This window comes from Kogia breviceps, chromosome 14 (assembly GCF_026419965.1).
Source record: "Kogia breviceps isolate mKogBre1 chromosome 14, mKogBre1 haplotype 1, whole genome shotgun sequence".
Taxonomy (NCBI): domain Eukaryota; kingdom Metazoa; phylum Chordata; class Mammalia; order Artiodactyla; family Physeteridae; genus Kogia; species Kogia breviceps.
The window spans coordinates 62,595,985-63,584,151 of NC_081323.1; the positions used below are offsets into that span (position 1 = coordinate 62,595,985).

Consider the following 988,167-nt stretch of genomic DNA (forward strand, 5'->3'; position numbering starts at 1 on the left):
CAGGCAGGTCCTCCGCTTGTGGGGGCATTCCAAGCTTATGGGGCATCTTCTCAGCAACCGCCACAAGTCCCGCAAATATCCAAGGCCTGACTCTCAATGGCCAGAACTGGGTCATATGACCATCTGGAATCAATCACTGAGACCAGGGGGATGTTATACAATTTTGTTGTTATACACTTACATTGTATACAATTGTGTTAGACAGTGATGACTTGGGCTTCAACTATATATTCACCACTGGAACTGGGAATGGTGTCAACCCCACCAAGAAACGGAGGTGGATAGTTCCTCCAAGGCAGAGTGCTGGTACCTAAAGAAGGTTATGAGTAGATAGTACCTATGTCCAAAACAGGGACTCTATTTCTAGTAAAATAATAAACTGATATAGGTCTTCTGTTCCAATTCTCTACTCTCCTAGGCAATCTCATTCACAGCTCTGGCTTCCACTGTCATTTATGCACTGATGGCTTTTCCATCTACATCTCTAGCCCAGATCAGTCCTCTGAACCCATACCCAAAATATAGTCCAACTGCCTACTTAGTATCTCTTCTTGGATATCTCAGAAGCATTTCCAACACAGCATCTCAGAAGCTGAACTCATGGCCTCCTCCTCCCCATGTGACACTTTCTCAGGGATACCTTCCCTAACTTTCCCAGATAGATCAAATCTGTCCAGCAGAGGCATTCAGCATATCGTGTACCTCCTTCTGCTTGTAACTGGATACAAGTGCAAGGTTACATTTGTTTGTATATTATTTGATTCATGTTCGTTTCCCTCACTAGACTGTAAGCCCCATAAGGGTAGGGACTGTATCTTTTTTCCTCAACATCATATCTCACAGAGACTGGAACACAGATAGTCAATAAATATTTCATTGACTACATTAGTATTTATTTATTTATTTATTTATTTATTTATTTATTTGTGGTACGCGGGCCTCTCACTGCTGTGGCCTCTCCCATTGCGGAGCACAGCACAGGCTCCGGACGCACAGGCCCAGCGGCCATGGCTCACGGGCCCAGCCGCTCCAGGGCACGTGGGATCCTCCCAGACCGGGGCTCAAATGCGTGTTCCCTGCATCGGCAGGCGGACTCTCAACCACTGCGCCACCAGGGAAGCCCTACATTAGTATTTATTGACGTATAGCTATTTACTGAGAAACGTGTCCCACTGCTACATAAATACTCTCTAAAAAAGACAGTTTGAAAAAAAAAAAAAAAAAAAAAAAAAGACAGTTTGCTAGTAAGAAATTAATCCAAAGTACAGCAGATCAGATGGGTGGTGGTAGATAGAAAGACATTGGTTATGAATACATGCTCCTTGACACCCACTGCTCTGAAACACAGAGGTCCTAAGGGGAATTTTTTTTTTTTTTTTTTTTTTCGCCGTACGCGGGCTTCTCACTTTTGTGGCCTCTCCCGTTGCAGAGCACAGGCTCCGGATGCGCAGGCTCAGCGGCCATGGCTCATGGGCCCAGCCGCTCCGCGGAATGTGGGATTTTCCTGGACGGGGGCACGAACCCGTATGCCCTGCATCGCATCGGCAGGGGGACTCTCAACCACTGCGCCACCAGGGAAGCCCCCTAAGGGGAATTTAAAAGGCCACTTGAGGGACTTTCCTGGTGGTCTGGTGGTTAAGACGCTGCGCGTCCACTGCAGGAGGTGCAGTTTAGATCCCTGGTGGGGAAATAAGATTCCTCATGCCACGCGGCCAAAAAAGAATAAAAATAAAAGTAAAAGGCCACCTTGAAAGATTTCCATAAGCATGAAGGCTCTTGGAAGACATGTAAGTAAAAAAGGATGCCTGCAACATTTTATATATATATTTTTTAATTGCATGTGCATACATTTATATATTCTAATGTTTTCTATTTCTATTCAACATTAAAGTATATCTATTTATTCAGTTCTACATTTGGGTTCCTTTAAAGTGTATATGGCATTAATATTTTTCTCTAAGGTTTTATATAGAGTTTTTGTTACAATTAAAAGGCTATAAACTTTTCATTAAGTTTTCTAAGCTATTAAAATTTTTTTATTGAATGATTATTTAAATTCTATGCTTTATAATTTTCAAAAGTTTCACACACATGATTTCATATAATCCCATAATAACCCTTATCTCCCCACCCCTATATTGCCCCTCCCCACTTCCCCCTCCCCACTAGTTTGTTCTTTGTTTCTGTGAGTATGCTTCTTTTTTGTTTTATTCACTAGTTTGTTTTATTTTTTAGATTCCACATATAAGTGATATCATAAAGTATTTGTCTTCCTCTGTCTGATTTATTTCACTTAGCATAATGTCCTCCAAGTTCAGCCATGTGGCTGCAAATGGCAAAATTACATTCTTTTGTACAGCTAAGTAGCATTCCATTGTATATGTATATACCACATCTTCTTTATCCATTCATCTGTTGATGGCCACTTAGGTTGCTTCCATACCTTGGCAATTGTAAATAACACTGCTATGAGTTAGGGTGCATGTATCTTTTTGAATTAGTATTTTGTAACATTTTATATTTAGTTATGAAAATCAAGCAATTATTAAATAACATTCTATCCATCATAACTGAGATGTCCCTGTGATAGAAGTCATCCTCCCAGGAGGAAATAAAGAAGAGACTGATAAGATCAGAGAAAAGGTCAGGCAACAAAATGCAAAGACAAGGAAGGAAAAGTCAACAATAAGAAGTGATCAGCCAGGGAGCAAACTGGGAGCAAACTGTCCTTCAAAGAAGCCAATTCTGTGACAAAGTTCAACATGTTTAATAAACAAAAGTAGCAGTTCTGGTGGAAATTTTTGTGTTATGTGCTTTTTACCAAAAAAAATATTTTTTTTTAAGTAGAAGCTCTGGAAATTATTTACTTCATAAAAGCAATTAAGTAAATTCCTAAAAGGCTGTGAAATAAAATAGCTTTTAAAAAGTGAGGAACTGTTAATTTTATAGATAAAAGCCATTCATACTAAGAATCCATTTTGGAAGGTAAAAGACCCCAGAGGAATACTAGAATATTATAGGTAAAGTGCAAAAGTTAAGAGAAAGGATATGGGAAAAGTGAACAGCATTCACGAACTGTAGGAAGAAAATAAAGTGGATCTAAACAACCACAATATCAAGAGATTAAAAAGTAAAAGTGAAAAAAAAAGTAAAAGTGCTAGGGGAAAAAAAGTAACATGTTTCCCTGTTAAACCCTGAAAACTTTACTTCAGAATATTCTGAGAACATCGTGGTAACATTTGAAACTACCTGCTTTTAGGCATTTCAGCAACTCCAATCTAAAGAGAGAAGGTGACACCAGGTATCTTCTTGGAATTCAGTAATTATTAAATGATCATACAGGGGACTTCCCTGGCGGTCCAGTGGTTAAGACTTTGCCTTCCAATGCAGGGGGTGCGGGTTTGATCCCTGGTTGGGGAACTAAGATCCCACATGCCTCACAGCCAAAAAGCCAAAACATAAAACAGAAGCAATAGTGTAACAAATTCAATAAAGACTTTAAAAATGGTCCACATCAAAAAAAACTTTAAATGATCATAGAATATATAATTTTATTTAAAAAATCAACAGGTTATTGTAAACCATTATTGATGTTTTGGTCTAAGTTTCTAAAACGAGCTATCACTAAACTTTTTTTTGCAAGATCGGACCAAAGTTTGACGTATAATAAACATGGAATACAATTTACATATTTTATGTGTATACACATATATATACAAACATATTTTGTGGGCATAATTATCCATTTTGCATGAACTATCAACTTGTAATATTTAATCCAATCCAGGTTAAAATTATAATTCTGATTTCGTGAGCTCCAAATTAGGACTTTTATTTTTATTCTTTTGGCTGAGTTGGGTCTTCGTTGCTGCTCGTGGGCTTTCTCTAGTTGCGGCGAGCAGGGGCTACTCTTTGTTGTGGTACACAGGCTTCTCATGGCAGTGGCTTCTCTTGCTGCAGAACATGGGCCCTAGGCACACAGGCTTCAGTAGTTATGGCACACGGGCTCAGTAGTTGTGGCTCATGGGCTCTAGGGCGCAGGCTCAGTAGTTGTGGCACACGGGTTTAGTTGCTCTGCGGCATTTGGGTGTTCCTGGACCAGGGCTCAAACCTGTGTCCCCTGCATTGGCAGGCAGACTCTTAACCACTGTACCACCAGGGAAGTCCCAGGACGGTTTTATTGTATTGGCAACAGCTGATATTTTCCAGGCCTCCATTTATTTTCTTTGGTCTCTTCTAGATTTTTACTACTCAGAGTGTAGTTGGTGGACCAGCAACATTGACACTTTGAGCTTGTTAGGAATCTAATTCAGTACATCTGGGGTAGGGCCTGAGGGTTTTGGACATGTTACAAATTCTTAGGCCATGCCAGCACTACTGGTCCATGGACCACACTTTTGAGAAGTGAAATTCCTCTAGAGACTGCCCCATTTGCTTCCTTTAAACTCTATTCCTTTTCTTAGGGATTTCTGTGTTTTCACCTAAAAAGAGTGGGATATTGGGATTTCCCAGGGCTCCCAGTCAGAAAAAACTATGTTTGAATATGGCAGTTTTATATTCTTTATTCTTTAAGTGGCCAGTTGGATGAAGGTGGTCAAAAGGTACAAACGTCAAGTCATAGGATAATAAGTACCAGAGACTTAATGTACAACATGATAAATATAATTAACACTGTTGTATGTTATATTGCAAAGAAAGCAAATCCTAAGATTTCTCACCACTGAGGAAAAAATTTTTTCTATTCTATGTCTTTAATTTTGTATGTATATGAGGTGATGGATGTTCACTAAACTTATTATGATAACTGTTTAATGAGGTATGTAAGCCAAATCATTACACTGTACACATGAAACTTATACAGTATTGTATGCCAATTATATCTCAATAAAAGAAAAAACAAAAAGCAAAAAAAAGAAATTGTAAACTCCACCCCCCTCCCCCAAAATAAAAGCAAGTGCTTTCTTCCTGAATAAAGTTTTGTAGAGAGGGGGGAAAAAAAAATTTCAGAGGGCTATGGCAGACCACTAGTGACACCCTGTGGCCAATTATTATAATTACAGTAGCATTTCAGGAGTTTCCAATGTAAAATTAGACAACCTGAACTTGGGTTTTTAAATGTCAATAGTCTGTGTTTTAATATTACTTAACTTTTTAACTTATTACTTTGAAATAATTAAATATTCAAAGGAGGTTGCTAGGAAATGTATAGGGAAGTCCCATGTGCTCTTCCCCAGCCTCTCCCAGGGTTACTGTATTATACTATCAAAACCAAGACAGACATTGACCAGATTTCACCATTTATACATGGACTCATTTGTGACAATAGCATTTGACATGTCAAGGAAACCACAATAGGCCTATAAGATTATTTTATTTTGGTGCTTAAATAATATTAAATGCAATGACCAACTGGAAATCGTACTTTTTTTTTTTTTTTTTCTTTTGTGGTATGCGGGCCTCTCACTGCTGTGGCCTCTCCCGTTGTGGAGCACAGGCTCCGGACGCACAGGCCCAGCGGCCATGGCTCACGGGCCCAGCCGCTCCGCAACACGTGGGATCTTCCCGGACCGGGGCACAAACCTGTGTCCCCTGCATCGGCAGGTGGGCTCTCAACCACTGCGCCACCAGGGAAGCCCATGGAAATCGTACTTTAGTATTGTAACAACGTAAAAAGAATCTTGTATTCTAAAACTCACAATTTTATTGAGTCAAATATTGCAAAAAATGTGATATAGTGAAATAAGCACTGGACTGAGAACCAGAAAGCTCACGTTTGACGTTTTGACCGAAGAGAGCTGAAAAACCTTGGGCAGAGTGTGTAATCTCCCTTCATCTCCTACCTCAATAAAAAGCTTTTACTTTGTTGGTTTCAGGACTTGTTTCTGTGAGGTTTCTTGAGAAAGAGTACACGTCAAGCCAATGTTTCTGACCTTGCATGTCTGAAAACATCTCTCTTCTAACTTCACATTTGATTGATAATTTTGCTGGATATAGCTTTTTTAAGTAGGAATTTATTTCTGTTGGAAATAGAAAAGCCTGCGTGCAGCAACGAAGACCCAACACAGCCAATAAATAAATAAATAAATATTTTAAATAAAGCAAAGAAAGCAAAAGAAAAAGGTATACATATTCTTTGGAGGTGGAGTTCTTAAAAGTTTTCCCTGCATGTTTAATAACAAATTTATAACATGTTTTTCTCAGTCAATTGGAGCTGCTGTAACAAAATATCATAGAAATAGCTTATAAACAGCAGAAATGTAGTGATCACAGTCTAGGGGCTGCAACTCTGAGATCAGGGTGCTAGCATACACTGGTGAGAACCTTCTCCTGGGTTGCAGATTTTTCCTTTTATCCCCACTTTGGGGAAGGGGTGAGGGAGGTCTGTGGGATTTTTTGTTTTAATAAATAAATTTATTTATTTATTTATCTGTGGCTGCATTTGGTCTTCATTGCTATGCACAGGCTTTCTCTAGTTGAGGCGAGTGGGGGCTACTCTTCGTTGCCGTGCACAGGCTTCTCATTGCAGTGGCTCCTCTTGCTGCGGAGCATGGGCTGTAAGTGCACGGGCTTCAGTAGTTGTGGCACGCAGCCTCAGTAGTTGTGACACACGGGTTTAGTTGCTTTGCTGCATATGGGATCTTCCCAGACCAGGGCTGGAACCTGTGTCCCCTGCATTGGCAGGCAGATTCTTAACCACTGTGCCACCAGGGAAGTCCCTGTGGGGTCTTTTCTAAGAGCATTAATCCCACTCATTAGATCTCAGTCCTTATGACCTAATCATCTACCAAAGGCCCCACCTCCTAATACTATCACCTTGGGGGGCGGGTAGGATTTCAACATATGAACTTGGGGGAGACACATTCAGACCATAGCAATGTTGTTTTGATCACATGTATACTAATCGTAATTGTAAACTAGTTCAGAAAAAGTTTTACTGTTAGAACATCATGGTCAGAAGAATTTGCCTTAAATCCAAGTTTATCTATACGGATATACCTTTGTTGTAGGGAACAATGATATGGGTGATCAACAAGGACTTGAAAGCATAACATTAAGATGCATATCAGGGCTCCCCTGGTGGCGCAGTGGTTGAGAGTCCGCCTGCCTATGCAGGGGATACGGGTTCGTGCCCCGGTTCGGGAAGGCCCCACATGCCGTGGAGCGGCTGGACCCGTGAGCCGTGGCCGCTGAGCCTGTGCGTCCGGAGCATGTGCTCCGCAACAGGAGAGGCCACAACAGTGAGAGGCCCGTGTACCACAAAAAAAAAAAAAAGAAAAGAAAAAAAGAGATACATATCAGGAGAGATTGAATGGAATGGAAGAACAGATTAAAGAAAAGGAAATGAAGAAAAACTTCAGACTGTTAAAGAAGAATTTGTTTATGTGTATTTCAAATGCATGATGGTGGTGAAGATTCAAATTTATGTATACATTTAAAAGTAGTATTAAGGGGACTTCTCTGGTGGTCCAGTGGTTAAGAATCTGCCTTCCAATGAAGGGAACGTGGGTTCGATCCCTGGTCGGGGAACTAAGATCCCACATGCTGCACCCGTGCCACAACTAGAGAGCCTGTGTGCTGCAACTACAGAGCCCATAGTTTCAGCTAGAGAGAAGCCCAAGCACCACAACGAAAGATCCCACGTGCCGTGATGAATATCCCACGTGCTGCAACTAAGACCTGATGCAGCCAAGTAAATAAATATTTTTAAAAAGGTTAAAGTGGTAAATTAAATAAATAAAGAAAGAAAGAAAAATAGTATTGAAACGGAGCAGGACCCTGTGGTCCTTCCCTCCCATGTCCTCAGCCTGCCTTTTGTCTGTGGAAAAACTTTAGACAAAGAATAAGTTTAATCAGAAAAGTGAGAAAATGCAGAAACAAAGGAAAATAGTCCAACAAGACTAAATAATAATAGTTTAGTCATTAAGCATAGTCAAGGACCTTTAGTTCCTCTTCGAGGGCTGTAGATAATATTCTGAGCCTTATCCTGCGAGCTGTCTTATAGATACTGAAGCCTCCACCAGGTGGAAGAAGTTAATTACATGATGACCAGACTGCAGCCATGACATAAGCTGCCACAGTTCCAAGAGCTGGCCTCAAAAAATGGAAACAAACCAAATTAATTGTACTTAAAACAATCAAGATGACACTGGTCAGACCATCGATGACCAATTTCAAGATGACTGTCAGAGCTGACTGTGCTCTTTCTGCATGTAGCCCCCTCCCTTCACCTATAAAAGCTCTTGCCCCATGACTGTTGGGGGGAGGGGGGAGCCAGCCTTTGGACAGGTTGCCCGCATCCAACATAAAGCAAGCTTTCCTTTCCACCAACCTTGCCTCTTTATTGGCTTTTAAGCAGCGAGCAGCCAGACCCCACTTTCAGTTACAGCGTAACAGTTATTTTGAAGGGTCAGCATTTACAAAATTCCAGAGTGCGTTCTTTGTGACTATTTAACGTGATGGAAACCCTTAGAGGTGCAACTTAATGTACAAGTAACTATGGAGTTGTCTTCAAAAATATTATGATGCATGAGATCAGAGAAATTGAAGAGCTTAAACACGAGGAGAATATAATTGAAAACTGCCTCGCTTTATAGATTACCTTTAGCGCAAATGCTTTGGTTATTTCACCATTTCTTACATTCTTTGCTGTTAGCAGATTCTCTTTTTTAGAATCAGCATCTCCATTCTTCTTTGAGAGTTTGTCATAAGAATTTGCTAGGGAATTTTGTCAAATGCGTTTTCAGCACTTGTTGGTAAATGTGACTTTCTGCTTTCCTTTATTAATATGATGAAGTTTATCAATTTTCCTCATTTAGACCTATCCTTGTGTTCTTGAAATAAATACTCATGGCCATCTTTGTTAAATGGTACAAGTAAATTTATTAATCAAGGTGGTCTTCAGTTTTTGTAGGAGAATGCCCTTCTTCACAGGAGAGGCAGGTTCAAGCATTTAGGCATGCAATTCGTAAGGTCAGCCACTGATTCGGCAAACCATAATGATAGCAATAATAATAGCAACAAATGATGTGAACATGTATCAAAGTTACAACAAAATGTTAATTTGTTGATATTAAGGAGGGTAGATTAGTGTTCAGTGTGTTTTAACATTTTACACACTTGGAAATTGCGATTAAATGTTTCTAAAAGGTAAGATTTTATTTGCTCATTATGTTAGGAACGTTACAATGTAGTTTTTTAAAAAAATTATTTATTTATTTTTATTTGTTTATTTTTGGCTGCACTGGGTCTCCGCCGCTGCACGCGGGCTCCCTCCAGCCGTGGCGAGCAGGGGCCACTCTCCGCCGTGGTGCTTGGGCCCCTTGGGCCCCCCACTGTGGTGTGTCCCCCGCCCCCCCCGTTGTGGAGCACGGGCTCCAGGCACTCGGGCCTCAGTAGTTGGGGCACGCAGGCTCAGTAGTTGTGGCTCCCGGGCTCCAGAGTGCAGGCTCAGTAGCTGTGGCACACGGGCCCAGCCACTCCGCGTCATGGGGGATCCTCCCGGACCAGGGCCCGAACCCGCGCCCCCTGAACCGGCAGGCAGACTCCCAACCATTGTGCCACCAGCGAAGCGCTACAATGTAGGTTTTTGAGTTAGACTATGCCCCAGTTTCATCATGGAGATTTTTATGGGTGCTGGGGCTGAGGTAACATTACCTTTGGAAAGGGGTGCCTTTGGAAAGCTTCCAGAGCGCAAAGCAATAGGCCGCTCGGGCTCTTTAGGTGGAGGTGTGAATACATTTCTCATATCTTCTAGAGTGATTTATATGTCTGCTGCAACTTTCTGTCACTTCTTGAATCCATTTTGGTAACTTTTCAAGGAAACCATCCCTTTAACCTAAATTATGAGGTATTTTGATATGAAGTTGTACATTACCTTTTTTTAATAATTATTTTTACCTGACTATATTTCTTGTATTGTTCACCAAATACTCATTTTAAAAAAAATTGTTTTGACAGAGTTGATCTATTTGCCACCATTTACAAGAGCAAGCTTTTAGTTTTACCTGTCAGGCATGGTATTGTACTTGATTTTGAATTTAATCTAGGCTTTTAAATTTCCTCCTTTATTTCCATTGATTTTATTTATTCTAGTTTCTTAGACTGAATGCATATTTTCAGTCTTGCCAAGTAAGGAAAGCACTTATGTTTTACTCAAAAAATGAAATAGAGATACCTTAAAAGAAAAAAAAATCTCTTGGTGGGCATGACATCACAAAGTTATGGTAAGTGACCAATTAAGAGAATATATTTTACACATATAGAGGATAAAGAGTTAATATCCTTCATAAACAAAGAACATCAACAAATTAAGGAAAAAGAAAGAAAAACAGACAAAGAACGTAACAGGGAACTCACATCTGAGGAACTGCAATGATCAATGAATCTAAAAACACATCCCTGACCTCATCTAGTAATGAGAAAAAGAGCATCCATACAAGGATTTCCAAGCACAGGACTACAGTTATACGCCAAAAATTGTAGGTTCCTTTACCTGGTATGAAGTGCAGCTCCTGAACCACCAAGAAAGTCAAACTCCTTTCAAGATGAAACACCAAGCACAGCTCTTTGTGTTTCTTTTATAAGAGACAGGATCTTGATTGGATAATTGCAATAACATGGATTCTATGGAGAGAATCTATTCTTTTTCACCCATCAGCTTAGCTTTCTCCCAATTCGTCTAATGATGTAAGATGCTGGCGGTCTGAGAAAACCTACATCTGAGGAATTGCAATGCTCTGTGAATCTCAAAAGATATCCCTGACCTTACCTAGTCATGAGAAAAAGAGCATTCTTAATGACTTCCAATCACATCACTACTTCTATATAAATATTTAAAAAAATATAGCGTGCTTAACCTGGCATTAAATGCAGCTCTTTCACAGCAGAAACCAGCAAACACCCTTCAAGGTGAAATGCTAAGCACAGCTCTTTGCGTTTCTTTTCTAGGAGACAGGACCTTGATTGGATAATTGCAATAATATGGATTCTATGGAGAGCCATTTTCGCCTATCAGCTTAGCTTTCTCCCAATTCATCCAACATAGAAGATGCTGGGGGACTGAGGAACTTCTTAAAGGAGAGACTGATGACAAACACTTGTTATATGATGGTTAAGGATAATGTGTCATGAATAAAGCCGAGGAAACAATCATTTGTTTTGCCCCCTGAGCTGTTAATGGTGGTGGTTTCTTTTGGCTTCACCTGATGATGGTTCGGTCAAGATGAGGGAAGCCTCCTTCTCAGCTGCCACCCAATTTGTACCAGGGTTTCCCAGCTGCCCTGAGCCTGAGAATTCCCGGGACCCTTGTTGAAAACACAATTCACCTGGTGCTTCATGGAGGTTCCAGCAGTGGGACCAGGAGCATGGACTTTTCCACGGCACCAGGGGCTTCTTAATATCAGCAAATGTTGGGGAAACACAGCTTAAAATCATTTACTCTGGGGGCCTCCCTGGGGCTTCCCTGGGGCTTCCCTGGTGGCGCAGTGGTTAAGAATCCGCCTGCCAGTTCAGGGCACATGGGTTCGATCCCTGGTCCAGGAAGATCCCACATGCTGCGAAGCAACTAAGCCCGTGCACCACAACTACTGAGCCCACGTGCCACAACTAATGAAGCCCATGTACCTAGAGCCCGTGCTCTGCAACAAGAGAAGCCACCACAATGAGAAACCCGTGCAACGCAACGAAGAGTAGCCCCTGCTCGCCACAACTAGAGAAACCCCATGCGCAGCAACAAAGACCCAACGCAGCCGAAGATAATAAATAAATAAATAAATAAAATTTAAAAAAAATCATTTACTCTGTGCTTATTTATTCACAGCTTCATGGAAGTATAAATGAGGTATAAAAAAACAGCACAAATTTAAAGTGTAAAGTTCATTGAGTTTTGACATATGTGTATATCCATGAAAGCATCAGCACAAGTAAGATAAACATATCCATTGCCCCCCAAAGTTTCCTTATGTCCCCTTGTAATCCATACCTCCCTCCCTCCTATATTCAAGCAACAGCTGGATCTGCTTTCTGTTTCTAAAGATCACTTTGCATTTTATGTAAACAGTATCAAGTATGTAATCTTTTCTGTTTTGTTTTTTTCACTTAGGATGATTATTTTGAGATTCATCCGTATTGTTTTGAGTATATGTAGCTTGTTCCTTTTTGAGAAATATTGCAAGGTATGGATATATCACTCTTGGTTTATCCATTTTCCCATTTATGAGTATCAGGTTGTTTCCAGTTTGGGGCCATTACAAATCATTTAGGAAATTAAAGAGATAGAATAAATGCCATTTTACTATTTTTTACTGAAAAGGAAATTTTATTGACAAAAACTTGAATAGACATAGACTGGAAATATAGATTAAAATTTTAAAATCCTACATATGTGGGAAAAAGATGATCAGAAAACCAATCATCCTTATGTTTGGGAGTTGCTGGGCTTTGAATATATTTTCTTACAGAACTTCCATTTCAGAAGTGCAAGATATTTCAAAAATATCATGGGGATGTTTCTTCTGAAACATCTGAGTACTAAGAATGCTACTTTAGTAAAACAAACTGGGAAGCTTTGATTTACAATGCACGATATGATGTTGATGGTGATGATGACGATGATAGATCTCATGACCTTTATTCTCCAACTTTGTAGGCTGTTGTCTCTACATTCAATTTTGATAATTAATATGTTCCCAAAATATTCATTCCATCTAGATTTTCAAATGTGTTGGTAGGAAGTCAGCCATAATTCCCTTTGATTTTTTTCCCAGCCTATTTTTCCTGTCTTGGCTATTAAATCGTGAACGTTTATTTTGTTTGGCTGTACAGGGGTTTATTGATCTGTCACCTTTTTTAAGAAACAGCTTTCAGTTTTACCTGTTAATTTATTATTTTTAGCTTTCTTCTTTTAAAGCCTTTCCTGCATTTTATTAGTTTCCTCCCAATTCCTTAAGTTGAATGCATACATGATTTTCAGTTTTTGTTCAAAAAAGAATTGCAAGTTTACTTAGAAAAGTGAAACCCAGAACCATAAAGGAAAAAAGTATTTTAGGATGCAAGATTTCATTAATTAAAATAGGGTAACTGTTATATTTGGATCTTTAACACAAACACACATGTACATAACATATGTAAACAAAAAGACATGTAAAACATATGTAGATCCCTAAAATACAAAGAACTTCTGCAAATCAAGGACAAAAATCCAATAGCCTAATAGAAAAGTAGTCAAGGCATAAGAAGAGGAGACCCACCTCTGAAGAAATGCAAATGTAAGTTAATACACATAAAAAGATATACAGCTCAACCAACAATAATATTATAAGAAGCACCTTTAAGTAACTTTCAACACACTAAGCAAAAATCAATCTACTAATTTTATAGAAGAAATGATAGTTTCTCACACCTGGTCCAATAGGCAACTGTTTAAATTTTTTTTTAATATAAGAAATAATTTCCCCCAAACAGCCAGTTACCTTTCAAGCGAAATGTCTTTAGACGAAAAGAGAGTCAACATGGTTCTGTGTTTCTTTTTTTTCTTTTTTTTTTTTTTTTGGCGGTACGCGGGCCTCTCACTGCTGTGGCCTCTCCCGTTGCGGAGCACAGGCTCCGGACGCGCAGGCTCAGCGGCCACGGCTCACGGGCCCAGCCGCTGCGCGGCACGTGGGATCTTCCCAGACCTGGGCACGAACCCGCGTCCCCCGCATCGGCAGGCGGACTCTCAACCACTGCGCCACCAGGGAAGCCCTTCTGTGTTTCTTTTTTATGATTTAGGCTCTTGACTGGATAATTGAATTAACGTGGGTTCTCATGGGGAGCAATTTTCACACATCAGATTCGGTTTTTTTTCTGGATTAATCTGATAACATAAATACCTTGATTCTATAGATTTGAAGGAAATTCCTAGCAGGGAGAGACTGGGGCCAAATGCATATATTTCATTCAAATGTCCAATGTAAAATAATAATAATAACAAGAGGAAGTAAAAAACCTTTACTCTAGCTGTCTTTTACTTGGCTGTTTCATTTGATTTCACCTGCTGAGAATTTGGTAAAGATGTAGTGGAAGCAACTTTTAACTACCAGGATCATTATACCAGTGTTTCCCAACCTCGCTGAGCATAGGACTCATCTGGACTCTTGTTAAAAACACAGATTCCTGAAACTTCCTTGGTGGTCCAATGGTTAAGACTCTGATTCCACAGCAGGGGGCATGGGTTTGATCCCTGATCAGGGAACTAAGATCCCACATGCTACTCAGCACAGCCAAAACCTCCCAAAATACACAGATTCCTTTGTCCCACCGTGTGTAATTCCAGTGATTAAGTAGACCTGCAATGGAACCAGGAGTGTGCATTTTTCAAAAGTGCCACCCCTCACCCCCCCAAATTTCCTATTTCCTCTGTGCTCTCAATGATAGACATTTAAGGGAGTAAAGTGCAGGAGTACTAGCGTTTGTCCACTGCAAGATAATTTCACTAAAGAAACGTTAGAAAATATAGAAGAAAAATACTTATGCATAGGGAAAATATTGTAAGAAAATATATCAAAATATTAAAACATGAACTGTGCTTATGTTTGATAGGTGAAATTATGGGTATTATTTACAGATTTTCAGACTAAAGACTGCAGAGCACTCTAAAAATAGTTCATGGCAGTATTCCCATTTCAGAGATGGAAAAAACAAGCACAAATATTTATGGTTGTTTCAAAACAGGATACCTCAAGAGAATGAGAAGACAAGCCACAGACTGGGAGAAAATATTTGCAAAAGACACATCTGATAAAGGACCGCTATCCCCCAATATACAAGGAATCCTTAAAACTCAGCAAAAAGGAAACGACCTGATTTTAAAAATGAGCCAAAGCTCTTAATAGACACCTCACCAAAGAAGATGTACAGATGGCAAATAAGGACATGAAAAGATGCTCCACATCATGTGTCATCAGGGAAATGTAAATTAAAACAATGAGATACCACTACACACTCATTACAATGGCCAAAATCCGGAACACTGACAACACCAAATGCTGACGAGGATCTCTCATTTACTGCTGATGGGAATACAAAATGGTGCAACTAATTTGGAAGACAGTTTGGCAGCTCCTTACAAAACTAAACATACTCTAATGATATGATAGAGCAATCACACTCCTTGGTATTCACCTAGAGGAGTTGAAAACTTACGCCCTCACAAAAAGCTGCACATGAATATTGATAGCAGCTTTATTCACAATTGCCAAAAACTTGGCCTACAATAATGCCAATATTCCGGGCAATGGAATATTATTCAGCACTAAAAAGAAATGTGCTATCATCAAACCATGAGAAGACAGGGAGGAATCTTAAGCACCTACTACTAAGCGAAAGAAGCCAGTCTGAAAAGTCTACCGACTGTATGATTCCAACTCTATGACATTTTGGAAAAGGCAAAACTACGGAGACAATAAAAAGATCAGTGGTCGCCAGGGGTTCTGGTGGGGGGAGGGGAGAAGGATCACTAGGCTGAGCACAGGTGATTTTTAGGGCAGGGAAAATACTGTGTGTGATACCATAATGGTGGATACATATTATCAACATTTATGCAAACCCATAGAATATACAACATCGACAGTGAACCCTAAAATAAACTACGGACTTTGGGTGATAATGACGTGTCCGTGTAGGTTCATCTGTTGTAACAAATGTGCCACTCTGGTGGGGATGTTGGTGACGGGGGAGGCTATGCATGGTGGGCATGGGGGTGGAGGTGTATGAGAAATCTCTGTACATTCTGCTCAATGTTGCTGTGAACCTAAAACTGCTCTAAAAAAATTGTCTTAAAAACAACCATCGGGCTTCCCTGGTGGCATAGTGGTTGAGAGTCCGCCTGCCGATGCAGGGGACGCGGGTTCGTGCCCCTTTGTTAAACATTTCTTGTATTTTCTCAATCCGTGCCTCCATTCTGTTTCCGAGATTCTGGATCATCTTTGCTATCATTACTCTGAATTCTTTTTTGGGTAGATTGCCTATTCCTCTTCATTTATTTGGTCTTAATATGTTTTTACCTTCCTCCTTCATCTGTGACATATTTTTTTGCAGTCTCATTTTTTTTTTTTTTTTTTTTTTTTTTATGAGTGGGATTGTGTTCCTGTCTTACTTGTTTGGCCTGAGGCTTCCAACACTGGAGTTTGTAGGCTGTTGGGCAGAGATAGGTCTTGGTGCTGAGATGAGGACCTCAGTGATACTTCACTGCAATGAATATTTCCTGGGGTCTGAGGCTCTCTGTTAGTTCAGTGGTTCTGACATGCAGCTCCCACTGCAGGAGCTTCAGCCTGATCCCTGACTCCTGAACTAAGATCCCACAAGCCATGTGGGGTGGCAAAAAAAAAAAAAGAGAGAGAGAATAACAAAGTAAAAAATAAAATTAGACTAGGAAGCTAACAGATATGTTAGAAAGAATATAAAAATAAAAATATAGATGAATCAATGACTCAAAAGTACAACAGTACCACAATAGTAAAAAAGAGGAGGAGGGAAAAGAGAAAACAAAACAAACAAAAAAAAAGGGGGAAAGGCCTTGGTTGTGGGGGGTGGGCCTAAGCAAGGGCGAGGTTTGGGTGGTGGGCGGGGCCTATGCACAGGACCCACAGGGCTGGAAAAGGCCCTGGGGGTGTGGGGTGTGGGGCTTAGGCTCCAGGAACAGAAGCAGCCCAGGCGAGCCCCCCACCCCTGGTTTCAGAGGGCAGGGGACCTCACCTGGGAGCCCAGCAGGCTTTCTGGACTCGAGTGGGCGGGGCAAACACCCTCTGCTCCTCTCCCTTTCCTCCCGGAGGGTTCCTCCCTCCTGCCTGTCTTGATCTCCCTGGCCTCAGGGTTGGCGATCTTGTCTGGCCTCCACTTCTCCTCCCCCCTTGGTCCCCCTACATCCTACCGGTTCACTCTGGGGTTCCTCCCATCTCCTTGGGGGTCAAAATCCCCCAGCAGCGGCTGGCAGGTGCCCTAGTTGTGGGGAGACGCTAACTCCGCATCTTCCCACACCGACATCTTGACTCCTCCCCTCTACGTGCCACTTTTATAACTCTAAATCTTGTGAGTACCCTCTACAGTAAGTACATTAATTCCCATTTTATAAATTAGAAATCTGAGGCTCAGAGAGGTTAAGGTTGAGTGGTGGTACAGAAACAACAGAATTAGGATTGAAACTCAACTCCATCTGGCTCTAGAATTATTCCCTTTCTGCTAACCCAGTAGATAGTTTACTCACGTTAGGGCATACTTAGAACATGTCAATATCTGTGTGGTACACAGAGAGAAACTGGAAGGGATTTAGAGGCATCCATATGAGATTTGTGGGGAAAATGCAAAACATTCTTTACATTCTAGAATTATATTAAAATAAAATATACCCTATTAGGTGATATTAAATATTGAATAAAACTCCCAAATATGTTTTTATATTTGTAAATGAGAAGTTTGAATTTGCTTCTGTGAACACAAATTTTTCTTATCAAAGCTGTATTGAGATATAATTCATGTAACATAAAATTTACCTTTTGTAAGTGTACAATTCAGTGGTTTTTAGTATTTTCACAGAACTCTACAACCATCACCTCTAATTCCAGGACATTTTCATCATCCCAGAGAGAAACCCTGTACCCATTAGTGGTCACTTACCATCCCCTCCCTGCCCCTGACCTTGGCAACCAATAATCTACTTTCTGTCTCTATGGCTTTGCCTATTCTGGACATTTTATATAAATAAAATTTTACAATATATCGTTTTTGTGTCCGGTTTCTTTTACTTACCATAGTGTTTTCAAGGTCCATCCATGTTGCAGCATGTATCAGTAAATCATTCCTTTTTGTGACTGAATAATATTCTATTGAATGGATATGTTATTTTCTTTATCCATTCATCAGCTGGTGGACATTGGGTTGTTTTCACTTCCTGTCTATTAAGAATAGTGCAGCTATAAACATTCAGGTGCAAGTCTTTTGGTGGACCTATGTTCTTAATGCTCTTGCGTGTATACAAAGGAATGGATACGGTAATTCTATGTATTAAACCCTTGCAGGAAATGACAGTCTGTTTTCCAAAGCAGCCACACCATTTCATATTCCCACCTACAATGCAATAAGCGTTGCAATTTCTCCACATCTATCTTATTGTCTTCTGGATCACAGCCATCCTAGTGGTGTGAAGTGGTATCTCATTGTGGTTTTGATTACTATTTTCCTGATGACTAATTATGATCATCTTTTCACGTGCTTGTTGGCTATTTGTAAACCTTCTTTGGGCAAATGTCCATTATGATCCTTTCCTCATTTAAAAAATTAGATAGTCTTTTTATTATTGAATTATAAGTTTATATATTCTAAATACACATTCCTTCTCAAGTACATATTTCCTTTCATTCTGTATGTTGCCTTTTCACTTTAAAAAAAAAATTTTATTTAGTTATTTATTTTTGGCTGTATTGGGTCTTCGCCGCTGTGTGCAGGCGTTCTCTAGTTGCGGCGAGCAGGGGCCACTCTTCGTTGCAGTGTGCAGGCCTCTCATTGTGGTGGCTTCCTGTTGCGGAGCATGGGCGCTAGGCACGTGGGCTTCAGTAGTTGCGGCACGTGGGCTCAGCAGTTGTGGCTCACGGGCTCTAGAGCACAGGCTCAGCAGTTGTGGCACACGGGCCTAGCTGCTCCACGGCATGTGGGATCCTCCCGGACCAGGGATTGAACCCATGTCCCCTGCACTGGCAGGCGGATTCTCAACCACTACGCCACCAGGGAAGCCCCACCTTTTCACTTTTTTGATGGTGTTTTTTAAGGCACAGAAATTTTAAATTTGGATGAAGTCCTATTTTTCAATTTTTCTTTTAGCACTTGTGTCTTAGGTAGCATAGCTAAGAAGAAACTACTGCCTTACCTAAGGTCATGAGGATTTACTCCTGTTTTCTCTTTCAAGCGTTTATTACATTTAGGTGTAGGATCCCATTTTATTTTCCATTAGTTGAAGACTGTCTTTTCCCACTGAACTGTCTTGGCACCCTTGTCAAAAATCAGCTGAGCATAGGGCTTCCCTGGTGGCGTAGTGGCTGAGAGTCTGCCTGCCGATGCAGGGGACACGGGTTCGTGCCCCGGTCCGGGAAGATCCCACATGCCGCGGAGTGGCTGGGCCCGTGAGCCATGGCCACTGAGCCTGTGTGTCTGGAGCCTGTGCTCCGCAACAGGAGAAGCCACAACAGTGAGAGGCCCAGGTACCACACACACACACACACACACACAAAATCAGCTGAGCATAAATGTAAGGGATTATTTCCGGATTCTCTATTCCATTCCATTGGTCTATATGTCTGGTTCTTTTTCTAGTCCCCTCCTACGATCTCCGCTAGCACTTCCTTCTAAAAACATATTCTACATTTAAAACACTTGACAGACATCGAGAAGTTCCCTAACCCCTGGGCCCACCTCCTTGCAGCCAAACTGTGCCCCTGTATCAAAATTCTGAGGATGCCACTAACTAGACCAGGGCATCTCTTGAAGGGCAAAGCTGTGTTTTGTGTATTAGTTTTTCAAATCTAGTACCTTGGCAGTTTGTAGAAACTTAAAGGGTATGTGGGTAAGTGGCTGGCTGAGGGAATGAAATAAAAACTTGGTAGCTCAACAGTTGAGTTCACAGTTTTTGAGACTGTAAGGTTGAGTACACTGGAGGAATAGATTTTGAGGGAAATCTGTAATGAATAGTTGATTGTTTGATTCACGTAAGCTAACATCTTTTAGATAGCTAAGAGACATCTTTTTAAGTGAGTCAAAATCATACATATGCCCCATTTCCTGTAGCTTCAAGTATAGAAAATGCCCCGTTATACAATCAAGGATTAATCCTTTTAAGATAGTGTTAACTAAGATGTAGAATCTGGGATTAAATATATCCACCTAAATAATATGCCATTTTCTCTCTCCAGGACCATTATACAGAAATCACTATAACCAAAATTTTATTTGTGGTCTTTTATCACATGCATTCATTCCTTTAAGACCCAAGGACTGATGAGGGCTTCTCACAGTTCGTAAAGTCCTAATTGGGAATCTTGGCACTGTGACTACTAACACACTAATTGCAGGCAAGGCAAACAGCAAATGTAAGAGATAAAAATGCAGGTAGTGCAGAACCTTCAAATATTTAATTAAATGGCAAAAGACTTCTTTGCTAATTAAACCCTAAACACCCATGAACTGAAGTACATAAAGTGTTTTTGGTCTGGTGACAAGACAATATGACTTAGCAATTTCTTTGTACTTGCATTCAAATATTTCTCAAGACTATGAAATAAAATGTAACCTTTATTAAACACTTGGACAGTCTTAAATACATTCAAGGCATTTAAAATATTAAATTTTCCATGCTTATTACAGTTCCTAAAAAACAAATTAACTATGGTTCAATATTTCTTCAGAACAAAAACGTGGCAAATTTCTCCCACTAGATCTGGTTTTGTCCATTAAATCTCTATGGCATAGAGGATGAATCCAGAAAACCCAGTGTTGACTTCCACTGAAACATAAGCCACATACTCAACCTCTTATCCCACAAAACAATGTAATTTACTGCACAGATTTCCAGTACTCCTCTTGGCTCCTGGATAGGCCATTATTGGCTCCCAGCCCTCGCAGCCATGAGGTAAGGTGCCCCCCAAACTTCTTAAGCCTTGGAAATCTAGCACCATGATTTGAACATTTTCATTACAATTCAGAATTATCTCTAACTCAACTGTGGCCTTCAACTGTCAAGAAACTATTCAACCGTGGCCTTCAATTGTCAAAAAACTATCATCCTGCTCAAGAAACTTAAATAAATCTGCTCTTTTCAACATAGAGAACTATGAGAATTTCTAGAGGGAAACCAGATGCACAGTGGAACAGGAAGGTAAACATCTGCATCATATACAACAGGGACTAAGCTACAGGCCAAAGCACCACTGGGTGTTGCAAAATCTTTAGCTGGCTAGAGGATGGGATTAAAAAACCATACAGCTAACCCCAGAAAACTGTCATGGAGAGCACAGGCTATATGATTAGGTTAGGTAAGTTTGCCCTAAGCAAAGCAGTAGACTTAAACCTTCATCTGTGAATATGTGAATAGTTTCTATGGTAAACAAATCAATTACACTAAACCCCCACATTAAATGTAGTAAACTCACTTTTACAAGCCTAAAAGGACAGTGGAATGAAAAACAAATTATTTTGTATTACAGAGGCTTTCATGATTTAAAAAGGTGTCTCAGCTTGACTTGCCGGAGAACCATATGAAGCTTTGATTCCTTTAGTCGTTATGTTCATGAACCGTAATTACCTTTGAAAGCATGCCTTACTTTGGCCTTTCCTATACTACACTGACTATGTCACTATTACAGATGTGTACCCCAATTCAAATGCAGCAGAAGGCAGAATACCTGAAAAGTCACTTACTGCCTCAGGATATATTTGACAATGACCCAAAGTTTAGGAGTCTACTCTCCCTAGCTTCCTACCCTAGAGCTGTCACATGAAAGTAAGTTTGTTTAGGGTGAGGAGGAATCTGGAGGAAGATGGAAAGGCTTATGGAAGACAAATATTTTCTTGCCTCCAGCGTTCAGGATTCGATCCAGTGCCTCTGTGAATGACTCCATGTTAATTTCCCCCAACAAATGTATGCTGACTCAGTGATCTGCATGCAACCTTGGCTGATGACCATCTGGGTCCTGGAATCGATTACTTTAATTTTGATTCCAAGGCCTTTTCTAAGACCCATCTCAGCATGAGGGCCACGGCTGACTTGCATGCAGTGAGCCCATCACTGGCCTGCAAACAAGCTTTGGATGTGTTTGCACAGATTACTGTGATGGAGCTGTCATGTGAACAAATGGCTTAAAGCAGATGAGGAAAAGGGTCACATCACAGGCATTCAAGTAAAACCAACAAGACATGGGATGCCAATTTTATACTGAGAAACAAATGTTAACTTTAATAATAAAAAACACAACCACGGAGAAGCACTGTATTTTCCCTCTACTGCATTAGCAAATACACAGAAGAGCAATGAAATAAATGGATTTACTTCAAACTACTGGTTCTTACACCCATGAACATATATTAGAATTACTTGTGGAGGTTTTAAAAACTATTTAAGTCTAGGCCTCACTCAGCGGTTGCAACAAGGGTCAGGACCCAGGTATTTTTTACAAGCTCTTTAGATAGCTCTGATGAGTTTCCTGCTGGTTGAGTCTCTGATTTTAGGTTGACTGGGGTACTTTGGGATTTTTGGGCCACTGTTTGGGGGTATGGGGAGCTTTTTTTGCAGATTTACTAGCAGTAGTGAAGAACTTGGCCTCTGGCTTTTTAGGAGTCTGTCTTGGGTCTTTTTTCCCCAGCGAAGAGGTTCTTTCTTTTTCCAACTCTTCTTTGATTCTTGCCTTCTTCCCTGGGCCTTTACCTGGGGTCTTGGGCTCCACAGCTGTTGGGGTCTCCAAAACTGGGGAGGCCTTTCTCTTCTTCCCATGAGGTGTTCTGGGACCAGAACTCTTCTTTGGAGACTTCTTTCCTGCAGCATCTTTTTGTGTCTAAGAAAAAGAAAAAAGTGGGTGTGGTGTGGGATAGACAACTGATGATGTAACTCTAAGAGTCACTGTTCTTAAAATTTAGGGAACCCCTAAAAAAAATTAAAAATTTAGGGAGCCCCTAAGAGAGAAACTGGAGCACGATGAATGAGGAATGGCTTTTTCCTTCTGCCTCAAAATCATTTTGAAAGGCAGCTGTACTCCACTATTAATGACTGTAAAAAGGACCCTGGCATCTCCCTGGTCTAACCATCTTTCCTTATGGCTGGGGCTAAGGACTCCTAGAAGCACTGGGAGCACAGTGGGAAGACCTGTGACCTAATCCTGACTCTTCTTCACCTCCAGTTGTAAATTCCTCGCATGTGGGTTAGGGGAGGGGGTTCCGAAACAGTGTGTGTGAAAACCAACTGGGGTGCCTGTTAGCAAAAGGGGGGACCGTGTTCCAGACTGGAAATCCTGGATTTTCCAAGCACCCCAGATCATGTGGCTGATGATCCAAGGACAACATCCCAGCAATGGACTCTGTCCCATACAGAAAGAGGTTATACAGACAAAGCAATCAACAAAACTTTGTTTTTGAGTTAACATAAAACCGATGGAAATACTGAAAAACACTGAAAATCTAAAAAACAAAACTCTAATAACTCTACCACACAATATTAATATTATTCACTACCTTTTCCCCATGAGTATGTATTTAAAAGCCGAGTATTATGCTCTTTCCCCAACTATTTCATTAGTACTTCCTAAGCACTATAAACTCGTACTAAATGTTATCTTGAATAACTTTATAAAAAATACTGCAAGGGTACATAGCATTTTCTCATTTTTGCTTCTACAGTGAACAATGCTGAAACTTTCATCTTTCCCCTGATCACATTTCCTAGATGGGTTCAAAGGGTATACACACTTCTACACTCTTTTTTAGGCCTCGCCTTGTCGCTTGTGGGATCTTAGTTCCCTAACCAGGGATCGAACCCGGGCCTCTGGCAGTGAAAGCACTGAGTCCTAACCACTGGACTGCCAGGGAACACCCAACACTTCTTCACTCTTGATGCATACCACCCACCCAGGAAGCTATGCTTTCCACTCTTTAATTTCCAACACATTACCTGCCAGTCCCATTATAACAAATATAGCTTACTTTTTCTAGAAACAATTATACTGCCTACAGTTAATATACTGATCAACGTTAATTTCAAGTATGTTAAAAAAAACCTCACTAGCAGTTTGGGGACACTGTAAAAGGAATATTTCACTAGCAGAGGAAAATTATAACTCCACTGAAGATGTTAAGGATTACTGTGAGGAAAAAATACATAATAGGTAAAGTGCAATAACAGCCCTGGGTTGACCCTAATGGGCTGTGCTGAGGGGCCATGAGTCTCATGCACACATGGTAAGGGCAGCCCTCTACTCTCTTAGGGACCCATTTCTCCCCTCATTTTCAAGAGGTCTCCCCCCAATATTTGGATACATACTATGAGTATGTGCAAAAACATTATCAAAACCGGAATTCCCTGGCGGTCCAGTGGTTAGGACTCAGCACTTTCACTGCCACGGGTCCGCGGTCGATCCCTGGTTGGGGAACTAAGATCCCGCAAGCCTCATGGTGCGGCCAAACAAAACGATAACAAAAAGCATTATCAAAGCACCCCAAAATAAAAAACTCAGTTCCTTTAAATCACCTCCTCTGAAACCCATGAAGTCAGATTTCTGTAAGAACCATGCAGGGTGGGGTTTGAAAGGTTTCAGAGGCAGAATCCAGCACCCAAGTTTCCCTTGGTAAGTTTTCTGAAACTAATTATGTGGTGACTGAGGACTCACCTTCAGAAACTGAACCTGCTTTTCAAAACCACTGGCAATATTTTTTTAGAATTATTAATATGGCTGAGTCTCCCTTGATTCCAAGGTACACAAAAGGCTGTGCTGACTACACATCACTTCACTATTTAAGAGGGGGATAAGGTCAGTCAGAGGTTCTTGGGATTTGCCCTAGTATTTTTCATCCATGACTTCACAATCTCTGGTAGAACAGATTTCTATAAACGATGCCTCCCAGCTGCATAGCACTTCCCATCCCTCACCAAGTGCCTGCCTGGCACACGGAGCCCCAGAATCTGTCCATGATGTACATTAAATATTAATGAAAATACCTCTACACTTCTTGTAGCTGGAGTTTCCTTCACTGGTACCAGCAGTGGGATTTCATCTTCAGACTCGTCTTGAGCTTTAGTGGGGGCACTCACCCCACTGGTCTCCTTCTGGGGTCCAGGGTCCTGGGCTGGAGCACCACCAGTTTTGGGGGCCAGTGCATCTGTAGTCGGGGCTGGTGCAGCCTTTCCAGCCTGTTTCCTAAGCTTCTTGTTTCCTTTCTTCTCCTGCTGTCTTTTAAGACGTTCTTTCTTCTTTTGGTTTTTCTTTGCTACCTACCAAAAAAAAACCAAGCATAATTTTTTTTTTTTTTTTTTTTTTGGAGTACGTGGGCCTTTCACTGTTGTGGCCTCTCGCACTGCGGAGCACAGGCTCCGGACGCGCAGGCTCAGCGGCCATAGCTCACGGGCCCAGCTGCTCTGCAGCATGTGGGATCTTCCCGGACCGGGGCATGAACCCGTGTCCCCTGCATCGGCAGGCGGATTCTCAACCACTGCGCCACCAGGGAAGCCCCCCCCCACAAAATGAAATTTTAATGGGGGACTCTTTTGTTGGTAAATAAATGGCAGACTTAGCACGTGCAGTCAAGTCATCCATAAGATCCCTGAAAAGGCCTTGACCTGTACAAGATCCAAGCACATGAGTCCCATCGCCAGCACCTGAACCCCAACTCTGCTTTGTCTCAGAGTCCCAGCCAAAGATGCATTTTATGTGGTAAATTATATTCAGAATCTGGGTATCTGAAGTGTGCAGTCACCAGCTGTGTGGAAGTCAACCTCATTTACAGGCGAGTTACGAATAATCCAGAATTGTATAGTATGTGATGTGCTGACCTTCCATTTATGCAGGTTCCATATCTGCAGATTCAACCAAATGTGAATCAAAAATATTCAAGGGGAAAAAAAAAATTCCAAAAAGTTCCAAAAAGCGAAATTTAAATTTGCTGCACTCTGACAACTATTTACATAGCACTCACGTTGTATCAGGCATAAGTAATCTAAAGATGATTTAAAGGGGGTCCAGTGGTTAAGACTCTGTGCTCCTGGGAGTGCTAGGGGCCCGGGTTTGATCCTTGGTTGGGGAACTAGATCCCGGATGCCGCAATTAAAGATCCCACACGAGGCAACGGAGATCCCGCGTGCTGCAATTAAGACCTGGCACAGCTAGATGGCTAGCTGGCTAAATACATAGATAGATAAATAAATATTAAGAAAAAAAAAAGATGATTTAAAGGATGCCAGAGGAAGTGTGTAGTTTATTTGCAAATACTATGCTGCCTTATATAAGGGACTTTAGTACCCACCTATTTTGGCATCCTTGGGGGGGATCCTGGAACTAATCCCCCCATGTATGAGATGGGTGACTGTACATCTCCACAAAGCTACTACAAAAATGAAAAACCCTGATATTTTCTTCCTGCCTGAGTTTGTGGTTGAGAGTTAACACAGTAGTAAGTTTACATAGCTAGAGGTCCATTATCCTTACCACAGAGTACTATTAGATAACATCTATAACTGTGACAAAATTCCATTTTAACCAGCAATTCCAACACTGTCACAAAGCCCTCAACTGAATCTGACAAACAGCAAAAAATTCAGACTTCTTGTTTCTAGTAACAGCAGTTTATGTTATTTTGGATTATGAAAACAAGTAAAAAGTAGGGTAAAATATTAACAACTTTTTTCATAAAAGCACTGATGAGCTGTTACACTGTAAGAAACCTTTGCCCTGAGTGTATTTGCTGATCCCTAACTTTTAACAGCCGTTACGACTGGGCACAGGAGGGCAGGGGTGTGAAGGGGAGAAATCAAATCCTAATGTCCATACCAGGCAGGGATTCTAAGTAAAAACCTCGTTACAATAAGCTGGGACCCCAATGAGTCGGACTCTCAGGGTAGAGATGAACGGGGGGCAGAGCTGTGAGGTTTGTCACCGTGGGTGGATTTGAATCATTCAGGGAACCTCAAGCCTTGAATGTGCTTCTAGGTGGTTCTGGGCTGAGAGTGCCCCAAGGTGCCTGGCTGCCGTAAGTCTAAATCCTCTCGGGAAAGATCTTCATCTCACCCCTCAAGTTAGTTCTACAAGTCATTTTCCAAATGGACTATCCACGATACAGTCCATAATAACTAAGTACATAGGGACCAGCAGGTAGAGACAACCTGCTGCATCACCAAGACGCCTAACGGTTTGAATTATCAGACAATAAAGCAACTATGCTTAATGTGTTCCAAGAATTAAGACAAACTGGAAGACTATTTATAGATAACAGGAAACCAAAAAAAGGTAATGATAATTTGAAAAAGAACACAACACAGAACTTCTAGAAGACAAAAAATTAAAAGACTGAGTCTGAAAACTCATTGGACACATGGATGAACATGGCTGGAGAAAGACCAAATAAACTAGGAGATTGGTCCAGCCAATAGCAAAAAGTTCCATTTTCTCTCATGCGGCTTTCTGCAATATTACGAGCAGCACTGAAAACCTACAAACCAAAACCAAGAGGTACGTCAGCCTCATATGATCTTGAATTTTGCCCATAAATAACCATGTATGAATGCTGAATAGACTCGATTTCGGTTTTCCTCTTCCTCTCAGCTCCTCTTGCCACTGCACAGGCCCCTTTTGAGCCTTTGTTCTCTCTGCCTGGGCTGCGCTTACAGCCTTGATTAAGCCTGCCTGGGATGTGAACTTCTACTAACCTTTTTCTTCTGACTTTGTGTGCGCAGTGCCCTGGCTTCACCACGACTGCTGACAAATGAAGAAAAGACAGGCAGGGAAACCGATCTCTCAGTCTTCACGTATAAGAGCTTCACGCTCTCCCATTTCTGAAACAGAGAGAAGAGTAACATCATCTGTAGGTGTCTTGTTCCTTTAAACTAACGGCCAATGGAAGCATCTGCGAGACCGTACCTCTGGCAGTTTCTGTGAAAGCCTTTTTGTGACAGCAACAACGTTTTCGACGATGTGCTGAACTTGCATCCCAGTGTGACCGATGCGGATGGTACTGAAATTTAATAAAGCATTAAACACAGAGAGCTGAGAAAATAACTTGGTTTTCAAAATAAAGCATAAGCAGGTATGTGAGAAATACAAATACACAATCCTTAAAAAAATTGTTTTTAATGTAAAATCATTGAAATCTTTAGGTTCTCAATTTATTTTAAAGGAAGATGATCATCCTTCATGTTCTAGAAATGCCCTCCTCCTGAAATACGCACTACCATCAAGAGGTGATTGAGGAGCTGGCACCTAACCATTTGAGGCTGGGAGGGGCAGTGGGGAGGGCCAAAGGGAGTTCCACCTTCATTCTGGAAAACACAGGTCACTGAGTCAGCCCTCAAGCTTTCCTGAGGGCAATTACCCCAGCAGTGGCTGTTCTGAAAAGGACCACCTCCAGGAAGACTGCTCGCTACCTTTATAGCTCCACTGCCCTGACACAGCGGCCACCTCTAAAACGAACAGTTGCTCGTGTAATAGCATCTTCTGGCCAAGAGCAAAACCGTCCCCTCAGCTGAAGCAGAGGGCAGCCGCAAGCCAACGGGGAAGCCCAGAAGTGCCCACTGCTCAGCCACTGGGTCCGCTGGTCCTGGCAGCCCCCACTCTCCCTATCATGGGAGCTGAAAGGCAAGCTGGCTGTTGGCAGGATGAGCGCAGAATGAGGATGAGACAGGCTGATGCGCCCACCTCCCTCCAGCCAAAGACGGGGCTCTGCCCATTCTGTGTGCCCACCGTCACTGACCTGCAACTACACCCTGAACCAGGCTTATTCTCCTGTTTTCCTGAACATCTAAAGGTGCCCTGCACAGAGACTTCCCTGGTGGTCCAGTGGTTAAGACTCCATGCTTACAATGCAGGGGGTGAGAGTTCAATCCCTGGTTGGGGAACTAAGATCCCACATGCTGCATGGCACATCCAAAATTTTTTTTAAAAAGGGTGCCCATCCAGTACAGTAAAAATCAGCAGACGTGCCTTTTAAAATGTAAGTTAGTTAAAATCAGGTAAAGTTAGAAATTCAGATCCTCAGCTGTGGAAGCTATGTTTCAAGTGCTCAGCACCATCTGTGGCTCATTCTTCTGCATGAGACTACACAGCTATAGACCATCTCCACCACTTTGGAAAGTTCTAGGGGGCAGCACTGTTCTAGAGAATTAATACTTCTAAAGAATGAATTTTAGTTTTAACAGAAGAGTCTGGTTTCATTAACACTATCTTATTTTTAAAAGTTTATAAAATCATTATTAAATATAAAATGAAACAGAGGCACACCTTAACGCCTTTTACCTACCTGCAAGAACCACTTTTAGAGATGTTTAAGACAGTTCCCCCTACACAGTCACTGATCTCTCTGGACAAATTCTTGGCCTGAAGGTTTACAGGTACTGGAACTCTAAAACAATACAAAGGCATTTACAGCAGCACATACACACCCATAAATTTCATTCTACTAAAGTCCGGTCATTGCTGAGAAACTTACTTCTTTCTGTTGTAGAAATGTCTCCCGAGGTGTGAGGGTAAGAGCCGCCTGATTCTGGCGTCCGTAATGAAGAAGTCGAAACTACCCAAGAGGCGGAGTTTAGCTTCATAGGCTTTATATTCCTTTTTTAAAGTTCGGAGGGGGATAATCTAGAAAATGTAGAAACATGAATCTATATACAAAACAGAAACAGACTCACAGACATAGAAAACAAACTTATGGTTACCAAAGAGAGGGGAGGGACAAATTAGGAGTTTGGGATCAACAGATACAAACTACTATACACAAAACAGATAAGCTACATGGATTTACTGTATAGCATAGGAAACTATACCCAATATCTTGTAATAACCTATAAGAGAATATAATCTACAAAATAAACAAACAAAAAACCCTGAATCACTATGCTGTACACCTGAACCTAACAATATTGTAGACCAACTATACTTTGATTAAAAAAGAGAGAAAAAAAAGGTATAAAAACAAAAAATTAAGAACCTGAACAACAAGAAGAAGAAATACTGGGGCAATTTGTATTTGGATTTTAAAATGCCCTGGAGTCACAGTTTAGTGAACATGTGAGTATCTAAAACAGCACAGGCACGGGGCAAATGAGTCGGGACCCTCAGCTAAAGAAACCGCACCAATGACTACAAAAAGGGGGAGGGGTGCCAAGTCTGAGGCAAACCCAGGATGCTCTGCAAGGAGACAGAAGTGACACAATGGAGCAGCGTTCTGTAAAATCTTCAAGATATAATCATTACTGATGCATGTGTTGAGCTTTTAGGTCAACAAACCTCAACAGCCCATCCGTCACAGGAAAGAGGGAATATGTCCTACCTAAAGCCAATGAGAATTAAATTAAAAAGAGAAAATTAAGTTAAAAATTAAATTCCTAGGAGAGAAACATGTACCAGGTAACATAGGAATGTATTACTTGTCACTTCAATTGAATCCAATCTTTTAGTTGTCTTGAAAATATTAACCTGCTCCCTACCTGAGAAATGTTTTTTTCCCCCTTAACAGATTTTATTGAACACAATAGATCTAAAATACCATATTTAACTGTAATTTACAAAAATTATTTTATATTCTTTTTCCATATTAAATCCTTAAGATCCAGTATTTGTGTTACATCCTAATTCTGACTAGCCATGTATCAAGTGCTTAATGCCACGTGTGGCTAGCTGCTACCATGATGGACAGCTTAGCATTGGTCAGTTATAGCTATTCATTACCTGAGAAATGGTTTTAACTCCATGCTTGTTCAAAAGCTTCTTATAAAAACGTTCTGTCTGTTCAGGAGTTAAATTAGGTTCATCTTTGGTAAATAAACAGATATCTGCTAAATCTGATCGAATACCATGAGGCAAGGACCTGCAAAATACATGAGAAGGAACCAAGGAATAAAGCATAACTGATAACATGTACGTTTATATCCCACAGAATACACGATAAATTCACTGTCATTTCAATAAACTTCATTCATGCTTTTTAAGCAAATACACTACTGAGAACATTTAAAAATATATCTAGTTTTCAGTGGTACAGAGGAGAGATTTAACATTCAAATACTAAATCACCACAAATATCTGCAGGCCAAAACATCAACTAATATTTGGCATACAATTAAGACTTAAAATATAATCAAAATAGTGCACACGTAATTATTATTATTTTATGTGTTGCTATATAGGCACACTTACTACCATGTGCTAGAATAATCTATTTTCATCAGGACAGTTCTGATTCAGAACTCTACCTTGCAGAAACCCCTGGGCTCCATAAACATAACTCTCAAGACCTGAAACAGAAAACGGAGCAAACCTACAGGGACCAGCAAATATGAATTATGTTGAGGCTCAAAACAGTTTAGCTCACTTCCTAGGCCTACATGTTTTGAGGAAACATTTCCTTAGTTTAAGAGAGCAACCCACAGTAGCAGGACTTGGCAAACGAGATGGCAAGTGGCAGAAATCACCAAGAGGTGAGAAGTTGGAAAAATACCCTGGAGAAAGTAAGGGCTTTCCAGAAGCAAAAACCCGCCTGGGGGCTTCCCTGGTGGCGCAGTGGTTGAGGTCCCCGCCTGCCGATGCAGGGGACGCGGGTTCGTGCCCCGGTCCGGGAGGATCCCACGGGCCGCCGAGCGGCTGGGCCCGTGAGCCACGGCCGCTGAGCCTGTGCTCCGCAGCGGGAGAGGCCACAGCAGTGAGAGGCCCGCATACCGCAAAAAAAAAAAAAAAAAAAAAAAAAACCCTCCTGGGCAGAGGTATGGAATAAAGAACGCACCCAGATACATAAAGCAATAACTAAGGCAATCTGGCTGGGGCGGTTTGTGAGGATGAGTTAAGAGAGAGTCTGAGGGTCAAAAGGGTCTTTCCAATTTGTAATCATTCTTAACCCCTAATGCCCACTTTTATGGGGAAAAGAAAAAGAAGCTATCCCACACACTGCTTTCTATAGCACAGCTGGCTTTTTAACACCCAGGAAATGAGAGACTCCACAGAGAGGCAGGGTTACCAGACAGAATATAGGACATCCAGTTAAATCTGAACCATTTTTTAAGTATAATTATGTCCCCAACATTACATGGGACCTACTTATCTAAAAAATGGCTTGTATTTTTATTTGCTAAATCTGGCAACTCTGCAGAGAGGGCATCTCTCACCTACAAGTCCTAGCAATAAGAATGTGCTATCACCATGGGTTTTTTTTCTCTTAGGAAATCACTGCCAAATTTTTAATTGTCTCTGTATAAAGGAGTGAGTTCAGGACCTCAGGAATTTTAGCTTGCAACTAGCTTGATGTGGAAAGATAACAGATTCTATGAAAATATGAAAGCTGTTTCATTTATTCTAACCTCTGTCCTCTCAAAAACCAGGTTTTCAGATTCAATAGAACAGCTTAGGTCAAACTGTCCACCAAACATCCAGAAAACTGGTGACATTTCTAGAAAACTTAAGCACATCTGAAATCCTAGAAAATTTAAGAATGTCTGAAGACCTATGGTTTTTGGGGGGCACAATTATTTCAACTCACGGTATCCTAAGTTTGCAAAGTTTCCACCAGAAACTAAGCTGCCAATTGTTAAAGTTCCACGGAATGGCCAAGCAGATAAAAAGAGCAAAGGGAGAAAAGCAGAACTTACAATCTGACCCTCAGTTCTCTACTTGGAATTTTCCATAATACCACCATTAAAAAGAAATTTTCATTCTCATTCAAAAGCAATCCATTTGCGTTTTTCCTGGATCTGGAATGGGCCAACAGAGCTTCTACTGCCTTTTTAATCTGCAAGGTGGAGATACACAAATAAATTACATCTCAATCGAATTTAAAACTTGCCCCCGCCCCAGAATTTGTCCCTGATCAATTTCTATTTTAGCAGGTAACCTCCACAACCGTATCCATTAGGATCCTGCAATTTGTAATCAGAGGAATGTAGCCACCTAAGTATCCGCTAATAGGATCGTCTATAGAAGCGAGCCTCTTCTATATATAACATTGAGACAGAGAACGTGCTTCCCCTGCCCTGCATGATGAAGGCAGTAATGCCACTAAAAGCGCAATACACCTGCATCTAGTATTTCCTGAGCGCTTATTATGTGCCAGGCTCCCTGGCTACCGTGCTTTAGGAGCATCACCTCCTCTCAAAGCCCATTTTAAATACGAAGTTACTGATGCTGGTAAAAATCAAGCGACTTGGCCAAAGTCAAAGGCAGGGAAGCACAGCCAGGTGGACCTCACCCCAGAATCCCAAGTTACGCCTGCAATCCAACTCAAGATAAGGGACTTCCCTGGTGGTCCAGTGGTTAGGACTCCGCGCTTCCACCGCAGGGGACACAGGTTCGATCTCTGGTCGGGGAACTAGAATCCCGCACGCCGCGCGGAGCGGCCAAAAAAAAAAAATCCAACTCAAGAGAGGCAGGCCGCGGGGCTGGAGGAAGCGGGCGTCTACCCGCGAGTACAAAGCAGCGGGCGAGCCGAGGGCACCGCGAACAAGCGACCCTCCCAAAGCTCTGGAGGCGCCCACACCGGCGCAGAGCCTGCATTCCGCACCCGCGCCTCCCAAGGCCACGGTCATCCCGCTTCCGAACGCCCCTCTCCAGAGGCCACTCACCTGCTCTTCGTCCAGCTGCTCCAAGCCGGCCGGGGTCGCTGGAGTCGAAGCTGAAGTTGCGGTTGAGGTTGACAGTGGGGTAGAAACCGAGGCCTCCATTTTGCATTCACCTCGTGAAGACGCGCATCCGGATACCGGGAGCTGGTTTCTGAGGCGCATGCGCAAAACAAGGCCCGTAGCCGGAAGTCGGGGGCGGGGACTAGACCTCACGTCACTTCCGGGAGCGCGGGCTCGAGTCCCTGGGCGTTGCGGCGTCTGAGTCTGGCGGGCGCGAACAAACTGAGGTAGGTATTCGCCCCTCCTGTGGTCTGTCACTTCCCAGAGGGATTGTCTCTCTTTCTCTTCTGTCCCCGGTGTCTGTGAGGCGCTGGGAGCAGCCTGGCGACATCTCGCTCTCACTCTTCCACGGAAGAAATCGAGCGCCCGGAGGCGGGAGACTAGGCCTGTCCGCCCACCCGGTGGGGCCACCTGCTGTCAGTGGACCCTCCCCCACCTCCCCCGACTTTAGGCTGGCGGCGTGGGGAGCGCGGGGAGTGCGGCCTCATCACCCACCTGCCGGCTGACCTTGGGCGAACCTAGCCACAGTCCTCGCCCCGGCCAGGGTGGCGGGCCCCTCCCCCTGGCTGGTGAAGATTCAGTGGCCTCGTGCGCGGGAAAACACCAGGCGCGTCGTTAATTGGTGTGGAGCCTGAACGGTGAGCCGGAGCCAGTCTCCTGGGCTTCGGGGCTCACAGAGGCGGGAGGTAAGAGCATGTACACGTAAAGGTGCAGGCTGGAGAACGGGAGGAAGCCTCCTTTCCTCCCCATGGCCCCAGAGGTGACCACTGTTACCTGTTTCTCCTGGAACCTTCCAGGGATGTTCTAGGCATGTTTAGGAAATACTTTTTTCTCTTTAGCGATGGCTGGGTTTCAATTTTCTTTTCTTTTTTAAACACAAATAGTACCCTGTACACCCATTGTTCTGTACATTGCCATTTCCTCTTAATATATCTTGGAGGTTGTCCAAGTCAGTACCTAAGGCTTTGCCTCTTTTTTAACAGCCGTATGGCCTTTCACCATCTAGATAAACAGGAGGTAATTTAGGAGCTTTTTGATGGATATTCAGGATGGTTCTTTTTGCAATTAGATACAGAAGATTTGAGAGATCAAAGAATGGGAGTAGGATGCTTTCCGTGTCAGTTGCTTACAAAGAAATGCTCCTTCCATATTGCCAAAGCTGGAGGAGGGGGTGTTTTGCTGCTGATCTCTAATACTGGCTTTGTCTTTTTTTGAAAAATTTTAATTGGGGTATAGCTGATTACCAGTGTTATGTCTGCCTTTGTCTTTTAATTTTAATTAATTAATTTATTTATTTTTGGCTGCGTTGTGTCTTCCTTGCAGTGCGCGGGCTTCTCATTACGGTGGCTTCTCTTGTTGCAGAGCACGGGCTCTAGGCGCGCGGGCTTAGTTGCTCTGCAGCATGTGGGATCTTCCCGGACCAGGGCTCGAACCCATGTCCCCTGCATTGGCAGGCGGATTCTTAACCACTGTGCCACCTGGGAAGTCCCTGTCTGGTTTTGTCTTTAACCAGAAAGTTGTAGGAGAAGTGTTCTAAACCTTTGGCACCTAATCCCACTTGTCTGTTTTAGAATCTAGTATAAGATGGAATTCGTTTTTGCATGGTATTATGAATTGTCACGTTAGGCTTCATGTATCTGTGTTTCCTAGTATTCTGAAGAGAGCATCGGAGCTGTCACATGTGTCACCTGAATTCAAGTTTGAGAACCAGACTTTTGGGCCAGGGGAACAGCATGAATTCAGGTGAAAGAGGATGGTGGTGTTTGGAAGTAGTAAGTGGCTGGAGTAGGGATGTGCAGAGGGGAGAAATGGGAGATGAGGCTAGAGTGGGGAGGTTAAGGAATTTATTATCTAGCTGAAGGTTTATATTTTGGAGAAATCATACAGATACAAGGTTTTTGAACTGGTATTAGGGAAGAAGAAGAGGTGATGAATTATGCTTTAGGAAAGCTAATATTGCTGTGGTATTGTAGTGATTAAAAAAAATGTCATGCCCACAAATTCTTTGAAACTTAAGTGATGGAGTTTTGTTCCCCTCCGCTTGAGTATAGACTGGACTTAGTAGACTTGCTTCTAGCAAATAAAATAGAGCAGAAGTGATGGGATGTCACTTTGGAGATTAGATTATAAAAAGACTATAGTTTCAAACTTAAGTGTTCTTTTCCCCTCCATCTTTCCCCCTACCTCTCCCTCCATCTTTCCTTTGTTCAAAATTACTTGCTCTGGGTGAAGCCAGCTACCAAGTCCTGAGACTACTCAGGCAACCTGCCAGCAAGTGAGCTTGGAAGTGGATCCTCCTCCAATCAATCCTGCAGACTTTTGAGAGATCCTGAGCCAGAACCATCTAAGCTATGCTGCTTCCAGATTTCTGACCCACACACATAAACTATGAGATAATGATTGTTTGTTATTTTAAGCCACTAAATTTGGGCTTGGTAATTTGTTATCCAAAAATAGATAACTAGTGGAAATGTGTAGCTGTCCCATCTTCAGACCCATCAGCTGTGTTGATGTAAAAGTCCTGTTAGGACCTCACACCCAAAACAAGTTCCACCATGAACTCATTATCTTCCTCTCAGACCTGCTCTTCGTATGTTTTCTGTCTCAGTTCATGGCACCACAAACTCACTGCCTAGTTGCCCAAGCCAGAATATGGGAATCCTCCTTAATTCTTTTCTCTTCATCCTCCATATATGGTCAGTAACAAAGTCTTGTTGTTTATTTCTTCTAAATATTTCTTGCATTCATCCAATCCTTTTTATCCCTTCCATCTTGTGATGCAAACTATCGTTACTTTTTTCCTAGACTACTGTACCAGCCTCCTAAGTTGTCCTCCTGCCTCCAGTTTTGCATATTATAGTCCATTCTTTGCCCTTCGGTGGGAGTGATCTTTGTAAAGGGCAGATGTGGTCCTATCAAACCTGATCATGCTTAACCAACTTCCTTGCAATATCATTGTCATTAGCATGAAATACAGATTCATTAATTTGCCTTATACATATCCGAGTGTACATTTGTTTTCTGGTGTCCCATCTGGTTTAGAATTTGTCCTGGAAAAAAAATGTCCCAGTTTGAAAAATAAATTATGTGGTCATCCTCAACATATTAGGCACTCTTCATCTGCTGCCTCCCATATTACCTCCCTGACTTCATACCCCGCCTCTCACCCCCCCTTCAGTCTTTAGATCTTGGTTTCAACTCTGCAGTTCCCACTTGTCTTCATACCTTCTAACATGCTGTAACTTCTTCCTGGAGCACTACCACCTGCAAAGTCGTCCTACCATAATTGGCTGTCCCCTGCTTGAGGAAAAGCTCTGAGAGGGCAGGGGAGAGCCAATTAATGGTAGGAAAACTATAAATGATATCTTCACCATTGTATCCTTAGCACCTAGCCCATATATGACATAATACTCACTTGAAGAATGAGTAACGCATTGTAATGGCCTGAGACAGGGCTTAGGTTGACGAGAATAGGAAACTATTGTGGTTTTCTAGGTATTGAGGTCTAATAGCGTGATAGCAGTGAGCACAAAGTATAAGACTTGAACAAAAATTGGATAAACAAGAAGGGAAATTCAGATTATTCCCAAATTCTGAATAACTGGGCCAATCGGTGGTTTTGTTAATAGAGCTTGGGAAGGCAGGAGGAGCAGTAGATTTGGAAAGAAAAATATGATATTCTTTTTCAATATTGAGTTTGAAGTTCCAGGGGTACATCTGTGTGGATCTGGAACGTGGAGGAGAAGGTTCGTGAACTTAAATAGGAAATGTGAAAGTCATGGAAATGATGGTTAAAACTGTGGAGAGGGCTTCCCTGGTAGCGCAGGGGTTGAGAGTCCGCCTGCAGATGCAGGGGACACGGTTCGTGCCCTGGTCCGGGAAGATCCCACATGCCGCGGAGCGTGTACGCCCATGAGCCATGGCCGCTGAGCCTGCGCGTCCGGAGCCTATGCTCCGCAACGGGAGAGGCCACATCAGTGAGAGGCCCGCGTACCGCAAAAAAACAAAACAAAACAACTGTGGAGAGACTTCCCTGGTGGTCCAGTGGTTAAGACTCCACGCTTCCACTGCAGGGGGCACTGGTTCGATTTCTGGTCTGGGAACTAAGATCCTGCGTGCCATTTGGTGCAGCAGAAAAAAAAAAACCAACTGTGGAAATAGATTAGATTTCAAAGAGAAGAAGCATAGAGTCAAAGAGAAGAAGCATAGAGTCAGAATAGGGCTATGGAGAAACCCTCAGTTAGGGGACAGGAGGAAAAAGAGCCTGTAAAAGAGAACTAGTTGATGTAAAAGAGGATGCTTAGGAATGGAGAAATGAGGATGCGTTAATACTGTCGAATACTAAAGAACTTCTAAAAGGCCAATTTGTTGGGCAGTTGGGTCATGGTGACCTTACAGAAAGCAATTTCAGTAAAGAATTATGAGGAATGTGAGGAGAGAGGAAAAATGGAACATTGGAATATTTTAAACTTTTACCATTAAGGCAAATGAAGTAAGGGAAAATATTTTTGTGTCCCAGGGAATTCTTTATATTGACAATTCTCTTTACTATCAACGATAACATATATAATAGCACTTGCCCATCTCTCTATATGGCATTTATTGAGTTACTTGTTAGCATTTTTGATTTCTCCAAAGTTTGAACGTCTGTGGCCTTATCCTATTCACTTTCAAGCCATAGGGCCCAACTCGTGTAGGTGCTTACCACCTGTTAAGCTTACAACTTAACAGGCATAAGGCATACGAGGCAGGAAGTGGTAAATGCTGTTAAGTGGTATAAGATGCCGCATGAACTCAGATTACTTAAAAACTGAAAGAATAGCAGTAGTAAGAAGAGTTCTTAAAATAGTGTTTCACCCTGCTTTGATAATAACTGTTGCTTAGTTTGTTTTCTCTGTGTACTGCATTGAATCTTTGAGGACCAGAACTAGGGTTTAGTTATTTTGGTACACACAGGGTATGCCTGGCCTGAGGTGAGCAGACGCTGAGTCTGTGAATCCCTTTCTGCCGCCTTAAGGCTTTACTCTTAATTTTCCTCTTACTGTTCCGTTTTCTTCATTTTCCCCTTCTCCAGTAGCTGTCTTTGCTTCTTGTGTGTTAAGAGGTAGTGTCATGCTACTTCTCCTTTTTTCCCCCTACTTTTCTTTTTCTTTTGTAGTCAAGTGCTTTCTCCTGACTCCTTGGTTTCAATCACACTATTCCTATTGCCTGTAAAGTCACCAGTGACCTTTTAAGTCAAATAATTTTTTAAAAATCCAAGGAATTTTATCCCTTGCTAAATATTTGTGCCTGCTATTTATTAAGACCTGAGTTAGCCATTAGTGAGCACTAGTTTTAAATCTGAAATGTACTCCATTTTTCTCTGTGTAAGTATAGTTGCCGCAATGTTATTTAACTTTGGGATTTATGCTGGAAAATATTTTACTCCACCAGTTCGTCTTTTATTTTTATTTATTTATTTTTGGCTGCACCATGCGGCATGCAGGATCTTATTTCTCCCACCAGGGATTGAACCCGTGCCCTCGGCAGTGGAAGCGTGGATTCTTAACCACTGGACCACCAGGGAAATCCCCCAAATGGTCCTTTAAAACAAGCTAATCTGAAAAACTAATCCATAATATTTTATTAAATTTCACTCAATAGCCTGAGGGTAAATATTTCATTAATAAATTAAATAACTTAAAATTTTCTTAAACTGCTGTCAGTTCTACCTTTTCTTTTTAAAGCTTTTCAAACTCAAGATACTGCTGAGCACACACAAGATTGATACTATGTAAACTCTCTCTATCCAGACTCCACATATTAAATTACATTATTTATGCCTATCTATCCTTTACCCACTAAAAATAATGAATTTTTTAAAGAATTAAATATGATAATTGCCAGCCAAAATGAACATAGTATTGTACTTGTAAAGGAATACTATAGGTAGTCTTAATAGTGGAGATTGAGTTAAAGGAAAACTAAATGTAATAAGTATCCTGAACCATGTATGTGAATTACTTTTAAAAAATTAATACATACATTAACATCTGGGAAGAAATGAAAGTAATTAGCATGTACATTTCTAATTGAGCAATTACTAAGTTTTGTGGTATGATTTCTTTTTATAGTAAACATACATTAAGGAAGAGACATTCAATATTTTGAGTACCCAGGTCTCACTGAATACTATTGTTTCTCTGAAGGTACTGAAAGAGGTTTCTCTTTAAACTTCTTGAAATTTTTTTTTAGTAGTTGCAAAATCTGCCTGCTTAACAAAATGGCATTAACTATATGCAAAGTAGTATATAATCTTATAAAGGGTTTAATAAATCATAATGCAATTACCTGCAAAGAATGTATGAACATGTTGCTAGATGGTAAACAAAGTTTAAGAAACAGCAAGCTTAATAATGGAGCTCAAATTCCAGTTATTTGAAAATAAATATTTGCTAGAATCAACTAGTAAATCTAAACAGTCCTGCAAAATTAGAATAATTACAAATGACAGAACAACAACAAACAAGCCATATAATTAATTATCCATGTCTGGGTTATCTAAAAGCAATTTAAAAAATCTTAGTGTCCTCAAGATACTCATCCTGGTATTGAAATCTGCTAGGAGATATTAACCTAGACATAGTAGAATCAAGAGGTGAAACAATATTGCTCAAATATAGAATGTGACATTTTAAGGAAGGTAGGAAGAACATGGTCTTTTTGGTCAGAAAGATCTGAGTCTGAATCCCAACTCAGCGATATACTAGTTATTTAGCTTTGGACAAATTAGCTAATCTCCCAAGCCTCAATTTCTTTGTCTGTAAAATGAAGCTAGTTCTCCATTGGAATTGTTAAGAGATTAAATGAGGTAACATATATATATATATATATACATAGTACCTGGCACATACATAATAGCACAGGGCCCTTTGCTGAAAATAGTCATTAAATGGATTGGAAAGTGAAATGTGCATCTTAGGGCCTGAAAAAGGGGAGGCCTGTACCTCAACTCAAGCAGGGAAGAAGGGGCTGGTAAGTCAAGAAATTTTTATTAGATTCTGATTTAAAAATTAAAAAAAAAAATGTGAGGGCCTTAGGGAAGGAGAAGCAAGAGAACAATGAGATCACCAGAAAGGAGAGAAGAAAATGAAAAGGTTTTCAGTAGAGAAACTTTATCATCCTGTTTGCTGTTCCTCTCTAGCTCTCTTCTTGTACCTATATAGCTGTGTGGGTACCTCGAGCACCTCTTGTTGCTCAGTCTCATGATGTACACCAACCCTTCCTTGTACACCATTTAGGTAGACAACTTTTTAATCCAGTCAGTCTCAATTTAGAGGAATTATATTCTTTGAGAAGTGTTATTAAGGCTATTTAAAAAAAAAAACAAACTTATTTATCTGGCTGTACCAGGTCTTAGTTGCGAGAGATGCGGGATCTTTAGTTGTGGCATGTGGTATCTAGTTCCCTGACCAGGTATTGACCCGGGCCCACTGCATTAGGAGCGTGGAGTCTTAGCCACTGGACCACTGGGAAGTCCCATTAAGGCTACTTTTAAGAGTGACTTCTAGGCTTTAAAAAGAAAAAGCATTTTCAGTACCACTGATCATCTTTTATCTTTGAAGATAAGCAGCTGACAACTTCTTGGAGGACTGTGTTCTTTTAACCATACCAGTATTTAACTGGTGAATGTTACTGACAGTGCAAAGTGCATCTTTACTCATATTAGGACTGTTTTCAATAGCCACTGAAAGTATTGTTAGGTCATCAATAAGGGATCAATAAAAGAACTTCTGGGCTTCCCTGGTGGCGCAGTGGTTGAGAGTCCACCTGCTGATGCAGGGGACATGGGTTTGTGCCCCAGTCCAGGGAGATCCCGCATGCCGCGGAGCGGCTGAGCCCGTGAGCCATGGCCGCTGAGCCTGCGCGTCCGGAGCCTGTGCTCCGCAAGGGGAGAGGCCACGACAGTGAGAGGCCCGCGTAACGGCAAAAAAAAATAAAATAAAAATAAATAAATAAAAGAACTTCCAAAAGTTATTCATACATGTAATTTAATAAAATAAATCTACCAAAAAAGAAAACAAGGACTTAGCCTTGAGGTTTAAAAGAGTTATTAATCAGTAGAGGTACAAGTCAGGTGAATTTGCCTCTAGCAACATGAAAGTGTGACAGGGACAATCCAGTTTTATAATTGACAGGGCACATCAAAGGGAACGGAGTGAAGCAAGCACTCAAGACTGATAGGGAGATCGGAAGGGAGCTCACATTTTTTCACCTTTGGGGAGGCTAAATAGTCTTTCTGTTTGGTAACAGCTTTACAAAAGCAGATAAAGGGAGAAGAGGTAAAGCTTTTCTCTCTGGTTTATTTACTCATTTGCATTTCTAATGATAAATTCAAACGAGGCTGTTTGTATTTGCAAACCAACAGGAGAAAAAATCCTAATTGGAAATTAAAATTTTCAAGGATGGACAAAAATTTATGGGATATTCATCAAATAAAATTATTACCCAGCAAATATAAAGAGAATAAACTACTGGTAAGACATGTGGGTTAATCTCTACAACATGCTCAAAAAAAACAGTTGGATGCATAATATGATTCCATTCATGTGGAGTTCAAAAATGGGCTAAACTGGGACTTCCCCAGTGGTCCAGTGGTTAAAACTCTGCTCTTCCACTGTAGGGGGTGCTGGTTCCATCCCTCCTCCAGGAACTAAGATCCCACATGCCATAAGGTGAGGCCGAAAAAAAAAAAGCAGGCAAAACTAATCTCTGGCAGAACCGTGATTGGAGGAAGGGATGGATTGGAAACATGCAGAAAGAAACTTTCTGTAGTGGTGAAAATGTTCTATAATATATGTTGATGGGGGTGTTTACATAATTGTATACACTTGGCAGACTATATTATAAACTTGAGATCTGTGCATTTCACTGTATGCAGGTTTTATTTTAATAAAAAACGCTCTTTATGTACACCTTCTGTTTGCTGGACCTTCTTTACAAATAGTAATTACTCCTACTAATCTAATCCTTTCAAAATTGCTTTCTTACCCTAAAACTTAGTGTATTTGCCAGGGAAATAGCAAAGATGGTGGAGATTGCTTTTGTTCTAAGTAACTTGTGTAGTTTGTAAGCAAACACAAAGTCCTTTACGAGGATTGTACTGCTCAATTCAGGGGGGTGAAATCTCAACCTAATCACAAATAAGGGTGCAAAGCAAGTTCAGTATGTTTTCTTCCATTATGCCCTCTCTAGCTAATCTATTTTGCCAGTAGACATATTATCAGTAGCCTCACTCTTCTCTAAACTCAAAGAATAAAATTTATTTCATTGTAATTTGGCCATCATTTATTCTAGACTGGGAGATACAGTTCTTCACTACAAAGCTACAACATCCAAGGTACTGATTGCTTTCTGCTTTAAGATGCGCTGAGAGAACTTGTGTATCTGAAACTGGTTCCACAGGCCATGAAGTGTAAAATCTTGTACACACTGCAGTACCATGCCTATGTGTGGTCTGATGCCCAAACACGACATTGAGGACTGTAGAGAAAACAGGTTCATTCAGAGTATGATACAATTACAGGTGATATAAAGAGACAAATCCTTCAAAAGGGAAGATGACAATTTTTATTGTTATTACAAAAGCAAATTTTTTTAACTTCAGTCATTTGAATAATTGCAAGACCAGACTAAGGGCTTAATCCTCACACAGGCACCAAGTCAGGCACAGTAGGTAGCTACAAATCATAAGAAAAAGGTTTCTTTACCTTGGATTCCCGTAATTCCTACCTAGAGCATTCTGCCATGCTTTGAAATTAGGTTAAAAACCCAGCAAACCTAATCAGTTCCCTTTAATTCTGCTTTTAAAAAAATGAGAGCTAGATATTAACCTGCTGTCCAGTGAAAACTAATCACTAAATCCTGGCCTGAGAGCGAGCCACATTTGTTTTAGAGCAAAGAAGAAACTAGTTAACTAAGAGGTGTGTCAATTTCTGAGAGCCCTATGTGAGTCCTTAAAATGTAGACCTTCTGGGCTCAGACCACAGTTTCACCTAATGCATGTGGATGGTCACCTGAGGAGTGCAGGAGCTCCAGCTCCAGCACAAACACTCGTCCCGGGGAAGCAGGAAAGGAGGTAGCAGGGACTTGGGCTGACATCTGAAGCACTAAGGTAATGTGCTGGCATTGGGTAGCCTCAGGAAGCACAAAATGTAATTCTACCTTTGCTGTCCACAAACCTGAGGTTTAAAGGGCACAGTGGCATGTGTGGCAAGGCAGAAAAGACAATTACCATTCTGAGAATTGATGAAGAAATCCTGCCTAATTTTCTGCCTGATCAGACATGGTGCCTATCTGCTTCTCCCTTATTTTGGAGAACACTCCAACACTCCCACACCTCCAGGCCCTTCAAACATTTCTTAGTAAACTCAGCTAGCACATTACTATTTCAAGGAAGCATAGGATTAGAGGTATGTGAAAAGTGTATTTACTGAAGGGAAGACTCAATATGTTCTAGGATATTGAAAATTAAGAATATCCTAGAGCCAAAACCATCACAAGTTGAACCAAATTTACCCTACCTGAAACGTGGCAGTAAATTGGTTCAAATGGAATCCACTGAACTACAGGAAAATAACACTTCCTATTCCATTTACTATGAAATCTAATATAACCAACTGACTGCTAAATTTAAACCTATTAAGTCTTTGAATTCAAAGTTGTGCATGTGTAATTACATTTATATAACAAGTTGCTGCCATGGCAAGATTTCTGGAGAAAGAAACAAGATCATAAATGTATTAGATGGCATCTGCTATAATCACTGAAAAATTAGCTCGAGGAAATATAAGCCATATTATTTGGAGACAGAAAATTGTCCCCTAAATTCTGTTGATTGCTATCTACCTTACGTGTATATGTCTGTGAGAGGATTAATGGTACAGTTTATTCTGATAAGATAGGCCAACGCTGAAAATTTAGTCATCCTACAGTCAGAGCTATAGTGCTGTTACCAGAATTTTCACAAAGGGTTTTAAAAGCTGAAAGTTGCGTGATGTTAAGAGCTACAATAAAAACTGTCCCTCGACTACCTTAAATTCCTACCCAAAGCAGTGAAGCTGTCATCCACGAAGCAGCGGTCCACGAGGAAGTCCATGCCGATGAGGAAAGGTGCTAGAGTGCTGTCATGTGGAATAGCCATCAAAGACCACGGAGTAATTACAGTCACAATCAGTGTTGTCTGAAGATTGCCAGGGAGTTTAGTTGATATTTTTCAAAAATTCATCATGGAAGCAGTTTTTGACCATTAAGTTCACCTTTTTCTTGGGTTGTACAACTGCGGCTGGTTGAAAGTATGACCCAGAATATCTGCAGTACTTCAGCTGAGGATGCCGGTAACTGTTCAGTTGCATCATGTTCAAAGTCCATCCCATATTGTAAAAGCAGTTCTTGTAGTTTATGTAACTAGCAGTCAAGTATGAATGACTACCTCTTGTTACAGTGAACAACCTGTATTTTATAATTTACAAAGTTTTTACATTCAATTATCACATATTTAAAGACTTTCAATTCAAAACAAATATACATGGGCTTATTTACTCAAGAACACTTTACTATTTGTCACTTAGTTTCATGGCATTGTATATACTCATCCATCTCTTTTCGTTTGATTTTACATAATTTTCATTGGATAAGTTCTGTTTGCAAATTAAAAACAAGCAAATGCTATATTTCCCCTTCTCCCACAGTAACAGGATTTAAAATGGCCATTACTTAGATGTTTATTTCAATATCTTTCTTAAATTCATTTCATTAATTTAAAAAACTATAATTAAATAATATATCATGAAAGCTGTATAAAGAACATTAATGCAAAGAAAACTGTGATTCTAACATATCTATGCTAAAGAGGAAAAAAATGTTTAGGTCTAATATCCTAAGTCTGCAGCCAATTACCCTATTTTTGCCTTTGTCAACAATATAAACACGTTTGTACTTACAGAAGACAAAATGACAGCATAGGAATCTGTATTGCTTTTTAAAGGTCCAACATCTCCACACACTGCCAGTTCACTTCAGACATTGTATTTGCCCATCCAAGTAACCAGGCAGTGTAATGAGTTTAAAATGCATCAAGTTTAAGTGAGTATTCTTCCCAAAGAACTCAAAAGCCCACAAAAATGTATGGTGTTGGTTAAATTAACAATGAGGTTTCTTCTAAATAATCTTATTTGCATAAATGTACAAGAATCCATTGAGATTTTTATTTCATAGTAATTATTATTTTTGTTTTAGAGGTAGGCCCTTCACAGTTGATACCCATGTCAATTTACTTGAGTCTTGGCAACATGCACATAATATCCTAAAAGTGTAAATGTTTTAATAGCAAACATAACTCGTTTTTAAAAAATGTGTTCAATTTAAAAATGGAAATCTATCTCTGGAATTAATTTCAATGACTCTTGAGCTTTTAAAGATTCATTAAAATCCAAGCAATTGCTAGTATTTTGTTCTTATTAATTTGGAAGTAGAAAAAGAGTTACTATGCACTGATTAAAGTTCCTACATATCCCAGAAAAATAAAAGCCCAGAGATTTGCAGACATAATAAAATTTATTTAAATTTCATGCAATTTTAATAGCCATGAGTATAGTTATAGGAAGCTGCAGGACAGTAACTATGCTCTGTCCATAAGATGTGGCCTCATTCATGAAATGAATGGGAATTTTACAGTTTAAGAAAACAGGATCAGATTAATTTTTATATTTTGTGACTGGAAATACAGTCTGACTAGGCTTTTCTTTTCTGAGGCAGAAGATTACATGGAAGGGACATGTCATTAAATACACAATTACAAAGTATCTTATTTAGAGATAAACCAATCTAAAAGAGGCCAGGTCTTTGATAAAGGGGGCATCCAATAAACCCAGGAAGTGTCCCTTCCATTTCCCATGTATTATCATTAAAAAATTTCAAAGTTGTGACACAATTATAACAAAGTCAGCCTTTGATCTAAAATCCACAATGCTGCATTGTGGTTCATCCAAATCATAATTTAGCAAATTTCAAGAAAAATCAATTTCGAAAAATTGAGAAAAACTTACACTGTGCTTGATTGTTTATCACTGTTAACTTTAGTCTGTGCAGATTCTGATGGTTCTAAAAATATGTTCATTTAGTTGCTGGATGAGATTTAGCTTTAATCAGCAGGGATCATCCAGCCTTTAAAATTACTAATACAAACAATAAACTGAGTAATTTGTAGAACTGGCACTTGCAGTTGATACAGTTTTCATATTAGATGCATGCAGCTCTTATAAATACTAAAGGAGGCATTTCTGTCGGGTCTCAACATGCTGTCTTTATTGTAAATTCCATTAACAAGTTAATGGAATTTTTTGTAGGGGTACAATTTTACTATGCTTTATATTTATAAAAACTACAGTATGCTGTTCTTGTATTTTAAAACCACTTACTGTGTTTAAGAAATCATGTTAAAATATAAATTGGCAGAAACTGGTAGACCTAATAAAGCAGTGTCACAGTTGCATAAAGATATTGTATGTATGCATTAACCATCAAAAGAATGGGGTTAAACTAATTCTTTTAATACAAACTTGAACATTGTTTGTAAATGCCTCATTTAAAGTAGTGGATAAGGAAAGTTTAGAAAAGTCCAAGTAATAAAATGTACTCAATTACTTGGTAAAGTTAAAAAGCTAATGCAACAATGTTACATCCAGATAAAAAACATTATTCAAAAGCAATTCAAATACCAAAAAGGGTTTCAAATTGAATATTTTATTAACATGGTAGTTGTCTTTGTAACATGTGCACACACACTCGCACACTCAGAATGATCTGCCTGGGGGAAAAAAAAGACTAAGTATGCCTAAGGGGAAATGAAAAATAAAAAAATTCCTGGTAGGTTTTCATTGTTGTAGGCAATTATGTCCACATCACTTACAAAGCTATTGCCAAATCTGTCCAAGGAAGCAGAGTTTGAGAGGGGAAGAAAAAAATCTTGGGAAAAATTCAACAGTGGCATAGCAGAGCTCTCAATATGAGAAAGCTGACATAATGTGGACTTTTGCTGTGGATTTTTGTCTTTGCAAAACATGGGGAGAGGTTTGTCAATGGGCAGAAAATAAGAGTAGGCGGTGTGAAGTAGGCTTTTGCAGTCAGTTTTCCTCACAGTATTGTGCAGGGTCATCAAGAAAACGCTTAGTCTTTCTCTGGAACCAGTTTCAGAACTTTTCCAATTGCAATGGTCTTACCTAGAAATGAAATTTTTAAAAAACCTTTTCAGTAGTTAACAGCAAGGCTACCTAAGATATTAAAACTTATTTTAAATCATATTTTATTTTAAATCATTATTTTACAATGTAAATTACTAATTAACTGGCTTTACCATTAAAGACATGATTTCTGATTAATGAAGGGGAACTGAAGATATGATTTTCTTTCAAAAATCTACACTTGGAGAAGTAAAATGTGGATATCCGTACACTGGAATACTATTTGGCAATAAAAAGGAATGAATTACATACAGTGCATGCCACAACATGACTGAACCTCAAAAACATACCGAGTAAAATAAACTAGACACTAAAGGTCACAAACTATATGATTCTATTTATATGTCGTGTCCAAAAAAGGCAGAGAGAAAAAGTAGATTTATGGTTGCCTAAGGCTTGGGGTGGCAATAGGTGGTGACTTTGTAAACAGGTATTAGGGTTCCTTTTTAGATGTTCTAGATGTTATAAAATTAGAATGTGGAGGATGACTGTACAACTCTGTAAACATAATTTACTGAATTGTATACTTAAAACAGGTCAATTTCGGGCTTCCCTGGTGGTGCAGTGGTTGGGAGTCTGCCTGCCGATGCAGGGAACACAGGTTCGTGCCCCAGTCTGGGAGGATCCCACATGCCGCGGAGCGGCTGGGCCCATGAGCCATGGCCGCTGAGCCTGCGCGTCCGGAGCCTGTGCTCCACAATGGGAGAGGCCACGACAGTGAGGGGCCCGCGTACCGCAAAAAAAAAAAAAACCCAAAACAAAAAACCAACAGGTCGGGCTTCCCTGGTGGCGCAGTGGTTGAGAATCCACCTGCCGATGCAGGGGACACGGGTTCGTGCCCCGGTCCGGGAAGATCCCACATGCCGCGGAGCCTGTGCTCCGCAACAGGAGAGGCCACAGCCGTGAGAGGCCCGCATACCACACACACACACACACACAGACACACACAGACACACACAGACACAGACACACACACACACACAACAGGTCAATTTCATGGTATGTAAATTATCTCATTAAAAGCTGTTAAACAGGGCTCTCAGTCCTATTATAAGAGATACAAAACCCACGTAGATCTTGTGAAAAACCTAAAAGCCAACTATTCAGAAACAAAAATTCTAGGGTTAAAAATTCTTGCTACATTAATTTCTTCTGCCTGATTTTATCAGGTAACTAAAATTCTCATTTTGTTATATTAATGGGACAAACCCACTAACCAGTTTCACCAAGAAGAGTTTTAAGATAATGACTTCAGGGGCTTCCCTGGTGGCGCAGTGGTTGAGGGCCTGCCTGCCGATGCAGGGGACACGGGTTTGGGCCCCGGTCCGCGAAGATCCCACATGCTGCGGAGCCTGCGCGTCCGGAGCCTGTGCTCCGCAACGGGAGAGGCCACAACAGTGAGAAGCCCGCGTAACGCAAAAAAAAAAAAAAAAAAAAAAAAGATAATGACTTCAAATGGCACCTTTATACAGATTTCTCCAAAATAAGGCTCAGGGACCATATTCATCATATTCCAGTGTTTGACATGGCTCCTGCCATGCAGTAGATATAAAGTAAAGTTTTTGCTGTATGAAACTGGAGCTAATATATGAACTGACTATTCTATATTTCAAGTGAACCATGAAGTTGTATGTAAAGTTTTCCAGTCTTAAAATAGTTATCTAAGTTAACATAATAATCTACAGAGAAATGTTTAATAAGTCATTTTGTTTCCATGATACCAGAGTTTCATGGCTGTGAGATTAGAAAATTACAGCTGTTCCAACCCACTCAGGTAGGCAGAAATGGACACACACACAAAAGAACATGAATATTAAACTTCTGAAATATTAGGTGTTAAGACTATCAATCTATGTACCCCTTTTATCTCACCCCATTTCAGTGTGATTAATGTTTATCCTATTTGATTTTAAAATGATTTCTTCTGAGCATAAAAAAAGATGTCTACCTCAGAGGCTTGCTTAGCAAAAATTTGCTCTACAGGATAGAGTCCTTCAAGATGAGTTTTAATCACATATTACAGAGGATTTCATCATAGAAATGTCTTATTTAGTAATAAATGACTCTCAAAACCCACTGCTCGCAAAATATTAAAATTAAGATTATTCATCTAGAGCATCACTATTAAGATGTGTGGTCAAGTCTGTCTGCTGTTCAAGTCATTCAACTCATAAAACATTATATGAATATATTATAAAACAAGTTTCCAAGTTTCCTATGAACTTGCAATGTGCGCTGCACTCAGATGAAGATTACCAAAGCTAAGCATCTTAGATATAACACTAGACATCAATTTAAAGGCTTACCCTCATCTCTTAAAGTAAAACGACCCATCTGAGGGAAGTCTTTAAAGGTCTCAAGGCAGATGGTTCCTGCTGTTCTCAAGCGGGCAATGCATACTTGATCTTGTTTCACAAAACGGGGTCGAGTCTTACTTTTTTCTCCTGATTTTTTGTCTACCAAGCAGATTAAGGCCTATCCAAGAAAAAAGGATGAGATTGGAATAATGTCAAATAAAAGAATCTTTAAAGTAATACTAGAAGTGCAAATAAGAATACATCACTGTTGCTGATCAAAAATTATCAAGATGAAATGGTCTTAAAACAAAAACCTCAATTATCTTAAAACTCACTGTTATTTCGACTTCTTCAATACAGGTATGGATATGCAGCACCGCATTATAACCTGGGCAGATGATGGATTTGTGCTCTATAATCACTATCTGTCAAACAAAAAAATTCACATCTTTATCCCTAGGTAAAAAAGAATTGAATGTGTAACTCACAATCTCAATAGGGCACCAACTTATTTTTGTGTTAGAAGTGGTAGATCAGATTGCCTTACCTCCAAGCATGAACTTTGATATCCTTACCTCACTGATCTTCTTGGCTAGCACACAAACTTTAAAGACACAGGCAGACTTTCTTCTCTGGGAAGGCTTTCCTCTATACTCCCCACCAAGGAATTTATCATTGCTGCTCACATGCTAGGTTTTTTCCTCCTAGATGTGAACTCATAGTTTTATCCATTTCCCAGTATCCAAGGTCCAAAGTTAACAACCTTGTATCTGACATCAAAATCTAACTTGATTCGCCATCGTATCTTAGAACTCAAAAATTCTGTGAGCTGTACTAATCACTTATTCTTTCATTCTCCTGGGGAGGTCAGGTTGCTAATAACATGGAGAAATTACGTGTGTTTTTCTGTCTGGAAAGTTATTTGCTCTGAATGAACAGACAAACCATGGCTTCCAAGGCAACTACGCTCTACTTAAAGTGAAAAACACTTTGAGCAAAATGTAAGTATCAATATATATTATCAACAGGAAATAAAAAAGGGAACTTACAAAGAATACTACCTACCCAGTACTTGTACCATCTTAAAAACTTCATGTGTATGAGATACACATCACAGTTGTGATCTCTATATATGGTTTATTCTATTTCAGTTCCCCTTCTGCACACAATGGCATGTCACCAATAATCAAGACAAAAGAGATTTAAATTCTAGTTTCATTTAGACAGTGAACATCATCATGATAATTACAATAACTGCTTTACCTGGGCATCAAATGTGCGACCAGAATGACAAAGATTATTAGGATCACAAAGTATGAACCCTGGAAGAATCTCCTCCTCTTCAATTCCTTTCAGTCTGATTTTGAGGTTTTCACCTGGGGCTACAGAATCAGTTTCTACATCATCGGAAAGGATTCCAAGAACTTCCACGTTGTGCTTAAAAAGAAACCAAGATTGGAGATTTTTTGACACATTCACTGCATTATAGTACAGAAAATTATCTGTCTGCTGAAGACTTGCAAGTTACATTTTGACACATTCACTGCATTATAGTACAGAAAATTATCTGTCTGCTGAAGACTTGCAAGTTAATTTTTCTGTGGTTGTTGATTAGCCAAAATAATTCTTTGAGTGTGAAACGTTGTAACATTTGTATGACATGAACTTAATGAAAAAAATCATATCCTAGAAGTACAAACTGCCAATTAGAAGATTTATCTGTCCATCCTAATAATTTCCAAAGAGAACAAGTATAAACTAACATTTGCCTTTTTTACTTTTTCAAAATTACAACATTTAATCTGAAATTTGGATTTTAATTTTATGGATGTAATTTTTATTATTACTGTTAAATTCCAGGAGATAACAGACATAGCTTCCATTACCTATCAATCCCCCAAACATCCAAAGAATGTACTTTTCTAAGGTTATTTGAACAACTAAGCTTTAAAGCACATTGACTGTTTAATAGGTAGTTTCCTTTTGGGGTGATGAAAATGTTTGGGAACTAGACAGTGGTGATGGCTGCACAATACTGTGAATGTACCTAAACGTCATTAATGGTAAAATTTATCTGTCTTTCACTACAATAATTTTTTTTTTTTAAAGAGCATATAGATGGGGGGAAAAAATGTTAAAAGCAATACTCACTAGTATTCCCTCACTTTATTCCACTTCTGCCCTTGGAGGTAATTCATATTTTTAAAACACATGCCAGAAAACAAACAAAATAAAGCCTTCAAGACAAAAATGAACTTTCTCATGATGGTAGACATACAGTAGAGAATCCAGAATCATTATATTCCATACCAGAATTCTACAAACTGTCACTTGATAAACTCTAGTAGTTTCCCCCCCCACACACACACATACATACATACATACATACATACATACATACATACATACATACATACATAATGGCTTTCTTTCCCAAAAGGCATCTTATACCTTACTGATACCTGTCTGTTGAAATTCATTCCAAGAACAGTAATGGGATAAAGGGGTAGAAACTAGCAGTTCCACCGTATACAACTAAACAAGTATATACAACTAAACAAATAATCCATCATCATAATTCCTCTCCCCAAATAAGGACTTTTATAGCTGAACAAGATAGAGCAAATCTAATCTCTAATCCATACTTATGAAAAATTAAGATTAAGACCAACAAATTCTTAGTTTATGAAAAGTATTAAGGATTTTACCTACTCTAAGTACCTCACATAAGTGGAGTCATACATGATTTATCTTTTTGTGTCTGGCTTATTTCACTTAGTATAATGCCCTCCAGGTTCATCCATGTTGTAGCCTATGTTAGAATTTCCTTCCTTTTTAAGCTGAGGTAATATTCTGTTGTACGTATACACCACATTTTATTTGCTCATTCATCCATCAATGGACACTACAGGTTGCTTCCACGTTTTGGCTATTGTGAATAATGCTGTTATGAACATCAGTTCTTTTTTTTTTTTTCCTTTTTAAAAATTAATTTATTTTTGGCTGCACTGGATCTTTGTTGCTGTGCGTGGGCTTTGTCTAGTTGCAGCAAGCGGGGGATACTCTTCATTGCAGTTCATGAGCTTCTTGTTGCGGTGGCTTCTCTTGTGGAACGCGGGCTCTAGGTGCGCAGGCTGTAGAGCGCAGGCTGTAGAGCGCAGGCTCAGTAGTTGTGCTGCATGGACTTAGTTGCTCCGCAGCATGTGGGATTTTCCCGGACCAGGGCTCGAACCCGTGTCCCCTGCATTGGCAGGCAGATTATTAACCATTGTGCCACCAGGGAAGTCCCTGAACATCAGTTATTCAAGGTCTGCTTTCAGTTCTTTAGGGTATATACCCAGATGTGGAATTGCTGGATCATGATTATTCTTTTAAGTTTTTTGAAGAAATGCCATTATGTTTTTCACAGCAGCTGCACAATTTTACATTCCTGCCAATAGTGCACAAAGGTTCCAATTTCTCCACATCCTCACCGGCATTTGTTGTTTTCTGGGGTTTTTGACAGTAGCCATCCAGATGGGTGTGAAGTGTTATCTCACTGTGACTTTGATTTGCATTTTCCTAATGATTAGTGATGTTGAGCATCTTTTCATGTGTTTTTTGGCCACTGTACATCTTCTTTGTAGAAATGTCTAAGTTCTTTGCTCATTTTTTAGTCAGCTTGTTTTCTTTTTGTTGTTGAGTTGTAAGAGTTCTTGATATATTATGGATAGTAACCCCTTATCAGATTTATGATATACAATTTTTTACCCACATTCTGTAGGGTGCCTACCTATTAATTTTTTAATGTAAAATAGCCTGGCATCTACTTCTTTTAAAACATTTCATTCTATTCCACTGAGACTCAGGGTACTAGTGAACTCAGTGAACTGAGTTTTTAAGGCTTGATTAACAACTGTAAGATATGCTACACTGACCTGCATAGTTATTAGTATAAAGTGACAGCTTGTACAAGAACTAGTATATTAAGGCCCTTTACCTTTAGCTATAGCCCAGCTCTAGGTTCACTTGCCCGTAGTACTCTTCTTTCTATTGTGATAAAATACTCATAAAATTTACCTTTTTAAACCATTGTACATTGTACAATTCAGTGGCATCTACATTCACGATGGTGTACAACCATCACCAGTATCTGGCTGCAAAACACCTTCATCACCCCAAAAGGAAGCTCTATACCAATTAAGCAATCACTCCCCATTCTTCTTCCCTAAGCCCCTTGCTTCCATTTCCACCAGCAAACTCAACTTCTGTGACTGCTGAACAGACAAAATAGAGCAAGGATTCAAACTGACCATTATTTCCATTCATTTATCATTGACTTGCAAGTTGCAGAGATAATTACCTTAGAAAAAAGATACTATGATAAGAATACTCTGATCTCCAAGGCATCAAGAAACCCCAAAGTATATTTTGTAAGGTTCCAATTATACCTAAACAGTACATAGACAATTACCTTTTGTAATTCACTGTGCCTGGAATAAGCATGGTAAAGAAATAAATTCTCAGGGGACCTCCCTGGTGGCACAGTGGTTAAGAATCTGCCTGCCAATGCAGGGCACATAGGTTCAAGCCCTGGTCCAGGAAGATCCCACATGCTGCAGAGCAACTAAGCCCACGTGCCACAACTATTCAGCCTGTGCTCCAGAGCCCACAAGGCACAACTACTGAAGCCCACGTGCCTAGAGTCCGTGCTCCACAACAAAAGAAGCCACCACAATGAGAAGGCTGCACACGGCAACGAAGAGTAGCCCCCGCTCGCCACAACTAGAGAAAGCCCCTGCGCAGCAGCGAAGACCCAACACAGCCAAGAATAAATTTATTTAAAAAACCCAAATTCTCAGTTAAATCTTAACAAAGTCTCTATTTGGAGGTTCTGATGATTCAGGCCTGTTTTCCTACATAACTAATACCTCTAGATTGTTAGAGAAGTCCTCTGGAAAACAAGTAACAGTTTCTTAGTAACACGTCATCTGCAGTTATCAGCAACTGAGCAGTCAGAAATAACACAAAGGAATAGCTTGAGATTTTTGCATGTTACTTAATGAAACCCTCTCCAATAATGAAGAAATTACAATAAGGTGGAAAGAAAGAGTCAGGGCAAGACCCATTTATGATAAAGGCAAATCCTCTTCTCCCAAAATAAATTAGGAACATAGGTTAGACACGTTATTTTATAGTACACAACATAACTATGTACAAAAAATAAAAGAAAGCTAATTATATCATGATTAAAGCTGAGTTTTCATCCCTGGCTCACTTACTAATCCAGTGTGTTAACAGAAGCAAGTCACCTAACCACTTCAGATTTCTATTTACTTCCTGTAAAATAATGGAGTTGGGCTTTCCTGGTGGCACAGTGGTTAAGAATCCGCTTGCCAGTACAGGGGACAAGGGTTCAAGCCCTGGTCCGGGAAGATCCCACATGCCGCGGAGCAACTAAGCCTGTGCACCACAACTACTGAGCCTGTGCTCTAGAGCCCACGAGCCACAACTACTGAGCCCACATGCCACAACTACTGAAGCCCATGCGCCTAGAGCCAGTGCTCCACAACAAGAGAAGCCACTGCAATGAGAAGCCTGCTCACTGCAACTAAGAGTAGCCCCTGCGCGCAGCAACAAAGACCCAATGCAGCCAAGAATAAATAAATTAAATTAAAAAACAAAGAAAATGGAGTTGAAGATTTCGTGATGATGCACCTTTTAACTCTAACATGGAGCTAATACTGTCCCTTCTCCATTTGTCAATAAATAACATCACATATTCCTGACTAAACTTTGTACTTGACATTAATAAAACATAATCCTGGATTTAAAAAGTTGTTTCTTTTAATGAAATCCCTAAGATTGAAAAGTTCTGGCTCCTTGCTAATATTTTCAAGAGAAAATTTAAATGAGCAAGAGCATTACTAATTCTTACCTTGTTTGGCATCATAACAAGCTGCTGACCTTTACAAATAGATCCTGATTCTAGCTTTCCCAGGACCACAGTGCCCATATCCTGTTTAAATTTAAAATGAAAAACCAAATGTCAGACTTCTATTACTACTCTACAGCAGTTCAACAACCCAAAGTGAAATCTTGCAGGGCTTACTCATAAAAGAAAATCTTTAGCTCAAGTGGTAGAATGCTTAGGATTAATCTTAAACACAGGTAAATATATCTGTGTCATAAGCATATGTATAATTATAATACTAATAAATAAGTAGGCTTAGGATTTAAAAAGAAAGCACACTGCAGGAGACAGGGCAGAATTTTATGTTTGAAGATCTGAATTATTTGTTCAAATTCAGGTCCTCTCAAAATATGAGACTTTTCTCTCTTTTATAAAATTGGAAAAATACTTGTTCAAGCAATTTAGCATAAAGCTAATCAAAGAATGAAGTGTTTGAGAAGGGCAAAATATTACATATTGATAATGCAATACTTAAAAACCTAGTTAAAAATAGTGAAGCTTTTTTTTTAAAGATTAACATCCAGTGTTGGTGAGGCTATGGCAAAACCAGCACTCATATACTGATACTGCTTGCTGGTGGTCATGTAAGTTAGCACTGTATTCTGAAAGGCTGTCTGTCAGTATCCATCAACTTTAATACACAAACCCCTCCAGCAGTTTTACTTATATGAGTCTCTCTCTAAAACTGATCATTGGCTCACTGGAAAATAGCTGAAATAAACTAAGTTTATTGATTAAATTATGGTCTATCTATATCACTGAATAATATATAACCATTAAAAAAGAGACACCTATGTTATGTTGTTAATTATTAAAGTTATTTCATAATTTAAAACAAAACAATTTATCACCTCCCATAAAACCCAAGTTCTTCAACATTTTGGGTACCTTGTACTTATCCACAATTGGCAGCCTGATTGGTCCATCAACTGATCTATTGAAGTTTGGCAAATTATCCAGATATGGAATAAATGGTAATCCACTGAAAACATAACAATATCCATTAAAGAGAGTCAACATAAATGTTAAAATTTTAAGAAATTACATGACTCTAACTTTATACAAAAAAAAGTGGTTATAGCAAATTTCCATTCTACCCATGTACTCCTCTCATTCAACCTTTTTTTTTTTTTTTTTTTTTTTTTTTTGTGGTACGTGGGCCTCTCACTGTTGTGGCCTCTCCCATTGCAGAGCGCAGGCTCCGGACGCACAGGCTCAGCGGCCATGGCTCACAGGCCTAGCCGCTCTGCGGCATGTGGGATCTTCCCGGACCGGGGCACGAACCCGTGTCCCCTGCATCGGCAGGCGGATTCTCAACCACTGCACCACCAGGGAAGCCCTCAACCTTTTTATTATCCAGTTCATTTCACTTATTCCTCAGAAAAATTAAAAAATATAACAAAATATTTCAATATAATGAAAAAGCTTCCCCATAAACTTATTTTATTAAAATTGAGAAAAGTATTTTATGGCAAATAGCCCACATGTTGTAATAAAATGACTCCACTCTATTACTTAATTTTTATGGAGTTTTCCAGCTCTGAAATCAGGATTCTATAAAATATTAATAGTTTCCCCTTTAAAACTACAGTATATGGATTGGGAGGCTTAGTATTGCCAAGATCGCAATGCTCCCCCCAAACCGATCTACAAATTCAATGCAATCCTTAGTAAAATCCCAGCTGCCTTTTTTCAGAAATTAATCAGCTGATCCTGATATTCATATGGAAATTCAAGGGACCCAGAATAGCCAAAATAATTTGGGGGAAAAAAATAACAAAATTCAAAGACTCACACTTCCCAATTTAAACACTCATAAAGCTAAAATAATCAAGACTTTTTACCTTATAAAAAATTAATCCAAAATGAAACACTCCCCTAAGAGCTTCAGTAGGCTTAAGTGAAAATAACAGAGCTAACTCTTTATGACGGGATTAGGCAACACTTCCCTAGCCGTAACACCAAAAGCACAATTAAGAAAAAAAATAGGGCTTCCCTGGTGGCGCAGTGGTTGAGAGTCCGCCTGCCGATGCAGGGGACACAGGTTCGTGCCCCGGTCCAGGAAGATCCCACATGCTGCGGAGCGGCTAGGCCTGTGAGCCATGGCCGCTGAGCCTGCGCTCCGCAACAGGAGAGGCCACAACAGTGAGAGGCCCGCGTACCACAAAAAAAATAATAATAAAAAAAATAAACTAGACTTCATCAAAATTAAGACCTTTCGTGCTTCAAAGGACACCATCAAGAAAGTAAAAAGACAGCCCACAGAATGGGAGAAAATACTTGCAAATTGCGTATCTGCTAAGGGACTTGTATCAGGTGAGTAAAGTACCCTTAACAACTCAATAACAAAAATACAACCCAATTAAAAGAAAAAGGTCGGGCTTCCCTAGTGGCGCAGTGCCCCAGTCCCACATGCCGCGAGCTGGCTGGGCCCATGAGCCACGGCCACTGAGCCTGCGCGTCCGGAGCCTGTGCTACACAACGGGAGAGGCCACAACAGTGAGAGGCCCACGTACCACAAAAAAAAAAAAAGACAAAGGTCGTGGTATTTTTAACGCCAAGGTTACAGTCAGTGTTTTCTTAAATTACTTATTAAGACATCAACTTTTAAAAAGGTTACTTACATGTACCAAGGACAGAAATCTGATTGCTCTTTAAGATTTGCTCCAGTCAGTCCTGAGCAGGGCATGAAGTGAATGTCCTTTTTGGGATTGAAGCCAACTTTTTTCAAAAATGGCACTAGTTTCTCTTTACATTCTTCATATCTATTAATATTTATAAATAACTCAATTATAATGTAAAGCAACTGAACTCTAGTTTCAACACTACACAAATTAAGGTTTAGAAAAACCGCAGGAGAAAAAAAGTATACAGTAACAAAACCATCCTTTATTCCACTAACATGTCTATAAAAAAACCAAACAGTAAGACATCCCAACTTACCTCTCATTGCTCCAATTTACTGTTGGATCATCCATCTTATTAATAAGCACAATTAAGTGTTTTACACCTGCTGTCTTTGCCAACATTGCATGTTCTCTTGTCTGTCCTCCTTTTTCAAATCCAGTTTCAAACTCTCCTTTCCTAGCAGAGATTACCTATTCCAAGAAATCAAACAGTTTATTCTTACACATTCAGGTACATTCTTCTAACAATAAAACATCTTTCCTTTCAGTTTTATCAGAAGCTTCTTCCAAGAAAATATAAGTAAATGAGTTATACATACTTTTGAACATCACAATGTCTAAATGCTTTAAGATTTTGGTAAATGTTTCTTGATTCCCAAGTCTCCAAAAATCTAGTATGCCTTTATTTTTATTTATTTATTTATTTTTTATTTTTATTTTTTGCGGTACGCGGGCCTCTCACTGTTGTGGCCTCTCACTGTTGTGGCCTCTCCCATTGCGGAGCACAGGCTCCAGACACTCAGGCTCAGTGGTCAAGGCTCAGGGGCCTAGCCACTCCACAGCATGTGGGATCTTCCCGGACCGGGGCACAAACCCGTGGTCCCCTGCATCAGCAGGTGGACTCTCAACCACTGCGTCACCAGGGAAGCCCACCTTTGTATTTTAAAATTCAAATATGTATGTGATTTAGTGCTAGTACACTGACCACCCCCTGCCAAAAAAAATTGCAAAATGACTGAAGACCTTAAAATGGATAATTTCTTATTCATTTTTGTACCCACAGTACATTTATTGAGTACAAAATGGATTAGGCTTGGCAGTCAGTGGACACTAATTTCTGGCACAGTAAGAGGTAATAAAGGATAGAGAAAAACAAACATTTTCATGAGTAAATCAAATTATGAAGATTTCTTGGGCAGATTAGAGAGACAAAAGTGAAAATTGTGACTGTATATATTATAGTTCACTGTAACCTAAATTCTAGCTTTTAGAAGGTAAATTCAAATGTTTACATTTTGGGACTTCCCTGGTGGCGCAGTGGTTAAGAATCCGCCTGCCAATGCAGGGAACACGGGTTCAAGGCCTGGTCCAGGAAGATTCCCAAATGCCGGAGAGCAACTAAGCCCGTGCACCACAACTACTGAGCCTGCACTCTAGAGCCTGTGAGCCACAACCGAGCCCATGCGCCTAGAGCCCGTGCTCCTCAACAAGAGAAGCCACCGCAATGAAAATCCCACGCACCGCAACGAGAGAAAGCCTACGTGCAGCAACGAAGACCCAACACAGCCAAAAAAAAAAAAAAAAAAAAGTTTACATTTTAAGTTGGGCTGTTAACAAATACACAGATGAATTGGAAATGTCTTTCCTTACCAGTACAGCCAAATCTGCTTGAGAAGCACCACCAATCATATTTGGGACAAAACTCTTGTGGCCAGGGGCATCTAGAATTGTAAAATGCTTCTTTTCTGTTTCAAAATAGGCACGACCCACTTCTACTGTTTTACCCTTGTCTCGTTCTTCCTGATTTGTGTCTAAGGCCCACGATAAGTACCTGAAATAATTTTAAAATAAGAATAATACTGGTAAGAACATGAAAGTTTTAAAAATATTCTTCTACCAAGATTTAAATCATGAACAAGACTGGGTAGAAATAAAAATTAAATGACTAAAATTTGTATGCTTTTGATTCAAACACTCAGTGCTTTTCTATCTATCCAATGTCAATTATATATTCTATAAGCAAACATTATGTATGAGAACAAGCTGACAATATACAAAGAAAGACTATTTAGTACCAATGCCAATATCACCATGAGTTAAGTAATAAGTTCCGTTATATTTCATTTTAAAAATCATCTAGCACAAAGTATAATACAAACAAGGCTGTATAAGGGTATCTTTCAAAAGTAAAGGCCACTAATCCACCATTTGGGAGCAACAGCTACTTGCTAAAAATTATTTCGATATTTCTTCACTATATAAGAATTACTTATATAAATTTAAACCATCTATAACACTAGGTGTTAATTTAGATGACATCATCTGTATTTCATAGTAAGTAATCCATTTTTTAGTATTATACTGATTAGGATTTTTTCCCTTAACACAGAAATACAATTTTTTAAAAAAGACCATCAATGTCCTATTTAGATAAAGCTTGTTAACTTAAAAAAAATTAAGGTTAGAGAGAAGAAAAATGCTGACCCTTTCTCTCAACATGCAAAGGCAACCAGTGTCAATAATTCCATCTATTCTTTTTTCATTATTCACATAATGATCATACTCTAAGTACTATTATGTTACCTGATTTCTCCCCAAATTCCACTGTAACATCAGTTCTATTCCTGGTTACTATAAATTCTATAAATGAAATTTTAGTGGCCAGGTAATGACTTAATTAAATAGATGTTTTATAATTTATCCCACAAGTCTCCTATTATTATCCTGGATGTTTGGATGTTTCCAGATTTTCTCTGTGTAAAGTTATGAAGTCATCACGAACTGATCTACTAGGTAGTATGAGGGTAAGGGAAACTTTTCCTTTGTTATGACACCATTTTAGACCTCATGAACTTACATCTTAGTAGTCTACAAAAGTATTAAGTAGGCAGAGTTTCCTTAAAAGTAATTTATAGTGTCATAAAAGTTTACCAAGTTTCTCTGTTTTTTTCTTTAGCTTCTCTTTCATATTTCTCAAGTGTCCTTTTGTCAACCATTCCAGTCAAATACCTGAAAACGTTGAAAGAAAAGAGAAACAACATTTAGTTACTTACAAATTATTCAGTTGTGAAGTTAGGAAACCTTTAAAACTCTTCTGAGGGGAACTTAAACTCCACAAAAAGCTACTTTAAAGTACAAGTACTACTGGGGTAGATGCTGAAATTATGGAACGTTTCAGTGCAACAGATTTACAGTCTCAAATTACTTCCCCCAAGATAATGGGGAAAAAAATAACTTTCACAACACCTTAACTAAGTAATCATGGCTATTATCACCAGTAATAAATAAAACATACTGAATATTGCTATTTCGTGTGCCCTGATAGGATGCTCTGTTAAGAGCACAACATACCTTCTGTGACATTCTTATCCAAAATGCATACCCTCAATCTAATTGTTAACATCAGTCAAACCCAAATTGAGGAACATCTCATAAAATAACCAAATAACACTCTTCAAATTATAAAGGTCATGAAAGACAAGACTGAGAAAATGTCACAGGTTGGAGGAGACTAAGGAGACGTAACAATTAAATGCAATGTGGAACTCCAGAACAGAAAAAAACGACACTGGTGGAAAAACTGGTAAAATTCAAGTAATATCTGTAGTTTAGTAAACAGTATTGTGCCAGTGTTAACTCCCTAGTACTATGGTTATTTAATATGGTAAAATTAGTTGTATAGCAACTCTGTACTGTTTTTGCAACCTTTCTGTTAAGTCTAAAATTATTTCAGAATAAAAGTTAAAAAAAGCAAATGTAAATACTATATAAAAGAAAATAATTCTGACTGTTGTCCTAGCAATTATGTCTAATACGTTTCAATATTTAATATTTTAAAAATATTAGTCAAAATGAGATTATAAATTTTAAAATAATTATTTAGTAATACCTGCTTCCCTTGACTCAATCCAAATCAAATCCTGTTCTTAGCTTTAGTCTCTATGTGTTGTTCTCTGCAGAGTCATCTACAGTGCATACTTCTAACCATTTTGGTATAGAATCTTGGTGAAATGCCAATGAAAATTCCAGCCCATAAGCAAAAAATATACACTCTCCTAAAACACAACATCAACTGGGCCTGTCACTTCCTTCCACAGAGCCTTAGGTAAGGATTCCTGTGTAATAGCCTGCTTTAGGGTCTGTTGTGGAAATTTTCAAAAGTAATTGGCAAGATTACGGATTAAGATTACTTAATAAGGCAAGACAATGAAGATATGCCCTCTGGATCCTCTGATGACACAGCTTAAAGAAATGAGTCTAATTTAAGAGAGATTAAAAAGATATTTTAATTATTTTTCAATTCTAGAACACATCACTAAAAGTCAACCATGGCATTTTCATACCTAGATACCTTCTATATGTGATAAAAAAAAAAAACTATTCAGCATGTTAGCCAGACTATCTTTGATTAAATCCACATATATTCAAGGAGCTGATGAATGAGGAAAAACCAGTTCCCCAGATTCATTATTCCCAAGAAAATCATATTTAGAGCAGACTAAGATTTCTTATAATCCAGGGTTCTATATTTTTATACACAAATCTATTAGAAATACATGTAATTAATGTTTCATGAGAGTCTTAAGATATTTAACAAAAAATATACTTACATTATTTGTCCTCCAATGGTTGACTTGCCAGCATCTAAAAAGTAACAACATCATCAATAGGCAAACTGCAGGTGTAATAAAAACAAAACAAAACACCATCACTATATAGGAATACAACTAAAGGTCTAACATCATAATTACAGCTTGCAGAAGCAACTGCAATGATAGGAATTTGGGTCATAAGCTCTGGTTAGTCACCTTCTCCCTTTGAAGCTAAGACCCCTTGCAGCTCTGCAGTGACTTAGTGCTCCTTTATTGATAAAGAAAGAAAGACTTTAACAGATTGCTCCTTGACCTTCTGCAGCAGCAACAGAATATGAATTACCCAAGAGGAGCCTCGAAGGAGAATAAAAGTAGCCAAAGGCCCATGAACTACATTAGGTAGTCTGCTTTTTCACTTTTAGCCAGTATATGTGTTCCTTTACAAATTTCAAAGGAGTTCTTGCTACTAAAAAAAAAGTAGAACGGTGTATCTCAAATTCAGGGCAAGGCAGAGATAAGATAAAGTGAAGAAAAAGGGGCACGTAATTCCTATTTTCTTCTCACTTCTCTCTGACAAGTGAGATTGGCAGAGAATATCTGAATAAATGAAATAGAGTTTTGTTTTGTGTGCTAAACCAGCAACCTGACATCCAGAAGTTACTCCAAATTATTCATTTTTTGCACACACAAAATTAAACTACCTAGTAAAGTTAATACCGCAAAATCAATGGAAGTTCACACAAAAAATATAGGCACATTTTCTATGATATTAATTAACAGATGCCATAATATGCTGAGCCATGATCAGTGGTCTATAGACCAGTTATGCATTACATACAAATATACTGAAGCTTATTTTCTTCCAGCTTCCATGCCATCACAACCTTCAAAAATAAAGCACTGGCAATGTTTTGCCAGCTAAAAAAAAAAATCTATTGAGTTAAAAATCAAGACATTTTAGATTAATTTAGTTCAGTTTCACAAAACACTTCCAAGTAGCTAAATAAGATGTTCTGTGTTTGATGTACCCAATAACTTTGGTCATTTCTTATCACTGCTATGAGTACAACTTACCTACATGCCCAATGAATACTACATTTACGTGTTCTTTCTTAGGAGCACCTGGCGGTGCAACCACAGATTTAGGTTTTGGTATTTCCTCTTCCTCCTCCATCATTTCCTGGGCACTTTCCTCTGTGGGCCTTCCATCTCCCAAGGAACCACCCCCTGGCTCTGCTTCACTTATTTCTTCTTTGTGCTCCCATGATTCTTCTGGGGACATTTCTGTCTCCCCATTTTCTACTGAAATAAGACATTTTAGCTTAGTATTCCAAAAAAATGTTTATCATCTATACTTTAAAACACAGATGCTTTCAAATAACAAACAGAACTTAACATATTCAGTTCCATTTCCTAACCTCTAGTGACACACAAGCAAGAAAATCTCTTCAACAACAGAAACGGACAAGCTAGCCTCACTGCTGACATCAGAGCTGACTCAGAGACTAGAAGAGACTATTTTAATGTAGCTTCATCTTCATAAGGACAAACAAAACTTGAACAGCAGATCTAACATTCCTAACATCCCAGTTATTCCATCGTCAGGATGTCCTGACAGTAGAAGAAAGGGGAAGTTCCGAATCAGAATACAAAGAAGTGTGAAAAGATTTAGATCTTTTCTTTTTCCTCTGCAAGTAACAGAACTTTGATATCGACGTTATTAATCACCCTGGGAATATGAAACTCTTAAGGGTAAGAACATTATAAAAAGGAAGAAAATTTTCACAAAGTAAATGGATCAAGTACAACTATTCAAACTGACTTTAGCATTTCCTCCATTTGATTCTTTTATATTTGCCATCAATAAATTTATCGTGGCAGTGTTAATGCCCAATTAGTTCTGTTTTCTAAATCCTAACAGCAAAGACTCAGTTTTAAATGTAGGCATTATAATAAGCATAACACTTACATTTGCACCTTAAATCTTGATAGTGAAAGAGTTTCATATTACTGTATTAATATGGTCAGAAATTTTCTTACCAACAGGTTCTGAAAGTTCCATGCTAACAGCTGAATTTGAACCTAGACAAGAAATTGAGATATAATATATATTTACAAAATAGTATCTAGCTTTACACACCACAGACAACTTAATGTTTTCTGAATTAGATGTTCAAAGAGTCACATCATAGAAAATTACCTTCACACAACAATGACTGTTCCTCTTGAGAAGGTTCCACAGGTGCTGTTTAATAGAAATAACTTCTATTAAAAATTGAGACCTATACGTCCATTTTACTTATCTTTTAAAATACAGAAAAAATAGAAGTTCAGTAACAAAACAAAAACCTCAATAATTCAGAGGCAACTAATGTAGGCTTTCAAATTAGAAGCCTCTGTTTAACTTACTAAAAAATCTACCCATCACAGCCAATTTTAAAACATTTTGAGTAAATGAAATGTATTCACAAAACCATGTTTATTCTCTGAATTTGCTTCATAAACTTTTCCTTTATGGATATTATAAAAGTAACCTGCAGCCCAGCACAGATCAAATAAGTAAGATTCTGCTCAACAAATACACATTACTTCTCTAGATTCTCCCTTGGTAGCTCCAGCCCAAGAAGGCAATGATCAGTCCTTTTTAAGATTCTATTATCATATGTATTATAAAGATACTTGAATAAATTCTATTCAATACCAATAAAATTAAACGGACATTCATATAGTCTCTGAAATGCATATAGGCCCTTACATCATCTCAGAAAAAGTGATTACAATGATGCCAGTTTTGTCATATATTAGAATTCTAAGGTCAAGCAACAATCCAGTTTCCACAAGTGTCATACTGCAATCTTATGACATCACTGGAAGAGATGTATGTGAAATATACTCTAATACCCCAATACATAAGTTTATTTTTTGTATCTGATAAACCTAAATGATACTCCAATATCTAAGTACTCTCGCTTTAAAGAATACACAAGATGCACAAAGACATGAAAGAATTTGAAGTCACATGAATCCTGCACACCAATAAAGAATAACCTGCAAAATTCACATTTAAAATCATTGCTCAGAGGACACGGGGAGGGGGAAGGGTAAGCTGGGATGAAGTGAGAGAGTGGCATGGACATATATACACTACCAAATGTAAAATAGCTAGCTAGTGGAAAGCAGCCACATAGCACAGGGAGATCAGCTCGGTGGTTTGTGACCACCTAGAGAGGTGGGGTAGGGAGGGTGGGAGGGAGATGCAAGAGGGAGGAGATATGGGGATATACGTATATGTACAGCTGATTCACTTTGTTATAAAGCAGAAACTAACAAAAAATTTTAAAAAATAAAATCAACACTAATATTATTGTATTATGGAATAGAATCTGGAATTCTACAGCTACAATTTTATTAGATCTAAAATAACTGAAATACATTGTTGATTTGTGTGGAAAAAAAAATAAAAATAAAATCATTGCCCAGAAAGTATTAACACCCATAAGTCAACAAAATTTTGGGCCCAATCTTCAATAACATGAAGTGCTGAAGAAAGTAATTCCTGGGAGTTTCCTGGTGGTCTAGTAGTTAGGATTCCAGGCTTTCACTGCCATGGCCCTGGGTTCAATCCCTGGTCAGGGAACTGGGATTGTGCAAGCCCACGTGGCGTGGCCAAAAATAAAAAATGTAATTCCTATCCCTGAAAGGTAAAGGGCAACCAATTTTTTGAGGAAAGAAGTGACATGCCAGCCAAGTGTTACTTAGGAGGATCATTCCATGGTAGTGCATAGATGAACCAGAGAGCTAAAGACTACAAGGCAGAAAGACCAAAAACACTACTTACAAAAAGTATGCCATTAGGACAAATAAGCAGTACAATTAGAGGAGGTGTTAAGTGCAAAGATAATGGGAGCAATATCTGACAGGAGTAGGAAGAAAGGAAGTATGAAAAGTCTAAGATGACCCCAACTTATGTGGTTAAGCAGGGTATTTTAACAGAAACTGGGGGGAAAAATCCTTTGGACTCAGTTTGGAAGGTAACAGGAATTGCACTTCAGACGTAATATACTTATTTTGTTTTCCTTTTTAAAAAGTTTATAGGTAAGATAAAGAAAAACTACTCAATTTTCAGAGAAAGCCAGGCAGTGCTAAATGAATCAAGTTCATATACCACCCTGGGGATGGAGGAGGTGGCACAGGGTAGTACCAAGAGGGCAGAACTGAGCTGACTCCTGGCTTTAAATCCTGGCTTGTCATTTATAAATTATGAAATACAATTATTTCATTGGAATCATGGAAATGACATGGCATCTGCCAGACAAGATTAAATGAGAGAATACATTTGTATAGTATCAATTAAATAACTTGTGGCACCTAGTAGATACCTCCAAACACGGACTGAGTATCAATTCAATTCTATCAGCCAACATGTACTGTACTGTCTATTATGGGCTGGACAAGGATAAGAAGCACTCACCAATCCATACAGTGCTGGAGGTAGGGGTGAAGGTGGTGGCAAATTACCCTAATTCCAATTAATTTTTATTGAGCCCTTATGTGCTAGTTGCTATCTCATTTAATTCCCCTGAAGACCCTATGAAATAGATAACTACTATCTAACATATCAGACTCAACTGGGCTTTTCCAAGTTATGTAAGTGCCATCTTGTCCTTCCTCAGACAGCCCCTGCTGAAAATCACTCAGGAAAAGTAAACCGAGTAAGTGATGATGTACAAATATTTTAAGGCAGGAAAAGACTGAGATAACTGGTATGGTGGGCTCTCCTGTCACTTATTAAGATGACCCAAACTGCGAGTGAGCAATGAAGTAGTACATACACCGGACCACCTAGTTCTAGAACCAACTCTTAAATTTACAAGTATACAATACATGTATTAGGCTGTAAGGCACTTCTCATGACAGTGACATCAGTCATGAGATCACCCCCATGGATGCATAATGCAAAATCTGTTCATGGTTTTTCAAAATATCTTAACTTTTATAGTATGTTTGTTTTAAGTTTATAAAGCTTACAGAGTCAAGTACCAAAAGCAATTAAATGCTTAATATACACCTCATGATATTATTAAAGGGGCCCCAAATAAGAAGTTGACCATAGTTTCCCATGGTGGAAAAAAGCTTTCCATGCATTCAGACCACAGATAACATTATAAACTTAATGGCAATGCTAGAGACATTTGCAAAGTGATGGATGTTTTTGGACTAATGAACCAGAAAAATCACAGATATAATAAGATATTCCTTAAATTTAAGCTTCTCAATATAGTTTACCCAGTCTACACACACACACACACACACACACACACACACACACACACACACACACACACACACACACGCTTCTTGTTCATTCTACGCTGGTCTTACTCATAATGCATATCACATCCAGATTTACTGGCTACTATTGATCCTGGACTTAGAATTCTACTAGGCCCAAAGTCATTTGTTTATGGTTAGCAAACAGGTGACTATTAGTGCTTGATTTCTCAAGTCCTGCATGGTTCATATCTGTTAATGAAAGAGAAGTAAACCTCCCAAGGAATGAAATTATGGTTTCATATTTTCCAATGGTATCTCCATGTTCAGAAACATAACCTTATCAAGTGTTCAAAGGAATAATTCTAATTAAGTAGGAAAGTTATCAGAGTGTATGAATGAATAAAACTGCCACACCCTAAGTTAAAAAGAGAAATAACTGTGGTAAAATTATTACCACAATTTTTAAAACAAGAAAACATTTAACCAAAAAACAGTCGGGTAACAACACTGACTGTGTTTTAACACAAATGATAATCTGGGTCTTAAAAAATTGCTAGTTAAATTTGATCATGGTGAAATAAGCCAGTCACAAAAGGTCACCTGTTATACCATTCCACTTACAAGAAATATTCAGAATAGGTAAATCCAGAGAGGCAGAAAGCAGATTGGTGGTTGCCAGAAGCTGGAAGGAAAGGGGAATGGGAAGTAACTGCTTAATGGGTACAGGTTTCCTTTTGGGGTGATGAAAATGTTTTGAAACTACACAGGGGTGATGGTTTTTTACAACACTGAATGTACTGAATGCCACTGAATTGTTCACTTTAAAATGGTTAATTTTATGTTATATGGATTTCAGCTTGATTTTTTAAAAGAATATAAAAAAGTTTTTAAAGATTTGATTATGGATCAAAGGACTTCAACATGGAGACTCCTATTTTGCCAGTTCACAGTACAGCACAAGTTAGTCAAGAACATACATGTGGCAGGTAATGAAAGCCATGTTTTAATTCCGCTACATGTTTTAAACACAAACATATGGCCAATTCTTGAAAAGTGCTTAATCCATATATTTCATAAATAAGCAATTTAAATCTGCTCTGCTTTAGATATAAAACCAATCTCTAATCCTCTTTACACACTAAATACAGATATTTAAAATAGCCATGCTAACTAAAATATCTTATGTCTGTTAGCTAAATGGTGTGTTCATTAAAGTAAAAAAATAAAAACAATTCAGTGCCGTCACAGAAGTCACAAGTGTCCTACACTGCGTGGAAGTGAGAAACAGTGTGACAATTCTGTCCAATATGAGTTTCTACAATGATGGAAATGTGCTCTATCTGTGCTGTGATGATAGTCACTAGCCACACGTGGCTATTAAAGCACTTGCAAGGTAGCTACTGTGACCGAGGAACTGAATTTTAGGTTTTATTTAATTTTAAAATTAAATAGCCACATGTACACAGTTCTAGTCTCCTCAACTGCAGTAGGAACTTGCCTTATCTGGTTTTCTACTTCTGTCCCATTCCCAGTCAACCCCACCACCCCCGAAGGGCTAATGAGCTGTCTTCTGAACTCCTCTAGGATATGACCCTTCTTTTAATTATAGATCCACCCACACACATAGTTTAGTTCTTGTTCCCTAGGAGATTATGGACTGCCAGAATGACTGGTTTTCTGAAATATGGAGACTTTTTTTTCTCTACTCGTAATCTCCACAGGTTGGCACAGTGCACTGTATAGAATAAATATACAGTTAATTTTTACTGAATTAATTCAAGCAGTTTCCGTTAGGGTTCAGTAGAGTAAAAACAATTTTATATGTGCCAATTTTCTAAGAAAGGAGTTAGAGAAACAATATCCAAGAGATGTTAAAGTACAGCTTGAATAAAAAACGAAAATTCTCTAGCACACAGGTGACCATATAGTCTTACCAAAACTGCACGCGGAGGCATTTTTCTCCCACAGACAACTGTTAAATAGTAAAGGCAGACATCAGAAAGAAAAGCCCACAGAACATATACAGGTGTCCCCGGTTTTGCCTTAACTACCTAACACTCTAAAAATAAAAACACACAATGTTATAGACAGTGGTGAACAGAGCTGTTTAATGTATTCTACATGATTTCCTAAAATGTATGAAGTAATTTCAAAATATTACTTTAAATTAGAGCATTACCTACTTATGACAATGTCACCCAGCTACTACTGAGAAAGAACATGGAGACAGTGCCATAGTGCACAAACTCATAGGCCCAGTTTCTGAAAAAGTGTCTCAGCCAAAAAGATCTTTTAATATCCAATCACAAGGAAACTAGTGGAGTTACTATTACTAGGAATAAGCTTTGAAATCAGACCTAGATTCTAATCCTAACTCCTCCATCTATTCATGGATGTCACCTCACCTGTTTATTTAGCTTCCCTGAACCTTAATTTTCTTATCTGTAAAAATGGGTCAACAGTACCTATACCTCAAGAGGTTGTTGTGAAGATAAGGGCATATTAACCATGTGGTAACTGCTCAATAAATTTATTATGAGCATTTCAAAGCCCCATAATAATTATAAAAACTTTTAAGAATGAAATAAAGAAAAGCAAATTCCAGGGCCACTCTCTCAGAAAATCCATGCTGGTTGTAGTAATTAGCTCTAGGCATGCCCTTTTCTCCCCATTATTAAACAGCATAGTGTGGCAGAGAGGGCACTAAATCAGCGCTAGCAAATTTGGATTCTAGACTCAACTGTGTACTTAAATCTGTGAGTGACCTTAGGCATTCACTCAGCATCTCTAGGCTTCAGTTTCTTCATCTGAAAATGAGATTGTATTACTGCGAGGTCATTTCTAGCCCTAACATTCTAAGAACCTATTTTCTAAGAACCTATTTACTCAGTCACTAAAACAATGCCACATATCAACCTGATTAGGCTTTTCTGTAGAGTAACTAAAATTCCCCTCTTTTTCAAACAAACCTAAAAGATAGTCTTATTTATGATTTATATCCTATCTATCAGATAGGATATCTATCCTATCCTATCAGATACCACAAAAAAGTACAAAGAAAACAGAAAAACACCCATGTGCAACCAAACTCTGCAAAGAAGATGGACACAGACTACTTAGCAGTACAGTAACCCACTGGAGTTCTGTAGAACTAGTCAACCGGGAAATTTCCCCAGTGACATTCTAAGGTACACACTTTTTTTTTTTTTTTTTTTTTTTTGTGGTAGGCGGGCCTCTCACTGTTGTGGTCTCTCCCCTTGCGGAGCACAGGCTCCGGACGCGCAGGCCCAGCAGCCATGGCTCACGGGCCCAGCCGCTCCGCGGCACGTGGGATCCTCCCGGTCCGGGGCACGAACCCATGTCCCCTGCATCGGCAGGCGGATTCTCAACCACTGCGCCACCAGGGAAGCCCCACACTTTTTTTTAAATTGAGGTAGAGTTGATACATAATACTACATAAGTTTCAGGTGTACAACACAGTGATTCACAATTTTTCAAGGTTATACTCCATTTATAGTTGTTATAAAATACTGGCTATATTCACTGTGCTGTACAATATATCCTTGTAGTTTATTTTATACATAGTAGTTTGCTAAGGTATGCTTTTTTTGTTTCAAGTGAAGTGACATAAAATTACTTTGGCAGAATGTGGTCTGGAATTTGGTGTGACCACTCTCAAGCTAGGCTAGTGAAAGATGCTCAAAAAATCCTTGCTAAGTGTTTCTCTCACCTAGGAAGTAGAGTATAATGGGCACTGGTTTAACTTGGAGTACTGTAACGACTAGGTTTCCTTAGAACAAAGTCATTTATGGAAAAAACCAACTACACATCTGTAGTCCAGCCACGCTTTGTTAAAATCTACTGAAAACAAGGACACAACTTTTAAGAAGCTTTGGTATGAATCAGCAACTGACAGCTAAAAAAGGAGTCTGAGGACTCTTTAAAATTTCTCTTTAAAATTCAATCAAGGACCTTCAACTAGTAGCCAAATTCTTGCTTCCCCAACATTTCTAAGAACTGTGAATAGAATGATGAAATTCTAAATTAACATGCCCAACAGAAAGCCAGAATCACAGTAACTCACTGCTGTTTGATATGAAATAAACAAGCCTCTACTTACAAGTAGTGTAAGATGACTGATGCTCTACTCTAGCAAATTTCTAACAAACTTAAAGTACAGAAACACAAGAAGGATGAATTTTATATGTTAATTATAGCTCAGAAAACCCACCCTCAATCTTATGGTATTCACAAAGAACACTTAGTAGAAAACAGATCTTTGGTTTTAAGATTTCACGACTGAATTTATATAAGGGTACCTGTGAACAATTCTTCTTAGCTTTGAAAACCCTCTACACCCTGCACCTGGCCCTCTTACCAAGAAGTGTCTTCCATTAGAATAAATTGGTTATCTGATCCCTTTTTAGACTCCTTGAGAACCAGTTCTCCATCTTGGTGGTACCACTTCAAGTGCCTAGCACAGCATCCTGCCTTCTGTAGGCAGGCAATCGTCTGTTCACTAATTGCTATACATATATCTGAGCAAAACCAGAGATTCACATCTCAAAAAATTTCATTCTAATACTGCTAACTCACCCCAAAAGTTTATCAAATCTCTTTTTCCTTCCTTTCTCTCCAATCAGAAAGACAATGCTATTTTAACACTTTAAGACATTTCCTCCCCAGAAAAAAAAAAAAAAAAGGCTAAAATCTGTTCTCTACAATATCTCCCTAACTCGCTGTGATACGTTTTTTTTTGTTTGTTTGTTTGTTTTGTGGTACGCGGGCCTCTCACTGTTGTGGTCTCTCCCGTTGCGGAGCACAGGCTCCGGACGCGCAGGCCCAGCCGCTCCGCGGCATGTGGGATCTTCCCGGACTGGGGCACGAACCCGTGTCCCCTGCCTCGGCAGGCGGATTCTCAACTACTGCGCCACCAGGGAAGCCCTGTGATACGTTTTAATTGTTATCTTTTCATGCAGTACAGTTCCAGAAAAGGTGAAAAATAAACAAAGGACACACACACACAAAAGCAAAAACCACTGAATAAAACCTGCTCTAAAGGTTTATTCACATGGGAATTCCCTGGCGGTCCAGTGGTTAGGACTCTGCGCTTCCAATGCAGGGGGCACGGGTTTCATCCCTGGTCAGGGAACTAAGATCCCACATGCACTGACGTGGCAAAATAAATAAATAAATGAAAAATAAAGAAGGTTTATTCCCAATCAAAATTTCTAACAATTTAAACAGCTGCTCAATATGGCATAGCACTAGTGGATGCCCTCACTTGTCCCCTATATCCTCACACCTGAGCCGTTCCAACATGTAAAATCATGAAACAAGAGCCAAAACAGAATGACCTCTAATAATCAGTAAGTCAAGGTAGGAAAAGAAATAATACTCCAGGAACAATACTTTCTCTAATCTCCTCAGCCCATTTATCCCATTCACTGTCCCATCTGAAAAATCCTTTCTATTAGATTGTTATTGCAGGCATTTCAGTCACATAGGAAAAGAAAAACAAGTGTCAAGTGGAGAACCACATCTATCATCTATGTAAACTTAACTATCAGTCAGCTGGTGTTCTTTAACATAAAGTGTAAGAGCCCTTCAGGACAAAACAACCATTACTTTGTCTCTGGATCTTCTCTACTCTGGTGGCCCTGAGGAGGTCACCTTTGGGAAAATTCAGTGATTAACAAGCATCCACCAAGTGGGGATGGTAGCACAACTTTGTGAATATACTAAAAAACCACTGAACTTTTAAAAGGTGAATTTTATGGTATGTGAATCATAACAATCATTTTTTAAAAGTCCCTCCTCTACAAGGCATTCAGCAAAAACCAAACACTACAAAACAGAACATTTCTCTTTAAAATTCAATATAATTCGTTATATTGGGGAGATAAGCCCCCTCTAAGGGCTCACTGGGGACTGCTACTTTTATCCTATACTCATTTTACAACCGCAGAGTTTTGAGAGGCATTGAGGGTGGGATGACAGAAAGAACTCTACTAACTCTACACCATTACTTTAGAAGCTCTGGCAGTGTTTAAAAGTCCAGATTCTACGGCTGGAATGTTTTGCGTTCCTCCCAAAATTCGTATGTTGAAATCCTAATGCCCAAAGTGATGGTATTAGGTGGGGCCTTTGGGAGGCCTTAGGTCATAAGGGCAGAGCCCTCATGAATGGGATTAGTGCCTTTCTAAAAGAGGCCCCAGAGAGCTCCTCTGCCTCTTCAGCCCTGTGAGGACACAGAAAGAAGTCAGTCTGCAGTCTGTTATCCAGAAGAGGAAAGAGGGCCCTCACCCATCCAGGCTGGCACCCTGATCTCAGACTTCCAGGCTTCTGAACTGTGAGCAACAGATTTCTGTTGCTGACAAGCTACCAAGTCTACAGTATTTTGTTATAGCAGCCCAAACAGACCAAGACACCAAGTAACCCTGATTAACATTGCTGAACCTGTTTCTCATTTCACAATAAAAAAGACTGAGCAAGACTGAACTTGGTGCAAACTGGAACTGAAAATAAGTACATTCGATCACAGAAAATGTTTGTTCTAGCACACACAACCCTGGTCTACATTTTCATTCATTTCAGGGACTCTAAACGACCATCACTTAGCCATTTTACTTGCATCTGTAGAGAACTGCACTTAAGTGAATTATACTTAATTACACCTACATGAGTTCTACTTAATCATTTCTCTGGAAACCTATATTAAAAATTTTCAAAGAGATCCAAGGTCAACACTGAATCCCAAGTTCTGACTCGAGATAGCTGGATATAAGCATTAACCAGCAGCCTGCCACTGAAAGTGAATGACTCTTTGTGCCAAAGCATCTTCCTCTACCTGCTGTTCAAAGCACCACTGAAATTATTTCAAAGAAAAAAGAAATAAATAAATAAAAAAGAAAGGAAGAGAGAAAAAGAGAAAACTAGCCTCTTTCCAGAGAAAGACAGATACTCATCCTAGACACACACATTTTAAAAGTCGTTCATTCATTTTAAAAGTCATTCATTCTAGTGCTCTACCTCTAGACTCCTTCAAGAGCTCCCCTGGCATCTAGTTTAAAAACACACCCACCACCAATTTCAGCTATGGGTTAACAACAGAAGAAAACATGCTAGCCCTACAGTCCATTTCCCCAGTATAAAAAACTTGCAAACTTTATGGTTTCCCCTTTGTAAATTTCAACCTAAGTGCTATTTCCAATTTTTTCCCTTCTTCTTGCAAGCATAGTTCTCTGCTCTGATGCTGGTAATTTATGGACCTGAATGAGCTGGAACATGCAAGACTGTGCCACATTAACTCTGGACCTCAATTTAGAAAATCCATTCTTTTCCAAACAGACACCCTACAGAGGATGGGTTGTTGTTGCTGCTATTGTTGTTTTAACATTAACTGGCATTTTGCAGAAGCAGCTGATAAGAGTCAGTAACACCATGATAGGTTTCTGATTAAAAAAAGAAAAAACTGACCACAATGTAGGGACCATAAGGTAAGGACAACCACTTTCCTACACATTCTTACATCTCCAATTTCTAGCAGTGTCACAGAGCAAGGATTAAAACTGCAAATTGGCAAATACCAGGAAGAGAAAAGACAGTCCTTCTACATAAGAGGCAATGCCTACTCACTCAAGAATGACCATCATTCCAGACCACTGCTCTAAGGACGATGGTCCCTTGATGACTGGCAACTCCAGAGTTAGTAGGGAGAGCCAAAAAATAAAATAACTGGATAAAAGCAAACTTCATGATAAGGTTTGGGGAAAGAGGCACTTTTAGGAGTTAGTAAGCGAACTAGTTTATGTGGCCCAAAGCAAAGCTAAGCTTCCTTATTCAAAGGGCAAACTACAACGGCTTCACACAAGTAAAAGAAATATCAGTCAATAAAACAAGCAAATCCGAACTGTGTGCTCACAGACATACTTCCCAAAAACATTTCCCCAAACTCACTTTTTGCCTCTAGAGAGAAAACTGTAGCCAAAGGCTCTGAAGAAACTAAACTCCTAGAGCACTTTTACAATGTCTACTTATCCAAGAAATGCTAGAATATAGAACTTTAAAATCAAGTTCACTCATTTGACATTCCTACAAAATCAGTACCTGAAAGCATGCCATCACTTAAGCACCCCTAAATACACAAAGAGTTTTGAAGACTGAACTTAACTTGAAACCACAGAAAGCCTGTCTACTCGCTATGGTCAAAACGGCACGTGACACCTAAGAAGTTATAACAAATGCTCAGGTGTCTGAACAGACTAATTCCCGACACAGAAGCACAGAGTGAGTTACACCAAGCAACCTAAATAAGGCAAACGATTTTAACGCAATAAAAATTCTAAACGTGTCACCAACTAAGAAGAGTCCAAATCCCACTTTAAAAGAAGGGCACACAAATCAGCGTAGTCTCCTACACACTTTAATGCTAAGTGAGGAACTCTTAACTCTGGGACACTATGAACTTCACAAGCTTACAAAATGCTAAGGGTGAGAAAGATCTATAGATAGCCAACAGTTTCTGCCCCATCGCAAGACTGCAATGCATCCTGGGATTCCTTCAGGACGGTTCGGTGCCGTAGATATGTTAAATGTAATTACAGTTAAAGTAATAGAAATTGCAGCGAGAGACGCTCTCTCGCCTAGGCCCAAGGTGAAGGGAAAACTCGACCAGTCGTCCTTCCCAACTCCTCATCTCTCTCAACGCCCATCCGGCCGACTCCTCCTGGATCCATCTGTCCTCGCTTCTAGGCCTCGTGGCACTGACCCGCGGCAGTCCCCCTCTCCGTCCCATACGGTTCCCACTTCCAGCGGGGAACTGCGGCCCCGGGGGGGAGGGGCGGACACCAGGTCCCTCCGGTGTGCACGGCACCCTGCTCCCGCCCCACCCGGCCCTCCGCCACGGTCAGCCCACGCAGTCCGCCTCCCCGGCCCGGGGCCGCCCCACCCAGGACAGCGGGCGCCGCTGTCAGAGCCCCACGTGCCGCCCGGCCCCACGGCCACGCGTCCCCGGCCTGGCGAGGCGCGCCCTCGACCCCATCCCGGGCCCCATCCCAGGTGAGCTCCGGCCCCCAGGCCGGCTGCTCCCGCCCTCGCAGCCCGGCTACCTCCCGCGTTCCGGGGCTGCCCCGCGTCCCGGCCCTTTACCCGAAGGGCCTCCCGCGCCGCTGCCGGCTCCGTGGTTGTTGGCGGCGGCGCCAGCTGGGGGTGCCGGCGACTGGGCCGGGCCCCGCAGGAAGGACGGCACGAACTCGGCGGCGTGGACGTTGGGCACGAAGGGCTTGGCGTTGACGTTGAGTTGCCGGCTGAAGGCCGCGCTGAGGTGCTCACGCTGGGCCTCGGCCGCCGCCGCCAAGGGACCGCCGGCGCCGCCGCACGGGCCCGGCCCGGGGGCTTCCATGTCTGCCTGGTCCCAGCAGTCCGGTGCTGAGTCGCTGCTGCTGCTGCTCCCGCCGCCGCCACCGCCACCGCCACCGCCACCACCGCCGCCACCACTGCCAGGATCCATGATCGGGGGGGCCGTGTGTGTGGTACAGAGAGGGCGGGAAATGGAGGCGGGGGCTATGGGCCGGGGAGGAGCAGGCCGCGCTGACCCAGGGAAGCGGCGAGGCAGAAAGCCCGGGGGCTAGTGGCACAATCCCCGGTGTCGTCGCGGCAGCAGTTCCAGTCCTGACTCCGCACTCGCGGCGACGACGACGGCGGCAGCGGCTCAACCCTCCTCGTGGGTGCGAGCGGATCTCCTCCCACCCAGCCCCAACCACCTCCGACCGCCTCAGCGCCAACCCCACGCCCGGAGCAGATTGACCCCTCGCCGCTACCCGTACCTTCGCCTCGGTAGTTCGCGGCCCCGGTCAACACCGTTTCCGCCTGTGAAGCGCGGCAGAAGGCGGAACTACGAATTCCGGCAGCACCCGCGCGACCCCGCTGCGGTTTTCCCGGGGGCCGACGGGAGTCGGAGTTCGGGGCCGGGAGCAACCGGAAGCGGCGCCGGCTCCCGGCATGCAGCGCGAGTAGGCGGAGGTCTGGTCGAAGCTCTGCGGCCCCACCTGTCACCGGGTGGGGGCAGGGGTGGGAGCGAACCCTGATGTGGTTCGGCACGGGGCGGCGGACCGTGAGTCTCTCAGCTCGCGGGGTTGTCCCGCTCCGTCCTGTTCTACACAGGGCGCGGGAAAACGAACAGCAGTTCTAACGTTGAGAAAAAAGCTTTCAACTCCTGAAAATTCCTTCTTTCTCTTTTCACCAGCCTTCTGCGTTCCCTGCCTTACAGCCTCCGTACAGTGTTCTCTTTCTTTCCACCTTCCAACTCCCCGCCCCCAGGCAGAATTTGCCCTACATTTCGAAGGCGACGCAGGGCGTCCTTCATTTTCTGTATTCATTTGGTGGAAGAGACAATAAAACCGTGACCCATTACCACTAAAACTGCAAAGTGGTTCATAAAGCGCTCCGGCCCAGGTTCTACCCCGGCAGAGGGATTATTAACTGGAAACTTACAATGACTCACTGTCTGTATGACTAGTCATTTAAAGCCTTCACTCAAACTTTTCCGTCCCTTCCTCCTCCTGGCCAAGGGCTTTGAAAACTAAACAGAAGATTGCTATATTCCATGATGTAGCCAGCTGGACCCAACTGACGGGGTTATTTTTGTGCGTCCAGCGTCGTTATACACCTCCAGGTGAAGTGGTTTTCTTTTGAATGGTCGGATTTGCTCAGGTTTTCCCGAAATGCTTGATTGACTGCATCTCACGCTGCCAGGTTGCGGTTCCGTAAACATGGGAAAAGAAAAAAAGCAAAAGATAAATACGTAGACCCAACTGCTCAAAGTAGGAAAGTACCTGTTTTCTTTTAATTCACTCTTGTGGAGCCCAAGACAGAGAAAAACATATTGTTGATATTTTCCTGCAAGAAGTCTAGACAGAGTGCAACTAACCTGTTAGCTAGAAATAACAGAGTACAGGGGGGAACACAGAAAGAATGTTTCTTAACAACCTTATGTTAAGGTCCAAAATCTAGATCTAGATATTAATTTTAATTTTAAACATTATTTTAAAGGTAAAAGAGGACTCAGGCTAATGAGACAAATCATAAACAAAGCTGTCAGTTACCTTTGAAAACCAGTCCTAAGTGGTTTGAAATTGTGTTTAATATTAAATTAGCAAATTTGATGGATGCTTTGTTTCTTTAACATGTAACACTTGGGAAATTGAGCCCTTTAAATGTAAAGGAACCAGTGACCTCATTTATCACAAGGCTTTAAGTTTCTCGACAGGTCTGTGGTTCATGCTCCCTGAAATCTTCTGGACATTGATATTTTTTTCCTCCCCACAACAGAGGATTAATTCCTCTGATTAATACAAAAATCTGCTTACAGCCTATTAATATAGTTCTCTGAAGACCCCACTGGATCTTTCTTATGTGACCTTCTTTCAAGTTGGTATTAAGTGATTGCCCTCAGGTTTAGAGAATTTACCAATGATTGATATAAAAATCAGACCTTCTTTCACATATAGGAGACTTGCCTTGCTATTGACTCAGAGTCACAAGAAGAAGAAAACACAATGTGTCCGAAATAAAGTGCCTAAAGTGACTTCTGACTCAAGATTTGCTCTCCCCAACCTACTCCTAAGAAAGTGTCAAAACAAGCAGATGACTCAGATGGTGGACCACACTGTCCTTCTTCAACCCTTGTCATCAGATACCATACTTCAAGAGGAATCACCCGGAGGGCACTGGGTGATCACTCTGATAGGTTAGTTCTTCACATCTAATTAAATTAGCAGAGTTTCTTTTGGTGCTTTTTGTAGGGACAAAGAAACTGCTAAGACTGCAGCTTAGAAAAGTTGATGTCATTAACTGTCCCTGAATAGGATAATTATTCAGGAAAGAATCCTCTCTGTTTTCAAAAGCCTTGACCTGCCAGAGTAGAGACACTGTTCCAAGCAGGAAAGGGAGAAGCTCTTTTTTTTTCTCCCCACGTTTTTCTTTATTTTTTAAAAATTGGAGTATAGTTGATTTACAATGTCTTGATAATTACTGTTGTGTTAAGACTGAGCAACTTGAAGTCAGAATCTTTTATTCATCTTCTTTATATTGTAATGTCCAGTATAATGCCTGGCATAAAAAACATTCTTAATAAATGTTGAATGCAGGAATCAGTAGGGAGTCTGGGACGATACTGCCCTTTTACACTCATCTGGGGCTGTTGAGACACAGGATTGTCAACTTTAAGAGAGAGTTTTCCAAGGACATCCTGCTATTCCCTGTGATACACACACAAGGTTAGCTTGACAACAGCTTAACTTTGCAAAGCTATGCTTGTTCAAGTCTGAGCCATTTTACCACAGATATTCCCATCTTCCAATGAAAATCCCCCCTGCTAGCATTCCTAGTCTCAGTCTCTGTCTCTGTCTCTGTCTCTCTTTCTCTCTGTCTCTCTCTCTCTCTCATTATCTGTGGTCTTCCAAGCCCCCGCTTAGTTATTCTGCCTTTAAATCAGAGTCACAGCATTTGCACCTTTAATCAAATACACAGTAGTTTGTTTTGTTTTTTCAACCTAAGAGTTTATCTTTTATACTTCTTAACATGAGACTGATATGAAAAGTCAAAGCTGTCCCAGGCTTTTAGTGGGTGAACATACGTGCACACAAATGGACACTGATGTAGCAGTCCCACTCCTCGAGATGTTTTCTACAGAAATATGAACACAAGTGTGAAAAGCTGTTCTTTCCAGCATTTTTTGCAGTAGCTCCAAACTGGAAGCAACCTAAATGTCCATCAACAGGGAAATGGTTAAGTGATGGTATATCAATCTTATGGAATAACATGCATCTATTAAAAAGAGTGAGAGGCCAACATGGAAATACATGTATAATATATGGCAAAGTAGGGGAAAAGCAAGATATCTAATATGTGTACAATGTACCTAGTGGATCAATGTACCTAGGACACTCCTGTTTCTGTAAAGATATCTAGCTTTTTTTCCTCTCCCTTGAATGCTCTTTCCCTAGATCTTCACCTCTCTACTTTGTTGTCATTCAGCTCACATGTTGTGTCCTCATCTCAGAGACCTCTCCTAGCCACCCTGGCCCTCCGCCAACCCACATCACTCTACCGTCTTACCTACTTCTATTTTTTCACATTTTTTCACAGTCTGAAATTCATATTCATTCCCATGCTTACTGCCTACCTCTTGCTAGAAAATTAATTCCATCAGTCTGTCTTATTCACCATGGAGTTTCCCATCAGGTACAACATTGCCTGCCTGGCATGGCTAAAGTGCTCAGTAAACATTCAGGAGAGAAGGAAACATATGTATCTCTCTGTATGTTATAAAGCTTTTTAAAACATGGACTGTTACCTATTAAGCGGTTAAGGGAAGGTGTATTTGTGGGGTGGGATTGGATGTGGAGAGGCGAGCAGCTGGGAGAAGAAAAAATTGTCAATTTTTGCTTATACTTTTATGTTTGGACTTCCCTACAACAAGCAAATTGCTTTAAAAATGTTTTTTATTGAGATGAAATTCAAATAACCTAAAACTGATCATTTCAAAGTGAATAATCCAGTGGTATTTAGTGCATTTACAGTATTATGCAAGTACCACCTCTATATAGTTCCAAAACATTTTCATCATGGCATAAGGAAACCCATAACTGTTGTGGTAATGGTTCCCATTCCCATGGGAACATACTCCCATCTCCTCTCCCCAATGCCCCAGAAAACTACCAATCTCCTTTCTATCTCTAGGATTTACCTAATCTGGTCATTTCATATAAGTGGAATCATACAATATATAACCTTTTGTACCTGGCTTCTCTCACTTAGCAAAATGTTTTCAAAATGTTGTAGTATGTATCAGTACTTCATTCCTTTTTATGGTGGAGAAATATTCCCTTGTATGGATGTACCACTTCTTGTTTATCCATTAATTTGTTGATGAGCAAATTGCTTTTATAACTTAAAGACATTAAAGGGAGTTCCCCAGTGGTCAAATGGTTAGGATTTGGCGCTTTCAGCTTTTACTGCTGTGGCCCGGGTTCAACCCTGGTTGGGAATTGAGATCCTGCAGGCTGTGCAGTGCAGCCAAACAGGTGAAGTCCCAGTAAGGTGTAGAATCTACTTAATTGTATTGTGGCAATGTCGATTTCCTTGTTTTTATAGTGTACTATAGTTATGTAAGATGTTATCATTGGGGAAAGCTGGGTAGTGGGGACATAGGACCTCTTGTAATATTTTTGCAAATTCTTATGAGCCTCTAATTACCTCAAAATAAAAAGTTAAATGGTTAAAAACTCTCATACTAACAAAAAGCCATGTTTTCTGAACTCTTAGAGCCCACTTGTAATTATACAGATGTTAGCCTCAGTTCCCAAGTTTTTACCAAAAGAATGTGTTTTTTTCTGCCTTTCTTTCTTTCTTTTTTTTTTTTTGCCTTTCTTAATTAAATTTGTTTGGGGGATTTTTTTTCACCTTTGAGGATTTTATAAATATAGAATATACAAAGAATCACAAACACTTACATAGCTATATACAATCCCAGGATTGTCAATTTTTTTTAACTTTTTATTTTGTGTTGGAGTATAGTTGATTAACAATGTTCTGTTAGTTTCAGGTGTACAGCAGAATGATTCAGTTAATACATATACATGTACCTATTCTTTTTCAAATTCTTTTCCCATTTAGGTTGTTACATAATACTGAGCAGAGTTCCCTGTGCTAAAAGTAGGTCGATGTTAGTTATCCATTTTAAATATAGCAGCGTGTGCATGTCAGGATTGTCAAATTTTTTTTAATCCTTCTTCCTTACTCCCTCCCTCCCCCCTCCCTCCCCCCTCCCAGATGCCACGTCCAGAGAAGCAAAAGAGAACATCTCATCCGGCAGCCCTCTTCTAGGAATGAGGAAACTTTTCCCAGAAGCCCTCTATGAGGTATCTCCTCCCATGTCATTAGCCAGAATTTGAACACCTTCCCATTCTTTTTTTTAAAAAAATTAATTAATGTATTTATTTATTTTTGGCTCCATTGGGTCTTCGTTGCTGTGCGTGAGCTTTCTCTAGTTGCGGCAAGTGGGGGCTACTCTTCGTTGCGGTGCACAGGCTTCTCAATGCGGTGGCTTCTCTTGTTGTGGAGCACGGGCTCTAGGTGCACGGGCTCAGTAGTTGTGGCATGCAGGCTCAGGAGTTGTGGCACATGGGCTTAGTTGCTCTGTGGCTTGTGGGATCTCCCTGGACTAGGGCTCGAACCCATGTCCCCTGCGTTGGCAGGCAGATTCTTAACCACTGTGCCACCAGGGAAGTCCCCACCTTTCCATTCTTGAAAAGAATATATATATATTCTTTTTCAGTTTCTTTTCCCTTCTGGATTATTACAAAATATTGAGTATAGTTCCCAGTGCTATACAGTAGGTCCTTATTGGTTATCTATTTTATATATAGTAGTGTGTATATGTTAACCCTAAACTCCTAATTTATCCCTCCCTGCCCCGCCAGAGTTTTTGTTCTTGCTAAATATAGCCAACTCTGAATTATTCATAGACATTTGGAACTAGAGGGGCATGCCAGCCCAGATAGCAATAATGAATAGAAAATACACTGCTTGCTGCTTGATTTCCTCACCCAGCAAACATTTTGTTGAAATTGGCAACAAATACTGTGGTAAATTGACTGGTTCTGCATTTTGGCTAGACTTTCTCATTTTGTGTGGTTTGTTTGTTCTTAACAGCTTATTGAGATTTAATTTGCATGCCATACTATTTGCCTATTTAAAGGGTACAACTCAGGACTTCTCTGGTGGCTCAGTGGTTAAGACTCCATGCTCCCAGTGCAGGGGGCCTGGGTTTGATCTCTGGTGAGGGAACAAGTTCCCACATGCATGCTGCAACTAAGAGTTTGCATGCCACAACTAAGGAGCCAGCAAGCTGCAACTAAGGAGCCCGCGAGCCGCAACTAAGATCCAGCGCAACCAAATAAATAAATAAAATAAATATTTAAAAAATAACAATAGGGCTTCCCTAGTGGTGCAGTGGTTGAGAGCCCACCTGCCGATGCAGGGGACACAGGTTCGTGCTCTGGTCTGGGAGGATCCCACGTGCCGCGGAGTGGCTGGGCCTGCGCGTCCAGAGCCTGTGCTCCACAACGGGAGAGGCCACAGCAGTGAGAGGCCCGCGTACTGCAAAAATAAATAAATAAATAAAAATTAAAAAATAAAAAATAACAATAAAGGGTACAACTCAGTGGTTTTTAGTATATTCACAGGTGTGACACCATCACCAAATTTCGTGGTATTTGTTTGGTTTTTATTTATTTATTTTAAAATATTTATTTATTTATTTATTTGGCTGTGTCAGGTCTTCATTGTGGCATGCAGGCTTTTCTCTAGTTGTGGCTTGTGGGTTTTCTCTCTCTGGTTGTGGCGTGGGCTGCAGAGCACGTAGGGTCTGTAGTTTGCGGCACATGGGCTCTCTAGTTGAGGCACACGAGCTCAATAGTTGTGGCGCACAGGCTTAGTTGCCGTGCGGCATGTGGGATCCTAGTTCCCTGACCAGGGATCGAACCCACGTTGGCAGGCGGATTCTTTACCACTAGACCACCAGGGAAGTTCCTGTTTGTTTTTTAAGTCTAGATTAATGGAAATGCAGTTTGAAATGAAATGACCTGACATCAAAAGGGGTCTCAATGAGTCACAAATATATAAACAATTCTTCACAAAGAAGATTTAAAAGATTTAAAAGGTAAGGGAAAAGGGCTTTCCTGGGCGCAGTGGTTAAGAATCTGCCTGCCAACAGAGGGGACACGGGTTCGAGCCCTGGTCCGGGAAGATCCCACATGCTGCAGAGCAACTAAGTCTGTGCGCCACAACTACAGAGTCTGCGCTCTAGAGCCGCAAGTCACAACTACTGAGCCCGCGTGCTGCAACTACTGAAACCCACGCGCCTAGAGCCCGTGCTCCTCAACAAGAGAAGCCACTGCAATAAGCCTGCGCACCACAAGGAAGAGTAGCCCCTGCTCGCCACAACTAGAGAAAAGCCCGCGTGCAGCAACAAAGACCCAACACAGCCAAAAATAAAGTAAATAAAATAAATAAATATTTTTAAAAAGGTAAGGGAAGACTGAATTGATAGCAGATGACAATGATGATGATGATGGTGACAGTGATATTGTTACCTGATAAACTGGATTCACCTCTGGGTGGGTGTCCAGCCAAAAGACACAACCAAGCCAAAGAGCAGGGAAAGGAAGGATTTATCACCTGCAGCAAGTAAAGAAAACACCGGGGATCTTTCCCAAAGCAACTTCTCCCTGAACAGCAAAATTGGGGACGTTTTAAGCTAAGGGTACATGCATATTCATGAAGGAGCTTGAGCAGAGGAGAATTCAGCATAGAATTGGGGCCAAGGTCAACAGAGTCCAAGCTTCAGTTGATTGAAGTCACGAGGGTCAACATCATTCTGTCCTCCACCTGAGTTCCTGCAGAACTCAAAGACTGTATTAGATTGTGATGTGTATCCCTTGAGAAGGAACTAGGACTCTGTTTTATCGCTGAACTATTGTTTCTTGACTGCTTTTCCTTTGTTCCTGCATTCCCTCACTTCCCTTAAGATCACTAATTACTGAGACCTGTTCAAGGGCAAGCCTTGTGGCCAGGCTTAGATCACAAAATGGCTTAGGCCCCAAATGCCTTCTTTTATGTCAAGAAAACCATGCCTGTTTCTGTTTCTCTGGGAACCCTACCCTATCTGCTGACAATATTGTTAAAACTTGGCGATGCCAACAAGATCACAATGACTTTGAGCCTGAGAACTCCGTCTTGGTTAATCAGCTGGTTCTTGTCCTGAAATTGGCTTCCTCACCAGCTCCTGTGTGTTAACCACCTTCCCAAAGAACTGCTAAGAAAACTCGTTGTTCTGGTTTCCCCAGGAATCAGAGATGCTTCTGTGAGTAAATCTTTTACTTCACTTCGCCCGTTCTTCTGAAGGAAATGCTTGTGTTCAGAGATCTTACCCAACGTAATCCCGGTGTCCTCCGTGGCCAAAATCCAAGAAGTTTAAGGATCGCTGACCCCCTGGGGTTCCCTGTAAATGGGTTTGTCCCCTTGAAGCAGAATGAAACTACCAGGACCACCCTAAGAGCTGCCTGTTTCCTCAGCCAGCATGGCCCAACTCTCGCTGGGTTAGCAGAGGTTGGCCATTAAAAGGTGTCTAAATAGCAGCAGTCCCCAGGTTCCACTGGCTTATTGATTTACATTTGAAATAGCTGTCTGAGGGCTAATGATTATCTCATTACATCCCCTTTGTGAATGTAAAAGACCCATGACAGCACAGAGAAAGTCAGATAGTAATCAGCTGACTCAGATGACAAGTTGATTCATTCTGCAGAAATCAAGGTTCATTATTCCTGAGGTATTACCATAGTGCTTGTGATGTTTTACACCTAAGAGCCTGCACCTTTCTTTCCAGGGTCCCCGCACGTTTCTACAGACCCCTTGCTGAGAAAGGTCTGGTACAGGTAAGACGAGGAAAACTCTGACTAGGTTCAGTAGTTTTAAGCTGCACAGCTAGCCTACTAAATCATGTATATATTATACAAATATGTAATGATAGCAATTATAATTTATTAACAAAAATAACTATCTTTGTTATCTTTAATTTTTTATTTTTAAAGAATTGGGGTAAAATATACCTAACAAAAATTTACCATTTTAATCACTTTTAGTTCAGTGGCATTAAGTACATCCATACCGTTCTGCAACCCTCACTAGCATCCATCTCCAGAACTTTTTCATCATCCCTAACAGAAACTTTGTAAGCCATAACTCCCTTCCCCCAGTCCCCGATAACCTCTATTTTATTTTCTGTCTCTATTAATTTGATATGAGGTGCTAGGCACCTCATATGTAGAATCATACAGTATTTGTCCCTTTGTGTCTGGCGAATTTCACTTAGCAGGTTTTCAAGGTTCATCCATGTTACATCAGAATCCGATTCCTTTGTGAGGCTGAATAATATTCCATCGTAGGTTTATACCACATTTTGTTTATCCATTTGTTGCAGGAAGGGGGGACCCCTTCCAGGGCCCCACAGTGGGCTCTTGTCTAACACTCGGAAATGAATTGTCCGAGGAGACACACATGCTGATAAAGCAAGAGACTTTATTGGGAAGGGGCGCCCGGGAGGAGAGCAGCAGGGTAAGGGAACCCAGGAGAACTGCTCTGCCACGTGACTTGCAGCCTCGGGTTTCATGGTGATGGGGTTAGTTTCCAGGTTGTCTCTGGCCAGTCATTCTGACTCAGGGTCCTTCCTGGTGGTGCACACATCGCTCAGCCAAGACGGATTCCAGTGAGAAGGATTCTGGGAGATTGGTAGGACACATGGACTAGAGTCTCTCCTTTTGCCCGTTCCGGAATTCTTGGTGGTAGCTTGTTAGTTCTGCGTTCCTTACCAGGACCTGCTGTTTGTGAGATAACTCATGCAAGTGGCTACTATCTTGCCTGGCCGGGGTGGGTGGTTTCAGTTAGTGCTTCCCCTAACACATTCATCTGTTGATGGACACTTGGTGGTTCCCACCTTTTGGCTATTGTGAATAATGCTGTTGTAAACATTGGTATACAAGTATCTTTGAGTCCTGGCTCTCGATTCTTTTGGGTATATACCCAGAAGTGGAATTGCTGGCTCTTACGGTTATTATCTTTACTGTAACTTCAAAATGTATTTATCTTTAGTGTCACAACAGCCCTGAAGGGCCATATGTCCGTTGTCAAAGGGAGAAAATTCAACTTCAGAGAAATTGAATGACTTGAACCCGGATCTGTCAGACTGCAAAGCTGGGGCTCATCCTCCACACCTTCACACATAATCCTAACATCACTCGTGTGTCTTGCATAGGAACTCAGTCAGAAACTGCACAAACTAGCTCCTGTAAAGAATTTTTTTAAAGTTTTGCTTTAACAAATAAGCTGTTTTCTGATCGGTTGGATTAAAAACAAATCTGTGGTTTAAAACCGTCACTGATTCCAACAGGATGGCCGCACATTCTAAAAATGTCACTGATTCGAAGCCCTATCAATTTCCAAAGAAGATTGGAAGCATTTTACAATAAAACAGTAGGGACAATAATGCCAAAAAGCATGAAACAAGAGAAAAGTCAGAAACCAAGATATAAAAAGGGGAGAAGGGAGAAAGGATATCAAAATTTGTTGATTGAGGAAGGCTGCATTGACTTATCACAATATTTAGGTCCAATTACTCAGCACAGGGAAATGATCCTCAATATAAACTCTGCATAATATGCATAATTTTTTTTTGTGTGTGTGTGGTACGCGGGCCTCTCACTGTTGTGGCCTCTCCCGTTGTGGAGCACAGGCTCCGGACGCGCAGGCTCAGCGGCCATGGCTCACGGGCCCAGCTGCTCCGCGGCATGTGGGATCTTCCCGGACCGGGGCACGAACCCGTGTCCCCTGCATCAGCAGGCGGACTCTCAACCGCTGCGCCACCAGGGAAGCCCCAATATGCATAATTCATAGAGACTTTGGGGAAGTGTATGGTCCAATAATTCTATAGCAGAATAAGTTTTATTTATTGAAAATGACCTAATTATTGAAGGTAGCAGAATGTCTACCCAAAGTGGACACAGCATGACAAACGCCAGGGCATGGCTACTGGCTGACAAATGCCACGTCATTTGTCCCCTCAGCCAAACTAGCAGAATGTGATCCTTCCTGGTTTGTCATTCATTTAACAAATGTTATTTCACATATACTATTTTCAGGATTTAAATAATATTAATACGCCGTCGGTTATACACTGAACCCACTCTTGCTGATTACAAACTTTGCAAATAAGAATAAGCCGTAGAGACTGAATCTATTTATTTATTTATATTGGAATATAGTTGATTTACAATGTTGTGTTAGTTTCAGGTATACAGCAAAGTGATTTAGTTATACATATATATATATATTTTTACATTCTTTTATAGGTTATTACAAGATATTGAGTATAGTTCCCTGTGCTATACAGTAGGTCCTTGTTGGTTATCTATTTTGTATATAGTAGTGTGTATAGAGACTGACTCTTGATTCAACTTGTACAGGGCAAGGTATGGGGAACAAGAAAAACCACCTAGTTGTTTATATATAGATAAATCAGGTTATTGTGACCATCCATAAAGAGAAGTGTTGAGAGTCTGTATGTTTGAGAAGAGCCAGGGGAGGGAAAAAGAACATAATAGAAAGAGTTCAGCTTGGAGTTAGACAGAACTGGGTCTGACTCTTCCCGCAGCATTTAGCTGTGTGACTTTTGACAAGTTACTTAACCTCTCTGAGCCTTTTCCCTTAAAGCTCTTAGCATATTGCTTTTGCTCAAAAAGTGGTAATTGTAATATGTTAAGGAATTGTAATATATTAAGGATGGTGATGGTAACTCCCCTATATAGTTACTTAGGACAACAGAAAATGGATTTGAATTGTTGCAACACTGGTTTAGGTTATACATAAGAAAGAACTTCCTACTTGTTAGCATGCCCATGGTAGAGAGAGAGCGGGGTCTGGGCTGCCAGGAGGAGCCAGCCAGGGCTCCTTGGGAAGGTCCATCAGAGGTAGGAGCTGAGGGTAGGACCATGGGGGTGGCTAGAAAGGAGCCCCTTGTCTAGAGGAAGATCTGAATTTTATATCGGTGATGGGCCTGGTTCTATGTGGGCTTGAGGACCAACCCACCCCAACCTCACTTCTGCAACTTCATCTCCTGCCTCTCTCCCCATCACAGGCTACTCTCTACACTTCAGCTGCTCCTTTCTGATTCCCCGACTCGCCAAGCTTGTTTCTTTCTCCCGTCCTGTACTCTTGCTGCTCCTTCTCCCTGGCACACTGTGTCCCCTGAACGTCACATGACTGGCTTCATCTCATCATTCAAGTTTCAGCTGAGATGTTACCTCTTCCTCAGAGAGATTCTCCATTGAAAATTGAACCCCCCTCCTCCTCACTCTCTACCACATCACACTAATTTACAGTCAGTTCTCATTATTTGCAGATTTGGTATTTGTGAATCCATCTGCTCACTAGAATTTATTTGTAACCCCCAAATCAATATTCGAAACACTTTCTTGGTCATTCTTGGACACGTGTAGAGTGACAAAAAATTTCTGTCATCTGACATGCACATTCCCCGCTGAGCTGGGGAATAGCTGTCTTCTGCCTTCTTGTTTCTGCTCTCACATTGTAAGCAAGTGTCCTTTTCAGGAGGAGATCAGGGCACAAACTATCTGAAAGTGTTCCATGTCTGTGTCTTCTTGTTGATTACTGCTCATCTGCATGCATCCGCAGTGGAGGTGCTCTGAGAGCTGTGGCTCGGCTTCCACAGTCAGTGCTGTCTCCCCTGTGTCTGACAGACGCTTAATAAGTATGTGTCCCATTAATGAAGAAATGAATGAAAAGATCGGGCTGTCCGCACTCAGGAGGGAAGGTCAGGAGCTGGGAGGGGCCACTGATGGATGACCATGGAAGAGATGAAGGCAGAGAGCATCCAGGCGTGCCAGTGTGGGACTCATACAGAAACAGCCTTTTCTGTGTTGCTTATGTGGCCAGGGATGGACCCTTGTGGGGGCAGACTCCTCAGTCTGGAAAGCAAACACAGCTTGTGGTCCAGAGTTAGGTGGGGCAATAGTCATACCAAAAGTATCCATTGAGTGGGCTGCTTTTATGAGTCACATACCTTGCTCGGTGATACGCTTACATATTTAATCCATGCAACTACTCCATAGGGATGGATTATCCCCTCAAACAAGTGAAATAACTGGCCCAGGATCCCAGAGCTACCAAGTGGCACAGCCAAAATTCAAACCTAGGCCATTCTTTTATTTTTTTTTTACATCTTTATTGCAGTATAATTGCTTTACAATGGTGTGTTAGTTTCTGCTGTATAACAAAGTAAATCAGCTATACGTATACATATATCCCCATATCCCCTCCCACCCTCCCTATCCCATCCCTCTAGGGGGACACAAAGCACCGAGCTGATCTCCCTGTGCTGTTGCGTCTGACCCCAAACCTGGACCCCAGCTTCAGTCTTCACATTTTTGCCATCTGTGCTTACCATCTATACTATTATTTACTTCATATTTTTTTCTTTAAATGGACACCCTTTCATCACCAAGTTTATTTTAAAAGGAAACTTTATTTACTATAGTAAATAGAAAACAAGCCTCCCATACCATGGAAAAAAAAAAGATAATTTTAAAACTACATACAAATGAAACAAAATATTATTACATTTTGGCCAGATACTGTTACCTGCTTGAGGTCTACTTTCTCTTTGTTCAAGGTGGAGGTTAGCAGGCCTTGGAGATGCGTTAAAAACAGGGTAGAGGGGCTTCCCTGGTGGCGCAGTGGTTGAGAATCCGCCTGCCGATGCAGGAGACACGGGTTTGTGCCCCAGTCCGGGAAGATCCCACATGCCGCGGAGCGGCTGGGCCCGTGAGCCATGGCCGCTGAGCCTGCGCGTCCGGAGCCTGTGCTCCACAGCGGGAGAGGCCACAACAGTGAGAAGCCCACATACCACAAAAAACCCCCACAAAAAACAGGGTAGAATTCACCAGGGACTGTCTTCTAGAACTAATCAAAGGGTAATTGAATGGAGAATAATTGTCTCACTGTGTGACTTAATGTCATTTAATAGCATGCCTCTTTATCATACACAGTCTTCTCATATTCCTCCTAAATCAATTCATGTACCATGCCAGGCTTCTGGAAGTAGCAACTGACCTTTGTGGCCTGAGACCCTGATGAGCTTTCACTCCTGAACAGTGTGAGTAGGCAAAGTTTATGTTATGGAAAGTTGTAGAGGGAATTTAAGGAGGTAGAAATGCAACTCCTTGAGCTGACATCTGATTCAGCCCTAGAGAACAGTCCAAGGGATCAGTAGCCCCAGACAATGAGTACTCTGCTGTGTTTGCTTTCTAGGGATGCATCCAAGTCATGATGTATGGCTTTGAGAATGTTGATAAGGGTCATCAGAGGACATCAAAATTCATACTAAGGGCACAGCAGGGGACTGGTAATTGTGGAGTGGCACACAGTCAGTCCGTAATAGGTGGAGAGTCAGTTTAGAAGATCTACACAATATCTCTGTTTCCCACTCTGAGTCTTCCTCTGCAGACCTGGAAAGCAAGTCAGTTATTTGACATGCAAAGAGGAAGTGAAGTCACACCCAAATGAATGAACAAAAGCAGAGAGGAGGGGGCATCATGTGAAGCTGGAAAGGCTACAGGGTTCCTCGTGGAGTCTTTTTTTTCTTTGTTAATTAATTTATTTATTTTTGGCTGCATTGGGTCTTTGTTGCTGTGCCTGGGCTTCCTCTAGTTGCGGCGAGCAGGGGCTACTCTTCGTTGTGGTGTGCGGTTTCTCATTGCGGTGGCTTCTCCTGTTGCAGAGCACGGGCTCTAGGCACATGGGCTTCAGTAGTTGTGACATGTGGGCTCGTAGTTGTGGCTCGCGGGCTGTAGAGCACAGGCTCAATAGTAGTGGTACATGGGCTTAGTTGCTCTGCGGCATGTGGGATCTTCCTGGACCAGGGATCGAACCCGTGTCCCCTGCATTGGCAGGTGGATTCTTAACCACTGTGCAACCAGGGAAGTACCCCCTCGTGGAGTCTTAAGTTACAGAACCTGATGTGAGATGTGTTATCAGAGGATAAGATGCCTTTGTGGTAATTCATATAAGACAGCCTGGGGTTTAAGTCAAGGGTGATCTTGTGACATCTCAGTACTGGGAGATAGCTTGGATGGTTGAGGGGAGATGTTGCTAGAAAGGCTTTGCGGAGAGAAGAAGGAGTGTGTTTGTCTTCTACACCTCTCTCTCGTACTCCTCACCCTTAGTCATTTTATAATGGCCGCGCTGTCAGTTAAAATGTGAGATAAGGAGATCCGAGGCATCTCTATCTGTGTTCCATTATAATTTAATTATTCAGCACATAATATCATTCAGAGGTTATCAGACTCAAAGACTGACTCATAATTATAAAAATCTTAACCTGATATAGAAAGAAAAATGTCAGTTCATTTCTGTACCTAGAAAAATGTCACTGCTGAGGTGATTGGAATCCTGTGCTGGTTTGATCAGCAGATCTCTGCTCTACAGAAAAGTGTACATGGGAGTCATAAAGTATTTACCTTCTTTGTGTTTGGCTTATTTCACTTAGCAGAATGTCCTCTAGGTTCATCCATGTTGTAGCGAGTCCGTGCTTTCAATTCTTTTGCATATATACCCAGAAGTGGAAATGCTGAATCATATAGTACTTCTAAGTTAAAATTTTGGAGGAATCACCATACTGTTTTCCACAGTGGCTGCACCCTGTTATATTCCCACCAATAGCGCATAAGTGTTCCAATTTCTCCACATTCTCATCAACACTCGTTTTCTGTTTTTTTGTTTTTTTTTTTTAATAGTAGCCATCCTAGTGGGTGTGAAATGGTGTCTCATTGCAGTTTTGATTTGCATTTCTGTAATGATTAGTGATGTTGAACTTTTTTAAAGTGTTTGTTGCCATTTGCAGATCTTCTTTGAAAAAAAAAGTCTCTTTATGCGTCAGGGTATCTAGTTCTGTAGCATCTTTTTTTCACAACTACATAGTACTCCATTGTATAGATGCTCTATACAGTTGATTAAACCAATTTTTCAGTTTTAAACATGATGATGAACATTCTTGTAACCAAATCTTTGATGGCTTCCTTAATTGTATAAAATAAATTCCTGGATGTGGACTTCTGGGTCAAAGAATATATATATTTCAGACCCTTTCAACCCACATTCCATAATGCCTCGTGGAGCAGTTGCACTGCCTACACTGCTGCCCACAGTATAAATTATAATTTTGTCCTGTTTCTTTGGGGTTTCAATTGCCTTTGTCAGATTAGCCCAGCTGGTGGGTGCTAATCCTTGAGGCTCTTACTAAACACTATTAATGTCACCAAGCTAATAACAGCAGCAGGGACTTCCCTGGTGGCATAGTGGATAAGAATCCACCTGCCAATGCAGGGGACACGGGTTGAATTCCTGGTCCGGGAAGATCCCACATGCTGCGGAGCAACTAAGCCCGTGTGCCACAACTACTGAGCCCGTGTGCCACCACTACTGAAGCCTGTGCACCTAGAGCCTGTTCTCCTCAACAAGAGAAGCAGCCGCGGGCTTCCCTGGTGGCACAGTGGTTGAGAGTCCGCCTGCTGATGCAGGGGACACGGGTTCGTGCCCCAGTCCGGAAAGATCCCACATTCCGCGGAGCGGCTGGGCCCGTGAGCCATGGCCGCTGAGCCTGCGCGTCCGGAGCCTGTGCTCCGCAACGGGAGAGGCCGCAACAGTGAGAGGCCCGCTTACCACAAAAAAAGAAAAAAAAAAAAAAAGAGAGAAGCCACCGCAATGAGAAGCCTGTGCGCCGCAACGAAGAGTGGCCCCCACTCGCCACAACTAGAGAAAGCCCGCACGCAGCAACAAAGACCCAACACAGCCAAAATAAATAAATACATAAAATTAAAAATCTTAAAAAAAAAAAATGAATAACAGCAGCAGCATTCGACTCAGCAAGCTTGCATCTCACTTCCAGACAGGCGATTAGAGTCTGTTTTTAATTGCTTGGTGGAAAGACTGGCTGATTTCCAGTTGGCAAACCAAACTGTTCATTTGAAAGGTTTGTTTGTGTATAATAAACTGAGTGTTTCCATAATTCAGTTTCTAATTAAACATAAAATCAGAGAATGATAATTTGCCTGATATTTTCTGATACTTCCTGGATAAATATTTGCACCCTTGTTATTGAATATTTTTTTCTGAAGATGCATTTGGTTTTTGTCTCCACTTGCCCATAGTTTTTCAGCCTTGAGGTGTTAGATGTAGCAGGGACACAAAAGACTTGTGCAGATCTGGGCAGTGATATTCAAATGAAAATGGCTTTGTCTTTGTGACAGTGAACTGGCTTCCCACTTTTCTTGTATCTACATGACATTTATTTTATTCTCTTGCATCAGCTGTCATGAATGGATGGTCCAGTTCTAGGAAGATAGCATAAAAAATAGGGATCTACAGTCAATTAAGATTCTGGTTGAGTTCTGAGGTTGAACCCAAACTTCAGTGTGTGCCTAATATTTATTTGTTTATTATGTAACATGTCCTATGGCACTAATATATTATGTACATTATAAAACATACACAAAAATTTTAAATTAGGGACTTCCCTGGCAGTCCAGTGGTTAAGACTCCATGCTTCCAACTCAGGGGGCATGGGTTCGATCCCTGGTTGGGGAACTAAGATCCTGCACGCCAGCGAGGCGTGCCCTAAATAAATAAATAAATAAAAGGATTTTTTAAAAAAAGCTCCTATCTGATCCTGTCACTCCCCTACTAAAAAAATTTTTTTTTAAATTAAAGCATAAGATAGAAAAAAAATAATGGTCTAAAGCCCTAGACTCAGAGAGTTTTTGTTCCACCATGTACCAGCCTGAATAAGTAAAATCTCTGTGTACATCAGGTTCATCTATAAAGAGACACGATAATAATCATAATCATAATCATAGCCTCCCTTTAATGAGAAAACGAATGTAAAAATGCCTAGTAGTCATCAGGAATATAAGACTAATCCCTCTGTAAATATTAGCTATTATTATTGTTGCCATTATTATCGTCATTGTTGTCAGTGCCTTCAGGATCTTCCTGCGGAAATTTGCAGTAGAACATTTGAGAAGGAAGTAGTATAACGAGAACTGTATTCATGGTGATAAAATTTGCTTCAGGTCTCTTAATGCTTTTTTGGGTGCTAGCGTCCCTGGGCCAGAGACATTTGAACTTGTTTTGAACACAATCAAGGCTCTCAGTTCCTGTGAGGGATGTACCTTATCAACTCATAGTCTTTACGTGGGTTAAGTAGAATAGCTGAACCATTGGCACTGAGTTTAAACTCTGGTGCATTCACAGAGTAGGTGCTCGATAAAAACCAGTTGAATGTTGTCCAGGGATTTAGTCATTGGCGCTTTGGGGCACACCATCATCATTTCCTCTTTCTTCCTCCCTGTTTTGGGTGACTTTCTTCTTCTTTTTTTTAAAAATCTTTTGACCGTGCCCCATGGCATGCGGGAACTTATTTCCCCGACCAGGGATCAAACCCGTGCCCCCTGCAGTGGAAGTGCAAAGTCTTAACCACTGGACCACCAGGGAAGTCCTGACTTCCTCCTTCTTTGGAAGTACCCGCAATATGCTTTCAAAAGGGGTGGCCCTAGATGGTTGTATTTGTACTAGTTATTCCACCTACTTGCCACGGATGGTTGGACTAAGGATGGTTGGACTTGGCTCAGAAGCTGCCATTCTTCTAAGGAAGAATCCTTCCTTGCCTCTGCTAGCTTCTGGGGATAGCTGGCAACTCTTGGCCTTCCTTGGCTTTTAGAAGCATTACTGCAATCTCTGCCTCTGTTTCCACAGGGCCTGCTCTCTGTGTGACTATTTCCAAATTTCCCTCTTCTTATAAGGACACCAGTATTGGATTAGGGGCCCCCTAACGACCTTATGTTTATCTGATTATATCAGCAAAGGCCCCGTTTCCAAATAAGGTCACATCACAGGTACTGGGAATTAGGGCTTCAATGTATCTTATTCTAGGGGGACACAATTCAACCCATAACGAAGGGGGTGCATGCTGCTCTTTTGGGTTGGGTGGTCTGTGGGGGGACAATTGACAGAGACCAGGGAAGGAGGACTCCAAGAACAGATTGAATATAGGACAGGGCCTCTGTCCTTTGTTGGAAAGGAGCGGGGTATGTCTGAGCAAAAGCCTAGAGGACAATGTGGCTGGAACAGAGTTCAAGAAGGAACTGAGTTCAAACAGGTTGAGGGGTGAGGGACCCAGATGGTGGGGCTCAGGCCTCTGCTAATGGTGCAGACCCTTCCCCCTGCCATGGGGCAGTCCTGGCCCAGGACTACCAAAGTGCCCACATTTTTAAGAGAGGCTAGGAGTCTAGATATTTAAAGTGTGAAACCTCTCCATTTTTAAGTGTTAATAACAAAATTCGTTTGAGGCTGTCAGCTTGCAGGATGGAATTGGAGGAGGGGAGGGAGTCAGGAAAGGCATCTCAGAGAAGGTTTGGGATGGTGAATAGGAATGAAAAATAAAGGACAAGTCAAAATGTGGAATGGCTTGGCTCTCTCCTCCATCCCCTCCCCCACCAGTAGCCTTTTCCCTTTTCCTTTCTCCTTTGAAAGTCTGGCGTCATCTTTTCAAGTATCCCCACTTGCCAGCTCTGTGATCATGGTTAAGTCATCTAACCTTGCTGTGCCTCAGTTTCCTCATCTGTGAAATGGGGCAAGTCCTTTAACTTCTTTGGACTTCAGTTTCTGCTCCAAGAAATGAACTAGAGTGAGAGGAGGAGTGAAGGACGGGGCAGCAGTTGTGAGGATTTAGTGAGATTCGGGTGGTTAATAAAAGCCAGTTCTTATGGTCTTCCGTCCCTTCCTCTTTATACCACCCCTCACCAGCCCAACTGTGGAAGGTTCATCAGCCTCCCAGGCCCCTGAATGGAGGGCATCTGTCTTCCAGCTCTGCCCTCCCCCAGAGTCATTTAGGTACAACCATGGAGACCTGGCAGAGGCTGGTGGAGAGATTTCTTGGCTGTTTCCAGCCATTTGCCTTGTTTTCCTAGAGAACTGTCAGTGGTCCCAGCATCTCTGCCTAGTGGGCAAACAAATAAACAACCAACCGTGCCTGGTTGGGGAGGAAGGTGGGATTGAAGATTGGATGCCCAGTTACTCCTGTTGTTCTGCCTGGATGACTCCTGGGCTGTGATGACGGCTGTGCGTGTGTGTGTGTGTGTGTGTGTGTATGTTCCATCACTGAGTGGAGCTCTGAGGTTTGGGAGGAGGAACACGGAGGTCCAGCCGCAAAGGTGAGAGGAAGCCAGGTGAAATGCTTTCTGGTCATCAGGTACTCTTGGCTCTAATGCTTTTGAAAGCTTTATCTCTGTGATGGTTAATTTTATGTATCAACTCAAGTAGGCACAGGGTGCCCAGATACTTGGTTCAAGCTTATTCTGAATGTGGCTGTGAGAGTATTTCTTTTTCTTTTTTAAAATTTTATTTATTTATTTATTTATTTATGGCTGCGTTGGGTCTTCGTTGCTGTACGCGGGCTTTCTCTAGTTGCAGCGAGTGAGGGCTACTCTCTGTCGTGGTGCGTGGGCTTCTCATTGTGGTGGCTTCTCTTGTTGTGGAGCATGGGCTCTAGGTGTGCAGGCTTCAGTAGTTGTGGCACACAGGCTCAGTAGTTGTGGTGCACAGGCTTAGTTGCTCCACGGCATGTGGGATCTTCCCAGGCCAGGGCTCGAACCCATGTCCCCTGCATTGGCAGGCGGATTCTTAACCACTGTGCCACCAGGGAAGCCCTGTGAGAGTATTTCTGAATGAGATTCACATTTGAATCCATAGACTGAGTAAATTGGATTGCCCTTCCCAGTGTGAGGGGCCTCATCCAATTCTTTGGAGAACTACTCAGTTCTCCAAACTGAGAGCTGGATAAGTAAGGGAGAATTCATGCTCTCTGCCTGGCTGTTTTCAAGCCAGGACATCTGTCTCTTCCTGCCTTGGGACTCAGGACTCATGCTGGAACTTAGAACCATCAGCTCTCCTGGGTTTCCAACTCCCCAGCTGTAGACATTGGGACTTCTCAACCTCCAAGATCATGTGAGCCAATTCCTTAAAATAAACCTATGTGTGTGTGTGTGTGAGGGGGGCATTTTTATTATTATTTCAGGCATACCTTGTTTTATTGCACTTCACAGATACTGCATTTGGTGGGAGCGGGTTGTTTTTTGATAAGCCTATTTTTTTTTTTTCAATATATGTCTCCTATTGGTTCTCTTTTTCTGGAGAACCCTGACTAATGTAACCACTTTCACTTACTTCACAACCACTTACTTGAGGCTTTTTTCCTTTCTGCCTGTCATGATCCATAGAGAAATCTTCCAGATGAAATGAGTCTGTGGCTGGTTTGGTTTGACAGATCTGTATTGATTGGGTGCCTACTGATAGAGTTCCCCATGTTGTGCACTTCTTGGGGGATGGGGTACAATTCACAGAGGATACAAAGTACATGGTGCCCTTGGAGTTGTACAGCTTGGCAATGTCATGCTGCGTGCTGGGTTCTGAGGACATAGCAGTGAGCAAAACCGCTTCCTGCCCTCCCAAGCTCACCTTGACCTGTGGAAAATTGCTGGAAACCAGACCAGTTCACCGGGCCCAGATGCTTCTGGCCTAAACATAAGGAAAATTACTAGTTTTGACCACAGGCAGAAGGCTTGCAATTTCAGGAGCCTGTAGGTAAACATTTTCTGACCCTCTTTATTCCTGCAGTCTGAGTTGGATGCCCCCTCTCTTTGCTCCCATCTCAGTCTCTGCTTCCCTGATCACAGCACTTACCTTCCTGTTTGAATTTGCAGACAGAGAGACCAGTTACCAGAACCCAGAAAAAAATAGCTATAGATGTACGACAGGGCTGCCTGGCAAGAGCTGTGGCTTTTGGCAGACGATTGCAGCCAACATGCTGTGTCTTGGCAGGGAAGGAACTAAGGATATTAATACCCCAGGCTCTTTCCTCCTGTGGGCTATTCTCCTGCCAGTGTCTTCAACTGGCTGAGCCCAACTCTGAGCAGGAGAGCAAGGATTAACTACTGTCGATGTGGCCCCCACTTCTCAGCCTCCTGGGGCAGAAAGCAGGGTGAAGGAGGTAGAGCGTGGATCTGGATGCGTAAGCACAGGAAGCAACTCCAAATGTCCTCAGCAACAAGGTAGAACTTTCCAACGGTCCAAAAGATGGAACAGGCCACCTGATGGAAGAGAATGGTGTTATAGACAACCTAGTAGGATCAAACATCAGCTGGGAGATTGGGCTACATGACAAAGTCCTTATCAAGGACTTTATGAGATTAAATGATTCTGTGAAAGCTATTGCCACCAGCTGCCCTCCCACTTTATCCTGAGATGGGACAACAGTAATAGTAATAACAGCAACAACAATAACTGCTAACGTGTCATTAACATGTAATGGATGCATGGTATGTGAGGCACTGTGCTAAGCCATTTGCATACATCACCATATTTACTCCTCATGACAACCCCATTAAGTAGCTACTTTTACTGATTCCATGTTGCGAATGAGTAAACTGAAGCTTAGAAAGAAGATCAGTGACCTGCTGGAGGTCACACAGCTAGTAACTGTCAGAGCTGGGATTTGAACCCAGGTTTCCGCGATGGATAGGGATAGCCTGAAAGCCAGCAAACAGTAGTGGTCTTTGCAGCGAGAGTGGGGAAGATGTATGGAGTTCCTCTGAATGGAATGAACCCCACAGGCATAGGCATCTCTAAGAGTGGGACCCAGAGTTTGCTGTGGTCTGTCTCCAGCGTACGGATGCAGGGGCTTCACCGGCTTCATCTAGTCCAGATATGTGTGTGTAACTCAGACACCAGCTGGGGACCTTCCTGCCACAGTAGAGCTAGATGAAATATGAAATTGTCTTAGAAACACCTTCCATCCTACACCCCAGGGCATGTGGAAATCCAAAGTTCTCCTCTTGATTTCTGCTTCTTCCCAGGAGATTTACATTTTCCTGGTGTCTGCTGCCTCTTGGGGTTCTGGTTTGTTTATGTGCTGTCTCTTTCCCACACCATGTCAAACTCAATGTGAATTCAACTTCTTCAGTTTCCACAACAGCCAATCAAGCAGAGATTTTAGGGGAAATTGTAGAGAGTGGCCCCATCATATAGTGCATAGCCTACAATCTTACTGGCTTTGTATCTCCTCTCCTCTTCCTGTCTCTGCCCCTCATCCTCTCCCTCTAGGATTCCCCTGGGGAGTCCAGCTTCTTCTTTTTCTCTTTTTTTTTGGTAGTTTCCACTTCCTCTGAAGCCTTGGTACCTAAGGCCTGAGAAAAAATAGGAGACTCACTTTCTAACCCAAGCACTTATCTAGTCATCTTTACCAACCAAGACAGTTCCCTCCCTAGAAGGGATTCTTAATTTGCTGTTAAAGTCATATAATTTTCTCCATCTTATTTTATCTATGCAACTATTGGGTATTAATTATCCAACATCTAACCAATATTAGGGCTATTGGGACTTTATTAAGATGAGAAAAGGGTAAATAGAGAATGACTGAACCCATACTATGGAATGAAAGCTGTATAACTTAACTAGAAAGGCATGCAGTGGATTATGTGTTCTATACAATGGGATTCATTCTGATATTAATTTCTTGTATTTTCTCACGAAGGAACTTTACACATTTCTTAGCTTGGGCTAAAATAATATTCTGGTTGTGGTTCAGTTTAGTGTTCTTTTCTTCAGCTTCCCACTTTTAGCTCATTCTCTTCTCTTACCTTCCTTTATTCTTATTCCTTGATCTCTCTGCTAGAGGCAGTTGCTTCCCTATATCAAGTCCTTTGTGCTATTTGGATTGAATCCTTTGTCCTCACCTCAGCACGCATGCAAAGTTCACTCCAAATGCTTGGTCTTTGCTTCAGAATTGATAAGGAAATGTGCCTTTCTCTACTCAATAAAATGCAAGTTGAAGAAAATCCAACTCAAGCTGGCTTAAACAATACGAAGGATTTCTTGGCTCCTGTGACTGAAGGAGCCTGGAGGTTGGATGGATTTTGAATACTGTTTCATCAGTGCTCTGAAGCTGTTCTTCTGAGTCACTTCGTCCTAGAATAATGGGAAGGTTACGGACCTCACATCTGTTTAGAAGAAACAGGACTGCTCTTTCTTCATGTCTTGCTCTTAAGAGTGAGGATATGCTTTATGAAAAGATGCTAAACAACATTCAGCCTTACAGAAATGCAAATTAAAACCACGAGATACCACTGCATATCTACCAGGATGGCTATAATCAAAACGACAGAATTGGGCTTCCCTGGTGGCGCAGAGGTTGAGAGTCCGCCTGCCGATGCAGGGGACATGGGTTTGTGCCCCGGTCCAGGAAGATCCCACATGCTGTGGAACGGCTGGGCCCGTGAGCCATGGCCACTGAGCCTGCGTGTCCGGAGCCTGTGCTCTGCAACGGGAGAGGCCACAACAGTGAGAGGCCCGCGTACCGCAAAAAAAAAAAAAAAAAAGACAGAATTAACAGATGGTGAGGGTGTGGAAAAACAGGAATGCTCATACGTTTATGGTAGGAATGTAGAATGGTGCAGCCACTTTAGGACACAGTTTGGCAGTTTATTAAAAACATCAACATAAATGTACCATATGATCAATCAACTTCCTAGGTATTTATAATTGAGAGAAATAAAAACATGTCCCCATAAAGACTTGTACAGAATGTTCATAGCAGCATTACTCATAATAGCCAGAAAATCAAAACAATCCATCAACTGATGAATGGATAAACAAAATGTGGTATATCCTTATGATGAAATATTATTTGGTCATAAAAAGGAGTAAAGTACTGATACCTGCTACAATGTGGATAAACTTTAAAAATATGCTAAGTAAAAGAAGTCAGTCACAAAAGACCATGCATTGTATGATTCTATTTGTATGAAATGTTCAGGAGAGGCAAATCCATAGAGGCAGAACATAGATTAGTGGTTGCCTGGGGCTTGGAGTGGGACTAGAGTTGACTATAAATGAGCATGAGGGGTCTTATTGGGGTGATGAAAATGTTCTAAAACTGTATTGTGGTGATTGTTGCACAGCTAAGTAAATTTACTAAATATCATTCAATTGTGTGCTTGAAATTGTTCATAGTATGTAAGGAAAAAAAAGAGAGAGGATGTTTTCCCAATGCCCCTAGCAAACCACTTCTTGGGATTCACTGGCCCAAGCTGTGGCTTGGGGAATGGCATGTACTTACTGGTCTGGGCCTTGGTTCTGGAAAGGGGAAGCCCATCCCTGGAGCTGGGGCTGTGGTCAGCTCTTCTGAAGCACTGGGGATGTGAGTTGAGATCACTACCTAGACAAAAATCAGGGTATCGCAAGGAAGGTAGAAATGAAAGCTGAGTGGGCAGCCACTAAGGTGTCAACCACACCCAAGACTGGCTGCTTAATACAGCGGCCCTACCCCTGCGTTCTCTGATCTGTTACCCACATTTGGTCTCTGAGTTCTCTGCCCAGTATGGCAAAGGGAAGGAGGGGTCGTGGGAAGAATCACTTCTTGAGAACATGGAACCTCAGCTAGGGTGACCAACTGACATGGTTTCCTTGGGATGGAGTGGTTTCCTGGGATGCAGGACTCAAGGTAATAGCACTGGGAAAGTCCCAGGCAAACCAGGAGAAGCTGGTCACCTGTTGACCTCACCAAATAGAAATATAGAAGCAGTCCTAATGAATTGGTGGATCTTGGCATCAATGGCTTCTAACATCACAGAAAGACAGTCAGTCATTGTGTGCCTGTGATGAACACACACTCAGAACCATTTCTGAAATAATTTTTTGGCAAAAAACTTGAACCTAAATATAAAGAGGGCTGTAGATCTAACTCTCAGTTAATAGGAAATACAGAGGACCATGGGGGATATGAAATGACTCCACGTAGGCACTCTATAGGACAAATGACAGATAACCTAATTCTTCAACAAGTAAATTGGAAGGGGCAAAAAAAAAGAGACAGAGGGAGGACCTGTAGATTAAAAGACACTTAAGAAGCATATCAACCATTTGCAATGTGTGGATCTTATTTGGATCCTGATTTGAAGAGACTAAAAGAGAGAGAGAGAGAATGTGTGTGTCAGGAATGTCTAATAAGATATTTGATGATATTAAGAAATTATTGGTATATATAAAATAGATAAACAACAAGGATTTACTGTATAGCACAGCAAACTATATTCAACATCTTGTAATAACCTATAATGGAAAAGAATTGTGAAAAAATTTATACGTATAACTGAATCACTTTGTATACCTGAAACTAACACAATATTGTAAATCAAATATACTTCAATTTTAAAATTTATTGGTATAATACTATATTTTGGCTAGGTTTTCTCAAAAAGAGTCCTTACCTTTTAGACATACATTCTGAAATATTTACAGTCGAAATGATGTGATATCTGGGTACTCCTTCAAAATAATCCAGGAGGAAGTAGGTGGGGGTAAAAATAAAGCCAGCTTGGCCCGTAGTTGATCATTTTTGAAGCCAGGTGATGGTATATGAGGGTTTGTTATACTGTTCTCTTTACTTTTTGAAGGGTTGACATGTTCCTTCATCAGGACAATTAAAAGCAGCAGCACGGTGTTCTTGTCCTGACTATGTAACCCTCCCTGCTTGGGGGCTGCTCTTAGTCACAAGTAGGCCAGGGTCTCACCAGAATTTAGAATTTCACAGGTCCTTGAATTTTCCAAAAACTTGGGTAAAGGACAAAGTCAACTTTTCCTTTTGCCAAATTAAAACAAAAGAAAAACAAACAAAAATTTTAAACTCCCGTCTACTCCATCACCATTTCATAAAAGGAAGATCATATAAACATCAATAACATCTTTTCAGAAAAGTCCAGCCTTTCAACTGGGCACGATTAGCCTTATGGACAAACTTGTTCCATATCCCTCTTTTGTCATTTCACCCTGAAACTGGCTACACAAACACCCCAGGGAGAGGAATGAAGACTTGAGGGCTGGCTGCTCTCACTTCCCTTCCTGCTAATGAGGGAATGACTTGGGTACTGCTGTCATTACAATGTGCGGGGCTCTCAAACCATCAGCCTCTCAAAGGATGCAGGTGAAGGTCCCCCTAAACTAGGAACTCATGGATGCACTTCCCTTTCATCTAATCCTAGTGATGTGTCCCTGGTGGGGAAAGGAAGTTGCAGACTCAGGGAGGGCTTTCCTGCTGGATGAAATGCTTTGTACTTGAATGGAAAATAACAGCTGGGCCCAAGACAGCAAGGGCCCTCTGTCTGTGCTCAGCTGGTGGTGAGGGCCCCTTTGAGACCTCAGGAGAGCAGAGCCAGCCTTGCAGGTGGCATCAATTGGCTGCATGGCTGTGCTCCTGAGACTTAAGCTACCACCTGATACACTGTGACTTGCTCCTCTTTCCTTCCCTTCCTCCTCTCTTGCACCCCACCTAACAAGGGGTTTCAGGATCAGATATGAGCCTCCTTTTCCTTGAAAGTCAGGCACATGGAAGACAGATTTTTGGGGGTGAATAAATGTTCTGGAGGTAGATAGTGGTGATAGTTGCACAACGTTATAAATATACGAAATGCTACTTAAACAGACTGTCCCCTGGCTTCTCCTTGGGGCAGAGTCTTAAAGAAGGTCCAATATTAGAATATCAGAGATGGAAGAGATCTTAGAGGACATCTGGTCTACCCCATCATTTCATAGATTAAGGATCCTGAGGTCCATCATGGGGAAGTGATGTGCTCAAGACCACACAGCAATTTAGATAGAAGTTTGCCCTCTACCATCAGTTCTTGGTTCTGATAGGGGAGAGGCATTGGTCTTGTGTCTTTTCTTAGTAGTAGGCTCTTGGACCTGTCCATCCTCAAATTATATGCAACCACCAGACATGTTTTGTTTGGCTGCTTTGTGTTTAATATTCTAAAATTAATTGCCAGCATTTAAAATCAGGCAAATTCACATAAAAACCCAGATTTCCAGCATATTTTAACAGAAAGCTCTGACATCGTTGGGTTCATATTCCCACATGGCAGTGATAGGAGCGGATAGGGACCGTGTTCTCTCCAGTTCTCCACAGTCCCCACTGCTCCCCACTGTCTCCCACTTAATCCTCAGGCCTGTGTTGGTTTTCTAATGCTCAGTCTGCTTTTGTCATTTCTACTGCTTGCCTGCCCTGGGGAGACAGGAGGATTGGCAGCCCTGCTTTAGCCTGGGATGGAGGACTGTGGGTATTTGAACATTTTTCCTAGGTGCATTTTGGCTGCTGGGTGGAGTACAATTGGCCCTTTGTATCCACAGTTTCCGAATCTGTGGATTCAACCAAATGTGGATCAAAACTACTTGGGGGAAAAAAAAATCCAGATAATTCCAAAAAGCAAAACTTGAATTTGCCACGTGCTCTGGCAACTATTTACATAGCATTCACATTGTATTAGGTATTATAAGTAATCAAGAGATGATTTAAAGTATATGGGAGGATGTGCGTAGGTTACGTGCAAATACTACACCATTTTACATAAGGACTTGAGCATCCACGGATTTTGGTGTCTGAGGGGATCCTGGAACCAATCCCCCATGGATACTGAGGGGTGACTGTACAGATGGTGGAGTACACACACCTGGAGTTCTGTGTATCTCATCCATTTCTGCTCCACCTACAGTGTGGCCCCAAGATATTGTGGACTAGCTTTGGCTGAAGAATTTGCTTCTCTGTGGTGCCTTGCCTTTAAGAAATGTTCCCAGTTTACAGATGGGGAAACTATAAGAGAAACAAACATAGGGATGTGTCCAAAGAAGAAACTCACTTGAAGGCCTAGCACTATATTTGAATGGATGCAGGCATAGAGTGGCATCTCCATATGATGGAATATTATTCAGTCATAAAAATGAATAAAGTTCTGATACATGCCTCAACACGGATGCACCTTGAAAACACTATGCTAACAAAAGGACACATTTTGTATGACTTGACTTATATGAGGTACTTAGAAGAGGCAAATTCATAGAGACAGAAAGAATAGAGGTTACCAGGGGCTGGGGAAAGTGGGGAAGGAGGAGGTATTGTTTAATGAGTGTAGAGTTTCTATTGGAGGTGATGAAAAATTTTGGAAAGAGACAGTGATGATGATGGTTGTACGACATGCTGAATGTAATTAATGCCACTGCATGATTCACTTTAAAATCGTTAAAATGGCACATTTCATGTAACATATGTTTTATCACAATAACCACAATAAAGAAATAATAGAGAAAATGTTATCATCAGCAGGAAGTTGCATGTGGTATTGCTGCATCTCTCTCTTCCAGCAGTGGTACTAAATATGGAGAAAGAGAACCAAAAATTTTAAAATGTTCTGTTATCATCTAGGACACCACTGAGGGGTAGGTGGCTGTTCCCTTCCAACTATTTTTTAAAAAAATAAATTTATTTAATTTATTTTCGGCTGTGTTGGGTCTTCGTTGCTGCGCGTGGGCTTTCCCTAGTTGCGGCGAGCGGGGGCTACTCTTCATCGCGGTGCACGGGCTTCTCATTGCAGTGGCTTCTCTTGTTGCCAAGCATGGGCTCAGTAGTTGTGGCGCAGGGGCTTAGTTGCTCCACGGTATGTGGGATCTTCCCAGACCGGGGATTGAACCCATGTCCCCTGCAATGGCAGGCAGATTCTTAACCACTGCACCACCAGGGAAGCCCCCTTCCAACTCTTAATACTTAGTAACTCCTACTCATTCCCCACACGTCAGCTCACCTGTTGCTCCCCTGTCCTTTGCACTCCTCGAATTTTACATTCACAGCATTTAGTACAGTTGCAATGTATCATCTTTCAGGGTGATGATCTGATTAATGTGCTTTCTCACTTGGCTGTAAGCATCACAGCATCATGAGAGCAGGAATCGTGCCTGGTTTTTGGTTCAACATTATATCCCCGGTGCTTAGCCTAGGGCCTGGCACATAGTAAGATCTCAACAAATACTTCATGAATGAAAGGCAAGAAGTTCATAAAGAAGGTGTAGTGGAGGGCCAAGTGTCACCAGGGGAGACACATGTTCAGCGGCTGCCGTGTTGCCTGGATCGTACTTCCTTCATGTTTCATACTACTTGGGGTCATTCTCCCTTTCTGCTAGCCAGAGTCTCTTTCTGCTGTTTGCAACCAAAAAAACAAAAACAAAAGCAAAACCTTCCATTACGTAATCTCCCTGAGACTCAGTTTCTTCACCTGTAAAATGGGGGTAATAATAGTACCTTCCATTTATTCATTTTAACAAAGATTACATCAGTAAACTCTATCAGTGTTCACCAAGATAATGATGAACAAGAGGAGGAGGAAGATGGTACCATGTGTATTTCCTATTGCTGCTGTAACAAATCACCATAAACTTAATGGCTTAGAACAACCAAATTTATTCTCTTATAGCTCCAGAGATCAGAAGTCCAAGTTGGGTCAGCAGGGCTGCCTTCCTTCTGGGAGCTCTAGAGGAGAATCCATTTCCTCGCCTTCTCTAGCTTCTAAAGGCCGCCCGCATTCCTTGTCTCGTAGTCCTCCATCACTCCAATCTCTGCTCCGGCTTGTCACCTCTCCTTCTCTGACTCTAACCCTCATGGCTTTCCCTTATAAGGACCCTTGTGACTGCATTGAGCCCATCCGGATAGACCATGATAACCTCCCTATCACGAGATCCGTAACTCAATCTGCAAACTCATTTGCCAAGTGCCTTTTGCCATGTAAGGTTCTGGGCTTAGGATGTGGATTTCTTTGGGGGATTTCTTTGGGGGGGCTGTTATTCAGCCTACCACTCCATGTGTCCAAAGTTTTGATTTATAACTATTTATGTGGTTATGTGGAGGATTCCAAGGAAAATAAGTTATCTTCCCTGCCTTCAATGCTTAGAACACTGTTGGGGAAACAAAATATTTACCAAGTCCACAAAGCCCCAGGCGGTGTGGTCGATGCTACTTTGGGAGGTGAAGTGATGTTTTGAGGATATGAAGATGAGTGCAGGGATCCTTTGTTTCCGCTCTGAGGAGAGGTATCTCCTCGCTTTAGAGCTGTGTAGGCTGTGACTGCTCAAATCGGGGGTGCCACTTTTCCAGGAACAATGATCTGAACGTTGTCTCCTGGAGGTGTGTGACACAGCACTCCTGCCTTCTCCTCACAGGAAGTGGGAGCTTTGGGACAGGCAAGGCGGAATCTCTTCACTAGATCAGCAGACATCTTTGCTTTCTACTTTAATAGATTCCTGTGGTCTGAGTTTGTGTTTCTCCCAAATTCGTATGTTGAAATCCTAACCCTAAATGTGATGGTATCAGGAGGTGGGGTGTTTGAGAGGTGCTTAAGTCATGAGGGCCAAGCCCTTGTGAATGGGATTAGTGCCTTTAAAAATATATATAGGGGCTTCCCTGGTGGCGCAGTGGTTGGGAGACCGCCTGCCAATGCAGGGGACACGGGTTCATGCCCCGGTCCAGGAAGATCCCACGTGCCGCAGAGCGGCTGGGCCCGTGAGCCATGGCTGCTGAACCTGCGTGTCCGGAGCCTGTGCTCTGCAACGGGAGAGACCACAACAGTGAGAGGCCCGTGTACCGCACACACACACACACACACAAATATATATATATATATATATATATATATATATATATATATATATATATATTTATTTATTTATTTATTTTTGTCTGCGTTGGGTCTTCGTTGCTGCACACGGGCTTTGTCTACTTGGGGCGAGCGGAGGTCACTCTTCGTTGTGGTGCGCGGGCTTCTCATTGCAGTGGCCTCTCTTGTTACGGAGCACGGGCTCTAGGCACACAGTCTCAGTAGTTGTGGCTCACGGGCTTAGTTGCTCCACGGCATGTGGGATCTTCCCAGACCAGGGCACGAAACCGTGTCCCCTGCATTGGAAGGCAGATTCTTAACCACTGTGCCACCAGGGAAGCCCCTAGTGCCCTTTTAAAAGAGGCGCCAGGAAGTTCCTTTGTCCCCTTCTGTCTCGTGGGGACACAGGGAGAACTCTGCACCACCTTACCTGATCATGCTGGTCCCCTGATCTCGGACTTCCAGCCTCCAGAACTGTGAGCAATACATTTTTGTTGTTTATAAAGCAGCCAGTCTATGGTATTTTGTTATAGCAGCCCAAACAGACTAAGACACTGTTGATTTGCAGAATTTCATTTGGACCCTAGGTAGGGTTAATTTTAATGTTAGCCTTAATTTTGGTTTAGGGTCTGACAGGTAAGTTGATGGTGAAAAGGGGTGAGGGGCAAGGCATAAGGCATGTCCAACTTTCCAGAGCCCTGGAGAAATTGTATCAGTTAGAAACAGGATAGGATGGTCCAAAGAATAAGAAATCAGCTGCTAGATGATCTGCTGTGATACAGTTGTTGGAAAGCATGAACCATGCCCATCTTTCATCAAGAGAGTAAAGCACCACTGAACAGCAATAAAGACAGTCTGTGAGCAATTTAATTGAGGTATCTAGAAGGGAGATGTACCACTACGTGTCCAAATAGGCTTTGCCCACACCCCCAGCCCTCAGGTAACTGACTCTGGGTCTGGCATGTGACTAGAATGAGTTGGGTCATTCACTGTTGAGTTCTTAGTTTTGCAACTGGTGTCTGTCCTGGGACCTGGCCCATGAACTCTGCTTTCCCAGAGTAAAAATTGTGACATGTGTCTCAGTAAGGATTACTTGATGTGTGTGAGCTATGTGACAAATACAAAGGTCTTAAAATTTACTTATACATTGAATCTTTTTTTTAAAAGAGATTTATTCACGTACCATACAATTCACACATTTAACGTGAACAATTCAATTTTTTTGTATATTCAGAGTTGGGCAACCATCACTACAACCAATTTTAGAACATTTTCTTCATCTTCTTACTAATTAGCAGTCACTCCCCATTTCCTCCCAACATCTACTACTGAGTCCCTGGCAACTGCTAATCTACTTTCTGTCTCTATGAGTTTGACTGTTCTGGACATTTTGTATAAATGGACTCATAAAATGTGTGGTTCTTTGTGACTGACTTCTTTCACTGAACATAATGTTTTCATAGTCCATCCATGTTATAGTATGTATCAGTATTTCATTCCTTTTTATGGCTGAATAATATTCCATTGTGTTGATATACATATATACTATATACATGTATACATATATACATATACTATTTTGTTTATCCATTCATCAACGGATGGACATTTGGATTATTTCACTTTTTGGCTATGAACAGAGAGTAAGGGTAGTATATTCATGTACAAGTTTTTGTGTGGACGTATGTTTTCAATTCTCTTGAGTATACACCTGGTGTATACTGGGTCATATGTAACTCTATGTCAATTCTCTTGAGTATACACCTGGAAGCTCTGGGTCATAGAGTAACTCTATGTTTAACCTTTTGAGTAACTGCCAGCTTGTCTTCCAAGCTGGCTGTACCATTTGACATTCCCACCAGCAAGGTATGGGGGTTCGAATTTCTCCAACTCCTCACCGACACTTGTTATTTTCCATGTTTGGTGTTGTCCATGTTGTCTGTTTGTTTTTATGGTCATCTTAGTGGATCTGAAGTGGTATATCATTGTTTTGGTGTGCAGTTCCCCGATGGCTAATGATGTTGTGCAGTTGGCCATCTTTTCATGTGCTTACTGACTATTTACTGGCTATTTTATCTTCCTTGGAGAAACGTCTATTCAGATCCTTTGCCTCTTTTTTTTGGCCTGCACAGCATGAGGGATCTTAGTTCCCGACCAAGGATGGAACCAGTGGAAGTGTGGAGTCTTAACCACTGGACCACCAGGGAAGTCCCTGGGTACATTTAATCTTGAATGGCCACCTAAACAATTTCACACAGGAGCCACTATAGAATAGTGATTCACTATGGGAGCTCTCAGGTTGATAGCCTGGATTTGAATCCTAACTTGGCTGTGTATTAGTACACGACCTTGACCATTCCCCACAGACCTCAGTTTTCCCCAACTACACCATGAGGATAGAAATATTAGCGATTTCATAGGGTTGTTGTAAGGATTTTAAAAGGCAGCACATGTCAAAGGCTTAATAAGGCTTAGTAAAGACTCAGTAAATGTTACCCATAATAGTAACAACATCAACACTTACCAAGCCTTTTCTATTTTATGTGCACATAGAAATCTCATTTAATCTACACAGCAATCTTGCAAAATAGGTGTCATCATCTCCATTTTACGAGTGAGAAAACTGAAGCTTAGGGAGATGAAGGAATGTGTCCCGAGCTACCCAGCTGGTAAGAGGCAAAGCAGAGATTCCTACCTGCATCTGGATGACTGCAGGGCCCTCCGCAAATGTGTCTCAGGAGAGTTTTTAGGCTTCTGCTATTCAAATGCAACTGTAATTAAACAAATGCTGTAAGAAAGGAATCAGAGAAGAACCCAGTAATGAAATCGTCACCCGCTTATTCAGGCAGAGAGAAGCCATAGCACCCCCGCCCCCTCCACCAGGGATGTGTTCATTTCAATTTGGGTGGGTTTTTGAGTTGGAGGGTCTTTTCACACAGCCCTGACAAGCTCTCCCTGTTTAGCACGGCCTCCCTGAGAACCTCATGGAGTTAAGTGAAAAACGAAGAAAGGCAATTATCCAGTAAGGCTCCCTCTCTGGAACCATCGTTTAGGATTTCTTTGTAGTTCCCCATAGCGACATTGGGTGTCACCTTTGAGTTGACTGAAGGCAGTCTCCCAGAAATTGTCGAAACGCGTCGTTTTGTTCCAAGAGTTTCTGCTTCTCTAAGATCCAGTTTGGAGGCATTCATTACCAGCACTCCTGGCCCCAAGGCAGGCTGGATAATCTGGTTCTCATTTACAGAGCCAAGCGGTGTTCTTAAAGAGGGCGCCCAGCAGCTGGATAAGCTTTGAGTTTGAAAATAGGCTCCATGGCCATGACTTTTGCAACTGACTTCTCTTCTGTTGAAAGGGAGGTGATGAGAAAAGGATGAGAGACAGTTTATGCAAAGATCCTACTAGCTCAGAGTCCTTTTCTCCCAGAGTTCTTTGCGCTGCCCTGTCTCATCTGCTCACACCTGTGTCTACACTAGGCTGTGAGCAACTGTGGGCAATGAGTGGGCTGGGACTCTCCCTCCCTCTCTCCCTCCCTCCCTTCCTTCCTTCCTTCCTTCCTTCCTTCCTCCCTCCCTTCCTTTCTTCCTTTCTTCCTTCCTTCCATTCCGTACATACTAATTGAGTATATATTATGTGCCAGACACTGGAGCTAAAATAGAAACAAAACATCAAATTCCTCTTCCTTCATGGAATTGACATTCTAATTCCTTATTTATCTGTATGATCTCAGCACCTAGCACATAGTGGGCACTTAATAACTGCTTTAATGGATTGGTGTATACTCTTCTCTTCCAATTTTTTCCTATGCATATACTAACATGATACATGATATTTAAATTTTAGATAGAAATGAGAGCATGAATTAATACTATTCTGTAACCTTTCCCCCAACTTAATAGTGTCTCACGGCCGTCTTTCCATGGTAGAACATAAAAGTCGACTTCAGGGTTTACATGTCCCCAAGTGCTATCTGGAATCACTCTGCCCCTTGGAGTCTAGAAAAGACTGGCTTGAGCTCAAATCCATTCCCTATGAATTCTCAGGGTCAGGTTAGGATTGTGAATGGGCCAGGGTGCTCACGTTCTCATGGTCACTTCTGGTCACTGTTCATGCTTCTGCTGAATTAATTTCATCCCAGTTTATTTAACCAGTCTCCTATTGTTGGACATTTAGGTTGTTTCCAGTCTTCTTATCACAAACAGTGCTGTAGTGAAAAAGCTTGTTCATCCTTTGTTTTATGCAAATTGAATAAATTGCTAGAAGTGGTATTGCTGGGTAAATTTAGCAATAAGTATTGCTTAGACACAGATATTGCAATATCTGTGGGTACTGCTAAATTTTCTCCACAGAGTTTGTATTAATTCGCACTCCCAATAAGATGTGTTACCAAATTGTGATCTTTGCTTATCTGCGCAAATACACATAACACACACGTTTCTTTTTCATAGTCTTTGCCTTTTTTTTTTTTTTTTTTTTTTTGGTGAATTGTTGATCTGCAGGAGCTTTTTCATATGTTAGGGAAATTATCCCTTTGTAACTTAAAATACAAATATGTTTTCTTAATTTTTATTTGTTTCTCATCATCTTTTTCTTTAAACAGCTGCCTAGTATTCCATAAGTATTCTTTAAACAGTTTCTTGTTGCTAGACATCTTGGTTGTTTTCAGTTTTTTGCTGTCATAAATACACAGCTCTTTCCACTAATCTGCATTGCATCTCTTTTTGCTAAATTCCTAAAAGTGGAATTTCTTGTTTAAAGGATATTGACTCTAAAAAGCCTTTTCATACATGTTGGGTATTGAATATTATATTTTAAAAACCTTTTTATTATTTAAAAACAAACATTTAGTAATTTAAAGAAATGCCCCCCACATCCCAATCGCCCATCCACTCAGACTGACTAGTCTACTCTATCCTTCCACCCCCTTCCACTTGCTCTGTATTACGTTGAAGCAAATAATTTCATCTATAAAGATTTAAGGATGTAGAGAGATGCTGTCTTTGGATGAGAGATTCACTATCTCTCCCCCTAGTTCTTCTAGGTAGTGGCGATGGAAAGTTACCCAACGATGCTGTTTAGAAGCCTTCCTCTTGGAGACTGCTGGGGGGCAAACGTTTAATCACATTCGTGTGCCCCTTCTCTGGAGCTCTGCTCTTGTTTTGCAGACAGGACAAAATGTTCACCCACATGGAAGACTCAGCCAGCCCCAAGCCTCTTTGGTCCACTGCAGAATCTCCACAGACACAAAAGCTTTGCTTCAACCATAAGTTTTCACTTATTTTCTATTCATCCCAAGAGGCAGGCAGGAAATTGCCCTTGGTCCATGAATCACACAGGAATCTTTCCTCTTCCCTTTCCCATTTGGATGTTGCTTCCTTGAACAATACCCAGGTGGATGGGCACTTTCTCCATGCGAACTTATCTTGATGTGCACTGACATCTGGCTCTGTCTTTCATGCTGAGCCCCTGAGACTCAAGCGTGTTGCCCATGGCCTACCCAGGACTCTCCCAGGACCCTCCAGGCCATATTCTGAAAACTCCTCTTGCTCCTGACAGGCTCCCAGTTTCCATCCTTAGTTGGCTTCACCCTGGGGGTGCCGGGCACTGAGGGGGTCAGGGTGGGCACTGCCAGCCAGTCCCTGCTTCCTCATTTATGCAGCACCAATTATTGCCAAGTTGCCCTTGGGACTGGGGAAGCAGAGAACCCATAGGGGTGCAGCAATATCTAGAGTGACTGCTGGCAGCCTGGCTCTCTCCACACAAATGACTTGACCCTGTGCTGGCCTCCGTGGTGCTGGGGCCTTACCCACCTAGCTCACTGAACCCTACAGCGCCCTGCAGATGGGCATTTCATTATTCTTATTTTACCCAAGAGGAATAGGAGGCTCTCAGAGAGACTAAGGGACTCAATGAAAGTTACATAACTTGAGCAAGTCCCAGTACCTAGATTTTGAATCCAGGTCCTCAAGCTGGAGTTTTGACCCTAAGGCCATCGTTCTTACCTTTTGATTTATTTTTAAGAACAAATATATCAGGTAGAGGTCATAGCAGAAAGGCTGCCCAATCAAATCCCCTTCTGAGGCCCAACCTGGGAAATCCAAGGGAAGTAAGATCACGTTGGGGTTGGCATGAATACTGGCTAATGACACCTTTCCAGGTATAAAGTAGTTTCCAGGCGATGGAGGCTTCTACAGGGAAAGTCTGCTTGTCAGTAACAGCTTCTGGCCTCTTTGGGCTACTATCTATGTTACTGAGTCCAAGCTCGTACTGTTTGCCACACGACAGGCCAATAAAATAGATGAATTGTTGGGGCAAGGAATAGCAACTTTATTCAGAAAACCAGCAAAGTGAGAAGATGGTGGACTAGTATCCCAAAGAACCATCTTCCCTGAGTTAGAATTCAGGTTTCTTTTATACTAAAAGGGGAGAGGGTAAAGTCCTTGTTCCGGTCAGACTCCAGAGGGGATGTGCTAATTTCTTTCCTGCAGCCATTCACAGGTGGGCCTGGTCAGGAGGTTTCCTATGAGCTAAATAAATAAAGGTACTTTAGCTTAACACTCTTTATGTGGGAGGCAGGGTTCCCAGAGATGGGCCATTATGTATGATTTAAGCTTATAGGCAACATCCTTTTCGAGATTAACTTGTAGTGAAAGCAATAGAATACAAAGGTTAAAGTAAAAGAGATAGATCCAATATGGAGTCAGATTTGTTCTTCCCTATTGGATCTAGAAATGAGAAGGGGATTTCCTAGTTCAGTGATGGGCAGCACTGGTGGCTTTGGAATGTTCTTCCATCCCACCGAATGGACAGCCCTGTACATCCACACAGAGTTGAGTACTTTGCCCAAGAGGGGGTGCTGGGGCTGTGGCCTTCTCTGCCACCAGGACTCTGTGCCACCAGGGGAACTATGGAATGTCAATGTGGTAGAAAGAAATTTGCCCTCCTGAGTGTTAAATGCTGGATAATGACCAGAGACTCGATTTCATTGTTCCCACTCAGACCCATTAAATAGAGGCACCTGATGGGCAGATTTCCAAATGGGAGTTTCCACGTGTGTCAGGGCTTAGTCATCATTCTGCACTGAAGCCCTCCTTCCCCAACCCCAGGCCCTTTGGTGAGTTTGATATCACCCTTCATCCACGCTCTCAAATGACAAACTCACGCAGCTCACCTTCACCACCTCCCCTGTAGCCAAGCACTCACCACTGACCTCTCCATTCTCTCTCTACATTGTTTCAAAACTTTCAGGAAATCCTATTGGTGTTTCCTCAAAAACACACCTCACATCTTTTGCCTCTTCTGCATGTCTATCTTACACCACCCTGGAGGCTCTTGCTCAGGGTCAGGGGCAACAGTCCCCTCATAACTGTCTGCAGCTTCCCTCTTTTTCCCCACTGCAGTCTGTTCTCACAACACAGGCAGAATGAGCTTCTAAAAACACAAATCAGATCTTGTCAGTCTTCTGCTTAAAATCCTTCAATTGCTGTCTTCCCATTGCATGTAAGAAAAATCCAAACTCCTTCCCTTGGCCTCTAAGACCCTGCCTGGAACTGGTCCCTGCCTGCCCACCAGGACTTTGTTGCAGACATGCTGGCTTTCTTTCAATTCCCACCTGTTAGCACAGTTCATCCAGCCCCAGGGCATTTGCACTCGCAGCTTCCTCTGCCTGGGCTGCTATGAGTCTGGCCCTTCCTATTTATTTATTTACTATTTAAAACTTTAATTGAAATATAGCTGATTTATAATGTTACATTAGTTTCAGGTACACCATATAGTGATTCAATAGTTTTATAGATTATACTCCATTTAAAGTTATTACAAAACGACGGCTATATTTCCCTGTGCTGTACAATATATCCTTGTTGTTTATCTATTTTATACATGTAGTTTGTACCTCTTAATCCCCTACCCCTAACCTGCCTCTCCCCACTTCCCTCTCCCCATTGGTAACCACTAGCTTGTTCTTTATATCTGTGAGTCTGTTTCTGTTTAGTTATATACATTTGTTTTATTTTTAGATTCTGCGTATAAGTGATAACAGAGTACTTGTCTTTGACTCATTTCACTAAGCATAATACTCTCTAAGTCCACACATATTGTTGCAAATGGTAGAATTTTATTCTTTTTTGCTGAGTAATATTCCATTGTATATTATATACACCACATCTTCTTCATCCATTTATCTGGACGCTTAGGTTGCTTCCATATCTTGGAAAATTTATATGGAACTGCAAAAGACTGTGAAATGCCAAAGCAATCATGAGAAAAAAGAACAAAGTTGGAGGTATCACGCTCCTCGACTTCAGGCTATTCTACAAAGCTACAGTACAGTAAGTCCTCTACATATGAACCTTCAAGTTGCAAACTTACAAAGGTGTGAACATGTGTTCGCATGTCCAGTCATGTAAGTTAGTTCACTTGTCTGGTGTACATTGTTATATGTGTGCTTTGTGTCACATGGTTGTGCTTTTGTGTACCTTACTGTACAGTACTGTATAGAGTACAGTAGTACAGTATCTTTATAGATAGAATTGAATCCAGCAAGGAACCAGAACCTGTGCCATCAGCATCAGGCTGAGTGAAATTGCAGGCGGCCCTCCGTCTCCTGTTGCTGATGATCCTTCAGCTCTACCATCTCCCCCCTCCTCTCCTCCTCCAGTCAGGAACTCTTCTTGCCTGTTCACTCGATGATGCCAGCCCCCGTATGCCAGCTGTACTACTGTCCTTTTCAAGGTACTGTACTGTAAGATTAAAAATGTTTTCTTCATTTTTTGTGTGTGTTTGTTTTTTATGTATTATTTATGTAAAAGTAGTATAAACCTATTACAATACAGTACTATATAGCTGATTGTGTTAGTTGGGTACCTAGGCTAACTTTGTTGGACTGATGAACAAATTGGACTTAGAGATGTGCTCTTGGAATGGAATTTGTTTGTATGTAGGGGACTTACTATAATCAAAACAGTATGGTACTGGCACAAAAACAGACACATAGATAAATGGAACAGAATAGAGAGCCCAGAAATAAACCCACACACCTGTGGTCAATTAATCTATGAGGGAGGAGGCAAGAATATATTGGGTGGGCCAAAAAGTTTGTTCAGGTTTTTCTGTAAGATGTTATGGAAAAATCTGAATGAACTTTTTAGCCAACCCAATGTAATGACAAAAAGATAGTCTGTTCAGTAAGTAGCCCTTCTTATCTTTTGGTTCTGCTTAAGTGTTAGTCCCTCAGAGAAGCCTTCCCTGATTATCTAAGCAGGTCTCCTTCCTTTTAAAGTAATAGCATCCCTTTCATTTCCTCCCCATAATTTATCACTGAGTTAAATTATATGCTCTAAAAAGATATGTCCAAGTCCTAACCCCCAGAACCTGTGAATGTGGCCTTATTTGGATATAGGCTCTTTGCAGATGTAATCAAGTTAAGATGAGGTCATACTGGATCAGGGTGGACACTAATCCAATGACCAGGGGCCTTATAAGAAGAGGGAAATTTGCACATGGAAGAATACCTCTGAAAACAGAGGCAGAGCTTGGAGCCAAGGAATGCCAAGGGTTGCTGGCAGCCCCCAGAAGGTGGAAGGAGTGAGGAAGGTTTCTCTCCAGAGTCTCCAGAAGAGCCAACCCTGCCAACACCTTGTTGTCAGACTTCTGGCTTCCAGAACTGTGAGAAAAGAAATTTCTGTTGATAAAGCCACCCAGCTGTGGAAGTCGTTACCTAGGAAACAAATACAGTTGGTTAATTACTTTGTTTGCTTATTTGTTTATGAGTTTTCTTCCACTTGACAAGACTTTTATTTCTTTATTCTCTCTTGTATCCCTAGTGCCCAGCTGTGGGTCTAACACAGAAAGAACTCACCAAATATTTCTGGATGAATCAATTCCCCCACATAATCAGCCATAACATCAACTGTAGCTTGTCTTGTGTTCGTTGCTCTGTATCATGTCCATTGTTCCCACTTTTGGTCGTCATCTCCCTCTGAATTTTTGCAAGAGCCTTCCAACTGGTCTCCGCGCTGCTTAACTTTTCCTCCCCTTTTTAACAGAAATCCGATCTTCTCACTTTTCCATCTTAAACCCTTTATTCTTTCCCCATTGTCCTATACTAGCTGTTGGACCTTGGGCATTTGCCATAAACTCTCAGCCTCAGCCTCAGTCTCCTCATCTGTGGAACGGGAGTAATAATTGCACCTACCTCACCAGGTTGAGGTGAAGATGAGCTGGGAATCAATGCAAAGCACAAAGCACAATGCCCAGTGCTCACAGGAGCCCTGTGAACGCTGGCTTTCACTATTATGGTTAGCATTCTGTTGGATTGAGGCTAGAGACCCGAGGCTATATAAAATGAATCCTTTGTTAAGATGGAGAAAAGCATTTGAAAAATCACGCATTCAAAGTTGGCTTGCCCAACAAAGTGATTAAAAAGCAGTTTGCCTAGCCTTTTGGCCTGTTGAAGTTTGGAAAAGACATCTATTTTGAAAGCATGAGTTTGCATATCATTAAACACACAATGAAAATACACTAAGTGAAAAACTTAATGTAGGCTCACATTTATATTAAAATTATATCATTTGTACCATAGACATTATCTTAAATGTAGAAATAAAGGAATTCATTTTAATCATGGCTCAGAACTGATGACCTCCATTTCTGAAAACGTCTTAATCAGGAAATTTCCGAAAAAAAAATTGTTTAAAATACATGGTAACACATTTCAGAGCAACTCCAAAATTTAATGTGTGCAAATTATTCATATATTCATAATTTCATTATAACACATCAGATTTGGGGAATCAAGCACAGGGTGAAGGGAATATCAATTAACTGCTAAAAAAGGCCCATAAGTGAAATGAATTTAAATATTACAACTACCTTCCTGTCGACCCAGAGATCTCACTAAAGCACTAGCTATTTAATAAGATAGGAAGGTCTTGTTGATTTGAAAAGCTAAATTGGTGAGAACCTCTCTTTTTAAAAAAGCTTTCTTTCAAAAACTCAGGCTTTCTGTAGAAATGAACAGTACTGTGATGTGGTCCGCTGCTCTTCTGAAGCTGCTTTTGTTTGATATGGCAAGTTTTAAAAATAGTGCCAGCAGGGAAGGTAGTAAATGATTGAAAATGGAAATATGAACATGGCTTGATAGTACTATTATTTACTATTTATTAAACTTAGAAATTCTCTTAAAAATTAATAGGAGAGACAGAGAGGCTTTTGGCCAAAGGACAGCAGCCTGGGAGGGCACCCTCATGTGTGTGTGTGTGTGTGTGTGTGTGTGTGTGTTTGTGTGTGTGTGATGACCTTTCTGCCTTGTGATATATCTATTTCTGGACCCATCCCAGCAGTCATTGTGGGTCCTTGGGTTCCTAGAATCACTGAGAGGAGGTAGAGACTGTTTGACAGGAAGACTAGAGATTTTACTGACACTTGGGAACATACCAGGCCATGAGAATTGAACCATGACCTGGGCCATGCCCAGTAGGAAAGGAGAACTCTCTCCACTGTCTTACTTTATTAAAAAGTAAAATCTTCTAAAATGGTCTTTGGTTGCACAAATATACCTTCACTTTGTGTACAATGAAAATAATACGGATAAAATGAGTGTTCCTTGACCCTCTTACTCGCCCCTCGCCCTCTCAACTTGGGACCCTAGTTCCTCTCATTCCAAGTTCAACAGGCATCAGTGTTACCACTTCCATGCATCTCCTCCCAGATATTTTCTATACAATTGTCAACATACATATGCATAGAGAAACAGACGGTTTGTGCACTATTTCTAATTTACATTAAAAAAATTCTAAGTTATGCATGCTGCTAGTTTAAGGATCCAATCACTAAACAAGTTCTGCAGGAAGAACAGCAGGCCCTGCCCCATTCCTAGCTCCCTGTTCACGCTGCCCTAAGGTAAACACTTTCAACTTGTTCCTGAACCCTCTCTAATTCTCAGTAACGTGCTTAGACTTCTACTTCAGATTTTTTCATCTTCAGGCATTGTCTTTTGACTTCCCAGGATGGAAGACAAGGCTTTAGACTTCAGTGGGTTTTTTTTTTTTGCGGTACGCGGGCCTCTCACTGTTGTGGTCTCTCCCGTTGCAGAGCACAGGCTCCGGACGCGCAGGCTCAGTGGCCATGGCTCATGGGCCCAGACGCTCCGCGGCATGTGGGAGCTTCCCGGACCGGGGCACGAACCCGTGTCCCCTGCATCGGCAGGCAGATTCTCAACCACTTTGCCACCAGGGAAGCCCTAGACTTCAGTTTTATGCCACTGCCAGCATCCCCCTTACTTTTGTCCTCCTGTCATCGTGGTACCAAAATCTTGGTTAGGTCAATATTTGCATTGTTATGAATATGGATGTGCCTTTCACAGCTGAGCCATGTTGAATACCGTGGAGTTTTGGGGCCCATTTTTAAATTTACTTTCTTGACATTAGTAATTGTTAAGTTTTCCCATGTGTGTCATGTTCTGTATTCTTACCACTAATTAAGCTGTAAGCTCTCTCTCCCAGCTGTCCCCACCGCCTCTCCCCACCACCATGTGCATTAGGTTTTCCATAGCCTCATCTTGGAATGACTCTCCAGGAGCCTTTTGACCTGCTCCACTTGGGACTGTCTTCTATCTAAGCCCAGTGCACAGACGTCATCCTGGGAACTTTCTTCTCATCACCCCAAGATTCTTTCCTCTTTCTCTTGAGTTGGGTTTCCTGTTGCCTGAGTCCCATGTCTTCCTCTTTTTTGGTTTGTTTATTTATTACCCGCTCCAGTAGATTTCTGAGGAAGGATACACGGGTAGGGTGTGTGCTTTTTCTGTAAGTGGGATCTTATTAGACAATTGTTCTGTATTCTTCCTTTTTTCCCTTAACCTCGTGTTTTGACAATCTTTCCCCATTGGTGTGAAAAATGTCCCTCTTATTTTAATGGTTGAGTAGATCATAGAAACCCTGTTAACTGAAACAGTTGGCACTCTCCATTGAATACTTAATTGAAAATTAGGATCATAAGAAAGACACACTATGGCAAAGAGTAGCTCAAAGCTCACCAATTCCATCTCCTCACGAGAAGACTGTGGGTCCCAGGCTCCCTTGCAGTTAGGTTGGGGGCCAGGTACCAGGGAATGACCAAAGATATGTGAAATATGTAGATGTGTATATTAGGGTGCTCCAGAGGAACAGAACCAATAGGATATATATAGAGAGATTTATTGTAAGGAATTGATCATGCAATTATGGAGGCTGAGAAGTCCCAAGATCTGTTGTCAGCCAGCTGGACACCCAGGAAAGCCAGGAGTTTAGTTCTAGTCCAGGTCTGAAGACTGATATCCCAGCCCCAAGACAGTCAGGCACAGGGAGGGTGGGATGAATTGGGAGACGGGGATTGACATATATACATTATTGATACTATGTATAAAATAGTTAACTAATAAGAACCTACTGTATAGCACAGGGAACTCTACTCAATGATCTGTGGTGACCTAAATGGGAAGGAAATCCAAAAAAGAGGGGATGTATGTATACATATAGCTGATTCACTTTGCTCTACGGTAGAAATTAGCACAACATTGTAAAGTAACTATACTCCAATTAAAAAAAAAAAAAAAAAAAAAAAGACAGACACAGAGAGCAAATTCTCCCTTCCAGGTCTTCAGTGGATTGGATGAGGCCAACCCACATTGGGGAGGGCAATCTGCTTTACCAAGTCTACCAACTCAAATGCTCATCTCATTCAGAAACACCCTCACAGAAACATTCAGAAAAATGTTTGGCCAATATCTGGGCACCCGATGGCCCAGTCAAGCTAACACATAAAATTTATCATCACAATATGACAGTCACTTGCAGACCTAGCCCTAATGTCCCCTGTGTACTCTTCTGTGTAGTCTTTCTTTCCTCTCTGTGGTGCCTTTGGAGGCCACATGTTAGAAGTGGTGGAGTCAGATGGAAGGTGCCTGGAGCCCTGGTTCACCATTTGTCCATAATGATATTAACAAATAAATGAATGAATAACTGGGTAAGCAGGGAAAGCTCTTCCTTACAGAACAATGCCAACTTATACATGTGCAAGGAACGATGGAATTAGAAAGTCACCATCTGGCAGCCACCACAGTGATGAGTGTTTCAGGCAAAAATCTTCAGTGGGTGATAAAATTAGTAGGTGAAAGATTGACGAGAAACTGGATATTTGCATAGTTTCAAAGGAAATCTGAGCAAGATATTTATAAATCGGGAAGGTTAAAAAGTAATAACTTTAGAGTGGAGAAACCTGGCTGAGACCATCTTAACCAATAATCCAAATTTACATCACCAGCAATGTGTCAAATATACATCCCGTGCCTTTGATATAATGCACTGAGAAGGACCAATATCAGATGTCTGGTATTCTTACCATACGTGCTTAACCTGAATCTAATCAGGGGAAAAAACATCAGACGAACTCCAAGCAAGGGACATCCTAAAAAATAATGGGCCTGTGCTCTTTGATTATTTATTTATTTATAGGCCACACAGCTTGTGGGATCTTAGTTCCCCATCAGGGATTGAACCCTGGCCCTTGGCAGCGAGAGCATGGAGTCCTAACCACTGGACCACCAGAGAATTCCCAGGAAGAAATTTTGTTATTTTTTAAAAATAGATCTTTATTGGAGTAGAATTGCTTCACAATACTGTGTTAGTTTCTGTTGTATGCCAAAGTGAATCAGCCATATGCATATATATGTCCCCATATGCCCTCCCTCTTGAGCCTCCCTTCTATCCTCCCTATCCCACCCCTCTAGGTGGTCACAAAGCACCAAGCTGGTCTCCCTATGCTGTGCTGCTGCTTCCCACTGTCTAATTATTTTACATTTGGTAGTGTATATATGTTGATGTTACTCTCACTTCGCCCCAGCTTCCCCCTCCCACCCCGTGTCCTCAGTCCATTCTCTATGTCTACATCTTTATTCCTGTCATCAGGTACCATTTTTCGTTTTTTTTTTTTTTTAGATTCCATATATATGTGTTAGAATACGGTATTTTTTTTTTTCTCTTTCTGACTTACTTCACTCCAGACTCTAGGTCCATCCACTTCACTGCATATAACTCAATTTCGTGTCTTTTTTTTTTTTTTTAACATCTTTCTTGGAGTATAATTGCTTTACATTGTTGTGTTAGTTTCTGCTGTATAACAAAGTGAATCAGCTATAGGTATACATATATCCCTATATCCGCTCCCTCTTCCGTCTCCCTCCCACCCTCCCTACCCACCCCTCTAGGTGGTTACAAAGCACCAAGCTGATCTCCCTGTGCTATGAGGCTGCTTCCCACTAGCTAACTATTTTACATTTGATAGGGTATATATGTCAGTGCTACTCTCTCACTTTGTCCCAGCTTACCCTTCCCGCTCCCTGTGTCCTCAAGTCCATTCTCTACGTCTGCATCTTTATTCCTGTTCAGCCCCTAGGTTCTTCAGAAGCTTTTTTTTTTTTTCTTAGATTCCAAATATATGTGTTAGCATACGGTACTTATTTTTCTCTTTCTGACTTACTTCACTATGTATGACAGACTCTTGGTCCATCTACCTCACTACAAATAACTCAATTTCATTTCTTTTTATGGCTGAGTAATATTCCATTGTATATATGTGCCACATATTCTTTATCCATTCATCTGTTGATGGACATTTAGGTAGGTTCCATGTCCTGGCTGTTGTGAATAGTGCTGCAATGAACATTGTAGTACATGTCTCTATTTGAATTATGGTTTTCTCAGGGTATATGCCCAGTAGTGGGATTGCTGGGTCATATGGTAGTTCTATGTTTAATTTTTTTAAGGAAACTCCATACTGTTTTCCATAGTGGTTGTATCAATTTACATTCCCACCAACATTGCAGGAGGGTTCCCTTTTCACCACACCCCTTCCAGCATTTATTGTTTCTAGATTTTTTTGATAATAGCCATTCTGACCAGTGTGAGGTGATACCTCATGGTAGTTTTGATTTGCATTTCTCTAATGATTAGTGACGTTGAGCATCTTTTCATGTGCCTCTTGGTCATCTGTATGTCTTCCTTGGTAAAATGTCTATTTAGGTCTTCTGCCCATTTTTTAATTGGATTGTTTGTGTTTTTTTGATGTTGAGCTCCATGAGCTGTTTGTATATTTTGGAGATTAATCCTTTGTCTGTTGTTTCATTTGCAAATATTTTCTCCCATTCTGAGGGTTGCCTTTTTGTCTTGTTTATGGTTTCATTTGCTGTGCAAAAGCTTTTGTTTAATTAAGTCCCATTTGTTTGTTTTTATTTCGCTAGGAGAAACTCTTGGAGGTGGGTCAAAAAAGATCTTGCTGTGGTTTATGTCAAAGAGTGTTTTTCCTATGTTTTCCTCTAAGAGTTTTATAGTGTCTGATCTTACATTTAGGCCTTTAATCCATTTTGAGTTTATTTTTGTGTATTGTGTTAGGTGGTGTTCTAATTTCATTCTTTTACATGTAGCTGTCCAGTTTTCCCAGCACCACTTATTGAAGAGGCTGTCCTTTCTCCATTGTATGTTCTTGCCTCCCTTGTTGTAAATTAGGTAACCATATATGCATGGGTTTATCTCTGGGCATTCTATCCTGTACCATTGATCTATATTTCTGTTTTTGTGCCAGTACCATACTGTCTTGATTACTGTAGGTTTGTGGTATAGTTTGACATCGGGAGCCTGATTCCTCCAACTCCTTTTTTCTTTCCCAAGATTGCTTTGGCTATTTGGGGTCTTTTATGTTTCCATACGGATTATAAAATTTTTTGTTCTAATTCTGTGAAGAATGCCATTGGTAGTTTGATAGGGATTGTATTGAATCTGTAGATTGCTTTGGGTAATATAGTCACTTTCACAATATTGATTCTTTCAATCCAAGAACATGGTATATTTATCCATCTGTTTATGTCATCTTTGATTTCTTTCATCAGTGTTTTATAGTTTTCTGAGTCAAGTCTTTCACCTCCTTAGGCAGGTTTATTCCTAGGTATTTTATTCTTTTTGTTGTGATGGTAAATGGGATTGTTTCCTTAATCTCTCTTTCTGATTTTCCATTGTTGGTGTATAGGAATGCCAGAGATTTCTGTGCATTAATTTTGTATCCTGCAACCTTACCAAATTCATTGATTAGTTCTAGTAGTTTTCTGGTGGCTTATTTAGGATTTTCTATGTATAGTATCATGTCATCCACAAAGAGTGAGAGTTTTACTTCTTCTTTTCCAATTTGTATTTCTTTTATTTCTTTTTCTTCTCTGATTGCCGTGTCTAGGACTTCCAAAACTATGTTGAATAAGAGTGGCAAGAGTGGATATCCTTGTCTTGTTCCTGATCTTAGTGGAAATGCTTTCAGTTTTTCACCATTTCGTATGATGCTTGCTGTGGATTTGTCATATATGGCCTTTATTATGTTGAGGTAGGTTCCCTCTATGTCCATTTTCTGGAGAGTTTTTATCATAAATGGGTGTTGAATTTTGTCAAAAGCTTTTTCTGCATCTATTGAGATGATCATATGGTTTTTACTCCTTAATTTGTTAATTTGGTGTATCACATTGATTGATTTGCATGTATTGAAGAACCGTTGCATACCTGGGATAAATTCCACTTGATCATGGTGTATGATCCTTTTAATGTGTTGTTGTATTCTGTTTGCTAGTATTTTGTTCGGGATTTTTGCATCTATGTTCATCATAGTTTTCTTTTTTTGTGTGATATCTTTTTCTGGTTTTGGTATCAGGGTGATGGTGGCTTTGTAGAATGAATTTGGCAGTGTTTCTCCCTCTACAATTTTTTGGAAGAGTTTGAGAAGGATTGGTGTTAGCTATAGTTTTCTTTTTTTGTGTGATATCTTTTTCTGGTTTTGGTATCAGGGTGATGGTGGCTTTGTAGAATGAATTTGGCAGTGTTTCTCCCTCTACAATTTTTTGGAAGAGTTTGAGAAGGATTGGTGTTAGCTCTTCTCTAAATGTTTGATAGAACTCACCTGTGCAGCCATCTCGTCCTGGACTTTTGTTTGTTGGAAGATTTTAAATTATGACTTCAATTTCATTAGTTGTGATAGGTCTGTTTATTTTTTCTTATTTTTCCTGGTTCAGTCTTGGAAAATTGTACCTTCCAAGAATTTGTCCATTTCTTTGTGGTTGTCCATTTTATTGGCATATAGTTGTTTGTAGTAGTCTCTTATAATCCTTTGTATTTCTGCAGTGTCAGTTGTGATTTCTCTTTTTTCATTTCTAATTTTATTGATTTGCGTCCTCTCCCTTTTTTTCTTGATGAGTCTTGTTAAGGGTTTATCAATTTTGTTTATCTTCTCAAAGAACCAGCTTTTAGTTTTATTCATCTTTGCTTTTGTTTTCTTCATTTCTATTTCATTTATTTCTGCTCTGATTTTTATGATTTCTTTCCTTCTATTGACTTTGTGTTTTCTTTGTTCTTTTTTCTGTAGTTGTTTTAAGTGTAGGGTTAGATTGTTTATTTGAGATTTTTTCTTGTTTCTTGAGGTGGGATTGAATTGCTATAAACTTCCCTCTCAGAACTGCTTTTGCTGTGTCCTATAGATTTTGCGTTGTTGTGTATTCATTGTCATTTGTTTCTATGTATTTTTGTATTTCTTCTTTGATTTGTTCAGTGATATCTTGGTTATTTAGTACTAGTGCACTGTTTAGCCTCCATGTATTTGTGTTATTTACAGTTTTTTTTTTCCTGTAATTGATTTCCAATCTCATAGTATTGTGGTCAGAAAAAATGCTTGATATGATTTCAATTTTCTTAAATTTTCCAAGGCTTGATTTGTGACCCAAGATGTGATCTATCCTGGAGAATGTTCCATGTGCACTTGAGAAGAAATTGTATTCTGCCACTTTTGGGTGGAATGTTCTATAAATATCAATTAAATCTATATAGTCTATTATGTCATTTAAAGCTCGTGTTTCCTTATTTATTTTCTGTTTGGATGATCTGTCCATTGGTGTAAGTGGCGTGTTAAAGTCCCCTACTATTATCGTATTACTGTCAATTTCTCCTTTCATGGTTGTTAGCATTTGCCTTATGAGGTACTTATTGAGGTACTCCTATGCTGGGTGCGTTAATGTTTATAATTGTTATATCTTCTTCTTGGATTGATCCTTTGATCATTGTGTAGTGTCCTTCTTTGTCTCTTATAATAGTCTTTATTTTAACGTCTATTTTATCGGATATGAGTATTGCTACTCCAGCTTTCTTTTGATTTCCATCGGCATGGAATATCTTTTTCCATCCCTTCACCTTCAGTCTGTATGTGTCCCTAGGGCTGAAGTGGGTCTCTTGTAGACAGCATGTATATGGGTCTTGGGTTTTGTTTTTTTTTCTTTTTAAAATTTAATTTATTTTATTATTTTATTTTATTTTTGGCTGTGTTGGGTCTTCGTTGCTGCGCGTGGGCTTTCTCTGGTTGTGGTGAGCAGGGGCTACTCTTTGTTGCGGTGCGCAGGCTTCTCATTGCAGTGGCTTCTCTTATTGTGGAGCACGGGCTCTAGGCGCACAGGCTTCAGTAGTTGTGGCATGTGGGCTCAGTAATTGTGGCTCGTGGGCTCTAGAGTGCAGGCTCAGTAGTTGTGGCACACCGGCTTAGTAGCTCTGCAGCATGTGGGATCTTCCCGGACCAGGGCTCGAACCTGTGTCCCCTGCATTAGCAGGCAGATTCGTAACCACTGGACCACCAGGGAAGGCCTGGGTCTTGGTTTTGTAACCATTGAGCCAGTCTGTGTCTTTTGGTTGGGACGTTTAACCCATTTACGTTCAAGGTTATTATTGATATGTATGTTCCTATTACCATTTTCTTAATAGTTTTGAGTTTGTTTTTGTGGGTCTTTTTCTTCTCTTGTGTTTCCTGCTTAGAAAAGTTTCTTTAGCGTTAGTTGTAAAGCTGGTTTGGGGATGCTGAATTCTCTTAGCTTTTGCTTGTCTGATAAGCTTTTGATTTCTCTGTCAAATCTGAATGAGATCCTTGCTGGGTAGAGTAATCTTAGTTGTAGGTTTTTCTCTTTCATCACTTTAAGTATATCCTGCCACTCCCTTCTGGCCTGCAAAGTGTCCACTGAAAAATCAGCTGATAACCTTATTGGGATTCCTTTATATGTTATTTTTTATTTTTCCCTTGCTGCTTTTAAGATTTTTTTCTTTGAATTTGATTTTTGTTAGTTTGATTAATATGTGTCTTGGTGTGTTTTTCCTAGAGTTTATCCTGTATGGGAGTCTCTTTGCTTCCTGGACTTCGGTGATTCTTTCCTTTCCCATGTTAGGGAAGTTTTCGACTATAATCTCTTCAGATATTTTCTCAGACCCTTTCTTTTTCTCTTCTTCTTCTGGGGCCCCTATAATTCGAATGTTGGTGAGTTTAGTGTTGTCCCAGAGGTCTATGAGATTGTCCTCAATTCTTTTCATTCTTTTTTCTTTATTCTGCTCCTTGGCAGTTATTTCCACAATTTTGTCTTCCAGCTCACTTATTCATTCTTCTGCCTCAGTTATTCTGTTAATGATTCCTTATAGTGTATTTTTCATTTCAGTTATTGTGTTGTTCATCTCTGTTTGTTTGTTCTTTAGTTCTTCTAGATCTTTGTTAAACATTTCTTGTATTTTCTCAATCCGTGCCTCCATTCTGTTTCTGAGATTCTGGATCATCTTTGCTATCATTACTCTGAATTCTTTTTTGGGTAGATTGCCTATTCCTCTTCATTTATTTGGTCTTAATATGTTTTTACCTTCCTCCTTCATCTGTGACATATTTTTTTGCAGTCTCACTTTTTTTTTTTTTTTTTATGAGTGGGATTGTGTTCCTGTCTTACTTGTTTGGCCTGAGGCTTCCAACACTGGAGTTTGTAGGCTGTTGGGCAGAGATAGGTCTTGGTGCTGAGATGAGGACCTCAGTGATACTTCACTGCAATGAATATTTCCTGGGGTCTGAGGCTCTCTGTTAGTTCAGTGGTTCTGACATGCAGCTCCCACTGCAGGAGCTTCAGCCTGATCCCTGACTCCTGAACTAAGATCCCACAAGCCATGTGGGGTGGCAAAAAAAAAAAAAAGAGAGAGAATAACAAAGTAAAAAATAAAATTAGACTAGGAAGCTAACAGATATGTTAGAAAGAATATAAAAATAAAAATATAGATGAATCAATGACTCGAAAGTACAACAGTTCCACAATAGTAAAAAAGAGGAGGAGGGAAAAGAGAAAACAAAACAAACAAACAAAAAAGGGGAAAAGGCCTTGGTTGTGGGGGGTGGGGCCTAAGCAAGGGTGAGGTTTGGGTGGTGGGCGGGGCCTATGCTCAGGACCCACAGGGCTGGTAAAGGCCCTGGGGGTATGGTGGGTGGGGCTTAGGCTCCAGGAACAGAAGGGGCCCCAGCAAGTCCCCCACCCCTGGTCTCAGAGGGCGGAGGACCTCACTTGGGAGCCCAGTAGGCTTCCTGGTCTCGAGTGGGCAGGGCAAACACCCTCCTCTCCTCTCCTCCTCCTCTGGTCTGGGGTCTGGGAGGGCCCCTCCCCCTCCCCCTCCCACCTGCTTCTCCTGTTCTCCCCTCTGCCTTCTTCTTATGCTCCCAGGACCAATGCAGCCAGGGGGAATGGGGACCTTGGAGGACAGGGAACCGTCCTGGGAGTTCAGCAGGCTCCCTGGGCCTGAGTGAGCAAAGCAATCACCCTCCACTCCTCTCTTGCTCCTCTTAGAGGACCCCTCCCACCTGCCTTTCCCTGATCTCCCTCCTATGCCCCCCAAGGACCTACAAAGCCTGGAGGGGGCTTTGGAGGGCAGGGGACCTGCCTGAGAGCTCAGCAGGCTCCACGGCTCAAGTGGGCTGGTCGATCACCCTCCGTTCCTCTACCCTCCTCCTGGAGGGCCCCTCTTGCCTACCTCTCCTGATCTCCCCAGTCTCAGGGGCACCGATCCTGTCTGGCCTCCACTTCTCCTTCCCCCTCTGTCCCCCACATCCTACCAGTTCACTTGGGGGTTCCTCCTTTCTCCTTGGACATCAGGGTCCCCCACCAACGGCTGGCAGGCGCCCTTGTTGTGGGGAAATGCTAACTTGGTGTCTTCCCACACTGCCATCTTGACTCCACCCCTATGTTATTTAAAAAACATTTTTTTTTTTTCTGTTTTTTGGCCTCACAGCACGGCATACCGGATCTTAGTTCCCCAGCCAGGGATGGAACCCATGCCCCTGCAGTGGAAGTGTGGTGTCTTAAACACTGGACTGCCAGAGAAGTCCCAAGGGCCTGGGCTCTTTGAGAAATGCCCAGATTGTGAAAGACAAAGACAGAGGCAGAGTTCCAGATTCCAGGAGACCAGTTCCAGGATAGGATTCTGGAGCAGGAAATTTTTTTTTTCCTTTTGCTGTAGACATTAGTGGGAAATTGGTGAAATCTGAATAAGATCTTAGATGATAGTATCAGTATTAATTATTATCAATATTAATTTCCTGATTTTGACAATCATACTGTATCTATGTGATAGAATGCCTTTGTTTGTAGGGAAGACACACTGAAGTATTTAAGGGTGAAGGAGTATCATGTCTGAAACTTGCTTCCTAAATCGTTGATAAAAATGACAATAATTATACATATAAAGAGAGAGCATGCTCTAGCGAGAGGAAGATTACAGAGCAAGTGTAAAATGTTAACATTTCAATAAATATGACATTTTGTCAAAACATAAATTTAAGGGAATGCCCTGGTGGTCCAGTAGTTAGAACTCAGTGCTTTCACTGCCAAGGGCCCAGGTTCAATCCCTGGTCAGGGAACTAAGATCCCACAAGCTGTGTGGCATGTCCAAAACAACCCCAAAAAACCAAAAGCAAAAAACAAAACAAAAACAAAAACAAAATAAGAAAAACGCCCATAAAGTTAAAAACAAAACAACATAGATAGGGAAAAGTCTGCCATCATAAATTCAATGTTGATTTCACTACAGTGAGTTTTCTGAAAAGTAATTTTCAGGTAAGATGTACTTTTTGTCACATAATGACAATTATCATTGTATTTTCTTTATTCTATGAAGGGATACGTTAATTAAACATATCTGCTAACGTTAACTGTGTCAAAGAAAATATATAGCAAGTTGCTTTTTTCAAATGCCTAATGCATTTAGGCATTTTTGTGCATATTTTGGATGGTATACTTGTTTCCACTCAGCCAGAGAGGTTTGGATTTATGGGGTTTACAAAATATCCCACGACACTGATAGAAACAAAAAAATTTATGAAACTAGGAAAACTCAAGAATTGGTTTCTACCAAGAGAGAATATTTAACTGAATAAAAATTGATATGCTTTTATCAAGTCTTTCCAAAGCAACCAACTTAGTTTTCATATACATACTAACTCTTTTTATTTTTCACATTTTCACTGGTTTATGTGATATTTACATAAACAATTATAAGAACAAGTACAAATGTAAATAGGTTTGGAAACACAGACAGTTAACTTTTGGGATAAGCATACAGCTCAACTAATAGGAGCAAACGTTCACCTATGTGTGGTAGCTCACTATCTCCTCCCACTCTTGCTGTGGGCATCACACTGACTGGTGAGAGCTCATTAATCCAGCTAGTCAGGTAATTGGCGATCATTAAAGAAAATTCATGTTTTATTAAATAGTATGCATTTACTGTACTTTGATTAATCATTCTCCTGCTGATGGACATTTCACCAATATATTCTAGGCCCTGATAACATAGTGTGTTGTAGTTATGACCCATGTCTACCACAAAACAGCTAACAAGAGGGGAAAGGGAAGCGGTTCCTGATGCTATCTCATTCAGGGGTTTTCAGCGTTCCAAGGTTGGCAACTCCACTCCTTAATTCAGCATGATTATTTAAAGAGCCTGTTGGTAACATTTTCAGTTGATGAGATTGAGTGTCTATCAGAGAAAGCCAGAAATAGCTCAGTTGTATTAGTAGGACTCTTTAAGATGCACGAGACAGAAAAGAAACTCACATGTATTTAAAGGAAAAGGAATTTATTGGCATATATATCTGAAAAATCTGTGACTTTAGGCACTGCCACCTCCAGGAATTCAAACTGGTAAACATTTCCATTAAATTTATCTCTTCCCCCCAAATACTGAGATTCATTAAAGGGAGTGAATCATTTACTGGCTGGAGAAATACACTGATTATCACAAATGCCTGTACATTTAAGCCTATGGTGTGTACATCTCTAACAGCATTTCCCAAAATGGGTTCCTTAGGACATCAGTTCTGTTAATGGATGTTCTGTGAAAGGGGTCCATGATCACATATGTTTGGGAAACACTGAGCTCCACAGTATTCTCTATGCAGAATATTCACAGAATATTTAATATATTGTCGATGAAAAATTAATCAGCCAATATAAGAAAGAAATGGAAAATCTTATTCGAGCCAAATTTGAGGATTATAACCCAGGAAAAGCATCTCAGAAAGCTCTGAGAACTGTTCCACCTCTTAGAAGTAAACACATTTATGTAAGTTTTTTGAGACAGGGGCTGTACATCAAATCACATATTATTGACAGTTTACATAATCCAGATCTAAGCATCATTGTGGTGGGTCATGTGACCCCTCACAAGCTCAAGAAGGAATGTCATCTTTTTTTTTTTTTTTTTTTTTTTTTTGCGGTATGCGGGCCTCTCACTGTTGTGGCCTCTCCCCGTTGCGGAGCACAGGCTCCGGACGCGCAGGCCTAGCGGCCATGGCTCACGGGCTTAGTTGCTCCGCGGCATGTGGGATCTTCCCGGACCAGGGCACGAACCCGTGTCTCCTGCATCGGCAGGCGGATTCTCAACCACTGCGCCACCAGGGAAACCCGGAATGTCATCTTTTAAGGAGTTGTCTTGATGATGCTGGGAGCATGTCACTCTTTATGGTTGAGCAGGTATTGCTGCTGCTGGGGAGGTTTAATCAATGCGTAATGCAGATACATAGTGTACAGTAGAAGGGAGAGAGGTGGTCAAAGGGCAGACAAGAATTTTTTATGTTTAAATTTTTCTTGTCTTTGCATAAAATATGAATTTTATTTCACAATGTAAACTTGCATTGTAAGTCTACAGTATGTGGCATACGTCATTTTCTTACACTTTTTTGAATGTGAGCTCTATTTCTCATGGAACATCTTTTGGGACTTAGTGTTCCTTAAAAGCCATTTTAGGAAACACTGGTCTCTGGCTATGGATAAGATACCCTTGGATGTGAGGTAGTTGTGGAAACAAGGAATTGTTGACTAAGATGAAAACCATGGTGAATAATTAAGTAAAATGATGGCAGTTCAAAAAGTTAAACATAGGGACTTATGGCAGTCCAGTGGTTAAGACTCTGCACTTCCAATGCAAGGGGCGTGGGTTTGATCCCTGGTCGGGGAGATAAGATCCCACATGCCAAAAGAAAAAAAGGTATATGTAGAGTTACCATTTGGCCCAGAATTCTACTCCTAGGTATACACCCAAGAGAACTGAAAATATATGTCCACATAAAGATTTGCACATGAATGCTCATAAGCATTATTCATAATACCTACGAAGTGGAAACAGCCCAAATGTCCGTGAACTGATGAATGGAGAAAGAAAATTGGTCTTGGGTAGATCAACAGAACATTATTCAGCCATCAGGAGGAAAGACGTACTAACACCTGCTACAACACACATGAACCTTGAAAACATTATACTAAGTGAAAGAAGCCAGACGCAAAAGGCCATATGTTGTATGATTCCATTTGTACGAAATGTCCAGAATAAGCAAATGCATAGAGACAGAAAGCAAATTAGTGGTTGCCAGAGAATGGAGAGTGACTGCTAATGGGTAGGAGGTTTTTTAGAGGATGAGGCAAATGTTCTGGAATAAGATAATGGTGATTGATGTATAACTCTGTGAATGTACTAAAAACCACCAAATGGCACACTTTAAGAGAATGGACTTTATGGTATGTGAACTCTATCTCAATAGAACTGTTATTAAAATAAAATAAGGTAAAACAATGACATGAACTAAAATTAAATTGAAAATTTTTTTCTTTTTTGGCCATGCACGTGTCTTGAGGGATCTTAGTTCCGAGACCAGGGATTGAACCTGGGCCCCGGCAGTGAAAGTGCCAAGTCCTAACCACTGGACTGCCAGGGAATTCCCTAAATTGAACTTCTAAATGACTGCCATCTATTGAGTCCATACTGAGTGCCAGGTACTGAGTTACAGTGGTGTCCCAAGACAATTCTAAACAATATCAGTGATTGAATACTTTCCCTCTGGGTGGACCATTCCCACCTCACAGTTGCATCCCTGGTGTCCTAAATATTTTCTCATTTAATCTTCATGCCAACTCATGTGTTAGGTGATTTCATTATTGTTTCTCTTTTACAGAATGTGAAATAAAATTAATATTTTATGGCAAGACAAGAAAAATTTAAACTTTTTGGGGGACCCATGTGGGCCTCCTCCCTCTCCTTTAGTGTATATTGTGCATCTGCATTAACCAGACCTCCTTAGGAGATAACCTTCCTTCTTAATCTTGTAAGGGGCCCTGATGACCCATGACCTACCACTCAGTAGGGATTGTGTAAACTGTCAATAAGACGTTATTTGATTCTAACCCTTTGTCTCAAAAACTTATATAATTGTGCTTTGACCTCTAACGGGTGGAAGAGTCCTCAGAGCTTTCTGAAAGACTGTCTCCTGGATTATAATTCTTAGGTTGGCTCAAATAAAATTTTCTATTTCTTTATTAGTTGGACTATTGATTAATTTTTTTCATTGACACAAAGTAGCCAAATCTCCAAAGCTCCGACTCGTTAAAGAGATTTGACAAAGCCACGTGACGAGTAACAGGTGCTTTGCCAGGATCCTAAATCAGGATGTCTGACTCCATGAAGGGGTGTTTCTATGCAGGAATGTTCCCTGTGGTTTGAAGTCGCTCTTGCATCTAAACGACAGCAAAGGTCAGGAAAAGAAAGTACTATGTATTAAAAAGGTGAATCAAAAGAAGATGCATGACAGGCAACTTTGCAGTCTGTGTCCTAGAGAGAGGGACAGTCACCTTGAGTCATGGTCATGGCAGGGATTCACTCTTCTCCCTCCCTCCCTCCCTCCCTCCCTTCCCTCCTCTATTTATACGTACTTTTTGTCGGCCAGGGATTGAACCCACGGCCCCTGTGGAAGCACGGAGTTTTAACTGCTGGACCACCAGGGAAGTCCCCACTCTACATTTAATCAGAGGCATCTGTTCTGGGGCTTTCTACACCCCTGAGAGGAAACATTACGGAAGATGATCGTGATAAAATGGCAGTGCATATGTATCACAAAACACAACCACTGCTTGGGGCTTGGGATTCCTTCTCAACTTCCTCAGTGAGGTTTTTTTCTTTGTTGCGGTGCACGGGCTTATCGTCATGGCTTCTCTTGTTGCAGAGCATGGGCTCTAGGCGCCCGGGCTTCAGCAGTTGTGGCACGTGGGCTCAGCAATTGTGGCTCGAGAGCTCTAGAGTACAGGCTCAGTAGTTGTGGCGCACAGGCTTAGTTGCTCCGCGGCATGTGCGATCTTCCAGGACCAGGGCTTCAACCCGTGTCCCCTGCATCAGCAGGCGGATTCTTAACCACTGCGCTACCAGGGAAGCCCCCCCTCAATGCGTTTTGTACCCAGATCTCCTTCATGAAGAAACCGAAGTGGAGCAGTTGTGAAACACGCACTTCTGCTTCAGATGTTTGAATGACTTCACAACAGGAATGGAGGAAAGCCCAGTCTCACTCTGCTAATTTTAATTCATCGAATCACAAATGTGTAGGTTTTAAAATTATTTATAGCTTAGGAAAGAGTATTTTCCCAAAAGTACAGGAGAGAACGTAAAAGTTCTTGAACTTGACGGGAGAGAGAAACAACCGTAAAATAATTACGCCATCTCTTTTTCTAAGCCATAGTATATTTATAAATAATTTTCTTGGCATGTTAACTGATACTCGTAATCTTTTTGAGGTACAATATGTCTAGGTTATTAGACTCCACGTAATACCATTAAATATTTGTAGGTGATCATTGATTGGTGACATGGTACAAATTGTATTAACAATGATCCTGATATTCACCCAGGTGATGTGGAAGTTGTAGATTATAGAACTACTCAAACTAAAAATATTTATCAAACAACATGTATGACAAACCACTTAGAGATTATTTCTATGTTCTAGGACCTGTAATAATTGTATTATATAGATTGCTTTGCAATAGTCTTACAACCGCCTTATGGGGTAGATGTTGGCCCCTTTGCAGACACGAAGAAATTTGCTCAGGTCAGACATCTAAAAGGTGACAACAGCTGGAATGTAACCAGGCCTGCCGTATTCTAAATACCATGATCTTCACCTATATACCACACTGACTTTATTCTATATGTCATTGGTTAAGATTTTAAATAAGGGACCTCCCTGGTGGCGCAGTGGATAAGCCTCCGTGCTCCCAATGCAGAGGGCTGGGGTTCGACCCCTGGTGAGGGAATTAGATCCCACATGCATGCCGTAACCAAGAATTCTCATGCCACGACTGGGGAGCCTGAAGCTGCAACTAGGGAGCCCGCCTGCTGCAGCTGAGACCTGGTGCAACCAAATAAATAAATATTTTAAAAAGATATTAAACAATTTTTATTTAAATTAACATGGTGTATAGATGGATTTTGTTGGATTTAAACCTAAGGTATCTCAATTGTGTGTTACTAATAAATACTATTACTGTTCCAAGTACTTTACAGTTAAAAAAAATCACTTGAAAATGCCTATTTAAACTTTTATAATTAAAATAACTTTTTTATTATTGTAAAAGTAATATATATTTATTGGGAAAAATTAATTAATACAGACAAAAATAAGAATCACCCATAAAAGGATGCTCAGAGATATGCTTTCTTAATACCTTGGAATAAATTCTTTCATATACTTTTAAACTAAAATTTTAAATTTCATAGTATAAAACTTTCATAACATATGCAAAGTAGAAAAGATATTATAATGACCCCTAGATACCCATTATCCAATTTAAAAAGCAGTTTCCCCTCATTAGAAAGGCCCTTGGAAATCATGCAGGGCTGCTCCCCAAACAATCCTGGAGTCTGATGGCCCTGTCGGTGACCCCTGGGAGATGCTGCAGGGAGCCCGCCTGCCTGACTATTCCAGCTGGTACTGCTCACCACTGCTTTCCCACTGAGACCTGGCTTCCCTGGCTGCCCCCAGCCAGGCCTGAGCATGGCCAGGGAACTAGTGCACTGGGTCCATTCCTGTGAGACCCAGGACTCCTCCACGAGCAATTTTGGCTCAAGAACTGCAGCACCCCCCCACATCAGCCTGACCTTGCCCTGCAGCCTGAGACACTTGCTACGCAAGTCCCTTCCTTGCCCTTCTCCTTCGGTGGTGTTAGACCTGCATTATGGTCTGAAGGTTCTTCCCCCTTCTCTGGCTCCCTCCCTGTGTTCTTCACAAGTGTTTTCCTCCCTCAAAACCTGTCACAATCTAATTCCATCTTGGTGACTGCTTCTCAGAGGGCGCCCCGACGAACAGGAGTTTCTTTCCCCTGTACCCTCCACCCTCACTCACCTCCTTTCAAGCTCTCTTAGCACCGTGCTTTTTCCTAAATAGCACTTTCACAATTGTAGGTACTTTATTTATTAGTTTCTTTTTTTCTTTTTCTGTGTCCCCCATCAGACTGCAAACCCTGTTATGGCAGGAACCACATCTAAAATGAACTCACTGGTGTACCTCGGTGCCTGGCATAGTGCCTAGTACGTAGTGGGCACACAATCAATATTTATGGAATGAGAGGATTTGTTTCTGCTTCTCAAGTCATCTAATGATGCAGGCACCACTGTCAGCATGCTCTGTGTCCTGTGGTTTTTAGTATTTACAGTGGAGACAAAAAGTGTCACGAGGAGAAGTCAGTGGTTGAAAAACAAGAAATCAAACTTCCCTGATATGACGAGTCTGAGAATTGCAAACAGTCAGGACGCCCTGGAAATCAGAGTGAACCCACTTTGAAAAATTCTAAAGAGCTGACATTTCTGATAGGGCTGAGGGATGGCAGGAGTTCAGAGGAACAGGTCTTCAAAGGGAATCTTCTTGGAAAACTAACAGACAGCCTTGAGACTTGGCCCCATATCAAATTAGCCTTTTCATGTCCATGAGCAGACAGGCTTCTGAGGGATGTGCAGAGATCTGAGTATGAGGGAGAGATGGGAGGAAAAGGGCTTTGCATTGGAATCTGCCATCGCAGGATTCGCCCAGCAGGAATGCTGAGCCTCGTGCGTGCTTCATTAGAACCTGGCTCTGAGCTGTTTCATCTCCTCCACCTCCCCATAGCACAAGCCCAGACTCCCCCAGGCTCTGTTTCAAGTTGAATAAGAAACCAAATCATTGGCAGTTTATGGGTACACCAGAGGGCCAATATTTCTGGCTTAATGTTCGCTGTTCCTTTGTGTCCTTGTTAGTTTTGTGTTCTTTTGAGGTTTCTTTTATTTTGGACTGCAGTACACTAGCCGAAGTTTGTTTGGAAATATTTAGTGCTCATAAAGAAGTTTTCAGTGGTAGTGAAGAGGCAATGCTGCACAATGGTTAGTACCATGGCTTTGGACTCTGTATCAGTCAGGATAGACGAGGTTGTGTTGCAGCAACAAACATCACCCAGATCTCATTCATGCAACGTGTCTCAGGAGGCATGGGTTGCTATCACAAAATATCATAGGCTGGGTGGATTAAACAACAGAAATTTATTTCTCACCGTTCTGGAGTCTGGGAAGTCCAAGATCAGGGTGTCAGCAGATTTGGTGTCTGATGAGAGCTCCCTTCCTGGGCTGCAGTTGGCTGCCTTCTCCCTGTGTCCACCTATGACACTCGAATGCTCAAGAAAGTTCTCTGGTGTCTATAAGGCACTGATCTCATCATAAGGGCCTCTCCTCTCATGACCTCATCTAAACTTAATCATCTCCTAAAGGCCTCACCTCCAAATACCATCACTTTGGGAGTTAGGGCTTCACCAAATGAATTTGGGGGCACAAACATTCAGCCCATAACCTCCCACTGGGTCAGCTGGGGCTGTGCTTCTATCATCCTCCCATTGGAACCCAGGCCCATGGAGCTGTCAACAGCTGGGGCATTGCTATTCAACATGGCAGAGAGAAAGAGAATGTGGTTGAATTAAGCACTGGCCTCTGTCTTCAAGTGACACATGTCCCTTCTGCTTACATTCAAAAACAAGTTACTCATCTATGTGTAACTCCAAAGAGGGGCATGGAAAGTACAATCCTGCCTTGTGCTCAGAAGGAGAGAACTGTATTCTTGGGAACAGCTCCCGTGATCACCAGAGTTACACAGTCTAGATGTTGTTGTGAAGATATTTTCTAGACATGACTCACATTCAAACCAGTGGACTTTGAATAAAGCAGATTACCCTCCATAAAGTGTGTGGGCCTCATCCAATCAGTTGAAGGCCTTAAGAGCAAAGACTGAGGTTTACTCTCCCTCCAAAAAGTTTTGGCCTCAAGCCTGCAACATAGAAACCCTAGAATTTCCAGCCTGCCTTGCTTGCTGCCTGGATTTTGGACTCAATACTGTAACATCAACCCTTCCCTGCATTTTTAGCCTTCTGGGCTCTGCCCTGTGATTTTTGGACTTGCCAGCTCCCACAACTGCATGAGCCAATTCCTTGAAACACCTCTCTCTCTCTCTCTCCCTCCCTCTCATCTCTTTATCTATCTTCCTTTCTGTCTCCTATGGGTTCTGCTTCTCTGGAAAACCTTGACTAATACAAAGTTATACCCCAATTATAGAGTTAACCTCACAACCTGTCAACATCCAGTCCAGAGCTAAGCCTGTTTCATTGCACCGGCTCTCAAATCACCTAATCCAAATCCAAATCCTGTAATAAGAACTGTCTAACCTTCTCTCAAAGAAAGCACTAAATAATGATTCTCAAAATAATGTGTCATAATAAATACCATGTACATCCACCAAAGTAGATGACATTAAAACATCTAGATGTTGATGAAGTATTGCAATGATATTTGAATTTCTGGAAGCTGTCTTTCTACTTTGGGAAAAGGAAAGGGTTTTGGACTGAACTTGTAGATTTCCTATAGGCCACTATGCCTGCTCTGTGCTACTCATCAGACATCCTATAAAAAGAGAATGCTCACTTTTGCCTGCTACTCATTACCTTAGTACTAACCCCTTGCCTTAATCCGTCTCTCAAACTTAAACACATTCTGCCTTCCACCCTTGCAGTGCCCCTTTGCTTCATCATCCCTTGAAATTCTAGCATTTTAATTAATTTATTTGAAATTCCAGCAATTAATGCATAATATTGGTTTCCTGACTTTGGTTTGGGGATGATCTCATTTATGTGGGGTCTCCCCCTGGTTATACTGCTCTAACCAAACTTGGGCAAACAACCTTCCCAGAGGTTGAATGGCTCTGAGCTTCCTGTTAATGATAACAAAATCACTAAAGTTTGCTGAGCACTTCCTCTGGTCCAGGAACTGTGCTCATAAATTATTTGCACATAAATTTATTATTTTTAAAAATAAATTTATTTATTTATTTATTTATTTTTGGCTGTGTTGGGTCTTTGTTGCTGCACGTGGGCTTTCTCTAGTTGCAGCGAGTGGGGGCTACGCTTTGTTGCGGCGTGCGGACTTCTCATGGTGGTGGCTTCTCTTGTTGCGGAGCACAGGCTCTAGGCGTGTGGGCTTCCGTAGTTGTGGCATGTGGGCTCAGTAGCTGTGGCTTGCAGGCTCTAGAGAGCAGGCTCAGTAGTTGTGGTGCACGGGCTTAGTTGCTCCGCGGCATGTGGGATCTTCCCAGACCGGGGCTTGAACCCATGTCCCCTGCATCAGCAGGCAGCTTCTTAACCACTGTGCCACCAGGGCAGTCCTGCACATAAATTTATGAGTTCTAGAGATTATCTTACTTAATACTGGCAACAATCCCAGGAAGTTGATATATTATCAAGGACATTGTTACAGATAAGGAAACTGAGGCTCAGAGAGGTTAGACCACTTGCCCAAGCCCACACAGGACCCACTGTGGTGAAGCTGGGCTTCAGATTTTTCTGGCTCCAAAACTTGTGCCTTAATCATAAAGCTGTGCCACTCTGTGGGCAGGATCTGGACAGTTCTTAGTGAATCATTTCAACTGTAGGTTCAAAACAACAAGATTAAAGAGGTGTATCAGTCAAGGATGGTCAGGGGAGCTGAGCCACCATGGGTGGTACAGCGTAAGGGACATATTGTAGGAATCAGAACTTCCACAATTGTGAGAGGAGCAGGGGAGGTGAGGACCAGAGGAATCACCGACCAGTTGATCTGAGAAGTCGGGAACATCCAGTTGCTAACAGAGGGCCGTGATGGAGAGCTTGTACAGTTGTGTGTGGCCCCCGCCTCTGTGAATCAGCAGGTAAGCTGATGGCAAGATGGTGGGGCTGGGGCTGCTGTTGGTCAGCAGGGTGAGCAGGTGGGAAGAAGAGCTGGATGTAGAGCAAAGGAGAATGAGGAGGTACCTGAACCCATTAGGCATCTTTGTGACCATCTATCACTGCATGCGACTGTGATGTCCTTCGGAGAACAGTGGCTGCTGCTTCCCATCCGCTTTCCCAGTCTCATTCATGTTCCTCTGTTGGCCAGCTCTATCCTAGAACCGTGCAGGGATGGGGATTCTGGGAGACACAGCTCCCACAGTAACCAGGTAGCGCAGCATAACACAGAGGTTATTCAAGGCGGTCAACAGAAGGCAAGGATTGGATGTGTAGTCAAGGGCCTTGTGATGGTTAATTTTATGTGTCAATTCGATGGGGCCCAGATATTTGGGCAAAGATTATTCTGGGTATGTCTGTGTGGGTGTTTTTGGATGTGATTAGCATTTGAATGAGTACACTGAGTAAAAGTTGACTGCCCTCATCCAGAGAGTTGAAGATCTGCCTGACTATTGAGCTGGGACACCAGTTTTTTCCTGTCTTCAGACATTGAAACATCAGCTCTTTTTGTGTCTCGAGCTTGCTGGCTCTTGGACTGGAACTCACACCATTGGCTCTTGAGCTGGAACTTCAGACTTGGACTGAAACTATGCCATCACTGTTTACTTTCCTGGGTCTCCAGCTCGCCAACTGCACATCTTAGGACTTCTCAGCCTCCATAATTGTGTGAAGCGGTTTCTTAGACTAAATCTCTTTCTCTCTATATGTACATTCTGTTGGTTCTGTTTCTCTGGAGAACCCGGACTAATGTAGGTCTAGATTTCCCTCTCCAAGTGAAAAAATCTACTAAAGTCCTGGGAAGAACTTGTGTACTGTTGGTTTGGAGTTAAGAGCTAAAAGGTCAAAGTGTTCTGCTGTGAAAGCTTGCTGGTAGTTTAGTAATTTGGATAAAGGATCTTTTAAATGGATAGAATTTTCCTTGCAGAACACGCTAATGGCTTTGGAAGTTTGAGGCAGCGTCTCTTCGCTTCTTTAGAGCGGTGAGTGACTGCTGAAGCTTGATGCTGACTTGGGGATTGGTTTTCCTTCCTGTTCTTTCTGTGTAGAGCGAGGAGGTCAGACCCAGCACTCTTTTGGTGATGTTATCATATCAACAAACTTTATCACGAAACTTAAAAAAATAATTCTTGCTTTAAAACCATGCTACTTCTGCTTTACTGTTACTCTGCTAATCCCCAAATCACAGTCTTTGAGAACTGGAGGAAATTGTGGAGATAATCTGGCCTGATTTTTCCCAAATTATGTTCCATAAAACATATATTCCTAGATGTTCATAGGTGGTCCTTGAAAAAAGGAATTCAATGACCAGGTAGGTTTGAAAAGGCTGCATACATTCTTTCCCTTTTGGAGAATCCAAATGCACTTTAATAAAGTTTGAGATCCCTCTTAGACTTGAAATGGATGTACCAAGTAGGCAGTTGGTAGATAGGTTTGGATTTCAGGGCCAAGGTTGGAGTTGGATATATAGATTTGGAAGGTAACACGTTTCAAACTATGGGAGCAGGGAATTCCCTGGTGGCCCAACTCTGTGCTTCCACTGCAGGCGGCATGGGTTTAATCCCTGGTTGCGGAACTAAGATCCTGCAAGCCACATGGCATGGCCATAAAACCAAAAACGAAAACAAAACAAACAACAAAAAAAAACAAGAAAACAAAAAACCATGGGAGCAGATGAGATGATGAGGGAGAGTTTAGAAGGAATTAGTGTGTGAGGGCTGCAAGCGCTGCAGCTCTCTTGTGACCATGAGGAAGAGACCTGGGAATGGAGCCAAGACCCAGAAGATGGCATTGCTGAGGCAAGTGACAGAGAGAAACTTGGTCAAAAGTCGAGCTACTAAAGCTGATTTTACCGTTGGACTTTTCAGCAATAATGCCAGTAAATTCTTTTTGAACTTCAGTGTTTATGTCATTTCTTATGGAAAGAGTCCTGATTAGTATGACATCTCCCAAATCCTTTTGCACACTGATCTCTATCTGTCTGTGTTTTCCCACCTCCTTCCTTGTCATGGAGGAGAAGTAGCTGACCCTAAGATGCCAGAATTCACCAGTCACCCCTATCCTGAGGAGCAAAGGGGAAGGCCCTCAGTCAGTGTCTATTGTCGACATATCAGGCAAGATTGGAGGAATTAGTTAAGAATGGGATAAAACGGTTAAGGATTTTATTTTTATTTTTGGATTGTTAACAACTAAGCCAAACTGACTCTGGCTAAATTAAGCCAAAATGGGATTTTATTGGAAGGATTACAGGTTTTCCTCACAGAATCAAAGAGAGAGCTGAACAAGCTGAATAGCAAACCTGGGGAAGGAAGGGGAGGGACCAGAGCTACCCTGGGGAGCCTCAGCAGGATGGCGTCACCATCCTCTCTGGGCTGCCCATCCATTGACGTGGTACAGCTCCAAGGCCTGCGCTCTCTGGTTCAAGCTTGAAACGACTGGGGGAGAGAAGATGCTTGTGGGGAGAGAGCCTGAGGCAAGATGAAGCCTCCTGGCCTGGTCCCTGGAAGCCCACCCAGCACGTCTGAGAGGCTTGGCAACATGCCAGGAGATGTCTGCAGTGACCTCTCTGAGGATGGAGCCATTCCTGGGCTTCTCCAAGATGCCCGAGGCCTACAAGGGATTAAGAGCAACCTCAGCAGGCCTTCACTGCTCTTACGGCTCAGTGAGGGTGCGGGGGAAGGGCTTCCTTGGTGCTTTGGCTTTCAGGCCTCACACTATCTCAGACTCTACCCATCACTGGTTTCTCTGACTTCTTTAATCTTTACTCTTCTCCCCTTAGCCTATGCTCTTCATCTTCGGGAAACTTTTCTTTCACTCTACTCTTTTCCCTCCTCCAAGCTCCCCAGTTGCTGTAGACTGAATGTTTGTGCCCCCCCACCCCAAATTCTTATGTTGAAACCTAATCCTCAGTGTGATGGCGTTTGGAGGTCTTTGGGAGATTATTAGATCATGAGGGTGGAGCCCTCATGAATGGGATTAGTGTCCTTATAAAAGAGACTCCAGGGAGATCTCCTGCCCCCTCCACCATGAGAGTTTATAGTGAAAAGACAGCTAGCTCTCTGTGAGCTCTTACCAGACACCAAATCTGCTGACACCTTGATCTTGGAGTTCCCAGCCTCCAGAACTGTGAGAAATATATTTTTGTTGTTTATAAGCCACCCAGTCTATGGTATTTTGTATAGCAGCCTGAATGGACTAAGACACGACCCTTTAAAAAAATGATTCTTATTAAAAAAAATCATGATTATTAAAAAAGTTACTCAAGCAGTACCAAAGATTTTTCAGTGAAAAGTAAGTTTTTAAAATTTTCTTCCCCCCTGGACTTTATGTCTCTTGCCAGAGGCAGTGATTATTATCAGTCTCCTGAGTATCTTTCCAGATGTAGCATATGTTTATATCTCTCTATATAGACCCTACATATTTTATTTTGTAAACACAGGAGAGAAGATTGTAAACACACTGTTCAGTACCTTGAATCTTCCACTTGGTGATGTATTGTTCATATCAGAGCACATTGGTCTCATTCTTTTTAATGGCTGTGTCTGTTGTATTCTACAGTGGATTCCCCACTGATGGACAGGCTCTTGTGAATACAAATAATGTTGCAGTGAACGTCCTTCTACATGGGACTTCAGGCACCTGAGCCAGTACATCTGTCAGAAACAGTAGTGCTTTCTTTCCCAAGAGATATCGAAGCTCAGTTCTGGTTTCCACCAGACTTCCCAGGCGTGGCCCACCTTGGTCACCTCCTCTTTCTCTCCACTCCTTAAATACCTACAATATGCCCACTGACATACTCAAAGGCCACCAATGACTCCCTTCCTTAGTGTGCCACCTCTGACTTTTCTGCAGAATTTGACCCCACTTCCTAGTAATCTTTGTCCTTGCCTATCTCTAATTATGCTTTTCCTGTGTCCTTTCCTGTCTCCCAAAGGTCACCATTTGGCAGGAGCGTGAGGGCGGTGGGACCTGCTGGGCCAGCCCTTTCAGCTCCTGGTTGTCCCACCCAGGGTGTCACACCCATTGACCTCACTGCCTGGACCCTAGAGGAATGTAAGATTTTGATTTATTTCTCAGTATGGTTAGAAACAAACGCATGTGATTCCATTTATGTAAAAAGGAAAATGCACCTCCCTATATATCTATTTATCTGTCTATCTATCCCTCCATCCGCCTACAGAAATCCTCCCAGGAGTTGGCCAAATAGAACACATTGGCAATAGCACAGAGAACTCTACTCCATACTCTGTAATAAACTTTATGGGGAAAGAATCTGGAAAAGAATAGATACAAGTATATGTATAACTAAATCACTTTGTTGTACACCTGAAACCAACACAACATTGTAAATCAACTATACTGTAATATAAAAGAAAATAAAAATTAAAAGAAAAGAACACATTGGCAGGCCTGTTTGCAAACTCTGTGTGATACACCAAAATACTAACAGTGATTATTTCTGGATGCTATGATTATGGATAATTTTTCTACGTGCTCAACTGTTTTTTTTTCTAAAATTTCAACAATGGAACATAGATATTAATAATATATTAATATTCATATATTATTATTATTATGGCTGAAACCTATCTTCCCCCCTCTTGCCAATTTAACTTTTACCCTAGAAATCCCTATTTGTCGGAATTCTGGGATTCTTCCTAGGTTTAAAACCTGGTAGGCATGCTTCATATTCCTTCTCTCTCATATTCTGTCTTCCTACTACACTTTGTGGTTATTCGAGTGAATTTCTATCTTCTCTGTTAGATTTTTAGTTCTTAAGGGACACAGACCTTGTCTTCTCTCTCTCCCTGGGGCCCATCACACAGCACAGCTCACAAACAGATGCTCCAAAAATGGTTACTGAACCTTCTGCTTGATGCCTCAGGCTTGTGGACATCCTGCAACTGTCACCTGCCTGAGAAATTTCCTCTATAAATAAGCAGTTTCTGTTTCAGGTATAAACCATAGCCCTTGCTACATATGCCCCATCTCTTATCCCACCCAGACCTCAACCTTAGAAACTGGAATTAGTGTTGGTATTCAAATCCTTAGCCGTGGTACAAAGAGTCAGCTCCCATAAGAACCAAGTCATTGATGTGAAGTTCTTTTTTTCCCTCGACATTCTAGCAGCTGTCATTACATTTGCTGGGGAATTCTCGACGAGATTTTACTTGTCCTCCCATGCTGTTCTTTCTGTGGTTTCCTTGTTTCTTTTTGCGATCCTGTTCCAGATGGCTCAACAGTGCTTCCAAAATGAATATTTTGACAGATTGCTGAATGCTTGCAAACCGTGTCACCTTCGATGCCCTAATACCCCTCCTCTAATATGTCAGCGTTATTGTAATACAAGTAAGTAATACTGCTCGAACAATTCCTCATTGGTGTGAAGTCTTCTCTCTGTATTGACTTTATTCACAGAAGAAATATTACGGGGAAGGTGGTGATATTTTCTGGATCAAAAAGAGGAAGAAAATTAGGCAATCATTTAAATACCAACAGAAACGAACAATTATTCAGAACTGAACTCAATTTTATTCTGCAATCTTAACAACAGAGATTTTTTATCAGCTCTCCTAATTAAGTATTGTTTAGAATTTAAAAGTCAATGCTGAGGAATTAGGGGAATTGGACAGCAAATAATCTTTACTTGATGTGGATGTGATGTTATCAGTTTATTATCTCTCTGACATTCTTTTAATTCAGTGAAAGGAACAAATGCAATTCTCTGGACCTGTTTGGGCCTCAGCTTGATAGTTTCTTTGACAGTTTTCCTGTTGATGTTCTTGCTCAGGAAGATGAGCTCCGAGCCATTAAAGGACGAATTTAAAAACACAGGTTGGTTTGATGGTTGATCTTTGAAATCTGTTTCCAAGAGGTGGCTATGGTGAATTTCAGTTCCTTTTCTTTTTTTATGTTGAGTATCTCATCAGGTAAGGGCCCTTTTGAGTGTGTTAGATGACAGGTTAAATGAACTCTTTGGAAGAAGCCAGCTTTCTTTTCTATTTTTACACCTTCTTTGCTGATGTCCTACAATGTCAGCCTTCCCCAGCATTTTTTCTAATTACTCTTTTGAAGTACTGAGGCTTCCTTGGGAAACATCCATCTCATTGACAAAGTTAGCACATTGATTAAACATCATGCTATCAGAAACAGCTAGCCAGGTTTGGTACTATCGGGAAAAGTATATTTGGCAAGATCCGTGGCCATATTTTCATACAAATATAAGTGTTGCTTGCTTGGGTGAACATTTTACTGCGAAAAATGCTGGAAATGAATACCAGTTGCTCCTGGATTATTTAAGCAATCATCTCAAAGATTTTTATCTTTATTAAGCAGTAGAAAAACAATCCCAGAGAAGTGAATGTTCTACTTAAAGTCTTTGTAAGATAAAAATATTTCAGCACCTTTGCTCATGATCTAATTCCTGAACACTTTGCAGCCATTGCCCTATTTCTTTATGCATGTATTTTCCGTGCATAATCTGTAAAGCATCCACCTCATTTTCTTTCTAGTGCAGTAAAGGGAGGAAAATAGCTGTTCCATATTATTTACTCATTTCTCTTTTTTTGCCTGGGGTCGGAGAGACAGGTGGGGAGTGACTTTAGTGTGACGTTTTGGAAGATGGAGTTACACTGCAGAAGGTTGAGGAAGTAGTAAACGTGCCTTCATAGACATATGGGGATGTAGTGGAGACTCCTTCCTTCTGTGATCATGACAGATTCATTAAAAAAAAAAGTAATCTGCCACAAAATGCTCTGTAAGAGAAACATCTTTATTGTGAATTCTAAAGTGTCACCCAAGACTGATTTTGGTGTGCTGTAACATATGGTAATTTGTCATTTCACATGTGTAGAAGGGCTCAGTACCTTAATGCATCCAAGGGCCAAGTGGATGAGAAACGAATGTAGTGGGATGCTTGAGGCTTCGGTGATAGAGGAGCCCATGCCCTGCTTGACGGAGACAGGTGCTATCAACTCCCAATTGCTTCCGTCTAGGAATATTGGCTCCTAGTGGCCACATTTTGTTTTCTTAAAAAAAAAAAAAAAAAAAAAAAGAGGCCAGTTGTCTAGATTTGTATGTAAAATCTCTTGCTTTTCAAATGTGGGCCAATGGAAAACAGACAAGCAAACACTTAAAAACACTGTATGCCCTAAACCAATGTCTTTGAACCCAATGTGGCCCATGGTCTGGCAGTTCATGACTTCTAGTGTAGGACCCACTTATTTGTTCTGTGGGAAGACACATCTCATGTTGCTTTGATCCCGGATGTGTGCTGCTAAGTCTGGCACAACCATGCGCCCTAAAAAGTTTCGGTTAACGGTTCTGTTTCTGCATAATCAGGATCGGCGCCCCAGAAGGATGCTAATGAAGACCTGTATGAGAGCAACGATGGCGGGACTGGTGCGGAAACTCTTCTTTCGAGCGGCCTCGGGTACACAGTGGAAGAATGTACGTGTGAAGACTGTGTCAGGAGCAAACCAAAGGTCGATTCTGACCATTTCTTTCCACTCCCAGCCATGGAGGAAGGTGCAACCATTCTTGTCACCACGAAAACAAACGACTACTGCAACAGCCTGCTAGCTGCCTCGAGTGTCATGGGGATGGAGAAATCAATTTTCTAGCTAATTAACCATTTCGATGGTATAGAGCTACTTGGAAAATCTTTTGTCAGAAGAAAAGGATGATGTATCAGATCTTTTTAGGATGATTGTACTTATCAGTGGATGATATGGCTTTTGTTCTCTAATTCTGGAAAATCTTTGTTAGATATATTTTTCTACCTTATTGTTGGGAGCTTAGCTGTGGAAACTTCCTTGGTTTCATGATTAAATTGACTCACTGAAAAAAAAAAGCACTGCAATGTGTAGATTCCATAGTCACACATTTCTGTGGCTAGACCACTTCTCTCCTATGCATGCACACATACATTTCAGAACAGACTGGATTTCTTTCTTTTCTTTTTTTTTTTTTTTTTTTAATTATCTGGAAAGCAGCCTCGTGCTGCTTTTTAAAATTTATTTTTCCTTTCTTTCTGGCTGCATTGGGCCTTTGTTTCTGTGCGAGGGCTTTCTCCAGTTGCAGCGAGCGGGGGCCACTCTTCATCGCGGCGCGCGGGCCTCTCACTATCGCGGCCTCTCTTGTTGCGGAGCACAGGCTCCAGACGCGCAGGCTCAGTAGTTGTGGCTCACGGGCAGTTGCTCTGTGGCATGTGGGATCTTCCCAGACCAGGGCTCGAACCCGTGTCTCCTGCATTGGCAGGCAGATTCTCAACCACTACGCCACCAGGGAAGCCCTTGGATTTCTTTTATTGTTAAAGGAAAGCAAGGTTATCCTATGTACTTTCTATCTACAGGAGAAGCCTAGAGCCAGCCACACTAATTCAGTGTGCAGTGCATGGCCAGTTCCTGACCTTGTGAGCTTTCAGCTTCATGGAGGCATCAGGCATTATTACAATCATATAAATAAACGTGTAGTTGCAAACTGTGATAAATGGGTACTAGGTATCGTTTTTGCACCTACATGCAGGTAATAATGATAGCTAGCACTTATTTACCCTTACTAATGTGCTAGGGGTTGTTCCAAGTGCTTTACCTGTACTAACTCATTTAATATATACAACAAACCACAAGGTAGGTGGATCATTATTATCTGCATGTTACAGATGATGACAGAAACTGAATCAGAGCAAGATCACATAGCTGGTAAATGGCAGGGCCAGATTTAAACCCAGACATTCTGATCTAGTCCCTTTTTTCTCTTCACATCAATTTAATTCCATTTCTGAGTTTCCCCATCTCTTTGGGCTATAATCTTAGTTATTATTGGGAGAGGGCTGCCTTCCTTGGGTTGTGCAAAGGTCCTGAGGTGCTATGGAAAGGGCTGTGCAATAGGCAGTGCCCTCTGGTAATCTGTTGACTTTGATCATTGTTAAGATGCCCACTGGCACCACAGCAGAGATCCTCAAGGTCTTGGGGCTTTGTGGCTTTTGTGTCAGGTTAGGGGTATGGAGAAACTTGGTGGGAACTTTTTACCCACTCAGGGCCCATTATGGCTCCATTCCAGGCTTTTGAGGGCCATAGGAGACAACGCAGTATAGCGGTGAAGGCACTGGCTCTCGGCGTTTGACTCCAGGCTCTGTTACTAGGAAGTTACAGACATTGGGTGACTGTGAGAAAGTTACTTAACCACTCTATGCCTCAGTTTCCCCATCTGTAAAATGGGGATAATAATAGTATCTATTTATAACGTTGTTTTAAGGATTAAGTGAAAATATACAAACACATATACATTTATTATTTATTTATTTATATATTCCCATGAAAAGTTTCTGGTTCATGTTAAGTACTTTGTGTTAGTTACGTTGCCATCACGGTTTTTATTAGTGCTTTGAGGTCTAGTCTCTTTGAGGGCAGGCACACACTCCTTTTCTGTTATATGGCCTGGGAATATTCCTCCTAGTTTCTCACAAGCCTTCTTCCTTCTCCCCTCACCCCCCTCAATGAGTTTGGATTTTTTCAAAAGCCCAGAAGAGCTGCTGACCTTCGGCTTTTGATTCTTGGTCCTCCAGTACCAGGCTAAATCTCGGGAGGAAGGAATTACAATACTTAAAGGGGGGTGGCTGGTGGTGGAAAATGTAAAGCACCCTCTACGAGTTCAATAACCTATCCCATCTCAACTGCCATGAAGAAAGGGTACAGGGCGCTAGGAGAAGGTATAACACGTAGCCTCATGACAATTCCATGAAGCAAGAATGTGATGTCTCACCCAAAGTTACAGAGGCCGACAGACTAGGCTTTCTGCAGGGGAGAGGAGGGATTCAGACACACTGACTCTTTAACTAGAATAACAAATTAGCAACAATTACAAAGTACAATTTTGAAAATGGGGAAAACAACCCCACCAACCAAACACACAAGTGTTTTCATTTTTACATTCTATCATAGTCCCTGCACATGGCTGTATTTTGAGTTTGACACGATTGTAATCATGGAGTACAGACCATTTTGCATGGGGATTTTTTTTTTGCCAAACCGTGTGGCATGTGGGATCTTACCAGTTCCCTGACCAGGGATCAAACCCATGCCCCTTGCAGTGGAAGCATGTTGGCTTAACCAGTGGACCACGGGGGAGTTCCCTGCATGGGGCTTTAAAAAACTCTTTCTAACTGGCCTTTCCTTGCATTTCCATAACCTTTATAATTAGCACTTTCAACTACGAGATTCTTTGTGAGGTGGACCATGATTTGCTTAGCTATTCTTCTGTAAACTGGCTTTGGTGCTTTTCACTTTTTCTCTATTATAAATAATGCTGCAGAGCATCCTTCTCCAAAGATCTCTCGATCTTTGCTGAATCCAAAAGGTAAATTTCCAGGGGCCAGAGAGTATATGTTGAGAAGCAGTGTGGTAGGAAGACCATGGGGATGTGGGTCACGCAAAACTCGGCTGGAATTCTGGCTCCATTTCCCCGTGGGGGCCTCAATTCAGTGTTTAGTGGATCAAGACTTAGGAGTGCATCAATCGTCTCAGTCAAAGACAATATATTACCTACAGAATTGTTTTGTTAAACAGCTTCTTAAGTGTATGTATTTGTGTACTGGGTTGTGGTGTAAAATGCATTTTCTTTTACTCTGGGTTGTGGGCAAAACAAGTTGCGAACACACTCCTTTAACCTTTCTGAGTCCCCTTTCCCTTATCTGTAAAATGGGGCACTAACCTGACCTTCTTTCAAACATGACCCATCTACCTACACACCACTGCCACCACCCTAGCCCCAGGCACTAGTATCTCTTGCCAGACAATTGCAGTGGCCCCCTAACCAGCTGACCCTTCTCCACCCTGCCCCACTACAATTCATTCTCAACCCAGGAAGAGGAATTACCTTAAAATTCACATTGCATCACTCCCCTGCTTAAATTCTTGTAATGATTTCGCATTCCCCTATCTCCTTAGAGTTAGGCAGGAAAGTCCAACCCATTCACCATGGCCTGCGGGGCCCTCCACCCACCTCTTCAATCTCCTCTCTCACACCCTTTTCTCGCTCACCCTTTCACTCCAGTCAACCCCTCCTTCTGGAACACCCTTCCCGTCGATCTTCCCGGGCCGTCTCCCTCTTACCATCCACGTTTCTAAAGTCGTCTCCAGAGAGTGGCCCCCCGGGACTGCCCACCTCCCCTGTCCCTACGCTTTTGGCCCATTCCTCTTTTTAAATTTCCCCGTTCCGCTTCTAGCGCTCTCTGGAACCGCGTCGTCCCATTTCTCGTGGCCACCGTCCCGTATGGCTCCCCGACAGACGTGTGAGCCCAGGATGGCGGGGAGGCGTCCCTTCCGGTCCCCGCCTTGCGGATCGCGAGGCGTCGCTGCGGGGGTCTCCGGTCTGCCTCGGGCGCCCAGCAAGCCTAGGCGCAGCGAGCACCGCCTCAACTCTGCCGCCCGGTGCGGGTGTTTACGTTCCGGGTCGGGGGGCGGGGCCGCGCCGGTTGGGCTCTACTTCCGGGGCGGGGCGGCAGGCGGGGCGGGGCGCGCCGTCTCCTGGCCTGTCTGGAGGGCGGCTGCGGCAGTGACGGCAGTGGAGGCGGCACGGCAGGCACCGGCCCGGGGAGCGGCACCATGAGTGGTGAGTGGCGGCCTGGCCGCTGTCACCCGCCCCAGTCGCCCCGGTTCCCGCCGCACCAGCTGCACACTCCGGCCCCCGAGTCCCCGCGTCCCGCTCGCTTGCGGACCCCGTCCCATCGCTCCCAGTTTCCTGACCCTCATGTACGCCCAGTTCCTGGCTTCTGGTCACCTGCACTTTTCTGGCGTCCCGGGTCCAGGCACTCCTAGTCCCTTGACTCCTGACCATCACTTACAACCAGCTCCTGTCCAACCTGTCCCCCAGATTCCCCCAGTCCCTCCCAGTCCTCCGACCCCCTAGTCCAGTTACCGATCCCCAGTTCTCAGACCTCCTGTGTCTCAGTCCCTCCTAACTCCTAGACTCCCTGAGTCCCAGTTCCAGTTACTAGTCCCGCTGCTCCCCAGTCATTTCCACTACCCAGGCCCCTGTCCCCAGTCACTCAGATCTACACACGGCAAAGAGTGTCTCATTCTTAGTTTGCTGCCCCCTGAGCCTTGTGTCCCCCGCTAGTTCTCGGTTTCAGACGACGCTTGGTTTTCCTCATTTTCCCTCTCTGGTTCTGCTTCTTGTATTTTGGTTATTTTTTCATACTACAGCTCCTTCCATTTCTCTTCCTAGCTCATTTGAGGTCTCCCTAGTCCTGCCCAGCAGCCCTTCCCCTCTTGTCCAATGCTGAGCTCATTTGGGGACCTCTGCCCTTCCCTGTCCCACGCTGTCCCTCCCACTGGGGAGCGGGGTGGTTTTGGTGGGAGGCTTGAGTTATGTGTGGACAGCTTGCCTTCAGTGTTTCTGAAGTTTAGTCCCTAGACTTGGACGCGTGTTCTCAGCCCTTTCCACTCATGAGATCCGTTGGTGTTTTGGTGCTAAGTCATTCCTGGGTGTAGTATGTAGAGATGGGAGTGACTCAGGGAAGCCTCGCAGCTGCCCTGACTGGGATCTGGATTTACTTAGGAGGACCCGCCTACCCTCCTTCTGCCTGTTTTCCCCTCACTGTGGAATAGCCTCTACAGAATCCTTGCAAACAGTCCAGTTGGCCCTGGCCTTGGACTCAGACATTTCTGGAGGTCGAAGCAGGGCAAGCTGAAGGCCATGTGTCCCTCTTCATCTTTAACTTTTAAGTTAACTCTGTGGATCATTTTCCATAACTTAGTTGCCTTTTGTTTTGCTATTCATGAGCAAGATTTGTGAAATTGATGGTCCTAATGCGGGCGCTGGGGAGGGGGGTTTTCCTGGGAGATAGTACAGCGTCTGTTGTCAGATGATTTTTGGCCTCACTAGAGTTTCTGATCCTTGAACATTGATACCACAACAAAGATGCAATGAACTGATTTCCACAAAGGAGGTAATACAGCCTGGAATAAGTGCAGACCTTGGGGGCAGACAGCTTGGGTTCAAATACTTGCTCTGCCACATAAACCTGTGTGATCTAGAGCAAGTTGCTCTGCCATTCTGGAAGTCTCAGCAAAATGAGGATAAATAATAGTACCTGTATCCTAGGCTTGTTGCAATGACTAACGTTACTCACGTAAAGCGATTGGTACTGTGCCCCTTACATGGTATGTAGTCAGGAATTTGAGAGCTGCTATTGTTGTTTCTGTTAGGACCCCTGTGGGGTTCAGGTGGGGTTGTTTTCTGGCCCAGCTCTGGGACAAGGGCTGGGGCTAAGAACGCCCTGAGAAACTCTTCTTTTTAATGTGACCCTGGAGTCTCTGCCTTGAGCTCACAGTTCTGGACCTTTCTCTCTACTGTTTTCATTGGGAGCAAGTGAAATTGACAAGCCAAGGGAAACCGACCAATGTATACTTTAAGGAGCAACTTAATATCAAAACTAAGGAAGTTTTAAAATTCAGTTAAAAAACCCCATTAGGTCTAAGGTTAAACAAATTACAGAAGGAAACCAGCACGTGGCTTTTTTAGGAAAAACCATGAAGGATGAAAGACTTCTTTTGGAAAGATTGTAATTGAGGCAGAAGAAGTGGTTGCTGAGGATTGGAAGGGGAAGTCCAAGGTATTTTCCACCTATGGGATTAATAATTGGCACATAAAATAATGTGTCATGGAAATATTTACTCTCTTTTGCTTTTTTTTTGTTTAAAGAAAATTTCAAGCAAAAAAAAAAAAGTGGAGAGAATAGTTTAATGAACAATTACCAACTCATGACACTTCACCCATATACCTGTCTACTTCCTACCTCTCTCCCCAGTTTATTTTAAAGCAAATCCTAGACACCCAGCAAATCCTATCATTTCTTCTTTTTTTTTGGGCTGCGTTGGGTCTTCGTTGCTGTGCGCGGGCTTTAGTTGCGGTAAGCGGGGGCTACTTTTCGTTGCGGTGCGCGGGCTTCTCATTGCGGTGGCTTCTCTTGTGGAGCACGGGCTCTAGGCCCGCAGGCTTCAGTAGTTGCAGCACACAGGCTCAATAGTTGCAGCACGCAGACTTCAGTAGTTGTGGCACGTGGGCTCAGTAGTTGTGGTGCACAGGCTCTAGGGCACATGGGCTTCAGTAGTTGTGGCGCGCAGGCTCAGTAGTTGTGGCTTGCGGGCCCTAGAGCTCAGGCTCAGCACTTGTGGTGCACGGGCTTAGTTGCTCTGCAGCATGTGGGATCTCCCCAGACCAGGGATTGAACCCATGTCCCCTGCATTGGCAGGTGGATTCTTAACCTCTGCGCCACCAGGGAAGTCCTATATCATTTCATCTGTAAATTAAAAAAAAAAAATTTCTCTCTAAGATATAGGGACTCCTTTTTAAAAAAGCTTAACTCAATTCCATTATCATACCTATAGGAAATAAGCAGTAATTCATTAATATCAGATATTCAATGTTAAATTTCCATGATTGCCTTATAATTTTATTTTATAGTGTATTTTTATTTTGGCCACGCCACGTGTCTTGCAGGATCTTAGTTCCCCGACCAGGGATTGGACCCAGGCCCCGGAAGTGAAAGTGCTGAGTCCTAGCCACTGGACTGCCAGAGAATTACCTATAGTGTATTTTTAAAAGTCAGGGTCATATTAAATATGGTTTAAACAATGCAGATTGGTTTGTCTTTTAATTTTTTTAGGTCTCTTTCTCTCTTTTTAAGTTTTTTTTTTTTTTTTTTTTTTGTGGTACGCGGGCCTCTCACTGCTGTGGCCTCTCCCATTGCGGAGCGCAGGCTCCGGACGCGCAGACTCAGCGGCCATGGCTCACGGGCCCAGACGCTCTGAGGCATGTGAGATCTTCCCGGACCGGGGCACGAACCCGTGTCCCCTGCATCGGCAGGCGGATTCTCAACCACTGCGCCACAGGGAAGCCCTCTTTTTAAGTTTTTTAAAAAATGTTTAACATATTTACAGGATTGTACAAACATCACCATAATAAATTTTAGAACGTTTTCATTACTCCAAAAAAAGAAACTTCATACCCATTAATAGCTGTTCTTCATTTTCTGTTCCTTCAGCCCCAGGCAAGCACTAATCTACTTTCTCTCTCTATGGATTTGCCTATTCAGGATATTTCATATAAATCAAATCATACAATATGTGACCTTTTGTGTCTCTTTTCACTAAGTGTCATGTTTTTAAGATTCATCATGTTGTAGCATATATTGTACTTCATTCCTTTTTGTGACTGAATAATATTCTGTTGTATGGATATTCCACATTTTGTTTATCCATTCATCATTTGACAGACATTGACTTGTTTCCACTTTTTGGCTATTATGAATAACACTGCTGTGAACATTCACATACAAATTTTTGTGTGGATAATATGTTTTCATTTCTCTTGGACAGATATCTAAGAGCAGAATTGCTGAGTGTGTTTGAAGAACTGTCAGACTGTTTTCCAAAGCAGCTGCATCATTTTCCATTCCTGCATCATTTACAGCACTGTAAAAAGGTTCTGGTTTCTTCCCATCCTCACCAATAGTCTTTTTGATAATAACCATTCTAGTGAGTGTAAAGTGGTATCTCGTTGTGGCTTTGATTTGCATTTCCCTAATGAGTAATGATATTGAGCATTTTTTCATGTGCTTGTTGGCCATTTGTATATTTTCTCTGGAGAAATGTCTGTTCAAATTCTTTGTCCATTTTTTTTAAAAAAAGTGGGTTGTTTTTATTGTTGAGCTGTAAGAATGCTGTATAATTTCTGGCTACAAGTCCCTTATTAGATATCTTCACAAAAAATGTTCTCCTGTTCTGTGTTTTGTTTTTCACTTTCTTGATGGTATCGTTTGAAACACAAACTCTTTTTTTAAACTATGGGTTCCCATTTCATCTCTCTTGTTTTTTTTGCCCCCTTGCCATTTTTTTTGAAGGAAACAGTTTATCCTGTTAGGTTTCTTTGTGGGATTTTGCTGATGGAATCCTTTGGTGTAGTTTGACATGTTTCTCAGTTTCTCACGTAGCCTATAAATTGGCAATTAGGGGGTGTTGTGTCTTGCAGCTGAAAATATTGGAGTGGAGGCCGAGGTCAGATGGGTACAAGGCCAAATACATTAAGTGCAAATAACCAGGAGTGGAATGGTTAGGTAATGCACGCACAAGATAATGGGCATCATGGGGCCAGGAACAACTAAGATGACCGTTAATAGGGGAGTGGACAAATATATGTGGTATGGTCACATGATGGAAAACCTCAAAGATGTTAAAAGGAATAACTTGGATTTATACACATCACTGTGGCTATATCTCAACATTAATGTTCTCTAAAAATAAGCAAGGTACAGAATTATATTTAAAATATATCCCTTGGTGCACATCAAAACATGCACATAAAACAGTGTTTATGGATTCATGTATGTGTGTAGAAGTAAACAAATTGCTAGGAGGGTGGATACCTGCCGGATGTGGGTGGTGGTTTCAGTGTGATAGTGTGATGATTTACTTGTTTCTCTTTAAAGAATTAAGTAGGTAGGAATACTTAATTATCAGCCTCTACTAGCTAAGGAATTCTGATTTTCAGATAATGCTTTTGCTCTTACTGGGGAGAGTAGAACTTGTAGGGTCAGAAAGTCATTAGGATTCTCAAGCACTGTCTTTGGTAAGACTTTATAGTTGAAGCTACTTGATGCTCATTTCCATCAATAATTACTCTGTCACGGATCCTTCTTAAGTTAGAAAGACCCTGAAACCCCCATTTCAAGGCCTGGGGAAAGCCAGACCCAGAGAGGTCAAATAATGAGTGAAGCAGACAAGCTCTAAGGGCCTGAAACACCAGAGTTGGGGGCTTAGTGGGTAATTTACTGCTGTGTCTTGTCTGATCTTTAGGTTCTTTTTGGCAGCTTTTTTCTTATTTTTCTGGAATGTTGAAGTTCATGATTTTCTCTTTGGCATTGACTGCGTCATCTCCAGCAGTGGCTTGTATTTGGAATAAAGAAAGGATCAGCTGATGGTAGAGGGGGAGATAAATTAGGAGTTTGGAAATAACATATACACTACTATATATAAAACAGGTAAACAACAAGGACCTACTGCATAGCACAGGGAAGTATATTCAATATCTTATAATAACCTATAATGGAAAAGAATCTGAAAAAGGATATATATATATATATATATATATATGCCAAATCACTTTGCTGTATACCTGAAACACAACACTGTAAATTAACTATACTTCAATTTAGAAAATGGTTAAAAAAAGAATCAGCTGAAATGAGTGAACGGAAAAAAGAATAGCTGTGGTCATTCAAAGCAGAAAAAGTGATGATATCACTTTTTTCCCCCTGCAATGAAGGCACTGGGCTGATCTGTTATGGCAGATTGTAAGAAGAAACTGTTCCACTGTCAACAAACATCTGACTGCCTGCCTCTCTTGTGAGCAAGTGGCAGTGGACTCAGTTCCACTGATCTCCAGTCTCCCGCTTCCTGGTTGCATGGCTCTGCCTGGGTGACCAACAGGAAGTCAAATGCTCAGAGGTCTTAAATTTTGGAACTAAATTCTCTAAATTCTGGCAATGTGAACATAATCCCAGATAAAGCACCTCCCGTCCTGCTACCATCTTGCCTGCATACAGGCCATGCATTCTCAATGGGGTGATATCACCCCTATGGGGGAGAGACATCTATTCTTGTGTCTAAAGCACAGATATGCATGATGTACGATGTATCTGTGGTATTAAAATTTCATGGCGGGGGTGATTAAGGAAAAAATGTCTAAAAAGGATCCTGACAGAGATTGAGAAAAAGCTTGAGAAATGTTGACATAGGCTGAAGTAATTTTATCACTGTCATATAAATTCACATTTTGCTTCTACCGTTAATATTTCTGGATAAAACTTTATCATATTGCTACATGGTCTTCATGTTGATCACTTTTATGGACTTCATAATCCATCAGTAATCCATCATTACACATGTGGCATAACTTTAAAATTACTGACTCTACTTGTAGAAACGTATCCCTCCCCTTTTTGTCCTTTTTGTTCCCATTATACATAATGGTGCAGTGAACATTTTTGTTCAAGGTAGTTTTTCTTCCTTTTGATGATGTCTTTAGGATGATTTCCCTGAAGTAGTGTTAATATGAAAGTGTTGATGGTTCTTGATTGCTCTTTCCGCCAAAGCAATTGCACTTGTTTAAAATGCTACCAGTGAGGGGCTTCCCTGGTGGCACAGTGGTTAAGAATTCGCCTGCCAATACAGGGGACATGGGTTTGATCCCTGGTCTGGGAAGATCCCACATGCCGTGGAGCAGCTAAGCCTGTGCACCACAGCTACTGAGCCTGCATGCCACAGCTACTGAAGCCCGCGTGCCTAGAGCCTGTGCTCCGCAACAAGAGAAGCCAACTGCAGTGAGAAGCCTGCGCACTACAATGAAGAGTAGCCCTCGCTTGCCACAACTAGAGAAACCCCTTGCGCGCGAAGCAACGAAGACCCAACGCAAAAAATGCTACCAGTGAGAGTGAGGCACTGGTAGCAGCAGAGCTTGGCCAGAAATTCAGGGTTCAACATTCAGCAGTCATTTGTTGGATGACAGTTGGGCGCATCTTCTTAGCAGAGGGCTATACTGTCAGTGTGTTGAAGGGAATTGAAAGAATGTACCGAAAGTGTTAGAGTAATGGGTATGTTAACCAGGACTCTTCCTCCCACACACCCGGCCGCAGCGCGGCTTGTGGGACCTCAGTTTCCCGACCCGGGATCAAACGCGGGCCCCAGCAGTGAAAGCACCGAGTCCTAACCACTGGATCGCCAGGGAATTCCCCAGGACTCTTTTCCAGCACAATGGGAGTTTAAAGCATCTCGTGCTGGAAAGGTCTAGGGATAGCCTGGCTTCAGCCTCAGCCTGCTTAGAGTCATCAGGACCACCTTTCTGTCTGGCTCGCTACTCTCAATACTTTCCTCTCTGTTGGCTTCACCCTCAGGCAGCCTCCCCTCCATGGAGGCAAGACGGCCACTAGCAGCTCTTGGGTCCCATCCTACAATGTAGCAACACCCAAGCGGGCAGGCCTTTTCCAGTTGTTCCGGCAGAAGTTCTGGGGCCGACTTATAGTGGTCTGGCTGGCCTCGCGGCCATCCTGGAACCAACCCATCACCGTGGCTCTGGCTGCCCATGCCTGGATCATATGCCCAGTCCAGAGCCCAAGGGTGGCGTCTGTCCCACTTGTTGTCTGGATGGAGGATGAAATGAAGGGGGAGGGAGGGCTCCTGTCATTTGGTGGGGGGTGGTCAAGGAAGACCTCGCAGGGAAGGTGATGTCTCAGCAGAGACCTGAGGGAGGTGAGGGTGACTCCTGAGCAGCTGGACAGGTGAGGATGCCTTTTGCTGAGGTGGGAAAGGCTGCGGGAGGAGCAGCCTGAGTCCTCCAGGGGGAGTGAGGACCCTTTCCTAGCCCTGACTTCTGCTCACCCAGCCAGAAGCCCTCAGAGGCCTGTGCTCCCCAGCTTCCCACAAGGGGGGAAACCTGCCCACTGGCACCCCGTTTCTTCTTGCCTGTGTCTGCATAGTTTGGAATCTGCTCTTTCCTCCTCCACCTTAAAAAAAAAGCAAAAACCCCAAATCACATTAAAGACTATTGTGAAAACAATATACTTATAAATATACCTTTCTAACATATTAAATATTTAGATATTTAGGTATTCCACTTCTGTGTTCAAAGCATATGCATTTTACCTAATTGCATTGAGTCTACACTTGAATTAGTGTTTTCACTTATTATAGCATTTACCCATGTTCCTTCTCTTCATGATTATTTAAAAATGCTGTGTAACATTCCACTAAATTGACATGCTGCAGTTATTTAACCTTTCTCCCATTGTAGGAAAAGAAAGTAAATTCCGTTTATGATGTTCTAGGATGGAGTTGGCAAACATTTTCTGTAAAGGGCCAGATAGTAAATATTTTCTGCTTTGTGGGCCATCTAGTCTCCATCCCAACTACTCATCCCAGTTGTATAAAAGCAGCACGGGCAATACGCAAGTGAAAGTACGTGGCTGTGTTCCAATAAAACTTTATTTAGAAAATCTGCAATTTGCGGGCTGTAGTTTGCTGACCCCTGTTCTAGAACGCTGTGGGAAAAATCTGCACCCCTGAAACCATGTTTAGGCAGGCATCATGTTGCAGTGGAAAAACACCTTGCCCTCAGGCAATCCGGGATTTAACTCCCATTTGAAGACCCTGAGCAAGTTGTTGAACTTCTCCACTCTTAATTCCCTCATCAGAAAATGGAAGTGAAAGTGAGTGATGCATGTACAATGCCTTACTCAGTACCTGGAAGACAGAGAGACTGGTAAAGAAGATACTTATTACTTTTCTCATAATCCCCACCTCGCACCCCGGCCTATTCCTCCTTAGCTTAGTTTCCCAGCAGTCAGGAAGGTGCTTTGATGTTCTTGTAGTTTTTGGTATTCCCTGCTCATTGCTTTCCAGGACTCTGCACTGGTACTCATTACCAGTGGTGCATTTCTGTATCCCTGGAGCTTTATGAGCAATGGGGAATTTCATTTTTTTTAAAAAATTGAAGTATAGTTGATTTACAATGTTGTGTTAGTTTCAGGTGTACAGCAAAATTATTCTGTTATATATGTATTCTTTTTAAGATTCTTTTTCATCATAGGTTATTATAAGATATTGAATATAGTTCCCTGTGCTATACAGTAGGTCCTTGTTATCTACTTTATATGTAGTAGTGTATATCTGTTAATTCCAAACTTCTAATTTATCCCTCCCCCTCTTTCCCCTTTGGTAACCATAAGTTTGTTTTCTATGTCTGTGAGTCTGGTTCTGTTTTGTAAATAAGTTCATTTGTATCATTTATTTTTTAGATTCCACATATAATTGATAACGTGGTATTTGTCTTTCTCTGTCTGATTTATTTCACTTAGTATGATAATCTCTAAATTGATGCATGTTACTGCAAGTGCCAATATTTCATTCTTCTTTATGGCTGAGTTGTATTCCATTGTGTATATGTACCACATCTTCTTTATCCATTCATCTGTCGATGGACATTTAGGCTGCTTGCATGTTTTGGCTATTTTAAATAGTGCTACTGTGAACATAGGGGTGCGTGAATCTTTTCGAATGAGAGTTTTCTCCCAATATGTGCCTAGGAGTGGGCTTGCTGGATCATATGGCAACTCCATTTTTAGTTTTTTAGGGACCCTCCATACTGTTCTGCATCGTGGCTGCATCAATTTACATTCCCAACAGTGTAGGAGAGTTCCCTTTTCTCCACACCCTCTCCAGAATTTGTTATTTGTAGACTTTTTGATGATGGCCATTCTGACCATTGTGTTTCCCCCGGAGCTTTGCCAGCAATGAGGAATTTCAGTTTACATGTTTCTTGGTGAATTTAGTAGTTATACAGTGGTAACATGTGGTGGTTGATTTGGTAAGTTTATAATTTGCACTTCTCCAACCGTGAGGGAAGATACACTTTCTCTTCAAAGTATTTGCACACTGCAGCTTTTCTTTTTATTTTCTGCAGCAAGGATTGGCAAACTGGGCTGGCCACCTGTTTTGTAAATAAAGCTTTATTGGAACCCAGCCTCACCCATTCTTGCTATTGTCTCTGGCTGCTTTTGCACTCCGATTGAGTAGCTGCGACAGGGACCATCTGGCTTGAAAAGCCAAAAATATTTACCATTTTGCTCTTTACAGAAAATATTTGCCGACCTCTGCTCTAGAGGGAATTCTTTGCCCATTTATGAGTCCACTGTTGACCCAGTCTTTGTTCTTAGGCATCACAAGTCCACTTGGATGGCCCGAGTCCATCTGCCTCCAAGCAGAGTCTGCCTCTTTCCATTGTGTGGTGAAGGAAAGTCTGTCCTTTTGGCCTCCTCCAGCTGTGCCACTTTACCCCACAATGCTGGGACCCAGTGCCCTGACTTTGGGGGTGAATGATTGTGCATTTTATCTGTTCATGTGCTAATGCAGACAAAACTAGTGCTTCACTCATGCAATGTGCATTGTATGCACGAGGGCATTCTGGTCCTCTCCATTTAAAGCGGCCGCTTGAGGGACTACAGAACCGAATCCCGGAGTCTTGATCCAACAGTTGTTGAGTTCCTTCTGTGAGGAGGGGAACCAGAAACACAAATCATCTGAGACAACGCTCCACATGCTTACAGGGCTCCATAAAAATGCCATGTTAATTGCAGTTTTGCAGGGTGCATTGAACAAATCACATAGTATCATTGAATGGATCATGTGTTTGTTATATAATGTCAGTAAGTCATTTGTTGTGTTCCAGATGTTATGGCCCCTGTGTAGATAATTTGGTGCAGGAGGAGATGGGAACAAAAGGGCCTTTGGCCAGAGCTGGGAACAGCCATTGTGGAAGGGGTGGCCCTCCCAGAGGGCCTGGCCGCTCTCGTGAAGGAAGAGCTGTGCTGGATAGGGCAGCAGAGAAATGAGGTGGAGGCTGGAGCGGCACGTGGGAGCAAGGCACGGCTTTTATTAAACTGGGGGGAGGTATTCTAACATCCCCGTATGCTGTAGGAATTGCATAGATGAGAAGAAAGAATTGACGATGTGGGAAAAAGAGGGACTGTTGCTGGAGTATGTCCTTGAGCAGGTGAGAGGAGCTGGGGTTCAGAGCACGAGTAGAGGATTAAGTTTTTTAACTTCTCGGAGCCTCAGTTTCATCATCTGTGACATGGGACAATCAAACTTAAGTTAGGGCAGAATTTCCCAATTGTGGCACTATTGACGTTTGGGTTGGATGATTGTTGTGTGGGGCTGTCCTGTACACTGTAGTAAATGCCAGGAGCAGCCCCCTAGTTGGGCCAAAAATGTTTCTAGACATTGCCAAATGCCCTGTTTTTTGGTGGGGGAGGCGTGAAATCCTGGTTGAGAATCGCTTCTCGCCACCACCTCTCTGTAGGGCCCCTTATAAGTAAACCTCCTTGAAGTCTCCTTATTTGAGAGTGCCTGCTGTTTTCTGTTAGGAGCCTGACTGATGCAGAAGTTAAGGACTTGCTAGCCTCAGACAGACACTCCCCTCAGTGTAATCAGAAACATGAGAGAGACGTGAGCTTGGCTTTTCTTCCCTTTGTTTCAGTGTGGGGTCTGGGCACTATCTGAAGTCTTGTCCCACCCCTAGGGGACTCCTGCTGTGGTGGCTTCTTTGGCTTAGAATGTGCTCCAGTCTACCTGTTGCAGTCCTTTCCATAAAGTATTTTCTTATGGAGGTGAATTTCAGATAATGTGAAACCATGTATGCTTTTAATACAATTAGACAATTAACAACTGTTAAGTTAGAAATTTAACAGTTATAAAAACAATTAACCGGGCTTCCCTGGTGGCGCAGTGGTTGAGAACCCACCTGCCGATGCAGGGGACACGGGTTCGTGCCCCGGTCCGGGAGGATCCCACGTGCCGCGGAGCGGCTGGGCCCGTGAGCCATGGCCGCTGAGCCTGCGCGTCCGGAGCCTGTGCTCCGCAACGGAAGAGGTCACAACAGTGAGAGGCCCGCGTACCGCAAAAAACAACAACAACAACAACAACAACAACAACAAAACAATTAACCATTTAAAAGTGAACAGTTCAGTGGCAATTTAGTACATGTGTAATGTGCAACCACCATGTCTATCTAGTTACAAAGCACTCTCATCACCCCCCAGAGGACACCCTGTACCTATTAAGCAGTAGCGTTCTATCTTTACGGGTTTACCTATTCTGTATTCTAGTTCTTCCTGTTTTTTTTTTTTTTTTTTTTTGCGGTATGTGGGCCTCTCACTGTTGTGGCCTCTCCCGTTGCAGAGCACAGGCTCCGGACGCGCAGGCCCAGCGGCCATGGCTCACAGGCCTAGTTGCTCCGCGGCATGTGGGATCCTCCCGGACCAGGGCACGAACCCGTGTCTCCTGCATCGGCAGGCGGATTCTCAACCACTGAGCCACCAGGGAAGCCCTCTTCCTGTTTTTTTAAGCGCAGTTCATGTTCCCACTTTTTTAGTCAGGCTTCCCTGGCCCCCAGCAGGCCAGCAGTGTGCTGTGGAAGAGGTCAGGCAGATCAGGGTCTCAGCGCTGCTTTGCTGCCTGACCTCAGGCAGAATTCCTGGCCTGCAGCGGGCACCCAAAGAACCTTACCATCTTTTTCTTTTCTCCATTATGCCCGCTGAGCGCATTGCAAGGATTGGCCTTTGAGCAGAGAAATGACTTTCCCTCTGCCACTGCGTAGAGAGGCAGGGAAATACCGTTTTGTGTGTGTGTGTGTGTGTGTGTGTGTGTGTGTGTGTGTGTGTGTGTGCAGCCTTGCCCAAGTGACCTAACCCCTCTGTGGACGGGCACCATGATTACCTTAACCTCCTGGGTTGTGGCAGGGATTGGAGAAGGGCTACATGTAGAGTGCCTTGGGGGCATCTTGCTGGTTTTCCCCTCCCCACATGGCAGAGAAGCTTTTTCATCTTTATACTCCCCCAGGGCAGTGAACACAGAGGCCAGGATTGGATTGCTTTGCCTGTGCTCTGGAGAGAAGGAAGCCTGATGAAAGTACTTGTTAGAGCCAGAGGTATAGGATTGCCCACAACAACAGCAATAATAGTTAATATGTATAAAGTGTTTGGTGTATACCAGGCACTGTTCTAGGTGCAAGGTATCCATTCAGTCATTAATAGCTGTAGGAGGGGACTTCCCTGGTGGTGCAGTGATTAAGAATCCATCTGCCAATGCAGGGGACATGGGTTTGATCCCACATTCTGCAGAGCAACTAAGCCTGTGTGCCACAACTACTGAGCCTGCATTCTAGGGCCCGCGAGCCACAATTGCTGAAGCCCATGCGCCGAGAGCCCGTGCTCCACAACAAGGAAAGCTGCCACAGTGAGAAGCCTGTGAGCCGCAACTAGAGAAAGCCCACGCACAGCAACAAAGACCCAATGCGGCAAAAAAAAAAGAAGAAAAAAAAAAGCTGTAGGAGGTGCAGAGGGGTTAAGTAACTTGTCCTTGGTCACATAGCTGATGATGTAGGATTCGAACCTGCCCTGTCTTACTCTGAATCCCTGCTCTCTCTCCCCAGGAGGTCACTGAAGGCTGGAGATTTGTGGGAAACATTAGTGTAGGATCTTAAGGATTCTAAACATCACAACAGTGATGCACCTGAACCAGGTGACTGATTTTCAGACGCAGGTGATTTCTAAGTTAGAGCCTCAGGAGATCACTGCATTTCTCTGACAGGTTTGTGGACTCTGGGTGTATTCCCTGGGGTGCCTTTCTGTTTTCTTTTCTTTTTTTTTTTTTTTTTTTTTTTTTTGCGGTACGCGGGCCTCTCACCGCTGCAGCCTCTCCCGTTGCGGAGCACAGGACAGGCTCCGGACGCGCAGGCGCAGCGGCCACGGCTCACGGGCCCAGCCGTCTGCGGCACGCGGGATCCTCCCGGACCGGGGCACAAACCCGCGTCCCCTGCATCGGCAGGCGGACTCTCAACCACTGCGCCACCAGGGAAGCCCTCTGTTTTCATTTTGATGGTAACCTGTTCTGTGAATCACTTTGCTGTATACCTGAAACGAACACAATATTGTAAATCAACTATACTCCAATAAAAAAAAAAAAAAAGACGCCTGTTCTGGCTCATCTGGTTGATAGTGTTGACTCAGGGCTAGCTTTACAGAAGGAAGGAAGCAGAAAGGCTGGGGTTTCATAGAGAAATCATTCCTGAACTGGCAGTGGGGCTGTCACTGCAGGTTTGTTACAGGGGTTGAGGGTGAGCAAGATTTCACAGATGGCCGAGCCAGTGGACTTGAAATTGAAGCCTTCCTTAAGCACTTCCATGGGTGAAGGTCTTTTCCTCTCAGCCCCAGTGCTCTGTTGACTGGAGCCACCTTTCCTTCTTTGTCAAGGATTAGATGCCAGTCAGTTAGTTAATGGCTTAGCCCACAGTTGAGGCTCAGCAGGTGGGCACTGGCTCCCTGCTCATCTCGGGTGGTTGCAGCTGTTGAGGCTGGAAGATTCTTCTTGCCCTGGGAGGGGTCCTATATTCTCCTCCTGGTCCCTGGGAGAAGGTAGGAAAGAGCTCGGTAGCATCGATTGCTCTGCCTGCCTGCCTGTCTCCACAGACACCCCACACTCGCAGACTGCAGAGCTAGGAGGGTGTGATCTCATGCAGAAACCAGTGCCACGAGAAGGGAAGTGACTGTCTGTGTCACGTGGCCAGCAAGCAGCCTGGCCGGGATGAGAACTCCTGATGCCTTGTGACTTCCCACAAGCTCTCCTTCCACTGTTACTCATGGCCATGGGCCTCCTGGGCGCCTCCTGCCGTTGGTGAATGCTCCCAAGGCCGCCTGTGCGCCCTCTGCCCTACGAGACACCCTTCTCCTCATCCCCGGTCAGGCCTGGGATGGCCACAGGTGCCTTTTCAGGGGTCAGGACTGTCTTTTTCAAGTGCACTTCTTCTTCTTCTTTTTTTTTTTAACAGTTTCCCCAAAGGAATTTGTCTTGCTTATTACTGAAATTTGGTATGTTTCATTCATTGGAATATTTCTTTTTTAAAAAAAATTTTATTTATTTTACTTATTTATTTTTGGCTGCGTTGGGTCTTCGTTACTGTGTGTGGGCTTTCTCTAGTTGTGTCGACGGGCTTCTTATTGCGGTGGCTTCTCCTGTTGTGGAGCACGGGCTCTAGGCGTGCAGGCTTCAGCAGTTGTGGTGCATGGGCTCAGTAGCTGTGGCTTGCGGGCTCTAGAGAGCAGGCTCAGTAGTTGTTGCGCCCGGGCCTAGCTGCTCTGCGGCATGTGGGATCTTCCCGGACCAGGGCTCGAACCCGTGTCCCCTGCATCGGCAGGCGGATTCTTAACCACTGCACCACCAGGGATGTCCAGCGGTTCCAACTGTTAGTATTCAATACAGAACAAAACCTAAACCCATTATCATGGTCCACAAGACCTTTGTTACTGGCCCCTGGCTGTCTGTCTTTGCTTCCCCTTTTCTGCTTTTTGCTCAAGTCATAAGAGGCTTCCTTTGGGTCCTGGAAGACCAGAAGCCAAGGTGTTCTTTCCTGTCTTCCCTGGCCATTTGCTCTGCCTGGAATGCTGGTCTTCCATATCTTTCCATGGCTGCTCCTTCTTGTTATAAAGGGCTCAGCTCAGATACTATGTGTGCAGAGAGAGAGGCCTTCCCTGACTGCCCTGGCTCACGTGGCCCTCTTGCTTCCTCCCTGTCTCATCACCCCATTTAGTTTTTCTTTCTAGTATGACTCTCTAACATCATCTTTATTAGTTTACTTAGGAGCTATTTGTTTCTTCCTAAGAGAATTTTCGCTCCATGACAAGATGGTTCTTTTATATCATTTAACTCCTGTGTCCCCAGCACTTAGAACATTGCCTGGCACACAGTAGAAGTTAAATAATTACCGAGTGGGTCAATGCATGTAATTGCTTGTCTTTTCTGAGCTTCAGTTTCCCCATCTGTGATTCAGGGATCCTAATACCTGGCTGGTAGGGTGGTCGTGAAAATTACAGGGCACAGTGCATTCAGAGGACTCGGTTTTGTGCCTGGCATGCAGGAAGTGCTCACCATATGGTTACAGATGTTAGCAACCGGGTGGCCCTGGCATGACTTGCATGAGTCACTGACCATCTCTGAGGTGATGCCCTGCTGGTACTCCCTGGTGAAGCCCAGGCTGAGTTGCCCAAGAGAGAAGCAGCTCCGTGGCAATTCAAAGCCTGCAGTGTGGAGCATATGCCCTTGTACAAACTCTAAATTTGGGTCTCCTTTGAAACAACCGTGTTCCGTGTCTGGTGCATCATAATATGTAGCTGTGTCTCTGTTGATTGGAGTCACTGGGTCTCTTGTGGAGCATCAGATGTGGTTCTGACAGTGGTCTACGTGGGGCTTCGAAGTGTCCTTACCCCACACCCTCTTAAGTGGAAGTTTGGTGTATGCCATGTGTATCAGTTGAGAATGTTTTTGGCTGTAAGTAACGGCCCAATCAACGTACAGTGCTTGAACAAATGGAACTGTTTGTTGTGTGAGAGGTATGAGATTTCTAGTATTGGTTCAGCAGCAAAATGACATCGGGGCTGGTGTCTCTGTGATTCTCTTGGCCTTCGCTGCAGGCTTGTTGCCTCAAGGGAGCAAGATGCTGCTCTGGCTCCACCCGATATGTTTACGATTAAGGCATGAAGGATGGAAGAAGGAACGAAGCTGTTAACGTCGGTTCTTTTAGAAGGATGGCTTAATTTCCCCAGATCCCTCCCAGTGTTCTCTGCTTACATGTCATTAGCTAGAACTTCTTACGGGCAGCCTTACAAGAGAGGCTGAGAACAGGAGTAATTAGGTTTTTCATGGAAAAATAATGTCGGAGATGATGGTGAGGTCAGCCAACAAGCAGTGTCTGCAGTACTAGGAATTTTACATTTTAAGTTAGACTGTTGGTTCTCAACTGGGGGCAGTTGTGTTCCCCAGAGGACATTTGGCAGTATCTGGAGACATTTTTGTTGCTACAGCTAGGGTGTGTGTGTGTGTGTGTGTGTGTGTGTGTGTGTGTGCGTGCATGCACGCTAATGGTGTCTAGTGGGTAGAGGCCAGGGATGCTGACAGACATCTTAACAATTCACAGGGCAGCCACAGAGAATTATCTGGTCCAAATGTCAGTGACACCAAGGTCGAGAAACCCTGAGTTAGACCATTCCAGTAACATCATCCAAATTTGGGGAACACTAGTTTAGCTGCTTTCCTGGGTTGCAGTAACAGGAAAGTGTTCCAACTTCATTGTAATGATGTAGATTGTTGATACCTGGTCTTGTTATTGATTTTACTAAAGAGAAGGCTGATGCTAGTTGGGCACAGCCGTACACTACATGTCAGAGAGTCTTAATAGAAAGCGAATGTCAGACAAAACTAATTAAGCCTCCTTGCATTTTAGGATCACAGAACAATGACATGAAAAGACAATTTCTGCTGGAGCGACTGCTGGATGCAGTGAAACAGGTAAGAAGAAAGCTCACGTTTGACTTTGCGGTCAGGTCATAGTGTCAGATGATCAATGAAGAAAGTCATTTCTGCCCTTCTATCTACACAGACTTCCTCCCGCTTTGTATCTGGGAACGGTGAGGCTAATCGTTTTCCCCAGCAAATGATAGTGATCAGTGGTAGGGACAAAGGAGCTCCTGTGTCCTGACTTCCTGAAGACCCCTGGAGGACCCGGCCCCATTCTTCACAGATGTCCCCTTGAGAAGGGCATTGAGTGGGTTTCAAAGCCTCATTTCCAAGCAGTTGCGTTTTAGGGCAACTCCTAAGGGTGCTGCAGTCGTGGTTGGAGTTAGGATCCCGTGAGCACAAGAACAGAAGTGAGGCCGTGCTCAGGATCGTGTGGACCCCGCGGGTGGGCTCTGCTTGGTTTGGCTGATGCTATTTCTGATGCCTGGCTTTTGGCTGGGTATGGAAGCGAGCTTTGACATGAGGCTGGCATCAGTTTGCTTGCTTGCAGCTACCAGACAGGCATCATTTCTTGCACATTCATAATGTGCCTGATTCTCTGCTAAGTGCTTTACATCTAATCCTTCCAACCACCCCATGAGATAGTTCTTGCAAATATTGCCATTTTACAGATGAAGAAACTGAAGAACTGAAGCTCAGGTCTGATAACTTGCTGCCGACGTCATAGTTAATAAGCAGCAGAGCTAGGATCCAGCCCTAGGAATTCACATTTTGGAAGGGGCGACTGGCAATTATCCGCGTGTAATCATGATGTAGGGAGATAAATACGTACTTTAATGGAAGTGTCTGTTAAGTGTCGATGTGAGTCCAGAGAATTTAGCATCTTCCCAAGCCTCAAGGCGTCCAGGTATGGTGGGAAGGACACAGATTCAGGTGTAGCTGAGGTTGAAGGCCAGCTTCATCTCTTCACAGCTGTATGTGCTGGGGCAACTCATCCAGCCTCTCTGAGCGTCCTTCTTCTCTTTTATTGGGTTACTGATCTCTATAGGGCTGTTGATGGAATTGCATTTGTTAAAGTGGGTAAAGGGCCATGGCCAGCGCCTGTTCCACAATAAATACACAGCCCACATTATGAGTTTCTTCTTTCTTTGCTCCAGAAATGGACAGTAAAATAAGAAGATGAAGAGTTAAGTCAAGCCACGTCAAATGTAGCAGTTAAACAGAAGTAACTTGGATCTTCTGCCTAGAGCTGCTGTTATTATTTTGGGGAGTGAAAGTGTTGTATATATGCCTTTTAAAAATCAACTTTATTGTGGTATAATTTGCATACAATAAAATATACCAATTTTAAGTGTGCAGTTCCATATGTTTTGACAAAAGTATCATTTAAATGTCTATGCACACACACACACACACAATCATAAATTCAGGAATCTTGCAAACGTGCTACCCACAGTGGAGATTCTACACTTTTGAAAGAGTAGTGGAGAGGGGTGATGGTTGCACAGTATTGTGAAGTGAATTGAATTGCATAACTAAAAAATGGTTAAAATGGTAAATTTTATGTTGTCTACATTTCAGCACAGTTAAAAAAAAAAAAAAGAACAGTTTGCTTTTGTTTCCACCCTCCCTGGGTGAATTGTGGTTCAGCACAACAAGATGACTTGTTTGAAGCTTGATTTATGCTGTCATAACTTTACAGCCAACCATAACAACTTTGGGCCCTGTCAGAAGGGACCCATCATCACAGATTTGTGGAAGTGTTGATTACTGCCTGTTAAGAGCTCTGTGTTATTGACAGTCAGCTGCTGACAGACAGAAGAAGCTTCCTAGATAGTCTGCAGGAGGCTGTGTGCTTCTGTTTTCCTCACAGCGTTGTCTTTGCACAAGGCTCACTTCTCTACAAGCTGGAGATAAGGGCTTCCTTCAAGTGGCAGCTGGAAGGCTGGGGTGCCTGCCATCTTAGGTCTTGGGCTGACACCCAGGGCATGGGGACACCCTGACTTGGCACCCAGAGTTCCTGGCCTTGTGTCCCCTGTGACCCTGACGTCCTGTGGGGGAGGTTTTGTATGTCCCATCCCAACAGCTGATCTCAGCAGCTTCTTTTTCCGTGCAGTGCCAGATCCGCTTTGGAGGGAGAAAGGAGATCGCCTCGGATTCCGACAGCAGGTAAATATGTAGCTTCTGAAACCCTTTACCCTCAAAGACCAAAAAGGTGGCCAGAGATTGACCAGCTTCTATATTCTGCCGCTGCAGCCAGGTGGGGCAGTGATTGCATTTGGGGGATCTGTAGATCATCTATGCAGTGACTACTTGTCTAAAGTATTTCCAGCTTCCTGTCATCCTCCTTCTAGGGACCTACTCGGAGTGAATTCCTTGAAATGACTTTCCACATGAAGTTATTTTCACGGTAATTTAATAATGATGAAAACTCAGAAATCTGAATGCTCAACAATTGGGAAATGGTGAATAAACTACAGTGCATCGGTAGAATGGAACGTTATATAGCCATCACGTTGATGTCCATACAGAATTTGTTTTAAGCAGAAAAATGCAAATGTAGTGATTTTAAAATAATATATTTAGTAGAAATAAAAAGAGCAGGAAACAGAGTTATATGGATTCAGAGTGATCCTCACTATGTTAAACAACAACTCTGGCAAAAATATACCAAAATGTGAATAGAGGTCATGTTGAGGTTAAGACTTGGGGATCTTTATACTTTCTGATTTTTTTTGTATTTTATACTGTGATCGTGTGTCCTTTCTATAATTAAAAAAAAGAAAGTCCTAAAAATGGCCACTGACCTTCATGACCCTTTATGATGTGACATGACTGCATAAGCTTATAACACCGCCTAGGAGGAGAAGCGAATGTTTTGGCAAAGGTAAGAGACACAGGCATTTGCTGGAAATGCCCAGTGAAGTCGTTCAGGGCTAATTCATGCTCTGCAGCCTTGGAGGGGCAGGAGGAACATTCCCGCAAAGGAAGGGGAGGGAAGGGAACTCACTTGCTCAGCATTCACCTCATCCTGGAGACTGCGAGTGTTCCCCACCCTCTGACCCTGACCCACCCAGCCCCGCCAGTTCCCTTCTCTGTCCTTCCAGAACCTTTCTCTTTGTGACACTTTACCAGCCATGAGCAGTGTGTGTAGTGCTACATTTTAATCGAGCTATGGGGACTATTTGAAACTGGTGCAGATTTACAGTTCTACTCCCCACCCTTATACTCTCTGCTTCTTCTTTCTCAGTTTTTCTCCATAACACCAACTAACAGCTGTCCATTATGCTTTTTAATTTTGTTTCTTTCTGTCGCCCATACCATAACAGCGGGTAGGGATGTTTGGCTGTCTTGTTCACGGGTGTATCCCCAGTGCCTAGAAGCATCTAGAAGGCGTTCAGGGAGATTCGTTGTCTGGTTGAGTGTGTGTGTGTGGCTTTGTACCACACATGGTCAAGTGTTTTTTTATTTTTAAATATTTATTTATTTGCTGCCTCGGGTCTTAGTTGCAGCACGTGGGATCTTCGTTGCGACATGTGGGATCTTTTGTTGTGGCGCGTGAGCTCTTTGTTGTGGTGTGTGGGCTCCCTAGTTGTGGTGCACGGGCTCTAGGGTGCGCGGGCTCAGTAATTGCAGCACGCAGGCTTAGTTGCCCCGCGGCATGTGGGATCTTATTTACTTGACCAGGGATCGAACCCGAGTCCCCTGCATTGGAAGGCAGGTTCATAACCACTGCACCACCAGGGAAGCCCCTGGTCAAGTGTTCAAAGAGGTTGTGAGCTTGGAGGGCAGGGGGGCAACTTCTCCATTTTTTTCTTTCTCAGTGTTTTGCACAGACATTCTGTGCCCGTCACACATTAGGTTCTCTGTATGTTTGTGGCATTAGATCATTAAACTGATTTTTTGCTTCAGTTCTTCCTGAGGGCCTACTATGGGACCTTGCCTCCGTCAGCACAGGGGTTCTCATTTTGGAACCCAAGGTCCACCTGCATGAGGAGGAGAGGTTTATTAATTAATAATGCAATTCTGTACCCCATCCTAGATCTCCTGAACCACGAGGTGTGTATGTGCGAGTGTGTGCGTGTATGGGATGTGTGGGTGTGTGGGTGTATGTAGTCAGGAGTTCTTTATCACTTTTCTTCATAATTATTCTTTTCATTTCCTGAGAGAGAGAACTCATTTCTGAATGTTAGGTTAACGTGTTCTTATATAATAGAGCTTACTATTACAACTTTTATTAGGTAAACTGTTGTGTTTTATCATAGAATTAACAAAGTTATTCCTTCCATGGTAACTGTGGTTTCCGGCTAAAAAGAATATCCTGCTTAATGATGATAATGATAGTTACTGTCTCTTACTGTTCCAGCTGCCCTTTGTTCGTGTCGACTCTTAGTCTCAGTGCAGCCTCAGGAGGAGCATCGTTGTAATTCTTTACAGATAAGAAAACAGAGGCTCAGAGAGGGCAAGTAAGACAGCCTAGGTGAGTCATCTCGGGAATGTTAGAGTTGGAGGTTGGACCCTAGTTTCTTGGGCTTCAAAGTCTATTCTTTCTCTGTTATATCACCTTTAGCGATTATATCAGTTTTGAAACTGGGTTTAAAAACTTCTTTTGTTTCCTCCTCACTAGAGGGTTCCTTCTCAATATCAGAGTCTTGGTCTCATCTTGCAATGTGTTTGGCTAAAGGCGGCATCACCTTCACGTAGGAAAGGTCACATCGTTGTCCTTACTCTGTGAGAAAGTTTAACCTCAAGAGGGAAAGTCAGTGAATATTTTAAAACAACTGTCGTGAAGTCTGAAAAGAAAGATAAGTCACCTCTCTCCTCACCCCTGACAAACGGCCTGGCACCGGAATGGATCTCAAATCCATTCGCTTCTCTCCAGCTCCCCGGCCGTTGCCCTGTCCCAGTCACCACATGGCTCACAGGACAGCTGCCGTAGACCCACCACCGTTTTCCTTCTTGTCCTGCCTTCTGTGCGTTGAGAGAGTTCTGCAGAACGTAGATTCCCGCCTGTCACTCCCCCATGGAAAATCTTCCACTGGCTTCTCTTTGCTTTGGGAAAAAGGCCCACATGCTTAGCAGCCTGGAGGGCCCCATACCTCTCCCCTGGCTCTTTGCTCCTGCCACCCTGACCTGGCCTTTCTGTTTTTTGTTCTTGAAGCCTTTCAGTAATTTTTCAGGGAAACCTCCCAGACCCCTGATATGAATCCTCCACACTCCTCTCCAGCCCTGGCCGTCTGGACCTGTTTTCCTTGCTCTGTACCATGGACTGGCAAACTCTTTCTGTTAAGGCCTGGATTTGGCCTCAGGCTGTATTTTGCTGACCGCTGCTCTGTCCTGTTAGATTCTATAAACCTCTGTTTCTCATTACTACACGTCTGTGTGATGAATCGATTACATCTGTCTGCTCAACTGGATGACCAGCTGGAGAGAAGCCTGTTTTGCCCACACTACGTCCACAGCGCCTGATAAGTGCTTAGTAAGTACTTATTGCATTACTCATTTGTTCAACAGTTAGTTAACCGAATGCCTACTTGGTGTCACAGACACTGAGGCTTTCCAAATATTTCAGACAGATTTCTACCCCTCAGGTGGCTTCGTGTCCACCTGGGAAGATAATCCAGTGAGGCAGTGATCACAACATGCGATGCCGAGGGCCATGTCCGGGGGCTGTCGGGACGCCCTGGGCAGGCTGGTGCGAAGGTTCACGGGCTCTCAAGGCCTGAATCTGGCACTTCCCCTTTCCAGCTGCATCACTAACTTTTCTAAGCCCAAGAATTAGGTCTACTGTGATACTGTGATTTATAATAAGAAATACACATAATTGTTCTTTGCCCCATTCCTGGTACTGAGCTCCTAAAACCCCTGGAATTTCCGAAGTGGTGATAGCCAGAAAGGTAATTAGCCAGAAAGGTGATAGCCAGAAAGGTGTCTTTTGTTATGTTAATGTAGTGATTTCTGGAAAGCACCAGAAGTTGGAGGCTGGTTGCCAGGAGAACCAACCACGTGATTAGAGGGTTGGAACTTTCAGTCCCATCTCACCACCACTAGGGGAGAGGGGAGAGGGGCTGGAGATGGAGTTCAGTTGCTGATGGTCAATGATTTAATCAATCAAGCCTATATAATGAAGCCTCCATAAAAACCCAAGAGGACGGGGTTCAGAGAGCATCTGGATCGGTGAATACTTGGAAGTGCGGGGAGAGTGGTGTGCTGGGATAGGGCCTGGAAGCTCTGTGCTCTTTTCCCATACCTTTCTTCCATCTGGCTGTTCCTGAGTTATATCCTTTTTCTTTCTTTTTTTTTTTTTTTTTTAACATCTTTATTGCAATATAATTCCTTTACAATGGTGTGTTAGTTGCTGCTTTATAACAAAGTGAATCAGCTATACATATACATATATCCCCATATCTCCTCCCTCTTGCGTCTCCCTCCCACCCTCCCTATCCCACCCCTCTAGGTGGTCACGAAGCACCGAGTTGATCTCCCTGTGCTGTGTGGCTGCTTCCCACTAGCTATCTGTTTTACATTTGGTAGTGTGTATATGTCCATGCCACTCTCTCACTTCATCCCAGCTTAACCTTCCCCCTCCCCCTGTCCTCAAGTCCATTCTCTACGTCTGTGTCTTTATTCCTGTCCCACCCCTAGGTTGTTCAGAACCTTTTTTTTTTAGATTCCATATATATGTGTTAGCATACGGTATATGTTTTTCTCTTTCTGATTCACTTCACGCTGTATGACAGCCTCTAGGTCCATCCAACTCACTACAAATAACTCGATTTCATTTCTTTTTATGGCTGAGTAATATTCCATTGTATACATGTGCCACATCTTCTTTATCCGTTCATCTGTTGATGGACACTTAGGTTTCTTCCATGTCCTGGCTATTGTAAATAGAGCTGTAATGAACATTGTGGTACATGACTCTTTTTGAATTATGGTTTTCTCAGGGTATATGCCCAGTAGTGGGATTGCTGGGTCATATGGTAGTTCTATGTTTAGATTTTTAAGGAACCTGCATACTGTTCTCCATAGTGGCTGTATCGATTTACATTCCCACCGACAGTGCAAAAGTGTTCCCTTTTCTCAACACCGTCTCCAGCATTTATTTTATTTTATTTTTATTTTTATTTTTAACATCTTTATTGTAGTACAACTGCTTTACAATGGTATGTTAGTTTCTGCTTTACAACAAAGTGAATCAGTTATACATATATATATGTTCCCATATCTCTTCCCTCTTGAGTCTCCCTCCCTCCCCCACTCCCTATCCCACCCCTCTAGGTGGTCACAAAGCACCGAGCTGATCCTCCCTGTGCCGTGCGGCTGCTTCCCACTAGCTATCTATTTTACATTTGGTAGTGTATACATGTCCATGCCACCCTCTCACTTTGTCACAGCTTACCCTTGCCCCTCCCCATATCCTCAAGTCCATACTCTAGTAGGTCTGTGTTTTATTCCCATCCTACCCCTAGTCTCTTCAGGACATTTTTTTTTTCTTAGATTCCATATATCTGTGTTAGCATACGGTATTTGTTTTTCTCCTTCTGACTTACTTCACTCTGTATGACAGATTCCAGGTCTATCCACCTCATTACAAATAACTCAGTTTCATTTCTTTTTATGGTTGAGTAATATTCCATTGTATATATGTGCCACATCTTCTTTATCCATTCATCTGTCGATGGACATTTAGGTGGGTTCCATGTCCTGGCTGTTGTGAATAGTGCTGCAATGAACATTGTAGTACATGTCTCTATTTGAATTATGGTTTTCTCAGGGTATATGCCCAGTAGTGGGATTGCTGGGTCATATGGTAGTTTTATGTTTAGTTTTTTAAGGAACCTCCATACTGTTCTCTATAGTGGTTGTATCAGTTTACATTCCTACCAACAGTGCAAGAGAGTTCCCTTTTCTCCACACCCTCTCCAGCATTTATTGTTTCCAGAGTTCTTGATGATGGCCATTCTGACTGGTGTGAGGTGATACCTCATTGTAGTTTTGATTTGCATCTCTCTAATGATTAGTGATGTTGAGCATCCTTTCATGTGTTTGTTGGCAATCTGTATATCTTCTTTGGTGAAATGTTTATTTAGGTCTTCCACCCATTTTTGGATTGGGTTGTTTGTTTTTTTGATATTGAGCTGCATGAGCTGCTTGTAAATTTTGGATATTAATCCTTTGTCAGTTGCTTCATTTGCAAATATTTTCTCCCATTCTGAGGGTTGTCTTTTGGTCTTGTTTATGGTTTCCTTTGCTGTGCAAAAGCTTTTAAGTTTCATTAAGTCCCATTTGTTTATTTTTGTTTTTATTTCCATTTCTGTAGGAGGTGGGTCAAAAAGGATCTTGCTGTGATTTATGTCATAGAGTGTTCTACCTATGTTTTCCTCTAAGAGTTTTATAGTGTCTGGCCTTACATTTAGGTCTTTAATCCATTTTAAGTTTATTTTTGTGTATGGTGTTAGGGAGTGTTCTAATTTCATTCTTTTACATGTAGCTGTCCAGATTTCCCAGCACCACTTATTGAAGAGGCTGTCTTTTCTCCATTGTATATTCTTGCCTCCTTTATCAAAAATAAGGTGAGCGTATGTGCGTGGGTTTTTTTTTTTTTTTTTTTTTTTTGTGCGTGGGTTTATCCCTTGGCTTTCTATCCTGTTCCATTGATCTGTATTTCTGTTTTCGTGCCAGTACCATACTGTATTGATTACTGTAGCTTTGTAGTATAGTTTGAAGTCAGGGAGCCTGATTCCTCTAGCTCCATTTTTGTTTCTCAAGACTGCTTTGGCTATTCGGGGTCTTTTGTGTTTCCATATAAATTGTGAAATTTTTTGTTCTAGTTCTGTGAAAAATGCCATTGGTAGTTTGATAGGGATTGCATTGAATCTGTAGATTGCTTTGGCTAGTAGAGTCATTTTCACAGTGTTCATTCTTCCAATCCAAGAACATGGTATATCTCTCCATCTGTTTGTATCATCTTTAATTTCTTTGATCAGTGTCTTACAGTTTTCTGCATACAGGTCTTTTGTCTCCTTAGGTAGGTTTATTTCTAGGTATTTTATTCTTTTTGTTGCAGTGGTAAATGGGAGTGTTTCCTTAATTTCTCCTTCAGATTTTTCATCATTAGTGTATAGGAATGCAAGAGATTTCTGTGCATTAATTTTGTGTCCTGCTACTTTATCAGATTCATTGATTAGCTCTAGTAGTTTTCTGGTAGCATCTTTAGGATTCTCTCTATGTATAGTATCATGTCATCTGCAAGCAGTGACAGCTTTACTTCTTCTTTTCCAATTTGGATTCCTTTTATTTCTTTTTTTTCTCTGATTGCTGTGGCTAAAACTTCGAAAACTATGTTGATAATAGTGGTGAGAATGGACAACCTTGTCTTGTTCCTGATCTTAGAGGAAATGGTTTCAGTTTTTCACCATTGAGAACAATGTTGGCTGTGGGTTTGTCATATATGGTCTTTATTATGTTGAGGTAAGTTCCCTCTATGCCTACTTTCTATGCCTACCCATCATAAATGGGTGTTGAATTTTGTCAAAAGCTTTTTCTGCATCTATTGAGATGATCATATGGTTTTTCTCCTTCAGTTTGTTAATATGGTTTATCACATTGGTTGATTTGCATATGTTGAAGAATCCTTGCATTCCTGGGATAAACCCCCCTTGATCAGGGTGTATGATCCTTTTAATGTGCTGTTGGATTCTGTTTGCTAGTATTTTGTTGAGGATTTTTGCAGCTATGTTCATCAGTGATATTGGCCTGTAGTTTTCTTTCTTTGTGACATCCTTGTGAGATTTTGGTGTCAGGGTGATGGTGGCCTCATAGAATTAGTTTGGGAGTGTTCCTCCCTCTGCTGTATTTGACAAGGATAGGTGTTAGCTCTTCTGTAAATATTTAATAGAATTCGCTGGTGAAGCCATCTGGTCCTGGGCTTTTGTTTGTTGGAAGAGTTTTAATCACAGTCTCAATTTCAGTGCTTGTGAATGGTCTGTTTATATTTTCTCTTTCTTCCTGGTTTGGTCTCGGAAGGTTGTGCTTTTCCAAGAATTTGTCCATTTCTTCCAGGTTGTCCATTTTATTGGCATAGAGTGGCTTGTAGTAATTTCTCATGATCCTTTGTATTTCTGCAGTGTCAGTTGTTACTTCTCCTTTTTCATTTATAATCTGGATGCCATTTTAAATTTACCATCTTAGGAAAAGTTCTAGGCAGGACTGCGAGGGGTTGGCTTCTGGTTGCAGCTGGTGAGTCTAGCTGGTTGGATGAATATCAGTAGGAACCTTGGAAAGGATGGTACACTGGTGTACCTGCCAGGGCTCTTTGGTAACAGGCAACAGAAATTTACTCCAGTTGAGGATATTGTGAGCTCATGGAATTGATGACGGGTCAGGTTTGGAAACAGGAAGGAGCCTAAGCAGCTTTGGAAGTCTCCTAACCTGGAAGCAGGGTCCGCGAAATGGTCTCCTAGCAGGAATGGTCCAGTTAAGGCCCTGCTGCAGGAGTGGACACCAGCTGTTTTCTGACTCGCTCTCGTTCTGCCCAAGGTTGGCATTCCAGGGAGGAGGCACCTGAGTGACCAGTCTCAGGTCACGTGGCTGCCTCCTGGCCACCAGCGGAAGGATTGGCTGATGGAGCTTCCCGGGACCCTGTTGACTGACATAGTGCGCAGATGTCTGCTTGGGTTCATCATCATCCCCCCAAGACAGTATCCAGTAAGGAAGAAATAACCCTTCAAAATGAAATCTGGGTGCTGTTATGAAGGTGGAGTGAATATAGGGTGGCAGAATGCACAGCAGTTGTCCCTGTCACTGCCACATTATAGTCTTTCCCATGACAGTTCTGTGTGGTTTGAAAATACCTGTAGGCAGTGGAATGGGGCTGGAGCACAGACTGCATAGTTTCCCAGCTTGGTCCTCACTCTCTACCACATCCTTTCTTGTTTTCCTAGCACAGAGTTTCCCCAAATTTGATTTGTATCATTGCTGGTACTTAACATTATTTTAAGTGTTAAATATCACAGCATTACATTCCTTTCCATTGCCCAGTGGCTCAGTTATTCTCCTTTCAGTTCCTTTTAAATTGCAGTGATATTGGGGGAAAGACTTGGTTTGGTATTGATATTAAGCTGAATTAAGTGAAATTGCCAATATTTGATCCTTTTTTGACATACCAAAATAGTAGTATCATACAGTTGAAAACAGTATCTCAGACACCCCCTGCCTCTCTGTAAACAGAGCGTACAGGTTTCAAGCACAGCCCTCCCCTGACAGCAGCAGAGACAGGATTTTATACTTTACTTGGATGCTATTTACTTTTAGGGCTGCTCTGTTGAGGGCCCACAATGTTGGCTTTACATTTGCAATTGCAGTAGAGTTTTCCCTTTTAAAACAGGTTTATACAAGTTGAAAAAAGTGAGTTGGACTCAAGACAAGTAAATAATAGAAATATCCTCACGAGTGACAAAAGTGGCCGAGGTGTCTGTGGACGACAGACGTTGAGGAAAGAAAAAGCGGGCTGGACTGCAGCTGTTGGGTATGGGGGCCTACACGACATACAGTGTTATTCTGTGAAAATCCCACATGTGAGTATGCTTGTGTGTGAGTGTGCCTGCCCGCGTGTGTGAGCGCTTGTGTGCCTGAGAGATTTGCTTGGTCTTGCGAGATTACACGGCAAGATGCAACAGTCCTCACGTGAAGTATAAAACAACATTGACAGGAAGGGAAATGACAGGCAGCACTTGTTTTTTTCCCATCAGATTTTGTCCTCAGAAACTGGCGGAAGTGGTGGCGGCCATCATGCGCGGGCTCCTCGTCCCATTCTGTTGGCCTCGTTCTCCTGCTCTGTTTCCCCCTAAGGACGACCCGTTCTTGTGCTTCGTTAAAATTATTCCTCGTTCTGTCAGTCAGACTGGCCGGTGGGGAGGCTGTCTTGCATCTTTTGAATAGTTTGCCTTCTAGAAAAAATGGCCCAGGAACTCAGCAGGCGCTGGAAGTTATCTCTAGATGTGCTAGTGCTCCACAGATGCTTCTTCGCACGTGGAATTACAGAGCGTGCTGTTTTCCCACTGAATTAGAAAGAGCAACCCAAGCCGTGGGGCAGCAGAGAGCGCGTGGGGTTTGGAGCTCAGAGCTTGAATCCTGGTGTTGCCAGTTCCCGGCCGTGTCAGACTGTGGGCAAGTTTCTGACTTGCTTGTGCCTCAGTGTCCTTGTATGTAAATGGGGAGGGTAGTGATGATATTCACTTCATAGAGTTGTGAGTTAGTTCATGTGCCGCCCTCAGAACAGTGCCTGGCAGCTAGTAAGTTTCTAGAAATTGTTAGCCGTTGTTACTGCCATTATAATTTTGTGTGAAGTGTCTTGACACTCTGCCGTTATGGGTGGCAGTGAGTTGGCTTTGGGTATTTGCCTCATTTAGAAATTGTAAATTTTTGTGACTCGTTCAGGTGACTATGTCAGAAGAAATCAGAGAGGAGAATTTCTTCTCCTTCCAAAACATGCCAGGGAAGAGAGCTTTGTTTTGGTGATTTTTCTTTACCTGTTAAGGAATTCAAAACAGTTTTGAACTTTTTAGGAAGCTAAACAACAAACAGCTGCTCTTTGCTGTTCCCTAATGTTTCTTAGCTCAGTTGAAAAGCATTCCTCTGGACGCTTATGAAACTGAATGGCCTTTTCAGACATTCCTTTTCCTCTTTTAAATGTCTCTGGATGTTCATCATGTGATTTTTTAAATCTTCATTTTGTCACAAGTTTCTTACCAGCCTCTTAGTGGTTTGAGGTGTTGACTGCATGTTCTAATTCTTCTCATCCTGGCAAAAAACCCTGGGGTTCATTAATTGGATTTCTTATCTCCCCAGCCCTGTGCACTTGATTTCCACTTTGAGGCTCTGTGGTAGATAATTCCACGCTGCATATTCCTTCATTTTACTTTATTGGTCAAATGAATTGATTTCTTTTAGAAAAAGGTAATTTTTAGCAAATGCGGAGCCCTAGGGCATTTAGCAAATCTGAGCACATTTCCGTGTGAATTTTAATATTTGTATTGTTTATATTGATGGTTGTTGAGGGCAGTGCTTGGCCCATAGGAAATCGTATGTGAGCACGGTCATCATCAACATCGCCACTATCCTGGTGTGGAGAAAGGCCTTGAGCATGAAGTATGAGCTTTGGAGTCAGGTGTACTTATCTTCATGCCCACTCGGTCCACAAATCACCAGTTACCAGCTGTGTAATTTAGGACTTGCTCGGCTTCTCTAGGCCTCTCTTGCACGATCTGTAAAATTAGATGATGATCGTGGTACCCACTTCCTAGAGTTGAAGTGAGGATTAGATGTAATATTATTTGCTTGACACACCCAGTGAGAACTTAGTAAGCGCAATACATTTTCTTCCTATGACTGGACATGCCAGTGTTTTGGCTAATTTGGAAACTAAAGGCTGGAATGATTGCTCATTAATTCCTTCATTTAGCAGATACTTGCTTATAGGTCACTGGGTTGGCATTGGGGCTGCAAACTGGATGAGATGGTTGCTGTTCTCAGGGAAGTCAGAATTGAGCCTGGGCGATGGACATGTAAATTGCAGACAGTCGTGGTGGCCTGTGGTAATAATTACATAGTATAGACGTGAGAGGCGAGTACAGGGTCTTTAGTGGTCAGATGGGCAGGGTGGGACTTCAGGCAGCAGGAGTAGCAAATGTGAAGACGCAGGGGTGTGTGAGAGAGTAGTGGGATCGTGGATGATGTGTTGTATGTGTTGGGAGCTGGGCTGGAAGGTCAGTAGATTCTTGGCTTGCTGTCATGGGGAAGTGTTTGAACTTTATCCACCAGAGTATTATTTCTTAAACTATGGCTATTTGTATACTCTTTTCACAATTTTTGCCATTTCCGTATACCATCTGAGCCAGAGATTGGCTTGAGGTGTAATTTCAAGGCCTTGTCTACTCTGGTCTTGTCATAAGCCATCAGTGAAATCAAAGATTGATGGCTGCTTCTATTTTTTTCTTGACGTAGTAAAATGATTAACCTAAAAATGTTCATTTATGGGGCTTCCCTGGTGGCGCAGTGGTTGAGAATCCGCCTGCCGATGCAGGGGACACGGGTTCGTGCCCCGGTCTGGGAAGATCCCACATGCCGCGGAGCGGCTGGGCCCGTGAGCCATGGCCGCTGAGCCTGCGCGTCCGGAGCCTGTGCTCCGCAATGGGAGAGGCCACAACAGTGAGAGGCCCGCGTATCACAAAAAAAAAAAAAAAAAAAAAAAAGTTCATTTATGGTCCCCCTAAAATCATGTCATGTACCATATACCCATAGCAAACTGTGGTAAGAAAGATAATGATGTAGTCAGATTTGCATTTCAGGAGGGTAGCTGCTGATCAGCATGCCAGGGGTATGGGCAGGTGAGATGGGACCTGGGGTTGCAGCCAGAGGCCGTGGCTCTGTGCAGTAGGCAAGGAAGCTGAGTGGAGGTGGTGGTATTGGGAGAAGGGACAGAAGGCTTAGGACTGAGGCTTGGTAAGATCGACTGACATGGGGGATGAGACATAAATGCTCTGGCTCTAAGAGATGACTAGAAATCAGAACAAATATATATTGTTTTAAATTTTGTTTGTTTTATTTATTTTTATTTATTTTTTGCTCTAGTAACAGGCTGTAAATTTTATTCTGCGTAGCCTTTGCTTTTTCAAAGCTACATCTGTACTTTAGAGTTGCCTGCATCTTATTTGTTTTCTTTTTTTTTTTTTTAATTGGAGTGTGGATGATTTACAATGTTGTGTTAGTTTCTGCTGTACAGCAAAGTGAATCAGTTACACATATAGATATATGCACTGTTTTTTAGATTCTTTTCCCATATACGTCATTACAGAATATTGAATAGAGTTCCCTATGCTATACAGTAGGCCCTTCCTTATTAGTTATCTATTTTATATATGGTAGTGTGTATGTCAATTCCAATCTCCCAATTTATCCCTCCCCACCACCCGTAACCATGAGTTTGTTTTCTACATCTGTGACTCTATTGTTTGTTTAAAGGAAGCTTTCGGTGTGGAGTTTTCTTTCTCCCAGGCTATGGACTCCGACCAAACTTGAAGATCCCTTGGCCACTGACTTTGATTTTTTTTTTTTTTTTTTTTTACCACACTGTGCAGCATGCGGGATCTTAGTTCCCCAACCAAGGATCGAACCTGTGCCCCCTGCAGTGGAAGGTCAGAGTCTTAACCACTGGACCACCTTGGCCACTGACTTGATACACAGTAACCATTTCCTCACCCCTTCTGCATTGAGGGGCTCTTGCTTTTCTCCATCCTCTTTTTCCCTTTTGATTTACTAGCTTCTTCAGCTGATTCCTTCTCAGCTGCCTTCTCCTGTTCCTGACTTTGAAAGCTCCTCATCTGCCAAAAGAATCCCAAGTGGTGTTTGTGTCTAGACCAGAGCTGGAGGGTCAGTCTACCCCAGAGAAGACAGTTACTGTGTTTATATTAGTAACTTTAAAAAATGGTCAGAAATGATGTATAACCCGTTTAAAAGTTGGTTATTTTTCTAATTTCTGGTTCCTCTGGTAGAACATTCATTTGACTTCTTTTTACATGCCTGTCTGCCATCCTCAGGCCTTCACACGAACAGTATCTTTTTTTTTTTAATTAATTTTTTTGGAGTATAGTTGCTTTACACACACTGATAGTATCTTGAAAACTACTGCCTTGCGAGTTTTCACTGTTACCAAGCTTGCATTTTTTCTAGTTCTTTGTCAACTGTTTTTTTCCCCCTCTTTTTTCTCTACCATATCCTTCTCTCCCTCCCTCTGGGTAACTTATGTTAATGATCAAGAATCGTTTGTTCTGTGTGTTTCTCCACATTCATTTAATCTTTTACAATTAAAATACATGTGTATATATACACACACACACACACGCAGGTTTTATTGCCATTGTTTTACAAAAATTGAATTATATATAATCTGCATCTGTATTTTCTCTCTTGGCACTACCCTGTCAAAACCTTTCCAAGCTAGAGTTCTAAAAATTCTTTTTAAAAGGCTGCATTATATTGCATGATGCAGATATACCAACAATTGCCTATGAAGTAATACTGACTTTGTTTCCAATTTTTACTACTATGGACAGTGAAACAACAGACATCCTTGAACATGTTTTCTTATGTACTAAGGATTTTGTTTGGCAGAGATTTCCGGGTTGGGTTGCTGGGCCAAAGAGAATGTGTTTATTTTTAATAGTTGTGGTCAGGTATCTTTCTAAAAATTTCTACTGGCAGTGCATGAAACTACCCTTTTCTTCCTTCCTAATAATAGTTTTGAGTGTTGTTTTGAAGTTTTGTCAGTCTGATGGTTGAAAAGTGGTGGCTCACTGTCATTTTAATTTGCATATTGATTGCTAGTGAATTTCAGTTTTTTAAAAAAATATTTGTGAGCTATTTGGCTTTGCTGTCTTGTACAAAGCTGCTTCATATTGTTTGTCCAATTTCTTGTTGGATTATTTGTCCCCTTGTCAATTTGTGAGAGCTCTTTGTATATTATAGTAATTAATTAACCTTTCATCTGTTTTCTGTGTTGCAAATATTTTTTTTTCAAATCTGTCCATTATCTTTGTAGGCACAGGTAATAGTATCTATTACAATACTACATTAAAAAATTTTTACATGGTTAAATGTCTTTTTACTGATTCCATATACCAACCTACCCGTTTCTGTGTTTTCAGTGTTTTAAGATCTTCTTCAATGTGAGAGTATGCATGTGGTCTTTTACATTTTCTTACAAGATTTTTAATGTGTACAGTTAAGCCTTTGATCCATCTGGAATTTTATCTTTGTAGTGTTTCTGAGATAAAACTAAAACCAATTTTAGTTTCTTCTAGGTGGATGCCACCTTTCTCAGAGATCTTTTTGGCTCATTATCTCTGGCCTGCAATTTACTTTCGTTCCATTTACCTAGCACAGAGAGAGGGTGCTTTAGGCCAAAGCACGGAGGACTTAATTGAGAGCCCTGTGCTGATTTGATTCACTGGCCCCAGCACCCATGGCACAGCAAGGAGCGGGAGAGAGCCTTGTACGCTGGTGCTGTCACGCTGAGGAGGAGGAGCCCAGCCTTAACCCCAGCCCTCATTATCCTTGCTCTACATGAGTTTGCCTGAATTTTCAAGGAGGCTTAAGTCTACTCACCTGATGGTAGATGATGCAAATAATTGAGAGGACAGGCTTATGGAAGCTCAGTCCTCTTCCTCTTTCTCTCCCTCCTCCTTCAAATAGGAATCATACCATTTATATTACACTGTAACTTGCTTTTTTTTTTTTTTTTATAACTTGGCCATGTATTATGGACAGTGTTTCAGGTCACTAGGTAACATAATGGTGCAGCCTACCGTCTGTGGCTTCTTTATGTGTAATTAAGAGAGAAAAACCACTGCCAGTTTTAATTGGATAATTTCATCAATTATGAGGCACACTTGGATTTCCAAGATCTTAAAATGTGGGGAAGAAAGGTGCTTCTAGGTTGTTTAGGTTTGGCATCTCATTCTTTTAAAATTTCTACATAATATTTTGTAGTGTGAAGGTGCTGTAACTTATTTACTGTTTTCCTGTTAATGGACGTTCAGGTTGTGTCTAGTTTTGCTTCTGCTTTTACTATTATAACAATGCCGCAATAAAAATATTTGTGTATATGTATGTCTTTGCCTACTAATGCTTTTTTTTGGTTTTTGTTTTTGTTTTTGTTTTTTGTGGTATGCGGGCCTCTCACTGTTGTGGCCTCTCCCGTTGCGGAAGCACAGGCTCAGCGGCCATGGCTCACGGGCCCAGCCGCTCCGCAGCATGTGGGATCTTCCCGGACTGGGGCACGAACCTGTGTCCCCTGCATCGGCAGGCGGATTCTCAACCACTGCGCCACCAGGGAAGCCCAATGCTTTTATATTTAATTGTTTATTTCAACTTAAAAAAAAATAAATTTATTTTATTTATTTATTTTTGGCTGCGTTGGGTCTTCGTTGCAGTGCGTGGGCTTCTCATTGTGGTGACTTCTCTTGCTGTGGCTTCTCTAGGCGCACACGCTTCAGTAGTTGTAACACATGGGCTCAGTAGTTGTGACTCGCCGGCTGTAGAGTGCAGGCTCAGTAGTTGTGGCGCACGGGCTTAGTTGCTCTGCGGCATGTGGGATCTTCCCGGCCCAGGGCTCGAACCCATGTCCCCTGCATTAGCAGGTGGATTCTTAACCAGTTTGCCACCAGGGAAGCCCTATTTCAACTTTTAATTTTGAGATAATTATAGATTCACATGCAGTTGTATGTATGTGAATAATATAGAAAGATCCCATTTACCCTTTACCCAGTTTTCCCCAGTGGTCACATCTTGTAAAATTCTAGGCCGGCATTTCAAATTTCGCTAGTTTTACTTATACTTATTTGTATGTGTGTGTATTTAGTTCTGTGCAGTTTTGTCACTCTGTAGGTTCATGTGTCCCCCACTACAGTCAAGATACAGAATGGTTTCATCACCACAGGGTTCCTCCTGTTGCTTTTTTATAACCATGCCCACCTCCCTCCTGTCCCCTCCCTCCCCATTCCTAACTCCTGGCAACTACCAATCTGTTCTTCATTTCTATAATTTCATCATTCCAAGAATGTTATGTAAGTGGAATCATACAGTGTGTAATTTTGGGGATTGGCTTTTTTTTCACTCAGGGTAATTTCCTTGAGAGGCATCCAGATTGCTGCATGCATGTATCCATAGCGTGTTTCTTTTTATTGCTGAGTAGTATTCTGTGGTCTAGATGTACCACAGTCTGTTTATTCATTGAAGGACATCTGTGTTGTTTTCAGTTTTTGGCTACTGGAAATAATGCTGCTATAAACATTTATGTACAGGTTATTTGTGTGAACATAAGTTTTCATTTCTTTGAGATAAGTACTCAAGAGTACAATTGCTGGGTTGTATGATATTTGCAGATTTAGTTTTATAAGAAACTGCCAACTATTTTCCAGACTGGCTGTACCATTTACATTCCCACCAGCAACGTGTGAGTGATCCAGTTTCTCTGCATTCTTGTCAGCATTTAGTATTCTCATGATTTTCTATTTTGGCCATCCCTATAGGTGTGTAGACATATCTCACTGTAGTGTCAGTGTGCATTTCCCCAGTGGCTAGTGATGAACATATTTTCCTGTTCTTATACATGTGTACCCTCTTTGGTGAAACATCTGTTCATGATTTTTGCTCATTTTCTAATTAGTAGTGCTTTTATTTTTATAGGATAAATTCCTAGAAGTAGGATTGCTGGGTCAAAGGGTACAGGCATTTAAACAAATCGTACTGCCTGGTCTCTTTGCAGAAGGATGTAGGAATTCACATTTATATTGCAATCAGCAGCACCCATTTACATGTACTCTTGCTAGATCTGTGACTGGTTTGAAATTGATAGTCCGAAGTTGATAGCTTAGTATTTGCGACACTTTCCTGGTCACTAGTGAGACTGAATATCTTTTCCTATGTTTATTGGCCAACTGTATTTCCTCCCTTCATGGTTTGTTGGTTCACCTTCTTTAATAGTCGTTTAATTTTTTGAGTTGCATGTCTTTTTTTTTTGTCCGTTTGTGGAAGCTCTTCGTGTACTATGGCCCTTAATTTTTTTTTTCAGTTGTGTGCTGTAAATATTTTCTCCAGTCTATCATTTTTTGTTTTACCATATTTATATCTTTTGCCGTGTTGAAATTTAAACATTTTATGTGCTTAATTCTATGAACTTTTAAAATTTTGCTTTGAGAGTATACTGTCCTGAGGTTCTTCTGTATTTTTCTCTATCATTTTTTCTACACTTACATATGTTTTTGATCTTAACCCATCTGGAATTTAGCTCTGTGATGGTTTGAGACAGAAGTTTATTTTTATTTTATTTCAGCCCTATAACCACTTGGGTCAGTGCCACTGGTTAAATAGCCCATTCTTGCTCATCTGAGTTGAAGTGCTACCATTATTATATATAAAATATTTCCATATTCATTTGGACTTTTGGAAGGGGGTTCTCTATACTGCTCCATCAATTTGTTTATCTCTGTACCCAAAACCACACTAGGCCAAGTCCTTCCTGTGATTAGTATTGGAATTGTATTAAATATATACATTAATTTGGGAAGAATTAACATTTTTATTTTAATAAATCTTCCCATTTAGGAAAACAATATTTCTATTTATTTTAAGAATATTATGTTTTTCTTCATATAGGACATGTATTTTTCTTATTAAAAATATGATTTATTTTACTTTTGTTACTGTTGTGAATGTAGTTCGCCTCCACCATTTTGTTGACTTAAAAAAAATCAACTTTTAATGTTACCGTTTCTTTTATTGCAATATTTTAAATTTGCGAGTTAGAAACTTTTTTTAGCATAGTTGAAAACATACTTGATATACAGTTTTGTACCCTGCTTATTTTTCATTTTATGTTATAAACCTGTTGGCTTATCATTATAAGCTCTTGGTAAATAAGGGCTAAATGGCATTCGATTTTGTGTTGTATTATCATTTAACCAATTCCCCAAGTGTCCAATCTTTATGTGTTTTTAACTTTCCACAGTTGTAAATAATGTTTTGAATATTTTCATTCTTAAATCTTTATCTGACTTGTAGATTACAACCGAGGATTGATTTCTGCCAGTAGAATTCAGCGGTTAAAGGATGTGAACCTTTCTGAAATTTGTAACACATGAATATAGGGCATGGCCCATTTCAAATGACTGTCATGTGATGGCCTTGCTGCAGCTGATGATTGTGCTGTCGTCTTAAATCTGAGGTGTGGCTAATGCTGTTAATGGCCGGTTTTTATGGGTACTATCGACTCCGTTCTAGGTGACATTGGAGCTTCCCACACGAGGATGATCCAGTCCATTTTCATGATTGTACTTTTCACCAAAAGGTTCTAGTGAAGCTGTAACGTAGTGAAAGGATCAATTTGAAGTTATGCTGTCACGAGGTTAATTTGATGCAGTTCTTAAAATGCAGCTTTCATTGCTGATCCTTTCTGTCTCACATTTGCCATAAATGTCTAACATTTGCCATAAAAAGTACAGGATTCTTAGGATTCTTATTATAGATTAATGTGGCAGGTTAAGCTGTCTTGAAATTTAGGACACAGCTTAGGAAAACCAGTGCTTGCAGAATTTTAGCAGCAAACCAGCTGTGCCGGCGGGTGGTGAGAGCAGGTTTAAAGTCAGCCGGAGGAGGTTGTTTCATTTTCCACTCGCTAACTCCTTCATCAAGCTTTGACCGGGCACCTTGAGGGCAGGTTTTTTAAAAACAGCTTAACTGAAGTCTAATTTACTTACCATAAAAATCTACTCATTGTACGTGTACAATGCAGTGATTTTTTTTAAAAAGTAAATTTATAGAGTTATGTAACCATCACCACAATTCAGGTTCAGAACATTTTCATTGCCCCAAAGAGTTCCCTTGTGCCAGTTTACAGTTAATTTCTGATTTCAGCCTTAGGCGACACTAATCTACTTGTAGTTTCTATATATTTACCTTTTCTCGACATTTCATGGAATCATACAATGTATGGCTTTTGGGTGTGACTTCTTTCCCTTAGCATGATATTTTCAAGGCTCATCCTTGTTGCAGCATGTGTCAGTACTTTACTCCTTTTTATTGCTGAATATTAGTCCATTGTATCCATATACCACATTTTATCTATCCATTCATCTGGTAAACAGCTATATGCATAAAAACTTGAAGTGATTTTCTTGGCTGGTGCTTTTTAAAAAAATTAAAACATTCACTGTTAAGTGCCCTGCTTAATTAAGAACATGGCCAATTCATTAACTGATAGTAGAAGTTAGATGTGAGAAAATGCCGTGGAGGCAGCCAATCCCCCACCGCCTCCCCTCCCCTGCCGCGTGTCAGAGAGCACTCAGCAGAGAGCATTCTGGTAAACAGGAGAGACTGAGCTGAGAAAATAATGAGCTCCATGAAAGCAGGTGCCCCTTTCATTTTTGCAGAAACTATCATATGCCTGAGTCAAGGTGAGAAGAAATGGAAAACCTTCAGGAGACATAATTATAAATCAGTGCCCATAGCGTGCCCACCACAAGCTGAAGGGCTTAGATTCATGTAGTTGGACCAGTGTGTTCTCCTTGGTTCCCTAGTCTTTAAAAAAAAATTTTTATTTATTATTAATTAATTAATTAATTTTGGCAGCACCAGGTCTTAGTTGCGGCATGCAGGATCTTTTAGTTGTGGCATGTGGACTTCTTAGTTGCAGCATGCGGACTCTTAGTTGTGGCATGCATGTGGGATCTAGTTCCCTGACCAGGGATTGAACCTGGGCTCCCTGCATTGGGAGCACAGAGTCCTACCCACTGGAGCACCAGGGAAGTCCCTTGGTTCCCTAGTCTTAACTGACCTGGATTTGGATTCCAAATTATACAAGATCTCCTGAGATGCATCTCTCACCTAAGTAAACATCAAGTCCATGTTCTGAGTTCTTCGAGGGGAGGGACCATATTGGTCACATATACCACAGATGGCAGGCATTGTGCTAGGTGCTGTCGCCACTAAAATGAACAAGGCCTTGATCCTTGCTCTCTGGAAACTCAAGTTAGCAAGAGGAGACAGCTTTGGAAAGCAGATTGTTAACAGAGATTGACCAAGTGCTGCAGCAGAAGGAAGCTCAGCATGAGGAAGGCTTCCTGGAGGAGGCGACCCTTGAGCCAAGTCTTAAATGACCTGTAAATATAAGCTCAGGTCAAATGGGGAGGTGAAAAGGGGACATGGAGAGGGTGTTAAGTAGAATGGCCTTCAGCAAGGCAGGCATCATAGTGAACTAATTATAGGACTAATGCCCACCTGGGTTTTCTGCTGTGTTGGGTTGATTGTGACCTATGTGCATCTGGAAGGTAATGCTGCTGATGTAAGCAAACCTTGGGGACTGGGTTTGTGCTGTTCACCTGCATTCCATTCCCCTTAGGGGCCAGATGTTATTATAGAGTTGGTGGGGCAGTTACTGACTTGTGCATTGGAGCCAAACAAACCAACGGGGATTGTTGAGTTAATCATTGTATTTGCAGATGATTCGTTTAAAGATGTGGTTTATTATGGAGAATTCTAAACACAGACCAAGGTTGTTGCCTTCCTCCCCACCCCACCCTGAAACAGGGCCCTGGTCAGGCTCTATTTTGCTATGCCTTGATTTTGGTTCCTGTGAGATTTAGATAGTTTTGGCGGGTGTCCCAGCTTTCAGGGAGCCCTCAGATGTGTGCCTGTGTGGATATGCAGGGAGACTAGCATATGCACATCTAATATTTAAGAGTGACATCTGCCACAGCAAAACGGGTTGTTTCAATGTGGGGGGGGTATTCTGGGACCCAGGGTTCAAGGTTAATCACCCTTTTACCTATCCACTGAAAAAGCATTTACAGAGCACACACTGTGTTCCAGGCACTGAGTGAGCTAGGTGCAGGGGAGCCAGGCGGACAAGGTAGGAGTTGGAAACCAAATAGTGTAGTTGAGGACAAGTTCAGTTTGGGATGCCAGATAGGGCTCCTTCCTGTGGAGGACTAACTTTTTTTTTTAAAGTTTTTATTTTATATTGGGGTATAGCCGATTAACATAGTTTCAGGTGCACAGCAAAGTGACTCAGCCATACATATACATGTATCCATTCTCCCCCAAACTCCTGCAGGGCTAACTTTGATCATTGTTAGTAGTAGCTTAGAATTCTGGGATGGATTAGTGATGTCTGTCATGGGCACAGACTAGAGGATAAATATTCATGTGCTGTGTATTTGCTGATGCTGGGTTAGCATTTTCTGGTGTAGACAGAAGACTTGAGTAAAGGTGGCATATGGGAGGGAGTTGACTTTTGTCTTAAAATAAAGCATGTTTGTCTTGTGGCATGGGGTGTAGTGGAAACTACCTTGGATCAGCATGGGGGTGGGTAGGGCTGGAGTACCCATGTTGCTGCTAATTATGTACTTACTAGGTACTGTCTCTTAAATGTCTCTAAGCCTCAGTTCCTTGACGTGTAAAATGGAGATAATAATACCTGCCTCAACCATATCATAATGCTGATGGGAGGAGCTAGTGAAATCATGGATGTGAAGATGTTTTACCACCCACAGAGTGATAGACACTTGCAGTATTATAACTACAGGTGTGGGGGTGGGTGGAGCAGGAAATGCCTGCAGTTAGGCAAGGATGAGCCAGATGGTGTTGGCTGCAGGGTCTTTGCACTGGGTCTGTCTTCCCAGCCTGCTGCCTCTTGTCATATCCAGGTCATAAGTTTACCTCCATTCGGGCCACAGAATCTAAGCCTGTTCTGGACCTGGCTCCACCTACTACCTCATCCTGTTTTATTTTCTTCAAAGGTCTCATCAAGTGATATGGTCTGGTTAGCTTATTTGTGTATCTTCCCCTGCTAGAACCATGGAAACGTGGTGAGGCAGAGACCTTTTCTGTCTCACTCCCACCTTCATATCCTCAGAGCCTAGAACAGTGCCTGGCATGTAGGAGAAGTTCAGGATTTCTTAACATTTGTTGCATGAATGATAGGAAGAGTCTCTTAAGTCCACAGACCCAATTGGGCTGGGGGCCCAGGAGCCCTGTGAGGATTGTTAAGAATTGAGTGTAGTTGCTATGATCTCATCTCTCTGTGAACATGTTCCTGAATCTCCCATTTCTTTGGTTACTGATAAATCATTTCAGTTAAATGCACAGTAATTGTAACTTAATTGACAATTCCGTCAACTCCGGATCTGACTTCACAATGTAATCTCTTATAACAAAATAAAGGACAAGAATTAGAATTCATATTATTTTTTAGGGTATGTAACAGGCCATGAAATTACACAGTGTTTCCAATTTGGCAGGCTGGTGAATTCAATCTCTTAAAAGATAATCTTGTTTCATAAAGGACATGTTATGAATTATAGTTGAAACTTGTGAATTGGATACAATTAACACCCAACCCCTCCCCACACAGAACTGATTTGGTTTTTTTTTTTTTTTTTTTTTTTGCGGCGGGAGCTCTGCGGCACGTGGGATCCTCCCGGACCGGGACACAAACCCGCGTCCCCTGCATCGGCAGGCGGACTCCCAACCACTGCGCCACCAGGGAAGCCCTGATTTATCTTTAAATTGGCTTTTTTTTTTTTCTTCTCCCCTGCTGGCTGGCACCAGTTCCATTTCCCCTTGTTTCTTGTGAATTGTTACTATGCTTTCACCAGTCTGATGAACTTGGCTAGACTGTGTGGGGCTTCCCTAAATTATGTGAAATGAACATAAATGGAGATTGGTGTGGAGTCTGTAAATCCAGGTGTCTAGTGTGTACCCTCACTAGCTCCCTGGAGATGCCAGGGCCGCCCTGGTTGTTTCTCTGCCTTCACAGGGTGGATTGATGAATCATTGGTTCTCTCGCAGGGTAACCTGTCTGTGTGCCCAGTTTGAGGCCGTCCTGCAGCATGGCGTGAAGAGGAGTCGAGGATTAGCACTAACAGCAGCTGCGATCAAACAGGCAGCAGGCTTCTCCAGCAAAACCGAAACAGGTACTGCTCGGCCTGATGCATCCCGGAGGATGTTCCTTTCTCTTGCTCTTTTAATTTTTGTATATTTTTTAATAGCGGGCAAGGCAGTCATCGTGCGGGACTGGTGGGGGCCAGTGGCACGTGGTGGTGCAGAAATCCGTGGTAAGGATGTCTTATTGCAGTCAGTTAGGGTGTTGTCTGGTTTCTTAATTTAAATGAAGTCAGCCTTTGTGCAGAATTCTCAGAGCCACGTGTTGTGGTCTCTGAGGGGCTCGGGGGACCTGCAGCTAAGGTGCTTATTTCACCAACATGGTGTGGCAATTGCTGTGAAACTAATAATCTGTTCTAACTTCATGCACAAGGATAGCACGGCATTTCATAATTAAATCTGTCTTCAATAACAGCAGCAGAAACCAGGCAGGTCTCTGAGCTTATAGTTCTGCTGCCATCCATTGTAAAATTGTCACAGCATTTCCCTTGTCCTGTGCTCCTGTGTCTCTGAATGACAGGGATAATGCTAATAATAATAATTCAACACTCATGGGTACTTAGTGCAAGCCTGGCACTTTGTTAGTCTTTTATATAAATTAACTTGCTCAGTTCACACAATAGCCCTATGAGGGATGGGGACCTTCATCTCTCTTCTCCATGGTACAGATGTGATTTGTTCGAAGCGGTTTGCTTTGGATCTGAACTTTGAAGTGTATTATGTCATATAAACAACATCCTATGTTCCACCCCACTCGCACATGTAAAAGAGCAGGTTCTTTCAGACTCTGCTTGTGGCTGCCGCCCTGAATTCCCAAATCCTTCTTGTTACTGTGATATCAGTGTCACTGCTGAGTAAAATGTGTCACCTTTTGCTAGTTCACCTCCTTCCACAGCAAAAAATCAGTGCTCACCGTGTCTGGTAGAGGTGTTTGTGGAAATTCTCTGCCCACTGAAGCGAACCCTGTGCCTTTCCCTCCTGTGTGGGCATGTCTCCTTTCCCTTTTCTCCCACCCCTTCAGCAGATCTTTCATCCCTGTTCATCTCACCGGTTGCTCATTTTCAGAAATGAATGTGGGTCCTGTTGGGGTTAGGGGATGGCTGCACGAGGGATCCTGCCACCGCTGATGTTTCTTCCGTGTTCCCAGGTCCCTTCCTTAAAAGTCAGGGACACAGGGGGCCAGTTCAGAGAAGAGCTGGTGTCAAGGGCCTCAGTCTTCATAGAAACCACAGCCAGCTGCCTTGGCCACCTTGGATGTCAGCCTCAGTCGTCCCAGTGGCATTTTATATACAGGATGCTTCCCTGAGCCTCTGTGTGGGGATGGCGTAGGGCTGGTTGATGGCTGTTTGAGGACATGGCTTTTCCGAGAGTCCTCCTTGGCTTGCTGGGCCCTTGTGTTTCTTCTCATTTCCTTCTTACCTGTCTGTGGGGCAGCTACCTCAGAGGAACTGGTGACTGGTGTGGAATAGACCACCAGGCTCTGGGCAGCTCCTGGGCATGGCAGAGTCAACCCTGGCTTTGGAGTCAGACTCTGAGGGTAAGTCTGGCATGACCCTGGGAAAATGCCCCTCTGTGCCTTCATTGTTTGCACCTGTAAAGGCAGAGCATCTAGTCTCCCTGGGGGGTTGTCAGGAGGCTTCAGTGAGACTCTCATGTGAAGCACCTGCTTCAGTTCATAGACCTGCCCCCCCAATAAATGTTTAACCGGTTACCCTCTTCTCCCAAACACCCTTTAAACTTTTAATCTCTTTCTCCACCTCACCCCCTCTTGAGGCTCTGACCTTTTAACCATGAAGAATGGCTCTACCTATTCCCATCCAGACTAGAATTTTTATCTTTTTGTTACTTGGCCCTGGTAATCACAGAAGCACCTACACATTTGCAAGACATCGCCAGCCTTCAGCTTCTTGCTGTTTCCCTGCATCTCAGCATGATTTCTACACTTGCATCCTGAAGATACTGATGAGCAGTCTCTGGCTTTGTTTCTGTCGAGGAGGGTGTGCTGGGCAGCCTCCTGGCCAATTAGAAGCAAAGGAAAGACCAGACTAGCTTAGCCCTGGAGTAGTTGCCAAGGGATTGTGTCATCATTGTTGGCAGCGTTAATTAACCATTCACGGGTGTAGGATGATTCTTGGCTGATTAAAACCTCTTTCCTGCCATTGAATATTTGATTAAAAACCTCACAAGAGAGGGGGCAGGTGTTTCTTCAGCTGCTCAGAGTTGGAAAAGATCGGATCAGTGACTTCTTACGGTTGTTCTTAAAGCCATTGGAATGACCTTGCCAGGCAGAATGAATACAATGAAGTCTGAAGAGAGGGATCCGACGGGAATGAGCGTTGCTCTGCTCCCTTGTCTCTGCTGGCTGCTGGGCTGGGCCCTCTATGTAGCTTAGCGATCGGACGGCACGGTTGAAATCCCCGCTCAGCGACTTGTCACACGTGAGCTCTCTGGGACACCTCCTCTCTGAGCTTCTATTTCCTCGTGCGTAAACTAAGGGTAATAACGGGACCCGCCTCGCAGGATTGTGGTGGGGGCTCAAGGCCTTGGTACTGGGCTGCCCGAGCTGGTGCGTGATGCTGACATGCCTATTCCAGCATAGGTGATGGTGTCTTTACTTTTCAGGTGATGACACTGAGCCTCAAGTAAGTTAATACTTGGCCCAAGTTCCCATGGCTGGTAAATGGCAGAGCTGAGGATTCCAACCCAGGTCAGACTGATATCAAGAAGTTCCCGGCCCTTCCCTGCTCCCCACCTCCTTTGGCAGCAGGCCTGATGCCCATTATTGCTCCTCTGTAGACCACTGTAACTCAGTGAACTGAATTGAAAGTGACAGGAGAGAATGAGTAACGGTGAATTAATCCACAAGGCTGTTGCGTTAACTCTGTTTCTAGATGAAGAGAGAAAAGCTGAACTTCAGAGTAATGACTGAATAAAATGACATTGTTGAAAATCACAATACAGTAGATAATACTGAGAGTCTGCCAGGGGCATGACTGCGTTTGGTTGTCTGCGGTTAGGGTGCATGTAGGACTGAGTTTGGAAACTGGTGCCCTTGCACAGCATATTAAAAAAACTTTTTAAAAAAGTTGCCAACATTTAAAAATTATGAGATTTTATGTTGAAATACAGATTTCTAGATTTTCTTAAACTTGAGGATCTGTGACTCTGGGCCTACATTTACTGTTGACTTTGTTTGGAGCCCAGCACCCCTGCCCTTTGTCGATGGGGCAAAAGTACTCCAGGTCACCACAGTCTCCACACTTCCCTATCGCCCCTGACACTTGAGATAGAATGTCGGTTGCCATTTATTGTGTACTGTTGTTATTGTTCCCACTGTTCTAATTGGAAATTCAGCAGTTTTCAAGGGTAAACACCTCTCAAGTTGTAAGCCTTTGAAGCCAGTTTCTAGAGTGCTAAAACCGTTGTTTTTGTCAATTTTGTTCAGTTTTATAGTTGCTTTTTGGGGAGAGGATTTGTTAACTTTCTCACTGGGCTATAGCCAAAAGTCCCTTATTTTTGGTTTTTGTCTTGATTTTGAATACATTCTTGTCTTCGCATGTATCTGGTATTTTCGACTGAATGCCAGATGTTGTGTATGACGTATCGTAGAGATAATTTGAAGTTTGGAATGATTGTATCTTTTTTCAGAGAGGATTTACTGTTGCTTCTCAGACAGTTAGGGTAGAGGGAGATCAGTTTAATCCAGTCAAGGGATCAAGCCAGTTCACACATGGCCTTTAGCATTTGTGATGCCTGATATATTTCTAGGATGTAGTTCTTCGGGGTTTCCAGCTTATATCAGTTTTCTGGAGTTGCCATAGCAAATTTGCTCACCCCAGGTGGCTTAAAACAACAGAGAGAAATTTACTTTTTCACAGTCTGGAGGCCAGGAGTCCAGAATCTAGGTGTTGGCAGGGTTGGTTCCTTCTGGAAGGCTCTGAGGGGAGGGTGTGTTCCTAGCTTCTGGTGCTTGTCAGCAGTCTCTGCCATTCCTTGGCTTGTAGCTTTATCACTCCGGTCTTGGCCCCTCTCTTCACATGGCCATCTTTCCTCTGTGTCCATGTCTCTCTGTGTCCCCTCCTCTCCTTAGAAAGACACCAGTCGTGTTAGATTAGGTCCAGTATGACCTCATCTCAATAAATTACACCTGCAAAGAGGCTTTCCCCAAATAAAGTCCCATTCTGGGGTTCCAGGTGGACACGGATTTTGGGGGGCACTATTCAGTCCAGTACACAGCTGAATCCCTGAGGTGTTTTCCTGTGCCCTTCCTCATCTGCAGGTCCTGAACTCTAATTTTTTTTTAAAAAATTAATTAATTAATTTACTTTTGCTGTGTTGGGTCTTAGTTTCTGTGCGAGGGCTTTCTCTAGTTGCGGCAAGAGGGGGCCGCTCTTCATCGTGGTTCACGGGCCTCTCACTATCGCGGCCTCTCTTGTTGCGGAGCACAGGCTCCAGACGCGCAGGCTCAGTAGTTGTGGCTCACGGGCCTAGTTGTTCCACGGCATGTGGGATCCTCCCAGACCAGGGCTCGAACCCGTGTCACCTGCATTAGCAGGCAGATTCTCAACCACTGTGTCACCAGGGAAGCCCTCTAATTTTTTTTTTTTTAAGACCCTGTGGGAATTCTGAAAGCTCCACTTCTCATCAGAGAAGCTCTGTAGTTGGGAAAAGCCTTAGGGCAAAATAAGGCTCTCTAGACAGGAGTCATGTCTGTGGACTTCCCTTCTCTTTGGGATCTGAGTTCCTCATGTCTTTCTTGCATTTGCAGAGCTCCTAGTCCTTCAGTTTTGCTTTAATTAAAAAAAAAAAAAAAAAGTCTGGCTTTTTCAGTTGCTGTTTTTTTCGTGGGGGAGTTGGTCTGGTTCAAGCTAATCTTCCACAGCCGACAGTGGACCTTGGAGTGATGCTTTCAGCTTGTGCCTTTTCTGGTGGCCAGATGTGCCCCCTCTGTGTGTGACCATCTTCTGATACTTGTCTACAAATCAGGTACCAGCTTTTCCTCCTGAGATCAACTGTAGCCTGGGAAAGAGAGTTTGCAAGCAGTTTTCCTTCAGTTTTGTGATGATTTTAATCAGTACCAACATACATCTATCATTCCCTAGTTTGCTATTAGGTGGTTTTGTTTTGTTTGATTTTGATTTTAGCTTAGTATTCAGGTTTCTTTTTGTTTTTGACTTGGGAGGTTTTTACTCAAACATCCCTGACCTATGAAATGTTGGTAAGGTACACATCGTTCTAAGCAGTTATGCTGCCAGCTCAGCAGTTATGCCGTTTTGGCAGGCATGGGAAAAAGTGTCCATTCCAAATTGCAATCCCTTTGAATAGATCATCTAGTTAGTTGAGTTATGCAGGACCCAGAGAAGTTTAGAATAAGGTCACCTGGTGTGTCTTCTTTAGAATTCAGACCCTAGAAGTGAGAGCCTACTGTGCCCAGTAGAGCCGTTTCCTCTGACTTTTGACAAGTGACTGGATTTATCTACACAGACAGTTGATTTGCCGGTGGTGAGATGGGAGCCTGCATTTTCCGAGCCTGTCCTGCAGTTTGTTTAACCTTTCCATTCCAGTTATGCAAGGTAGCATGAATCATTACAGCCGACACTGGTTATTCCCCACCCCGCAGTTCCGTCCCTTCTTTCTTGCTAATAGAACTCTGGTTTTGTTCTGATGTTGGGTGGCCACGAGCTTCAGGCCTGAGGCTAGCCACAGGAGGAGTAAATCTGGATCAGATCAGGCCAGACATAATAATTTCCAGCCTGCCAGTAGTTGGTTTAGGAATAGACATGTGATGCAATTCTGACCAAAAGGAAAGGTCTGCTGAGCGGCTTCTGAGAAATCTTCTTGCTGTTTAAACAAAGACACAAGAAGACTTATTTTATGGCGTTGGGTTGTTTTGTGAGACTGTGATGTTTGGAGCTATGGCAGTGATGTTGTGACCATGAGGAGGGACCAAGTCTGAAGATGAAAGCTGGTACATTCAGGATGGCAGCTCAGAAAGATGGAAAGTACTTGGACCCTGATAATGTCACTGAGCTACTGAATTAACCAACTCTAGAATGGCACTACCTCTGGACTTAATGTTATGTGAGATAATTAGTTCCCTAATATTTTAAGGCATTTTGAGTTGGAGTTCTTTTTACTCGCATCCAAAATCATCCTAACTTAAACAATAGAGAAAAGCAAGACAACTTCAAAAAAAAGAGAGACCTATGCTCCAGAAATGGGAGGAACAATGTGATTAGCACATTCATCTTGGAAATGACACTTGGGTGTTTTCTGCTCTTTTCAATGAACCACAGGTTTGGCTTTCTTAGTGTTTGCTAGTGACTCATATTGAGCAGCTCTTGTGACCCAGGGGATTCATTAGACCCTTCGTGCCCATTGCTCCACTTTACTGCTAAAATGATTATGCATAGTGAATAACAGTGTTCCCATTTTACAGGTGAATAAAATGAGGCTCAAAGAAATGAAATAATTTCCTTAATGTTCCAGAGCTAAAAAGTGGCAGAGCTGGGATTTCTACTCAGGCAGGCCTACATGATTGTGATTCTGAAGCTCCTACTTTTATTTATAATGGCATGTTGTTTCCAGAAAGAGAGCTCTCTGTAAGATCATGACCCCTTCCCCCATCTGAACTCATGAGTAAATTAAGCAGCATTTTATTATTTATTTAGCCTGTGCCGGGTCTTAGTTGCTTCATGTGGACTCTTAGTTGTGGCATGCAGACTTCTTAGTTGTGGCATGTGGGATCTTTAGTTGTGACATGAAGACTCTTAGTTGCGGCATGTATGCAGGATCTAGTTCCCCAACCAAGGATCGAACCCGGGCCCCCTGCATTGGGAGCACGGAATCTCACCCACTGGACCACCAGGGAAGCCCAAGCCGCAAGTATTGAGTGAGTTAGGAGCACTCAGAGCAGAGCTCACCAAACTATGTCTTACCACCTGTTTTGTAAATAAAGTTTTATTGGAACACAGCCACAAACATTCATCTACTTAGTGTCTAGGGCTGCTTTTAGGCAGAGTTGTGACTGAGACTATCTGGCCTCCTGACTTTCTAGCTCCTAGCATAGTGTGTAGAAGTATATGGGTTATTCAGTAAAAATATGTTCAATAAATACCTTTTGGTTGGAAGGAAGGGCATCATTCAATGTGCATAGTACTATATTTCATGATTCCTGAGGTACCTTAAACCAGGATCACTCCAGGGTACTTCCTTTTCCTGGTTCATAGCCTGTGCTTCTTGCTGTGTCTTCACATGGTGGAAGGAGCCTCTTTTATCAGGGCACTAATCCCATTCGTGAGGGCTCCACCCCTCATCACCTAAGGGTCCACCCAAAGGCCCCATCTACTGATGCCATCATCTTTGGGGGTTAGAATTTCAAGAGATGAATTTTGAGGGGACACATTCTGATTATAGAAGTGGCATTTCAATGGCATAACCTTGGAGTTCGATGTTCTCGTTAATCACTAAAATATCATCATCAGGTTATGTATCGGCAGTCTATTACAAGGTGATAGGCGTGATTCAGAACACACCAGAGGCACATTTATTATTGAGGTGCCTGTCTTGTAAAATATAACTGTAACTTCCCTTATCTGTTCAGTAGCCTTTTGGCACTTCTGACCTTGACACTTTGTCTCCCCCTGTCTTCTGTAATGCCACAACCTCTGGGCATACGTTCTACTTCTTTGCAGATCCTTCCTGGCATATCCCTTCTACACCCTCAAACATTAAATATTATTTATCCTCAGATTCTGTTGTTGACTCTTGTTTCTATACATACTGTCTGAATTCCTTGGTGAAAATTGCTATCTGTGTGTCGATTACTCTTAGTAACACCTCCTGCAGATCACTCCCGGTCTTTCTCTTGAGTGTCCCTATTTGGATGTACCAAAGGCTTGTCAAGGTCTGCATGACTGAATTCTCATCCTTATCCCACCCCCATGTTTGCTCCTGTGTTCCTTGCTTAGTGAATGGCTCTGCCCTTCGCCCAGGTCCCCTGACCGGAGCCTCGGGCTTCCTCTCAGCCTCCTCCTCCTCCTCCTTCCCCTACAACCACTCAAACTTCTATTTTTTTCTCCCTCTCTTTTAAAAATTGTCATAAAGTATACATAACATAAAAATGACCATTTTAACCATTTTTAAGTGTACAGTTCAAAGGCATAAAAGTACATTCACATTGTACAACCATCACACCATCCATCTCCAGAACCTTTTCATCTTCCCAAATAGAAACCCTGCCCCCATTAAATAATAACTCTCCATTTTCTCCTCCCACTAGCCCATGGCAACCACCACTCTACTTTATGTCTCTATGAATTTGATTACTTTAGGTACTTCATATAAGTAGAATCATACAATATTTGTCCTTTTGTATTTGGCTTAATTCATTTAGCATAATGTCTTCAAGCTTCATGCATCCTTTTTAAGGTTGGATAATATTCCATTGTATGGATAGACCACCTTTGTTTATCCACTCATCTGTCGATGGACACCTGGGTTGCTTCCACTTATTGGCTATCGTGAAAAGTGCGGCTACGAACACGGGTGTACAAATAACTGTTCGAGTCCCTGCTTTCAATTCTTTTTTTTTTTGGCGGTACACAGGCCTCTCACTGTTGTGACCTCTCCCATTGCGGAGCGCAGGCTCAGCAGCCATGGCTCACGGGCCCAGCCGCTCGGCGGCATGTGGCATCTTCCCGGACCGGGGCACGAACCCGCGTCCCCTGCAACGGCAGGCGGACTCTCAACCACTGCGCCACCAGGGAAGCCCTGCTTTCAATTCTTTTGGTTACATACTCAGAAGTGGAATTTTTGGATCATACGGTAATTCTATGTTTAATTCTTTGAAGAGCCACCATACTGTTTTCTGTACTGGGTGCTCCATTTTATTTTATTTTTTATAAATTTATTTAGTTTATTTATTTATTTTCGGCTGTGTTGGGTCTTTGTTGCTGCATGCGGGCTTTCTCTAGTTGCGGTGAGCGGGGGCTACTCTTCATTGCTGTGCTTAGGCTTCTCATTGCGATGGCTTCTCTTGTTGCTGAGCACGGGCTCTAGGCGCGCGGGCTCTAGAGCTCAGGCTCAGTAGTGGCGCCCGGGCTTAGTTGCTCTGCGGCATGTGGTATCTTCCTGGACCAGGGCTCGAACCCGTGTCCCCCTCATTGGCAGGCGGATTCTTAACCACTGCGCCACCAGGGAAGCCCTGGGTGCTCCATTTTAAATTCCCACCAGCAATGCACAAGGGTTCCAATTTCTCCACATCCTCACCAACACTTGTAATTTTTTGTGTTTTTGATAATAGCTACTCAAATGGGTGTGAAGTGGTGTCTCATCCTGGTTTTGATCTATTGTCTCTTGAAGTTTCAGATTTCTCTCTAAAGTCATTCATGAGCTCCCCACCAGTTCAGCTGGGTGGTGCCCCTCCGATCGGAGACGACGCCCCCCACCCTGCAGTGGTCCTGAGTCCTCTTCTCACCAGACCTCTGTGTGGCACCACCGCTTTCTTGTCTCCCTCTCTCGGTGGTCAGGGACCAGGTCCATCCTTGCTCACATCTGTAGCTCCAGTGTATTGCAAGGAGCCTGCAACTACGTTCAGAATAATGACTCGAGGACCCAGACATCAGCTCATGCTGCTCATTCTCCTGGGATGCCAAACCCCGCCCCCTTCCGTCTGTACATCCTCACAGTTGAAAGCAGGTGGTATTAGTATTAATATAGCCCCAACTGTAAAATTAGAGAAACCGACTTCCTTTATCCTCAGGGGGCATTTTTGAAAGTGGTTGATTGCATTTAACTCAAATTGGAATTTATATTTTGCTTCACCGGGGTACCTTGGGTAACAATTTCATTTCTGTAAAAAATTGATTGCAGAGGAAGCTGCATGTGCCAGGAGAACCCCAGGCCCATCCTTTTGATCGTGAGGGGAAGTCCACTCCCTCACCCTCCCATCCCTATCATGTTTTCAGTTCCCTCTTTGTGTTTCTCTGTTGAATTCGTGAACTTGCAAATCAGCTAGTTCTGGTGAAAGAGAGTTGGGAGGATGTCTGCCAAAGGGGCAGAGAAGATGTCCAGGGTGGCGATAAAAATGTTCAGCAGCTGGGGGGGAAGTGCTGGCCTTAGGGAGGGAGCCAGGGTCAGAGCGCTGTTCCCCACGGCGAGGTGTTAACCCGTGAGTCACTGGATTTGGGCAATGTCCATAGGGTCCTGGGAGGGTTCTTAAATGCTGAGTGGCTGAGGGCTTGGGCCAGTGGCCATTTATTAAGGGGGATGAAACTGTCCCAGCATATTAGGATTTGTTGTAGCCAGACCGATGCCTCTTGGCCGAAGGGGACCTCTGGCTGTTTTCAGAGGTATTTAATCTTTTTTTTTTTTTTAATGAATGAATTAATTCATTTTTGGCTGTGTTGGTTTTTTTGTTGTTGTTGCTGTGTGTGGGCTTTCTCTAGCCGCGGCGAGCAGGAGCTACTCTTTGTTCGGTGCAAGGGTTTCTCATTGCGGTGGCTTGTCTTTGTTGCAGAGCAGAGGCTCTAGGTGCGCGGGCTTCAGTAGTAGTTGTGGCTCACAGGCTGTAGAGCGCAGGCTCAGTAGTTGTGGCACGCGGGCTTAGTTGCTCCGCGGCACGTGGGATCTTCCCAGACCAGGGCTTGAACCCATGTCCCCTGCATTGGCAGGCAGATTCTTAACCACTGTGCCACCAGGAAAGTCCCAGGTATTTGATCTTGATGTCCTGTAAGTTAAGACTCAGACCTGGCCTCGGAGTTGTCAGTTTTGAGTTATTATCCAGCCTGTTGGTTCCATGGGTACTTTGCTTCGCTTCTGTCAGCATGAAAATGGCTCTTGCGCAGAGGATGGAGTACACCCCTAAAAGGAAACGGGACACAGGTTTTAGAAGTGGTGGAGAAAGTTCCCACTTGTTCATAAAGGAGGTGCCATAGCCCCTTGTGTCACGTGGGTGAAGGCCAGGTGTGCTCTGTTGAGGTGTTAGAGTTGGGAACTCAGCCCTCACATGATCACAGGGGCTGGACAGCTGACAGAGATGAGTGAATCGGGCTGGTGAAGGGTGCCAGGGAGTAGTGGCACCTGAGAGTCACCTGGCCCCTGCAGAGCAGGCTGGGATGTGTAGTCAGTCTGCGGATTCAGGTGGAAGAGAGGATAGATTTGGATGAGCAGCTAGCAGTCTGCCATGGTGGAGCTTTTCCTCTTCGCTGTAGAGTGGTCAGAGGCACCTCTTCATGGGGAGATTTGAATAGAGACCTAAGGAAGCGAAGGAATTAGCCATCCTGTTATTGGGGGAAGGAATCCCAGGCGGTTCAACAGGTTCAAAAGCATGTAGCAGTCAGTCTCTCGTTTGCTCTCAGGCTGACTCCCTGCCCTTGCCCTGCAAACTCTATTTCCCAGGTCCTCTTGCCCGTCATTTCAGTGGGAGGTGGTGATACGGTCAGCAGGTGAGAGGAAGAAGGGAGCTGGAATATTTCTTCCTCTCAGCCCTGCTTCAGGGGGCATCTCTAGCCATGGCTGTGCTTCCTTCATGGTCCTTGGAAGTCCCCTGTGGCTGCCGGTTGGGCCTTCCTCATCCCCCCACTTTCCTCCTAGGTGCCTCTGCCACAGTCCAGCTGTTGCCTGTAACCCTGGTTACACCGCCTGGGAACACCTTTTGTTCCTCTGGCTTTAGGGATGGATTAGCTTTCTGACGTCAGTTATCTCTGGGTCCCCTCGTTATCTCCTGTTTGGCTTTCTGGCTCTTCCAAAAGCTCTGTAACAGATGTCCTGTTTGAAATTCCTTCAGTGGCCTAGCTGCTGTGGTTTCTGTTCTCATGGCTGGGTGGGCCCTGAGGAGGAGCAGGCTTGGCTGGTTGGAGGAGCGGCCAGGAGGCCAGTGAGGCTGTTGCAGGGTGAGTGGCAGGGAGAGTGGGACGAGGTGAAGTGGAGAGGTAGTGGGGAGCCCAGTCACGTCCGGGCAGTAAGTGGTAAGGTATCCTCCTTTTCTTGCTTTATTTTTGTGATCTCCTTTCACCTCTACTAAGATAATTGGCATTTGTTCTGTAGAGTCAGTAGGGATGTTTAAGTTTAAATCTACTGAAGTCTTCCAAAGCATCTCAGATCATTGTGCATTTGTTCATTCTTTTTGTGTTTTATTTTGCGGTACGCAGGCCTGTCACTGCTGTGGCCTCTCCCGTTGCGGAGCACAGGCTCCGGACGCGCAGGCTCAGCGGCCACGGCTCACGGGCCCAGCCGCTCTGCAGCATGTGGCATCTTCCCAGACCGGGGCACGAACCCGTGTCTCCTGCATCGGCAGGCGGACTCTCAACCACTGCGCCACCAGGGAAGCCCTATTCATTCTTTATAAAAAAAAAATTTTATTGGGGTATAGTTGATTTACAATGTTGCTTTAGTTTCAGGTGTACAGCAAAATGGATCTATATTCATTCTTTAAAAATGTATCACGCTCCGGGACTTCCCTGGTGGTCCAGTGGCTAAGACTCCATGCTCCCAATGCAGGGGGCACAGGTTCGATCCCTAGTTGGGGAACTACATCCCACATGCCACAACTAAAAGATCCTGCATGCTGCAACTAAACATCCTGCAAGTGGCAACGAAGATCCTGTGTGCCACAACTAAGAACCAATGCAGCTAAATAAATAAATATTTTAAAAAAATGTATCCAGGTCTAAATTGTACATTTTAAAATGGTGAATTTTATATTAAGTGAATTTTACTACAATTAAAAAAAAACTGGAAGTGGCTAAGTTACCTTTATCTGGCAAGTTTTAGTTTTTTTTCTGAGTGAAGGGAGTTTAAAAACTAACTGAAAGGAAATTTAATAGCAGAGTTAATTTCAGTTGCAGAGAAATAAAGACAATTCCATCTTTACTTAAAAAATAGTATCAATGTAAAGTGATACAGCTGCTGTGGAAAATAATTTGATGGTTTTTCAAAAAGTTAAACATAGAATTACCAAACCATCCAGCAATTCCACTCCTAGATGCATACCTAAAAAAATTGAAAGCAGGGACTCAGATACTTGCACACAAATATTCATAGCAGCATTATTCACAAGAGCCAGAATGTAGAAACAACTCAAATGTCTATCAGCAGATGAATGGATAACAAAGTGTGGTATATACTATATATAATGGAATATTATTCAGCCATAAAGAGAAATGAAGTACTGCTACCTACTATAACATGGATGAACCTTAAAAACATGCTAAGTGAAATTAGCCAGTCTCAAAAGGTCACATGTTGCATGATTCCACTTATACGTAGAATCTAGAATAGTCAAATTTGCAGAGACAGTATGTGGAACAGAGGTTACCAGGGGGTGTGGGAGGGGAGGATGGGGGGGATTAGTGTTTAATGGCTATGAAGTTTCTGTTTGGGATGATGAAAAATTTCTGGAAATGGATAGTGGTGATAGTTGCACGACCTTGTGAATGTACTCCATGTTGCTGAATTATACACTGAAAAATGGTAAATTTTGTTATGTATGTTTTACTGCAATTGAAGAAAGCAAAAAAAAAAAAAAGTCCCAAGTTTACATACTTTGTACAAGTCTTAAGCCCCTGTATACAAGCCCCTGTGTTTAGTTCCAGGAGGCATCTTGTGGCTGGTTGGGCGATGGCCACGTGACAGAGCTACAGCCCCTTGTTGGAAACTCTGCTTTGCCACTGCATTTGTGTCTTGTAGTCGGGCTCATGCAGATTGGGGCATGACTGGGATTTGGGGGCACCTCTGCTCACCCAGGTCTCAGGCTGGAATATGGAAGCACTTGGTTTTGCCTTTTGTTCCTGGAATGGTTGATACGATGTATGGCTGATTCTGTTAGCTCCCTGCCTAGAATCCTTTCCCCTTTTCTTCTTTGGCTTAACAGAACCCTGATTTTGCTTGCGGCTGTGGGATGTCCTTCTCTAGGTCATGGCTTATGAGTGATTTAGCCAGTCTTGACATGTTCTCCACTCCCTTGTGCTTTTCTGGGGTAACTTATCCTTGCCTGAAAAAAGGGAGTGATAGAGCTGGCTTTATCTTTTTTAAAAAAATTATTTATTTATTTTTGGCTGCACTGCAGCATGCGGGATCTTAGTTCCCCGACCAGGGATCGAACCCGCGCCCCCTGCAGTGGAAGTGCAGAGTCCTAACCGCTGGACAACCATGGAATTCCCAAGAACTGACTTGTATCTTAACCTCTTTCTTCTGCTCCAATTGTGAATTTTAGGCCCAGAGTGTTGACAGTCCTCTGAGACAGCGAGGGTAGAGGGTAGAGATTCTGCCCATGACAGAGCCTTTGAACCAGCTGTCTACCTCCAGACTAAGTAATTAAGAAAAATAAGCCTTTCTTTGTTTACAAGGAGCCTAGCTCCTCGTAGTTGGGTTTTCTGTTTATTGTTGAGCAGTGCTTTTGTATGTGTGTTTATTTTTGAGGGATGCCATCACCCCTTGAATGTGTGCAGGCATTGCTCAGGGCCTGCCATGTTCTCCGCCCCCAAAATGGTTGTCAGATGGTTGAAGAACCCGCCCCAGCTCCCTGCATTAGGCTTCTTCTGGTGGCAGGTGACAGCCAAAGGGCGCTTACTGACTGAAGTAACCAAGAAACCTAGGGGTTGAGCTGGATCCAGTGGAGTAGCATCCCCGACATCTGTCCCTTGGTCTCTCCCAGCTCCGCTTCTCTCTGGGTTGGCATCTTTCCCAGGTGGGCCACTCTACCTGATAGGGGAAATGGACCCAGGAAGCGCCAGATTTACACGACAGTTATAGCTCCTACTTCTAGAATGGCGGTTGGCAAACTTCCTTAAGGAATCAGATAGTAAGTATTTTAGGCTTTGTGGGCCATAAGTTTCTGTAGCAACATCCCAGCTCTGCCTATGTAGCAGGAAAGCAGCCACAGATGACTTGTAAACAAATGGACATGACTGTGTTCCAGTAAAACTTTATTTACAGGGCTTCCCTTGTGGCGCAGTGGTTAAGAATCTGCCTGCCAATGCAGGGGACACGGGTTCTAGCACTGGTCCGGGAAGATCCCACATGCCGCGGAGCAACTAAGCCTGTGTGCCACAACGACTGAGCCTGCGCTCTAGAGCCCTCAAGCCACAACTGCTGAGCCTGCGTCCACACAGCTGAAGGCCGCGTGCCTAGAGCTCGTGCTCCACAGCAAGAGAAGCCACCGCCATGAGAAGCCCGTGCACCACAACGAAGAGCAGCCCCCGTTCGCCGCAACTAGAGAAAGTCTGTGCAGCATCGAAGACCCAACACAGCCAAAAATAAATTTAAAAAAACACAAAAGCTTTATTTACAAAAGGAGGCGTGGGGTTGCAGAATTTGGCCCTTGGGCCTTTGTTTGCTGACTTCAGTTCTGGAGGGAGACAAGGCTTCTCTTCTAGCAGTTCAGGCAGAAGTTGTGGGGAGGGCCCCGTGGTCCAGGGTGAGGCCAGTGAAGCACTCACTTCAGCCACAGAATTTCAGGGAACACCAAAAGCTCAGCGATCAAGATAAATACTATTTTCATGCAATATTTTAAAAACATCAAAATTAATACAGAAAAAAATCCATCACGCAAAGGTCATGCAAAAGTTGCACAAAATATCAAACAGGACCAGGATGAGGGGGTGCTGAGTGAGGCAAGTTGAGGCGCCCGCCCTGCTGTGGCCAGGTGGTTGACCAGCTTGGGTTACCTGCCCACCCCTGTGGGAGGGTTTGGTAGTGCTAAAAGCAACGTTACAGGGAACCAAATGGAACACGGTTCCCCTAGGAAAGAGGGATGCAGCTGCCAGAAGAAAGGGAAAGGGATGCCGTTTGCCTGCCTTGGTACTAAGCACTTCATATGCATGCTTTATTGTCTCATTTTTTTTTTTTCCCTCTTAGCAAACCTCAAAGGCAGGTAGCTGTCCCCATTTTGCAGATGAGGAAAATGAAGGACAAACTATGTTGCCGAAGGTCACGCAATGCCTGAACTAGAATTCGTGCCAGGGATTTTGCCCTCCGAAGTATGCATTCTTGAATTCTTGGCATCGATCAAAGTTGAGGCCTGTTAGAAGCTTTGCCAAAGGCCCCGTGCTTTCATCATCCTCTGTCAGCAGGTACCCCTAGGTAGCTCACCTCAGTGCCCCCTTCTTGGCTCTTGTTCTTGTCGGCAGATGGCTTTAAGGAGTTTGGGGAACCAGAAGCCCTCACCCACATTTGGAATCAGCCTCCGGTTTAAAGCAACAAGAGATCAGTGTATATTCCCAAATTAAATTACGGACACTGCAAGTGTTAAGTGGCAGGTGAGCTGCGCTTTAAATAGACCACGTTAATTCTGCCAGTGGAAGCAGAGCCCTGCTGGGATAATAATGATCATCTGCAGCATCACTCGGGCAAGCTTTAGAAGGATTCTGTATCGGTTAAGCAATTTGCGAAACTGAAAGGTGAAAACACACTTTGAGGTGTTTCATGTGTGCTCAGGGTCAGAGCGAGGTGACTGCAGTTTTCAGGAAAGACAATGCAGGTGAGAGTCACTTGATTGGAATCGTGATGGATGTACTTATGGTTGTCTGGTGGGTTACAAAACAAGTTTTTGGCTGGTCAGCCGGCCGGCGCAGAGTGGTACTCTCACCGAATTCTGAGAGAGGCTTCCAGTAGAAAGAAGGCTGTTTGCACTTGTGCGGTTTGGGCTGATCTAATGGGTTTCGGAAGGGAGTTAGTTTGGCTTTTAGGGATTGAGACGGAAGGTATTCTGAGTAAACTGCCCTGCTGGTGGTTTTACCAGTTGTTCCTGAGATGTTTATTCTAAGTGATCTCAGAGGTTGACTTGATACACAGATGCATACACACACTCATAAGTACATACACATTTAGATGCTCTTAACAGAAGAAGGAAAAGAGGAAACAATATGAATGCTCTTGGATAAGAAGATAGTTATTTAGCAAACAGTGGTTGGTCATCATGGGCTGGACGTCATGCTCAGTGTTCTACCCCCCTTTTCTCCAGTTACCCTAGTAACCCTAGGTGATTCTGCACTTTAGGGCTTACTTTAAGGGAGAGGAGTCTGAAGCTTAGCATGGTTGAGGGGACCTGCCCAGGGTCCTTCCGCTGAAGACCTCCTCACCTGTTGTCCTGCCTTCTAGACTGGAAGCTTGTTAGGAACGAGTCCTTCTTGTCTACCTGGCAACCCATAGCCTCGCCCAGCTTGTGGCTACTGGGAAGAATGCAGTCTGTGCTACTTGAGCTGAAATGCAATCTTAGAGTGAGCTTATTAACTTGCTGTCCAGTTTATGGAGATGTGTGTATTCACATCCTTCTGGAAGGAAGTTTCAAATCTCTTGTCCCCTTCTCAGAGGGGTCTGAACCTATTTAGCTCCTGGATTAGAATCCCCGTCTGGCAGCAGAGACTCAGCAGTTTCCCCCTCGGAATATCGAGCAGTTGTGAACATGATCCTTTTCAAGGAGGCAGAGCGCCCCTCACTTTGCAAGGCAGTGTGATGAAGTGGTTTGCAGGGAGACAGCTCTGAGGTCCCTTTCTGCTGTACCACTTATAACCGTGTGTCACTGGGCCAGTTACTTCACTTGTCTGAACCTCAGCCTTGTCTTTGACATGGAGACGGCCTTGGTTGTGAGGACTGAGGTCGGATGGAAAGTGTTGGGTGCAATGGCTGGCACGTAGTTAATGCTCAATAAGTAGTAGCGGCTATCGCTGTTGTTACCGTTATTATTGGCAGCATTGAGAAGTGTTGATGAACTATCCTTAAGTAAAGAAGGTTGGTTTCAAAATTAGGTATACACTAGAATTACACCTGTGAAAAACATCTGTGTGCATGTGGACAAAAAAAGCAGGATGTGAGGCAACACGATGACTATTTTATGGATAAAAACAAACTTCTTAGCTTTCCTTAAAGCCTTAAATCTGCTCAGACCTATGGAAATATCCCCTAAGGAACTAGAAACAAGGACAGTGAGTTATGTACAGGGATGTTCAAAGCATTATACAGGGAAAACTGGCATTATATTATGTTCCCAGCAGTCCTGAAATAAATTGTGTTTAACTGGGGAGCTATCAAAGATCATGTTCTCAGAGATCTTTACATGTTACAGGAAAATGTTCATGATCTAGACAAGAAAAGAAACAAGTCAGGATACAAAGCTACGTGTGTGTGTATTTATATATACACACATACATATACATATACATATACATATACAACACACAATGTGATGTTGTATTAATTTCTTATGGCTGCTCTAACAAATTACCACAAAGTTTGTGGCTTAAAACAGCACAAACTAATTTTCTTATAGTTATGGAGGGCAGAAGGCCAAAGTCAGTTTCACTGGGCTAAAGTCAAGGTGATGGCAGGGCTGGTTCCTTCTGGAGGCTCCAGGACAGGATCCGTTCCTTGCCTCGTCCGGCTTCTGGTGGCTTCTGGCATTCCTTGGCTGTGGCCACATCACTCCAGGCTCTGCTTCCCTGGTCATGGCACTGCCTTCTCTTCTGCATCAGCTCTCCTTCCCCCTTACTCTTTTAAAGACACTTGTGATTATGTCAGGCCCCCAGAGACTACCCAGGATAATCTCCCCGTTTCAAGATCCTTACAGGGGTCATTCCGCTGTAAGGATACACCTGCACACCTGTAATGACATGACCTGTCACACCTGAAAAGTGTCTTTTGCTGTAAAAGGTAACATGCACAGGTTCCAGGGAGTAGGATATGGTTCTCTTTGGGGGTCATAATTCAGCTATCACAGATGTCAATTTTGTATAAAAAAGCAAAGTGCAGGCAAAAAGACTGACTTGAAAATGTTAGTGTTGGTCACTTCTGGATGGTGGATGGGGGGTTCATTTTTATTTTCAATATACTCTTGGGTATCTTCCTTTTTGGTGCTAAGAAGTAACTCTTTTACAACCCTCAAAACTGCCCATGGACATATATACAATTTTTTTTTCTTGATATTCTTCTCCATTACGGTAAATCAACTACACTTCAATAAAAAAAAAAAAAAAACAAAAACTGCCCAAGGGTGTTCCTCTTCAAATGATGCACATCCCACAGCGTGGTCCCACTGTCTCCACAGAGGCCGTGTTCTGGTTCTACGTGAAGGAGGTCCTCAGCAAGCATGAGCTGCAGCGCTTCTACGCCTTGCGCCACATCGCCTCGGACGTGGGCCGCGGCCGCGCCTGGCTGCGCTGCGCCCTCAACGAACACTCCCTGGAGCGCTACCTACACATGCTCCTGGCCGACCACAGCAGGCTCAGGTACCCCAGAGGGGCTTGGGGAGGGGGTGCGCCGAGGGGTGACCATCGTAGTATCTGCCCGCCTGCATCTGGGGCGGCTGGGTTCCCCTCTTCCAGCCCCAGCTTGTCCAGCTGTGCTGTGGGGACAGTCGACCAGAGACTAAACGAGGATGCCTGTAAAGGGCTCCCTCTGCATGACAGCTGCATGCAGCAAGCACTCAATAGATGCTTGTTATTATTAAGGCCTGGGGTGTGGAGAGAGCTGTTGTCTTAGGCCACAGCCTGCGCCCCACTTGCTGGAGTCTTAATCTGGGTTTCTTTCGGATTCAGAATTTCTTTCTCTTTAGATTGTTGGTGTTCAGTGCCCAGTTTCATGTTGTGTCTCACGTTGCGTGCTGCGTACTGTACAGCTCCTTCTGGTTTTTTTGAGGTTAATCAACCCCAAACTGATGGAAAGAAATAGGGAAGTTTTAAGTTGGGGAGAGAAGTCATTTGTTATTATAAAACAACATCTCGTTTTATTTTGTTTTCTTTTTTTCTTGATCATAAAGTTCACTCTGTCAGTTAGTATAGGCCAGGTTATGCTGCCATAACAAGCATCGTATAAAACTCATTGGCTTGAGACAGCCGAGTTCCTTTCTTCCCCCTGCTGCATGTCTGTCATGGGTGGGAGGTCTCATCTCGGGGACCCAGGCTGACAGAGGCTCCGTCTCTACATATGCTTTCCTGATTGCCAAGGCAGGACAAGGGGCTGTGGCTGAGCGAAGCTCTGGCTCTTAAAGCCTCTGCCTGCCGTGATGCTCACACCCACTCATATTTCATTGGCCAGCAAGTTACACGGCCACAGGCAAGCTCAGCAGGGTGGGTGAGGTATGGTTATCCCACAGCCATGGGGAGATGGCACTGAATGTGCAACAGCGATAGTACAGTCAGCCATCTTCTCTTCAGAAACATTTGACGATGCTGTAGAACCCTCTGGGACAAAACTTAAATCACTCATAAATTACACAGACATAACTCTGCTAACATGTTGGTATTTTTTCTGTCATTTTGCTTGTATGCTGGTGTTTGTGACCTCTTTCTCCTCTCCCTGTCTTCCTCTCCCTGTCCCTTTCTCTCTCTCTCTGTTATTTTCCCTCTGAGAAGGGTGGACTAGACATGTTATTTTGTGTCACCTGATGATGCAAAGGGGAAGTGATCAATTCTGCCCTGGTCCCTTGAATAACTTCCACATCAGCCCAGATCCTCAACATTGAAATGTCATTTAATTCATTAAGCTGGCATTTCCTTAGTGCCGTGATGCATTTCCGTGATTTCATATCTTGCTGTGCATTCCCTGGCTCAAGTCTCCGCTTCTGTTTCTTCTGTTGCTTGTGGTCACCTCTCTACCAGTAGTTTGTTAGGTGTTCTGGGATTGTGCACTAAGGCTGTTAAAGATACCCTTGAAGTTCTCCTATTGATGTTGCTTATGGTACCTTGTCCAGTTGTGTGTTCGAATCCTGTGGATATGAAGTGGTAGGGATGGGGGCCAGAACGCCTGGCATCGGCTGTTACCTGTGTGCCGGGTCTGAGTTGGGAGGCTGTGAATGTCTGTGTGTACATCTGAGCATTAACCAGCTTTCATTAAGGAGAACATACGCATGTTTCTTATAATAGTGTGTGTGTGTGTGTGTGTGTGTGTGTGTGTGTGTGTGTGTGTGTGTGAAGCTCTTTCCAGCAGATCATTTACAAGTGCAGTCTGCCCTCTCTATCCCCAGGTTCTGCATCTGTGGTCTCAGCCAACCGTAGATTGAGTACCGTGTTTAAGATTTGTGGTTGTAGAATCTGCAGATTTGGAGAGCCAGTTGTACTACACTATTTTATATAAGCATCTGCAAATTTTGTATCCGAAGTGGGTCCGGGAACCAATCCCCCATGGACACCAAGGGATAGGTGTAGTTCAGAGTTGTTCCCTCATTGTCAAGGTTGAATGTAACAGTGAGCAGTTGAAATGAATCAGCTGTTAAGAATCAAAGTTGAACTTACCTGAATCACTAGCCACTCTAACTTGATGTGGGAAAACCAGATTCATTTACATGCGTGAAAACTGGCTCCAATTTGTAAACAATCACAAATTTGGGAATCCGAGGTCTGGTTGCAGTGCCAGCTTTGAACACGTAGTCTGTGCTTCCACTGACATTTTTGCCAGGTTGAGTAGGTTGAAAATGATGTGTTTCTTTTCTCTTTCTGTTAGTTGTATTCAGTCGCTTCAGCAGTTATGTATCCGGTCTCTTGATGAGCTCCAGGTCACCTGTCACTGACTGCGCTTCAGTGAAATTGGGTTTTGACTCCGTTAGTTTAGAGTTCTCTGACCTGGCGGGGAAGTCTGGGGGGGGTGAGGGTATTTGCTTGTTAGTGCTTAACGGCGGGGTCGGATAAAGAGCTGGGAAATGAGGCTGGGAGACCTGCTTTGGAGCCCTGGCTGTACCATTTATTGCTGAATGACCTTGAACAATGGAATGACCTGTAGGCCTTTCTGTCCCCCTCCTCCCCCATTGCTGTTTAGATTTGTGGGCCTTTTTAGCTTCCCAGCCCTTTCCAGGAGTAACTTGGGCTTTTGGGCTGCAGCCCAAGCTGGTGTTATATACAAATGCCCTGGTTGATGGAGCCATGGAACTATAATTTCTTACTGAAATTGTGGCTTCTTGTATTAACCCAATCAGAGGGGCCCTGTGGGCCAGCTTGGATCTCCTGTCTGTCTCTTAGAGACATAGCTTGAGTGGAAGTCACCCCTCTGTTTGTCCCCTCCTCCTTTTCTGCTTCAGAAATACCACGTGTACACCTCATGCCTATCTCAGTACTTTCAAGCTCAGGGGACTCTAAAGATCTCAGGGGACCAGTGAGGAAGTTGTAGGATATATGCGCTCAATCCTTTGTTTATAACCAGAAGCCTCAGCCCAGCAGAGACCTCGTATATCCACTCTGGGATAACCAGGCGTGGATTTTCCAGGGAGCCATATGTGGGAATTGTTTGGCTGACAGATGCTGAAAACCACTGTTCAGAGTTTTTCCCCCTCTGTTTTCCATTTTGCAGCACTTTTTATGAAGACTGGGCTTTTGTGATGGATGAAGAAAGGTCTAGCATGCTTCCTACCATGGCAGCTGGTAAGCCTGGCCAGGGCCAAGGGCGGGGGCTCCTGTGAAGCTTGGTGAGCAGAAGAGGCTGCCTGGGAGTGAATTTATAACTCCAAGGGATGCTCTGGTTTTCCCTGTCCTCACCGAATTAATAATGAGTCACTTGCCACTGTCTTCCTTTAGTGGTGATGAGCAACTGAGTCCATTTATCTAGAATTTGATACCCTGGCTGGGAAAGCATGGGTTTGAGGGCTTTTGGCCGTGGCTTTGCAAGCGTAATATAAAGATCCAGGGAACTGGGGGAGGAGACCTGCCTTTGAAGCCTGGCTCTGCCCCTGTCTGGCAGGTGGCCTGGGGCAGATCCTGTGAGCTTTTTTACCTTTACTTTTCTCTCCTGTGACCTGGGAATCCTGATAGCATGGCAGTCACCTGTATAGGGCTGTGAGAGAATGAGATGTGAGAAAGAGTCAAGTACATGATTTGTTACCATGAAAGCCCTGCACTGATGCTAGTTGATGAATTGTTAAATTGTTTAACATTTGACTGTCACTCAAAGGGTAAAGTGGGTAACTTGCTTCTTTCTTCCACATCCTTTGTTGCCTCCTTTTTCTCTCTTCCCTCAAAGTTTACACTGAGTCCCACCTACTGAGAGTTATGTTAGGCTTGTCCATTGATGAGGAAAAGTCAGGTGACCATGATGTCCTGTGTGGGCCATAGGAGACCAGGGCAAGTTTTTGCCTAAAGTGATAATGGTAATGATATTGGTACACATTTTTTGATTGCTTACTGAGCTGTTTTCGATGGGTGATGGTCTTTAATACTCTGTAAGGGATGCTGCTGTCCCCCTATTATAGATAAGGAAACTGAAGCTCAGAGGTCATGAATGGCTTGACCAAGGTCTCAGAGCATGTAAGTGGCAGTGCTGGAATTCAACCCAGGCAGTCCGACCCCAGAACTTACTCCTTAACCTCCCCATGGTTGACTTCTTATTTGCATTTGTCTTCCTGATGGATAGGGAGAGAATTTGGAAAGACTCAACTCCAGTGATAGCGGGTATCTCCTGACCCCAGTTTTGTGGGTGGTTTTTATCACCATTTGAGACGAGTGTGTACCCTCTTGTGTACTATAACGTCTGCAGCTTGTTTATTGTGTTGGAGTGTGACTGTTGAACACAGTCACACACACACAGACACACCAGGCTTTTCCCTTTTGGGGGGCAGGTCTGAACTCCATACTCTTCGCGATTAACATCGACAACAAGGATTTAAACGGGCAGAGTAAGTTTGCTCCCACCGTCTCAGACCTCTTGAAGGAATCCACGCAGAATGTGACATCCTTGCTGAAGGAATCCACTCAAGGAGTGAGCAGCCTTTTCAGGGAGATCACGGCATCCTCGGCTGTCTCCATCCTCATCAGGCCTGAGCAGGAGACCGACCCCCTGCCCGTCGTGTCCAAGCACATCAGTGCCGGTGAGCGAGAACGGGGGGAGGACAGAGGGTCGGGTGAGGATGACAGATTGCGTCATCTGAAAGTGCCAAGGGGAGTGAAATCTGATGCACTCGTATTTTCAGTTCATGTTTGTGTTTATCTTTTTTTTTGGCTGCACTGTGTGGCATGCAGGGTCTTAGTTCCCTGACCCGGGATTGAACCTGTGCCCCCTGCAGTGAAAGCATGGAGTCCTAACCACTGGGCCATCAGGGAAGTCCCCAGGTGGTTATCTTCCTTACCCTTATTCACTTGGAAAGGGATCTGAGGGCCTTCCTGAGATGTGAAGATGATAGGGTAACCAAGCCAACAGCTCAGTCAGAGCAACCGAAAGGGAGGGTGTGATGGTCACGTGAAGCCAGAGGAAGTTGATCTTCACTCCTTTATTCCTTCATCCATTCATTTCTTTAATTATCCTTCTGATAAGTGGGGTGAAAGCCCAGCTCAGGGTGCTATGGAGAATGTGTACTGTTGGGGGGATGACATTTAAGTGGAGGCTGGGGGGAAGGGAGGAGTTGGTCTGCTTTGACTCCAGGCTGTGAGGAGGCAGAGGAAAGTTGATTCAGTTCTGATCAACTTTGTGAGAAGTTTACAATACCCCTTGAACTTTCTGGGGCATCCGGAATGTTGCAAGAGCACAATTGGAAATTTGGGGTATAAGGGCGTAATCCTGGTATTCTCAAATCCCTTAAACAAAGCAGTAATCACGGTCATCCCTTTGGAATTATTAATGATGGTGAAGACTCAGAGTCCCATGGGGTCTTCGGTGCACACCGGCTTTATCTGTCTTGCCCTCTCTTTCTCGAGCAGAGACCCCACGCGAGTGACATAGAAACAGGACTGTTGATAACTTTGTGTACCAGAGATGCCGGAATTGGCATACCCAAAGGAGTATCTTGGGACTTGGCCTGGCAGTCCAGTAGTTAAGACTCCGTGCTTCCGCTGCAGGGGGTGCGGGTTTGATCCCTGGTCGGGGAACTAGGATCCAGCATGCCACGCAGCATGGACAAACAACAACAACAAAAAACCCCCCAAAAAACTGGCCAAAGGAGTAGCTTTTCTATCTATTTTGGGAACCCGCTTTTGACACTGTCGCAGAGTTGGGACACACTGGTGAAGCATCATCATGTCACACCGTGGTTTAGACGGATTTAACTTTTTGGAATCGGCTCCAAAGTGCCTCACACCCAAGGTTGATGATTAAGATGGGTGAACAAACTGGCTCATCTAAGTGCTGGTCACCAAGGCAGTCTTGACTTCTGTTTCAGTTAGCCTTTGCTGTGTAACAGCTCCAAAATGTAGTGGCTTAAAACAAACAACCACAATTTATTATTTTTTTTATGATTCTGTGGGTGGGCAGGATGGTTCTTCTGGTGGTTTCACCTGGACTCCCTCATGGGGCTTCATTCAGCTGGTGACTGAGCTGGAAGATTCAAGATGGCCCCACTCATGCATCTGGAGTTGGTGCTGACTCTTGGCTGGGGCATCTCAGTTTCCCTCCACACGGTCTCTCATCCTCCAGTAAGCTAGACCAGCTTCTTCCATGGTCATTTCAGGGCAGCATTCCATGAGGGTAATGCCTAGGCTCTAGAACTCATACACTGTTATTTCTGCCACATTCTGTTCTTAAAAGCAGAGCACTAAGTCAGCCTAGATTCCAGAGGGTGGGGAAATAGATAGCACCCTTGATGGGGGACAGCAAAGCCCCACTGTAAAGGGGCATCGTGCTGGGCTGGGAGGAATTGTGGCTGTTAAACAGTCGACTACAATCACCAAACTGATTTTCTTGGTCTCATCTCCCAGCCATGAGAGTATCTTCCAAAGATACTTCCATTTGATACAATACAAATCATTTCAATAATGATTCACCCTTTTAATCAAAGTGCTTGGAAGGATTGCTTAGAAGGAATGATTGTAATATATGCTCTATGGCGTATATGTTCACATCAGAAGTAGAGGCTCACATCCATTTTGCTTGGTCTCCCGTAGACAAACTTTTTTTTCCAAGGGTTAAAAGAAATCTGAGTTTATCTCAGATTTATTTTTTAGTAGAATAGTAGAGATTTTCCACAGTCTAGAAGCAGGATGGCTCCATCATCGCTTTACCTTGCCTGATTTTTCTTATCTCATATCTTTTGCCAGATGCCAGATGTAAAAGGGAGAGGAAGAAGAAAAAGAAGGTGACTAACATCATCTCGTTTGATGATGAGGAAGACGAGCAGAGCTCCGGGGATGTTTTCAAGAAGATCCCTGGGGCGGGGGAAAGCTCAGAGGAGAACTCCGACCGCTCCTCGGTCAATGTCATGACGGCCTTTGAAAGCCCCTTTGGGCCAAATTCCAACGGAAGTCAGAGCAGCAACTCATGGAAAATCGATTCCCTTTCTTTGAATGGGGAGTTTGGGTACCAGAAGCTGGATGTGAAAAGCATCGATGATGAAGACGTGGATGAGAATGAGGACGACGTGTATGGGAGCACACCTGGAAAGAAGTGCCCGGGCCACTCAGAGTCGCCGGAGAAGTAAGTTCTGCTTGAGCTGCTGAGGACGGGCAGCTGGCTCTTTCTGTAGTATTGGGTGAAATTAGACTGCAAGTTTTCTGTTTGTCTGGGGCATCATTCATTCTTCAGATCTTGATTTCAGACGAAGGAGCATGAGGTTGCTCCACTCCTGAGAACTAAGGGGAAGGGAGCATATATACTCTGAAGGTACTTACTGCAAAGCTGGTGTCAAGATGTAGGCCTTGAAATTCTTGCTTTATGTCTGTGTCTTTCATTTTTGTTGCTTGGATTTTGCTTGCATCTCTTACTTGCCACTAGCCCAGGAAGCTCAGGAGAGAGGCAGGGGATTCTAGAGAATACTCTCCAGCTGGTAATTTCTGTGTTTATTTGCAGGGGTGTGAACGGCAGTAACTGGCCTGCACTCGCCACCTTAACACTGGAGCTGCGGTGCATTTATACCTGCAGGAGGGGCTTGGTGCAAGTGAAGACGTAAAACAGAAAAGCGTAGTTAGGAGCTTGGATCTTAGAATCAAGACAACCTGGGTTCTCATTTACTAGCTGCGTGGCTTAGGTTAGACTAGGTTGGACGAGTTTCTTCACCTCCCAGCGCTTCAGGCCTCACGTGAGACCCTGGTAGAAAAACAGCATCTGCTTTGTACAGTTGTTTTCCAGTTAATGGGACCCTGCGTGTTGGCCCTTGGGCCCGGGTGCTGGCACGTCAAGAAAGAATGCAGGCAGTTGTGGCTGCTGTTATACTGTAACTCTTGTAATAATTCCTGTGCTTGGTCTTACTCTTAATGCCGAATAAACTAGTGACCTCTTCACCTGAGTTCTGTAGTGCGCAGTGCAACCCTAGTCACGGCTGGCTTCAAAACCAGCCCCGTGAAAGTGTAAAATGAAGACCCCGAGACCCCCTGGTGCAGTGGAGGAGCACAGTGTGCCTCTAGCCCGAAGCTTTGCATGTCCATGTGTTGAATTGGAGTTTTTTTTCTTTCTCATGAGACTTTCCCTGTTTTTGTCTTTGATTTTTACTCTATCCTCATTCACATGCATGCCCATGTTAGTAGCATTACCTTGTTGATCATCTGGGACAGGCCAGATGAGGCAAACCACAGATTCACTGTATCCTCATACTTAGAGCTGCCCTGGGGGGTTTGTGGGTGTCAACCCCACATGATGGATGAGAGACCAGTTTCTTTAGTTAAGATTTGTCAAACCAGTGGGAAGAACTGGAATTAAGGTTAGGTTGTGCTGTGTTCCAAAGCTTATATGTACTGTCAGATATTTTCCATGTTTCTACATAGCCATGAATCTCGATTGGTTGATATTTGGTCAGATCAATGTCATGATTTGCTAACGGTTCCCTTGTTGTTGAGTATTTAGGTTGTTGGCATGGTTTTTGTTTTTTGTTATCAGCCATTCTGAAATGAACATTTTTGTGCACAAGGCTTTTTTCTCCTACTAAAGTATGTTAGGGTAGCTTCCCTCCAGCATTGTTCTTGCTTACTGTGTGTGAATGATTTTGTACCTGCATCCAGTCTTGTGACCTGCTACATTAGGGGTCTCCAGAAAAACAGAAACAATAGTGTGTGTGTGTGTGTGTGTGTGTGTGTGTGTGTGTTTCTCATATGTATGTATGTATTTATCTAGAGAGATTTACCTTAAGGAATTGGCTCATGTGATTGTGGAACTTGACAAGTCCAAAATCTGCAAGGTAGGCTGGCAGGCTGGAGACCCAGGGAAGAATTGCAATTTGAGTCTGAAGACAGTGTGCTGGCAGAATTTCTTCTTCTTTGGGGGAACCTCAGTCTTTTTCTGTTAAGGCCTTCAGCTGATTGGATGAGGCCCACCCAGATTATGGAGGGTGATCTGCTTTATTTGAAGTCTCCTGTCTTAAATTTTAATCTCATCAAGACAAATACCTGCACAGAAACATCGAGAATCATGTTTGATCAAATATCTGGGTACCACGGCCTAGCCAAGTTGACACTTAAAGTTAACCATCACACCTGCCTATACAGTTCTTCCTCTGGGCCTTTTAGGAAATGCTATTTGCATTCTCTGTCTCTGTAGGTAAGTACATCTCTGAGTTGATTCATTCCACGAATCCGTTTTTTGGCCTCAAACACAGTCATTTCTCTTCCTACTGGACTGGTGCCATTGAGGGGAGGCTGGAGCTGGGAGGCCAGCTTGCGAGCCAGGATAGTTGCCAGCGTTGTGATGTGTGAAACACAGAACAGTGCAGGGTGACCTTTACAGGGCCTGGGCCCCCTGTGGCTTATGGACACAGCCTCCCCCTGGCATAAAGAGGAGATCTTGAGTGAGCATTCTGCACAGCCTCTTGGGGAAAGAGAGAGAAATGATGAGATGGCCTATTGAGTAATACTTTCCTTTTGCTTCTATTCACGTGAAAGCTAATATTCACGCGAAAGGTCTAGGATCCTGGAGGGGCCAGAACTTGAAAAGTTTAATAGCACAGCCAGGTTTGTGGGAGGAAAGGGGCCAGGCTGGGAGAAGCACATGGTGGGTTGCAGTGGCCTTTGGCAAAGTCGAATGCTCTGATGGTCTTTTAGATGCTCTGTTGGCCAAAAATTGGGTTTACACCTCTACTTGCTGGCAGTTAAACCACTTCTTTGATGACTGAGGAAAAATGTCCGATGACTGAGGAAAACTCTTGTCCCTCCTACCTCAGTATTTTATTTTATTTTATTTTATTTAACATTGCTTTACAATGGTGTGTTAGTTTCTGCTTTATAACAGAGTGAATCAGCTATACATATACATATATCCCCATATCTCCTCCCTCTTGTGTCTCCCTCCCACCCTCCCTATCCCAGCCCTCCAGGTGGTCATAAAGCACCAAGCTGATCTCCCTGTGCTATGTGGCTGCTTCCCACTAGCTATCTATTTTACATTTGATAGTGTGTATATGTCCCTGCCACTCTCTCACTTCATCCCAGGTTACCCTTCCCCCTCCCTGTGTCCTCAAGTCCATTCTCTACGTCTGTGTCTTTATTCCTGTCCAGCCCCTAGGTTCTTCAGAACCATTTTTTTTTAGACTCCATATATATGTGTTAGCATACGGTATTTGTTTTTCTCTTTCTGACTTACTTCACTATGTATGACAGCCTCTAGGTCCATCCACCTCACTATAAATAACTCAATTTCGTTTCTTTTTATGGCTGAGTAATATTCCATTGTATACATGTGCCACATCTTCTTTATCCATTCATCTGTTGATGGACACTTAGGTTGCTTCCATGTCCTGGCTATTGTAAATAGAGCTGCAGTGAACATTGTGGTACACGACTCTTTTTGAATTATGGTTTTCTCAGGGTATATGCCCAGTAGTGGGATTGCTGGGTCGTATGTAGTTCTGTTTTTAGTTTTTTAACTACCTCAGTATTTATAAGTGTTGGCCTTGCTTTTGTTTTTTTCTTAAAGTATTTATTAATTTATTGGCCACAACAGGTGGCATGCGGGAAATTAGTTCCTCAACCAGGGATCGAACCCGCACCCCCTGCAGTGGAAACACAGAGTCTTAACCACTGGACCGCCAGGGAAGTCCCTATTTTTTCTTAAAAGAGGATATAATATCTTTATTATAGAAAGGGGTTTTCCTGTCACCTTATGTGTGCTCCATGACAACAGGGAAGTGAGGTGAAAATATAGTTCAAAAAGAATTACAAACATGAAAAAGGTTGCACTTCACCAGCAATTAAGCAAACGCAAAGTGAGACCAGACCCTGTATTTTGCCCATCATCTTCATCAAGATTTAAAGAGAACTGGGTGAAAGGCGGCCTTGGGTTAGCTCCTGGCCTGGAAGGCTTGCTCTCAATGTGTCCTCAATGCTTGGAATCTTCCAGACACATAGTAGACGTTAACTGTGGAATAATGATGAGGTATGGCTGGTGCTAGGGTCATCCTAATAGAGGGCTGGTCATGTTCACAGCCCTTGGGGAAAACAGTTTGACACAATGTCAGGAGCCTTAAAAATGTTTATCCCCCTTGATTTAGTAATTCCACTGCTGGGAAGCTACCCTGAGGACCAGCCTCAGGAAAAAGGTTGCTGCATCTAGATACCAACATGCTAATTTAGAAAAGCTAAACAATGAACCTGACGAAAATGTGCAACCACAGAGGAACAGCTAACAGTGGAATATTTTGTAGTTTAAATCTTAAAATCTTAATGTTCCGGATCTTAAACATCTTAAATGACATCTGAGGGTATCTGAGTAGTATGAAGATGAAATTATGAATTAATATTGAATGAAAAAAAGCAAACTATAAACCTACATCCAGCTTCATTACAACCTCCTAAAGGAAAGCACGTGAGGAAAGAAAGAAAAAAAGACACTATGGAAATCATGTCTACCTCAGTTGTTTTGGGTAATGGGGCTTTGGGTGTATCTTCCCCCCCTCATCTTTATGACATTTTGTAGGTTTTAAAATAAGTGTCTTACTTTTCTAATGAAAAGCAACACCAGTTCTGTTTCTAAGCCCAACTCTGACCCTGTATTCTGAGTTGATCTCTGCTTTAGGAATCACTTCAGTGTAACTCCTTTTCGAGGTGGAGGCCTTTGGCCACTTTTACTCGGGGCCGAACCTTAGTTGTAACCTGACTTCACTCTGTGCTCTGCATGTGTTGCTGCAAAGTGGCAAGATGTCCCCTTAGAAACAACAGAAAATCCCACCTTCCTGGAGCCGGTGCAGCGGCCAGGAAAGGACTGTGGTTTTGCTGCTGCGTCCCGAGGGGTGCCCCTGGCCACCTCTGGGTGTCCGGGAGTCCCCTTCGTTGCCAGCTGCTGGATCAGAGCCCCGGGTGGGCGGTTCTTTACAGATTGTAGAGGCAGAGCCAAATTCCCCCCAGAACCCGGCTCTGCGGCTGGGCACACAGGTGGGGGGCGCTTCCTCTTCTGTGCCTCGTCGTGTGCGTTACCTGCAGGACTAAATGACACAGGTGGCAAAAGTCTGTTAGGGTTATTACCTGATATGTGTCCTGCTCCGTGTCAAACATGTGACCAAAAGGTCGAGAGTGCTCAAAGGAGAATGTCTACAGACAGGCCTTAAAAGAGGAGTTGACAGACTAGCCTGCCGGCCGAATCAGCCCCCAGACGAGAATGGCTGTTACATTTTTTAAAGCGTTGTAAGAAGCAAAACCCAATCAAACACAAAACCAACAAACAAGTATACTTATGGCCACAAAACCTGAAACACTGACTATCTGGTCCTTTCCAGAAAAATTTTGTTAATCCCTGCTCTAAACGAAAGAAGAATTATATACATCATGTCAATGATGGGGCAGTGGCCAGGAGACCTTATTGTAATTGGATCTGGAAGACCTGGGCTGAAGCCTCGGTTCTGGCCAAGTGATGAACTTGGGCAAGTCGCATGATCTCTTTGAGTTGTTTTCCTACCCCCTCTCTCCTCCCCTCCTTTCTCCCTCCCCGCCCTCCCCTTCTCCCTCTCCCTCTCCCTCTCCCTCCTCCTCCTCTTCATCATCCCCCCTCCCTCCCTCCATTAAGTAGGTATGATTATGATCTGCTTTGGTCTTCTTTACAACTGATTTACGACGTGATTTTATAAACTTGAGTACTGCACAAATGCTTCCTGGTATTTGTCAGCGGTGCTTGATTGCCCAGAGGCAGATGCCGCAGTGGGCAAATACTTTCTCAAACTTAACTGAACCAGCCTGGCATTACAAAGACGGCTCAGGTTAGTTTGGTACTTGGTGGATAAGGTGACAGTGTAACAGATCATATGAGCCTGGTTAATATTTGAGCTGACCCCCTTTCTTGGAAGGGGCCCAGACACGATCTGGTCTGGTTCTGTCCTTTTACTCATGAGGGTTTGAGAACCAGCAAGGCGTAGGGACCCTAGCCCAAGGTCATTTCCGAGCCTGGAGCCCACGGGGCCTCCTCCTGCTTCAGCACCAGCACATGCTGCCCCCACCTCCCGGCCCCGTGACTCTGGTTCTTCCGTCTGTCCTCACCTAAAACCTCCCTTCTTCAGGGAAGCCTTCCACCACCTTCCCGACCAGCTCCACAGACCTGAGCTGCCATTTCACACCTTCTTGTGGGATTACATGCCTCATGTCCGCTTCCCCCAGTAGACTGTAAGCTCCATGAGGGCAGGATGGACACTGTTGGCTGGTTCTTTGCCAGCACAGAGTGTGTGTGCACTGCCGGGCAGGTAGGAGGTGCTCAGTAAACACGGGCTGAAAGAGTGAGCACCGGAGGGCTGGCTCCTGACTCCCACCCGGGCCTGCTTCTGTTCTCATCCCCCTCCTGGCTTGGTTGGTTCCCAAGAGGGGGCTTGCGGAGGCCCATCAGGTGCTGTACTACTCGGGGCCCTTGGGGCTTTCGGCCCTGATGTGCAGCTGTGTTCTCCCCCCGCAGGCCGCTAGACGGGGCTGCCTGCCTCTCCCAGATGCACAGCTGGGCTCCGCTGCACGTGCTGCATGGCGACGCCGACGTGCTCTTCCCCGTCAGTGGCGTGGGCTCCTACGGCCCTGCAGGTAGGTGTCTCCTGATTCCTCCTTTCCTCCTGTCGCATCTCTGGCTCGAGAAGCAGCAGGAGTGGCTGGGTTACGTCTGCGGGTGGGGAGGTGGGAGAGTGAGCACGGAGGCCAGGGCTCAGGGCAGTCGGGGCCTGTTGAGCGCAGGAGCGACAGAGGCTGCTCTCCTTGCTGAACCTGGGTATTTCGAGGTGCTCTCACCTGAGCAAGTGTTGACAAACCACCAGGGAGCCCCTGGGGCCTGTTTTTCTTCTTGGCAGTGATTTGTTGGACTTGGTCACATACAGGCTGATCACAAATGGTGACCATTATTTTGCCCCTTCGGAGAACGGAGAAGGTCACAGAGCCCGTAGCTCTAAAGGTCCTTGTGCTCTTTGCAGCCAGGTGCTTGGGGGTCAGGGAGTAGCTTGCTTAAAAGTGGGTAAGCATTTCTGACTTGTTCCTTGTGGTCGAGCAGGCTTGCCTGTGGTTCGTGATTGTTTTCTTTAGCTAGAGCAGGTCATGGTGAGGGGTACTGGGGGTGTGGGCGGCGAGGGTGGGAGCATGGATGAGCCCAGCTCCCCTGGTGGGGTAGGCGTTTGCAGCGCCTGACGCAGTCAGCGTGCCCGTCACTGCCTCACAGCACCAGCGTATCAAGGACGCCTCGGCCGCCTTGTGTAGGTGCCCTTCTCACCCTCCCTAGGCCCAGGTTTAGGGAACTGTGGGTTGGGGCCCACCGACTGCCCAGGAAGCTGTTGACATTCTGAACCGGATGATAGACTGTTGTCGTGTCACTGTGTCAGGAACAGAAACCCACTCAAACTAGCTGGGGCACGAGGCGGGGCGGGCACGCTGACTGGTGCAGTCTTGGCCGGGGGGTGGTCAGCTCAGGCCCAGCTCTAGAAGTTGCTGAGGGGGGCACGTGACCACCCTGTGAGGCAGTGTTCCCGGTGTAAATTGAGGCTAATGAGAGTGCAGCTAAGCGACTTACGCCCGCCAGGCTGTTCTCCTCTTATGGAAAGTATGGATGGTGGTGATGACAGCCCTTGAAGTGAGTCCAGGGCTGTAAGGTGATTGAGCTGGGTTAGCTCATCCACTCTTGACCACAGCCCGCGAGGGAAGGGATGGTTATCGTTAAACCTCCTCCTTCTGAGACTTGTGGCAAAGGTTCCCTGAGTTAATCTGGGACAAGGTGCCGGGCACATGTGAAGTCCCCAGGCAGGCTTCCTGCAGGCATTGCACTAGTGAGGTCGTCTCGCGGGCGCCCGTGGGCTGGAAGATGGGACTTTGGGATGGAGGGGCTCTGGGCCCGGCGAGGTCCTGCTGTCATTCTCGTTCTGTGCCCCACTCTTTCTTGTGGGGATCTTCCCCCATCTCCTCTCCCTCCTGGTCTGTCTTTGCTCCCTCATCCTTCTCCGCCCTCTCGTTTGGCCTCTGTTTGGCTGAGGTGCCAGCACTACTGCCTCGGCTGTGTGTCCTTCCATACCAACTAGAGCCTCTGTCCAGGTGTTGATTGAAACCCCAGGGAGGGACGGTCTGGTGGGCTTAGCGGGTGTCTGCAGGCCAGGCCGGCCCCTGCAGCTCCTTCCGTTCGGGTGACCAGCCTTGGTCTGAGCCACTGTGGGTTGGAGGTCTGGTCACCTCGCCCTTGCCCATTCAGCCGCAGTGCAGACACGAGCAGAATTGTCTGAGAAGGCGGGGTGGGGTGGGGTGGTGCCTGGCAGAGAGTAGGTGGTCCTCACGTTTGTCTGTAGGACTGCTGGAGGATTTCCAGCGCTTGTTCAGGCATCTGAGTCGGGGTCCAGTTCCGCATTCCCCTTACCCTGCTCCCCACGGGTGGGCCTTTTGTTTGGGTCATGAACTGTCGCTGGGTTGCCGTGTCAGGCTGCTCCTGGGGCTTGGCTGTGTGCCATTCGCATCGGGGTTTAGTCACAGAACGCGGCATTCTGGCTGGCCTCCAGGATCCTCGCCAGGAGGCACCCCTCCCCGCCGCAGATTTCCCACCGTCCCTCCTCGGGCTGTCAGCCTCGCAGACCCAGAGGCTCCACCTTGTCACTTGATGGGACCCCAGCTCCAGCTGATCTCGACTGTCCTCACCAGAGGTGCTGCATGTGAGCTGGTCTGCCAACTTTTTTACTTACTGTTAACGAAGCTGCCAGGAGTCATGCAAGCTTGTGACCGCCTGAGGGGCAAACTCACCATGGTGAGAGCACTGCATGGGAAGGCACGTTATTCTAGGGCTGCCCGAAGATACTAGAATCAGCTGGGGGAAGCTTTGTCCTGGCTGGAGTGCCAGAGTACATCAAGTCCCTCCTGGCCTGATGCCCCATGTCCGTGGAGGTATGCGGGCTGGTGGTGCTGAGGCTGGCCTGGCTGCCGGCCCGGCCTCTCCATGGGCAACCCTGGGCGTGCATGTCCAGATTTCTCCCCAAGACTCCTTCTCTTTCACTCCATTTGACTAGTGTCCCTTCTGATTGACACTTGCCTACGTTAGTGACGTTCAGATCTCCTTTGTCTTTCTGGCCTGGGAGTCATTTCATGTCTTTAACTTGGGGGGTATTTAGAGAAAGAGGGAGGGGATAAAAAAAAAAAAAGGGAGAGAGGCCTGTGCCGGGGAAGGATGGATGTTTTAGTAGCTAAGTCTGGGGAGGGAGAAGGCGGCAGAGAAGGGGACCCTGAACACAGGATTATTATCCTTTTGAACCTTGGAAGAGGCACCTCTGTGGTTTGGGGGGGCCATGCCTTGGGCTGCATTTTTGGGGTTAGGGAGGGGCTCAGAGAAGGGAGACACCAGCCCAGGGTCACCCAAGACCCCGACAAGCTGACGGAGGATTAGATCCAATCATCCCTCCGGGCATGTCATTACCTAGAGCGGAGCAAGGCACATTTACCAACATCTGTTTGAAGCTGCCAGGGAGAAAAAGGCCCCAAAGCTTCTTTCAACTGAGAATCATAAATTGAGGGGAACAGAACACCCACTCCTGCTGAATGCGTATGTGGAAATGTTACTGCTCCTTGCTGAGGGCCTGTGGGTGGAGTTGGGTTGTGGCAGACGCGGAGCTGGTTCACTGGACAGCTCGGGTCCTCGGGCCCTTCCTCTCCCCATCAGGCCCAGTGTTCCCCGGCTTCTCCCAGTCCTGCCGTTGGGTCTGGGGTTGGGTCGCTGCCAGGCTCTGGGGGATCTAAAGGCAGGTCCCCTGGGATTGCCGCAGGCAGGGAGGGGGACAGAGACATCATTTTAATCCTCCGTCGTCGAGGAGGAGGAATGAATGGTCGAAGTGTCCTCTGAATGCTTCCACCACCCTCTTCTAACTCATCCTTCTCTCGCTGGGCTCATGCAGAATAGCCTCTCAGTAGCTCTGTATCCCTGTCCGCCCTCCCTCCATCCATCCTTTCAGCAGCCAGGGTGACTTTTCGAATGTAAATCGGATTGCCTCGTTCTCCTGCTCCAGACCCTTCCCCCCACTTAGGGTCAGATCCGGAATCCTCACTGCGCCCACCCGGTCCCCACTCACCCCGCAGCCTCACCTCCTCCCGTTTCCCCTCTGCCTGCTGCCCTGGCCATACCAGCCAGCTTTCACTTCCTCCTCCGCTCGAGCTCCTCCTGCCTTTAGGCTGCGGCCCAAGGGCTGCTGCGTCCCACCACACCTCACGCGGCCCGGGCCTTGGTTTCACTCTGTTGTAAACCGAGGTGTCTCCGCTGCTCCGGCCTCGGTGTACCATCTGGAATCGTGTATTTGTGTAAATTACCTGATAACTCCTGTCCCCGAACCCCTACCCGCACTAGTCTTTGAGGTCCGTGAGGGCAGGACCATGTCTGTTTTGCTTGCAGTGTGACCCTGACCCTAGTCAGAGCCAGGCCCGCAGCTGAGGTTCAGGGGAGCACATCAGTGCTGGGGTGGGGTGTGGGCATGCTGAAGGGAGTGGACGTCTGGCAGTGGGAAAAATGACGTCTGGCTGGGGGCAAAGGAAGAGGGGCCTCGACGGTGTCTGCGATCGCTCTGATGCCCCAGTGCATCAGGCCCGCTACAGCTGGCATGGGGTCAGGGTCGTGCATTATGACGGGAAATCCACTCGGGCCGGGTAGACATGGTGTCCGGAATCCTGGTGGGTGACGCTGGTCTTTACTCCACCCGTGGATTTGCGTTGTGTAGTTGGAGTCCTGTCTTTGCTTCAGGGAGTGGAATCCGACGGCTGTGTGTGCGTTCGATTTGGAGGCTGAAGCAGAGCCGAGGGGACCTGCTGCAGGAGACCCCCGGGAGGGCTTGGAGCCCTCAAACTGGGGGGCGGGGGAAGTAGCGGGAGAGCAAGGAGTGGGAGGTGACTGGGTGGGACTGACTGGTCTTGGACACCAAACAGCTCTGGGATGGGAGGGAGGGTGGTGCCACCATCCTCTGAGGTGGGAGCGGTTTTGAAGGTCATGATCAGTTGGGAGGCCAATACAGTATCCCAGTAGAGCTTTCTGGCGGGCAGTTATAAACGTGGTTTTAGGATTCAAGATTGAGGGCCTAGCCAGAGGTGAGGTCTTGAGAGCTGTCACCTTCACAGAGCCGAGAGCTGGAACCAGGACCTTTGCTGGGTTTGCCAAGGGTGTCAGAGGCCACGGAGCCGTGATCCAGGGACACCTTCACGCAGGAATCAAAGAGACAGTGAGGGGAGGAGGACCATTGTGTTTTGAAGGCTGAGAGCGGAGAGCTCCTGGGAGGAGGAGGGGAGGGGTCTTGGTTACAGGGCGAGCTGATACCAGCCACCGCTCACTGCACGCTCTCACCGAAATGTATGTGTAATAAAATGTGAAACTTAATTATGTGGCGGGCGTTATTAAAATGTTGTATGAAAAGAGGGGATATATGTATACGTATAGCTGATTCACGTTGCTGTACAGTATAAACTAACACAATATTGTAAAGCAGCTATACTCCAATAAAAAAAAATGCATGGTTGGCACTAGTGTCAGCCCATTTCAGAGGGGAGGCAGCCGAGTCACAGAGAGGCGGGGTAACTTGCTGGGTTGAAGATGGGGAGCAGGGACTTGAACCCAGGCCAGTGGGTGGAGCCTGCACCCTGAACTCACCACGATGCTGGGCAGTGAGAAATGGGAGGTGGAGCGGTGGACACTTTACTTTCTCTTTCCCCTGTGAACTTCTTAAAAGAGGTAGGAGTAAAAAAAAAAGAGGTAGGAGTGAGTGGAATAGTTTGGTGTGGACAGCAGGGTAGAAGGAAAGGTGAGAAAACCCCTTAAGGTTCCCTTAGGTCAACCTCTTAAGAGCTGGGGAATCTTGAGCAGGACCAGACCAGGTGTAAGCGGAGGAGGAGGTCACACGACAGATGACTTAGGGCAACGAGACGTGCGTCCTTCCATCCCTGCACCCCCTGTCCCTGATGCAGGCCTGGTTGGGGGTGTTGACAACCCAGAAGTTTGTCCAACATGCAGGTGTTCTGCTGGATGACATTGGCGTTAATGTCACTGTCCAGCCTCAGGGGCATGGATTTGTACTTTTTCCTGGGAAGAGACTTGAACAGCAGCTAATGCATCTATGAAAGTCTTTAGTGCCTCCTGCCTGTTGTTTCTAGAGATGACTTATGGCCTCACTTCTTCCAAATGCCTTTCCCAGTTGATGCAGGGCAAGTGGTGCTGTAGGAAGCAGCAGTCACTGGGCTGTGCTGCCCTCGTGTGTCCGTCTCCAGACACTGCAGGCAGGAGCCGATCTAACAGCTGATTTATTATTCCCTGGTTCTGAGGTTGGCTCTGGATATGGACTTCATGCATAATTCCAGGTGGCTCCAGATCAAAGAGGTTAATAAATAAGTCATGGGATGTAATGTACAGCATAGGGAATATAGTCCATAATATTGTAATAACTTTGTCGGTGACAGATAATAATACTACATTTATCCTGGTGATTAATTTGTAGTGTATGTAAATGTCGAATCACTATGCTATACACCTGAAGCTGATATTATTGTATGTCAGCTATACTCAATGAAAAAAAAGAAAGGTTAAGTGGGAAAATAGGGCCTCCAGTCAGTGACTGATACCAAGTCTGAGATTACGGCCCAAAGAGATGAAACGGGGAGCAGATGAAAATCCAGTGTGCCGGACGGGTAAACATTTGTAAGTAAACTGATTTAGCAGGTGAGCCAGTGTCTGCACTGTGTCCTTGTCTCGTGGGGAAAATGAAACGAGAACAGAACCCTGACTTTCTCTCTGTGGTTGCTGTGTGTGTGCAGATACCCCCCTCGGGAGCCTGGAGAACGGGACGGGACCCGATGACCACGTCCTTCCGGAGCCTGGACCTCGGTACAGGTGAGTGTTCAGACCCCAAGCTGCCTCTGGGGTTGAACTGTCCTCTTTACAACTCTGCTTTTTATTCTTTTTTAAAGATGGGCGGGCGCCTGCTGGGACTGAAGGGCAAGGCCTCACTTCACGTTAATTTAGTTCAGGTTTGGTCTAACATCCCAGAGTGCGAAGTGGCCAGGGGTCCAAGGCCCGAGACTTGGTATGTGTCAAATTTCCCTTGCATACCACCTTTACTTTTTCCACTGTGGGGACCATATCTGGGTACCTCTGCCATCATAATTTGCTTGATTTTAATATTTGATAATGATAACAATTGAACAATTTTAATATTACAATTTATAAGGTAATATTACATAATATTTAAACCACTTTGATATTATGTATCTGCGAAGTGCTTAGTCTGGCATTCAGTAGCGAGCACCACATTGGTTTTCTTTTTTTTTCAAATGACAGTGTCTCAAGGGAAAGCTGAGTTGTCCAGAGTCACTGGACGTTTGGTGGCAGAGCTGAGATGGACACTGAGGACTCCCTGATGCCACCGTGATCCTTGCTGCTCTTACAGCTTTTTCCTTCTTCTCTCCATGGGTTTAAGTTGGTGTCCCCAGGGCGTGGCGTCTGCATTTTCAGCCTTGGCTCCAGAGTGGGGTCATTGTTTACCTCCACCCATGCTTGGTGTTACGGTCTTGCCCTGCTCTCTGAGGATGGCACTCCCTGCAGGAGGCTCGTACCGATTAGTACGATACCAGGAAGGGTTGGTGTCACCAGATCCATCCAGGACTCTGAGTCCTTTCTGCTGTTTATTTTAGAATATTTGGAAAATGCAGCAGTACATGAAACTACATCACTCTTAACCCCAACTCCATTTCATCGATGGTGTTTTTGGTCCTTTTCCTCCTGGTGTGTGGGTGTGGGTGTGGTAACCGGATTATGGTCTTGCCATTTTCATGAAAGATGGGAAGTGCTAGTTTTCCGCGTTGCAAATTCTTTGTAACTACACAGTCACCTCTCGTTATTTGTGGTGGTCGTGTTCTGTCGAGATGGAACCGTTGCTTCTAGGTTCCTGGGAGTGTCTGGTCACAACATTTTGGTCAACAGATCAGTACCTACCTATGTTTTGTGCCAGTTCCTGTTTAAAAACACCTTATTTAACATATGTTGTTGATTCACTTACGGTGAACTCGAGGCCAACAGCCCTATCATCAGGCCTGAACAAGGGCCACCTCACACGTATATTTTCTCCGACAGGCTCTTCACAGTCTTGCATTCAGGAACACCAGACAGCACTTCAGCACTAGCTTGGGGCCATTTTAGATGCAAAATCAGCAACGAAAAGCACAAGAATGTGAACAATGTGGTGCTAAATAGCTCGCCAGAAGGACAGAATGATAGTTGAAAGAAGGCAGAGCTTGCCTTGTTTGGCATGAGTTGGGAGCATGCACGACTGTGACTCAGCCTTTCGGCCGCTCTGTGCCTGTTCACCGGTGACCACGTTATACCCGAGAGCTGGGAGTTTTGGGGTTACAAGTAAACTGCAGGGAGTAGGCGAATTTGCAGCTATGGAATCCACAAATGAGGACCGACCGTAATTCCAAAGGGCATCCTTCCTTTCCTTCTAGTTTGTAAACCTGAATAAGTGTAACGCCTGCGGGTTTTTGAATGGTGAGGAGGTGTGTTTTAAGTGGCCGACTGTAACTGCCCTCTGCCTGCCTTTCCCAGTGTGGAAGCCAGTCCTCCAGGCCAAGGAAGTCCTCTGAGCAGCCTGTTACCTTCTGCCTCGGTGCCGGAGTCCATGACAATTAGTAAGTACTTTCTGAGCAGCTTCTGCCGATGCCAGGATGACTCTTGGGCCTGCACATCGAGGCAGTGCCTTTGTGCTTGCTTCTGTGTGACCATGGACTTTACAGAGTGTGTGTGTGCCTGGTCGTGGACTTGGAGTGTGGTGCGTGGTGGTGAGCTCCCTGAGCTGTAAAACTTGACACTTGGATGCGTGAATGCTCTAAAGGACGTGCTTCAGAGGTGGAGCAGGATTGAGGCAGAGGGAAACTTCTGTCGTTCAGGGTTTCCGGGTTTGTCTCCTGCAAGGCCGTCAGCTACAGAGGAACTTTCTAGTTGGGTTTCCTTTGTAGCTCTGGAGGAATCACTTTTGTAGGTAAGGGAGAGAGCGTCTCTCGAAGATGAATGAAGGTTGCTAATGATCAGGTTCAAACTGTTTGCAACTTCACCACTCAGGAAAAGTATTAGCGATACAGCAATTATGGTTAGGTTTGAGGGGCTTTATGTAATAAAGAATAAACCAGCAAACTGTGGCTTAATGTGATAGGAATTCATCTCCCTGTCCAGAGGTAGGCAGGCTGGGCTGGTATGTAGCTCTATGGTAATTGGAGAGTAAGGCTTCTTCTATCTTGCATCATAGTCCAAAATGGCTGTTTTAGCTCCAGCCATCCCATTCTCATCCCAGGTACCAGGAAGGAGGAGGGGGCAAAGGAGAGACTTCTTCCATTTCCACAGGTAGGAGTCAGGGGTCTGAACTTGCACAAGGGAAGAAATTACAACTTTTTTCTCTAACCTCTGACTGAAATATAGTATTTCCTTTATTTTTTATTGTTTTACTTGATTTTTCAATTGAAGTGTAGTTGTTTACAATATTATTAGTTTCAGGTGTACAACATAGTGATTCAAAATTTTCATAGATTATACTTCATATAAGTTATTGTAATACATTGGCTATAGTCTCTGTGCTGTACAATATGTCCTTGTAGTTTATTTTATCCCTAGTAGTTTGTACTGCTTACCCCTCCCCCCATCTTGCCCTCCCCCTTTCCTCTCCCCACTGGTAACCACTAGTTTGTTCTCTGTATCTGTGTCTGTTTCTGTTTTGTTATATTCATTTGTTTGTTTTATTTGTAAGATTTCACATATAAGTGATATCGTACAGTATTTGTCTTTTTCTGTCTGACTTATTTCACTAAGCATAGTACCCTGCATCTGTGTTGCTACAAATGGCAAAATTTCATTCTTTTCTTATGGCTGAGTAATATTCCATTGTGTGTGTGTGTGTGTGTGTGTATTTCACATCTTCTTTATCCACTTATCTGTCGATGGACAATTAGGTTGCATTTTCTTTAATTATGAAAGTAGCAGCAAACCATAGGAACCTTAGTAGCCTTAGCAAAATTGGTGACTTGGTCACTGATAGAAGTCACAGGCACCTGTATCAACAGTGATATGGCAAAATCTCACAATGTCATTTCTGCTGGAAGATACAGTAGTTTTTTTAATGTGATAAAAAATCCTGTATATTAGTGTATCACTTTTCCTTTTTACATTTTAATAATTCTATTTCAATTTAATCAGTTTCCTTTGTAATCTTGGGTGTTTTATTTTATGTATTTTAAAACATTTTTCTGAGAAGAGGCCCACGGGCTTCATCACCAGACTGTGGAATGGGTCTGTGACACTAAAAAGGTAAACTTCTCCCCTCCCCCAAGCTGTAAGGACCCTTCCTAGAAGGTGCACACAGGTTCCCACTTGTGTGGCCAACATCCATCCCGAGGCCTCCCCTGGCTGCTAAGGAGGCAGTGTGTCCTATCCGTCCACCCACCCACCCCATGCCAAAAAAAAAACCCACCCGTGGCTAAGGAAGGAAGAAGGGTTCGGGGGGGCAACCAGCATTCTGATTCAAGGATGAGGAGGGAAATGAGTAGGCGCTGTGAGGTTGGGGTGTGGGGATTGGGTGGTCTCACTGTGAGTAACCAAGGCATGCGGTTTACGCTGGCACCTCTCAGCCTCGGGTTCAGCTGAGCAGATATTTCTTTTTTTTTTTTTTTTTGCGGTACGCGGGCCTCTCACTGACGTGGCCTCTCCCGCCGTCGCGGAGCACAGGCTCCGGACGGGCAGGCTCAGCGGCCATGGCTCACGGGCCCAGCCGCTCCGCGGCATGTGGGATCTTCCCAGACCGGGGCGCGAACCCGTGTCCCCTGCATCGGCAGGCGGACTCTCAACCACTGCGCCACCAGGGAAGCCCTGAGCAGATATTTCTATATCTGCCAGTGTGTGGGACACACGGGCCAGAAGAACACTAAGATCACTGGTTTTCAAATTTCAGTTATTTATTTACCTCTGTACTATTACCTACCCTACCATTTTAAAAAAATGGGTGCCCCTGAGAAACCTGAATGCTTTTATTTACAAATGGAATTTTATATGCTTACTATAAATGGAGAGCTACTCTTAGTTGACTTAAATAGTAGGTAACTGTGAAAATAAAGACAAGAAAAGGAACCAGTGTTAGTATTTAGCCTGGATGCTGTTGCCTGTCCAAGCATGAGAAGGTATCTCAGTGCTAATCCACTCAGGTATTTTTCCTGACATCATCAGGAGTGGGAAAGGGAAGAGGAGTTCTCTCTATGGCTCCCTGTTATTTGATGCCTTGTCTTTCTAACACCTGCAGTGCTGCCTCTTCACGTGGGTCACACCTTGACCTAGAGGGGTGAGACTTTACCCTGGCCCTGAAGTGCATCTACTCTAAAGACCCCGAAATTGAGGATGTGGAGGCCAGGCTTCATAGACACCTCATCCTAGGCACCATTTGTAGGGATACAGGCGTCTCCACACCGCCACTTCCCCCCGCCCTGTGGTACCTAGCACTGTGCTTCCGCGTAGGTCGCCTGCCCCCTGGCATGAGGTCCCGCCATCTCAGACACAATTCTCTTTGTCAGCTGCTCTTGGGGTCGACAGAGATCGTGGTCTGCAGGTCTCCCTCAGCCATCTTGACCTTGAGAAGGGTGTTGGCCCTGCTTGTGTGTTTTCACTAAGGACATGCCTCTGAGCGCACTCGAGTGATGCTGATGGCAGGGATTTAGACTGTTTTTCTTGTTTTTAGTCGTACACTTTTCTAAAAATGTAAATCCGGTGTTCTTATTTGGTATCTTTGGCAAATAGAGGCATACCCAGACTTTACAACCTGCATCTCTGAAGAAAAATGTCACTACATCCACGTTTTGACCCTCGACACCCTGTAGCGGTGTGGTTTGTGGGTGATAAGTGTGTATGGCGGGAGGGGGTTCTGTTTTCTGCGGTGGCTGTAAATTTCAGGGAACCTTCAGGGGACAACACTGTGGTCTGTCCTGTGGGTGTTCCAGACGGGAGATCAGAATCCTGAGAAATTTTGAGCGGTGGGTGGTTTTGACTTGTACCCTCCCCATCCTGCCCCTGCCTCCTGTGTCATCGCCAAAAAATAAGAAGAGCGAGTCTATCTTGGGTATCCAGGGTGTGTTACTTTGCTAGGGTTGTTGTAACAAGATACCACAGACTGGTGGCTTAGACAACAGAAATTTATTTCTCACAGTTCTGGAGGCTGGAAGTCCCCCAAGATCAAGGCGCCGGCAGTCTTGGTTTCTGGTGAGGCCTCTCTCCCTGGCTTGATGACCTTCTCTCTGTGAGCACGCATCCCTGGTGTCTCTTCCTCTTATAAGGATGCTTTAATTACCTCTTTAAAGGTCCTACCTCCAAATACAGTCAAAACATGAATTTGGGAGGCATGCAATTCAGTCCATAACAGCGGGTGTCCCAGGAGTGGTGTCCCAAGAGCTCTCCAAGTTCAGGATGAGAACTGCATCCCAGCATGTGAAGCATCTAGGATTGCACTCCAGAGGAGATGCCCGACTCTCACAAACCCCAGAAGAGCCTGTCAGAGGAACCCCAGCTCTGTTCCCTGGAGCGGAGAGTGTTTCCCTCATGTCCCATCATCAAGTGGCTCCTGGCCTGCACTGTATAATCAGGCCAGGTGGCTCGAGCTGGAGCTTGTGTACTTGGTGCTGCGGGTAATCAACAAGTCCTCTGCCAAGCAACCTCCCCCGCTTGCATGTCTCTGAAATGGCAAAGGGTTTTGTCCCAGGCTTTTGGGGGCATATATCATTGTTATTTAGTGCCCAAGAGAAGATGTGTGATCACACCCCCATTACTGCTCTCTCTTCAGGCCCTTTGGTACTTAAGAAAACACAAAAGCCTGTTATGAAAAGTTAATTATTGAGGGGAGTAGTAAAGACAGTTACGAGCAAACCCAGACACCCGTAATTCTGCCTCAGAGGTCCTTTCCATTCCTGCAGGTGAATTTGCGATCCTGGATTTGGGGCGTGCAGAGTTGTAGCTGGTTGGAATTGCAGTGTGCCTGTTGCTTTAGGAGGACATGCTCTGAAACCAGGCTGCTCAGGTTCAAGTTCTTAAACCTCCCAGGCTCTTGTTTGCTTGTCTAAACATAAGGATTCGATGAATACTTGTCTCGTATGGTCGTTGTGAAGATTGACCGTGATTTGCTTAGAGAAGTATTTAGATCACAGAGGTAAGAGTCATGAATGTTAGCTATTGTCGATGTGCTTATTTTGTATTCAGCTCTTACCATATATCACAGTTGCCCTTTTTTCCCTCATCTCCCCGTAGTCCTTTTGAATGTGTTGACTGAAGAAAAAACGCACAACCTAAAAGTTGCGAGTTGTTTTATTCGGGTATCTTACTGAGGACTATAGGCCAGGACACAGCTTCTCAGGTCGCTCTGAGAAACTGCTCAGAAGGGGTAAGGGAGGAGTTAGGATATATAGGAATTTTTTGCTGGGAAAAAAAAACATATAGTTGAACATCAGGAGACTACTGTTAATCACAGAAACCAGACATCTCCGTTTAATGATTCTAGTGCTTTTCTATGCATGGGAAGATGCAAGCCTCTGGGCTCGTTGAAATGATCCCTTAGGTATGCATCTTATGTAGGGCCACTATCCAAAGCACAGAATTCTTCCTGTTTTTCTCCATCCTGGATTGTCCTCAGGGCAGCATTCCACGGCAGGGTCGGCTGCAGTTGCCAGTGGCTTGATCCTTGTAGACCTAGAGTGGCAGGCAACATTCTCTGTTCACAGATGGCTGCATCATAGCCCATCACTTGATTTATTACAATTTGCTAGGTTACTTTTTGGGAGGATCACCAGCCAGGTTTTTTTTCTCCCCAGTGAGTTTCTTCGTTCATTGTAAGGAAGAATTGAAGAGTGCTATTAGTAAGTGCACTCTAAGAATATTGGCTATTATTTTTTTCTGCTTAAGCATTCCTTTGTGGTAAATTTGTGGGGTAGGAGGCCAAGGTTGGGCCATATTTATGGGCTAGTTCTCAACAGCCACTTGTGTTCTGAGTTGCCAGGAGTATGACAGCTGCATTTCTTTACCCTCCGCCAACACTAGGTGCTAACATGTGAATGCATTTTTTTCTACTTTCTCGGGCCTGGAAAATTATCCTTTGTGGTTGGGTGGCTTTGCATTCCCTCCAGGGCAGCCCCTCTTCCCGCTTTTGTTTAACATTTGTATCCCTGGTGTGAGTTGTTGGCTTGGGGTGTGGTCCCTCATTGGATGTTCTGCCTGACTTGGGAGGGCAAAGGAGAAAAGGGGGGATGTGACTCCAACAGTCGATCCTGGCTGCTCTTGGAGCTGGTGGCTCGGGGAGGAGGTCGAAAGGAGGGGCCGACAATCATATTGTGTAAGAATGTGACCTAGTAAAATAATAACCTGCTTTAGTAGATCCTACAGTGTGCCTAAGTGTTTAAAACGCTGTTTTCTCATTTAATCCCCCAGCAGCCTCCTGCAGATAACATCACTCTTTCTGTTTAAGAAAACTGGCTGAGTGAGGTTAAATAACTTGCCCGAGGCCTTACAGCTGGGATATCATTCAATTTATTGAGTGTCTCCTGTGTTCAGGGTGTGGTTGCTAGGACGTGTAAGGGGTGAAGCTGGTGACGGACCCAGGTTTCCTTACTCCCAAGTCCAGATGACCTAAAGAGTTTTTCTGCCATCACCCAGCCAGGGCATGCAGTGCTGCCGGTAATGGGTGGGCATCCAGGTCTGAGAGCCTTAAATGATTTTCGTCATTATTTTTTTAATAGAGCAAGGGATTCCTGGGTGAGGACACTAGGTTTTTAGGATGAGCATACCAAACTTGTTTATTTTCAGGGGCACTTTTTGCTCTGAGTACTAGAGTCTGAATGTGTCCCCTCCCCAAGTTTATATTTTGAAATCCTAATGTCCAATGTGATGATATTAAGAGATGGGGGCCTTTGAGGTGTGATTAGGTCCCAAGGGCAGAACCCTCACAAAAGAGGTGCCAGAGAGCTCCCTTGCCCCCTTCTGCCATGTGCTCTGACCTCGGTCTTCCGGCCTCCAGAACTGTGAACAACACATTCCTGTTGTTTATAAGCCACCTGGTCTGCTGTGTTTTGTTACTGCAGCCTGAATGGACTGAGACACTGAGGGTTAGTGGGGCTGTGACGCCGGGACTGCTGACCTCCCGTTCATTACCAGCCACTCTTTGCAAGTTGCTGCTTCTCCGCCTTCCAGTTCACCCCTTTCCACTAACACCCCAGATGCCCCAGGTGACGACCAAGTTGTCCAGGTTATTGTGCCACCTAGTGGTTGGTCCAGGAACTAGCCCTGTAGTTTCTCTTCCCCATCGCTACCTTTTCCTCCTCAGAGCACATGACCTTTGCAACTCTTGGTGTGCTTTTCGTTGTAGATGGTTCAGGGAATTTCACCAGAGGTTATCATTTTCACATCTACCTGAAATAATAAATGGTGATGATTGTTATTCAAATCCTTTAAACTCCCTCTCCCTTTCTTTTTTCTCCACCTTTATCTCAAAATTCTTTGTCTCTCTTTTATGGGATCAAAATATGACCTCATTTTTAATGGGTAAATAGAAAAGCAGTTTGCCTAATATACTGAAATGGAAGCAAAAGAAAGTCGTGTATTATTATTTTTTTTTTTTCCCGATACGCGGGCCTCTTACTGTTGTGGCCTCTCCCGTTGCGGAGCGCAGGCTCCGGACGCGCAGGCTCAGCGGCCACGGCTCACGGGCCCAGCCGCTCGGCGGCATGTGGGACCTTCCCGGACCGGGGCACGAACCCGTGTCCCCTGCATCGGCAGGCGGACTCTCAACCACTGCGCCACCAGGGAAGCCCGGAAGTCGTGTACTTTTGAAGTGAAATTAGACACAAGAAATCCGTGTTGTTAACCTCTAATGCCTTTAAAAAATACCCAGCAGGCCTTCTCATACCATCTTGGAACTGGCACAAAATAGCTTTCCACCTTGTCATCATTTGCTGTTTAAGATGACTTACTCCAGACACCAAATTTTATCATGAATAAAATTCCATTTTCTATTTTGCAGTTCCATTTAACTTTTGACATTCTTTTAAACTCAATTGGTGGCAACGATGTTTCAACAGAGTTTTGGATTAAATAGTCCTAGGGTCCTAATCTGGGGTCCTAGAGGGGAGATGGGGGTCATGGGCAAGAGAGAAGCTATGTGAGCTGTCGTGATGGAGACTGACCCAGACCCAGAGCCGTGAGTCTTTTGGAATAACAGGTGTCTCTGCTTTTGGCCGGGAGTGCTTTAGTCTGTGTGATAACAAGCAGAATAGCTAGTACTGAGGACTCATAGGCAAATGTGGTTCATGGGGATGGCATAGGAGGGGCTCTTGGTGCTCAGTAATAATTATGATCATGATTAATACTCATTAAATGGTATTACCACAATCTATGCCATAAACATATCCATCACCTCCCAAAGTTTCCTCCCACTCTATTGATCAATTGATTGATTAAGAACACTTAACACATGATCTGCCCTCTTAGCAGATTTTTGGGAGTGCTTGTCCTGACGAAGAAAAAAGTGCACTTCCTTTCTTTTTATCCTTTTTTTCTCTTTCTTTCTTTCTTCTTTATTTTCTTTCTTTCTTTCTTTCCCTTTCTTTCCTTCCTTCTCTCTCTTTCTTTCTTTCTCTGTTAGATTGTTTTCCATCCATTCCAGAACTCTTTGTGCCCGTGATGACCAGATGACAGACATTGTGCTGCTCCTGGGCTGTGACCTGCTGAGCAAGAGGCCAGAGTCCTGCCCTGGGGACTCGCCACACCAGTGGGAGGACAGACACACGTGGGGGGCTGTTTTAAGATGGGTTACCAGGGAAGCTGTCTCTTGGGAGATAGTGGGACTGAGGCTGCCGGATGAGGGGACTGGGCCAGGATTGGTGGCTTTGGTGACTTTGGCTGGGTTTGGTGGCTTCTCGGAGAGCCGAGCAGGAGGGTGCTGGATTTTATCCCAAGTGCAGCAGGCAGCCGGCAGAGGGCCTGATGCAGGAGTGACGTGACTTTCCCCACTTGGTCTTGCAAAGGGCAAGCTGTTCACTTGTGTGCCTTCCTTCCCCCTTTCCGATGGCCCTTCCTCACCTGAGTGGCTGTTGCAGGGCCTCCCTTGTGCCTCACAGGGTGGGGACTCCTGGGTTGACTTGGGTGTCCTAACTCTCTCAAGCTGCTGACAGTCCCTAGTGGGTGCCCCAAGTATGGTGTGCTGACACCCATAATTCAGAGAGACGTGCTAAGGGCTGCAGGGGAGCAGAGTGGGGGAGGTTTGGGGGGCGTGATCTGGAGCCGCCATGCTGGGGTCAAGCCCCAGCTGCAGTACTTCCCAGCTAGGTTGCTCTTTCTTTATTCCCAGATTCTCTGGGCCCCGTTTCCTCATTTGTAAAATGAAGACACTTAACGCTGGCTTTTCAGGGCCGTTTGGAGGGTTAACTGCACTAATGCCGGAAGGCACAAAACCTGAGCCCCAAACCAGGTGTTGTACGATTGGTCTTGTATTGAGAAGCTTCCACAGGTGGTGAGCATTGCCATTCTAGTTCTTCAGAGTCAGGTCATTGCCTGGGGAGGCCAAGGACCCAGGTCAGTGAGAGAGAATCAGCGCCGGGTCCAGCGTCATCTCACCATGTGTGGGTGTCAGCCGGTGGCATCACTCCAGGGAGGCCAGCTCTTCTGAAATCTTTTTTTTTTTTTTTTTTTTTTCCGGTATGCGGGCCTCTCACTGTTGTGGCCTCTCCCGTTGCGGAGCACAGGCTCCGGACGCGCAGGCCTAGCGGCCATGGCTCACGGGCCCAGCCGCTCCGCGGCATGTGGGATCTTCCCGGACCAGGGCACGAACCCGTGTCTCCTGCATCGGCAGGTGGATTCTCAACCACTGTGCCACCAGGGAAGCCCTGAAATCTTTTTTGGAGACCCCCTTTGGAGATCAGTTCTGAACCTGTTCAGTAGCTCCAAGGGTCCACGCTGTAAACCCTAGTCAGAGCCAAACTCCTAGAATTCTGGAGTCTCACGTTTCCATGCTGGTTCTTTCCAGATGACATCTGGCAGTCTTCAGATATCAGATCCAGCTGCAAGTTCATACCTATTTCTGGGGTAATTCCAGATCTCCCTTCAGGAGTGCCTGGAAAAGATTAATAATATGGATAGCTCCTCATTTATTTTCTTACTGTGAATCAGGCTATACTTCTACTATCACTCAGTTTTCACAGCATCCCTGCAAAGTGGGAGTGTTGGCTTCATTTTATAGTTGGAGAAGCAGAGGCCGAGAGAGGCTGCAGTGAAGGTCCCATTGTGAGCACGTAGGGGAGCTGGGGTTCACCCCCACCCCCCTGCTGTTCCTGAACACCCTCAGCTTCTGGAATTCTCTGCCCTCGGAGGGAACCATTCAGGTCTGTTGAAATGACCCTTTTGGAGAGGCTTCCCTTCCCTGACTGCCCGTCTGCTTCCATCACCCACGCCTTATCACCCACTTTGTGTCTGAGGGCGCCAGGCTTCCGAAGCCCCTGCGGCCCGAGTGTACTGTTTGTTTCTTTTCCCACCCCTGGAAGGTGAGCTCCTCCAGGGCAGGCGCCTGGCCAGCCTTTTCACTCCAAGGCCCCGGTGCCTGAAACCCTGCCTGCCATGGACTTGCTGCTCAAGACACTTTAGTTGAAGGTGCGAGGAAGGGAGGAACGAATGTTTATTCTAGTTCTAACATGCAGGAAAAACTTACAAAGGCTTCGTAGGAATGAATTGAAAGTCAGTTCCCCAAGGGTGGGCCCACGTCTGTTTTCATCACCTTTGCATCTCTAGCTTGGGCCGCGGTAAAAACCTAGAGCTGTGAGCTGCCCGCAGAGTGAAGGAGTGAGTGAATGTTTCCCCTTTTCCCCTGTTGAGTCAGGGAGGGGGCGACTGGGGTGGAAGGAGCGCCAGCTTGGGTTATCGGGAGCATTTGGCTCTGATTCCGGCCCTTATAGTAGTGGGTCCCTGCACCTCTCTGGGCCTCAGTTTCCCCAACTGTAAAGTGGAGGAGGCCGCCCTCCAGGATTCCTTGGGCTTCTAGCCGTCTGTTCTGAGAAAAGAGTCATGATACTCACATCCTCCTTCTGCAACCATTCCAGAACCAGGTTGTCGAAGTCTGGATGTTTCTAGCATCATGCCTGGTCTTGTTGGCCGCCCCAATAGCAAGGCAGATGCCTTCATTTTCCCCTTGCTGACTCTCTCCTTTGTTGACTGTTGCCTTGGCTTTGAGTGACCTTCGGCAGGGGGAGCGGGTATTCATAAACATACTGGCTCACGGGGCTTCCCCGGTGGTGCAGTGGTTGAGAGTCCGCCTGCCGATGCAGGGGACACAGGTTCGAGCCCCAGTCCGGGAAGATCCCACATGCCGCGGAGCAGCTGGGCCCGTGAGCCATGGCTGCTGAGCCTGAGCGTCTGGAGCCTGTGCTCCGTAACGGGAGAGGCCGCAGCAGTGAGAGGCCCGCGTACCGCAAAAAAACAAACAAACAAAAAAAACATACTGGCTCAGACATTTGGCCTGTAACTTCTTCTACTCTGGGCCAGGTGTTGTTCGGTGTAGGAAGCATGACGGGTTGGAGAGACGGGATGGTATCTGTGTGAGGGTCCCGGCTCCTGGGGACTGCTTTGAAACGACGTTGTCTTCCAGAACGTGTAAAGGAGAATAGTCTTTGCGAAAGGCAAATGTCACCTTTAGGTTTTCATTCTGTGAGGCCAGCAGCCCTTATATCATCACTGCCAAATTTCTGTCATCAGCGCTGCTAGATCAGACGTGTAAATCCTTTCTGTCCTTTGCGCATCCTTTTTTGTAGTGCCCTGGTGTGGGGTCATGGACGAATTGAGTTGTGAAGGCAGCCTTTTGGGGAGGAAGGAATGCTGGAGTCAGGCAGACCACAGTGCTGCTGTTCAAGAGCTGTGTGACCTTGGGCAAAGGCCTTAACTTCTCTGAACTCAGTTTCCCAATCCATGAAGTGGAGGTCATATTACCTGCTTGCAGGATTTTTCTGAAGTCTATGTTGTGTCTAGCACAGAGCCTAGAATATATTGTCTGGGTGCTTCCTGGGAGGCCCATAGATAGTTTGGGAGACTTCAGAAGCCTTTTGCAGTTGTGTGCAAAATTATGTCTGTGTGTTTGTGCTCATATGTGGATTTTCCTGGGGAGAAGGTCCTTTGCTTTCATCACTCTCCTTCAAAGGATTGCAGACTTTAGAAAAATAAATAAGAAACACTTTGTGATGGATAGGGAGGGTGGGAGAGAGGGTGACACAAGAGGGAAGAGATATGGGACCATATGTATTATGTATAACTGATTCACTTTGTTGTAAAGGAAAAACGAACACACCATTGTAAAACAGTTATACTCCAATAAAGATGTTTAAAAAAAAAAAAGAAACACTTTGTGATAATTGCACCTAGTGTCTGCTGCAGCCCTAATAATTGCAATATCATTATTCTCACTGTTGCCATTCTGCTCCCTGATGATCCTTCCAGCTAGACTGGCTGTGTTTTTAGCCATCTCCATCCACAGATTAGCAGTGGGAAGTTATTTAACCTGTCCATGCCTCAGTGTTCTCTATGTAAAATGAGTCTGCTAATAGTACACATCTGACAGGGTCGTGAGGATTAAGTGAATGAATACGTGAAAAATGCTCAACATAGTTTATATAAATTATACCTCGATAGGAAAAATGGAAAAGAACACGAATATGAAGGGTGTCTGGCATAGTAAATGCTCACCGACTGGTAGGTGCTATTTTATTGTTAACGTCCTCAAAGGGTACATTGCTGGCTAGTCATCCCGAAAACAGTATCTGGGCCTTCTTGTTGAACTGCAGGTGGATAGATCTGATTTCCTGTTTTAGTGACACCATCCCTCCTGCAGAGGCCCCTCAAGGTGCCTTCCTGTGGCACCTCCTCCTTAACTTCCCTCTCCTCTAGAGGAGATGAAGCTGTACACTCTTTCTGTGAGGCCGGTGGTCTCAAGAATGGAAGTGAGATCAGATAAGGACAGTGCTTCTCAGCCAGGGGCGATTTCAACCCCCAGGAGGCATTTGGCAGTGTCTGGGGACGTTTTTGGTTGTCACACTGGGGTAGGGATGCTACGGCATCTAGTGGGTGACCCCAGGGATGCTGCCATACATCCCCCAGCACATGGGACAGGCCCCACACTGGAAAATTATCCAGCCCCAAATGTCAGTGCCAAGGATGAGAAACCCTGAATAGGCAGTGGGGCTATTTTCCAGGAATCATAGTTTATTTTACACATTTTTTTAAGCCACCTGCCTCCTGCATGGTTCAGGGAATGAAACAGGATAAAAATGAACCTGAATGAAATGACAGATCCCAGAAAGGTTTATTCTCTGTGTACTTGGGAGCTGTTTAGTTCCATCACCCCTGCACTGAAGGTGATTTAGGCGGGCTGAAGGGTGCATAAGGATAAACACCTGTAGAAGGTATCAGAGTAAATGATCCCAGCCTGATAGCTGCAGTCACACTCAGCATGTGTAGCTCATTGGTAGTATTTTATTGGAACTTATTGAAAATTCCTTCAGTTGATATTTATTGGCATTCCTGTCAGCCTTACGTTCCTCCACTTTCTCTTTAGAAAATGAGTTTCTACTCTCAAATTAATTTCTTTGAATATATCAACATGATGACCTGGGAGCTGGAAGTTGCAAGAAAGCGGCTCAGCGTGCATCTCTGCCTGTTGTAGGAAGAGCAGCACTGGAGCCACCAGGGGGCGCCCTGACTCTTTCTCTGCCTCCCCCTCCCCGCCTTCCTTCTGGGGGTTGTTGCTGGCTCAATTTTTTTTTTTTTTTTTTTTGCGGTACGCGGGCCTCTCACTGATGTGGCCTCTCCCGCCGCGGAGCACAGGCTCCGGACGCGCAGGCTCAGCGGCCATGGCTCATGGGCCCAGCTGCTCCGCGGCACGTGGGATCCTCCCGGACCGGGGCACGAACCCGTGTCCCCTGCATCGGCAGGCGGACTCTCAACCGCTGCGCCACCAGGGAAGCCCTCGCTCAATTTTTGATGTACAGCGCTGGTGTCCTGTTTTAACGGTGAAGGGGTGGGGGGAACGATGGTCTTTTCTAGATGAAAACATCACCCACACACAGACCATCCTACTCGCCATTAGCACAGCTATCGCCGTACGTTGCCAGTGACTTTCTGAAGGGGAGGTTTAGGTGTCTGGTCCTGTTTTGAAATGGAATATACAGTTAATTAGAAGATAGTTCTCCTTTGTAATTGCTTTTCATGAGATATAATTGATTATCCAGGGATATTTATTCAGCACTTGAATCCTAATCATTGCCTTCTTTTTCCATTTTGGGGGGTGTGCAGTGATAGGTAGTGGATAGAGTTAAGCCCAGATAATCAGCCTGATTGTTCCCTTTTGTTTTGGGGTTTTTTAATTTTTTAATTTTTTAAATTTTATTTTTGGCTGTGTTGGGTCTTCATTGCTGCGCGCGGGCTTTTCTCTAGTTGCGGTGAGCGGGGGCTACTCTTCCTTGCGGTGTGTGGGCTTCTCATTGCAGTGGCTTCTCTCGTTGTGGAGCACAGGCTCTAGGTGCACGGGCTTTAGTAGTTGTGGCACGTGGGCTCAGTAGTTGTGGCTTGCGGGCTTTAGAGCACAGGCTCAGTAGTTGTGGAGTACGGGCTCAGTTGCTCTGCGGCATGTGGGATCTTCCTGGAACAGGGGTTGAACCCGTGTCCCCTGCATTGGCAGGCAGATTCTTAACCACTGCGCCACCAGGGAAGCCCGTGATTGTTCCCTTTTGATTTCTTCCCACTTTTGATCTTGAGCCAGGGCAGAGGGGGCAAGAAAAACATCCTCAGTTGTCAGTAGGCCTTGTTCTTCTCCCGGCTGTTGTTGGAAGGGATTCTCAATACTAGTGAGGAGGTCCAGCTTGTCGCCTGGCAACGCAGTTCCAAACACTCAGCAGCTTGGAGAGCGCTGTAGTAAGTGTTCCCAGGGAGATGGCGAGGTCCCCAGCTGCCGCCTGCCTGGCTGAGGGTTTCATGGTGCAGGTTAGGAGGAGGTAGTGGGGCAGTAGCCGTCACATTGGTTGTGCTCGAGCCTCTGGCCCTGAACCACAAAGAGGGAAGCTAGTTGGCACAGCCAACCCAAAGCCTCATGTTGGGCAAGTTTCTTGAAAGGGGAAACGTCCCTCTGACTTTTACCTACTAGATCTTCGGCGACTGACTTGGTAATTGGAACGTTCCAGCTGGAATTTAGACTTGTCTCAATTCTTTATCGATCTATTATTCAGCCCACAAACATTTACTGAGTCTCTGTCACATGCCACACCCTGGGGAGTCAAAGTGAAGGTGATCCAGCTCTGCACTCAGAAGCTCTGTGCCTGGGTTTCACCATCATTCAGATGCAGATTGTAAGAGAGTCAGCGTCCGAGTTCTGAGGACCAGAAGAGTTAATACAGATAAAGCGCTTATGCCAGTGCGCTCGCTACCTAGTTGATAGGAGCTCTTACTGCACAGACCCTGCCCCCAGAAGGAGTTTAAAATCTAGGGGAAATAACAGTGGTCATAAAATACAGAAACCAAGAGCCATTGGATGGGGGAAAAGGAAGGCAGTTGGCGCCCTCAGGGGTGATGGATTCTTTGTGACCTGTGGGCACTGCGTGACCTCCCCGGTGACCTTCCCCCACCCCCACCCTGAATGAGTCCCCCAGAAGTGGGAAATCCTAATCTGAGTTTCAGATCAGTAGTACAGCTTCAGCCCCTTACCTGGAACCCCAGAGGCCTCGAACCTACTGCCTGGGTGATTGTAAGCAACACAGGCTTCGTTTCCTCGCTCCCCAAGCAGCAAGGGGGAAACCGGTGAGAGTCAAGAGGGTGAGGGTACCAAGGATGGGGGCTGGCTGAGGAGAGGGTGATGGAGGAGGAAAGGGCTCTGGTGGCTGCTGGGCAGTGAAGGAAGCTTGACAAGGAGGGGAGGGTGCTCCCCAGGGAGGGGAGCCTGTTCAGAGTCCCCATGACAGAGTAACTCTGCAGGACGCCCAGCCGGTCTGGAGGGGCTTTTCCCATCTGCAGAAGAGATGGGGATGCTGCTGCTTGGTCCCCTGCCATGTTCACTTGCCCTCCACAGTGATCCCAGGGGAGGGGCCGCTGGTACCCATGGTTCAGAGGGTGAAGGGGCTTGTCCGGGAAGGCCGTGTGTAGCCTTGCCTGGAGCCCCTGCGCAGCCTGCTCCCTTGGGCGTTTCCATGAGCTTCTCTTGCAGGGCGACTGCCTGCTTTAGGGGGTGTCACTGCCCTTGCGAAACTCTCCCCCGACTGCAGTTAAGCAGGGGGCAGCCGTGAGCTCCCCTGGTCTCAGCACCGTGTCTGTGCTCGTGGTTCTTTTTTGAGCCAAACATGATTTTTTATTTTTTCCTTTTGAATTTCATCCTTCCAGTCGGGGTCTCTTACATTCCTGCTGACCCCCTTAGCAACTCAGACTCCTAATTTGTTTGCACACGTTGCAGTGAGGGTGATCGTGACCCCTAAGCCAGGATGACTTTGGACTTGAGCTCTCCCATTTTCTCTCTCTCTCTCTCAGCTGGGCCTGGTAGCAGCTTATGTAACAGCCTGATGCAGTTCAGAGCGGATCCAAAACAGGCTTCTTGCTCAGCGGATGAGTTATCAGTCACACTTGTTTGAAGTGTCAGCGTTGTTTGAGACATGCCACCAGAAGAACCAGGGCAGCTCGCTTTGTAGAGTTGCAAGAGGGGGGCAGTTACGAGGCTTGACTTGGGGGTGGGAGTCTCCTGGCTGGGCATTGGTGGAACTGGTGACACCGGCCTGTGTTATGGAAAGTGGGGGGCAGTGAGAACGCCCCAGCTCCCACAGCCCTGGCCCTGCTGTCTGCTGTGCTCATTCCTTACCCTCCCTGGACCCCCTTTTCCTTATTTCTAACAGGAGGTAGTAGCACCCACCCGTGAAGAGCAGCAGCTCGGCTTAGGGGGCCTGATCTCAGCAAATGGAAGGGGGCGCTTGTGTGTCACTCCGGCCCAATTCTTCCTCCTCCCCCTCCTTCAGCTCCTCTTCCTCCGCCTCCCCCTCCTCCCCTGGATCTTAAATATTAACTTTAAAAACGACTAGTAACATTTTTGTATGGTATATTAATACATTTACGTGGGGAGAAAGCCTCAACAGATACCGCTGGGCACAGTGAGGTTTCCCTTCCTGTCATCTCAACCCCAGCTCCCCCTGCAGGGCTCTGACCTTTGCGGTTCAACACCTGGAAGGGCACAGTTGCCAGACCGAATAGGCGGTCAGACGGACAGAGCTGGCGCTTGCCTTTGACCATCCCCATGCCCTTTGCTGGGAAGCCACGATGTCTCAGCAGGCCTGAGCTGCTCCGGGTCTCTGCAGCTATCAGATTCACGTGCTCCTGACTCTGTCCGTGCTAGTCTGTGTGCCCAGGGCGCGCTTCCTACACCCCCTTTTGTGTAGTGCTTCTTCTACCTTTAAGACTCAGCTTAGATGTCGCCTCTTCTAGACAGACAGAAAGATGCAGATCAAAATGGTAGCTTTGTTATTAATTAAGCAGACCTGGAAACAGAGCTTTAAGCCTGTGGGCAGGCAGGCGTGCAAAAACGCCATCTCTGAGTTCACTAGTCATGTGGGAACCCCCCAGGGGCAGCTCCTGAGCATACACCATGGTGGGTGGACAGCGGCTGGGCCCCGAGACAGAGGGAACCCACAGGGGGCTGAGCGGAGCCCACCCAGTTCCTCCTCCCAGGCTCCTGATCGGGACCAGTCACCCTCCCTCCTGGGAGCAGTGAGTGAGGGGCAGAGAGATGGGGTGGGGAAGGGGGGGCGCTTGTTCCACGTGGAAATGGAAAGTCAGGGACTTGGCGGTTCCCCTCCAAGCTCCTTGCTTGGGAAGAGACATTGAGATTTCAAGGCTGTTTTTTAGGTAGGTGATCGAGGGTCAGTGACTTTCCTGAGGCTCTGCCTTCTCTTCTGAAAAATGGACTCGCTAACCCATCCCTCCCAGATTTGCTGGGAACGTTTGGTAAAATAAAGCACGTAGGGCTTCCCTGGTGGCGCAGTGGTTGAGAGTCCGCCTGCCGATGCAGGAGACACGGGTTCGTGCCCTGGTCCGGGAGGATCCCACGTGCCGTGGAGCGGCTGGGCCCGTGAGCCATGGCCGCTGAGCCTGTGCGTCCGGAGCCTGTGCTCCGCGGCGGGAGAGGCCACAGCAGTGAGAGGCCCGCATACCGCAAAAAAAAAAAAAAATAAAGCACGTAAAGCATGGTGCCTGAATCTGCGAGGTGGGCGGCTGCGCGTTCAGTCCTTGTCGTTGAGGGCTTGGCTCCGTGTTCTCAGGCCACCCTTCTCCCTGACCTTTCTTGAAACCCAAGTCTCGTCCTCTCCCTGGAAGTGCAGCTGCTGCCTGGGGTGCGTATCTAGTAGGGAGCAGGGTTCAGCTGAGGAAGGGCCAACGGGCTGGTGCCGCGTGGCCGGGGCACTAGGTGGCAGCCAGTGGCTCAGCGTGTGGTGGCCCTGACGTGGTCCTCCTGGGTGTGGCTGTTTGGGGAGGCCACGGCCGGGGCAGGTTTTGACCTCTTCCCCTCCCCACAGGTCCGCACGCCCCAGCTGAGTTTTCTGACTTTATTTAGCCAAGAATTCACAACTTAGTGCGAACAAGGAGGCTGCAGGGAACGGGAACAGATGCAACCCGTCGGAGGGCGGCTTTCCCTGGCCCCGGGGTTCCCTCCACAGCGCCCTGCCGGCCTTGATTCCCAGTGCGGGGACATCCTGCCAGCTTGAGAAGGCAGCCGGTCCGGCCTGGGCCATGGTCCTCTTGTCCAGACTAACATCAGATTTCGGGAGAAGCTGCACCAGCCTTCTGGGCACTTTTGATTCAGGGGAGGCTCCTCAGTGGGGCTTTCCTGGGGGAGAAAGCCGAGTGCCCAGGTGTGCCTGTGCCCCAGGAAGCTGGCCTGCCCGCCCCCTGCCGGCCACCCCCTCTCTGTGATTTAGTACCCTGGCACCTGGCTGCTTTGATCTGAGGCCCCCCAACACACACCCATTCCTCTGGGTGGCATTATGAACAGTAAATGCCAGGTGTAAGGGACTCGTAATAAGTGATAGTAGGTACTTGGTGTGCGCTGTGGGCCAGGCACCGTTCTGAAGCCATTATGTTTATTCCCTCATCTAACCTCACACCAGCTCCATGAGGTGGCTCTGTTGTCATACCTGTCTTACTAGTGAGTAGAAGCTGAGGCTCGGTGATGAAGGGGCTTGCCTAGCATCACATGGGGAGTCCTTGACAGGAGCATGTGGGACCTCATCGCCCAGGCCCCCAAACCTGGTGCCCTGCTGCTCTGGCTGGTCAGTGTTCACGGAGGCATCCGTGCAGCAAATATTTACTGAGGACCTCCTGTGTGCCAGGCACGAAGTGGGTCTCTAGGGCAGGAATCTCAGCCTCGGCACTGTTGCCTTTGGGTTGGGTTATTCTCTGTCGTGGGGCTGTCGTGCACTGTAGGGTGTTTACCAGCATCCCCGTTCTCTTCCCGCTTGATGCCAGTACCCTCCTCCCTCCAAGTGGTGACCCCTGAAATCCAGCATTGCCAAATGTTCCCTGGGGGACAAATGCCCACTCAGGTGAAAACCACCATTCTAGCAGGTAACATGGAGCTTATGTTCCAGTGGGGGAGCATGGAGACCACAAACATGTATCAAGTGAGGGTCTGTCTGAAGCAAAATGAAGCACAACAAGAGCATAGACGGAGAGTGGCCAGAGGGGCTGCTGGGTCCTGCTGTCTGTGAAGGCCCATCTGATAAGGTGACTTCCAAGTAGAGGCCCAGAGGAGTGAGGAAGGGTGTTCCCAGCAGAGGGGACAGCCAGTGCAAAGGCCCTGGGGTAGGAGGGTGCTGGGCGTGGCTTAAGCAGAATAAGCCTTGGACAGTAGGAGGTAAGGGTAGGGCAGGTGGGGTGGCTTTAGGTTTTACATCTGAATGAGATGGGAACCTATTGGGGACTTCAGAGCAGAGAAGGGACTCCATCTGACCTGTGTCCACTGAGTGGAGAGTTGACTGGGGGGAGTGGCTGGAGGGCCAGGGAGATGGCAGGGGGAGCAGCTGGTCCAGGCAGCAGATGTGGCCACTTGGAGGCGGGTCTAGGACTCTCTGTGTAAGAGGATGACCTGTGGGGCTTTTTCCAAATTCAGATAATCAATGCAATACAAGACCATGGTTGAAGGACCTGGCCCACCTCTTCTCTATCCTAGCCCTGTTCCTCCCAGGATTAAGAGAACCTCTTCATCTTTTAGTTGTTACTTCTGCAGCTCAACACTCTTCTTGAACCACCATTTCTTGAGTGAGCACTTTTTAGTTTTTTATCATTTAACTTCCTGTTAGGATGGGGAGGAATCGTGCTTCCTGATTTGAGCCCTTTCTGGGCTGAAGGAGGCAACGTCTTTTGTTCTCCTTGCTCAAGGCTCTGCTATTTTTTTCTCATCTAAATTGAGACATCCTAAGGTAGCTTTTTGCCCGATTTTGCCTTTCAGAACCTTTAGTTTCTCTCTCATTGTATTCCTCCCTCTAATGAACAGTTGACCCCTAATTAATTTTAATCATTTTATATTGGCAACTTTAATTAGCCACAGCTGTCCCTTGATGTCTTTTTTAATGCATCCTTGTTTCCATTTATCATTTCGCCACGATGTTCTTGTAATCATTAATTTATTCATTCATTCCTAGAGACCTAACTGTGTGATTAGGGCCCTTCTAATGTTTACTGGTAAAAAGATGAAATATACTTGAAAAAAATGACTTCTCCTCACTTCCATTTCCTGGAATTGGAAACCCGTGCCTGGAGACGAAGGCTCTCACTCCAGAGGCTCTCACTCTGGCAACCCCAGATCAGAATTTGTTTCCTTGAAACTGTGGCTACTCCTTGATCCCAGACCATCGGACAGTTAGGAGCCTCGTTTGAAAATCAAGGTGTCCTTTGATGCTTGTGGGCACTTAGGTGCCAGGAGAATCTTCTCAATGGACACCAGACACAAACATCACCCATGCCGGAGGTCTCTGAGGCCAGCGCTTTTGGAAAAGTTCTTGCCACCTGAGTTGCCTGGCCGCGTGGCTTCATCCAGGATTACTCCAGGGTTAGCTTTGGGTTTGGGCATCATTTTCATGCACTGTATTCGGGAACGTTCTTTGTAGCAGACAGAATAGGTGACATGCCGATCACCATGAAAATCGGTTACCTTTTCTGTGAAAATCATTGATAGAAATAGTTGGTGACCCTTGGCTTTATTGCTGTATATCATAGGACCTTCTTTGCCTTGCAGAGATAGGTCCCAAAGACAGATTATGCCGAGGAGAAGGACCTGGAAAGGATGCCAAAGGCTTGTGCCACATCCAATGTCTGCCGGGAACATGGGGTTGGTCTGACTCCTGCAGGAGTGTCTGGTTGGCTCCAAACTCAGACCTGCTTGCATTTTATCAACGCTTCTTTTTGCCTGGCCATCCCAGGGAGAAGATGGAGGCTTACACTGAGTTTCTGGGAAGTCAGCCTCCATCCTCAGAATGTGAGAAACACAGCAAACAATTGTCTTCACAGTTAGAGCCACAGTTAACCCAAGTATGAAGCCAGACTGTACTAAGAATCCAATTTTAAAAGAGTATTCTGGAAAAAATCCACCAACAAATTTTTGATGAAGTTTGACCCTTGAGTCTAAGTTAGATTTTTTTTTTTCCTCTTCTGAGTAGCACTGATCACTTAACACAGCAGATGTGTTTTTTTCAGGTAATAAGTTAGCAATAGAAAACTCAAAAAAATGGCGACAAGTGCCGTCTGTGTTTCCAGGGATTCCTGTTCCCCTGCCTTCCCCCACCAGATTCATCATCTGGTCCTGTTGCATTCCTTGAAGTGGAGCGATCAGTCTGCGGAGGTGAGTTGGCAGAGTTCTCTTTGTGTGGATATTTTTTGTTTGTTTGTTTTTTTATACATTTATTTACTTATTTATTTATTTTTTGGCTGAGTTGGGTCTTCGTTGCTGCACACGGGCTTTCTCTAGTTGAGGCGAGCAGGGGCTACTGTTTGTTGCGGTGCGCGGGCTTCTCATTGTGGTGGCTTCTCTTTGTTGTGGAGCACGGGCTCTAGGCGCGCAGGCTGCGGTGGTGGCTTGCAGGCTCTAGAGCGCAGGCTCAGTAGTTGTGGCACATGGGCTTAGTTGCTCCGCGGCATGTGGGATCTTCCTGGACCAGGGCTCGAACCCGTGTCCCCTGCATTGGCAGGCGGATTCTTAACCAATGTGCCACCAGGGAAGTCCCTCTTTGTGTGGATGTTAAGTTGAGGCAACTGACCTGAGAAGTTGGGACCGAGGGACCCCAGTTGTACGTATTTAATGCTGTTTGGTCTGTGTGGGAGGAGATAGAGTGACTGCTTTCCGGGGGGAGCTGCCATCATCCACCTTCACTGAGACGGCCCCTCCACGGGGACAGAGCGTGCATCTCCGTCTAAGTCACACGGGGCAGGCGGCAGAGACACTGAGGCGAGATCACAGCTTAACACGAGATGCTTCCGCCCGGGACCCGAGAGGCTTGGCCTCTGTAAATTTCCCCTGCTCTTCCTGGCTCGCGTGGGCTGAAGGATGGGACTGGACAGTCAGTCTGCTAACACATCGGTCACTTCATCAGGAGATGCATGTGTTAGCATATCGGGCAGGAGGTCGCTCTGTGACAAGGACCCAGTGTAACACTGGTTTAAACGGGATAGAATCTTATTTCTTCTCACATAGCCGCTTGGGACCCCGTGTCCTTTCATGTGGTCGCTCCGTCGTTTCTCCCATGGTGCCCTCGTCCTTGTTGACATTTCCGCGGGAGAGGAGGCCTGGCCCCTTCTCCTGAGGTCACAACGCCAGGCTTCCAACATCGCTGCCACCCACCTCACTTCACCTGGTGGTAGTTAGAGGGTCACATCCAGCTGCAGGAGAAGGTGGGGAATGTTTTTATTCCAAACGGTAGTGCAGCCAGCTGTGCAAGAGGAGCATGGCCCCTGCTCCAGATGGAGGACAGCACGGTCAATGTGACCAGCACACTTTTTTGGGGTATATGTATCTATGTGTACATAGATGTAAACGTATGTACACACATATATATATCCCCCCAAATTGTGTGTATACATACACACACACACACATATATAAAACTTTCTGTTTTGAAAGACTTTAAGCCTCACAAGAATTTATAAATTGTAGTAGAGAATGTCCACGTGCCATTCCCCAAGCTTCCCCCGATAACGTCTTACAGAACCATAGCACACTGGTGAAACCAGGGAACTGACACTGCTACAGACCTTATCTGGATTCTGCAGTTCTCATGTGAGCTGTTGCACGTGTGCACGCATGTGTAGCAGTGAGAGATGTTATCACTGACGTAGATCCACGTGGCCAGCACCATAGGTGGCACTTTTGAAAATCCCTTCAGAGGCAGCCCATCCTCGGGGATCGAGTCCGGGACCTTCCGCGAGCAGCCCCTGCCTCATCTCCCACCATTCCGTGTTCTTGGCCCTCATGTAAACAGCTGACCGTTCTCCGGCGCTTACCGTGTGGTCCCCTCACTTTCTGCATTCCCTTATGCCCACAGGTGCCAAACTGGTGGTCTGCAGAGGGGTTTCGTCTGGGCTGCACGGTGTTGAAAACGTTTTTAGAAATTTAGTCGCCAACACTGAATCATTGGGAGATTTTCATGTGAAAAACAACATCAATAAACCAGTACATCTGACCTCAGTGGAAAAATCAGAACCTCTGCGGTCCCCGGGCATGTTTGCATAGCACCATCGTGGTCGCCGGAGAGTGGCTGCCCCCTGTAGCAGGCCGTTGCCGGTTCCTCGCAGCCCCGCCCGGCTGGCCCCAGGGAGTTGAGTGTGCACTTCCTGACAGAAGCAGTTTTCTCTGTTATGGAGGTCTTACCCAATTTGGGGGTAACTGCTGCTCACCCTCCAAGCCTTTGTGTGGCATCTTTCCTCTGAGGAAGGATTTCTTGGCCCTCCCCAGCGCACAGGCTTTTGGCGGCCTCTGCCGCCTTTGCTGGTCTCCGTCACTCCACTCCACGCTTACTGTCTGCCTGGCAGCTGCCTCGGCAAGTCTGCAAGCTCTTTAAGGGTGGGGGTGGGCTCAGGGGTTGAGTCTCATCTCTCTTCTCTCATGCACTGTGTGTGGGCAACGTCGTGCCTGGTGCCGCTCGTGAGTGATGCATCGCTGTTGGTCTAGTGAGCAGAACAGAATGAAGGTGATTAATAGACAATCAGTGGGTGTCAGTGTGTTGACTGCCCACCTGTGGCCGGACTCTGCCTTCGCATCCTCACTCATCCTCCCCATGATCCTGTGTTCTGTCGTCCATCTTGTGTGTGAAAAAGTGCAGCCTGGAGAGATTACAGAGCTTGTTTTCAGTGATAGAATGAGGTACTGGTGAAGCTATGACATGACTTCGGCCATGGGCTTTTCTTTTTTTTAAGGCCAAGGATTGACTGGCAGCCCAGTAATGAGACACAGAAATAGAAATGTATTAGGAATTGCTAGAAAAACACAGGAAATAGGGAAAGGTCAGTGTTAAGCCACAGAGATTTCCTGTTGATGTGTCAATTGCTGTTTGCAGTCCCAGAGAGGATAATGATGCCACTCCAGCTGAGATGGCAGACAGGCTTGGCATGGAAGGTCACGCTCTTCCTGGACAATCCTCAGGGCACGAGAAGCCCTCCTGGTGGCACAGGAAGTTGACTTTTCCTGACCTTCCCTGACACTCTTTGAGAAGCACTGATGGAAATGAGGAAGGGGCTGGGGTGAGGCTGGGGAGAATGCCCCCTGGCTGTTAGGGCTAGCGTGCTGGTCCCGGTGCCTGTTTAGGGGAAGTGCCAGGCCAGGCCCTGGGAAGACTTGGTCGGTGACTTCTGTAAAGCAGGATGACCTGACCACGGAGACCACGGCAGCAGGTGTGCTGGGAGCACTTGGATGCTGGTTCTGGCTCCACCCCTTAACCCTTTGGGTCTTGGAGGTGTCGTGTCCTCTCGTCTTCTAGGAGAGGGTTAGAGGTGTCCAGGCTTGTGGGGTACCTACTGTGTCTGGGCAGAAGCTTCTGTAGCCTGTAACTTACTCAGTCCCCTCGGCAACCCTGTGAGTTGGGTGATCATATCCCTGTGCCCAGATGCCACCGCTGGGGACCAGGGAGGTCGGTTCGCTACTCAGAGTTACACAGCTGGTACTCGCTGGAGCAAGGATCGAACCCAGGCTCAACCCTGAAGCCCCTGCTCCGTTCACCACCTGCTGCACGGTCCTAACCGCGTACGCGGGGCCCTGTCCACACGCCGCGGAGCTGCACTGCCTGGAGCACGGAGAGGACACGGAGGTAGGAAGCTGTCCGGCTGAGAAGCCCGGCCCCGGCTCCAGGAAGTTCTCACGAGAAAGACGTGGACATCCTTACAGACCCCAGGGTTAGCCTGTTTAGCTTCCAATTTCCTCACCTTTAAAATGGAGTGATCTCATCTGCCTGCTCTCCTCACAGGGCAGAGTGAGTGTGGGGTTTGCAGGTGTGCTGGAAACCTGGAAGGGGCTGTGGGCCGTGCGCTGGAGCTGGTGGGGACTTCTCAGCCGCGGCTTGTCGGTCTCGAGCTGCAGACGGTCTCAGGTGACTCTCTTCCCATGTCCCTGCTCAGGGCCGTGCCCCCCACAAGGTCCCCAAGGCAGGACAGAGGTGGAAATATTATTTGTTGACTTCTGCTCTGCTGGTCCCGGCCCTAATGGGGTCCGCCCTCCCCAGTTTAATATCTCTTGCCGCCCACCACGGTGCCTGTGTATTCGTCTGATTAAAGACTAATTTTCGAGCTTTCAAGGTGGAACTTGGCCCAGATTTTCTTCTCTCCAGATGAGTGGGTTTTACACAGATGCCTCAGACCATAGGCTGTGAGGAACCCAGAAGCAAGCCTCCAGGGCCCCCTCCTGGCCCGCTGAGCCCCACCACGAGGACCATGGGGACCACGAGGACCCCAAGGACGGGAGGGTGTCTCGCTGAGGGCGGCAGGTGTGAGGGGTTGGCTGCTTAACCCCCGGTCTCCAGAAGGCTTTTTTTTTTTTTTTTTTTTGGCGGTACGCGGGCCTCTCACTGTTGTGGCCTCTCCCGTTGCGGAGTGCAGGCTCCGGACGCGCAGGCTCAGTGGCCATGGCTCATGGGCCCAGCTGCTCCGCGGCATGTGGGATCCTCCCGGACCGGGGCACGAACCTGTGTCCCCTGCATCGGCAGGCGGACTCTTAACCACTGCGCCACCAGGGAAGCCTTCCAGAAGGCTTTTGAAGACACACAGTCCACCATCACTTCCCACCAGGCCTGTACCTAAAGCCACCTCTGGGGTCTGTGGGCCCCGGGCCCCTGAAAGATGGGTGGCGGCCTGGGGGAGCAAACCTGATTATTAACGGAAAAGCGTATTTTTCCCTCGGGGACCAGGGTTTTAATAAATGGAACGTGTACAAGGACACATAGAAAGAGGTACTGAAGACTTGTCCGCTGCACACTTGTCCTCGGCAGGAGGGCGGTTTACCTGGGCAGATGGGACGCGGGCACGTGAACTCCGGCCACCCCCCAACCCCACCCTTCCCTGCTCTGATCCCTGCAGTGGGCTTTTTCTGCACGTTGGGCAAAATCTGAATTCCTGCCACGGCCTTTAAAACCTGTCTGCCCTTTCTCATCCCCGTCCCCTGTGTTTGTCACTCACTGTCCTACCACACTGGCCTCTGGGCAGTTCTCAGTCTCGCCAGGCCCTTCCCTCTGCTTGGATGCTCCCTACCCCCCACCCCCTCTGCCCACCTGAGGACTCTTACTTCATCACCTCCAGTTTTCACTTTAATTTTCCTCAGCCTGGGCCGGCCACGCCCCCTCACGTGGGTCACGCCCCCTCACGTGGTTCTCACTCCCTAGTCTTTCCCTTCCCAGCATCAGTTTGTGATGGTTTCTTTTTGTGTTTGTTTAAAGCCTGCTTCCCCTGCTGGTCTGAAGCTCGGAGACGGGCTGGTTTCTGCTCCTGCCTGTCCCCTCCCCTCCCCTCTCCCCTCCCCTCCCCTCCCCTCCCCTCCCCTTTCCCCTCCCCCTCCCCTCCCCTCTCCCCTCCCCTCCCCTCCCCTCCCATGGTTTTAGGAGCAGCCTGGGCAGATGGACTGTGGCTCTGTGGCTGGAGTGAGGAGGGTGCCTGCTCTGGGCTCAGGCCTAGCGCACTTCTCTTTGTGGCCTTGGGGGACCCCTACCTCGAGGGGTGCCGTGCAGGTGGCATCACAGATGCCCGCCTCCTGCCTGCTGCTCCTTCCAGCGCCTGGGCCCCTTCCTTGTGTGTTCTCATTGGGACGCCTGCCAGCTGGCAGTATGCGGCCTCCACCTTGCACCCTCCTCCCTCCTTCGGGTTTCATTGGGGGTTTGGAGTCTCACTGTGAGGAATCGATGCAGCCCAGGAGTCGTAACTCTCAACACCAAGAGCACCCAAAGAACACCGTCATTCCTCATGCCGCCTCCAGGCTGGTCTCCAGGTATGAGTCCCAGGCCTGGCTGCACCATCCGAAAGCAGGATGGCCTGCCTCTGCGGCCTTTTAAGTCTTGGGGACAGGGATTCAGCGTGAAAGAAGGGAGCTCATTCTCTTGGGCTGCTTTCTGTTAGGTGTAAATCCCCAGCTGAGTCGAGGGTGACCATTTCCGCCAGGAGGAGGTTTTCAGCCTGTTCACCTGGGGCAATGCTTTTCCTTCCTGGCCTCATCCAATGTTGGGGAAAGGGAGCTGGAAGGAACTTAGCTGCGCAAACGTGGCTGCTCTGAGGCGAGGATTTGCTGTTGTTACTGAACCAAACTTGGGTCTGCGCACACGCAGTAAAGCCAATCTACTGACACTGGGTTGTGCTGAAGGAAAGTACAGGGTTTATTGTAGGCACCAAGTAAGGAGTCCAAGAAGCTAGTGCTTGGAAGGCCTGAACTCCCGGATGGCTTTCAGGGTTGGGGAGGGGGGTTGTGGGGTATGTGATCAGCTCCTGGACATTCCTCTGACTGGTTGGTGGTGAGGTAATTGGGTTCAACGTCATCAACTTCTGGTTCCAACCGGTCTGGGGTCTATGTGCTGGTGGTCAGCATGCAGGTAACTTCTTCCACCTGGTGAGAGTTTCAGTCTCTGCAAAACAGCTCAAAGGATTTGGCTCAGAACATTATCTGTAGCCCTTGAGGAGGAACTAAAGGTCCTTGACTTTGTTTAACGGCTAAGCTATTATTATTTTGTCCTGCTTGGCTGTTTTCCATTTTTTCACTGCTCTGATTAAGTTTATTCTTTGGAACCTGGGGAAGGCCTAGGAGGCTAAAGTTTTTCTGCAAGCAGGAGGCAGGCAGAGGACATGGTGGTGGTGGAGGTCTGTCTGGGAAGGCCCCATAGGGTCCTGCTTGGTTATACTGTGAGGTGATTCTGCCCTGGAGTGGGGGGCGTGAATAGGATGGAGGGAGGGGATGGGCCTTCCAGCTCCTACTGGTGCCTGGTGCCTTCCACTTATTCTCCTCTAATTCCCACAGTAGCCGAAGGAGGTGAATTTGATCTCCCCATTTTACAGGTGAGGAAATGGCTTCAGAGAGGTTAATTCATCTGCCTGAGGTAAAACAGCAGGTACTGACAGAACCAGGTGCTTCAAACCTAAGCCCATCTAACCACTAAGCTGGAGTGTGTTTTGGCTGTGCTGTCTCTCAGGGAATATTGAGGCCCTGCTGTGTGCAGATTGTCACACCCCATCAAGTATTTTATCTCGTTTACTCCCCAGGGCCAATCTGTGGCATAGGGAGTGTGACCCCATTGTAACAGGGGACACTGAGGCTCAGGGAGGACAGGTAGCTCGGCTCCCAGTGGGATCTGGGCTTCTTGTGCGGCTGGTCCCAGAGAGGCCTTCAGAGGCAGAGAGGTAGACCCAAGAGGGGTGCTGTGTGGAGGCTGTTAAGTCAGTGAGGAATGCTTTCAGCTGCAAGTAGTTGAAAATCCACTAACAGTGGCTTAAGCAGGCATTTATTTTCCTCCTAGAACGGGAAGTGTGGGCGTCAGAGGTTGCCGGCCTGGTTCAGCAGCTCGTTGCTGCCAGGGATGCAGGTTCTTTCTGCCCGAACCTCTTTGGTTGTTAGTTTTCATCCTAATGTTGGTCGCCTCATGTATGCATGATGGTTGCTGCTCTTCTGGCAACCATACCCATTTTTGAGCAGGAAGCAAGGGAAAAGGGGTAGCCCTGGCTGTTTCTTCCCTTTATCAGCAAAATGGAAGCCTTCCTACAAGCCCACTTGTTAGACTTCTCTTTACATCTCTGCAAGCAGAACCGAGCCACACGGCCCCTCCACTTTTGAGAACTGTCAGGCAAAGCAGCAGGCCAGGCATGGAGGGAGTCAGAGGTGACAGGCTTACTCCTCCTCCCACAGAATTTGCCGCGTAGCAGGGGAGGTGGCGAAAGGTCAAGCTTAAGCCCTCGGGCTGCCCTCCCCAGCGGCTGAGTTGGGTTTTCAAGGTGCAATAGGAGTGAAGTGTTACATCCGTGAATGTGAAAGGCCACTGCTGGGTCAGTTTCCAGTGATGCTCTTCCTCCAGCGGGGTGGCTCTGAACACCCTCCTGATCTGAGCTTGGGAGTCTCTGTTACCTGCACTGAGGGCAGCTTGACCTGTGACTCCCGTACCCTGCCCGGGGACAGCGTGGTGGACTAGGCCTCGGGAGAGCCCAGCTGTTTTCATGGTTTCTCGGCCACTTGTGTCCTGGGTGTGTCTCGGGTGTCACGCCACCTTTCTGAGCCTCACTTGCCTCAACTGTGTGTTCTGCCTCGCTTCCCTGTGTTCATGGCTTGAGGGGTGACAGCTCGGCCAGACATCAGCTCACCTTTGGCTGACTGAGCTCCGCGTGCCTCCTCTCCCTCTGTAACCTTGGAGGAGGATGAGGTGCCATCATGCCCATTTCAGAGGAGGGGAAGCAGGTTCAGAGAGGGCAGGTGACACACCCATGGCTGCACAGGATGTAAGTGGCAGAGCTGAGCCTGGAACCCAGTCCATCTTGGCGACAGGGAGCTTGTGTTCTGTGTAGCAGACATCAAAGCGTCCAAGTGTGGAGCAGGACAGCGTAGAGTTGGTGTGACTCCGTCTGGCATGAGGTCTGCCTGTGCCCTCTCGGTAGCCGTGTGCTTCTAATTAATTGCAGGTTATGTGCGTGGGTCTCTTTGACAGTTGCCTACACATATGATACCACAGCCTGAGGGTGGACGGAAGCTGTGCAGCTGATGTCCTGATTATTTATGGGTATTTCACATGCAATTAGTCTTCCTTGCCGTCAGTTAACCCCACGACCCTGCTGTGCGTGAGGCCCGTCTCAGCAGGTGCTGGTGTTGCTGCCCCCTGGGCAGACCCGGGGCTTTAGCCAGGTCGGGGTCACGTTTCTGCTGGTTGCACTTGACAGTCCAGCCAAGTGCAGGCAGCCGGCGGGTAGAGCAGATGAGGGGGATGCCTGGTGCTTCCCGTTTGCTCATTGGAGCCAGAAGCTAGGGAGGCTCATCTGCTACCCTTGATGATCACAGCCTCTCAGAGCCAGGAGGGTTCCAGAGGGTCAGCTTGTCTAACCTCCTCATCTTATAGCTTGAACATCTCAGGCCCAAAGTAGGTGTGACATACTTAAAGCACGGCTGGACCAACTGTGGACCTGGCATCTTTACCTGTTCTCGTTGTGACATTGCACATCTTTTCTTGTCCTCTGTGTCTCCCAGCTTGCTGGCCACACTGACTCCAGTGCTACCTCACGTAGGTTCCAAGGTGCAGCACGTGAGGGATGATTCATTTGGTCACAGGTGCCAGAAACCAGCTTAAACCAGCTTAAGGAAAGTAAGGGAATGTGACTGCCCTCAGACCTCCAGCATCCAGGGGGCCTCTTGCGTTTAGGCAGCACTGGATCCCCAGGCTCAGTTGGTCCCCAGGGCTCCTCCTGAGGGCTGTTAGTGGAGTGATGAGGAGAAGCCGGGGAAAAGCATGTCCACGACCTCTGGCCAAGCTGACTCTGCCCAGAATCGGCCGAGGCTTGGTTCTTCTCAAGATGAAAATCTTGAGAATGTTGATTTTGGGGGTAGGATACAGGGCTGGCATGGAGCCCTGGCCTCCTCTTTCTGAGATCCCCCGGTGGGGTTGGGGGGAGAGTATCACATGGTAGTTATGGTTGTGGGTCCCAGTGTTAAATGGCTTATGTTCAGATCTCTGTGTCTGTTTCCTTATTTATTTATTTATTTTTATAAATTTATTTATTTATTGTTTTTGGCTGCGTTGGGTCTCTGTTGTTGCACGCAGGTTTTCTCTAGTTGCAGCGAGCGGCGGCTACTCTTCGTTGCGGTACACGGGCTCCTCATTGCGGTAGTTCCTCTTGTTGCGGAGCACGGGCTCTAGGCACATGGGCTTCAGTAGTTGTGGCACGCGGGCTCAGTAGTTGTGGTGCACAGGCTCTGTTGCTCCGCGGCATGTGGGATCTTCTGGACCAGGGCTCGAACCCGTGTCCCCTGCATTGGCAGGCGGATTCTTTTGTTTGTTTGTTTTTTGTTTTTGTTTTTTTGTGGTATGTGGGCCTCTCACTGTTGTGGCCTCTCCCATTGCGGAGCACAGGCTCCGGACGCGCAGGCTCAGCGGCCATGGCTCACGGGCCCAGCCTCTCCGTGGCATGTGGGATCTTCCCGGACCGGGGCACGAACCCATGTCCCCTGCATCGGCAGGCGGACTCTCAACCACTGCGCCACCAGGGAAGCCCGGCTGGCGGATCATTAATCACTGTGCCACCAGGGAAGTCCCTGTTTCCTTATTTATAAAATGGATTTGATTTGAGCACCTACTTTGTGGGTCTGTTTGGAGGGTTTAATGAGACAGTTTACACACAGAGTTTCACCCAGTGTCTGGCACGTGGCATGTGCCCTGCTAGCAGCTGTTATTAGGAAAGTCATTTAATGTCTTGGTTTTTCCACCTGTAAAACTGGGGCTTCATCACCACCCATTCTATGAAATAAGGAACTTGGCTCCTTTAATACAGCCAAGCCCAGACCTATGCTTCATGGTTGATAGTGGATGAAAAATTGCCATGTGCAAAGGGGCAGTTAGACCCTGAGGCTCCGTCTCTCCTCTCCATCGACTTTTCCCTTTTGGGTGCTCCTGTCACACTGAAACCCCATGCCTTCTCTTGTGGGGCACTCTGTCCCCATTAACACTCCCACGGTGCCTTGGACGGAGGCCAGGCTGGAATAGTTAATAGGGCTTGTCTGAATGTTGGGGTATAGGTATCAGCTCCCTCCCTGCAAACACTTCCCCAGAGAAACCACTGTGATTGTTCAGGACCAAGGACAGAGGCCTCTGTAGCTGGCTCTGCCGCCTAGTGGTGAGGAACAGGCGCTAGGCCTAGCAGGTGCCCTAGCTGTGTGTCCCTGAGAAGATTGTTTGACCTCTCTGAACCTTGGTTTGCGCATCTGAAAAATAGGAACTGAGACAGCACGTGCTTGTTCGGAGTATTGATTGAAGTAATGTCTGTAAAGTTCTCTGGATGTCGCCTGGCCCACAGTAGGCGATTTTGAACGGTACCTGCTGCCACTGCTGCCATGCTGAGTCATCTTCAGCTTGGGATCTCCTGCAGCCCTGCTTCCCAGCCGTGGCCGCACACTGGAATCAGTGAGGAGTTTTGCACAAAAACACTGCTGCCTGGGTCCCACCCCAATTCTGGATTAGCTGGTCTGTGGTACAATCTGAGGTTTGGTTTTTGGTTGTTGTTGTTGTTTATTAGCTTCCTAAGTGGTTCTAACATGCAGCCCAGCGTGGCTGGAGAACCATTCCACTAATGTCTGCCATTTGCTCCGTCCCCACGTGGCCAAGGCCACCTTCCCTCCCCACCGCCACCCCACGTGGGTGCTCCCTTACCCGCTCTAGGCTCTGCCAGGTCCAGACCCTGGAGACAGAGATCTGGGGGAGAGAGAGGCTTTCCTTTTCCTAGAGCCTGAAGCCAGGAAAGTCACCTCTTTCAGTGGAGACTTCATTATCTGTACCTGTAGTCCAGCACCCTGGACAAAGCTCCTGCACCCATGAAGGAGCTGCACTAGGCAGAACGGGATGGGTTGCCCTCCTGTCTCATGATTAAGGTGGTCCATGGATGTCAGGGATGCTGACAGGATCTCGTCAGCCTTGAGAGACCATTCTCTGGGGAGGAACTACTTCTGATTGACTAATACATACCTGAAGTTGTGGGGCCAGAGGATTCTGGCGGTGGAGTCTTTGAACTAGTGGGGAAGGGCAGTGCTACCAGCATTGTTTTCCTCTTGGTTGGGAATCCTGTCCTATGATAGGGTTTGGAGTCTCCTCCACACCCCAAAGGAAGAAGGTGGCTCCCCGGTTTACCCAGGGGTTATAGATCTGCCTGGCTTCAGGAGCCAGGCTGGTCAAACCTCCGGCACGGGTGGGACCCAGCGGGATAGGACATGCTCTGTCCAAAGAGATTAGTTTTTGCTGGCCCCTACTGCACGGCACAGATCGTGTGTGTGTGTGTGTGTGTGTGTGTGTGTGTGTGTGTGTGTGTGTGTGTGTGTATGTGTGTGTGTGTTGGTGGGGGATGTTACTGAGTGGAATCATGCTGTTATAGCAGTAGGCTGGCCTAAGTTATTCCGTAGTGCCCACGTGAACACCTTTGTAGAATGTACCGTCTCTCTCTGGGTGCCTGCTGATTGAGCCCCTTTGCAATACAGAGCAGGTAAGCCCTGCTTTTCATGGCTTCATATTTATCTAATACTATCTAGTTAACACCGGTATTCACTTGTCACCTTAACCCAGACACTTCACTGGTTCTGCTACATGTTTCTCACTGGGTCTTTCTCATTAAACACTTTTGCACATAACTAGCATTTCCTTGCATGCTGGTGAAGGAGAAGAGGATGACCTTGGTGTATGATGGCTGAGTGCACACCCTGCCACCCCTGCAGTAGCACCCACCCGGGTGAGCAGCTGGCTTCTACCCCTTTCCTCCCAACCCCCTCCATAATTTATTTTTCAACTATATCTGTGATGTCTTGTTAAAAAATATTTGGGGCTTCCCTGGTGGTGCAGTGGTTGGGAGTCCACCTGCCGATGCAGGGGGCGCGGGTTCGTGCCCCGGTCCGGGAGGATCCCACATGCCGTGGAGTGGCTGGGCCCGTGAGCCATGACCACTGGGCCTGCGCGTCTGGAGCCTGTGCTCCGCAGTGGGAGAGGTCACAGCAGTGAGAGGCCCGCATACAGCAAAAACAAAAACAGAAACAAAAACAAAACCAAGAAAAACCAAACCAAACATATATATATATATATATATATATATATATATATATATATATATATATAATATTTAAAGAGAATATGGCAGAATAATAAGAACTGGCCATGCTGGGTGGTGAGGACAAAGACATTCACCATACAGATTTCTGAACTGTTCCATGAGATGTAGTGATTTTAAGCCACAATGCCTGCTCACTGTGGAAAAGTTTGGCAGTTCTTCAGAAAGTGAGATAGAGTCAACACTTGTCCCCAGAATTTCACGTGTAAGCAGAGCCCAAAAGAATTGAAAATGGGGACTCAATTACACGTACACAGATGTTCACGGGAGCATTATTCACAACAGCCCAAAGGCAGGAACAGCCCAGATGTCCATCAGTGGATGAGTGGATGGACAAAATGTGGTCTGTCCATACAACGGAATATTACTCAGCCACTTAAAGGAATAAAGTGCTAACACCTGCTACGTGGATGAACCTTGAAAACATTATGCTCAGTGAAAGAAGCCAGATACAAAAGGTTCCATGTTGTAGGATGCAGTTTATGTGAAATAGCTGGGATAGGAAATTCCACAGAGCCAGAAAGCAGATTAGTGGTTGTCCGGGTTTGAGGAGGGGGGCACATGTGGGAGAAGCTGCTTCGTGGGGGAGGGGTTTTACTTTGGGGTGCTGGAGGTGTGTCAGGACTAGACAGAAGTGGCGATTGCACGAAACTCTGAATGTACTAAAATGCCACCGAATTGTTCACTTTCAAATGGTTAATTTTATGTTATGTGACTTTTACCTCAGTACATTATTTTTAAAAACCGCAATTATCCCCCCACCTCCACCCCACCTGCTTCTTACTGCCCACAAAACTCACTCAGTTCCATTTCTTCTCCTTGAAGCAACTTCACCTTACAATTGTTTCTGATTTTAGTTCTTCTGGTGGATACCTCTTTAACGTTGAATGATGTACTGATGCCTTTTTTTCTTTTTATTTTTTTAGAGAATGAATGTAGGCTCTTGACTCCTTGATATGCAGAAAAGCATGAGATTAAGACTCCCCTCCCATTTACCCCTTCTAACCTTCTGACGATTTCGTGTGTTCTCAGGTGCTCTCTTTTCTAGGCCTCTCTGAGTGGTGCAGGGCAGGGGTGCTCAGACCCTTTTTGGTCCCTGAGTTAATCGCTTTGGGGTTCTTGGGCGGCTGCCCTGGAGGGTCCAGCCCCTGCCCGTTCTCTCCATCTCTTGGGGGTCTCTGCCTCCATTAGAGCCCCATTCAGGCCCCTTCCAGCTCTACACTTTTGACATTCTCTGACGTGGAACAGAAAGCTGATTTTTCAGAAATGGCTCTGCGTTGCTGTGTGCCACTTATCTTGACGTTTTCAAAATAATTGGCCGTCAGGGACTCAAACTTCAGGGCAGAGGGTCTCAGATGGGGGCCTGGAGCCATGATGTGTTGGGCCAGCCTGGTAAAAACCTTTGTTAACAGCCTTTAAAATCAGATTTGTGTAGAAACGCGGGTGTCGGCTTCTCAGAGCGAGGCTGCGTCCCTGCGTGGGACAGTGGACTGGAGGCAGGAGTGCTGCCTTCGCCGGGCACATCTGCCCCTCTTCCCACTGTCCCCACGTCCCTCGGAGCACATGACTGCATTCACTAGCATTACTCTTTGGTCCTGTCTGCATTTGCTTTGGGGACACCTGCCTTAACATTTGTATTACCAGTCATTATAAACAAATACTGTACGTGCGTGTGCGTGCACCTCTGTGTGTGAGAGAGTGCACACACACCAATGAGCAAGAAAACCCACAATTACGCGCATGGAAAAGTTCACAAAGATTTAGAATTTTATCAAGATAGTGAAAGAGGTGTTTCTTATCCCTTCTGATTTTCTCGTTTCTCATTCTGTTTCCATGGGTTCCTCAAACCTTTCCTCTCCTTTCCAGATTATGTAGAAACAATTGTTTTACAGTGGGGGTGGGGTTGGGTGTTGGAGGGGCAGAATTTAATCAGATTCCTGATTTTCCTGGAGGGCAGAGAAAGGTTGGGAAAGTTGTTGGAGGCCCTGCACCAGGAGCTGGTTGAGTCTCTAGGGCATGTGCTCCACTCCAGGGGACTGCTAGGCAGGGTGCCGCAGCTCGGGGACAGGCTTCCGAGGGAACCTGAGCAGGCTGGGTCGTTGCCCTGCTGCCTCCTGGTTGTGTGGCACAGGGCAAGTCCCTTCCCTTCTCTGGGCCGCTGTTTCCTGATTCATATAATGGGTGTAGTAAACTTTGCTTCTCAGGAATGTTGTGAGAATCCAGTGAGACTGTGTATTTCAAGTGCTTTTCGCCTTGCCGGGCATACAGAAAACAATGCATAGCAGCCACTGGCCATCTGAACACTGGGAATGCGTCCTGGGGTATTTTAATTTTTTCATTATAACAAATTGCAAGACAGAAGCTCTGGGTGGGCAGGGGAAAAGGGGAGGCAGGAAAGGGAAACAGGACAAAAAGCTAAACTGGGCCCCAGGGCGATTTAAAAAGTTATGTTTTGGGCTCAATATAGTTCATCCTTTCTTTTAGAGATAAAAGGAAAGGGAGTGGGTAGGCAGAAAAAGATATAAAAAACAGTATAAGTTTGGAAAACAGCGGTGTAGGTTAAGTATATATCCACAGAAGAACACTGTTTATTTCTGTGCATGTGCCCTCGTGAGCCCTCTCTTTAAATATAACTGAGTACGGGCCCCAGGGGAGTGTTTGTAAAGGCTCTCTGAGGTCTTTGCAAAAAGATGCTATATAAAGCCAAAGAATTATTACACAGACCTATGTATATGGGAGAGAGCGTGTGCGCATGCTTGCACATGCCCGCACATGCCCAGGTGTCTAGTACAGTCATCGAGTTTTCTCCCTTTAATCTTGAAAAGGGACCTAAAGATCAGTTGATCTCAAGATAATTCCCTCCTGGAGGGCCTTTAACGGCTGGAGATGGGAAGGCTCTTACCTCCACCCTCATGTCACTGTTTCAGTACTTTATATAGTGACCTCTGATGCCCATTCTCATTGTGAGAATAGAGCATTCTCTGTGGTGTGTCTTTGTTTCTGTTGGGGTCCTTGGCCAGTGGAGGTTGGCCGCTGCTCTGCTGATCTTGGGACTCGTGTGGTCGGAGTCATGTGCCAAGGGGGAGGGAATGGTTTTGCAGGCTTGCCCCGTTTTAGGTCTTGGTCGTGAAATGTAAGAATTCGTCCCTTCCCTCCCATGTGTATCCATTCATGAGACGCATATTGGTAAAAGCTCAATTTGAGCCTGAATCCCTGTCACTGGGGCAGGAACTTACAGCTGTGAACTGGTAGTTAGCTCCTCTGGCGAGGCCTTGAATTTATTATTAAACGCGCTAGACATTTCTGCCTGGCCCATCCCGTGCTCAGTTCCTGGAGGTGAGGGGCAGATTTTAGCGGCGGGTGTCAGTCAGTCAGTCAGTATTAATCCATTTATTCATCCGGCCCTTGACTCATTCTGCTGGTCTTGTGGGTACAATGACCAGGGGCTGTGCCAGTCCCCGGGGTCCCCGCTGTCAGGGGCTCACCGGCTTGGGGGTGGGGCTTTGGTAGCCACAACTGCAGAAGAACAAGTCCACCCCGAGGGACAGAGCTTTCATGGAGGTGAAAATAAAAAGGTGCGGTGGGGCTCAGGGAAGGGGAGGGGTCCATTGAGCTCTCTTTGGCTTGATGGGCTGGAACTCAGGTTAGCACAGCAGGGTGGAGGACGTAAGGGCTCACCGGGGCCTGCCTCATTCCTAGGGCTGCTCCGTCTCTGCTCTCAGAGAGCTGTCTTGGTGATAACTAGTACAGCAAGAGACCAAGCCAGCCAGCGGCGAGTTTACTGAATCAACAGGGATCCTTTTCAGAGTCTGGGATCCCCTGTGGCTTTGCCCCATTATCAGGCCGAGGGCTCTGTGGCTTATGCCGGACATTTCAGATGCCAGCCACTTGGCTCAACTCAGCCTTCTCTCTGCGTTGAGTGGTCTTGTCCTCCCGGAGGGGCTTTATTGGCTTTTCTCTTGGGTGGGCTTCTTCCTGCTGCCTGCATCTCATGTTTCCCTGGCCAGGCCTCTGCACCTGGCAACAAAAGGGGCCCAGCAAACTGTCCTTGGCTAAGTTCTCAGCAGGTGGATCTTGGTGGAGCGACTTAGAACTGTTTGCTCTTGGGCCAGACGCCTCTGCTCCCATCCTCCTTTGTTGGAGACTGTGGCCCATCCCAAACTTCTGGAAGTCTCTATCAGAGTCAGCCAGCCACCCTCAGTCTCACCACCACCTCACCCTTCAGACGCCTGAAGCTCCAGCCCCTGTGCAGTGCAGGCCCTCGGCTGGCTCGCCTCTGGGGGACCAGTGAGGGTAGAAGATGATCTAGGGCAGGAGGCTGAGCAGGGACAGCTGGAGGGACAGAGGCAAAGCTGAGGGGACCTTTGAAGAGGCAGGAGGGATCCACAGTGTCTGAGGCAGTAGCTGCTCCAGTGCTGTGTCGCATTTATTAACGCTGGGCCCGCAGCCCCTTCTTGGGTTCCAGCCATGGGGCCCCACCGGTGTCTGGCAGGCCACGTACCTAACCGCAGAGGGCCCGCAGTGCAGAAGGCTGGCATGGGGGGCAGGGGCAAGAGCTTCTGGATGTTCCCCTAACTTTTCCTTAAAGGGCCAGCTGGCAAATGTTTTAGGCCGTGTGGCCCCTCGGTCTCTGTCACAGTAGCTCAGATCTGCCTCAGTAGCATGATAGCAGCATAGACAATATGTAAACAGACAGTGGGGCTGTGTTCCAGTAAAACTGGCGCCAAGCCCTGCCCTGTCCGGGGAGGTCAGTGATATTAGCACCATTTTTCCAGCTGAGGGGATGCAGAGGCGAGGAGGGACCCAGAGATGAGACCTGTGGGATCCTGGGATTTGATTAGAAGACCTGTGTTCTTTCCACTCTGCCTGTTCACTGCCCTGAAGAGCTTAGGAGCTTGGTTTCCACAGTGGACCAGTTTTTTGTTAGATTGGCCCTTGGTGTGCAAAAGTTAAAAAAAAAAGCAAAACTATCATTTCCTTAATGGACTTGTTCTTTGCTTGCATGTTAAGATGGGCTTGTACTGCTACATATGGCATAAATGTTTGTTCCCATATTTATATTGTTTTTATTGCTGCATTTCACATATTTAAATTATTCTGTCTGAACTTTATTTCCGTATGTAGTAGCTGCAGAGATTTAAGTCTTGTTTCTTGCTCCCAAAATGATACCCTGCCCTGGCAACATTTATGGATAAATCCATCCTTTCTGCAGTGATTCAAAATGCTCTGTATCCCAGACTGATTTCCTACGGTTACCATTCTCCTGTGTTCTTGACTGGATGTGCTGTTCAGTTCTCTGAAGCCAAGCAAGGAACTGATTTCGAGATGGATCATTCTTTGCCTTTCAGCCTTAGGAGAGGGAGACCCCGATTCAGCTGGGCTCTGCAGAGGCTGCAGTACAGAAAGGCTGCCCTGTTGTCCCTCGAAATGTGTGCTGAGGCAGGTAATAAAGAGGAAAGAAATCACAATGATAGAGACTAACAAATAATGGGATGCGCGGTGCTGGGGAGAGGAGAGAAAATTACAAGTTAGGGAGCGCCTCTGCCAGTGTGTGTCACTGGAGCTTGGAGAACTAGAATGTTTACGTGATGTATGGAAATCGATCCCAGCATTACCTATGCAAGGAAAGTCAGCAAAACGAATGCATAGAGAGTTAAAGCCTGTCAAAAGGGCAATTTTTTTTTTTTTTTTAATGGTGCGCGGATACCAGCTCTCAGGCCATTGCCCTTTTCACCATTAACCATGAATGTTCTGTGATGGTAACTTGGGGAAGGCGGAGAGGACAGTCTGACAGGGATGGATTTTTTTTTTTTTTTTTTTTTTTTTTTTTTAAGATTTGAGGTATCAGAGTACTGCTTTACCTGTATTTGTGTCCTCAGTCATTCTGATGTTGATGCAGATACAGGGCATGGTCCAAGAGGCTGGAGATGCACAGCGTGTGGGACGGGGGAAGGAAGGGTTATGACAGGATGATGGTGTGGATCAGTCAATGATGGCCATCCCCCTGCTTCTGTGGCTTCTGTGAAGTGTGATTGTGGCCCCTTCAAGGTGAACTTGTGGCCAAGATGTCTCATTGCAGCTACTCGTGGCTGTTCTTTGCCAAAAGAGCATTCATACCTTTTCTGGGTCCTCCTGGGAAACACTTCCTCCTCCAAGTTTTCCTTCCCCCATGGACTGTACGCTTTTCAGCTGCAAAAGTCTGGGTGGTGATGTTTGGGCTCCCTGTGTGCTGTGCCTAAAAGTCCAGAACCTGACCTGACACTTTTGCAGTCTCCTCCAGTTGGCACCTCACTCTTTGGGTCTGATTTCCCACATTGCCCATGCCGAGCTGGTTTGATGGTTCATAAAATTCTGTTGTCTAGTCTGCTGCTCTAGGGCATAGACCACTTAAAAAAATTCCTTTTTATTTCCCAAGGTTGAGGTACACAGGAGCTCAGTAAATCCTGTAACTCCTGAAAATGTGACCAGTGGAACCCACTTGTGCCTGGATGGTCACTGCTGCCTTGGCCGCCCCCTCCTCCTCTGTCTTTCCCGCCCTGCCATTGAAGGGAAAGGCACTAATTATGGTGATCAGTAACATTTGTTGAATGCTTTCTATGTGCTGGGCATTGAATCCTTAACACTGCTTCTGTGAAAAACAAAAATGCTTCTGTGAGATAGAGACTGTAAAGATCCCATTTATAGATAACAGAGTCAGATGCTCAAGAGAGGGTGGGTAGCTTGCCCAAGGTTACCCAGCTGCAGAGGCAGGATTCGAACCTGGGTCCTGACTCTAGAGATCATGCTCTGAAATACAGGACCCTGAAACCTGCATTCGCCGCAGTGTGAACACCACTGGGAACTTCAGTTTACTCTTTCAGCATCCCACAGGAAATGTGGCTTTATCCCCCTTTGTATTTTGCTGAGACGGAAACCTGCGCAAGGTTACCAGGCAGTAAGTGGCTGAGCTGGGGCTTGAACACAGATCTCCCCAGCCCTGGGATCTTTTGGTAGCAACCTTCCATGGGTCCTGCTCCTGTCATTGGAATGGAAGCTACTGGAACCCACACCTGACCTTCTTCTTGCCCCTGGCAGGTCCCTGCTGAAGCACTTTATTTTTCTCCAGCTCTTGGACCTGCTCAGGGCAATTTCCACAATTTTTGGCCTTAGAGAGGGTTTGGAAGGCGACTTGGGGCCCCGCAGGCAGCTTGGCTTGTCCCATTGTGGGTTCCTGCTCTTTGTTTTTGAGTGTCCTCATTAGGTGGTCGTGAGAATTGAAATGAGGCTTTGGTGCTGACGTGTTACTAGACACAGAAGTACCCACCACGTGACAGCTGGTACCTTTGCCCTCCATCTTAGTTGTGTTGTCCTCAGATAGGAATTGTCTCTCTGCATCACTTATTTTCCATAAACCTTGACCAAGCTCCTGGCGTGTGGGAGCTCTGGGGACCCCAGACGCGTGGCATGCTGTGCGCCTTTAAGTAGTTGTGAGGTGATTACAGGAGACAGAGGCGCTTAGCTACTGCACACTCTGCAGCTTGCTGAGGGGTAGGAGAATCACGGAGGGCTTCCCAGAAGAGGTGCCTTTTCATCCGGACCTGAGTAGATGGGTTTTATCATATTGGGCTGGAGGGGGTTGGTGAACACAAGGAAATCCGTGAAACAACAGTGTGTTGGAATATCATTCAGCCTTAGAAAGGAAGGAATTCCTGCCGTAGGTGAACAACATGGATGAACCCAGAGGACATTATGTTAAGTAAAATAAGCTGGACCCAGAAGGACAAACACCGCATAATTCCACTTATATGAGGAATCTAAAAGAGTCGAACTCTGAGTTGCAGAGAGTGGAAGGGGGGTTGCCAGGGACTGGGGCAGGAGGGAATGGGGAGATGCTATTCACCAGGTGTAAAGCTTCAGGCATGCAAGATGGGTCAGCTCTAGAGACCTGCTGCATAGCATTGTGCCCAGGCATAGCCATTAACATCTATGAAGAGGAGAGAGCTCGTGTGAAATGTTTGCACCACAATGAAAAACTCTGTTGGGCTTATTCAGGGAGAGGCGCTCACATTTGTGGGGAGGGACGAAATAGGAAGTCCCTCGGGAAGGCTCCGTCACAGGCTCCTGGCCCAGGTGGATTGCTGTCTGCAGCAGAGGCCAGGTAAAGGGGTTGGTGACGCGTGGTGACGCCAGGAGAGGGCATGACACCAACATCTCGGCATAAGGATCGTGTTCGTGGGCAGTGAGCTGCTCCCTCCCGGACAGGCTTGGCACAGCCACGGGACTGAGGGCCCTGGAGCACAGCCCTCCTGTTGGGTGCAGGGTGCCCGGTGCCAGGCGCCCTGGTGGTGGGCGTGCGTGTGCTGGTCACGCGTGCTCTGCTGAGCTCTCATCCCACTTACATCCAGTGCGCGTGGCTCATTAGTGTAAATCAGGCACACGTGCGACATGCACTGCAGAACAGAAGGCTGGCATGATTCCTTTGATGAAGAGGAGATTTCACCAGGGGTTAGTGGGGAGGGAGGATGAGCAGGCAGAGCACAGAGGAGTTTTAGGGCAGTGAAACTATCCTATATGATACCGTCGTGGGGGATACATGTTGTTACATAGTTTTCCAAACTCACGGAATATGCAACACCAAGAGTGAAGCCTGATGTAACTGTGGGTGATTATGATGGGTCAGCATGGGTGCATCAGTTGCAGCAAATGTCCCACTCTGGTGGGGGTTGCTGATAACGAGGGAGGCTGTGCATGTGTAGGGGCTGCTGGTAGACGAGAAAACCTGTGCACCTTCCTCCCGATTTTGCTGGGAACCTAAACCCGCTTTACAAAACAGTCTGTGTTAAAAAAAAAAAAAAAAAAAAATCACTTCTTCTAGCCTCACGTTGCAATGATGACTATCCAGTCCTTTGCTCTCATAAGAAGTTTCGGCCAGTTGAGAACTCCAGAAGAAGTCCTCGTTAGGAGATGCAGATTTGAAACAGGCCTTGGAGTAAAGGAGCAGTTTCTCGAGGCTGCGTCTCCAGTACCTGGCTGCAGCCTTGCCACCTGCTCTGGGTTTCTTGAAGATAAGAACTAAAGAGACACTGCCCGGCCTGTCTTCAATGATATATTAAGTCTTGATCCCCCCCCCCCGCCCCCCTTACCCATGGCTGTGGTGTCATGGGATTAAATTACTGGCTGTGTTTTGTTTTTACAGATTTATCAGTTTTTAGTTAGAAATGTGAAATCTAGCGTTACGTTGAGTTCTTCTAGATTATTAGTGCTCCCCACTGCCGTCCACGACAGGCAGTGCCTTGACTTAGTACTGTCCTGTCTGGTCTCTCCTCTGAACCCTACAGCATCTCAGGGAGGTGGGAAGGTGGGTGCCGTTCACCCCTTGTGCCTGACAGGAAGGCTCAGAGAGGCTGAGAGCCAGGGCCCTCATTGCCTGGTCACGTTCAGAATGCAAAGTCAAACAGACTCTGTCTCCTCTGAGGCACACATGAATGTGTGTGGTTGTCCTCCATTAAGAGATCCTCTGTTAAGGACTCCTTCCTTAGGTTAAGTCGGGAGCCTGGCTCTCCCCTTGGGAACGTGCCTTGTAGCCAGTACGTGCTCAGTAGATGTTTACTAATGAATGAATGTGTGAGCTGGAGGCCGTTGTAACCCCAGGCAGCCTGTGGCTGGGCAGGCAGCACACACGGTGGCTTTATCTGTGTCGCTGTCAGCTCCCTCCCCCCCCCCCCCCCCCCCCCCCCCCCCCCCCCCGGGACTGAAGGACAGCGGCTCTCGGCCTCTTTCCTATCTCTTTAGGCTGATTAACTCTGCTGAGGATAAAATAGATAACTAGTAAGGGCCTACTGTAGATAACAGGGAACTCTTCTCAGTACTTTGTAATGACCTGTATGGGAAAAGAACCTAAAAAAGAGTGGATATATGTATATGTAAAACTGATTCATGTTGCTGTACACCTGAAACTAACACAACATTGTAAATCAACTATACTCCAATAAAAGTTAAAAAACAAAACAAAAATCTCTGCCAAGGGCCTAACCCTCCTTCCCTCTGTTCTTCCCAGTCTTGCCCTCTCTCTGCTCATTCTAACCTTTAGTAGTATCTTGTCCGGAAATGCTTTTTCTGCCCATTGTTTCCCTTTTGCAAATTTTCAAACCTTGCGAAAAGTGCAAAGGATCCTGTGTGGCTCTGGTCCTACAACCTGTGCCAGGAACTGAGCCCCAGGGGTCCTGGCTGCAGCCTTGTTACCTGGACCCGTGCCACTCAGCGGCCTTGGTTCTGGACACAGCACACACGTCCCACGGGCCAGGGTCTTCTCCCAAGCCAGTTGGAGGCCTCGGTTTCCCTCCTGGCTCTGACATGTAAAGGTGTGTGGTTGTGCAGCTTATTTAATTACCTCTCAGATTCGTTCTTCTGGTTTAATGTCACCGTGGGCTGTCGATGAAATAGTAGCTCTTACATCCCTGCATGTGAGTGGTGGTAATTATCGCTGTTACCTGGGGTCGAGTGCAGAGGTTGGAATTGGACAGATTTGGACTCAGATTCCAGTTGTGTCTTTACACTTCCTCTCCTTGAGCCTGTTAGTAGGCCTGTAAAAGGGACTCAGAGATAGCTTCCATAGAGGTGCCCCGCGGCACCAAGGAGACAGTGTACCCGGAGCGCTTAGCTGGTGGGAGCGCTTAGCTGGTGGGCGCTAGAATTATCATCGAGTCCTCGAGCTCCCAAGCTCCCTGAGGGCAGGGCCACGTGGGCGGGTCACCCTGCCATCCTCATGTGACCAAGCTCACGCCTGTCCCTGCGCCTTTGCACATGCCTTGTGCCTTGTGGAGTGTTCCCCTCCACAGAGCAGCACGCTGGCTCCCTCCCTTCCTTGGGCCTCTGCTGTCATGTCGTCCCCCAGAGAGGCCTTCCCAGAGCACCCCAGGAAGTGGCACCCTCCCACCACCCGTCTGTGTACCGTACTGGCCTTTCCTTCTGGCATGTCTTGTCACCGTGACTGCTCCATGCTGCTTTGTTTGTCCCCCCTCTGGGGAGGAGGCCTGCCTGCTGCATGTAGAGACTTTGGTCTCCTCTGTTCACCCTCTGCACACAGTGCCAAGAGCAGGGCTTGGACTTTGTAGGTGCTCAGTAAGTTCGCATCGACCCAATGAATTTTGAATCTTCCTTGGTGACACCAGGAGAGGGACACCTCAGACATGCCTCCTCATCAGCACCTTAGGAGGCCCAGTCTCTCACTGTGTGACCCGCAGGTTTCATGCTGTCACAGGTGTCATGGGGAAGCCAGGGCCTGGACCTCCTAGTCATGTCCTTGTGATGCCCACGTGACTTCTCTGGGTCACAAAAGACAGGGAGGGTCTATTTTTTATCCCATCTCTTCTGAACAGAGTGGCTTCTGGTGTCTGACCCAGAAGCTGAGGAGGAGCCCCCATGATTCCCCTCCTTCTCTTTCTTCCCCTGGTACCTGGGCTGTGGGCTTTTATCTCCTCTGTAGCAGCCTGAGGGCAGCATGGGTCCTGGGACCTATTTCTTGCCTCAGGGTCTTTGGTGGGCCTCTTTGTGCCCCGGCATCCTGAGTATAAGGGGTCTGAGGGACCTGCCTATTTATTTGTGTCCTCTTCCTCCCCCATTTCTCCCTTCTTTCCAATTTATTTGTACCCCAACAGTGTGGGGTAGTGTTTCTTAGGTGTGTGTAAAGGACTAAACAAGATAGCGCCAGTATGGGCTTTGAACAGAGCTTGGCAAGTAGAAGCATTCAAATTTTAGCTAAAAAAAAAAGAAACCAAAAACCATACTTCTTCCCAAAAGAGGACTTGAAGCAGCATATTAAAACAGATTGAAAAAAATAGAGTGAGATGGGTTATATGTAAAGTGGCACCAGGTGGAAACACAGGTTGGTGATCAGAGGGAGAGTTGGGACACGTCGTGGTGGCCACAGGGCCACGTGGTACTCACTGGACTTGTAACTTTGGCTGTGAGCTTCCTCACAGCCAGTCCCAAGAGGGACATAAAGTTCACAGCGTTCCTTAGGGAAAAAAAATAAAACTGGCTCTCCAGGAGAAATTCACAAGTTCCTGGTCTTCAGATCTGAGTGTTATGGTAAACAGTCCACTGTGGGTGGACAGTGACAAGTTTTTGATGTAGATGGGAAACTTGGGTGCTTACTGATTTTAAAGGGGTGATTTTCCATCAGTGAATGCTTTCCAACGTTGAAGATGTCAGGAGAGTCACTGCTATAGGTAATTATGGACTGTGAATTGGAGAGACCCCACCCCCCTTCAGAGTCTATGGGAGTCAGCGCAGGAAAACCAAATCTCTTCGTGAGCTTGAATATTTCTGTGTCGCTATGGAGTCAGTTGTCATGTGATCTGCTGTCTGATCTGAGGTTGATAAACAGCCATAACTGGGACCATACTCTTGTTCAAAACAGTTGCTGTCCTGTAGTAGAGACTTGGAAAAGCGCTTAGAAATTACCAGCCTGTTTCTTCTGTAGCGGCTGATTATATTCACTAAGGAAACGCCTCCCCAGTTATTCTCATCCTGCTCTGCCTTTGGGTTTTGTGTGGCTAATGAGAGTGATTGACTGAGCCCACTGGATCTCTTAGACTGTATAGGAATTATTTTTGAAAGGGAAAAGGGAACTTGTCTAGACAAGTGGCCCTAAATAGCACATAATCCAGACCGGTGTGGGGCGGTGTAGCAGGCGGGATCTGCCGGTTAATTTGGACTTGGCTTTCTTCCTTAGGTGAACTGAGACAAGCCATCGTGGCCATGATGACCAGGAAGGATGAGCTGGAAGAAGAGAACAGGTATCGAGAGCTCTGTGCTTGAGGGGCAGTCTACCGTGGACCCTCTACATCTGGGGCAGAGAGAATATCACCGTGAAGGAAGTTTTGCTTTATTGGCAGAGTTGTGACCAGTGATTTCTTGTTTTTTTGGTCTGGGATGTACCACTTTAGCATATATACTGTGGCTTGAGTGTTAGCAAGGAATGAAAACCGTATGATCTTCTCACTATCTTAGAACAAACAGAATTTGTAAAGCCATCTTTTTTATTTTTTAATTCTCTTTTTAAAAAAACAGCCTTTTAGATAGAATTCATGTATTATTCACCTATTTAAAGTACTCAATTCAGTGGGTTTTAGTATATTCACAGATATGTGCGACCATCACCAGAATTTTAGAGCATTTTCACTACCTCAAAAAGAAGCTCCATCCCCATAGCTATCACCATGTGACCCTCCTTAAGTAGTGGGTAACCTTTTAATTCAGAGTCTACCCGTCGTGTTCCAATCACTAGAATACTTAAAATTTTCTCAAGTCAGGGACACATTGGGCAAGATGGCATTTGGAGTCTTTTGACTTCCCCAAAAGCCTAGTTGCAGGCACCGAGAGGCCAAAGGGTTTTATTCATTTTGATTCCCTGTTGAAACCCGGGCTAGATACCGGCCAGGTGTTAGCCATGCTGCTACTGCTTAGCTGCCCAGACGTGAGCTGCTCCACTGCCAGAGCCTTGTCTTGGCTACAGGGTGGTCGGTAGAGGGGTTTGCCTGCAGTTATCTGCCGAGGCTCTGCGAGCATGACAGGCTGCCCCCCTGGGGGCCAGGGGACGGGTGTGTGTGTGAGTGTGTGTGTACGCTCATGTCACCCTCTTATTCTTGTACTCAGAGCAGGAATTGTGTCCCTAGTGACATGCAGTTGTGCGTCTCCTTTTTAAGCCTCGATTTGGGCCCTGCTTGACAAGCTTCTCCCTCATCCTTTATGGAAACATATAAAAGCAAATAAGCGTGATTTGGAAAACAGAAGAGTTTTTTAAAAGAGGAATCTTCAGACCGGGCTATTTTCCAATGAAAATAAATTCCAGTGACAGGCTGTAGACATCGTAGGATGCTTTTTCCTCGATCCAGCTGGGGCCATTATCTTGGAAAAAGCCATAGGTTTTGTCTTACCTTGTAAAGAACAGTCATCACTGTCTGGTAATTTCTTCTCCTTCCCAGCGAGAGAAAAATATCACACTGTGTTTGTGTTGGGGGGTTTCCAGGCCCCAAGAGGGGAATTTTCTCAAAAGTTTCCAGTAACACACGTCTTGCGGGGGGGGGGGGGGGTTCAGTGAGCAGTGCGGGTGGGCAGGTTCAGACACTTTTGCTTATGTTCTGATGTCACGTGGCAGGTGTCCTCTAGATTTAGGATGTAGCTGCACCAAAGTTAGTAAATGTTCTATAGAAATAGCCATTTGAGGTCCAACGACGTAGATGGTCAGAAGAACCCTGCTTGGCTCATTTCTACGTGGTAACTTGTGGTTATTTCTGGAAGAGCTTCTGTCTTCTCTGCTGTTTAAGACCAAGGATGACAGATACGCAAGTGAATGTGTTCCGGAGGTTAACACACTCCAAATATAATATAAAGCACGTTCTATGCAATGTCAAATTGTATAGCTCCATGAGATACTCTATATGCTCAGTTAACCTGGAGGTGGTGATGGACCAGGGGTAAGGTGCGTTTTGTGCCAGAGGAGAAATGAGACTCCTGTTGTCTGTCACATAACCAGATCCTGTCTTCTGCTTTTGTGGTTTAGGTTGTTCTTTTGGCCTGTCCTGGCATCCTTTCCTTTGTTGAATCTCCTACGCAGTGCGGCTGTGACAGAATGTCTTTGTTGAATGTGCTGCATCTCTGCGTGGGATGTCTTGAAGGGGGCTTGCCTGGGATTGGCTCAGCTCATTGTTTTCCCTTGATTTAAGCTGCCCACAGGCTCTCAGGGCCACAGAGCCAGGCCACAGATGGTTCCCCGGGGACTCATCCTAATTGTGCTTCAGAGGCTCTTGAGCAGAGTTTGGTATCTCCTCAAGTCAGTTTGTATGAGACGAACTTGAACTGCAGTTTACGCAGAGCCTGGTGGAAGATGAATGAACTAAGATCTGACTCCATGGGCTCCGGGTTGACAGCAGGTGGGCCTCCTCTTCCCAGGTCACTGCGGAACCTGCTCGACGGTGAGATGGAGCACTCGGCCGCGCTCCGCCAAGAGGTCGACACCTTGAAACGGAAGGTGGCCGAACAGGAGGAGCGGCACGTCACAAAGATCCAGGCGTTGGCAAGGTAGGGGAGCGCAGAGGGACGGCGGGGGGGCTTTGTTCAAACCCCCAAAGCACACCTTTCATCAGTACTTTTTAACCAAAATAAAAGTGACCAATGGAAATAAAATTTATGCATCTGAAATTTTAACTTACTACATTATATATTGAATAGTATGTATGCACATGGTTCAATATCCAAAAGGTACAAATGGTTCAACTCCGCCACCTCCAGCCACCTGGTTCGCCCCTGGAAGTGGGCAGTGTTGCCGTCCCAGAGATGCTCTGTGCGTTCCGTGAGCAGATGCGTACATTCGGACGCACGAACTTTTTCTTCTTTTCACTTCCCTCCCCTCCTTCCTTTCTGCCTTGATCCAAATGGTCATGTATCCTACACCCCCCTCCCTCCACAGCTTAGAGATTGTTCTGCGCTGGGTACACGGAGCTGCCATCTTTCTAACAGCTCCCGATACCTCATGGCCCGCCTGCACCAGGATTCATTTGGCTGGCACGCCGACAGCCAGGCATCCCAGTTGTTTCTAACCATTTGCCTCTTCTAATAATAATAACTTTCGCATTTGTGATTTTGTCCCAATATGACTCTGTTTGCCAGAGAAATTCTTGGAAGTAGAATTGCTGGGTCAAAGCGCAGTGCCTTTCTGAGTTGGACAGAGGTCATCAAGCTGCCCTCCAGGGAGGCTGGGCCTCACCCAGCACAGCCCTGCCCCCCCGGGGCAGATCCAACTTTGGGGTCTTTGATAAAATCACAGGTGAAAGCTGCGCTGGCAGACTATTTTTCATTTGCATTCCCCTAATGCAGAGTACGTTTGAACCTCTTTTCATTTGAGCCGTCTTATTATATTTCCTTTTCTGTGACTTTGGTTATATCTTATTAAAACTGTAAAGCACCCGCCCCCCGCCAAGCTCCAACTCCCATAATAACATGCATTTTTACTGAATTTGTTCACATGCAAACGTATTTTTATGTACTGTACTTAAAATCTCCAGCCTGTCACTTCTAAGGCCACCTCCCTCCACCACTGAAGCTTCATGGTCACCATTTCTATATGCCTGAATGTGGCATTTCATTGAGTTAATGCACCGTATTAAAATCATCATTTCTGATTGCTGGACACTTGAGTTCCAGTTTTTTTCCCCCATTTTAGGAAAATAAGCAGTTTATCAGGTCGTTCTTGAAAACTACTTTAAAATTAGACCGGGAGATAAACCTGACCTGTGGATGTGCAGGGGAGCCCAGGGTTAAGTAAACCGACAGAAGCAGCATTTACCATCCTCGTGCTGTCAGCGGATGTGAGTGGCACTCATGTCATTGTTACATACATGTAACTGAAAGTTGGCACCGTGATCCCATATTTAATTTTAATTTGAACTTTTCTCTCCTTTGTTCACGTTTGAAAATGACATCTCAAGAGCATCGCAGACTGTTCAGCAACTATGATAAATACAGTCCCAGGTGCCTAACTTGGCATTTTCTCAACCGGACCCGCATCTTACCTGGCCGTGCTAGGGTTCTGTGGTGTAATTGTGTTTTATGTTCTCATAAAGACTGAAGTCTGTGGAGACTGGGGTTCTGAATCATCGAAGAAAGACAGACTTCTGTCCCCTGTCATTTGTATTGTGTTAGGAGCCAGCTCAGCCTCGGGTCCCTGCTCCATTGCTTTTGCAAATTGTGCGTTTTGGGTGAACTGCTTCCCTGCCACAAGCATGCGTTTCCTCATTTATGAAATGGAGAGGATGATCTTATCCCCCTGCGCGGGCCCAGTGAGAAGGAGTGTGTGTGAAAGTACATAAGGCGCTGGGCAGCGATGTGTTATTGGAGTGTGTTTTACAGTAAATGTATTTTGAGTATATGATAATTTTTGGGTAAATTTTATTTAGCCCATGAATGGAATAGAAAAAAATAACTTCTTAACTGAGCAAGTTTGTAATCTGAAGTCTCCCCATTTAAGCAGTGGGTAGCTGAGCTTTTAAGGTGCCTGAATGTTTGCAGTTTGCAGGTAGAAGGAACATGTATAAGGCAGGCAAACACTTCAGAAGGAGAAAACAGGAAGAAAGCAAACGGAGCAGTGTGATGTGTAAGTTCTGAAAAAGTCAACTGCTGATGTGTTGCACATAGACTTGACCTCTGCCAACTGTCAGAACTTTCTCTGGGCTTCTGGCTGCAGGAGGAGCAGCTGTCAGTGTTGTCAGGTGGTGGACCCGCTTGGTCAGTTGTGGCTTGAGGGCTGGGGGGTACTGTCACCGAAGGGACACAGGCAGGATGTGCAGGGTCACAGGCTGGAGGTGAGGCCCGCATGCGTGCACCAGGGCTGCTCTGTTCTAGGTCCCCACGTGTCCAAGTGGCAGGTTTCATAATGTGGGTGGTTTAGCCTAGTGGTTGGTGGCACGGATTCTGGCGTTGGATCCTGCGGGTCCGATCTTGGCTCTGCTGCTTAGTAGCTGTGGGACCTCGAGCAGGTTACTTAACTTCTCTGTCTCTGTTTCCTTGGCTATGAAATGAGGATAAGAGAAGTCTTCACCTCATAGAGTGGTTAAACGATAAAATGACAGACCATATGTCAGCTCCATGAATGTGTTTCATAAATGCTCAAAAATGTTAACTATCATTATCATTTTTCTCTAGTATAATAATTATATTACTAAGAAACCTTGCCTAATCAATAGTTGTATTTTAACGGCAGTGGTGCAGAAAGAATTAAGAATTAGGCTATTTCCGACTCAAGAAAGTGAAATTATTTTTGCCGTGAGTATGCTAATGCTAAGAAGCGTGTTTGGGTGTATGTGGGGCTTTCTGGCTCTGAGTGTAGAATTGTAAAAATGGGAACATCCCTGAGCAAACCTAGCGTTTCATTACACATTCATTTTGCTCAAAGTTAATGGCTTTCCTTTCGTGCTATCGTGGCTCAACAAAGAGCAAGGTCATATAACCAGCCCAGTGCCTTTGTGGCACCAAGCAGCTGCTCCTTGCTGGGTGGAGGCATTGTAATCACTTGCTGTTCAGGGTCCGTAAGTCTCATTCCCTGAATAATTGATTGCCTTATTTCCTGTGGAATTAAGAATACTCAAGCTAAACAACAAGGTCCTATGGTATAAGCACAGGGAACTATATTCAATATCCTGTGATAAACAGGCTGTTAAATGGAAAAGAATAGGAAAAAGAATATATGTATAACTGAATCACTTTGCTGTTTAGCAGAAACTAACACAACATTATAAATCAACTATATATACTTCAATTAAAAAAAAGAGAAAGCTCGGGCTTCCCTGGTGGCGCAGTGGTTGAGAGTCCTCCTGCCAATGCAGGGGACACGGGTTCGTGCCCCGGTCCGGGATGATCCCACATGCCGTGGAGCGGCTGAGCCCGTGAGCCATGGCCGCTGAGCCTGCGCGTCAGGAGCCTGTGCTCCGCAAAGGGAGAGGCCACAGCAGTGAGAGGCCCACGTACCACCAAAAAAAAAAAAAAAAAAAAAAAAAGAGAGAAAGCTCAAGCTATGAGACAGGTGTTAGCAGAAAGCAAACGCACATTTACTGAAGCAGAAGTACCTTTGAGGGAGGCAAGTGGACAGGGTTGTGGGCTTATTGCAGGGACATTTTCTGCTTCTGCTCTTTGTATTATTTACCCCTGGCTGTGTAACAAATTATCTCCAAACTTGACAGCTTAAAACAGTGAATGTTGAGGATGCTTTACAGTTTCTGTGAGTGAAGAATGTGGGAATGGTGCAGTTTCTCATAAGGTTGTAGTCAAGCTGTTGGCCAGAGCTGCGGTCATCTGAAGGCTTGACTGGGGCTGGAGGGTCAACTTTCCAGCTCCCTCACATGGCTGTTGGCAGGAGGCCTCAGTTCCCTGCCATGTGGGCTGCTCTACAGTGCTGCTCACAGCCTAGCGGCTGGCTTCCCAGAGTGAGTAACCCAAGAGCAAGGGAACGCACCCGACATGGAAGCCACCACAGTGGCTTTTGTATCCAATCTCAGAAATGACACATATCACATCTGCTATATTCTGTTGTCACACAGCTCAACCCTGGTTCAACGTGGGAGGGGTCTACACGTGGATGGAATACCAAGAAGCAGGGGTCATTGGGGGCCACCTTGGAGGCTGCCTATCACACCCACCCTGGGACAAACACTACCCCAGTCTTCCTTGGCCGGCTTATTCTTCTCCCCACTCTGTCCCTGTGGTTTGGCAGGAATGACCCCACCACTGCCCCACCTGAGCTCCAGAGCAGGGCGGATGATGCCGGCCTGGTCAGTCAGCTTGTTCCATCCCTTGGCTACCATGATTGGGTCACAGGATGGTGTGTGGCCAAGCTGATCTGATAAGAGCCAATTCTAGCATTCTTGGGAGGATGTGTTGGAAGGCAGGGGTTGCTGGCAGCTGTCCTTGCTGCCGTGTGGGAAGATCCTGACCCCACATGGTGACAACACAGTGGTGGAGGGGGGCAGGGAGGAACCAACAGGTCCTAATGATACTGTTTGAGCTCCTGGATCCCGTCCTCCCTGAAGCTGCTTTTCCTCTGGACTTGTCAGTTATGTGAGCCAATAAATTCCTTTTGTTACTTGAGCCAGGTGTGACTGGTCTTCTCTCTGTTACAGTCCTGAGCCCCGACTAACCAGGCTGCCTTGTGTGGTTATTAGGGGGTCAGAGCGAGTTGTTCTCTCTGTGCACGAGTAGAATCGCTCCCTCAGTTACCAACTTGCCAGGGCCGTGATGCGACCTCTTTGTTGTGATTACCGGGGGGGTGAGGAAGGTGTCTTGAGGAGAACCCGCTGGATCATTCCACAGAGCACTGCTCAGGGCCTCTCCTGCCTGTGTCTCATGTCAGAACCAGCCCTTCCGAGCACCCTTTTGTCACAGCTTTTCTCCTCCTGAGGCATTCTACTAGATGTGTGACTGGGGTCATTCACTCCCTCTTCTGAGACTCTGGTTCTTCCTCTTTAAAAGTTTGAAAGGGGGGGGTAGTGGGTGTGGGGCCCTCTCCACACCTCGTGTGCAGAGACGTTAAGCGGGATGCTGTGCACGTGTCTTGGTCACTGCTTGTGTGGGAGGGCCGTGTCTCATCCTCAGCAGGGGAAGCAGCGCAGACTTCTGGCTCTGCCACTCAGTAATTTCTCAAATCTCCGGTTACAACCGGGGCATAATAATCTTAACTAATATTCATGCTTTTGGTGGCAGAAACCCAAACCAAATTAGCTCGGGTCCTCAGGGGAATTTTGCGTTGCTGGCACTGGTCCCTGGACCTGGGTGTTCCCGTGAGGTCAGTGCTCTTCCCCCACTGCTCTTGGCTCTGTGTTAATGTCAGTCTTAGTGCCTCTGCACTCAGCAGCAGAGATGACCTGTGTGACACCAAGCCCCCTGCAGGATCCAGAGAGAAGAGACTCTTTCTCCAATGTCCATATGTAACATTTTAGGAAGACTCTTCCCTGGGCGTGTCGTGGCCAGGAGTGAGCAGAGGCCATGACTGACAGCCTTGCCAGATCCCCAGGGCAGGTGGGGGGCAGATGAATCCTGTCTGTTATGCTTTCTCATAGGATCATGGGGAAGGTTTCACGAGCTTATGCTCCTAAAGCACTCGGCGCAGCTCGAAAATTATCATAAGTGCTCAGTGGGCATTCCCTGATTTCTTCTTCCTAGCTGCTGCCTTGGCCAGGCATGGCGAGGGATGCTGAGGCTTGGCCAGAATCTCGTGGGTCCTTCACTTGACCCATTTTCCCCTGCAACGAGCATCTTGGAGCCTTTGACCACTGGCCTTCATTTACCTTCAGCCCCTCCTGGTGTTATTTTTCCAGCCCTACCGGCCCAGCACGTGTCCCTTTGTTTATTTGTCCCTGTTGGGCTGCCAAGCAGTGATCTGATGTGACAGTGTTCTGCATGTGAGACAGAACTGGTTTGCACAATCTGTAAGTGAGGCTGGACCAAGGACCTTGGGAGCCCTGCTCATACCACTCCATCCAGCCCCCTGGGAGGCCTGCCTTTATTGGCTTTCTATGAAGGTTTTAAATCTCTGTTTCTGCCCTAAGGCTCAGTCTCTTGTCTTTTTTTAAAAAAAATTATTGGAGAAAGATGAAGACTGCTTTTTGTGAAAAAGAACAATAAACATCTTGTGTCCATCTAAAGACATAGATTATGTTTTTAATCACAAGAGGCAAATGGTCAAAGTTGAGAAAGTCAAACATGGAGGTTACTGGCTTGAATTCTGAGCCTGTCGTGGGTTAGGGATGGCATTTGGAACCAAGGGTTGGTTCTTTTCATTGCCAACTCCCAGTTGGAATACATTCTCTGACAGGGAAAGCCAATAGTAGGTTTCATCCTGTTGCCAACTCTGGGAGTGGCTGACTGGGGTTTTGGGTTGAGAAGGATTCTGGGGTCTCATCTGGGCTCAACAGGAGGGAGTGCTGTTATTGATTGGTGATGTCTGTCATGGACAAGAATTTGCCATCCTTACTCTAGTGCTGGTGGAGCAGTGGCAACTGCTGGGATAAAGTCCCAAAGCCAAGAGGGCAGAGTCATACATGAGACTGAAAAAGGAAGAATTTGTCATTCTTTTATGATGTCCCATTGTTCAGTTCTGTCTCATGAAAGAAACATGCTCTGGAGGACTGTTTCAAACCCATTACGTAAAACAACAAAACTGCAGCAAAGGTGAGTAGAGATCAGAAATAAGGTCCAATTTTTGTCTATATATATTTCAAAAAAGTAGCACTTGGTTTGTTTTCTGATTCTAAAAGCCCATGGTTGAGAACTGAGAGTTGGGAAGTTGCTATAGTGGACATTGTATTGTTTCCTGAAAAGCCCTACCCTACATTTTTCCCACACTGGAGAATCTTCCATGGCTTGGTTTTTCAATTTTTTTCCTCTTGGTTGGTGGTAGGGGTTGAACTCTCCCAAACACCAAGGGTCAGCCCTGATGTGTCTAATCTGGTCAAGATAATTCCATCTCCTTTCTGAAATGATTGGTTCAGGTAACCATGGCTTGACCCAGCTAGGTGTGGTGATTGGACTTGGTTCAGGAAATGGGCACGTGACCTAATTCTGGAGATGTGGTTGAGGTTTGCTAGGGCTTTGGAAGAAGATTGTCCCTTGGTTGTTGGATGGCTGGAGTGGCTCCCTTTAGAACATGTGCTGTGAGGGTGTAGAGGCTGGAACTGCTGTAGCCATTTTACCCCCAGGAGGGAGACAGCCTGAGGGTGAAGCTTATGCTACAGCTTGGAATGGAGAGGAGGGGTGAGAGAACTGGTTCTTCCTTATAATAGCAAAGGGCTGTTAGATCAACCTCCCCTGGAAGCCAGATTTTCCCCTTGTGTTGGCCAGTAAATCCCCTTTGCTAGTTAAGCCTTTTTTTTTTTTTTTTAAATTTTTTTTTTGTGTGGTACGCGGGCCTCTCACTGTTGTGGCCTCTCCCGTTGCGGAGCACAGGCTCCGGACGCGCAGGCTCAGCGGCCATGGCTCACGGGCCCAGCCGCTCCGCGGCATGTGGGATCTTCCCGGACCGGGGCACAAACCCGCGTCCCCTGCATCGGCAGGCAGATTCTCAACCACTGCGCCACCAGGGAAGCCCAAGTTAAGCCATTTTGATTCGGGTTTTCTGTTTCTTGCTTCATCAGGAACACTCACTGACACAGAAGGCTTTGCCCACCATCTCCTGCCCCACCACTGGCTAGGTCTCATCCCTCTGTGGCTGTCCGTCCATGGGAATCAGTGTCCTCCTATAGTTGTATTATTGTCAGTTGTGTGTCTGTATTGTGTTTGCTTTTAGGCTGTAAGCTCCACGAGGTCAAGGACCATGCCGTTGTGCTTTACCTTGTTTGTCTTCCTTGTCCCTGGCATCACACCTGGCACACAGTAGGTGCTCTGTAATAGTGGTTAAATGAGAGAGTGCAGGGACCATGGGACCAGTGACAGTGCCACATGGTCTGAGTCTCACTGAGGAGCGTCAGCTCTTGGGTCACCTGACAGCTCTCCTCCTGTTAGTGTCTTCCCTCAGCACAGAACGGTCACACTGAGCTTAGCTTCAGATCTGTCAGTGGTTGTCATTTGCTGCACAGTGATGTTCTGGTCAAGCTTGGTGACTTGTGGCTTTCTGGAAACCCCTCAGCCATCTCCTTAAATCTTATCGATTAAGATAGGTAGGTTGTGTGAGATCTCTCAGTATGAAGTGATGGAAACCCGCTGAAAACTGGCTTGTGAAAAGGTGCTCTTGATTGGCTTGTATAACTGAAAATTTCGGAGAAGAGCTAGCTCTCTGCCCAGCTGGACCCAGGGGCTTGGGTGGGGGGTGGTGGTGCCTGCGGGACCTGCTTCCTTCCGTGTCTCCCCTTTCTTTCCTTCGCTCACAGCTTCATTCTCAGGCATGCTCTTCTCTTGTGGTGACAAGAGGGCCCCCTGGCAGCACTAGGCATAAATCCCGTCGGCCTGGCACCCAGTGGAAGGAGAGCATGTCTTCCCGAAAGCTGGGGAGAAAGTCCCAGGATTTACTCTCAGTCCCCCAGCGGGATGTGTTACTTTTGCTGCCGGGCCTGGGTCACGTGCCCATTGGAGCCAGGAGGTGGCTCGCTTTTCCTCACCTAGCCACGCAGAGCAAGAACAAGCGATGGGCGTTTCCTCAAAAGGACAGTCGGGGAGCATGTCCCATCAGATGGGGGTGAGTGGTGGGGAGGCAGAGCGTGGGCGACCCCTGCGGTGGGCTCAGCTCTTCGTCACATTTGGAGACTGTAGGTTTCCAGAAGTAGAGGTCTTGTCGTTCTTGGGCCAGCCCTCCCGTGAGTGATGGTGAAATCTGGGCTTCAGATCCTCCCAGTGTCTCTGCGTGTCTTTCCTTGGTGGGATGTAATTTGGCCTCGTTAGCAAGCGCCTAGTCCAGCCACTTTGGCATCGTTAGACATTAAGTTCTCAATTTTAGCCCAGTATCCCTTTAAAAAAACCCAACCCCTTTACTATCCTGAAATGAAATTCATAGCTAACATACCCTACCTGCACAAATAATTTAAAAAATCAGTATAACACCCTAACTCTAATATGAACGAGAAATAATAGGAAAGTAGATTACAAATACATATTGGTTGGGCATGAGCTTTGCTAGAAAATCATGATGCAGTTAAGTGCTCATACTTACTTAAAATGCGTAAGTTTGGATTTAAAGGCGGTGAGATCAGAAGTCACTCTTTAGAAGTAGTACAGAAAATGAAAGAGCAGAGCATAGATGGACCCCAGGGTAAAAACTGGTTTATTCAGTGTATAGTTAATGAATTCAAGGACAGGCTCAGATTACAAACAAGCTTTTCACCCACGTAATGGGCCATCAGGACCATTGAAAGCATGGCAGGATGTAGTTTGCTCTTGGTTGTGTGCAAGTGTCTCGTCTTTCAGGACAGTTCCGTAGCCTTAGTTCTCTCAGTGCTGGCAGCACATCACTGTGGTGACTGAAAGCATCTCGACACTTTGGCCTTGCTTAGGCTTGGCTGTGCCTTACAGTCAGTCACCCGGGGAGCTTTACGACTGTGTCCACTCCCCGCGAGAATCACCGCTTTAGCCCTCTCTGCAGTGTTCTCATCTTCCGGTTTGTAAACGTACCTTCAGCATTTTGTGTTCGAGAGCCTTGTGGTCCACGTTCACGTGGCCCCTCTTTTAGAATCCTGGTCCGGGGGCCGCACCGTGACCACACGGAATTATCCGTTGAGCTCCTGGTGTCCTGGCCCACCGTGCCCTTCCTGTCCCTCACTTTTCCTTGGGTGCGAAGCGGCCTTCCCCAAGGTGGTCGGCTCTCTCGCTCGGCTGAGCCTCGCCGGCTCAGTTGTGCTATTCGTCATTCTTCCGCACGCCCGCGTCAGCAGCTGGCGGGTCCTCGGTGACTTAACGCCAGAGCAGCCAAGGAGAGCGGAGTGCATGGGGTGGGACTGGCGTGTGGGGACAGGGGTGAGGGCAAGACGCGCCTGTCAGGGCAGGAGACAACATAGCACCCGGGGAGGAGCTGGTTTCCTGAAGTTTAATGCTGCCAGGATCCAGGGAAAGATGGTTGGTTAGTTAATACTCATTTGTTCATTGGTTGATTCACTCATCAAACACCTATTCTGTGTGAAGCTGGATCAGTCAGAGAAACCAGAGACAGCTGACTAACCTCTAGGTGCTGAAAATCAGGGGAGGACTGTCTAAACACAGACTTTAACCTTTTGGCCAGTAATTCCCTGTGCTCCGGTTGAGGTGGCCATTCTTGGAAGGAAGAATGGGGCAAGCCTGGACTTGAGTCCCGCTTGTGGAGGCTGGGACTAGAGTAAGGTGGGTGAGGCCCCTGGGGTGCAAGGAAAGGCAGGTGCTCACTCTCTGAGGGCCCTGCGAGTGCTCCTTCCACTTCCAGGTGTGTGATCTCAGCTGGTCATTTCACCCCTGATGCTTCTCATCTAGAAAACTGCAACATAGTAATCTCTCCCTTCTCGATACTATCAATATGCAAGAGATAATGCATGAGAAGAGCTACGCACAGCCAGCACCCTTCATAAGTACTTAGGAAAAGCCAGCTGTGACTTATTACCGGTTTGCGCAAGTAAATTATTCCTCCATTCAAGGCTGCAAAGAGTCACTTTCGGGAGTTAATCTAGCCCGCCATTGCTCGGCTGTAACTAACTATCTAATAAAGAATTCTCTGGGCTGAGGAGCTAAATGCCTTATTTAGACGTGGCTATAGATACATTGCAGTCACCAGGGGAGCTTTTTTAAAAAAAAATTTTAAATTATTAATTTATTTTTGGCTGCGTTGGGTCTTTGTTGCTGTGCACGGGCTTTCTCTAGCTGCGGTGAGCGGGGGCTACTCTTTGTTGCGGTGCGTGGGCTTCTCATTGCAGTGGCTTCTCTTGTTGCGGAGCACGGGCTCTAGGCACGTGGGATTCAGTAGTTGTGGCACGTGGGCTCAGTAGTTGTGGCTCGTGGGCTCTAAAGTGCAGGCTCAGTAGTTGTGGCGCACGGGCTTAGTTGCTCCACAGCATGTGGGATCCTCCCAGACCACGGCTCGAACCGTGTCCCCTGCCTTGGCAGGCAGATTCTTAACCACTGCGCTACCAAGGAAGTCCCAGGGGAGCTTTTAAAACTGCTACGACCAGGCCACCGTCCAGACCAATTAGATCAGAATCTCTGGAGGAAAGACCCAGACTGCTCAGGTGCAGCTGAAGTTGACAGCCCGTGGCTCAGAGCAGCGCGTCTCAAACCGTAACGTGTCCACCAGGCACCTGTGGGTCATGGTGGACCTTGGACTCCGATTCTGCAGGCCTGGGCAGGGCCTGAGAGCGAGTATTTGTAACAGGCTCCCGGGTGGTGCTGATGCTGCCCGAGGCCACGCGCCGCTATGAGCGTCCAGGGCTCTCACAGATGCTGGTGATGATCTGAAAGGGGAATTTCAGTGGTTCGAAACCCCTGGGCTCTTAGAACGATGTGAAGGCACTTGTGATTTTTTTTAAATCTCAGAACCAAGTTTGGAGTTAGTTTTTGTTTGTTGGCTTGTTTGAAGAAGACAAAGCATGCCATGGTCCACTATAAGAATTAGCAGTATTAACATTTGTCATTTTTGCTTTTGATTTTATTTATTTATTTATTTTTATTTATTTATTTATTTTTTGTGGTATGCGGGCCTCTCACTGCTGTGGCCTCTCCCGTTGCGGAGCACAGGCTCCGGACGCGCAGGCTCAGCGGCCATGGCTCACGGGCTTAGTTGCTCCGCGGCATGTGGGATCTTCCCGGACCAGGGCACGAACCCGTGACCCCTGCATCGGCAGGCGGATTCTCAACCACTGCGCCACCAGGGAAGCCCTGATTTTATTTTTAACTGAACTATAAAGAACATGCAGGCTTGCTTTTTGTGGGTTTTGGAGGATCTGCATGTGGGCTTTTAACACGAGCCCCTTGCTTGCCCACTGTCAGGTTGAATGCCTTTTGGTTAAGATGCCCACAAGGGGAATTCTGGGATGGAATTCAGTCATGACTGGCCAGTGTGAGATTTCTTGAGAAAGCTCTTGTTTCTGTGCTTAAAAAAATTACTTCTGGGACTTCCCTGGTGGTGCAGTGGTTAAGAATCCTCCTGCCAATGCATGGGACACGGGTTTGATCCCTGGCTGGGAAGATCCCACCTGCTGCGGAGCAACTAAGCCCTTGAGCCACAACTACTGAGCCTGTGCTCTAGAACCCACGAGCCACAGCTACTGAAGCCTGCGTGTGTAGAGCCCATGGTCGGAAACAAGAGAAGCCACCGCAATGAGAAGCCCACGCACGGCAGCAGAGACCCAGCGCAGCCAAAAATAAATAAATAAATAAATAAATTTAAAAAACGTTGGAAAAGATAACTTTAAAAAAATTACTTTTAAGTTGTAAAAGTAACATAACAACTTGAAACGGAAAAGAGAGTCCCAAATCTCACGACCCTAGCATGACAGTTATTTCTATTCTTAGTTCACTTAAGTACAATTTTTACGTAGTTATACCACCATTAGTGTGTCCATGCAATTTTCTTTTTATAGAAGCATAGTTGATTTACAATGTTGTGTTAGTTTCTGGTGTACAGCAAAGTTATAAATTATATATATATATATATATATATACACACACACACACACACACACACATGCATATATATATTCTTTTTCAGATTCTTTTCCATTATACCTTATAACAAGATATTGAATATAGTAGGACCTTGTTATTTATTTATTTTATATGTAGTGGTGTGTATCTGTTAATCCCAAGCTCCTAATTTAGCTGCGCTCCCCCCCCCAACTTTCCCTTTTGGTAACCATAAGTTTGTTTTCTATGTCTGTGAGTCTGTTTCTGTTTCATAAATAAGTTCATTCATGCCTTATTAAATTAAATTAATTTATATATTTTTGGGCACATCATGCAGCATGCGGGGTCTTAGTTCTCCAACCAGGGATTGAACCTGTGCCCCCTGCAGTGGAAGCGTGGAGTCTTAACCACTGGACAGCCAGGGAAGTCCCTCTGTCATATTTCAGATTCCACATAAAAGTGATATCATATGATATTTGTCTTTCTCTGTCTGACTCACTTCACTTAGTATGATAATCTCTAGGTCCATCCACTGTTTCTGCAAATGGCATTATTTCATTCTTTTCTTATGACTAAGTAATATTCTATTGTGTATATATATATACCACATCGTTATCCATTCATCTGTCGATGGACATTTAGGTTGCTTCCATGTCTTGGCTATGGTAAATAGTGCTGCAGTGAAAATTAGGGTGCATGTATCTTTTCAAATTAGAGTTTTCTTCAGATATATGCCCAGGAGTGGGATTACTGGTTCATATGGTAGCTCTATTTTTAGTTTTTTAAGGAACCTCTGTACTGTTTTCCATAGTGGCTGCACCAGTTTACATCCCCACCAACAGTGTAGGAGGGTTTATACAGGCAATTTTTATTTTGTTTATAATATTTTCTTGTGTTTCCCTGTAGAGATTTTTACCCTTAGAATATAAAAGAAATGCACAAATTACAATCCTTAAGTCTGGGAAGAACAGAAAAGTTTAAAGAAGAAAATCACTTGGACACAATTACTGTTAATGTGTTTTATTCCAGTTGATTTTATGTGTACATTCATTTTACATAATTCAGATCATTCTGAATCCATAAGTTGATGGTCTGCTTTGAAAACCAGTAAAATATAAGTAAATATAAGTAAAATATCCTCATGCTATTCACTTATGTGGATATTACTTTTGATGGCCGTGTAGAATTACATGTTGGGTTACGTCCTTGTTTCTCACACCATTTCCTTTTCTTACCATTTCCCCCCTTCCCCTCTTTTTAGAATTAGTATTTCCATGAACATATTTTTTTGTCCACTCCTTCCTTTATTAAAAAAAACTCTTGAGCTGGATTTCTAGAAGTGGGATTCTCATTTTAGAAAGTATGAGTATCTGTAAAGACTCTTGATTCATATTGCCAAAATCCTTTCCAAGAAGAGGTGACTTGATCCCCCCCCTCCCCCATCTGTCTACGGAGGGCCTGCTTCCTTGGCATTTTTAACGGCTGTGTAGCACACCACAGTTTACTTTGCAGTTTTCATGTGGGTTAGTGTTGAGGCTGCTTCTAGTTTTCTGAGATTGTAGGTGAAGGCTCAGATGATATCCCCTTGTCTGTAGCTCATGCTGCCTCTGTCACTTTCTTTCCTCAGGCTGTATTCCAGGACTGAGGTCATGGGGCAAAGGATACAAAGGCTTTAATGGCACAAGTTATGTGGTTCTGGCTCCAGGGTGAGGCAGGAGGACCCGCCCACTAGAGCTTTATCTGGTTCCATCTTCATTCATCACCACTTGGCTTCTGCTTTTGTGGCTGTGGAAGGTGCGGGTATCCTTGGCATATGAGTGATTTCCCAGCTGATTTTTCTTTTGGGAGCAGAGACGCGGGAATCCCTCACAGGCCAGAGAATGGAAATGCCAAATGCATTCATGCCTGAACTTAGAACCATGAACGCTGGAGAGCCGTATACATTCCTTCATGACCCTTTCAGAAGTTTGTGACCGGTGTCAGTTTTCTAGACGTTTTTTCCAAACGAAAATGATGGGCAGGAACGGACAGAGGAACAGGAGCCCTGCGCCATCTCTTAAAGCAATCACGCACAAAGGAGAAAGCCACGTGCTTGTTTATTTTCTCGAATGCTTCTCGAATCCAATCAAAGACTCAGGTTTTGTTGACGAACTAAAATTTTTAGGGAGTAAGCAGCAAGGTGTATTTGCATGCACATCTGCATTTTGAAGCATGTGCCACTGTGGAATGGTTCAGCGTCAGAGCCATTAGTAGTCGGTGCCAGATGTTCCCCACAAAATGTGCGCCAGACACGGAATTGGGTGGTTCATCAAGATGTGAAAAATAGGCAGCTGTTGAGGGAAAAGGGAGATGGTTGTGTCTGAAATGTTTCTTTAGCCCATCACTTTTCTCCATCAAAGCACAGAAGCAGGAGGAGATAAAAAATTACCCAAACTAATCAATGTGATAGAACTCTCATTAAAAGGTTATGATAATTGTCTGCTGGGGAGGGAAACGTGTTTACCATTCATCAATGCTCCATTTGCTGTCTTTTCTAACGAGAGGTAGGTAGGAAAGTCTAGACGAGTAAACACAAATAACAGAATGGCTTTGAGGGATAACAGAAGAGCCCAGGAAAGGAGTCCAACGAGGGGAGAGATGATGCTACCAAGCAAACGTCGGTGTTCGTGTTACTAGAGAGAAATGGGTAAAATTAAACAGCTGGACCTCACTGATCCCGGGAGCTGGGGCCCTTTGCTCAGTTTAACGCCCTGGCTTCTTCCTCTTTGCCTTGGAAGAGGCAGAGTTGGTAAGCTGGTTCTCCGTAGAAAATAATTTTTCAAACCTTGCCTTTCCGGTACGATTCACAAGGTGGCAATTTCCATGTCACTGAACATGAAGTCTGGGTCTTAAATATAGCCAGCATGTGCATGCCCTGCAGGCGGTGACAGTGGCAATGACATCAGTGCTAAGCAACTTCTTGTTATTTTGGAGCCGGGGAGGGGAGCAGCAGGAAGCTCAGCGGAGGGGAGATATTCTTGGCAGCAGCAGTAATGCACTTTAAAGAGAGACAACTGTCAAGCCTAGTGGCTCTGGAAGTTTGCAAAGTTTATTTGTTCCGCGAGCTAACAAAAGTTCACCGAGTTTGTCCCGGGTGCCATACGCAGACAAGGCACAGACACAGACATGTGAGATGCTCACCTACCATCACGCGGCTCACGCCAAACAGCCATCACAAAGACGTTTTATTTTAAGCAGAACTGTTTCTTCAAATGCAGTCTTTCTTGGAAGCTCCAAATGTAACCTTGCTGAGAGCTGAGCTGCACGGTCGGAGCGGAGGGCGGGGGTCCTGGAACACCACCTGCTGAACTACTAAACCCCCATGTGAGCCGCACCGAAAAGGCAGTTTAGAAACGATCAGCTAGCGTGGAACAGGTTTTCCTTTGAGTTCGTTTCTCTCGTTTCTGGTAACGTGGAATAAGGAGTTGTTAGGGCTGAACTAAACCCACAGATGGTCCCTGCAGCTCTTCTCCATCTTGTGAGGCTGTTTCTTTTCCCAAGGTGGTTTTGCTAGGAGTGGAGTTAACTGTGTCTTATGAAATATTCTTGTTTTCCTCCTCATTCAGTCATTGGTCTGTCAAATCTCATAGTGCAATCTCTCCTCTTCCCCCCATTCTTTTTTTTTTTTGTAGCGTTTATCATCTTCTGATATGTTACTTATTACAGTCAGGTGTTACTGCATTTTTCTCTTATGCTGTAGGCCTTGTGGGGGCAGGGACTTTTGTCCCATCTGTTCACAGATGGATCTATCTTGGGGGCCTGTGCAATGCCTGGCTCATAATAGAGCTCAGAAATTTGACAGATGAACAAATGCGTATTTGTCAATTACATCTCTGTTGTTGCTCTGCTGTGTTTCTGGCTTAAGTTTCTAAGGTCCTTTATGGTCTAAGATGGCTGCTAGAGCACTAGCCATTACATCTACATTCTTAGCAGTAAGAAGGGTGAAGCAGGGGAAGGGTAAAAAGAGTGTGTGCCAACTGCTTTTAAGGAGGTTACCTGCAAGTGACTCAAAATAATTTCCCTACATTTCAGTGGCCTGTACTTATTCTGTTAGGGATGCTGAGAAATGTGTTTTTGTTTTTTTAATAGGATACATTGTCACCCTAAATAAAACAGAAGAAGGGAAGAACAGGGATTTTGGAAGGTAAATAGCGGTCTGTGTTCAGTGCCTTGCACACCATAAGCTCTCACAGAACTAAACTAAACATAGAAAACCACACTTCTGTTGTTACGTGGAGTGACGAGGTAGCTTAAGTTTTGTTCTGTGGTCATCAGTATATCAGACTGACCCCGTGGTGATTAACAAACCAGCTTTTCAGTCAGAAGGACCTTGGCTCAAATCCCTGTATGAGCTGTGTGACCTTTGGCAAGTTATTTTAGCTCTCTGAGCCTCAATTTAAAAAAATCTATAAGTTGGGGATAATATAGAACCTCCTCAAGGCTGATAGAGAGGATTAAGTGATACAATGCAGGTAAAGAAACATGGCCTGGTGTCTGAAGCCTGGAAAGTTAATAAATGGAGGTTGTTATATGTCATCCCAAGACTTTTATCACTGTCCTCGGTCAAGTATGTTTTCTAGATGTCATCCACAGATGACAAAGACATGATCTCTGTGTTCCAGAAGCTCACAGAAGGGCATTCCGGGAAGAGAGAACAGTTTGTGCAAAGGGAGAGAGGCAGGAAGCAGGAGGACATGCTGAGAAAGCTTCATGTAGCTGCAGCGCAGCGTCCTGGAGTCCGGGGTACATGTGGGGAATGACTAAGGAAGGGTCTTGAAAGGCAACTTGGGGACAGAGTCCAAAGGTCCCAGTGGCGTTTGGTCAGTGGGGAACTAAGGAAGTCCTTTAAGGAGGAGGGTAATGCATCAGATCTGTTCTGTGGACAGTTCCCCCTCCTGGACTCCACAGAGAGGTGGATGGAAGAAGGCTGGTCTTGGATGGGAGAGTCTGGGCTCCAGGTGCTTTGAGCCATTGATTCAAGCAAGAGACGATGCTGGTCACATCTAAGCAGGGCCAGCAATTCCAGAGAGAAGATGTGGCGGGTGAGACAGAGGGTTGAATCAGCACTGGCTAGTGTGATGCTAGTTGTCCCTTTCTTGGGTTAGAGTCTGTTTTCCCAGTTGACTTTGGTACGTGGGGGTGAAGGGAGGATAAACAGGATGTAAATGAAGTACTTCACATGCCCAGCGTAGCTTTTCAAGGTAGAAACTAGATCCAACCCAGGTCCTCGCTGGCACCAATATTTTTACTGCAGACATTTACTACATTCCGGAACCTGTGCATCTTTGTTAACCTGAAGCCGTTAAGTGGCAGGTCTTTTGAAGAGTGAGTCAGCATTGCAACTTTAAAAACCTGCATCCGGTGCCCAGGAATGACAGCTCATGAGCTAATTATTGCCCATCAATCACATCTTGAGATCACGTGTGCAAACCTGCATCCCTTTGTGATTACCATGGTCACAGGGTCAGCTGGCCCCAAGCTTTCGAGAAGGAGGTTGTCCCTGGGTCACCAGTGGGGGGTCAGACTGTGATTTTGGTTCATTTGTGCAGATTGGGGCTAATTTGTTTTGGCTGCTTTATCTGAAATAGAAATTGCTCAGCAAAGACAAGAGATGTGGTCATTTAACAAACAGATGTGCTGGGATGGGGAGCATGAGGCGGGATGTGACCTGGCTTTTCCTCCAGGTTCATTGCTAAGGGGGATAGGACCTTGGCCTTGAGAGGACCTTAACCAGGCCAAGATGTCTTTTCCCCCTCTGCCACCTGGCCATAGAGTGAAACTTTTAATAACGGATTGCTTATGTTGCTTATGTAACATTTTTAAAGGCATCTTTCAAATACATACTAAAGTAGACGGAGGAGTATAACAAACCCCCATGCACTCATCACCCAGCCTTTGCACTTATCCACATTTTATCACTTTTGTTTCCACCCCGTCCCACTGTCTGCTTTGTTTTTTGCTAGAGTACTTCAAACTAAATCCTAGATATTATGTCACCAGTAAATGATTCATTACATAGGAGTCTCTAACAGATACGGATTAAAAAAAAAACAAAAACATAACCACATAGAACGCTATTATCACACTTAACTAAAATGAGCCCCGATCCCTTGGTATCATCTAGTTTGTAAGTTCAGAGGTCCTCGGGTTGTCTCAGAGTTCTACAGCAGCTTTGTCTGAATTAATTCAGAATTCACTTTCTAAAGTGTAAATCAGCTCCTGTCTTTCCCATGCTTAAGAGCCTCTGTTGCACACAGAAGAAAAAATCCACACTCCTTCCCGCGGCTGAAGCCTTGCGCCGTCTGACCTGCACCTCCCGCTTCCTGCCGAGGAGCTGCGCTGTTCCTCCTGGAGCATCATACCCCCAGGTCTTTGTGTGGCTGTTCCTGCCCCTCATCTCTGAAGAGAGGGCCTCCCCCTTCCTCCCCCAGGCATCTTCTCTCACCCTGTTCCTCACACTAACTGTTGTTGTACGTTTCTCTGTGTTTTTGTTGGGTACACACCTTCCGCTCATGGGTGCCGGTTCCCCGAGGGCCGGGGCCAGCCCTACTTGGCCACCGCTGTTCCCCCAGTGCCTGGCACCTAGGAGCTGCCCAGCCAGAGTTTGTGAAGTGAATGGATGATGTACAGTACAACCCCCTCTGCAGCGTGTGGCCTGGAAGCCTGCAGCACTCACCTCTTGGGGAAAAGCATTAAAAAGGGAGTTTCTCCTCCTTTCCTGTTCTTCTTTTCTTTCTGTTTTGTAATGGCAGTGTTGGCAGGGGTGGTTCAGGCTCTCAGAAGCGGTGCCGGTGGTGGTGGTGGTTCACATGAATAAGGCACTCTAGACACCACGTCATAGAATCCTTGGTTTCGAGAACTCTTTCCTTTTAAGAGGAGGTCCCAAACCCACCTTTGAATCGTCACTTCCCACATTCTGGACAGGAAAGTCCTTTACAGATTGGGAAGCCAGGTTACCTCCAGGTGGTCATTTCAAGGTTCTGCCTCAGGTGGCATCTGGAGAGGAGTCACTTGCCTTCCCTGAACCTCCTGTTGCCCGTGCACCAGTGGGGCAAACCATCACCCCCAAACCAGCAGGCGGCCAGGCCGTCCTCGGGCTCCTTCCACCATTCTGCACAGAGAGACCAATTTGTTTTAATTGGTGACCGTGTCAGGCCAAGAGATGAAAGCAGCACGTGCCCACCCCACAGGTCCCTGGAACAGATGCTACCGTTAATTATGGGCAAAATGTATTTAAAATTAAAAAAAAAATTTATACAGTTTTTTAAAGGTAACTTTCCATTTACAGTTGTTATGAAATATTGGCTCTGTTCCCCATGTTGTACAATATGTCCTTGAGCCTATCTTACACCCAAGGGTTTGTACCTCCCACTCCCTCACCCCTGTACTGCTGCTCCCCGCCATCCCCACTGGTAACCTCTAGTTTTCTATATCCATGAGTCTGCTGCTTTTATGGCAAAACATATTGTAATAGCTAGCTTTTCAGTGTTTTCTGTGCATCAGGGATTGTTCTGTCTCATATACATCTGCTCAGTTAATCCACACAGCAGTCAAAGCTGAGTACTGGGGTTTTCTCATGACCGATGAAGCAGCTTGCCTGAGGTCACACGTACAGTGGCAGGGCTGGGGCTTGAACCTCTGTCTGCCTCCAGACCCTGTTGTCAGGCCCCCTTGACATCCACTCTTCCTGGTCATCAGATGGTTTTTGTCCTGTGCAACTGTCACTTGTGACAAGTGTCTCTTGTCATGTCTCTTACTGTAGGGTTTCTTGGTCCCAGTCCTGGCTGCTTTTAGTCAATGAGAATGATAGTTTAAAAGGGGCCGCGTCCTTCATTTTCAGCTGCAAGGAGGGACATTTCATCTTCCAAAATTGTCTGATTTCGAACCTTCCATCTTTTTGCCCTTTCTAAACTTCTCGGCCAGGCTCATGCCAGGTTACGACATGGGCCAAAAACTTGCCCACGTTTTTGCCTTTCCCTGAATCTTTATGGCGAATGCATGTTCTTCGGAAAGTTTTATGTAACAAGACATTGTGATAGGAAGACCAATTGTTGAGCTTTAAATCGAAGAAAAACAGAAGGCAATTTGTCTGATGTGTTCCAGTTCTATTCTTCTGCCTTCGAGTTTGAATCATGATGACTTCCTTTCACTTTGAAGGTTAAGTTGCTGGGAGGTGGTTTCTCGGGGAATGTTCTATGAAAGCATTAAGAACAATTACGTGTAAAGTCCTGTTTTTATTTCTATGCATTTTGACATGTAAATAATTGGAAGTGTGGTTCTCTTTTGCTCTTCCTTAAAAGACTTCTAAAAGCACTGGAATGAAATGTGTTTTAGGGGGCTCTGGGTGCAGGCTTACCGTAGTTGCCCAGAGAGAGAAAAAACATACTTATTTTTGGAGGTTGAAGCTGACGGCCTAGGCCTGAGTGGTCTTGATGTAGGGCAGGCCGTCCCCTCCCCTCAGAGGCCGCTGAGTTGGAGCAGGCTGTTCTCCTCCTCCTCGCCTCACTCTGGTTTATGATTGCTTATTTGTGTGCATCTATGATTAGAGTGTGTCTCCGCTACAAGACTCGGAGTCCCGTGAGGGAGGGGGTCCTGGCTCTTCCTCTCGTCTCTGGCTCTTCATCCTCAGGCCTGAACCTAACACACAGCGGCTGATTGGCGTCTTTGGAATTTGAAGGATGATCGATGTAGCTTAAACAAGGCTTTTCCCCTCTTACTCCCCACCCCTTGCCCTTCCGCCGATTCTTTCTGCTGGATGCCCTCGTTCTGGATTTTCACCTGCCCACTTCCTGTTGGTGCTGGCTGGCTCTCCCTCCCCCACCCCAGGCCGCTCTGGTGCTTGTTGCCATTGTGCTGATCAGAAGAGAAAACTCCATCCCAGAGGGTACGGATTCGGTTGGGAGGTTTGCGACAGTGTAATTATGTAGCTGTGTGCGCTTGGAGATACTCTGTGTGTGATGTTTGTAGAAAAACATTGTATTAAGTCAGGGGATTCAGAACATGTACAGGTTATCAAGCCTTTGGGAGGAACAGCTGACATTAATAAGAGTTTATCTTTTTGAGAGCCCAGGGGTGGGGTGAGCCAAGGATACAGTCACTAACAAGTGGAGGAAAGGGTCTGGCTTGGGTGGAAGGACCCCAGACCCCCCAATGGCCTGGTACAGGCCCACTTCTCCAGTGACAGGCGGCCTCGCTTGGGTTTGAGTAGAGGTTGGTGCCGCTCTTAGATGGAAGATAAAAGGGTGGACTGAGCTGCGTGGCTGGGAGCACCTTGGGTCCGGAACTTTCTCTGGTTTATCCTGCTTGAGTGGCCACACCAGCCGACAGGTACGATGCGATATGTGCTTGACAGTGAGGCTGACCTGGGTGGAGTCCTGACCCCTCACTTCCAGCTGTGTGACCCTGGGCACCTTTGAGCCTGGTCCTTCGTGTGTAAAATGGGGCTGTGAGGATGAAACGAAATGGAGCCCGTAGCGCTGTGCTCAGTCCTGGTTGCTGGCCCTGAAATGTCGGCCCTGCCCCACTTTCCCCAGTTCGTGCTCAGTGAATTGTTAACCTCATCCCAACTCAAAGCGAAATCTTCTTGTTCTGTGGGGTTCAGTTGTTTCCCTCATCATGGGGGGTGGATTCAGAATGGGATGTGTTCAGTCCTCCTGTCAGGAAAACTCTGGAATTTATATGGCGTGGGTGTTGGTAGAGAGCACATCTTGTTCATTATCTTAGCAATTAGCCCAAACGGAGTTTCCAAGTGACCCCTGACGAGGACACCAGTCCAACAAAGGGCTTCTTTGGTTCCAGCAATGGCTGGCTCCTCTACAAGGGCGTGATGATTCCCTGCCAAGTTAATCCGCGGCTCTGCCTAATCCCCAGTTGCAGGCAGAGCCTGCAGAGTATTACAGGGGGTTGGCTGCGTTCCCCACCCCTCCGTTCTTTCAGAGCTGGTGGCTCAGAGCACAGTGTGTCTGGCTGCTTCTCTGAACAGAGACAAGGCCTGAGCCCTAGTAACAGAGAGCCCAGCACTGAGTGTTTGCAGGAGGAGCTGGAGAATTCTCACCATTTCAGTTGCTAGGCTTTGGCTTCAGATGCCTTGGACTAAACGTTTCCCTCCGAAGATGGAGAAATTTCACCAAATGTGTTGATGAACACATCATCACATTTGTGATGTAGGCCCCCTGGATCACATCTCCTTGGAGACAGGGTGGTGTATTAATTAGAGGAGTTTATCTCACCAGTAGGAGAATAGAAATCGCCACTGACTGGGAGAACTCACGCCTTGTGGGTGTGGGACTCATTGCTCCTGGTGAACACCTGAAGGAGGGATGGAAACACAAGGTTATTTGCTGCTGCTCCTGCATCCCATGCCCGCGGCAGACACTGTTAATCAATCTCTGCTCTTTCTGCCATAGCCCCAGAATCCAGTATCCCTAGTATCTAGTATCCCCAGAATCCAGTATCCCTAGCATCTAAGTGCTCCAGTATCTAGGTAGTCACTTCAGATCAGAGTTGGTTCTTCAGTGAAAATCTACTCTTTGTCTTTCCTATCTCTGTGAACCCTTAGAAAGGCCCTTTCTGGAGAGGGCAGAACAGACAAACACCTCAAACAAATGGTTCTAAGACCGCGTGGGGGTGGCAAGTTTCACCACAGCTATAGGGGCACTGAGATTGTGATGATGGGCAGGTGTGGCCCTGGTGCCAGGGAGACTGGGTGTCCCCAGTTGGTTCTGTTCCCAGTTCTGCTGGCCCCCAAGAACTGCCTCCATGCCACTTCCTCTCCGTATTTGCACTGCAGGTGGCCGTCACAGGAATAAGTGTCAAGTTTACAGTGAAGAATCTCTTGTCTGGGTGGAGAATGCTGGGCCTCCATTTGGTCTGGGTCCGTCCTCTCAGTCCTCTAAGCCGGCCTCCTGGGTTACATAGTGTATGTGCTCTGCTGACCAGCCCACCAGCTTTGAAAGGTCACAGCCAGAAAGATGGTCGGAACGGAGCAGTTAAGAATCACGTGACGGCCAGCATAGGCAGATTCACTGGGACAGAAAGATGGCTGGTTGTCAGGTGCTGGGAGTGGGGTGGGGCAGCTGGGAATGACTGCTGATAGATACGAGTTTCTTCAGGGGTGATGAAAATGCTCTGGAATTGGCAGTGATGGTTGTAGAACCTTGGGAATATACTAAAGACAACTGAATTGTGCTTTTGAAAAGAGTGAATTGTGAATTATATATATCTCCATAAAAGTAGAAAAAAGTCCATGGGGATTTTAAGCTAAACAAAATCAAATGTTCGTAACAGCAACCATTAGTCAAACACTTAAAAAATAACTTTGCACAAGGGTTAGTGCCATCCCCTGTTTCTCGATGACATTAGAACATCAACACGGGCATGGTGGCTTTCTCTTTTGGGTCCGAAGCAGTAGAGACTTGATTGCTTTCATCTCTGGCCCTGTGCTGGGAATAGTTCATGCGTGTGTGATTTTAAGATACGCAGTCATCCTTTTCTTGCTTTCCTAATTCCACTCAGGAATGCTGACATGTTATAACTGATCAAAGCACATGCCAATTATATTTTTGACAGAGATGCAATAATAACCATTTCATCTTTCATTTACTTAATACTTCTCCTCCGAAGAGTGTGTCTGTCTGGTACATCACAACAGTCTCGGGCTTGATATGATTAGCCCCGCTGACAGCCCTTGAAGTGACGCCGACCTTTTTTCTGACTTGCGGAGGTACAAAGGGTGCCATACAGACTGTGTTTTCCCCTCCCAATTTACTGTCCACTCTTCTCTACCTCGTTCTGAGCCCCAGGAAGTGCACCATGATGGGCTGGGTCCCTGGACTCCCTTGCCCCCAGCTTCCGGTGGTGCTTGGGTGCTTTCGGTCCAGTGGGAGGTGCTGGCAAGAGGAAGGTAAGGTTGGGGCATTTGTTCCTCCAGCTCCCTGCCTGCCAGACCGTGGGCTGTGGTCTTGTCCTGGGGGCCGCAGCTCCTCACGTGTCTGCCCGTGTGCCGCTGGGGTCTGGGAACCGCTTCCTCCTGCCCCTTCAGGCCTGGCAGAGTATGGCGGAGGGGTTTCCACCATCGCCGGCCCCCGAGTGGCCCCTGAGTCCCTCCGCATCCCTTGCTGGTTTCCCTTCACCTTGCCCCCTGGTAAAGAGTCTTTTCATTAAGTCCCATGACCTCCCCCTTTGTGCCATCTGTTTTCTGCTGGGCTGTGACTGAAACGCCAGGCCTGGTCTAACTACATGACTTTGCACTTGGTTGTTCCCCTCCAGGAATGCTCTTTTCCCAGATCTTGGCATGGTTGGGTCCTTCTCAGGGTACCCAGGCTCAGTGCAGCTGTCACCGCCTCAGCGGGGCCTTGTCTGTCTGCCCTCCCAGTCCCTCTGTCCTGGTCCCAAGACTTACTTTCTTTACAGTACTTTGACCTTGAAATCATCTTTGACTTGTTTGGCTGGCTGGCCTCATCCAGGGCATCCTCCTAAGTTGACCAGGCGTCAGCAGACATTTTCTGTAAAAGGCCAGAGAATAAATATTTTCAGCTTTGCAGGAACACTGTCTCTGTTGCAGCCCCTGAAGTCTGCCTTTATAGTAAGAGAGTGACCACAGACAAGATATGAGCGAATGGGTGTATCCGTGTTCCCGTAAAAGTATATTTACAAAAACAGGCAGAGCAGAAATTTGTGGTAGGTAAATTTCATCTCAATAAAGCTATTAAAGAACAGCAACAAAATCAGCAGTGCAGTGCATTTGGCCTGTGGGTCATAGTTTGAGAAGCCTGAACTAGTCCGAGAACTCTGTGAGCATTGAGACCTTATTGTCTTACTCACTTTGGGCCCCGGACTATGAATGGGGCCTGTCCCATGGCAGGTGTGTAATAAATGGTCCCTGAACGCACACACTTACGGAATGCCTCTGTGTAGGTCATTGTGCCGGACCGTGGCAACAATGGAAAAATCGGACAAAACCCCTTGACTTTGCAGCCCTGGAAGACACCCAAGTGTGTGTTTATTGCACAGCACAGCTGTTGGTTCTGATGACAGAGAGAAGTGCCGTGTGGGAGCTCACAGCTGGATTGACTTGTCTGCTGGGAAAATCAGGGACCGGTCTTCAAAGGGAGGATCCTTGAGCTGCATCTTGAAGGATGATCAGGGGTTTGGCAGGTGGACGGCGGGGGAGGGCAGGGAGGAAGGCTTTTCGAGAAGGGTGGGAGGGTGTGGTATGTTCAAGGAGCTGGACTCTGCACCCCAGCGTGACAGAGTGACCAAGAGGAGCATACTGGACAGAGGCCAGATTGTGAAGAGTCCTGTGTACTGTGCTTTGGGGTTTGGTGGTCGTTGTCCTGGAGGCAGTGGAGGGCACTGAAGGAGGCTGAGCTGAAGCACCATGATTAGCTAAGCATTGTCATCAAGGGTAGTATGGAGGGAGGCCTGGGGAGGGGTGGTAGCAGCGGGAGACAGACTGTCTAGAAGTTTCCTGCCCAAGAGTGGGGTCTTGGTCTGGGGTGAGGTCTTGGGACTATGTATAGTTCTTAAAGCTGAACTTTATGTTCAGCCGGGACCAGGGACTGTTCCCTGCCTTGAACTTAGTGTGGGAGAGAATGGACCAGAGGCTGATGCAGATTCCATTTCTGCCTGGATGGATGGCAGTACTCTTGGTGCAGAAGGCTGAGCAGGTGTGGGTGAGGAGTGTTCGGGTCTGGACTTCCCAGTGGGGTGGGGAGGGGAGGAGAGACAGTAACAAGTACTGTTGACCCTTGAACAATGCGTGTTTGAACCGCATGGGTCCACTTACACGCAGACAGTTTTCAGTAGTAAGTACTACGGTACTACACGGTCCATGGTTGGTTGACTCCACAGATGCAGAGGGACCGTGGATACAGAGGACCGACTATAAATTATATGCGGATTAACCCCTGCGTTGGTCAAGTGTCAGCCGTACCTGAAAAATTGCAGAGAGTGCAATTGTGAGTACTGAGAAGACATTAAGAGATGGTTGATGGGTAACTGATGGGGACATATGGGAGCAGCTGCTTTCTAGTTAGGGAAAGCCTTTTTGCTGGCGGGGGTGGGGTTCGGGCACAGAGGAGCTGGGACTGGGAAGATGAGAAGGAGCCATCTCTCCCAAGATTGGGGGCAGACTGGTCCAGGTAGAGGGAAGGTCACACTCAAAGGCCCTCAGGTAAGAATGAGCGTGAGGTGTGTAAGGAATGTAAAGAAGGCCAGTGTGACCAGAGCAGAATCCTTGAAGGGGAGTGAGGAACAGAATTAGGCTGGTGATGCTTCAGGAACCCCATCCTGGAGGCCGCCATAGAAGTCTGGGAGACAGAATTTCCAGTTAATTGCGATTTCTAGTGAATAGGATGCTAGTTATGCCAGTTTAAGAAAACTGGTACAATAGTGAATTGTTACATAATGGGGATTTATAATATGTACTTGGGAATCCTTGATTGTGTAGGTTCGAGGCTTTCAGAAGTTGAGCCGTGGGACTTCCCTGGTGGCGCAGTGGTTACGAATCCGCCTGCCAATGCAGGGGGCACAGGTTCGAGCCCTGGTCTGGGAAGATCCCACATGCCGCGGAGCAAATAAGCCTGTGCACCGCAACTACTGAGCCTGAGCTCTAGAGCCCACGAGCCACAACTACTGAAGCCCACGCTCCTAGAACCCATGCTCCGCAACAAGAGAAGCCTCAATGAGAAGCCCGCGCACCGCAACAAAGAGTAGCCCCCGCTCGCCACAACTAGAGAAAGCCCACGCGCAGCAACGAAGACCTAGTGCAGCCGAAAATAAATGAAGGAAGGAAGAAAGGAAGGAAGAAAGAAAAGAAAGGGAGGGAAGGGAAGGGAAGGGAGGAAAGGAAGGAAGGAAAGGAAGGAAAGAAAGAAGTTGAGCTACTGCGTTTTTCCTTCTGGTCTAGCGTTACAACTTTGAGAAGATTTAGTACTGTTTACAAGTGTGTTCCTTTTTTGGTTGTTAATATTTTTTTAAACTTCTCACTTTGAAATGGGCTGGCAATCGAAAGCTCTGTGAGCAGTCTGAGCATTTGGCTTGTTTTTAATCCTGGAATTTTCTTATTTTGGGCAGTGAAATTCACATGGAGTGTGTTTATTCATGCTTTCTTGACTCACTTCTCCCACGGCTGTTCTTGAATTTGCATTGCCACCATATGAATGAATCAAGAATCCATCAGGTTCAGTCTTTTGAGGATCAGATAAGGAGCATTTATCAGCACTTTTGGAGAGGCATTGACTTATTAAGTGGCAGATACATGGTTTCACATGGGAGTGAGTGTAAATAGAGTAGGCCTGTGTTTCTGCTTTGGAGTTGTCATCTCTCAGTCTGCCTTGCAAAACATAACTTTTTCTGGGTAATTGTCCTAAAGCATAGAGTAGCTTGAGTGACACCCCATCTGCAAACACCTTTTTCCTATCGCACTGCATTTTCTAGTTATGAGGTGGCACATATATGGCTTGTCAAGCCATTCAGCCTTTTAACGGCACTAAAAGATAACTTGGCTGTCATTTTTTGTCTCAGGTCAACTCACTTATGCCTAAGGAAAGGGCAAGAATGATCTATGAGTCAAAATTGTCTGTCCTTTAGTTCCTGGATGCTTGTTCAGCTAAACATTTTTTTGTAGGCCTATTTTTATCGTTCAAACATTAAAAGTAAACGTTGATTCCCTGAGCACTTCTGGAGGGCCTGTGTATCATTTAGGGCTCATGACGGTGTCGAAAAATCCAATGCAAATTGACAGAAGCAGAAAGGGGATTCATGGGCTCCCATGACCCAGTTAGAATTTGGCTTCAGGCACAGATGGATCCAGGGTCCACCTCTGTTCTCTGTCTGGCCTCGTTTCTAGAGAGAGTTTCCACTCTCCATGTCTTCCAGGCATGAGATGGCTGCAGGAGCTCCAGACCTCCCTTTTTCTCAGTGTTATGTCCAATGGGCAAGACAGAGCTTCTGGACTCCGAGCAGTCATCAGAAGTCTCAGGCTGGACTCTCATTGGCTCATCTTAGGGCCAAATGTAGGCCCATCCTTGAGTTGGTCCCTATTGCTGGGGAGAGTGGAGGCCTGATTAGCCAGCTCCGAATTCTACACCCACCCACGGAGGTGAGGCGGGTGGAGGGGTCAGCTCCCAGGTGAGCATCCTAGGGGAAAACTGGGCATAGAGGTAATGTTCCTGATGAGAGCAGAACAGGAGCTGCCCCCTAAGATGTATCCTGTTCACGTGTGTATCCCTCCTGCGCCCCACAGGTGCCCAGTGCAGTGCCTCACCTGTACTGGCTAGACCCAGTAAATGTCCTCAGAATCTGATTACACGCCCCATGAGAAGCTGCAAGTGAGGCTGCGCTGGCCAGAGGGGGCGCTGCTGTGCTGGGCTGTGTTCCCGAGTTTGCAAACTAGGATGGTTTCTCTTGCTATATGGATGAATATTTAAGTTTTAGAAAATAGAATATAACCCGTCAAATCTGTGGCTTTTCAGATTCCATTGCTTAGGACAAGGTGATGTAGAAAAGTGGGTCAATTAGAAAAATATTAAGGAAACATTAGCATGGTTTCCATAGGATATGGTAAAAAGCTTGAGAGCAACCGATGTGTATGCAAGCCGGGCTCACTGGCAGGTAAGGGGTGGGTCTTGAGCCAGACTGCCCAGAGTCCCCCAGCTTTGGGCACACGGGCTGTGTGACCTTGGACTCCTTGCCTCACCTCTCTGGGCCATTCCCCCTGTGAAGTGGGGCTTCCATGGAGGGTGGTTGGGAGAATTGTATGACGTGCTTACGATAGTTCTGATCACATGGTGCATGTTTAGTTAGTATTGGGTATCAGTGATAGTGGTAGTACTCGTAGTACTAGTAGTGGTAGTATAGTTGTGGCTCAAGGTTAAAAATGCTGTTTGGAGGGTCAGTGAAGTACATACGTTGGTTCATTAATGCAACAAGTATACACCAAGCCTCTGCCATGTGCCAGGCACTGAGCAGGCACTGGGGATGTGGAGGTGAGCGGGCAGGCCTCTTGTTCCTGGAGGGCAGCCGTCCAGTGGGAGGGATAACGCGGAGGCCACGATAGGAGTGCAGGGCGGTGAGTCTTGGAGGGTGTTGAGAGGAGGGAGCTGTGGGAGCAAGAGGTAGGAGCCTCCCGAGCTGAGCCTTGACGCCGGAGGAGCCAGCGGGTGCAAAGGCACGGGGCACCCACCGCTAAGTCTCCTGGGTGTGGGCGGGATTTAAGCGCCTGGAGCCGAGGAGTGGGGCACTCATTTTGGTTGGAGATGATTATGTCATTTGGGTCATTTGATTGTCACATCCTTTCCCCACCTACTTCCCAGGTGACTGCTCTAGGTCCTCAGGGAGCACGGATGGGGGGCGAATTGCAAATCCACAACTCATGGAAAGTGTGAAAACCCTGGATGTCTTTCCTCCTCTGAGGCTCTCTTTTTGTTTGAGAACTGCCACCAGTAGCTTCAAACATCAGAGAGAGAGAGAGAGTGTTTGTGTGTGAGTGTGTGTGTGTGTGTGTGTGTTTAAAATCAGGAGGACATGATATACTTTTATTAACTGATTCCAGAGACTCACTGGTCTAACTTAATGCTGTGAATTTCGTAACTGTAACTCATGGTCTGTTTGGACCTTTTTTTGTGTGTGTGGTATGCGGACCTCTCACTGCTGTGGCCTCTCGCGTTGCGGAGCACAGGCTCCGGATGCTCAGGCTCAGCAGCCATGGCTCACGGGCCCAGGCGCTCCGCGGCATGTGGGATCCTCCCGGACCGGGGCACGAACCCGCGTCCCCTGCATCGGCAGGCGAACTCTCAACCACTGCGCCACCAGGGAAACCCCTGTTTGGACCTTTTTATTTAATTTTGTTTATTTTGCAAAACAAAATTAACTTTGGACTGCTGCATGGACCTCCCGTTTGGAGGGGTCTGCCAGTGGTCAGTGATGGCGGTCAACTGGGGACATTGTGTTACGACACCCCACGTGGTTCATTAGCTTGATGCCTGTCTCTTTTGCATCCAGAGGAACGTTTGACTTTACGAGGAACCCTGTAATGAAGTCTTAGCTTTGCTGGCTGAACCAGGAAGACTGGCTTCCTGGCCAGCTCTCAGCAGGTGAGGCCCTTGTCCTCATTTGGAAGTTGAAGTGCCATGTCATTTTTCTTGGTCTCCCTGCCTCTGGAGAAATCTGATTTCAGTGACCTGTGAGTGTACCAGCTGGTTGGGTGGCCCAGAGCTGGAGTCACCCAATGGTCCTTGTCTGAGCTCTGCCAGGGAAGCAGGTGGGTCAGCTGAGAGAGGTGACTGGAGGGCCACCCGTCTGGCCATGTATCAGATGTCATAGAGACTCTGTGCGCCCCAGAAGAGTTCTTTTTTTTTTTCCCTTTCACATTTTATTTGCATGTATTTTCATCTAGACTTTTTTTTCTATGTATACTTACACATATCTTAATATAAAAATAGGATAATACATGCTATTTTATAAATTGTCTTTTTAAAAAATTTATTTATTTTTGCTTTATTTTCTTTTTTTAAACATCTTTATTGGAGTATAATTGCTTTATCATGGTGTGTTAGTTTCTGCTTTATAACAAAGTGAATCAGTTATACATATACATATGTTCCCATATCTCTTTCCTCTTGCATCTCCCTCCCTCCCACCCTCCCTATCCCACCCCTGTACGTGGTCACAAAGCACCAAGCTGATCTCCCTGTGCTGTGCGGCTGCTTCCCACTAGCTATCCACCCTACGTTTGGTAGTGTATACATGTCCATGCCACTCTCTCACTTTGTCACAGCTCACCCTTCCCCCTCCCCATGTCCTCAAGTCCATGCTCTAGTAGGTCTGTGTTTTATTCCCGCCCTACCCCTAGGCTCTTCATGACATTATTTTTTCTTAGATTCCATATATATGTGTTAGCATACGGTATTTGTTTTTCTCCTTCTGACTTACTTCACTCTGTATGACAGACTCCAGGTCCACCCACCTCGCTACAAATAACTCAGTTTCATTTCTTTTTATGGCTGAGTAATATTCCATTGTATATCAGAAGAGTTCTTGAAATCTCTCATTCCTCCCCTGGGCCCACCTGGTTGCCTCTCTCTTTGTCAGGGTTGGCTTCATCCTCCTCCTCCTCATCAATGTGGTCAGCGTTATGGCAGCCACCACTTACTAAGTGCCTAGGGTTGGGAGGTACAGTCATTGATTCTCTTATCCCACCATCATTAATTAAGACTTTAATGATTATGGCAGCTCACATTTATTGAGTGCTTACTGTGTTCCAGCCATTGTTTAATCCTCCCAAAGCCCAGTTTTATTTGACAGATGAGACTGAGGCACAAAGACCTTAAGCCACTTGTCCAAGGTATTGATACCAGTGCTGGGGTGCAGCTTAGCCAGGATTCGAGCTCACATACTGTGACTGTAGAGCAGAAGGTGTCAGCTGTGGCCTGTAGGGCCACCATCTGTTTTTGTAAATAAAGTGTTACTGTAACTCAGCCATGCCCACCCATTTACGAATTGCCTCTGGTGGCTTTTGCTTTACAGCAGCAGAATTGAGTGGTTGTACGAGAGACCTCTGGCTCTTTTCTGAAAATGTTTGCCAACCCCTGCTCGGAGCCCAAGCTCTCGGCCATCATGCTATGCTGACTCTCAATGAAAAATAAAAGCACAGAGTTCCTATAGCGTGCCCAGCACTGTGCCCCAGGCCCTGGGAGCCAGTGATGAACCGGTGAACACGTGTCACATTCGGTGGGGGGGCAGATGGTAGTCAGGTACTCACCCTAGTAAATACATGTTTATAAACAGAAGTGCTCTGAAGGGAGAGTGTAGGCTGTATGAAAGCAGAAAAGAGACTCTTAATGCTGGAACATACATGGTGGAGGGTGGGAGTCAAGGAAGGTTCTGTCATGGAAGTGATATTTGAGCAGATAAAGCTTGAGGGAGGAACCCTCAGGGAGAAGCAACAGGATGTGCAAAGGCCCGGGGGTAAGCAACAGGGAATAGGAGAGGACAGCTCTCCTTCCAGATGAGGAAAGTGAGGCTCTGAAGCTGAAGGAACCCTTGTCCCAGGTCACATGGCAAGGTCACGCAGAGAACTGAACCCAGGTTTGATTCTCAACCCTATATTGTTCCTCGTGTTCTGTTCCTCCACTCACAGTGTCCACCGCCTTACATGCAGTGTCCCAGCTGGAACCGTCTTCTCATAATGGGCAGGCCCGTGGGCTCCCCGTGTCCTTGGGACACAGCCTGGACCCTGGGTGGGCAGTAGCATGGGTGAACCAGGGCCTTGAGAGCCAGGTGTGCCTTTTGGAACCTGACCCACTTTGCGTTCCTTGTTGCTTCCTTGAGAGCGACTTTTTTTCCCATCCCTCATCACCAGGAGGCAATTCGAACTCAGGAACTCATTCCTGAGTTCACCTTTGCTGCTGGAATTTTTTAATGATAACATCTTGAGTTATTATTAGATGGTTACATAAATTCCTGTTCATGCACTTTGGTAGCTTGCCCTCTGAAATGATCCCTTAGAGGGTAGAAGAAATTCATAGGAGAGCGATGTGAGAGAGTTAAAGTTGCTTGTGTGTTGGTTTCCTCTTGCGCGGAAGCGTCTCGAGAAAGGGCTGAGCGGTTGGCACCCGGGGGTCGGGTGAGGAGGGGGCTGCCCCACTTCTGAACAGTACCCACTGGGGAGAACAGTCACAAGAAAGGGTTCCCCCTCCTGAAGATCATGGACATAACTGACGGATGACTTTGGAGGTGACCTCAAACTTCAGCTCACTGCTAAGGGCTAGGGGTTTTAGAGGGATGAAAGGTTCTAAAATGGATTGTGGTGCTGTTTGCATTAGGATTGACATAAATACACTACCACGTGTAAAATAGATAGCTAGTGGGAACCTGCAGTACAGCACAGGGAGCTCAGCTCGGTACTCTGTGACCACCTAGATGGGGGGGTGGGGGGAGAGGGAGGTCCAAGAGGGAGGGAATATATGTATACATATAGCTGATTCACTTCATTGTACAACGGAAACTGACACACATTGTAAAGCAGTTATACTCCAAGAAAAAAAAAATCATTAAATTATACACTCGAAATGGGTGCACTATATGGTATGTGAGTTATATCTTCATAAAACTGTTATTTAAAAAAGAGACTTGGGGCTTCCCTGGTGGCGCAGTGGTTGAGAGTCCGCCTGCCGATGCAGGGGACACGGGTTCGTGCCCCGGTCCGGGAGGATCCCACATGCCGCGGAGCGGCTGGGCCCGTGAGCCATGGCCGCTGAGCCTGCGCGTCCGGAGCCTGTGCTCCGCAGCGGGAGATGCCACAGCAGTGAGAGGCCCGCGTACCACCAAAAAAAAAGAGACTAGAGGGGAGGGAAAACCACTTCAGCTCATTCAGGCTTGATAAACTAGAGGGTGTATGAGGGTCAGGCTGGGGATTTGTTAGTTTAACAGGTTTCTAGGACGCTAGTTGTGTAGGTAGTGGGAATCAGGCCCTGGTTTTAGAGAGGGCACCTCTGATGCTCTCTGGAAGCAGGGCAGCACCCCGTAGGCTCAAAGAACAAGCACGTCCAGCTGCACACGGGCCCCCAGAGCCACGCTCTGACATCGAATAAGCCAGAATGCGCCTATGGTGTGCGGAGCTGTCACGGGATTTCTTCCCAGAAACAATCCCATGAGGCTCTGTAGGGCTTGTCGATGGGGCAGGCTGGGGGGAGTCTGGGCCTGGCTGGGGTCTGCCTCTGTGGCCTCCCACCTGAGGGACGTTGGTGAAGTGGCTTCACCTCTGGGTGGGACACATGTGGACGTGCTTTGTGAAGGGGAGAGCTTGGTGGGCATTTCGAGGAATTTGTTCATTTAAAAAATATGCGAGTGCCCACTGCCCACGGGCACTGGAAGAACCGGGAGAGGAGATAAATGGGACCTCTCCCCCAGGGCTTAGTCTAGAGCAGGGTTTCGCAGCCACCGCCCTCCTGACTTCTGGGGTTGTGATTCTGTCATAGGCTGTCCTGTGCACTGTAGGAGTCGGGCAGCATCTCTGGCCTCCACCCGCTGGATGCCAGTAGCACCCCCCAGCCCGAGTCATGACAGTCAGACGTCTTCAGACATGGCCCAGCGTCCTCTGGGCTTGAAATTGTCCTCAATTGAGCCACAGTGCTCTCGATGGCAGAGCAGCGACATCACGTGGCGGAGTAGCCCTGGTGAGCGCGTGGGTGTGAGAGGGGCCATGAGGGTGATGGCAGGTGGGCGCAGGGGACCCGGGCAGGTGTGTGGCAGTGGAGAGCTGCGGCGTGAAGTCACGGGCAGAGCCTGGTCCGCTTGTCCTCGTGACCCTGGGTGGGGGCCACTTCCCTCTGGGGAACCCCTCACGAGAATGTGGGCTTAGAAAGTGCCACCGAGCTCTGTGGGGTGAGAGGCCAAGTACCGAGGGTGACACTCGGTGGCCTCTGCCCCACACCTAGCACTTCCGCCACGTCCACGTCGAGACTGCTGCATGGGGTGTGGGGCAACACGTACTGTGCCCAGGGCTTGAGGAGGTCTCAGGAGGATGTGACGTCTGATTGGTTGGAGCGCCAGGGGGTGACGGGAGTCATGGGGAGAAGGTGGCTGGTGGGAGGGCGTGGTGGCCACTTGTGTGCCTGTGTGTGGGCCTGTGCCCCTGGGCCTTGGGTAGTCGTGTGCGGGTATGTACTCGTGTGTGAGTCAGCCCTTGCGTGCAGGTGTGTGCGTGTAGACACGCCTGCTTGGTAGCAGCGAGGGACGTCTTCTCAGGCACCCCGGTTGTATGAGGAGTGCCTGGAGACCAGAGAGCTGGTGGCACGTTCCGGCAGCTGCTTATGGTTCAGTCCAGCGTGCACGAGGTGGGCCTTTGTCCGTGGGGAGGACTGGACTGCTGTGTGGGAGAACGGCTGCGGTGGCCCCGGGGTGGGGCGGGGAGGCCAGTGAGGAGAAGGGGCCGTGATCCAGGAGGTCGGGTGGGCTGTCCCTGAGGGGCGCTGGGGGGTGGAGAAGGGCACCCAGAGGGGAGCTTGGGAGGCGGGCTCCCTGATGCGGATTGGTACAAAGAGGGAGATGTGGAGGGTGATGGCTGGGCTTCTCTGGAAGGTGAGTATGCACGCGGGGGTGTGCGTGTGCATGTGTGTTTTGATGGTGACACCAGCTGAGGACTCGATGGTTTGTGGTGCCCCTGAGATGTCCAGGAACATTGATGTCCACGTAGACAGTAGTAGGATTTATTTATGGCTCTGGAGCCCAGGAGAAAAATCATGGCTGGTGCTGTTCGGGTCTTGGGGAAGTGATGTGATTTTATATCTTAGGTTACTCTGGAAGTTTGGAGGAGAGCTGGGGAGACCTTTCACGAGGGCCGCGGGTGTCTGCTGGTGGCCTACAGTTCCTTCTCCAGCTCCTGATGGACCCCAGAGGAGGGCTCTGACCCTCCTCCCAGTTGGCAGAGGCTCTTGGACGAGCTGAGAGGGTTCCTGCAGAATTGCATCACTCCTGCGGTTAATGGGGGGTTTCACACAGCTGCTCGCATCATCTGCACGTGATAACTGAGGGCCCCAAATTGAACCCGGCTCTGGGATCTGCTGTTGCGTAAACCTTTTCAAAAGGCTGAAGTTTATAAAAAGCGGGGGGCAGTCGCTCCCAGTCATTTCCATCTTGTGATGAGCCCGAGTCAGGTAGCGGTAACGGTCTGGTCTGGGTGTGTCTTTCTCAGAGCGTGGGTTTGATAGGTGGTATCGGCGGCCTCTCTCATCTTGAGTCTGTGCCGTTGCAGAGAGACTGTGAGGGAGGGTGAGAGCCCCCGGCTCTGGCTGTAGCATGTTCCAGAGTCCATGTGGTTGTTGTTCTTTGCTGAGGAGGGTGTAGTTCAGGGCTGTAGCTCTCCTCTGTTGTCTGTGGGTGTTCTCTCGAGGAACGGTGACTGTAGGGGAAACAATGTGTGTGAGGATTCTGGGTTGCAAATCAAATTAGTTTATATAAAACACACAAAACCAAAAACCAAGGAACGTACCAGGTTAATATAACTGGGAACATCCAAAGGGATGGTGTAGGCTTCCCGGAGATCTGGATCCAGAGCAGTGCTGACGTCACTGGCCTCTGAGTCTTTCCCCTCCGCATGTTTTCTGGGTTGACGTCATGCTCAGGTGGGGTTTCTCCAGCGGTGGCAAATGCAGGCTTTGGCAGAGCCAGGCTTACATTCTTCTTGTTAGGTCAGGGTCTCAGCGAGGTGAGCACATGTGTCCCTGCCCAGAAGGACCCCGGATACCTCTGTGTGGGTCATAGGGCCTCCCCAGCTTGGCTCAGTCTTCAATTCCAGAGGGGTGGGCCAGCCAGGGTCAGATGGCCACCCCTGGTAGGGAAGGTGGGGCTGTGTGATTGACAGGCCCACTAGTAGAATCTCATCAGGGGCAGTTTCCAGAAGGAAGAGAAATGGGATGACCCCAAAGTAGAAGAGTTCCCTCCACCTTGGCAAGTGCCAGCAGCCACAGGATCCCAGATTGCAGGTTTATGAAGCAAAGAATAGAGGAATTTCGTCTGGCTAAAATGGTAGGGAGCCTTGTTTTTAGGCATAATGCAGCGTTTGGATCAAATTCATATTTCTCCAATGGTTGTTATAAGTACACTTTTGAGATGTCTCCTGTGTTCACAACTCAGGGCATGGTGGGTGGCCCAGCTGTTAAATTTGGTCGAGGACTTAATTTAATTTAATTTATTTTTAATTAATTAATTAATTTTTGGCTGTGTTGGGCCTTCGTTGCTGCGCACGGGCTTTCTCTGGTTGTGGCGAGTGGGGGCTTCTCTTTGTTGTGTGTGGGCTTCTCGTTGCGTGGCTTCTCTTGTTGCAGAGGATGGGCTCTAGGCGCATGGGCTTTAGTAGTTGTGGCTCATGGGCTCTAGAGCGCAGGCTCAGTAGTTGTGGTGCACGGGCTTAGTTGCTTCGTGGCATCTGGGATCTTCCCGGACCAGGGCTTGAACCTGTGTCCCTTGCGTTGACAAGAGGATTCTTAACTGCTGTGCCACCAGGGAAGTCCCCGAGGACTTAATTTTAATGCTCAGCTCTGCTCCTTGCTGGCTGTGTGCCTTCAGGCAAGTCTCTTGACCTCTCTGGGCCTTGTTTCCGATGAACACCAAGCCTGCCAACCTCTCACAGTGTTTTTGTGAGGATCGCGTGAGAATCCTGACTTTGTAATCTGTGCAGTTCGTAGCAGACATACTTGCTGCTACTTACTGGTGTCATCATTCTGGGACACGTGTGCTTTTTTTTTTGAAATTGCATCAAAAACTGTGAATCTTTATTCCGGAAGTTTTCCTCGCCCTGATTTTAAAATGTTTTGTTTTTTGTTTTTTTTACCTACTTCACAATGTGAAGTGTTGCATACGAATGAAATGCAGATCAGCATCTGAGGCTTTGCTCACCAGCTGAGGACACAAGATGGCAAACTCTTCTTGGCAATTTAAATGGGGAGGGAGTAGAAAGAAGGAGAGGGACAGGGCTGGAGGGAAAGTGCAGAGACAGGCCAGGGGGTGCCATGCGGGGCTAAGATCTGTCACTTCAGTGCTCTGGTGGTCAACAGCTCCAGCTCCCGAGTCCCCAGGACCTGAAAGGGCAGAGGGTGGTGGATTGGTTACGAGCTGGGATTGAACCCCAGCTCCACTGTTGACTAGAGGTGTCATCTCTGTCCTCATCTATAAAATGTATTCATAATATTACCTTCCTCATAGTGTTGTAAGGATTAAATAAAATAATCCAGGCAAAGTGCTCAGAATCTTGTCTGGCAGATATCATGGGCTCAAAGACTTGTCATCGTCATTAGTATGATGTTTTAATGAATAAATTTGATTTTTATAACCCTTTGAGATACACAGGACGGATGGTTATGCACTTCTTATTTTAAGGATAATGGACACAGATTCAAAGATATAAAATAACTTATGTGAGGTGTCATGTGGCACATGGGTCCACAGACTTTGTCTGTAAAGGGCCAGATAGTAAATATTTTCAGGTTTGTGGGCCATCTGGTCTCTGTTGCAGAGACTCACCTCTGCCGTTGTAGCAGCAGCCACAGATGACATATCAACTAATGGTCGTGACTCTGTACCAATAAAACTTTATTTATAAGAACAGGTGGTGGCTGGATTTGGTCTGTGGGCTGCAGTTTGCTGACCCCTGATGGAGCTGTTAAGTGGACAGGTACTGAGTTAGGTCTCGAGTCTGGGTTTTCTGGCTTGGAGTTCTAGCCTTGTCCCCTGTGATGCACGGCTTCCTCCACATGTGGGTCAGGAGAGGTTTGCCCGCCAGCCAGGAGCCAAACACCGGCTTCTGGAGCCAATTAGATAGAGCCTTTGGGAGAATGGAAGGCTTCCTCTCTCAGCCTGTGAGATGCCTGCAGAGACAGTTCCTATCTTATGACTTAATGTGTTTGGATTTCCTCGATGCTCGGGTGGGTGTTGCTGCCCCTCTGCTGCTTGTTGACAGTTCAGCAAAAGTGAACCCTAGGAGCTTGAAGTCTTAACCTGGGCCAGCAGGCCCAGACTGCAGGGCAGGTCAACGGCCTCCCTGCCCACTGCTACCGTGCAGCCACCAGTGATGGCATCGCCTGGGAGGCAGCTGGGCATCTCTGTGCTCCTGAGCTGCTGGGATAACCGCATGGGAGGGCTGGTGGAGTGAAACCCATCAAGAGAGCAAGCAGCCCGCAGTTATCCTGTGGCCACTCTGAACGATGAAAGTAAGGGCAAGGAGAAGAAGTCCCATCTTGGCAAGAGGAGTCGTTGGAGACTTTCAGCCTTGACCTCTGCTCTAAGGAAAGGGCGGACCCACTCGATTGTTGCTGCCACTGTCAGCTCCGGGCAGATAGGAGACAGAGAGATTTGTCGTTGGATTTAGCGAACCCTGCAGCAGCCTTAGCGCTGGTTGACCTCGGCTGGGCTGGGAGAGGACTTAATGGTGACAGACCAGCTTGCGTGGCAGTCACCAACTTTCAAGGCAGCATTTGAACCAGCACAAAAGAATTCTCAAACCTCATTTAAAAGCCGGAGGAATAGGTTTATTTTCCACACGACAACTCTGTTGGTGCTTCATACGTAACAATAAAAAGATTAGGAGGCTGTAGAGTAATAGGAAAATGGAATCTGTGCTGGGTGGCTTGTTTGAAAGTTGCTGTGTTCTCCCTCCTCTTAGTAATAAACAGTATGTTTAAGAAGACTTTGTGTTTGGTGGTTTTGTTGTTTGGATTTTGTGGGGGAGGAAAATGGTTCTGTAAATTGAAAGTATTGCTAATATTTCAAAAATCTCAACCCTTTTGTCCCTGAGGTGGGAGGGTTAGTACATGGCTTAGTGTCCTCTCTTGAGAAGCCTAATAAAAAAAGTTAATTATATTTCATTTATCGCTTAGGTAGTTTCTAAAGGGAGATTGGCTTGGGAATAATTATTTGGGGATTATTCTATTTTTAGGGTTGTTGTGGAAGGGTTACCTGAATTGTGCCTAATCTATTTCTAGACTGCATTTTACTCACTGCCTCAGTTATACACTTGCAGCAGGCTTTGGCCCCCTATCGGAAGTGGGTCACTATTTGCTGTGGACTGCATTATATCCTCCCAGAATTCATATGGTGAAGCTCTAACCCCCAATGTGACTGTATTTGGAGATAGGGTCTTTAAGGGGGTGATTAAAGTTAAATGAGGTCATGAGGGTGGGACCCTACTCCAACATGACTGGTGTTTTTATTAGAGGAAGAGCTGCCAGGAGTGTGCACACACAGGAACGGCTGTGTGAGGACACTGACAGGAGGCGGCTGTCTGCAAGCCTGGGAGAGAGGGCTCAGGAGAATCCAAACCTCCCATACCGTGGTCTTGGGCTTCGGGTGTGCAGAACTGTGAGAAATAAATATCTATTGTTGAGCCACTCAGTCTGTGGCGTTTCGTTATGGCAAAACCCTAGGAGACGAACACACTCTTTTTTAAAAAAATAAATTTATTTATTTATTTTGGGCTGCGTTGGGTCTTCGCTGCTGCGTGCGGGCTTTCTCTATTTGTGGTGAATGGGGGCTCGCTGCTGAATGCGGGCTTTCTCTAGTTGTGGTGAATGGGGGCTACTTTTTGTGGTGCCCGGACTTCTCATAGTGGTGGCTTCTCTTGTTGTGGAGCACGGGTTCTAGGCACGCGGGCTTCAGTAGTTGTGGCGCACGGGCTCTAGAGCGCAGGCTCAGTAGTTGTGGCGCAGGGGCTTAGTTGCTCTGTGGCGTGTGGGATCTTCCCGGACCAGGGATCAAACCCGTGTCCCCTGTACTGGCAGGCGGCTTCTTAACCACTGCACCACCAGGCAAGTCCCGCAAACACACTCTTAACTGCTGTCTCTTCTCCCAGTTTTTGACAGGTACAGGTTCCTCCTGGGCCCAGTGCTTACCAGCTGTGAGTACTTGAGGCAAGCTGATTAATCTTTCTGAGCTTCACTTTTCTTTTCTGTAAAGTAGGGACTGTATCCCAGCAATTAGATGTTATGTGTATATGTGTTGTTTTAGAATTGCAAAAGGGGTTGACTCCAGCTGAGCCTTGCCATGTCAGGGTAATCCACATTCTGAGGTCCAGTGTCCCTGTGGGATCCTTATATGTTTCCAGTGACTCACATTTGTCCCTGCTGGAGGCAAGCACCTCACTAGGATAGATGACCAGGGCGGTGTGGTGTGGGGGGAAGTGTGCTGGTTCTGGGGTCAGGTTGCTCGGGTGTTCATCTCACTTCTGCTTCTCTGTTGGCTGTGGCCATTGGCTAGCTGTGGTCCTGCTCATAGCCTCAGTGTACTCAGCCGAAAAATGGACGTGGGCCTGGAGTTGGGCTGGGTCACTAGCATTCTTGTATATGATACAAACTCTGATTTTATGACTCCATTTTAATAACCCAGACATGACCAGGCCCCTCATAACTGTCCTTGTGGTTTTTCTTCCCTCGTGTAGGTATTAGTCTGTATAGGGTCTTAAGTTAAAGCCACATTGACCTTCTGCAGAGGCAGACCTTGTTGGTTATATTCTCTCACATCTCTGTGCTTGGCTCAGTGTCTGGTATATAGCAGACGCTCAATTACTTTTTTTTTTTTTTTTTTTTTTTTTTTGCGGTACGTGGGCCTCTCACTTTTTTGGCCTCTCCCGTTGCGGAGCACAGGCTCCGGACGCACAGGCTCAGCGACCATGGCTCACGGGCCCAGCCGCTCCGTGGGATCTTCCCAGACCGGGGCATGAACCCGCGTCCCCTGCAATGGCAGGCGGACTCAATCACTGCGCCACCAGGGAAGCCCTACATTTTTGTTTTTAAACAGCTTTATTGAGATACAGTTTGTACATTATACAGTTTATCCACCTAAAGAATGCAATTCAGTGATTTTTTTTTTAGTATACATACAGTGCTCAATTATTTTATTTTCTCAGTTGTTTTTTAAAGTGAATTAGTGAATGAATGCTTTATCTGTTGCTTCATGTGTAATGTTCATTCATTCATTCATTCAGTGCTTGCTGGGTGCCTGCTGAATGTAAGGTAAGGTGCTAGTTGCAACACTGGGGATCCAGCAGTGTCCCAATCAGATGAAATTCCCTGCCTTCATGGGGCTCACATTCTTATCGGGAGGACACTGTGAGCCAAGAGTTGGGCATTGACTTTCCTTCTCTCACTAGAGTAGCTTCTCTCTAGCTATTGAGCAGACCTACCTAGCAATAACCCACAGTCTCTACACTGTCTTAGACTTCCTTGTCCCTGCCATTCCCCAGCTTGCCAATATAGGCTCTATGTCATTGTGTTAATAGTTTTCATTTGATCAGTATTCACTGGAGATGGGGAGGGGCCCAAAGGCAGGAATATGAGGCTGGAGGTTACATGATTCTGTGAGCTCCAGAGGGTGAGACGTGCTGGGACCTCTCAGGAGGACCATCTTTTGGTGATAGGGCGTGGCTGTGCTGGGGGGGTCAACTCCTCTCGTCTTTTCTGAACCTGTTCCCTTCCCTTTGCCGTGATCTGTGGATGGTTCTTGTGCTGGAAGGGGGCCGGTGTAAGCTGTTACTACTGTGGGCAGAGGGCAGGTCGAGTCGTGCTCATTAGAGACAGGCATTGCTTTGGTCCCATGGAGCACAGCCCTCAATCCGGACATCAACCAGATCTCGAGGTTCCACAAACCAGCCTGGCTTTCATCCTCTTTTAAGTCAACCAGGATCACAAAGGGCCAGACCTCCTTCAGAAAAAGGCCTTGTGGTTCTGGAAACAATATGGAACCTGGAATAATCAGGAAGCTCGTTTAATAGGCCTTTTTATCTTTATTTTGGAGAGGAGAATGGTAGGTGATTGGATTCACCAAAGATGAATCAAAACATAATTTTCCAGTGTATACCATGGGGTCCTCTCCTTTTTACCTTCTCCTTTGCTTTGCAACAGTGACCATCTGTCTTTGTGGACCCTGAGATAATGTCCAAGTCAACAGCATTTGTACAGTTCAGACTGACTTGGATGGTGTTTTGTTTTCTTTGTACAATTGTGTAATTGCATAGACATGTGTAACTTGGATGTAGTGTATTTGGCTAAACGGACACATAGACTTCTTGAGTCTCTACGCTGATAGTATTGTTATTCTGAGACTGTTGTGTATCTATAGTGGTATAAAGCATACAAGTTATGTTGGTATATCCTAATTCTATCATCCTGTGCATCCTTGATGTACATACTTTTTATGAAGAGAAAAAGATATACAATTGTAATATAAAAGAGGTTAAGTAAAAAACTCATCAAATTAGAATTGGAAATAGTATGAATAATGAGGTATTTTATCTTAAAATAAATAGGTTTGTGTATCTATGTATATATTCCTATGTATAGCTCATCTGTAAAGTCTCAGAATATAACACAATATAATTGCTGAGAACAGATAAAAAATTTGGCATATGCTTTCTCCACTCTCCTCCATTCTTAAAAAATATGCATTCTACATCTACATTATCTGAGTGCATAGCCAACACATACTTTGCTCTTTCCCTTTCATCCTTGTTTAGTCTTAGTTCTGTAAGTTTTCCCACCACTTATCTTGCTACCCTGCTAATGGTTTTGTCTGTCTTAAGCTTATCCTCTGATAGATTCTGCGGGGAGGGCTTACGGGACCAGTATTCCCAGAGTTCTTACATGTTGTTACTTGTTTGTACTTGAAAATCAATTTGGTGGCTCTAAGATCCTCAGGGTGCATCTTTTTGAGACTCTTAAATATGTTACTACATTTGGGGAAGGATTGTTGTCGAAGTTGGATGATAATCTGATTTTTTTTTTCCCTTAGAAGTCAGTTGCCCAAAGGAGTTCTTCCCTTTGTTTAAAGTTCAGTAGTTTTACTAGGATGCCTCTTTGTAGCAGTCACTCAGAATTAGCACTCTTAGGTACCTGGTGGGCTCTTCCCATATATGATTTCAAATCTCTTTATTTCAACAAAGTTGGTTTGAATCATAGTTTACTCTCTGTTCCTTCCCTTTGCTTTTCTTCCCTTTTGGTTTTCTGTATGTTGGACCCTGTCTGTAATGTTTGTCACTTTCTCTCCAATCTTTATTCTTTTCTTCACTTCCTTTTAGTTTTTTCTTTTCACCTTCTAGGTGTTCCTTCTAGGTTGGTCTTCATTTCTGAAAATTTTCCTTTAACTTCCTAAGTTTTGTCACCTCATGATTGAGTTTTTCTAATTCTGGTTCGTGTTTTTCATTCATGTCTCTTACCATCTCCGCATTGTCTTTTAGCTTGGATTAAAATAGAAGGCTGCAGTTACGTGGATATTTCTGGCTTGCCTTCATTGTGTGTAGAATTGTTCTATTTCTTCCTCTCTTTTTTCTTACAGCTTCTGTATGGGATTTTCTCTGTCCACTTCTTTGTTGCTCTTCTTTTTTTGTAGTCAAGAAACTAAACTTTTAGAGGGGAGTGAGGTTGAGGGCAGCTCTTCGTGCCTTCTCTTCTTCTGTTCACGGAGGGGCCAGGTGTGTCACAGCTCTGAGACCTCCTGGTTCTGTTCTCCTCCCTGACTTTTATCTAGGTCTTGTCTTCCCTTTGCCTCCAGCATCGCTGTATTGCTCAATTATGATTCCACTCGAGTAGTTTTTCTTTTTCCCCCCCCTCATTTTGTGGCCCTGTCCTGGAACGGAATCCAAGGGGGCCAGTTTGGAGAGCAAGTGGAGGCCTGCCTGAGTTATCCCCTTGGACTTCACCTTAACGTCCCTTGCACTCACCTGCTATTGGGAGAAGGGAAGCCTCTTCCAGTTTTATTGTAGTTCTAAACTTGATCCAGCATGCTTTCCTTTCCAGAAATACTATTTCGTAATTTTGGGGTTCTTTTCTCAGGGTGTCTCATCAGATGCCCTGTTGCTGCTTCTCTCTGCATCCTCCTACACAGATGCTGATGCCCTGCAGGCTTTGTCCTTACCTGCTTACATTTGGGGCTTTCAGGGCTTCCTTGTCACCTGGCTTTTTTTGTATTACCCGTAGGCTTTTGATTTTGCTATATATACTTAGAGAGATTAAAAATTAGGCTGCCATCACGCCTGTCTTCCCAGAATCCCCTTCTAACTAGACATTTAAAATAATACAAATAAACACCCCCTTGATATTGATCCCACCAGACAGAGCATGAAAAAAGGAAGTTGCCCGTGAGGGTGAAATTGAAGGTGAACAGTCAGCTGGTAATAGGCTGATTGATTACAGGGCATCAGAACAGATTTTGCTTCACAAAAGTGGTTACCCTTCTGGCTCCTAACAACCTTGGTTCATTCAGAGCAGAGCTTCCCAGCCAGGCTGCTGCAGAGGCTCATAAGGCTGAGATAACGATACCTTCGGCCCCCAGTGCTGTCAGAGGGACCCAGGTGGCCGGACCCCTGCCAGTTCCCCCAGCCTGAGAGGCTTCATCTGTTCATCCTCAGTGGGATACAGACATGTCATTCTGAGCCTTGCTTATGGATATATTTATTCATCAAATATTTCTTATTTTTAAAAAATTCCCTTAATGTTTAACTTTTAAAAATTTCAAACCTACAGAAAAAGGTGCAAGACTGGCGCACTGAACCTGGGTACAGGGACCCTTTGCCTAGATTCACCAGTTGTTAATATTTTGCACATTCATCTTTATTTTCACTTTTTCTTAATAAATAAACAAATGAATAAACGTGTATATACCTATATATTTATATATAGGTATTTTTTTCTGTACTGTTAAAAATAAAAGTTGTTTCAGACATGGTGATTCTTTACTCCTAAATCCGGTGATTCTTTACTCCTAAATCCTTCTACATTTCTCTCCCAAGAACAAGGATAGTCTACTATATTATCATAATATCATTATCCTACCCAAGAAAATTGACACTAACTCCATAATATCTAATATGCTGTCCATATTCACAATTCCCTAATTGTTCCTAAAGTGTATTTTTTAGCTATGTCCCCCCTAGATTCAGGATCCCAAAAGGTTTATGCATCACCCTTGGTTGTCATGTCATCAGACCACAGCCCGAATCCTGTGCCATGTTCTGTGCCGGATGTTGGGGATACAGGGGTTAGGTAGACCCCAGTGCCTGCTTTTAAGGAGCTTGTGGTCTGGAAGCAGCCGGATTAAAGTAAGAGCAGGACAGATTTGGACCTCCTAGGATCTTCGTGCTGGTAGCTATATTCCTAAGAGTTTCAATTCACCTTTGTCACCAATGGCATCCGGTTCCCACCTGGTCTTCAAGCCCGCTGTGCCTGGTCTTCAAGCCCGCTGTGCCTGGTCAGCTTCCTGGAATCCATGGGAATGCATTCATGTTTGACACGTGTATAAAGCCATCTTCAGAGCCTCCCGGGCACATTGTCTTGACCCTCTTGAATATTCTGCCAGGAGCCTGGAGGCCAGAGAACAGACCCTCCTTACTTACATTTAGTAATGTCTTCTATAGCTTTTCAATAATTTATCACCAAGGTGTGCAGTGGAATTGAACACATTGAAATGTTTTAATCAAGTGAAGGCAAGCAGCAGTGACAGGTTGAAGGAGCCTCGTTTTCTGTTTTGCTTTGTCAACTTGCAGTCACTAGCTGTTGACAGGGAAATGTTTGTGTTTTCTCAGAAATACGTTTTAGTTGGCTAGATCTTCTGGGACTCGTTTTGCATCCAGGCAGAAGTGCCTGTTTGAGCAGGCCAAAGGCAGTTTCGCCGTAGTTGCCAAACCATAAGCTACCACACTGGGAAGGCTATGTGTGTGAACCTGGTGTTGGCCTAACTTCTCTATCATGTTCATATTTTGACCCTGCAATCCCCATCCCACAGCTGCCTCTGGAATTTGTCGAAGTGCAGTGTTCATGTGCACTGCGGGGCGGGGGTGGGGGCGTGTCTCAAACAGGAATTCCTACAAAGGGCCAGGTGGGTAATGGCAGTGGATAGGAATGGAAGCAGGCCACATGTGAGAGGATGGGGAGTGGAGCCCTGGAAAGCACTTGTCCTGTCTGAAGAAGCAGCAGTGCCCGCCACAAGTGGCCTCAAGGGCATGTGGATTTATGTGGTCGGACACTTGGATTTTTCAAGATAAGTTGGAAGCATAGATCTTTAAGGGAAATATCTTGATTTTTAATTATTTACACCTAATTACAAAACCACATCCGATGCATTCTCTCTCTCTCTCTCTCTCTCTCTCTCTCTCTCTCTCTCTCTCTCTCTCTCTCTCTCTCTCTCTCGCATATGCTCTGAGGGGCAACAGAGCCTGTCTACAAGCCAGATGGTCCTTGTGGCTGGAATGAGCAGTAATATCCTCCCTCCTTAGGTAACCTTGGTCTTTCTCTCTTTCTCTGCTGCTTGGCCTCCATTGCTGTATTTTGTTGTTACCTTTTTATTTTTGCTTCATTCACAGTCCCTGTTTTCTGCCTGTGGTCTCAAGAGGCTGGGATTTTTTTTTTTTTTTTTGCGGTACGCGGGCCTCTCACTGCTGTGGCCTCTCCCGTTGCGGAGCACAGGCTCCGTATGCGCAGGCTCAGCGGCCATGGCTTACGGGCCCAGCCGCTCTGTGGCACGTGGGATCTTCCCGGACCGGGGCACGAACCTGTGTCCCCTGCATCGGCAGGCGGACTCTCAACCACTGCACCACCAGGGAAGCCCGAGAGGCTGGGATTTGATGAGACTATTGTGACTTGTTCAAGAGCCAAATTGAATTTTCCACTTGGTAGTCAGATGCTGGACGTCTGTCTCTCCAAGCACTGTGTCAGTAACAACAACTCCTCTGTGGCTGATCAGAATCTCCAGACACCATGCTGCCTCGTGGAAAGAAAGAGGCCTGTTCTTGGCCTTTACCCCCCGTTTCCTGATATGTGGGTTGTGAGATAATAATAGTGATTGAATACCCCTATTCCCGAACGCAGCACAAAGTGTCTTCTAGGTTCTAAGTGGTCCTGCCAGCATTGCCACAAAGAAGGGTGGGTGGATTTGGTGAGCTGCACCCCTCTGAGCCACAGTATTTATCAAAGTAATAATAGTGGCTGGGCCTTGTTATTCCCAGATGCTCTTTAATATTTAATATGCTGTATTTATATTTACCAAGCAAATTTTCTTGGCTTTTCAGTGCCAGTTATGAGCTACTCACTTAACCCTTGCAACCCTACTGCGTGGGCTGTTACGATAAGCCCACTATTTGTTGGTTGGGAGTCTTTCTTTTTCAAGAGTTTCTTTTTAAAAAACTTATTATTTTCAAATAATCTTAAATTGGCTGAAGAATTGCAAGAATTGTAGAAGAATTCCCATGTATCCATTACCTAAATTAACTAGTTAATATGTTGCCATATCTGAGATAGATTTATCTATCATCTGTATCTGCATTTACCCCTGTAAGCTTTTTTCCTGACCCATTTTAGAGTTAGTTATGAACATGATGACCTTTTACCTTTAAGTACTTGTGTTTCCTAAGAACAAGGGCACTTTCTTACATCACTACAGTGTGATGATAAAAATTCAGGAAATTTAACATTGATGCAATATTATTATGTAAATTACAGGCCATATTTGTTTTTCTCCAGTTGGGCCAATTAAGCCTTTTATGGCCATTTTCTTTGCCTGATTCAGGCACTGGTCCAGAACCAGCCATTGCTTTGAATTGTCCCTTCTCTTTAATCTCCTTTAATCTGGAACACTTCCACAGCTTCTTGGTTTTTCATGGCCTTGACATTTTTTCATTCCTCTTCTGGCCAGTTGCTTTGTAGGACATCCCTCAATTTGGGTTTGTCAGCTGTTTCCTCATGTTTAGATTTGGGTTATGCATTTTTGATAGGATCTCAACAGTTTTTAAATCCATTCCCTCTTGGCCTAAGAAAGGGTCACAAGCTAGGAGTAGACTTCTGGTCTTATAGTTGGCAGAGCTTGATACCAAGAGGTGAAAGTCAAGAGCAGAGGTAGCACTTGGTGGCCCCAGGTGGAATTCAGCTCATAGATGTGCTTTCTTTGGCATATGAGATTTCAAAAAAAATGCGAATTACTGTTTTAAGACTTCTAAACTTCACAGAGAAATCAAGATTTCCAGCTCTTCTTGAAGAGTTTGATGATCTGGCAACATTGGGGCCACCCTCCCAGGTGCCTGGTGTTGAGCTGTGGATGTGCCCTTCGTACAGGCATGTGCTCTTTACTGTGACCTTCACCCCTTACACGATGCCTGCCGTGCATTGCTCCCAGCCTGATTCACTCCTTTATGTTACTTGCCTGCCTCCTGTAGGTCCATAACTCGGAAACCTTTGAGATAGTTGTGTGCTCTCTGTATTCTGCTCTTATATGCCATATACATTCTTCTTGGGGCCCATTAGCCAAACAATTTGCCGTTTCATATCTACTCCTCTTACCTATTCTTCCCTCTTTTGGAGAGGTTGGTTTATTTGAATATCCATTCTTATGCAGTAACACTGTTAGCATTCACTCTTCCCCAAGATAGATTGTCACATGGAAGACCTTTGGGTACTCCAAGCTGGCTCCCATAGAAGCCCAATGCAGTGAGAGGCTCCTTTAGCTCTCAGTTAATGTGGGAAATGTCACATCCCTAGAGGGACCTAACACCAGTCTGGGAAATCAGACAAGTATTTTTGAGGAAGTGAGGTTGAATTGGTAATGCATTGAGTCAGCCGGGTGACAGGCAGGGGGAAGAGGACTCAGTATTGATGCCTGACCTGGAAATCCTTCCAGGGACAACTTGAACATCACTCTAGGTCTTCCCTAGCCCTTAGCTTCCATGGGGAAAACAGACCTCTTTGGGTTAGAATATAGTGATAGTGGAGCACTAGTTTACAATTTATGACTAATGATAATGATAACAGTAATAATAAAAATAACAGCTAACATTTAATTAGTACTTATTATGTGCCAGATACTTCTGTCAACTTTAATAAAGCCAGTTATTTTACCATCAAAAGGAAGTTTATTTGGGAGTAGCCAGAAGAATTGGAATTTGGGATATGTAAACTATGGTAGACCATAGGCGGATCTGAAGAACTTGCTTTTATGGGGAAACCCGGGGGGAGTTGGGAGGGCCTCTAATAATCACAGAGCCCATTGAAGGAATTTAGGAGCCCAGAGTATGGAGGCTTCTCATTGGTTGGGCTACTGCAGTCTCTGATTGGCTGGGCTGTCATTGGGTGGAGAGAAGTTTTCTTCTTCCTGCTGGATAGTAAAATAGGCAACACTTTTCTGTTTGGAGTAACTGATGATGCATTGTGGATGTGAGAGCTTCCCCTACAGGCCTGTTCTGACTCTAATTTTAGCTGAGGTTTCTTTAATTAACTCCACATTTCCCCCTTTTGATCAAGATCTTTTTTCAAAAGCATTGCTGATGAAGAGTCAGGATCTCCACATGTAGTGGTTTGTCCCTTGGTGCCAGGAGGGGCCTTCTCTGGTTGTCATGTCCCATATTGGAGGGAAAGTACACAAACCAGAACCCTCGTGAGGCCACATTTGAGTAACAAGGAAAGGTCATAGGGAGAACTTTCATATTTGGAGTCTGCTTCATCAGTGTTGTAAACACTAGAAATTATCTTGAAATGCTGAGCTAGCATCACCTTATTAGGCATCTCATTTTTACAAAAGTTCAACAAACAATATGTGCAGAACTTAACAATAAGTATACATAGCAAAATTAAAAACAACATTCCAGGGACTTCCCTGGTGGTGCAGTGGTTAAGAATCCACCTGCCAATGCAGGGGGCACAGGTTTGGACCCTAGTCCAGGAAGATCCCACATGCCATGGAGCACCTGAGCCCATGCGCCACAGCTACTGAGCCTGTGCTCCAGAGCCTGCGAGCCACAACTACTGAGCCCACATGCCACACCTACTGAAGCCTGCGTGCCTAGAGCCCTGCTCCGCAACAAAAGAAGCCACTGCAATGAGAAGCCTGTGCACCGCAACGAAGAGTAGCCCCTGCTCGCCACAACTAGAGAAAGTCCGCACGCAGCAATGAAGACCCAATGCAGTCAAAATAAATAAATAAATTTATTTTAAAAAACAAGCAAAAAAACCCATTCCAAACCTAGTTAGCAAGATGGTTCCAAACCAGGAGCCCAGATCTTAAGGAAACCAGCTGAATAAATCAAAAGACAGTGGATTGTCAGGTGAAATTTGCTGTAACCAATGTGCTTATTCTTTAATTTTATGTAACTGCGTCTCTAGTTGCCAAAAGGCATTTTTCTACATCCAAGAGGTGTTTGCTATTACACAGACACTTCCTTGCTCAGCAAGTAGATAATCAAGGGGTCTGCCATTATCCAATGAGTTGAGTGGCCATTGCTGAGCTGAAACTGTGTTGGCTGTGGAGTCAGCTAACTCTCCTAATGTCAGAGAGAGATTTCTGCTGATTTGTTGGTGCTCACTTCTATTTGTGGGAAGAAAGCTCTCCCTGCAGAGGCAAAGCCAGTATCACACATGCCTCCTGAAAACTCTCACTTAAGGTAGTTATAGAGGTTTAATGGGATGAACCAATCTGAGGTTTCTGTTTGGTTATGTAGGGAGAACAGGACAGTGAATATAGCAAGGGCACACTGTCCTTGTATTCTCCAGCTGTCAAGACAGTGAGTGGCTTAAGCATAAAGGCCATTCCCCAAACTTCTACACATGAAGTTGTGACTGGGGGTGCACATAAAGCCCTTGCATAAAGTGGTAGTATCTGATGGACTCATTCATTGGCATAGAGGCGTTAGCATTATTTAATCAAGCCTCAGACGTTATGTTGTTATACCCTGAGCAGTTATCTAGATAAGTAGATATATCAGCCAGTTTACGAATGACCTCACTTGCGTTGCCAACTCCACAGAACCTTTCATACCAGTATTCACCCAGGGCTGGGTAAAACTGAAGCAAAGAATAATTTCAGGCAGGCTCAGCACCCTGACACTATAAAATGGGCCTGTGGAACAATTTGGAGAGAAAAGAATATCTTGAACCTCAGTGAAATTACCTATGGGATGAACCAAAGGGTCACTGCTATCTTGCACAGAATGAGGTTTCTGATGGCAAATCCAGTGATCAGAGAGATTTCCGCCTTTTGTAAGGGACTGGGAAATACGGATGAGGGCATTTCTCATGGAAAAATGGGAGAAAGCAAGTTAAGAGACAATACAATATTGCAAGAAAGGTATACAGGCCTGGTCCGGACATCTTGGGAAAGCTGTCAGCTTAAGGTTACTGGATGGTGTACAGGTCCAGTAGGGTTCGGTGCTTTCTTTAGGTGTGACATATGGATCTAGGAGTCTACTCCCTGGAGTTTGGCAGCACAAGCGTTAGTCAACAGGACCTGATAGGGGCCCTTCTCGTAAGCCTGGAGGGAGAGTCCTTTTGGAGGTGCTTTTTCAGTATACAAAATCTCTAGGTTGTAGGGTGTGACATCTGGGATCTTTGTCTCCCAGGAGCACGCTGCAAAAAGAGTGCTCTACCAGAGCATGGTTACGTTTAATAGAAGCAATTAGGCCTTTACGATGTAGAATACATGCTTTCCTTTGTTAGTTGTGGATCAAAAGAAGCAGGAGCTAAAAGCATTGGGCATCCTGTGATTATTTCAAAGGGTGAGAGTTTATGATTCCTGAAGGGGGCTAGACCTAAGAGTCAGAGGGACTAGTGGCAGTGCTTTTGGCCAGGGTATCTGGAGAGTCTCTACAGACTTCACCAGTTTATTCTTTTTTTTTTAATTTTATTTTTTTATATTTTATTTATTTATTTTTGGCCGTGTTGGGTCTTCGTTGCTTCACGCAGGCTTCAGTAGTTGTGGCACGCAGCTCCGTAGTTGTGGCTCATGGGCTCTAGAGTGCAGGCTCAGTAGTTGTGGCGCATGGGCTTAGTTGCTCTGCGGCATGTGGGATCTTCCCAGACCAGGGCTCGAACCCGTGTCCCCTGCATTGGCAGGCAGATTCTTAACCTCTGTGCCACCAGGGAAGTCCCTTCACCAGTTTATTCTTTTTTTTTTTTTTTGCGGTATGCGGGCCTCTCACTGTTGTGGCCTCTCCCGTTGCGGAGCACAGGCTCCGGACGTGCAGGCCTAGCGGCCATGGCTCACGGGCTTAGTTGCTCCGCGGCATGTGGGATCTTCCCGGACCAGGGCACGAACCCGTGTCTCCTGCATCGGCAGGCGGATTCTCAACCACTGCGCCACCAGGGAAGCCCCACCAGTTTATTCTTAATGATGCCATTAGTATGTGTGACTAGCCCAGAGGCTTGAGGATGATAAGCACAGTGAAAGTGGTGCAGAACTGGCCAAACAGCACAGACCTGCTGTAGTATTTGGCTGGTGTACTGAGTTCCCTGATTACTGAAGTTCAGAAGGGGTTCCCCAGGTGAGAATGAGCTTTTCCAGCAGGACTGTAGCCACAGCAAACACAGTAGCTTGCCTTCAAGGGAAGGCTTCAGTCCAGTGAGTAAACATACAAACCATGGCCAGAACGTATTTATATCCATAAGATGGGGGAAGCTGGATAAAAGCCAGTTACCAAAACTTGAATGGTCCTTTGGGTAATTTAAAATGTCCAGGAACAGGATGACAGGTTTCCCCAAATTGTGTATTGGACAGGTAGGGCAAGCAAAATAAATGCTTTCTACAGCTTTATTGATATTTCCCCACCATCACTGATGCATAAAAGTTAGCCTTTATTGGTGGACCAGTGATTTCAGGGCATGTACAGTGGGCAGAAATGGGAACTTTAAAGTCTCTGGTAGGACCGAGTGGTTATTTGGTCTGAATCAGAGCTGCTTTTTTTTTTTTTGTCAAACCGGCAGTTTCTGAATTTTTGATCTTGTTTTTCTTTTTCTAAAGCAAATTGTTGGGTTTACATAGTCAGTTTTTCTAAGCTTTCATTCAGAAAAACTTCCCTTTGGACCATGACAGAGGTTTGGCTGCAGTTGGCTCCTTTTTTGCTGAACTGTCAATAGGTGGTTTCCCTTTGTCTCCAGGGAGTCAAGTTTAGAGTGTCCTGGAATCTGAATAATAGCCAAAGTAGCAGGTAAGATTAAGGCATCCAGTAGTTCCTGAACGTAAGGACTGTTCTTAACTTTATCTCCACTGGAAGTGAGGAAACCACTTTGCTTCCATAGCATCCCAGAGTCACGGGCTTCTCTGAAAGCATACCTGCTATTGATATAAATGTTGGCAGCCTTGCCCCCTGGCTGGTGTACAGGCTTGAGTAAGTGCATATAATTGGCCTCTTGGGCCCAAGTAGCCAAGGGCAAGGGTGTCACTTCAATTATATCAAAAAGTGTTACTGTATATCCAGTACAATATTTGCCATTGTCACATTTTAAATAAGAACCAACAGAACACCATGAGATGCCAGCATTACTCAGAGGGGTTTCTTGTAGGTCATGGTAGGGGATGGTGGTGGTGTCCAGAAGGTGATTCATCCAGGTTAAGGAGTTGTGAGCGATTTCGTTGGTAATGGGAGAAGAGTAGCAGGGTTAAGGTTATTACAGTGGCAGTTATATGAGGAGTGGTTAATAAGAGAATCTCATAAGAGGTGAGATGGCCAGCAGAGAGATGCTGTGTGTGGTGAGAATTTAGAAGGGTTTCTACTACATGTGGTACGAAAATGGTCAAAGGAGATCCTACAACTATTTCTTCAGTGGCCTTAACCAAAAGGGCAGTGGGGGGATGGCTCTTATGCAGGGAGGGTATCCTTGTGCTACAGGGTATAGTTGTTGGCTGTAGTACCTTCTGGGGCAATGGTGATCTGTGTGCTTTTGAGTGAGTATCCCAAGAGCATTCCCTTCTTTCTCACACATGAAAAGGAAAGGTGGAAGCTGATATTTGGGATGCCCAAATATCAGGAGTGTTCATTAAACTTTCTTTTAAGGCTATAAAGGCTGTGTCATCCTATTCTCCCCATAGAATCGAGTTGGGATGGTCATTTTTTTAGTAAAACGTACAGAGATTTTCCTGTAAGAGAAAAATTTGGAATCCAATTCGGAGAACAGCCAGCCAGCCCGAGAAAACCTCTTAACGGGTATTTAGTTTGGGGTATTGAGAAGCTCAGGATGCTATGAACCCAGTCTGGATCTAGGTGTAGCCTTTGTTCTGGTATCAGGTGACCCAAATACCAAACCTGGGTTTGGACAAACTGCAATTTCTTTTGGTGACCTTGTGTCCTTTTAGGGCTAAAAGTCTTGGTAAATGGATGCTGTCTTCCTGTGAGGGGGCCTGGGAGGGAGAACAAAGAAGTAAGTTGTCTAAATATTGCGACAAAGTAGAGCCTCTAGGAAACCTTACATCCTCCAGGTTGACCTTCAGGACTTGTGAAACTTAAGGAGGACTTTCAGTAAAGTCCTGAGGCATTGCTGTCCAGGTAAATTGTTTTCCCTCCCAAGTGAAAGCCAAAAGGTACTGGAAGCCTTCATCAACCAGAATACAAAAGAAGGCACTGCATAAATGAACTATTGTGAAGAATTTGCTTCCAGCTGGATGGATCCCAGTAATGTACAAGGCTTAGGAACAACTAGGATGGCCATGTTGTTTATCACTTGGAGGTCCTGGACAAATCTCCATCTTTGGCCATTGGATGTCTTTATGGGTAAAATAGGGATGTTGTAGGGACTAGTGCAGGGTACAGTAAGGCCTTGGGCCTTCCAGTTCTCCATTGTCAGCTTAATGCTCTAGAGAGCCTCTTTATTTATAGGGTACTGGTTAATTCTGGGGAGAGGCTTTCCGGGATCTGTTTGGATTTTGATAGGAGGTGCACTGTGGAGTCTGCCAGCATCTGTTGCAGACTTTGCCTACGAGGAGGGTGGCAAGTGATCTAACAGGGATGAATGACTAGTGTTCGAGTTACTTTTGCTAACAGAACAGATAAAAGATGTTTTAGGATCATTTAATTTACCCAAGTGACTGTTTTGATTGTTGTTGTCACTGCTGTTATCAGACTCTGGGATTATTTCCCCCTTTTGGGAGAAAGAAGTACCAGCATGGAATTTTTCTAGGAAATCTCAGCCCAACAAATAAACAGGAGCCTAGGGACTAAGAAGAAAAAAAGGGTGGGTATCTCTCAAAGGGCCCAACAAAAAGGAATGGGTATAGAAACAAGGATTGTTGAGGTTTGTTTGAGACTCACCTGTCTGAACTGTTTAGTGCTCCAAGGCAGGGCTGTCGAATGGCAGTGGGGTTGAGCCCCGGTACCTCCATGGACAGGTAAAAAGGTTCAAAGATTCATTCTCTGTCTGGAGAGGGGTTTCCCTGAGCTGATGAAGGGGAAGGATTGGGACAAGCTTTGGTTCCTGGGAGCCTTGTCATTGGGGGTTAGGTTGGTTAGAGGGCTGAAGGCATAGTCCTTAAGCTTGTAACAGTGCTTTTTTTCCAGTGTGCTGGCGTCTTGTAATAATGGCAGAGACCAGGAAGGTTTGGGTTTTGTTTAGGGGTCTCCATTTGGTGTAGTCGAAAATTTGTGTGTATTACCATTTGCATATGCACTTATTTTCATTCTTTCTAGTTTCTTTTTAAACTAGTTTTTATCAGAGTACAGTTAATTTACAATGTTGTGTTAGTTTCTGCTGTACAGAAAAGTGAATCAGTTATATGTATACATATATCCACTCTTCCTTAGATTCTTTTCCCATATAGTTCATTACAGAGTACTGAGTGGAGTTCCCTGTGCTATACAGTAGGTTCTTATTAGTTATCTGTTTTATATGGAGTAGTGTGTATATGTCCATTCCATCTCCCAATTTATCCCTCCCCCTTGGTAACCATAAGTTTGTTTTCTACACCTGTGACTCTCTTTCTGTTTTGTAAATAATTGTACCATTTGTTTAGATTCCACATACAAGCGATATCATACGGTATTTGTCTTTCTGTGTCTGACTTACTTCATTCAGTATGATAATCTCTAGGTCCATCCATGTCACTGCAAGTGGCATTATTTCATTCTTTTTTATGGGCTAGTTTCTGAAGTAGGTACTCTCTAATCACCCCATATTGTAGTTGCTAAAACCAGGATGAGAGAGGTTAGATGACTTGCCCAAGGTCACACAGAGGCAGAGCCAGCATTCACATTTAGGCCTGTCTGACCTCAAAGCAAACACTGTTAATGGCACAGAGGACTGAAGTGAGCAGTGAGCTGCCTGCTTGATATATAAATGCACCAAGAAGTAACTTTGGAAACAGTTTTGAGTGAGTGAAATGACAGTCAAGTATGATTCCGGCTGTTAAGTTTGGAACCCTGTGATTTTCCCGTTGTACTCAGGATATTTTGGGTGTGTGTCATCTGCAATTAATTACCTTCATGAGTTGCTGGAGTTGTTTGGGCTCTTTCCCTGGCTCTGGATATGAAATGTGGGGGCCAATGTGCCATTCTGAGGGGAATTTACCAGGTGGCTAATGAGATGGGGCTTATCAAAGAAATAGTGAAATGATGGGAACAGGGGAGGGAGCACTAAAAACCAAACAAGCTTTTTACGGCTCCCCAACTCTCTCCAGCTGGCAGATGAGATGCCGCACAGCCCAAGTGAGAGAACAGGCAAGGAGAAATGCAGACTTCCTGGAATTCGAGTTCCCTGGCAGCCCTGGCCCTGTCCTTTTACTGAATACAGTTGCAAAGAAAGGAGTAGTCAGGTATCTTGTGAGTGAGAGGAGACCACTGTTTTCTGAAGACTGTTAGAGGCAGGATCATTGTCCTTGTCTGGGTCCTCATTCTGATCAGGATACGGCAGGAGAGCACAGGGCAGCATGTGGTTCTTGGGCTCGAGTGTGGCCCAGAAGTGTCCTGGAGGCTGGTTAAAATGCAGATTCCAGGCCCACCCCAGAGCATGTGACTGCTGACAGCAGGGCCTGGAAGTCTGCTTTCTACTTTTCACTTTTTTTTTACACCACAGAATATTAGGGTGTGTTTCCTACAAACAAAATGTTCTCCTTCATAATTGCACACACCAGTCAAAACCAGGAAATCCAGAGTGATACGTTTTTACCATTGAGTCCTCCACTCCCATTCAGCTCTCACCAGTTGTCCCAGTAACGCCTGTTCTGGCGAAATGATCGAGTCCAGACTGACTTGTGGCCTGTAATTGTCAGGTTTCTTCTGTCTGGAACAGTTTCTTTCCTTCGCTGCCTTTCGTGACCTTGACATCTTTGACGATTACAGGCCAGTTTATTTTGCAGACTGTTCCTCAGTTTGCTTTGTTTGTTGTTTCCTCAGGATGAGATCCAGTTTCTGCATCTGTGATATTAATATCACAGAGGTGATGCGTGTTCTTCATAGAGCATCCTGGCGGGTGGTGCATGGCTTCCGTTTGTTCCTACAATCATGGTAACTTTGATCCCCGTTTCTCCACTGTGAAGTTACTCTTTTCCCCTTTGCAATATTACTATTTTGTGGGGCGGTAGTTGGAGCCTGTAAAAACATCTCATTATACATTAAACACTCCATTTATTCATTTTTGGATTCCTGGGTTCCTGTTTCATTCAGTAGGTCATAATCGATTACCATCACCGTTTGGCTGTTCAAATTGCCCCAGATTTGTCCAGTGGGAACACTTCTGAACTGGCTTCCAGGTGCTTCTGAAATGATCCCATGAGTTTACACCAACACCTTGAATTCCAATCCAGCACCACGGTGTTGACTTCTGGCTTTCTCCCTATACATGTTTGTTACTCCCTCCTCTGACAGCGTTGTCTGCGGCGTATTGAGGTGTTTGCCCCCTCTTCTCATATCTCCAGCAGCCTTCACTGAACAGTTCAGGAAGGGACGAGCAGGCCTTGGAGAGACCTGCTTTCTGAATAAGCTTCTCCAGCTGATTCCACTGTAGGAGAACCTCCTTCCTCTGACCCCACTGCAAGAGCCCTGGCTTAGTGCTTGAGGGTGTGGACTTTGAAGTTGCCCAGATGCCAGTTCGAACTCCTCTCCTGAGTGACCTTAGCCTGTCACCAACCCCCCTGAGCCTCTGTTTCCTGTTTGGTTAAGTGTGGACAATGGTGATACCTACTCCATGGTTTCAGAGGCTAAAACGAGTAGATAAGGTCCACCTTCTCTCCTCTAGGTCTCACAGCCTAGCTGGGGGAGATGAGCACAGGCCAGGGCTATTAAAGTCTTAGACTTGAGCGCGGAGCTTGTCTGGGGTGAGGTGGGGGCAGAAGAGGGCGTGGTCACAACCCCAGATGGTGGACCTAGAGTTAGCTAGAGGGGCTTCGGAAAGAAGGCGGCCTCCGAAGAGACTCTTGCAAAAGTTGTAGGTGTTCACCAGGGAGCTGGGGCAGATAGGAGAGTCGGGTCAGCCTTGACGAGAGCCCGGCTGGTGTGGGCGCCAGTGAGGAGCTGATGGCCACGTCCCAGGGTCGGGGTAGCTTCTGTGTTAGCCCATCGCCTGAGCCGCCAAGCTACTTCCAGAGCCCTGGGAGCTGCGAGAGGAGGGGTCCAGCCTGAAGAGCACTGTGTGTTGGGGTGGGGAGCAGTAGCCCGTGGGAAAGCCTGGGCCAGGCTCCCCACTGTGGCCTGGGTGTGGCGCTCTGAAGGGCATCCTTACCTTCCTGCCCTGACCCTCACTGCCTGGATGCTGGCTGGCGGCCTGGGTTTTATTGCTCCAAACCTCTTGTGATGGTTTCCTGTTTCACAAAGGCAGTAGAGAGGAGTGGTCAGGTTCTGACTCCGGAGTCACACTGCCCGGCTTAGAATCCTAGCTCTGCCTCTTGCCTGCTTGTCACTGTCCAGAGAATTACCGAGTCTCCCTGGAGGTGTCTGTGTCTGTAGGTGGCTGAGAGCCTGCCTGACCCGCTTCCACCTCTCCTCCGCAGTCAGTGCTGGACAAGTGTTAGCTTCCAGTCACTGTTGTGGGGAAGACAGGGTGTGAACGCAGGAGTGTCCTGTGAAAGACGATGCAGAAATACATGTACTCATTTTAGCAACAGGCGTGAGAGGTTATATGCTCCCCCAAAAGAGGTGGGGTTGGAGTCGGGGGTCTGAAGACACTAATGAGAAAGCACACAGTTTTGGGAAAATGGCTTTTCCACTTTGACTGTGTTGTTTTGCAGTGAGCTTGGTGGTGACTGTAAACACCTCAGAGCCGGGGGATTTATGCCTCCCTTTCTGTCTTTTGTTGGTGGCAGCCTGGGACAGTCATTTTTTGGATCACTTGGTCCCCTAGCCGCATTCTTCTAGTAATCAGGTGTGGTTATGGTTAGTGCCTACTTGGTACCCACCAGACCGTTGATTTGAGTGAGGTACCCTCGTGCCTGTGTCTGGCGGGGGAAGGCAGAATACCTGTAGGTGTGTTTCACTGCAATGTTTTGATGCCTGCAAATTACCAAATGCACTTCACAGGTTCCTCGGTTTTGTTTTGAGTAATTATCCTTCGAGTAGTGCTGTCTGGGGTTGCCGTGTTGTTTGTTCTGACAGTGGGACAGGCGTAATTGCTTTGACTTACAAACATTAATTATTGCAGTCACTGGAAGCTGTTTGAGAGGTACTTGCCACCTCCCGATGATTTGCTTCCTTTCCTGATGCTTTTAAAGAAAACTGCAGGGTGGCCAACAGGCGTATTTGAGGCTGGGGGTGGGAGCTGGCAAGGCTTTCTGGAATCCTAGAGATGAGATCTGAATAGTCTGTCTGTCTTCACGGCCACGACCCCAGTCCACCCGGTCCTGGCCGTCATCATTTCTTGCCTGGATGGATGGTCACAGTAGCTTCCTTCTGGTCTGACACTTGTCCTGTTTCCACCCCACTCTTTGTTTTCCCACACAGCCTGCCATTCCCCTGCTTAACACCTTTTATTGGCTGCCCTTTAAGCTTAGATTAAAGTTCACACTTTGGGGTCCCACATGACTCCTCCCTGTTCCAGCCTCCTTGGCCTCCCTGAGTTCCAGAAACAGGCCCGGCACTGGCCTTGGGGCTTTTCCCCGACTTGTTCCTTGTGGTCCAAGGTCCGGTGATATTGGCATCCCCAGAGGGCCTGGTAGAAATGCAGTCTCGGGCTCCACCCAGACAAGCTGAGTCAGAATCCGCATTTTTGCAAGGTCTCCGGTTGCCCCATTCCCCACTGTCACACAGTCCAATTCCTTTAGGTCTTGCCTCTTTGTCACCTTTCAGAAAGGCCTCCTCAGATGACCCTATGTAAAATACTCTTTACTATGCATATTTTTTCTCTTGCTTCATTTATTTATAAAATAAATAAATTAATTTATTTTTGGCTGCGTTGGGTCTTCATTGCTGAGAGCGGGCTTTTCTCTACTTGTGGTGAGCGGGGGCTACTCTTCGTTGCGGTGCACGGGCTTCTCATTGCGGTGGCTTCTCTCGTTGTGGAGCACGGGCTCTAGGCGTGTGGGCTTCAGTCGTTGCGGCACGCGGGCTTCAGTAGTTGTGGCTCGCAGGCTCTAGAGCACAGGCTCAGTAGGTGTGGCGCACGGGCTTAGTTGCTCCGCGGCATGTGGGATCTTCCCGGACCAGGGCTCGAACCCATATCCCCTCATTGGCAGGAGGATTCTTAACCAGTGCGCCACCAGGGAAGTCCCCATTTATTTATTTTAAAATTAATAGACTTTTGGGGGAGCAGCTTTGAACGTGAACAGAAAGTCCAGAGTTGCCATGTACATCACTGCCGTCCTCCCCAGTTTCCCCTGTATTAACATCTTGGGGTTGGTGTGCTACATTTGCTACAATTGATGAACAACATGGATCCATTATTATTAACCAAAGTACATGTTTACAGTAGGGTTCACTCTTGGTGGTGGACATTCTGTGGGTTTGGACAGATGGGTGACATGTGTCTACCATTACAGTGTCATACAGACTAATTTCCTTGCCCTAAAAGTCTTCTGTGCTCCACCTCTTCATCCCTCTCTCCTAACCCCTGGCAACCCCTGATCTTTTTTTACCGTCTCCATAGTTTTGCCTTTCCCAGAATGTCATATAGTTGGCATCAGAAAGTTAGTAACCTTTCAGAGGGGCTTCTTGCACTTAGTATGCATTTCCTCCATGTCTTTTCATAACTTGGTAGCTCATTTCTTTTCATCGCTGAATAATATTCCATTGTCTGGATGTACCACAGTTTGTTTATCCATTCACCTATCAGAGGACATCTTGATTGCCTCCAGGTTTTGGCAATTATGAATAAAACTGCTAAATATTGTGTGCAGGGTTTTGTGGGGTTATGTGTTCTCAACTCCTATGGGTAAACACCATATGATAGGGGTATTTTAGTTTTGTAAGAAGCTGCCAGACTCTCTTCCAAAGCGGCGGTACCATTTTGCATTCCCACCAGCAACGAATGAGAGTTCCTGTTGCTCCACATCCTCGCCAGCATTTGGAGTTCAGTGTTATGGGATTTAGCTGTTCTTACACGTGTGGCTTTGGCTTTTATCGTCCTCACTGTTATCTGAAGCCTGTTCCTTGACTGGTTTGACCCCCTCCCCTTTGTGAGTGTCACTTCGTGAGTGTAGAGACTTAGTCTTTCTTGTTCCCCCTTCCATTTCTGTGTTCTAAACAATACCTGGTACATAGTGGGTTTAAGAAGGCCTTTGTTGAATAAATTACATACTTTCTGCGACAATCCTGTGAGGCCTCAGTGTTCTTCCATTGTTTGGGTGAGTAGCTGGAGCTGCAGAGAAGGACATCCACCTTGCACACGGTTGGCTAGATGTGAAATCACTCAGACTGCAGGACTTTGACAGATGAGGGAGTCGAGGGTCAGGAATGAGTTGCCTTCGGCATGTTATTTGTCCTCTTTGTCATTCTTTTTTTTGTGGTACCCGGGCCTCTCACTGTTGTGGCCTCTCCCGTTGCGGAGCACAGGCTCAGTGGCCATGGTTCACAGGCCCAGCCGCTCCACAGCATGTGGGATCTTCCCGGACCGAAGCACGAACCCGTGTCCCCTGCATCGGCAGGCGGATTCTCAACCACTGCGCCACCAGGGAAGCCCTGCTCTTTGTCATTCTTACCTCTGTTCCTTGGCCCAAAATTGAGGATCAAAGTACCTCACAGAATAGTTGTAAGGATTAAATGAATTAAGGTATGTAGAGCTATATTAGTTATCAACTGTGTAACAAATTACCCCCAAATTCAGCAGATTAAAAGAACATATTTATTATCTCAGAGTTTCTGTGTGTCAAGAATCTGGACATGGCTTAGCTGGTGCCTCTGGCTCGGGGTCTCTCATGAGGTTGTAGTCAGGACATTGGGTGGAGCTGCGGTCATTTCAGGGCTCTGCTGGGCTTGGAAAATTTGCTTCTGAGTTTGAGGCTGCTGGCAGACCTCATCCCTCACTGTGTGGGCCTCTTTCAGCTGGCCCAGGTGTCCTCAAGACAGGGCAGCTGGTGACCAGGGAAAGGAGGGAGAGGGACGAGCCCGAGAGCATCCCAAGTAGACGTCATAGTCTCTTTATAACTGATCTCAGAAGTGACAGCTCATCCCTGCTGTTAGAAACAAATAGTAAGACCAATCCGAACTCAGGTCGAGGGGCGGGCAATACGCATAGTTGTTAATACTAGGATCGCTGGGGGACAGTTTAGAGATTGGCTCGGCAGAAGTGTTCCGAGCAGTTCTTGCTGCCCACTGAGCACCGTGATGGGTTTAAGGGTGCTACTGCCACCACCCCCGCGCCCCACTCCTCTCCCTCCTCTTCCCCTTCCTCCCACCACCACTGCGGTGGCATCAAAGAGCTGGGAAGGACTGGAGCTGAGAGTGGAACCCAGGTTTGTCTGGTTCTGGAGGTTTCCAGTTTCCTAGGCTGCCTCCTTCCATTGACTTTTCTGCTCTGCACCGTGGTTCCCAGAATTGATCTTCTCTCCCCGCTGGGTGGTGAACTGCAGGGTGGGGGCAGGGTCCTCGTCCATTTCGTGTAACCTCATGCCTCCTGTGCCCAGTCCTTGTTCAGCAGCTGCTTTCTGACGACCTTGCTGGTAAAAACCCTCCTCAGGGTAATGTGCTGGCTGTGAGGGCACAGGCCACTTCTGTGCATCCTGGGAAAAGCAAACTGTTGAAAGCACAGCCATTGTCAGGAACCCAGGTTTTGTGTGATTTGGATCTAACACATATTCCTAAGAAAAAGAGGAATTACTGTTAATGAGTGTCTCTGGGTGTTGAACACTGACTTTATACCCACTGTCTCTAATCACCTCCACCTGGCAAGGCTCATTTCCTCACCTTCTTCTTGGGAGCTCAGGAATCCTGGGCTCAGAGATCCATTGGTGCCCAGCTGGGCGGGACAAGACTGGTGTTTGAACCCAGATGTGGGTAACTCTAGAGCCAGACACCCTGCTTCCTCTTTGGCTTTATGTATATAAAGGATCCAGTGTTTTATAGTAAAAGCCCGCCAAAGTATAAGGCCAATACTGTTAGAACAAACTAAAAACCTGAAGCAGTTGGGAACACAGGGTATTTGGTTACTTTTTTAGGTGTGACACTGGTTTGGGGATTAGGTTCAAATAGACTCTGCCACGGAGAGGTAAATCCTGACATTTTTATGGATGATGTTGTGTGTCTGAGACTGACTTCAAAATAAGTTGGCGAGGGGAGTGTACACAGGTGAGGCTTGAAAAGAAAAGAGACTGGCTTGTAAGTTGGAGAGCCGGGTGGTGGGTCCGTGGAGGTTCACTGTCCTGTTTGGTCTGCTTTTCTGTATATGTTTAAATTTCCATCATTAAAAGTTAAACAGAAGCTTACTTTACTTTTCAAGGGTGGTAGCCTGTACCTATTCAAACAGAAAAATAAAATTAAATTAAAAAAATTGGGAAACAAATGAAGCTCCAAGAGGCCAGGGAATTTTGTCCTTTTTGTTTGTTTATGCGTTTTTAGCACCTAGATCAATGCCTGGCACTCAGTAATACCTGCTGAATGAATGAGAGAGAACTGACCCCTTTTTGTAGCAAACACTCTAGCCTCCCTCTGGCCGATGTTGTGGTTGAACTAGTGACACGTTCCGTAGAGATTAAATCCAGTTGTCCAGCCATGTTCATGCCCTGCTTTGTTCTGTATGGATTTTAAGAGGCAACTTATGCTCTGGATGAGAGCAGTCAATTTTCAGAGAATTAAAAGGTAATTAAATAGTTGAATCTAGAATGGAACACAAGCTGGTTTTTGATGCTGAAGCTAAGTCAGGATCCATCAGTTGTCACTGCACGGAAGAGCTGTGGCATGCAGACCTCTGTGTTGGCAGAAGCCTGAGCAAGCCAGGCTTGACTGGACTCATTGTGTTGACGTCCTAAAATGACACTCGTTTACGGCTCACAAGTCTTTGGAGCCACGTTTCAAACCAAGTATTTTTACATTGGCATCTCCTTTCATCAAAGCCACATTCAAAGCTGCCTCACTGTTGATAGTAACATTTGTTTAATCATCTTTCTTAAAAGGATATAAATCATAGAGATGGCAAGTAGAATGGTGGTTGCTGGGGGCTGGCGGGGGGTCGGGGTGGAAATGGAGCGTTCTTGTTTAATGGGTACAGAGTTTGTTCTGCAAGATGAATAGAGCTCTGGAGATGGATGGTGGTGATGGGTGCACCAAAATGTGAAGGTACTTAATGCCACAGAGCTGTACACTTAAAAGTGGCTAAAATGGTAAGTTTTGTATGTTCTTTGTCACAGTTAAAAATAAAAAAAAGAAGGGAGGAAAAAAAGTCTGCTCTGTTAAATGCTGACTTTGTTAACTGTTATTCCTTTCTTGTCCCCCTGCCCGAAATTGGCACGCCTGTAGCTGTATGGTGTCTTTTTCAGGTGGCCCGTGTTATGGACCCTAGACAGCGGAAGACGCCTCTGAACTGTCTTCTAGGCAGGCCCATCTCCTCCTCTCTCCCTTACTCTTTTTTTATTAACTAAATTTTTTTGGTTTTAATGTCCACACAGTCGAATTCACCTTTAAAAAAAATGTACAGTTGCATGAGTTTTAAGACGAGCAGCTTAGGTTAATGTAACCCCCTCGCCCCCGGCGCACCACAGTCAGCGCACAGCACAGCCCCATCACCTGCAGAAATTCCCTCCTGCCGCCCCTTTGCCATCACACCCTCCCCTCACGCCTAACTCTCGTCTACCACTGATCTGTCCTTCTCCCCTGTAGTTTTACCTTTTCTAGGTTGTCAAATACATGAAATCATAGAGTATGTGGCCTTTGGGGACTGGTTTCTTTCGTTTAGCCTAATGTTTTTGAGATTCATCCAAGTTGTGGCATCTGTCACTACCCCCCTCCATCTTACTGACGGGCAGCATCCCTTTGTATGGGTGGACCACGGTTTAGCCATTTACCCGTCGAAGGGCATTTGAGTTGTTTCCAGTTTTTGGTGATTATGAATAATGCTGCCGTAAACATTCATGTGGAGATTTTTGTGTGAACAATAAAATTCATTTCTCCAGGAAAAATAGAAGTGAGTTTCTGGGTCATATGACAGGTGTCTGTTTAACTTTATAAAAAGCTACTCTGCTGTTTTCCAGGGTCACCGAACTGTTGTGCATTCCTGCCAGCAATGTTAAGAGGGTTTCAGTTGCTCCAGATTCCCCCGGCACTTGATATTGTCATTAAAAGTTTTTAAAGCTATTTTACTAGGTTTGTAATGCTGTTTCACCAATTTTGATTTGTATTTACCTAATGACTAATGATGATTAGCATCTTTTCATGTGCTTATTTACTGTCTATCTTCTTTGGTGAATTGTCTGTTCAAATCTTTTGCCCTTCCCCCCCTTTTATTGGGTAGTTATGTTTAGTTTGTTTGTTTTGAGAGTTCTTAATTTCAGATACAAGTCCTTTATTGTTTATCCGATTTGTTAGTATTTCCTCCCCATCTGTAGCTTGTTGTCTGCTCTTAATGTCTTTCACAGAGCAAATCCAGTTTAACTTTTTTTTTTTTTTTTTTCTATTCTGGCTCATGCTTTTGGTGTTAAATCTAAGAACGCTTTGCCTAACCCCAGGTTGGGCATGAAGACTGCCTCAGGTTTTATAGTTTTATATTTTACATTTGTATGTCTTCCAGTTTGAGTTAATATTTGTATAAGATGTGAAGTATTAGTTGAAGTTTACTTTTTGGCGTATGCATGTCCAGCTGTTCCCAAACTGTCTGTTGAAAAGACCATCCTTTTTCCCGAATCGCCTTTGTACCTTGGTTAAAAATTATTTGGCCATATTTGTATGAGTTTATTTCTGGACTCTTGGTTCTATGTCTATCATTTGCCTGTACTACATTCCTTGATTGCTGTAGCTTTATAGAAACTCTTAATATTGGGTAGTGTGCGTCCTTCAGATTTTGCTTCTATTTCACGATGATTTTGGCTACTATACTTTTTTTTCGGCCTTTCCATATGAATTTTAGAATCAGCTAGTGTATATGTTTAAAATATCCTGCTGAGATTTTTATTGGGCTTGCATTCAATCTATAGGTCAGTGTGTTGACATCTTAACTATTTTGAGTCTTACAGTCTGTGAACCTGGTATTTACATCGACGTAGATCTGTTTTGATTTCTTGCATCAGTGTTTCACAGTTTTCAGCATACAGATCCTGCACATGTTTTGTTGGATTTACACCTGTGTATTTCATCTTTTGGAACTATGATGAATGATTCTTTTTATAATATTGCTTTCTAATTGTTCATTGTTAATATATAGAAATACAATTAATTTCCGTATTTGACCTGGAAAAAGTCACTTATTCTAGGATTTATTTTGTAGATTCTTGGAATTTTCTCTGAAGAAATCAGGTCATCTGCCAGTGGGGACAGTTTTAGTTTTCCCTTCATTCTGCATGCCCTTTAAAAAGAAACCTCATTTCACTGGTTAGAACCTCCAGTACTGTGCTGAATAGGAGAGAGAGGCAAGTCGACTTCCTACCTTGCTCTCAGTCCCATGGGGAAACCATTCGGTCTTTCACCACTAAGTATATGTTAAGCTGTAGGGTTGCTTTTGTTTTCTGTAAGTCTGACCTTACTCTTCATACCTTGTTTTTTCTAGTGTGCTAGTAAAGTGTGTTGATGGCATATTAAATTTTTTTTTCTCTTAATTTCATCGTTCAGAAATAAGCCCTGTTAACATTGTGGTATATATATATTTCTAACGCAAACATATACCAATAAATATACGTGATGGGTTACAGTAAATATACTTTCTTTGTACTCTGCCACATTCATGTAATGGTGTATTGTAAATGTTCATCTATGTTAATTAACATGCATGTTCATCACAACTTCAGCAGCTTCATAGTGTCCTATTACTGGTGGATACACCACAATTTATCTTTCACTCCCCCAGTGTCAGACATTTAGTTTGTAACCAGTTTCTCTCTGATAACATTCACAACATCCTCATGTGTATGTTTTGAGCCTTTTGCTCCTTCTTATTTCCTGGGCGTAGTTTCCTCGAAGTGGAGTTGTTGGGTCGAAAGGTATACAGTTCTTGAGGCTGTTGATTCATATTTGGAAAAAGCTCACCTCGGACCAGCTGCTTACATTTGTGAGATGTCTGCTGATGGGCAGCAGAGGCTGTGTAACCCTAGGACAGTTCCTTAACCTCCGAACAAAGCTTGCTGATCAGCAGAATCCCGTTCACATTTGCACAGCGGTCTGACCAGCCGAGAGATTCTGCAGACCCATGCTTATCCGCCCTCATTTCCCAATGGACTCTTTCAAGGCTTTAAGTTTTCAACTTTATCCAGTTCATTTAATTCCCGAAATTTATATGAACCCAGCGAGAGACTTCGGAGTTATAGGACATGGGTTGGAATCCCAGGTGTGTGTGTATGTTGTTTCATTCTGTGGGCCTCAGCTTTCCTATCTGCAAAATGAGCCTAGCGAAAGCCAACCTTGTGAGGTGCTGTTGATGATCCACTGAGACCAAGTATGTGGCACAGGGAGGGGGAGGGGGGGCGTGGACTTGGAGATGCTTAAGTGCAAATTGTGGCCGCGCCTTGCACAGCTGCATGAATTTTTTGATCGACTGCTGAACCTCTCTGAGCATCAGTTCCTTCATCTGTATGAGAGTAATAACTCTTGCAGAGTTGCCATGCAGCTTGAACGAGAGCACATTGTGTCTGCAACACCTTGAACATTCAGAGCCCCACTCGGAGGCAGATACTCTCGTGTTGTGGGTAGAAGAGCGTATTTCCTATTACACATGTAGGGAGGTTTTAAATGAGGCCCCAGTTTTACCCGTAGGAGGTCTTGGCACTGAACTGCTTCTCACTTCTTAACTCACACAGAGGGATTTCAAGGAGGTATAAACATCTCAAATGCCCACCTCTGCCACAGTCCACGTGGGCAGTGTTTTTCTAACAGACGTGGTTCTTTTCCACTGAGATTTCTCTCCCGCTCATAGAGGGTTGTGCCCAAGGTGAAAATGTAGCATTTCCCAAGCTGTGAGGTTTGAGGAGTTAGTAGGTGGTCAGTGCACATAAATATATTAAAGGCTTGAGGAGCCCTGAGGAGGAGGGGGAGGGAGAGGGAACTTTCCTAATGTTGATTAGCACCATCGTTTCCTAAACATATTTAACTCTACTCTCCCGTCCCTGTCTGGGAGCCATTGGTCATCCCCGGGAATACAGTGTGGGAAGTACACTGTAAGAAAATATCTTCTCCTTATACCCTTATTTTATCTAAAGCAAAGATTCTCTTCCTCAGATCTGTCGCTGTGCAGTGCCTTCACGTGTACCGCCTTCATGTGTACCACCCATGTTACTCATTCCTTATTGTTTGTCTTTCAGTCCACTCACTTTTGAAAGCCTTCACATTTCTTTCCAAAGGATTCTTTATATCACTGCTATTAATGGAAAAATCAGTTTTAAAAAAACGTACCGGAAGAAATGCTTAAGCGTTAAAATAGAAGAAGTTTTGTGAACCCTGTAAATGATCTCGGGCACGCACCACGGTTGGGAGATCCTGTTTCAGTGCATTCTCTTGGCGTTTTTTCTCCTTTCATTGAACTGCGAGCAAGTTGGGCCCCACTGCCCTCTTCAGAGTGGGAAGAACTGGATGGTTCCCAGGGAGGCGGCCGAGGGGCGTTTCTGCAGGTCTGTCTTCCCTAGTGGGGTTGGATTCCCACGCAGTTGCCTGGGCCACGACATAAAGACTGGACCCCATCCCCAGCCCCCCTCGCCCCATGGCTTTCTCATCTTCAGCCTTGTAAAGCAGTCGCTGAGGGCATCCCCCGTCCACATCCTCCTTTGAGGCAGATGTGGAAGTTGCAGCTGAAAGGCTAAAACCTTGGGGAGAGCCCAGCCGTTCTGAGCACTGACAGTTCCTTTTCAACAAAGCACTCCTTGCCCCAGCTTTTCTAGATGGTTTTCCAGATGGAGTGTTACGATTTGATTAGAAGACTCCGTTGGTTGCAGAAAGAGCCAGGTGTCGTGGGTGATCACCTGGGCTGTGTACCCCGAGAGCCTGGGAGGGGGACACCGCGTGAAATGGAGAAGAGAGAGTTGCCCTAAGATCTGGCTCACGGGGCTGCAGCCATCTGTGCTGCCTCCCGCAGAGGTCTCATTCTCCCAGGCTCGCTTACTCGCAAGCAGCCGGTGTAGACGGGGTGGAGGTGGGCGGTGCCTCCCCCCAGACCATAGCAGCCCCATCGTCCCTCTTAGCATTTTCTTTAAGTGTACAATTTTAAGAGACTAGGCAATGAAAGTGTTCTTTTGTTTTCAAACATTATTTTGTTATGGACAATTAGAGGACATAGCTGAACAACAGCAAGCAAAAAGTTAAAAGTCAGAGCCCTGTGACTTCACTCAGAGATGAGTCTGGTCAATCTGAAGCCGGACTGCCTGGGCCTGTGGTGGGTGCTGATGCCTCGGGGCCCTGGGCAGGGTTTGGTCCGCTCTGCTCAACTTGGCCTCTCGCCTGTTCAGACTGACGGGCACCCCTGATGTGACTTGGGCTGGGTTGAAGACCCCTTTTGGGACGAGCCTCAGCCGCAAGCCCGATCTCGTTCCCACACTCGGGAGGGTTTCTGAGGCCTTTCACAGTTAGGATGCCCTTAACTATTGACCCATCCTGTCGTATCATGAGGTGGCAAATAAAATGGCATTCTTATTTGATCATCAGGAATGGTACATTCTATGTGGTTCCTCTGTCTACAAATTAAAGTCCTGTTGCTGGTTGCAAATTAGTCGTTCAGAGCCTGGGAATTATTTTCTCGGGCCATTAACATGTTACGTTTTTAAAAAATACCTTTTGGTGGGACAAGAACTCCCTGGTTGGCCCCAGCTCCCACCCCTTAGACCCTCTTGTCTTATGCCTGGTTTGCGTTACTCATGGTCCTCGTCTGTCTGCCTGCTCTGGCCATCTGAGTCTGCATCCCATCGCACGTTGTTATGACCGTCAGTTAAAATACCAGGCTGGATAGAACTACAGGCACGATGTGACCGTGTCGGAGTCCTGGATTTGCCATCGGACTGTAGTTACGGAAGATGTAACCGTTGGGGGAGGCTGGGCCGAGGGCATACAGGATCTCTCAGTAATACCTTTCCAACTTTCTGAATCTATAATTACTTCAACATAAAAATTAAAACATAAAAGACCTCATCTTGCCTGGGTTCAGGAGCTAGTTGCCTCTTTGGGGCGGTCAGTGTACCCTCCAGCTGTTTGCCCTTGAGTCAGGAGCAGTTCTGCTGACCTGCAAGTTCATTTCCCATAAAAGGCAAACAAGTTCATTGGCACAGAGTTGTTGGGGATGAATTTATGGTTCCTAAAGGTGTCCGTCCATGGGATATTCTCCACGACATCTCATCATTTTGTTGGAAGTTGGATTTGTATTAAAGTTTTTGGTCTTTATCTGTTAGGTCTGATATTTAGATAGTCGTAAGATGCTATTAAAAGATGGCTCCAAACCAGAACAAAAGCAGCCACTTGAATATCTTAGTGCTGGCTACAGAGTTGAAGATGAACTAGGCAGCTGAGGGTGGGCCTGGATGGTGTGAGCAAACGAGCTGAGACCTGGCAGCCAGACATGGACACGACCCACCTGTCAGTCTGCGTGAATGAACCTGCCTCTTCTGCCTCTTGGACAACGTTCTGCATGAACCGTTGTTAAATTAGGCCGTATAGAAATGCACATCGGTTGCTTTCTCTCCCTTGTTTTAAGGTAATATGTGCCTGGAATTCACATGTGGGGATTAGGAGTAGGTTGGGATGAATGACAAGATCCGGCTTTTAGGGGATCCAGGAAAACCAGCTGTACCAGCATGTCCGTCAGGGAGTGCAGGGAGTGTTTTCCCTCCCACAAACCTTCTCAAGACTTGTTAGTTGTTTAGCTTCACACGTTCACTCTTCGAGTCACAGAGAAACTGCGGCCACGGATAGACACATCTGTGACAGGCTATCTAGGAGGAGGGCGATAATTAAGGGACTCCATGTTTTACTTTCTCTCAAGCTTCTGAGATGAATGCACAGATCTCAGGTGACACCTAAGTATATGGTAGTGTCTGCAGTTGGTACTTATGTTCTTTCTGACAAATACAGGGCAGAAAAGCAAAATACAAACAAAGTGCTGTCTCTGTGGGCTGAGCTATAGTCAGATGCATCGAAGACAGACAGAACTTGTGATGGGCAGTCTGCAGTTTTTCCGCTGAGCAAATGTGTGGCATATTCATACCAAGAATGGCATCTCCATCCATAAATAGATGGAGTCAGAAGCTTACCATGGTGAATGGTTCAATGAGACAAGGCAGTAGCAGAAAAATCTATAATAGGGTCTGGTTTCATAAAGTAAACTCTGTTTAAGTGTATCAGGGTTGTAGTGACTATGTGAGCATGGAAGAGGCATGAAACGTGTGTGCCAGGTTTTTAACGTTGGTTACCATGGGGGAGGATGAGTGTGACAGTAAACAAGGGAAAAAAGACTTCAAACAAAAAAAATTAGAAGAGTGTGAAAGGTGTTGCATCTGTGAATAATTATATACAGAGTGTGTGTGTGTATGCATGCCTAGAGAGAGAGCTGATAGCACAGATAGAAAAATGATAGTGGGGTTTATTTCAAGGTGCTGACTTTTTAGTGGATTTTTTACATTTCTTCTTAAATGTGTTCTGATTGTTTGAGTATTTTGCAGTGAGTGTTTCATTTTTTATAATCGTAAAAGACACCCAATCTTAAAGCTCTTTTCTTTGTGAGGAAATATTCCAGCATGTGTAAGAGCACACAGGCTCAAGACCTTGTTGGGGGAGGAGCAGGAAGAGAAAATGTGGAAGAGGCACCTGTCTCCGGGGTAGCCAGTAAGAAACCAGTTCTGAATCGCAAAAGAGACAGAGAAGAGCTCTCCCGGGCCTCGGAGGCAGGGAGACCTGGGCTTGTGTCTGGGCCGTGTGCCTTATGTATGACCTTGGCATTGGCCATGTGACCTTTTCCATGCCCCAGTTCCTCTCCTGCAAAATGAGGAGAATTCTACAGCGTCATTGTGCCTGACATATCGTTAGGTACTTAACATTATTCAGTGTTGCCATGGAATGAAGAATGGGTGAATGAATACACGTGTGCTTGGTTCAGTGAGGTCACATATGTAATGTCTGAGCTATGTGGGTAAATACTCAACAAATGGTAGTTTTCTCTCTGACCCTCATGTCCTGTTCCGCAGCTGGGGTACCTGGGGAGTGAATTTAGTAGAGTGGGGTCTTGTCATCGCCTGAGTTCCACGTTTCATTCTGCAGTCTTACATGGGGTGCTGCTGGAGTTGGTCAGCCGCTTCTCCTCATCGTACCTCACTTTCCTCATCTGTAAAGTGGGTCTTGTGATAATATATATCTTGGAAGGATTAAATGAGATACATAAAGACTTCACGTGATGCCTGGCAAATAGGAAGTTTTCAATACATGTAGTAGTTAATAAAAATACTGAGTGTTCCCCAAGTAAACAGTACCTATTATGTGCTTCTGTAAATGGAGAGGATAGATACTACAGAGTGCCTGGCACAGAACAGGCATCTAACAGATTGATTCAAATAGCCTGAGGGCAACACATGTCAGCATCCTGAATCTGTGGGCACCGCAGCCAATTAATGCTTATTTCCATCACGAATGAACAGGTCTCGAAGGCATTCTGCAAACGTGCCTTTGCTAACATAGTCTTTTCCAGCGATGATCTCTAAAACAGAGAATATATTAATATTTATAAGATGCACATTGTGTATTTTTCTTTACACAGATTCTCCTCCTTCCTTGGGTCTAAGTTGCCAATTTTTAAATATATTTTTCTAACATTCTTGTACCTGCAGAGAAAACGAGGTGCTCAAAGTCCAACTGAAGAAATACGTAGGAGCTGTCCAGATGCTGAAAAGAGAAGGTCAAACAGCTGAAGGTGAGGGGCGGACAGAGCCTGGGTGGGGAGGGGGCTACACCTTTTCATCTTCATCGCCCCTGTGCCTGGCATAGCAGACACTCAGCATGGGATGAGTGCATGTGCAGGTGAATTAGAAGAACGGGGCTGGCTAGGGTTCCAGAAAATCAATTAAATGGAAAACCCTGCTCTGTATTCTTGCTAAATGCATAATATTATAAGACTTACTTGCCAGACTGTTAGCAATACTTGTATCAATTTGTGTACTTAGGGAGTTTTCTGTCTAGAGCCTTGAAACATTTGCAAGGTAGTGAACCTTCAGCACGATTAAGTCACATCAGGCCAGGGGTGAAAGCAGCAGAACGCCAGAGTGGCGGAGAATCAGAGCTATGGAGTTAGGCTGATCAGGCTCCAACCCCAGCTCTGGTTAAATTTCTTAATCTCTGTGTACCTCAGTTTTCTCATCTGTAGAATGGGGTTAGTTGACAGTGCCTACTCCATGAGGCAGTCCATGTAGGCATCTTAGCATAGTGCCTGCATCGAGTGAGTACTGAGTAGATTTTAGCTATTATTAATACTCTTAATCAGAAATACAGGTCGATAGAAAAATTATTGTTTGACCAAGATCTCACTAAATAAAGTAGTGCTATATGCTTCCTCCCTGTGCAATTGGCCTGTACTTTAACTGTCATGACTCTACTAAAATGTTTCTCAGGTCAGCCTGCAGAAGGGACAGTTAACTAACTTTGGCTCAAGGGTCTTGCAACCTTCAACCAACTGACCATTACAAGATTTTCTTAAAAATGAGCTCTCAGAGTGTGGACATTTTAATAGAGAGGTGGATGCTCCATGCTCACAGGTCTTGGGAGTCAACCAGACCTGGATTAGACTTCAGGTGCACCCTCCATGACTTGACCTCTTGGAGTTACTTTGCCGTCTGGAAGAGGAAACGCCACACCAATGTAAGAGGAAATCAGAACAATGTCACAAGGGCTGTTGTGGGGTTTTTCCGAAACAATGACTGCAAAGCTTCTAGTGTGGCACCCGGTGTATAGTTGGTGCTCAGTCAATGGTAGTTATTTTTCTGTGTCAGAGAGAGAGAGATAAGATTGGAGTCTGGTTTTGGCTTGCGTAGCAATATCATAAAGACTTGAATTTTCTTTGGAGCTTTTGTACTTGATCAGGTTCAACATGTTTGGTTTTTTTTTTTTTTGGATAACATACCTCACCTCATTCCTGCTACGTCTGTAACAGTTACCAATCTGGGGGTTACCATTGCAGAGTTAATCGTGTCTTGCTGTAGGGGCTCATCACCCTTTTCATACAGATACTGCTCGTGTGTCCCGGAATCCATCTAATTACATGGAGTTATGTCTGCCCTGGCCTTCTGCCTCTTCACTTCTTCTCATCTTTGTTCCGCCAGCACCTGGCTTTTACAGTCGTTCATTCCATTCGCTATATGTTTCGAATGAGTAGTATATGTTTAGCCCTTTACCCTTTCTAAGCAAGTTCGGTTATATTCACGTTTGATTCAGTAATGCTGTGATGAGTAGGTATTTTCCCTCTTTTAAAAAAAATTCATTATTGGAGGCTCAGGAGAGCTTAAGGGGGCTCGTCCATGGATCTGGGGTGGAAATGAGCTTGGGTTATTTTCCTCCAAATCCCTCTTCTTTGCCGTATGAAGTTCTTAAACTAGTGTGCAGAGGCCTTTCCTGGGGCACCTATTAAATGTGCTTCTTCTCAGGAGATCTGGGTTGAGGCTCTAGATTCGCACGTCTAGATGCGTGACTCTCCTGCAGCTGATCCGTGGACCACGCCATCACCTTTTGAGAAATCTACACTCTACCCACAGAGCTTTGATTTGATGCAGTAAGAAAATTAAACCAGGGGGTGTGGGGAAGCACCACTGGGCTGGCATTTGGTTTAAAAACCACAATACTATAAAGTACATTTCTGAGTAGGAGCGTTTTTGGAGTGAGCCCCCCCAAAACGGGTGCACAGAACCTACAGTGTACAGAATGGTTTCTCACGGCAGCCATAGTCCCTTTTCCTAAGACCCAGCCTGAATGCTCTGAGCCAAAGCTAGGTATGAGATAGCCCTTAAATGGAACAGAGCAGAGATAATGAAGCACATTTTGCTCTTTCTTTGCTGTCCCTTACCCTTACCTCCGTTTCTTACTGGGTCGTTTAAGACCATCTACCTTATGTGTGAGTCACCCTTAGTGGGAGGTCTTTATGAAAGCCCTCAGATGCAGGCACGTACTGACCGATGCCCTGTGTTTGCTTGTTTAAGTCCTGCAGTTTATTCCTTCTTCCACTTAAGTAATATTCGTGAGCACCAGCTGTATGCCAGACACTAGGAAGCAGCCTCATTAAAAGGCATGCTTTCAAAAGTTGCACTCTGGCCTTTCCAGAGCTTTTACCTAATTTTTAAGTCTGTCATCTGCTACTCAAAGGAGGGACTCATTCCTCAACCCCAGCCAGATAACTGACTCAGTTTGTTGAAAACTATTGAGTATGTGTCCTGGCCAGGTTGGGATGCCTTGGGGTGCCCTTGTCAGGCTTTGGTAGCTTGGGGTGTCCTGGCCAGGCTAGGGGGGGGCTTGGGGTTTCTAGGGAGTTGGAGGAGCAGGGGCAGGGAGAGATCGGAGAGGGAGAGTCCTTTCTTTCTGATCCATGATTTTCTTGGCTCCTGATGTTAGGTGGACATAGAGATGTGTACTAGCTTTCCCAAATTCTAGGTGGGAATTCAGAATGCATTTTCCACAAAAGAAACCTTTTAGTTTGAGGATATAAAGATTTTTCTATCTTTTGGATGACAAATGGTTTATGAAACTGAGCTCATCAGTAGGGAAAAGAGTGAAAAGTCATTTAAGCCCCAAAGCCTTCAGGTTTGAATAGATGGCTGAGGGCTATATTGGGATCATTATATTCATAGTTGTTGTGGGAAGTGCCTTCAGGATTAAGAAAAAAGAATCAACTTAAAATGGACCTTTAGAATAGATTGTTGATAAACTTTAAGAGGTTAGTAGGTAATTTTGTTTCAGTTCTGAGGTTATAATTAATCACGGCTATTCTTTCCCCCCAAATTCTCTATGAAACACCATGTAGGAATCAGACAAAAAGTGATCAAAATAACATTTTTTTAAAAATTCATTCATTCATTCATTCATTTATATTTGGCTGTGTTGGGTCTTCGTTTCTGTGCGTGGGCTTTCTCTAGTTGCGGCGAGCGGGGGCCACTCTTCATCGCGGTACGCGGGCCTCTCACTGTCGCGGCCTCTCTTGTTGCGGAGCACAAGCTCCAGACTCGCAGGCTCAGTAGTTGTGACTCACGGGCCTAGTTGCTCCGCGACATGTGGCATCTTCCCAGACCAGGGCTCGAACCTGCGTCCCCTGCATTGGCAGGCAGACTCAACCACTGCGCCACCAGGGAAGCCCCCAAAATAACATATTTTTATTACTGTCAGTTGATTGGAAACTCCAGCTTGACCTGAAGCCAGACTCACACTCCCCAATACATTGCCTCCCAGGTGTAGACCCAGGGAACCCCACTGTGAGGCATTGTTGGATCTGCAGAATTACACTCACCCAGCGGGGGACCAAGAGGGAAGACAGTCCGTGGAGGTGTTTCCCTTTTTAGTACATCATCTCCATTTGATTGAGGATGTCACCAGTCAGGTAGGAGGTGGGGAGTGAGGCCCAGAGCATATTATGATGGATGTCTCCCCATGGAAACATGGCCCAAGGTGGAGGCCCTTCACTAAGAGCTGTGAAGGCCGCAGCTGCTGGTGCCTCCTGAGGGAGAGGCCAGGGCAGTGGGGCTGGGGCAGGAGTGTGGGTCAGTGAGTGGATATCTCCTCCATTACACCTGTCCATCTGGAGAAAGGCTGTGTCAGTGGACGGAAGGCTTATTTCACGTGTAGCTGCTACCGTTCTCCAAGGGGGTCACTTCATCCTAGTCCCTGTACATGTCCCCATGGAAAAGGTTGTCACGGCCAAAACGTTTGGGAAACACTGTGCATTCTACATTCTTCTTGCATGTCATGATGGATGTTAGTGAATGAATGACCTCTGTGCCAAAGACACTGAGCACTGCCGGGGGCTACTGACTTAGAGGCCCTGTAACTTTCTGTGCCTCAGTTTCTTCCTCTGTAAAAGGGGATTTGTAATAGTACCTTCCTCATAGGGTTTGGGGGGAAGATGAGATAGACTAGTACACGGAAAGCATTTAGAAGAATGTCTGATATGTAGTAGCCACTCAATAAACGTTATAATTATTATTATTACTATTTTTACTATCTCACTTTACCTCTCATGGCCCCTTTGAACAATTGTAAAATTAGGAATTAGGAAAATAGTATGTACTTCATAGGTTGTTATTGTGAGGATTAGCTGTTCAGAGATGTAATTCAGATAACATGCTGGGATCTAGAAAATGCTGTGGTGGACAGAATGTTGGTCCTCCAAAGATGTCCATGTCCTGATCCCCAGAGTCTGTGAATATACCCCCTTACATGGCAGAAGGGACTTTTCGGATGCGATTAATTTAAGAATCTTGACATGGAGAGATTATCCTGGTTTATCCAAATGGCCCCAGTGTAATCACAAGGGTCCTTCTAAGAGAAAGGCAGGAGGGTTGGAGAGGGAGAAGGAGTGACAACGGGAGCAGAGGTAGGAGTGATGCACTTTGACGATAAAGGAGGGGCCACAAGCCAGGGAATGCTGGCATCCTCCAGGAACTGGAAAAGACAAGGAAACAGGTTCTCCCCTAGAGCCTCTAGAAGGAATGCAGTCCTGCTGACACCTTGAGTCTAGCTTAGAGGACCCATTTGTGCCTTCTGACCCACTGAACTTCAAGAGAGTAAATTTGTGTTATTTTAAGCCACTAAGTTGATGGTAACTTGTTACCGCAGCCACAGGGAGCTCATATAAACATTCAGTTAAGTTGAGGTACTTCCTTAATCGTTGATGCGCATGGGGATCATCTAATCGTCTTATGGAGCCTGTGGTGGGAGGTTGATGTCTTAAAGGTTGGTTTTCTTGGTCAAAGGTCACCTGGTGGACAAACTTGGGACCTCAAGGGAGAGCTGTGGTCTCTGATCTGCAGCCACATCTGGGACAGGAAAGCCCACCACCCCTCTGCCACACCCCTTTGTGCAAGGTGTGTTTGGCCAAGACAGGGAAGTCCTTGTCTCAGGTCATACTCACCCCACCCGGGGGTCACTCGTGTCAGCCCTGGTGGATGATTCCTGTCACCAGCCAGCTCTGGACATTGGAGACGAAGCCTCCAGAGCTGTATGGTTGTGGCCTTACTGTCCAGTGGACCCTTGGTGTTACTCTTTGGGTGTGGTCATTGTTGCGTGTGCAGCTGGGGACTCTGGGTTCTCTGAGTGTCCCACGGCGGGAGTGGGGCTATTCTCATGAATGCTTTGCTGCATGTTGGGCTTCTCCCAGGCTCTCCCAAGGGGCATTTGCCTGTGAGTTGGAGCTTGCTCTCTGTATTAAGGAGAAGGTTCTTCTACCAGGGGCAGCCGAACGTGGGATTCCGGAAGTGCATGAGTCTGCCCTTGTCACACGGCTCGGGTTGCCCCTCCCGTCTGCCTGTGCATGGTGGACGTCTGCGGCCTCGCAGTGTCAGGTCCCACGTGCTCCAGTTTTCATCAGACCAGCGTCCTCGCTCAGGGTCAGCCCAGTGAGGTAGGTGAGGCTCCACCCTCCGTTCTGCACTTGACCTCAGCTGACTGGCTCCAGCTGGGTCTCAGGACTCTACTAGGCTATGAAGAGTTCTTCCTTTCCTGTTGGGCCTGGAAGGCTGGTGCCACTGTCGTTACCTTGTCTCCAGGTGGAGCCTGGGCCTGAGGCCGTCGCAGGGAGAGAGAAGCTGGGCCGAGAGGCAGAGAGGAATCAGGGGCTGATCGTGTCCTTCGAGCCCCTGAATCCAGCATTGCCTGACGTGACTGTTCAGCCCTGAACGTACTATTAACAAGAGCAGTAATTCACCAAGCTCCCCTGCCCCTGTTTTCGAGCTTGAGTTGGGTTTCCATAGCTCGTATGCTCCGAGCTTGAGTTGGGTTTCCATAGCTCGTATGCTCCGAGCTTGAGTTGGGTTTCCATAGCTCGTATGCTCCATGGCAAAAAATTAGCTCTTTACTGGGTGTAGAGTCCATTCTCTCTTCATGAAGCACTATTATTTCTCTGGAGTCTTTCTCAATCCACAGTGTCTGTCTCTGTGCCGTGAGGCCCTTCCTCCCGGCTGCCCTCCGTCTCAATAGGTCCACTCCACTGGCATCACCTGTCCTGGCCACCGCAGTCCTGTTCCGTGGTGATGGATTTTGACACTGCAAGTGCTTGTCGGCATCGCCATTTAATTCATCTGCCGTAGGCTCCCAGGCAGAGGGAGAAGAAACAGCCTGTTGCTGGTGGCAATCTGAGTAATTGGCAGCGAGGGTAGGAGATCCAGTAGGAGGAACCTGACAGATGAGGGAAGCTTGTGAACAATTTTAAAAATTTACTCTAAGAAAAAAAGAAATAAAAAAAAAAACAAGCAAAGGCAGTCATCAGCCTGTCTCCCGTGTCATGCCTCTGCCTGCGTGTGGCATATGCCCACTGATGCCCACTCCACTGCTGCATGTGCTTCACGCCCTCCCCGGGCTCTCAGTTTCCCTGGGCTCCCAGAAAGTGGCGAGGGACAGTTGAGAAGCCTAATTCTGTGAGGATGGACTGTCATGGGCGAGAGGATTCCTGGAGCTGGCATGTTTCAAGGGTGCATGCGGTGCTGTGTACCCTTTTATCCTTCAGTCTCAGTCACCGCAGGCATTGCCGCCTCCCCTTGGGTGGCCGCATGTTCTTGCCCCCTGTGTGCACAGAGGTGGAGATGTCTTTGTTTGAGGCAGGCTGCTTTGGTTGCAAGGAAAGCAAGGTCATGAGTCTTGTGTGTACGTGTCTGTGTCTGGTTCTAGTGGGATAAGCGTGGGACCTCGTGGAAACACTGATAAGATCTCATCACTCTGCTGTTTAAAACTCAGTCCAGACTTGCTGACCACGGCTTGCGGTACTTGGTGTGGTCTGGCTCTTTCCTACTCTCCAGCCCCACCTCCCCTCACCCTCTTTTTCCCTCTCTCTCAGCCCCGGCCACACTGGGCTTGACTAAGTAATACATCAGGGCCTTTGCACTTGCTGTCCTTCTGTTGGAAAGCTTCTCCCTCAATCTCTGAGTGGCTGACTCTGCCTTGTCAGGCAGTTTCTGTTCAGATGTCAACTCCTCTGACCTCCCTGCCTCTCCTTCCTTCTTTGGTCCATTACTTCCTTTATCTTCATCACAGCACCTTTATCAGTACCTCACAGTATCTGGTTGTTTATTCCCTTCCTTGTTCACTGTCTGTGTTCCACCCTGCTGTGTACGGTCCACAGGAGCAGGGACCTTGCCTGTTGTTCTTCCCTGCTGCGTTCACAGTGCCGTGCACAGTGATTGACCCAAGGGATGTGCTCCATAAAAATTTATAACATGAATGCACAGAAATCCAAGAGGAGCTGTTGTAGGACCTGGCCTCCTGGCATTTAGGTGATTGAAAACCCTCAGCAGCCAGGGAGAGCTCAGCAGTGGGCAAGGTCACGGGTCTTCATTGTAGGGCTACAGATAACACGCTGTAACCTGTGTAACCGCTTCCTTCAGTTGTGCCTCCAACCAGATTCTTCTGATCACATATAGTTTTGGCTCCTTGTGACTACAGTTAGCACATGACTTTGACTCTTCCAGGGTTTCATTATTCAGAGCTCTTTTGATTACAAGAGTAATAAAGTCCAATTCAGTCTGTTTTAAATGAAAACAATGGAAGTCCAGGAGTGCCTGTCTTCAGGAATGGCTTGATCCAGGGGCTCAAACAATATCATTAGGAGGTTTTTTTGTGTTTGATTTTTTTCATTTCTCAACTCTGTCTCCCTTCCGCCTCGCCCACAAATATTGGCAGTGTGGTGCCGGTGAATGTTTAACAGCTAGCTCTCTAAGGGAAGAAGGCTCCGATTTAAGGTGCTTGCTGATGTCCGTGGTGGTGGTGCTCCACTGTGGCTGATTTCAAGCTGTGAACACGATGTCACTGAATGCGAAGTTGGGAAGAGGTACATCCCCTGGGCTCCTGTGAGCTGGTGTGCCCCAGCTTTACACCCGCCGCCCCCCCCCCCGCCCCCGTCATGTGTTGGCTCCATTTTCAGGCAGGTGTTCTTAAATGCTGGCAGAAAGCTGCCAGCAGCTGTTGGTTTAATCTTCCCAGCAACCCAACTGAAGAGAGAGCTCTTCCCCACTAGTTTCCTTATAAACCACTCTCCCATCTTCCCCCACGAGGAGCAGTGCTTCTCAACCTTGGCTCCATGTTCAGTCACCTGGGGAGTTTTAAAAAAAAAAATCCCAGTGCTTGGCCACTTGGAACCACTGACTTCAAACTGATGAAGTGATGTGTGCTAATGTGCTTCAAATGTGTCAATACGCCTTGATTCTTGGCCTGGGGTAGATACCTTGACTCTCATTGACACAAGAAATTAATCGTTACCGTCATCCACCTCTAAAGTGGCTGGGCCAAAATTCCTACCCAGATGTAAGCCAAGCCCATGCTTCCCCCAGCGCCCCAAGTTGATTCTCCTGGAAATGTTCTAGGTGATCCGATACACTGCATCACTCTGGGCCTCAGAGGTGGTGTATGACAGGTGACCGAGAGGTGCTTGTCTTTAGGGGCAGCCTCTGCCTAGGATGCCTGGCTTGATTGGTTAGACTCTACCCCTTAACTTTATCCTGAGGAAAACCCACTCTATGCCCCTGTCTTCTGTGGGTGACCGAAACCCAGTCATGGACCACATGGGGAGCCGGGTCAGAGCGTGAGGTGCTTGGAACTGGACGTCAGCTGCGGACAAACAGAAGCGCTGGCTCACCGCTTCTCAGTAGCAGTGGTGCGTGTGGACCAGGCGTGCTGTAGACGTTTTCTTCTTCTTCACTGAAGGCTCCTCCTTCCACGGTAAAGAGAAGCCTTTGCCTTGAGAAGGAGCACGGAGAAGGCGATAGCAGGGCCTGGAGGCAAAAGGCAGGCACACATTTTCCAGTTGGGGGGAATCTGGGTTGAACCTCAGCCCTGTCATCTACCAGCTCCGAAATCTTGGAGTGAGTTTTAATCTCAGAGCTTCAATGTTTTTATTTGAACAGAGAGATAATAGTGTTGACTTCCTAGCATTATTTGAAGTAGAAAAGAGATGACATATGTGAAGTACCAGGCAACTGTTGACATTATTTTGGATTGGAGATGCATTTTGAAGGGCGTCCAGGCTGTGGAAGGTCAGGGACCGTTAGCAGAACACCTGTACGTTAATTTCTGAAAGTGGGTGAATAATTATGGTGATAATTGTAGAGTTAAACCTCTTTGAAACCTTTGTAGTCCATTATGCTGGTAGAACAATATTTGTGTGATTAGCCAGTTTCCTGACCTTTAAATAAAATCCGAACAGGTAGCCCCAGTACCTGGCCCTTTCTAAGCACTCGGTACTGCCAGCACCAGGAAGATGCTCCAGGGACAGTGGCCAAAGCTTTGATATTTTAAAATCAGGACTTGCTGGAGAAGTCTAGGAAGTAATGTACCCATCACCCAATGTACTCACCACCCAGGTATAGCAGATAAATTTCCATCTTGATTGCAGATTAATGAAAAGACTTAAAAGTTGCAAGTGCAGTTGAGGGTGTCCTTACTGACTGCACGCACAGATGTTTCCAGACTAATTCTGATGGCCCAGCTTGGGTGGCAGGCCTCACTTAAACGAATTCTGGGGACTTGGGTGGCATGGGCGGGGGGCGGGAGTTAGAGCTCTGATAGGCCTAGCCATGGTCACATGCCCTTTCCTGGAAGGGAGGGTGTAAGGTGGGAGCAGCCCCATCCAAACATTCTGAATTGAGAATGCAGAGGGGCAGGCCCCCAGAAATAAGAGATGAATTCTGACAAGAGAGGATTTGGGGAGCAAAAACAGACGATCTTGTACCTGGAGTGATGTGGGAAATGGGGGTAACGCCAAAATTTTTATGTAGGAGGGGTTTGGTGGTTTTGTTGGAAAGGGGGTTTGGAGGCATTGTTTTGCTCTGTTTGTATTGAATTTGTAGGTTTCCTTGGGATAGTGTATCAGGTAGAACTAGATTTGGCTGCATAAAGAGAAGAAACCTAGACAATGCTGATTTCCATAAAGTTTTTCTCTTATCCTACACAAGTCTAGAAGTAAGTAGTCTAGTCCAAGGCTAGTGTGCTGATTCCATAGCAGTTGGGAACTCAGGCTGCTGTTTTCTTTTTGCTCTACCATCCTCAGTACATGGCTTTTTATCTTCATGATTGCCTCATGGTATCTATCAATGTATTGCAGCTAGTGCTCCAGCCATCACATCTGTATTTCAGGCAGATAGATGCAGAAGTGGGAAGGGAAGAGAGTGCATTTCACAGCTGAATTCTATAAGGATTTAAAACTTTAAGGATCATAAGCTCTCTTTAAGCAGCTTTCGCCCCAAATGGCTTCTGCTTAATGCTGTTGGGCCTCTCCTAATTGTGGGGAAAGCTGGAAAACATGGTTGCTTAACTGGCACATAGGGAAGGAGGGACAGTGGATATCGGGTAGGCAGCCTGCAGTCCTTGCCCCAGGTGGCTTTGAGGAAGGTGAGGCTGATGACAATTTTGCGGGGGTGGGTGGAGGAGGATGTTTCTAAAGTCCCCCCAAGCCACCTCTTAGTGCCATCACTACTGGGAAAAGCTTCATCAACGATACAGGGTCATAGCTGCAAGAGGATCCATTCCCTGGTTCTAGAAGTGGCCCATGTCTCTCTGGAGACCTCCATACGAGATAATGTTTTATTTGCTCCACCTGATTTTATCCCCTGCAGGATGCTTTCCTCTCAAATCATTGCAAAGACAGTTGCCTGAAAACACCAAGTATCGATTCATGATTTTTGTTCATTTCCTTTTTATTGTTCGGTAGGAAACAAAGGCCCAGAATCAGAACAGGAGTACTTGGAGTGCTTCAGCTCCCTCCTGAGAGGACTAGGCCAGACATAACACTTATCGTTGTCATTGTGACTTTTTAGGGCTGTCTCGGCGTTGTGATGCTCTTCCTGCAGTTTTTCAATCAGTGTCTCCTTTGGTGTTCAGCTCCTCCCCTTCCTGGAAGGGTTTGTTTTGTTAAATGCCACTTTGTTTCTAAAAACTGCTCTGTTTTAAGTTTCTAATTACAGTTTTCATCAGGCACCTGGTCATTTTGCTTTGCTTGAGTGGGTAATGATGCTTCTACCTCAGCCGAGAGTGACTTGTCTAAATGTTTTCTTTTTTCTTGGACTGCGTAGAAAAATAGACATCCTAGAAGGAGATAAAGCCCACCTCTTGGTCTGGGGTTATTTCACTGGTTTATGGCCTCAATTTCATTCTTTGTGTTTCAGGAGAAATACACTCCTTCCTCACCCCTCTCTGCGGAATGCCTTCTGACCCTTGTACCTTCTGTTCATTCAATATAGAATCTTCCTTCTGCACAGTATACCTCCTAGTCACGGTCAGATATCATTGCTCCAGGAAGCCTAAATGATGTCCCCACCATCATTTCCCCTAGTTGGTCATTCCCAGATCTATAGTACTGCTGCCTAAGTTGTGCTTTAAAATTTTAATTTCTTCCTTTCTTTAGTGACATATTCCGTAAACATTTACCAGGATATAAGCTCTGTGACAGTGGGGACTGACTTGGTTTTGATACTATTGTGCACTCAGCTTCTGAAACAGATTCCGTACATCTGGTAAGTGATCAGTAGGTGTTTGATGAGTGATGGACTGACTGACCTGCTGAGTTTAAATACTAATGATAACTAATGTGGGTTAAGCACCGTATGCCAGGTCCTGTGCTAACTGCTTAAGAGGCCACCTTCCTGTGAGGTGGGTACTCTTTATCATCCTCACTTTACAGGTGGGGAAACTGAGGTCAAGAAAGGTCAGAGAGAGAGAGAGTATAGGGGAGTCAAACTGTCTACATTAAAGTCCTTTCCATGTCCTGTTAGATTGTTGTTATTACCACCGTCATGGTCAAGTGCTCTGCCCAGGGCACACAGCTGGTGGGTGGGGGGCCGGATCATTGAGGCCCCGAAACAGAAGTGAATGACACACAGTGTCTGCCCCGCTGGAGGTCACAGATGGGGGTGAGTGGGTGGGTCCAGTAACCTGGGCTCCAGGAGAGGTGGGGGGGGGGTGCCTGGTCTTTCCAGTCCCAGTTTTCTCCCAGGCAGCCAAGCCGGTGGGCAGAGCAGGCGAGGTTGTGGATGCTGAGCCATGTGATGTGCTGCTTGGATGCCCTTGACCCGAGTTCCTGGGAGGCATTCTGGGTCCGTGCTGTGCTCCCCATTACCTTTCCATTTCTGACTTAGAGTCTGTTTCTGAGTCCCAGTCCCTCCAAAACAAAACAAAACAAAACAAAACAAAAATCCTCCTCTACCAGGTGGAGCCAATTAGGCCAAGCTCGGCTCTACCTTTAATTACTTTTGCCCTCATTTGCATCTGGTTTGTCTCATTATAATGCAATTAGCAGGGTGGCAACCAGGAATGGTGCGCGCACAGTTTTGAGGCCTTGCTTCTGCGGTCTTGGCTTCCTTCTGAATAAAATGAAGGATTTGGAATAGACACAAGCACACATATACCCCTGGGCCAGAAGCAGCCTGCTGAACTCCCCTGGCTTGCCTGAAAATTGTCTTTAGCAACTTGATTGTGGAATAACAATTTGTGTTTTCTTTCCTTGTTAAAAAAAATGAAGCCATATTCATTATAGAGAATTTAAAAAGAGAGACAAGCAAAAAAGGAGAAAATAAAAATCACAAACCCTCAAGCGTTGTTAATATTTTGGAGTATATCCTTCCCGATGGGTATAGCACTGTGTATGCACTGTGAACACTCTTGGGATAAACACATCTTGCCTGAAAAGTTTGAGCATCCCTCACCCCCCTAATTGACACATGGACTTCATGGGCTAAGAAGAAAACTGATGGCATTAAAAAAAAAAAACACCAATAACAAATAATTGGTAGGGATTTTAACAGTAAAATCAGGCAGTGATATAAAATGACTGTAAGTTATGACAAAGTCCTGTCAGTAACCAGTCACATGTGTGCCAAGATGACAGGAAGTGGGGTTTGATGGGCGTGCAAGCTGCTTACTGCTGTCTTGCCTCCTTCCTTACCTCTTTTCCAGAGGAAAGCAGGACAGCATTCATGAAGGCTGCCCGTCCTGTGTTAGAGCATGAAGGTGTAGTCCATGGGCTTGGCCTGGAAGGTTCTAGCTCTGCCCCTTGCCAGCGGTGTTACCTTGGGCAGATAACCTGGCATTTTTTTGTGTGTGTTTTATCTCTTTCCTTTCTGTATGTTTATTTTTTGGATAGTTTCTGTTGCTAAGCCTTGAAGTACACTAATCTTTCTTTTGCATTTAGCTCATGACACTTTATGGTGGCCGTACCTGGCTGCAAGGGATGCTGGGAAACATAGTCTCTTAGTTTTGTGTCCACAGATCCAAGTGCCCAGCAAAAGTTGGTGTTTTCCTTACTACATAAGAAACACTGGCTATTAGGGGATACTTGCCATTTTTGCCACACATGTGAATTAATTGCTACTCTGCTTTTGATGAGCAAGTGGGCGCAAAGTGCTAGCTTTCTAGGCAATGGCAGTAATGGGGTCAGTTTCAGTGGAGAAATGGGGAGAGGTAAAATGTGAAAGATGCTCTCCGCTCAGCACCTGGATACTCTACCCCAGTTTGGGTGAAACAGGAGTCATCCTCCTCTTCATGTTTAAGAAGTAAGGTAGCCAGTTTCTTTGTGTCGCATGCCTATTTCCCCTGTGAATCTAGGGTGCCTTCGTGGCATGAAGGATTAGATTTACCATGGACGTTAGATTTACCATGATCCTACTGATCAGCTAGGTCAGTGCCAAGAGAATTTGATTAAACTAGAATTGAGACCCAGGTCCAAATCTTGGCTTAATGCTCATGTGATTTTCAGATGGCATAAACTCACTTGCGCCATCTGTAAGGCACGGATAGTAACTACCTGGCTCAGTTAACAGTGGATCCCAGGTTTACGAGATCAAGTTTTAATTTTATTTATTTATTTATTTATTTATTTTGGGGGGTACGCGGGCCTCTCACTGTTGTGGCCTCTCCCGTTGCGGAGCACAGGCTCCGGACGTGCAGGCTCAGCGGCCACGGCTCACGGGCCCAGCCGCTCCGCGGCATGTGGGGTCTTCCCAGACCGGGGCACGAACCCGTGTCCCCTGCATCGGCAGGCGGACCCTCCACCACTGCGCCACTAGGGAAAGCCCTACATGTTTTCTTATATCCTGGGCTGCTTCATTTACGTGGGAAAGATTTACAGAAGTACGGTCGCTGAGGGAAAGCATGGGTTCTGTGCCCATCAGTTTTGCCTTTTGATTTGAAACCAACATGTCATTGTCATCAAATGTTCTCCCTGATCTGACACCATTTTTGGGGGATCTGACATCTTTTTTTGGGATCTGACATTTTTTAAAAAAGTGATTTTCAATCCCTTTTGACTCTGACTCACAGTAAGAAATAGGCTTTTGAAGCACACACTTTCAAGTATGTATGTAATTGAGACACAGCCTTCCTGGAATAATACTTAACCTTTACTACAGGCAAAACATTCTCATGTTTTGTATCCTGTTCTGTTCCATGTTAACAAACATCAGTTGTGACTCACTGAATTATTTTTACCACCCTACGAAAGGGACACAACCTGTGGTTTGAGAAACACTATTTTCTAGAAAGGGGTAATATTCTGGAATCTTGTAATCTAGTTAAGTTTGATATTTTATCTGTTGGTCAGAGCCATTCCTCCTCCTTCCCTTCCTTATTTAAGGTAAAAACATTATTCTTCTTAATGAAAATTCATATATATTTTAATGCATAATGTCTTTATAGTGCAAGGTGGGATACAGACTAATTTCCTTTGGAAATGGGAGTTGTGCTTTGGTTTTTGTGTGTTTCCTGGGAGAGACTGAATACTGGGGCTTTGCCACCATGCAGTGTGGACATACCCATTAGCCAAGCCACCTCACAGGTGATTTGTCCTCTCTCGGGTCTAGCCCAGTTGCTCATTCGTTGATCCTGACCACCCCCTGACCCCAGTGTTCACACACGTCACCACCCCTCGCTCAGCCTCAACTCCCACTCTGTCCTCTGCTGAGTGCTCTGCAGACTTTGGCCTTGACCAGCAGAACTCTGATTCTGCTATTCCCTCTGGGTCTGTTGAGGCCTGCAGCCTTATTTTAGTAACAGAACTTTTTCCCCCTTTGGCAAACAGTGAAGGCAACTGAAGCCAACAAGAAAGGGTATTATCTCACAGAACTTCTTCGGGTGCAGGTCTGGCTGGATCCAGGTGCACAGGCACCTGGAAGTTTACCAGGAAGATTTATCTCTCTTCCCCTTTGTCCTGCTTCAGGTTCTGGTAGGTTTGTTTCATTTTCAGACAGCTTATCTTTCCTGGAGAGAGGAAGAGGTAAGATGGAAGCTGGAGAGACAGGGAAGGGTCAGAGCAAGGATCACTCTACGTGACCTACAGAGAGGCTTGGGTTTTATCCGCAGGCTGGGGAAGCTGGTGAAAAATTTAAAGTGGGAAGTGACATGAGTCAATTTGCTTGTTTCCTCCCCTCACACGAAGATCTGCCCCATGTGTCGTATTGTTCTGTGTACGTCAGAAGCTGGATTCTGCCTTTAGAGGGATGGTTACTTTCAGACGCCTAAAATATTTTTTTTCCTTTTTTTTTCCTTTTTTTGAAATTTCTGACATTGTTTGAATTTAATGATTCATATTACGAATTATTCATGAAAATGATCTTTTAAGCTTCTTATAATAGCTGAAATTATCCTTCATTAGATACTGACAGTTCCTGTGATGGGTGTAATTATAAAAAAAAATATTCTTAGGCTAGTTATATTCTGCAGTGTTAAAATTACGCAAATGAGCAAGGGATAAGAATAGAAGCTGAGTAGGATGGTCAGATTTTATGGGAGAAGGGGGGGATGGCAGCATTGCAGATTTCTCAAAATGAATAAATATGTGCTGTACACATTAAATACGTTTTTATTACAGTCTGCCTTGATGTTCACCCTTTCCTCATTGGCAGCGGAGTGCATTAATTTTAGCGCCCTGAATTGTTTGTAGCTCTTGCCCATGTATGAATCGCATAAAGGAGAAATTTTTTTTTTTTTTTCCTTTCCTCCTTCGTTCCACTCAGCATTTTCTGCAAGGCAGGCTGTAGTAATCTCTGATAGCTCTGCAGAATGGCAGGCTTGTTGCTAATACAGAGAAAGCCGAGCAGGGAGTGGGGAGGCTCGAGGGTGGGGGTCACTGAGCCGGGTCTAGTGAGCCAGGGTGGGTCTCTGGGTAATTAGCCTGAGAAATCAGGACCGCATCTTGTTCATGCCCCAAGGATGGCCAAGTGGGATGTTCCTGGCTAATAGGGGCCAACCTACTTCTTGGGATTAACCTTGTCAACTTTGTGGGGAAGCACTGGGATGAGAAGAATTGAGAAACCTTCCAAACCACAATGGCCAGAGCCCCATGTGACCTGCCCCTGCCTGCCTCTCCAGGGTCTGTTAATAATGCCCCTTTCTGCCTCTCCCTCACATGGTCCCATCTCTTCTTGGGGGCTCTACAGAACCCCCAAGAGAGCAGTTGGTGAATAGAGCACCATGACTGGCTCTACAATCTAAGATCAACTCACAAGTAAAGCAGATGGAGTGAATTCTCCCATCTCCCTGTCTTTGAACTGGACCAGTTAGCGAAATGTAAGGTAGAGGGTGATTTAAAAAAGGAAGAAAAAGGCTAACATTTAAGTAGTGTTTTGCATTTGAAGAACTGTCCATGTACTCATTTAATCCTCACATCAATCCGACATGCTAGATGCTTTATGATCTTCAGTCTGCAAGTGAGAAAGCATAAGCAGAGAGCTTAAGTCACTTGCTCAAGATCGCACAGCAAATTAGGAAGGTGAAACAGTGCTGGTAAATTTTCAGTGATTGGTGACAGCACGGGGTGGGGGCCTGATCTGCCCACCCAAGAGGTTTTCAAACAAGCTTGGGTTTGTTCAAGCAGACATGTCTTCCAGAACTCTCCTTTCACTTTTACCTCTTGGGACCTCTACCCATTTCCCATCAGGTTCTGGGCGTCCACTGTTCTGCCTGCTTCTGTGCCCAATTTAGCGTGTACCACCACCCCTCGTGTAGTATTATATGTCACTGCATGGTGGGGATGGTTCGGTGTCTTCCTCGCTTGCACCTGGGTAGCCCTCCGCCTTGGTGTTTGGTTTTCTTCCAAAATGTGCACAAACCTCATTATGCCTTCAGATGACAAGAAGTAGATACTTACTTCCCATTATATCTTAGCGACCAGAGGTTGGAAAGTATTTATTTTTTTGTGAAGGCCCAGAAGTAAGTATTTTAGGCATTGCGGTTGGCCTGTCTCCTCGTCCTCTTCTTCTCCTCCTCTTCCTCTCCTTTTTTTCATCCCCTCCCCCTCCCCCTCTCCTAAAATGTACAGTTTTTACAGTAAAATAGACCACGGGCTGGATTTCACCCAGGGGGTATAGTTTGCCAACCCCTCTTGCAGTCATATGTTGGTATTAAACTGCCTCTCTTAAAAAATTGAACTGTCCTTGTTCTTGTGGGTCTGATTTTTGGTTCAGGTGGTTCTTCTTGCACTTGTTATGTCTGCTTGTTTCTGAAGTGCCCTGGACCCGCTTGTATACTTGCACTTGTTATGTCTGCTTGTTTCCGAAGTGCCCTGGACCCGCTTGTATACTTGCACTTGTTATGTCTGCTTGTTTCCGAAGTGCCCTGGACCCGCTTGTATACTTGCACTTGTTATGTCTGCTTGTTTCCGAAGGTGCCCTGGACCCGCTTGTATACTTTCTTCTGTTCCCTGTTAATCTCTTGCCACTCTTGCCTGTTCTGGTTTTGCTCCAGCCACCCTGGTGCCCTGGAAATTTCTCAGAGATGCAGAGCTAGTGGCGGTAAGGGTGATGGTTATTTGCTTCCTCAGACTTCTCTTTCCACAGTTTCCACGGAAAAACGCTCACTTGATAAAAGGTAATCACCAGCCTGTGTGTTCGCACCTGAGTGTGCCTTTGGAGCGGCTTCTCCCTGAGCGTCTGATGTTGCAGGAGGGGGCGTGGGGAGGAAGCTTGGTGGTTTGCAGACACCGTCCTCTTAGCCATCCTTTGCCAGCCCTCTGAGGTCACTAGTGTAGATCCTTCTCACTTTTTAAGTGAGAAAACGTGAGGCTCAGTGTGGGGTTCTGCATGCAGCATGTGGCAGAGCTGGAGAGTCAGTTTAGGTCTGTAAATTCCAAATTTGGGACTCTGGCTGGTACCTCCTTCGGACATGAGTGATTCTGGAATGCTCCTCCTCAGTGTGCTCGTGGTTCAGAGCAGGGTTTCTGGAGCCAGACCATGTGGCGGTGAGCCCAGCTCTACCCTTCAGCACCTGTGTGACCTTGGGCAAGTTACCTACCCTATCTGGACCCCAGCTTTCTTATGTGTAAAACTGAGATAGCAGTATCGCCCTCATGGGTTGTAATGACTGTAGAATGAAACCAGTGACATGATGCTTGGGAAACATTAACTATCATTGCTTTTTCTTTTTTAATCAACTTTATTTTTAATCGTAGTAAAATACACATAGCAAAATTTACCACCTTAACCGTTTGTAACTGTGCACTTCGACAGTGTGAAGTACATTCACATGGTTATGCAGCTGATCCCTGGAACTCTTGTCATCTGGAGATCTAAAGCTCTGTCCCCAGCTCCTTACTTTGCTTTTTAAACAATCAGGCGAGAGCAGCAGGCACTTGACTGAATTGAAAACAACACCTGCAGTCTGCAGACAGCTGTTGTGCTTTGCCCTGTGGGTGGCCCGGCTCCTGGGCCACGGTGAGGCGTTTAGACTTGGGGTCTGTCTTCCTCCCCAGCCATGACACCTACCGTTTATTGCCTGCTTTCTCCTCATGGGCTCTTGGCTGACCACACTTCACGGTCAGCATCTCTCGGAATGAGTGCCACAGTACTTTCCGGTATGTTCTCGTGGTTCCCCTATTTTACGTAAGAAGAAATGGAGTCTCAGAGAGGCTCAGCAGCTTATATCTGCCCACGTGGCTCAGAGAGGGCAGAGCCAGGCTCTTACACTCATCCAGGGGCTGGCTTTGCACCTGCTAGCCTTGCCTCCCTACCCAGTTTCTTGCTATTGGACGGCTGTGGTGAGATTTTTTTTCTCATTGTTTTCCTCAGCATGTGAAATACTAATCCTTTTGAGTAGTAGGTTATCTGAGCACCTGCTTCTGACTTCAAGAAGGAATAGATGTGGCAAATTATACATCTCCTCCCCTACTGCCCCTTTCTCCTTTCTTTTCCTTTCTTTCCTTTTCTTTTCTTCCCTCCCTCCCTCCCTCCCTCCCTTCCTTCCTTCCTTCCTATCTTTCCTTCCTTCCATCATTCCTTCCTTCCTCCTTCCCTCCCTCTCCTGGCTTCACTGCTTTCTCTGACACATCTTTATAGAGGGCCTGCCATGGACCAGGCCCAGTACCCGATGCCTGGAATGAAGACACGAGACAAAGTCACTGCTCTCAGAGCTCGTGGACGAGAAGGACAGACAGATGAGTAGGAAGAAGTTACAAGTCAGCGTGATAGGCTCCCTAACATGGCACTGAGGGGAGTCTGGGTGCAACAAGAGTATGGCGGAGAGCCTGGCCCACTCTGGGTCTGGGGAGAGCATCAGGTTCTTAGAGAAAGTGCCATCTGATTTGAGGGTTGAAAGTTGAGTAGGAATTCTCTGGGTCAAAAAAGGGAAGATGAGATGGTCAAAGCTTTCTGAAGAATTCTAAAGAAGCCATCTGTGCAAAAGCAGGGTGGGTCATTGAATTTGATCTTTCTCTAGTCAAAAAAAAATTTTTTTAATAGCAAGCAAGCACAAAACCAGGTAACCCACTGAGACAAGCTTGCTGGAGTCCCAGCTCTGTGTCCTTTTGGATGCTTCCATAGTACCTCGTGGAAGAGCCCAAGGCAGATGTGACAGTATCCCAGGGCAGGATTGGTTAAGGTTAACTGGGATTCCGAGGGGTGGCTGCACGCAAGACCAGGTTAGAATCCAGCCTGGGCATCTCCCAAAGGGGGAAGGCTGTTGGGCTTCCTGGATGTTATACTTTATCCAAGCAAGGACAGAGCTTGGATAGATATTTCTAGGTAATCTGTAAATCTCGACCTCCCTTTATACTTCACTGAAAAATCATTTCTAACACCCATTATTCTACTGAACAAAGCCTTTGGTGGTGATCAGAGACAAAGATGGTTAAAGTCTTAATATAACCTATTATATCTTTAAAAGCCATCTTACATACTTGGGCCTGGATATGTTGTAAAGTTTGCAGTAGGCATCTGGGTCAGCCGAGGTCCAGGGTGCAGGGTTAGAAGCAGCACGGAAAGTTTAAGGTCCTTTCCTGAATTGTTTGAAGAGTTGAGGAGTTGAGGTAGGGGCCTGACCAGATCTCAGCAAGGCCTGAACAGCCATAGTTGTGAACTCAGCAAGCCTTCCTCTCTTTGTTAAAAAATTCATTGACTTTCCAGCCTGCAGCCCCATGTTTACTTTGCCATCCTCATTGTAGTTAACCCTACAGTAATACACTGGAGTTAATGAAGAGGCCCGCCTGCCTTTACACTAACCCCAGTTAGACAGATGGAGCAATCGAACTCTGTGTTTTACCAGGCAGCTTTCAGCCCTCATCCGCCGGCATTCCAGCAAGAGGCGAATTCATGCGAGGTGTGAAATCCCTCACGTACAAATGACTTCTTCGCTGTCCCACTCCTTCCTCACAATTAATCCTGGTGGTGATTAATCTTTTTGCTCTTACTTTATCTAAAGAACAGTCTTGTTCAACATTCTGGAGACTTGAAAAGCGCTGTGTGTGTTTAATATTAATCTGCAAGCACTCAGAAAGGTGCAGAATAAATTGAATCAATATAGTCTGGGAGTTTGGGATGCTGTAACCAGCAGAGGCCTGAAATTGAGGTGTATGCTAGTAGAGAGCATGAATCACCTCCCTGCAACAGGAGAATGTTCTCATGATTTTTTAATGGTCCCCTGTAAATGAATGTGCACTATTAAGGTAAACTCTTTAAAAATTAAGTCTTTTGTAATTCTGTGAGTTTAAGAGAGAGAGAGAGAGAGAGAGAGAGAGAGAGAGAGAGAGAGAGAGAGAGAGACGAGAATCTGTAGACCATGTAATTCAGAGGAGGCAGCTCCTGGGACTGACTGGGCTGCATGGAGCTGTAGGGCCTCTGTTCGTTGTAAAAAGGATACTTTGGTTTCCAGGGCAGCTGAATGCCTTGAACTGAGCCTTCAGGTTTGGGGAACATTTATTTAATACCCAGTCCACTGGCCAGCTGATCCCATCTGCAGACAGCAGGGCGTGGCTACAATCCTTGATTTAGAGCTGATTTGGATCTGACTTTGGGAGGGAAATTTGGACTTGGCCAATTCTCATATTATCAATAGTTGTAGTTGGGATTATGGACCAGGAGTGTGGTGGAGTCCAGACACAGGATGCAAACTCCCTTTTGGGGCTTTTTGTTAAGAGCCAGCCTTGCTGTCATCATGCAGCGCAGCTGGGGGTCCAGCAGGGGGCGTGGTGCTGCTCTTCTGGGGACCCAGCTGCAGCTCTTTCTTTCCTTACTGTATTTCCCAGTCATTCCACAGAGCTTAGAGTTCAAATAATAACCCCGTGGTTAGAATCAGCCCCGTTAAGCAGATTTCTCGCTTTTGCATTTTCATTGCATTTTCATCTCTTCTTACCCTTACCCTCACCCAAATGATCTTCAGCTCAGTAAGGATGAGGTGCAGGTCCACAGACGATGTGTAATACATATGCGTGATGTTATTGGTGATATTCTAGGGTGATGCCTTTTATGGCTAGCTACCTGGAATTTTTCAGTTCTTTTTATTTCAGTTGAGGGCTGAAAGTCACACACATGCAAAACAAAACAAAACAAAACAAAACCCCCCAAACCAAACCAAACCAAACCAAACCAAAAAGACCCCCACCTTGGCCCAGTCAGCATTTGTTGAGAGTCGTTTTGTGACGAGTCCTGGGAGCTGGTATTCATCCTGTGCAAGTCTGTGGGAGGGAAGAAAAGAGTACAAGCTCCAGACCTGTGCTGTTCAAAGTGACCTCTCTGGACCAGCAGTATTGGCATCATCACCCTGAAATATGATTGAAATGCAGACTCTCAGGCCCCACCCTAGCCCCGCTGTTTCAGAATCTGTAGTTTAAAGACCTGCGGGTGAGTTGTCACACATTATAGTGTGAGTAGCACTGCTTGAAGTTTTTGTGGACGGAGGATATATATTGACATCTGTTGCTGTTATTCCCTCTCCTGCGCCGGTGGCAGGCATCACTAACCAGATACTTTTTTCCCACTGAACCCTGTCTAAGCTTCATAATCCTTCTCAACGCAGTGGTCCAGGTAGCCACTTTCAGTTGTTCAGAGCAGGTGCTCAAGATCAAGTTCAGTCGCTGCACCCCACCTCCGTCGAGTCCATGATTATCTCTTACCTGGAAAACAGTGACATTCTGCCGCACCTTCCTTTCTTACCCCACCCTTTTCCTGTTCTCTATAACACAGTCTTTTTTTTTTTTTTTTTTTTTTTTTTTTTTTTTTTTTTTTGCGGTATGCGGGCCTCTCACTGCTGTGGCCTCTCCCATTGCGGGGCACAGGCTCCGAACGCGCAGGCTAAGCAGCCATGGCTCACGGGCCCAGCCGCTCGGCGGCATGTGGGATCTTCCCGGACCGGGGCACGAACCTGTGTCCCCTGCCTCGGCAGGCGGACTCTCAACCACTGCGCCACCAGGGAAGCCCCACAGTCATCTTTTAAAAGTGAAAAACTTCCCTGCTTCAAACCCTTTAGCGACTTTCCATCGCAATTTAAATAAATCCGAATTCCTTACCATGACTTGCGAGTCCCTGCCTGCCTGGGCCCTGCCCACCCTCCCGCCCTCCCCCTCTACCTGCTGTTCTCTGCCCCTCTGGCCTTGTACCAGGTCCTGGAGCATGCCATGCCCTTCCCGCTTCAGGACTGGGACGCACCTAAGTCACCATCTCCCCGTTGTCCCTGTGCAAAAGCGGAGGAGCGTGGAGGTTTGGTCTGTCTGAAGCCTTATGAATAGTCAGAACTGGAGCCAGTTCATTTCAGAGCCCGAGATGCTGGTGTAGCTACTACCCCTCCCCACCGTGGACACACCAGGGAGCCTCCTGAATGTCCTCTGAGTCTTCCTGTCCTTCTGTGACAGCAGGAAGAATGTCCCCCTTCCTAGACTGCCCCCCCCCCCCCCCCCCCCCCCCCCCCGCATCCTGCGTGGCCAGCTCCTCCTCATGCCTCAGGGCTGGCCCTGGGCTATCACCTCTTCAGAGAGGCCTCTTCTGGCTGTTCTGCCCAAGCAGCCCCCATGTTCTCTGTCTCAGCGCTCCGGAGAACTTGTCGTCATTTGCAGTTAGTTTTATTTATTTGTTGTTGGGCTAGTGCTCCGTCTCTGGAGAAGACAGTAACCTCTATGGTGACGGGATTCCTTTCTGCGTTACTGGCCCCACACCCAAAGCACCAACAGCATGCCTGGCACATAGAAATAGGTGTTTAGTAAGTACAGTCTGAACATATGCACTAATGAGTGATGAAGTGCAGGACAGTCCTCAAATTTTTGGCCGGATTTGGACCCAAGAGCACATCTAACCAGCCTGTACTTTGTACATAGGGTGACACGGAGAAACAGAGAGGTTTGACCTGCCCGAGGCCAAGCAGCTGATCAGATCCATAGGGATTTTGTTTAACTGCATGGATGCTTTTTTAAAGTTACTGCATCAGATAGCCCCAAATATTCTTCATACCATTTTTATCTTTTCTTATTCCCTTTGAAAAATGGTGTTTTTTAAGACTATCAAGTGACCTTTTCCTCAGTCAAGTAAGATCCTTTCTGCATTCTGCAGAGATCTTCCATCAACAGGATTTACCTAGAATTTGAATTGGGGAGTTGCTTTTCTTGGGTGGATAGTCTCCACGGGATAGTGTCTGTGAGCTGAATCAGAAGGGATGAACTGTACTGGCTTGGAGTTCCATCTGTGGTCCTATGTCTTGTGCCAAGATCTCTACAGGTAGCTCAGTTCCTGCCGTCTCATGCTTGTCTGTTTGGACCCATGAGGTGACTTGAATTGCCTTCATTTTTTCTAGGACTGAGGTCAGCAAACTTTTCTCTAAAGGGCCAGATAGTAAATACTTCTGGCTTTGTTGGCCAGAGTAGTCTTTGTCACAGCTACTCAACTCTGCTGTTGTAGTACAGAAGCAACCCTAGACATTATGTAAATGTGTAGGCACTGTTGAGTACCAATAAAACTTTATTTACAAAAACTGATGTTAGCCCAGATTTGGCCTCAGGGCCATAGCTTGAGGCCCTTGTTATAAGATGTCCAAATTAAAAACCAAAACCAAAACACTTTAAATGTTGGATAGGTTTCATTTCTTGTCAAATTTGTTTGCAGAGTGCCTTGGAAGACAGGTTTGAAGCTGTTCTTTGGACTCAGGAACTGGTTCTTAAACTTGAGAAACATCATTGTTTTTGGCTTCCCGTTTGGGCAAAGAGTCAAGCAGTGATTTCTCAGTTGCAAAAAATACTTTTCACTTTTCAAATAAACAATCATATTCTCTTCATTAGTCACCCATCTGCTGGGCCCTCTGCCTACTGAGGAAAGATTCCTTCGTAAACAGCAGGAACGCATTGTCCAAACTAACCCTGTTTCTTTAGTGATAGCTCTTTTGTGCAAACTGGGCTCTTCTGCACGTGGATGCATCATCCTTGCCCAGATGCTGGGAGGGCCCATTCAGCGTTAGTGGAAATGCCAGTATACTTCCAGATCGATCAAACAAAACTGCACGTGGACAAGTTTCAGCATTTGTTTTTTGACCAACCAACAGTTGATAGGCCTTGAATGTCCCAAACGTTTATCTTTGAGTTAGGTTGGAAAAAAATGCAAAACCAAATCCGAAGTGAGAATTAATGCTGCTCTACCACCTAGAAATGATTTGGGCTGCAAGTAACAGTTGTGGCTTTCAAGAATAAGAGTTTGTCTTCCTTTGTCATGAGTCACTTAAATTGGCTAATGAAGAAACGGAGTCTCTGGTTGGTTAAGTAGGGTGCACAGTTTACTCTCCTGGGCTCTGAAGCTTGCTCTCTTTCCACCACACTGGGCCCCTTCACTAGAGAAAATTAGGAAAACAGGACTTCCTTCAAAAGATTTTTCTTCTCTTCAGACACCTTTGAAAAATATTACTGAACTCACGCTGTACATCCAATTTTGTATCTTCCTTCTTCCCCTGAATTGTCTGTCTCAAGGGTTTTTCTATCATTATATAGACTGCACAACTCCAGTCTGTAACAGCTGTTTAATGGTCCATTTAGAGGATGGCCAGAGTTTATTTAGTCCATTTCCTATACTTGGGCTTTTTTTTCTTTTAAACTGTTATTTTACTGAACATTGCTGCAGGGAATGTCTTTTGTATCCAAAAATTTCCCACGTTTCCAGTTAATTTGGGGGATGTGGTACCATAAACCAAATGCATGGATGAAATGCTGTGTTTTTTTCTGTCTTTTGTTATGGATTTCCGTGTTGCTCCCCAGAAGGATTGTGTCCATTTGAATGTGTCACCTGACCACGGGCCTTGTGGCCACCCTCTCCAGCATTAATGGATAGTTACCATTTGAATTCTAGTAGGCAAAAATATAGCTGGTTGTATTTGTACTTTCTGAGTTGCTATGGAGATGGAATACTTTTTTTTTTCTGTATTTATAAATTGAATTTCCTTTTGGTGAATTATCAGCTCATTTCCTTGGTGTTTATGTATTAAGGATTTTTTCTGTGGGTTATATGAGGGCTTGGCCTCCATAAAGATGCTGGCTCTTTGCTCTAATGGGTTCACAGGTCTAAGGTCTTGAAATAGAAATCATCCTCTCCTTTTAGTGTCCCCCAGTTTAGGTTTTCAGCAGATGGCTTGGTTAAAGCACTTTGACAGGCCGTATTTTGAGAATGAAACCTTCAAGCCTTTGTTTGAAGGTATTTATAGGGGCTTATGGACATTAAGGGGGAAAAAGCATCGGGCAGCCGCATTGAAATCCCCCCCTGTCTTTCCCATGGTATAATTACTTCGGTAGTGGATGTGTCTAAAAGCTTGAATCCTGGGCTTACTTTTCCTTTGGGAAACAAAAGAACAGCTCTGGTTTATAATCTCCCTCTGAGCCTCACGGTGGGGTAGCTGAAACTTGAGGAAATCTGGCTACTCACAAGAGTGTAATTTTCCCCAAGGCTATAAGGACTTAGGTACCGAGTACTGCCTGCAGCCCGTTGCTGTCAGAACCAGGCAGGGCTTTGGAGACAGCTGGTGTAGATAGAAGGAGTGCTGATAGCTGGCCGTGTTTGAGCCCTTGCTCTGTGCTGAGCCCTGGAGGCGTGGCAGAGAGAGGCTGGCTGCAGGGTGGGTCCTGGCCAGACCCTTTTTTGAGCTGCAGGCCTTGACAAGCTGCTTCTCTGAGCTTTATATTCCTTATCTGCAAAATGGATGTGGTAACAGTTTCCTGACTACTGGCCTGAGATGGAGCCGGTCCAAGCCCGGTCCAAGCCTCTGGTGCAGGAAGGACTCTGATGAACAGTTTTCTTCCATCTCACATTGGTGTGCCTAGAGTTAATAAAGTGCTTTCATATCTGTTACCTCCGTTTTTATCTTGAAAATAACTTGGTGGATTCTGGTCTTTCAAACGTGTGAATTGAATTAGACCATCGTGTCACTGCTATAGAGCCTTCCTTGGTCCCTTGTTGCTCTTGGAGGTCAGCTCTCGTCAGCATTTCCTGGCCTGAGGTCTCCCCACCTCATCCCCTCGTCCCGCCCCCCTACCCCCCAATGCTTGTACCCCTTCCCCCTTAGCTCTCTGCGCTAGCGCACAGGTCTCTATCTTGCTCTATTTTCCAGGAGGTGTGTTCTTTTTCCTCTTAAGACCTTTGCCCCGACCATTTTCTTCTTTGCTTGAACCCCCTCCAGGAAAAAACAATAGCCACTCCTTCCCCTTTCTGACAGGCCAACGCCTGCATCCTTTAGGCCTTGGCCAAAGGTATGAGGCCTATGGAGTTCAGGGGCTGGGCAGTCAGGAGGTGCGGGGGCGGGCGGCTCTAGCACTGGAGTTGCCTGCTGGTTCTCCTTAGTCCAGCGACACTTATGTCATCATCTGTGTACTTCCGCGCTCCAGTTCTGGCTGCCGCACTAGAGGCAGCCGCTCCCAATCCTCCTCCCTCCAGCCCCTGGCAACCATTCATCTACTCTCTGTCTCTAGAGATTTCCCTATTCTGGACATTTTAGATAGACAGAATGATGTAATATGTGACCTTGTGTGTCTAGCTTCTTTAATTCAGCACTGTGTTTTCAAGATTCGTTGACATGGTAGCAAGTATCAGTACTTCAAGCCTTTTTATGACTGAATTATGTTCATTATAAACTCCACATCTTAGTTTATTCATTCATCAGTTCGTGGACATTTGGGCTTTTTCCACTTTTTGGCTCTTGTGAACAATGTTGCTATGAATGTTCATGTACAGGCTGTTGTAAGGACGTGTTCTTTCATTTGTCTTGGGTACGTACTTAGGAGTGGCCTTGCTGGTCAAATGGTGACTGTGTTTAACTTTTGGAGGAACTGCCACACTGTTTTCCAAAGTGACTGTACCTCTCACCAGCAGTGAACGAGGGTTCCAGTGATTCCACATCCTTGCCAACGTTGGTTACCATCTGTCTTTTTATTACTGGCATCCTAGTAGGTGTGAAGTGGTATCTCATTGTGGTTTTGATTTGCATTTCCCTGATGGCAAGTGATGCTGAGCATCTTTTCCTGTGCTTACTGGCCATCTGCGTATCTTCTTTAGGGAGATGTCTCTTCAGATCCTTTGCCCATTGTTTGATTCAGCTGTCTTTTTTACTGTTGAGTTGTGAAAGTTATTTGTATATTCTGGACACAAGACCCTTAGCAGATATATGATGTGCAAATGTTTTCTCCCACTTTGTGGGTTGTCTTTTCATTTTCTTGATGGTATCCTTGAAGCATACATGTTTTTAATTTTGATGAAGTTCATCTGTTTTTTTCTTGTTATTTGTATTTTTGGTGTCATACCAAATTTGTTTTTAAATCATTATTTCTGTTAATTAATTTTATGTCTCAAGATGATTTGATATTTAGAGGGTAAGTCCCCTTTGGCTCTGGCCCAGTGGTTTTGGGGTATCTTGAATGGAGAGTTGTCCGTTCCCTCTTTGGACCATCATGCTGCATTTACACACCTCTGTTACCGTCACAAGCACCCAGGACTGGAGTTATTGAGAGTATAGCTGTTTCCCTGCTGAGCATGATAGTAGGTACTCAGAAAATATCTGCTGAGTGGATGGCAGAACAGCGGACTTCCCATTCGGGCAGGTATCACCCATGCTTTCTTTGTTTCTCTGATGCTATTTTTCCTCTCCATTATCTCTGTGTCTCTGAGTGTAGGTGTGTGTGTGTGTGTGTGTGTGTGTGTGTGTCCCTCTCTGTCAGTACTCCCTGTCCTCCTCCACCCAGCCCCTCCTTTTGGTTCTCTCTCCTATTTCTCTTACTCGTTCTGTCTCTCACTTTCTCCGCCTCTCTTTAGGTCCCTCTGGCTTGGTCTTTGTTTCCTCAGAATCTCTGTCTCCTGCTCTCTGTCTTTTTTCATTCTTTTTTCACTTTTTCTTCTAAGCAGTTTACCCCATCGGATGATCTATGCAAGTGATTGGAAGCAGACCTGCTCTTCCTCCCCCCATTTCCTTCCTTTCCTGTCTCTTTGATGATCTTTGGTGTTTAATGAGTTTAGAGATGTTATACACAAACTTGATCCCCCTTCACCGATCGACCCAGGTTGGTAGAAGTCGCTCGGGAACCAAGGGTCCCTGGGCTGCAGCGCTCAGGTTTCCAGCTTGCTGTCTGCGAGTCTGTCTCAGCCCCGGGGCCTGCAGTACTTAATTTGAACTTTGGTTTGAAAGCCGCAATGATACATTTTCACATTCTGAGGCACATTTTTGGTCTGTCGGATGGGAGCAGTGCAGGCGTATTTTTCCCTGTGTGTTACTGCTGGCGTTTGTCAGGAGCTCTATTATGGAAACCACCATTTCTGCCTTTCCATTTTCCCGGGTTACTCTCCTATATTGACATACTTTCACCTGTGCAATGCTGGGCTGTTCTTCAGGGTTCTTGCTTTCTGATTCAGTGGCAAGACTCAAAATAACACAGAGGAAAGAAATGGAAAAACCTTTGGGTAAAAAAGATTTGCACTCCGTACTTCTTTTATTGAAAGGAAAATTAATCGGTGTTTTGAACAGAAAACATAAATGCAATAAAAGGTGGATGAAAACATAGGTTGTAAATTTGATCTGTGTGTCCGTGTATGTTTGGAGCACAGATTCTGATTTATAATCACAGTTCTTTTTGGCAGTATACAGAAACCTGAGGGAACTGAATAGTAACAGGTGAGGATTCAGGAACAAATAACAATTTAGGGGTTATCGGAAAAGTACAGTATTCTGTTCCTGTAGGACTTGTTTCTGCCTGTGGGTGGGGGGGAATATGCGTGACTTAAAATTTGATCTCTCTCTTTTTAATATATGCTGCCTCTGTTTGCACAGATAACCCAGAACTGATTTACATATTTATTTCCCAATACTATAGGTTTGGATTTTGTATCTCTGGTTTCTTCATATCAGTCTGACACAAATCTCATTAAATAAGTAAGTGTTCATCAGCTCTGTTGCAACAGTTAATACATCGTGTTGGTTGACGCAAAAGATGGGATTGGAGGAAGGAAGGCGGTCACTTTCAGGTGTTGAGTATTTGTTTTTAAAAGTCTTCATTTGAACGCATGTCTGCGGGAGAAAGCAGAAGACAAAAAGGGCTCACGACTGCCGTCTGGCCATCGGTGAAGGAGCTTTCTTGGGAGTCCTATCTGACAACTTCCGTTCCTGTCTTACTGGCCAGACCTGGTGGCACCACTTGGATATAAGGGAGGTGTGAAGTGTGGTCTCTCGGCTTAGTGCATGGCCTTCTTGAATACTACTGGGCTTCTGCCAGAAAGGAAGAAGGAGGGGACCGATGCCAGGCAGGCTGCCCTGCCCTGCTCGTAGAGGTAATGCCATCAGCAGCCAGTGTTCATTGAGCGATTACTGTGTGCCAAGAAGTACACTAAACATGGTACATGTATTAGAGATGGTGTGAGGGTAGCCAGATGGTGCCTACACCTGCCCTAGCATCTGTTTGTCCAGGAGATTTTTAAATTGTCAACACCATTTCCTTGGTTGTATCTAGCTCACTGGACTGCAGAGCCCTTGAGAACAGGGAGTACTTGCTTTTGTCCCTCAAAGTACCTAACTCAGTGCTGTGTACCTCGGAAATGTCCACCACATCTTGACTTACTAAACCAAGGCTATTTCTACTGAAGTATATGTATACTTGTGTGTTTTCTGATTACAAAGAGCTATACATTTATTAGAGAAAAATTTTAAAACAGGGACGAGGACAAAGAAAGGAAAAAGGAATCACTTTTAATCCCATCGCCCAGAAGTAGCCATGGTTAAGATCTTTCAAGTACCTATTTTTGATCTTTTTTCTTTTTTCTTTTTTTTTTTTTTTGCGGGCCTCTCACTGTTGTGACCTCTCCCATTGCGGAGCACAGGCTCCGGACGCGCAGGCTCAGCGGCCATGGCTCACAGGCCCAGCCGCTCAGCGGCATGTGGGATCTTCCCGGACCGGGGCACGAACCCGTGTCCCCTGCATCGGCAGGCGGATTCTCAACCACTGCGCCACCAGGGAAGCCCTTTCTTTGTTTTTATATGTGTCTGTGTAACACAAATTTGGATCATTCTATATATATCATTTTGTATCCTCACATTTCACTTGGGATTATATCATGAGCATTTTTACAGGTGATTAAATGTTTTTTTTAACACTTAATGGCCGCATAGTGTCTCGTACTCCCTTTGGCTGGGTGTTGTTTTTATTGTTCTTACTGCTGTTGTGACTATTTTTAAGCACACATTTTAGTTATGGTTCCTCTAGGGTTAGCTCCTATGAAGAGAATCACTAGGTCATATTAAGGCTCTTGACAAAGATTGCCAACATGCTTTCCAGAAAGAGGATTTGATGCCAGCTGTGTGTGCATGTGTGTGTGTGCATGTGTGCGTGTGCATGTGTGCGTGTGCCCAGTTGCTTCTCACTGGTATTCTTAGTATTTTAACTCTTTGCTAATTTGATGGTGAATTTTGTTTTATCTTATATTTCTACAGTGGTTGGGTTTTTCCAAGTGTGTTGACCATTAGTTGTTTGTTTGTTTTTTTGCTATGAAGAGTCAATTTACTATTTACTGTTGATCTTTCTTTTTTCCCCATCTGATTTTTAGGTTCTCTGTTTTTGCTTTGGGCATCCTCTTGTTTATATGAATAAACATTGTTCTTTTGTGGCAAATGCTTGCTTTTTCTGTTCATTTTTCTGTGTAATGTTTTTTGACATATAATGGTTTTTAATATTTACCAAATCAAATCTGTTGACTTTTCTTTGTGATTTCTTTAACTGATTTAGAAACTTCTTACAGGTACTAAGAACTAGTGTTTTCCTTATTTGACTTACTTTAAACTTTTAAATCTCTTTAGTACATCTGGAATTTATTTTAGTGAAAGCTGTAGGGAGAGGGTCTGACTTGTTCCCGCTCCTGCCCTCACCTACTAATTAAACAGTTATTTTGTTCTGCATCATTTAGTAATGATTTTTCTCCTTCAGTAACTTGTGATACTGCCTTTCTGTCTTTGTTATAACACTAAAAAAAAAAAAAAAAAAACAAGAACATTCTAGGGCCTGTGTCTGGTTATCTTTTCTGTTGCAGTGAATCTATTGGTGGATACCTGTACTTTATTATATTAATTATTATAATGTTGTAGGGTGTGTAAGTGTTGGGCAAATCTCAATTTACTGTTCTGGAAAAAGTAACTGTTTATTTGATTATTTTCTAGATGAGCTTTAAAATTTAGTAGATTAAAAAATAATTAATTAGGATTCCAATATTAATCTCATAAAAATGCCTAGATGGCTTTTAAGAGGATTAATGATTATTGGGTAAAACTCTTCTTGTCTAGCTTGTCCTGGTGGTCCCTTAGAAGTCATTGTTGTAAACAGAGGAAGATAGTTGACTTAGTATTGAGGCAAGGAAGCCCTGAAAATGACTAATCCTGTTTTATATTAAAAGGGAGTTTTATTGATTTACATAACAAAAGTTTTCTGGCTTCAGGCAATGCTTGATCGAGGACTTGGTGTTACCAGGACCTAGTCTGTCTCTAGGTCTGTCTGTCTCTGCTTGTGTGCATTTGTCTGTTAGTATCTCTCTTTGTCTCTATTTCTTTCCTTGTCTGTCTTTCTCTTGCTCTCTCTCTCTCTTTCGATTTTGCTCTAGCCCAGGTTGGCTCCATCATCATCAGGTCAGTCTCCCCACATGACTGGAAGGTGATTGCAGCAGCTCCAGGACTTGGATCCTTAGGTCGATAATAATTTCTTGTGAGTGGCAGATTATTCACAAGAAATGCACCTTGGGAGAGCAAGGGGCAGGAAGGGGACTGTTGGAAGAAGCTACCCAGTTGCCCTGACTTTTCCAGGAGGGGGAGTTACATTCAGTCCTGATCTCGAAGCCTGCGAGTGTTGATGTTTCCAGCCCTCTTCCTTTTTGTCTTTTCTTTTTTTAATTTTTTAGAAAATTTATTTATCAATTGATTTTTGGCTGTGTTGGGTCTTCATTGCTGTGCGCGGGCTTCTCATCGCGGTGGCTTCTCTTGTTGCGGAGCACGGGCTCTAGGCGTACAGGCTTCAGTAGTTGCGGCATGCAGGCTCCATAGTTGTGGCTCGCGGGCTCTAGAGCGCAGGCTCAGTAGTTGTGGCACACGGGCTTAGTTGCTCCGCGGCATGTGGGATCTTCCCAGACCAGGGATTGAACCCGTGTCCCCTGTATTGGCAGGCAGATTCTTAACCACTGCACCACCAAGGAGGTCCCTTCGTTTTTATCTTGAAAGCAGCCAACTTTCAAGGAGTGCTAGGCTACTAAATTTCAGGGGGAAGGGTGGCAGTCCCAGGAGTTCAGTTAAGTCTGCTGTGGCTGGCTTTCATTATTACCAGAGAATCTCAGTCATACGTCATCCACCAGAAAACGAAGCCACCCTTGCCAGTTTTTTTTCCCTCTTACAGCTGACTTCTTGTAGGATGAAGCAGAGCAGACAGTAAGGGTGTGAACGTTGCCGCGAAGCAAGTTGGTGGTAGTGGTCCACCCGGAAGTCACGCTGGGGCTCTGTGGGTTAGGGATGGATGCAAGGGGAGGAAGATGGGTGCTTTGAAGAAGGCAGTACGTACAGGTTAAAGCAACAGGTTTAAGGAAAATATGTTCCACTATCAAAAAGCACAGTTAATCTCCAGGTTTTTTTCTCGTCATTTGTGTTTCTCCAACACGTTGTTCTGTGGCCTTGGGTGGCATTTCGGTGTTCCTGTGAGAGGTGTGCCAAGCTTCAAAGTAAGTGGCCTTTTGATTGAGTCATTAGTGGCCTCCAGAGACGGCTCTAGTCTACCCAGGAAGGCTGATAGCTTATTTAGGCCTTCATCCTGGCCCAGAAACTTGTGGGGCATTTAATTGGGTTGAACAGTTAGTTGTTTGATTGGGTTTCAGATCCATCCACTAAGAAGACTCCGCAGGCTTCGACTGCAGGCCTGGTTCTGACCTCATGGGGTCTTGGTGACTGTCAGCACCCCTGAGTACCACGTTGCCCCTTTGCTCAAACAGAAGGGCTGCTGGTTGCACCTGCATTGGTAGGTCATGTGGATTAAGGAGGATGCTGCCTACGAAGACGTCATTATGAACGTCCATTCATTCAGCACGCCGGCGTCCACTGTCTAACGTCACAGAGTCCTCTGTGGCTCTTGTAGAGGTTTGCTTCTCACCAGCATGGATGGTGACAGAGTCAGCAGCAATTAGAATTACTCTGGAAAATCCCTTAGGAAGGTACCTTTTGGAGATGCTCCTTCTTCAGCAGTGGTACAGGTTGTTGTTTCTGAAGTCAAACCCCAGGTGAAGTGGATGGTGGGTATTTAAGGGCATTTAAGAAGTAGGTTATTTTATAAACACACACACACACACACACACACTCACACACTCTTTGTTAAACCCTACAACCTCCCACTTCAGCAGGAGCCTCGTCCTGGGAGAAGCACGTGGCTGCGGACTCCTGGGGAGTGGCCATTCCCACACCTGCCCTGAGGGTGTCCTGACACACAGGCTGGAGGAGCAGAACTGTCAGGCAGCATCTGACTTTATTTTCTCTGCTTTTCCTGTTGTTATGTAGATTTCAGTGCAGGTCCGGCATGTCTCTGACGTACACATGGATCCATGAACATAGTTGATCATGAATAAACTAAATGTGCATTTGGTGTCACTCTAGGGCATGTGCTGGACACAGCCAGGCGTCATGCGTTGCGTGTGACCAAGCCCTGGTCCCTAGTCTGGGCTGTCACACGGCTTGTTGCGTGAATACTGGGGCACGTTTCCCAGCGGCCCTCGCTGACCTCTGAGCTTCTCTCTTTCTGCCACCCGGCTGTTTGTGTCAGACTCCTGGCGTCTCCTTTCACAGTTGGTAATACCATCTGACGCCTTGTAATGAGTTTACTGATGGTTAAATAAGAACACTTTGGGCCGAGGCTGTTGTGGGGCGTGAGGTTGTTGGGTAGCTTTAACTGGATCCTGGTTAACATTCTTGCCCCCTCAGGGTGATAAAGTGGGGTCTAGAATTCTGAGAATGGAAGATACGATTCTGTTTTTTCATTCATATAATCCAGTAAGTGACGTGTTCAATGGAGGCTTTCTTGTGTTTCCTAGAAGCAAAGACATCTTCTCAATACTGATTTGGGCCCAGTATGATCTAAATAAACGGAAGGTGGTTTCCAGCTTTGAGGAACTGTTGCACACCTCTGAGAAGCCGGGGCTGGAGGGATGGTGCAGGTGGGTTAACAGGAGGCTCACTGGTTAACGTTCAAATGCAGGTGTGCATCGCCCCCGGAGTCACGTTTCTCACCATTTGTTACTGTTACTTAATTTGAAATGACAGTTTTGTGTTTTCAAAAGAACAGTCACGGTTCTCCTTCCAGATTTGTTGTGACAACTTATCAGTGGATCTAATTATAATGTTTGTCCCATGAGGCCTCAGGTAGGGCCCATCTAAGTGATTACAGCACTGCTTTAAAAACATGTCTGAAAGGGCATGTTTTCCTTATAATGATAGAGAACATTGATTTTTTTTTTCCCCTACAAAAATTACTAAGTGGTAAATTTAAAATGAGAAATGATGTCTCCCTATTTTGTTGGATTCCTTATGTGGTGGTTGAGAGCTTGGGCTCTGGAATTGGTCAGTCTCCTGGCAGAATTCTGGCATGGATCCTTATTAGCTGCACGACTATGGCCGAGTTACGTGGTGTGGTCCAGCCTCAGTTTCACCTTTGACAAATGGTGTCATGACAGTATGCCCTCATGAGGTTGATGGGATACATACAGGTCTATGATGTGCTGTGACAGTGCGTGTCAAGCACTTAGTGGGATGACTCCCTCTCTAGAAACAGCCCAATACAAGTGACTGCTGTTATTATTACCTTTTTTTTTTTTTTTTTTTGCGGTACGTGGGCCCCTCACTGCCGTGGCCTCTCCCGTTGCGGAGCACAGACTCCGGACGCGCAGGCTCAGCGGCCATGGCTCACGGGCCCAGCCGCTCCACGGCATGTAGGATCCTCCCAGACCGGGGCACGAACCCGTGTCCCCTGCATCGGCAGGCGGACTCTCAACCACTGCGCCACCAGGGAAGCCCTATGATTACATTTAATTCTTATCATCTGCTTGGGTTTTGATTTATAGTGACAACTTCTTAAGTTTCCTCTAGCATGGGAGATGCTGACTCTTCCTGTTTATGTTTGAGGGGAAAGTTCTCTTAAACGTGTTTAAAAGTATAGTGCTTAAAGACATTTAATTTTGTTCTTTTTTTCCCCCTTTGTGACCAGACTAAAAGCCTGTGGTTGTCATTTATTATATCACTGCCCACCCCCAACCCCCAACTTATGGCAGTACTCACAGGCCTCGGTCAGTGAATTCTGAAACAGAAGTTGTTTGCTGCTGAAGCATCGTCTGCTTCTTTGGCTGGAAACACACTTGTGTTGGCTGCTCTGGGGTTAGGCTGGTTTTGTGGTTGATGGTGTGTTGCGGAGAGGTGAGTTGGGTGGGGGGATGCAGAGTTTCTGCTACAGGAACTGGCCGTCTTGAAGGGTCAAGGCTTGAAGTGGAAGGGTTACATGTTTGGACTTACCAGCCCTTTGACCTTGGGTTAATACAGTAGGTCCCCAATATACAAAACTTCCAGTTGCGAACTCTCAAAGATGAGAACGAGTGTTTGCATGTCCAATCACGTAAGTTAGTTCACGTGTCTGGCGTACATTGTCACGTGCGTGCATCCTCTACAAGTGGTTGTGCTTTTGTGTACTGTACTGTATAGAGTACAGTGGTACAATGTCTTTATTTTAAGCCCAGGATGTCCGGAAGCAAGCGTAAAAGCAGCAGTGGTGTAGCTGGTACTACTATACTTTTCATGGTACTGTACTGTAAGATTAAAAGTGTTTCCTTTATTTTTTTGTGTTTGTTTTTTATGTAATATTTGTGTGAAAAGTATTATAAAACTATTACAGTGCAGTACCATATAGCCGATTGTGTTAGTTGGGTACCTGGGCTAACTTTGTTGGACTTATGAACAAACTGTGCTTAATGAACGAGCTCTCGAAATGGAAGTCGTTCATATGTAGGGGACTTACTGTAATTTCCTTAAGCCTTATTTTTCTCATCTGTGGAATAGGGGTATTAACAGTGGTTACTTTGTAGAGTTTTTGTATAGATTAAAAGAGTCCACAAAAGGTAACTAACACAGTGCCTGGCCTGGCATGTAGTAAGCACAGCATAAATGTTAGCTGTTGGGTTTTTATTTTGTTATCACTTTCCTTGTGAAGCACTAATGATGACCCAGAGGGTGTCTACATACGTGGACCCTCTCCTTGGAGTTTGTAATTTGGACTGATCTATATTAATACTGAAATAAGTTCAGTTATTGGTGAGATAAGGTGATACCCTTATTTCAGAGATGGGCATATCTCTTGATGGCTCTAAGAACATGTAGCTTGCAGAAGTTTTGACATAGAACTTTGGATGGTCTGAGGAAGGGAGAGGATGCTGGGGGGAGGCAGAAGTAATAGGAATTAGTTACAGCTAATAATCCCTCCTCCTTTTTGGGTGGGTCACAGCTGGGGTAAGTCTGGATCAAAAACAGTGCTAAGCTTGATCATTAATAATTGTGTCCTAGAGTCAAAGAGTAGTCTTTATGTATGACCAGCACAGAAGGGGCAATTTGTGGTGTGCTGAGAACAATGACCCCAGGCCCAGCGGTCACTGTCCAAAGCAGCAGCTTCAGAGGATCTGCTCAGGTCTGGGGGTTGGGGGTTTGTATGGGTCAGAGACAGCTTCTTGGAGGAAGAGATGGGGGAGCTCAGATCTGAAAGGAGGAGGGTGTTCGCCTTTCCTCACCAGGTTTAAGGCCTGAAGAAGGAGGGGAGCAAGGTGTCAGAGGAGCTGGGGAGAGGCTGGTATGTTGGAGCTCGGAGCTCAAGGGGAATGGCGTGGGGCCCAGAGCACCACAGACCCCATAGGTCCCAGGAAAGGGTTTGATGTTTATTCTAAGAAAAATGAAAAGTCTTTGAAGGGGAATGAATAGAAGACTGACAGCGTCAGATCTGCATGGAGGACAGTGGGTGGGGTGACCAGTGGGCTGCTCAGCAGTCATCCAGCCAGGTGTGGTTGACACTTAGGGTGAAGATGATGGGAATTAAAAGAAGATCAAAGGATCCAGGAGAGATGTGGGAAACAAAATGGATAGGACCAGGAAGCCGTGTCTTGCATTTTTTGATAGAACTCTTTCTTATCAGACTATATTCCTTCCTTAGTCTTTCTTCCTGTACTTAATTTTCCTATGGCCTGCACAGTCTGTTTCCTTTCGCTTTTCCCTGAAAATGATTCTATGGGTAAAAATAAATATCTTCCAACTTAGAGCGGCTCCTCTTCCACATGAAGCAAATAAATGAGTGCCTGAAATGAACAGTGATTTGTAATGAGAAAGGAGCCAGCGGTCTGTGATTGACACAGGTGCAGTGTTTCCTCCCAGAGAGCCGTTGGGTCCATGTTCCATTTACGAAACGCACAGCAGGGCCTGCATTTGGTAGTGGTGTTATCCAGCAGGGCATTATAATATTGTGCAGTTTATTTTCAGCCTCAATTAAGGTTGAAAGTCCCATTTCCAAGCAGTCTTCAGACTAGGGTTACTTTTTCTTTCGGTTGAGTTCCTTACATGGCATGCTCAGGAGGTGCTATTGGAGTGAGTCTTAAAAAAAGAAATCCAGCTGTGTGGTGGCCACATGTGTTTCCTGTTCCAACCCTGAAGTTGTACAAGAATGGCAATCAACCGCATTTTTATCCCAGAGAAACGCAGGTCAGCCCCTGGGTGTTGTTGACCAGCGTGGGGTTACCATGGGAACAAGGATAAGGGGAGCATCTCTCAGCCCTCCCACCTCCTAGCCCAAGTCATCATCATATGCCTCCTTTCTGGTCTCTCTGCTTCCTCTGTGGCCAGGCCTGCCCCCTCTCTGCTGCCAGGGTGATGATTTGAGAAGAGACATCAAGTCTGTCACTCCCTAGCCTCTGTCTCTCAGGCTTCCCTTCATCCTGAGGACGCAGTCAGGCCCTGAGCACGGCCCTCTGAGCCCCACGCAGTCTGGCCCTGCCCTCCTTTTCCTCTTTGCCTCCTACCACCATCCTGCCCTAGACACCTCCCCTCCTTCCTCTCGGGCGTGGCTCAGTCTCAGGGCCCTTGCTCTTGCTGTCCCTGTGGCCTGGAATGTTTTCCTGCCAGATCTTTGTATGACTTCCCCTCTTCCTTCAGGTCTCCGCTTAAATATCACATGATCAAGAGGCCGTCCTATCTAGAATAGCACTCCTGACATGGCTTTGTTTTTCTCTGGAGCTCTTGGCACTGCTTGGCATAAAAATGAATTTGTGGGCTCATCTGACTCGCTACGAGAATGGAGGCTCTTCGAGGGCAGGGGCTTTTTTTGTCTCTTCCGTTCTCTGCCGAATCGTGGGCCCAGGCAGTGACGAGTGCACAGTGCTCTCTGCGAATGTTTGTTGAATGAATGAGCATGTGCTTGAGAAGCTCCCCACTGGGTCAGCCTGATCCTGCCTGTGAAAGTTATCACAGAAACCACTGCTTTCTGTTATCTATTTTTGCTTCACAAATCCGCTCAAAACTCAGTTACTTAAAACCACGACCGTAGCATTTGCTCACTCTTCTGTGAGGCAGGAACCCATCCAGGGCATAGCTGGATGGCTCAGTGCTGCTGCATGTTGTCTGAGGCCTCAGCTCACTGGCTCGAAGGACTGCAGGCTGCCCCCCGGCTCAGCTAGGGCCCCTGTGTCGGGGCCTCCGTTCTGGCTGTTGGCGGAGGCTGCCCGGTTCTCCTTCTCGTGTTCTCCACGAGCCTGGTCCACACCCCAGTGGTCTCAGAGTTCTGGGGGCACATTTCCAAAGGACAAGGCCATGTGCAAGGCTTGTCAAGCCTCTACTTGTCCCACACTTGCTAATGTCCCATTGGCTGGAGCATGTCTCCAGGCCACGTCAGGGCCGGTGTGGGAAGTGACTGCACGGAGGAGGGGATACCAGGAGGGGTGGTTCATTTGGGGCCACTGGTATAACTGGCTGCCATTGGCAGGATAATATGTAGTTGAAGGGGTGGATTTTATTTTATTTTTTTTTTATTTTTTTATTTTTTTATTTTTTATTTTTTTTGCGGTATGCGGGCCTCTCACTGTTGTGGCCTCTCCCGTTGCGGAGCACAGGCTCCGGACACGCAGGCCTAGCGGCCATGGCTCACGGGCTTAGTTGTTCCGCGGCATGTGGGATCTTCCCGGACCAGGGCACGAACCCATGTCTCCTGCATCGGCAGGTGGATTCTCAACCACTGCGCCACCAGGGAAGCCCCTGAAGGGGTGGATTTTAGAACCAGCCTGCTGGGTTTGAGTCTTTACTCAACCACCCTCCGGTGGTATGACTTTAGGTGAGTTTTCTGATTTTCCTATGCCTCTATTTTTTTCTCATCTGAAGAATGGGGCAGAGGCTACATCATAGGGTTCTTATTGAGTTTGGTGAGAAATATATTAAAAGTTCTTAGACTGCTTGCTGGTGCATAGTGAACACTGTATAAACTGTTGGGTGACCATTAACTATCTGTCACCCATTTCCCCATTCATTTCTTTGCTCACTGTTCATTCATTTCATTTCTCAGATATTTATTTGTTTATTATAAATTTATTTATTTATTTTTGGCTGCATTGGGTCTTTGTTGCGGCGCACGGGCTTTCTCTAGTTGCGGCGAGAGGGGGATATTCTTCCTTGCGGTGTGCGGGCTTCTCATTGCGGTGGCTTCTCTTGTTGCGGAGCACAGGCTCTAGGCACGTGAGCTTCAGGGCTCTAGAGCTCAGGCTCAGTAGTTGTGGTGCATGGGCTTCGTTGCTCCGCGGCATGTGGGATCTTCCCGGACCAGGGCTCAAACCCGTGTCCCCTGCGTTGGCAGGTGGATTCTTAACCGCTGAGCCACCAGGGAAGTCTCTCAAATGCTTATTAACCACCTGCTGGGCATGCACCCTGTGCTGGGCTCTGGGATACAGGAGAGTCCCCCCATGGAGCTGGCGGGGGTTGGGGAAGGCAGACCAAGCAGTCCGGATGCAGTCTCAGTGGAGTGTGAGGTGAACGGGCTTGGGGAACCCTCTCTTGGGGCAGTGGCAGGAGTGGACCGGAAAGGCTTCCTGCAGGGAAAAACAGCCCTGGAAGGACAAGATGGACTCAAGGGGGCAGAAGTTTCCAGGTAAGTGGAAGAGCATGTGCAAAGGCCCAGAAATGAGAGAAAGCCAGGTTGATGGAGGACCCGAAAGAGTTAATGGGGGGACGGCCCAGGCCCTGCTCCCGCGGAGAGATGGACTAGTGGTTTGCTTACTTCTCAGTCTGGGGAGGCGAGGTGCCTGAGGAAGAGCCCCAGGATGGAGGGCCACAGGTGGGAGCTGGGCAGGTGGCCAGTTGGTCGTCAAGCTGGAAGAGCCTGGCAGAGAGAAGAGGGTTTCCAGAAGGAATGAAAGTAGACGTCATTTGGCCAAGAGCCGGCCTGAAGTGCATATGGGTCGGATTGGGTGGGTGGGGCGCCTGTCCTGCAGGCTAGGTCCCCCGGGAGTTCTGTGTATGCACTCTCTGCTCACCTGCTTCCCTGAGTGCAGGTTCTTGAAGGAACAACGCAGGGCCTGACACACGTCCTTGGGTAGTGTTTTGGGAAGATTATTATTTCTGTCCATTCTTTATGCACTCACTTTTGTGCCGGAGATGGAAAGCAGACGGCTCTGTGCACAGATGGGTGAAGCACTGGGAGGTAATTGACCCAGTTGCAGCACGTGTGAGATGGGGAGGGCATACAGAGCTGGGCTGTAAGGGTGGCCCAGGGCAGGCTTCCTGGAGGAGGTGACATCTGAGCTCAGTGCAGAAAGACAAACAGGGATTTTCTGAAAGATCCCTGTGGGCATCCAGGGATACTGCCAGTGGTTTGGTTCTCTTCTAAGAGGAGTCAGGGTCACTCACAGCCTGCGTGGGGCTGGGGTGCAGACCACTGACCTGGGAGACTGCCGTTACTTACGGAGACTGTGGGGTGCTGGGAAAATGGCACAACAAAGGGCTGCCCGTTGCTCCTTCTCAGAGCTCCCCGAGAGTCCCTTTCTGGCCTCCAGGGTCCTGCCCTTTGGGCCACAGGCTGTCGTTACGGTTATGCGTGGGCAGGAGCACGGTCAGAAGTCAGACTGCCTGGGGTGGAGTCTTGGCTTTGCCACTTACTAGCTTCCTGACCTCAAGTAAACTACCTTTGCCTCAGTTTGCCCATCTGTGAAGTGGGGGCAATATTAGTTCCTGTTTCATAGAGCTTTTCTCAGGTTTAAATGAGATGATGTTGTCCTCAACATCGCTAATTAATAGAGAAATGCAAATCAAAACTGCAATGAGGTACTACCTCGCACCAGTCAGAATGGCCATCATCAAAGAGTCTACAAATAATAAATGCTGGAGAGGGCTTGGTGAAAGGGAACCAACCCTCCTACATTGTTGGTGAGAATGTAAATTGGTGCAGCCACTCTGGAGAACAGTATGGAGGTTCCTTAAAACACTAAAAATAGAGCTACCGTATCACCCAGCAATCCCACTCCTGGGCATATATCCAGAAGAGATGAAAACTGTAATTCGAGAAGATACACGAACCCCCGTGTTCATAGCAGCGCTGTTTACAATAGCCAAGACATGGAAGCAACCTAAGTGTCCATCACAGGTGAATGGATAAAGATGTAGTACGTATATACAATGGAATATTACTCAGCCATAAAAAAGAATGAAATAATGCCATTTGCAGCAACATGGATGGACCTAGAGATTATCATACAAAGTGAAGTAAGTCAGACAGAGAAAGACAAAATCATATGATATCACTTATATGTGGAATCTAAAAAAAAATTCTAACGAAGTTATTTACAAAACAGAAACAGACTCACAGACATAGAAAAAAACTTACGGTAACTAAAGGGGAAAGGGGGGAGCAATAAATTGGGAATTTGGGATTAACAGATAGACACCACTATATACAAAATAGATGAACAACAAGGTCCTCCTGTATAGCACGGGGAACTATATTTAATGTCTTGTAATAACCTATAATGGAAAAGAATCTGAAAAAGGATATATATACATCATATATTTGTATGTATGTATATATAACTGAATCAGTTTCCTGTAACCCGAGACACTGTAAATCAACTATACTTCAGTAAAAAAAAAAATAAATGAGATAATGTGTGGCAGACGCTTAGAACTGAGGTAAGAACTCAATAAATACAGTTATTTTGGCTCTTACTATTATCTGTCCTCAGTGGATGCTATTTAGGGTTTTTTTTGTGTGTGTGTGTGTGGTATGCGGGCCTCACTGTTGTGGCCTCTCCCGCTGCGGAGCACAGGCTCCAGACGCGCAGGCCCAGCGGCCATGGCCCACAGGCCCAGCCGCTCCGCGGCATGTGGGATCCTCCCGGACCGGGGCACGAACCCGCGTCCCCTGCATCGGCAGGCGGACTCTCAACCACTGCGCCACCAGGGAAGCCCTATTTAGGGTTTTTAATGACCTAAACTTTATGATGCAGAAGCCATTAATCTGAAAGAAAATTGCAGCCCGGGCCCTACTCATTGTGACAGATAATCTCTTCTCCTATCCTTACCAGGTTTCCCCCAGTCCATACGGATTCTGGGAAGCAAAGTAAATGACAAGACTGTTCACAAAGCCACATCTTCAAACCTCAAAGTTGACAGATTTAAAGGAAACCTTACCCCTCTCCCCGGTACAAAAGCATGCGAACTCCCTCCCCAGCTTATAGCTGGAAAACCCAAAGCTGCCAGGCTCCCCACCTGGCGACACCCCCGCCCATAGCCCCTCTCTACCAACTGGCTTCTTGACCTCGTGGGAATTCGGTTCTTGTAGCTCCGAAATGGGGGAATACGTGTGCTTCATAGCATTGATGAGAGAATTCAGTGAGGTTGTGCACAGGGCTCAGATCATAGTACGTGCTCAGTCAGTGCTGGCTGAAACCACAGTAATCTGACCATCAGCCTCTTATTTCTGATCATTAACTCTCTGTGGACAGGTGCTCATTTCTTGGTCCCGTGGGTGCCTTTGTGTCTCACTCCTTTCGTGAAGGGTGCCCTCCCCACACCTGCCTCCTGCTGTTGCTGGCAGCTCGCCTCAGCCCCGGGGCATCACAGGGAAGCTCTCCTCCTCGGGTCATACCCCTAAGAGGCAGCAGCCCCTCGAGGGGCTCTGGGCGCCCAGCCACGCAGAGCCTCAGTGGGCCACCAGCTGCCTCTCCAAGTGGCGCGGCGCCCACAGTGAGGGAGCAGCTGTCTCTTCCAGCTGTCTAATTGCTCGGCAGATCCACTTGAGCACCAGTTTAACAAATCTTACTCCTCGTCCCAAGCCATCTTTTCCGTGATCCGCCTGCCAGCTCAGGATCGGAGTCGGGGAGCAGTGTTCCGGTTGGGTGGGAGGAGTGCGGGTTGGGTTGGAGGAGTGTTCAGGCCCAGATGGAGAAGCTGGTGGTGTTTGGGTCTCTGGGTCATCTCTGGGGGCCCGGCGATCCCAAAGGGCTGGTTATTTTTGCTCACTCAGCAGAAGTCCTCTAACCCCTACCATGTGCCAGGCAGATCTCGAGATGAGAGAGAAAAAGATGGAGAGACACAGTCATCTGGGCCATAACCCCCTGGTAACTGGGTACTTGCCTGCATGTAGTCATTCATTCATCGCCCATTCATTCATTCGTTATTTTAATAAGTGCCTGTCGTGGGCTGGACATCCTTCTGGGCATTTGGGCGAACAGAGCAGATAAAGATTCCTGCCCTTGTGGAGTTATGTTCCAGCTAGGGGGAGGTGAATGACAGTCACCAAGTGTGATACGTAATGTGTGGCCGGTTGGAAGGTGATGGTAGCTGTGGAAGAAGAATAAGAACAGAGCAGGCTGAGGGGCTCAGGAGCGTGGGAGGTGATGGCTTCCCACACGTGAGGGTGGGCTTCACTGAGAAGGTGATGTTTGAGCACAGACTTGAAGGAGGGGAGGAGTGGCCATCAGGCAGGAGAATGTTCCAGGCAGAGGGGACGGCCCCGTGACAGCCTGGGGAGGGAGTGTGCCCGGCGTGTCTCAGGACCAGCAAGCAGGCGGTGAGGCGGGGAGTCGGAGCAGGTGAAGTCACAGAAGCTTCCAGCAGCTCAGATCCTGCAGGGCCCTGTGAACTGCTGTGAGGAGGTTATGTTTTTTCTGTGTGAAATGAGAAACCCCTGCAGGATTTTGAGAGAGACTGACTTAATGTTTTCAAGCACTGCTTTGGCTGCTGTCTGGAAACTAGAGTGTAGGGGGCAGGGGTGGAAGCTATGGACTACGTTGAGTTTGGCTTTGGGCAGAGCAGGCTTTGTCGGGGCAGGGGCGGGGGGTGGCGATCAGGATTTCTGGTGTGGATGCGCTGAGTCTGAAATATGTGGACATCTGGAGGGAGACGGGCAGAGTTTAGAGGAGATGCCGGGGCTACTACAGACTTGGAAGGTGTGGACATATCAAGGTATTTAAAGCCCCAAGACGGGAAGAGCTCCCTGATAGGGCACGTGTAGATGGACCAGGACTGAGCCCCAGGACCTCCCATAGGAAGAGGATGCAGGAGAGGAGGAGGCACCAGCAAAGGAGATGGAGAAGGAGTGCCTGGGGAGGAAGGGGGGAAGCCAAGGGAGTGTGGGGTCCTCGAAGCCAGTCGGAGAGCCTGCTTGAAGGAGAGGTGAGCAGCTGTGCCAGGTGCTGCTGGTGGCCAAACAACACAGGGGCAGGTGATCTTTGGGACCATCTGGTGGTGAGCATTCAGGGTGACATTTATAAGATCAGGTTGGTAGACTGGTGGGGTGATTGGAGAGCGTTGAAGACAGAATAGGAGAAGAGGAGTTGGGAACAGCATGTGTAGACAGCTCTTTCCAGGAGACTGGCTGCAAATGAGAGTGAGGAAACGTGGCAGTGAGTGGCAGGGATGTACAGCGAGACTCCTTTTTAAAAGAGAGGACCATCAACATTCATTCAACAGTTATGAAGCACCTGCTGTGTGCCAGGTACCGTGCTCCTGTCTGACTTACGTAGTTCCTGAGTACGTGGGACTTAAAGTCTGCCAGGGATCATGGTGGGAGAGGCAGGTGTGACCATTGACCTCCCCACTTAGCTCCAGACGTCATCTTTTTGGTGACAGGCTCCCATCCAGGAGCCCTCCCCACAAGCGTCACCTCCTTAGAACAAAAGACACTGCTCTCACCCGGGAAATTCCAAGGGATTTAGGAGCTTTGTGTCAGGAACCAGGGTCAAAGACCAAATATTATAATAAAAAATGCTCCTAGCGCCTTATCACTCAGGAGTTTACAAGGGTTTTAGGAGCCTGGTGTCAGGAACCAGGTCAAAGACCTATATATATTTCTTACTATTTAACAATTTCTGTCTCTCCACCTTATTAGCTGCGAGGAAGAAATACTTTCCATCTGCCCATATCTCGCGGGACTTGTAAAGGTGTGGGAGTTGGTTCCCGAATTTGATGTCTCCTCAGTCAGAGGTGCCAAGTGTGGAAAGAGTGGTTATTTTTTATCTAATACACAATCAGACTCCCTCAAGGACTTCCAGCCTCCCTTGGGAAATTTCCTTGAATCTCAGTAGGAGGAGGACCTGTGTCTTGTGTCATTAGCTGACTGTAATAGTCAAGTGCAAGGAGACTACCTTCAGCAGACGAGACATCCCATCAGCGCAGAGACAGAGAGGTGGATTCAGCCCTCCGGCTTGGAGTGTTCCAGTTCCTTCCCCAGATTCCTCCTCCCCTCTCTCTTCTGTCCTCTGCTTCCTGCAGACTCTTTCTTGCTTTGGGTTCTTAGACATAATTAAGGTTTTCTGCGAAGTTGCCAGAGCTGCAGAACACCTCTGTGAGCTTTTCGAAATGGCCTCTGGTTTGTTGTTTATTATCATGTTGTTCCAAATATGTCAAGGTCTCTTTCTCACGTGGGAAAGAAACACACTCAGCTTCCAGGTGTCAGAACGCAGAGCGCGCAGGGGACCAGGCCGCTGTGCCCGTCAGCCCCATCTTTGGCAGGAGGCGGCGTGGTCTCGCTGGTGGGCTCGCTGGCTGGTGTGGGGCCCTCCCTCTTCCTGCCCACGCCTGCAGCTCTGTCAGGCCCCAGTTGTGCTGGGTGTGGGGAGTGCTGAGCGTGTGTCTGCCTTCCCTCCCCCCGCAGGGGAGCATTGAGGAGTGGGATCGGGGCCAGCCCTGGAAGGGAAACCAAGGATGTAATTGTTCTCCCACCTCCTAGTCTCTGTCTGTAAGACATTTTCTCGCTGCCTTAATGCTCTCGTTCTCACACTTAGTGTGTGCATTGAAATCACCCTGGAATTTATTAAAAATGCAGATTCCTGGCCCTTCCCTCAGACCCATTGAATTAATTTCTGGTAGCGGGGGCCCAGGAACCTGCCTTTGAACAACTTCCGACTCGCAGCCCACCCCTCTCCGAGCGATTCTGATGAGGGTGGCCTACAGTTCACCCTTAGAGCCACGCCAATCTAGTGGACCTCTCTGCCGGGGTCCCCAGCACGCCTGCGAGCCCCCTGCCCTGAGTCCCCACATCAGCAGCCTCCTCCCCTGGCCCCGCGCATGAGGCCCTCCGACCTTCGCTCCTCTCCACGAGTCTCCGCCTTTCGTCGTCTTCTCTTCTGTCCCCTTAAGAGCCAGCTGCCATGTGGGGACTTCTGTGCTTCTCTATGACCCCGTTTTCCTTTGCACTGTGACCTGAATTCATGAGGTGTGAACTCTCAGCATGATTTCTTTCTGAACCAATCTTTTTTCACCCCTTGAAACATTAGACTTCCCCGTGCCCTTGAGTGTCAGGGATGATGATTTTTCTTTTCCTGCCTGTGTTCTGGGCATCCTTGACACTGTTCTCTTGCGGGTCCCTGGGAGCAGGAACAGTTTTCGAATTTGCAGCATTAATTGTGTGAGCTTCTTTTTTTTTTCTTAATCCCTCCTCCTGATGAAATCCTCTTCCTTGCCTTCTGCAGTGAGGCTTTCCTTGACTGGCTTTGTCAGTCGGGCTTCCGATGGGTGAGCGTCCTCAAGGCACTTGCTGGTGTTCCCTGTGGGCAGAGTAAACCGCCCCACGGAGCCCAGGCCCGTGGCCCTCACGGTGCAGCTCGTCACGCCCTGCAGCCTGCCAGGCCCCGGGAGACCTGACATCTTACCCCGGTGCCTTTCAGCCTCATGCTGTCTGTCTGTGCGCTTTCTCCAGCCCCACGCGACTGTGTCATGCTGCCCCTGGATCTTAGGGTTTAAACAATGAATATTTGAACCAAAGTTGACCAGAAAGTCTTCTGCTTGATTCCATCAGTGAGGGTGTTGAGGCCCATGGGAGTGAGGTCATTGTGCAGGGTCACAGGACACTCTGGGGGAATCTGGGGGTTGGGGAGAATTCGTCAGCTCTCAAAATTTAAACTGCGCACCCCTCGACCCAGCAGCTCCACTCTGAGGAGTTCATTGCGAAGAAAGCTTTACACGTCTGAGCACGAAGAGGGGTATGAGACTGTGGATGTGGCATTATTTGACTCGGGATCAATGAAAGATGGGTGAAATAGATCGTGGTTCCTTCCCAGACATGCAGCGGCGGTAAAGAATGAGGCTGGTCTGTCTGTGCCATGGCGTGCAGTTGTCAGCGCTGGTTGTGGAGGGAAAGGTAGCTATGCCACGTGTGCCAGTTATGGTTTATGAAGATCAAAACCTGTATGAGTACACCAGTATGTGTATCTGTACATACAAATACGCAGGAAACTGTACAGCCTGGAAGAATAATCCTGTGACAATAGTGGGAGCAATGGGATTGGGGGAAGGAGGGTGAGCCTTGGTAAAGGATGCCCTGAACTTTCTACTCTCTGTACTTAGGTATTTCTATTTTTTGTTGAGGTATTATTTGTATACCATACGATTCGCCTGTTTTAAGTGCACAATTCAGTGTTTTTTAAAGTGTATTCACCAAGTTGTGCAGCCATCACCGCTTTATCGCTCCGTTTTCATCGCCCTGAAAAGAAACCCTGTACCTGTTAGCAGTCACTCCCCAGCCCCTTTCCCCCAGCCTGCGGCAACTAAGAAATTACTTTCTGTTTCGACTGATTTCCCTCTTCTGGCATTTCATATAAATGGAATAGTACTGTATGTGGCCTTCTGCATCTGGGTTCTTTTACTTTAGTATAACGTTTTCAAGATTCATCCCCGTGTGGCATCTGTCAGCACTTCATTCTTTAAAAAAGATTAAAACATTTTTTTAATTGTGGTAAAATACATATAACATATAACTGACCATCTGTTTTGAAATGTACAGTTCGGTGGTATTAAGCACATTCATACTGCTGTGTAACCGTCACCACCATCCACCTCCAGAGCTCTTTCCATCTTACAAAACGAAAACTCTCCCGTTAAACAGTAACTCCCCATTCCTCCCTCCCCTCAGCCCCTGGCAACCACCATTCTCCTTTCTGTCTCTATGAATTTGACTCATCTAGGTACTTCACATAAGTGGATTCATACGGCGTTTGCCCTTTTGTGACGGGCTTACTTCACATAGCATAATGTCCTCAAGGTTCCTCCATGTTGTAGCATGGGTCAGAGTTTCCTGCCCTTTGAAGGCCAAATGACTGTTCACTGTATGTACAGACCACATTGTGTTTATTCATTCATTCAGCCCTGGACACTAGGGCTGCTTCCTTCCACCTTTTGAACATTTGGAGGCAAGTTTTTTAATATATTTTCAGTTCTCTTGGGTTGAATTTTTTTAAACTACAAACTTGTGCTCATGTATTGCTTTTGAATTTATAATGAAATGGGGAAGAGAAAATAAGTAGTCACATCCGCGATATCAAGGTTTCCTGTGTGTGTGTTTTTTTTTTTTTTTTTTCTGGGACGTGCCACCGCGTGGGGGATAAAACCCAACATCCTGGAGAAGAACAAAGCCAAGTTGTGTGAGGCTGGCTCAGCCTCTGCCCCTGGAATCCTGACTCCTGTGTGTCTGTGCCAGGCCAGAGCTCCCATGCTGGAGCTCCCGGGCAGAGGTTGTAGCGTCGTGGTTCAGCTGGCAGCCTCAGAATGCGAAGGCGGATGCTACGTGCCAGTGCATGTGAGGTGCTTACCGTGGTGCCAGGGCTTGGGAAGCATCCAATAAGTATTAACTGTCGTTATTATCATCTTCTCCTCTTGGCCAGTCGCCCAATTCCTGAAGAGTTATATACAGGCCAAGCGAGAGAGTGAGTGGGTACACACCTTGGCAAGAGTAGAAACTGTCTAGAAATGTAATGGATTATCTATGACTTGTCGGCTGGGTTGGATTTATACCCTGTTAATGTCCCAGTGGTCTGGCGTATGTACAGCAGGGGCATGAAAATATTAAAATGGATTATTTTTCCTGCAGTGAAGATGTGTTACTTTTATAATTTGAGAAAATAAACTTGTGAAAGGAACAAAGAGAAAACATAACCACAAGTTCCGGGGACCACGCTAAAGGTGCCTCGTCGGCTGGATGGCGTCTCCGGTAAGAGGGGCAGATCTCTGCTGACTGATTTTCTTGGTACGTTGATACATTCAGACTCAAATAGGTGTCAGTCCGTCCGGAATTATCGAGTATCTGATTTATGCCTCATTGGATTCTGGATGTTTTGTGGGTTCAGAGAAACAGGATGGAGCCTTTGCCTTTTAGGAGCTTCTAGTCTGGGTAGACGGTCAAAGTCACCATCTGATGTTCTGTTAATTACCCGACAGCTCCCACCACCATCGCTGTGTATGCAGCATGTTTTCTGCACCAGGCCTCTGCTAGCCGCTTCATCTCTTTTCTCTGGGAATCCTCGATTGTTGCCCGCAGGATGGGTGTGATTATCCCCTCTTTACCAAGTAGGAGACTGGGCTCAGGGCAGCTGAGGACCTTGCAGAAAGGGGCCCAGCTGGCATTTGAACCCAGGTCAAGCTCTATGCCTTTTGCACTGCTGTGTCCTTCTCATTCTGTTGACACATTTCCTTTTTTAAAAACTGCGCCGGGGCTTCCCTGGTGGTGCAGTGGTTGAGAGTCCGCCTGCCGATGCAGGGGACACGGGTTCGTGCCCTGGTCCGGGAGGATCCCACATACCGCGGAGCAGCTGGGCCTAAGAGCCATGGCCGCTGAGCCTGCGCGTTCGGAGCCTGTGCTCCGCAACGGGAGAGGCCACAACAGTGAGAGGCCTGTGTACCAAAAAAAAAAAAAAACAAACTGCACCACATTTGCCTGTGGGATGGTGCAGAGTCCTAGGGACCGAGGCAGTTCAGAGAAATCTTCCACGTGGGCTTTTGAAATTCCAGGAGCCTCTTCTTAAGGGCAGGTTGTACAGTGATTTCCTAAGGAAGGTTTGATGCCCGTAAGCCCAGGGCTTACAGATGAACAATTCCTGCCTCTGATAAATGTGGCATTGCTGCCGTAAGAATGAATTGCAGAAGTCACATGTGCTTGTTGTTCCGAATAAAATGATTCAGAGGTTTAGAATGAAAACACTGATTGTTATCTACTGCTCTCCACACCCAGGTGACCGGGGTTAACAGTTCGGGTTGGCCCTGTGTCCTTGCTCAGACGACCAGGTAGACGTCCAGTTCCTGCCTTTCCTCCTACCTCCCTCCCTCCCCTCTCCCTCCCGCCCAAATGGAACCACATTACACACATTTCTGCTACTAGTGGAATTCTTGAACCTAGATATATCTGTTTTGGAATGAACAGTTTTGTAAACAACATTTGAAGCTGTCCGTGTCATCTTGTCCCGTTGCTGACAAGCTGACCCTCGTGGGTCTGTAGAGTGTGGTCAGGTCCAGAGTTCTGTTCAGCAAACACTTTTGCACCACTTAGATCACGGCAAGAAATCGCTCCGTCTGGCACGCCCAGCTGCTTGTTTTATTCCAGCAACAGAATGGTTTTCACTCTCAAACTGCTTTTCACTTAGGGGGAGAAAGACATCTCTCAAGTTTCCATCAGAGCCTCTGCTAGGCTGCATCACATGAGCAGGTGAAAATGTGGTTGGCGAAGGGTGTGATGACAGTTCTGGTTTTATGCACCAGCCATTCCCAGCTGTCCCTGTGCATGTGTTATATATTTAGATGATCCCTTGGAAGAGAGATGTGGCATCTACACAGGCGAGCAGATTTCTCTGGAAAGGCCTAGAGGAGATGGAAACTTCTAATGAAAAGACTTTGTGATTTGGAAGAGAAGGCAAGCTCTCACTTTATATTTGCCTTTAAAAAGTTGTCATATCTTTAGTGCTTGGAGCGAGAATATAAAGTAGCTTGTATTCTTTTGTTTAATCCTCACAAGAGGTATTATTATCCCCTTTTACAGATGAGGAAACTGAGGCTCAGAGACTTGAAGTCATGTGCCTACAATCTCACTCTGCTTAGTGACAGAGCTAAGGCTTGAATCCAGGGATGCACTTGTGTCTCTGTCCATACTTCTGTACTTCTGATCATGTGTATAATTCTTTGTCTGTTAGAAAAACAGTATCCGTCTCGATCCCATGGTTCCTGGTCCTGTTCTTGAGGGATACAGACGAACGTGCACCCCTGGATAGATGTTGTTGGTGTGGATGTCACGTGCTAAGACATTGTTGGGTAACATTTTCTTAGCTTGGCTATCACGTGTCCCCTGATTTTAACCAGAGAATCATCTATCTGTGCGGTGACTGGGTGTATATCAAGTTTTTGGAGAATCAGGTTTCAGCTTTCTGGAGAGTTTGAAATTTATAGTTACCTGTGAGCAGGCAACCAAAAATGTAAGCGTGTGTGTGTGTGTGTGTGTGTGTGTGTGTGTGTGTGTGTGTGTGTGTTTGATGCATGTAGGGAAGTAGGTTTCCTCTGAGGTTTCAGCATGTGGCCTGGGAAGTCTGTCACAGGAGGAAATTGGTGACACAGTGGCCAGTAGGCTCAAGAGGTAGGGAGGCAGTGTGGTGAGTTGGGAAGAGCATGGGGCTTTGAAATCAGGCAGACTGGGGTTTGTAGTACAGTGTTGTAAATGAACCCACACCTCCATTTCCTCATTGTTGTGGTGGAGATACCACACAGTGGTATTTCGAGCCGGATATGAAATGATATAAATCATCGGCTCATCGGGCTCCATAAACAGTAGCTTTTCCCCTTTATTGCTGCCTGTAGATGTTCTGTCTCTGCTGCAGCCTGAGACCATGGCAGGGAGGTGGAATCTTTTCCGGCTCCAGTTGGGAGTGGCCATTCCTTTTCCATGCCACCATCTCTTGTCTGTTTCACCACCTTCTTTCCCAAGTACTATGGCCTGGCTTCTCATGGGAAACTCTAGGTTGAATCAAGATTTCTCAGTTTTGGGGGACTCCCTTCCCCAAGGTCGAAATTAGCTGACTAGCAGCCAGAGTTCATTGGTTGCCCCATCCCTAAAAAGCCTGAACATGTTCAGCGATAACTCAGAAAGCCCTGCCAGAAGCTCTTCCGAGAGATGCCGGAAACTTGCTGTCCTGGTGACACCTGGTTCTTTGATGCTGGAGCTGTGCGGGGGCTGGTGTCAGTGTTGGGTTTCCTCTGTCTGCGTTGTAACCTTGGGGCGGGGAGAGAAACCCCTCAACCTCTTCTTAGCTTTTGGGCCTCATGAATGCCTGATGGACAAAGGTCTGAACCAGAGAGTGAACGAGTCTCCCTTAGTTACTCAGCTGCTGACGGGGCTGGGGCAGGAGCGTGCTGTGGGAGAAGGAACGCGGGCTTGGGTTTCGTCCTGAACCTCCCCTTTGGTACCTGTCTGACCTTGGGCTAGCCCCTTAACGTCTTGGAAACTCATTTTCCTGGGTTAATAATATCTACCGTGCACGTTTATTGTGAGAACAATACACCATATAATAACGTGCTCAGCGGTGTGCCTGGCAAGGCAGAAGCACGGTAGAAGGATGACCCCAGCAGCAACAACATCTGTACTCCTGGCTGCACTCGGTGCTGAGTGCTTCTCCTGCATTGTGGTGTTTCATCCTGTGACTCTTTGGGGTTGGGGCTGTTTATTTACTGTGACTGTTTTACAACAGGAGGACACTCAGCTTTCAAAGGTAGGGTGGTCTCACCTAATTTTATGGTTCTTATCCTGATGCTCTAGTCTCCTAATTTTGTGTCTCCAACCCTGACCTCTCCCCTAAACTCTAGACTCACGTGCTACTGCATTTTTGATATTACCTCTTAGACATGGTTGTATCAAACCTAGCTTGTCTGAAAACCAGGCTCCTGGTGGTCACTCGCCCTGCTCTTTCCCCAGTCTCCCCGGCTCAGTCAGATGATGGTTCCATTCTGCAGGTTCCTGAGGCCAAAAATGTTAGTGTTACATTGACTCCTGTCTTCACCCAACCCCACATCAAATCTGACTTTTCTTTCTCGACCTCTTCTACTCCTTGTCACACCCGTTGCTGTCACCATGGTCCAGGCCAGCATCATCGCCCCCTGCCTGGACCACTGCCATAGCACCCTAACCAGCTCTGTGCCCTGGATTCTCTTGGAAGAAGATGCTGCTACAAAGTTAGGAGCACAGGAGGTGCCCTGGGGGATAATGCCTATGAAATATAAAGGGGACAGGCAGCATCGGGCAGGGAGAGCCTCAGATTTGGATGCAGATTTAACAAAGTTTTGCCCACCCACCTTGTTGGGGAGCTCTGTGCAAAGATTGCTCATTAGAGGGGTCCCACATTGCCCCGAGGTACCTCTCTGTGCTCAGCCACTGGCTAGGGCTGCCCTGGAGGAGTAGCACATCTGGAAAGGCTGCAGCTGGCGGTTGTCAGCTAACTGCACTCCTTGTTACTGGTAGAGCAGTGAGTTCTCCCTTGAAGGGAGACCTGAGCTGGGTACGTTCCCAGCCACTATACCTCCCCTCCCAGCTTCCACAGTTGCCCCTTCATAGAGCCAGTAGAATGATCTTAAAAAAAAATAAGTCTGACCATACCACCTTTTGTTCAGAGTCTTCCAGGGGCTTCCTGTTTTGCTCAGAATAAAATACCATAGCCTGCAAACTCCTGCCATCTCCTCTGTGGTCTCATTTCCTGTCGATCTCTTCCTCATGCATTATCCTTAAGCCACACTGGCCTTCCTACTGTTCCTGGAACACATTAGGCCCGTGCCTACCTCAGGGCCTTTGCACTTGCCATTCCCAGGAATGCTGTCCCCCCCAGGGCTTTGCATGGCTCACTCCCCCACGTTATTCTGGTCTATGCTCAGATGGTACCTCCATGGTGAAGCCTTTCCTTATACTTTATATAATTAGTATTTCTCCACCACCATGCTTTAACCCTCCTAAAGCATGTCTTACAGTCTGACATATTAAAGAGTTATTTTCTGACTCCTCCCACTAGAATGTAAGCTTCATACTGGCATTCCCCACCACCCCGCTCCCCGCCCCCATACATCCCTGTGTTAAGTATCTAGTGTCTAGTGCCTGGCATGTAATGAATCTTAAGTAGCCACTTGTTGAGTGAAAGGATGAAACACTTGCCCAAGGTCACTCACTGGTGAGTGGTGGGCCCAGACTTTGCACCTGGTATCTGTCTGCTTGCAGAGCTCATGCTATCTCATTCACTGTGCTCTCCCGCTGCCTCAGCGAGTGCTTGGAGGACGGTAGATACTGTTGTTATGAAGACTGCTTTGCTGGAACAAGTGTGGGTACCTGCTGTTTTGTAAGGATTACTGTCACCTTACCCAGGAGGAACTGTTCTCCTTTGGGACCTGCACGTGTCCCAGATTCCCATCACACAGGACCCAGCACACCTCCTTTTGTGTGTTAGAATGTTCAAGGGAACCATCTCTGAATTTTAAATTGTTCTTTATCCTCTTTCACCACCAGCATCGCATACTGTTTGCATCCGGGTCAGGCTAAGCTTGTTCAAATTGAAAGCAAAACAGTAACCTTATCATAGTTTGCCATGCTGCTCTCCATGGTATCTGAAGTTTTGCTTAAAATAATTTAGGCAAAACCCCCCATGTGTTCCCTGGTGCTTTGACTGCCAGTGAGACCAGCATAGTGTCTGCTTATTTCAGGTGACTTATCACAGACACCTCGGCAGGCACCAAGGAGGTGAAAAACTGTGTCATGTTCCCTGAGTTTAAATGACCTGCTAGTGGCGCTGACAAACCCACAGCTTTTCTGGAACATGAAAAAGAGTTCTGATTTAAAGTCAGTGTCTTTGTGCTTCTACCAAACTATTTTCATGTTCAGTTTCAGTGTCTATTTGGATTTAAAGAGAGAAGGCTTATTATTTTTGCCAATTTTTTTTCCATTTGGAGTCTCACTTCGATAATTATGCCATCAAGGAAATACCAGAGAAAACTGCTGACTACTCAGAGTATGTGCAAGTGAATAAAGTGTAGATGTTCCTGTGAATAATGTGGATATTCACTAGGTTGCTTGGGTTATGGGGCGTTCTGTGCTAGACAGATAATGTAGATAGCTTCACCTTTGGCACAGACCTCAGCTGGCCAGACTGAGTTCTATATGGAGGCTCCAAAGTGCTGTGTAAGATGAAACAATATCATTGTTTTATTTATATGAGAACCCATTGTGTATGGATGTAGCTTTCAAATTTCGTTTAGCAAATTAAATACAGCCCTTACCCTGTTTTGCTTTTGGACCTGTGTTTATGTTTTGGTCTTTTCAACACAGTGCCCTCCTCACCCATCCTCCCGGGATACGTTCTAAGAGCCCAGGGGATGCCTGAAACTGCCATAGTACCACATCCCATATATGCTGTTTTTTTTCCTGTACTAATGGGCAGGTCGTATATACAGCACTGGATACTCTGCCCAAAGAGGTGAGTCACGTCCTGGGCAGGACAGAGCAGGGTAGCGCAAGGTTTCACCATGCTACTCAGAATGGTGCATGATTTAAAACTTACAAATTATTTATTTCTGGAATTTTCCATTTAATATTTTTGGACCACGGTTGACCACAGGTAACTGAAACCGTGGGAGGTAAAATTGTAGATAAGGTGGGGGGGTGGCTACTATACAGCTTAAGTTTCTTATTCACAGTTGAAATATCTAACCATGTGGGTGAAAGTTTCTTTCTGTCCTGTTGGAGACCAGCAGCTGCCCTCTTCGTGCAGTGCTTGAGCAGGGCAGAAGGTCAAGTTCTGAACACTGTCAAAGTAACTCAAAATATGGACCGAGATTGTTAATGAAAAAATTTTAGGTTTAAGATGGCATAGTCTTGTACTCTGGAATTCAAAGTGAGCTATTTTGGACACAAATAGAGTTTCCTCCTGGGCTGTTAAATTGTCTGTCTTTCTGTTCCAAGACTAATAGATCACTCTCAGGAAATAGGTGTCCTAAAACAACAACAGACTTGAAGTGTGATCAGTCACAAATGTTTGTATCGGTTGTTCAGATTTGACTTGGAGAATTCAATCACAGTTGCTCCTCTCCAAGTTGATTGGTTTACTGGAGGATGTGCAGAGCGTGTGAAATTGTGCTGTTAGCTGCCATTTTTGGCTCTCAAATGACTTGGCGTTACTCACACTTTTATTATGCTGTCTTCCTTGAACGCCTGAATGTTCTCTTGCTCCCGAGGCAGATGAAATCTTCTTGACTTGAAAATACACAAATCAGATGGTGGTGCTTGTACAAACTTCAGCTAAAGGGACAACTGACTTCTGGTGCCTCGCCACAGCTCACCTTGCCAGTAGAGAGGCGGGGAGTGTCTAACTGATGGGATGGCTCCCCTCACTTTCCTAATATTAATCTATAAGCTATAGAGATACATCTTTATCCATTCATCTGTTGATGGATGCTTAGGTTGCTTCCATATCTTGGCAATTGTAAATAATGCTCCTATGAACACTGGGGTGTTCGTATCTTTTCTTTTCTTTTCTTTTTTTTTTTTTTAACATCTTTATTTGAGTATAACTGTTTTACAATAGTGTGTTAGTTTCTCCTTTACAACAAAGTGAATCAGTTATACATATACATATGTTCCCATAACTCTTCCCTTTTGTGTCACCCTCCCTCCCACCCTCCCTATCCCACCCCTCTAGGTGGTCACAAAGCACAGAGGTGAACTCCCTGTGCTATGCTGCAGCTTCCCACTAGCTATCTAATTTACATTTGGTAGTGTGTATATGTCCCTGCCACTCTCTCACATCGTATCTTTTCTTTTTTTTTTTTTTTTTTTTTTTTGCGGTATGCGGGCCTCTCCTGTTGCGGTGCACAGGCTCCGGACGCACAGGCTCAGCGTCCATGGCTCACGGGCTTAGTTGCTCCGCGGCATGTGGGATCTTCCCGGACCAGGGCACGAACCCGTGTCTCCTGCATCGGCAGGCGGATTCTCAACCACTGCGCCACCAGGGAAGCCCTCGTATCTTTTCAAATTAGTGTTTTCATTTTCTTCAGATATATACCCAGGAATGGAATTGCTGGATCATGTGGTAGTTCTATTTTTCGTTTTTCTGAGGAACCTCCATACTGTTTTTCACAGAGGCTGCAGCAATATATATTCTTGCCAACATTTGTTATTTGTGGTCTCTTGATGATAGCCATTTTGATAGGTGTGAGGTGATGCTGCATTGTGGTTTTGATTTGCATTTCAATGATGATTAGGAACGTTGAACATCTTTTCATGTGCCTGTTTGCCATCTGTATATCTCTTTTTGAAAAATGTCTATTCAGGTCTTCTGACCATTTTAAAGTTGGGTTGTTGTTGTTTGGTATTGAGTTGTATGAGCTGTTTATATATTTTGGATATTAGCCCCCTGTTGGTTATATTATTTGCAAATATTTTCTCCTATTCAGTAGGTTGTCTTTTTTGCTGTTGTTTATGGTTTCCTTTGCTGTGCAAAAGCTTTTAAGTTTAATTAGGTCCCATTTGCTTATTTTTGCTTTTGTTTCCTTTGCCTTAGGAGACGGATCCAAAAAAATACCACTACAATTTATGTCAAACAGTGTTCTACCTATGTTTTCTTTTAGGAGTTTTATAGTTTCTGGTCTTACATTTAGTTCTTTAATTCATTTTGAATTTATTTTTGTATATGGTGTGAGAAATGTTCTGATTTCTTCCTTTTACATGTATCTGTCCAGTTTTCCCAGTACCAGTAATTGAAAAGACTGTCTTTTCCCCATTATACATTCTTGCCTCCTTTGTTGTAGATTAATTGACCAAAAGTGTGTGTGTTTACTTCTGGGCTCTCTCTTTTCTTCCACTGATCTATATATGCCTGTTTTTATGCCAGTACTATACTGTTTTGATTGCTGTAGCTTTGTAGTCTTGTCTGAAATCAAGGAGTGTGATGCCTCCAGCTCTGTTTTTCTCCAGATTGTTTTGGTTAAATGGGGTCTTTTGTATTTCCATACAAATTTTAGAAGTATTCGAGTTCTATGAAAAATGCCATTGGTATTTTGATAGGGATTGCATTGAATCTGTAGATTGCCTTGGGTATTATGTCATTTTAACAATACTGATTTTTTTCAATCCATGAACACAGTGTATCTTTCTGTCTGTGTTGTCTTCAGTTTCTTTCCATCAGTATCTTATAGTCTTCTGAGTACGGGTCTTTTACCTCCTTGGTTAGATTTATTCCAAGGTATTTTATTCTTTTTGATGTGATGGTAAATGGGATTGTTTTTTAAATTTGTCTTTCTTTATAGTTCATTATTAATGTAGAGAAATGCAACAGATTTCTGAATATTATTTTTATATCCTGTAACTTTACTGAGTTCATTAATGCTCTCTAGTCATTTTTCTGGTGGTATCTTCAGGATTTTCTATGTATAGTATCATGTCATCAGCAAACAGTGCCAGTTTTACTTCTTCCTTTCTAATTTAGACTCCTTTTATTTCTTTTTCTCGTCTGATTGCCATGGCTAGGACTTCCAACACTGTGCTGAATAAAAGTGGCGGGAGTGGGCATCTTTATCTTATTCCTGATCTTAGAGGAAATGCTTTCAGCCTTTCAGCTTTTTATTAAAAAAATTTAAATATCACCAAATAAAATTGACTTTATTTTTTTAAAAAATTGAGCTTTTGTACATAGCCTTGTGGTAAAAGACCTGATACTTCTATCCACCATCTTTCCCCATTTCCCACTCCTCACAAGCAACTGCTTCAGACTTTTTTAACTGATTGTTTTAGTAGTTACCTTCATATCTCTGAATAATGTGTGTCTATTGCTACTTGTTGATTTTTTAGTTGTAGGTGTTGTTTATTGATTTCTCACTGTGGAAGGTGAAGGGTAGCATTTTCTGATCCTCCACGCCGTTGAACTGTGTACACACACAGACAGACATATACACACACACACACCCTACAGCTGTCATATAATCTAGCACTGTCATGTACTCATTTTGGTTAGATCCATGATCCACGATTACATTATTATGACTCTGAAAATGCTCTCCACAGGTGAGCCTTGAGATACATGATTAGTATTTTTGGACAACTCATAAATTTCTTTGAAGTTAATACTTATCTGTTTTTGTTTTTTAAATTTTGTTGGTATTCTGCATACTTACACTAATTCAACTTCAAATTTTCCTTCAGTTATATAAATCTCAGTGTTTTCAAACACTTGAATCATCAGTGTCATCCTGAGGCAGTCTCTCCTGGGGTCCTCTGACCTGTAGCTGGAAGAAGCCTGACTACTCTGTGGGCCTGTACTCTCCAATTCACGCCTCCTTTATTGAGATATAATTCATATACTATACAGTTCACCCCTTTAAAGTGCACAGTTCAGTGGTTTTGGTAGATTCATAAGGTTGTGCAACCATCATTTTCTATTTCCAGAACATTTTTTATCAGCCCAGAAAGAAACCTGATACTCATTAGCAATCACTCCCCATCACTCCTTCCTCCCAGTCCTTGGAAATCAGTACCGCTCTGGACATTTCATGGAATCATGCAGTATGAGGCCTTTCACTTAACATCATGTGTGGCTTTTTTCACTTAACATCATGTTTTAAAGGTTCATCCATGTTGTGGCATGTGTCAGTACTTCATTCCTTTTTAAAGCTGAATAGTAACCCGTTGTATGGGCATACCACACTTTGTTTATCCATTTATCCATGATGGCCTGCAGGTTCTTCCCACTTTGGTTATCATTAAGAATTTTCCCAAACTTACTTTTGTGTTGGATCTCCTATATCTTGGCATCTCTGTCTTCCTCTTCCTAGATTTCTTCTCTTCTTTGGGTAGGAGGTAAAATTTTTGAGAGGTTGCATGTCTATAAATGCCTTTACCCACTTCTCACATGGTTTGGCTTTGTAGATCATTCCAGGTTGGAAATAATTCCACTCAGGACATTGAAGATTCATTGTTTTCTAGCTTACAGTGATGCTGTTCAGAAATCCTATGCCATTTCTGATTTTTTTTATCCTTTGTAAAAATTCTGCTTCCACTCCAGGAGTTTGTACCCTCTCCTCTTTGTCTCCCGTGTTGTGGAATTTCACTGTGAGCACGTGAGCATCGCTTATCATCAAGCTTATCCTCAATAGAGCTCTTTAGCTTCACCACTCATGTCTGATGGTTCTGGGACATTTCTTGAATTATATCTTTGACTTCCTCCTCTCTGTGTTATTTTTTCTTTCTTGAGCTCTTCTCATTTGGTGATTCTTGGTTTCCTTTTTTGTTCTCCATTTTGTCATCTCCTGGGTCTGTTCTCTAGAAATTTCTTTACCATCTATCCCTTATACGTGGTATTCCACTTTTGCTGTCATAGTTTTGCTTTCCAAAGGGCTTTTAAGCATTCTGTGTGTTCTTTTCAAGTGTCTCCCTCTTCCCGTTTCTCAACTGCACCTTCTACTCTTTCTCTGGGAGTATTACCGGTAGTTTGCTTTTGAAATGTTCTTCTCACTTAATAATTTTTCTTTCCTACATGTTGATTTCTCTATTTGTTTACTCTGGTGCCTGTCTTTCATCTTAGGTGCTTGCCTCAAATGTAAGGTGATTTCTGGCTGTCTTCTCAGAGGTAGGAGTGGGGTACTAAAACACTGATTAAAAACTATCTAAGATCATTTCTCGGTGGGGTGAGGGGCTGTGCCATTTTCCTGGCAAACCTCCCACATTGAGCCCTTTCCTCTTTGGCTGGTAGATTCCTAGGAAATTACTTTCTGTTCCCTTGCTTAGAGGTATATGCCTGCTGCCTGCTGCTCTGGGAGGGGGGAGGGAAGAAGAATGGGAAAACTTCAAAAGTTCAGCGTGTATTATTTTTACCTCTGTTTTCAGTAAGATACCCCTACCTTCAACTCAGGTCAGCTACTGGGTTTTTTGGGTTTTTTTTTAACCTTTTCTGGAGAATAAACCCCTAGTCTTCTGCTAGTTGCTTCTTAAGGCAGACTTTTATCCCTTCTTTGGACTTTTAGCTGGTGTTCACTCCCGCTCCTAGAAGTGTCACATGTTAGCAGTTTATGCAAGTTGTTCATTTTAATCTGATTGCGTTTTGCAGTTACTCACTTGTAGCTGAGAATGAAATTTTCTCAGGTCTGTCAGGTTCCTCACCAGTTACCAACCTTCTTCTCAGCTTCTAAAATTTTGTTGTGTTGTTTTCTCTCTCATTCTCTTTTTCTTTAAGGGTGGTGCCTTTAGAAGGAATTATTTTTAATTGGCGTTTTTTTTCTTTTTTTGTGGTACGCGGGCCTCTCACTGTCACGGCCTCTCCCATTGCAGAGCACAGGCTCCGGACGCACAGGCTCAGTGGCCATGGCTCACGGGCCTAGCCGCTCCGCAACATGTGGGATCCTCCCGGACCGGGGCACGAACCCATGTCCCCTGCATCGGCAGGCGGACTCTCAACCACTCGCCACCAGGGAAGCCCTTTTAATTGGTATTTTAATGAGATTTTGAGAAGTTGTGAATGTAAATTAACATGTTCAGTCTGTCAACTTTAACAGGTTGTTACTGGGTCACTCCTTTCAGGAGTGGCTGGAGCTATAGTCACTGCTGGGATGGAAACCACTTAGGGTTTTATTCCAGTATGTTCTGTATCGTCACTCAGGGGCCTTGCTACCTCCGGGGCCCTGACCAGCTGTGGCCTGATGGAGGCTCCGTGAAGGGCTGACGGTGGAGCCACTGGTCAGTTCAGGCCCAGCAGCGAGTCCCATTTTTGCTCAGCTTTTCCCCGTGTTGACTTCTCCCTCAGTGCCTGACCAGAGCCCGTGTCTCTCAAATCCCAGTTGCCGGGGGGCTCACCTTAGCTTCCTGTTCTGCCTCATTGCCGTCTCATCACACTTGATGGGGCATCCAGGAGTCTCATCTCAGGACACACAGGCCTCTGCATCCCTGATGCTTGTTTTCAGACGTGGGGTGAATCCATAGTCACACTACTGGGTCTTCTTAACTGCTCGTGCAGGAGTTCTCCACTGCTCTCCTTCTCCTACTTATCTTGGAATTATCTGGCTCTTTCCCAGTTTTTATCTTTTTACTCTTCTCTACAAAGTGAGCATATGTGTGTATATACATGATAGTAGAAACAATGCCCATGGGCATCTACTATGCTAATTCTTTTTTTTTTATTGAAGTATAGTTGATTTACAATGTTGTGTTAGCTTCAAGTGTACAGCAAAGTGATTCAGTTATATATATATATATATTTTTTTCAGATTATTTTCCATTATAGGTTATTACAGTTCCTTGTGCTATACAGTAGGTCCTTGTTGTTTATCTATTTTGTATAAAGTAGTGTGTATCTGTTAATCCCAAGTTCCCAATTTATCCATCCCCTCCTTTCCCCTTTGGTAACCATAAATTGGTTTTCTTTGTCTGTGAGTCTATTTCTGTTTTGTAAATAAGTTCATTTGTATCACTTTTTAAGATTCCATATGTAATTGATATCATATGGTATTTGTCTTTCTCTGATTTACTTTACTTAGTATGATAATGTCTAGGTCCATCCACGTTGCTGCAAATGGCATTCTTTCATTCTTTTTTATGGCTGAGTAGTATTCCATTATGTATATGTACCACATCTTCTTTACCCATTCATCTGTCAATGGACACTTAGCTTGCTTCCATGTTTTGGCTATTGTAAATCATGCTGCTATGAACATGGGGGTGCATGTATCTTTTCAAATTAAAGTTTTCTCTGGATATATGTAACTCTGTTTTTAGCTCATACAGCTTAATACAAAAAAACAAACAAACAACCCAATCAAAAAATGGGCAGAAGACCTAAATAGACATTTCTCTGAAGAAGACATGTGGATGGTCAACAGGCATGTGAAAAGATGCTCAGTATCACTAATCATTAGAGAAATGCAAATCAAAACTACACTGAGGTATCACCTCACACCAGTCAAAATGTCCATCATTAAAAAGTCTACAAACAATAAATGCTGGAGAGGGTGTGGAGAAAAGGGAACCCTCCTCCACTGTTGGTGGGAATGTAAATTGGTGCAGCCACTATGGAAAAGGGTATGGAGGTTCCTTAAAATACTGTGCTAATTCTTGTGCTGACCTGAGAGTCAGTATTTCATGAAGATGTCTTTGCATTGTCATCGTGCATTGGTTTTAGAATTTTTCCAGAAGCTTCCTTGGTTCTAAATGAAATCTGAGCCCCGTTACCATTTCACTTCAGGCTCTAGGCAGGCGCTATCTCCTGGAAAACTTTTTTGTTGGAGAAAAAGAAATTTGGCCAGTATAAAAGATGCAAGTGTAGGCTCTTATATTTGCCAAAGCGTTGTCTGTTTTCCCCTGAAATGGAAGGAAACTACAAGATCGTTCCCCAGACTCCTGTGCATCTGTCTCTAGGACAGTTATTGCTGTTCTTAAATACAGCTTATCATTTGATTTATTGTACTTCTGTGAAAATGATGCAATGCTGAAGTAATTAGTAATTGTGATTTTTTTTTTTTTTTTTTTTTATCCTTTAACAAGAGCTTTCTCTCTGGAGAAGCCATTTGGAAAAGATTTTTTTTTTTTTTAACTGGGAGAATTATTTTTGATTACTGTTAAAATACTTATGGAATGTCTTTCTTTTCCTAAAGTTGTACCAAATCTTTGGAATGTTGATGGAGAAGTTACAGTTTCTGACCAGAAGCCGGGAGAAGTTGCCGAGGAACTAGCAAGCTCTTATGAAAGAAAGCTCATTGAGGTAAGCGTGGCAGAGTCTGCCTTTATTCCAACATTGGCTGCTTTGGAGACTTTCCAGACATAAGCCCAGCCTGTTAAACAGATGTTAGCAAAACAAGCAGTCACACACTCCACCTCCCACAAACAAAACACAAAATGATAAAACCATTGTAATTGATAGAGAAAAGTAAGAAAGTAAGACGTGGTTCTTTGAAAAATATCATTTAATTAGAAACCTGTGGCAAGGAGATAAGAGAGAAAATGTGAAAAATAAGAAAACAATTGTACCTGAAGGGACCAAAAAAATCTGTGGAAGAAAGTTATAAAAGTTAAGAAAGAACTGTATCCCAAGAAGGTAGCAAGCCTGGATGGTTTTATGGTGATTTTCAGGACACCCTTCAAGGTGTATACAAAAAGCCTTTCGCTATTTATATTTTCTTAGAGCATTTTTTAATCTATATCTGTACCTTGGTTCAGGTGTGTATCATTCCAGTATAAAAAATCTGACAGGGCTTCCCTGGTGGTGCAGTGGTTGAGAGTCCGCCTGCCAATGCAGGGGACACGGGTTCGTGCCCCGGTCTGGGAAGATCCCACATGCCGTGGAGCGGCTGGGCCCGTGAGCCATGGCCGCTGAGCCTGTGTGTCCGGAGCCTGTGCTCCGCAACGGGAGAGGCCACAACAGTGAGAGGCCTGCGTACCGCAAAAAAAAAAAAAAAAAAAAAAAAATCGGACAAAGATAGCAGAAACAAGAAAAGTATAGACTGGTAGCATTTGTGCATGGATACATAGCAATTCAAGAAAGGTATCGTTCTGTCAAATTCAGTCATATATTAAAGGAACAACATATATAAAAAGTTAAAATGTATTTAGGATTTCTAGGATGGTTTAACATTAGGAAATTCATCCATTAAATCCACCCATAAATAAATCAAAGGAGAAAAACCGGATATTTATCTTGATAGGAACTAAAATGTCCATTTGGTAACTCTCATCTTCGATATCTGATAAAATATTCTTGGTAAATGAAGAATAAAGATCCTTTTTTGGTACGATCAAATGTTTTTGTCAGAAACCATTAATTATCACCATACTCAGTGGTAAAGCTGGGAGAGTAAGTTTTTGATTAGGTAACTAATATATATACAGGTGTGTGTATGTGTTGTGGTGATCCAGTGGTGGTAGTATTTATTACAAGTCATGTATGTTTGTGTACATACACACATAAAAGTATACACCTATACTTAGTACTTCCTAAATCTTCTACGGTGAGTAAGTTTTATTTTTGGAATCAGAAAAACACCCACAGTTGCCGTGGAGACGTGCCTGACCTGGGGTGGGCCTTCTTCTTTTTTTTTTTTGCGGTACGCAGGCCTCTCACTGTTGTGGCCTCTCCCGTTGCGGAGCACAGGCTCCAGACGCGCAGGCTCAGCAGCCATGACTCACGGGCCCAGCCGCTCCGCAGCATGTGGGATCTTCCCGGACTGGGGCACGAACCCGTGTCCCGTGAATCGGCAGGCGGACTCTCAAGCACTGCGCCACCAGGGAAGCCCTGGGGTGGGCCTTTGAGGAGCAGCCCCTGAGCTCATTCTGCTTCAGGCTGCCATCCTTGTAGTCTGTTTCCTCTGTCTCTAAAGGACCTCGAAAGAAGGGAGCTGACTTTAGAAGCAACTTGAGTTCTAACTCAGGTGAGCTCAAGGGAAAGCAAGCCAAGGTCTTAGCCAGACAACAGGCAACTGGGGGAAGAGTTAAAAACCGGGACGGGAGGGCCTGGGAACGGGGGAGGTGGTCCCTGCAGTGTCTCTGCCCCCAACTATGCCCACCCGTGGACCTGCATTCCGAGGGTTCATGAGACCAGAGTTGGCTGTGGCAGAGCGCCTGCGTGGAGAGGGGAGCGGGCCCCTTACCCGCAGAACTGTGACAGTCCTTGTGGGCTCCGGGTCTCCGGATGGCAGAGATTCTTTCATCTCTGTATTCTCAGTGACTGTTGACAGGCGGTGAATTTAGCTAAATAGCCCTTGAGTGAAAGTATTTGAAATTCTCCTGGGACAGGGATGGCTCTGGTTTGCTGAGTGAAGGAAGGGCTGCTGAGCTAGGAAGGGTGAAGGGTTCTTACCAGAGTGAAAGGGGGTTGGGAGCTTCCGTCCCTTCGGGGGAACCAGGGTGAGGTGTCCACTTGTAAGGATGTGGTCAGACCTGCACAGCTTAGAGACCAGTGCTCGTGTCCCTGGATTCCTTTGGGTGCCGGGCCTGGGGCAGCGATCTGGGGGGTTGACATGCTCATCAGAAACTCGGAGGGGCTTGGGAGGAAGTGACTGGCTGCTTGACCCACTGAGGAAACACTGTAGTTCATTCATGGGCCGGCTGCTTGGTTGGTTGGTTGGTTCATTCAGTGTCGGTTGGGTGCCCTGTCACCACCCATTTTGAGTATGAGAAAGCCTCACCACCTCACTGCGCTCCAGCTGCGATGTGCGGGGAAGATCCAGGTGTGACGGGAAGTTACTGTTGGATCCCCTTGCATCATTGCTCTTGTTGCCTGCGAGAGAGGTAGGTGTTGAATTCCCACATCGGCGTAAAAGACTTCTCTTGCCAGGCTGAAGCCTTCTTTCATGTCCTTCTGTGTTCCTCTTACCCTGGGAGCAGTGGAGTCGATGGCTGTAGTCAGCAAGCTGGGAGAGAGGTGAGGTTGAAGCAGAGATGGTCCTCCCGTGGCATTTACTACACTGCACTGATTTTTCATTCTGTTTTTGTTTGCAAAGTGAGATCCTGTCAGGGATCTCTCATCTCTGAATAACATTAGTGTTTCATTTCACCACGACTTTTGCCGAACCCTCTTTGTTGGCATTGATCAAACCTATTCTTCATGATGCTCGGCTGTCATTTTATTAATGGGTTGGTTTTTACCAAGAAAGAGTTGTAAACGTGTGTTGGAGTGGAGTAATAAAAGGATGAGGGGGAAGAGCTGAGGCATTGCTCTTCCCATTTCGAAAGGGCAAAGGAAGAAAAAACATATCATTTAAAATAAAATGACTATTTAAAATACCCCAACAATTGAATGACTCTTCTGTGAATCATCCCGATGAAAAGGGAGTTCCTGAACCTTCTTTCTCTAGGTGTCTCTCAAAGCATTAAAACGATTCCACCTACCTGCACACACACACACAGCACGCTGCATGGACAGCTCAGAACCCACAGCAACACCACGTGTAGTGGCTGGTGAGAGTAAGGGGCCCAGGACAGGAAAGATTGTGCAAAGATTGTTCCTGGCACCCTGTGGTGGTCAACTTTTGAAAACAAGAGGGAAAAGAGAATTCTGGGAGGTGTAGGTTAATCTGGCAGGGAAAGAACACTGCTGTCAAAACATTCATTATGTAAGAGCCACTGTAATACTAGCAGCTAGCCGTCAGCGCATACTTTCAGTTCTGGTTACTGTGCTAAGTCTTTACATCGATGAACTCTTGCAATCCTCAGCAGGGTTCCTTGAGGGGGGAGGTACTGTTCACAGATGGGGTTTTGAAAAGTGACGTAGCTTGTCTGAGATTTCTCAGCTGGTGAGAAGCAGAGCTGGGTCCAAATCCCACAGGCCATCTAGCACCAGAGCCCAAACCCATCGTCCTGCTGTGTTCTGGAAGGCCAGGCTCAGTGAGAAAAGGAAACACCTAAGAGAAGGGCCAGTCACTCGTCCCATTTGAGAGAATGCGTGGAGGGAGGTGAGGGTCGCCAGCAGTAGCTGACAGAAACACGGCACATCGGCCGTTTGGCATGGTGCTGGCGGGGCCTCGTCCCACACCCTCAGTTACTGCAGGAGGAGGGAACGCCTCCCATCCGTGCTCGGACCTACTCGATTCTGAAGCCACTTGCAGTAGAATGCCAGGCGGGGACGTTATCTTTTTTACTGTATGTTCATTGCCTCATTCGGCTCCAGCATGTAGTAGGAACTCTGTAAGTATTGAATGGGATGACAGTCTGTCAGGTGGATTCGGCTGTTCGGGGTCATGTTTAAAGAGTGATGGATGGACTTCTCTCCGCTCTCAGGTCGAGAGTGGGTTGTACAAGGCACCCCTGTAGCTCAGAGCATCCTGGCGGAAAGGATTCCATATCTAATAAGAGGAAGCATGGCTCTTTGGAGGAGGCACACGTTTTTCTGGCGGTCAGTTTTAGGGGGAATTTGAGCTTGGAGAGTCTGGAGGGGACCTTGAGAGAAAGATGGGTGCTACCAGCTCATGGAGCACATATTTACTGACTACCTCCTAAGGGTCCAGCCTTCAACTTCCTTTCTCTACCCTCAGTGGCCTCCCCTACCCTGGGAGCAGTAGAGTTGATGATTCTAGGAGATGAGCCACGAGAGGTGTGAGTCTGAAGCTGAGACGTTCCTCAAGTGGCGTTTTCTCCCCTAGACTGAGTTTTCCTTCCTTTTTTGATTGCAAAGTTATTGATGCTTCATCCGTGGGTAGCATCTGTGTAAGCAAGGCTTGTCGTAGGTTACAAAGACGAACAAGACACATTACCTGCCTCTGGGGAAGCTCCTGGCCTGGGGGGTGAGGCAGACACGTCCGTTATGATCATTAGGAAACAGGGTTGACGTGCCAGAAGTGCAGACATAGAGTGACGCCTGCCTCATGGGCTCCTAGAACTATGTCTTTAACAGCAGTCTTGCAGAGCTTGGGCACCTAACTGGAGCTTCTAGAACGTTCCTCCCCTTTTCTTTGGGGTTGTCAGTGATGACACTCAAATTTCTTTGTCCACTTCCCATCCCTCCTGAAGAGCTACACATTAGAAGAAATGGATTTGTTCTCATCAAGGTTTTTGAGGATAAAAGATACTGGACACGTCCAAGATAGATCTGCTCTAAGATTCTTCTTTACCTCCTGCAAGTGCAATCGTTTTGATTTGGATTCATCTCCAGAGATTTTTCCATTCCTTTCTAGCAGTTGCCATCAAGAAAAATGTAGAATTGTTGGTGGCATTTGGACTTTGGTCCTGCGTCGCCTCCTGCAGCCTGGTGGCTTGGAGAGCACAGGTGTCCCATGTCAGACTCAGTTCAGATTGGTCCCTCACCGCCATGCATTCGTTCCTGGGCAGGCCACCTGACCTCTCTAAGCCTCAGTTTCTCTGTCAGTAAAGTTGAGCTGGTAATACCTCCTGGTAGGGTTGCTTTGAGGATTAAATATAAAGAATCCGGTTCAGTACCCATAGTGGACAGGAGTGCTTTCTTTTCTTGCTTCTGTCCTGATTTCCTTTGGAAGAATGATGGCCCCACCATGTCTTACCATCTTGGTAGGAGAGTAAATCTTGGGTACTTTGGCCCCAGGGCAGGCATGGGACCTGAGCCAGGGCAGTTGGGGCTTTAACTCCTAAATGAAACAAGAATGGCAAGAATGCTTGAGAGGCCATTTATTCAATAGCTGGGTCCTGATGACTCTCCATTTGTTCCCGTGTGAACTGGCCAGAGCTGTTCTGGTTTCAGGTCCTTCTCTGGGCCAGGTTCTCCTAATTTCCTGACTGTTTACAGTAATTCCTTTGTAGCTCAGGTTAGAATCTGCCTCCGTTACTTACCTCCAAAATACCTTAGTTCATATGAAGTTTTGTAAATGTCTACAATCCATGGATGCTGGTTCCTCTTCCTCTCCTTTGGGGCTCCTTTGTTCTGCCTTTTTCATACTGTCCTAAGTCTTGATCACAGCCCTGCTTCCCCATTGTTTGCTCGCCTCTGTGCCGTGTACAAATACTGCTAGTCCATCCTCCGCAAACAGATCTTTACTTCCTCCCGTGTGGAGGGACTCAGCTAGCTGTTGATTGATTTTTCAAATTATAGGATACTTATCATGTACTGTGTGAATGTAGTTAGCCCCTGAATTTTTGCTCAGGGGTGAAATAAATGTGTATTAGCGGCATTTGTTCCCATTATAATGGCAGAGTTACTATTAATGGAAAAGTAAGCTGAAGCATCAAGCTGGTAAAAAAAATACATTCATAATCACACGCTGTGGATAACTCTGAATGTGATCACCATTTTAATAAAATGGAAAAGTTCCTGAAGCAGCCAGGACCTTGGGGGCAGTTACACCACCAGCACTTGCTTCATAAATTGGCACCAGTGGGGTTCCAACACTCTTGATATATCTGGGAGTCATTTTTATGCAAAAGAAAACAGGCTTTTAAATAGAAGACTGGATTCCGTGTAAGGACTCAGGATACAGAACTCTGAGCTGACATCTCCATTAAACTGCTGCTCAAAATGAAGAATTTGTTTTTGTTTTTTAATATCTCATGATACTGAGCAGACTGAGACTGGGCTGTCACCTTGTCAGGGGAAAATAGTTTGCTCACCACGCAAAACTGGGTGGTGAAGCAAAATCGTTATGTATGAATGAAAATTGGTAAGGAGTTCTCCCTTCTGGAGGGATAGGGGTAATTCCCACTAAAGTGTGAATGACTAACAAGGCCAAATCTCCATGGAATTCTTAAAATCTTTTTATTATGGAAAAGATACAAAAATGGAAAATTTAGAGGTTTAATCAGCCTCTAAATCCCCATCATCTGGCTTCAACCGTTAATAACTCCTGGTCAATTTTGCATCATCTCTGTTCCATCCTACCCCCAGTCTCTTGTGGTATTTTGAAGCAAACCTGAGTTTTCATATCATTCCACTCCTATTTCAGACTATATCTGTAAAATATAAGAGTTCTTAACAAAACAAAACAAAACCACAATACCATTAAAAATTCTTCTAAAGGAGGCCCACGCCAGTCCTAGCAAATCTCAGATTGGAATATCAGAGAGAGAGAGAGAGAGACTGACTGACTTCTTTTAACAGGGCACCTTTTAGGGGGCCTGAAAAATGGTTCCTCACCCAATTCCAGCGTGTGTGTGTGTGTGTGTGTGTGTGTGTGTGTGTGTGTGTGTGTGTGTGTAGGCTTTCCCACACCAGTGGAGTGTCTGAGAATTCAACTGGATTCTGACACTATCTACCCAGAGATAGCATCAGATTCTACAGGTAAGAGGCCAGTCCCACAAGATCACCCTCCACTTCAGACACCAGTTGTGAGCCCAGATTGTTACCTGTGCTTCTGACTGACTGGCTATAAATCAGAGGTTCCCAAGATGATAAATTTGCTAGAGCGTCTCACAGAACTCAGAATTTTACTCACTAGATTACTGCTATATTGTAGAAGGATATAAGTCAGGAACAGCCAGATGGAAGAGATACATAGGACAAGGTATGGGGAACGGGCACCGGCCGTCCATGCCCTCTCTAGCCACGCCACTCTCCCCAGATCCCCATGTGTTCACCACCCTGGAAGCTTTTGGAACCCTGTCCTATCCATAAAAATAGAAGCTTCATTACAGAGGCAGGAATGATGAAATCATTGACCATTGGTGATTTTTGTTTTAAACATCTTTATTGGAGTATAATTGCTTTACAAAGGTGTGTTAGTTTCTGCTGTATAACAAATGGAATCAGCTATGCATATACATATATCCCCATACCCCCTCCCTCTTGCGTCTTCCTCCCACCCTTCCTATCCCACCCCTCTAGGTGGACACAAAGCACTGAGCTGATCTCCCTGTGCTATGCGGCTGCTTCCCACTAGCTATCTATTTTACATTTGGTAGTGTATATATATCTATGCCACTCTCTCACTTCGTCCCAGCTTACCCTTCCCCCTCCCCGTGTCCTCAAGTCCATTCTCTGTGTCTGCATCTTTATTCCTGTCCTGCCCCTAGGTTCTTCAGAACCATTTTTTCTTCTTTTTTTTTATGTTCCATATATATGTGTTAGTGTACGGTATTTGTTTTTCTTTCTGACTTACTTCACTCTGTATGACAGTCTCTAGGTCCATCCACCTTACTACAAATAACTCAATTTCGTTTCTTTTTACGGCTGAGTAATATTCCATTGTATATATGTGCCACATCTTCTTTATCCATTCATCTGTCGACGGACACTTAGGTTGCTTCCATGTCCTGGCTATTGTAAATAGAGCTGCAATGAACACTGTGGTACGTGACTCTTTTTGAATTATGGTTTTCTCAGGGTATATGCCTAGTAGTGGGATTGCTGGGTCGTAGACCATTGGTGATTGACTCAACCTCCAGCGCCTCTCCCCTCCCTGGAGGCCAGGGGGTAGGACCAAAAGTTCTAACCTTCTAATCACAGGATAGGTTCTCCTGGCACCCAGCCCCCATCCTTAGGTGCTTCTAAAAGTCATCTTATTAACATAACAAAAGACACCTTTATCATTCTCAACACTTAGGAAATTCCAAGGGTTTTGGGAGCTGTGAGCCACAGGACCCCTTGCTTCCTGTTCCTCCCCCTCAGTTTGCTGAGGAAGGAATCTTAGCACCTAATTCATGTGAGATGGCCAAGCCCAGGTCTTCCTCCCCTTTGCTTGGCTTTCTGTGTTAATTCCAGTTAATATCAGCCACAGCCCTGTCACCAGCACAGCTGCACTGACTCTTGGAAATGGAACAGGTTGGACACAAGGAGGTGCTGATTTCAGATGCAGGCCCCAGTAAGCGGCGGCTTGCAGCAAGCAGCAGCTGGAAGCAAGATCTTAGTGTCCAGACTGGGAGTCTTAACCACTAGGCCACAGGGGCCAGCAGCTAGGGCCTGGATCCCTAGTTCTTGCCTGTCTTGTCAAGGATGAATTCAGGTGAGGAGGCAGAAGGTAAAGAGAAAAGTAAAAAGTTTATTGGAAAGACAAAGTACCTGCAGAAAGATGCAGGGGTGAACTCAGAGAGAGAGTTGCGCCTCTGGGCAGTTTAAACCCTTATAAGGGCACAGTTTTCCCGGTCTTTGTCTTACTTCTGGCCAATCATCTTGTTTTGTCCCCCCTGGCTAATTTGTCTCAGGACCCTCGCCTTAGGGGTGCAGGCACCTCTCAGCCAAGATGGGTCCTGCCGTGAAGGCATCTGGGAGAAGCAAGAGTCACCATGGCCTGGAGTTGTCCTCTGACTTTTGACCCCTAAGGAGCCTTTCTAAGCACATGTGGTGTCTCCCTTGCCCCAAGGAGGGGGGAAGCGGAGATCCCTTGGTCCTTTACTCAAACAAGGTTTTGCCCCTGTTCCTGCCATGACTGTTATCTTAGGACATCCACAAGAGACAAAGCTTGGCTATTTACCGTGTCTCTGTCTGTCATTGCTTCCATTTTGGAGAACAAACAGGAGGCTGATTTTAAATGTCTAACCTCAAGCCCATCTATCTCCTGTCTCAGGAAATGCAAACAGGAGGCTAGTTGTAAGTGTCCAGCCTGAAACCCACTTTTTCCTGCCCTATGAAGTGTGTAAACAGGAAGCTAGTTGTAAATGTCTAACTTGGGGCCCATCTATCTCCTGCCTCAGTGTCATGGTGGCTTGCAGGTTTCCCAGTGCTTGGGTTTCCTAATGCTTGGGCACACAGGCCTCTGCTGTGTCCTTGTACGTGAATGAACTAGTTCCCTAATGAAGATCACAGGCAGTCCAGTACTTGATTCAAAATATTTTTTTTGTGTTTTCTCTTCTTATTTTTAATATTCTATTTTTAAAATTTGAAGTATAGTTGATTTACAATATTGTGTTAGTTTCAGGTGTACACATAGCGATTCAGTTATACATATATATGTGTATATGTGTATATATGTGTGTGTATATATATACACATATGTTCTTCACATTCTCTTCTCTTATTCAAAATATATTTTTATTATGGAAAGTGTGAATGTAAGAATAGCCCGAAGAATATAATGAGCTTTCACGTACCCATCACCCAACTGCAATGGTGGCCAAGTCATGGCCAATCTCTCTTTGTCCATACATCTTCCTACTTCCCCGGCTTCTCATAGATACACTGAAGCAAGTTCAAAGCGCAGCTGTTGTTTCCTCCTAAAGTATTTTGAAATATATCTGTAATACAACATAAGGGTCCTCCTATCTTTTAAAAGAAAAAAAAATCCTGTAATATCACACCTAAATAAAAATTAGCAATAATTTCTTAACATCATCAAATATCTGGTGAGTGTTCAAATTTTCATTTCAAACAAATGTTTGAATAAGTTTCCAAATGGGGTCCATCCACACATTGTAATGGGTTAATAGACCTCTTAAATCTCTCTGAATCTGCAGGTTTCCCATCTGTATCTGCCCTTCTCTCCCTTTCTTCTCTATTTGAAATTTATTAGTTAAAGAAATTAGATTGTTGACCCTAGAGAACATCTCCCACCAGTGTTTTTTGAGAGTCTGTCATGTGCTTGGTACTCTGTGATCTCTTAGGCTTTTGGTGACATTTACTTAGAGAAAAGCAACCCCCAAACATCGATGACAACGATGGTAGTAGCAGTTAGCATAAGTTGAGGGCTTATTCTACTTTTAGTCCCTGTGCTAATAGCGTCACATTGGATTGTCTAATCTAATGTTTGCTGCATCCTTACAGATGAGGCATCTAAGGCTTGGAGATGACAAGTCACCGGCCCAAGGTCACAGGGCTTCACGTGTAGCCCTGGGATGTAACCCTGGCTGTCTGATTCCAGAGTCAGTGCTCTTCCCCTCACGCTTAGCTAGAAACAGGAACTGTTGCCAAATCATGGCTCCCTGTGCACCCATGCCAAATAAAAATACGGAGACAGAGATTTGGAAGATAAGAAATAGAGAGGCTTTTTATTTTCTTTGCCAGGCAAAGGAAAGACACAGTAGGCTAGCGCCTCGAGAACCGTGTGCCCACTCTGCGGAATTACAGGGATTCTTACAGGGGGGTTCACAGTCCAAAGTGAGTGATAAAGATCAAAACAGTGAATGTCTTGCATTCTTCTTCTTCTTGCATTATTTCAAAATAGTCACTGCCGGCAGTCAGGAAGCCCAGTAATGAGGTCCATTAGTCTCTGGGTCATCAGTGTGCCAGCTCCCTTCTGGAAAGCAACCAGCTTCAAGGGGTGATTTGCTACAAGAGATCACAGGGGGAGCAAATGCCAGGTGCAGAATGTAAATTACAGAGGATCAGGGGTGACAGGTTAGCTTTGTGAAGGACAAATCTGACAACAGACACTATAGATTAGTAACAGTTAAAATAAAGCTAGGATTGATTAACTCTGTCAGGCCAGGTTATGTTTCTTCTCTAGCCTGGCACTGTTCCCTTTATTTTCCTTGTTCTCAGGAGAGGGGAAAACTTCATTTCTGTTTCTGCTGCAACAGAACCAGGCCTTGCTGGCTGGCTGGCCCTAACTTTTAACTCTAAGGGGAGCCACAGGGATGAAAGCAGTGACGAGCGTGCTAGCTCGGAGCTTGTCACACCCGAGGGAATTATTGAAGGATGAGGAGGGATAATGGGAAGAAATTCTGGCTGACAGACACAATCCCTGCTGTAAGCTGTGTTGACACACACGAGCCCAAGCACTTGCTCAGATGGCAGGGCTCTTCTGATGCCTCTTTTTTGAAATGACTTTTTATTGGAGTACAGTTGATTTACAGTGTTGTGTTAGTTTCTGCTGCCGGGCGTCTCTTGTGCTCATCACGTGTCCCCAGCCTGTTCCTGTGTGCTCAGGTGACCTGCCCAGTGTAGCAAAGGGAAAGGTTCCACTTTGGGCAGTGTGCCCTTCTCGCTGGACAGGCCTTCCTTCTCTCCTGCACGTCCCCAGGCCCTTCATCACTCTTTGCACTTGGCCCGGTGTGTGGAGTGGCAGGTGGCAGCCCGGCTCCTGTGCAGACACGCCCGCACTCCAGACTCATTAGTGCTCTCTCGTCCCTGCCCATCTCCCGGTTTCTCTCGTAGATCTTTGGGCGTCTCTTCTCCCGTCTCATGGTGGGGGTCACCACCCTCCATCGCCGATGATACCACAGGCCCTGCCGTTTGCTCGGTGTCTCCACCCTGGGTGTTCTCTTCGGCTGCCGTTCCTGTTACGGCCTCATTTCTGTTTGCGTTTCTGGAGTCTGGAGCACGTGAGATTGAACAGATGAACTTCCTTAGAGAGACACTTGGAAAATGATCCGCTACTCCTTTTTGGGTGATGGATAAAAATACTTGTAATTGTGGTGGCTGGTTTTCAGCTTTTCAGACCCACACTATTTTGGGCCTGTTTTATATTTGCTTTCCTTCTTGAGGCGGGAAGTGGCTCCTTGAAGCTGCTCCTTGGGCTCCCAGAGGAGTTGTGTGGTCTCAGTCGGGGCGGGGGGGATAGGTGGCACTGTCCTATCGAGGTCAGTGTTGAGGATGCGCCAGGTGAAGGTACAGGGCTGTCACGTGTGGTGAGCTCAGCCCACCGGGAACATCTAGGGATTGTCCCCAACAGTGTGGAGCCATAGCACTTGGAGGTGTGGGGGGCAGATGCAGAGACAGGCAGGAAGGAGGTGGTGAGTTTAATGCACGTGGACGGAATAATGAAAAACTACCCCAGGCCCAGTTGGCTTGGGCCATTTTCCTGCTTAAGACTCCAGTGGCTCCTCTTTGCCTGTAGAGTCATTAAAACGTAACCCCTTTCTTATGTGTTACCGTAAGACCCTGTATGCCGTGGCTCTCATCTTCCCTTGCAGCCACGTTTCTCACCTCACCGTGAGCTTGTGTCACCTTTCTACCCGTTGGTTTCTTACCTGGAACCCTATTCCTTCTCTGTGTCCCCTTCCCTCCCCATTTTCCTGGGCTGACTTCTGAGCTTTCAGATCTCGCCCTAGAGCCCTTCCCCTACCAGCCCTCTGCGCTTCCGAAAGCTAAGTTCCATTACCCCAGGTGTCTTGTTGCTACCCACCTCTCCCGCATCCCCACTCCTTGTCCTGACGGTGCCATATGTGTGTTTGCTTGTCTTGTGGGTTCTTGTTTCCCTCATTCTTTGCCCCACGTCTCACTGTGCTGTGGGTTCCATGATAACAATTCTCACGTCCTGTTCACTGCTGTGGTCCCAGCATAGATCATTTTGGAGTCTTTTGGTTGCAGGTGACAGAAAGTGTGGCTGATTCTGTTGTGGCAGAGACTGTGCTGTGTGTTCATCAAGTCTGTCTCACTTGTCTCTCCCTGGACAAGCAGGGCTGGTGCATTTCCCAGTCTCCCTTAGGTTAGACTGGGACCATGTGACTCATTCTGGCCAGTGGGCTGTAAGTAGAAGTGATGAGCGTCCTCCAAGGCTGAAGCATGGAAGAGCTGGTGTGAATTTTCTTTGATCTCGTTGTGCTTGCCGTGATGACCCCGGGAACCATGTGTTCCGTGCGGCATAGCTACAGGGTGATGCTAGCCTGGACCCCTGAGTCACCGCCTGGAGCGGATTGGCCCTGTTGTGCTGCTGGGCCCACTGCAGACTTTGTGAGAGCAGGAATAGACCATATCTGTTCAGCCACCGAGATATCAGGGTTTGCTTGTTATTACAGCCAGAGCACAGCTTACCCTGATTATGCCTAGAAAGAGAATTTCTTGATTGAAGGGAGAATTTGGCTTTAGGTGTGGCTGAATCTTGGGATGTGTGAGCTCTGCTATCAGGCTCCTGTCTCTCTTTCTCTCCGGCCCTTACCTCTACCATGTCGGGGTTGGCATCATTTTGGTGGGTTTATCCCTCCTGATCACAGCTGGCTGTGATAACCCCTGGGCAGATAGTTTTTCTTCCAGGTTCACATTCAGGGGAAGAAGCAAGGGTCTCTTTCTTGATCCCTGGGAAGAGCCTTGAGTTCCCTCTGATAGAGCCAGCTTAGGTCCCTTCTCCCTCTTCACCCAATCGCAGGATCCCTCTCACGTGCCGAGGCCGAGGGAAGAACCCCATTCAGATGTGGAGAATGAGGGCTGGGGAGAGGGGCGGATCCCCCAGTGAACACGGAGACTGTTGCTGGACAGGAAACGGGTGCCATAGGGACAGGTGACTCAGGTCCACTTCAGTGCTCAGTGAATGTTTGAGTGCATGTGTGCATGAACGGAGGAATGAATGAATGAGTGCCAGATTAGTGGATACATTGATGAGTCAACCTCTCTCTTGCCCCGGGGGGGCTCGCAGCCTGGTAGGGGCGTTAGCGTCATAAAGCAGTAGCCAGTAGCAGCAAGTGGTCAGTAAACCAAAAGAAGTAACACAGGGAAGAGGGGAATTCGTCGGATCTGGTAGTGAAGGGGCGTGGTTTGGGGTGTGTCAGAGAAGATAGTGCAGAACTGTTCATTTCGAAGTTGGGTTTTGAGGGTAGAATAGGAATTTGCCAGAGAGACAGGGAAGGGCAGGGCAATCCAGGTTGCAGGATCAGCACAAGCAAAGGCTCGACCAAGTTCCCAGGAGGTGACTGACTGATATATAATAGGGTGAGACGGAGGCAGACGCCTTCAGATTTTCTTTTTATTAGCACTATCCGTTTATCATTCCTATTAGAGTTTTCTGTTTCAGGTCCTACAGTTAACTGTTATTTTTTGGCGCATGGTAGCATTGGAAAGCTTTCTCTTTCCTTTGCCTTTTCCCATCTGTCTGATTCACCCTGACACAGGCACACGCGAACTGCCACACCTGCCACCCCTTCTCCGCTCTCGGCCTTTGGAAAGAAATACCCTTCTAAAGCCCAGGCTCAAGAAGGTGTAGTTTTGTGGGTCAAGCTGGTGGTGGGGGGAGACTTCTGTTTCTTAAAGGCCCTGCAGTTTGGTCCTCAGGGAGGGAAGCTGAAGGCTTCCAGCTTGAAGCTTTGCAGCAGTTTTGCTTGGGTGTGGTTGGGGCACATCTTGTGCAAAGTGTTGCCTGAGGGTGCCTGTCATTTTAGAAGTGGCCCTTCATTAGACTTGGGACTTTGCCTCCAAGAGCTTGATGCTCTTGTTTGTTTTATTTAAAGGATCTAAAACTTGCCGTCACCTGCCTGTTCTCTTGCACCAAGAGGCTGACACACAGCACGGTGGCTCTGGTAACAGGTTTGAAAAAGCCAAGGTTCCACTAACTCTGTCCAAGCTCATATGTAAACATTGCTGCTACCATATATTATGTGGAACAAGTCGAAATTTTCCCCAAAGTGGCTCACTCACCTGGAAATGAATGAATAATTGTTAAGTACAAATTAATACAATTGATACCATTTAATAAGTGCCTGCTTTGTGTGAAAAATGAAATGGGGGCATCACCTGCTTCCTCTCATTTAATTCTTACACCAAGAGGTCAGGAAACAGGTTCAGAAAGGGTGAGTATAATTTCCTGAGTCACACAGCAAAGAACCATGGTGTTATTTTTTTAGATTGAAGTATAGTTAATTTACAGTGTTGTGTTAATTTCTGGTGTACAGCAAAGTGATTCAGTTTTTTATACATGTATTAAAAAAAGTGCTGTACACTTTGTTGTTGTTTACCTATTTTTATATATAGTAGTGTGTATATATTGACCCCAAGCTCCTAGTTTATCTCTCCCTGCCACCCCCTGCAGAACAGATTTCTTTTTTTTGAGCCAGTTCTGGTGGCTGCAGGGGCTGAGATCCTGCCACCTTGCTGTTCAGACTGTGCCTTTGTTTACAGAGATGTCACTGTGAGATGTGACGGCCCTCCTTGGAGGCTAAGCGCACCATTTCTATTTCCTGACATATTTTATGACTGTCTTCTAGCGGAATACTCTTCCAAATCTCGAAATGGACTCAAAGTTGGACTGGCAGTGACTTTGGGGTTTTGCCGCTTCTGCTGGCTCATTGCGTGCAAATTAATCAAATGAATTATGTAGCCCAGGTAATAACTTGCCTTGATGCAGTAGCTCTGTAGGAAAGAATGAGTTGAACGTTTTTTATTTAATCCACTTTGGGGGCATGTTTGAGTGGATTAAAAAAATAAAAAGCACAAAGAATCCTTTTTACCAATAAATTGTGAGCCATTCTGTTCTTTGGGGGGCAGGTGTCTTTCTCAGAAATGGTTCAGATCCTTGTCAGGCTGCCTGGCTTACATCTGTTCCGTGCTTATAGCGTGCCAGGCATTTTTTCTGAGCACTTTATCTCACTTTATCCTTAGAATCACTCGATGTGATGAGGCGTGGTGAGATGACTGATGTTTCAGGTCACACAGATGGCAGAGCTGGGAGAGAAATTCCAGGCCCGCAGCTCATAACTACTCCCTGTTGAAAAGAACCTTAAATCTGAACTACAGGAGCTTGTAGGGGTGGTTTGTCCCCATGTTGACCAGAGCGTGAGAGTCCCAGTGATGGCCTTGGGTGTGTTCCCTGGCCCTGTTACCCAGCCTCTGTGAGCCTCAGCTGTCCTCATCTGTAGCCTGGAAGTATTGATTTCTGATGTGCACTGCTGACAGATCGGTCGGGGAATCGCCCGCATTGCTTCCTGCCACCCCTCTTCTCCTTGGGTGGCTTGTGTGCCGGGGGGAAGGACTCTCTTGTCTTACTTACCTGCTGCGGGACAGACCGTGACACTCCTGAGTTGAAGGACCCCTGAGCTCCACCAGTCACAGAGCAGCCCCTTGTCTCGTCGTAGCTTGGGCCTCCCTCCCCTGGTGGGCCGAGAATGGCCTGGCGAGGGCACTCAGGGAGATGCCTCCTCAGGGAGAGTGAGTCAGTCCCCGTTTCCGAGGACACGCCCCTTCGACCCAAGGTCAGGGAAGTCCATGGACATCACCCCTCTGCCATCTACGCAGGAACTTGGGCAGCTTTGGGCTGCTGCTGCCACTGCTGCAGCAGAAAGCATTGTCTGTGCTGCATGATAGCTGGGCCTGTCTGCCTGCGTGACCCTCTTCTTAGGCATGAGCACACGCTTCCTCTCTGGGGTAAGTTCAGGCCCTTCCACAGCCTGGCTCCCCAGGCTTGCTCCCCACCTCTCCCTGGCTTGCTGTCACATGGCTGAGGATGGCTTGTTTCACCACTGGAGCTGCTCTGGGCCACTGTGGGGCTGAACCATTCTGGGTCTGGACTACTGCTCCCAGTGTAGTTGGAGCCCCAGGGAGAGCAGGTCTCTCTACCCCCGTCCTTGGTTCTCCACTCTGCCTGTCCGGGGATTGGCTTGACCAGGATGAGGAACAGTGGCTTCATCGGTTCTCTTTAGGGAACCCCACACCCCACTACGGGGCAGTGAGGCCTGCCTCCCGCCTTCCTCGGAATCCACTGTTCCACTTTCTGAGTGTCATCACCCGTCTTGTTCGGAAAGGCTGCTGCCATCCCTGGCCCTTCCTCCCTCTCCTCCCAACCTCAGAGCTTTCACTTGCCAAGCTGCCCACAGCTCTCTCAGTTTTGTTTTTCAGAAAACAACTCTGTCTCACAACATCCTTCGTGGCTGATTTTTCCCCATCAGCATCCTGCTTTTTCCGCCGCTTCTGTTAATGCAGGTGAATTTCACCTCTGTACCTGGTGAAGCACGGACCTGAATACACTGTTTCCTCAGGCGTCCTCCATGTGACTCACAGGCTCCATTTCAGCAGCAAAAACTCAGCTTCGCCAGGGCAAGCTGTCAGCCTCTTTTATACAGTGACAAATACTTCTTAAAAATTTCTTTCCCCTTCACAGAACCTTTAAAATGCCCCAGTTCATTTACTTCTCTGGGTCATGCAGGCAACTCTGTGGCCTGCTTTGGGCAAAGAATGATACTTCTTTTTTAGCAAAGGAGATTGAAATTGGGTTCTCTTGATTTTTTTTTTTTCTTCCACGCCCTCCAGGTGGTTTTTAAAAAAGATCCATTTTTAACAGTGTAGAGATAGAGAAGGGAGACCACTCTTCCAAAAACTTGGAAATTTTTCTCCTACAGAGACCAGCTTCTGTGCCCCAGCTCTTTCATTTCCAGGTACCTGAGATTAATGCTTCTGAAAATGAGTCTTTTAAATTCCGTTCCTCTCCTCTAAATAAAATGTGTTCTGGGGTAACGACCCAATTCCTACTATGCAGAAACTATTTTCCTTTTGTGAAGAAAATTGGATTTAAATGCAAAAATATTGCCTTTTTGTCTTCCTGAAAAATCTTTTCTGCTTTGTAGTTAAAAGCTTTTAAAATTAATGGAAAAATTCCTCCATCCCTTCGCTGTAGCTCAGGAGGAGAGCGAGATGTCAGTTTCTCTGTAAATAACATAACAACTGCCTTCCTGATGTTTGAGGTTTGAGCTTCTTGATGGCGTATATTTTAAAGCAAAGGTGGTGGTCAATTTGGATGTAAAGTGATAAAACTGAGTGGATTAAATTGGCCGTCAGCAGTTAAAATACCGTTTTGCATCCAAAACTTTGTGCCAACAGCTTTGATGTATGTGGGAAAAGAAAAGTAAGTTTCCTACAATTCTTTTTTGACACATCACAATTATAACTTTCTTTTGGTATAGCACTCTGCGGTTTTTAGATCATGCGTCAGCAAACCTTTTTTCTATGAAGTGGTAAGTATTTTAGGCATTGCAGGCCACCTAGTATCTGCTGCAGCTACTCACCCCTGCCACTGTAGTGCGAAAGCAGCCTCAGATGATATGTAAACAAATGGACGTGGTTGTGTTCCAGTAAAACTCTACCCATCAAATCAGGCAGCGGGCGGGATTTGGCCAGCAGGTGGTAGTGTCCCAGCTCCTGATCTAGATGATTCTCCTGATTGATGATGGCGATGGTGGTCGTGATGGGAGATCATCACGCTGTCAGAGTCAGTGCCTGTCGCGGGCCAGGCAGAATACATATTTAATGCTCACAACACTTGGGTGAAGGATAAGTATGATTATTGCCACTTCACAGAGGAGTTAAGTGAAGCTCAGCTGTGTGCCCATAGAACTTTATTTATGAAAACTTTATTTCCAAAAAATAAAAGCAACTTACACAGTTAAAAGGAGACCTACTTTCTCTCTCTCTCTCTCTCTCTCTCTATATATATATATATATATATATATATATATTTTTTTTTTTGGCACTGATACCGTAATTTTCTGTTTATCGTTGTTGATTGTATTATCTGCTCTTCTGTCATTTTGGAAGCTTTCTGCTAAGTAGTACCTTTTAAAAAGCACAGCGGACTATCTTGGGGCCACATTTTAGGGTGAATACCTTTTGAAAGAAATCTCACTATTTTCTCAAAGCTTTTCTGATTCATGAGGGTCCATTCTGGGCTCTTTAGGAGCACAGCCACTGCAAATCAAGGTAATTTGATTAGTCACATTCCCCTGTCACTAGGAATAAAAGTAACATAGGATCATTGAAAAAATTACAGATAAAGGTAAAACTTAAAAAAGAAGTTCCCTTGCAGGTCGCCCCAGAGGTGATCACTCTCGACACTTTGGGGTCTGTTATGACATTTTGTTCCCATAATTACCATATAGATATAGGTGTTATCTGTCACATACTGTACACTTACTTTTGACTGGAATGTACTGAATTCTTCAAACTTGACATCATACTCTCTGCAGAGTTTTGTAACTTTTATCATTGAAGTCAAATTCCCACTCTGGACGCATTGTCAGTAGTGGGTGGTTTAGTAGTGCCGTTTCGAGTGCACAGTGTGACCTGCTAACAGGTGGTCAGATTTCCAACCCAACAGCCCTTGAAAGGGTAGGGATCGGCCCTTGGTCAGTAGCACGTATGTCTTCCCTCTGGGTTTGTGTGAGTGAGTATAAGGTCACAGTCGTTCCTTCCAAAAGCTTATTTTTAAGAAATTATGTTCACAAACACTTGCCTTGAAGGTCAGATGGTCTGTCCATGTGAGGCCCTTTTGACCTTGAATGAAGCTAGTTCGTGGCAGAGCACATGTAGCATGAGTCGTCTTCCTGCTTAGAGAATTATTCTTTTGCAGTTTACCATGAAGCTGTCAGCCTGTGTTGGAGGCTGCCGACCAGCAGCTAATAGACAGCATCTAGCCCGTGGGTGCGTTTTCCTTGCACGTGTATAGTTGATCCAAATGTCCTTTTTTAGTTGAAGTTAATCTGGCCAATATTAAAGTCTAGATTTGAGCCCCACCCTAGAGAAATACTTGCCCAGAGGTACCAGGAGAGACACAGACAGCCATGTCCATAGCGTTGCTCATAATGACAGAACATTCAGTGCAACTCTAACATCCATCAACGAGAGAGGAGATTTTAAAAGATAGTGGCGTGGCATAGTGATCAGTACAGCAGTGACACTGGACGAACCTCAGCTGTGCACGTCTACGTGGGTGGGTCTCAGGAATATTATGTGGCAAATTACAGAACACATTTATGTAAAGATGAGAAAAATGTAGCATGAAACTGGAGGTAGGTTAGGAAGTCACCCATGTGGTAAACCATCCAGAAAACCAAAGGGATTACAAATATAAAAATCAGGGTAGTGCTAACAGGGGAGAGGTTCTCAAAAGTTCTGGAAGGTTCTGTATCATAAGTGATACAGGCAGTGAGTGGGTACACACCTATTTATTACTGTTATTTATTTATTTATTTCCTCCGTGTATGTATGATATTTCTTCTTTTGTATGGTTGAAATATTTCACAATTTACAAAATTGGATTGTCTGGAAGCATTGGGCCCATATTCCTGCACAGCAGCAGTTGGGTGGAGCTGAGTCCTAGCTGCCTCCTTCAGATGCTTTGCAAACTTTCCAGCTTATTACAGTCCTTAACTACCTGTTGTTCCCTAGTGTTCCCCCAGGCCAGCCTATCTCGTGTGTTTTCAGTGGCATTTGAGTTTTTGTCCTCCATCCTTGGAGTGTTCGGAGATACAGCCTGCAGAAAATCATTGTTGTATTTTCTGCAAGCATGTAGGTAAGGATGTTGGCGATTACTCACGTTGTATGTAACGTGAGTAATTTCTGTGTTAGAGAAATTTCTCATAGTTGTAAGTCCCAGAAATGATTATCTTGAGTAAGTAGTCAAGTCTTTTGTATGCTGTGAATGTTGTCACTGATCGTGTTTTCTTCTTCACCTTGCCTGCTCGGAAGCTCAGAGGCAAATGTGGGCCCGTCATTAGCTAAAGTGGAGACATTGTATCCTGTGTGTTCTGTTCTAACCGTGCTGTTGGCTTCATCTGTTCTCCTGCCTCTCCTCCCTCCTTTATTTCCTCATTTAATTTTAAAATACTATTCCATGATACACGCCTGTTTATAAGTGGCCATATTATTTTTGGAAAAAGAGGATGTAAACTATCAATTCTCATTTACCTAGAATGATGGCAGAATACGGGTTTGTGAGAACATTCTGGAAATCTGAGCTTTATCCAACATGTTTTATTCACAGAGCTGCCTTGGTCATGTCTTTCAGCCATGTGGGTTACTAATTTTCTAAGAATGAGCATATAATTAAAATACACTTAACGCTAAAATGCAACTGAACATAATTTGATCTTCGATAATTTAGAAGGCAGTTAAGGAGCTTGCCTTCCCTCAAGGCCATAATTATGAACATCAGTTATCATAGTGTGACACTATAAAAAATCTGGTTATTTCAGCTTTCTGATTATTTGAAATCTGTAGGAACTAGAATTTATAGTCAATGCGTGCAGTGTATATAATGGTCTTTCAACCCCCCCCCATACGAATAGTTCATACATGATTTCATAGATGATGAGTGTCAGAAAACAGGCATGTAGTAGGAAGAATTCAGTTCTCCAGACGTTTGCCAGATAGTTCCTGCCATGTGCTGAGTGCTGGAAAAGTCTTTGCTTTTTGGTTCGATGCAAAATTCAGGAATGCAAGTAGATATATATTTTTTTAAGTGTTGAATGCCGTGGCAGCACAGATTGGTCTCTTACCTGGACATGAAGTGGGTAGTGAAGGAGTCACTGTGCCAGGAAGTAGCACATCCATTGGGAAGCAGAGTGTAAGTGGATTGGGGCGTGGAAAGATCCAAGAAGGCCCAGAACAGCCTGGTTTGTTTAAGGGGCTTATCTCTTTTTTCATCCTAACCCTCATGGTGATAGGGGAGGTGATGGAGAAGGTGGTATTATTGTTGGAGGAGGAGGTGGTGGTGGTGGAGGAGAAGGAGAAGGTGTTATTGATAGAGGTGGTGTTGGTGGAGAAGGTGGTGTCATTGATGGAGGATGTGATGGTGGTGGTCGTGTTATCGATGGAGGTAGAGGTGGTGGTGGAGGTGTTACTGACGGAGGAGCTGGTGGAAAGGGTGATGTTATTTTTTTATTTTTTAGTTTTGCGATACACGGGCCTCTCACTGTTGTGGCCTCTCCCGTTGTGGAGCACAGGCTCCGGATGCGCAGGCTCAGCAGCCATGGCTCATGGGCCCAGCCGCTCCGCAGCATGTGGGATCCTCCCGGACCGGGGCACGAACCCGTGTCCCCCACATTGGCAGGCGGACTCTCAACCACTGTGCCACCAGGGAAGCCCAGGGTGATGTTATTGATGGAAGATGTTGATGGTGATGGAGGTAGAGGTGGTGGTAGAGGCATTATTGATGGAGGAGGAGGTGGTGGTGGTGGAGGCGTTACTGATGGAGGAGGTGGTGGAAAGGGTGATATTATTGATGGAAGATGGTGATGGTGATGGAGGTAGAGGTGGTGGTAGAGGCGTTATTGATGGAGGTAGAGACACGGTGGTGGATGTGATGGTGTCGGAGATGGGGATGCTGGTTTCAGCACTTATTGAGCATCTCCATGCCAGGCACTATGCTATACACCCTTTACACACACTATTTCATACATCCTCATAGTAACCCTCTAAGGGTAGGTGTTTTTTGTATTTTCCATTTTCTGGATGAGGAAGCTGAGGCACGAGGAGGTTAAGTACATTCCTCAAGAGATGGGGGTGAGCAGGGCTGCTGCAGACCTGGATATGGGCTCACCCCCTCACCTCCATCAGGTCTTTACTCAGATACCCACTTCTTAGAGGCCCCTCCCTGACCACCCTGTTTTCCCCCAGCTTAACTGAGAGATTACTGACACAAAACCTATGTAAGTTTAAGAGGCGTACAATGTGGTGATTCAATACACATATATATTGTGAAATGATTACCACAGTGAGGTTAGTTAACATCTCCATCCCCTCACAAAATTTCCTTGTTTGTGTGTGTGTGGTTCAGAACATCTAGGATCTACTCTCTTAACAGCTTTCAAGCATACAATAGTGTTATTTTTTTTTTTAAGATTTATTATTTATTTAATATATTTTTGGCTGTGTCGGGTCTTAGTTGTGGCGCGCGAGATCTTTGTTGCGTCCTGTGGGCTTCTCTCTGGTTGTGGCGTGCGGGTTTTTCTCTTCTCTAGTTGTGGCGCGCAGGCCTCAGGGCGCGTGGGCTCTGTAATTTGCGCCACACAGGCTCTCTAGTTGAGGCGTGCGAGCTCAGTAGTTGTGGTGTGCGGCTTAGTTGCCCCGCGGCATGTGGGATCTTAGTTCCCTGACCAGGGATCAAACCCATATCCCCTGCATTGGAAGGCAGATTCTTTACCACTAGACCACCAGGGAAGTCCCCAATCCAGTGTTATTAACTGCAGTCACCATGTGGTACATTAGACCCTCAGAACTTATTCACCTGGTAACTGCAAGGTTGTGCCCTTTGAACAGCATCTCCCATTTCCCCCAGCCCTCGGCAACCATTGCTCTACTCTCTGCTCTGATGAGTTCAGCTCTTTCCGATTCCACGTATAAGCGAGACCGTGTGGTATTTGTTTTTCTCTGACTCCTTTCACTTAGCACAGTGCCCCCCGAGGTGCATCCGTGCTGTCACAAATGGCAGATTTTGTCTTTTTCTGACCACCCTGTTTAAAACTGCTCCCCTCTCCCCTACAGATAACTATTCGGATCTCCTCTACCAACTTTTGCTTTTTTTTCATCTTAATTATCTTTTGATTTACTTTATTTCACCTATTCTGTCCATCATGTGTCCCATAGGAATGTAAATTCCACGAGAGCGGGTATTTTGGTCACTTTTGTCCACTGCTGTGTCCCCAGTACCTTGAACATCGCCCAGCACATGGTGGGGCTGATGCTGGCCGGAGAGCTTGTGCTTTCTCCACCCCCTCATGGGAAAGTGGGCCCAGTGTTGCCAAAACATTTCTCTGTTAAGAGAAGTCACACATCTTTTTTTTTTTCTAAAATCTTAATTTCAAAATGCTCGCAACTGATTTTAACCGTAAACACCTGGGGAGTCCAGTGAAATACATTGCACGCTGAATTCAACTTGCTGGTTGCCACCAGCCTCCCTTCTCTGGATGTGGGAGGAGCACCTGGCCACAACCGGAGAGCTGTGCCCGCCCAGGTTAGATGGAAGAAGATCTGCACCTTGGTGAAGATCACCTGGCAGCAGTGACATCCAGGCTGGAGTGGGGGGGCAGGGAGGACGGTGCAGTGACCCCACCCAAGGTGGCAGGGATCCCGAGAGCACAGAGCAGAGGGGGCCTCGAGACCTGGACATTTTAGTTCCCAGTGACATTGTGACAATGGCAAGTCATTTTGCTTTTGTGGGCATGTTTTATCATCTTCAGAAAGAGCAGCAGTGTGGAGCCCAGTCACATCACAGCCTGAGACTAAAGGAGAAGTCAGTACTACTCATCCCGTCTTTATGGAAAATTTTGCTGTTTTGTTCATTATAGGTTTTTTACATTATTTTGATTTTTCAAAATATTGCACAAAAACGTGATGCCTGATTTTTTTGGCACCCTCTTAAATTTTGCACATGGCCCCTAGTCACCCCAATCCCACCCTGAAAAGCAGATTTCTGTTGACATTGGGGCCCATCCGGGCTCTGAAAGCCTCAGACACTGCAATTACAGTTTCCTAATTATGCTTTTCTGGGCCTGGAATAGGAAAAGACAGTGTTCCCATTTAGGATTTGGTCAAATTATTTGCCTGTTCTACATGGCAAGGTGGAGTACCAACAAGCTATAACCTGGCCAGATTTACAACGGGCCTTTAAATACATCTTGCGATTTCTTGAAATAGCAGAATCTTTGGCTGGAGAATTCAAATATTACAGAGCTTTTGAAGTCTTCGTCCTGTTCTGGCCAAGGCTAGCGTGTCAGTGTCTTTGAATGCATGTTTCGCCCCCTTTACAACCACGCTCCCTTTAGTCGAAATTGAAGGGAACTTGTGTTTAGTGGTGACGGCTCGAATGAGCACACTGCTGACGGCGGAGCTGCCGCTGCGGTGGCCTGGCCTTTGGGGATGACGGCAAGGTGTTTGGTCCTGCTTCCCCAGCACTTCGGAATAACTCTTCAAGAGTTATTAGGGATCTGACAGCAAAGGACAGACTTGTCAGCTGAGCTGTCCCGTTGAGCTCATTGGGAGCACCCACGTCCAGAGGAGGCAGGGTGTTGGTCTTGGTGGGGGTGGGGAGAATTGCTGCTCTTCAAAGCTTTGTCTTAAGACGCAGAGCATTGGGATCGTGGGAGCATGGCCCCCTGAGTGCCTGCACCCCTGTGCACCCCGGTTTCCTTGTCTTTAAATAGTCGATGAAGCGTGGATATCAGAAGAGAGCTCTGGCAACTGTGATGGCTTTGATAACAGAAAGATACAGGTTCAAATTCAGGGTTCTCAGAGCTGTCTCAAGTCTAAATTTTCTCCTCCATCAGATGGGGTCCGGATGCCAACTGCATGTTGTTGTGAGGGTGAATGATTATACGTGTCAGGTGCCTGGCAGACCGAGGGTGTGGGATTAGTGGGGTGCAGTGGCAGTGAGGGGACGGAGAGAACTGTCTGCTCTCGCTGCAGTGAGAACGCTGTGATGTCATGAACTCGAGGAGCGGTGTCAGTGCACGTGGAAATGTCACCACACACGTGCCTCATGAACAGGGGAGCAGATGCATGAGGTCCCTGCCTCACGAGGGCTGGTTGGGGTCCCTCTTCCTCACCATTTTATCCCATGTGTCTGGCGTAGCATCGGGCAGCCTAGCATCTGTAGGCATTTGCTGGATGCACGTCTAGGCCAGGAAGAGGCAGGAAGCCATCAACGTAGAATCTGTGGGGGCCACTTGGGCTCCTGAGCGGTCTGGCCTGTGTCACGGCCCAAGTGGCTCTGGGAATCTGGGAGACCTGTCCGCACAGAGGGCAGTGCCCGGCTGCCTTCTGTCAGGGCTTGGATTTAGCACCGAGGCGGCCGGGCTGGTCATTAAAATGGTCAGATACGCCCCCACCTCTCGCCAAAGTGCTGCCACCGACTCCCCGTGTCATCCTTCACCTCCCCGGTGACCCTGACCCTCCAGACTCTCAGACCACCAGCCACCACTGCTCTGAGTATGTTTTACAACCAGCAGCAGAGGTGATACCTCGCTGGACCCTGGCAGGCAAATACCTGTGGTTCGTTTTCCCCCCACCAGCTGGCACTCCACCTGGTTCCCTCTCCTGGTGGCTTCTGGGACCTGAAGCCTCTGCTCTGTGTGTACTGACTGTTCGGTATTGTGACCATTTACCCGCAGGGCCTGGGGTGGTCCCGGACTTGACGTGGGCCTCAGGTTCACTCGGTGATTGCTGGGCCATGGCACCACATGGGCCCGGACAGGTACTGTTCTCGAGCCTCAGCACGCCTGCTCGGTGGCGCTGTCATCGTCTCTCCCTTATGTGTGTTGACTTATTCTCCAGATATGTACTGAGTACCTGCTACGTGCCAGTCACTGTTCTGGGTGCCGGGGGTAGACAGTGAACAAAACAGAAAAAAATCCTTGACTCCGTAGGTACAGAGCCGATGGCTGCGATGCATGTGTGATATTCACTATTGCTGTTTACACATAAAGGATGTTCCTAGACCGGTACAAATTAAAGACAGTTCGTCAGTTAGTTCGTTTCTCAGCTGGAGAGTCTTGACAACACGTTAGGATTTATTTATCTAGCGAGCGAGCGACAAGGTACGGCGATTATAAGTGTGATTATGTAAGCTGTCAATTATGTCCACACCCACTAGAAGACCATTAACCTGCTGTGTGTAGAAAAGGGAAGAGTGAGTCAGGGAAATGCAGGTCACGGCTGGCTGGGGATAAGGGGACAAACACGAGTGGTTACGGCAGAGACCGTGGGAAAGGCAGCCTCGCTAGGATGGAAAGGTTGTCTCTCTTTGGGGCATTAGTATCCACAGAAACTGCTCCAAGGTAAGATTTCCTACCAGGTGTGCTTGGGAATGATTTTGGTTTTCAAGGCCCTGCTCTGATTTCTGTGCACCCCGAGAAAGGGGAGGGAAGTGGTGGGTTTCCCTGAGAGTTCTGGGTCCGCTGGAGTTGTGCTCAGCTCATAAGACCTTTGGTATAGACAGCGCTTGTCAGCCACTGAGCAGAGATCCTCGTCCTGTCCCCAAGGTGGTCGAGTGGAGAGATGTACAGGTGCACCTCCAACTAGCCGTCCCCACACCCCTGCCTGTGCCTGTAGCTGATAATATAACAATAGACGACTGCCTGCTCGCATTCACTGCCCTGAAGGTTGCATGGTCTCTGCTCAGAGATCTGCCCCTCAGGAAGTCCTTCCTGCCTGATCCTCGGCTCCAAAGTACCCTGCCTCCTCCCACGGTGCTCTGTGCACCCCCCCCCTTTATTTTCTTCCCAGCACCTGCACATAGGCTGATGTCTGTCCCATCTGATTTGGTCAGCTTGCGCGTCCGCTCCATGAGAGCAGAGCCTGCGTTGTGCACTGTGGTATCCCAGAGCCTCCATGGTTGCTGGCATGTAGCAGGTCCTTTGTAGGACGTGCGTTGAATGAAGGACCACTCACGAGGACTCGGGAGGAGGGCACCACCGTCCTCACTCTGCAGCTCCCGCCCTGGGAACGACGATGAGGCCGGGCACGCTCACAGCTTTAAGTCACCCGTGTCAGTGACTCCCACGCTGGAGGTGTGGTGTGGTTTGGAAAACTGGAAGAGTTTCCTTTAGAAAAGGCAGTGGAGTTGAAGGCTCCAACGTGGGTGTCACGTTGCCTTTGGTCATCCCCCACCCTTGGCCTGAAATCCACGTGCATCCCTTTCAACTGCACAGCTTACGTCCCAGCTCAGTGCTGGGTCATGTTTTGTCTTCATATCTCTAAAGTCAAATATGCAGCAGTTAGAGTTCCGTAAAGGAAGCAGAACCACCAAGAGATCTGTACACACGTGTGTTAAAGAACTTGGTCCGGGAACTTGGCCTTACACGAGTGCAGGAACAGGTTGAGCCTCTGTAGGGCTGTTGTTTTCACGTCTGTTGCTGGAGCTTGAAGTCCTCAGGGAGGCCACCAGGAAGGGGGGACAGATGTGAAGAGCAGGCTGGCCCCACGCTCAAGCCAAAGCCACGTCCGTTCTTGTTCCTTCACTGGGGTGCTGTGGGTGCCCCGAAGCAGCTGGGCCCTTCATCGCGGAGGTAAGCCCACAGCCCCGCCCAGGAGAGGGTGACCCTGAGGAGGACCGGGGAGGATGGAGGAGTTTCAGGCCCAGCTGTTGCTTCACCCTGAGACGTGGGTCAGCGGGTGAGCAAGAAGGTGCGTGAGCTACGAAAGGGCTGATTGCTTCACTTCTAGCCCCCAAATCTCCCACGGGAATCTCTTCATGGACCACCCTAACTGGAAACTTGGAGGAAAGGGAATTCTGGAAAATGTAGTTCAGGCTAGCCAAGTCGACAAGTGACAAAGCACCCCAAAATGCCTGCTATCAAAATACATTTAAGCACTTTGAGGCAGGTTAGCATACTGGTTAAGAATGTGGACTCAGGAGCCACACTGCCTGGGTTAGGATCCCGCCTCCACGTGGACCTGCTGGGTTGGTCCCCCCGGGGCAGGTTACCTCTGCAGCCTCGCCCTTGGTTGTCTTGTCTGCAAAGTGGTGATGAAAATAATCCTCGCTTCATCAGGCTTTGGGAGGATTCGTTTAGTTACTAACTGGAAAGTGTTTATCACAGCCTGAGATGTATATTAAGTGCTCAAAATGTTAATAGTAATAATACAATAACGATGTTTACCTCGGCACCACTTGTAGTTCTCTCATATCAGGGATCGTCCATGCATTTGGAGAGACTCATCTCAACGCCGATCCCAGTATTTGAACCGGAAAAGAGAGAAACACCAAACGGAGAACACTCCACCTTCAGAGGCGAGGTTGTCAATTCCACTCCTAGGGTTTTAAATGCCTGTCCACACAAAGGTAGAGATCGGAGCAGCTTTATTTGTAATAGCCCTGAACTGGAAAAACCCAGATGGCTACTGACAGTGAAGAGATATACAAATTGTAGACTGTCCATCCATTAAACAGGAATGAACCTCTGGTACACGCAACAGCATGGATGAATCTCACAGTAATTATGCTGAGTCAATAAAGTCAGACCAAAAATGAATATTATGCCATATAATTCCATTTACAGAAACTTCTAGAAAATACAAACTCACCTACAGAGACAGAAAGCAGATCAGTGGTCTCTTGGGGGTGGGGGGGTGGGGAGGGCGAGAAGGAGGGGAATTACCAGAGGGCCTGAGGAGACTTTGAAGATGATGGAAATGTTCAGTGTTGATTGTGGTGATGGTTTCACACATGTAAATGTACATCAGAACTTACCAAATTACATACATTAAGTATGTGCAGTTTATTATATGTCAATTAAACCTCAATAAAGTTGCTTAAAAAAAAAAAAAAAGAGCATGACCAGAACTGCCTAGGCCATCTGGTATGCTCAGGAGCAGTGCCCCACCACCGGAGAGATTCACTCAAAACCTACCAGTTTGGAGAAAGATAATTGTGAGCAAAAGCAGTGCATCCCCCAGAGGGGAAGTTTGTTGTTTCTTCAGTAACCGCCATGGAAGGAGGCATATAATGAGATGAGGCTTCCCTGAGAGGACCATCACCTAGTTATAAATTGTGGTGAAAATAAAGTAAATAAGGCTTCCTTTAAGAGGAACGTTATAAGTTAGGGCTGGTCACCTAGAATCAGCTCCACGGAGCAAGGGTGCATCACTAAAAAAACCAAGCTCTTCATTTGAAACTCTGCCTGGGGCTCAGAGGAGTCGCTTTCTGGTTTTCTGAAATCCCCCTGAGCTAGGAACTTCTCTTTCCAACCCTTCAGTGCTTCCCCTTTCAGAGGTTGCTGGACATGTGTCCAGGGGTCTTCCAGCAGGTTCCATCACAAAGGGGACAGACGGGAGCTGAAGGCTTGAGGGGCAGCTTCCTGAGCTCCTTCTGTCGTACAGTTCCCTCTGATGGAAGCAAACCTTCCCTACGTGGATATCATTTGAGATCCTGCCCAGGTCGTGTTTCCTCCAGGCAGAGCTCCTGGACTTTTCTCGCTGGGTTAGGTGCCTTCCTCCGTCCTCATTTCTGGTTTCATTCTCCTCTCTCCTCACTGGACAGCCCCGCACTGGCCTCCTTTCACGTCTCCCCAAAGCCTACGGGCTGCTGTACTTGCAGTTCCCTCTGCCTGGAATATTCTCCCCAAGGCCAGCGGCTCTTCAGCATTCAGGTCTGAGCTCTCACTTCCTAGAGAGGGTGTTTCTGAACGTGCATGCTCGTATAGATTAATCTCAAACCCTTCATCTTCCATCCTTCGGAGCAACACAGTCTGAATTGTTTCTTGTCTGCCTGCAGTTAGGATGTGAGCTCTGTGGAGTAGAGACTTTGGCTGTCTCTGCTGTGTCCCTGGCACCTAGAACAGGTGGGCAGCATAGGTGGGGCTTGTTATAATGAGCTTAACGCAGATTATCATTGCATTAAACAAAATGAAGAATTACTTCTCTCTTACATGAAAGTCTGAGCTGGTAAGTGGTCGTGCAGGTAGGCAGCTCTTCTCCAGAAGATGATTTAGGGACTCAGGACCTAGGTTCCTTCTATCTCATTGCTTTCCTGGCCCTCGGGAAGGGGAACAGGGAAGGGAGAGCCAGCACCTAGGCTGTGGGACCCAGAAGTTGCCCACATCACTTCTTCACATTCCACTGGGCAGAACTTAGTCCCGTGGCCACGCTGAGCTGCAAGGGATGCTGGGAAATGTAGTCTTTCTCTGGCAGCCACGTGTCCAGCACAATTTCCTGGCTTTTATTACCATAAAGCAAAAAGGATATTGAGGGATAGTTAGCTGTCTCTCTTACAGTGCTTGATCAGTGTTTGTTGAATGGATGAATGAACGAGTGCATGCTCCCCCCATCTCAGCCCCCTGAGCTTCCTTCTAGCCCAGCACTTACCACACTGTAATTTACTTATGGCTTATCCATCTCAATTCCCAGAGTTTGGCCAGGGTCTGGTGCAGAATAGATGCCTAGCACAAGTTGAATGAAAAGCCAGCACCTGGACTGTAAAGGTTTTTCCTTAGCTCTGCGCCATTTGGTGGGAGTTAGGGTCTGTGTATGAGAAAGCTCTGTCTATGAGGAGGAGAGCTTTTCTTGTAAATGCAGCTGGAAATCAAGTGTCCCACTGACGCAGGTTTTGCCAGAAAAAAAGCCTCAGGAGCTAGAGGCAGGGGTGAGGTGTCCAGGGCAGGGGAGCCCAGGGTCTCATGTTTCTTTGGAGCCTAGGATCTGGTGCCTCATCTGCTCCCCTCCTCAGGAACCCCCTTTGCTGCTTGGCTTGAGCACGGGGTGGGGGTGGGGGATGCTTTCATATGGTTCTATTGTTTAAAAAATTTATAGACCAAATAACTTCTGTGTTAAGGGCAAAAACGTTTTTCTAGATGTTATCCAGTCTTAGAAGATGGAGACAGAAGAGCTTTTATAGTTTCCTCTGAGACATTCTTATGGGTATCCAAAGAAAAATAAAACCAGTTATGCCTGATAAGCGTATTGGCTTTGAAAACCTTTCACAGACAGAAGGATATATTGCCCATTAGGGACAGGATGACCTTCGAAATCAGGAAGATCTGGCTTTTGGGATCCCGGCATTGTAACGTAGGAGCTTTGGGACCCTGAGTCTTCATCTTTCAGAAGCTTGGTTGATGCCTCTGTGAAATAAGGATAATTACACCTCCCTCATGGTCTCTGCCAGGGTAAATGGTGGTGCCCAACCACAGGCTGAGCTCAGGACCTTTGCACATGCCCTTCTCTCTTCTGGGAAAGCCCCTGCCACCATGACCTGGTAAATTCCCACCAGATGAGAAGGGCCCTTCCATTACCCACCAGAATAAACTAGGACAGTTCCCATCATACTTCTTGTGGTATCTTGTTTTTTTTTTCCCTTGCCGCATTATCTCTGGTCTTAATCTGTGGTTATTTGTGTGAGCATTTGTTTTATGTCTGTTTCACCACTTGACTGCAAGTCCCTTGAAGGCAGGGTGGTGTCAGTTTTGATCACCATTGTATCCCTTGCAACTCACCCAGTGCTGGGTATGGAGTAACTGCCTCATTGATACTGATTCAGAGAATGATTCCATAAGTAATAGATTCTCAGTGAGTTGAATCCTACAACAATTGTTTCCTATAATGAAGAGAGTGTTTATGATCTTAGCTCTTTGGTATCTAAGCTAATCATTCGTTCTTTCAGACTTCACTGCTATATATATTCCTAGAATTATATGGAATATTATAGCATTTGTGGATGACTGCACCACAAACGTGACCTGGCCACATTGCTCACACCTGAAAGGGAAGAAATACAGAGTGACAGTTGGGGGCAGACTCTGGAGCAGGACAGTATGGGTTGCAGTTTTGGCCCTGTGACTTCATAGCTATGTGACCTTGGTTGAGCTACTTAGCTTTTCTGAGTCTCTGTTTCCTCATCTGTACAATAAGGATCATAATATTCGCCCAACACACACCCCATCAGTTTGTCATAAGGATTAAATGAGTTAAATGAGCTGAAAAAGTTAGAGCAGTGTCTGGGACATGGGAAGCGCTAGTTAAGATTTGTTTTAAAAAAACTAAAATTGGGTCCTCAGCATCTTCTTCCCTGTGAGCTTTTGAAACTGAGGTTCTTTGACTGTAATTGAAATTGTGGTTGAACAGAAAGAAAAAAACCACAGGAGGAACAGAAGAAGCCAGGCATGTCTGGGGCCCTTGATAGCTCTTGGTGGATAAAAAGTGACACCTCTGGCATCACTCCATCTCATCGCAGAAAGCCTGAACACCAAATTCCTTTGTCCTCTGAACAATCCTTGAGTGGTTTCTGAATTATGATGGAGGTGCTGTTAGCAAACTGTGTATCCTACCCGATTGCTGTGGGGCTGGCATTTGACAGGTAATTCTCTTCCCTCATTTCCTGGATGTATCTTAATTATGGCTTTTGGTCTTGGGCTTTTAATCTGTGGTTTCATACTCTGCGATCATGGGTGCCTCAGGAGCTGACCCAGGGGAGTGACAAAACTACTGGTAATTGTGAGGCAAAAGAAAATGTCCGGGCTTCTCTGAGGTCTTCTAATGATAAACACAGCGGGAGCCTTGCTCTAGACCAGGAGTCAGCAAACTTCTGTGAAGAGCTAGATAGGAAATGTTTTCCTGCTGTGCAGAGCTGCTGGTCTGGGTCCCAACTACTCAACTCTGCCGCTGGAGCGTGGAAGCAGCCAGAGGCCACATGTCAACCATGGGTGCGGCTGTGTTCTGCTAGGTACTGAATTGTGTCCCCGTGCCCGCCCCAAATTCCTGTGTTGAAGCCCTAACCCCCTGGTGCGACTGTAGTGGACATGGGGCCTGTAAGGAGGTAATGAAGGTTAAACGAGGTCATAAGAGTGGGGCCCCAAGCTGCCAACAGGACTGATGTCCTCATAAGAAGAGGATATTTGGATGCTCAAAGAGACACCAGGGCTGTACACTCACAGAGGAAAGGCCATATGAGGTCACAACGAGAAGGTGCCTATCTGCAGGCCAACGAGAGAGGCCTCAGATGAAACAAACCCGCTGCCACCTTGATCTTGGACTTCCAGCCTCCAGAGCTGTGAGCAGTACATTTCCGTTCCTTAAGCTGTCCAGTCTGTAGTATGCTGTTATGGCAGCCCTACGAGATGGATACAGTACCAATAAAACTTCGCTGCCAAAAGCAGACAGTGAAGGGCCGTCCATGCTAAAGAAATCAGTAGAAGTTTTTGATCTCGTACTCTGGACCAGGCGCCGGGGATCTAAGGGGCACACGAGGCACAAGTTCTCTGCTGGAACGGAGGTGACATTCTTGTGGGGGAGACAACAAAGGCACGAATACAGAGCCACGCCGATTTCAGGTAGAGCCACCTGTCCTGCAGAGAATGGGGTGATGCGATTGGGGGACTGCTGGGTGGGGCCTGGGGAGAATGGTCAGGGGGTCCTCTGAGGAGGTGATGCTCGCGGTACAAGGTGTAGGAGTGCAGTGTCCCGGGCAGACAGGCAGCCAGAGTCAAAGGCCAGAGGCAGGAGAAAGCTTGGTAGGTTGGAGGGCCTGGCGGTAGCCTCAGGGGTGGAAGAATTTGGGGCATGTCCCCCAGGGACGCGGCTGACTAGTGTCACCTGTGAAAGTCCCCTTTAGTGGAATCAGGGTCTTATTCTCTGTTACCTCAGGGACCAGTGCTGAGCCACTCCCTCCATGCCCACTGCTGCCCCCACCTCGCCCCCGTGGGCTCAGAGCGGGCGCATCCCCTTCTCTGCTTTCTGCTCCTTCCTTCTCCCGGTTTCTCTGCATGCTTCTTCTTGGCATTTCCTGCATCCTCCGTGTGGATACAATGATAAGGACGGGGCCGCTGCCTGGTGAGCTCGGAAGATGGCAGGAAGTGAGAGCTTCCAGGGCCGCTTGGAAAGTCATTGGAGGGCTCTGAGCAGAAGCAGGGTTTAAAAGGCTCCTTCTGGCTGTTGGGTTGAAAATAGACCATGGAGCGGTGGCTAGGGCAGAGCCCCATGTCCCCGGGGCTTAGACACAACACACTTTATGATTTTGTTAAATGAGATTTGACTTGTACTCGTCTTGCCCAGCTTGCTTCCTACCTGCTCTGCTTGGAGGAAATCTAATCACAGCCGTATTTTGTTCTTCTTTTTCCCCAGTAGTTTCTCTTTCCACCTTGATGTTCTGTAGGAGCCCAGGGTTTCTCCAGGGAAACAACTGGTGGGCGCTCTTCTGGTCCGCAGGGCACAGAGACGGCCGCTCCCAGGGCTCCACTCACAGGCCGTAGGCAAGCAGGGGCCACACGTGGCTACAGGCCCGGATGCGTGATACTCCCCGCTTCCTCATCTTGGGTCCTGCCCCCTGAGTGGGTGGTTCCCTTTCTCCATCACCTCCTCATCCCTTCCCCTGCTTTCTGTCGTGGCTGTTTCCCACAGGTCCTCACAAACAACCCGTCCTTTCTGTTCCTGTCCCTTTCTTTTATGATGGGGCTTAGTGACTCATCTAGAGGTGCTGGGGAGTTTGGGCAGCTGGGGCCCAGACCATTGAACCACTCGAGAAAACCTGCTGGCCTTTCCTAGGTTCTGTCCGGAGACCCACAGTAACAGCCACCCGTCCATACCCCAGAGATGGGAGGCACTGCTTGTGAAACCACAGAGAGCAGCTCACATGGTTTAAATGTCCATGTCCTGCTCCTTGACAGTCTCACTTCCTTTGTGAGCAATTCAGTGTACATTTGTTTAATATCTGACACCGTCTGTAAGGCAGGGACTAAAGTGTGTATTATGCACCATTGTATACATGGTGGCTTGCATACAGTGGACACTTAATAAATGAGGGATGAATGTGAAATGAATCAAACAAGCATTATTATGGATGACCCTGGACGTGTTTCTTAAGCTCTCTAAGCCTCAGCTGCTTCATCGGCAAAATGGTGATGATTATACATCGCTGTGTGTGCTGGGAAGTCGAAATGAGCTAACGCACGTGAAGTGTGCAGCTTCATTCAGGACCTGCCAGCATTTATCATTTCCTAGTATTTATAGCTGCTTGGGGATGGGGGGCGGGGACCTGGCTTGGGTCAGGTGATAGCAGTGGCCGGGTCAGCAGTGGAAATCACAGTGCCATCATCCTGTGTATGGAGGAGTTCCGACCTGCACTGGGCTCTGTGCTGGCTGTTTGCACTCCTGGCCTGCAGTGATTCTGTGATTGGGGCATTGCTGGCCCATTTTACAGATGAGTCCGTGGGGCTTGGAGAGGGCGTGCACTCTGAGTGTGGCCCGAAGCCAGTCCCATGTGGCAGAGCTGGGATTGAAACTCACGTCTCTCTCAGAGCACGCACATACTTGGGAACCTTCGCGTTCTGTCCAGAATCAGCAGTCAGGAGGTGCTTATGGGACCATGAGCAGCAGCCTTGGACCCGGCTGGGTTTTCTGCCCTGAGGTTCCTTCTTGGACGTTGTTACCCTTGGTTTTCTCTGGGTGACAGGAGGCCCCGTGAGCACCGTATTTTGCGTCATCTTCTCGGGGTGGATGGGAACAGCAGGTAGAGAGTGAGGCTTTCTGCCTCAGGTGGGAGATGCACGTGTGTCTTGGATACAGACTCTGCCTGGAGGGAGGAGAGGTGCAGAGAGAGGATTGAGCTGGGAGGGCAGAACCATGCAGCTCTGTTCATGTTGTTTCTTAGGGAGAGAAGAGTGTGGGACCCAGCAGTTAGAACCTCATTTCTAAGGACGTGTAGTCTCTCCTAGGGAAGTGGTCATGGAAGTTAAAAAATTTCAAGCTCCCATCCCACCACTTCAGAGGGATCCTCATAAAAGTCAAGACAACATTTCCAGCTGCCATTTGATGAGGGCTGTTGCCTTGAGAGCGTGAGCGACAGATTATCCGTGGTGCTGCATTCACTCATCCCAGGAACTGAGCAAGGTAGTGATCATTAGTACCCATTTTACAGATGAGAAGACGGATACCCCAGGAGGAGAGGAAACGGTATTGGCAGCAACCACAGGAAGTATCTGCTCTGCGCTCGCCATGTGTTGGCTCCACCTTAACAGCCCTGGGAGGGAGGGTTCCTGCTTGCTTTGTGACCGTGGAGGCATTTAATCAGGAAGAAGGAAAGAACAAACGTTCTTTCTCCTAGAAATTTCCCGGACGGCAAGGACTGCTTGGGCTCAGCCATAATGAGTTTGTTGGTGGCAGGTTTCTTTAACCTCCCACCAGGAGGAAATCAGGGTATAGTGTTGAAATGCCCCCCCTGCCAGCTCCAGGCTTCCCTCTTCACCAGCTTCTCCTGCTCTCCAGGAGCGGCTGCCTTTCCGTAGCTGAGCCCAATGCACGAGACGTGGCCTCGTCCAACAGTTTGGAGAACCGGTGGCTCCAGGCTGACCTATTGGTGGCAAAACCATAATTTTATTCAATGAAATATTGAGAGATTGATTCGTGAATAAGCAGATGGGGCAGACACAGAGGACAAGTGTTTGTCCCAGTGTTCCCGGCAGAGGACCTGAGGAGGAGCCCCTAGGCCCTGACTACGCTGGTGGTGGCAGCGGGGAGGGTTCCCCGACTGGCTAACATCATCATATGTTCCACCCTGGAGCCAGGAGAGGAGCCTCTTGTTCAGAATTACATGGGGTCCCCAGTGGAAACCAGAGGCCAGCACAGGAAGGGCAGGGAGTGGATGCTGGGGGCCGGGGGGTGCGCCTGGTGATCACTGCGGCTCTTGTGGGATTCTGCCCCGTGGGAAAGCGCAAGGAGTCTAGTCCTGGGTAGACAAGCTTCTTTGATGGAATATCCCAATCGTAAAAAGAACCTGCAGTGTACATCTTTGTTTGCAATGTACGTAATCAGATTATTTGTAACATACAAAGCAAAAACCTGAGACCTTTAAAGATGACAGGTAAAAATGGATCTAAATTGGAGCAGTTTTTTTGGTGTCCCAGTGGATTGTCTCGAGTGTCCTGCTCTGACGGCCCCCGTTGTGATGCAGTTTCCTGAGGCTGAGTCATCGCCGTCGCCTTGTCCTAATGCCATTACCTTGAGTTGAGTCCTTCCTCTGCTACTGTCATGATTTTTGCCATATCTGCCCACCAGTACTGATTTAATATTTTCTTTAAATTGGCTCTCATTTTTGGCCTAAAGTAAATTTATTTATAAAGAAAACCAGGATCCTTTGCCATCAGGAGAAAATAACTGGGAAAGTACCATGATGAATACAAAACAACTGTTAGTTTCTGGCCAGAAACTGTTGCCTGCCCGGAGGTAAAAAGGGAGATGAGCACCAAACTGAATCTTCAGACAGACTGAGAGTGCATTAAGGGAAGAACTTTGTCTTTGGGGCGTCAGCGTTGCTCTCTCTGGTGTCCAGGCACTGCAGAAAACGATCCTGGGTTCCGAGTTCCCTGCCTGGGGAAACACCAGTGGGGTGGTTAAGAGTTTGGCCTCTCACGAGGGATGGATGTGAGTTTGAGTACTGACTTTATCACTTCACTCCTGTGCCTCAGTTTCTCCATCTGTAATATGAGCCTACCTCACAGGGTTTCTGGGATTAGATGGAATCATATTTTTAAGTCTCTTCACATAACATGCAGTTGCTAGAGGCAAGCTTTTACGATTAGCGGTTGTTTATTTGAGCTGTCCCATGTTTTTTCATGACCCAGTCCCCTTTCTTAGCATTCCCTGGGCTCTTAGGGGACCCTTTAGTTTTGAGAATCATATCCTTGGAGCCTCAGAAATCAGAGCAGCTCCTCACCAACTGGTCCCTGGATGCTGTGAAGGCAGGCCTCACCACCACAGACACCAGCGAGGTCCAGGCTGGGGGCATTGGTGAGGGATGGAGGACACAGGAGGACTGTGAAGAAGACAGGAGTGTCCAAAGAGGATGGCCCTCGGTCAGTGCCAGCTGATTCTTGCCCCAGGGGAATGCTTTTGGCATTTAAATGTCCGCACCTGGCTAATGTTTTCCTTCTGTAGGTTATACAGGGTGAGCAAAACCTTTTTGTAATCCCTGGCCTGAGTGTATCTGTTTAACTAATTCCACCCACTGCTTTTGCCCCCACATAGTTGACCTTGAAGTTTAACAAGTCTAGGTTCTTTGGTCATCTCATAGCCCCTTTGATGGTAACCAGTGCCGTGATCACAGCTCAGAGCTGACAAATGGTCCTCCTGACCCAGCAATCCATTTCTCTGGGAAATTCCTGAAACCTCCCAAGCTACCTAGACATCCGTTTTTTTGTTTTGTTTTGGTTTTTAACATCTTTTTTTTTTTTTTTTTGGGAAACATTTTTATTGGAGTATAACTGCTTTACAGTGGTGTGTTAGTTTCTGCTTAGACATCCGTTTTTAAAGCCCCAGTAACTCCACCAGGTAATGAAAGATATGGAGGAAAATTAGAGCAGCAGAGAAAATAGCAGCAAACTTTCACCCAGGACACAAGCTCTGAGGGACTTCACCCAGAAGGCTGTTCCTCTCCCTCTGGCCCTTTACATAATCCTCTGTAATGGCAGGTATGTTACAGCAGTATTGCAAAGCGACTGCCTTGTGAAAGGCACAGAAACCACGTGACGATGCCCAACTTTTAACTGATTTTCCTTTGCAAAATTTTGCCCTTGCCAGCACTTTATCCTGTTTCTGTCTGCAGTTCTGAGGCCCCTTCCTAATGGGAAAAGCGAATAGAGTCTAAAAATGCCTACATTTTGACTGTTGCCCTTCCAGTCGGCCCCTATAAAGGTATTTGTAAGAACGGCAGCATTGTTAGGATGTCACATTTATTTGCATGGTATCGGAGCAGATTTTAATTTGACAAGAAGGAATCTGCCGAAAGAGGAAGGAATGGAAAGCCAGCACGAGGTGACTTGGAAAAGGTTTGCTTTGTAAAAGTTAGTTAAATGCATCCTGGCAGCTCTTCTTTTAAGGTTAATTGTGCTACTGACTGTTAGGAAAAACCTAAATAATAATAACAGGGAAAAAAAAGCTACATTTAAGTAATATTAAGGTTGTGACAAGCACTTTATAAAACCAAGAATTCAGCATTAAGGTTTAGACTTGATCTTCTAACCTGTGGCCCATTGTTCCCAGGTGGCGAAGCAGATAAAATGCATTAATTAAATATTGGGAAGCACTTTGCTGGTTCTTCTTATTTGTTATCTTGTGTGAGGCTGACACCTTGGCAATTTTTGAGAACAAAAGAATCTGCAGAGAATTTGGTTTGCTCTTTATCAGGAGGATTATATTTAAATACATTTTTTTTCTCTCTCCTTTTTTCTTTTTCTTCTATCAGGGAATGAGGGGCAGTCAGAGTTTGGGGGAGTCCTGGAAGGGTCGGCGTGCTGTGAGGTCAAGCGTCTACAGCAAGGTTGGCAAACCTTCTGTAAAGGACCAGATAATAAGTTCAGCTTTATGGCCATGTGGTCACTGTTGCATCTACTCCACTGTGTGGACAACACAGAAAGGAATGGGCAGGGCTGTGTTCCAATAAGACTTGATGTACAGCAGGGCTGGACTTGACCCACAGGCCGTAGTTTGCCAACCCCAGCTGGAGTCTGGCGTCAGCGGGCCTGGGTTTGAATCTACGTCACTCCCAAGTCTGCAATCCTGGACACATGCGTTAGGTTTCTTGGAGTAAAATGGGGGTAATAATAGTACCCAGTCTCACAGGTGACAGTGAAGGGGGCACAGGGGCCGGAAGCAGTGTGTGTATGGGGGGGTGCAGTGATTGTGCCTGGTGGCCCCATTTGGCTGGAGCAGGTGCTGTTTATTACTGTGGGCCATTGTCAGAGACATTTGGGAAACAATGGACTGGGGGTGGAGGCAGCTACTAAGAAGGGAGAGAAATACTTGAGGCTTCCTGTTTGGCAGATGGAGTTCTGGGCTGTTCTGTTAGAAAACTGGAGGGGTGAACCTGTAGGCTCAGGATTTCATGTCTTCTGTGTGGGTCACATGGGTGGTCAGCGTTGGTGCTGTAATAACCCCTGGATGGCTTTATTTGTAGACGATTGGGGTCTTAGTAAGCTTCCGAGCCTTCAGCCTTTGCAGCAGGTGGGGAACTCCTCTAATTTGAGGATATTGGATGGAACATCAGTTGACTCAGGCCACCATGACAAAGTACCACAGACTGGGTGGCTTAAATGATAGGCGTTTATTTTCCACCAATCCTGGAGGTTGGTAAGGCTGAGAGCAGGGTCTCAGCAGAGTCGGTTTCCTCTGAGGCCTCTCTCCCTGGCTTGCAGACAGCCGCCTTCCCCACATGGGCTTCCCTCTGTGCACGTCTGTGTCCTGATCGCCTCTTCTAAGAACATCAGTCATATTGGCCTAGGGCCCATCCTAGTGACCTCATTTTACCTTAATTACTGCTTTAAAGACCCTGTCTCCAAATACAGTCACATTCTGATATCCTGGGGGTTAGGATTTCAGTGTGTGAATTTGGTAGGAATACAATTCAGCCCCTAACAAATGGAGTCTCTAGGCACATAAAAATGGAGTGTGTAAGTGAGAGAAGGTGTGCAGAAATGAGGGAATGTGGGGCACTGGTGTGTGCAGGGAGGAAGCGGTGGTGGGCGCTAAATTGGGCCACGTTCTGGGCTTGCTCCAGTGAGGTGGCCGTTTGGGATGAGGTCCCAGCACCACGTTACGGAGTGCCAGGTGGGCAGGGCCCTTTGTGCCTCTGGCCTGGGTCATGATCCTCTCGATTTCCCCAGGACCTTCCCTTGGAGCTCCACCCCACTCAGGGGCCATCCTCGGACAGTGTCACAGTGGCAAGAGCAGACCGGCCTGGCTTTCCAAAGGCGTCTCGGCTGCTGTGTGCCCCTGGGCAGATCCCTACTTTCCTGAGCCTCTGTCTGCTCACCTGGAAACAGAGGTACACATACCTATCTTAGAGTATTAGGAAGATACTGTGAGAACCTGCATGTCAAGTGTTTAGCTCAAGCCTTCCATACAATATGCGTCCGTGAACTTTAGCTGTCCTTTTATTACAGTTACGGTCATACCTGGCTTTACTGCGCTTCGCCGGTACTGTGGTTTTACAAACTGAATGTTGGTGGCAACCCTGCGTGGAACAACTCTGCGAACAGCTCTTGGCGCCATTTTCCAACAGCATTTGCTCACTTCCCATCTCTGGGTCACATTTTGGTAATTCTCACAATATTTCAAACTCTCATTATTATTATATTTGTTATGGTGATCTGTGATCAGTTATCTTTGATGTTACTATTGCAAAAAACACTATGACTCCCTTAAGGCTCAGATGATGGTTAGCATTTTTTAGCAATCAAGTATTTTTAAATTAAGATATGCACATTGTCTTTTTTTTTTTTTTTTTTTTTAGATACAATGCTGTTGCGTTCTTGATAGATTACAGTACAGTGTGAATGTAACTTTTATAGGCACTGGGAAACCAAAAGCCTTGTGTGCCTCACTTTATTGTAATATTCGCTTTATCGTGGTGTTTTGGAGCCAAACCTGCAATATGCGAGGTCTGCCTGTATTGCTTTTGCTGTTTTACTGCTGACGTTGTTAGTACCCTCAGCCAAAGATGTTTCAAGCTTGTTGGTATCCCTTGGTCTTTGGATAAAGATTGTTTCTTCAAGCAGCTATTTCTCAAACAGACTCAGTGGTGGTTTCAAGACTCTTAGAGCTAAATGTAAAGAAAATTCTTCCACAACCTCAATAGCAAGGCCTGGTCTGCCTCACACGCCCCCCGGTGATGGTATTTTTCGTGCTGGCAACAACTCTTAAGAAACGGAAGAACAGGTTGTGGCCCTGGCCTCAAAGCAGCGACTCTTGGCCGGGGTGAGGCCGCAGATGGCAAGGCTTCCTGGAACATGCCCGATTCCTGGGTGCCTGGGATCTGTGGGTCTCTGTCCCTAGAGGACCCACCTCTCTGACTGATCAGTCACCTTCCTTTATCTCACCACGGTCAAGCCTTTTCTTGAAGAGGAATCATCCATCCCTTCCCCTGGGCATCCTGTAATCGGAGTACATTTCTATCACAGCTCTGCTGACTGGTCTGGTGTCTTATCCTTTATGTGTGTGTCTCACTTGTTAAGCTTCCTTTCATTATGATTGCCAGAAACCCATCTTAAAATGATTCAAGCAGCGTTAAGCAGCGTTTACTGGCTCATGTAACAGACTGTCCTGAGAGTGGTGCTGGCTTCAGGTCTGGCTGGGTTGGGGTGCTGACGTGGTACCGTCAGGCCGAGCTCCCCCTGCTGTCTCAGCTGCCTTTCCTCGCTTGGCTGCATCCTCTGGGCGCTTGTCACATGTAGGGGCAGAATAAGCACCACAGCTCCAGGCTTCCATCCTAGCAGCCCAGCAACCGCCGCTGAAGACCTGGGATGGAGTCTCCGTGGCCACTTGGAGGGGGACTCAGTAGACTGGCCAGACACAGACACTTGTGCCACCCCTGGTGCCATGTGCCCTGGAGATGGGCAAGTCAGGGTTTCCCAAAACAAAATGTGGTGCTGTCACCAGTAGACGTGAGGAGTTGCTGGACTGCCACAAACAGCAGACGTCCCCTTAAGCCCCTTAGGGCAGGGAACTCTGGCTTCCTGGGGTTTGTTGTCTCAGGCCCTTGCAGAACGCGTGGCGAATAAATTCCAGGCATTGAACCAAGTTGTCCCATGAAGATAATTTGGATCCTCACTTGGACTCTCCTATTGGCTTTGGCAATTGTGTCTTTCAGTGGCGTAAATGGTCTGAGAGGGACTGGTACCCTGCACAGCCCTGTTTGGTAAACAGGAGACAGGCCCCACGACAATGAATTATCTGGCCCCAAACGTCAACAGTGTCGAGGCTGGGGACCCTGGGCTAGTCTTATCCCTGTGGCATATGCGAAGAAGCTGAGTGCAGAACGGTTACTAGGTCTCCGCAGGTCACACAGTGAGGGTGGCAGAAGCCCAACTGGAACCGAGGCTGGCCTGGTGGCAGGGTTTCTGCTCTCCCTCGCTGCGCTGTCCTGTGTGTAGTGGTAGAGATGATGGAGGTGATGAGAACGGCCACCACCTATGGAGCCTTATCTTCCAACCGTTATTCTAAGCCAGAGGTTGACAAACTTTCTCTATAATGAGCCAAAGAGTAAGTATTTTAGGCTTTGTGGGCTTAACAGTCTGTCATTGTACTGTAAAAGCAGCCACAAACAGTGTGTAAACACAGGGTCATGGCTGTGTTCCAGTAAAACTTTGTTTAGAAAACAGGCCACGGGCTGGCTTTGGTCTGCAGGCTGTGGTTTGCCAACCCTGGTTCTATGTGGTTTACATGACGTTTCTCATTTTGGGGTTGTTCGTTAGTCAGAAAGCATTTGATAGAGTCAAAAGAATGTAGGTTCTGTTTTTTCGAAGATCCAGATGTGAATTTTGTTCTGTCACTTACTGTCTTGTGACCGTGCCACGAAACCTCCCAGGCCCTGGTCTGCGTCTGTAAAAGGGGGACAGCGGTGCTGACCTCACGGTGCTTGGGAAGCGTGTGGCGCAGAGATGTTGCTCAGGGAACAGTGGCCCCCTCGTGGCGTGGAACAAGTGACGTAACCTCTATGAGCCTCAGTTGCCTCACCTCTGAGATGGGCTTGATGCTTATGTAATATCTAACACTTGTGTGGTCCATCTTTGAGCCAGGCTTTCTGAGGAAGCGAGCCGTTCAGTCCTTCTAACAGCTCTATGAGGGAAGCAGGCACTGCTGTCACTGTTTTACACAATGTGGAAACTGAGTCCCGGAGAGTTTAAATAGTAGCCCGAGGTGACATCCCAGCAGGTGGTTGAGTGGGCAGCTGAGTCCCAGAGGCTGGTTCTTACCCAGTGCAGGACCTGGACCTCAGTGCCTCCACCTGTGTAAGTTCCAGAGCTGATATTGACACCCTGGCTCAGGAAGTCACAGCAAATATTTTTAGCTGCGGATTCAAATTTCACCCTCAGCCCATTGTGATCCACTGCCGATTGAACTTGGAGCAGTTTCATGTTTCCTGTCTTCCCTCCATTTGCTTCCGGAGCTCCTGGGGCAGAGCCCTGGATACAGGACACGTTGTCCGCTCCATTCCTGCTTCGTTTCTTCACTTACATGTGACTAGAGGATTCCTCAGCCCCCCTCCACGTACTGGGAACAGTTCAGTTTCTCATCTTCGTTTCCTCCTTGCTCCACAGCCTGTACCTGTGTCTGGCAGGCGGCTGTGGCTTCACCCCACAGGCTCCCACTCTGGATCCTGGGCTGGTGTGAGTTGGGCAGGGGCCGGGCCCAGATGCCCAGGCCTGCCTGGTCTTTCTCCAGAAAGAGCGTCTTGGCCTCGGCTGCTCTGGCCCAACTTCCAGGCTGCTAGACTTGGCCACACTTCATTCTCAGAACCTCCTGCCTGGAGATTCTGAGATTACAGGACAGAGGAAAGACTAACACCTTCTCTGTGTGCTCCAGGTGGGTCCCCTTAGCACGAATTTCCAGGGCCTAGCTGTACCCAAAAATGGTTGCAGAAGCTGCCTCAAACTTGATTTTTAAAATTTATCTGTACCCTGTCTTGTTCCAAAAAGCATTTGAAACAGCATATCTTCCATATAGGTGCTGGGACCGTGGGCTGTGGCATCAGATACACTGTATGATCATGGACGTGTTCCTTAATCTCGCTGAGCCTCAGTTTCCCCCATCTGTGAAATGGGGACAACAGAAGACCTATTGCACAGTGTTGTTTGGAGAATTAAATAATTTACAGCATAAGCATTAGTTACCTTTGTTGTTGTTAACTGCTGCTGTTACTATTATACTCACCTTAGAAAGGAATTGGGGATCAGGGGAGATGGGCTTTTAGTCCGGCTCAGAACCAGGAGTTTTTGTGCGCTTGTGTGTAATGTTTGTCCTGACCTCATTGCCAAAGGATTGCATCTGGTTTTCCCCTGCATGCAATGCCGCAGTTTTCTGTGGATTCTGAGCAAATTAACATTTGCTTCTCGCCGAGATGGCTCATTAATGTCATGCCTGTTAGGAATGTCTTGTTAAAGCAGTTTTATTGGTGATATTTTAAAAATGGGTTACTCTCTGTGTATCTGTTCTGCCTGTTGGGTGATGCCTTCTAATCCTCCCCCATCCTGATCTTATTTAAGGCCATGATCAAAAAGCTTGAGAAGGACCTGGCACTTGGTGGGGTGGCCGTGGGCTCCCCTGGGGTCCTTTGGCAGATGCTTCTGGCTCATGAGAACTCCATCTTTAAGCCCACCTGCCGGCTTTGCCTGCATCTCCACCTCCTGGATGGACACCTGTCTCTGCATTTTCCTCCCAGCCTGATCTGTGTCGCTTCCCTGCTCCAACCGTTGATTCCGCAGACTCTGCTCTCCTCCTCTGTCCTCACAGCCCTGTCTGCTTTTCTGCTGTTTCCTCTTGGCTTCGTCTGCCCTCCTTCCTCCTCACGACCTCTGCCCCATCCTTCAAGCCTCAACTCCAAGCCGGCTCCTCCCCTGGACCAACTTCCAGGCCCTCCTGTTGGCCCTGCTCATGTTGTTGGCATGTGCTCATATGAGCCAGGAGGACATGGAAGGACAGAGGAAGGGAGGGTGGAGAGTGAATATTAACACCTGTGCTGTGCTGGGCGCCATGTTTTATGATCACTGGACAGTGATGATGGTTGTCCTGTTTGAGAGATAAGAAACCCGAAGGTCAGAGACATTCAATAATTTGACCAATGACTTGTGATGATGAAGGGTTGAATTCAGACTTTGTTGATTTATTCATTCATTCAGCAGCTTTTCATCAAGCACCTGTGATGAACCCAGCGCCTTTGCAGATGCTGGGCTGGTAGCTGTGAACAAGAGGTTCTCACCTTTTGGGGTTCACAGTCCAGGCTCAAATCCACTTCTGTCTGACTCCAGGGTCTCTGTTCTTTTTATGGCACCACATCATCCATAACGGTTTCTTCCCAAGCAGGTGATCAGGTCCTCCTTGGACCACCTTCTCCATCCCCCACAGAGCCTGCATTTGGGGGCCTGGGTGGGAAGGGAGAGCTCCCATAGTGTTGAATGACTCATTTAGAAAAGAGTGCATTTGGCCAAGTCCAGTCTGCTGTCCTCAGAGGCCTGATCAAGAGTGGCGGGGGCAGCTGCCGTCCCCAGTGCATCAGCCTTTCTGCGTCCCGTGTTTATCCCTGTCATTTCACTACACTGGGTGCAACCTCACCGAATGCTTACTGTTTCCTTCTGAAGCTGATGGGTCTCTTTGTTAACTATCTGGGTTGTTTAATTTTTGGATTACCTTTTAGGGGGAAAAAAAATGCTGGATCATCCCTTTCAGCTAAGAGGAAACAAGCAGGAAATCACACTTCAAAGACAGGGTCCCTTCTGAAGCATCCCCTCCAGATTTTCAAGTTTTGACTGAGGACAAGTGCAGTGAAATGATGAATGTTGATTCAAACCCATAGGCAGTCTGGAGAGCCTTTGGATGGGATGTTTTAAAAGGAAGCACAACACAGATGAACCCTTTTAGCTCGGAGCAGCTTCCACCACAACTGCTTGTTGATGGGCCTTTTTTTTTTTTTTAACATCTTTATTGGAGTATAATTGCTTTACAATGGTGTGTTAGTTGCTGCTTTACAACAAAGTGAATCAGTTATACATATACATATATCCCCATATCTCTTCCCTCTTGCGTCTCCCTCCCTCCCACCCTCCCTAGCCCACCCCTCTAGGTGGTCACAAAGCACCAAGCTGATCTCCCTGTGCTATGCGGCTGCTTCCCACTAGCTATCCACCCTACGTTTGGTAGTGTATATATGTCCACGCCACTGGAGAAACTCTAGAGGCAGAGGTCTGGGGCTTGGCTTTTGTGAGGTTCCCCCTTCCCCTGTAGGTGGTCCCGCTTTAGGGAAAAATAATACTGAGCCACATTTGAACATTGTCACACGCGAGGCACTTCGTAAAGCGCTTGATGTGATTATCTCATTTAACCTTGATTTGTAAAGCAGATGGCTGAAGTGGACGTGCTTCTGATGACAAAGGATTCTTCCCCTCAAAGGTGAACTCATTTGCGGGACTCCTTTAAACCAGAGATCCTTCAGTCCACATCAGGCCCAAAGATCTGTTTCATTTGGCTAATGCCATTTTAAAAATTGAACTTACTGACAATGTTGAACAACCCATTGTTGAATTTCCCATAAAATCTTGATTTCCAGTTTCTCTTGAAAACGTGCAACGGATCCAACAGCAGTGGGTCTGTGCTCACTCAGGGCTGAGCAGGAGCTGCCCTGGATCCAAGAGGCAGTCCTGGCTACATCCCTAGCCCACCCAGCCTGATTTTGCCTTCCTGGTCCCTTGAGGCGTTTGCATTGGCCCCCCCTGCTTTACATTATCAGCCTTCCTAGTCTCTTTTTAAAGCTTTAAAGCAATAGTTTCTCCAATTTGATTTCATATCCAAACTTTCAGACGTGTCATTCATTCAGCATATCAGTGCCAGAAGATGAAATCTGCCAAGATGCCTAAGAGGTTGGTTGACTATCGCTTCTCGACTTTTTCTGTGGGAAGTGACTTCAGTTGCAACAGGGGAGAGGCAGCTGGGTCTGTCAGCAGCACTTGCCACAGGGGTGCCCGTGAAGGCCTGGCTTCTTTGGAGATCCGCGTGGTCGGTCAGTCATGTCTTAGATGGCCAGGTTATAGATACGCGAGGACTTGGGAATCCAGGTGTGTGTGTGTGGGGGGGGGGGGCAGGGGCGGGGGTGTTCTTCCCAACGTGGAAAACTGTCTTCAATTGTACCTGAAACTGTGGCTGTGGCGTGGAGTATAAGAATTCAGTTCATCCACCAGAAAAGGCTCCAAGCAGTGCTGTTCAATAGTAATCATAGTAGCAGCTAATGCTGTTTGCATTCTCATTGTGTGCTAGACGGTGTGCTGGGCGCCTCACCCAGATTATTTCAGTTATTTCTTACAGCAGCCCCATAAAATGGGCACCCCGATCATGCCTGTTTTACTGATGAAGAAGTTAAGGCCCAGCAAGGGTTAGTTCGAGCTCATATAGTTCTCAGCTAGCAGGATCCGGATTGAACCCAGGCAGTGGAACCCACCACCTCCACCCTCTCCGGCCTCCTGTTGAGGTTGAGACACAGCCACGAAGACAGTGTGTCTGGGTCTGAGTGTGTAACAGTGGCCAGGGCACTTTCTGTCTTTATTTATTTATTTATTTTTTTTTTGCGGTTCACGGGCCTCTCACTGTTGTGGCCTCTCCCGTTGCGGAGCACAGGCTCCGGACGCACAGGCTCAGCGGCCATGGCTCACGGGCTTAGTTGCTCCGCGGCATGTGGGATCTTCCCGGACCAGGGCACGAACCCGTGTCTCCTGCATCGGCAGGCGGATTCTCAACCACTGCGCCACCAGGGAAGCCCTTTCTGTCTTTATTAAGCCGTCATCATATTTGAAGAAGAAACAGTGTGGGCCTCGAGGGAGGTAGAAAAACGTGATATTTACATTTTAAATCAAATTAAATTAGACCATCGCCAGAGACCCGGAGGCACCGACTGTTCCCAGAGTAACTCACAGAAGGTTGAAATGACTTAATAGTATGGTCTTTCAGCTTTTAGAGAGAAAGTTTTGGTTTGGAACTCAGTGCAGCACAGGTAGAGCCACACGGTGTTCAAAATAGAGACTCAGCTTAGCATCTCAAGATGGCATGGGAGCCATAAATAAATTTGACTGCAGAGAAGTTCTTGGCAGGAATTAAAAAAAAAATCTTTAAGCAGGTGGCACTGTGACATGACATGAAGAAACTCTGTTTGCGCTGCCCTATGTGTGTCACGACGCAATGTTTGGCTTGGCCCAGGCATGCTGGCACTTTTCACCGACTGTTCTTTGTGTTGTGGTGACTCTAATACCTTAAAGTTCTGTCCTCTTAGAGAAAAGATATTGGGAGACTGTGTTTTTCTTTATCCAGGGTTTGCATTTTAACTGGTGACATTTGTCCTGCTTCGTGTATTCCAAAGGGACACATCACTTGTTGCCCCATTTTCGACGTGGACCGTCAAGGTATGGGGAAGCCGAGGCTTCCTGCAGCCGTCCCCTGAGGCTGGTACTGGAGGAGGCTGCAGAAGGCAAAGGGGCTGGGTATTCATGTAGTACCAGCCTTGGCCAGGCCCTGGAGAATCTTTTTTTCGATTTTATCTTCTTAACCAGCCTAGGCAGCAGATAGCAGTAGACCCTTTTACACACAAAGACACGGAGTACAGCACACTGAGCTTAAGATATGTCACCTGTTCAAGGCCACCCAGCTAGTGGGTGATGGAGCTGGGATACAAATCTTTTTTTTTTTTTTTTAATTTTTTTAAGCTACTGTTTTTTTGGTTTTTGTTTTTTTTAGTTTTTTATATTGGAGTACAGTCAATTAACAATGTTGTGCTAGTTTCAGATATACAGCAAAGTGGTTCAGTTATACGTATACAAGTATCTATCTTTTTTCAAATTCTTTTCCCATTTAGGTTGTTACAGAGTACTGAGCAGAGTTCCCTGTGCTCTACAGTAAGTAGGTCCTTATTGGTTATCTGTTTTAAATATAGCAGGGTGTACATGTCAATCTCAAACTCCCAGTCTATGGGATGCAAATCTAGATTTGTCTCCTCTCCCATTCATGTCACAGTGCCACATTGCTCCCAAAGCTGTGAGATGTGGATCTTTTAAAGCACCCGCTGAGGCTTCACTTTCCTCAGGGCCCCAGTTTGACTATTGGCCTTGATGGCCGAGCTGCCTTTCCAAAATGTCCTGAAGAAGGCAGTGGCAGGTGAGGCATGGTCCAGCGAGATGGAAGCAGTCACGAAGGACTAAAGTCCTCCCCCCGCCCCCGCCCCTGCTTCCGAGGCCTGCACCTCTGTCTCCCCACGCGCCTCCTGAGTGGCTCCAGAGCCCCCAGCCCCTGGTCACAGCACCCAGAGGAGGCAGCCAACTTCTCTTTCCAGAAGCCTCCACAAACATCTCCCTTCTCCTAGACTCCTGATGGTGCCATCCTGGACGCTAGTGTGGCTCCACACGTTCCCTGACGAGTAAAACACCTTCCCTGCAGGGAGGGGCCGTGTTGGAAAGTGGAGAACAGCATTCCATCCCCCTCACACCCACACCCAGCCCATGCAGCCCCCGGAGTGTGGGGCGGGGGTGGGAGCCTCTGCAGTGACACCCCCCACCCCCTGCCCCGCCCAGGTCTCTTCTTTGGATGAAGCCTTTTTTCAAAACAACAAGTTGTTTTTGGAAGGCCTGTTCATTTCTGGCTAAATTTACAAAGCAACTTGTGTCCATATTACTCTGTTGGTACCAAAATCCACATCTCAGTTCCTTCGCCGGAGTAAACTACTCACAGAGGGGGTGTCTGCAGAGTCGCTACGACTCTCCCAGCCTCCTTTTGCCGGTGCAATGATTTGAGGTTCGGTGTTGTGAAGTGAGTAGCTCCCCACTTTGGGAATCAGGCAGACCAGGCTTCGAACCTGACTAGCAGGATGGCTTCGGCCAGTTCCTTCGGCTCTGCGGGTCTCATTTCCCTCATCTTAAAAAGGGAGGTTGATGGGAAAGGATGAGGTGAGGCAGCTCATGTAAAGGGCTTGGCGCATGTGGGCAGATGGCAGCTGTCCCCTCTTGCCCATCATTTCTGAGTGTCCTCTGCCATGTGTGCAGCCCCACGGAAGAGCTTCCCAGGAGGCTCTCCCAGGAGGGCATTTCCAAGTGTGGCTGAGGTCACGGAATCCTAATACCAAAGACCTTCTTTGTTGTTGTTGTTTTTGCGGTACGCGGGCCTCTCACTGTTGTGGCCTCTCCTGTTGCGGAGCACAGGCTCTGGATGCGCAGGCTCAGTGGCCATGGCTCACGGGCCCAGATGCTCCGCGACATGTGGGATCTTCCCGGACCGGGGCATGAACCTGTGTCCCCTGCATCGGCAGGCGGACTCTCATCCACTGTGCCACCAGGGAAGTCCCCCAAAGACCTTCTGACCTCACCTGCTGACTCCCATGGAAATTGTGTCGATGCCACTTTTGCATGTCACAAATATTTCTCGAGAGCCTTTGTCAAGCACTGGGGTGTCTCTGTGTGTGTGTGTGTGTGTGTGTGTGTGTGTGTGTGTGTGTGTGTGCCCGCGCCTGCACACACAAAACAGACTTGGTCTTGCCTTTATGGAGTTTATATTCTAGCAAATCGAGTAGAGTGCAAACAAGTCATCAACAAGTATGTTAATTTATTTCTATGTAACATTTACTGTCAAACTTAGTAGTTTAAAGAACATGTTACTTATTGTTGACTTGTGGCTAAATTTGCTATCCAGCACATGTATGTACCAGTCGGTCAGTACCAGATCACGTGCCCCTTCCCTTTTGGGCCTCAGGTCCTGATGCTCAGGACAGCTGACATAGCTGAGCATCCCATCGTAGGGAGCGGTGACGAGCAGCTGTGAGGGTGACGGCAGGAGGGAAGTCAGCCTTTGTAACCTCATCTTAGCAGTAGCATCTCACAGCCGTTCCATCTTCTGTTCTTTGAGAAGCGAGTCACTGGGTCCAGCCACCCTCACGGGAAGGGGATTCCGTGCAGGCATGAGGTGAACAGAACCCATGCTGAGAAGAGCCACTGCACATAGGGTGGCCTCTCTGCAGAGGTGACGTTGAACTGAGTGTCCCGAGTGATGAGAAAGAGATAAAGGAAGAGTAGAAAGCAGAAGAAACAGCAGATGGAGGCTCTGGAATGGGGAAGGGCTCCTTGGAGAGCTGGGAGACCACTGTATTGGGTCATAGCGAGTTAACAACAAAAAAAAAGTGTGGAATTGTGCTGGGCAGGTTGGCGGGGACCAGCCTTCGCTCAGGATCCCGTGGTGGCAGGGAGCTCACCTCCTGTCCCGCTGAGGGTTAACAGTCATTGTTGGGAATTTTCTGTCGAGCTGGAACGGTCCTCTCACACTGGCTACAGGGCCCCTGGGCCTGGTTTTCTGCAATTGGAGTCGTGAAACTTACCAAACACAGGGGCCTCCATCGTGCCATGTGCTGGGCTGAGCATCACAGGGTTTGTGCTCTGGGGACGCAGTGGTATTCCTGACCTCAGGGAGCTCACAGGGCTGAAGAGAAGGGCACAGCACAGAGTGGAGGGTCCGTGACACCCGGCAGACTGATGACATCCAGCTGGGCGAGGTACGTGGACGTTTCTGGAGGAGAGAACGTAGAAGGATCTGGCACATGGGGCTGCCCGGTGAGAGGAACAGAACGCGCTACCTCAGAGGAGCCGGGCACTGGCCACTGCAGAGGGCAATGGAGGTGGTCCAGGTGGGGTTCCTGGGATGTCGGGGGGGGGGGAGATTTCTCAGCGGTGGGGGATGATGTCATATGTGGAAATTCGCTGTTGCCTCTGTTGCAAAGGCCCCAGGGCATTCTCTAACTTCAGAACTAGCCTTCCTCCCTGCGGTGCACGTTCCGGAGGCCTGGAGCCGGGGTGTCCAGGGCTGTGCGTCCTCTGTGTGTTTTCTTACCCTCTCTTCCTCACTACCCTCCATTGCACACTTGCTGTGTTCTCGACACTGTTCCTGGAGCTTTATGTACACGGTGTATTGGATTGATTCTTCACACCCACTGCCCCAGTGAGGTGCGCACCGTCACCCTGTTTTAGTGCGGGAGCTGAGGCCCCCTCTCATGGGGGGGTGATGGAGGCTGTCCTCCCCGAGGCCCCCTTGCCTCTGAAGCCTGTCCCTATCCAGCGCCCACACGCCTTCTTGTCTCTTCCATTTCAAACCTCTTGGGTCAGAACATCATTGGTGTTTGTTTAAAAATCCCTCAAAGAAGTTTCCAGAAACCCCCAGGGCAGGAGTCGAGAGGGGTCTTGTATTTATGTGGAAGAGCATTCTTCAAGCAGATGGGAGTGGGGGGTAGGCGTTGCCGTCCCTTCTTCTCGGTGTCGGAGCCCCTGGGCTGCCTGCAGGGACCGACAGGCCATTCATCGGTGGGCTTTGAGGACAGATCGCTGTGTTTTGACCCAGAGACAGAGCCGTGAGCCCGAGCGCAGCCCTTGCCCACACGGCAAAACCTCCAGTCCGGGGGCAGGAGATGCCGCCGATGTGCAAAAAGCAGGTTAAAGTCGTTTGCTAAGTACTGTGCTCGGGAAGGGAGAGGCGGCCGCCTTCTGCTTTCCTGCTGGTGATTCGATGACCTGAGCTGGGCTGACGAGGTTGTGCTAGCGGGACCTGGGAGTCCCAGCCCGTGGTCGGGCCTGTGGCAGCCTGGTCGACAAGACAGGCCCTGCTCCCCTGCAGGGAAGCAGTCCCAGGCCTTGACCCTGGCCTGAGGCTTGTGGTCCCCACCTTGCCGGATCCTCCCCCATCACCTTCCTCTTCTTTCCTCAAGCAGAGGACAACCCCTGAGTGAGGTGTCTTAGTCTGTTCAGGGTGCAGTAACAAAATGCCACAGACTGGGTGCCTTACAAACAACAGGCATTTATTTCTCACAGTTTGGAGGCTGGAAGTCCGAGATCAGGGCACCAGCAGGTCCAGTTCTTGGGAAAGGGTCAGCTTCCTGGTTTGCAGATGAGCATCTTCTTGTGTCCTCACGTGGTGGAGGTCCAGCTTTCTTGTCTCTTCTTAAAGGGCACTGCTGTGGCCTGAATGTTCGTGGTCCCCCTGCCCCAATCCATACGATGAAAACCTAATGCCCAAGGTGATGGTACTAGGAGGTGGGGCTCATGGGAGGTGCTGAGGTCATGAGGACAGAGCCCTCAGGAGTGAGCTTATAGAAGGGGCCTGGAGAGAGCCTCCTTGCTCCTTCTACCACATGAGGACACAGCGAGGAGTCGGCCGTCTGCACCCTAGAAGAGGGCCTTCACCCCGCAAAGCTGGCACCCCAATCTTGGACTTCAGCCTCCAGAACTATAAGAAATAAATGTCTGTTGTTCATCATCTGCCCAGTCTGTGGCACTTTGTTATAGCAGCCCGAATGGACTATGGCACTAACCCCATTCATGAGGGCTCCACCCTCATGACCTAATCACCTCCCAGAGGTCTCGTCTCCTCACACCGTCACATTGGGGGTTAGACTTTGACACATGAATTGTGGTCAGGGGACACAAATGTTCATTCTATAGCACTGACTTCATCGCAGGCGGAGGTCATTCACTGTGGATATAAGCCCTGGAGTTCTAACGTGGTTGAATGTTTTTTAACATTTAAAAACACTCATGGGTAATTTCTGTTCCTCTCTGCCCATATGCTACACAAATTTATTGCACGCTTACTGTGTGTCAGGCACTGTTCCAGGCCCTGGGGGACAGCAGTACACACATGCCCAGAGATCGCTGCCCTCCTTTGCTTCTCCCTTGTGAGGATCAAGTGAGTTTGAAGAAACAGTAGTCAGATGGGAGTGAGGGCCGCATAAAAATCAGAACAAGCGCAGGGAGTGATGGTGCTGGGAGGACTAGTTTATACGGGGTGGACTTGGAAAGCCATGCTGGCCAGGTAGTCTTGGAGTAAAGGCCCAAAGGTGGAGGAGGGAATGTGCCTGGTGGTTAGTTACCTGGGAGAGGGAAGTCCTCTGCAAAGGCAACAGCAGGTGCAAAGGCCCTGGTGTATCAGAAACAGACATGAGGCTGGTGAAGAAGGGAGGGGCCGTAGGAGCCGAGGTCAGAGATGTATGGTCTGGATGGACCGGGCCTCCCAGGCTTTTGTATGGACTTGGCTTTGACCTGAGTGACATGGGGAACCACTGGTGAGTTTTTTTTTTTTTTGCTGCATTGGGTCTTCGTTGTGTCTTGCAGGATCCTTGTTGAGGCATTCTGGATCTTTTGTTATAGTGTGACAGCTTCTCTCTAGTTGTGGCATGTGGGTTTTTTCCCTCTCTAGTTGTGGCACGCAGGCTCTGTAGTTGTGGCACGTGGGCTCCAGAGCACATGGGCTCTGTAGTTTGCAGCACATAGGCTCTTTAGTTGAGGCGCGCAAGCTCAGTAGTTGTGACAGGTGGGCTTAGTTGCCCCGTGGCATGTGGGATCTTAGTTCCCAGACCAGGGATCGAACCCACCTCCCCTGCATGGGAAGGCAGATTCTTTACAACTGGACCACCAGGGAAGTCCCCACTGGTGAATTTTTGAGCAGAGCGACAGTGGCCAGTCTGTTGAAAGCAGGTGGATGGTAGCCAGGGCGCTCTTGCCAGGGTCCAGGTGAGATGGCCTGGTGGCTGGGCCCGGTGTGCTCACAGAGGAAGTGGTGAGAGGTGGCTGGATTCTAGATCTGCTTTGGAAGGAAAGCCATCAGAACTTGCTGTGAACTGCATGTGGGCTATGAGAGAAAGAAGAGTCCGGGGTGGCTCCAAAGTTTCTGGCCTGAGCAGCCGGAAGGAAGCTGGGAATTGTCAAGTGGGAAGAGGCTTGAAGGGGGATATCAAGAGTTGGCTTTTCAGGCCATTTCCTTTGAAGTATGGGATGCCGATTACATATGCAAGTGAAGGGAATTCCCTGGCGGTCCAGTGGTTAGGACTCTGCGCTTCAACTGCAGGGGGCACAGGTTTGATCCCTGGTCGAGGAACTAAGATTCTGCAAGCTTCAGGGCCCAAAAAAAATAAAAGATAAAAAGATAAAATGGTTAAAATGGTAAATTAAACAAATATTCCAAGTGGGGCTGCTGAATGAGCAGTTGAATGTATGAGTCTGGGGGGGGGGGGTCCCAGTAGGAGACGTGTATTTAGTGGTCATCAGGGTGCAGATGCTATCTTAAAACCGTGGGACTGGCTGAGGTCATCTAAGGAGGTTTTTTTTTTTTTGGTATGTGGGCCTCTCACTGTCGTGGCCTCTCCCGTTGCGGAGCACAGGCTGCGGACGCGCAGGCTCAGCGGCCATGGCTCACGGGCCCAGCCGCTCCGCGGCATGTGGGATCTTCCCGGACCGGGGCACGAACCCGCGTCCCCTGCATCGGCAGGCGGACTCTCAACCACTGCGCCACCAGGGAAGCCCGAAGGAGGTTTTTAAAAATCTCGCTTTGAAGAAGAAAGCTTGTGACCATCTCCCAGCCCATTCATTCAGATGCTTAGTGGAGACGAGAAGGATTGTCCTAGGTTGCAGTGAGGGTGGTCTGCCCTGCAGTGCAAGGGCGACAGCCTCCTGGAAGAACCTGTGAACTGGCAGTCCTGACCCAGCAGCTGCCACTCGTCCCAGGTCTGGGACAATCCAGCTCAGGCTCTAGGAATACAAGCACCAAAGAAGCAGACAGATCTTGCCACGAAACTGGTGCAAAGTGAAAGTTTCTGGGCCTGAGTCACCGTGGCGTGACACCTCCAGGGCCCTTCCTCGGCCGCTTCCACCTGACGTGTTGCATCCTTGAGCCAAACTCGTGTTCTCTCTGCAGCAGCTTCCAGAGGAGCCTCCGAGGCCTCCGCAGGTGGAGAGTATTCAGTGTGTTGTGCGGTTGGGTGTATGATGCATTTTCTTTCTTGGCATACGTAGATTTCTACCTGAATGTCTCATCGGTGTTTTGGGGGCTGAGTCATTATGAAAGTGGGAGGCCAATCAATTTTTTGGGCCAGGCATTGCCTGTTTAGCTTGCTGAAGGCAAGACCTTTGTTTCTTTGACAAGGAAAGTGTTGGAGAGCAGTCCACGTCCTTCACTGTACGGAGGTGCTCCAAGTTCACCCTCCAGCACCCGCCCACACTGCAGACTTGTACTTGAGCAGCACTGTCCTTCTGTCCAGCTATGTGTGTCCACAGTTCACTGCTCAGCATGACTGTGTCCACCCTGGAGAAGCAAGGTGGCCGTTACCTGACGGGGGGCTCCTCTCACTCTTAAGCCAGTGCTGTTTGGTATGAGAAAGACACCATCCAGGGAGAGAAACATTTTTCGATGCTCATAAAATTTAATGTTTTTCATTTGCTGTCTTTTCTTTCGAAACGTGGGCATAATTTATCGAGCCGTGTTTAAAATATTCAGGAGAGCTCTATGTATTCCTTCCGAAGGAATATGATTAAAAATGCACCGGCCTCCCCTGATTCCTGGAAGACATTAGAATGTGACAAAGAGCCACATAATTTCAGGATTTACATCTTTATATGAAATCCTGTGCTTTCCAGCACCCCTGCACAATAAACTTAAAAACAGCACTTCAGGGTGAAATATTTTCTGGAGAAACCTCTGAATTGGGGAGCGAGTGGTAGATCTTTAATATTATGTAACTTCCTAGGTGTGGCATCCAGTTCTCAAGAATGAGAAGAAGCTGTGCCAGGGTGAGCCCCTCGTGTATGCCAGCCTGGGGCTCTGAGGTCAGCTCTTGTCCCATCTGGGTCTCCCACCAGCCCTGCCCGCTCAGCACGTTGGGTCCCCACTTTATAGCACAGGAGCCTGGGGGGCACAGGAGTGCTGTGGCTCGGGCACGGTTGGGCCTGGGTGTGACCTGGTTCTCCTGCCTCCTGCTGGCTAACCTCCTCCCGCCCCGCAAGCCTCCCCTTGTGTACAGTCTTCTGGACCCCTCCCCTGGCCCCCGGGACCCCACTGTGTTCTGGCTGGGACACTGGCTGTGTTGTATGGGGACTGTCAGTGTCTGAATCCCTCGGGGGCAGGGAGCTCCCCGAGGTCACCACTGATGCCAGAACCTGGAGAGAAGGTGGCATATCCACCAGCTCCACTATTGGTGAGGGTGAGCTCCCAGTGAGAACCCAGGACAGCGCCTGGCACACCAGCGAATGACTGCATAGGCGAACGAAGTCGTTCCAGAAGTGGCTGCAGACAGGAGGAGCTCTATAAGTGAACCACCCCAGGGCCAAGAGATGGTCCCTCGTGGTGGTGGTGAGCGTGGGCTCCAAGTTCAGAGCCCCAGGCCTCAGCTCGTTAGTCTTGACAAGGACTGAACCTCCGTGTACCTCCGTCTCCTCGTCGGGGTAGGGCGGTGTCGCTGCTAGAATGGAGAAACCACCAAGGCAGGGATTTTTCTCTCTCATTTGCGACTATGTCTGTAGTACTTGATAGATGTACAGGGCTTGGTAGATGCAAAGAGAAATTTGTTGAATGAATGAATCTCTGAGAATTTTCGGATACTGAAGATGAATTTCTAAAGAAGAGACAGTGCCGTGGCTGGGCCTCAAAAGCTTGTCTGTGGAGGAGCTCCCAGAGGGACGACGCTGGGAACTGGGGCCGGCCCGGCGTGTGCGCTCAGCAGATGTTTGCTCTTGAGGATGATGGCCTCTCCCCTTCCTCCTTCCACCCCTTCCGTCTCCCCTCCTCTTTCCTCCTCCCCACCCCGCCACCAGCAGGCTGGAGAAAGCTTTCTGTGCTGGGGAGACAGACGAGGCCAGCACCGAGCTGCCTTCCAAGCCCAGGATCCCTGGGAATCGATAGCTGTCCTCTGTGAGCAAGCCTGTAACAGCAGTCGACAGTTGAAAGGAGACGGCAGCAAAGCCTTTTTTTAAGACTTTTTTTTAAAAAAAGATTGATCGATTGCTGCATTGGGTCTTCGTTGCTGCGTGTGGGCTTTCTCTAGTTGCGGCGAGACAGGGCTACTCTTTGTTGCGGTGAGCGGGCTTCTCATTGCGGTGGCTTCTCTTGTTGCAGAGCACGGGCTCTGGGCACGCGGGCTCAGTAGTTGTGGCTGGTGGGCTCTAGAGCGCAGGCTCAGTAGTTGTGGCGCACGGGCTTAGTTGCTCCGCGGCATGTGGGATCTTCTCGGACCAGGGCTTGAACCCGTGTTCCCTGCATTGGCAGGCGGATGCTTAACCACTGTGTCACCAGGGACACCTAGCAAAGCCTTTTAAAGTAATTCTTGACCCATTTTCACAAGCCCGGCCGAGCACAGTGTTTTGTACTTGTAATGGGTTATAATTACAACCATAGTTTGATGGCAGGTAAATGACATTATCTGCTGTTTTAACAGAAAGGAGCCTTCACCCTCTTCTCCTCTGTTGCCCCCACCCTTCATTGATCCAGGAGAAATAAGTCCTGGAAGTGTCTGGTGTTGTCAGTGGCTTTGGCCGCCATCCCTAGGAAGACATACGGAGTCAGGTGAGGTCTTGCGTTCCATGACAGGCCTGGGAGGCGGCACTGTATGCTGGGGTGCATGGAGGCTGGCCACGCAGGGCCACACCTCCTCCTATGGGTGCCTTGTGTAAGAAAAGGAGCGTGGGTCTGGCGTCACCTAGTGCCCTCATCTGTGTGTGACCATGGGCGAATGTTCTAGCCGCTTTGGGCCTCAGTTTCCTCCCCTGCGAGATGGAAGAAGCAGGGCACCTAGCCAAGTGTCTAAGGCCTCTGTGACACAGTCGTTGTGCAGGTTACACACTGCGCGATGGCATGTGGTTCTCAGGACCAGTGGGAGCTGTGTCCAGCCCGTGCGCCACTCACTGAGCCCCTGTGGGGCTGTGGCTGCTCAGAGACACACCTTTTCTTACAAAAGAGCCATTTTCTGTGGCCCTGAAAGTGCTTGACATATAGTAAGTGCCCAGAAAACAGTAACTGCTCTTACACTCTTGAGGAATCATTTATGGAGAACATGGATAAATGTGTCAGAGGATCTGGGGAGTAAGGCAAACTGAGATATGAATTCATCTTTGAAGGGTGGATAGAATTCTGGGAGATGTGCACAGAGGGAAGTGCAGGGGCAGGATGAAATCTCATCTGATCAGTGTCGGTTTTTCCCTTGAAATATTTCTTTCTCTCCCCTTCCCACCTCTTCCCTCCCTTCCCCACCTTGCACCTCCTCCCATCGCTTGTGTGCCATGCCAGGGGAATTCGTGGAAAGCCATTGAAAGATATTTTTAAACTTTGGATTATGGAGAAATTTAATGTAAGCAGAATAGTGTAACGTACCCCAGTACCCATCACACAGTCACATCCGGCTCCAGCTTCCAAGGCCAATCCTACCCCATGCCTAACCCTCCATTGCCTTCACCTCCATATCCTTTTGAAGCAAATTGAAGACCTCTTGTCATTTCTTCGTCAACACGAGTGAGCTGTTTTAAGCAGAGAAGGGATGTGATCGGGTTTGGGTCACGGGGAGGCCATTTGAGGGCCAGCTTGGGGGTGGGGCAGAGGACAGGAGCGCAGCTGGAGACTGTTGTGTCTGTCCAGGTGGGAGATGGGGGGCTTCTCAACCAAGGCTTGGGTGACAGAGATGGAAGAGTGGGGACAGATCTGAAGGTGGTTAAGGCTGTAGATTCTCTGGGACCAGTGACACCGGATGTTTGTCTTGGTGCCAGTTTAATGGCATAATAATGGCCAACAGTTACGGAGCACTCAGTGCCTCTGGGCTCCTAGCTGAGCACCTCTGGCGTATATATCACCTTGCTCAGATCTCACAAAAACCCTGTGAAATCTACACTGTTAACCTCATTTTATGAATGAGAAACTGAGACCCAGGTTGGTGAAAGCTTCTTCCCCGAAGTCACAGCTAGAAGGCAGGGGTGGGGGCGGGTGCCGGGAATCCCAGGTCGCTGGGCTCTGGAGTTTGTGCCTTAAACACCAGGCTGTGTGACCTCTCTGGTAATGCCACCAGGATGGGTGACAGGTTTTTTATTTCGGCCGTGCTGCACGGCATGCAGGATCTTAGTTCCCTGACCAGGAATCAAACCCGTGCCCCCCGCAGTGGAAGCATGGAGTCTTAATCACTGGACCGCCAGGGAAGTCCCAGGATGGGTGACAGTTGATGGAACCTGTTTAAAAGCCTCCACAGATGCACGATGCCTCTTGTGTTATTCTTCTGATAGGAACGTGTCTTTCAGCAGAGGGCTGGGACTCAGGGTTTTGTTTTTGCTTTTTTTCCCCTGTCTTTGCTCATTTGTCTCAAACGACTACCAGGAAGTTGTTGGCTGCTCTTTTATTATTGCCATTTCTCTATATTCTGCCTTTGCTCTTTAAGGGCCATTAGTGAAAGCAGGAAAGAAAAGGTGTTATCTGGGTGGGTAGCAGCTGCTGCCGTGTGTGACCTTTCTCAACAGCTTGCCCGGTGTATTCTCTGAATGGTCGGGTGTTGGGAGAAATGAGGGCCAACGTCGGGGACAGGGACCCAGCAGCTCTGTGGCTGGGCTTTAACAGTTAACTAACGTCTGTTTCTCAGAGGCATCCCGTAATTAATTAGTTCTGGGTGTTTCCTCCTCCCCCATTAAACCGTGATACCACCCAAATGTTTTTAAGCATCCCCTCTCTCAAGCCCGGTGTTCTGAGCACAGAACGGCCCATTACAGAGGAGATGAAGGAAGTCTCTCTTGCACAGGAACTTATCCTTGGCCTCCTTGCAGGCTTCTACTTATCTCAGTGGGCTGTGGATGGAGCCCACATGGGGCTATCTCGGTGCACTTGAGGATGGAGCTGCTCCCTGGGCTCGCAGTGAACCCGTCACTTGGCAGCTTGACAGTGATCCAGGAGGATCAGTCCCAAGACCCCAGAGCACTGCCTCGTCAGGGCGAGCCTGCACACCTTCCCGGGGTCGGCCCCGCACAGCAGGATCAGAGCGCAAGGTGGGCTGGGAGGCACAAGGACACAGGAGACTCGGGAGATGCGGGACCCCGAGCCCCGCCGCCACAGTGGCCCCCGCTTGCAGACTGGTTTTTGGGCAATCACTTTACCTTGCTGAAGCTTGCTCTCCTCATCTGTAAAATGGGCACAAAGCTCGACCTCCCAGGCCGTGGTGCCTGCTCCTGTAAAGCACCTGGAACACTGCCGGACCCAAGGAGGCGCCCCGTTACGATAAACTAAGGATCACTCACTGTGGCAGGCGCTGGGCGCTCCCCAAACTCTGTCATCTCTTTGTTCCTCATGACAAATCTGGACAATAGGGAACAATACCCCCATTTTACAAAGAAGATACCAAGAGTCCGAGGTGTGAAGCAATTTACTCCAGGTCACATGGCAGTGAATAGACAGGACGTGGGTTTGACCTTCACGCCCCTCGTTTTTCTACACCTGATTCGAGGCCCTGCTTAGAGGGCTCGTTGATGCCAAACATCTCCAAGTATTCCTGACAGTCCCCTGGAATGTCTTCATGTTGGAATTTTCATTTACACACTGGTTTGCACAGTGCCTTCGTATGAAGCAATGACCACTTTGAAAAAGGCCCATCTTGGCTGCTGGCCAAGTTTCTGGGTTTCTCCTTTGGACCCTGAGTTTCACAGTAGCTCCTGCCTTTGCTAAGGTTCTTGTTTATCCTGGGCGCTCCTCCCCTTACTGCCAGGGTCCCCCCGAGGGGGCTGGTTGCAGACTGGTCCGTGATAAGCCAGGCTGGGCCTCGGGAGCAGCCGGAGACGGTGCCTTTTCCCGGAGTGTGTGTGTGTGTGTGCGCGTGCGCGTGCGTGATGGTGCCCTTTACCTGGGTGATGCTCTCTGTACTTGATCCCAGGTTTATCACCTCCTCCAGGTCCTCTGGTATCTTGAGATGCCAGCTCAGCATCCTGGTCGTGGTATATGCAGAGAAACAGGGTGGAAAGTCCAAAACATGGACTCAGAAATTTGAAAACCAGTCCTGCCGCTTGCTTCCTGTGTGGCCTTGGGCAAGGTGTTTACCTTCTCTGTGCCTCTGTTTTGGCTTGCTGCTCAGTTCCTGAGCCTCTCCTGCAGCAAAGGCCCACCATCAGTCTCAAAGAGAGCGATGGCAGCTGCAATTTTTTTTTGGAGACATCTGTGACCTCGGCTAGGTCTGGACATGTGTTGTTTCAGTTAACGTTCCTGGTTTTCTTAGTCTTCAAGCCTAAATTGACTCTGTACAAGGAAACAGGGTATATACATCTAAAAGACCAACAGATGTTGATAACATTGCTTCTTCTTTTTCTTTTCAATTCTCTTTGCAAATTTTATCCCCAAATGGTCGTATTTTGGCTTTTTTCATCATGATTATTAGTCATTGTTTCTAATAATTATTAACGCAAAACGTTGTTTCAAGTATAGCATCTGTGTATGTCGATAGGTGCTTCTCAAACTATCTGTGCTGAAGAGCCAGTTTTTTGGGGTTTTTTTGGTTTGGGTTTTGTTTGTTTTTAAGTATTTCCGATTCATTGCAAACTGGTACTTTTGTAAAATACAGAACAAACAAACAAAAAAAAACCAACTAGAAAAATTTCGGAATTCCTGGATTTCATACCAATATGAAATTGCTTCAGATGTTTTGAAATGCTTATTGTGAATTTCTGTGCTTGCCTCAGGTGGGTAGCAGACAGCTCACATCCCTGCCCCAGTTCACGGCCCCCTCAGTTGCAGACTTAACTCTGCCATCGCAGGAGTAACAGCGCTGCGCGTGGTGGTTGCTGCCATCTGGTGTTGGCCGGAGGCTTGATGCGGTTTTTCTCCGCTGTGCCTTTGTTCACCTCCTTGAGACTCTGGAATTTGAGAGCTGACAAGTGGAGGAGCTTCCCTGACATCCCGATTTTACAAATGATGAACTGAAAAACCTAGGTTTCTAAAACTAGGGAGTGGCCCCACTGCAATTCACACCTGGGTGTGTGAAATCCTTCCCCTTTGTCTTTGACAGTGGTTCTTGAGTCTGATTGATCATCACAGTCACTGGGGTCTTTAAAAAGTATTGCTCTGGGGGCTTCCCTGGTGGCACAGTGGTTGAGAGTCCGCCTGCCGATGCAGGGGACGCAGGTTCGTGCCCCGGTCCGGGAGGATCCCACGTGCCGCGGAGCGGCTGGACCCGTGAGCCATGGCCGCTGGGCCTGCGCGTCTGGAGCCTGTGCTCCGCAACGGGAGAGGCCACAACAGTGAGAGGCCCGCGTACCGCAAAAAAAAAAAAGTATTGCTCTGGACTGCCCCACATTGAATCAGCATTTCTAGGAGTGAAGCCCAGAAATCTGCATTTCTCAGAAGCCCTCCGAGCAACTAATGATCAGCTTGCTTTGGGAGCCACTGGTCCACACTGTGCTGCTTCCCTCTACTCTGCGGGACTGACTCATCTCCTTAGCCCCTGAAGGGCTCCTGTGCCCCAGGGTGGAGGGCAGGGAACACAGACAGTGGCTCTGACTCTGATGCCTTCGACTCACAGCCTGACCTCTCTGAGCCTCGAGGCCCCATCCATAGGAGGCCCTGCCCACCTTACAGGAGGGTGGCAGGGGTCACATGAGCTGATGGATATAATAGTTGGTGTTCAAAAATATGTGAAGGCAAGTGGGCACTGGCTAGGGTTTTGTCTTAACCTAGGTGGGTGCAGTGTCTTCACCACAGAGGGAGGTTCTAGATCCCTGCCCACGCCAGTGTCATTGGGACCCACAAATAGTTTGTGTGTTTTATAAAACTGAGGTAGATTCTGAGGCATCAAGTGAACATTCTCAGAGAGTTTGAGTATGCGGCCAAAAGAGTCTCAGTTGCTATTAAAATTTGGGGGTGTCTTGGTCTAATAAATCAGGAAGTGTCTAATTTGGTACAGTAGCCAAAGGCGGAGTGAAGCGAGATTTACTTGAATGTGATTAGATAGAACATTCTGATATAAAAGGAAGTGCCAGATGCTTTTTTAAAAAATTTATAATCTTTTCATGATTTGGCAGGTAATTATGATAATTCCTAGGATTTTCACAGACTTAAAACCTTTTTCACAGACACATTATTTTTGGACATCATCTTCCCTGATGCCTCAGCTGGAGGGGATTGCTCAGTCTCCTGAAGCTCCAAAGGCATCATCTTACAATCCCCAACTCAAATGTCACCTTGATGACACGTTTCCCAATCAGTGATGACCCTTTATGCCAGGTATACTAAATAGGTGTCATCGCGTAGGCCAACACACTGATCAGTTGGTTAGGGCTGCCTGGGTATCTTCTTGAGGAAGGTAGCAGTGATAGACTAGTGATGTCTGCCAAGTGGCAGGCAGTGGGAGAGAGCAGTGGAACCTGATAGATTTCACCAGTTCCCTGTGGTTGGGCATTTAGGTGGGTTCTAGCCATTTGGAGCTAAACTTCTGCTTGAGCACATGTGCAAGTAGAGGCACAGGCTACTCCACAGCAGGGGTTTGCTAAGCCACAGGTGAGTGATTTCAAAAGTTTGACAGATGTTGCCAAACAGCCTAGTGACTTAAACTTCTTAAATCTTTCTACCGTCTTCTCTCCAGCCTAAACGACAAAACCCAAATGTTGACTGATAAGCATTCACACCTTATTAGCTCATGAGTTGTGCACCTGCTAGACATAACTTGGGAACCATACCTGCTGCCATTCACGTGTTCCCTTGGGCCTTTCAGAGAATTGGGGCTCAGTTCCCAATGCTTTGGCCCATGTTGGGCTCTGTTGGAAGCTGCATCAGCTGTGGTCAGTGTGTCTCCACCTGGCATTTGCCTCTGACTTTGTCACTGTCATTAGTGTTGTCAAATGGCACCTCCTCCTTAACCGCCTTCAGATTAGTTTTCGAGGAAATACAACTGCTGAGAGTAGTAAGAAACACGACAGACTTCTAAACTGGCCCTGAGTGTTGATGGTGCCAGAACACAGTGAGCTGGCTGTGATTTAGGGCATGGATCGGCCATAGGAGGCTGCCTGGCGTGTGTCAAGGCCGATTAGAGAAGTGACTCCTGAGTGTTGCCTCTGGGCGAGGCCTTTCCCAATACCCCATCTTCCAAGTCCTCCTCTCTCTCTGAGCTCTAGTCCAGTTTGTCTGACCTCTAGGATGTGAACCCCATGACTTTCCTGCACCCCAGCACTGAGAACAGTGCCTGGTGGACGGTTAGCAATTCTCTTGGTGACATTCCTGCTTTGGAGACGGTGAGGCTCTCTCCACAGCCATCTGAGCCACTTGTTATGGAACATGTGGCCCTTTTCCATGTGGCTTCTGGAGACCTGCCTCTCCTCCTCCTCCTCTTTCATGTGATCACCCACCATGTAAAATGAGCTTTCATTCACTGAGCATTTGCCACGTGCAGACATGGTGCCAAGCCTGCTAAGGGCAACAGCTCATTTCATCCACACAGCGGCCCCATGAAGTGAGCCATTTTTTTGTTTGTTTTTTTGTTTTGTTTTGTTTTTAACATCTTTATTGGAGTATAATTGTTTACAATGTTGTGTCAGTTTCTGCTGTATAACAAAGTGAATCAGCTATTTATACATATATCCCCATATCCCCTCCCTCTTGCATCTTCCTCCCACCCTCCCTATGTCACCCCTCTAGGTGGTCACAAAGCACTGAGCTGATCTCCCTGTGCTATGCAGCTGCTTCCCACCAGCTACCTATTTTACATTTGGTAGTGTATATATGTCGATGCTAGTCTCACTTCATCCCAGCTTCCCCCTCCCACACCATGTCCTCAAGTCCATTCTCTGTGTCTGTGTCTTTATTCCTGTCCTGCCCCTAGCTTCATCAGAACCTTTTTTTTTTTTTTTAGATTCCATAGATATGTGTTAACATAAGGTATTTGTTTTTCTCTTTCTGACTTACTTCACTCTGTATGACAGACTCTAGGTCCATCCACCTCACTGCAAATAAATCAATTTTGTTCCTTTTTATGGCTGAGTAATATTCCACTGTGTATACGTGCCACATCTTCTTTATCCATTCATCTGTCAATGGACACTTACGTTGCTGCCATATCCTGGTGAGCGTGGTTTTTAATTCCCATTTTGTAGGTGACAGGCCTCAGGCTCACAGAGGTTAAGTGACTCGTACAGGAGCACACTGTTAAGTGATCCAGCCAAGACCAGTCTTGCACCAGAGTCTGAGCCCTTAACTGCCTCTCTCAGCTACCTCCCTGCCAACCTCTGGGCCTTTGCACCTGCTGTTTCCTCTGCTGGTTGTGTCTTTCTCCTCTTTGTTCACGGGATGACCTCCTAGAGCTCAGCATGTTTATGGAATGTAGCGGGGCTGAGTGACATTAGGGAGAGTTGTTGGGAGGAGAGGGGGCAGGAGATGGTGTTAGGGAGAGAGGCCGGTGCCAGACCTGGAAGGAGGGTAGATTTTTATCCTTAGGGCAGTGAGAAGCATTGAAGGTTTTAAACAGCAGGTGACAACATCAGCTGTTGCTTTGGGAAGATCACTCTTGCTGCTTGGTGGAGAAAGGATTGGAGGGCCCCTGTCTCTCTCTCTATCCTATTCCCTGCAGCTATTGAGACTAACAAAGGAAGGTCAGGTGAAACCTGTAAATGCCCTCAGAGCCTCATAGTAATTCTGGTAGGCAGTGGTTGTGCCTTTTATTTTGATGACAATGGGAACCATTTGTGATCTCACATTTCTCTTCTGAGGCTCTCTCTGAGTCTTGAATTCATTTCTAGTTATACTAGAGTTTGGAAAGAGTTGTTTGAGGAATAGTAAGCTCAGTATGGTTTATGTAAGATGAAAGCTGTTTATATCAATAAGCGTTTGTAGGGATATGTAATGGAGAAATTCAGGGTTTCAGAGCTTCACCTGGTAACAATGAGCATTGCCATTTTTTAATGACTGCAGGAAATTATTTCATCAAATTTTGTCTCATCAGTTCCATAGGATTTTTTCCCCCCATTCCCTAGTGAAATGAAAGCTTTGTCTGATGTGGTCAAGTTACTCTCTGGCTGCAAAAGAGAACCAGCGTTTTGACAGCTCATGATAAACACCACTTGAAGCTGGGATGTTTCAGTGTTTTATGTACTTATGGAAAATTGTTTTAACACTCTGGTTTCCACTGCCAAACAAAACAAAACAAAAACAAAGTAAAACCCTGCTTTGCTTTAGAAATGACAGTGACACTTACTTAAAGCTTGCATTTTGTGGGGGCATATTAGCAGGTATTTAGCAGTGATATTGGCAGTTGTGTATGTTTCCTGCTTGCTGTGTGGTAAATGGTTTCTCAGCCCTGAGGAAGCTAATGGAGGGTTATGTGATTTCTGTGCGGAGGAGTCGAACAGGCATTATTAGTGATGTTGTATTTGTTTGTGAAAGGCCAAAAGATCGTCTTAAGCTTTTTTTATACAAAAGGAATAAGGCAACCGGGGAATATTAACTTTACGTCTGTATGACAATAAAACGTTGGTTAAAAGACTCAGTGACTTATTCTCCATTTGTTAATTGCATGGCTGTTGCAGTGTCTTTTATGCCATTTTCACTTTGCATTTCACACTGGTTTGAAAAAGGTGAGCATCTGAGGGACAGAGACAGGGTGACATTTGAGTGGAGATTCACAGAGCAAATTAATGGATGCATCAGAATTATGGTTGGGAACCTGATAAATTTCATGTTGATTACACCTGGCTCCCTTTACTTTCAGGTGAAAATTTTTAATTCTTTTAAAGAGGCTGAGTGGTTGTTCTTTCTGATAAATTATTAGGAAACTAAAAAGTAAAGAAAAGTAGAATGGAAAAGTAGAAAGAATGGAAAGAATTGACTAATGTTAATATCTTCATTTATTTCCTCCTATGCCTTTTACACTTTATATAACATATCCAAAAAATTAAAATAAAAAGGAGGGCTTCCCTTTATTCCTCCTGAATCATCAAGATTCAGGTTACTCTTTTTTTTTCCCCACAAAGCTTCTCCTTATATCCTTTCTTTATTTCTGACAGTATGTTTTATATTTCACATAGAATACTTATTATAAAAGGTCTCATATTATTTATGTGTTATATAGAATGTAGTAAGTACCTGGCTGAAGTCTGGGGTATAGGAGGGATGATCTTTTGAGAAGGGCAGAGGGGCAGGGGCTAGGTGGGGTCTGCTTGACCTGTGCTTTCTGGGGGGCTTCTTTGTAAGATGCTCGCCAGAGTCTTCCTTCAGCGTTCCTGATGAGCATGACAAGATTACATTCTCACATTTCTCTAAAACATTTAAATAAATTACAGTTGAATTTGATTTTAAGCCCCAATAAGATCACTCTTGTAATCAGAGAAATTACTGTATGTTTTGACCATATGGGATATCTTTGTTCTGTTTGTAAGTTACAGATCTTGAAAGATCTGCTATTGATTCTGTACATCAGTCATGGGCCGTCTTATCGCAACCTCCATTTTTATTTATTTGGGATCAGCCAAGAGGACTGAAACTTGGATAAATTCACAGGCTCCTGGCAGGCCTGAATGGGCTAAACGGTGGGGTGGCAGGATTGTGGAGTGTGGCCCAGTGGTCAAGAGCCAGGGTTGCGGAGTCAGCCCTTTATTAGCTATGTGACTGTGACCCAGCTCCTTAAACACCTCTGACGTTGTTCCTCTTTCTGTGAGGTAGGAGCAATAATATCTTCCTCAAGTATTTCCCTGGCATAGAATGAGCAGTGACCATAGGGCAGCTGTGCTGCTGCAGGTGTGTCTGTCACCCTCACTGTCACCATCCTCAACAAGGCTCCGCTTCTGTTTTCTTGGTTTTCAGAACCAAGGCCCTGATGAACAGACATGGTCGGTCATTCTACTTGTACCATTAGCGGGGAGATTCTTGACAGGCACAACTCGGATGAGAGAGAAAGCCTTTGCCAGAAAATTATTCATTTATTAAGAACAAAAGCCTAAGGTCCAAAAATGACCTGATACAGTCATATCGTGACCATAACCTGGGGACCGTTGAGTTCATAATGTTAAAATCAACCAAGTCAAAAACGTTTTCAGCTTCTGAGTGGATTGAGTAGCTAATCCGTAAGTTATAAGCAGTGTTAACTGTTTCCAGCCCGACAACCTCCTGATGCCTTGCTGACCAGCGGTGGACTCGGAGAGGGCGGGGCGAATCGTGGGGAGGGTCTGCCCTCCGAGCCTCACTTCGTGGTGCTTGTGTGTTGCAGGTGGCAGAGATGCACGGGGAGCTGATCGAGTTCAATGAGCGCCTGCACCGGGCCCTGGTGGCCAAGGAAGCCCTCGTGTCCCAGATGAGGCAGGAGCTGATTGACCTTCGGGGGCCGGTGAGTGTTCCCACCTGGCAAGGCCCTGGTCTTGCCCTTCTGCCCACACCGTCTGTCGGTCCACCCAGCCTCTGCTGCTCACAGCCGTGCTTTTATGTTTGTTCAATGTCAAGGGTATGGCAAAGCACAGAGACTGAAAGGGGGAGCATCACGGTACCTACCGTCTAGATTTTACCTGCATTAGCCTTTACCACATTTGCTTTCCTTTGGGTGGGAGGGGGTAAAGTAAATAAAATGCTACAAAATCCGTCAAAGTCCCCTTGGCACCATTTCATGCCGTGTACCCATAAGCGATATTCTGAAATTGGCATATAGCCTTCTCCTCCCTGTTTTTATAGTTACGACATGGATAAATTTCCATAGAAATAAGTAGTTTCGGTTTTGTGTAACTTTTACCTACATGGTATACTTGTACATATCTGTTTGCCCCGTGTGTATGTGTGTTTGTGTTTATTTAGTATTATGGTTTGAGGACCATCCCACATAGATCTAACAGAGGGTTTTAAACTGCAGCACTCTTGATACTTGGAGCCATTTAATTCTTTGTGGGGTGGCTGTCCTGCGCATTGTAGGATGTTTAACAGCATCGCTGATTCCTACTCACTAGAGGCCAGTAGCACCCCACCCAGTCATGGCAACCAGAGGTGTCTCCAGACATTGTCAGATATCCCGTGGGGGACAGAATCACCCCTGGTTGAGAGCTCCTGACCTAGTTTGTTCACTTTCTTGATCCTTTAATTCTCTATTGAACGAAATACTACAATATTTTAAATCTGGTTGTGTTCATAAACATTTAGGTTGTCCCCAGTATTTTGCTACTGCAAATCTTGTTGCTGAGAGCATCTTGTCCTTTTGTGCACATTTATAATAGCTTCTTCTTTGCTTTAAAACTTTCTTATGATGTCAAACGTTGAACACCCGAAGGTCGGCACATGTGTGATGCACTCTCACGTAACCGTTGTTCAAATGAGCTATCACGGTTAGTCTTGTTTCAAGTTACCTGTACCTGCTTTCCCTTCCATATTGGTTTGAATCAAATACCAGGCAGTTTCATCTGTAGACGTTTCAGTGTATAGCTATAAAAATGAAGAAAACAAATAGAATATCATGGTCAGACCTCCATTATCAGTAATTCGTCTATACCAATGAACATCAGTGTTCAAATCTCTTCTTGTCTCATAATTTTTTTAACAGTTTTTTTGAGTCGTGGTGAGGAGTGTCAGATCTAGGTCTGTATGCTGTGAAAGACTGGATTTTATTTTTTTAAGCGATTGAAAATTGTCAGAATTTGGACTCTTGACAAACCTTGTTACACCCATCCATGCTAAACAGCCAAGTAGTATAAAAGGGTATGTTCAGTGAAAAATAAATCTACTTCCTATCCCGGGCCGTTTATTGTCCTGCCCAGAGGCAATAACAATGATCCGTCCTGGGTTTCTCTTCACAGAGATGAGCACTTCTCGAGTAAGCCGCGCGCACACACCTACACGTTCAACAGCCAGTAGCAGCTCTATCCCCTGTTCTGTGTATTACTTTCCTCTCACCTATCTATGTACTTTAGACATCATTTTATTGTACTTCGTGTGTAGACCTGCATCCTTCTTTTAAAGAGCTGCATTGCATTCCTTTGAACTGATAATACCAATGTTTATCTAACCAGGCCCCCATTGATGGATATTGAGTTGTTTCCCATTTTTATTTTTATACCAGAGCTGTCAATAACATCCTTGTGAAGTCCACATTTAGAATAGAAGGTTGTCTGGCAGCTCATGGGGCTACGCTTGGCTGGGTGTAGACCCAGAGATCTCGTCTTGCAGGCTTTCGGGACGCTGGGAGGACTAGCATCTTCTTCCATCCCCCTCTATCCGTTGCAGGAAAACCCTTCCTGAGCGCCAGCATCCGTCAGGAACTCCCGCTTGTCAGAGTTCCGACAGTGTGTCAGGCACACATGGGTCTTCACCTTCATTCTCTCATTTGATTCTGAAGCCAAGCCTGTGAGTCGAGTGGGATTAGCATCCTCTTTCATCAACGTGGCAGTTGAGACGCAGACGGGTTCAGGCCCCGCTGGGACTTCTCATTATATTCCACCACGGTGCCGGGCCCCCAGCCCATTGGCTTCCTTCTGCTCCGGGTCCCTTGCTTCCTCCCTCTGTGGGGCCTTTGCTCCTGCTGTCCCCTCTGCCTGGAATAAGGCTCTGGGCCCAGGTAACTCACCCCTCGGTATCTACTCATCACCTCCTCAGGGAACCTGACCAGGTCAGATTTTCCATGTTGAATGTGATGTTCATGTGTATCTCTCCCTTCTTCTCTTGCTGTGATTTTACATTTATCTCTCACTAATCAGTATCTCCATGAGGTGCCCCTCCTTGAGGGCGAGTTCCATGTCTCTTTCTGCTCCCTTTGAATCCCACTGATTCACATAGTAGGTGCTCAATAAATATAAGTTGACTTATTGAGTGAATGAGTGAGTGAATGAGGGGATGTCACAGGTAGTAAGTGGTGGAGTCCAGACTTTCCCTGGGCCCCTCTGACGTGAAAGCCCATCTTCTCTCCTCCTGCCAGGCTCCCTCTTGCTTCCGGTCTCATTGCCCTTCAAGGCAGTGACATCCCTTTACCCAGAGGCAGCCCGAACCGTCATCAGATCCTTTCCCGCGGGCAGGTTGTGATGGCCAGAAGTGAGGAGGGAGTAAAGCGGTCCCGAAGGCTGTTGGGAAGAGCTGGCCATTTGGGCATTGGCCCCAAGGGGACGTCTTGACCTTGTCGTTACTGCCCAGAGCCAGACAGACGCGGCAGAGGAGGGAGGCAACCGCAAACTCAGCTTCAGTTCTGGAGCCCGTGAGAGGCCTCTCTTGTGGGGGGCTGCCCTACCCCTTCGTTTCCACTCTCTGCTGACCCCGGACTAGACTTCCTCCCAGACCGCCAGAGTATTTGAGGGCCTCACGGTCAGGACCGGGTCTGCCTTATTCGGAAACCCCGGTTTCCTCTTCCATCAAGTGGAGAGTAACGTGACACTAGCCGCTTGGGCGGCTCCACGAGATGCTGCTGGTAAAGGTGCTTGGTGGTGGGCACGTGGTAGGGGCCCCGTTTTCATCTCTGAGTCCCCAGTGCCCAGCAGCCTGCCTGGCACATCGTAGGTGCTCCGTAAATGTTTGCTGAGTGAGAACTTCATTTTCATAGAGCAGAGGATGACTCCATGCACCAAATAATAAATTTTTTTAAAGATAGGTGCAGGGACACAGTTTCTTCTCAGTGATATCTTTTCATGATAGTCCACGAAAGTCTTTGCAGACTCTCCCTTCTTGCTTGCACCCCTCCTGAGCTCCTGCCTGGCCCTTAATCTGTTTCAGTGGCACTTTGTGCCCCAGCATCTGTCATTCTGTATTACCACTTTGTGTTGAATTTTCTTTTTTTTAATCTGTGGATAGATAGCCGCCCTGTGACAGGGGCTGTGTTCATTTTCCTCTTCTCGGAGGCTGGCACACAGTCACTCAGGGAGCAGATGCTGTCTTGAGTCGGGCCACGCACCTGCAGCATCTATGGAAACGCTGTTAACCACAGTATCTGATCATCCAGAAAGGTGCTGTCCTGGAGGCTGCTGGATGCCAGAGACTTCCCGTTAATCCTCGCTGCAAGCTGCCTGGTGTTTCCATGGGCCACCTTCCCTCCGTTATTGAAATGACTGAGCTGGTGGGAGAGAAAGACGAGGAATTTAAAACTCAGCAGTGAGACAGGTGGACAAAGCTCATCCCAAGTTTTGTAATAAGGTCTACTTTGAAATAAAATGCTTCCTGGGACTTTCTTGGTATCTTTAAAACCTTCCGAGGGAGGGATCTCATTTGAGGGCTGATGCTATTTAAGTCCAGAGCTTAAAAGAAATATACTTTTCAGCTGGGTGGCACTTGCCGAATGTCTAATGATCAAGCACCAAATTGTCTGCGGTCCCACAGCAGCTCTAAACGGTGCATTCCAAATTATAAGAGGCTTTTTAATTCGGCACTTGGATATCCGTGTTCTAATCGTCTACCGTCTTGAAGGAGATTATTTTTTAAAGTGCCATTTAAGAGAGGCTGCTAAAAATATGTCTCACATAGAGGCTTAAGTCAGAAATATTAGTTTTTGTCACAAAATCATCCGGAAAGATGCTTGCAGGACCCACTTTAAACAGCTCAGTGCCAGAGGATAAAAGCCCCTCTTTGAGCCCAGTCACCCTTTTCTGTCGATGGGCAAATTGCCCGCCTGATCACACGCCCCTTGGCATTAATGCTGGACTCACTATCTGCCCCCACGTGCCCAGGTCTTGCCCCTGGTTTATGCCTGGTTCACTCATGGCTGTGGGTAGTTGGGTCCCTTTGGGGAGCCCTGAGGGGCTACAGTTTAGCATTTAGGTAGACAGAGCCTGGCTACCCAAGGCTTACGGGTGTGGAACTTTGAAATTACGTTTCTAGTAAGATCAGAGTTTTGTGCCAATTGGCAAATGCAGTGAGTGCAAGCTTTGCCACAAGGCCGAGCCCTTACTGATGCAAGTAGGAAGCACTGGCAAGGTACAGAGTCATCAAGACATGTGCACATTGGGCTCCCTCATGACTTCAGCTGTGGGTTCAAGGAGGCATTTGCTGCCTGTCTGTCACTCGTGTTTTGTGAGGCTGTTTTTACACACAGTGTGGGGCATGCTGCAGGGTTGTGGAGGACATGGGCTCCGCCCCTGAGAAGGTAAAGAGCAGCATATGTTTTGCCTGACTTGCGTCTCTCTGGTTTGACTGCACTGTGACTTGACGTGGAGACAGGTAACTCAGAGACCTTTCCTGCCACTGACTCAGAAGAGATAGAAGCCAGGTTTACAAAGCAACTCTTGCCCCCGATTTTGCCTGCTCGCTCACGTGGCCAGGTGATCACTCGGCTTAAGTTCACTGCTCACGGCCCCACCAGCAGGAAAAATGACAGGCAGCGACAGTCAAGGAGCTCTTGGGACTCCCAGGCCCTGTGCTCCCCTTCTGTTAACCACCGCATCCTTCCTGACAGTGGCTCGCTCTTTCTTCTTTTGTTTTCATCTGACCCAGGAACTTGGAGTCGGATGAATTGAAATCCTGACCTCATGACCCACACCCACCTATTATAGGTGCAAACAAGGCCTACTCTTCTTTATTTAATATGGTAGCCCTGGTCTCACTCTCTGCCTTCTATGGAAGCTGCTCCCAGACTCTACCCTCACCACTCCCGCGGGTTCAATCTCAATGCTTTGGGTTGCTTGGCTCCTAACCTCTGTGTATTTTATTGGCATGTAGGTGTCTCAATCTTATGTTGTTAGCCTGGAAAAGCTGTTCTTGAGGCTCAAGCAGCCATGTGGTCTGGGCTTGGACCTCTGTCCCATGCTGTCAGACCGTGGCGCTGTCCTTGACTCATGTCATTTTTGTCATCCTCAAAATGTAGACTCTCCAGCCTCTTCCATCCTGTCTCCACTGTGCCTTGTCAATCCTACTGACTAAGACATGTCCATCTAAATCCTAATTTAATTGATTCTATTTCTGCTAAATTAACACACACTGTATTTCCAAGGATACGTAACAGCCGCGTGATTATACTTGCATAAACCCTCTAAATATATTATATGTGTTTATTTCTTAATAAGTATCTTTCTCCACCATAACAGAGTTCCCGTCTGATTAGTTCTTCTCCCCCACCAATTGCATGTGACTCACTTTTTTCTTTTAAAGATTTCTTCCTATTTTTTATAATAGTAAAAAAAAAAAAAAAAAAAAGGCCCATCTCTTCTTCTTTCTCTCCTGGTCCATCATTGACTTGGGGCTGCCAAAGTGGAGAGCGGCATCTAGGCACGAGAGGGATCTTACAGTTTGTTCTGGAAGCGTTCTCCATCTCCGTGAAGTGGATTTATGTCATCTTCCAGTGGAAATAAATGCTGTTTTTACTGTATGTGTCATGGAGGTTTATTCCCTGGTCAGCTGGTTTGTGAGATACAGAGCTGATTGTGTCTAGATCTGCTGTTGTCTTCTTTTCTGGGAAACCAAGTCAAACCATTGGCTGCCTGTTCTTTTGAAAGTGACCTATTCCTGAGGGATGGGTACCATCTTGGAATTGCCTATGGGGTTCCTGAGCCTTCCTGCCCACTGGCTCTGCAGAGCTGCTGCTCTTGTTTCTGAGGAAAAGAATTTTGCTGACCAGGGTTCAAGTTGTGTTCTCCCAGATACACAAAACCTCTGGGCCTTATCCACACCAAAGTGGGTGGCCGTGTTTTGAGATGTGATGGATGTTGCCAGCCAGGCGTTTGAGATCTGACTTTGACAAGGCTTTTGATAAAGTCAGAAAAACCTTGTGTCCACTCAGATTTTTTTTTTTTCTGTTCCAGGGTGTCATGGCCTTTGCCAGCATGAGAGCATGTGTCTCCAATGAGAATCACCTCCTTCCCCTGTTGCAGCAAGACTCACAGCCAGCTGTGGCTCCTAGTACCTCAATACCTGCAGATCTCTTTTTTTTTTTTTTTTCTAGTGAAGTAGAGTTGATTTACAGTGTTGTGTTAGTTTCAGGTGTACAGCAGTGTGATTCAGTTGTATATATTCTTTTTCAGATTCTTTTCCATTGTAGGTTATTACAAGGTATTGAGTATAGTTCCCTGTGCTATGTAGTAGGTCCTTGTTGTTTATTTTATATATAATATTAACCTTGTTTTAGAAAGAATCTGGCAGATGCTGCAGCGGGACCTGACTCTGGCCCTGTCCTCTCCTCTCGCTCTTGGGCTACGGAGTCCTGCCCCTCACCTTTGCTCATGCCCTTATACTTGCATTGCCTTGCTTCTCTGCCTTTTGTCTTTCAGAAGACATGCTTTAAAGTCTTTTTAAAATTAAATTACACAAATAATATAAGCATCTATTTTTGAAAGAAATTAAGTACTGTACAACTGAAGAGAGTATAAAATACAAGTGTCCCTCTCCCAGAGATCCTTACTCTAAAAGTTTGGGTATGTGTTGCCTTCTCCTTTCTTCCCACCCTTCCAGATTTTCCCCACCCTTCAAAATCCAGCTCATTCTAAAGCCCTCAGTGTCCTGGTCAGTATGGAGTTGTTTCTATTTTTAACTTCTTCTGAATTCCTGTAATCCTTTTCCCCCTCTGAACCACCCATTTTGTCTACTTTTCTTATGTCATCCTTTGTTTACTTATTAATGAATTTGTTCTGTTGACTTATACCCAGTTGATTTTTTTCCGCCACTGGACAGAAGTTTGTTGGAGGACACAGTGGAGGACACACAGAGACACGTTACCACGTAATTGCAATGGAGTATGGGGAGGGTCTGGCAGAGGGCAAGCTCTTGATACATATTTGTTGAGTGACTGAAGTAACAAACAAATAAGAGAATTATGTAGAATCAGGCGTAATGGTGGCACAGTGTTGGGTTAATTAACTGCTGGGATTGTCCTGCAAGGTTTCAGAGAGGAAAGGTTTGACTTGGGTTTTGAAGGATGAGTAGAACTTGGACGGAAAAATGGGCCTATCAGGCGGCGGGACTGGTGGTGTAAATCAATACAGTGCGTTCATTGATATTATCATCCACTAGTTTCATGGGTGTATCCTTTGGCTTCTCCATCTTCTCCTTAATCTTCATTAAGGATAATGAAGTCCTTAAAAGTGGGAGTGATATTTACACTCCTACGTTCAAAGGGTAACATTTATTGAGCACTTTTTATGTACCAAATCTTTCCCCAAGTGTTTTACACGTAGTAGCAAGCCCATGAGGTAGATATTACTGATTCCATTTTAGAGATAAGGGAACTAAGGCACAAGTAAGATAGATAATGTCCCCAAGTGCTTAGGACTAGTAAGCGTGGAGCTGGTAGGTCTTACTTTTTGAGTCTTCATGTCCCCATCCCTAAATGGGGTGGTGTCCACAAGAGAGAGTTGTATGAGGTTTGAATTAATGAGATAATACCTCTAAATCACCCAAAGTAGGGGCCAAATATCAGCTTATCATAACCTTGAATAAAGTAGCACCTCCACCCCCTGCTTTATTTTTCTTCACAGTATTTATCACTGCTTGGCATAGAGCTGTTGATTTACTGTCTCCCTTTGTCTGTTGTATACTTGACTGTGTCCTCAGTACCTGGTAAAGAGTATTAAATATTTGTGGCATGAATGAATGAATATTAGTTCTCACTTCCCACCATAGCATCCTGACTGTGGATGCTCAGAAAATACTTGATGGGGCTTCCCTGGTGGTGCAGTGGTTAAGAATCTGCCTGCCAGTACAGGGGACGTGGGTTCGAGCCCTGGTCTGGGAAGATCCCACATGCCACGGAGGAACTAAGCCCGTGAGCCACAACTACTGAGTCTGCGTGCCACAGCTACTGAAGCCCACACGTCTAGATCCCATGCTCCACAACAAGAGAAGCCACCACAATGAGATGCCTGTGCACCGCGACGAAGAGTAGCCCCCACTCGCCGCAACAAGAGAAAGCCTGCGTGCAGCAATGAAGACCCAACACAGCCAAAAATAAATAAATAAAATAAATACATTTATTTTTTTAAAAAAGGAAAGAAAATACTTGATGAATTTGACTGAAGCGAAACCTTCTATGCCAGTTCCCTATACCGGCAAGGGACCATGGATTTATATGTCATGAGATGATCAACATTGCTGTTTTCATTTTTTATTTGCTGTCATGTTCAGGGAACTATCATGTCTCCCACCCCGATTTCCGTGATGTCTCAGTTTAAGTGCTTCCAATTTGAGTATGAAATTATCCATCAGTCACAGAGAATTTGTGTTGTCCTCTCTGGCTTGGGAACAAGCTAGAGCTTAGCCGGGCAAACTGTTGATGGAAGAGCAAGGGCTGGCTGGAGGAGGCTTGCCCCCTCTGCCCCGGGCCCCCATCTGGAATATCACTTCTCCTCCTGGACAAGCGGTCCGATCTTGCCCACCCCCAGGATCCAGGATGATACCGCGTTTATTTATTCACTGCATAAATAATGCAGTAGCATCCTCCATGTGTCGGGGGCTGACCTGGGCACCAATGATGCAGAGAATGGACTGTTCCCTGGGCCCTCCTAGTCAGCAGTGCGGTGGAGGAGACACTCACGTGAGCTGAGCTGAGCTGATGGCATCCAGGCCCTCGCCAGAGCCCATAAGCTACGAGTATCTATTCTGGGGTGTCTAGACCCCAGCTCAGCAGAAGGAGAATCTCTGCAGTGGGGTCGGCGCACCCCCCGCATTGCCTCGGGTGATTCTAACGCAGATGGTGTTGAGAACCACTGACACCTAGAATTTAATAGAGTTTTGGTTTCATTGGATTCAATTTGCCTTCTCTATATAGCAAGTGTAGCTGGTTTTCTATTTGCTAGAGTGATTTCCTTTTGAGTAAATTTTATAACTAAAAAAGGTGAGTTGATTGAAAAAATAACATTAATAAACAATAGTGCTGATAGTACGCAAATGTGGCAAATATCACGACGGTGCCTTGTGGCGGGCTGATGTGTGGGAAGTACTCCTCTTTGTTTCATCACAGGATCAAAGTTTTAGGCCCCCTTATTTTGGTTCCCATAGCATCACTGGGACGGATTGGGCAGTATGCCAACTATTCATGAAGGGGTAACACAGAAACAGTGAACAAAACTCATCATTATACTTGTTTAGGGACTGTGCTAGTTGTCTGTTTCTGCATAACAAATTGTCCCAAAGCGTAGAGGCAGAAACTACATTTTGAAATAGCAACATTTACGATCTTATGGTTTCAGGAATCCATGTGGTTTAGTTGCTTCTTTCTCTGGGTCCGGGCCACAGACATGTCAGGCCTGATGGGGGAAGGATCTGTTTCCATATTCACCCGTGTGCTTGTTGGCAGGACTCAGTTTCTCAGGGGCTCTTAGACTGAGGACCTTAGTTCCTCCTGGGCTGTTGGCTGGAGGCCATTTCTCACAACCCTGGTTCATCATAGCCACTTGCTTCATTGCAGTGAGCGAGCCAGGAAAACATGAGAGAGACCAGCAAGATGGAAGTCGCGGTCTTTTATAACCTAACCTTGGAACTGGTTTCCCATCATTTCTGCCTTCATCTGTTGGTTAGAAGTGAGTCAGTAGGTCCCACCCACCCTCAGGGAAAGGGATGACACAGGGCACGAATGCCAGGACAGGGGCCACCGGGCCATATGTTAGGAGGCTGCCTAGCATGGGACTACGCTGAAGACACCCACGAATTCACATCCCTGTCACCTTGAGGGGCACCCATGGGAGAGCGTTCTCGCAGGTCCTAACGCCAGGAGAAGCTGTGCTTCCTGTCAGCATTCACTGTTTGTTTTTTGTTTGTTTGTTTTGTGGACACAGTGAATCTTGTAACTAGTTTTGTTTCACTCTTTGGTCAAGAGGCATTTGAGTCAAAATTACTGCTGCTTTTTGATGATAGAGAAATGATTGTATAGAAATTTATGATCTGGAAATTCTATGGCAGGACTTTCTGCATACTGACGTTCTCTGGTCTGGTCTTCCATAGTAGTTCTATTTTATTTCTTTCATCGCTCTCCTCCATTCTTTTTGTATTATTATACTGAATTGTATATATTCTTACATGTCTCTACTTTCACATGTCTTGGGGTTTGGGGAACTTGGTATTTGTCAGTTTTGCTGTTTCAGGGTGGACTCTTGGTTTCTGAGGTACAGAGGGATCAACACCTCTGTTTTCCTAGTGCCCGGGGTTTCCACCCAAGAGTGTGTGGGCAAGACTGGCAGTGAAAGCCCTAAGTCACCTGGTTGCGGGGCGGGGGTGGATCACAACTCCTCAGAACTTGAGCAGCAATGGCCAGGTCTGTGTTCTCCAGGCCTACACGTGCCTCTCTGCCTCAGTAACAGCATGGTTTGGCACAAGGCCCTTCACCTCTTTGAGCCTCAGTTTTCCTGTCTGTAAAATGGGGTGTGGTATATTAGTCAGGGTGGGCTGGGTTATGCTGCAGTAACAAAGAACTCCAAAATGCCATTATAGAAAGCAATGGTTTCTGTCTCATCCAGTTGCATTTCCTTCACCGGTTTGGTGGCCCTCTGCTGCATCTTGTCATCATTCTCACACCCAGACCCAGGCTGTGGTAGGGGGATAAAACAGCCTGGCCGAGCACACACTCTGTCTTCCGCCTGGATATAAGACACATCACTTTTCTCTTATTTCATTGGCAAAGCAAGTCGCCTGGACGCAGGTCACTGCAGGTAAGTGAGGACGTGCAGTCCTACCAGGCACCTAGAAGGAGCAGAGTTATTTGTGGCTGGCCCTGGTGACTTCCAGAGGTGGCAGCTTACTTGCCTCCTAGGGTAGTGATGGGACCTCAGTCAGATAATCTCTGCAGAGCTTTTGGTGCCTGGCACCGGGGTAGCACTCACTGAACCGCGATACTGGTGATAGTTATGGTGGCTCTGATGGCGATGCTCACTAGAGAAGTAAAGCTTATCTAGGGGCCCACAGTTTGCAGACCTCCTCCGTCTGATTGATGTATCCATTCAGTCCACGTGTGTTGAGTTTCTCAGTTTCCCGAGTTCCACATACTATGCTTTGAACTGGAGATCGAAGACAAGATCAACATGGTCTGTGTCCTGAAGTAGCTCCAGTCTCTCCTTGGCAGCAGGGATTGAAGGCTTTCCTTTGGGTTTTTCTTTTGAGGTCTTGACCTTCCTAGGAAAACATATGGAATAAAATAAAATAAATGCCAGACCTGGAAGGGATCATCGTTTCTGTATCAGTTAGGATGCTTTCAGTGGCAGAAACAGAGGACCCAAGCCAAAGTGGCATCAGCAGAGCAAGGAATTTGTTACATTAGGCAACTGAAAAGTTCAGAGCTGGATGAGCTGGGATCCCATCTTCTCAGTAATCATCAAGAGAAAGAACGAGACTGTCCACCGTAGCCAGCAAAATCCCCAGGCTTCACTCTGATTGAACCAGCTTGAGCCAGTCACTGTGGCCACAAGGACAGGATATGCTGACTGATCTGTGTTATTTGGTGATCACCCTTGGATCAAGGCTGGGTAGGGTTTGTTCCACACAAATCTCTTGGTGGGGTGATTTCCCAGGAGGGGAGTTGATGCCGGGCAGCAAAGAGCCACAGTCCACCCCTTTATCCTGCCTTTTCCTTTCCTTGGGGAGGAAATGGAAGCTCAGAGCAGGGAAATGGCTTGCCTGCTGCCACTCAGCATGTTAGAAACCGGGCAGGGACCAGGCTGTGGGTCTAGGACTGTATTCTTGCTGCTTTGACTCCGTTCCAAAAACGTCTTCTTGGGAAGTCATCAATTTCAAAGGGGACTGGGGACACATCGCACTTTGGGAGATGTAATTATAAAACATGTTAAATTGCACTGTCCCTGGCATCTTTGATGAGCAGAACTTCATTATTTATTGCTTGTTGATGAAAGACAGATAGAAAATTAGATTTCTCCCAGGCAGGACTGCTTGTCGTGTCTGATCTCTGCGGGGAGAGGTCTGGGGCGCTAACCGAGGGTGTTGGTGATTGCTGCCTAAGTCAGCCGTGGCAGCAAGTGGCGGCCTCCCAGCCATGATGAGGCCATTGTTTAGCTGGTTTGGGGAGGCACTGGTGTGTGTGTGTGCGGCAGGGCTGTTAACTTTGACACGTGAGTGTTTCTGGAAGGTGCTGTTTTGGAGTTACTGCTGGTGTTCATCGCTGAACATCACACAGCAACCTGTCCGGGTGCTGGTTCAGGAATGGGCCTTTTTAGTGTTCGAGGACAGGAGCTCAGCTTTAAGAATTCTTTCTCCCTTTCTGCCATCAATGCCATCACCTTTTACTCCCGCACAGTGGAACCCCTAAGGCTGACCAACTGCCCGAGCTGTTCTGTGGAATCGATGGACTCATCCATCCTCCCACCCATCTGGTGTTTCCGAGAGCCGAGAGCATAGTGGATTGGGTTGGGTGAGTGAATGTAGGAAACAGTTTGCACCTGTAGTCAGCATGTTCCTCATGGAAGATCATGTCTTCCAGCCATTTCCTACCCCCGCCCTCTGACATGACCATCCCTGCCTGTGAGCAGCACCCTGACCCGACCTTATTCATGACTTCAGGAGATGCTTGCCGAGCGCCTTCTCTGTACCCGGCCCTGGGATACAGTACACCAGACTCTATTTTCATTATTTCATTTAATCCATAATAAGCCTAGCAGGGAAATATTACTTGCCTGCTTTATACCTGAGGAGAGTGAGGCTTGGAGAGGTCAGGGGCCTTGGTTGGGATGGCACAGTAAGCGTGCAAGCCTAGACCTGTCAAACCCCAAAGCCTGTTCTTTCACTGCATGTTACAGCCCAGTGTGGACTCTCGACGCCACACCTGAGTGCACTCCTGGCTCTGGCACTTACAGCCCTGTGCCCTTGAGCAGGTTAAGTCAACTCTCTGAGTGCCTGTTTCCTCATCTATAAAATGAGGATGATAATAGTATCAAGCCCTCAGGGTAATGATGCATTTAAAATGTGTAACCCAGGACCTGGCACCAAGCATGAGATCAATAAATGTAACAAGTCACCACAAGCTTGGTGGCTTAAAACAACACACATTTATTCTCTCATGGTTGTGGAGGCCATAAGTCTGAAATCAAAGTGTGAACACCGGCAGGACCAGGTATTATCTGGAGATTCCAGGGGAAGAGCCTTCCCGCCTCTTCTAGCTTCTAGCAGGCCCGAGCATTCCTTGGCTTGTGGCCACATCATTCCAATCTCTGCCTCTGTCTTCACATGGCCTTCTCCTGCTCCTCTCTGTGTGTCTCTTCTAAGGACACTTGTCATTGGGTTTTAGGGCCCACCCGGCTAATCCAGGATGATCTCATCTCGAGATCTTTAAGCCAGTTACATCTGCAAAATTGTTTTTCCAAATAAAGTCACATTTACCGGTTCTGGGTCTTAAGATATGGACATACCACTTGGGGGGGGGGGCACCATTCAAGTCATTACAGCTGCTATTATTTTTAAAAAATGTTTTGGCAGGCACATGTATTCCATGAATACATTCTGAATGTAAATATTCAGACATTATGTTAAAATCTCTTTGTCCGTCACCCTCAGTTCCATTCCGCTCCCCAGAGACGACCGTCCTGATGAGTCTGGTGCTTATCCTTCCAGACCTTTCTGTTAGGGTAGAAAGATAGATGTCATCACAGATTATTACCCTGTTGCCAGGCCCCATGATAGGTCCTGGGTGTCTGAGGTGGGTGAAAGCACAGCCCGGTGCCCGGTCAGCTTTCAGGTGTCTAGGAAAGTAGGGAGTAAAGCAGTGATCTCCATGCACGTTGGAGGGGCCGCAACAGCCACCCGTACCAAGTGCGGTGGGGACACCACGGGGCAGCCTTCAGCTGTCTTTGTAAAAGAGGAACGTCAGGTTTTAAAGGCTTTGCTGAGTGGAGGCCCCTCAGCCTTGTAGGGTTTGAAAGATGCCAACCTTGAAAGGCACACGTCCGGGGAATTGGGTGAGGAAGGAACCTGGAGTGGACATGGCCGGTGGCAGGAGTGAGTCCAGAGCTCCTGGAGGTTGTGCCTGGGGGTGGTCCTCCTCAGGGAACTGGAGGTTTTCTTCGGGGTGGTGGGTTTCAAGCTGTGTCCCACGGGGCTCCAGGCGTCTGAGAAGAGGACACAGGGTCTGGGGTGGGTGGGAGGAGGGCAGAGCCCTGGGCTCTCACCCAGCTTGGCCCCAGCAGCCCCTCTCCCTGCTGAGTGACATGCACGGGAGCTGGGCCCAGTGGCCTGTGGTCCCCTCCCAGCATGGTCTCCAGCTGCCCCAAACCTCAGGAGCAAACATGCAAACGAAGGAAAAGCCATGTGCCCTGGCTGACTGCCGTGGTGACAAATGGTGATCATAGGTCTAGATGGACAAACAAGACAAGATGAGATGCCTCTGGGTGACTTTTCAAAGTCACCTTTCTGGGTTTTCTCATGTAGAGGACACAGATGGTATCCAATGTGCTGGGAAGTGAGGCAGCCAGATGGACCGTGTTCTCCAGGACTGACGGGAGACCCAGCAGCCCAGACCCAAGCCTCGCCAGCCCCTGAGCCGCTGTGGGTGTGATGAGTGAGAGGCGCTCAGACCTTCCGGCAGTGTAAGATCTGCCTCCACACCCAGCCCAGTGTACTTGGCCTTGCGAGGACTCCCGCTGGGCCTTCATGTGCTGGGCTGCTCAGGGTGATGCAGCCATGGCTGCACGTGGAGCCTCCCGGCTCCCGGGCTCTCTTCCCTGCACTTGACATCAACTGTCTCACTTCTTTGTCAGGACAATCCTGTGAGGGAGGTGGAATTGCTGTATTTATTCCACAGAGAAGGAAGCAGAGGCACAGAGAGGTCGAGCCACTTGCCAGGCTCACAGCACTGGAAAGAGGGTCCCCAGGTGCTGGGCTCTGGCGTCCGTGCCCTGCGCTCTTGCTGCTCTGATCTCCACCGCGTCCCCTAACCCGTGGCCGCCAGGGTGATGCCCTGCAGAGCAGCCAGGGCGCTGCCGCTAACGCTGGGCCTCCTGGCAAAATGTCAATCAAAAAAAGTGGTTTGCTTACCAAAAAAATCGAAATCTTGAAAGTACAGGCAAAGGAAAACCCACAGTTGCGTTTTCAGCCTGGGCCATATTCACAGACATGTGGAAATACAAGCTCAGTCTTAATAAGAGGGGAGTTGAAGGGTAAGAAATAAAGCAGGAAGCTTTCTGTTCCAGCAGAGCGGACAGATCCAATAAAAGAGAGTAGCATATAGGTTTCTGTTGCTGACGTGTAGAAACCAAGTTGGCCGTTCAGTTTTCGGTGCCTTAGCACCGACTGGGAGGGACACCGGACTACATCAGTTCTCTTCGCTCCTTGTGGCACAGCTGGACGGGGCTAGAAATGCTGGGCTGAGGAGAACACGGACAGCCTGCTCGAGTGCCCGTTCTTGCTGGTGGGGCCCGTGCTGCTCTGCTCGGAGCAGCTGGTGGGCGGCCCTGTGCTGCCCCGGAGACAGATCAGGAGACATGGTGAATTCTCAGTAGTGGGAAATGGGTTCTGATTTTTAAAAAACCACCCGAGCTGAAGGCAAGATCGCTAAAGTCTGGAGCTGGCCCGAGTTCCCCTTCTTGTTTTGTCCTCTTCCTGCAGGGAGGTGACAGGGAAGGTGAGAAATGGCAGCCGAGGACGATGTACTGTAACCGCACAGGCAGCGTGCTGGGCAGCTTATAAACAGGAAGCTGCAGAGGTTGGGGTGGTTGAGTGCTGGCCCTGCTTTACAGAAAAGGAAACTGGGACGTAGGTTTCACGGTTAGTAACTGGCAAAGCCCAGGTCTCCCTGACCTTTAGACACCAGACCCTCCCTGCGTGTTTCCCTAGGACCTGGGCAGCCAAAGGGATTCACTAAAGAACTTCCTGAGAAACTCACCCCTCCAACCCACCTCACTCACCTGAAGCAGCCTCTAGGGTGTGGCTCTCTTATTTGGAAGGGGTAGAAATTAAATCCCCAGAAAGAACCCTGGGAGGAAACATTCCAGAGTCATTTTGCTTTTATCTACAGGTCAGCAGTGCCTGCTCATCTGCTTATGTAATCATCACACTTGTAATGGCAGAAATACAGTCCAGACGTGTCAGTAGCCTCGGAGCCCAGGTGTATACATGCTCTGACTGCTCAAGTGTCTTCATTTCCCGTTACAAGGAACAGATTCCTTCCTTCAGGGATTAGCCTGGATTCTCGTTTTGCACCCTTGTTTCTTTGGGGGGAGGTGGTAGGTGTAGTAAAAAGAGCACAGCTCCGATTTCAGCCAAACTTGGGTTTGAATTCTTGTTGTGTGCATGGGCACGTCGCAGAGCCGCTCTGAGGCTCTTGTAGAACATGGGACATGAAATCCTCATATTGAAAGGTTGTTGTGAGGATGATGTAAATGGATGTAAATAAGGGCCTGGATCCTTAAATGTCATTCCTTTTTTTTTTTTTTTTTTTTTTTTGTGGTACTCGGGCCTCTCACTGCCGTGGCCTCTCCCATCGCGGAGCACAGGCTCCGGACGCGCAGGCTCAGCGGCCATGGCTCACGGGCCCAGCCGCTCCGCGGAATATGGGATCCTCCCGGACCGGGGCACGTACCCGTGTCCCCTGCATCGGCAGGCGGACTCTCAACCACTGCGCCACCAGGGAAGCCCTAAATGTCATTTCTTATCCCTCTCCCTCCATCCAGATCTGGGGCCTCTCTTTACTCTCAAGTACTGACAGTCGTTTCACGAAGCTGTGGAGCTCAAACATTTGTTCCTCCCCACCAAGAAGAAGGAAGTGTTTCCTTGAAATTCCTGATGATTTTTCTACATCTGTTCAGCCATCAACGACAGCAGAAGTTGGCCAACTTTTCCCGTAAATACCCAGAGAGTAAATATTTTAGGTGCTGTGGGTTGTACTGTCTCTGTCATACAGACTGAACTTTGGGGATAGAGTGTGACAGCAGCCATAAGTGATACACACATGTCATACCAGCGTCACTGTGTTCCAATGAAAACTTATTTACAAACGCAGGCTGGATTTGGCCTGTGGGCCATAGTTTGCCAACTGTTGATTTTGATTCTGGGGAGGTACTGGGTTTGGGGACCAGGAATGTAAAAATGAACAAGCCCCCCCTCTGCCCTGGAGGGTTTCCCCCAGCAGCACACCTGCCCGTGCGAGCTCATCAGGGCTGTTCTGTTTGCAGGAAGACAGCATTTGGGGTAACAGGCCTGGAGGGGGACTTCTGTTGTCCTTCCAGCCTAGTGTCTCCAGCGCATCACCAGATAGACTCAGACCCGCTCCTGTCTGCAGTAATGAGCTCCGCAGACCTGCCGCTTAAACCTCCTTGATACATCTTAATGCTGTTAAATGCTGCTTGGTGGTCCCTGGCTAATTTCTAAGTGACAGTTTCAGCTGTGTTTGCTGTGTATTTAAGGAAATCCTACATTCACTCTCCACTTACACTGCAGTCCTGGTGAGAGCAGTTTTGGATTCCAGAGTTTGCACAGCTCTGCTTCTCCTTGGCATCTTCTGGTTGCTCTGTGCCTCCATTTCTCTGGCTGTTCAATGGGAGTTAAAGGTGAAATGAGGCAGTTAGTTGAGTGTTTTCTAAACTTCTTTCTTCTTAAGTAAATCATGCTTGTGTACCCTTTTCTTTAAAAGGAGCTCTGCCTTGGAAACTCGATATGGGAAATGGGTCAAAGTATACTAGAAGCTGCTCTTTTTTTTTTTTGGCTGCATGGCATGCAGGATCTTAGTTCCCTAACCAGGGATCGAACTTTCAGCCCCTGCAGTGGAAGTGCAGAGTCTTAACCACTGGGCAGCCAAGGAAGTCCCTAGAAGCTGCTCTTGCTGAAGAAGGGCATTGAGGGAGGGGAGGCTCTGGCCACTAAGCCCTTGCAGCACCTACTAGAAGCTTTGGAGATCTGCCAGGAGCAGGCATGACCCCCGCTGTGGTGCAGGGCCATAGAAACCTGCAGGGGGGGCACCCAGCCACTCAGCTCTGGTGTCCTCATGTGTAGCAGGAGAGGGTTTAGATGAGTCGAATGCTCTCAGCTCCTTCTTAAGAAGCCTAAGTCTTTCGCTAGAGATTGGCTGAGAATTCATAACTGAAGAATAGCTTTTATTAGTAATTAAGCCCAGAGAAACTGGAGACACTTGTGGATTTGTACTTTCTTTATAGGTGAGGCTTAAAAAAATCTGTTGCTGAAAAGGCAATGGGCAGACATTGGCAAATTATCTGGTGTGCCAAATTGAGATGGCATCTGCATGTGTGTGTGTGCATATGGGTGTGTGTATGGGTGTGCATGTGTGTGCATGTGGGTGTGTGATTGTGCGTATGAGTGTGTGTATGGGTGTGTGTGTGCATATTGGTGGGTGTGTGCATATGGGTGTGTGTGTATGGGGGTGTGTGCATGTATGGGTGTGTGTATGGGTGTTTGCGTATGGATGGTGTGTGTATGCGGGTGTGTGTGAGTATGGGTGTGTGTGCATACAGGTGTGTACGTATGGGTATGTGTATGGGTGTGTGTGCACGTATGGTGTGTGTATGTGTATGGGTGTGTGTATGGGTGTGTGTGCGTGCGTGCATATGGGTGTGTGTGCGTATGCGTATGGGTGTGTGTATGGGGGTGTGTGTGCATATAGGTGTGTGTTTGTGCATATGGGTGTATGTGTGCACGTGGATGTGTGTTTGTGCGTATGAGTGTGTGTATGGTTGTGTGTGTATGGGTGTGTGTGCATATAGGTGTGTGTGTGCATATGGGTGTGTGTGTGCACGTGCACGTGGATGTGTGTTTGTGCGTATGAGTGTGTGTATGGGTGTGTGTGTGTGTATGGGTGTGTGTGTGCATATGGGTGTGTGTGTGCACGTGCACGTGGATGTGTGTTTGTGCGTATGAGTGTGTGTGTATGGGTGTGCATGTTTGCTTAGCAGCCTCCTGGCTGTTCCCTCTTGCCTGCTGCCCAGAGTGACTTTTCAAATGGGGACTTGCCCGGTCTCTCCCTTGCTTACATCCTTTTGGAGGCTTCCCTCTACCTGAGCAAAGACCAGAGCCACGCCGTCCTCCCTCAGGCCTCAGCTCCAGCACGGGTCCCTCCAGACTCTTTCCCGAATCGCCTTCCCAGAAACCTTAGTTTCTTGATTCTTCTCCATGGACTTTTCACACTGTAATTGTGCTATCAGTTATTTCTAGACGGTCTCACTGGCTGGATTGTGTGCTCCATGGGCGCCAGGCCTTCATCTCCCCTGCTCCCTGCTGCCTCTCTGGTACCCAGAGTGTCTGGCCCATAAGAGGAACCTAGTACGGATTTGCAGACTAATTGTCTGAGTAACGGTGTGTGCATCTGTGGTGGAGCATCTGGCCCTTCACTCGTGCATGGGGACTTCTGGGCCCCAAATGCCTGTCTGTTCTGTCCAACATCCTTGAACTCTGCCCCTGAACAATGAGAGTAACTGCCACTTAGCAACTGCTTGGAAAGAAACTAGGTGTCCATTCTTAGTAAATAAGATAATTTTCTCACGCCCCCTCCCTTCTCATCCCTGCCCTCCTCCAACCATCCCATCCCCCATCTGTCTATTTGTTCATCCGTTCATCTGTACATCTGTCTGTCCATCGGGAGCATGCTCTGAGCAATCAGTATATGCCTGATACCTTCTGGGGCTCTGAGAATATTGTTCCAGAGACCCTCAGAGTCTTTTTGGGAAAAACAGACACTACAAAAACTAATTCACAGAAGTGTGCTAGCCTGCCTTTATGCAAGCTTCCAGGGATACTCAGAGGATTGAATTAAAGACTCTTTAAAGCTCTTATTTGCCAGTTCTTTACTCCCAGTAGAGTCTCGGGCCTCAGCTGATGCCTCTAATTGTATATTTGTAAAACAAAGAACAAATTAACAGATAAACACACAACCCTGAAAGTGGTCCAGACCTGGCAGCAGCCTCCCTGAGGGGAGGAAAGCCCAGGCCTGCTTTGTATTCAAAGCAGCAGCCCTGAGCCTGTTTGTCCTCTGGCGGGGTGACCAAGCTGGAGACAGAGCCCTGCATTTCACAACTTGCTCCTTCTTAAAAACTGAGAAGAGAAAGCAAGGTGTTGGTGGGATGGAAAATAGTTGTCGTTTCTGGCAGTGCAAAGTGAGAGCTAATTGCTGAAGGGAAGGCTATGTGAAAAGAGGGGTGTGTGAGAAAGTGACTGGAAAACATAAATTATGGGTGTTTTTTCACGATTGGGACAAAGATTTGCTGCCCTGTATTGTCTGCCTTTTTGCCTTGTCTTTTGAGCAGTGAATTCGAGAGCCCTGTAATTAGAAGACAAGGAATATGGTTCTCTTCCTTTGGTTCCTCTTATCTCCAAACTAACTCATCCTTCTCATGCATGATGATTTCAAATTTGCTCCAGAGCAGTTTAAAACTTGATCGACACTTCGGTGGAAATGGAGCTTCCCTCGTCATTCACTTGTTTCCTCAGTCACAAGTGCTCAGTCAGTGCCCACAACATGCCAGGGCCTGTGTGAATGACCTTTCGTGGAAGCTGCTGTCCCCAAGCTCGCAGGGAGGGACCAATACAGAGTGTGGAATAATTGCAGCCTGAGCATCAGGAATGGTAGAGGGTGGCAGTGTGGAATCTGCTTATTTCCGGTGATCAGGGAAGGTATCTCATAGGAGGTCATCTTTTAGCTGAATCTGAAAAGATGTGAAAAGAGCCAGCCATACAAAGAGGCTGGGGGAAGAAAGGAGGGAAGCATGACTTGCGATAATACATCCTTCACAGTATTTATTTGAGGATTAATAATGTGAGAATACATTGGCGCGTAGTAGATGTTCAACGCACATTGGCCCCCTCAGGTCGCCATCTTTGTTGCTTTCTAGCAGGACCTTCAGAGAGCCATGTGACTTCTTTCATGATCAGTGGAGGCTGACTTGTGTACCCAGAGATGGAAAAGGATTCTGACTGTGGGTCTCGCCTGTCCCTCCACATCCTTGTGTATGCAGCGCCTGGGGTGTTTGCTACAGAAAGACCCAGAAGTCCTGGCTGCTCTGTTTCTCCAGCCATGGGCTCTGCCTTTCTCTGCACTCACATACTGACCCCCGAACCCCCAGACTGCAGGCCAGATGATGAGCCACCTTCTCTGCAGGGCCAGGGAGAAGCAAATGAGGACAACCACACTTACTTGTGCTCCATGTTGGATGGAATCAAAAAGAAGCCTCCATTGCAGAGATGTGTCCTCCAAGACTCCCCAGGGCTTTAGGAAGGCACGAGGGATGTTTGTGGCCAGTATCAATAGAAAGTTGATTTTTCTTACAAAATCTCTACCCCACAAGTCTTTCACTGCCAGAATATGAAGTCAAATCAGCTATCTGGATGCTTACTGTAAACCCCAGATGCTATCTAGCTGCAATCTGGGTAGACAGAATGAAAAGAGAGCATGTTAAGATGTTTAATAAGTTTGGCCATCAATTATCATACTGCAGTTGCTGTAGAGCCTGGCCTGATTTTTAAGATCTATTCTACCGAGGTCAGAAAGTTCATGGACTCTTTTTCCAGCCAGCCTCCCTGAACTCAGGCAGACACATAAATGTCTTCTGGCATGCTGATGCCAATAATGCCAGTAATCAGAAGAAAAACTCCTGGGGGCTTCCCTGGTGGCACAGTGGTGAAGAGTCTGCCTGCCAGTGCAAGGGAAACGGGTTTGAGCCCTCGTCCAGAAAGATACCACATGCCGTGGAGCAACTAAGCCCATGAGCCACAACTACTGAGCCTGCGCTCTAGAGCCCGCGACCCACAACTACTGAAGCCCGCACGCCTAGAGCCCGTGCTCTGCAACAAGAGAAGCCACTGCAATGAGAAAGAAGCCTGTGCACCACAACAAAGAGTAGCCCCTGCTTGCTGCAACTAGAGAAAAGCCCGCACACAGCACCAAAGACCCAACACGCCCAAAATAAAATTAAATAAATAAATAAAAATAAAATTTTAAAAAGAACAAAATTTTTTTAAAAAGAAAAACTCCTGAGTTGGGAGGATTTAACAACTCCCGAATACTTAGCATCCATTGTCCAAGAGGGTCCCCCTACAAATAAGCATCCCTGAAGGGAAATTTATCTGTCAGGAAGATACTTTCTTTTAAAAATTGATTGTTTTCAGAAGCTCTTTGTTCATATCATTGTAGAGTGACATCTATCCTTAAAAACCTCATCTTATGAATGGATAAAGAAGATGTGGCACATATATACAATGGAATATTACTCAGCCATAAAAAGAAATGAAACTGAGTTATTTATAATGAGGTGGATGGACCTGGAGTCTGTCATACAGAGTGAAGTAAGTCAGAAGGAGAAAAACAAATACCATATGCTAACACATATATATGGACTCTAAGGGAAAAAAATGTCATGAAGAGATTAGTGGTAGGATGGGAATAAAACACAGAAAAAAAAAAAAAAAAAAAAACCTCATCTTATCTTTTGCTTCTGGTCACCCTTCCCCTCAGCCTGGTGGGGCAGACAGTCAGAACCTTGCTTCTTGTGAATGAGGTTCCCCGGGTCCAAGCTCTGTTCACATCCAGTTTGAGAAGAGGCTGCATTTAAAGGCAGTGTAATGATGCCACTGGTGCCTTCACAGTCTGTAGGTCCTTCCTCCGATCTGCTTACCTGATCCTCACATTGTGCCAAAGAACCTTCCCCAGGCTCAGGTGCTGAGGGAAAGCTCAGAGAAGAGAGGTGGAGAGCCACCCTGCAGCCCCACCAGAGAAGGCACTGGGTTCCATGTGGAAGTGCTGAGGGGAGACTGGTGTCTGGAAGGGGGCACTTCAGAGCCAGCCTTAGCCCTCGTTCATCCCTCATGAATAGAAGACCTGAAGGCCGAGCCTCTCACATCCTGCGGGGGAGGATTGGAAAGACTATCTTATTCACTTTACGAAGTAATGTGATACACACTTAACATATTATGCATATAATTAATGGAGGTATATATTATGTATGTGTATATATACAATATAATATGTATCTCTTAGCATTTACACGATTAATGCATCTTCACTGTAGAAAGTACAGGAAAGTTCAGATCCATGCTACAAATCCATCTGACTGCCCTCTCTCTGATACCCCACTGTCTTTCAGATCTCTTTCATCCTAATATTGATCCACAGTCATTATGAGTTACATTCAAGACTCGCACTAGGCATTTGCAGTCCGTATTAGCTTTATTTTTTCTTTTAAAATTTTTTTCTGGTCGTGCCCTGTGGCTTGCAGGATCCTAGTTTCCCAACCAGGGATTGAACCCAGGCCCTCGGCAGTGAAAGCACCGAGCCCTAACCACTGTACCACCGGGGAATTCCCCATAGCGGCTTTTTATTAAACAGAGACCAGGAGCTTTTTTTCTATGCCATTAGAAATTTATCAAAAGCACTCTTTTGGTGGGATAATGCATTTTAATTTATATATATATAATTTTTTTTTTTTTTTTTTTTGTGGTACGCGGGCCTCTCACTGCTGTGGCCTCTCCTGTTGCGGAGCACAGGCTCCGGACGCGCAGGCTCAGCGGCCATGGCTCACGGGCCCAGCCGCTCCGCGGCATGTGGGATCTTCCCGGACCGGGGCACGAGCCCGCGTCCCCTGCATCGGCAGGCGGACTCTCAACCACTGCGCCACCAGGGAAGCCCTTAATTTATATTTTTAATTGTTAGTATTAGATTATTTTGAAACTCGAATGATACAAAAGAGTGTTGACTAAATAGCCTCGCTCCCACCCGGCTGCCTGGCCCCACCCCCACCCCTAGTGCCCACAGGCTGGTGCCCCTTTGATTGGTGCCTTGAACTTCACTTCTCTACCTTCTTGATGCAAAAACAAACAAACAAATAGGGCTTCCCTGGTGGCTCAGTGGTTGAGTCCACCTGCCGATGCAGGAGACGCGGGCTCGTGCCCCGGTCCGGGAAGATCCCACATGCCGCGGAGCGGCTGGGCCGGTGAGCCATGGCCGCTGAGCCTGCGCGTCCGGAGCCTGTGCTCCGCAACGGGAGAGGCCACAACAGTGAGAGGCCCGCGTACTGCAAAAAAAAAACAAAAACAAATACAACTTGATATTCTTCATTCTCTGTTTTCTCACCCAAGGTGGTGTATTAGACCCACCATCTGTACCCTGCTTTTGCTTTCACGTGATGGTCCATCTTGGAGATGTTTTCATAACTGCACGTGGAATGCTATCTCATTCTTCAAAAGCACATTTAAATTCTTTTAAAGCAATTCACTCAAAAGATAAATTTTTTGTAATCTTCCAGAAAGATAGCAAATGAAAAATAAGCATTTCTCTCCCCAATACCACTCCTAATCTATTATCAACAATAGCCACTGTTATTTTCTTAGATCCTTTTCCGGAATTTTTTTTGTGCTCGTACCTTTATGTGTGTGTGTGTGTGTGTGTGTGTGTGTGTGTGTGTGTGTGTGTGTGTAACTCATTTCTTTTTAAACCAGGCATCTCATACGGACATGTCATAATATCTTGAATCATTTCTCTATAGTTGGACCTTTAGATCCTTTTGGTTGGCGTCTTTGTTTCCTCTGGATAGCAGAGGACTGTGATTTCTGGGTCAAAGGATGTAGGTGTCTTTAGGGATCTCAGTACACACAGCCTCATGGCTTCCCTTGATAGATCGTGCCAGCTCTCACCACAGCCGCCCAGAGGAAAATAACAGTCCCTCTAACAGCAGGGCCACCCCAACCCCCAGCCCAGGGAGTTCCTGATCTTTTGAAACTGATGTTCTCTCAAGCGGTTAGGCGGATTTCTCCTTGTTGGGCTTGAAAGAATCTCTCAACAGCAACTCCTTAGCAAAGCCTGCCGCCCAGAGCCCAATTGAATTGCTTAGTTCCAGGGACCTGGAAAGGGCTCAGCTTGGGCCCTTCTCCCTCAGGGCTGCCATGTATGGGGTGAGACACCCCCAGGTGGTGGACAGATTCATGTATGGTGTCAAGGATAACAGACAACTTCTCAATAGTTGTCATATTATTATAGCGCACAGGTCAGTCAAGAAGACCCTTCTACCTGCCTGGCACTGTTCCACATTCTCTACACATATCAACTCCTCTTGTTCTCACCCTGTGCGTATTAGTATTGTACATACCCATTTTACAGACAAGGACAGGGTGATGCAGAGAAGTCAAGTGACATGCTTGTGGCCACACAGGAGCTCGGGATTGGATCCTGAGCCGTGTGGTCCCAGAGCCCAGGCTGCATAACCACTGCATCCTCCTGCCTCCAGAAGGAGCCTGCTGTTTCTCTAAGGACTACCTTCTAGTGTCTTCTTATCCTCTGTACAGGCAAGACTTTGCCAAGTTTCACGTTCTCCTGTCACCTTTGAGCTGGCTTTTCCTCTGTTTGCTGAGGGTTTGTAGCAGAAAAGCCTGGACAGACCTGAATTCGTATCCCTTTCCTACTTGTGTGGCCTTGGACAAGTTCAGCCTCTGTGATCCTCAGTTCCCTCATCGGGGGGGCAGGGAGCATTACCCAGCCCTGGATCCTGATCACGATTGATGAAGATTGAGGATAAGGAGAATGCCCTGACAGGTGCACAGTGAGAAACTTTCCCTCGTCACCCCGCACCCTTCTCTATCCCTCTTGGTTCTTCTTAGTTTTGATCCACAGTCTTAAGTTCTCTCCAGTTCAAATTCGATCCTATCACAAAAGGAAGCTCATTCCCAGGTCCGATAACATCACGATTTATTGAGCATCTACAAGTGCTGGCCATTTGCTGTCTGCTCTGGATGAGAATTGCCATCCCGCCAGGCGTTTTAGTTTCTTGCACCCAATCCTGTTCTCGTGGGGACCTTCTGAGTCAGAAGAGGAGGTCATGTTCGGCTGCCTTAAATTGCTCACACATGTGAGGGGAAAGGATCGAGCCATTTGGGGGACAGACATTTCCCTTTGTGTTTACTCACCACGTGTGTCTGCATGATGGTTATCACGGTGCTGATGCATATTTTTGCCTTTGCACACTTGATACCTTGCCTCTCAGCTCCTAATTAGGCCTCTATAGCTCCAAAATTACATGCTTTTACATACCCATGATGATCTCAGTAGGATTAACAGTCCTTTTTTTCCGTGAAGGTAATTGAGGTCTTTCATGGTGACATATTTTTATTACCATAACTCTGTCTTTAACCATATTGTTTTCCAGTAACTGCTTCTTCACCTCATTGTGAACAGGAAATGCTCAGGGGTCATTGAGAAGCAGAATTTCGTGTGATTATGCAAACCATGGTAACCATGATGCATTTTCTCTCTCCCCTTCCCCCTCTCCCTGTGGCAGGTGCCTGGAGATTTGAGTCAAACATCCGAAGACCAGAGTTTGTCGGATTTTGAAATGTAAGTCCACAGCATCTGCTCATGAGGGGCCCTCTAGAAACAAGACTCTTGTTACTTGGCTTGCGTCCCAGGAGACCATAGAGGGAACCCGCAACCACTGTTGAAATCTGCATGGCTGATTTGGTTATTGTAGAGGTGGGGAGTTGTTTGCCTGCAGCCTGAGTCTGGCCTTCAGATGTGTTTTTATCTCCCTCTTTGGGTATTGAAAAACAATTTTTTTTTTTTTTTTTGGCTGACATTTAAGAGTTGGAAGGTATCACATGAAAATTTAAATTTCTCCATTTTCTTTAAAAGAAGAAATCCCAGCAAGGCCCCCATCAGCTAGAGCTGAGCAGCAGCTGCCTCTTCCATCCAGGGCGCATGCTTGTCAGCTTGCTGCAGTCCCCTTTTCTCCCTTTTGTCTGACCATGGACCACTCCACTCATTCCATTGTCCGGGTGTCTCCTGTTCGAATTTTGAGTTTGCAACTCCTGGGCTATTGGAAACGACAGTAGTTCAGTACATTGGTCTGATTTTTGACTGGGTTTAATTCTGTCTGGTGCCTCTGCTGATAACCCCTGAGGAATATAGTTGGTCTTCAGACTGACTCTTTCTGATCAAGATGCCTCGGTTTTTGGACCAGTAATCCCCTGGGGCTGGTGAAGAGAGGAGTGGGTCCTGAGTCAAGGGCAAGCAGAACCTCCCTCCTCTCTCATTTAGTTGTGCTGAGTAGAGGAAGGTTCAGCTTCCCCAGGAGAGAGGGCGGGGCATCGGAAGAGCATTTTGTTAGAGCCAGGCCGAGCCAAGTTGAAATCTTAACTGCAGGACTCGTGCCGGTGTGACCTTGGGCGAGCCACTTAACCTCTCTGAGCCTGAGTTTCCTCATTCATGAGGCGCAGATGACAAGAGTGGGGTTATGAAAAGCGCGGAGGGGATCAAGAGGCCCCGCAGTTGCTTGGCAGCTGCGGTAGAGATGGAGGTGGCTGTTAGATTGGTGAGGGGGGTCGTGGAGGTTAAGAGGTGAAGGATGAAAATCAAAGGCGAGTTTGCTTCACATGGGCCTTTGGCGGGGGGTGGGGGTGGAGGGGAGTACATAGTGAAGAGGATCATGGGATGGTGGCCTGGTGGAGGGAAAGGGGGGACCAGCTGGGGAGAGAGGTGAAAGCCGCAGAGGGGATCCCAGAGACGAGCCACTCGTGAGGCGCAGGGGACTCATTCATAAAGCAAGAATTTACCACGCGCCTGCTGTGGGGAGGGGTCGTGCCAGGTGGTCGGTGGAGGGGATGAGTCAGCCATGGTCCCTGCTCTCAGGCATCCTCTGCCGGGTGCAGCCACCTCATCTTTTCTCCCCCACCCCCCCCAGCTTGATCATCTCCACTAAAGCCAGAGCGACGTGCCATTTCCCTCTCCCTCTTCTCTTGCAGAGAAGGCCCTGGCTGACCTCAGCTCCATCCCCCGCCTCCCCCCCGGCCTCCCTTCATACCAACTGCCCTGGTAGATTTGACTCCTCCAACTTACTTGGTCTTCCATACTTGGGATCATTATTTTATTCCCTTAACTCACACTTCTATGTCTAGGAGAGAGAGGACAATCCAGTCTAATACAGCGAGCTGTGTGCTCTGAAAGGGAGAGCACATAGGGGGGGACCTGGGGGACCTCCTGGAGCCCTGGGAGGTGGTCCAGCCCTCACCAATCCTGGGAGGTGAATGAAAACCAGAGTGTCAGTTACACTTCTACACCCCTCCCCCTCCCGACAGCAGTGAAAGGGGAACACTCTAGTCACTAGCACAGTTTGGGGGACCTTTCCGGGAGGGGTGTCATTAGATACCCAAATCAGTTTGGCGCCTCAGAGTGGCCATTTGCACCTGGGGCGCTGGGGAGGTGATCAAGTAAGGGTGTATTTTGCCCCATGAAGGCAGTCAGCACCTGGGCTCAGAGCTTAGAAGAAATGCTGCTTTAGGAGAGAAGCATTTCTTTGTGAAAACGAAATGCTCTTTACTGTGGAGGTTGTGAGGCTGTTGAGTCGTGGACTCTTCCATCATCAGTGTCTCAAACTGTGTTCTAAGCACAGGAGGCTGGCGAATTTTTAAGAGCTGCTCTTCAGAGATAAGGAGAGCTCCAGGAAAAGCGTTTGGCCCTGGAGCAACTCCTAGCAGAAACAAGGGCTAGGACCTGCCAGCCCTTCCGGAATTGCACAGCACTGCTGGGAGAGCTGTTAATGATTGACCTGGAAGTTTCGGTGACAGTTAACTAACTTATCAGCTTCACATGATGTAGATGCAGCCGGTGGAAGAGTGGTGTTGGTGGGTGTATGCACCCAGTGACTCAGAGTTAGGTTCAAGTCATCACGCAAGGCGGAAGTGTCACATAACCGAAAGAACCCTTGAAGTCCTCTCAAATAGCCAGCGAGGATCAACCGAGATAATCTAGGTGACAGCATGGAGCCGTGCAGTGTATGTGCTCAGTAAATGATTTTGCTCTATTTGAGCCACACACAGTGTTTTTGGAAAAGTTGCAAGAGCGGTTATGGGTGCCTGGCTTCCTGGAATCCCCTCTCCCCACCCCAAAGAGCTATCTCTTGCACAGCCTGAGTGTTGGTCTCCTGAGCTCTTTCGTGGAGCCTGACCTTAAAGTGGGGGTCAGGGTCTAAAGTGGGCACAGTGAGGAGGCAGCATGACTCCTCCAAACGCTCCAGAAGCCCTGTGGGCGTTAGTGCTCCTGACCCTCCCCTGCCTCATGGGGGCTTCCGGTGATCGACCCCCCTTCTTCAGATGAGCAAACTGAGGTTCAGATAAATTATGGGCCACGGTCACTCAGTTAGTAAGGACAGAAGGGCAGTTCTTTCTCATTCCAGAATACGAACTGCATATATAAATTAAAAAAATATATATATATATATTTTTTAAACTAAGTCCCTTAAAAATAATCTTGGGGGACCAAGTAATGAGATGGAAACTGATGCTTTGGCTTACAATTAAGTGTAATAGATGTTGCCGTACATCGTGTGCCTCTTAAAGGAGAAAATAGCTTCCTCCCTTTTTTTTTTGTAAATTGAAATGACCACTTTGCATCTTTCTTTTGTTCAGATCAAACCGAGCGCTGATCAACGTCTGGATCCCGTCAGTGTTTCTCCGGGGCAAAGCCACCAACGCGTTCCACGTGTATCAGGTAATTACCTGGTTTTCAGTTAGACGTCACCGCTGGGGTGGGGACCCCACTTTTTTGTTACCCTCTGGTGCTTTTGCCTCTTGGCAATGGAGTGCCATATGTAGAAGCCACAGCCTCCAAATGGAAGTGATCCTTCTTTCTGTCAGACAAAAGCAGGCAGGGTGGAGCTTTCTCATGCTGTCGGACCTCCTAGTGTGGCCATGACCGCTCAGCTCGGACTGCTTGAGCAGAAATGAGATTTGTTGGCTCGTGTTGCAACTGAAACGTCCAGGTGTGGGTCTGGCCTCAGACCTGCCTGGACCTGTGGTCGGACATCTCCCATTTCCCCTGGTTTCCTCTGCTTGGGCGTCCTTTTCAGGCTGGCGCCCTCTGTGGGTGGGCCAGGCAACTCCCAGCAGCACCAGACTCTCAGCCTGTCCGGGTGTCTTTCAGGAGTCTGTCTTGGATCCCAAAAGCCCATCCCTAAACCCCAGGGTTGGGTGATGGACTTCTGTGATGGGTCAGCTTCGAGTCACGTGACCTCCACTGGCACCGGGGTTGGAGCTGCCCTCATCTGACCATGTGACTGAGAGAGGGGTGAGGGGGCTCCCCAGATGAAAACCAGGCCACTCTTTGCCAAAGAAGGGGCAACAGCCACTTGGCAAGTGGACACTGCAGATGTGCCCTCTGCTTCCTTGAGGTAGAGCTGATCACCCCCTCCCTGGTTGAGGATTGAGTGTCTGAAACCAGGGGACCTTTGTTTTGGAGGTAATTCTGCCCCAACAGTTGGGACCCCAGTTGTCCATCTTTTCTCTGATTTTCTGATGCCTCTTCCAGCCCTGCCTACCTACCCTCTTCTTGGCTTTCTTGTTTCTCTTTCTTTTTCTTACCTGATCTGCAGCTCTTGGTGTTCACTTGTCCTGGGACTGTTTTGTTTTCAACTTTGACTCTTAGCCACTTCTGGTTCTGCTGCTGAATGATATCGCAACAACTTTCATTACGTTTTGTTCTTATTCCCCATGAACCCTTGAAGAGCCTTGAGTTTTGTTGCCATTTTTCTTAGTGGGGAATTGACCATTGAAGAAGTCTTCTCAGCTATTAGGATAGTTTCCCCAGAGACTGGGGTGGTGCAAAAAGGACACTGAACTTGAGAATGGAAGCCCTGGTTTCAGTTCTGTGGCCTTAGGTAAATCTCAGCTTCCTTATCTGTAAAACAGAAATAATAATAATGCTTACTTTGCAAAGCTGTTGTTGGGATTAGAAATACATGGTGTCCAGTAGGCACTTGGTATTCGTTTCTCATCTTCCAAACTGATCGCCGTGTTTAGTCTTTGATGGCAGGACTGGCGGTGGGCATGGGTTATATAGGAGTGGGCTTAAGCATGATACACGCCTCTTCCCTGAAATCTTACGGACAAATGAGCTAGAGTTTGGCAAGGAAGTTTGCACCAGAAAGTTATTCTAGTTTACTTGTTCAGCTGGGCGACAGTAGCACTCTAATAAGTGTTAGAGAATCTGAGTGTTTCTGATGCTCTCAGCTCTGGCTTGAAAAGAGAATGAGATATGACAGATTTCCGAATATCCTCTTCTCCTTTTATCCCAAACCAACCCCCCCCACCCCCACCCCGCAAATCTCTTATTTGAGCGTCCTTCAAGTTCTGCTTTGCGGTCATCAGAAAGCTGGGAGGTGTTGCCTGGAGAATGAAAAAAGTGAAGCAGACAGCTTTATTTTAGAGCAAAATTAAAATGCGAGATCGCTTGAGAGGTTTCCTTGACCTTTCGTTTTTCACTCCTCCCCCTCACCTCACCCCAGGAAGCAACGGGGCCGTTTTTAGCTCTTGAAAGTCAGTTAAGGAACGAGATGGACACAGCAAATATGCCGTTGCCTGGGAGATTGTTTCCACAGTGGCCACTGTGGGATTCGAGCCACACTCTCCCCATCCTTGACCATCTCCAGAGCTTTCCTGGGTGTGGTCTAGCCAGTGCGTGGAGGATGAGGCCTGGATTTCATGGAGCCACGAGGCTGACAGCTCCCACATCACGTAGAGCAGCTGCGTCCCACACTGTGGGCTGTCTGAAATCTCTCCTGATCTTGGAGTGTGTTGAATGCAACTCCTTTTCTCCTTTTGGCTAACAACGCTTCTGATTGGTACTTAAGAGCAAACTCTGAGCATGTGTTTGAAAGCATTTTAGAAAGTCTTTATGACAGTGTGATTTTTTGGTTTTTGTTGTTTTTTAAATGCTAAATGATATTGGAGAGAGAGTGACTCCTGTAAAATACTGGTACTGTTGGACATTATTTTTATTAGTTAAAAAATGCATTTTATATAATTCCACAAAAGATTTGAGATAATTTCTAGAGAAACTCAGAAAAGAGTGATAAAATAGAAGTAAGAAATAAAATATCAGAGTTAGAGAAGATGTAAACTAAGAGTGTTTCCATTAAGGGAACAGTGGAAATCATATATATACATACATACATACATACATGTGAGATCCTATGTGGTTGATCTCATTGGTTTGTAAGTTTCCTTTGACCTTCCTGGCAACCAGTGTGAAAATGAAAATGTGGCTATTTTGGATAATTCCATTGCTAATGAGAAGAAAATTTGTCAGTTCCTCAAAGGGAGTTCTAAAAGAAATGTCCTCACAGAGCTTTAGATGAAGGAATAATAAAGAATGTGGTAGATGATGCCCTGTTACATCCCTATGACAAATCACTGTCAGGTTTCCTTAAGATCTCCCTCCAAGGAAGCCAAGGGCATAACCTCAAAATGAACCATAGTTCATTTGAAGAGCCCAGACAAAAGGATCAGCACATGTAGCTTTCTCAGTAGATCTGCACTGTCCAGTCCGACAGCCACTAGCCACGTGTGGTCATTTAAATGTTTTGTGGGGTTTTTTTTTTTTTTTTTTTTTTGTGTGTGGTGTTGGGTCTTTGCTGCTGCATGTGGGCTTTCTCTAGTTGCTGTGAGCAGGAGATACTCTTTGTTGCGGAACATGGGCTCTAGGTGCACAGGCTTCAGTAGTTGTGGCGCACGGGCTTAGTTGTTCTGCGGCATGTGGGATCTTCCTGGACCAGGGCTCGAACCTGTGTCCCCTGCATTGGCAGGAGGATTCTTAACCACTGTGCCACAATTGGTGGCATCATTTAAATTTGACTTAATCAAAATGGGAAGAAATTAAACTCGAGTTCCTCAGGCACACCAGCCACGTTTCAAGTGCTTCTTAGCCACATGTGGCTGGTGACTACCGTATTGGACAACGTGGATACAGCACATTTCCATCATCTCAGGAACCTCTGTTGGATGGTGATGATCTAGAACAGTGTCTCCCAGGGTGGTGGAAAGCAAGATGATCTTCTGTGTGATCTCCTGTGTGCTTAGTGAGGTTTTAGAGAGACAGAGACTGGACATCCAATAAATAGTTCTTCAGGGAGAAGGCCACTCGCCTTTCAGCTCTTCCATCACTGGCAATGACCTGAAAGAGAAAGTCTCTACGTGGCCATTAGGCCTTTAACACCCTGTAATCGTGCATCTTAGCAAAGACAGAGGAAGGCCCAGGATCAACGCCTTTGGCAGGCAACAGACTCCAGCCCAATTAACTACGTTGTTTTCTTTCATTGTATTTGTTTTCTGTTCATCTGCCTTCTACTATTTTTCCATTTACCATGGTGATGTACAGTTTCCTTTTAAAATAAATTTAAGCAGAAAGAAAGTGAGTCAGCTTGAAGAAAAATACTAAATGTATGACAGTGAAAACAGCAAGAAGTTTAGGACAGTGCTATGCGAATGAATAATATTTGGGAAACGCCACCTCTCAGTGGTCTGTGTATGTTACATAAAATAGCTCATTCAGTCCTCACAACAGCCCTGTGAGGGAACAAATGCTTATTATCCCCATTTTATAGATAAGAAACCAAAGACACAGAGAAGCAGCTCATTCAGTAACATGACTCTCAGCCCCCAAAGCATTTTCTGACAAGGTACCGGTTTGCACAGATTCTGTGAATGTGGGCAGAGTCCAGATTTTAAAATCCGAGAGGCAGATGTGGGAGTTGCCTTGGAAGGGCCCAGCCTGACCAAGAACTTGCCTGTGCGGATGGCCGCCTGCATCCCTGAGGCCATGGGCCAAGGGCCCCCCTGCCGCCAAGCCAGGGGTTTTCTGTCCATCTGTTCCAGGCCCCGGGCAGTACACACATCAGAGCCCGGCAAAACCCAGAGCCAAGCTGTGGGCAAGTTTGCTTTGGAAAATTGTTAAAGCAGGGCCTGTTGGCGGTGACTGCTCTGGCCACAGAAGAGTTTCAGGGATGCTTCCTCAGAACCTCTTGTTTGAGTGGTGGCAGGGTCCCCAGAGCCTGCCCTGGGACGCTTGGGAACTGTGGCACTTCTGACTGCAGAGGAACTCAGCTAGGTCACCTGCTGCCCGGTGTTACTGGGCTCTCACCACTTGTCTTGTGGGAGAGGTCTGGGTGTATGTTTTGCACAAAGGATCCTGGCCAGAAGTGCTGTCCCTTGATTGAATGCAAGGATTGAATGCAAGTTATTAAAAAAAGTTTGTATCTCCAAACACCATGGTTTCCACACTCTACTCCTGGGTCCCAAGGTGGGTGCTGAGGTGTGTTCTGGCATAAAAGTAAGAAATGGCAGCCTTTGACCAGTTTTCAGAGCAAAAGTAAAATTGATGTCCAGAACTTTCCCAATTTAAATTTTTCTTCCACAAATGTTTCTTACTTCTGGCCCGTACTAATGGTTGGCTGCCACCAGACACTAGCCAGAGACAAAATGATTAAATAGCAACAAACAGAATGGGAAAAAAACCAAAACAAAACCCTATTTACTAACTGGTCTTGCTCAGTTTCTCTCTCTCTCTCTCTCTCTCATAACATAGTGACATTTGTTGTTAATCAATTAGTTCCTAGTTTATACCTTTGCAAATGTTTGCTCTTATTTCCCAAATACCCCAAGTTCCAAACCAGTTTGCGGTCCACTGTCTTAATATCCTACTGTAATGTTTATAAAGGCATGTTAGACCTTAAAGCAATCTACTTATTTTTTTTTCCTTATGCAAATATACAGCCGCTAAATCAGCATGAAATAATACATCAATACACTTACTCTCTGAACCCTCAGGTCTTTCCCTTTGAAAAACACTGTTAGTGTAAGTACAGCTGGAATCAGTCCTCTATGTGGGAGTTTGTTTCAGCCTTTGAATTTCACCACCAGAAGCACTGGCTACAGTGCAATATTCCATTTGCCCAGCACAACTAATTAGGTCTCCTTTGCAAAGAAAGTTGCTTTGTTTCAGCAAAGCTTTTTCCTTCTAGAATAAGTCCCCTTTCCTTGGGACCACAGGAGGCTGTCTTGACTTAGAGAAAAGGCGGTACCCCAGGAAGACTCCTGCAGTGTTGGAGGTTCCCCCACCCTCAAAAGGTTATTGTGTAGCCTGGGCAGGTGTTTTCAAGGTTTATTCTAGGGGAGCATGTTTATATATGCAGTGCAGGGAAAACCCATGCTTTTTCGTATTAATAATAGATCACAGGGTCTGGCGGGCTGCATGGGGCCGCAGGTGGTTTGGAGGATGGTCATGTTTTTGCACCTCTGGCTTCGGGTGCTTCAGCCCTTTTCATCTCTGTCCTAAGATGGTTTACTCTTCAGGCCCTCAAGTTTGCTGTTACCCACGGTTCCATCTTCATGCCTGCTTAGTGTATAGCTATGTGAGAGGGAGGGATTCATTAAGTAGAGACGGATGAGATGTTTGAGCCGCGCACAGAAATGGGAACGGCAGCTGCAGTAACATGGGCTGGTCAGAAGCCTCCGCCCTAGAGGTTACCATTCCAGGTGTGGGGACTTCGGGACCAGTTCTGAGGCCGAAGGGATTCTCTCTCATTCAGTCAGGTCCTTCCCACCACACCTGCTGTGAACCAGGCAGGCAGGGAAGACAGCTGTGGATCGTTTGATTTCTGAGTTTCGTTCCAGCTAGGTTGGCTTCTGTGCTGCATGATAAGCGAAGCTGTGGGAGGCTTTGCCTTTGTTCTCGCTCTCTCCTTCCTTGAGGACTTTCCATCCCACAAAGTCAAGCACCTCCGCACCTCTGAGGATTACAGCACATTAACCTCCAGCTGTTCTTGGGATTGCTCAAGGCTTCTGGGAAAGCCTGATACAGGTGAAAACAAAAAGCCAAACGGAAAAAGCCTGTTCGCCTCCCTTTGGACATACGTGTCACTATTATTCTGTTACTGCCTTTATCTTCTCAAACAGAAGGAACTTCTTTTTCCCCTTCCATAGTATAATTCCTTTATTTATCCCAAAGCTGTGGATGGAGGGCTGACTAGATGCCAGACATGTGCTAAACGCTGCAGAGCCTGGGGTGAGCAAGACTTGACATTGCACTTACCCTCCCAACCTCACAGTCTAGAGGGGGACAGTTGCTCTTGAGTAAACAGAACAGTCTCGCGAGATAAGGGCTGCAGAGAGAGGTATGGGTGGGAGGGACAGAACACCACTCACCTTGCAAAGTGACAACAGACGATGCTGGATAACGTGGTTGGCATAGCGCCTGGCGAACGGCTACCGTGCAGACACTACCCTTAGTGACCTAAGGACCACTTGACTTGTGATAAGCAATTAGACCTGAAAGTAAACATGAAAGAATTACCCCCTGTTGAACTGAATGTCTCTGGGAGCGTTTGCGTGTTCAGAAAAGCCTTTATTTAGCATCTGCTTGATCAAGGGTTCCACATCAGCCCCCTTAGGGGTGGCAAGGAGCAAGATACTTTTGTCCTCAAGGTGTCTGGGTCTGGTGAGGAGACGGAGCCCCATCAAGCAGCTGAAATGCAAGGGTCGTGTTGAGCGGCTCCGTGGAGGCTTAGCAGAGGGGTGAGCTCTGCTGGAAGGAGAGACCCGCGCTCAGAGGTGAAACCTAGGATCATAGTTCACTTTCCCAAGGGGACTCCCTGAAAGCCTGAAAGCAGTAATGCCCAGGCCCCAGTACATTATAGTTTCACCAGTCCAGAGCTGCCCAGTTGGTGCTAGGTTTCGTTTTGTTTTGAATTCAAGTACAGTCTTTACTTACTGAGTACTGGGCTGCACCAGTGACATTATTCCCCAGCGTCTCCAAGGTGCCTGTACATGATCCCACAGCGTCGTCACCCTCTTGGCCTCCTCCAAGGAGGTTTCCAAAGATGGTACCCCAGTTTAATGCTGCCTCTTTGTGAGGAGCCATAGGCACAGCTGGCGTGTAAATCTGGATGAGCTAAACACGTATATGTTCTCGGTTTCTGTTGCTGGAATACAGTTGGGGTGGCCTCAAGGAGGTACCACCCCAGTTCTGATGTACAGCTGGCCGTCTTCTTCACAGGGCACTGCAGCTGGCATTTGGTTATTCTTGATCATTGTCAAGGACATCTTCTCCTTTGAGATCTGCTTTGTAAAATCTCTAATCTTTGCTAATTAAGGCAAGCTGAATTGGCCATAATTCTTATATTGGACTTTCAGGACATCTCCATTTCTGATTTGGTATAGAAATGGACTCTAGTAAAATTATTGAGTGTTAAACATTATATTAGGAATGCTTTTTGCTGCAAGTAAATATTATCTCACTCAAAGTGACTTAACCAATAGGAGTTAACATACGTAACAAAAAGTTGGGGACTCAGGTAGTCAATAGCTTAATCACATCAGTGGCTTCCAGAGCTGTTAGCACTTCCTCTTTACAAGACAATGTCCAGGTGGGAAGAAGAGAGGTTTTTACTCACACGTTATTTTTTTAATCAAAAAGGAAAATCTTTGCCTAAAGCCCTACTGTGGACTTCCCTTAGATCCCATTGACCCAAGATGAGGTCACATAGCCATGGTCTCGCTGAAAGCAAAGCTGGGAAAATGAGCATCTCCCTGTCTCAGTCCCTGAGCAGGTGGAGAGCTCTGCCAGTAGGTGAGACAGGCAGGGAGCTGGCCATTGGGTAGGCAGCCGGGCTTCTGCCACAGGCACTGTAATGTACATTGTGTTGACAGAAATTAATCAGTCGAGGGACTTCCCTGGTGGCTCAGTGGTTAAGAATCCGCCTGCCAATGCAGGGGAACACAGGTTCGAGCCCTGGTCTGGGAAGATACCACATGCCGTGGAGCAACTAAGCCCGTGAGCCACAACTACTGAGCCTGCGCTCTAGAACCCGTGAGCCACAACTACTGAGCCTGCGTGTCACAACTGCTGGGCCCTGTGCTGCGACTACGGAAGCCTGTGTGCCTAGAGCCTGTGCTCCGCAACAAGGGAAGCCACTGCAATGAGAAGCCCATGCACTGTGACAAAGAGTAGCCCGCACTCGCTGCAACTAGAGAAAGCCTGCTCGCAGCAGTGAAGACCCAATGCAGCCAAAAATAAATAAATAAATAAATAAATTAATTAATTAATTAAAAACAAAATCAGTCGATCTAAGAAAGAAATGGAAAATTTTATTTGAGTCAAATTGAGGATTATAACCTGGGAACAGCATCTCAGAAAGCTCTGAGAACCATTCCACGCATTAGAAGTCAAAGCACAGTTATATAAGTTTTTTTGAGACAGAGGGCTGTACCTGAAATGATGCATTATTGACAGTTGACACTATCCAGATGTGCAAGTACAAAGTGGTGGGTTGTCATGACACCTTAAGAGATCAAGAAGGGGAGAGGAGCTTCAAGATGGCGGAAGAGTAAGACGTGGAGATCATCTTCCTCCCCACAAATACATCAGAAATACATCTACATGTGGAACAACTCCTACAGAACACCTACCGAACGCTGACAGAAGACCTCAGACCTCCCAAAAGGCAAGAAACTCCCCACCTGGGTAGGGCAAAAGAGAAAAGAAAAAAACAGAGACAAAAGAATAGGGACGGGACCTGCACAAGTGGGAGGGAGCTGTGAAGGAGGAAAGGCTTCCACACACTGGGAAGCCCCTTCGCGGGTGGAGACTGCGGGTGGCGGAGAGGGGAACCTTCGGAGCCACGGAGGAGAGTGCAGCAACGGTGCGGACCCGCTGGGGCGGGCGGGGTCTGGGTGCTCAGGCTCGGGCTTCAGAGGTCGGATCCCAGGGAAAGGAGTGGGGTTGGCTGCGTGAACACAGCCTGAAGGGGGCTAGTGCGCCACAGCTGGCCGGGAGGGAGTCTGGGAAAAGGTCTAGAGCTGCAGAAGAGGCAAGAGACTTTTTCTTGCCTCTTTGTTTCCTGGGGCACGAGGAGAGGGGATTAAGAGCGCCGCTTAAAGGAGCTCCAGAGACGGGCGTGAGCCGTGGCTGTCAGCGCGGACCCCAGAGACGGGCATGGGATGCTATGGCTGCTGCTGCCGCCGCCGCCACCAAGAAGCCTGTGTGCAAGCAGAGGTCACTCTCCACACCTCCCCTCCCGGGAGCCTGTGCAGCCCGCCACTGCCAGGGTCCCGCGATCCAGGGACAACTTCCCCAGGAGAACGCACGGCGCGCCTCAGGCTGGTGCAACGTCACGCTGGCCTCTGCCGCCACAGGCTCGCCCCGCATCCGTACCCCTCCCTCCCCCCGGGCCTGAGTGAGCCAGAGCCCCCGAATCAGCTGCTCCTTTAACCCCGTGCTGTCGGGACAGGGAACAAATGCCCTCAGGAAACCTACATGCAGAGGCGGGGCCAAATCCAAATCTGAACCCCGGGAGCTGTGCCAAAAAAGAAGAGAAAGGGAAATCTCTCCCAGCAGCCTAAGGAGCAGCGGATTAAATCTCCACAGTCAACTTGATGGATGTACCCTGCATCTGTGGAATACCTGAATAGACAACAAATCATCCCAAATTGAGGTGGACTTTGGGAGCAATGATACATATATATTTTTTCCCTTTTTCTCATTTTGTGAGTGTGTATGTGAATACTTCTGTGTGTGATTTTGTTTCTATAGCTTTGCTTTTACCATTTCTCCTAGGGTTCTGTCTGTCCGTTTTTTTTTTTTTTTTTCTTTTCTTTTTTTAGTATAGTTTTTAGTGCTCCTTATCATTGGTGGATTTGTTTTTTGGTTTGGTTGCTCTCTTCTTTCTTTCTATTTTACTTTTTAAATTTCTTTTAATAATTATTTTTTATTTTAATAACTTTTTATTTTATTTTATCTTCTTCTCTTTCTTTCTTCCTTTTCTCCCTTTTATTCTGAGCCATGTGGATGACAGACTCTTGGTGCTCCAGCCAGGCATCAGGGCTGTGCCTCTGAGGTGGGAGAGCCAAGTTCAGGTCATTGGTCCACAAGAGACCTCTCAGCTCCACGTAATATCAAATGGCAAAAAGCTCCCAGAGATCTCCATCTCAATGCCAAGACCCAGCTCCACTCAACAACCAGCAAGCTACAGTGCAGGACACCCTATACCAAACAACTAGCAAGACAGGAACACAACCCCACCCGTTAGCAGAGAGGCTGCCTAAAAACATAATAAGGCCACAGACACCCCAAAACACACCACCAGACTCTGGTGGACCTGCCCACCAGAAAGACAAGATCCAGCCTCATCCACCAGAACAGTGGCACTAGTCCCCTCAACCAGGAAGCCTACACAACCCACTGAACCAACCTTAGCCACTGGGGGCAGACACCAAAAACAATGGGAACTATGAACCTGCAGCCTGCGAAAAGGAGACCCCAAACACAGTAAGTTAAGCAAAATGAGAAGACAGAGAAACACAGCAGATGAAGGAGCAAGGTAGAAACCCAGCAGACCTAACAAATGAAGAGGAAATAGGCAGTCTACCTGAAAAAGAATTCAGAATAATGATAGTAAAGATGATCCAAAATCTTGGAAATAGAATAGAGAAAATGCAAGAAACATTTAACAAGGACCTAGAATAACTAAAGAGCAAATAAACAGTTATGAACAACAAAATAAATGAAATTAAAAATTCTCTAGAAGGGATCAATAGCAGAATAACTGAGACAGAAGAATGGATAAAATAGTGGAAATAACTACTGCAGAACAGAATAAAGAAAAAAGAATGAAAAGAACGGAGGACAGTCTCAGAGACCTCTGGGACAACATTAAGTGCACCAACATTCGAATTATAGGGGTCCCAGAAGAAGAAGAGAAAAAGAAAGGGGCTGAGAAAATATTTGAAGAGATTATAGTTGAAAACTTCCCTAATATGGGAAAGGAAATAGTTAATCAAGTCCAGGAAGCACAGAGAGTCCCATACAGGATAAATCCAAGGAGAAACACGCCTAGACACACAGTAATCAAACTATCAAAAATTAAATACAAAGAAAACATATTAAAAGCAGCAAGGGAAAAACGACAAATAACACACAAGGGAATTCCCATAAGGTTACCAGCTGATCTTTCAACAGAAACTCTGCAAGCCAGAAGGGATTGGCAGGACATATTTAAAGTAATGACAGGGAAAAACCTACAACCAAGATTACTCTACCCAGCAAGGATCTCATTCAGATTTGACGGAGAAATTAAAACCTTTACAGACAAGCAAAAGCTAAGAGAATTCAGCACCACCAAACCAGCTTTACAACAACTGCTAAAGGAACTTCTCTAGGCAGGAATCACAAAAGAAGGAAAAGACCTACAATAACAAACCCAGAACAATTAAGAAAATGGTAATAGGAACATATATATTGATAATCACCTTAAATATAAATGGATTAAATGCTCCAGCCAAAAGACATAGACTGGCTGAATGGATACAAAAACAAGACCCATATATATGCTGTCTGTAAGAGACCCACTTCAGACCTAGGGACACATACAGATTGAAAGTGAGGGGATGGAAAAAGATATTCCATGCAAATGGAAATCAAAAGAAAACTGGAGTAGCAATTCTCATATAGACAAAATAGACTTTAAAGACGATTACAAGAGACAGGGACACTACATAATGATCAAGGGATCAATCCAAGAAGAAGATATAACAATTGTAAATATTTATGCACCCAACATAGGAGCACCTCAATACATAAGGCATATACTAACAGCCATAACAGAGGAAATCGACAGTAACACAATCATAGTAGGGGACTTTAACACCCCACTTTCACCCATGGGCAGATCATCCAAAATGAAAATAAATAAGGAAACACAAGCATTAAATGATACATTAAACAAGATGGACTTAATTGATATTTATAGGACATTCCATCCAAAACCAACAGAATACACTTTCTTCTCAAGTGCTCATGGAACATTCTCCAGGATAGATCATATCTTGGGTCACAAATAAGGCCTTTGTAAACTTAAGAAAATTGAAATCATATCAAGTATCTTTTCTGACCATAATGCTATGAGACTAGATATCAATTACTGGAAAAAAAATCTGTAAAAAAAACACGAACACATGGAGGCTAAACAATACACTACTTAATAACCAAGAGATCACTGAAGAAATCAAAGAGGAAATAAAAAAATACCTAGAAACAAATGACAATGAAAACACAATGACCCAAAACCTATGGGATGCAGCAAAAGCAGTTCTAAGAGGGAAGTTTATAGCAATACAATCCTGCCTCAAGAAACAAGAAACATCTCAAATAAATAACCTAACCTTGCACCTAAAGCAATTAGAGAAAGAAGAACAAAAAACCGCCAAATTTAGCAGAAGGAAAGAAATCATAAAGATCAGATCAGAAATAAATGAAAAAGAAATTAAGGAAACGGTTGCAAAGATCAATAAAACTAAAAGCTGGTTCTTTGAGAAGATAAACAAAATTGATAAACCATTAGCCAGACTCATCAAGAAAAAAAGGGAGAGACTCAAATCAATAGAATTAGAAATGAAAAAGGAGACGTAACAACTGACGCTGCAGAAATACAAAGGATCATGAGAGATTACTATAAGCAACTATATGCCAATAAAAGAGACAACCTGGAAGTAATGGACAAATTCTTAGAAATGGACAACCTGCAGAGACTGAACCAGGAAGAAATAGAAAATATAAACAGACCAATCACAAGCACTGAAATTGAAACTGTGATTAAAAATCTTCCAGCAAACAAAAGCCCAGGACCAGATAGCTTCACAGGAGAATTCTATCAAACATTAAGAGACGAGCTAACACCTATCCTTCTCAAACTCTTCCAAAATATAGCCGGGGGAGGAACACTCCCAAACTCATTCTACGAGGCCATCATTGCCCTGATACCAAAACCAAAGATGTCACAAAGAAAGAAAACTACACGCCAATATCACTGATGAACATAGATGTAAAAATCCTCAACAAAATACTAGCAAACAGAATCCAACAGCACATTAAAAGGATCGTACACCATGATCAAGTGGGGTTTATTCCAGGAAGGCAAGGATTCTTCAGTATATGCAAATCAGTCAACGTGATACACCATATTAACAAATTGAAGGAGAAGAACCACGTGATCATTGCAATAGATGCAGAGAAATCTTTTGACAAAATTCAACACCCATTTATGATAAAAACCCTCCAGAAAGTAGGCATAGAGGGAACTTACCTCAACATAATAAAGGCCATATATGACAAACCCACAGCCAACATCGTCCTTAATGGTGAAAAACTGAAACCATTTCCACTAAGATCAGGAACAAGACAAGGTTGCCCACTCTCACCACTCTTGCTCAACATAGTTTTGGAAGTTCTAGCCACAGCAATCAGAGAAGAAAAAGAAATAAAAGGAATCCAAATCAGAAAAGAAGAAGTAAAGCTGTCACTGTTTGCAGATGACATGATACTATACATAGAGAATCCTAAAGATGCTACCAGAAAACTACTAGAGCTAATCAATGAATTTGGTAAAGTAGCAGGATACAAAATTAATGCACAGAAATCTCTAGCATTCTTGTACACTAATGATGAAAAATCTGAAAGCGAAATTAAGAAAACACTCCCATTTACCATTGCAACAAAAAGAATAAAATATCTAGGAATATACCTACCTAAGGAGACAAAAGACCTGTGTGCAGAAAATTATAAGACACTGATGAAAGAAATTAAAGATGATACAAATAGATGGAGAGATATACCATGTTCTTGGATTGGAAGAATCAACATTGTGAAAATGACTGTACTACCCAAAGCAATCTACAGATTCAATGCAATCCCTATCAAATTACCACTGGCATTTTTCACAGACCTAGAACAAAAAATTTCACAATTTGTATGGAAACACAAAAGACCCCGAATAGCCAAAGCAATCTTGAGAAAGAAAAACAAAGCTGGAGGAATCAGGTCCCCTGACTTCATACTATACTACAAAGCTACAGTAATCAAGACAGTATGGTACTGGCACAAAATCAGAAATATAGATCAATGGAACAGGATAGAAAACCCAGAGGTAAACCCACACACATATGGTCACCTTATCTTTCATAAAGGCAGCAAGAATATACAGTGGAGAAAAGACAGCCTCTTCAGTAAGTGGTGCTATGAAAACTGGACAGCTACATGTAAAAGAATGAAATTAGAACACTCCCTAACACCATACACAAAAATAAACTCAAAATGGATTAAAGACCTAAATGTAAGACCAGACACTATAAAACTCTTAGAGGAAAACATAGGAAGAACACTCTGTGACATAAATCACAGCAAGATCCTTCTTGATCCACCTCCTAGAGAAATGGAAATAAAAACAAATGGGACCTAATGAAACTTAAAAGCTTTTGTACAGCAAAGGAAACCATAAACAAGATGAAAAGCCAACCCTCAGAATGGGAGAAAATATTTTCAAATGAAGCCAACTGACAAAGGATTAATCTCCAAAACTTACAAGCAGCTCATGCAGCTCAATATCAAAAAGACAACCCAATCCAAAAATGGGCAGAAGACCTAAATAGACATTTCTCCAAAGAAGATATACAGATTGCCAACAAACACATGAAAGAATGCTTAACATCATTAATCATTAGAGAAATGCAAATCAAAACTACAATGAGGTATCACCTCACATGGGTCAGAATGGCCATCATCAAAAAATCTACAAACAATAAATGCTGGCGAGGGTGTGGTGAAAAGGGAACCCTCTTGCACCGTTTGTGGGAATGTAAATTGATACAGCCACTATAGAGAACAGTATGGAGTTTCCTTAAAAAACTAAAAATAGAACTACCATACGACCCAGCAATCCCACTACTGGGCATATACCCTGAGAAAACTATAATTCAAAAAGAGTCATGTATCACAGTGTTCATTGCAGCTCTATTTACAATAGCCAGGACATGGAAGCAACCTAAGTGTCCATCGACAGATGATTGGATAAAGAAGATGTGGCACATATATACAATGGAATATTACTGAGCCATAAAAAGAAACGAAATTGAGTTATTTGTAGTGAGGTGGATGGACCTAGAATCTGTCATACAGAGTGAAGTAAGCCAGAAAGAGAAAAACAAATACCGTATGCTAACACATATATATGGAGTCTTAAGGAAAAAAAAAAGGTTATGAAGAACCTAGGGGTAAGACAGGAATAAAGATGCAGACCTACTAGAGAATGGACTTTAGGTTACGGGGAGAGGGAAGGGTAAGCTGGGACAAAGTGAGAGAGTGGCAAGGACATATATACACTGCCAAATGGAAAATTGATAGCTAGTGGGAAGCAGCCACATAGCACAGGGAGATCAGCTCTGTGCTTTGTGAACACCTAGAGAGGTGGGATAGGGAGGGTGGGAGGGAGGGAGATGCAAGAGGGAAGAGATATGGGGATACATGTATATTTTTAGCTGATTCACTTTGTTATAAAGCAGAAACTAACACACCATTGTAAAGCAATTATACTCCAATAAAGATTTTTTAAAAAAAGATTAAGAAGGAAGGTTATCTTCTAAGGTGTTGTCTTGTTGATGCTGGGAGAATGTCACTCTTTATGGTTGAGCAGGCATTTCTGCTGATGGGGGCGGTTTGGTCGATGCCTAATGCAGATACACAACGCATAGTAGCGGGAAGAGAGGAGGCCAAAGGGCAGAGAATTTTTTTTATGTTTAAATTTTTCTCGTCTTCCTGTAAAACATGAATTTTATTTCACAATTGTCATTTAATCCTTTTGGCCACCTTCTGTGATAGGCACTGGTATCGTCTCCCCTGTTTTTATAGATGAGGAAGCTGTGACTCCATGGGTTACATAACTTCCTCTGGGTCACACACAAGATCCTGCCTGTTCCTCTTGTTATCCCCCCATGTGGCCCACTGTCTACCCCATAGGCATGTGTCCTAAGTGTATGTTTCAGTGAAACGAACCCATTTCCATCACCTGTTTTCTCCAAGAAACTCTCCCCACAGTTTCACTGACCCATCACTCATTGTCATACCTGCCACGGGCAGCTGATATTGGTGACAAGGTAATACCCTCACAGGGTGGAGAGAACGGCGAAGACCAGTGTGTGGAATTTATGGGTCCCTCGGAATTTGAGAAATTCATTAAGGCGGAGATTTTCAGCCTAAATGTATAAAGTCATAGAATATTAGGGTTTGAATAAAATGGAGAGCTCACCTCTGTGTGTGCACGTGTGTGTGTATACATGCATTTTGAAATATGTATTCGGTACTATAACTTAATATTTGAAAAGCTGGGGGAAAAAAAAGACAGACATGGGCTTTGTGAATCAGGTGAGGTGGATGTACCATCTTGGCAGGTGGGACATCTGGTTTTGACCCGCCTCCTTTTATATTTCTTTCTTATACGAGGAAACCAAAAGCAGTGACTTGTAGAAGAACATGCTGCCAGCAGCACAGAGAAGAGCACAGATGTGTTGCCTGGAGCCCTTTGTCTTCCTGTTGTGTCTCAAGACCCCTTCCTAGCTACTGTGCCCCCAAACAGCCCCCGTTTTATCTAGAGTTGCTCAGGGTATTTATCTGGTGGTGACTTGGAAGGTTAGTCATGGGGCTAAAAAGTTGGCCCATCGTGGAGATCTGCAGCTTGTGTTTCTTCTCTGTTCTGCAGTCACTGTCGTCACCTACTGAGTACAGGTTTCCCCCTCTTTCAGAAAGCAGAGCGTTCCTGTGAGATCTTTTGTAAGTTGAGATGGCGTCAAGTGAAGAAGCGGTTAGCTCTTTTGGTAAAAGCGAGAATCCTTTCCGGATTTCTTTCAGTTATCGAAAACACGTGCTGAAGTGGCATAAAGCGAACTTTCAAAAAGCAAGGGATACTGGTGTCTGGTTTTAGTTGGGAAGGGAGGGTGGGCCGGGCGAGGTACACTTGTGATTGAAACAGCCAAGTTCTAATGGGGAGGGTGGATGTTAATCATTATAAACATGGAGAATGTTTCAGATGGGGAGGTACAAAAGCAAAGGATGTGGCCATGCCATCTTGCTGTTGTGGGGATGGTGCCTCCTAAGGGCAGGCAGACGACCCAAGTGGTCTGTCAATAACTATCATCCCTGGAAACGAAGGGGCGGGGGCGGGGGCGGGGCAGGGGTGGTGTCCAGGGAGGGCCCTGGGAGTGGAGAGCAGAGAGCCTGACTTAATCTTGGCGACCAGAGTTCAGCGATCTCTGCGGGGACACCTGAGGCTGGGGAGGAGGAGCCGGGTGAAGCGGGAGGCGGCAGGGAGAGCATCTCAGGAGAGTGCAGTGGGATGTAAGGACGCAGCGGAGAGGCCCTGTGGAAGAGAGAAGGGAGGAAGGAGGAGTGAAGGAGAACCCAGCCTGGCAGCAGGGCCAGGGTTTCAGGTGTCCCCCGAATGTTTAGTCTCCTGATCTCAGGAAGGCGCAGTGCGTAGGGAATCTGGAGCCCTGACTTCCAGGCCTGCCCCGCTGCTGCGTGTCTTGGCCAACCCCTCTCCCCGCCCCCCGCCGGCCTCCTCCAGTCTGATGAGATGGCCTCTGAGGCCCCTGAGCTCAAAGCCGTGGATCCCTTGCCCCAGCTGGAGCCGAGACTCCGCAGGCCCCCAGGAAGCCCTCCTGGCCTCCCCGTCCAGGCCGCTCCCCCAGTCTTGCAGCTCCTTCGATGAAGAACCAGAGGGAAGGGACCATGGCACCTCTGAGGCAGAGAAGGATGTTCAGTTTTGCTCCTCAAGGCAGCAGAAACAGCCTTGTGCCTCCTAATTGAGGGCCCCCGGCCCTCACTTCCTGCATCAGCCCAGGGCCCTCAGAGCTGCCTGGCCCAGAGTCACCTCCTTCACGCACTGTTTTTAGATGGTGGTGTCACCTTTTCTAAGCCCACCTTAAAGCTTTTTTCCAAATGAGGCAGGATGTAAGTAATTACATTAAAAAGGAAGAGAGGCGTTTGGAAGTCCTTCCCTTTTCCTGTAGTGCATTGGCACAGCTGAATGGACCTGTGTCAGCTTGGTCCCTGTATCCCACCTTCACCCCCACCACTGGAGAAACAAAACCCAAGAAAAAATAACTTGGCTAAGATGTGAATCTGTTTCCCTCCAGTAATTCCCTTCTCCAGGTTCCTCAGTCACACCCAGCTGGTCCTTTTCTGCTCCCTTGTCTGAAGGGAGATTTCTGGTGAAAATCAAAGTCCCAACAAAGCTGCTTTCCTTCCTGGCTGTTGTTTTCAAAAGCCTGAAGTTTGTTTCTTTTTACAGAGTGACTCCTTTGCATTTTTGTTGGCCTCCTGAGGAGGCAGGTGAGGGTTCATGGGGAATGCGCTGAAGCTCCCAGTGGCCGGGCCCCCAGACAGGCGAGACCTCCGAGAGAGGGTGGGGTCCCAGCGTGGGCAAAAACTCTCCCCTGCCTTGAGTGGTGCAGGAGCAGAAAGCAGGACCCTGCAGGCTGGCAGCAAGCATGCCAGTCCCTGCAGGTCCCCTCTGCGTGGTCTGGGTACCACACAAGTGCCCACGGTGTCCGGTAGGCGGGGGATGGGGGCAGGACCCCCGGAATGGCTGAGATGGCCTTCCTTGCCGACTCAGCGGGACTGTCTCAGAGTCTTGATTGAAGTGCAATCAACAGTTACTTCTGGAAACCTTGATTTTTCATACCCACTCCAAGCACCATGAAGTCGTGTAATGACGCAGGAAGAACAGGTTGTTTCTTCTCCCTACCCGCCCTTGCCTGAACAAAAACTAAAAATATAAAAATTCCACCATGAGTTATTTCAGCCGCGTAGGTCTCCTTGCAGGAGGGTTGACACCTGTGTCTCAGGATGCTGTGCAGTCCAGGGCCCGAGTCGGCATCCGTCAAACTTTCCATCCACCTTTCCATCTGCATGGCTGGTGGGTCATCACGTACAGCAGGGGGAACGAGGTGCCCCACCTCCCAGGACGTGATCTCGCTCAGTCAGGGCATGAAGTAAGGCCGGCACAGTGACCTGGTCCAGGGTGATATAGGCAGATGGATCCTTCTCCTCACCCGGGCCGCGCGCCCCAGGCCAGGGACGCCTACTCTTCCATTTAATACACCTGGAAGGTTTTGATTTTTTTTTTTTTTTTTTTAATGAGGTGGTGAAAAGCGATGGCCATTAAATTCACATCTCCCCTGCAGAGGAGCTCTTGGGCTGGAGGACGAGGGAGAAAACCGTCCCAGTAAAGCTTCTCTGTGAGCCTGGGTGGTGAGGCGAGAGCAGCATCTTCCCAGACTGTGGCCAGAGCCCACCCCGCTCTCTCCTGTCCCCTGTCTTGGCAGGTGGGCTCAGGGGACGCGGAGAGATGTGGCTTCGTCCTCAGCTCTGTGAGACTCAAGCAGCCCCTTCACGTTAGCCTGGGGGAGATGAGAAATCCAGAACTGACCGTCCTCTGCTCGCATTCTGAACCAGTAAGGCCACTGATGGTCCCCCGTCTACTTCAGCTCTTCTTAAACTTTCCCCTCCACTCAGCGCAGAGGCGGGGAAGGCCCAGGAGTTTAGGGTCACAGCGCAGTATGGATTCATTCAGCGAACATTTGCTGAGCCCCTCCTGGGGTGGCAGGAGGAACAGAACAGCCTTCCCTCCCAACCTCCATCCAGTGAGGACCGCAGCCTCCCGGTCCACATTAGACAGTCGTGGGCACTTCTCGTGCTACTCCACATCCACCCAGGTTTTGTCATTTAGACAGTTGGGTGTTTCCCCCAGTTCATCCACGGCGAAAATGCTCCAGGTTTCGTGTGTTTAACCCAGACTTCGTTGCCCCCGTGGCATACCCCTCATACTCAGAGTCTAGAGGGCCCTGGTTCCAGAAGGAGCTTCCACGGGAGCCACCTCTTGCCAGGTGTACTCGCTGCTTTGGGGCTGTCTGGCTCTCCTGTCTCCAGGCATCTGTCATGAGGGCCGGGCAATGGTGACCTCCCTGCAGAACGTGGAACAGAGAAAAAGTGCTAATGTGTCAGCTTGGGGGTCTTCGAGTTTCTGTCCTTTCTCTCCCCTCAGCCCCGTGATTTCTCTCCCTTTCTCCCCCTCCTCCCCCTCTTGTCCCTCCTTTTCTTCTCTCTTCTCTCTTTCTTATTCTGCTTCCCTCTTCTCCCCCTCCCCCTCCATCTCCCTCCGTCCTCCTCCTCCTCTGCTCTCTCTCTCTTCCCCGGACTTCTTGGCTTCCCAGCCTTCTCTCTTCTTGCCCGTTCTTAGTCCTTGACCCAGAGAGCAAATTCCTAACTCCCTGTATCCACCCGTATTTCTTCTGCCCTGGGAAGAAAAGTTCTGCAAACCACAGATCCGTGAGTGTTTTCTACCTTCAGTCTTTGCGTAACTTCTTGGTGTGAACCCCGTTCTCTCCATTTGGCTGCAGCCTTTCTTCTCTAAGCTTTTGGGAAGCGGGAAGGGAAGGAATCAGGATAAAGTGCAGGGGGCGCTTTTTCTCCTGGAGGCCCGAATCGCGTACAAATGTGACAGCCCCAAGCTGCCTGCCTGTGGCAGTTGTTGGAAATCAGAGGATCCCTGCCTGCTGGGAAAATGTTGTTTTCTGGCACGATTACCTCGTCACTCCTGATAATATCCACCTGCAGCTTTTTAATGACCAGTGATTGTTCTATTACAGGGTTAAAATGGTACAGAGTTAACTGGTTGGTGATGTGTTTATTCTTAAAAACTTTACTGCTTTTCATCAACATCTGTAAAACCATATGCCAGTGCCCCCTAAATTAACCTGATCAGGAAAGAAAACATCCCCGTTCACCATACAAATCACATACAGAGTGTTCGTGTTGACAGTGAGGATTTTTTTTTTTTTTTTGCCAGAAAGTTGTTTTCCAAGTGGAGTGAGTAAGAAAGGGAGAGGGCACCTGTTTTGTCTGGTCGTGGTCTCGGATTTTTGGACATGGTTTGGTCCTCTGCACCAGTTTCTGTCCTGCTTTGTTTGTGGGGTTTTCTCCACATGCCTGATAACAATTCCGGTCCCAAGACCTGGGGACCGTCCTACTCAGAATCAGCTCAGATGTCTCTCCTTTCTTCCCGTCCCCGGGAGCACTTGTCTTACGTTTCTCTTGCTAGACCACGCGGGGGCGGGGTGTTCGGGGTGCTGCTCAGCCTCCTACACCACAGCCCATTGTCGTGGCGGGGACACAGCCCCCATGACAGAGATCTGACCCCGAGTATCCACAGTGTCACAGCTGGAAACCCCTGGCCTCTGTAGTGCTGGTGCTTCCGTTTGCTGGTCCCTGTGCTTGGTCCCCTGTGGGCAGGTTTCCGTGGGGAGTCATGTCTTGGTACAAGGGCTGGAGGTGGAGGGTGAACCTGAGTAGTCCCCGATAACCCGGATGGCAGGGCGTCTGATGCAGCCGCCTCCTCGGCAGGACCCAGCCTGATCCTGCAGTGTGATCCCCCTCCACATTCCAGGCCAGGGATCCTCCAGGTGGGACAGTATGGACTACTAGCTGATCAGCTGATTCCTCTGTTCAGGGCACTAATTCCCTCTCTATACCTGCACTGTCTTCCGTGTAGGAGAAGGAAACCCAGCTCGATCCAGTGTAAGAAATGGAGGACATTCATTGACTGCCTAATGGAAAAGACCAAGGGCAGGCCTAGCTTGAATTTCAGGAGCTCAAGGTTATGAGGACTCCGTCTCCAGTCTTTGGAGAGTGTTGTTTTGCTCTCTGGGCTGGCTCTGTTCACGGCCAGGCTGTGGTGGCAGGATGTCTGTGGGCACCTCCAGGCTTGTATCCCCTCAGCTCAGATGCCCCCACTGGAAAGGCCTCTGTTTCTCCCAGTGCTGACAAGGGCCCTGGATCTGAGCCTTGCTTCCTCTTGGTGGTGGGGCCATGCCCCTTGTCTACTAATCTCTGTGTTCACCAGCGTGCTGTACTTGCATACCTCCTCCTAAAGCTACAGACCAGTGGGAGCAGGGTGCTTCCCCAAAGGAAAATGAGGCTGCTCTTACCAGCAGAAGGGGGAGGGGGGTCAGAGTGGCCAAAAGAGCATACGGCCCCAAAGCCTGCAGGCTGCTCGTAGCCTGGGGTTGTCTCGGGAGCCAATTTGGTGACATTTAAGTATCTCTACACCAGGGTTTCTCAACTGTAGCCCAGTTGACATTTGGGGCCAGAGAATTCTTTGTTATGGGGCCTCACCTGTGCCTTGCAGGACGTTGAACAGCATCTGTGGCCTTTACCTGGTCCCACCTCTCCCTTCTCCCCAGTTGTGATGACACGAGATGTCTCCAAACATTGCCAGTGTCCCCTGGGACATGGAACTTCTGCTCTACATGGAGCCGTTGAATGCCGTTGTGGTTTTATCAGACATTTATTGGCCTTCCTCTTCTTGGACATAAATGGGATATGATACATGCCCTCCTCCTCGGTAAATAGACCTCTCTTCTCCTTAATCTTTTAAAGCTTCTGCATAGTATTTTCTAATATGAAGGACTGGCCCCTAACCCAGGGTGGCCCAGAGCAAGGAGTGTGCCCCAGCCTCTTGTTCCATGTCATGGTGGTTCAGCAAAAGCCACTTAGGTTGATGCCATGGTTCTCAGGTAGTTAGCATGGCCATGGCTACCACATTTATACCTCTAGCCTGGGCCTGGCTCCTGAGGTCTAGACCCAGGCCCATGGTGTGCTACCAAATACAGGCTGTGACCTGCTGCTCACCCCAGTAGGTCAGGTCCACAGAGGCACAGCTGAGTATCAGTTCTGTTCACTGCAGTATCCCCAGTGTCTAGAACAGGGGAGGCAAGCTCATTGTATAGTAGACAAATGGATGGATGGATGGATGGATGGATGAACAAACCAATACATGAATCTACAAATGAACTTTTCTAGTGGGAGGACTGTGGTCTGCCATCTTGACTTTATACTCTTGACTCCAGTTCTCCAACTGCAGTGTATCCTGATAGGCCCGTCTCATCAGAGTTCTCATTTTGCATTTCTTATCAAACTGTTCCCTAAATGACCAGTTCCTCCTGGATCGTTCCCTTTGTCATTCAAGTTCAGCCTGCCTCAATTTTCTCACTGATTCAAACAGTTTTCCTCATTGCTTATAACTGGCCCAGCCTTGGTTCAGAAAGTTTTACCTGCCCAGGTATTATGCTGTCTTGGGTTTAGTAGTAGTTTAGTTTCTCTGGAGTTCATTGGTCAAGGGTAGCCCATGCCTTCATCTGTAATCCCCAAACTTTCCCATGATCACCTTTACACACTCAAGGACCAGTCCCAGCACCTGCCCCAACACCTTAGGTACGGGGAGTAAGAGTTCAGGATCAGCAGGAGGGGCTTTATGAAGGTCAGACAGTGAGGATTCATTGAGCCACTCACGTGAGTCAGGCACCGTGCTGGGTCCCGAGGATACATCAGTTAGTGTTATAGACATGCTCCCCCTGCCCCAGTGGAGCTTGCAGTCTTATCAGAGAGGAGACTTTAAACATATTAATGTGAAAATTATATATGAAGGGATAAATAATTACAAACTGTACATGCTGTGAAGGAATCATACACAGGGTTCCAGACGTTACAGAAAGGGGCCCACGTAACTGGGGGCAAGGAAGCGATCCTCAGAGGACATCTGCTTATTCCTGAAAGGCGATTTAGAGTTAACTAAGTAAGCAGAAGAGGATTATTCTAGGCAGAGGAACAATACATACATAGCCCTTGAGATAGGAAGGGGTTTGGTTCACGAGAGGAACTGGAAGGCTGGTATGGCTGGGGCAGAGGGAAGTGGGGCTCAGGGCGCTGCAGCCAGCTGGGTCTGTCTGTCTGTCCATCTGGCCGCCCACCCACACAGAGCGGCCATGGAGAGGAGAGCAGGTGATGTGCCAGAGGTACACATCCATCAGGACTCCTGGGCAGCTGAGATGGTGGTCCAGATGTGGACTCTTCAGTCAGCCCAGGTGTGAACCCAGATCTGCCACTTGGTTCATAGTTGGGTGACCTTTTAGAACAGAATCTCTATTATCCTGTCCAAGTCACAAATTCCTCACCTTTAAAAATAGGGCTGCTGCTTCCTTCATGGGGCTGTCGTGGGTTGGAAGATGTGTGTGGCGTGGGTCTTGACACCCACGCATTTGCACTCATAGGCACATGGCGGCCCCCAATCCTAGAAATAGCTTCCTCTCTAGCAGGGAGTCCAGGACCCAGGTTACACCGTCCTTCCTTCCAGTTGATTATTTGGGCACAAGTGTCTGCCTGTCCCTCCTGGGCTTTAAGGTTTAGTTGTGACCAGAAGACCCAGGCCACGGTCTGGAGCCTCTGAACTGCCTGATGCTGAGCTGCAGTTTCCTCATCTGAAGATCCCGCTCCGGCCCGATGCTCACTCGAGGTGAAGGGAGGTAGATGTAGAAACAGTTTGTCAGCCATTAGGCAGCTGTTCAAATGTCAGCTGTCATGATTTATGTTTATGTGACGGATGTTTTCCCAAGGCCTGCAGCACAGGAATAATAATTATTATTTCATTCCTGTGTTTAAAAAAACAACCCTGTGAGTCAATGCCTCTCCTAGCTTGGGTGAGTCCTCTTAATGATCTCTAGAACTTGAACTGTACTGGCCTTAGGAGGTTTTTGCATCACCTTGTTGGTAAGCATTCATCTGAACCGATGCACTTCAGCCATGAAGGCTGTGGTGTTTTTGTTTTGTTTTTGTTTTCCCCTCCCTGGTCTGGGCTTGGAGAAGCCTCGGTCTCCTAAGGAAGTCAGTTGCGGGGGGGAAGAGGGGCTGTTGCTTTGTTTGGGATCTTTTTTTCTACCCCTTCCAGATACAGAAAAGCATTTTGAGTCCAACCTTTAAAGGTTATCTCCTTGTGCCGCCGGCAAACTCATCCTGAGAGACTGTGAATTCCAGCGCCGTGCCAGACTTCCCCACCGAGTGACGTTCTGCCAGACTGCTCTGGCTGCCTAGAGCTGGAGGAGGCAGCTCAAGGTGGCGGCCACGTGGGGGCCGCTTTTTTCCGGGGCCAACGGAGAGCGGAACGTGAGAAGGTGCCAAGCGCTTGACTGGGGGCCTCGGGAGGTCCCGAAGGACAGTGGTGACGGCCGTCACACAGGGTGGTGCATGTGGGGAAGGGGAACCTCACCTCTGCGGTTGTGATGCTGCTAGCCTGCTATGGCCCGGACAACAGGAGACAGCCTGGAGCCGGGGAAGGCTGAGAGGGAAACGAGCTTTGAACACTTCAATTATTAGAAGACGCAGAAAGGAAAACAAAGTGCATTTTGCAGCACATGATTTAAAGGAAGCTTCATGCTGGACTGTGGAAGTAAATAACTGAGTCATGTTACCAAGTCTGCCCTGACCCTGTCTATTTTTATGTGAAAAAGGGATGTGGGAAAGAGAGACACAGGCCACTGTTAATTGTAAGCACTTATACTTATTGAGCCTTTGATTCCATAATTCTGATTCCCTGACACCACCCCGTGAGGGGAAGTATTTTCCTCTCTGTTTACAGGTGGATAAACAGAGGTCAGAGAAGTATAGTAACCTGCCCAAGGTAACACAGCTGGCGAGTAGCAGGGATGACCTGCAAACCTAGGTCTAAGTGACCTTCCAGCTCTATGTTCTTGAAGAGAAAAATGCTGCCTCTTTTTTAACTGAGTTTCCCTGAGAAAGGAAGGAGAGAGATGTGGAATACAGATGAGGAGGAGTAGGATGATAGATGATGAGGAGGAGGATAGTTGATGGTGATGATTGATGAGGATGAAGATGGTGGTGGTGGTGGTGGTGGTAGTGAGGGGGATGAGGATGGCTGATGATGAGGAGGAGGAGGGGGAGGGGAAGAGATGATGATGATGACTGATGAGGATGTAGATGATGGTGGTAGTGGGGGAGGATGAGGATGGTTGATGATGATTGATGAGGATGAAGATGAGGATGGTGGTGATGGTTGATGACGATAACTGAGGATGCTGATGGGAGCCCCTGTGTTCCCTGAGCACTTCTCCTGTACCAGACATTGTGCCAAGTTCTCACCACGTTTAATCTCCTTAAACTCACACAACAGTCCAATGGGAAGGTTCGAATTACAGCTGCAGGAATAAGAAGAGGCCCATGTGCCCTTTGAATGCCCCATCATATCAGGAAAGATTGGGGAATCTTTTCACTGTTAAGAGAAGGTTTTCTGCATGTTACAGCTGGTTTTCAGGCATTCACAGTTAAGGAGCCGGCAGAGCCTGGGGAACGGAAAGCCCTATTTAGTCCTCATACCTCCCTTGGGACCCTAGCGAGTACTCTACCTGACCAGATCTTTGCCTAGGCTACTTGCTAAAAGCACAAACGAGCTGCTTTTCATTGTCACCACCCCGGCCCTGGCTTTTAAGAGTGGGGCCCATCACTTTGTACCTCTAGCTCTTTTCATGAAAAATAAAGAAGTTGTGGCCAGCTTGGCTTCTGCTAGTTGGGTTTTTGTTTGTTTGTTTGTTTTTCTTTTTACACCTTGGGCTTGGGATCAGGAAGCAAAGCCAACCTCTGTTATTTACCAGCTGTGTGTATTTACCAGATGTGTCCCTCATCTGTAAAATGTAGCTACCGACCACCTCACATGTAGGATTGATGCAAGAATTAAGTGAGATATATAAGAAAAGTGCCACGCATGGTGCCTGGCACATAGTAGACACTTAACAGACCCGTATCTCCTCCGCACGCCCATCTTGCTGTCACACTCCAGCACTTACCTTTCATTTATTTATATGCTTGCTTGTTTATTGTCTGTCTCTCACACTTTCTCCACGAGTGCTGTCTTATTTTTCTGCTGCATGCTGCTGCCTAACCCAATGCCTGTCGATAGATATTTAGTAAACGAATTCTTAACAAGAATTTGCATGAAGAGTCAAGGCACGTGGGCAAAAGATGAAGCTAGTGAGGTGGGCAAGGGCCTCGTGTCCAGGCTATTTAGAATTTTCGCCACAGAGCATGAGCTCCATGGCGTGAAGTTATAAGTTCATCTTCTGAACTGTTTGGTCAGAGGGGATCAGGACCACAGGTGACCTCACGTGTGCCTGTGTCTGAGTTAGAGCCTCACGGGTAGGATTGAAAAGACTCAGTTTTAAAAGGATGATGTGTACTATACAAATCCCAGAAGCCAATTTCTGTTCCCATGTGACATGCTGTGACTTCCTCTTGTCAACCTCCATTGCAGGTAAAAGGAAGAGCCCGTCCAGAGTGGAGGGTGGGGTCCCTTTAGGGTGTGGCTGCCGACCGAGATGTGAGCCCTGCCTAGGAGGCCCCCTTATCACTTTCTGTTCTCCACTTTGTGCAGGACTTTTGTGTTTTGTGTTGTTTGCTTTTTTTTTTCCTACCAGTGCATATTTTACAAAGATAATTGAATTGTGAGTGGTTTTCTCTCTTGAATGTGCTGACAACATGAAGATGATAATATTCTGTCCTAGGGCCCCTCCCCAGGCAACTAGAATCTTGGTAAGAAGCTTTTTTGGGGAGCCAGAGACTTTTGGTAGCTACAAATGTTTACTAATAACACTGAAATATCTTTATTGGCAGTAAGAGTCAGGAGTCCCATAAGAGCCTAGGGGCTTAAATTTAACGTGAAATATGCAGGGAGGGAAGGAGCTTACAGCAAGCAGAAATTAGGAAATTGTTTAACTGGATTGTTAAAACAGACCTTGTATTAGGGGGTGAGGTCCTGTCTTTGGACATACTGGTAACATGTGTTCCCTTCCTGTCTACTTGCTTCCTGCCCCCTCTCCCTTCTTTCCTGCCTTCCCTCCTGTTATGGATCCGGTGCTGTATTTAGGATTGGATTACAGTAATGAGAAAGTATAAAGTAGGTTCTTCTCATCATGGAGTTACAGTCTAGCAAGGGGAAAACAAATATTAATCGACCACATAAATAAAAGCAAAATAACAACTGTGACATGCCCAGCCACAGAAAATGGATAAATAATCTGTGACATATTCACACATTAGAGCACCAGACAGCAAGGAGAATGAAGATCTGTAACAGCATCCAACAATATGAATGAATCTTACAAACAATGTTGAATGGAAAGGTAGAAAAACACACCCCAGGTGATTGCATCTCCCTAAATACAAAAGCAGACAAGACGAATCCACGTTGTTGGAGGTACCCATCGTGGTTAACAGCAGAAACAAGTTTGACCACTACACCATCATCGAGTTCCCTCTGACTCTGACCGCCCAGTCAGCAATGAAGAAAGTGGAAGATACCAGCATACCTGTGTTCACTATGGAGGTCAAGGCCAGCAAGCACCAGGTCAAACAGGCTGTGAAGAAGCTCCATGACATTGACATGGCCAAGGTCAATGTCCTGATCAGGCCTGATGGACACAAGAAGCATATGTTCAACTGGTTTCTGTCTATGGTGCTTTGGATGTTGCCAACAAAATTGGGATCATCTAAACTTGAGTCCCAGCCAGCTTATTCTAAATATACATTTTTTCACCATAAAATAATTCCCCCTAAACCAAGCCCTCTGGGAGCCTGGAGATGAGGTGTGGCTGATGGGGGTTGCTTAGGCTAGCGGGGCTCAGGGTGACAGTGGAGGGGCCGGAAGAGAGGAGAAACCTAGGTCACGGAGCACATGTTGAGAAACTAGGATCAAAACCCAGGCCTGGCTGATCTCAGAGAGTTCTTACTCAAAGAGCATGTGTCCCGGTGTGTACACAAACCACATGGGCGTCGGGGCTCTGTTCCTCCCTTGGTCACTCTTCATTTCTAACTTCCTTTCGTATTGTGAGCGTCTTGCTACTTAAAGCTACCTGGCTTTTGTACTGCTTTCTTCTACTTTGGGATGCCACTGACACAGATAACCACCTCTGTCTCAGCCATGAAAGTTGGTGTGTTTCAATATGGACCCTCCTGTCCTGGATCCAGCAGGTGCATGGAGCCACTGTCCCCAGCCACATCCTGCCAGGACCTTCATGGCCAGGCTTGGGCACTGGCCAGAGACCTTTTAAGATGGTTTTATTCAGTTTTTTAGTTACCTTATTTCTAAAAAGTTTTAATGCTTTAGTATATTGATCAGCTGAGGCTAAATTATGCTGTTGTAACAAACACTCCCCGAATCTTGGCAGTGGACAACGTTAAGTTTATTATGTGTCTGTTTCCAACTCGTGCTACACGTCCATCCCGGGTCAGCTGTGTTTATGCGCCATGTCGTCTGCATGCCAGGATCTAAGGCAAAGAAGCAGCCCTAAGCCGGGGCATCCTGCTCTCGTGGCAGAAGAGAAGATGGCAGATCACGCTTGCTTCTGAAAGCTTGTGCTCAGAAGTAACCCGTATCACTTCCACAAGACACATGGTCAAGCCTGATGGTAACAGACCAGGAAGAATAATCCTCTTACAGGGAGGATTGTGAGAGGGGGCCCTGCAGAGAGGGGAACTGGACTATCTGGTGGAGTAATAATATGATATACCTCAAAAAGTAATGCTTATTCTTGGAAAAATCAGCCAAGATAGATAAGTATTCTCTAGCCATTAAACATGATGATGCAGCTCTTATATCAGCTTGTTGCCAGAAGGGGGACTCCTTCCAGGGCCTGAGAGTGGGGCTCGTGTCTAACACTCGGAAATGAATTGTCCAAGGAGACACACCTACTGACAAAGTATATAAAAGACTTTGTTGGAAAGGGCACTTGAGCGGAGAGCAGTAGGGTAAGAGAACAGGACAGCTCTGCCTCGTGGCTCGCAGCCTCAGGGTTTATGGAGGTAGGGTCAGTTTCCAGGTTGTCTCTGGCCAGTCCTCTTGCTTGACCCATATTTGGCCCGACTCAGGGCCCTTCCTGGTGGCATGCACCTCTCTCAGGCAAGATCGATTCCAGCACAAGGGTTTCTGGCGGGTTGGCAGGACGTATTATGAGCTGGCATCTCCTCCCTCCTTTTGGCCCCTCCCGAATTCTTCTGGTTGGTTTTGTTGGCAGCTTGTCAGTTCTGTGTTCCTTGTCTTGTGGACCTCCTGTTTTGAGACAACTTACACAAGCGCTCAGGGCGAGCAGTTTCGGTCCACAGTTCCCTAACAAGCTTGGAAGGTTACTTCTTTCTTTCTTTTTTTTAAAAAAAATTAATTGGGCTTCCCTGGTGGCGCAGTGGTTGAGAATCCGCCTGCCAATGCAGGAGACACGGGTTCGTGCCCTGGTCCGGGAAGATCCCACATGCCGCGGAGCAACTAAGCCCGTGAGCCATGGCCGCTAGGCCTGCGCATCCGGAGCCTGTGCTCCGCAATGGGAGAGGCCACAACAGTGAGAGGCCCGCATACCGCAAAAAAAAAAAAAAAAAAAAAAAAGAAAAATTAATTAATTTATTTGTTTTATTTTTGGCTGCGTTGGGTCTTTGTTGCTGCACGCGGGCTTCCTCTACTTGTGGCAAGCGGGGCTACTCTTCGTTGGGGTGCGCGGGCTTCTCATCGCGGTGGCTTCTCATGTTGCGGAACACGGGCTCTAGGCACGCGGGCTGCAGTCGTTGTGGCTCGCAGGCTCTAGGGTGCAGGCTCAGTAGTTGTGGCGCACGGGCTTTATTGCTCCGTGGCATGTGGGATCTTCCCGGACCAGGGCTCGAACCCATGTCCCCTGCATTGGCAGGTGGATTCTTAACCACTGCGCCACCAGGGAAGCCCTGGAAGGTTATTTCTTATATGTGACAAAACAGGGGAAAATAGGTAACCTAAATAGAATATATCATTTAATCCCATTTAAAAAAAATAACCTAAACATTTTTAAATGTGTACATTAGCATAAGGAAAATGAAATGGAAAGTTTTAGACCAGCTGTGGTAAACCTCGATGTCCACAGAGCCCAGGCAAGAAATGACTCAGGTCAGCTACTTCTCAGTGCCAGCCAGTTGCCACCATGCAGGAATTTGGGCTCTGTGTTCTCTGATCTTTCAGGCCTTTTATTTTAAATGGAAATCTGGATTTAAACACTAAAATCGCTTATTTTTAACTATTGGCAAGTAATTAAAAGTTTTAACCTGCACGGGCTGCCAGGTTTGCAGTCTTTGATATGAACCAAAGATGATTTTCTCTGGGCAGTGAGATTTTATATGTTTTCTTCCTTTTTCCTTTTCTTTTTTCTAACTTTATCTCAAAAATGGCCATTTCTTTGTGACAAATAATGGGGAGAGCAAACAAGAATATCACTCATAAAAGGAAAAATGTGTTTTAGCTGCAGGAATCGCTCTTGACTTTGTAACTTCTATTCAGTTGACAATTGGTGGTTAATCAAAAACCTAGCGACCTAAAGAATGAGCCATATTTGGAGCTGCTTGATGTTAATAAAACTGCCGAACACCCAGGTCTGTGATCAGGAAAGGCCAGACCCCTGGGGGAGATTGCGGGGAAGAGAGCCCAGGGGTCCTCTTCGGTGTCTTGGTGACTTCAAGCAGCAGGATTCTCTTGTGCTGAAAATGATGCCGAGACAAGGAGAAGCCAGCTCTCTTAAGCAGGAGAAAGGAGGACCATTCTGAGGGCAAGCTCCCAGGGCAGTTTGCTTAAAGAAAATCAGATGAAACATGTGGACCCCAGCTGCATTTACCAAATGCACCTTTTGCTTTTGAGGACGTGGGAGATTGTGTGGAGGGGAAAGAAACTGTGTTGGGTTTGAATGTGGATGCAGGAGTAGGTTTTACATTAAGGACATGCTGTTGAATATTCCGGGTTTCTTTTTCCATTTCTTTTTATCCCCAACTGTAATTCCCTGCCTCATCACCCATCATGCAAATGTGATTCTTACACATTTTCTGATGTTACTCTTTCCCTAAACAAGTAATCAAAACAAGGTTTTGAGCTGTATTTGAGCTGCAAATAAGTTTAGTATAAAATGCAATTATTCGCCTCCCAAAATCAACAGAGACAATTTGGACATTTCAAAGGCTTGAATTACCCTTAATCAGAACTCAGAATGGCGTCCATTCCAAGGATTAAAATAAGCTAGGCCTCAGCCCTAGTACATAATAGCCAGTTGCTTTAAAAAAAAAAAAAAAAAACACTTTAAAAAATGCTAAAAGTAGCATATGCTCATTATAGAAAATTTGGAAAATAAAAGAAAGTTAGAACAAAGGAAAACAAATGACTCAGTCCCACTACATAGATACAATTACAGTTAATATCTCCTTCCAGCCTTTTCTCTATGTGTTTTTTCTCTAGATGGAATCATCCCATGGATGAACTTTTATGTCCTCCTTTTAATTTCACATAATTTTTGCCATGTTACTCTGTACTTTATGTCAAAATCATCTTTCACAGCTGTATAATGTTCTAACATAGCAATTTCATTTCTTTGGTCATTCTGATAAAAAATAAACTGACTCACGTTAAATTTTTCAAGAGTTTATTTGAACAAACATTGATTCCAATCAAGTAGCACCAAACCGGAAGTGGTTCTCAGCATTCCACCAACAGGAGCTGGGCGAGGTTTTCATAGAGAGGATGTGGCAGTGAAGCAAGGAAATTATTTGATTGACTATAGCTTGAGTGGTTGCATTATTTGGAACAGCCTTGCTGGCTATTTGTGATGGGTTGTTCTCAGCCTTGAGGCCATTACAGGGACTGACGGTGGCTTAGGTGTTGCTTTGCTTACGTAGGCTGCCAAAGCACTAAAGCCACCACAGTCTCTGGTTTCCCTGTTTGATTAATTTAACAATTCCTTTTGTTCCACATTTAGGTTTTTTTCCAGTTTCTCACTGTCCCGAATAATTACAGAGAACCACAACATCCTTCAGGATATCCTATGCTGTATTTTAGATTCTTTTTCTAAATACGTCTGTGGTTGGAGAAGGGGGCAGCAGTGTGATATAGTAGGAAAGGCCTGGATTTCTGGAGTAGATGAATACAAGTTCAAGTCTGACCCTCCTGTTTTCTTGCTCTGTGACCACAGGCACCTTATTAAATTGCCCGTGCCTTGCTTTCTTCATCTACACTTTGGGGGCAGTATCACCCAACTTTCAGGTCGTGGTGAAGTTTAGAATAATGACTGTGAAGTCCCCAGCCTCCAGGGGACCCATAGATAACTTGGCGTGCTGTTGGCTGCAGGGAACAGAGGACCAGATCAGCAACGACCTTGACATCAGACACACCACTTTGGAATCAGGTCATTCCTGGGTTGACATCACACCTCTGCCCTGAGAGAGCTGTAACCTTGGGCGAGTTTTAGAACACCCCCAAGGCTCAGTTTATTCATTTATTATTCATTTATAACATGGGAATGGTGGTACAGAGCTCACAAAGGGGTTATGAGGATTAAATGAAATTAATGAAATGAGATTACATGTACAGCACTTCGTATAGTGCCTGGGCCATGTATAGGTCACTTTTGGTACATGATGGTCATTACTGTATCACTCCTGTCCTCCTCATTAGTATCAGCGCCGTAAGTGAACTCTGCAGAAGCTGCTGTGGGAGAATAAGGAGAGACCCTCACTCTCTTTGCCAGTAGCGGTGAGAGGTCATGGAAGCTTCCCGGAGGCAGTGGCGCCTGAACCAGCCTTGAATGCTGAGCGGGGGTGAGCCAGGCAGGCAAGAGAGGCAGAGGGTCCTGTGGGCTCCCAAGCCCCCAGCGGCGAGAGCAGACTGAGGGAGGAATGGCCACAACCCCCTGCAGGTGTCGCATGGGTGCAGACCCGGATGGTGTCACCCCGTTAACTGAGCCATGGGGGTCTGGGAGGAGGAGGAGCGCATGAAACCCTCCTTGCTGTCTCATTCTCGGGGGCTGGGGCCTTCCTTTCTTTCTTACGCTGCTCTTATCGATCCGCAGTGTGAGAGTGATGCTCCCTGGCTCCGCGGTGGAATGAAAAACCCAACTTTGACAGAACACGTCAGACAGTGAAACAATTCATTCCTCCTTAAAAAAAAAAAAATCTGACCTTTTGCAGAGTTTCAGAAAATGAGTCCTGTGTTACGTAAAATGCTTTTTCGTGTTCTCCCTGAGTCAAACAAAGTCAAGAAATAACGAAGTAGATGTTTTCTGCTTCAGAGTGTTAAGAATTCGGTGATGCTGCTCTTGTGGCCAGTGTCTTCCGAGCTGTTAGCCATGCCCTTAGCTGGCACTGTTCGGTCAGGTAACGCTCACAGTGCAGGGATGGGTGGCTCACAAGCTCCTTTCTGGTAGTTTATTTTTTTCATTCGTTCATTCATTCATTCTTTGAACCAACCAAACAAGGACCCCACCAACAAATGTTTATTGAGTACCTTCTGTGCCAGACTTCGTTCTGTGCCCTGGGGAATGCGCTCATAAGCACAAATGGGTACCGCCCCTCTTCCTACGGAGCACACATTCTAGTGCAGAGGCTCCATAAACACATAAACAAGCACCGTGGTTTTATTCAAGTTAGTGCTGGGAAGCAAATAAAATGAGTGATGTGGTGGAGGGGACTGGGGTGTGTGCATGTAGAGCTGCTTCCAACGGGGTCATCGGGGAAGACCTTTCTTCACTGGTAAGCCTGGGAGTAAGTCCTGGGGCTTATTGGCAACCCGGACTGGGCGAATCGTCTTCCCCAGTCACACGTTCAACAGGCTGGTATTGTTACTTAACAGCTCTTTGTACTTCTTTGTATTCTAAGACTTGACCCTTGTCCTCAGGGAACCTTATGGTCTGGTGGAGGTAACGGATGCTTTTGGGGGGTAAATGCTGTCATTTGGGGGGTAAATGCTGTCATTGTAATACCCCGTGGTCAGTGTAGAAGGACAGGGTGTGGGCACTTAGCTCAGGCCCCGGCAGGGGGGTGTTCAGTCAAGACTCCTTCTGGAGAAGAGATGCTTGGGCTGATGGAAGGGTGATCAGGCAAAGAGCACCCTGATCTTCGGGCAGGGCATCCCGAGTGGAGGGAAGGCCCCAAATAGGAGCCCCGAAACAACATCTCCGTGCTCGCAGCTGCAGCTCACAGGATATAGGCCCAGAGTCAGGCCCTCTATTTAACCTGTAAAGTCCAAGTACAGGGCAATCTTAGTCTGGATCGTTCGCATATCAACGACAAGAGCTTGGTTAACTTAAAACGTTTAAAAAAAAAAAAAGGTGGGTGAGAGAGCTATCATTTTACACAGAAGAATACCGTGGAAACTCACAGAACACAGAGCGGCAGCAGGCGTCTGATCCTTGAGGCCAGGAAGCTGGACTCATCACCTCCATGCCCACGTGTCACTGTGAGCCTCCCCGTGCTTCTTGCGTGATCTGCGTTCTTTCAGGGGAGCAAGGCCGGGGGGCGGAGAACTCTCTCCAGTGTTGTGACCGTGTATTACTCTTAGGGAAGAGCTTTGGCGGGGCTCCCCTCGGGCGGACTTGGCCAGCCGTGGGCACGGGGCGTGGGATGCTGGCCTCGGCCAGGTCCGGGCCACGTCCTGGGGGCGGGTTCCGTGACCGCCAGCCTGGAACGGTGGCTCCCAGAGGAGGGCGCACTGCGCAGCCGCACCGGCCACACTCTTCTGAAAAGTGTGCTCGGCCCGCTGCCTTAGGGCCGTGGCCGGGGCCTGCTTCCCCCGGCCCCCCGCCGTGGGTAATTGCCACAGTCACTGCGTGGTGCACCCGCCACAGTTCCCGGCAGCTTTTGTCAGTTTAAAAAAAAAAAAAAAAAAGGTGTGGGAGAGGGGAATGTCTTGAGGGAAAATAATAGCATAATGAGCCTCCTTCCTCTGCTCTAATGTCCACTTACTGGAATGCTCTCTTTAGTAAGTCTCCTAACAGGAAAATAATGAGAACTGTAGGATCAAAGGCGCCGTTCAGCTTTCAGGTGTTTGCATGAAAACGCTTCCAGATCCCAGAACTGTTGCAGAAGCCCCAAATCAGCGACTCTGCCCACCGCCCTCTCTCATTCCAGCCGAGCTACCTTCCTGTCTGAAGTTCGGCCCCTCTGCTTGACTCGCCTGCCAGAGGCTGTGTCCTCTGCCCCCAATGCTGAGGCCCTCAAGCGAAGCGTCCCTTTTAATTCCCTCCAGACTCCTTCCCTAGATCAAGGGGGATAGGTGCGTTTACCAGATGCCGTTAATTTCCAGGCCTTTGAGGCGCTGGGGCAGCAGGAGTGTGGGCTCCAGGTAAGCCCCATCCCACCGACTCCTGTGCGGCCTCTCCAGGCCTCTGTACACTGGGGATGATAACAGGAACAGCTTGGAAGATGACGTAAAGGGTTGAGCAGAGTGCCTGCAATGTAGGAAGCGCTCAGTGACTGCTCTTGTTTCTCTGTTTGCCCCAACTAGGGAGTGGCTGGTCAGTGAGCCCCAAGAATGGAGACCTGCGCCCCGGGGACAGCCCTACACCCCAAGAATGGTGGGGCAGCGTGTCTGGTGGCGAGAGGGGAGGGGTGCTGCTCTTCATTCATCCTTCCCTCTGTGCCCCATCTCAGAGCTACAGCTGGGTGCCCAGAAGTGCCCCCCAGCCCCCAGGGCCTTGTGATGACCCCACAAAACCAGCCCCTTCGAGTGCTGGGGCCGGGCTGGTCTCCGGGCTTCAGGTCAGCCTCGCTCGTGGGGCCGCTGCTAGGATTGGGTGAGAGAGGGGCCCACGGCTCAGTCAGGGCCATGCTCGACCCCAGAGCTTTGTATAGTGACACAGCATCTGTCAAGGTTAATTTCCCGGAGGGTAAAGCCGTTTTCTGGGGATGCCCTACAGCCCTGAGTGCTCCCCCCGCAGGCCCGCGAGGGCCACGTCTCCTGCCTGGGCCAGGCGTCAGGCAGGCGACAGAAGGCAGTGAGTTCAGGAGCTCACAGACAGCTGTTTCTATTTGCAGAGAAGGGAGGGAATGAAGGCAGGAACATGGCACCGTTTTTAGCACCAGGAGACGCAACAGCTTGGCGTTAGCACGAGGCGTGACACCTCCGTGTGTAAGGTGTGTGCTGCCTGGTGGAGTGGGGAGCCGGCACCTGACTGCTTGCCTCCTGCCAGATGCCTTTCCAGGAAGACGCCTGCATTGCTCAGACAGGCATTCGCGGCCCCGACTGCTCAGGCGCCAGCCATGCTCAGGATGTGGGGCGGCTGAACAGACTCTCTGAGCCCCAGTTGTGCCTGGAAGGGCGATGCTGGGTCCCTGGCCCCCAGCCGGAGGTGACATGGCCATCCCTCCAGGGCACTGTCTGCCTGGGTGGTGGGTGACCTTGACTGTGCCCTTTCACTTCTGGGAGCCGTGCTTACCTTGTCTGTGAACTTGAGGGTTAGGGTTAGAGCAGGCTGACATCTCCTAGTGTATGAAAGGAGGGTATCAGACGTGAGATTCTGGAAGACCTTTTGTGTTCCAGCTGAGAGTGAGACACAGGCAGACAGAATGCCCGTAGAGACCTGTTATTTTTTGGTAAAATGTTACTGAACTCCTATTATGTTTCACCATAACCAAAATGAATCTGATGTATTTCTTTCTCCCTCCTTCTCTTCCTATTCTTTCTTTCTCTTTTTCTCTTCTTCCTTTCCTCCTTTCTCTCCATTTCTTCACTCACTCATTCATTCATTCTCTTTAACCTCCACGTACTGGCGGGACCGATACCGTGCACAGTGCTAGGGATGGAACGGAGAGGCCCAAGGCCCTGCTGTGCTATATTCCTGGTCTCATTGGGGAAAGAATCACGTGTTTCAGGCCACCATGATGCCAGAGATCAGGTGTGGAGAGAGACGGGTCCCTGGGGTGGTGGGTGTGCAGAGGCCTTCTTGGAGGTCAGGTGTCACCTGAGCCGAGTCTTGGGTCACATGTCTGAAAGAGTTTGACACAGAAAATGAGGGGAAGGGTGGGGCTAGCAGTTAGGACACCACCTCTTCTCATACTTAACCCCTGGAAACCAGTCATCTGCTTTCTTTCTCTGTGGGTTTCTGTATAGCTTGCCTTTTTGTGACATTTCATATAAATGAAATCATACAGATCTTACAGTATGTGGCTTCTTGTGTCTGACTTCTTTCACTTAGCATAGTGCTTTCAAGGTTCCTCTATCTTGTAGCAGGTGTCAAAGCTTCATTCCTTTTTATGGCTGAATAATATACCACTGTAGGGATGGATCACATTTTGTGTCCCCCTTCATCCAATGATGGACATTTGGGTTGTTTCTACTTTTTGCCTGTTACGAATAATGCTGCTGTGAGTATCATGTACTGGTTTTGTGTGGGCATTTGCTGTCAGTTCCCTTTGCTATACACCTAAGAGTGGAACTGCTGGGTCCTACATCAGTTTTATTGATTATAGCCATATACTGTTGGTATGAAGTAGTATCTCATTGTGGTTTTAATTTTCATTTCCCTAATGGCTAATGATGTTGAGCATCCTCTCATGTGCTTATTAGCTTTTTGTACATCTTCTCTGAGGAATGTCTGTTCAAATCCTTTGCCCATTTTTAAATTGGGTTTTTGTTTTTGAGCTCTAAGAGTTGTATATTCTGGACACAAGTCCCTCATCAGATTTGTAAGTATTTTCTCCCGTCCTGCGGTTGTCTTTTCATTTTGTTGATGGTGTCCTTTGATGTAGGAAAGTTTATAGTTTTGATGACTTCCAATGTATCTGTTTCTTTTGTTCCTCCTGTTTTTGGTATGATATCTGAGAATCCTTTACCTAACCCAAGGGCATGACAATTTAGTCTTGTTTTCCTTCTAGGAGTTTTATAGTTTTAGCTCTTACGTTTAGGTCTTGATCCATTTTGACTTAATTTTTGTACATGGTGTAAAGAAGGGATCTGACTTCATTCTTTTGCCGGTGGATCCACTTGTTCTGACACCGTTTGTTGAAAAGACTGTTCTTTCTCCATTGAAAGGTCTTGGCACTCCTGTCAAAAACCAATGTAACATAGATGAATAGGTTTATTTTCAGACTGTCAGTTCTGTTCTGTAGATCTATATGCCTGTGCTTAGGACAGCATCACACTGTCTTGGTGCCTGTGGCTTTTCATAAGTTTTGAAACCAGGAAGTATGCCCCATCCTTCCCATTTCTTGTCCTTGTCTCTGTTCTTCCTTCGTCTCCTTTATGTTTTTGTGTATTCTTTAGAGCAAGTGCTCACAAATGTTTTCAGTAAAAGGCCAGACAGTAAATATTTAAAGCTTTGCAGGCGATGTGGTCTCTGTCTCAAGGACTCAACTCTGTTCTTGTCATCAAGGACTCAAAGCACTCATAGTCTGTATATATAATGGATGGGCGTGGCTGTGTTCTAATAAAAGTTTATGTTTTGTTTTCACTGAAATTTGAATTGCACATACTTTTTACATGACAAGGAATATCATTCTTCTTTTGATTTTTTTTTTTCCCCAGCCATTTAAAAATTCAAAAACCATTTTTAGTTTGTGGGTCACACAAAAACAAGCAGCAGGCCAGATTGAGCCTGCAGGCCCAGGGCTGCCAATCCCCATTTGAGAAGAGTGAACCTGGAGGGAGGTTTCAGAGGAAGGTTGAGTATTCCCCTTAATCATGTGTGGCCCCAGGCCAGGCTGGGTTTTCTCGGCTAGTCCTCCTCCTCACAGAACCCACTCTTACTTGTGGAAGAGCTCAGGGAATCTTGTGGGGACATGGCAACGCAGATCTTCCTCAGCTTATGATGAGGGTGCATCCCAGTAAACCCCCTGTAGGTTGAAAATAATTTAAGTCAAAAATGCTTTTAATACACCTCACCTACTGACCATCATAGCTGAGCCCAGCCTACCTGGAACACTTACATTAGTCTACAGGTGGGCAGAAACATCTCACACAACGCCTATTCTGTTATAAAGTGTTGAATATCTCACATAATTTCTTGAAGACCGTGCTGAAAGTGACACACAGGATGGTTGTCTGGGTCCAGAGTGGTTGGAAGTGTACTGGTTGTCTCCCCTCGTGATGGCGGGGCTGACGGGGAGCTGCGGTTGCTGCTGCTACCCAGCATCACAAGAGAGGCTCACACTGCATATCGCTAGCCTGGGGAATGACCAAAGTTCAAAATTTGAAGTACGGTTTCTGCTAAACCTGTATCCCTTTCACACCATCATAATGTCAGGGTCCTGAGTTGAACCATCGTGAGGGAACGTCTGTGCTGCCCTGAGATGTCAGGGCACTGTGTTCTGTGCAGCCAGGGGGAGCTGCACTGCTGGATGGCTCTTTGAGGAAGGAAAAGGACTTGCCTCTGCCCTTCCAGGTTCTTCTGGCCTGTCTAAGAATGAAATTGACATGAGACAGGGTTAGCAGGAGAAAAACAGAAGTTTAATGACACGTATACGTGGGAGAGACCCAGGAAAAGTGAGTAACCCACCAAAATGGCCTAAGCCCTCACCTTAAATACCATCTTCAGCTAAAGACAAAGGAGGATGTTGGGGGGTGGGGCATTGGGGACTTCAGAAGGGAGGAAGGCAATTCACATGGAGATGGAAAAATAAATGTTTGGTAAACAAACGTTCGCTGAGCGGGGCAGGGACAGTGGGACACAGAGTAGACTCTGATCTCCAGGCCCTGCCGAGTTCCCTCCCCCTCCGCGCACCTTTGCCCATATTCTTTGCAGACATCTCTAGTGATGGTTCTCATCCTGGACCAGGCTCTTTATCCAAATTCCTTTAGGCTGCTAAGGAAGAGGTAAAAAGAAAGACTTCCCGAGTCTTTTGTTTCTTAAAAATAATCAGCCTAAAATAACCCTCATGCCTAAGAGACGCGTTTGGGGGTGGCAAATTTTGCTTTCCTACAGTCTCACCTTTGAAATGTCTCCAAAGAAGTTTCACAGCCCAGAAGTTGAGTTTGTAGACTGTTCCATCTCTCTGAACCGGTCTCTTAGTCCTGACAATAGGTCAGTCCAGTTAAACTCATTTCAGGAGGCGGTGATGCAGGTGGGCTCCCTGTTACGCCTTTGGTGCAAGCAACCAGGTGTCTAATAAGAGGCACTTCTATGGAAGCAAAAGAAAAACAGTGGCTAATGATGGGAGCAAACCATAATCCCAGTTTCTCAGTTTTGAAGGCAGCCAGTCGAGAAGATTTTTAGCTGTCCGCCTGGAAGCATCTTCAGGTGGAGTGAGAGCAGCTAGTGACAGACTGACAGATCTTCCTAGTTTGCTGTACAGATGTCTCTGGTGATCTTTCCTGAGTGGCCCAGTACAGCAACAGGCCAAAGGTTGTCTGTATATGAGCTGTTGTGGTGATTTCTCTGAAGTTTATGTCAAGTTGTCTAGCTTCAGTTTATAGGGCTTCAGGAAAAAGGGCAGTTTAAGCTCTTAATGATTCCAAGTCAAAAGGATGGGAGAAGTTAGAAATGTTAGTTTGGAGCATTGTAGCCAGATTATAGAAACTATAAGAATTCAAGATCTAGTCCAGTTCATAGGTAGATAACAAACCTCAAAGACAAAGGATAGTATTAGGATCTAATAACCACAAAGGTATATTACTGAAACAATTTTTTCTCTCTAAAATTACCCTCATTTCTACCAAAGTAGCTAACTGAAGACTAATTTGTTTGCAAAATAAGTTTAGTTTCATTAAACTTGGTCCAGTTTTTGATGTTTACGTAAGTACAGCAAGAATAGTGATTGATCATATGGGCTCTTTTAAATATGCTTTGCTAGAACTTTTCATAAGGAGTCTCCAGACTGAACTTTTAAATGTCTCTCAAGGCCTGAAAGCCAAGCCAAAGACTTACTATTAGACTGACCTGTAATACCTATAGATTTGGGTGAATTCTTCTCTTCTCGAGGTCCCCCAAATATCCTGAGGTTCCTGCACCTGCCGGGAAGTGACCTTCCTCTCTTACCTGATGAAGCTGCTGGGTACCCTGTAAGCAAAGTACCAGGCTTTTTTTTTTTTCCCCCCAAAGGACTCTGTTGGCTCCATAAAGTCAAACCTTAGTTCTTTAAAGCTGTCTGGTCATATCTGAGTCTATGCATGTCTCTCTCAAATATGGCATTCCAGTCAAAGCCTTGGTAATAGGTCCAGTTTCCAATTGTGTCCTGGTATGAGGAGAACAGATTCTTATTGAACTTATGTAAATATAACTATATTGCCATGAGAAAAAGGGTATTCACTAGGAGTTTCCAAATTCTGGAGGGATCATGTAGAGAGAAAAAGGTAAGTGTTTCATTTCTGCTTACAAAGGTATAATTTACCAAATTGCTTTAGTCATAGTTAGCGTAAGAGGAAAGATTTCCTTATATCTGGAAAACAAAGATTAAAAAAGCCAGTAATATTTCAGACAAAAAGTCATAAAATTATAATCACATTCCTCAGTTTATTCAGTCCTGTGTAACTAATTCTTGTTGATCTTGATCTTTTGTTAGTGGTTTTATGAAGTCATCCATTTTTCCATCAGAGTTCTGTAATTTCTTACCCACTTCAGTGGTATGATTTGAAAGTTATCAGAAACTTGTTTAGAAAGCAGAAACTGGCACACCGTTGTAAAGCAATTATACTCCAATAAAGATGTTAAAAAAAAAAAAAGAAACTTGTATTTTAGAGTACTTGTTAGATTCCTTTCCATGAATTTTTCTGAAGATAAAATACATTTGCAGGAAGCTTTTGTAAAAGCATCTGAGTAGAACAATTAACTGTCTGTAAATGAGAAAAAAAAAAGACTTAAAAAATGGCCATTCCATTTTTAGAGTTCATTTGATGAGGAAGTGTAGTTATTTTTGTGATGTACAATGTTTTAAGATAACAGTTGAAATTATGATGACAACATTATATTGGGGTATATCAGGTTTTTAGGGATTTCATAAGATTTCTGGAACATTTATAATATATACCTATACAGAGACAGCATAAAGAAAGCTTAGTATTACTTCTTATTTAACATTGCTTCCCATGTAATTTAACATGTCAAATAAGCCTAATTAGTTTAATATCTCCCTTTTATAAGGAGAGAGAACAAATCCTTTAAAATGTTCCAGGGGCCCTCTGAAAACCTCACAATTGGTTTCAGGTTGGAAAAAGAAAAAAAGATTTCATGTAGGATTTGATTTGGGGGTAGTTTGTCAAAAATATCAAAAGACTTTAAACACTTGATTAAATAGGATCATAGGTCATTGTGAAACAATATTTAGTTGCTCATTTAACCATGGTGACAAAGACTTTGCAGGCAAATATAGAAACTTAAATAGTTGTAAAAAGCCTTAGCTCTTTTAATATTGAAAAGACTCAGTTTTTTTTCTTGTAAGTAATTAGAGACTTGATAAAGACAAAACATAGACTCTCTGTTTTTTTCTAGACAGATTACATTAAAGGTAAAGAAGAATCTTTGTTTACAGTTTCTCATTAAGAACAGACCAATAATGTAATAAAACTTTGTCTTTCCAACGGAGAAAAAACAGATTCTAATTTTGCATCAGTGTACCTTTGATAATGAATTCACTTGATTGAATTCACTTGATTAAATTTATTCCTATCTTAGCCAGTGTGATCACATGTAAAATTCATTTTCCAAGATTACTTCTCCCAAACCTTCTACAACTTTGTGTCCATTTTTTTGTCCCTTGTTCTCTTTCCCATTTAGAAATAATCAGCTGTAGGGCAAAAATCACTTTCATTCCCTCAATAAAAATGCATCTCCATATCTCATACCTTTTCTTAGCCCCAAATACCTTTTACTTTCCTTGCATACAGAATTGTTTTCCTTATTATTTCTAGTAACATTAATCACATATATTAACAAGAAACCTTAATTTCTTGTGAAAATAAAGAAGCAAATAATTGTGAACTATTATTAGCATTTTTTGTCTTGGCATATTTATAAATACCTTTTATAATTTCTATAAACATGTACCCATTTAAATAGTGTAATCTTTCAATGTGGCACAAGACATGGTTACTAACAGACCCTAACTTTTCTTTAGTTTCTCTATAATAGGAAGCCAGAAGTAGATAGACTTATGTTCAGTAACTAATGTTTTGTTTTTTGTCTTCTTTGGAAATGATCTAGGTATTCAGTGAATTTAACTTAACTCATCATTTAACTCAGCTTAGCAAAACTTTGAGGATTCTAGTAACCAAAAAGATTTTGAAAGCTGTTTTTAACTATACATATACCATAACACATAATTATTGTTAAAAGATTCACCTAAAAACTTTTTATCCTGCTTACATCTATTTAATTTTACTTGTTACTAACAAGTATGTTTAGATTACCTGAGAAAACTTTCATGAGATATTGGACAAAGTCAGTTATCATCTCAAGCTATATATTTTTTTTTCTGAAAAATTTTAGAATAGACGTAACTTGAACTTATTTGATTGATAACCCAGGTAGAATAAAAGCTGCATGTCTATATTATAGCCAGTGCTGATAACTCTGAAGACATGTTTGTTTACCAATTAAGCCACAAATTTAAATAAGCTTTCATTTACCAAATATTCTTCTATATCATGTTAACTTGAAAAAAATTTGGGGGTTAGTTTCTATTATATTTTTGAGAATTTTTATGTAAGTACTTGCTTGTTTAAGCCATTTAAATGGGCCTCTTTTACAAATTAATTTTGGCAGTACCATCAGGGGGAGAGGGAATGACACATCTATGCACATATAGACACATACGTGAGCATGCAGACAAAGATTTTTTTTTTTTTTTTTTGTGGTACACGGGCCTCTCACTGTTGTGGCCTCTCCCGTTGCGGAGCACAGGCTCCGGACGCGCAGGCTCAGCAGCCATGGCTCACGGGCCCAGCCGCTCCAGGGCATGTGGGATCTTCCTGGACCGGGGCACGAACCCGTGTCCCCTGCATCGGCAGGCGGATTTTCAACCACTGCGCCACCAGGGAAGCCCCAGACAAAGATCTGAAAGCTTTCATTAAAAAAATTTTTTAATCGTGAGACGGGTACAATAGTACAAAACTTACTAGTTTGTAAAAGAATAGTTGGATCTACATTTTGTTCTGGCAGCTTGAAAAAGTTAATCTGTTCAGATGGCTGAAGCCTTTTTATTATTTGTGGAGAGAACTTTTAAGACTTGTATTTGACAGGTAATCTCAAGGAGTCTGTGGTCTAGAGTTTGGAAAAAAGAGCTTTTCTTGTAGGTTGTGTTTTTAAAAAAGGATTCTTTCCCTCTTTATCCGCCCCCCCCCCCACCTTTGATTTCATGTTCTACTGTTTGAATTAACCCAGCTCAGTCTCAGGAAATTGTGGGTTATGTAGAGATTTGCAAGAGAAAGACAGTTGTTTCTGTTAGCCCTTGGACGTTGGCTTCCTTCTTATACCTCACCCTGTGTGAGCTCAGGCAACCCTACTGGCTCCCTTTAGCACTTTTGTTTAAAGTTGCCCCAAGGGTGGATTTATATGCCCTGTTTTACAATACCAGGCAGAGGAAACGTTCCCCAGTGAGACACAATGCCCATCTCCACTCTACAGTCAGGCAAAAGAGACGCAACCCTTCTACATAAAGCCCACCAGTGTGCCTACAAACTTTCACCTCAGTTCTGTTAACTCTTTTTTTTTTTAAATTAAAGTATAATTGATTTACGATGTTGTGTTAGTTTCTGCTGTACAGCAAAGTAATTATTTGATGAATGGATAAGAAGAAATGGTATATATATATATATATATATATGTATATGTACAGTGGAATATTACTCAGCCATAAAAAAGCATGAAATAATGCCATTTGCAGCAATGTGGATGGACCTAGAGATGATCATACTAAATGAAATAAGTCAGACAAAGACAAATAACATATGATATTGCTTATATGTGGAATCTAAAATATGACACAAATGAACTTACCTATGAAACAGACTCACGGACACAGAGAACAAACTTATGGTTTCCATGAACTCTTATACCTCTAAACAGGTGCATTTCACTAGGACCCCACAACCAGTCTCTGTCTTACAATTTTGGGTAAAGGAAGCATTCCTGGCCTGACCCAACATCCATTCCTATAAAACACTCAGGCAGTGCTGACACACCCTCTGCACATAACACCCACTCAGACATTCCAACCTTTATGATCAATCCTTGCATTTTTATGTTTTCTCACTCTAACTGTAGCCCAAGTTGGGCCCCCTACAGTGGGTTTTGGTGTCACACCTTAGGGGCTCCCACATCAAGGAGTCCTGGAGACTTCTCTCTACCCGATGGCCACTTTACCCATTTCTGTGCAAAAGGCCTTGGCTCCCAAGTGAGGGGTTCAGCCAAGGGTCCTGGGCCCTTCTGCCAGTCTTAATCTTGATTAATCAGCCTAACTGTTGCCCAAAAAGATTGCCGGACAGGTTTCTCAGTGTAATTTTTGCCTTCCAGCCTTTTAAATTTCTCCAAACTGATATAAATAGATCAGACTTCTTTGGGGCCTTTTAATGTTGGGGGAATGGATAGGAGGTCCCTTTGACCCACGCTACCTTAGGTAGTGCTGTATTAAAACCTTTGTTTTAACCTCATCAATGTCTGTTTTATTTACCCCATTTCTTTCTCTTTGTTTTGAATTTTATGTATCTATTTTATACAGCAGGTTCTTATTACTTATCTATTTTATGCATATTAGTGTATACATGTCAATCCCAACGGCCCAATTCATCCCACCCCCACCCCCGCTTTCCCCCCTTGGTGTCTTTACGTTTGTTCTCTACATCTGTGTTTCTATTTCTGCCTTGCAAACCGGTTCAAATGTACCATTTTTCTAGATTCCACATATATGCGTTAATATATGATATTTGTTTTTCTCTTTCTGACTTACTTCACTCTGTATAACAGTCTCTAGGTCCATCCACATCTCTACAAATGACCCAATTCCGTTCCTTTTTATGGCTGAGTAATATTCCATTGTATATATGTACCACATCTTCTTTATCCATTCGTCTGTCAGTGGGCATTTAGGTTGCTTCCATGACCTGGCTATTGTAAAGAGTGTTGCAATGAACATTGGGGTGCATGTGTCTTTTTGAATTATGGTTTTCTCTGGGTATATGCCCAGTAGTGGGATTGCTGAGTCATATGGTAATTCTATTTTTAGTTTTTTAAGGAACCTCCATACTTTTCTCCATAGTGGCTGTAACAGTTTACATTCCCACCAACAGTGCAAGAGTGTTCCCTTTTCTCCACACCCTCTCCAGCATTTATTGTTTGTAGATTTTCTCATGATGCCCATTCTAACTGGTGTGAGGTGATACCTCATTGTATTTTTGATCTGCATTTCTCTAATAATTAGTGATGTTGAGCAGCTTTTCATGTGCCTCTTGGCCATCTGTATGTCTTCTTTGGAGAAATGTCTATTTAGGTTTTCTGCCCATTTTTAAATTAGGTTTTTTTTTTTTTAATATTGAGTTGCATGAGCTGTTTATATATTTTGGAGATTAATGCTTTGTCCATTGATTCATTTGCAAATATTTTCTCCCATTCTGAGGGTTGTCTTTTCATCTTGTTTATAGTTTTGTTTGCTGTGCAAAAGCTTTTGTTTCATTAGGTGACATTTGTTCATATTTGTTTTTATTTCCTTTACTCTAGAATGTGGGTCAAAAAAGATCATGCTGTGATTTATGTCAAAGAGAATTCTTCCTATGTTTTCCTCTAAGAGTTTTATAGTGTCCAGTCTTACATTTAGGTCTTTAATCCATTTTGAGTTTATTTTTGTGTATGGTGTTAGGGAGTGTTCTAATTTCATTCTTTTACATGTAGCTGTCCAGTTTTGCCAGCACCATTGATTGAAGAGATGGTCTTTTCTCTATTGTATATCCTTGCCTCCTTTGTCATAGATTACTTGACCATAGGTGCATAGGTTTATCTCTGGGCTTTCTGTCCTGTTCCATTGATCTATATTTCTGTTTTTGTGCCAGTACCATATTGTCTTGATTACTGTAGCTTTGTAGTATAGTCTGACATCAGGGAGTCTGATTCCTCCAGCTCCGTTTTCTTCCCTCAAGATTGCTTTGGCTATTCGGTGTCTTTTGTGTCTTCACACAAATTTTAAGATTTTTTTGTTCTAGTCTTGTAAAAAATGTCATTGGTAATTTGATACGGATTGCAATGAATCTGTAGATTGCTTTGGGTAGTAGAGTCATTTTCACAATATTGATTCTTCCAATCCAAGAACATGATATATCTCTCCATCTGTTTGTGTCATCTTTGATTTCTTTCGTCAGTGTCTTATAGTTTTCTGAGTACAGGTCTTTTGTCTCCTTAGGTAGGTTTATTCCTAGGTATTTTTTTATTTTTGTTGCAGTAGTAAATGGGATTGTTTCCTTAATTTCTCTTTCTGATCTTTCATTGTTAGTGTATAGGAATGCAAGAGATTTCTGTGCATTAATTTTGTATCCTGAAACTTTACCAAATTCATCGATCAACTCTAGTAGTTTTCTGGAGGCATCTTTAGGATTCTCTATGTATAGTATCATGTCATCTGGAAACAGTGACAGTCTTACTTCTTTTCTAAGTTGGATTTGTTTTATTTCTTTTTCTTCTCTGATTGCCGTGGCTAAAACTTCTGAAACTATGTTGAATAATTTGAATTATAGTGGTGAGAGTGGGCACCCTTGTCTTGTTCCTGATCTTAGTGGAAATGGTTTTAGTTTTTCACCATTGAGAATGATATTTGCTGTGGGTTTGTCATATATGGCCTTTATTATGTTGAGGTAGGTTCCCTCTATGCCCACTTTCTGGAGAGTTTCTTTTTTTTTTTAACCTTAAATGGGTGTTGAATTTTGTCAAAAGCTTTTTCTGCATCTATTGAGATGATCATATGATTTTTATTCTTCAATTTGTTAATATGGTGTATCACATTGATTGATTTGCATATATTGAAGAATCCTTGCATCCCTGGGGTAAATCCCACTTGATCATGGTGTATGATCCTTTTAATGTGTTGTTGGATTCTGTTTGCTGGTATTTTGTTGAGGGTTTTTGCATCTATATTCATCAGTGATATTGGTCTGTAATTTTCTTTTTTTGTAGTATCTTTGTCTGGTTTTGGTATCAGGGTGATGGTGGCCTAGTAGAATGAGTTTGGGAGTGTTCCTTCCTCTGCAGTTTTTTGGAAGAGTTTGAGAAGGATAGGTATTAGCTCGTCTCTTAATGTTTGATAGAATTCATCTGTTAAGTCCATCTGGTCCTGGACTTTTGTTTGTTGGAAGATTTTTAATCACATTTACCATTTCATTACTTGTGTTTAGTCTGTTCATATTTTCTGTTTCTTCCTGGGTGAGTCTTGGAAGGTTATACCTTTCTAAGAATTCATCCATTTCTTCCAGGTTGTCCATTTTACTGGCATAGAGTTGCTTGTAGTAGTCTCTTATGATGCTTTGTAATTCTGCCACGTCCATTGTAACTTCTCCTTTTTCATTTCTAATTTTATTGATTTGCGTCCTCTCCCTCTTTTTCTTGATGAGTCTGGCTAAATGTTTATCAATTTTGTTTATCTTTTCAGAGAACCAGCTTTTAGTTTTATTGATCTTTGCTATTGTTTTCATTGTTTCTATTTCATTTATTTCTGCTCTGATCTTTATGATTTCTTTCCTTCTGCTAACTTTGGGTTTTGTTCGTTCTTCTTTCCCTAGTTCCTTTAAGTGTAAGGTTAGATCGTTTATTTGAGATTTTTCTTGTTTCTTGAGGTAGGATTGTATTGCTATAAACTTCCTTCTTAGAACTGCTTTTGCTGCATCCCATAGGTTTTAGATTGTCGTGTTTTTGCTGTCATTTGTCTCTAGGTATTTTTTGATTTCCTCTTTGATTTCTTCAGTGATCTCTTGGTTATTTAGTACCATATTGCTTAGCCTCCATGTGTTGTATTTTTTACATTTTTTTCCTGTAATTTGTGTCTAATCTCATAGCATTGTGGTCAGAAAGCAGAGCACGGGGTCTAGGGTGCACGGGCTCCAGTAGCTGTAGCATGCAGGCTCTAGGGTGCACGGTCTTCAGTAGCTGTGGCTCGCGGGCTCTAGAGTGCAGGCTCAGTAGTTGTGGCGCACAGGCTTAGTTGCTGCGCGGCATGTGGGATCTTCCCAGACCAGGGCTCGAACCCATGTCCCCTGCATTGGCAGGCGGGTTCTTAACCACTGTGCCACCAGGGAAGCCCCATGGTAAGAATTCTTTCCTTCTGCCAGTGCTTGTCAGATGTCCTGGGATCTCTCAGCTTCAGCAGCCTTGTCCAGCCAGGGACATTTAGCCTGTCAACTGTGGGGAAAGAGAAAAAAACTTTCCTCTGCCCTTCCAGGTTCTTCTGGCTGGTATAAGAATTAAATTGACATGAGACAGGTTAAAGGAGAAAAACAAACCAAAGTTTAGTAACATGTATACCTCGGAGGGACCCAGGAAAACTGAGTAACTTGCCCAAATGGCCAAAACCCTCACCTTAAATACCATCTTCAGCTAAAGATGAAAGAGGACATTGGGGTAGGGGGTTGGGACTTTAAACAGGAGGAAGGCTGTTCACATGGAGATGGAAAAGCAAATATTTGGTAAACAAATGTTTGCTGGGCCAGGCAGAGACAGTGGGATGCATGTGGACTCTGATCTCCAGGCCCTGCTGAGTACCCCTCAGTGCCTTGCCCATGTCTTTGCAGGCATCTCTACTGACAGTTCTCTTCCTGAACCAGCCCCTTTATCCAAATTCTTTAGGCAGCCAAGGAAGAGGTGAAAAGAAAGACTTCCTGAGTCTTCTCTTTCTTAAAAATGATCAGCCTGAAATAATCCTCATGCCAGAAAGACACGTTTGGGGCTGGCACACTTGCTTCCTGCAGCTTCCTTCCTCCCTGATTACTTCATGAAGCCCTGACCCAGGGAACAGAGAGCCTCCCTGCAGAGACTTGGACAAACCAAGCAGGAATGGATACGGGAACAGCTTGTCCCTTTTCATCTGGAAAAACCCCACTGCCCATTGCATCCCAATTGATGAGCTCTACATCTTGCTCAGGGGGGCATGAATTTTTGAGCCAGTCCACACCCGGCTGGATGCCATCCTGTGTGACTTTGGTTGGGTTGGTGAGCCTGGGGGAGCCCCAGTTTCCTCACTTGTATAAAGGGGGTGATGATAGTGATAGTACCCTCCTCACTGGGTAGTTGTGAGCTTTCAGTTATTAACACAGCACCTAGTACACAGCAGGCACTTAATAAAGCTAGTTGCCCCTTTGCTGCTGTTTGTTAGCACTGCATCCCCTGTTGTGACGGGTGGCAAAGGGGGTAAAGGTGGCTGAGTCCAGCACGTGGCAGATCCCTGAGCCCATCTCCTCATCTGTGACATGTGAGTAGACCCAGATATCAAGCACTAGCCGTGGATCCTGGGGTGGAGCAGGGGTTGGCTTCTCCTCTTTGGTCTGAGCTGGATCAGGTGGTCTGGGGGAGTTCTCATCCATACCTGAGTTACTGTTCAAGGCCCGCCCTGGCACAGGTACTGGAACAGTTCTCCTGGACCTGTTGAGTAAGAGAGAACATTTTTCTCCCCTGCCTCCAAACCTGACTCCCCAGGTCACAGGCCTTTTCTTGTCTCCTTGTCTCTTCCCCGCAGCCCTGGCCCCATGCTGCAGGTCTTGCACATCATATCTAGGTTATTCTAGATCAAGGGTCAGCAGACTATGGCCTGGGATGACATTGGCCCCCCTGACAGTTTTTGCAAATAAAGCTTTATTGGAACACGGTCATACCCATTCACTTACGTATCATCTGTGGCTACTTTTGTGTGTGTGTGGTACACGGGCCTCTCACTGTTGTGGCCTCTCCCGTTGCAGAGCACAGCCTCCGGACGTGCAGGCTCAGAAGCCATGGCTCAAGGGCCCAGCCGCTCTGCAGCATGCGGGATCTTTCCGGACCGGGGCACAAACCTATGTCCCCTGCATTGGCAGGCGGACTCTCAACCACTGTGCCACCAGGGAAGCCCATCTGTGGCTACTTTTATGCTACAATGGCTGAGTTGAGTCTTTGCAACAGAGCCCATATATTCCACAAAGCCTAAAATGTTTACTGGCTGGCCCTTTACAGAAAGTCTTTGCCACCCCTGCTCTAGATGTCCCCCTTCAGGGATCTCTCTCATCCATGGGGGCGTCCTCTGTTTTGCACTGTTTGTGCTGTGCAGTGATGGGCTGTTCCTGCCGTTGTCTCTCCATCAGATGGGAGCTCCTGGAAGGCAGTGGCTCTTTATCCTGGACCCTCGTCCCTCTCACAGCACAGACACATAGTAGGTGCTTAGTACCTATGAGATGGATAGACAACTGATTGGCTGGCTGGCTGAATGAATGAAACAAGCATACTAAACAGTTGACTAAGATAGAGTCCTTCCTGGGTGAACCTAAGCTAAGCTGCTTCACCTGCAGAAATGTGGCCTCAGTGTCGAGTTGGTCCAGAAATTCTGTCTGCAGTCCCTCAGGTCCCTCCCCAATCCTCACAGTGAGGAGGTGTCACTGTGAATGTGGCTGATATTCAACATGGCACCTGCTGTGTGCCAGCCTCTTGCACTAAGTACTTTAGGGATATTAGCCAATTCCAGCGTCAGGACGACCCTAGGAGGGAGGTACCGTTACTACTTCCATTCTCCAGATGAGAAAATCGAATATTGGCGGGGGCTCGGTGGCTTTCCCGGGACACCGACCCGGAAAGCGTGCATGTGTATGGACGGTGGGGTGGGGCTGCATTCACACCTGTGCAGCTGAGCTCCAGAGTAATGCCCCTCCCAGGGCACACCCTGCTTTGTTGCAGCCCTGGTAGGTGCAATTACAGCAGCAGCTTCCTGTTCCATTTGCTTTAAGACAAGGAAACTCCTTTTAGCTTCTCTGCTTCAAATCCTAAAAGCACAGCACAGTCAGTAATTGTGCTTTTTCATCTGCTGGCATATTTAATGCATTAACCTCCTTTAACTGAATGGGTAATTTAGGATTGATCTTGCGCTCCAAGAGGCACCCATTGCTTACTCAATGAGCAGAGAAGAGAGTCGAAAGAGCTTGTCAAGAACGTCTCAGAATAGGAGCCAGGAGTAAATGTTTTCATTCGGAAGAGCTGGCCCTGTGGAGGGGTCGCCTCACGAGGAATCATGGCCGTGAAGCTCTTGATGACTTCTCCTGGAGCTCTGGTTTTTCCTGCTGGAGGTGGAGCAGGTCGGCTTAATGCAGGACCCTTAGGGCGAAATCAGGATGCTGGGACCATAGTACAGGGTGTGGACATACTGGGAAGAAAAAGAAAAATACCAAAGCAAACAAGAAAAACGGCTCTTTCTGTTACTGGCACAGGTACAACTAGATTATGGTGTTTAAAGTGGGTAATGAGATTTGTATCTGGCACTTTCACTGGGCAGTGGCAGAAAAGTCAACCCAAAGCAGCCTAAATAAAAAGGGGATTTGTTAGTCCTTATAACTGACTAGTCCTGGGGGTAGATCTGGCTTCAGGCACAGGTTGATCAGGGGCTCACACGAGGTCCACCTGCTCTCAACATCTCCATCCTCTGTTCTCTGTGGACACCTTCTCAGACAGGCTTTCTTATGGGTCAAGTCAACTGTGGCAGCTCTGAATATGATCAACTGGAAGTCAGTGGGAAAAGAGTAAGAATCGCTTTCCCAGTAATCCCAGCAAAAGCCTCACCAAATCATAGGAGGTCATGTGCCCATTCTTGAACCATTGTCTGTGGCCAGGGGAGTGAGGGAATTAACTGATTGGCTTAGGCCTGGGTCACAGATGGCATCCAAAGCAGCCACAGGAAACAGAGGGCATCGTTTTACCAGGTGGCCCAAAGCAGCCCACATTCAGTACAGGCTGGTGAAGTGGACTTTGCTGTGCTGGGAGCTTGGGCATTGCCCGGAATCTGAGGGGTGATCTGAGCCAGTCATTGTGGTAGTGAGGAAGGTGTGGTTGGTTGGGTGGCCCTTGGGGTTCCTGGCAAGAGCTGATGAAGGACTGAGCTCGGGAGTGAAGAAGAGGGAACAAACCCAGGACACACGAGGAGGCAGATTCGGCCAGACTTGATGGTTCCTTTGCCCGGTGAGGGACGTGATTTGCACTGTGCAGAACGGTCAAGTCGGGGACCTAGTCCTGGGGAGTGACTGGGCTTTTACCCATGATTTTAAACCGAATGCTTACCTTCCACAAGCAAGGGAGAAAGTCCATTTATTACCCAAACAGTAGCCACTTTTACCCTTGAATAGGGGCTCCAGGAGTACTTACTGCTATTTTTATTTATTCAACAGCCCACTCACTACCCAGTGGCCCCCAGACTCTTGAGATGTATGTCCTCATTCCTCCTCACCACATTCCCCTAAGTACGCATTAGCTACATAAACACAGTTTCAGGGCTGTGAGGAACTGGAGATGCGCTGTAATAGAAAATGAGCTTCCCTGCCAGCCGCACCGGGTTCAGGTTTCCTTTCCTTTGACAGTGGTATTCTTGGTGTGGGGAGAGCGGAGCCCTCGGGTTGGGAGTCCTAGCAACTAGCCGCCGAGTGGTAGCTGCCTCCTGTCACCCGTCATGTAACCATCTGGTAGTGGCCTAGTGTGTAGGATGACCTGTGACCCCCTCTGTTTTCTTTACCAACAAAACATACCCCATGTAGCAGCCTTTTGGCACTAAAATAAATATGAAAGGCCACCACGCTGTGATTGCATTGCTTCAAGAAACAGATGCTTTAAAACCAACTGGCCTTGCTGGGCACCTCCCACTCTTCCTGTCCTAGAATAAGCGGGGGACCATACACCAGCAGCTTTAGCCATATGGGCCTTCTGGATTCAGTCCTAGAAAAGGGCAGTTCCCAGCTGCCAAACGACTTTCGGAAAGTTATTGAGTCTCTCTGAACCTCTGTTTTGTTATCTGTAGGCTAGGGGTAGCTGTATCCACTCCATTGGACTGCAGTGGGGCTGAGATGAGATATGAGAACAGCTGGAAGGTGCTGAATTAGCACAGGAACTAGCTCTGTGGCCCTGGGCAAGCTGCTGGGCTTCTCTGAGATGTTGTCCTTCAGCGGTTCTCAACCAGCAGTGATTGTGCCCCTAAAAGGGGACCTTTGGCAATGCCTGGGGGGCACTTTCGGTTGTCACAACTGGGGGGCGGGGGCTGCTGCTGGCATGTGGTAAGTGGAGGCCGTGGTTGCTGCTCAACATCCTACAGCGCGCAGCGCAGCCCCACAGCAGAGAGTTACCTGGCCCAGAATGTCATTGGGGCTGAGGTTGAGAAGCTCTGCTGTACAGAAAATACATAGTACACCGCATGGCTCTGAGTGTGCTTTCATAGAGGGTAGCCATCAATGGTAGGTGCCGTGTGCCAGGGACTGGTCTCAGTTTAGAGCCAGAGATCAAGACAGATGTGCACGGGGTGCTGGTGGTAAAAGTACTGGAGCTCAGAGGAAAGTCACGTAACCAAGCCTGGGAGGTAGGACGGGTCCCTTCTTGGAGGATGGGGCTCCTGAGCTGAGTTTGGCTGGGTTGATGTGAGAGGAGGGGCACCAGCCCTGGGGACTGGGGTGTGGAGAAAGGGGGCCTGCCCGTGTGACTCCTGAACCCCTCTGAGTGTCAGTCGCATGGGCCTGTGGGAGGGAGAGGAGGAGCCAGGTGGCCAGGGTGTTGGCAGGGACAGTGCCTCAGGCAGGACAGGACCTGTCACCTCTGCTCCAGTCCGAGATTGTGGCTCTGTCCTTTTAAAGTTAGGTTTTAAAATAAAATTGCACCTTGTTTTGACTGTAGCTGTCACTTCTTTTGTTACTTTTGAGGTGTAATTTGAGGCTTAGGGGTGGCCTTTATCTTAGAAAGTTGCTAAGCTCCCACTTTCTGAAAGCATGGGAGCCAGAAAGGGTTCTTAGCAGCACACCTGGGGCTGTCTCACCTAATGGCAGCCTGTGCCTCCCCTCCCACCCTCTGCAGACATAGACATCAGAGTGCAAATGCAGCATTTCCATAGACAAAATGACCACCGGAAGTCTTTTTTTTTTAAACATCTTTATTGGAGTAGAATTGCTTTACAATGGTGTGTTAGTTTCTGCTTTACAACAAAGTGAATCAGTTATACATATACATATGTTCCCATATCTCTTCCCTCTTGCGTCTCCCTCCCTCCACCCTCCCTATGCCACCCCTCTAGGTGGTCACAAAGCACAGAGCTGATCTCCCTGTGCTATGCGGCTGCTTCCCACTAGCTATCTGTTTTACATTTGGTAGTGTATATATGTCCATGCCACTCTCTCACTTGGTCACATATTACCCTTCCCCCTCCCCGTGTCCTCAAGTCCTTGCTGTAGTGGGTCTGTGTTTTATTCCCGTCCTACCCCTAGGCTCTTCATGACATTTTTTTTTCTTAGATTCCATATATATGTGTTAGCATACGGTATTTGTTTTTCTCCTTCTGACTTACTTCACTCTGTATGACAGACTCTAGGTCCATTCACCTCACTACAAATAACTCAATTTTGTTTCTTCTTATGGCTGAGTAATATTCCATTGTATATATGTGCCACATCTTCTTTATCCATTCATCTGTTGATGGACACTTAGTTTGCTTCCATGTCCTGGCTATCATAAATAGAGCTGCAATGAACATTGTGGTACATGACTCTTTTTGAATTATGGTTTTCTCAGGGTATATGCCCAGCAGTGGGATTGCTGGGTCGTATGGTAGTTCTATTTTTAGTTTTTTAAGGAACCTCCATACTGTTCTCCATAGGGGCTGTATCAATTTACATTCCCACCAACAGTGCAAGAGTGTTCCCTTTTCTCCACACCCTCTCCAGCATTTATTGTTTCTAGATTTTTTGATGATGGCCATTCTGACCCATGTGAGGTGATACCTCATTGTAGTTTTGATTTGCATTTCTCTAATGATTAATGATGTTGAGCATTCTTTCATGTGTGTGTTGGCAATCTTGTATCTTCTTTGGAGAAATGTCTATTTAGGTCTTCTGCCCATTTTTGGATTGGGTTATTTGTTTTTTTGTTATTGAGCTGCATGAGTTGCTTGTAAATTTTGGAGATTAATCCTTTGTCAGTTGCTTCATTTGCAAATATTTTCTCCCATTCTGAGGGTTGTCTTTTCATCTTGTTTATGGTTTCCTTTGCTGTGCAAAATCTTTTAATTTTCATTAGGTCCCATTTGTTTATTTTTGTTTTTATTTCCATTTCTGTAGGAGGTGGGTCAAAAAGGATCTTGCTGTGATTTATGTCATAGAGTGTTCTGCCTCTGTTTTCCTCTAAGAGTTTGAGTGTGTCTGACCTTACATTTAGGTCTTTAACCCAATTTGAGTTTATTTTTGTGTATGGTGTTAGGGAGTGTTCTAATTTCATACTTTTACATGTACCTGTCCAGTTTTCCCAGCACCACTTATTGAAGAGGCTGTCTTTTACCCACTGTATATTCTTGCCTCCTTTATGAAAGATAAGGTGACCATATGTGTGTGGGTTTATCTTTGGGCTTTCTATCCTGTTCCATGGATCTATATTTCTGTTTTTGTACCAGTACCATACTGTCTTGATTACTGTAGCTTCATAGTATAGTCAAGTCAGGGAGCCTGATTCCTCCAGCTCCATTTCATTCTCAAGATTGCTTTGGCTATTCAGGGTCTTTTGTGTTTCCATACAAATAGTGAAATTTTTCGTTCTAGGTCTGTAAAAAATGCCAGTGGTAGTTTGATAGGGATTGCACTGAATCTGCAGATTGCTTTGAGTAGTAGAGTCATTTTCCCAATGTTGATTCTTCCAATCCAAGAACATGGTATATCTCTCCATCTATTTGTATCATCTTTAATTTCTTTCATCAGTGTCTTATAACTTTCTGCATACAGGTCTTTTGTCTCCTTAGGTAGGTTTATTCCTAGATATTTTATTCTTTTTGTTGCAATGGTAAATGGGAGTTTTTTCTTAATTTCACTCTCGGATTTTTCATCATTAGTGTATAAGAATGCCAGAAATTTCTGTGCATTAATTTTGTATCCTGCTACTTTACCAAATTCATTGATTAGCTCTAGTAGTTTTCTGGTAGCATCTTTAGGATTCTCTATGTATAGTATCATGTCATCTGCAAACAGTGACAGCTTTACTTCTTCTTTTCTGATTTGGATTCCTTTTATTTCTTTTTCTTCTCTGATTGCTGTGGCTAGAACTTCCAAAACTATGTCGAATAAGAGTGGTGAGAGTGGGCAACCTTGTCTTTTTCCTGATCTTAGTGGAAATGTTTTCAGTTTTTCACCATTGAGGACGATGTTGGCTGTGGATTTGTCATATATGGCCTTTATTATGTTGAGGAAAATTCCCTTCCCTCTATGCCTACTTTCTGGAGGGTTTTTATCATAAATGGATGTTGAATTTTGTCAAAAGCTTTCTCTTCATCTATTGAGATGATCATATGGTTTTTCTCCTTCAGTTTGTTGATATGGTGTATCACGTTGATTGATTTGCATATACTGAAGAATCCTTGCCTTCCTGGAATAAACCCCACTTGATCATGGTGTATGATCCTTTTAATGTGCTGTTGGATTCTGTTTGCTAGTATTTTGTTGAGGATTTTTGCATCTATGTTCATCAGTGATATTGGCCTGTAGTTTTCTTTCTTTGTGACATCTTTGTCTGGTTTTGGTATCAGGGTGATGGTGGCCTCATAGAATGAGTTTGGGTGTATTCCTCCCTCTGCTATCTTTTGGAAGAGTTTGAGAAGGATAGGTGTTAGCTCGTCTCTTAATGTTTGATAGAATTCACCTGTGAAGCCATCTGGTCCTGGGCTTTTGTTTGTTGGAAGATTTTTAATCACAGCTTCAGTTTCAGTGCTTGTGATTGTTCTGTTCATATTTTCTATTTCTTCCTGGTTCAGTCTCGGCAGGTGGTGCATTTCTATGAATTTGTCCATTTCTTCCAGGTTGTCCATTTTATTGGCATAGAGTTGCTTGTAGTAATCTCTCACAATCTTTTGTATTTATGCAGTGTCAGTTGTTACTTCTCCTTTTCCATTTCTAATTCTATTGATTTGAGTCTTCTCCCTTTATTTCTTGATGAGTCTGGCTAATGGCTTATCAATTTTCTTTATCTTCTCAAAGAACCAGCTTTTAGTTTTATTGATCTTTGCTATTGTTTCCTTCATTTCTTTTTCATTTATTTCTGATCTGATCTTTATGATTTCTTTCCTTCTGCTAAATTTGGGGTTTTTTTGTTCTTCTTTCTCTAATTGCTTTAGGTGCAAGGTTAGGTTGTTTATTCGAGATGTTTCCTGTTTCTTAAGGTAGGAGTGTTTTGCTATAAACTTCCCTCTTTGAACTGCTTTTGTTGCATCCCATAGGTTTTGGTTTGTCGTGTCTCCATTGTCATTTGTTTCTAGCTATTTTTTTATTTCCTCTTTGATTTCTTCAGTGATCTCTTCGTTATTAAGTAGTGTATTGTTTAGCCTCCATTTGTTTATATTTTTTACAGATCTTTTCCCGTAATTGATATCTAGTCTCATTCATATCTAGTCTCATAGCATTGTGGTCGGAAAAGATACTTGATGCGATTTCAATTTTCTTAAATTTACCAAGGCTAGATTTGTGACCCAAGATATGATCTATCCTTGAGAATGTTCCATGAGCACTTGAGAAAAATGTGTACTCTGTTGGTTTTGGATGGAATGTCCTATAAATATCAATTAAGTCCATCTTGTTTAATGTAACATTTAAAACTTGTGTTTCCTTATTTGATTTCATTTTGGATGATCTGTCCACTGGTGAAAGTGGGGTGTTAAAGTCCCCTACTATGATTGTGTTACTGTCGATTTCCCCTTTTATGGCTGTTAGTATTTGCCTTATGTATTGAGGTGCTCCTATGTTGGGTGCATAAATACTTAAAATTGTTATATCTTCTTCATGGATCTATCCCTTGATCATTATGTAGTGTCCTTCTTTGTCTCTTGTAATAGCCTTTATTTTAAAGTCTATTTTGTCTGATATGAGAATTGCTACTCCAGCTTTCTTCTGATTTCCATTTGCATGGAATATCTTTTTCCATCCCCTCATTTTCAGTCTATATGTGTCACTAGGTCTGAAGTGGGTCTCTTGTAGACAGCATATATACGGGTCTTGTTTTTGTATCCATTCAGCCAGTCTGTGTCTTTTGGTGGGAGCATTTAATCCATTTACATTTAAGGTGATTATCGATATGTATGTTCCTATTACCATTTACTTAATTGTTTCGGGTTTGTTCTTGTAAGTCTTTTCCTTCTCTTGTGTTTCTTGCTTAGTGAAGTTCCTTTAGCATTTGTTGTAAAGCTAGTTTGGTGGTGCTGAACTCCCTCAGCTTTTGCTTGTCTGTAAAGGTTTTAATTTCTCTGTCAAATCTGAATGAGATCCTTGCTGGGTAGAGTAATCTTGGTTGTAGGTTTTTCTCCTTCATCACCTTGTTACTGCTACTTTACCAAATTCATTGATTTGGTATGTCCTGCCACTCCTTTCTGGCTTGCAGAGTTTCTGCTGAAAGATCAGCTGTTAACCTTATGGGGATTCCCTTGTGTGTTATTTGTTGTTTTTCTCTTGCTGCTTTTATTATTTTTTAAATTTATTTATTTATTTTTGGCTGAGTTGGGTCTTCATTGCTGTGCGCGGGCTTTCTCTAGTTGTGGTGAGCGGGAGCTACTCTTCATCGCGGTGCGCAGGCTTCTCACTGTCGCGGCCTCTCTTGTTGCGGAGCACAGGCTCCAGACGCGCAGGCTCAGTAGTTGTGGCTCACGGGCCCAGTTGCTCCACGGCATGCGGGATCTTCCCAGACCAGGGCTCGAACCCGTTTCCCCTGCATTGGCAGGAGGATTCTTAACCACTCTGCCACCAAGGAAGCCCTCTTGCTGCTTTTAATATGTTTTCTTTGTATTTAATTTTTGATAGTTTGATTACTGTGTGTCTTGGTGTGTTTCTCCTTGGATTTATCCTGTATGGGACTCTCTGTGCTTCCTGGACTTGCTGAACTATTTCCTTTCCCATATTAGGGAAGTTTTCAACTATAATCTCTTCAAATATTTTCTCAGTCCCTTTCTTTTTCTCTTCTTCTTCTGGGACCCCTATAATTTGAATGTTGGTGCATTTAATGTTGTCCCAGAGGTCCTAAGACTGTCCTCAGTTCTTTTCATTCTTTTTTCTTTATTCTGCTCTGCAGTAGTTATTTCCACTATTTTATCTTTCAGGTCACTTATCCATTTGTCTGCCTCAGTTATTCTGCTGTTGATCCCATCTGGAGTATTTTAAATTTCATTTATTGTGTTGTTCATCGTTGCTTGCTTCCTCTTTAGTTCTTCTAGGTCCTTGTTAAATGTTTCTTGCATTTTCTCTATTCTATTTCCAAGATTTTGGATCATCTTTACTATCATTATTCTGAATTCTTTTTCAGGTAGACTGCCTATTTCCTCTTCATTTGTTAGGTCTGGTGGGTTTTTACCTTGCTCCTTCATCTGCTGTGTGTTTTTCTGTCTTCTCATTTTGCTTATCTTACTGTGTTTGGGGTCTCCTTTTCGCAGGCTGCGGGTTCATAGTTCCCGTTGTTTTTGGTGTCTGTCCCCAGTGGCTAAGGTTGGTTCAGTGGGTTGAGTAGGTTTCCTGGTTGAGGGGACTGGTGTCTGTGTTCTGGTGGATGAGGCTGGATCTTGTCTTTCTGGTGGGCAGGTCCACGTCTGGTGGTGTGTTTTGGGGTGTCTGTAGCCTTATTATGATTTTAGGCAGTCTGTCTGCTAATGGATGGGGCTGTGTTCCTGTCTTGCTAGTTGTTTGGCATAGGGTGTCCAGCACTGTAGCTTGCTGGTCGTTGAGTGAATCTGGGTCTTGGTGTTGAGAAAATCTCTGGGAGATTTTTGCTGTTTGATATTACATGGAGCTGGGAGGTCTCTTGTGGACCAGTGTCCTGAAGTTGGTTCTCCCACCTCAGAGGCACAGCACTGACCCCTGGCTGGAGCACCAAGAGCCTTTAGTCCACACGGCTCAGAATAAAAGGGAGAAGAGAGAGAGAGAGAGAGACAGAGAGACAGAGAGAGAGAGAGAGAGAGGGAGGGAGGGAGGGAGGGAGGGAGAGAGAGAAAGAAATAAAAGAAAGAAAAAATAAAGTAGGATAAAAATCAAATAAAGTTATTAAAATAAAAAATAATTATTAAGAAGAAAAAATTTTTTAAGTAAAAAAAAAATTTAAAAAGACATGGTCAGAACCCTAGGACAAATGGTGAAAGCAAAGCTATACAGACAAAATCTCACACAGAAGCATACACATACACACTCACAAAAAGAGAAAAAGGGGGAAAAATATATATCTTGCTCCCAAAGTCCACTTCTTCAATTTGGGATGATTCGTTGTCTATTCAGGTATTCCACAGATTCAGGGTACATCAAGTTGATTGTGGAGCTTTAATCTACTACTTCTGAGGCTGCTGGGAGAGATTTCCCTTTACCTTCTTTGTTCGCACAGCTCCTGGGGTTCAGCTTTGGATTTGGCCCCACTTCTGCATGTCGGTCGCCCAAGGGTGTCTGCTCTTCGCTCAGACAGGACAGGGTTAAAGGAGCAGCTGATTCGGGGGCTCTGGCTCACTCAGGCCCTGGGGGAGGGAGGGGCACGGATGCGGGGCGAGCCGCAGCGGCAGAGGCCGGCATGACGTTGCACCAGCCTAAGGCGCGCCGTGCGCTCTCCCAGGGAAGCTGTCCCTGGATCACGGGACCCTGGCAGTGGCGGGCTGCACAGGCTCCCGGGAGGGGAGGTGTGGAGAGTGACCTCTGCATGCACACAGGCTTCTTGGAGGCGGCAGCAGCAGCCCTAGCGTCCCCCGCCCGTCTCTGGTGTCCGCCGCGGCTCGCGCCCGTTTCTGGAGCTCCTTTAAGCAGCGCTCTTAATCCCCTCTCCTCGCGCCCCAGGAAACTTGTCTCTTCGGCAGCTCCGCGCCCGTTTCTGGAGCTCCTTTAAGCGGCACGCTTAATCCCCTCCTCACGCCCCAGGAATCAAAGAGGGAAGAAAAGGTCTCTTGCCTCTTCGGCAGCTCTAGACTTTTTCCCGGACTCCCTCCCGGCTAACCGTGGCGCACTAGCCCCTTCAGGCTGTGTTCACGCCGCCAACCCCAGTCTTCTCCCGGCTTCCGACCGAAGCCCGAGCCTCAGCTCCCAGGCCCCGCCCGCCCCCGGCGGGTGAGCAGACAAGCCTCTCGGGCTGGTGAGTGCAGGTCGGCAACGATCCTCTACAGGAATCTCTCCGCTTTGCCCTCCGCACCCTGTTACTGCGCTCTCCTCCGTGGCTCTGAAGCTTCCCCACTCCGCCACCCACAGTCTCCGCCCACCAAGGGGCTTCCTAGTGTGTGGAAACCTTTCCTCCTTCACAGCTCCCTCCCACTGGTGCAGGTCCCGTCCCTATTCTTTTGTCTCTGTTTATTCTTTTTTCTTTTGCCCTACCCCTTTTGGGAGGTCTGAGGTCTTCTGCCAGCGTTCAGTTGGTGTTCTATAGAAGAAGTTCCACGTGTAGATGTATTTCTGATGTATCTGTGGGGAGGAAGGTGATCTCCGCGTCTTACTCTTCAGCCATCTTCTCTCCGGCCCCCCACCGGAAGTCTTGAATGCAGGACTATGAAATACATGGCCCTCGTGCCACAGCTTCCCATTACCATGTCCCTGGCAGACATAGCGAATCAATCACCACCTTTCTCAGTGACCTCAGACCCATTCTCAGAATCCTCCTCCACACAGCCACCAACCTTCCCTAGGCAGCCACCACTAATGGACTAGAGCAGGCAGGCAACTCTAGCCTTGGCAGAACTGCCATCCTTGTTCTAGATCCTCACTGGCTATGTGGCCCTGGGCACATCAAACGTAACCCTTCCAAGTTTCTTTCTTCTGAAAAACGGGGATAATAACACATCCTTTGAATGGTTGTTATGAACACTAAGAGGTAAAAACACAGTTTACAGTAAGTGCTCAATAATTAATTGCCTTCTTATTCGCATAGAACTTACCCTGGCAAGGGTGCACCCTGCACCATGACCTGTGGTCCATTTTATTCCTGCCTGATATTGTCATTTATCTCTTCAGTTGCATTTGTCTTAGTCTTCTGTCAGATCGTGGGCACTTAGAGAACAGGGATGGTGTCTTTGGATTCTTTCTGTCCACTGGCCTTCCATCAAGATGTAGTTCTTGGGTATATAGGAATGTGGCAGAATCTGCTAGTGGCTTGCCCAAAATATCTATTTTTCACTTATCTTTTAGTGACAGAGCAATGTGCTCAAGGGAAAAACACTAAATTTCTCAGCTTCCCTTGTACCTACATATGGCTGTGTGACTAATAAAATCTGGCCAGTGAGATATAGGTGGACATGTGGGCATGGCCTCCCAGGGGGGCTGCTAAAGAGGGATACTTCATCTGGGTGGTACATGCTTTGACCTTCTCATTTTCCTCCTTCCTGTTGTCTAGAATTTAGACATGATAGCTGGAGCTCCAGCAGCTGTCTTGGCCCTTGAGGATGGCAGCCAAAGACTAAGGATGACAGAACAGAAAGATGGACAGTTCTTGGTCCCTGATGATTTTGTGGAGTAGCTGTGCTAATCCTGGATTGCCTCCTTCCAGAGTGCTCATACAGGAGAAAAGAAACCCCAAATGATTAGGTCCCTACTGTTTTGGAGCCAAATGCAGTTCTTATCTGCTACAATACAACAAGTTCTTTGAAAAAGAGTTAAGAGAATTGCTTTCCTAGAACCCTAGAGCTGATACAGCGCATAGCATTTAAGGATCTTGGAGTTCAGTTCATTTTTTTGCCAGCTATTTATGAGTTCCCACACAGGTCAGGTGCTGCTATGCAGTACAGCTCACTGCTGGATTCTTAAATAGCCCAGAGCAAATAGCCAGACAAGAATCCGAGGAGAGAGATGGGCAAGGGAAGATCCTGCTGTGCCCTTTAAGCCATGTCCAGATTAAGATTATACTTGAGCTCCATGGAGCGCCATTAAAGGGCTTTGATTCATGCTTCAGAACTGTCTCTCTGTCTGTGGCATGCAGAAGGGGTGGGAAGGGAGAGAGCTGCCTTCATCTATCCTGTCCAGGGTTCTTCTTCCTCCTACAAGATCTGACTGAGCCTGTCAGCCATCTCTAAGACTGCCTTTTCCACAGTAGAGCCCCAAATCTAACTTGGGCGGCCAGTCAGACCTTGGTATATGTCTGGCGTTTTCTAAAGTACCCAAAGCTCTTGACATTCTGGGCTGGGCCTTCTAGACCCTTGGTCTGCTCCTGTCAAAAGCCCTTTAATTGAGAACTTCTATTCCTGGTCAGCCACATGCCAAGCAAACAATGGAAGTTTGGCCAACATCTGCTGTGTCTGTAACTGACCTCTAGGTGGCGGTGGCTGCCCACTGCTGCTCTGGCTTTTGGTGCCGTGGCAATTGGAAGTCTTTCCTCCACAGGAGCTGGTGTTCCTTGCGTCTTTCCTCCCTGCAGTTTAGAACTAGGTACCCACCTCTTTCTCTCTCTTTTATGCTACCCCTCTGACTTCCAAGTTTTCACTGCTGTGGATATCATGGGTCATCTTTACAAAATCTTTATTTTCACAGAGGGCTACACGGGGTATCATGCACAGAAGTCTACATGTATACACCTTGGTCATACATGACATATACACACTGTCAAAGACATCAGTCCATTGCTTACTGTTAGGTAGTCACCAACGAGTCACATTTTACCTGGAGGTAGAATTGCAGAGGGGTAACAGGCATTGAGTGAGTTGAGTCTTGGGAAATGTGTAGGTTTCTGCTTGGCGGACTGTAGGTGGAAAGGCCTTGCAGGCAGAGGGCCTGGTGTAAACAAAGGCCACATGGGCTGGAGCATCTGCATGGAGGAGGGAAGATTCAGGGGTCTCTGTACAGCTCAGCATGTGTGTGGTCCAGGCCACCAGATGGAATGAGAGGGGGTGGGGCTGCCGAGGCAGGCAGGGAGGAGATTGAGAGGGGCCTCTAGTGCTTTATCAAGGAGTGTGGGCTTGATCTTCCAATCTGGGGTCTTCCAAACTTGGGATTGTGATGACCTAACACTCTACTGAGGTGCTCCGATCCACCCTAGGTAGCAAGGGACAGGTGGGGCCCTAACCTCCTCCTTGCTTTTTCCAGAGCTGCTCTAGGTCTAACACCTAGGATTTGGTTTGAAAAAGGGGGTTGGCTGCTAAAAGGGATGCTTGAAAACTAAGAGTGAGAATGGGGAGAGATTTTTTTGTTGAGCATAATTATTAGCCCAGTGGGCTTTTGTTGTCAGATCTGGCTCTTGGGGGCTCATTTTATTCATCTGTAAGGTAGGGATAAACAATAGTACCTGCCTCTTGGGGTTTTTATGAGGATTAAACATGGTATAGAGTAAGATGCTTAGCACCAGTGCTCGTTACACAGTTGGTGCTTAGTAAATGGTGGTGGTTGTTATAATTAGTATTAGTTCTCATGTCTTTTGTTTTTCCTACCTCTTCTCCATTGCTTAGCATAGTTCTGGATACACAGTCAGCACTCACAAAATTAATATTAGTTGTCATTTCTTCTTCCAGCCCAGATCCCATGGCAATAGATCTCGTCCCCTGTTCCTCTTTCACAACCAACAAAATGGAAGCTGGAGGAAAGACAGTGTAACGCAGTAGCTAAAAAGCTCAGGCTCTGAAGCGTCAGACAGGCTGAGGTAGAATCTTTGCTCTGCAACCTTCTACTGTGTGAGTTTGAGCAAGTCATGTAACTCTTCTGAGCCTTAGTTTCCCAATCTGTAAAATGCTTAGGATAATTAAATAAGATGTGTAGAAAGCAGTTAGGACAGTGGAAAGCAGTGACCACATTGTAAGTGCTCAGCAGAGTAGCTTCATATGCATTCATCTTATCCAGTTTCACCTATTCCAACCAAGTGTATCAGTCAGCTACTGCCACAGTAATATGGTGTAACAAACAGCCCCCAAACTCAGTGGCTTAAAATAATTCTTGCTCACATGTCTGTGGATTATTTGAGGGTTGGCTAATCTAGGCTGGGCTTAGCTCCAAGCTGCAGTTGGTCCACTCTCCTCATGTCTCTCATCGTTCTCAAACTGGCAGACTGACTAGGGTGTGCCCTCCTGGTGGAGGCAGAGGTGCAAAAACCAGCCAAACCGTGCATGTGCAGAAGCCTCTGCCTGAGTTACATGTGCTGATTTTCTGTTGGCCAAAGCAAGTAACACAGCTAAGCCCAAAGTCAAAGGAAGTACAACCTGCTTCTAGTAGAAGGACCTGCAAAGTCACATACGAATGACTTGGAATATGTGTGTGGGGCAGGGAGGGGATGAAGAACTTGGCCAGTAATTCAGTGGCCCCACAGTAGGCAAAAAAAAAAAAAGGGAGAAATAATTTCAATCATGTAGCCAGCTTACTTTTCTCTCATTAAGTATCCTCAAGGAAGCATAATACAGGAGACAATCTGCTGGCCCTTTTCTTGGTCTTCAATGTAAAATTGCTCCCAGAGTGTAGTGTTTAAAGAGCTGCCTCTTTTATATAATCAAAACTCTTATAAAATTACATTTTGCGCATAGTCTTTACTTAGTATATAATACTCTGTGCGTTATACGGTTATATAGCCAAATTGCTGCTCAGGGTTGTACACCAAACCAAGTTCACTGTACTTTATGGGCAATTTAAGACATCTCCAGGTGGTAATTTTGACCAAGCTCACTTTTTACCTCTGGGCTGACTTTAAAACATAAAGTTCAACGTCGTTTAAATGGACTCTTCTATTAAAGGTCCATAACCCATTATTCAAAACTCTTTTGAGATCAACACAATTCAAGATACAGGTTTTCATTTTTCTTTTCTTTTTGAATTTTAGAAAGGAATAAGGAGGGCATAGTAAATGGGTCTGGGACAGCACCTGTAATAAGACATTTCAGTGTTTCTACAGTGAAACAGTTACATTCATACTGAGTGGGATGGGTCGAGTTTATAAACACCCTCATTTCAGTTCAGTCAAGTTTCACTGCCAAATGAGTTTGCACTAAACTTAGTAAGAGCCTTGTGGTTTTTAGAGCTTTTCGGCTTTGGGAGTTGAGGATGGGGGTTGTGGCTGAGGGGTTGGGCCCCTGTTAACATTGCTGTTGTTGACATGCCCCCCCAGTGACACACAGGCTAGTTGGTCTTGTGGAACAGCCCACTGCTCCAGGGCCACTTGAGGACATGTTTTTGCCCAAGTCCATTGACTTGGGTCAGCAGGTACCAGATGTGTGGTTTTCATAGTTCCTTTCTGTAGAGAAAGCTGAGCTGCCAGCTGCTGTAGGCTCAGACACATCTCAGGAGGACCCGGAGAAGAAGTCTTCGGTGCTCAGCCACTAGATCACACCAGGCTGCCGGGCCATCCTCTGGGGTTAGGGCACAGGCCTTCCCTCCCCGATCCCCCTCCGTGCATAGAGGGAGGGCTTGGGTGGGCAGCTAGGACCTGGAGCCTGAGGATTTCCTAGAAGCAGGGCTGTAGGTGTCCTTGGGCAGCTGTAGGGCCTTATTTGGATGCTTTTGGAGCCAGAAGTGCCCACTCATCTCTCAGAGGTTGTGTGTCCCCTTTTCTAAAGCAGAGATGTGCCATGGCCTGCAGGGTTGCTGCAAGGAGTAAATGAGTGAATGTGTGAATGCCCCTGAGCTGGCCCACAGGAGCAGGGTGGGGAATACTCGGGAATTCTAGTTCTTAGATCTGACGGTTGGTGACTTCCTCACTGTGTTGTCTGAATGGGCCCCAACTTTGTTGATTGGTCTGAGATGATTTGTAAAAGTGTATGTACCTGATGGGGCTGTGTATATGTATTATGTATGTACCTGGTAGGGCTGTGTGTGTGTATGTGTGTGTGTGTGTTTGCACGCACGTGTGCACCTAGTGGAATGTGTGTATAATTGTCTTTTTTCAGGAAAGAATCCCCAGGCTTTATGAGTTATTTCAGGGAGTATGTGACCCAGGAAAGGGGGAAGGAGTCCGAATCGTAGCTGCAGGGAGACGTGGCTGAGTAGATAAGAACTGCTCGAGGCTTCCCTGCGTATAAACTTCTAGAAGGCGGGGGACCTTCATCGTCTTTCCACCAAAGACCTCTAGAGAAAATGCTTTGTGCGTCTTGGTGCCAAAGGGATGTTTGAATCAAATTGCCAGAGTTGATTGTGACAACTCCTTTGCCATCATGCCACCCTCTTTAGTAGGCAGTAAGCTGAGCTATCAGGCAAGGCCTTTTCCCTCTTTTCTTTCCCTTACCAAGTAGCAGCACATCCTGGTATTCCCAAATGTTCATCCTAGCCCCATCTTGAACATCAGAAACTTCTAAAAAAAAATGCTATCTTGTTGGCATCAATATGAGGAAGAAATGAGTACATGGACCAGATTAACTGTATTACCACATTTGTGGCCTGCAAGCCGGCAAAATTTGCTTGTGTAGGGAGATAAAAGAGGGTTCTTCCTAATGACTAATATGCCTGTTTAAGCGAACATTAGGGAGAGGTGCACAGAGTTCTCATCTGAAATGTTCTATTGTTCTGTTTGTTTTTTCATTACTCTGAAATGATTAGTGCAAAAATTCTCAAATTGGATGCTTTTCAAAGAGGAAGATTAAAGACCGTAAGCACAGGCTCACAGCTGTGTAAAAAAGAACATGCATCTGGGTTGCTTTGGGGAGAGCTTCAGCGGCTTCACCTTGGGCTCTGGAAAGCGTGTGAAGGAACTTTCAGGCCTGTCGGGGGTCCATCTGCCATGCTCCCTCCGTGAGTCTGTGTGGAGCTGAGGTGGCAGCTGGTAGTGTTTCTGCCCGAGCTTGACGCCATCTTTTCCACGTTATTTAACTAAAGCCTCCTAAATGCATTTCAGTGAGGGATCGGTTTCCATAACACCAAGACAAGGATGCTGAGGCATTCTGAAGAAACCCAGACAGAGACCTTGAATGAATGCACAGGAGGAAGAGAAATCTGGTCTTGACACGCTCACCAAAATACTTTGCAGTGACTGCCTGGGAATTCATAGCTATGTGATTAAGGATCATTTCTAACTGGAGAGTCCTATATTTATTATCCACATTTTTTTGTTAGGCAGTCACCACTTTCCTGTTTCTAGACTGAGGGGGTAAGTATTTGTACTCTTGGCTTGGCTCCAAGGTTATCCCAGCCAATACTTGCCTGAGTCACTGAAAAGGGCACTAGAAGAAGCTTCGTATTGTGTGAATAAACTAAAGGCCTTCAAGGAGGAGGGATCCTTGGAGGTGCTTTCCCAATCTTCTTCTAATTCTCTGGGAATTGCCCCCCTCCTCCCACATACACACTGCACAGATACACAGAGGCAGGCACTTGCCAAGGCTACTTGGCCCATAGTGGACACCCAGCCAGGGGAAAACTATACAGATACTGGTGATCACATTCTCTTTTGGTCTGAGTTCTTTTGATTGCAAATAGCAAAAAATGTTGTCTTAAAACAGAATTTATTGGCTTTAGTGACTAAGGAGTTCAGGTGTGGCTTGATCCAGGGGCTCAGTCACTCTCCCTCCCTTTCCTTTTCTCCATCCTCCTCCTCCTTCCCCTCCCTCCCTCCCTCCCTTTCTCTTATGGCTTTATTTTCTAGTAGATTCCCTTTCTTGTGGCGTCTCCAGCAGCTCTGAGCTTACATCCTCATAGACCAAATATAACTAAAACACCCCTCACCCCTTTCCCAGTCATGCAAGCTCCCAATTGGCTTGGCTTAGGTGACATGCCCTTCCTGTGGTGCCCCCAGGGCTCTGATCGGCCACACCTTGATCTCATGCCTGCCTCTAGGGTCAGAGCTGGAGCGGGGTCCACAGGAAGCCCAGGGACTGAGGTTGGGTAGAGAATGGGTCCCTAGAGGAGAATTGAGGTGCTGCCGCCAGAAGGAGGGGACATGGGTGCTCAGCAGAGAGAAACGCCCAGCGTTCTCTGGCGGAACTGTGGAGGCTGTCTCCTGGAACATTTGGGATTGGGCAAGCCGTGAATGGGTCAGTCTGAACGTATATGGGCCTGGGTTTGAGGGGTGTCGTGTTTGGACCATGCGCTCAAAAAGTAGAGAAAGCAAGCATTCAGCGAGAATGAGCAGAGTGTGGGACGCACAGCCCCCGACCCTGGTTCTGGACAGCTTTCTGGCTCCTGGCCCAGCCCCTCGGAGGGCCCAGCAGCACATCTAACTCTTGGTCGTCTGAGATACCCTTATATCTGTCCAGTAAGTCCCCATTTCCCTGAAGCCATCGTGCATTGGCTTTTTCTTTCTGGCAGTCAAAGGGTCCATGACCGGGAAGAGAAAAATCAGGGACAGGGTTAGACTAGCTCACAGGGTTTCCATCCAGGAGAGAAGCGCGCATCTCCTGTGGGGGATTGATGTGCCCGGAGCAGAAGCGGCATGCGATGGAGCCGCTCCTGGTACGGATGGAATTCTGCACATCGAGAGCAGATCCCGGTGCCTTAAAGGACAGTTAGCAGGAGGAGGAGGAGGAGGATCATTTAATCACATTAGAAAGCGACACTCATGGCTGTCCTTGCTGAATTACTGCCTCCCTAGCCCATTCGTTTACACGAGAACGGCTGGCTTGAAAAACGCTTGATCCCACAGCCCAAATCTCTGGAGGCCAAATGTGGCTGAATAGTGCTGATGTGTCTGAAACTCTTCATTCAGGAGGGGAAACCCTAAAACCATCTTTTGGGGGTAGCCATCTCTTTGGTATCTTTGAGTGTAGTGCTTGTTCAGATACCATATTCTTTTATAACGATTTCATTTTCACTATTTCTCTATCCTCAAGAACATTTGATGTCGAAAGGTCTCCGTGTAATCAAGCAAAGTAGAAAACTCTGGCAGCTTTGACCTGGATTGTCCTCTTCCCTCCTTCCCCTCACCCTTCAAGTCTTTGCTTAGACATTACCTCCTCCAGGAAGCTTTCCTTGATGGACTCCACACTGCATTGCATGCTGCTTCTCCTTGTCTCCCAGCCTTCTTTGGTTCCCTCTGTTGTAGCACTGATTGCACCAGACTGTAGTTTTTGTCTGTTTATTTGTCTGTCGGCCTCACTAATATGTGACCTTTAGAGCAAGCCAGAGCTTTGGGGAGTAAGAGCCAACCTTTGTTAAATACTTACATGCCAAGCAAAGTAGTCGATCTTAAACACAATCCTGGAAGGTGGCTGCTAAAATTGCCCTCATTTTTACATTAAGAAATTAAGGCATGTGGAGAGGTTTAGCAAATTACTAAAGTTCACAGCTAATAAAGACAATGAAATCAAGATTGGAACCCAGGCAGCACTAGTTCCAAACTGTTGGTCCACCTCTGTCTCCTTGCAGCCGGCACAGGTCCCAGCACTTAGTAGCTGCTCAGTGTACATTGGGTGAGCTGAAGTAGATTGAATACCTGTGTGTGTGCAGCTCAGCTTAGAAGGATATTGTCAGGTGGTTTTGCTTCTCTTATCGCTGAGACGAGACTTAGAGGCAGGATTGGTTTCCTACTGAAGCAGAGTTTTGCAGCCAGAGAGCAAGTTCTCACCAGGACCCTTCTCTCTGAGGCAAAGGGACTTACTCTATTTTTAAAACCTATTTCCCTCACCAGCAGCCTTCTCCAAGGCTTTAGCTCTGGGAATACAGAGTGACAAATAACTTCCCATCTGTCACAGCAATATCACAGCTGTTTGGGGCTGGGAAGCAATTGGGAACATCAGATCTTCCAAGAGCGTTTTCCTTTCAATTTCGTTATATTGGCAGAATGCAGGAGTATATGGAGATCAGTATCACAGATCTCCTAGGCCCCGGTTCTGCCTTCACACCCATGGCCAGCTTGGTCTCTTGCCATGGGCAGGGCTGCCTGATCCTCGGGCCCCGGCGACCTCTCACACCCTGGCCCTGGAGCCCAGGCCTGGACCCTGCTTCCCCACCCGTTCGCTCGTGCAGGTTTCCTCCTAAATGACAGAGATGATTGTTTCATTCTTGCATCTGTGGCCATGCATTTCAAAACAACTAACATTTATCCAGTTGCATTTGGAGAGAAGAGAGAGGGTGAGCTCTTCATTGTCTTCTCAGAGCCCACCAGAAGTCCCACTTACTTGAAGTATATCATTTAATTTTTCTATCATCAAAGTATTCAATAGAAGCAAGAATTTGAGAAACTGGGGAAACCATAATGATAATAAAAATTTACCAACATTCCAAAATAACCACTGTTAATGTTTGTTCTTTTTTTTGCGGTATGCGGGCCTCTCACTGTTGTGGCCTCTCCCGTTGCGGAGCACAGGCTCCGGACGCGCAGGCTCAGCGGCCATGGCTCACGGGCCCAGCCGCTCCGCGGCATGTGGGATCTTCCCGGACCGGGGCACGAACCCGTATCCCCTGCATCGGCAGGCGGACTCTCAACCACTGCGCCACCAGGGAAGCACACTGTTAACGTTTTGATTCGAATCCTTCTGGTTATTTTCGGTGATATAATTGCACACATACACACATGTGATTAGAATCATACTTGTCATATCATAAGTGGTCTCTAAATTAAATTATTTCAGAGTAAACAGATGTCCAGCTTCTGCTTCCCCCTTTCCCCTACACCCCAGAAGACTTGGCTGTATTTATATCCGTGAAGAGAGAAGCAGAAGACTTCACTGCTTTTTCAGTGAATCTAAAACTCCGTTTGTAATTTCAGTGCTACAGAGTAGCCAGCTTTTAGAAATAAATGTCTGTTGCCGTGCATATGGCCCAGGGGGTATGAGGTGCATGACTCAGATATCCAGACTGTGGTGTGTGACTGCAGGATGAAGTCATATTTCCTTTTAAAATTTCCCAAACGTGATCATTGGAGCCCCCGGCAGCCTGATTGCTGAAAATGAGCTCCCGTCACAGTGGCTCCGGCTATTTCTGAGTTTCCTGGGAACCGTCTCACGTGCACACGGGGAACTGCCCCTGGTGGTTTTCTCTGTGGCCCCTGGTGTTGCTGCCCGTGCTGAAGATGACCCTCGTAGATGGCGGGGCACCTGCCCCACCTGTGGTCACCTTTGCTCTAGCTTGGGGTGCGAGAGGGTGGTACGGTGCTTTCTCTAGCTTTGCTATTGAAACCCCAAAAGACAGCTGGGCCTGCTCCCTGTGTCCCCTCTGCACAACTGAGACCAGGCTAGACCTTTTCATAAAAGTAGGCCAACAGTGTAAGGATCATGGCAGGGAAATACAGCACAGGGGAGAACTCACAGTTGTGGCCGTTGGATGCAGCTGCCCTCAAGTCCAGGGGTCTCGGAAGGGTGACTCTGCCTTCCTTCTGTTCTCCAACTCCCTCGGAAGGGCAGGTGACGGCCCCGGGCGGGGAGGGTTCTGCCCCAGCACGGGGTCAGAGCCATGAAGCCCAGAGCACAGGCACTTTCACGCTTGTCTCCTCCTCTGGCCGAGGCTGGTGTTAGCAGTGACTGGGGCTGAGGGGGCCGCGGCGGGCGTCCGGCGGAGCAGAGGATCCTCGGTGGGCCCTAGGCAGTTGGAAGGTCCATTAATGTATCAGGCGTGACATAACGTGGAGACTGTCCCCATGGGTCCTCTGTGAGAATCCGTCTGTACCTGAGCTTCACTGGAAGTGGTCCTGCCCATGACTTACCTAGTCAGAGACTTTATTTTAGAGGCAGAGGGTAGAGGTTCCAGGGTCAGGAACTCAGCGAGTCAAAGGGACCAGAGTCCCCGCTTCTGTCGTGAGCTTAGTGGGTGGGAACGGGAAGACACAGGCCCCGGAGTCAGGCGGACCTGGGTGCCAGTGTTTACTCCCCTTCTGACTAGCTCGTGTTGGACCAGTGGCTCAGCCTCCCTAAGATAAGATGGCAAATGAAACTACAGTTGAACGGGCCAGCCATGGTTCATGGGCTGTAGTGTTTAACAGAAAAAGTTTCCTCTCCTCTTAGAGACTTACGTCTGTGTTCTCCCTCCAATAATCTAAAAGTAGTGTAAGAGCCCTCACTTTTATGTAAATTGCCGTTGTTCACTACAGTGGAGATCTGTGCTCTCATTATCCCCGCTCCAGATCTGTTAGATCAAGATGACAGTCCTGTGCTCTGAGCAGCCCCTGCTTCGTGTACTGGACGCAGAGCCGTCAAGGACACACCCGGACACAGGAGGTGACAGACATCCTGCTTTCGTGGGCCTGAGCTTAGCGGTGCTCTCGCCGACATCTGAGCACAGTACCTGTGTCCAGTCGGACCTGTCCTTCCATCCATCCACCCATTCCATTCTTTTTAAAAATTTATTTCTGTCAGTGGATGTATACCGAGGGCCTCCTTGTCCTGGGGCGGTGGGTACAACAGTGGATAAAATCAACCAGGTCCCTGCCCTCATGGAGCGTCCCCTGTGGCTTAGAGAGCCAAACGACAAACAGATGAAGAGGTGGATGCCTAGTGTGCCGGTGCTGGGGGACAGCAGGGACGGCTGATGCAGAAGCCTGCAGGAGTGAGGGAGCAGACATTCCAGGCAGAGGAAGCAGCAAGAGCAAAGGCCCTGAGGCTCCAGCCGCTTTGCTAATCCATGACATCTGAAACCCAGCTCTACCCACCTCCAGCATCTTTTCACATCCATCTTGTTCTCCTGCCCAGCTGCCCTGGCCTCCTTTCGCTTCTCCTTCTGCCACAGATGTGGGCATCTGAACGTGCCCCGCCCTTTGCCCCAGAGCTGTTTCCCTTCCATGACTGGTCCATTCTTTTTTTTTTTTTTTTTTTAACATCTTTATTGGAGTAGAATTGCTTTACAATGGTGTGTTAGTTTCTGCTTTACAACAAAGTGAATCCGTTATACATATACATATGTCCCCATATCTCTTCCCTCTTGCATCTCCATCCCTCCCACCCTCCCTATCCCACCCCTCTAGGTGGTCACAAAGCACCGAGCTGATCTCCCTGTGCTCTGCGGCTGCTTCCCACTAGCTATCCACCCTACGTTTGGTAGTGTATATATGTCCCTGCCACTCTCTCACCTCGTCACAGCTTACCCTCCCCCCTCCCCATATCCTCAAGTCCATGCTCTAGTAGGTCTGTGTCTTTATTCCTGTCCTGCCCCTAGGTTCTTCATGACCTTTTTTTTTTCTTAGATTCCATATATATGTGTTAGCATATGGTATTTGTTTTTCTCCTTCTGGCTTACTTCACTCTGTATGACAGACTCTAGGTCCATCCACCTCACTACAAATAACTCAATTTCATTTTTTTATGGCTGAGTAATATTCCATTGTATATATGTGCCATATCTTTTCTGATTCGTTGCTTTTTGTCCCAGGTCAAAACCTCCCTACTTGGCTAACCTAACCCCATTCCCAGGCCTAGCAGAGCTGCAAGAACCATGTCCCTTTCCTTACAGGTGTTTGTCCATGTGAAATATGTTCATATGTGTGATTATTTGCATAAGGGCAGCTGTCTTCCCTGGCCAACTGGAGGCTCCAGGAGGGCAGGATTATGCCTGGTTGTATTCTCCGTGATATCCCTGGAGCCCAGCCCTGAGCTTGGTACGTCAGAGGCACCACCAGTGGTTACTCTGAGGAGGGAATGCCCAGTTCTGATTAGGGGCCAGAGGGGGTGGGGGAAGAAGACAGCTGCCCTGAGCAGCGTCTGGAAGAAAAGGTCGATGCCCTGCTCCCAGTGTCTAGCTCTCATCACTTCCGAAACCAAGTCAGGTGCCATCTGCTGCAAAGGGTGGTCTTTGGGTCCTCCTGGCCACGCGTGAGATTGGGGACATGTACAGAGACAGTAGAGCTCAGGCTGGAACGTGGCGTGTACACCGTGATGCAGTCCCTGAAACGAAGCGTCTGCCCCTCAGCCAGCGTCAGTCGTCACTGCAGTGTCGCCGTTCCAGGTGGAGTAGAGACTGGGCGCGGTCCCTTCCACTTCTAAGCTGCTCATTCTCTATCCTTCTTTAAAAGGAATGTGGGGTGAGGTCGGCGATTCTTAGTAAATAATGCATTTTCGCCTTTACAAGTCTGCCTCATCTACATAACCCAGTGAACCAAAAAGTCAGTTTTTTTCTGGCTAAGTTATTCATCTTATTCTCGGCATTTGGCTGCAGTAATATCACTCCATCAGCATGATTGTACGGTAATTCAGGCATTTTATTCTAGCAACAAGGACACTTAGAGTTAATAACACATGAAGCCATTTCACTAAGAGGAAAGTTTTGTTCGGATCCATTAACACAGGCCACCAACCAAAACACAAATCATTTCCTTCCTTGGATATTAAGGAAGCAAAATGAATCAGGAAGCTACAGCCATTTTTAAAAGAGTCTTTCTTATCCTCATGTCGTCTGACTCTTGGTGTTTAACAATCCTCGTGAAGGGCATCTGAGTTTAGAGTCTATAGTGCTTGCTTTTCTCTGGGGCGGAGACCGTGCGACATAGGCTTGGGTGTGGCAGCAAAGTAAGGCCCAGCTCTGGTTCTGCTCCTCGCTCCCTGGCTCGTTTTGGGCCCGTTGCTTAGTTACTCCAAGACACCATTTTTTTAGGCATATAAAATTTCAGGACTTTGGTGAAAATTGTCAGTAAAATGTCTGGCACATGATTGGCACTACTGAATGGTACATCATCTTCTCCAAGTCTGAGGACGCTCACATAATTTAGCTTTCACTCTTGAATATCACAGTACACATAAAAAAAGCATTTGGTTCTAAGATGGAGGACTGTGGATAACAAGAAATCACCTGAAGCTGGAAACGGAGAGGCGGGCGTTTGATCTATGACAAAGGAAGTTTCCAAACAAGCAGGTGTGTAAATGAACATTTATTTCAGGGTTCTTGCTGCGTTCACATCAGCAGGTTTTTCTGCAGAGGTTAGTAGCATCCATCAAGTAGCTCCTATGAGGTCCCTGTCCTAAAATAGCATCTTATCTGGGAACCTTGGTGCTTGTGTGACAGGGGCTGTGTAAATGCCTGTGCACAGAGCTCGTCTTGAGTCAGGAGCCCCAGCAGCGCTTCCTAGGTTTTGTTTGCATACTTGAAAACCCGCTCGAGAAAGTAATTTACTGAACTCCACTGTTTCTGTTGACAGTTTCTTGGAAGCAGAGGGGACGCTTAACTGCCCAGCCCACAGACCGTGCGTTGTGTTTGTTTCCTCGCCTGCCGAGCATTTGACAATGAATTAGGCGTGGTAATTACCTGCTTTAATTTCATGATTGCACACCCTATAATTAGCCCCAATTCTGTAATAGGGAAGTTCATGGACACAAAGGCAGATGATGATGAAGGTGATGGGGTTACCATATTAATAGCTGCCATTGCTTCCTGCCTGCCAGGCACGGCATCTCACAACCACCCGACATTATTGGTCTTGGCCCCATTTTACAGATTGAGAAGCTGAGGCTTGAGGTGGAATATTTGAATCCAGGCCTCCCTCCTTGTATAGCCCACGCCCTTTCTCTGTGCTCTTCTGCCTTGCAGGGCAGGCCTCAGACGTCCCTAACATCCAGTATGCTGCTGGGTAAAGAGCCTGTGCTCGGCAGACCCTTGAAGCAGATCTGGGACGTCAGCCCACTGAGAACAAGCTCTTAAATCTTCATTCTCCCTCTCCCCTTCTTCCTTCTCTGCCTGCTCCCTCCCTTCTTCATATATGTGTGTGTGTGTGTGTGTGTGTGTGTGTGTGTGTGTATGAGAGAGAGAGAGAGAGAATCGAGACTTGAAGAGGTGAATTAACTTACCCGGGATGGCTTGGCTAACAAGAGGTGGAGCTGGGATTCGGACTCAGGTCTCCCTGAGGCCAGAGTCCCATCCCTGGACCCCCCTCAGCACTGACATCTGACTGTGTGTCAGGTCTACATGGATGCTCACAGACTAGCTTAGATGTCCTACCATCATAAATTAGGGTAAAACTCACTCTCCTGAGGATAGTGTAGGCATGGCTTTTTTTGACTTTTGCTTTTACATCCAGGTTTAATATAAATATCATCAGAGGCATAAATTGTGCCCATCTCTGCTGTACAGCAAAGTGGTACAGTTATACACATAGAGACAGTCTTTTTTTATATTCTTTTCCATTGTGGTTTATCACAGGATATTGACTATAGTTCCCTGTGCTGTGCATTAGGACCTTGTTGTTTATCCATAGATGCATACATCTTAAATTTAGAGTTCAATTTACTTTTACTTCTGTGTATATCCGTGTAACCACTGCCCAGAGATACAGGACATTTCCAGCACCCAGAATTGTGCCCCTCTGAGCTGTGAGCAGGAATCCTTACCCATCCCCGGGGTCGTGAAGATATCCTTCTGGGTTTTTATCCTGGTAGCTTTCTGATATTACCTTTCGCATTTAGATCTACGATCCCCAAAGAAATGAGTGCAAAAAGCCAAGTGCATCAATGCCCAGAGCTGCCTTACCCGTAACAGCCCCAACTGGAAACAACCCAAATGCCCATCCCAGCACAGCGGGTGTATAAGCTGTGGGGTATCCATACTGTGGACAGGCGGTGAGCAAGAACGCGTGAGTGCTATCCACACCACATAGAAACATCCCATAAACACGGTATGGAGTGACAGGAGCCAGACACCAAGGAGCACAGTCTGTGGGAGTCCATTTAGGTGAAGTTCAAAAGCAGGTGAAAGAAGCTGGGGAGAGCGCTCCGCAGAGCGGATGGGTGGTGCTGAGGGGGGAGGGGCACAGGGGGCTGATGGGAATGCCCCACCCTGGCAGACGGTCTTCATCTTCTCAGTGAGAGTGTTTCCCAGAGGGACTGTCCACACAAGAGTTTGTTCTGGATTCAGCTCATCCAGGCTGAGGTTTTTGCCTCCTCCCCCACTTAACCTCTCCTCCCCCACCCCCCCCACAGGATTATTACGGGCATCCTTGGGGTCATTCTTCCCAATGGAAAAGAAACCTCAAGATTCGAAGTTCCTCTTAAAATAGCGAAAAGAGAATTTGCCCCGATTCCTAATCACAGATATTACCCTCCTATTTTATTTTTCTTTTGCTGAATCGAGGAGATTGGACTTGAAGTGTCTTTTTATTGCTTATTTTAAAAGGGAACTTGGTTTTGCTAGAAGAGGTCAACTCTTTTTATTCCGCCAAGGAATTAGTATCCTTATGGCTCAAGCAGCAGGAATTGGGGCCTATCAAACTTAATTTAGAGGGGGTGAGCCCTTTAAAAAAACAAAAGAAAGCAAGAACAAAAACCTGATAATTTTGGACATAAGCCCTGTGAATTCTTCAGTGAAATAAGTGCACAGTTTGGTTAAGTATAATTCAAGGACAACTTAATTTGCGGAGTAAGTTTCCCGATTTCAGGTGCTTAAAAGCATGGCTGTTGAGGGTGGATAGTTCAGGTAATTCTGGGGGATTTTAATGCATTCGATTCCTGGAGGGAGAGGCATGAATGAGAAAGCACAATTGAAGCATCTGGTACCAAGGAGACTCTTGTGAGGACACGTGATCTGCCCAGGCGAGGGGTATTTGGGCCTCAGATCTATTGAGCAGGGACCTTCCTTGCCAGTTGCCGGCGTTGATGGCTTGGGGTCCCTGGGGTCCTCAGGAGCCTGGGTTCTGCAGCAATGTGCTGTAATAGAAAGGGCCGGGCCTTAGACATCGGGCAGACCTGGGTTCAGTCCTCCATTTCCCCACCTCCCCTGCACAAGTGATACACCCCCTCTGAGCCCACGTCTTCATCTGGAGAAGGGGCAAGTTCACACCGTGCCTTGCAGACACGTGCCTTGCAGAGGTGAGGCGTGCGGAGTGCCCAGCACATAGTAGGTGCTTCATAAATGTCAAGTGTTAGCGTTGAAGGTATTTATCTTATTGGAATTCTGAAAAACACTGTTTTACTCTCTTGGGTCTGTCAGTGTACTTGACTCTTGCTGGGTTTCTCATTGAGCTTCATAACTTTGACTGCTAAACAGAGAGATCAGGATTTGATTGACATCCAGACAACAGCAGAAGCTGAGAACAGGGGGTGCTTGACTGGAAGTGTGTTTCTGGTCTCCACGGGCTCCGTGACTAGCTCCCCTCCCCTCGCTCTCAAATGGCCTCCAGCTGGAACAGAGGCTGGTGCCAGAAATGCCCACTGGCCACTTTTCAACTCTGAGAGGGACTCGGTCTGATGATGCTAGCAGAGGCAGGACAGTCTAAACTTGATGGAAGCACCTGGAACCCTCTCTGCCCCTGATTCCGCCCGGGGCATCCGTTCTCCCCACCCAGTGTTCTCAGGAGGCTGCTCTTCTGCTTGGCAGGGAGACCCAGACAACTGAGCTTTCAAGAAGGAGGCTCCGGGCATGGTACTGCTGTTGCCTTTCCCGTTGAGTATGAATCCTCCTAAATGAGTTCAGACCTCCTGCCCGATACCATGAACACCTTGGTCTCCGCAATGAAATGGGAGTGGAATGTGGGTGGAAGAGGCCCAGTGAAGTCCATGGGGTTTATGAATCACCTGAGGACTCAGAGGACCAGAACTGGGAGCATGTGAAGGGACTTAAGGCCATCTCGTTCAACCCCTGCATTTTATGCAGGAGGAAGCGAGGCCCAGGAGAAGCAGGTGTCCTCCCGGGAGCACACGTGGTGGCTAGAGGGGCCATGCCATCCAGTCTCAGGGCCAGAGCTGCTTTCATGTACTCCTGAGAAATGTGTTTGGGGGTTTATGTTTGTGGAGCTTTTTAGGGGCGGGGCACGATCATTTGTATTGTTATTTAAAGTTTTTAATGACCCACAGCATAATTTGTTCTAAGCTCTTGGTCTAAGGCTCAGCAGTAATCTGCATACTTGTCCTTTATTAAACAGAGCTCCTGGGCTTCCCTGGTGGCGCAGTGGTTGAGAGTCCGCCTGCCGATGCAGGAGACGCGGGTTCGTGCCCTGGTCCGGGAGGATCCCACATGCCGCGGAGCGACTAAGCCCGTGAGCCATGGCCGCTGGGCCTGCGCGTCCGGAGCCTGTGCTCCGTTGGCAACGGGAGAGGCCACAGCAGTGAGAGGCCCGCATACCGCCAAAAAAAAAAACAAAACAGAGCTCCTATGGTGGAGATCATAAAGCTTAGACAGATGTGACTTCAGTGGCAGTGCTTCCTCCACTTTGCAGAATTTCACGCTTTTGATGATGGTGGTGGTAACAATAACAGTAATAATAATAGTAGCAACAGCAGTTAACCCTTATGGCATTTTTATGAATGCTTTCAGTCATGGGGTTTTTTTTTGGATTATATCCATTTCTCAGATGAGTAAACTGAGACTCAGAAAGAAGCAATTTGCCTAACATCACATAACTGGTAGATGGTGGAGATGGTGAGTTCCTGGGATCCCCCTGCAGTTCATGAGCCAGCCAAGACCATCTCGATGTCCCAGTAGAGCCCAGTACCCATCAGTCAAACCACTGGAGGGGATGAATGTTAAAGCTGATCACCAAGATCAGAGACTTACAAAATCCAGATCTTTGTCAATTCCCAGTGTCAACCTAACCAGTAGTTTACATTTTAAATTATTTATCAAATACTTACATGGCATCTTCTGTGTACCAGGCCCTGTTCTAAGCCCATTATATGTGTGAATTCATTGAATCCTCCCAAGGCCTAGCGAGGGAGGTAATATCCTCATTTCTCAGAGGAGGAAGTGGAGGCACAGAGAAGTGAAGTGACTTCCTCAGGGCACACAGTTAGTGCACCAGCAGAGCCAGGGTTTGAATCCGGGAGTTTGGCTGCAGAGTCTGTGCTCTTAGCCACCTCCATGCATTGTGTCTCCTTACTGATCACACTGTTATGATGTCAGATCCCCTCCTGTCCACCACCAGGATCTTGCTCCCCTCCCCTGCCCTGGTCTTCATGCCTGTGACCTTCCCTCTCGCCGGAGTGTTTATTCAAATCCTCAGTCCAGGTGGCTTTCCCCAAGCCATTGGCCCTCTGGAGCCAGACATCAAGGAGGATATGGGATGAGGAGAGAGTATTTATCACAGCAGTCCTATGACTTGTGAAAGGAAGAGTTGAACTAATGGTTTCTGAGGTCCTTTCTAATCCTGGCATTCAGAAATTCTGAGTTCTTGAATGCCTGCTGTCCCCCAGAGCAGGGGGTACAATCGGAGAGAGTTGGAAGGCAAGGGATGATGCTATTTCTAGGACAGGATATTTGCTCTCATCTGAACATTTTTAAGGATGTTTTAAAGAATGCAAGCAAATTGGCACCATCCTGGTTGTAAAGAAATTTTTAAGGATTTAAGAAATTAAAGGATTTTTTTTAATTTTAAGAATTGAAGAAATTAAAGAATTTTAAGAAAATGCAGGCAAGTTGGCGTGATCCTGGTTTGCCAGAGCGAAGGGTGGGGCCTGAAGTAAGATGATTGTAGTGACGTAAGAGCCTTCCATGCCCACTGTACCTACTCCCAAACCCAGTCTCTAGCACGAGCGTTCTTCACGGACAGTCATTGAAGGAGTTTGAACAGGGAGGTGAAAATGAATTGAATGGGAAAACAAGGGAGGCCAGAAGAGCAACTGGAAGCCTGCTGTAGTGGTCCAGGCAGGGGCGGGGCTAACTCTGGAGGTGGGTTTGGCAGGCCCTGCTGTTCAGTACTTGGCCATGGAGGTGAAGAGCAGCACCGGTCAATGCTGATGCCCAGATTTCTGAGTCAGGCAACTCGGTGGTCCATTTGCTGAGAGAGCAAGGTGCAGGTCCTGAGTGCAGATGTAGACATGAAGAGCTTTATCAAGTCTGAGTCTGGAGTTTACATCAGAGGGCCAGACTAGAGATAAAAATTTGAGAGTCACTGACCTAAGAGTGAAATGTACAGACTTGGGAGTGGACCACTTGTGTAGGGGAGAGGAGGGCCTTGAGAAAATCTCCACGTTTAAGGCATGGACAGAAGAGGTGCCCACATGGAAAGCCAGGAACGGGCCGTCAGAGAAGCAGGAAGGACTCAACGCTTTCACAGAGTGAAGCATTTGGCTCTTGAATGTGTTATGAAAAATGTAGAATCATAATTTATAACCCACATTAGAGTTGCCAATTTTGATCGTTATGTGAGAGGTTTTTAAGATGTGTATCGGCATTCACTGATGGCAGATTATAAGAGCTATTTATCACTATTTTACTCTCTGGGCTGTTCTTAACTCATATAATTTTTTAAATGCATTGATCTCTCTCCCACTGTTTTCCCTTGCAGTGTAGTTGCTGGGTGTCCCTAGAAGGTGCGAGGGTCTGGAAAAAGCTGATGAAACAGCCCTCATATGTTGTACCCCCAGAGTGTTCTCTTGATTAAAGTAAAGACATTTTATGCCCCAGTTATGCTTATCCCATCTGGATGTGACTTTCCATCCAGTTGGGCTGATCTCAACTCTGGCCTCTCCCTCTTTCCCCAAATCAGTTTGCTGGTCTTTGTGATGCCTTGAATAGCTGTATGTCCTATATACCTGAAGATTCTCCATAATGCCTTGCAAGCAGGCACTGTTAATCAGCTCCATTTTATAGACATGGAAACACATAGGAGGAGTAGTCTGTGCTTTACCTCAGGGGTTCCCCAGATTGCCCATTATCTAGTCCACTTGGGCTGCTATAACAACTATAGACCACAGTTCTGGAGGCTGGGAAGTCCAAGATCAAGGCACCAGCAGATGTAGTGTCTGGTGAAAACCTGCTTCCTAGTTCATAGACAGTTGTCTTCTCACTGTCCTCACATGGCAGAAGAGGCAAGGGATCGCTCTGGGGCCTATTTTATAAGGGCGCTAATCCTATTCGTGAGGACTCCACGCTCATGACCTAATCACCTCCCGATGATGCCCCACCACACTGGGGGTTAGGATTTCAACATGTACAGGTGGGGCACAAACATTCAGACTGTAACACCCGCCAATCAGAATCACCGGGAAAGCTTTGGAACACTGTTCTTGGTTCCCAGATGGTTAATGTGGCCCACCCACGGGCTGGTAGTATTTGGAAAGCACTGCCCCTCTCCACACTAGATTTGGATGTGTTGGTAGAAAAATAACAATAATGAGGACTTTCTGAGTATCTAAATCAGGGATCAGAAAAGTTACTTTGTAAAGGGCCAGAAAGTAAATATTTTCAGCTTTGCAGGCCATATGGTCTTTGTTGTAGCTGCTCAACTCTGCCATTGTATTGCTAAAGCAGCTGTAAACAATAGCTAAACAAGTAGATATAGCTGGATTTGAACCATGGGCCATAGTTTACCTCCTCTGATCTAGATAATTAGTTTTGTGCATGCTGATCAGATAAGCAATTGAATTTGCCACTCTCCAGGGCATATTAGAACTTGTGTAAGAATATACTACAAGCAGATACAGTCCATTCAAGATGTATCAGAGCAGAATTGTATCCAGCCACTCATACAAAGACCTCTAAGACATTAGCTTGAACAAATTAGAGGTGAGTATTTCTCTTTTGTTTAAAAAAAAAAAAAGTTTTGAATCAATAATCTAGTATTTGGTGTGGTGACTCCATAATGTCATCAGAGAGACCCATGGTCCGTCTAGCGTTCTACTTCCATTCTCAAGATCACCTCATGATCAAAAAATGACTGCTGGAGCTCCTGTCTTCACATCTGTGTTTGAGAAAGAAAGGAAAAGACAGAGAAGAGTAAAAAGACACTTGTCAGCTGAGTCAACTCTCTCCTAAGAGTTTTCTTACATCTCATTAGCCACTCTTATCTGCAAGGGACACAGGAAAATACAGTTAAAATTTTTTTTGCTTTCTGAACACATTGCTATCCCCAGAAATATTGGGGGGAAATGGATACTGAGTGGGCAACTAGCACTTGCTGCGATGTGGGAGGACCCAAAGAATGCCCCAAATGAGCTGCATTAAAGTCCCGTGAGCTCTGCTGCGTTTATTTGCTAACTGATCCATCATGTCTCAGTCTCTGGAGATTGAATGCCTGAAGTCCCTCTTCTCCACAACTAGCCAGGCCTTTCTAGATGCTTCTGGGGTCTAATGTATCCTTCACTGTTATAAAGCAAATCCTTGCATAATTGTGTTAGCAGTCCTGTTAGTCATCATACTACTGCTTGAACACCTAGTGCCAAGAAACCTTTTGAGACATATCTTTTCCTCTCTGGGCAACTTTGGCTGCTATAAAGTTCTTTCCTAATGAAATCTGTCTTTCTCTATTTCTATCTGCTGGAAGTTTGTCTCCTGGAATCATCCAGGACACATCATCTTGGTCTTTCCTCTTCCTCATTATAGCCTTCCCAGGAATTCAGTGATCTCTACCTTCTCCATCTTGACACTCAGGGTACCGTTCTCCAATGTCTTCCATCTTCCTTCTGATAATTTGTTTGCAAATCAGCTCCTAGGGCCTGTGCTTCTAAACTTTAAAAAGTGTGTATGAACCACTGGGGATTCTGCTTAAAATGCAGATTCTGAATCAGCACACCTGGGGTGGAGCCTGAGATGTTGCATTTCTACCATCTTACCATGTGATGCCCATGCTTCTGGTCCGTGGACCACACTTTGAGTAGCACGTGATCTGGGCCTTTCTGAACCTATTTCAGTTCATCTTTTAACAGGTGGCAACCAAAACCTAACTAAGTTGGTGTGGACGATTTAGAATAGAGCAAGACTTTGTCAACCTCTTTATTCTAGAAGTTAAACTGTACCTTTTAATGAGGTTTAAATAGTACATAGGCTTTTTTGGTGGCCCTTTCACATTATTCACTTAGCTTGAATTTACTAAAATCCATAAGTCTTTGTCCCACAAGCCATTGCTGTGCTGTATCTCCCCCACCTTATACTTACAGTGTTGGCTTTTTGGATTATATTGTAAAATATGACACTGATCTTTTAAAATTTCATCATGTTGCATTAAACTCATTCCTTAGGCCAGTTGAGATCACTTGATGTCTGTCATTCAGTGTATTTACTGTCTCTTTGTTAGAAGCTTAGGGGCTTCTAACAAACTTGATAGGCCTCTGTTTCTCCATCTAATTCCACTGGAAAATTCCATCCATTGATCAGAATTCTTTGGTTTAAATTATCCTTCCTTCATCGTGTTCACAAGAATATTGTGAGAGACGTTGATGGTTGCCTTACCAAAGTTCAAATACATGATGTCTGCATTTGGGGATACAGGGTGGTTTTTATGTAGAGGCAGAATTTATCATTCGTATTAGAGATGCCTACTTTTACAGTTAAAGAGATTTTAGGATGTGTATTGACATTCGCTGATTGCAGATTACAATAGCTATGTATCATCAGAGACTTCACTCTCTGGGTTATTCTTAACTCATGTAATTTTTTTAAAATGCATTGATCTCTCTCTCAGTTCTCTGTTTTGCCTTGAGACATAGCTACTGTGTGTCCCTGGAAGGTGTGAGGGCCTGTAAAAAAAGCAGGTGAAATAGCCCTTACATTTTATACCCCTAGAATGTTCCCTTGAGAGTCACATCTTCATTATAATAAAGAAGTTTCATGCCCCAAGTGTGTTCATCCATCTTGATGTGACCTTCCATCCAGTTGGGCTGATCTCAGTTCTGGCTCCTTCCCCTCCCTCCCGAGGTTGATCCCACCTCCTCCTCCAGGTCTGTGTGATCCCAGGCATAGCTGCATGGCTTCTAAGTCTGACTGTTCTCTGCACCACCTTGGGAGGAGGTGCTGTTAGCTCCGTTTTACAGAAGAGGAAACACATGGCCAGCGAGGATGAATGGCCTCTCCCCCGCAATCTGTCACCATTACAATATGCATGGGACAAAAGTATGAAAAATGCGTCTCTAAGATTCATTGGGCTGCCGATTTCTGCTGATACTGGGAAACCGATGTTCATGAAGATGCAGCCTGCCTGATGGAGTCATTCTCTCGTGTACCCATTGGTACACTCAGTACACTGAGTCCCTCCTCCGTGCTGGCGCTGGGCCTCCAGTGACACAGGAGGTGGGGTGTGGCCCTGCCCTTGCAGAGCTGGCTTTCCTGGGGGGAGCGTTGCCAGAATCCCACCCCTTTGTAATGAGAGCTTTAAGAGACATTTACATTTTCTTTCTCTTTCCTTTTCTCGAAAGGTCTACATCCGGATAAAAGACAACGAGTGGAATGTCTATCGGCGGTACACAGAGTTCAGGAGTTTGCACCACAAGTTACAGAACAAATACCCTCAAGTGAGGGCCTACAACTTCCCACCCAAAAAGGCCATTGGAAACAAGGTAGGTACCGTCACTGCCCGGGGCCAGGCAACTCTCCAACTGGTGCCTCTGTCTTCTCCTTCCGTTGTTGACTTAAACATATGTGCTCCTTTATTTAACTCAAAGAGTTGGCTAATATGAGAAAAAATAAGAATGAAGAAAACAGTCACCCATCATTCCGCCCACCTAAAGACAATCGCATTATGTTTCGTCTGCGTCTGTCCTCTCATTTCTCTAAGGCAGGGGCTGACAAACCTGTTCTGTTAAAAAAAGGCCAGAGAGTAAATACTGTGGCTTTGCGCACCGTACCATTTCAGCCAGAAATACCCAGCTCTGCCATCACGGCAGCAGCTGCAGACAGTATGGATGCACGTAGGTGTGTCTGTGTGCCAATAAAACTTTACTTTTAAGAAGAGGTGGCAGCGGGCTTCCCTGGTGGCGCAGTGGTTGGGAGTCCGCCTGCCGATGCAGGGGACGCGGGTTCGTGCCCCGGTCCGGGAGGATCCCACGTGCTGCGGAGCGGCTGGGCCCGTGGGCCGTGGCCTCTGGGCCTGCGCGTCCGGAGCCTGTGCTCCGCGACGGGAGAGGCCGCGGCGGTGAGAGGCCCGTGTACCGCAAAAAATAAAAATAAAAAAAATTAAAAAAGAAGAGGTGGCAGCTGGATCTGGCCTGTGGGGCATAGCTTGCCAGCTCCTATTCCGGACCAAAAAAAAAAAAAAAATGTTTTCTAGTTTTTATCCATGGTTGTCATGATATTTATTTGGACTTAAAAATATGGAGTTATTTCCCAGGCAGGGCTTTCTCAGAGGAGCTCCTTTCATGATTACTGCCTCCTGAAGTTTAGTCGTTGATAGTGACCGAATTTGTTTCCGTGTATTCTCCAAGTACCCCGAAGGAAGGAGGCGCTTGCCCCGCGCATGCTTGCTGGTCGATTCGCGTTCATTCATTCATCCAGCCAGCATTTATTGAGCACCAGTTAAGTGTCACAGTGCAAGGGGGGCACCGAAGATGGCAGCCGAGCCGGGCGTCGGGCCCCATTGTGTTGTCTGCCTCAGCCGGTCAGCATCGCTCCGTCCTCCATCACGTTTGCAGCCGTTCTCCATCATGGCTGTGCTTTGGATCACTTGGGAAGCTTTCAAAACTCTGAGACCTGCCCACCCCCCAGCCCCATCCTGAGTTCATTGGTCTGGAGTGAGGCCTGGGCACTGAGGGATTTTAAAGCCCTCCAGGTGGCTCCTGGATGCAGCCAAGCTGGAGAACCCCTGGCTTCCTGTCAAGGAGGAGACAGAGACATTTCATCAACTGTAGTGTATTAACTAGCTTGGCAGGGGCAGTCGAATCAGGTGAGGTAACGTGGACCCTTCTCAGGGCCTGGGAGGTAACGGGCCTTGGGTAGGAGGCATCCCTCTCCTCCTGTGGTTCTCAGAGTGTGGCTCCCAATCAGCAGCGTGGGCCTCACCTGGAGCTTGTTAGCAATACAGATTCTCTAGCTCCATCCTGCACCTGCTGGATTACAGGCTCTGGGGCTGGGGCCCAGCAGGGTGGCTTAACAAGCTCTCTGGGTGGTGCTGAAGCACAGGGAGCGTGGGGACCAAGCGCCATCACATTGACAAAGCCTGTGCAGATTCCATTAGCCATGAATTTCCTAGTTTGTCTCTGGAGGAGGCGCCTTGTCTAGGATTTCCTACAGTCTTTATCGTAGAAAACCCAGAGCAAGAGTTTCCATAACCCACTCCCCACACTTGGGAATTCCAGAGAGAAAACTGTTATTGACCATTACGTTGACCTCTTCAGAGATTTCTGTGTTTAAACCAGATTAGAAACCTGATCACATCAGGGTGTGCTGGAACGTAGTTTAAACAGTTATGAAGCAGGTTTATCTCAGGCCCAGAATAAACCTGTTGTTCTTTTTTTTTTTTTTTCTGTTGAAGAAAAGTAGAGTTGAGCCCATAAAAACGGAAGACTTAGAAATTCTATACTTGTTCATAGCAAGGAATACAATAATTCTTAATGAAAAGAGGTGGGGGGACTATATACTGATTTAATCTAATGATTTGCAGGCTCATACAAATCTTGGGACCCATCCAGAATGTCTTAAAATGTCACAGGGAAAAATTCTACATAACCACCATATCATCCCTGTAAGATGTTCTCATTTGCAGAGAGCGTTACACGGAAGCAGCCCTTCCATTATACCTGCAGGGAACACGGCCCGTCTGCGTCTCACTGAGGGAATTATATGAGGCTGAACTGGGGACATGTCTGTCTTTCACTGTGTTTTCACTTCCTATGGCTGCTGTAACAAATTCCCACACATTTAGTGGTCTACAACAGTTCAGGTTTGTTATCTAAAACTAGTCTCTCTGGGCTCCGATTAAGGCGCGGGCAGGGCTGCGCTCCTTCTGGAGGCTCCAGAGGAGCCTTGCCTTTTGCAACTTCTAGAGGCCCTTGGCTAGGGGCCCCCTTTGTCTTCAAAGCCGCAGTCACATCACCCTGGTCTCTGCTTCTGTCTAGATAGTAGTCATATCTCCTTCCCTGACTCCTCTTGCTCTAATAAGGACCTTCGTGACCACAGTGCCCTCCCAGCCCCCCTCCCCCCGCCCCCGATAATCTATGATCAGCTCCTACCTCAAGTTCTGCAAAGTCCCTTTTGCCATGTAAGGTAAGATGCTCTCAGGCTCTGGGATTAGGATATGGACACCTTTGGGACCCACACTTGCTGAGTGATTTCTCTGCAGCCCAAAGGGACGCCCTCCCCACTCCATCTCTCCTCAAGCCTTATAGTTACGCAAAACTTACCAAAACAAGACAAAGTTGCCAAGAACAACACCAGTCCTAAGTATGTTGGTGTTCGAGGCTCAGCTTTAATGAGATGAAGCGTAGGCCTGAGGGGTAGGAGGGGCTTTCTGGAGTTCCGTGACTTAGAGTGCGAAGCAGTCCTGTCTCTGCTGTGCCCGGAGCAGGGACCGTGAGGGAGTTTCCCCTCTGAGGTGGATCACCTGCAGCCCTGCCCGCCCCCCATCCTCCCATCCCTGTCAATGTGGGACGGACCTACAGCAGCAGTGGCCTTTTCGCCTGTGAAATCTGTATCAATAGGGCACCCAGGACAACCCTATTTGCAAATAAATGAGCTTGGCATTAAGGTACCATCTTGGTGGGTCTGGCCCAGTGATGAGCGGCTCGTACACATGCACTGGCTGGTTCTTAACTAGGTCTTTGGTTCTGCCCTGCATGGTCGGGGGTGGATCTGACAGTTTCCTCTCTTACTCAGGAATCTGACAGCTCAGATCTGTCCTGGGGTCTCAGCCTCTTTTCTCGTCTTTGCGGCCCTTTAGCTTTTAATTGGCTGGTCAGGGTCCAACTGTAGTTTGACTCCCTCCACTCCCCCACACCCCATCCCCCACCAGAGTACACTTTGGCTGATGCCCAGGACAGAGCTCAGGATCTGTCAGTGTCATTCAGGACCTCAGTGCCCGACAGAGGCCAACGATGAACTCTTCTTCAGAGACCAAGCTTGCGCTGACCACAACTGGGTCTCATTGCTCAGGGTACCTGCTTTGATACCCTGAGGGCAAATTTTTTAGAGAGCTTTGATTCTAAATTGACCCAGAAAAATGTACTACATCAAAATCTTTTCTTTGATCGGATCACTTCACCAGTGAAACGCTTGCCCACTTGGACCATTAAGGCACGTTGACACAACATCCTTGGGTGGATTAAGTTACATGCACCTTGTTGCTCTAAGCCTTGGACCCGTTAAATGATTGACTCCAGAATCCACAGTCCTGGACAGTATTCAAGGACATATTAAACATAGTGCAGCCTTTTAAAATTCATCAGATGAGTATCTTTCTAGCCTGAATTTCTAGATATTTCCCCAGCTTTAGAAGTAAAATGTGATCTTAACCCCAGTTTGAACTTTTAAAAAATTGATTAAATTTACACATTTTATAGTTTCTGGATGCAAAACTTGTCTTCAACAAATCATTTCTTTTACCTCCATATGCCATGTATGTGTTTAGTTCTAAATGGGCAGGGTGCCCAGAGCACTTGCTAAAGATTTTTCCATTCTTCCCCCGCCTACAGTCCCTTTCCCTCACTGTAGCCAGAGTGAGGTTTGTATAACGTCAGTCAGATTGTATCACTGTTGATTAAAACCCACCAGTGGCACCAGTTAAATTCAGGACTCTTTGCTGTGGCCTGTGAGGTGGCCCCTGATAGGTCCCCCACTTCCTCCCCTACCTTATCTCGCGCCCTGCTCCTCTCCCTCTACAGAGCCAGCCACTCTGACCTCCTAAGACTTCCGTGGGATTCTCTGGCCTTTGCACCTGCTGTTCCTTCTGCCTGGAACAGCTTTTCCCCATCTCTGCGTGGACAGCTCCTCCAACTCGTGAGGTCTCAGCTCAATTCCACTCCTCAGAGAGAAGCCTTGCCCAGCACCTTTGTCAACGCCACTCTCTAGCCCATTACTCTGTTTTCATTTTCTCCCAGCCTCTCCTGGCACATACCATGAGTGGAAATGATCTCTTTGTGTACTTGAGTAGCATCCGTCTCTCAGCCCTGGAATGGAAGCTCAGGAAACAGGGCCTGGGTCTGTTGCTGTTCACTGCCCTCTGCAGCTCCTAGTATAGAATCTGACACACCAGAGACACTCGTGGCCTGACTGAATGAATAAATGAACAGAAATTAAATGGAAGTTTCCCTTTTATTTTCTTCTTTACTTCACTGGGTCTTGGCACAAATTCAAAAAAATCTGAATTCCAAAAGTGAGTAGAATAACTTTCAGGGTATCTTTGGAGGTTGTTCCCACTCCACTTTTGGCTGAATATTTCTTGCAGAATGGGCAAGAGCCTGGCAAGCCTTTGCAGACAGGAAAGAGGGCTGCCTAGCAACCTGAGGGTGTGGACTGGAGCTCGCCGTCCAAAAGGATTTCGCTGGCATGAGGGCTTAGGTGGAGGACGTGTTTTTGATGTTGCTACTGAAAGTCTACATTATTGCTCAGTGAGCAAATGAGATTGAGGGACTATCGTTCCTTCTTAGGATAATGGAGTCGGTCTCTGAAAGTTCATCTGGCACTAAGGCAACGCAAATCGCTTTCCCCTGGGCTGCAGATAATTCAACTTGTTGGAGAAATTATGCGTTAAAATTCTCATTAAAAACACATACACCAGTGTGCGGTGGAGGAACCGAGGGGCACTCGCTGAGCCGTGGAAAGCGCCTTTGCAGCTCCTGAGAGGCATAGATTGCAATGCAGCCCCAGGGATGATGGCAGGACCCCAGCCAGCAGTGGGAATGAGCCGGCATCTGGAGGAACGCGGAGGCTGATGAATTCTTCCGCTTGGCAAACATGTTACAAGTGCAGGGGTGTTCTGCTAGGTGTGGGGAGTCGAAGATGATTTAAAGTATGGTCTCTGCTTTCACAAGCTTCAGGTTCTTGTAGGGGGAAAAACTAGTGAATCCTGTGGGCTGGCAGAGGGTTCCGGTGCACTTGGAGAAGAGCAAGGAGGGGGAAGCAGAGCTGCTTGGTGCAGGAGGGAAAATGCTCGAAGGGCCAGCAGGAGTCCCGGTGCTGAATCTCACATGAGGGAGCGGGTGGGGACACAGGCAGTTCAGGGGACGTCCTTCCCGTCCTTGCGCCCATTTCCTCAGTGCATCTGCATTAGGCTCCTATGGCTGCCTTAACAAATACCACAGACCTGGTGGCTTAGAGCAACACACGTGTATTGTCTTGTAGTTCAGGAGGTCAGAAGTTTGACACAGGTCTCACTGGGCTAAAGTCAAGGTGTTGGCCAGGTCGGTTTCTTCTGGGGGCTCCAGGGGAGAATCTGTTTCCTGGCCTTTTTGCAGCTTCTAGAGGCTCCCTGCATTCCTTGGCTTGTGGCCCCTTCTGCCGTCTTCCACGCTGCATCTCTCTGACCATTCTTCCATAGTCACATCTTCCACTGACCACAGCAGGGAAAGGTTCTCCACTTTTGAGATTAGATGTGGTCCAGCCAGATAACCGAGGCTCATCTCCCCATCTCAAGGTCCCTAGTCACACCTTGCAAAGTCCCTTTTGCCATGTAAGATAATGTAGTCACAGGTCCTGGAGATTAGAGTGAGAACATCTCTGGGGGAGGCATTATTTTGCCTACCTCATGCCTCTTTCCTTGCCTGGAGTAAAAGAACATTACTAGTACCTGACTTTACAACTGGCAAAATGGAGACACAGAGAGGTAAAGTGACTTGTCCAAGGTCATCTCGCTCGGCAGTGTCAAGGCTGATGTGTGTGCCCAGGCAGACAGTCTGCAGAGCCCTAAGTCTTCACCCTCTCACCACAGATCTGCTGCAGAGGACCCTGGAGAGTGGGTGAGTAGCCATTGCCCAGTTGATAGATATTTACATTGATTCCATAATTCAGTTTCTTTTTTTTTTTCCACGGTACGCGGGCCTCTCACTGTCATGGCCTCTCCCGTTGCGGAGCACAGGCTCCGGACGCGCAGGCTCAGCGGCCATGGCTCACGGGCCCAGCCGCTCCGCGGCACGCGGGATCCTCCTGGACCAGGGCACGAACCCGTGTCCCCTGCATCGGCAGGCGGATTCTCAACCACTGTGCCACCAGGGAAGCCCCATAATTCAGTTTCTTAACCTTGTTGATGTAGAAATCAGGGAGCAGGTGACACCAGGGCCCCCGGTTGCCTCTCCCTTCTGCTGAACCATCCAGGCCTCACATACCGCCTACCCTCACACAGGGACCATTTTTAGAGCCAGGAGCTGCTGCCTTCATAGTTGACCCGAAGGCTTATAAACTTTCCTGATAAACCTAAGTGTATGGAGACTCAGTCATTCATTCGTTTGTGTATGTATTCATTCTGCAGGACTTTGCCAACCCTGAGAGTTAAAACATTTTTAAAAAAAGAGGTTCTTGCTGGTTCACTAGCTGTGTGGCCTTGGGCAAGTTATCTGACCTCTCTGTGCCACACTTTCCCTTCTGTGTAACAGGGATGGTCATGGCACTTCCTTCCTAGTGCTGTTATGAGGATTTAAGGTGGTAACGTTTCTAAAGTGCTCACAACTGTGCTTGCGTGTGATAAGTACTACGTATGGGTTTGTTAAAGGGGCACATGGTCTGGTTGTGAGATGGAGCAAGCAGACACATAAGCGCGTCCTTACGCTTATAGTAGAGGATGCTGGGACTCTGAGCCTGAGCAGAGTGGACGAGCCTGACATAGGTGGTCTGTCCAGAACCTCCACACCCTGTGTTTCTGTGTACAGTAATGCCAGCCATCCTGTGCCCGGCTTGTCATATATACTGGAGGCTCTGTATTCATTTTCTTATCATGCAGTTGTTGCCAAGCCCTGTAGGGAAATGTCTTCTAGGTGAGGAAACCGGGCTCGGATGCTGTAAACACACCACCCAAGGTCCTGTGGCTCCTATTAGGGATTGAGTCAGACTCACTCTAATGGCACTGTGCCTCCTGGTCCAGAAGCCTCTGAACCCCCACCCAAATCCAGGAGCTGGTACTGCAGGAAGTCACTGTTACCAGAGGTTTCTCTGTGGAGATACAACATCTCACGGGATTCTGCCAGGAACACCCTCATGTAGAAGAAGATCCAGAAGGCAGTGCAGATACCGGCACCCAACTGGAACAGAGACACAAGGAGCTCAGACACCATCCCCTGAAGCTGAAGTTTTTCCAAGAGAAATTTAGGAGAGAAAAGAAGCTCCAGCCGAATGAAGCCATAAACGCAAGGTTGTTTCTTATTTGACACTCTGCCAACCACTGTGTAAATAGTCCCAGTACTTAATGCATTAAACAAGAAGGAAAAAGAAATTGGGCTCATTATACATCACACATTTGTGTTTCTCTTTAATACAGTAAAGGCCTCTTAAGATATTTTCCAGGAGAGCAGTTGCCGAAGTCATCTTGCCAGAAAAGTTGTCTCAGGAGAGAGACAGGGCTGAGCCCTACACCTGGACTGTGTATAAGTGTACATATGCAGATATGGATATATATTTAATGAGTGGGGAGTTCTTGGGAGGACTTTTCTATAACATCAAATTAAAGTCCTATTTAAAAAATCAAGGTCAGGGCTTCCCTGGCGGCGCAGTGGTTAAGAATCTGCTTGCCAATGCAGGGGACATGGGTTCGAGCCCCGGTCTGGGAAGATCCCACATGCCGCGGAGCAGCTGAGCCCATGCACCACAACTACTGAGCCTGCGCTCTAGAGTCTGCGAGCCACAACTACTGAGCCCGCATGACACAACTACTGAAGCCCACACGCCTAGAGCCCATGCTCTGCAACAAAGACAAGACACCGCAATGAGATGCCCGCACAACTGCAACAAAGAGTAGCCCCCGCTCGCCACAACTAGAGAAAGCCTGCGCGCAGCAACAAAGACCCAATGCAGCCACAAATAAATAAATAAAATAAATACATTTATTTTAAACAAAATCAAGGTCATTTTATGAACGAATAATCCAGAGCCAGCAGCTAGAAGTGTATTTGCTGCTCTGGTCCCATCCCCCGTGTTTTCTGCATGTAGCATATGGAGAGTTTGATTCCAAGAGAATCATCTTGGTGGTCTCAGGTCACAGACCTTGCAGGTCCCACCTCCTCCAGGAAGCCTTACCTGAACTGAGAGTGTTAGCCGTCCTTCCTCTGGGTTCCTTTCCCATGCTGCCTCTGGGCTGCCTGATGCACAGCCCTCTCCCCCACCCCCCACCCCCATTAGCCATGGAATTAGAGAGCAGAACCAGGCCTGATGAGTCTTTGTCTTCTCAACATCTCACCCAGTGCCTGGTGCATAGTAGGTGCTGAGTTAAATATGTTTGATGAACAAATGAACTCAAGCTACGTAGAAATCAGTGTGTGACGTCTGCATTGTACGACTTCCAGTTCCCTTTCTCCTCAGTTCCCTTTATCATTTAACAGTTACAGCCTTTCAATAATTGCTCCTAGAAAGATTATCAGGCCCTACCTGCCAGCGGGATGTAGACCCAACACAGAATATTTGCAGGAGGGTCTACAGTGACATTGCATTAGCCGTTGCCGTGTGATACACCTGGGCTCTGGCCTCCCCCACCTCCGCAGTTCACCAGCCAGAATGGGTCAGCTCCCCGTTACTCATCTCTGGTGAGGCCTCTGATGCAGCAGTGTGGGACCCATTGATTTGGAAATTGACATGAATTATAACACACTTGACTCACTCCTGGGCATTGTTGCCTCAAATATTTCTGGGGCTGTTAAATAACTTGTACATCATTATTTAACCTCTCCTTCTAGCTCTGAAGGCCTTCTGAATATACTTAACCCATGTTATATCTGATTTTTCCCTCTCACATTTTTGGACAAGTGCTTAAAGATTACAACCCGGAAGAGTATTTCTCAGCTTTTACTCACGTCTCCAATAAGTGAGAATAATCGCTACCTTCCCCTTCAGTACTCCCATTAACATTTGAGAACTGTGTATTGTGATCTTGGGTCATCTTTACCAAGCTGGGGAAAAAACCTCACCAGTGAGTGAGGTTGCTGACTCATAGGGCATGCTTGTCTTCAACCTCCCTAGCTGTTGCCAAATTGTGCTCCCAGGTGGTGGTACCAAGTGTTCCCTCCCAACCAGGTGAATAAGAATTCCCATTGTTTTCAACAACACTTGGCATCGTTACACTTGTAATTTATGTTTTGTCAACACGATGGGAACAAGATGGTACCTCGTCATGGTTTTCACATATTTGCCTGATTACTGATAAGGCTGATGATCTGTTCATGATGTTTGGCCCTTCATATCTCCTCTTCCCTTTCTTGCCTGTTTATATCATTTGGTCATTTTTCCACTGGAATTCTTGTATCTTCCTTATTGGTTTCTATGATCCTTTTATGTTTTCTGGATGCCACCCTTTGTGCATTCTTTTTTTTCTTTTGACTGTGCTGGGTCTTCATTGCTGCATGTGGGCTTTCTCTAGTTGCGGCGAGTGGGGGCTACTCTTCGTTGTGGTACGTGGGCTTCTCGTTGTGGTGTTTTCTCTTGTTGCGGAGCATGGGCTCTAGGCGCACGGGCTTCAGTAGTTGTGGCACATGGGCTCAGTAGTTGCGACACATAGGCCCCAGAGCGTGCGGGCTTCAGTAGTTATGGCGCACAGGCTCTAGAGCTCAGGCTCAGTATAGTTGCAGCATGTGGACTCAGTAGTTACAGCTCGCTGGCTCTAGAGCACCGGCTCAGTAGTTGTGGCGCACGGGGTTTAGTTGCCCTGCAGCATGTGGGATCTTCCAAGACCAGGGATCAAACCCATGTCCCCTGCATTGGCAGGTGTATTCTTAACAACTGGACCACCAGGGAAGTCCCTTTGTGAATTTAAAAGATATAACTCTCGTCTTCATCTCCAAGAAGCCTCCCTCACTCCCCTCACAGTAGAGCCCACCACCTCTTCCTCCCTGTGCTTCCCACGTGCTTGGCACCCGTTTCCTTTACAGCCCCCATAATGCTTTAGTGTGTACACATGTTTACACATCTGCTTCCTCACTGGTCCAATTTCCCAGAGGAGCAATGACTTCTCATCAGACTCTACACAACACACCAAGACACTAGCATGAAGTCCGCTATCAGTAGAGGCTGGATCAGGTGTATGTGTATGTGTGGAGGGGTGTGTCCTGTGTGTGGTTATTTGCACAAAGGAACATGAGGCCCCAGGTTATGTTCTTTAATGTGCACCCAGAGTCAACCCCTCCACAGCTCCTCTCCCTGAGACGGGGTCCAGAAAGCCTTGAGTGTCTGAGAAGTGTTGGACACAACTTCCTTTGCGTCTTTGGGGAGCTGGTCTTCTCTACTACTACGCTAAGGTTAACCACCTCCTTGGAACTTTCTAGTCATTACTTTCTCAGCTCTTCTGCCTTCCGTGTGAAAGCGAAGTTCTTTTTGTATTTAGTTTAGAAGCTTTTTTTGAGTTCAGTGCCTGATCCTCATAAGCCCATTAAAAAGGAACTGTTTTGTATCATAAAGGCTTTGATGCTGGCTTTTTGCTCTCCCTCCTGACCTGGGCAGCCTTATTCCTGGCAGCAGGAGATAAACAAGCCCTCCTTCACATCAGCACCCATCTTACTAAGAATAGCAGCTACTCACTGAGCACTACCTCCATCCAGGCCTGGTGCCGAGGACTTGGCCTGCACACTTTCATCTAATCCTCTCAGTGTCCTGGTGGCCGAGGAACTGTTATCCCTGCCCCGCCTCATGCCACTGTGCATGTCTCCCTCTTAGATCCTGAACCCTCAAGCTCTTCCATGCCTCAGGGCCTTTGCACATACAGTTCCTCTAGAGTACTCCATCCCCCACCCTTCCTATGACTGGTCTTTTGCATCTGTCAGCCCTCAGCTTAAATTCTACCTCCTCAGGGAACCCTTTCCCAGCTATCCAGAATAAATGCTCTCCCTCCATTAGGGGCTTTTTCAGCCCAATGTTTTGGAGTTTTTTTTCCCTTTGTAGCATCTGTACATTTTGTAACTATAGTGATTTGTTTAAACATGGTGTATGTGTGGAGGGGTGGGTATGTGTGTGTGTTTGTGTGTGTGTCTGTGTGTGTGGGTGTGTGTGTGTCTGTGTGTGTGTGTGCTGGGGAGAAAGCCATTTAGGAATTTTAAGCAGAGGAATTACACCATCTCATTTTTATTGTGGAGACATTGCTGCCATGTGGAGGATGGCTCGATGGGGTGAGCAGGGAGACACATGCCAGAGCGTGGACAAAACGTCTGCTCCTGGTGCCGATGAGGTTTGGGTTAGTACAGAGCCACTGAGGACTGAGAGAGTCATTAGCAGATCTGGAGACGTGGGGTCCGACCTGCAGAGACAGGACCTTGTAGGAAAGACAGACACACTTAGGTGACGGTACTCTATGGTGATGTAGTCCTATTTCATGCTCTGGACCGAGTCCCAGCCCAGAACTTGTCAGCTTGTGGCACACAGGGCACGTTCTGCCTGAGACATAGTTCGTATTTAATGATGGTGATGGTGATGAGGGTCACAGTGACAACAGTAATAATAAACCTATGTCTTCAGTTCAGAGTACACGGGCTGCCCAGCAAGGGGAGACTGGTCATTATCTTGGATTTTCTTGTGGCAACAGTTGGCAGGAGCTGAATGGAGGCTGGTCCTAAGATGGGGCATGTGCTCCCTGGGTCACCAGCCTGACTCTCTTCTCTTGCCTCTGGTCTCTGAAGGCTTTTGAACTTGTCATCCCTGGAAGTTCAGGGCAGACTCCTTGAAGCAGATAATTTTTCATGCAAGCTTTGAAGAATTAAGTAGAGAGGAAAGGGAAGGGCACTCAGTCAGGGGAAAGCATCAGCGAAGGTACAGAAGCATGAAAAATTAATGGGTTCAGGCATGTGTTGGATCCTTTATGTCCTGGTGCTCCAGCACCTCACCTGGATCCAGTGTGGGGATCCAGTGATGACTTCAGCCTTGGATGAAGTCCAGGTGAGCAAGAAGCACAGTAATATTAGGACCCTGGGCCATGTGCTTTCTCAACACCTTGGATCTGCCCCTTCCTGTTATCTCTGGAATCTCTGACTTCGGAGAACCGAAAAACAACCACTCAGGGGAGTAGAGCAGACTGGAAGTAACCAAGACCCTGAGAAGTCTAAGGGTTCTTGTCAGAAAGGCCCTTAAAGTAAAACAAATAAGTGGAAAGCTTCGTTAATTTCCAGATAAACACTCTTTCATTTCACCAATCTTTATTGCGTATCTATGGTACACCAAGTCTTAACGGCTGCTGAGGTGAATGAGATGTGTTTCTTGCCCTCAGGGAGCTCACAGTTTCGTAGGGCAATTGGTAGATCACCCCGTCCCCAGTAAGAGCTATGGGGAAGGTTAAATCCAGGGTTTTTGGGGCGCAAAGGGGAGAGTATATCATCTAGGATGCTTTTCCCTGCAAGTGATAAAAACCAAAATCAAACTATTTTTAGTTTAAAAAGAGGTCTCATTGGCTTCTGTAACTAAGAAGTTGAGATCGGACTTTAGGAATGGCTGGATTCAGGAGCTCAGTGACATCATCAGAGGTCAGTATTTTGGCCAGTCATTTTCTCTTTTGCTGTCTTGCTTCTTATCTGTCTGCGTATCTGTTTCTCTTGCTTCTTACCTGTCTGCCTATCTGTTTCTCTCTCCATCTGCTTTTTTTCTGAGTTGGCTGCATTTTCAGGCAGGCTCCCCTCTCGCGGCAAAGATAATCACACACCTCTAGGCTTTCTCTATATCACCTTAACAGCTCCGGCAGAAAGAGTGAATCTCTTTTCAGTGTTCTGGTCTCAGCACTGATGCTCATTGGCCCAGTGAGTGCCACTGGGGACTCACTGAGTCCTGTGCCTATTCCAGGGTCAATAATAATGACTGTGATTGGCCAGGTCATGTGCTCAGCTTTGAGTCAAGGGGTGGAATCACTCCCATCCTAACCCCATGATCTGAGAGTGGGAAAATGTTGATTTCCCAGGGGAAGATTATAGCACTGTCACCAGGAGAAAAGGGCATGGGTAGTGTGTGTAGGTAAAACAGCAAGAGGGGACCAGCCTGGGGGAGAAGGGAGAGAGGGAGATCAAAGAAGTTTCAGAACAGAGCCTTGAAGGATGAGCAGGATCCAGCCGTTGAGTGAGGTGGGGAACCCCAGGCAAAGGAAACAGCACTTTGGAAGGCAGAGTTCGTGGAGCAGCTTGACTTCTCCGGCTTCTTGGGAAGCAGTGTGGAGGACGAATAGCAGGAGACACTGGCCCAGAGAACTGCACAGAGGTCTACGGAGTTATTGAGAGGAGCATCACGCATTCACTCATTCGTTCAACAGCTCTTTCTTGAGCACCTACTGTGTGCCAGCCACTGAGGCTAAACAGATAAGAGCCCTGCTTGCATAGGGCTTAACAGTTCAGGGGGTGGGGAGAAGGGGATGAAGAGGGAAGACAGATGACGTACACTTAAACAAACACAGAGATCATTTCTGATGATCTCTGAATAACATACTCAGTAAAAGAGATTTAACACTAGAACTGTCCTGGAAAGGTTACCCAGGTCATAGGAGATATTAAGTTATGAACTGAACAGTATGGAATTTCTTTGGCCTGCAACTAAAAAACAAACAAACAAAGAAGTAAAATTTTTTGCCCACTGCTGCCAACCAAAGTAAAATTACTCAGCTCCCTTTAAAAGACAAGGGTAAAAATAGAGAGGTAGTAGGTTTTCAGCTAGCAATGGACTGTCATTTGGGCTTGACCTTCTGCTGCTTGATGTTCAAAGCAGCTCAGTGCACTGGGTAATAGATCCATAGTTCGTTTTAGACAGGTGCATAAATCTTTGGGGGAAGCTAGAAAAATGAGCCAGCCAGGCAGCCCTGGCATTCTGCTTAATCCTCATTTCCGCCTTTTATCCTCTCCCCTCGTCCTCTGTTCATTCCGCCCTCTTACAGTGGGGAATCCCCACTGAAAGTGCAGACTGGAGTTTCACACAGGCATTCTTCAAACCAGAGCATCAAATAAGGAATGGTTTTGCTGTCTGGGGCCTTTCCCTCAGTAATACCATTAGTGTTCAGGCAGGTCTGGAGAGCTGTAAATCATGTCTTTTACCATTGCTTCGGGGACTGTTGCAGATGCCTCAAATGCATTGATTTTGGAAATAATGGGGCATAATTGTTTTCTCTTTTCCCTTAGATTAGGCGTCACTGCTGTGCACCAGATGACCGATGGTGTGCCAGTAAAGCCGGTAACCAAGCAGGGCAAAAGCTGGCTGCATCTTTTCAGATTCTCAAACAAAGTGGGAAACTATTGCCTCCCAGCGATCCCCTAAGTCTGTGTTTAGTCCACTTTGCGTGGCACTGGTCAGCACCACGGAGAGTTCCACCGTGGTTGTCATTTGTCTGATGGTTTCCCACTCTGGATGTCTATGTGAATCATTGGGTTTAAACAGATTCAGATGCTCAGACCACACTTCGGACCTACTGAATTAGACTCTCTAAGGGTGAAGCCCTAGAATCTGTATTTTCGAAAAAATCCTTGGAAAGTGCTGACACAGCTGGTCTGCAGGTCAGTGATGGGGGTGCCACTGGACAGAGGCCCAGGAAGAGGAAATAAGTTGCTCGAGGCAACATAATGAGGTATTCAGAGAGCCAGGACTGGAACTTCTGATGAGTCCACTTCCCCTTTGTGGCTTCAGCAGGCTCACTTATTCTCAGCCTTGTGTTTCTGTGCCAGGGTTTCCAGCCAATACCTGGCTTGGGATTAATGATATCAAATAGGACCTCAAAGGATGGTTTCAAATTCTGTCTCATATCTATTTTTTCTAAAGATCTTGCCACTTGAAGTGTGCTTTTTGCACCATCGACATCACCTCACCTGGGAGCCTGTTAAAAATGTGGAAACCCAGCTCCCCCCTCCCGGGTCCAATTGACTCAGAATCTGCATGTTTAATTAACAGGCTTGCCAGGCGAGCTGATACACACCAAAGTTCGAGAAGCAGTGTTCCAGGGTTTTTGCTGTTCACTGTCTGACCTGGATGCTTCCAGCAGGGCTCTTCACCACTCCTTCCTTTTCCCCTCCAGGGGGAAGATCTCTGCTCAAGCTGTCCGATGGGCAGGCTCTGAGCCACACCTGTCAGTGGGCAGAGTCACCGTGTGTTAAGCTGGTGCATCAGGTTGTACCTGTGTCCAGCCTCAACCTCCCAGGTTGAAACAGGAAGCTCCCTAGAAGCAGGCCGGCCCAGTCCCTTGCTGCATTTCCTTCTTCTTATGTGGTATTCATTTGTATTCATTAAGTAATTGTGTTTAAGTCAGTAGGGAAAGACGTGGTCCCTGCCCTTGTGGAACTTTTAGTTTAGCAGAGGCAGACATTAACAAACAAACCTATAAAGAAAGATACTTTCAGGTGCTTTTAATGAGCTTTTATGTAGGAACAGTGCAGAGAGCTATAACAGAGATCTGATTTAGTCAAGGGGTCCAGGTAGGAACATTATAGTGAAATAAAGGGGGCCCCGTGTAGCAGTTAGGTAGGAAACACCCCAGAATGCCCACTCCAGGCAGAGGCAGCGGCAAACGCAGGCCTGCAGGCAGCTCTATCCTGGGGACTGGGTCAGAGTCTCTTCTCTTCTAAGCTCATTTGGCTTTTCCTCTCTTTGGGCTGGACAGATTCTAGTTCTTGGTGAAAACTTAGGGTCTCTGTTGTCTCCAGGCTCAGGACTGCCTGACCCGGGCTGAAAATGTGTTCCATATAGACATGCAAGGTTTGCAACCAAGGCCTCAAGCTCAAAATCAAGTCCGACTCAGCCTTTGGGCCTTTATCTCCCTTGGGTCTCTGGGGTGGTGGGAGTGAGAGGTGGTAGAGGAGAGCATGGGTCTGGGGTCCCCTGAGTTTGAACTTGAGTCTGAACCCTGATATGCTGGTGTAAACCAGCACGTCACCTCGCTGTGCCTTGGTGTCCTCAAGTACTGGCATCTCCCTTCTGAGGTTGCTGCCAGGGTTAAGGGAGGTAACAGGACAGGCTTAGAACACGCCTGGCCCACAGTGAGCTCAGAAACTGCTGGTGGTGGTTGGTACTAGGCCGTCTCCTGGGTCCTCTGGCCACACTGCCCTCTTAATGCCATTCCCCTATAACTCCCGACTCATCCCCTCCCCACAGTGGGCAGGGCACCATTCCCAGCCCCATTTTACAGAGGGGAAACTGGCTCAGAGTGGCCAGCTCGAGGGTTCAGCCTGATTTAGCCCAGGAGTTCTTATCCTTGTGTCTGAGGATAAAATCCAGGTGATCAGTGAACAAGGATCACACTTTGTTTTCACTACTCTCTCACTGACATGTGACCTTAGGCCACAAGCTGTAACAGTGGTTGCGGTACCTGTGACTTTGTCCCCAGCAGAAATCAGTCATGTGTATTTCCCTATCACACGACAGTTGCTGCAGATGGATCACTATCACTTTGAAGGCAGTGATTAGACCTGCCATTAGGTCTTGTTATTAATGCCCCAGCAAAGAAACACTTGCACCGGTTTATCACAAGTGTGATAGCTGTGCTTAAAATATAAAAGCTGAGCTGTTCTGTCTAATCCTGTGTGTATCTTGTTTCGGGAATTTAAAAACACATTTCTGACAAAGGGACGGTGGGCTTCACCAAGGCCAAACAGAGAGCCCTGCCAGTGCCCCTCCCTCGCGTCCCCAGGGTCTCTCTCCACCCCCCCACCCCACCCCACCCCCGTCGTTCCCGGCCCTGGCGGAGGGCTACCACCCACCTCTGCTCTTTCCGGCTGCCTTGCTCTTTCCAGGCTCTTCTCCCTATTCCTTCCCCCACCAAGTTCCTTTCTTGTACAAGCAGGTGCTGGATAAATAATTAATAGGGTGGGAAAACTTGTTGGCAATAGTACAGCTCGTGTTTATTTTTAAGCAGCTGAGTTATAGAGCCCTGGTCTAGGTGCAGTCTAGGTGGGGAAAATGTCTTTGGCTAAAAAGAGGTGCTGTGAGGTTGATGAGGGCTGCTGTGCACAGGAGGCGGAGGATTTGGGGATAAGCCTGGGCACTGGGAGGGTTGAGGGGTTGGGTGGGAAGCCAAGGGAAGGAGAGTTCTGTGACCTGAACAGTGAGTGGAGGATGTCAGGGCAGAGCCACAGTTTCAATGAGGACCTGAGCGAAAACCCTCCCAGATTGGCAAAGACGTGAGAGGAAGTTGATTTATGTGATTGAAAAGAGCAGGTAATGGATTGCAGCTTCAGACACAGCTGGTCCAGGGCTCATAGGTTCCCATCAGAACCTTGTCTCTCCCTCCCCCTTTCCCTCCTTCCCTCTCTCCTTTGCTTTCTCTGTGCTGGCTTTGCTCTCAGACAGGCTTTCTCCAAGATGGACTCTCTGGCAGTTCTAGACGTATATCCTCCCGACAGCAACCCCAGAAGAAAGAGTTTCTTTTCCAGTAGTTCCAGCAAAAATTCTGGAGTTAGACTTCATTTATCTGCCTGGATGTTGTGCTCATTCTTTTTTTTTTTTTTTAACAGCTTTAATCTACTTTTTTATCTACAGATTTGCCTATTCTGGAAATGTTATATAAATGGAGTCATTTACTATGTAGTCTTTTGTGACTTCACAGAAGCATGTTTTCAGGGTTCATCTGTGTTGTAATATGTATCAGCACTTCATTCCTTTTATTGCCAAGTACTGTTCCATTGTATGGATACAGCAAATTGTGTTTATCCATGCATCAGTTGATAGGCATTTGGGTTTCCACTTTTTGGCTGTGATGAATAATTCTGCTATGGACCTTTGTGTCTAAGTGTTTGTGTGGGCATATGTTTTCCTTTCTCTTTCATTTCATTCTTTTGTTTCATTTCATTCCACCTAGGAGTGGAATTGCTGGGTCATATGGTGAGTCTTTGTTACACATTTTGAAGAACTGTTTTCCAGAATGGCTGCACCATTTTATATTCCCATCAGCAACATATGAGGGTTCTAATTTCTCCACATTCTTACCAGCACTTATTATTATCTGCTTTTTTTTTTTTAGCACCACCATAGTGGGTGTGAAGTAGCAGTGAAGTAGCATCACCTTGTGATTTCAATTTGTGTTTCCCTAATGACTAATGATATTGATCATCTTTTCATGTCCTTATATATATATATCTTTGTATATCTTCTTTGGAGAAATATCTATTCATATCCTTTGCATTTTAAAATTGGGTTACTTGTCTTTTTATTGTTGAGTTGCAATAGTTCTTTATGTGTTTTAGATACAAGTCCCTTATCAGATAGATGATTTACAAATATTTTCTTTCATTCTGAGTTGTCTTTTCACTTTCTTGATGATATCCTTTGCAACACAGAAATTCTTAATATTGATGAAATCCAATGTACTTATTCTTTCTTTTGTTCCTTATGCTTTTTGTTGTCATATATAAGAAAGCTTTGCCTAACCCCACAAAAATTTATTACTGATTTCTTCTAACAGTTTTACAGTTTCAGTGCTTTCATTTAGTTTTGTGATTTGTTTGGAGGTAATTCCTGTGTATGGTGTAAAGAAGAGGTCTAACTTCTTTCTTTTGCATGTGGATATCCAGTTGTCCCAGCACCATTTGTTGAAAAGATAGTTCTTTCACTTATTAAGTTGTCTTGTCATCCTTGTGGAAAATCAACTGACTCTAAATGTGAGAGCTTATTTCTGGACTTTCAGTTCTTTTCCATTCATCTAAATATCTGTCCTCATGGGAGTACCATACTGTCTTGATTACTGTAGCTTTTGTAGAAAGTTTTGGAATTGGGAAATGAGTCCTCCAGCTTGGTTCTTTTTTTTCAAGACAGTTTGACTCTTCTGGGTCCCTTAAATTTCCATATGAATTTTAGGATAAGCTTGTTAATTCTGTAAAAAAGGCACCTGGGATTTTGATAAGGGGTTATGTTGAATCTGTAGATCAATGTGAGGACTATTGTCATCTTTAAAATATTAAGTCTTCCTTTTTCTGAACATAAGATGTTTTTCATTTATTTAGGTCTTCTTTGATTTCATTCAACAATGTTTTGTAGTTGTTGGAATACAAGTTTTGTACTTCTTTCGTTTCTGTGCTCATCCTTAAGCCAGTCTCTGTGGCCAGAGGGAATATTGCAGTAGCTGGACCTGTCTCATGTACCTGCTTCTGCAGCTGGAGTGGGGAGGGCAGCCCTTCCCCAACTACGTGAACTGAAAATGAGAAACAGGAGATCTTTGAAAGGATTATTATAGTCCTCTAAACAGAGGCGTGGAGGGGATGATTGCTGGGCAGGCAAAAGTAAGAAAGAAGAAAAATTGGCTGTTATAAATTCTTACAATCACAGCCTCAGTGAAGGCATCTAAAGGGATACAGAGGCAATGGAGCCAGGATTTCAAAGGCCATTGTCCACTTGATTACCCCAGAAAAGAAGAAAAGAAAAGAAATCACTGACATCTCCAGCATCTTAGGGTACAGAAGGGATTGTTTTGGGAATCTTATGTTCAGCAAAGACCTAAGACAACAAGGCTTCATCAAGGGCTTAAGACAAGGCCAGTTTAAGAGGATAGTAACAAAGAGTTAGCTGGGGAGGTGGCATCTCCTGCCTAGAAAACTTATACTAACCACACCTCCCTCCCAACCAACCCAGCAAATCTAGTTGAAACCTGCTCATTCTTTGATCCCTTTCCTGGGGTTTGTCAACACAACACACTATCTTCCTTCTAATTATCACTCAATTTTGCATTCATTTCCCTGATTAGAGGGTGAAGACCACGTCTTTTGCGCTTATCAGCCACTGGGGATAATTATCATACTGAACCCATAGGTTATTGTCAAAATTAAATGGTCCAACAAAGAAGATAATAATGATGGTAACAGGTAGCCCAGACTGAGTGCTTGCTTTGTGCCAGGCACCACAACTACTACTATTATCCCTCTTTCAGAGATTATAAAACTGAAGTAACTTTTCCAGGGCCACAGATCTAGGGAGCAGTAGAGCTGGGCTTCAAACCCAGGTGGTCAGACCCCCCCCATCTCAGGTTCTTCACCACCAATTTGAAGCACTAACACAGGGCCTGGCGCAGAGCTAGCCTTCAATACGGGTTGGCTGCTGTGTGTAGTCGGAGAAGGAGAATCTTTACTGCTGTGCAGAGTTGCTGATATTTGTGCACTGGCCCCATTGTCCCAGGGCTGGACCCTCAGTGACCAGGGTAGCAAGGAGCCCTCTACCTCATCCCTTTCTCCACATGTATTAGTTGGGGCAGAGCCAGCTGCAGTGGCAAATTTAAACCCCAAACTCTCAGTTTGTTCCTTGTTGATTATTACAGTCTCACGTTTGTGGTCAGAAGTGGCTTGTGCCTGGGCCCAAGGTCTTCCCATCCTGAGCCTTCATTATGCCCTGGGACGGGGCTCAGCAAACTTCTTCTGTAAAGAGCTTTGACAGTAAATATTTTCGAGCAGCAACTACTCAGTCCTGTTGTTGTAGCATGAAAGCAGCTACAGACAGTGCAGAAACAAACCGGTGGACTGTGTTCCAATAAACTTTATCCACAGAAACAGGCAATGGGCCAGATTTGGCCCATGAGCTCTACTTTGCCAACCCTTAGGACCTTGGAACACTTCACCAGGGGTAAAGAAGGGAGGAGAGAGTGTGAAAAAGACACACTTGTGCCTCGGCCCAAGAGTGGAGCATTGCTTCTCCTTACATTTGATTGGCAGGAGCTAGTCCCTCGGCCTCACGTAGATGCAAGAGGGGCTGGGGAGTGGAGGCTCTGTCTGGGTCACTGCTTTCCAGAAACAAGTCTCCCTCTTGGAGGAGGAGCATGCATTTGGGGGTCAGCCAGCTGGAGTCTCTACCCCATACCCCTGAGGCATCTCCCCATGCTGCAGTGAGTAAACTGGGAATGTCATGGGCCCCCAGTTTGAGATACATTTGCCTATTTATTAAGTAAACAGGCCAGGGTTGGACTTCTGGTTCCCATTGTTCAATGGATGTTTGACCTTGGACAAGTTCTTCACCTCAGTGCCTCAATTTCCCCATCTGTCAAATGGGTCTACTAACAGTGCCCACCACCCAGGATGTGAGGATTTAACAAGGTAGTATATGAAAACTGTTTGCCCCTGAGCCTGGCACAGAGTGAGCTGTCAGTCCCGGGCAGCTGTTGTTGTCACCGCCATCACCATCTGCAATTCTCTAAACAGACACCAGGGGAGCTGCCACCCAAGACACTTCCAGGAACCCTTCAGGAGCCTCCTCTGAAGACCCCTGAACTCCATGAGATGAGAAGGCCCTTTGATTCTCAGGGACTCTGAGTCTAGGAGTCTGGGTTAAATCTTGGCTGCCAGGCAGGTCTGTGCTTCAGCGGCCCCATCTGTGCAGTGGGGTTGGCAACAGCTCTTCTGCCATCAGCAAGTCAGCTGAGGCTGGAGGGGAGAAGGGCGGAGCGTGTTTTGAAGGGGCATTGAAGAGAAAGAGGAGGAGGGCAAGGTAATGGCCCCCAGGTCACTGCAGCACCCCCTGCAGAGAGATGTCGGAGAGACACCAGCCCCGAGCCGCCACCTCCCAGCACTGGTAGGGACCACTTCTGTTCACGGCCCCGCCGTTGACCAGAACTGGTCCTGGGACCCCGCCTCACTGCAGAGGTTACTGAGAAATGGAACAGAGCGTATAGTTTTTTTTGTGAGCACCAGCTTCCTATGCTGTAGTCTTAGTCACCACTGGACCTCAGCTCCTGGCACAGTGCCTGGCACGTCGTGTTGGTTGGATAAATGCATGATGACAGCACCCACTCTCATTTTACAGATAAAGATGCTGAGACCTCGAGTTGGGACATGTCTTGACATGTGGTTCCTTATTTGACTCTGACTTTGTTTTTACTTTGCTTTGGAGAGGAAAACTCCAGAGACCTTGTCCAGGGTAAATCAAGTTCCCAAGTAAAACTTTAAAATAATTCCTTTATCCTCCCAACTTCATCTTATCCGTTTGGCTTTATGATATTGTGATATAATAAGAAACACACATTTGCTCTTTGTCCCTGGTTCCTGGCAGAGAGCTCATAAAACCCTTGCAATCTCCTGAGTGATTGGGGTGAAAGGAGCATCTTTTGGTATAATATTTGGTCTGACACAAGAGCTTCTAAGACCCTTAGAAATCCTGGAGTGATGAGTGGGTGTTTTGTATGCTAATGAAATGACTAGTGGCTGGAGCCCCAGATGGCTTCAGGATGGGCTCTGGTCCCCTGAAGGACGGAGGCATGATTAGAAGGTTGGACCCTTTAGCCTCTGGGGAGGGAGAAGAGCTGGAGATTGAGTTATCACCAGTGGCCAATCATTTAATCAGTCACTGCTGTGTAATGGAATCTCCATAAAAATCCTGAACTCTGACATTTGGAGAGCTTCTGAGTTGGGGAACACACGGAGGTGCTGGGTGGGAGGTACACCCAGAGAGGGCATGGAAGCCCCATTCCCTCCCCGCCCAATACCTTGCCCTATGCATCTGTTCCATTTGGCTGTTCTTGAGTTGTATCCTTTATAATAAACCAGTAATAGTATGTAAGCTGTTTTCCTGAGTTCTCTGTTCCATTCTAGCAAATTATCGAACCTGACAAGGGGGTCATGGGAACCACGGATTTATAACCAGTTGGTTAGATGTCCCAGTGGCTCAGGCTTGCACTTGGCCTCCGAAGCGAGGGCAGTCTCATGGGGCTGAGCCCTTAGCTTGTGAGATCTGATGCTAATTTCAGGTAGTTACTGTCAGAATTAAGTCGAATCGTTGGATACCCAGTTGGTGTCCAGAAAGTTTGAGAATTGGTTGTTGGTGTGAAAAAAAACCTCCACACATCTGGTGTCAGAAGCACCTTAGATAAAACAGCTGAGTTTTGTGTTCAACTCAGATGGCCTGAGCGGTAGGGCCCTGCCCTCTACCCCCTCATCCCTCCAGTGTCCACCGTGGCACCAGCCACACGGTAGAGGCTCAGTGAAAGTTTTTGAAATGGATGGATTTTTTTTTTTTTTAGATTTTTTTTGATGTGGACCATTTTTAAAGTCTTTATCGAATTTGTGACAATACTGCTTCTGCTTTATGTTTTGGGTTTTTTGGCCGTGAGACATGTAGGCTCTTAGCTCCCCAACCAGGGATCGAACCCGCACCCCCTGCATTGGAGGGTGAAGTCTCAACCACTGCACCGCCAGGGAAGTCCCTGGATGGATTTTTAATAAACTTCCCCTGTGTAAACAAAGGAGCAGTGTGGAACAGCAGAGTCGCTGGGCCTGGAAGTTGTCTGGACCTGGGTTAAATTCTAGCTCTTACCATTCTAGCGTGACCATGGACAAGTTAACTCATCTCTGTGAGTCTCAGTGCCCTTACCTGTAAAATGGGGAGACCACCACCTCCCCGAGAAATGTGTTTGGAGCGTTGAGAAGGATTCTGGATTCTGAATGTCTGGCCCCAGGCGGGTATGCTGGGTGCTCAGTCTCTGGAGGCACAAGCAAGGGTAGGAGTCCGGAGGAGCGGGCCGTCGTGTGTAGTCCCAGCCCTGCTCTGGAGGGCGAGCTGTGCCTCACCCCTTCCCAGGTGTAGAAAGATGCTGGGCCCTTGGAAGCATGGAACCATCCCCACCCCACCTCAGTAGCACAGCTTGGGGGGACTGCTTTTGCAGAGATCTGTTTTTGAAGACCTAATGTTTTTATTCTCTTGCTTCTGGATGGCCTGTGGACGTATGTTATTTCGTCTGCACCATCATATTCAAGCATGCAAATTAGCTGCCAACTGATTTGAGAATTGAGAGATTTCACCTAACAGTCCAGATTTGCAGCTTCCCTTAAACAGCGGGGAGTGGGGGCTTCCCTGGTGGCGCAGTGGTTGGGAGTCCACCTGCCGATGCAGGGGACACGAGTTCGTGCCCCGGTCCGGGAGGATCCCACGTGCCGCGGAGCGGCTGGGCCCATGAGCTATGGCCGCTGAGCCTGCGCGTCCGGAGCCTGTGCTCCGCAGCGGGAGAGGCCGCAGCAGTGAGAAGCCTGCATACTGCAAAAAAACAAACAAAAAACAACAACAACAAAAAAACGGGGAGTGGCCCTGCAGGCCCCCGTCCCCCCGTGGCAGTGGTCTGCGGGAGCCTTCCGCTTCGCCAGCATTGCTGTCGCTCTGGTGTCTCACGCATCAGGCCTTGGCCCTGGCCCTGCTTGTGCCCCTGGCCGCTGAAGTGTGCATGTGGCTGGCGGGTGTTGGCCTCTGTCCGCCTGCTCTTGGGAGGGATGCAGCTGCCTCACCGCCTTCTCTTCCTTGGCTTTGAAGCCTGCTTGTCTCTCCCAGCCGCGTCCCACCTGAAGGGCCTCCCTGGAGGGCGTGATGGCTGAACAGAGCTGAGGAAGATGGGCTCTCGGGTCAGTTCCTACCCTGGCACTGCTTCTCCTCAGCTGTGTGGTCCTGGCCACAGTACTTAACTTCTCTGAGCCTCATCTGTGAAACGCAGTTGGAGTCAGCAATGCTATTCATAAGCGTCTCCACTCAAGTCCTGGCATTCGACACGCGCCGGCTGGTATTAACGTTTTGGCTCCATTTATGCCTCTCTTTGCCCAAACAGCCATATCAGCCTGTGGCATCAGCAGTTAAGGATTTATACTGATCGTAGAGGCTACACTTAAGACAGAGATGGCCCCACGTAATGCTGCTGCTGCTGCCGTTAAAACCTTCTCTAAACCAGACCCTGTATGACCATCACACTTTCAGCAGGCTGTGAAAGGGTCCCGGGCATTGTGGGGGGACTCTCTTGTCGATAACGAGGAAGTGGCTATGTGGGTGCCATCTGTCTGCCCAGCGATCACTGTGTGGTCGGGAGCCAGCACAGGCAAAACAATGGCATGCAGGAGAGAGAGGGGCCCCATGGAGCCCGCAGGAAAGACCGGACATAAAATATATGCGAGCACTCTGAATTTCTGGTTGGGCTTTTACAGCTCAGTCTCAGCCTCTGGAATTGTTGGACTTGGAGATTTACAGAGCAGGGCATATCTGAACCCAGGATCCCGCTGGGGTCTTTGGGTCCAGTGGAGGGAGGTCCTGGCAGTAAACAGGTGCAGACAGGAAAATACCACATCTCTCCTTTTCGATTTTCCTCTTTGGACCTCACGTACAAAACAGCAAGTTCATGCTATTGCCCAGCTCCTTGTACGTGGATCTCACCGTTCACTCTGAAACCTTAAGCCTCAAGTGCATCATCTCTTATCCCGTCAACCTCCTGCTCTTCTTGCTGCCACAAGTAGCTGCTCCAGTATGTTTGGCTCAAGCTATAAATTTGTGTGTTTCCTTCTAGAATATGTTGCATTATTCATGTTCTTTTTTTATTTTTATTTTATTTTTATTTTTTTGGTTTTTGTGGTACACGGACCTCTCACTGTTGTGGCCTCTCCCGTTGCGGAGCACAGGTTCCGGACGCACAGGCTCAGCGGCCATGGCTCACGGGCCCAGCCGCTCCGTGGCATGTGGGATCTTCCCGGACCGCGGCACGAACCCGTGTCCCCTGCATCGGCAGGCGGATTCTCAACCACTGCGCCACCAGGGAAGCCCTATTCATGTTCTTAATTGAATTACATGGCATTGTGCTAGAGTCTTCATTCTTTCACTGTTTTCATCGAGCATCCTGTTTACGCTCTGCTCGTGTGGCCATGTGTGCCTCTGCTTTGCTTCCGTAACTATTCAGTATGTTTTGGGGAGCGTATCCACCACAGTCCGCTTGTCCTTTACTCCAGAGATGCCGCCAAGTGGCTCCTGATCCCCACCACCACCACCACTCAGACAGAGCGCAGCAGGCAGTCTCCTTGTATGTGACCCTTATGGTCCATGTGAGAATTTCTCTGGGATAGATACTCAGGCTGGAATTGCTGGGCCGTGTAGTGTACCATTTTTTCAAAAATTTTATTGAAGTATCGTTGATTTACAGTGGGTCATGTAGTGTACTATAGTTAATTTGACCAAATACTGCCAGACTAAAGAATATGGTAGTTTTAAAGGCAGAGGAACCTGAATTGTGCCTGATTCTAAAAAGGAAATCACGTGTGTTGAGTGTCTGCTGTGTCCTGCGAACACATTATCTCATTTGATCACACAGTAATCCTCTGGGACAGGCACCCTTAACATGTGTGTTGCACAGGTGGAGAAACTGAGGTCCGGAGAGGTGGAGTAACTTGCTCGGGATCACCAGCTAGACAGTCGCTGGGGCTGAGCCTGGCTCTGAGTGATTCTTGTGGACGTACCATGCTGCTTTCCTAAAGAATCCCCGGTCCTAGGCCTGGCTTCCGTAAATTTGTAGAAAGCATTCTAAGTTAAGGAGCATCTAATTAGATCAGACGTCTGAAATTGGTGGCTTTGTGTGGCCTGCACTCTTGTTTTGTTTGATCCACCTGGTCTTTAAATCTTTTATAATTTTCAATATTTAAAAATCTGGGATTTCACTTAAAAATCGAGGCGATCTGGCAACAGTGGGCCCACTTTCCCATGAGGCAGCAGTTGCTGGGATTAAAGGCGTGGCTGCATCTTTCCAGCTGACCCTGTCCCCACTGGTCCCTCCTGGCCCTGGAGTTCGCAGCTCTGGGAAGAGACATTTTTGCATGAGGGCAAGGACTTTTTTTTCCGCTCTTGAGTTCTTCCCAGTAAATGCATGAACCAGCCTTTCGCCCGTCCCCAACTCAGCTGTCCGGCCTGCAGTTTCCTTTGGCTGCAAAGTCAATAACAGAGAAAAATAGGCTTTAGCTGTGACAGAGCCTGCTGCTCTCCTGCCAGGAGATCATTTGTTGTGTCCTATCTGGGACCCAGCCTGTGCCAGGCACCACGGAGGGTGGAAGAGACATTGCAGATGGGCTCCCACCTGTGGGGGACAGGCCACCGTATCCAGCCCATCTTGAGCAACAGAGGCTGCTATGAAGCTTCTGTCCGTAATCTCCCCTCCCACAGAAGGTGGGGTTCTGATGATAGAAAGAGGAGACTTCATCCAGACACAAATACGTAGCTCTATGCTAAGAGGAGAGTTTTTAGAGCTATGACATATGGTTCACCCATGTGAACTGAAGGACTACTTTGTTTTTTTAATTCCTGTTTTTAACAAAGCTGTAGGGCTCCTGCTGTTGTGAACACATTGACCCTAAGAGCCAGGACAGCATCCTGGTTATGAGCTGAACTCGAGACAGACATGACTCTAAATCCCATCCCTATTCCTCCCTAGCTGGGTCACCTTATTTCTTGGAGCCTCAGTTTCTTCATCTGGAAAATGGGAATATTAGTATCTACTACACAGAGCTGTGTAGTGGGGGGTACATTGAAATAATTCAGGTAAACACTCCACATAGTGCTCAGCACATAGTAAACTTGCAATAAAGGGTATTACTACTACTATTATTATTATTATTATCATCACTTTGAGAAGCACATGGGAGGAGAATGTCAATGTAACTTGAGCCCTGGAGGTGGGGATGGGGGTGTGGGGGCGTGGGGGCGTGTTCCTTTTCTGAAATAGAGACTTGCTTTCTTTCCTGTGTTTGCAGTCAAGGTGTGGAATGGGCATGCCTTCACTGCAGGTGGGGGTCAGGATCTATCTTCTGTTCTGACACTTAGCGTAATTCACTGACATCACGCAAGTGCTGTTTTACAGTCTCGAAGCTCTGTCACACATTGTGTTCCCTCCTTGAGCTGCCCAGCCCTGAGGGTCTGATCTGTTTCCTCCATTTTAGAGTAAGGTATCGTGAGCAATGGGGCTTCTCCGTAGCCTCACTTGGGGCTTTTGGGGCAAGAGGAGGGGGGTCTCTTGGGTCAGCGGGAGGCACGAGCTTGGATTTGGCGTGGCACTAAGCCCCTGGCCTTTTTCGTGAAGCAAGTGTGGAGAGGACTTTGGGGTCCGTGGTGTCCCCTTGAGTCTGCCCTTTCTCTTCCTGTCACAGGCAGCGTCTCACCCAGAGGCCATCAGAGCCTTGGGCCTGCCGACAGGGTCGTACAGCTTCCGGTGTGTCGTAGGGGAAGTCCTGTTTCAGATACGTTGGGGGAGGTAGAGGCGGTTAGGTCTTCAGTAGCCCCTTGCCCTTCCCATGGGAGCATTAGCATATGCCATTGATGGAGCCAGAGGACCTGGCTCCACATCCTGGCTCCCTAATTTTCCAGATCCATGGGCTTGGGCAAGGCTCTTCCTTCCTCTGCACCTCTGATTCCTCATCTATGACATGGGGGTGATAGTAGAACCTACCTTGGAAAGTCGTTTTGTGGATGAAACCAGATCGATGGGTGTAAAGGACTTAGTAGGCACTCAAAAGTCAGCCGCTGCTGCTGCTGCTGCTGCTGCTGTTATTTTTGTTGTTCTCGCTGTCGTTCTTTATGCATCTATTGTGAGGATGTTTTTAGCTTCTTGGGAGTTTGTTACCCATTAGAAAGGGGTGGGTGGTTCATGGTTTTCTTTGCCTTCCCCCCACACAGTGTTCTACACAAAATAGGTGGCAGCGATTTAACAATTTAGTGCGAAAACAGGAGTAGGATTTGGATCAGAAAGCGCACAGGTTGAATTCTGGCCCTTTTCCCCTTTCTGTGTGGCCTTGCAGAGGGTGAGCAGTCTCTTCGACTGTCTGTCACCGCCTCCCTCCCCCACCCCCACCCCCACCCTGTCCCTGTGCAGCAGCGTTGAGCCTGCCTGGGGTGCTCAGTGGCTTAGGGTGTTATACGCACTCCCAGCTGTAAATGTGCCTGCTGACTGTAAAAAGGTCGCTGCCTTTAAGAAGTGTTGATCTTCTTCTAAGTAAATATTATTGAAAATGTCACCAGGTGAATAGGAGGAAGGGCTCTGATATTGAACCACCTCAGCTCAAATCCCAGCCCCATCACGTTCTCCTTGTTGGCTTTGGGCCTTGATGGCAATGTAACATCTCTGAGCCTCAGTTTTCCCAGCTGCGAAATGGGGGTAATAATTCCAGCCTCACTGGAGGCCACAGGAGTAAATAGCTAAACTCATGTAAAGCACATAGAGGGATCCATGTTACATGGCAGGCATCAAATCATCAACTCCTTTCTATTCCTCCCCTGAGTCTTCATCTCCGGGCCTCCGGAACGCCCAGCGTGTGCACCTGGTCTCTCTCCCAGACCCTGTGCACTGACTTCATGACTTACCATCGGCCTCTTTCCAAAGCCTGGCTGCTTCAGTCCGTACACCGCCCCCCACCCACTGAGACGATTTCACCCCACACCCTGAGCCCGGGCTCCCCTCAGTCACCCCGTCTGGATGCCTTTCCTCCCGTCACCATCTGCTGAAATCCCACCCACCCCTCCAGACCCAGGCCGGAAGTGCCTGCTGATTCCCAGCAGCCCAGCTCAGAGGGAGCATCCCCCCGGCCCCAGGAGCTCTCCTGCTGTTCTGCCACAGTTTTGTCACTGGCCTCCCGGCCTGTTGTCCACCACTGGCCCATGAGCTGACACCAGGACTTGTCATCTCATCTCGGGGCCCCCAGCACAGGGCCTGGCCTGTCACTGTTGGAAGAAGGGAGGGATTCTCGATTGCGACCTCCGTGAGGGCATCTGTCCTGCTCAGCTTCTCTCGCGCCTGCTCGTCACAGGCCCTGGCGTGAGGTGGGCGTCCGGGGCAGGTGTGGATGGGCAGGTGGAACCTCCTCTACTCTGGTGTCTGGTAGATGCTGGAACATATGAATGAGTGAGATGCCATTCATGCCTTCAGGGCAAGAACTGGGTGTTTTCTCATCCCAACTAACCGGGCCTGGCAGGAGAGGTGTCAAATGAATGTTTGCTTGGATGGATAACTGTGTAATATCTCCGGGACTCAGTAAATGTTCCAAGCGGGAGACGCTGAGTTCCCCAGGGCTAGGCCTGTTTCCTGTCTTTCTCTGTCCATCCCAGCCCGTTACCAAGCTACTTGCTTGGTAAATGGTGGCCCAGCTGAGTCGCCAGGGGTAAAGTAATTCAATTAACAGGACTCTGCTTCCCTGTCCCTGCAGGAGGGGCAATGACTCTGGCCTCTAAATTAGTGGGTATCTGTTGAGGTTTAGGGCCTGAATTTCTCACCAAGGGTGCCTTAGAGACACATGGGCTTTCCTTTCCCCTCCGCTGCCATCCCCTCCCCGAAACTGCTCCAAAGAAAGCCCTCCTCCTTCCCCCTCTCATTCACACCTGGTGTCGTCCAGCTGATGATTACTTGGAAAAACACTTGTTAAACAAAACTTGTTTAAAGCAGCCAGGCTGCTCCCCATCTGTTTGACCCAGATGAGAACATCAGGACCTCCGTCCTGACCCCTTGGAGCCCACTCTCAGTGTAAAGATTAGGAGGAGAGTTTCCTTGTTTAAGTTCACGATTTTATTATTTCTGAGTTAAGCAAGTGAAGATATTTGGTGTCGTTTTGCTAAAATCACCCAATCAGACGCTTATCAGAGGGGCTTCGTGATGTTTGGGAAGCTGCCACGAGGGTCCTGCGTGCCCGCCCATTCATTGCTCTCAGAGGTCTCCGTCCAGAGTGTTTAGAGTGGCGACAACAGTCATTGTCTCTTTTCAGGTTCCCATTAACAAGTGCACGGTGGTCACCCTAGAAACAACCCTCAGGTGTCAGTGTTGGGAACCCAGGCATCACCTTTATAACAAAGCCGAGTTCATGGGTTGCAGCGTTCACCCCAGGATGACAGGATTGGGCCTGCGTTTCAGATGAGCTGCGTCCACACCTTACAGCCGACCCACACTCGAAAGAGGAAGGGCCGATTTCAGCATTCCAGGGACAAAAGAGGGCTTTTTCAAACTGAAGCATCTTCTTTCCATTCTCATGGAAGGAAGAACTGATTGTCACTCTCTTGCTTAAAACACCCGTGGCCCCGAGGGTAGAGTCCGGATTCTCGAAAGTGACTTCCCAGGTCTGCCCCTGCCCTCCCGCAGCCCCCCCCCCCCCCCCCCCCGCTCGGTGCCCCCTCTGACCCTCACTCCCGAGGTTCCTTCTGGCTGTGGTCTTTGGAATCTCCTGGCGCTTCTCTCCCTCTGTCTTAGAGCAGAGCACAGGCTTCCTGGGGCCGAGTCCTGTCTGCACCCCTCAGTCGTTAGTGTCTGGGCACTGGCCCTTTACCCCCTCTGAGTCTCATCTTCTCTCTCTGACGTGGGAATACTAAAAAGTACCTATCTCAGTGGGCCTCTAAGAATTCAATAAAATAACATACAAGTGTGATCAGCCCAGTGCCCGGCAGAGAAAATGTTTGGTAAAAGTTAATAGTAACACTTTCTCCTCCTGCTGCTGCTGCTATTATGATAACTGTTACATCACGCGATCCCTGGGGAGGGCCCACGTGCCCCTGTGTTCTCCCCACACCACCCCCGCAGCAGACCTCGTGCGCACCCTTATCCTGTGTTCCTGGCTTTATCGCGCTGTTTTGTAGTGATCTGTCTTTTCCATCGACCGTAAGCTCTGTGAAGGCAGGGTCCGAGTTGCATTTATTCCTTCACTCACAGCACCTGGCTCACGGGGCACCCCCCCGAGGAGTATCTGTCGCATGAATGAGTGCGTTGAATAAACGAATGAATGCAGGACTGCAACCCATCAGCACGTCCCACCTGGGTCGTTGACTCTAAACTAGAACTCGAAGTCATTCGCTAATGCTGGGCTCCTTGGGAAGCTCGTCATTGTTCTGGAATTCTCTAGCCATTGAGGTGCCCTTAGATCAGCTGATTCTGCAGCAGCCTCTCTCGACAGGGCCCCGAGCTGCCTGCTGCTCCCGATGGACAGGACCTTCCGTTTAGTTTATAAAACACCATGGATATCCTTAGATGAAAAGAAAAAGGAGCTCTGGAAGTGCAGAATCGTGGGGAAGGTCCCCTTCTAGAGGCGGAATGTGGTCTAGAAAGCACTGTTGTCGGGAACGGCCCAGGAAAGAAAATGTCACCAAAGCACAGGGGGCAGGGGGGTCTGAGCATCGGTTCCAGGAACTGTAGCTCATCATCTTGTTCACGACATGCCATCGTTTTTGAAATAGCTCTTCTTCATTTGATGGCGTCTTTATCTACTTGAAGCTCAAAATAAAACTAACCTTTTCTGGAGGGGGGGAAAAAAACACTTCCATGAAAACAGTCCTGAATGTTCTTTTTTAAAGCGAGGACAAACTCCCAGTTCTATTATTAGTCCTCAACCATAATTGACAATAGTATGATGATAGGAGTGCCGCACAAGACGACAGCAGGGCCACGGGCAGCGAGGACTCATTAAGCGGCCACCAGAGGCGTCTGGCAGATTCCACGAGCCGGGCTTCAGTCCAGCCCATCGCTTCTAATGCTGCGTTTTGGCTGCCGCCTAGGAGCGCAACCAAAAAACTCACAAAACGTTCCTTGGCCCTTTAAGTGCTGGCCCCTACCCAGCAGGGCAGGCCCTATGTGGATGCTCACGTCCTCCCAGGGGTCCTGGGTGACAGACGGGGGTCCCTACCGGACCAGCTCCCTGTCTGTGCTCACTCATTAGCCGCTGTCTGCCCTTTGCCCCCTGCCCACGGGGAGTTGGGAACCAGGGAGCGCGCTGGCAGCCGCTTCTGTCTGTCGTCCTCCCCGGTCAGGGGGCTTGGTCGTCTCTGTTCTGGGCTTGCTCTCCCCGGCGGCCTGCCTTGCTGCTTCTCAGTCCACCTCCCACATTTCCAAGCTCCTGCAACAAATGTTGATGGGGCTGCTGTGATCTCCAGGACATGGGGCGTGTTGCTGGGGGGGAATGCTGCGAAGGGAGGTGGTCGGCAGGGCACGCTGGGGCCACGTGGAGAAGGTTCCTGCAAGCCACGCTAAGGGCTTAGATGTGTGTGTTGAGAGGGGGTGGAGTTCATGGGAGGCCGCTGAAGAATTCCAAGCAGGGCAGTGGCGTGAAAGATCTCTCTGGCCTCAGGCTGCTATGGCTCATTCCCCACCAACAATCTTTCCAAATGCACCTCCTGGGTCCCATCCCCATCAGCTTGTTTCTTGGTCCACAAGGCTGTGCGTGATCCTGCTGCTGCTACAGCTTCAGCCTGGGGGAACCAGTAAGCCTAGCCACGCGGGCCTGCCTTCTGCGGCTCCCGTAAGCTTCTGCCTTCGGCCTTTGCATTTGCTGTTCCCTCCGCCTGGCATGCCCTTCCGCCTCTGAGGGCACCCACCTAGACCCCTGACAGGTGTCTGTCCTCCCAGAGCTGCTGGAGCAGCACCTTCAGGAGTCGCCTCCCCTGAGTGAAACGCTCTCTGTTCCTCGTGCAAGCCTCCGGCGCACTTCCCTGATCACATATGGATGGTGACATCCCAGCACTTGCCCCTGCCTGGCTACCCACTGTCTGTCTGCCTGCCTGTCCCCACCCCGTACACGTAGAAACTCTCTGAGGAAAGCTTCCTGGCTGAACATCCAGAATCATCAGCTTCTGTCGCAGAGCCTGGCAGGCGATGTTGGCTACTGGGCGCTTAGCCTCGGTTGCCACGAATGACGTAGGCACCATCCTTATCCCCGTTTTACAGGTGAGAAGCCCCAGCTCTGCGTGGTTTAGCTGCCAGACAGTAGAGCTGGCCAATGGCAGTGCAGGCCATTCTTCTGCCTGAGGGAACGTCACCTGGAACGTGATTGTCTCACAGCGTGGCCCTTGGATGGCTCTGTAGGGCCTCAGGCAATCCAAGTGGTACAAATTCGGGGTCCCACAGAGGCCAGGCCGGGGACGGGACTGAGGGGAGGAGGCTGAGTGGGATGGTAGCCCTGTGCTTCCAGTAATGAGGGCCATTTCTCAGGGGAGGCCAGAAACCTGGATCTGAGGCAGGTACACCCTGGTTTTCCTGCTTTTAGGCCATTCAAGCTGTTAGCAGCTTGTGGTGAAAAAGGCACCACTGTCTTCACCTTCTGGTCAGAACCCAACTGATCCCCGAGGGGGAATCTGATCTGAACAAGACCGCATTCAACCTGCTGGAGAATTGCCAGCTTCATTCTGGGATGGAGTCCGCCCCTCTTTAAGAAATCCCAGGGGCAGTAGGCACATTTGAAGATTCAAACGTTCAGATACCGACTAGGTATGAGGTAACACCAACAAATTATCGTTCATTTTGTTAGAGGTGATCATGGTATTGTGGTTCAATCGGAAAATGTTCTTAGTATTTTAGAAATACACCTTGAAGTGTGGAGGGGTAAAGTGTCATGATGACTATAACTTACTTCGAAACACCTTCGCAAAAAGGTAAAAATGACGTAGGGTGGAAAAGGGTTAAGACTTTATTAGATAAAGGGTCATGGGGGTTCATTATATACCATTCGCTCTGCTTTTTGCCCTAATTTGAAATTTTCATAGTAAAAAATGAAATGACAGTCATGGGAAAGAATATAGGCTTCCTTGAGTTGTTCTGAGATCTTCCTGGCCCCACTGCGTCCTGCCAAGTTGTGTGCGGCCACTCGAGGTGTCCATACCTCCAGGATCAGATTGAGCCCCAAAGGCAGGACATCGAGGCAGAGGCTGGCCGTCAGCACCCCCATCCCCGCAGCGACTCGCTTCCTTCTGCTACGGCTGACGGGCAGGTGCAAGTTCTGTGAACTGCATCTTGGCTGGGAGACACCTGCAGTTGAGAGGACCTGTAGATTTTTCTAATGTAAATTGGAGAGTGTCTTCTGAATTGAGGGCAGCTCCCACTGCTCACCCATTGAGGACCTGGGACCCTGCTCAGCCGCCTGCAGGCCTTGAGCCCTGGGGCAAGTTTCTTACCCTCCCTGAGCCTCCTGCTGTGCTGTAAAGATGCGGTGCTAGGAAAGTGCTGAGCGCAGAACGTGAATAAAGACTCCACAAATACCGTCGCTTGTTCTGAACAGCTCAGGTAGAAATTGCTCGGCTGTCAAACTCAGATTACTGCCACGTTGGGTTTTCTCAGGAGCTGGCTGGGGTTTCCAGGGACTGCCTAGCTTGAGGAATCAGTAGGATTTGTGATACCTCCAGGGTGATAACCTTTCTGCCAAGTCATGTTGGCCCTGGGACCTGGGCGAGAAGAGGCCCAAGTGAAAATGGGCAGATTCGACTCCTGGGTAGGTTCCTCTGACCTTCACTTTGGGGGATCCTCACCTTCCTAGGACCCCATAGCCCAGCCCAGCGCCACGAGCAGCGCAGGGAGCCGTCCCCAACCTTCCCTTGGTGCTTAGAGTGTTTTGAGCATCCTCCCCCCCGAAAAAGGAGAAATCTCCACGAGTTCTTCCAGGGATGATTAGCCCCTTTCTTGCCTTCCTGCAGCAAAGCCTCTCAAGGGTTCTTGTATCTTGAGGGTATCTTGTGCAGATTGAAAAGCAGGCCTGATTAGCTCCTTTGGGCACCAATCTGGCATATTGACCACCTTCCCAAGGAGGAGTGTCTAATTGCTTAACGATGGGTTGACATTTGGAGACCATGGAGCGGACTCTGGTATCAGCTGGGTGAGCGGAACCGGAGTGGCTGAGCTCCAGCTGAAGACCCACGGCTCTCCTAGCCTGGTGCCTTCACTCCCCGCACTCAGCACCCCTCCAACCAAGCAGCAGGGGATTTCAGCCCCAGACTGGGACTGCGCTGGCCGTCAAGTTGAAGCGGCCAGCAGCAGTGTCTGAGTGCTGTGCCCCTCTGGAGAAACGTCTGGCTGAGGCAGTGCATCAGGGGGTGGTTCCGGGTGAGAGGACCTTGATGTGACCTTGAAGTGGCCCCCGGGCATCAGCAGCTGCTCTGTGTTCCCTCCTCCCCCTGGTACTCGGAGGAGGACTGCCAGATGAAATAGAGGCTACCCAGTGAAATCTGAATTTCAGACAAACAATGAATAATTTCTTAGTATAAGAAATAGTATAAATATTACATGGAAAGGTTTTATTGTATAGGCCATACTTGAACGCTGAAAAATTATTGAGTCATGAATTATTGAATATGGAGTTACGAATAGTGAAAAATTCAGTGTTTACCTGAAATTCAGATTTCACGGGGCATCCTGGCTTTTTATTTGCTAAATCTGACAACACTTAAGAGGGAATCTCGCTGCTCTGCTCCGGCCCTTGGCGGGGCCTTGTGGGGACGGGCATGTCCTCGGATGTCTCTGAGCACATGGGCTTATTCTGCACCGTTCCCGAGCCCCAGGCCGGCGGGAGGTGGAGGGGGGATGATTGTACTGCTGCGTCTCTGGGGCCTTGGGGGCAAGCGGCCCGGCCCCGCTCTGGGCCACAGCTTCCTCATTTGTCGTGTGAGGCTTCTCGTGTCCCTGTGAGGCTGAGTGACCCTGTTCTTCCTGCCGCCCTCCGCTGTTCACCCCACTCAGCCTTCAGTCTGGAAGGAGCATCACTTCCTCAGAGAAAGCCTTTCCTGCCCTCACACCGGCCCTGGTTTCCTGGTTCTAAGCCAGGCCCCCAGTGCAGCTGCACACGAGCAGGACAGGCTTCAGGCTCTGTGGGTCCCAGGGCAGCGGGCAGATGTGAGGTCCCTCGTGCCAAAATTATCGAGTTTCAACATGAGGACAGCAGATCACCACACAGGTCGAGTTCTGACCCTGAGCGACTGCCCAGAGCACACGCCTAGGAGCTGGCCCTGCCCACGAGGGCCAGGCAGACACAGGGGTGGGTGGCGGTGTGAGTCAGGAGGGTCCTGAGCGCGGACCTGGGGCCCTGTGCCTGCCTCGGGGCGCACCGAGCAGCCCCGGCCCGGAGTAGCCCTGGGGGTGGGGCTGCGCTGCTACCTCTCCTGGGTTTTCAGAGAGAATGGAATTTGTTTATTAATGAAATCTTTCTTAAATAGTGGCAACTGATTCATATTTCATAAAATTCCCACGAAGGCAAAATTAAGCATCCTCTCTGGAGGGTGGCACTGAGTGCGATGAATAGTTACATGCTGACCTGTGTGGTCACTGGATTTATTGGTGTCTCCCCCACGGGCCCCGTGACCTCCACCGGGGCCACAGCAGCGACCCTGTGTGTTTATGGTCGGTCCCGGGTCCCAGCACCATACTCGGCGCGTTGCGGGTGCTGAGATTTCATTCACTCCTGGGAACACACGGTAGGAAGTTTCATGGAGCTGCCTTCCCCCACTTAACAATAATACTGTCACGAGCATCCCCCATTATTAAACGTGATCACCCGCGTAAAGCCTGAGGCACCACTTGCACTCGCTCTGGGTGGTGGTGACTGATGGTTACGTGTTCTCCGGGCGGGTGAGGAAAGCATAGCTGAGCACACCTGTCTGTCTGTCTTCCCAGGACGCCAAGTTTGTGGAGGAGCGCAGGAAGCAGCTCCAGAACTACCTGCGCAGCGTCATGAACAAAGTCATCCAGGTGGTTCCCGAGTTTGCCGCCAGCCCCCAGAAGGAGACCCTGGTCCAGCTGATGCCCTTCTTTATGTGAGTACCGGTCACATTCACGTGCTCCGCCCCACACCCCCTTCCTTCTCTCTCCTGCGGTTGCATGTGTCTGCGTCCCGGCCACCCCAGGACCCGGCTGTGCCCCAGAGCCTGTGAGGTGCTGATGTGGAGACTTGGGTCAAGGCGTCTGGGGGAGTTTAAAGGGCTCCCGAGAGGATGAGCCCGCAAGTGAGCATGGTTGATTTGAGGCTCGCGAAAAACGCAGGGCTCTGTGGTTTTATACTTTGGTACATTTTGGTCAAAGGAAAGCTTGCAGCTCACAGGTGTTCCAGAGCTAAAGTGTCAGGCTTTCTTCAGCATGTGGGCAGTGAACCCAAGGAAACTTCTCTCAGACTCCCACTGGTGCAGACTTAGATTACTTTCATATTAATATGACCTAAGTATGAGCCAACTTAAAACTAGGTATAAATTTCTTGTTCTTATATGTCTTATAAAAGTAAAAAAAAAGAAAATTAAAGAGGTTTACATGTTAAGCACTTACAAAATCATTGCAATTCAGAAGCAGCAGTTAACAGAGCGAATGCTACTTTTTCTGAAACCAAATCTTTGCTCACAACGGTGTGCAGCAGCTTCTCCTGAGCTCGCCACATGCCGTGTACCGCGCCGGTGGTCTGCGTGCTGACCACACCTCCCCCGCCGTGACTTTCCTTGGGTTACGTCGCTGAGAAACGTGTTTGGGCCTCACCTTGGGGGCAGGTGGGCCTCACTGGTGTCACTACTTTATCACTGATCATTCCGCTCTGTTCTCATAAGTCTCTCATCACACCGCGACATTTACACCCTTGGATTCAGGGAACCCAAATGATGAAGCATCCTTAGTTTTTATAAGGTCTTCAGATTGCAGAGAATATAATTACACTCGACCCTTGAACAATACAGGGGTTAGAGGTGCCAACCCCCCATGTAGTCAAACATCTGTGTATAACTTTTGACTCCCTCAAAACTTAAATACTTATAGCCCACTGCTGACCTTACCAATGACATAAGCAGTCACTTAACATATATTTTGTATGTTATTTGTATCTCTACATTGTATTTTATGCACTCCTGACATGCCTAGCTTTTGCTTAATTTTTTCAATATTTCTAGGCTATGCAGTTTATCTGCGAGTTTTTTTCAAATTGTTGTAAATCTCCAAAAATTTTTCCAATATATTTATTGAAAAATATCTGTGTGTAAGTGGACCTGTGTAACTCATACCCATGTTGTCCAAGGGTCAACTGTATATTATTTCTAAAACGTTACCATCACAGTGGAAACGATAGATATAAGAATCCATATAGCTAACCTGGGGGCCTCTGAAAGTGGGTTGGGACTTGTCACTTGAAAAACACTGATTTGCTGGGATGAAACGAGAGTTTCCTTTCCCCAGAGCTCTTTAAAATGGTGTGCTGAGGGTTTGGGGATCTGTTTTGTCCTAATGGCGATGCTGTGACTCAAGCCAGGGCTTATTTCTGCGTCTGTCTGTGGGGGGAAGGGTGTGCCTTTGGCATCACACTTTCCAGAATTTCCAAGTTGAACTTCCAACCAGACAGACATCGGCAGGGCTGCCCCTCTTACCTGCTTAGGGCTTTGAAATTGCAGCCAAGCCACTTGCTTATGTCTTTTTCATTGTTTCAGGACCTTTATGAGAAGATATAATTGTACTGTGCTATCTGTGATAAAACGATGCCTTTCCCCCCCTCCCAAATAGAATATACCATATGGAAAACTGAATTTTTCTTTTACTCAGTTATTTGTGATGCTAGGGCCTTGATCTTGCTGTTTTGAAAATGCCACTATAGTTCATGAGAGGAGGTCCCCTTCATCTTTTAAAGGCAGCCCCCTGGCCTGTGATGAGTGTTGGAAATCAACCTCTCACTGAGTCCGGTGTGTTTTGGCCAGATTTCCTGATGAAAATTGAATCCGAGAGGTAGTCCTGAGAGCCCAATGCTAAGAAAGGTCGCCCACCTCACGTGTGAGAAGAAGAGGCTGCCTCGTACGGGAGAGCTGGTGCCCCTACTGCCAGGGCAGGTGGTCCAGGCAGCTCTGGTGGAGAGTGTACCAAACACCAGCCTGCCGAATTGTGACAATTGCACTTGAACTCAAGTGTCTCGGCGTGTTGTGCAGTCCCAGCCACTCTGGGTGCCACTGATGAGAGCTGAGAGAGAAAGCTTTGTGCCTCATTAGCAGAGAGAATGTGAGGTTCAATTTCATGGGCTTTAAAAAGCACAAAGCATTTTGGTAGGAGATTGTGGCAAGGGACACAATATTGACACGAGACTCTGGACTCAACATTGGTCTCGATCCCAGTTGAAATTAAACAGCTTGCCCTTCGGCTTTCCTTGCAGTTTCACAGTTAGCTGCCCTCTCCTCCTTTGTCTTTTTTGAGTGAGGTGGGATTACAGGGTTGGAGCTTGCAGATTGTTTCATTTGGGGGTGATGGAAGGTGAGCTGCAGCCCAGTCTGTCCGTGCTGGTGAGCCTCCACGTGATAACTTCCTATCTGTGCAGCCCCAGAAAACAGCAGGTCTGGTGTCTCAGCTCAGAATCTCACCCTGAGAGATTCCTACTTAAAAAAACATCTCTCTCAACTAAGGAAATAAACTCCCCAAAGTGTGATTATTATAATCTTGACAGATTTCCTCAGGTCTTTCAAATGCTGATTCAGGGCCCTAAGGATCCCTTTCAGCTACTGAACATGAGTAGACTTGTTGACTAAGGATGGCCTTGCCCTGCTTCCTCCCCTCGCTTATTGAGCATTTACTATAAGCTCTGGCTGTAGGTTTCACCTCATCCAGTCTTCCTGAGAGCCTGTTAATTAGGTGGGCACCATATCTTCATTTTATTACATGGAGCCTTACAAAGTTGCCAATGAAAGGGTAATTTTATAAGGTTCCACCTAATACTGACAAGGAAAATGAGGCCAGAGAGGTTACCTTGTGACCCCATGGTTACCTACTGCACATGGGGTACCCGGGCTGTTTGGCGCCAGAGCCCATGGCTACAGGACATGGGTGACAAACCCGCAGCCTGTGGATGGACCCTGACCCTCCAACCTGTTTTATTTGACTATTCCGGTGGGGTTTTGTTATTTGTTGTTGTTTTCTTTTTTTTTAATATCTATTTTATATATAGTAGTGTGTATCTGTTAATCACGGACTCCTAACTTATCCCCCACTTCACCTTTCCCTTTGGTAACCATAAGTTTGTTTTCTACGTCTGTGAGTCTGGTTCTGTTTTGTAAATAAGTTCATTTGTATCATTTTTTTTAGATTCTGCCTGCAAGTGATATCATATGATATTTGTCTTTCGCTGTCTGACTTACTTCACTTCAGAGGGTAATCTCTAGGTCCATGTTATTACTTTTTCTTAATTAAAGTGTTGCCAACATCAAAAAATTAGAAGGTATCATATTTTTAAAAAAATCATATATCAGGCTTCTCTCGAAAACTCAGAACTGGTCACACCCTATTATGGACTGAATGTTTGTTCCCCCCAAATTCATATGTTGAAGTCCTACTCCCCAATGTGGTGGCATTTGGAGGTGGGGCCTTTGGGAGATGATTAGGGTTAGATGAGGTTATAAGGGTGGGTCCCCATGATGGGATTAGTGTCCTTAGAAGAAGAGGAAGAGACACCAGAGTTCTCTCCTCTGCCACATGAGGTCACAGTGAAAAAGCAGCCATCTGCAAGCCAAGAGGAGAGCCTTCACCCAGAACTGAATCTGCTGGCACCTTGATCATGGACTTCCCAGCCTCCAGAACTGTGAGAAATAACTCTGCTGCTGAAGCCACCCAGTCTGTGGCATTTTGTTATGGCAGCCAGAGCAGACACATACCCACCTGCGTTCCCACTGGACCACACTTGGCTACAGTCAGACAGTGCTGCCCTCTCCCCACTGAGCCCACCACTGTGCTGCCTCCTGGACACTGAGCCGAGCCTTCCCTGCCATTTGCTGTTAGTGTTTGGCTGTCTTTCTCCCATAGTCACTCACATCACCTGCCTGGCCCCAGGAGACACTTGAGTTTGCGGTGCTGGCTCTTACCTGCTGCTCAGCAATATAGGCTTTGACTGTGAGGTACCCATGATGCATTGCTCACACTCTGTGCTCCAAAGTGTGTTCAACAAGCTCATCCAAGTGTGTTCAACAAGCATCAATCAAGGTGGTGCCTTTCCCATATGGGGCGGGAGACGGAAGGTGTACAGGGGATTAAACCCAGTGGGTAGAATTTGCTCATTTTTCTTCACCAAAGCCCTTAAAACCTTCAGGCTCATGCAGACTGGAATCCAGTATTCCATGGCACCTACTTTTACACACACTTTTCCATTTTGTCTTTCCTTTTTAGTGTGTCAGTATTTCACTGTGTTCTGCAAGGGGCAGCATGACTTCCAAGGATTCTGCCATCTGCACACATCTGAGAGTTGGAGAATCAGCAGGTTCAATTGTTTTCTCCAGTTCTCTCTGCCGCCCGTTGCCTTCCTTGCTAATGCCAGCGGCAGTCTGAATTAGAAAGTAGGACAGTAGGAAGTGGGCCATTTCTTTTCCATTTTGAACCCTGTGTATGTCTGGCCCACGTGGGGACCAGAACCTGCCCCAAAACTAGTGCTCAGACAACACCCACTGATGCCCGCTTCCTTCGGGGGCCCCGTGTTGTTTGCATCCTCCTGGCAAGTTGGAGGGAAGGGCGAACTCCAAGATGTGACACGTGGCAGACGTGAGCAGTTACTTAGGGAAATGGCAGGGGCTCCTTTGAAGGTGCATTATCGAAGGGAGGCCAGGATTCCAAGAATTCATTCTGCGGACCGACTGGACTGCAGATCGGTGAAGACTTAAGTGATTCGTGGTGCTGTCATTTAGCACGTTATTAAAACGTTTTTCTGCAGAGTCATTCATCCTTGGGAAATGCATCGTGTTCTGCTGTTCCGTGAGGGGAGAGGAAAAGTTCCGGGGGTGGAAGCCAGAGTAATGTAGGTCACAGCACAAATTCTCCACCGGATTCTCAGCAGAAAACACAGTCGATGTTTTCCCCACTCCCCACCCCCATCTGCTGCCATATTTACTCTCAAAGCTGTCGGATATATTTTTGCTGAAATAGGAGCTGCCATATTCTCCCAGCGAGTGAGGCTTTGGCGTGGGGTTGAGGCGCTTCAGCCTGGGTAACACCAGGATCCCGCGGGCCCCAGCGGACACGCTGCTTTGCCAGCCAGGGGCGCTCACAGGAGTCACATGGTTCCTTCCTAGGACCCTAGACTCAACGTCGCTTTTGTGGCTGATCCACACCTTCAGGTTCCAAAATGGTCTGCCGTGTCCAGCGGCCAGAAAGGGGTGCAGATCCTGTTCCAAAAAATCTCAGCTGTGTGGCCAGACTGGCAGACTGGTTAGGTGTGGGCTGTGTTTTAAAATAAAATACCAGCGTGAGTGACTGTTGACGGCAGGGGTGTGCCCCGGCTGGCGCCTCACCCGCTGCTCCCCTCTCATGCTGCCGCTGGACCTGCTTCGCTGACGTACCGCAGCTTCCTGGCCCTCGAAGGCAAATGAGTCTGAGACCCCTGGTGTCCAAATGGAACGCGTGGGGATTTGGGAGTCAGCGCTCTTCCACACTACCTCTGCCACGAAGGAGGAGGGTGATCTCGAGCAAGGATCCAGCCTTTCCGGGTCTTAGTTTCCTTATGTGTAAAATGGGAAGATAAGTATTTGACATCACTGTTCTGCTGGGATGTTAGGTGAGGATTCTGTGTGAGAGCGGGACACAGCAGCTTCTCCATGTCAGTGGCCATTGATAACGAGACTCGTGAGAAAGACCAGGAGAGAAGCCTCACAAAAACGCTACAGACATTTGTCTACCTGTCTCTTCATCCATGCATCCATCCATCCATCCATCCATGTCTACAGGTGAAAAATTGGAGTGCCAGGAAATTTAAGTGGATTGCCTAAGGTCCTTGTGAGAGTAAGTGGCAGGCCAGGGCAAGAGTCCACTGTGCTTCCCTGAGATACAGGGCACATAGTAGGTGCTCATGAAATGCTGACTTATAACATGAATTATTCTGAGTCAGTCTTTCACTTCCTCCTTCCCCTGTGAGGATCTCTCATCTAGATGGAGTGACTCAGGGCCTGCCCCAGGGAAACTGGGTGCGACAGCTAGGCTCTGGCTTTTCGGGAGCCCAAGAGCTCAGCGGGGCCTAATGGCAGCGCTCCCCTCTAGAGGCCAGGCCTCCTCTGCAGGAGAATGCCCACTCCTCAGAAGCTCGTTACCCGGAGGCCCCCCCCAGGGAGACCTGCCACCTTGTCGCCTGGAGAGATGATACGTAAAATGGCACTTAATCACCTCTATCTGCTGGCCTGGCTCTTTCAGGGGCCGTGTTAAGGGATGCAGAGGAAGTGCAGTCGCCAGGGCACTGGTCCTCCACGTCCTCAGGGCTCCCACCCACAGCGATCAGAATGAATCACTCTTTCTGAAGATGACCAGGGCGACAGCTACTCTTCTCTGATACTGAGATGACCCCCCTACCCCCTATGCATACCACCGGTCACAGTAATTATGTTCTACTCCTGCCATTTCTTGTCTGTTTGGTGGTGAAGTGGGGAGAGATCAGCTCTACAAAGAGGAGGGAGAAGAGGACGATCGTGCAGCTTTTACAAGTCTCAGAAAAAGTGGGGGAGACCGGAACATCTCCAGGGCAGAAACGCTGCTGAACAGATACGCGGAAAGCCTCTGTCAAAGGGGCTTGTGTTCAGCAAACACCTCTTTCATCCAGTCAGTGTTTATTGAGCACCTACTAAGGACTCAACAAGCACTGGGGATGTAACAGAGAACAAAACAGAAAAAAGAGGATAAGCCACCTTTATGGAGTCGGGGAAATGGAAAATGGACAAATAAACATACAATACACTGCTAAACAAGAAGGTCTTTGAAGAAAAGTAATGCATAGTTAAGAGGCTAGAGAGTCACGGTCGCATGGGCAGTGTTTCCACCAAATGGTCAGGAAAGACCTCTCTGAGGGAAGACCTTGTGAATTTCTGGGGGAAGGGTGTTCAGATAGAGGGAACAGTAAGTGCAAAGGCCCTGAAGCAGGAGCAAGCTTGGTGTGTCAGATAAGGCCAGTTTGGCCAGAACAGAGAGAACAGGGGAATGAGGCTGGAAACGTCACCGGGGCTGTATCACATAGGGCCTCGGAGGCTGTAACAATGACTTTGGGATTTACTCCAAACTGAAGGGTTTGGAGCAGAAATGTGGCATAACCTGGTTTATGTTTTTAAAACCCCACTCTGGATGTGGGGTAGAGAATGGAATCGGGGGGGGGGGGCGGGGGGGGAGGCTTTTGTAGGGTCCAGCAGGAGAAGGGTGGTGGCTTGGCCTGGGTGATTGGACCCTGGACATATTTGAGGACTGGCTGTCGGGAGTGAGAGAAGAGAATTATGACACACCCGGGGTCCTGACAGACCAGGCAGATACAGAGATGCACCAAGTTACTCTATACAGACAGCCCTGTATTCAAGTCAACAAATGTCTCCTGAGCACCTACTCCATGTAGGCCCCTGGGGTAGTGGGGAGGTGGGTGGGGGTATTATTACACATATGACTAAGCGCCCCAGCCCTCAGGGTCAGCAGGTGTGTGGGTCATCTTATTATTCCATGGCAGCATTTCTTGCCCTCATTCCTGTTTTCATTCACTAGGAATTTGCAGAGTGTCTAGACAGGTGTCATACTGTCCTGTTTGTAGCCCAGCTGTGCCACGGACTAGCTGTGTGGCCTCAAGCAACTAACTTAAGCCCTCCCATGCCTCAGAGTCTTCCTCTGTACAGTGGAGATGTTGCCAGCGTCTCTTCCTGGGGCTGCCGAGAGGGTTCCACGAGCGCATGCATGTCAAGCTCGTAGAACAGCGCCTCGCATATAGTAAGCTCTGTATGTGCGTAACTATTTTTTACCAGCAGAAAGGGAGCACGGGAAAAGGAGAGTCTGGGGAACAGACGTTTTGGAGGAAGTGATAAAATCATGGTATTAAAAAAAAAAAAAAAAAAACCTGAAACGCAACCGAAAGATATAAGAAGGAGAAGTAAACATCACACCCCACTCTGCTGTGTATCGTACCCCCCACCCCTGTGATCGCTGTCAAGTTTCTTATGTAACTTTGCAGAAATCGTCAATACTTATGTAAGCCAAAGCCAGGCTCTACCCAGCCCTCTGTAGTTTGCCTTTTTAATTTAATAAAGCTGGCTCATTCCCTTTGAAAGCTACAGAGTACTCACTGCAATGGCTGTTTCATAATTTATTTCACCATCACTCCATCTGAACACTTAGGAGGTTCCCAGATTTTTCTCCCCCAAACAGAATTGCCAGGGATGTTTCAAATAGATGTACTAGATGTACTGTTTGGCAGGTAGGTCTGTAGAGTTTATTTTTAGAAGCGGTTCTGGCTCAGGGGGCAGGTGCATGTTTAAATTTTGACAGATATCACTAACCCCTACCCTCTCATACCAGTTTGATACTCACCATTTTGTTAGGCATGAAGGGGGAGATGTTCTGTCCAGATATGCAGAACAGCTGCAAAGCTCGGGGGGCCCTCTTTCCTCCACTGGCGGAGAGCAAGCTCTGCCCTTGTAGCCAGGACGCCCTGGAAAGCAGGGCTGGGAGCTGGGGGTGGAAGGTCTTGGAAACCAATACCATCTTGGTCTCCGGGAAGGGGGCCCTCGCAGGTCCCTGAGCTCAGGCCCACGCTTTTGGAGGATCCCACTGGCAGCTGGGAGGGGGGCAGTGAGAGTGGTGAGGAGATGGGGCAGGGTGCTTTCATAAGAGTTGAGAGAAAGGGTGGGAGGGCCTGAACCAGATGATGCCAAGGTTTTGAGGCTAAATATCTGGGCTCGGGGGACAGAGGGGAAACTGGTTTGGGAGCAGGCGAGGTGAGCGTGAGGTGTTGGATTTAGAAACCACTCTCTGTGGGGTCCTGAAGGCAGGAGAGAGAGGTGAGTGTCTCCTGGGATTGCAGCCTGGGGCTTGGCATCAGGCATGAATTCCTGACTGCGCTTCTCAGGAAACATAAGTTTTTCCAGGTCTCAAGAAAAATCAGTCCGGAAATCAGGAAGAAGTATTGTCATTCTCCTGTGAAAATTAAAGTGTAACAAGCCCTGGTTTGAAGGAATCCACGCTGATGAGGTAAAAGCAAGAGCAGGAAGTGCCACCCATGGAGTTGAAGGCAAAGGTCAGTGGTTCCAGGAACCAGGACAGGAGGTCGTAGGAGAGGAACGGTCATGATCTACTTGCTTAGTCTTGCCTTTAGCTGATGCCATGTCATGAGTAGTGCGTTCATGGCTCTGTCTGCTGCAAACAAGGAATCATTCTTGCAAATAAAATAAATACTAATAAGTTTATGTACATAGTATTACTGCTGTGAGTGGCATTCCAAGAAATACGTTTTGGAAGCACAAAAAGTCCTTAACTTGGCAATTTTGACACAGGAGATTCGCGTGTTGCATTATTATCCGAATATGACCCAATAGTGTTTGCTAGCATTTCCCAGCATTTGAATGTTTGCTCTAGGCTACGATTCTTTGTGAAATACCACTGAACTTAATATTTCTTATTTATTAAGCAGATCATGTTAGAGTTCCACAATAATGAATAAATAGTATGAAGAATGTTGGGACTATTTTAAGAATAACTTATGATTTGGGGAATTTTCGAGAAAACACCCAGGAATTCTGACTTTCTGCTCTCCAGTCCCAAAGAGTCATGTCCTTCAGGGTTTTGGAAACACTCCTTGGGAGACGGTTTCCTAATATGAACTGGGGAATGGGTGTCACAGAGGTGGGGAAGGGCGCTCAGAGAAACAGGAGGAGGTGACAGGGTGGAAGCTGGGACAGAGTAGGCCAGGAGCCAGCACAGCAGAGGGCAGAGGAGGCGGGAACTTGGAGAAAGCTGGGTCAGGGTCGCAGGGGAGAGAGCGTTTCCCAAAGAAGGCTTCCTCTGCGTGAAAGAGCTGCCAAATTAACACCTAGTCCCAGAGCAGTGAGAATAGCAAGCTGTCCTCCTTCCTCGCTGCCAAGCTGGCTGGGGAGCATGGAGCAGGTGGCGCAGCACAACTGTGGTGGCACCCCTGCCACCGAGAGCAAGTCATCGAGGGCAGCAGGGGGAAGCGCCTGCTAGAGCCCCAGCTGCCTGTCGGGCCTCCTGGAGGGGGGCGGGGCAGCTCCACAGCCCTGCTTAGAAATGTGCGCCTTCCACAGGCAGGCCTCGCTCTGCAGGAACCCATTCGGGACCTGGCAGCTGTCCAGGGTCCTGAAGGACTGTTGGCCTTGTCTCGCGGGATTGGGCAGGTTACTCTGATGTGGGGCACTTTGCACAGGGCACAGCTTCCACCTGGTGACTTTGGGGCTGATGCCTGGCCCCCCTTTCAGCAACCATGACACTTTAGGGGTCCTGGAATAACTCACATCAGATAGAGGTCAGCTGGGATTACAGATTCTTTGACTCCTTTTCTGATGGGTTGGTGCTTTGTTTGCGTTCTGTGGGGGCAAAGCACTGATGTCTCACCCCCAGCTCAGAGGGGGACCATGAACAGACTTGGATAAATTGTACAAGTCTTTTTTTTTTTTCCATTTCAGCCTTTGTCATTGTCTCTTAGCTTCCACCTCTTACCTGCATTATTAATCAGGTGATTATTGGGAAAGGAGGCACCTCACCACCAGGACTGGTGCCCTAAATGGGACAGATATGCCCTGGTGGGAGGCTGCCTTCTGACTTATTTCTGTGATCTTTCAGCATCTTGCTTATCTGGGTTTGGCACCTTCCCAGCATCCAGGGTCAAGAGAGCGGACAAGTACCCCAAATGTATCCCTCTTGACTGGAGGACCATGGCAAACTCAGCTGGCTGTAGGGTCCAGGCAGGTCATGTAAGTGAATAAAGCCAGTGAGCTGTGACAATAGGGAGGGGTGTGGAGTGGAGCTCAAAGACCCCGTCTAAGAGTTGACCACTACTCAGCCTAGTTGATTATCATCAAGTGAGACTGCAGGTTGCCAATCTGTGAATTTTCCAAGAGATGGCAGAAACCCATATCTTGATATAAAATCTGACTTTTAAATTAGTTGGCAACTAGTTTGTCTGTGGGCCAAACACAACAGCTGTGGGCTGCCTGTGGCCCACTGTATATCACATGTCTTCTAGAGCCCAAAGGGCCTGCATTAGATGAATCTGTTTAACCCCTGCAGAAATGCAGGGCAGAAGCAGGCAGTAATCCACTCAGTTCCAGAGGACAATGATGACAAAATATCTGCCAGGGTAGCTCTGACCCCAGGCGCTCAGGACTGAGGTTCTGACCGAGGCCTCATGAGTGATGGGTCCACCAGAACAGGCCACGGGCAGTAGACGTCAGCTCAACATCCAAGTGCGTGCAGCCCATCAGTCCTGCCCTCTCCCTCTGTACGGAAGGTACCGTGTTCCCAGAGAGAGGCCCTTTACCAGCCAGAGATGTTCAGCTCCTCCAGGCAAAGTGCTCACCTGAGTCTCCCAGGTCTTCTCTAGGGTGGTTCTTTTGTTTCTTGTCATCTTTGTGTAACCATAGGCCGTGCTTATTTACCTGTAAAAAGAATGCAGCCAGGGCTTCCCTGGTGGCACAGTGGTTGAGAGTCCGCCTGCCGATGCAGGGGACACGGGTTTGTGCCCCGGTTTGGGAAGATCCCACATGCCGCGGAGCGGCTGGGCCCGTGAGCCATGGCCGCTGAGCCTGCGCGTCCGGAGCCTGTGCTCCGCAACGGGAGAGGCCACAATGGTGAGAGGCCCGCGTGCCGCAAAAAAAAAAAAAAATGCAGCCAGTAATTATGTGGTTTTCGTCTTAGTAAGAGGAACGTGGGTCTTTGGAGGACAGTTGTGTCTATTCCAGGGAATTGGTCACAGGTTGTTAGGGTTGAAAAGGAAGTCAGGTAATCTCATCTGTTAAGTTCAAGGAACAAATTCTGTTCTTGAGTACAATTTACCTGAAGGGGTTTTGTGTAGAGCAGCTGTTGTAGGACATTTTATTATGAGTTTGTTCGTGTTGCTCATTTTTCTCACTCACTGCTCCTGCCCTTCTAACCCCTGTTGGGTCTCCTTGTGCCTCTGACTTCATGGTTCTCAACTAGGGGCATTATTACCTTCTTCCCCAGCCCCAGGGACCGTTGGCAATGAAGGGAGACATTTTTGTTTAGCACAGCTGTGGGTGGCAGTGCAGCTAGAATCTAGTGGGCGGAGGCCAAGGGTGCTGCTCAACATCCAACAGCGCACAGGACGGCCTCCCACCACAGAAAGCCACCTGACCCAAATGTCAGTCGTGCCAAGGTTGAGGAACCCTGATCCAGCCCAAGAAGCTGGTATATCATTGGATCTTGTAGAACCAGCTGCAAACCCTTGTGGTTCCATTGCCAAGAAAGAGATAAGAAGGATACACCAGGAAATGGGCAAGGAGCTGTTCTTTCATTAAGTCCCCACAGCTACCCTCTGAGGTTGGTGTTACTGTTCCCTTTTATTCAGAGGAGGAAACTGAGCCTCTGACAGTGATGTGACCTGCCATAGTCTCACAGCTGGAGGCAGTGGATTGGGGAGTGTAAGCTGCATTTGTATGGTTTGGCAGCCTCCACTCTGTGTCACCATTACGTCAAAATTAAGCACATGATACGGCATTCCTAAGTATCTTCTGATGGGCTGTTTCCAAGTTCAAGATTCTACTTGTGGGTCCTCCACGCCCCTAGGAGAGGAAGCCTGGCTTTGTCACACTTGTCTTTGGCCACCTACCTCTCCTTTGGAGGGTCTCTGGCATGGGCTACGGCCACTGGTCTAAACCTGTCCCCACCGTGGCTTCTTACTGTGCACAGCTGTTGTAGGGCCGCTGCTTGGTGTGTCTAAGGTCCTACCCTTCTCCGCCTCTTTGGGTTTAACTCCCAAAGTAAATGTTGCAGAAAGGAAGGGAAATGGGGCTGAGGCGGGTTCAGGAACTCATGCGGGCTTCGACCCAGTTGAGAAAAGCCACCTTAGATACCTGCTCCTCATACTCCTCCCACCCCCCTCCCCATTCTGAACCGGTTTGCTCACAAGCCTCGGTCCCTTCTTGTTCTTCATGAATCTCATACTGGATGTCTTCAATGGACCAGAAAGGAGAACCGAAGTCCTGCTTGGGCCCTGGGAACACTCTCCTTTGAACACATCATCTGCTGGCTTAGCAAGCATCACTCAGAAGATAAAGCAGTCACGGGCTGAGTAAGAACAGGATCCCTTGTTTTTATTTTTCTTTCTCACACATGAGAACTTGCTGTGACAGAGTTGTGGATGTTTTTCTCACTAGCTTGTTCTGGGAAGGCAGGTTGAGAAATTACTAATGTGACAGGAAGCAAGCCATTCTGTCAGGCTTTGGGATGCGGCGTGTTTTATGACTTCCACATTAAAGGTACAAGCTAACGGCATCATCGTTAAGAGAAAGAGATGCAGTCATGCAGGCCTGGGTTCCACTCGAGGCCATGCTGTTTTACTAGCTCGGTAATCTCGGATCAGACCCTTTAAGGGCTTTGTGCCTTGACTTCCCCATCTGTAAAATGGGACTGAGAATAGGCCCTCCCTCAAAAGGCTGATGCAGAGCTTTGACAAGACGGTGCTGAAGCACTTACACCAGGCACACAGTAAGCACGTAATGGGTTAGCTGCGGCTGCAGGAGTAAAACGGTTGCTTTTGTTGTTAGCAGGAGGACACACAGCTCATTTCTGGCTCCTTAGAATCAGGGCAGACCTTGGAGCTATGGCATTTTCATGGCATGATGGCCAGAGGAACACACAGCAAGCACACTCGTTGAGGATGTGTGGGAGACAGTACAATTTCTCTGTGACTCTCCCAGCCATGGTCACTCCCTTTCTCCCCAGATATCAATCAACGTGATCTGGGAGGATGAGGCTCTGTGACCATGTTAGTGTAAAGATGGCAGCCCCATGGCCAAGCCCTAAATTGCCGAGCCCAGTGACCAGGCAGCAAAGTGCCAGGTTCCTCTAAAGTAGCAGACCTTCTGTTCACCCCAGTAACTGTTCAGTATGATGGATAGATAGCAAGATAACAGATAAGCCAGAGCTCTGTTATTAATTTCTTACAGAAGTTAAGCAGCAGCTTGGTATCTAACTGAAAGAGCAAGATTTTTTTAATTGAAGTATAGTTGATTTACAATGTTGTGTCAATTTCTGCTGTACAGCAAAGTGATTCAGTTATACACAGATATACGTTTTTTATATTTAAAAAGAGCAAGACTTGGAGTCAGACAGATCTGGGTTCAATGTCAACTGCACTACCTAGTGGCCTGTGCCCTTGGCCTCTCTGTGCCTCAGTGTCCCCCTCTGTAAAACAGGGCCAGTAGCACAGAACTTGCTGCCTTGCTAAGAGGATTACATGAAATATCACCTAGTAGGAGCTTCTCCAAGGGGAGCTGTTTTAGCTGCAGTCACATTTCACTTACTTCTTTGTTCAGGCTCTCGCTTCAGTCTCAAAATAATTTGAGTTGGCAGCTTCGAGATTATTACAATTGCTTGCCCTACTTCATGTCTTTTATTCTTAGACATTGGAGCATCTGAAAATTCAATTTGGAGCAAGGGAAGCCGATTAAGTTATTTTTGGCACAACAACCTCCATCCAATTTGGTGTTAGTAAAAAAATAATAATAATAATAGTAATGAAAGTTTTCTAATATCAGGGGGTGAGACCACAACACACGAAAAGTTGACTGCTCTTTGTAGACAGAATTATTCTGTTCCACTACATTATAATCAACCTCGGTGACAGCTTTCTTTTCAGTGGGTCAAACAATTTCACAGCTTTCTGCATTTCCCCTTGCACTTTTCAGATGCTATCTCCGAGTGGTAACTGAGAATGGTTACTTAATTGGGTGGTGTATCAGTTACCTACTGCCACGTTAATACTGTGTAATAAACAACCTTGACACCTTGGTGGCGTACCATAATAATAACGTATTGCTCACGTATTAGGTGATGGGCTGGGAGGGTCAGCTGATCTTGGCTACATTTGCTTCCATGTCTGGGGGGATCATCTGGCTGTCAGCTGGTCCAGGATGGCCTTGACTGGGAATAATGGGGCAGCTGGGACCAGCGGCCCAGCCTGAGAATGTATGGCAGACAGTGAGAACAGGGAAAACCCAAACACCGCAGCACCTTCCAAGCTCTGACTGTGTCACGTTTGCTAACATCCCACGTTGGGCAAGGCACGTCCACAGCAGAGACCAGAGTTAGAGCAGGAGAGCTCTGCAGAGTCATGGGCAAAGGACAAGACCTGCACAGAGAGGGTAAATAATGGGGGCCATTTGTTCAACTACCACAGATGAATAACTTGTTCTAGGTAGAAGGTGAAAGTGTGTGGGGGAAACACAGCTGTAACGTTCTACAACAAATAATATTTCAACTAGTAAGAAGATGGAAGGGAGACCAGTGATTAGAGCCCCAAGAGCCCATTAACCAACAACGGGGCTCAGAGAGGGGTCATTCCACTGCATTCTGGGTAAGGGCCAAGTTAGTATCTTTCATATATTGACCAGAGTCCTGCTTGCCTTGACTTTTTAAAAAAACTTCTTTTTAAAATCAGCATATAGGGAATTCCCTGGTGGTCCAGTGGTTAGGACTTGGTGCTTTCACTGTCAGGAACTGGGTTCAGTCCCTGGTCAGGGAACTAAAATTCTGCAAGCTGCATGGCACAGCCAAAAAAAAAAAAAAATCAGCATATAGGAAAATTGACTTTTTTTTTTTTTTGGTATTCAGTTCTATGAATTTTAACACATGAATAGATTTGAGTAGCCACCATCACACTCAGGATAAAGAACAGTTCCATCACCCCCCAAAAGCTGTCTTCTGCTGTCCCTTTATGGTCACACACTCCCCCATCCCTAAGCCCTGGCCACCGCTGCTCTGTTCTTATCACTAGTTTTGTCTTTCCGAGAATGTCGTCTAAATGGAATCATATAGTATCTAAGCTCTTGAGACTGGATTCTCTCACTTAGCACAGCTCCTTTGAGATTCACCCAAGTTGGCAGGTATGTCAGTTGTCTGATCCTTTTTATTGCTGAGCAGTGTTCCATCCTATGGATATTCCATAGTTTGTTTATCTGTTCACAAAAGACACTTGTGTTGTTTCCAGTTGTCAGCAGCTTTGAATGGAGCAAATATCAACACTCGTGTGTAGCTTTTTATGTGAACTCAAGTTTTCATTTCTCTAGGGTAATACCTAAGAGTGGGGTGCCTGTGTTATATGGTAAATGTAAAAACTGCCAAACTGTGTCTCCGAGTAGCTGTGTCATTGTGCATTCCCACAATCAGTGTGTGAGAGTGTCAGATGCTCTGCACCCTCGTCAGTGTTTGGTGTTGTCACAGCTTTTATTTTAGCCATTTGAAAGGATCCATCGTGGTATCTTGTCATGGTCTTCATTGGCATTTCCCTAGTGACTAATGATATGGAGTATCTCTTCATGTGCGTATGTTTCTTTGCTGTGTCCTCTTTGGGGACGTATCTATTCAAGTCTTGTGCCCATTTAAAAAAAATGGGTTGTTTGTTGTTTTACTGTTGAGTTTTTTTAAGTATATTTGATTTACATAATTTACACGCTATAATGTTTTATTAGTTTCAGGCGTACAACATAGTCGTTTGCTATTTTTATAGATTATGCTCCAGTTAAAGTTGTTACAAAATATTGGTTATATTCCCTGCACTGTACATTGCATCCTTACATCTTTTTTATTTTATATTTATTTATTTATTTGGTTGCGCTGGGTCTTAGTTGCGGCAGGCAGTCTCCTTAGTTGCGGCACGTGGGCTTCTTAATTGTGGCATGCATGTGGGATCTAGTTGCCTGACCAGGGATCGAACCTGGGCCCCCTGCATTGGCAGCACAGAGTCTTAACCACTGCACCACCAGGGAAATCCCTATCTTATTTATTTTAGACCTAGTCGTTTGTACCTCTCAATCCCCTTCCTGCATCTGGCCCCTCCCCCCACTCCTCTCCCCACTGGTAACCACTAGTTCTCTATATCTGTGAACTGGTTTCTGTTTTGTTATATTCATTTGTTTGCTTTATTTTTTACATTCGACATGTAAGTGAAAACATATAGTATTTGTCTTTGTCGGACTTATTTCACTTAGCATAATATCCTCCAGGTTCATACATGTTGTTACAAATGGCAAAATTTCATTCTTTTTTATGGCTGAGTAGTATTCCATTGTATATATGTGCCACAACTTCCTTATCCATTCATCTGTTGATGGACACTTAGGTTGCTTCCATATCTTGACTATTGTAAATAATGCTGCTGTGAACACTGAGGTGCATATATCTTTTCGAATTAGTGTTTTTGTCATCTTGATATACACCGAGAAGTAGAATTGCTGGATCATATGGTAGTTCTATTTTTAATTTTTTGAGGAACCTCCATACTATTTTCCACAGTGGCTGTACTGATTTACATTCCCACCAACAGTGAATGAGGGCTCCCTTTTTCCACATCCTCACCAACATTTGTTATTTGTGGGTTTTTTTGACAATAGCCATTCTGACAGTTGTGAGGTGATGTCTCATTGTGGTTCTGATTTGCATTTCCCTAATGAGTAGTGATGTTGAGCATCTTTCCATGTGCCTCTTGGCCATCTGTATGTCTTCCTTGGAAAAATGTCTATTCAGGTCTTCTGCCCATTTTTTAATCAGGTTTTTTTTTTTTTTTGATGTTGAGTTGTATGAGCTCTTTATATATTTTGGATATGTTGAGTTTTGATAGTTCTTTATATATTCTGTATACAAGTTCATTGTCAGATAGGTAATTTGCAAACATTTTCTCCCCATCTGTAGCTTGTCTTCTCATTTTCAAAAGTGTTTTTTGCTTTACAAGCTTCTAAATTTTGCTGAAATTCAGTTTCTTAATTTTTTCTATTGCGAGTTATGCTTTTGGTGTCACGTCTAAGAACTCTTTGCCTAAACCAAGGTCACAAAGGTTTTCTCCTAGGCTTTCTGCTAAAAGTTTTATAATTTTATATTTAGATCTGTGATTCATTTCGAGTTAACTTTTGGATAAGGTGTGAGGATTGGGTTATGGTTCACATACCTTTCATGACTGTATCCGTGTCCAGGGCCAAGTGCAGGGGGACAGAGAGATAAAAAGCACTGAGGGTTTGTCCTGCCCTTGTGGGACCACAGCTCTTTCATTTGAAGAATATTTCCCCCATATTAGTTTCCTATGTCCACTGTAACAAACCTACCACAAACGTAGTGACTTAAGACAGCTCGAGTATATTGCCTTCGAGTTCTAGAGGTCACACAGGACTGAAATCAAGACGTCAGCAGGTCTGGTTTCTTCTGGAGGTTCTAGGGCAGAATCTGTTTGCTTGCATTTTCCAGCTTCTAGAAGCTGCCCATGCTGTGGCACCTTCCTTGCATCACTCAGCCTCTGCTGCTATCAGCTGCTCTGTGACTCTGACCTCCGGTCTCCTTATGAGAACCTTGTGATCACACTGGGCCCACCCAGGTAATCCAGGATCATCTCCTCATCTCAAAGCCTTAAACTGCAAAGACCCTTTCATCATATAAAGTAACAGGGATTAATACAGGACATCTTTAGTGAACTGTTATTCATCTTACCTAACCCTCCCTCAGAGTTCTAGGTGCTTCGGCCCCAGACTGAGGCATGAGAGCATAGGGGAAGGAGAGAAAAGAAACACAGGGGACTTGCCTGGTGGCACAATGGTTAAGAATCCTCCTGCCAATGCAGGGGACATGGGTTTGATCCCTGGTCCGGGAAGATCCCACATGCTGTGGAGCAACTAAGCCTGTGCGCCACAACTATTGAGCCTGCGCTCTTGAGCCCGCAAGCCACAACTACTGAGCCTGAGCGCCGCAACTACTGAAGCCTGCGTGCCTAGAGCCCGTGCCCCGCAACTAGAGAAGCCACCACAGTGAGAAGCCTGCTCACCGCAATGAAGAGTAGCCCCCGCTCGCCGCAACTAGAGAAAGCCCGCGCGCAGCAACCAAGACCCAACACGGCCAAAAATAAAAATAAAAAAATAAGAAAAGAAACACGGGTGTCCCCTACTCTTTCTGACCATTAGGAACCCCCTTTCCTGCCTCTTGAGTAGAACCAGAGGACTTGCCCAGAGCTCTCTCTATCCACACCCTCCCCACTCTCAGGTGTCCAGCTCCCTTGAGTCCAGGCTGAAGGATTCCAGAGGTTAACAATGGTGAACTCACTTGAGGTTTAATGGTTCATCAAATTCTGGTCACCTTCCCCAGTCCTCCTGCTATTATGACTTTTCAGGCTCCTTGAATAGCTGCCTCGTGCATTCTCTCCAGGTTTTATAGCCACATTTGGTGGGAGGCTCAGGGTGGGGTGAGATTACTCTATCTTCCCAAGATCTGGATGCCTTCTCTTGCATTTTCTGCACCAGGTTATCATGGAATAGTTGTGCATGCGAAGAAGAGTATGCTATGTAAACATGTATTATGTCAGGGAGTGAATGCTCAGTGCCGGGGAATGTTACTAGGAATTATGATAGCATTTATCGAGCACTTTCTGTCTGCCAGAATTATCTCTGTCTGCTTGAATGATCTTGCTTAATTTTTGTAATACTCCCTCTGAGGGCAGTTACCATGTTTAGGCTCATTTTACAGATGAATAAACTGAGGCTCAGAGAGGCTAATGAACTTGCCAAAGGATCCGTCCATAGTGAGTAATGGGGACAGCATCTCGGACTCAGATGTGTGTGACTCCAGGGTCCCAGGTCATAACCACTCTGTCATGAGGTTTTTAACCACCCTGCCCTAGCAGGGACTGCCAAACCCCTCTCCACGGCCCGGCCTCTCTCCCGAGTTCATACCTTGGCCACGTCTCCATCTGGCCCCGTCAAGTCTTCCTTTAGCTGTCCCGACACCCTGTTACCACCACCATCAGGCAGGGGTGGCGGGGCCCTCTCCTGATTCCCCTCACCTCGTGTGCTTCCCTCCATCGAGGCCACTAGTGCCTCGTGCTGACCTGCCATGTGGACGTGTGTCTCTCACTCGCTCCAGTGTAACCATCCAGGGGGCAGGAACCCCCCTCGCCTTTTATCTCTGCTGTGGAGCACAGGGCTGGGCAATGACCAATGCTCAGTGAGTATTTATTGTAATGAACCAAAAGCTACTTTCCATTGATTCCCCACAGTGGGGACCTCCCCAGACGAGAGGTCCATTTAAGGAGACTTATCTGATAAGTCCAGCAGGGGTTCCTGTTTGGGACACTGCTTCTCTCTGTTTTCTTTTTCTTTTTCAAATTAGTATAGCAGAGATAGACCTAATCACCAGTTAGCTCAAATCCTGCAATACTGTCACTTCCCAGACCGATTGATCCCTGAAAGGAGCCACCATTTCAGATTCAGCCACGTCACCCGGTGCTCCTTCCGTGTGTCAGGCCTTGTGTTATGCATTTTACAGGCAGGACCTCATTTCATCTGCAATTCTAAGAGAGGTGGGACCCATCCTTATTCACAGTTTGTAGATGAGGAAGTTGAGGCCTAGAGTGATTGAAGGACTTGCCCAAGATCACACAGCTGGCAGGTTTCAGAGCTGGCATTGAACTTGGGTCTAACTCCTCAGCTTGTGCTGTTCGAAGGCAAAGTATTAGGAGCATGGACTTTGGTCCGAGGCAGGTTTTGATCCCTGGCCTCTGACTTGAAGGTCATTCATGCATGGAAACACTATATTCTCACTGCTTTTTACAAAAATAAATTATTAGCTAAGTGGACAAATGAGGTAAAGGCATCTCGTAAGGTATCTGGACCCATGATAGGCATTCAAAATGCTAAATATCTTAGTCTCTAAAGGCCCCAGAATCATGATATATGTCATGCGGGACTCTGGTTTGTAAAATTTAAGAAACCTACTTTTAATTATCCTCAGCTGAAAAGAAGTACTTTTTAGCTCACGTAACTATAAAGCCCAGGGATAGGGCTTCAAAGGCTGGATCCAAAGGTTCATATAATGTCAGCAGGACACTGTGTTGGCTTCATTTTCAAGCAGGTTTTCTCTATCAGATGGAAGATGGCCCCTGGCAGCTACAGGCTCTTATGGACCCTACAGATGCAGGTCCTGAAGAATAAGTATCCTATTCACTGGCTTCTGCCAAAGTCCTAGGGAAGATTCTGATTGGTCGAGCTTTGGGTCATTGGCTCGTCTCCAAGCCAGTCACTGTGACCCAGGGAATGGAGTGCTTTGATTAGCTGAATCTGGGCCAAAGGGGAGGGGCATTCAGCCACCTTGACTCATGTACTGAGCATGATGGTTATAGAAGGAGGGAGGGTGGTTTCCTGGAGGAAGAAAAACATATGTGGACAAACATGTTCGTTCGGTAGGTCTGTTGTGAAGACACAGCCAACTACTGTGGTAAGTTTTTGTGTAAGAAGCTTGTGACACCTCTGGGCCAGCCTTCCACGCCCACTGAGCCACGAGATCACACTTCTGTGCAGGAATCTTCTGGATGGCCCCGGCTTATCACTCCTTGTGAAGTGGGAAGTGTGCCTTACCGCTACCAGCAGGCGTCGTCTGTCTTTCGACATGCTTCCAGCTGTGTTGGTAGAGGATTCTGAGTGTAACATGTTCACCAGGATGGATTAGTGGATTTGGGGGTTGCATGCGTTTGATTGGGATTGTAGAGTAGATTTCCCAGGTCGTTTCCTCCCAGCCTCCGGAGTGGAGATGTGAGGGACTCTCTCTGTGTTTGGAGGAGGGCAGTCTAGGCTGAAAGGTCTCTTACCATGCTACAGGAACCCTCGTGTCCCTTTGCCCTGTGTCACAAAGGTAGGATCCCGTGCCCTCTTGTTGCAGGTGAGGAACAGAGACAGTGAGAGAGGTGGGGGACGGGAGGGAGGGGGCTCGGCCAAGGTCACACCACAACTCAACTGCAGAGGCCCTGGACTCCAGACCCCCAGCTCTGACTTGTCACATCCCGAAGCCACAGGAATTCCTGTCGCTCACGCCAGCAGGGGCAAAGGTCTTTCAGCAGGTTCGGGTGCTGAAGGCTGTTGTGAAAAATAAGTCCACAGTCCTAGATTTTAAAGTAAGTTTTCGTCGTTTAGAACACACGGCAGGAGGGAGGGGGAGGCGTGTGCATCAACCGGGAACTAGACACCTGGTTCCTTAACCCCCAGGGCACAGCTCAGGGTGTTTGACTGTCCCTGAGCACTGACTCAGGGCTCCCAGGGACAGGTGTCCCCTGACACTCAGGCAAGGTCGGTGTGTGGGGGGGGCAGACCCTGAAGTCTCGGGGCAGCAAACGTCAAGAGTGTTGGATGGGGAGCTGATGTTGGAGGGGGTCCTGGGGCTTGTCTGCTGACACTCAAAGTCTCTGTCATCTGTGGAGACTCTAAACTTCCTTTCTAGCCTTTGTCTTCTGAAGAGGCAGGTCCCTTATTGGGGCCTGGATGGAATGAATGTTTATGTGCGGACTGCGTGGACCAGGGACGTTCTCCCGGGATACTCCATTAAGTGGCTCATTTGTCCCGCAGGTGTTTATTAATCAGTGCCATTCCTTATTCTGTGTCAGACCCTGGGATTGGTGGGTTCGTGGGAGATCCCATTTATTTTTCCCTACAGCCCTTGAGAGAGCTACTACTCGAATTATCTTCACTTACCGTCCTTTCCACAGGGGCAGGAAAATTAAGCCCAGAGGTGTGCTCGCTTGCTGTGGGTCAAACAGCTGGTGAACGGCAGAGCCAAGATTCCGAAGCTCAAGCTCTTAACCCTTCCAGGGCCTCGTGCCAGGGAATTCAGCAAGGTGTCCTCAGTGGGATGCCCAGAGCTTCCGAGGGAAGGGTGACAACTAACTCATTTATGTTCAAGTTGAAGAATTTTGGAGCTGCACGAATCCCAAAGGGTAGGTGTAGCAAGGGATGTAGATCAGGCTCAGAAATCCAGGAAGTGGGGAAGGTCACTACAGCTAGCTCCTCAGAGAAGAACCCTGACGCATCAAGGCGATAACACACCACCTGTGTGTGGACTGCCCCTTGCCCGTGGAGGGCAGAGCAATAATCAGCAGCTGTTAGAGAGTATCATCACCATTCTCTGTGCACATTATTTCCAGATGAGGAAACTGAGGCTCACAGAAGTTAAGCAACTGGCCCAAGCTCACACAGCCGGGAAGCGGCAGAACTGGGCCTTCATAGCCGTTCTGTGAGGCTCCACAGCCCAGGCATGCTCTTCCCACTCCACGGGCACAGTTACCAAGTGCACACACTGCTAGCCCCCAGAGAAATTGGAATGATTAGGAAAAGGCGGGGGGAGGGGAGGCAGGGAGAAAGCCCCTGGTCCCAGATAGCTCCACAGAGTTTGGATGAGTAGCTGGCTTGCCATGTGGACCTATTTAACCATGGAGGCCCTGCAGCCCCAAGGAGGGGGCGACATTGCCTCCCAGTGCACACGGATGGCGGCACCTCGCTGCCACGTACCAGATACACAGTCACCTTCCCAGCCCGCCCCCGCCTGGCTCCACCCCTTGGGGCTATTTCCGTCTGGCTCATGGGCTGATATAAAACCACTTCGCTGGCTCTAGGGCCTGCAGCCTGGAGCAGGACTTTGCCCTCCTGTAGACGGTGTGTCCTGAGAGAGTAGCGTTCGGCTCCCAGTCGGAGCTAGCAATGAGGGCCTCTGCCAGCAGGGGCTTTTTGGAAAGAGCTACTTTGAAACAGACCGAGGAGGCTGTTTCCTCCAGAATCTGTACATACAGAAAACAAAGGTCGGGCTGTTTTCTTCTGTTCTCTGAGCCCAGACTGTGGCCCTTCTCTGGCCTGTGGCCTCCAAATAAAGGAGAGTGGATGGTTCAAAATTGGCCCCATTATTGCTTAAACTAGGGCTTCACAGACAAAAACCACAGGGCCAGATCCATCTTGCTGCTTGTTCTCATAAATAAAGTTTTATTGGAACGCAGCCACACCCATCTGTTATGTACAGTCTGTGGCTGCTTTCACAGTGCAATGGCAGAGGTGAGTGGCTCAGAGACTGTGTGACTCTTACAGCCTAAAATATTTACTATCTGGCCCTTCACAAAAGCTTGATGACCTCTGCACTACACAGTTCCCAGCAGTGATCTCAGGTGTGATTAATCCTGGGAAGGATGACCTTATAATTCAGAGTGCAAGTTAAAGAGGGAGGTTGGTTCCCACCTCAGCAGATAGTATAGGACAGTGACCAAGAGCATGGGCCTGGGAGCCAGGTCTGGGTTCCAGCCTGGACCCTGCCCACAACTAGCCATCAGACCTTGATCAAGTTACCTCACCTCTCCGGGTCTCAGATTCCTCGTCTGTAAAATGGAGTTAACAGTAGCACCCGGCTTGCTGGCTTGTAGTGAGGATTGCACCTAGAACAGTGCCTGGCCCACGGTAAACGTGATATGTGCTTTTGCCATCTCCACTGCTGCAGCTGCTGCTATGATTGTTATTATCAGGAGCATGGACATGATGTCAAAGCATGGACCAAGTCTTCCGTTGTTTAATAGCTGTGTGAATCTGGGTGAGTCACTTAACCTCACTGGGCCTCAGTTTATCGCCTTTATAGAATGGGCACAATTGTAGTTCCTCCCTCGTGGGGTTGCTAAGAGGACTGAGTGAGACTAATGCATTTAAAGTCCTTGCTGCCAGTCAGGCACAGGGCTGTGCTCCAGAAGTCAAGGGTGCAAGGGTGCTTTTATTGTGAAAGAGTGTCAAATTTTGTCAAATACTTTTTCTGCATCAATTGAGATGGTCTTTTTTTCTCCTTCATTCTGTTAGTGTGGTGTATTACACTGATCAATTTTTGTCTGTTGAGCTATCCTTGCATTCCAAGAATAAATCTTACTTGGTCTTGGTATGTAATCCTTTTACTATGCTGCTGAATTTGGTTTGCTAGTGTTCTGTTGAGGGTTTTTGCATCAGTATTCTTCAGGGATTTGAGTCTGTAGTGTCTTTGTCTGGCTTTGTGCCAGGGCAGTGCTGGCCTCATAGATGAGTTAGGGAAGTGTTCCCTCCTCTTCCATTTGCAAAAGTTTGAAAAGTATTGGCATTAGTTCTTTAAATGTTTGGCAGAATTCACCAGTGAGGCTATCAGGTCCAGGCCTTTCCTTTGTCAGGAAATTTTTGATTACTGATTTATTCTTGTTACTAGTCATACATCTATTTGGATTTCCTATTTCTTTCATACATTCAGTCTTGGTAGGTTTTTTGTTTCTAAGAATTTGTCCTAGGCTGTCCTAAGAATTTCACCTAGGTTATCCAATTTGTTGGCATACAGTATGTCATAGCACTCTTATAATCCTTTTTATTTCTGTAGAATCAGTAATAATGTCCATATTTTCATCTCTGATTTTAGTAATTTGAGTCTTTTGTCTTTTTTTTCTTAGTCCATCTAGCTAAAGGTTTGTCAATTTTGTTGATCTTTACAAAGAACCAACTTTTGGTTTCATTAATTTTCTCTACTGCTTTTCTATTCTCTATTTTGTTTCTCTCTCCTCTCATCCTTATTTTCTTCCTCCGGCTAAGTTTGAGTTTAGTTTGCTGTGTTTCCAGTTCATGAAGTCATAAAATTAGAGTTCTGATTTTACATCTTTTTAATATAAGCACTTATAGCTATAAATTTCCCCCTTAGCACTGCTTTCACTGCATCCCATAGGTTTTGGTATATTGAGATTTTGTTTTCACTCCTCTTGAAGTATTTTCTAATTTCCCTTGTGATTTCTTCTTTGATCCAATTGTTGTTTAAGAGTGTGTTTAATTTCCACAACAAGTTGTGAATTTTCCAGTTTTCCTTCTGTTACTGATTTCTAATTTTATCCTCTTGTGGTCAAAGAAGATACTTTGTATGAAATCCATCTTTTAAAAATCTGTTGAGACTTGGTTTGTGGCTTAACATATGGTTTATCCTGGGTAATGTCCCTTGTGGCCTTGAGAAGCATGTGTGTGTGGTGGTTGGGTGAGTGTTCTGTGTACGTCTGTTATCTCCAGCTGGCTTATCATATTATGTCTTCTGTTTCCTTACTTATCTTCCCTCTGGTGGTTCTTGTCTACTGTTGGGAGGTGGGGTATTGAAGTCTCCACCTGTAACTGTAGAACTGTCTATTTCTCCCTTTGATCCTGTCCATTTTTGCTTCGTATATTTTGATGGTCTGTTATTAGGGGAGCAAATGTTTATAATTTTTTAAAATAATTATTTCTTCTTGCTGTATTGAGCCTTTTGTTAATCTATAATGTCCTTCTCTTTGTAACCTTTGATTTAAAGTCCGTTTTGTCAGATATCAGTGTAGCCATATCAAGGGTACAGGGGTGAAAAGGAGACTGGCAGTTCCCGCCCCCCCCCCCGCCCTGTTTTGAGATTAATTCCTTTATTTAAAGCTATATGTTGAGCCCTCTCTGCCCCTCCCAGGCCCCAGGCACCATGCTGGGCTTTGGGAAGACACAACCAACAGTCTGTCCTCAGGGAGCTTTGGGTCAGCCCGGAGGCTCAGTTGGGGGTCAGGAGGCACAGTCAGTGGAGGGGTCTGTCTGACTTGTGCTTTACACCACTGGGGATGGATGTTATGAGGGTGGCCCCTTGGCACTGGCGCCCTTAGAGCAAGCCATGACCCCTTTACCCAGGGAAGGGTTAAAGGGGTCAGTTACACCTGTAGGTGCCACATGGGACCCACATGCGGTGCCCTAAGCCATGACATGGGAGCCTCGGCTGGTCTGGGATCAGGGAGGTGTTTGCCGAATGAGGAGGATGACGAGAGTCGGGCAGCCAAAGAGGGCGGAGGGAGAGAGGAGTGAGGAGTGAGGCTGGAGGGTGAGGGCCGTGAGCCAGGGCCGGCAGGTGGAGGAGATGAGGTCAGTGTCTCGGCCAGGGCTTCAGGGGTCACGGTGCGGCCTTTCGATTCCAGCCTGAGACCCAGGGGCAGCCTTTGAAAACCAGCTCTCTCTCCTTCACTGGGCACGTGGGCGCTCTGGGTGACTTCCTCATCAGACCCTGAGCGCCCGCTCTACAGGCTGCGGGGGGCGGGGAGGGACCATCCTCGGCCGAGCCCGTGAGGTCTTGCAGGCACCAGGCCTGGGCTCCTCCCGCTGTGGCCGGCTGCCTCCGCCACTTTTCCAGGTCTGTACTTCGCGGCCTTCCGGCCTCAGCGGGATACAGGGCACCATCAGCGTGCTGCTGAGCGAGGCAGGGGCCCTGTGGTCTGGCTCTCCAGACGTCCCCACCTCCACCCTGCAGGGCTGCCTGTGGACAGAGGGAGGGGGCGTGGCACCTTTAGGCGTGGGAAACCATTCTGAGAGAAGAAATTCGGGCACACCTCATTTTATTGAGTTTCACAGGTATTGCCTTTTTTTTTTTTTTAAAACCAACTGAAGGTTTGTGGCAACCCTACATCAAGCAAGTCTGCTGGCCCCATTTTCCAACAGCATTTGCTCACTTCGTGTCTCTGTCACATTTTGGTAGTTCTCACAATATTTCAAACTTGTTCGTGACTATAACTGTTATGGTGATCTGTGATCTTTCATGTTACTGTTGCAAAAAGATTACAGCTCACTGAAGGCTCAGATGATGGTTAGCATTTTTTAGCAATGAAGTATTTTTTAATTAAGGTGTGTACATTTTTTAAAGACATAATGCTATTGCACACTTGAACAGACTACAGTATAGTGTAAACCTAACTTTTATATGCACTGGGGAACCAAAAAATTTGTGTGATTTGCTTTACTGCGATATTCACTTCATTGTGGTGGTCTGGACCACTGCACCCACGGTATCTCCAAGGCGTGCCTCTATCAGGAAGGGATGAATCTCGGAGGGGAGCCTAAGCAGCCCAGATATCTGGGGATATTTATTTATTTATTCTTTACTTCGGTGGGGACTGTAGTTTGAAAATCTGAATATCAGTAACATACAACTGGAAAGAGTGGGGCAGTCCTGGGTTCAGGTCCCCAGCCTGTCACTTAGTTACGTGACCTTAGGCAATTTATTCTCTTCTATGCACCTGATATTTCTTCATCCATAAAATGGCGGTGGGTACCGATGCAGTGACTATGAAGCATCCAGGCATGTAGCAGGTGCTGTCTGCCATAAAGTATCCATAAAACGTAATTTCCCTTCTCCATCCTTTGTTCAACCCAAGAAGGATGATACGAGTTGAGTATAAATACTAACTTGATCGATCAATAATTAAATGATATAGAACAAAGGGGGAAGAACTTTATTTCCTAATACATATAGAACCACTGTGATTAAAGCTGTTGTTTTCACTGGAAAACTATGAAAACATGATGAGAAAATTACAGAGACATTTGAGCAGCTACCTTCTACGCAGGTACATTTATTACAGGAGAATTTAATTATAAAAGATTAGGACTGCTTTCAAAATACATAAAAATAAAGAGATTAAAATTAGTCTAAGCACTAAAAGGTACGCTCAGGCTAGCTTGGTTCTCCCCAGGATCTGTCAGAGTTCCAGGGAGGAAGAATCACAGCTGCTTCAGCCTCTGCTGGGACAGGAGGGGGACTGAAGTCATGGTAGGATTGGACCAGGGATGAGGGGGAGGAAAATCCCTCAGTCTGTCCATCTGTCCATCTATCCCACCCAGCAAATATTTATTGTGCACCTACTATGTGCACCATTTCAGATACTGATAGTTCAACAGTGACTAAAACAAAGTCACTGCCCTCATGGACCTTAAATGAACATGTAAACATATGTATGTCAGATGGTAATCACTATGGAGAAAAATAAAACAGGAAAGGGCACCCTAGGGGGTGTGTAAGGGAAGAGGCCTGCTGGAGGTGTGTCACATATGGTTGGAGGAAGGCCACAAGGTTAGTTTGACAACGTGGAGACCTGAGGGACTGATGCAGGTGGCAGAAACAGCAAGTGCAAAGGCCCTGAGGCAGAGCCTGTTCAGCCTGCTTGAAAAACAGCAGGGAAGCCAGTATAGCAGGAGAAGAGTGAATGAGGGGGAGAGCGTCAGAGGTGAGGTCAGGGAGGCGATGAGGACAGTCAAGGGAGCACTCTGGCTGCCATTTGGGGTGAAATGGGAGCCATCAGAGGGTACCAGAAGAGAAGCAGGCAGGCTAAGCAGGGGACGATGTGGTCACCGAAGCGAGAGGAGATGGTGGCTGGGTCCAGCCGGGAGGGGCCGTGGTGTGAGCAGCAGTTAGAGTCTGGATGTGTCCTGAAAGCAGAGCAGACAGGATTTGCCTATGGGTCAGCGTGGGCTTCAGGGAAAGAGAGGAGTCAGGCTGGTCCCAAGGTTGTTGGTGTGAGGAACTGGAAGAAGAGAGTTGCCATTTACAAAGTGGAGATGGCCAAAGGTAGTGGGGGAATCAAGAGGTGGCCTTGGACTTGTTTGGTTTGCCACACTTGTCAGACATCTGGGTGGCGACTGAGTCTAAGAGCCTGCAGTTCAGGATGAAGGGCTGGACCGGGGATGGAATCTTAGGAGTCATCTCACACAGGTGGCACCTAAGGCCACCAGCCTGTGGGAGGTTGCCTAGGGAGGGAGGATGGAGCCCTGCCGGCCCACCTTGTAGAGGTTGGTACCCGAGAGAGACCAGCCGAGAAGATGGAGGAGCCTGGGAGTTCTGAGCAGGATCCAGTGGAGACCAAAGGAGAACGAGCACAGGCAGGAGGGCAGACACAACGAGGGCCGGGCTCTTTCCACCGGGACCGTCCGGACCTTTGTCCAGGAGGCTGCGATGTCGTAGGAGGAGCCGCCTTTGGGAGTCAGGCAGCCCCGAGCCTGAGGTGCAGTCACACACTCGCCAGCCACGTGGCTGCTGTGGCAGCGAGCCTTCCTGGAGCCTCGTCTGTAACAGGACGCTAATGTCCACTTCTATATTCGTTTCTTGATCCTCTGGGTCCACACCCCAGAGCTGCTGTTCCCCGTTACACTGTTCAGGTGACCAGTCTTTGACCCTCGAGAGTAACCAGCAGCCTCCAGACGCTGCTCGGAGCATTTGGAGAGAAGCGTGGTGGGATGGACGAGGTTGGCGAAGCCCTCGGCCGAGCCGGGCAGGGCTCTTCCCACAAAGCTGCAAGCATCTTCTCTCTGTCACCTCTGTGAGGAGCTTTCTCTGCCTCAGCCTGGGGTCTGCCCCATCATCTTTTCTTTTTTTTAATTGAGGTGTAGTTGATTTACAATGTTCTGTTAATTACTGCTGTACAGCAAAGTGATTCAGTTATACATATATATATATACACTCTTTAATGTTCTTTTCTATTATGGTTTATCATAGGATACTGCATATAGTTCTCTGTGCTATACAGTAGGACCTTGTGGTCTCTCCATCCTTTATATAAAAGCACCTGCTGACCCCAACCTCCCACCCATCCCTCTCCCACCCCACCCCCACCCTTGGCAACCCTCAGTCTGTTCTCTATGTCTGTGATTCTGTTTCTGTTTCATAGATAGGTTCATTTGTGTCATATTTTAGGTTCCACATATAAGTGATATATATGGTATTTGTCTTTCTGACTTCACTCTGATTCTCTAGGTCCATCCACCTCACTACAAATAACTCAATTTCGTTCCTTTTTATGGCTGAGTAACATTCCATTGTATATACGTACACATCTTTATCCATTCATCTGTTGATGGACATTTAGGTTGTTTCCACCTGTTGGCTATTGTGAATAGTGCTGCTATGAACCTGGGGGTGCGGGTACCTTTTTGAATTAGAGTTTTGTCTAGATATATGCCCTGCTCCATCATCGTCATTCTCTTCCAAACAGTACCCTTGACTTGTGAAAGAAGCAGTGACATCAACAAGAGTATGCTCTCCTGGCGCCACGTTCTACCTCTTCAGCTTCCAAACTAGTAAAGATCCCTTCTTAAGCCAGGAAATGGCCAAGGGCGTCTGACGTCAGGCAAGGAGCCCAGGCAGGGGCAGGAAGAAGGTCCACTGGGCAGAGGAGGTGCTGGACCTGTCCTTAAATAGCTGGAGGGAACCCTTCGATGCCTCACGTCCCTCCCCTCTCTGAGCCTCAGCTCCTGGCCTCTAAAATGGGTATATTGCACTAAGGGCCTCTAAGACCCTCCCTCTCCCGTGCCCTACCTTGAGCAGGTTTTGCAGAGGATGAGAATTAGCAGGATCTTCCTCGAGTCGGAGGAAACACAGCCGCGTACAGGCTGATTTATCAGAGCCCAGCAGGCTCCTTGGAGGAGGTGGCTTCAATCCCAGAGTGGCTTTACCTCGGCCGTGTTGAGTCGGCACCCAGAATGCTCACCCACATGGGTCCACCTGTGGGCCACTGTCCCAAGCACGGTGGCGTGTGCCATCCCAGGCTGACACTGCTGGTGGCTCGCAGCCCCTCTCTGGCTGAGCCCAGAGGTGGCATCAGCATGCTTGTCAAGACCATACTCAGGGCAGCCGGTACTAGTGGAACAGGGCTGGGTCCAGAGATGAAACTGATTAGTGGTTTTTATAAAACAATAGCAGTAGTAATAATAGTAACGGTAGCTGTCATTCATGGAGAGCCCCTGTCTCTGAGACTGTGAGAGACACTTGATAGGCCTTTTCTGTTGTCATCCTCAACCCTGTAACGTAGCTACCATTGTTGCGAAGGTCCTCGCGAAGCCTGAGATGTTTACTGTCAGAGACCCTTTAGAGAAGAAGTTGGCCCACCCCTGAACTAGAACGTAGGGGCTGATGTATATGTAGTGATATGGAAAATCTCCAGGGTACATCTTTAAGAGGAAACAACAAGATGGAGCACAGTGCATGCATTTCCATTTTTAGAAATAGCAAACAAGAAATGTATGTATATGTAGTGTGTACGTGTGTGTGTGTACACATACATGCACACCTGTGTACATGCTCTGTATGTGATGGGTAGCTCTAGAAAGATGCATTAAAAAGTCACCATGGTTGCCTGGAGAACGGGGGTGGGGAGACTCAGTTTTTATACATTTCCTCTGCATGCTTTTTCATTTTATACCACTATATATGTTCCTTATTCAAAAAGAATGAAATAATTTTGTTCCAAAGTACATTGAGGCCAAAGAGTTGAGATAAGGAAGGTGCAGGAAGGAATATCTTTTGCCTTATTTTCTTTAACTTTTTTGGGAAGTTGGAGCTACTACGTTTTGTTTTGTTTTGTTTTGTTTTTAACGGGACTTTTTAAAAAATTTGAATGGTATTTTCATAACAGACTCTTTCTGGGAAGAAGACAGCAAGAGAAACTCAGAATTGTCAGTTATATTGAAATAGAAATAAATCTCCAGTTTACCCATAGAAGTAGAAAGCGTTTCTCCATCTCAGGCGAGCTGATCTGTGCTCCTAAGCGGGTGCATCCTGGTACAAGGAGCAGAGCATCTTCAGCTTCTAGTGACGAGGCCTGAATTGGTGTGGAGTGATGAAACCAGGGCCCACAGCTGCTGGGAAAATATTGGAAAGCCGTCGGTACTGTCCATGAGCCGCTCCCACTGGCAAAGGTCCACGTACCATGCTCAGACCTGCCCTCTTCCAAGGATGGTTCAAATTGTTTCTCCAGAGAGTTCTGACACTATCAAATTTTCCACCAGTTTGCCAACCCACCAGAAACCCACCTTTGACTTCAGAGATAAAGGGGATCACTCTCTTTTTAGCTGGTCTTTACATTTGCAGCTCTCAGCCCTGGCTTGCACAGCGGATGGCCTGGCACGCTTCCCGATAATACAGAGGCCCTGTCCAGTGCTGTGCAGCCCTGGTTGGGGGAGCGTGGCCTTGGCAGCAGGCTGTAAGGAGCGTGGGCTTTATTCAGAGCGCAGCAGGCAGCCTCTGAAGGGCTATCATCAGGGGAGTGTGCTGTGATCAGCCTTCTGTCTCAATAAGTTATCTAAGGGACTTCCCTGGTGGTCCAGTGGTAAAGAATCCGCCCGCCAACGAAGGGGACATGGGTTCGAGCCCTGGTCCGGGAAGATCCCGCATGCTGAGGGGCTACTAAGCCCATATGCCTAGAGCCCGTGCTCCACAGCAAGAGAAGCCACTGCAATGAGAAGCCCGCGCACCACCACGAAGAGTAGTCCCCGCTCACCGCAGCTAGAGAAGAGCTCGCACGCAGCAACGAAGACCCAGCGCAGCCAAAAAATAAAGCCTAGTTAGAGGTGATCATTCTGATGCCACTAGCTGGCTCTCATCAGAACCGCCCCATTGTGTGGGCTGTGCCTTGGGGTGCAAGCTGGGGCAGTCGCAGACATCTGGCTCTGGGGTTCTTTGAATCCTTAGTCAGTGCCCAGCTGCACTTCTTTCTAGGGGCAATGCTAGAGGATGGGGACTTGGGAAAATGGAGGGAGACTCTTCGAGATCACCGTCGCCTGGAGGTATCCAGGCTGTACAGAAAGGCAAAATCGAGAGAGTGGGGCAAACATGGATGGAAACACAGCACGGCTGGAAACTCAGCAACAAGAGAAGCAGAGAAGACACAGTCTTCCCAGAGCTTGCTGGGGACGGTGGTGTATTGAACTGGTTACAGGCAGATCTGATCACTGAAAAACAGCTCAGACACAGAGACACTCCTGCTGGTTGAGGCCACCCCAGGCCCATTCAGGCTCTGGATGGCTTCAGCCTGGCGCAGCTGCCCGTGTTCGCCGTCCCCGTACAGAAAAATGGAACCCAGTGAAGCTGGGGGTCTCCAGGCAGCAGCTCAGGGGCTCTTCCATTGCAATGTTTTGGTTTTTATTGTGTTATTTATTTACTAACTTATTGTTTGTTTTTGGCCACGCTGGGTCTTTGTGGCTGCGCGCAGGCTTTCTCTAGCTGCGGCGAGCGGGGGCTACTCTTCGTGGCGGCATGCAGGCTTCAGTAGTTGTGGCGTGTGGACTCAGTCGTTGTGGCTCGCGGGCTCCAGAGCGCAGGCTCAGTAGTTGTGGCGCACGGGCTTAGGTGCTTTGTGGCATGTGGGATCTTCCCAGATCAGGGTTTGAACCCGTGCCCCCTCACTGGCAGGTGGATTTTTAACCACTGCACCACCAGGGAAGTCCCCTATTGTGTTTTTATTAAATGAGTAATGTATTCTAGTTGAAAAAGTTTAAACAAAGTGAATATACAGGAAAAACACAAGCATGGCCTTTCACCCCCCCATCCTTCTGGTCTCTGCATTTAGACGCGTGTTTATGTGCACATGCATTTTGAGGTTTTTTAAAATAAAAATAGGATCCTATCCTACACTGTCTTGTTCTGAAACCTGTTTTCATGTACCTTGAAGATGTTTTCTTGTCCGCGCACGTTGGTGTGTTGCGTCCTCTGTGATGGCAGCATTGCTGTTTACCCATGTGCCGTCGTGCATTTACTGCGTCTCCTGCCTCCAGGCAGGCAGGTTATTTCCACGCTTCCTCGTTAGAAACCACACTGTCTTGAACACCCTTGCACACGCAAGTGTCTCCGTAGGAGAGACGCCTAGAAGTAGTGTTCCTTAGTCAGACGGTTTGTGCATGTATATTTATGTGTGTAAACACGCACACACATGCACACACAGCTCCCTCAGCTTTCCTAAAAGCTTTCACTGGTTTGTACGTTTGCAACTGCATGACCACCCACTTCTCAGCACCCCCAGCAAAGCTTGGTAACGGCTCTCTCCCCTTTGGCTGGTTTGCATTCTCCTGACGCCTAATGAGGGGGCCTCTCTTTGGGTGTGTTGGGTCCTTCTCTAGGACTCATTCATTCCAAAAATCGTCCTTGAGCACTACTGTGTCATTGTCTCTACATGCTGGGTTACAGCCATGAACCAGACCCACATCAACATAACACGCCAAATGACAGTGCAGAGTAGCGGGGGAGAGGTGGGCGGTGGCAAGGAAGGCAGCACTGAGCACGTCCCGGAAGAGGAAAGACCTGGAGGAGGAGGGCGAGAACCCGGCAGGAGATCCCCGCTGGCTTTGGGGTGACGAGACAGTAACTGCCAAGGCCCCGGGCAGGCGTTCGCCCAGCCCCCGCTGCGGAGCCCAAGGCAGGGAATGGAGCTTCGAGGAAGGGGACCGCCCAGCCCAGTCGGGGGTGGCCTGGGAGAGCACTGTAAGCATTTTACTCGGGGCGGTAGGTGAAAGACTGGAGATTCTGGAGCAAAAGAGTGCCACAGTCGGGCTTGTTTTGTTAGCTGGATTGCTCAGCGCTGGAGGACAGTAGCAGCAGGCTGGACACGGGAGGGCAGGTAGGGGGACTCGGGCGAGAGAAGGCGGCGCCTGGGGTCACGAGGCCACCTCCCCAAGAGCAGGGGCTCTGTCTGCTACATGGCAGGTAGTATGGCTTGAACAAATAGCAGAATTACTGAAAAACCTAAAAACTGTTTATTTTTCTTCTGTCAAGTGCTCACTGTATCCCTTCCCTGTGCGCTGTTGGGCTGTAGCCTCTTTCTCGTGGGTCTGTAGGAGCCCTGCACACACGCTGGACATTTCATTCCCCCTCCTCCCAGTCTGTCTGTCATGTAAGGGAGTCACATTTCTCAGTCTTTTCCTTTACGTATTTCTGCAGATGGTATTAGGTCTGTTCCCTCCACGCCGAATTTTATGCCACTTTAATATTCTCTTTGCACCTCTACTGTTATAACCACTGTAGCTTTTGCCTGATGGGACAAGCCTGGGTGATGCTTCGGAGGCAGTTATTTTTCTTATTACCAATGCCATAAAAGTAATATTACCTCCACTTTCTATGAGAGAAGTGAATACGGATTATTACTCTTGTTTTTTCGAACTGAATCACAGAGGCATTAAATGGCTTTCTCACCGTCACATGCTGGTACATGATAGAGTTCAGGTATCAACCTGGGGTTTTCTGATTCTAAGGCCTCCTCCTCCAAGTTGGGTGAGGACAAGGCACTGTCCCACCAGGAAGGAGGACAAGGTCTGGTGGGGATGAGCTTGGTGTTCGCAGGCCACTTTGACCTCACCCAAAAGGTTAAGTGGACCAGGCACAATTCTAGGCACTGGGGTTAGGTTGGTAAAGATGACACTTCAGAGAGTGACAGGTACTGTAAAGAAACTAAGTGATGCACTGGCGCACGGCTGGCGGTGACTTGAGTGAGACTTGAAGGAGGACTTCTGAGCAATCCAGGAGGTCTCGGTACAGCTGGAGGAGGTGAGGGTGAGGTGTAGCCCTGGTAAGGATTTGACTGAACGCAGAGGGAAGCCATGGAGGTGGGGAAATAACGGGGTAACTTTGACGAGTTGCAGAGGAATCAAGTGGAAGCAGGGAGAACACATGGGAACATGTCGCGAGAGTCCAGGCAAGAGGTGATGGTGGCCAGACCTAGGACGGTCACAGCGGAGTGGAGAGAAGTGGAGTGTCGAGCATGTGTCTACAGGTAGAACCCAAAGGGTACCTGGATGGATTAGGTGTGGAATGTAAGGGAAAGGGAGAAACCAGGGTGATGTGTTCAGTCCTGGTTTGAGCAGTGGAGTAGGGAATTGCACCAGTTACGAAAGCGAAGAGCAGAGAAGGAACAGAAGTTGAACGGGGAAATCAGAATTCCCATGTTGGCCACATTCAAGATAGGGATGCCTGCGAAACATCCAAGTGGAAATGCCAACACGTCCACGGGGTCCATTGACTCTGGAGCTTGAGGGCAGTCGAGGCTGAAGCGTAAATATGGGAATCCTTGGCATTTAGACGTATGTGATGCCGTGGGTCTGGATGAGATCCCACCTAGGCGCTGTAGACAGAGACGAGGAGAGAACTGGGGCCTTGGGACCCTCCACAGTTTCGTGGCTAAGCAGCGGAGTCGGGAGGAACGTCGGAAGAGGATGGAGCTGCTGCTGGGGGGGTCAGGGTGACCGCTGGCTTTGACAGCGTGGAGGTAGCCAGAGGGGCTCGAGGCCAAGGAGGGCTTTAAGCTGAGAGATACCAGGACATGGTGACATTTGAAGGGACGGTGCAGGAGGGGGCGGGACAGGGCAGGGCCAAGTCCCTGAGGAAGTCCTGAGGCAGCTGCCCCCGGACCCCATGGAGGGGCTTGGCCTCAAGTAGGAGCAGGGATAGGTGATCCTGTGTCACGGGGAGGAGAGGAGAGGAGCCTCCCGGCGGCTTTCTGGGCGACCTGACAGGCACAGCGTCCAGGACAGAGATGGTCTGAGAAGAGGGAAGGAATAAAACAGTCACTTCAGCGAGAGAGGGAGGGGCCGGGTGAGGAACTGGGGCAGGATCGTTGGGGCCTGGAGGGTCAGCCGTGAACTGAAAACGCAGCCAGCCAGCCAGCCAGCCCCATCTTGGGCTTTTTCCTCCCTGATCTGCCGCTTGGCTTAACCAGGGTAGGGTTTGGCCAGGCTTTACGATCGGGGAGAGCACCACGAGGGGGGTGGGCAGTGATTACCGTGGAGATGTGATGAGGGCTGACCTGTGAGAAGGGGATCGAGGAAGGGTCAGTGGCAGGATTCAGAGGGGGGGGGGTTGATGAGGGTCTGGCCGAGAAGGTACTAGGGGGAGCAAGCAGGAGAATGGTCCAGCCCTTTCCGGAAGAGCCTTTCAGGGGCTGGTCCCCAACCTAGGACGTGATGTACAGACCTTCTGACATGTCAGTCGAGTCAGACCAGGAGCCCCGGAAGCCCCACTTGGGGTAACGAGGAGCTGTAACCGAAGAGGCTCCCAGCCAGGCACCCGGTGCAGCCCCGTTAGCATCGCGGCCATTTGTAACGATCATAATCTCGTCTCTCTCATGGTTTGTAGCCATGAAGTAATGAAAGCTGACGTGTCTGGGCGCACAGGTAGGCAGTGCAGTGTTTGTATGGACACGTGCGATCTTCCTGGCAAAAAGGGACAAACGTATCTTGACTTGTTTTAATAGCATAATGTATCCCAGAGATACACATGCCCCCATCCACCTGTCACTTTCTGTACTTCTCCCCCCACAAGCTCGGCCACTGCCCGTAGTCCCGTTTCCAAGCACAAATGAAACCCGTTCTCACTTCCCCATCTGATTGGTCGTGGAGCCCTAGCGATGCTCTCTCTTCAACACCTTTGGATCATCATCCGCACCCCTGCTGCACTGCCACCGCCCCGTCTCGGGTCTGTCCTCAGGATCTTTCTCCCAGGGGGGCTACACCAGCCCCACAACAAGGCTCCCTGTCTCTGGGGCTCATCTCTGTCCTATGGCTCCCGGCCCCGTCGGGAGATCTTTAGAAGCTCTACCTTCAAATGCAGCCCCTCCTGCCACAATCCTCTGTCCACGATTCAGCCCCTGCCAGCTCCTCCAGCCCCTAGAGCCCTCGTTGACAGAGAGCACCACCCCCCGTGTTGTCTTCTTTAATCCTATAGCCCCATTTGTCAGATGGCAGTCATAGATTAAGAGACTTTGCCTAGAACGAGGCTAAGACATTTCTTACACAGATGATGATAGAGGAGATGCAGTGAGACTGGGGGGAGGAGCATGAAAAGGCTCACTCAGGGTGAGTCAATGACAAATTGCAGCCTCTTCCCAGAACCCTGTGGGCCTTCTTTTTTTCCTGCCAAAACTGCCCTGTCATCTACCATTCAGCCCAGAGGCTGAGAAGATGGGCCTGGGTGTGTGTCCTGCTGTGTCACATAGGACACGTGTGACATCGCACAATGTGACATCTGCAGCTCGGGAAGCCACGCTAGACAGTAGCTTCTTGAGTTTTCACGTGTAAGACAGAGTCCCTACCTCCCAGGGTTGGTGGGAGAGAGAACTACGTAAAATAACGGTGGTGAGCCCTGCACCTGCCACACAGCAAGCCCGCAGTGAATGGACCCGTTATAATTACACAGCGTCACTGTCACCACTGTTTTCCAGGCCACATCACCAACATCTGTGGCCTTCCATGAACAGAATGCCTCGATTTAAAAGAACATCAGGTTTCACAGCAGGTTTATTTAGGAAGTAACCATTTTCATATTGAAAGATCCACCATAAGAAATGCACGTAGAAAATGACCTGAAAAATCTACACTCCTGCACTAAGAGTGGTCGTCCACGGAGGGCAGGAGTACAGGCTGTGTCTGTTCCCTTCTTCACACCTGCACGTATTGGTTGCATTTCCTGCCCTACAACGAGCCTGTGTCACTACTCCTTAACGTCTGTTAATGATGAGAGGGCTCTCTACATCCTGCTGCTTCCCTTTTTACCATCATTTACCTTGTGCGTATTCAACTACCAGGCCAGAGCTTGGAGTGGAAAAATTTAAGGCTAAAATATTAAAAATCTGTCAGCAGAGAGCAGCAGTTACATCAGAGCACTATTGAAAGCACGTGCGAAAGAGCTTTGAGAATATAACATGGGATTTACCGAAATGGGGTTTGTGGTTACCTGGTGGCAGATGCGCCCTCCGCAGTTCAGTTGTTTCCAAAGGTCAGACGGTCTGTGCTGAAGGCACAGCCTCTCAGACGAGCACCAGCGGCCCCAGCCTGACTGCGTGGTCTCCTGTGTCGTCCAGTTGTGGCCTCTGGGGCCAGACTGCATGTTCAAGACCAGCCTCTGCTTCTCACTGGCTCAGGGGACCCCGGACAAGTGGCTTCTGTGCTTTGATGTCCCCAGCCGTGAGACACTCCTCCTTCACAAGGCTGGCGTGCAGATTACGTGAGAAGCGGTGTAATTTTTAGCCCAGGACCTGACAAGCGGTGGTCCTCTTTAATCTATCCGAAAGGGTTAAATCACCAAGTGCTTTTTTGGGGTCGGTAACCGTGAGGACCCAAAGAAGAACCAGACCAAGTCCTGCCTTCAGGGAACCCTTGGTACTGCCAGGGCCATTTCTGGGTCACATCCAGATGGTGACACTCTTTAGAGCCAGGTCAAACCGAGGGACAGGAAACAGAGAGGAAATGCCACGGAGGCCTCCTTCCTCAAATCCACAGGGTACAGCTCAGAGAGAGAAATCTTCATGGACGTTAGTGGAGTGATGGAGTGTGTGGGTAGAGGTGGGTCCCCATTGTGTGGTCCTGAGCCTGAAGATGTGCCTACGAGCCAAGTCAAAGGCTGACTAGCCTGGCGCACCTTCACTGATGGCGGGGGAGGGGGGGGCAAGGCCTGCCCTCCCATCCCACAGACCGGAGGGCACGAGATGCAGGGTGTGCACATCCCGGAGGCAGTTCTCCCGACTCCTGCAGACGCAGGCCTCGTCAGGGAGCCGGGTACAGGAGGACAGCAGCCACATCTTCTACAGAAGGCCGCTCAGTCCCAGCTGTGTTCCAGGGTCCGGCCCAGCAGCAGGCGTGGCCCCCTGCAAAGCCACCCTACCGGCTGCAGAAGGCAGCTCCCAGCAAATGGAATATTGACCGGCCCTTGAAAGCCACTTTATAAGTGAAATGAACAGCAAATCTCTCCTCATGGTCATTTTCACTGAGGAGTGGTTGAGACGGGCTGATCGATTTCACCGGTGTGCTGGGGACGGAGACGCCATGGCAGCGTGCCCCAGAGGCTTATTAAAAGGAACTGTCCCCCCTGGGGCTCCTGGCAGGGGCCACCTCCACAGACACGGACTCCCTTGGCACCCTGATGGTGGCCAGCAGTGGGGAGAGAGTGTTGCTGAATGTGTCTGAGGAGCGGAAGACCTGACAGGAGGAGGGGGCTCCCAACATCCCTGCCAAATACCTCTCTCTCTTCCATCTCTATAGTTTTTTAGGGCACCTGTTCCAGAAAGCCTAGTATGGTCTCTTCAGAGAAGGTTCCTTCCTCTGCCTTCCAGACTCCTGCCCCCAGGTCAGACAGATGGAAGACTTGAGTTGTGCTGGCGAAAGGAACGGGAGGTTTTGAGGTATATTTCTGTAGTTTTTAAAATCTTTGTAAAAGCCTCTATCCACTTCCCTTGATATATTGATGCCTCAGCCATCAAAGTTCTTAAGATTTTGCTGGCCAGACTTTGCCTGTGCCTCTTTTATTTCATGATCTAGGGGCCTTGAAAGAGCCAACTCTATTCCTATTTGTAACAGACTCAATACATATGTGTTGAATGATACATGAGCAGTAGAAAGGACCGATATTATGCCCATTTCACAGATCAGAAAACTGAGCCTTGGGGAGGTTATAGATCTTCCTCAAAGGTCCTAAGGTGTCTACTGAAGGCACACAGGTTTTCTGACTTTGAATATGGAGCTTCTGTTACTCCACACGGCCTTTTGGAAGTCTATTTTTTATGGTGGAAGTGGGGCCTTTCTTGCTCTCCACACTTCCCTTTTCTTGTCTGCAAAACTGGGGTAGACATACCTCCCGCATTAAAACAGAATCGGGTGGATCAGGAACGTAATTTTACCTTGCTCAGTGGTTCTGCTCCTGCCCAGATCCAGAGCCACCAATACAGGACTGTTGCCTGTAGGTACAGTGTTGTACAGCAGGTCTCTAGAGCTTATTCCTCTTTTTTTTAATTTAAATTTTATGTTGGCGTATAGTTGATTTACAATGTTATGTTAGTTTCAGGTGTACAGCAAAGTGATTCAGTTATACATATAGCCATTCTTTTTCAGATTCTTTTCCCTTATCACAAAATATTGAGGATAGTTCCCTGTGCTATACAGTAGGTCCTTGTTGATTATTTTATATATATTGGGTTGGCCAAAAAGTACCTTGGGTTTTTTAGTAAAAATAAGACATTTTTCATTTTCACCAAGAACTTTATTGAGCAACATATTCACCCTTTTGTTCTACAACTATCTGCCGTTTTTCAGGCAACTTCATAGTTCCATCTTCCCCAAACTTCTTATCTTTTTGAGCAAAGAACTGTGCCAGGTGCCTTTTACAGTCTTCCAGGAAATTGAAATTTTTTCCGTTAAGAGAATTTTGTAAAGATGGAAATAAATGGAAATTCGACAGTGCAATGTCTGGTGAATATGGCGGATGAATCAGAACTTCCCAGCCAAGCTGTAACAGTTTTTGCCTGGTCATCAAAGAAACATGCTGTCTTGGGCTTACCTGGTGGCGCAGTGGTTGGGAGTCCGCCTGCCGATGCAGGGGACACGGGTTTGTGCCCTGGCCGGGAGGATCCCACGTGCCGCTGAGTGGCTGGACCCGTGAGCCATGGCCGCTAAGCCTGCGCCGCGTCCGGAGCCTGTGCTCCGCAACGGGAGAGGCCACGACAGTGAGAGGCCCGCATACCGCAAAAAAAAAAAAAGAAAAGAAAGAAAGAAAGAAACATGCAGTCTCGCGTTATCCTGATTATGCGTTTTCTGTTGACTAATTCTGGATGCTTTTTGTTGAGTGCTGCTTTCAGTTGGTCTAATTGGGAGCAGTACTTGTTGGAATTAATCGTTTGGTTTTCTGGAAGGAGCTCACAACAGAGGACTCCCTTCTAATCCTACCATATACATAGCATCAGCTTCTTTGGACGAAGACCGGCCTTTGGTGTGGTGGGTGGTGGTTCATTTCACTTGCCCCACGATCTCTTCCGTTCCACATTATTGTACAGCATCCACTGCTCATCACCCATCACAATTTGTTTTAAAAATGGAACGTCTTCTTTATGTTTCAGTAGAGACTTGCTTGTGGAAATGCCGTCAAGAAGGTTTTTTTTTCATTGAACTTACGTGGAACCCAAACATCAAAGCGATTCACATAACCAAGCTGATGCAAATGATTTTCAACGCTTGATTTGGATATTTTGAGTATGTCGGCTATCTCTTGCATGGTATAACGTTGATCTCAATTAATGTCTTGATTTGATCGCTATCATCTTCAACTGGTCTACCCGACCGTGGAGCATCGTCCAGTGAGAAATCTCCAGCACGAAACTTCGCAACCCACTTTTGACATGTTTGATCAGTCACAGCACCTTCTCCATACACTGCACAAATCTTTTTTTGTGTTTCAGTTGCGTTTTAACCTTTCTTGAGATAATAAAGCATAATATGCCGAAAATGTTTTCTTCCACCTTCAATATTAAAATGGCTACACAAAAATTCACCAATTTTGATAAGTCTTAATTTTTAAGTGCATGCTGATATGACAGCTGTCACAAACAATCTAACAAAATTGTTTTGAATGAAGTTAAAGACAACTAAGCGCTACTAGAGCCATCTTAACGGAAAAAACCGAAGGAACCTTTTGGCCAACCCAATAGTAGTGTGTATCTGCTAATCCCAACCTCCTACTTTATCCCTCCCCCCAACATTTCCCCTTTGGTAACCAAAGTTTGTTTTCCAAGTCTGTGAGTCTGTTTCTGTTGTAAATAAGTTCATCTGTATCACTTTTTTTTAGATTCCACATATAAGTGATATCATATGATATGTCTTTCTCTGTCTTACTTCATTTAGTATGATAATCTCTAGGTCCATCCATGTTGCTGCAAATGGCATTATTTCGTTCTTTTTTATGGCTAATATTCCATTGTGTATATATACCACATCTTCTTTAAACATTCCTCTGTCGATGGACGTTGAGGTCGCTTCCATGTCTTGGCTATTGTAAACAATGCTTCAGTGAACATTGGGGGGGCATGTATCTTTTTGAATTATGGCTTTCTCTGGATATATGCCCAGGAGTGGGATTGCTGGGTCGTATGGTAGTTCTATTTTTAGGTTTTTAAGGAACCTCCATGCTGTCCTCCATTGTGGTTGTACCAGTTTACATTCCCACCAACAGTGTAGGAGGGTCTCCAGCATTTATTGTTTGTAGGCTTTTTGGTGATGGCCATTCTGACCAGTGTGAGGTGATACCTCATTGTAGTTTTGAATTGCATTTCTCTGATAATTAGTGTTGTTGAGCCTCTTTTCATGTGCTTTTTGGCCATCTGTATATCTTCTGGAGAAATGTCTGTTTAGCTCTTTTGCTCATTTTTTTTTTCTTTTTTTTTTGTGGTACGCGGGCCTCTCACTGCTGTGGCCTCTCCCGTTGCGGAGCGCAGCGGCCATGGCTCACGGGCCCAGCCGCTCCGCGGCACGTGGGATCTTCCCGGACCGGGGCACGAACCCGTGTCCCCTGCATCGGCAGGCGGACTCTCAACCACTGCGCCACCAGGGAAGCCCTGCCCATTTTTTGATTGGGTTTTTGTTTTTGTTTTTTGACAGAGATGCATGAGCTAGCTGTTTGTAAATTTTGGAGATTAATCCTTTGTTGGTTGCTTCATTTGCAGATATTTTCTTCCATTCTGTGGGTTGTCTTTTCATTTTGTTTATGGTTTCCTTTGCTGTGCAAAAGCATTTAAGTTTCATTAGGTCGCAGTTGTTTGTTTTAATTTTGATTATTCTAGGAGGTGGATCCCAAAAGATATTGCTGCGATTTATGTCAAAGACTGTTCTACGTATGTTTTCCTCTAGGAGTTTTTATAGTATCCAGTCTTACATTTAGGTCCTTAATCCATTTTGAGTTTACAACTTATTCATCTTATTCAACTGCAACATTATGCCTGTCAGTCAGTAACTCCCCACTTGCCCCTCCCCCTGACTCTACTAACCACCATTCCAGGCTTTGGTTCTCCAAGTTTGACTATTTCATATGCCTCATGTAAGTGGAATCATACAGTAGCTGTCCTTGTGACTGGCTTATTTCACCTAGCATAGAGTCCTCAGCATTCATCCATGTTTCCACATGTCAGAATTTCCTTCTTTTAAAAGGCTTGAATATTCCATTGTAGGGATGCACCCCATTTTTTATCCATTCACGGAGATTAGGTTATTCACATCTTCCCTGTTGTGAACAGTGCTGCAGTGAACATGGGGGTGCAGAGAGATTTCTTCCAGATCCTGATTTCTATTCTTTTGGATAAATACTTATTCTACCCTAGAAGCCTTGGCTCAAAGCCAGGAAGACACTTGCCTAAGGAAAGGCAGCTCGTTAGTGGCTCCATGTGGGGTGAGCCCTCCTGCCCCCGCCACAGCGCTGTGAGGGCCGAGCGATCATCCCCGTGTGGCAGGCAGCCCAGGGCACGAGGCTCAAGGGCAGCGAGCAGAGCCCGTTGGTGGGGGACCCCGGGGGTGTCCTGGCTCAGAGGCCCCGCCCTCACCCGCTGTGCTACTCCACACACAGGTGCCTTTGGTGAAACGAAATGAAATGCCAGAGTCCTGGCCCCGCTGTCTCGTAACTGTCCCCTCGCACCAGCCAGGCTCCCGCCTCTCCCAGGGCCTCCCAGGAGCCAGCTCTGGGACCACGGGCTGTGGTCACTGTGGGCAGAGGTCCTCCGGGCCTCGCACACCATGCCCAGTGATGACCGCAGCCACGGGCACAGGAGCAACTGGCTGGACCCCTGACCCCGGACTGTGTGAGGGGAGGCCAGTGGTCTGCAATGACCTTTACACCTGAGCCCACCAGCACACCTGTAATCAACAGCCCCTCAAAGATTCCTTCCAGCATCTTCTTCCCATCCTCTAAGTGGCGTTCAGGGGTCAAGAGGCTTTTGGTAATGTGAGTGTTTGGGAGGAAGAGAGGGCTGTGGTGGCTTTGGGCCCGTGGCCAGTGCCATTCTGAAGGAGGTACCCAGAGGATTTGGAGCAGCTCCAGCTTTGTTCAAGGTCAGATGCTTCTCTTCCCTCCATGCACAGAAGATAAGCACACCCTGGCTCCCATGGGAGAAGGTGGTGACTAGAAGGATTTTTCATTTTATTATCTTACTGAGATGTCGTCCCAGATGGGAAATGAGGGACATCTCACTGAGCACAGTGTCTAGGTCCCTAAAAGGCGTGAAAATCAACTCGTGTAAACCAAACCACTCCTGAGATACAGGAAGCAAGTGGCCATTTCAGGGACCCCTGCGGGGACCATTCCTCTTTGCATATGACCCGTTCCTTTGCTTATCTGGACTGGGCCTGGAGACAGCTGGTGGTGATCCTGGATCTGCCACTTACTAGCTGGTGGCTGTGTCCTCCCTGAGCCTCGGGGCTCAGCTCTAGCTGGGCTCTGTCTTCCCTTGCAGAGTCCTCTAGGACTCACGTCGGGAAAGCCCTTGGCACGGAGCCTGATGCCACAGAGACAGTCGGGATGTGCGAACAACCTTCAATCTTTATTTTTTAAAAGCATTTTGTATAAGTGAGATATTTATGATCAATGTTTTCTCTTATGTCTCTTTTTTATATTTTCTGTCAGCTGTGATCTCACCATTTAGAGGCAGTTATTATTCCATTACCAAGTCGTGTTGATTCTACTTTCTATTCAAATTTCAGTCTGTGGTAGACAGAATGACACACACCCCCAAATTCTGCACCCTAACCCCTGGAACCTATAAATGTGTCCCCTTACATGGCAAAGGGGACTCAGTAGATTTAAGGACTGGGGCAGAGGGGAGATATCCAGGTGGGTCCAGTGTGATCACATTGTCTTTATAAGGAGGAGGCAGGAGGGTCAGAGGGAAAGAGAGTTGAAGATGCTGCCCTGATTGCTTTGAAGATGGAGGCAGGGGCCACGAGCCGAGGCCAGCAGGCGGCCTGAAGGGGCTGGGAAGGGCCAGGAAGGATTCTCCCTTGGAGCTTCCAAGAGGTACACCTTGAATGTAGCCTCATAAGACCCATTTGGGACTTCTGGCCTCCAGAACTGTAAGATAGCACAGGATGTTGTTTTAAGCCACCAAGTGTGTGGTAATATGTTACAGCAGCCGTGGGAAATAAGACAGAGTCCACCACCTCTGCATTCACAGCCCCAGCCCAGGCTCCTGCGCATGCCTGGAGCAGCGGCCTTGGCATCGGGCACTTCCCGGTGCAACCAGATCATGGAGCCCCCACCGCCGAGAGCCCTTCACCCTCCGGCTGCTCCCTCCCTGCCTCCCCCCCGTGCTCCGGTGCCCAGAGCCTCCTGGCCGCAAGCTTCACCCAGGCTGGCCCCCTACGCCCGCTCTCTGGCACTTCCTGCCATGCCCCAGGCTCCCTGCTCAGGGAAGCTCTGGTGGCATATGTAACCTAAGTCTTTGAACGTGTGATGTTTTTAACCCCATTTGGACTGTGAGCTCCACGGGTCCTGGGAGAATCCATTTCATTCACCGTTTATCCCCAGTGCCTTGCACAGTGCTTGGCCCACGTGGGTGTGCCAAGATTCACGGATGTGAACAAATGTATCCTTCAGGTATTTTCTGTACACGACGGGGTTACAGCCTCCCTACTGTGCTTTAACCTGTGTTGGAATCATACGCCCTTACGGGCTCATAAACGCACTCCCGTGCCCCTGTGCGTACCGGCTGCTGCTGTCTCGTGGTTATAGGTGTATTTTCACTAGTATATCCAGTATCAGTGATCCTTGCATTGGACGCATAAGTTGTTCCGTATGTTTTGGCTCTTTTACATACTGCTGTCGTAAACGCCCTTACAGTTGGACACTGGCAGACATGATTCCCTCTCTGGTGTTTGTACATCTTTTATGACTTTAAAGGCAGTGTTCTCCCAAGCATTTTCTTTCTTGGACTTTGAAATGTGCCTTTGCTGGAAGATCAATGAAGATGGTGAGAAGACAGCCGGGGCCAGAACCGTCTTTCGCTGACTTTAAAAGCGGGTCCAGAGCTGCGGCCCCAGAGCTGTGCTGGGCGCTGTTGACGGACAGGAAGTTCACACGACAACGTGGACGCCCCTCCCCATTTCTCCACACCGCTCTTGCCACCCAGCCAGGCAGCAGCCATGCCCCGGAGGCCACTCCCGCCGTCCACCCCACCCCCAGCCCCAGCTGCCCTGCCTGTAGCTACTGGCACTTGGAACCCTGACTTAACCCGATTCTCCCCGCTCTGCCTGTCTTACAGTGACGTCACCCCTCCCGGAGAACCGCTGACCAAGAACAGCCGGCCCAAAGTGGCTTCCCGCTTCCCCAAGCTGTCCCGAGGTCACCCCAGGGAGACGCGCAACGTGGAGCCCCAGAGCGGCGACCTCTGACCTCGACGGCCACCCAGACTCGGGCCCTACGTGCTGCGCCAGCTGCCTCCACCCCGGCCACGGCAGCTGGCCCCTTCCACCTCGGAGGGACAACCTGTCCCCCCAGGGAGCACACCTTCCCCGCCGGCCGCGTGGCACCCTGATTAAACTGGGCCGTGTGAGAGCAGGGCAGCTCCTCGCTGGACAAACGCAGACACGTGGGCCCTGCTCTCCCTGGGCCCTGCCCTGGGCCATGAGGGCCAGCAGGAGGGTGGGCGCTGGGTTGGGCTCGGAGCCCCCTGGTTGAGATGCACAAGTCTGATATCTCAGTTAGTCAGAAGGTTCATTGAGAAACCCCCTCTTAACTCTTGCCCACGTGGGAATTCGAATGACTGTGGGGTTTTTTTTCCCCCGTTTAATGTAATTGCCTGCTACAACCTATGGACGTGAAGGGTTTGGGTGGAGGCTAGTTCCTTTCCATGCACCCCCGACCAGTGGTCAGTACACACCCTAGTTCTTGCCACCATGCTCGAGGGAGACAGTCCTGTGGCCTTCGTGTGAAGGAGCCATTAGAGGGATGCGGAACTGTGGTTCTTGGAGAACTTCCCTACCTCCTTATGGTTGATTCTGGAAGGACCAGCCCCTGTAGGAAACCTGAGGCCCCCTAGGCCCATGTGCACCTGGTCAGGCAAGCCATCAGCAGCAACCCAGTGAGCCATATTGGAGAGCCCCGGGCTATCCAGGAGTCGGTGGCCTTGGCCTCGAAATCCTAGAGGAGAGCCCTCAGGCTGTTAGAGACTCAGCTCTGGGAAGCATTCCAGAAGGTTCCGTGGGCCTCGGGCTTTCAGACCTGGCTCCGAGGCGCTCAGCGTGGCTCTCTGTGAACTTGGGCACAAGTGTCCACTCTGCACAGATCACGATCATTTCCTAAAGACGAGGGTGTGCGGCACGGCCTCTGTCAGCCAGCACGCTGTCAGCAGGAGCAGGGCCCTGTGTGCCCTGAGACCAGTCCTTCTACCCTCTCCCATTCAGAGCGGGGCCCTGGCAGGTCGCCCCAGGGGACCACAGCCATTTGGCCAGCTTTAACATCCAGGATCATGGAACTCTCTCCCACCCTGGCCAAGAGCCATCCTCAGCTGCTGATACAAAGAGGCATTTCCTGGGGACAACAGCTGATGTAAATGTGTGTGAAAGATGTCGGTAGAAGGCTAACCACTCATCAGCTTACGGCTGGGTGAGCGGTGTGGGTAATCACTGAGCACTTCCTAGATAGCGGAAAACTCGGGAAGGAATGTCCTGGAAGGTTTGTGCTGCGTGTTCCTCCCATCAGCCAAAAGGAAACTTATCAGAGCAGCTGAGCAGAGCTGAGGTCATCTACGCGCTGCCCTCCGGATACTCGGAGGAGGCCCGAGTGACTTCTGAGGGAACATTCCGCCAGGTGAGTGAAACAAGCCGGCTGTTCTCCGCAGATGGAGTGGGGAGTGTGTGTCTGGGGGCCCTGCTGTCAGCTCGTGGGGGTCGGAGGACCCGAGGGACGCCGTGTCCTAGAAAGGCAACGTGGTTTCTCTCTTCCGCGTGTGCCGAGGGAGCCACTGCACGTGCACTTTGTTGGAATCCCGAGTCCCCCAGCACTGCCTTGAACACAGAGCCCTCCTCGACGAGATCCTCCGGGACTGTCTGGAAGCTCCAGCTGCCCCAGATCCCAGCCCCCCGCATTTGGGTCCCTCCACAGCAGTCAGTTTGATGCCAGCTGACAGGCTGCACAGCCGGATCTGTTCCCAAGGTGTCTCCTCTCTGGTTGTACTAGACCCAGAATGGAACCACTGCCCCGACACCCCCCAGGGCCAAGGGTTCCGATCAGCCAGCCTTTTCTGGCGCCTGACCCGAAACACATCTGAGTGCGAGTCTGGTCTCGCCTTCTCCAGCCACCCCACCAGGAGCCAGCTTTGACATTCTGTGCACGGAGTTAAAAAAAAAAAAAGAGCCAAACAAACAAAAAAACGCACCCATAGCTACGGCGGACAGATGCTGAGCTGGGAGATACAAATGCACTCGCAGCCCATATTTTAAAAGGAGAAACTCTGCCTCCCCATTTTTTAAAGCTTAATTTTTCACGGAAAACTTGCCCTGCTCTCCCAAAACGTGGATTGTATAAAGCATGCTCCTGGGGGCCCCACGGGGACCCTCCACGCTGCTTGCTATCTGTACCGCCATTTTTGTGCTCCTGCAGAAACCCTGATCTTCAATTGCTTTGATTTCAGCTCAGACACACATGTGACATGCACATTACAGCACCTCCTCAAAGCCTTAACTTTGGAATCACATGGAATGTTCTGCAGTGATTAGCCCATCCAGCTGCTCAAAATACTCCTGCCCTGCTCTCCAGGGTGGTGGGATGGACTTAGAAGGGGCAGACTCCCCAGCTCCTAGAGAAAGAATAAAACAACGAGGTCCAGGCAGACTCCCCAGCTCCTAGAGAAAGAATAAAACAACGAGGTCCAGGTCGAGATCCGGGACAGAAAATGCCAGCCTCTGAGGATGTGTCATCATCTGCCCATCAACCCAAATCCAGTTCAGAGGGTGGGAAATCCCCTGGGACCCATCGCAGGGAAAGACAGCCCTTCAGAAAGGAGCAGTTGGGCTTCCCTGGTGGCGCAGTGGCTGAGAGTCCGCCTGCCAATGCAGGGGACACGAGTTCGTGCCCCGGTCCGGGAAGATCCCACATGCCACGGAGCGGCTGGGCCCGTGAGCCATGGCTGCTGATCCTGCGCGTCCGGAGCCTGTGCTCTGCAACGGGAGAGGCCATAACAGTGAGAGGCCCGCGTACCGCAAAAAAAAAAAAAAAGGAGCAGTTGACATTGCTTCTCTCTCCTTGATCAAATTAGAAGATTGTTTGGAGCCTCCAAAGTTGGCGTCTGAGAGAGGAAGCCGCCCCCCATTCTGAAAGGAACTGAAGGGCCCGTTTCTCTAGCAGGCCTTGACCCTCTGGTACCCCACCTGTACGGGGAGGGAGAGGCCCCTCCAGGTCCCCTCTGCAAAGCCAGGCTCTCTGCTCAGCGGCAGCTTCAGCCAGAACGGGCCACAGCATCTGCCAGGTCCATCTCTGCCATCCTCTTGTTTGCTCCCTCCTTTTCCCCCAGATAAAGGAGACCCAGGAAAAGCAGGGCTGGACAGAGACATCTCTCCTTAAAAGAGAAAACCAAAGCTCCCAGGAAGGGCAGACCGAGGCTGGTGTAAACCTCGCCCAGAAGCGAGCTTTCCCAGCTCCTACTCCTGCAGCTGGTCTGGAATCCTGGCTTGAAACAACCCAGCATCTCTCCACAGTCAGGCCCTGGGGGAGGCAGCGGTTTTCCTGAAAGAGGCTGTTAAACCCCACGGTGGTCGCCTTTAACACCATCACCAGGCCCATCCAAGGGCTTCCTGGCTACAAAAGGCATCACCTGATTGAGTTGCAGAGACAGTACCATCTTGTGAGACCTGGCAAGAGGCGTGAAGTGTTGAGGCGGAGGGACGTGGACCAGTGTTTGTGGACAAGGTCTGGTCACACAGCATGGGGCCTACTGAGATGTGTTCTTTGATAACCGCTGGTGCCGGGCGTGCTGTGCCTTTAAAACAACAGAGGCAGTCGAAGCTGTTTCGGTCTGTCGGTGGGATTGATAACACAGCTGCAGCTAATGCCCAGAGGCAGCAGGCACTGGAGGCCCAAGAATTAATCCCCAGGTTTTGGGCTCAGAATCAGGAAACAGGAGTGAAGACCCACCCGCCAGCCCAGTTGACCCGAAACACTCCTAACACCCTGAACTTGGGCTCTGCGGCCCCAGGCAAGCCGGTGGCCTGCCCTCCTCTTTTTCTCCCATTTCCTCAGGAGACAGTTTGCCCACTGGAGGACCAGGTCACAGGGTTTCAGGCCTTGGTCCCCCACACCACCTGCTCACCCTCACAGGGGGTGCCGCCAGCTGGCCCCTCACCCGGAGGCCAGGCCCTGACCTCGGGCCCCTGCAGACCTCTCCTAACAAGTCACATCTGGCATCCTTCCTTCATCCCTCAGCCTGGCAACTTGGTACCAGCGCCCATTCATGGGAGGTGCTCTCCCCCAAAGGGGCCACCTCTCCTGGGCGTGTCACCGACAGTAAAGAACAGGCTGGATTCTCAGCCTCGAGCTGCGTGGGCATCCCCGCAGGGCCTGCCTGGGAGCATCAGATCAGCTAAGAGGCACCCTAGAAGGAGCACGCCCTGCTCGAGCTTCAACCCCAAAGGCAATAACTGTCTTGACCCTGTCTCGCTGTTTCCCTCGAGACACTGCCACCCACACTGGACCTTCCCGCACGCTGGGCGCTTCTGGCACGCAGGCGTCTGCTCACGAGCAAGGCCTTTTGCAACGATCATTTTTCACAGTATTGTGTATTGTTTCATTAAAGCTAACATTAAATGCTGTTCAGATTGGCTTCTGTGCTAATTTTGCACAATCGTAGCACTGTATATTTTATCTAACATTCCCATGCCAAAAAATTCATTTTTCATGTCTCCCTAACACGTGGTCTTGATTACGTTTCTAAAATAAAACTTCAGCTACTGGATCGATAGAAGTGAGGGTGGAGCCTTGCCGATCTCCGTGCTCTGAGCAGAGCAGCTGTCTCCTCATCCCACAGTGACTCAAACGCCCCTGCTCAGTTCATGGCGGGATTTCTGACCTTCCCTTCCTCCATGCCCATTGCTGTGGATGGGCCCGATTTGGGTAGTTCTCAAGTCTGTCAAGGAGCCCTTACTTTCATCTCTAAATCCTAACAACCACATTAAATGGGTTTCCTTATCTACCCAATCAGTTTAGGAAGAGAAGTGGAAAAAAAAAAATCTGGTTTCTCTAAAAGATGGTTGAGCCTATAGCAAGGATGAGCAACCCCACTCGAAGGACAGGCTGGAACCATGAGTGTTTCGAGGTCCAGGGATTCACTTCTTACTGGCACGTAAATGTTTTGCCATCATCACTGAAAACCACTAGCTGACCCGCCCAGGCTCCCCGCCTGCCCTTGAATCCCATCAGGTCTGCCTCCTGCCGTCATGAACTGCAAGGGGAGAAGCCATGCACCTCCGACGATTCTTTCCGCCATCACCTGAGACTAGACAAGGGGACGCCCTTGCAAAAACTGGGGCTCAGGACATGGAAGGTTACAAAATGGGGGAATCACACATTTGCACCCAGAGTTGCTAGCCCCTCCAGAGATGAGCTGGAGAACAGGCATAGCCAGGAGTGAGGGGGTGCTGGATTTTTTATTATCCAGGAGTCATCCTAGAAAGAATGTTTGCCTCTGCAGCCTTAGTGGCACCATCCCTGGCGTTGCCATTTGGTAGAACACTTTGCTTAACTCATCAGATGCCCACTTCTTAGAGGAGGGAGTCTTTTGACTACAGGCGCCATGGTGACCCAGCCGGAGTCACCCACGATCGGGTCCCAGTGAGCCGTCTGTCGCAGGGAACAAGGCGACAAATCTAGAGTCTAGTGTCTGGATGTGAGGCCTAGAAGCCCGCGGATTCACTCTGAAACACGTAGTATTACCTTAACTACCCTGTTCTGTTAAGGTTTACACAATAGAATTTTTAAACAAATGTGTTTAATTTTCTAAAATCTCTTGTATTAAAATTTTCTTTTGGAATAAGCTGTGGTAATTTTGTTACAATCTGGTTGAGACACACCTCTTTACAACTGACAACATTAAAACAGTGACATTTTCTAAATTAGATACTCGGTTTATGGTCTCTCTGATTCTTTGTGTCCGTTCTTTTTTCAGCAGTTGGGGATTAGGTGAACTCTCAATATACGTGTTATAAAAACTTCCAGAAAGGTCCTTCACCATTGCACATGTTACCCTGAACCAGAGGATTTGATTGGACGAACATCACTTGTATTTGAAGTGGAGCAAAACCCTATTTTGAGTTATTAGGCAGGTCTGTATTAATTGGAGACGCAGAATCAAAATTCTGTACAGAAGAAAAAAAGCCCCTCCTATTCATTCACTCAGAAACAGTTATTGGGCACCTACTGTATACCATCATGTGAGGCACTGGGCATGCAGCAATGACCAAGACAGAAAAGACCCCTGCCATTTTGGACTAACATTCCAAGTAAGGCAGATATACAATAATATGTATATTTCTTCCTATCTTTCTCTCCATCCATCTATCTGTCTATACACACACACACTTAAAGTCAGCCATCCGGATAATTAGACTGCAGTAAGCGCCATGAAGGAATAAGCAAGGCTTGGAGGAAGGATCTCCTGTACATAGTCCAGGCCAGGCTTTCTCACCCTCAGCGCTGCCGACATTTGGGGCTGGACAATTCTGTGTCAAGGGGACTGTCCTGTCACTGTAAGATGGTCAGCAGCCCTGGCCTCTACCCACTAAATGCCCCTACAACCTTTTCCATACTGACAACCAGAAATGTCTCCAGATTTGACCACACGTCCCCGGAGGGAGGAATGGTCCCCCCTTGAGAACCATGAGGCTATACCAAGGGGTTCTCTTGGCAGATGTGACATTTAAGCTGTGACCTGAAGCATGAGAAAGAAATACTACACTGTCCCCTGCACCCCACCCCAAATTTACATTGGCTTAAAAATTCATACCCTATAGCAAGGTACGTAACCTTTTTAACCAGGATGATAAGAGCCTAGGCATAAGGTCAGTATATACAAGTCATACCCGCAAATCCTGGGGAGATTCTGCTCAAGGCCCCACGAAGGGTGCACTGCAGACTGCTGAGCCCAGTGCTGTGGGAAGGGCACTCCCGGGCTGATAAAACAGGAGAAGGGGTGGGACCAACGCTGGATTTTGAGGGTGCGTACATGGATCGCACTGCGTCCTGTGCTCTACAGCCTCCAGGTTACTTAACCCTGTGCCAACCCAGTGTATCCTGTATTTGAACAGATGAGAAAACTATGCACAGGTTGAGTGCTGGCCCGAGGTCCCCCAGCCTCAAGGTAGAAAAGAAACAGAGGACTGTTTCCACCGTGCCCACAGCCTGGACTGTCTTGGCCACACTCTAATCTGTCCTGGTCTCCCCTCCCTCACTTCCAGTACGTAACAAACTCCCCGATAATCCTCAACCTCTCCTCCCAGCTTCCCAGCCATCTCCAAGCATGGCTATCTCCCAAGGGCCCTATTCACTCAAGCTCCCCCAAGGAAAGGCTGTCTTTTTTATTCTCCCTCAATCCATATTCCCAATTCTCAATTTCCCTGCTTCAAACCACTTTGCCTCCTTAAAAACATCAATTCCTGTGACGCTCATGCCATGCACCTGTAACACTCTTTATGCCAACGCTTGGACTTGTATATTGACCTCCGAGCTGCTTCTCACTCACTGATGATTAATGCCTCACTCAGGGGCCCCTCCATCCCCTCCAGCCACACCCCGCATCTCGCTTCTCTGAGCTTCTTCCTCTCCAGAGGCTATTCCTCTGGGCCACTTGCAGCTCTTCTAGACCAACGCGGCGGCCGTCACTGCACCACCTCTGTAATCTTGACGTCAGATTCTCTGCTCTGATCCACTCTGACCCCCCAGCACTTTGCTCTAGTGCCCTCACAGCAACAACTGTTCAAATTTTTCAGGCCTGCAATCTGTCATTTTTAAAAACCTGTCCTCCTCACATACTCTTGCCAAGCACCCCCGTCCCAGTGCTGGTTCTGTGGGATCATCGCTCCCTTCGGGGACATCTGTGATTCCCCTGCCCCTCTTCCACACTTACTTGGCAAAAACCCAGCCCTAGTCAAGCCCAACTGACAAGCTAGTCTAAAAGCCAGTACTACTTGTAACTTTGGTTTGTAACTCCACATTTTGTTTTCTTCATAATTTAAGAGACGCATTTTAAAAAATGATTATGTTTGAGAGCACACAATGTACAAAGATGTATAAAGGGGTGGGGATGGAGCTGTAAAGGAGAAGGGTTTCTTTGTTACTAAAGTTAAGCTGATGTAAATTCAAATCATTATTCAAAGTAACTTTAGGTTGTTAAATGTAATCCTCATGGTAATCACAAAGAAAACAGCTAGAGAATATACACAAAAGGAGATGGGAAAGGAACAGTTCATGACAAAAAACCAAACACCAAAGACAGCAATGCATGGAATAAGGGACAAAAAAGCTATAAGGCATATAGAAAATGAATAGCAATGACAGAATAAGTCCCTCCTTATCAGTAATTAAATTTAAATGGATTAAACTTTCCAACCAAGACAAAGATTGGCAGAAAGAATAAAAACACATGATCCAACTATATTTTGTCTACAGGAGATTCACTTTAGATCTAAAACCACAAATAGATTTAAAGTGAAAGTATGGAAAAAGATATTCCATGCAAATAGTAACCAAACGAGGAGTGGCTGTACAATATCAGACAAAATAGATTTTAATGAAAGTTTCAATACAGGAAGAAGATATAACAATTATAAACATTTATGCACCTAATAATAATTATCAAAAAATAGAAAGCAAAAACTTACAGAATTGAACAGAGAAACAGACAGTTCTACAATTATAGCTGGTGACTTCAATAACCCACTCTCAATAATGGACAGAACGACCAGACAGAAGATAAGTAAGGAAATAGAGGATTTCACCCAATAAGCCAACTAAATCTAACAGACATGCACAGAGCACTCTACCCAATAGTAGCAGCATATACATGCTTCTAAAGTGCACATGGGACATTTTCCAGGACAGACCATATGTTAGGCCACAAGTCTCAACAGATTCTAAAAGACAGATTTCATACAAAGTGTCCTCTCCAACCTGATGGGATAAAGTTAGAAATCAATAACAGAAGGAAAATGGAAAAATCACAGATTTGTGAAAAACAATACAAACAACCAATGGATCAAAGAAATCACAAGGGAAATTAGAAAATACTTCAAGACAAATGAAAATGAAAACACGACATACCAAAACCTATGGGGTGCAGCAAAAGCAATGCCAAGGGAGAAATTTATAGCTATAAATACCTATATTAAAAAACTGGAAAGACCTAAATCAGCACTCTCATCTTACAACTTCAGGAACTAGAAAAAAAACAAACTAAACTCAGAGTTAGCGGAAGGAAGGAAATAATAAAAATTAGAGCAGAAATAAAATAGAGAGTGGAAAAGCAAAAGAGAAAATTCATGAAAGTTGTTGAAATGTATCAACAAAATTGACAAACCTTTAGCTAGATGGACCAATGAAAAAAGAAGTTTCGATTTACTAAAATCAAATGAAAATGGGGACATTGTTCATGGCACTCATAATCCTTTTATTTCTGTAGAATCAGTAGATTACTACTGATTCTACAGAAATAAAAGGATTATGAGTACCATGAACAATTTTATGCCAGCAAGTTGGATAACCTAGATGAAATGGACAAATTTCTAGAAACACAAACCTACCAAGACTGGATCAAAGAAATAGAAAATCTGAATAAACGTATGTATAACTAGTAAGAAGATTGAATTAGTAATCAATCTCCGCAGAAAGGAAAGTTCTGGACCTGATGACTTCACTGGTGAATTCTGCCAAACATTTAAAGAACTAATGCCAATCCTCAAACTTTTCCAAAAAATTGAAGAAGAGGGACTTCTCACTCATTCTATGAGGGCAGTATTACCCTGATACAAAGGCAGACAAAACAACTACAAAATAAAACTACAAACAATATCCCTGGTGAACACTGATGCAAAAATCCTCAACAAAACACTAACAAAGAATTCAGCAGCATATTAAAAATATTATACACCATGACCAAGTGGGATTTATTCCTGGAATGCAAAAATGGTTCAGCATGTGAAAATTGATTAATATAATATGCCACATGAACAGAATGAAAGGGGAAAAAACCCACTTGATCATCTCAATAGATGCAGAAAAGGCATTTGACAAAATTCAACACCCTTACATAATAAAAACACTCAACAAACTAGGAATAGAAGGAACATACCTCAACATAATAAAAACCATATATTAAAAAAAAAAAAAAAACAGCAGGGCTTCCCTGGTGGCGCAGTGGTTGAGAATCTGCCTGCTAATGCAGGGGACACGGGTTCGAACCCTGGTCTGGGAGGATCCCGCATGCTGCCAAGCAACTGGGCCCATGAGCCACAACTACTGAGCCTGCGCGTCTGGAGCCTGTGCTCCGCAACAAGAGAGGCCACGATAGTGAGAGGCCCTCACACCACAATGAAGAGTGGCCCCTGCTTGCCACAACTGGAGAAAGCCCTCGCACAGAAACGAAGACCCAACACAGCAAAAATAAAATTAATTAATTAATAATAAAAACTCCTACCCCCAACATCTTCTAAAAAAAAAAAAAAAAAAAGCACAGCAAACACCACATATATTCAGCAGTGAAAGACTGAAAACATTTCCTCTAAGAACAAGAACAAGATGAGGGTGTCCACTTTTGCCACTTCTATTCAAACATAGTACTGGAAGTTCTAACCAGAGCAGTTAGGCAAGAAAAAGAAATAAAAAGCATGCAAATTGAAAAGGAAGAAGTAAAATCCTCTCTATTCATAGACAATAGGATCTTATATATAGAAAACCTTAAAGATTCTGTAAAACAAAACAAACAAAAGCTCCACAACTGTTAGAGATAATAAACAATTTCAGCAAAGTAGCAGGGTACAAAGTCAGCACACAAAAATCAGTTGCATTTCTGTACATTAAATGAATAATCTGAAAGGAAAATTATGAAAACAGTTCAACTCACAATAGCATCAAAAAGAATACTTCGGTATTAACCAAAGAGGTAAAAGACTTGTACAATAAACTATAAAACATTGCTGAAAGAAATTAGAGAAGACATAAATAAATGGAAACACATACCATGTGTAATCTTCATGAATTAGAAGATTTAATATTGTTAAGATGTCACTACCCAAAGTGATTGACTGATTGAATGCAATTGCTATCAAAATCCCAATCATTTTTTTTTGCAGAAATAGGAAAAATCCATTTTAAAATTCATATGGAAGCTCAAGGGACCCAAAATAGCTAAAACAATCTTGAAAAGGAAGAACAAGTCTGGAAGACTCACATTTCTTGATTTCAAAACTTTTAACAAAGCTACAGTCATCAAAACAGTGTGGTAGTGGGACTTTCCTGGCGACCCAGTGGTTAAGACTTTGCCTTCCAACGTGGGCAGTGCAGGTTCAACTCCTGGTTGGGGAGCTAGGATCCCACATGCTCACAGCCAAAGGGCCAAAACATAAAACCATAAGCAACAGTGTAACAAATTCAATAAAAACTTTAAAAATGGTCCACATCAAAAAAAAGTCTTAAAAAAACCCCAAAAAACAGTGCAGTAGTGGCATGAAGAAAGATATACAGACAAATAGAATAGAAGAGAGAACCCAGAAATAAACCCTTGCATATATGGCCAAATGATTCATTGACAAGGGTACCAAGACTATTTGATGGAGAAAGGACAGCCTTTTAACAAATGGGAAAACTGGCTGTCCATGTGGAAAAGGAAGTTGGGGCCTTACATAACACCGTATACTAAAATTATCTCAAAAGGGATCAAAGACCTAGGTAAATGTATAAAACTCTTAGAAGAAAACACAGGGGGAAGGCTTCACAACACTGGATTTGACAGTGATTTGTTGAATATGACACCAAAGGCACAAGCAACAAAAGAAAAAATAGATTCAACTTATCAAAAATTTAAAAATTTTGGACATCATAAGACAATATCAACAGAGTAAAAAAGCAACCCAGAGGATGGAAGAAAATACTGGCAAATCAAATTTGTGATAAGGAATTAATACCCAGAATAGGTAGAGAACTCAAAACTCAACCACAACCACAACAACAAAACCCAATTTGAAAATGGTCAAAGGACATGAATAGACAGTTCTCCCAAGATATACAAAGAGCATGTGACCAAAAGCGCATGAAAAGATGCTCAACACCGGTAATCATTACAGAAATGCAAATCAAAATTGTAATGAGATAACACGTCATACACATTTGGATGGCTACCATTTTATTTTTAAAATTTTTTTTATTTTAAAATTTTATTTAGTTTTGGTTGCATTGGGTCTTCATTGCTGCACACAGGCTTTCTCTAGCTGCAGCGAGTGGGGGCTACTCTTCGTTGTGGTGCACAGGTTTCTCATTGCAGTGGCTTCTCTTGTTGCAGAGCACAGGCTCTAGGCGTGCAGGATTCAGTAGTTGTAGCACGCGGGCTCAGTAGTTGTGGCTTGCAGGCTCTAGAACGCAGGCTCAGTAGTTGTGGCAAATGGGCTTAGTTGCTCTGCGGCATGTGGGATCTTCTTGGACCAGGGCTCAAACCCATGTCCCCTGCATTGGCAGGCAGATTCTTAATTTATTTTATTTATTTATTTTTGGCTGTGTTGGGTCTCCGTTGCTGCGTGCAGGCTTTCTCCAGTTGCAGCAAGCAGGGGCTACTCTTTGTTGAGGTGCATAGGCTTCTCATTGCGGTGGCTTCTCTTGTTGCAGCACACAGGCTCTAGGTGTGTGAGCTTCAGTAGTTGTGGCACATGGGTTCAGTAGTTGTGGTTCGCGGGCTATAGAGCGCAGGCTCAGTAACTGTGGCGCACGGGCTTAGTTGCTCCGTGGCTTGTGGGATCTTCCTGGACCAGGGCTCGAACCTGTGTCCCCTGCATTGGCAGGCGGGTTCTTAACCACTGCGCCACCAGGGAAGTCCTGCCAGGTGTACACTTGTTCCTCACTTTCTCTGCTCTGACCCCACTGCTCTGCCAAGACACCCGTGGCACGTTTCAGGAGCAAGAACGTTTTGTAAAGCTAGTGCACTAGCACATCTCCACATCCGCCACCTTAACTTATTTAAAATCCTCACAATCCCACGAGGTGGAGATAACAGATCATCCCCATTCTACCCCATGGGGAAGGGAAGCGCCTTGCAAACCCAAACACTCTGAAGAAGCTCAACAAAGATCCTGGAAGGACAGGGATTGAGACTCAGGCAGATGCTCACCTCTCTGCAGCCTCAGTCTACCTGTCAGGTGGGAACAATGTTGTTCACCTCACAGGGTGGACGGGAGAACCCAGAGAGAGGACAGTTACAGAGCATGAGCGTACAGCAGGTGCTCAATAAATGGTCCTTCCCCCCCCTTGCTGTGGAGACTAGGCAGCCCCATTACAGCATCCCATGGAGGAAACAGGCCCAGAGAGGTATGGCAACATGCCCAAGGCCACACAGCACAGAAGGCCAACTTAAACAGAAGCACAACGTGCTTGTGGGGAAGGGGCTGCAGTATCCAAGCCTCACCTTTGCCTGGACTCCCTCTCCGAGGATTGTGGGCATGTGGAAGTGAGCAGATCAACCTCGATGTGTCTTTTCCAGAAAAAATAATTATAATAATAATTTCCTCTCATTTCACACCGCTATTCTGTGACCGTTCTGGCTTCTGCCTTATCTGTCTCCCTGCCGTGTCCCCTGCTCTGTGTCCTTTCTCTTGCTGTTTCCGAGGCACAGTATTTATCATGTCACGTCCTTTGTCTTTATGTAATCAGAGTTTTCTGGGAAACAGCTAAGTGATGAATCCAGTAGATGTCCTGTGTGCACAGGTTTTTTAATTTGCACACCCCCTGAGGTGGCCTGGCAAGCTGTCACCCGGGACACTGGCTGGGGCTGAGGTTCAGAGAGGCCACGTTCCGCCTCAGGGACATCCATAGCGTCCCCATCACTCTGGGAGACGGGGCACCTTTCGTGATGAGAACAGGACCACCCGAGGCCGACAGCCCCAGCGGGCCAGATCCTGGCCCCTCCAGTCCATGACTGGCTTCTTTCACTAAGCATGATGTTTTCAAGGTTCACCTCTACTGTAGCATGTGTCAGTACTTCATTCCCTTTTATGTCTGAACAGTATTTCATTGTATGGATAAACCACGTTTTATTTACCTACTTTTACTTTTTGTGGCTTTGTGGGGTCTTCAGTGCTGCCAGCGTCTGGCCCTCAGCTCCTGGTTCCCTGTGAGTGATGCTCAAACACCCCCTGCCCTCAGTATCCTAGTGGGTCTCTCACATTTGACGGTAAATTGCCATCACACAGAGGGCCTGTTAAAACCCAGTCGCTGGGCCCACCCCTAGAACTTCTGCTGCTGGACGGCTGGCTGAGGCTTGAGAACCTGCGTTTCTAACGAGCTTCCAGGCAACGCCCCCTTGCCCCAGTCCGGGCACCACCCTGGAGAGCCTGGGCAGCAGAGGTCACAGCAGCAGTGACTGAAAAAGAAGTAATAGGCACAAACAGCTACTGAATGACTGCAAGATTCTGGGCCCTGAATGGAGTCCTTCACATAAATATCTCATCACTCCTCACCCCAACCTTATAAGGCAGGCGCTGTTACTACCCCCATCTCACAGATGAGAAAACTGAGGCCCAGGGAGATTAGATGGCCTTGCTGCCAAGTCTAGGAATATCTGTACTGGGGACTTCACAGCCTTCCCAAGCCAGTGGGGAGGCATCTGGGTAGAAGGGCACTCATGGCTCCTCCCACAAGGGCAAATGTTCCAAGACAATAGGCCGCAGGTCACCCCACTGGTGAGAGCCGAGGGCAGGACTGAAACCCAGGCCTGGAGTCTCTGAAGGTTGTGTTTGCATCTGGAGACGTAAGGATAGTCCCCCAAATCCTCTCTGTGCCTGTCTCCCCACCTCCCCTCATCCCTTCTACTCCTTTCCACCCACCTTCTTGACTGTCCCATGGCTCAAGCGTGCTAAGCCCTTACCTACCCCAGTCCCTTTGCACATGCTGGTCCCCTGGATTGCTCTCCCTGCCTTTTCTGCCTGACTCACTCATTCTTTGGGTCCAACTTGAACATCACTTCCCCAGAGAAGCCTTTCCTGACCTCCTGGTCTACCATTATTTCCAGTCTCTCATAAACTGTGTAGTATATATCAATACTTAAACATTTATTTGTAAGTTTGCTTACTTATGATGGCAGCTGCCCCTGCTCTAGAGGGAATGGACCATGTTGATTTTATGCACCACTGCACCCCCATTGCTGGAACATAGTAAACACTCAGTAGATATTTGTTCAGTGAATGAATAGTGAAGTGAATGACCACTCACTTTTAGGACTCTTCTCCGTATCTCCTGGTTAAAAGGAACAATTATCTACCTTCATCTATGAGACTACTCTGCAAAGCTGTCCAAGATGCTGATTGGACCTTGGCCCTAACTGTAATAGCCCAGAGAGTAAAGGCTTGGAACTGAAGCCTTATTGATCACTGCATCCCACCTCATGCCTGGCCCCCAAGCAGATGCTCTGTGAATGGGGGTGATGTGTTGGTCTTCTCAGGTTCACCCATCTTTAAACACCCCACCCAGGTGCCTATGAACCCTGAACTAGGGACAGGGTGCATGTGGGCCCCAAACACATCACTGGGACCATGATACATCAGTTTACCCTCATCCCCGAGGGGCACTCCATAGACTTTCTTCAAGGATGGGGCTCCCTGTATTCTGTGCTGGGGGATTATGTGTCTGCCAGAGAGCAGGTCTCTTGAAAATTTTTTTTTTGGTTCCCCAACCCTGACTAGGACGAGGAATGCAAAACCTGGATCACCCAGAGGCCGACAATTTTCTGATGCTGAATATTGTAAGAGCTTTCTCATTCTTTACAAAACAGAAGTGTTTCCCTGTCCCACTTGAAATGAATTAGGTGAATTTGAGTGGATTGTTTTGTCAAGTTACATGAACACGTGGACAATAATTCTGACTTATCTCTGCAGTACAACTACAATGTCTTAAAGCCCACCTTTTCATTGTTATTACGATAACTTGCATTTCTGTGTCTGTGTGTTTGAAGATTCACAAATGCTGCTGGGACGTCCGTCTCTACATTTTGAAACCTCTCAGCATTAAGACTCAAGAATGGGTACTGGCTTCTTCTTTTCTGAGGATCTTACCCATTGCTTACTGTCTATACACACACGATACCCCAGTTTACATTCAGGTCCCACGGGAACGTCTAATGGGCATCTCCAACTAAATATGCCCCAAATGGAACTCCTGAGGCCTCCCCCAAACTTGCCCCTCCTCCTTTCCCCTGTGTAGGTGAAGGGCTGGTTGTTTCATGTCCGCCCCAAATTCATGTCTACCTGAATCTCAGAATGTGGCCTTATTTGGAAATGGGCTCTTTACAGATGTAATTAGTTATTAAGATGAGGTTACTGGAGTCGGGTATCCTAACTCCAATGACTAGTGTCCTTATAAAAAGAAGAGAAGACACACAGAGACAGAGCCTGTGTGAAGATGGATGGAGAGATTGGAGTGATGCAGCTACAGGCCAGGGAACACCAAGGATGGATGGCCACCGCCAGAAGCTGGAAGGCGCAGGAAAGGACCCTTCCCTAGAGCCTTCAGCTGGAGCGTGGCCCTGCCAGAACCTTGATTTGGGACTTGTAGCTTCTAGGATTATTGGAGAATAAGTTTCTGTTATTTTCAGCCATGAAGTTTGTACTAATTTGTTACAGCAGTCACAGGAAAGTAACACACTATCCAAATCTATCTGCTTCTACCATCACTCCCCCCTCCAGGTTACCATCACCCTCACCTGGAGACCCAGCAGCCTGCCAGCTGGTCTCTGTTCTATTCCCATATGCATATGTACATATGTATGTACATATGTATACATACACATATACACACATATATATATACACACAATACATACCAATTATATATAAGTAGGTATGTATATGCCATGTGTGTAATATACACTAGTGTATCACATGTATATTACACCTAGTAAGATAGAGTATTTCCTTCTTCCCAGAAAGTTCTCTCCTATGGATGCAACTAGAGATTATCAGACTAAGTGAAATAAGTCAGAAAGAGAAAGACAAATACCATATGATATCACTTACGTGTGGAATCTAAAACATGGCACAAATGAACCTATCTAGGAAACGGAAACAGACTCACTGACAGAGAACAGACTTGGGGTTGCCAAGGGGGAGGGGGGAGGGGAAGGGATGGACTGGGAGTTCGGGGTTAGGAGCTGCAAACTATTACATACAGAATGGATAAACAACAAGGTCCTACTGTACAGTACAAGGAACTATATCCAATCTCCTGGGATAAGCCATAACGGAAAAGAATTTTAAAAAGAATGTACATATGTGTATAACTGAGTCACTTGGCTGTACAGCAGAAATTAACACAACATTTTAAATCAACTATACTTCAATTTTTTTTTAAAGCCTAAAAAAAAAAAAGAAAGGAAGTTCTCTCCTGCCCCTTTCCAGGTAATTCCTGCCCTACCCCGCCAAGCACCCACTTTCTGATTTCTATCACCGTAGATTAGTTTGCGTGTTACTTGGCATCATATAAATCAAATCATATAGTATATACTCATTGTATCCGGCTTCTTTTACTTGGCATAATCTTTGAGAGACTCGTCCATGGTTTTGTGGATATCAATAATTTAGTCTCTTATTGCTGAGTTATTCCACTGGATCAAATAATGTTTTAAAAATACAATCAGATCATGTCATCCCTGTGTTTAAAACTCACTCACAGCTCTCCGTGGGCTTAGGTTGAAATGCAATCCCTGAATGTGACCCCGAGCCCTGCTGACCACGCTAATCCCATGACTTGGCATGACCTGCCCTGTGGCCTCCTTCTTCTACCTCAGATATGCCCACCTCACCCTGGACTCGTAGTCTGATGCTCACATCTCTGAATCTTTCTCATCCTCTGTTCTCAAGTCAGTGTCTTCTTCTCAGAGCAGCTGTCCCTGGCCATCCTATTGTAAAACAGCATCACACATACCCCCCACCATGTTCTATTTTATCCTGAATTATCTTACCATTTGCTTGTACGTGACTGGTCCACCCCTACTCCACAAGCTCAGCCTTGCTCACCATTACAATCTCAGCCCCTAGAGTAACTCCCCAGCATAGTGGGATATTATTCAATATTTCTTGAATAAATGAAGTGATTTGCAAAAAAGTTCACATATAGGTTATGTTTTCTGTGTTATTCGGTAGAGCTATTCATTGATATCCCTGGTTCCCTCCTTCTGGACACTCTTTGATGTTAGGCATAGCCATGTGACTTGCTTTGGCCTGTGAAATTTGAAAGGAAGTGATACATGTCTATTCCAGGTAGAAGCTTGCATGGTTGGTGCATGATTCCCCTCCCTTCCCTCTGCGATGCTGCAAATTTGTGTTGAGAGAGACCCTCTACTGGCCTGGGCAACAGGGTAGCACCAATGACCAGCACCCTCTTGCTGACCTCTACTGAACACATATTATGAACAAGAAATAAACTTGTATGAAGACAATGACATTGGAGGATGTTTGTTACTGCAGCATAACCTGTCGTATCCCGACTTGCTGTCTTCTCCAATGCGTTCTCCACATTCCTCTCCTCCCACTCACTTTTTTTTTTTTTAGAAACAGGTTTTGTTTTTTTAAAAAAAACAAGTTATTTATTTATTTATTTATTTTTGGCTGCATTGGGTCTTCATTGCTGTGTGCAGGCTTTCTCTAGTTGCAGCAAGCAGGGGCTACTCTTCATTGTGGTACATGGGCTTCTCATTGTGGAGCATGGGCTCTAGGCATGCGGGCTTCAGTAGTTGCGGCACGTGGGCTCAGTAGTTGTGGCTCATGGGCTCTAGAGCACAGGCTCAGTAGTTGTGGCGCACGGGCTTAGTTGCTCCGCGGCATGTAGGATCTTCCCGGACCAGGCATTGAACCCGGGTCCCCTGCATTGGCAGGCGGCCTCTTAACCACTGAGCCACCAGGGAAGCTCCCCACTCACTCTTGAGCCCCTCTGATCTAGCGTTTCTCGGCCTCTGACCTCAAACGACTCTGTTAAGATTACCAATGACCTCCCCATGGTGAAACCCGATGGTCAAATCTTGGTTCTCATGTGACTTGACCATTACAGCATCTGATAAAGCTGCTCATTCTCTCCTTATAACCTTTTCTTCACTTGGGAGACAGGATGCCACACCCTCCTGGCTTCCATCCTACTTCTCTGGATACTCTCATCCGTTCTCTCTTGCTGGTTCCTCCTCATCCTCCCCCACACACCTCTTCCTACAGAGCACCCCAGGGCTTGGTCCCAGACCTCTCCCCTCCACTTATGAGTAACTGCATCTGTCTCCTGGCTGCCCCATGCTGATGACCCCCAGATATATGTCTGTCATCCATGCTGCTCCCTGATTCCCAGCCTGTATTTTCACCTGCTCACTTGACAGCTCCATGTGGCATCTCATCAACATCTCAAACTTAACACATCCAAACAGAGCTCCTGATCATCCCCGCGAGCCTGCTGCATCCCTAATTGTTCCTTCCTCAGGGTCCCTGAGTAACTACAATGAGCAGGCCAGAAACTCTGGACTAATCTTTCAGTCTCTTCCCCCCACTCCATGCCTCACACATCCTGTTTATTAGCAATTCCTGTCAAAATATACCCAGGGTCCTACCTCTTCCCACCACCTCCTTGGCTACCACCTTGCTTCAAGCCACCTGCCCCTCTCACCTGGATTATCACGTTAGCCTCATAACTGCCCCGGCTCTCACCCTTGCCCCCATACTGATGATTCTCAACCCAACAGCCTAAAAAATCCATCAGAAAATGTCACTTTTTCTTAAATCCCTCCAGTTTCTCCCCACTTCTCTCACAATAAAACCTACCCTATTCTAGAGTCACAGATGTAGAAAACAAATTTATGGTTACCAGGGAGAAAGGGGGAGTAGAGGGATAAATTGGGAGCTTGGGAAGGACATATACACACTACTATATCTAAAACAGATAACTAATAAGGAACTACTGTATAGTACAGGGAACTCTACTCAATACTCTGTAATGACCTATATGGGAAAAGAATCTAAAAAAAGAGTGGATATATGTATATATATAACTGATTCACTGATTCACACCTGAAACTAATACAACATCATAAATCAACTACACTCCAATAAAAATTAATTAAAAGAAAACCCTACCATGTTTAACAGTGGCCTATAAGGCACTAACCATACAGCCCCTAACACCCTTCTCCCCGGCCCCAGCCCAGCCTTCCCTCCCAAGACCCTCCCTCAGTTTCTCTAGCCACCCTACCCTCCTGGGGTATCACGCTCCCCCTTCAGGGCCTTGCAGTTGCTACATCTTCTGCTCAGGACATGTTGTCCCTAGACATTTGCTCAAATGTCACCTTCTCAGTAAGGCCCTCTCTGATCAGTCTATTTAATTACTTGGTGGGCAGGATTCTAAGTCCCCAGTGACCATCTAGAGGGCCTGAAACCTATGAAATGATGGGATGTCAGTCCAGTGATTACATTATCTGCACAGGGACAAAAGCGGTTTTGAAGATATAATTAAGGTTACTAATCAGTTGACTTTAAGTTAATTGAAAGGGAGAGTATCTTGTGGGCCTGACCTAATCACAAGGGCCCTTTAAATATGGCTCTAGAGATGAGAGACAGAGGAGACCAGAAGTCCAAAGCATGAGAAATATCTGGCACCTGTTGCTGCCTTTGCAGATGGAAAGGACCACATGGGAGCAGCTCCCAGCTGACAGACAGCAAGGAAATGGGGACCTCAGTCCTACAGACAGAAGGGACTGAATTTGCCAATAACAAGGATGAGCCTGGAAGTGGATTTTCCCCATATCTTCTAGATGAAAACTCAACCCTGCTGATACCCTGATTTAGCTTGCGATGCCCTGAGCAGAAAACCTAGCCAAACTCTGCTAGACTTCCAATCTACGGATGTGAACTGATACATCTGTGCTGTGTATCAGCAGCTATGTTTGAGGTAATTTTCTATGCAGCAATAGAAAACTAAAACAAATAACAACCTTCAAACCCCTAGAGTGGGAGAATATATTCGCAATCAACATAACCCACAAATAGCTCAGATCCAGGAGATAAAGAACTCCTACCAAACAATGAGAAAAAGACAGGCAACCCAATAGAAAAATGAGCAAAACACCTGCTCAGATGCTTCATGAAAGAGGGTACTCAAGTGGCTGATAAAACATATGAAAAAGTATTAAATGTCATCAGTCATCAAGGAAACATAAATTAAAACTGCATATATCTGGAGAAAACCATGCCTCAAATAGATACATGCAGCCCAGTGTTCATAGCAGCACTATTTACAATAGCCAAGACATGGATGCAACCTAAATGTCCATTGACAGGTGAATGGTTAAAGAAGATGTGGTACATATATACATTGGAATATTACTCAGCCATAAAAAAGAATGAAATAATGCCATTTGCAGCAACATGAATGGATCTAGAAATTATCATACTAAGTGAAGTAAGTCAAAGACAAAGACAAATATCATATGATATCACTTATATGTAGAATCTAAAAAAATGATACAGATGAACTTATTTTCAAAACAGACTCACAGACATAGAAAACAAACTTATAGTTACCAAAGGGAAAAGTTTCGGGGGAGGGATAAATTAGGAGTTTGGAATTAACATATACACACTACTATATATAAAATAGATAAACAAGAAGGACCTACTGTATAGCACAGGGAACTATACTCAATACTCTGTAATAACTTATATGGGAAAAGAATCTGAAAAAGAATAGATATACAAATATGTATAAGTGAATCATTTTGCTGTACACCTGAAACACAACATTGTAAATCAACTATACTCCAATACAAAATAATAAATTTTTTAAAAAAAACTGAAATGAGACAGCACTCCACAACTACCAAAATCCTAAAATGGAAAAAGACAGGAAATACCAAGTGTTGGCCAGGATGTGGTACAGAATTTTCATCCTGCTGATAGGAGGACGAATCACTAGAAACACTTTGGAAGACTGACATATCTACTGAGGTTGAACATAAGCGTCCCCAAGACCCAGTAATTCTGCTCCTGGGTATATACCCAACAGAAATTAGTACATATGTCCAATACAAGTCAGGCATAAGAATATTCATACATGCATTATTCTTAGTGCCTTACAATGGCCAGGCTCTCCAAGGGCTCTCTGACATCACCTCCCTCTATCCTCCCCCTTGCTCACTTTGCTCCGTCCTCGTTGGCTTCCTCGCTATTTCCCGAACACAGTAGGAACTCTCCTCCCTGAGCCCTTTGCACTTGCTGTGCTGTCTGCATGGGAATCTCTTGCCTTGGAGCAGTAGTCTGCAATTGGGGTGTGATTTGGCCCCCCAGGGGACATTTGGGATGTCTGGAGATGGCTTTGATGAGCACACCTGGGGGGTTGCTACTGGTATCTGGTGAGTAGAGGCTAGGGATGCTGCTCAGCATCCTACAGTGCACAGGACGGCTTCCACAACGGAGAATTCCCCAGTTTAGAATATGCCCAAGGTGCTGAGGTTGAGAAATCCCCAACTTCCTTCAAGTCTTTGCTGGAATGAATGTCACTCCCCCAGTGAGGCCTTCCCAAACCACCCTGCTGAAAATCGTAAATGACCCTTGCACAGGACACTCCTTTCACACAACCCTGTCTTTGCTTCTCCATAATAGTCATCACACCATATATTTTACCTATGAATTTATTAGTGTCTCTCTCCACTCATGGAAGGTATGCTTTTACAAGGCAGTGATTCTGGTTTGCTCTCTGCATTCCTAGCCCCTAGAAGAGGTGCTCCATAAACATTTGTTGGATGGATACATGGATGGATACCACAATAAACGAGAGGAAAAATAACCAAACTTTACTACTGTGCCCAGCAATTTTATTTACTCTCCTACACTGACAGCAAAGATTGCATTGAAAGGTAGGAGACTATGGTTGAGAAAGCACCAATAAGCAATGATCAAAAAGGAAGGCTTCTCATCTGCCTATGTTTTACTTGTTACAGTTTGCTTTCAAGGTCCAGTATTTTGCTATTGAAATTGGACTTTGTTCTAGGCAGCTAGCCATCACTGTCAATAAAATAAACTCGGGGGGGAAAAGGGAAAAGCAGAGGCAAGGAGAGCAGATCATGACACTATCTGGTTATAAAACCTCTGATGGCCAGAGGAGGCTTTGTGTTGAATGGTGTGATCCCACTAGACAAATGCTTTCCTTTCTAATGCCATTCATCTTGACTCCCCGAGCAGGAGTTGAATTAGCACCACTTTAACTTTACTGTGGAAGATAAACACCCTCCCATTCCCATGGTTCTGATGCGAGAGTTTTAGGTCAAGGGACTCAGAACCTGGGCTGGCTCTGACAGACAGGAGGAGGGGGAGGGGGAGGGGAGGGGGAGGGGAGGGGGGAGGGGAGGAGGGGAGGGGGAGGGGAGGGGGAGGGGAGGAGGGGAGGGGGGAGGGGAGGGGGAGGAGGGGAGGGGGGAGGGGGAGGAAGAGGAGGAGGGGGAGGAGCCTGTGAGGGGCCCTACAATGACGTCTGCTTCTCTTTGGTGTGTGCTTCCAAAACCCTTGATCATGTGACCTTGTCTGCAAATTTCTGAGCATGAACTCACAACAGTTTTTTAAATTTAGAAATTATGAAATGTGTTCAAATGTGCTGTTTATAATACATACAACCTCCAAAGAAAAGTTTTCAAAGAATGAGATTTTCAAAAGTGAAACTTTTAGGTTTATACTACTCCCCAGTGAACTGTCTTAACTGTCCTCTGGAGCACGTGTACTCCGTCTTGGCAACAACTGTTTTAAGTGCAGTTTCTAAGATTCTTCTCAACTGGCTCCATTACAGCAATCACAGCAAATGAACTGGAGGCCCAGCAGCAGAAAATTTTGTCCCAAGAGGGCCATTAACCTCACAGCTGTCACCAGCCACATTCATCATGATAAGAGGCTTTGGAACTAAGAACAAGAGAACAGGGCTAAAGACATCTGAGACCATTTCCAGCCTTTCTTTTCTTCTATACCTCCTTCACCTTTTCTTCCACCCCCTTCTAGAGCTTCCTATGTAAGTCTACTGAATTTGGCTGGGCCAAATTCAAATTCATCCAAATTGGACGGGCTGAGGAAACATGATGGGCCACCTGCACACAGAGGTCAAGGACCCCTCCCCAGTGGCCAGCCAGTGTGTTTCCGGAGGCTACTGGGGCAGAGACTTGAAATGCCTCAATATCCATTCTTCCCTCCTTCTATAATGACAGAACACACAATTTTTATGGGGCACCTGCCCACTCAGGATATAAACTGTATTTCTCAGATTCTTTGAAGTTAAGTGGAGCCATGTGGCCAAGTTCTGGCCAAGAGGATATAAGCAGAAGTGAAATGTCCAATTTATTTTAAAAGGAAGACGCTTGTCCTCCCCCTCTCTTCCTTCCTGCTGGCTAAAGTGTGGCCATGAAGGGGGGGCCATCATCTTGGGCCATGTGGACAAGGGCAACGTCTTAGGGGTGGCAGAGCAACAAGATGGAAGGAGCCTGGGCCCTTGACAACTTTGCAGAGCAGAGCCGTCTCTGTCTTGTTCAGGCTGCAGGTATTCTGAGTCTCTCGTTTGCAGCTGAGACTATGTAACACAGATAATGACAAACTAGATAAAATCCAGGAAAAGTTCACCATATAATGAGGGGTCTGGGTCTTATGTCTTAAAAATCAACGTTTGAAGGCCTCAAAGCTGTTTTAGCCCAGAAAGAGAAGGTTGAATCGAAACATGGCAACTGTCCTCAAACACCTGAAAGGCTATCCCCAGCAACAGAAAAGGGTGGCCTCCTCTGTGTAACTCCAAAATATTTGTTGAATTGGTTAATGAATGATTGAGATTTGATGTGTGGCTGTTTCAGTGGGGCATATGTTGGTTCCAAAAGAAAAATCCCTTATAAACAATTGTGATTAATAGAGAAGAAAGGGAAGAAAAGTCACGTTTGAGGACCTGCTGTATATTCCAGGCAAAGGTGTTACGTGCTCAGCATCCTTCGTATGATGTCACTGCATTCTGACATGCCCTCAGGTGTGAATTTCCAAAGCACAAATTCGTTTATGGTGTACACCTTTTTTTTTTTTTTTGCGGTACACAGGCCTCTCACTGCTGTGGCCTCTCGCGTTGTGAAGCACAGGCCCCGGATGCGCAGGCCCAGCGGCCATGGCCCACGGGCCCAGCCACTCCGCGGCATGCGGGATCCCCCCGGACCGGGGCACGAATCCATGTCCCCTGCACCGGCAGGCGGACCCTCAACCACTGTGCCACCAGGGAAGCCCTATGGTGTACACTTTAACTCAAAGTCCTTCTCAATTTCTCCAAAGTTGACAAATGGCCAATAAGCAGATGAAAAATGCTCAACATCATTAATCTCTAGGGAAATGCAAACTGAAACCACAATGAGATACCACTGTACACTTACTAGGATGGTCATAATTTAAAAGACAGATAATAACAAGTGCTGACAAGGATTTGGGGAGGTAGGAATACTCAAACATTGCTGGTGGGAATGGTAAAGGTGCAGCTGCCTGGAAAACAGCCTGGCAGTTCCTCAAAAGCTTAAACGTGGTTACTATACAACCCGGTACTTGTTCTCCTAGGTATACATCCAAGAGAACTGAAACGTGTTCACACAAAAATCTGTACACAAACATAGTAGCATAATCATAATAGCCAAAAAGTTAGAAACAACATTAAACAAAAGTTAGAAAGTAAGAAACAATCTAACTGTCCATCAGCTGATGCATGTATAAAAGAATGTAGTCTATCCATGCAATGGATATACAGTTGGCTACAATAAGGAATAAAGTACCAATATCCATTACAACATGGATATGCCTTGAAAACATTATGTGAAAAAAACCAGACACAACAGGACAAATATTGTCTGAGTCCATGGATATGAAATGCCCATAATAGGCAAATTCAGAGAGACAGACAACAGACTGGTGGTTGCCAGGGGCTGGGGGGAGGAAGGGAATGGGAACTGATGATAGATGGGTGTATCAGCTTTCTTTTTGGGGTGATGAAAATATAGTAAAATTAAATAGTGATGATGGTTGCAGCATCCCTGTGAATATACTAAGAATGGCCTGCTTTAAAGGCGTAAACTGTGTGTTATGTGAGCTCCTTCTCAATAATGCTGTTTTGGGCTTCCCTGGTGGCGCAGTGGTTGAGAATCCGCCTGCCGATGCAGGGGACACGGGTTCGTGCCCCAGTCCGGGAAGATCCCACATGCCGCCGAGCGGCTGGGCCCGTGAGCCATGGCCGCTGGGCCTGCGCGTCCGGAGCCTGTGCTCCGCAACGGGAGAGGCCCCAACAGTGAGAGGCCCACGTACCGCAAAATAATAATAATAATAATAATCCTGTTTCTAAGAACTCCTTTGGCAGCTCTCTGTTGCCTTATGCTATATCCACATGCACCATTATTAATATTTTTCTTTAAAGCCACTCTTTTTTTTTTTTTTTTTTTTTTTTTTTTTTTCGGTATGCGGGCCTCTCACTGTTGTGGCCTCTCCCGTTGCGGAGCGCAGGCTCCGGACGCACAGGCTCAGCGGCCATGGCTCACGGGCTTAGTTGCTCCGCGGCATGTGGGATCTTCCCGGACCAGGGCACGAACCCGTGTCTCCTGCATCGGCAGGCGGATTCTCAACCACTGCGCCACCAGGGAAGCCCTCACTCATTTTTTTTTTAACTGAATATTTCTTTTAAAAAGAAAAGTGTTTATTACTCTCTTAAATGAAAGGCTAATATAACTTGAGAGAAATAAGGGAACTATTGACAAGCTCAATCTGTTCTGACTGGTCAGCGTCCATGCCACCCCTGTTACTAAATATTTTGAATTTAAGTAAATAAAACCCACGACTAACTTCTCAGGTGCGTTGTCTGAAGGCTGCTCTCAATTTGTTAAAGAAAAGAAAAAGGTGGGGGGGGGGCGAATTAGTATTAGGTGTTGAAGACCTGTTAGCACCTACATGAGAGTTTCCTCCTTGATGTGATCAGGCTAGAAAGGGACAGGAAAAAGAAATAATTTCCCCTTTATGTGATTTGATAATTTAATGTGGCTGCCGTGATGTCTACCTGAAGGATATACCAACCCTTTTGGAGACACTGACCTTGATGAGAAAGGCTAGCGTCCAGCCCTAAATACATTTAAACTCCTTGGGTGTTGTGACAGTGTCTCATTCATCCCTGGATCCTCTCTGTGCCTAGGATCCTTTAGGGGACACACTTAGCACTAAACATACTCTAGTTGTTGCTCTCAGTACTTCCAGGGGTCTCCTATAGGTTTGTGTTACTCTAAAGGCTGTGGTTTCAAATTTATGGTTACCAAACTCTACTCAATATCTCGTAACAACATATAGTAGAAATGAATCTGAAAAAGAATGTGTGTGTGTGTGTGTGTGTGTATAACTGAGTTACTTTGCTGTACACTTGAAACTAACACAACACTGTAAATTAACTATGCTTCGATGTAAAAACAGGTCTTGAAGAAAGATAAAGGCTGTGGTTTCTCTCAGTCAAGGTTGAGTTTTCCATCAAGAAACTCTTTTCATGTAGAGGTGAGACATCATCTGTCAGGAATATGCAATGGACTTCTGGCAGAGGAGCGCCTGTGATCTTGGACAAGCCCAAAGACTCTTCCAAGACTAAGAATAATGAATATACATGAAACCACCCACGTCTGCTTTCTGCGAGGAAAGAGCAGAGAGCAGCAGAAAAGAGCACAGCCTCTGCAGGCAAGGAGCTGCGCTAAGTGCTGTTAGCTTAGCCACCTCCCCCAAACTCAGTTGTTCTATCTGTGAAATGGGGACACCATGCCTAGCTTTCAGGGCCATTTTAAGGATTAGCTATATAACTGAAAGGTGGAGAATTCAGGGGGGAAAAGGACAATAGGAAGGCTCTGAATTGTGGCCAAACCAGTTTTCAAGCATCACCCTGGTCCTGTGGACAAGAAGGGAAGAACAGAGAAAGCAGACCCAGGAGCCTAGTGTCCTCACTGTGTTTCTTCGAGGTAGAGGTGAGCTAAGGTTTTTGGCTCCATCTTCACTTCTCTTATCAACAAGTACTTCACCTCATCAGGTTGTTCAGAAGTGGAAATACTGCCCTCTCTTCCACCTCCAGCCATGATGGGATAACTGGGACCCAAATAACCCTCCTCCGTAAACGACTATAATACTGGCAAAATATATGAAATAACTGGGCCCAGACTTCATGCAGCTGACTGTGCTGGACTGGGATCCCCGAGACACAGGGAACAAGGGAGTGCCCAGCTTTCCGCCTGAGATCCCTTCTGTTCACAGCAAAGGAAGGCAGAGTCCAGACAGAGCAAGGAGAGAGACTGGAGATTCGAGGAGCTGAACTGGCTGGAATCTGTGGGGAAGGGTCCTGGAGAGAAGGGGCTACAGAGATCAGCATCAGGTCCCTTGAGTATCTGGCTGAGCACGAGGCCGTGAACGCGAAGGCCAGTCCTCCATGACGATAGCAGTGAGTACCTGCTGGGGAAAGAACTACCCGGGAAATAAATCTGCTAGGGAGCTGTGAGCTGAACAAATAGCAGAGCTCAGAGGTCTGGGAAGCATTCGTGTTCCAGCCATCCAGAGTGAAGAGGCCCCACTGAAGACATGGAGCTTTCAGGAGAGACCCCAGGGAGGCTGCACTTAGGAGTAGGGCTAATCTAGGCTTAGAGCAAAGGCTAGTGCAGATGCACACTAACAAATTTCTAAAGGATCAAGCTCACTCGCGAGTAAGTAACTGCCTGCTGAAGCAACATTCTATTGAGACCAAAGAATCCAGACACTCAGCAACACAGAACCCATCATGTCCAACATACAATGAAACATACACTACATACGAAAAAGCAGGAAAAGGTAACCATTACCCAGAGGATCATCAGTCAGTAGAAACATATCCAGAAATAAGATGGGATGGAATTAGCAGACAAGGACTTTAAAGCACCTGTGATCAACATATTCCAGGATTTAAAGGAAAATAAGAGCATGATGCGGGAATAGGGAATCGCAATACAGAAATGAAAATATTACAAATAATAAATGCTGGAGAGGGCGTGGAGAAAAAGGAACCCTCTTACACTGTTGGTGGGAATGAAAATTGGTGCAGCCACTACGGAAAACAGTATGGAGGTTCCTTAACAAACTAAAAGTAGTGTTGCCATATGATCCTGCAATCCCACTCCTGGGCATATATCAGGAGAAAACTCTAATTCAAAAGGATACGTGCACCCCAGAGTTCACAGCAGCTCTATTCACAATAGCCAAGACATGGAAACAACCTAAATGTCCGTCGACAGATGAATGGATAAAGAAGATGTGGTAATATATATACAACGGAATATTACTCAGCCATAAAAAAGAATGAAATAAAGCCATCTGCAGCCACATGGATGGACCTAGAGATTATCATACTAAGTGAAATAAGTCAGACAGACAGAGAAAGACAAATACTGTGTCACTGATACATGTAATCTAAACAAATGATATGAGTGAACTTATTTACAAAACAGAAATAGACTCACAGACATAGAAAACAAACTTATGGTTACCAGAGGAGATAGTGGGGGGGGAGGGAGGGAGATAACTTAGGAGTTTGGAATTAACATATACACAAATATACATATACATATATATATATGTATATCTGAATCACTTTGCTGTACACCTGAAGCTAACACAACACTGTAAATTAACTATATTTCAATTTTAAAAATGGTTAGAAAAAAGCAATGAAAAAATTTTTTGAAATTAGAAATTTTAGAAATGAAAACCACGATATCTAAAGTGAAGATTTCTCCCGAGATAGAATTAAAAGAAGATCAGACATTGTGTAGAAAGATTAATGAACTTGAAAATAGAGCAATAGAAATTATCCAAACTGAAGCAGAGAAGGGAATAAAAGAAACCAGAGCCTTGGGGACCTGTGGGAGAAAAATCAAGGAGTCTAACTTGTGTCTGAGTGTTGGAGGAGAAGAAAGATGGGGGCAGAGTTTCGATTATTACAGCAGTGCTTGGATGGAATGTATAGCTCTAAAAGGAGAAGTCTGTGAAATCAGTGATTCAGGTCTCTATCTTAAGACGTTAGAAAAAGAAGCATAAATTAAACCCAGAGCTAGCAGAAGGAAGGGAGCAATAGAGAATGAGAGTCAATGAAAGAGAAAAACATAAAATAGAAACTTCAATTTAAAAAAAAGACACAGGGAGGGGGAAGGGTAAACTGGGACAAAGTGAGAGAGTGGCAAGGACGTATATACACTACCAAATGTAAAATAGCTAGTGGGAAGCAGCCGCATAGCACAGGGAGATCGGCTGGGTGCTTTGTGACCACCTAGAGGGGTGGGAAAGGGAGTGTGGGAGGGAGACGCAAGAGGGAGGGGATATGGGGATATATGTATATGTATAGGTGATTCACTTTGTGATACAGCAGAAACTAACACAACACTGTAAAGCAATTATACTCCAATAAAGTTGTTAAAAAATAAATAAAAGAGTTGAGGAGGTATGTGATTGTGGTTTTGATTTACATTTCCCTGATATCATTGACATTGAGTATCTTTTCATAAGTTAGAAGGATATAATAATGTACAGTAGAGGGAATAGAGTCAACCTTTTATAACTTTGGATGGAGTATAATCTGTAAAAATATTGAATTACTATTTGAACCCCTGAAACTAATATTGTAGGTCAACTATACTTTTTTTTTAAAAAGCTGGAAAAAAAAGTTGATTCTTGGAAAACAATGATAAAACTGATATGCCACTAGGCTAGACTGATTAAGATATAAAGAGAATAAAATTAATTAATCAACATTAGGGAAAAAAAAAGGACATTGCTACAATCTTAGAGATGTTAAAAGGATAGCAAGAGAATTTTATGAACAATTATTTCAATAAATTTGACAACTTAAATTAAAAAAATATCAATCAATTCCCTGAATGAAACAAATTACCAGAACTGACCAGGAATAGAAAATCTAAATAGCTGTATTAAACTATTCAAATTCATGATTAAAATGCATCCCACAAAGAAAACTTCAGGCCCAGAGGGCTTTAGTGGTGAATGTTATCAAACATTTAAGGAATTTTGTCCCATCAACGCTACAGAGACCTCTATCTCTCATAAATATATATGCAAACTTTCTAAACAAGATATTGAAAAGTCAAATCCAGCAATCAGATGACGTTTGATTCTGAAATGCAATATTGATCTGACATTCAAAAATCAACACCATTCACCATATTAAGAGGGTAAAAAAGAAAAACCATAGGATCATCTCAGCGGATGCAGGAAAAGCTTTGGGGGGGAAAAAGTCCACATGCATTTATGATAAAAACTCCCAGAAAACCAGATACAGTGTATGCACAAAAAACCTACAGCTAGGAACTTCTCTGGTGTAGTGCTGGTCCAGTGGTTAAGAATTTGTGCTCCCAACGCAGGGGGCCCGGGTTCGATCCCTGGTCAGGGAACTAGATCCCACATCTGCAACTAAGAGCCCGCACAGTCAAATAAATAAATAAATAAAATATTATTGCCATTATTATGTTTTTAAAAAAACCCTACAGCTAACATCATACTTACTAGTGAAAAACAGCTTCCCTATAAGATTGCGATTTCTATTGAACTTTTTATGGAAAGTCCTAAACACCACAATAAAAGAAGAAAAAATAAAAGATAAAAATTAGAAAGGAAGAGCTAAAACTATATTTATACATTACATAATTGTATATATAGAAAATCCTAAGGAATCTACCAAACAAAACAAAACAAACGCCACTAGAACCAATAAGCAAATTTAGCAATACTGCAGGGTATGAGGTGAGCATACAAAAAAAATCATTCTATTATATCAGCGATGAATAACTGGAAGTGAAACTTTTAAAGCACCATTTACAATAGCATCAAAAAACGTAAAATACATAGGGATGAATTTCAACAGTTATATAAAACCTCACTAAAAATTACAAAACATCACTAAGAGAAAACAATCTAAATAAATAAAGAGATATATTATGTTCACAGATTGGAAAATTCAAAAGTTAAGGTGTCACCTACAGATTTAGTGCCACCTCAGTAAAAATTTCAGTAGGATTTTTTGTAGAAATTGACATGCTGAATGTAAAATTTATATGGGAATGCAAAGGACCTAAAAAAGCCAAAACAATTTTGGAAAAGAAGTATGGCTTTGACATAAGAATAGACAAATAGAACAATGGAACAGAACGGAGAGCCTTGAAGTAGATTCACACCTATGAAATCAATCCCATTTCTTAAAAAGGTGCCAAAACAATTTAATGGAAAAAGGAAAGTCTTTCAACAAATGATGCTGGAACAACTAGATATCCATATAGGAAAAAAGTGAACTTTGACCCATATGTCATTTCACAGACAAAAATTAGAATGAGAGGGATCAAAATTCTAATGTTATTGCTAAAACTATAAATATTCTTGAACACATAGGAGTATATCTTAGTGATCTTGGGATGGGCAAAAATTCCTTAGACAAAGCACAGAAATTATCATAAAAGTTTTAAAATGTTAAAATACACTTCATCAAAAAAATCCTGTACATCAAAGGACATCATTAAGAAAATAAAAAGCTGCTGATTAGGAGAAAAATAATCATGATATGTATAGCTGACAAAGGACTTGTATCCAGAATATAGAAATGAGTTTTACATCTCAATAATAAAAAATAAATAAATAAATAAAAATGGGCAAAAGACTTGAAGACCTCTTTATGAAGAAAGATGTGTGAATGTCTAATAAGCACATGAAAAAGCATTCGATATCACTAGTTGCAAGGAAATGCAATTTTATGTTATTTATTTATTTTTGCCTTGTTGGGTTTTTGTTGCTGCACGTGGGCTTTTTCGCCATGTTGCAGTGAGTGGGGGCTACTTTTCGTTGAGGTGCTGGGGCTTCTTATTGTGGTGGATTCTCATTGCAGAGCACGGGCTCTAGGCACGCGGGCTTCAGTAGTTGTGGCACGTGGGCTCAGTAGTGGTGGCTCACAGGCTTAGTTGCTCGACAGCATATGGGATCTTCTCGGACCAGGGCTCGAACCCGTGTCCCCTGCATTGGCAGGTGGATTCTTAACCACTGTGCCACCAGGGAAGCCCGGAAATGCAATTTTAAATCAATGAGATACCACTACACACCCATCAGAATGGCTAAAATTGAAGATCATCAACCTCATGTTGGCAAGAATGTAGAGCCTCTCAACTCCCACACACAGTGGAGGTGTGTAAAATGGTACAACCAGAATGACCGTTTCTCATAACATCAAACATAAACCTTCTCTATGATCCAGAAATTTCACTCATAAAATAAATGAAAATACAAATCCAAAAAAAGCCTTGTACAAGAATGGTCACAGCAACGTTATTCATTGTAGCCAAAACCCAAGAATTACCCAAATGCTCAACAACAGGTGAATAGATAAATGATGCTACATTCATACAGTGGAACACTGTTTAGCAAGAAAAGAATGCACTGCTGATACAACTCACACCAATGGAAGGACCCAAAAACAGGCTGCATGAGAAAGGCTGGACTCAAAAACAGGACACACTGTATGATTCTGTTACATGAAGTCCTAGAAGAGGCAAAACTAGTCCACAGCAAAAGAAATCGGAACAATGGTAGCCACTCAGCTGGGGGTGGGAGTTGACTGGGAAAGGACATGAACCATCTTCTCGGGGGTGAAAACATTCTATATCTTGGTAAGTGTGTGGGTTACACAGATGTGTGAATCTGTCATTGAACCATATGCTTAAGATCTGTACATTTTCCTGTATCTCAATTTTAAAAAGCTTTAAAAATTAAAAACAAAAACAAAAAACACTTCTGCCAGTCCTGAAGTTTCTAGTTCCCTTGAGCAAAAGTTCCAGTGCAGAGAAAGCTATATTGTAGATTTCTCTTTTCCATCACCATCATAGCAGCCCCCATTTATTGAGCACTTACTATGTACCGGACACTCTTCTAAGTGCGTTATGCAGATTAACTTCCCAATATTCACAAACGGTCTTCGTGATATTTATCATTTTCAGTTTACAGATGGGCAAGAAGACCTACACATTCCCACTGGCAGCCTCACCTGGGAGACCTTTATAGATTTTAGTTAATGATGGTGGTGGCACCACATCCTGGGGTGACCTGGCTTTGCCATTGGCAAGGTGATGTCACACTCCGTGTTTAATTAAATCAAGTTCATGGGTGAAGGTTGTAGACCTAATAAACAAAGCTAATCAAGACAAGACTGAAATACAGGTTTTCTGGAGCACATGATGCACTGGTCCCCTGAGGAAAAGGACTATTTGGGATGCTGAGGCTGGTGAGAAAGGGTACTTTCTGCCTGGGGGCCCCGGGGACCATGTATGGGTCATGCTAGGTCCTCCCATGCAATCTTCCAATCTTTTACATCCTACATGCAACCCCACCCAGACCATGAGGGACAAATCCAACAGGGTAGGCTGTCATGCAGGGACTTCGGGAGAACCCCAAAGTCCCATGATGTCAATTTGTAAATTTACCATTTATCTTGGGAAACAGCTGAGTTATAAATGGAGTCCTTTATTTTTAAGCACACCAATAACTGTGTGTCCATTGCTACATGTGGCCAAAATGTAAGAAAAGTGCCTTAGGGTCCCTGCTTGCTTTCCAGGTATCTGTTGGACATCGGGGGAAAACTCGCCCCTCACTACCCCAAATACGTTGAGAGCGCTCTGGTTGCCTGTAACATGCACTTGTGCAAATGAAGAAGACGTGTGTCTCCCCCCGGGGCAGATGCAGCCTCACGCTCAAATGCACACACCTGGCAAGTGGGTAATGGGTTGGGTTTCATCTCCCATTTGCCCCATCACGGGACATCCTGGGGTTATGTACGACCTGCCCAGTTACACCCAGCAGCCCTTATGGAAGTCTAGCGTATGTCCATCCAAGGGTAGGTAGAAAAAGGGATCAGAACCCCAAACGGTTGCTGTCTCTTACCCACACAGCTTACCTACGGTAAGTGAACCTCTTTGTAACCACACCTCAAACAAGAGCACTGCTTAGACAGTGAAGAATCCACCTTTGGCTGATCGCAAAGGGCTGGCCACTGTGTGGATAATTATGAGTGTTACTGGTCAGTCTCCTGGTACCACAAAACTTTATCCCTTCATAATGAGAAGAATCAAGGCAAAACCAAGCCTACAGAGACAGGCTGGCTGGTGTTTTATTGGGTTCCCAGATCCTGGATTCCTCTGCTCAGGGAACCTCTGGCTTCTTTTGTTCTCATTCTCACCCAACAGATCCCAACTTGATCCTGTTCATCTTCCCTGGTTTAAGTAAAAGTCATTGGTTTTTGTTTTGTTTTTTAATTAATTTTAAAACCACTCTGTAAGGTGAGAAATGAGACCCAGAGAGTAAAGGTGTGTCCGCAGTCACACAGCTGACAGAGTCACAGCCAAATTTAGGCTCAGGGCTAAACTCCAAATACAGTGGTCTTCCCACGTGTCCATCTCACTTGGGGTCCAGACCAGGAAGGCACCCCCAAATATCAATATTAATGACACTTAAGAAAACGGTGTTGATACCTCTAAGCCCAAAATATGCATCAAGTGAATCCACATCAAAGCCATAATGATCCATCATTTTACACATGCCAGGCTGGCAAAAATTAAAGTCTAATAAGTTGTGCCAGGCAGAAAAATGGCCCCAGAGACGTCCATGTCCCAATCCCAGGAACACAGGAGTATGTTCTGCTACAAGGGCAAGGCGAGTTAAAGGTGTAAATGGAAAGAAGGATGATTGTCAGTTGACCTGAGATGGGGAGATTATCCGGGTGGGCCCAGCACTGTAACAGGGTCCTTCAGAATATGGAAGAGGGAGACAGAAAAGGGCAGAGAGATGTGATGTGAGGAGGATCCTACCTGCTGTCACTGCACTGAAGGAGGCGTGAGCGGCCGCAAGCCAAGGAGTGCAAGGTGGCCTCTAGAAGCAGGAAAGGGCAAGGAAATGCGTTCTCCCAGAGAGCCAGAAGGAATGTGGCCTTGCTGACACCTTGATTTTTAGCCCAGTAAGACCCATTTCAGACTCCTGAACTACAGAACTGTAAGATGGTAACTCTGTGTTGTTAAGCCACTAACTTAGTAATAATTTGTTATAGCAGCAATGGGATGCCAAACGCCCAGAATCTTTCCCGGCACAGAGTAGGTGCTGGGTGCTACGGGAACATAAGATCACCAAACCCAGTCTTGGGGGAGAAGAAAGGGGTAGAATCAAGGGGAATTTCTAGAGGAGGCAATGTCTGAGCTAAAGCTTGAGGTTCAAGCCACAGAAGGAAGGGGCTGTGGTTTTCACAGAGATCTCTGTGGAAAGACGAGCTAGGAGGAGGTGCCCGGGGAATTACAAACCGTTGGTTCTCTGCACGGGAGGATGGAGTGGACACTGAATGTGGATGTGGATGGTGGCCACATTCAGGGTCATGGACTTTATTCCCAATGCAGCAGGGAGCCTGCAGGGGATTTTAGTTGGGTCGTGCTTGACCTCATCAGATTTGCCTTTTACACAGCCCACCCTGGCTGTGTAGAGTAGAGGGGAAAGTGGGACTGGAGGCAGGGCGACCACACATAAGGCCACTACGGCATCCAAGCAGACGGCGACAAAGGCCTGGACCAGGTGCTGGTCCAGATTCATGTGTTCATGGTGGCGGCTCGCCTGGACCTGGGGAGGGGTGGAGGAGCTACGTGGAAGTCTTATTTGAGGTTCTTGGAACGCCCCTTCCACCATACCCTACCTTGAGTCTCCAAAAGCTGCCCTGTGCTCCCTGAAGCCACGGCAAGCTCCTTCCCTGTCCCCAGAGAAACGTTTGACGCGAAACATGGGTTGTCATTTACCATCTGCCGAGAGAGGCCCCGGCAGAGGACGAGGCATGTTAATTAGAAGGTGGGCAGAGGAGAGTGAAAGAAAATGACCGCCATCTGCTCTGGTGCTTTGGGCGAAGGGGCGGGACTAGGATGGAGAGACGGAATTGGTGACCCCAATTTAGTTAAAAGTACAGCGGTCTCGAGGTCTGAGCTAGAGGGACCCAGATGTCCTTGGCAGTGCCCTTAGCAGACACACAGAGTTTCCCACCTAGAAAGTGGCTCTGGGCCTTCTCAAACAGAGCAGGGTAACCGGGTAGGGTCTGTCCACACGGTGAGGGCAGGGGGGTGGTCCATGAAAGGGCACCTGGGCAGGAACCACAACCAGGTAAATATATCATGGTGGGATGATGAGTCTGTTGGCGACAGAAGATGCTAATGTACAGGGAAGAGGAGGAAGGAAGGGTGGGAAGCTGGCTCCAGGACAAACAGATTCAGGGTCATTCTAAGAAGAATGGACACCATTTTCCAGGCAAAGTTGGGAAAACGGTAAGAGATTATTTTATCCTAAATACAATGTGAGTTAAGAATTTCTTAAAAAATAATTCATTTAGTCTTTACAACAATCATACAGAGGGAAGGGGTGAGTTCTATTATTATGACCATTTGATAGACGGGCAAACTGAGGCCCAGACAGATTAAAATGTCAAAGCTAGTCAGTGCACAAGACTGAAGTTCTGGTCTGCGGCTCGCACGTACTTTATCTACAAAGTGGACCGTAAGCTTCCTGAGAGCAGGACCATGGGTGTTGATCCTGTGACCCCCTCTCCAGACACTGGGCCCATAGCAATTATCCTTATTGGCTGACTTGGCCCATCGAATAAACCTTTGCTAGCTCTGATTACACAAGCTGATAACACACACTATAAGCAATTTACTAAAAAGCCAGCTGTGGGGATGGGGGCAGATATTAGATCTCAAATAATGAGGCTCGTGTTCTTTCTTCCTCCCTTCTGTAAGAAAATGAGCAAAATCTGCACTGAAGACAGGAGAATAATGACATTTACCCATAATTTGGTGTCTACTGCCTGTCTAGTGCCTATAGGCATTTGTTGTAATCCTCAAAATCATTCTGAGGAAGAAGGGTTTAGCTCCATTTTCCAGATAAATGAAGATGCTCGGAAAAGTTAAGGAAGTTGCCAAAGATCATACAGCCAGGAAGGGGTAGAGTCAGGATTCCAACACAAAAGCCTCCTCTCTTCCCACTATACCCTGCTGGCTCTCATCCGGTCCTGGCCTCAGTCCCCCTACATGTGGAGTGGCTTCCTGATAGCCACTGATGACCCTGAAAGGTCACTGCTGGGCGTTCAGGGCACAGCAGACACAAATGCTACATGAGGCGAAAAAATAAGAACCACGGTGCTTTTGTGTCTGCTGTGCCTTGAACACCCAGCAGGTTGTGTGCTGACCATTTCAACCCAGATAAGAACTTGATGGAAGCATAAAATCAGAGAAGAGGTCGTAATGAGGTCATAAGAAACGTCTAGAGATTTGGGGAAATTTCGGAGGGTACTTTTTTTTTTTTTTTAAGTATTTATTTATGTAGCTGTGCCGGGTCTTTAGTTGCGGCACATAGGCGCTTTAGTTGCAGTGTGCGGGCTCTTAGTTGCAGCGTGCAGGATCTAGTTCCCTGACCAGGGCTCAAACCCAGGCCCCCTGCATTGGGAGTGCAGAGTCTTAACTGCTGGACCACCAGGGAAGTCCCTTGGAGGGTACTTTGAATTTCCCCAAATCCATGGAAGAGGGGCTTAAATCAGTCTTACCTAGATCTTAAGGGGCTGGGAGATTCCCCAGCTGACTTTGGGGCTTCATACCAAAATACATATAAAATTAATAAAGCGGGCTGTTCTGGTTGAAATAGGAGGTGACAGACTCAGGAAGCTGTTTGCTGCATTTCCCCCTTCTCCACTGCACAGACCAGGAGATGATCATCATTTGTTAGCCAGAAAACACTTGGGTTTTTCTGCCGTTGAACTCAAGGACTGTGAGATGGATTCCTGCTCATTTCCCTTCCACACCCTGTGCCACCCCGTTGCTTCACAAGCAACCTTCCAACGGCCACAGGGTCTGGGGTAAGCTATCCAAGAAGAGACTTAAAAAAAAAAATAGTGCCTTCATGAAAAGATGCTCATCATCACTAATTACTAGAGAAATGCAAATCAAAACCACAATGAGGTACCACTTCACACCAGTCAGAACGTCCATCATCAGAAAGTCTACAAATAAGAAAAGCTGGAGAGGGTGTGGAGAAAAGGGAACCCTCTTGCACTGTTGGTGGGAATGTAAATTGGTGCAGCCACTATGGAGAACAGTATGGAGGTTCCTCAAGAAACTAAAAATAGTTGCCGTATGATCCAGCAATCCCACTCCTGGGTATATACCCAGACAAATATATAATTCAAAAAGATACACACTAGGGAGGGTGGGAGGGAGGGTGATGCAAGAGGGAAGAGATATGGGAACATATGTATATGTATAACTGATTCACTTTGTTGTAAAGGAGAAACTAACACACTATTGTAAAACAGTTATACTCAAATAAAGATGTTAAAAAAAAAAAGATACACGCACCCCTATGTTCACAGCAGCACTATTCACAATATCTAAGACATGGAAACAACTTAAATGTCCATCAACAGATGAATGGATAAGGAAGATATGGTGTGTATACACATACACACACACACACACACACACGAATATTACTCAGCCATTAAAAATAATGAAATAATGCCATTTACAGCAACATGGATAGACCTAGAGATTGTCATACTGAGTGAAATAAGTCAGAAAGACAAATACCATATGATATCACTTATATGTGGATTCTAAAATATGACATTGGGAATTCCCTGGCTGTCCAATGGTTAGGACTTAGTGTTTTCACTGTCGGGGCCTGGGTTCAATCCTAAGGTCCCACAAACCACAAGCCATGGCCAAAAAAAAAAAAAAACATAAATGAACATATCTATGAAACAGAAACAGACTCAGACATAGAAAACAGATCTGTGGTTGCCAAGAGGGAGGGGGGTAGGGGAAGGAAGGATTGGGAATTTGGGATTAGCAGATGCAAACTATTATATATAGGAAGGATAAACAAAAAGGTCCTACTGTTTAGCACAGGGAACTATATTCAGTATCCTGTCATAAATCATAATGGAAAAGAATATATATCTTTATCTATCTACATATATATATATATATCACTTTGCTGTACAACAGAAGTTAACACAGTACTATAAATCAACTATACTTCAACAAACTTTTTTTAAAAAATGGTGCCTCAGGATGAAAGCTGCAGTCATGCATACTTGCTTTTCTTTTTGGGTGCATGTGCTAGTTTTTGACAATGTTGTGCAACATTAGTCTGTCACCTGAAATCAGCAAGAACCCCGACTCTGAAATGTAATGAGTGCTTAACTGCATGTACTAATCTCTTGATATGTGAGCCCCAGATTTCTCATGGACACAGTTCATATTTCACAACCAGCCAACTTTGTTTACCTCAGGGTAAAAAACTATAGATGACCATGGTGTTAGTTTAGCAACATCTATGTTATCTAAGAAAACAAGAGTAACTTTACACATCTATGTGGATATGACTCAACAGGAAATACTCAATGAAGAGGAAGGAAAGAGCTGGCAAAAGAGGTAAAGGGTCTCATGGAAGCAGCCTAAGTGTCCATCGACACATGAATGGATAAAGAAGATGTAGCACATATATAGAATGGAATATTACTCAGCCATAAAAGGAAACGAAATTGAGTTATTTGTAGTGAAGTGGATGGACCTAGAGTCTGTCATACAGAGTGAAGTAAGTCAGAAAGAGAAAAACAAATACCATATGCTAACACAGATATATGGAATCTGAAAAAAAAAAAGAGGTTCTGAAAAACCTAGGGACAGGACAGAAATAAAGACGCAGACATAGAGAATGGACTTGAGGACATGGGGAGGGAGAAGGGTAAGCTGGGACGAAGTGAAAGAATGGCATGGACATATATACACTACCAAAACAGATAGCTAGTGGGAAGCAGCCGCATAGCACAGGGAGATCAGCTCTGTGCTTTAGGTCTACCTAGAGGGGTGGGTTAGGGAGGGTGGGAGGGAAATGCAAGAGGGAGGGGGTATGGGGATATATGTATATGTATAGCTGATTCACTTTGTTATAAAGCAGAAACTAACACACCATTGTAAAGCAATTATACTCCAAGATGTTTTAAAAAAAAGGGGGGGGGGGCTTCCCTGGTGGTGCCGTTGTTGAGAGTCTGCCTGCCGATGCAAGGGACACGGGTTCGTGCCCCGGTCCGGGAGGATCCCACATGCCGCGGAGCGGCTGGGCCCGTGAGCCATGGCCGCTGAGCCTGCGCGTCCGGAGCCTGTGCTCCGCAATGGGAGAGGCCACAACAGTGAGGGGCCTGCGTACTGCCAAGAAAAAAGAGGTAAAGGGTCTAAATGTGATTTGTCTATTTCCATCCTAAGAGATTATGGAACAATAATGATGATAGCGATGATAATAATAACAACTAGAAAAAGCCAAAATGTATTGAGGGCTTTCAGTGTGCTAGGGATTGTGATTTATGAGGTGTCTGCTGGGGCCACCATAACAAAGTACCTCAGGCAGGGTGGCTTAAACAATAGAAATTTGTTCTCTCACAGTTCTGGAGGCTGGCAGTCCAAGGTCAAGGTGTCTGCAGGGTTGGTTTCTTCTGAGGCCTCTCTTCTTGCCTTGTAGACAGTCTCCTTCTCCCCATGTCCTTGTGTGGCGCTTCCTTTGTGTGCACACAGTTTTGGTGTCTCTTCCTCTTCTATTGGATGAGAGCTCCCCTCTTATGACCTCATTTAACCTTAATTGCCTCCTTAAACGTCCCATCTCCATATATTCTTTTTTTTTGGCCATGCCATGTAGCCTGTGGGATCTTAGTTGCCCAACCAGGGATGGAACCCAGGTCTCCTGCAGTGGAAGCGCAGAGTCCTAACCACTGGACCACCAGGGAAGGCCCTCCAAATACAGTCACATTGGCAGTTAGGGCTTCCATATATGAATGGGGGGTGGAGGTGGGGAGAGACACAACTCAACCCATAACACATGGATTATCTTAATGCTCACCACTATCCCACAGGTAGGTACTATTACTATCCATTTGACATTTCATAGCTATAGTAACTGAGGCTTTATGTACACAGTGGGCAATCTGAGATTTAAACTATGCACTCTGAGTCTAGAGCCTTGACCACTGGGCGGTCCTGCCTTTCACAGGCCCTAGCGTGCACCTCCTATAAGCAGCCTGTCAAGAATACTTTTAGGAAGGTACCTGGGCAATTCAATGATCAGCTAATTTGAGGAACAGGAGTTAAGAAACGCAGGCTCTGCCTTCACCAAGGGGTTGTGATGTGAGTAGCCACAGAACAGCCTTAGGTCACGTCATCTGCACATATGGGGTACTGATCCCTCCAATGAATGACGGTGGCAATCAAATCAGATGACGTGTATCTGAGCACTCAATCAGAAGAGATATGCAAAAGATTCCACTGTTATTCTCAGTCTTAGTGTAAGAGTTCTTAGTGATGAAAAAGACCTTAAGAAATCATTTGTGTCTAAATAGAGCCATGCCCAAAGAGTCCCTTTTTATAGAAGAGGTGAAGAAGTTGAACCAATGACTCAAGAGCATTGGAGGTAATGAGCAGAACTGACCCATCAGACCATTCATTTGCCCCACAAAGCAGAAGAAAGGCCAGCAAGCAAAGGAGAAGATAATGATTAGGGAGGAGAAAAAAAGAAGAGTGACCTTTAAAACTGTTGGTTTTCCCAAGAAATTAAAACAGAAAGAATAAACAAAGACATAGTTGAGGAAATTATTTGGCCCTGAAGAACATTCTTAAGGTTTTTATTATGAGGAAATAAATTCTGAAAATATCCAGGAAGATAAAATAAAGGTTAACCCACAATAGGCCAGAAATTTTTCTGAAAAAAAAAAATCAGAATACAATAGAAAGAAATCTAAAGGATTTTCAGAGGAAAAGCCATGATGTAGCAATTTAATGCCCAACCAAGCTGTTGTTGGTTCTTAAAGCTGAGAAAAAGACATTATCAGAAGAATAAAAAGGCAACATTAAAGAAAAAATGAATAATAATTGGTGGTGACTAAGCCATCCATATATTAAAACAATATAAAGCTGCAATAAATAGAGCAGTGTCATACTAGTTTAAGAATTAATCTTCCCATCAATGGAACTGAATCAATAACCTTAAAATGGATCCCAGTATAATTTTGTAAAAGTTAGAGACAATACAAAGATTCATGCTATCTTTCTGCTACTATTCAAAATTGTACTGGAAGTTGTAGTCTATGTAAGAGGAATAAGAACTTTTAACATAGAAAGGGAGATACAAAGCTAATTATTTACAAAAGATATAATAGAAAATATTCCCTAGAAAATTCTAAGGGAACAAATTGACAAACCCTTTATAAGTAAGAGAGCAAACTGGTCAGATATTAGACAAACATAAAAACAAAATAGAAGATTAAAAAAATGGAAAGCTAAAATCTAAAAAACAGAAAACAAAGTAGAAGATGCAATAGGAAATTTTTTAAAAATTGAATAATAACAAAACTTTAAGAAATAAGATCTTTATCAAGACAATGCTAGGTCTTTACAGAAAAGGAGACTTCTAAGTGGGGTGATATACCATGTTCACGAATAAGAAGACATAAAAATGTTAGTCAATTCTTCCCAAATTATTTTACAATTTTAATGCAGTCCCAAAGTCCCAATAAGACTTTTCATAGAATTTAACAAACTTACTCTGAAATTCAAAAGAACAGCTAAGAGAATTTGGGAGAGAAATGACCACAGAGAACCTTCTCCTACCAGATATCAAAAATATATGTATTATAAAGCTATGTGATACAAGCTATTGTGATATACAAATCAATGAAGAGAATATAAACCCAAGTAGAAATGAAGGTTTAATAAGTTAAAAGGAGGTATTTCACATGAGCAGAGAAAGACAGATGCTTCAATAATCTGTGTTGAGACAATTGGCTGGGCATTTAGAAAAAATATAAGCTGGATCCCTATCTCATACACGCATGAAAATAAATTTTAGTAAAAACCAAAGCTATTAAAATATTACAATAAAATATGAGCAAATGTTTGACTTTGGGGTTTCAAAGGCCTGGAGAGATAAGATGTTTTAAAAGCCATAAAAAACCGATAAATTTGACCATACTAAAATGTTAAGGTTATGCGTAACAAAATATAAACAAAGTGAAAAGGCAAGCAACATTGAAGATATCTGTAGCATCTGTAACAATAATTATTACCTAGAGAATATACATACATACACATATACATATATATAAATAAAATTTGGAGGGGAGAAAGCCCTTTTACACTGGTTCAAATAAATCAAAAGGAAAAATTTGAGCAGTGGTTATGAATGACCAATTTGCAGAAGATGATCATATGAAATGATCATATGAAAGGACATCCAACCTCATTAGCAATCAGAGAAATAAAAATTTAAACAATGAAATAACCTATTAAAATGCCCCAAACTTAAATATGATTACTTTCATACATTGCTGGTGGTAAATCGCTATAACCCTCTGAGAATATTTTGGCAGTAAAATAAGTGCATACCCTAGGTAGGTTTAACTACCTCCCCCTGGAAAAGCATTTGCCCATGTTAACAAGAAAGCCTGAACAAGTGTGTCCATCACATCGTGTGTAACAACAAAATCAGAAGACCATCCAAATGCCCAGCACTGGGTGAATGACTAGACAGACTCTGATGTATCTGTACCATAATACACTGCACAGCAGTTAGAAAGAAAGAAGTCTAAGTATATTGATATCATTCTGAGATACAAATGGTGAACAAAGCAAGTTGAAGAACAATACATACATCATATATGCATACTGTTGACACCAAACAAGAAGAAATCCTAAGGGTATGGATATTTTTTTTTTTTTTTTTTTGCGGTACGCGGGCCTCTCCCCATTGCAGCCTCTCCCGTTGCGTAGCGCAGGCTCCGGATGCACAGGCTCCGGATGCACAGGCTCAGCGGCCATGGTCGGGCCCAGCCGCTCTGCGGCATGTGGGATCTTCCCGGACCGGGGCACGAACCCATGTCCCCTGCATCGGCAGGCGGACTCTCAACCACTGCGCCACCAGGGAAGCCCCCTAAGGGTATGGATATTAACGCATAGGAAAAGGTCTGGAAAGGCACACTCTAAACCAATGACAGAGATCACACCAGAGGAGGGAAAGGAGGGGAGACCTTGGATCATGGCTAGTGGTCCAAAATGACTTTAGTCTTTTAAGCCACCCTTTAAAACATCCAGGTTGTGATGAATGTAATTCTCTGAAAGGACTGAGAATACCTCACAAGTGGTCAATATGTTTAAAGTCTTGAAAAGGATCTTTAGAAATAGCTGCTTGAATCCTAAGAAAATAGGCAATGGATGTGAGTGGGGGACCAGGCTCAGGTGGGTGAGGGTGGTTCTACTTAACTTGAGGAAACAAATTTCAAGAGTAAGATGTTCTGCTTAAGTTCCTGGAGAATCAACCCAATGACCTAAGAAAGTAGTATTTCTTCTGGTCCCCAGTGACTCAGCACAAATCCAGTTACAAAAATCAGAATTCCCGTATTCAAGTGCCAACTCCATCACTTCTAAACTGGCAATTTTGGGGCAAGTCTATGATTTCTATATGCACAGAATGGGATAACGCGGCATGCCCCATCTACCTTCCTGGGTTATTTTGAATCTTACATGAGATAATACAAGCAAAAGTGTTATGAAAGGTGATAAACCTATAAAGACATAAAATATGACACCCCCCCAAAATAACCCAAATACAACAAGATAAAGTATGCACATACTGAGTAATTAAAAATATTTTTAAATAGCTGTTTTTCCTTCAGAATTTCTCATCAGTTCAATATCTCACACCATATTCTTTTAAAAAAGCCCAGATGAATTAATCAAATAGTAAAAATGAAACCATAAAAACCCCCCAAAATATGGTTTTTGAACACACAGGAACTATTTGACCATGTAAAAACTTTAAACTCCTTACATCAAATTATATAAGCAAAAAATAAATGGCAGACAACAAACTTCGAAAGCAAGATACCACACTTACAATCGCCCACAATCCAATGAAAAACACAAATTCTCTAATAGCAAAATGGACATAAACAATTTCCAGAATTATAAGCTTATAAACCCAAGAGAACATCTCACCTCAGGAAAGAAAAAACAAATGAGATACTATTTTTTGGCTACGAAATTGTTCAAAATTTAAAATACCATTAATACTTAATGTTGCCAAAAATAAAGTGGGATGGACCTTCTACAGAAGTGCTGTCCAAGGAAATATAGGCAAACCATGTACATAATTGAATACTTTCCAGGATCCAGGTTAAAAATAAAAATAGGTGAAATTAATTTTAATAATATATTTATTTAACCCAATATATTGAAAATGTTATCATTTTAACTTACTATAATATTAACGAGATATTTACATTCTTTTTTGGAGGGGTACTAATTCTTTGATAGTATGAATTTTATACTTTCAGCATCTTAATCCAGATGCTAAATTTTTATTGGAAATATATTTTAAATTTTGTAACATTTTCGGTTGAAAAAGGAGATTCACGTACCCAAGTTGCTCCAAACATACTTAAAATTTTTTTTCCAGTAACTGAATGGAGTATCAGGTTTTAAAATTTATTCTAAATTAAAATTAAACCTCAGTTTCTCAGTCCCACTAGCCTGAAAGCCACATGTGCTGCTTTCTGACCAATATTCATGAATATTTTGAGACCTACCCTCCTCCTCGATGGATGGGTCCATCCGGACATCCTTTTCCATTCCTGCTGTGACTCTTCCCATGAGGCCCACAGCCCAGCCCATCACCAGCACACCTTGAGTTCTCAGGTTCTAAATGGTAAAGAACAATGCGAATAAGAATAAAGCACAATGGGTTCTACCTGTTGAGCAGACCATGGTGTCAAATGCTTTCCATTCTTTATCAATAACCCATACCCCTCCCGTTTATAGACAGGAAACTGAGGCTTAGAAAAGGAACATGTTAGGGTCAGGCTATCGGTAAGTGGCAGGGCCACTCACTGCTGGAACCAGAGCTGATTCTCCCTAGCCCCTGCCCTCCCCTTTCCCCCGCTGTTCTGTTCTGTTTGGGTGTTAAGGCTCCCTCCCCCACCCCCACGAAGTCACCCACAGGGGCCCCCAACCCTCCTTGGGGGATCCGGGACATTGGGATCCCATCTATGGCGTTGCTTCTTCTCAGAGTGTCATTAGGCCAAGTTGAAGGAACCACCATGTGAGATCCTTACTGGGTGGCAGGCCCTTTACAATAGGAACCATCACTTCTCCCACTTTATAGAGAACAACCGACTTGCCTAAGAGCAAACAGCTAGGAAGTGGGGTGGGGGTGGGCTGAGATTTCACTGTCGAATCTGTGTTCCATGTGACTGGTGATGCAGGGTGTTTCCTCCCTGCCTCAGTCTCCACCTCTGAGTTTATATAACCCCCTCTCGGGATCTGTGGTCATAACTGAGTATTATAACCCATAACGTGTCAGGCAAAGGTATTCTTAATTATTGCTGTGTGTCTACATACGAGGAACCATTTCAAAGGTGTGTCAGGGGTGGATCACTGAGCACCTACTCTGTCCTTGCCCTGCACTAAGCATGCACATGCATCTTCACGCCTAAGTCTCATTAACAGCCCTGTAGGCTGGGTGCCATCCACTGCATTTCACAGATTAGAAAACTAAAGCTACAAACACTGGGGTGCATCTCAGATCACAAAGCAAGTATGCAAATTGCAGAGTCAGGGTACAAAGCCCCATCCTGAAGCATGAGTTCACCTTTAAGGCTCCTTCCTTCAGGCAAACATCACTTTTTGGCACCTACTATGGGTCTGGCTCTGACTAGACAGGCAGGATACAGGAATAGCACAGACATGATTCCCAGTCACAGGAGATCAGTCCCTAGCAGGTGGCTGTGCTGACAACATGTACCGACACCAGGTCTCCGTGTGCTGCCTCCCTCACCTGCCAGGTCCTGGCCCCACTGCAGCTGGGTGGGTGGGACCCTGTGACTGGGTCCAGCCTACAAGCTCTAAGTGGCAGTGAGGTGAGGCTGTCAGCTCCAGGTTGACCCACTTAGGAGGTGAGGCAAGACCCTCAGCTCTCCTCACAGGCCAAGTACTGAGCAGGTGGAGCCAGCCTGGAGCCTGAGTCACCACGTGGAGCACAACTGAGTGTCTTCACATGAGAGCGAGGCCTCGGTGTGTGGAGCCCATAAGATGAAGGGCTTGCTTGTTACAGCAGCAGAGCTTAACACATCTGGATAAGCACAGTGAAACAGACATTCAAATAGTTCACAAATAATTATCACTTACATAAGAAGGGCACAAGGAGAGATTTTTAACCAGGAGACTGATTTGGTCTTGCAGGGAAGACAAGGGTTAGGAATGGAAGGATGGAGCTGAGACTTGCAGGTAATAATGATGGCAGGTGACAGTCACTGAACATATGTGCCAGGCACTGTGCTGAGTCCTTCACAAACATCCAAGCAAAAGCCATTCCTGGGAAGAGTCTAAAGCCTGGGGGGCTTGCAAGTCAGCCCTCTGAGTGTGGTTTCTCTCCCCTTTATCTGTCAGGCACTGAGCACCTATTATGTGCCAGGCAAAGCAAAGCCTCAGCTTTCACATCTCTCACACCCTGGAAGGTGTGAAGGGGGAAAACAAGGAGGACATGTCAGGAGGTAATAAGTGCTGCGAGGGAAGAGAACAAGGTAGGAGGCCCGTAGTGACCCAGGCTAGTTGAGATGGAACATACAGGAAAGCCTCTCTGCAGAGGTGACAATGGAGCTGAGGGTTGGAGGGGGAACCGTGAGCCCTGGGCACGGGCATCTGGAGAAGGACATTCTCAAGGGAACTGTGGGTGCAAACGCGGTGCCTGGTGGGTTTGAGAACCAGCAAGTGGGCGATGGTGGCTCGAAGAGTGAAGGGGGGGGAGATGACATCAGACACAGGGCTCTGGATGCTACTGCAAGTGATAAAGAAAGCTCTGGAGGGTTCTGAGCAGACGAGGATCATTATGTACTTCATGCTTCAGGAGGATCTCTCTAGGCGCAGCGGTTCTCAACCAGGGGACATTTGGCCATTTCTGGAGACTTGTCACAAACAAGGGGTTGCTACCAGACTCTAGTGGGTCAAGGCAGGGATGCTAAGTGTCCCCAGTGCACAGGACACCCCATCCCACCAGCAAAGGATGATCCAGCCTCACATGTCAATAGAGTCAAGGTTGAGAAATCCGGCTGTCAGGGCTTGATAGCAAAGAGACCGTAGCGGGGGAGGTGGATGCCAGGAACCCATTTAGGCAACTGAATAGTCCAGACAAGAAGCAGTGGTGATGGATAGACCTAGAGATTATCATACTAAACGAAGTCAGAAAGAGAAAGACAGATACCATATGATATCATTTATATGTGGAATCTAAAAAAAACCGATAAAAGTAAACTTACTTACGGAACAGAAATAGACTCACAGACATAGAAAACAAACTTATGGTTACCAAAGGGGATAGTGGAGTGGGGTGTGGGGGAGGGAGATTAGATTGGGATTAACACACACACACTACTGTATGTAAAACAGGTAACCAACAAGGACCTGCTGTAGAGCACAGGGAACTCTACTCAGTATCTCGTAATAACCTATAACGGAAAAAAATCTGAAAAATATACATGACTTAGTCACTTTGCTGTACACTTGAAACTAACACAACATTGTAAGTTAACTATACCTCAATAATAATAATTTAAAAAGAAATAGTGGTGGTTTGGACCAGGGTGGCCGGAAGTTATCAGACTGGGAATGCACTTTGAAGCAACAGCTCTGGATGCTACTCAACGTTTACTGAAGCCATGGCACTAAAATGTGAGAGAAAGGGGGGATGTCCAGGGCAATGTCAATGTTTACAATCAGAGCAAGGAGAGAAAAGAGGCATTTATATGCCAACAGTGTAGTTGAGGACTTCCTATGAACCAGACACTGATAGGTGCCAAGGACACAGGAAGAAGAAAACAAAATCACTGCCCTCCTTGGCACTTAGACTTCAAGGAAGGAAACTGACAGATAAGCCAACAAATTAATAAGTCATTTCGGATCACAAGAAGCCCTCTGAAGACAAAAAAAAAAAAGGGCGATTCGATAGAGAGGGGGTTACTTGGCACAGGGTAGTTGGGAGTTTCTCTGAAAAGCTGACATCTGAACGACTAAAGATCTGGGGTGAAGGCACACCAGGTGGAGGGCACTGGAGGTGCAGAGGCCCGGAGGCGGAATGTGCACGGCATGTTTGCGAACTGCAGGCAGACCAGTGCGGCTGGAGCGACAGGGCGCTGGACAGGCAGGTTGGGGTGCAAACTCGGAAGGTCCTCTGGCCACACAAGAGTTCAGATTTCATGTCCAGGGCAGTTGGCTGCCATTCGTGGTTTTAGGCAAAGAACAGTATCAGCCGATCTTTGGACATCTTCCAAGGATGTCTCTTGGCTGCCACGGGGGAAGAAGGGACCATGGGGGCATCAGGGAAAGTGGGGAGACCCCCCCCCAGGGCGGCTGTGCAGGTATCAGGAGAGGGGATTCCCTCTCAGGACCTGGGAGTCAGATGGGCTTGCATGATATAAAGAAGAAAATGCCGCCAGCTGGGCTGGGGCCTCCTCCGCACCCTTGCTGGGGTCACGTGGGTGTGTTCAGGCAGTGACCAGGCCCCGCTCGCTACAAGGGGTCTCACTCCAGGCGGGCTCACTGGGAGCAGTGGTTCAGAAGCCCACGGCCTGGGGGTTGGCCCTGCCCTGCCCACCAGACCCCGGTCAGTCCTGTGAGTTGTAACAGCCATGGCGCAGTGGTGGGGTATCCCCCGAGCTGTGATCAGGCAGACTCAGATTAGGATCCTGATCCCGCCAGACACACGCTCCAGCTCCCTCCCCTGTAATAATGGAAATAGGACCTGCCTCAGGGAGCCCAGCGAGCGTATGCAAAGTACTCAGCCCAGAGCAAGTACCCAGGAAATTACAGCGATGATCATCTCTGTGGGTGCTGAGATTCGGCCTTATGATTTATGTGTGCTGTCCACCCTCTTTCAGTTAAGAAACATGAGGCCGGCAGAAGAAGGGGGCAGACGGGAAGGATAGACGATGGATCTGTGTCCCTAGAGCCAGGATGCCTGGGTTGGGACCTGACTGAGGGCTCTTACGCAGTTCCTTTGAAATTGATGAACCTCAGTTTTCTCATCTGCAAAGTGGGAATAACACGGCAAGTACAGTCATACCTCATCTTACTGCACTTCACAGATATTACGTTTGTTTGCAGGGACAAATTGAAGATCAGTGGTAGCCCTGCATCTAGCAAGTGTATTGGTGCCATTTTTAGCAACAGCATTTGATCACTTTGTGTCTGTGTCACATTTTGGTAATTCTTGCAATATCTCACACTTTCATTTGTTATTATTATTATCGTTGTTGTTTATTATTACTTGCCATGGTGACACGTGGTCCGTGATCTCTGATTTGACTATTGCAAAAAGATTACAGGTTACTGAAGGCTCAGGTGATGGTTAGCATTCTTTAACAAATAAAGTCCTTTTAAATTAAGGTATGCACACTGTCTTTTCGGACACACTGCTGCACGCTTACTAGACTACAGTATAGTGTAGACATAACTTTTATATGTGCTGGGAAACCACAAAATTTGTGTGACTCGCTTTATTGTGACATTTGCTTTATTGCAGTGGTCTGGAACCAAACCCGCAATATCTGAGGTCTGCCTGTACTTCCAGGGTTGATGAGAGCCCTTCATGAGGGGATGCACAAAAAATGCTTAGCACCGCGCCTGGCCATTAATTAAAAAATTATGAGGATGCAAGGCAATGATGCTCTGTAAACTGTAGAGTCCTAATCCACACATTGGAATATACTGGAATATGCTATTTCCATTTCCAGAAATACTGTTCTTATTTTTCTTATTCTGGACACTAAGGCAGTAGTTCTCTAAGGGCAAGCCCCACACCGACAGCATCACCTGGGAGGCAGGGCCGGCTTCAGAGACGTGCAGCTTATGCAGTCATCCAGGCCCTACGCTCCGAAGGGCCCCCTGCTTGGTTTCATGTCCTGCTGTCACCATCTTGAGACTCTTAATTTAAACAAGGCACCCTGTAAACTGTGTAGCTGGGCCTGCCTGGAAGCTAGAGAGGCAAACTCTCAGTTCCCACTCCAGACCTGCTGAATCAAACCCTGGGCAGGGGCCCAGCCAGCTGTGTTTAATAAGCATGACATGCCTCACCGTCTGTGGTACGCAAGCAACAAGGCATCTTCCTGACCGTCTACGTAAGCCACGCAGAATTTCTCCACTGGGGCAAAGCCACGGGCCAGCTGGTGGGTTAAAGGGTCCTGTTCTTTCTGCTTCCAGCATCTGCCTTCCCTCTGCTGACCCTGAGAGCTGTCCATCCAGAGGCAAACTTCACACGAAGCTAATGATGTTTCAGCTTCCCTCACTGGCGAGGGCCCCTTCCGAAACCCAGTAACTGATTTTACATCTATGATTCCGCAATCTTTTCTTAAAGAGGCCCACCAAATGGTACAAGCTTCTGGCCCTGGAGCACCCAGACCTGCTGTGCTCTAGACAGGCAGGTGGGATTATCTGAGCTCTGACATTTCAGTTGCTAGGTGACACTGCTTCTCAGACGTCCTGTGCATCAGCAGCACCTGGAGGGTCTGTTAAAATCCAGATGGCTGGGCCCCACCCTCAGCTTGTCAGGAGGCCTGGGTGGGGCCCGAGAATGTGCATTTCTAACAATCTCCGGGGCGATGCTGCGACAGCTGATCCGGGGACCACGCTTTGAGAATCAGCGTCTTTGAGGATTCTTCCCACCTCCACCTTGATTTCTGCCTCCTAGGGGCCAACCCCTGCTTGTCTACCCGCTTCCAGGAAACCCTCCCTGACCTCCCAGGCTGAGCTTGGGGCGCCTTCTTTGGGCAGCTCTAGCCCTTTTCTCTCAAGCTATCTTGTGATGGTCAGTTGCCACCACCAGACCACGAAAATCTGTCCTTTATCTGGATTCTCTGTGCCTGAAGCCTCAGGCTGCTCCTGGGAGGACCTCCCAGTCAAGGAAAAAAAAGGGAGCCAGGCGGAGACACAGGTGCTGCAGGAGCTAGGGACACAGAAATGTGTGTCCCCCAGGCTGAGTTATTACCTGGGAGGTGGCAGCTGCTCCCAGCACAGCAATCTCAGCTGCTTCCTAATTAGGTCACAGCCAGTGGAGGGGACAAAGAGACGGGTCTGCTGCTCTCTTTTCCACGCACCCCTCCTCTCTCTCCAACAACAGGGCCCAGAGTGCGGAGCTTACAGTTTAAAAAGCCTTCATATCCAGCATGGGGCAGCCAGTCCCTCCTCCCTCTCCCAGCAATTCTGTCCCTGCCTGTCCCTGCAGTGTCACAGGTGCCAGGGGTTCTCCTCTGCTTGCCCGGCACCGGCACAGGCTAGCCTTTGTCCCCTCGGCCGTCCCACCACACCCGCCTTCCCCTCTCCTCCCGACCCTCCAGCAATGAGTTGCGTCCTGAAGTTGAGTGAAAGCTCAGAGGCCTGGCCCAAGGCCAGGTCCCCGGGGTCACAGACACACGTCTGAGGTCCACGGAGCTGCCCCAGCCCCACCCGTGTCCCCCTGTGGATGGAGGCGGGGGGCTACTCACCTCTCTGGCTTCCAGGGACATCCTCCAGGGCCTGCGGGAGATCCGGAAGTTCCAGCCACAACGGGCTGGGGTCACGTGGGCTTTAAGCCAAGCCGGGTAATATGGCCCCCACCTGGCGGAGCCCGGGGCCGACTCTCAGGCCCCAGGGCCCGATCTCCATCACCTGAGTCAGATTCACCCGAGGTGCTGGGCGAATGGTTCCCGGCCCCGCCCCTCCCCCACCCCAGACCCACCGAGTCACGGCCGCTGCTGGTGGGGACTGGGGGCCCGCATTGTCACAAGCAACCCGACATACTCAGGGAACTCAGGACCACTGCTCTGAGATCTCCAGCATTAGGTGCATGTTTTCAGGCTCTTTACTACCAGGCCATCTGAGAGGCCTCGGCTGTGAGAGGGGGAGGGGGATTTCTTCTTTCTTCAGGTTTTGTTTATTTGCATTGTCTTAATGAGCAAAGGTGGGGAATGGCATCAGCTCTTATTAGGAGCCAGAGGCTTCACAGACAAGGAAGCAAAGCTTTATTATTACAAACCACCCCTTTTAAAAATAGTGGTTCCCTCTGTTTATTCAAGTCTTGCACGTCTTGCAAATTACATCAAATTACAAAAATAAAATGATAGTCACCTATATAATCCCACTAGCTACAGATACCAACATCATTTTGATATATTTCAATCCAGTATTTTTCCTAATGCCTGTATTTTAACATAATGGAGAGTTACCACATACCGTTTTTTCTTAAAAAAAAAAGCTCGATCAAGGTATAATTAACATATAATAAACTGCACATATTTAATGTGTATAATTTAAAATGTTTTCACAATTGTATACACTCATGGAACCACCACCACAAAGAAGATAATGAACAGATCCATCACTCCCAATTTTTTAAATGGAGTTTTTATTTTGGAATTATTTTAGATTTACAGAAAAGTTGCTTAGATAGTATAGAGAGTTCTGGTATAGCCCAGACCCAGTTCCCCCTAATAATAATATCCTACATACCATGATACATTTATTAAAAACCAAGAATTTAATATTGTTAATAATGTACATTGTTATTAACTCAACTACAGACTTTATCTGAATTTCACCAGCTTTTCCACTGACATCCTTCTTCTGTTCTAGGATCCAAGTTAGGATACAAAATTGCATTTAGCCAAATGTAGTTTGATACCTTAGCTTTCATTACTTAGCATTCGGTGGTGAAAAATCTCTTCAAAAACTTGCTTTAAATGAATAACTCATATTTCTTGATATCAATTTACTAGTGCTTGACTTTCCAATTTTGCTCTTATTAACAATGTTGCCATGAAAATCTTTGTACCCAAATCTTTGTTCACATCTTATATTGCTTCCTTGAGATAGTTTCCCTTTTTTTCCCCCAGCTTTATTGAGATATAATTGACATACAACATGACTTTCCTTGAAGTATAACTAGCAGGTCAAGGACTTCCGTGGTGGCGCAGTTGTTAAGAATCAGCCTGCCAATGTAGGGGATACTGGTTCGAGCCCTGGTCCGGGAATATCCCACATGCCGCGGAGCAACTAAGCCTGTGTGCCACAACTACTGAAGCCTGCGCTCTAGAGCCCGCAAGCCACAACTACTGAGCCCGCACGCCAAAACAACTGAAGCCCGTGTGCTCTAAGGCCCGCGAGCCGCAGCTACTGCACCTGCGTGCTGCAACTACTGAAGCCTGCGCCACCTATAGCCCGTGCTCCGCAATAAGAGAAGCCACCACAATGAGAGGCCCGCGCACCGCAACGAAGAGTAGCCCCTGCTCACCGCAACCAGAGAAAGCCTGCGCGCAGCTATGAAGACCCAATGCAGTCAAAATAAATAAATAAAATAAATGTGTTAAAAAAAATAACTAGTAGGTCAAGTCCTTTGATATATACTTGCTTTTAATCCTTTCAACAATGATGTAAGATTTGGCAACCATCATAATACTTGTTTCAGTGGAGAATCGTCAGTGGAAGCTAAAATGAAGCAGTGAAAGTTTGATAAGGAAAAGGATAGTCATATGGTCTCAAAATAACTCCCCACATATTCCTGGTTGGTTACAAAGGCAAGAGTAGCCCACTCGACAGTGAAGAAAACCAGCAGGCACCACCTAAATTGGGCGATCAAAGTTAAGGACATCAGGATGAGACAAACCACACCGTGAGTCTCCTCCTCTGACATGCAAAGAAAAACACAAGATCAGGTTGGGGCATTCCTGCCAAAACTGCATTACCTGAATCTAACGATGAGAAAACGTCAGGCAAACCCAAATCGAGGAACATTCTACACGATAACTGGCTTGTACTCTGCAAAATGTCAGGGTCCTGAAAAGCAAAGAAAGACTGAGGAACATTCTAGATGAAAGGCGATTAAAGAGACATGACCACCAAACGCAATATATAATCCTGGGTTGGATCCTGAATGAGAAAATACAATTTAAAGATTTGTATGTAAAAGACATTATTGGGAAAATTGATCCATGGATTGTATAACAGTACCACATCAATGTTAATTTCCTGACTTTGATAAATATTTTTTATGGCAGAAGATGCATGGACTTCCATCAATAAGGTATTTCAGAAAGACCCAATATTAGACTTTTTTTTTAAGTACGGAGGCATATTATGATGCTTTAGAATTCAAGCTACAGAAAAGCTTTATTATCTCACCAAGGTGATGATGAGATGCTTCCATAAAGTCTTGGAGTTTTCAACTTACATAAAAGTTGCACAATTATAACAAACAACTCCCATACGCCTCTCACCCAGAGACTTTATGCACGTTTTGATAATTGCCCCAATGATGTTCTTTACGGCAAACCCATCCAATACAGGATCAGGTATTATAACCAAGCTTCACACCCTTCTAGTCTTCTTCAATCTAGGATGAATCAGGAAGGAAGGAAAGAGTGGAGGGAGGGAGAAAAGGTGGGTACAGATTTTTAGAGCATCCTTTTATTTTCTGAACATCAAAGTTGGAAAATTTGGAAAACACAGCAAAGCACCGAGAAGAAACTAGCTCAGACTCACTCCACCCAGAGACAAGCATTGTTCACTCTTTGATAAACCCCATTTTTTTGTTCTTTGATCATATTTGAGATTATAGTGAATATATAACATTTTAAGAATGTACAGCATCTCTTGGTGAGCTTGTTAAAAATACAGATTTTTTGCCCTGGCCCTATCCCAAGTCTATTGAGTCAGGACCTGCAGGGCTGGGGTCCTGATGTCTGTATTTTTAACTAGATCCCAGGGATGCTGATACAGACCCGAGTTTAAGAATCACTCTTGGCATTCTATATTTGCTATTTACTATTATGTCGTAAACATGTCCCTTCACTGTTAGGAGGTCTTTTCAATCACTTATATGAGCATGCATTATTTATATTATCCAAATGATATTTTTAAAAAATCATTTAAAGGCCAGCCAGCCTCATAATCCTGGTTAATAACTTGTGTTAGAGGATCTAGGTAGAGGTGGACACCTAGCAGGGGCTGAGGGAACGTTTGTGGAATCTCAAAGAGACAAGTTGGACCCACCTATTAGGAAATGGAGTGAAATGGATCCTGCCCCAGAGACTCTCATACATTTTGGGGAAAGAGTGAGTAGGTGACATTGCATTGGGTGGTGATATCTACTGAAATTCAAAATGCACTTAGCCATTGACCCAGCATTTCCACGACTAGGAATTGGTTTCCTATGGATATTCTGACATCAATCAAAGATGGATGATCTAAAGAGCTCATTGAAGCATCACCTGTAATAACAAATGATCGGGCACAACGTAAATATCATCAGATGACCTGGAAATCAAGAAGTCATGGGGTGCTGGGCGGCCATGAAAAGAATGTAACAGTTGGTCATGTGGTGTTATTCGGAGATGTCCAAAATGCCTTATGAACTGGGAAAAATTGTGTGTATGTGTTTTTTTTTTTTCCTTTGGGTTGCACCAGGTCTTAGTTGCAGCGCTCGGGCTCCTTAGTTGTGGCAGGCGGGCTCCTGTGTATATGTTTTTTTAAATTGGAGACAATAGCATTTGCACGTTTGTGTATGCATAAGACATTTCTGGAAGGACACACAAGAAACTTAAAATAACCATGGCTTGGGAGGAGGTGGCCTCAGAGGTCTGGCGTGAAAGGGGGATCTACTTTTTGTCGTATATCTTCTTGTGCTGTTTGACAATTTTACCATGTGGCTGTATTATCTGCTTGATTAAAAAAAATTACAGGAAACTATATTCAATATCTTGTAGTAACTTATAATGGAAATGAATCTGAAAAAGAATATATATATATAACTGAGTCACTTTGCTGTACACCTGAAGCTAACACAACATTGTAAATCAACTACACTTCAATAAAAAAAAAATAAAAATGATTAATACTTAAAAAAAATACTAGCGGGCTTCCCTGGTGGCGCAATGGTTGGGAGTCCGCCTGCCGATGCAGGGGACGCGGGTTCGTGCCCCGGTCCAGGAAGATCCCACATGCCGCGGAGCAGGTGGGCCTGTGAGCCATGGCCGCTGAGCCTGCGCGTCCGGAGCCTGTGCTCCGCGGCGGGAGAGGCCACAGTGGTGAGGGGCCGCGTACTGCAAAAAAAGAAAAAAAAAAAATACTAGCGATAAAGGAATGAATGTATGAATGAATAAATGTTGATGAAACACTAGCTGGGGTGGGAAGGCAGCGTTTTGGAGCGTGTGCAGGTGCTGGTCCTAGCATGGAATTCCCAGGTGATCCTAATGGGTCTTGACACCTCCTCCTAATTAAAGTGGGTGAGCAAGGGGTGTTTGCTGGGTCGCTATGCATCTGTCACCAGCCCCCATTGCAGGGGGCGGTTTGTGTGATGAGCGTGTAGAAGGCAGAGACCCTGCCCTGCCAACTCGGAAGCGCTGGTCCAGTCCAGAAGCTTCCAGATCAGCTCCCAGATCACTCGGCTTCTTCCCGCCACCTCCGTGTAGACCACTTGTCCTTTCAAACTCTTGACTCCTCCTCCTGGTTGAGGAAGTCGCTCCCGTGCCTTGAAGCCAACCCCATGTCCAGTCTAATGTGGTGGTTATAGGTATAAGCACAGAGGGCAGAGACAGCAGGGTTTAAGGCCTGCTTCCACCACTTACTGTATGACTTTGGGAAAGTGACCCAGCTTCTCTGAGCCTTCCTTTCCTCATCTGTAAGATGGCATTAATACTAATATCTATCTGAGTTCCCTGGTGGCCTAGTGCTTAGGATTCGGCACGTTCACTGCCGTGGCCCGGGTTCATTCCCTGATCGGGGAACTGAGATCCTGCTAGCCACTAGGCGTGGCTGAAAAAAAGAAAAAAATTATAATATCTATCTGTCTTAAGGGGCTGTAAGTATTAAATGAGATAATCTCTAATAAGAGCTCACCAAATATCAACTATTTATGTCATTAACAAACATTTATCAAGCACCCTAGCCTGTGCCAAATCTTTTGCTAAGAACTGGGGATTAAAACAATTTTTAAGGTGAAATGCTCTTTGCTCACAGTTTAACAGGAACAGGGTCATACATAATTTTTAATAGCTTTTTTTATTTCAAAATGCTTCCAGATTTATCTTCTTTAATTTTGATTACAATCCTATGAGGTAGCTCTGATTATTCCTATTTTATGGATGAGGAAATGAAGGTTCAGAGAGGACCCGAGCAGTGGGCTGGGATGAAGAGGAGGCTTCTGGGAAAAGCACCACTGCGTTTCTCCCTTGCTCCCTCACTGCTACCACATTTTGCTTCTAACACCAGATGTGTAGGTTTTTCACATATCAGGCAATTCTCTGCAACACCAGCTAGGTATGCTACAATCCACTTCTGACACTACTCAGAGTTAGTGCAGACCCTACAGGTTAAAGGGTCCATCCCACATGACTGTCCCCAACAACTTCAGACAATGATCAAAAGTAGTATGTCCCCAGGTTACCCTCAAAGTCTGTCCGACTTGGCTGCAAATAGGAGGTTCCCATGACCCCTTCCTTGGGTTCCATCATTTGCTAGAATAGTTCACAAAACACAAGCAACAGGTCACAGGTAGCATCACAGGAACACAGATCGTTTGCAGGCTAAGAGATGCTGCAGTGTGTAGGGGCCAGGTACACGTAACCCTATGATCTCACAAAGCTTCCTCTCTGCCTAGACCAAGTTCTGAGTCATGGGCTTTTCTGAGTGGGAGGGCTGCTGAGGGCATTGGCTTGGTAGTCAGGCACCCATCTGTTTGTTTCCCCTTGGCCAATCCTCCAATTCTCTTCTGAAAAACCGGTACAATACTTTTGGGCTGCAAGTAACAGAATGCCTGGCTAAAAGTGGCCCAAACAACAAAGACATTTATTCTGTCCTTGAATGAGCAGCCTGGGGGTAGGTGGTTCCAAAGTGCTTCATTCAGCCCTTTGACGATGTCCACATGGACTCTGGGATAGTTTCCCTGCAATTTTTGTTTTGTTTTGTTTTACCTCCCTCCGAGGATTGCACAAACGCCACAACCTCATGATGCCCCAAAGCGGGCGGGGAGGGAGGGGTTCCCTTGGAACATATGCTTTCTTTTAACCAAGGAGGAAACTCTTTCCCCAGAGCCCCTGCAGAATTCCCCTTACATCTCGTTGGCCAGAACTGGGTCACATGCCCCAGGCCTCAAAATTTCACCCTAAGCTTCTTTGTCGTAGACATCTTTGCCTCAGCCATTTTTGCTGCAAACATTTCGCCACGTAACTAAATGGCCATCAGGCAATTTTGACACCAAAGATAAAATAACTGGTTGACAGTGTGTTTTGACAGTTTGGTTTTCAACTGGTTGAAATTTTTTAGCACTTCCTCCATCAGTGACGTTATTGATGGCATTATTGAGCTGACTGATGATGAGGATTTGCCCAAGAGTTGGTTTCTTATTTTGAAATACACTACATCAAAGGAGAAAGAGGCCGAGGGCCTGCATGTCCCACAGAACTATGGAATGTCTATTGATGAATATATGACCACACACCAAGAACAAAAACAGTGTAGAAGGTTTTTGTGTTGCATTACAAATATGCATCCTAGTATTGGGAAACTGATACTTCTCAATGAAGGAAGAAATTTTAGCAAAAATGCATGATGCTGAATAAGGAAACAAATCAAAAAGCAAAAAAAAAAAAAAACGCATAATATTATGAACAAAAGACTTGGAAGACAGCTGTTTTGGTACAACCCACAAAATAAAATCAGTTTTTTTGCACACTACTGCCATGAATCCACACACATTTTAAATGTATTCAAATATTTTGTAGTTCATGATAAAGTCTTTTTAATTTTGTTAATCATTTCTCATGTTTCATCATGTCCTCTTTAATGTCCCTCTTTTATTTTTCATTATTTTATCTTTTACAGCAAAATTGCCTTACGGCCAATTGGTTACTCGGCAAAAATGTTTATGGAAAAATTGCTGCAGCAAAGGTGTCTATGGCAAAGATGCTTATGGCCAAAGTACCTAGAATCCACGTGCCCATGCCTGGACCAATCACTGGGTGCTGCCTGCCTCATCAAATGCCACTATCCCCATGGTGTTCCTTGCATGACATGGTTCCCTCCTGCTATAGGACCTCCACATGTAGCAGTCGCTGTGTTTGGAGTGGTCTCCCCTCTTAATACCAATGCACCCTTCATATCACAATTAAGTTTTTCAAGGAATTTACTGAACCTCTCTACGCCTCACTTTCCTCCTCAGTAAAATGCATTCCCATTATTTGCTTATCTGTGGGGAGGCTGTGCTCAGCTGGGTGGTTCTTCAGCTGCTCTCACTTGGTCTCACGCAGTTGAAGTGCAATGGTGGCTATGGTGGTTCTGACAAGATGGCCTCACTCGCGTGTGTGGTGCCTTGGAGGGGACAGCTGGAGGGCTGGCACTTTTCTCTCTCTCCTCATGTGGTCCTTTTCATATGACTTGGGCTTCTTTACATGGTGGCTGGATCCCCCCCGACACACAAAAGTGCCAGGTTTTCTGGAGGTTTGGATCCAGAACTGGCATGCTGTTACTTCTTCCATATTTCACGTGGTTAAAATGAGTCACAGGACCACCCCTGGTAGGAGTAAATGTCTGGCACGGGTGTGAGAGGGGACATGATGGAAAGAGTGCCTCTTACTGGCCATTGCTAGACTAGATTTTCTTACAGGGTCTTCCTTGCTCTAACATTCCAGAATTATACATTCTTCCCTAAACCTTCAGTAGAACTTAGTGCCCACTTAATGATCTGTCTAACCCATGATGTAATGGAAATGTTTGTCTCTGGTCTCTGTGTTCCTTTTAAAACCTTGTACCATCTACTTCTTTCCCGATAAGTGTAGAGACTATTGACCAGAGGGATTAACTTTAAAGCATTTACCCACATCTACATGCATTTGCCCCGAAACTAATGATTTCGGCCTTGTGAGACGTGAGTCACCTTCTCTTCTTCTCCGGAAAGACACTGAAAAGCCAACTCCTGAGAGGCAGGGGGTCATTACCAACGGGAAAGGGAAGGACCCCTTCTGTTTAATGTGTGGATAAAAGTGGGATGCTGGAAATAGCTTTTTAACGTGTGACTGCAGAGGTGGGACAGGCTGTCACAGGCTTCAGCTGTCTTGGAGAGGAAGCCAAATGCTCCACCGTGGGGAAGGGAAGCAGGGTGTGGAGCAGCATCCTCCCCAGAGCACCAGGAAGGCTGACAGCTCTCCCCCAGCATCCCTGCCGGGAATGGAGGGACGGGTCATGGGGCTGACCCCGGCTGCCATTTCTGACAGCTTTATAATTACACCATCTGTTCGTTAAATTACTGGTGACCTTTTGATCCTCTCACTGGGGAGCCTGTGTGTTTTTGATGTGTCTTTTATCTTAGTCTGATAGTCTAATCATCGTTTTCTTTTTTTCCCCTCTCTTATTTTCTGTATCATGTGGACCACAATCCTGGATTCTCAGGGCCCACTTGGCTTCTCTTTCCTTCTGCTTTTTCCTATGTTGAATTACCTTGAATAAGCCTCATCACCTCTCTGAAGTCAGTTTCCCATTAATGAAATAAAATATTTTGATTGGATCATAAGAATTGGTGGCATAGAACATCTGACTCGGCCTGCCATGTCTCTGTCCAAGTCCTCATTCTCTGTCATAAGTGGGACCATTGTCCAAACATCCCCAGATGGCATCCTCACTGGCATTTGAGCTCCGCCCCACCCCCGCCCCCTGAATCCAGTCTCCACCTGAGCCAGAGTGATCTTTTCAAACTGTAAATCGGATCATTTCACTCTCCCACACCATCCTCATACCTTCCAAGACCAACCTCCCTAACGTGTTTTCCGAGGCCCTATGTGGTCCAGCATCTGCCCACCTCACCTACCTATTCCATGTCACTTCCTCTCTGTCCTCCAGCCATCCCAGCCTTCAGCTCCCCTATCCTAGAACAGTGGTTCTCAAACATGGCTGCACATTACAATCAATTTGGAAAGTATATAAAAAAAAAAAAAAACACGATGCCCAGGCTTCACTTCCAAAGACCTTTTAGAGTCTTTGGAGATACATTCTTGGTGTCAGTATTTTTAACATCTCCTCAGACGGCTCCAGCGAGCAGTCAAGATGGAGAATGAATGGTCTGGGGCACCTTGTTTCTTTTCTCCATTTCTCTTACTAATCGTCTCCTGCCATCCCAGAGGCCATTGTCAAAGTGTCATCCCTGACCCCCACCTATGTCTGAGTTAGACCTCGTGTTATTCCTTTCACAAAACCAGGGTCTGTACTTTCAGAGCACACACCTCAGTTTTCAATTGTATATTCATTAGTGTGATATTTGATTACTGTCACCACGACTGTGGTGGCCTGCCTCCAAGACGGCCCCCAATACTCTCCACTTCCTGGTATTCACACCTTGTGAGGTCTATTCCCACAAGGTACCAGGATTGGATTCTGTGACCAATAGCATATGGCAGAAGTGATGGTAGGTCACCTTCAAGATTAGGTTTTAAAAGACTAAGGCTTCCTTCTTGGAGATTCTCTTTCTCTTGGGTCACTTACTTTGGGGGATGCCAGCCACCCTGTCAAAAGGACCCTCCAAACAGCCTATGGAGAGACCCATGTGTTGAGGACTAGGGCCTCTGACCAACAGCCAGCAAAAAGTTGAGGCCTGGTGCTTCCCTGGTGGCGCAGTGGTTAAGAATCCGCCTGCCAATGCAGGGGACATAGGTTCGAGCCCTCGTCTGGGAAGATCCCACATGCTACGGAGTAGCTAAGCCCATGTACCACAGCTACTGAGCCTGCGCTCTAGAGCCCATGAGCACAGCTACTGAAGCCCGTGTGCCACAGCTACTGAAGCCCACGTGCCTAGAGCCCGGGCTCCGCAACAAGAGAAGCCACTGCAATGAGAAGCCCACGCACCACAACCAAGAGTAGCCCCCGCTTGCCGCAACTAGAGAAAGCCCATTCATAGCAACGAAGACCCAGCGCAGACAAAAATTTTTTTTTAAATAAATAAATTTGTAAAAAAAAAGTTGAGACCTGCCAAGAGCCACATGAGTGAGCTTGGAAGCAGATTCTGCTGCTTGCAGATAATTGCTGTCCCAGACAACAGCTTGACAACAACCTCATGACAGACTGAGCCAGAACCACTCAGCAGGGGACTTCCCTGGTGGTCCAGTGGTTAAGAATCCACTTTCCAATGCAGGGGACAAGGGTTCAATCCCTGGATGGGGAACTAAGATCCCACATGCCACAGGGCAACTAAGCCCACACGCCACAACTACTGAGCCCACGTGCTCCGGAGCCTGCACGCTGCAACTGGAGAGACGCCCACATGCCACAAGTAGAGAGAAGCCTGCACACCGCAACGAAGAGCCTGCGTACAGCAACAAAAAGATCCCACATGCCGCAACTAAGACCCGATGCAGCCAAAAATAAAATAAATAAATATTAAAAGAAGAGAAAGAACCACTCAGCAGAGCTGCTCCTATATCCCCAACCTTCAGAAAATGTGAGATAATAAATGTTTATTGCTTTGAACTGGTCAGTTTTGGGGTGATTTGTTACATAGCAGTAAATTACTAACACATTCTGATAGTTCTGTGAGCATGGAGACCACGGCTGTGACTACTCATCACTCTATCTCCAGAGTCTGTAGGAAGGCTCAACAAATATTTTTTGGAATTTTTCAATCAACAAATGCTTCTTGAGCACCTACTCTGGGCAGGTGCTGCTCTAGGCAAAGGAGATACAGTGGAGAAGGGGACAGTGTCCTGTCCTCAGGGAATTTACATTCCAGGGGGATTTGATGAATAGGAAGGGGAAACAGTTGGAGCAAGAGTGGGGAAGTTTGGAACACAGAGATGTGTGGTGGGGTAGAGGGAATTCAGTCATGAGCAAAGGGGTTTGGGGCTTCTCAGGCCCATGGATGGGCCTCAGGGAGGCCATGAACCCATTAGTCTTGTGTGTAAAATGATGTGCAGATGTGCCTTTGGAGGATGGAGGGATTCTACATGGCATCAAATTCTCGAAAGGAAGGCTAAGAACAATTGGCCTAGATGAATGTTACAGGTGACTGCTGTGGACTGAATGTTTGTGTCTCCCCCACCCTTCCAAATCCCTGTTGAAGTCCTAACCCCCAAGGTGATGGTATTTGATGATGGGGCCGTTGGGAGGTGATTAGATCACTAGGGTGGAGCCCTCATGATTGGGATTAGTGCCCTTATAAAGAGATAGGAGAGAGCCTGCTTCCTCTCTCAGCTCTCTGCCATGTGAGGAAACAATGAAAAGATAGCCATCCACAAACTAGCAAGCAGTCCCTCATCGGACACCAGATCTGCCAGCACCTTGATCTTAGACTTTCCAGCCTCCAGAACTATGAGAACTAAACGTCTGTTGTTTAAGCCACCCAGTCAGAGGTAATTGGTTACAGCAGCCAAAACTAAGACAGTGAGGCAGGTGGTGACCTTCCAGTGCAGCCAGTTCCTATTCTTCTTGTGGGCAGAAGAACAGAATGGGGAGAAAACTGGACTTTAAATATTTGCTCTGACATCCACCATCTGCTGACTCTGGACAAGTTATCATCTAAAGCCTTGGTTTCTGCACCTGTAAGCTGAGTATAAGAGCAATGGCTTCATAGGTTCTTATGAAAATGAAATAAGATGTGTATGTAAAGCTCAGAGCCCAGAGCCTGCTGTCCAGCAAATGCTTTCTGACAGCTGTTAAGTTCCTTAATGGGGTGAAAGAGATTTGGGGTCTGATACCTTTTTTTCTCAATATTTTTAAATGAAAACTTTTCAAATATATCTTCTTTATCCATTCATCTGTTGATGGACATTTAGGTTGTTTCCATTTAGGCTATTGTAAATAGTGCTGCAATGAATATTACTCAGCCATAAAAAGAAATGAAACTGGGTCATTTGTAGAGACGTGGATGGACCTAGAGTCTGTCATACAGGGTGAAATAAGTCAGAAAGAGAAAAACAAATACCATATATTAATGCATATATGTGGAATCTAGAAAAATGGTACAGATGAACCTATCTGCAGGGCAGGAATACAAAGGCAGACATAGAGAATGGACGTGTGGACCCGGGGGGTAGGGGAGGGTGGGATGAACTGGGAGATTAGGATTGACATAAATACACTACCACGTGTAAAATAGATAGCTGGTGGGAACCTGCCTTATAGCACAGGGAACTCAGCTCAGTGCTCTGTGATGACCTAGATAGGGGGGATGGGGGGGTGAGGTCCAAGGCGGAGGGCATGTGGGTATGTGTATGGCTGATTCACTTCGTTGTGCCGCAGAAACTAACACAACATTGTAAAGCAATTATACTCCAATTAAAAAAATTTTTCAAATATAATGAAATGTAAAGGCTTTGCAGTGAACATGAATATACCCACCACCTAGGTTCTATCATTAAAGTCTTGCTGTATTTGCTTTATCACATATCTATCCACCACTGTCTAGCAGATAGTGTTGTTGCCAGACTGATGTTCTCAGACTGTCCTTAACTTTGTTAAAAATCCTTACTCCTTCAAAACTCAATGGAACCCTGCCACTGGAGAATTCAAATGAGTCCCCTGCTCTTTTTCCTTCTCAAAGAAAAGCACACTGTGAAATTTATCAGTACCAGTTACTATTTGTATATGCTCTAATCCTTTAAGTATTGAACGGGTTTCCTTCCTGCTGGGTTCAATTTCATGACAATACATGGTACCCAGGGGCACTATGATTGATTGCATTGGTGGTTTGATCCGAACTTCTGATGCTTGGCAAAATTCACCCCAAAGCAGACAATTGGTGTTAGAGCCCTTGAAGGACCCAACCTGAGCCAAGATCGGTGAGGTGTCCAGGACAGAGAAGCAGAGATGAGTTCCTAATTTCTAGTTCTCCAGGATCTGGTGTTATCACCTTCAGAAAAACACATCATGCACTGAAAGGGTGTTACAGTTACCAGCCCTGTTGGGGAGATGATGCTGAACTGACTATACAACATCAAAAAGCTTGTTTTCTTAAATGCTAATTAGAGCATCTCCACAGGAGAGCTAGTTCATAAAGACCCTCGCTATGACATTGCTCTCTGCACACAAACAAGCCAGACGGAAAACTGCGACCAGGAGGGCACAGGCCGCCACTAATTAGTCGTGACATCAGTACTTAGACTTTGCTGGCTAATTACGTCGGGAGAAGTTAATAAAGCTAATGAAACTTTCTTTTCATCTGCGCCAGGAGCTGCAGTGTCTCCATAGATGAGTGGGGTTGGCCCAGAAACCCCCTCTGCTGGAGATCTTTGGGGGAATGTGTGACCTTATTGCTAGAATTTGTTGGACAGAGAAACAAATACCGAACTAAATCGAACAGTTAAATGGATAAACTTGGTTCCATGTGTCAGAGGAGACATAATTTTAGCATGGGAAGAATTTGCTTTCCAGGCTGACTCCAAGATGAGCAGGACTTCCGCGCCCGAGGACAGGCTGGGGTCCTGTTTGGTAACACGCTCCTCCTTGCACTGTAGGGGGCTGGGGGCTTGCCCCCCTGCCGGCCCCCGGAGGGCCACTTTGAGACCTGGGACAGCGTAGGGGTCATGGGTTCCGGAAACACACGGCTGGGTTTTGGTTCCCAGCTCTGCCACTTACGAGCTGTGTGAACTTGGGCAAGTTCCGTAATGTTTCTGTGCTTTCATTTCCTTTTCTGTAAAATGGGGATAATAAAAATACTTCCTTTAGTAGGCTTGTTTCCAGCATTCAGCGAGCTCAGGCACATGAAGCGATGAGAAGAGTGACGGGCCGTTTAGCTGACGTCCCCCTGCCTTGGCTCCCCCTCCCCTACTGACCAGAGGGCATTTTCTTTTCCTTTCGAGGCTGAATTGTAAAAACAACGACAGCTGCTCCGCTAGGCATTGCACTTGCTTTCTCTCTGCTCTCCCCCGGTGCCATGCCCGTCCTCACTGCCTGTTGTAATGATCACCAACGATGTTATCCTGGGAATTCAGGACTATAAATCTATTTTTATTTTATTTATTTTTTTAAAAAAAATTATTTATTTTATTGGTTTATTTTTGGCTGCGTTGGGTCTTCGTTGCTGCGCGCGGGCCGTCTCTAGTTGCAGTGAGAGGGGGCTACTCTTCGTTGCGGTGCGCGGGCTTCTCATTGCGGTGGCTTCTCTCGTTGCAGAGCACAGGCTCTAGGCGCACGGGCTTCAGTCGTTGTGGCTCAAGGGCTCTAGAGCGCAGGCTCAGTAGTTGCGGCGCGTGGGCTTAGTTGCTCCGCGGCTTGTGGGATCTTCCCAGACCAGGGATTGGACCCGTGTCCTCTGCATTGGCAGGCGGATTCTCAACCACTGCGCCACCAGGGAAGCCCCTATAAATCTATTTTTAAGCAGCCAATCTAGGAGGCTCAGCACAGGAGGGGTTGGGGTGGTGTGGGCCCTTCGTGATGCACTACTGGGCTCTATGCTGGGTCGGGGTGGGGAGTCAAACTGTGAAGTTTGATGATGATTAGCATCGTTATTCTCTACAGGTGCACATTCTGCATCTAATAGGCTAACACATTAAAGAATAAGCTCATTTCACCTTTATGAGGAAGGTACTATATTGTACCCATTTTAAAGATAAAGAAACTGAGTTCCCCAAACAGGACCTTACCTGCCCAAGGCCACAGAGAGTGAGTGGCAGAGCCAGGACTCAAGCCCAGATGCGCTGACTCTGCCCCATTAACACGTTTTCCTCCCTGGCCTGCAAAGACATACTGGAGGCAGGGAGATGGGCTGGGAGGCTGCGGCAGTGGTTCAGTGACCTGGATGGAAGCCGTGGCTATGGGGACGCCATTCACTGAATGCCCACTGTGCGCCTGCCACGAGCTGGACATGCATTGTTTCACTTAATCCTCGCCCACATACCATACATACTACAGATAAGGATGTGAAGGTTTGCAGGGGCTAAACACACCCAAAGTTGGGCAACCACTAGTGGCCCAGATGGGATATGGGTCCAGAGTCAGTCTGCCTTCGGGGCTGTCAACCACTGCGCCGAGGATCTGGGGTTGGGGGGTGGCACGGGGGTGTTGGGAGTCGTGAGAGATTGGACACAGGGCAGACGGAGAGGGAGAAGCTGGGTTCCTGATTCACGGCAGAGGGAGGCGGGGCCGGGGGTGTTGGCGCTTGTCAAGACAGGGAACAACAGAAGAGAAAGTGGTTTCAGAAAGGAGATGGACTCAGTTCTGGAGATGGCGTGCCTGAGCCCTCTCTGGGTCTCTGTTATGTTGTCCGGTTGGCATTTGGAGGATGTGACTCATGGGCTTAGAAGTCATCTCATCTTAGAAATGGCTTATGTGGGAAAGGTCATCACAAAAGTGGCAACTGATGCTATTGGGGCTTATGCTCCCCGAGGACAGAAGGGAGCAGAGAGGGCTGCCCGGGATGCAGGAAACATCAATATTTAAACTGTCTCACTGCTCTCCATTCAGTGGCCAACAAGAGGCCGTCCTGTCCCCAGGGGCTCATGACCTTTTCTGAAAAACAAGGGAGAGCAGGAAGGTGCAGGTCTACATGGTAAGTACCGTACAATGTCATTTACATGGCTTTTCAGGTAATCTGTGACAGCAAAAATAGGTGGTTTAGGGATGCAATGTTCCAGTTTGGTAGTTTCCACAAAAAGCAAATCCAGTCTTTTGAAGACATTCTATAAGAGATGAAATGGATGAATTTCTCCATGAAATCTTGAAAGAACATCTTCAGAGCCCAAGGAGAGACTCTGATAGGCCCGGGAGTAAGCCATACCCTGAATGTGCACCCTTCAATGTCTAAAACACATCCCATAGGATCTACCCAGGGCAGAGATTCTGTGAAAGCCAGATGGTCACCAGTCTATACAGACGGTGGTCTTTGCCTGACAAGACAGAGAGGTGAACTAAGCATAAATCCAGAAAGTCTCACCTCTTCACAATGAAGCACAAGCACACAGCACCTCTGAGAAACGCATTCTCGGGACACAGAATATGCCTGTCAATCAGTCAACCGACCAGTCAATCAACCAACCAACCCCAAGGCTCCTCCACTCTTAGGGTCACCACCCTCTCCATCCTCCTCCCTCCTGTCTCACAGCCAAGGCTGTGCTCCTCTTCCAATGACTATCCCTGTTCCATCAGTAATTTCCTTTCCCATGTCCGTTTTTATCCTCCTTCTCTTGACTGCTGCTTCCTCTGTTAACATGCTCAACTCTCACTTTCTCCACTTTGCTCTCAGTCTACTCCCCTTCCGAGGTCCCTGGAAAACCTGGTCTTTGTGGATTCCCTTTTCTTTCTCATTATTCATTTCTTCAGCAACTTGTGGTGTGGCATCCATGTACTCAGTGAGGCGAGCGTTCATAATCACCAACGGTCCTTACCCTCGCTGTATTTTTTGTGATCAGGGACGGCTGTTGGGTTGTATTGTTGGCATTTCTGGTTCTGGCCAAGGGGACCTACGGAGAATCTGTTGAGGGTCTCCGGGAGATACTTTCCTCTCAGATAGAAAAAAGCAACTCTGTAGGTAAAGATCCACCCCACCAGCCCCATCTTCCTGTCTTTGAACACAGTTCTATAAGGATGTGATGCTTGGAGCTGGGCAGCCACCTTGTCGATAGGAGTCACGATGGCGTCCTCGACATACAGACCTGACATGTTGAGCTGATGGAACATCTCAAAACCACCGACTTCAGTTCCCTTTTAATGCTGAACAGTATCCCATCATAGGAATGTACATTTTACTCATTCATTTAGTTATTGATGGACATTTGGGTTGTTTCTAGTTTGGGGTTATTATTACAAATAAGCTGCTATGGACAAATTTTTGGTGGAAATAGCCTGCATTTTTCCTGGGTCAATACCTAGGAGTGGAACTGCTGGGTCCTATGGTGGACTTTCATTTTTTAAGAAATTGTCAAACTCTTTTCTAATGTGGTTGTACCATTTAATATTCTTGCCAAGAATGTATATGAGTTAGTGGACAGGAAAAAAGGCTGTTTTTTCCTTTACTCACCATTCACAGAATACTTCACTTCAGGTATTTAGGCTCACCATACGTGTGGGTTTCTTTTCCCCACACCAAGCAATTCTGCAACACGGGCTGGGTATACTACAATGTACCTCAACTCTAAGATTATCTACCTAGAGATCACATCAGATCCCAAAGGTTAAGGGTTCAGTCCCACAAGACAGCCCCATGCACCACTTTAGATGCAAGTCCAGGTTGTCATGTGTGCTTCTGACTCCTCAGGTCTAAAGTGGAGGTTCCCACAATGCCCTTGTAGGGTTAAATGAATTTGCTAGAGAGCTCACAGAACTCAGGGAAACATTTTACTTACTATATCATCGTTTTATTACAAAAGGATATAACTCAGGAACAGCCAGATGAAGAGATGCATAGGGCAATCTACAGCTATATTACCCTGAACCTGCCTACTCTTGTCTGATCTCAGAATTTACAAAAGGTCAGGCTGGTTAGTACTTGGATGAGAGATGCACAGGGCATGGTGTGTGGGAAAGGGCAGAGCGTCCATGCTCTCTCCAGATGTGCCACTTCCAGCACCATCACCCTGGAAGCTCCAAGAATCCCATCCTTTGGGTTTTTATGGAAACTTTGTTACCTGGCACGATTGCTTAAATCATCATTTGCTGGTGATTAATTCAATCTCCAGCCTCTTGGCCCTCCCCTGAGGATGGGCAATGGACCTGAAAGTTCCAACCCTCTAATCTGGTTCCATTAACATAAATTCAGGCGTGGGTTTCTTAGGTATAACGAAAGGCATCCTCATCTCTCTCAGCCTTTAGGAAATTCCAAGGGTTTTAAGAACTCTGCCAGGGACAGGGATGAGACCACATACATATTTATTATGAATCGCAATATCACAGAGTTGTACCAAATTCTCACTAACATTTGGTATTAATGTTTTCCATTTTAGCAATTTTGGTGAGTGACAGATGGCATCTCACTGTAGTTTTAATTTGCACTTGCATGTTGGCTGAGATGATGAGCATTTTTCATGTGTTTGTTGGCCATTCATATATTTTCTTTTGTTAAGTGTCTGTTCAAATATTTTCCCCATCTTTTTAATTAGCCTTTTAAAAATTGAGTTGTGGGCTTCCCTGGTGGCGCAGTGGTTGAGAGTCCGCCTGCCGATGCAGGAGACACGGGTTCGTGCCCCGGTCCGGGAGGATCCCACATGCCGCGGAGCGGCTGGGCCCGTGAGCCATGGCCGCTGAGCCTGCGCGTCCGGAGCCTGTGCTCTGCAACGGGAGAGGCCACAACAGTGAGAGGCCCGTGTACCACAAACAAACAAACAAATAACAACAACAAAAAACTGAGTTGTAAAAGTTCTTTACATACTTTGCATACAAGCCTTTTATGTGATAAATGTGTTGTAAATATATCCTTCCTGCCTGTGGCTTGCCTACCATTTTCTTAGTGATGTCTTTTGAAGAGCAGAATATTTTCTAAAGTCCAATTTGGCAATATTTTGTTTTATGGCTCATGTTTGCTGTGTTTGCTGAGCAGCTGGAATTTGTAAACTTTTGTCTTTTACCAAATATGGGAAGTTGTTGGCTTTAGTTTCTTCACATAATTTTCTGCTCCATGATTCCTTTCTTTTGGGGGACTCATACTAGCTGTATATTAGACATTTTGACATTGTCCCACAGGCCCCTGAGACGTAATTTTTTTCCAACCCTTTTTCTCTTTCTCTTTAAACTGGACGGTGTCTATTCATCTATCTTCACATTCACCCATCCCCACTGTGATATTAAGCCCATCCAGGGAATTTTTCAATTTCAGATATTGTATTTTTTCAGTTCTGAAATTTCCATCTGATTATTTTTATACATTCTATTTCTCATGTGAGATATCCTTTATATTAATTGCTTTAAATGAATTAATTTAAAGCATGTTTTGTAACTTTATTTCATTGGGCATTGTTATCATAGCTGCTTTACTACCCTAGTGTGATAATTCCAACATCTGGGGTATCTTGAGGTTGATCGTCTTTTCCTTTGTGAGTGAATCAAATATTCTTGTTTTTGTTTGCTTTTTGTTTTGTTCTTTTGTACATCAAGTGATTTGGATTGTATCCTGGGAATCGTGCATGTCATATTGTGGAGAACTGGAATTCTGTTATATTCCCCTGAATGTTGAGGTTTTTGCTTAAGCAGGAAGTTAACTTGATTACCTAAGTTGTAAGTTCTCTGTTGCTTGCCTTAAGCAGTAGTTCAAATCTCAGTTCAATTCTTTAAGCTTTTGCTGCTCTATCCTGCTCATGTATACTTAGGGGTAAGCCAGAGATTTGCGTGAAGTTCACATAGAAAATCAGGGGATTTCCATTCCCACCTCTCCTCACTCTCCAGTGACCTGGGCTTCTTCCCTGGCTTCTCTGGGCAAAGAGATGGTGGGTTTTGGGGAAACACTTCATCCATCCCAGTTGTGTTGCTCTACAACTGTGGTTTGCTCTCAGGACAAAGTGGAACAGGGAGAGGGGAAGTTTTGAGCTCCTGGTTTTTGTTCACTCTCCAAATCACCACGTAGGTTTTTTGAGTTTATAGTTATCTGCAGCAGTGCTGGTCTGCGGGGGGAAAAGCACTCAGCTCCGAGTGGAGCCCGTTCCTTTTTCTGTTTATTCAGTGTGCACCAGTCTGAACTTTGCAGAAAGATTCCCCTTCACTCCTTCCGTGGCTTCCATCTTTCTCTTCTCGTGCCGAAACAAAGATGTTCCCTAAAGGTCTATTTTAAGGTTCTGTCCTTAGGTCTCTTCTAGTGCTCCTCAATTTTCTCAGGAATCTCATTCATTCACGTAGTCTCTCTGGGAATCACTTCCAGGGTGTATTTTTCACTTCCGAGTCCCACACTTGTATTTCCAGCCATCTCCTTTATATATTCCCACACAACCTTTAGTCTAAAATCAGTCCCTTCTCTGGGCTCACCTGCTTTGGTTACTGGCACAGCATGCATTCAGTGAGCAGGGCTTAGAATTACTAAGAGTCAAGAACACTTCTCTCTTTTTTTTTTTTTTTTTTTTGCAGTATGCGGGCCTCTCACTGTTGTGGCCTCTCCCGTTGCGGAGCACAGGCTCCGGACGCGCAGGCCTAGCGGCCATGGCTCACGGGCTTAGTTGCTCCGTGGCATGTGGGATCTTCCCGGACCAGGGCACGAACCCGTGTCTCCTGCATCGGCAGGCGGATTCTCAACCACTGCGCCACCAGGGAAGCCCAACACTTCTCTCTTTATCCCCAATTTCTTCACTGTGAGTGGAGAACCAAAGATAACACTGATGCTGTTATTTACTGACCTGCTGACAATACCTAACTTTGAGGACGATTCCCAAAGAACTACCACAAGGCTTAGGAATGTGGCCTCTTTCCCTTCCCTGTATTGTGTTAATGTTGATAATTAGTATTGCTATCTATCTTTACTTATTTATTCCACATTCATGGAGTAAGTATTCAGTGAGCAGCTCCTCTGTCCCAGGCAGGTTTCTAGGCACTGGGAAGAATGGCTGATGAGACAGATAAGGTCCCTGCTGTTCCGAAGCTGGCATTCGGGGGTGGGCGTTGGGGGGAGATATAAAGATCATGAAAAACAAGCAAATTTCTTAGTGATGTGCTATGAAGAAAGTAAACAAGGGAGTGGGGAGGTGATGCCTGGGGTTGAGGAACATAACCACAGACAGGTGGGGAAGGAAGGATACTCCTAGGACTTCTGAGCTGAGGTCAAAATGATAGGAAGCCAATTCCCATCAGAGGAAACAGCAAGTGCACAGGGCAGTAGGACGGTCAGCAAGGGCAGGGTGGCAGAGCCGACGCTGAGAGGTACGGGAGGGGCAGGGGCAGAGTGGGAGGGGCCTGGGAAGTCGTAGGAAGGAGTCTGGACTTCGTTCTAAGTGAGATGCAAAGCCGCTTTAATGAAGAAAATTACTTTTTTGTGTGTGTGTGGTACGCGCAGGCCTCTCAGTTGTGGCCTCTCCCGTTGCGGAGCACAGGCTCTGGATGTGCAGGCTCAGCGGCCATGGCTCACGGGCCCAGCCGCTCCGTGGCATGTGGGATCCTCCCGGACCAGGGCACGAACCCGTATCCCCTGCATTAGCAGGCGGACTCTCAACCACTGCGCCACCAGGGAAGCCCAGAAAATTACTTTTTAAAGACAAATATCAGAACAGAATAATAAAAGGTAACTTGTGAATATTCACATTCAGTGCAATTTATTTCCATAGTTTTTTTACTTACATTGTTCCTTTACGTGTTTTCTAAAGGAAAAAACCAATCTGTATATATTTGTGTGTGTATGTGTATAGTCACTAACGTTAAAATTAAAAAAAGGAAATAAAATCCATTGAAAGAAAAACATAATTTAGTCAGTAAAATGTTTTCTAGAAGGATGCTAGAAATCATTTATTCTTCCAAGAAAAAAAATCCTCCATTGTGCCTATATATAAAAATACCTAAGAGCTCTCCAATGGTATAAGACAGTATTTTATGAAGTTATTAAAAATATCAATATTACCTGTCAAGTACTATCTCTTGCATGTGCAACCAAAACTGCTAAGGTTATCTGAACAAGAAATCCCTGGTGTCTATTACAGAGAGCTTTTAATAGAACTTGCCTTGACAACTTATTCCTAAATCTTCTTTTTTCCCCTTAGCTCAATACTCTATTGCTACTTAATTTCATGACTGCACAAAACTGTTTTAGAAACTACTTGGGGAATAAGTATTAAGAGTTCAAGTAAATGCAAATGATGTTTTTGCTACCTTTTCTCAAAAGACTTCACATTAGAAGACAGACTATAATATTCAACTGTATTATGTGTATATAGATTCTACAGTTATATGTAACTCAGTATCTTTTGCAGGTACATAAGGTAAATGGTCCTAGTTTTAAAAAAATTTTTTATAGTGCTGCTATGAACATAGGGGTGCATGTACCTTTTTTGTTTTTAATAGGTCTTTACTGGAGTATAATTGCTTCACAATATTGTGTTAGTTTCTGTTGCACAAGGCTAATCAGCCATATGCATACACATGTTCCCATATCCCCTCCCTTTTGAGCCTCCCTCCCATCCTCCGTATCCCACCCCTCTAGGTCACTGCAAAGCACCGAGCCGATCTCCCTGTGCTATGCTGCTGCTTCCCACCAGCCAACTATTTTACATTGGGTAGTGCATGTATGTTGATGCTACTCTCACTTCACCCCAGCTTCGCCCTCCCACCCCATGTCCTCAAGCCCCTTTTCTATGTCTACCTCTTTATTCCTGCCCTGCAACTAGGTTCATCAGTACCTTTTTTTTTTTTAGATTCCATATATATATATATATATATGCTTTTAATAGAACTGTTAGCATACGGTATTTGTTTTTCTCTTTCTGACTTACTTCACTCAGTATGACAGACTCTAAGTCCATCCACCTCACTACAAGTAACTCAATTTCATTTCTCTTTATGGCCGAGTAATACTCCATTGTATATATGTGCCACATCTTCTTTATCCATTCATCTGTCGATGGACATTTAGGTTGCTTCCATGTCCTGGCTATTGTAAATAGTGCTGCAATGAACATTGTGGTACATGACTCTTTTTGAATTATGGTTTTCTCAGGGTATATGCCCAGTAGTGGGATTGCTGGGTCGTATGGTAGTTCTATTTTTAGTTTTTTAAGGAACCTCCATACTGTAATTTTTTTTTATACTGTAATTTTTATTGGAGTATAGTTGATTTACAATGTTGTGTTAGTTTATGCTGTACAGCAAGGTGAATCAGTTATATATATACATAGATCCACTCTTTTTTAGATTCTTTCCCCAGTCCTAGTGATTAGTCAGGCTTAAAACTAGTGTTTGCCTCATAACCCTCTATTAAGGACTGACTATCTAGCAATGCTGAAAAAATCAAGATATTATGAAATGTTCTGTTTGTTAGTGCCGTGAAGTTTACTACATTTTTTCCCCCTGTTCTCCAGCTTGAGGGGAAACATGACTGAAGACTTGAGATAAACTTACTTACTGTAAAATCCAAATGCAGTTGGATGATCATCTCCCCACCTGCTATCCACAAACCCGCCCTTGAGTCCTGACAGTCCAGTTCTAGATCACTTTAAATAAGCTTCCTCCCTTAGCAGCCCCTTATGTTTTTTCCCAATTAAAATGATTAATTGCAGGAGGGGAGCATTAGGTGGCCCTCTCTGCCCTGAGAGAGAGGCTGGCTTCCTACCCGCTGGGGTGAAAACTATAAACAAGGAAGGAAGCTTCATCTGAGGAAGTGTTTACTGTTGTGGCCAGAGCTGTGTCCTGTGGCCCATTACGGTTCAATTCAGCTTTTCAATCTCCTCCAGTGAAAATTCTCTGCCTGGAACGACCTGCTCCTTGGACAGGCTTTTGCCACCCTGAACCTGGTGTCAGAGAAGGGGCTTCCGGGCCTTGCCTAGGCTTTACAAACCCTGGGATGAAGTCCCAGGGCCTCCAGCTAACTGGGTGCCGTGTTGCCAAGAGCGGGTACAAACCTCTCACCTGTGAAAAACGTTTTCCGGGAAAGAGGATGATGTTAGGGAAAGTAGCCTCAACAGCTGGACTGCTTGCATCTCAATCCTTCGCTCCCCACTGATGAGATGAGTGACCTTGGCCAAGCGGCCCCACCTCTCTGAGCCAAAGGACTTAAAACAGTACTTAGCACCTAATAAACATTTGAAATCATAGCACTTATGATCACGGTGTGTTTTATTGTTTATCCCAGTATAAGGCACTTTAAAAAAATATGTCTTTTCTTTTTTAAAGGAAAAGGAATCATAAGTGAACGCATTGGTAATTATTATCAGAATGATACACTATCATTTCCTAACTGCTTTCTGAACCTATCACCATTGGGGAATACTGCTGTTTGGTTACATTAAAAATGGTGAGAATTTCATAGGATTCCCTATTCGTAGCATATTCTTGCTGTGTTTTGAATCAATGATCTTCCTTATTAGGTTTTTGGAGAAGGAGATTTAGAAGGTTCATTTCGATTACTTTTAATTATTTCCATATCCTTCCCCAAACCCAAGTGCCACAGTCTAGAGCATTTTGCACAGGGGACGTGACAAAGAGAGCTCCAGTCCGTGGTGATTAAACTCTCCCCGTTTCCCCCAGGAGACCCACATCTGCACTGATGATCCTGGTTCACGTTCCTCATGTCCGATTCTGAAGTTACCACATCCCAGGCCTCAAACGCATGGCTTATTTGTTACGCCTCTTACTGAATTCCTCTTCTTGATCTCTTCTATCCCCATCTGTGGTAAAGAAAGACATGCGAAGCAAGAATGCAGCAGAACTCTAAAACAGGAGCATTCTAATTTTGAAAATTTTAAATTTCTTGCCACATAACAATGAGCTATGGTGTGTCACCGGTCTGTAGTAAAATTAACTTCTTTTCTTTTGTTCCTTATGAATTTATATATCCAGTTATCTGGTTTTTTTTTTTTTTTTTTTTTTTTTTGTGATATGCGGGCCTCTCACTGTTGTGGCCTCTCCCGTTGCGAAGCACAGGCTCCGAACGCGCAGGCTCAGCGGCCATGGCTCACGGGCCCACCCGCTCCGCGGCATGTGGGATCTTCCCGGACCAGGGCACGAACCCGTGTCTCCTGCATCGGCAGGCGGATTCTCAACCACTGCGCCACCAGGGAAGCCCAGTTATCTGTTTAATTGCACACGGTTTTGCTACATTGACTAAAACTTTTTAACATGAAAGTCTTTTAATTTAATGGACTTTGCAGTTCATTTGCAACCAGTGTTTTGCTTTTTTGTTTTGTTTTTTTGTTTTGTTTTGTTAGGATGACTGAATGCTACTGCATAACACTGTGAAGTTTTCCTGGCAGGATGGTGAGTACCCAGGCTCCCTGTCCACCAGGACAACTGCTGGAAAAGGCGACATGGATAAAATTACGCAGTGGTCAGAAGCCACAGAGAAGCAGCAGCAAGGTAGATTACGCAAAGACAATGCTGATTTTAACCCATCCATACTCCTTGGTCAAGGGATCCTGCAACAGCGCACTTAATCAAAACTGGTGCCAATTTAGATAACATGGCTGAAAGCACTGTTTTTGCCCCACAGGAATTTCTGCTTGGTTTCTGAAGAACTCTGCATCGATTCCCATGTTTTCTGTCAAAGTAGACAGAGCTAAGAGTCTCATAAACGGAGGATGATTCCGATCACATGAGAACGTCCACCTGCGGAGGGAGTTACTGCAACAGCGAATGTGAACACGAGTGAATCAGACGTGCTGCCCATGACTGCAGAGGCGGCCTTTTAGGGCATCGGTTCTAGTCTCCGGGATTAGGTTTTTGAATATGGACGATTTATGTGCAAAGGTGACTTTTCTAGTCGCCATGAAGGTAAACTCGAGCTTTGACTTGTATCAGCTTCATCATCGGCCATAACAGATGTCCCAGACTTTAACAGTAAATGTCGGCTACTCAGCTCCTCTGCCAGATGAGTCTCTGGCTCTGGTAACGGGACACAGTTATTTGTTTTGTTAGGAAGGGAAGGAGATGATCTTCGTTTTGCCTTGCATTTTGGGAGTTGTGACCACGGTTTACTATAATCAGATGAATTTTGTTCAAAGAATCATCAGAGACCACACCCAACTGGATATCAGGTGTGACTGAGATCGATAGGTTGACATTTACCATATGATGCCAGAAAACCACCTAATTCAGAGCAGAGTTGAGAAACACATCATTAGGAGAACTTATTCAATCACCCATGCAGAGAGATTCTAATAATATCATTTATTCTTTCATTTCCAGGCTCCTCCCCTCTCTTTTGCATAGGGAGGGCAGTTCTATTTTAAATATCATTTACTACAGGACCTAGCTCTCTGATTTAAGTGAAAGGACATAAATTCACAAATCTGCCTGGTATACTTTTTTATTTCAATAAGGGGTTGTGTACAGCTGCTGTTTCTTCCAAAATGAAAAAATAGTAGAAGTGAAAGTGAATAAATCAAAATCAGCAATCATTTTTTCTTCAACAAATCCATCAGATCGTCTTCTATTCCCTTCTCACTCAGCTCATCTAAACTATAGTATCGATGGACGATTTTCTTAGCGGTGACCACCACGACTCGGAGCCCATGGGTGTCTTTGCCCAGCTGGCATCCGATGGCAGATGATACCACCATGTCGAGGTCCTGGTAGGTGCCTCCAGCATTTCTGTGGTAGTGGCCTGAGAACACAGCTTTGATACCTGCAGGGAAGGGATAAAACATTAGGGGGCCAAGGATTTCTATTTAGGTAACTTGGGGGCTCCAGTGGTTTCTTCTGTGAACATCACATATTATTATAGTAAATGCGTAATATTATTCAGCATATGATGAATAAGAAGGCAGCATATATGACATCCAGAATCTTTTCAAGGATAACTCATATATATATATAATACATTATTAACCTGTTTCTTGTAACTCATACAGAAAAGTACTAGGGAACAAGGAGAGAAGGGAGAAAAGGTGAATGACTTTGGGAGAGATGAAGGAAATATTTTGAGGCCTATATAAACAGCCATAGAGTAGAAGGTACATGTCTATGAAAAATAATGTTTATCAGAAATATAGATCAATGGAACAGGATAGAAAGCCCAGAGATAAACCCACACACATATGGTCACCTTATCTTTGATAAAGGAGGCAAAAATATACAACGGAGAAAAGACAGCCTCTTCAATTAGTGGTGCTATGAAAACTAGACAGCTACCCGTAAAAGAATGAAATTAGAACACTCCCTAACACCATACACAAAAATAAACTTAAAATGGATTAAAGACCTAAATGTAAGGGCAGACACTATAAAACTTAGAGGAAAACATAGGCAGAACACTCTATGACATAAATCACAGCAAGATCCTTTTTGACCCACCTCCTAGAGAAATGGAAATAAAAACAAAAATAAACAAATGGGACCTAATGAAACTTAAAAGCTTTTTGCACAGCAAAGGAAACCATAAACAAGACCAAAAGACAACCCTCAGAGTGGGAGAAAATATTTGCAAACGAAGCAACTGACAAAGGATTAATCTCCAAAATATACAAGAAGCTCAATATCAAAACAACAAATAACCCAATCCAAAAATGGGCAGAAGACCTAAATAGACATTTCTCCAAAGAAGATATACAGATTGCCAACAAACACATGAAAGGATGCTCAGTATCACTAATCATTAGCAAAATGCAAATCAAAACTACAATGAGGTATCACCTCACACCAGTCAGAATGGCCATCATCAAAAAGTCTACAAATAATAAATGCTGGAGAGGGTGTGGAGAAAAGGGAACCCTCTTGCACTGTTGGTGGGAATGTAAACTGATACAGCCACTATGGAGAACAGTATGGAGGTTCCTTAAAAAACTAAAAATAGAACTACCATACCTCCCAGCAATCCCACTACTGGACATATACCCTGAGAAAACCATAATTCAAAAAGAGTCATGTACCACAGTGTTCACTGCAGCTCTATTTACAATAGCCAGGACATGGAATCAACTCAAGTGTCCAATGACAGATGGATGGATAAAGAAGATGTGGCACATATATACAATGGAATATTACTCAGCCATAAAAAGAAATGAAATTGAGTTATTTGTAGTGAGGCGGATGGACCTAGAGTCTGTCACACAGAGTGAAGTAAGTCAAAAAGAGAAAAACAAATACCGTATGCTAACACATATATATGGAACCTAAAAAAAAAAAGAAAAAATGGTTCTGAAGAACCTAGGGACGGGACAGGAATAAAGACACAGACATAGAGAATGGACGTGAGGACACGGGGAGGGGGAAGGGTAAGCTGTGACGAGGTGAGAGAGTGGCAGAGACATACATACACTACCAAACGTAGGGTGGATAGCTAGTGGGAAGCAGCCGCATAGCACAAGGAGATCAGCTCGGTGCTTTGTGACCACCTAGAGGGGTGGGATAGGGAGGGTGGGAGGGAGGGAGACACAAGAGGGAGGAGATATGGGGATATATGTATATGTATAGCTGATTCACTCTGTGATACAGCAGAAACTAATACATCATTGTGAAGCAATTATACTCCAATAAAGATGTTAAAAAAATAAATAAAATAAAGGAATAGCTGGATGGAAGGAGAAAAAGGTTTGAAATAGGAGAAGGGAGAAGGAGGTGGACTTGTCCCTCTCTTTTAAACAAATACTTTTTACTCATTAATTCCTTCCTATTTCTCAGGAATCTCTGAGTCCAGGAGCCAAAGATAGGGCCAGGGAAATAACAAAACGTGAAGACATGTATGCAGCAAGAAGGTACACGTTCCACACCACAAGAGAACAAGCTATTTACAAGCACTCCCTCAAATCTCTATAATTGACACTCAATTCAAATTCCCACTGTATTCCTTGTTCACAGGATACAGCTTTATTTTGGAAGCTGCAGTGTTCCCATTGTGAAAATGGAGATGGGATTTAATAGGTAACATCTTCTCTGTTTTAAATGTCCTTCTGGTATTTTGTACGTGTAAAGCTGTTCTTACCCCCAGCCAGGAGTCCTGACTCTAGGAAAAGCTGTTTTAACTTATCATTAGTTGCTTAGTGTGGCAGAGATCAGCCACCCAGGACTGGACTTGCTGGTTAGCCAGCAGTCATCTAAAGGACTTTTGGTGTATCTTATTCATCTTAGGATGTGGAAAGTACACCTCAAAGAATTTTTAAAAGCGTAAATCATATACTATGGTATATGTAATCATTTGTTGTCTAGCATCAAAATTATTGACAGCTATATTAAAATCTTTTTGAAAAAAAAAGTTTATGGAGTTCTAATCAAGATAGCACAGCATGGTCAACATTTAATGTACCTCCTCCTCTCCAAACTTAGATCTATGATGGATAAAATAGTTTAAAAAAACACCAAAGGACAGAGATAGCTTCATTACCAAAATAAATAGCTCTATGGACCAGAAAAAAAGCAGGAAGGCAGAATAATGAGAAGGAGTTGAGCTCTTGCAAGATAGTCAAGATTGAAAGCACTTTCTCTGAGATGAGGTAATAAAGGCTGGCTCCCGGCTGGAAATAGGGGTGGTGTTAATACCTCCGTTTATGGAAGGAGGCTGAAGGAAACCACCGTTGCTCTGTTCCAGGGTGGCGGTGGGCTGGTACACCCTGGTACAAGCACTCCAGAAAAAAAAAAAAAAAAAAAAGGGACCTGATTTGTAATGTTTACTCATTTCCATGGAGTAAACATTCTCACAATGGCCGATTTCAAATGACCAACGTGATGTCACTGAACCAGAGTGGTCAGGAGATGCCCAGGAGCACAGCCACCACCACGGAGTGTTCCCAACACACGTACGAGAGCTGTACGCAGCCAAAGAGCAGGGATGAGAATAATACGGAGCAAGATAATTCGAAAATGGTTAAGTGTCAAGTGTGAGTATTTATTACCTTTGCTTCTTAATATAATTTACTTAATGATGAGTTTGTATAATTAAATTCTAAGAATGGCTGTTTAACAACCAACTCACACAAGTCTCTAACATTTAATCATTGGTTTTCATGTGTTGGTAGGAGCTGTCTCCAGCACAGCACTGGGTGAAGGCCTAGAGCAACCCACGGGTCTAGGGAGGAAGGACAGACACAGGTTCAAGTCAAGGAACCGAAACACGGTTTCGCAGGATGACTGGGGGGGCAGGACTCTAAAGCACTATCGTAAGGCCTGGTCCCCGACGGAGGCCGAAACCCCTGCACAGGGAGAAGTCGGTCAAGAGGAAAAGTGAGATAAAAACCACCGCCTCCCCCCCCCTGCAAATACCTCTTACCCAAACTGAACCTGAAATAAAAAATTCCACCATCCGTGAAAATTTCATGCTAAGTAAGACAGTCTTCAAACTCTTCAATCGGGAATATGAATTCACTTCAGGGGAAATCAATGATATAAACTGTCTGAGAAATACTTAAGTGTTTAGCATATCAAACATACTCAAATAAAGGACAAATATCCATTAAAAAGAACAAGGTGTTGTGAAACGAAATGCGCATGAATTGAATGAGAAGGGTTGGTAATGGAAATTTAGAAATGGTGGACATAAAAGATATGAATTAAAATTTTAAAACAAAACCCTCAACAAATGGGATAGATTCTAGACTAGACACTAATTAGACAGGGAATTAGTGAATGAAAACGTAGAAATGTGGAGCTGAATCAGAAAACAACACAGACACCCAGACATAAGCAATAAGAATGAGAAGTTCAAAGAACCCAAAGGATGGGTTATTTGGAATTTTCCAGAAAGGAGAAACATATGGGTCTTCAAATGAAAAGTACTAAAGGATAAATAAAAATCAATTCATACTGACATATGCCATGGTAAAATTATGGAACATCAAAAAGAAAAGTCTTAAAAAAGATATCATGGCAGGACTTCCCCGGTGGTGCAGTTAAGAATCCACCTGCCAATGCAGGGGACACGGGTTTGAGCCCTGGTCCGGGAGGATCCCGCATGCCGCGGAGCAGCTGGGCCCGTGAGCCACAGCTGCTGAGCCTGCACTCTGGAGCCCGTGAGCCACAGCTGCTGAGCACGTGTGCCATGGCTGCTGAGCACGTGTGCCACAACTGCTGAGGCCCACACGCCTAGAGCCCATGCTCCGCAGCAGGAGAAGCCACGGCAATGAAAAGCACACGCACTGCAACGAAGACCCAACACAGCCAAAAATAAATTTTAAAAATAAAATTTAAAAAAGATATCATGGCAAAAATACTATAAAGGAATGACAATTCGACAGGTAGCAGGCATCTCAGCCATAAAAGAATCAGGGAGTAATACCTTCAAAATGCTGAAGGCCAGTACTTGTGAACCTCAAATTTTGTACCTAGCTAAACCATCATTCAAGTTTAAGGGCAAAACAGATGCATGTTTGGACATATAAAGACTAAGAGTTTACCACTTCTCAAAACATCATGCCGAGTTAAAGAAGTCAGATGCAGGGCTTCCCTGGTGGCGCAGTGGTTGAGAGTCCGCCTGCCGATGCAGGGGACACGGGCTCGTGTCCCGGTCTGGGAAGATCCCACATGCCGCGGAGCGGCTGGGCCCGTGAGCCATGGCCGCTGAGCCTGCGCATCGGAGCCTGTGCTCCGCAACGGGGAGAGGCCACAACAGTGAGAGGCCCGTGTACGGCCAAAAAAAAAAAAAAAAAAAAAAGTCAGATGCAGAAGGCCACATATTGTATGACTCCATTTATAAGAAATGTCCCGAATGGGCAAATCCATAGCAAAAGAAATTATATTAGTGGTTGCTGCGTGAAGAGGGGAAAGAGTGAGTGGGAATGACTGCTAAGAGCACAGGGTTTCTTTGCAGAATGGTAAAAATGGTCTGGAATTAGATAGTGGCAGTGGTTGCACAGTCTTGTGAATATATTAAAGCCACTGAATTTTGGAGTAAATTGTATGGTATGTGAATTATACAGCTCAATAAAAAAATTTTTTTTTTTTAAAACCCGTATGGGAAGGGGAGGAGACTAGAATGATCCACGTGGTAATGGATTAGAGTTGGAGACGTCAGTATGAACTTGTGTTTACCTTAACACGGAAACCCTGTTGACATTTGGAAATATATATAGATGTGTATGTACACAGGTTAGTAGAGAGACACACATTTCTTGCTCTGTCAGGTGCAAGTGCCTAGAAGCAAGGACACATACTAGCAGGGAGCACACCTATCAGCCACATCTTGGTTTCTACTTCTATTCTCCAACAAAAGGAACTATGGATCCTTGGAGAAATGGGTGACTGTAAGACTGGGGTAGGAAATGTATTTAAAAAGCCACAAGTCTATATCAATACAAATAACTGATTGAATAAATGTGGGGAAAAGAGACAAACATCCCATACAGAAGACTAACAGATAATTTATGTGGAAATTCCTCCTTTAAGGAGGAGTATAACTCCCTACCCCTTAGGTATGGGCTCTGCATAGCGACTTCCTTCAAAGAGTGAAGTATAAAGAGGGGTTTAAAGAAAAAAAGTAACTTTACAGTGGAGAAACTGACGAACATCAACAGTGATGATACGTCAGGTTGATGGTATGTACCTTGATATGACTGGGATTAAAACAGTAATTGAAAAAAAAAAAAAAAAAAAAACCAGTAATTGACCTGTGTGGTCTTCCTCCCTTAAACCCATAATTCTGGCATGAAAGAAACATCAGACAGATCCCAATAGACGTTCTATAAAATACCTGACAGTACTCCTCAAAACTGTAAAGGTCATCAAAAATAAGGGAAGTCTAAGAAATGGTTACAGTCAAGAGGCATCCACACCAACGGAATACTACTCAGCAATAAAAAGGAATCAACTATTGACACATGCCACGTCTTGAGTGAATATCAAGGAGATTAGATTATGCTGATTTTAAAAAGCCAACTCAAAAGGTTCCGTGATTCCACTTACATAACATTCTTAAAGGGACAAAAATTATATAGTTGCTAGGAGTTAGGAACAGCAATGAAGGGGCTGGGAGTGGGTGTGGCTACAGGAGGGACCCTCGTGGTGAGAGAACTGTTCTGCATTTGACAATGATTCAAAAAAGGTATGAAGGAAATACGATGGAAACGTTTAACCCTTCTTGTTGGTAGGGTTCCGGAAGACTTTGAACAGAGCTCTGGAGACTATAGCCACTCTCCAGCAGCAAGAACTGAGACCCACCTGCGGGCAGGTGTGGGTCTGCCAGCCCTGGACCATGGCTAGGGATGGAAAGGAAGGTGACCCAGGTTTCCCTACTTAAAACAGCCAAGGGTGGAGAGAAACAGCTATTTTCCATTGACTGTTATTAGGATGCAAACAGATACAACTCATTTCAGAGGGTAATTAGGTGCTATTAGGTTCTCACATTTTGCCGTGCGTTCTCCTTGACCCAACACCACCATTTTCATATAAATTTATCCTTCAGAGATACTCAGAGAAGAGCCCACAGATGTAGGTGTGTTGTGTCTGTGGGGACAAATATACAGTTCTCACAGAGGCACTGTTTGTAATATTTGTTTACGGGAGACTGGATAAATTATAGTATGTGTATTAAAAAAAAAAAAAAAAGAGGTTGATTTACATGCACCGGCACTGAAAGGCACCAAATATGTTATTAAGTATGAACAGCAAGATGTAAAAGGAAGTGTTGTGTGATCCTGTTTTTGTAAAATAAAGATAACATCCGTATAAGAGGGTGTGTGCTTGTGTTTGTACCCCCAGCTGAATGGGGGAGAAACAAGACACTAAGCTCACACAGGTGATCTCACCACCAGGGTGGGGGGGGTGGGCCGAGCAAGGGCAGGCATCACTTTCTCTGTTTTTATTACTGTAATGTTTGCAGTGATCATGCATTGATTTGGTGATCACAAACAAACATCAAGGTGACGTGGACCGGGAAAGAATGACAGGAGGGACAGAGGTGCTGCCACACCAGGGCCGGAGCCCTGTGGCTAAAAGCTGCAGCTGGAACCGCTGGGTTGGGTGTATCACCGTAAATGGGGCGAGTGAACAGCTCCTGATCACTCAGGCTGGAGGGCCGTGGAAAAGACTGCCTCCTCCACTGCCTTCCTGGGGTTTCCGAGCCTTATGGCCTGTGCCGTCAGAGGCCCAAATGGGAGAGTGTGCGATTAGACCCACCTCGGGGAGCTGCTAATGGCCAGTCGGAAAGCACTTAGTAGTATTATTATTTTGTTGTATGCTAAATTATGTTTATGAAATTTGGCTCTTTATGCCTAATTCATAGCTGCAAAATGTACTATTCTGGAATGAATGTTTGGCAATTTTGAAAGTTGCTCGCATTAGCCGTAATTAGCTGGGAAAACTCACTTATGTTTAGATCTCACGCCGTTATTTGTTGGCATTCGCAGAGACAGGAGTGTTAATGGGGGCTGTGCAAGTGACCAGCAGACCTTCCCGAAGGGGTCTCGGTGGACTGTGGAGAGCTGGGCTTCTCTACCATCAGCGTGTCCCGTCCATTTCCCGTCCCAGGTCCCCGGGGGCTCATCATTTACTGTTAATGTCCCAAGTCACAGAAAATGTGACCGAATGAGGATTTTTGGATGAGCAAAGAAGCCTAAAGAGGACTAGAAATAAAGATCAAAGAGCTGTCAGCAAGCAGAGTTGTTGTGTTCAGAATCTTCTTGCTTCTGGTAAAAGAGATCCCCCCTCCCCCCTGCCCATTACAACGAGGAACTTGACATTTTGGAGTCCTGAACAGGAAATCAGGCAATGACCATGTGATAAATTTACAAAGGGGTGGTCAGGCAGGAGGCTAAAAGTCTGTCTCAAAGTAGGGACGTATGAATGACTCTCCACTCTCCTGGGTTCTGGTGCAGAGTTCAAGGCTCTGGGATGTTCCCAGTTGGCCCAGGGAAAAGCAAAACACAGGGGTGAGACTCAGGTGGGAAGTGAGGGAGCCTCTTCTTGGGCTGGAACCGGAACCAGGAGCCTGGTATTTGGTAGTGGGAGTTTCTACTTCCCACCTCCTGGCAAGTCCAGGAGTTCTGAAGCCCAGTCATGTCTCCCGATTCTGTCCCAAAGAAGGGCAAACACCGAGGTGGAGTGGGTAGAGGGTAGCAGCAGCAGGACCCTAAGGACTTCTTACCCACCATCTCCTGGACCCTCCCAATGGGCCTCGGTCCTAGGGACACAGGAGCCATCTGCATTTTACAGGTGAGAAGACTAGGCACGGAGAAGTTAAGGAGCCAAGGCTAAGTTACTCAGTCAGAAAACAGGGCAGCCAGGATCAGAACCATGGTACTCAGCTGTAAGAGCTCAAGCTTGCAGACTCAGGTTCTGTCCTTTGGGACCTTGGGCAGGTTACTGACCTTTGTGAACCTCGACTTCCTCATTTGTAAGACAGTAATAATACCTGTCTCACGGGTGGCAGAGAGGTTTGGATGACAGCTCGGATGCTGGCAACGTGTGCCCAGTAAACGGCAGGTGCTCATCAGGCCCCGACACTCCCCTGCTGGAGTGGGACACAGACATGACCAGCTGGCCTTGCAACGTGCAGGCCCTTGTCCGAGTTACAATCCTGCCACCAGGACTCGCAAGAAGTTTTGCTCGTGTTGGTTTTCTACTAACTTTTTTTTTTTTTTTAATAATTAATTAATTTAATTTTTGGCTGTGTTGGGTGTCTTTGCTGCTGCGCGCGCGGGTTTTCTCTAGTTGCGGCGAGTGGGGGCTACTCTTCGTTGTGGTGCGCGGGCTTCTCATTGCGGTGGCTTCTCTTGTTGTGTAGCACGGGCTCTAGGCACACGGGCTTCAGTAGTTGTGACACACGGACTCAGTGGTTGTGGCTCGCGGACTCGGTAGTTGTGGCTCGCGGACTCAGTAGTTGTGGCTTGCAGGCTCTAAAGCGCAGGCTCAGTAGTTGTGGGCTTAGTTGCTCTGCGGCATGTGGGGTCTTCCCAGACCACGGCTCGAACCCGTGTCGCTTGCATTGGCAGGCAGATTCTTAACCACTGCGCCACCAGGGAAGTCATCTACTAGCTTTTGATGGGGACACATTGATTCACAACTCAATGGAGGTAAAGAATGTATTAATAAATCATGGTTTTCCTGACAGGGGATTGATTTTAGCAGTGTTTTCAAGAGTTGTGCAGAATTTCCATTTCGACTGTTCATCAGTCATCTGTGGCTGACATGCCTCTATGGTGCCTTAACTGAGTATCACGTATAGATTGTTTTTGAATTATGAACTGCTGTAAGGAGGTGACAAGCATCTCCTTAAATTACCACCAGGAAAATCCGTAGCAGAGATGGCCCCTGCATCAAGAGGACGCCCTCTGTGGCATTAGCTTCATATTTACTTCTCCATGGAATCAAGTCATAAAGATGCTGTAAAAGCAATTTTTAAGCTGTCCTGATTCAAATTCATTTCAAATCAGAGGATTGGGATACAATCTCCATATAATTTAATATTCTAGTATCAGAAATGTGCCTCAGATCAACCAGGAAATCGGGATGCACCAAGATACAATTTGTTACTTAGGCTTGGAAAGTGTAAACAGATTCTAATTGGGCAGTTTTTACTTTTACCCTGCTTGAGTATACACTTATGAAAATGCTTGGCATCTTTACATTGCCAGCTGTAACAGTGAAACGTGTCACAAATCATTAGTCACACTCAATTTACTCTGTCTCAGTGGTAGGGAAAAACATGGGACTCATAAAAGAAACAAAGAAAAGGAAAATTTTAAAAAGTAAAAGGTTGGTGTGAACACACAGAAAGCAGGCATAAATAATCCCTCCTGCAGGTAAGGAATTTCCTCAGCAGGCAGCCCAGAGGCAGGCCTGGAGACGGTGATCCCTGCCGGTGGCCAGTGGCCTGGAATGGCTGTAAGGCAAAGGGGGAGAAGCAGATGTTTCTTAGGCAGGGCTGGAACGTCAGCTACTGATCCAATATCGGGGTTAAGGCCCACCTGACTCATTCAGTATGACATTCTTCATATTAAATTACGATTTTGAGTTGCCAGTTTGGGAGTTCTAGATTCCAGTATAATCACGCTCAGAATTTTACTGGCAGGTATCTTTCCAGATGCCTAAGTGTCCATGGTCCAAGGCTGCCAGGGACTGTGGAGAAAGGCAACGGCCTGCTCCCCATTCTTCGGCTGAGGCAGGATGCTGTTTCTTCAGCCAATTCGAGGCAATAAACATTTGCAGAGCTCCCTCTCGGTGTCAGGTGTTGGTGGAGCCTAGCGGGGCACCCAGATCAACCATCCCTAGCAATCAAGAGCTTAAAGTCTACAGCTGGGTAGTACTGTAAAGTGCTTTCATAATAAAATGCAGAAAGTGAAAATAACACGGTTTAGTGGTGTTTTATTTACAGAATATCTGCTCTGAGCTGAGCACTTTGCACGTGCATCATCTCAGGTAAGCCTCATAAGGACCCCCACGAGGAAGATACTGTCCCCTTTTACAGATGATGGGATCAGGCACAGAGAGGTTAAGTAACTTGTCCAGGGTCACACAGCTAGGATTTGTTACCTAGATCAGACTGACTGAGAAGTAGATGCTCTGTCTACCACCCTGGAGGTCCAAAGTGCCACGGATCACGGATGGTGCTGGGGCCCAGTAAGAAGGCTTCCTGGAGAGGGTGGCTTCGACCTAAACACACCCTCAGCTTCTTCCAGTTCTTTGCTTGTGCCTGACACTTGAAGGAGGGTCATGATTAGGGTAGTAATAATAAGAAGCAGCCGCAGCATTACTTAGTGAGTGCGCACTAGCTGCCAGGCATTGTTCTGAGCTACTTTACATGTTTTTAACTCACTGAATCCTCACAGTTTGCCTAAGAAGAAAGCACAGTATTATCCCAGTTTTGCAGATGGGAGAACTGAGATGTAGAGACATTCAGTAGTTTGCCTAACTCAGCCTGTACCCAAGAATCTGGCCCCAGTCCATGCTCCTAACCAAAACACCTGCGTAGTGGAGGTAAAAGAAAGGCCCGTCAGGGAAGGCGCAACCATGAGCACAGAACAGGAGTCAGATGAGTGCAGGAAGCAGCAGCAGCTAAACAACAACAACGGCTCCTGCTGACTGGCCACCTGCAGGCATTTCCTCTCCAGTCTCTGGACTCCTCCCCAGACATGGCATAACTTATCTGTACTTCCCAGGGCAGTGGGTGGCAGCACCAGGGTTCCAAGTCAGATTCTGGCCCAGCTGGAGGGCCCGGGAGACGGGGCCAGAGGCTAGACTCCCTCTGGCTGAAGTGGAAATGGACTTGAGACAAGTGCCAGCTCGGGTCATGTCTTCCTCTTGTGGTGAGCAAAGCATTCCATCATGTCCAGTGCCTTTTGCTGATTCAAACCCTCCCATCCTCAAATTCCCATTAACTTTAGTGGGATCTTAAAGGCATTTTCATAGACCTCCTTTTGAGGATCACCTGTAACTTAATTGACCCGGGGTCTGCCAACCTTTTCCGTAAAGGGCCAGATAGTAAATATTTTAGGCTATTCAGTCTCTGTCGCAACTACTAAACTCTGCCTTCCTTTGTGACATGGAAGCAGCCACAGAAAGTGTGTGAACACAGGTGTGTGATCCAATAAAACTTTATTTACAAAACTAGGAGGAGGGCCACCCCCAGTAATGGGGGAAAAGCATACCATCTTAAAAAATACATTTGGGGCTTCCCTGGTGGCGCAGTGGTTGCGAGTCTGCCTGCCGATGCAGGGGACACGGGTTCGTGCCCCGGTCCACATACCGCGGAGCGGCTGGGCCCGTGAGCCATGGCCGCTGAGCCTGCGCTCTGCAATGGGAGAGGCCACAACAGTGAGAGGCCCGTGTACCGCAAAAACAAACAAACAAACAAACAAAAAAAAAACATTTGGGTGATCAAAGGTCAGTCACAATTTCTTGATTTTTCAAAAATTGGAAGCTTCTGTGCTTCTCCCAGATAAAGTAAACCACAAAGGACAAAGTAATTTGTAGTTTAGTTTATAAAACTATGGATGCCGTTCTAACCAAAAGAGACAAGCATATTTGCCCAAAAGAGAACACTGCTTTAAAGAACACAGAACTGGTCAATTATTCTATAAACAGGAGAACCTGTCCTGACGGTCAGAGGCTTCTGTATCTACCTTAAACTAAGAGTGTTCACATCCTTCCATCTAAAGAAGTAATCCAGACCTGAAATATGGAAAAAATTGTTTGCTGACAATTTTTGCTTGAAATTAAGTAGCTAATGGATTTACAGAGTAAAGAAATGTACCAATAAGGGAAACTATAAAATTTAACCAGCATACATTTCACACTCAATAAATATAAATATACACTGTTGAATTAACCTCCTAGTTGTCTCTCACATAGACAATATGATGTGGAAAGAGCTCTGAGGTGGCACTGGTCAAAAAGAAATGTAACGTGAGCCTCACGTGTAATTTTTGAATTTTCTAGCAGCTCCATTTTAAAAAGTAAAAAATAACAGCTGAAATTAATTTTAGTTATGTATTTTATTTAACCCAATGTATCTAAAATATTATCATTTCAACATCTATTCAGTATATAAAATATTACTAATTTTACATCCTTACTTCCACATTAAGTTCTTGAAAATTCAGTGTGTATTTTACACTTAGAGCCTATATTGAACAGTGTGGGGCAGATGTGGAAATCCAATTCCAGCATTGGTACTTTTTAACTGAATGGCCTTAGTTTCATCATCTATAAAATGGGGATAATAACAGCTACTCTGCAAAGCTGCTATTGTGAGAAACAGCTCTGTTGGGCCTGGCACATAGTAGGCACCAAATGAATGAAAGCCATTATTATATTAATTAATTAAAGCACTGAATGTTTCCTTAATAGGAGTTCTTAATTATGAATATCATACAACAAGGCACAAATACAACAAGGCACTTTTGCAGAGCAAAAATGGTAACTACACCAGATATACAAGTAGACAAAAAAGGCTGGCTCCAGGGTCATCAGTTTCCAAAGTTTACAAGGAGGTTGAACTGCTGGGTCAAAATACTCCTCCCCCTTTTGGGTACAGCTTAAGGTATAACTGAAGAACCATAAACTGTGCATATCTGATCAGATTTAACATATGTACACTCCTGGAAACCATCACCAAGATCAAGGTCATGAACGCATCCATCACTGCCAGTTTCCTGGTGCTCCTCTGGAGTCACTCCCTCCCCTCCATCCCTGTCCCAGGCAACCACCAACTTGCTTTTTGTTCCTATAGATTAATTTGGATTTTATGTAAATGTAATCACACAGTATGCACCTTTTGGGAGGGTTCTGGCATCTTTCATCCAGCATACTTTTTAAAGATTTCATGAAACAATCATGGAAGCATAATTTTGAAAGATTCATCCATGTATCAACAGTTCATTTTTTCATTGCTGAGAACTATTCCATTGTACAGATATCCCATAATTTGTTTACCCATTCAACTGTTGATGGACACTGGAAGTTGTTTCCAGAACTGCCTCAGCACTTCTGATGAAAACTGATTAACCATATAAATTTGGGTCTATTTCTGAACTCTCTTTTCTGTTCCACTGATCCATTTATCTTTTACTACCAAATGCCAAACAGTCTTGATCACTGTAGGTTCATAGTTAATCTTGAAATCAGATAGGTCTTTCAACTTTGTTCTTCTTTTTCAAAACTGTTCTGCTATTATAGGTACTTTGCATTTCCATAGAAATTTTAGAACAGCTTGTGGATTTCTACCCAAAATAAAACTGCAGGAATTTTGATTGGTATTATGCTGACTCTATAGATCAATTTGGGGACAATGCCATATTAACAAGTCTTCTGATCCATGAACGTGGTCTATCTTTTCATTTACTTAGGTCTTTAATTACTCTCTGTAATGTTTTATAATTTTTAGGGTAGAGAACTTAAGATATCTTTTGTTATTCCTAGGCATTTTATGGTTTTTGGTGCTACTGTAAATTGAATTATTTTTACAATTTCACTTGACAATTGTGTGCTGCTAGTATATATTGTACATAATTGTATTAAGAATACAACTGATTTTTGTCTATTAAGTTTATATCTGGGGACCTTGTTAAATTCATTTGTTAGTTCTAGTGATTGTTTTGTAGATTCCTACGATTTTCTAGGTAAACAATCATATCATCTGCAAATAGGGACAGCTTTACTTCTTCTTTTGAACCTTATGCTTTTTCTTGCTTTTTGTAATGGCTGGAACCTCCAATAAGATGTAAAACAGGGGCTTCCCTGGTGGCGCAGTGGTTGAGAATCCGCCTGCCGATGCAGGGGATACGGGTTCGTGCCCCGGTCCGGGAAGATCCCACATGCCGCGGAGCGGCTGGGCCCGTGAGCCATGGCCGCTGAGCCTGCGCATCCGGAGCCTGTGCCCCGCAACGGGAGAGGCCACAACAGTGAGAGGCCTGCATACCACAAAAAAAAAAAAAAAAAAAAAAAAAAAAAAAAAAAAAGATGTAAAACAGGAGTCCTGATCTTAGGGGAATCATTTAGTCTTTCATATTCCCATAGTTTAGGCTTTTGAAATAACTGTCAAATGATCCTTCAGAAAATGAACCAATTAAAATTCCCACCAAGGGTGTGAGAGTTTGGTCACCGAGATTCCATTCCCTGCTTGATCTTTCAAGGAAGAGCCTTGAAGAGGTTAAAAAGGGACCCCGCCCAGGACAACATATAGTACGTTTCTGTTTATCCAGAACTTCTGAGTAACTGCTGCTGTTATTTTATTATGCTGGATAATCCCATTCATTTCACTCTTAACGAAGCCCATTCACACAATTTACTCTGGGGGACTCAAATGGTGTCCCCACTAGGCTCCTTCACAGGCTGGTGTGTCCGTCTGCCAGCTGCTGGGCAGGTTGGCTGCTAATGACTCACAGCTGCCCTTCTCTGGAGACCTGAATGACTGAACCAAAGCCACGGCAGGCAAGTGGTGACCTCCCCTTGAGGGTTGGGGTGGGGGAGGGGCAAAGCCCATGACCGAACAACAGGAGGCATGCTTTTAAAAGTAATGCATGCCTTAGGAGAGCAGTTGAATCAACTGTGGTACACTCACAGTTGTAAACAAACAAACAAACCGAGGAAGATCTCCATAAACTGATACTGAAACGACTGCAAAGAAAAATGTGAATAATGTGCAGGAAAGCATATATAGGAGCCTACCTTTTGTGTAAGGAAGGGAAAATAAAACACACATTGATGCATGCAACGTACCCTCAAATAGGTCAGAAAAATATACTTGCAATATCTATTGCAAATGATAAAAAAATTAAGCAATTGGGGTAAAATGCCAGATAAATCCGGGTAAAGGGTATATAGGTCTTCTTTTTACTTGCAACTTTTCTGTAAGTTTGAAAATATTTCCGGACAAAAAGGTTTTTTTCGAAAAGCAATGCATGCTTGCTAAAAATAAAATCAAATATTATAAAAATACAAGGCACTTTAAAAAAGGAGGAGGGAAATTTCTCTTTGCATTTTAGGAGTTCCGTGTGTCTTGTCCAGATAATTTGAATGTCTGTACTAATAAAAAACAGGTGTAAGATATAGGTCTATAGAAATACACACATACACAAATATATATAATTTCACAAAAATGGGATATGCTATCTGTGAATTTGATCCTTGTTTTTTTGTGGGTTTTTTTTGTTTGTTTTTTGTTTTTTTTTGTGGTACGCGGGCCTCTCACTGTTGTGGGCTCTCCCGTTGCGGAGCACAGGCTCGGGACGCGCAGGCTCAGCGGCCACGGCTCACGGGGCCTGGACTGGGGCATGAAATCGCGTCCCCTGCATCGGCAGGCGGATTTCTCAACCACTGCGCCACCAAGGAAGCCCTGATCCTTGCCTTTATTCACTCAACAATCTGTCTTTTAATTGTTCCCCTCAGGACATACGGATCTATCTCAGAGCTGCCATATAAAACCCTGAAAACTGTATCTGCAGTGTGTACAATCTAGGCTGTCAGATGATCATTCTATACTTTAAATTGGGAGGTCGGTACGTTCAGAGCCTTCCGGCCCTCCAGGGACTGTTCAGGTACTTGGGGACACTCAGTGCAGCTTCTCAGAGAGCCTTGGGGTCCCTGGGGCAGTGACCCCGCAGGGAGGAAGGTGTCCATTTGCCCAGCCCCAATGGCCAGCTCTCCAGGGAGGGGCCCATCCATTCCTGTTTGCTGCAGGATTAACAGCACAAGAAAAGACTCTCTCCGGTTAAAAAGCACCCAAGCCAGGCAGCCCTGCCTCTGTACCACTCAACCTGGGGTAGGGGTTTGGGCGGTTAGCTGCTACGGGAGTTGAACCCCAATCTTCTGAAGGGCACAAGCAGCCACAGAAGGCTGGAGATGACTTCACTGCCAGGGGATCAGGTGCTCCTGGGCTGGGCCTCCGCTGGAAACCTGGGTGGGGTTCATGCCAGGGTGCTATGCAACACACAAACATCTGGCCACCTCAGACATTTGTTCAGATGCCTGGTCCACATGCTGTGTGAAGCATCTGGCTTATCTTGAGGCTTCATAGCCTCCTCTTGGGATTTCTCTTCTCTCTCTCTTTTTGTTTTGCTTGGGTTGAAAGTAATGGCCCAGCTATTGAAATGACCTTCACCCGAGGCCAAGAGATTTCTTTTCTCTATAGAGTAGAAGCTGGTGTTAGGTGAAGAGATTTCTTTTGTTTTAAATTTTCTCCCCAGTTTCCTCTCCAAAAAAAGTAGCCATGTAAATTCCACTTTTACCTCCCCTAGATAATCATCAACAAAATGATACTCTTCCCTTCCCAAGGCTCCTACAAGAAGGTGGGAGGGTGGGGGGATGGAACCATAATTCTCGGTGGCAGAGAAATGGCTCAGAGAACACTGAGGGGCTGTGCATTTCCAGCTCAATCAGGAAGGGAGTGGTTTTGCTGAAAAAGTTCCCAAGAAGAGCGGGTGGAGAGAGATCCACTGATCCGTCATCACGCCCACACGGGAGGCGGTGGGGAGGGCCCCCGCTCCTGTTTGTCACACCGCATCTCCACCTTCACCACCACACCCCCTCACGACTGTCAAGGCCTGTACTCCTGCCTTGGGAGAATGTGAGCCCCCAGTCCAAGGCATAGAGCGGTGCTGCTGGGACATAATTCCTCTCGGGTGCTGGAGATGCCTGGCTGCCCTCATGCGTGCAAAGCCTCCAGAGTCTGCAGTGAAGCATTGCTTCTCCACCTGGAGGTGAGGATTAATTATGCTCCTACCACCTTCAGACTCACTCCCCTTTATTCTTCTTCTACATGGGACGTATGAACAACTTTTTAATTTTCCCCTTTCCTGATGACCTGGAAATTCAAAACCTGTGTGCAGTATGCAAGAGGAGCGCTGTATTTTCTTAATATTAATATTTGGTTGCTAGAAAAGCAGTGGCAGTTTGGGGCAGGGGCTCAGGAGACGAAGGCTTGAACCCCAGCCTGCCACTGCCAAGCTGTGAGCGTGGCACGTGCATCAACCTCTCTGAGCCTCGGTTTCCCCCACTTGGAAGGTAGGACTAATGTCAACCACCCCCAGGTTCAGAGCCGTGCCCAAGGTCACACGGCAGGAAGCTGCATGTGACATACTCAGGCGACGCTCAATAATTATACCTTCCTCTCATCCTTCTCTAAGATTCTGATCAGAAGATCTTTTTTTTTCATTTGCACAAATTACATCTTTTTCGCTATTCATAATTTCCTCTTTATTTTTAAAAGAAGATGGCAGGCTTGTGTGTGAGCTGGAGTGTGGGGCACACAGTAAGGTTTCAATCCAGAATGGACAATTTTCTAGATTTCCATTACCCAGTTTCCATGCCCTATCTTAAACACAGCTGTCAGGACAAGAGGCTCATTAAAAAAGATTGTTTTGACTGACGGCATGCTCATGTATCAAATTGGAAATCCGTCCAAAAATACTGGAGGGAGGTAGACGGAGGTGGCAGCAAGCCACGGAAGGGAGATGTTGAGCAGCGTGCTGAAGATGAAATTTACTGGGGAAAAGGGGCTCTAGCTCGGACCAGGTAGGTCCACGAGGGGAGCTCTGCGCCATTGAAATATCAGGACCTTGGGAGAGTCAGCTTCTGTTTTAATAACCGGGGAAAGAAAGATTCCAATCAGGCAGAGATGCCTTAAAGAACACAGCATTTGCCTAATTAGCGTGCTTTTCCATGAGCCCTTTAGATAGCAGCCTTCCCTGGGCTCTGCCCATGCCCTTCTCTGCTCGCTGGAGGACCACAGCCTGTCGTAACCTCAGTCACCCCACCTGCTGACGACCCCGAATCTTTCCCGGCCCAGACTTAGTTCTCCCACTGCTCGGAGGACGGCTCTTCCTGATGTCACTGCAAGCACTGCAAACTCACTCTTTCCGCCCCATGCCTGCTCCTCCTCGTGGGCCTCCCTGGGCCAGCACACAGCCACCTGCTCCAGGGATGTGGGCTGTGCATTCCACTGGTTTTGCTGCCTGAACATGCTCACAGCCCTTTCTGTTCTCCATCCTCAGGGAGGTCTTCGTGGCCACCTGCTCTTCCCTCCTTTCTGCCCCCAGGTGTGTCAGGATGACATTCAGCTGTCAGCGGCTTGAACAAGCAAAGGGTGTGCTTGTATTTACCTCTGATCTGTCCATCAGACAGGAGGTGGGCAGTCAGGGTGGGTGCAGCTGCTCAACAATTTCACTAAGAACCCAGGCTCCTTCTGTCCTGCTCTGCCATCCCCAGCTTGTGGCTTTGTCCTCAAGACTGCAAGATGGCTGCAGGGCGTCCAGGCATTATGCCCAAGTTCCAAGCAGGAAGAAGAGGGAAGGGCCAATGAACGCTTTCCAGGAAGCCCCACTTGCTAAATTCCAGGACTGGGACATGTGGCCACACTAGATGTAAGGGGGGCTGTAGGTGTTTCCAGCCTGTCATATGGTGCCCTGAACAAAACCAGGGAAAGAAGGAAGATGCATCCTGGACAGACCGGGCAAGGCTGTCTTTCTCCAATGCAAACCCGATTGTGCCACTTCTCCACGTAAAACCTTTCCATGCTTCTCCGTCACCTTGGGGCCAGATCCGGCTCCTGTTCCGTGTCATCCAACACCTGAGCCACACTCTGGTCACCAAGCAGCTCCAGTGCCAGGCCCAGTACATGCCCGGCTGTTCTGTGGCTCCAGCCTCAGCCCATGCTCTGCCCTGTGTCTTGAGTGCCCACTTCCTGCCCACATCTGCCTGCTGAACTCTCATTCGTCCTTTACGACCCTGCCTGCTCCTCTCCACGGAGAAAACAACCCTGGCCAAGCTGGACTGGGCTGATTCTCCTTCCTCCCGTGCTTTGCACATTCCTCTACTTTTGTCCTGAGGTTTCTTGCTCCCATCCTGGTGTCCCCTGCTGGCCTGTGAGGACAGAGACCAAGGCTATCTCACTAAATATCCATCCCTAGAATGAAGATAACAGGGCTGCTGCTCTATAAGTGACTGTTGAAGGATGGATGGATGGATAGAGAACGAATATATCAAATTTGTGGCAACTCATCAGCTGCATTTTAGTAGGTGTCCTGGAAGAGAGACTCAAATCTCCCCTCTGCCAATATTAACTAAGGAAAAGCAGAGTACCAGTATTTACTGATATTAAAAAAGAATTGCCATGTTTCTTATAAACATCCACTTCCCCAATTTTAAAAAGGGGGTGTTAACAGATCCCTCACGGAGTTGCTGTGAGTTTCAGAGATGATGTGTTTGAGCCTCAGCATGGGCTCACTAATGCGCCCTGCAGACACAACACTTTTCGGTCCTGTTTCTGAAATAAAGTGTAAATGTGGGTCCTTCCTTCCTTGCTGTGGGAAACAGTGCTGGTTGCCTCCTGATATCCACGCCCTTCCTTTTCCTCTTTGCTAAGAGGATCCTGATTTTGCTCTGGCAGGTCATGGGCTGCATCTGCAGAACCAGGATGGAGGGAGTTCTCTTCCTACAACCACCCACGGGGCTAGGAAAGGGTCTGTGGCCAGGTTTTGGTATGGCGCTGCGTGAGGATACCTGCTGGGGGTCCATCGTGGGAAAGGGGTTGCTTTTTTTTTAAAAGCCCCCTTTTCTGCCTCCTGGGGGTTGTCAAGTCTGAACGTTATGCCCAGAACTACAGCAGCCATCTGAGAAGGTCCAAACTAAAGAAAGGGCCACACTGGGTGTGTGTGTGTGCAAGGGGGGTGGTGGCGGGGACAGGACAGCAGAATCACAGTAAGGTCCTGTTCCCTAAGTTAGACTCGTCTGAGAGCCTGAACCACACAAGATAATAAACTTCCTTATTCTCTGAGCTGGGCAGGTTGGAGTTTCCGATTACGTACAGCCAAAAGGAGCGAATACTATCCTATCCTTTTCAGAGCAGTAACTCGTCTTTTGGGGTGACCAGTAATCTGCTTTTAGACACGACGTAAGTTGGCCTTTGGAAGCTCTTACAAGATAATACAAAACGTCCCAGGATGTTTCCTTCATAGGGTGGGGCTCAACAGGACTCCATCAGAGTGTTGTTTTGTCAGGGATCTTTTTTTTTTTTTTTTTAAATAAATTTATTTATTTATTTTTGGCTGCATTGGGTCTTCGTTGCTACTTGCGGGCTTTCTCTGGTTGCGGCGAGCGGGGGCTACTCTTCGTTGTGGTACATGGTCTTCTCATTGCGGTGGCTTCTCTTGTGGAGCACGGGCTCTAGGCACGTGGGCTTCAGTAGTTGTGGCACGTGGGCTCAGAAGTTGTGGCTTGCGGGCCCTAGAATGCAGGCTCAGTAGTTGCGGCACATGGGCTTAGTTGCTCCGACCAGGGCTCGAACACTTGTCTCCTGCATTGGCAGGCGGATTCTTAACCACTGTGCCACCAGGGAAGTCCCTGTCAGGGATCTCCTTGACATCCTTTCTAAGGCTTGTGAAATTGCTTTCTCAAGCATCAAGCATTCAACAGGACCCAAGGCACAGACCCAAGGCAGTGCCTGGCATAGAGGAGGGGGCAGGGCACTGGGTAACCTTAGGCCATGTCTATATGAAAACTTGGAGGCAATTTGGAAGTGAGAAACAGACAACACACCACAGAGGCAGAGTGTGCTATTATTAAAAGACCCAAAACATAGTCAGCTAGAAAGAAAATCTCCTCCTCCCTTAGATTTTAGTCTTTCACTTGTGGGTAGAAGATATGAAGTGTGGAAAATGCTAAGTGGCATAATCTTTTGAAAATAATTGATGGCTCTGTAACTATTATCCTTAAATACAAGTGTCAGTGGAGATTGATCTTAAGTTTCCAGACCAGTGGCTGGGAAACCACAGCTCATTGTCTATTAGCTTTTAAGGGGTGTGATCTAAGAATGCTTCCTATATTTTTAAATGGCTACATTTAGGTTTATATAAGCCCCTCTGTATTCTCTTCAATTTTGCCTCTTGGCCCACAAGGCCTAAGATATTTACTATCTGGCCCTTTACAGAAACAGTCTGCCAACCCCTGACCCTGACTTCATTACAGGGATTCTTTTATTATTCTTTTTTCATTTTTTGAGAAACTTAGAAGATTCAGATGAGGAAAAAAATATAACATTTATATTCTCACCACCCATAAATATTAACATCTTTTAAGATCTCCTTTTACAATTTTTAAGAAAAAAAAATTATAATTATATAACTTGTATAAAATTAGAACCCATGTCCCCTTCGAACAGCCCCTGCTGTCCCAGAGGCACCTGGTTTCACCTCTAAGGAATGGGCACCTCTGGCCAGAGGGTTAGTAGCTTCAACAAGGTTGAGAACAGCTGTCCTATAACCTTGATCAGAAGATAGGTAACAGGGACACTCGTCACAATGCTTCTGGGCGTTGATGTATCGATCACACAGAAAGGTTTCTTTTCCTTGAAAGCTCTCTTTGCCATGATATGTGGGCTCAGCACACAGTAGGCAAACTCCAATCTACTGAATTAACTGAATGAGTGCCCCCAAAGCAAACATTTCATGGAGCAATTTCATGAAGACACAGCCGTGAAGTAAAGGCTGTTATGAATTAAAGTAAAGGAAGGAAGCAGTGCGGGGTCAGGCAATGAAGGAAGACGGAAAAAAGAAATGCAATGCAATTCACACAATCTTAAGGGAAACCATGCCCCTATCAAATAGGCAGCAAGCAAAGTACATACACATCTTTAAATGTGGCTTATGGAGAGAGGAATTTAAATATTAAAAACAAATCTCTAATATGTCAGGAAGTACCCACTCTAAGGCTTCCACATTGGTTGTAATTCTCTGGTTCCTTCCCGACTCTGCCCCTAGGATTGAGCTTAAGCTTAAGCTAGGATTGATCTTCTTAAGGGTAAGACCAAAGCTTACTCATCTTTGTTCCCCTAGTTTCCAAATGCAGAGAACACGTGCAATGTGTTCAAAATGCAAAGATGAATGTGACCATAAGCAGTACCCGAAGCCAGTGTCAAGAGCTCCATAACTCTTCCAGACAGAGTGTCGAACCTCTCCAACAAAACATGACTCCACGTCACGCCTGGCCTTACCGTGACCAATTTCAGGCATTCATTTCATAAATAAAAAACATGTAAACGCAGTTATTTTAAGATTTGGGCCTGTTTGTGCAGAAAGAACTTCATAACAGTAGTATTTATCACAGAGAAAAATCAAACACAACTTAAGTGTCCAATAGTGGCAAAAGAGTTCAATGAACATGGTATGTCTACATGGTATAAAACATGGTATAAAACATCTGTGGTCTGGAGAATATTTTTAATGACACGAGATAATGCTCTGTATGACATAATCTTATGCTTCTAAAATGCTATGATCTTAGCTGTATGAAATGAGAACTTTTTAGTAACAAGAAAACATTAATGAATGGATTACTTATAAACCAAGCCCCTGTTAAACCCCACCCCCCAACCTGTACAACCAGGCAGAGGAAGCTTTCTGTTAAACCACAAAGACACAGGATTTTATATAAAGCCGATGAAGAGTGACACCAGGGAACTGCCTGAATCACAGGGGAAGTCATTAACAAACAAGGCTCTGGCAGAATACACACACACACACACTCATGCGCACACACATTCCAGAGAAGGGCAATAATTGGACTATTGATAGATTCAGAAAAAGACCCTTGAGAACACTGATGAAACCTGAAAATATTTTTTCTCTTATAAAAATGACCCTCAATTATGCTGTTGCCAATGTCAAATGCAGGATGCTGTCAAACAATTATTTCAGACAATTTAGGCCAAGGAAACCAAATTGCCACTTGATTCATTCTTTGTTCATCCTAAGAGTTGGTGCATATTTGCAGTAACAACCAACATTTTATCAAATACAAGCTGAAATAAACTGATTGCCATAATTTGTCTCTTTTATCAAGATAGTATCTCAAACCAACCTTTATTTTTATTTTATCACTATTTTCTATGAGCTACAGCTGCCACTTTTAAAATAAGCTTTTTCTGGTGCCCATAATCCTCTGATAGGAGCCCATTTGCACTTGTATCCCAGGGGAGCCAGCCAGAGTCTGCAGCGGGGTGGGTGGGTAGGGCTGGGTGTACAGATCCCTTCCTGTTTCAAGCAGCATCTTTGTCTGCAGAAGGCACAGTCCCCCCACTCTAGATGAGGATGAGGTGAGGGGCTTACTCTGAAAAACGATTGCTGCTTGCTGAGGCCAGAGAGGAATTCCACACCCTAAGTGGACTCCCTGGACCCTTACCCAGCAGGACCCCTTCAGATGTTGTGATTCTAAGCCTCCATGGCTGGCTGGACCAGCTCCTTCCCCGGGGCAGCCAATGAAGGAGCACAGGTAGAGACAGGAAGTGGTTTGTAAGCAGGTGGGAATCATCCCAACACAAGCTGGCCTGGCTCTTCTCACCTTGCCCAAAGTGCATTCTACTCATTACACCGAAAGCATGATTAACAGGCCAGGGGTCAGAGCCAGAGCCCTGGGACTGGAGCTGAGCTGTGTGAAGCTGGGTAAGCTGAGGTGTCTCTCTGTGCCTCAGTTTCCTTATCTATAAGATCAGAGCAATAGTACCTGTAACATAGTATTTAATAAGTGGGAAATATTATTATTATGTGAATGTAATAATGTTAATTGTGTTTTAAATGGCTTATAAAGTAAAAGTGATAGTCAAGGAAGTTGGTTACCCTAGGGTCTTTAGCACCCACTGGTGGCACATGGTGGGGCTGACTGAGGGACGTGGGACTCTGGTGTGGTGGGCAGAGGAGTAGAAGGAACACAGGCAGAAAGACTTGGTTTCCAACTTCGGCAACACTCTAGCCAAGAGCAGTGGGTGAGAGGTGTGAACTTGTGCAAGGGAGAAAATAGGTTCCTTACACATCAATTTCTCTGATGTTAAGTCACCTAAAATATTTTTATAATAATGAAAACAATGATAGTAAGATGGATAATACTAATAGCACCATCATCATTGAACACTTAACAGGAACCAGATACTGTGTCAACGTACTGGATTATCTTATCTGAGGTGCACAAAAAACAGAGATATGCTATCCCTGCTTCCTAGCTTTGTGACCTGAAGAAGTGATTCAGCCTCCAGGACTTTGCTTGTCAGTAAAATGGCAAGAACGCCAACACCTTGAGGGGCGCTGTGTAGGCTGGGGTGACAATGTGAGCAGCCGCTGACAATAATGTGAGGAATAAAAAAACTGAATATTAGCCAAGGCTTTCAAAAAGCTTGTTCATCTTCTGCCTTTTTCAGGAGAAAAAAACTGCTCTATTAGGTGCCTTCAGTGGCATACCGGAGGAAGTGAGGTTAGGAAGTGAGGTTACAGTCCCCCAAGGGAGATGGACCACAAGGACCCACCCAGCAGGTGGCCCGGCAGGAGGCTGGTGGCTGAGGCAGCATCACACCTGCCAGGACTCAGCCCCTTCCCCCTAGGCAGCAGTGCTGCAGGGACTCCTCACCTGCACTTCCACCAGTGCGTAGGGGAGGGCCTTCTTGTGTGTCTGTAATTTAAATCTGAAATGGACTCAGGTTTCTCACTGCTGTATGCTCAGGTTCCTCACCTGGACTGCAGACACCTGTACTCATAGGACCCGGGGTTGTGACGACAGGACACATAGGAGGCTTTACGCAAATGGGTGCTGTTCTTTAACTTCCAAATGAGTCATCAATATGCAAACATTTCTGTTAAGTAAAATTGTAAAACAAAACTAAAGCAATTTGCAGCTTATTTTACGTAGCAATATTCTAAATTTTCATGTACAGTGTTAACCATAGTTGGGGCAAGTGCCTTCTAAGTGACGGCAAGTCAAGTAAATAAAAAAATACTTGAACTAGTATAGGAAGTAAGAGTGTTTAGCGCCAGAGGGCAGACAGCAGAAGAAAGAAGAACTACAATCCTGCAGCCTGTGGAACAAAAACCACATTCACAGAAAGACAGACAAGATGGAAAGGCAGAGGGCTATATACCAGATGAAGGAACAAGATAAAATCCTAGAAAAACAACTAAATGAAGTGGAGATAGGCAACCTTCCAGAAAAAGAATTCAGAATAATGATAGTGAAGATGATCCAGGACCTCAGAAAAAGTATGGAGGCAAAGGTTGAGAAGATGCAAAAAATGTTTAACAAAGACCTAGAAGAATTAAAGAACAAACAAACAGAGATAAACAATACAATAACTGAAATAAAAACTACACTAGAAGGAATCAATAGCAGAATAACTGAGGCAGAAGAATGGATAAGTGACCTGGAAGACAGAAGGGTGGAATTCACTGCTGCGGAACAGACTAAAGCAAAAAGAAATGAAGACAGCCTAAGAGACCTCTGGGACAACATTAAACACAACAACATTCGCATTATAGGGGTCCCAGAAGGAGAAGAGAGAGAGAAAGGACCAGAGAAAATATCTGAAGAGATTATAGTCAAAAACTTTCCTAACATGGGGAAGGAAATAGCCACCCAAGTCCAGGAAGCGCAGTGAGTCCCATACAGGATAAACCCAAGGAGAAACATGCCGAGACACATAGTAATCAAATTGGCAAAAATTAAAGACAAAGAAAAATTATTGAAAGCAGCAAGGGAAAAATGACAAATAACATACAAGGGCACTCCCATAAGGTTAACAGCTGATTTCTCAGCAGAAACTCTACAAGCCAGAAGGGAGTGGCATGACATAACTTAAAGTGATGACAGGGAAGAACCTACAACCAACATTACACTACCTGGCAAGGATCTCATTCAGATTCGATGGAGAAATCAAAAGCTTTACAGACAAGCAAAAGCTAAGAGAATTCAGCACCACCAAACCAGCTCTACAGCAAATGCTAAAGGAACTTCTCTAAGTGGGAAACACAAGAAAAGAAAAGGACCTACAAAAACAAACCCAAAACAATTAAGAAAATGGTCATAGAAACATACATATCAATAATTACCTTAAACATGAATGGATTAAATGTGCCAACCAAAAGACACAGGCTTGCTGAATGGATACAAAAACAAGACCCATATATATGCTGTCTACAAAAGACACACTTCAGACCTAGGGACACATACAGACTGAAAGTGAGGGGATGGAAAAAGATATTGCATGCAAATGGAAATCAAAAGAAAGCTGGAGTAGCTATACTCATATCAGATAAAATAGACTTTAAAATAAAGAATGATACAAGAGACAAGGAAGGACACTACATAATGATCAATGGATCAATCCAAGAAGAAGATATAACAATTATAAATATATATGCACACAACACAGGAGCACCTCAATACATAAGGCAACTGCTAACAGCTATAAAAGAGGAAATCGACAGTAACACAATAATAGTGGGGGACTTTAACACCTCACTTACACCAATGGACAGATCATCCAACATGAAATTAAATAAAGAAACAGAAGCTTCAAATGACACAACAGACCAGATAGATTTAATTGATATTTATAGGACATTCCATCCCAAAACAGCAGATTACACTTTCTTCTCAAGTGCGCATGGAACATTCTCCAGGGTAGATCACATCTTGGGTGTGATCAAGCCTCAGTAAATTTAAGAAAATTGAAATCATATCAAGCATCTTTTCTGACCACAACACTCTGAGATTTAAAATCAATTACAGGGAAAAAAATCGTAAAAAACACAAACACGTGGAGGCTAAAGAATACGTTACTAAATAACCAAGAGATCACTGAAGAAATCAAAGAGGAAATAAAAAAATACGTAGAGACAAATGACATTCAAAACACGATGATCCAAAACCTATGGGATGCAGCAAAAGCAGTTCTAAGAGGGAAGCTTATAGCTATACAAGCCTACCTCAAGAAACAAGAAAAATCTCAAGGAAACAATCTACCCTTACACCTAAAGGAACTAGAGAAAGAAGAACAAACAAAACTCAAAGTTAGCAGAAGGAAGGAAACCATAAATATCAGAGCAGATATAAATAAAAAAGAAATGAAGAAAACAATAGCAAAGATCAATAAAACTAAAAGCTGGTTCTTCGAGAAGATAAACAAAATTTATACACCATTAGCCAGACTCATCAAGAAAAAGAGGGAGAGGACTCAAATCAATAAAATTAGAAATGAAAAAGGAGGGACTCAGTTAGGAAGATGGTGGAAGAGTAAGACACGGAGATCACCTTCCTCCTCACAGATACATCAGAAATACATCTACACGTGGAACTGCTCCTATAGAACACCAACTGAATGCTGGCAGAAGACCTCAGACCTCCCAAAAGGCAAGAGACTCCCCAGGTATCTGGGTAGGGCAAAATAAAAAAGAATAAACAGAGACAAAAGAATAGGGACAGGACCTGCACCAGCGGGAGGGAGCTGTGAAGGAGGAAAGGTGTCCACACACTAGAAGCCCCTTCGCAGGCGGAGACTGCAAGTGGCAGAGGGGGGAAGCTTCGGAGCCGTGGAGGAGAGCACAGCAACAGTGGTGCGGAGGGCAAAGTGGAGAGATTCCTGCACAGAGGATCGGTGCCGTCCTGCACTCACCAGCCCGAAAGCCTTGTCTGCTCACCCGCCGGGGCGGGCAGGGGCTAGGAGCTGAGCCTCGGGGTTCGGTTGGATCCCAGGGAGAGGACTGGGGTTGGCAGAGTGAAAACAGCCTGAAGGGGCTACTGTGCCACGGCTAGCCGGGAGGGAGTCCGGGAAAAAGTCTGCAGCTTCCAGAGAGGTAAGAGGCCTTTTCTTCCCTCTGCTTCCTGGTGTGTGAGGAGAGGGGATTAAGTGCCCGTTTAAAGGAGCTCCAGAAACAGGTGCGGAGCTGCCAAAGAGACAAGAGACTTTTTCCTGCCTCTTTGGTTCCTGGGGCGCGAGGAGAGGGGATTAAGGGCATCGTGTAAAGGAGCTCCAGAAACGTGCGCGAGCCGTGGCTGTCGGCGTGAACCCCAGAGACGGGTGTGGGACGCTAGGGTTGCTGCTGCCGCCACCAAGAGGCCTGTGTGCAAGCACAGGTCACTCTCCACACCGCCCCTCCCGGGAGCCTCTGCAGCCCGCCACCGCCAGGGTCCCGCGATCCAGGGACAACTTTCCCAGGAAAACGCGCGGTGCGCCTCGGGCTGGTGCAGCATCACACTGGCCTCTGCCGCCGCAGGCTCGCCCCGCATCTGCACCCCTCCCCGCCCCCAGCCTGTGCCAGAGTCCCTGAATCAGCTGCTCCTTTAACCCGGTCCTGTCTGAGCGAAGAGCAGGCGCCCTCTGGCGACCTAAGCACAGAGGCGGGGCCAAGTCCAAAGCTTAACACCAGGAGCTGTGCAAATAAAGAGGAGGGAAGAGGCCTCTCCCATCAGCCTCAGAAGCAGTGAATTAAAGCTCCACGGTCAACTTGAAGTGCCCTGCATCTGTGGAAAACCTGAATAGACAGCGAAATATCCCAAGTTGAGGAGGTGGACTTTGGGAGCAAGATATAGTATTATTTTCCCTTTTTCTTTTTGTGAGTGTGTATGTGTGTGCTGCTGTGTGAGATTTTGTCTGTATAGCTTTGCTTTTACCATTCGTCCTCGGGTTAGAATGACCCGTTTTTCTTTGTTTTTTTTTAATAGAAATTTTTCTTCTTAATAATTATTTTTTATTTTAATAACTATACTTTATCCTACTTTATTTTGTCTTCTCCCTTTCTTCCTTCCTTTCTTCCCTCCTTCCTTCCTCCCTTTCTTCCTCTCTTCCTTCCTCCCTTTCTTCCTCTCCGCCTTCCTTCCTTCCTTTCTTGCTTTCTTCCTTCCTTCATTTCTTCCTTCCTTTCTTCCTTCCTCTCTTCCTTTCTTCCTTCTTCCCTTCCTTTCTTCCTTCCTTCCTTCCTTCCCTCCCCCCCTCCTTCCTTCCTTCCTTTTCTTTCCTTTCTATTTTTTCTCCATTTTATTTTGAGCCGTGTGGATTAAAGGCTCTTGGTGCTCCAGCCAGGCACCAAGGCTGTGTCTCTGAGGTGGGAGAACCAACCTCAGGACACTAGTCCACAAGAGACCTCCCAGCTCCACGCAATATCAAATGGTGAAAATCTCCCAGAGATGTCCATCTCAACACCAAGACTCAGCTTCACTCAAGGACCAGCAACAAACAGTGCTGGACACCCTATCCCCAACAAAGAGCTAGACAGGTCTACAGACCCATCCATTAGCAGAGAGGCTGCCTGAAATCATAATAAGGCTACCAACATCCCCAAACACACCACCAGATGTGGACCTGCCCACCAGAAAGACAAGATCCAGCCTCATCCACCAGAACATAGGCACTAGTCCCCCCAACCAGGAAACCTACTCAAGCCACTGAACCAACCTTAGCCACTGGGGACAGTCACCAAAAACAACGGGAACTATGAACCTGCAGCCTGCAAAAAGGAGACCCCAAACACAGTAAGATAAGCAAAATGAGAAGACAGAAAAACACACAGCAGATGAAAGAGCAAGATAAAAACCCACCAGACCTAACAAATGAAGAGGAAATAGGCAGTCTACCTGAAAAAGAATTCAGAATAATGATAGTAAAGATGATCCAAAATCTTGGAAATAGACAAATTGCAAGAAACATTTAACAAGGACCTAGAAGAAATAAAGAGGAAGCAAGCAACAATGAGCAACACAATAAATGAAATTTAAAACACTCTAGATGGGATCAATAGCAGAATAACTGAGGCAGAAGAACGGATAAGTGACCTGGAAGATAAAATAGTGGAAATAACTACTGCAGAGCAGAATAAAGAGAAAAGAATGAAAAGAACTGAGGACAGTCTCAGAGACCTCTGGGACAACATTAAACGCACCAACATTTGACTTATAGGGGTCCCAGAAGAAGAAGAGAAAAAGAAAGGGACTGAGAAAATATTTGAAGAGATTATAGTTGAAAACTTCCCTAATATAGGAAAGGAAATAGTTCAGCAAGTCCAGGAAGCACAGAGAGTCCCATAAAAGATAAATCCAAGGATAAAAACGCCAAGACACATAATAATCAAACTGTCCAAAATTAAATACAAAGAAAACATATTAAAAGCAGCAGGGAAAAACAACAAATAACACACAAGGGAATCCCCATAAGGTTAACATCTGATCTTTCAGCAGAAACTCTACAAGCCAGAAGGGAGTGGCAGGACATATTTAAAGTGATGAAGGAAAAAAACCTACAACCAAGATTACTCTATCCAGCAAGGATCTCATTCAGATTTGATGGAGAAATTAAAACCTTTACAGACAAGCAAAAGCTGAGGGAGTTCAGCACCACCAAACCAGCTTTACAACAAATGCTAAAGGAACTTCTTTAGGCAAGAAACACAAGAGAAGGAAAAGACCACAGGAACAAACCTGAAACAATTAAGTAAATGGTAATAGGAACATACATATCGATAATTACCTTAAATGTAAATGGATTAAATGGTCCCACCAAAAGACACAGACTGGCTGAATGGATACAAAAACAAGACCCATACATATGCTGTCTACAAGAGACCCACTTCAGACCTAGGGACACATACAGACTGAAAGTGAGGGGATGGAAAAAGATATTCCATGCAAATGGAAATCAGAAGAAAGCTGGAGTAGCAATTCTCATATCAGACAAAATAGACTTGAAAATAAAAACTATTACAAGAGACAAAGAAGGACACTACATAATGATCAAGGGATCAATCCATGAAGAAGATATACAATTGTAAATATTTATGCACCCAACATAGGAGCACCTCAATACATAAGGCAAATACTAACAGCCATAAAAGGGGAAATCGACAGTAACACAATCATAGTAGGGGACTTTAACACCCCCCTTTCACCAATGGACAGATCATCCAAAATGAAAATAAATAAGGAAACACAAGCTTTAAATGATACATTTCACAAGATGGACTTAATTGATATTTATAGGACATTCCATCCAAAAACAACAGAAAACACATTTTTCTCAAGTGCTCATGGAACATTCTCCAGGATAGATAATATATTGGGTCACAAATCTAGCCTTGGTAAATTTAAGAATATTGAGATCGTATCAAGTATCTTTTCTGACCACAATGCTATGAGACTAGATATCAATTACAGGAAAAGATCTGTAAAAAATACAAACACATGGAGGCTAAACAATACACACTTAATAACGAAGTGATCACTGAAGAAATCAAAGAGGAAATAAAAAAATACTTAGAAACAAATGACAATGGAGACACGACCACCCAAAACCTATGGGATACAGCAAAAGCAGTTCTCAGAGGGAAGTTTGTAGCAATACAATCATACCTTAAGAAACAGGAAACATCTCGAATAAACAACCTAATTTTGAACCTAAAGCAATTAGAGAAAGAAGAACAACAAAAAAAAAAAACCCAAATTTAGCAGAAGGAAAGAAATCATAAAGATCAGATCAGAAATAAATGAAAAAGAAATGAAGGAAACAATAGCAAAGATCAATAAAACTAAAAGCTGGTTCTTTGAGAAGACAAATAAAATTGATAAACCATTAGCCAGACTCATCAAGAAAAAAAGAGAGAAGACTCAAATCAATAGAATTAGAAATGAAAAAGGAGACGTAACAACTGACGCTGCAGAAATACAAAAGATTATTACAGATGACTTCAAGCAACTGTATGCCGATAAAATGGACAACCTGGAAGAAATGGACAAATTCTTAGAAATGCACAACCTGCAGAGACTGGACGAGGAAGAAATAGAAAATATGAACAGACCAATCACAAGCACTGAAATTGAAACTGTGATTTAAAATCTTCCAACAAACAAAAATCCAGGACCAGATGGCTTCACAGGTGAATTCTAACAAACATTTAGAGAAGAGCTAACACCTATCCTTCTCAAACTCTTCCAAAAGATAGCAGAGGGAGGAACACTCCCTAACTCATTTTATGAGGCCACCATAACCCTGATACCAAAACCAGGCAAAGACGTCACAAAGAAAGAAAACTACAGGCCAATATCACTGATGAACATAGATGCAAAAATCCTCAACAAAATACTCGCAAACAGAATCCAACAACACATTAAAAGGATTATACACCATGATCAAGTGGGGTTTATTCCAGGAATGCAAGGATTCTTCAATATAAGCAAATCAATCAACGTGATAAACCATATCAACAAACTGAAGAAGAAAAACCATATGATCATCTCAATAGATGCAGAAAAAAATTTTGACAAAATTCAACACCCATTTATGATAAAAACTCTCCAGAAAGTGGGCAGAGAGGGAACTTTCCTCAACATAATAAAGGCCATATATGACAAACCCACAGCCAGCATTGTTCTCAATGGTGAAAAACTGAAACCATTTCCACTAAGATCAGGAAAAAGACAAGGTTGCCCACCCTCACCACTCTTATTCAACATAGTTTTGGAAGTTCTAGCCACAGCAATCAGAGAAGAAAAAGAAATAAAAGGAATCCAAATCGGAAAAGAAGAAGTAAAGCTATCAGTGTTTGCAGATGACATGATACTACACATAGAGAATCCTAAGGATGCTACCAGAAAACTACTAGAGCTAATCAATGAATTTGGTAAAGTAGCAGTATATAAAATTAATGCACAGAAATCTCTGGCATTCTTATACACTAATGATGAAAAATCTGAGAGTGAAATTATGGAAACACTCCCATTTACCACTGCAACAAAAAGAATAAAATATCTAGGAATAAACCTACCTAAGGAGACAAAAGACTTGTATGCAGAAAACTATAAGACACTGATGAATGAAATTAAAGATGATACAAATAGGTGGAGAAATATACCATGTTCTTGGATTGGAAGAATCAACATTGTGAAAATGACTCTATGACCCAAAGCAATCTACAGATTCAATGCAATCCCTATCAAACTACCACTGGCATTATTTACAAAACTAGAACAAAAAATTTCACAATTTGTATGGAAACACAAAAGACCCCGAATAGCCAAAGCAATCTTGAGAACGAAAAATGGAGCTGGAGGAATCAGGCTCCCGGACTTCAGGCTATAATACAAGGCTACAGTAATCAAGACAGTATGGTACTGGCACAAAAACAGAAATATAGATCAATGGAACAGGATAGAAAGCCCAGAGATAAACCCACATACATATGGTCACCTTATCTTTGATAAAGAAGGGAAGGATATACAGCGGAGAAAAGACAGCCTCTTCCGTAAGTGGTGCTGGGAAAACTGGACAGCTACATGTAAAAGTATGAAATTAGAACACTCCCTAACACCATACACAAAAATAAACTCAAAATGGGTTAAAGACCTAAATGTAAGGCCAGACACTATAAAATTCTTAGAGGAAAACATAGGCAGAACACTCTATGACATAAATCACAGCAAGATCCTTTTTGACCCACCTCCTAGAGAAATGGAAATAAAAACAAAAATAAACAAATGGGACCTAATGAAACTTAAAAGCTTTTGCACAGCAAAGGATACCATAAACAAGACCAAAAGATAACCCTCAGAATGGGAGAAAATATTTGCAAATGAAGCAACTGACAAAGGATTAATATCCAAAATTTATAAGCAACTCATGCAGCTAAATAACAAAAAAACAAATAACCCAATCCAAAAATGGGCAGAAGAACTAAATAGACATTTCTCCAAAGATGTACAGATTGCCAACACACACATGAAAGAATGCTCAACATCATTAATCATTAGAGAAATGCAAATCAAAACTACAATGAGCTATCATCTCACACCGGTCAGAATGGCCATCATCAAAAACTCTAGAGACTATAAATGCTGGAGAGGGTGTGGAGAAAAGGGAACCCTCTTGCACTGCTGGTGGGAATGTAAATTGATACAGCCACTATGGAGAACAGTATGGAGGTTCCTTAAAAAACTAAAAATAGAACTACCATATGACACAGCAATCCCACTACTGGACATATACCCTGAGAAAACCATAATTCAAAAAGAGTCATGTACCACAGTGTTCACTGCAGCTCTATTTACAATAGCCAGGACAAGGAAGCAACCTAAGTGTCCATCAACAGATGGATGGATAAAGAAGATGTGGCACATATATACAATGGAATATTACTCAGCCATAAAAAGAAATGAAACTGAGTTATTTGTAATGAGGTGGATAGATTGGAGTCTGTCATACAGAGTGAAGTAAGTCAGAAGGATAAAAACAAATACTGTATGCTAACACATATATATGGAATCTAAGAAAAAAAGTGTCCTGAAGAGATTAGTGGTAGGACGGGAATAAAACACAGACCTACTAGAGCATGGAGTTGAGGATATGGGGAGGGAAAAGGGTAAGCTGTGACGAAGTGAGAGAGTGGCATGGACATATATACACTACCAAATGTAAAATAAATGGCTAATGGGAAGCAGCCGCATAGCAGAGGGCGATCAGCTCTGTGCTTTGTGACCACCTAGAGGGGTGGGATAGGGAGGGTGGGAGGGAGGGTGATGCAAGAGGGAAGAGATATGGGAACATATGTATATGTATGACTGATTCACTCTGTTGTAAAGCAGAAACTAACACACCATTGTAAAACATTTATACTCCAATAAAGATGATAAAAACAACAACAAAAAAAAAAAGAAAAAGGAGAAGTTACAACAGACACTGCAGAAATACAACGCATCCTAAGAGACTACTACAAGCAACTCTATGCCAATAAAATGGACAACCTGGAACAAATGGACAAATTCTTAGAAAGGTATAACCTTCCGAGGCTGAACCAGGAAGAAACAGAATATACGAACAGACCAATCACAAGTAATGAAATTGAAACTGTGATTAAAAATCTTCCAACAAACAAAAATCCAGGACCAGATGGCTTCACAGGTGAATTCTAACAAACATTTAGAGAAGAGCTAACACCTATCCTTCTCAAACTCTTCCAAAAAACTGCAGAGGAAGGAACACTCCCAAACTCTTTCTACAAGGCCACCATCACCCTGATACCAAAACCAGACAAAGATACTACAAAAAAAGAAAATTACAGACCAATATCACTGATGAATATAGATGCAATAATCCTCAACAAAATACTAGCAAACAGAATCTAACAACACATTAAAAGGATCATACACCATGATCAAGTGGGATTTATCCCAGGGATGCAAGGATTCTTCAATATATGCAAATCAATCAATGTGATACACCATATTAACAAATTGAAGGATAGAAACCGTATGATCATCTCAATAGATGCAGAAAAAGCTTTTGACAAAATTCAACACCCATTTATGATAAAAACTCTCCACAAAGTGGGCAGAGAGGGAACCTACCTCAACATAATAAAGGCCATGTACGACAAACCCACAGCAAACAACATTCTCAATGGTGAAAAACTGAAAGCATTTCCTCTAAGATCAGGAACAAGACAAGGATGTCCACTCTCACCACTATTATTCAAGATAGTTTTGGAAGTCCTAGCCATGGCAATCAGAGAAGAAAAAGAAATAAAAGGAATACAAGTTGGAAAAGAACAAGTAAAACTGTCACTGTTTGCAGATGACATGATACTATACATAGAGAATCGTAAAAATGCCACCAGAAAACTACTAGAGCTAATCAATGAATTTGGTAAAGTTGCAGGATACAAAATTAATGCATGGGAATCTCTTGCATTCCTATGCACTAATGATGAAAAATCTGAAAGAGAAATTATGGAAACACTCCCATTTACCACTGCAACAAAAACAATAAAATACCTAGGGATAAACCTACCTAGGGAAACAAAAGACCTGTATGCAGAAAACTATAAGCCACTGATGAAAGAAATTAAAGATGATACTAACAGATGGAGAGATATACCATGTTCTTGGATTGGAAGAATCAATATTGTGAAAATAAGTATATTACTCAAAGCAATCTACAGATTCAATGCATTCCCTATCACATTACCAATAGCATTTTTTATGGAACTAGAACAAATCATCTTAAAATTTGCATGGAGACACAAAAGACCCCGAATAGCCAAAGCAATCTTGAGAAAGAAAAACGAAGCTGGAGGAATCAGACTCCCTGACCTCAGACTATACTACAAAGCTACAGTAATCAAACAATATGGTACTGGCACAAAAACAGAAATGTAGATCAATGGAACAAGATAGAAAGCCCAGAGATAAACCCATGCACCTATGGTCAACTAATCTATGACAAAGGAGGCAATGATATACAATGGAGAAAAGACAGTCTCTTCAATAAGTGGTGCTGGGAAAACTGGACAGCTACATGTAAAAGAATGAAATTAGAACACTCCCTAACACCATACACAAAAGTAAACTCAAAATGGATCCGAGACCTAAATGTAAGACCGGACACTATAAAACTCTTAGAGGAAAACATAGGAAGAACACTCTTTGACATGAATCATAGCAAGATCTTTTTTGATACACCTCCTAGAGTAATGGAAATAAAAACAAAAATAAACAAATGGGACCTAATGAAACGTCAATGTTTTTGCACAGCAAAGGAAACCATAAACAAGACGAAAAGACAACCCTCAGAATGGGAGAAAATACTTGCAAATGAATCAACAGACAAAGGATTAATCTCCAAAATATATAAACAGCTCATGCAGCTCAATATTAAAGAAACAAACAACCCAATCCAAAAATGGGCAGAAGACCTACATAGACATTTCTCCAAAGAAGATATACAGATGGCCAAGAAACACAAGAAAAGCTGCTCAACATCACTAATTATTAGAGAAATGCAAATCAAAACTACAATGAGGTATCACCTCACACCAGTTAGAATGGGCATCATCAGAAAATCTACAAACAACCAATGCTGGAGAGGGTGTGGAGAAAAGGGAACCCTCTTGCACTGTTGGTGGGGTTAACTGATACAGCCACTATGGAGAACAGTATGGAGGTTCCTTAAAAAACTAAAAATAGAATTACCATATGATCCAGCAATCCCACTACTGGGCATATACTCAGAGAAAACCATAATTCAAAAAGACACATGCGGGCTTCCCTGGTGGCGCAGTGGTTGCAAGTCCACCTGCCAATGAAGGGGACATGGGTTCATGCCCTGGTCCAGGAGGATCCCACATGCCGCGGAGCAGCTAGGCCTGTGAGCCATGGCCACTGACCCTGTGCTTCTGGAGCCTGTGCTCCGCAATGGGAGAGGCCAAAACAGTGAGAGGCCCACGTACCACACACACACAAAAAGACACATGGACCCCAATGTTCATTGCAGCACTGTTTACAATAGCCAGGTCATGGAAGCAACCTAAATACCCATCGACAGACGAATGGATAAAGAAGTTGTGGTACATATATATAATGGAATATTACTCAGCTATTAAAAAGGAACGAAACTGAGTCATTTGTTGAGACGTGGATGGATCTAGAGCCTGTCACACAGAGTGAAGTAAGTCAGAAAGAGAAAAACAAATACCGTATATTAATGCATATATGTGGAACCTAGAAAAATCATACAGATAAACCAGTTTTCAGGGCAGAAGTTGAGACACAGATATAGAGAACAGACATATGGACACCAAGGGGGGAAAACTGCGGTGGTGTGGGGATGGTGGTGTGCTGAATTGGGCGATTGGGATTGATATGTATACACTGATGTGTATAAAATTGATGACTAATAAGAACCTGCAGCATAAAAAAACAAGAAAAGAAAAGAAAAAACAAACACACACAAAAAGAGTGTTTAGCTAAGTGAGGGATATTTCAATTTTACAAAGGAATCCCACCGCTCATTTGAAAATGACACTAACTGCTATTTTTAAAATGTGACCTAGAAAGAAAAGATATAATATTTTGACTTCATACGCTTAAACAGACATTGCTGTTTCCCATGTACTTGTGGTTCCTTTTTGAAATGCTGCAATGGGATTTTTCAACAAGATTTTGAGTTTTTAGTTTGAGGGTGACCTACAATACTCTGTTTTGTGCATTGCTGCCCCGGGTGCCCAGCACAGGGCCCAGGCTATTTGTTGAATGGATAAATGCTGACTTAACTTTGGAAACAGGCAGCACACACATACACATGCCAGATTCTCAATTTATAAATATTTACTATCAGGACTTGATTTTAATTTTAATTAGCCCAACTGTTAAGGATACCTCCAACGTGAGATATGTAATCCATCACTTCACACCAGATGTAGCTTCCGTAGTTGGTCTTTTATCTTGGTTGACAGTGAATGAAACACAGACATAAAATGACTAAAGCATGATGTTTTATGGTGAACTGATTGAAACATACAGCAGACCAAGCCTGGAAGATGAATTCAAGACCAAATGTAAATTAAAGAGGGTAAAATTCCCCAAGCTGACATGCCCCCAGAAACTCTGAATTCTACAGATGCTCAAAAAAAGGACTGTTTGTTGAGTTCTCACTTGAAAGTCAGTTAAGATAAGAACCAATGCGATAGATTTTTTTAGTGCATTTTAAACAGAGGGCATTGGGACTTCCCTGGCGGTCCTTATGCGCTTCCACTGCAGGGGGCGCGGGTTCCATCCCTGGTCAGGGAACTAAGATTCCCACATTGCCGTGTGGCCAAAAACAAACAAAGGGTGTTGTTTGATGACAGCCACTGCCTTGTGGACCCACTTGCTGGATTCAGAAAAATCTATGAGATTATGCGTTCCAAAGTGTGTTTATTAGCACATGAATTGGTGAGGTGTGTGCTTTAAAAAAATAAATGGCAGAGTCAAATCCTCTCATTAAGTTCCATAGGAATTTTCCACCTAGTTCAATGTTTCCCAACCTTTTAAACTAATACCCCTTTCGACAAAACTGAAAATAGTGTACATTCCTCATTCACCCCGAAAAACCTCAGACTCTGAGACACAGTCCATTTTCCTGCGTAGCCCAGAAGCCAAGAGGTTTCTTGTCTAGCTTCACTTCCTTAGTTTGTATTCTAAAAAGAATTGCCAGTTCTTCTTCCTTTTTCAATATACAGAGTTATGTTGGCAAACTGCAGGCACTTCCCCAAACTCGACGTGCCTCTCTGTGCTTTGTACCCCCCTCACGTACACCCTCCCAAGAAGACGCTGCCTGCTCCTGGCAGCACCAGGAATGAGAAGCGCTGCTCTCATGAAAGGAGGAAGCCGGACCCCGGGTAAAGCTAACTTGCCAGCTGTGGGCTCGCACCACGGTCCAGGGCCAGATGACGACAAACCACCCTTCATCAAGCACATGCCATGTCCCAGGCACGGGGCTAAGTGCTCTTATAACATGCCTCCCTTTACTTGATTCTCACACCAACACTATGGGGTTGGGAAGAGTACCCTCCTTGAACAAGTGAGTAAGTAAACCAAGGCAGAAAGATGTTCAGCAGATTACGGGAAGCTGCTTCACTGGGGAGTAGCACCAAAGGATTTGAATCCAGGTCTGTCTGAAGCCAAGCCCGCCCACTGACCTGTGACTTTTTTTTTTTGGTTGTTTTTTTTTTTTTTTTTTTTTTTGTGGTACGCGGGCCTCTCACTGTTGTGGTCTCTCCCTTTGCGGAGCACAGGCTCCGGACGCGCAGGCTCAGCAGCCATGGCTCACGGGCCCAGCCGCTCCGCGGCATGTGGGATCTTCCCGGACCGGGGCACGAACCCATGTCTCCTGCATCGGCAGGCGGATTCTCAACCACTGCGCCACCAGGGAAGCCCTGACCTGTGACTTTAAACGGTCTTATAGCCCACCCTCATGAGCATGGCACCCTTTGTACCGCCATCACAAGTTCGGCCTTACCCGCACACTACCCATGCTACCTGGCATTTATTATTTTTCTTTCACTTGATGAGCTATAGTTTTTTTCTAACACATGTTAATAAACACCCAAGAGTTTGATTTTCAGTGCCCCATGAGCCCTCCCACCTTCACCACATCATGGCCTCCAACGGGATGAGCTGCACCTGCACCCAGGCATGCTCTCCACTGAGGAACCCGGGGCCCCTTCTGGGTAGACCTTCGGTGAGTCAGCAGTTGTGAGAGGGGGGTCATCAGAAGCAGCCTGGAATTAGAGGTGTGCATGTTGTGGACAAGGTCTCAGGGGAGGGAAAGAGCCTCCCGCTGTATCAGGAACGTCTCTCTAAGCCAAGGATGGGAAAACTATGGCCTGCAGGCCCACCACCTGTTAGTGTAAAGTTTTACCAGAACCCAGTCACACCCACTTGCTTATGTACCATTTGTGGCTATTTTCATGCTACAGAGGCCAAGTTGAGCAGTCGCTACAGAGACCACAGCCCAAAACGTTCACTGTCTGACCCTTTGCAGGGCAAGTTTGCTGACCCCTGCTCTAGGTGATGCATTTCCCATCCAAAAGTCAGCTGATAAATACCAATCCAGAGGTAACATGGGCATTACCTGTGATTCTGCTGATTAGTAGATATGAATCAAGTTTAACTCAATTCCATATTTATTTATTGAGAGGCTACTATGTGATAGTCTAGGCTAGGGACTGGGTTTATAGAGGTGAACAAAGCTGGGACTCCATTTCCTGGAGGAATCAGGATGGAAACAAATAATTTCAATACAACTCAATATTAGATGTCAGAGTAGGATTTGATGTTTCATTCTTCCTGTTAAGTAGATCCTGGAAACCTGACCTTTTTGTTCTTTAAACTTTGAAATTCTAAAACCATAATGGTACATGGGCTAAGATCTCTTCCTAGTTTTTTTTTAAAAAGCATAAATAGAGGTGAAACTATAATTCTGTGAAATTACTCATTAGCTTTTACAGGAAAGATCAACTTATTGAAATTTTTCATAATTGCCAAATTCGCTCTGGGCTTTCTACTACACAGTTCTAATCTCTATGTTGAGAATGGAAAAAAGAAAAGGTATCGAGACATCAAGGGAAATAGGGTCAGTTAAAGAGCTAGACTTTTGTTTTTTAAGATTGAGTTTTTAAATTGAAATCCGTATTAACTGGGTCACATATTAACCTTCTGCTGAAAAAGGCATGAGGGATACAGAAAATGGCCAGGAGGTTCGACCAAGATTTCATTATCTACTGTCTTTGCAACTCCAACTAGGTATCAGGTGAATTAAGGGGAAAACCAATTTCTACATCCCATGGATGTGATGAAATTGATTATCCTCAGGCAGAGCAAAGAAGATGGAAAATAACTGTGCCGCTTCACATCTGTGCATCTGTCCTGCCTCGATAACTGTTTATTTGTACTGGCTATTGACAACATTTTCCCATCATACAGAGAAGGTTTTTTTATTGAGCTTCAAAAGGAGAAATAGAATGCATCTGTTTCTAGGGAAACCTGAGCTCGGAGGCTGGAGGCTTTGATTCAAAGAACACATCCCTGCACACATGGTGGCCCATTGTATAGTAACAGCCCTCCTCCTCATTTACCTCATCCCGTTTAGAAAATTAATGCCACAATGTGAGATGATTGTTGATGCTCATTATTAAATCATTTATTCATCCCACACAATGATTCAGAATTATTCATTAAGCTTGCTGGAAGGAAGCTGGGTGTTACCTCCATGGTGGTTTGAGGAGGGATGTGCTCTTTAAAAAGGATATTTTATAACAACACAGTTATCATAATTAAAAGCTACCCTGATATTCTGATAAGCTTTTGACATATTTTTGAGTACTGGCATTTTAGCACAAGGAGATAAATGAGACTGAAATAGTATTAGGGAATAATATTGCTGTGGGAAAAAAAAGCTGGAGGCAGTATTAAATACCATTTGCCATCATCACCCCCAATTTGATCATGGTCTTTAAGTTAATGAATTTCACAAAATGCCACCTGAACTTCTGGCTTTCCAAAATGAGTTCAAGAATTACATGGCTGTGACCTGAGCGATCTCTGGCATTCCTGAGTCCTGGGGGCCTGCATTCCCCATGAGAGCCCACCTACCTGTGCTCCCAAACCAAGCTGGCCCCTCAGGCTGCCACGGAGCTGTGACTGCATCTGATCCTGATATCTTCCCAACGCTGCCCATGATTTGTTCTGAGTTTGAAAGGCCGTTAAGCAAAGGGCCTGGTTTGGGAAGCTACTCAAACTGACAGGTGACTGCAGGAAGGGCACCCTTCTCTCTGCTTTTGCCTGGTCAAGCAGGTCTAGGGGAAGATCCTAAGGCCAGTGACCAAGAAGAGTACGCCTGCCCATAAGTGAAGGTGGTGCCTGATGGGAACAGCAGGGGGCCACTTGGGAAGAGAGTAACTGACCGCTGGGTGGACATGGAAAGTCAGCATGTGGGTCGGAGCAGAGTCACACGCATGGCCTGACCCAAGACCGAAGGACCAGGAGGCTGCATGATGTTTGCCCGACACTGGGAACACACCACGCAGAGGCTGCGCCCGGGAGTTCCACCGAGTGGGACCTGGTCTGCTCTGTGCCAGGTGCACAGCGGGTGCTAACCAGAGAAATGAGCTGGGCTCATTGGCCACCGAGGGAAGGAGCCTGCGTCGGAGGTTCATCCTTCACTCATTCCACAAACACTGATGAAGCATTTATTATAGGCTAAGAGCCGAGCCAGGCCTCCCCTGCACTCAAGGAGCTGAGAGTCTAGGGGGGGCTTCAGACAGGTTGACACTTAACAAATGCACCGGGAGCAAGGGAAGCTGGGGAAGAAGCTGGAGGGGCAGGGCTGGGGGCACCTCATACAGAAAGTTGAGGCGGCGTTAGCCAGATGAAATGGAAGAGACAGAGACAGTGACAAAGGGTGAGGACAGCCTTATCCTATGTATGAAGGGGCCTCAAAAGGGTAGATGCTGTTGGGCTACATACTCCTCTGGATGTCGTGGAGAATGGACCAGAATGGGGCAAGAGTGGGGCAGGGGCACCAAGTCAAAGCTGCTGCTACCACCCAGCTGAGAGGCAATGGTGGTCTAAAGAAGTGGACAGGCTGGAGAGCTATTAAGGAGGTAGAATTAAAAGCACATGAAGTATCAATGTGCTCAATTCTTCCCCAGTAGGAGGCCCTACTGGAGAAGAATCCATCAGAGTTCCAGAACCAGAGGCCATTAAGAGCTGATAAGATTATTTACAGTAGCCAAGACATGGAAGCAACTCAAGTGCCCATCAATAGACAACTGGATTAAGATGTGATACACACACACACACACACACACACACACACACACACACACACAGAGGAATATTACTCAGCCATAAAAAAGAAGGAATACTGCCATCTGCAGCAACATGGATGGACCTAAAGACTATGATGCCCAGTGACATAAGTCAGACAGAGAAAGACAAATACTGTATGATATCACTTACATGTGGAATCTAAAAAATGATACCAATGAATGTATATGCAAAACAGAAACAGACTCACAGACACAGAAAACAAACTTGTGGTTATCAAAGGGGAGAGGGAAGGGAGAAGGGACAAATTAGGGGTATCGAATTAACAGATACCAACCACTGTATATAAAATAGATAAGTAACAAGGATATACTGTACAACACAGGGAATTATACCCAATATCTTGTAATAATTTATAATGGAGTATAACCTGCAAAAATACTGAATCACTGTCTTGTACACGTGAAGCTAACACAATATTGTAAATCAATTATACTTCTGTTGAAAAATAAAGAGCAGATAAGAAAACTAGTCTCTCTGCTCTGTCTCACGCTCAGCAAGCAACCTCCTGATTGTAACCTGGCCTCCCATGCTGTTTTGCCTACAGGAAGAGACTGCACTGCTAGGGTTAAGGGGAGGATTTCAGCCTTGCTCTAAATTAATAAAATGTAAAACAGAGAGCTAATGGGAAGCAGCCGCATAGCAGAGGGAGATCAGCCTGGTGCTTTGTGACCACCTAGAGGGGTGGGATAGGGAGGGTGGGAGGGAGATGCGAGAGGGAAGAGATATGGGGATATATGTATATGTATAGCTGACTCACTTTGCTGTAAAGCAGAAACTAACACACCAATGTAAAGCAATTATACTCCAATAAAGATGTTTTAAAATTTTTTTAAAAAAATTAATAAAATGCCATTCTGGTGGTAGATATCAGTCTCTGCGAGCTGGGGCAATTGGAGCCCACCTCCGAGACACAGACCAGCTCTGGGGGTGCCGACAAATCCTCCCTGAGCTCACAGGGCTGCAGGCCTGACAGGGGAGGTGGGTGGCTGGTGCATCCCAGATGCAATGTCACCCTCTGAGGTTCCTGGTGGGTGGGCAGCAGAACTTTCCCGAGGATGCCCTGTTAGAGCCGGGGTCGCCCTCTTTATAAACAGCTCCAGGTCTCAGTATCTGGGGCTGCTCCTGGGCTGCATGTGCTCCGTCCTACAGTGGGAAACCCAGAACCCCATGCCACTCAAGGATGTGGTTGACAACAAAGAGCAGCCACGGGGATGGCACTTGCATCATTTAACATTTGATATAAAAGGAATCATTTCAGTGGCACTAAGTGTTCTCTCTGGCATTATTCTGTTACAAAATAGTCTCCATGGTGGTGCTGATGCCATCTTGACACTTCATTTCCTTGTCAACAACAACAAAAACAGTTGGTTTTCTGCACCAACTCAAGCATGGCATAAAATTTCAAAGGCTTTGATAAAAGTTTTCCAACTTCATCTCCATGGAACAGTTGGAAAACGTCTCCAATTACGCAAGCTTTTTGTAAAAAGTCTCGAAAATACAGAAGGGCCTATTGTACTTTTCACAAGTAAATGTGAACACATTTAATGCTCAAAGGTGAAAAGAGTGGCAGGATTTTTTTTTTTTTAATGGATGCTTGCTACTTATTGGGTCAGGCCCCCTCCCTCTCCCTAACAAATAAAAGGATGTATTTATATTTTAGAGGCGTTTGATGAAGTACACTCTGGAAAGATCCGAAAGGAGGCATTAGGACCAAAACAAGAGACACAACAGCCGTCAAAACTGGAATCCTGCCAAGTCAGTGGTAATGCAAGGAACCGGCTGAGAACGCACCATTTCTCATGAGAGGAAAGCTGCAGGTGCTCCCAGGAGGAGAAATGAGGTGTGTGGGCTGGCGGTGCACACAGCGCCACCGGAATTGAGATCGCTAGAAATGGAGTGTCCTCATTGTGTGTGTGTGTGTGTGCGTGTGTGTGCGCGCGCTCACGAATGTGTCATATGTATGATTGGCTTAAAATTCACAGCAGGGTAAGATCAGACTAAACAGATTTTCTCCTCTTACTTCTGGAGGAGAACTCAGTCCACCTCACTAAAGGAACACTGATGAGGCTCCAGGACCTGCCCTATGGCCACATTCCAGGATTTCCCGGGTTACATCTAATACTGGTCGGGTTTGGCTCTTAAATATCATCTGCCCTTGGGCAAGTTCCTGCTTCCCAGAGAAATGAGAAAAGATACTCCTGGCATCTTCTTTTGCCTGGGGCACATACAGCCACACTCAGACCAGACCCGCTCTGGCCCCCCTCTCCCCAATAGCCCCCCGACCTGCAGGGTCCCCCATCCTCAGCTGTGAGCAGCTATGACTTCAGTACTCAGCTTGGGGCTGTTCTAATCCTGTCCAGGCCCCTTCTCACTGAATCCTCACAGCCACCCCATGAGAGAGCTGCTTCTGCTATTCCTACTTTACAGACTCGGAGGGCAAGGCAGCTCATCTAAGGCCACACGGCCATGAGTGCCGAGCTGGGCTTAGAATCCAGTCCTGCCCAAAGCCCCATCCTCTCTCCCCCTTGCCAGGCTGCAGAGGGGCAAGAGAAGGATCTGGATACCTCCTCTCCAGATCACCCTTCCACCCAGTCACCTGGGGCCCCAGGCCTACCTGCTTGGGAGAACTTGTCTGCCATCTCCTTCCGCACCAACTTGGTGAGGTTGAAGTAGTCGTCGTCCTCGTCGATGCTCTGCAGGAACAGCGGGATGTGCTGGAAGACGATGGCGTGCTGGCACTTCTGCTGCCTTGCGACGCTCAGCTGCTGGTCCAGCCACTGGTCCTGGGCCTGCTTCAAGGTAGGGCACATGGAGGCATCGTATAAGAACTGCGAGTTGAGGATGAGGAACAGGACGCCCCCAACCCAGAAGCTGAAATAGTCGTCTCCCCAAGTCCGCTGGAACTCCGCGATGGTCTCGGGGGTGGGGACATTGCCCACGTCATGGTTGCCGCTGACCAGGACCAGCGGGATCTCGCTGTCCACGGTCCTGAGCACCCGCTGCAGGTCCTCCGTCTGCTCCTTCCGCCAGGGCGTCCCTGGAAGAGTGAGGGTCATGTCCTGAAACGGCTGAGGCTGTTTGTGCCTTTACAATATCAAATTAGAGAATAATCTAGAAATCCACTCAACTGGATCCACGGAAACTGCAAAAAGCAGTCATATGTTAAAAACAAATCAACAAGTGAGGTGGGAACTTCTGTCCTCCTTCCCCTGGAAATTCGGTGTCTAACTGGCCATCTGATCCAAAATTGCTGATTGAGTGATGGTGTAGAGTCATTTGAATTGTAAAATATTAGTGAAGCTGAATTTCTATCTTGCATTTAGAAAATAATTACAAATAGTTGTGACTTTTCTGCCCTGTTTCAAGGGGTCATCAAATGCACCCCTGAGGTGTATGGACCCAGCTCTGAACTCTAGCCTCAAACGACAGCTATTTAAGTTTTTCTTACCATACAGACGACCGTGCAGACTGTGTGACCACCTTTATGGGAAACATTCTTAGAATCCAAATGGCTACATCAACTGGCATGTGTATCTTGCCAAACCTTCTCCATACAGGGGAAGAGGCATTTTATATTCTACTAACAGTGTGTTAGAGAGCAGGGGCTCAATGCCTCAATATGAAGCACATGCCCCCTGGCACTCAGGAGTCAGTATGGAGATGATTATTTGAACAAAGAGTGGGTTCCCTCCTCCCTCAGATTCCTGGCTTCCACGCTTCCTGTAATAACGTATTAAAACCTTTAAAAATGGGCTTTGAGATGACCAATTTAATTCCAGATCTGGGTTTTTTTTGGTGCTAATTTATTCAACAAATATTTATCGAGTACTATGTATAAGGTACTGATTTAGCTACCAGGGTCAGCTGTGAGTCAAAGAGATACAAACCCTTCCTTTCAAACTAGTGAGTCAGACAATCTGTCAAGTAAATTATAGAAGCACACCCATCTGTATCAGATGTTATTAAGCATGATTGAGAAAAGCAAAGCGGGGAAAGGACATGATTCCTAATAGTCCTGAGGAATAAGCTCAGCATCCTGCAAAGACAGCATATGAAAAATGATGAAAGAGAGAAGCCCACCTTCACGAGGGATGATAAAAATTCACCTAAAAAATGCTGCCATGAGCAGATGAAAATTATACCCCACATTTCATTTCCATCGTGAATTAAAAAGAAAGCAGCAAAGTCTTTACAAAGCAATTACAGCTAAGAAAGAAGAACATAAAGCAGAAATAAAGGAATTCAGCTTAGATGGTCAGAAAATAGGCAGACGTGAAATAGGAACTGGTAGAACTAACTCAGGAAAGAAAGAGAGGGAAATGACAAAGCCACTTCAGAAATTACAACTGCAAGATTAGCAGTGAGATTTCCTTTACAGCAAGTATATGCCTGCTTTTCTAAATATCCCATGAGAGTGTGTATAGAATGTGCTTTCTCTAACTGTTGAATACAGAGTCCCTCATATTTCCACTCAATCAAACTTGTTAATGGGGTGATTCAAACCTCCTATGTCATTATTCTTTGCTTTTGGCCTATTGATCTGTATCAGTTTCTGAAAGACCTGGTTAGGTTGACACTCTAATTATGGATCGATCGATTTCTCCTGGTAATTCTGCCAAGTTTGGTGTTCACTTACTTTTAGCTATGTTGTTAGACACGTAAGAGTTCAGAACTCCCATATCTCACTGAAATATTTTTATATTTAATCCTAATAAAATAAATAAATGAAGAGAAAATAAAGAGGTAGATCTGTATGGATGTTCTGGGAAGATCTGTAATATATATTAAATTTAAAAGGTAAGACATGGAGGAGTAAAAAAATCACACATAAATTTTAAAAAGGGTTACACATATTCATATGTTATGGATAGAACTTCTCCAAAGATACAAAGGAAATTATCAACTCTGGTTAAATCTGGGAAACAAAAGTGGGGAGTGAAGGAGACTTTCACATTTGGTTTAAAACCCTTTATACTAAAATTTTAAAGTTCCTTCCTTTCTTCCTCACTTTTTCCAAGTTTATGTATCAGTTTCATTTTAAAAAAGAATTAAATTTTAAAAAGCTTATGTATTATTTTCATTAAAAAAAAATCCTTAGCCTCAGGATCCTAAGGATTAAAGAAAATTTAGGGGAGGCCAGTCAGGTGGCCACATTTCCAGTAGACCCCAATCTCGGGGGTGAGTGGAATTTACTGGGGAAAGGCTGGCTGATCCCCACAGAAAGAGCTCAGGCGAGGGGAGAAGCAGGTCCTGCCTAGCACTGGGGACCAGGAAGCCTCTCTCTCGGTGGTACTGGGGATTTGCCTACACACAGAATCTGCTTCCTCACTGGTCTGGGCTGGCCCTGGGGCTCCTGGTTTGAAGAGGCCATTGACTGATGTTGCTTCCTTAGCTGTACTTGGACTGTGGGTATCTGTGTTGACTCTAAACCCCTCTAAGACCCCACTGGTCTGTTCTTTTCCCATGTGAACAGACTGCTAGTTAGAGGATGAATCCTCTATGGCCTTGAACGTGACAAACCATCTCAAAGGGACTCCATGAACCAACAGTCATTTATCACTACTTTTGTAACCAGTTTTCTAAAAGACCCCCAAACTACCACAACTGTCTCCTTCTTTCCATTGACTCAGGGATTTTCTGACACTCAATACTAGCCAATATTTACCGAGCACTTACTCCAGGACAGGCACTGTTCTAAGAACTGTACGTGTATTAACTCAGTTGACAACCAGTGGAGAGCATGAACTTGGTGTTCCGGCTCAGAGTGCTGCCTCTCATTACAGTGTCCTGGTCACAGTGTATTATGAAGTCCTGATCCACAGGACAAGGACCTTATAATACACTGGGGTGCAGAGTGTCTCCCATTCTTGATTTTCAAAAGACATTTCATCACAATGCTTCATACACTGACTGAGGCAGACACAAAGAATGTTCAAGTAGCTAATGACTGACCATACACAGAAAAGTTAAAAATGAGCACCTCAAAAGACAGACTTATTCAAACCTTGGAAAGGAGACCTTGTCTACAAAGCAATCTACAGCAAAGAGCTGTGAATTATGCACAACAATAGGATGTTTGTTTGTTTCCAAACTTCAGAGGGATGCTGCTCTTGGAGAAATCACAAATAATCCCCAATAACCTGTTAAAAAACATGAAGCCCATCTTCCCTGGATTCCCTCAATCAAAGATAAGCCTCTCTTGTGCAGCTTTTCCAGGATTTCCTATACCCACCCCCATCTGGCAAGGTGTGGATGGGGAGTCTGTGACACATGGGTTTGGACCTTGGCTCTTGCCCTTCACAAGCTGTGTGGCCTTGAAAGAGTCACCTGGGTCCTCGGAGCCTTGGCCTCAGTATGTGTGAAATGGGAATGATAACCCCACAGTTCAGAGGGCAGCTGTAAGGATTCATACCGAGAAAATTTCCAGAATTTGGTACAAACAGGTATAGAAAAGGTGATCTGTCTTCCCTCCACCCCACGCCTGAATGTAGTAATTCTTCCCTCTTTGTCAGTAACCCAACCATATACACAAAGCAATCAATGTGTCATTTCTGGGGACTTCCCTGGCAGTCCAGCAGTTAGGACTCCGCATTTCCACTCCAGGAGCATGGGTTCAATCCCTGGTCAGGGAGCTAAGATCCTGCAAGCCGTGAGGTGCAGCCAAAAAAAAAAAAAAAATCATTTCTAAAAGAATAAAAACATTCTCTAGGGATATAAATAATTTTTAGGTAAGAATTTCAAAGTGAAAGAGTAAATTCTAGATGGTAAAAAGCCAAGTTTAGGGCTTCCCTGGTGGCGCAGTGGTTGAGAGTCCACCTGCCAATGCAGGGGACACGGGTTTGTGCCCTGGTCCAGGAAGATCCCATGTGCCGTGGAGCGGCTTGGCCCGTGAGCCGTGGCCGCTGAGCCTGCGCGTCCGGAGCCTGTGCTCCGCAATGGGAGAGGCCACAACAGTGAGAGGCCAGCATACCGAAAAAAAAAAAAAAAAAAAAAAAAAGCCAAGTTTAATGAAAACGTCTGCATTACATTCAACATGCTCATTTGTGTATATCAGAATTTCTTTAGGGTCAGAATATCAATAATACCTTAGAATTAACATAGCTTATAGCACACCTTAGCACACTTTCCTAAAATAGTCATAATGTTGTAGCAAAGCCCAAAGTCAAACCTCATTAGCACCAGGAGTAGAAAAAAAATGGAAACCTGGCCAAGGATCCAGAGCTCCCATGAGACTATTATTAAGTGAGGCTCTGAGCTTCACAGAGAAGATAGGGAAGGAGGCAGGAAAATAAGACTCTGGCTAAGGAAGAAAAAAGAAATGGCTCAGAAGGGAGAAGGAAAAGGATTGTTCTGGGCAGGTCTTCAAACCGGATGAGGGGTATCTGCTGAGAAGTGGGTACCAAGAGAACAGGGACCCCGAGGTCAGCACACACCTGTTGCATGCTGAGGATAATTCTGCATGGGACTGGCAGGGCAGTATGGAAAGCTATGATGTGTTTAAAATACCTTTAAAAAATTTTAATGCAATGGATTAAAATTAAACCAGGAGGTAAAGAACATTATAAAAATAACAAAATACTTATTTACACTATTCATTGACTTTGAATTTTTAACATGATGTGGTATCACAAAATGTGTAGCTAACTACAGTCAATGTTCATTAAAGCAGAGATTATTACCTTGCTGTTTTCAGAATAGCCTTAAAATACATTGATAAAATCTCTCAGCAAACTTGGAAGAGAAATAAACATCCTTCACTTGAAAAAGGGCATCTACAAAAAATATATATATATATAGCTAACATATACTTAATGATGAAGGATTGAATGCTTTCCCCCTATGATTAGGAACAAGGCAAGAAGGTCTGCTCTCACCACTTGTATTCAACATCATACTGGAAGTGCTGGCCAGTGTAATAGGGCAAGAAAAAAAAAGAAAAAAAAGCATACAGACTGGAAAAGAAGAAATAAAACTGTCTATTCTCAGAAGATATGACTGTCTCCATAGAAAACTCCAACAAATCTAGAAAGAAAAAATGGCCCCTAGAACTAATAAGGGGAATTAGCTTGGTTATTGGAGGAAAGGTCAATATATAAAAATCTATTTTATTTCTATTTACTGGCAGTGAAGAACTGGAGGTTTAAATAGAAGGATTTAAGAGATATTTAGGAGGTAGAAACAAGAGAAATCTTTGTTGTATTGACTACAAGAAGGAGAAGGATTCAAAAATAATTCCCAAACATCTGAGCAACTGGAAGGTTAGTCATGTCATTTACTGACACAGAAAAGACTGGGGAAGAAACAGATTAGAGGTAAAAATCAAAAGCTCTTTTTCAATATAAAATCTGATGTACTGGTACAAGCAACATAAGAAAAAATAGACAAATTGGACTTCATGATAATTAAAAACTTTGTGCATCAAAAGACATTATCAACAGAGTAAAAAGGCAACCTACATTTTGGGAGAAAATATTTTCAAATCATACATCAGATAAGGCAAAATATCCAGAATATATAGATAACTCCCAATACTTAACAACAACAAACAACCTGACACAAAAGTGAGTAAAGGACTGAAACAACACTTCTCCAAAGAGGATATAAAAATGGTCAATAAACCCATGAAAAGATGCTCAACCTCACTAGTCATTAAGGAAATGCAAATCAAAACCAAAATGGGATACCACCTCACATCCATAAAGACAGTTACAACAAAAACAAACAAACAAAAAACAGGTGTTGGTGAGGATGTGGAGAAATTGCAAACCTTGTACATTGTTACTAGAAATATAAAGTGGAACAGCTGCTGTGGAAAAACAGTATGGTGGCTCCTCAAAAAATTAAAAATAGAATTATCATATGATCCAGCAATTCCACTTCGGCGTATATACCCAAAGTAATTGAAAGCAGGGTCCTGAAGAGCTATCTGTACACCCACGTTCACAGCAGCATTATTCACAATAGCTAAAACGTGGAAACCCAAACGTCCATCAGTGGATGAATGGGTAAGCAAAATGTGGTATATACACACAATTCAGCTTTAAAAAAGGAAGGAACTTCTAACATATGTTACAACATAGATCAATCTTGAGGACATTATGCTAAGGATAACTTGCCAATCACAAAAAGACAAATACTATATGATTCCACTTATATGCTGGGGTTGGCATTTCAAGCCAAAGAACAGGTGGGCTCTGGATTCAGAGGTTGTGAGACTGCCTTCATGAGGGGTGGTGTCTTTTGGGCACAATCCCTTCTGGGCCTCTACCCCTTAAAATGGAAATTTTATCACCTATTTTATGGTGATGCTGTAAGATAAATGAGATCATGCTTGAAGTGCCCGATGTGTAGCATGTGCTCGCCTGTCTGTCCCCTAGCCCTAACCCTCTCCCCTCCCAGCCCTCCCAGTGAAAAGGCAAGGAGGAGGGAAACTAGACCTTAGGTCATCTTAGATCTCCCTGGTATCCTCCTTATTCTCAGGTTGATTGGCCCCTAGCCCTACTGCTGATCCCTGAGCTGTGCGGGAAAGGACAGCACACACGTGCATGCTGACACCCTAGCACATGGGTGGGGAGAATATCCAGCTCACCTTTACCTGGCAATTTGCTTGTGATGTTTGGAAGCCACGGGGCACTGCAGAAAGGTGGATGAATGGATGGATGGACAATGATAAGACACTTGTACTGAGGGTGAAACCTGCCAAAGATGAGAACTTCTAGTGCCAGCCCTAAGAGATCTCTGGAAATACTGTCAGTGGTGGCCCTTTATCATCTGAAGATTGGAAACAGAACAGTCACAACAGGGCATCTACTAAATGGTTGAGATCACAAGTTAAAACTCCTTTTAGGGGCCAATTAGGAAAGATCAATTAAAAAATTTTAAAACTCATTATATCTAGTCCTTAGCAATTCCATTTATAAGAATTTATTCTACAGAAATATACGTGTGTATGTATATTCACTGCAGCATCATTTGAGAAGACAGAAAAATCTGAAATGACTTAAATGTTCATCAGTAGGGAGTGTGTCTTTACTATGGAACAATAAACGGTAAATATGTATCACATACATGTATATTTGTGTATAAATATATAATATAAATACATAATAAACAGGTAAGTAAATATATACTGCTAAAGCTTGGGGAGCTATGGCTTGGGAGGAGAAGTTAAATGAAAACAGTAAGTTGCAAGAACCAGTATATATGATTCTGTTGAAAATAAGCCAACAAGTTAGTATACTCAGAGATAAAATTTCTAGAAAACTATGGACGAACTATTAATAGTAATTATCTGTGGTGAATGGAATGACAGAAAACATTTCAGTTTCCTGTAAAGTCTGAATTCTTATAATGAGCATGAATTACTTTTACAATCAGAAAAACAATCAAGACATTTAAAAAATTACAAATGTGCTAGAATTATATCGTTAGGTAAACAAGTACAAGTATAATTTTAATGGGAACAAATACAAAACAAATGACAAGGCCAATGTGTAAGGTATGTTCTTCACTCTCAGAAAGACAGAAAATAGAGGAAAGAAAAGAAAGCACCAGAAAAGTGTCTTGTTTTTGTTTTTAATTCTTTTTTGCTTCATATAAATAGAATCTTACAATAAATGGTATTGAGTGGCTGGCTTCTTTCACTTAGCACAATGTTTCCAAGGTTCATCCATGTTGTAGACTGTATCAGCACTCCATTCCTTTACTGATGAATGATACTCTACTGTACAGATACACCACATTGTGTCTATCCATTCATCAGCTGATGGGTATTTGGAGTGTTTCCACTTTTTGGCTATTATGAATAATGCTGCGATAAACGACTACAAACTTCTCTTGGGTATTTCTCTAAGAGTGAAATTGCTGGGTCATAACTGTATGTTTAATCATTTAAATAACTACCAGACTGTCTCCCCAAAACACCGTTTTACATTTTACATTCCTGCCAGAAATGTACAAGGGTCCCAATGTCTCCACATTCTTGACGATACTTGTTATTTTCTGTCTTTTTGGTTAGAGCCATCCTAGTGGGTATAAAGTGGAATCTCATTGTGGTTTTCATTTGCTTGTACCTAGTGACTAATGATACTAAAAATCTTTTCACCTGCTTACTGGTCATTTATTCACCTTCTTTGAAGAAATGTTTACTGAGATCCTTTGTCCATTTTCAAACTGAGTTATCTGCCTTTTCATTACTGAGCTGTAAGAGCTCTTTATATATTATGGATACTCATCCTTTATCAGCTATATAATTTGCAAATATTTTCTCCCATTCCATGGGTTTGTCTTTCCACTTTCTTGATAACGTCTTTTGAAGCACAAAAATTTTCAAGTTTCATAAAGTCCAACTTACCTGTCTTCTCTTTTGTTGTTTGCACTTTTAGTATTATATCTAAGAAATTACTGTCTAATACAAAGTATAATACAAAGATATATGCCTACATTCTCTTCTAAGAGTTTTACGGCATTAGCTTTTATTTGGTCTTTGATACATTTTGAGATAATTTTTGAATATGGTGTGAGGTAGGGGTCCAAATCTACTCTTTTGCATGTGGATATCCAGTTGTACCAGCACCATTTGTTATAAAGATTATCCTTTCCCCCACTGAATTATCTTGGCAACCTTGTCAGAAATCAATTGATCCTAAATGTGAGGGCTTATTTCTGAACTCTCAATTCTATTCCACTGATGTCTATCCTTATGCCAGTACCACACTGTTTGGATTACTACAGCTTTCTAGTAAGTTTAAAATCAGGAAGTGTGCATCCTCTGATTTTGTTCTTCTTTTTCAAGGTTGTTCTGGCTATTCTGGGTCTCCTGAGTTTCCACATGAATTTTAGGATCAGCCTGTGGTAACTGTGGAATCAAGGAGAGCTAAGATCAAGGTTTACCACTCAGGAAGCTTACAGCTTTTAAGGAAAGCCTGTTTGAGTTTCTGTCATTGCAAACACACCCACAGCCATGCTGGCCATTCTGGGACTGGACCATGACCCAGCAGGTTGGCCCATGCCAGAGATTACAGGTGATGTGTACTTCTGAAAATAACGTCCCGACCACCTGTGTGCCTGCACTACACAGGCGAGGGAGGCAGCGGGGGTGTGGGGCCCTGACATGCTCTGTGAAGGGTGTCACATTAGGAGGAACACGTCCTCAAGAAGATTCATCTGCCAAAGGCAGACGGGAGGACTTAGAGGGAGGTGAATGGAGGAAGGGGTGCCAACAGAGAGGCAATTTTATGGTTTTCAGCCAAAAGGTAATAAAGACTGGAACAGGGCCGTGATACTAGGAATGGCAAGAAAGGAGACCATCGAAATACGTGTCAGCTTTACCATTTGAATAAGAAAACATGGAGGAGAAAAACATGTAAACATTCTGCCATTATCTGGACTTGTTGCTGCTGGCCAAGGTCTTCCGTAAGTTATTTTTCCCTCCAAAGTGATCCTTTATTTGGTATCTGTCTTCTTTAGAGCAAATCTTGGTGCTATCATAAAGTGTGTACATACATAATGATAAAATATTCAATTTAATAAAATGCTACTGGGCATTTGGTCCATGCAAGACATTGCTTAAGCCTGATGCTGTTAAGAGACAATGTCACATCCAGGGACAAAGAAGCTCCAGGACAGTTACAAGCTGATTCACCTCTAAGTACCAGCAAGTCTGCTTGGAGGAAGAAAAGAGCACGATTCATTTCTGTTCACAGCTTCTGTGGTATCAGATGCATGAAAAGGTCTTATTTAGAATGAGTGTCTCTTTTTACTTTAAGATTCCATTTTACAATCTGAACTCTGGCACTGGCAGCTATGCCCCTCAATCCTTGGTCCCATTTGGGACTTTAAATACACAACCTAATGAAAAGTTAATAGGAGATTCACTGTTAAACTCCAAATATAGTCACTGCTCTTTCAAAGCCAGAGGCAAAAATCTAAAAAGCCCCAGTCATTGCAGGGCTGAAAGAAGAGAAAGTATTTGTCTTCCGCTAGGCATTTAATCAACGCGCACCTGCCGTCCTACTGTGTGCTTGGTCATGGCCACACCAGAGTAAGTTAGATGTTATCTTTGTTCTCATGGAGTTCAAAGTCTGGAGGGGGCCCAACATGAAAACAGGCAGTGACCATATGGGTTGTGAAGTTCTGTGATGGGAGCAATGGGCCCTGTGGAAGCACAGGGTAGGGGTAACTCATTAGTTGGGAGGTATTGGAGAGCGTTGTCAGAGGAAGCACCACTCCAACCAAATATCAAAAGGCTTAGGAAGAATTAGTGCCTGCTGGGTAGGGGGTGCGTTTTCCTAGGCAAAGGGAATAGCAGGGTGAAGGCAGAGGTCAGAAGGAGATCCTGGCACCATCTGGGACGTCAGGCAGTGAAGACTGCACAAGCCAGAGTAATAAAGAGAGCTTAGACGCTTGGATGCCTATTCTGCACTCGGCACAGCTAAGTGCTTTACACAGATGATCTCATTTGCTCCCACGAGAACCCTAGGGGCTAGAATTAACAGTACAAATGAGGAAACTGAGGCACAGGTGAGAACCTCATTCAAGGTCACGGAGTTGATAAGTGGCACAGCTGGATTTTAACCCAGGTAGGAATACCAGATAAAATACAGGATGCTCGAGTTACGTGTGAATTGCAAACGGATGAGTTTTTAGTATAATTATGTCCCATGGAGTATTTGTAGTCCTGTATTTTTATTTGCTAAATCTGGCAACCCTAAACTCAGATCCCACCTGGGTTAACCTAGCCTGACTCCACAGCTGATGTTCTAGGCTACGCATGGAGAAGGGTGCGTGCACCACCCCCTGGTCAGTGCCAAGATGCAGGTGAACACTACAGGGGAAGACAGATGGAGCTGCAGTCAACTCCATGCGTTTCTATGTTGCGATGCAAGACTATGATTTCAGGCCCAATCCCTGAAACAATGAGCTTGACCACGTTTTTCTTGATGTGTTATCCATCCAACTGGCAACAATCAAAAAGTGTTAATAATACAATTTGTTGGTGACAGCATGGGGAAGCAGGACCTCTCTTAGAGTGTTGGCTGGAGTGTAAATGATTTCCTTTATTCAAATTTGAAAACCCACATATACTTTGACCCCAACATCTTAACACCTGGGAATTTTCCCAACAATATGTGCCCCCAAAACAGGTACAAACAACAATTTTTATCGCAGCCTGGTTGTCAGAGCATAGCAGGGCTGGGAGTAGGACGAGGAGAGTGAATGCAGAGTTTAAGGCGGCATTTCACTCTTGGGTTTATGCAAGTGCTGGCCCTGCATCTACACAACCCTGAGAGCAAGCGCCTTCTTAAATTCTGCTCCCTAGATGCCTCCTTCACTTCACCGGAACCCCAGTCCTTCAGCCTATCATAATCGACAACCTAAGTGAACACGGATAGGAGACTGGGTAAATAAATTATGGTCAATCCATATAATGAAATACCATGCAGCCACACAAAAAAATGAGGTAGGGCTTCCCTGGTGGCGCAGTGGTTGAGAATCCGCCTGCCGATGCAGGAGACACGGGTTCGTGCCCTGGTCCGGGAAGATCCCACATGCTGCGGAGCAACTAAGCCCGTGAGCCATGGCCGCTAGGCCTGTGCGTCCGGAGCCTGTGCTCCACAACGGGAGAGGCCACAACAGTGAGAGGCCCGCATACCGAAAAAAAAAAAAAAAAAAAAAAAAAATGAGGTAGACTGTCTATACTATGGTAAAAAACAAGAGCAAGGCATTGCGCATAGTTTGCTACCTGTTATGTGAAAAAGGAGAAATATATATACATACGTGCATACACTATCTCTGGAAAGATGTCTTAAAAACTGGCACTACGTGTTGCCTCTAGGGAGGGAAAGTGGGTTAGGAGGGAATATTTTATACATTCTTTTATAACTTTTGAATGTTGGTCCATATGAATAGATTCTCTATTCAAAATGTAAGTAAAATTATGAAAATAAAATGTAAGGAAAAAATATGCAAATACACTTAGAAATGTATCTGGAAAAGATACACAAGAAACTGACAGTTGTCTCTGGGAGGAAAACTGCCATTCGGGGGTGAGGGAGGGGGATGACTGATTTACCATTGCTTACCCATATACAAGATTTGATTTTTTTCCCCATATGCATATATTACCTTAAAAAATTAAACACATACAACTACATGTATGTTAATTACACATACATCACACTGTGTACGCACACACACACGTTTATGTTTCTAATCAGAAAGTCATTAGAACTGAACAAAACTGGATGACTTTACATAGATGCTGGACAAGCCCAGACGTCTTTGCAAGCAAGGCTCATCATCTTCAGGGAATGTGCAGTAGGTTTGGGGAGTACCTGGCATCATTTTTTTTCCCCAGGGGATGGTACCCCAGAGAGACTGATCAGAGCAGGGTGAGACCAGGTTTTTCTCATCTGTGGCTTTTTCCACTGTGGAGAAGGAAGCCTTTGCCCTAAAAAACAAATACTGGATTCTCTTCGGTATTCTTCTTAACTGTCCCTGATATCAGACACCTATGTGTGGCTTGGCTTCAGTTGCTAGCAAGCCTTTCTCAAAGAGGTGTTCAGCGTCTGTGTTCTCAGTGTTCTCTCCCAGGGATTTGTGTTGCAGCTAAACAACCTTCTTCTTCTCAGAACTTCTGACGTTAACTTGGGTTTTCAATTTTATACAGGTCTATCAAAGCTTAGTTTACAGCTCTACATGATCAAACAAAATTATATGTTGTAACTAGGATAAAACTCCCATGCCCGGTTCATTTATTCCACAGTTAAACTCTTTTGGGCATGGCACATTAAAAGTAAACATCAGAGGGCTTCCCTGGTGGCGCAGTGGTTGAGAATCCGCCTGCCGATGCAGGGGACACGGGTTCGTGCCCTGGTCCGGGAAGATCCCACATGCCGCGGAGCAACTGAGCCCGTGAGCCATGGCCGCTGAGCCTGTGCGTCCGGAGCCTGTGCTCCGCAACGGGAGAGGCCACAACAGTGAGAGGCCCGCATACCGCAAAAAAAAAAAAAAAAAAAAAGTAAACATCAGAATGTACCTGGGATGGCTATTCGTGGAATACTGCTATAATATTTCAGAAGCAATGGTAAAACCCTTGGAAGGATGAGATGAACTCTTGGCCATGCAGCTTTTCTTAGGATTTTAACGCACTGCAATTTATTGTTTATTGAGAACCCAAGTGCTTACTTTATTTCCAAGAACAGAGGTGTCCATGTTATTGCCATTTTCCACCCCCAGACTATGGCTCCAACTCCTTTAGGGAAAATAACCACCATGCATCACTTAAAAGTATATCTCAACCAGAAGTGCAGGCAGCTACTGCAGAAATTTTTGTGCGTACCTGCCAAGCACAAAACATCATGATAATACACATTTGTTTCCCCCTTTGGGAGTAAAGGAAAACAGAAGCTGCTGCAAAGCACCAGAGAATATAGCCTGGTTACAGAAAAGATAGAACAAGAAACAAGCATTGAATTCACGTGCTTCCATTTCCCTTGAACCACCCACCCCAGCCAGCAACACGTAGTGATGCAAAATCCCACCAGCAGATTACTTTTAAGAACCATCCACCTCTGAGACCTTCACAGCATTTTCTCTCCTCTGTGGACGTCGTCTAAAGAAGAGATACTGCAAAATGATTTCGACAGGGTTATGAATCTATTCACTGTTTTAGTAAGAAGTTTTTCTTCCTTTTTTAAATACAAACAAGGAAACCAACGTTCTGTGCAGCAAAGAGACAGGAAAGGATGTTGCTTAGTTAATGAAAATAAGACCTCTATATTCCCCAGTCCCTGAAGGCACAAGAACTCAAACGAGAACTGATGGTAATACACTCAACCACTGACTGGCAGGAAAAGTTAAATGAAATAGTGGAAGAGTAGAGAAACAGTCAGGTGAGGTAATGGGCTACTCATTCAGGGGGATCTAGAGTGGACTTCCCAGTTCAATACCAGCAGCAGCAAAAAGAACAACAAAATCAATGCGGCCCTCGAGTAAGCCCATGCTGAGCAGTTACTTGCAAACCAAACGACTTCTCCAGCTGAGGCCGGCGCAGGGGAGGCAGGTGACTCGGCCTGTGATGGGGAAGGATTTCCTGGCAGAGAGACCGCTGCTGCTGCACTCTGTCAAATCCTTTCACATCCACAGAACCTCCTGCCTGCCCCAGCTCCTAGGTGTACCCTCCCACCTGGGACCTCACACAGACCCTGGCTTCCCCACGGCACCCCCAGGCGGGGCTGTTAAGTGATGGGTGGTCTCCAGCAGCATTTTCTTTGCACAGTGAAGATGCTTGGTAGATATGTATATGGATTTGGTCTAATTTGGCTGAGTACAGAAATTAATAGGAGGGACTTCCCTAGAGGTCCAGTGGTTAAGACTTAGCCTTCCAACGCAGGGGGTGTGGCTTCGATCCCTGGTGGGGGAGCTAAGATCCCACATGCCTCAGGGGCAAAGAATCAAAACATAAAACAGAAGGAATATTGTAACAAATTCAGTAAAGACTTAAAAAAGAAATGGTATACATCAAAAAATCTTTTAAAAAAAAAGAAACTAATAGGAAGATTCTGGGATATGCATGGAACACTCATTTCTCGTCCCTCTTCCTCCTAATTTCAGCAGTAGGTTATTGGCGGGGCAGCCTCAGAACCCTTGCTCCTCAGTCCAGGCCTTCTGACAAGAACAGAAGTCTAGCACCTTCTCCACCCAGTTCCAAACCAACTTCTACACACACACACACTGTTCCTCTGTCTTCTAAAGTTTCTTTTCCTAACAAAGTTGTGGCCAATTTTTAGGCAATTGAAGGCATGATGTATGGCTTCTTGCAATCTGTGAAGCTGTAAACAGGTAGCAGCATCTGCCTCTTATGGACTGAATTGCTCCCACACCCCCAAAATTCATACACTGAAATCCTAACCCCTTGTCCAGGAAAGCTAACCCTTTCTCCTCTACTTAAATTCCTCTCTACCCATCCTTCCCGCATCCTAGAACCGGCAAGACCATGTTTCCTCTCCCCTGGTTATAGCTCACTGCCCACAGGACCGCAATACCCTCCTGACCGGCCCTCCTGCCATGAGGACCCCTGGACAAGCTGTTCTCACACGGCCATCGGCAAGAGTTTTTTTTCAGTCAGGCCACCAACATGTTGAATCACTCACCTCTCCCGATCACAAACTATTCAAAGTTTCATAAATTTAATCTCATCTTCTTATACTTTATCCCATCTGATCCTCACACTGCCCCTTTGGTGGCCCAATGGATGGCCTTGTGGCACCTTATGCAAGAGACATCTTCTGAAAACCTTGCCCAATTCACAACTTGCATATTTCTAGACTATGCCTGAAACAGAATGGTACTTCTTACCAGCTGAAGTGTCCCTGCCACCTTGCAAAAGCAACCAAGAGTTTTGCATTTACAGTAAGTCCCCTACATATGAACCTTCAAGTTGTGAACTTTCAAACATGCTAACATGTGTTCGCATGTCCAATCACGTAAGTCAGCTCACGTGTCTGGCGCACGTTGTCACGAGCGTGCATCCTCTACAAGTGGTTGTGCTTTTGTGTACTTTACTGTATAGCAGTGTATAGAGTACAGTAGTACCATATCTGTATTTCAAGTCCAAGATGTCCGGAAGCAAGCGTAAAAGCAGTGGTGATGCAGCTGATACTGACAAGAACTGCCAAGCAATAATGATGGGAACAAAAGTGAAAATAATTGAGGGAGTGGAGTGACAAGAGGAAAAAGAAGTAACTGAAGCACTGAAGAGATTCACGATGCAGGAAATGGCAAGGGGGCTTTCCTTATTTGAGGAGGCATTGTTAGTTTTTGAGGCACAGGACCCGAACACAGAACAGTACATGGAGGTTGCAGCAGCCGTTCAGAATGCAATCCAGTGCTACCGTGTCATCTGTGACGAGAAAAAAAAGAGCTACTACCCAGACGTCCCTGGATCGTTCCTTCAAGAGAGTACATAGAATTGAATCCAGCAAGGAACCAGACCTGTGCCATCAACGTCAGGTGTGAGTGGAACTGCAGCTTGCCCTCCGTCTCCTGTTGCTGACCATCCTTCAGCTCTACCACCTCCCTCCTCCTCTCCTCCTCCAGTCAGGAACTCTTCTTGCCTGTTCACTCGGTGCCAGCCCCTGTGTGCCAGCTGTGGTACTGTACTACTGTACTTTTCAAGGTGCTATACTATAAAATTAAAAATGTCTTTATTTTTTTTGTTTGTTTTTCATGTATTATCTGTGTGAAAAGTATTGTAAACTTATTACAGCACAGCACTATATAGCCGATTGTGTTAGGCCAATTTTGTTGGACTCACGAACAAACTGGACTTAACGGACTCGCTCTTGGAATGGAACTCGTTCGTATGCAGGGGACTTAACTGTACTCATCAATAGCTTCACCAGCTCTGAAACGGCACGGTTCTTGACAAAGGTTTGATTTGAAGGGATTTGTATTACTTCAAAGCTAAAGCATAAAGAGAGGGTTTGTTTTTTTTTTTGTTTTTTTTTTTTTGGTTATCACACTATTTGGGGTTCACATAGCATCCATCCCATTGTTCTGTTACCACTGTTTACAGGCAAGCAAACCAAGGCTTACTGCAGTCACAGGGGGAGGGGACGGGGCGTGAGGACTCAGAGCTGAGCTACATGGAGCCCAGGGCTCAGCCATGGAGGACTGGCCTGGGAATGGGACCATCAGTGGGGCTCACTGCTGGGGACTCAGGGAGTGGGGAGACTCGGTGTTCTAAATCTCACTCTGTGACCAACTGGCTGTGCTCTTTTGGCAACAGTCAATCATAAACATGGCCCTTGCCATCATCATTGAGGGTTTCTATCTGCCAGGGCACCAAGGAAAGCACTTCAAACATAATATTTCATCATGACAACAGTCCTGTCACCGTGCCACCACTTCTTACTTGACCGTGTGTTGCTCTCATTTCTCCAGGTATAGAGTAGCAATAGGAAACTTGCTGTATCTACTTTCAATGAATGGAAAAAAACAAAAACAATGACATGGGACTTCCCTGGCAATCCAGTGGTTAAGACGTCGCACTTCCACTGCAAGGGGCACGGGTGCGATCCCTGGTGGGGGAACAAGACCCTGCATGACGAGCAGTGTGGCCCAAAAACGCACACAAAAAAACCCGATGACGTAATGTGTACACAGCTAGGTGGCCTGGATAGTGTGAGGCATGAGATGGACACAGTCCCTGTCCTCATGAAGCTCGGCGTGTGTACACAAGGCTATGCTGGAGCCATCAGGAGGAGGACACTTCTTCCACTTGCTGCTGAGGACCATCCTCGTAGCACCGATCAAGGAACCATCGATTCAGTACCAATAAAGAACAAATAGTGGGCTTCCCTGGTAGCACAGTGGTTGAGAGTCCGCCTGCCGATGCAGGGGACGAGGGTTCGTGCCCCGGTTCGGGAAGATCCCACATGCCGCGGAGCGGCTGGGCCCGTGAGCCGTGGCCGCTGAGCCTGCGCGTCCGGAGCCTGTGCTCCGCAAAGGGAGAGGCCACAGCAGTGAGAGGCCTGCGTACAGCAAAAAGAAAAAAAAAAAAAAAAAAAAAAAAAAAAGAACAAATAGCCCTCAGGCTTTCGACCATAAACAACCTGACCCCTGGGTTTATTAGGTATGGTTAGTACATCCAAATGTGTGCCAAATATGGGGGGATTCTAGACATTCTTGAAATATATCCATTTAATCCGTTTAATCATTCAGACAAGCACTGCAGGTCGTGGTAATAGGGAATATAGAGCAGCAAATCCTTTGACCAAAGCATCAAATCTGCCAAAGGGAGGTCGCTGGAATTGTAGGGGAGATTCTGGGTATCAAAGCCAATGTTTTTAAGCATTCCATTCTGATGGAGCAATGTCATTTCTCCAAATAAAGAAGAGGCTCTACAGTTTCTGAATTCATTGTAATTCTGCACTTATGAACATTATAATATGGATTTACTAACTTGCAAAGTTTATAAATTATCCCCTTTGTAGCATCCAGCAGTATTAAAAGAAAAAGGGAAGACACTAGAATTATAAAACTTTTTTTAACCTCTTAGAGTGGTCTTCATTTTAAAAATGTACTGTGGGGGGACTTCCCTGGTGGCACAGTGGTTAAGACTCTGCACTCCCAATGCAGGGGGCCCAGGTTTGTTCCCTGGTTGGGGAACTAGATCCAACATGCACGCCGCAACTAAGAGTTTGCATGCCACAACTAGGGAGCCTGCCTGGCACAACTTAGACCCAGCACAACCTAATAAATTAATTAAATAAATAAATATATATTTTTAAAATGTACTTTAGGGATTTCCCTGGTGGCGCAGTGGTTAAGACTCCACAGTCCCAATGGAGGGGCCTGGGTTCGATCCCTGGTCCGGGACCTAGATCCCACAGGCATGCCACAACTAAGAGTTCGCATGCCACACCTAAGGAGCCCGCCAGCCACAACTAAGACTGGGAGCAACCAAATAAATAAGTAAAATAAACAAAATAAATATTTTTTTAAAATGTATTGTGTGCAGAAGTTCATTCATAAACTAACTGGCTGTTTGGAATGTAACTAGGGTTTGTCACAGAAATAACACTGTAATTGGTGATTAGATCTCAGGCCAACTCACAAAAACCTAGTTTTTTTCATCACAACACAGATGAATGTACTAATTCAACTACATAAGAGTTATAACCAAGCTTTTCTCCCTAGCCACTCTGTTTACTTTCTAGTAAAACATTTGAGATTTCTGTTTCTGTTGCCAGATTCTGTGTCTTTTCTTCCCTTCAAAATTCTCTTACCAGCTAGCATAGGAAACTAACCACTATTTATACCCATAGGTAACAATGATCATAAGGGAATGTAATATACTAGAGAGAAATGTATTATGTAAAATAGTAAGTATATTAAATGCATCTGATTAGAGGGTCGATAAAGTATAATCGTGGTTATTTATACTTCGAAATATTATTTGTTACATTAGTAGAAGTAAGCTGTATGAAATTAGTGGTTTTGGGATAACATATCTCTGATATATGATGAAGCAGGGAAGATAAAGATAAAGGGTCTGCAGGCTGATTATATTCTTGAGACTCTGAAGAAAGAGTCAGGTAAGCCAAGGTCACTGAGTTTGACCAAGTTTAACCAAGCACATAACTCTCCTGGTTACTCAAAAAGCTCACTCTATAAGAAGAAATAACAAACATAATATCAGCTCTCATTCATGGAATTCTTACCATGTGCTAATTAGCACCTGCATGACTGCACCCTGACAAGCCTGTTACTTTACTACAACATGAGACACATCTGGTTGACCAGCTGACTGGGGCCCCTCCTCATGCTAATACTATTCTAATGAGCAAACCACATCAGATGAAGTGAACTGTAACCAGGGGATAAGAAACATGGTCATGCCAGTTCTGTGATGCAGATGGGATGGATAAAGAGGAATTTAAGTACAGGACAAAGGGTTAGCTCTCCTGAGGAAGAGCCTGAGTGGTAAATGGATGGGGACATCCAGAGTCTGGGAGCTTGGGAGCATCTCAGGCACTAAGAGTGCCTGTCACCTTGTCTGCCTCATGGTCACCACCACTGTCAGCAAAGATGTTTGGGACTCCTTGCTGCCATCCTGCCCTGCCAGTTGCCATCTCTGCATAGGAAGGAGGCCCCACAGGGGGCCCAGAGGGTCAGTGGGGGTCAACATACACCACTGGCTCTTTGGGGAAACATGATCTGATTCCCAATTCACGGCTCTAGGAGTTCCACTGTGCCTCCTGGTCCTGGTGTACAAACCAAAATGGTGAAGAATTTCAAGGGCAGTGGAACACCTGGGACACACGCTTGGGATATTACAAGATTAAATGTGGGGATGCTACAAGGTTAAATGTTGGGATGCTGCAAGGTTAAATGCTGGGATACTACAAGGTTAATGTTTGGAAACCACAAAGTTAAATGTTGGGATGTTACAAGGTTAAATGTTGGGTTATTGTAAGGTTAAATACTGGGATACTGCAAGGTTAAATGTTGGAATATTACAAGATTAAATATCGGGATATTACAAGGTTGAATGTTATAGTATTCGGATTTACCTAGACTTGGACATTATTTGATCAGCTTCAAAATCTTAAATACAATAGTATACTCAGAGTTTTATAAACTGAAGAAAAAAATTTAAGGGAAAGAATCCTAACATACTATACCTTCAGTTTGTGTTCGTTATTAATCACTATATATGATAAAAACATGGAAGCATAATGATCTTATCATTGTGTTCACAATGCAGAACTCAAAACAACGTCTACAGTAGCTGTGAAAGGCTGAGAGTCAAAAAACAAGTTTTTATAAAACCATTAAGCAGAAATGACTCAGAAAAAAACACAGGGATAATTATGTTTGGTGAGACCGAGAGAGCTAAAAGTCATCTTAAAATCACAACAGAGGGGCTTCCCTCGTAGCGCAGTGGTTAAGAATCCACCTGCCGGGCTTCCCTGGTGGCGCAGTGGTTGAGAATCCGCCTGCCGATGCAGGGGACACGGGTTCGTGCCCTGGTCCGGGAAGATCCCACATGCTGAGGAGTAGGTAAGCCTGTGCACCACAACTACTGAGCCTGCGCTCTAGAGCCCATGAGCCTAGAGCCCATGCTCCGCAACAAGAGAAGCCACCTCAATGAGAAGCTTGCACACCACAACGAAGAGTAACCCCTGCTCGCCGCAACTAGACAAAACCCATGCGCAGTAACGAAGACCCAACGCAGCCTAAAATAAATAAATTTTTTAAAAAATCACAACAGAGGTTTCCAGTTAAAGATGGTGCATTGAAAACACACACTTAGCTCTGTTCCTTCCACAAACCCTATTGCAAAGACAGTAAATTTCCCAGGACAGAGATAACAGGGGAAGAGAAAACAGCCACAAATATTTGGAAACCAGAAAGCAGATGGACAAGTGGTAATGGGCTTAGCCGATTTATAAAGTTAAATATTCATCTGGCAGTGGGAAAAGTCAAGAAGCAAATGGCTTGGTACAACCATTTTGGAAAACTCTTTGGTGGTATTTACCAAAGCTAAACCTACATCTTACTGATGGCCCAGCAATTCCACTCCCAGGAATACACTCAAAGAAAATGAGTGAACAGGTCTATTAAAAGACATGAACAAGAATGTTTATGGCTGCTTTATTCATAGAAGTCCCAAAAGAGAAATGAACCAGATAACCATCAACAGTGGAATGAGTAAATAAGCTATGATATAATAACTAGATGGATACTATATAGCAATAACAAAGAACTAATTGCTGCTACATGCAATAACATAGATGAATCTTCAACATTATGTATAGTAGAAGCCAGAAAAGTACACACTGTGTGCTTCTGTTTTTATTAAGTTCAAGAACAGGCAAAACCAACTGATAGTGACAGAAAGGTTATTGATAGAGAAGAGACACGATGGAAGATTCTGGCGTGTGGCAAATGTTCTCCATCTCTGAGTGGTGGCTAAGGGTGGACTCACATTTTCAAGCTCTTCACTTTGCATTAATTGCATTTCACTTTATTTATACTAAATCTCAATTTTTTAAAAAAAGTAAAGAAAATGAATGAAAAGAAAAAACTTTGCTTTGAGACATTCCTGGTGGCACACTGGTTAAGAATCCACCTGCCAATGCAGGGGACACGGGTTCAAACCCTGGTCCAGGAAGATCTCACATGCCACCGAGCAACTAAGCCCGTGTGCCACAACTACTGAGCCTGCGTTCTACAGCCTGCAAGCCACAACTACTGAAGCCTGTGCGCCCTAGAGCCCGCATGCCTCAACTACTGAGCCTACACACCACAACTACTGAAGCTCACATGCTCTAGGGCCTATGAGCCATAACTACTGAGCCTGTGTGCTGCAACTACTGAAGCCCACACGCCTAGAGCCCATGCTCCAAAACAAGAGAAGTCACTGCAATGAGAGGCCCGCACACCACAATGAAGAGTAGCCCCTCGCTTGCTGCAATTAGAAAAAGCCCGCATGCAGCAATGAAGATCCAATGCAGCCAAAAAAATAATAAATTAAAAGAAAAAAAGGCAATAACGTTAATCAGCCCCTAATACCTTGGTGCACTGATAAGGAGGACACAAGGTAATTATAAAAACAAAACAAAGAAAAACAAACAAAAGAACTCTGCTTTACATTACAGAAACCTCATAGGCCCAGGAATTTGTGGTGACAGGTATCCTTGGAAATGGGAGTAAAAGAGCCAAAGAAGAAAGACCTACAGACACCGATACTGGGGACAGAGGGAGCCTTCACTATGGTGAAGATCATGGAATACAAGCCCTCCTACAAAAAGGGTCCAATCAGCTTTCTAGTGCTGCACTGGTTTTGTGTGTGTGCTACACCCTTAAACTAGCAGGCAGCCAGGTCAACAAGACACCTAAGGAAAGTGTACAACAAACAATCAAAATGGGAGGAAACAGACTATTTGGAGAAAAAATAAAACTAACATTAAGATTCTCAGAGAGGGAAAAGAAGATATCGCCTCCACTAAACAACGGTAGGATGCTATTTTTAAAAGGCATTTAATGACCAAAAAAGCTCTTGGAAATAAAAACTATGGTAGCATGGGCTTCCCTGGTGGCGCAGTGGTTGAGAGTCCACCTGCTGATGCAGGGGACACAGGTTTGTGCCCCGGTCCGGGAAGATCCCACGTGCCCCGGAGCGGCTGGGCCCGTGAGCCATGGCCACTGAGCCCGCATGTCTGGAGCCTGCTCCCCGCAAGGGGAGAGGCCACAATAGTGAGAGGCCCACATACTTAAAAAAAAAAAAAAAACTATGGTAGCAGAAATGAAAATCTCAGCAGAAAGCTTAAAAGATAAAGTTGAGGAAATATCTCAGAAAGTACAATAAGCAAGGAAATGGAAAAACAGGAAATAATATTTGAGGACAAGTATAGGAAGTGCAGCATCCGAAGAATTCAAGTACCAGAGACTATAGAAAAAAATCAGAGGGAAATAAGTCAATGAAATAATTCAAAAAGATTTCAGAACCAAAGGCATGACTTAAACAGATTAAGCAGATTCACACAAGGTACATCACAGTGTTATTTCAGAACCCTGGATACAAAGAGAAGATCCTACATGTTGCCAATGCCCCATAAAGGTTCAAGAATCAGAACAGAATCAAACATCTTAATATCCATACTGAGCGAGCAAAGGCAAGAAAGCAAAGCTTTTGAAATTCGGAGAGAACGATGACTCCTTACCTAACATTCTATACCCAGCCTAACTACCAAACTACCAATTTAATGTGAGGGTAGATTGAAGGTATTTTCAGATATAATTTCTTCTCCAGAAGCTGCAAGAGGATAAAATCCACCTACAAAGGAAAGAAAAGAGGATCCAACATGAGAGAGAGGTAGTCAGTCCCTCGAACAGGAATGGAAATCCTAAGATGACAGCTGTTAGAGAATAACCAGTCAGGAAACAGAGGGCTTCAGGAGAAATTTCTTCAAGAAGCTGAAACTGATAGAATGCCTAATATTTTTTTAATGTATTGACATATCTTCCAAAGGTATGTGCACTTAAACCTTTTGAAGGAGAGACTGAGGTTGATCCAGTACGTTTAAAAAAGTAAGAAATTTTATTTTAAAAATGCAAATAACATTTGCAGGAGAAATAATCATGGTTATTAAATGGCTCAGCTGTGAGTAGTCTTTAAAATACTGTATACATAGATGAACTATTAGAAACACTAAATACCAATATAACCAAAATTAGGATTTAGCGAAGATGCAAATTCAATAAACAACAATAAGCAGATCCAGAAATGGCAGCATAAACATGTTATTTAGAATTATGTATGTGATTGTAAACAAAATTAGCTAAAATCATTGATAGTGGTGGCCTCTGGGAAGTGACCAATGGGCAGGTGAGAAGTCGTAAGCTATGCTTCTCACAACATCCTGTGTACGACTTGACTCATTAATCTGTGTGCATATATAACACTGACAAAGATGAAAAACTAAATTAATAAAAGCAAAACTCTCTATTATAACTCTATTTTTGTTTTCTATAAAATAGCAAGTCTATAACCTATATAAACCACTACACAGTAATTTTTACAATAAAAAAAAAATCACTTTCCTGTCCCTGAAGGCATTTAAATGTCTGGCTCCAGAAGGTAGCTCAACTCCCCGAAGTGTCTGTAGGGTCCCCATGACCCCTCATCAGAGCAGATGAGGAAAGTGGAGGAAGCTGAACACAGGGGGTCACAAATTACAGTGGGCACCCCATGAAGACCACGAAGCAAGTGAGCCCCTGGGCAAACAGAGATCATCGAGGGGCTGAGATTAAAGGGCTTCTCGGTCTTACCTGTGCTCAACCACTCTCCCACGTCCAGCACCAGACTTCAGAGACCAGTCAAGGCAGGGAAGTGCAGGAAATGAGGTGAGCCCTGCCAACAGGCAGAGAAGAAGTGGGGTCTTCTGACTGTCTGAAGGGTCAGCGAGGAAGACTAGAGTCACTGCCATCACAAGTATACAGATGTCCGGGAGACCCTGGGTGCAACTCCTTCTCATGGGCCTGAAAATCTGCCTCTCTGACGCACTCCATGGAACCATGATTATTTTTCCCTTTTCATCTCTTGGGAAAAGAGGGGATGAGCAGCCTATGACCATAAAGCAATGTGCACCGAGATCCAGGTGCCCCTTCCCCAAAGATAAATTACACACAGTGTAGCAGTATGTCTAATTATACTGCCTGCTTTATAGGACTGCTATGAAGACGAAGTGAGTTCATCCTTGCAAAGCACTTAGAACAATGCCTGGCACCTAGCAAGCTGTATAAATGTTAGTTATATAAATAAAATAAAACGAGGGAAGAGAATACGGCATGTTTGCAAAGGTGTGATGAGAAGTCTCCATCCACAGGCTGATGAAGTGTTTCTATAAGAGATTAAACAGGGCCTGCCCCCTCAGGGCCCCAGTGAGGAGAGAAAGTTATATCTGGATTAAACCAAATGGTGGAAGAGAGGTAGGCCTGGATAACATTATGGGCCATCGTTTCAGTCCTAGGGGGAGGTATAAGTACAGCAGACCACCTCCCAGCTTCGAAACAAGAGCCCCTGGGCCCTTGGAGCCTGACTGAGCTTGCTGCCTAGACTTCTGTGTTCTGACTTTGTTGCACTGAGGTAGGCATGGGAGAGTGGGGGGTGGGCGGGGGCCCCTACGTCCAGGGTGGCTTTGACCTTCAGAGAACCATCTTCCCAATCAGTGGGCTACATATCCCAATATTGCTTAGCACTGTCCACAGATGAGGGGAAGCCTTAAATACCTTTGGATTCTGGCTCTTGTTGTCTAGAAACTTCCAGTGTTTAAAAGAATCAAAGTAAATACCCAGAGAGAAGACTACATACAAAGAAAATGGAGGAGTGACTTAGATTTAATACTCCCCCTATCAGCTTAACAAAAATTTACTAAATGACTACTTTGGATCCAGCACTATGCTAGGCCAAAAAACAGAGATGAAAACAGAACAAAGAAAAATTCTTGCCGTCTTGGAACTTACACAATAGTGGAGAGAGAGAGAGACTATCAGTATAGTTAACAGGGACTTCCCTGGTGGCACAGTGGTTAAGAATCTGCCTGCCAATGCAGGGGTCCGGGAAGATCCCACATGCTGTGGAGCAACTAAGCCCGTCCGCCTGCACTCTAGAGCCCGCGCGCCACAACTACTGAAGCCCGCGCTTCGCAACAAAAAGAAGCCACTGCAATGAGAAGCCCGCGCACCGCAACGAAGAGTAGCCCCCCGCCCCACTCACTGCAACCAGAAAGCCCACATGCAGCAATAAAGACCCAATGCAGCCAAAAAAAAAATTTAATTAATCTTTAAAATAGTACGCTTAATAAGAAAAAAATGTAGGATGTTAGATGGTACTAACTGTTATGGAAAAAAATCAGGCAGGGTGGGTGTTAAGGAGAGCCGGTGGGGATGGGAAGAATTATAATTTTAAAATCAGAGACAATCTCAATGAAAAGGTGACATGAGAATAAAGACTTGAGGGTAAGACAACAAATAACTGTTATGAAAAGGTGACATGAGAATAAAGACTTGAGGGTAAGATAAAAAATAACCAGAGGATCAGCAGGAGTTCAGGTACCGGAAGGAGGGAAAGGAGGAAGATGGAAGAGTTTTCAGGAAGAGGGAACAGTATGTGTGAGAACAGAATGTCCAAGGAACGCGGCCCAGTGAGGAAGCGAAAAGCAGTTGGTGTGGCTGGAGGCCAGAGTGCTCAGGGTCTCGAGAGGGACGGGAGATGCAGCCGGCAGGACCAGATCAGGCGGAGCCTCATGGCCCACCTTAGGAACGTGGCTGGATTCCAAGAGCAACGGGCAGCCCCTGAAGGCTTTTAAGCAGGGATGGGCATGTTCAGGACTGAGGTTTCAAATAAAAAAGAACTAAATAATGCCATCTGCAGCAACAGGGATGGGCCTAGACATTATCATACTAAGTGAACTAAGTCAGACAAAGAAAGACAAATACGTGGTATCGTGCATATGCGGAATCTAATTTTAAAAATGATACAAATGAACTTATTTACAAAACAGACTCACAGATTTTGAAAACAAACTTATGGTTACCAAAGGAGAAAGGGTGGGGGAGGGATAAATTAGGAGCTTGGGATTAACATACACACACTACTACATATAAAATAGATAATCAACAAGGACCTACTGTACAACACAGGGAACTCTACTCAATATTCTGTAATAACCTATACGGGTAAAAATCTGAAAAAGAATGAACATATGTATAACTGAATCACTTTGCTGTACACCTGAAACTAACACAACATTGTAAATCAACTCTACTCCAATAAAATTAAAAACAAACAAAGCTCTCCAGCTGCAATGCTCTTACTGCCCACAACTTTTCTGAAGAATGAAAAGTTAACAGAGGGTCTAAGTTTACCCTTGCCTTACCAAAGGATTCTATTAACCATGTGAGGCTGCAGGGACCAGAGGGGCCGGCTGAGCCACAAGAAGAAAAGGGACACTGGAGATGGGTGGCAATGGAGCGCGAAGCCACCAGATGGAGACCAGATGGGAAACAGCGGAAGGGAACAGCTGGAGGAAACACGTGAGGAATTTTCTGACTTCTTGTTATTTATCCTCTCGGTATTCTTGACACCTGCCTGCAAGACTGAAGGATCTGGCTGGTTTTTTTAAATATAAAAATTACCAAGGAGAAGTCACCATGACAATAAGAATGACTGATGCTCACCTGTGATAAATTGTTAACGTGGTATTTGATGCAGTAGAGGACCTGTTAGCAGATGTGTCAGGATGTGGGTTATTCTTCCTTTGGAAAATGTTAGCAATTCAAGGCTCACATCACAACATCCATGAGATAATCCAAACATGTATCAATAAAGGAGGGTATGTTTGGGGAGTGGAGGGTGAAGAGGAGTTCCTTAAGCTATGGATATGGAATGGCACCCTTCCATTATAAATAATTTTCTACAAAGAGCCAGATGTGGTGCCAAAGGCAGGAATAAAGGAATGCACAACTCAAAGGCTGTGCTCATTTTTGGTAAAGACAGCCTCAGACCAGGGCTTCCCTGGTGGCGCAGTGGTTGAGAGGCCGCCTGCTGATGCAGGGGGCACCCGGTCCGGGAGGATCCCACATGCCGTGGAGAGGCTGGGCCGTGATCCATGGCCACTGGGCCTGCGCGTCCGGAGCCTGTGCTCCGCAACAGGAGAGGCCACAATGGTGAGAGGCCCACATATCGCAAAAAAAAAAAAGACAGCCTCAGACCACTCTATGCTCACCATCGAGCCACCCTCTGTAGCACCCGAGCCTGCAAATTTACAAAATCTACAACCTCATCCCTATGATGAGGGAGGAAAGCATGGCTGGTTTGTAGTCACACTATTCTCTAAGAGACCAGCTGCCTGGAAAAGTCCAGGCATGCCCACACGACAGAGCAAAACAGGGAGGGATCTTTTTTTTTTTTTTTTTTTTTTGGTGATACGCGGGCCTCTCACTGTCGTGGCCCCTCCCGCTGAGGAGCACAGGCTCCGGACGCGCAGGCCCAGCGGCCATGGCTCACGGGCCCAGCCGCTCCGCGGCATGTGGGATCCTCCCGGACCGGGGCACGAACCCGTGACCCCTGCATCGGCAGGCGGACTCTCAACCACTGAGCCACCAGGGAAGCCCAGGGAGGGATCTTGAAGTTCTTGTCAATGCTTGGTTAGTAACAGGCCTGGGAACTGGACTCCCATGTACAAAGCCGTTGGAAGACTGGCAGGCTTTCTGTTAATGAACATGTGAGTTATCTCCAGAGAAATCATCAGACTCAAGTCTCTATAAGGCAGCAATTATTTCTGTGTTGGAAAAAACCACTTGCAAACTCCAGAAGCACTTTAGGCTATTTGATAATAGTGATGCAATCATATGCAGGTTCATATAGGCAGAGAGAAAGAAAATGAAAGGTCACAGGCAAGAGCTCGGAACTGGAAGAAAAACACAAGGTACCAGTTCTTAATTCTTCTTCATAACACAGGGTTGGGATACACCCTGCAGATTTGTTGCTAAAAAAATCACTCCTCAAATTACACATTCCATGTAGGAGGAAATGATGTCTTTTGAAGGAAATAGATGACATTTTTTTCTAAAAATTAAAAAATCTCTCATCTGATGGGTTCTCATAGTTGTAGCACCCATCATATCACAGAGTAGAATAAATTATTTGCCAGGCCTTGAACTGCAAAACCAAAACAAACATAACCAAAAATATTTTCTCCATACTAACTTTAGCATCAGCCCTGGTCGCGGAAATTACAGTATCCCTCCCCAAACATGCGCTGCACTTACTCAGAATTCTAGTAGCTGTCAGTTTGGTACTCTGCAGCTCTGAGGGCCCTGGTCCAGGTGTTTGTGAGTCACTCTATTTGGAGGTAATTTGAACAGAAACGTTGGGAAGAGGAAAGGAGGAATGAGGATGGCCAGGCAGAGGGTGCATTTTCCCACTGCTGTCTTGGTAGATTTGGACTTGCGGTCAGCACTCTAGTGCCTGCTGGGCAGGAGGAAATCAAGACATATAAAACGGGCCAGGAAGATAGGAAGCAATCATAGTGAACCATAAAATGAGGAAGACACTGAACATTCAGAAAGAGAACAAACATTGCTGGAGTAAAGGGGACACTGGCAAAGAGAGGATGATATCTACCTTAGTATGAACCACCACAGAACACATTTTTACCAAACCTTCTTAAAATGAAGAGGCAGATCCTGAAGCATATCTATCAAGAAAATGTTTCTATCTTGAAGTATAAAAAATAATATTGAATTTTTTTTTTTTTTTTTTTTTTTTTTTTGCGGTACGCGGGCCTCTCACTGTTGTGGCCTCTCCCGTTGCGGAGCACAGGCTCCGGACGCGCAGGCTCAGCGGCCATGGCTCACGGGCCCAGCCGCTCCGCGGCATGTGGGATATCTTCCCGGACCAGGGCACGAACCCGCATCCCCTGCATCGGCAGGCGGACTCTCAACCACTGCGCCACCAGGGAAGCCCTGAAAATATTTTTACTTAAGGGGATCTACCACTGTTAGTGAGCATTTAAATAAAAATTATGAAGGATGGTGTGTTCTTAATGAAGAAACATTATGCAGCCATTCACAATGATGCTTATAATAACAAGGAGGTTTGTTTATGTTCCATGAAAAATTGCAGCATGCAAAACTGCAAATAATGTATGAACTCAGCTGTGCCAAAGAAATTTAAGAAAATATTAGGAAGGACATATGCCAAAAATGTTAATAGTTACTATCTCTGGGTAGTATAGAATTATGAGTGATTTTTCTCATTATTCTTCTTCCCAAATTTCTTTCAACTGAGCATCTATTACTTTTATAATCACAAAAACCACACACATTAAAAAACATGTTGCAGGGATGAAATGTCTCTACATATTTTAGTTCACAAATGCATTAACTGTAAGCTGTGAACATGAATATAGATGATCCTTGTTTCATTTATCCTGAAATAAGAATGCTGGGGTTTTCCAGAATAATAAAGGGCAGAAGCTCCTGGCAAAGTGCCTTACCTACTTAACAGGAAAAGATTATGCAAATTATTTAGTCCTAAGAGTATGGACTAACCATGGGGTAAATGCTTATTAACTAGCCTACCATACAAGGCCCTGTACTAAAAATTATAACCCTGCTCATAGAATGAATGTCACCTCATTAGACCCCAAATATAAAATCACCCCAATTTACAGCTGCAATATTATTAGTGACCTGTTTTTGCCAAAACATGTTTAATGTAGAAGCTAAACTCTGTCAGGCTAACAATCATTGCGCCCTGGTAGAAAAAATATCAAATGCAGGAGTCTTCATGGATCAGCTGTAATCATACCAGAGGCAGTGTAGCATCGTGGAAGGTGCGACCCGGAGGGATGGAGGGAGGGAGTGAGGGAGGTTTGGGTTTGAGCCTTGGTTCTGCCACTTACAGAGCCTCATAAACTTAGGCCAGTCATTTATTCTTCCTGAGATTCCATTTCTAATTGCAAAATAAGTATAATAATGTCTACCTTGCCAGAACTGCCATGAGAATAAGAAAAATGTATCTGAGAGTGGCTAACGGCTGGCTCACACTGAACAGTGGATGAGTGAACAAAAGAACAAATAACCAAAGCAGGTGGGTTTTTCCTACTCATCCACTAACACCAAAGTACTTGTTCTGGTAAATCCTGGGGCAACCGGGGTGGGGCAGACCGCTCCTTGTGGGCTAGCCTAACTCCCATTTCTTCCCTTTTTCTCCTTGTTCACTTCCAGTAGAGAGGCTGGAAAAGCTACACATGTGGTTTCCAGGCTCCTTTCTAGCTAGAAGTGGCCAAGTAACAAAGTGACATAAACAGAGAGTGGCTGTCTCCCTACCTTCTTTCTTCTCTTAAACATGGAGGAGATGGCTGGGCTACAGCAGCCATCTTGCAACCATGAAGAAAGTAACAAGAACATAGCAGAGACCCCATCATGACAGTGTTAAGCAACTTAATCAATGCCAGGAGCTGCTTACCTTTAGGCTTGTTATTATGTAAGAAAAATAAGCCCTACCTTATTTAAGCTACTTAAAAAAAGAAAGAAAAAAAAAACCCTGCAACCAAAGCATTCTTAAATATAGAAATCATGAGTATAATGGTGCTTGCTCTCATGGAGCTTATTGTCTACTGAGGATAAGGACAATAAAAAGGGCTCACAAATAAATATAAAATTAGAATGTACAGTCAGCCCTCCAAATCCACAGATTCTAAATGTATGGATTCAATCAACTGCAGATGGAAAATATTTGGGAAAAAAATTCTAGAATGTTCCAAAAAGGAAAACTTGAATTTGCTGTGCTGGTAACTATTTAGATAGCATTTACATTGTATTTACAACTATTTTGATAGCATTTACATCATATTAGGTATTATAAGTAATCTAGAGATGACTGAAAGTATATTGGAGGACGTCGGCAGGTTATATGCAAATACTACATCATTTTACGTAAGGAAATTGAGAATCCACAGATTTGAGCATCTGAAGTGGGGAGGGGTCCTGGACCAAATCCCCCGTGGATAACGAGGGATGACTATATTATTAGTGTTTGAAGAAGGGGGTGCTTGAAACTCTCTCCTTCATATATGAGGGCATTTGAACCCGCTGAGACGGTCAGGGGCAACTTCCTTGACTGGGTCATGATGATGTTGAGGAAGGTGGGGGTAAAGGACAGGATTCTCAGCGGAGTGAAGAGCAGGTGCAAGGCCCTGTGGCAGGAAGGAGAGTACAAAGTAGGAGGATCTTAAAAAGGGACTGTGGGCTGGTGCACAGAGAGCATGGAGAAGTACAGTTCAAGATCAGACTGTGGAGATGGGCAGGGTCAGAGCTCTTTGGACCTTGTATTTATTTTAAGTATTTAGTGTTTTGGGTTTTTTGTTTTTCTGTATTTTGTTATTCCCTAAAAGCAAGGGAAGCTATGTGAGTCTTGCAGAGGGATGACGTGTTCAGATTTGATTCTAGTGGTTGTATAATATCTATCTGCGGGTGTGGTGTGGTGTATGAGAGAAAGAGAGAGATTGAGAATACACATCTGTGGCCAACACTAACACCTGTGTACCCAGTAGCCATCCTCCGTCCTCCCTTGCCAACAGAAACCCAATTTTGTTGAGGGTAACCATGTGCTGGGCCCAGCTAAAGAGCAATGATGGGTCCACACCAATAGGCACATTCCTCTTTCCAGCTTTCCAAGACTCCCTGGGGGGCTTCCCTGGTGGCGCAGTGGTTGAGAATCCGCCTGCCGATGCAGGGGACACGGGTTCGTGCCCCGGTCTGGGAAGATCCCACATACCGCGGAGCAGCTGGGCCCGTGAGCCATGGCCGCTGAGCCTGTGCATCCGGAGCCTGTGCTCCGCAACGGGAGAGGCCACAACAGTGAGAGGCCCGCGTACCACAAAAAAAAAAAAAAAGACTCCCTGGGGTCCATGAATGGCCACGTGACCCAGATCTGGCTGGTGGGACCTCAGCAGAAGTCTGCCAAGCACTGGGGGTGGGGTGAGGGTAGAGGTGTGTGCAAAGGGCATAGTTCTAGGGAAGCTATAAAAGGGGACCCATATGTGGCCAATACAGCCAACTTGAGACAAGGTAAGAAACTGGAATTTGAAAGCCAGCATGTTAAGGATGATGGCGCTTAAAGTTAGAAATACTCTGGTTCCCTGAGGGCACTGCTTGGGCTGCTGACTGCAGGTCTATTAGTTTAGGCTGCCAATACTTGGGTGGTCTATTAACTGTAGCCAAACACTTTCCTAAGTGATATACCAGCTTTCCTCACCTAATTGAAGGAGAAAAGGCTAAGGGTCCACACTTATTCAACATGCTTGAAAGTAATTTCCTTAATAGCTCTAAGGAGCCAGCACAGCACTAGGTAACATTCCCATTTTTAAACCAGGAAAACTGCCTGACACAGCAATATAACAAGGCCCAATTGTGACAAAATATAACAATAACTTCAGGTCAACTAGCTGGATGATAATTATAATGTAGTGGGCAGAACAGAAGAGTAAGTCATCAGAAAGAACTTATCCTGCCTCATAAATGGCACCAGAGATACTCAGGTTGGTTTTATATCAGACTTTTAAAAAATGGGCAGAAAAAATAAATCCTCCTTTGGATGTTTTTCTGTAGGATAAGTGAATTGAGACAGATCTGTCTCTAGAAAGCTGCAGAGAATCACATGTGATCAGAGAGACATGGCAGTCGTTCAGAGTGATAAAGAGACTCCGTTCGCTGTTGGTGTGATTTAAGGCATTAAGCTCAATTCAGAGCAATTTCTGAAATGGGCATGATTATTTGCTTCCCCTCATTAGGGGAAGAAATTAGTTGGGCACTAGTGATCTCTTCATACAAGCCACCAGGGAGAATCACTATCAAAAAGCAGGTTGGACGTGTGAATTCCTAAGAGACAAAATACACTGAATGGACAAATAAGACATCTCTTGGAATTTTATAAGAGGGTTCACAGTTAACCGTGCTGCAACTTACAATTTCTAGTATATAATGCCAATCACTGTACGTGTGTTTACCTCACATCTATGGTCAAACAAAGTCAACAGTGTTTAAAACATGACAGAATAGAGATGTTCTTATACATACACAAAGAGAAACATGTAGAGATGACCATAATACTTGTAGAAAACATATTTTAAATAACTGTAGACATGTCTTTCAAAACATGTTAATGAAATCGCTTAACTAATAATGAACTACTACCTACAGAAACATTACATGAATAAAAGCAGCTGGTTGGATGAACAGCTGGCTTGCTATGTTAGAAATATAGAGACAAGTCTTAGTTCAGCTGCTATAACAAAGTGCCACAGAGTGGGTGGCTCATAAACAACAGAAATTTATTTCTCACGGTTCTGGAAGCTGGAAGTCTAAGATCAGGATGCCAGCCTGGCCAGGTTCTGGTGAGAAACCTCTTGCAGGTTGCTAACTTCTGGCAATGTCTTCACATGGCGGAAAGAGGAGTAAGAGAGCTCTCTAGGGTCTCTTTTATAAGAACGCTAAGCCCAATTACGAGGGCTCCACGCTCATGACCCACCTCCTAATATTATCACATTGGGGGTTAGGAATTCAACCTGTGAGTTTGGGGGAGACACACACATTCAGTCCATAGCAGTACACAAAGGCAGAAATGTGAAGCATGTTGAATAATAGGATTTTAAATTCTCAGACAAGGTTAAGAAGATAGAAAATTCCTAACTTGGGATATTACAGGAACTATAAATGTTCCAAGATGATAAAAAAAAAAATTATGATTGCTAACCTTAAATAGATATGGGAAAATTTATTTCACTAATTGCAAAAACATAAAATATGCCCATTTGAAAGATTTACAGCTGAATATGTAACCTTTCTCAAACTACCATAGCACTTTACCTATTCCTCTCTTACAGTTATTAATGATCATTTACTGAGTGATACAGAGTATGTGCCAGGCATCAGCTAAAACACCTGAAAGCGAAGGGGGGCTTAGATGGTTTAGATAAAGAAACTAATGTTTAACAGTAGTTAAGAACACTGCCCAATATCTGCTTCTCAGGATTATTTTAACATCAGCAGGGAAAGGATAGTATGTTGGGGGTCCTCAGGACCACCCCCGGGTTTGATGACTCGGGAGGAGGACTTATAGGACTCAGCACCTAGTACTCACAGTGTGATTCATCCCAGCAAAAGCATACAGAGCAAGAAGAGCAAAGTGATCAGGTACGCGGGGTGAAGTGTGCAGGAAATCAGGTGCCAGATCCCAAGACTCCTCTCCCAGTGGACTCACAGAGGGTGTGCTCACCTCCTCCAGCAATGAGCTGTGACAGCACACGTGACAGGTTTGCATCAAGGAAGTTCATTAGAGACCCTGCACCCAGGCTTCTCGCTGGGGGCTGGTCACATAGGAGAGCCTCTGCCTGGCACAGATCAACATTCCAGACTCGCAGAAGGAAAGGGGGTGTTCAGCATAAACCACATTGTTCGTGCAATCCAGGCACAGTGAGGCCCTCTTATCAGGTCTGGGAATGGTGGGAACCCTCCCAAAATCCAGGTTCCCAGACACCAGCCAAGGGCCTAACTTGTGAACACGACTTTCATATGGGAAGTCTCAGGCCTGCCGGGCTAAGTCTTTTCTACACAGATAGACTATTCATTAAACAGTGATGGAGCAACTGGTAATCCCAACTGGAAAAAAACAGAATAAATTGAGTCTCTATCCCTATCACACACAAAAATCAGTTCCAAATGAATTAAAGACATAAATACACAAAACCTTTCAAGCTTTTAGAAGAAAATATTAGTAGAATATCTGAATAAGTTCAGGGTTAAGCATTTCTTAACTAAAATAAAACAAAACGCACTGACCTTATTAAAGGAAACTGACAAACTGGACTATATTAAAACTTTAAACTTCTGTTCATCAAAAAACAATATAATTTTAAAAATGAAAAGATAATTAAATCTAAGAAAAGTAAGCAACAACCAATTTAAGCTGACAAAAGATTAATCTGTAAAATATATAAAGAACTATTCCAAGTTACTAGAAAAGGACATATATATCTCAATGGAAAAAAACAGGTTGAGATGAACATGTGGTCGGAAAACATGTGAAAAGATGCTTAATCTCTCCAGTAATTACAAAAAGGAAGTAAAACCACAATGAGGACTCACTTCTGCTTCCAGCCAAGGAGGAGGAACAGACACTAGGTTTACCTTTCTGCCTGGAACAATTAAAACACTGACAAACTATATGACCTGATGGCACTCAAGACAGTGAACTGGGCCATGGCCATCAGGGACCATAAGGGACAGGAAGTAAGTGATGTGAGCCCTACAACCGCCCAGATACTGCATGGACAGTTTCCAGGCCATGCTGCAGGGAAGGGAGACCCAAGTAGACCCAGTCTCCCCGAGTTAAGAAAACAGAGCTGGGAGTCCAGGCGTCAAGAGTTTCAGGGCAGAGAACAAGCAAGGAGAGTCTCATTGACAAAGAACCCCAGATATCAGCTGAGTGTCCCCACTTGAGCCTTTGGTGAGAACTGATCAAGGCAGGTGAGGAAACTATCCCAGGCCAAGGAAAGAAACACTTGAAAGGACTAAAGGGAACAATCCCCAGTGCTCACACAGGCCCAGAAACAATTCCCATTCCCACCCATCAGAGGGGAAAACCTCATAATTCATGGGCAATCGGGTAGAAGACCTGAGGAGGTTTGCTTTAGTAGTGGGGGCAAAATTAGTCCCAAACCAAACTCTGCGCCGGTCCTGCATAACAAACTTAAAAGCAAGACTGAAAGGATTAGCTGTTTCCAAATAACTTAACTGTGTCCTAGAACTCCTCAAAAATATTTATAGGGACTTCCCTGGTGGCACAGTGGTTAAGAATCTGCCTGCCAATGCAGGGGACACGGGTTTGAGCCCTGGTCCAGAAAGATCCCACATGCCATGGAGCCACTAAGCCTGTGCACCACAACTACTGAGCCTGCGCTCTAGAGCCCACGAGCCACAACTACTGAGCCCGTGTGCCACAACTACTGAAGCCCGTGTGCCTAAGAGCCCGTGTTGTGCAACAAGAGAAGCCAACACAACAAGAAGCCCGCGCACCTTAACGAAGAGTAGTCCCCGCTCACCGCAACTAGAGAAAGCCCGCACGCAGCAATGAAGACCCAATGCAGCCTAAATAAATAAATAAATAAATGAACCAGAATGATCGTGTGAATGTGGATAACTTTAACATACAGCTGAATGAGGGAAAAAAGCAAGTTGTGGAAGAACATATACAGAATGCAATACCATTTACATGAAGTTTAAAAACATATAAAATAAGCCTATATATTTCTGAGGGATACATACACATACAATATAAAGAGACAATTTTTTAAAAACCTCTTAATTTAGGATAGTGTTTACCTCTCAAGAAGCTGCCAGCTGCCTACCTAATAACTCTTCTTTTCTTACCAGCAGAACCTACATTTTGATGGCAGTGAAAATGATCTCTGCTGATAACTACTATTTCCAGGACAATTCTGGTCTCTGGGATGAAAGTCATTGGATGGGCCTTCCTGAAAAGCCCTTTTGCCATCAGTGTTTCCTCCTTCATGGAACTCAAATGTGATGGCTGCAGCTCCAGCAGCCATTCTATAAAGCATGGAAACAAGGGCCACAGCCTAAAGATGAAGGAGCACAAAGCTAGAACAGCCTGGGTTCCAGGAATGCCTGCCCCAAAACTTCTTATTACCCGAGAGGAAAATATATATTTGCCACTTTTATTTGGATTTTCTGTCACATGCCCTTAAGGCACACAGGGGGCTTCAACAGTGTTATTAATGTTTTATTTTGCAAGCTGGCTGGTAGATACATGCATATGCATTATAGTAATCTCTAGGCTATTTTTGGTGTTCTTTATGCTTTTTAGTTTTTCAGTCTTTTTAAAATGCTCAAATTTTTAAATGCTCATTTAAAACTCTTAGCCCCATACTTAATCCTCAGTAAGATTTTGAAGACTTGATGATAAAATATATGAGAAATGCCTACAGTAGGCAACTCAATGAATAAACTGAATCGGAAATAAAAAGAAAGCTTCCTAGAGTCACCAAGCTAGTAGACAGTGGTGCCAGAATTCAAACCCAGTTTTACCTGACCTCCAGTTCCAAGCAATTCCCAATACACCCTAAATTAATGAGTAGATAAACACAACTTTGCCTTGAAGATAAAAGTGTCTCATAATAAACTAGTTCTGGTTTATAAAAATCAATAGGAATAGAGCAGAGGTTAAAGTACTATTTTAAAATGAAAAGGCTCATTCTTTTTTTTGGGGGGTGGGGTGGCAGGCCTCTCACTGTTGTGGCCTCTCCTGTTGCGGAGCACAGGCTCCAGACGCGCAGGCTCAGCGGCCATGGCTCATGGGCCCAGCCACTCCGCAGCATGCGGGATCCTCCTGGACCGGGGCAGGAACCCATGTCCCCTGCATCAGCAGGCGGACTCTCAACCACTGCGCCACCAGGGAAGCCCAAGGCTCATTCTTTCTTTAAGAAAATCTATTCAATGAACATCACGGGCTGTAACTGGATTTTGGCAAAAAACATTCTTTGGATCTTAAAAAGCCTACTTGATGTTAGTTTATAACATACACATGTCACCTGAATTGCTGTTCGAGTTTTAATGAGCTGGCATGCAGGATAGGAAACTCTCATGTTGTGTATTACTCGACCACACAAATAGGGAAGCTTTGTTTAATCCTGACAGCTCCCACTTAATTCTCCCTAACTGCCTTCTGTTCAACCACTGTTGTCTTCTGATTGGTGGGAATAAATCAATTTGCATCAGCTTGAGTAGATCAAATTTATTAAACTCTGAAAACCGGTTACTTGAGGGCTATTCTAGCAGGTAAACAAATGAATAAACAGAGAGAGACTGGAATGGTATGAAAAATTATCTATATATTTTATTCTGCCTGGGTGGCAATACCAACTTCAAAGTCTCTTGCCTTTCAGATTTACAAGCTGAAGACAGCAAAATGAAGCTTTCCAAGCAAATCTGAACTGTCTGAACTATCATAAATTCAGTACAGTGTGAGTTTATCTTTAATCTTTTTTCTTATTTTCCTGTTACTTTATCAAACGCCAAAAATATTTCTCTGAAAAATTACTGGATTTCTTAGCATGTTGTTATGGACTGAATGTTTATGTCCCCCCGCCAAATTCCTATGTTGAAATTCTAACCCCCAATGTGATGGAATTAGGAGACTGGGGGTGGGGGGGCTTTGGGAGGTAATTAGATCATAAGGGTAGAGGTCTCATGAATGGGATTAGTGCCCTGATAAGAACTGACCCAAGAGAGAGCGTGCTTCCTCTCTGCTCTCCACATGTGGGGATTTAACAAGAAGGCTCTGTGCTCTCCACATGTGGGGATTTAACGAGAAGGTGGCTGTCTGCAAACCAGGAGAAGGGCCCTCACCAGACTCCAGATCAGAACAATGCATAAGCAGAGGCACTTGGACGGCAGTGCCGTGGAGAGAGCTTCCATTAAGCTCTGCTTCCCAGCTCCCCAGAGCTGGTCAGTTCCTTCTGCTTTCCAGATGCCTATTTTTCAGCTTTTCCTTCAATCCTGTGAACCACCTCTTATTCTTTCCATTAATTGCTTTTATTCTTTTTTCTTCTTAAATTGGCCACCCGGTTTCTGGTGCTTTGCAGCCAAAGAAGCTTGAGCAACAAACTGAAATGCCCTCCTCCCTCCTCTAGGCAGATTCCTGGGATACCTTCTGGTAGACAACACCAGCCCATTCCCGCCTTCCCGCCTCCACCTGCACACATTTATGGGGACAAGTGCCTGTCGCCCATGTCTATACAGCATGAACTTAGCACCTGGCAGTGGGTGGGTGGTGTCAGGAGACATCTGACCCCAGCTGAGCCAATCACAGGTTCTCTTCTGGGAGTCTGAAATTAGACCTTTTGATATCGATGCATCTCACTGAAGAGCAGAGATGTGAAATAACGTGAAGGCAGACGGGGAATCATCCTGTACGTGCACCCAAGCCGAGAAAGCTGTCTTCCACAAAGCAGAGGCCAGGTAGGCCCAGAGATGGCACAAGTCACTGACGGATGCCCTTCCTGTCTCTGTCCCCACACTTCCTCGCCTTCCAGGGTCTCAATGCACTCCTGCCCTTGGATTCCAGGAAATCCTCCTGAGACCCAACCCTCTGCCACCCCTACCCTCAGTGCTTATTTTTTTCTCAAGCTAGTCTGAGTGGGCTTCTCTTTCTTATAATAGAATCACCTTTCTTCCACATCCTCATAAACCCCCTCTTTCTCCTGAATCCCCCGCACCCACCCCACCATCCTGTCCCCGCTACATAGGCTGATTTGAAGAAAGGCTCTATTTTCTACATGGAGCCTGTGCTTGCTTTGCCTGGATCACACGCCCTGTGGGAGCCCCTCACCCCCATATGGTTAGAGTCTAGCCTTTGGAAAATCGAACCCTATTTAGTGACTGATCCAGGAAAAGAGGAAAGGAGGCTGTTCCTCCAATGAATGAACCAAAACAGCCAAGAATGAGGCTCTGCGTCACTGGAAAGTTTAATTGTGGTCATTTCTTTTATAATGCATGCAACCTCCCTGGGGTTCTTGACCCCTTTCCTCTCTGGCTGTAGGTTCTTTAAGGCTCTGATTCTTTCTTCCTTTGTGTGGCACGCTTTGTCAGATAGAAGAAAACAGAGAGATATTTGGTCCTCAAATTGCATCTCAATAACGGAGAGCCACTCCCAGGTACACTGTGCCCTTTGAATTCACTCATTTGAGGTTTCATAGTCTCAGTGTGACGACAAATGAAATAGTAAATATAGGTCTGAAAACCTGCTTTGTCTCTAGATCATTTTGACAGGAGGCTTTCAAGCCAAACCAAAACCAGATGAAGCCCTCTTAGTTCAAGGCAGCTTTCACGAGCAACTGTTTGTTGGTTTTGGGGGGAGGGGGATGGGTTCCTCCTCCTATAAGAAGCCCCCCCCACACACTGACTAACAGCAGTCATATTCAATACACTGTTGGGGGGAGCACAATTTCTAAATCTGATTAAACATACTGAGGGGATGGGTGCACAGTACAAGTGCATTCTTGGCCTTACAAAAGGATAAAATGCAGGAACCCTCTGAGATCCTCTGCTGCATTCTTATTTATATTATAAATAGAATTTTCACAGGCACTTCTCTACTGCCTGTGAGAAAGAGGCCAAGAGGGAGAATACCAGCTTTTCTTTGACCTTACAGTAGATCAAATTAAAGAAAGTATTAAAGTACAGCAGGAAAAGTGGGGTCAGACTCGCTGTAAAACTTCTGCACGCTGGAAGTGGTGAGGCAGGAGCCATATTCCAGACTAAGATGAACAGTTTTCTCTCTCTTTCTTTCTCTCTCTATCTCAGGCATGAGGCAGCAAAAATGGGGTCAAACGGTCTCCAGTGGGTGTCTTTTGGCATTGAAATTGCATCATTTTTATGACTACTATCACAGTGACCCTCATGGATTAACCTCCGAAATTCTCTCAGGGTGACCCTCTTATGAGTATTTCAATACATATCTTTATATATCTACCAGCTATGCAGTTAGATCACTTTGGCAATGGGTATAAATACTTTTGAGAAGGTTCATATCCATACAGTAAAATTAATTCCCTCTCTGTTGCTTTATCATATGAAAATGGCTAGACACATTCAGCAAATTTGGAAGATATGTTTCAGACAGTATGACGTAATACCCAGGTTAAGTGGCATATTTGAAATTTGCACTAGGGGCTCTGCCAGGTGCCTCGAAGAAGCAGAGGTGGGTTCAGATGCAGACCCTCTGAAGTAGGTACAATGACACGTCTGTAGGACAGGCGATTGGGAAGGCATGCTGTCCATACTGCGAAGCTGTGGACACAGGCAGCTGTAGTTTTCAATAAGAGCCCCAAACGGAAAGCCACAAGGGCAAAGGCGGCAAATGAGAGGATTGATTTGCAACAGAGCTGTGTCTGTGCAAACTGCTCTGCGTGAAGCAGCAGCAGAGATGTATTTATTTAACAACAGCTAGTGATCCTCCTGAGAAATGCCAGGAAAGCCAGCCATCGACAAAATAAATCAGAGAAAAGTAAGCAATTAAAGGGTATTATGGGAAGCTTAGGGTACTTTAACCCTTGAGATGGAAGTTATAGACCTCAACTACGCTGCTCTCCCAAAATACGTCCCTGATGGGTTCTTTTCCCTAGAGAGTGGTGAACATTTATATTAAATGCATGGATCAACCATTTTCCAGGTCTCACTTCTGAAGTTTTTAGTTACAATGCCACGAAAAATGTTTTTCTTCAAAAACTACCATCCAGGTCTGGGAGAACCCTACTGTAGCACGTCGAGGATGACCACCCATCTCAGTTTGCCCAGAATTGAGGGGTTTCTCAGGATGGGAGACTTTTTGGTACTATTACTGGGACAGTCCCCATCAAACCAGGCTGGCTGGCTGGCTGCCCTAAATTGGAGCAGAGGGAACTCTGAAGTACAACTACACACATCACCACGGATGCTAGACGAGAATCATATTTTGCAGTCTGCCTATAGGGTTTGCTTACCTGAATGGTACAGAAGGACCTTAACACGCCTGAAAATAAAAACTCGTAAATAAGTCCCGGGAATGTCATGTACCGCATGGTGATCATAGTTAATAATGCTGTATTGCATATTTGAAAGTTGTTAAAAGAGTAGCTCTTAAAAGTTCTCACCACAAGAAAAAAAAATTGCCTGACTATGTGAGAGGACAGATGTTAACTAGACTTATTGTGGGGATCACTTCACAATACATACAAATATCATCTCATTATGTTGTACGCCTAAAATGAATACAACAGTACATGTCAAGTATACCTCAATTTTAAAAAAATATTCAAATTCAAAAATGAGAACTAAAAAGAAAATAAAGGCCCACATGACTTAATGCCTTGGGTTATTTTATAGATAGAGCCTCAGACCCCAGGCACTGACATTCCACATGGGGGTCTTAGCAGCAGAGATGTCCTGAAGGAATAACAGTTGACACTGGTGACGAGCTTCATTCCATCCAGATCAAACCAGTCCTAATGATCAACCAAACCAGTCCTAATGGCAACCTTTTAAAAAGGCCTCCTAGCATGCTGTCAGGTGACGCCAGATGAAAACACTGTATCATCATTTACAGGAGATGGTGGTTATGTCAGAGCATTTGGCTGAAAAGACCATGTTTCCAAATAAATTCGGTAGCTTGCTAGGGCTGCTTCAAAGCACAGCAAAATATATGGCAAGAAAAGGCAGAAGAGGAACTAGTCATTTGGGCGAATCATGTAATCAAATACCCGGTTTTCGTCACAGGGCTCTCTTGGCTATTGTTTTTCCATGTAAGCTTTCAGAATATTCTGAATAAGAGCTGGAAAGTCAAAGAAAGAAAAAACAAAGCCCCTTTCTATTTCTCACATTTCCACTTCCTGCAGGAAAAAGGACAGGGTGCTACTGCATGGTCCAGCACGGCGTCAAGTGAGGATAAAGGAAAACAAGCGAGGACATCACTCTCTTACTGCTGCCACCAAGGTCTGTCACAGACCCTGTAATTAACAATCTTGTTTGATCCTCCAAACAACCCAGAAACATAGATACCATCTCCTCTGGCTTCCAGATAAGGAAGCAGACACTCAGTGAAGTCTCCGACCTTGCCCACAGCCAAATAGCTCTTAAATCACACTTAGTCTTTTTTTTTTTAAATTAGAGTATAGTTGCTTTACAATGTTGTGTTCGTTTCTGCTGTACAATGAAGTGAATCAGCTATAAGTATACATATATCCCCTCCCTCTTGGACCTCCCTCCCACAACCCCATCCCACCCATCTAGGTGGTCACAGAGCACCAAGCTGAGGTTCCCGTGCTTTACAGCAGGTTCCCACTAGCTATCTATTTCACGCATGGTAGTGTACATATGTCAATCCTAATCTCCCAGTTCATCTCAGCCTCCCCTTCCCCCGCCCCCCATCATGTCCACATGTCCGTGCTCTACATAAATGACACTTAGTTTTAAACCCAGGTCTCCCTCCTTCCAAAAAGCTCATTTGCTTTGAGCACCTGCCATGTGTCAGATACTGTGGTAGGTTCTGGGATACAAATGGATAAATGGCAGAGAACCTGTCTTCAAGAAGTTCACAAGCTGGGAGAAAATACAAGAAGAAGCACCGTAACAGTCATCACAATGATGGAGTGCTTATAAGGTGCCAGATACTGTGAGAAATGTTTCCCAGTCAGTATTTCAGTTAATCCTCCCACCTGTTCATGGATACAGTTATCACTTTTCATGTTTTACAGAGTCTGAGGCGTAGACAGTTGAGTAACTAACCCAAAGTCACAGGGTGAATTAGTCAAATCTTCTGACTCCAAAACCCAGACTCTTCACGGGACAGCACATCAGACAAATGCGGAGGATGGTCTGAGCTTAAAACCACATCAGTGAAGCAGACCACTGAGTTTAAGGCAGAAAGAATCACTAAAAAACTGGTCCTTCTGAAGACGTTTTCAAGAAGAAGACAGGAAGTGGAGCTGAATCTCAAAAGCAGGTGTGATGATGAGGACGGCAATGACAGCAGCATAATGAAGACCGAGGGTGATGGGGGGGGGGGGGGGTTCAGCCACTGTTTATTCAACGCCTGTGTTGTGCCAGCCCTTGTATCAATACGTCCATCATCTCGCCTCATCTCCACAACTAGCCTCTGAAGTGGGTACCACTATCAGTCTCATTTAACAGAGGAGGAGGCCCAAGGTCACATGGCCTGTGCTCTTGACCAGCACCTCTGTGGACACAAGGCGAAAGGAACAAGGGAAACACACTCCACCTCCGGACGGGAGAGCTGCGAAGGCATGCTGCAGGGTGGGGTGCAGCACTGAGGCCATTTTGTGATAAGAACACTACAAGGGTGATGAGGCTGAGTATGTGACACAGAGGAGGTGGAACAGGTGGGCAATGAATGGGACCATTTGATGAGGGGCCACACTGTAGAGAGCGCATAAGGAGGCAACTGCAAGAGTCCTGGCGTGAGTGTCTGGGGCTGACAGGACAGAGGGGGAGCAGGGCTATAGGGGGACTGGGCAGGAGTTGGGTGCGGAGGGAAAGATGGCTCAAGATGGCTCAAGGGACTTCCCTGGTGGTCCAGTAGTTAAGACTCCGCACTTCCAATGCAGGGGGCCCAGGTTCGATCCCTGGTCAGAGAACTAGATCCCACATGCCATAACTAAAAGAGCCCACATGCCACAACTAAAGATCCTGCATGCCGCAACGAAGACCAGGAACAGCCAAGTAAGTAAATAAATAAATAAATATTTTTTTTTTTTTAAAAAGAATGAATTCAAAAAGGTCACATCCTTATGACTGAGGGAACAATGAGAAGGAAGCTCTAGGGTTCGGTTTTCATATGATGAAACTGAGGTGGAGTGGAACACCTGGGTAGAAGCACAGAGCAGAATCTGCCCCAGGGTGGTAACTGGGCAGCACTAGAGGAAGGCGTCCTGGAAGCTTCCATCAGTCAGGTTCTTTGTTGCACACAACTGACTCTGGCTAGTCTGAATAGAGAAGCAATTTATAAAGGATATCAGGTAGCTGGGAGTCTTACAGAGAGCTGGAAAACCAGGTCTCGAGGCTAAGAAGGCGGCACCTCCAATCACATTCAAAAATGCTTCCAGGGAGAAGCGCTGGCCTGGGCACAGACCCTCCCAGGCTGCCGCTGACACGGCTGATGGTGATGCTGGATGCGAATAATGCTGGGACCCCGCCCACTGCTGCCCCCTGAAGGTAGACACAGCTGCCAACCCCTTCACCGCGACAGATCCTGCCCCCTCTGTGTCAACAGCTGAAGATTCAAAATCTGCTTCAGGGGGGTCTGGGTGGTTGGGACGGGGTCACAGGCCTGAGTCCTAGCTGCACGGGATGCTGGAAAAAGCATCTCGGGCACGTGGCTTCAGTCACAGCAGGTGGATTCTGCCTCCCTCCAAGACACACACCCCCTCCAAGACACACACCGGAGGGAAAGTGCAGTTCAAAGTAGTGGAAGGTCAAGACGAAGGACAAATGTCCATTGCAAGTGCCTTGTTCTGTCTTTTCTAAATAATTGATGGTTAAATTTGCCTTTCGCAGGTAGAAACGTTTTCTACGTTTCAGAATGAACAAAGAGTTTAAGATGGCAATGCTAAGATTTTGGACCTGATGGCAACGTTCATCTTCAGAGGAGTCTGGGGGCTGCTGTAATGATATGGTCTGTTTTTCTGCTTTTGGGGGCCCAGTGGCCCCGGGGCAGCAGGCCTGGTCACTGAGAATAACAAAACTGTCTTCTGCTCAGAAGTGCTGCGAAGCTCCCACAGCATGTGCCAGTGTTTGGAGATCCCTGGATTAGGGACTCTGGAGACTGCTTTTAATTTACCGACAAGTAGAATTTTAAAGTATGACATCTTTGAGTACCGCTGCCCTGGTCTATTAAACAAAAAGGAGCAATTCTCATGCCAGTATCATCCTATTAACCTAAAGCTGGTAATGCTGAGGTGGCCCAGGGCTGGCAGGATGGCCTCGATTGCAACTAAACAGCACCTGTTTCCACTTACAGAAACATGGCTTCACCCTTACTATAGAGCTGCATCTAGAATATGGAGACAGACCATCTTAGATTTTGTAGTTTTAGCTCCAAAAGCACAGCTAGGGCCATCATCAGATTCCCCCAAGGAGGGAACACTTGTCCTCGCCTTCCAGCACCTCTCTCCCTAGTTTCATGCAGCCTTGGCCTGTTGGCGGGCAGTAGATAAAGAATTCACCCTAGGACGGCTGTAGCTCCTTGAGGGTCCAGTAAAGGGAGTCTAGGCTCTGAGTTACCGAACGGACCTCAGCGCCAGCATCACCTCCCCAGCAGGCGGAGCTGGGCAAGCTGTCTGACCTGACAGTTTGCTCATCTGGGAAAAGGGATAAAAGCATTATTCTTTCATCATAATACAGCAACCTTACTGGCTCTGCACTACCACGAGCCCTACTCTTTAGAGTAACAAGCTCTTCCCAGTGGCCACTTAGTTGACCTAATGATAAGGAAGGAATCAAGGAAGCCTGTTTTTTGAAGTGATTACATAAGAAATAATAGGCGGCTACAGATACTCAACTAAACTTAGTAAACTTGTTCTTTATTTTCCAAAAGTTTGGGTTTTATTTTCAGACAAAAATATTCTTAATAGAAACTGTGAAAAAATGAAGAGTTAAGAATCTTATAAAACAAAAACAAGCTCTCAGCTATTTGAGATAGCAAACTGGGGTTTGCCTGAAGGTAGGGAGATGACCCACTCCCCATCGTCTCCCTTCTACCTAGTGACCAGGGACTTTAATTACCACATTAAAAACACCCTCTTGTTTATTTACACTACTTTGGGGGAGTAATACAAAGAATATAGTAAATTTGATCTCTTGGGCCACTAGGGATATTACTTAGTAATGGAATAAAAATATTAAAATATAGGGACTTCCCTGGCGGTCCAGTAAGATCCCATAAGCTGCGGGGCACAGCCAAAAAATAAAAATTAAAAATTAAAATATATTAGTTGAGGACTTCCCTGGAGGTGCAGAGGTTAAGAATCGCCTGCCAATGCAGGGGACACGGGTTCGAGCCCTGGTCTGGGAAGATCCCACATGCTGCAGAGCAACTAAGCCCGTGCGCCACAACTACTGAGCCTGCGCTCTAGAGCCTGTGAGCCACAACTACTGAGCCCATTTGCCACAACTACTGAAGCCCACGGGCCTAGAGCCCGTGCTCCGCAACAAGAGAAGCCACCACAATGAGAAGCCCACACACCGCAACGAAGAGTAGCCCCCTGCTCACTGCAACTAGAGAAAGCCCACACGTAGCAACGAAGACCCAACGCAGCCAAAACTAAATAAATAAATAAAATACATTAGTTGACCATATATTAGGAAAAAGGCCTAATTTCCACTTTCCTTAATATTAACATTTGGTTCAACAGTCTCTTTCTAAGAATTCATCTCACAGAATAACAACAAAAAGTAAAAGTAGGCAAATAAAATGCAGTCTATCCCTACAATTATTCAGACATAAAAGAGAAATGAAGTATTGACACCTGCTACAATACAGAGGAACCCTGAAAACATCATGCTCAATGAAAGAAGCCAGTCACAAAGGATCACATATTACATGATTCCACTTACACAAAATGTCTAGAACAGGCAAGTCCATAAACACACAACGTAGATTAGTAGTTGCCTAGAGCCGGGGATGAGGATGGGGCTGAGGGATATGGAGAGGAGTGGTTAATAGTATGAAACAAGGCTTCTTTCTGGGTTGATGAAAATGTTCTAAAATTGATGGTGGTGTTGTCTGCACAATGCCGTGAATAAACAAAAAGCCACTGAACTACACATCTTTAATGGGTGAATTACATGATATGGGAATTAGATCTCAATAAAGCTTTTATTAAAAACAAAAATGAAAACAAAACCTAACTAGTGGAAGTAATTGTAGTTACTGGATGGTATTAAACGCCAGACAGGGGCTTCCCTGGTGGCGCAGTGGTTGAGAGTCCGCCTGCCGATGCAGGGGACGCGGGTTCGTGCCCTGGTCTGGGAAGATCCCACATGCCGCGGAGCAACTAAGCCCGTGAGCCATGGCCGCTGGGCCTGTGTGTCCGGAGCCTGTGCTCCGCAACGGGAGAGGCCACAACAGTGAGAGGCCCGCGTACCGCAAAAAAAAAAACAAAAAAAAAACCCGCCAGACAGTGTTCTGAGCGCTTTAAGTTTTATGAGAAGCCTACCAAGTAGTATCATCATTATCTGCATTTTACAGATAAGGAAACTCAGCTACTGAGAGATAAGGTAAATTGCCCAAGGTTACCCAGTTAGTAAACAAGGGACCCAGGATGTGAATCTGAGCAAGCTGACTTTCAGAGCCACATCCTTAACAGCTGCTCGTGCACACGGAGGTGCACTGGTCACCGCAGAACACGGGGCACAACATAAATGCCCCCCAGTCGGGGGCAGTTCAAACACATGCTGGTATCTTGTCCACTGAAAAGAGTGACGCACGTCTATACCTCCTGCTACAGAAAGACAACAGAAATGACATAAACAGATGCTGTGTCTTTTTTTCTTCCATTTGTACTTTTTACAAAACACTCTACATGCAAGTGTACATAAGCTTGACAATTTTCTGCCATTTTCCATGAAAAATTAATAACCATGGGTTTCCTCTAAGAAGTAGGTCAGTGGTGGCTGGAACGGTGACTTTTATTTTCCTGAATACCTTTTAGTACTGTTTGATTTGATTTGATTTTTTGAACGATGAGCAGGGCAGAGGCTACCCAATATTGCTCCGGTTTCAAGGCAGCCTTCGCTAACCCACCAATCAGGGCTGCACCCTGCATCTGCTCACAGCACCACGCCTGGAACCACTCACTGAGGCTACTGTTTTATTTCATTTATAGAGCTTTTTGCTTCCCTCCTCTCTCCCTAACTGAGGACAGGCACTGGACTTGTTTCTTGCTAAGCAGTGCCAGGCACATAAAGCAGACCCTCCACATTTATTTGCTATTACTGATCAGACAAACAAATGAGTAAATGAATTAGGGTCGAATTACCTAACTCCAACTGCCAATAGTCAAGGGCACAAGCCGTGATGATGGAACAGGTGGACATCTGGCTGGAAAACACCAAGGCTAGGGACACAGTGGCACAAGCAGCCTTGAGTGGAACTTAAGAAAATGATTTACTCCTTCAATTAAAAACATTTACTTTCATCTAGTCCCAGAGAATTTATGGAGCCATAATCCTTTCCATCTCAAATCCTTTCCATTATCTTTTCCTAATTAACTGAGGTATGTAAATTCATTTGATCTAAATCTTTACAAGCATAACCGTTACTCACATGGTGATTCTGCAGCACATAGTTAGCAGATCAAGTTTAATCTGGTTCTACTGGTTTTTAAATTATACATGATATTAAACAAGATTAATTTAACTTTGCATCTAACAGCTACAACTTACTACACTGGCTGCTCCCAGACATTTGTAGCAAATCACTGTTGAATCTGTACTATGAACCAACTTAGGATACAATTAATAAACTGTCTGACATGATAGGAGCTTTTGGTATGATATAAAATTTACTTTAATATTTTTTGGGAAAAAAAAGGATTAAGGAAAGCATATTATCCAAGTGAAATTTCTAAAGCTGCCACCTTACAGATCAATACAAAATCTCTTCACAAGAATATTTATGGATTATGACAGCAGTATTTCACCCAAATAATACATAAAGAAAGGAATAGTACAATTTTTATACAACCCAAATAACATATATTGAAAAGAATCTACCATGGTTTTCCAAAAAACTATTCAGGAACTGAAGGGAGTGACACAGAATTCCAAACATGCAGGTGAGTGTCTAAATTTTGGAAGTTACAAAATAAGCATCCTCAGTAGTTTTGGCCTGAAATGTGCTCCCTTTTCTAACCTCTCATTATTTTTTTCATTTCACATTCTGATCACTTGACCATTTAACTGGTAATTGAACTCCTTTGGGATGGTGCTTCTTTTTACTATTTCATTTAGTTGCAGATAACAGGCCTGTTAAGGAAGTGAAATGTCCCAATTCCAGAAAATGAGTATTTAGAGCAAAAACAATGAAAGGAAAGATGTAACTATTCCAATCAGCTAAGCACAAGCTAGAAAGACGTTGGTTTTATCTACACTGTATTGGTTTGCCAGGGACTCTGCAAGCTTCTGTAGCATCCCTCTGCCGCCTCCAGGAAGCCCCCCAGGATGTGGGGGAGGGTGGAAGTGAGCTCCCTATCTGTTCTGCTCAGTGGCCTGCGCCACTCAGAGGGCTGGCCGGGGTCGCAGAGCAGACTGCCACAGGTTCTTTGCCTAATGGACTCTACAGTCATGGTCTGCTACAAAGTGAAGAAACAGGGATCCAACCTGAGAGAGGTAGTCAGTCCCTAGAACAGGGATGCAAATGCCAATATGACAGCTGTTAGGCTTAGAGAATAACGAGCCAGGAAACAGGGCTCTAGGAGAAATTTCTTCAAGACGTTGAAACTGATAGAATGCCTAATAGTTTTGAATGTACTGACAGGAGGGACTTCTCTGGTGGCACAGTGGTTAACAATCCACCTACCAATGCAGGGGACAGGTGTTCGAGCCCTAGTCCAGGAAGATCCCACATGCCACGGAGCAACTAAGCCCGTGCGCCACAACTACTGAGCCTGCGCTCTAGAGCCCACGAGCCACAATGAACAGTAGCCCCCGCTCGCCACTAGAGAAAGCCCTCGCGCAGTAACGAAGACCCAATGCAGCCCAAAATAAAAAAGTAAATAAATTTACAAAAGACAACTGTTAACTAGCTCTAGCTCCTGTTACTCAGCCCATTTCTTTTCAGGGAATAATCAGAGGTCCACATTTTCCTAGCTACAATTAAGAAGCGTTTTAGCCTTTAATTCAAGGTAGAGTTTCTGCCATTGAGTTTATACTGTGGGCAATTATAATATCCACTCATTGACTATGAAGAGAAAGCTCTGACTAGTCAAACAAGAGTATATCCACATGTGCACATGGATAAGGGCTCTTAACCTGGAGTCCACGGGGATCTGTGAACCTAGATGGGGAAAAAGCCTACATTTTCACTGAGCTCTAACTGACATTTAGCATTTCCTTCTACTATGAAGTTAGGCAGAAAGCCACAGAGGTATTCAAGCTCCTGTGATCCTGTCCACCAACAGAAATCACAAGGATTTTTCGTGCTTTGCAACAACAATTACAGTTGTTGCAATCCCTCGCAACGTTGCTTAAGCTCAAGCACCAGTTTGAAAATACAGTAGTTATTAGTCTTGCTGTTAGACTGTATTATATAACAACAGAACAAAGAGGCATGCATTTTACTCTATCAAATAAATTTTAAAGTATTTTGATAACTGCATTTCAATATAATTAGTTTCTGAGAAACCCCATGCATTTTATTTTATGCATTTAGAAACATTATTATGAGAGGTGGTCCAGAGGCTTCAGCAAGCTGCCAAAGGGGTCTGGGCACAGAACAAATGAGATGCCCAGCAGTGGGCACAGGGCCTCTGCCATGAGGCCACGTGGCAGATGCTGGCGGGGGCGGGAGGGCGATCACCACTCCCAGCAGTGCTGCTTCAGACCACACACATCATCAGAAACAGTGGCAGGGACATATATACACTACCAAACGTAAAACTGATAGCTAGTGGGAAGCAGCCACATAGCACAGGGAGATCAGCTCGGTGCTTTGTGACCACCTAGAGGGGTGGGATAGGGAGGGTGGGAGGGAGGGAGATGCGGGAGGGAAGAGATATGGGGACATATGTATATGTATAACTGATTCACTTTGTTATAAAGCAGAAACTAACACACCATTGCAAAGCAATTCTACTCCAATAAAGATGTTAAAAAGAAAAGTCACAAGAAAAAAAATTTGTAACTATGTATTGTGACAGATGGTAACTAGACTTACTGTGATCCTTTCACAGTATACACAAATATTGAATCACTATGTTATACACCTGAAACTAATATAATGCTGTATGTCAACTGTAACTCAATAAAAAAATCCTCTCTCCATGAACAACAACAACAAAAAAGAAACAACTCTGCAGGTAATGCTCCGAGTTCCCTAATTAGTAATATCGGGTAAATTAGTTCAAACCACTTTCAATCAGCCCCAGCAGAAGGGAGGCATTGCTCCTGATCGCCTGGATGCTTCAACAGTGCTTATAATGGATGTGAAGGAGCCCGGGAGCCCCGGGCTGGCTGATTGCTCCGGGTCACCACGGCTCAACATTCGGCCCGCACACAACCTGCTGGAAGAGCTGAAGACAGCAGCCGGGCCCAGTCCAGGGCCTGGTGATATTTCAACCAAGGCGGGTCACTTTCTTGCACCCACAGGACCCCCCCCTTTAATGTTGCTGTATGTTAAGCTGTGTGGTAAATTGTCTTTAAATCATGGCATTTCTTAGAGCCTGGAATATGCACTTAAAAATAACAATGCAAGGCTAATTATACAGCCAAGGAATTGAACATGAGTTAACTGAGCTTCTTTTAAAAACAACAACAACAAACAACAACAACAGAACAAATCCTGTTAACAGGGACAAAAGGGTTTCCGTTCAGTGGAAACTTTCTGAGTACCTAGGGTGTGGTGGGCAGTGCAGGCAGAGATGCTGCTGCACAGAAGAGATGGTACAGAAGGAAAGTGCGGCCAGTCCCTGAGAGGGGTCCTCCGGGGACCTGCGGAGCGAGCTGCCTGCTGTTCACTCCCTCCAAGTGCCAGAGCAGGTCCCGAACCAGCCAACCCATTTTGACTTCAAGCCTAAAGAAAAGCTGACCTGAGTACACGAGAAGAACCTCTGCTAGTGGCACTGTTTAGATCATCACTCCTAGTGATGGTGAGGAGAGAGGACTAATCAATGAGGAGATTCCAACCCACAGAACTCACCACAGTTATTAAAAGCCTGACATAAACCTCTGTGTATCAGCGTAAAAGGGTTTTCCAGATGGATGCAAGGGGAAAAAGCCAGGCGCAGAACAGCGTGCAAAGAATGATGACATTTATGTAAGACCAGGTTGCTCACCAACACACCTACTTTTAACTATGGTGGCCCCAAGGGATGGACCTGGTTGGGGGTTACAGTTTATTCGAGATACAGATTTTAAATCTTTACAAAGAGAACATATTCACATACTACTCGCACAATTTAAAAATCTAATAAAATAACAAAACAGATCCATAGCTACATGAGTTTGAATCCTACAAGAGATAAGAATGACAAAAAATAATACTTTCATGTTTTCATGCGTCCCTATTCCTTATTTCTGGGTCAAGCACAGGTTTTGATCTGTTTTATTCACTTACATAGCACAGGCATCTGGAAGAGTGCCTGGCTCAGAGTAAGCACTCAACAGAGATTTGTTAAATAAATGAATTGATTACTCATCTAATCCAGAAATTTGTACTGGGGGCCTACCATGTGCCAGCTACTTGCTAAGGACCCCAGGAAACATACAGTGATTCACTTGACCTGCATTCATTCACACCGTTCACGTGCCCACAGTGTCGGGCGCTTGATGTAAATACACACCAACACAGATACACACACTCGCTGCCCTTGAGGAACTTAGAATTCAGCTTGGGGGAAGGTGAATCATACAGGCTGGAGGGCGGACATAAGGCCTTTTCCTGGCCACAGCCTTAATCCTGGCTTTGGTTTTCAAAAGTGTGCCTCTGAGGCTTTGCTTACCATAGTCTGTCTTATACCAGAATTACATTCACATGTTTGTGCCTGCCCAGCTGGGGAAAAATAAACACCAACCTTCCTGGATTGTGTGAACACAGAAGAACAAATGGCTTATTCTCTGCCTGAAGCCCAGCGTACCAAGGCATTCCATCTTGCTTTATGTCCCAATTCTACCCATTCATCATAGAATTAGAAATCTAAGTGGGGAAGGAGTCTTGATGGCCATTTAGCCAGGGCTACTCTTATCTGGACCTCGGCCTAGCCCTTCACATCTAATTTAAGGTGAGGGGCTACCAAACTAGATGAAATAGAACCTTTCAGGTCTCGCTTGGGTCTTGCAGGAAAACCACAATTCAGCAGTTCTGCTTTACATTCCCAGAGTGTCTCCCATCCTAAACACCATGCCACTAATCCCCTTAATCTCCAGCCTTTTGCAGCCATATCTGCAGAAGCCCAGTCCTTCTCTACCATGAAGTGAAGATTTTTCCACCTAAGCGGATTAGTCTGCACTTATCTGTAGCAAACATCACCTTTGGGTACATACCCTCTCTTTCAATTTGTCAGAATGATTTCTGAACGCAACTCCATTTTCATATTCAGTCACTTTGGTCCCAACAGGAATGGTCCCCGAAATTCAAATATAAGATGCCTGGGAACATTTTTAACTTTGAAACTAAAATGTGGCCACTGTGCAATGGGTGTACAGAGTGAACTTGCGGGTGTGGCATTCAATGGGAAGGAAGGAAGAGCATTCCGCTTCTAGTGGTGAAAGGATTCTTCATCATCTATAAATTCCAAATGATCAACACTGCAGATTCATGTGTTCTTATCCAAAATGCTTTGGGCCAGATCTGGTTTGAAATCTGGAGTTTCTCAAACTTAAAAATAGCAATACCGGGCAGAGGGCACATATTAAATGATGCCTCCAGCTGGGTCCCCCATCACGGAACACGGTAATATTTCACTAGCAAAATATATGAATGTTCAAAGTAGGATAGAGACTATTCGGGTCAGTTTTGCTGCCAACTGAGTTACTTCCAAACTTAAGCAAAAAACGCTTTGTGTTCAGAGCTTTGTGAACTTTGGAATGGCAGATAAAGGATCATGCATAGAGACAGGACCCAAAGAACCAGTGCTGGCCCTCCTGACCTTGCTGCATAACGATACTTTTAAAGCATATAGGTGTGGCTGCTTTCCCGAATATTTCTGTCAGGTTCTGTTTGGGAAGCCCTGCATAGCAGAGGTCATTCGGCTTTAGTTATTCAAACTGTTGTTTAGAAAGCAAAATAAAAACCTACAAACTTAAAGCATTTCCCTTTGAAGCTGAGCACGGTAAGTCTAAAGCAAAGGTAGCTCTCTTGCTAACCACCATTATCTTTAAGAGCTAAAGTGAATTTTCACAAACCACTTGCATACACACAAAATGGTACATAATACACAGAAAAGCCAAACACCCAGGGCACTGTGCATATCAGTCTATTAAGTGCTTCTCAGACTTAATTGTCCGTAAGATTCGCCTGCGGATCTTGTTGAAATGCTGATTCTGTCCCATTAGGTCTGGGCGGGACAGAAATCCTACATTTCAAACAAGCTCCTGGATACAGCTCTGAGGACCAGCCTTTGAGTAGCAAGGCTGCAGCAGAAGTGCATTAAGTTTGGAAACAGACAGACCTGAGTAAGATCCTGACTCTACCACTTACAAGCTAAGTGACCCTGGGAAAATGGAAATAACAATGACACTTTTTCAAGCCCATAATGAGTGAGCTGGCAGCACAGTTCCTGGCACATACCAGACCCTGAATTCATCCTTTGCCAATCTGTGGTTGGTTGAATAATGGTCCCCCAAAGATGGCCACATCCCAGTCCCCCAAATCTATGAATATGTTACCTTACAAGGCAAAAGGGAATTTGCAGATGCGATGAAGTTAGGGATTTTGAGATGAAGAGATTATCCTGGGCTATCTGAACAGGCCAACATGATCACAAGGGTGTTGATAAGAGGGAAGCAGGAGGATAGGAGTAAGAGAATATGAGAGGGTGAATCAAAGGTCAGTGAGGAGAGAAGATGCTATGTTGCTGGCTTTGAAGACAGAGGAAGGGGCCTTGACCCAGGACATGTGCGCAGACTCTAGAAGCTGGAACCTCCCAGAAAGGATGCAGCCCTGCACATCCATTTTACACTCTGTCCTCCAGAACTATAAGAGGATAAATGTGTTGTTTTAGACCACTAAGTCTATAGTAATTGTTTACAGCAGCCACAGGAAACCAATACACCACCTACTGAAATAATGCTAATGCAGGCAGGCTTGCCTCCCTTTACATAACACAGGACTTCCTGGGGCTGAATCAACTGAAACATCACGTAACAGCTGCCCCAGTGGAGGTCAGTAAACAAAGAACTCTTCAAGGAGACTTTGTATCAAGGGAAGAATTCCTCCCTCTTTATCTCTTTTGTTTGGGTATAGCCCTAGCTACCAAACGGGGACAGACACACCAACCCATTCCAAAGGCTAAAGGGACTCTCCTGCACTCTAATTGTATCATCACATTCCAGCTTCTCAGTAATTGTCGAAACCTAATAAGGCTCCTGGGGACAGCATCAGTGGGTCGATGATGCCTCAATATCAGGAGGACTGAAGAAAGTCATCCTGGGCTCAAGAGTGAAGGATTGAAAATCAATGGTCTCAATATTTGTACAAGTCTTCATTTGCTACTTATAATGTGGTTTATCCCACAGAGAAGCTTTATAAAATAAGAAAATACCAAGAAAACCCAAAAGATGCCTGCAGAATGAAAACTGCATATGTTTCAAAAGAAATGGGCCTTGTCCTGCATTTCTTAGGCTTTTTCCTGCAGGCTTTGGCACCAATGGTACCCCTTAACCATCCTGGGTTTTACACTTCCCTTACCAGACTCTAAGCTCTGTGGAAGGGCTGGTCTCTCATTTCTAACTATCGTATCCACAGCATCTGTAACTGACACTTAGTTTGCACACAATGAATGTGTGTAGATGAACGAATATTATGACGGATATTTATAACAGAAAAGCATATTCGGACTTTCATTAGCAAAAGCATTACTTGTAAAGTTTTTTTTCTCCAATTTGAACTTAAAACTACTTGGCCCGAGATATTATTTATGGTAGAATTAAAAGTATGCTCTCCGATTTTATCTGCCTATTAATATATGCATTTGATAATTAACAATGTGCTAAGCAGTCAAAGCAAATAATTACTTTTCTAATGTCTGCCCCTGCATATGAGCTAAATGAGGGGGAAGCCACTAATTGCCTATTAAAAAATGCAATTAAATGCAAAAAAAATGGTAACTAGATTCAAAATGTTCTGTTTAAACCTCAGACCATAATATTCAAAACTGTTACAATCCTTTCACTGGGTCAGTTACAATCCCACAAAACAGTCCAAATCTTCAGAATTCTGTTTGGGTCACAATGAATATAAAACAAGTTCTCAAAAGTTTTGTTAGTTCACATTTTCGAGGTCTTCTGACCAACTGGTAGGGTTGATCATAAAAACTCTATCTTTTCATTTACTTATGTTCAGTACACTTTATTTAAGAAGCAGTGTAATCACATGGAATGCTTTTATTTTAAACCTTATTTTGAAATATGACTGAATACATTAACATAATTCAGAACAAGTCAGTAAACATCTACAAGAACATGTTATATAATACTAGTGAGTCTCATAATATTCTATTTTCAGAGGAAAAAAAAAACACTGGACAGAAAAGCAGTAAATTTGGAATCTGTTTCAACTGTCCAATGAAAGTCTGTTCACCGTGTTGTCCAGAGGGAGAGCTCTAGCTGATGCTACAGTGCAGATCAGGCCAAATGATTCCAAAGAAATCAGCTCACTGCAAATCAAACCATTTGGAAGTAGCATAAATCTGTTAGATCAACTCACACGTTACCCTCGTTTACCTTGTAAACCAAGACTCCAAGTCCTGCTACAATTTCTAACTCCTTTAGAAACTGGGGTACTCTGTGGTCACTTTAGCACTGTATAATCTCAGCACTAGATAACCCTCAGCCAAGAGTCACCAAGGGTGGCCAAGTTCACAGGCAGCTAAGATTTTACCTCTCTAAAAAAAGAAACTCAGCAACTTCCTGAGAATACATTTCTGTACCAAGCTGCTGAGATATTCACCACCTGCATGGAGGTATAGAGTCGTCTGCCCTGTGCTGTGTAGCCCCAGACTATTGAGGCTACACATGCATCAATGGACTCTTGGTTCAGAAACTGAGGCTCTAAAAAGGTAAGGGGTCTGGCCAAGGGTACCCAGTGCATCAGTGGTAGATGTGGCAGACGTAGAGCTGGTACCCCTGCCACATGAGCCCTAGTTCAGGTCTTTGTCCACTGCCTTGTCTTCCCTATTCCCCATCCTGCCGCCTCTGTATAGGCCTAATAGCAGGACAGGCTGCTTCTCCAGGGATGACATCACTGGGTTCCTCCAGGGGGAGGGGGAGTCAATGACGTGGACTGTGGGCATGTTCACAATCTTGACTTTGTGTAAAATGTGAGTAAACAGAGAATGAGGGAAAGTCGGAGGGTTCTCCCTGCTGGCCATACTCCCTAGACTTCAAGGAGAGCCATTCTGGGCAGCCCCTTCTCCATCCTCACACGTTCACTCTGGGATTGTTCTAGATAGGTAGGTTACCAGACAAGTGAGTCCTGGAGGGGAGGAATTAATGTACCCAGGCTTCCCGCAGAGTGCCTTGGCTTCTAAAGACATTTGAAATCATAGCAGGACTCAAGAGTCTTGGTTTACAAGGTAACGTTAGCCAAAAACAAACACCCATAGCAACTAGAGTGTTTTCTGCAATGGTCTTTGGGTCATCTCTATCCACTAAGCAGAGACCAGGACACAGATAAGAGTGGTCTTGGGTGCCTGCTCTGCCTCCCAGACGGGCAGGAGTGGTTTCCACTTTCTTATACTTGCTCACTGGGCTTTATCTTTGCCTGGGAGAGAAGGATATCAAAGGAAAGGGGAATAAAAAAAGGAAGCGAGTTCTAAAAAGGACCTGTTATGTTCACATTCCTACTATCTCACTTTTTCTTCAGGGGAACCATCCTGTTCTTCTGACCACTTGGCTGCAGGGGAGCTGACCCCATACCCCGGCTTCATGGGGCTATGTGAGCTGGATGGGTGTTGGTCTGTAACTCTGATTGGACCGCTAAGAATAAGGCACTTTCAGGGGCTTCCCTGGTGGCGCGGTGGTTAAGAATCCGCCTGCCAATGCAGGAGACACGGGTTTGAGCCCTGGTTTGGGAAGATCCCACATGCCGCGGGGCAACTAAGCCCGTGGGCCACAGCTACTGAGCCTACACTCTAGAGCCCGCGAGCCATGACAACTGAGCCCGTGTGCCACAACTACTGAAGCCTGCGCACCTAGAGCCCACGCTCCGCAACGAGAAGCCACCACAATGAGAAGCCTGCACACCGCAATGAAGAGCAGCCCCCACTCGCCACAACTAGAGAAAGCCCGTGCACAGCAACAAAGACCCAATGCAGCCAAAAATTAATTAATTAATTTTTTTTTAAAAAAAGAATAAGGCACTTTCTTTCTGTTGTGGTTTCAGTAAGAAGGACATAAACCTAAAGCTCCCAGGAGCCACTACCTGGAAAGAGCCTGCATGAGAATAAATTCAACCCAGAGGAAAGCAAGGCTGAGTGAGGAAGAGGCCAAGCCCTGATAGCAACCTCTGAGCCCCTGGAACCAGCCATACCTGAAGCCCAAATCTGCCCTTCGGACTTTACAGTCCCATAGGGTAACACGAACTTTAAAAAAAAATTAATCTAGTTCAAGTTAGATTGTCATTTGAAACTGAAAAAGCACTAACACATACAGGAGGGAAAAAAAAGCACAAAAAGAAGGGAAACGAGAGGAGAAGATTACATTTACGAGATGGGATCTGAAAGCAGTTCAAGTTTGTCCCCTGGAAATGAAGAAAGGTGACACATAGGAAACTGTTCCATTTTTCATAGTAAGCTCAGACCATAAGAACTGTAGCTCTGCCTAATTACTGTGATTAATCTTGCCAAATTCTAAAAATAAAATGAACGTGTATTTTCTGATATTTGATGATACTGCAACCGTCGGTCGTGAAGAGAAAGGATGAGCCATTACTGAATAGAGTCATCTTTTAAGACACATCTTTTTTTTCTGGCTGGGGGAAGAAGACAAGGTCACGACGACGACCCAAGTCTTACCGGGCATGGCATGGACGAGGTCCCCGCACAGAACAAAGAACCTGGGCTTGGGGTTCAGCTTGTTGACAGCCTGGACAGCTTGCTCAGTCAGACGGATCTCCAGCCCCCACTCGTCACCACCGCTGTCACAGTCCCCAGTGGACCAGGCCTTCATCAGTCCAAACTGTGGGTCCGCACCTTGGATGAAGTAGAATGGGCCTTTCCATTCCCTTTCCTTTTCTTTAATTAAAAAAAAAAAAAAAAGAAAGAAAGAAAGAATGAAAGGAAAGAAGGGAGGGAGGGAGGGAGGGAGGAAGAAAAGAGAAGGAAGAAATATTATAAAATCTGTCAGGGAAAGCACCCAGGTTACGCTGCGAGTGGATACAATATTTTTCTTAAATTAAGTAGGTCATTTTAATAAGCTGCTGTTCAAACACACCATTTTCCTGTCATCAGCCAGAGGATTTTGATTTATACTAATTATGCCTGGACCTGGTGATTCCCAAAGGCCGGGGAAAAACCACATGGGCTGTAACAGCTACGCAACCAAGCTGTCTGTTTAAAAGTCAGACGGCCAAAATGGAGCACAGAGGCACCACAGCACGCTACATAGAGGATATTAATATTCAATAGTTTTTTAATTAGAATTAAAAATACCCCAAATTGAAAGCTGCTATAAGTATTATGTTTAAACAACGAGGTGAAGTGCTTTCAAATCTTTTACGCCAGGCTTAATTGCACAATTTGCACTGTTTCAGGGGATGTGACAGCTCGGAAGCTCCGGCTATCTGGTGGGAAAGGCAGGACCAGAAATGAAATCTTAGTTAATGTGGAAAAAAAAAAAAAGATGCTAACATTTCCAAGGCAGCATGATGTGGGCATAGGTGAGGTGTGAGGCTGCAGGGTAGGGCTGGGGGGGACGAGATTCTTTAATTCTTTATGTCCTTGGAAAGCACTTAGGTCACCTGAAGGTAAACTATCAGGCTGCTCTTCCTATTGGTTCTGCCAAAGCTTCAAGGGCCACGGGTCTCCACCCGGATCTGCCCAAAAAACTGCCAGCAGCGTCTGCATTTACAGAGCTGGAATGCCCATCAGTGGGTGCGTGGGTTTCAAACTTTTCTTTGGCCACAGAATCCTTTCTTCAAACAAAACCACAGGTGGCTGACCGGTGTTGAAAATACGTAGCCTCCTCTGCCTGAGTGGGTTCTGGGGACACGGCAGTCTGAACACACCCACTCATCAGCCCAGATTTTATCCTCAGCCCAGAGAGGTGACGTGACTTGCCTCATGGACACCAGTCATCAGCTGCAGGGACAAAACCGCCCCACAACCTTGAGACTGTTTTCTTCTTTTTAACAAATGAACGTATTTTGCAGGCGAGCTGAATACATGGCATTTCCTTTGGAAGTCATGAAGATATTAGAATTTCCCGAAAGCTCCTTGAAGTCATTTCACATCTTTGTGCTCATTTCACTCGTTTATTCAGTATTTACTGAGAGCCTACTGTTTGCCGGGCCCCGGGCAAGGTGCTGATGACACACAAGTGGACCAAGACAGGTGAGGTCTCGGCTCTCATGGGCTTAGTTCTCACTCTCACCAGGGGAGAGACAGCAAACAAGGAAATTCGCAGAGAATAGAGCCGAAGGGTGCTAAGGGCTCTGCGAGGATTAAGGCGACAGCAATGGTTAATTTAAATTGGATGCACAGGGAAGGCCTCTCTGAGGTGGGGTCATTTAAGCTGAGATCTAGATGTAGCATATAAGCTTTTTTTTTTTTTTTTTTTTTTTTTTGCGGTATGCGGGCCTCTCACTGTTGTGGCCTCTCCCGTTGCGGAGCACAGGCTCCGGACGCACAGGCTCAGCGGCCATGGCTCACGGGCTTAGTTGCTCCGCGGCATGTGGGATCTTCCCGGACCAGGGCACGAACCCGCGTCTCCTGCATCGGCAGGCGGACTCTCAACCACTGCGCCACCAGGGAAGCCCAGCATATAAGCTTTTAAAATTCCACGACCACCCTCCCACCCACCATGCCTAGCTTACTATCACCTTAGAATGGATCTCAGGCTTTAGGCCTCCTTTCCTTAATTCCTCTTCCAGAACTTAAGATGTTAACCTGCCAGTTCTTGAACTACAGCTTAAAATGCTGGCTGTTCAGTCAAATCACAACCTACCTAAACTCACCCTGAACAAGGACTGCAATGAAACCCTGCTGTGTGCATCTCATTGCCAAGGACAGCGATCCAGCCCTACAACGGATCTGACTCATACTCATTGAGCCCTTACGACGTGTGGCAGAAAGACTCCAAAATGCCCCCCGAAGACCCCTGAGTCCTGATACATTCTGTGTGATCCCCTCCCCTTGAGTGTGGGCTGGACTGCTTCTAATGAGCAGAATACAGTTATGGGATGTGCCTTCAGAGATTGGATAGACCGAGATATGGAAACAACCTAAATGTTCCTCAGTGGATGAATGGATAAGAAAAAGAGGTATATACATACAACAGAGTATTATTCAGCCTTAAAAAAAAAAAAGGAAATCCTGCCATTTGGGACAAAATGGATGAACCTGGAGACATTAAGCTACCTGCAATAAGCCAGTCCCAGAAAGACAAATACTGCAGGATCCTCAACTTGTATGTAGAATCCAAAATAGTCAAACTCATAGAAGCAGAGAGTAGAACAATGGTTTCCAGGGGCTGGTGGGTAGGTAGGGGAAATGGGGAGGGGAGGATCAAAGGGTACAAAGTTTCAATTATGCAAGATAAATAAGTTCTGGAGATCTACTATACAGGATGGTGCCTATAGCTAACAATACTGTATCGTGTATCGGACACTTAAAATTTGCTAAGAAGGTAGATCTTAAGTGTTCCTATCACACACACACACACACACACACACACACACACCAACAACAACCATAAAGGGGGCGGGAAGAAACTTTAGGAGGAGGTGGATGTTTATGATAGATGCTGATGGTAGTGATGGTTTCACAGGTCTACACTTATCCCCAAACTCACTGAGTCGTATACATTATATACGTACAGCATTTCGTGTCATCATGTCTCAATACAGTGGTTTTGAAAAAGAGAGAGATCAGGCTAAAATAAAAGACCCCGACTTTCATCTTGCTCACTCTCTCTCGGAGCCCTTCTCCTAGAGGGAACGGGCTGTCATGATGAGTAGCCCCCTGGAAAGGCCAACGTGGCAAGGAACTGAGGGAGGCCTCTGGCCAACAGCCTGTGGAGAACAGAGGCCCCCACCCCACGCAACAACCTGAAAGAAACCAAATCCTGCCAACAAGCACGTGAGTAAACTTGGAAGAGGATTCGCCCTAGGTGAGCTTTTGGATGAGACCACACCACAGGTGCCACCCTGACGGAACCCCCGTGAGACCCCGCAGCAGAAGGACCCAGCTAGGTGGCACCCAGATTCCTGACGGGAGCGGGGAGATAGATAATGCGCACTAGTTTTCTCCAGCTGTCAAGCTTCTGGGTTATTTGTTGCACAGATCAGACTTAAAGATAAAGGGCCAGGCAGGAGTCAGCAAAACTTCTTCAAGAGCTCAAGGTTGGTGTAACGAAAAAAAACTGAGATTCTGATTGGAGTTTTAAAGTTAATTGTTGGCACCGTTCATTTATTTTACTTTAATAATAACCATTTTGCACTGATGAATGCTTTTAGCTACGTTCCTGTTTCTGAGGCAGTTTGCAAAGCTGTTTAAACTGGATAAATTAATCACGGAGATGACTGTCACCCCAAAGTTGGGCCATAAATCAATCTGCTACAACAAACAGAATTTATTAAGTTTTCTACAGCGAACGTTTTAACAATTATAGTTGCCTATGACAAATAGTCATAGTCTCGAAAAGTCGTCTTTGGAGGTATTAAATCTTTCATTATTACTGGCTTACCAAGTAAAATCTTAGAAAGAATCTCAATTTTATGATGACAAGGCACAAAATAAACAGGTTTGACCTAAAATAAACGACAGCTCCATGTCACTGTTCCATCTACCTTATCTATCTAATAAAGGCAACCTGCTGACTCGGGGTTCTGCGTTCTCAATAGCACCTGGAGCCTCTTAAAGTTCCTGCTACAGAAGTTTGTGGTGTTTGGCCTCATCTTAATTTTGATCAAGGCTGAATTTAAGATATTTGAGGCTTGTAAGACTTAGGACTAGATGGAGGGATCTTTTGTAAACTTATACCTCCCCCCACCCATGAGAAGGGCAGACTTTTATATTAGGAAAGCGAACTCTTAACAACATCTGCATTAAATTATTTCACCAAAGTCCAGAATTACCCCAAGGACAGGGCACAGGTATTAGCTGACTGACACCTACAAGGGCCTGGGAATGCTTACGCTGATGCCTCCCTTCCGGGGCAGAGCAAGTGTCTGGCCCCAGCTTCTCTCTTTAGACTCTGGAAAGCACTGTTCTGGCAGCTCTCACTGTGGAAGTCTGGATATGGTAAGGACCATCCCTAAAGCAACCTGATACACAATCATGGCATTTAAAAACCACTTAAGGGTCCAGTAGTTTATTGCTTGTTGTTTTGTTTTGTTTTTAATTTTCCTAGTCAAACAGCCTAAAGGTGAGACAGCCTGGTAAATGACTGACAACCCAAAGTAAGGAGCAGAAGTACGTGGAAATGGAGGCTGAGGGAGAAGGTGAGGATGACGAGAGAGCAGCGATCATGCAGGCTGTACTTGGGCACAGGGGGCTGGGCTGGGCCTCCACCTCAGTGGAGGAGCAACATTACCATCACCTGCGAGCTCAGGAAGCCCCCCCCCCCCCCAGACCTACTGAGTCAGAATCTGCACTTTAACAAATTCCCAGGTGATTTTATGCAAATCCAAGTGTGAGAAGCACTGGCATGCAACTAATCAAGGAAGGACCTGTTTAAAATGTGTTTTATATCAAACAGATGTAGTGATTGTTTCCCTAAATTGAAACAATGTCTTGGAGGGGTTTTGCTGTTGTTAGTGGTTGCGTTTTTTGTTCCATTTTGTTTTTGTTTTGCATATTTTCCTATTCATTCTGACATCCTGCCTATGTCCAGCTCAGGTATTTGGTCCTAAACATTTCTTGGTCTTATCCATTACTGTCTAATCAACTCCCTTTAAATCACCTTTCAAACCCAATTCAATTTTCTTGATAAGAATTCCAAGATGCCAGGTAAGAACTTAATCAGGCAATTCATTACTAATTAGTGAGTTCTAACACTTTAGGTTTTCACATGACATCATTGACATAAAGTGAAAGCACCTGCTAGCAACTGTGTGTGTGCAGCATACACAAATGTGTGTTTTCAAAAGCACAACAGAGAGGTAATTTATTTTTGTCCAAATTTGATGCAGTCAGGGACTCTAAATGACATCTATGATAAGACCAAGGTCAAATTTTTGAGATAAACTAAGTACTTTAGAATGAATGGATTAAAGAATAAAGTGAGTTGATTAAATTAAGATCTCATTTCTGACCCTGATGGTGCTAAAACAAGACTGTAATCTTTTGAAACATCTGACACAAACCTCTGGATAATGCCTATATGGTTCTTAGTGTTAAGACACAATAATGCATACATTCATTTAACTAAAACACTTAAATCTGCTATGAATAAGAATGTCTACAGTGAATAATTTTTTCAATGTTAATTTTTTAAACAAATTCAAAGAGATGGTGTATTAGCCATCTACTGCTATGTAACAAATCACCACAAATGTAGCACCTTGAAACAAGACCCATTATTTATCTTACAGTTTCTGTTGCTCGGGAATCTGGGCACAGCTTAGCTGGATCTTCTGCTCAACATCTCTCACAAGCTGCAATCAAAGTGTTGGCTGGGGCTGGAGTCTCATCTGAAGACTCGGGTCAGGCAGCATGTGCTTCCCTGCTCACTTAGGTGGTTGTGGACTGGGGGACTGAGGGCACCTGTTCCTTCTTGGCTGTCAGCCAGAGGCCACCTGTTCCTTGACATGTGGGCCTCACCAACATGGCAGTTCATAACGTGGAAACTTGTTCATCAGAGGCGGCAAGAAAGAGGGTTTGCTAGTAAATGGAAGTTACGATCTTATGTAACATGATAACAGAAGTGACTGGCCCATCATTTTTACCAGGTTCAATTCATTACAACCAGGTCTCTAGGCCAGCCCACGCTCAAAAGCAGGGGCTCATGCAGAGAGGCAGGTCCTGTCTGCCACAGATGATAATATTAACACAATTAACTAATCTCAGGTAACCACAAGTTTAATGTGACCCTCCTGTACTCAGCTGAAGGCTCACCTTATACAAGCCCACCTTTTCCCCCTAAAGAACTGGAAATTGTGCCGGAGGGATTCTCAGAGTTACTTTAACCAACACTCTCATTTAACCAAGGAGGGAATACTGAGGCCTGGCTAGGGATCTTAGTCATGGCTCAAGTTCAAGGTTACACAGTTTATGAGCAGCAGCCTCTATAGTTCAGCATCTCAGTGCTGCCGGGCTGGCCTGGAGAGGGGAGAGCCACGAAGAAGACAGAATGTTCCCTAGGCTGCCTGCAAGTTGCCCACCTCCATAAAGACATTTTTTGTCTCCAAAAAGTTTCCTTTAAATGGCACATCTTGGTGAGTACAAAGACAGTACACAAAGATAATGCTGACAAGGCTCAGAGCCTTTCCCCAAGAAGTTGTGATGCTCACAGACCCTGCCAACAGCAAAGGGCCCAGGACATCTATTTTCTGTGGGATGCTAACTGCTGATCTCCTCAAGACATTACAAACTTTAGGTCTCTCGATGCAATCTGATTAGCAGGTGTATTCTGTTTGGCACACGCAGTGTTGATAAAATTTTGAATTTGTTGCCAACAATTTAAATGCTTGAGTTTCATACATACAACTGGCTTTCTGGATTCTCATGGAAAATCTGGCCACACCAGGCCCAAATGGAGTGTGCCAACGACTGGCTGGGACTGAGCAGTAACTGCCCCTTTGCTGGCATGAATGCTCTGGAATTCACTGCGGTCCACACCTGGCCCCATTCGCCACCTGGCCCCTGAAGACGTCTGGGATGAGAAGCCCTTATCCACGGTAACCCTTCCATTTTGCTCAGAGGTACAAAAGAGGAGACTCACAAGGTCAGGGGTAAATAACTTGATCAAGACTAGCAAGGCGTGAGGGGCAGAACCAGGCTAATTACACCACAGAGCCCTGACTTCAGGGCAGGTGATCACACAAGTGAGATTCAAGAGAAGACTCATCCGGCTAGGAGTGCCAAGGTCTGCTCAGATGACAAGCTGGAAGAAAACAAGCTCCCAGCTACCAAAGTAAATTGCCATAATTTAGTATGTTACCATAGCCTAAGTCAAATTTTAAGATTAATTGAAAAATACTTTTTAAAGAAAACATGGGCCTTAGAAAGAAATCTGACTCATCTGTCATATACAGAGTAACAAGATCTGGCCACTTCCAATTTTCAGCTAATGGATAGAGACTGTCATAGAAACAATCTTTCAAAATCGAGGGATAACAAGGACATTGGATTTTGGGTGGTATTAAATCACGGTCAGGAAAGGCCTGTGAGTCTCATTTAAGCATTATTGAGTACAAAGCAACTGTATACAGAAAAGAATCTTAAAAACCTTTTAAAACTCACATGATTCTTTACCACTAAGCCTTCCTATGAGATTCTGTTTACGTGCCAGTATCTTGCCTGAAAAACAGACATTCAAATTGCAATTGTTCTTTACAGTTTGCACCTTTAATATCACGAACTAAATGTTTTCTTGAATTTGTCTCTGCCAATATATTTCCTCTCACTCGTTTTTATTATACCTTTTGGGCACATTTGTCAATTGTTAATGAAAGTTGACTTTTTCACACAGCTTTTTTTTTTTTTTTTTTTTTTTTTTTGCGGTATGCAGGCCTCTCACTGTTGTGGCCTCTCCCGCTGTGGAGCACAGGCTCCGGACGCGCAGGCTCAGCGGCCATGGCTCACGGGCCCAGCCGCTCCATGGCACGTGGGATCCTCCAGGACCGGGGCGCGAACCCACGTCCCCTGCATCAGCAGGCCGACTCTCAACCACTGCGCCACCAGGGAAGCCCTGAAAGTTGACTTTTTAATATACACCAAGAATTAGAAATCGCATTGATCCTTTCATTCTTACCAGTTAATCAATGACTAACTATAATGAATGCACACACAGCCCCCCCCCCCAAAAAAGCAAATGAATCACTACTTCCATCAGCCAACTAGGAAAAGGCCTACGGGAGTCAGCCATGTCACTAATAAATACCTAATACTCTAATAATTTATATTTTCATGATGTGCTAAACCTGCCACTTTATAGGCAACCCCAAATAATTCAAGGTGGAATACAATGACAAACAGCTTTCTTAATTTACTTTTTATAAATAAGAGTCTCATTTTCTAAATCTGGTTTGACTCTTGGAAGACAGAGCTAAAATCACAAGACAGTGGTTAAGAAGTGTGAGAGCTACAACACATCACTACATCCTAAGAATATTTAAGAATTCAACGTTTTGACTCCTGTTAACTAATCTGACTCAAAATAACACATAAGCTGGGACTATAGAGGCCACATTTCTCCACTGGGCTGTAAAGTTAGAGAATTAACTCAGCATTAACTGGCAGCGTCACTGTCTTGGGTCAGGCATCCACCATTCCCACCTGGAGCTACCAAGACAGCTCCATGCAGGACTCCCTGCTCGGATCCATCTCAGCCAGTCACTGCCATCGTGACTTTATAAAATGCTTACCCTGATCATCAAACTCCCTCGCTGAAGGGCCACTAGCTTCTAATCTCCATAAGGAAAGGCCCACATTTGCTTTCCCTTTCCAGTATTCTGTCAGCATGGTATCATTTGGTCCCTGGCAGGTGGGAGGCATTCAGTAAACATTTGGCGAAGGGATAAATGAAGATGTCAGTGGATCCTCGCTCATTCCGGCACCTGGTGCTAAAACACAGCCCGAAATTTTTCCAACTGTACCGATTACTGTTCCCACTAGACCAGTGGCTCTAAACCAGGGATGATTTTGATCCCCAGGGCACATCGGATGTCTGGAGACATTTCTGGATATCACACTGGGAGGGTGATGGTGCTTCTGGCACCCAGGGGACAAAAGCCGGGATGGTGCTAAACATCCCACATTACATAGGGCAGCCCCACAAAAGAATCCAGCCCATGTCAACAGCGAGACTGAAGAACCCTGCACAAGACATACCACAGGATCCCTCCACGTGGACCCTTATCTGCTCCTCAAACACGCCCCATGCTTTCCCGCCCTTTCCTCCAGGGGGTGCTCTCCATTGTACCAGCTCCTCCTGCTGAGATGCTGTCTATCCTTCAGGGCCCAGCTCACACGCCACTTCCCCCTCCCCAGCAAGCAGATGCAGCTCTGCCTCTTCCCCTCATTCAGAAAGTTTGTTCTGAGGACAGGTGTCACGTTAGTCACCAGACATTCAACTAGCGGGCAAGGCCACAGGTCCCATTCCTTAAGACCTTACAGGGACTTCCCTCGTGGCACAGTGGTTAAGAATCTGCCTGCCGGGGGCTTCCCTGGTGGCACAGTGGTTGGGAGTCCGCCTGCCAATGCGGGGGACACGGGTTCGTGCCCCAGTCCGGGAGGATCCCACGTGCCGCGGAGCGGCTGGGCCCGTGAGCCATGGCTGCTGGGCCTGCGCGTCCGGGGCCTGTGCTCCGCAACGGGAGAGGCCGCAGCAGCGAGAGGCCCGCGTACCACAAAAAAAAAAAAAAAAAAAAGAATCTGCCTGCCAATGCAGCAGACAAGGGTTCAATCCCTGGTCCAGGAAGATCCCACATGCTGCGGAGCAACTAAGCCCGTGCGCCACCTACTGAGCCCACGTGCCACAGCTACTGAAGCCCACACGCCTAGAGCCTGTGCTCCACAACGAGAAGCCCACACACCACAACGAAGAGCAGCCCCCACTTGCCGCAACTAGAGAAAGCCCACGCACTGCAACGAAGAACCAATGCAGCCAAATAATAAATAAAAATTAATTAATTGATTTTTTTTAAAAGACCTTCAGAATGGTGGTGAGACAGACAACGAACAGGTCAACAACTAAGCTCATTACACACTGTGCTCCTTGGCACCGCAGAAGTAATCAGGGTGAACACGGACGGAGCAACTGGTGGGTGGCAGAGCTCTGCGGTAGATGGAGGAGTGAGGCAACACAGATGAGATCTGAGGATGAGACAGAGCCAGGCGGGGGGCTGGGGAGATGCACCCCAGACAGAGGGCACAGCAAGGACCAGACCCTGAGACCAGGGGCAAATATGAATACTGGGGATAAGACAGATCATACCCGGACATGTGGGCTTGGGGAAGGGCTTCAAGCCCCTGTACCACTTTGGGCCTCCATCTCCCAAAGCTCTAACCTTGTCCCAGAACAGCCCAGACTCTGAGGCTTGAGTGCCAGGATCAAATCCCATTTCCACCCTTTACCAACTCTGTGACATGATGCAAATTCCTTAACCTCTCAGGGCTTCAGTTTCCTCATCTGTAAAGTAAGAATAACTCACCTACCTCAAAAGGGTTGTTGTGAAGAATTAACTGAGTTAATACATGTGAAGCATTTGGACTTGGCACATAGTAAGCAGTCAAGTGTGCACTTCTATTACCATGACTGTTATCCACGGTAACTCCTACCCATCTTAGCAGACAGTGTTCTCAAAATCTTACCCATTTCTTTGTTTCCCATAGCACATAGTGGGGCTCAGAAAATATCTGATGGTATATATATGTATGTGTGTGTGTGTGTTTGTGTGTGTGTGTGTGTACGCTTTGGTCTTAACGTCTTTTCCTTTATATACTGTGGATATTGCTTTGGTTATAAAATGGCAAAGATGGGTTGCTTTACAGCTGCCCAGAAGCTTTCTAGCTAAAGAGCAAATGCCAACGAAATGCGATTTTTGCAGTTTCTCACAGCAGCGATCTGCACAGTGAATCACAATCTAAATGTCTTCAGCAATGCCCCTCATGTTCTCTGGGGACTAATCTTATTTCAGTGGTTAAAAAACAAAAAAACACAACAGTAGCAAAACAATCTTCACCGCTTTGGGACTCTTTCTGGTTTAACAATCCAAATGTCCCAAAGGTAAGACTGCCAGAACTTAATGCAGCAGTTAACAGTGTCTTTCACTAGTGGTTGCCTAGGGCTGGTGGGGTGGGGGGGTGGGGGGGTGACAACTGTGGGGTGCAGGGTTTCTTTTTGGGGTGGCGAAGATGTTCCAAAATTTGTGGCAATGGTGGTACATCTCTGTGAATAGACTAAAAGCCACCACATTTTTCACTTTGAAAGGGTGAATTGTGCAGTATGTGAAGCTGTTTAAAAAAGTAGTGTCCTTCAGGGCCCCTCCGCCCCCAAAATAATTCAGTGCGACAGCAAAATACTCAGAGTCTCCAAATTACGTTTCCTAAGTACCAAAGTGAATTTACCCAACCTCTTTTCTTGGCCTACACGCATCCAAAAGGTAGCTTTTTGAGATACGCAAAAGCTTCTGAGTCATAGCTTGGCTGCCACACTCGCCGTCTGGGGATGAGGGGCCTGCCAGCATCTTTATCTGCAACCCTTCAGAGAAGTAAGACGGCAGATGAGCCAGGACTACTTGGCCAGGTGGCTTTCAGCATCCCTGGCTTTGGCCAACGCTGTTCTAGACATCTAAGGGGGGAAAAAGACATTTTCCATACCTCTCTCACTTTTCAAAAGCAGAACTCCATTGAGGGTCTGCATGTTTTGGGTGGAGGTTTGCTGTGACTTTTGCGCCATTCCCCGTGTTTCACTGCCAAGAGAGCCTGCGGCTGCTGGCCCCGGGGGGTGGTGCTTTGGGGAGAACTGGAAGAAGGTGCTCGCTCTGGACAGAGGCAGCCCTGCAGGCACAGGCTGAGCAAACGGAGGCCCTGGATGGGAGGAGAAGGCCACCCTTACTTGGGGCAGCTGCAGCTCCGAAGAGGGGGCAGGGAGAGGAGGGACCCGCCTGGGAACAAGCACCGGCCCCAGCGGGTGCCTCAGAGTAAGGCACCAATTGCCCAGTGGTGCATGGTTTGCAAGGGTCCTGTTCATTGGCTCAATACCTTGGTTTCTGTTGGTTTTGTCCAGAGAAAACATGATGTGTGTAAGCTGTGGGTTAGGTGGATACACACACATGATCTCGTGGGCACTGTACTCATTTTCATTCATTTATTCACACAATGAAAGGCCACTGAAGGTCCACTACTGCCAGACACCGTCCTAGGCCTGGGCTTCCTGCCCCACCCCCAAGGAATTTATCACCTACAGGCAGGAAAGGACATCAAAGTCAGAGGAGTAAAGACACAACCCTAAGTTGTGACAAGTATCATAAAAGAAAAGACGGGGGGGAAGGTGAAGGGTAGTGGACCTAACTCAGAATAGGCACCTGCACAGGCCTGAAGAATGAGGAAGAGAGGAGAGGAGGGGCAGAGAAAAGCCACGGCCAGGGCTGACAGACCCAGTTTTTCTTTCAAAGACGTGACTCTGGATGCTGTTCAGGGGATAGACTGGAGGGACAAGAGGGACTCAGAGGCTGCTGGGGCTGTCGGGCTGAGAGGCAGGGTAGGTGGGGTGGCCGGGCTCACGGCGGTGGGAGCCGGCAAGCAGAGAAGCAGACGAAGCCCAGGGGTGCCCTGGGGGTGCGTGGACGTGACTGTGGGCGGCCGGGACATGGAGAGGAGGGCGAAGCAGAGGTCAGGAGGGACGCCCAGGCCGCTGGTGAGACAGAGCTAGGGGAGACTGGGAAGGGGCTGACTGGGGGGAAGATGAGGCGCTCTGTCCTACTCCAGTGTATTCTGGTGGCGGGGCCCGAGGGCAGGAAGCCTAAAGAGCTGCGTTCTCTGGATACTCCCACTTACTAGTTTGGGGCCTGAAATCACCAAAGTGCCCCCACATAGATGAAATCAATGCACTGTCGTCCTGGCTGCTCCTTAAGACAGATCTGGCCAACACTCGGCCTCCTTACAAATGAGGACCTGCGCCATTAGCTTGACAAAGATTTTTCTTCTTTTCCTTTAAACAAGGCTACGTGGGGGAGTCTGGACGTTCTTTCGCTCAACAAATATTTCCTGGGCGTCTGACTCCACACTTTCTTGGTCCTGAGAGTGGCTGGCAGCAGTTCTGGGGCTTCTGGAGTCTCCAGCTGCCCTGGCCCCATGTGACTGCCCCTTGCTCGTTGGAGGGTTTGACAAAGTTAAAAATCACACACAGCACAAATATTAAAAGCTGTCAGTTAGTCCCCTCTGTGAAGAAGATACTCCCTTAACAGACGTCCACTAGACCAATGCGAAGGAGTCACCAACACTCTCCGTGCCTCCACGAAGGCTCTGACCATGGCCCAGGGCAAGGTGACGGCCTTCCCATGCTCTACGCACCTCTGCCCCGTCCCTCATGGAGTGTCTGTCAGGAGGTGCCCCCAAATCTATTCACGCTAGCACTTATTTTAAAATCACCTAATTTAATCAAACATGTAAGCCAGAGAAATACAAATGTAAAAAGGGTTGTTTCGAATAAAGCAAAGATGGATGCTTTGGGAAGACTCAATAAAAGCAAGCTGGAAAAATAAAATACTATTGAATTAGGTGTTGGGGAGGCAAGTGTGAAAGATGTGATGAAAAAAGTATAAAGCTAGAAGAATCCTTCGCTGAGTGCTCTCTAGGTGATTTTTAACTGACTACTCCACTGGAAAAAAACCCAAACTGGAAAAGATTCGTTATGGGTGTTGTTTATGCAAGAAAGGTTCCCCAGCAGGCCCATCTGTAAACCCATACTCCAAGACATGACCTTGGTCTGACCTCAAAACATCAGTAAATGAATTTACATTTATAGTTTACATTAAAATGAAATGTCAAAAACGTGTAATTTTTTTTAATGATTCCCCTTCTTTAGCTCATTTTTTCTGTTCATTGAAAAACTACCAGGCTTCTACTGTAGTTTTAAAAAAAAAAAGGAAAACTTCTAATAAGACCCTTACACCACATCATACGTAAAAATTTATTCAATACTGGGCTTCCCTGGTGGCGCAGTGGTTGAGAATCTGCCTGCTAATGCAGGGGACAGGGGTTTGAGTCCTGGTCTGGGAGGATCCCACATACCGCGGAGCAACTAGGCCCGTGAGCCACAACTACTGAGCCTGTGCATCTGGAGCCTGTGCTCCGTAACAAGAGAGGCCGCGATAATGAGAGGCCCGCGCAACGCGATAAAGAGTGGCCCCCCGCTTGCCACAACTAGAGAAAGCCCTCGCACAGAAACGAAAACCCAACACAGAAAAAAAATTTTTAAAAAATTATTCAATATGGACCCAGACCTAAATGTAACAGCTCCAACGATAATACTCTTAAAAGAAAACACAGGAGTAAATATTCACAATTTGGGTTTAGGTAAAGATTTCTTAGATATAGCATCAAAAGTACAAGTAATAAAAGAAAAAGTTGGTAACTGGGACTTCATCAGAATTAAAAACTTGGGTCCTGCAAATGATATCATCAAGAAAGTGAAAAGACAAGCCACAGAATGGGAGAAAATATTTGCAAATCATATATTTGACAAGGGACTTGTATCCAGAACATATAAAGAACTGTTACAACTCAATAATAAAAACAGAAATAACCCAGGCAAAGGATCTGAACAGACATTTCTTCAAAGATTACAAATAGCCAATAAGCACATGAAAAGGTGTTCAACATCATTAGGCATTAGGAAAATGTAAATCAAAACCACAATGAGGGCTTCCCTGGTGGTGCAGTGGTTAAGAATCTGCCTGCCAATGCAGGGGACATGGGTTTGATCCCTTGGTCTGGGAAGACCCCACATGCCACGGAGCAACTAAGCCCATGCACCACAACTACTGAGCCTGTGCTCTAGAGCCCACGAGCCACAACTACTGAGCCCGCGAGCCACAACTACTGAGCCGTGCACCCAGAGCCCATGCTCCGCAACAAGAGAAGCCACTGCAGTGAGAAGCCCACGCACCACAACAAAGAGTAGCCCCCGCTCGCCGCATCTAGAGAAAGCCTGCGTGCAGCAATGAAGACCCAACGCAGCCATAAATAAAATAAATTAAATAAATTTATTTTAAAAAAAAACACAGTGAGATTCCACTTCACACGCATTTGCTTGGTTATAATCAAAAAGACAGACAATATCAAGGGTGAATGAGCATACGCAGAAATTTGAACCTGTATGCACTGCTGCTGGGAATGTAAATGGTGCAGCTGCTTTGGAAAACAGTTTGGTGGTTCCTTAAAATGTTAAACACAGTTACTTATACGACCCAACAATTCCAATCCTAGGTATCTACCCAAGAGAAATGAAACATATGTCCATACAAAAAGACCTCTAATGTGGATGTTCATAACAGCTTTATTCATGATAGCCAGTGTCCAAATGGGGGAATGTCTGTCAATGTCCAAAAAATATAGAAATGTTCACCAACGGGTAAATGGATAACAAAATGTGGTAATCCATACACTGTAATACTGTTCAGGAAAAAGGAACAAAGTGCTGATACACACTGCAACATGGGTGAATCTTAAAAAGATTATATTAAGGGAAAGAAGCCAGTCACAAAATACCACAGATTATATGATTCCATTTATATGAAATGTCCAGAAAAGGCAAAGCTAGGGAGGTAAATTAGTAGTTGACTGTGCTGGGATTGGAAACATAAAGAGACTGAAAATGGACACAAAGTATCCTTTTTTGGGGAGACTGAGAGGTTCTAAAATTCTGATGTTGTACCACTCTGTAAATTTATTAAAAACCAGTGAAACTTGAAATGAGTGAATCCACATGTCGCGGAGCAACTAAGCCTGTGCGCCACAACTACTGAGCCTGTGCTCTAGAGCCCACAAGCCACAACCACTGAAGCCCATGCACCTAGGGCCCATGCCCCGCAACAAGAGAAGCCACCACAATGAGATGCCTGTGCACCGCAATGAAGAGTAGCCCCTGCTCGCCACAACTAGAGAAAGTCTGCGCGCAGCAACGAAGACCCAACGCAGCCAAAAATAAATAAATTAATTAATTTAAAAAATTAATTAAAAGCATTCATTTCATTTTTCTTCATTGATAAGTTTGAATTTTTTACGCCACAATATTTTCAACCCTCTTCAGACCCGAACAAACATTTCCAGGCCTACTGTTTCTAGAGGGGTTCTTAGGTGAGACCTGGAAGGGATGAAGTACATTATTCTTTAGAGATTTCACTTATTCTCTGCGACAGAGCTCCAGAAGGGACCAAGAAACATTCAGAATCAGTGAATAGAGTTGGCTCCTCTGAAACGGCTGTGGCGGTTTAAAACGTCCAAGGAAATCATTTTAGGTAAACCGCTGAAGATCCCTGTTCTCTAAGGGGGAAAATATTCCAGTGGTAAAATGAACTGGAAAAACTGACTAGGACCTGAAAACAATTAAATATACGTAATTTTGAAAACATATTTTATCTTGATATTTCTCCCTTTGAGAATTTCTTCAAAACAGATGTTGTAAACCTTTCAGAAAGACAATTATTTGTTAGGAGAAAGTAGTCTTAATTAGGATACATGTCAAGGAAATATAATTATTAATTTGCCTAATTAAAATGGATATTTGAACATGCCTGAGGATTGTGAGCCTTCTCAGGTGAGACACGTACAACTTACTTTCTATGAACATCTGTTGACAGAGCCTAGCGGGTTGTGTTGACAGGAAATGGATGACTGAAGCCAGGCTTCACATACAACACTCCTGGAAGAAGTGCATGGGAATACTGTTACTCAAAAACTATCAGGGGGGAAATGGTCTTAAAGTGCTTGCCATGGACTGTTTGTGTCCCCCCCCCAAATTCTTACAATGAAATCTAACCCCAAATGTGATGATATTTGCAGATGGGGACTTGGGAGGTGATTAAATCCTGAGGGCTTAGTACTGGGATTATTGCCCTTATGAAAGAGACCCTAGAGCGCTCACTCCTGCTTTCCTCCATGGGAGGACAGAGCAAGAAGACAGCCACCTACTATAATGATGGTTACATGTTATTAAACAGTACATGTACATTGTACATAAAATGTACAACTCTAAGAGTGGACTGTAAGGTAAACTGTGCACTTTGGGTGATTATGTTGTGTCACTGTATGTTCAGTTGTAACAAACATACCACTCGGGCGGGGGATGCTGATAACGGGCAGGCTGTGCACGTGTGCGGACAGGGGATGTATGAGAACTCTCCGTACCCTCCGCTCAATTTTGCTATGAACCTAAAACTGCTCTAAAAAATAAAGTCTTAAAAAGAAAAAAGAAAAAAAAAAAAAAGACAGCCATCCATGAACCAGGAAGAGGGTTCGCACCAGACACTGAATCTGCAGGTTCCTTGACCTTGGACTTCCAGCCTCCAGAATGTGAGCAATATACTTCTGTTGCTTTTAAGCCATCCAGCCTATGGTGTTTTGTTATAGCAGCCTGAGCCGGGTAAGACAGCACTCTTTCATTTACTTGACAAGCTTCCCTTGAGAAACAAACTGTTTAATTCTGGAGGGGGCTTCCAGGAGGGAGTGTAAGGGTTATCAGGGTTGGGATTTGAGGCACAGTTGCTTGAGTTCACCAAAACCTCTTTGAGAGGCAATGTGTATTTTGGCAAAAGACAGAAAAAGCCAGTTCCTTTCCTTTCTCTTCCAAACCTGCCCTTGGGGCAACTCTACCAGCTAGCTTACCATCTGCCCTCAGAGCCTGAACTGGCCATGGACCCTCCAAGAGGATCACTCAAAGTCACCAGCAACACTAACAGGGAACTAGGACCCAGGTAAGTCAGTGACAGCAGTAGAGGCAGCTCAGGGGTAGACTAGGTGCTCAACTTCTAGTAAAGGGTCCTGAGCCTGACCCTCCAAGGCCAGGCCTCTAGAAGCCCTGAGCTGTATGATGCATACTGGGCATGCCCACTGGGGCTGCTCAACCCACAGAGGAGACCAAGTGCAGGCCCCACTCCTAGAAGTCCCCACTCCTAGAAGTCATTTTCCCTCCTCCTATCTCAACTTACCTTTGCAGTCTCTCTCCACCCCCTCCGCACCCCACTCTTTTCCGGGTGAGCACCTCTCTTGTTCTCTGGTCCCACGGCAGCCCTGGGGCAGCTCCAGTGGGCTGGGAAGCTTCACACCTCAGCGCCCCCATCACCTCCACCAGAAGCCCCCCCCCCACACACACACACACAAGGCCCTCCAGCTGCTGGAAGTCAACAAATTCAAAGTGAACAATGTGTGCCCTGGAAATGCTGCTTCAAGACGAGTCGCTGAGCTCCAGCTTCCAATCAGACTGCACCCCAAGCTCCTCGCAAGCAGAGACTCTTCTGTTGTTACTGCTGTAGCCAGACCATTCTTTCCAAAATGGAAATCAGATCATGTGTCCTTGTGTCCTCACACATGCAGCTTAAAGACAAAACCTCCCCAATGACCCCCTTCCCCATGCTCCAGTCTCATTCTGCACCACCCAGCTCCAGACTCAGGGGCTTCTTTTTCCCCTCACCCTTCCCTTTCCTGTCCCACCATGTCAGACTTTCACACTTGCTCCACCTGTGGTCTACAATGGTCCTCCCCCTCCCTTCAGGGCCCAGGTACCTCCTACTCATCCTTCAGCAATCAGATGACACACCCCTTCCCCAGGGGAGCCCTCCCTGCAGGGCCTTATCAAGACGCCCCTCACTTCCTGACAAGTGACATTCCTCACTTCCCTGACACGTGCCACAGCTGGGATTTATGATGGTTTGTGTGACTGGCAGGTTAATGTTAGGCTCTCCAAGTAGTTACATGTCAGAGGTGAGGAATCACATCTGGTTTTCACTCATCACTGCACTCTGGGATCCAGCACAACACCTGGAATAAGGGAGGTGCTTAGTACATTTGATGAGTGGGCAAATGGATGAACCAATAGGCAAATGGATGGACAGACAGATGAAAAGATGGACATATGATGGACAGACTGGTGGAAGGACGGTCTGGTAGATCGATGGATAGACAGAAAAAGAGTTAGAAACAAGGAGGGAGAGATGGTCGAAGAAGACATTTGTTCCCAGGGCCAACCCCTCTTCTGAGCCCTCAATGATATCTTTTCCCATCTCCTCAGATATTGCTCTCCAACAATTATCCTGCCTTTTGCATTTTTCAACCCCAGATCCATCTCAGACCAATCATGTGACCTTGGGCAAGTTGCCTAGCTTTCCTGAGACTGATTTTCTCCCACTGTAAAAAGTGGAAAACCCTAATAGCTAGCTCAACAGGACTACTTTGAAGATTACATGAGATAATCCACATACAGCACATAGTGGCTGGCACGCTGTAAACACCTGATAAACGTTAGATGCTCCTGTTGTTCTTATCACCATTATTATTATTGCAAACCCTTCAGCCCTCCTTCAGCATTGCCCCTCCTTCAAACTGCTACTACCCTATGTCTACCCTGGATCACCAAATGGCTCCAAAGAGAATCCTGCCTTTGCTGACTGCGCATCCTCAATCTCCACCATTCCTCAAAAACCATGCACCAGGCTTCCTCCTACAACTGCACTGAAACTGTCCTGAAGGTGACATAAGAATCAAACCTGCCATCCTCTGCTCAGCGAACACTCACCTAGATGTCTGCAGCCTCTGAGCCTGTGGATCACCCTGCCTTAAGCCCTCCTCCCCAACTTTGGTACCAAGGCTGGCTCCTGGATTTATCTTCCAGAATTTCTGGTTGTTTCCTGCTCTGAGACCTTCGGTGTGTCTTCTCCTTCTTCTGACCCCCTAAACGATGGCACATCCTAAGGTTACACACACACACACACACCCCGTCCGCTACTCCACACCTTGCCCCTCAGGAATGCCACCGACTCCTACAGAGATATCATCTACTTGCCTCTCTGTGGATGGCACCCACACCTTCATCTCCAGCTGTGTGCCGCACCCTGCAAGTTGCCTCAGATTTCCTGACCGCACCTCAAAGCCACCGCTTCCCAAATTAATCCCATCAAACCTGGCCCTACTCCTTACTCCTTGATTTCAGTTAACAGTCTCACCATCACCCAGGACCAATGCTTAAAATCCCGATTCCCAGGCTTCCCTGGTGGAGCAGTGGTTAAGAATCCGCCTGCCAGTGCAGGGGACACGGGTTCGAGTCCTGGTCCAGGAAGATCCCACATGCCACAGAGCAACTAAGCTCGTGCGCCACAACTACTGAGCTTGTGCTCTAGAGCCCACGAGCCACAACTACCGAAGCCCTAGTGCCTAGAGCCCAGGCTCCGCAACAAGAGAAGCCACCGCAATGAGAAGCCCGCACACTGCAACGAAGAGTAGCCCCTGCTCACCGCAACTAGAGAAAGCCCGTGTGCAGCAACGAAGACCCAACACAGCCAAAAATAAATTTAAAAAAATAAATTAATTAAGAAAAAAAAGCTTTAAAAAAAATCCCGATTCCCACTGCAGTGGCCTACAGAGCCCACCAGCTGCCAAGAATTATTTTTTGTGCCACAGCTCTGTGCTTAGATTATGAGCCCTTGCCTTCCCCTTGACTTTTTTTTACTTAACACAAGATACCAGAGAATGCAATAGGAACACAGTAAATACTTCCTGAACTGAAAAGAGACAGTGCAGAGTCACAAGAAACTCTCATACCCTGCTACTGGGAGAATAAGTTGGTGCAAATGTTCTGGAAGGCAATTTGACAAGATCTGGGAAAGCTGGAAAAGATCACACCCTACAACTCAGAATTTCGCTCCTCTGGGTATATATGCCCTGGAGAAATTTTTCCCTGTATCCACAAGAAGGCTTGTACCAGAATGTTCATAACAGCACTGTTACCAACAGTGAAAAACATAAATAACTGAATGTCCATCATATCAGGATCCCAGCAGGAAATAGCTGGCATACTCAAATCAGGATAATTAAAGGAGCGTTTAATTACCTGGGATGAGTTGAGTATGGAAAAACATCAAAGGACAGTTTAGTACTCCAACACAGAAAAGCAGAACTACACCTGAAAGGAGGGAGAAAGTGGTTACCCAAATCTGAAAAGAGAGTTCCAACAGAAAGCCTACCTTGAAAGAAGCAGTGAATTTCAGGTAAGGAATACAGTCAGGTTGAGGCAACCCCACAGGGACTAAACCAGGGGAATAAACACCCTGACAATTGTTTTCCCCACCCTCTAATCTCCAGTCAGGACTCCCCACTAGCTGAACCCAACAGCAGGCCAGAGGGCAAGAAGCCCCCGGATGAAGCCCAAAGAGGTCAACCTCCTGGGGCATATGGCTGAGGGGGGAGAGAGTGGATTTGAGAGGCAAGAAGACCCTTAGCATATTCAGCAACAGGGTGTATCAATGTATGCTGATACAATAGCATACTGCCCAGCAGGAAAACGAGCAGACTAGAGCAACTTAGACCAATATGGATAAATCCCCAAAACCTCACATTGGTTTGAAACTGAGTGGGACCCTGTGGGGCTCGCCAGGGCACAAAAGCCCTTCCATGTCTCCCATTTCTTGTTTGCAGAAAAAGGCTTTAGTCTCCTAGACCTTCCCTGAGTTCCAAAGGGCAGATTCAAGGAGTTAATAATTAGGGAAGTGAGGAAATGCAGAAACAAAGGAAAAGCAGTCAAGAAACAATAGTTCAGTGATAAAAGAGTCTTAGTTCCTAACTGGACAGCTACACTGTAAAAGAATGAAATTAGAACACTCCCTAACACCACACAAAAATAAACTCAAAATGGATTAAAGACCTAAATGTAAGGCCAGACACTATAAAACTCTTAGAGGAAAACATAGGCAGAACACTCTATGACATAAATCACAGCAAGATCCTTTTTGACCCACCTCCTAGAGAAATGGAAATAAAAACAAAAATAAGCAAATGGGACCTAATGAGACTTAAAAGCATTTGCACAGCAAAGGAAACCATAAACAAGACAAAAAGACAACCCTCAGAAGGAGAGAAAATATTTGCAAATGAAGCAACTGACAAAGGATTAATCTCCAAAATTTACAAGCAGCTCATGCAGCTCAATATCAAAAAAACAAACAACCCAATCCAAAAATGGGCAGAAGACCTACAAAGACATTTCTCCAAAGAAGATATACAGATTGCCAACAAACACATGAAAGGATGCTCAACATCATTAATCATTAGAGAAATGCAAATCACAACTACAATAAGGTATCATCTCACACCAGTCAGAATGGCCACCATCAAAAAATCTATAAACAACAAATGCTGGAGAGGGTGTGGAGAAAAGGGAACACTCTTGCACTGTTGGTGGGATGTAAATTGATACAGCCACTACGGAGAACAGTATGGAGGTTCCTTAAAACACTAAAAATAGAATTACCATATCACCCAGCAATCCCACTACTGGGCATATACCCTGAGAAAACCATAATTCAAAAAGAGTCATGTACCAAAATGTTCATTGCAGCTCTATTTACAATAGCCAGGACATGGAAGCAGCCTAAGTGTCCATCAACAGATGAATGGATAAAGAAGATATGGCACATATATACAATGGAATATTACTCAGCCATAAAAAGAAATGAAATTGAGTTATTTGTAGTGAGGTGGATGGACCTAGAGACTGTCATACAGACTGAAGTAAGTCAGAAAGAAAAAAACAAATACCGTATGCTAACACATATATATGGAATCTAAGGGGGGAAAAAAGGTCATGAAGAACCTAGGGGTAAGATGGGAATAAAGACACAGACCTACTAGAGAATGGACTTGAGGATATGGGAAGGGAGAAGGGTAAGCTGGGACAAAGTGAGAGAGTGGCATGGACATATATACACTACCAAATGTAAAACAGATAGTTAGTGGGAAGCAGCCACACAGCACAGGGAGATCAGCTCAGTGCTTTGTGACCCCCTAGAGGGGTGGGATAGGGAGGGTGGGAGGGAGACGCAAGAGGGAAGAGATATGGGAACATATGTATATGTATAACTGATTCACTTTGTTATAAAGCAGAAACTAACACACAATTGTAAAGCAATTATACTCCAATAAAGATGTTTAAAAAATAAAATAAAATAAAATATCTCTTTAAAAAAAAAAGACATGAAAGGATGCTCAACATCACTAATCATTAGAGAAATGCAAATCAAAACTACAATGGGGTATCACCTCACACCAGTCAGAATGGCCATCATCAAAAAATCTACAAACAGTAAATGCTGGAGAGGGTGTAGAGAAAAGGGAACCCTCTTGCACTGTTGGTGGGAATGTAAACTGACACAGCCACTATGGAGAACAGTATGGAGGTTCCTTAAAAAACCACAAATAGAACTACCATACAACCCAGCAATCCCACTACTGGGCATATACCCTGAGAAAACCATAATTCAAAAAGAGTCATGTACTACAATGTTCACTGCAGCACTATCTACAATAGCCAGGACATGGAAGCAACGTAAGTGTCCATCGACAGATGAATGGATAAAGAAGATGTGGCACATATATACAATGGAATATTACTCAGCCATAAAAAGAAACGAAACTGAGTTATTTGTAGTGAAGTGAATGGATCAAGAGACTGTCATACAGAGTGAAGTAAGTCAGAAAGAGAAAAACAAATACCGTATGCTAACACGTATATATATGGAATCTTTTTTTTAAATTAATTTATTTTTATTTTTGGCTGTGTTGGGTCTACGGTTCTGTGCGAGGGCTTTCTCTAGCTGCTGCAAGAGTGCCCCCCGCCACTCTTCATCGCAGTGTGCGGGCCTCTCACTATCGCAGCCTCTCGTTGCGGAGCACAGGCTCCAGACGCGCAGGCTCAGTAGTTGTGGCTCACGGGCTTGGTTGCTCCACGGCACGTGCGATCTTCCCAGACCAGGGCTTGAACCCGTGTCCTCTGCATTGGCAGGCAGATTCTCAACCACTGCGCCACGGGGGAAGCCCGATATATATGGAATCTTAAAAAAAAAAATTGGCTCTGAAGAACCTAGGGGCAGGACAGGAATAAAGACGCAGACGTAGAGAATGGACTTGAGGACACGGAGATGGGGAAGGGTAAGCTGGGACGAAGTGAGAGAGTGGCATGGAGGTATATACACTACCAAATGTAAAATAGATAGCTAGTGGGAAGTAGCCACATAGCACAGGGAGATCAGCTTGGTGCTTTGTGCAGTATGGGGATATATGTATATGTATAGCTGATTCACTTTGTTATAAAGCAGAAACTAACACACCACTGTAAAGCAATTATACTCCAATAAAGATGTTTTTTTTTAAAAAGTCTTAGTTCCTTAGTCTTATAGTTCCCTCAAGAGATGTGCCTAACAATCTGATACAGTCTTCAAGTTCTGCAGGTCCCCACCCAGGTGAAGGATGGTAAGCACCTGCTGAGACCCCAGGCTGGTCAGAACCAGAAGGCTGATGCTTGAGATTCCTGGACCACCATCCTGTTACCTCACCAGCAACCAATCAGAAGAAAGTCATTCACCCTGCAGCTGTCACCCCAAATGTTGCCTTTAAAAACTCTTCCCTGGGCTTCCCTGGTGGCGCAGTGGTTGAGAGTCCGCCTGCCGATGCAGGGGACATGGGTTCGTGCCCCGGTCCGGGAAGATCCCACATGCCGCGGAGCGCCTGGGCCCGTGAGCCATGGCCGCTGAGCCTGCGCGTCCGGAGCCTGTGCTCTGCAACGGGAGAGGCCACAGCGGTGAGAGGCCCGCGTACCACAAAAAATAAATAAATTAATAAATAAAAACTCTTCCCTGCTTCTCCGCTGGGGATTTCCCTGGCGGTCCAGTGGTTAGGACCCTGTGCTTTCACTGTCAGGGCCCGGGTTCAATCCCTAGTTGGGGAACTAAGATCCCACAAGCCACACAGCGTGGCAAAAACAAAAACAAAAACAAAAACCTCTTCCCTGAAAACTACAGGGAGAGCTCGGATCTTCTGAGTACAAGTTACCTGTTCTCCTAGCTTGGCCCTGCAATAAACCTTTCTCTGCTCCAGACTCTGATATTTTTTTTGTTTGGCCTCACTGTGCATGGGGCACACAAGCTTGGGTTTGAAAACAGGTTGAAAAAGGCATATTAAAATATTTAGAGAATGGTCACCACAACAGACTGTATTTTCTAAAATCCACCTCAGCTAGATTTCTGGCCTTACATGCTCTTCCAGAACCTTGCCACCCCCCACCAACAGCTTCAAAGAAAGAAAAGAATAAGGCTTTAGGACAGAGTTACAGAAGAAACCCACTTTAGTAAGGGCAGCCAGGGAAAATCTGTCTGAGAAAGTGACTGAACTTTAAATAAAGTGTGATGGTTGAGAAAGTGCTATTAGCTAGGCGAGCAAAGAGCAAGCACAAAAGCCCTACAGAAATAAAGGACTTGGACCTTTAAAATTGGAGTTAAGAAAACCAGTGAAGCAGGAGAACTTGGCAAGGGGAAGAATGGTGAGCAAGAAGCAAGAAAGGTGAGTACAAGCCAGATCACGCAGGGTGTCTGGGGTGACTGCCCCGGGGTGACAAAAACTGGAATTTGACCACACAGCAAAAGACGCAGGGAGGACCAATAAAACGGGGAGCAATGGTCCCTTTTATAGCTCTAGGGGTAACATTCACTTAGCACCTAGCCTGTCAGGCACGTGGTTACAGAAATCCTTTTAATCTGCTAACCTTCCCCTATGCGGTAAGTATTAAGAAACCCATTTTCACAGCGAGGCCAATTATCTAAATCCAAAATCCAAGCACTTAACCCCACACGGCTCTTCTACCTCCCCTCTCCAGTTCTGATGGGCACTGCTAACATTCTGGTGGATGACTCATATTATAGAAGGTAATCGTGATTATGGAGTATAAACTACATCGGTGAATGACCATAATAAAATAACCGCATCTCACGTGCACCCAGCGCTTATCCCGTGCCACACACAACCTCGCTGCGATTATTCCCCTTTTACAGATGAGGAAACTGAGACCAATACTCGCTGAGCAACGTGTCCAAAGCAGGTCTTGGAAACCAAGTCTAACTGCAGAGCCCACGCTATTAACTATGCTTTGCTGCCTCACTCTATCTTCTCTCAGGGAACCTTGGTCAAGGCCAGCGAGGCTCCACGACCGTACCCCTTGCCCAGACTCTCTTCTTTCAAAAGCACCCCTGGAAGCCTCAAGTGCGGGCGGTGCGGCCTCTATTGCGGTCCCCAGCCCCCGGGTGCAGCCGCCGGGTGCAGCCCCCGCTGGGGTCCGGCTGGAGGCGCACATCCCGACCGAACGTTCTCCCCGCCGAAGGTTCCGCAGCCCTGAAACCATCCCCTTCCCAGGCGAAGGGCAAGTTGTACCTGAGGAAAACGCATCTAGGGTCCTGCCCCGAGCTCTGTGGAAAACACCTCCCGCCTCCGCAGCCGACATGGCAAGCAAGTTTTCCGCCTCGAAGGAGTCCACTGCGTAGGACGGAGCGGCGCGACTCCTCACAGCCCAACTGCCGCTAGGGGCCTGCCCGGCTTGGGGTTGCACCCTCTGCTCGGGGCGAGGCGGGGCCGGGCCGGCGGGCGCGCGGGGCTCGGTCGCTCGGAGCGCCACTAGTGCTGCCTGAACGGGGCGGAAGCGTGAGCGGCCCCTCTGGGATCGACTGGGGCTCCTGACGAGGGAGCCAACTTGCCTGGCGCCTGCGTGAGCAGAGTGAGTGCCTTTGGACTCAGGGTTTGGGGCGGGGGGGTGGCAGCCATTCCCTAAAAGTGGGGTCTGCAGGTTTAACAAATAAGAATACAGGACGCCTAGTTAAATTGGAATTTCAGATAAGCAATAAATGATAAGTATGTGCTATGCAATTTGGGAGATGCTTGTGCTAAATTTTTTGTTGTTCATCTGAAATAATTTAAGTGGGGACCTGTATTTTATCTGGCAATTGTACCTTACGGTCCAAAGGACCCGGCCCTGTCCTGGAGGACTCGACAGGACAGTCCTCCAAGCCACCAGGTGTGATCTCTGTCACAGTTCTGAGGCATCTTTCCTAGTCATCATCACCATCATTCCATTTCAAAGCAAGTCCCCCTAAAACTGAATTCCCTTACTGAGTTATGATTAATCTCACTATGCCAAATTTTATTCTCTTTCTTGTCTGGCCCCTGTTCCCCTCAGGACTGAGGACTATCAAAGAAAAGGGGAGATTGAAACCAAGCAAGACACCATAGGGCCTTCCCGGGTACAAAATCCCCACTGTGAGATTGAAACCAAGCAAGACACCATAGGGCCTTCCCGGGTACAAAATCCCCACTGTGTCCCCTGTTGCTTTTTTTTTTTTTTTAACATTTTTTAAAACTTTATTATTTCTTTATTTATTTGGCTGCGTTGGGCTTCTCATTGCAGTGGCTTCGCTTGTTGCGGAGCACGGGCTCTAGGCGTGCAGGCTTCAGTAGTTGCAGTGCGCAGGCTTCAGTAGTTGGTGGCTCGCGAGCTCTAGAGCGCAGGCGTACTCAGTAGTTGTGGCGCACGAGCTTAGTTGCTCCGTGGCATGTGGGATCTTCCTGGACCAGGCCTTGAAACCGTGTCCCCTGCATTGGCAGGCAGATTCTTAACCACTGTGCCACCAGGGAAACCCTCCCCTGTTTCTTGTTTGTAGAAAAAAAGGCTTTAGGCTCCTATGCCTTTCCTGAGTTCCAAAGAGCAGGCTCAGCAGTTGATGATTAAGACAATAGAGTCCACTTTGTTGTAAAGGAGAAACTAACACACTATTGTAAAACAGTTATACTCAAAGATGTTTAAAAAAAAAAAAAGACAATAGAGTCACAGAACTCCTAGTTCCTTCTGAAAGGATGTAGATAACAATCTGATGGATATCAAGACCCCCCCACCCAGGTGGAGGGTGGTAACTACAAGCTGACCACAGGCCTAGACTCCAGACTGGTTGGAACCAGAAGGCTGAAATTCCAGAAACATCACCCCGTTACCTCCCCACCAACCAATCAGAAGAAAGTCCACGAGCTGATCACACATCCATGACCCTCTCCCCCAATACTGTGAGTGGAGACCCTCTCCCCCAATACTCCCCATTGGCTAGTTCGGGTCTTCTGAGGATGAGTTCCTTGGTTGGCGCCCTGCAAATAAACCCTAACTTTGCTGCAAACACCTGATGTCAGAGTTTGGCTTTCTGTGCCACGGGCACAGGAGCCCTTGCTCCTGTGTTATTGTCATCATTGCTCCCTAAGCATTAGGCATTGCTCTGAGCACTTTGCACCAGCTCACTTAATCCACTTAACAGCCTTAGAAGATGGTGCTATCATTAGCTTCATTTATCAGAAGGGGAAACTGATGCCCATGAGAGGTGAAATTGTGTGCACAAGGTGACACACATCCAGGAAAGTAGTGAAGCAGCCACCCAACCAAACTGGGATCTGTCCAGCAAAAAGCCATTGAACTGAACTACTAAGCCAGCGTTTGTCAAAATTGCTAAAAATACAAAATCCAGGGTGGACCTACTGAGTCTAAATCTCCAGGAGAAGCTTCTGTTTCTAACTCCTCCGGGAGTTCTTATGACATGACAAGTTCGGGAAATTCTCTTAACTAGCTGCCTACATCTGAAGCATTGTTTGGGTGGCTAAAATGACCAGAAGAACTGTCCTCTAATCTTAGATAAGAGGCAGTAACTCATAGCGGTTAAGTATATAAGTGCCTAGGAGTTCTGGAGTCAGACTGCTACCACTTGCTTGTTGTATGATCTTGAAAATTACTTCGTTTCTCCATGCCTCAATTTCCCTATCTGTCAAACAAAAACAATAGTAGTATCTTGGTCATAGAGTTGCTGGGAGGCTTAAATGAGTTGGTGCATCAAAGTGCTTAAAACAAAAATGGTACAGATGAACTTATTTGCATAGCAGAAATAGAGTCACAGATGTAGAACACCAACTTATGTTTTCCCCCCAAGTGGGGGGGCAGGTGAGATGAATTGGGAGATTGGGATTGACATATGTGCACTACTATATATAAAATAGACAACTGATGAGAGCCTACTGTATAGCACAGGGAACTCTATTCAATGCTCTGTGGTGACCTAAATGGGAAGGAAATCTAAAAAAGAGTGGATATATATATATATGTATAACTGATTTACTTTGCTGTGCAGCAGAAACTAACACAACATTGTAAAGCAACTCTACTCCAATAAATTTAAAAAAAATAATAAAGTGTACTGGAATGAAAAAGTGCTTAAAACAATAGTTCTAATAGCAAATGGTAAAGTACTCAATGAATATTGGCCATTATTATTAACATCATTATTAATCACTATATCCCTATTCACTGCCTATGGCCTGGTCCAGCAGAAAATTCTCAGGAAAAGTTCAAGGAAGGAATGAGTAAATGAGGATCAAAAGTCCTAATGGTGCGCAAAAAAAAAAAAAAAAAAAAAAAGGGCTTCCCTGGTGGCGCAGTGGTTGAGAATCCGCCTGCCGATGCAGGAGACACGGGTTCGTGCCCTGGTCCGGGAAGATCCCACATGCCGCGGAGCAACTAAGCCCGTGAGCCATGGCCGCTGAGCCTGCGCGTCCGGAGCCTGTGCTCCGCAACGGGAGAGGCCACAACAGTGAGAGGCCCGCATACCGCAAAAAAAAAAAAAAAAAAAAGTCCTAATGGTGGCCTCTAGGCCCTGCGAGATCCAGCCTGCTTCTCACCCACTAACTTTGCCGTCACTGTCTTCCTTAAACGTGTTCCTTAAACATGAAAATCCATTTCCCTCTTTGCGTTTTTGGTTCCTTCTATTTACAGTGCATCTGCTCATTTGCATATCAAGGCCTCTGCTTAAATCATACATCCCCGGAGAGACCTTACCCTACACACTTGCACACATTCTTCAGAGCTAAACTCAGTCTTCCTCATTCTTTTTATAGCACTCCGCTCGTGATCATCATAGCCCTTTGCACAGTTGCCTATCATATGTTTACAGATGTAACTATTGGTTTCATGTTGTCTTTCCCAGTTCAAATGTAAGGTTTGTGAGGGCAGTTACTTTGACTGTCTTGCCCACCAAGCAGGGGGTTTAACGCATAGACACAAATGGCTGTTGTATGAGAAATAAATGGATGATGACTATCTTGGCAAGATAACCCTGTTTTGAACCTGGGCAGTGATGGGGAGTAATGTCAGAGCTGCATGGGTGCCACTTCCTGATAGTTATGGCTGCAAGTACACTTGTCCACCACTGGGACCAGCAAACGCTGAGCCTCATTGCCTGCCACGTCCTCCCCTGATCACTGTGCAGCTCAGTGTTTCCCCCTCTCCCCGACTGTCCTCTTTCAGCCCATACACTCTTATTTTCAGCTGTCTGCCTGGAAGGTAAGAGGGCACAGACAAGCACCATAAGAACAGCATTTTCCTGAGCAGTGGGCTGACCTGTTCAGTCCACTTCTCAGCTGTGTGACCTTCGGCATGTCACTTAATCTTTCTGAGCTTCTGATTCTTCATCTGAAAGGAGTTTCCTGGCAGTCCAGTGGTTAGGACTCAGCAGTTTCACTATGGATGTGACCCGGGTTCAGTCCCTGGCTGTGGAACTAAGATCTCACAAGCCATTGCTGTGGCCAAATAAAATAAAATAAAATAATATAAATAAATAAACAAATAGAGATAATCACAGCACCAACCTCATATGGTTTTTTGGGGTTTTTTTTAACATCTTTATTGGAGTATAATTGCTTTACAATGGTGTGTTAGTTTCTGCATTACAACAAAGTGAATCAGTTATACATATACATATGCTCCCATATCTCTTCCCTCTTGCGTCTCCCTCCGTCCCACCCTCCCTATCCCACCCCTCTAGGTGGTCACAAAGCACCGAGCTGATCTCCCTGTGCTATGCGGCTGCTTCCCACTAGCTATCTGTTTTACATTTGGTAGTACATATGTCTATGCCACTCTCTCACTTCGTCCCAGCTTACCTCATATGGGTTTTGTGAGGAGTAAATGATCCTCTAGGCAGAGTTTCTGGAGCATACTAAGTGCTTGATACATTTTTGCTGTCATTGATATTAATATTGTTGTTGGAATACACTTCAACTCATTTTTTTCTAGTCAAAATTCTACTCTTTCAAGATTCTTTTAGGGAATTCCCTGGTGGTCCAGTGGTTAGGGCTCAGCACTCTCACTGCCAGGGCCCCAGGTTCGGTCCCTGGTGGGGGAACTAAGATCCTGCAAGCCGCATAGTGCAGCCAAAAAAAAAAAAAATTCTTTTAGTCAACTATACTTCAATAAAAAATTTAGGGACTTCCCTTGTGGTGCAGTGGTTAATAATCCATCTGGCAATGCAGGGGACACGGGTTCGAGCCTTGGTCCAGGAAGATCCCACATGCCACGGAGCAACCAAGCCCGTGTGCCACACCTACTGAAGCCCACGTGCCTGGAGCCCGTCCTCCTCAACAAGAGAAGCCACCGCAATGAGAAGCCCGCGCACCGCGATGAAGAGTAGCCCTCGATCGCCGCGACTAGAGAAAGCCTGCGCGCAGCAACAAAGACCCAACGCAGCCAAAGATAAATAAATACATTTATTTTTTTTAAAAAAGATTCTATTCCGGTGTCACCTCTTACATCAGCCAGGTATCATTTCATTGCAAATAACAAAATCAGCTCAAATTGGGTTGATCAGAAAAAGGAATTCATTGGCATACATAAATTAAAACTCTGCTAACGTGTGGCCAACACGGTGGAGTAGGAAGACCGAGCTCACCTCCTCCCACAGGTACACCCAAATTACAACTATTTACACAGCAACCACTGATGAGAATGATCGGAAGACTCAAAGAAAAAGATCCTCTACGACTAAAGATATAAAGATGGAACCACAACGGGATGGGTAGGAGGGGTGGAGATGTGGTATAGTTCAGACCTTCCACCGTCGAGCAGGCAACCCAAAAGCAGGAGGATAATCACACAATTGCAGAGATTCTCCCCAAGGAGCGAGGAGTCTTAGCTCCACATCAGGTTCCTCAGCCTGGGGGTCTTACACCAGGAAAATCAGCCCCCAGGATGGCTGGCTTTAAAGGCCAGTGGGGCTTGCACACAGGAGAGCTAAAAGGTTGTAGGAAACAGGAACTCCACTCTTAAAGAGTGCCCACAGGACTTCCCTGGTGGCTCAGTGGTTAAGAATCCGCCTGCCAGTGCAGGGGACACGGGTTCGAGCCCTGGTCCGGGAAGATTCCACATGCCGCGGTGCAACTAAGTTCATGAGCCACAACTGCTGAACCCGCGCGCCAAAAAAGAAAAAAAAAAAAAAAGAGTGCCCACAAAATCTCATGTGCTTTGAGTCCCAACCCAGACTAATCTGAAAGGAGTCAGACCTACTTGCTGATCTTGGAGAGCCTCCCAGAGAGGCAGGAGGCACATGGGACTCCCCCTGGGGACATAGACACGGGTGGCAGCCGTTAGGGGGGAGCTCGTTCTACCATAAGGACACTGGTGCTGGCTAGAGCCATTTTGGAATCCTCCCTCTATAGCCCATTAGCGACAGGGGGGACTTACCCAGCCATCAGTGCGCCAGCATTAGTCCAAGGACACCACGGACCCCAGAGCCAGCTAACCCAGAACCCAGCCACTTCTACCAGCAGGCTGGCACCAGCCCCAGGACTCCCTGGTCTGTGCAGCTAGTCATGCCAGGGCTCAGCCCTGCTCACTAGCAGACTGGCAGCTTCCACACAAGGCATGGCCCGGCAGACACCTGGGCTAAGGGCCAGCCTTGCCTACCAGCATGCCCATAGTAACTGGCTCTGCAACAACAGAAGGGCCCGTGCAACCCACATAGGGGGTACCCCTAGAGCATAACCCCTCTGGTGACCAGAGGGGAGTGTGCTGCTGGGACACATATCAGCTAGTGACTATTATGCCCCCTTCCCCACCCTTTCAAAACTGCCCTTTTTCTTCCATCGTACCCCTTGTAACAGCTAATCCAAATGTGTTGTAATTTAGAGACTTAGGTATATTACTAAGAACATCAGGTGCTGTACTGGCCTGTGTTATAGCCTCACTCCGGGAAGCAGGCAGAACAGTTTGCCCTAACACTCAGAGGCCCTAGGCAGATGAGCTTTTTTTTTTTTTTTTAACATCTTTATTGGAGTATAATTGCTTTACAATGGTGTGTGTGTTTCTGCTTTATAACAAAGTGAATCAGTTATACATATACATATGTTCCCATATCTCTTCCCTCTTGCGTCTCCCTCCCCCCCCCCACCCTCCCTATCCCCAGCCAGGACATGGAAGCAACTTAAGTGTCCATCAACAGATGAATGGATAAAGAAGATGTGGCACATATATGCAATGGAATATTACTCAGCCATAAAAAGAGACGAAATTGAGTTATTTGTAGTGAGGTGGATGGACCTGGAGTCTGTCATACAGAGTGAAGTAAGTCAGAAGGAGAAAAACAAATACCGTATGCTGACACATATATATGGAATCTAAGGGAAAAAAATGTCATGAAGAACATAGGGGTAAGACGGAAATAAAGACACAGACCTACTAGAGCATGGACTTGAGGATATGCGAAGGGGGAAGGGTAAGCTGGGACAGATGAGCTTTCATAGATCTTCTCTCTCCTCCTCACTGTCAGGCTGTGAGCTGTCCCTTCTCACTGTCCTGGCATCTGCCTCTAGCGGGTCCTCACTCTTTACATTCTTCCCTCATCTCTCACCTGCCCAGGTTTGTAAAAGCAGACAACAATGGTTGTTAGGATTCTGAGCCAGGTTGGTTTATGGATTTCAGCCAGTAGGCTTGGCCTAAGAGCCTGAGGCCTCAGTTGGAGAAGAGTGCCTGGGCTTTACTTTAATGAGCATGGTCATTCCTGGTTAGACTGCGTGATAGTTAATTTTATGTGACAACCTAGCTACTTCCCCACCCCCACCTCGGACCCAGATATTTGGGCAAACATTATTCTGCTTGTTTCTGTGAGGATGTTTTTGAATGAGATTTATATTTCAACAAGTGGACTTTCAGCAAAGCAGATTGCCCTTCATAATGAGGTCGGTCCTCATCCAATCAGTTGAAGGTCTCAATAGAACAAAAGATTGGCTTCCCCAAAGCAAGAGGGAATTCAGCCAGCCGATGGCCTTTGGATTTGAAGTGCGGCATCAGCTCTTCCTTGGTCTCCAGCCTGCTGGCCCACGTTACAGATTTGGGACTTGCCAGCCCCCATAATTGCATGAGCCAATTATTCCTTAAAATGAATCTTTCTGTATATCTACACATCCTATTTTTTCTGTTCCTTTGGACTAATACAGACTATCAGAGGTCTTCTTTGCAAGGGGTAGAGTCCTAGAGTTGGGTTCTTAATTCGGGTTGGTATCATCATTCTGGAATGAAGGATGGTATCCTGACACAGCCTATTTGTGGGTTCATGGGTTGTGAAAAATCCTTTTTTTCCCCTTTCTCAACAAGAATAAGGGTTCTCCTTAAAGCTTCAGTCCTCTGAACTCAGTTGTACATTTAGTGTATAATTTAAGCTCCTTGCAGAAATATAAGCTCCACAGAATATACCAAATGTCCAGAATAGAACTTCATACATAGGAAGCCCTCAGTCAGTATGTTGAATTGAACTGAATTGCTTCTTGAATTTACTAATGTTGAGAGTCTTGAGGGCAAATTTCAAATTCTGCCCAGTTTTCCCATGTGCCTTGGTATTGGATCAGTTCACGATGAATGACAACAAAATGCTACATACTTCAGCGCCTGCCTCTTGCATTGTGATTTCTTTAATTTGTCATGTGTTTATGCAATAGCTGCAGTTGATTCCTGGCCCTCTCTGGATGACATTTCTGCCTTTGGGGGCTCAGGACCAAATTGAAAGACATTGGTTTCACTGGAAAACTCTATAGACACACCCGGCCCTTCCTCTGTTTTCGTTTTATTTTTCCATCTTCGTCCTGATGGGTACTGTTTGATTGAAAGCAAATCCTATGTTTGCTAACATCATAACAATGCTTTGTTTCCCACAAGAAGGATCAACTACACACAGGTTTGAATCTGACAAGACCTATTGTTTTTCTATCTTTCCAGAACTCCAGCCTAATTTGTTATTGAGCTGATATTCCAGAGAAATAAGGGCTGTATCCAAAGGCACTACACCAGTAGAATTCTGGATTTTCTCTCCAACCCCATTAGTCTCAGTGAGTGGTCCTCAAGCCTCTCTACCTGTGAGAATCCATCATCTGGGGAGCTTTTTAAGCACACCTATTCTCCCTGGAGTTTCTGATTGGATATGTCTTGGGTGAGAGATGAGCATTGGTCTTAAAAATGTCCCAGGCGATTCTGGTATGCAGTTAGGGTGGAGAATTGCTTGTCTAGACTCTACGATGAGACCAATATCTGAGTCAGGTGAATAGCAAGTGACCATCACAGCCTATCACTGAAGGTGTGATGAGAATGGCAGTAACATTTGCTGGTTAGGTAGGACCCTAACTAAGACTGTTTAGGTAGGACCAGTTTGGGAAGAACCTTGAATCCCTGCGTGTTGGGATGTGTGCCTTTTATTAGAGGGCCCCATACTAGATGTAAAATAGGTAAACAACAAGGACCAGGGGAACTATACTCAATACGTTGTAATCACTTATAAGGGAAAAGAATCTAAAAAAGAATATATATATAGATATATAATATTTATATATCTATATATATATATTTCCAATCACTTTGTGGTATACCTGAAACTAACACAACATTGTAAATCAACTATATTCTAATAAAAATTTTTAAAAAATAATATGGGGCCCCAGTTAAGTTTCACCCCAATCTTGAAAGGTTGTACACTGGGTTGAATAGTGTACCCCAAACTCATGTCCAGTGGAACCTGTGAATGTGACCTCATTTGGAAACAGGGCCTTTGTAGATGTAATCAAGTTCATATGAGGTTATGTTGGATTATGGTGGGCCCTGAATCCAATGACTGCTGTCCTTATAAGAAGATGTGAGGGGAATTCCTTGGTAGTCTAGTGGTTAGGACTCCATGCTTCCACTACAGGGGACCTGGGTTTGATCCCAGGTCAGGGAACTAAGATCCCACAAGTTGTGCAGCATGACCTTAAAAAATAATAATAATAAAAAATTTTAAAAATTAAAAAAAAAAACCAGAAGAGATGAGGACACAGAGAGACACACAGAGAAGAAGGCCATGTGATGACAGATGAAGAGATTGGAGTGATACAGCCACAAGTCAAAGAACACCAAGGGTTTCTGGCAACTGCCAGAAGCTGGGGAAACAGCAAGGAAGGATTCTTCCCTAGAGCCTTCCGAGGGAGCACGGCCCTGCTGAAACTTGGATTTTGGTCTTCTAGGCTCCAGAACTGAAGAGGATTTATTCATTGACGCTGTTGTTTTAAGCCACCCAGTTTGTGGTAATTTGTTATGGCAGCCCTAGGAAACTAATACAGATGTGAATTATTGCCACTCGACAGATGAGAAAACTGAGGCAGTATGAAAGGTACAAAGAAATTATGCATGGGCCCCACCACCAGAATTTACACTGGAGCTGTAGGAAAGCATCATGTGCAGATTAAGAGCTTGGGCTCTGGAGGAGACAGAACTGGGGAGCATCTCAGCTCCACTGCTTACTAGCCATATGCCCACAGGCAAGTCCCCTGGTCTCTCTGAGCCACGTGTCCTCATCTCCAGAACAGAGTACTTCATAGATGTTAAGAGAGAATTAAATGAGAAACTTAAGGAAAAACACCTTGACTTGCTCTCCAAAATGGTAGCTGTAATGAGAAACAAAACAAAACAAAAAGGTACCTGTAATGATTGTCATTTTTATTGGCATTAATGATAGATGAAGCTGGCCAGGATGCTCTCCAGAGGAGAAGGAATCAGAATTTACTTCTAAGTTTGTGCTAAAGCTTCACCCTTTCACGTGGTCCAATTGTCTTTGGTCAATAAAGGCAACTGGAGGAAAGGGAGGAGCATCTTGAGCTCCCCCTAGAGGTGAGTGTGGGTAACAAACGATGTGAAGAGAGGAGGGAAGGGAAGAAATATACCTGTGGGGAAAACCGGAAATAAGACTGGTTAGGTAGGACCCGTTTGGGAAGAACCTTGAATGCCAAGCAGAGGAGCTGTTTTAAGACAGTTGTGGTTGGAAGGAACTGGGCATAAAGCGGACAGCTGAAGCCTGGACTGGCTAGGGGTAAGGTTCTGACAGTCAGAATGGAAGAGAAAAAATGATGGACAGAGATACTACGAAAGAGGGAACCCGGTGACAGGACAGATGGAGGAACTCTAAGACCAGAATCAAAAGCTTGGGTTTCTTCATACTCAGATATAGAGAATAGACTTGTGGTTGCCAAGGTTGAGGTGGGAGAGGGCAGGATTGGGAGTTTTGGATCAGCAGATGCAAACCAGTATGTATAGGATGGATAAACAACAAGGCCCTACTATAGCACAGGGAACTATATTCAATATCCTGTGATAGACCATAATGGAAAAGAATATGAAAAAGAATGTATATATATATATGTATAACTAAATCACTTTGCTGTACAGCACAAATGAACACAACATTGTAAATCATCTATACTTTAATAAATTTTTTTTTAAAAGGCTTGGGTTTCTAGCCTGAGAAAACAGAATAAAAAATGAACCTGCTCTCAGAAACAGCTTGGTTGGAAGGGAGAACAAGTTTGGGGGAAAAAAAAAAAGGTGAGTTAGTTTTTGAACAAGTGGAATTTGAGGGAGTTTGGAGTGAGGAAATTTGGACTGGTTATGGCTGAGCCACATGTTAATATCGAATCCAACACATAACTCTTCTGGGCTTCAGTCACTTGATCTTTAAAAATTGAGGGCACTGCATTAGACCCGAGTAGGCAAACTCATGGCAGATGTGGTTTATTTATTCTACACAGGGTTTTACATTTTAATTGGCTGCCAACATTTCAAAATTGGGAGACTTTACACAAAAGCCCAGATTTCTGCCTCTAGCTGTTGGCTAACACTGAACATCAGCTGCCCCCTTTAGACTGGCCATGGATATGTTCCCTGGCTTTTCCACAGCCTCCACCATGCCCTATTGTCTTCCTGACACTGAGGCCAAATATCAGTTGCCAATTGTCATCTATACCCAGTCGGCTTCACACATTTAAGTTCCCTTTCTGGTCCCTCTGAGCAAATGGAGTTTGAGATCCCTGGATTAGACACTCTCTAAACTTCCTTTCAGTTCAGTAAGTCTAAATTTTACCTCCATATTCAGTTGGAAATACAAGTCTAATGGGAAGTCAGAGTTCAGGGTACTGATTTGGGAATTACATGAGAGGTTATAGTTAAACCCTTGAGCTGTACCGTGGGTGTACAAAAATGTAGAAAAAGGAGAGGAGGGGAGAGAATCAAGGGTATAAGATATTCACCAGTGGTTAAGCAAGGTCAAGGTTAAGGACAGGAGGAAGATGAAAGGTAATAAGGAAGACAGAAAAGGAGAGTTTAGATGGATAGGGACAGTGCAGGGTGATAGAGACCAAAGAAGTCTCTAGAAGGAGTAGGTGTCAGAGAGATATCAGGGAATCTAGGCACAGTGCAAAACTATAGCAATGGCTAACATAGTGAACATCTACATGTGTCCATTTTATCCTCATGGCAACCCAATGAGTGGGTACCATAATTTTCCTATTTCACAAATAAGGGAACTGAGGCTCTGGAAGTGTGAATAACTAGCCCAAAGTCATATAGAATGAGGCATTTCCCATCAATTCTTGGAAATCTAGAAGCAGTAAAACAAGTCATGCATTTTCAAGCACAGGGAGGGGGGTCCCCAAAGACAGAACAAACAAACCATCAAGGGTTGAGGGTGAATGAAAGCAGGGAAGTAATTGGTGCACACTGTATGTGAAGGATAACTCAGCTGAAAAAGACAACCAAAGGTAGCCTTTTCAAGTCACCAGTCATTGACTGTACATTTGACTTTCTGACTGAACTTGGGCAATTTCTGAGGATGCCAGCTTTTTCTCCCCTTTTTGATTGACAAGTGGTGATATTAACCCATCTCAGAAGATCTTTGTGTCATCTGAGTGTTTCTGTGACTTGTTTTGTGTCAGTGGTTCTTAAGGGTCCAACCAGGAGACAGTGCCCTCCAAGTGTCTACAACAGAGGGAATTTAATGCAGGGGACTAATTACTCAGGGGAGGGAAAAGATGAGAAGCCAAACAGTGGTCAGTGAGGCAACCAGAGTTTAGCAATAGAAGGAAACCACACCCATTCCTAGACTGGGGACAGAGGGAGGAGGTGGTGGTACCAGGCAGGCATCACCTGGCAGAAGTGGGTCGCATGGTGGGCCAGTCTAGTTGGGGGTTAGAGCCATGGAGGAGACATAACCTCTGCTAGAGATATTGCTCAAGGCAAAGAGGAAGGAGGAGAAATACCTCCCTTTTGTTCAGCCATCTTCCATGGGACCATCATTGGCTGAACTCAGCCAGCTATGTGGGAACCTGGGATCCCAGCTCATAGGAGCCAGGAACCTGTGAAACAGAGCAGATCAGGAGAAGGGTTACTCAAGAGGTATGATGTTTGGGGTATATTTTAAATAAACTCAATTTTAAATAACCTTATTGGTTTCGTAGAGGAATTTAGGATAATCCCAGGCCATTTGTCACCAAGAGTAGTAGCTTGTCTATCGAGACTATACACTGAGTGAGAAAGTCATGCCTGGAGAATGAAAGAGGAAAAATTAACAGTGATTACAAGAGAGCCTTTTAAAGAAATTGATTTATTGACACTCGTAGAAATAATTATAATTACAGTTACTACTTATTGGAGTCTGTCATGTGTTCCATAGGTAACATACATTATGTTCATTTATTATGCATGTATTATAGAGTAGAAACAGATTCAGAATCAGACTTGACAAGGTCACCCAGTGGAGGCAAGTGCAGCCTTGTGTCTCTGACTAGAAGTTCTTTGCACTATACTAGTGTTTTCTCAAACTTCAGCCATTTGGGAAAAGCCTCCACAATTTTTGTCTTATTTGTATCCTTTCTGGACTATTTACTCATTAAATATATATTTTAAAATCAAGTCACTTTTTAATCTTGAATTTAAAAGTAACTTTATATTCACCACTGAAAATGGAAGACTCCTATTAACTCTTGTAATAGAAGGTAACTGTAAAAACAAAGAGAGTGAAAACATTATTGGAATCCAGGAAGATATGTTGTCTGCTAAAAGTTCTGAGCCTGAGGCCTTCTCTTGGGTAAAGGGGGGAAATTAGCAAGTGTTAGAAAGATCCTGAAGCCGTGCTAGTACCAACTGAGACTTTCCCCTTGATGTCATCAGTGTGAGAAAGGAGAAACATTCTGTGTGATTTGATGTAACTTAATGTTGTGGTAGGTATCACACCTGAATTAGGATGTGTATCTGTGGGAGATTGAATAATGGCCTTCCAAACACATTCGTGTCTTAACCCCCAGAACTAATGAATATGACACCTTTCATAGTAAAGGAGACTTTGCAAGTGTGGATGAGGTAAGGATCTTAAAATGGGGAGGTTATCTAGGTGATCAGGATGGGCCCAATGTAATCTCAAGGGTGCTGATAAAATGGAAGTGGGGATAAAGAAGGTGATGTGATCATGGAAGCAGGGAGAGAGGCATTGTGACAACAGAAGCAGAGGTCAGAGATCCAGAGAAAGCATAGAAGGTGCTACACTGCTGGCTTTGGAGATGGAGGGAAGGGGACCTGAGGCAAGGGATACAGGTGACTTCCAGCAATTGTAAAAGGCAAGGAAACGGATTCCCCCCTAGAGCCTCCAGAAGGAACGTGGCTCTGCTGACACCTTGATTTTAGCCCAGAGGAAACTTTTTTGGACTTCTGAGCTCCAGAACTGCAAGGTAATAAACTTGCATTGTTTTAAGCCATTAAGTTTGTGATAATTTGTCATAACAGCAATCGGAAACTAAGATGATACCTCATTTCAGGGAAGTGCCTCACAGTACGGGAAGAAAGAGTCATGGAGTCTTCTCCTACCTGACCCTTTTAAGTCCTTCCCACCAGGACCTGTCAAGTAGACAATAAATCTACCTAAAACAGAGAGTGTTTTATGAAAGGCCTTGGATGGGACTGTCCATAGAACTGAACACAAACCAGTCACTCAGCCTGTTTTCTTCAGCAGTGCTGGCCCCTGTGTCCAACTCCATGCTGGGCAACCTATAGTCCGGATGTTAAGACTCTAGCAACATCTGCAAAACAGCCACCAGCACCACACAACACGATGACAGGTATTCCTGTACTTATTTTTTTCCAGCTTGAATCAAGAATCTTTTTGAAAATTTTATTTTTTAAAGTTTTATTGACACATAGTTGATTTACAATGTTGTGTTAGTTTCAGGTGTACAGCAATGTGATTCAGTTATACATACGTATATAAATATATATATTCTTTTTTACATTCTATAACCATTATAGGTTCTTACAAGATATTGAGTATAGTTCCTTGTGCTATATAGTAGATCCTTGTTGGTTATCTATTTTATTTCATTTTTAATTTTTATTTATTTTTTTCTGCACCATGAAGCATCTGGGGTCTTATTTCCTTGACCAGGGATTGAACCCACACACCCTGCAATGGATGTGCGGAGTCTTAACCACTGGACCACCAGGGAAGTCTGGTTATCTATTTTACATATAGTAGTGTGTATATGTTAATCCCAAACTCCTAATTTATCCCTCCCCCCTCCCCTTTGGTAACCCTAAGTTTTCCATGTCTGTGGGTCTATTTCTGTTTTGTACCTGAATTCATTTGTATCTTTTTTTAGATTCCACATATAAGCGATATCATATGATATTTGTCTTACTCTGTCTGCCTTACTTCACTTAGGATGATAATCTCTAGGTCCGCCCGTGTTGCTGCAAATGGCATTATTTCATTCTTTTTTATGGCTGAGTAATATTACATTGTGTGCGTGTGCTTGTGTGTGTGTATATATGTATATATACATATACACACTCCACATCTATCCTTTCATCTGTTGTTGGTCACTTAGGTTGCTTCCATGTCTTGGTGATTGTCAATAGTGCTGCATTGAACATTGGGGTGCATGTATCCTTTCAAAGCCCTGCACTTCTTGACACAGACTATTAGTGCAAGAGAAATTCAAAAACAAGAGAACAAAGAGATTTTTTTTTCCTGTTTTGTCCCTTAGTGCTTTATTAGAGGAGCTGCTCTTTGTAAACACTGTTTCCTGGAGAGGTCAAATTCATGTCAAAATTCCATGAAGCTAGAGCTAGCTTAAGAATTTTAGAAGCCTAAGACTTGCAATCATAGTGCCTCCTCCTTTATAACTGAGAATAACTCCAAAATAAGGATGAGAAAGGCCAACAAGCTTCTTGATTTTTTTTCCCATCATTGACACACTGGGTGCTTATATTTTTGAGATAGCATAGCGTCAAATCCTTTTTAATTTCTTCACCTTTTATAACCCTTATTTACTGGTGTTCTCTTCATATGTTTTGTCTGCCACCTGGATAGTATGGTATCATGAGAAATGTAAATGGTAGCATGTGTGAAATTTAAGGGACTTCAATTTTCTCAGAAAGTCCAATTACCTTATAAAGTTATGGTCTTTATAAAATGTTAAATCAATTAAGAGAAAAGCATAGTTTTTTGTAATTTCATTCTTCCCAGACCTTACCACAGTGGCATATATATAGTATATCCCAACATTTTAATGCCTATAGGAATGTGTGTGTGTGTAAAATTCCATTGTTCCACAATTCTATTTGGTTTCTGGGATTATTTCAAATTCTGTTCTTTTCAATAAAACTATATGAAGTTGCTGTTTTCACATTCGGATGTGGTCAGATATCAGCAATTTCATATGGTTCAACTTAATATTTATAAGCAATACTGCAATGAATAGCTTAACCGTATTGGTACACTTTTCTGATATTTTTTCAGGATAAGTTCCTAGAAATTGGGGCATTAAGCTAAGGAGTGTACACATGTGAAAAGTTGATGGGGTTTGTCAGTGTGCCCTCTATTCCCACCGATAGTGTGTGAGACCTCCCAATGGCCCTCCACACTTGACATCTAAACACTAAACCATGGGTAGACCAGTTCACTCTTATCAAGCATGCACTCCTCTTTCTTTTAGATTTTTCTGTGGAACTTTTGTTTGCAGTTGCCTCCCTTTGGGGTCATCTTTCCTCTAGCATAAAGGTACACAACTGAGTCCCCTGATCCTTACTGCATAAGAACCAGGAGGTGAAACCTGGACTGTGCTTTCTCTCATGCCAACTGTTAACAGAATTTCCTGAAATGTGATTTCTAAAAACAATTGACTTATATGTTTAGACCTCCTGTACTTTGCATTTATTAACTTCTAAGATTGGTGTGCATTGTGAATGCAGAATATTATCAATAAAGCAAAGGCACAATTTAAAGTAAGCTTGCAATTGGTATAGCCACTATGGAGAACAGTATGGAGGTTCCTTAAAAGACTAAAAATAGAATGACCATATGATCCAGTGACCCCACTCCTGGGCATATATCTAGAGAAAACTCCAATTTGAAACGATACATGCACCCCAATGCTCATAGCAGCACTATTTACAATAGCCAAGACATGGGAGCAACCTAAATGTACATTGACAGATGAAAAGATAAAGAAGATGTGGTATACACACACACACACACACACACACACACACACACACTCAATGGACTACTACTCAGCCATTAAAAAGAACGAAATAGGGCTTCTCTGGTGGCGCAGTGGTTGAGAATCCGCCTGCCGATGCAGGGGACACGGGTTCGTGCCCCGGTCTGGGACAATCCCACATGCTGCGGAGCGGCTGGGCCCGTGAGCCATGGCCGCTGAGCCTGTGCGTCCGGAGCCTGTGCTCTGCAAAGGGAGAGGCCACAACAGTGAGAGGCCTGCGTACCGAAAAAAAAAAAAAGAATGAAATAATGTCATTTGCAGAAACATGGATATGGACCTAGAGATTATCATACTTCATCATAAATGAAGTAAGCCAGACAGAGATAGACAAATATATGATATTGCTTATATGTGGAATCTAAAAAAAATGATACTTATGTACAATGAACTTATGTACAAAACAGAAATAGACCCACAGACATAGAAAACAAACTTATGGTTACCAAAGGGGAAAGGCAGGGGCGGAATAAATTAGGAGTTTGGGATTAACAAATACACAGTACTATATATAAAATAGATAACCAACAAGGATGTACTGTATAGCACAGGAAACTATCCTCAATATTTTGTATTAACCTATAAGGGAAAAGAATCTGAATAAGAATATCTATATCTGTATCTATATATATGTGTATATATACACACACATATACACATGAACTGAATCACTTTGTTGTATACCCGAAACTAACACAACATTGTAAATCAACTATACTTCAATTCTAAAAAATTTCATAAACATAAAGTAAGCTTACAAGGTGCCAGCTACAATGTTACGCTTTTAACTTACTGATTCCTCACAGCCACCCTGAGAAATAAGTGTTACCATTTCCATTTTACAGATGAGAAACTTGGACTCAGAGCAGCTTAGTGGCTCACCCAAGTTGGCATAGCCCCTGCATTAGTTACCTGTTGTCACATAACAGATCACCACATGCTTAGCAGCTTAAAATGGCATGTATTTATTATTTTCCATCAGTCTGGTCATAGCTTAACTAGGAGCTCTGCTCATGGGCCTCACAGGCTGCAATCACAGTGTCAGCTGAGGCTGGGGTCTCATCTGAAGACTTGACTAGGGAAGAATCTGCCACCAAGCTCACTTACATGGTTTGTTGTTGGCAAGATTTAGTTCCTCAAGGGTGGTTTGTCTGAGGGCCTCAGTTCCCTGATGGCTGTTGCCTGGAGTCTGCCCTCAGTTTCCTGGCATGTGTCCTTTCCAATGTGGCAGCTCACAAGGTGGGTTCTTGCTCCATCAGAGTCAGTAAGGGAGAGAATCTTCTAGCAAGACAGAACTCACATATCATGTGGACTCCTCCCAGAATTGTCTTCCCATCACTTTCACCATGTTCTGTTGGTTAGAAGCAAGTCACCAGGCCAGCCCACACTCAAAGGCAGAGTGTTACACAAGGGCACAGATACCAGGAGGTGAGACTCATCAGAGAACTTTATAGATTCTACCTGCCACAACAGTTAAATAGCAGAACTAGGATTTGGAACCAGTCATTTCAAACTCTGAAGCTCCCCACAGTTAACCTGTGGTCTACTCTCTTCCCAGGCAAATTACCCTGATTACACCTTTAAAAGATTAATCTGGTTATTCTAATATGAACTCTAGTATTTTTCCAAATGGATTATCCTTTTAAATTTAATCTCCTAAGTGGGAAGCTGAGAGATCCATCCAGGGTGGGTGAATTAACTAGTTCTATGGGTTTTATTTAGGAGTAACTCTAGAAAGTAAAACTAATGACCATATGACTTCCATTGCTAAATCCTGACCCCTAGATATTAGACTTAGCCTTTGCATATTATTTTTTCGAATATCTGACTAATTTGCATAAGATAAATACAAATTGGAGAGATGATTAGATTCAAAACAGATAAAGCAAAGTTTCCCTGGGAGAAAGAATTTACATTATTCGTCCAATCTTTTCTTCCCTTTCATTTCGTGTCTTGAACCTGTAACTAAATTCAGAATTGAAATGACCAGCCTTAATAAACATCCTTAGACTTAGCCATGCCTCTGTGTGTAATTTGGTTTGGGGGAGAACAGGAGAACTGGTTCATGGGGGCATCTTTGTGGGCAGAGAAATATCTTCATTTATTGAAATGTTCGTAGAGACAGAAGTTGTATTCTTTTTCGCCCCCAAATCCTCAAAGTAGAAACAGGCAAAATGGTAGGAAATCTAGAAAATTGTAGATATATTTTAGTTTCTTTAGAGTGCAGTTGTATTGTAAGGATATCTCATTGCATTTGCTAAAATAAAGTCAAAGTCTCCTTTTTAAAAAAAATTTAGTGGGAAACGTGGATAAATGTGGATGTTTCCCCAAAAAACTAACTTATAGAATAGCAGGTAAATGCTATCATATTAAACTGCTTTGGGATTACTTTGGCGTTTCAACTGCATTTCCCTTGCATGATGATTTTTCTTTGCCTGTTTTCATATTATTCAACTCTGCAGGCATTCAGAACTTAGCCAGCTCAATTCCTTCTAGGAAGTAACAACAATAATAACATATATTTAAAAATTTTGTCGATCACTTAGACTGTTTCATACTATGCTTCTCATTTCCCATGCATTATTGCATTCTCTCTTCATAATAATCCTAAAAAGTAGGCACTTATCCCAATTTTACAGATGAGGAAAATGAGGTTTCAGGCTCAGAGAACTAAAACAACCTGACCAAGCTCACACAGCGAGTAATTGGTGGACCAGGATTTGAGACCATGCTTTTTGTTTGTTGATTTAAATTTTTTTTTTAATGGAAATGCATTTATTTTATTTATTTATTTATTTTTATTTTACTTTTGGCTGTGTTGGGTCTTCGTTTCTGTGCGAGGGCTTTCTTTAGCTGTGGCAAGTGGGGGCCACTCTTCATCGCGGTGCACGGGCCTCTCACTATCGCGACCTTTCTTGTTGCGGAGCATAGGCTCCAGACGCGCAGGCTCAGTAGTTGTGGCTCACGGGCCTAGTTGCTCCGTGGCATGTGGGATCTTCCCAGACCAGGGCTCAAACCTGTGTCCCCTGCATCGGCAGGCGGACTCTCAACCACTGCGCCACCAGGGAAGCCCGATTTTTAAATTTTTATTTAATTTTTATTTTTTAATTGAAGTATTGTTGATTTACAATATTGTGTTAGTTTCAGAGACCATGCTCTTCAGTGTACAGACGTGCAATGAGCAAATGAGTAAATGAATGTACAATGAATTGAATTACAGCAAACCTTACCTCTAATTGTATGAGCAAATCATATTTTCTCAACTCTCCCTCCCTACCCTGGCAACAAGTGTGATTGTTGGTAAATAATGAAGGTAAACAATGTCAACTGTGAAGTCAAACAGAGCTTTATTCTAATGCAGGCTTGCAGCATTTTAGCTCTGTGACCTTGGCCAAGTTAGATAAACTTGCTAAGCCTAGTTTGCTCCTACAAAACACCAGGAATAATGAGCACATCGCCATCTTCCAGTTAATACGAAGATTCTCCTAGTGTATACAAGTAACGTGCTTAGCACGACGCCTGACACTGTGGATAAATGTTTAATTGTTGGTAGTTAACGTTATTATAACATGGAGTTCTAGAGAGCTGGATTTGAGTCCTGGTTCTGTTACATACTAGCTCTGTGACTGCAAGCAAGGTACTTACCTCTGTGTAAAATGGGCATTGTAATATCTCCTTTGTCAAGAGGGATGTTTTAAAAGGTTGTATGGCAGTGGTTCTCAAGTGTCGCCAAGCAGACATTTGGCAATGTCTGGAGACACTTTGGTTGTCATAACTGAGGGGGGCTGCTCCCAGAATCTAGTGAGTAGAGGCCAGGGATGCTATGAAATATCCTATAATACAGAGGACAGCCCCACAGCAAAGAATTATCTGGCTTCAAATATCAATAGTTGTAAGGGTCATAGATCCTGTTGTATGGGACCTTCAGGAAGAGCCAGGGCCCAGTAAGTGCTAGCTATTATAACTTCTTGCCTCTTTGAGCTTTCATTTCAATCAATGTGTTTTTTCTGACAGCGTTTTTCAGCTTTAAAATTCTCTGATCCAACATAATGTAAAATTTATCTACAACTACATGTTAAGAGACAATTAGGATCTGAACATTGTTTCTGAGTGTTCTCATCAAGAACAATTGAAAACAATGATCTATTTTGGTAAAATGGAACATTTATTTTTTGTTGTTATTTGAAGTTTTATAGAAGTTTTACTTTAGAACAACAGTTGAGTAGAAAAGCTTATAAAAGCTAGTTTTCTTCCCCCCATTTTATATTAAAAGAACAACGCTAGAGAGGAACTATCTGTGCTATAATCCCATCCCTATTTCCAGGGGTTTCATAAAACTCAAGGTTTTTGAGACAAGAAATGTCCACTTGTTACAGATTTTTTTTTCTGAAAGGTTATGATTATGGGCATATTTGTCCACTTGTGTTTTAAGAGTTAAAATTGACATATCAAGTCATCTTTTCCCTGGAGATGAGCCTTTTTTTAGATTATATGTTTTCTTTTTATAATAGCAACACTTAATCATTGTGGAAAACTTGCAGAGTCTAAAGAAATATTAAGGAAAAGGAGGAGGAGAAAAAGAAAACAGGCATAATCTTATCACCCAAATATACCCAAATAAAGTACTGTTAATATTTTGGCATATTTCTTCCCAGTGTTTTTTCTCTAAGCATTTCTTTAGACAATCAAAATGATACTATATAAAGAGGTTTTTTCTTACCTTTCTCACTTAAGATCACAGTATAAAAATTTCTCCATGTTATAAAAATACTTCCTAAACATTTTTAGGGCTGTAGAATGTTTCATTATATTAATGGATACTTTTTAAATGTATACCACTTCTAAAAATATTTCACTACAGGATAAATTGGTTGCAAAATATCAAAAATACAGAATTATACCAAATAAAAATTAAAAATTAACCCCTCACTCCTCAAAATCTCTCTCTTTAGTTGTAACTGTTTTGAACAATTTCATGTGTGTCTTCCAGTATCGTGTCTGTGGCAGTCAGTAGCATTGTTTGAATATTTTTAGTTCCAGGCACATAACATGATTGTGCTTGTTGGCTAATTTATGTTTTGATTAGATCATGTGACTAGTTCTGGCCAATGAATTGTGAGTATTTAACTACTGCTGTAAGACCCCTCAGTGCTTTTGTCCCCTCTGCCATGATAAGTGGTGATGTTCCAGTGAGTAGCTGCTTCATTAGCCAAGTTCCAGAGAGAAGGTGACAAAAGGCAGGGCTCCCAGACAACTCATGATGAACATGCAGAGTAAGTGAGAAATAACACAGATTGTTTCATTTAAGAGTTGTCTGTTACAGCAGCATAACATATCCTAACCTTACTAATAGAGCAGTGTATGTAATGCACAGCCAATGTTTGTATTTGGGTATTTATACATACACAGACACATACACAAATTGACTCTAGTGTACATTATTTTATAGCTTGTTTTTTTCCTTTATTGCTAAGAAATATTATTCAAAAGTTGTTGATTGAGCATCTACTATGTCTTGGTACTTTTCTAGATATTGAAGCTGTATCAGTGAACCAAACAGAAAAAAAAGCCTAGCTTTGGGCTTACCTGGTGGGGAGTGGTTGAGAGTCCGCCTGCTGAGCCTGCGCATCTGGAGCCTGTGCTCTGCAACAGGAGAGGCCACGACAGTGAGAGGCCAGCGTACCACAAAAAAAAAAAAAAAAAAAAAAAAAAAAAAAAGCCTAGCTTCAATGGAATTTTTTTTATTGCTTTTTTCTTTTTTTTTTTTTTTTTGGCCACGCAGCGTGGCATGCAGGATCTTAATTCCCCGACCAGGGATTGAACCCTTGCCCCCTGCAGTGGAAGCATGGAGTCTTAACCACTGGACCGCCAGGGAAGTCCCCAATGGAATTTATTCACATGAATATTTTTCCATGTTTATACATATATATTGACCTTATTTCTCTTAACAGTTGCCTATTATTCTATTGTATGGATGGACCACACTTTATTTTTTTAAATATATTTTTCATTTTTTTTTTGCGGTACGCGGGCCTCTCACTGTTGTGGCCTGTCTTGTTGCGGAGCACAGGCTCCAGATGCGCAGGCTCAGCGGCCATGGCTCACGGGCCTAGCTGCTCCACAGCATGTGGGATCTTCCCGGACCAGGGCACGAACCTGTGTCCCCTGCATCGGCAGGTGGACTCTCAACCACTGTGCCACCAGGGAAGCCCTGGACCACACTTTATTTAAACATACTTCTTTTTTAAAATTTTTAACCATACTTCTATATATGAATATTTAGGTTATCCCAGTTTGTCTCTTGAAAAACAAAACTGGATTAAGTATCAACATACACGTATTTTGAGTCCTGAGTATCACAGGTACACTTGCGGATACACCCTAGTTTACATAATAGGACACATTGAGCCAATATGTGTCCTACATTTGGACACATTTTTCTACAGTTGGATACATGAAACATTTCCAATTTTTTTTGTATTTTCCATGCAGTGGTTTTATTGTTAACAACTATTTGTTTGAAACTTTTGGGCTATATGGGGGTTATTTATTTAAGATAGAGACTCCAGCGTGGTATTAATGGATCAAAGGGTTTGGGTATCTTCAAGGCTGTTGATACATGTTGGCATGATTCTATTTTATAGACTCCTTTTTCATCAGGAATTCTTCTGGTGTCTGTGGTTGTTTTACACATAGAGAGTGACAGGGATCTGAATTGCCAATCATCAACTATTCCTCCTCAAGGTTATCTAAGGAACCAATCAATCTAGGCATGAAAAAGCTCAGTTAATACTGATAGACTAATTGTTTTTTAGTAGTTAGCATTTTGCTTATTTTCTTTAGTTTTATTTTCTAAGCATTGATGTATTTCTTTGTTGTTTTTGTTTTTGTTTTTGTTTTGCGGTACGCGGGCCTCCCACTGTCGTGGTCTCTCCCGTTGTGGAGCACAGGCTCCGGACGCGCAGGCTCAGCGGCCATGGCTCACGGGCCCAGCTGCTCCGCGGCATGTGGGATCTTCCCGGACCGGGGCACGAACCCGTGTCCCCTGCATCGGCAGGCGGACTCTCAACCACTGTGCCACCAGGAAGCCCTATTTCTTTGTTTTTAAGCAAAGTTGTTACATTGGACACTTTACACATAAGATTTCACACCTGAATTGGCCTTGAACCCAGTAGGGCACACCTACTGGGTTTCCCTGATGAGTTCTCTTTCTTACTCTCCAAGACAATAGTCCATATCTTCTCCCGTCAGCTTCCCACTGCCATACCTACCACCTCCCTGCATCCGTACCACTTTCCCTCTATCACCTCCCTGCATCTGTACCACTTTCCCCCTTCCCTCCCTCCAATGATAATGATGGGACAGACTGTGATACCCACAAAAGGAACCCCTTACCTTGTGCATTGCATCCTCTTCCCTCTTACCTGTTCAGCAGGTAGTAGTTCTCCTTCTTGCTACTCTGTCTTTCACTTCAGCATGCAACGCTGGAGAGATTTTTGTTGTAGCAGAAGTTAAGCTACAAAAGTGCCTGGTCTTCCTCTCTGGAAACAGAATCAAAAAAGAATGCAAAGGGCAACATCTGGTCAGGTTTTCTAACCGAATCAGGACTCCTCTGAAACAATGTGGGCTGCAGCTGTCTTCTCCTGGAGAGTTTGCCTGTGGGACAAACCAGCTGCCGCCTGCATTGCAGGATTCCCCACACAAGCTGTGGATTTCTAACTGCCCGTGGTTACTCTATTCCCAGCCCCCAGAGTTGCTGGGATGACATTCAGAATCCCTAGTTTTCATGAGATCCGCAGAGCAGATGAACTGGAAAATGACATCCTATTGTCTCGCTCTTCACACAGTACCGTTCTAGGCTTTCTCAGTTAAATAAATATGCAGAGCTCCAAGATAGGTTGATGGGCATTGAGAGTGTTTCTTCTTTGGGACATTCATTCGTTTGTTCTGCAAATATCTATTGCATGTCTACTTTGTTCCAGGCATTGCTTTGGGGGACTTGGGATACATGAGTGAATAAAACAGACATCTGTCCTCATGGAGGTTCCATTCTGTCAGGGGAATTCAGACAATACATATAATAGACGGATGATATAGTGTGATTGAAGATGATATTGATGCTATGGAAAAAGACAAAGTAGAACAAGGCAAGGGGGACTGAGCACACTATAGCTGGGGAGAAGGAGGGTTGCATTATTAAATAGGGTGGTCGGGGTGGCCCTCATTGAGAAAGTAAAATTTCAGCAAAGATCTGGAGGAGGTGAGAGAATTAGCCGAGTAGATATCTGTGGGGGAAGAGGGTCTCAATAGAGAGAAAAGCTAGAGCAAAGGCTCCAAGGAGGTGGAAAGGAATTCTTGGAACATGCAAGAGCAGCAAGGAGACCCATGTTCCAGGAGCAGATGAACAAGTGGAGAGTAGTAAGAGAAGCAGTCATAGAGGTGATAGGAGTACATCACATAAAGTCCTTTTATGCTATCCTAAGACCTTTGGTTTTACTTTGAGTGAATCAGGGTGTCACTGCACAATTTGGAGCAGAGGCATGGCATGATACGACTTATATTTTTAAAGGCTCTCTCTGTCTGCTGTGTTGAGAATTGACTAGAGGAAAGGAAAGAAGCTGGGAAGCCTGTTAAGAGGCTATTGCTGGGATCCAGGCAAGAGTTAATGATGTCTCAGAACAGGATGCTAAAGCTGGAGGCAGAGTGAAGTGGTTGAGTTCTGAATGTATTCTGAGAACAAAGTCAACACGATTTTATGAGAGCTGGGATGCCAAGAGAAGACAAGGATGCCTCTGAGATTTTGTTCTGAGCCACTGGAAGGATGGAGTTGTCGGGACATGAGATGGAAACAATGGTGCAGTTTTTCGAGGGGAAGGTCAGTTCAATCTGGGGCATGTTGAGTTTGAGATGCCTGCTAGATACCCAAGTAGATGTGCTCATAGACAGTTGGATAAATGCATCTGGGATACAGGGGAAAGGTCTGGGTTGAAGTCTACAAAGCGCACAATTTTTTTTTTCTATTTCTATGAGTCAAAGTTTCTGTTTTTCAAAAGCATATTAACCACGTTTTTTCGGTTTGTTTGTCTTCCAAGTGTCTCTCATCAGTAATAATTAATGTTCAGAACACCGAACAAATACCTCAAATAAAACCCTCAAATACCTTCTGATTCATTGGTGAAATAAAATCAAGTTATGAGGATTCATGATCTCTTCATGGCATGTATGGTGGCACCAAGAGTATTTAACTCATTGGTCCCTTCTCCAATTCTGTCTGTACAGAGAAGGGAAAGGGGCATGAGTGAAATAGCTTTAGAAGCAAACAGATCTGTGCTAGGTTCTTAGTGCTGGAACTTTTCCACCATGAAGAGTAATTAAACATTTCTGAATCCCCAAATCTTCACTGTAAAAGGGGAATAACACCCACCTTGGAGGAATATCAAGGAAAATGCCACACTTGATACTTTATAATCATTGTTTTTGTGATTTACACCTTGCCCCATAAGGTGGATGTCCAATAAACCATCTTATTCCAGCTCCTCCTCTTCCCACCACCCACAGAATGCCTAGCATATAGTAAGTGTTCAATAAATGCTTATGATTCATGACTCAGACGACCCCCACCCCCTCAGAGGAATCCTCATTTCTCTCTCCATTCTTCTGCTATATATTTGTTTGTTGCCCTGCCACTATGTCGCCTGACATGACACATTTACCTGTTTACTCTCTGCCTCACCCATGACATGTAAGCTCCAAGAGGGTAAGAAATTGCATTTATTCAGACCCTATATCTCTAGTGCCTAGGACTGTGTCTGGTACATTGTTGGGGTTCAACAAAAGTTTATGGAACAGATTAGGAGACGAATGAATGATTTCAGCCAACAAACCAACTCTACCATTTCCTAGACAAAGTGAAACTTCAAGGACCATCAACCAAATCACCTTGAAAAATCCTCTGCCCAGAAAAGGACAGACTGGACATTGTTTCCAGCAGTAAGGGTTTACAAATTAATTGATTTTTCTGACTCATTGTGGGTTTCAACCATTTATCTGAAAGTGCTGTAATATATTCTTTGAATTACTCTAACAATAAGAGACAGGAAAGCTGAAATAATGAGTTAAACACTTAGTAGAGCCATCTCCATTAGCCCCTCATGTTTATTACCTGTCAGTATCACCTCTGCAGTGCCAGCTTCAATGCACATTTGGTTCTTCTGGGGACAGATGCAATGAGTTTTCTCCCCATTTCCCTCCCAGCTCGTTTGAGAAAACTGCAGACCTGCCCTTTGGTGACATCACCTGCTCTCAGATCAAGAGCCTTTGGTGGAGGCCTGCCAGACCTTCTGAAGAAGGCTGCTGCCTTGTCCTAGCCCTGGTGTGCCACCCACCCCTGCAGCAGCAATATTTAATAACACAAAGAATACCAAGCCCAGCTGGTGAGTCACTGTTGTGAGTGACCCGCCAAATTGAAATCTCCTTTAACAAAACGGCCTTGAAACGCAGGAAGAAAAGAAAAACACTCCTTTAATTTCCACTTTTAATGGGGATGCTATGCATTTCCAGGGACAATGCCTGCTCTTTCTTCTTCCTGGCTGATGTCATAAAACGCCTCCGAATCCGCGTTAGGTTCAGAGTTCTTTCTTAACCCAGTGTTCTGCAAACTTCAGGCATGTGCAAACTGTCTTCTGTCCCTTTCTTTGCCCTGTCTGCATACCACCTGCATGTCTATTTACTTCATAGTTTTCTTTACTATAACTCACTTTGGTTACTTAAACATCTTCGTTCAAAAGACAAAAATTTCATCTCGCGCCTCCTGATTCTGGTAAACCAGTGTTTCCTACCAGAAATAGACATGTAAAATTAGAGGGGAAACCAAAATACTATCAATTCTTGTTAAACAGTTTCTGTGGTCTGCTGGGGCCCCTGAGGCTGGGATTTGGGATGTGTCTGATAAAGAGGGAGAGTGGAAAGCATTAGGTATTAAAGATACGATGACTACAGATGGAGATGGTCTCATGAAGTGAACTGAGGAGGGAATACAGACGAGGGGCACCTTTGTGGTAATCCGTTCTGAATCAAGATTGTAGTGGTGGTTACACAAAGCTATGCATGGAATAAAATTGCACAGAGCTGTGCACACACACACACACACATATACGTGTCAAAAAACTGGTGAAATCTGAATAGGGTCTATAGTCTGGTTAACAATATTGTACCAATGTCAATTTCCTGGCTTTGATATAGCACTTAAGATGTCACCATTTGAGGGCTTCCCTGGTGGCACAGTGGTTAAGAATCCACCTGCCAATGCAGGGGATACGAGTTCGAGCTCTGGTCCGGGAAGATCCCACATGCCGCGGAGCAACTAAACCCGTGTGCCACAACTATTGAGCCTGAGCTCTAGAGTCTGCGAGCCACAACTACTGAGTCCGTGTGCCACAAGTACTGAAGCCCATGCGCCTAGAGCCTGTGCTCCGCAACAAAAGAAGCCACCGCAATGAGAAGCCCACGCACCGCAACGAAGAGTAGCCCCTGCTCGCCGCAACTAGAGAAAGCCCACGCGCAGCAACGAAGACCCAACACACCCATAAATAAATAAATAAATAAATTTATTTTTTTAAAAAAGATGCCACCATTTGAGGCAGCCAGGTGAAGAGTTTGTGGGATTCCATGTATGGCTTTTGCAGCAACTTCCTGTGACCCCACAATTTTTTTTAAGTTGCATATTTAAAAAAAGAGTACTGTCCCCCCATGTGGCTTGATTCTGTGTATCACCTAAAATCTACAAGTGTACTACCAGTGGTATATGTCCCCCTTTGGGCAAAAATTGCTTTATTATTCTTTGGAGGTAAAAACCTAAGAAGAAGATACATTTATCAGACTTTGAAACCCTCAAGTGTAGGATGTGGTACTATAAGAAGCAAGACAGCATTGTGGTTTAGAAGCTTGGGCTGGGGGTGTCCCATCAGAACTAGGGTGAATTGCAGATTCACTCTACCCGCAGTGAGACCTCAGGCCACACTCTTAGCCTCTCAGAGCCTCTGTTTCTTTGGTTGAAAATGAGAATAAGAACGTGGTACCTTTGTCATACGTTTTCTAAGCGGATTGTATGAAATCATTCAGATAAAGCACTTAGGATACTGCATGGCACTTAATAAGGCTCAATAATTATTTGTCTTGTCCAAACTTCTTTATCATCTTCTTTCTCTTATTCTCCTTCCCATCACCACCAGCACCACCATCATCTTCACCACCGCCATAATCATCACCACCATCATCATCATCATGTACTAAGAAGAACTAGCATTTGGGAAATACTAACTTCATCTCATTTCACAATTAAGAAGACTAAGAACCAGTGAGAGTAGTTGACTTGTTCTAAGTCATAGTGGGAAACTAATGTCATACCTGGAATTCGAACTCAGTTCTCTCTGATATTCTGTCTTAACAGCAACAAAATAATAATCGTTGAGCCATGGAATTTTAACTGTCAGGGACTCAGATCTCATCTAGTCCAAATTCTTCCTGAGGAAACTGAGGCCCAAAGAGAAGCGATTTCCCAAAGTCACAAAGTTAGCTACTGTGGTTTTCTCACACCCACAAAATATACATCCAAATTACCCAGCAATCAAAGGAAAATAATAGCTGATGCTGCTCCTAGAGGCCCAGCTCTGCAATACAAACCATCACAACACAGGTACTTTTAAAGGTAGATTTCTTAACAAAAATAATAAACCACAGACCACACAGCACATCAGGGGGAAAGTAAGGTTAATTCCTTAATATATTATATTTAAATTTATGATTACTCTACCTTTGCTATGGAACTTTAATCACTGATGCCAAAATATTTCTTTTAGCTGATTTTATATTTTTTTTTCTAGGTTAGTACAATATTATTGCACATCCAGAGCTAATAATTTTCTATTAGATTTTAGCACACAGTAAAATGTACTTAAATCAACCAAAAACTAGTGTGTTACTCCCAACAAAACTACTTTAAAATCACTTTCAATACATGTTATACATGTAATGCAGAATTGGTATGTATTTTATATACCTGCATGGCTTATGTGCCAACAAAAATGGTAGTAACACAGAACAACTGTTTTTTTTTGTTTGTTTGTTTTGTTTTTTTTTTTTTTGCGGTATGCGGGCCTCCCACCGCTGCGGCCTCTCCCGCCGCGGAGCACAGGCTCCGGACGCGCAGGCCCAGCGGCCACGGCTCACGGGCCCAGCCGCTCCGCAGCACGTGGGATCCTCCCGGACCAGGGCACGAACCCGCGTCCCCCGCATCGGCAGGCGGACTCTCAACCACTGCGCCACCAGGGAAGCCCAGAACGACTGTTTTTTTAAAAAATATATATATCTCAGTGGGGAATCTTCCGTTTTTTTCTTTAAAATCATCCTGCCTTTAACTTCCTAGGCAATACTTATGTGAATTTCAGCAAAAAATTCAGGGTACTTAACGCACTCCCCCTCCCCAACTCCCATGAGCAATTAATCCAGACATACAGACATGTGATCTACTTTTTGAGGACCACAGGAATAGAATGGGTCTGAGGAGTTGCTTTTCTGGAAAAAACAAGAAAGTCCTCATTATCTCTGGTTCATGTACTTGGCAAATAGCTTTAGAAATTAGCAAGCCCTGTACAGAGACTTCCCTGGCGGTCCAGTGGTTAAGACTCCCTGCTCCTAGTGCAGGGGGTGCAGTTCCATCCCTGGTCTGGGAACTAAGAGCCCCCATGCTGCGGGTGGTGGGGAAAGGAAATGAGCGCAGCCCTAACTCTGGTTCTGTCCTCTCAAGAATAGAATTATGATGCTATTAGGTTAAAGGGGAATAAAGAAGAGTTCATGCTGATGCTCCCTTGAACATCTTTCACTAAGAATAGGAAGGATAAAGGAAACCAATTGTTGTGCTGGACAAGCACTGTAAGTACTTTATCTTTTAAAATTCTAAGAGTATATGTGTGAAAGATGCCAATCTCACTTTATTTTTTTATTTATTTTTATATCTTTATTGGAGTATAATTGCTTTACAATGGTGTGTTAGTTTCTACTGTGCAACAAAGTGAATCAGCTATATGTATGCATATATCCCCATATCCCCTCCCTCTTGCACCTCCCTCCTCCCACCCTCCCTATCCCACCCCTCTAGGTGGTCACAAAGCACCGAGCTGATCTCCCTGTGCTATGTGGCAGCTTCCCACTAGCCATCCATTTTAAATTTGGTAGTGTATATATATCGATGCTACTTTCTCACTTCATCCCAGCTTCCCCTCCCCCCACCCACCTGAGTCCTCAAGTCTGTTCTACATCTGCTTCTTTATTCCTGCCCTGCCACTAGGTTCATCAGTACCATTTTTTTTAGATTCCATATACGTGTGTTAGCACACGGTATTTGTTTTTCTCTTTCTGACTTACTTCACTCTGTATGACAGACTCTAGGTCCATCCACCTTATAACAAATAATTTCGTTCCTTTTTATGGCTGAGTAATATTCCATTGTATATATGTGCCACATCTTCTTTAACCATTTATCTGTCAATGGACATTTAGGTTGCTTCCATGTCCTGGCTATTATAAATAGTGCTGCAATGAACATTGTGGTATGTGCATTTTTAAATAATTAATTAATTAATTTTTGGCTGCGTTTGGTCTTTGTTGCTTCACGTGGGCTTTCCCTAGTTGTGGTGAGCAGGGGCTACGTTTTGTCGCGGTGCACAGGCTTCTCATCGTGGTGGCTTTTCTTGTTGCAGAGCACAAGCTCTACACACGCAGGCTTCAGTAGTTGTGACTCATGGGCTTCAATAGTTGTCACTTGTATGCTCTAGAGCGCACACTCAGTAGTTGTGGCACACGGGTTTCATTGCTCCACAGCATGTGGGATCTTCCCGGACCAGGAATTGAACCCTGGTCCCTTGCATGGGCAGGTAGATTCTCAACCACTGCACCACCAGGGAAGCCTGTACATGTATCTTTTTGAATTATGGTTTTCTCAGGATATATGCCAGTAGTGGGATTGCTGGGTCATACCATAGTTCTATTTTTAGTTTTTTAAGGAACCTCCATACTGTTCTCCATAGTGGCTGTATCAATTTACATTCGCACCAACAGGACAGAGGGTTCCCTTTTCTCCACACCATCTCCAGCATTTACTGTTTGTAGATTTATTGATGATGGCCATTCTGACCAGTGTGAGGTAATACCTCATTGTGGTTTTGATTTGCATTTCTCTAATGATTAATGATGTTGAGCATCTTTTCATGTGTTTGTTGGCAATCTGTATGTCTTCTTTGGAGAAATGTCTGTTTAGGTCTTCCGCCCATTTTTGGAGTGGGTTGTTTGTTTTTTTGATATTGAGTTGCATGAGCTGCTTGTATATTTTGGAGATTAATCCTTTGTCAGTTGCTTTGTTTGCAAATTTTTTCTCCCATTCTGAGGGTTGTCTTTTCGTCTTGTTTACGGTTTCCTTTGCTGTGCAAAAGCTTTTAAGTTTCATTAGGTTCCATTTGTTTATTTTTGCTTTTATTTCCAATACTTTAAGAGGTGGGTCAAAAAGGATCTTGCTGTGATTTTTTATTTTCTGACAGCATTTGGTCTTTGTTGCTGCACGCAGGCTTTCTCTAGTTGTGGTGAGTGGGGCTACTCTTTGTTGTGGTGCACAGGCTTCTCGTTGCGGTAGCTTCTCTTGTTGCAGAGCACGGGCTCTAGGTGCACGGGCTTCAGTAGTTGTGGCACGTGGGCTCTAGACCTCAGGCTTAGGAGTTGTGGCGCACGGACTTAGTTGCTCCGCGCCATGTGATATCTTCCCGGACCAGGGCTCGAACCCGTGTCCCCTGCGTTGGCAGGCAGATTCTTAAACACTTTGCCACCAGAGAAGCCCTTGCTGTAATTTATGTCAGAGTGTTCTGCCTGTGTTTTCCTCTAAGAGTTTTATAGTGTCTGGCCTTACATTTAGGTCTTTAATCCATTTTGAGTTTATTTTCACGTATGGTGTTAGGAAGTGTTCTAATTTCATTCTTTTACATCTAGCTGTCCAGTTTTTCCAGCACCACTTATTAAAGAGGCTATCTTTTCTCCATTGTATATTCTTGCCTCCTTTGTAAAATATAAGGTGACCGTATGTGCATGGGTTTATCTCTCGGCTTTCTATCCTGTTCCATTGATCTATAGTTCTGTTTTTGTGCCAGTACCGTACTGTCTTGATTACTGTAGATTTGTAGTATAGTGTGAAGACAGGGAGTCTGATTCCTCCAGCTCCATTTTTTTCCCCTCAAGATTGCTTTGGCTATTCGGGGTCTATTGTGTCTCCATACAAATTTTAAGATTTTTTGTTCTAGTTCTGTAAAAAATGTCACTGGTAACTTGATAGGGATTGCATTGAATCAGTAGATTGCTTTGGGTAGTGTAGTCATTTTCACAATGTTGATTCTTCCAATCCAAGAACATGATATATCTCTCCATCTGTTTGTGTCATTCCTTTGATTTCTTTCATCAGTGTCTTATAGTTTTCTGAGTACAGGTCTTTTACCTTGTTAGGTAGGTTTATTCCTAGGTATTTTATTCTTTTTGCTGCAATGGTAAATGGGAGTGTTTCCTTAATTTCTCTTTCTGATTTTTCATTGTTAGTGTATAGGAATACAACAGATTTCTATGCATTAATTTTATATCCTTCTACTTTACCACATTCATTGATCAACTCTACTAGTTTTCTGGTGGCATCTTTAGGATTTTCTATGTACAGTCTCATGTCATCTGCAAACAGTGACACTTTTACATCTTCTTTTCCAATTTGGATTCCTTTTATTTCTTTTTCTTCTCTGCTTGCCGTGGCTAAAACTTCTGAAACTATGTTGAATAATAGTGGTGAGAGTGGGCACCCTTGTCTTGTTCCTGATCTTAGTGGAATTGGTTTCAGTTTTTCACCATTAAGAATGATGTTGGCTGTGGGTTTGTCATACATGGCTTTTATTACATTGAGGTAGGTTCCCTCTATGCCCACTTTCTGGAGAGTTTTTATCATAAATGGGTGTTGAATTTTGTCAAAAGCTTTTTCTGCATCTATTGAGATTATCGTATGGTTTTTATCCTTCAATTTGTTAATATGGTGTATCACATTGATTGTTTTGCATATATTGAAGAATGCTTGCATTCCTGGGAAAAATCCCACTTGATCATGGTGTATGATCCTTTTAATGTGCTGTTAGATTCTGTTCGCTAGCATTTTGTTGAGGATTTTTGCATCTATGTTCATCAGTGATATTGGCCTGTAATTTTCTTTCTTTGTGACATCTTTGTCTGGCTTTGGTGTCAGGGTGATGGTGGCCTCATAGAATGAGTTTGGGAGTGTTCTTCACTCTGCTATATTTTGGAAGAGTTTGAGAAGGATAGGTGTTAGCTCTTCTCTAAATGTTTGTTAGAATTCACCTGTGAAGCCATCTGGTCCTGGATTTTTGTTTGTTGGAAGATTTTTAATCACAATTTCAATTTCAGTGCTTGTGATTGGTCTGTTTATATTTTCTATTTCTTCCTGGTTCAGTCTTGGAATGTTGTACTTTTCTAAGAATTTGTCCATTTGTTCCAGGTTGTCCATTTTATTGGCATATAGTTGCTTGTAGTAGTCTCTCATGATCCTTTGTATTTCTATGGTGTCAGTTGTTACTTCTTTTTAATTTCTCATTCTGTTAATTTGAGTCTTCTCCTTTTTTTGCCTGTTGATTTCCCTATTTCATCAATTTTGTTTATCCTCTCAAAGAACCAGCTTTTAGTTTTATTGATATTTGCTATTGTTTCCTTCATTTCTTTTTCATTTATTTCTGATCTGATCTTTATGATTTCTTTCCTTCTGCTAACTTTGGGTTTTGTTTTTCTTCTTTCTCTTTAGGTGTAAGGTTAGGTTGTTTATTTGAGATTTTTCTTGTTTCTTGAGGTAGGATTATATTGCTATATACTTCCCTCTTAGAACTGCTTTTGCTGCATTCCATAGGTTTTGGATCGTCATGTTTTCATTGTCCTTTGTCTCTAGGTATTTTTTGATTTCCTCTTTGATTTCTTCAGTGATCTCTTGGTTATTTAGTAACGTATTGTTTAGCCTCCATACGTTTGTGTTTTTTAATGTGTTTTTCCCTTAATTTGTTTTTAGTCTCATAGCATTGTGGACAAAAAAGATGCTTGATATGCTTTCAGTTTTCTTAAATTTACTGAGGCTTGATTTGTGACCCAAGCTGTGATCTCTCCTGGAGAGTGTTCCATGTGCACTTGAGAAGAAAGTGTATTCTGTTGTTTTTGGATGGAATGTCCTATAAATATCAATTATGTCCATCTGGTCTAATGTGTCATTTAAAGGTTGTGTTTCCTTATTTATTTTTTGTTTGGATGATCTGTCCATTGGTGTAAATGGAGTGTTAAAGTCACCTACTATTATTGTGTTACTGTCAATTTCCCCTTTTATGGCTGTTAGCATTTGCCTTATGTATTGAGGTACTCCTATGTTAGGTGCATAGATATTTACAATTGTTATATCTTCTTCTTGGATTGATCCCTTGATCATTATGTAGTGTCCTTGTTTGTCTCTTGTAATCATCTTTAAAGTCTATTTTGTCTGATATGAGAATTGCTACTCCAGCTTTCTTTTGATTTCCATTTTCATGGAATATATTTTTCCATCCCCTCACTTTCAGTCTGTATGTGTCCCAAGGTCTGAAGTGGGTGTCTTGTAGACAGCATATAGATGGGTCTTGTTTTTGTATCCATTCAGCAGGCCTGTGGCTTTTGGATGGAGCATGTAATCCATTCATGTTTAAGGTAATTATCTATATGTATGTTCCTATTACCAATTGTTATGGGTTTGTTTTTGTAGGTCTTTTCTTTCTCTTGTGTTTCCTGCCTAGAGAAGTTCCTTTAGCATTTGTTGTAAAGCTGGTTTGGTGGTGCTGAATTCTCTTAACTTTTGTTTGTCTGTAAAGCTTTTGATCTCTCCATCAAATCTGAATGAGATCCTTGCTGGTTAGAGTAATCTTGGTTGTAGGTTTTCCCTTTTTATCACTTTAAATACATCTTGCCACACCCATTCTGGCCTGTAGAGTTTCTGCGAAAAGATCAGCTGTTAACCTTATGGAGATTCCCTTGTATGTTATTTGTTGCTTTTCCCTTGCTGCTTTTAATACTTTTTCTTTGTGTTTAATTTTTGATAGTTTGATTAATATGTGTCTTGGCATGTTTCTCCTTGGGTTTAACCTGTATGGGACTCTCTGCACTTCCTGGACTTGATTGACTATTTCCTTTCCCATGTTGGGGAAGTTTTCGACTATAATCTCTTCAAATATTTTCTCAGACCGTTTCTTTCTTTCTTCTTCTTCTGGGATGCATATAATTCAAATGCTGGTGCACTAAATGTTGTCCCAGAGGTCTCTGAGACTGTCCTCCTTTCTTTTCATTCTTTTTTCTTTTTTTTGCTCTGCAGCAGTTATTTCCACCATTCTATCTTCCAGCTCACTTATCCGTTCTTCTGCCTCAATTATTCTGCTATTGATTCCTTCTAGAGTATTTTCAGTTTCAGTTATTGTGTTGTTCATTATTGTTTGTTTGCTCTTTAGTTCTCCTAGTTCCTTGTTAAACGTTTCTTGTATTGTCTCTATTCTATTTCTGAGATTTTGGATCATCTTTACTATCATTACTCTGAATTCTTTTTCAGGTAGTTTGCCTATTTCCTCTTCATTTATTTGGTCTTGTGGGTTTTTATCTTGCTCCTTCGCCTGCAAGATATTTCTCTGCCTTCTCATTTTGTCTAATTTACAGTATTTGAGGTCTCCTTTCCCCAGGCTGCAGGGTCATAGTTCCTCTTGCTTCTGTTCTCTGCCTCTGGTGGTGAGGTTGGCCCAGTGGCTTGCATAGGCTTCCTGATGAGAGGGACTTGTGCCTGCGTTCTGGTGGGTGGAGCTGAGTCTTTTCACTCTGATGAGCAGGGCCGTATCAGGTGGTGTGTTTGGGGGTGTCTGTGAGCTTCGTATCTTTAGGTAGTCTGTGTGCTGATGGGTGGGTTTGTGTTCCTGTCTTGTCTGTTGGTTGGTGTGAGATGTCCAGTGCTGGGAGCTGCTGGTAGTTGGGTGGAGCTGGGTCTTGGATTCAGATAGACGCCTCTGTGAGAGCTCTTGGCAATTAATCTTCCCTGGGGCCAGGAATTCTCTAATGGTCCAGGACTTGGTGCTCCCACCGTGGAGCCTCAGGCCCGACTCCTGGTTGAGGAACCAAGACCCAGCAAGTGGCTTATCCTGGCAATAAAGGGGATTAAAAAAAAAAAAGACTAACAAAACCCCAGACAAATGGTAAAAAGTAAAATCAAACAAACAAAAACAGAAACAAGGAAACACACACACATGTAAAAGAAAAAAAAATAGAACCAAATAAACGAAAAAGCAAGAGAACAACCAGACAAATAGGACTCAAAAACAAAATCAACCAATTAGGATTTAAACTAACAAAAACACATAACCCATAAACAAAACCAAAGCAGTGTGCCAACCGAAGAATAAAGCAAGGAAACAGAATTAACTGATAAAAATGATTTAAAACATAATAATAAAATAAAATAAAATTGGAAAAAACACCAGAAAACAGAAAAGCAAAGTAGAAATGGAAATATTTAAAAATTTAAAATATGTTAAAGAAAAATAAGAAGAAAATAAGGGAAAAGAACACAGAATAACAGAAAAACAAAGTAAAAATAGAAATAAATTTTTTAAATATGCTATAAAAGACAGAGATCCCAAAAGACTAAATAAAAAAAAATACTAAAACAACAACAAACAAACCAAAAAAAAAAAGAAAGAAAGAAAACCCCTCTCAAAAAAGCCAGAACCAACAACAGAATGAATTGAAACATAATAGAATTAGTAATAATAATTATGTTTCCCTGGGGTCTCCACTCTAAGTGTCCTTGCACATGCCGTGAGCCTGAGCCCACCTCTGCCTCCCCACGAGGCTCTCCTGCCTCTGGGCTGCTCTCTGGACCTGCTATGGGCCCTGTGAGGACCTCTCAGACTCTGTCGTGGCCCAGTTCCTGCATGTGCTGCCCCCAAAGTCCACAGCTGCCAGAGCTAGACCATTTTAATTTGTGGGAACACTCATTGTCTACTCAGATATTCCATAGATACAGTCTACCTAGATGATCGTGGGAATCTAATCTGCAGCTTGTACAGCTATTGGAAAGATTTTCAATCTTCTTCCTTAGTCACCCCATCCATGGGGTTCAGCTTTGGTTTTTTGGTTTTTGTTTTTTTGAATTTAATTTATTGTTTTATACAGCAAGTTCTTATTAGTTATCCATTTTATACACATTAGTGTATATATGTCAATCCCATCTCCCAATTCATCCCACCCCCAACATCAGCTTTGGTTTTATCCTCACCTCTGCACAGGAGTCTGGTCCTGAGGCTGCCTTGGAGCTCTTGGGTCTGCCCCAGTGAGGACAGGGTGCAGAGGTGGTATGACTGCTTGGATCATAGGAGCCCCAGTGGCACCAAATGTGCAGGGAAGCCTGTGGCCATGGGCGCAGGAGATATGGCCCTAGTGAGGGCCTCTTCTGGTGCCCAGCGTAAGGCGCATGAGGGCCAGCCCTGAGGGGGCTTTTCTTATTATCATCAGCAAGCACCGGTGTGTGCATGCGGAGAGAGAGGTTACAATAGTGGCTCCTCCCCCTGCATGTGACTCAGCAGTAGTGCCTGCTTCCACAGCAGTCTGGCCTTCCTCTGTAGGCATTCCCTGCTGTGGATTTCCTCCCTCCCGTCCCCTCAGTCTGTCTCTCCACAGCCAACAGCAATTCTCGCTCCAAGCCTGTTCTCCAGTCCCCATGCTCCAGCTCCCAGCCCCCTTGCACACCCGTGAACATATGTCCCAGTCTGGGGCATGTAGGGCCGTGGTACTGACTGTCTGTGTATTTCTCAGTCTGTCCTGTCTGCCACAGATTGGCCGCTTGACCCTCTTCCGACAGCCTCAAATGTTTTCCTCCTGTCCCAATCGACTTCCCCGTTGGAGAGGGGGTTTCCCCAAATTCGGGGATCTCTCCTCTGCTTCAGCTCCCCCACCCTGGGGTGCAAGTCCCATCCGCTTCCTTTCCTCCTCCTTCTCCCTCCTTTTTTTTCCATCCTACCCAGTTATGCAGGGATCTTTATAGTCCTTTCCAGTGTCCAAGGTCTTCTGCTAGTTTTCAGCTGGTGTTCTGTGAGAATTACTGCATCTATAGATATATTCCTGATGCATCCGTGGAGAGAGATGAACTCCACATCCTCCTACTCCTCTGCCATCTTGAATGCCCACCCACCCCCAATCTCATTTTTAAAATGAGGAAACTGAAGCTGAAAGAGGCTCATCTGTCCTTGGTGTAATGTTGCCAAACAGCATTTATTGAGTCCTCACTATGTGCCAGGATCAGCACAATTCGTTTATGTGTATTATTCCCTTTCATCTTCACAATCTGTGTGGCATCCATCCATATTTCTCAGAGGAGGAAATTGAGACTAGAAAATATTCAAACTTTTACAGTCTTAAGGGAGAAATAGATAAGTTTCCCTGGGACAAATTGCGATTTGGGAGACGGGGGTCAGAAACATGGAGATCAAAACACCAAGTGAAAAACCAGAGGCTGAGTGGATGGAGGTCCCCTCCCAACACATCACATGGCTGAGGTCACAGAGCTTGTAAGCAGAGAAGGTAGAATTTGAACTCTGATCTTCATGCCTCAAAGCCCAGACTCTTATCTACCACTCTGTCCTGTCCTTATTCTTTTTCTTTTTCAGAGAAATATAGGATAAGAAAGACATCCTACAAAGACCAGTTTCACCCATGCAAACCTTGGCTACCTACAGGGGATTCTAACTACTGTCATTAACTGGTTAACTAAGGGTTAACAAATACTTAATTTTTTAAAATAATCCTTGGAAAAGAAAAATCTACTGAAAAATAGTCCTCTACCCGAATTAGCAAATATAATCAGGATGCTTAACTGCCAGTAATAGGAGCACAACTTCAACAAACATAAACTAAAGGGTATGTTTATTAAAAAGGCACTTGAGAGTCAAAGAAAGAAAATGTTCTCCAACTGGGAGAAAGCAGAGATGCTTCTGAGGTTCCATTTGACAGTGACAAGAAGTATCTTCTAAAAGATTGGCTTCTCCAGCAACAAGGCATGTATTCGTGTCCTACTGCTACTGTTACAAGTGACCACAAACTTAGTGGCTTAATACCACACAAATCTAATATCTTACAGTTCTGGAGGTCAGAAGTCTGACATAAGTCTCATTAGGCTGAAATGAAGATGTGAATAGGGCTGTGTTCCTTTCTGGAAGTTCTGAGGGAGGGTGTATTTTCTCAGTTTCTAGACACCACCCGCTTTCCTTGGCTCATGGCCCCCTCCCTCCATCTTCAAAGCCAAGCAAAGCTACATCTCTCCCTGAATGTTTTTCTGTTTCTCCCATCTCCCTGACTCTCCTCTTCTGCCTCACTCTTCCATTCTTAAGCACCCTTATGATTACACCAACCCCCACCTGTATTATCCAGGATAATCTCCCTATTTTAAGGTTGGCTGATTAGCAACCTTAATTCCACCTGAAACTTTAATTCCCCTTTGCCATATACTGTAATATACTCATGGATTGGGAGGATTAGGGTATGGATACATTTGAGGGCCACCATTATTCTGCCTACCATAAGAGGTGTTGGGCTGCTCCCCGTAGTTCTACAAGGCCTGCACTTGCCCAGCTTTAAGACTGAAAAAAGAGCCCAGAGTCAGTAACAGAGACATCAAAGGCTTAATGGATGGGAGAGCTTATACATCTGAAGCAAGGTCCTGGTGCAACACCCCACTATGTGCAGCAGACAGCAGGCAGGACATGGTGGCGGTCTTTGCTCGGGGTGTGAGGGGGGATGGGACAGGGAGATTACCAGCTATAGGGGAATTGATGTCAGGTGGGCTCATTAGTTACCAGAGAATCCACTAGAGGGGCAGGCCCCTCCCATCTCCCCCCTTTTTTTTAACATCTTTATTGGAGTATAATTGCTTCACAATGGTGTGTTAGTTTCTGCTGTATAAACAAGTGAATCAGCTATATGTATGCATATATCCCCATATCCCCTCCCTCTTGTGTCTCCCTCCCACCTTCCCTATCCTACCCCTCTAGGTAGTCACAAAGCCCTGAGCTAATCTCCCCATGAGATGCAGCTGCTTTGATAAAAACCATCACTAGCTGGGGCCTGGGGCAAGTACGTAGGAAAGTGAGTCACCTGCGTAGGGTGTAGGTGAAGCAGGCCCTGGTTAGGCAGAGGATGTACGGAGAGCAAGAGAACAGCTATCTTGGGACTTCCGTGGTGGTCCAGTGGTTAGGACTCTGTTCTTCCACTGCAGGGGGCGTGGGTTCAATCCCTGGTTGGAGAACTAAGATCTTGCATGCCACGAGGCACAGTGAAAAAAAAAAGAACAGCCATCTTGAGTGGCCTGACCATACAAGAGGGTAGACACCTGGATTTGCCAATCAGGGATTCTGAACACAAAGGGTGAGGGGTAAACTTCTAGAAGGAAGTTGGAGTGTTGGAAGAGGGGGAATAATTTATAAGTGACCAAAAGTGACAAAAGCCCTCAATGAATGGGGAGTCATTTCAGAAGATGGAAGGGCTGCTGAGTGAACATAACCGTAGCTATCTACTATGGAGCAACATCACCGTAGTACAGAATGAAATCTCTCTTTGATACTTTGTGCTCTCTCAATGTCTCAAGACCAGGCTTATGACTACCACCAACTGTATATAGTGCTCAACAGGAAATACCAGGTAAGGTGTTTTTTATTGGCTTGTAAAATACCCTGACTTAAAAAAAATTCCAGCCTAAGGTGTTCTCTTGTTGTTTGTCCTTGTCTTAGAAAAGTGGACTGTAGAATTCATAAAAAAGATTATGTGAGGGCACCAGTGCATTGAAATTTTTTTCTGCTGTGTTTAAGACAATACAACTTCTTTAAAATAAATGGTAATAAGACCTTTCTCTCAATTTAAGGCATAAACATTCTTATCTTTATTCTCTCAAACTTGGTGGATTTTCTTGGCCAGATAAAACAATTTGTTTACATTCTGGGCTGCTGGAATCCCCTTATCTCACTCTATTGCCAATAGATAACTAGATGATTTATAGTTTGGTGTGTGTATTCTTCTAGATCTTTTTCTATTGGATTCGTATGTAGAAACATGCAATAAAAAAGTTTGACTAGAATTTTTCTCATGTAACAATGCTTTTTAGAGAACATTGTAGGTCAGGCCAGATAGCTCTACCTTGTTTTTTGAAATAGATCACTGCAAGATCTTCTGAATGTCTTGAGAGGAGCTCTAGATTCAGATATTTATGGGAGAAGTTCTGATTTTTTAAATGTTGGCAACTAATTTAAAAATGTATAGAAGAGTGTGAAAGCATAACAGAATATGCCTGTGGCATTGATTCATCCCATCAATGGCCAGTCTGAGACCTCGGAATGGATATGCCCTTCAATGTAACCCCACATGCATGGTGTTGATAGAATCTGCTGAGGTCTGGGCATAAGAGGATGAAGGAGGACAGTACTCTGATGGTTGCAGTTGAGATGATGATCATTCACCAGTGAAGGGGGATTGAACTTCTCAGCCTCCTTGACCTTGGTCAAAGCCATATGACTAGTTCTGGTGAATAGGGTGTGGGCAGAAGAGACATGTGTGATTGCCAGGCTGTGGTGAAAACCCTTTGCCTGCTCTTCTCCCAGCAATTATAGAAGCACATCCTAAAAAGGAGCCTCCAACATACTGGATCCCTGAGTGACCATTCTGAGAGGAGCCCTTCTAATAAAACACATCAGACATTTGTGTGAGTGAGAGGTAAACCTTGGTTGTTTTATGATTCTGAAATTCTGTGTTTTTAAAAAATAATTTAAAAATTGTAATATTACTCAGTTTATCCGACTAATTTGGGGTATATTCATTTTCTATTGCTGTTTGACAAATTACCATAAACTTAGCAGCTTGAAATAACACGACTTTATTTGCTCAGAGTTCTGTAGGTCAGAAGCTGCATTCTAATCTGATGGTTCGACCAGGTAAAGTTTCCCTTCCAAGCTCCCTTGGGTCATTGGCAGAATTCATGTCCTTGTGGTTGTAGTACTGAGGTTCCCACTGTCTTTCTAGTTGTTGATCTGGGACCATTCTCAGCTTCTAGAGGCTCATCTCAGGTTCTTGCTATGTAGCCCCCTCCTTTGATAACCAAGAATCTTCCTGAAATTGAATCCTTTTCATTCTTTGCATTTCCCTGACTTCCCTTTCTATGACCAGTCAGAGGAAACTCTGCTTTTTAAAGCCTCGTGTGATTAGATTAGTGTGATTGGGATTATGTCTTTATTTAAGGTCAACTGTACCAAGTAATATAACCTAATCATGGGAATAAAATCCATCATGTTTAAGTCCTGGGAATTATGCAGGGCAATTTACACCAAAGGGGCAGAAAAGCTTGGGATCCATATTAAGAGTCTGTCTTACACATGGGGAGAAAGTAAGAATGAGAGCAAGTGAGTGAGAAAGAGTATTTGTTGGTCTATTTCTGCTTGGGGAAGAATCTATACACTTATCTCTTTTTTAATGAATCTAATTCATTCCTGAAAATTCTGATGCTAAGTAAAAAAAAGTCATTAAATGGGAAAAATTTTTTTCCATTACTTTTAATGGGAAAATTATGATGCATTCCATCTCAATCTAAAATACCCTCATGATTTTCAAAGATAGAAAATATATCAATTGAACAATGGAAACAAGTTTACATAAGTAATAATTTTTAAATGGAGAGTAAATAAATATAGTTGTACACAAGATATAATGCAAAGAAGCTTCATTGTACTTGCCAAAAGAGGAAGGTAAAACTTAATTGAAAAATGGGCAGAAGACCTAAATAGACATTTCCCCAAAGAAGATATACAGATTGCCAACAAACACATGAAAGAATGCTCAACATCACTAATCATTAGAGAAATGCAAATCAAAACTACAATGAGGTATCACCTCACACCAGTCAGAATGGCCATCATCAAAAAATCTACAAACAATAAATGCTGGAGAGGGTGTGGAGAAAAGGGAAGCCTCTTGCACTGTCGGTGGGAAAGTAGATTGTTACAGCCACTATGGAGAACAGTATGGAGGTTCCTTAAAAAACTAAAAATAGAACTATGGTATGACCCAGCAATCCCACTACTGGGCATATACCCTCCCTGAGAAGACCATAATTCAAAAAGAGTCATGTACCACAATGTTCATTGCAGCTCTATTTACAGTAGCCAGGACATGGAACCAACCTAAGTGTCCATCAACAGATGAATAGATAAAGAAGATGTGGCACATATATACAATGGAATATTACTCAGCCATAAAAAGAAACAAAATTGAGTTATTTGTAATGAGGTAGATGGACCTAGAGTCTGTCATACAGAATGAAGTAAGTCAGAAAGAGAAAAACAAATACCGTAATATGGAATCTAAAAAAAAAAAAAAAAAAGGTTCTGAAGAACCTAGAGGCAGGACAAGAATAAAGACACAGATGTAGAGAATAGACTTGAGGATATGGGGAGGGAGAAGGGTAATATGGGATGAAGTGAGAGAGTGGCATGGACATATACACACTACCAAATGTAAAATAGCTAGTGAGAAGCAGCTGCATAGCACAGGGAGATCAGCTCAGTGCTTTGTGTCCACCTAGAGGGGTGGGATAGGGAGGGTGGGAGGGAGTTGCAAGAGGGAGGAGATATGGGGATATATGTATATGTATAGCTGATTCACTTTGTTATAAAGCAGAAACTAACACACCATTGTAAAGCAATTATACTCCAATAAAGATGTTAAAAAAACTTAATTGAGAAGGAAATACACAAGGGGATGGTGAATTTTTCTTTCTGCACCATGTTCTTCAGTAATTTCTGAACAATCTTGGGGCTGATGGGTTGGTTATCTTGTATTCAGATTGTACCAAAAAATTACTGTAGAGCTCAGATAAACACCTTTAGGACAAAACAACACTGAACATGAGAGTGATCATGGGAATAGTACATGTGCAAAGTACACTGGAGAGCTATAGAAGATGCTGCCTTTTTATCCCTCACTCTTGGTGTATATATGCAAGGAAAATCTTCAGAGTTCGTTCCAAACATGGCTTGCAATTCAAATTTATTCCACTTAGTATTTTCTGACTTGAAACTGTTGTGTTGGGTAAATTGGAAAGTGTGTCTTTGCTGGAAACCATAGTGTCAAACTATCACTTCTTATAGTATATTTATTTAATGTGTTTTGGGGCAAAAGCATTGGTATTAAAAAAATAAATAAAAAGAGTGGTTGTCCAAAAAGTAGCATAAATTTTCAAGAGCCATTATGACAAAAATTGATTGAACAACTATAATGTGATCTAATAATTAAATCTAGTCCTAGGGTACATAGTTTAGGGACCTTCTGAAATACATAGGCCCATAGTTGGTTTCTATTTGTTAGCTGTCATTGAAAAAAATCCCTCTTCTTTTTCATAGTTACATTGAAAATGAACAACTATCATAAAGAAAAAGATTAGATTAAATCAAGTCAGAATGACCCATTTGGGGGTTCTCACTAATTAGAAATTGCTGGAAGAACCATGCTTCAGAAATAAATGTAGAGCTGTAGATAGTTATTGGCTTTTTATAAATCTTTTAATTTAATATTTTAAAAAGGAAATTTCAAAGTTAAATGTCAATTTCATATTTCAGGGTGCTATTTCCTGTAGCACAAAAACATGATAATGAAAATACAGTTTTAAAAAGTCAGCACAAAAGCAATAATAAAGAAATTCTGTATCTTCCTTTAAAATATTTTAGTAGGAACTGTCCATTTATGTTATAGTATTATACCTCTGTTTTCTAAATGCTAGGTAGGGTACTTTTTTTAGGATTTTGAATGACGTAGAAAAAGGCTGTTAACCTCAGCATTTCTCTTGCTGTTTTTCCAGGTTAGCCTTACTTTAAAAATTCTCAGATATAAGTTTATGTTTACCTAAAATGGACAAAAGAATATTTTTAGTAAAGTCCCTTGACTTTCTCAAGGAGAGAAAATACAGGTTTTTGGTTTTTACAAATTTATTTATTTAATTAATTTATTTTTGGCTGCATTGGGTCTTCATTGCTACGTGTGGGCTTTCTCTAGTTGCGGTGAGTGGAGGCTGCTCTTCAATGCGGTGCACAGGCTTTGCATTGCAGTGGCTTCTCTTGTTGCGGAGCACGGGCTCTAGGCGCACCAGCTTCAGTAGTTGTGGCACGCGGGCTCTAGAGCACAGGCTCAGTAGTTGTGGCGCACGGGCTTAGTTGCTCCACAGCATGTGGGATCCTCCCGGACCAGGGCTCGAACCTGTGTCCCCTGCATTGGCAGGCGGATTCTTAACCACTGTGCCACCAGGGAAGCCCAGAAAATACAGTTTTAAGTAAATACTACAGAAATGTAGTACATTTAAAATAATGTTTATAAAAGACGTTTTGTGCATGCCCTCAATACGTTTATAATCCCAAACTATTTACTTTGCTTCAATTCTGATCTTTTTTAATAGCCTTATTGAGAACTAGCCCAAGCACTGTACTTATGGAGAAGCAGGTAAAGCAATTTCTCTTGACCTCTCTTCCCCACATTCCATCTTAGTTTATTGCTTTGAGGATGAATGCTGAGCAAAGCGATGGGGAAGTCAGTATTTTATTTTGGTGAGCACTGAATCTCAGTGTTTACTGAAACCAGAGATCAACACCAATTGTTGCAGGAGGAATTCCATTGTGCATTCCCTTTGAGTGAGCTATGTATTTATGTGTATTGCCTTATGCAATCTGATTCCTCCAAGATTTTATGAGGTAGTTTTAGGACTTCTTCCTCAAGTGATGACAGATTTGAAGGCATCTTGTTATAGTAATATAATAGGATTAAGTTCAGCTGCAATAAAACCCTAATCATGGTGACTTGAACAATAGAAATGTATTTCTTTTTCTTATAAATGAAGCCTAGAGGCAGGTAGCCTGATGCTGGTATGGTGGCTCCATAGTTCTCAGGGACTCATGCTCATTCTATACAGAACACATGACTTTTACCTCATTGCCCAAGATGGTTGCTGGTGCTCCAGCCAGCAGGAAGAAGAAAGGGAGGAAGAAGAGGCAAAATATACATGGTAGCTATCTTTTAGGAAGCTTTCGTAGAAGCCACTATAGATTACTATATATTACTATAGATTACTTCCTCTCACACCTAGGATTTAGTTTCATGGCCATACCTAATTACAGGGGAGGCTGGGATGGGTAATCTTTGCTCTTGGTGACTATATATTAATAAAATGTGCCTAAATAAAAATCTGGGATTTTATTCCCACAAGAAAAGGGGAGAAGGCATCTTGGTCTCTGCCACTAGCAGAAAGAACCTTGTCTTTGAAGTCAGACACATTTAGATTCAAATCTAGCACTGATTAATTCTGTGACCTTGTGAAAGTGACACAATTAAGCCTCCATTTTAATACAAGGATGATACCATCTAGCTCTTATGGTTATTATGGTCTTTCTTCCTAACTTCCATGAAGTATTTCTGTAAAATAGTAAAACTCTGGATCCTGATATGTTCACCTTACATCATAAGTTCTAAAACATTCAAACATCTTTGGAAACAACTCTTTAGAGAATTCCCTGGCAGTCCAGTGGTTAGGACTCAGCACTTTCACTGCTGTGGCCCGGGTTCATTCTCTGATCCGGGAACTAAGATCCTTCATGCTGCAGGGCATGGCCAAGAAAAAAAAAATTTAATAAATAAATAAATAACTTCAAAGTCACATGAATCTCATTAAATTAGAATCCAATGCTTAACACAGAGTGTTTTTATAGTAAATGTGGACTGAAAGAATAGATATATTTGAAGAATTCTCCCATGAACCCTGTTATACAAACTGTATGATAGATATTGACTGGATGAAAATTAAAGAAAAAATAACTACTCAGATTCTTTGTTCAGTCAATAATTTTGAACAAAATTATGCAGGCTCTGGGTCAGCCCTTCCTTGATTCCATCCTTATTGTGAAGAGAGGGATTTTTTAAAATTAATTTTTTATTACAAAAGTCAGGGTTCAGAAACAGAACCAATAGGAGATATATAGATAGAGACCTCCCTCTCTCTATATATATATAAATCTGTATCTATATCTATATCATCTGTATCTATTTCTATATCTGTGTCTGTATCTGTGTCTATATCTATATCTGTGTCTATATGTATATGTATGTCTATATCTAGAACAAGATTTAGGATAAGGAATTAGCTCATGCAATTATAGAGGCTGAGAATTCTCATGATCTGTCGCCTGCAAGCTGGAGACCCAGGAAAGCCAGTGGTTTCATTCAGAGGCCTGAGAGCTGGAAAGTCGGTGGTGTAGAATCCATACCGAGTCTGAAGGCCTGAGAACCAGGAATCCCGAGAGCAGGAGTAGATGCATGTCCCATCTCAGACAGAGAGTGAATCCCCCCTTCCCCTGCCATTTTGCTCTATGGGACCTTCAACAGATTGGGTGATGCTCACCCACATCCACTTCACTCAGTCCCCCAAGTTAAATGTTAACCTTCACACAGACACACCTGGAAATGACGTTTAAGCATATATCTGGATACCCCATGTCCCAGTCACACTGACACATAAAATTAACCATCTCATAAAGTAACCAAAAAAATTGGTTGCAAAAAATTTGGAGTACAGAAATGTTTAAAATAAACTATTGACACTCATCACTGTCTTCATCCTTTAGCTTCATTCTCCAAAGATAATTGCTGTTTGTAGTGTGGGCTTTTTCCTTTCTGACATGTTTTACTATACATATTCAAAAATAAAAATATAGTGATAATACCAAACACTATTCTGCAACATACTTTTTTTTCCTTACAATACATCTTGGACCACTGAGCAACATCTGTGTATAAAAGCTGCCCTCATTGTTTTTTTTTACTGCTGCATACTACTCCATTGTATGAACTTTTCCATTGTATGAACTTTTCCATAAATTTCTTTTTTTTTTTTTTTTTTTTTTTTTTTGTGGTATGCGGGCCTCTCACTGTTGTGGCCTCTCCCGTTGCGGGGCACAGGCTCCGGATGCGCAGGCTCAGCGGCCATGGCTCACGGGCCCAGCCGCTCCGCGGCATGTGGGATCTTCCCGGACCGGGGCACGAACCCGTGTCCCCTGCATCGGCAGGCGGATTCTCAACCACTGCGCCACCAGGGAAGCCCCATAAATTTCTTAAGTAGTACCTGAATGTGGATGTTTAGGCTCTGTCCAGTTTTCCTCTAGGACAATCAATGTGGCCAGGAATATCTTGTACAAGTATTTTTGCTTTTGCATCTATGGCTAAAATTCCTAGAAACTGAGATCACTTGCCTAAGGACATGTTCATTTGGCACTGAAACATAGAATGACAAAATGCCAGAAGAAGACGTTTAGACATCTTTTGTTTGCCATTATCTGAGTGGTATCTGGGCTGACAGGAAATTTCCCACTGGCCAGAGATATAGAGAGTCTTTCGTATTTCTAATGCTCACTTCTCCTTGTCACCTCTTTGCCCCAGCAGCCCAGCGGGTTAACCACTTCTTGACCACTATCATGTTGGCAAGAGAAAAACAAGCCTGTTCACTGTGTCCCTAAAGTACTGATATCATTTTTTAAAATATATAATTCAAAAAGATACATGCATCCCAGTGTTTACTGCAGCACTATTTACAATAGCCAAGACATGGAAGCAACCTAAGTGTCCAGCGACAGATGAATGGATAAAGATGTGGTATATATTATATACAGTGGAATATTTATCAGCCATAAAAAAGAATGAAATAATGCCATTTGCAGCAACATGGATGGACCTAGAGATTATCATACTGAGTGAAGTAGGTCAGGCAGAGAAAGATAAATATCATATGATATCACTTATATGTGGAATCTAAAATATGACACAAATAAACCTATCTACAAAACAGAAACAGACTCACAGACTTTGAAAACAAACTTTTGGTTACCAAAGGGGAAAGGTTGGGGGAGGGATAAATTAAGAGTTTGTGATTTACACATACATACCACTATATATAAAATAAGTAAACAACAAGGACCTACTGTTATAGCACAGGGAACTATATTCAGTATCTTGTAATGATCTATAAGGGAAAAGAATCTGAAAAAGAATAGACCTATATATGTATAACTGAAACTCTTTGCTGTACCCCTGAAACTAACACAATATTTTAAACCAATTATACTTCAATTAAAAAATAACTGGGCTTCCCTGGTGGCGCAGTGGTTGGGAGTCCGCCTGCCAATGCAGGGGATACGGGTTCGTGCCCCGGTCCGGGAAGATCCCACGTGCCGCGGAGCGGCTGGGCCCGTGAGCCATGGCCGCTGAGCCTGTGCGTCCGGAGCCTGTGCTCCGCAGCGGGAGAGGCCACAGCAGTGAGAGGCCCGCGTACCACAAAAAAAAAAAAAAAAAAAAAAAAAAAAATAACTGATAGCATTTTAAAAAATTTTATTTATTTGTTTGGCTGAGTTGGGTCTTCTTTGCTGTCACGGTCTTTCTCTAGTTGCGGAGAGTGGGGACTACTCTTCGTTGCAGTGCACGGGCTTCTCATTGTGGTGGCATCTCTTGTTGCAGAGCACGGGCTCTAGGCACGCAGGCTTCAGTAGTTGTGGCACGTGGGCTCAGTAGTTGTGGCTGATGGGCTCTAGAGCGCAGGCTCAGTAGTTGTGGTGCATGGGCTTAGAGGCATGTGCGATCTTCCCAGACAAGGGCTCGAACCTGTGTCCCCTGTATTGGCAGGTGGATTCTTAACAATTGTGCCACCAGGGAAGTCCCTGATAACAGTTTTGAAAGCAGAGATGATGCTTCAATTAAACTGTTTTCTTTAGGTCAGGGGTGAACAAACTAAAACCTGTGGGCCAAATCCAGCTACCATTTCTTTTTATACAGTCCATGAGTTAAAAATGGTTTTTACATTTGTAAGTAATTGGGGAAAAAAATTAAAAGATAAATAATATTGGTGATGGGTAAAAGTTACATGAAATTCAAATTTCACATTCATATGTGAAGTTTTGTTGGAGCACAGTCATACACACTCATTCACATATTATCTGCGGCTGCTTTTACAGAACAAGGATGGAGTCCAGTGGTTGCAACAGAAACTCTACGGCCCACAAAGCTGAAAATATTTACTATCTGGCCTTTTACAGAAAATATTTTCCAACTGTTCCTTTAGTTCTGCAGTGTTATTTTTTCTTGCATATCTGTCTCAGCTTTTTCCTCTAAATTTTTCTCTATAATTCTGTTACTTCTTTTTTTCTTCAACTCTTCTCCAAAGATTATACTGCAAGTTAGCAAAGCCCATTTCAATAGTGAATTGTACTTTCCTATTTGCCAGGTTTCTGAAGGTAAAATATATTTTAGGGAAAATAAAGAATAATGGCTTTGACTTTGGTCTAAAATTAATTTTGGTCACAATATTAACACAAAGCTAATGAATTTCAGAAGGAAGTGTTCTTTTGGTTTTGTTTTGTTTTTAGTGAATGAAACAATGTAGCTCTGAATCCTTCTAGTTTTATGTTTCTCTAGAGAGAAAGATTTAATCTGAGGGTAGGAGCCAGCCTTTAGCATCAAAGGAGAGGATGTGAGAAGGCATTCTGGTGGCCTCTTTCCAGGGGGGCTCCCACATTGAGAGGGCTGTATGGGGCAGTGAGACGGGACCAGGGTTGATGGCTGGCTAATGAGGCCAGAGCTTGAAAATGAGATAGCTCCCTGAGAATTAGACTATTAAATAGATGGTTCAAAGTGTGCTCCCAGGGACTTCTCTGGAGGTCCAGTGGTTAGGACTCCGTGCTTCCACTGCAGGGGGCATGGGTTGGATCCCTGGTCAGGGAACTAGGATCCCGTGTGCCAGTGGCATGGCCAAAAAAAGAAAAAACAACAGTGTGTTCCCAGACCCACAGCACGAGCTTCTCCTGGGACTCATTACAAATGCAAATCATCAGGCCTATACCCTAGACCAACTGACTCAGAAACCCTGAGGGTGAGGCCCACCTCTCTGTCTTAACAAGACTCCAGGTGACGGTGATGCTTGCTTCAACTTAAGAACAGCTGCATCCAATCCATGCCAAATGGTTCAGAGTGGAGGCAGCTCTCAAGGGACCACAGCTCCTATACTGTTGGTGGGAATGTAAATTGGTGCTGTGGAAGATGGTACAGAGGTTCCTTAAGAAACTAAAAGTAGAATTACCGTATGATCCTGAAATCCCACTCTTGGGCATGTATCTGGAGAAAATGTTAATTCGAAAAGAAACGTGTACCCCAGTGTTCATTGCAGCACTATTTACAATAGTCAGGGCATGGAAGCAAACTAAATTTTCATCAACAGATGAATGGATAGAGAAGATATGATATATATCTTATATATATCATGATATATGATATATATACCATGGAATATTACTCAGCCATAAAGAAGAATGAAATAATGCCATTTGCAGCAAGATGGATAGAGCTAGAGATTATCATACTAAATGAGGTAAGCCAGACAATGACAAATATCATATGATATCACTTATATGTGGAGTCCTAAAAAAAAAAGATACAAATAAACTTATTTACAAAACAGAAATAAACCTACAGACATAGAAAACAAACTTATGGTTATCAAAGAGGAAGTGGGGGAGGGATAAATTAGGAGTTTGAGATTAACACATACACACTACCAAATATAAGATAAACAACAAGGACCTATTGTATAGCACAGGGAACTATACTCAATATTTTGTAATAACCTATAAGGGAAAAGAATCTGAAGAAGAATATAGATATATATATGTAGAACTGAATCACTTTGTTGTGCACCTGAAACAAACACAAAATTGTAAATCAACTATACTTCAATTAAAAAAGAAAAAAAGAGAGAGAGAGAGACTGTATGTCTCCTAGGGCTGTTAAGTTTGAAGTTTTCTGTTTGTTGGTTGGTTGTTTCTACTAATGACAATGGCAACAATCTAGCTAGAACTTAGTAAGTGTCAGGGACTCTGGTACATTAAAATAATAATAGCTACCGCTTACTGAGTGCTTAATGTGTTCCAAAGTGCTTTATTCTACCATCTCACTTGATTTCGAGAACTATTTCATGAGGTGAGTGTTGTCAGTACCTCCATAATACAAATGAGAAAACTGGGGTACAGAGAAGTTATGCCCTTTGGAGAAAGGTAATAAAGGATGTGGCCCAGGACATGAGCCAGGTGGTCAGGCTCCAGAGCCCTCACCTGTGACCACTATGTATTGTCAATGGTGTTCTGAGATGCATTAAGGAATTCATTTTATTCTCTCCATATTACTTAGAATGTGAAATTCATTAAACAATTTTATTTTAATTGAAGTATAGTTGATTTACAATGTTTCAGGTGTATAGCAAAGCAATTCAGTTAAACACAACTGTTTGTGTGCATATATATATATATATATATACATTGTTTTTCAGATTCTTTTCCATTATAGGTTATTACAAGATATTGAATATAGTTCCCTGTGCTATACAGTAGGTCCTTGTTGTCATTAAACAAATTTTATAGTGGAAGAGTCAGAGGAGGTTTAGGAGAAGCTAAATTTCCTCATCAGCCGGACGGAGAAGCTCTGTTGTCTCCTGTGCTCGGTGGTCTGGGCTATCACACATGCTTTCTCCTCACGCTTGCCATTGTGTTGGCACACAGCAGGTCATCGTCGCTGAGTGTTGCCAGCTGTTGATTCAGAGACCGTGTCCCAACCCTGTTTGTGGGCAGCCTGACCTGTTCCTTAGGTCATATAAAGAACAGGTCCTACAATTACCCCCAAACTGGGTACTGCCAGAAAGAAGATTTCCCGGGAGCCTCCTTGAAGCTTGCTGTAAAACCAGCAAAGGCAAGTCCTGATTCAAGCATGATTCATTTGTACGGTTTTCATTAGTAAATAAATTGGGTGGGGGGAAAGACGTCAATTAGAATATGTGGTTATGTTAGACCTGAACGGTCTCCGAAGAATCCCAGCTCGCCCAAGAACCGTCAGGAGTCGAGAGTCGCTGCAACACGCAAGAGGTTTATTAGGAGCCGGTGCACCGGGGTTCCTTGGTCCTCACGCAGGAGGCCGAAGAGGAACCCCCCCCAAGCGGAATCACATACATTTTATAGCTTTCATTTTTCATTATGCAAAGTGTGGATATATCAAGGGTTTTTTTCTCATTGGTTTGTTTGTTCCTGGACCGGAGTGGGGACTTGGCTCTACTTCCTTGATTGGTTGGCTGTCGGATGCCTACTTTACATTTACCGGAGTGGGGGTCTTGGCTCTAGTTCCTTGATTGGTTAGCTGTCGGATGCCTACTTTACATTTTCGTGTTTTTGTGGTGGGGGGTTGAGTCACATGAGTTATGATTGGCTAGGGCGACCTTTAAACTCTGGCTTAATCATTCTTATCACCCGCCATACTGGTTTGCTCGAGGTTTCATCCCCCGCCATACTTGTTTGCTCGGAACGGTTTCTGCCCAGGGGGGACATTCCTGTATCTTATTGCCAGCCGAAAAAGCTTAAAGCTCAAAAGTATCGATAGGGAAGTAGGGGTGTAAGTATAGTTAAGGCCCTACAGTTAAACAATCAGAAAGATGCAGAAAGTCCTTGTGCCTGGAGGAAATCTGTGTGTTTCATTAACACTAATTAAGAAACAGAATATCCTTCCAGGCTACGTGCGGCTCAGGATTCAGGAACACTGCGGTGGTATCGAAAGTCTGGCTGCTTTCAAGTTTGAGAAATCTGGTCATTTCGGGGTATTAAGGTCAGATCCTGACCACCCACGTGAGCTGGGGGGTGCGGGGTGGGTGGGGAGTGGGGCATGAATCACTTTTCAGAGTTCACTGGGGGCTATCTTGGAGGCTGGCTACGGAAACCGAGCAGGATCCGGTGGAGCTCCTGAGCACAAATCCTTTCTTCGTCCCCCTTTCTTGTTTATAGGAAATGGGCTTCATTCAGTCTCCTAGACCTTCCCTGCCTTCCAAAGGGCAGATTCAAACAGTTGTTAATCAGGGAAGGGATGCCGAAATACGGGAGGAGCAGTCAAGAAACAATAGTGCAGCCTTGGGGCAGGGTCCTGTTTCCTCCTCAAGGAACATACAGGGACTTCCCTGGCGGTCCAGGGGTTAGGACTCCGCACTCTCACTGCCGAGGGCCTGGGTTCAATCCCCGGTCGGGGAACTAAGATCCCACAAGCCGTGTGCGGCACAGCCCAAAACGACAACAACAAGAACAAAGGAATATGCATAACAATATCTTTGAGTTCTTCTGCAGAAATAAGGCCTCCACCCATGTGGAGGAGGGTAACTTCAGGCTGAATACGAGATCCTGGAGCACCGCCATTTACCTCACCACCAACCAATCAGAAGAAAGTCACACACCCTGTAGTTCTCACCCCAGTTGTTGCCTATAAACCCCCCACCCCCCGACCCAGCAAGCCAACAGAGAGTTCAGGGTTTCTGAGCATGAGCTGCCTGTTCTCCTAGCTTGGCCCTGCAGTAAACCTTTCTCTGCTCCAAACTCCCAACATTTCGGTTTATTTGGCCTCACTGTGCGTCAGGCACTTGAACTTGAGTTCAGTAACATTACCACAATGAGCAACTTCTCTGATTCTAACTCCCGGGAACTCACTCTACTCTCACTACACTGACCGTCCTTCTGTTTTGCTAACATGCTACACTGGTTCCAAACCCAGGCCCTTTGCCAGCTCTTCCTTCCACTTGGATACCCTTTCCTCTGATCTTTGCTTCCTCCTAACGTTCAGGTTTTGGCTCAAGACTTATCCTTAGAGAAGTGTTTCCTAATCATTCTAATACGGCTCTTCCTCCTGGCCTCCACTCCAGGCCAATCCACCACAATCAACCTATGTATTCTCTTCACCCTCTGAAATCATCTCAGTTACTCATTGGTTCACTTAGCCTCTGTCTCCCTGCGCTGGACCTCAGCATCCTGAGAGCAGGGCCTCACCATTGGGCACACTCACCACAGCATCCTCAGCACCTGCAAAGCACCTGGTACATAGTAACTGAACCACTTGTATTAGTCTGGAGCCTCCCTGGGGGAAAAATTCCAGATTCCTCACATTTCCTCACTCCCTCCTGCTATCCTGGACCTGACCTGAAATCTGATCCTGTGTTGGTACTAAGCAGTATTCACTGTGCCAACCCACAAGTCTGCACAGCCCTGCTGTCCCCCTGGGGAGGGGAGGGTAAGAAGAGCCTGGGTTACTGGCTGAGGAGCTGCCTTGCTCCAGACTTGTCTGAAACTGGCAGCCTGAGAGCTCACCTTCCCAGCCCAGAAGGCTTTTCTTTTCTGATGGTGATTATTTGAATGAGGCACTTTTAACTGCACATCCCCAACAAGGGCTTCTCGGCAGGGGACCCATTAACACTGGCCTAAATGGGAGTCACCTGGAGGGAGTGAAGCCCCAGGGACCACTCAGAAAGCTTTAGCGAGCTGCGGCCTCCTCCTTCACTGCGGTTTCCCCAGGCAATTAAATGTGCAGCGTGGAGATTGCTCCCTTAGCATCTCCAGCCTCTGGGGCTCAGAGGCTGCTGGAGATGGTTGGTGCCTGCTGCCTGCAAATCAACCATCTGCCTGCCTATCAGACTCCCTTCCACCCTGTCTCCCTCCTTCCCTCCCTCCCTCTCTTCCTTCTTTCCTTTCCTCCCTTCCCAGTCTAAGAAAGTTACAAAAGGTCTGTGAATTCTCCAGCTCTCCACCTCTTAACCCTAGCTGTTGGCTCTACCCACTCCATCCTTTCCTCCTGTATCTCACCTGCCTCTAAAATCTGAAATATCAAGGTGAGCTACTTTCGCTTTATAAGTGGAGGCCGTGGAGCTGTGGGCCAGGTGAATGGGAGAAGTGGGCAGAGGCGTGCAGAGGCGTGCAGAGGCGTGCAGAGGCGTCCAGCTGGCAAGAGAGTGGGGCCCCAAGGGTTATCCAGCCAGGCTGCTGGTGGCTGCTGGCAGGTGTAGATTTTCAAAGCTTGGCATCTTGGGCAGCATTCACGCACCTGGAGTTCTTGACCTGGAGCATTTTAGGGGCAGCTCTTTTGGTAGCAAATCGAACAGACGCTGGGATTTCCATAGCCAGAGTGCTATGTTGGACCTGGAATTTACTGAGTGTTGCCGCCACAGTGCTAAAAGCAAGGTGATCCAATTAAGAATACTTGTGAGCACTTTCTAAGGCAAGAACTTTGCACACACCATCTGGTTTGAATTCTCCCCAAAGCTCTGTGAGATGGGGATGTTTTGTGCCCATCTTTCACATGAGGAAACTGAGGTGCCAAGAGGTTAATTTGTACTGTTTCTCAAGTTACCAGAACTCTGGGAGATGAGAATCATAATCTCCATTTTATGCATGAAAATCCTGAGTCTTGAGGGTAAAGGTCACAGGCAGGGCCAGTAAGTGGGAAATCTAGGACCCATCAGCAGTCTCCTAGGCATGTTATCCTGAACTGCAGTGCTCAGATAAATTGCTACCATTTGCACAATTTTATTTGATTTTTTTATTGATTTTTTAATTGGCGTATAACTGCTTTACAATGTTGTGTTAGTTTCTGCTGTACAATGAAGTGAATCAGCTATATGTATACCTATATCCCCTCCCTCTTGGACCTCCCTCCCACCCCCCCATCTAGGTCGTCAGAGCGCTGAGCTGATCTCCCTGTGCTATACTGCAGGTTCCCACTAGCTACCTATTTTACACATGGTAGTGTATTTATGTCAGTCCTAATCTCCCAGTTCATCCCACCCTCCCCTTCCCCTGCTGTGTCCACACATCCATTCTCTACATCTGCGTCTCTATTCCTGCCATGCAAATAGGTTCTTCTGTACCATTTTTGTAGATTCCACATACATCTGTTAATGTACGATATTTGTTTTTCTCTTTCTGACTTACTTCACTCCATATGACAGACTCTAGGTTCATCCACGTCTCTGCAAATGACCCAATTTCTTTCCTTTTTATGGCTGAGTAATATTCCATTGTATATATGTATCACATCTTCTTTATCCATTCATGTAAAATTTTAAAGCTCAGTTGCTAGGAGAATTATTTACTCATTCAATGAGTATTTTCTGCACACCAATTAGATGTTAAGACCCAGTGGTGGTGAGGTAGATTGCAAACCTGGCCTCTCATGCATCCTTCCTCTTTAGCCACACCCCTTTGCAACATGACAGAGTGCCAGTCTAGACCTCAGGAGGCCTTGCAGCTCTGCTCTCCCTTGGAACACTATGAGCTCCATGGGAACAGTCCTGGGCTCAGCAGCCAAGGCATGAGAGACAAATGGCCCAGTCACACATGTCACCTTAGCTGGCAGCCAGCAAACCACCCCCGAGAAACAGAGCTGCATGGCTAACCAGCAGCTGATCATAGATACATAAGTGAGCACAGCCCAGACCAGAAGAACTGCCCTGCTGAGTCCAGCCCAAAGTGCCAACCCACACGATCATGAACTCAGCGATTCTCAAAGTGTATCCTCCAGCCCAGCAGCATCAGCATCACCTGGGAGCCTGTTAGAAATACAAATTTTCAGACTCATCTTAAACTACTGAATCATAAACTCTAGGAGTGGGCCCAAGTGACCTTTTTAAACAAGCCGTCTGGGTGATTGTGATGCATGCTAAAGTTTAAGAACCACTAAATACGTGGTGTTATTTTAAGCCACTAAGTTTTGGGGTGGTTTGTTACCCAGCAGAAGCTAACTAATATAAGTGAGGAAGAGGAGCTCACCAATGCCCTTGAGATCCTCCAAGTTTCATCAGGGGAGACAACATATTCTTAAACATAAAAATTCTGTAATGTATAAGGCCAGATATTAAAATTATAAACCACTCTCAAATTGCATAATAATAATAATTAATATTTAAATAAGCACTTACTATGCGCCTGGCTGTGAAGTACTTCGCATTCATTATTTCATTTAGTTCTCATAGGAACTTTTTGGGGTCAGTGCTCCTTTTTTAAAAAAAATTTTTTGAATTTTATTTATTTATTTTTGGCTACATTGGATCTTCATTGATGCACGCAGGTTCTCTCTAGCTGTGGCAAGCAGGGGCTACTCTTTTTTGCGGTGAGCAGGCTTCTCATCATGGTGGCTTCTCTTGTTGTGGAGCATGGGTTCTAGGCATGCAGGCTTCAGTAGTTGCAGCACGTGGGCTCAGTAGTTGTGGCTCCTGGGCTCGAGTGTAGGCTCAGTAGTTGTGGCTCACGGGCTTAGTTGCTCTGTGGCATGTGGGATCTTCCTGGACCAGGGATCGAACCCGTGTCCCCTGCATTGGCAGGCGGATTCCTAACCACTGTACTACCAGGGAAGTCCCAGTGCTCTTTTTAATGCCCATTTTATAGATGAAGAAATTGAGGCCTAAAGAAGATAAGAGCTTTGCCGGAGGTCACTTAACCAGCCAGTGGCAGAGCCAGGATTCTGCCCCAGGTGTCTGCCAGACCCTGAAGCCCACACTCTTGTGTGTTGCGGGATCTGCACCCTAAATGTGGTGCAGAAAGTGTGGACATACAGAGGGAAAACCTCACCATTCCACAGGTGAGTCAGGAGAGTTTTTATGGAAGAGGGAGTCCCTAGGTTGACCTCAAAGGCCAGGCAGTATCGGGACACATGGCAGCAGAAGAGAAAAAGAATTTCAGGTGGAAGAAACAACTTGAGCAAAGGTGAGGGAGCAAGCAAACCTCAGGAAGAGCAAGTAACTTCACTGACAGAAGAGAGTGTTCCAGGGAAGGACTGGAGTGGAATTTTAAATTCAGAGCATTACAGAGATCCAGCATTAATCTTGTTGTTGGACACGAGGTGTGGAAGGTTATTTGAAATATTAAATTATTCAACCCAGCATTAACAGAATGTCTCCTGAATTTTGGGTAGTGTGGTCTCTGAATTGATTTCCCTCCACCATTTGACTAGAAATAATTTGAAGATGTGCAGCTTGAAAGGGTAGCGGAAATATTTTGTTGTTGTTTTAGTTTAATCTCTCACCTGAATTTTTTATTTAGATCTTTTTTTTCTTGAACTGTATGGAGCAGGTAAGATCTTCCTCCTTCTGCTTTCCTCTCTTTATACATTAACAATCAAAAGAGGGACTACTTTGGGACTTCCCTCGTGGTGCACTGGGTAAGACTCCATGCTCCCAATGCAGGGGGCCCAGATTCAATCCCTGGTTGGGGAACTAGACCCCGCATGCATGCCACAACTAAAGCGTTTGCATGCAGCAACTAAGAAGACTGCATGCCACAACTAAAGATCCCGCGTGCCACAACAAAGATCCCGCATACCACAATTAGGACCTGGAGCAGCCAAAATAAATAAATACATAAATAAATTAATTAATTTAAAAAAGAGGGACTAATTCAGTGAGCCTTGAAGAGTGGTGAATCTGTGCAGGATTCTGCCATGTTTTCCATAAGTTAATATGCTGCTCCTGCTCCCAAGGAACTTAGAAGTTTAACTGGACCCTAAACTGTCTGGCACAAATTCTAAAGACCATTAACAGTGAGAGAAGAGAAAAACCAGCATAGATTGGAGAAACCAGGAAGACCTTCAGGGAGAAGTTAGTACCAGTGGAGGAGAAAAACATTCAGCTTCACACTGACATTCAGTATGTTAGTGCCATCCTTAGAATCAAGTAGAATATACCCTTATCTAATTTAGAAAAACAAAGAGATGACCCTTTGCCTAAACATTTCTTGGAATCTTTTCAATCTGAAATAGCAAATGTGTTTTACCTGTTGGGTAAATACTGCTTGGAGTGCTATCTTGAAAAGGATTTTGAGTCTCTGACACTCTCAGGGGAAATGAGTGCTGGAATCAATTAGTGATGTCTGCCACAGGTATGGGAGGAGCAAGGAAAACTATCCTACATGTATGACTTCTCTCTTCCATACTTTTCTCGGCAAATTATAATAACATTTTTGTTTTCATATACCCAACTAGCTGAAATCTTTAACTGGATTTCACTTCTTGCTTTTGACTTTTAGGACAGAGACATGTAAGAAAAGTTAAACAATTATTCAAAAGGAGAATCTTCCAGTACATTTCTGTTCAGCTAGTTAAATTTTAAACTGATATCCTGTGCTTTATTTAGAGGATTGTAAGTTGATTCCTTTATATTCTGAAAGATGACTCGAGGTACAAAAAATCCTGGATAATGTAAGGATAAACTATATGTCTGTATAAATACCAAGTTGCATCCTGTTGAAAATATATGTTCTTGGCTGAGAATCTACTTGTATTAAGAAGGGAACACTCATTTAAGGATATAGATACTTGCCAGAGTGGTATTAGGTGATTCTAAAGTGTTTGATTCTAATTAACTTAAGATAGCAACTCTATATGCTAGAGGATAGAAATCAGGAAGAGAAGTGGGTCATGCAGAAGAAATTTTTTCTTGATTAGATAACAACAATAGCAAGAGCCATGGGGGGAGGTTAGCAGGGTTGCACACTGCACAACTCTAGGACAGGTTATCTGTAGCACAGTCATTTGAGACATACTGAATGGGACTCCCTAGCATTACACTGTCCAGGGAATTCCCTGGCAGTCCAAAGATTAGAACTCAGTGCTTTCACTGTGGTGGGCCTGGGTTCGATCCCTGGTCAGGGAACTAAGATCCCACAAGCCTCATGGTGAGGCCAAAAAACAAAACAAAACAAATCAAAGCAAACCCCCCAAAACAAACAAACAAACCAAAACCCCCCTCCCCCCAAAAACCAAAACCAAACCAAACAAACAAACAAGCAAACAAAAGAACATATTCCGTAATAAAAAAGGTAGAGAAAGTAGGAAAAGAAATTTTGGATAGCCAACAAGGACCTAGCACAGAGAACTATACTCAATATTCTGTAATAACCAATAAGGGAAAAGAATGTGAACAAAGATAAATATATATGTGTATACAACTGAATCATTTTGCTGTGCACCTGAAACTAATACAACATTATAAATCAACAATACTTCAATTAAAGAAAAAAATAAATTTTGATCACATTAGATAAAATAAAGTAGTAATAGGGGAAAAGGTTAGGGGAGGGAAATTTGACAATATGCCAGGGCATTTTTACCCCAGTTTCATTGAGAGAAAATAGACATACATCACTGTATAAGTTTAGGGTATACAGTATGATGGTATGATTTACATGCCAAAGCATTGCTCAAAAATTTGTATCACATTTGTTTATAATGTATCATAGTGATTTATTTTGCTGTCACACTTTCTTCCTCAAAATTTGTTTCACACACACACACACATAGAACCGTGGCCTCCATAATGTGACTTAAGTCTAGGTGTGTAGCAATCTCAACTCTTTAAACTATGCAGAGAGGGCTTCCCCGGTGGCGCAGTGGTTGAGAGTCCGCCTGCCGATGCAGGGGACGCGGGTTCGTGCCCCGGTCCGGGAAGATCCCACGTGCCGCGAAGCGGCTGGGCCCGTGAGCCGTGGCCGCTGAGCCTGTGCGTCCGGAGCCTGCGCTCCGCAACGAGAGAGGCCACAATAGTGAGAGGCCCGCGTACCGCAAAAAAAAAAAAAAAAAAAAAAAAAAGTAAACTATGCAGAGAAATCTAGACACTACCTGGGGATCAGGGGCAGGCAGTTCCATGAATTCCAAGGCACAGTGCCTAAAACCCTCTCAAGATTGGTCCTGCAAATTCAAACTTCCAAAATGATGATAGATTCAGTGCTATAAAAGGAAAACATGTTTATGTTTGCCTAATGTCCCTTGGAAGAGAGGGCAAAATCATCCCCACTTGGGAACCACTGCTCTAGAAGAGCTCTGTTCAAGAGAAATATAATGTGAGCCACATATGTAATTTTCAGCTTTCTAGTAGCTACACTAAAAAAGAAAAAAAAAGCGGGTGAGATTACTTTTAATAACATATTTTACTTGACCCAATAGCATCCAAAATATCATCATTCTGATATGTAATCAATAGGAAAAACTGACATACCTTATACTCTCTCTTTTCTTTAATACTAAGTCTTAGAAATCCTGTGTTCTACATACACAGCACATCGCACTTGGGACTAACTCCTTTTCAAGTTCTCAACACCCCATGTGGCTTGTGGATGCCATACTTGACAGTATAGTTCTAGAACATAAGATCCATGAGTGTCTGTTTTTTCACATGGCTGTATCTTTAGTGCCTAATACCATGTATGCATAAACCATAGTAGACCCTTAATAGATATTTTAAAGTAAATGATGAAGTGCATATCTAATTCTATTTGTAAGGGAGAGGAAGGGCACTCTTGTCTAAAGTAGGGCACTTTATTTATTTTATTTTATTTTATTTTTTGGCCATGCAGCTCTGCGTGCCGGATCTTAGTTTCCCGACCAGGGATTGAACCCGTGCCCCCAGCAGTGGAAGCACAGAGTCTTAACCACTGGACTGCCAGGGAAGTCCCTAAAGTAGGGCACTTTAAAAGCAGCAGTGAGGGCAAACCAAAGCAAATCAGAGTAATAATCCCATCTGGTGAGAGTTTAAATCTTGCACAAGATGAAATTCATAAAACTACCACTAAGGAGGCCAGTTGGCTGTTAGGTGGATGAAGTGTGAGGGTGGAACGTGTACACACACACACACACACACACACACACACACACACACACACTCTGATTTCCTGCTATCTCCCACACTTCCCAATAAGATGATGAGTCGTTCTCTTCTAAGCATCCTCCTGTCACAACCCTCCCCAAAATGTGGTTTTGATATCCAAATCATTGTATCTTTGCCTCAGATACTGTGTTAAGAACTACAGCTTTCTTCTAGCGGTATGGTCTAAAAAATATTGGCTTGCTGTACCTGCCTTTGAGATTAAATTTTTTTAAGTTGGCTAACACCACGGTCTCTTGTGTATGTGTAGGCAGTTAAGTGTGTTATTAAAATGAGATGGTGTTTTGCTCTTTACATATGACATGCTGATGCAAGCAAATTGACCACAAGAAGATACAACCAGTACCTTCTCTCAGCAACATTTCTACATCTTCTCCCAACGTCTTGATGTACTTTTCAAATTAGACTCCCAAGTCCTTTTGGGTCTTGCCTCGATCTTTTTTTCTTCAGGAATAGGAGCATCACGATTCTGGGCAAGCCAGTTGCAGAAGATGACACTGGATTTATTTCATGGACTTTTCTTTTTCTGCCCTCCCTGGTATTGATAAACAAGCATATACAAATGGACTAGATTTTTTTTTTCAGTCCAAGACAAAGATTCTCCTCTGTTGACAAATAGCAAGGGAGAAATCTAATTGCACTAACAGAGGTACTACATTTTTGCATCAAGAAATCATCTATAGGGCTTCCCTGGTGGCGCAGTGGTTGGGAGTCCGCCTGCCGATGCAGGGGGCGCGGGTTCGTGCCCCGGTCCGGGAGGATCCCACGTGCCGCGGAGCAGCTGGGCCCATAAGCCATGGCCACTTGAGCCTGCACGTCCGGAGCTTGTGCTCCGCGACCGGAGAGGCTGCGGCAGTGAGAGGCCCGCGTACAGCAACAACAACAACAACAACAACAAAAGAAATCATTATATTATATTGGATTTTCCCTTTTCAACAATCTGCATTTGGCCCTTATTCCTGTCAGCACATCTGCCTGGTAGATGTTACACTAACCTGTTGTCTCCCTGTAGGATGAGCAGACACATTTTTCTCAAGCTGCTTCTAATGCCAACCATTTTGCTCTCTGTTAAATGGTGACAGTCCAGGCTTGTATTCTCCGGCTAACATGGTTTACAGAAAATTAACCCACAGCGAACTGGAGAACTCTCCGGTGAGGACAGATCAATGGTTTTGAGATTTTCTGAGTCAATTTAAGGTAAATGCATCCCTGATGTTTACCACAACTACCCTTGTTCATTCCAGGAGGGAAGAAAAGGCTACTACCCTAAAACCAGATACTCACACAGACACATATTCACAAGTTTAGCTATATTAGCACTGAAAAACAAAAACAGACATACGTGACATTCCCTCACTATTGGTAAGAGGCACTTTCCTGCTGACTCATGAGAGCAGCCAGACTCTGGTCCCCAAATGTGGGTGATCAGTAGAATCATTTGGAGGGCTTTTAATGAAGATAGATTCTACTGCTAGTGAACATGAGATCTATTTGTACAAACAGTCCTCCCCCCTTCTTCTGGCAACAGGACACTTATTTCTTGGGGGAAACCCATTTACATGACTTAGGTGGAGTCAACACTGACATCTCTGCCACAGGAATGGACACATGACTCAAGCTTCACCTATCAGAGCACTATATCCTTCTGGCTACTGATTGGTTAAAAGGTGGGCATGTGACCCAAGCTAGACCAATCAGATAGCTCCCAGAGACTTTTGCTGAAACCACCAGAAAAGATATACGTGCCTATCTTTATGGATCACTAGCATAAAGACAAGGTGAGACAGAGCTGCTGGTGGCTATCATTTCATCATACGGGGAGCCCATGAATGAAGCCAAATGATAAGATAAAGAGCCAGGAGATAGAGCAGGGGTCCCCAACCCCCAGTCTGCAGACCAGTGCTGGTCCACGGCCTATTAGGAACCAGGCCACACAGCTGGAGGCGAGTGGCAGGCAAACAAGCCTGCTCCCCATCACTCCCCATCACTCGCATTACCACCTGAACCGTCCCCCCCGCCCCCCCTCAGTCAGTGGAAAAATTTTCTTCCACGAAACCGGTCCCTGGTACTAGAAAGGTCGGGGGCCGCTGAGAGAGGAAAGAGAGAATCTTGAAGGCAGCATTTGAGTCCTTGGCTCTAGCCAGGCCTAAACCTAACCTTAGACTTTTTAGTTTTGCGAATAAATCTTCCCAATTCTTTTTTTCCTTTAGCTTAAGTTAGTTTTACTTGAGTTTCTGTCATTTTCAAAGTCATTCTGATTAATACAGTTGTATTCTCATGATCACTCTAGCTGGAAGCCACTGAATGAGAGATAGCGATTTCTAAACTTTAGAATGCATGCAGTTGAGACAGAGGGCTTTACAAAATGCTATTTCTGGGTCTTTCCCAGAGATTCTGATTCAGAAGGATGAAGCCCAGAAATCTGCATTGACTAAGCACTCCAGGTGATTCTCACATGGGACCGCACTTTGGGAATCACAGAACTAGAATAACCTCATAGGCTATAGCTTCAGAATTTAGGAAGGTGACTAATTGATGGGGTGCTTACCATGAGCCATCACTCTGGACCATAACTCAACCTCATTTAATCCCTAGAACAACCTAGTGAGGTCCCCCCAAAGAGAAATAAGATCTCTCCCCTTAGACATGCAAAATGATTTTGGATTGAAGTAGAACAGCAATTCTACTCTTTAAACAAGGGCAGAGAGATGCATGAAATAAACGAACCCACTAAATTTTCATTGACTTTCTCCAGGTGATGATAATCCCAAGGATACATGTAATTAGGAGAACTTAATTGATTTCTTCAATGGAAACTACTAGTCTTATGCACATTGGCAAGAGAAGATAATGCATCTTTCAATAGACAGAATCTTTAGCAGGTTAGAGTCTAAGTAGTAGATACAAGAGTTGAAGCTGTGAGAAACTGTCCTTATATCAGCCATGATTTGAATCATCCCATTTTGTGAAAACTTAGAACTGGGTCTTTCTTTTTTTTTTTTTTTTCCTTTACAATGGTGTGTTAGTTTCCGCTTTATAACAAAGTGAATCAGCTATACATATACATATATCCCCATATCCCCTCCCTCTTGCGTCTCCCTCCCACCCTCCCTATCCCACTCCTCTAGGTGGTCACAAAGCACCGAGCTGATCTCCCTGTGCTATGCGGCAGCTTCCCATTAGCTATCTATTTTACATTTGGTAGTGTATATATGTCCATGCCACTCTCTCACTTCGTCCCATCTTACCCTTCCCCCTCCCCGTGTCTTCAAGTCCATTCTCTACGTCTGCGTCTTTATTCCTGTCCTGCCCATAGGTTCTTCAGAACCAATTATTTTTTAAGATTCCATATATTTATGTGTTAGCATACGGTATTTGTTTTTCTCTTTCTGACTTACTTCACTCTGTATGACAGTCTCTCGGTCCATCCACCTCACTACAAATAACTCAGTTTTGTTTCTTTTTATGGCTGAGTAATACTCCACTGTATATATGTGCCACATCTTCTTTATCCATTCATCTGTCAATGGACACCTAGGTTGCTTCCATGTCCTGGCTATTTTAAATAGAGCTGCAATGAACATTGTGGTACATGACTCTTTCTGAATTATGGTTTTCTCACGGTATATGCCCAGTAGTGGGATTGCTGGGTCGTATGGTAGTGGAACTGGGTCTTTCTGAAGCTGGTCTTGGATCAATGGTTTTTGTGCTTTTGGTTTCTGATTTTGAGTTTAAAATTATATGAATGATCGCCTGGGGCTGAATTCTACAGAAGAAGACCCTGAGGTGAGAATTCATATGTAGTTGTTTTATTAAGGAAGCACTTCCCATAAAGGAAGGACAAGAAGCCAAGCAAAAGTGTGATTGTGGGCAAAGTTCCACAGAGGGTAACTCCAGCCTGATTCTGCAGGGGACTCTGGAGTGTAAAGTATACCTCAGAGTTTGTTCTGACCCAAGGCAAGAGAGCTGGCATTTCATACTCCTGCACTCATAAGTCCTTGACCAAAGGGAGGTAACCTCTGAGCACTTCTGGTTTGGAACATCCAAGAAAATCTGCTCCAGTCGCCTGAGATAGTTTTCCTCCTCTAAAGACTTCCTTGTGGATGGCACCAGGAGCAACAGCACATCAATACAGGCAAGGGTCACAAGACATGGTCAAAGGGATCCGAGGGGATTTGGGTGGAGCACCAACAGTGCCTGGTCCAATAACACTGATTCTGTTGCTGACTTGACAAATCTAGTAATTTTTATGCATTTTATGAATTCACCAAGGGACAACTAGTAGATGACAGACATTGGGTTTTTTTTAACATGGCCCTGATCTAATTTAAGAGTGCAAGATTAGGAAGTATCCTTCAGGTGGCTATCTCTAAAACATGCCCAGCTTTTAATATTTTTGTGCCCCAAATATGCATAAGCATAGACTTTGTTTTTTTTCCATTAACGTTGTTCCATTCAATAAAGTGAGTAATCTAAGTTGAAGAATACACATATTTTCCGTTGGACTCAATAAAACCATGTTTGATTAAAGAAAACTTGTGGATTTATTAAAGTTACAAAAGTAAGACATGCCACAAGAAATCAAGTAATAAATGAAAATATTAAATGGAAAAATCTCCCTCTTAAGTAGCACTGCCTAGAGGTAACCAAATTCTAGTGGTCTATCCTATTTATTCTTCTATTTATTTAGCCAGTTTCCTATTTATGGACATTTAGGTGGTTTCCAATTTTTCACTAATACAATGTTACAATAAACTTTTTTGTCTATAGTCTTGTATACAAGGATAGAAGTATCTTTTGTGCAAAGATAGATTCTTACAGGAGAATTGTTGATCAAAAAGATACATGTACCCCAATGTTCATAGCTGCACTATTTATAATAGCCAAGATATGGAAGCAACCTAAATAAATGTCCATCCACAGATGAATGGATAAAGAAGATGAATGGAATATTACCATAAAAAAGAATGAAATAATGCCATTTGCAGCAACATGGATGGACCTAGAGATTATCATACTAAGTGAAGTAAGTCAGACAAAGACAAATATCATATGATATCACTTATATGTGGAATTTAAAAAATGATACAAATGAACTTATTTACAAAACAGAAATAGACTCACAGTCATAGAAAACAAATTTATGGTTACCAAAGGGGAAGGGGGGAGGGATAAATTAGGAGTTTGTGATTAACAGATACACACTACTATATATAAAATAGATAAACAACAAGGACCTGCTGTATAGCACAGGGAACTAGTCAGTATATTGTAATAACCTATAATGGAAAAGAATCTGAAAAAGTGTATTCATATCTGTAACTGAATCACTTTTCTGTATACCTGAAACATTGTAAACCAACTATACTTCAATTAAAAAACTTTATTTTTTTTATTTTTGGCTGCACCATGTGGCTTGTGGGGTCTTAGTTCCCTGACCAGGGATCGAACCTGGGCCCTTGGCAGTGAAAGCGTGGAGTCCTAACCACCGGACCGCCAGAGAATACCCTCCACCCACTGCAAAAAAAAAAAACAAAACAAAAAAACCCTTTTTTTTTTGGTTTGTTTTTAGAAGGAGAGTCCTTGATACCAAAATTCATTCAGTAAATATTTTGGAAGATGGAGTCAAATTTTCAGCACTACCACCACCCCCAGCACACACCCTGCAAATGATGGTGCTCTCATATACTTTCACCAACAGGGATTGAATGCCCATTTCCTCAGTTATTTTACTCTTAAATGAAGAAAAATGTTAAAAGGTTATCCATATATATCATTGTATTTATTGAATTGGCCCCGTGTATAAACCGGCTGTCAGGCATTAAGCCTCAGCCCTGTCAGTATCATCTGTCTTAGAATCCCCCCTTGTTTAAGCTCAGGCTTGAGTCCTTTTTTTCCCAGCTATTTTCAAATGCATAATTAATTGGCTTTTTGTACCTTCACAGTGTTGTACAACAATCACAGCTCTCTAATTCCAGAACATTTTCATCATTCCAAAGAGAATCATTGTTAACCAATTTTATGTGGTACTGAGTGAGCATCTCTTGCTTATTGGATGTTTTGGGGAAGGAACAATGCACATTTTGAGTAGAAAAAGTGACCATTATTGAGATTAGAGTTCTGATTATCTTTCTCCTTCTGTGTTATGGAGATTCTAAGACTTCATGTGCTCCTTTCAGCACTTGGAGACTTTCCAAATGTGCTACTCTTCTTAAAGAATCCCTATTGGCCTGAATAATTTAAAACCCTGGGCTGGGATCTTTGTGAAAAAACGTGGTTCACTCTCATAGTTTCCTCTTACCCTTCTAGCCTAGTCTTCCACTTCATTCTACCATGTAGCCCCACTAAGTACCAGTGTTCCTTGGCTCCATGCCTTTATTTGAAGTGTTCGCTCTGCCCAGAATACACTTTCCCTGGGACATTCTACTCATTCTTCAAAGCCCATCTTCAGGGTCACCTCCTCTGTGAAGTCTTCCTTGATATTGATTCCTTTCTCCCATTTATACCCATAGGGCATTGTTTAAACCTCCTCTTTCAGGTGATCTGCTATTGGAATGACTTAACTGTGTGTCTGTTTTTCTCCATCTCAATGTGAGCTTCCTGATGGTAGGGACATTGCCCTACTCATCTTTCAGTTGTTCTGTACTTCCTAGCTTAATATGTGTTTGCTGAACTGAATTTGAACCGTGAACATGCTATGAATTTTTTTCTTTTTTAAATTAATTAATTTATTTTTGGCTCCATTGGGTCTTCATTGCTGCAGGTGGGCTTTTCTATAGTCGCCGTGATGGGGGCTTCTCTTCGTTGCAGTGCTTGGGCTTCTCATTGCAGTGACTTCTCTTGTTGCGGAGCATGGGTTCTAGGCGTGCAAGCTTCAGTAGTTGTGGCACGCAGGCTCAGTAGTTGTGGCCTGTGGGCTCTAGAGCGCAGTCTCAGTAGTTGTGGCACACGGGCTTAGTTGCTCCACGGTACGTGGAATGTTCCCGGACCAGGGCTCAAACCTGTGTCCCCTGCATTGGCAGGTGGATTCTTAACCACTGCGCTACTATGAATTTTGGTAATATTTAATTTTAAAAAGTTATCTCAGGAAAAATAATTGATTCATATTACTGGGGGAAAAAAACTTGCCTTAGGGTTCTTCTGGGTGAAAGAAACTAAAATCTGTTTAGATTAGCTTAGGGGTAAGTGGGTTTTTAAAGAAAGATAAAAATCCCATAAAATTCCAAGAAAAGCTGGAAATCTAGTTCTCAAAAGGAAACGAGCTAGGGTGGTACCAGGGATCTAGAGCAATAAGAATTTATGGACCTTTTGGCTAGTGATTTTTTTTTTCTTTCGACTAATATTTACTGAGCACCTACTGTATGCCAGAATGGTGGCAGACCCCAGGCATGTAGCAGTGAATGAGACTGTCACGATCTCTGCCCTCATGCTACTTTCAATCTGGTTGCTAAGCATTCACGTAATGAGCCTCTTCACCTGCATCCTCCCCCAATCTATGTTTCTTAGTTCAAGTTCTTAAGGGGGAATCTAATTGGCTTTGGGCAGCATTATAACTGACTGGACCCTTCTGGTTTGGGCATCAGGGGCCACCTCTGACCAGGTTACAGAGGGCGGGAAAGCAGAGATTTGTCTGAAGAGGGTCAGGGGCTGGTCAGGCACTCAAAGGTGCCTCTTGTAAAGAAAAAAATCATCCTTATTCTACAGGATTTGCAAATATATTATTTTTGATTCATTTTCTACCCTTTAAGGCTCCAGATTCCAAAGATGACTCTAATAAAGAAAAGGCCATTTCGTATTATGATGGTTCCATCATAGGTGGCTGTGGGAAGCCGGCACAATTACTGCTTTAATTTGAAAGTTCTGCCAGAGCAATTAGCTCTGTTGGTGAATTTTTGGAGTTGGGACCTTGGAGAGCATCAAATTCTGCTGACCTATTTTCCAGAGGAAAAAACCGAGGCCCAAAGAAGGGAAATGATTTGGTCAAGGTCAAGGATCTGTGGTCTGAGAGGCATTAGGAACAGAACTCAAGGGGTTGCTACTGTTGAGATGTTTGATGCTCTTTCTTTTCTTTTCATCTCCCCTCATCCATTCCTCCTCTTTCTTTCCTCTTAAACACACTTTGATTACTTTTCTTGAATAGGTAAAGCATACAGATGGTTTAAAACACAGTACACAAAAGTATAAGGAGGAAAGTATAATAATTGTTCCTCCCTTCCAGTTCCTATCCCTAGAGGCCACCACTGTGTCTAGTATATCTTTCCAGAAATGGTCCATATATTCTAACAGTAAGTATGCTTTTATTTTAGCCTTGTTTTTTTCTTTTCTTTTTTACTATATCTTGAAAAGTGTGTGTGTGTGTGTGTGTGTGTGTGTGTGTGTAAATATATATATTTAACATCCTGGGGATCAGTAAGGCAAACCTGTACAAGCAGAAGCAGGAAATCAGAGTCAGAAGAGATTAGGAGAAATATCAGTCCCTATTGATCATGGGGGTGGTGTGGAGGTGGGGTTAATGCTGGATTTCCCATTGTATGGAGATGGTATTTGAGCTATTTTACTCAAATTACAAAGGGCATGGTGGCCCTGGTAAGCAATAGGATTTGGGGGAGAACATCCAAGGGGTGGTACCTGGGTTTCCTAGGCACTTTCCCTGTTCCTTCAGTCCTCCCTGTTTCATCTCTGTCCTGAATAGGTGGCTAAGCTGGTTAGGGCCTCTGAAGATAATATTGGTCATCAGAGTTGGTACAACTTATACTGATGGAGGAGATGTCCCTTGTGCCCTTGGTCAACAGGTGGAGCCCAGGAAGTCCATCACCAACTCCTGCTGAGTCCACCTACATATTCAGTTAGTCCTCTGCCATGACCCTGGATTACTGCCTTTCTACTTTTCTTATGGAATAAAGCAAATGACTGACTTCCATCTCCAGCATTGATTCCCCTGGTCTGTTCTCCAAGGAGCAGGCAGAGTCATCCTTCAAAAATGTCAATCTTGGTCAGGTCACACCTGCTTCTAGGCAACCCCAGTGCCCTTAAAATTTAACCCTCCTACCAAATCCTATTAGATCTGGACCTTGGCTACCTCTCGGCCTTAACCTCCACCCCCTCCCTGCCTTCCTGTCTTTTTGCCTAACTCATTAATGAGTGATACCTATCTGGAACTCAGTGTTGGCATGACTGTATTAGTTTCCTCTTACTCTTGTAGCAAATTACCACAAACTGAATGTTTTAAAACAGGAAAAATGTATTCTCTTACTTTTCTGAAGGCCAGAAGTCCAAACTGAGTCTGAATGAGCTAGAATAAAGGTATCAGCCAGACTGATTTGTTCTGGAGACTCCAGGGGAGAATCTATTCTGTGCCTTTTCAGCTTCAAGTGTCCTTTCTCAGCTTCCAGGGCTTGTGGACCCTTCTTCATCTTCAAAGAGCATCACCCCAATCTCTGTATCAGTCATCACATTTCCTTTTCCTCTTCTGTAGTCAAATCTTCCTCTGTCTCCCTTTAATAAGAACACTGGTGATTACATTTAGGGCCCACTTGGATAATCCAGGGTAATTTCTCCATCTCAAGATCCTTAATTTAATCACATCTACAAAGTCCCTTTTGCTAAGTACTGGGTTTCAGGTTCCAGGGATTAGGATTTGGATATCTCTGAGGGCCATTATTCAGTCCACCACCATACCTTCTTGAATCCCAGGATATATTAAATGTAGTAAACCCTCCCCTGGCTCCCACAGGATGCTACACTTTTCCAACCACATAACATCTATTACACGTATTACAATGATCTGTTGAGGCAAGGACTGGTTATATACTGACCAATTCTCTTTCTTTCTCTGAGCGCATGGGAAGACTACATTTCCCAGCATCCTTTGTGCTTAAGTTGGGACCATGTGATCAAGTTCAGCTAATGAGATATGGTGGGAATGATGTATACCCCATTCAGGCATGGCCATAAATTGCCTCACTCAATCAATCTGCTCTTTCATCCACATACATGGCTCCACATGGTATCCACATGGCTAAAAGTAAATGATTTCAGAATGGCGGAGCTATATGATGGGAGGGACTTGGATTCCTAAGTCATCATTTAATACGTTAAGCCCCTGAGATCTTGGGTTTGTGTATTATAGCAGATGACCTAACCTGACTAATAAATTTGTTTTCTTGCTTCTTTTCTTTACCAAACTGTAGGCTCTCTCTTATTTCTTCTTGTACCCTCCTGTCCCTAGCCCAGTGCTTGGCACAAAGTGATCATTCAATAAACGGTTGTTAAGTGAATGAAAGGCAGTTGGGTTCAGGACAAGGACATAGGGGGTTAGGTGAAACTAGGGGAAAGTGTAATTGTCACTGTGAGAAATGATGAGGGCTGAACTGAAGCCGTGACGATGGGGATGAAAGGAGAGGAAGGATCTGATATTTATTTAGGAGGGAGAATTGACAGAACTTGGTGATTAATAGGACATGGAAGTTGAAATAAAAGATGGTATCAAAGACCTTACAGTTTACTGGTTTGGACACATGGCTGGACATTGATGCACTCAACTTTCAAATGTCCAAGGGAACATGTAGGTGAAAACACAGCTCTATGTGACTGTTGCTTCTTTGGTTGCAGCACAATTCATGTATATAAGTTTCTCCTTGAATATTGCTGGCTGGGCAATCTTGGTGATATGGAGATTTTTTAGTCTACTGTGGTTGGTCGTAATGGGATTTGAGCTATGTGGTAGGTTGATACTGTGGTCTGAACGTTTGTGTCCCTAACACATTCATATGTTGAGATCTAGCGCCCAATGTGATGTATTAGAAGGTGGGGCCTGTGGGAGGTTTTTAGGTCATGAGCATGAAGCCCTCATAATGGGATTGTTGTTCATACAAATGAGATCCCCCCACCCCTTCCACCACGTGAGAATACGATGAAAAGGTGCTGGCTATGAACCAGGAAGAGGGCTCTCACCAGAATGTGACCATGCTCCTGCCTTGATCTTAGGCTCCCCAGCCTCCAGACTGTGAGAAATA

General features: G+C 45.4%; 5 protein-coding genes across 12 annotated transcripts; 2 read left to right on the forward strand and 3 right to left on the reverse strand.

The window, feature by feature from the left end:
• Positions 1-20,293: 20,293 nt before the first annotated feature.
• RSL1D1 (ribosomal L1 domain containing 1) lies at positions 20,294-33,880 on the reverse strand. 2 transcript variants are annotated; one of them, XM_059038680.2, is made up of 9 exons: positions 33,314-33,880; positions 32,345-32,484; positions 30,435-30,573; positions 29,197-29,345; positions 29,008-29,109; positions 27,633-27,726; positions 27,422-27,547; positions 24,722-24,994; positions 20,294-22,568 (listed from the first exon to the last, which is right to left on the reverse strand). In XM_059038680.2, the coding sequence occupies exons 1-9, from the start codon at positions 33,470-33,472 to the stop codon at positions 22,242-22,244; spliced, it is 1,509 nt and encodes a 502-aa protein (XP_058894663.1). In that variant the 5' UTR covers positions 33,473-33,880; the 3' UTR covers positions 20,294-22,241. The 2 variants fall into 2 exon arrangements, with proteins under 2 accessions (XP_058894663.1, XP_066868631.1); XM_067012530.1 differs by having other exon boundaries at positions 24,722-24,990; positions 27,418-27,547.
• A 13,256-nt stretch (positions 33,881-47,136) lies between these two features.
• Positions 47,137-78,228, reverse strand: GSPT1 (G1 to S phase transition 1). Of its 2 annotated transcripts, none has more exons than XM_059038676.2 (15): positions 77,543-78,228; positions 65,319-65,363; positions 65,159-65,200; positions 64,193-64,420; positions 63,137-63,170; positions 61,458-61,535; positions 60,177-60,357; positions 58,843-58,997; positions 58,524-58,664; positions 56,788-56,881; positions 55,864-55,944; positions 51,210-51,383; positions 50,282-50,371; positions 49,956-50,124; positions 47,137-47,628 (listed from the first exon to the last, which is right to left on the reverse strand). In XM_059038676.2, the coding sequence occupies exons 1-15, from the start codon at positions 77,901-77,903 to the stop codon at positions 47,576-47,578; spliced, it is 1,926 nt and encodes a 641-aa protein (XP_058894659.1). In that variant the 5' UTR covers positions 77,904-78,228; the 3' UTR covers positions 47,137-47,575. The 2 variants fall into 2 exon arrangements, with proteins under 2 accessions (XP_058894659.1, XP_058894660.1); XM_059038677.2 differs by having other exon boundaries at positions 64,193-64,417; positions 77,543-78,184.
• Positions 78,229-117,919: 39,691 nt separating this feature from the next.
• Positions 117,920-150,736, forward strand: TNFRSF17 (TNF receptor superfamily member 17). The gene is made up of 5 exons (XM_067012536.1): positions 117,920-117,935; positions 118,265-118,338; positions 148,353-148,432; positions 148,787-148,918; positions 150,425-150,736. Exons 2-5 carry the CDS (start codon positions 118,310-118,312, stop codon positions 150,703-150,705), a joined length of 522 nt encoding a protein of 173 aa, XP_066868637.1. The 5' UTR covers positions 117,920-117,935; positions 118,265-118,309; the 3' UTR covers positions 150,706-150,736.
• Positions 150,737-154,603: 3,867 nt separating this feature from the next.
• Positions 154,604-699,813, forward strand: SNX29 (sorting nexin 29). Of its 3 annotated transcripts, XM_059038667.2 has the most exons (21): positions 154,640-154,696; positions 171,974-172,038; positions 174,104-174,156; positions 197,395-197,519; positions 216,530-216,710; positions 219,763-219,833; positions 221,024-221,272; positions 223,431-223,806; positions 230,185-230,303; positions 236,514-236,589; positions 238,300-238,382; positions 284,819-284,882; positions 287,038-287,166; positions 361,315-361,397; positions 426,329-426,435; positions 496,409-496,525; positions 523,272-523,327; positions 526,393-526,474; positions 614,237-614,377; positions 651,970-652,109; positions 699,677-699,813. In XM_059038667.2, the coding sequence occupies exons 1-21, from the start codon at positions 154,690-154,692 to the stop codon at positions 699,804-699,806; spliced, it is 2,454 nt and encodes an 817-aa protein (XP_058894650.1). In that variant the 5' UTR covers positions 154,640-154,689; the 3' UTR covers positions 699,807-699,813. The 3 variants fall into 3 exon arrangements, 2 of the variants coding, with proteins under 2 accessions (XP_066868632.1, XP_058894650.1); XR_010836418.1 differs by lacking the exon at positions 361,315-361,397 and having other exon boundaries at positions 154,604-154,696; XM_067012531.1 differs by lacking the exons at positions 523,272-523,327; positions 526,393-526,474; positions 614,237-614,377; positions 651,970-652,109; positions 699,677-699,813 and adding an exon at positions 467,829-467,982 and having other exon boundaries at positions 154,604-154,696; positions 496,409-496,522.
• On the reverse strand, positions 680,453-913,348 carry CPPED1 (calcineurin like phosphoesterase domain containing 1). 4 transcript variants are annotated; one of them, XM_067012534.1, is made up of 5 exons: positions 913,099-913,348; positions 886,822-887,040; positions 826,329-826,751; positions 746,398-746,509; positions 680,453-681,385 (listed from the first exon to the last, which is right to left on the reverse strand). In XM_067012534.1, the coding sequence occupies exons 1-5, from the start codon at positions 913,166-913,168 to the stop codon at positions 681,190-681,192; spliced, it is 1,020 nt and encodes a 339-aa protein (XP_066868635.1). In that variant the 5' UTR covers positions 913,169-913,348; the 3' UTR covers positions 680,453-681,189. The 4 variants fall into 4 exon arrangements, with proteins under 4 accessions (XP_066868635.1, XP_066868636.1, XP_058894665.1 ...); XM_067012535.1 differs by lacking the exon at positions 886,822-887,040; XM_059038682.2 differs by lacking the exons at positions 680,453-681,385; positions 746,398-746,509 and adding an exon at positions 778,480-780,038 and having other exon boundaries at positions 913,099-913,345.
• Positions 913,349-988,167: the final 74,819 nt, after the last annotated feature.

What these genes read in the sequence shown, in the direction of transcription:
- RSL1D1 (XM_059038680.2), bottom strand. Translation starts at nt 33,472, where the DNA reads ATGCGCCTCAGAAACCAGCTCCCGGTATCCGGATGCGCGTCTTCACGA. An exon ending in TCTAAAAGTGGTTCTTGCAG is followed by an intron (nt 27,727 to 29,007) that starts GTAGGTAAAAGG and finishes ATTAAATTTCAG; the next exon opens with TACCATCCGCATCGGTCACA. An exon ending in CACAAAGTCAGAAGAAAAAG is followed by an intron (nt 24,995 to 27,421) that starts GTTAGTAGAAGT and finishes TTTTTTTGGTAG; the next exon opens with GTAGCAAAGAAAAACCAAAA.
- GSPT1 (XM_059038676.2), bottom strand. Translation starts at nt 77,903, where the DNA reads ATGGATCCTGGCAGTGGTGGCGGCGGTGGTGGCGGTGGCGGTGGCGGT. An exon ending in AGTATTCATTGGGCATGTAG is followed by an intron (nt 63,171 to 64,192) that starts GTAAGTTGTACT and finishes GTTACTTTTTAG; the next exon opens with ATGCTGGCAAGTCAACCATT. An exon ending in GTAAATTGGAGCAATGAGAG is followed by an intron (nt 58,665 to 58,842) that starts GTAAGTTGGGAT and finishes AAATATTAATAG; the next exon opens with ATATGAAGAATGTAAAGAGA.
- TNFRSF17 (XM_067012536.1), top strand. Translation starts at nt 118,310, where the DNA reads ATGCCAGCTGTACTACTGTCCTTTTCAAG. An exon ending in GTACTACTGTCCTTTTCAAG is followed by an intron (nt 118,339 to 148,352) that starts GTACTGTACTGT and finishes ATATTTTGACAG; the next exon opens with ATTGCTGAATGCTTGCAAAC. An exon ending in GGACGAATTTAAAAACACAG is followed by an intron (nt 148,919 to 150,424) that starts GTTGGTTTGATG and finishes CTGCATAATCAG; the next exon opens with GATCGGCGCCCCAGAAGGAT.
- SNX29 (XM_059038667.2), top strand. An exon ending in TGATTGACCTTCGGGGGCCG is followed by an intron (nt 496,526 to 523,271) that starts GTGAGTGTTCCC and finishes TCCCTGTGGCAG; the next exon opens with GTGCCTGGAGATTTGAGTCA. An exon ending in CAGCTGATGCCCTTCTTTAT is followed by an intron (nt 652,110 to 699,676) that starts GTGAGTACCGGT and finishes CCTGTCTTACAG; the next exon opens with TGACGTCACCCCTCCCGGAG.
- CPPED1 (XM_067012534.1), bottom strand. Translation starts at nt 913,168, where the DNA reads ATGTCGGCTGCGGAGGCGGGAGGTGTTTTCCACAGAGCTCGGGGCAGG. An exon ending in CCTAGATGCGTTTTCCTCAG is followed by an intron (nt 887,041 to 913,098) that starts GTACAACTTGCC and finishes TTTTAATTAAAG; the next exon opens with AAAAGGAAAGGGAATGGAAA. An exon ending in AGACAAGTTCTCCCAAGCAG is followed by an intron (nt 746,510 to 826,328) that starts GTAGGCCTGGGG and finishes TTTACCATTTAG; the next exon opens with AACCTGAGAACTCAAGGTGT.